Source organism: Ambystoma mexicanum, chromosome 11 (genome assembly GCF_040938575.1).
Source record: "Ambystoma mexicanum isolate Mex_15411 chromosome 11, UKY_AmexF1_1, whole genome shotgun sequence".
Lineage (NCBI taxonomy): Eukaryota > Metazoa > Chordata > Amphibia > Caudata > Ambystomatidae > Ambystoma > Ambystoma mexicanum.
The window spans coordinates 174,967,001-176,120,433 of NC_090934.1; the positions used below are offsets into that span (position 1 = coordinate 174,967,001).

Below are 1,153,433 nucleotides of genomic sequence, written 5' to 3' on the forward strand. Positions count from 1 at the left end.
CCTGCTCCACCTTCAGCTTAGCCATGTGGTATTTATGCTCCTTCTGCTTAAACAGCAGCTCTTGCTTCTTGAATTCCAACATGGCATCAGCATCAGAGCTGGCGAGGAAACATGGGACATCACATCATCTGTGTCTTCCTGGGTACCAAGGATGAGTTCAGCTACAGATCTGTCAGATATGTCAGTGAGAGCAGCCCCACCTCCTTCTGCACTTTCATCTGTGGTAATGGCAGTGAGTTGCAACTCTTGCCAATCTATGATTCTTTGTATCATTTCACCCTTTGTACCTTGAGCAGACAAGCCTCTCTCAGTACACATCATTCTCAATGTTTCAGATTTTGAAGCATTCAAGGTTATATTGGTAATTGTTTCCATCATTATAGATAGGTCTATGGCCTTTACAGTTACTTACTACTACGGTCACTATGTGTCCTGGGTAGGGGTAATCTGAAATGCCATCACGAGTGTGCAACACTGGATACCTTCAGTCCTTTCCCACCACTGTACACCAATTTGTTAAGATGGATTTCTGAACTCTGACCTGGTGGGCAGAGGTTCAGATGGCCAGCCTAGTTTCTTGGAACAAGGTAACCTTCTGGACAAGCCATACCAATCAAGGTAGCATTGGCAGCGGTCAAGACTAGGTCTCAGGAGGGGTGAGGGTGACTGAAAGACCTCAATGAGCACACACAGTAAAGGACACTACAAATCACTCCCGGTCAGGTGTATATATATAAAAATACATGTACATTTATTCAAGGCCTTTGAACTCAAACACAAAGCAATTATCAACAGTAATACTTCAAACCACTACAACACTACTATAACACATATATACAATACCAAGTGGCCTAAAGGGTTAAAGCACAGAATGGGTACACAACCTAAAAGGAAAGGGAGCAAGCAGTGCAAATAGACTTTAGGCAGTTCATCAATCAATTCCTAACTGAGAGGCAGTCCTGTCCTTACGAAGAGTGGAGCCTAGTGTTCAAATGTACTTTCAAATGCTGTTGCAAGTGATAGTGCAGAAGGGTGAAAACGGGGTCTCTTGCAGGGGCTGTAGCAGCTCAGAAAGGTTGGTGAGACGATGAAGAACAAGTTCCCACTATTCGTGGAGGGTCTCCCCAAAAGGGCAGAACAGGTTCCAGGAGTTGGGAATGGGACAGTAGCACAGGCTACCTGTGGAAAGCCGAGTGGCCCTCAGGGGACACTAGGGCGTAAAAGTGGATGGATGCACTAGGGGCCACCGGTAAGGGTTGCAAGTACTCACTGACCCCCGTCACATTCCGGACCAAACTTCGACAGTCGAGTCCACTTCGGTGGCAGGTTCAAATGCGGCAGTTGTGCGGCTCTGCGACTTTCAGCAGCAAAGTTACAGCGATGATTCCCTGGCGGGACAGTGGCGATTTCTCTGCTCCTGATGAAGGGATCAGTCCAGTTTCACTGTAGCAGGCTTCATGGCACAGGGGGGCACAGCAGCAAGGCACCTGTGATGTTCGTCACCACGGCTGAGCGACATGGTAACCACATGTACTCCGGTTCGGGCGCTCTCTCTTTATTCCAGACCTGGCAATGCCAAGTGTACGAAATTCAGTGTGAGAGTGCCGTGAACACAGAGCTTGCGATTTACCAAGTTTCAAGCGTCAATTCGAAACGGCACCGGTTTCAGAGCAAAGGTTGTGCGCAAGCTGGTCAGTTCACTGGTTGGCCCAGGAACACTTCTGAAGAGGCTTACTTGCCGGTTCAGATGAAGGTGCCTTGAATAGTTGATCCCACTATTCAAATGGGTCGAAGCGCCTTTGCAGACCTTCTGGTTCGATCAGATGAAGAGCGGTCCAGCAGGCCACTGCAGTAAATGTGGTTTTCATGGTAAGAAAGGGTTAAAAATAAGCGAAAAGATAAGCTGCCACCAGCCATGTCCAAGGCACATCTGAACTTCTAAAAAATCCTTTGAGGGAGTCTAGGGCCTTTGGAAATGAAAGGAAGACCCAAGCGGACTGTACTGTAAGGTACATTGTGCACTTGTAAGATGTTGCAGAAACGTTGCAACATTGGAAAGGACTAAGGGAAACAAAGTCTGCCAGTACTGACTGTCTTTAAGAGCCTGTCAGTTTCCCCATAATAAAGTGAGCGAAAGACCAGTGGAGTGCAGCTGAAGGCTGTGCTTCACTGGCAAAAATCAGACTATGTTTAAATAGCAGTAAAAAGTTGGGGGTACACAACTGGAGGGAAGATTACACATAAATGTGAAATTTTCTTAACAGTTGTTAAAAAAATTATTTTAAAAAGAAACCTAAATGTTGAAAAAAGTTAGGTTGATGGAACAATATAGTAGATTGGTTGTTTTAAAAACAATGCGGAGTGCGACAGAGTGCCTTTTGTGCCTGCGATAACGCTGGCTGCTGGTGGAAGCTCATCCGTCCTGCTTTTGGATGAACGACGTATTTCTTTTCAAAGCCACATGGAATGATCCGTAGTAATATACTCTGTTTGCCAAGCCACGCCCCTTTGATTGTGTTAGCTACTTAACCAACAGGCTGCACGCGCGAAAACGGAATGCGACAGTGTGCCTCTTGTGCCTGAAATAATGCCCTCTGCTGGTGGAAGCTTCTCCTTCCTGCTTGTGGATGAATGGCGTATTTCTTTTCAAAGCCACATGGAATGGTGTTATGACTTTATAATGATTGAGGACACATGAACTAGAGGTAAAAAGCACGTTTTACTTACCTCAACTTTCCTGTTTTACTCCTACATCCATAGTAATATACTTGTGTTGGCAAGCCACGCCCCTTTGATTGTGTCAGCTACTTAACCAACAGGCTGCACGCACCTGCGTGTGTGCACACAGAGTGCGAAAGAGGGCCTGTTAGCCTGTTGGCATGGGGCCGGCGGTGTTTTTCAATGCAAATATTCCAGTATTAGCGTTTCGAGATCACGTCTAGGCGGTACTTTGTTGTTTCCTACTTGGTATCCTTTTCGCAGTCTGGGGCCATTACGGACTGCAGACGTTGTAGTTAATAACTATGAGGAAAAAACTTCACTCTTCAAAAAGGGCGTTATGTCAGCTGCGCTGCTCCCCTTACTGTGCGTAGGGCCAGCGTCTCATGAGCAGCAGCAATGCCTTTACCGCTCTCTCCTGAAAACTAGCGAGATGCTTGATTGTGCTCAACTGTGTTCAAGTGAACTTAAGAACCAAATAATGCCATTTCAGATTCAAACAATTGAGGGCATGGAATCTTCTCAATCCCTCTTTGGTGTAGACCGCGAAAGAGAGGTAATTGGCAATGTATTCAATTTCAAAATGGGGAATTACTGTGTCGAACAGATTGTAAATCGCTCTTTCTTGGACACTGGTGAAATCTTGTTGGGTCTATCCTTATATCACGCCGCATTTGAGGGTAAATTGGATGGCTCGACAACTTGTGGGAACGACAACAAGTTTACACATATTTCCACTAATGGGCTAAACTGACCTGACACACATGCTTGGCGTACTTAGTGATCAAATCTTACTTGAATTGAGAAACCACAGTGCAGTCCTTAATGAAGTTCTGGCGGCTGTGTGTACACTTCCTGATAAGTTAAGTATTTTTTTTCAAAGTTCTGTGGGTCAAATGCTACGTGAGTTGTACACAAATATTAAACTTCCTTTAAAAGAAGCAGCAGTGGATGCTCAAGAAAACAGGGCTAAAAATGACGTAGAAATAATAGTAGAAATAATCAACCTGTATCCTCCTTCATCTGATTCTTCTGACGTTCCACAATTTAATGTCAAAATGTCTAAAAAAGGACAACAAAATAAACAAAAATTGGCCCTTGCACAGACGATTATATCTAAATCTTCACGTAAGTTCCATAGGGATAAGGGATTACATAATTTAATAGAAGAAAGTCGTGAGGAGGAGGAGACTCATAAAATACTTGATTTAGAGTTGTTAGGTGTCAGCGAACAACAAGGCTCAATGTCCTGAACACCTAAGTTGAAGAGATCTCTGACAAATCAAGCTACACAATGTAAATATTTAGAGGGCTCAAACAGACTATCAGAAGCCCTAAAAAATAAAAAGGATATGGTAAGGATTGTCATGCACCTGAAATCAATTGAGTATGGGGTAAACGATAGTTTTGATATATTCAAAAATCCTGCTGCTCCCTCGAAAAAGGTTACACCAATTTCAGTAGGACCCACTATTTCAAATGAGGCCGTCATGGGACTCTGGCATTGGGTAATGCTCCACCTAGTGCTCAGTTAGTTTTTTTTTCCTGGTGTATATGATCCTCTCAAAAGAAATATTAATACCCTGTCAACAAGTGTGAGTTTGGAACCTCAAGCAATTCTCGCTGAGTCAAACCATCCTCCTACTAAGGATATTCAGCCACTCGTGGGTATAAGGGCTCCTTATGTATCGAGTGGGGCGGTCTCAAAAACTATATTAGATAATGCTCCTTCAATAATGAAAGACCCGGTCAGACAAACAAGGGTATGGATGAAGCCTCTGAAATAGATAGTATGTTGAGGAATAAGAGCATAAGTGAAGGCGGAGGTAGATTTCAACATGAAGTTTACTCCCGGGTAACCCCCGATATGGGAAATATCCCTAGATGAGACTCAATAGTAGTGGGCCTTATGGAAAACAAACCAGATCACCTCAATGAATAAAGTACATGAAATCTGGGGGTTTTGTTGGAACAAAGAATGGGTCACAAGAGAGTAAGAGCTCCTCTGAGATTGGGAATGGTTTAAGAGCTCCAGTATTTCCTGATGATCCAAGTCTCACCATGAATTACGTACTTGAGGAGGGTGGGCCTTACTCTCTGAACAGATCATAAATACTGTCATTATTTTCTGATATACGGGAATTATGTTTGATTTCTTCTGCAGATATCAAACTGGTTGACTAGGTTTTGATATCACCACCTTTTACAATTCTTGCACTATTAACAAGAATTTACGGGGGACCTCGTACTCTGCTGTAATAGAGGGGTCAAGCCAAGTGGCTATGATGGGGTCCTCTGTTGGACAGGTTTCTAAAATTACAGAAGTCCACGATAGGAGATGGTTGGCTATGACCCTACGGGAATCTATTGCCAAATTAAAAACGCTAAGTAAACCTCTTTAGCTTACTGGGCAAACTTTGACTAGTCTCCTGGAATTCTAGGGGGAATTCACATTTGGTCACGAATGAAAAGCTAATTGATGTGTTAGCGAAGTTCGATTTTATACTTCTGCAGGAGACTTGGGCAAGAGGGAATCTGATATGGGATAGCTTTGATGTTTTCTGCGTGTGCGCTACTTGTGGACTGCGGGGGCGACCCAAAGGGGGTTTACTTGTGGCGCACAGGCAGGGAACATCAACTCACTAAGTATCAGATTGGCAAATCCTAAACTCCTTTTTGATTGTTACCTATTTCCTAGATTTATCGACAGGGTCACTTGATTTGATGGTAATAAATGTTTACTGGAACCCACTTGATCTTGCAGCTAGTCAGCTGGAAACTGCTTTGGATACACTTAGTGGGTTAATTGATCAATGGCTATATGTGAATCATGGTGGGCTTACCATCCTAGCGGGTGATTTCAATGCAGATTGTAATCAGGAATCAATGGGAATTGATGAGTCATTGGATTCTCTGGAAAGATCTGTATCCAAAATTGGTAACAGACGCTTTCGAGGAGCCTTATGGCTGTCATTCGCAAGCAGTTGGGCACTCGAGCTTCTTGTTAATTACTTAAACACCTGGAACGCAACAGGGTCTTCGTCAGTGATCGATTATATTTTCATCTCACGTCAACTGGGTGATAGTTTGGAGGAATTTGAGTTGCGGTATTCTTTATGTAGTGATCACTCTATGCTTATTTTGCATTTAAAGTGGCCAATCACAAAGTATTTTCAGTTTGATTATTGTGAGGGGACCGAAATCAATGTTAGAGGTACTAGAGTCAAGTGGACTCCACAGAAAACTCAGAAGTTTATGAGAATCATGTTACAGGATTATGACTCAGCTGCTCTGGAAAAAAGAATAGTTAATTATTCAGTTGAAAACTTCCCTGGCTATCTGATGCAGAATTTAAATAAAGTGAAAAATTCACAGATTTCCAGCTCACTTAATCAGCGTAAACACAAACATATACCTGATTTATTAGTTCAGGAACACAAAGCACAGGTGCGGAAAATGGTAAGATTATTACACAAACAAGGAGGAGATACGCCATTACTTTACTGTAACATTTAACACTTAGGACAGCAGTATAAACATTGGGTAATACATTATAGGTCCACTTTACATCAGAGGGATGGAGAAAATATGTTGACTGCATTGAAAGGTCATAACTCTCACAATTTCTGGTCTCCTGTGAATAGTACTGAGGTAACTCAAGTACAATTAGCAATAAAAGAAGGTTTGGGTTGAGTACTTTGAAAATCTACATAAAGGACAGGAATCTGATTACTGGTCATCTGTTTATGGTACGTATGAATGGTGTTTGGATGTCACAGTAGAACATATTTAAAGACTTATTATCAATTCCAAAATGTCTATAACACCTGGCCCCAATAACCTATCAAACACTATTCTGAAACAGAATGTTCCTCCCTCGTCAAGAGTATTGAACCACCCATTCACTGACGTCAGTAAGTAGGACTAAGACAATGCCCCTTCTTGTAATTTATCATATGTACTCCCCATGTAACCACCTCCTGTGTAAACTATACTGTGTTTGTAACAACGAAGCTCTACTATGCACTGCAACCAATGACTGCCATGTTACTTATCTCATGTAACCAGCAAGACTTTCTCTAACAGCGCCACGATGCCTAAGGGCTGCTGTGTGCTTTAAAATGTGAATAAATCAATAAATAAATGTTCTAAAAGGTAGTCGTATCTGCCCTATGAACTATAGGCCTATAGCTCTAGCGGACGCTGATTCTAAAATCTTCACGTCAATAGTCCTAGAACATCTTCAGGAGTGGATTGATGAAAACCATATTCTTGATCGGAAGCAAATAAGCTTTTAAATAAAAGTGGGAACAGATTGTGGTGGACTTCTTACGTGTTTACAAAGGAAAGCTTGGTCCAAGGACGCCCTACCTGTGTATGATGTCTCCATGGATCTGTCAATGGCATTTGACATGGTGGACCGTACCATTCTGTCCCAAAGGTTACTGGTATCAGGAATATCTAAGGGTTTACTGAATCTAATCATTTATGTGTACTCAAATACCAAGTTGAAGGTGCGTCTTAATTCTGATGCTTTAATGTCAAAGGACATAGGTACTCTAAATGGTCTGAGACAGGGGTGTATGCTAGCACCGACATTGTTTAATTTATACATCTCAGGTACTGGAAAAGCGCTGGATCATATTGGTTTGGTAAGCCCCAAAGTAGGCTCTACGACTCTGAAATGGATAGCTTACGCAGGCGACTTTCTTCTTCTGGGCTGTACAAAAATCGGCCTACAGCGTCTGATAAGGGCTTTTGGAATTTTTGTCACAAACTCAAACTAAAAATCAATCCTTCAAAAACCGTTATTCTTCAACTTGGTAGGAGAAACAACACTCATATAAAATATAGGTGGTTATGTGAAGGTAAATTGATAAAAAGCCAGAATTGTGTCCATTATCTTGGATATTCCATCTCAAGTACCAGCTCCAAAACTTTCTCTAAAAACTGTTTAAAGGTGAAGGCCATTGTCGAACAGAAATTTGAGAAATACTCTATGATATCTTGTATCGTCTTAAGGTGACGCCACGACTTTTATATGGTCTTTTTCCTATTCGATCTAACGCATTACCTAAGAGTAGTGGAGGGCATTGTTTGGAGGGGTGTATTGTTTTATATTCCTAAGTGTATACCCATTGAATTAATACATTATGATTGGGGACTGCAGTCTCTTAAAAGTGGTGTGCAATGGAAAAGATTATCTCTATTGCACAAGTGTCTTACATCAAAAAATGATGCTCTGTATTCAATTCTTGGTGATAACATCTCTGGTGTGTTCATGGCAGAACTTAGAACAGAAGCAGAAAAGGTTATGCAGAAGTTGGGAATATCAATTCAAACTTTGATTCAGAACCCTAATAAGGTTATGAAAATACTTGGAGCTAACGATTGGTGCGAAAATAATGCAGTGATCTTGAATTCCAAATTTTATTCACAAACTATCTCTTTCTGGAAATGGCTCCTGGAACCAGAGTCCTATTCAAAGAAAAGATCCGAGCAGATCTGTTAAAAAGAGTATTATGTGTTTTAGGTTCAATGTCATGAAAACACAGGAGATTTTAAATATACGATATCCGAGTGTGGGTAGTTGGACATTTTGTCGATTCTGTAGATCAATAAGTGTGGAAGAGACCTTACGGCATGTATTGCTTGTCTGCCCGCCAGTGCTCCCGCACAGAATACTGTATTTTTTGAACTTTGTGAATTCCATCAATCTAGTGCACAGAGAGCAACTATGGTTTCAAATGCTTTATGGTAATTCAATTGTATTAAAAAATAGATTGATTGTAAATTAATTTGTGCTGAGTGATTTTTATATATTATATTTAATTGTTCCGTTTGCATTTTGACTAAGTTTGTTCTATTTTAATCATTTCTGTAAATCAATGTGAACTTCTGAGTATATGAATTTGAATTTTACATGAAATTATTTTTTTTGTAAAGGTTTAAATAAACCAAAACAATAAAAAAAATTAAAAAAACAATGCTAGAAACATGTATTGAATAATTGTTAATAAAGTTTGAAAGTGTGGAAACAGTGCAGCAGATAAAAAAATACCAGTCAGTTTTCAACTCTTAAAGGAAGTTTACATCACATGGGAACAAGTGCCAATAACATCTGCATGCATATGCAGTTACAGTCCGTAATTGTCAAGGCTTAAGTTTAGACTACCATAGATATTGAAATCTGAATTACCTCATTTATAAAAGGTACCCCAAATTAAAGACACAAACATTTCTTACTCATATTTCACAAAAATAAGCAAAGTGCACAAATTTGGCGATGATCACTGACAATTTTATAATGGCAATTTCTTAGTTGTATACTGTGATAATATTCATCCGGTGATAAGTCATTAGCTGACATGTTTTTCGATCCTAAGAATCTTGTTCAAATGTTAACAAAATAATATAAAAATAGAAATAACTATATTTGTTGTTAATAGTTGACAGAAATAAAAGTAGTATAGACTAAATGATGATGAAAAGCAGTAATTAAAAAGTTCAGTGTTTTTAAATCAGGGGAGCAAATATTGCGTGATTCTTAATAATTAGCCGGTTTTCTTGAGCACTAACTGCTTAAGTTTTTATAAAGGCATTTGGAGAGCATCATCCACCACCTGGAAGGTGGCTGTCTCGATGCTACACTTTGGGTGGAACCCTAGCTGATAGTCATTTAGGACTTCTGTCAATCCAACATGTGGTAAAACACTACGGCACCACCTTATATAATATGTAACTATTACTCATGCTTCAGCAGTTGGCAAACGTTAAATGCAGATTTATAATTTTCCACAGTTCTTACATACTTTTCACTTTAGGTTAATATCAAATGCAACGTTGAATCTAATTTAATTTTGCATTTATATAGCGCTACGAACCCTCACAGTGTGTGGTGCTCATTTATCGACCTCGGAAGGAAGAAAGGCTGAGTTTGGCTCTCGGCAGGCTCTGCACGGATGTCAAAGCGAGCTCTCTACTTGCTGTGCTATCTTCACATGCTATAATAACACGTTATCCCACATGAAGGTAAAACATGATACAATAGAACATCATTGGAGAATCCTAAAGACAAGGAAATACACATTAATTGCACTTTGAACAGAAAGAAAGTTTCTTAGAGATGTTGCATAAGCAAAATAGAGGTTGTAGCCAAGGCTGTTTATAGACACTTGCCTTAAATTTAAACATCATTCATTACACAGATGGACCTCAGCTTGCTAACAAGTGTCACACACAAGGAAACTGCAAACATGAACATGTCACGTAAAAGCCAACTGAAAACTTGGAAGCTTTGCAATTCGAATCAGGGCCTTTATTAGTGCAATGAGTAATAACTCTCTCGAACTGTCAGTGGCCACTATGGATAAAAGGCTTGTGCAGGATCCGTCCAGGAGTCTAGTTTTGTACTTAGTACAGATTTTGTGGGATTCTTGATCGGGATACTCTGCCACGGATATGTTTAATTCACAGGGCCAATGATATTATTGTTCAATCTTTCATGGGGTCTGCTATCCCATCCTTTCTTTATCTTGCTAACAGTGTCAAACTGTCCGTGGCTTTTTTTGATACAGGCTGATCCTAATTAGTCCAATTCCGCCTGTAAAAATGTAGCCATGGTTTTATTTGCTTCATGATCTGTGTTATCTTGAGCCGTATTTGGTTGGACAGAATCACTGCTGTCTTAAGCCCCGTGGTCGATTTAGGGCTAGCCGTGAAGCGGTGTTTTCATAGTGCTAAGGTGTGGGCGTTTCCTCCACTCACACTAGGGCAGTTTTCAAGCGAAGACTGTCTTGTGTTGTCACGGCTTGGGTGTGTTCACCGGTGCAGACAGGTACTCGCAGGGAGTATCGATCGCGAACATCAAAGGTACATCCGCTGCCATCTAGAAGCCGAACACAAAGTAGAACCAATGCCAAAACATACACACGCGAGATGGCTAATAAACCAAACAACACCCCGCGGTCACGCGGCGGTGTGTTATTCCATCCACCAATCGTAAGAGGCCAAACATTAACCTGTGGCCACCCGCTGCTTTCGTGACGTAATCAACCGTCGCCCCCAGCGGCGTCCCTGCGCATGTGCGTCATTCCCACCATTGGATGGCAGGAGAAAGACAAGTAAAAGAAGTCACATGACGTGTTTGCCTACGCGCTGCTTGGGAGTGGGAAGATGGCGGACGGGGAGGGCGAACCGGATCTGGGAGCCACAGACAACACTGAGGGCAAGATGCCGCCAGAGCTAGCCCAGCGGCTGAGGAAGACCCTGCGCAGCTTGGAAGCGCGTCTGCGGGAGCAGTCTGCGTGCGAGGCGGCCTCCGCAACCTACTGCAAGCGCTTCTGCCAGGTGTGCAGGGGAGGGAGAGGAAGGAGGGAGGGACTGACAGCCGCGCGGCAGCTAGCACTGCGGGTGGTTTGTATCTGGCCCTCCACCGGCCCTTTGTCTTTCTGACTGTGGCAGACCCGCCTCCTTTAGCTGTCCTGGGCTGCAGATGCCCCCCGCCCCTGGGGCTATTATGTATCTGATCGACACTGGCCTTGCAGAGATGGCTGCCTGTGTTGGGATGTGATGTGTAAACAACACGAGCCGCCCTGCTGGGACTGCAGCTTTGCGTGATCTCGAGCCTTTGCGCCTGAGAGCCACCAATTGCACAAGAGCATGCAATGTGTTCATTGTGCAGGCAGTGCGCCTCAGGGGTGTGCTTAATATGGTTTCTTGCACGAGGTCACGTTTTTTTTTACGCTGAGAATTGCCCATGCACAGCTTGTTTCGTTTAGTGATGGCTGCACTATTTTGTTTTTCATTGTGACAGTACTACTTAGTTTCACATGTATTGATCGCCGTATTTGCAGTTGTCTATTGCTCTTCAGTCTCGTCTTTTACGTTTTAGTTTGCCCCGACCTTTACATTCGTTCATTAAACTATTTTTGCCCCCATGCAGAGGGGGTTCAACAAACCTGTTGTCATCAACGTTTTCGGTACTTGCTGACGATTGTGTTTTTAGTAGGCTGTTGGATTGCACAATTCCTTGTCTTTCAACAGAAGATTGCTCCTGAACGGATGGCCACTTGGCGATGGTGTATTTCGATGTTAAATGGCGTTGTGCATTTCATTGTTACAGGGTTGTCGATATGTACCTGTTGCTGTCTAATTGTTGACTGGTGCCAATTCCACTGGCTGGTGATTGAACGTGTGTTGCCGTTAGACCATTGATTTGACGTTTTGTGGAGCGTACCAGTCAATGCCGCTGGGTATAATCTAGTTCACTATCAGACATTGGTAGGCTGTTCGTCTCCATGCCATTCTATATGTAACGGTCTTTGGGGCAGGGTCCACACTGTTTTAATTAGGCGGATTGTTGTAAATGTTCAAAGCACCAATGTTAGTTTTGTGGTTCATATGTGCCAAAAAACGTTGCAAGCACTCAACATGTTATGTTGAGTTGACTCCGTTCTCGTGCTTGGAAAAAATGCACATATGTAGCATCGAGTCGTTCGTTCACCTATTTTTACGTGTTAATGCTTTTAAGCCATGTCTGTTGTGTTAAGACTCTAAACAAATGCAGTTTCGAGTATGAATGTCAACAACCCAAATGATACGGCTGAAAATCTCGGATTGCATCCCTGTCCTTAAATGTTTTTTACGGGTGAAAACGATCCTGTGCAAGTGCACCCGCACGTTTGATTGCAGGCTGTACTGCGTTTCGTTTGTGTTCTTGGTGTTCTAATTCTATTGAACCATGTTATCTAACCAATAGATTTTTAAGGTATGTAATCATTGCGCCTATCCAGCTAATGTTCTGTAAGAGTCGGTGAAATTGAGTAATGTGTAATTGGAACAAGGAGCGTGTGCAATCGTCTGCCTATTCTGCAAACATTTCTTTACGAGTAAACAAACACTTTTGGGAGATGCCCACTGGCAAACCATATATCACGAGGATAACCGAATAATTGTTCGAAGGACATTGGATACAATTGAATACCCTTATTGCTCTGCGTGAAAATGTTAATCTTGCGTTTGTAGCCACAGAAAAGACCACTTTTAAATAGCTTTACAAATTCGTGCACGCATAATGTAGTGAATGTTCGAGGTCAGCGGTGGCAGAGACAGCACAAGGCCTGTTGCAAAGTAGAAATGCTAAACAATGCAAGGAAGCAATCTTGTTGTTGTTTATACTCTTCGCCAGAGTTGTGTTCTTTTTTTGTGTGTGCAATATAAGTAATTTTAATACTTGTGTTTTTATGACTAACCACACCTAATAGGGTTAAAAGCATAGTACATCTGACTTAATACTTGCAACGATTGACTGATAAGATGGGATGGCATCTTTCCATCAGCGCTAGCATATGGGTAATAAGCATTTCATAAAGCAGCACCTGGATTTATGTAATATACGCTTCTGGTGGTAAGTGGCACATTTTACCAATGGTGATAAACTGCTTAATCACATTCACTGCTCACAGCGAGTAATTTCAGGTAGGAATTAAATTGTCTATTCGTCCATTTAAATGAAAAGAAGGTGCACTGTGTGAACATTCTTTCAATGCTATCAACGTTTTTCATGCCAATGATTCAAAGATGCATACAAATAAAAATGTTTTGCACATCCATATTTCCTCATATGTCGTTGGCGGTGAAAGCATAGTCTCCCTTTATAAGCAGCTTGCCATGCCTCTGTAGTTTAATAGGTCTTGCACGCTTTTCTTTCTGCCCACGGTCTACGTTCCGCCTGAAAAGATGACATTTGTTCTCTTTTTTTTTTTTTTTTTTTTTTTTTTTGTCAAAAAGAGACCATTGAGCACTTGATTGTCAGTTCTACGCACGCCTTCTTCTAATCAATTCAGAGAATTATTTTACCAAAACTCTCTAAATGCTAGGATGACTGTAATTCATTTAATTCTATGGGAGTACAATTTGCGACAATGGTGTCCTCCCGATTGTGCTTAAAAGATGGAAGATGGACTGGTTTGTGGTTTGTCTAACAGATTCTTATGTCCAACGTGAATGGGTGTATTTATGTATCTTAACTTCAGAGATTCACTTAGTACTCATTTAGTAGTGAAAGAGGACGTGATGGGGAGTTTGATTTAATTATTTTTTTAACTTGGTCTATGCTCTCAATTATCTTAAATGATAAATTGACAGTCAATTCTGACGAGGGCTACTATTCAGTACTACGTTTGCTTTGAGAAAAGAAAGCTAAAGTGAGATTACATATCAAAACGTACTGTTCAAGGTGCCTCCCATATTTTACAGCTACAAAAAAGCAACAGTTTGTGTACTGTAGTCCTCTTGCTAAGTAAAAATCATGGAATGGTCACCAGGATCCAGTCCTCTTGATGACTTGCCTCTTATAGTTGCAGCCATCTTTACCTATTTTACAATTCCTAAAGAACAACATATAGCCCATGGAATCTTGCTTGTCCTGGGGCTTGTTGAAACTTTCAATTTACTGACACCAAACAAATAAGTTTGATCTTCTGAACCTGCACAGAGAGAGAGAGAGAGATATTGTATTCACCTCTTTAAAAACATATCTAGTATTAACCATTTATATTTGGTTCAATTTCTTTAAAAAAACATCAAGCCTTCAAAGTTTGCATTTAGTTATTTCTTTAATCTCCTTTACAATGCTTACTCTAGTAGAGTAACATTTTGTTAATCAAATTTTCTGTTCGTTCATGTTGTAAGATTTCCCTTTTATCTTCACATTTATTTAGCCATGACTCTTTTTCATACTGTGAGTTTCAAGAGAGAGAACTCGTGTATGATTCATTGCCTAAAACGCACTTTGGTTTCTTCTAAGTGGCTTAGATTGTTGACATTCTCAAGATTCCTTCGTGACGATCAGTAACGTTTTAAAACTGTACATGTGTACTTTCCACCTTTTTTTTTTTTTTTTTTTTTAAATTAATGGAGGAAGAAACTATTCAAGATTCTTTTGTAAATGCTTTTGGCTCAACACAAACTCTCGTGTTCATGTTTACTTATACATCCATTTTAAAGCAAATCGATGTGCACGTAATTGCATGGGTGATTTGGATCTTTCACAGGGATGGTGTTTGTCTAATTCATAGGGAATAAAAGAGCAAGAACAAAACTGAGGCTTTCTTTATTGTATTCATGATTAAACATTTAAATTGTTGTATTAATGGAAATGCTGGTCTACTGGGGGAACAGCAGATCAAGTATTCATTATTTTAGTCTCGGGCGGAAAGCTCAGGGGCAACGTACTCTCCTTGGAAGCAAGACGACACAGAGCACCTCAGGTTCGATTCCCCGGGTCCGCGCTTAGAAACCTCTGGGTATTAAGCGCGTTATAAATAACCTATCATATAATTTCGTCATCTACATGTATGCACTACTGTACTGGATTAGCTGTCTTGATCCTGGATGTTTTTCAATTAACTAAACTCCATCTGAAAATGCAACAACTTCAAATCGAAGCACGCTTTCCTTGAATTTGTTGATGCATCTGAAACAAGGCAACATGTAAACAACTTAGGAAAAGGTTTGTAAAAATATGATTAGGATGCATCATTTTATTTTTTTTACTGTTATTTATGTAGGAGTTGAGCAAATTATTAAATGTAAGCAAGCAAAACAAACAACGGAATTTCAATCCCAAAATCTTGCCAAGATTAAATACCTTTTTTTGATAGATTCTGCGTATAAAACAGCAACTGAGCAAAGTTGCTGTTCAGTATGTCACTGTAAAACTATCTCTGGCATTTGAAATGGTGTATATATAACATTGCAAAGGATTTCTTGAAGTAAAGCAGCATGATCTTTTGATAAAATCACCACGATAAAGGAACAAACCAAAAGGAATATATTTCCACCTTTAAAAAAAAAAAAAAGTTTGTATAAAGAGTTTGGTAAAATTTCTTAAACCCCCAGAATAAATCGCCAGCAATGGGCGCAATCGTCCAGTTGACACTGATTTAGCCACCTTTGTTTGCTTGGACAGATCATTTCTCCTGGGGAGCAGTGCTGTTATTAGAAGAGCAAATCAATAAAGTTTTGTGGACACTTACCTTTCGTATGGATGTTAGCCCCCAGGGATTTCCATTTCATGGTGCACGTTTTGTTTCCATGAAGCAAAGGCACAAGCTGACACTACCATCTAGTATTGCACCTAGTTGTTAATAGAATATTATTTGCACATTTTTATTCTCGAAATTGCAAATGTTGGGTAAATATTGCCCTTATTTATTCTCATAGCCATTTTTTTTTTAAAACTGTGTCCTTTTTGAAAATGTTTAACCACACCAGGATTTGGCACTGTTAAATGTCACAAACCACAAACCGGACTGGATCATCACAATTCTGTGCAGCGTGGGAATACCATCATCTCTGGTCTTTATATGTAAAATCAAATGTTATCAAATAAACAAATGTGAAACAATACAAAAATAATACATTTCATACAAAATCGGGTAAAAAAAAAGAAACATAAAAATATATCCTATACACAATCCCAACTAAACCGGGAGCAAGGGTAATAAAACAACAAAAGAAGAGGATGAAGACGGCAGTAACCTACATTCAAGCAGAAGCACATATCCTGACAGTGTCAATATTAATTCAACTAACGAGTATGATAATATGCTACTTACAATCCTACAGAAGTCTTGCACATCAAAACATGGTCAGTCAATCGCACCCTGATCAGATATCTTAGCTTGTCAAAGATCAGCATCCTAGATGGGCCAGTAAGAGTCCCAAGCTACCCATACTTTGTTATACCAAGCACTCTCGACAGTTCATTTAGTGTTTTTACATTCAATAAAACCACCATCTCCAAATGACACCCCACTGGTGAAAAATAGAAAAATAAACCTTCTAGTCAATAAAAAAAAAAATCCCTTAGCCCAAACAAAATACACTGACCAGAGATCCCTAATTGCATGTATTACAAGAAAGACCCCTTATGGGACACTTGGGTGTATATTAATAAGGAAAATTAAAATCTTGGGTTGGGCCTACAATTATGAGCATCTTAACACACTGCAGTTAAAAATGTGATTGGAGTGTCCCATTTAGTTTTTGCAGACCCAACAATATTCAAGAAAATGGCCAAACTTAGTGCTGAAATTCTTCCGATTGTGACTGCGCACCAGAACAGTTACCAGTGTTGGCGCTGATTGGTGCATGATTAAAACTCCCAAGGAATGAAAGCTACTGCAGAATTTGTAAGAAGCCTGACATCCTAGTCGCTCCCCGACATGTACTTTACAGAATGTTCTGTTTTAGGAGCAGAATATATGACCACTCTGGGTCACCTTGTGCATTAATATGATGGGATTAAAAGCGACACATTTTGGATATAGTCTGAATACAGTGCGTCAGGGGATGCATATAGCCCTATACCAATTTTGGTGAGTCACTTTTAAACTTATTTTAAGACCCAAAGATGTAAACCAAAATTAGACAACAAAGATGTAACCGAGTAGCAAATATTTTAGTAAAAGATAATTGATGAGTTACAGGATGTGATTTGATTAGTTTGAGTGAATGATGTATATTGAGAGATTAATAATATTCAGTGAACATGTGATGTAAATGTGTAATTTATTGTTAAGATGTTTTTAGAGGATGTAATATACATTTGTAAAGTTTTTATGAAACAAAAGAAAATAAATTGCATTCTGATTACACATTACAGGAAGGCCTTCCCTTCAAGCCTTCTTTGTGTGTTCTGCCATCTGTTCTCATAATTTGTATTATATATCTGCAATGTAACCTGAACATGTTAACTTACTGTAAATAAGCAAACTGTAACAACTTTTGTCCTGGGTCACTCGCCTGTAACCCTAAAGCAAGCCTGCATACATGTTCTTACAGCGCCTCGATGCCCGCGGGATGTAGTGCACTATACAAATCCAAAAATAAAATAAAATGCAAGTATATTTGTAAACAAACGCAAGTATAGTTGTAACAATGTTTTCATCAAAATATTAAAAACGACCCTCATTGCTAATATACAGGAGAACTCTGATGCCTAATTTCTAGGCTTCCTTTTTCTCTCAGCACACTTCAATGGGTCACATTCGCCCAACAGAACGTCATGTTTCTGTTCCCAGAGCAAAAAATGCTGAACATTAGTCGGGGCAATTTTCAGTGTTCTCACAACTACAAGTTTCAAAAATTGGTTACATGTTGCACATAAAATATTTTAATACAGTGGTTGCTTTAAAATGCACCCCCCCCTGCAAATACCCAGAAAAGTTCTGAGCGGCAGGTCCGACACTGCCTTTTCACGCCTTTGCTGCTCTTACTAGGTATTTCAGATTTGTCTCCCTCCCGAAGTCCTAGAGTACATTCCTGGTCCGCCCGCTGCTAACACCCCCATGTTAATGTTGCATATCTGGCACTGATGTACACAGATTATCGATCCCATAGCGTTCGTTGGAAGAAAGTGCAGGAAATTTTGTGTGCGCTAATCGAGGTGTGGATGGTGTAGTTTATCAGCACTAGGTCACTGAAGCAACATCACTTGCTACATCTGAGTAGATTGGAAAAATTCAGATAAGGATGTAGTGGCCATTCGCAAGACCAGAACAAGCAGCCTTTGTTGCTAACATCCATATCACTTATACCTATGTGGTTCCATGCCAGTCTAGCTTTTAGTCGGACTGCAAAGGTCCAGCGATACATACTAGGATCATCTTCAAGCACACTGACGGCTGCAGACAGTAAGGTTATAAGGCTGAATAATACATAAATAAAATGTAGAATTGAAGAGCAAGTTGTACCTGTCCAATTTAAAATAAATAAATCAGCGTACTTATAGTCCGTATAAGTTGCTTGAAAATCCTCCAGCACGTTTATTGTCTAATAGATTTGAAAGCCAACATCCACAACCTGTTTTGTGACATTTTGCTAACAAACTGTCAACAAAAATGAAACTGATTCTTTGCTCGAATGTTCTGGGAAAGATATCAAAGATAATTGTATCGCAAATCATTGGCTGCAAATGACATGGCTAGACACGTGTGGTGGTATTAATCTAACCTGAACATTACTACACATCATTAAGAGCTGTGTTTCAAAGGGATATTAATGATATGCAGAGAACTTGGTTGATAATACCCAGACTGTATTTGCATCACTTTTGAAACTTTCGCCAATTTATACTTGCTTCATGGAGATGTCTTTCAAGAGCTTGATCTTATTTTCACGCACAACATTTGTACACTCCACTTTTTGGGAGCGGTAAGACATCTGCATTTGGATTGCTGGGTAATTGAAGGAAAATTGTTCGTATTGAAGGTGTGAACTCGGAAAGCAGAATTTCAGTTAAATGCACTCGCAAAAAAGATGGTGTATTCGGTCTCCAGGTTGGGGTCTGCTACAGAGAACGCCTTAAATGGAGGCCGTAAATTGGAGAAAACAAAAAATTCAGATGGAAGTTATTGTACAAACGTGTTTATCGACGATACTTTGTAGATGACATGGCTGAATTTTGGCTGTATTGCTTTGTAGAAATATTTATTTTATTAAATTGAAAATAGTTTCATTTTCAGTGTTTTTTTTTTTCTCACCAAATGCTGCCATTAGTGCAAATTAAATTCAGGGCCACTCAATAAGTAATTTGGGGAAAATATTGAAGATTGACATTTTTACCAGAGCGATTTTTCTGACCAAGTGACACTGATATTCAACTGTTTAAATCCATTTATTGTAGTTCAACCTTGCACTTGTTTAACAAAGCACTGTATTCTGGTTGCATCATATTAACACAATTATCGTTTAAATGAACATATATCATCCAGTTCTTTTGAAATTCTTGCATGTTTATTGAGCCTTCTTTTTAAAAGTTTGGATTCTCAAAATTGGAGCAGCGTACTAAGTAATAAAATGCATAGTGCCTGTTCCCCTAGTTAGCATTGCAATGAGACACCTTTGGCATGGAGGTCATTTTTGTGCTCCAAATGTGTGGGCACTGATCTATGTAGAACTGGTATGCACGTTGCATCTCCTTGCTATTATTAAACGTGCCTTGCCATATGAAGTTCAGTTTTGTTAAATTTGGTATGTTTTATTCCTCAAAGTACCTATTGGCTCTGCAAAAGTGTTCATTGCGTGCCCGAAGTGGAAAAGGCACTGCCCTCTTCAAAATCCTACTCATACCCACCATACCAGGTTTTTGGTAAGTGGATTTAAAAATTCTTCTATTGGAGAATAAAATGAAGGGTAGTGGTAATGAACATTTGTGTCCGTTGTTAAAAGTAGAAATAAAAGCAAAAGTACAACATCCCTTTGTTGGGGAATCTGTCAGCTGTGTGCTGCTTCATCTAAATCACAAATGCACCATGTGGCATCTATTGCTGCTTTCGTATATTAGATAGCCAAAATTAATTTTTGTTGCTGAAATTGAGACAGATTTAAATGAGTAACAGCAAAAGCCATACTTTTGTATGTGCGCTATTTGTGAAATGTTGATGCATCTTTTTAAAGTGACACATTTGTGTTTTTTCTGGTGAGTGCTCATGTATGAACTGAATGTTCTGGTGTAGATCTTCCCACAATAGAACATGGTAGGGTAATTCTAATGTCTCCTTGATCTGTCATTATGTTAATGGTAGCAGCAATCTGATTTCACAAAGGGCTGTGCAATACTGATAATCCTAGATTGAGTAGCCAAGGGTGTATTTCCCAGGATTGGTTTATTTAGCGTTGGATGCATAGATGGCTTTCGATTGTGCTGTGGCTTTCAATTGTGATGTTTCTTTATCTCCATCACTCTTAGATGAAGGCCATAGTCTATGCCCCAATGCCAAGATGCACAACTGCTCTTTGATGTCACAACGTCTTCATGTGTCTTGTTTCATTTCAGATGTAGACGGCTTTTTCTCCTCTCCCGTTGCACTTTTATTTGAAATTGTCTTAATTGAAAAAAATGTCTGGTCTGCGATATGGCTGAAGTTAACTTTTGTTCTATTTTACGCATTTCAGAATTAATAGATGGACAGCCATCAAAAATAAGACTCAAGTATATATAATTTGGGACCACCTCAATATCAGTATTCTCAATGTTCCACTCCAATTTGTTTCTCCTTGATATTATTGAAGCATAAAGTACGATTTGTGCTTTTTTTTTTTATATTGACAACCAGTTCATTCAAGGTAAAATAGTTAGTGACGTTAACACATTTTATAGCCCAATTGGTGTTTTGGCAACTAAAACCAAATCATCCGCATATCTTTAATTTCTACACCATTTAATTTGGGTGAATCCGACCTCACTTGGGTAAATACCATTTTGACATCATTAATGAAGAAATTTAAGAGGGCTGAAGCTAGGATACATTCCCGCTTCAGCTCCCTTGCTGTCGCAATGGCAGATGATAGTAAACCCGTAGATATCAACCTTATCTGCACAGAAGTGTCGGAGTGTAGGGCATGAATAATATGGCGCAGCGAAGACGGGCACTCCGCTGCTATCAGTTTGGCCATCAGCTTGACCCTTGAAACTGAATCGAAAGCAGAGTGCAGGTCAATGAAGGCGAAATAAATAGGTTGTTTAGTTGCATGCACCTGAATCTTGCGAGCATGGAGTGTGACGAGATTAACAGCAGTGCCCATCCCAGCAACAAAACCAGTTTGATTTGGGTCCCGCTGTTTTGCCTGAATAGTCAATGCATTGAAATCCCTTAATACTATTTGAGAGAACCATGTTCTTGATGCGTCAAGCAACGCAATGGGTCGATAACTCTTAGGCTCTTTACGATCTCCCTTTTTGAAAATGGGGACGATCAAAGAAGTATGCCATGACTTGATAAGGTTTCTAGTTGAAAGAATATGCTGATGGGTATTGTTGAGAAAGATGGCCCACAGTCTCAGATTTTGTTTAAACGTTTAATTGGTCAAACCATCAGGCCCTGCAGCCCGGGACGACGACGACGACGATGATGATGATTTATTTATAAATTCTGTAATAATGACTTCAGAACAATCTAAATGCCAACATAGAGAGGATTTATTTACATACTTGAAGTCAACAATTTGGTCATCAACATAAAGTTGTGTAAAATGAGTGAGCCATTGTGCCTCAGTGACTCCATTGACTTGAAGATCTACTTGGCTCTTTGTTGTACATTTATTTAACAATTGGCCATTCTTAAATTTGTATCTTTCATGAAATTAATCCATCTCTTGCTGTCTTGGGTTAGCTTTTTTTGTTCTCTCTCAATGCAGTTAAGATTTAAGATTTAAATCGCCCACCATCAAAGTAGCTGAGATCTTGTTATCTTTAGCAATTTCTTCAAAACCAATTGCATAAAATAATTTGGTGAAACACAGGCACAGATTTGCAACCCCCTGCTTAATTTTACCGCGACCCAACAACTGGGTTTCACCAAATTATTTTATGCAATTGGTTAGAATTACACATGCACAACAAACTTTCGCCCTGATTAACTTGTATCGCAACCCTGCGGGGATAAAAAATGATGCCTTCTATAATGATTTATCGAACCTTCTTGAAGAAATTGCTAAAGATTTTTATTGCTGCTATGCGATCCTCAGATCCTAGATCACACGATAGTGAGGAGGTGGTGTTGCAACCTAAATTTGGGTTGAACTTGGTTGTCCATAGTATGAGCAACTGATGACATTTTTTGATTGTTTGATACCAAGTATCTTGGGTGCCAGCAAATGTACTAGCTCATTTAACGGTGCATGAGCAATAGGAGAAGCTTGGGCTGGGAACGGTGCATGTGCAATAACTGGAAACTGGACTGGTAAGAGTGCATGTGCAATAGAAGGAACTTGGACTGGTAACTGTACATGTGCAATGGGTGGTGGCTGGACCGGTAACTGTGCATGAGCCGTAGGTGGCGCTTGGGCTAGTAGGTCTTCAACTATGACAGAACTGATTGATTTTATTATACCTGAGCTTGCTTCTGCCTGTTGAGGAACTCTCTGTTTTACAGGCGCTCCTACTTTAGCTATATCGGATGAAGGGTGAGTCAATTCCTGCACACTCCCTGTTAGATTTACCACTCTTCGCCACAGTATTTATTTTGTGTTATTGCTTTTGTCTTTTTCCCCCCTTGTAGATTTTTGCATATTTTATTTTTTATGATTCTGTTGGGAAAACACAGTGACCAGCACTAGCTGTCTCAATTTCCACCGGTGAGTCTACACCAGGGGTGCACAACTGATTTTGACAAAGGGCAGAAAGTACCGAAAAATGAGGGCTATAGTGGGCCGAAAAGTAAATGTGGGTGGGGTGGTAGGCGGGGCGTGGCAGGAGGCTTTTTAAACCCCCAAGTTGTACTAAACACATGGAAAAAGAATGTTTTTGAGGGGTAACGATTTTTATTTGCATTTCAAACTTACATTTTGTACTACACATTTTCCATTGTTATACTTTATTTCTATTTAGTTATTGTATCTCGCCTGTTTAATTAACTTATATATATTTTATTGACCCTAGATTGGACATGTCGTTATTTTGGACTGCTTCAGTTTGCTATTTGGGTTGCCCAAGAGGAGTATGGCCTTCGTTGAGTCAGGTTTCCTCATAAAGCCACGGGGAGCCCGAGAGCCCCAAATGGGAAAGCAGATTTAGGCAGACACAACGCAGCATATAGCATTTCCCATTTGGGTCAACACGGTTGTTTTCCGCAATGCCGCGTTGTTTCTGCCTGAATCTGCTTTCCCATTTGGGGCTCTCGGGCTCCCTACGGGGGAGCCCGAGAACCCCAAATGGGAAAGCAGATTCAGGCAGAAACAACGCGGTTGTGTTGGAAAACGCTGCAGATTTTCTTTCCGAGTTTCTCGGGCTCCCCCGAGCTGGAGGAGCCTGAGAAACTTGGAAAGAAAAATCGCAGCGTTTTCCAACACAATAACGTTGTATTTATGTTTGCGGTCGCTTCAAATGCGACCGCAAACATAAATACAACGTTTTTAAAGCTGCGGTTTTATTTCTAAGTTTTCCGGGCTCCTCCAGCCCGGAAAACTTAGAAAAAAAAACACAGCTAGTGCTTATTTTTTTAAAAAAAAATAAATGGCACTTACCGAGATTCAGCTGCAGCTTTCCTGCTCTGGTCTCCGGTCCCCGTCCTCCGCCTACAGCACTAATGAAGGGAAAGCCACCCAGCGGTAGCTTTTGTTTACTACAGCTGGCTGGCTTTTCCTTCATTAGTGCCGCAAAAGCCAGCACAGGAGGGCCTCCATTTCACAAAATGGATGCGCCCATGTGCTTGCTTTTGCGAATTTTGAGCTTGAATAGCTCAAATTTTACATAGGAAGTTTTAAAAAAGAGAATGCTAGTATTTCTTTTGTTGCCTATCTATTTTTTAAATAAAATTTTTTACTAGACCATCCCTTTAATACGCTCTAAATTTTGCTCTATTACTGAGAGTCTCGCTAATATGTTCTTATGCATATCAACCTTTAGAGGTTCAGAAGAGACACCTTTTATCCATTCAGAGATCTGGTCAATCTTTACTGATTGTAGAGAGATCTTCCGATCTAGGGCTTCAAAAAGTGTGTAGACGCTGGCAATAGTTGTATTTACCGCCCCTAAGCTAATCTCGATGAGGGCCAAGTTATCAGGGGAGTTACCAAACTTGGCAATCGATAAGCATCGCCGTGGGGTTGGTTGGAGATAGGATTCGTCAAGTGCTTGACTAGTGGAGTCCATCGAGCACGGGGCATTATGTGTGTGGCCCTGGAACTTTCAAGATCCTCAATACTAGCATGTAAAGAAATGTCAGCCGGGGTAAAGCCATTCACACTTTCATCAATAACTTCCACACCACTCTCACTTTCATCTATAATCTCGGCACCAGGAGTAGCCTCTTCTTGTACTAAAGAAAAGGTCCTTTTCGCCGGTTATATTTCGTTGGTGTCTGTGCTATAGTCAAGATGGTTAAATCTGAGATCCCATCAGTAAGAGCCCCAGTTTTGGTATTTTAAATTACTCATATTCGTGCACACTGCTGATTCTGTGTTAGAGTGTACGTGATTTGCAGGTTTAGCACGTGGTATAATTTGACCGAAGGCCTTCAAATTACTCTTAATCTCACAAAAGGTACGAATACCTCTATTAATGGGAGGGGTTCGATTGATAGGCGTAAGTACAATATTTTTTCGGGACATGCGTGTCACACGTTTATTTATTTTTTTTCATTGCTTTTCAGCAGTATGCCATGAGCCGGGGTACCACATGTAGGGCCCAAGTCAGACGGCATGTCAGAGTTAATGGGCATACCCGTTTTTAGGGTATAAGGTAAGCTAGACATTACAAAAGACTGCAGGTATAAACCTCTGTTCACTGCCAAGAGTGCCCCACCTTTAGCAATAAACAATGCAGAGTATATGCGAGCACCTTGCCTTTAACGGAGCAACACGATCAACATGCAGTAAGACACACAATGAAATGCTTTTAACTTGCGTACAGGGGAAACTAGGGCCCAGCAAGAAAGCTTTTCTGCACACCCTGCAGGATTCACTGACCCAAATCCACTAAGTCTAGCAACTCCAGCAAGTCAACTGCATCTCTGCGTCTAAGCGGCCAAGCAGGACTTCCTGGGACTTGCTTGGGTGCGCACGTTCCTGATTTTATAGGCACTTCACGTATCACGTTAACAGAGCCTAAACAAAGTTTAGTTTAGTTTATTATTTGTATAGCGCCGCCTGGCCCTGGGGCTTCCAGGCGCTTGAGTTGATTACAACATATCAATATAATACAACATGGTCCGTGGGGGGACCGTACAATAAGGTGTAGAGCATTGTCAAGCAGTTACAGGTAATATACAAGTGTGGCAATCAGAAGTCCGTTATAACAGTACTTAATTAGCAAGGTCACGGGCAGTGGGTATAATAGCACTATAGAGTTGGGCGTTCTAGGCTTCTTTGGTCAGTAACCAGGATTTGGCACTCTGTCTGAATCAGTGGAAGGACGGTTCAGATCTGAGATCAAATGGTAGTGAGTTCCAGAGATTGGTGGCAAGCACGGGGAAAGCTTGAGCCTCCTGCTTTTTGGAGTTTGTAGCTGGTAACAGTTAGGCAGTGTGTTTGAGCTGATCTGGTTGGGCGGGATGGGATGTGGTGTGTGAAGTTATCTGATAGGTATTTGGGTGCTTGGTTAGATAGGCACTTGTGTGTGAGTGAGTGTTTTGTGTTCAATTCTCTAAGGTATAGGTAGCCATTGGCAGGATCGTCTGGTGTCGGACATGTGTTCATGTTTGTTTGGGTATGTTCAGAGCTGCTCGTAGGGTGTTGTTTTGGATAACTTGTAACTTGTTAATTTTTTTTGGCTAGTACCCAGATATAGAGCGTTACAGTAGTCGACTTTGGAGAGAACTAGCGCTCTAGCTAATGGAGTACAGTTGGAGGGTGAGGGGTACGGTCTACTGGCATTGATAAGCTTGCAAGTGTAAGCAGCGGCGAATGAGATGGCGTTAATCTGTCTTGTCGGTGTGAGGGAGGAGTCGAGGTAGATCCCTAGGGTTTTGACGCTGTTGGATACAGAGATGTTATTTCCGTTGATAGTGAATGTCTGGTATAATTTGTTCAGTTTATTGAGTCTGGGTTGGGAGCCTAGGAGAAGAAGCTCAGTCTTGTCGTCGTTGAGACAAAGGCCGTGATTGGCCATCCATTCTTGAATGATGGAGTAGATGTTATTGAGTGCTGTGTTGTCAGTGGAGTAGTCGCCTGTTAGTGGGAAGAGTATTTGAATGTCATCTGCATAATTCGTGTAGATGACCCCCAGACGGTCCAATATGTCAAATAGTGGTTTTGTGAACACGTTGTATAGTGTAGGGGAGACTTGGGAGCCATGGGGCACACAGCATGTGACTGGGGCTGGTTTGGCGGAGGCTGTGGGTGCAAAAACTCTCATGGATCTGTTGTTCAAGGACGACTGGATCTAGGCATTGGTTTTGTCCAAATATTTGGCTGCTGAGGTTAGATGTTTACAGAGGATGTCGTCGTTGACCAGGTCGAAGGCGGCTGATAAGTCGAGGAGAGAAGGAGTGCAAGTTTGCCATTGTCTTTGATGTTGTCCATTTGTGTCTTGAGGTCGATCAGAGCAGTCTCAGTGCCGTGTTTGCGGCGGAAGCCTGATTGTCTGAGACCTAGTAAATTGTTTTTTTTGCGGTAGTTCTGTATCTGTAGGTAGGCAGCTCTGTCAAGGATTTTTAGGAGGAAGGGAACAGTCGTGATGGGTCTGTAGTTAGTCGGGATACTAGGGTCAAGTGTGGGCTTCTTGAGTAAGGGTAGAACCCAAGAGTCCTTAAGGTTGTTAGGCAATGTGCTGGATGCGAACGATTAATTAATGAGGGATGTGATGAAGGGAGCAAGATGTCCGGCGCGTCTTTGATGACTGGGGCCGGACAGATATCAACCTTGGCATTTGGAAGGTTTCAGCGAGTTGATTGTCTTCAACCTCTTTGGTAGTTATGGCGGAGAATTAAAATTGATTGTTAACGTCCATTTGTGGTGTGTGGGTGGAGGGGGTGGGGTTATCAGCGAAGGTGAGGCTTTCTTTCTTTGACTCGATTTTGGCTTGTAACATGGCAATTTTGCCTAGGAGTGCTTCTTGTATGTTTGTACACCAAGAGATGTCTTTGGTGCAAGTATCTGGAATGGGGGCGGGGGATTCAAGGTCTCTCAGGATGTTGAAAAGCTCTTTGGTATTGGATTTGGCGTTAGATTCTTTCATTATACATGTGTGTTTTTATTATTTATTATTTTTTTTGTCTGGATGATTGCTGACTTGTAGATTTTGGATGCAAGTGCGTAGGATGTCTTGTTGGTGGTGGAGGGTGTCTTTTTCCAAGGAAGTTCAGCTTGTCTTTTAGTTTTGCAGAGCGTTTTTAGTTCAGGGGTGAACCAAGAATTGAGGTGCGTGCGTGGTTTGGCTTTCCGTAGTTTGAGTGGTGCATGGCGTTTATAGCCTTAAGGATGACTGTATTGTAGAGCTCTACTAGTTCCGTGGGGTTAATGATGGTAGGTTAGAGGTTAATCATCAGTTTGAGTAGAGGGAGGAGTTTCTCTACTGTGGTGTCTTTACTATTTCTAGTGTATGTAGGTGGAGCATTGGGATGAGGACCAGGTATTTGGGTGCCTTTGTTGATGGTGAAGGTGATGAGGTGGTGGTCGGTCCAGACGCATGGTGTGTTGGAGAGGATGGTGGTATTGCAGATGAGATCAGCTAACCAGTCAAGGATGCACCCTTTGTGAGTGGGTTGCGAAATGTGATGGGTGAGTCCAAATTCAGAAATTGTGTTTGCTTTGTCATCTTTCTGGTCGTTCAAACCAAGATTGAAGTCTCCTCGGATGAGTAGTCGTGAGTTGGGTTTGGTGGTGGTAATAGGAGAGCTATTTCGTCGTTACAGGATAGTAAGGGGCCTGGTGGTCTGTATATAAGGTCGGTGGTGATAGTGCTTGTGTGGGTTGTGGATAGTTTGATGGTGAGTAGTTCTGCAGACGGGAGAGATTGGTTTTGTATGCACCTTATGCTGAGGGAGCTTTTTGCGATAATGGCTACTCCGCTGCCTTTGGATGTTTGTCTTTGCGGTAGATTGTAAAGTCGTTTGGTATAGCTAGCGCTAGTGCGGGGCCAGAGGCTGGGTGGAGCCAGGTCTCGGTGATGGCTATGAAATCAAGTTCATTGAGGGAGATGTCGGCTATGTCTAGTGCGTGGGCGACTAAGGATCTTGCGTTGATGAGTGTGCCTTTGATTGTTTCAGATGTAAGGCACGGTTTACTAATGAGGGTGTGGGGGAGGAGGCTTTGGGGCAGGAAAATAACGCAGTGATAAAAAATGCTGGGTATGCAACTTTCTATTGATAATTGTAATAGTGTTGTTCAGTCCTTGGTCCTTCTGGAAGGGGACTGGATTCACCTTCTGGGAGACGTAGTTTTCTCAAAAAATAAACACAGCAAATCTGTGCAGGAACTCGGGCCAAACGGGACTTCCTGGAACTTGCTTGAAACATTTGTTTTTTCTAGTGAATGCTCAATCTATGAACTGAATGTTCTGGTGTAGATCATCCCACAATAGAAAATGGTAGGGTAATTCTAATGTCTCCTTGCCTCGTCATTCTGTTCATGGTAGCAGCAATTTGATTTCACAAAGGGCTGTGCAATACCGATAATCCTAGATTGAGTAGCCAAGCGCGTGTTTGCCAGAATTGGTTTATTTAGCATTGGATGCATAGATGGCTTTTGATTGTGCCGTGGCTTTCGATTGTGCTGTTTCTTTATCTCCAACACTCTTAGATATTTAAAGTCCATGGTCTAAGCCCAATGCAAAGACGCACAACTGCCCTTTGTTGGCGTCACAACGTCTTCATGTGTCTTGTTTCATTTTGAATGAAGACAGCCTTGTCTCGTCTCCCCTTGCACTATTATCTGAAATTAGAGCCCCATCCTTGTACTTCTAAAGTTGTGTTCTTTTCCGGGGCGAAAGATTCGTCTTGTAGAAATGAAACGAAATTTAATTAGATGACATTCATTTCTGGATTCTTGGATTCCACATATCTTGTGCATTTATCTGCTGGCATGTGACTTAATGAAACAGAATTGTATAATTTTACACGTGTGAGCGAAGTTGGGGAACTGCTATAATATGAGCCTCTTGATATTAAATACTTTAGCATTCTAATTGCAAATACAATACCGGTTTCTATTAATTACTGGAAATCCTATCCCTTACCTTAACAGGGATACCCTTGGGTATTCCATGCTGCTCTTAACTGAGTAGGGAAACCCCAAGGTCATTAAGGTTAGTTTTATTTATTTGAATTTGTAGAGCGCACTGCTGCCCGCGGGCATCGAGGCACTATGAGCCAGCTTAAGAAGGCTTGATTCAAGGTTACACGAATGTGGCCTCAGCATAGAAAGTTTGATACAGAGAGCAATGTTACAGTTACAGGATTAACAGAGAACAGCAGAAGGCATACATGAGTGTAACGTGCATTGACAGGACAAGACATACAAGCATTGTCAAACAAAGAGCCTCCTTTTGACAGCTTTCCTAAAGGATGCATGGGAGTCCATCATAATGAAAGTGGGGAGGGAGTTCCAATAGGTCGCTGCCATGTTGGGGAAGCTGGAACCACCCGCTCGCACTCTGCGGGTGAAAGGGCCAGTAATTCTGTTGGTATAGGCAGCTCTGGTGGTCTGGAGGAGATGTGGAGGAAGAATCTTTGAGCTAGATACGGTGGGGCAAGGCAGTGAAGGCATGTGTGTGTCAATGCTAATGTCTTGAAGGCAATTCTTTCCTTCACAGGGAGCCAGTGGACTTTCCTATGGACCTCAAATGTGATCTTGTCGGGTGATGCCAGTTGCAGCCCTCAAGGCTTTGTTCTGTACAAGTTGTAATTTGGTCAGATTATTTTGGGAGGTGCCAGCGAGGAGGGCATTACAGTAGTCGGGCCTTGACCCTATAATCGCCCTGGTAATGGTGAGGCAATTAGGTAGGGAAAGGAATGGTCCAGCTGCGGTGAGAAGTTTAGATTGGTGGGCAGAGGTGGAGGCTACTGCGTTGACCTGTCTATTCATGGATAGATCGGGTTCAATATAGACACCCAACTTTTTATGGTTTTGGCTACAACAATAGGGATGTTATCCACTGTAAAGGAGCGATATTTATCACCCAGTTTACCAAGTGTGGACTGGGACCCAATTAGCAGTAGTTCAGTCTTCTCACTGTTGAGGCATAGCCAGTTTTATGCCATCCAGGCTTTGATTGTGGAGTAGATGGAGTTGAGGTTGTTAACGTCAGCATAGTTGGTGTATGCATTGCCCAGTGCGTCAAGGATCTTGAACAGAGGTCATTTGAAGAGGTTATAGAGTGTAGGAGCTATGCAAGAACCCTGTGGGACCCCACATTTGATGAGACTAGGGTTGGCACAGGAGGTTTCCAAAAAAACCATTACTCGATCCTGCAGGGCGGAAGTTATCCATGCACAGGTCCTCGGGGAGAAATTGGCTGTGGTAGCGAAGTGATGGCATAGGGTTTTATGGTCCACCGAATCAAAGGCAGCTGAAAGGTCTAGGGGCAGGAGGAGCGCGGGTTTGCCTGCGCCTCTTAAGCCGTCCATTTGGTTTTTTTGGTCAAGCAAGGCTGATTCTGTCCCATTGCTTCGGCCGGACTGCCAGAGACCAAGGAGGTGGTTGTCGTCAATGAATTTTTGGACTTGCAGGTAGGCTGCTTTGTCCAAAACTTTTAGCAAGAATGGCACAGTCCGGATTGGCCTCGGATAGATGGGTTAAGTGTGTTTGTGTTTTTTTTTCTTCTCACCCAGGCTTCTTTTTATTCCAGCCGAAACATGTCCAGTCGGAAAAGAGGAATTGATGAAGGCGGTGATAAGTGAGGTCAAGGAGGGGGGGGGGCACAGTCCTTGACGACCTGAGCTGGGCAGGCGTCCCACTTGCAGTTAGAGGGTTTGATGGAGTTGAGGAGGGGCCACCGCAGCCTTTGAACTTGCAGAAAGGGTTCCAGCTGTGGTGGAAGCAGCAACTTCCGTGATGACCGCAAGCAGTCAAATAATATTCCTAGAGCGCAGGGGAGCAACCTGCCTTCAGTGGACTGCCCAGAGCGAGCGCAGAAATGCCAAAACGCTGAACCCAGCCTCTGCCACCCTGTCCGTGCCTCACTCGGCAATTACCAGCATCTGGCACAGGCAGGGGTGGTTCTAAAGAGTGTTTATTTGCTGCATTTGCACTGGCATGTTGGGTGCTTGGGAAATTAAGTTCCCATAGCGGTCCAGGGCCCCAGCACCTCGCATCTCCAGGGCTTATTTGCCCTTGCTTGGTGCCTCTGGCCACAGACCCTCCCCCCCCACCAACTCTACAATTCTGACAGTCTCCCCCTTCCCACGTGACCTACCAGGTCTCGGTTTGCCCAGATGTGTGCGGTGGAACTATCTTCTCAGTCTGGCAGCATACACAACCTTTGCCGGTTCCTAAAAATAGTCCTCTGGACTGTAACCACCCCACTCTGCCAAATACCATAGGTGCCGCTGTCGCTTCCTAGAATCCAGGATGCGTTGCACCTCACATTCTTCTTGCCCATCCTTCATAATTATCTGTGGTTTCTTGGTCTTAGCACTGGCTGCTGCAGGTTTAATCAGAGATCCATGAAAAATGGGGTGAATGTGTGAGGAAAACGCGATCTCAGTCGTGTTGGAAATACATCTCAATGATATATAGTCCAATAAATTGGGTTAAAAATGTACGAGCCCCCATCAATCGTATGTATTGTGTGTACAACCAAAAGCTATCACCTGCTACATATTGGGCAGTCTCCCATCTCTTCCTCTCTGCAGTCCTCTTATAGGTCTCCTTGGCCCGTTCCAAGTTTTGGCTTGCCTTTTGTCGGATGCCAAGAAGCACCTCTTGCGCTCTGCCACTGCAGGCATTGTGGTATGTGTAGGCAGCACTTCAGGAATAATGTGGTGTTCTTGACCATACAAGCACATAATAAGTCATGCCTAAAGAAACGTGTTCAGAGTTATTATAAATAAACTCTGCAAGCCAAGGGCCTTGACCCAAGACATTGTGGGTATTGTTCCATGGTCTGGTCAACTAGTTCAGTTTGGGGATGGTAACTGGTGGACAGCGCACAGCTGATTACCAGCATCTCGCAGAACGCATGCCAAAACGAGAATTAAACTGCGATCCCTGATCTGACACTGTTGATGTCTGCAATCCATGTAACCTTACCACAAGTTGCAAGAATAACCGGGCAAGTTTCCCAGCTTTGGACAAATAATCCACAAACACCATGATCGAGTCATACATGTCATACATGTGCTTGAAGATCAGTACCACATCGATTTGTGCTTCCAAAGCTCATTTGGAGTAGGCAAAGGTTGCAAAAACCCTGTCATCTTGGAATGATCTGCTTTGTCTCATACGGACATCCCTTTTTTGTATGTAAGTGTGCACATACTTGTTCATACCAGGCCACCAAAAATACTTTTAGCATGTGTTTAGTCTTTCATTCCCAAGAATGCCCAGCTAGTGTGGACCTGGAACATCAAAACAAGGCTTTGTCTGTCAATGGTACTGTGGGCAGAAACAACCTATTGTCGTGATATAACCCGTCACGTGTGGTCCTTACCGGGTTCTTAGCTACCCATTCCTGCAATTCAGATGCAGTGAAACCACCACGCACTTCTTTCAAGTCCTGGGTGACCGCCCCCACAATCTTCTCCATAGGAATTATAGACCAGGTGTCCTGAGCACCCACCTCAGTACTCTGCTGCTTGTTCAAAGTGTCTGCCTTGCCATTGCTCTTCTGGACGGTAGGTCACAATGAAGTCAAATTCACTGAAGTACCAATGCCATCTTAACTTTCTAGGGCTCAAAGCCATTACAGACTTTAAATATTGCAAGTTGTTGTGATCCGTCAGCACAATGGCTTGAAGATTTGCTCCCATTTAAATAATGCTGTCACTCTTGGAATGCTGCTCTCATAGCCAACAATTATTTGTGTAGTATGGAATAATTTTGCTCTCAGCTGGCAAGCTTCTGTGAAAAGAAAGTCACAGGATGCAAAATTCCCTCTGTCTTTTTGCGATGGAATTGCTCCAATGTAGGCATTTTACGCCACCTGAAACGACTTTTCTAAGTCTGGATGTCTTAAAATGGGAGCTGCAGTGAATGCACATTTTAGATCCCTGAATGCTTTTAGGGCATCTGCTTCCAATATAAAGCAAGATGCTCTTCGAAGCAACAGAGTGATGGGAGTAATATTTAATTGTCTGTAAAAGTTTGCAAAACCCCCAACAGGATTGCATATCTTTTATGCATTGGGTGGAAGGCCATTTTGTCACCGGTTGCACCTTGTCCTCCATGAAGGGATCAAAATGAAACCCAGAAATTCCACTCTCGTGTGCAACATACACTTCTCTAGCTTGGCAAACATCCTGTAGTCCTGTAGCCACTTGAGCTCTGCCTTGCTGAGCCACTGTTTCTGAAGAAATGACAATGTTGTCTATGGAAACGATGACAAAGATCCAAATACTCCTGTAGAACATATTGCATGAAATGTTGGAAGGCTGCCGGTGCATTACACAAAGCAAAAGGCATCACACGGCATTCATACAGTCCAAATTCGGTTTGAAACACTTTTCCACTCGCCGCCCTCCTTAACTCAAATCAAATGGTATGCACCTCTTAGATCTAGCTTGGTGTAAGTCACTGCGGTCTTCACATGATCCACTAAGACTGATATCTAAGGCAACTGGAACCTATTCTTCAGTCAGATTGCATACCTGCATAGACTATAGGGCATTAAACAATGTACCCTCTTTCTTGGACATTAAAAATCGAGGTGAATAAATTAGTGACTTGGAATTGCAGATAAAGCCACATGCCAACATGTCCATGTATTTACACAAGTGTTTTGTTTTTATTCGACGTGGCGTAAATCCTACTACACAGTATTTAGTATTGGGCTCCAGATCAATAACTCAATTGTAGGGTCTGTATGGATGTAAAGTCTCCTTTCCCTTGTCAAAAACCTCTGCATATTCCCTCTAAACCTCAGATAACTGTTTCCATAGCCCCAATGCCAAAGTGCGTCAACACACATTCCACTAGAAAGGCAGTGGGTCCCGTCATGTAAATGAGTTTTACACTGTTTAGAAGCAAATGTTTGAGTATGCTCAGACCAATCAATAGTCAGATTATGGGTCATCAACTCTTGCGTAACCAGAATCAACCCAAACTGGAGGGTCGCAATCAAGTCAAAGGTCAAGATCTCCTCGAGGCCTGGCAAACGCAACCTTCGTATCGGTTGAGTTTGGGTAGTAATGGGACCTGAAGTTAAACCTGAACCATCAATTGATCATACCGGTTCAGTTACTGCTTTGCTTTGTGTGGGGAAACCCTTATTTCTGGGACAATGTAATGTCTAACATTCCCTGTCGCTGATGAGTCAACCATGGCTGACACGGTTTCCTTGATGTCTGCAAACCCTAATGTTACAAACACATTCACATGCAGTGTTGTCTTTTGTACAGTTTTTGCAGTGGTACTCGGGAACTCGGTTGCTGGCGAGCTCCGCAAGATAGTTCCCCTCTACTGCCACACCAATTATTTTCCAATGTTAGCGGAGAGTGCACATTCTGAGCCCTGTCTGAATTTCTCTTGAATCCATAGTGTCCAAGATCTGCTGCATCTAAAGTTGTGGCAGAGGTTTTAGTCTGATAGGTGGTATGTCTAGTTGGCCCCAAAATTGACCTGCAAATCTGTTTATTTTCCCATTTCATTGCCGTAAAAAGCACTGAATATCCTTGGTAGGCTAATTTTAAAAAGAAATCGGTCCTCTCGACATGTAGTACCAGACCCAGAACTCTCATACATATTTTAAAGTTGTTGGACCGTTGATTAACTTGCTAATTAAATGACACCACATGCCAAACTCGCAAGTTTGCCTATCTTCAGCTCCTCTGCCAAGTTGGTGGTTGCTATTTTACTTTTTATGCCTACTGGACTTTTAATGTTGATGCCATGTTTTAGGGAATCTAGTAAACCACACGTTCATGTTGCTGCAGTGTTTAGTCCGCTTTAGTGTCATATAATCTACTGCATTAGTCGCCCCTTTGGCACACTGTGGAACTTGGCAGAACTTTGTGGGCCTCCCCTGTTTTAGATCCTTCTCCCTTCTTTCTTGGCTGAAAGGTTCTAATGGCAACGAACCACATTACTCATGCAAATACAACCTACCTAATTTCGATGTGCCTTTGTTGTGGTGGCTTGCAATATATAATCAAGCAACTTACGTTATACCCTTACAAGCGACTTACAGATGGTCTGATTTTTGTGTTTTTTTTGTTTATTTTCTTCTTTTTGTAGCACGAAATTGCTGGCATCACTTGTATTATGTGGATTTAATTCATAATTGGCTGGTGGTTTGGTATTCTGGAAATTAGGTGTTGTTCAGGAGTACAGGCTAATGCTCGATCAAGTGATACGTATCAAAAGACCTTGACAGTAACATTCACCTATCTTTCTCTTATTTGGATACATTTATTCTATTACCTCTGCCTGTGCGTAAATCTAAAGGTGTGATGTAACTGGTGTCTGCAAAATGTTCATTGGTGACCACTGTTGGTGGTGGGGGACATTAACGCTTTGACTGTTGGATTTTACCTGAACTTTATATATATTTTGAGCACTAATCTTGGGCGGGGAATTGATATGATATTCAGCTGCAGGAACCATGTGATCTTAATCTGAAATATTTTTTTAAATTTGTTTTATTTATTTTTGGTTTAAATTAGGAGTATATTCAGGGCTATGTGTGATTAGCTACATGCTGAACAGAAGCCAGTCATGGTGGCCATGTTCTAACGTTCTCAATTTATAGTAGCAATTTTAAATATATTTCTTGTGCGAATTTCTTTTTTTTTCTTTCAGATATTCCTTTTGATATCGTGTGTTGGGGATATTGGACTCTTTTGACAGTGTTTAATCTGAACAGAGTGGAAGCTGGTCACATGGTGTAACTCTAGTTTAGTTTATGAGCCTTTTTGCCTGTCATCTAAAGCTCTGCATGTGGAATTCTCATTGCGTATACACATTCAGCTGTGTGAATATCCCAAAGCTGATAAACCCTCCCCATCTCACTGTCTAGGCTCTAAAGAAAATCTGCCGTTATGGTCCCAATCAATGTGGCTAGTGTTTTATTAAAATAAATAAGACCTCATTTGATAAGCCTAAAGAAATTGGTTCTCGCATAAAGGGTCCCTGTGTTTCCAACTGCATCATTGAAGAAAAGGCACTAGCAGTCCTCACCCATACTTATTCGACAAAGAGCTCTGCCTGGTAAAGGAGCATCCAAAAAGGATTTGGAAGTCTAGGAAGTGATATCCCTGGTATCTCGGCAGCAGTTAGAAGTTCTGTTGGCTCTGAGATACTGCTGCAGGAATGTGCCACAATTGTTGCATCCCAGTAGATGTCATGAGGGAGGGAGCAACAAGAGTAAAGCTAACCCCTGTATTGAGAAGACTGCAACCTTACTCGGGCCGAAAAACTAGAGATGTTGCAGAAAATATGCTGAGTAATGGGGTTTCCCAATGTGGAGGGCGATGGGCACCCCATTGTTCCTGCAATGGGCACCCCTTTGTACTTTCACTGCATTCCTCCCACTAAGCTATTACTCAGACAAGGTCTGCTTTCCACCCTTGCATTACATTTCTTCTGATTCTTCCCTTTGTTGGTTTCATTTATCTTTCTAACTGCTTTCTGTTTACTTGAAAGGCTCTACTTCCCAGTTTTTACTCTCATGTTGTTCCTCACTGTTCTGTTCTAGTCCCTCCTTTCTTTCTTTTTAAACTTCAAGTTGATATTTATGCCTTACTTTCCTTTTAGTGACACTTCATCAGCGCCTTTAGTTCTGGCCCTTCTGCAGTCCAATCTTTATTGCTTCTAGGTCTGCCTTAATCCCCAAAAATAACATTTTATACCACCCCCAAATCTATTCCCCCTCCTACTAAGCATTTGTTTTCCTCCTTTACAGCTTTTGGTTTCTCCTTAATCTTGGTTCTATTCATGATTCTGCTCTTTCTCTTCAACCCAAAAATTGCTTCTGTTCATTCTTGTCGGCTTCATTTACCATCGGGAAAATCGGACCTCTTGTAGCCCTTCTACTGAAACTCTGGGCCTCTTCTAACCCTTTCCTCTACTGACACTCTTCTTCAAACCATAATGTCATCACGTCTCAAATACTGCTGCTCCCTCTGTTGGCCTACCTAATGATCTTTTCACCACTGTGTTCCAAGATGGCCCTTGCCTGTCGTTGACATCAACTGTTTTCAATATAGCATTAAATAGCTCGAGGGAGGGCAAGGCTGGCAACTATCCTCGAGAAGTAGGCCCAATTGCAGCACTTCAGCTCTGTGCACCCAGGAAAGCAGTATTTATCTCTATTCACACTTAGGTGCCATATGAAGTGCTGATACTTTGTTTCTTTTTGAGGAGACCGGATTTGTGTGAATCATGCCTCCATAAAAATAAATTACATGTGTCCACAATTGGACGTTTCTATTTTTAGGACCTAGAGGTGGGCCAGAAGCCACGCAGGTGAGTGGGCTGGAGGGCAAGCTCGAAGACTCTGGTGGGGACAAGGGGTCGAGCTAAGGCACTACGGTGGAGATTGTCAGGGGCACTGCCTCCAAGAGCAGGGTGAAGGTTGTGCAGATGCAGTGAGCCTCCATGAAATGTAGTTGGCTTTGGATTCCGCCTGTGTTCCTAGCATAATTATTGGTGGCTCCATCCTCCAAAGTGCTAATATATTATGCAGTCATAATCTTAGAGCAAAGCAAGCTTTGGAGACTGACTACAGTGTATGGTATTGCAGTACCTCTGTAGATGTACAGACTAGATTAAACTGATTGCTACTTTACATAAACATCTAGTTGGTTTTGTGTATTTTCTAGTAGGAGGAAAGAAAGAGACTAAGCCGAGTGGATGGCATAGCAGGCAGAGAACTGGGGGAAACTATATTTGGGGAACACGGATAGAGTAGTACATAGCATACTTCAAATTTCCATGGAAGATGAAAGCTATTCACGTTTGACTCTTGAATATGACCCCTTATGCATTTAAACGGCTTCTAGTTTTTGCGTGAATGCTCATTTTATACAACATTTGAACATAGTCTACATTTCGTCAAATAGTTGTGTATGTCCTGTGCAGTCAAAGCTGGCTCTTAGTAGTTCTTGGTCTCAAGCTAACCATGCTTTTGTAGACTACAAACAAAACGACATGGCTCCCAGCAATTTCAAACCCTGAAGTTCGAATCCGGTTTTTATGTTCAAGACATTTCCTTGCTACATGCCTGGAATTAATTTTAATGTTTACGATTTGATACTCATATTTACACATTGAAAGTGCTTCCCTGGGAAAAATACTGCAAGTCGCTCAGAACTGCCTAACTATAGCCGATCTGTTGTTTATTGTACATTTTATTTTACTGTTACACTATTAAAGTACCTGTTGTAATGTCAATTGTTTGAGACTTGCAGTTCTAAAATGTATTTTTCAAACGCAATTGCTCTATCTGTAACAATGGCGCTGAATTTCTTTCAACGTTGCATGTCATTTTGATGTGGCTTGGAATTATGCGAGTCTCATAATAAGGAGAGGTTAGGGATGAAGTCCGTTTTTGGGCGTTTGAGCCTTTTAAAACAAACCCAGGGTCTATCTTTTTGTGTCCTCAAGTGGTGGACCTCTGTGAAATGCGTACCTTTTTAAAAAAATTACTCTACCTATTTCAATTGTTTTTATCGTTTGTCTTGCTGCCGTTGTGCAGTTTGGCTGCTTCTTTGCGCACCATCTGTCAAGTTGGATGCATATCCATCAACGTAAACAGGTACATCTTTAACCCCTTAACTGCTGAGGGTTTTCCCTCCCAGGGCTGAGCCCCTTTTTGGAGATTTCGGTATGTCGGCATTCAATCACTGCTGAATTTGGCTCCTTTTTTTCCTCACATGGTCAACACCACCAAGGAATCCTAGTTTGCTGTATGTGAGTGAAGGGAAATCTAAAAAAAGAGCAAATTTTGTGGGTTTTTTTTTCTGAAAATGATGTACAAAGACACCTGTGGTTTTTGCTTGTAAGAGCTAGGAACAAATGGTTTGCCATTTTCCAAGCTTTCACGACCAGATTGAGTGGAAACAAAAAACATTTTTATAAGGTTACCATCAGTTTTGTGAGGTAGGCGACTATTTTCCCTTTTTTTTTTTTTTTCTTTTTTCTTTCCAATAGCACATGGGTGGACAGAATGCAAGAGGAGGGTAGGAAAGCTAAATGGGAAGACCGAGGCATACATTTCTGAAGAGTAGACCCAATTCAAAGTTTAGGGAGGGGCTATTTGCGCAAGCCGGGCAACAGGCATGTAGGTAAAATTCCCATAGTTTGTGAACAAATTGGAAAAATCACAGAAAAAAGTATGCGCTGGACATGTTTGGACCTGTAAGGGTAATGGCTTTTGTGAATATTGAGTAAAGCAATGCACCGCTACATTCCCCCCGACTTTTCTAGTTAGGAAATCATACATTTTCCGTAATGTTTCACAAAACGAGCAATGCCACAAGCCAAAAACAGAGCTATGAAACACTGGATTTTTATACTGACAGCCTAAACAGACATACTTAGCATGTGAAAATAAGGAAAATCAAGCATACGTTTTATGAAAGATCACAGGCAGACATTTTTTGAAGGATAGGTGACTTGTGCAGGTTACAAAACACAGTGCCTAAAGATGCGACTAAATGTAGGTTACATTTGGGAAATGAAAAGGTTGTGTAAAAAAAGTGCAGAAGCAAATGGATGAAAACGTTATCAAACCCAAGAGAAAACAACAAATTTCCTACAAAACGGTACCTCACATTTGTGGGGACACCTACTTGTGTGCAAAGATGGAAGGCTAAACCACTGGCTCATCAAATGTCCTGGGGGTGGGACTGGATTTGGCTTTGTGGACAACCCACAGATTTGGGCTTCGGGTGTCACGCCCACCACAGAAAACAGGGAACGCATGCATTTCTGAAAATACACCTGTGGGAATCCAGAGGTCTGACTTAAGTGAATCGCCCTAGAATTTATTACACACTATACCCGACAAAGTTCAAAATGTAGGGAAAATAACACAATTGTCACACATTTGCCACTGGGAACCCACCAGCCAACAACACTTGTCCTACCTTCCCAGGTTTCCACACATGTCCCAATGAAAGCCAGACTTCACATGCCTAGGTGTCCTCACCTGCGCGAAAACTGGTAAATCATCCGTATGCCAAGTGCTCTGGGAATACAAGAGTCACTGTGCAGTACCCACTGCCGCCCCGTTTTTCCTCTTCAAGCCCTTTCACAGGTACCTTTGCTCACTCTCCTCATGCGCACTGTTTGCAGTGCAACAGGACAAACGTGGTTGGGTTTAGCACAAGAAAAAAACATGGGCGACAGGCACCAGAGGCCAGGGACGTCATCCCCAAGCATCCTGGCAGGCATGCGTTACAGGTTTTCCCTCCAGGGAGGTATGGGGATGCTGCTGAGGCTCCCTGGCCCGCTGCTGGACTTGGAGGCAGTGGACCCAAATGGTGACCATTCTAATAAAAGGAAAGAGTTCCATACCAAGTGTGCATTCCATGCTCTGAAGAAATGAATGTCTGCATTACTAGTACAAACCTATTTCAGAAAGTGGTAGTCATTATGTTTAACGCTTTTTTTCATACAAAGCAACCAACAACCTCCTATTCAGGGCACACACATATTCTACAAATTACCTCCACACCACCGGTTCCCACCCATACCAGTGGCAATCCTGCCAGTCCCGCCCACCACACTAACAATCCGCCCCCCAATTATAATGTATAATAACAAAAGGGCATTTCGTACTACTTACTTATGTCAGTGAAAGCTGAGACCTGCCATAACTGTAAAGGAAACAAAAGGAAAATGATCATCTGGACTAAGCCCAGCAATAAAACATCCAAACTTTCTGGCTGCGATCTGCAAACCTTTCCCTCCCTTGGGCCAGATAAATGGGACATAAGTCATCTTCCACCAAGGAAGGGTGAACTGCAAATTGATGGGAAATGTGGAGGAGGGCAATGGGTATTTGGAACCACCACCCCCCCTCCCCCCCACTCCTCTCCCACTACAACATTTTCCAGTGGCCATTGCTGCCTCCCGAGGTTGGCAAAATGGTGCCCCAACTCTCCAAATTGCCCTCCCAGGGGAACATCCGTGTACTGATGGCATGGGGGGGGGGGGGCAATTCGTGGCCTGATCATGCAAGTGTCCCAGCCCACCACAATACCACCTCAGAGCGCTCATGCCACCAGCAATCTAGCCCCAGTCCCAGCCACCCCACAATCCGCCCCCATGTATAATGTACAGTGTTGAAAGAGCATATTCTCTACTTGCATAACAAAGGACAAGCTTCAACTGTACTAGACCTGTAATCCGAACAAAACCCATTGATCCATCTGTCAGGCCAGCAAAAACCAATCCAGACTCATGTTCCTATCTTTGACTTGCGCTACTGAGAAACGGGGTAGTCACAACTTTAATTCCTTCAAAACATACAATGCACACTTACTATGGTGCTCACTTCCCCTGTCAAAATACTGCGCACAGGAAGTAAGCACCACACAAATGTCTAGTGCCATTGTTGGGCATGGATCCAGCAGCCAGCATCCTTCTTTTCCTAGCCACACTCATCCCTGGTGGTCTAGTGACCCCTAGCGCCCAGTAAAGAAACATTTGCCCCCAGGGAGGGCTACATCACATGCCCCATCAATTTGGGGCAAGAGGGAGAGTGCCACCGCCACCCCTTTCATACCTACCATCCCTGGTGGTCTAGTGACATCTGACCCCCCCCCCCCCCCCCCAGTAAAACGCACTTCCACTTCCTAAAGGCAGATTGCCAGATTACACTAGTAATCTGCTCCTAGTCAGGGCTAAATCACATGGCCCATCCATTTGGGGGAGAGGGCCGCTCCCCCCGCCCCCCCCTCTTCCTTCATAAGTCATCCCTGGTGGTCTAGCAACCCCCCAGTAAAGACACAGTACGCCTTCCTAGATGCAGATTGCCAGATTAAACTAGCAATCTACCACTAGGGAGGGATAAACGACTTGCCCTATCCATTTGTTGCAGGGGGGTGAGAGGGGGGGGGGGGGGAAGAGGGCCACCCCTTTCCAAAAACCCATCGCTGTTGGTCTGGTGCCCTGCTCCCCCTCCCCCCGCATCAGTAAAGATGATAAAATGTACTCCTTGCTAGGGGCAGATTGCATTGTCAATCTGCCCCCAGGGAGGGCTACATGACATGTCCCACCATCCATGGAGGGGGCACACCCTTTCATTTACAAACATCCCTAAACCATAAACAACCCCACCAAAAAAACACATTTTTATTTTTTGTTTGCCCCTGCCCTGCCCCATTCTGAAGGGGCCAGGGGTTGGGGGGTTGATTATATAGTAAGCAGCTCCCTCACTCCCGCTTCAAAAAACAGATCCCTGGTGGTCTAGTGGAATTGCTGGGGGCGGATGCTTCAAAGTAGTTGTTGTTGAAAAGGGGATTCTCCCCTTTCCAAGGACACCTACCTTGCATCGACATGAAATGGCTGTGATCGAGGGAGATACCTACCTTCTCTCACCACTGCAGCTCAAAAATGGCTGCGACTGCGAAATTTACATTGTCTCACGTCACCGCGCATTATGCACACTGACTTGAAACTGAAAGAAATCCAACCCCTGGGCCGTGAGGAGGAATATCCTCCTCCCATAGCCCAGGGGTTGGATTTAGAGTTTGTGCGATTGCTGCAAAATTGCAATCGCACAAACACAAGTGCTAAAAAGGACGAGATATCGCGTCCTCCGCACTGCAAACTTAATGCTGAGGATGAGATGCCTCGTCCTTAGCACTTAAGGGGTTAAATATTGGTCTTGCAAACCAGATGAGCTGTTGCAGTAAATCCAAAATAATGTGTTAGTCATCCATACAGTTATCAATCTCTCAACTATCCTGATGCACTGGGCGGTCTGCACTGAGAATACCCGTGTGCATTAACCTTACCCAATAACTATACTTGTTTGTTGTGCTCAGCAACCTGTGCCCTTCGTTGCCTTACTATGCTACCCTCCTACAGCAGACACACTATTACAGTATTTTTACTCCCAGATGGAAAAGCCCTGGGTGCCTGCAGGTTATGTGCTGGGGATTTTGGGAACAGCAGAGTTGTTTAAAGCAGTAAGATAGCTCAGTGGGTTAAGCGCTTGCTGCAGCGTTGCACGCCCACGCCCCTTATCTCTTCCTCCTTAAACTTTTCACCCTGGTACCCATAAACGCCCAAACTATTGGCATTGCCAATGCTTGTTAGGAATGGAATTATAGGACTTTTAAAAAAACAAATAGTAAACAAGTACTGGGCTTTGCCAAGCAGAATATATTGGCTTAATAAAATTATCCTCTTGATTACCTGTTGCAAGCTGTGCTACACAAGTGTCAATTTAATGAGTAGATTACTGTGCGACGCTGCACATTTTATGCCTAGGTCTACTCTAAATCTACCATGGCATTGGGGACCAGAAAAACTAATTGGCTGCATCTGTGGGCACAGTAATTATTACCCTGCTCTAATACCTTCACCAATACCTGATGACCAAAAGTCTAGTGTGCCCATGGCACTGAGTGGAAACTCTTTACGGAGCTTCTCCGTGGTGAGGAAGGGAAGGTTAATACAAACGCTGAGGTCGATGGGAGCCTAGATTATTTGAACATTCCTAAATTGAATGGAGGCAAGGGAGTTGAGGGGGGGATGCCCTCTTAAATGTGTCCGTTCGATCTCAAAGAATGTTGTGCAATCATTTCAGCAATGAACTCGCAGTATCCCAGGCAGTTGGCATGATATTTAGACAAATCTTTATTCAGAAAACACACCAAGATCTGTTAAGTTCAGAGCTTAAAAATAAAAATCCAGATACGTGCACAAGCCCCCTTGTCTATGTGTAGTAGCATGGAGAACAAGGGTTTGACGACTGAGTGCAGAGACCTCTCTAATACAGGTATGGTATGGTACTGTTAATCTGTAGAGCGCCTATACACAGCAAGTGTTTCAAAGCACTCAGGGAGGGAGGGAACACAGGGGAAAACAAGCCATCCAGAGCCCTTGAATTTCTGAACCATACAAATCTGCACAGGCAGATTAAGTGCATATAATACAATTAATAGCATACATAACAGCACATAGGTGTGACGACGATTCTGCAGTTTCCCCACGTGCATTGAGGCACCACCATGCAAGGAGGGGGCGCGCAAGAGAAGACAGTTGAATCTTCAAGGCATGCTACTTTCCGATTGCAAGTGCATAGATGGTGGAATGGGGGGGGTCGAAGAGTCCAAGTGTGCCCTGACAGTAATAAGCTGGGGTAAGTGCTCAGAGATGCGGCTCTCATTGGTCATTGACCAAGTGCAGTAAGGATGCGGCAAGTGCAAGGCCTGGAGGCTAGTGCGAGCGGACTAGCGGGGATGCCAGGGACCTGTGAGACTTAGGTACACCTGGCGCCCAGTCAGCAAGATATGTGGGAAAGGTGGTATAGAGGGGGGGAGGGATAGCGCGGAGAGAGAGGTTAGCAGGGTAGAGGGAGAGAGAAGGAAGAGGAGAAGAGGAATGTCTTAAGGAGTTTCTGAAACTTATGGAGATCAGGCTCAACCCTGAGAACGGCGGAGAGGGTATCCTTACTGGGTCAAGCCCCTCTCCCTCAGATACTCATCCAAGTGTTTGTTTCCGAAGAGGATGAGTCCGGATCGATTGATGACCACACTGTCTTCCCAGTAAGGGGAGCCAATGGCCGACAGTTCAAAACGATACAGCCATTGAGATTTCTGGAATATTTAGGGGTCAACAAGCGCTTTGTGGACAAGCAGTGGTGCGATTATCAGATCCTATAATATTATGTTTGCAAGTGAAATGAGCGGTCAGTATGAACAATTTTGAAGGCTATGCCATCTTTGAAAGCTGTGGGTGGTGGACCAGTTTGAGACTAACGAACTGTGAGCTTCTAATTCAAAGTAGATGCTGTGCAAACTGCCTCTGATATCGAGGGCATCTATCTAGCTCTTAATGGGACGTGTATGTTTTTTTTTATGAATGTGCACAAAGGACCCTATGGTTAGAATGAAACGGCTACACTTTACAAAGTGGGGGCGGCACCATTTGGAAACTTAGGAAGGGGGGGGGCACTACCCTTAAGGGTAGATGTGACAATAGTGGTGGAGTCCCTTAATCTGCAGTACGTTCGGAAGCAGAGGATACGGTTTGGTCATTAACTCCCAAGACTGCTTTGGAATAAAAACTAGCGAGCACTTTGCAAAGTGTAATGGTAAGGCTTGATTAAAGTGAGCGTAAAGAGTTCCTATGAGGTTGTGGTTTAGGCAGGGAGGTGCAGGGACTGGGTGGGAATGGTCATACGACTTAGCATGGCCACTGGCAGTTAATGGGTGGCCAAAACCGCTACGAGCTTTGTATCTGTCCCTCATGTGCCTTTTCTCCCTATCTGTACTCTATGCAGTAGTTTCAGCTTATGCGCCACCTAGTAGCCCAAACTAAAAAGGGCAAAAAATGTTGTTGCAATAGTTCTCTTGTTGGGCGGAATGTCCCAGAAGCGTGGAGGAAAGGCGACTCTGGACTAAAAGTAAAGCAGTCACTAGGGTGAGTTACTTTTCCTAAAGTAGAAATCCTTTAATTTGAGTATACACTTAAACATCTATATACGACCAGACAAAGGTGACATTCTAAGCTATTAAGAATAGTTGAGGCAATAAGGGAACCATGAAATACACCACTGCTTGATGGTCTTGATTGGGGATTTCTGCACACAGTATGAAACATTAACAGGAATGGAGGCCATCGCCTATGAACTGAATGAGGCTTGGGCTATCGCGAATTGGATTTCAGCTTACCAAAACGCTCCAAGTCGAGCCAGGCACTTTTTAAATTTAACATAGGTACTACATCAAAGGGTAGTTTGTACTGAATTCCCAGTACAGCCCACATACCATCCAAGAGGTACTAGTTATCATATAGATGATCTGCTTATTAGTGTTCAACACTTTTGAAAGATAAGAATATACAGCGGCCCATTACATATCCCAAACCTTGTAAAGTTCATTTGGCATTCTTGGACAATCTGCAGGTTCAAAGGTCTGGTAGAGCTTGCAGATTGTTTGCAAAGACTCATTATATGGCTACCAGCAATGCAGAGTGCACCTACAGCCAATTCCCTCTGATGGACTGCATAGAGTTTTGTACAGTGAGCAGACCCTGCCTATGTGCCCTCAGCTAGTACTGCTGGACTGCCAAAGATTTAAATTTAGCAGGCCCCCTGCCTAACGTTTATACCAAAAGGAGAGTGGACTACCTCCTCCCCCCAGAAGTAGAGAGCACTAATCTGTTGGTTATAGTCCTGTAAAAACATTATTTAAATCCGCCGTTTATGCTATTTTTGACTTTTATTTTTTCACATGGAGGGATCTGGGTTACAATAGCTTTATAGATTGGGCCCTCTGGCCAGAACAGGCATTATGGGCCCATGGACCTCGTTAAATGTGTTTCAGCATTTAACTTTCAGTGCCCATAACCACCTCCATAAGGTCCTCGGCAGAGGGTTGTAGAGTTTAATTACAGCATGTTTTCTCCACTTTAGACGGAGTGTAGAATCATGGCTCTAACATTTGTCTTTTGTTCATTGGACTGCTTCCAGCTCTCTAGCCAATTGGCAAACTTCGTGATCGCACTGGGCACTGGTCAATGAGACCCGGACAAGCTGTTGCAGGAAACCCCTTGGGTCACCTACCACACAACAAATTGATATGTTTTGTTATGTTGCATATTGCATATGCAATGCCATATCGCTTGGTACAAGGCAGCAAAGTGCTGGGAAGCAGCGGGACGGTACAGGGAACTCCAGATGCACACAATAATTACATAATACCTGTTAGTGCCACTCTGCTTAAGAAAAGGGCCACGTTGCCCGATGTAGAGCGGCAAAAGCAGATTCTACAATACCTTTTTGAACCTATGATTACCCTGCTATCAACAGTACGAAGTAACTGCAGCTCAGTTGGAGAAGGTTAGTAACGAGAAGTCCCTTATGATTATCTAGTTAGTCGCCACAAAAAGTCCAACGAACTCTTGATCCTCTCTCACGGCCATCGCACATCTACCATGAATAGACTCTAGATGGTATATTTTGCAGCGAATATAGATCTAGTTAAGGAGTGTAGCAAGTTACTTGGGTGAATATGCTAATAAGTAACTAACCCTTGGTGATTAGAATCACACATTTTATTCAATCACAAAAAAGCACATAATGTGTATATCAATTCATATTGCACACATCTAGATTAAAAAACCTTAACAATTACAATTCTTCTAATTCCAATCACCTAAAAACATGTATTAAAGTGCTAAAGTGACTCTAATACTTATATACTGTATTGACTAGAGATCAGGTAGCTTCAACTGATTGATATTGGGCTCAATATTATCTTATTGGACCACTTATCGCTCTACATGTTTCTGTTTGTATGTCCTTAATTGGTGAACATTCTACAGGAGCTGTTCTGTGGTTCACTATCTGTATATTCAGTTTTTAATTCCCAAAAAAAAACCGATTTCTCCAACAACTATTCCCATTTGTTGCAAAAAAAGGTCAATTACCTACAAATGCTATTTGTATTTATTTGGGTATATTTAGTAAATTCCCATTCGATAGATCTCCATTACTTATCAGAATGGGCGTTTGGCAGTTTCTTACTCAGATCTGTGTATGAATCCCAGAAAACTCCCTAATGGGATCTCTACCACCTATGGAAATCAATACATAATCTGGATTAGGGCCTCTTGAAGGTTTCACTTCACACCAGTATCTACTTTCTACTCGCCTCCCTTTTCATATTTGTGGAAATTAAGTTTTCAATTCTATACTTCCACTCTTGGCAGTTGCTATTACTGTTCTAGTTCTGTTAATACACCCCCCCCCCCTCCATTGGGGCTGTATCTGTAGAACAGTAAAAAAGGTATATTTTTACTTTTTTTTCCTATGATGGTTTATCATCTATAGCATAGTTTTTCTGTGAGGCGGTGTGGAATCGACTTACAACATTCTCTTGGTATTATTTAAAATAAATGATCCTGTTAATTCAGGCACTCCAGAGATTCTACAATCAAATTGTGTCTTAATTAATAGTAAGGCTAAAACATATTGTATTCACACCGTTGTGGGATTTAAAGGTCATCTGTTCCCTGTTTGCATCCATCATGGACTTAAATCGTGTGGGTCCCGCATAGGTGTCTCTCTTGTTTGGAGTTGAAATCGTACCATTCATATCTGTAGACAAAGCGAAATATTCATGTGGGGCGTAATCCTGAGCCTTAATCTAAATCAATACTCCCTCGTGCAGTGTCCGTGTCGAGTGGCTTAGGTGTCTGACATGGCATTTGTAACACACCTATACACAAATGTTTCAATGCGCGATGAGGCAAGGGAGGGGGAACAAATGACGGACAACGCTCCTACTAGGCCAGGTGTCATTCAGATCGCGCAAGTGCGTGGGAAGGGGGCAGGAACAGTGCAGTACAAGGGTTACATAAGTAAAGTAACAGCCAGCATGTGGCAAGTGCATGGGTAAGTGCGGACATCAGGTGTCAAGGGCTGGTGGGGGACTATGGGGACACAAACAGTTCCCAAGTGTGGGGGTAGTCTGGTGGGCAGTGCAAGTGTGTGACGCTGGTGGGGGAGGTCCTGGGCCCGAGATCTGAGGTGTCCAGGTAGCCAGTAAAGTTCCGGTTACAGCCAGGAGGTCAGGAGAGGAGGAGAAAAAGCAGAAGCAAAGAGAAAGGTTTTGAGGGGCTTCCGGAGATGGTTCACCTCAAGTTTAAGGGAGGCTGTTCCAGAGGGATGCACCAGCCGAAGAAAGATCTACCACCAACTCCTTGCTTGGAGAAGCAACTGACCCTGTGGGAGTTGGAGGCGGATCAGCAAAGAGCTCGAGAAGGAAGATATTTTTTGGAAGAGAGTTGAAGGTATTGAGGCTCCAGGCCCCAGAAGGCTTTGTGGACGACGCAGAGAGTTTTGAACTTAATCCCCACAACCACTGGGAGCCAGTGCAGTGATTTCATTCCTGGAGAGATACGATCCCTGGGTTTGAGGCCAAGGACAAGTCTCGCAGTCCTGTTCTGAATAAGTTGCAAAGGGCAGAGAGTGGAAGCAGGCAGATTTAGAAAAAGGCTGTTGCAATAGTCCAGCCTAGAGAGAACCAGAGCTCTGGGGACAGTGAGCTTCTGGCGGAAGGAGAGGAATGGAAGAATGCCTCTAAGGAGTTGTAGTTGGCAGTGTGACCTCTTGGAGACATCAGATGTGGGGAGAGAAGGAGAGTATGGAGTCAAAGATGACCCTGAGGTTTTTTGCCTTGCAGGTGGGAGCAGGAAGAGGGCCAAGAGAGGCCAGCCAGAGAGCTACAGGGAGGGAGGGAGGGAGGGAGTGGGTGTGCCGATGAAGAGAATCTGTCTTACTGGCATTAAGGCAGAGGTAATTGGCGGCACACCACACCTGGATAACAGTCGGAGATGAGGGAAGGAGAGGAGGAGGCAGAGGGTAGCCTGAAAATGAGCTGGGTATTATCCACATAGCACTGAAAGTTGGGGCAGAGAGCGTTGATGCTGTGGGCAAGGAGTACCAGGTATTGGTTGAACACCCAGGGAGAGAGGTTAGACCCCCCCCCCCCCCCGGGGGACACTACAGGTAGAGAAAAAGATAGCAGAGAGGAAGGACCCAAGATGGACCTAGGAGGGTCGGTTGGAGAGAAGTCACACGCCAGAGCCTGACTAGTGATACCCAGGTTATCACGGAGACGGTTGAGCAAGATGGCATGGTTGATGGTGTCAAAGGCAGAAGAGAGACCAAGCAGGATGAGGACACAGGGGGTGTTGGAGTCAAGGTTGGAGAAAAAGGTCTTCACAGATGTTCAGGAGAGCAGTTTCCGTGCTCCTGGCAGCTCTGAAGCCAGACTGATGGTCCTGAAGACAACCAACAGATTCAGTGTGGAGGTTAAGCTGGGAGATGGCCAGTTTTTCCAGGAGCTTACCCAGGAAAGGAGTGATGGAGATTGGGCGATAGTTGGCCGGGCAGGAGGGGTCGGCAGATTGTTTTTGAAGAAGAGGGTGCACAAGGGAGTGCTTCAGGTTGGGGCGGGAAGACTCCAGTGGTGAAGGAGTGATGGCAGAAATCAGCCAGGGCAGGATCCAGGGAGTCGATGTGGTCCTTGATAGTTTTGACAAGACTTTCATAGATCAGACTTGTCTGGAAACCTTGTCAGCAGAGAGCAGGGGATAGGCAGAGAAGGAGGGAGGAGAGGTGGCTGCAGAAGGGCCAGATGAAGAGCAGGGAATAGGGGGAGAGAGGGGATAGGGGAAGAGTGAGGACAAGATGTCCTGAGTTTTAGAGAAGCGAGAAGCCAATGCTGTGCAGAGGGCCTGGGAAGGGACAGGAGAGGTAGAGATTGCATTAGGATTGGCCAGTTCCTTGCAGATTTTAAATAGTTCAGCCGAGTTGTTAGATGCCGCAGAGATGCGTGCTTGGAAATGAGCTCTCTTTCGTTTTAGGTGACTAGGTCTGAGTCGTACCAGGGGTTGCACTTGGCTTTGGGCTTCAGGCGGATTCTCATGACGGGGGCAAGGAAATCAAGAGTATCGGATATAGCAGAGTGGAGCGTGGAGAGGGCTGTGTCTGGGTGAGAGTCAGCCAAAGGTGGAGAGGTGGGGGTGTGAGAAGGTGGCAGCGAAAGCCTCAGCTGATACATGCTTCATGGGTCGGATGACCGAGAAGGTGCTTGGCAGTGATGGAAGTGGCTTGGCCTGAGGGTTAGGGAGGGTGAATAGACCCATTATTAAATTGCATCGCACATTTATAGTAAGGGTTTACCTCCTAGTTGCTCAGGGGTTCTGCCTGTCCACTGTCTGTTATTGTGGCGCCTGCCGTCAGTTTCTATCTTTTTTAAATCTAGTTTCATGCCTGTATTCTGTGGCTCTTCACTTGCAGCGATCTTGGACGTGTTTGTAACTGTGTAGTTCACACCGTTTCCCATCGTGTTTTTCATATTGCTTGATTTAGTGGTGTGTTCTGATGTATTGCAATATTTTATTTTCACTGCCCCCACTAGCCTGAAACTGGTTGGCATATTGTTACTGTGTTCATATTATTAACTCTCACCCCCATGGGAACTCTGTTTCGATGAGTAATTGTGGAGGGTTTTTAATATTTTTATCATTTTATTTAAAAACCTGAGAATGTTCTGACGTCTATATTTAATCTTTTGCCACTTGACTTCTTCATTGAAGCCTCTCGTCAGTTTGTGTGAGAAATATTAGTTCTTGTTCTTTCTATCAGTTTCCTTTCTTTGTCTTTTCGGTTATTACTGTGTATTTTTAGTATCAGTCATGTGAACTGTTAACAGCCATGATTCTTTTTGACCAAATGTTTCATTGTCGGTGCTTGTTTGATCAGAATTTTCAGGCAACCTCTGTGTTCCGTTATAAGACTCTTGATTTTTCTATTTGTCTTGCCAATATTTTTTAATCCGCATGGGCAAGTGACAATGTAGATGACAGGGTCTGAATTACAATTAGTGTTTTTGTATCCATAGCTTCCTCAGCCCCATTTCAACTGTTTTAGACTTACTAGTCCATTTACACACTCCAGTTTCCGCATGGGTGATGGCCTATTATGGGAGTAAGTAGCCATGCATCCTGAAGTGTTCCTATTTATTCCCTATCTGTCTGCAGTCTGCTTTTGCTCACAATGTTGCGGATGGATGTGCTTTTACGGTAGGTAAATATTAGGCGTTCAGCAAAGACGCCATTCTTCTCTAAAACTTGCTAGTGTTTGCACATTATATTCAGTATCTTCAAGCTTAAGTTGCTAAATGTTGATACATAAACTAGTTCATCCTTTTTCCAGGGTTTTAGTACTCTTTTCCAACAGTGCTTCCTTGTTAATATTGAAAGTCCTCTTGGCTGCTTTCTTTATCACACTTTTCAGATATTGTCTGGTTCTTAGTTTTTTTTTTTTTTTTTTTTTTTTAGAGGTTTCTGTGCTTCTATTTCAAATGCTTCTTTGGTGGTGCTATTCCGCTTTAAGCGCAAAAAATTGTCCAAAAGGTAAATTGTTATGGAGGTGTTTGATATAATGACTGGTATAGTACAGACGGGGAGTTCTTATCTGTAGGTTTGTGATACGGTTTCATTAACAATCCCCTTGTTCTTGATATACAGTTATATCCTGGAAGTTAATTTCCCTATTACTTTGATTCATTGTGAACTTTTAAATGGTGGTTTTTCGTGTCAAGCCAATTCAAAGAATCTTTATGCTTGGTCCTCGGTCCTTTCCCATACCGTAAGGTTATCAATGCGTCTGGTCCATTCTTTATCTCCAGAGGGGGTTGAATCTGCATGGATGCAAAGTGTTCTACATATTTGCTAGGCTCTGCGCCATGGTGGCACCCATGGCGGTACCCTCGATTTGGTGGTATATTTTTCCCAGGAACTCAATTATTTTGTCAGTGCTATTTCTGCACACCATCAAATTTGAATTGGGGACCGGATCTGAGTCTGTTCTTCTCCATTGGACTTCTAGGATCTCTCTTTGGGGTATGTTGGTATATAGAGCCACCACATCTAGTCCTGTTAAGATGTTCTTCCTTCGATCTATTTCAAAGAATTCAGATGCATTTATCACACTGGTGGTACCTTTCCGGTAAGATCTCATAGTCCCTACAAACCCCTTTTTAGATAGTGGTCTACAAACTTGATAAAGTTCATCCCTGGAACAATCTCCCCCCCTGGTGGATTAACTAGTGTTTTGTGTATTTTGGGGGACAGTAAAACATGGGGACGATTGGATCTAATTTGCACAGGAAACTTTTTTCTTGTTTGCTATTCCATCCCCTTCAGCTTTTGTAACCATAAGATATATATGCTCACCTTTTTTAAAAAAATAAAAATAAATAAATCTTTGGGATCAACAGTAAGGAGTTCATAGCTTTTGGTATCTGCCAGCTGTCTTAAGGCATTCTTTTGTATAATCTTTATTTTGAATTGCTATACCCCCACCTTTTGTCAGCCCTTTTGATAACTACTGATTCATTATTAGCCAGTGATTTTGCAGCTGCTTGTTCTTTTCGGCTCAGGTTCTGGAACATAGGTTTTGTCTCTTTCTAGCATACTAATTTCTGATAGAACTTTCATTTCAAAAACCTTTGGCTCTGGGGTGTGAGTATGGCCCGGTGGCATAAAAGTGGATGGATTTCTCAAGCCTGTTGCATTTGTGGGTAATAAATACTCAGCTTTTGCAAATAATTCCTTAAGGTGAAGGGTCCTCATAAACTTCATGAATTCTTTTCTAAACTCAAAAGGATTGTGTCTCTTAAGACACAGCCCAAACCTTTGGTGGGTAATCTAGCTGTTGAGGGACCCTCACCAATGTCTTCTACCTCACTGTCTCCACTGGTACTTCATGAGGTTTATCTAAATCTGAACCAGCGGTTTCTGTTGGTATTTTGTTGTTTTTGCAAGGATTAATTTCCATACCCTGTTTTTATATGGAAAGACTTTCTGGTGACTAAAGTTTGTGAAATCCTTTTTGAGTCTTTTTATCCTTTCTAGAGTATTATTCTGTTTAACATCTTCCATTTCTTCTGACCTTCCCCTCTGTGTCCCTCTCTCCACTCCTCTCTCCTGGAGTGATCACTTTCTCCTCTCCTCCCACCTCACCCTCCCTATCCCACAGGCAAAGCCACCCTCATCACTGCCAATTCCTTCTCGGTCATCCGACCCATGAAGCGTGTCAGTTTAGGCTTTCGCTGCCACCTTTTCGGCCCTTCTTCCCCCCCTCGGCTGACTCCCACCCTGACACAGCCCTCTCCACTCTCTACTCTGCTATATCTGATACTCTTGATATCCTTGCCCCTGTCATGAGAATCCGCCTGAAGCCCAAAGCCAAATGTAACTCCTGGTATGACTCGGATCTAGTCGCCTAAAACATCTAAATCATCTGGCTGACTAATGCCCACCTTTTACCAGAGGTGGTAGAAATGAACCAGCCCATCAGAGGATGCCCACCTGTCTGTGATGCAGCCAAAAAGAATTTCCGTTCAAGTATAATATTAAGGTGTAATAATTTAGAGGAAAGCGAGTAGATATTTCAGAAGTGTGTTTCTGGAACTTTGGCAGACTCACTCTGTGAACTGTCCAGGTACAGACAGAGCTAGAAAAATAACGTAATTGAAGTAATGGTGAACGTGCACAAAGGGTAAACCAAATCTACGTATGGTGATGCCTGTGCTATAAAGTCTATATTCAAGTTAATGAAGTTTTGACCATTGAAGTGTCCAGTGTCTTGATAATTCTTCATCATAGTAACTATTGACCAAATGATTTCATAGATGTAAAATTTGTTTATATTTAGATAACTTCTATTTTTTATATGGATTTTTTTTAAATGTACATTCTGTGCAGACAGGGAAGAGATAGTATTAAAATGGTGCCCCGGTTTCATAAACTTTGAATAAATACATTTTACTTGACTGATTTGGGGTGGGTGGAAAAAGATCCCGGAATTAGATGACACCCAATTTATAACATCCTACATCAGCAAGTGCCCACTCATAGAATGTATTTTTCACTTGTATAATAACCTGTTTAGAGTAGGCCACATTCCAGAAAGTAATTCAAGCAATTTTAAAACATTATTTAATTGATTGCACCTCTTCCCTTTGGCAGCATCTGGAGATTTTTAAACCTCCCACATAGCTTCTTATTGGACTGGAAGTTCAGAAGCTTCACATAATCTACACCAATATAAAACTGGCTTGCTTTGAGCCACATTGTAAATGCAAAGGGATTGTGGGGCACTCCTAGGGAATTGTAATAACCCTTTTAGGAATTTGTGTATATCCCTCCCACCCCCATCCCTGGCGATCACAAATCCAAAATTCACTGGCCTATACCTTTTATCCAACGTGCTTGTGCTTTTATAAACATTGACAACAATGTGCCTGGTTGTCCAAGATGTTTTACGAAGGCCAGTGTTAGTCGGGATCTCTGTTTTAAAATAAGATTTGATCATTTTTCTCTCGGCATTAGATGCAAACCTTGTGCCCAAATCAACCTGCTTTACTAGCATGACAGATTATTAACACTGTTTTGGAAATATTAATAGTTGGGCCTCACAAAAAGACTCAACGGCAAGCAGTTGGTTCCTCTGAGGTTTTAGAGATTACTGCGACATTGTTCGCAAAGTGAAGCCTGTGTTTTTTTTTTTTTTTTTTCCCCTGGTCTATTCCTGAGCATCAGTCGCAAGATCTGAATTTCTGACCGCAAGTTCTTTAGAGTAAAGCAGGAACAACATCTGGGCCAAAACGGATAACGCCATTTATAGGGACAGATGGCAAAGTTTTGCACCCACCGTACTGCTGCTCTATAGGATCTGTGTACAATTAGACAATATTGAGTTGGCGCCTCCAGTGCAGAAAAGCCTTTACAAGCGTGGGCCTGTCCACTCTATGCCCATCCGTAATCTATAAAAGCAATGTTAATTGCGACTCTTGATAGTTAAAAAAAAAATTGATTGAGAATATGAAGTAAGGTGGTATGGTGTACTGTCCCAACAGCCTTTCTGAGTTCTGCCTGGCAGTAAAATATTAGGATTTTTGAAAGTCTGAGTGGGAAAATAACACATGTTTGGTCCAGTGCATCAATCCTCAAAATGGTGCTGTAATTCCAACACAATCCATTTTGTTCCCTTTATTTCACCGTCTGCACAGGGATGGTTTTATACTGTTTTGCAAGAGACTACCGAATAAGCAAACCTAGTGCAATATTCTTGACGACTTGAACAAAATGTGTCAATTTGTAAAATGGTTGATCGTTTAAGGTAGTCAAACAGTCCCCACATAACTCTACTAGCTCACAAAGTAAAAATGTATAATTAATTGTTTTTGGGCACCTTGAGAAAATATTCTGTACCCAGTGCAAGCAGTGTTCGGGACTGGTATTGGTGACCAGGTTTTTCACCTGTATGGCCATGAGAACATATTTGGGTCCGTTGCAGTCCAATATGTTCACCTTCAATAGCTCTGCTTGTTTTACCCTGCTCCTTCCACCTGCATCTTGAGCTGTTTCGCACTGAAAGATCGTGAAGGTAGTCGATGATCTGGGCTACAGTTATATTCTGCCTCTTCCAACACCTGTTGGTGACATTCTGCGATGCTGTGCTCTGTAAGACGGCGGCCTTGTTATAGAGTGGGAGGTGTTCAGCGGGGCAGTTTCCCTGCCTCCAGAGACCAATTTGAAAACATGTCGTCCTGGTCCCGGTATGTTTCCAACTTTTCTTTTCAACTAGATCAGGGGCAAAATTTCAAGTTGCAAAGCTACCCCTCGGGCTTAGTCACTGGCAACTTCCCATTATATACATACAGCACACATTTTCTTACTCCCCAAGAGTCAAATATCACTAGGCAATGGTTAGTGGCGAGTGTACTATGGACTAGATGATGATACAAATAACCTGTTGCAAATTTCAAATGGGAGAGGGGGTTCTCCCAGCCTTTTATGGCATTTTCCTGGTACATGCCTTTTGAGCCTTCCCTTGTGATTTGACTGCGTTCAACGGTTTGTTCTATTTGATTATATTGGGGTTTCTTCCTAATTTTCTTCCAACTGACCGTCTCCAAATTGGTTAATACATTTATTGGTTTCAGCTGGCCGTTTCGGGGTGGGCTTTGCATGTCTGGATTGCTCTCTAGCCAGTTAATTCCATGGTACTCTGTGTTCTCCTATTGCTCGACCATGCAGCTAATTCTCTTCTCAGATTTCTGCCTTTTCAAAATAGTTTGCTTGCCCCGGACATCCATGGACAGACGCTTTTTCCCCTCTTGCCTTCAAGGCTGGAGTTTATTTTCTGGTGGTCTCCTGGTTGCGGGTTGGAATGGGGCTAATTTTATTAGCTGTCTGTATCCCTAGACTGGGTGAAAAATGTCAAGTTGGAAGCTACTAGCGACCCATAACATGTTACTTGCCATCTCAACTCTACACATTGTAATGAAGCCAGGGTATCTGGGGACTAGGGAGATGAGCCCCGTAAGGTTTAAACCCCTAGGACTGGGCAAGCCGGATCCCACTGGGTGCCTCCACACCTCCTTTTGAAGTCAGGCTATCCCTAAATAGGGATGTTATCCTCCCTTGTCTCCAGAACATTTTATTTAGTAATGGCTTTATTCTGCATAAAACTCTTTAGCATAAATTCAGTTTTGACAATTTGCACAAGAAAGAAAATGCAATAAATTAGATATACAAATGTTAAAAATAGTTCGATAAATGGTTTCTATTGTACTATCAGTTTAACAGAGCAAGTCCAAAAACACCAGTCAAAAAAAGTAGGACATCTTCGCCCAATATCACTTTTTATGAGGGCACGTTCGCAACCTCTTTGCTGGGAAGCAGAGGTGAGAAGCAGTCTGCAGCAGTCCGCTGCAGACGCAGAGTCAGTCGCATGGAACCGGACGTAAGACCACAGAAGTCTGCAAAAACCACATGGTTAATGGCGACCGGATTAAAGGAGAGGAGTAAGTCCGAATCCGCAGTGAGACAGACAGTGAGCCCTGTTGAGGAAGAGGTCTCTGGCCGACCGGCCCTGAAGTCGGGGGCCAAAACTACAGCCCCGACCTTTGAGGAGATAGGAGCTCCGACAACCAAGCAAACACCTATGGGGGGGGGGGGTCCGTCGGAGATTCTAACACTATCGAGACCCCCAGGGGCAGTAGTGGGGCAGATGTGAGGAAACAAACCAAGAATAACGAGAGTGTTCTCGGAAAACGGATCACGTCAGAAGTGGAAGCACCCTTAGACGGTGAGATTCTATGTCCATGGAGTGGAGCAGAATCTCGGGGGGGGGGGGGGGGATGAATTTACCAGCACGAGTACCCCGGTGTCTGAGGCCGATCCTACGGCTGGCTTCTCGCAGTCGCCGCTGGAGACGAGTGACGTCTGTGCGAGCACGGTCGGAGGATGGCGCCCGCCTGACGCCAGGCAGAAGTTCAGGAGCGAAGGGCTAGGCCGGAGCCCAAACGACAAAGAAGGAAGGGGAGAGGAGGAAGAAGAGGGGAAAGCGGAGGACGTGGAGGCCGCGGTCGCAGAGGCGGGGGTCTCGTCTCGGAACAAAAGGGCCCCCATCAACAAAAGCCTCCCAGGAAACAACAATGGGCCTGTGAAGGGACCAGGAGAGGCAGAGGCACTGAGGATCACTGTGTCCAGTGCAAAACCAACCAAACAGCCTAGGAGGGAGCCGCGGAAAACCGTGGAGCCAGCAGACCACTACTCTGGAGTACGAACCAGGGGGAGTGGTAGCCCAGAAGACGAGTAAAATAGAAATAAAAGCTATGATACACCAAAGGAGCAGTGAGAAAGAGAGCTGCACTAAAAAAAAAAGTAAGACGGACTAAAAGATCACATGAAAATAATACCACTAAGGAGGCCATTGCCAGCGAAACTGACCCCGAAGATGAATCGGATGTGGCGAGTCGCATAGACTCGGAAGAGGGGCTGAGTGCAGTAGATTCAGACCTAGAGATCATCGAACCTGATGGCTCAGGTGATATAATAAATGGATCAACGGAATTGGAAGCAAACCAGAAGACCCCGGCTAAGGGGCAAAAAGGGGGGAGAACCACCAACTATGTTTGAAAATAAGGGAAAAAGGAACGAACCCAGGGACAAAAAAGGCAAGAACTGAAAGGAAAACAGGCAGAAAGGGAGGGATCGAACAGACAAGAACGAAAGAGACGAAAAGAAGAGGTTCCCAAAGGAAAGGTTTACCGGCTCCTATCATATTGCACCCATTAAAGAACTTCTTCATACAACATCATAAAAGAAAGTTACTAATTGATGACGAAGTTTCCGATGCTGAATTGTTGGAAGCGGTCGGGGAAACACCATCTGCGCCAAAGTAGCGAAGAACCGAAAGTGGTCCGTTTGTGTCCATCAGCCAAGACCAGGTGAAAGAGGCAATCTCGGAAAAGACGGCACCTCAGAGTATAGCCCCTCCTAGGATCAGTGAGATGAGTGGTCAGGAGGCAGGTACGGAAAGAGAACAGCTACGTGTCCCCCCCCCCCCCCCCCCTGGACCGCTAATGAAAACCCCAAAAAATGGGACTAAAGAGACGGAACAGAAAAGAACTGAGCAGGAGGGGGAGAACAACAAGGAGCAGGTTTCTGCAAACCCGCAACTTGGGAACACAACATAAAGAGGGGTACCTCCATCGGACAGAGAACAGTCTACGGCATGGAATAAACCACATCTGACGACAGGCTCCCCCATGAAAGCAGCCATCGAAACAAGGGATGCGTCGAAAGCAATCTGGGACCAAGTACTGTCGATCAAAGGGTCGGGGGGGCCAAATCAAAGAAATGACAAAGTATATAGTCCTTTGGTGGACATAACACAGTCAGACCCTCACAAGGCGACACGAAGACAAGAGAAAATTCAAGAATCTCCAAAAAAGAGAAGACTAAGTGACATTGCAGCCTCAATGCAGAAAGAGACGCCTAACAACAAACCAGACATGATCGCAATTATGTCAGCTATGTCAATTGTGCTGGCACCATTCTGCAAGCTATACGAGGCAATAAAGGAAGATGTAAAGGATAACACTGCAATCCTGGTAAATATGATAAGTAAACTAAGCCATGTAGAAAGTTATATCATCGTGGGTGAAACTCGGGCAACGCAGGAAGCATGCAAGTGGGAAACCAAAATCAAAACGCTTGAAAAGAAGATCGAAATAATGGAAGCCCTAAATAAGGATCAAATGGAAAAATGGAGCTGTACAAAAGCTAAGATCCAGGAAATGGCAGCGCAGTCGAAGACGAAGAAATCCGTCCTCATCTCCCAGAGAGAAGAAAAAAGCACTGACTGGGGAGCAAAATGTTAAAAGAACAACCCAAGTATCGCATCACACCCCGGAGGAAAAGAGAGGCGTGACATTATCAGTGAGGCAAACGACTGAGCCGTCAGAAATAATCGACCTTGGGGCAGGGTGCGTAGGAGAGGAGAAAAACAACAAACCAACGGAAAGACGAACGAAGGAACCGGACGCTAGATCACCGAAAACCATAGAGGAGTTTATGGTGATGTCCGACTTAATGAACATCTCAACCCACGAACACAAGGAAGAAACCAAACAACAAAGTAAAGAAATAAGAGGGGGTGAGATAAAAAGAAAAGGTGCACGCCAAATAACGGGCAAGGTGGATGGGAACGGAGTGGCGGAGAACGAGCAGGCGCCTAAAGTAGCCTCCGATCGACAGTTGGCAAATTTAGACGACCCGCAACAGAAAAAAGGCCCCCTGGGTATTCTGGGAAATACAAGGGAAAACCCAAACAATAATAGCAGAACAGAAACGCATTCGAACGAGAAAGAGGAAAGCCATGAAAAGGCCAGGTACGACAATAAGAAAGAAGAGACAAGAGTGTTTAAACTGGAACAGAGAGTCAAAGACGGAAGATTCTTGATCTTGAATAGACCTACAGTGCTGAATATAATGAAAAAAATGAAAACCCTGAGAAAAATCAGAACAGCAGACCTGAAACTTGTGGAGCCTTATCATAGAGAAAAGAGGGCCAAGGCCTACCTCCATCTCAAGTCTGCAAGAATCGAACATATTGACCAACAAGTCTATGAAGAAATCGAACATTTGGGTTTCCACCTCACGGAGTTAACCAAGAAAAACGATAAAAACACCCTTGTAATGGAAAAGGCAGAAACCCAAAGAGCACAAACGCACTACAAATCAAGGACGGAAGAGCTCTATCGTCAAAACCGTTGGAAAGAACCACAGGAGAGGGTGGAAGCACGCAGAGAGCATCGTAACATCAGATGGGAAGATGCACGAAAGAGTGAGAGAAACAAGAAAGAGACAGAAATCCAAGCATCAAGCCGGTCCCGCCTGTCTAGGGAGAACCGGGAGAGACCGAAGGAAGACTCAGAAGATTCCCCGGCAAAGGACAAAGACAGGGATTTACGGAGGGTAAGAGGGGACTAGTAAAGGAGACATGAGGATAAGAATAGAACAACATCTAAAACATAGAGGAAAGTGGTGGAGGAACAGAAAGCAGGCCCATGGAAATGGCTAACTCAAAGCTGGAACAAAAACTCAAAAAAATAGCAACAACCTGGGTCCCCCGGCGTCCACGAGATAAATCAAAGCAGTGACGCGGTGAGGCCCGAAAAAGATCATTTTACTTTAGGGTCTTGGAACACAAGAGGCCACGCACATCTGACCACAGCTGGAGAGGTGGAACTGGGTATTTACGACATAATATGCCTTCAAGAGACATGGTTGCTCGATAGGCCAGTGCTCGATGGCTACACCGTTGAAATCTCGCCGGCAGTAAAAGGTCTGCTAGGTAGACCTTCATCAGGTCTCCTAATAGCGATCAAAACAGGGCAGGGGCTATCGGAACCAAAACAATGGAAAGAAGCTTATGAACTATTGGTGGTTTTGACGTCATGGAATCAGTGCAATGTTAAGAAGCAAAAATCTCAGATAAAGCCACTAGCGATAGTCAACTGCTATTGGAACCCGCAACGGACGTCCACCAAATCGTTCTCTTCAAACATGAGACACAATTGATAAGCTATACGAGGAGTTCGAGAGGATTGAAATCGTAGTATGTGGAGACTTCAACTCGAAATGTTCCAAGATAGTCGGTATACTCGGGGGGGGCAAACGAGCAAGCGGAACATACGACCCAGCTGGAGAAAGAGGAAAAGCGTGGAATGAGGTCATCAGAGTCAGGAACATCCAAAACACAGCCGACCTCTTTCCCTCCCAACAAAACCTTCCAACGTGGGAACGCAATGCATCAAAAGCGACCCTGGACTACATCTTTATCTCGGATGGGTTGACAAGTGTCATGAGGAATTTTGAAGTTATAAAAACCCAACAAAGCGATCACAATCTGCTAATGTGCTCATGGCAAGGACACAGACCAAATAAGGAAGTATATGTTTCAGCAGTTGAAGTAAATGCCCAGAGAACCCGTCTAAGAATAACCGAAACCGACATAGCGAAAATAAACATAGCGTGGTCCCAAAAGACAGCCAAATCTCAAATGACATCTGATGAGGAGAGACCGAACTACCTACCATTTTTATTGGCATTGCGAAGAAAGGTGAATAAAAACAGCGAAAACCCAATAGCACCAAACATGCTTTTGATAAAGAGTTGGTAGACAAAAGGAAAATTGTCCGTAGATTGAAAAGAGTGGCAAAAAAGACCAACGCGCTGGAAGACTGGAAGAAATGGAAGCAGGCAAAGAACGAGTATACAAACTGGAGAAAACAGCACAGAGCTGCCCAAATCCAAAAAGACGCTGAAGAAATGCTGTCAAAATTACAATCAAAAAAGGCAAGGGATTTCTGGGGCTTGATAAACGCACCAAATAATACACTCAAGAGCGTGCAGAGCAACGCAGTCCCGGAAGCAAGTTGGATAGGCCACTTTACAACAGAATTCAAGTCCCCGGAACAAGATGAGGGCGCAATGAATAAAAGGAACAACACACCCTGGGTCGACGTATCAGATAAAGCTGACATCGAAAAAACAATCAACAAACTAAAAACATCCCGCTCACCAGGTCCGAATGGTCTATCAAATACGGACCTTAAAATGTGCCCGAAGGAATGGTCCAATCTGATCAGCAAGATATTTGAGGAGTGCGGCAGGAAAAAAATGATTCCGAAAACATGGCTAAACGCGGTCATAGTACCGATCTACAAGAAAGGAGCACGACATGAGCCTGAAAGCTATAGACCCATCGCCCTATTAGACATAATGGGAAAGATCTTTGCGACTCACCTGCTCACTCACTTTCGCACCTGGGAACAAAACGGCCCTTCAAGAGACCTCCTGCAAACAGGGTTCCAAAAAAACAGAAGTACGGGGATCAACATCTTTCTACTGAATATTCTGAAGGCAAAAGTAAAGGAGGGGGCCCCAAGGATCTTCCTGGCCTTTGTGGACCTATCAAAAGCGTTCGATAGGATAAATCGAAGAATGCTATGGGACAAACTACAATCCTGGAAGTGCCCAGAGGAGGTGATGGACCCCATAAAAGCCCTACATACAAAGACGAAAATCAGAGTGAAATTAAACCTACAAGGCACCCTCTCTGAAGAGATCGAAGTAAACAGAGGTGTAAAACAGGGCTGTCCATTGGCCCCAGCACTATTTATAGCCTTCCTGGGAGATTACCAACACTCAGAAGAGAAAATAAGAGTGTTCCCTCCCAAAATTGGTAAAACAGAAATCCCATGCCTGCTATATGCTGACGATGTAATCTTGATCGATCAAACAAAAATAGGCCTCCAACGGAAACTAACAAATCTGGCAAGATATATCCGCGAAAACAACCTCGAAATAAACAAATCAAAAATGAAGGTCTTGATATTAGAAAAAGGTCAAAACCCAAGAAAGAAAAAGCAGACTTTGTTTATCGAGAACATGGAAATAGGAAACATAAAAAGTATCAAATACTTGGGGGTAATGATGGACAGCTCCGGAACAGACAGCGCTTGGCAAAGTCAACTATGGGAGAAAACAAAGCGCCTGACAGCACAGGCAAGAGCAGTGGAAAAAAAAATACGGAACATTCTCGCTATCTCCAGCTATCATATTCTACAAATCTAAGGTAGTGCCGACCTTAGTGTACGGAGCCGAAACTTCATTCAATATACCACGCCAGCTGTGGACAAAATTGGAGGGCTATATATGGAAAACGTTGTTAGCGGTCCCGAAATCGACAGCCATGCCGGCAATTAGGAGAGAACTGGGCCTGGTATCCTTGGCAGCCATGGTGGACCAAAGTGCGATGAGTCTATTCAGAAAGATAATCATGACGGACACGCTACCTACCTGAGTACATGAGAGATGAAATTGAAGCAGGAAAGTGCAGAGCCCTAAACAATTGGGCGATGGCTAGAAAAGAAGATCTGAAAAAAATTGCCTGCTCTGAAAAAGATCTAATCCTGAGAGAATCAAACAAAAAATGAAAGAGTGGGATTGGATGACCACAGTGGAGAAAGCGGCTGGCAATAAACTTCTAACGCATCTACCACCCACTTTCAATTGTTTGAACAAACCTCAAAATTACTGCCACAAATTCCCCGACAAAAAACTGAGAAACCTTTTTCTAAAAGCCAGATTAAACCTACTACCAACCCGAGAAATCATAGCCATTCGGGATTCGAATAGGATAAAGACATGCCGCCTATGTGACAATCAAGCGGAAATAGAAACACTGAAACATCTAGTGTTGAAATGCCCAGAAACTATGGAAATCCGAAAAATTTATCTCCAACCCCTGGCAAAAAATGCATGGCACCTCGAACCCGATGACTGGTGGAACCGATTAATATCAGGTGAAAAAACAAACTGGACGGTGGCAATGGCAAATCTAATAGATATAGTGATGAAAAAGATCTACACACTTTCGAATGGACCACAACCTGCATCAAGACTGGAACCAACATAGGGAAGCGGACAAAGACGCACAGCCCAGTGGGACAGAGACACCATCTTTGTGAGACGCGGAGAGGAAGGGGACTTGCGCGAAGTGCTTCCCTAATGAAGAGAGAGAAACTGTGAAGAAGTTTTTGATAAAACTCTTTGTTTTACCACTTTGAGTAAATTTCAATAAAAAAAAAAAAAAAAAAACCCTCACCATGTGTGTCTGCCTTAATAGCCAGGCTTGATGCACATAACGTGCAGATGGAAGATCAATTTTCCTGTTGAATGAGCCCATTAAAAGTTGCATAGCTACCTACTTGTCAAACACTCCTAGCATGATTAAAAACTGGTTTCAGGGACACACTCCTTAAATCTGTAGTAATGGGACATATTAGCATAAAATGTCTTAATGTTTCATGTCTAGAAGCACACAGTGAGCATAGCCCAGATCTCGTTATTAGCCATGTGGGAGTGTACCGGGCTATATCCAATATCCCCAGCCTCATTCGTAAGTACAGAGAACGTTCATAGGGGGATGAATTTCATCAAGGAAGCTCTGTGCGTTTCCCGTCATTTTACTGCCTGGAAACTCCAGAGCATTCTTCAGGGAGGATGATTGGTCTTCCAGCCTTTCCATAGCTTTCCCCCTTGCCTTTCCATAGCTTTCCCCCTTGCCTTTGCTTTAAGTTCTGTTTTGATAGAATTATTAAAATTAAGTGGATTATCCCAGAGGGCTCTCTCATCCCACGTACATAATAGATGCTTTAAGTGGGCCAGCCAGCCACAACTCTTTTCCCCTTCCAAAAGTAAAACATTTTTCAAAGCCTCCCGGTATGTTGTCGGGCCCGGTGCAGACCATAGTCCATGGAGGATCGCTCAGCAGCAACGTGCTCTCCTTAGAAACAAGACGGCACAAAGCAAGCAAGACAGGTTCAATCCCCGGGTCCGCGCTTAGAAACCTCTGGGTATTGAGCGTGTTATAAATACGCAACTAAGAGACCTATTCCTGTAACATTGCCTCGATGCCCCTGGGCTATGTGAGCGCTTTAAAAAAAAATGCAAATAGTACCGGCTTGAGAGCAGTCTGGTCGGCTATGGAAAAAACACTAAGAATCGCTAGCACCAGGGATGTCTGGGCATAGGTAACAGCAGTAACCTTTTCAAGGATGTCTTCTCAGTACTTGACAGCAGAACCGATTTGGAATAGCCCCACAGCTCTGCCCCCTAGAGTGCCTCTGGTATGGCTTGCTTATCTTATAATTCTAGTGCCGGGGAAATTGCCTCTCTACCATGACTAGAGAAAAAGGAATATTTTCTGCCGTATATATTCTATACTTCCCCCAACTTTATGCCATCTGTCATTATTTTCAAAGAAATGTTCATGTGGGGAGGCTTGAAAACAACGCCTTTAGTTTTGGGAGCATTTAGTTCAAAACCAAGCTCTCTACACTTGCTCTCAAAAGTTGACAATGTCTCGAGACTTTTAGGAGATGATGTGTACAGGATGACTGCATCGTTGTCATAGAAAAGGGTAGGCCATTTCTTGTTCCCAATTCTTGGGGCGTCTAGGGCATCCTTTTCTAGTGCATCTATTCGCCCTTGTATATACAAAGTAAGAATAGGCTCCCCGGACCCATCTCTGACGCACCCCTCTATTCACTACAAACGGCTTTGATTGCTCCAGCCCCCCGGGGTCCACAGCAAACTACCTCAGATTTTGAATGTAATAATTTAAAAGAATCCACCAATGGCTTTGGTGCATTACCAAAGGCTGATTTTAGATCGAGAAAGATAGCGTAAAGCTTGGTTTTGAAGAGAATTACATATTTTTGGATCAATAAAAGGAAGCAGTGGTCCACGATGCATCTGGCAGCGCAGAAGCCTCCTGTAATAACCCCTGCTTCTTTCACCCAAGTTTGGCGCCTGGTCAGGATTATTCTTTCAAATATTTTGCCGACGGTGTAATAGCGAGATCAGGCGGTAGTTTTCTGGGAGTCCCTCACCCTTTCTTGTATATGGGACTATGATTGCCTCTCTCCAAGTGTTGGGTATTTCTCTCGCACCAATGACAGCATTAAAAACCTTAAACAGGATTAGAGCCCAGATTAACATTTCAACTTTGTAGAACTACAGAGGGATCAGGTCAGGGCCAGCTGCCTTTCCCACTTTTTGTGAATTCAGGGCATTTCTGACCTCGTTGATCGTAGTCGAGCACAGCACTGGTTGGATTAGGTCATTCTCTTTTTGCCCAGCCTCAGTCCCTGCTAGTGGGTCTGGGTTTTCATAGCCTAGAGACATGAGTCGGCCACTCTTCTGCGGAGATGTGCCATTGGGCAGCCTGGTCAGGATTCTGCTCCCTTGGTGTTAAGTCTCCAGAAGGCCGCAATATCTCCCTACTCCAGTGCCTTATGAAGGACTCCCCACCTTGTCTTGTCTGACTCTGCTTTTTTGTTAATATTCGAGCCTTCTATTTTGCCCTGAGATCCCGGAGGCAGTGCTTATCCAGGGTTGCACCAGCTCTTTTGCATGACACAATGGCTTTCTTTGCCTTTCTACAGTCATCTTACCAAGCATTTGGCGCTGTGGTCTTCATTTTCGGTTGTTGTGGAACATGGGGTTTAAAGGGGACCAGTTTCTGGCTTATTAGCTCAAATTCTGTGATGATCATTTTGTGAGACAGACTGCTGTTATGGATATTTCCCTGGTTGTCTCTGAGCCATACATCTGTTTTAGGGTCTCTCTTTATCCATGTAGCCCAATTCGTAGTTTTCCTTACGTTATCGAAGCCAGTTGCAGCTTGGCTCCTTTACCGGTCTGGCTTCGACAGTGGGCTTGATGCTTTTGCGCAAAAATGCAGCACGAGGGGATAGTGATCGCTCTCGCTTCTTTCTACTATTTCGAAGCTCCGGTACTTGGACCAGCTAGTGCCTGTGATGAAATTATAGACTGTGTAATGAGCCATTATGGCCATTGAATTTTGCTTTCGCTGGCTGGTTGCCTGGTGTTCTGCCATTACAGGCTCTTGCAGTGCACGCTGGTTTCAATGCCCATCTATGGACCCTTTTTGGCAAAGCGGACTTGAGAATTGGAATAGACAAAATGTTTTGCTTTTGCTTGGCCACGTGAGGGGAACACTTACACTTGCGTTTCCCTGGCCTCCTGGCAAAACAAGTTATTGGACTCAAGACAGGGGAAACAAAAATCAGACTAATCGTTATAATAAAACACATGGCTCATTACAGGCCCTTTATTCACACAATGTATGTATATATGAAATTACCATACATAAACATACACTTGCATATATAGAAATCTAGATATAGGAGACTTCACCATTAGTAAAGAAGCGGAAGACCCCTTAATCTTGGCCATTACAACACTGCTTAGTGCCTCAGCAGGTAGGCGAACAGATCACTGGTGCTAATGTGGTCTGAAGCGGAGCGTCCTCCCTCTCAGCTGGACTGCATCACCCAGGGGGTCCAAATTTGAACTAACTTTGCCATGCAATGCGCTCTCCTTTATGGGTACATTTCCCCACCCTTCTCAGTTGTCTTGTCTCGACCAAAAAGCAGACCTCAAGTCAAAGGGACACAAGGTGAAAAAACCCAGCACCCCTCTCCTCTCATTTATTCCCAGAACCCCTTATGCACCTGCAGGACAATCGGACTCCCTCATATTAGTCCTTCAGTGGACAATACAACTACTATTCTCCACACAGTAAGTCCACTCAGCAATAATATTTATGTAGCTATGTGACCTTGCTCTTCTTTCGCTACCGAAATGCTTGTTTATTTTCCGAGGCCCGCAGGGATGCAGGCTTTATTACTGTGATGGGAGATGAGTGTCCAAAATGGCTGCGCACCGACGCCATGTTCTAGCTCGCATTTCGCACAAGCATTACACCAAGCTACGTTTTGATCGACCCAAAGCTCTAGTGTTTCTTTCAGAGGTTCAATCTGGAAGTTCATGTCTCCGGCAACTATACTAAATTCTCCCTGGAGGTTCAAGGTGATGCTTAATTCGATCAGCCCCTCGAGTTTTGACAGGACTCCCCTGTCAGTCTAGTTTAGGCTGGTTATAGAAGTTAACTAGCGGGAATCGGTCTGCTTCTTTTGTTGCCACTGAGAGAACCTGCAGATCCGTTGAATGGGTCTTCACATTGGTCATCTTCCACCCCCAGGTTATATCGATCCAAATCTGTAGCCCCCCCCCAACCCCCAATGGCCTACCCATCATACCCCCCCCCAGTCGCTGGGATAGTGTAGTTCACGTACCCTTGGAGATTCACAGGGCTAGGTGAGCAAGTCTCCTGGAACAGCAGCGCCTTATGTTTTCTGGCAAAGTTACACCAATCCGGGTCAGCTATAACTCTATTGAGCCCTGCGATATTACAGGAGATAATCTTTGTCGTGTGTATGGTTGTTTTTACGCCTTTTCCAGGTTGCTCATAACATGGCCCCAGCCGAGTCCACCGCTTAAAACGTACCCCCCTCCTCATCTGGGTATACCGTGAGTTTGAGACCCAACTAGGACACTGCAGGTGAGCAAGTGCAAAGTAGATATGCAATGGCAGACGAAGCCAGTTTGATATGTAATGTCATGTCACCATCACCAATATAATACCTCAATCGTGGACTGACCACCATTTAATTATCTTCTCTGCCTCACTTGACCTTATCCGCCCTGAAAAGATAGTTATGTTACCGCCACTCCCTACTAGGAGTAAAAGACATTACAGTGGAAAACGTACTACCACATCTTCTCCCTACTCTTGACAATCTAGCTAACAATACAGACCCCTCCCTACTAGTGAAAGTCTTCAATTGCGCCATGACAAAGGCACTTGACACCATCGCACCGGTCAAAACCTGCAAAGATAGACAGACCTCTCATCTTAATAACTGGTTCACACCACAACTGAAAGAACTAAGGATTCAAAAAATAAAGCTGCAATCTATTTGGCTCAACTCGCCCACTGAGGAGAACAATATTAAGTTAACTAACCATTCCAAACTGTACAGAAGGGAAATTATTAGTACTAAAAAGAACTCTCAACGACAGAATATCCAAGGCTAAATCAGACACGAAGGAATTATTCTCTATCCTTCATGAAATGGAATCACGAATATTTCAGGTTGACAATGCCCCTAAGAATAAGCCCTGGTGTACCAACATACAAAATGCACTTTCGGATAAAATCTGCTCCCTCCAAATTAAAATTGCCAAAAATAAAGCTTCCGTGCTCCTACCAACTGAGTCCTCCCCTCATAAGCAACCGCCTCTAAACATACATTACAACCCCCCAGCCTGCAACTTCAAAAAAATATCCATTGTCGAAACAGAAAAAATGATAATTTCACTTCAACCTTCCAATTGCAAAGGAGACAATTGTCCAGCCCAAAATAAAAAGGATGCAGCCAGAGACTTGGCCCCCTTCATCTCGAAGCTCATCGACGCCCGATTCAAGACAAACCTTGTGCCTAATAATCTTAAACAATCCTGGGTTCTACCATTGCTCAAAAAACAAACCTTAGACCCATCTATACCTACTAATTATAGACCCATCACCACAGTCCCATTCTTACTTAAAATGATCGACAGAGTAGCCTACCTACAAATACAGGACTAGCTAGAAGCGAACAATTTACTTGGCTCACGTCAGTCTGGCTTCTGCACCCTTCATGGCACAGAAACAGCCCTGATCGACCTCAAGACCCGAATTGACGAGTTGAAGGACAATGGGAAATCAGGTATGCTACTCCTCCTTGTCCTATCAGCAACCTTCGACTTGGTGGATCATGCAGTCCTATGCAACCATCTTAGGTCAGCTGCCCATTTCACAAGTGATGCCATAACCTGGGTGCAATCCTTCCTTGCGAACCGCACAATGAGTCTTCTCCCACCTAGTAGCTGCTGACCCTATACAAGTCTCATGTGGCGTCCGCCAGGGATCATTCGTATCTCCTATGTATAATATCTTTACTAAGCCCTTGTTTGACAAGCTGGACAGACTCGGTGTCGCCTTCACTAACTACGCAGATGACACTCGGATCCTCATTACCCTTTCGGGCAACTTCCTGGAAGATTCGGCCTTAGTAAACAGGATATCCCCTCATTCAGGCATGGATGGCATCCCACGGCCTCTGCCTGAATGACGATAAAACGGAGTTGCTGATTCTAGGCTCAGACTGCCATTAAACTTCACCCCAAGTATGCCTCCTTCAACATCGATAATGTCATCAAAGTGATGGCTGCAGTTAAAACCCTTGGTTTCTATCTTGACTCGGCACTCATTCAAGAAGCAAGTTAACTCTCTAGCATCTTCTACAGCATATACGTGCAAATTAATCTGAGCCTGCAGACCATTCCTCTCTGAAACCAGCTGTGTCACACTACCTAATGCACTTATTCTATCCAGACTGGATTACTGCAGTGCTTTATATAAGGGATCCAAGAAGTACATTATTGATAAAATGTAAAGACTCCAAAATAATGCCCTTAGAGCAGCTCCAAATATCCCGAACAGATAGCACATCTCTGCAGTTAGAAGAGATGCCCATTTGGCTCAAGGTTAAGGACAGGATATCCCTTAAAACACTCTCTCACGTCCAAATGTCTCAATAACATAGCGCCTCCCTACCTTGTAGAAAGAATAAACAAGAGAACCTCTGACCGACCTATGAGAATGTCCAATGCCTACACCTTAGAGGTTCCCAGATACAAACGGACTACAGCCGGCGGCTCTAGTTTTCGCGTTATAGCCGCTCAACCCTGGAATGGACTCCCCCTAGATGTTAGAACTGACCAACCCTACTACAGATTCAGACGGAAAATCCTCACCTGGCTACGGACTAATGACGCCTAACATGACCTCACTGATCCCTTGCCCTACCAACTCCTCAATACCTTCCTAAGGATTACTGTACCTGACTACGACTACTGCCAACTGCATATCCTCCTTGGTATCATTTATTTGCATCTTGGTAAATCTGTTGGGACCACTTGGTCACTGCTAACTTGTGGTCGTATTACTGTTATCACTAATTATGTTTACCATTCTTTGTATGTACCTACTTTCCTATGTAACTTAAGTTTCTTAAATATCCTTGTAATGCTTGCGCCCAGCTACCTGAGGGTTTTGGTCTGCGCTATATAAACAATTTACCAGCATTTATAAAAGCGCTACTAAGGCCATAGACATCTAGGCGCTAAAAGGAACAGCAGGGGTCGAGTGAAGAATCCCGCAATCACCCCTCCCCCAGACTTTGCCTGTTACTAAACTAAAAAAGAAAGGTCTTCAAGGATTTTCTAAAAAGTAGATGATTGTCAATATTTTGTAGGCCCACAGGGAATTTATTCCACATAAGTGCGAGACAGGAAAAGGCACGTCCTCCCAACTGACTTCTTTGAAAACTGTGCACTCGGAAGCCTCTGCAAATCCGACCGGGGACGTACGGGTAAGCTTAGTCTGCAGATATTTGGCTCCTCCCTGATGCATAGCCCCGTGAAGAATAGACCTAGCCTTAAACCTAATGCGGCTATGAACCGGAAGCCGATGCAGTTGACTCAGAAAATCGGAGGAATGCACCATCCACTTCACTCCTGGAGCCAGGTGGGCTGCAGCATTCTGAAGTAGCTGCAGCCTTCACAGGAAGTGGACGTGGACCCAGTGACACTGGCCATAAGTCATCGGTCCAGAGTGCCTGAGAATCCAAGTCTTCCGTCACCATGACATCTGTTTTTTTTTTTCCCGTTCAATTTCAGCCCTTTTTTCCCCATCCATTCCCCCACTGCTATTTTCTCAGTTGGGATGGTGGATCACAACTGGCTGAATCTATTCAAAAAAGAAGCAGAGTATCAGCATAGGTATAGAATTTTACCCCAAATTCCTGAATCGAGTCTGCCAAGGAGCGCAGGTACAAATTAAAAAGAAGCGGGGACAGTGACGAGCCCTGGGGAGCCCCGCAAGACAAAAACGGTTGAGGATACAAAGGGAATCCTTGATAACGAAATTCCCGTATTCCTCAGAACCCAGAGCAGAATACTGTGATCAATGGTGTCAAAGGCAGCAGAGAGGTCTAGCAGAATCAACACTGACCTTGCCCCGGTTTGGAAGATCCAACACAGAGATCATAACCGAATTGGTGCCTCTCATAGGGCGAAGCCCGGACTGACAGGGGTGCAACAAACCTCCAGATTCCAACAATAGTGAAAGCTGTGAAGTAACAATTGCCTCCATAATTTTCATAAAACGGTAGTAATGAGATTGGCCGGTAGAGGCCAGAACTGGGTCCAACTGTGGCTTCTTCAGAAGTGGTGAGACAAGTGCATGCTTCAGTGTCATTGGGATGACCCCTGAGGTAAGATGATTGCACTGCTGTCATAAGGAGTGAAATAAACTGTGTAGGGACTGCAATATCCACAAAGCAATTGGATCCATAGGGAAGATGATTTTAATTTCTGCAGGATCTCCTTAATCATCTCAACAGTGACTGGTTCAAAGTGGTCCATCAAAGGAGCAGGCTTGCTGCCAGCTGACTGTTCCTGACAGACACACACCCCTCTGATGGCCACATTGACTGCAATAGAGTCCCGAATTGATTGGATTTTGTCAGCAAAAAAGGTGCTAATAAGGTTACATCTTGTGAGCACAAAGCATCCTTAGGGGGAGGGGAGTAACAGATGATGATTCCTCTGCAATTTTAAAAAGGTCTTTTACAGCGCAAGGAGTTGAGCGAATTCGATCTGCATAATAAAGAAATTTAGTATTGCGAATAGCTTCCTGATAACTGAACACAGATTGCTTATACTTTTGCCAGAAGGACCGGGGTCATAATCCAGTCTCAATTTACGTTCCAGTTGACTACCGCTCCGCTTCATATTTCTAAGCTCCTCGTTAAACCACACTTCCGACGGCCTAAGATGAATTCTGCTGTCCTTAAGGGGTGCAACTACATCTACAACATGTGACATGGCTCCCAGAAGGCCCCGAGCAGGGCTTGTGACTCATTGGTGATGAGGTCCCTAGTGGCCTGCACCAGAAGATGGGAGATGGCCACCAGGGGCACCTTTTCTCAATGTCGACGCCGTCCCACAATATTAGGTCTACGGCTAATGCAAGGGGAGCAGGTAATCGTGTAGGGAAGTGCAAAGTTGTCGGCCCAAAGCGCCAGAAAAGGGGACGCTACCACAACAAGTTTCTTCTCAGACGTAAAAATCAAATCTAATTTCCTCTGCAGTGAGTGGGTTGATCATTGCACAGAAGGAGGCCAGCATCGGCCAATGTATTCACCAGGTCTCTAGCTGGTATATCTGAGAGTTTATCTGGATTTACATTTAAATCTACCATAATCAACAGATTGGGTTAGGAGCTCGCAAGACACCCCACTAATTGCGAAAAAAATGTTCAGCAAAGTTAGCTAAGGACCCTGACGGGAGCCTGTAAACAAACAGTAAATAGATCGACATGTTAGCTGTTCTATGAATTCGAATCAACATCAGTTCACAAGGCAGCGAGTGGGGCAAAGGAATAATTGAATGGGTCAAAGACTCTGTAAATTAAAGCCAGGTCCGGGGTTCTATCCTAGTGGAGGATAGCATAGCCTGGAGGTAGCAATTGCACCCTATCTGGTACAGAGGAGGGCGCGAACCAGGATTCTGTGATGCAAAATATATCTGGAGACCAATCAGTGCAATAATGTCATCTCTGTGGACAACTGCAGACCTAGCGTTGATTAGTAACCCCCTAATGGCTGAAAAGGCTTGCCCCTCCTGACCTCTGAACTCAGCACAGAGGTTTACTCTACGATATCTCCCTTGCAGTCACTCTGGTAGTGCCTGGTGCCAGGCTGAGCAAAGCCTTGCGACTGTATCGATGTAGTTCGCCCTCTAAAAAGTCTTCTCAAGATCTGAGCTGCTCAGCACACTGTTTAGCAGAGCCTGCGGCCACAGCCCCAAGTGCCCAATTTGTGGGGCTATTCCACACATACTAGGTCCCTACTTTTGATTGATGAGTGCCACAGGATATCCTTCCATATTGTCAGTAATCTGGATTGGTTTAGGAAGGGCTTGGCAACAGTTCCTCGAGTTTGACCAATTGGCCAAGGGGGTATTAGAGGTCTCCGGTTTTGCAAGGACTTTGGGCAGTCACTTGGGTGTTCTTTATGAAAGTCCATTGCTGCATACATTGTTGGCAATGGGCCAGGCAGACAATTAGAAGTGTATCTGGTAACTGAGTGTCATTCATGAAGTTGATTTCAGCTTTATTGCCAGGTTGCTCGATTCCTTGCGTCTGGGCCTCTACGTACCCACTCACTGCCTTAACGTTGCCCTTTGAACTCAGGGGGCCCCATGGATAAATGGACAACCTGCCTTGTGGTCCCATTACTCTGTTCTTTTGTAATGGTACGTGAAGTTGGGGAGGCAAATATACTGGGCTTTGCAATGCCTTTCAGCCCAGAGGGAAACTCCACTCGCCTTAACCTGCTTGAGTTCTTTCCTTTCTCCAGCCTTCTCCCTTAGTTATTTAGCTGCTTGGGGTGGTAGCCTAGGAGAGCCATCTCTAGGCGCTCCACTTGATGACATCCTCTTCTGTTGCCGCTATTATAGTTAGGGTATCTTTGTGCATGGTGACAGGATGGGTCGAAGAAACATCAGATTGCTATGGTTCCATTGCTATTGCCTGGTTGCTTGCTGAAGACCCGAAGGTGGTAGTCTCGGCAGGTTCAGCCCTTTCTACTAGCTAATGGGTGTGGGTCTCAGATGTTCCTCGTGTGTTTAAGTTGGAACTGCTGGCCAAGATAACATCTACAACTCGTCCGATAATCTTTTAGTTCTTGATGTTCTGCTGCCAAATATATGCAACAGCGCTGCCACTTTAGAGAGTGCTTGCAACTCTCACAATAGGACCTTGGACTTGAGGCCAAGGTTGCGAGCTTAGGACTAGCTGATAGATCAATGCCACCAAAGCTGTTGCCATTATACTTAGTTTGCTTCTGTCCCAGCGACTTGTGCTTCAGGTCAAGATGGAGGTAAAGCAGCAAGCCGTCATTATCAATCATAAATGAGCGGTGTCCTATTGTGGACTCATGATTCATTCTGGGGTCAGCCGAGGGGGATAATAGTGGGTTCTCGTCAAGGGCCGATGGTAAAGGCCGCAACAATGAGGTAGATAAATAGGTGGTGAATTTTGGTTCCTTTACAGTTTTACTACTGGCCGCACTGAGTAAGTCCCTTTTCCGGGATATGGTCGGTCTTCCAATATCTCTGCCTGTTTACCAGGGCTGCGGGGGACACTTTCCCAGACAATTTGTTCTGCTGTGGAGGCTGCCTCTGCGTCGCCTCAGTAGTTTTATCCTCCATATGTGGAGGGTTAGAGGAGGGAGGCTTAATTTTTCTTGGAGTTGCCCCTTTTGTCCTAATATTTATTTTTGGTCCCTTAGGCAGCAAGCTCCAACAGGTCACCAAGACTGGTGTTAGAGCGTGGTGCTGACTGCACTCACCGCCACAAAACACAAATGTACCGGGACTGTATGGCACTCTGAGCTGGCTCTATGCCCATAGCAGGGGGCACTCAGCTGGCTCCAGCAGCAGCCTCCCCCGCCCCCTATTAAAAATGTCAAGTATTCCACAGTAGCAAGCTGTGCTGGAGGTAGCTTTACTAAAATAATTAAAATATTAAAGTAGAAGAGTCTCCAGGTCACCAGTTACCCTTCTCACTCTCTTGATGCGGCTAGTCGGGGTGTTCTAGTGCGTTGCGTAGCCTCTCAGGATAACGTTCACCGTTATGGCGTGGCTCGCAGCACGGCACCCAGCCGCCCCAAACCACAGATGGAGAGCGTCTGCAGTCTACAGAGGAGTGATGCCAGCCGGCAGCTGCAGAAGACATGGAGAGTGAACACGAACGGATGCGAAGAACGGACCTAGCAATGTAGCCTCGTCAAACCGCACCTTCACTACCATCAACAATGAGGCCGGCTGTGACGTAGTTTCTTTTGTTGGGTATATGGGAGTTGAACTGTATAATAACTTTCAGCTTACTATGCTAACCAATGGTATAGTTTCTGACCATTTTTGTACACCACACCTAGGAAGAGGGAGCAGCAGAGTAGTCCCACCCCCTGGTTGTGTGGAGGATAGAGGCTCAATCAGCATTACTACATAGGAGGAGAGTAGCTGGCAGAGCTGCTGAGGGGGTGGGGGGGAGGCTGTTATTGTACATTGTTGGTTGGACATTTTTCTGTTACAGTGGTGGGGTCTTTAATTTGGCTAGAGCAGGTATCTGTAATTTTGTAGGACATCCTGAGAAATAGTTGAACTCCTTCCTTATCTTTAGAGCAGGGGTGAGAAACTTGGGGACAGCTCATAGTATTTGTTTTCAAAATCAAGAAGCCTTTAACCCATAATGCCATCTTGTCGGTTTCCTAATTCTGACTTATCTACACATACACAACACTATTTCTTTCCAAGAGCCCATTCTCACTAGCCAATCTCTGGGGGGAGAGGAGAGGAGAGGAGAGCTCCCAGCTAGTGATTTTGATGTCCGCCAATACTACCCAAAAACTCAGGGGTATCTTAAATTGTTATATCATGCCACATGAACACTGTACAAGTTGAAGAACCAACACAAACACATTAAATATAGTAATAAATAAGAAGTATAACTTATATCTAACACATCAAACATCAATTTAAATACCATATATAGTAAAATGGAATATGCCAAAACAAGGTATGCTTCTAACATAATTACCTCACAAACTGCACAACTAGGAGCAGCATCACATCTACAGAACAGTGAGAAGACCACTTATCACAATCTAGTAAGTACACTTTTTTTCTTGTACATTTCTAAAATGTCTATTATATATATTTAGTAATGTGATAGTTTTATACAAACGTAAAAAACTTTACACATAATTACATCAGACAATTGAAATATAAATTATATTCAACATGCATGATATAACAAATCATTATACATGCAATAACATATCATATCAAATCAATCAATCGAGACAGAACACAAGGTGAAATGGATAAAATCAAATCCTTGGTAAAACTGATAAATGGGTGATGCTGTATATAGATGAGACATGACCATATATTCATAAAAAGGAGAGAAGCCCTCTTCATATTCGTACCAATAAAGCTGATCATTTCATACTTACATTACCTATCTGATTACTATAGATAAAATAATAGCCACTATACACCAGGGGGAGCCCCCCCCTCGTACTTGTTTCCAAATGAATAGCGGCATCACGCCACACCTGAACAAGTGCTAGATGCAGTTTAGGGTTACGGTTGATAACACTGATTCCAGAAATCTGCATGATCCAAGTAGTCTGTGTTATGGACCAACTCACCAAGATATTTCATGTGCTTTGCTCTCATCCTACAGCATTTCGTTAGCACATGACAGCCATCTACGGCTCGGTAGGTAGATCACATATCCTACAATATCTTTCTGCTATATCCAGACCCAGCTCTGTGCCGCGGTCATCAGAACGGGTAGATGATTGAGGCGTAAAAGTAGAATGAATCGCCTCAAATGTTCTGATTGGCAGAGATTTAAATAGGGTTGCACCTTCCTATAAGTATATAGTACAAACCTAATGAAACTATAATTTTTCAGGCTTCTGAGATGGTTAAAATTACTCTGCCAATCCCACAAATTTAGGCGACTATGCATGCTGGTAAACAGGTGATCATTTTCCCTACCCCACTCTGGTGACCAACTGATTTCCTCAATCGGAGAATGAATTTGACTCTCTAATTTAACCTGTCCACCCGCCATGGTGTCCTCTTTAATGGTCATAAGAAGCCTATTTGTTTTATTATTGAACCTGATGTAGAATTCCATCCTTTTCCTTAGAACCTTAGAGAGGAGATCCCTAACTTTAGTCTAATAATGGCCATAGGGATACATTGGGGAAGGCCAAGAATTTTTCTCCAGAACTTACCCTCCACAAGTTGTAGCCATCCTAAATTCATGTTAATTAATGGGTCTAAACCGTACGTAACCATAGGAGCCAGACATTGGATATTCAGCTGGCGTGCTGCCCAGATTGAAAACTCACACTGGTCACGTGTAAACTTGTATATTAAGGCTGTGAGTTGGGCTGCTTTTGTTCTACGCTCCTGGATACAAGTGAGGTAGTTTCCTTTATTGTCGAATTCTACACCCAAGTATTTATACGTACAAGTGTAATCAATTTCAGTCAGATCCACCATCATACGAGGTCTGGCAACTCTGCCAGCAGTATATAGCAATAGGTTGGTTTTGCTGTTATTAATAACAAGTTCGTTATTCTCTGTATACCGCCATAACTGGTTGGCAGACCTTAGGATCCCTCTGAAGGTGTGATCCAGGTGTGATCCAGCAGAGACCCTCACACCTCTGATCCTCCCTTCGCTAAACACACTGCCTGCCACTGCCGACCTGAACCTTCTAGTCAACACCTACAATGATGCCCTCACCAGCGCCATTGATACTGTCGCTCCCCTAAAGGAACGCAAAGGTAAACCCATAGCCCACTTGAACCCTTGGTTCACACCAGAACTCAAATCCATAAGAAAAAAGAAAGCCAAGATGGAAGCCTTATGGAAATCCAACCCCACTGCAGAAAACAAATCTAATCTCAAAACCATCTCTTCCTTCTATAAGAAAGAGATAATCCGCACTAAAAAGGAAACCTACAATACTAGAATAAATAATGCCCAATCGTCGGTTAAAGAACTCTTCACCATCCTGAAGGAACTAGAAAACCCTAACCCTCCTACCGATACCTGCGTGAAGGACAAGCCCTGGTGCACCAGTATCCAAAATGCCCTCGCCAATAAAATTACTGGTCTCCAAAACAAAATTGAAACCAAAAGACAACAACTCGCCAACAGCAATGCCCTCATTCCTAGCGCACCCACCCCGACCCATAACACCTCTGGCTTCACTTTCAAACCGGTTACTATTCCTGAAATCCAAAAAATCATAGCATCCCTCAAACCTTCTAATTGTAAAGGGGACAGCTGCCCCGCCCAGATCATCAAAGATGCTGCACGAGACCTAGCCCCCTTCATCTCCAAACTAATAAACCTTTCATTCTCAACCAATTCTGTACCTAACAACCTGAAACAGTCCTGGGTTCTGCCCCTCTTAAAAAAACAATCTCTCGACCCGGCCATACCCACCAATTACAGACCCATCACTACGGTCCCTTTCCTGCTAAAAATCCTCGACAGAGTCGCCTACCTGCAAATCCAAGATTACCTGGAGACCAATCAACTGTTAGGCCTGCGTCAATCTGGCTTTCGTCCTCAACACGGAACAGAAACAGCCCTCGTTGACCTCAAAAGCCAGATTGATGGCATCAAGGACAACAACAAAGCAGCCATCCTACTCCTCCTAGACCTCTCAGCAGCCTTTGACCTGGTTGACCACAAAATACTCTGTAACCACCTTTCATCTGCTGCCCACTTCTCACACTCTGCTGTCACTTGGATACAATCTTTCCTAGCCAACAGAACCATGAGGGTTTTTTCATCTTTGGCTGCAGCAGACCCCATCCCCATCACATGCGGTGTCCCACAAGGGTCCTGCGTCTCCCCTACCCTCTACAATATCTTTACCAAACCCCTCTTTGACAAATTGGACCATCTGGGTGTCACCTACACTAACTACGCGGATAACACCCAGATACTCCTCACCATCACTGGCAACTACAACACTGACGCCACCAGGATCAACGAAATCTTCGCCATCATTCAGGCATGGATGGCCATACACGGCCTCTGCCTGAATGATGAGAAGACCGAGCTCCTCTTGGTCGGCTCCCCCAATAACCTACAGAAACTCAGCCCTGACTACTCCAAATTCATCATAGATGGCAACATCATTCCAGTTGTAAACCATGTGAAAACCCTAGGCTTCTACCTAGACGCCAATACCAACCTCTCCAAACAAGTTAATATGACCGCCTCAGCTACCGCCTACACGGGGAAATTAATTAGGGCTTGTAAACCCTTTCTATCTACAAACAGCTGCCTCATTCTGGCGAGGGCCCTCATACAATCTAAGCTCGATTATTGCAACAGCCTCTACCTTGGTGCCAACCAAGCTATAATCAAGAAACTTCAGATCCTCCAGAATAATGCGCTGAGAGCAGCTCTAAACATTCCCAGGAGAGAGCACATCTCACACATAAGACTAGCTTGTAAATGGTTATCTATCCAACAAAAAATCGACTTGAAAACCCTCTGCCTCACCTATAAAGCCCTAAATCACCTTGCCCCCCAGTACCTCACCAACAAATTCTCCCTCAAGCCTAACACAAGACTCACCAGATCATCCAATACTCTCTGCCTCACCGTGCCCAGATTCTCCGCCAAAAGAGCGGGGGGCTCAAGCTTTAGTGTCCTTGCCCCTCAACTCTGGAACACCTTGCCACTGAGTATTAAATTGACCAAATCCTTCCAACTGTTCAGAAGATCAGTCATTAGCTGGCTTCTAGAGAAGGAAATCCCCAGATAAATTAAGCTCAGTCCCACTTGCGTTTACTGTACATACCTTGAATAGATGATTGTCTTAGACCTGCACCAACTGTATATATTGTACATACCTTGAAATGCTCCTACTGCCTGCCTGTATACTCTATATTTGGCATCTTAACGCCACAATTGTATAACTGATTATTTACTGTAATTATGTAACCTATCCTTAAGCGCCCATTTACCCCTGGGTCTGGAGCGCTATACTAAATAAAACAAACAAACAAACCAAGTCGTCCGCGTACGCCAGAATGGGGCAGTGGCAAGAGCCTATCCTAGGGGGGGGCAATTGTTAATCCCTAAGAGACACTTAGGTACATCAGATACAAACAAGTTATAGAGGGTAGGAGCTGTCACGCACCCCTGCTTTACCCCTCGGATCAGGGGGATGGGTTTAGTCACGGAGCCCTGATTGTCCAGCCTAACTTGGACAATATTATTGGAGTGTAAAAGCTCATGATGATATAGCAGAGATTCAGGGCAGCCCAGATTCCTCAATTTATTCCATAGAAGGGAGCGATTTACTGAATCGAAGGCAGCCCTGAAATCTACATAAAGTGCATAGAGTGGGGGATTGGCATGGACCAGAGCCTTACTTCTCAAAGCATACATAACAAAATGTTATGTGAGGTGGAGTAGCCAGCTCTAAAACCACTTTGGAATTGATCTAATATACCCGCGCCCTCTACCCATTTTAACAGTTTGTTAAGAATAAGAGCAGCAAACCTCTTCCCCGAGCAATCCAGCATAGATGGGAGCCGGTAGTTCTCTGGTTCAGTCCTGCTACCTTTTTTGAAAACAGGTATAATAGTGGCTGCCTGCCAAGATGCTGGTATGCGACCCTCATAAAGTACTTTATCAAGCAGAATTTTAAGGAGGTTAGCCCAGAATGGGGGGGTTGTTTCTCATCACCACATTAGAGAGGCCACTAGGCCCTGGGGCTCGTGAAGTGTTTAATACCTTGATTCTGCCTTGTAGGTCCTCAATAGATCCATAAAAGGGGGGGAAAGGGGTTTAGAAGCTGTGGGGATGTTGATCTTGTTACTAATCCCCACATTCCTCTTTTCCAAATAGGAGATCCATTCGTCACAACATATAGGATTCACCATACTGGAAATGGTCTTCCCTTTCACCTCTCCTGATATAGACCAGATTTTACAGGTGCTCTTACTGCATAAGGTTCTAACCGTATGCTGCCATCTCTCCAATTTCCTATATCTTTTATGCATTTTTAGCCATAATCGGTAAGCAGCCTTCAGCTTTCTTGTTTTAAGAGCTATAGCATTTCTGGGGTCAGGACCCTTTCTAATAAATCAAATATCACCTCTGAGCTTAAGCTTCCCATCTCTGATTGCACGGTCATATTTTGCCTCATGTGGCACCTTACCCACCATCAACCCCACTTTACAAGAACTGTGTAAACCAGAGAATTTGCTGATCCAGCTCTCAATTTGTTCAGGTGACATCTGCATAAACAGATTTGACTGTTCAATCCCCCAGTCACCGGAAGCCTTAGAAGCCTTTATCACATTATTCGCCGACCAAGAAATACGATTTCAAGAGTGGTTAGTTGCAAGATCACCCAGGTTGGCCACTTCCGCTCTGGGAGAACAGCGTCCCAGAGTCCGTATCAAGGGGTCGTGGTCACTCCATTTACAATCCCTCACCATCATATCATTGACAATTGTTGCAATCTCCACACTGGTGAAAATATAATCAAGGGTACTCTCACTTCTCCCACTCTTCCAGGTGAATTTTCCGGGTTTGTCACTACTTGTTCGTCCATTGATTATTTCGAGATCCCAACAATCAAAGCCCCTCCAACACACCCCCTCACTATCAGTAGAAGCCTGATTCCAGAGACTGTTAGATAAGTGCTGGTTTTTACTAAGGCCTCCCCCCCCCCCAACAATGAATCCTGCAATTTAAATCCCCAGCCACCATGACAAAGTATTTATTGTTAGTTAATTTCCAATTACTCAGAAAATCATGCAGGGCATCTTGTGTGTGTTCTCTATACTTAGCGCCTGGGGGATTATATATATTAACAATATTTCTTCCCACATTGCTTTTATTCTAAGGGTCAGAGCAACAGCACATATATAATTACTGTCCACTGGAATCTTTTGATCTTATTTGACACCCCAATAGCTAGGCCCCCATAGAAAATCCTTTCTTAGCTAGGGTGTGGTGTGTAGTGTAACCATCAACGGCTGTAGGCTGCAACACCCAAGTTTCTTGTAATAGAATAATGGGGTAGTTGTTAATCAGTGAGAGGGAACCCTTGTCAGAAAATGTTGGTGACCATGAGTATTCCAACTTAGTATGGTATAATCTCATGGTTGTTGTAGAACCAAAGGAAGTGAATCTGCCAACCATTTCAAAGTATTTTGGATGTCCGCCATTTCCCAATGGTTGGGTAGGTGTACCACCCTTGTTCTGAGCTGCAACAAACTCATCACTTGGAAGTGAGGGATCTTCGTTCTCTTCACAGGCGTCTACCTCAACCCCCCACCTGCATAAGACATTTTTTATGAGATCGGATCAGTTGGGCTGATGTCATAACACAACAATGAAGGGCTGTGACATTAGGATTGCATACTGTAAGTGGTTCCACAAAAGAAAATTCTTCTGTGCGAATTACACGTAGCTGTGGAATCAGATGTAGTTTATTCAAGACCTCCGTTCTTGTCAACCAATGGTCCCTCTTCTTCTGATTTAAGTTTTTGATAATGCATATTTTACTTCCATTGGGGTCCTCAATTTCCGTTGCCTCCAGGGAATTTTGTAGCTCCTCATCCTCTGCGTTCCCATCCCCACTTTGGGCAGAGCATGTTGTAGATTCTTCAATCGAGCTAGCAGAGGTGTCGGATTCCGGATCTTCAAGGATTGTACTAGTGACTTCCTGTGTTATGTCTGGAATTATCCAGCTTGTTAAGGTCCCTGCTCCTTTCTTAGTACGCTTCTTAGTTTTCCGGCCCCTTTTTTTTGGCTTTTTTGGATCGGGCGGCTGGAGCATTAGTAGCAGGTAACGGGGAGGAATTTCAACCACCACATTTTTGGAGGCTAGCTGTCTTAGTTGCCGGCATTGTTTTTTAGTCAGAGGTGCTTTCACGCCACTCTCCACAGGCTCATCTGGATTACCTGTTTCCGTCGGGACTGCCATTCCCCAATCCCCATTTGGGGCGGCGGAATAGGCGGGCCTTGGTCCATGGCCTCAATAGGATTGGGGAGTCCCAGCTGGATTATAGAGTTAGTATGGATCGTCCCACATAGTTTTAATAAAATTTTCATGGCAAATTGAACAGATGCCATTGAGGCTTGCAGTTCCGCAATTGCTGTGTTGTTTAGACCCTCAATACCATTACTAGCTCCCCTGTTGGTATGCTCCAGATCTTCGGATTCGATGTAAAGATTTGGAGAGGCCGACAATCGCCCTGCCGTTAGAGCCACAGGGGAAATAGGGGTAGGATGCAAAGGATGAATGCCAGCTAGGTTAGAGATTGAGTTGCCTGTTTGTTTAGAGCTACGTGATACCCAGGCCTCTGCTGCTCATTCTGGACGGCATTTAGAACCTGTGCCTCTACCACTATTGGGCAGTTATTTTGTGGTATAAAAGGCTTGTTTAAAGAAGCCATCGATTTTTGATTGATAAACACAAATCAAGAAGTGAGTTATTCTCAATGTCATTAAAATTTGTAGATTCAAGGGTGTCACTGTTATTGTGAGGGGGTGGGAGTGGAAGATTACTATCTTCAGCTACTGATTAATCCGCAGGGGTGGGGGTCACCTTCGTGCTATTTTTCCCAAACGTAGCCGGGATAGTACCTTCAGCTGATTCGCACCCCCAACCCCTTAGTATTGATCTTCTTTGTTGCTTTCGGCGGAAGATTGTCCGTATTTCCGTCTTTACTTTTGCGCAGGTTATACCGGGCTTTAGTGGGCCTTGTTTTGGCCATTTGTTCAGTCGGATCCTTACCACAACTGTTCTAGAATGGAGGCAACAAAAATAGCAAATATACACTTGTAAGACTGTACTGACTCACCTGCGTTATGCAGGCGCCCGCGAAATGTGGTTATCAGGCTCCACTGGAACACAGTGTATCCAGGGGATCGGAGAAGGAAATAAAACACCCCCAGAGTCTTCCACCCAGTGAATGCGCCCCCTGTGCCAAACAGTCGCACACCGGTCGGCGCCCTTTACCCCTGTCGGGCTTAACGCCGCAAGGGTGCTTGTGTCTGCCTTTTTAAGATGCAAGGAAAGTCACGTGCGTTGTCACGTGCCCGCAAATCGGCTCCACCTCCTCCAGGAAGTAAGCACACCCAGCAAGAGCCTCTTAGCAGCTCGCAATGCTGGGATAAGGCCAACAGCAGGTAACGTTTGTTTTTGCAGCAAAAGTAATTTCCTCAATAGAAAGCAGTCCAGATTAGATTAGATACAATAAAAGTAATGTATATATTTTAACTCATAGAAATGTCAAATACTTTAGAATGGCTTGATGTAACGCTCACCTGACTCCCACGGAGGCGCTGGCCTGGTTCGCGCTGCTGTGACCTCTTCAAAGGTGATGCGCAGGGTTCGGAAGACGGACTGGACTGGGCCCCCAAATCTGGCTTGTCTGGCTCGCAGAAGTATCCTTCTGTAGGCGAAAATAGGGGATTAACTGTCTGCGGGGTAATGCAATCAGCCTCCCACTTTCCCCTCTCACCCTCCTCGAAACCCTTCTGTGATTCCTCGTAGCGTCTCACCTTAGGGTCTGGAAGGACGAGCTCTCCATCCTGCTTCTGATGCAGGGGCGCGTTGGTATCCAGTTACTTCACTGGATTTTCAGATTCCCCTTGTGTCCATGCATTAATGTACTAATGCTAGTGTCTTTTTCCCCATAGGGGCCGGGGTACGGAATGCCGGGGAACAGGCACCGACCCGAGATGAGAGGTGAAATCCTTGTAGAAATCAGGTAAGTCTTTAATGAGCGTTTTTTGGTAATGTCTTTTCATTCGCTCATTAACGCTGATGTCTCTTTTTCCCCTTAGGGGCCGGGGTCCGGAAATGCCAGGATGCGGCGCGGACCCGAAATGAAGAGGGAATGAATCAACAGGTAAGTCTTAACATGGAGAATTAGCTTTCCTTATTCCCTTCTCTCTCTCACCTTTTGTTCTGGTCTTTTTCTCCCTAGGCGCTGGGGCGTGACTGCGAATCCGTATGATCGCTGCTCAACATGAAGGCGCCCTGTAAAGGTGAGTGGAATGCGGCGCTGCAGTGATGGACGCGATGAGCTTTTAAATAAAAGTCTTCCTTTTCAGGATTGTCGGCGAGATGTCTCCGGGATGCGGATTTAGCAGGTAAGGACTTTTCCTTCTTCTGTTCTCTTCTCTTCCTTTGCAGGTGATCCAGGATGCTGGCAGGCGTGGCAAAAGTCAGGATGCAGGAGCAGACACGGTGAGCGTCCAGCTGCTAGATGCAGAACAACGCGAAGCACGTGTGGCTGTTCGGGTGGGGTTTAAATAGCCTTGGAAGAAGTTCCAGGTATGTATCCTTCCCCGACCACACGCGGATGGTAAATTAGTCCCACAGGTAAAGTATTTCCTTTCAGGCCTCAAGGAGGCTGGGATCCTGCAGCATGGTCTGCATCAGGTAAGTGCACCCAAGCACTTCCATAATGAGCCTGGCGCCTATGGCGCCAGGACTGATGTCTTTTATGAGTCTGGCGCCATAGGCGCCAGGCCACTGTCCAAAGGGCCCCAATATGGGGTTGCTGGGTCCTTCCTTGGGGACTGGATGTCCGCTTTCGGGGACCCAGGGCTTGAAACGGCTCCCCGGGAGCGGGCATCATGACACTTGAGAATTTCCCACATGGTGAAACGTCTGAAGATAGTGAAACTAATGGTAGACACTTCTCTTTATAACCAAATTAATAAGCATTATATATATATATTCCTACGTCCCGTCACCTTTCCTCCATACTTATGGGAACATCTCTACGTCCTGTGGGACGGGACCGGAGCACTTTTGTAAAAAGCATACACATTTTTTTCAAAAATGTGTCCGTCCCTCTTTCCTGCGTGGGGCCCGGTGCGCGGCCGTAACCCCGCCCACCTTGGCTCTGCCCTGCGCATCGCCCATCAGTCCTTTTCTCTGCATGATCGGGGCCGGACGCACTTGCATCCTCAGAAGATTTTCTTCCCTTTTTTCCCCCCCTCTCTGGCTCTCGCTAGCGTTGGTTTACTAGTCTGTCTTTTAAACTAGATTTTCCAGACTGTTCATCGTGTCACCGTCGCTTTGCGAGGGCAGATCCCCATCCTTTGTTTAGTGTTTGGGTCCGGAACACCGTTGGGACTCCTGTTTTTACTGTGACTCCCTTTTGGTCCGGGCACTTCAACGTCGGTTGGAGCCGTGGGAGGAGGTGTTCGGACGGACTCATCCTTCGCATTTTCAGGAGTTCATCGACGAGAAGAGAAAACGCCCGGTAAGTTCTTTAATTTTCAGAGCACCCCGGCCGGGGGATACCTTCCCGGGTTCCTCTCAAGCCGGGAGGGGCGTTGTCGCCCCTTTATTTATTTTTTTGTATTTTGTTTTATTTGTATAGCGCAGACCAGGCCCAAGGGCAACCAGGCGCATATCTTAGTCGAACGTTACATGTATGACATATAATCACAGTGGTCAACAGAATTGTCAAAGTATACAATTGACGTTACAGGTCAGGGTGACGAGCAAAAGCAGTAATGAAAGAGTACAACAAAGCAGGGTCTCAGAGGTGGCCCGTCAAGTACAGAAGAGCTGTTATTGGTGAGATGTAGCTAACCAGAGCTTGTCTTTGTGTTTGAATAGGTTGAATGAAGGTAGAGTTCTGATAGAGAGTGGTAAGGTGTTCCAAAGCTTGGCTGCCAGGAGAGGGAAGCTGGTGCCCCCAGCAGTTTGGAGTTTGAATCTAGGGATCGCAAGACCTTGTGATTTTGCAGATCTAAGTACTCGCGATGGTATGTACGGAGTGAATCTCGAGGCTAGATATGTAGGGGCCTGATGGTTTACACATTTGTATGTGAGGGCCAGTGCTTTCAGGGAGATCCTTTGGGCGACAGAAAGCCAATTGAGGTTCTTCCTGGTATCTGAGATGTGGGCAGATCGGGGGGATATTGAGGGCCGCTCTAATGGCATTATTTTGGGTAGTCTGAAGTTTGTTGAGATTACCTTGGTTAGTGCCTTAGTACAGTGCATTACAGTAATCCAATTTGGACATAATCAAGGTCCTGGCCAAGGTAATGCAGTGCTGTATGGTAAGGAGTGGGCGACCGGCTGAGATCAATTTGCAGGTGTAAGCAGATGCAGCAGCCACTGCATTAGTTTGTCTAGTGAGGGTCCGGGAGGAGTTAAGGTAAATACCCAAGGTTTTGGTGTCTTTGGATACTTTAGATTGCCGTCAATATTGAAGGAACCGAACAGGGGACTCTGTTTCTGTTGCGTCCCTAAGGTGAGAAGCTCAGTCTTGTCATCGTTGAGACACAGTTCGTGCTGGGCCATCCAGGCTTGGATGACAAGGTAGATGTCATTAAGGGCTTTAGAGTCAACAATTAGTCACCAGTGATGGGTATGAGTATCTGGGTGTCATCAGCGTAATTCGTCTAGATGACGCCTAGATAATCAAGCACATCAAATAAAGGTTTGGTGAAAACATTGTAGAGAGTTGGGGACACACAGGACCCTTGCGGGACTCCACAAGGGACTGGTGTAGGATCGGCCGATGAGGTTGGTGAGAAAACTCTCATGTGCTTGTTGTCGAGGACTTACCTGATCCAGTTGGAAGCATTGTCAGAGAAGTGGGCAGCAGATTTCAGATGGCGACATAATATATGGTGATATTTGATATTTGTTACCAGGGTTCGCCCTGAGGTGCCTGTCGGGCCTAATAATTCTACCAGAGTTTTCTCTGAGGGTCTCCGTAAGGGGCCTGTGAACACCGGAGTACGCTCCGAGGCCCCTCCTGTGGGGGCTGTTTGTAGACCCAGTTCTGAGTCGTAGGGTACTGGAGCTTGCTCTGAGGCCGCTCTTTCGGCTTCCCTCAAAAACAAAACCGGGGTACGCCCCGAGGTCTTGGCTGGGCTTGAGGTTACCGAACGGATGTTCAAGGCCTGTGCTGATGAGGCTTCTACCGAGCCTAGGTCTGAGGTCCCTCATACAGAGGCTAAGGAAACCAACAGCTCTGAGGGGCCGGGCAAGGCTCCGTCGGTGATGGCGCACCGTTCCCGCTCTTGTGGTGACACCAGATCTGTTGAGGGGGCAAAGAAGAAAGTTTCTTCTTTTACCGTCAGTGCTGAGGCTCTTGCTTCGAAGGCTCAGTTGCGGTTGGTATGTCGCAGAAACATTCCAGGCCTCATAGTACCGGCTCTGCCGAGGTTCCTTACGTTAAGGCTAAAATTAAGACCCCTGATCCATCGACGCGGACCCCTGCCTCACTTCCTCACGTGCCGCAGTTCCCCTCAGATGAGGACAAAATGGCGGCCGTTCCCGCCACGACCACCGCGACCATTTTAGGTACTACCCCTACAACTACGCCATCGGCCCCTAGTGTAGGGTTCGGTCCTTCGGGTGAACCCAAGGTCCCTTGTGCGCATCCTTAGCGCCCGGATGCCTCTTCCGCACAATGTTTTGTTGCCCGCGGGGGCGGCTCCCTTGATTTATGTGGATATGTCTGCAGAGGGGCCGGTGTGGCACCCTTCCCCGTTACGTCCCTGGATTTGTCCACCTCATGAGAGGCCTCCTCAGGTTCCGAAACAATCTCCTGAGGACGCTTTTTTCTGTAAATTTCAAGCGCTTGTGCGCACCGACCCCATGAGGGAATATTTCAAAGGGCTTTTCAAGGAGATATGGCCACCCTCCGGCTCCGCCCATTCCGATGGTGGTTCTGCCAGCGACTCCCTTGCCCGTGGTGCCTCCCCTGTGCTTCCGCCTGTGCCACCATTGTCCCCAGTGGACAAGGCAGTGTTTGACACGGTACCAGCAGGATCCTGACCTGTCAGATGACCCTCAAGGTGATCAGGACAACGAGGACCTGCCCCGCTCTACCAGAGCTTTCCATGACCGAGTACTGGACATGATGAGCTTCTTAGATGTTCCGGTGCCCGAGGCACCTGCTCCGCATGAGGGCGTGCTTTCTGGGGCGTTCACCTTGTCTCCTTTGAAGCGTACCGGCCTGTTCTTGCAGAAGGACGTTCTGGCCGCGGTCCGAAGAGTTTGGGAAAAGCCACACTATCTTTTTGTCAATAAAAAAAGATTGACGCGAGGTACAGGCTACATTCCTCGGAAGAAGTGGCATTGTCGTCTTGTCCACCTCACTCCTCCACAGTGGTGGCTGCGGCCACGTTGCAATCCAGACCTGCAGCATCCTCCTCTGCGACGGTTACTCAGGTCTTGGGAAAGGAGGACGAGCTCCTGGACTCCCTAGGGAGGAAAATCTTTGCCAATTCGGCCCTGCAGCTCAGGCAGGCCAATGCAGAATTGATTTTGGCGGGAGCTAACATGCGGATGTGGAGAGGTCTGTCTGAGTTTGAGGAGCACATTCCGGTCGAAACTGGAGGATTTCAGAGGAGGCCTTTCCGATGCCAGGGTCTTGGCCCAGGATCTCCTGGAGGTTGCGGCTCATCACGTAGACACCTCGGCTCGGGGTCTGATGCTTGGGGTTGATAACTCGCGGCAAGCATGGCTACATGCCACGAAGTTCTCGAAGGAGGTGCAAGACCAGGTTCTGGACCTTCCATTTGATGGTAAGGAGTTTTTCACTCTTCTACTGATGTAGAACTCACCAAAACCAAAGACAGCACTCAGACGGCTAAATCATTGTCTGTTCTGGTCAAAGCTCCCTTCAAGGCTCAGAGGCCGTTGTCGCAAGGTCAACCTTCCTCTGGTTTTAGGGGCTTCCTCGACCGCAAATATCAGAGTAGATACACCTGCAGGGAATAACCGCCATAGACAACAGCGTACGCAGTATTTCTCCCGCTTCTCGGCCTCCTCATCAGGTTCAGGTGGCACTGCACCGATAAACCTGCCAAATCGGGGTTTTCCGCGCTCGCACGAGACCCCGGTGGGAGCAAGCATTGCGTCTCATTGGGAGGCGTGGCAAGCCATCACAGAAGACAAATGGGTCTTGTCAGTCGCTCGAGCGGGCTCCGCTAACCTTTACCCCCTACCCCACCCCTCAACCCTCCTTTTCAGCTGTCGGGCTCACCCTCCCTCAAGGCCGAGGTTCAGAAACTTCTGCTCCTCAGAGCTGTGGAACCTGTTCCCCTTGGGGAGCGAGGGGAGGGCTTCTACTCCCGGCTGTTTACGGTGCCCAAACCCAACCAGGCTGGCCTGCGCACCATCCTAGACCTCTCCCAGTTCAATCTTTCCCTACCCCAAGAGAAATTCAAGATGATCACGCCCGGCCAGATTTGCTCCTCGTTGCAGGCGGGCGACTGGCTCAGCGTGGTGGATCTTCAGGATGCGTACATGCATATCCTGATTTGGAACCCACACAGGAGATACCTCTGTTTCTCTTTGGGAGAGGAGCACTTCCAGTTTCGGGGACTTCCTTTTGGCCTCAGTTCGGCGCCGCGTGTCTTCACGAAGATGCCGGTGATTGCGGCCTATCTTCATCTCCAGGGTATCCATGTGTATCCCTATTTGGACGACTGGCTCCTACGCAGCCCTTGTCCGTTGACAGCAGCAGGGAACCTCCAGTCTCTCCTTCAGCTCCTGTTCCGTCTTGGGCTGCCGGTGAACTGGTGGAAATCCTCCATGACGGTCTCACAGGACCTGATTTTCCTGGGTTTTCGTTGGTACACTATACACTCGGCAGTCTATCTGACTGGGGACAGAATGGCGGATCTGTTGGCCACGTGTCAGATGTTTACGCAGTCGGAGAGCATGTCGGCCTGGTGGTTCCAGAGGCTTCTGGGCCTCATGGCCTCGTGTGTACTGGCTCTTCCTCTTGCTCGTCTCAAAATGAGACGGACCCAGATGGCTCTTCGGAGTTCCTGGCGTCAGGCTGTGGACCCGGATTCCAAACGGATAATGATTGCGGATTCCATGAGTGGACCTGGACTGGTGGTCATCTCTCAGCAACCTGTCAGTGGGCGTGGGGGTTCCAGGACCCAGCCCCCATGGTGATGATCACAACAGACTCCTCCCTTTTTGGGTGGGGCGCGACGTTAGAGCTTCTTCAGGTCTCGGACCTCTGGTCACCTAAAGACAAGCTCCTGCACATAAATCAATTGGAGCTTCTGGCGATTTTTCTAGCGCTCAAGGCGTTCAGACCTCTTATTGTCAACAAGGTGGTCCACATAAGCACGGACAATGTGGTGTCCATGTACTACATAAACGAGCAAGGGGGAACGAAGTCTCTCCCTCTAGTGGATCTGGCCATCCAGATTTGGGAGTGGCCCTGCTCCATGGGGTCTGGCTGCTTGCACATCCCGGGCCGGCTGAATGTCACCGCAGATGCCCTCAGCCGGCGGACAGTTTTCAGCTACGAGTGGGAGTTGAAGGCGGAGATCCTCTCATGGATTTTTTCGCGTTGGGGCACACCGGAGGTGGACCTCTTCGTCACGGCGTTAAACAAGAAGCTTCCTCAGTACGCCTCCAGGGGGGGCTGGGAGCCTCCTCTCTGGGGTATGCACTCGAGATGTCATGGCACAACATGAGAGTTTACGCCTTCCTGCCTCTTCCTCTGGTTCATCGAGCAATTTGGAAGTTGAAGAGCTCTGTCAACTGTTTTCTTCTACTGATAGCTCCGTGGTGGCTGGCCAGGTTTTGGTTTTCAGAACTTCAACACTTGTCGGTGTGTCCGCCGATCAGGTTACCAGTAACTCCCGATCTTCTTCACATAGGGGAACAGCAAATGTGGCACCCCTCCCCACAATCGCTCAACTTGGCGGCATGGTGCCTGAGTTCACGGCTCTAGAGCATTTGGGTTTGTCTGCGGATAACATGTGCATTATCAAAGCGGCCAGGAAACCCTCGACCAGATCTCCAATACAAGAGTAAATGGCTCGGGTTCTGTCATTGGTGTTTGGAGGAAGAATTGGACCCGAGGGTGGCGACGATAGACACAGTGCTGTCCTTTGTCTCCTCCCTAGCAGAATCAGGGGTTCATGTCTTGTCCTGCAGGAGTTGTCTTTCGGCGATTTCCGCCTACCTCTCTACAGACCGGTGTTCTTATTCGTTAACTAACCCGGTGGTGAAGAGACATTTTGCTGGTTTGACACGCATCTACCCTCCGGTTCGTAGTCTGCACCCACCCTGGGACCTAAACGTAGTCCTAACGGCGCTGTACCATAAACCTTTCAAGCCAATGGCTACGGTTGAGCTGAGCTCAAGTACGTGTCCTGGAAAGATTCCTTTCTGGTCGCCGTTACGTCAGCGAGGAGAGAGCTCCAGGCATTGTCGGTGGAGCATCCTTTCTTGGTCTTTCACAAGGACAAGGTAGCCCTTCGGACGAACCCAGCTTTCCTACCAAAGGTAGTGACTGAATTCCATCTGAATCAGTCGATTTCCCTACCGGTCTTTTTTTCCGAACCCTGCCTCGGAGGCGGAAAGGGTTCTACACTGCCTGGATGTCCAAAGAGCTCTTAAGTTCTACCTGGACAGGACTGCCGAGCTTCGGAGCTCTTCCCAACTGTTTGTGTCCTTCGGTAAACCCCAGGGCAGACCGGCGTCTAAGGCATCCATTTCCAGATGGATTGCTGCCTGTATCACGGAATCTTTCACCGTCCAAAAGCTGAAACCTCCTAAGGCTATCCATGCACATCAGGTGCGAGGCAAGGCAGCTGCAGTTGCTTTTCAGAAGTATGTTCCCTGGGAGTCCATCGCTAGAGCGGCTACTTGGGGCCTCCCCATCTGCTTTCTGTAAGCATTACTGCCTCGATATGAGCTCTAGGGCTGACGCTCAGTTCGGCCAGGCTGTGCTGAAGAACCTGTTTCAGTAAGGGGTATTTCCATCCACCCATAGTTCCTGTAAGGAGTGCTTGGGAATCTCCCATAAGTATGGAGGAAAGGGGACGGGACGTAGGAGTATTACCAGGTTAGTCACCGTAGTGACCACCTTACTCCTAGTCCCCTTTTCTCCATACGCCCGCCCGCCGTCCCCTCTAATAAGGTTCCTGTTATTGCTAATGGGTCTTGGACCCTGTGATAGAAAATAGAAAAGGACTGATGGGCGATGCGCGGGGTGGAGTATATGTATGTATGTATATATGTATGTGTATATGTATATATATATATATATATATATACACTTTAGAACAAACTCTCCAGCGCATGGAAGAAAAAATGAACATGCTCATGACAAATTTCCACCTTTTTGAAAGATTTTGTGGAGTACCATATAAAAGAAAAACAATTAGATACCATTGTGCAACTTGTACCTGTCCCCCCTCTCCATATCCCAGTCAATTATCCCCAAACCCTCTCCACGAACAAAAACGTTTTGATGAGACTTCCCATCTTCTCCTGTCCATCCTTTTGAAAACCCCAATTCCCCAGTGTTTGTCAGTTTCTGCTACCCCTTCTCTATCATAAATTGTACATAAATAACATTTATTTTTCATTATATTATATATGTTAATTTAGTCCTTTGTGTTATTTTTTTTTATTTATAAAGTCTGTTTTGGTGTCCGCGTAAATAAACGAAATGGGGGTGTCCTGAGGACACTATACTTGTACGTACTGTTTGTAGGCAGGTTGAATCTGTTCTAAGAACACATCAAGTGTCCTGGGATATTCGTAAATAAACAAAATGGGGGTGTCTTGAGGACGCTATACCTGTCCGTACTGTTCGTAGGCAAGTTGAAACTGTTCTAAGAACACAGGCGGTGTCCTGAAATGTTAAAAAATAAACAAAATTGGGGTGTTCTGAGGACGCTAGGCCTCTCCGTATTGTTCGTAGCCAGGTTGAAACTGTTCTTGGAAGAAACGCCTGTCCGTAACTGTTCGTTTCATGTGTCAAACTTTTAATTAGTTTCAGGACCCGAACACTGTCAGTACGCATGCGCAAAACAGTTTCAGTGCACTTGGTGTCCTGCGGACACCCGTTCCCTTCGCGGACATGTTTGCGACGCTATCATGTGACCGCGCCCACGCTGAGCGTGTGTTCTGACTACGGGCACTGTTCTTGTCCGTGAACAATTTAAAACTACTTTTTCAGGCAATCCACATTATTTTATAATAATAAATCACCATAGCACAAGTCCCAGACAATAATCCTTATTTTGTACATACTTTTTGAGCCTTTTTTTTGGTGTTCGATCTGTCTGGATGGAGCGGGTGCCCGCGGACCGGCACCAGCACCCCTATAAAGGGCCACACTCCAGAACTCATTCTCATTGTGTTTCTGGCTACCTTACAGAACACGGTGTATTTTGCTGCCAACTTTCCAGATTTTCATCTGAAACCTGATGGCATACATAGCTCCTCCACTGCCACCTGGTGCTACATCTTCTTCAGCCCATCGCCCTCCCCCACCCCTCCCTCGTCCTCCACCAGCACCCCCACCACCCCAAGGGCCTGAAGAGGGGTACAGGAGTGAGGATGAGGTAGTGGAAGTCCCTACTACCAGCACTTGCAGTGACTCTTGGGTGTGGCGGTTATTTACCATTCATGGTAACGTACCCAAGGTGCGTGCAAGCAAAGTCACCTGCAACGAGTGCAAAATGCTGCTCGGTCGCGGGAGACCTGGTTCGTACAGCTTTGGTACGACAACTATGAAGCGACACCTAGTCTTTCCACGGTGTGGCCCTTCGCAAGGTTGTACCTTGCAAGGTGCGGAGTAGGTTGAGTTACTCTACTACATCCTCCGTTTCCGCTCCTCTCACCACAAGGGAGACTCCTGTGGGAGAACGCATCCCTCCAGCTGACTCACAGGCCATTCATAATGCTGATGACACTTATCTTTCGAGGGTCAGTCGTGTGTATGTACTGTCACAGTACTCTGCAGGGGGGAGAGACTTCGTAGTGCTTTCGAGACTACGGTCTCAAAGTACGAGAAGACCTGCCCATTACCCAAGTAGGGCCCACCCTACATCTTCCTCTCTCCACCCACCATTTCTTATCCCCGTGGTTGGTGTCCCCCCTTACTCTCCTTTCCCCTCCTCTCCTAGTGTGTCGTGTGTAAAACAAAAAAAAATGAAACAAAAATCCCCAAAAAAAGGCTCTTTTCAGAGCTGCCTTTCACAGTCTAAAAATAGAAATGGCAAATAAATGGAGCACGGCCCTGTGCGTTTTTTTTAGAAGTCAACGGACAGTTCGCGGACATCTAAAATTCTGGGGTGCTGCCATATCATAACCATTGAACTTTTCTCTGGGAGGAAGTGGTGGCTCTGAAAAGAGCCTTTTTGTGGTGGTTGTTTGCATTTGAAAAACTTGAAATGGTCAACACCTACTGCAAAATGGATGGCTAATTCCAAAAAAGGTTGCAATGCATTTTGTACATTTTTCAGAAAAATCTGATTGCCAGCATAAGTAAGATGGACTCCATCTCTGCGAAAAATGGTATGTGCTACGAAACATATTTTCATTGTGAAAAGAGGACATGCCAACATCTCTTTTAGAAAGGCACAAACAGCCTTATTGACATAGTGCCTCGCTTTCTCCATTTGTGGACCAAATGAAGAACGCAGCCACATTTCTCTGCGCAATCTGAGAAAAAATTACTTGAGAATTTGGAAACATGTCCCGACCTTCCCAAGTCCTTCTTTCATTGCAATTTGCAAAGAAATTCCAGACACATGTCCTAAACTATTCCCTCCACAATGAATTATCATTATGTCTGGATGATGCTCTGTCTCCAAAGTAGTACAGAAAGGTAGCAAGTCCAACCACTTTATTCCGCATACTCCATGCCAGTGCACTACCACATGTGGGAATCCAAGATCTTCAGCTACTCCACAGCTTTCTGCATGCACCTTCAACCAATGTATCCACGAGTCTCCCAAAATCCAAACAATCTGTTTTCTGAATTACACAGCCATAGCTATCTGTTCTTCTCTCAGGAAAAAGACTATCTGACAAACTCTCCTGGCACAACACACCCACTAAACTTTACTGACCTATCCCTTGCTCTGCTCCTTCTCATTTGCATGCCTCCCCACCCCAAAATCCCTGTATGTAACACACGATGTCTGCGGACTACCGCCATGTCCGCGGACATATCGTAACATGGACAGCCCTTCTACCATTTCCACTTCACTCTCTGTGCTATTCCCTCATTGGATACAGCTAAACAGTGACACGACCATCCACCAATCGCATCAAAGACCTCTTCATCCATCATAGATCAGCACTTCAAATGTATTGTTAATCACTCTGAGTACAAGTGTCATATCTTTGAAAAGCACCTACTACAAGAAATACTGTACAAGTCTCCAAGATTTCTACTTGCAGCTGCATGCATATCCATATGCATGAAGACAAACTACAGGTATGCATATATTTATAGTACATGTACAATTCTTATAAATTCATATAAACAGATTAACTGACTTTTAACTTGTATAACCTATAAAATGAACTTAATGTAATTTTTCCCATCTGCTATAATCAACTGTCACTTCCAAACCTATCTGCTATTTAATTTCTTTTTACACACACATTTGCAAAGCATGTTGAACTATCATATTTAAAGTAAAATATAAAGACTGCACATAGTCAAACGAAATTGCATGTACACACTGTTCAGATATCAAACAAGAATACTTGTACAAAAACATAAAAATCAATGTCTAAATTAACATGAGTGCTATAAACACACAAAATTACTCATTTGTTTCCTTTACAATTGCAGTGAAGACCACTCTCCTGAAAAGCAGCAGCAGAATGTGAAGTACAAACAACAACTCAGAAGAAACCTGCTCATTCCACAAAAAAAGTAAGTTAAATACCACCATAATATTTTTACTATTACTCAAACACATTGTGGGGTTCATTCATGCTGTGAAGCCGGCCCACCACGACTAAGGCCCACGGAGAAGAAGGGCCCTTCCTGTCTGCCCCTCAGCTCCACATTTGTCCAGAGCAGGAGCACGCAACAGCCGCGCACTGCTATGTGCTGCCAGCCCAGATCCATGCTGCAGGAGCAGCTAGGATTTCCAGGAGCGATCGAGCGTCTCCACGCAACTTCAACTTGACTCATAATCACCTTTGCCCATCTGCAGGAGTTGTATTGGGCAATCGGGCACGGCGACCCTTTGCATCTGATGCCATTCAGCCCCCCAACCCGCTCCAGAACCACGACAACATCCATTACCCAGCCTCCTAAAATGGCGGCCATCGCAACACGCTCATAGCGTCCTGAGCGGTTGCCTAGCAACGTTCCCGAAGCCACCTTAATCTACGTTCGTGGATAACCGGAGGCGGAAGCCGACCCACCACGACTAGGGCCCACGGAGCATAAGGGCCCTTCCTGTCTGCCCCTCAGCTCCACATTTGTCCAGGGCAGGAGCCCGCAACAGCCGCGCACTGCTACCCCAGATCCATGCTGCAGGAGCAGCTAGGATTTCCAGAAGCGAGCGTCTCCACGCGACTTCAACTTGACTCATCACCTTTGCCCATCTGCAGGAGGTGTATTGGGCAATCAGGCACGGCGACCCTTTGCATCCGATGCCATTCAGCCCCCCAACCTGCTCCAGAACCATGAGAACGTCCGTTACCCAGACTCCTAAAATGGCGGCCATCGCAACACGCTCATAGCGTCCTGAGCGGTTGCCTAGCAACGTTCCCGAAGCCATCTTCATCTACGTTCGTGGATAACCGGAGGTGGAAGCCTGCCCACCACGACTAAGGCCCAGGGAGCATAAGGGCCCTTCCTGTCTGCCCCTGTCCACACCTACGCTATAGCGTGGGTCACTGTTCCGCAGCCCGTTCCCCCACACGCTGCACTGCAGAAGTCACTTGCATCCTGGTTTGTGAAAGCCTCTTCAAAGGCGCAATCCTTGGTAAGCCCTCTTTCCTGCTTTTATGATGATGCTCATTACGTAGCCTTAAACGACTGTCGCATACAATATGCACCATCGTCTCCACCAACTACAGACTTCCACCATGATCTCACTTGGGTAGCTAACTGTTACCTCTGGCACGTGTAATACTAACCGCTGTAACAGAACCGCTCAGTGGTTGCAACCTATGCCTATGGTCATATGTTTCGTATTTCCCTACTTTACTACTTTACTACTCATGCACACGATCGTCGTGCATCCGATCATACTCTTGCGACTACGCACCTGGGAAGCCCATCACGCTAACTACCACTCCACACGCTAGGTATGCTTCACTGCCTACCGTTCTCACTGCCAAGCCAGTCTCTAACTACCGACTATAGCGCATGTGCAGCCAGCCACACTGGGCTTTGCTACGGTTTATTCTTAATATAACCGTGTATTTACACCACCTTCTTGGACTCACCGAGCTAGCCAGTGTTGATTACACTGATTGTGACTTTGCACATGTACCGTCCTGGGTGTCATATTGAGCCTGCCAGTGTTTACGACTTTGCACATGTACCGTCCTGGGTGTCATATTGAGCATGCCAGTGTTTACATGTACATCTACAATGTGTTCACTAAACCTTTGTTTGATGTGCTTGACTATCTGGGTGTCACGTACACTAATCATGCTGATGACACTCAGATACTCATCCCCATCACTGGTGATCACTCCGTAGACTCTAAATCTCTAAACAACATTTACCAAGTTATCCAAGCCTGGATGGCACAACATGAGCTCTGTCTTAACGATGGCAAGACAGAGCTCCTCATAATAGGCACACAACAAAGACTCAACAGGCTGAACCCTTTGTTCAGTTCCTTCAACATTGACAGTAATTCTATAAAAGTATCCAAAGACACAAAAACCCTTGGGATTTACTTGGACTCCACACTCTCCCTCCACAGACAAACCAATGCTGTCGTTGCCGCATCAGCCTACACATGTAAGCTGATCACAGTCCGTCGCCCATTCCTCTCCACCCAGAACTGCATCACACTCGCCAGGACGCTGGTTATGTCCAAACTTGACTACTGTAATGCACTCTACCAAGGTACCAACCAGTGCAACTTAAATAAACTCCAGATCACACAAAAAACGCCATTAGAGCAGCCCTCAACATCCCCAGATCAGCACACATCACTGAAACCAGGAAGAACCTTCACTGGCTTTCATTCACCCAAAAGATCTCACTAAAATCTCTTGCCTTGATTTACAAATGCTTGCATAACCAAGCCCCCACATACCTAGCCCTGCGACTCACGCAGTATGTCCCTCCTCGGTCACTCAGGTCTGCCCACAGCCAGAGCCTCACGATCCCCAAATTCAAGCTCCAAACTGCAGGAGGGGTCTGCTTCTCAGTCCTGGCTGCCAAACTTTGGAACACAGTGCCACTCCATTAGAAATCTCATCACTGAACCTATTCAAACATAAAGCTAAACTCTGGCTAGCCACCTCTGAGAACCAATTGTCAGCTTGAAATAATCTAACATTATTACCATGCCCTTTGTTTGCCTTACTAATCTGCACTGCAACTGCATCCCTGTACTCCTTTGCCTTGTACTCAATGGTTCACTGTAATGACCTTGCTGTTGTAACTACTGTCTTGAAGATATGCGCCCGGTTGCCTCCAGGCCTGCCTTGCGCTATACAAATAAAATGAATTCGAATACAAAATTTCTGCGCCTAAAAACAGATTGTGCACTATTCTGTCCACAAATCCCCATTTGTTAAACGGGGATTTACAGGCAGAATGGCGCACAAATCCCCATTTTTCGGCGCACAAATGACATAACTCAGCCCCTAGAATTTTAATATTGTAGAACAAAGAACTGTTTTAATTCTTTACCATTAGATTTACTATTTGTGCTGCTCCTCACCACTGGCTTACTTTCTACGATCATCTAAACCCCAGTTTAGTAGCACATAAATTCAAGAATACCCATCCCAACTAGTTGCAGTTGCCTAATGCACAATCGCACACCATCACATACATCTTTATCATCATACACAGACACTCATGCACACATACATTGCAGAACACCCCAACCCATACCTTCTTTATTTTTTTCAACAGACCATAAAGAATGCCTACCAAAAATCAAGTCCGTAGAAGGCAACGCAGAAGTAGAGCAAATGAAAATAGAAGTGTCCAAAATAAGCATCCATCTCTAGCAGAACTTGTACAAAAAGTTCAAACAAAACAGGTAATAGTCATTTAGCGAAACAAAACAAGCTTCAAGTACAGAAACTTTGCCTCCTCTATCAAAATGTAAAACGAAACAGAAAATGATTAACAAGAATTCAGCTAACACTACTTCTAAAACTGTTCCTATAAATCTTGATAGTGCCAAGTGAGCATACCAACAAAAGTATTTTAGCAAAAATGTTCCAGAGTCCTTCAAAATCTTATAAAAACAGGAGAGAAATCATGCACAACCCTTAAAACCTACCGTAGAAAATTAATCTTAGAAGCTTTGATAGACAGTGCAATCCTTCTCAAAAGAAAGTTATTTTAGTGTTAAACAAAATGAAACCACTAATGACTAAATTACAAAAAAGACTTCTCAAATGAAATGTCAACAAAAATAACTTCTTAAATATCTGTGGAGGTGAGTGGAGTCACACCACAAGCACAGAACCATATTTTAATGAAGAAGCATACAAACAAAAGCAAACAAATACAATTGCCATACATAGCAGTGGACGAGGTTATGAAAAAGTTAATACCATAATGGAACAAATAATACTGCTTACAAAAATATCCCCAGAAAACCTAGAATTACCTCTCCATTCAACTGAACCAGAACGTCTAGTATACAAATGGCCATGCACGTCAATGTGTAACATTCCCAAAAAATCTTTCAAGTCTTTACGCCAATTCCACAATCAGTATGTGAAAGGCAAAGACACAATCAAAATTAAACTACTGCAAAATATGGATACCTGTCCAGTGCGCAAGTACACAGGACTAAAAGGACATTCATTAGCCTGCATTTCAGGACCTATTTGCAAAACCACCTTCCATCATATCAAAATAACACATCATTCAACTCTAAGAAATCTAGTCTATAAACTGTACTATGCTAAAAGTCCTGCTTTAGTACTAGCCAATTTAAATAACATTCTTCTACATGGTACAGCAAATGACCTACTTGAAGAAATCGACTATATCCAGTAAAAATATTTTGGAAGAGAAAGCCACTTACAAAATGCAATAGCTTTACAACAGACTAGCAACAATTCTATGCATGGCAACCTTCTACTACACCCATACAAAAAAGAAATCCTAAAATTTAAAAGTACATCTGCTGAAGTACCAAACCATGTGTGTGTATGTTGCCGCAGAACTTTTTATAAAAGTAACACAAACTGTAGACCTAACATACAAAATAGATGACAATGAAGATTCTAAATGGATTGAATTAGCTCTCTACCTTTATAGCAGAAAACAAATACGAAATAACTGACCCCTTAATACTTTGCAGTTACTGCACTATAAAACTTAACAACGAAACTCATTCACATGCTATCACAAATATTTTGGAATCATCCCCACTACCAAAACCCCTACAATAACTCAATTTATATGAGAGCATCATAATTCAAACCGTGCACCCCTTTCAAGGAATAATACGCCTTCAGCCAAAACCAGCAAAATTACCTACCTCTGAATAAGTGAAAGGCATTTGTGGCAAAGTAGTGTATTTACCATTAGATCTAAAACAAAATGTGCACACTCTGGGAGTGCATTGTCCAATGGACCAATCTTTAATTCTCTTAGTAAATGGTGTACCTACAAAAGACAAAACAATTTGGCAACAACTGGTAGACTTGCATAAAGTTAGACAAGCCTTGCAATATCTAAAAGACAATAATGAATACTACAAAGAAATGAATATTGAAGAAAACTTGAAGAAACCACTGAAATCAAGAATCACCAGAAACTGGCCAATTTGAGCTTCTAGATCCTGCTACAGTATCCAATACTTTAGACCATTATACAATTCATCCATTACACTCTAATGACACCGTAGAAGATGCACTAGAAACGTACCAAATGCGACAAACGAAACGATCACCAATCAGCATATGGGAAAAAAGTATAGAAGCACGTGCTTTTCTTACTCTACTCTTTCCTACTGGCAAAGGAGGAAGGTACGATGATAGACCTATTCAAATAACAGCATCAGAATACCGCTCGTTACGAATGTATTCTGAAGATCCAAGATTTAGACTAAATGTAGAATACATATTCCACCTACTCTTTGAAAGTGAACTAGCAACTCTGTTACAGAGTTGCACACATTAAAATCAGGAACCCACTTTCAAAATATGTCAGCTACACAATTATTACAAAAAGTGCAAGAAAAATTAGGTTTTACAATCAAGTATTACAAATCTATTAGCAAACATGCGTGGTACTAAAGAGTACTGGTTCCCACGTCATGGAGATGTACGTTGTATGATAAGAAACCTGGGCCCACCCACTTGGTTTGTTACATTAAGTTGTGCAGAATATGCATGGGAAGATTTACATGATGTCCTACGCATAATCAAACAAACAAAAAAAACATAGATATACTAACATCTGGAGAACTTTGTTCTCTAGATCCTGTTAATGTTTCAAGATCTTTTCATCATCGCTTCATTGCTATGCTACACTTTATTTGTAATAAAACTGTTCCTACCCTCGGAGAAGTGCACCACTTCTTTTGGAGAAAAGAATACCAAGCAGGAGGAGCACCACATATCCACATGCTTTTATGGATTAAAGATGCTCCTAAATTTGGTCAAGACAATGATGCCACTGTGCGTGTTTATCGAAAAATATGTCACTTGTGAAATTCCATCAGAAGCAACAAATAGTGATCTTCATGCACAAATTTTACAATTTCAAAGACACAAATGTGGCAAATATTGTCGCAAATACAAAAACGAAGGGATATACTACACCAAATGCCACTTTGGTTTCCCTAGACCAGTTACAAAAACGGGTCAAGTAAACAACTTCATGTCTTCAGTTAGACAAAGTGTTAAAGATAAATCACCTAAAAATACATATTACATAAAAAGAACAGAAGAAAAATATATCAATGATTACAATGCAATCATTGCCCTTTTATGGAATGCAAACATAGATGTGCAGTACATTGCAGACAATTCCACTGCAGTTGCATGATATGTTATAGCATACTTAACCAAAGCAGAAAAAACAGAGCTTCAAGACCTCTGGAATGACCTGTCATCAGACAAAACACTGTCTCAGAAATTAAACAGCCTGGGCATACAAATGCTCTCCCATAGAGAATGTGGCTCCTATGAAGCAGCCGATCGTTTAACCGGTACTGCTTTGTATGGAAAATCTGAAAATATAGGATGGCTAAGTCTTGGTCCTGCTAAATGTAGAAAGAGTTCTCAAATCATACGACGACATAGAAACAATAGCCAAAAATGATCCCAACAGCCAAGACTTTTTTGAAAAACAATTTGCTGGACACATACTACCCAAACAGAAGTACCACTTTGGAAACAATGTGTCTATACCACATAGCCCAAAACTTCACATACAAAAATAATATAAAACCCGATGGAAAAAAAGGTAGATACAGAGTGACAAATTGTGACGGCAGCTTAGTAAAACTCACCAAACCAAATTTAATTAATCATATCAAATTGTCATTAAAGAATCCTCAACATAAAGAACTATATTACATGTCCTGGCTACAACTCTTTAAACCATGGAGAAAAGAAGAAATACTAGATAACTATGACTCCTACGAAGATGCTTTCAAAGCAAATGAAAGCACTATAACTGATGTAAACTTTACACACTACAAAATGATGTTGCACAATGAACAGCAACACGAAGAACTCCAGGCCCAACTAGGACACTCCTGACAGTAGTCAACCTTCTGTAACAGGAAGCCAAGAACCACTAGGACAGCCACTACTAGCAAATGAGGCAGAATTAGCTATGACGGAAGTAGAAAACTCCATTTGTCAGTATGAAGATGAAGAAGACTTAACTATACTACAAACTAAACAATGAGCAGCGTAGCATTTTTCAAGAAGTAACCAAATAAATTGCACATGGTGTACAACATGAAAATAAAGAATGCTCCTGCCAAAATTACAAACCTATACTACTGTACGTCAGTGGGGAAGCTGGTTCTGGCAAAACATTCTTAATCAAAATCAACAAATTCCTTCAACAATTGACAAACAACAAACTGTCAGCTGTTGTCACTGCCCCCACAGGTTTAGCTGCCTACACCATAGGCGGTGTCACTTTACACTGATTACTACTCCTGCTAGTAGAACACCAAAACAAATTAGACTATTACAAACTTTCTACAGAAGCTGCAATGCAACTGCGCCTAGTATTAAAACAAATGAAAATGCTACTAATAGATGAAGTGAGCATGGTCTCCAACCTAATGTTGGCTTTGATTCACCTCAGATTACAAAAGTACTCAAAACAAACTACGAAGAGCTCTTTGGAGGAAAACACATTGTTTTCGGAGATTTTCTTCAATTGACACCAGTGAAAGGTGAGCCTATTTTTAAGAACCTTAGGGGACATACTCTGCCGTAAAACTGTTGGCAGCATAGGAAATGTCAACCTTTGGCAACATTTCCAATACAAAGAATTAACAGAAAACATGCAGCAATCTGCAGATCTCACCTATGCCAACATCTTAAAGTATTAGAGTTGGTTTACTATCTCAAGAAGCACAAGCAATATTGAAAGCCCTGCACATTCATGCACTTTATGGCGATAATGCATGTGCTACAGATGTTATGGAACAATTAGCGCACAAAAATGTCAATTGTATGGCCTTAATGCCAACTCTTGCAAGCTGTTTCAAATTCAATGAAAGAATGTTAAAAAAAGAAATGCAACCAATAATTGATATTTGCGCCACAGATAAACTAGACATACATGGTATGACACTACCCATGTGTGATCAAGCCACAACAAGACTAAAAAGTTTAGAAAATTCAATCTCCAACACAGCGGGGTTGAAAAAAATATTAAAATTATGCTTAAATTGTAGAGTAATGCTTAAATGTAACCTTGACGTGGATCAAGGACTAGTTAATGGAGCACTGGGTAAAGTTGTTGGCTTTCAAACATACCCACGTGACAACATTCAGTTTGTCAATATTCTCTTTGACAAACTTTCAGAAGTGAAACGGATAGGACTCACAACAGATCGATTCCTTCTCTTCAAAGACATGTATGTACGCAGAGAACAATTTTCTCTAACTCTTGCATACGCAGTCACCATTCATAAATCACAAGGTCGTACCCTAGACAAAGCATTGATAGATATTGGTAACAGTCTTTAAAGAAGGCATGAGCTGCGTAGCACTATCACACTTACGTACACTTGACGGTCTATTTCTAATCAACTTTGATGCAAGTAAAGTAAACACTGATATTCCCTGCATTTTAGAATACAATAGACTTCGTTCACTATACACCCCCATCTAAAAACATATCCTGTTCCACAAAAAGTAAAACGTTGTAAAAGAAAAATAAATCAAACAGAAATGCAACAGGATGTCACTGCAAATCCTCCAAAGAGAGCAAAGGAAACTAATACTTCATCAAGTACCACAAGCAAAAAATAACCTATTTGGGGAAGTAAACCAGGTACTTCTTCAAAGAAGGAAGACAAACTCCAAAAAAAGCACTCTGATACAGAACTACCTGGTCCATTTAAACTTTCAAATATAACTGGTGTAAGTTGCTACGCAAATGTAGCAATTAATATTCTATTTCAATTGCCATCAATTGTTGACAACATTTATTTACACAGTACAGACCAATTTTGTGTTTGCAAATGTTAGTACTTTATAGAAATGCAAGCAACAATCCCGACAACATAGTGTTCATGGAATAAGACAAGTATTGGACTATAGTGCTGGAATGGTGAAATTCACTATAAACTCACAGGAAGGTCCACAAGAATTTTTAATGTAACTACTACAAGTACTGGAAAACAAAAACATACCTATAAATGAAATCTTCCAGATTTCATACATGTGGAAACATACATGTACTCTCTGTAACAATGTTATACAGGAAGAAATCCAAAATAAGCGATTTGTGTATGTATCCATACCTAATTGTGAATCCATTCCATTTCAGCAACTTGTACAAAATGCAAACCATGATAGATTATGTACTACCTGCAATTCGGATAATCGCTCTACCTTACTAATAATACAAACGCATAGTAAATATGTAATACTAATGCTTCTACGTTACAATGCAGATGGTACCAAAAACAACTGCAAGCTGACTGGATTCACACATGGTCAAGTATCACTTGGTAAGAAAACCTTCACAACAATAGGTATAATGTACCACGTAGGAGCCACAACCAATGCAGGTCACTATACTGCATATATAAAAAAAATGTGGATGTTTCGAATGTAATGATGGTACCATTACTCTAAAGCAGAGATTACCAGCAAAACTTACAAACGCTTATTTAATCTTCTTAAAACCAAAATGTATTAACTAATTTGTACTTAAACATTAACAAAACTTCTATTAAAAGACTATAAACTGTTAGAATACGCCAACTGGTATCTAACTGCCCCAAGATTTTACAATATCCAAACAGATAAATCAGTACCACTTCCTTATAACAAAAAATAGTTAGAATATGACAACAGGTATCTAACTGCTCAAAATCTGCAACAAGCCAACATATAGAACATTAGCCAGAAACAACAAGTGAACACTGAAAACGGACTGTAGCATAACACAAAAAGGTTTTCTTTTTATCAAAAATTGATTTTTTTTTTCCCACAGACCCAATGATTTTAGCAACAAACACAGAAACTGAGCAAATTGCACAGTACACTGGTTTGTAATCTACTAAATGAGGGTAAAAAAAAGTCGATTATTCAATGTTATAAGTCATTAAAAAATACCAATAGTAACATGAACTTTTTTTTATCACAGAAATTAACAAGGAATATATGTACTCCAGTTACTAAACCAAACAGTAAGTATATTATAAGTACAACCATCGCAGCAAATCACACCCATAGTGGCTGATAACTTCAGCGCTTATAAATTTGGTCTTGGCAATGCACCCAAGACTCTAGGCCCTGGCCACAACCACCGCAGCATATCACACCCATAGAATCAAACATTTTAACTATGCCATATGGGCACTTTTAATGTCTGCGAACAATGACTGTTCTTAAAACAGTTTCAACTTGCCTATGAACAGTACGGATAGGCATAGCGTCCTCAGGACACCCCCATTTCGTTTATTTGCGAACATCCCAGGACACTGTGTGTGGTCTAAGAACAGTTTCAACTTGCCTGCGAACAATACGGACAGGTCTACCGTCCTCAGAACACTCAATTTCATTTATTTATGAACATCCTAGGACACATGGTGTTCTTCGAACAATTTCAACTTGCCTACGAACAATATGGACAGGCATGGCGTCCTCAGGACACCCCCATTTTGTTTGTTGACCAACATCCCAGGACACTTGATGTGTTCTTAGAACAGTTTCAACTTGCCTACGGACCATACGTATAGGCATAGTGTCCTTGGGACACCCCCCATTTAATTTATTTACGAACATTTCAGGACACCCGTGTTGTCCGCGGTCAGAACGAACACAACGGGAGTGCCTGCCACCTAAATAAATACATTTAACCCATCTCTTACTCCCCCACCCTCCCCAAACAGTCTTACACACCAACACACTTTACTAAATAGTATTTTTCCACCAAGTTTCACTGCGCTGTCTGCGGATGTCCGTGAATACAAGATGGCGGGCGTGGCCAGAAAATCTGACGCAGCACACGCTCTCAACCCTCCCCCCCCCCCCCCCATCAGCGAACACGTCCATTGTCCGCGGACATGATGTGCATCGCCCAGCCAATCGGGACCCTGTCCGCGGAGTGGACAGGGAAGTGTGTCCGCGGACTGAACCTAGATATCACTAATTTTTTGTAACCTACTTTTGGTCATTTAAAAAAAAAGCTACTGGACCGATGTTAACCAAATTCGCAAAAGCACGCTTTCGGGACCAAGCCGCGCTCTTGGTCCAAATTTGGTGAAAATCCATCCAGCGGTTTGGGCTGTAGGCATGAGCAGTTTTTTCCCCCATTCAGTCTATGGGACAAAAAGGTTTTGGGACCCCCCCCCCCCCCAAAGATCCGTCACCAAAAATATATAATCACTGGATGTTATAAAAAGGACGCACGGCGCCCGTAGCCTTAGTTCTGTTCAGTTTTTCTTCTGCAAACGTGTTTACTTAGAGAACTCGGCACGCCTCGTGTGATCTTCGAAGGAAATGTTCATCGTCTACCCAATACAATACAGAAAATGAACCCACAGATGGAGGATGACACGTGCATTTGTTTTTTTATAAATAAAGGATTCAATATTTTTACTTAAACAGTTTTTTAATAATTTGTATCTAAAATAACACCCAATGGTGTAAATGATTCTAAACGTAAAGCACAGTTTACACAACCATTCAACCCTCCATACCATTCATTTCACTTTGACACCTACATTCATATAAATACTTTATAACCACAAAATTCGGTCACACTCAAATAGTCTAATATGTTATTGTTCAGTATTAGATCCTCTTAGGCAGTCATCCATATGTGAAGATTGTACTATCTCAAATTAGGCAGTAAGTCGACACGTGTTTCAGGTTGTATTTTCTAGACTTTACTCAGTCCACTATGTACACCAACCATCTTCAGGACAAACGGGAACAATAACGTCCTTTTAGATATATTAGGGTGGATCAAATTGCTTAGAAAGCCACAGGTGGAGACTCCCTCGGGGTGTCTCGCAGACCAATCTTCTGAATGGACTTCCTTCATTGTGTGCAAGGACCACTCTCAGAAATAGTTCCTGTTCACTGTGTAACGCTTCCTCTCAGGAACAAGAAATATTTCTGAGAGTGGTCCTTATTTTGTCAAGACCGGTGCATATCGAAGTAAAGGCGATAGCTGGACATCTATTTCGAGAGAGATGGTCAAAATAATAAGGCGTGTGCCATAAATTGGGGACTTTATACCGAGCCAGTCTCGTGTGCCAAGGAAACAATGCACACAAGAAAGGAAGTCCATTCAGAAGATTGGTCTGTGAGACAACCGAGGGAGTCTCCACCTGTGGCTTTCTAAGCAATTTGATCCACCCTACTAGATCTAAAGGGATGTTTTTGTTCCCGTTTGTCCTGAAGATGGTTGGTGTACAGTTAAGTCTAGAAAATACAACCTGAAACGCGTGTCGACTTACTGCCTAATTTGAGATGGGTAGTCATCCATATGTGAGGATCTAATACTGAACAATAATATATTAGACTATTGGAGTGTGACTGAATTTTGCGGTTATAAAGTATTTGTAGGAATGTTGGTGTGATAAAGTGAAATGAATGGAATGTAGGGTTGAATGTTTTTTGTGTAAACTGTGCTTTGTTTTAAATAATTTTTACACCATTGAGTGTTATTTTAGATACAAAATATTATTAAAAAACTGTTTAAAAATATTGAATCATTTGTTATTTATACAAAAAACAAATGCACGTGGTGGCATCCTCTGTCTATGGGTTCATTTTCTGTATTGTATTGCATATTTATCCCACAGGATCCTAGATTTTTGGGCTATCCCTTTATTTTTGAAATTCATCGTCTACCCGTCTGACTCCGTGGTCTGGGTTTAAGACATGCCGGGACTGTAAGTCCAAAATGTCGATTACGGACCCACACCGCATCTGCTTGTGATGTCTGGTCGAAAAGTCATGATACCGACGACTGCTCGAAGTGCCAGTTGTTGACTGCCAAGGTCTTGCAGGAGCGTAAGGGGAAGTTGCAGGTAGGTCGGGTTTCTAAACCTTGAAAATCCCAAAAAGCTGCGTGTGTTTCCACCGACTATTTGAGACGTGACTCTCCTCATCCGGAGTCCTGGGGATCTTGATCCCAGAGGGGGGGTCCCGCCACTCGTCCTTGTCTCGGCACTCCTGGAAGCGGCATCACAGGTCTCCTTCCCTGTCCTTGTCGGATGATGGTTCTGCGAGGAAAAGAGCTTGTCCCACTAAATCCTCGACTTCTGGGGAATGGGAGGCCTAAAAGGGAGAAAGTGTTAGCGATTTTTCAATCCCGGGGCACAGGTCCGTCCGCGCCTTCGGTAGATGCTGGCAGGCAACGGTCTTGGTCCGATGTTCAAGCGTGCCTTCAGGCACGGGCACACAGTGCGATGAACATCAGGAGCCGTTGAGGTCCCGTTGGGACAAAAATCAGGTAGATCGCCAGAGACGTGCCAGATCCAGGTCTCGGTCTTCATCCCTAGCGAAATCGTAGAAATGTGCAAAGGGCCCGAGGTCGGCTCAGTGTCCATTTGCAGCTGTGGGGGCCTTTCCTTCGATCCAGCCTTCAGTGCCGTTGTAGATGCTGAAGCCATCAACACCCTCAACGCCTTCGGGGCAATTTGGTTGGAGGCCCCTGGTGTTGTGGCTTCTCTGAGAAATGCTTTATCCATGACTGAGAGGCCTGTGTTGGACCCCAGGGCCACTCCTGTCCCTAGGAAGGAGTTCTTTCATTCTCTGCATGATATTTGAGGATGAGGTCAGAATTGGAGCTTGAGCCTGTTGAAACTCATGAGGCTCTTGACATGGTCTTTTCTGAAGACAGTTGGAGGAGTTGCGTCAGTGGTTGCATGATGCCAGTGGCCTTGACACATCTCCTGAGGTGGAGTTTGGTAGGCGAGAGCCTGGGACTCGTGCTGAATCCTCCTATAGGAGGTTGAGGTCTAGAGTTAGAGTATCTCGGGTGGTTTGGTCCTCCGATTGCATTTTATCAGGATAACCTGACTGATATTTTGGATCAGGGTCTGTCCACTGACCCAGTGTTGCCTTTTCATTTGGCGTTGCAAAAAAGGGTGGCAACTGATTGGCAGACCCCGGAGGTTCTTCCGGCGGTCAACAAGTCGTTAACTGAGAAATACTACCATCCATTCGCGACCCCAGCTACCTATCCACTCACCCCACTCCTGAGAGTTTGGTGGTTCAGGCGGCTACGGCCACCTCTAGGCAGGCTGTGTACCCTACCATCCCTCCTGATAGGAACAAGCGCTTCGATGGTTGGGCGCGCAAGGTATTTTATGCTGGCACTATGGCACTGAAGTCGGCCAATTCCACTTGTGCCTTGGTAAGGTTTTCAGAAACACTGTGGAATTTGGTCTCTTTGGCGGCTGAGCATATCCCTGAGCGGGAAGCAAGGGATGGGTTCCTTGCTCTTGTGCAGGATGACAAGGATGCCATGTGTGAATCCCTTAAGTCTGGTTTGGACACGGCTGATGGCGATAGCTGGTCCATGGCTGCGAGCACTGTGATGCACAGTTTAGCGTTGTGGCGTAAGTCGTGTTATGCTCTGGATGTGCAAGCCTGATGATGACTTAGTTGTTTGGCAGCAAGGCTGACGAGACCCTTAAGAGGTTGCAGACCTCCAAAGCTGCTGCTAAATCTTTGGGCGCAGCTGTGCGTCAACCTCTCTTTTTGTCCTAGGGGACAATAGTGGAGGGGGGGGGGGGTTTCCTTTCATTACTAATCCTCTTTTTGTAGAACAAGAGTAGCCGCTAATCAAAGGGGCCACTGGAAAGGTACCCGTGGTGGACGGGGAAATGGAGGTTCCAAAGCCGCTCAGGCAGCTGCCTCTTTGCCTTCAGGCGCTGCCACAGCTGCTCCAAAACAGCCGAGGCCATGTTCCATTGTTCGCCGGTCGGGCATCTCGAAGAATGGCAAGCTATTACTTTCGATGCGTGGGTTTTGGATACAATAGCCCATGGCTACTGCTTTCCCTTCCTAAAGCGGCCTCACGACAATCCACTGTGGAATCTCTTTGAAGCTTCCAGATCTGCTCATGGTGCAGGACATCTTGACCTTGCTGGAGAAAGGCGCTATATAACTAGTATCTGTGGCGGAGAGGAACAAGGGATGGTATTCCCCCATATTTTTTGATTTCAAAGAAAGACGGGGGAATGATACCCATACTGGACTTGCGCTGGTTGAACAAGTTCCTCAGTAAGGACAAGTTCAAGATGGTTACTTTCTCAGGTCCTTCAGGCCCTCCGACTTCAGGATTGGTTGGTGTCTCTGGACCTACAGGATGCTTATTTTCATGTGCCGATTCATCCAAAGCACAGAAAAAACCTGAGGTTTGCGGCTGAACACTCTGTTTCGGGTGCTGCTATTCAGATTGGCCTCCGCCCGAGGGTCTTCACCAAGCTAATGGTGGTGGTGGCAGCGTATCTCAGTCGCTGGTGGGTGTTTCACATCTACCCCTACCCGGATGATTGGTTGATCAGAGTGCGTTCTCCCGAACAAGCCTTGGATCATCTGTCTCACCTGCCGCTCCCTTCACAAGCTGGGCTTTCTTGCTTCCTCTCCTCCTCTCCTCCTCTCCTCCTCTCCTCTCCTTCTCTCTCTTTCCCAGCAGCTCCAGTACATTGGGGCTGTGTTGTACACATCCCTGCGGGAGTGCCAGCCTCCCAAGGTGAGGGCTCATCACATTGACAAATTTCCATGTGCCTAGAGGTTTTCACATTTTTATGGTTACTCGGCCTCATGGCATCCTGCATTTTTCTGGTGCCAGGCTGAGGAGGAGGTCCCTTCAGTGGGTTCTCAAAATCAAGTGGTCGCAATTCTCAGGCAAGATGTTTGATCCTGTTCAGATTCCACTCTCGGTCTCGCAGGATCTTCTGTGGTGGGCCAGCGAAGGGAATCTGATGAAGGGGGAACCGTTGTGGTGACGGGACCCTTCCCTCACAGGATGTGGAGCTCATGCCAACGGGCTGACCGCCAGCGGTCGTTGTCCGCTGTCCGAATCCAAACTCCACATCAACCTGTTGGCGCTGAGGGCCATCAGGCTGGCCCTGAAGTCTTTTCTGCTGTCTGTGCAGGGGAAGAATGTCCTGATCATGACGGACAACACAGTGGCCATGCATTACCTCAACAAAGGGTGGGTAGGGTTACTCCCGCTATGCAGAGAGGCGATGCAGCTCTGGTTCTGGGCGATACAGCAAGGAATATCACTCTTGGCAATTCATCTAGCCGGAGAGCAGAATGTGGTGGCAGACGCTCTGAGCAGGCAGAGCACGGTCTCCCACGAGTGGGAGTTGGCTCAGGAAGGCCTTATGGAGATCTTCACCCTTTGGTGAACCCCTCAAGTGGATCTGTTTGTGTCCGGTGCCTACCGGAAGTGCGATAGATTTTGTTCAAGGGAATTTCCTCAGAGAGGAGCCTTATGGGACGCGTTCGTCTTAGATTGGTAATTCCCATTTTTGTACGTCTTTCCTCTGGTCCCCGTCATTCCCCAGGTGCTAAGGAGGTTGCAGCGGTTTGGATCCCACATGATCCTCATTGCTCCGGATTGGGCCAGGAGAGTGTGGTACCTGGACCTTCTAGAAATGTCCATCTGCTCTCCACGCAGAGAGGATCTACTCTCGCCCATGGTGTGGAGGTGGGGGGGGTGTTACGGGGTGGGGCTGGGCGTTAAGGAGTGGGGCTTGTGGAGGGGGGGAGGTTGCAGGTTCTCCATCCAGAGATCAACACTCTCAACCTTGACGCTTGGTTTCTGAAAGGTTGAGATATAAGGATTGGGACCTCCCGGGTGACGAGTTGGAGGTGTTGCTTTTGGCCAGGCGGCCGGCAACCAAGTCCCTGTACCGTTGGCGTACATTTTAAGACTGGTGCAGAGGACACAATGTCTTTCCTATTCGGTGTTCCATTCCGATGGTTCTTTCTTGCTTTCTTTGGCCCACAGGCGTCTTCAAGTGGGTACCATTTAAAGGTTACCTGGCGGCGCTGTCTATTTTCAAGCGCTCGTCTGAAGAATGTTCTTATTTAAAGATTACTTTGATTTCCCAATTTCTAAAGGGGCTCACGAATGTGTTCCCGTTGTCCCCGTTTCAGGTGCCGGTTTGGTATCTGAATTTGGTCTTTAAATTCCTGATGGGTGCTCCGTTTGAACCACTGCACTCTTGTCCTTTGAGACTATGATCTTCTTGGTTGCAGTTACATCTGCTCGCAGAGTGAGTGAATTGTGGGCACTGTCATCTAAGCCACCCTTTACTGTGGTCCACAGGGATGGGGTTGTACTGAGGGTACGCCCGTCCTTCCTACCTAAGGGAGTGTCTGAGTTTCATCTGATCCAGAAAGTATCCTACCCCCTCATCCTGGGATGGAAGAGAAGAGACTTCATAGGTTGGACCCTAGGAGAGTTTTGAGCTTTTATATCTCTAGGATGTCCAGGCTCTTGAGTGGACGACAAGCTTTTTGTGGGATCCACTGGACACCGATTGGACCAGGCTGTTACTAAACAGAACTTGTCCAGGAGGATTATCCTCACCATTACTGAATGTTACAGATTGGTGGGCAAGGACATGCCGGAGGGGTTGATAGCTCACTCCACTAGGGGCGTGGCTACAGCAACAGCCCTGCAGCAGGGAGTTCCTATTAAGAATATTTGTGACTCAGCAACGTGGTCTTCCATCCACAGCTTTGTCAAACATTACTCCCTAGATACGCTCCCTGGTCAGGATCTGGCATTTGGTAAAGCGGTGCTTTATTCTGCCATCTGATTGGGTATTCTAAATTCTTCTCCCTCCTCCCTCCTCCTTTCACTGATACTGCTTTGGGAGTCTGTCAAAGATGTGGAATACGTTGGCGGACACAATCCGTTCGAAGAACAAGTTGCATACCAACTGGTAACGTTCTTTCGACTGGATGTTCCTCCAACGTATTGCACATCGCCCTCCCAGCCTGCCCCTCTGAATAACTTCATATGCTATTGCAGCTTGCGTTCCCGCAAGGCTATGTGCAGTCAAGCAGTCGTGGTGTAAGAGCAGGTTCCACGTTATGGAGAAAAAAACATAAAGTGAGGCTATGTGCGTCTTATTTATAACATCCAGTGACGTCACCCTCGATGGAGGCCTTTGAGGGACATCGACTCAACGCAGGATGCTCTCTGCCGAAAAATGTCCGAAGCAGCACAGCTGTGGACATTATATGTCAAAGATGTGGGATAGGTTGGAGGAACATCCAGTCGAAAGAACGTTACCAGTTAAGTAACTTGTTCTTTCGTTCCATTTGGGGGAACAAAAACCAAATTGATGGGAGCTGAGGATGTGATGCTGTTAGAGGTAAGATTGGATCTGGAGGTATGCTGCGCTGTCTAGAATTTATAGCAGAAATGGCACTGTAGTGATGGAGCAGTAGTTGGTAGGGACAGCAGTCTCAAGGGTTTTTTCAGAATGATTTGCCCCCTCGATTTTCCACATGCACACTGCATGCCATGTCTTAATCTGATATAGTTCATTATCCCTCACCAATAACTAGTGGGGAATGTACATTTAAAACTGCCCCATTTTGTTGGGGTGGTGGGGGGCGCGCTACTGAGCCTGGCCAAATGGCTGCACAATCTTAACAGGCTTACTGGACTTCAGCAATAAATGTCTGGAACAACCCTTTAGTAACCCAAATTTACCTGACATCCAGGTGGAGTGGCAAGCATGGACATCCGAGGGTCCTGTGTGGAGCCCTTTAGAGTCGGGGGTTCTGTGGTGACCGATCAGTGGCAGGCTCGAGGAAACCTGCTCAAAAGGGTTCTGCGCTGGACCCAGGCATTTTGTTGTCTGAGCCAGGTTCTTCGAGCGTGCGCTAGTTACTCTGACCAAACAAAAAATGAGCCTGAGAAGGTTTGCTGCGAATGGCTCGCCGAACATCCATACAGGTAGCGGCTCGCCCCTGTCCAGATCGACAGTATCACAGTGGTGGCCTCGGAGGGGACTTTGAGGCTCAAACAGTATATTCAAGATTACCAGCTGAAAGTTGCCCTGGCTGAGAGACGTTACCAGTGATTCAGACTTCGTGGTTAAGATTCCTGGCACTATTATTCTGGATTATTGGGTGGCAGACATGATGGGGCTGAGTAAAGGGTGATAGAAGACTTCGTGATAGGGTACAGACAGCCATGCAACCTTCATTGTCGAACATTTCGCAGTTGCCTCAATGGTGCTTCTTTGTTGGGCTGAGGCAGCTCCAGCTACCACAAAAAAGGTAACAAATTGAGGGAAGAGCCACGGGGCTTTGAGACCACTTGTTACATGGCGAATCCAAAAGTGCTGTAGGGAGATCATTTTCATCTTTGAACTCGAGACCCCTTGACCTTCCTCTGCATCGGTCTCAGTGTTGGTATTGGTTCTTTTTTTCAACATACTCCTTTGGAACCCTTCGCCCCTTATAGAAATGGATTTTCTTCTGACATACTCTTTTCATTGACCCCAAAGCTCTGTGGTTTCATGCGCTGTCAAGACTGTGGCAGAAATGTCTCCACTCAGTCTTTTTGTTGTGACTCTGCTCCAGTCATGAGACTGCTAATTGTGGCTCGTGTTAGTCGAAGGTGCTGAAGGAGAGACTGTCGATATTGACCCTTGGTTGATCAACTTTGAAATCTCTGAGCACCACTTCCTCAAAGAAAAGCTAATCTGAGGGAGAGGAGAACAAACTGACTGATTTCCTGAAAATTACTAAAAGGAGATTGAGTGAGGAAGCATAGAAAAAGGTTGCACTCCGAGTGATTGTCATCACTCTTCTTCCTCTTAGAAGGAGAAAATATGAAGACTCTTGGAGGCATGGTACCAGTTTTTAGTTGAAAATGCTCAACTTTTTGATAATGCAACCCTCTCGATCTCCTTCGGAAAGTCTGAAGCAAATCGGGGTTCAGAGGCCATCCCTCTTAACAAATTTGCCAGGGAATTCTAGCAAAGGTTGGTGCTATGCGCAAGAAGTCCTGGATACAGAGTCGGTGCCAAAAACGTCACCCAAGAAAACAGACTGCCACAGCTTTTTCAACGTTCTTTGACATTGCTCTGGTACCTTCTTCAAAAGATTAATTGCCGTCAAGTTTGGAAGACCCTGCAAGGTCAGCCAGTGTAGGTGGTGGCTCTGAGTGCATTGACTTAGTCATCAGTTACCAGATCAAAAACTCTACTCAAATCAACACCTAGCTTGGGTAGCTACCCTTTCGCTCAGAGGGTTGAGTGTCGTCTCCACCCCCTACTTTTTCGTTAGCTCCACTATATTATGTGCATTCATGGTTGACCTATTCATCAGGCTCAAGGGTCTTCGCAAAGCTCTGAACTTTTGCGAAAAGCTTTTTCACACACATGCTTTCAAATGGATTGTCCTACCACATTCCTAATCTTATATTTCCAAATCCAGATTTAGCTGCTTTGGAATGGTTTTCTAGCAGGGGGCACTGTGCGTTGATTTCTGTCGACTCGATGTCCCTCAAAGGCATCAGTCTCAATGTCGACATGAATGGTATATAGCGCACGCTGTGACCTTTGTCTTCAGTTCCATTTATTTCCGTGAGAGCTACCACTAGAGCTGCCTCTGCATCAGCTTACCACTCCAAACCGCTTAACGCAGCTAGACCCTTCCCCTCCCAAGAAAACTGTCACTATTGCCTGGGCGATTATTGGCTCCAGGATTGATTACTGCAATGCATTCTTTGTAGGGACCTCTCGCAAAAACCTGGCCAAACTCCAAATAGCTCAAAACAACGCCTTGAGAGCAGCCACGGGCACTTCCAGACACTACCACATTTCGGAAATCAGGGGGAAGGCTCACTGGCTCCCCGTCAAGGAAAGGATTGTGTTCAAAACGCTGGCCTTGACGCACAAATGCCTCCATGGGCTGGCACAACCCTACCTAGCCCACAGAATTATCCCCCACACCCCTTCCAGGCCATCAAGAACGGCCTACACCAACAGAATAATGGCGCCCATCACACACAAAGTGCGCGCTGATGGCTCGAGCTTCCCTAACATGGCTGCCACCCACTGGAACGCTCTCCCTCCAGAACTGCGTCAGATTGACTCTCATGCAGCCTTTAGGAAAGCCATCAAGACTAGGCTCTTTGTCTAACAGATCTGCCTGGCAAAGCCATAAGCGATACCACCACTGTATGCCTCCTTGTAATGCCCAATGCAACTGTTCACAATGTATTTTTTATCATTCTGCACAAAGTATTTTTGTGGGGCCGCATTACTGTAACCCTGAATCATGCCTTCATACATGTCCTTCACAGCACCTCAATGCCCGAGGGCTGCAGTGCGCTTTATAAATATAAAATAAATAAAATGAATACTAAGGAAGATCTGCATGCTTTGTTCCTTGACAAACATTTTGAATTTAGTAAAAATGGCATAGTCTGGATCATCACATCCGATATTAGGATTATCGGAGTGAGAGTCCTATGACGGCAAAATCCCTCAAAGAGCATAGAGTGAAGTTAGCTGCAGCTAAAGGGTTCCAATCGTGCAGTGTTTCACACCACTCGTCATTCTCACGGCAGTCGAAGAAAAGGCACCACAGATCACCGTCTTCGTGCTAGAGTGCATCCCCGGAACTGGTCTTGCCTGATCTAATCAGCCTCCCTGGCTGAACGGGAGAGGTTCAGACTTTAAATGCTCAAAGTATTGGGGAATGCGGCCTCGACCGCCTCGAAGAAAGATGAGACCCATGTCAACAAAGGACAAAACCTGTGCGCCCTCCGGTGTCCAGGCGAAGACTCTCCGGGAGCCCTCAGAGGTTCCTTAGTGTAGAGAAACTCCTTTGAACATAGTCATCAGTGCTGAAAGACTCAATGTCGGTCCTAGACGCCACAACCATCAAAGGTGTTGAAGACTATGCCGTTGTCGATGCACATTACAAAACCCTTGAAGGATGTTGAGAAAACCTACACCTTACTACCAAGGCAAGACCTTTTTGAGTCACTTCCTGTCATGAAGTCGGGGGCACAGGCATGCAGGGGTCGCATGCACAGAAGACCTGGGTGCACACAGGCTCATGAACAAAAGTAAACCAGAACATCCATTTAACACCAAAAAGCTTTTATTATGGACCTTTTACTTCAGATGCATTAACTTTGAACAGTCCATCCATCAAGCAGCCCCAAGTGTATTCTTGGGTGTGGCTGCTAATGGATTCACAGCTATATAAGCTGCCCTGATCCTCAAGACAGACACTTCACGTTATTCTGCACTTACCAGCAGCGTAACTCTCACCGTCGCCTGAGGTCAGACTTGCTTACCTTTTGAAGACCCTGCTTCCTGGACATCCTGCTTCCTGCCAGCATACTTGCCAACTGGGAGAAGCTGTTCTTACCTTTTACATCTCGTCAGCGATCTGAGCATTCATCTTTACACTGACCGGAACGCCGAAATCTTCATCTTGGCACCGCAGCACGACACGCTCCATCGTCGACATCCGTGCCTGCAAGGAAAAACAGAAGACCATTTAAGACATCGAAAAAAGTCAGTTTAAGGTCGCTGCTGTCGAATGTTGCAGTAGCATCAGTCTTCCATCCGGCCGCGTCTCGAGTCTCACAGCTGCATTGAGGCCGCATTTCCATCTAAGGGAAGAAAATGGAAGAGAGACATTATTGCGGGCATAAGGAGCAACATCTAAAGACATTAAATAGAACAAACAGACTCACAGGAGCTCAAGAGACACCAATCATAAGGAGAAGCATAGTCTCAGCTGGACTGGACTAATCCTTATCAGGGATCAGTGAAGGAACTAGATCCCATTCAACGCGCCCCTGCCAGACGTAGCAGGACGGAGAGCTTACCTTCCATAATTCACAGGTGAGTTTTATGGGCCGGTGTATGCTCACAGAAACCATACTTTGGGGAGAAGGGTTTGAGAGGTACATCAATCAGAGATTGGCGCTCCCGCACACTTATTTCCACGTAGGAGCAGTATCACCACGTACCACCGCTCACAGCTTTTCTACCGAGGGAGAGGCCTGAAGGGGTGATTCAAGTTCAGGGAGGGCTGCAACCGTGCCCCAACGCCTCTGCAGAGACCCGAAGCGTGTAACACTTTCCTCAATTTATTAGGATGTTGAGCCATTTTTGGATGAATCTAGTCAGTTTGGGTTACAGTATGGGACACCAGGGGTCCCAGAAGCCTTGATTTCTAGGGAATCAAGAATTAGAAATCTTCAACAGACCTTACAGACTGCAAGTGGGTTAGACATTTCCCCATAAATTGTGTTTGGAAGAACATATCCCTCAGACTGTGCTGATGGATTCTGCAGACAATTGATGTCCAGGGTTGTAGAATATCTGGGTTGTAGTAGGCCGGCACCTCTGTTCGAACTGGACGACCTCAGATATTCTAGCTAGGACTCCAGGAGAACCCTATTCTTCCTTTTCATTTAGCCCTACAAAGGCGAGTGAATGCCAACTGGGAGACACCAGCATTAATTCCGACAGTGAATAAAAAAATGAATGAGTAAGTACAGGCTGTCGTGCAGTGACCGCCATTATCTGACAAAGCATCCAACTCCTGAGGGTTTGGTAGTTCAGGCTGCCACTTCTAAATCCAAACAAAATGCATACCCAACTATCACCGCGGACAGAGATGACAAGCTAAAAAGGGTTTTCTCGGCGGGGAGTATGGCCGTTAAATCGGCAAATGCCACGTGTGCAATGGTTAAATTCACTTTCACTTTTTGGGATTGCATAGCGATGGCGGCTGAACATATCCCCGAAGGGGAAGGAGGACGGATTTCTAAACCTTGTCAAAGATGGGAAAGACGCAATGTGTGAATCCCTCAGACTGGTCTCGACTCTGCTGACTGTATCAGCAGGGCTATGGTAGCTCGTACTGTAATACGCAGATTTGCCTGGTTGAGTCTGGTTTTGCTCCGGATGTGCAGTCCAGACTTCTTAATATGCCCTTTGACGCCACCCATTTGTTTGGCAGCAAGGCTGACTGTCATGATCTCTGCTTCCAAAAGGTCAGGGTTTTCCCAACTCCCTTGGAAGCAGATCCATAACCCAGGTTCCGAGTGCCAACCAGTCCCAATTGGGACCTTTTGGACCCAGTCCTGGCGCCAGTGGCACCAGGCTCATAAATATGCCCAGTCCCAGCGCTGGAAGCGCCGGGCTCATAATGCTTGGGTGGACTTACCTGCAGCAGACCATGCTCTTACTTGCCTGCCAGTTGAGCCTCTGATCCTCTTCTGTTTGGAACTACTTTTCCTGTTGGGTGGGGCAGGAGCCACTCCCTAGATTCAGAACACTGGAACTCTTCTGGAAAGCAGGAACTCTTTTCTTACCTAGGCGTGGCTGTGGAAGGAGACGCCTAAGCACTACAGGAGGCTATTTAAACCACACCCGATGGATGAATCTTGCTTTGCGTTATTCTGCATCCTCTGCAGCAGAACGCTCATCGTGTCTTCTGAATCTGATCCTGGGCCTAAGGAAAAAGGCTTACCATCCTGAATCCAGTCTTCAGCAACACCAATAAAGACAAGAAAGAACAGGTTAGCATTACGGTCTTCAGTGACAGCTCTTCACTTACCTGGTCCATCGGCTGTCACCAACGCCTCGCGCTGCATTCCGGCATCTGAAAGACAAAGGCTTACCTACTCTTCGTGCGCTCCGGAGGTCTTCACACTGCATTCCGGCATCTGAAAGACAAAAGCTTACCAACTCTTCGCACGCTCCGGAGGCCTTCGGCGCTGCATCCCGCATCTGAAAGACAAAACAAGGTGCGTTTAAAGACATTGGGGAACTTTAATACTCACGTGCCATTACTCCTTTCCACATCTAACCCAGTGGGTATTCCGGCACCCTGCAGCCGCTCCGAACTTGTACCTGCAAAATAAAAAGACAGTTGGAGCGCATCGTGAAGCAGGCAACAAGCGCTTACTTATGTGCTTCCAGGCGCTTCTATTCATCACACGGGCTCCATCTTCAACTCACTTCAGCCCGTCATCCGCCATCGCCGGAACCCTGCAAAACAAGAAACATCATTACTAAAGACTTTAAAGACATTAGAATTACTCGAAACTTACCGTTCGTGCAGTAAACGACGGACAGCAGTCCTCTGAAGTCAAGAGGCCTGCTCCCCTTATCCAGTGAAGAAACTGGTTACAGCACCCTGCCCCGAGGCAGATGGAGAGCACGGCGTTCACTTACCTAAGGTGAGAGCGTTAACCTTTGGGGTTCTACAGGAGAAGAGAAAGGGAAGAAGAGAGAGACATTCAATAACCCAGTTCCTTAATCCCATATTTTCTATCTGCAGACATCTTACCCTTCGAGTCAGACATACAGTGCACAGAGGTCCAGCCCAAAGAGCCAGCCGTGTGTTACACATCACCTTTGAAGATACGGTATACGCCCAGTCAAGACCGGCGCCTCTACGGGAATCGGGTGAGCGTTACACTGACACAAGCCTGAGGAAGCTGTAGACCTCCAATGCAGTAGCCAAACCCCTTGGCACTGCAATCGGACAACCACAAACTTGTCCCACTGGAGCAACTTGGAGGGGCAGGTCCTTTAGCTGGTGCTACTCAGTTCGAAGGGGGGAAGAGGACTGTCGAATCAAAGAGGTCAGAGAAGTGGCTAATTTACCATCAGCCGCTTCAAAACCTCTCTGAAGCCTTTGTCCACAAGACCCCGGTGGGAGACAGAATCTCACAGCATCTGCAACAATGGCGGGGTATTACTTCAGATGCATGGGCATTGGAAACAGTTGCCCAGGGTTACTGTCTTCCCTTTTTTAAAAAGGCCTCTGGTTCATCCACCCGGAAACAGCTCTTTCAAAGTTCAAGATCTGCTCCTTATGCAGGAAATGTTTACCCTGCTAGAGAAAGGTGCTATAGCACCGGTACCTGTAGCAGAGAGGACCATGAGTTGGTACGCAACTTACTTTCTAATATGACAGAGGATTGAGACCCATCTTGGACTTAGAGTAAATCTTGAACTTGTCATTCCTGAGGAACTTGTTCAAGTCTCTCTTCTCTGATCCTTCAGGCCCTCCAGCTCGATGATTGGGCGGTATCATAGGACCTTCAGGATACTCACTTTCATGTGCCAATCCATCATAATCACAGTACCTGAGGTTCGCTGTTGGCAGTCAGTTTCGAGTTCTGCCATTTGGGCCGACCTCCACCCCAAGAGTTTTCACCAAGTTGATGACAGTGGTGGCAGCGAGTCTCGGGAGAGGGGTGGGGGATTCATTTGTACCCCTTACTGGACCGATTGACTGATCAGGGCCCGTTCTCCAGAACATGTCCTAGAACATCTCTGCTCCACCTGTCGCTCCCTCCACAGACTGGGATTCTCCCTCCTTTTTAAAGAAGTCCCACATATCATCTCAAAGGCTCCAATTCATCGGGGGTAGTCCTAGACGCCTCCTTGGGGGTGGGGAGGAAAGGCTTGCCACCCGAGGTGAGGGCCCATAACATTCGGCAGATTGTCACCAAATTCCAGAGTGCCCAGCGTCTTCCGGTCTTCGATTTTGTGAGGTTGCTAGGCCTCATGGCATCCTGCATTTTCCTGGTGCCAGAGGCTCGCCTGAGAATGAGATCTCTCCAATTAGATCTCTCCAATAGGCTTTCAGGACTGAATAGTCCCAATTCTTAAGCAGGTTGTCAGACCTTATTCAGGTTCCAAGCAGAGTGGTGGACCTACCAGGAAAACATTCTGAAGGGAGAACCTTTTTGGCAACCATGGCCGGGAGATGATTGTGACGAGCGCCTCACTCATGGGGTGGGCAGCCCACGCCAACGATCTCACAATCCGCAGCAGTTGGTCTCTATCCGAGTCCAAATTACACATCAACCTTTTGGCGCGAAGGGTGATCAGACTAGCGCTGAAAGCCTTCCTGCCTTCTGTATGGAGAAAATGTTCTGATGACTGACGACACAGTGGCCATGTACTACCTCAACAAGAGTTGTAGGGTCACGAACACTGTGCAGAGAGCAAATGAAGCTCTCGCTCTGGGCAATTCAAGAACTAATTTATCTGCAGTTCATCTAGTGGAAGAGAACACTGCAGCAGATGTTCTGAGCAGGCAGAGCACAGGCTCCCACAAGTGGGAACTAGCTCAGTAAGTCCTTCAATAGTTCTTTTCCCTTTGGGAAACCCCTCAAGTGGAACTGTTCGCGACCTGGTGTCAACCGGAAGGGTGAGTTGTACTGCTCCAGGAAATTTCCCCCAAGAGGAGCTCTAGGGAACACGTTCGTAGTGGACTGGGAGTTTCCACTCATATAAGCGTTTCCTCCATATTCCTACGTCCCTTCCCCATGTTTCCATACTTGTGGGACATTGCGTCCATCTGGACGGGACCGCATGTCTTTTAAAGCATCAAAAACCGCAGCCCCGCCTTCCTGAGCTCAGCCCGCACATCACTCTTCAGTTCTTTTCTCCGAACGGTCGGTTTTTTGCTCCTCGTCCTCAACAATGGGTGCTCTCCCTGCTGATAAACCATCTAAATTATGTTTTTCATCGGTCGCATGAGACTCCGGTGGGAGGACGAATTTCGTCTCATCTGGCGGCATGGCAGTCCATCACAGAAGACTGATGGGGTTTTGTCCATCTCCCGGGTGGGCTTTGCGCCCCCCCCCTTCTCATCCTCCTCTTCAACAGACTGGGTCACCTTCCCCAGAGCTGAGGTATAGAAACTTCTAGACCTCAGAGTGTTGGAGCCTGTTACCAGAGAGGGTTATTACTCCAGTCTGTTTAGTGCCGAAACCCAACCAGGCTGGCCTGTGCACCGCGACCTCTCCAATTTCCATCTCTATTTACCCCAATAGAAATTCAAGATACTCTCGGCCAGATAAAGTCCTCTCTCCGGAAGGGCGATTGGCTCAGTGTGGTAGACCTTCAGGATGCCTATATATGCATTTCCTGATCTGGAGCCCGCATCAAAAATATCTACGGTTCTCTGTGGGAACGGAACACTACCAGTATTGAGTCCTACTGTTTGGTCTCAGCTCAGCACTGCATGTCTTTACGAAAATAATGGCGGTCATTGCAGCATTCCTCAGACTGCAAGGAGTTCATGTATAGCCATACTTGGACAATTGACTCCTGCGCAGTCCTTGTCCACAAGCCGCTGCGGCCAATCTTCAGTCACTCCTTCAGCTCCTGTTACATCTTGGGCTGTTGGTGAACTGGTGGATGTCGTTGGACGTTGGCTCAAGACCTGATCTTTCTGGGTTTCCGTTGGGCTACCATCAGTACCAGAGTGTTGCTGTCATGGCCACTGGGCAGGAGCCCAGTGCTTCACCTCCTGCAGGGTCCCAATGGACCCAGTCTTGATGCCTTTGGCACCAAGCTCATCTCAAATTGTGCTTTGCACACAACACCGAAGGCATGTGCCGCAAGACTGGGCGGGGCCCTATTATCACAGGGAAGGCACGTGCAGAAGACTGAAGGACGAGCAAGGTGGGGCCACAAGGCGGGGCCTAAGGGGAGTGGCTAGGGCCAGGCTATATAAGCCGGCCCCACCCGCATACTGGCGCTTTGCGTTAGTCTGCTAAAAGCAGCGTAACGCTTACCGCCGTTCAGAAGACTCTTACCTGATTCAGCACGTGCGCCTACAGTCTTCGGAACCCTCAAGCACCTACCTGGTTCAACGTGCATCTTCAGTCTCTGGATACCTCGACCATCTTACCTGGATTCAGCCACACCATCGCCGGAAGCACTGCCAACTGCTTCCACTCTGCAGTTGCCGCACACACCTTACCTGGAGGCCACACCATCGTGGGAAGCACCGCCATCTGCTCCCGACCCCGCCGCTGCCGCATTCATCTTACCTGTCTCCCGGAATCCTCCGCTGGTACCGCCCAGCACCCTTACCTGTTCCGAATTCCACCACCACGGGTCCTTCATCGGGTGCAGCCTCTACGCAGATCTTCATCTCGGGCAGCCAGTAGGAATCGCTCACCAGCCATCGCCGACCTGCCGCGCCTGCAAAGGGAATAAGAGACGCAAGGTGAGCGGTCGCATAGGCTTTAACACGTTAAAAGCAGCACTACTCATGAATTTGGTGCAACTTTTGGAACTCCCTACTTACCAGTGCCGGGGCATCCGGAGCAGACTCTTTGCACCATCGCGCGCTCCTGGGCCATCTCCATCATAACGGGGGGAGAGGACAAAATACTGTTACGAACAATATTCATTGGGACAGTTTTACTACCAAGAATACGGACAATAATCGGTCATAAACACTTACCGTCAAGACGGAATGGTTGCAGCCAGTCTGGACCTCCACAATTTGGACCAGTGACGTAACTAGGTCCATCCACAGCGCCCCTGCTGAAGGAAAGCAGGATGGAGAGCTCATGCTTGCGAATAAACAGGTGAGCCTGCATGGGTAAGCTTCTACGCACTACCTTTTGGCACGAAAGTGCAGAGGGGAACTACGACTCCACCACGATATCCTCACTGCCTCTCATCTTGTCCCAGGAACAGGTCCAGCCTTCCGAGTCCACGAAAAGACAGCAGTTGGGGGAGAGAAGCGATCTGAGGGAGCCAACCGTGCCCCAGCGCCCCCGCAGAGACCAGGTGATCGTAACCGTTACTGACGGAGTACAGGATTGCGGACCTTTCAACCAAGTTCCAGCTCTTCCTGCAGTCCTCCCACATGTCGGCCTAGTGGTTCCAGAGACTCCTGGGCCTCGTATGCTAGCTCTGCCTCTTGCACGCCTGAAAATGAGGCATACTCGACTTGTTTTTCGGAAGTGCTGGTCCCAGGCTATGGATCAGGACTCCAAGATGATTCCAGTCCCATAGTGCATGACGGCGGATCTGCAATGGTGGTCGTCTGCCAGCAACCTTAGGGGGGACCTCCTTCCAGGAGCCCTGCACACAGGTAATGGTTACTACAGACTCCTCCCTTCAGGGGTGGGGAGTGACACTCCGTCACCTCGAGGTGTACGATTTGTGGACGCCCCAACACAGGCGATCCCATATCAATTACATGGAGCTCCTGGCAGTTTTTCCGGCAGTCACAGCTTTTCAACCCTCTATCACCAGTAGTGTGGTTCCAATTTGCACAGACAATTCCATAGCGATGTTCTAATCAACAAACAAGGGTGCACCAAAATCTCCTCATCTGTTGGATAGCCCAATTCCAAATTTGGATAGCTAAGTCCACCAACGTCTAGCTTCAAGCTGTGCACATTCCAGGTCAAAGCAATGTGGCTGCAGACTCTCTCAGCCGCCAATATGTGGTGAGTTACGGGTGGGAGATGAACACTGATGTTCTCACCAAGATCTTTCAGCAATGGGGTTCTCCAGCAGTGGACGTCTTTACAACCTCAACGAACCGGAAACTTCCTCTTTGTTTCCAGGGACGGGGTTGGGGGGGGGGGGGACGCTCTCTAGATCCCTTGGGACAATATGAAGGCTTATGCTTTTCCTCCTTTGCTGCTGATTCGTCGGTCGCTCTGGAAACTCTGGAGTGCCTCCAACTGCACTCTCCTCTTCATAGCTCCCTTGTGACCAGCCAGGTTCTGGTTTTCAGAACTGCAGCATCTATTAGTGTGCTCCCAACCTTCACCAGAGCGATCACCAGTTGTGGCACCGCTCCCCACAATCCTTCAGCTTGGCGGCCTGGTGCCTGAATTCCGATCATTAGCGCAGTTCAACCTCTCCGAGGACAACATGCATATAATTCATAAGCCCTCTACGGGAGCTCAATACAGGAACAAGTGGCTCTGATTTTGTTATTGGTGTCTAGCTAAATGGCTTGTTCCCAGACAGGCTTCTATTGACTGGTGTGTTTTTGTTTTATTTTTTTTAATTTTTTTATCTGACCTTGCAGCCTCTAGAATCCATGTCTTAACATGCAGGAAATATTTATCCGCCATTGCGGCTTATCTGTTCACTGGCTAACCCAGTCATCAAGAGACATTTTGCAGGCCTTCATCTTTTTCCACAGGTTCGGGCCCCTCATCCCAAATGGGATCTGAATGTGGCCCTCACCGCCTTATGTCATAAACATTTTGAACCTATGGCCACTACCGAGCTAGAGTACCTTTCTTGGAAGGTGGCCTTTTGATTGTGGTAACATCTGCGAGACGAATAAGTGAGCTTCAATCTGTCTAACCACCGTTCCTAACTTTCCACAAGGATAAGGTTGTGCTTCGCACTCACCCTTCTTTCCTTCCTAAGGTGCTTTGTGAATTCCATTTAAACATTCCAAGCATGCCGGTCCGGAAACAATGGTGCTGGTAAGCTTATCTGTATGCTGTTGCCGTCCAAAAATACGTCCCTTGGGAGTCCATAGCCAAGGCTGCTACGTGGGCTTCCACTTCAGCGTTCTGCAGACAGTCTTGAGCTGAGCTCCAGGGCTGATGCCCAATTCGGCCAGGCAGTTCTTAAGAACTTGTTCCAATAAGGGACATTTCCATCCACCTGTATTTCCCTTGGTCAGTGCTTGGAAATCTCCCACAAGTATGGAGGAAAGGGGACGGATTGTAGGAGTATGGCAGTTACTCACCATAGTGACTACCTTACTCCTAGTCATTGTCCCCTTTCCTCCATACGCCGCCCGCCATCCCCTCTTAGAGTATCCTCTATTGTTGCTAAATGGTCCTGGACCTGGCGATAGAAAAGGACTGGAGGGCGATGCGTGGGAAGGATCTCGGGAAGATGGGGATGTGGTCACGTGCTGTGGCCCTGCGTCAAAGTTTGTTTTTTGATGCTTTAAAAGTGCTCCTGTCCTGATGGATGGAATGTCCTACAAGTATGGAGGGATGGGGACTATGGGCTAGGAGTAAGGTAGTCACTACAGTGAGTAACTTTGTCAGTCCCTGTCATTCCTCATGTAATTAGTTTGGGAAATCCATTATCCGAATTGCTCCGGATTGGGCCAGTAGACCTAATACACAGGCCTCCTGGACATGTCCATCTTTCCTCCAATACGTCTGCCACAGAGAAGACCTTCTCTTGCGAGAGGAGGGTCTGGTTCTCCAGCCAGAGGTCAAGTTACTCGACCTTCACGCATGGTTTCTGAGAGGTTGAGATATAAGGATTGGGACCTCCCGGACACCATAATGGAATTTTGCTTTCAGCCAGAAGCCCAGCAACAAAATCCTTATACCGTTGCCGTTGGAACAAATTCTGAAGTTTGTGCAGAGATAAGAATGTGGGACCTTCTACATGCAGTACACCTATGGTGTTAGCATTCTTGTTACACCTGGCTAATCTGGGGCTCCAGGTTGGCGCAATTAAAGGGTATCTGGCAGCGCTATCTATTTTGAAGTGCTTCTCTGAAGAGGCATCTTTCTTCAAAATGCCTCTGGTTACAGTTTTTGAAATGATTGACAAATGTATTTCCTTCGGTGCCTTTCCAAGTTCTGGTTTAGGACCTCAACCTAATTTTGAAATCTCTACTATGTGCTCCTTTCAAGCCGATTCACTTCTGTACTTTAAGATCGTTAAAGACCGTACTTTTGGCTCTTACATTAGCCTGTAGGGTGAGTGAACTTGAAGTCTTGTCCTGCAAGTTTCCTTAGTCTTCTTTAAGAGTGATCCTTAAGGCTAAACCTACCTTCTTACCAAAAATGGTCTTGTTTCATTTAACTCAACAAATCGTACTACCTTCTTTTTATCCTCCACCTCATCCTGGAAAGGAAGAGGAGAGGTTACACATGATTGACCCAAGACGTGCACTTAGCTTCTACATTTTCAGGATGTCTAAATTAAGACAAGATGATCAACTTTGTTTTGGTTACACAGGCTGTAAGTTGGGTATGGCGTCTCAAAACAAACCTTATCTAGATGAGTCATCTTGGGAATCTCTGCTACAGATTAGACCATGGGGTGTGGCTACTTCCGCTGCCTTACAGAGGGGTGTACAATTCAGGATATTTATGCGCCAGCCACATGGTCCTCCGTCCACACATTCACCATTCATTATAGTCTGGACTCTTCCTCAGGCTGGGAAGGTGTTTTTGGGAAGGCAGTGTTACATTCTGTACACACAGACCAGACCTCAACAGACCGGAAACCCAAGCACTGCTTTGGGAGTCTATCATAAGATGAGGAATACCTGGAAGGACACCATCCATTCGAAGAACAAGTTACTTGGCCATGGTAACGTTCTTTTGACTGGATGTTCCTCCCATGTATTCCTTATCACCCCTCTCTACCTACCCCACAGTAGCATTTCCCTTGCGGTTGCAGTCTACGCTCTCTCAGGGGGATAGCTGTCAAATACAAGATAAAGCTCCGCTCATCGAAACAGAACTGAGGCCAACGGGCGCTGTGTGTGTGCTACATATACTTGCAGTGACGACATTGAGACAGAGGCCTCCGTGAAATGTAGTAGACGGGCATCGACGTACAGTACCCCCTGCTGAAAAGAAATTATGTGGAAGCAAGCAAGCTGGATATTATAAATATCAAAGATGAGGAATATGTGGGAGGAACATCCAGTCGAACGAAAGTTACCATGGGTAAGTAAGTTGTTGTTCCGATGCCTTTTAAAGATATGTTGCATGAAACGTGGTTGCCAAAGCAGCAACCTGGGCTCCCTCTTTGGCCTTTTGTAGACAATGTCTTGACATGAACTCAGGGCTGATGCTTGGTTCCAGCAAACTGCCTGAAAGAACCTCTTCAGAAACAGCCCTCCAACCCAGCCCCTCCCCCCCTCCCTCTCCCAATTGGCAAGTGCTTGGGAAATCTCCCAAATGTATGGAGGAAAGGGGATGGGATGTAGGAGTAAGAAAGTTATTCCTCTTAACAACTACTATCCACCTAGTCTCCTATCCCCTTTCCTCCATAAACCTGACATTTCCTGCTATAGGCTAGTTGTCAGTCTGTGACCAACTACCGCTGTTGGATGAGGACTTAAGGGAGAGGTCACATGTGGAGCTTGAGGAGGTGGGCCCAGGGCAACATTTACTCAAGCTCTGCATAAAAATAAAAAAGGAACATACTTTTTTGGTGCTATAAAAGAAGAGCTCCGATCATGCCCCGTAGGGTGCAAAGTCCTAAAAGTATGGAGGAAAGGGGACTTTTGACTTAAGGGAACAGTAGTCCCTACGCTAACTTTTCCTTGTATCCATAACCCAGCCGTAAAAGCTGATCATGAAGGTATAAATGGTGCAAGCAATCTCTGGCTTCAAAAGTAATAAATCCCCTGGCTTGTTGGGAACCAGTTTTACAAAACCACACATTATTCTGAATACTAGGGAGGTATTGTTTAACCCGATCATGCTGGAAGGTACAGTTATAAAATGGACTGAGGCCTTAATCTCCGTCATCCCTAAGCATGTGTGCTCTGCTCCTCCCAAAGGCCGATCATACGTCTACAAATTGAAGTGAAGATCCACAGATTCAAGTCTTGGACACTACTTCCCCGGGTAGTTTGGGCAGATCAGCACAACTCTTTGAAAGCAGGCAGACCACTGACAACATAAGACAACGTGTATTCAAGTTGCAAGCTATTAGCCAGCCTTAAAAATTGTCCACAGCACACCATACCATTTCTTACTCGCCAAAATTCAATTATCACTCACCAGTAGTAAGTGCAGGTTTTGTCCCTGATGACACGTGGACGTTGGCTATTGCAGACAGAACGTTCATGTGGCACTGGTCCTGCTTGGTGGGGAAAAGCCTTTCATTTGTGTTTAGTGGCCATACTTAAAGGCAATGGAATTTTCCAGTATAACCCCGAGTACTATTCAAAGGCCAATCTAAACTGCCATGTTAGCAATAGTTTGGCTTAATAGTCCAATCTCTTGCTTTTTACTCCAGCCTATGGGAACCCGGCATTGTCTGCAGACAGTAGCGCACTGACTGGGTGGTATCGAAGAGCTTGATAGGGAACCTTATAAAATGTTGCTTTTCCAATTTGACCAGATTTAATCCATTATCAGGACTCCCTTTCTGTGGATGAATGTGTAGACCTGCTGTTTGAGGCCCTTAATACCACCCTGGAAGTAGGGAATTTGGGTGCAAAGGTGTAAATTCTGAGCTGGATCCACAAGGCCTCAAGGTCTGGGGTTTTACAAGTCTAGAAACCATCTGGCATAAGCTAACTGTCCCGTGCTCCAGAGGTCGGTTTAGGTGGAACTGTTCACTTTTTAGCCATTTACTGGTTCATTAGATTGACCTCCTTTTTAAAATGAATATTCGTCGCAAGCAATTCTTTTCCAGGCTTTACCACATCTTCCTGACACTACGCTAGAAACACTGAATTAGTTGGCATCATTTCGTGCTGGGTCTCAAGACTGTGCTTGGTCATCTTAAGAATGGAGAAGGCTTGTGTTGATCGGACTTATGGACACTTCATTATGCTACACAACTGATGCTGATTAGTGAATGGCTGAACACCGCCTCTACTAGGAAATGGAAATAGTGCGACATCGACATGGTAGGGGAAGGCTGCAATTTGCATTGTGGCTGCCCAAGGCTGCTGATGGGTTAATGTCTTTACATTGAATTTTTTCCATTGACTAAAAGTACCATCACATTTTTTCCAACGAAACAATGTGCATCGAATGCATTTTTTCACGGGGGTCTCCCCAAAACCCGTTTTTAACCCTTAAAAACACACCCCAAACAAGATTAACCCTTTGCCCCACAAACATGCAAAAATAGGCATTTGATGCACATTTTTTCGTTGGAAAAAAATATCGAAAACCCCTCGATGGAACATGTTTTCGATGGAAAGTCTGCATTCCCTGCTGATGCTGAACCAGGCACTAGCCATCTACAATCTGACACTGATAATTGGACCTTTAAGTGGTTAAAGTTAAATTAAGATGGGCGACTTTCACAGACCCTGCAGCACTGATGCTCAGAGTTCACTTCACGCCTGTAAATGGGTTCAGGACATTTTAAGAGATAAAAGGGTTAATTGGATAACTAATCAGTGAAATTGTTCCGTTATGGTGCACTTGCATTTAGACTAAAATAACATTAGAAATTACATGTAGGCCTTTGTGGAAGATAACGGAGATAAATTTGCAATGTTCGTTGTTACTCTTCCAGATTAGAACGGTATTCTTACACATATACCAAGTTAAGTGCCTCCATAGAGTTTACTTAGTGCAACTTGATCGGATCGTAGTAGTTGTGAAAAGTCTTAACAAGCAGGCAAGGAATTACTAAAATATCCTCATTTGCCTCGCCTTCTGTGTGCATCACAGATTTTGGGGAGGAAATCTCAAAAAGAGGGAGTTGTCGATCGCGCCTTTTGTCGCCCGCAGCCCTCCCCACCCCGCCCCCACTCTCTCCCCGAGACGCCTTGATTTCTAGACTTTGAAATAGTTGAAGAAAAGCGGTCTCAATGTCTTCGAATGGCCGTTCTGTGGGCTTTGGGACACTAGGTGACTGAGCAGAGAGGTACGTAAGGACCCCGATGTCAAAGGTATCCGTGGAGCAGATGCGTGGCACCATCGAAGTTGGCTCAGGATGCGTGGAAATAACTTGTATTTTTCCTGGTAATTGTAGGGTGATTAGATGTCTTTATTTGTTCCGGTTGGGGTAATTCTAAATGGGGCACAAGGCTCCCGGCCGCAAGTGCATGTGGCTGTAGCAGGCCTGCTAGTAGATTAATGCCACGCCCCTCCTGCTCCCCGATATCTAAAGTATCGTAACATATGCATGGCGGTTAACCGAGATCAAATGTCCCCCTGTGCTTATTCACAGCTTCAAAGCAGCACTTGTGTCGCTCGCACTCCATGTGGAGTTGGTGTTTTTGACGGTAGCCTTCCTACGTTGCCATCTCACAACGGGTTCGTGACCCTTCCAAAAATTGCACTTGTGATTCTCACACTTAACAATGGCTTACGTGCTGTAACTTTAAAATGCAGAGCAAAGCTGGAGAGATGGCTGCATAAAATACAGAGCGGCGGGACCAGCTTTTTTAGTTAAATTACTGTCTATAATGTTGAACTCTTATGTGGCTGAGTTTTAAGTTCTTAACAAATGATATTATTGGGTCTGGGGCAAGAATTGTATGTGTGCAAAGTGTAGATTTTGTAATACTACACCCAAGATTGAACCCCTGAAGCACTATCGAGTCACGAAATTGCATGATCTAAGAATATCTTTTTTTTTAAAGTCGGGCAACTTGCGGTTACGAATACAGCGAGGTCATCAAACGTTTTGCCATTATTATATTCTTTTCTTATGGCCTTTTAAACAAAATATGCATAATTTATCATTAATAGTTTATGCGTATGCATTGTTCAAAGTTAATTGTTTGTTTTGTATGCTTTGTTTATCTTGTGTGAAAAGTTTCTTATTTAAACTAGAAAATCCAATAAATAAATGGCTTGGCGCTGAATTCTTGTGCATGACGCAAAACCACAAGGACACATCAAAACTTTATATGGCCTAAGAAGGAAGTGCCCCCCACAGCGATATAGGGGACTAAGCAGCTTTATAGTTTTCTTTATTAAACTGTTAATTTCTTAATGACTACTGTTGCTTTTGAAAACAAGCTATTTAGTGCCTGATAGGAGTCATTTGGGTCCATGGGCCAGATGTATAAAAACAAAGGTAGATGGAGAAGAGCTCATCTTGGCAGTAGGGCAGAGTTGGTTGGGGGAGACTGGTCCTGCTCTGCACGAATATACACATAAAAGGGGAGGCAAATGAATGGGTATACGTACAACAGCTTAAAACCTACAGCATACCGTTATACGATATTTTATCGTTTAAAACGCAGACCTAGCTCGAGTGCAACATTTGGGCTGGCATCTTTAACAGTAGCGCAGCAAAATGAGTTAGCGGCTATGCTTGGTTTGCGCATCCATTAGAGTTGGTCTTTGCTCAGGTGTTGTTGAAAAAGCCATGTATTGAGAGAGCTGCGAAATTGGAGAATGGTGGGAGCATTCAGAGCCGACACCTGGATAGAGTTTCGGAGGGTGGATGTGTAACAAAAGGGTTGTTTGCGTGTCCTCTTTGCGGACGAGTTGTCATTCAAGCTAGTTGGTAGATTTGCTGCCTGAGTTGTGTGCCACCAGATATGTGGAGCCTAGCCGCCAGGTACGCTGGTGTTAAATGCAGTCATGTGCAGTATCCTGGTCTGCAGAGGAAGCCAATGTAGTTGCCTAGGATGGGGGGTGATTTGGTAAAATATCTGTGCACCTTCAATAAGACTTGCTGCAGCACTATGGACTGCTTTTGGGGGAGGGGGTGTCAACTGAGCAGCTGGGAGCACTGCCTGGAGCAAATAAAATAAGGGGTACCTGGCAATGCCCAGATATCTCCAGGATGGGGATATATATATATATATATATTATTGCATCCAAAATATGGCACAGGACAGCATAAAACATACATTTCTTTTAGTTTTATTGGTTTATTTCAAACCTTTGACAATCATTAAACAAGCAAGTTAAAATTAAAGATCAAAACATCCATGACCGTGTCCCCTTGTACAACAGTTAAAAAGAAATCCAAAAATGCTACCGCATATTGTTTACAACAAGAATAAAAGAGACAAAGGGGAAGAATTTGTTTTAAAAATATAAACAAAACCACATCCCAATCCAAGAGCTCCTTATCATGCCGGCATCACGATTCACAATATTAAACTTTCTCTCTCTTTTATAGAATCAGTTCTGTCCCTCCAGGGGTATTCCATTAAGGAATTTTATCAGTGCAAAGACTGCCAAATGGTTTTCTCCCCTCAGGAGCTTTAACCACCAATCGTCCATTAACAATGTTGGTGCAGATGCAATTGTGATCCAAAAACAGAGATGGTCTTTTCCAGCTTACACATGCAGTTGATGGATGCTTTAACGATTCTGATTCTGCAGCTTTTAAATATAATCTACACAACTGCAGGCCCCCTCCTCCCCCATCTGTTTGTGGGCCACTAAAAGTTCACGCTTTGGATACAGGTTTGGATGTCAGGAAGCACCCTCGAACTACCGGGCACGGAAACACCTTCAAGTATTTCGGCACCTCCTTTAAAGACTTGCATTCCAAAACAGTCTTTCATAATGCTTAGTTTTTTCCTTTTTGGCCAGGGTCAATATCCAATCCTGTTAAAACAATGTAATTTTTTTATCAATACAGTATTCGCAATAAAAGTTTCAACAGTCGAGTCCAGATCTATCGGGCAATTGGTGCATTTAGTTTATTTGTAATGCACTCCGAGCCCGAAGGCATCTGGGTGATCAACTTACATGTTATGACAAATTATAACAGGCATTTGCATTTCATTCTGTGTAAGTATAAAAAAGTGATAAAAACGGAATAGATATGTATACAAGAGAATCATAATATGATACATTATTACAGCTATACCGCAGACAGGCTATTACTGGGTTTTTGTCTTACAGACCCATGTACATGGTGGGGTCAGAGTTATGCGACCAGGTTAAGGTCTTGCTCCTGGAGCCAGACTTTGACCTTTTTTCGGAAGATAAGGTAAGAGGGTTCCTCTATTAGAGGGAGGGTATTCCATTTCTTGGCAGTGAGGACTGGGAAGCTAACCCCACCTGCTCGGTGTTGCTTAAATCGTGGTATGTTAACGCAGAGCGTCTGCAGTTCTTGTGGGTCGTGTAGAGGTCTTGAGATGGTGTTGGATCGGTATGACGGAGCATGATTAGATACAAATTTGTGCATAAGGAACAATGTTTTGAAGGCAATTCTTTGATTAATGTTGAGCTAATTTAGAGTGTGTTTAGTGTCCGAGAAGTGTTGATTTCTATGGATATTTAAGGCTACTCTGATGTTTTTCATAACTTGAATTTTGTTTAGGTTTTGTTTTGATGTGCCTAGGTAGAGCACATTTCAATAGTCTAGCTTGGATAGGCCAAGTGCTCTTGCTATTGTGGGGCAGTTGGGCGTTGCCAGGTAGGGGCGGCAGGCAGTCATAAGCTTGCAAGTGTAGGCAGATGAAGAAGCTTGGGCGTTAATTTGTTTAAGTTTAAGGCAGAGTCAATGTGATTTCTACAGTTTTCACAACTTTGAACACTATAATTGTGTTGCCGTCAATATTGAAGGATGTAAATAGTATGTCCAAATTGTTCAGATTAGCTGGCGATCTCAGGAGGAGCAGCTCTGTCTTCTCGTCAAGACCGAGCCGCGTTTCGCTATCCATCCTTGTATGGTGAGGTAAATGTTGTTGAGCGTCTTGCTTTCTACACTAGTCACCAGTGATGGGTAGGAGTATCTTGGTGTCATCCGCATAGTTGTTGTGACAACCAAATAGTCAAGCGCATCAAAGTGGTTTGTGAATACATTGTAGAGCGTGCGAGGCACACAAGACTCTAGAGGGACCCCACAGGTGACTGCACCTTCAGCATCAGCCACACCCACTTCAAAGACCCTCATGGATCGGTTATTGAGGGAGGACTCGATCCAAGTGTTTGCTTGGTCGGAGAAGTAAGCAGCAGATGAAAGCTGTTTGCACAAAATATTATGGTTCACAAGATCAAATGCTGCAGACGGGTCGAGTAGGAGAAGCGGGGCCAATTTTCCCTGGCATTTCAGGGTCTGGATTTGGGTCTTGAGGTCGCTCAACGCAGTTTCTGTCCCCTGTCGGCGTCTGAATCCTGATTGTCGGTGGCCTAACAGATTATTGGATTCAAGATAGTGCTGTATATGAAGATATGACGCTCCGTCTAGTATTTTTAGTAGCAAAGATACCGTTGTGATGGGTCGGATGGATTGTTTGGGTCTAGGGAAGGTTTTCTTTTTTTTTTTTAGTGGGCGTACCCATGCGTCTTTCAGATTATTGGGTACTGTGCTAGATTTGAATGAAGCGTTAATGACGGGTAATGAAAGGGGCTGGTTCCTTCGCTGCTTCCGAAATACGAGGAGCTGGGCAAACATCTCCCTGACAATTAGATGGTTTGAACTTCAGGATGATGGTCTCAACCTCTTTGATGGAGATGTGAGTGAAGATGAATTGAGGCTGAGTGTTTCTGGATGATGATGCAAGGTTTTGTGTAGGCTCAGCATTGGTGATTTTTATTAATCTTTTTTTTTTTTTTTCAATTTTGTTTTGGAGCAAAGTCATTTTGTGTTGGAGTGCGTTCTGTATATTCTCCAGCATGGGGTCTGACATGGATTCACATGCTCATGAATATTCCCCGTCAGGCTGGGAATCCTCGGTAAAGAAAGAAAATCGGTATCAGTTTCGTTTCTGATCTGTCTTTCTTAGTAGTAACCAATCACTGATCTCTGGGTCATACTGCCCCCAACCAATGACTGCCCTCTCTCTAAGCCCCGCCTCTGGCAGCCATCCTCAGATTTTTACCGCACGTTCAAGTGTTGGAAGTCCTCGTGCTTTAGCTCGAGTGTTTGCTGCGTTTTCACGCTTTTTCTTGAGATTTTCTAATTTTTTCAGTTTAATCGAGCCTCAAGCACCACCGTTTCTACTTCCAATAACGGGGACCCGTTTCGGAATTCTTGAACGCCCCTCAATGGTGAAGTTTTTCTCGAGTTTACGCTTCTTGGAGGATTCTAGAAGATCTGCGGCCTACCTCAACGGACGTGGCCCAGGACAAGGGAAGCTCGACGCCCGGATCCAAGCTGTTGAGGTGCTGCCCTGGATGCGGATTACAAAATGTTTTCAAGGAGGATGAGCATTCGCAATGTCTCTACTGCCTTCATGAGGACAAGACGCACGTGGAGAAGGACTGTGCGTTCTGCAAGAACCTTTCGGAACGGACCAAGCAAGATCGTCGTTCCCGCCTGGCTGGAGAAGGGCACAGCAGGTGAGAAGGCGAAGAAAAAGTCTGAGCGGGCATCTAAGTCCTGTGAGGGCGCCCCGGCGACGGGGGCCCAACAGAAGGCCAAGCACCGCGAGTCCTCGGGCACCAGGAACGCCGAAAGGTCGGGCTCTTCGGCTGCGAGGCAGGGCGCGTCTTCCCCGGCACGTTCACCCACGAGCCAGCGCTCTGGTTCGGGGAAGAGGAAGTCCGAGAACCCGGATAAGCTGCTTGAGCAGCAATGGTCAATCTCGAAGGGACCCGAGGGGAGCGAGGCGCTGACCGACCCCCCCCCCCCCCCCAAGGCGAAGGCCCAGGACGCACCTAAGGTGGTGAGGGCTTTGATCCAGCCAGCAAAGGCTTCTATCGAAGTGGTCGCTGCGGCCCTGGTGAAGCCGGCTGAGACTAAGCCAATGGAGACGGCCTCTGGGCCCAGAGTATCCCTGCCACCGCGGAGGGAATCCTCTTTCCAGCCCATCGTTAAGACCCCCGTGAAGACCCCGGCCGAAAAAGGGGGGTGGGGGCGGTGGCCATTACAGACTCTGAATCAGCCTCTGAGGAGGATCTGGTGGAAACCGTGAAGGACCTCAACGAGGGGTTCGAGAAAGTTCGATCCCAGGGGAAGGATCCTGCTGAGGAGATCAAAGATAGGGGCGGCGACAAAGGCCCGGTGGAGCAACCGTCTCTCCCGTTGCAGCCATTGCCAGAGCCTCAGGATAGCTCGGCGGCCATTTTGTTGGCAATCCAATCCTTATGTACTGAGATAAGGACGAGGATACCACGGACCCCGACGGAGGATCCTGAGCCAGGACCATCTGGAAGTCCCCCGAACAAGCAGAGGAGTCATCCCGCTCCGCCCTTCGTGCCCGCAAGGCCTGTGGACCCCTCATCCCCCTCGCCTGACCCTCGGGATGATACGTGTAGTGTAGTTGATGATCGGTTGTAGTAATGGCAATAGGTTCTTGATGGTCAGATTGCGTTTATTTCTGGTCCTCATGGCTGGTGCTAGGTTTTGATAGGGTAGTAGTGATTCTTTAATGGTGAATGCGATTATGTGGTGGTCATTCCAGGCGCATGGTGTATTCGATAGTATGTCTGTTACAATTAAGTTCAGCAATCCAATCGAGGGTCTGCCTTTTAATGTGGGTTGTTTCGGTTACCCAGTGAATGAGTCCTAGCTCAGATATGGTGTCCTGAAGGGAGCAGGATTTTTTATGCTGGCAGTAAGGCTTGATGCCGGAAGGCATTTCAGCCGTGCCACGCCCACGCCAGACGTAGTGACAGAGACCGCGCCAGCGTTCCAGCTAGTCTGCCTTCCAGCACGTCCGGTAAGTGGTCTGTTTGTTTTTGCGTCTGGTCTGTTCTGCCTGTATGTTTGTGCGGTGTATGTTGAGATGCAGGGGTGTGGGGGTGTCGGGTCTGCTTGAATGTTTGTTTTTAAGTGAGTGTGTGGTGTATGTTGAGATGCAGGGGTGGGGGCTTTGGGTCTGTATGGGTGCATTCTTGAGAGTTTGTATGCTGAGTTGGGGGGGGTGGGGGTACGGGTCTGTATGGTTGCATGCTTGAGAGTTGGGCATAGTGTTTGGTTGGGGGTGGGAGCCATGGGGCATAGTGTTTGGTTGGGGGTGGAAGCCATGGGGCATGGTGTTTGGTTGGGGGTGGGAGCCATGGGGCATAGTGTTTACTTGGGGGTGGGAGCCATGGGGCATAATGTTTACTTGGGGGTGAGGGGGCCATGGGGCATAGTGTTTGGCTGGGGCTGGGAGTGGGAGGGCCATGGGGCATAGTGTTTGGCTGGGAGTGGGAACCATGGGGCATAGTGTTTGCTTGAGGACAGAGGGACATGGGGCATAGTGTTTGGTTGGGGGTGAGGGACATGGGGCATAGTGTTTGGTTGGGGGTGAGGGACATGGGGCATAGTGTTTGGTTGGGGGTGGGAGCCATGGGGCATAGTGTTTGGTTGGGAGTGGGAGCCATGGGGCATAGTGTTTGGTTGGGAGTGGGAGCTATGGGGCATAGTGTTTGCTTGAGGGGAGGGGGCCATGGGGCATAGTGTTGCACTCCAAGAGTGAACCTAATAATAAAGCTAAAACAGGCACAGTTAGGAGATGTACATCCTTTGCTTTTTGAGGAAACCTAACTCAACGAAGGTCACACTCCTCTTGGGCAACCCAAACAGCAAAGTATAGCAGTCCAAAATAACAGAATGTCCAATCAAGGGTCAATAAAATGTATATATTTTAAACAGACGATATACAATAACTATATAGAAATATTATAACAATGGAAAATGTGTACAAAATGTAAGTTTGAAATACAAATAAAATTTGTTAACCTCAAAGACGTATTCTTTTTCCATGTGTTTAATACAAATTGGGGGTTGGAAAAAGCCTGCCACGCCCACCGCCCCACCCACATTTACTTTTCGGCCCACTATAGCCATCATGTAAGGTACTTTCGGCTCTGTCAAAATCAGTTGTGCACCCCTGGTGTAGATAGATGGGGTAGCTGGCCATTAGCATGACCTAGGGGTATGACTAAGTACTGAAATGGTGTGGTGTCCTGAAAAAATACCTTGGTCACGTGTGGATTTTTAGGTTCAAAATGTGTGCTTAGAGGTGTTGGGCTGTGTTGGCTGATAGAATCAGTGATAAGGCATTGCAGTAGGAATAGTGAAGGTGGGATAAGGGATGAGGGCTGAGGGCGGCAGTCTGTGCCATGGTCAAGCAAGTAGAGGACGCTCTGGGGTGAGTATGTGGATCCATCATAGGTATACTAGGGGGGCCGAATATGGTGAGTAATAATGTAGATGGGGAGCAGCTTGCAAGGAGGTTTAAGCTGGTGGCTAGTGTTGGGTAAGGCAAATACATGGCTAGGTACTCTAAGTAAGATAGTATTGGCTTTGTAGGCACAGGTGCATGTAAGGGATGAACAGTACAGTTTAAGCATAGTGCATCTTGTGTAGTCCAAAGCTCTAATTGGCCAGAGGGTATGTGTGCAACAAGATGGTAATAATGCAGTAAACTACTGGAGAGGGAGCAGATGCACAGATTTGAAACTGATACATTTGCAGTTATAGTAGATATGCTAACATGGCAAGACATAAATGCAACCAAATGGCTAATGTGCAACAGTCTATTAAATGCAAGCAGATGCGCGAATTTGAGTTTAGTACGAGTTTGCGAAGATGCAATTATGTTCGCGTGGGATGCGGTCAGGTTACTTGTAAACACTTAGTAAACGAGTTTCAAGCTGAGTCGTGCAGACAGTACGAATTTGGACTGAGAGCGTACATTTAAAGGTGCTGTCTAGGGTATGAGGTGCACAAGCTAGTGGTAGTACTCCTATGGCTCGTCCCCTTTCCTCTACTTATGGGACATTCCTGCGTCCTGTGGGACGGGACCGGAGCGCTTTGTAAAAGCATCCAAAAATTTCAATGTTTCAGTCCTTCCTCCCTTTCTACGCGGGGCCCGGCACGCGGCTGTAACCCCACCCATCTCGGCTCTGCATCGCCCATCAGTCCTTTTCTCTGCTCATTCGGGACTGGACACGCTTGCATCCTCGGAAGATCTTTTTTCCTCCTCTGGCTAGCGATCATGTGCTAGTCTGTCGTTCAAACTAGACTTTCCAGATTGTTCATTGTGTCACTGATGCTTCGAAAGTGCAGATCCCCATCCTTTGTCTAGAGTGTTTGGGTCTGGATCACCGTTGGGACTCCTATTTTTATTGCAACTCCCTTTCAGTCCGGGCACAATGTCGGTTGGATCGGTGATGGGAGGAGGTGTTTTGACATACTCCTTCGCATTTTCATGTGTTTATCAACAAAAAGAAGAAACGCCCGGTAAGTTGTTTACTTTTCAGAGATGCCTTTTCAGGCTCTTCCCGAGCAGGGAGGAGCGTTTATCGCTCTGTCACCGGGGATTGCCCTGATGTGCCTTCTGGGCCTAATAATTGTACCAGAGTTTTCTCTGAGGGTCGCTGTAAGGAGCCTGTGGATACCGGAGCACGCTCCGAGGCCTCTCCTGTGGGTAGACCCTGTTCTACTGAGTCGTGGGATACCAGAGCTTGCTCTGAGGCCTTGTTATCGGCTTCCCTCGAAAGTACCGGGGTGCGCCCTGAGGCCTCGGCTGGGCTTGGTGTTTCCAAATGGATGTTCGAGGCCCACGCTAGTAAGGCTGTTACTGGACCTGGGTCTGAGGTCCCTCGTGCAGAGGCTAAAGTGACCAACATTTCTGAGAGGCCTGCCAAGGCCTTATCGGTGAAAGTTGTTACTCACCATTCCCGGTCTTGTGGCAACGCCAGAACTGTTGAGGGGGCAAGGAGTGAAAGTTCTTCCTTTACCGGCAGTGCTGCGGTCCTTCCAGTGAAGGCTAGTTTGGCTATTGGTATGTCGCAGAAACCTTCCAGGCCTCATGGTACCGGATCGGCCGAGGTTCCTTATATTAAGGTTAAAATTAAGGCCCCTGACCCACCGAAAGGGGACCCCTGCCTCACTTCCACACGTGCCGCAGTTCCCCTCAGGTGATGGCAAAATGGCATCCGTTCCCGCCACGACCACGGCGGCCATTTTGGGTGCTTCCCCTACAACTACGCCATCGGCCTCCGGTATAGGAGTTGGTTCCGCAGGTGAACATAATTCCTTGTGCGCATCCGTTTCATCAAGTTTACGATTGGAACGCCCGGATTCCCCTTCCGCACAATGTCTCGTTGCCTGTGGGTTTGGCACCTTTGATTTTTGTGGACACTTTGGGGGATGGGCCTGTGTGGCAATCCTCCCCTCTGCGTCCCTGGAATTATCCTCCTCATGAAAGGCCTTCTCCGGCAGTTCCTTTCGGCAAATTTCAGACGCTCATGCGTACTGACCCCGTGTGAGAGTATTTCAAGGGTTTTTTTAGGGAGATATGCCCGCCTGCGCCTATGGCTCCACCCGTTCCACCAGTGGTTCCGCCAGCGCCGCCTTTCCTACGGTGCTTCCACTGACCCTTCCGCCCTTGCTCCCATTGTCCCCAGTGGACAAGGCGGTGCCTGACACGGTTCAGCAGGATCCTGACCTATCGGATGATCCGCAGGGCGAGCAGGACAGCGAAGACCAGCTCGCTCTATTAGAGCTTTTCACGACCAGGTACTGGACATGTGCCTATTGGATGTTCCAGTGCCCGAGGCACCCGCTCCGCAGGAGGGTGTGCTTTCGGTGGCGTTCACCTTGTCTCCTTCGGAGCGTACCGGCCTGTTCTTGCAGAAGGATGTTTTGGCTGAGGTCTGCAAGGTCTGGCAAAAGCCACACTCTGGACTTTTCGTCAATAAGAAAATTGACGTGCGATACAGGCTGCATTCTTCGGAAGAGGTGCCCCTGTCATCTTGTCCGCCCCCCCTCCTCCACAGTGGTGGCCGCGGCCACTTTGCAGTCCAGGCCTGCAGCGTCCTCTTCTACGACGGCGACTCAGGTTCTGGGGAAAGAGGACAAACTCCTGGACTCCCTTGGGAGGAAGATTTTCGCTAACTTGGCCTTGCAGCTCCAGCAGGCTAATGCGGAACTGGTGTTAGAGGGGGCGAATATGAAGATGTGGAAAGGTCTGTCGGAGTTCGAGGAGTTCATTCTGGCCGAGAAGCTGGAAGACTTTAAGGCGGGATTATCTGATGCCAGAGTCTTGGCCCAGGATCTGCTTGAGGCTGCGGCTCATCACGTCGGCTCATCACGTCGGCTCATGCTGGGTGTTGACACCTCTCGACAGGCGTGGTTGCATGCAACCAAGTTCTCGGAAGGAGTTGCAGGACAAGGTGTTGGACCTGCTGTTTGACGGTAAGGAGCTTTTTCATTCCACAACGGATGTGGAGCTCACCAAAACGAAGGACAGCACCAAGACAGCTAAGTCCTTGTCAGTCCTGGTTAAAACCCCTTTTGGGACCCAGAGACCGCTGTCGCAAAGCCGGCCTTCCTCTGGTTTTAGGGGCTTCCTAGATCGGAATTCCCGCAGAGTGGATACTCCTTCGGGTAGTAACCGCCGGAGGCAGCAATGGACTCTGTTTTTCTCCCGCCCCTCAGCCTCCTCCTTGGGTTCAGGTGGTAACACCACTGAAAAGCCTGCCAAATGAGGGTTCCCCTCGCTCGCATGAGACCCCCGGTGGGATTCTAGTACCTTATTGCATTGCGTCTCACTAGGAGATGTGGCAGACCATCACCGAGGACAGGCGGGTCTTGTCAGTCGCTCAGGCGGGCTTCCGCTTAACCCTAACCCCTACTCCACCCTACTTTCCAGCAGTCGGGATGGCCCTCCCTAAAAGCCGAGGTGCAGAAACTGCAGGACCGCAAAGCTGTGGAACCCGTTCCTCTTGGGGAACAAGGGGAGGGCTTCTACTCCCGGCTGTTTATGGTGCCCAAACCCAATCAGGCTGGCCTGCGCACCATCCTAGACCTTTCCCAGTTCATTCTTTTCCTACCCCAAGAGAAATTCAAGATGATCACGCCCGACCAGATGCGGTCTTCCCTGCAGATGGGGATTGGCTCTGCGTGGTGGATCTTCAGGATGCCTAAATGCATATCCTGATGGGGTCCACACAGGAGATATCTCTGTTTCTCTGTGGGAGAGGAGCATTTCCAGTTTTGAGTGCTTCCTTTTGGCCTAAGTTCGGCACCACGTGTCTTTACGAAGATGTCAGTGATCGCGGCCTATCTTCGTCTGCAGGGTATCCATGTATATCTGTATTTGGACGACTGGCTCTTGCGCAGCCCTTGCCCGCTGAAAGCTGCCTACAATCTTCAGTCTCTCCTCCAGCTCCTGTTCCACCTCGGGCTGTCGGTGAACTGCCGGAAATCTTTCATGACGGTCTCTCGGGACTTGATCTTCCTGGGTTTTCGCTGGAATACGATCGACTGCAGAGTGTACCTGACAGGGTACAGAATGGCGGATGTTTTGGCCACGTGTCAGATGTTTGCGCAGTCGGAGAGAGTATCGGTCTGGTGGTTTCAGAGACTTCTGCGCCTCATGGCCTTGTGCGTTTTGGCGCTTCCTCTTGCTCGCCTCAAGATGAGGCGGACTCAGATGGCTCTTCAGAGCTCTTGGCTTCAGGCTGTGGATCCGCACTCCAAGTTGATAACTATTCCGGCTTCCATGAGTGTCTCTGCAGATTCTATTATCAAGCAAAAAAAAAATGCAGAGTGAGATTGTTGTTTTTGTATTGTTCCTGCATTGAAAATTACTGTCAGCCAGCTGACATTTTCAATTTTTTTTTTTTAAATTGTTATCCGCATCCATGTGCGTACATTCACACTTCCTACTTAAGCTTGCTATTTGTCAATTAACTGAACACTGCCCAATCCTTTTGAGTTTCACCCTGCACGTGCCCTGTGTTGCATTTGTTCGCCTGCCTTTTTGTGTGAAGCACACCTTTTTCAGTCTTCTTCATTTATGATTTATATAATTTCTCATTTTTCGGGATGGTTTCCTGCCTTGTGGTTGGCCCAACTATCGCCAGTGTCACTTACTGCAGCCGGGCCTTCCGCCGGCCTCTCCTGCGGCTTGGCGTTGTATTTTTTCACTTTGCTTCTCCCGTGACTGAGGAGCACAGCTTGAGAAGCCTTCTAGGGGCTGAGCTGCCCATTAACCAATTAGATCCATTGGATTAGGAGGCACGTCAGCCTCCAACCAATCCAATCCCTTCCAGATGAGACCCAATAGGAAGAGGCCTTTCAAACCAACGCCCTCGCCTCAGTTCGTTCGCTCTCTCTGCTACTTGCAAGCACACGCTTTTGAGTGTCTTGCATTGCCGGACGAAGTAAAGTCGCCAGCTAGTCGGTAGCCCGAAGTCAACTCGAGGTAAGGAGAACCTGCTTCCTCGAAACTGCCATTAGCCTCGCACTAATGCCTGTTAATTTCCGCATTTACCTGTGTCAACGCGGTTCCTGGGAAGCATTATTTATTTACTCCTCCATTTGCCTTCTTTTCTCCCTCTTTGTCCAGAGGCAGCACATATCGCTCTCCCTTCTGAAGGCAAGAGGTTGCCTGCTCTTCGCAGCCAGCAACACAGCTAATTCTCAGCTGGGTGCACCTTTACTCTCTAAGGTAGGCTCATGCCAATTTTCACTGGGACACGTAGCACTCAGGTGTTTTCTAAAATCTAAATCATGCATATTTTATTTTTAGGTCAACTAATTTGATGTCAACTTACGGGCCATAGAACTCCTCCCAGGTGCTCCACAGAACGCAACTTTAAGAATTCATCCCTTCCAGCGTTCCCTACAAACATTTATTGAAAGGTAGTCTTTTAACCACTTTTCAATAATACATCACCTTTTAGCATTATTTGTGCACCCTTGTTTCTGAAACTTTTTTCATTTAATTTCTAGAGCGCGTGTTCTTCTCCAATGTGACCCCTTCTCTGATGATGTAGTCCTGCCGTGGGTCACCCCGCTTCCACCCATCCAGACGCTCTGCACTGGGCTTCTCGGCCCACCACACGCCTGGTTATTTCCACTCACCCACAGCTAATTTATTTGGTAATTTTTATGCCTTTGGGCGTCTGACTTTCTCTTTAAGCAACTTGGGTAGTTGAACAGAAAAGGATCATCTTTCATATTATTTAATTTGTTTATGTCTGCTTCCCCACAGGGTCCAGTTGTTGTATGGTATTTCACCCTGAGGAAAGCAACTTTAACTACGTCATGGAACTATTGGCCAGACAGGTGGTACTTTTGCCGAAATGTGGTTTAATGATGTCAATTTAAATTTACTGTTGATATCACTAATTTTTGACACGCACACGTAGGCAGACTTGTCAACAAATCATAGGACATAGAACAATTTCATTCCTGCCAATTCTTTGAAAATAACTTGTGCAGTGGCCAAATATAAGCCATAAATAAGAATGTTGGCTTAGGTCTAGGTCACCATACAGTTGGCAGTTTGTTCAGTTTTTTTTTCGAATTCTCTTTTGTTTATTCTGTTTAAATGTTTGAAGAAAAACTTATATTTGGGTTTTTGTGTTTTCAACTATTTTTTCGACTATCAACCTTCTAACTATCAAACAAATGCATTCATATATTTGTTACATTGCTTTATGTCTAGTTGATGTATTATTTACACAACTATTTATTTGTTAAATATCTTTTACTGTTTTTCACATATCAGACTACCCTGATTGCTTTCAGTCTGCTACAGCCTACAAATTTGAGTGATACCCTTGTGGTACACCCTGACAAATAACTTGTTAGTTGAACTAATTATCAATTGAATCCATAGCAGTATGGACCCTTTTGTTTTAGTCTAGTTCTTAGTCCCTCCCCTTACTGCTTACGGGATAATTCCCCCCTTTTCTCTGTATTAGATCGTCTCTCAGCAACCTGTCCGTGGGGGTGGGGTTTCAGGACCCAGCGCCGACGATAACGGTCACAACGGACTTTTCCCTTCTGGGGTGGGGTGCGACATTGGATCTTCTTCAAGTCTCGGATCTTTGGTCTCCCCCGAACAAGCTCCTCCACATAAATCATCTGGAGCTCCTGGCAATTGTCCTAGCGCTCAAGGCGTTCAGACCGATCGTAGCCAACAAGGTGGGCTGGAGTTGCACGGACAATGTGGTGTCGATGTTTTAAATCAACAAGCAAGGGGGCACCAAGTCTCCCCCGCTCGTGGAGCAGTCCATCCAGATTTGGGAGTGGGCGGTTCAGCATGGTGTCTGGCTACTTGCAGTTCTCATTCCGGGCCAGCTGAATGTCACGGCAGATGCCCTCAGTCGGCTGACTATAGTCGGCTACGAGTGCGAACTGAAGGCGGAGGTCCTCTCATGGATTTTCCTGCGCTGGGGCACTCCGGAAGTGGATCTCTTCGCTACGGCGGCAAACAAGAAGCTTCCTCTGTATGCCTCCAGAGCGGACTGGGAGCCTCCTCTCTTGGGGATGCTCTCCAAATTCCATGGCACAATATGAGGGCTTATGCCTTCCCGTCTCTGCCTCTAGTTCATCGGACGATTTGCAAATTGAAGAACTCGGTGGCCTGTTCTCTTCTGCTCATAGCCCCGTGGTGGCCAGCCAGGTTTTGGTTCTCAGAACTTCAACACATGTCAGTGTATCTGCCGATCAGGCTACCGATGACCCCGGATCTTCTTCACTAGGGGGGGGGGAAACACTGTGGCACCCCTCCCCACAATCACTCAGCTTGGCGGCGTGGTGCCTGAGTTCAGGTTTTTAGAACATCTTAAATTGTCTGTGGATAACATGTGCATTATCCAAGCAGCCAGAAAACCTTCGACTAGGTCCCAGTACAGAAGCAAATGGCTTAGGTTCTGTCATTGGTGTTTAAACAAGCAGTTGGACCCAAGGCGGGCTACGATTGACACGGTATTGTCCTTTGTATCCTTCTTAACAGAGTCGGGAGTTCACGTTCTGTCATGTAGAACTTATCTTTTGGCGGTTTCCGCCTACCTATCTACGGACCAATGTTCTTACTCTGTTTAATTCAATGGTTAAGGGACATTTTGCAGGCTTGTCACGCCTTTATCCTCCGATTCGCAGTCCACACCCGGCGTGGGATCTAAATGTGGTCCTGACAGCGTTGTGCCATAAGCCTTTCGAACCAATGGCCACAGTGGACCTCAAGCACCTGTCATGGAAGGTGTCCTTTTTGGTGGCCGTCGTGCCGGCAAGGCGCGTTTGTGAGCTCCAAGCTTTGTCGGTGGAACATCCCTTCTTGGCTTTTCACAAGGATTAGGTGGTCCTACGGACAAATCCTGCTTTCTTGCCGAAAGTGGTTTCTGAGTTCCATCTAAACCAGTCTATTTCCCTGCCGGTCTATTTCCCGAACCCCGCTTCAGGGGCGGAAAGGGATTTACATACACCGTCTGGATGTTAGAAGGGCTCTTAAGTTCTATCTACCTCTAATGTTCCTCTGTTATTGCTAAAAGGTCTCTCACTTGGCGATAGAAAAGGACTGATGGGCGATGCGCGGGCAGAGCCGAGATGGCTGGGGTTACGGCCGCGTGCCGGGCCCAACATAGAAAGAGAGGAAGGACTAAACAAATTTGAAATATTTGGATGCTTTTACAAAGCGCTCTGGTCCCGTCCCACAGGACGGAGGAATGTCCCATAAGTATGGAGGAAAGGACTATGGACTAGGAGTAAGGTGGTCACTACGGTGAGTAACATGGTTATTATACATGTTGCAGAAAAGGAGGGGCAACTACCAGAAACAAAGGTTTGATCTAATGATTGGTTAGATGCCGAGAACATAAGTTGCAAACATTGCATACAAATGGTGATGCATAATACAGTAATGGTGTTCTTGCGGGTGATTAGGCACAGGACTTGTGATATAGTCATGAATGATAGGTGGTCATAGTACGTGGTGTTGCAGAGATGCACCAGAGCGGGTAAAGTCTTACCGATAGGAACAGCTGATAACCCTAGGCGGAGTCGTGGTGCATGGTGTGGAAGTTAGAGTGGGGCAGACCTGCAGGCCTCCCGGCTCGGACAGGAGAATGCCTTTGTTTCACAGTCTTCGTTGGAACGGCCGGCTGGTTCTGATTGGGTTTTGTCATGGTAGGGAGCTGTGGGTCAGACCCATAGTAGCTGAAAGGACTCACTCGGGCGGCGGCCATCTTCCGCTGCTACAACCCTCATGGTTAACGGCGCCGGATTGGAGGAACGCTGTTTAAGCGTTTTACAGTGCAAATAAGGACTTCAGAGGATGAATGATGAAATAAAGCGAGTATAGTGCATGCAGACAGCACCTTTTCTTCCTTGCTTGCGAGTGCGAGGTAATTGCCCTTTGGCTTACCTTAGTTGCTTGCGGGGAGTGGTGACTTTCCATGCACCGAAAAGATTAATCTCGGTTGCCACATTCTTATCCCCCAAAATGGCTAACTGGGGAATCTAAAGAGCTAGCAATGACTTTCGAAATAACAAAAGAGGTTTCCACAGGGAAACGGAATATAAATATGAAAGACAAAATTCAAACTGAATACAGGCCATAGGCAGGCTCTTTGGAAGCCCCAGAATTCTCTTCCAAAAAATCCCTTCAAGGATTTCCCAGAGTTACCATTGGAGATTTGGACAGGTTTCAGTTCCATAAGATAAAATAGGGATTACTTTTTGATTGTAAAATGTAATCAAAGGTGTCATGGAAAACATGCCAAATCGCTGATTGCAGGATCATACCTTGGACTGTAAGATTTTTAACTTTTCCTCGCAAAAAGTTAGCCCATGGGGTTCCTGCCACACTCTGGTTAACACAGACTCCCAGATAAATAATGGAGTCTACACATTCCAGTGCTTGATGGTTTACATACCATCGAAATATCTGACTTCTTCAATCGATTTCCCCCCATTAATTAACAGATTCTTCAATTCTTTTGCGTTGACTCGCAAATCGTTAAGGGTCATGTAGGACTGAAGGGCGTCTCATCACCTTTGAAGTCCTATTGGTATTTCATCAATCAGTAGCAAGTCATCCGCGCAAACCATCCATGGGAGTGGGGTCCCATTGAGTTTAACTGGGAAGCCCCGATTCGCCTCCTGGGACTTTCCTATGTCAGACAAGTAAAGATTAAAGTTAATGGGGGCCAGGGCACAACCCTGCTTTAAACCCCCTATTAACCCTAATTTCCTTAAATGGCACTCCCTGACTATTCAAACGGACCTGCATAGTAGAGTCTGAGTAAAGGGCTTCCATTGTCTCCAAAGGTTCCTCAGGACATTTCCAGTCCCTCAACTTGGACCACAAGCACTTCCAATGCACACGATCAAAAGCTTGCTCCAGGTCCACAAAGGCAATATACAACTTGTTCTTGTCCTTGATGGCTTGGAGTTTTAGCAAATTTAATAGGAACAAATTCAAACCCGTGCCGATGCCTCTGACAAAACCTGTTGCCTGGGGTCTTGAGTCTCTGGAGGATAGCTCGGGGGCAACATGCTCGCCTTGGAAGCAAGATGGCACAGAGCAACACAGGTTTGATCCCTGGGTCCGTGCTTAGAAACCTCTGGGTATTAAGCGCGTTAAAAATAACCTCATCATATCATGCTCTGAGTCGATAGCACAGACGTTTTAGTAGAAATGAGGTAACAATTTTCCCCAAACTGTCAAGAAGGGCAATGGGCCGGTCAGTTCTTACCCCCTTTTTTAACAAATGGGGATAACAATGGCCCGCTTCCGGTATTTTTCTTTTAAAACTTTACAAAAAAGAATATGGGCAGATTCTGACCACTCATGTGGCGCCTGCTTTAACTCCCAATTTGAGAGGCCATCCGGCCAAGGCACCTTGGACGTAGAAAGTTTTGAAATCGCCTCACGAATTTCGGATTTTTGTAATTTCCAGTCCCATTCCCGTTGCCTACCTAACTATTTGGGCGGGGGTTTGGTCTGGTCCATAAGGAGCAATTTGAAATGTTAATCCACTGTTTGGTAACCGGCAGTGTTTGTAAGGCTGCCTGCGATGTTCCCACCTTATTAATCGACTCCCAGATGAGTCTAGAATGTTTACTCAATGTTCAACATATCTGCCCCATCCTCCTGCATACGTTCAGCTCTAAAGCTTTTCAACCAGTTTTTATATTTTTGATGGTTTTTTATTTTGATTTTATTTTTTTTACTTCAGTCCCGGCTAATCGATGGCAGATTTTTTTATGGCCTTCAAATCAGCTCTGTATCTCTTAAGTTCAATCACTAGTCTGTGATTGAACATATGCTTCTGAATGAAGTCTGGTCTGGATCCAGACCCTGTGTCTGCACATACTTAGCCAGTAATGGTTCGTAATTCTGGACCCCCTCATTTGTATCCAGTCTCGATTGCAACAAGGAAGATATTTCTAAAACATCCTGTCTAAGAAGATGGATTCGATTACGACTGTACTGGTTGCTTGGCCTTCCTAGAGAAGGTGATTTTCAAAAGCTGGTCAAGTTTGCTTATGAATATGAGGCCATCATTTAGTGGGTTTAAATGCTCTAAGGAGAGCACCAAGGTCCCATCTTTTATTTCCTTTATTGGGGCCTTCTTCACCAGCCAAGATTTAGGGTTGGACGTGATGAAAACCACTGACTTATTGACGTTGGATATTGATACCAGAGGCTTGTCAGTGGCCTGGGTCTGTTCCATCCAACATCAGCGGTCCGCCAAAGTCATAAAGCTCCCCTTGTCGGAGTGAACCAAGTTTGACTGTTTTGACTTTAATACAGACCGCAGGACTGGTGAAGGAGGCTCAGACAGTTCTTCCTGCGTTGGAGCCTCTATTTGCTGCGGATTCTGATTAAGGGGGTCTCCTCAGAAGATTCTATTGAATATGTGGAAAGGTCAAAAATTCAGGCCAAATCACTGCCGGCCAAATCTACTGGAGAGTGTCTCTGCTTCTAGGGATGACTGAGTCACCACTTACGTGTATAGGTGCCTGCATCAGCTCATTCCCCTCTTTGGGGCTCCCTCCTCTTACCTTGTTGAATAATAGCTGTAGGCTGAGGAGATTTCAGGTTACGTATGAAGACTCTAGAGGAGTTATATTTGACCTTCTTTCGTTGTGGCAGGTTCTTGGGTGTTTTCACCTGCTTTTAATATACCCGATCTCTTGGGTTTCCACTTTTTTTTCAAAGATGGAATAATTGGGTCCAATGGACCGGTGCAGCCAGACGGTGGTAAGGAAATTATGGTTGTCAAGATGCCGGTCACTGTTTCTGGATCCTCATGTTTGACAGAGGCGGCCATGATGGGAACCTGTACCTCTGAAGTGGGATTGGCGATGACTATCGGATACCTCTGGGTCTATCTCTGGTCCACAGCTTTGAGTGGCGCCTCCAGCGATACCAGAGTTTTTAGATTTGAACAAACAGATTTTTCAGGACGGTGACTGGTGCTCCTCTGAACCTTGCTAATAGTGGGAAGATGTTTTTGCATAGGTTCATCTCATCCCAATCGCACTTCAAGCATTGTTTCTCCCGACTATCCACACAACTTCCATCCCATTTTTGGAAGTCGAAATCGCTTCCATCATTGCAGTCTTGTCCGACTGGTCTACTCTAGCCATGTCACTTAATCTACTTTGCCACTTGTTAGATTGTTCGGGTTCATAGTCCAGCATTGATTCAACTTTTTTCGCAAATGCTTCCGGAAAAATCCATTTAGAATGGACCATAGCAAGAAAGGTTGCTTGGTCCTTAAAGTCCTCATTTATGGCTTTGTACAGCTTGATGAAGGGTGCCAAGGAGATTGATAGTGCTCACATAATCATAGCTTGAGTTTGCTGCATCAAAGAGACCCTCCATTGTGACCTTTGGGGATGAATGTCAGGGGGAGGGGGGGTGGGCAGAATCATTCAGAGTGGAGCCCGTAGAATCCACTGTAGAGTTACGTGAGATGGCTGATAAAAGGGGGGGACCTTCTAATGTGAGCGGTCACAAGAAACTCTACATCTAGGGCCGAAGAATTGGCCCTGTGGGTTCCTTGTACTGTCAGGGTAGCATTGCTGTCATTGATTCCCAGCAGAACCAGCAATTTCCCAGACTGCCGCAGCGAAAGACTCAGTGGATCAGAGGCCCTCAAGTAAATGGTGAAGGCCAGCTCTTTCAAAAGGTCAGACATTTGAACTGGGTGGTTATGTGTATTCCAGGCAACCTTGTTGTTCAGGGAGACCTGAATGATAGCAATATCATGCGATAGATAAAGAGCCAACCAGGAACTGGATAGAGCCCTGTCCTGGGAGGATAGCTCAGTGGCAACATGCGCGCCTTGGAAGCAAGACGACACGAAGCAACGCAGGCTCGATCCCCGGGTCCACGCTTAGAAACCTCTGGGTGTTTAAGCGCATTTTAAATACGCAACTAAGACAAAACCAATTACACAATTACAATACAAAACAATTCCTAGAACAGCGCCTCGAGGCCTGTGGGCTTCTGTGAGCGCTTTAAAAATGTAAAAAAATAAGAGTAGTTTGCGTTCCTTCCCCGACATTCATTGTTTTTTCCAATGCCTTATTCCTAGGGGCGTACATTTGCTCTAAAGAAATTGAGAATTCCTTCGCCGCAACCTCAGCTGGAGAAGCCACCCTCAACGGAGACGTTCCAACGCTGGCTCCCCTTGGAGCCATCAGCGGGCTCTGTGGCCAAATGAAGGTTCGCCGACCCAATTCTGTCCGCTCCGACCCACCAGTCAGGCGGAATGTGTGTCGGGCCGGACGGGACAGTAAGTTCACATCAGCCAAATGAGACGGGACAAGTCTCCCTGCTCCGCAATGAGCATTTTTGCTTCAGTGATGTCGAGCCGTAGCGATGTATGGCGGCAGGCCAGGGATCAAAGATGAAGTTTGGTATTCGATCCCAAAAGAGGATTTGCAGCATGCGGGTGGGGTGGGGGAGAGAAGTGAGCCTGTCATCAAGATGGGAGGGGGAGGAGAATGCAGTTGGGGGTTTTTATCACAATATAGAATGGTGAGCGGGGGAACAGTCTCGCCTTTTAGATCGTGCAGATCAATCTACCTAGAGCACCTTCACCCTGCTTTTCAAGCCGAAACGCTGGTGTCGACAACCGATAAATGCCAGTGTTTTATTTAAAACATTGCTGAACTATTTGATGCAAAGTTCACATTTGTATACGGCCCCAAGATAATGTAAAGGGGGCATTCTACATTTGTAACTTTTTGTAGATTTCTTTTGATATCTTTTTTTTTTTGTTTGTATACATTTAATGTATGTTTTATGCTGTCCTGTGATGTACTGCATTTTACTTCTGTAATATCACATTTACGGTTATTCATGGTAAAAGGAGTAAAGTGGGCTGTGCTTTATCTGGGTTCCTCCTGATCACTTCATATCCATCCCCATCAGTAGTGCATTTCCCCCATCGATGTGAGACCAAAAGGGCATGCACTATGGTCCAGAAGTCGTGTAGCAGGATGAAGGGTTTGATTTTGCAAAGTGTGGCGATTTGGAGACAGGCTGTTTGGGCATTCTTGGCTATGTTTATAGAAGGACAGGCTGCCCTTAATGGTGAAGCCTAAGGATATTGCTAAGTTGGAGAGTAGTGGATCAAGTCTTTCTAGTTGCATATCATTGAGCCATTGTTGGGCAAGTTGTTTAGTGGGCGGACCGATGAAGACGAATTTAGTCTTTGAGGTAGGCTGGCAACATCCAGGATTGGATGGATAGCTTGGTAATCGGAGAGACTATTTCCTGCACGCTCTACTTTCATTTACAACTGAGTATCGTCTGTCTATTGGTGGATTTCTATATTGGAATCTTTGAGGAGAGTGCCCAAAGGCTCCATGTATGATATGATTGGTTATTTATAATGCGCTTAATACCCAGAGGTTTCTAAGCGCGGACCAAGGGATCGAACCTGTGTTGCTCCGCGTCATCTTGCTTCCAAGGCGAGCACATTGCCCCCAAGCTATCCTCCCGAGACTGTAAAGGTTAAAAAGGATAGTTTTCTTTCATAATGATATTTGTACTGATAACTGTTAAGTTTTTATGCAATAAATTCAATTACATTGGAATACCTCCAACACTCATAGTTGGGAGGCTGTTGCCTTTTATATATATTTCTTTAAATAGTTTACCTTTACCAGTGTAGGTACGTGGGTCTGTTTCTCCAATGCTTTCTATGTTCTGATTCCATGCCCAATTGCTCCAACTCCTCCCTAGGTCTTCTCCCCACTTATGTCATTGAGGTTTTTATGATCTGCTAATTTGGCCACTGCAGCTCAGGCTCTCCAATAGCCTATGCACTACCATTGGACTAGACCTTAGTGTCATGGCGGTTAAGGTATTCAGCATTTCTTCTGGCAACTCTGCAAGTGAGTTTATTCATTTGCACTCAACGTCTGTTCACCAATCATGTAGGTGAAGTCTGTTGTCCTCTTCTGCAATGCATTTATTTTCTTGGGCTTCTCTTCATGGTCCATGTTGGGCTTTGCGCGCCTGTGGTGTGCTTCTACCAATGAATAGCTTTGTGTGTGGACCAGGAGCCTGAGCCCTGCAACATTATTCCCACTGCACATGATGGGCTCGTTATGATCTGTGGCTGATCATTTTGGGTTTCTTCCCCCTACAATTATTTTCCACACATGAATACAGTGCTGGGCACTCTCCCTTGCTCTCCCTGAAAGCTGTTTCCCCCTGTGGGGCACAGTAGAGATTTCCTTGTCTGGGGTGACTGCAGGGCATGGATTGGTGCTCCAATGGGAACTCAAGGGGGACTTATAGGGATCCCAAAATAGCACCTACAAGGATTGCATCTTTTAATTGCTTGCTTCGTCTGGCCATCCCACTTCCCTTATCGCGCTCAATGTATTACTCCTATGTCCTGTCCCCTTTCCTCCGTACTTATGGGACATTCCTCAGTCCTGTGGGACGGGACAGGAGCACTTTGTAAAAGCATCAAAATATGCGGGGTACTGCACGCGGTTGTAACCCCGCCCATCTTAGCTCTGCCCTGCGCATCGCCCCAGTCCTTTTCTCTGCTCGTTCGAGACTGGACGCACTTAGCATCTGCGGAAGGTTTTTTCTTCCAACTTCCTCCTCACTGGCTCTCGCTTGCGATCGTGTGATAGTCTGTCTGCCTTTTCAGCTAGACTTCCTGAATTGTTCTTCCTGTAGGCGATGCTTCACTAGGGCGGATCTCCATCCCCTTTGTTTAGAGTGTTTGGGTCCTGACCACTAGTGGGACTCGTATTTTTATTGCGATTCCCTTTCGGTCCGGGTGCTTCAACTTCGGCTAGAGCGGTGGGAGGTGTTTCAGCGCACTCCTCATACGCATTTCCAATGCTTCGAGGAGAAGAAACGACCAGTAAGTTCTTTACTTTTTAGGGCACCCCGGCAGGGGGACTTCTTTCCAGGGTCTTCCCGGTCTGAGAGGAGCATCAAGGGCTCTGTTACCGGGGCTTGCCCTGAGGTGCCGTCTAGGCCTAAAGTGTACCAGAGTTTTCTCCAAGGTACTCCGTAAGGTGCCTGTTGACACCGGATCACAATCTGAGGCCCCTCCTGTGGGGGCTGTTTGTAGACCTATTTCTACTGAGTCGTGAGGCATTGGAGCTTCCCTCATTTGTACCGGGTTGCGCCCCGAGGCCTCGGCTGGGTTTGTCGGTGCCGAACAGAAGATCAAGGCCCGGCGTGAAGAGGCTTCTCCCGGACTCTGGTCCGAGGTCCCTCGTTTAGAGGCGAAGGTGACCAACAGCTCTGAGAGGCCTGTTAAGGCCTTGTCGGTGAAAGGTGTTCCTCATCGTTCCCGCTCTTGTGGTGACCCCAGAACTGTTGAGGAGGCAAGGAGTGAGGTTTCGAGCCATAAATCCTCCTTTACCGGCAGTGGCGAGGTCCTTCCTACAAAGGCTAGTTTGGCTGTTAGCATGTCACAAAAACATCCTAGGCCACACAGTACCGGCTCGGCCGAGGTTTCTTGTGTTAAGGCTAAAATGAAGACCCCTGACCCACTTGTGGGGACCCCTGCCTCACTTCCACACGTGTCACAGTTCTCCTCAGGTGCTGACAAAATGGCGGCTGTTCTCACCAAGACCACGGTGGCCATTTTGGATACAACCCTTACAACTATGCCATCGGCCTTAGGTGCAGGGGGTGCTCTTTCAGTTGAACAATCGGTTTCCTTGTACACATCCGTTTCGGCCAGTTTGACTGGAACGCTCGGATGCCTCTACCGCACAATGTCTCGCTGCCGTCGGCATCAGTGCCCTTGGTTTATGTATACAACATCGGGGAAGGGCCCTCTTGACAACCCTCTCCGCTGCCCCTTTGGAATTACCCTCCTCATGAGTGGCCTCCTCCTGTTACGCTTAAGTCATCTGTGTAGGATGCCTTTTTCGGCACCTTCCAGAAACGTATGCGTTCGGACCCCATGAAGGAGTACTTTAAGGGCCTGTTTAGGGAGAGATGCCCGCCTGTGCCAACGGTCCCAGCTACGTCGCCTGTACCTCCGCCAGCGCCGCTTTTGCCGGCTGGGCCTCCCCCAACTCTTCCACCCCCGCCTACGTTGTCCCCAGTGGACAAGGCAATTGTGGTGCCGGATGTGACTGAACCTGATCCGGATCTATCGGATGATGTACAGGCTGATCAGGACAGCGAAGACCAACCCTGCACTATCGGAGCCTTTCACGACCGGGTGCTGGACGTGTGTGTGTGTGTGTGTTGGTCCAGTATCCGAGGCACCCGCTCCGCAGGAGGGTGTGCTTTCGGGGGCGTTCACCCCGTCTCCTTTGGAGCGTACTGGCTTGTTTTTGCAGAAGGACGTTTTGGCCGAGGTCCGTAGAGTATGGGAGAAACGACACTCTGGACTGTGTCAATAAGAAAATTGACGCGCGCTTCAGGCTTCATTCTTCGGAGGAGGTGGCCTTAGCTTAGTGTCCACCCCCCCCCTCCTCCAGGGTCGTGGCTGCAGCCACTTTGCAGTCCAGACCTGCGGCATCCTCCACTTCGACGGCTACACAGGTCCTGGGCAAAGAGGATAAGCGTCTTGACTCCATTGGGAGGAAGATTTTTGCTAACTCGGCCCTGAAATTGCTTCAGGCCAATGCAGAACTGGAGTTAGCGGGGGCGAATATTAATATATGGAAAGGTCGGTCGGAGTTTGAGGAATTCATCCCCGCCGAAAAGCTTGACGACTTCAAGGTGTGTTGAGCTGACCAAAACGCAGGATAGCACCCAGACGGCCAAGTCCATGTCTGTCCTGGTGAAACCACCTTTTAGGACACAGAGACCGTTGTCACAGCCCCGGCCCTCCTCTGGTTTTAGGGGTTTTCTGGACCAGAAATCCCGCAGAGTCGATACCCCTTTGGGAAATTCCTGCCAGAGGCAGCAACAGAGTAGATATTTCTCCCGCTCCTCAGCCTCCTCCTCCGGTTCAGGTGGTGCCGCCACCGGAAAACCAGCCAAATGAGGGTTCTCTGCGCTCGCACGAGACCCCGGTGGGAGGGCGCATTGCGTCTCATTGGGAGGCGTTGCAGACCATCACTGAGGACCGGTGGGTCTTGTCCGTCGCTCAGGTGGGCTTCCGCTTACCCCTTACCCCCTCTACCCCACCCATCAATCCTCACTTCCAGCAGTCTGGGTCGCCCTCCCTCAGAACCGAGATCCAGAAGTTACTGGATCTCAGAGCGGTGGAACCCGTTCCCCTAAGGGAACGAGGGGAGGGCTTCTACTCCCGACTGTTTACAGTGCCCAAATCCAACCAGGCTGGCCTGCGCACCATTCTAGACCAGTTCCAGTTCAATCTTTTCCTAACCCAAGAGAAATTCAAGATGATCACGCCTGCTCAGATAAAGTCCTCTTTACAGATGGGCGATTGGCTCAGCGTGGTGGACCTTCAGGATGCGTACATGCATATTCTGATCTGGAATCCACACCGGAGATACCTGCGTTTCTCTGTGGGAGAGGAGCATTTCCAGTTCCGAGTGTTTCCCTTTGGCCTCAGCTCAGCACTGTGTGTCTTTACAAAGATTAGGTCGGTGATTGCAGCTCATCTTCGTCTACAGGGTATCCATTTGTATCCTTACCTGGACGATTGGCTGTTGCGCAGCCCTTGCCTGCTGAAAGCCGCGTGCAATCTTCAGTCTCTCCTCCAGCTCCTGTTCTACCTTGGGCTGTCGGGGAACTGGCGGAAATCCTCCATGAGGAATGTCCCATAAGTATGGAGGAAAGGGGACTATGGACTAGGAGTAAGGTGGTCACTACGGTGAGTAACCTGGTTATTCTCACCACATCTAGATTTTATTTTTAAACTTTTGGCAATGGTAGCATATATATCCAAGAGGGTAATTTGTATGCAATTTACTCTTACATCCTTTGCCCTTTCCTCCATACGGCATGGGCGTCCCTTCGAAGGGACGGGAGACAGAAGCTTTTTCACCAGAAAAACCTTCTCCCCCTTTAAATTTAAAAGCACGCAGGGGTGCGGACCTGGGAGCATGGGCTTCCCTGACTCCGCCCTCCGGTGCCACACCACAGTCCCCTTTTCTGCGTCGATGGGAACGGGCCGAATTCATCAGCGATTCTGGGTTTGGCTTGAGCCATGTAATTCCACGCGCGGATACTTCTTTCTTTTTTGTCTGTCACTCAGGTACTCGGTCCTCAGGTGTCATGCTCCTCTCTGGCGCATGTCTACTAGTGTGGTTTAAAAAAAATCGTTTTAAAGTAGTATGGTCTTTTTGTATTTGACAAACTTTGGAAGCACGTTCCATAGTTCAAAAATAACCCAGTCATCTCCTGTTTTAGCTTTTTTTAAAGTTGGGAATTTTTTCAACAATAGCACTTTATCACAAACCGTCCAACATCGCCCATCCACGTGCCTGATCACTTTTTTTTTTTTTGTTGGTTGGATAATCTAATCCTTTCAAATGCATATAAAAATAAAACAGATCATCACAATGATTACACATTTACAAAATTATAAAATATGCATCATATCTGATAACTCAATAATATGCTGCTGATTACTTATCAAAGTAATACGATACATTAGTTAATTTAAAACCATAGTGTCACCATTGCATTTCATTGTATTTCATTTCAAGGCCCATCCTTTTCAATCTTGGGAAATATTGCATCCAAAAAACAAACTATTGCCACTCGAATTGCCAATTTAGTAGTGTTAAATATACTTTGCCAAATTTCACTCAATTCCATATTAGAATAGTTTTCCACTACATAGTTCATAAAATGGATTTGTTGTTTATTAGTCAGCATGGGACATGCCATTATACAGTGTTCTAAGGTTTCTTTTTCAGTCAAGGCAAAAGCGACAATAGTTCAAATCTATTGGGATTTGTTTCCTTCTAGCCATAATCTCTCGTGGGCCATAAATTCAATCTGAATTTTAGGTATTGATCACGTATAAATGGTGACGGGATTTTGATTAGGTAATCAGCCATTTTTCAATAGCTTTTGTGCTCAAACAAATGTGGATCGAAATCCTTATAATAAAGGCATGCTGTACGATTTTCAATCAAATTAAATTGAAACATTTTTTGTTTGGCTTGTTGTGGATTATGAATAAGGAGTTCTAAAGTGACTGAAGCATCGGCTAAGGCATTCAATGTATAATTGCACCACGTCCTAGAATATGCATGTGCACAGGCCAATAGATGTTGTGCCATAATGCCTAAAATGCCATTGTCAGATTTCCCCATAATGGTCTTTCCAAATAAAACACACATTTTCCATTTAATTTGTGATTGTAATGATACTAAACCTAGTTCATATCGAATAAGTGGGAACGGCGTGGAGTTGGGTAAATGGAGTAATTGCTTCCAAAACCGGGATTCAAGTTTTTACCACCACCTATGATCTTTTGGTAGAAAAGTCTCGACACCATACGTTAATATGGGTATCACTTTTTGCTGGTAGAATTGCATGATGTGTGGCGAAGAGAATTTGCCAAATTTGCCTCGAAGTATCTTGGCTTGAGAGATAAAAATGTGAAGTTTGCAAGTCATCTCATATTCAATCACCTCATTAGACATACAATCTGTGATGGTGATTCCCAGACATTTGTATTGTTGGACTTTTAAGAGAGGCTCCTTATATTAATACCAATTACAAGATCTTATTTTTTTCACATGTGTTTTACATACCATTATGTGCTTTTTTGAATATTGATAATCAAATTGTTGGTTGTTAGATACGAGGCCAGATCATCTAGTAGTGTCTGAAGACCTATCAGAGTTTGTGACTGTAAAATAAGATCATCTGCATAAAGCAAATTACATATTGCATGCACGCCCAGTTTGGGTGGATCACACTGTAATGATTGCAAGGATATACCCAAGTCAAACAAACTAATTAAAGATGCAAGAGGCTAATATACATCCCTGTTTGAGCCCTCGATGGGTCTGAAAATAAGCATACAATTTGCCTGCTAAAGTTAATCTAACTTGCATTTTTGTATTGGAGTGGAGTAACATAATCAAAGTCAGTAGATTGTGGGCAATTACCCTGCAGTGATTCATGGTACATGGTGGTACGGTCAATGGAGTCGAATGCGGCACGTAAGTCAATGAATGCTAAGTGAAGTGGTTCTCTGGCCGCATATTTAGATCTGAGCATATTTAAGGTGATTAAATTGATATTAGTTCCAAGACCTGCAACAAATCCTGATTGGTGTTGTAGTGTCCATTTATTAAGTTCTCTTAAAATTATTCTGGACTAGATCTTTGCCGGGGCGTCAAGTAAAGCTATAGGTCGATAGCTGGTTGGTGATGTTCGATCGCCTTTTTTATAAAATTGGAACTACAATGGAGTGTCCATGTTGCAGGCAAGGTTTTGGTTTCATTTATGTGGGTAAGGATGTTAAACAAGATGTTTGCCCACAAATCTAGGTGACTTTTCAGAATTCGATTTGAAAGACTGTTTGGGCCACAGGCTCCTGACTGGCTGGCTTTTTTTTTTTTTTTTTAAATAAAATATCGCATATCATCTATGTCAAAGTTCAAATGGAATTGATCAGGAGCCTCCAAAAGTCAAGATCAGACAGTCGCTCGAGGAAATCTTCCTTATCTTCGACGAAAAAGTCCAAGAAAGCGACATCATAGGTCTTCATCCTCGTCCTCTTCTGAGAGGAGAGTAACTTACCCTTCAAAGCATAATTCACAAGAAAAATGGGAGGCCTTCAGGGCTTCGATGCTGAAAATATTCGAGAAAGCAGCCCAGACCCCATCGAATTTCCTGCGTAGTGATCATGCCTCTAGTCACTCTAAAAGTGACAGAGGAAAATCAAGATCCAAAAGCGCAAGGTTTGAAAGAGTTGAGATTGTGTTCAAGGGAAAGATCCCCGACGCCTTGCACTAAGTCTAAGCCTCCAGTGCATAAATCGGGGCTAACGGAATCGGCGTCGAAACCAAAACTCTACTCGACACCGTCGATGACAATAGCATCGAAACCGCTGACAAAAATGACGTTGACACCTTTAGCTGTATCAAAGCCTCCTTCAACAGCATCAAAGCCAGCGTCTACCCTATCGATGCCTTCAACACCTTTATCAAGGCATTTTTTGATGCCGAGACCCAAGTCGACGCCATTATCCATGCCTAGGCAAATTCCACCTTCTTTGCCTGAAAAGACTTTCCACCCACAACCAAGACAGGAATTATTTACATCCAGGTCTTCTATATATGAAGAATATTCCTCTGAAGTGGTTTATGGGTTGGAAAGCAGCTTCCCTGGATTTTGACCAGATGACATGACTGACCTCCTGAGTGAGGGTCCTTTAAAAGATCCTGTTCTCCCATTCCACAAAGCTCTAGTAAAAAGAATAATGGCAAATTGGAATACTCTGGATTCGATTGCAGCAGTAAATAAGAAACTGGTACCAAAATATAGACCAGCCTTGTCAGACCCAGAATATTTATCCAGACGTCCATCCCCTGAAAGTCTAATGGTGCAAGCTGCAACCTCCACTAGGCAATCGGCTTACCCATCAATACCACCAGACGGGGACGATAAAGTTGATGTTTGGGCCCGGAAAGCTTTTACTTCAGACAGCATGGCCCTGAAATCGACTAATGTCACTTGCACATTAGCAAGATTTACTTATACCCTGTGGGACTGCATGTCATCAGCGGCTGAACGCATCCCGGAAGGTGAAGAACGGGTTGGTTTTCTGGCTATAGTGAAGGATGGTAAAGAGGCTATGGAGGAATGCCTTCAGTCAGGATTGGACACTGCGGATAGTATAAGCAGGTCCATGGCATCTAGCAGAGTCTTGCGCAGATTTGCATAGCTAAGGAAATCTGGTTTTGCACCTGATGTGCAATCTAGATTGCTTAATATGCTTTTTGATGGCTTAGGGTTGTTTGGCAGCAAGGCGGACTGTCATGATTCCTGCCCCTCAAGTCCCCAGCCCTCCAAGATGTCAGGCTGGAGCCAGGCCACGATCACCTACATGGCCCTCAAGGGCCTCTCCATCCCTCCAAAGACCCACTTGAAGTCAGACTTGGCGCTTGTGGCACCAGACTCGCTCACTCCCATAGGATAACATTGGGGATTGGACTTATAGTGCATTGAGGGGGACAAGATGGATGCCCCCACATATTTTGGTTCCCAGAACTGCATGTGCGGTCTAGTCTTTTGGGTGTGGTTCAGCCCAGAGACACCTGGGATACCCAGAGACTATTTAAGCCACACCCAGGCTGAGAAACATGCTTTGAGTTTTCTGCACCTGCAGCGTGACACTCGCCGTGTTTGTATCGGTCTCCCGTAGGCCTGCATCTTTCTTCTGCGCTCAGCTCCTGCAAGAACACGTTAGGAACAGCCTTACCTTGCAGCGCTTCTGCCCATCATTCATTGCTCCTTCTGTTCTGCGGGCATCTTCGGCGGTGTCATTCCCATCCCGGCACGCCGCTTCCTAGGGAAAAGAACAGAAAAAAGGCATTGGTAAGCATTCTGCAAATCTTCGCTTATTTTAAATACTGTACGAGCTTCAAACGCTTACCTGATTCCCAGCCATTCTGGGGGAAGGCTGTCTCCAGAACTTCTCATCCATCTACAAGAGGGAAAAGACACTCCAGGTTAGCGTGGAAACTTCTAGAGGCGCCGCATACCGCGCTTACCCACCGCATTTGTTCTTCATAACCGGCATCCACGCTGAAAACGTCGCGGCACCTAAAAGACACAGAAAAAAACTCATTTCAATGCAAATACGAAAGGGGTGCATCGCGCTCTCACTCACCTTCAGCGCTACTCAACTCAGCAGCACGCCGCCATCCCTGGACGCCGGCCATCATCTAAGGAAGGAAAGGAACGAAGTTGGAGAACTGTTCAAAAGACTCATTATACTTACCTGTCGGACTCTTGCCAGTGAAGTAACTAGGCAGCAACAAGCCTGCATCAATCAACGCGCCCCTGCGCTGAAAGCAGGACGGAGAGCACACTATCCAAGAAAACAAGGTGAGCTATGGATCAAAGAGAAGGGTTGGATCCCGGGGAAGAAGGGGTTCAAGCACACAGACAATAGGGAGTTAAACTGTACCAGTCCTGTGTTTCAGGCCCAGTCTCCAGTCGAATAGCCTCCAGGGAAGCGTTCGAGGTCATAAGAGGTCAGAACAGGCTGAGTGACGTCCCCGTGGATACCAGGTGAGCGTTACACAGACGAGAGCTTGAAGAAGCTCCAAACCTTGAAAGCGGCAGCGAAATCACTCGGCACCGCTATAAGACAACCTCAGCAACACTCTTACGCAGGCTCATCTTCCTTGAAGTCAGAGGCCAACAGAGAAAACCCTTTCGTGGTGGAAAAGGGAGAGGTGCTAGATCAGCCACAGCAGCGGCTACTACCTCTTCAGTCACTGCTGCAAAGCCACTTTGAGGTCTTCACCCACAAAACGCCAGTGGGAGGCAGAATCACTTGGTATCTGGACGAATGGCAGTATAGTGACGCATGGTTACCGTCTTCCTTTTCATCAAAGACCTCAAAATCATCCACCGCGAACCAACTCTGTAAAGATTCCAGACCTGCTCCTTGTGCAGGAGATTGTAACCCTTCTAGAGAAAGGTGCAATAGAACATGTACCTGTAGCGGCGAGGAACAAGGGCTGGTTCTCCCCCTATTCTCTCATCCCCAAAAAGGACAGAGGATTGAGACCCATCTTGGACTTCAGAAACTTGAACAAGTTCCTCAGGAAGGACAAGTCTAAGATGGTGACCCTTTCTCAGATCCTTCAGGCTCTTCAACTTCTGGACTGGCTGGTTTCATTGGACCTTCAGGATGCTTACTTTCCTGTGCCAATCCATCTCAAGCACAGAAAGTACCTGAGGTTCGCAATTGGTGGTTCTGATCAGTTTCTGGTTCTACCATTTGGGCTAACCTCCACCCCGAGGGTTTTCACCAAACTGATGGCGATGGTGGCAGAGAGTATCAGAAGAAGGGGGATTCAATTCTACCCTATCTGGACTATTGGCTAATCAGGGCGAGTTCATCCGAACGAGCCCAGGAACATCTGGCCTTGACCTGCCATTTCTTACTGTCTGGACTTCTCCCTCAATTACAAGAAGTCACAAATTATTCCAAGCCAAAAACTCCAATTCATCGGAGCGATCCTGGACACTTCCTCAGGGAAAGCCTTGCCTCCCGAGGAGAGAGCTCACCACATTCTGCAGATGGTAATGAAGTTTCAAAATGCCCGACATCTACCGGCATTCGACTTTCTAAGGATGCTAGGCCTCATAGCAGCCGGCATTTTTCTGGTGCCAGAGGCCAGATTGAGGATGAGATCCCTTCAGTGGGCCCTCAGGACTCAATGGTCCCAGTTTTCAGGGGAAAAGTCCCGACCAAAGTGGATCAATATCTCCTATGGTGGGCTTGCAAGGAGAATATTCTCAAGGGGGAACCTTTTTGGCAACCATGGCCGGAGATAACGGTAGTGACGGACGCCTCACTCGTGGGGTGGGGAGCTCACACCAACGATCTGACAATCAACGGTCGTTGGTCTCCATCGGAGTCCAAACTACACATCAACCTTTTGGAGCTGAGAGCAATTAGACTAGCGCTGAAGGCTTTTCTGCCCTCTGTACAAGGAAAGAATGTCCTGATGATAATGACGGACAACACAGTGGCCATGTACTACCTCAACAAAAGAGGATGCGTAGGATCACTTCCATTGTGCCGAGAGGCAATGCAGCTCTGGTTCTGAGCAATGCTAGAAGGAATCTGTTGGCAGTTCACCTCGCCGGAGAGTTAAACACAGCGGCAGACACTCTAAGCAGGCAGAGCACAGTATCCCACGAATGGGAGCTAGCTCAGGAAGTCTTTGAAGACATCTTCGCCCTTTGGGGGAAGCCCTCAAATGGATCTGTTCATGACATAGGCCATACAAAAGTGCGAACAGTATTGCTCAAGGGAATTTCCCCCAAGACGAGCTCTAGGGGACGCGTTCGTAGTGGACTGGGTATTTCCACTCCTTTATACGTTTCCTCCAGTCCCTGTGATTCCTCGCGTAATCGGGAGGTTGAGAAAGTTCAGGAAAACCATGATCCTAATTGCCCCGGATTGGGCCAGGAGGACGTGGTACCCGAGCCTTCTGGACATGTCCATGTGCCTTCCAATATGTCATTCCACAAAGAGAGTATCTTCTCTCGCAAGAGGAAGGTCGGGTTCTCCATCCAGAGGTCAAGACACTCGGCCTTCACGCATGGTTTCTGAGAGGCTAAGATATAAGGATTGGGACCTCCCGGATGATGTAATGGAGATTTTGCTTTCGGTAACTGGTGCAGGGATAAGAATGTGGATCCATGTCTTTGTAATACTCCAACAGTACTTTCTTTTCTCTTACACTTAGCCAATTTGGGGGCTCCAAGTTGGAACGATAAAAGGTTACTTGGCAGTGTGATCTATATTTAAGTGCTCCTAGGAAGAGGTGTCCTATTTCAAAATGCCTTTAGTCTTTCCATTCTTGAAAGGGTTGACAAATGTATACCCTCCGACACCTCAGGTGCCGATCTGGGCTTTAAATCTAGTCTTAAAATGTCTTAAAATGTCTTCTGTGCTCCTTTCGAACCCTTACATTCTTGTCCATTAAGACTGCTCACTCTTAAGACAATTCTGTTAGTGGCTATAACATCAGCCTGCATGGTAAGTGAGTTGCAGGCACTGTCTTGGAAGCCTCCTCACACCATTTTCCATAGAGACAAGGTTATTTTAAGTCAAACCAATCTTTCTTGCCTAAAATAGTGTCTGATTTTCATCGGTCACAAAAGATTCTTACCTTCCTTTTATCCTCCACCTCACGCTAGTAAGGAAGAGAAAAGGTTGCATAGACTGGACCCAAAAAGGGCTCTGTTAGAGATTTGCCAATCTGGACATTTTGACACAATGTGACCAACTATTCGTTGGATATACTGGGCACAAATTGGGCCTTGCAGTATCTAAACAAACTCGATCTAAATGGATAATCCTAGCTATCTCTGAATGCTATAAACTAACTGGGAAAGAGCCTCCAGATGGATTAAGGGCTCATTCAACCAGAGGCATGGCAACTTCAACGGTCCTTCAGAGGGGTGTCCCGGTGCAGGATATTTGTTCTGCAGCCACCTGGTCGTCAATGCACACCTTTTCTAAAGCATTACTGCTTGGACCATACTTCATAACAAGCAGGACTATTTGCAAAAGCTGTCCTTCATTCAGTCAATAATTACCATTTCTAGTATGCCCACCTCCAAAATTACCACTGCTATGGGAGTCTATCATAAGATGAGGACTACGTGGGAGGACACCATCCATTCGAAGAATAAGTCACTTACCAACTGTAACGTTCTTTCAATTGGATGTTCCTCCCACGTATTCCTCATCAACCCTCCCATTCTACCCCTCCGTACAGTTTACGCCAGTTGCACTCTGACTTCCTAAAGAGCCTGAAGACTTAAAGCCTGATCAACTGATGCAACCATGAACACCGTAAAAACAGAACTGAGGTATCGGGTGCTGCTCGCGCCATTTATACAGCAGATGACGTCGACGCCCGATGGTGGCCGTCGAGGGACTTCGACTCTGCGGTCTCGAACACAGCGCACACTGGTGGAAAACAAATTCGAAGCAGCTGGAGCTGGGATACGATGATCTTAAGATGGGGAATATATTTCAAATTATGGCAACATTTCTTCAATGTATCTGGACTGTCAAATTGGCATCCATATTGAAACCCACCACCATGCTTGTACCATTTAGGGGGCTAGGTTTACTGTACTTGTACCAGAGAGGAGCATGGCCCATGTTTGGTGGCTAGGTTTTACCAAAACGTGCTTCGTCTGGTGGGTCTCCTACAAGTAAAATGTGTTTAAGTGAGGTTAAACTTTAGATGGTTTCATCCTATCCATTAAGAGCTTAGATGATGCAATGTTCTGTATTGGAACTCACCAAGTTGGTATTCAGCATGTAGTTGAGTTGGTTATGACCTGTGAATCTTTACTTCCTTATGAGTGACCACGGTGGTAAGATAGACAATTAAAAAGCAACCAGGGCAAACTGTTTAGCGAAGGTACCCCACAACCGGTGATATCAAGCTGAGTTTCAAAGAGCGCGAGGAATACTTTGTTGTAGTTTTATCAGAAAGGACTTGATGCAGTAGATGCCTTGGTCTTGCATTACAATTTGTGCCAGGCTGGTGATACTATATCGTGATAGTACTGAAGGGTGCTGAAAGGTCGAATTACAAAAGCACTCCAACTTTCTCATGGTCTGCCTCCCATCTCGGGTCATCTAGCAGTGACACAATTGAATGCAGAGGATATGAACATTTGTACATGTCATCCTGCTAGTTAGTAAAGAAAGTCTTTCTCCTCCCGTCCCTCCAACCAGGCTGTAGTTGCATTGTTTTTTTAAATAAAATATTTTATTGAATTTTCATCTTACAATACAATAACATTTAACTTACAAACATATAACTTTGCATACATGTTGTAGAGCTGTATGAGGTAGTACTGCATATATGTGTATAATTGTAGAAACACAAGTGAGGATTGAGATACAGGAAACATTAAACATATCAAATATCATTTGACACTTCCTTGTTTAGTTCTTGCGACTGATGAGAGGTTTTGTTATAGTTGTTATACCCTGGGGCGGCGATAGTGTTGTACCTCAGGCTGCATTAGTTCAATTTGTATGTGTTTCACAGCGTTAGCTCCCATTTCCCCCAGATTTTGTTCGCTTTGCCCGGGCAACCCCTTGCTTGGTAAACGCGTCGTTCCATTAGGATAATTGCGTCTATGTCCGATATCCATTGGTCATATTGTTGAGTGACCTCTGAGCCCCATAGCTGCGCAATGTTTCTTTTAGCTATTCCTGTGGACGTTGAGAGTAACAGTTTTTCGAAGCGCGATGGGTCCAGTTCCGCTTCAATACCCAGTAGAAGGAGTTTGGGGTCAGTTGGGATTGGATGGCTTATGACCCTGGAGAGTCTTTCGCAACATCTTCGCCAGAAGTGTTGTATTCAAGTGCATTGCCATAGGATGTGATAGAATGTCCCTTCATCTTGTTTGCAGCATAAGCATTTCGGGTCAGACGTTTTGCCCCATTTGTATAGTGCCACTCGAGGGTAGTATATTCTGTTAAGTATTTTCAGCTGAATGAGCCTGATTCTCACCGAGATTGCCGTGTCTCTGGGATACATCCGGGTCTCAACCCAATCTTCAGGTAGAATTGGGCCCACGTCCCTTTCCCATTTCATTTTCAGGATTGACAGTTCTTTTGTGGCAAATGAGGAGATAGCATTGTACATGGTGGATATGATCTTGCCTTTCACCCTGTCAATGACTATTTCTTTCTATGGGCGTGCACTCCGGCATTTCCAGCAGGAGGGCTCTTTGTTGCGTGAGTGCATGGTGTAGTTGATTATAGTGATAGCTTTCAGTGGCAGGGAGACTATATGTAGCTGAGAGCTCAGCAAACGGTGTTATTTGGTTATTTACATATATTGCTGGATGGTATGAATACCTGCTGCTTTCCAGGTTGGCCATTTAGGGAGATTGCCGAGACCCGTAAGATGGGCGTTATTCCAGATAGGTTGGACAGGGGTGAGTGTATTGTCCCAACCTATGTGCTTGTGAGCTTCTCTCCAGATTTGAGCTATGTGTTATCGTGCCTCCAGGGGGTCGGTTCACTCTGATGTATAGACTTTCAATCGGGGTCATACCATGTCGGGCAGCAATTTCGGCCTGTATGTGGGGAAGTTTCGCGTTCCCATGCAGAAGGTCGTTTATTGTCGCCATTTGGGTCGCCCAGTAGTAGACCGGTATGTCCGGGAGTCCTATTTCCCGCCCCCCCCCCCCCCCCCACACTGAGTGTTGTAGGATTTTAAGTGCCATCCTCGGATGTTTCCCTCCCCACAGGAGCTTATGGGTTGTTCTATTATTCGGAACTCTGCAGAGGGAATAATGAAAGGGGCGTTCTGGAGGATGTAGAGGAATCTGGGCAAAGCCAGTATTTTGAAGAGTGCTGCTCTGCCTAACAGTGTTGGCGGCAGAGATGCCCAGTGTACTACATCTTGCATGTATCTTTTGACTAGTGGATGTAGGTTTTGGGATACATAGCTGTCCAGTTTATTCTCAATTAGGATGCCGAGATATCGAAACTGTGTGGCTTCTATTCGATATGGGGAGCCGAGTGGTAGAATGCAGTCTACCCCTTTCACCGGAAAGAGCACTGATTTTGACCAGTTCACCCTTAGTCCGCTAACGACTCCATAGTCTATCAGTATTTGAGTTGCTATAGGGCAGGAGACCGCTTGGTCGTCCATATACACTAGGAGGTCGTCGGCATACAGGGATACCTTATCCTCCCAGTCTGAGTTCCATCGGAAACCACTCCACGTGTTCAAGCTCCGCAGGATGACTGCTAGCGGTTCTATTATTAAAGCAAACCGCATAGTCGAAAGTGGGCAGTCTTGCCTGGTACCCTTTGCCAGTTGGAATTCGTGCAAAGGCCAGCCATTCACCCTTATCTCTGCCATTGGGCTGTTATAAAGGCGCTGGACCCATTCTATAAAGGAATCACCAAATTGCATCTTTCTCATGACTGCCCATAGCGCCTCCCAGTAGACTGAATCAAAGGCCTTCTCAAAATCTATGGCCAGTAATGCTAATGATTGTTGTAGTACAGGGGCCCTTTCTATTGCCAGATGTAGCCTGCGAATATTCATTCTTGTTGACCTTTGGGGCATGAAGCCGCATTGGTCCGGATGCACCAGTGTTGTAATGACGGTTTGGAGCCTGTTGGCTAGTATTTTAGCTAGTACTTTAGCTTTGCTATTGATTAGGGATATGGGCCTATATGAGCTGCACTCATCTGATGGTTTGCCTTTTTTGGGGATCACTAATATAGTGGCTTTATGGAGGTCTGGTGGGAGCCTACCCTATGCTAGGGAGTGTTGGAACATGTTGAGAAGATGAGTGGATATGTTTAGATGGTGCAGCTTTTCCGTTGGGTCCTGGAGTTTTGCCTGTTTGGAGTTGGGAGATGGCGGCTGATATTTCCTCCACTGTTATTTTGCTCTTTAACATAATGACCTGTTCCGTGGTGAGCGTTGGGAGATCAATGCTGTCAAGTATGGCGCAGGCTGGTGTCGGTTGGGGGTTTGTAGAGATCTTCGTAGAAATCCGCAAATCGTTCTGCAATCTCTGCATCAATGGAGACTAGTTCTGCGTGTGCTGTCTTAATACACCTCCCCTTCCGTTGCCCCTCCTCTCTTCTCTCCAACGATGCAAACATTTTCCCAGCTTTTTCTCCCGTTTCATAAAGGCATGCCTTCATGGCGTGATGTGCTTTTCTGGCGCAGTCCAGTGATTGTGCAATTTCTTATGCGCCAGCGTTAGGGCTCGTTTCGTCTCAGGTGTATCATTGGCAATGTGCTCTGCCTCTTTGCTCACAACTTCTTTTTTGGCTTGTTTGATCGTTTCACATTGTGTTTTTTTTCTTTGCCGACGTCCACGAGATGATTCGCCTCTCAGGACTGACTTGTAGGCCTCCCACAGTATGTTGGGGTCATCGACTGAGCCTGAGTTTAGCTCGAAGTAGTTGGAGGTGGCTGCCTCTAATTTCTCCTGTAGCTCTGGGAATCCCAGGTAATAGGAATTCAATCTCCATGTAGGTGGGGGACATGGTCTCGCCGTTTCTAATTCAAGTAATAACGGGGAGTGATCCGAGATACCCCGTGGAAGGAAGGATGCGCTGCATATTTTGCGCACGTTCTGATTTTGCAGGAGGAAATAGTCTATTCTGGACAAAGAGGCGTGTACACCAGAGTGGAAGGAATATTCACGCATATCCTTGTGTAAGTCTCGTCATGCGTCTTATAGCCCCAGTGCAGACGCAAAGGCCGCCAATTTGGTGGTGGCGGCAGGATTCCTGGCTCTCGTGTGAGCGGTCTAAGGCATTGTCCATGACTTCGTTGAAGTCCCCTCCCATTACCCATGTGTCTGCAGCATTTTCTGCCAGGATCGGGGTGATGTCCGCTAAGAGCGTACTGAGTAGGGATGGGGGAAAGGGGAGTATATTGCCATGATCGCCAGGGTTTGATTCCAGAGCGTTGCCTGAATGTGTACATAGCGGCCACCTTTATCTTGTGTGGTGTGCGTGATCTCTAGAGGAAGCCTTTTATGAATTGATATCAGCACCCCTCTTGCACCCATGGAGAATCCCGCATGCACTGCTTTGCGGTAATTGGACCTTTGGAAGAACTTACATGAGGTTCCTGCTAGATGGGTTTCGGTCAGAAGAGCTATGTCTGGGGAATATCGGTTTGAGTGCTGTAGTACCAACCTCCTTTTGATACCGGAGCCCAGCCCATTGACATTCCATGCCATGAGGGTTAGGCGCCTTGTGGTTGGAGCTGCCTCAGGTGCCATCTGGTGTGTAGAATATAGACTCACGAGTGGGTTTCCTAGGATGCGTTTGCAGCGAGATTACAGCATAGGCCATGCTCAATGTGCTCCTATTACCTTTGTATGCTAAACATTGTAAACAAACGTTAACTCCAACTCGCCCCTCCCTATACTCCACCCCCAACTGAAGCATCTGTCGACCCAACATGAACTCGTGAACAGCTAAACTTTACAGCACTGCTGTGTGGTGCTAGAGATTGAGTCTTGGTCCAGGGGGCCAGGGGTTTGGATGGCCACCGGCCTAGATATGCTCTGTGGTTAGCTTGCTATGTGGAGTGAGTGCCCCGATGCATCTCACTGCACCGTGGCTTAAACATCTTGTGCATGCTGCTCTTATTTTATACGTTTCCCTGCTGCAGGTTCTCTAATTGTGGTTGCTGCTGTGGCTCCTGTTCCGGCGGCTGCTCCGCGCGTGGATTGTTGCGTTCCCCTCTTCTTATCCCCTCCGCGGTCCAATCACCATCTGTGTGTCATGATCTCTGCTTCCAAAAGGTCAGGGTTTTCCCAACTCCCTTGGAAGCAGATCCATAACCCAGGTTCCGAGTGCCAACCAGTCCCAATTGGGACCTTTTGGACCCAGTCCTGGCGCCAGTGGCACCAGGCTCATAAATATGCCCAGTCCCAGCGCTGGAAGCGCCGGGCTCATAATGCTTGGGTGGACTTACCTGCAGCAGACCATGCTGCTTACTTGCCTGCCAGTTGAGCCTCTGATCCTCTTCTGTTTGGAACTACTTTTCCTGTTGGGTGGGGCAGGAGCCACTCCCTAGATTCAGAACACGAACTCTTCTGGAAAGCAGGAACTCTTTTCTTACCAAGGCGTGGCGGTGGAAGGAGACACCTAAGCACTACAGGAGGCTATTTAAACCACACCCGATGGATGAATCTTGCTTTGCGTTATTCTGCATCCTCTGCAGCAGAACGCTCATCGTGTCTTCTGCATCTGATCCTGGGCCTAAGGAAAAAGGCTTACCATCCTGAATCCAGTCTTCAGCAACACCTATAAAGACAAGAAAGAACAGGTTAGCATTACGGTCTTCAGTGACAGCTCTTCACTTACCTGGTCCATCGGCTGTCACCAACGCCTCGCGCTGCATTCCGGCATCTGAAAGACATAAGCTTACCAACACTTCGCACGCTCCGGAGGCCTTCGGTGCTGCATCCCGCATCTGAAAGACAAAACAAGGTGCGTTTAAAGACATTGGGGAACTTTAATACTCACGTGCCATTACTCCTTTCCACATCCAACCCAGTGGGTATTCCGGCACCCTGCAGCCGCTCCGAATTTGTACCTGCAAAATAAAAAGACACTTAGAGCGCATCGTGAAGCAGGCAACAAGCGCTTACTTACGTGCTTCCAGGCGCTTCTATTCACACGGGCTCCATCTTCAACTCACTTCAGCCAGTCATCCGCCATCGCCGGAACCCTGCAAAACAAGAGACATCATTCCTAAAGACTTTTAAAGACATTAGAATTACTCGAAACTTACCGTTTGTGCAGTAAACGACGGACAGCAGTCCTCTGAAGTCAAGAGGCCTGCTCCCCTTATCCAGTGAATAAACTGGTTACAGCACCCTGCCCCGAGGCAGATGGAGAGCACGGCGTTCCCTTACCTAAGGTGAGAGCGTTAACCTTTGGGTTCTACAGGAGAAAAGAAAGGGAAGAAGAGAGAGACATTCAATAACCCAGTTCATTAATCCCATATTTTCTATCTGCAGACATTTTACCCTTCAAGTCAGACATACAGTGCACAGAGGTCCAGCCCAAAGAGCCAGCCGTGTGTTACACATCACCTTTGAAGATACGGTATACGCCCAGTCAAGACCGGCGCCTCTACGGGAATCAGGTGAGCGTTACACTGTGTCTCTCCGCCCAACTCCACGCTTCCTTAGGGTCAGTAAAGTGCACAGTTGAAAATGTCAAAAAATATCAAGAAATAACAATAACAAGAAATATCTTGAGCTGGGCGGGGAAGATTAGCCCATATTTGACTACCATTGATTGCAAACGTTTCTTGAGCGGGTCAAATGACTGGTGTGCTTTCTGCACCTCCCTGGTAAAGTCAGGGAAGAAGGCAATCCTTGATCCGTTAAACGTGACTGTTCCTTTCGATCTCGCCAATTGCAGTACAGTGTCCCCGTCCCTGTAGTTCAGGAATCGAGCAATGACTGTGCGCGGTGGTGCCCCTGGTGTGACCTTGCCGGTTGGAATACAGTGGGCCCGCTCAATGGAGAAGAACCTGGAGAAGGACTCCACACCATAGGTGTTTGCCAGCCATTCTTCGAGAAACAGTTCCATGCAATCCCCTTCTGCTTTTTCAGGATGTCAGAGTATGCAAATATTGTTACGTCTGGATTTGCCTTCGCTGTCATCTGCTCTTGCTTCCAGGATTTTAATGCGTGCCAGCATGCCCGACACTTGCTGATTTACTCCTCGTAAGCCATCTTCGGTTTCCGAGATACGTGTCTCTGCTTCTCCCGTGCAGGAGGTCAGCTTTTGCAGGTCATGTTGTAAAAGGGACACATCCGCGCCAATACTGTCCATCTTTTTCTCCATTGAGGTCCTGGAGCTGGCAATGGCGCTCATATGTCTGAGGGAGATGTCTTCCGTACAGCCTAGTTCGGCTGCTGGCAGTCGCTCTTGTGAACGAGACACTGGTGCAGATGCATATTGCTCAATTCTACTTTGTGTGGAAGTTTTCCTGGGCTTATCTTTCCCCATTTTGCTTATGAGGCTTGGTGGCGCCGGGAATTGGTGCCCTACTTCGAAGAGGCGAGTGCTGGCAGGTAGTATGAACCGCTGCTTCCGGGATACTGGTGATGTTTTGCACTGATGCTGGCGCAGTGTCAGCGGTCTTCTCGTGTATCTACGCCAGTTTTACGTGCAGCGTTCCCTTAATGTCTCATAACAGGATAGCCACCGGCCGTAGTGCTCCCTCTGAGTTTTGTCCGGATCAGGTGGGCACTTGCGTGTGTTATGGCGGTCGCCGTATGTTGTGCACGGGGACCCTGCGGTTCCCCCCCCGTGCTGTTGGGCCCACGAATTGGGTGGCTATTCGTGAAGACAGGATTTGACAGGGAGGACCCAGCCGGAGTGTCCATACCATATGTTATGTTCCAATGGGTGTTCCACTCCAAGGGAGAGGACAGTTTCTGTTGTTGTGATGTGGGTTTACTGTGGGCTGTATCAGTTAAATTGAAGTAACTAATTACAATAGGATGTGTCACCCCTTTGTGTGGCGTATGTGTCTGGCAGCAGCGATTTAGTGTGGCCTTTTGGGCTAACCTCTGTTAGTGATGCTGGGCTCCATGCTTTTGGCGTTGCGGCACATTATTACTGGTACGTGGGCGATGGAGTGGCATCTCTCCCCAGACACGGACGAGCACAGATGGAATCCCCAGCTCCAGTTGAACCTCTATCAGCAGCACGGGGGTGGGGGCGGGGTTTAGGCGGCGTCCCGCTTTCCTAGGGCCAGTTCTTATCCCCCCACCCCCCACTCCTTACCGCCATGTTTAGTGTCCTGCAGTAGGGCTGCTGGAGCAGTACTTCCAAGTGAGGGGGGTTCAGTGCAGGTGCTCTACGCGATGCGGAGCGCCCGCTGACCCGTTGCTTGTCTCCTTGATTGATGGCCCCCAATGCACGGTACCTCAACACTGCAGAAGCCACCGAGGCTCTCTCCCCGTCTCTTTGCAGAAAGGATGTTTACGACGGGAGAAGCGTGTTCCCACTCAGGCCCGAGAAAGCTTCCCAGACAGACGCCCTTCGACTCCACACCAGGCACGCAGAGGTCCACGCACTGGGTATCTCCCTCTGAGCGGGAGCACCCTCTCAGCGCCGCTCGGCAGGGCCGGCACACGGCAGGTGAGCGAGCAGAGCTCGCCCTCGGCTGTCGCACAGCTCCTCCGAAAGGATCGGCTCACTGGGAGCGGAGTCGCCGTCGCACGCCAAACCGCCATTGCTGCGTTTGGTGTTGCTTTCCCCTTCTGGGACTCGCACTCTGACTATAATGCGCTCACGGCGGCCATCTTAGCAGCAACTTTCGTTCCGGGTTTCGTATCTTTCACACGCCTGGAATTATGATTTTTGCTCCGAATTTGCTCAGTTTCAGAGCGATTCAGCAGGATTTCATGCACCTGTGAGATGTTTTAGAGCTTCTCACAGACGCATTTCAAGGCAGGATCAGTGCAGGATAAGGCCGGTGGCACGGGAGCAGTAAATCTCACGTCCTCATCATTCAGCTGTTGGCCACGCCCCCCGTAGTTGCATTGTTAATAAATACACCTATTCATGGTTAATTGCATTTAATGTAATGGCGTTTTGATGAGAGGCTGTTTAACCTGGCAGATTTTGTATGGAGCAGACCATAAAGTTAATGTAAGATTTTATTCATTCCAAGTTTACTTCATTTTGCTTTAACGTTATTGATCCACGCATAGTACACCGCTCTGATGCATTTAATTTTGGGTGCTCTGCATATTTAAGAATACATGGCAAAGTAAATGCTGTTATGTTGCAGTGTACTCTTGCTCAGGGACCAGTCTAGGGTTCATATATCCTAGCCATGTTCTCAACACCAAATGTTTGACAATTACAAAGGATTAAAAAAGTGTGCACTAGTAAACATCGTTACAAGCAATGATTCGTCCCAACACTTTGCCATTTATTTCAGTGTTTCCACGATACAACAGCTGTGAAGGTCTAAGCATTTTAGGTATTGATTTTAAATGCCTCCATTTTTACTTGTTTTTTCAACCACTGGATGATGAAAGACTAGCCTGCAAAACATTCAAATTGGTTGTACCTAGACTTTTGCAGCAGGTATAATGGCCCACTATACAACCATATTACATTTGTGAGGGACACTCTAGAATGCTAAGGGCGCAGACCCACAACTGTCCTCACTTTCGTCTGTGGCATAATCTCTGAAAGTGTAACGATTTCAAGTTGTAAACTAAACAGTCGCTCACCACCTCAATTTTACACGTATTCCCAGTACACCATTTCGAACTCGCCTAGAGTCAATTGTTTCTAGCCAGTGGTATTTTGAGCCCAGATATAAACGATCCCTGCGTAATCCTCGTGAATGTAACGTACTATTTTGTTGTTCCTAGATTACAAAGTGTTACTTACATCAGCTAAGAAATACACCCGCCCCAACACCATCACATCATGCTGTATGTAATCTGCAATACCAAACAGATCTTTTTGTTGTCATTTTGTTATGAAAAAAGGTTTTAATGGGTGGTGTAACCATGTACGTTGTTAGAGGTTTCTCAAATTAAGGGTGCATTACTGCACTTTAATCTGCATTTTGCTTAATCACTCACATATTGCATGTCAAATTTTTGTTGAACCGTATCATCATTACAAAATTAAAACTGAAGTATCTTTTTGATTTGTTTAAAATTATTGCTATTTTACCTAAAGTCACCAGTTTATTTTGCTTACGCTTTCAACCCCCACCAGCAGCTTTTTTGCCCGTTTGAGGCCTGCTTCAGAATACTCGTTGCCCCATATTGGAAACAGTAGCTATAGCACTGCGAGTTAGACCAAGTAGCTGTGGGTTCTGTACAAAACGCCACAAAGAAATGCTCCGCCGTTTTGCTAGTGAAAAGAACATCATGGACTTATTTTCAAATAAAGCTGTGCACAGTATGTAGACTAATTTAGACATTATGATTCACAGGTTTCTGAATGCTTCGTTTGGTGAACGATATTAACACTTTGAAAACGGTGTACTTCTGCTGTACTGACCTGATTTTTCTTTTGTGCAAAATAATGACGTTTAACAGGAAAGAGCTAACGGATGGTAAACCGGAAATTAAGTGTGTAAAGGGTTTTGTTAGAAAAACAGTCAGTCACAGTTTAAAAACCGAATAGCAGTAGACGTAACAAAATATGCTCGATGTGGGGGCTCTTGAGGACTTGGTTTTTGTGCCGTCTTTCGTTTGCTCGTCTAGCTTGTTTATTTGTGGTCGGGTGTGCTTTATGATAAATCATCCAAGGGCTATATTAAATAAAATACCTTAGTGAACCGGCTTCTTCGCAGGTACAGATCGTTTTAAATGCCTTTTGATTTTTACACTGAATGGTTAGTAAATGATCATTGTTCTAATGTCGCCTATTCTGTTTTTTTCAGACATTGTTGCAGTATGCTGGTGACCAGAGCTGCTCAAAGCGTACGTTGTTGGAAGTTTATCGACTCTCCATTCAGTACTTTGCCAGAGCACGGCCTTTTCTTGCAGCGGAATGCGAAGATGTCCTTACAGTACTTGGGAAGCTGGTACTGTAAGTTGAATTTTATTTAGATCAATGTAACACCATAGCAAACTGTGTTGCTTGGCAATGCAGTCAATTTAGTTTCTTCAGCGTGGGGTAAATAATGGTTTTAGTGGCAGTAATGGCGGACACCAACTGTTATGTTAAATTTGGCACCATAATATGAACAGATGATTCTCGCAGGAAACGTATGCATTCCATGTAATAAATAGCTGGTCAAATAGTGCAGCCTTCTGAAGTGGTACAGAATAACACATGTAACTTGTCATGGTTATATAGACTGTCAAACTAAAGACAATTTCAAATGTGAAAAAGAATATAAATCTAGACTGCTCATAATACTTTATTTTGTTTAAAATGTAGACCTTTTATTTTTTGTACACTATCATTTGGGGCCATCACCATCCTCCCTGCCACACCTGTTGTGCAGTCTTCTCTTACTTTTAAGGACACTGTTTATACCCTACAAAGCTTTTCTATGTTATGTAGTGTCTCACGTAAATCACTTGTTTTTCAATCATTTTAAAAAGCATAAGGAAAATATGGGTTCAAAGCTCTGGATAGGGGCCACAGTCCCAACTCAAAACTAGTTTGATGAATTCCCTATACTGGAGCCTATCCTTCTTATAAGACTCCAGCTGTTCACATATTATATCAGTACATTCTTCCCAGGGAAAAGGGATGAAGTAGAAGGACCATACACAATGGGGAAAGGAAGGAACACACAGTAAAGTGGACGGAAGAAAATGGCAATGCATGGCAATGCATGGCAGGGAGTGGGACGAGGGAAGATAAACTACTAATGCCACACATGCAAATCATGAACTATTCCTACATTAAATTAGAACCCTCTAGTAACCATACCCTCCAACCAGCCAGTTAAGTCTAACTCTTGCCCCCCTCCAATCCCCCCGGTTTTCCAAGTGATTTCTTTCTCTTTGGGCCCATTTATTTTTTTGTACTGGAAATTTGTAAATGTGTAGTTAGGAGGGTATTCTATCCAGGGTACAGGCAGTGGGTTACTTTGAAAACTACTCCCAGAACTACATCAATTATCTGGAGAAGGCCTCCCAATGTGGCTTTACTTTTTCACAATGAAAAAACGTGTGGTAGTTGCCAAAGCCCTGAGAAACCAGCCATTCCCAGAAGGAAAAGTTTACTTTTCCATATCTTCCAAGGTAACTAATCAAAATTTTCAATAGATTGTTGGGAGTAGCAGAGGTGTACATTAACGTTACATTTGACTGCTTTTGAGCATATGTGGCTCGATTCTTCTCCAGCAATTTCCATTCCGAATTTCGCTTTCAACGCCTCTTTACCCTGCATTATGGTTCTTGGCTGCCGTGCCCATAATAGTAAAAGAAGTGACGGATGCTAACAAAATATTGAAAGTGAACAAAAGTCCTGACCAACTAATAGTTATACAATTCTTTTGCTGGGAAATCTTTTTTTTGTATTTATTTGAATTTTATAGTGCACTACAGCCCAGGGGCACCGAGGTGCTGTTGCAAGAATATGACTTTGTTACAGGTAATGCAGGTTTACAAACTTTTGCATGTTTACACAGTTAATTTAGGCTTGTCTCGTGGTTACAGTGAGCATAGGCCTGGCTTTGTGGATACTGAAGCAAGTAAATACAAGAAATACAACGGTTACACAAATGGGAGTCTTTTGATAGCTTTTCCGAATGCTGTGTAAGTCGGTGTTTCTGATGTGTGGAGGGAGCAGGTTCCAATTGGAGGCTGCAATGACGGGAAAGCTGGTTCCTCTTGCTCCGAGTGTTTTGGGGATGGTGATTCTGTTTACATAGGACATTCTGGTAGGTCTTTCCAAGGAGGGTTTGGTGATCCTCAGAGAGATAAAGGGGAGCGATGTTGTGCAGACACTTATGTGTAAGCACTAAGATTTTAAACGGGATACTATCGTTGCACAGCCCGATAAGGACCTGGATAAATGTGCCTCGTACAGACCAGTGGCACTGATACATTTGGATGTGCAAATCGACACATTCATAATGGTAAACGCTGCTTTACTTAATAGATCCTGACCAGTCCAGCTTCATCTTCATGGGGAACACTTTCAATAATATCCACAGGATCTTGCATTTATTTGATAAAGCCAATAAAACACTTGATTATGCTCCATCCGAGCTAATAGAAACTAATATTGAAAAATCATTTGAGAGGGTGGACCTTTATTATAAGCTAAACTTGAAAAATGTAATGTTGGCCCAGAATTAAAACACTGATTCTGGCTAGCTACAGAGATTAAACAGCAAACGTGTCTTGATGGAACTCTCGCATGCAAACGTAATTCGATTAAAACATGGAAGTAGATGGTTGCCCCGCTGCCTTTTTTGTTCGCATTGACTATGCAGCCTCTGGTGGCAAACATTCCGATCTAAGTTGCAAATCAAGTGCATTACCATTGGAACGATGCCCAAAAATTAGTCTGTTAGCTGATGACCTGATACTATCGCAATCTCGGCTATCCAGTACACTGCAAATATAATACAATACAACAATAAATCAGTCCAAATTAGACATTTTTAACATTTTCGTGTCTGCATCTGGAAAAGCTCCTAGAGGTTCAAATACCACTCCATTGGACCTCGAAAATCACCTGTTTATATGGGGCGTGGGGTCAGATTGCTCTGCGCTTGTATACCCTATAAAAGGCACCATATGTTTGCAACCAGTGACTGACTGATCGGGAATTACAGTCCAGAGACCTGGTCAGCCAAAGGCTGCAGATGTCTGCTCTGCACTGCAAAGTGAAATAAAATGGAACATCTTAACAATTGGTGAGGAGTCTGCATGTTGTGAATAGAACGATTGGCAGTAGTTAAAATTGACCTTCTACGAAACAATATTAACCTCTTTCAGGTTGTTCAGATACCCTGCCTCAAACCTATGCTCAAAGAATGTTATAAACTAATTTCGAATGGATTGTGTCCTCCCACGTATTCCTCATCTTGTGATAATTCGGTATCTCCAGCTTCGCTGCTTCGGAAAAAAGATTTCTCGGCAGAGGGCGCTGTGCTCAAGGTCGTGGCGTCGATTGTCCCTCGACGGACTCTGTATTCTGTCGACGTCACCGATAGTATAAATAGCTCGAGCCGCGCCCGTTGCTTCAGTTCTGTTTTTCCGATCGCTTCGCTATCGAACGGCGCGCTTCTATTTTCTGTGAAGAAAATGTCATCTTCAACGCCTTCGACACCCTGGACTGGGTTCAAGAAGTGTGCAGATTGTGGGTCTAAGATGTCGATCACCGATCCCCACCGGATTTGTCTCTGGTCTTGGTTCCAGTCACCGAACCGATGACTGCGGGTCCTGCCAGTCTATGACCGAGAAAGCTCTTCGTGAGAGGAGAGGTAAACTGTCGGTGGGGAGGGAGGCCTCAAAGAAGGCTACGTCAAAAAGACACAAAGTGACTGATTCTAAGGAATCGGATCGCCATAGGCACTCAGAGATCTCGATCTAGGAGTAGATCGAGACCCTCTTCGTCTTCATCAAAAAAAATGAAGAGGAGACATAGATGTCCAGTAAGTGGGAAGAATTCCGCAAAAAGATGATGGAGGTTTTCGAGAATGCGGCCCGACCCCCTCGAAAGACCCTCGAAACAGCCATACCCCTAAAGTCGATCCATTGGACGACAAAGGGAAGTCCAAGACTACCATGTCAAAGACCGGTAGCGTCGAGGAATCCAAAAAAACTTGCGTCGACGTAAAACCGTCGAAGACTCTTCGAGAGTCGAGCACTTCTCCAGTGCCATACAAGAAACGCAAATCGTCGACTTCGTCGACGCCTCCGGCGTCGATAATTTCGACTCCAAAGCTGAAAACATCCTCAACGCCATTATCTAAGTCATCTTCGAAGACTTGGAAGACCCCTTCGAAAACTTTGAAGGATTTGCCAATTCCTTTGAAGCGGATGGAAGAGGAAGAAAGGAGATTCACTCCTTTGCCCAGGTCAGACTTTTTCAAATCTGTCAGCTATTTATAAAGTCTGCTTCAGAAGAAGACGAGGTTACTCCTTTGGTAGTTACTTATGGTACAAGACAAGTTCTTGAGGAATTTGTTGACCACGAATCTAGAATGAGAGACCTGAGTGATACTCTACATTCTGCCAGTGGAGTTAACACATCCCCAGAATTAGAGTTCGCCAAACCTGATCCTGCAGAGCGTGCAGATGCTGGGTACAGGGGGTCTTATGACCAGGGTAGTTGAATATTTGGGTTGGGGTAATACTTCACCCATTTTTTTAACAAGATGACATGACGGATAAAATCGTCGAGGGACCTCAAAGATCCTGTTCTCCCTTTTCACAAGGCCCTTCAAAGGACTGTGGAGAAAAACTTGGAGAAACCAGAGACTATTGCTGCTGCAGATGGCACTTTTCCAAGAAAATATAGACCAGCTGCAACGGATCCTGAATATTTGAATAAACATCTGACTCCAGAGAGTTTAGTCATTCAGGCAGCATCTTCTTCAAAACAAACTGCTTATCCAACTATCCCTCCAGATAGAGATGATAAAAAAATTGATGCCTGGGCCCGTAAAGTTTTCACGTCAGGCAGTATGGCACTTAAGTCGGCAAATGTCACCTGTACCCTAGCCAGGTTTACCCATACCCTGTGGGACTGTATTTCGGCGGTGGCTGATCATATTCCGGAAGGCGAGGAAAGGGAAGGCTTCCTGAATATAGTCCAAGACGGGAAGGAGGCAATGGGAGAATGTCTCCAGTTTGGACTGGATACTGCTGATAGTATTAGCAGATCCATGGCTGCAAGCGTTGTGCTACGCAGATTTGCGTGGTTGAGGAAGTCTGGGTTTGCCCCAGACGTGCAAGCTAGACTCCTCAACATGTCCTTTGATGGCTCGAGGCTCTTTGGCAGAAAGGCTGATGAAAGCCTAGAAAAACTTCAGTCCTCGAAAGTGGCAGCTAAATCACTTAGCAGCTTTTTGCGCCAGCCTCTAAAACCCTATTCTGGCTCATCTTCCTGGAGTGGTCGTTCTTTTCGATACTACTCCTCTTTTGGTAGAGGAAGAGGACAGGCTTCTCAAAGGGGCAAAAGAAACTTCCCTCGTAGAGCACGAGGAAGAGGTGCAAAATCAGCCTCAGGAGCGGCATCTGTACCCTCAGCCACTCCTGCAGCCGCCTCCAAATCCCTCCGAGGCCTTATTACACAACACCAGTGGGAGGCAGGATCTCTCAACATCTGAAGGAATGGCAGGGCATTACCTCAGATGCTTGGGCACTGGAAACGGTAGTCCAAGGTTACTGTCTCACTTTTCTAAAAAGGCCTCAATCATCCGCCGGGAGCCAACTCTGCGAAAATTCCGGATCCGCTCCTGTTGCAGGAATTTTGACCCTGCTAGAGAAAGGTGCCATAGAACTGGTACCTGTAGTGGAGAGGAACAGGGGTTGGTACTCCCCATATTTTCTCATCCCAAAAAAGGACGGAGGACCGAGACCCATCTTGGACTTGAGAAACTTGAACAAGTTCCTCAGGAAGGACAAGTTCAAGATGGTGACTTTCTCAGATCCTTCAGGCTCTCCAACTCCAAGATTGGTTGGTATCATTGGACCTTAAGGATGCTTACTTTCATGTGCCAATCCATCCAAAGCACAGAAAGTACCTGAGGTCCGCGATTGGCAATTCTCATTATCAGTTTCGAGTTCTGCCATTCGGGTTGACCTCCACCCCGAGGGTTTTCACCAAACTGTTGGCAGTTGTGGCAGCAGGTCTCAGGAGAGGGGGTATTCACATATATCCCTACCTGGACGACTGGTTGATCAGAGCAAGTTCTCCAGAACAAGCTCAGGAACATCTTTCGATCACCTGCCACTTCCTCCACAAACTGGGCTTCTACCTCAATTTCAAGAAGTCCAACATGATACCATCCCAGAAGCTCCAGTTTATCGGAGCAGTCTTGGACACTTCCTCAGGAAAAGCCTCGTCTCCCGAAGTGAGAGCTATCCACATCCAGCGAGATGGTAACGAAGTTCCAGAATGCCCAACATCTACCGGCCTTCAATTTTCTCAGGTTGCTTGGCCTCATGGCATCCTGCATTTTCCTAGTACCAGAGGCCAGGTTGAGAATGAGATCCCTTCAATGGGCACTCAGTGTCCCAGTTCTCAGGGAATATGGCTGATCTTGTGCAAGTCCCGAGCGCAGTTGCTCAGGATCTTCTATGGTGGGCTTGCAGCAACAACATTCTCAAGGGAGTCTTTTTGGCAACCATGGCCGGAGATAACAGTAGTGACGGACGCTTCACTCACAGGGTGGAGAGCACACAACAACGATCTGACAATTGGCGGTCGTTGGTCTCCATCAGAGTCCAAACTACACAACCTTTTGGAGCTGAGGGCAATCAGACTAGCTCTGAAGGCCTTTCTGCCCTCTGTACAGGGAAAGAATGTCCTGATAATGACGGACAACACGGTGGCCATGTACTACCTCAACAAAAGAGGAGTAGGGTCACTACCACTGTGCAGAGAGGCAATGCAGCTATGGTTCTGGGCAATACAAAAAGGAATCGCTCTATCGGCAATTCACCTGGCCGGAGAGAAGAATACGGCGGCGGACACTCTGAGCAGGCAGAGCACGGTCTCTCACGAGTGGGAGATAGCTCAGGAAGTCCTTCTGGAGATCTTCACCCTTTGGGGAACCCCTCAAGTGGATCTGTTCGCCACCGCGATCAACCAGAAGTGCGATCAGTACTGCTCAAGGGAATTCCCTCAAAGAGGAGCCCTGGGAGACGCATTCGTAGTGGAGTGGAAGTTTCCACTGCTGTACGCGTTTCCCCCAGGCCCCGTGATTCCTCAAGTAATCAGGAGGTTGCGAAAGTTCAGGAAAACCATGATCCTAATTGCCCCGGATTGGGCCAGGAGAACGTGGTACCCCTACCTTCTAGACATGTCCATCTGCCCTCCAATACATCTTACGCAAAGAGAGGATCTTCTCTCGCAAGAGGAAGGTTGGGTTCTCCATCCAGAGGTCAAGACACTCAACCTTAACTCATGGTTTCTCAGGGGTTGAGATACAAGGATTGGGATCTTCCGGATGACGTAATGGAAATCTTGCTTTCGGCCAGAAGACCAGCAACAAAATCTTTGTACCGATGCCGCTGGAACAGGTAACTGGTGCAAAGACAAGGATGTGGACCCTTTTCAGTGTGGCACCCCAATGGTGCTTTCTTTTCTGCTACATCTAGCTAATCTGGGGCTCCAGATAGGAACAATCAAAGGATACCTTGCTGCGCTGTCCATTTTCAAGCGCTCCTCGGCAGAGGTTTCATATTTCAAAATACAGTTAATAATTCAATTCTTAAAAGGGCTTACTAATGTATACCCTCCAGTACCTTTTCATGTACCAACTTGGGATTTAAATTTAGTACTAAAATTCTTGACTTGCTGTTAGGAAAGATTTCGTAATTGTAGGGAATTTTCCTTCCATGTGGCAACCCCTAAACTTTTTGCTATTGTTTTTATCCTTGTTCTTGACTTTGCCAGAGAAGTACAGCCTTCTGCCGCACTTCTCTGGGCTTTCGCTCCTTTTCTTATGGGGAAACTGACATGCCCTTACGACAGTCAGTACCGGGGAACGTGGTTTCCCGTAGTTTCTTTAATCGTGTCGCCATTTTAGTGCAACACGACACAAGAGGGCACTGTAAGCTAAGTTACAGCTCTCTTGGGTCTCTAGCCTTCTACAGACCCTAGATACTCTTTTAGGATGGTATTTGATCGGTGCAAGTCATTCAGGGACTCGAATGGTGGCAGCGATCGTTTTGTTTATTTTGAGCTCCTTTTGGCGTTCTGAGCACGTTTTTGCCCTGAACCCAAAATGGTGGCCTGGCTCTCCAAAATGGCCAGACCACGAGGCTCCTTTGTCTTGTCCACTGACCGTCTTGCTCCCTTCACCTTCCCCAGGTCGGGCGACCCGGGGCCTTCCTTATTTGGGCATGTACTTTCCCGCAAAACGTGGTTGCTTTCGCGGGCTTCTACATGTCGTTTGTGTGCCTCCAGGGTGTGGGCTGGGATGTCTGGTCCCAATACACATCCTGGGTGCCAGAGAGTCTGGGGTAGTGTGAATGCCTGGGACCACCGTGGTCCGTGATTGGTCCACGTATGGTATGTGTGTTGATGAGCGGATCTCCCATTGGCTCCCCTCCGTTTTGGCGCGAAGGGAACCGTGGATAAGAGGGAGCTGGAAACACCACTACCATGTCGATCTCCTGAGTTCTCACGAACGAAGGAATACAGGAGCCAAGTATCCTGCAACCAAGAGGCTGGACGAGGAATCGCTGGTGACCCGCTGAAGGAATCCTCCTTTGCACTGCTGTCGTCCTGTGAAACCCTTTCCTCCTTGGATCGAACCAGAAGGCCTGTACTGGTGCTTCGACCTTTGGAATAGCAGGAACAGCTATTCCCGGCGACTTCATCATCTCCTGCCAGTAAGCCTTCGGAAGTGTCTCTGGGCCATCCAGTTGACTGACCAGCTTACAAGGGAGTCCTGCTCTGTAACCGCCGCCAGGTTGTGTTGTATTTCGAGTCCTTGTCACTCTCCCACGCTTCGTACGCTTGGCGTCCCCAGGTCTGAAGGGAGGAGTGTACATTTGGCTTGAATACACACGGCCGCTCCGTTGTCCTGCTGCGGCAACAAAACTGTGCTGGTTTCGTCGATTGGGACGTCTTTTTGCTCTACACGACTACGAGGCGTTCCCTGCTCTTCTGAACCTGCCAGCTGCTGAAACTAACGTGGAGAAGCCTGGGTCTGCTTGCTTCGGGGACCGGTGAGTAGCTTAGCTAGGATCTGGTCGCCCTCCTGCAGTATCCCATTGCTTTTCCCTGCTGTGTAAAAACAGCACCCTTTTGGCCGTACTCGCGCTCTGCTTCTGCTCGCTGTGGAGGCTGCGCTTGAGTTGCGGAACCTGTTCTCCTTCTGCTGTGCACTAACCCGAACTGCCTGACTTCCTCCGAAGAGCTTCCCCTTTTGCCCGTTGGCACCGGCGTGGCAGGTACTTTGAGCACAAGGCTCCACTCTTCGCAGGGCTCGGACTTCCATCTAGTTAGGTGCCTCTGAAGGCGAACTGAGTCTAAAGCGTTATCGCACTGCCTGTTTTCCTTTCTTTTCAGGTGGACTACATATTTCGTGCTTTAAACGCTTGCGACTGTGTATTTGTATATATATTGTGTTGATATGGTATGTGTTGGTTTAATATTGTGATTTTCTCGCTACGGTCATTGTTTTAAAGGCCTTAAAATAAATGTGTATCTATTTTTGATATAACAACTGTTTGGAGTAGTTTGTCAGCGCTCTTGCTTTGTGTGCTCACTGCGGGCTTTCAGTCACCCTCATCCCTCTTGAGACCTAGTCTTGACCGCCGCGATCGCTACCTTGATTGGTCTGGCTTGTCCAGAGGTTACCCTGTTCCAAGTAATTAGGTTGGCCTTCTGAACTTCTGCGCCACCAGGACAGAGTTCAGAAATCCGTCTTAACAAATTGGTGTACAGCGGTGGGATACGACTGAAGGTATCCAGTGTTGCGCTCGAACTAAGGCATTTCAGGTTATTCCAAACAGTACACGTAGTGAATTGTTGTAATATAACTTTAAAAAGGCCATAGTCCTATCAAACAGTATGGAAGCAAATACCTTGTTAACTTTAAATGCTTCCAAATCAGAAACGCTGAAAAAGATGTGTGCGGAGAGAGGTGTTTCCTCTCAAGGCACAAAATTGGAAATGATCCAGAGAATCGTGGCGTGGCAAGAAGCGCAGCTTGACGCTATAACTTCTGAGGACAGTGCAGAAGGTGGTGGGGCTGCTCTCACTGGTAGAACCGACGGTTCTGCCGCTGCACTGATCCATCGCGACCACGAGGACAGGGAGGATGTGATATCTAATGTTTCCTCTGCCAGTGCTGATGGGGAGGCTATGCTTGAATTCAAGAAGCAAGAGCTGCGGTTTAGGCAGCAGGAGCTTGAATTCAGCATAGCCAAACTAAAAATCGAACAGGCAGAAAAACAGAAAGACAGGGATCACCAGTTGGAACTGGCCAAGCTTCAGGTTGCAAATGGATCCAAGGGTCCTGGACATGGTTCTGGGGCTTCCTCTCATCCACGGTTTCCAAAAGATCTGCTCAGTGTGTATGAAGAGAGGAATGACATTATGGACTGGCTGAATGCGTTTGAGTATGCATGCGAGGTCCAGGAAGTTGACAATGCTGATAAGATTGCGTGGTTGCTCAGTAGACTGCCCCATTCTGGCTGTAGTGCCATTATGGAAATGTCGAAGGCTGAGCGGGCTGATTTCGCAATGTTAAAGCAGACTCTCATTTTAAAGTTTGGGAAGACTCCGGCCCAATATTTAAAGCGTTTTCGAGAGTATAAGAAAAAGGAAGGTGGTACTTGGGTATCTTATGTCGCTGAATCCTTGAAAAACTTAACTGGCTGGGTCGAAGGTTATAAGGTTTCTACCTTCGAAGGCAGGATCAATCTGGTCATGCTGGAACACATTTTTGCTGCTTCTTCCCCGGAGCTTAAGCAGCATTTGGCCGATTCGAAGTAGATAGATCCTAAGAAGCTGGCCATTGCAGCAGACTTATGGGTGTCACATCGAGTGTCCCATAAGGACAAAACTCATCCTGGTAAGCAGGAGGAGGGGAAAAAGTCCAAAGATATGGAGGGTGGGGAATCTGCTAAATCTTCTTCCCATAAGGGCCACAAAAAGAAAAACAAGGGTACGACACAAGAGAACTCACAGGGTAGTGGAGGTTCGCCTCCGAAACAGAACTCTGGTTACAATAAGCCTCCCTACGTAAACAGACCCACTGGGGCTTGTTTTTCTTGTGGAGCAACTGACCATGTGAAGGGGGATCCCCGTTGTAAGGTTAGACCTTTGGGGGTCCACTCCGCTAATCTGGCCTTCTCCTCCTACGAGGAAGAAGAGATTACAGGAGCATCCTTCTCCTCAGACTCATTTCCCAGCGGAATAGAGGCTGAGGTAGTTTTAGTGTCCCTGGGTTCCTGGGAGCCTAAAGTCGCAGAGGCTTATGCTAGGATTCCGGATAATACCAAGCACTACTTTAAAGACAGTGTGCTGATCAATGGAGTGGATACTCCAGCTCTTAGGGATAGTGGGTGCAGTCACACTGTAGTGGATTCTACCTTGGTAAACTCAGAGGAAGTTGCCAGAGCTACTCTGATGCCCACTAAGTTGGCTGACGGCCCCCTCCGTATGTTTCCCGTAATACCTGTAAATCTTACTTTAAATGGTACAGCAGTCAGGATTCCAGTGAGCATTCAGAGAAACGTCCCGGGAAAGGTCTTGTTGGGTAATGATCTCAGAGCTTTAGGGCTCATAGGAGACACTGCCGAAAGACCCTACACACGGTCTCAAGCACGGGCAGCATTGGCCAAGTCCAATACGCCGCCCCAGCCGAAGGGGAAACCCAAGGCGAAAGGAGTCTACAAGTCAAAACGAGGGAAAGAGAATATTCCCCCGAGCTCGCCTACCACTGCGGTGGAGGAAGTTGGTCAATCGCCCGGGCCTGACGAGGAGGTGGCGATGCCTGAAGTATTCGACCCCAACGATCATCCTGAACTAAAAGACTTGTTAGTTGAAGGAGGTCCTGATAGGGACGAATTCAGTAAAGGCCAACGTGAGTGCCCATCTCTGGAAGGCCTAAGGAGACAGGCCTGCTCCCAGCTTGAGGGTGAACCTCCTGGGATGCATAGGATTTACCAGGAAGGTGGACTCCTGTATAGTGAGCCCACAGAGTCTACAGAAGGAGACCATAGGAGGTTGGTGGTTCCCCTTGCTGTTAGGCCCTTCCTCCTGCAGTTGGCGCATGAAGTTCCCCTTGCTGGTCACCTTGGTATGAAGAGGAACAAGCAAAGGTTATCCATGCACTTCTACTGGCCCAAGATGGGGGTGCAAGTAGAAAGTCACTGCAGGAGTTGTGCCGCCTGCCAGTTGTCTGGTAAGGTTGGCGCGACAATCCAAGCTCCGTTGGTACCGCTCCCAGTTGTGGGGGTACCATTTGAAAGGGTAGGGATCGACATGGTTGGTCCCCTTGACCCGCAAACATCCTCAGGCAATAGGTTTATCCTGGTGCTGGTCGACCATGCAACCAGGTATCCTGAGGCCGTCCCATTTACAACTGTAACTGCCAAGCCAGTTGCAGAAGCTTTACTCGGCATGATTACTAGGGTTGGCTTCCCTAAAGAAGTTGTGCCGGATGATGGCAGCAACTTTATGTCGAAGTATAGGCAGGCTATGTGGAAAGAATGTGGGGTCACCTACAGGTTCTCTTCTGCATACCGCCCCCAGACCGATGGTCTGGGGGGGCGTTTCAACAGGACGTTAACGAGCATGATTGGGGCTCTGGAGGAGCCTCAGAGAAGAAAATGGGATCTTCTTGTTTCATGCTTACTGTTTGCCTACCGAGAGGTACCACAGGAGGGTGTTGGCTTCAGCCCCTTCGAACTTCTGTTCGGTCATCCCGTACGGGGACCCTTAGCCATCGTCAAAGAGGGATGGGAGATGCCCACTCCCCCTGTTACTACCAATGTAGTTGATTATGTGCTAGGGCTCAGAAAACGGATGGTACTTCTGATGTGCTTGGCCAGTGATAAATTGAAGGCAGGGCAAGCGCTGGTGAAACATTGGTACGACCAGAAAGCTTCCCTCATCAACTTTACACTTGGTCAGCAAGTCCTGATCATGAATCTCATAAGGCCTCGAGCTTTACAGGATAAATGGTCAGGTCCTTACCCAGTGGTGGAGCCCCTGGGTGAGGTTAACTATTCAGTGGACCTTGGAAGGCCTGGACAGGCTCCAAAAGTGTTTCACGTGAATAGGCTGAAGGCTTTCGTCCCAAGCGGCGAAATCGCAGCACTGCTATTGGCTTCAGACGTTGAGGAAGAGGAGTCTGAACCTCTCCCTGACCTGTTCCCAGGCAGTCCTTCAGATAGCTCTTTTGAGGGTGTCCGAGTGGCCCCTCACCAATATGGACAAGGCTCAGTGGTTTACCTTGGACATGAAGTAGGTGGAGGGAGGAGACAGCCTCTACTCAGTCAGGTACAAGCAGTACAAGACTGGCCTACCCCCACTACGCAAACCCAAGTGAGAGCCTTTTTAGGACTCACGGGGTATTACCGCAATTTTGTGGCAGACTATGGCACCATAGCTGCTCCTCTGACTGCCCTCACAACTCCGAAGAAACCCAAGAAGGTAACTTGGACCGACGAGTGTGAGAAGGCCTTCAATGGCTTAAAAGACTCCTTGTGCCAGGCCCCTGTGCTCAGGGCCCCTGATTATCAAAGACCTTTTATCGTGCAGACGGATGCCTCTGACACTGGGATGGGAGCTGTACTATCACAAGTAGATGAGAAGGGTAAGGAACACCCTATCGGTTTTATTAGTCGCCAGCTTAAGGACAGAGAGCTCAGATGGTCCACGGTAGAGAAAGAATGTTTCTCTGTTGTGTGGGCCCTAAGGAAGCTGAGGCCCTACCTCTATGGGACCCACTTCACTGTGCAGACTGACCATAAGCCGTTAAAGTGGCTAATGAACATGAAGGGGGAGAATCCAAAGTTGCTTAGGTGGTCCATAAGTCTACAAGGCTTCGACTTCACTATTGAGCATAGGCCAGGTGTCCAACATAGCAATGCTGATGGGTTGTCCAGAAAGTTTAACCGACCTGAACAAGAGACTCATCCAGGGGTGGATTAGTTCCCCCTGTCCATAGTCTGGGAGGGGCGAGTGTTAGTAAAGATTTCGTAATTGTAGGGAATTTTCCTTCCATGTGGCAACCCCTAAACTTTTTGCTATTGTTTTTAACCTTGTTCTTGACTTTGCCAGAGAAGTACAGCCTTCTGCCGCACTTCTCTGGGCTTTCGCTCCTTTTCTTATGGGGAAACTGACATGCCCTTACGACAGTCAGTACCGGGGAACGTGGTTTCCCGTAGTTTCTTTAATCGTGTCGCCATTTTAGTGCAACACGACACAAGAGGGCACTGTAAGCTAAGTTACAGCTCTCTTGGGTCTCTAGCCTTCTACAGACCCTAGATACTCTTTTAGGATGGTATTTGATCGGTGCAAGTCATTCAGGGACTCGAATGGTGGCAGCGATCGTTTTGTTTATTTTGAGCTCCTTTTGGCGTTCTGAGCACGTTTTTGCCCTGAACCCAAAATGGTGGCCTGGCTCTCCAAAATGGCCAGACCACGAGGCTCCTTTGTCTTGTCCACTGACCGTCTTGCTCCCTTCACCTTCCCCAGGTCGGGCGACCCGGGGCCTTCCTTATTTGGGCATGTACTTTCCCGCAAAACGTGGTTGCTTTCGCGGGCTTCTACATGTCGTTTGTGTGCCTCCAGGGTGTGGGCTGGGATGTCTGGTCCCAATACACATCCTGGGTGCCAGAGAGTCTGGGGTAGTGTGAATGCCTGGGACCACCGTGGTCCGTGATTGGTCCACGTATGGTATGTGTGTTGATGAGCGGATCTCCCATTGGCTCCCCTCCGTTTTGGCGCGAAGGGAACCGTGGATAAGAGGGAGCTGGAAACACCACTACCATGTCGATCTCCTGAGTTCTCACGAACGAAGGAATACAGGAGCCAAGTATCCTGCAACCAAGAGGCTGGACCGAGGAATCGCTGGTGACCCGCTGAAGGAATCCTCCTTTGCACTGCTGTCGTCCTGTGAAACCCTTTCCTCCTTGGATCGAACCAGAAGGCCTGTACTGGTGCTTCGACCTTTGGAATAGCAGGAACAGCTATTCCCGGCGACTTCATCATCTCCTGCCAGTAAGCCTTCGGAAGTGTCTCTGGGCCATCCAGTTGACTGACCAGCTTACAAGGGAGTCCTGCTCTGTAACCACCGCCAGGTTGTGTTGTATTTCGAGTCCTTGTCACTCTCCCACGCTTCGTACGCTTGGCGTCCCCAGGTCTGAAGGGAGGAGTGTACATTTGGCTTGAATACACACGGCCGCTCCGTTGTCCTGCTGCGGCAACAAAACTGTGCTGGTTTCGTCGATTGGGACGTCTTTTTGCTCTACACGACTACGAGGCGTTCCCTGCTCTTCTGAACCTGCCAGCTGCTGAAACTAACGTGGAGAAGCCTGGGTCTGCTTGCTTCGGGGACCGGTGAGTAGCTTAGCTAGGATCTGGTCGCCCTCCTGCAGTATCCCATTGCTTTTCCCTGCTGTGTAAAAACGGCACCCTTTTGGCCGTACTCGCGCTCTGCTTCTGCTCGCTGTGGAGGCTGCGCTTGAGTTGCGGAACCTGTTCTCCTTCTGCTGTGCACTAACCCGAACTGCCTGTCTTCCTCCGAAGAGCTTCCCCTTTTGCCCGTTGGCACCGGCGTGGCAGGTATTTTGAGCACAAGGCTCCACTCTTCGCAGGGCTCGGACTTCCATCTAGTTAGGTGCCTCTGAAGGCGAACTGAGTCTAAAGCGTTATCGCACTGCCTGTTTTCCTTTCCTTTCAGGTGGACTACATATTTCGTGCTTTAAACGCTTGCGACTGTGTATTTGTATATATATTGTGTTGATATGGTATGTGTTGGTTTAATATTGTGATATTGTGATTTTCTCGCTACGGTCATTGTTTTAAAGGCCTTAAAATAAATGTGTATCTATTTTTGATATAACAACTGTTTGGAGTAGTTTGTCAGCGCTCTTGCTTTGTGTGCTCACTGCGGGCTTTCAGTCACCCTCACCCCTCTTGAGACCTAGTCTTGACCGCCGCGATCGCTACCTTGATTGGTCTGGCTTGTCCAGAGGTTACCCTGTTCCAAGTAATTAGGTTGGCCTTCTGAACTTCTGTGCCACCAGGACAGAGTTCAGAAATCCGTCTTAACACTTGCATACCCATTGAGCCTCTGCATTCATGTCCATTGAGGCTTTTAACTTTAAAAACTGTCCTTCTTGTGGCCCTATCAGCCCGCAGGGTTAGCGAACTTCAGGCTCTCTCATGCAAACCACCATATACTATTTTTTATAAGGATCCTTAAAGTTAAACCTTCGTTCTTGCCAAAAGTAGTCTCGGACTTCCATTTGTCACAAAAAATAGTACTACCAACTTTTTATCCTCCTCCTCATCTGGGCAAGGAAGAGGAGAGATTACACAGACTAGATCCCAAAAGGGTTCTTAGTTTTTACATCTCAAGGATGGCTAAATTGAGACAAGATGACCAACTATTTGTGGGTTATACTGGTCATAAATTAGGCTTATCTGTAACAAAACAGACCATTTCCCGCTGGATCATATTAGCCATAGTTGAATGCTACAGATTAGCGGGAAAAGAACCACCAGATGGGCTTCTTGCCCATTCTACAAGGGGAATGGCTACTTCTGCGGCTCTAAAGAGGGGAGTCCCGGCAGCAGACATTTGTGCAGCTGCAACTTGGAAAACAAGGCATACTTTTGTTAAACATTGTTTGGATACTGCCTCCTCTAATGAGGGTTTATTTGCCAAAGCAGTTTTGCATTCTGTCCACAAACTAAAATTGGTACTCCCGCCTCCAAAATTGATACTGCTATGGGAGCCTATCACAAGATGAGGAATACGTGGGAGGACACAATCCATTAGACGAACAAGTTACTTACCAACTGTAACGTTCTTTCGACTGGATGTTCCTCCCACGTATTCCTCATCGACCCTCCCATCCTACCTCACAGTACAGTTTTACGTTTTATTACACTTTACTCTCACGAAGAATGTATCGGTCAGGGGGCACGCCTGGGTGTTCCTCCTATATATATTTCATCGAAAAAACAGAACTGAAGCAATGGGCGCGGCTGGAGCTATTTATACCATCGGTAACGTTGACAGAGTACGGAGTCCATCGAGGGACAATCGACGCCACGACCTCGAGCATAGCGCCCTCTGCCGAGAATTTTTTCCTAAGCAGCAAAGCTGGAGATAACGAATTATCACAAGATGAGGAATACGTGGGTGGAACATCCAGTCGCAAGAATGTTACATTTGGGAAGTAACTTGTTAATCTGCTTCATTGTGACTCAGGTGATGCCCCAATCAAAGAAAATCTCCATACGCTCCTAAGAGAATGTTCGGCTTTAGCAAACATATACATTACCTTGCCTTCCAAGTCTGAGTTCTAGAGGAATGGTAAAGGATGGAGCAGAACAACCTTGGTTGTACATGGAATAATATGTTGCTGGATAGTACATCTGGACACAACCATGGATGGAGCAGAGATGGAGCACACAGCACTTGTATTAAAACAGAGTAGTAAATGCCATTTTGAAGGCCGATGATGAAGTAACTAAGATCCAAGGGCTGGTGCCTTTTCACCCTCGCCATTTACACTGTTGGGAAGTTAGTGACTATGCACCAGCACTGACTGACTGGGAGATTGGACAGTTTGATCTAATGGGCGGCACTAATATCAGGGACCTATTTTGCAATGCTCTATCAAATTAGTTGACCAATATTAACCGGACTAGAGGAACTGGGTAGAGGAAAGAACATTTTGGGTATTTTACAAATGCACCACTGTAATTCCCACTCCTCGGTAAAACCATGAGCTGCGAGCGATTGCTTGTCTTTTGAGGTTCTGTGGGGTCCTAATGACCAAAAATGTATATTGTATTGAACGACATTGTAGAGTGATAATGTTATAATTCTTTTAGGGTATTTACTGAGCGCAGGCCTAGCTTCGGGAAGCAACGGAGCGCTTTACATCATAGGAGGAAGAATACAGCGAGGGAAGCAGAGAAAAAAGAAGCGGGGAGTGAACAGCCGAGGGTGGGCAATTGGCAGCATTAGGGGAAGACAGTTGGGAGCAGATCAGTCTTGCATAGGCTGGGATGTGCAGGGTGTGTGGACATAGTGTGAAGGGGCTGTTCTTTGATGAAGAGCTCTTTTCTGAACTGTAGAAGTAATGGGGCAAGTCTGATGACGGGTAGGAGGTTTGTTGTTGGGCTGCGGGTTGTTGGGAGGATGCAGGGAGAAGGTGTGTGTGTGTGTGTGTGTGTGTGTGTGTGTGGGTGGGTGTGGGTGGGTGTGGGTGGGTGTGGGTGGGTGTGGGTGGGTGTGGGTGGGTGTGTGGGTGTGGGTGTGTTGGAGGGGGTGTGATGTGGGGGAGGGAGTCCCGGGGTTGTGGCTGTGGAGCGGGAGGCAGGGCATTGCTTACTTGCCAGATCAACTGTTTATCCCCACACTATTTGAAGGTAGGGATGATCTCTTGGCTGAAGAGTATAATTGCTAGGTTCTTGACAAGCTGCATGGCAGTGATATCATTTGTTCCCAAGTACAGGCCACCAGTACAACCTGTAGCTGCAGGAACATTAGGGTATCATAGCAGTTTGCAATTCTGTAGGTTTGCTAATTAGGCACTTGCCTAGCAAAGCTAGCTATTTAAGTGACCCTGTTAAATGAAGGCACAGCTCGCCCTGCATTCCTGTTCCTTCATTGCTCTCTCCGCCCTCTTTTCTCTGTTCCCTGCAAGTTCAAAGAGGCTAATGGGAAGAGAGTGCAACAGTAATCTTCTCCTCTAAGCGCCAAAGGCCTGTTTGGGAGTGCTTGGTAAGTGTTTTTTTTTTTTTTTTTTTTTTTTCTTCATACAATTGCAAACCAGAAGTAATCCGATACTTTTCTAAGCCAACTATATCCTGCCTGGCAAAGACATGTACGTGTTAACTTTATATTGTTTTCAAAAGACTCCCATGTGATTCCATTCCTAAAAATGTAAGTTGTTAAGTTATGCATAACTACATTTCAACTGTAAGACACTGCATTCTCAGTTCTTTACAGTAAAGTTAGTTTAGGTTGGCCAATCTAACTCTCAGTGTTAACTAATATTACATTTTGTTTGGGAAGATCATATTGACAAATTAACACTTTAGAAAATGTACATGATCACACAGGCACACGCTTTTGATGGCAAAGCTTGTTATGCTGGCTGCATTTGTCTGCAACTGGTGCTCAACCCATGAGCTGGTCCCTACTCCTGACATTCCATCTCATCACCCTGTTGCTTTATACCAGCGTGCTTCGTGGGAGTGCTTAGAGTGGTATTCGGCTGTGGGACTCTTGACAACACTCGGAAGCTGGTGACTTTGTTCCTCGAAGTGAACTGTGGATCATACTAGTTTTTCACCTGATAATAGTGGCTATATACTGCTATAACCTTTTAATATGTGCCTAGTTATGATATAATATAGGCATTTAAACAAGTTTTCCATTTTCTTTTTCAGCGGCCGAGTTAAGCCCTGCCCACATATCCCAGCGCTGCCTATTTCAGCTTATGTCTGTGCGAATTTGCACGTGGGCTTTGTGGAAGCGTTTAGAGAGTGCTGTTCATGTGTTTAGCTGAGCAGCTGAACAGCCTCTCTAACTCTGTCCGCTGTCTCCCTATCTCGCCTGTAAGGTTGTTACACTGTACTTGCTCTGTTCAGAGAGCACCTTTTTATCTTATTTTATTTTACACTGTGTTCCCTAAAGAAGGATGGAGCGCTATACATTAAAGTCAGATGTGCTGCTGCAAACAGTTATTAACCATCTCTGATGCAGCCTCTATAAACACAGCTGTGTTACACCAGATTCTCCCATCCCGTCGTGGGCGGGGGGGGAGAGGGAGATGTAAACTTGGACATAGAAAACATAATTGTTCAAAATCGCTGGGCACGCATATTAGAACTTTGTCTGCGGTCTCTGCTTGCTCTGTTGAATTGATTGAACCCTCGCAGGTTGTCCTATCCGTTGCACGATGCACAGTGATTAACAAGGCTGTGGCTTTTCATATTACAGATGAGGAACTGATGGCCCACCCCACGCAATTGAGCGTAGTTGGCCCTATTAAGGTTCCAAAACCGTCAACCTTCCTGACCGGCAAATTAATGGAAATCCCGCAGCTCCACTCTGTTCATTGACATACGGCTGATCATGCCGGCATTACCACTTTATACTCACAAGTGGTTAAACAAAACCAGCCACTATGGATTGAACTACACTCCCAACAGACCCAGTAGAACCGTCTAGATGACTTTCTTCTGTACTGTACAGCCAATATTTATGAGCGCCTTCCAAGCAATCGGGACACCAACTGCTGAGACAGTTCTTCAAAGGCGAACCAGGATTCTTTCTTCCCTAATAACTCTCTTAATTGAGTGAGTAACTCAACCATTATTGGAAAAGACTTTAATGTGGCCTTGGTAACCCTTTGAAGATTATCCCTGCAACACAGCAAGATGAAGACCTCAAATTTGTATCATTCACCAATCTTGTACCCTGACTCACCTTCAACCATTGTTGGCTCCTCTTTCTTCGGTGATGTCCTTCGCGAAACCCAACCCGAGACCATCTTTCGGGCTGAAACAATTTACGGTGGCAAACTGATACTATATGAACTGCACTGAATAATAGTGTATACACTTTAAACAAAATCGGAGCCTTTGGAAAAAAGAAAGAAAACATATGTTAGACTTGGGTGTCATCGACCCCAAATTGGATTGGATAGCAGCATAATCTCAGTAACTGATATTAATTTGGGTCAGCTAGGGCAGCAACAAACCCTTGCCCTTCCTCTGTTAGAAACAAACTATCATTTGGTAGAAACCGGAGCCCAGGAGGATATAATTTGGGTGGGATTACTCGCCAAGGAAACCAGATTCATGGATGGCGTTGGAAAATATGGCTCTGCTAATTGTAAACACGCACAACTTAGTTGTAGAAATTGATCGTACACAAGAGTCTGGGACGGAGCAACCGGGTGAATCTCAAGAACATGTGTTTGAGATTTTCCATGTAACTAACGAGAGCCTGGGAAAGCAGGTCCCCTTAAAACCATTAAGTCATAGACAAAAGAAAAAACTAAAAACAAAGAATTAGAATTTATTAATGCTTTAATCGCTCCACTTAGAAACAAAAAAGATAAATCACCAATGAAGGAAAAACTAGTCACTCCACCGCATGATGGACTGGTTTTAATCATGAGTGAAGGAATGATGAAGATGCTGATGACTTGTTAAACTACTTCACTTATTCCAACTCATTACTCCCTAATATTTCAAACAAGAACTATCAGACAAAAATCCCCATCTCTACTTTCTAGTAGAGTGCCAGGCTAAAATGGACAACTCATTTATTACTATGGAACAGAAAATAAATCTGATCATAAATTGTTGCAAACAGTGCCTAACCAATTGAAGAGCAATATAGCCGAGGAACTCGATGGAGCTGTTGCCCCGCGGATATTGACTCAACTAGATGTTGTAAAAAAAAGTGTTGATGAAGCATCAACTTTGAAAGAACTGACACCACTTAGAATCCCAACACAGGCTGAAGAATCCCTAATAACTTCATAAGTATTGGGGAAAGAGAAACCAATAAAGCAACATGAACTGATAGCCTTATACATGAAGGATAGAAAACTAGAGGATCTCTTTCCCTAATAGAACCACAATTCTCACTGCTTTCGGGAAGATAAATAACCTAAAGACAGAATCAAGAGGTATAGAAGCCATCCAGTTTCAGAGAACGTGTAAAATGGTCAGTGACCGTTATAGTACAGTCCCAAATAGTCAAACAATTTGGAGGGAAAGACGCCATCTAGCAGAGAAAGGCTTTATATTGTCTGTCTTAAACCAAAATGAGATGCCTAGCGCAACGCAAAATTCGAATGCAAAAGCTGTGAGACGGGAAAGCCCTCCAAGATCTCAAAATAGCAAGTTAAATGTATCAAATAAAAAAAGGTAGGTAGCGAGATCTGCAGTGTACAATTTACTCATCCAGCACACGTCGACAAACACCAAAACAGAATAACAAACCTCTTAGACATGGCTCCGAAATGCACTTAAGGAAGATAAGTAGAAATCGCGACAGTAATACCAAGGGAAGGTACCTGCCCAGGCCTATAGGTGTTACGCTCACTTGGTATCCACGGGGACGCCACCCAGCTGCGGGGACTCTGGTGCCCTTCTCAGCCGCTCCCTGGTATAATCAGCGGGGAAGTTCTGCCTGGAAAACAGGTGGGCAATGTTCAAGACTGGGCAACTGGGGTAAGAACCTCCCAACACCCCCGTATGCCCGCAGCCCCTCCCCGGACCTTTCCTCACCTTGTTATGAATTTTGGCGTGCTCTCCGTCCTGCCTTCTTGGCAGGGGCTCATTGTCCTTTGTGGGCGAGTGCGATCTAGTTACTTCACTGATGCTGCCCTTTAGAGTCTTTCAGGTAGGTCTTATTACTGTTATACTTTAAGCCTTTCTTGGATTCAATAATGTCTTTTCTCTCTCCTTAGGTGCGCGGAAGTTCGCCGTGGAACGTTGGCTGAATTAGGCCTCACCGGCAGGTGATGGTGTTTCGAGAGAGCCTTGATGCGGTAAGTAGGCGCTATCCGCAGCGCTATGATGCCTTGCCTTTACTAACATGTTGTCTTTTGTTCCCGTAGGTTTTGGTGCTGGTCGATGGGCGACTTGAGAGGTAGGCTGCCGGCACAATTGTAAATGTCTGTCTTGTTTCTCTCCTTTTGCAGATCCGACGGTCCGGGAGGCTCGCTGTTCCTTGGATGCTGTTTGCAGGAGTAGAGGGCAGCTAGCGGTGGAATCTCAGGTAAGCTGCTGCTAATAACGATGTCCCATTTTTGTTTTTCAGGTGCTGTTCTTCCGAGGTTCCCAGATGCTGCTGAACACGATGAGTCACGTTGCAGGATTGCAAAGTAACGCGAAGCGTGTTCTCCAAGTCGGATGTGGTTTAAATGGCATCAAGAAAGTAGTCCAGGTAAAATAGTCCCTAGGCTACCACACCCAAAACACTATACCGCATAGCTTGGTTCCAAGGAGCCGAGCTATGTGGATGCCTCGATGTTGACCGGCATTGAAAAAAAGTAGTTCCCAAGCACAAGTCTTCATTAAGTATGAGCCTGGCGCCAAGGGCGCCAGGACTGGCCCCAAGAGGGCCTAGGCAAAGGATGCTTAAGCTCCTGGCCCATGGGCCTGCCGGGGGGGGGGGTGTTTCAGGAAGTAGGTCGTGACAATAGGATCCAGTGTGGAATACCAGAGGGTTCGCGCATCTCTTAAAAACAAAGTGCTCCATTTGGCAACTCATGATTTACTAATTTTGCAAGAAACTTGGTTAATACTCCCCGATGCCGGTAGCCCCGCGCACTGCCATTCTGATCTTGTATTGGAACCCGGCAATACTGAAAGATTAATTATTTGCACATGTAATTCAGATACTAGATCTAGTAGTTCTAAAACATAAAAGGTACATGGTCTTGGTAGTGGGTGACTTGAACTTTTTGTGTTTCAGTCAAAAAATCAATCTTGTAAAATCTAAAGTTAAGAGACGGTTAAATTTAATGAAAGAGCATAACCTGTCCATATTGAATGGAACTTTGAATGACAATACCCCACCTAAGCCAACGTGGAGAAGAGAAAATTATGCTGCTATTCTAGGTTACGTTTTTGTATCCCCAGAAGCCATCTCAGTGGTGGTTAATTTTAAAATAATAACCTTAGAAAGTGACCAACATTTTGGAAAATACCTGGGGAAAATTGCCATCTCTGTCTGTTAGATTATACGCAGTCGATTCACCTTTCACAAGGTCAAAATAGAATAAAATGGACAGAGCCAAAGCTCCCGAGTTTTATAGAAAAGCTCAGATATGCCTATTTAGACCTATAATCCACACCGAATACACACAAACCTTAATGGTTTTTGTTAAGTGTACTAACAATGGCCTGCAGTGCACATATAAATAAATATCCACTCTACCAAACCATTGAAAATGCAAAAAAAAAACAGTGGACTTAAAGCGGCTTGAAGCATGCCTTGGTAGTAATCTAATATAACTGCTATTAGTTGTCATACTAAATATAAGAATTTTGCAAAACGGTAGTCAAAGAAAACCCTGCAAGCAAATGAACGATTGTTGCTAGCTTTAGAAAACATCTGAAAGGCTGTATATTACCCACAACCTTGTTAAATTTTTACATCCACGAAATGCAGCAAATGTTTCTAAAGACTCGAGCCTTACCCCAGAAATTGGGTAATTCCCCTATTCCGCATATGTTCTACGCCGACGACCTTGTGATTATAGACGAGACCCTGATTGGCTTTCAAAGGCATCTCCAAGAACATTTCAAAATATGCTGATGAAAATAAGCTGTCCATAAACATTGAGAAATCAAACCTCATGAAATGGCAACATCCCCAAAAATAATTCAGCGAAACTTCATCTGGTCAGCAGGCGGCACACAAATGGAGCTTGTTTACTACTTGGCCTATATTTATACTGATGTACAATGTCAAATCAGAGGCCCCATAAAATAAAAATCTAAGATATTAAATCCAAGCTCTTACATTGCAAGCTAAAGTTATTCAGAAAAAATATTAACTTTCCTATGTTATGTTATTTGGCATTAATATAGCGCCTTATGTATCATTGGTATGACCTCAAAGCGCTGATAGGTTGAACGCCCTCTGGAACCGCAGTTCAAGTCAGTAGAGATTGTCGTATGGTGCGTGGGCGCACTAGATATGTGCATCTGGTGTGGTTGTTGCATGATAGCCGCTTCTTAGCAGTAGGTTTGGTGCTGAGATAATCAGTTGGTTGTGTTCAGTCTGGAGGGTGGACACCCAAACTGAGTTCTGGCTGTGTTAGGCCTAGGAGACACTTAAGCTAGCTGGTATTTGCTCAGTTAGCAGTGTTCTATTAGGATGATGAGGTGTTTGTGGGGTCATGTTAGAATGAGAACAGCTAGGCCAAATGTGTCATAGCATAGCTGTGTTCTAGTTGAATGATGGTGTATAGGAGAGAGTAAGCGTAGTAGTGTGATATGGTGGTTATCAGTTAAGCGCCTGCGACCAAGCACGAGGGCTGGACCGGGGGCGTTCATAGCGGCATATGTATATAAACCGACAGGATGGATAGGGTGAACATGTGATACAGATAACATGGGAATACAGGTACATAGCTTATACATAGCATAAATAGCAGATACAGAGATATACCGGGATCTATCCACTCCATCCACTAAACGTTAGCACAGTGATATTGGGTACACTTTCTAGATTGAACCTCAGCACAGTGAAGCTATTAGGCACACTTTCTAGATTCAACCCTACCACAGTGACGCTAATCGGACACACGCTCTAAATTCAACTATATCACAATTACGCTATTAGGCACACTTTCTAGATTGAAACTTTGACATAAACTGCTGCAACTACGCTGACAACGCAGATCATCTTCAAGATTCTCAAGACCACTGTCTCCTCCCATCGGATCCTCGCATACTGTGTCTTTGAAAGCGCACTGGATGACGTCCAACCACCTCCTTAATCATAGCGAAACTGAAATCCTGATCTGCAGTAAAACCTCTCTCCCACCAATCCACCACCTGGCCACCCTCCTTGGGACACCGCCTGCAGCATCCAACTCAAATCCGAGTCCAAGGTGCATCCCAGGTTTTTATTGACTCGCCATAGCAACACTTACCCAGAACCTCATTACCACCTCCATATCCTCAGACAATTCTTCCCTCATCTCTCCTATGCTCACTGACTCTCAGCAATCTTGGCCATCATCCTTTTCCGCTTAGACTATGCCAGTTCCATTTGGGCACTCCCACCTATCGGGTCAGAAAGCTCCAGGGGATCGAAAACTACACAGCCAGACTCCTTGTCCTCTCACGCAGAGAACACATCACTCCTGCCATACGAGAACTCCACTGGCTTACCAACCGCAATCTTCCAAGACCAGGTGCATTACACACCGCGCCCTCCACAAGACAGTCCCTAAATTCCTCCAACACAAGATTACACTGTGCCAACCCATCAGAAACCTTTGAACTGGCTCCACACTGCTTGTGATCCTCTCCCCTCACCCCCTCTTCAATTCCACCATAATTGGAGAATTCTCCTCTGTTCAAGCTCCTACCCTCTGCAACACTGCCACTCAGCATCTGCCGCAATGAGGACTATCTTACCTTCAGGAAAGCCCTCAAAACCTGGTTATTCCCTCCAGTAACCTGACAATCTTTCACCACTTCACGCTTACCTTTATGAGACCTAGGCCGTGACATGGTCAGTACCTCCCCAATATATTCTACAGAGCAAGGTATTTTCGGGGGCAGACCAGACTATCTGATTGCACGACTGCACCAAAAACAAAGCTCTGAGGCTCAAGGTACGTATATATGCACCACTTTGGTGGTGGTCAGCTGCAGGCACGGCCGCCCACACACACACACACACACACACACACACACACTTATCAGCCTCCATACACCAGACTAAAACGCCATGCACAACAGCTCTACCATCAGAATGCAGCTGCACAAGACAAGATTCGGTCTAGCTGAACACAACAAATCGCTCGTACACGCGCGCTCTCCCGACCACCTCTCAGCACCCAGCCACTTACCTGACCATCGTGGGTAGGCTACTCTGGCACAGCCATCCCACCCAAACCCCCATTCTGGCCAAATGCACACACTCCTGACAATGTTTCCACACCTTGGAGTTCAGTCCCCCAAGGGTGTTCCACCCACCCCCTCCCACAAGCGCATTGAGGCCATACTAATGGGATAAAGGAGCTATATAATTGACAAACTACTATGTTAGTGCCCTTCGCCAGCTACCCTTGGGGATCTACTTAAGAGGTGTGGTTCTCAATCAGCTGACTCAACTAAATCAGGCAGGGGTGGGAGTACAGGAAAGCCTGAAGGGAAGGACTGCAGGGCACAATTTGGACACCGGAGCGATTGAGTGCTCTGGGTCAAGGGAGAAGCACAGGGTACAAGTAACTTTGCACAGTATTTTACAAGGCAAATCCTTCCTTGCACGCTCTGATGCAATGTAGAAATGGTACTCGCCTAGCAGGGAAGAGGTTGTGGTACTCGGTCAGCTGGACCAACCAAAGAAACCAATCACAGGCAGGGGGACGGGTAGAGGGGTTGAATCGAGGGTAGGGACTCCAGGGCATGGTTATGGATGCCAGAGCGATTGGAGTGCTTGGGTGGAGGGAGTGAGGCATGGGGTACAAGGAACTTACTGCAGTATCTTACAAGAGAGCTCCTTAGCGGCACATTGGCGAGTGACAATTGGCAATTTGCGAGTAAGAAATGGTGTGCGGTGTGAAGTGCCATTAGACTTGCAAAGGACTGTTTATTTTAAAAAGAAAAGAGGCTTAAGACAGTGCCCAAAGAAACTCGTACTGTCAACAAAGAAGGGTCCTAACTCCTCTCACCAACTCACCCTTCAGGATCCAAATTGGACTATTTGGGAACCTTACGACCTGCCCTCCTTAGTTGCAACAAATCACACTTACAACCATGATTGAAAAAATATATATACTGCTATGTTTTATTACAAAATTCATTTTATATATTATAAAATCTTTTTTATAAAAACAGCATATCAACCACAACAATCCTAATGTATTGGACAAAAAAAAGAGAAAAAGAAACTGATTGAAGAACTAATGAAAAACAGAAAAAAAGCAGTCCTACAATAGGACCTATAAAGTTCTATATACTTGTGAATTAGAAACCTGCACCATTAATAAGCAAGAAAACAGTTACTGAAAACAGTGTTACTCTTTGTGGTTGTTATTGACATTACTAAACAAAACAAAACATCCAATTGTATACGAGACAAAACACATGACCGAAGAAATATAAATCATTAGCATCTTGGGTCAAACCACAAGTCTGATGTCTAATCTTGAATCTCTTATATTAGTACTGAGGTTCTGTTATTAGTTGTAGGTACAAAACAGCTCTTGATGCCTTATTGGAACTGTGACATCTTTCTCACAGACATAAAAACCCGACATGTTTCATTCCCATTATCCTTCGAAAGGGTTGTTAACAGGAAATTCTTCAGGGGGATATTCTGTAAACAACAATTGGTATTACAATTACTGGAGTGATTCCATGTACATTCAGTGTGATTTGATGCAAAGAAGCAAGGGCAGCTCTTTAAGGAAGGCTCTTTTCACTATGAAGTGCAAACCTAAACAAAAAGGGGAGAGAAAGACAACCGGACGAATCAGTTGAATGTTTCAAACATAAACACTAAATATAGTAGTTTGTTGGCCGTCTGACTATTGACAACTTGAAGGCTTACCTCACTGCCAACTTATGAGTAGTAGCAGGGGTAACAGAAAAGTCTTCGTGTGCAGACGGTTTACTCTCGGGAATAAAAGTGGGAAGGCAGTGCCCAGTCAGTGGCAAATCAGGGAAAACAGTGTAATCTTTCATTAAAGCAGTTGTGCCAAAATAGCTGATTGCTCAATGTTAATCTCAGGAGTGGCAAAAGTTAAACTTCCATTCTAGTGTGAAGTGGACAGTGCAGGCCGATACCAACTTTATGCATGGCTAGTCACTTGCAACTTAAAGGTTTACCCTGCCATAAGCATTCTTAATCAACTGTGCACAGTCGTGCCATGCCTTTTAAACCCGCTTGTTCATGCCCAATCGGGAGACTTCAGCTAATGCAATTCAAATGGTATGTACACTCAAAGAAACCCAAAATGTCCAGTTATCTCACATTCTCATTATTCTTCCCCAAACAGTCACCCGTTGCTGCCCCAACACATCTTGCTCCTACTTCTTCCCCACCAAAAAGAAAAAAAAAACCCTGCTGCTCAATACACTACCTATTCCCTTCTCCCTCAATTGCCTCTGCACTGTTACATTCACCATACTCCCCACAAGTCTCTTGGCCCATAGGTATAATTGCCTGCTGCTTCCCAATTCGCACTACAACCGATCATACCTAGTCTATTATCTGTGATGAGTTTTGCCTTGTGTATTCCTGTGCTTTCAGAAGCATGCCCAGGATCCCAGACACAGCTTGTTTGAAGCAGCTACATGCAATATTGTAAAATCTCCATTCCTTTTGAGCCACTCTATTGGCCCCTTTGAACTAGCAGTGAACAGAGAAGAGGGTGGCGTGAGCATTGAGAGCCAGAGAGAAATTCGGGGTGAGCAATGGTTTTATTTAACAGGATAACTTAAATAGCCAACGTTGCTACACAAGTGTCAATTTATTTAGCAAACCTACAGAATTGCATAGCAAATTGCTATGCAAAACTGCTTATTTTATGTAGTATAGTAGTACGTTTTTCACTTAGTCATGGAACAGGTACATTGTTAGAAATAGTATTTTCCTTAAAAAAAAAAAAAAACTGCATTGCTTGCATAAGGTGTAGAGTGCACCCTAGTTGCAATGCGTACCAGGTTAGACATGGTCAGGTTTGGGGGTGCATTAGTTGTCTTTGGTGAATAGCCAGGTTAAGACTTTCAGAAATTCCAGAGAGGAACATCTGCTCTGAACGCTAATGGCATAGGGTTCCAGAGTTTCACCACAATCACTGTAAAGCCGCAGCCTCCTGCTTTTTTCAGTTTGAATCTAGGGCTAGTAAGGAGGTGTGAGTAAGTAGATCTGGTGGGTCTTTTTTTTTTTTTTGTGGTTTGGTTTGTGAGGTAAGCTCGGCACTTCTGAACAGGCATTTATGCATTAGCAAGAGGACTTTAAATTTGATACAGTCGAGTACCGGGAGCCAGTGATGGTTGCGCCTGCCAGAGAAGTTGGCATCTTTCTTTTTTGGGACTGTTGAGGGCAGCTCCGATTGCGTTATTTTGGATTATTTGCAGCTTGCTGATGTTTTGGGTGTTTGAGCTTGCAAAGAGGGAGTTGCAGTAGTAGATTCTGGATAGAATGAGTGCTCTATCTAGGGTGATGCAGTTGTCTGTTAGGACTGGTCTGCTAGCTTTAATCAGTTTGGTAGTGTATGCTGCTGAGGCAATGGCATTGACTTGTTTAGAGAGCCAGTGATGAGTCCAGTTAAAAGGTTTCTACCTCCTTGGCCACTCTAATGATGTTGCCATCAATATTGAATGATTTGTAGGATTGCGGTAAGGAATTTAGTCTAGGGAGGTTGCCGATGAGGCGTAATTCTGTTTTTTCATCATTCAAAAAGAGCTCATGTAGTGCTATCCAGGCTTATATGATGAGGTAGATTTTGCACAAAAGTTTGGGGTTGGTGTCAAAGTTTCCAGAGATTGGTATGAGTATTTGGGTATCATCAGCATAGTTGGTGTATGTGATGCCCAATTTGTCCAGGGGGTCAAAGAGGAAGTAAATGTTGGGTTGTAACCAAGGATGAGCACGCAGTATTTGAGATCGTCAGTATAGTTGGTGTATGTGATGCCCAATTTGTCCAGGGGGTCAAAGAGGAAGTAAATGTTGGGTTGTAACCAAGGATGAGCGCGCAGTATTTGGGATCAAAAGCATAGTTGGTATATGTGACGCCCAATTTGTCCAGGGGGTCAAAGAGGAAGTAAATGTTGGGTTGTAACCAAGGATGAGCAAGCAGTATTTGGGATCGTCAGCATAGTTGGTATATGTGACGCCCAATTTGTCCAGGGGGTCAAAGAGGAAGTAAATGTTGGGGTGTAACTAAGGATGAGCACGCAGTTCTACAAACGTATGTGGTTGGTCACTTGCAGCAGTGACAGCAAAAGGAGCTACCCCTAACACTCCCAAAATGTACAATACCGAAAAAAGTTGGGTTGCTGTCAAGCGGCGCTCTGACGCCTAGCCATCACATCGAGCAAGAATATTCCAGTCTGGCTGACTTTCTGGAAGCTCTCCAAGCACCCTGGAGGAAACCCTCCAAGCACCACAATATCCAAAACAACCTCCAAAGTGCTTCTCCAGCATGCCGGTGATAACCTTTTATAAAGGCAAAGTAGTACCAGCAATGGCATTCGGTGGGCACACACAGCTTCCAGAAAGTCAGTCAGACTGGAATATTCTGGTGTGGGCTTTCTGGAAAACATGCTCCCCATTACCAAATCTTTTCCGATACAAATTGTGCATTTATTGAATGAGGCCTAACATTATTGAAGCCTATTGTGGAATGGAACGCCCTGATGCTATACAGCAAGTGTTTAACGGAAGATCGATATCCAGCATCAATACTACCAGATTTAGATGTATGGAGGACAGCAAACCACTTAAGGCATGGAAACAAGCGTGCTTGGAGATGACTAAATACAATTCCTCCGTATCTGATGAAATTTCCAGACCAACAGTACAGATCTCTTATTATGAGACTGTTTTGCTCTCTGGCCAACAAAAGCTTGCTTAGCATTGATAGTGAAAGAGAGACTAAACTCTTCCTATCGCTTTTGTAACATCACCAAACATGCTGATACCCGAAGATATATCTTTTGGTCGAATGTGGAAATCTAAATGCACTAGGACGCGATTATTTGTTCAAATTATTTGGTGAATATGGTATATTGTCACCACAACAAATGCGGGAAATGATTTTTAATGTCAAGCACATATCCTTAAACCTAGCAACAATAAGATGCCTAAAGAAACTAGAGCTTCAAAATTAAAAGCTTTCGATTATAAACCCTATACTGGGAAAGAATTGAAAAGGAAGATGGAAAATTGTAATTGCTATTTTGATCATTATCTTTTATTTGTGGTTCTATGAATGGAGATTTTTACATGCGATATGTTAAGTGATCTTAGTTATTGCTAGGAGTGTTGTTGGCACGTAGAAGTAGCTTTTTAATGATAAATAAAAGTTAGAATGTAAATACGTGTATGATATAAATGGAATGATATTTTGATATTTGAAAAGTTGTATTTCACAACTACGCCAAAAAAAAACACTAAAAAAAGATATCCTGAACGTGAGATGGCCGTAAACTACAATATTTCACCTAGTTTGCCCAGTAGTCTGCCTACTATGCCATCCACTCTGCTTAGTCTCTTAATTTTTTTCCTCGTTTTTGGCCGCATGATTTTTGTGGCGACCATATCACATAGAACCTATACACTGCAGTTAGCCTCCAGAGCTGGATGTGTTCTAGGATTATGATTTCGTTATATATTACCATGTGTGGGAAAGAGCTTGCCAAACTCTTTTCAATGCCTTTTTATCATATATTTTTTGTGTCCATTTATACAGCTAAACATTTATATTTTACAGACTCATCCAGGGCTTGCAGAATCTTTTTGCCTACTCACATTGTCGAGTAGATTTTATGAAGGGAGAGTACCATTTTTAGGGGTGGTTTGACATTTTTATTTGACATTCACTTTATAGTAAATGTGAAACAAAACTGTTTCACTGTGCATGGCTGGCAGCATTGTCCCAAACAATGTGTTTTGTGGTGACTTGCACCACTTTACAGAATGAAAAATGTAAATTTGTCATCCGTTGTCATGGGGTCGAGTGCAGGTCTAGTTGAATTATAAAGAATTTGGAAGACCAGACTCATTTCATTAATGTTATACTTGAATGGGTTGTGTCCTGCCACACATACCTCAACTATTATCTGGTATCCAGCTTCAGCTGCCTCAATGTTTTTTTTTACCAGAGGGCACTGTGTGTCGACTCGATGTCCCCCGAAGTCCTCTGTCTTGAGGATGTAATTGAAGGCACCCATTGCTTCAGTTCTGTTCTTACGCTTTTGTGACGAACTTTGTTATTATTGAGAGAGAATCAAGATGTCTTTGTTGACAGACAACCCTGAAGACCGGGTTCAAAAAGTGTTGATTGTGGGTCGAAAATGTCTTTGACCGATCCCCATCATCTGTCTGTGGTGCCTCGGAGCGGACCATAACACTTCGAACTGCTGCTCCAAGTGCGAGTGCATGACTGGAAAAGCCTTGAAGAAACGAAAGAGGACGTTCGAGGTAGGCCGAATCCCTTAATCTCCTACCCCGACCAAGAAACTCTTCAGAGGAAGAAGGCCAAATGGTCGTGATCGAGGAGTGGCTCACACAACTCTTCTTAGTCCTCGAAGAAATCTAAGGGAAAGCACCATAGGTTGCCTTCGTCGTCTTATTCATCGGACGCTTCCCCCGAGAGGGTTTCTTGCCCAACCACGAAATCCACTCCGGCCTTCAAAGCACAGATGCTCAAAATATTTGAAAAACAGACACCTTCAAGCCATGCTCCTACCGCGCCTTTTAAAGAAGCCGAGAAGGAAAGGGCTCAACCTAAATCCTGTGTGCCTCGAGCCCAAGGGGAAGACCCGATCTGCATAGCGAGGCCTCGATCTGATGAAGTCTCATCGAAGGGTCAATCGAGCAAGAAACCCAAGTCTAGGTCTTCGCCGGCAGCGCCTTCGACACCAGCCAAACCCTTGACATTGACACTGAAGGCATCGACAGTAGCTGTGCCAGCTGCGCCATAGACGCTGAGCACCCCAGTAAAACCTATGGCGCCAATGGAGAAAATTTTGATGCCTCTTCCCATGTCGAACCCAATATTTACAAAAACTCCCATTGCTGAGAAAAACCTATGTGCCACTACTGAGAAAATACTATTTTAAGTCTTCTAGCCATGTATGAAGAAAATTAGCAGTCAGATGAAGAGGCTCCATTTGGCACGCCAAATGTACCTGAGTTTTATTGCAGAGGAGTCAGTTAAGAGACCTCTATGATAACCTACAGACCACATATGGGGTGGATACTTCACCCGAGTTGGCGTTTGGGAGACCAGAGGCTTGGGAGCATGCAGATGCGGCCTACAGACAACTCATGTCGAAGGTGGTGGACTACATGGGGTGGAGTAGGCCTCCATTGCCATTCAAACAAGATGATCTAACAGACATCTTAGATAAAGGTCCTAATTTCATATTGCCTTGCAGGAAAGGGTGGCAGCGGATTGGGAGACACCAGAGACCAATCCGGCTGTTAATAAAAACTTGACCAAGAAGTACTGCCCTTCCAGTAGTGACCAAGACTACCTGTTGAAACAGCTACTGCAACATCTAGGCAAGCGGCTTCCCCTACCATCACTCCAGATTGGGACGACAAACGAATAGGTGGATGGGCAAGGAAGGTATTTTCTGCAGGGAACATGGCACTCATATCTGCCAACTCCTTGTGCCCTCGCAAAGTTATATTCACTCTATGGGACTGCATTTCCATTGCGGCAGAGCACATTCCCAATGGGGATGAAAGAGACTGGTTCTTAGCCATTGTTGGAGATGGCAAAGAAGCCATGTGCGAGTCTGTTCAGTCAGGTTTGGATTCTGCTGATGGCATCAGCAGAGCCATGGCTACCAGCACTGTTATGTGCAGGTTTGCGTGGTTGCGGAAGTCTGGTTTTGCACTGGATGTGCAATCCAGACTTCATGCCCTTTGACTGGGTCACCCCTTTTTTTGGCAACAAGGATGACTAGAGTCTTGAAGTTGCAGACCTTGAAAGGGGCATCTAAGTCTTTAGGTGCCGCTATTGGGCAACCTCCGTTTTTTCAACCTAGGGGCCAAGCTTGGAGGGGTAGATCTTTTCGCTACTACCCCTCAGTTGGAGGGGCGAGAGGAATGGCCAGGCAAAGGGGCTAGAGAAGAGGTCCTCGTGGTGGACGGGGAAGGGCTGCAAAGCCAACTCCAGAAGGGGCTTCTTTACCATCTGCCGCTGCATCAGCTGACTCAAAACCTCTGAGGTCTTGAGTCACAGCTCACCAGTGAGAGGCAGACTGTCTCAGCAGCTAGAAGAATGGCGAGACCTTACTTTGAATGCTTGGGCCTTGGAAACCGTAGCCCACGATTATTGCCTTCCTTTTATACAAAGACCTCAGAACAATCCACCGGGGAATCACCCTTTGAGGATTCCAGATCTGCTTGTGCAGGAGATTTTAACCCTGCTAGAGAAAGGCACCATAGAACAGTGCCTGTAGCGGAGAGGAACAAGGGTTGGTATTACCCTTAGTTTGTAATATCCAAGAAGGACTGGGACCCATCTAGGACTTGAGATACTTGAACAAGTTCGAAAGGGAGGGCAAGTTCGAGATGGTCACGCTTTCTCTGATCCTTCAGGCCCTCCATCTCCAGGATTGGTTGGTGTCATTGAACCTTCAGCATGTTTATTTTAATGTGCCAATCCGTTTCAAGCACTGAAAATACCAGAGGTTCGCAGTTGGCGGTTCTCGATCAATGTCGAGTTCTGCCATTCAGACTGACCTCTGCCCCAAGGGTTTTCTCGTCTACCCCTACCTGTACGATTGGCTGATCAGGGCGCGTACTCACGAACAAGTCCTAGATTATCTCAACGTCAACTGCCACTCCCTTCAGAATGGGCTTCTCCCTCAAATACAAGTCCAATATGACACCTTCTCAGAAACTCTAATTTATTGGAGCTGTTCTTGATACATCCTTGGGAAAGAGCTAGCCACCCGAGGTGAGGGCTGAAGACATTCTACAGATGGTTACAAACTGTCAAAGGGTCCAGTGTCTCCCGGCCTTCGATTTCTTTTTTTTTTTTTTTTAGGTTGCTCAGCCTCGGCTTCCTGCATTTTTCCGGTGCCCAGAGGCCCGCCTGGGAACGAGATCCCTTCAATGGTCCCAGTTATCAGGAAAGATGTCATGCTAATTTGCTCATCATAAGTTGTGCACCGTATTTATAGCTAAACATGCCATGCCTCTTTGTCAATGCTTAAGTGCTTCACCTGCTTTACTGTTTAATTGGCCAATCCTTCTGCTCCCTGCACACTGGCCTGCACCATGTCCCTAGTAGAAGCTTAGCTAACTTCAGTGTCTCTGGAATTACTAGGCACACCTGTGTGTACCTGTGTGCACCTGACAAGCCACTGCCTCCTCTTGCCAGATCCTCCGCCCTGCACCCTAGCACTGATCACCTGCATGTGAATCGCCAGCTGTCTAGCAGCCATTGACCCATTACCAAAAATCGATTCCATCCGTGTGGTGTACACCATAGAAAATGATCTTCAACACTGTATCAGCATACTTTGTATACCGCATCTAGCCATTGTGCTAGCTTACTTTAAAAATCGAATCTAGGCATTGTCAGCTTACTTTGTATCTTGAATCTAGGCATTGTCAGCTTACTCTGTATCTCGAACCTAGGTATTGTGTCAGCTTACTTTGTACCCCAAACTAGGCATTGTGTCAGCTTACTTTAAAAAGTCCTCTGTGTACATCCTAGCCGCATAAGCAGCATCTGCTGATTGTCAACATGAACCAGGCCACACACCACCAATATAATGTTCCTACTAGGCATCTATTCAATACTGTTGAGAATTATTCTCCACCTTATTAATTGTTCATGGCTGACTAGCTCCACCCTGAGCTTGGCCACCATTGGCACCACCCCACCACCACCACCCATAGAGCCCTACGCCACAACCAGCTGCCCCAATTCTCCCTACCATGTAGCTTCTCCGAAAGAAATACCAGATTACGGTCCAGACTACTTAAACTGTACGAGCCTCGAGACAGGGACTTGATCCAGACCAAACTGACTAATCATTCCACTACCATTAGCACCTGCGCCAACCTTGCGTTGGAAAGACCCAAGTCCAGCCCACCAAATATTACGCCCAAACACAAAACTTACAACACAGCACCATCCCCACCCCCACTAAGACTACTGCCGCACCTATAAAAGGTGCCCTCATTAACGCACGCTCTATAATAGCCCATGCTACAGATATAGCGGACCTCATTCTAGCAGCAGACCTAGATTTCCTAGCCATAACCGAGTCCTGGCTCCACGCAGCCACAGGACCAGCCCTCTCCTTAGCCATCCCAGAAGACTACACCATCCTCTGAGCGGATAGAACAGAATCTAGAGGTGATGGCCTGGCCGTAATTGCCAAAACACACCAACATTAGACTTGACTTCTCGACCCACGTCCCATCATGTGAATCACTCACAGCTAAGCTGTCTACTACTAAACCCCAAACGATATCCATCCACTTACTCTACAGACCTCCCGGACGCTTAGGATCCTTCGAGGAAAACCTTGGCACCATCCTCCCCAATAACCTAAAAAAACTCCTCCCAGAGCCTTCTCTTAGGGGACTTCAACCTAGGCTTTAAAGACCCCAAAGATCACCAGGCTACCCTCATCAACAATACTCTCTCTGAATTAGGCTTTACCCAAAAAGTATCTGGCCCCACCCATAACAAAGGGCGAACCCTCGACTGGGTAGCAGACTACAACTGCGCGGCCTCCAGCACTGATAACTGCCCTCAACCTTGGTCCGACCACCATCTCCTCTCCTTCACCCTCGAAGCCTCGAGCCCCATCACCAAAAATGGGCTAGCCTCTGCTATCCCCACGAGAAGTAAAAGAAATATCAGTGGAAAAACTGATCCCTCTCATTCTCCCTACACTTAACGAACTCCCTGCCACATCCAAACCCCACGACCTTGTTGAAGGCTATAACAAAATCATGCGCACAGCTTTAGACTCCATTGCACCATTAAAACTAAGAAAATGTAAACCGAAAAAGCATCTCAACCATTGGTTCTCTAATCACCTTAAAACTCTTAGATTAGAAAAATGCAAAAAGGAACAAACCTGGAGACAATCTCCCACAGACCACAACAAAATACTACTCAATAAAATAAGGTCCAACTACAAAAAAGAAATCATAGCTGCCAAACAAGAGTCTTACAACCAGAGAATTGCACAATCCAACTCCAGCACTAAAGAGCTGTTTACGATCATTAAAGAACTGGAAACACCTGTGCTAACTCCAGACACTTGCGTGAAGGACAAACAATGGTGCACCAGTGTCCAAAATGCCCTAAACAATAAAGTCACAGGCCTTCAAACTAAAATTAAAAACAAGAAATATTCCATAGCCAAACCAACCAACCCCACTAACACGACCCTGCGCCCCACGCCCCAACACCCTCTGCCCAACCCCTCTCGCTTTAGCTTCTCCAAAGTCTTCACTCTTGAAGTGAAAAAAATCATTCAGTCTAAAACCATCCAACTCTCAGGGCGACCTTTGCCCCCCACAAATTATTAAAGATGTGGCAAGAGACCTCGCCATTCATCACAAGACTCAACGCCTCCTTCTCCTCAGGTACCGTCCCCAGCAACCTCAGAGTCCTGGGTCTTCCCCCTTCTCAAAAAGCCCTCTCTTGACCTCTCCATTCCCACCAACTACAGACCCATTACCACCGTCCCCTTCCTGCTCAAGATATTTGACAAGACGGCCTACCAACAAATCCAAACATTCCTTGAAATTAACGATCTACTCGGTATTCGCCAATCCGGCCCCAACACGGGACAGACAGCCCTCATCGACCTGAAGGCTCAAATTGATACTCTTGGAGACAATGGGAAAACTGCCTTATTGCTCCTCCTAGACCTCTCTGCGGCATATGATCTAGTTGATCACAAAATCTTATGCAATCACCTGGACTCAGCTGCCCACTTTTCCAAAGAAGCCATCGGCTGGATCGAGTCATTCCTCAGCAATGGATCCATGCGTGTCTTCTCCACCACAGCTGCCGCCGACCCCATCCCCATTACATGCAGAGTCCCCCAGGGCTCATGCGTCTCCCCTACACTGTACAACGTGTTCACGAAGCCCCTGTTTGATGATCTAGATGGTCTCACCTGCACTAATTATGCCGATGATACCCAGATCCTCATCCCGTTGATGGGAGATTACAACCATGATTTGGCCTTAGTGAACAAGGTGTACCTCATCGTCCAGGCATGGATGGCATCACAGTCTATGCCTGAATGATAAGACTGAACTCATACTTGGCTCCACCGCAAACCTAACCAAATTGGACCACAACTATACCAGCTTCATAATAGACTGGAACCTGATTAAAGTAGCTAAGGAAGTGAAAACCTTAGGAATATACATTGACTCCTCCCTCTCCTCCCATAAACAGGTTAGCTCCATGGCATCCTCCACAGCGTACACATGTAAGCTTATAAGAGCAGCCAAACCCTTCTTATCCACCCAGAGCTGCATTACATTAGCCAGAGCCCTTATATTATCAAAACTGGACTATTGTAATGCCCTCTACGTAGGAGCTAGCAAACAGGTTACCAACAAAATACAGACGCTACAAAACGACGCTCTCAGAGCAGCGCTTAGCATCCCCAAGAAAGAGCACATCTCTAACATTAGGAGAGCCCATAACTGGCTCAACACTATAGATAGAATCCTGCTCAAAGTAGCCTCACTAACACACACATGCCTCAACAACGCTGCCTCCCTGCTACTTAGTCGATAGAATAAGTAAACACACATCCAACAGACCTACTAGAACCTCCAACACCAATCTACTCTCAGTTCCCAGGTTCAAACGCACCAAAATGGGTGGCAACAGCTTCCAGGTGAAAGCAGCCCAGCATTGGAACTCCCTACCACCCTCTCTAAGGACACCCCAAACCTACTCACACTTTAGACGCAACTACATACATAACTATCGCATAGATCCCTCCCTCGACGTAGCTGCCAAGTTGTTCTCCACCGAGCAAGATCTTCGACGGAGGGACGGAGGGATGAACGTGACCTGGCCTCGCCAGCCTAACACAGTAGGGAGAGTGGGGTTGTGTGGTCATTTCTTTGTTACACTCTGAGAATGCCTTTCTCTTTCCCCTCCCTCTCTTTCGGGTCGTAATCACACTTCATGCCCTCAGCTATGGAGAGGATGCCCTTTAGGTTTTGCCCGCGTTGCAAGGGCAAGTTTACCTGGAAGGACAAGCATAAACGGTGTAACCTTTGCTTGCCCCTCGATCACAAAGAGGACGGCTGTGCGGCCTGTAAATTACTTAAACCCAAAACTTTAAAAGACCGCAGGGTCAAAAGGTGGGCAGCCTATGCAATGTCTAGGTCTGACTCCTCTCCAGCTGCCGCCGTCGCCGAATGTGATGAAGACAGTGATTACACGGCCTCCGCAACGGAGGTTGTAGACCTCTCAAAGGAGCGTTCCCGCTCTGTCGTCCGTCCCTGGCCCTGACAAGCCTGGCTCACGCCCCGCTTATGGGGATGAACACCCCGGCGACAAGGATGATTACAGAAAAACACATAAGCACATACCCCCACGGCACGCATTCGTCAAAGACTAAGGCAGCCATAGCATCAACGGAGGCGTCTGGTCCACCGGCGCCTTCCGCCGACCGTAAGGGTCGCAGGCCCTCCCCGCCCCGGCGACTGGGCTTTCTGTAAATAAGGTGACGTGCCTCGCAAGAGTGCGTACGTTGCCAGTAAAGACTCGCCACTGCCTAGCTCGACGGTGAGCGATCCCTCGACGGAGAAGCTGATCGCCGAAAGCCTTGCGTGTATAGCTTCTAAAGACGGCCAGAGACGGACGGTGGGTGACGAGTCGAAAACCGCTCACAAGGCCAAAGAAACGGAGGACGCTGGAGGGTATGCTGGGACAGCTCCCACCGTCGACAGAAGACCTTAGCCAGCGAGAAGGTTTCTCAGAAGGCGAAGGAACCCAATCTTCGACGCTATGGGAAAGAACTAAGCAACTACAGGGATAGGAAACTCCCTTTTCACTCCCAGACCGTTCTGGCCTACCTTACTGGACTGTAGAGGGGTTCCAGTCATGTATGGACAAGCTAGACAGGTTCATGGCCATCCCAGAAAATAGGACACTCAAGAGGCCAAGCGCGGTACTCCAGGAGGGGCAAAGGGCTAAATACCGAAGCTCTTTAACCCCCTACAGGAAGACATGAACTCTTACAACCTCACTGAAGAGGACTCTCACTTCCAGGAAGATGAGTTTGCGAATAATGAAGACCAACAAGAGGAAGACTGTTTTCATGATGACACTAACATAGGTGAGGAGGACCCAGGTGAAGGTGGCGCACAGCCCTGGCAGTCGCCATCAGGGTCTACAGACCCCGACATTATAGATATTTCTTCTCCTCAGACCACACCCGTCAGGAACCCATCCCCAGTAGACGATCAGCCCACCTTCAATGCGCTACTGAGGAAGGCAGCAGCACATTTTGAAGTTGAAACTGGGGAGGTCACCCCAGATACTGATTTCGTGGAAAGGATTATTAAAGAAAAACCTCCTACTAGTCATAGTCAAACTATTCCTATCCTCGCCTCAGTTAAGAGACGACTCAACCCATCGCTGTCCAATCCTGCGCTGGTAAGGGGGGGGGGGTCATCCAAGAATCGAGAAATTGTTCTCACCCTCTGTCAGACCCATTATATATCGGGGGTCACTCAGTCCCGGACTCCTTAGTGGTGACTAACACAAGGAAGAGGGCTGGGGTTCCACTGTCAACCAGCGAGGCACCCCCAGATAAACAAGGGGAAAAAGCTTTGCCTTGGGCAAAAGAATTACCGCCTCGGCAGCATTTTCAATTGGGATTGCCAATAATAACACATTGCTGGCAAGCTATGCTGACGCTCAATGGGGAAAGCTTAAGCAGGACATCGAAGAAGCCCCTGAACCTCTAAGAACTCGCTTATTGGCTACAGTTACAGAAGGAACTCTGGTCAACCAGAGCATCATTCAGAACACTCTTGATGCGGCAGAAACTGTTGGCCGCTCTTTGGTGCAGGGAATTCTGCTGAAGCGTCACGTCTGGCTTCGCAATTCCTGTTTCAAGGCAGAAACGCAGGCGTCACTCATTAATAAGCCAATAGAGTCAAATCTCTTTGGAAGGGCAGTGGACGACGCACTGGAAAATGCGAAGAAAGAATTCGACGCCATAAAGACTTAGACCAAATCTCAAAGCCTCCAAACAGGCTGGGATTTGGCAACAAGCGCTTTTTTCGTGGCCAACGCCAACAACAGCAACAGCATTACACTGCGGGAAACTGGCCCTCTAATCAGGGTACCAGTAACCAGTATAACCAAAGAGGACAACGCCGTGGCAAGGGCAGAGGCCGGGGGTTCCAGCCCCAGAGGCACCCTGGCAAATAACACCAAATGATAATTGTTCCTATCAGCATGGGAGGGAATAACATCAGACCGGTGGGTATTGTCAACCATAGCCCACGGGTACTGTATAGAGTTCAATCGGTCCCCCACCTACAGACCTCCAAGGGGGCGACGCCTGTCACCAGAACACCTTGTCATCCTCCTGCAAGAAGTAGAACAGCTGCTACAGAAAGGAGCAATAGAGGTCGTGCCCCCATGTCAGGTAATGGAAGGTATTTATTCAGTGTACTTCCTTGTACCCAAAAAGAACCTAACCATGCGCCCTGTACTAGATCTGCGCCCAGCGAACAAATTTGTAAAACCACAAAAATTTCGTATGGTAACTTTACAGGAGTTAATTCCCCTGCTATCTCAGGGGGACTACATGACAACACTGGGCATGAAAGATGCATACTTTCATATATTAATGTTGCCAGCGCACAGAAAATACCTCAGGTTCATGATAGAGGGAAAACACTACCAGTTCAGAGTGCTACCCTTCGGCATAGCGTCTGCACCAAGGGTATTCACGAAGGTACTGGCAGTGGCCCACCTGCGCAGGTTGTCCATACCGGTATACCCTTACCTCGACGATTGGCTCATAACAGGGGAGTCTTACGAGACATGCTTCTCAAACACCCAAAAGACAGACATTTTGTTCCAACTGGGCTTCTCCATCGAGAAGAAGTCCAGCTTAGACCCCAACCAAATAAAACAATTCCTAGGGGCTCTAATTCGGAAAAAGGACAGCCTCGTCTTCCCCTTCAACGAGAGGGTCCAAAATATGCTGTTTCAGATCCCTCAATATGTGGCCGGTCGAGAGGTGACGGTACGCAAAGCAATGCGCTTGCTAGGAATGATGGTGTCATGTATTTATTTGTTCCTCACGCGCGCCTGCGCCCACTGCAAAAGGGGCTCAACAGCCAGTGGTGTCAGGCCAGCGGACAATGGGACGATCTAGTGGTGGTCTCGCAGGCCTTGGTTCTCTCGCTACGGTGGTGGTTGAAGAAAAACCTGGTAATAGGGAAACCATTCGCCACCCCTCGCACTGGAAGCCACTCTAACCAGACGCATCCCTCACAGGATGTGGGGCTCACCTATCCCATCAGACTGCTCACGGAGTTTGGACTCCGAGCATAGCTTCCAAGCACATAAACCTACTGGAGCTACATGCGGTGTTCAAGGCACACCTAAAAGGGAAGACAGTCATGGTCCTCTCGGACAGCACTACAGCCATGTACTACCTCAACAAGCAAGGGGGCACTCACTCTCCAGGACTGTCCAAGCTATCCCAGAACATCTGGAAGTGGGCTCTCAGACACATGTTCCTATTGTCACAACATTTACCAGGGGAACTCAATCTGCTAGCAGCCGAACTCAGAAGAGACTTCCCTCTGCCCTCAGAGTACGAATGGCGGTTACACGAAGACATCGTCTTCACACAATGGGGCTTCCCAGAAATAGACCTGTTCACAACTCTGGAGAACTCACAATGCCTAGATTACGCCTCCAGATACCCACAGAACCGCTCCAATGGGAACGGTCTCTGGATAACATGATCAGGGAAATTTGTTTACGCTTCCCCCCCCCCCGACTCCTCTGTTAAACACGATAGTGCACAAGATGCACCTGGAACCAGTAACCATGATACTGATAGCCCCGATGTGGGCCCGCCAACCATGGTTTACGCACCTGATGGAGATGTCCCTGCCCCCACCGTTGAAACTGCCCTGCCCGTACAACATGCTGTCACAGGACAAGGGCAAGACACTACACCCATGCCCACAGAACATGAATTTAGCAGCGTTGCTCCTGAGGTCATAGCATTTGGCCATTTACAACTCCCACAGACATGCATGGACATTGTCAGAGAAGCAAAAAAAACAACACTCGCCACTGCTTTTCTAGCAAGTGGAAGAGATTTGTCATCTGGTGTAGAGGTAAGAGCATCAACCCAGTCCACTGCTCTCCCACACAAATTGTCCTTTACCTGACCCATTTACTGGACTCGGGTCTAGTGTTCAATTCTATTAAAGTCCATCTAGCGTCACGTTCTGCATACACCACTCTCAACTTAAAGTGTCATGGTGGAAAGTCCCAGTTATCAAAGCCTTCATGGAGGGGGTAAAGAGAATACACCCTCCGATAGCAAACCCAGCTCCCGGCTGGGACCTTAATGTGGTACTTACCAGGCTCATGGGCTCACCCTTTGAACCCATGCACAAGGCAACTCTTATGGACCTCACTCTTAAGACTGCTTTCCTAATAGCTATCACCTCCATTAGGAGAGTAAGTGAACTACAGGCTCTTTCTATTCTAGACCCTTTGTAACAGTTCCCAAAGATAAGGTGGTTCTACACACACACACCCCCAAGGCGTGCACTGAAATTCATATTGAAATTCCATGTCAACCAGTCATTAGAACTACCAACGTTCTTTCAAAACCCTTCCAATTTGGGAGAAAAGAGCCTGCATACACTCGATGTGCGCAGAGCTGTCATGTTTTATATGGAAAGAACTAGGCCACTGAGAAAGACTGATCAGTTCTTTGTTTCGGTGGCAGCAGGAAGAGAAGGAGATGCAGTCTCAAAGTCCACTATATCTAGATGGATTGTTCAATGCATCACTCTGTTACACTCTTGCTAAGGGAGAACTACCCTTCAAGCCAAGAGCACACTACTCGAGGCACTGGGGCATCCATAGCATTCATTGCAAATGTTCCCCTTGAGTCCATTTGCAAAGCGGCAACCTGGAGTTCTGTACATACCTTTACAAAACACTACTGTCTAGATGCACACTCTAGATCTGATTCCCAGGTGGGACAAGCAGTATTAAGACATCTTTTCTCTACTGTTCCTTCTCACAACCCACCTCCAACTCCGGGTACTGCTCGCTAGTCTATGCACAGCATGTGATTCTAAGCAGAATTAACAAACATCAGAAGACAATGCATTACTTACCGTAAAAGCATTTCTGATGGTTGTATCTGCTTGGATTCACATACACCCACCCTTCCTCCCCGCTCGGATGGAAGGAACATAGACCTCTTTCTACATCTCTCTCTCTCTTTTCTGTACTAGGTCACGTATAGAAGGCTCCCTCAGGGCAGAAAAAATACAGAGGGACCTCGACGCGTGAGGGATTGTGGGTACACTGCACGTCACTATAGGGATAGTGTTACAGACACGCCTTGTCGACGTCCCCTTTTCGACTCTGAAAAACAAAATGCAATACTCCGCAGTGACCACTGGATGTTGGACTATGCACAGCATGTGAATCTAAGCAGATACAACCACCAGAAATGCTTTTACGGTAAGTAATGCATTGTCATACTTGTAAATCTGCAAACCTTTGTCTTTATCGTGACTGCTGTAACCATCTTTGATCCTATTGTAATTATTGTAATGCATTGTAACATGTTAACTAAGCTGTGAATAACCTTGTTGCTTCTGCGCCCTCAGACCCTCGGGTTTGGTGCGCAATACAAATGAATAAACTAAACCTACTTCAGGTTCCAAGCAGGGTCGCACAGGATCTTTAGTGGTGGGCGTTCGAGGACAACATCCTGAAGGGAGAACCCTTTTGGCAACCATGGCCGGCGATCACAGTAGTCCTAGATGCCTCACTCATGGGGTGGGGACCCCACACCTACCATCTGACAGTCGGCTGTCGGTCTCCATCGGAGTCCAAACTATATATCAATCATTTGGAGTCGAGGGCAATCAGACTAGCGCCTTCCTGCCCTCTGTACGCGGAAAGGATGTCCTGATAATAACGGGCAACACGGTGGCTATGCACTACCTCAACTAGAGAGGTGGTGTATGTTCACGATCACTGTGCAGAGATGCAATGCAGCTCTGGTACTGGGCAATTCAAGAAGGAATCTACCTGTCTGCAGTTTACCTAGTGGAGAACACGGTGGCGGACGCTCTGAACAGGCAAAGCAGTCTCCCACGAGTGTGAACTAGCTCAGGAAGTCCTTCAAGAGATGTTCACCCTTTGGGGAACCCTTCCAGTGGATCTGTTCGCGACCGGTGCCAACCGGAAGTGCGATCTGTACTACTGCAGGGAATTTTCCCAAGACGAGCTCTAGAAGGCGCATTTGTGGTGGTTTGGGAATTTCTACTCCTGTACGTGTTTCCTCCAGCCCCCGTCGTTCCTAAAGTGATCAGGAGGTTGAGAAAGTTCGGGGAAAAACAAGATCCTAATTGACTGGGATTGGGCCAGGAGGACGTGGTAACCAGACCTTCTGGACATGTCCATCTGCTCTCCATGCATTTCTTTGTAAAACACCAGATGTTTTATCATTTCTGCTATCTTTTGCCAATCTGGGGCTCCAGATTGGTACTACTAAAGGCTACTTGGCGGCGCTGTCCATCTTTAAGCACTCGTCGGAGGAAAATTCATAGTTCAAAATTCCACTGGTGTCACAATTTCTAAAGGGGCTCACCGTGTCTCCCCCCCCCTCCCCCCCCCCCCCACCTCCCCGATCTCCCTTCCAGGTCCCAATTTGGGAACTTGATTTGATTAAAAAATGTCGAATGTGTGCACCATTTGAATGTTTATATTCATGTTCTTTAAGGTTAACCTTTTAAGACCATTTTATTGGTTCCTCTTAAATCAGCCTGTAGAGTGAGCGAGTTGCAGGCACTTTCGTCCAAGCCACCCTTTACTACCATCTTCCACAAGAATGGGGTTGTTCTAAGGTCGAACCTTTATTTTTACCCAAAAATAATTTGATTGCCTCGTAGGACAAAACATTGTTCTGCCTTGTTTCTATTCCCCCCCCCCCCCGGCCCCCCCATCCTAGCAAGGAGGAGGAAAGACTACATTGGTTGGACCTTTGTAGAACTTTACGCTTTTTTATATCTAGACTGTCAAAGCTCTGTATTGATGATCAGCTTTTCATTGGCTATACGGGCCACAAACTGGGTCGGGCTGTGTCTAAGTAGACCTTATTCCAGGTGAATCATTCTGGCCATTTCAGAATGTTGAAGGTTGGCGGGGAAGGAGCCTCCGGAAGATTTAAGGGCCCTTCCACCAGGGGCATGGCTACCTCTACAGCCCTGCAAAGGGGTGTACCAATACAAAATATTTGTGAAGCAGAAACGTGGTCTACTAGCCACATGTTCACAAAGCATTACTGCCTAGAATCTTCCCTCGGTCAAAATGGTAGCTTTGGTAAAGCAGTCTTGCACTTTATGAAAACAATAAGAATCAAATTCTACTCCCTCCTCCAAATCAAATACTACTTTGGGAGTCTATCAAATATGAGGAATACGTGTAACGCAATCCATTCGAAGAACAAGTTACTTACCCCTGGTAACGTTCTTTTGACTGGATGTTCCTCCCACATATTCCTCATTGCCCTCCCAGCATTCTCCACAGTAGAATTTCCCACGCTATTACAGCTTTCGTTCTTTCAAGGCTGAGTATGGTCATTTCTGTGCTTTTGCTGTTATTTCTGCTGTAAGGGGAAAAGAAAGGACTGAAGCCAATGGGCGCTGCGCCTGCTATATATGCCTTTGATTACATCATCCTCGAGATGGAGGCCTTCACGGGACATCACGTTGACGCACAGTGCCCTCTGGCAAAATTTTCTTTCTGAAGCAGGTGACGCTGGATAACGTATATCAAAGATGAGGTATACGTGGAAGAACATTCAGTCGAAAGAACGTTACCAAGGGTTAAATAACTTGTTTTTCTTTCTGCGGTACACATAATTGCTGTATTGTTGCTAATTTTATGTGTTGGTACAAATAACATCTACTGGCATTAAAATGTTAATACAACATTGCTAATACAACATTGCTAATCAAATGGGTTTGATTGCTAATCAAGACAATTTTAATTGGCAAATCCTGCTAATTCATTTTTGAAACCTAATGTCTTATCTACCCCCAAGAAAGGAACACATTTGATTTCAGACCACCTGAAACTTGCTTTTCGTGGGTTCTTCCTTGTACCCAAAGTGTAGAAGGTTTCTTCAACAACTTGAACAGCAAGCAAGAGACGATGTGGTAGTGTTAATGATGCAGAAAGAAATGGTCTGATTTGTCTGTCTCCGTTAACAAAGTAGTTTCCTGAACTAAACAAAGGAACAAGGATTTTACTTACCAAGTTCTAGAACAGAAAATGGAACATGATTTTTGGGACTATAGCTCTGTTTTACCTTTTGCTGTGGATGAGTCATATTATTTTCATATGTTAACCATTGGAACACTTTTGATCTTCAGCAGCTGCACATCCCCCTAGCAGCCTGTCCACATTGCCCACATTCATATATTACAGGGATGTGTAGGATGGAGTACCTATGACCATAAGCATTCACCCACTTACTTTGGGTTAGTTCTGGCTAAAACACTATAGAATGTATAGTGGGCCTGCTACATTGGCTACATGTGCTATTAAAGATCGATTGTCAAGACTTCTTTCCGCTAGTGTCCCAGTTTTAGAATTCTAGAAGGACGATATTAAGGGCTAGACTGTCTAATCCTGATGATAGCCTAGAAGTATTGCAGGACCTTGCGGACCAGACTTGTTTTGTTGGCTATTTGACACCCTTTTCAAACCTATCCCCCTACAGTGGGGACACTAAACCCCTTGGAAACGTTGTGCATTACCATTGCAGATTCACCTCCTGAATTTAAAACATGAGATTGCCCATCAAATGCAGGCTTCGTGGGGGTGGGTGGGGCCAGGGGGGGGATGGATGGGGGTTCAGGCTGAAAGGGGTGTACAAGGGCCAGGTATCTGCAATCCAGCTCGAGTCTAGGCAGGCCACAGTAAAGCGAGGTCTCAGGGCTGTTGGCAGCCCTGATAAGCCCCCACAACAAGGGTATTATTAGTATTGTTTCTCTAGCTTACTTCTGCTGTGCGAATAGTTTATTTTTAAAACCCAGAGATGGACCTTGCTTGTATTGCACAAGCCCCAGCTCCTGTAGAAAAAAGTGGTCTGCCATCATAGTCGGGCCTTGCAGAGAGATCTACCCCTTACTCTCTGCCTGGAGAAGTGTCTAACCCTTAGAGAGTTGGCGGTAGCTGAGCGAAGGGCTCAAGAGGGAAGGTGTTTTGGAATAGAGCTTAGTTTTCAGCAAACGTCAAATGTTTAAAACATACCCATACTCGCCGGCAAGTCATGCAAATGGTACTCGCCCTTCAAAAAAATCTCCTCGCCAATGTGGGCGGACAGTAGATTTTGCAAACCCTAATAGTAAACAAAAAAAAGGATGGAGTGCTTTTTCTATTTCCATGGCAGTAGTCAAACTGGCAGGAGAGGCAGAGCTAGGAGACCCAACAGGTAAGTGGGAGGTTTTGGGGGTTTTATGTAGGATGGTGGGTAGGGAGTGGTGTCTGATGGGAGAGGTGGTGGTGCAAAGCACCTCACAAAAAATGGCATCTGGGGAAGGGGCTTGTGTGGCTGGTGGAACATGGGCCCGACACCCAGTTCTCGTCTGCGTTTTCAGCCACCTAATTGGCTGAGCACCTTTCCCTGGGTGCAAATACAATTGATAAATATAATTTCACTGCACTTCCTGATTAATCGCATCTGCTGGTATACAAACATTGTTATATTTGATAGAATGTTTTTCTGCTAACATGACAAGGGTGATTCTTGCTGTAATGCATGGAGAGGACTCACTAGATTGAGCATGCAGGTTTCAGTGTTGTGTTTCCTTTAATGTTCCCCATTTTCAGACAGCCGGTAGCAAGACGTTGCATAACAAATTTCAGGTATGCTAGCATCATGGGGTATATAGTCCAATCTGTGCAATAAGAGTTACTTCGGAACAAGTATAGGTCCTTGAGTCTTGCACAGCATTTCAAAAACATTTGCAATCTCAATTTGAATGCTGTGCCAGTTAATGTTGAGCTTGGTCTTACATGACATTGCAATCCAATTATTGTCTGAACTTAATTTGTCAATCACAAACAGCTGCACAACTAGCAAAGCTTATAACTGAGCTGTCTAAACAGTACAGTATTTAGACGATGTACCCAGAGGCTTCTTGGCTGTAGATTACTATGGATCATTGAAAGCAAAGTACTTCATAGGAAGTCTTTCTACTTGATGTAGGGTACTGCATAACTGTAGTTCTTGGCAAATCCGAATGGATTTTGTAGGTACTGAATGTTCAAGACCCCATGTATTGTCCAAAATGTTACATCTTTAGCCAAGGCAGATGGTATACATTTTTGTTTTTACTCAGTACACTCAACAGTGTATATGTAGTTTGTCAGGACCAGCTTTCTAGCTTGTGTTGAAAAATGTAGTTCTCTCGTCTGAATGGGCTAGGTCAGCGATTTCCAATCGAACATCTCTTGAGGGTAAGTAACGAGGAAGTCACTTGCAGAAGATTTGCAGGGGCCTTTTAGTAGTTCATAATGGACATATCCACGATGACAGCTTAAAAACATGAGATGCTTTCTTGGTAGAGAATCTAATTGCAATGCTGGCTGCCCACAACCTGTACAGCGCTCCTCTGCTCTCGAGCTAGGTGCACACTTTCAACAATAAAATAAATATTTGTTCATCCTTTTCCTTAGACATTTCTACAACAATTCCTCTGTAGATGATTTTAGTGCTCCATATTGAATTGCTAAAAGGCAGTTGTTTTAAATTTCCTCTTTTCTGTCTCTACTCCCAAATTTTGTCAGGTGCAGGACCATGATACATTTCCTTAGCCTGGGGTCACCTTTCAAGGAGTGTTATCAAATCCTTGTATACATAATCCTGTGTTGAACGCTATTCAAGGCAAGGTATTTAATCGTGGTCATGCGCAAGTTCTTTGCTATTGGGTTTGACACATTACTTGCAATACACTGAATACAAAGGCTTATGTGCCTGCTTTCTGCTTTGAAAATCTGTTCCTTTTTCACAAGGAAATCATGCACGTCCTGCATGCTGAACAAGCCATACATTGTTAAATTTCTCTGCAGCTCTGTCCCCCAAAGCACTCTGTCCTTATTGACATATTTATAAAGGTTGGCTAGGGAATTGAGAACAGTTAGGCCCTGCTTGTCTCAAACGAGATGCTAGGTATTATTGCAAAGCAATGGTATGTTTTAAGTCAGTAAGAAATATTCTGTTTGTTTTACACATTTCACATGCAGCTGCTGCTTTGCAACGTGGGTGTGGTGGTTTAGTTCATAAACATGTTATTTGAAAAGAATTGACTACATACTGCAGCTCAAGATTTAATCGAATGCAAAATGTTTTCTTCGTGAAAGTGTTTTTGAACAATGAAGAGTAAGCTCATTGTAAAATTAGCTGGACTCCATTTTACAAATGTGATTGTCACTTTTCAGAATTGGCCATCTTGTAAATTCACCAACATGAAGAAAGAAATATGCTGATTCACAAATGCTAGCCACCCACTTATCTGCTTTCGAAAAACTTGTAAGTCTGCTTGCAGCTTCTGAAACATTGTTCATAGTATCGGGTTTTGTCGAGTCGTAGCCCTCGACGGCGTCCGTCCTGTCTTCAGCCGTGAAGTCGACGCTGGTAGAAGTAGTTGACGTTGAAAGAGGGAAGGTGTAAAAACACGGACATTCTTGGCAAGTCAGAGGGGAATGATGGGAGAGTGATGAATACATGGGAGGAACTTCCAATGGAAAGAATTACCAGGGTAAGTAATTTGTTCTTGGATTGTTTCCTCCCACGTATTCCTCATCTTTGATACACACTCCCAACGCAGTATGTAGAAGGTGGGCACGGATTTATTGTTTAATGCTGTGAAGTACAGCTTTACCAGATCATGCCTCCTGACCTAGTCCAGAAAGTAATATTTGCTGAAACTGTGTAAAGAGGACCAAGTGCTGCATTGCAGATCTCCTGTACGGTGGAAAAGCCAAAGTAGCCACTCAAGTGGAGTGTGGCCTTAAACCATTGGGCAGATCTTTGCTAGCCAATGTTTAGCATTCTAAAATGCATATAATTATCCAGCATGAGATGGTTTGATGACTGCTTGTCCCAATTTATGACCCGAATAGCACACACAGAGCTGGTAGTCTTGTCTGATCTTGGACATTCTGGAAATGTAGAAGCTCAAAACCCTCCAAAGGTCTAAGGGACGTAATCTTTCATTCTCCTTAGATGGATTAAAAGGGCAAATAAGCGGGTAACCCTAGATAAAAATGGAATTCGGATATCACCTTTGGTAAGAAAGGAAGTACCCTCAAAAACCACCTTGCCCTTAAAAAAGGTGTATGAAGGCATTGTGTGTCAGACACAAGTTTTATTAACTCAAAGGCAGGATGAAGGAATACCCAACTTGCCCTACTCTAAGTTGAGATTTCCCTACCTACATAAAACTAAGGAATATTGTAGACTGTGATTTAATTTATCCAGGAAATTGACTTGTCAGAGTTTGCCCAGGTCATGTCTCCCGAAGCATTCGAGGGACCTCCTTCAAAACCTATACTCCTACGTCCTGTCCCCTTTCCTCCATACTTGTGGGACATTCCATCCTTCGGGGCGGGACCGGAGAACTTTTGTAAAAAAAAAAAAAGCATCACATTTTTTTCATTTCTGTCCTTTTATTTTTACGTGGGGTACTGCACATGGCCATAACCCGCCCTCCTGAGCTCCGCATCGCCTTTCAGTCCTTTTCTCCTCACGGTCGGGTCTGGACACACTAGCATCACTGGGAATTTTTATTTGTATTCCCTCTGTCCTTCCTTCCTGCTCCGGTTCCTCGGTCATCTAGTCCTCTGTCTATGCCGGACCGCCTGGGATTTCGTGTCCTGTTATTCATGCAAACGTCTCTTCACTAGGGTGGATCCCCACTCTTTGCTTGGAGTATCTAGGCCCGGCACATCGTTGGGATTCGTGCTTCTACTGCGACTCCTTTTCCGTCCGGGCACTCCAAAGTAGTCGTCTTCGGTGGGAGGAGGCGATTCAGCGCGTTCCTTTACCTCCTGTCAGCTTTTCATTGACGAAAAGAAGAACCACCCAATAAGTGTTTTACTTTTTAGGGTGCCCCGGCCAGGGGACTCCTTTCTGGGGTCTTCCAGGTCCGGGAGGGGCTTTTGTAGGTCTGTCACGAGGGGATTCCCTGAGGTGCCACAAGGGCCTAATAGGTACACAAGTGTTCTCAGAAGGTTCCCTCAGTGGACCTGCCAGTACCGGATGTCATTCCAAGGTTCAGCCCAGTTCGCCTGTGGCTCTGGAGACAGAGGTTTGCCCGGAGGTCTCTTTTTCTGGTGCTTTCCACACTGACACTGCAGTATGCCCTGAGATTTCAGTTTCTGGAGCTTTCCATACCGAGTCAAGGCTCAAGGCCCCTCTTGAGGGAGCTTTATGTCCTGGGTGTAAAACCATAAGGCCGCGAGCTAAGTTATCTACATGGTGTGCTACAGCTTCCAGTAGATCCTGCACCAACACTCTGGCATCCGACAAACCGGCTTTAAAGTAATCTAGCCTATCCGCAGGAATGCACCCCTGGAAGTCGGCTAACTTTCCACAGCCACAGATTGGCTGCTGCCAGGATGAGCTTGGTGTTAGCTTGATTAAGATGGATTAAGTTGGAGCGCCGAATTGGCAAAAACCTTCTGGCCCAAGGAGTCCACACGTTTATCCTCCTCGGATTGGGTTTGAGCCCTTGCCGTTCAAGATGCAGTGGCTAGCTTGAACTTGAGGGTGGCCGTTGCCTTCACCGTTGAGGACAGGAGCCGACAAGCTACATTGATTTTAAAGCAAATCGATGTGCAAGTAATTGCAAGGGTGATTTGGATCTTTCACAGGGATGGTGTTTGTCAAATTCATATGGAATAAAAGAGCAAGAACAAAACTGAGGCTTTCTTTATTGTATTCATGATTAAACATTTAAATTGTTGTATTAAGGGAAATGCTGGTCTACTGGGGGGAACAGCAGATCAGGTATTCATTATTTTAGTCTCGGGTGGAAAGCTTCGGGGCAACGTACTCTCCTTGGAAGCAAGACGACAGAGCACCTCAGGTTCGATTCCCCGGGTATGTGCTTAGAAACCTCTGGTTATTAAGCGCGTTATACATAACCTATCAGATCATATAAGGCTATCTCCTCAGAGGTGCAAAGCTTGTATTGAGTGTCAATTCTCTTGTTCATGTGTATCCCGTTTTGGGGTTTATCCCAGACCTTACAGGCCTCAGCCAAGACGTCCTTCGGGAGGAACAGGCAGGTGCGGTCCTGAGGTGACAGGGTAAAGGCTCCACAAAGCACCCCCTGCTGAGGAGTGGGGGCCTCAGGTACCGGCATATCAAGGAGGTCCAGCATATCAAGGAGGTCAGCATATCAAGGAGGGCCATCATATCCAGGACCCGGTCATGGAATGCTCTCACCAAGTGGGTCTACTCATCACCATCCTGGTCCGCTTGAGTCTCATCCAACGAGGTGGGACCAGAAGGCTGGGCCACCATGCATATCGCCTCCGGTTTTAAAGTGTTGTCCCAGTCTGCTGGTGTCTTCTGTATAGGAGGCAACGAGGGCAGAGGAGGGAGAGATGGAGGAGGTCCAGGAGAAAGCGGTGGAGGTAGTGGCACCACCGGAACCTGCATTGGAACTGCCGGGGCAGGAGGTATGCCAGGAAGTTCAGGGTACATTTCCCTGAAAAGACGTTTGAAATACGCCTTCATAGGATCCGAGTGCATGAGCATCTGGAACTTCGAAAAAAGAACCCATCCTCCGCCGCAGGTTTTGGCGCTGGTACAGGCAGAGGCCTCTCGTGATGGGCATACTTCAATGAACGCAAGGAAGATGGTTGCCAGGAGGGCCCACCACCGGCTGGGTCCACAGATCAGTGGAGCGGAAGCAGGAGGGAGCGAGACTATGGGGCAGTGGTATCCGAGTACGCCAGTCAAATGAAGGGCAAAACTGATTTTTGCTGTACATATAGCGTGGAAAAGGCTGCTCAGCCCCCAAAAGGAATGGCCCCAGCACCAGACGACGTGAACGTTGCTGTAGGGGAGGTGTACAAAATGGCTGCCGTGGACCACAGAGGTTGGGCCACCATTTTGTCGACACTCGAGAACTGCTTCACATGTGGAGATGAGGGAATTGTCTCCTCAGGGGAGTCGGGGAACTTAACACCTTAGCCTTGACACAAGCACTGAGGTACAGAAACTTCTAGACCTCAAGGCGGTGTAACCTGTTCTCCTTGGGGAGCAAGGGGGAGGGCTTCTACGCTCATCTGTTCAGTGCCCAAACCCAACCGGGCTTGCTCTGTACACTACCCTTGATCTTTTCCAGTTCAATCTTTCTCTTCCCCAAGAGAAATTCAAGATCACACCTTGCCAAATAAAGTCCTCTCTTCGTAAGGGCGACTGGATCAGTGTAGTGGACCTTCAGGACGCTTGCATGCACATCCTGATATGGAGGCCGCATCGGAAATATCTGTGGTTATCTCTGGGAGAGGAACATTTTCAGTTCCGGGTGCTCCCTTTTGGTCTCAGCTCGGCGCTGCATGTCTTTACGAAGATGTCGGTCGTCACAGCTTTCCTCCGGCTATAGGGCGTTCATGTATATCTGTATTTGGACGACTGGCTCCTACGCAGTCCTTGCCCACAGACCGCATTGATCAATCGCCAGTCTCTCCTCCAGCTCCTGTTCCACCTTGGGCTATCTGTGAACTGGCAGAAATCTTCCATGATGGTCTCCCAAGACCTGATTTTCCTGGGTTTCCGTTGGAATACGGTCATTACCAGGGTGTTCTGCAATTCTGTCTGCCGTTAGGATCTATCTGCCACGTATCAGCTCTTCCTCTAGTCTCCACAACATGATGGCTTGGTGGTTTCAGAGACTCCTAGGCCTCATGGCTTCTTGCGTACTAGCCCTTCCTCTTGCACGTCTGAAGATGAGGCATACACAGCTGGCTCTTCGAGCTCTTGGTCTCAGGCTTTGGACCCGGATTGCAAGATTCCAGTTCCATACTGCATGACGCCGTATCTATTTTGGTGGTCTTCGACCAGCAACCTTTCCGTGGGGGATTCTTTTCAGCCCGGCCCACAAGTGACGACTACCACTGACTCCTCCTTTTTGGGCTGGGGCGCAACATTTGATCATCTCCAGGCGTTCGATCTGTGGACACTTCAGGACAGGCAGTTTCATATCAATTATCTGGAACTCCTCGCTGTTTTTCTTGCACTCAAAGCTTTTTAACCGTCCATCGTGAATAATGTGGTCCATATTTGTACGGACAATGATGTGGCAATGTTTTACATCAACAAGCAGGGTGGCACCAAGTCACTTCTCCTTGTGGACCTAGCCATGCGGATTTGGGAATGGGCTATCCAGCACAACATTTGGCTGCTGGCTGGACACATTCCGGGTCACATCAATGTAACTGCAGGCCAGACAGCAGCCAGTTATGAGTGGGAACTAAACACGGATGTTCTCTCCACCATTTGTCGCCAATGGGGGACTCGAGAAGTGGACATTTTTTTTTGTGACTTTTACAAACAGGAAACTTTCTCTATATGCATCCAGGAATGGTCTTGGAGTCTCCTCCCTAGGGGACTCTCTCGAGATTCTTGGCACAACATGAAGGCTTATGCTTTCCCGCCATTACCTCCTAGTTCATCAGTCACTCTGCAAGCTCAGGAATACGTCAAACTGTACTCTCCTTTGTGAAAACCTTCTACAGGGTCTCGATATAGGAGCAAGTGGCTCAGTTTTTGCCACTGGTGTTAAGCTTAACAGCTCGACCCCATGCACGCTACAATTGACACTGTTCTTTTGTTAATGTCTCACTTCACAGCCTTGCAGGACTTGTCTGCTATTGCGGACTATCTGTCCACTGACAGCTGTTCCTTTTCTTTGACTAATCCAGTCATTAAAAGGCATTTTGCGGCACTATTACATATTTTCCCACCGGTACGCAATCCTAATCCCAAATGTGATTTGAATGTGGTCCTCACCGGCTATGCCATAAACCATTTGAACCCATGACCACTGCTGATATCAAATACTTTTCTTGGAAGGTCGCCTCTTTGATCGCAGTGACATCGGCGAGACGAGTAAGCGAGTTCCAAGCTCTGCCTGTGGACATCCGTTCCTCACCTTCCATAAGGATAAGGTTGTGCTCCACACTCGTCCTCCTTTCCTGCCTAAAGTGGTTCCAGATTTTCATTTGAATAAATCGATATCATTAGCTGTCTTTTTTTTTCTGAATCCGGCCTCTCATGCCGAGCGCATCTTAAACAACTTTGTCAGATGATCCCTGAAGTTTTACCTCGACCAAACGAGTGAACTCCGGGGCTCCTCACATTTGATGTCCCGAAAGGGAAACCTGCTTCAAAGGCAACTATCTCCTGATGGATTGCTACCTGCATTGCTACCTGCATTTCTGAAGCCTATTCCAAAAGTATTTTCCCTGGGAAACCATTGCCAAGGTGGCTACGTGGGCTTCCCCATCAACTTTTTGTTAGCATTACTGCTTGGACCTGAGCTTCAGGGCTGATGCCCAGTTTGGTCAGGCCGTCCTTAAGAATTTATTCCAGTAAGGTTTTTTTCCCATCCACCAGAACTAACTGTGATGTGTGCTTGACAATCCCCCACAAGTATGGAGGAAAGGGGATGGGACGTAGGAGTATAATAAAGCTACTCGCCATAGTGACTACCTTACTCCTAGTTCGTAGTCCCCTTTACTCCATACACCCAACTGCCGACCCCTCTAGAAAGTATCTTCTATTATTGCTTAAGTGGTCCCAGACCTAGTGATGGAAAAGGACTGAAGGGCGATACGCGGGGCGGAGCTCAGAAGGGCGGGGTTCACCAGAAAACCCCTTTTTCCCCTTTTAAATTTGGAGGCGTGCGGGACTCCACCCTCCGGTGCTACACCTCGGGCCCCTTTTCCGCGTCGACGGGAATGGGCCGAATTCATCAGCGCTCCTGGGTTTGGCTTCAACCATGTAATTCCACACACGGATACTTTTTCTTTGTCTTGTCTTTTTAGCATTCAGGTGCTCGGTCCTCAGGCGTCACGCCCCTCCCCGGCACATGTCGTCTTCCGCAGGGTTCAGCAGTTGGCCATCCTACAACGGGCTCTTCCTAACCTCCGACCCCAACACCCTCTGCCTACGTTGCCTTGGCCCAGACCATGGTTGGCAAGCTTGTACAGCGTGTGGCTCGCTGTCCTCGAAAGAGCTGAAGAACAGACTAGCCAGGTGGAGGGAGCTCTTCCAGAAGTGTCCTCCAGGGGACCTCAAGAACTTTGTGAAACATCGAACCAAGCCCAAGGTAGGGCCGATATTCTCCATCGCACCCCGCAAAGGAGACTCCTTCCCAGGGACTCTCCAGCGCGCAAGGGTCTGGTCAGGTCCTTCTACCAGCACGTGCACCGAGGCTGCTGCAGCTACCGGCCTCCGGGCCGAGGGATACTCTGATCCTCCCAGTGACAGTGTTGAGGGACTGGAAGTTTCTTTTACGAGTCTTCACCTGAGGGGCTATGCCCTAGTACCCGCAATACCTCAGAGGGGGGTGCCTAAAAACAGCTCTACCAACCCCCTGGTCGATGGTGTCCCACCTACTGGGCCTAGGCCCAAGGAGCAGGGTAGGCCTTATGATCCACACGCAAGAGTCTTGGATGATGCTGTGCCCAGCGCGCCGAGCAACACGTCGCAAGCAGGCAGCTCGACAAAATGAACGCCGCGCCAGACGGAGGCATCCGTCCGCAATTCCAGGAATTCGGTGAAGAACGAGTGTCAAGATGGGACTGGCCTCAACCAGGTACTTGACCTACAGACTATCCCTCTTCAGGGCAGGGTACGCAGTGGTTCCAGCAGCAACCCGCTACCCCATCAGCACCCCCCTGCCACCTCTTAGTGAAGAGAGGTTCTTCGAGAAGATTCATCTACCTCATGAAGTCACCTTGGATGTGGGTTATCCTCAAAGACTCCATCGGGGAAGTCCTTCGCGCAATGCTAGCGGCACCACAAGCGCTGGCGCCCCAGCACCGCCTCCGGCTCCCCAGCAGACACCTCAGGCGGCTCCGTACCAGCCTCTGCCGCCTCCTCAGCCTCTGGCCGCGGTCCCTGCACCCCAGCCTCCGGCGCCAACTACGCCTCCACAGGATCCTCCTGATCCACAGGATACGGATGAGGAGGATGAGGATCCAGACACGCCATCATCAGCCGGGGCCTTCTATGAACGTCTTGCTGGGCTGGCGGAGTATCTGGGCCTACCCCAACCCGAGGTCGAGTAATCGACAGAGGGGGTTCTGGCGGAAGTCCTCAAGTGACGCCCCTCTGCCAAAACAGGGATTTCACTGCAAACAGATGTAGTCTCACTGGCCAAGAAGGGCTGGCTCAAACCCCACTTGGCCCAGCCGGTCAATCGACGCCAAGTACAGGCAGGTGGAGGCGGGATACACTCTTGCTCTCGGCCCATCCTCGGCCACACTCAGTGATTGCTGTGGCATCACTATACTCTAAGCCTCAGTCGTCACCTGCCGCCTCCTCTGCGGTGCTGCTAGGCAAGGAGAAGATCTTGGCGGCATACGGCAAGAAGCTCTATTCCAACACGTCCTTGCATCATCAGGCCAATGCCGATGCCATGCTGGCTGCCGCCAACCAAAGATTATGGTGGGAAATTGCAGACTTCCTCCTGGAACTCCCCACCCAGAGCCAATCATGCATTAAGGCGGGGCTAGTTGAGGCCAAGCTGGTGGCGCATGACCTCATTGAATCCACTGTGGCCCGTATTGACCCCTCTGGCCGTGCAATCTGTATCGCCACGGATATGAGACGGACAGCCTGGCTCCGGGCAACAAAATTCAACCCAGACATCCAGGAACGCATATTAGATCTACCGTTCGAGGGTGGGTGAGGGGGGGGGGGCGGTCAGGTGGGGAGGGTGAGGTGGGGGAAGGACCTCTTCCACTCCTCCACGGACGAAGAGCTGGACAAAAAGAAAAACGGCTCACAAACGGCCAAGTCTTTATCCATCCTGACAAAGACTACGCCCAAATCATACACCCAATCTCAGAAGCGCTTGGACAGGGGTCGTATGTACGCAGAGTTCCGCGGTTTCCAGGAACAGAGATCCAGGCAGCTGGATTGCATGCCGTCTCGGAACCGGCGCAAGCAACAAAAAGGGCGGGGAGAGTAATGGCTTTTTCCAGTCCCCCTCTCCGCGACAGCCTCAGAAGGAAAGAAAGCAGGACACACCCCTTTGGGTCCACGTGTCTCCGGTGGGGAGCAGGCATGTTCTCCGTGCACATTGCTGGCGCCAAAATTTTGCGGACCCCTGGATTCTCTCTGTAGTATCCACAGTGGTACTGCCTCCCTATCCCAGCCTCTCCTCCCGCCTCCCCTCCCACAGGTTGGAACAGCAACTATTTTGGCAGAGATCCGCTCGCTCGTAGACAGCCAGGCAGTGGAGGAAGTCCCAGCCTCCCAGCGAGGCTTGGGCTTTTACAGCAGGGTTTTCGCCTTTCAGAAGAACCAGGCGGTCTTGAGAGTTGGGCTGGACCTTTCCACCCTCAACCTCTACTTACCCCTGCAAAAATTGAAGATGGTTATGCCAGCTTTTATAGGGGAGACATTGTGCAAGGGAGACTGGACTGTGATGTGAATAGGCCCCATGTGTGCCTGATCCAGGCTCCCATTCTATGCTCTGCTGGTATCCAAGTCTGCCACATGTGAAGAGCTGCGTTCATTCAGTCCTACTTCCAAAACCATGACCTGCTTCTGCTCGCCTCCAGAGGAGGTGCTTTTTGTCCTGGTGCGATTCTCACCTGTCTACCTCTGGCTGGAGATGCAAGAGAAAACCCAGGTACCTGTGCCCCTGATGTCTGCCTTGTTTCCAGCTGCAAAATTGAGGTCAACCCACTGTTCCTCCACCCCATTCCACTGCAGAAGCCATCTTGAGTTCTGCACCAAAGCAGATGCATACGTTTTTATTTTGCTGGAAACTAACTCCGCTTCAACAGCAGTCACATTGTATTCTTGAAAATCTCATTCTGTAGAGAATTTACACACTTATTTTATGCATGTTTGTATTCATAAATTCTTTTATTCTTCCATTAGTTTTCCGGATTAGTTATTTCTGCTTGAGTACAAATCTGATGTTTAAAGTTGACAACTTGATTTGGTAATGGTACTGATTGCAGATTAACGAGAAGATGAGCGTGTTTAAATGTCTTCCTACTGAAATATTTTTTTAAGTGCTAGTTTGTTGACCGCCTCATGCCATAGAAGGAACATCTTAGTAATGCATTGTCATCTGTATTTCAGGAGTTGCTTTGAGATGCTGCTATCTGTGCCCGAAAATGAATTAAACTGTGAAGAATGGTTACTGTTCCAGCAGTCCCTTAAGGTTAGTATCCTTTCATCAAGCAATGTGTGTGCGTGTTTTTTTTTTTGTTTTTTTTTTTGTAAGAAGTAAAATGTGACCACAACTAATGCCCTTTTGGAAATCCTATATTCATTTCTAATTGCACTAGGGGCAGACCTAATATAATCATCTGTGTTCACATCCCTAAGAAGTTGGAAGATAATGGGGTCAGGGAGCGAGAGTCGGGGAGTGGTGAATGATTCAAGGCAATGCCTACCTGAGCTACTCCCCAACCCTTAGTAATTATTTTTAGTGCTTGGTAATGCCAACATTTAGGGTATAAAAGTACTCCAATATGTTAATAAAATATGGCCCAGTTCACTGCAGTTTTGTCAAAAATTGATGTAGAAGGCAATTTGTTAAATTTGAAGATGGCCACCAGAGTGGAGCTAAGGAGGATTCTTTGGATGGGGCAGTATGACCCAAAGTGAAAGCAATAGGCTATTCAAGCGACAATGTCGTTTTTAGTTTAAAGCTAAACTGCTTTAGTTTATTTTGGATTCCCAGCTTGACGTGGAATATTCATAGCATGTGAATCCATGTAAGACCCATACTGGAGTTATAGGTAACTAACTTGTTCCTTCTTTATCACTCCTATGCTCTTACTCTTCACAATACATGGCTGATTATTTTCTTCTGGTATTGCATCAGAATAACATGTGTAAGATGAGTCTGCCTGTCAAATGATAGAATGGTATTTATTTGCTTTTGCTCACACATCTCGGGGGCATCAAGGTGCTGTTACAGGAATGTCTTAGTTGCGTATTTATAACGCGCTCAATACCCAGAGGTTTCGAAGCGCGGACCCGGGGATTGAACCTGTGTTGCTTCATGTTGTCTTGTTTCCAAGGCGCGCACGCTGCTGCTGAGCTATCCTCCCGGGATTGGTATTATAAGGCTAATGTAAAGGGAGTTCATCATTGGAAAGGGAGTCCTTGTCCCTGTTGGAAAGGGGGGACTATCATTCCAAGCGGTTTCCCCCAAGTGGTTTCGGACGAGGCAGAGGCATGGAACAGTGGTGTAGGGGCTTGGGGAGGGTACAGGTGGGAGAAGGATGTTGAGAGGAGCCACAGTTCGTGGAGGTTAGTGCATGCTTTGGGTATAGAGTACAATGGGAATTAAATGTCATCTTAGAAAGTAGCAGCCATATTACAATTGAGGCCTAACTGTGCACTGTAGTCAGGGCAGCAGGCCATGAACGGGAAATAAGTATGTGCATGCAGGAAAAGGTGGTATCATGGGCACCGGTGAGAAAGGCCAGAGATTCATTGACCCTTCATTGTCTCATGTTGCCAGCATTCGTATCCCAGAAGGAATCTCCCACAGAGGGGGGCAGAGCGGTCCCTGTGAAAAGCGATCCCACGAGGAGGAGGGCACGAGCCTCTGGCCTTCCCCAGTCCCAGCTCTAAGCAATAGTGCACAGATGCCTCGTCCCAAGACCCAAGTATTCCAAGGTACCATCCAGTCGGACACCAACCACAAAACTGTTGGACCCCCCAATCGATCAGACCAGAAAGCAGCAGGGCCACGCCGCCATCACCGTTAGGTCACATTATTTGTGCTGGGAGCTGCCGGGGAAGGGTAAAACCGACCTCAAATGAGGGTCGGGAGCTTTGGAAGGGCGCTGGCATGTCTGGAATTGAGCTGGGCTTGTGATTTACAGTGACCTCAAAGTATCCTCATAGCCATTAGTACCAGGTGCATATTACTTTAGAGATGGAGAATGCATTATTTTTCTTCGTATAATGAGCAATTAACTGTAGCTTCGCCTCTGCTGACGTGCGAGGAGGAGCCCATGTGGAAGAAGATTGACAGAAGGGGCTCGGACCAATTGCCCGGTATCCCTTATGAAGCAGGTAGCCTATGTATAGGGTAGCACCAACCAGCCATCCGGATTTGTAAGTTGCATCATTGACTACGCTGTGTGCCCTTCTAAAGTGTTGCTTGTGCTGATTTTACCAGAAAGTTCTGCGGCAGCAGAGCTCTCTGCTAGCTCATCATTAGTTTTGTAGAAATAAACCTTGTTCTTCTTGCAAAAGGTGTGGTGGGCCTTTTTCCCTAGTGGGTTGCATTTTTTTATGGTGCGAGAGTTGCAGTACTGCTCTACATTTTTGGTGACCCTGACGTGATCAGTGACCCTAGCAAAGACCAAGGCTTCCAGGCTGCACCTCTGGAGGGGACACGTCCACCTACAATTACCAGTCCCAAGTGCGCAAACCATAGTGGTGTACAGGAGCCGTTTTTACAGAATTCCTGTCTGCTCTTTGGAGGGTGCAGGCTGTTATTGGGACCTTGTGATGGAGGAGCTCGGGTGGACACGCAGCTGTAAGTACACCTCTTGAGAACGACAACAATGCGGGCAAGAGTGAATGGAGAGATGTAGTATGCATGTGTGAAAAGAAAGTGTAAAAGACCACATGGAGGTTTTTGTATTTAATATTATTGAGAGGATAAGAAAAATCGGAGTGTGGGATCCTTTCTGAGTTAGGGGAGAAGGTGGTGCCATATTTTTGTAATATGGTTATACTAAAGTAGGAGCTCCGTATAATTAGAGGGCTCCGATTCCTATGCCCAATATATTCTGGGTGGTGGAAGGAGACAAGGTGGTAGTTATTTTGGCTTATTGTTTTAATTTGCTGTTTTGCAGTGTGCAAATATTGTAGATGGAGGCCAAGAGGGGGGGCCTGCGCAAGCAATGTGGGTGTAAAGAGTGAGTGTGTGCAGGGGCGAGGATGTAAATAGGGGTTGACTTGGGGGTGGGAACAGAGGACTGGTAGTGGCACTTAAAATAACATTGTGCGTGGCGCATTGCAAAAAATCTGTTTTTTGGGAGCACGATTGCCAATATGGAGGTAATGGCTCTGCTGGAGTATATGTATAGTGCATTGCCATTGTATAAGAATAAAGTAGAGAAATACCACAAACAGTGGGTGGCATAGATGAGAGGGGATTCCCCGCCCTTGGCCAGAGTAGGGCACCAATAACAGAGGCATATTGGAACACATGAGTACGTTTCTAACTGTCAAATACAAGGGTAAAAAAAAATACTTCCAAAAAGAGAGGAGATTTTAGAACTGTGGAAAATGGTAGAGGACGTTGAGGACGGCGAGGAGCACAGACTCCAATATGGTAGGACTATACCCGCTACACAATACACCAATCAACATATAATTATAATAATTTAGCATTTATATAGCGCTACGAACCCTCAGGCATCTGAGCGCATCTTATTACCCACGGTGTATGGTGCTCGTTTATCGACCTCGGAAGGATGAATGGCTGCCGGGATTTGAACCTGCGTCAGCAGGCTCTGCACTGATGTCAAGGCGAGCTCTCTACTCGCCGGACCAGCCCCAGCCTGCCCCAGCACCACCACCCCCTACCCAACCAACACTACAGTGCCCTTTAATGTCACCCCCAAAAAGGCATTGTAAGAAGCTCTGCAGTCAGAGGCTACGCGACTTACACCAGGACTCTGCTGTAGGGCCTCAGGCTCAAAAGAATGACCACAAGCTTGCCTGGACAAGAGGACATACTCGCCAGCTTAACCTGAAAGGTATATTCCACTGCCCCATTGCTAGCCACCCCTGATTACATACAAGTTTGATCTGTTTTCCCATTCCAGTGGCCAACTGATGACTGCAGTGCTTACGCAGAAGATGCTTACGCAGAAGAGCATGAGACACAAGCCGTTGGCCTACTACAGCAGAGTTCTGGATGGAGTGATGCAGGGCCAGTTCCCATGCGAGCATGCGCTTGATAATGCTGCCTTTGAAATAGACAAAAGCTCCACAATTGTAATGGGGTGTTCAGTGACGCTACATGTGGAGCACACAGTATTTGCCATCCATGAGCATTCCAAATCTACGCTAATGGAGCGGGCATCCGCGTACAAGGTCATCCTGTCCAGTTCAAAAGTTGATATAGTGCGGTGCCAAACCGTAAACCCTGCCACCTTTTTGACAGAATTGTATACTGACGAAGACCTTGCAAACCACATTCCAAAAGCAAAGGATAGTCCAAGGTGGGAGGTACTTTTTGTTGGCGGGTCAGCAACTACCAACCAGGGAATTGGCCTGAGGAATACTGGTGCGGCAGTTGTCCATCTGGTAGATGGCGTGTATGAGGTATTAGTGCAGAAAAGGTCTCTTGTGCACTATTCGGCCCAAGCAGTGGAACTCATAGCGCTTATTGAGGCACTTCAAGCGCCTCAAGAGTGCCATGTGACAGTTTACTCCGATTCAGCCTACATCACCACCACAGTGCACTCGAGGCCTGCGTGCTGGAAGAGGAGAGGGGGTTTAGGAGGGTTGACCGGTCCCCAGGGCAGCATGGTTGGACAAACTGAGTCACTGTCTCGACCCTCCCTGACGTCGGTGGTAAAATGCACCGCCCACACAAATGACAGACAAGGTCTCTCGGTAGTGCTGCCACGGATGCGGCGACCAAGCAAGCAGCGTATCTCCCTGTGCCAAATGTCTCTGAATACCCAGTGGTAGCACAGGGCCGAGAACAGCTTCCAGCCTCCTATAATTTTTACCGATTGCCCAATCGATTGAGTTGCAAGGCCAGGCCCCACAGGAAGAGAAGGAACTATGATTGAAAAGGGGATGTAAGCAGTCCACTACAGATTGTGGCGACGGGGAAACATCAGGCAAAGTGGCGATTCTGCATGAATTTCTGCTGGTCATGTTTGACCAGCTGCAACATCCATCCCATGTGTCAAACCCGCATATTACTGCAGCTATACAGGAGGACTGGTTGTCCCCAATCTGCAAGATGCATTAACTAAAACGGTTATTCATGCACCACATGTCAGACTTACAGCAATGGTCTTACCTTAAGAACTATCCAAGGTACCCTTGCCCACCATACTGGGCTGTTCAGCAAATTACACATAGATTTACGCGGACATGTGGGAGAGGTGTAATGGGTTGTTATTGTATGTCGGTTCTCACGCTAGTTGGAGGCAGGTCCTTGTGCACATCCAGATGCTAAGTGTGCAGCTAGGTTTTTAATTTGAGGGGTTTTCCCTTGTTGGGGCGTGTGCCATGTATTAAGGTCCGATAGGTTTTATGTAACCTTACAACTGATCTACCTCTACTAAATACAACGCTGTTACGGATTATTTACACAAGTATTCTCACTGTCGCTCTTGTCTCGCAATGGACGTACATTATTATAACCACTCACTTTATAAAAAGTCACATTCTCGTTTCCGTGAATATTCTCTCATAAGTGTCTTCCGCCACATATATCTGTTATGCACTGTGTAGCTGGTTTATTCCCCCTTTCTATATTTGGATTAGATATATCTAGGATGTAGTTTTATATGGGTTGGTCATATACAAGGGGGCAGAGTAGAAATGCAAATATTACTACAAATATAACTAATGTCTTTTTAACTCAAGGCAGTGCTACAAGTCTCTATTAAACGAAGTACCCAAAATTAACAATGCTGTGGTCCTTAAAACGGAGACTAATGCAACTGCTAATAATGCATTGGCCACCCAGCAACATATAGGGAAGCTTGCTAATTTACTTATGTTATCATTGTTTCCTGTTGTTTTTTCGACATAATTGCACATTTTACTTTTTCTCCTAGTGCTCCACATGGTACTGTTTTTTTTAAACGTTTTAAAAGAGAAGTTAGAAGACCCAAGTTACTTTAAAAATATTTATAAAGCACTCTTACACTGATGGGCGACATGGCGCTGAGGAATTGATTCGTTGAGGAGAAAGACTCAATTGACTGCAGCTAAATTAATTAAATAAAAAGGTTTTTAGGAAAAGTCAAAAAACTATTTGACAAGACATTTTACAGCTGTCCGGAGGGGAGGGGGGGGAGTATATTCTACAGGTGTGCTGCTGACACTGAGAAGGCTCAACCACCAATTCTGGTTCTCCGAACCCATGGAACTTGAATCGGCAAGTCCGATGAGTGAAGGGGTCATGAAGATACGTAGAGGCAGAACCTTTCCCATAGGTAGTCAGCGCCTCGTTCATTTACAGCCCAGTGTACTAAATAAAGAAGTTTAAAATGTAACCAAAATGAGACTGGTAGCCAATGAAGACTATGCAGTGACCATGAGATATGGTCACAGGTAGATGAGCCACAACCGACACGTGCTGCATAGTTTTGTAATACTTGAAGGCGGTGTAATAAATACACCGGCTGAGAAAGGTACAAAGAGTTACAGTAATCAAGCATACTTAAAATGAAGGAAGCAACCACTGGAGCATGTAAAGGGAATTGGAGAAATTGAATAACTTTACGCAAAGCTTTAAGTTTAAAATGTCATTGTTGACAAACTGAGTTAACGTGGGCTTCCATAGAAATGTTAATACCCAGGTTCTTGGCCACTAGGGCTGGCTGCGGAAAGACACCAAGTGATGAAAGCCAGAAATCTGGTTTCCACAGGGAAGCGATAGGTGGCTATCCAGTGGTCAAAACCTTGGTTTTGTCAGTTAAGTTTCAGCCCATTCAACCCTGTCTGCCTTCAGGCAGTTTGTGAGGTTGGAAGCTCCAGAATTCTTGTTAAAAGTAAGGGGATAATAATCTGTGTCATCGGCATACATGTAGCAGCGTAGACCAAAAGATTGGATGGTGCACATCTTTTATTGTTTCTAAACTGATCCCTCGGTACTCCTCATACTTCTCTTCAATATCTATGTCCAACTTCTTACCCATCTCATTCAGAGCCCGGAGGGGAAAAAGAGGATTAATTGGAGCGGTTATGTCTGTTCCTTGATACCACACGCGTCTGGAGCCTCCAGGGTATTCATGCCGCAAGAAATCCCGATTTCTTTTTTTTTTTTGGAGGCTCAATGTTTACTTCATCTGGTGTTGTGCAGATTGCGAAGCACTTTCCAGACAAGAAGCGTGCAACTCGAGATAATGGACCTAGACCAACTACAATGTGCCCAAAACCCTAAAAGTGTGCAGTGTTTGCAAAGACCATACCTGACGCTGGAGGGCGTAACGTTTGTGGCAAACAGGTGGCAGGAGGGTTTGTGGGATTCGGCGAAGAGGTTCTCTCAAGTGTAAACATTGTATGCAGTCAGTACTGCAAGGAACACGTGGCAAAACCCACATGGATCGAGGCAATGGAAAAGCCAGTGAAAGTACCGAAGCAGGAAATATATGTACCATGTTTTTACAACAAAGGAAGCATATTTCAGGGGACCAACAGCAAGTGCAACAAGATGTTGTACATTCCAGATCTCAAGTGCACTGCAGCAGTGATGGACAGTAACTGGGTCAGGAGGCGTTCCTGCACCTCCCACCATAATGGAGGGGGACTTGCTCGCTTACCACGTTGCACTTGGCTCTCCTCTTCATCCCTGGACAGCATCTAATAGTGGAATCCCAGGGCTTGCTCTCCCCAACAATGGCACCAGTGACAAAGGACCCCACAATAATTCCAGTGCCGCTCCCATAATCTGTATCCTACAGAGCAGAAAAAGCAAGAAGTTGCGCAGAAGGCCAAGGTCCCATTACCTATCTCCACTCATCACAGCTGCTTAAAGAAATACCAGATCAATTTAGACTATACAGCGAGGAAGAGACATTCTTTGCATTGCTTTTAGTGCCTGGAATACAAGCAGCTGCAAACCCCAAACTGCTCCAGATTGTTCACTGGGAGGTGATACAGTTGGCAAATTACACTGATTAGGGCCTACACGCAATCATGGCGGAAATGCCTGCAATAAGACAAATGATGCTGCAGAACCGTTATGTCTTAGACTTACTAACCGCAATGGAGGGAAGCGTTTGCCGTGAGATTCGCTATTCAAGCTGCACATTCACACCACCAAACGACTCTGAGAACAGTTCCCTCGTTCAAATAGGAGCCCTGCACACTCTTGGCGCCCATGTGCAAACATAATCTGGCATGCGAAGGAGTGATTGGTTCAACAACCTTTTTTCCTGGGCACTTTCCTGGATGGGGGAGATAGTGAAGATCCTGGTTCCTGTGATAGGGTTTGTGTTCATCTTCTGCACCTGCCAGCTGGGGCTCCGATGCTGTGCCAAGGCAGTGCCTAGCCACACAATGATGGTCTAAATTGGGATACAGGGGGGCACCTCTTGGTACAAAAGAGTGCTGTCCAAACAGATGACCCAGACAAACCATACATGGGTGCAATAGAGCAATGCCTACACCCCTTAGGCACCACTGCAACTCCGTCACCAGACTCTGAGAATCGCATAGAACACTGGGTAGACTTAGCAGGGGATTTAGGGTGTATCTATGCCATGTACCCCTAAGCAATAAGCACAATCGGGAGAAAGCTTACGTTCTGTGTGTAGAGCATGGGTACCAAAAGAAGGGTCACTGCCATATTTGGAGGCTGAGCAATTGGAAAGGGAGAGAATAAATAAGGAGGAAAGAGGGGTTCACCTGGGAGTTTAATGTAGTGTTAACGAAAGGTGTGGGACCATCGTCCCATGCAGTTTTGTACAAGGCAGAGGCATGGAAGAGTGGTGTGGGGAGTGTACAGGGGGAGCGGGGATGTTGAGCCACAGTTTGGGGAGGTTAGTGCATGCTTTGGGTATAGAGTACACTGGGAATTAAACGGCATCTTAGAAAGTAGTAGCTATCTTGAAATTGATGCCCAACTTTGCACTGCAGCAGACCCAGGCCATGAACGGGTAAATAAGCGTATGACTACGGAAAAAGGGTTGGATCATGGGCACCGCTGAGAAAGGCCAGAGCTGCAGAGATTCATAGACCTTTCATTGTCTCAAGTTGCCAGCATTCGGATCACAGAAGTAATGCACCCTGCAAGTCCACACAGGGGCTGAGAGCTCCATGCAAAAAGCAATCCCACGGGAAGAAGTGCACACGCCTCCAACCTTTCCCACTCCCAGCACTAAGCAATAGCACTCATATGCCCCTGTCCCAAGACCCCAGCATTCCAAGGTACCAGCCAGTCTCAAACACAGACTATGAAACTGTTGGGCCCCTAATCGATCAGACCAGATCAGAAATCAGGGCCTGGCCACTTCAACATTAGGTCACTTTATTTGTGCCGCAAGGTGCTGGGAGAGGTAAACCGGACCTAATACAAGGGTGGGGAGCTATGGAGGGGCGCTCTCCCTTTTCCTATCTCCTCCCCTTGCTTTCTTCTATGCACATACACTATTAGAATTGTCCCTGGACCTAGTATGATAGCAGCCTCGTCTGTCACCTCTCCCCACGCCTTACCCTCTGCCCCCCCCCAGCACTATCTGAAATGTTGTCAGACTTAGTACGATAGTCAATTGTTTTGTTCCTCCCCTCCCTTTCTGCACCCCTCTCCCTCACCTTTCGTTTTTCTCCAGCTGTACCAGAAATGTCATCGGGCCTAGTACGATAGTCACCTGTTTCCATTTCCTTGCCACTCACCCTACCCCCTTCCTTATCTGTCTTTCTTGGCTCTTGCACTATCTGAAATGTCGTCAGGCTGAGTACAATAGTTAATTTCACATCCTTGCTGTTCATGGCTTGTAAGAATGTCATTGTATTTTCCATTGGTCCCTCCCTTGTTTTTGAAGCGCTTTGAAACACGTGTATAGGCGATAAATAAACGATCATATAGCTCAGCGGCAATGTGCGCGCCTTGGAAGCAAGACGACACGAAGCAACACAATTGCACAACCACAAAACAATTCCTGTAACAGCGCCTCGATGCCTGCGGGCTGTGTGAGCGCTTTAAAAATGTAAAAATTAAAATATATCATATTCTTGGAGTAAAACTAGGTTACATATACATTTTGAATACAAACAGTAATGCAAGGTTAGTAGACCCTGTCAGTCATGCAGTGACGCAAGGTAGGCATTAAGAAATCGCTGAATAAACCAACCCTGTTACCAGGATACTTTTTTGAATGGTGGAACACAAATTCATGGAACTTTATGAACCTTTAACTACATTTAGGATAACCTTCAGTTCTACTAGGTGAGTAAAGCCTAATGGTGTAATACACTATTACAGTTGCTTTTTAGATCAGTGGAACACAGATTAAGGGAAGCAAGAACTCCTTAGACTATTTTAGGATTGCCCAAAGCAGACCAAGGTATTTAAAACCTACAATACTCTTATTCAGAATGGTACACAGCTATTCAAGGTAGGTAAAATCGAAGGCAGACTTTTTTTTTTACATTTATTTTTATTTTCAATAAAACCAAACAAAATAACACATTACAACTGTTTAGGACGTACATAATCAGCATCAAACCATCACATTATACAGTATAATTCTCCGTCCTCCCCCGGCTCACTAATGTCATCTATGGGAGCATTATCAGGTATCGCAGTGCTTGTGCACTCATCAGAGTCCTCTGATTCGCTATTGTCTTGGTGAGGGTATGCCATAGAGTTCACCAATTGCCGCCAGGCCAACAAGGGCCCTACCCCCCCCCCCCTCCCTAGTAATCGCTTCAAACCAAACTACGGATTCCGCCTCCGCCCATCTGAGGAGGTCCGTCCACCATAGCTCCACCTTGGGTCTGTGGGCCGCCTTCCAGCCCATTGCGATCCTGCGCTTGGCCAGGATCTAGGCGAAGTCCTTCATTTTGCTTATGTGCTTTAAATCCCGTGGTCTGGGAAAAATCCCGAGCATGCATGGCCAAGCTGATCCCACGTCCAGCTTCACTCCCCCACCAGCCAATTTAGTTTTAATCTCGTCCCAAAATCTGTGCACCTCCCGGGCAAGTCCAGAACATGTGTAGCAGCCCCGCTTCCACCTCCCCACAGCTGGGGCTTTTCTGCGTAGCCGAGCCTCCAAACCTTGCAATTTTCCGGGGAGTCAAATAAGCCTTGTGAGTGACATACAATTGGAGTTGTTGGAGTCTCGCATTCTGGGATACCTTTTTATGGTACCTTTGGGCTCTCTCCCATTGGCAATCTGTCATGGGTCCTCCTACTTCCTCCTCCCAGTCCTGCCTCAATTGAAGCAGCTCTTTCCCTACCTTTGCTCTTAGAAGCTCGTATATTCTAGATATCTCGTGCCTGCCCTCCGAAACATCATTTCCAGGGAGGCATCAGGGTCATCCGCTAGCACTGTCTCCGGCCATCTCTCCCTTACCCGTTTCATGAGCCTAGCGTAGGTTATATTCTGGCCTCTATGCACCCCTGTCACTTCTTGCAACCTCTGAAATTCCAATGCCTCCCCTTCCTGCCATATGTCCCCAAGGGTGGCCAGACCCACCGGTTCCCAATATCTACGGACCGCTTCGAACAGCTGAGTTGTTCCCGCATAGTGCCACTAGCGGGGCCTGCTGAGAGAATGGCTCTGTCACCCATCATTCTCCACATTCTGCACCAAACCTCCCAGCCCAGCCTCAACAGCCGCCCTCTTCCGACCAGTTTGTTCTTTTGAAACCACACCACTTCATTCAAATAGTATGGGGCCGAGTCTTCCCGCAGAAGCCTGGCTTCCGCCGAGTCTTCAGTCGACAGCCACCTGGCCACAAACAGCAGCTGCCCCGCCAGATAATAAAGCTCAAAATTTGGCAGGCCTATACCCCCCATGTCACATGGGTTCTGGAGTTTCCACAGGGCCACTCTGTTCCTGGAGTTACCCCATATGAAGCCCCTGCACACGCTATGAAGTCTCACAAATAGGCTCCTGGGAATCAAAAACAGGACATTCACAAAGAAGTGCAGGAGTCTGGGCAGGACCACCATCTTAAGCAAGGCCGCTCTCCCCATCATGGTCAGGGGCAATCTGGACCAAAACACCATGCTTTTCTTGACCCCCTCTATTGCTTTCTCTGTATTATGTTGGTGCGCCGCCTCGATCCTGTGGTAAATATTTACTCCCAAATGCCTAAATGTCTCAGTCTGCCATGGTATCGGCAGGCTAGGCAGCCTCTGTAACGGGACATTCTTGTATCTACCCAAGGGGAACAGACTAGACTTCCTAGGGTTCACCGATATGCCCGAGAGGGTGGCATATCGGTCCATCTAGCACATACTGCAAGTTCTCCTCCGGATAGCGCAGATAAAGGAGCATGTCATCTGCGTACAGCGTACAGTGTCTACCACTTACTGTACTAATCCCCACCTCCCCGTATTGTTGCCTCAGACATATTGCCAGTGGCTCTAATGCCAGAATGTATTGCATGGGCGACCAGGGGCATCCCTGTCTGGTTCCCCTTCTGAGTTGCCAAGTATCTGAGATTATGGATCCTGTTTTAACTCTCGCCACCGGGGTGCTGTATAACAACTGAACCCACCTGATATACCCAGGTCCCATTCCGTGTCCCCTCAGGGCTGCTTTCAACCACGGCCATCGCACCGAGTCAAAGGCTTTGACTGCGTCTAGCGACACGATGGCCAGCTCACCCGTATCTTCCTCAGTGTGGTCAATGATGTGGTGTAGCCTCCTATGGTTATCTGTGATGTTCCTGCCGGGGACAAATCCCGTCTGGTCTGGGTGTATCAGCTTACCGATCACCCTCTTCAGCCTATTGGCCAGCACTGCCGTAAGTATTTTGCTGTCCTGATTCAGCATGGACAAGGGTCTGTAAGACCCACACTCCGCGGCCGGCTTGCCTTGTTTTAGGAGTGGGATGATAATCACCTCGCGAAGGGACAATGGCAGTTCCCCCTGCTCATAGGCCTCGTTGAACATAGCAAGCAGTGGCTGAAGCAGCTCCTGTTTGTATGTCTTGTAAAACTCGCTAGGCAACCCGTCCGTCCCGGGTGCCTTACATGTGGGCAAATGTTGGATCGCCACCTCCAGCTCTTCCGAGTCGATGGGGGCGTCCAATTCCGCGCGTTCTAGGTCGTCGAGGTTGGGCAGCTCTATGTCCTGTCCTCTAACGTGTCCAGTATGTCTTGGCTCCTAGCCTCCCCTGCGTCCTCATATAAGTGTCTGTAAAACTTGAGGAACTCTCGTTCTCCCCCTCCTGGGGTATTACAGATGCGACCTTCCTCATCCCTTATCTCACTGATCACTGTGCGGGGGGGGGTCTCACTCTTATACAGCCAGGCCAGCAATCTGCCCGGCTTGTTGCCCCCTGTGTGTAGCCTCACCGTGTAATTTAGTCTACATAGCCTATCCCAGAGTCCACTGCAGGTCTTTTATCTTATCGCTATTCTTCCGGGCGGTATCCTCATGTCGCGTGAGGCCCTCCAGCTCCCTTTCCGTTTCCTGAAGTTCCCTTTCAATGCCCCCCTGGAGCCCTTTAGATTTCGAAATGGCTACTCCACACACCACCACCTTGAACGCCTTCCATACTGTTCCAACCGAGCGCACACTGCCCATGTTTATATCAAAATATTCCTCGATGGCCTCCCTCAAATCCTCCCGGAACCCCTCATCTTGTAATGCCTCAGTCCTAAATCTCCATGTCGGGATCTGCGCTCTGGGGGGTTGGTGTCGCCACTCTACCACCAACGGCGAGTGGTCAGATAGTACCCGGGCCTTGTATTCCGCTCCGACCATTTCTCCCGCTATCTCAGCCGCTACGAACACATAATCTAGCCTTGTGTGCAGGTCATGTGGTGCTGCATAGTGCGTGTATTGCCTATCCATTGGATGCAACCTTCTCCACATGTCTTCTAGGCCTAGATCTTTTAACAATGTCCCCAGTGCTTTGGCCGCCGGCGCCGGTTTCCCCGCTTTGTCGACTGACCTATCCATTTTGGGATTCAGGGTGCAATTAAAGTCCCCTCCCCACACCACCGCACCCCCAACCAGGGGGCTAATTTTGCTGTAAAGGGATCTAAAAAAAGCCGCTGAATCATGGTTGGGGGCGTACAGATTTATGATATGCACTTCCCTGTTCTCCAGGAGTCCTGTCACCGCCACCATTCTGCCCTCGGGGTCTACCGTTGAGCTAAGCACCTTGAGCGACACGTGCGGCGCCACCCAAGTGATAACCCCTCTAGCGTACGCAGAATACGTAGCCCCCACAACATGTCCCCTCCATTTTCGCCTGACAACCTCTAACTTCTCCCTTGTGAGATGAGTCTCCTGCAGCAGGGCCACATCAATGTGCATCCTTTTTAGATACAGCATCACTTTGTTACGTTTCAGATAGCTATTAAGGCCCCGTACATTCCAGGTCACAATTCTGAGGTTACCCGATGCCATCTACTCGGTTTGTTCCAACCCACCTCTCCCTTCAATGGTTCCCTTGATGGTTTTTCCGACTCTCCCGCTTCCCCCCCCCCCCCTTTCAACAGTTCCCCCCTCCCTGTTCCCCAACTCCCATCTACTGAACCCAGCCCCTCCAACCACCCCACCCTGCCCTACCCCAACAAATGTCCAGCTCCATCCCTGGATCTCAGGCCCACCCGCGTCTGGTCCTGTCCCGTCGCCGAGGACTATTACCCCGCGGGGCGTCACCGATCTAACAGTGACCTAACTAAGTATATTACTATTGGGTACAAGGGATGCCTCCCAGGAGCTCCCAGCCTTCTATTTTAGGATTGATGCGTCCAGCGGGTCCAGCCAGTTGATACTACAACACACTCCCCACAAGCTTAATACAGCTCTATAATCAAGTCCAAATGTCTTGGCCATGTCACCCCAGGTGCCACAGCCGTCCACTACTTATCTCCTGCAGCTCCCATCTGGACATCCGGTTCTTGAGGTCGGCCCTGCATGTCCAGCCAGTCCATTGCCTCAGTCGGCGTCTCGAAATAAAGGGATCTGTTCTTATAAAACACGTTCAACTTGGCTGGGTAGAGCAACATGTAGCGATGGCCTGCGTCCTTCAGCCTCCTTTTCACCGATCCGAAGTTCATCCTACTACGCTGTACAAGCAGCGTATAGTCCGGGTAGGCTGTGATTTTTGCAGAACCCTTTTCAATCGTTCGTCCCCTCTGGGAAAAATTCGAGGATCTTCTCCCGATAGTTCAGGATCTTTGCGATCAGCGGCTGCGGGGGGGCTCCAGGGGGCAGTCTCCTTGTCAAGGCCCTGTGCGCCCTTTCAACCGCGAACCTCTGGGTCAGCACCCCGCCTGTTATCTCCTGTAAAAGCATGGATTCCACGTATTCTGTGGGGTTTGACCCTTCCATACCTTCCCGGCAGGCCCACTATACTGATGATGTTGCGTCTGGTGCGCCCTTCTCCTTGCTCAGCTCTGTCCTCCAGATTGCCCACCCGTTGCACGAGGGCATGGAGCTCCTTTCCATGTGCGGCGCACGCCTCCGTGTTCGGGGCCATCTCCTTCTCCAAGGCCCCAGTGCGCTCTGCAATCGTTTGCACGTCCTGTCTCAGCAGGTTCACCTCCTCCTGGACCGCTCCGATCTTGAGGTCCAGGCCCTCCTGCAGCTCTTTCATTGCCTGGCCCAACTTAGTCTCCCAGGCCACCTTTAAGTCTGTGATCGCTGCCAGCAACTCCTGGATCGTGCCTGGTGTTTCCGCCGCTGCCGTGGGGGTCTCCTTGCTCTTGCCCCCCTCCGCTTCTGGGGGCGACCTGGCATAGGTCTCCATCGTGGACTGTCGGATCCTGGGTCTAACCACTTTAGAGGACATCCTGCTATGTTAGCTGGGCGAGGGCCTGCCGTGCCTCCCTCCGCACAAAGGTCCGCGTGGTCACGGACCACTCTCAGCAGGCCAAGCATGTACTTGTATGTACTTGTCTCTTCTCTCGCGCCCAAAGTGGGCCGTCTCCTCCCATGTGCTCGTACCCTCTTGGTGTTGTGGCCCGGTCTCTGTTGTGTTCCTTCCGTGGCCAGTGCTCGAGTGCGCTCACCTATTCGCCGCATTCCCTTTGTTCCCCCCTCTTCCGCGATCACAAGGCCATCCGGTCCACAATGCCCAGTGCTCTAAGTGCAGGGGATCAGCAATTGTCTTGCATCGGCCTCAACCACTGGCCTGCGCCGATGTTTCGTCTGACTCTATGGGATTTCTCCCATCTTCCCGTGTATACAGAGTTGATCCGCTGCGCTGTGGAAAACTGCAGCCACCATCGCCCGCTCGTTTGCGACGCCCCCAGGATCCACAGCCACCTAATTGGTGGGCTGCCACAATGAATCCTCCTGGGTTCCGCCGGCGTTCGATCCGATTACGCTGCGGGCCCAGCGTCGGTTACCAATGTGCTCGATGAGTCTCGGCAGTGTACAGTCCGTAGGTTGTACCAGCTCCGGGTACGTGTGCCCACAGATGTGCGCCGCCTCAGTGCATTTCGGTCAAGTGCTGCGGTCTGCTTCTAATCGCTGGTCTTGGCGTTCGATGCAGGGGCTTTACAGGACCTACATCTCGTGACCCCTGTTGTCCTCTGTCTCTGCTGCCATCTTGTTCCACTCGCCGATCTGGGGCCCGCGGCTCGCAGACGAGTATAACTCGGTGACCTCACCCTCCACTCGCATCAAAGTTTCAGCGAGTGTAGCCATCATCTTCACACGCATGGGCATTCATTTTCAGTGCCGGCCGGTTCCCGTGCACGCACTTCTCCTCCAGGATCATTGTAGGATCAGCGGAGCTCCACGAGAGCACGTCCCTTTACATGGCCGTCCAAGCCACGCCCCCCAATCGAAGGCAGACTTATTCTAGACTGGCTATACGCAGGTTAGGGGAAGCAAAACAAGTTGGTGAACGTATACGCTGATATTCTGGCATAGACATATTTAGGTGAAGCCAACAGCATTACTTTGGGAAGAGGAACCACCAATTCACAGGCAGGTAAAACAAACCTATATATACTTTTAAGAATGGCAGCGCTCATTCAAAGGCAAATACAAACTTTTGCAACTGCTCATATTTCAGAGGGACAGTTGGCAACCAACACTTACACTGGTTACATTTCAGGGCAAAAGGCACAAACCTTTCTGTTCTTGAAGCATGAGTGTTCTCGGTGGCAGGAGGCGGTCACTATTGCTGTAGTGGCCAACAGACTGGTCCGGATAGGCATACATGTAGGAAAAGTAAAGCGCTCCGGAGGAAGTCTCTTCAAAACAAGTAAGCAGTTCACTTTACAGTTAGTTAGGGGCCAGGGACTTCAGAGAAGACATCTAGAAGGATTCCAGTATTGGGACTGGGCGAACTGGATGAGGGAACTCACATTCACATGAATCCGACCTCACAAATCTAGCACAAGGCTTAGTTAAGTAATACCCAGCCATAATAGTACCTCAGTACAGAAGAAGAGTTTAAAGCAGGATGTTTTCTGGATCTGCAGCTGAAAGCCTGGTCCTTGGATTCCTTGTCGTGGTAACTGAAGAAAGGATACACTAAGGGAATTTGCAGCAGGGATCAACGGGGAAGGTTCCAGGCAAGAGTTTCTTCGTGGCTGGATGAGGCTCTTTGGTTTTGACACCCTTTTCAGGAGCCAGGAGAAAAATGAATATCGCTGGTCAGATTCTTGTCACTTATCTGGTCCAGCACTCTGGTCAGGGGATTATCTCTATCTCTATCGCTATCGCTGAATAACATTCACTCAGATGCACAACTGTCAGATACGTTTAACACGTCCTCTTGTCTGTATCCTCGTGGTGTTGCAGTACAAATGTTTTCTATTGTATACAAACAGGATGGCGATAATACATAGCCATCTGTAGAGAAAAAGACTGCCTCGCCCTCCATGATAACGCCAATCTTCAAGACTCCTGGTGCTCTAGAGAAAAACCACTTGCTCCCTCCCACCTAGGTCTCTGAATATCCATTTCCCCTGCCAGAGGAATCCTGTGCGCCTGATTTTAGGCTAGTGGGAATTCTAGTGAAGTATTATGCTCCTGTTTGGACCCTGCAATTCCCCTGGGACCATCAAATGCTTAAGGCTAAACCACAAGCACATGGACAACACAAAATCAACATGCACACTTGGCAGTCACATCAGCGATACATTGCAATGCAAGCCCACCCATCGGGTGTGCAGAAATAAACAGTTGGGTAAGATGGATAAATCACAAATCCAGTTCCATCTGTCTTAGAAGTACAGCCCTAAGATGTATGGGGTCTTGTGCACAAAAGGTCACATTCCAACTACAGTTTCTTCAGGAGATGCATTTCAGAACAAATGCAGCTGGCTTTGGTGGTGATAGAAAAGTTATTTAAAGTTGGGTAAGTTGGTGCTACAAATTAGGTATGTACCCCACTCTATCCTCCAACATAACCCACATACAAAAAGGAAATACAAAAAGCAAAGAGGAAACCCTACGACAACCGATTCTTCAAAGAACCGAACACCCAAAAAGAACTCTTCAGAATCATAAATGAAATAAAAAATCCACCAGGATGCGCCAATTCCTTCAATGAAACTATGCAATGACCTAGCAGACGACTTCAAAAACAAAATCAGCATCCAATGAACCATACAAAGCAGACCACCCGATACTACTACGATCCCCACCTACCTCAAGAGGAACATCCGAACAAACTACAAAGCTTTCCTGAAATATCAGCAGCGACTTTTGTCAATCTGGTAAATCAAAGCAACAACTATGGTTCGCCGGAGGACCACTGCCCTCCGGACATATACAAATCAATTCTTAAACAAGGAGCTCCCATGGAATATTACAGGAACGTCCTCAATCTCTCAATCACGACAGGGAACGTGCCACAATCCTTCAAATCAGCATACATCAGGCCACTACTCAAAGATACAGCGGGATCCGTAGAGGACCTCTACAACTACAGACCCATCTCTAACATTCTGTATCGAGCCAAATTGCTCGAAACATACATATACAAAACAACCCAAGAATTAATTGAACACTGCCTACTAGACCAGGCACAAAATGGTTTCAGACCAACGAGAGGAACGGAATCGGCTCTCCTCTCAATATGGGATGACCTAAAAACAAACACTCGGACAACAGTACTGCCATAATACCTCTAGACCGACCCGCAGCATTCGACAGTTAATCACAACATCCTCATAACAAGATTAGAAGGACTTGGAATAACAGATACCAACCTACTGTGGGTCAAATCCTTCCTAACAAACAGAACGGAAACCATATGGATGAAAGATTGCAAATCAATCCTGAGACTCTACATGTGGAATACCACAGGGATCATCCTTCTCCCTGCTGCTTTTCAGCATTTACCTTTCTAAGGGATTGTGTCCTCTGACGTATTAAACATCTGACATGTAATGTCCGCAGCTGTGCACTTCGGAAACTTTTCAGCAGAGGGTGTCTTGCGTTGAGCCGATGTCCCTCGAGGGCCTCCGTCTAGGGTCGACATCACTGGATGTCATGTATAGGATGCACGGCGCCCGTTGCCTCAGTTCAGTTTTTTCTGACAGCGAACGTGTATAGCTTCGTGAAACTCGGCGAAGCTATACAGACGACCTCAAAAACAAACATTTGAGCCCGAAGGTGATTCTTCTGGCATTTTATCCTCCTCCGCATCCTGGTAAGGAAGAGGAGAGGCTCCATAGGTTGGATCGTAGGAGAGCTTTGAGCTTTTATCTTTCACAAATGTCCCGGGTCAGAGTGGACGATCAGCGCTTTGTTGGTTATGCTGGACACTGCTTGGGTCAGGCTGTTTTCAAACAGACCTTGTCCAGATGGATTATCCCAACTATCAATGAGTGCTACCGTTTGGCAGGGAAGGACCCTGTGGTAGGCTTACAGGCTCACTCCACTAGGGGTGTGGCTGCCTCCACTGCTCTACAGAGGGTTGTTCCTATTAGGAATATTTGTGAAGCAGCCACATGGGCTTCTGTCCATACATTTGTTAAACAGTATTCCCTGGATTCCATCCATGGGCAGGATTTGGCCTTTGGTAAGGTAGTCCTCTATTCGGCCATTTGATTGGGTAATCTAAATTCACATTCGAAATTCTTTCCCTCCTACATAGTCTGGTACTGTTTTGGGAGTCTGTCATAGATGTGGAATACGTCGGAGGACACAATCCCTTCGAAGAACAAGTTTCTTACCAAACTGGTAATGTTCTTTCGATGGAATGTTCCTACGACGTATTCCACATCGCCCTCCCAACCTGCCCCTCTGGAGAATTTTATCTGTTTGCAGCTTCCATTTCTGCAAGGCTGTAGGCAGTTATACTGGCAGGAGACTGGTGCCACATGTTCTGGGGGGGGGACTAAACTGAAGCAACGGGCGCCATGTGTCCTATATATAAAATCCAGTGACATAGACCCTCGACGGAGGTCCTCAAGGGACATTGGCTTGACGCCATCGACACAAGACGCCCTCTGCTGGAAAGTTTCTGAAGTGCTCAGGTGTGGACATTACATGTCATAGATGTGGAATATGTCGGAGGAACATCCCATTGAAAGAACGTTACCAGTTTTGTAAGGAACTTGTTCTTCTCTACAAATAAAAAATCATCAAGTCACAGCCTCACCTGCTAGAACTACGCCGACGAGACACAATCTTCAAAATACAAAACTCATGAAAATAACTCCACACTAGAGAACTGCCTTTGTGATGTATTCAACTGGATGAACTCCAACTGCCTCAAAATCAACCCAGACAAAACAAATGATAGTCGCAAAAAACGGAGGAGACAACCACGTCCTCCCTTGGCCAAGGGAACTCTGTACAACCCCAGTACCATCGCCTATTGTAAAGAACCTGTGGGTCCTGATGGACAACAATCTTACCCTAGTGCCACAAGTTAGCTTTGCTGCTTGGGAAAAAAAATGTCTCTGCAGGGGGCGCTGTGCACGAGGTTGCACCGTCTGTCCCTCGACGGGCTCCATACCATGTCAACGTCACCATTAGTATAAATAGCTTGTGAAGCGCCTGTTGGCTTCAGTTCTGTTTTTCCGATTTGCTTCGCTCTTGAACGACGCGCTATGACATTTTCTTCAGAAAATGTAGCCTTCTCCCAGCCCTTCTACTCCCAAGACTGGTTTCAAAAAATGTATTGATACTGGATCGAAGATTTCGATTACAGATCCTCACCGCTTTTGTCTTTGGTGCTTAGGGGCAGACCATCGAACCAGCGACACTGGCTCCTGTCAGTCGATGACTGAGAAGGCCCTTCGTGTGAGGAAAGGTAAACTGGCGGTGGGGCGGGATGCTTCCAAGGCCTCCTCAAAGGCCTTGTCAAAAAGATAGGAAATCGAGCGATTCGAAAGAATCGGATCGTCGTAAACACTCAGGTCTCGATCACACAGTAGATCGACGCACTCTTCACCTTCCTCTTCAAAAAAAGGTTAAGAGGAGATATAGACCTCCCTCTTCTTCCTCGGATAGGTCTTCCGAATTGATATGATGCCCGACTAAGCCGGATTCCCTAAGAAAATGGGATGAATTTAGAAGGAAGATGATGGTCTTTGAGAATGCGGCCTCGACCCCCTCAAAGAAGCCTCAAAAGAGCCAGACCCCGGTTGCTCTGTCGGATGACACAGGGAAGTCAGGAACTACTATGGAAAAATCCAGTAGTAAGGGTGAATCTCGAAAGACTCTAGTCTATGTCAAAGAATTGTTCGCCTCCCAAGGTAAGGGCTCATCACATTGTGCAGATGGGGGACAAGATTCAACATGGCCAGAGTCTCCTGGCTTTCGAATTCTTAAGGTTGCTCGGCCACATGGCTTCCTGCATTTTTATGGTGCCAGAGGCCAGGCTGCGGATGAGATCCTTGCAATGGTTCTCAAGATGCAGTAGTCGCAGTTCTCCGACAAGATGACGGATCCTGTTCAGATCCCATGCTCTGCCTTCCAGGACCTGCTGTGGTGGGTGAAGGGAACCTAATGAAGTGGGAACCGTTGTGGCAACCATGGCCGGAGGTGACTGTAGTGACGGACGCTTCCCTCACAGGATGGGGCGCTCATGCCAACAACTTGACCGCCAACGGTGGTTGGTCTCTGTCAGAGTCCAGACTCCACCTCAATCTGTTAAAGCTGAGAGCCTTCAGGCTAGCCCTGAAGGCTTTTCTGCCCTCGGTATGGGGGAAGAGTGTCCTGGTCATGACGGACAACACAGTGGCCATGCATTACCTCAACAAAAAACGGGGGGGGGTAGGGAGCAATGCAGCTCTGGTTCTGGGCCATCCAGCAGGAAATTTCGATCTCGGCAGTTCATCTGGTCGGTGACGACAATGCGGCAGCTGACTCTCTGAGCAGGCAGAGCAGTCACTCACGAGTGGGAGTTTGCCTTGGAAGTCCTTTAGGAGATCTTCGCCCTTTGGGGAACCCAGCAAGTGGATCTCTTTGCCACCAGTGTTAACCGGAAGTGCAAGAGATTCTGCTCAATGGAATTTCCTCTAAGAGGAGCCTTGGGAGACGCGTTCGTGGTGGATTGGTAATTCCCACTGCTGTACACGTTTCCTCCAGTTCCCGTCATTCCTCAAGTGTTGCAGAGGTTCGGTTCGCACATGATCCTTATTGCTCTGGATTGGGCCAGGAGAGCCTGGTACCCGGACCTTCTGGAAATGTCCATCTTCCCTCCACGCCGTCTTCCCCACCGAGAGGATCTGCTCGTGCGCGCGCGAGGGGGTGGCGTGGCGGGGGGGGGGGGGTGTTGGGTTGTTGGGGGTTGGCGGGGGGGGGGGGTTGTTGGGGTTTGGCGGTGGGGGGGTTGTTGGGGGGGGCGGGGGGGCTGGCAGCAGGGTGGGGGTTGGAGAGGGGATGGGGGTGGTGTCAGGTTCTCCATCCAGAGGTCAAGACTCTCAACCTTCATGCTTGGTATCTGAAACGCTGAGGTATAAGGATTAGGACCTCCCGGATGACGTGATGGAGGTGATGCTTTCGGCCAGGCGACCTGCGACCAAGTCCCTGTACAGTTGGCGTAAATTCTGCGACTGGTGCAGGGATCACAATGTTGATCCTTTTCAGTGCTCCATTCCTATGGTTGTCTTTCCTGCTTTCTTTGGCCCACAGGGGCCTTCAAGTGGGTACCATTAAAGGTTACCTGGCGGTGCTGTCTATCTATAAGCGCTCGTCTGAAGAATGTTACCGATTCCTTTTGATTTCTCAGTTTCTTAAAGGACTGACTTATGTATTCCCGCCGTCCCCTTTCCAGGTGCCGGTTTGGGATTTGCTTTTGAGATTACTCATGGGTGCTCTGTTTCAACTTTTGCACTCTTGTCCTTTGAGATTACTGTCCTTCAAGACTGTTCTTGGTTGTGGTTACTTCCGCTCGCAGAGTGAGTGAATTGCAGGCCCTTTCAGCTAAGCCACCCTTTACTGTTTCACAAGGACAGGGTTGTACTGCGAAATGGTGCTCCTTTTCTACCTAAGGTAGTCTGAGTATCATTTGAGTCAAAATGTGGTTCTTCCATCTTTCCACCCTCCTCATCCTGGTAAGGAAGAGGAGCGTCTCAATCGGTTAGATCCTAGGAGAGCGCTTAGGTTTTACATTTCTAGGATGTCCAGAGTCAGAGTGGACGATCAACTCTTTGTAGGATATATTCTGAAAACCGATTGGGCCAGACTGTTAAAAAAACAGACCATGTCCAGGTGGATTATCCTTACCATTACGGAGTGTTACCGGTTGGCAAGTAAAGACCCTCCTGAACGGTTGAGAGCTCATTCCACTAGGGGCGTGGCTACTTCCACCGCCCTCCAGCGTGGTGTTCTTATTAGGAATATTTGTGATGCCGCTACTTGGGCTTCAATCCATACATTTGTCAAACATTATTCCCTGGATACAATCCATGGACGGGATATGGCCTTTGGGAAGGCGGTTCTTTATTCCGCAATCTAATTGGGTATTCTAAATTATATTCCCTTCTCCATTAACTGGTACTGCTTTGGGAGTCTGTCAAAGATGTGGAATGCATTGGAGGGGACAATCCATTCGAAGAACAAGTTACTTACCAACTGGGAACGTTATTTCGACGATGTTCCTCAACTCATTCCATATCTCCCTCCCAGCCTGCCCCTCGGGAGAATTTCCTATACTATTGAAGCTTCCGTTTCCGCAAGGCTTAGTGCAGGCCAGCAGGCATCAGAATGGTGTCACACGTTCTGGGGAAAAAAACTTAAACTGAGGCTCTGGGCGCCGTGCGTCCTATTTATAACATCCTGTGATGTCGTCCTCGACGGATGCCCTCGAGGGACATGGACCCGACGCAATCGACGCAGGACACCCTCTGTCGAAAAAAGTTACCGAAGTGCACAGCTGTGGACATTGCATGTCAAAGATGTGGAATGTGTTGGAGGAACATCCAGTCGAAAGAATGTTACCAGTTGGTAAGCAACTTGTTCGTCTTGGTAGAGGATAGTCCTGGACCTGTCATTTCTAAACCTGTCTCTACAACTGGAATGCTTCAAGATGATTACTCCCGCGCACATAGCCAAGTCTCTGTATTCAGAGGACTGGATGTGTTCCATGGACCTCAAGAATGCGTACCTGCATCTATCCATATTTCTGATGCTTGTTAATCTGCTTAGAATCGCATGCTGTGCATATAGTCGACATCCAGTGGTCACCGCAGCATATTGCCTCTTGTCTTTCAAAAATCGAAAGGGGACGTCAACAGGGGCGTGTCTGTAACACTATCCCTAACTTGATGTGTACCCAAAATCCCTCCTGCGTCGAGGTCCCTCAGATTGTTTTTTTCCGCCCAATATACTGGTCGCCTTTTGCAGAGCTCGTCCAGAGAAATTGCTATTGTTTGCTTCGACCAAGAGTTAGATATTACCCTACCATACCTTCCATGGACGGCTGTTTTCCAGGTACTCGCCGAAGACTGTTCATCGGATCTTTGATGGACCATGTTCAGGTCGGCGCTGCTGACCATGTGTCCTGGCCGGCCTGCACAGTAGGGAGTGGGGTCGGGGTAGACATTTCCCTTTCTGAGAATGCCTTTCCCTTTCCTCTTTGTTCCCTGGGTCTCATTTTCTATTTTCGAGGGGATTGGGTCCTCCGACGTATTCCATATCTATGACAGTAATCACCACAGCTGTGCTGCTTCGGAAACTTTTTCGGCGTCTGCGTCCTGCGTCGATGACGTCGATGCGCCGCCGTCGAGGACCTCCTCAGACGTCCGACGTCATCCGATGTGATAAGTAGGACGCACGACGCCAGTAGCCTCAGTTCCGTTTTTTCCGCGAACGTGTTGCTTCGTGTTTCTCGGTTCTAGCCTCGACTTTTTGGAGTTCTGTTCTTTCTGGTTCTTCGAGCCTGTTCGTTTGTGAATATTCCTTCGCAGCGATGTCTTCCACTTCGTCTTCAACCCCGCGTCCGGGCTTCAAGAAGTGCGGGGTGTGTGGGTCCAAGATGTCGGTGACTGACTCGCACGACGCCTGCCTCTGGTGCCTCGGGGAGGCCCACGACACGGATGACTGTGTCGACTGCCTGTCGCTCACTTCCAAGGCCTTACGCGAACGTAAGAAGAAATTGTCGGTAGGTCGGGTGTCCAAGCCCCGGAAGTCGAAGTCGGCGGGGCTTTCGACGGATGATTCGAGGGGTGACTCTCCGCGTCATCGTCGGAGGTCTCGTCGGTCTTCTTCTAGGAGTCGGTCTCGCCACTCCTCTGCCTCTTCGAGGCGTTCTCGGAAGCGCCGTCACCGGTCGCCTTCCAGGTCCTCTTCCGAGGACTCTGCCCGGCACGTCGGTTATCCCACCAGCCGTGCGACGCCGGAGGAATGGGCTTCCTTCGGGAAGAAAATGTTGGCGATTCTTGAGTCGCAGGGTACTCAACCGTCCGCGCCCCCGAGTGGGGTCGGCCGTGTGAGGTCGAGAGACGCCGCTCGCAAGAGTGGTCGGCACGAGTCACGGGAGAGGTCCCGTTCGGACAAGGAGGCTCGTTCTCGCCGTACCCGTTCCAGGTCCCGGTCCTCGACGCGATCGAGACCGTGTGCACCTGTGATGTCTTCGAGGAAGACATCGACGTCTGAGGCGTCGAGGGCGTCGACAGGCTTTCTCGAGGCTCCGGCTCCGAGGAAGTCGTCGAAGCCGTCGACGTTCAGGTCGTCGAGGGACACGCTCGGGGCTCCGGCTTCGAGGGCTGTGTCGACGCCGCCGATATTGGAGGCGCTGCATCTGACGTCGACGCCGATTTCCTCGACGTCGACGCCGATCCTCTCGGCGCCGTTGCCGGTTTTCTCGACGGCGGCGCCGATTCGCTCGACGCCATCGACGCCTTTCGTGTCGGAGGTGCCCCGTGTCTCGGGTGTACCCCCTAGGAAGGCTCTGGCTAAGAGCAGGCACTCTCAGGTGCCTTTCCACCACTTGGATTATATTTCGGAGGCGGATGAGGATTCGGTTGGCCTGGTTCCTGGTCAGGTGCCGGATGACATTGTCTCGGGCCATAGTCAATTTGACGAATTGAGGCAGTCGCTGCATGATGCTAGTGGTCTGGACACCTCTCCGGAGGTGGAATTTGGTCGGCCTGAGCCTGGCTCCCATGCCGATTCCTCATACCGGCGCCTTATGGCTAGGGTGTCTGAGTATCTGGGATGGTCTGCTCCCCCAGGGGAGTTTGTGCAGGATGATCTGACGGACATCCTTGATGTTGGTCCCCCATCTGACCCGGTTCTGCCATTCCATATGGCTTTACAGCGTAGGGTGGCGGCGGCTTGGACTGCTCCGGAGAGTCTCCCGGCAGTGGGCAGATCCTTGTCGCGGAAATACCGTCCAGCCAGTGGCGACCCCTGCTACTTGACCAGGCACCCCACTCCGGAAAGTTTGGTGGTGCAGGCGGCCACGGCCCCGGCAAAGCAGGCGTCGTACCCTACCATCCCTCCTGATAGGGACGACAAACGTTTTGATGGCTGGGCGAAGAAGGTGTTTTCTTCTGGTGGTATGGCGCTTCAGGCGGCCAACTCCATTTGTGCCTTGTCACGTTTCACGCACACTCTGTGGAACTGTGTTGCGTTAGCGGCTGAACATATTCCCGAAGGGGACGAACGGGATGGTTTCCTTGCTTTGGTCCAGGATGGTAAGGATGCCATGTGTGAGTCCGTTCAGTCGGGTTTGGACTTAGCTGAATGCGTCAGTAGGTCCATGGCGGCGAGCACCGTGATACGCAGGTTTGCGTGGTTGCGGAAGTCGGGGTTTGCTCCTGATGTGCAGTCCCGGCTCCTCAACATGCCCTTTGATGGTGAACATCTTTTTGGCAGCAAGGCTGACGAGAGCCTTGAGAGGTTGCAGACCTCAAAAGCTGCAGCGAAGTCGTTGGGCGCTGCAGTTCGCCAACCTCCGCCTTTTCGTCCTAGGGGACAGCAGTGGAGGGGTGGCTCCTTTCGCTATTACTCGTCCTTTGGTAGAGCGAGAGGAGCTGGCAGTCAAAGGGGCCAACGCAGGGGTACCAGAGGTGGACGACAGGGTACCCGTGGTGCCAAGGCCGCTCGGGCAGTTGCCTCTTTGCCCTCAGGTAACGCCGCAGCCGCTCCTACTCAGTCATGAGGCCTTGTCCCATGGTTCGCCGGTTGGGGGAAGGCTGGCGCAGCATCTTGTAGAGTGGCGTGCCATTACTTCGGATGTGTGGGTTCTGGAGATCATAACCCACGGCTACTGTCTTCCCTTTCGGCACAGGCCTCGCGACAATCCACCGGGGAACCTCTCTTTGAAGTGTCCGGATCCGCTCCTTGCGCAGGAAATTCAAGCCCTGCTGGAGAAAGGCGCCATAGAACTGGTGCCTGTAGCGGAGAGGAACAAGGGATGGTATTCCCCTTATTTTTTGATTTCCAAGTAAGACGGGGGATTGAGACCCATCATGGACTTGCGCGGTTTGAACAAACTCCTCAGGAAGGACAAGTTCAAGATGGTTCCTCACTCTCTGAAGTCCTCCAGGCCCTTCAGCTTCAGGACTGGTTGGTGTCACTCGACCTCAAGGATGCTTACTTCCATGTGCCGATCCATCCCAAGCACAAGAAGTACCTGAGGTTCGCGGTTGGCGACTCGCACTTTCAGTTTCGGGTCCTGCCGTTCGGTTTGACCTCCGCCCCGAGGGTTTTCACCAAGCTCATGGTGGTGGTGGCAGCGCATCTCAGGCAAGGGGGGATTCACGTCTACCCCTACCTGGACGATTGGTTGATCAGGGGGAGCTCTCCCGAGCAGGTCCTGGATCATCTGTCCGTTGCCTGCCACTCCCTTCACAGGCTGGGCTTCTCCCTCAATTTAAAGAAGTCCCATTTGACGCCAACGCAGAGGCTCCAGTACATCGGAGCAGTGCTCGACACTTCCCTGGGGCAGTGTTTTCCTCCCCAGGTGAGGGCTCTTCACATTCAGCAGATGGTGCGCAAGTTTCAGCATGCCCAGACGCTCCCAGCGTTCGAGTTCTTGAGGTTGCTCGGCCTCATGGCGTCCTGCATTCTTCTGGTGCCAGAGGCTCGCCTGCGAATGAGATCTTTGCAGTGGGCACTCAAGATGCAATGGTCGCAGTCCTCCGGCAGGATGTCGGACCCGATTCAGGTGCCGCCCTCGGTCGCCCGGGACCTTCTGTGGTGGGCCGTCGAAGGCAACTTGATGAAGGGGGCTCCGTTTTGGCTTCCCTGGCCGGAGGTGACGATCGTGTCGGATGCATCCCTCACGGGATGGGGAGTTCATGCCAACGGGCTGACAGTCAGCGGTCGTTGGTCTCCGTCGGAGTCCAGACTCCATATCAATCTGTTGGAGCTGAGGGCCGTCAGGCTAGCCCTGAGGGCTTTTCTGCCGACTGTGCGAGGGAAGAATGTCCTGATCCTGACGGACAACACAGTGGCCATGCACTACCTCAACAAAAAGGGGGGGGCAGGGTCACTTCCTCTGTGCAGGGAGGCGATGCAGCTCGAGTTCTGGGCCATCCAGCAGGAAGTTTCGATCTCGGCAGTTCATCTGGCCGGAGTCGAGAACGTGACGGCGGACGCTCTGAGCAGGCAGTGCACGATCTCTCACGAGTGGGAGTTGGCTCAGGAGATTCTCCTGGAGATCTTCGCCCTTTGGGGGACCCCTCAAGTGGATCTCTTTGCCTCCAGTGTCAACCGGAAGTGCGAAAGGTTTTGCTCGCGGGAATTTCCTCCAAAAGGAGCCTTAGGAGACGCGTTCGTGGTGGAGTGGTCGTTCCCGCTGCTGTACGCGTTTCCTCCGGTCCCCGTCATCCCGCAAGTGCTGCGGAGGTTACGGAAGTTCGGTTCCCGGATGATCCTCATTGCTCCGGCGTGGGCTCGGAGGACGTGGTACCCGGACCTTCTCGACTTGTCCATCTGCCCTCCACGTCGTCTTCCCTACCGAGACGATCTGCTCTCACGGGAGGGGGGTCAGGTTCTCCATCCAGAGGTCGGATCCCTCAACCTTCACGCTTGGCTTCTGAAAGGTTGAGGTATAAGGATTGGGACCTCCCTGAAGACGTGATGGAGGTGTTGCTTTCGGCCCGAAGGCCCGCAACTAAGTCTCTGTACCGTTGCCGTTGGCGTAAGTTCTGCGACTGGTGCAGAGTTCAGAATGTGGATCCTTTTGCATGTGACATCCCCATGGTTCTGTCCTTTTTGCTTTCTTTGGCCCACAGGGGCTTGCAAGTGGGTACCGTTAAGGGTTACCTGGCGGCGCTGTCCATCTTTAAGCGCTCATCTGAAGAATGTTCTTACTTTAAAATCCCTTTAATTTCACAGTTTCTGAAAGGGCTCACTAATGTGTTCCCTCCGTCGCCTTTCCTGGTGCCCGGTTGGGATTTGAACCTTGTTCTTAGGTTTCTTATGGGTGCTCCGTTTGAGCCGTTACATTCTTGCCCTTTGAGGCTGTTGACTTTGAAAACTGTGTTTTTAGTTGCGGTTACTTCCGCTCGCAGAGTGAGTGAGTTACAGGCACTTTCTGTTAAGCCACCCTTCACTGTATTTCACAAGGACAGGGTTGTCCTTCGAGTTCGTCCTTCTTTTCTTCCGAAGGTAGTGACGGAATTTCATTTGGCCCAGAAGATTGTTCTTCCGGCATTCTATCCTCCTCCGCATCCTGGTAAGGAAGAGGAGAGGCTCCATAGGCTTGATCCTAGGAGAGCTTTGAGCTTTTATGTTTCTCGCATGTCCCGGGTCAGAGTGGACGATCAACTCTTTATTGGTTACGCTGGTAAGCGCTTGGGGCAAGCTGTGACGAAACAGACTTTGTCCCGCTGGATTATTTTGGCCATCTCGGAGTGTTACCGCTTGGCGGGCAAGGACCCTCCGGCTGGCTTGCGGGCCCATTCTACCAGGGGCTTGGCTGCATCTACTGCCCTGCAGAGGGGTGTTCCTATTCGCAACATCTGTGATGCTGCCACCTGGGCTTCAGTGCATACATTTGTGCGGCATTATTCCCTCGATTCCATCAGAGGGCAGGATCTGGCCTTTGGCAAGGCGGTCCTTTGCTCTGCTATTTGATTGGCTATTCTAAATTTTGTTTCTAAATTCTTTCCCTCCTCCTTGATTTGGTACTGCTTTGGGAGTCTGTCATAGATATGGAATACGTCGGAGGACCCAATCCCCTCGAAGAACAAGTTACTTTCTTACCTGGTAACGTTCTTTCGATGGGATGGTCCGACGACGTATTCCATATCGCTCCCGCCCTGCCTTCCCCGCTGCAGAATTTCTGTTGCGTTTGCAGCTTACGTTCCGCAAGGCTTTGTGTCGGACTGGCAGTTGACTATTGTCACACGTTCTGGGGGAAAAAACTACAACTGAGGCTACTGGCGTCGTGCGTCCTACTTATCACATCGGATGACGTCGGACGTCGGAGGAGGTCCTCGACGGCGGCGCATCGACGTCATCGACGCAGGACGCAGACGCCGAAAAAGTTTCCGAAGCAGCACAGCTGTGGTGATTACTGTCATAGATATGGAATACGTCGTCGGACCATCCCATCGAAAGAACGTTACCAGGTAAGAAAGTAACTTGTTCTCCTCAGCTACGGAGAGGACTCCATCTAGGTTTTGTCCTTCTTGTAAGGCCAAATTCACTTGGAAGGATACACACTGTAAATGTAATCCGTGTTTGCCCCTTAATCACAACGAGACGGTTTGTGTGGATTGCAAGCTCCTGTGCCTGAAAACTTTGAAGGAGCGCCGTGTTAAGCGGTGGGTGGCCTACGGAATGTCACAGGCAGAGTCTAGCTCTCCTGCCGCCACAACCGCCGATTGTGACAAGGAGCGGAGTGACGAACAAGCCTTCGATTCGGAGGCGATTGACCACTCGGCGGAGCACTCTCGCTCCGCATCGTTTGTCCCCAGCCCCGCTAGGCAAGACTCGGGTCCTGCTAAGGGGAATGTACACCCCAGCGACGAAGACGCACACGTGTTATACACTAAACACACAACCCCAGGGACGTCTTTGACGAAAGTCAAAACGGTCCATAGCGCCACCAGATGCACAGATAGCTTCGGGCATGCCTGCCGACTGTTGGGATCGGAAGCCCTCCCCGCAACCGCAGAAGTGCCTTGTGACTGGGCCCTCTAATATTCAGTGATCCGTCGAGACGCATCATAAAGCATTCGCGGCCAAAAAAATGCCCTGATTCCGCCAAAGGTAGTCGCGCAACCATAAGCCCGTACTTTGGGACTTCCAGATTCTGAAGTGATCACGAAAGCATCGCCAGGATCATTTCAGCAGATTCTCACAAGCAACGGTCCAAGGATTTGTCAAAACCCAATGATGAGCACAAGGATTCGTTGAAATCCAGAGATACGCCGAAAGAGTTACCGGAACCTACAGGAAGGCCTACACACAAACCAAAGGACAAACGTCAACCATTGGCACCCTGAAATACTTTTCGGAAACTCCTGAAGGGATTTCTTCGACATTAAAGAAGAAATCTCGACGTTTGCAGACAGCAGATCCACTAGAAGAGCCCTGTACACCCTTGGACCGCTCTGGTTAATCTGTTTGGACCAGAGAATAATTTGAAGATTGCATGGACAGGCAAGGGAGGTTTGTGGGACTCTCCGAGAACTCCACACCCTAGAGATCTAGGGAGGAAAATCCCCCTCTCCCTGCGGCTAAGCTGCAAAGGGTCTTTGACCCAACTCAAGATGAAGAGGAATGTGTTTGACCTCACTGAGGAAGTGGCTCAAGATGAAGATCCCTTTGCCGACTGAGGATGTTCATTTGGACCACAGGGGGAGGAGGGGGAGTGAGTAGACCCAGACCCCATTGATCCTCGCCCTTGGCAGTCAACTACTCCAGCACCAGAACCTGATGCCTTGTGCTTGGACTCCCCTCCAACCACCCCCACTCGACAGGCCTCCCCGGTTGACGATCAAATGGCTTTCAATACCATATTGAGGAAAGCAAGCAGAACACTTCAACATTGCTACTCAGGAAGCTGTTCCAGAGGGTGATTTTATGGACATTTCAAAGGAAAAACCACCTGCCAGCCAAGCTATTCCTCTTCTTAATTCAATCAAGTGATTGGCCCCTTCTTTATGAACACCTGCACTTACTAAAGCAGCGAATCTGAGTGTAGAAAAACTTTTTCGACCTGACTGCCCCCCGAAACCCCCCCCCCCCCCCCACCCCCCTCTACATCAGGGGTCATTCTACTCCAGATTCACTGGTTGTGACAACTACCAGTGTTTGAGAGAATTCTCAAAAATGTGTGAATTCCTCTCTACCTTAGAGACCCCCAGCTCTTTTGCTGAACTTTGGGACTTTGAACTTTTCATTCTAATTGTTTTCTGTGTTTGTTTCTTTTTGGTTATGGAGTCTAACCAACTCCATAGGCATCATCTTTTACAAGTGTCACACAGCACCTTCAGTGTAGTGGCACAGGGAAGTCTTTTAGATTTCCTAAGGTTTAAATACCTTCTCGGGGATAAACTGTTTCCCAGAGCAGTAAAGTGAAATTGACTTTACTTCGCATTGTACTTGTTAGACCCAGCACACCCTATCTTAAAATGGTGCTGGATGGGTTACTTAGTATCCCCTGTGTCTAAATGCTCACTTTTTTTTGTTACCCTTTCCTCATTGAAATGGCTGGTGTCAGTGGTTTCGTTTTGAACTACCAAGGTTTGCATTTACCGCGACCATCCGCGGACCCGGTAATGTTCACCGCGGGAGCCATCTCTTTCAAAATGGTGTCCAGCCATCCTTGCTAAAATGGGCCCTGGTCTTTGTTTTTTGCCATGTCTTTGTGGAAAGGTCCTTCTAGAGTTTTTCTCTGCGCGCCAAACGAGGTTTGGTCTTTGTTCATTCGCCTTTGTGGGCTGAAGGAGTGACACCTCTCTCTGGCTTCAGAGTGTCTGGGGTAGGCAGGAAGTGAGGGAGGTGCCTTAAACTCCCTGTGCTGGGTCTCCTAGGAGACCCAAATGCACTCCGTAGTGATTGACCGGCTGACTGCCCGGCAAGGACAGCCACCCTGTTGGGTGAGTGGAAGCTAGGCTGGAATGAATGGGAGAGAACTGAATAAAAGGCCAGTCTTTTGTCTTGGAAGGCAGAGTCGACCACTGGACGAAGGAACCGAAGAACAGCTTGAAGAGGACGCCTGCTGCAACTCCTGGACTGTTGGTTTGCCCGGTGAAGCCCTGCTGCAGTGACTACTTGCCAAATTTGCATCGACAGAGAAGCCCCTGCAAGGACGACTTCTCACTTTTGAGTTGGTGGGACCAATCAACTCCAAAGTAAGCCACCTGGACACCCATCTCGGAGCTGGTTGAATTTCCTCAGAGTTGCTGTAGGAACTGTATAGCCAGGGAGAGGGACACCAGATTGTATGCGTTACTTTTAAGCTGGCCTAAAACTTTTGGAAGATCCTCCGAACTCCCACGAAGCAGGACTGACCAAGCCTGAGCCCCCTCAGTTGAGTGCGGGACCCCAGAAGTGAGGACAGTCCACCTTGACAGCCAGGCACCGCACTTATTGCTATTTGCTGTACCGCAAGGAGCTGAAACGCGAAACAGCCACTGAAAGTAAACTTTGCCGGTTGGCAGTTTTGACGGTGCCAGTACTGTGCAGGAGTCACCAACGTCCTCCCTCTTGTCCCCACGACTGAGGCCCAGGAACAGTGAGATCTGCAGAGCTGCACAGGAACAGAAGTCATCAGCTGCATCTTTTCATCTTTACCAAGGTACTGTAAAACAAGTCTAAGAACTTATCTCTTACTGTAGAAGTGCTTGTAACTTCTACAGTAATAGAACTCACAAGTCTATTCAGCTTGTGGCCCTACACTTAATTCTTTTCGTCAAAGACTCCTAAGAACTTGTGCAAAGACTTTTCCATTACTTACCGGAAGTGCTTTATCCTATCCAAGACTTTTTCCCATTATCTTTGGCTTAGCCTATTGAATTAAATGACTCTTCTAGTGAACTCTAAAAGTATCTGCACTGCTTAAGAATATTTGATCTCTTGTGTTCTAATAACCTTGTGCCTTTTACCAACATTTAAACAGTATTTTGAATGCCATCAGTAAGCTATTAATGTCTCCAGCACCCTTGTTACTGAAGTCATCTGTGGGTGTAGGTTGTCTGTGGGCCATCCCAAACTCGGTGTACAGTACTGAAGTAGATTTGTGTGTTACTATTCCCTTCAGAAGAAGGCTTTATAACTGACTGATGAATGAATTGTTTATGCAAGAAACCTTGAGTGTAGGTTTATTTGAATACCCGTAACTGTGAATCTTTAACTCCACTACAGCTCACATTTCTCCTCTTGAGATGAGCCTGGCTGCTCAACATGCTACCAAAACTTTGTAGTACAAGCTTACACCAAGGGTTGGGTTGCTTATACCTGTAGTCATTATTGTTTGTAGTGTTCCCAGAGGATACTGCATTCAAACTTTGCCTAACCAGGAAAAGAGCAGGGGTTCCCCTATCTACTGGGTAGGTACCCCCCTGACGAGGAGTGTAAGACTTCACGCTCTGGGGAAAAGGATCACTGCGGAGGCTTACTCCACTCGCATTGCAAACAATACAACTTTGTTGGCCAGCTATGCTGATGCACAATGGGCCAAGCTAGAGGAGGGCCTTCAAGAAGTCCCTGAACCGCTGCGAGCCCGTCTGTTCTCAACAGTGGTAGAGGGCAGGCAAGTTAACCAAAGTATGCTAAAAAAACACTTTGGATGCAGCAGAGACGGCCGGAAGGTCTTTGGCTCAAGGTACCCTCCTGAAAAGGCACGCATGGCTAATGAACTCTGGTTTCAAGCCTGAAGCACAAGCTTCACTTCTAAATAAACCAGTGGGGGAAACTAATTTATTTGCAAAGGCAGTGGATGAAACCCTCGAGACTGCACATGAGGAGCATACAAAACCATTATATTAAAAAGACAGTCACAAGGGGGGCACGGATGGGGTGGTGTTCAAACACAGTTAGGATGCATGCTGACCTTAAGACTCTAGATCAGATCACCCAGAGACCTTCCCAAAGAAGGGGGAGTGGGAATAAACATTCCTTTTGTGGCCAACGTTGCCCTCAAAATCAATACGGCTCGGGAAATAACTGGTCCTCTCCCCAAGGAACCAGCAGCTACACCACCTCATATCCCAGAAGGGGGCAACGATGTGGTAAAGGAAGGGGCCGGAATTCTAAATCCCCCCCTAACCCCCATGGGCTCCCCGGCCTCAGGCCAGAAATGACCCGCAGTTCCGGGTCCCCTCCCATGCATACCCAGTCGGGGACCGGCTAACATTTCTTCAAGCATGGGAGGGAATAACTACAGACCAGTGGGTGCAAAAGACCGTTGCCCACGTGTACTGTATATATAATTCTGCCGGACCTCCCAGTTCAGACCGGCACGAGCAAGACGCCTGACACCAGAACATCTGCGTATCCTGCTACAAGAAGTCGAGACCCTTCACTAAAAGGACGCCCTAGAGGTCGTACCTCTTCTATAGGTAAACGTGGGTATTTATTCAGTTTACTTCCTTGTACCCAAAAAGGATCTCACCATGTGCCCTGTACTAGATTTGCACCCAGCAAACAAATTTGTGAAGCCCCAAAAATGTTGTATGGTCACTCTGCAAGAGGTAAGTCCCCCGCTCACACAGGTGGATTACATGGCAACATTGGACATGAAAGATGCATACTTATATTAATATTTCAATGTTGCCGGCGCACAGAAAATACCTCAGATTCATGATACAAGACCACCACCATCAGTTCAAAGTACTACCCTTCGGCATAGCCTCTGCACCAAGGGTATTTACAAAGGTACTAGCAGTGGCAGCAGCACACCTGCACAGGGAACCCAATTCCAGTTTATCCTTACCTCAACGACTGACTCATAACAGGGGACTCTTACGAAACAGGTCTGTCAAATACCCAAAGAACTATAGATCTTTTATTCAGTCTGGGATTCTCCATCGAGAAGAAATCCAGCTTAGAGTTGAGCAGTTCCTAGGGACTCTAATTCGAACAAAAGAGAGCCTGGTCTTCCCCCTCCAACAAGAGGGTCCAAAACATGCTGTTTCAAATCTCTCAATATGTCGCCAGTTAAGGGGTGACGGTACACAAAGCTATGTGACTGTTGGCAATGATGGCGTTGTGCATTTATTTGGTTCTTCACGCGCGCTTTCGTCCAATGAAGGAGTGGCTCAACAGCCAGTGGTGTCAGGCCATCAGACAATGGGACAACATGGTGCTTGTCTCGCCAGCCCTGGTTCTCTCGCTATGGTGGTGGTTGAGGGAGCACCTCTTGAAGGGGAAATCCTTCACCACCCCCGTAGTGGGGGCCACTCTAACCACAGACGCATCTCTCACAGGGTGGGGAGTTCACCTGCTTCAACAGACAGCGCACAGAGTTTGGTCATCAGACATGGCGTCCAACCACATAAACCTGTTGGAACTGTTGGGGGTATTCAAAGCTCTGAAAGCTTTTCAGACACAACTGCAGGGAAAGACGGTCCTGATCCTCGCAGAGCACCATGGCCATGTACTATCTGAACAAGCAAGGGGGCACTCACTCTCTAGGGCTGTCCAAACTGTCACAGAACATTTGGAAGTGGGCTCTCAAACGCATGTTCCTGTTGACACATGTTTGAGGGGAACTCCATCTTCTGGCAGGCATACTCAGCAGAGATTTCCCACTACCCTTCGAGTACGAATGGCGATTACACAAATATATAGTCCAACATTTTCATAGAATGGGGCTTCCCAGAGATGGATTTATTTGCAACTCTGGAGAACGCTCAATGCCAAGATTATGCCTCCAGGTACCCAAGAACCGTTTCAAGGGGAACCCTGAACTTGGCGACCTGGCTCCTGGGGTCGTAGAGTTAGGCACCTGCAACTCCCTCCGAGATGTATGGACATACTCAGTGAGGCAAGGAAACCTAATACACGATATTGCTGTTCCAGTAAGTGGAAGCGTTTTGTCATCTGGTGCAACTTTAAGAGCATCAACCCCATTGACTGCTCTCTTACACATCATTTTGTACCTGACTCATTTACTTGATTAAGGCCTAGTCTTTAACTCTCTAAAAGTTCACTTAGCTGCTCTTTCAGCATAGACTACATCACATCAAAAGGTGTTGTGATGGAAGATACCATTTATTAAGGCTTTCATCGAGGGAGTAAAGAGAATTCACCCTCCCATTTCTAACCCAGCTCCTGGATGGGACCGAAATGTGGTGTTGACTAGACTTATGGGGTCTCCTTTCAAGCCCATGCATAAAGCAAGTCTCAAAGATATCACCTACAAAACTGCCTTTTTAATAGCCATTACTTCCATTAGGAGAGTCCGTGAACTACAAGCACTCTGTTCTAGACCCCTTTGTTACAGTCCACAGAGATAATGTGGTTCTGCGCACTCACCCTAGGTTTGCGCCAAAATTCATTTAATAGTTGCATGTGAACCAATCCATAGAACTACCAACGTTATTTCAGAACCCCTCAAACATGGGAGAAAGAAGCCTGCACACACTGGATGTATGCAGAGCAGTCATGTTTTACATGGAAAGAACTCCACCACGAAGATAAACAAATCAGTTTTTCGTTTCAGTGGCAGCAGGTAGAGAGGGAGACCCTCTCTCCAAATCTACTAACTCTAGGTGGATTGTCAGATGCATCACACTCTGTTACACTCTTGCTGAAAGAGCACTGCCCTTCAAGCCTAGAGCACATTCTACTCTAGGCACTGGGGCTTCCATAGCATTCATTGCAAATGTTCCCCTAGAGTCCATTTGCAAAGCGGCAACCTGGAGTTCTGTACATACCTTTACAAAACATTATTGCCTAGACACTCTTTCTAGGTCTGATTCTCAGGTGGGACAAGCAGTACTAAGATCTTTTCACTACTGTTCCTTCTCACAACCCACCTCCAACTCCGGGTGCTGCTCGCTAGTCTATGCACAGCATGTGATTCTAAGCAGATTAACAAGCATCAGAAGACAGGCATTACTTACCGTAAAAGCATTTGATTGTATCTGGTTAGATTCACATGCTGTGCATATAGTCCGACATCCAGAGGTCAGCGCGGAGTATTGCATCTTGTCTTTCGAGAATCGAATGGGGACGTTGACATGGGCGTGCCTGTAACACTATCCCTAACGTGATGCGTAGTGTACCCAAAATCCCTCACGCGTCGACGTCCCTCAGATTGTATTTTTTTCTACGGTGAAGGATGCCTATGACTATCGTGAGTACAGAAAAGAAAGTAGTAAGACTTCTATGTTCCTTCCATCCGAGTGGGGAGGAAGGGTGGTTGTATGTGAATCTAAGCAGAGACAATCAGAAATGCTTTTACGGTATCTGCTTGGATTCACATGCACCCACCCTTCCTCCCCACTCGGATGGAAGGAACATAGAAGTCTTACTACTTTTTCTGTACTGTACGTAATGCTCGGTTCTATGAAGAATTTGTAGACTGTTTTTTTTTTTTTGTAAAAAATCCTTCACTCTTTCGATTGAGATGGCCTCTTCATCGGCTCCATCCACACCCCGATCTGGCTTCAAAAACGCTGTGATTGTGGGCAAAGATGTCCTTTACAAACTCACACAGGGTCTGTCTATGGTGCCTTGGGGCAGAGCATCCATGTTCAGAATGTGAAGAGTGTTTGTCGATGACGCCGAAAGCCTTAAGAGAGCACAGAGGGAAGTTGGAGAGAGGTGGGACTCAAAAATCCATTAACCCTCCCAACGCCCCTCAGATGAGTCTAGACCATAGTCTCCTCGACATAAAAAAACTCTCCCGTTCACAATCTCTGAGCGGATCACACCATTCATCCGCTTTGAGGCATAATAAGAAAAGGTATCATAAAGCGCCTTCCACCTCACCCTCCAGTTCACCGGAGAGTTACATGCCCCACCAAGAACAGCTCCCCGGCTCAGTGGGAGGAATTCCGTAATAAGATGCTAAAGGTGTTTGAGAGTGCAGCCTTGCCCACCTCAGATAACTAGAGGTGATACCCCAGGAGAAAAACCTGGTAGACATGAGAGCCGTGAGTCTTCGACCTCGGCAAAACAAACTCCTCGAGCGTGAAAAACCTTTGAGGCGAGAAAAAGCCTCTGTGACGCACAAGACGTCGTCACTATCGACTCGCATGTCGAAGCCTGCATCATCGATGCCCTCGGCGACTCCGTCGAAGTCATCGACGCCTCGAACGTCGACTCCCTCAACGCCAATCACTTCAATACCCTAGACGACTTCATCAAAGACGTATGTCAGTCTATTCTATCGGCCTTGAAGCCAATCACGAGTCCATCAATGCCAATGACATCCATGTCGATGATTACAAATATTTCTCCACCTGTAGTGACTGCTGTTGGCCCTTCATTAGAAAAAAGCTACATACCTCTGTCCCGTTCAGATTACTTTAATACTTTATCCTCAATTTATGAGGAGGGAGACTATTCTGATGCAGAACGACCCTCTGGTCTGGAGTGTGGGAGGCCTCCCATTCCAGAAGAACTGATCTCAGAAGAGGTCAGATTGAAAGACCTGCAGGACTCCTTGCAGGAGGCAAGCAGGATTGATACTTCCCCAGAGGTGGAGTTTAGTAAGACTGAACCAGGGGGGTCGTGCAGAGAGTAATTACACAGCTCTTATGAATAGGGTGATGGAATATATGGGGTGGTCTAGGCCCACTCCTGTTTACGAGCAAGATGACCTTACCAACATACTTGATAAGGGACCACAAGAAGATCCTATCGTCCCCTTTCACAAGGCCATAAAAAAGGGGTCTACAAACTGGTTAACGCTCGAGGTGATCCCTGCAGTCAGCAAAAGACTGACAGCTAAATATAGGGCATCAGCTGCAAATCCCCTATACTTGTCAAAACACCCGACCCCAGAAAGCTGTTCAAGCTGCAACTTCTTCAGGAAAACAGACCACATACCCTACAATCCTGCAGGATCGTGATGATAAAAAGTTGGATGCCATGGCCAAGAAAGTTTTCTCGGCATGCTGCATGGCCTTAAAGTCTGCTAATGCTACATGCACGCTGGCAAGATTCAGCCACACCCTTTGGGAGTGTTTCAATGGCGGCTGACCATCTCCCTGCAGGGGAGGAGAGAGACGGCTTCTTGAACATTATCAAGGACGGAAAGGACGCTATGTGCGAGTCCCTTCAGACCGGTCTCGCCTCTGTTGATAGCATCAGCAGAGCAATGGTGGCTAGTATGACAATCTGCAGATTTGTGTGGCTGCGGAAGTCTGGATTTGCTCCAAACGTTCAATTCAGACTTCTGAATATGCCCTTTGATGGCACTCATCTATTTGGCAAGAAAGCTGATGACAGTTTGGAGAAGTTGCAAACTTCCAAGGCGGCGGCCAAATCACTAGGAGCTGCGAAAAGACCAACTCTGAACCGCTCCACAGGTGCGCCCTGGAAGGATAGGTCCTTTCGCTATTATTCCGCATTCGGAAAAGGCAGTGGACAGCCAGCTCAGAGGTCAGAGACGTTTCCCCCGTGGTGGATGGGGATAAAGGTACTAAAACCACAACAGTAGGGCTGCTTTACCCTCCGCATCTGTGCCAGCCACCCCAAAACCTCTGAGGTCTTGCATCACAAAACAGCAGTAGGAGGCAGGTTAACTCAACATCTGACAGAATGGCAGGCTATTACTTCAGATGCTTGGGCACTGGAAACAGTTACCCAGGGTTACTGCCTGCCTTTCCTACGCACGCCTCAGTCATCCACCGGGGAACAACTCTTTGACGTTTCCAGACCTGCTCCTTATGCAGGAGATTCTTGACCTGCTAGAGAAAGGTGCTATAGAACCGGTACCTGCAGTGGAGAGTAATAAGGGTTGGTACTCCCCATACTTTATAATTCCGAAAAAGGACAGAGGAAGTCAGCCCATCCTGGACTTGCGAGAAATTAACAAGTTCCTCAGGAAAGACAAGTTCAAGATGGATACACTTTCTCAGATATTTCAGGCCCTCCAACTTCAGGATTGGCTGCTATCTTTGGACCTTCAGGATGCTTACTTTCATGTGCCAATCCATCTTAAACAGAGTTTCTGAGGGTCGCCATTGGCAACTCACACTATCAGTTTCGGGTTCTGCCATTTGGGCTGACCTCCACCCCGAGGGTTTTCACCAAGCTAATGGTGGTTGTGGCAGCAAGTTTCAGGAGAGGTGGGGGATTCACATCTTCCCTTACCTAGACGATAGGTTGATCAGGGCGTGTTCCCCAGAATAAGCTCTGGATCATCTAAACCAGTGGTCTTCAAACTTTTTTGGCCAGGGCCCCCCTGAGCAAAATTTGGGCAGGTGGGGACCCCCCAGAAAAGCCAAATGGACAGTATATATTGCGCGCCGTCACCTGCTCCCATCAGTCGCTGGGCTCCCTCATCCCACTCCTACCCAGTCGCTGGTCTCTCCCCACCCCATCACACACCCAGGGCTCTCCCCACTCTGCTCCCATCACTATCCCATGGTTCCCGCCCATTGTGCTCCCACCATAGTCCCTCGGTTCCCCCATCCCGTTCCCAACACAGTCTGAGGGCCAGTGGCGGCTGGTGAATCTTTTTTAAGTGGAGGGGCATTAAGGGGAGGTTCGGGGGGGTTTCCCCCTGTGAATTTTTTTTTAAATAATAGGTTAAAATGTTGCATTGTAGAGCATACTTTTAACAAAAAATGGGTAAATAGCCAAACAGTTTGCAATTGTTGCTGGGAGTCCAGGGGGCAGGCATTGATATTTTATTTCTATCGCGCTCGTACACAAGTGTTTCAGAGCGTGACCAGGCAAGGGAGGGGAACGGAGGAGAATAAAACAGCGATCTTACTAGGCCCAGTGACATTGAGAACGCGCAAGTGTGAGGGGAAAAGTGCATGGAAGGGGGGAGAAGTGGAAAGTGCGAAGCAGAGGAGAAACAGATAAATAACAATAAATAAATAATAAAGGCAACAAACAGTGGTAGTGCAGCCAGCAATTTGCAAGTGCTACGTTTAAGGCAGCAGACAGGGTAGGTCTGATAAGTGCAGGAAGAAAGATGGTTCTCCTCAAGTTTTAGAGTGGCAGGGCGCTGTTCCAGAGGGAGGCCCCAGCCGAAGACGGAGATCTACCCCCAGCTCGTTTCTTTGATAAACGACTGACCCTGAGGGAGTTGGAGGTAGAGGAGTGAAGAGCTCGAGAGGGGAGGTATTTGCGGAGGAATAGCTGAAGGTATTTTGGACCGAGGCCCCAGAAAGCCTTGTGGACAAGGCAGAGGGTTTTGAATGATAGATGTCCGGTAAAAAGATACCATCCCTGTCCCCTGGGCCCCACTGGTCCTAACACAATGAACATGATTATGTGTATATGCAAGGCGCTGCACATTCATACAGCAATCACTCTATCATTCACATGAGCATCCATCACCATACACTCACTCATAACGCATCCATACACATGTTTAAATAAAAACAATGAACATAAACGTACCTTCTGCATTGGCTTGTGTGTGGGTGCTGCTCCAGCTGCTCTGTCCGTATGTGCGAGGAGGCGCAGAAGCTCCCCCTCGGACATACAGACATGCAGTGCCCCAGCCAGCATTTCCAATGAGCTATGCAATGATGGCGAAGCAAAACGCCCCAGCACTTGCATGGCTCAGTGAGCATGTGCGGCTGGGGAACTAAACTGAACTGTAAAGGGAAACAGTGTTTCCCTTTGACAGTTCAGCCAGCCCAGGAGCACTCCATTAGCTGGATAAAGCAGCTGAGGGAGTGCTCACTGTTTCACTGGGCTGGCTCCTTAGCTCCTCCATAATGGGTGAGGGGCCACTATGCAGTTAGTAATGTTGACCATTGTTGCTGAATATATCACAATTTACTTACATTTTAACACAAAGCACCCCTTTGGGTACTATTGAAACAGTGGGCTTCATAACTACTCTGGCGGTAGCTGTGCCGGTAAAACCGGCACGGCTGCCACTGGAGTTGCATCCGGGTCTGGCACCCGCGAATGGGCAATTACTAGGTCATGCCGAGTTAGGCGGACATGATAATTGCCCTTTCGAAGGTGCCGGTAGATCCCCATTCCCATTTGAGCCCCATATGGCTCAAATGGGAAGGGGGAGCTCGGATGCACCGGCACCGTTAATAACGGTGCCGGTGCATCCGACGAGCTGAGGTCAGACCTGGCGGGGGCTGTCAAGCACCCACAAGCACAACTCTTACTATGGCGGAACGGTAGCAACGGTGCCGGTAGCTTACCAGCACCGTTGTTTCTGGTCCGCCATAGTAGTAATGAGGCCCAGTCTGTGACTAAAGGAATGAATATCCATTTACAACTGTGGGCCACTTTTTCATTGTTGCCTGAGACAGTTTCATGCTTCAGCCCGCCCATGTGGGCCACCCCTGCCCATTTCTTCCAATCTAAAAAAAAAAAAAAAAAAAAAAAAAAAAAAAAACTTGCTGAGCTCTCAGGGCCCCCCTGGGATGCACCCGCCGACCCCTAGGGGGTCGCGACCCACAGTTTGAATACCACTGATCTAAACCAAGGTTGTCCAACATGCGGGCCACAATGCGGCCCTCCGAACCATTTCATGTGGCCCGCAAGGCTGTACAGACAAAGAAAGGAAATCTCAAAGGACCAAGAAGGCATGGGTTGTGATTTCCATTGGCTGAGAAGCAGCCTATGGAAATACTGTTGCCATGCAAGGTATGTCATAGTAAAAAAAAAAAAGAAAACCTTGCATGGTCAGTCTTTCCATTGGCTGTTTCTCAGCCAATGGAAATCACATATTGGTGGAGTGAAGGTAAGGTATACGTGCCAGAGGCACCACCTTCACACCTCTGTTCCAGCCAGCAGCCCAGCCCCAGCATCATGCTGGTGACCGAGCGAGGCCTGGTAAGTTTTTTTTCTTTTCTTTGTTTTTATTTTCCAGGGGGCACCAGAGGCAGTAACAGGCCACGGCCTGGTTTATTTATTTGTTCGATGCTTGTCTGGTCCTTGGACCCGGAAATAAATACATTTCTCCAGCATTGGATCTTTCATGGATTCACATGCTTAGAATATTCCCCGTCGTCAGGCTGGGAATCCCCGGTACATTATATAGACCCTTTCCCGTAGGAAAACTTTTTCGACGCTACGCGTCCTATCCATCTCGTTTTGTATCATGCGTGCCCGCGCCGTCAGGACGCCATGATATAAATACAGGACCCGCCCCCGCGCTCCCTCAGATTTCAACCGTCTTTCAAAGTAGTGGGATCCTCGTGGTTACTGCTAGTCGAAATTGGGTTGTATTTTCGCTTCGGCGACGTTACATTCTGGAAAAAATATGTCCGGAAAAGCTTTTTCGTCCTTGTGCGACATATGGACTCAAAAAAGTCTATGAAGGTGATGCCCACATGGATTGTATCTACTGTCTCCACCCGCACCACACGGCGGATACATGTGAGATATGCCAGGGTTTCTCCCAAAAAACCCTTAAAGACCGAAAAAGAAGGTTGGTCGACTGGCTTAACGACGGAGCGGGTGCCTATCCGGCATCAGAAGTTGGCTCCACGGCCTCCAGGAGCAAGTCGGAACCTCCCTCGAAGAAGGTGCGACCTGTCGAAAAACGCCCTGCGGACAAGCAGACGGAGAAGCATGCTGGGTCTTCCTCATCACACAAAGTCCTCCTCCTCCTCTACCTCTAAGACGGAGAGGCAAGCGGCATCAAAATCCTCCTAAGGGGACCGTCCTAGTTCTTCCGTGAGTAGAGACTCTTCAGCAGGGAAGTCGGCAACGAAATCAGCTACGAAGTCTAAAGGCTCGGTGCCGGCTACTTGCTCGTCGACCCCGGTGTCGCTGACGATGCCTATTACTATTCAGGCAGCAGCGGTGGGGATTCCTTCGTCGACGGTGACTCAATCTATGGCCTGGCAGCCAGAGGTCTGTGACCCGGCCCCCCCTGAGGTCCTACTGCAGCCAGACACGGCCTTGTCGGTGTCGTCGGTGGACGGAGAATGCATGGTTATGCAGCCGTCGGACTTGGGCTTACGGCCTTCCAATACGTCGACGATGAGTGCGAGCGGGGGTGTGGCCCCTCTATCCTCGACGTTGCTGACCCCCCAGACGGTTTTGTCTCTGGATGTGCTTAATACACTTCAGAAGCTCCTGCAGCGTCTGGATACGCAGATCCCTCAGCCTGGCACTTCATCGTTGATGTTTTCTGCACCTTCCGTCGACGAACAAGCTCAAGCAGCTCGCTCGACGACCAGAAGCCCATCAGCCTCCCAGGCGGTGAAGGATCGTCCTCGAGCGCAGGAGGAGGGTGAGCTATCGGAGTCCGATTCTATACGAGGTGACTCAGGGTCGGACATTTCCCTGTCACCGTCGAGAGACCCAACATGGAATTCGGATGTAGAGGTAGAGTCTACGAGGAGCCAGGCACAACCATCTCCTCCGGATGATGTGGGAGCCTTCCATGCAATGATGGGAAAAGCGTGTTCCGAGTTCGGCCTAATTCCGGAGGAGCAAAAGAAAGACTGTTTTCTTTTTGATCACATGGGTCAAAGGAGGAAATCGGTATTTGCCATCCCAATCCTGGACCACGTGTGGCAAGAAGGCCTCAAGACGATGCGTCATCCGTTCTCGGAACCGGCTATTAAGGGGCGTACTGAGAAAAAGTTTAAAGCTCCGGAGTCCACTCCAAAATGTCTGACATCACAGCCTCTGTCAGACTCTGTGGTATCGGCGGCAGCGGCTAGGAAGGCCAGAGTACAGCAAAAATGTTCAACCCCACCAGAAAGCGAGGCCAGGAGGCAGGACGCCTTTGGAAAAAAGGTGCTCTCAGTCGGCGCCACGACGGTAAGAGCAGCCAACTCCTTGGCGATTGTATCACGATACGATAGGGAGATGTGGCATAAAATAGCCCCTATCCTAGAACATTTGCCGGAAGAACATCGAAAAGCAGCCATGTTGCTAGTACGAGATGGTGAGGAGGCCTCGAACCACGCTATTAATATTGCGGTGGACCTAGCTGAGGCTGGTTTCAAACAAATCAATCGTGGCGTAGTACTGCGTCGACAAGCATGGCTCAAATGTACTACTTTCAGACCTGAAGTCCAGTACAAAGTCCTAGACATGCCATGCGAAGGAGAACATCTGTTTGGAGACCAGGTAGATGAAGCCTTGAAGGGGATGAAAGAAGACACGGATACCGCTAGGTCTCTCGGCGCCCTCCAGACAGGTAGAAGTTTTCGCTCTTTTCGCCCCTTCAGGGGTGCTTCCGGAAACTCCCGCTTTGGAGCCTCTAGCGACCGTGGATTTAACAGGCCCTCATACTCCTCACAAGGTTACAGACGTGCATCCCAGTCGGCACGTAGAGGCAGAGATTATCAAGCCTCCAGACGACGCGGCTCGGGTCCCTCGTCGACGAAGGACAAGCAAACCAGCAACCAATGACGGCCTTCGGAACGTCCTGGGGGGTCGAGTCTCATATCGACCAATGGAAATGCATCACCACAGATCGATGGGTCCTGGACACGATTCGCATGGGTCATGCGCTGCAATTCAAAAACAAGCCTCCAAGTCTTCCGCCAGTGTTTTCGGCCCAGCCCCACCTTCGAGTTCTAAGACAAGAGGTGGCGCTTATGCTGCAAAAAGGAGCGGTAGAACGGGTTCCTGTGGCACAGGAAGGACAAGGGGTTTATTCCCGGTTCTTCGTTGTCAAGAAGCCAAATGGAAAATGGAGGCCCATTCTCGACCTGAGGGTACTCAACAAATGGCTAAAGAGCTCAAAATTCAAAATGCTAAAGCTCCAGGAGGTTATCAGGTCAGTGCAACCCATGGATTATCTGTCGTCGCTAGACCTTCAGGACGCATATTTTCATATCCCAATACGTCCACGACACAGGAGATATTTAAGGTTCGTCGTCGGGCGAAAGCATTTTCAGTTCAAGGTCCTCCCGTTCGGTCTCAAGTCCTCCCCCAGGACGTTCACCAATTGTTTGGCCCCTATAACGGCCCATTTAAGGAAGGACGGTCACCATGTCTATCCCTATCTAGACGACTGGCTGGTCAGAGGTTCGTCCATGGAACAAACGCGAAACAGTCTGGGGGCCACGATGTCCCTCTTACAGGAACTGGGCTTCGCGATAAACTTCAGCAAGTCCTCCGTAGAGCCTTCGAGGACCTTGGTCTTTCTAGGAGCGGAGTTTCATACGCACACATGCCTTGTAAGACCATCCAGCGAAAGGATACAGAAGCTACAAAGCAAGGCGTCGGAATGGAGATGCGGTACCGGGTGTCGGTGCGCAAATACATGTCCCTGCTAGGGAACATGTCATCCTGCATTCTGTTGATAAACAACTGCCGTCTGTTTATGAGGCCTTGCCAGGAATTTCTAGCGGACCGCTGGGCGCAGAGCCAAGGTCGCTGGTCCGACAGACTGATCATCGACGAACAACTGGTACAAGCACTCTGTTGGTGGAGAGCTTCTACTCATTTAACGAAAGGAATGCCTCTGGTGGAACCGGAGTTCCAGAAGACGGTGGTGACGGATGCATCGCTGAGCGGATGGGGAGCTCATCTGGATACGTTACAGGTACAAGGCCGGTGGTCGTTACAAGAGTCCTCTCTGCATATCAACCTGCTAGAACTGAGAGCAGTGCGGTGGGCTCTAAAATCTTTTCTTCCTCAATTGAGAGACTCCGTGGTGCGTGTCATGACGGACAACACGACTACAATGTTTTACCTACGGAAACAAGGAAGAACACGTTCCAGGTCCCTGTCGATGGAGGCACAGAAAATCTGGCATTGGGCCCTGCAACACAACATGCTAATCTTGGCGTTCCACCTGCCAGGCGTGAAAAATGTGGAGGCCGATGCCCTCAGCAGGGAAATGAACGAAGTTCACGAATGGGTGCTGAACGACCAGCAACTACAACATGTATTCAAGAAGTGGGGACATCCTTCCATCGATCTGTTCGCGACGAAGGACAACAGGAAATGCCCGCAGTATGCAAGCAGATGGCCTCAGCAGGGCTCACTGGGGGATGCGTTCTCCTTCCCATGGACGAACAAATTCCTGTACGCATTCCCTCCATTTCCTCTTATCCGGAGGACGTTGCAATGGATCCTCAAGTACCCATGTCGGGTGATTCTGGTGGCCCCGTATTGGGCCAGACAGGTGTGGTTTTCAGACCTGCTGCACATGGCGGCGGCGGAGCCAATGAGGTTCAGGAAGATCCCCAACCTTCTGTCTCGACAGGAGGGTATTGTTTGGCATCACGACCCGGACAGCCTCAAGTTGACGGCCTGGCTCCTGACTTCGCCGAATTTGGTCAGCTAACCATTCCGGAGGAGTGTCGTCGTATTCTGCAAGCGGCAAGAGCACCTTCCACAAACACTTCATACTCGTACAAATGGAGGAGTTTCTGTCAGTGGTGTGGGGATCACCCAGGTCTGGTTCCGCAGTCGATTACGCCGGAACAGCTCCTTCCATACTTGCTGTTCCTAGCCCAAAAGGGCTTATCGGTGTCATCGATAAAAGTACACCTGGCCGCCATCTCCAGGTGTACACGTCAACGACATTCCGCACCATTATTCAGCGACCGCCTGATTAAGCACTTCCTTAAGGGTCTGTTTAGGAGTTTCCCTCCCGAGAAGAGATTTCCTCCGGTGTGGAGCCTCAATCTGGTGTTAGCGTCTCTTATGAAACCTCCTTTTGAACCAATGTCAGCATCGTCTCTAAAGCTTTTGTCGTGGAAATTGGCCTTCCTGGTGGCCATCACTTCAGCCCAACGTATTTCGGAAATCCAAGCTCTAATGGTAGACCCACCATACTTAAGATTTTTCAAGAACAAGGTGGTCCTTGCCACTAACCCACAGTTCATACCGAAAGCTCCTTCAGTGTTCCATAAACATTCCTCTATCGTCTTACCTACGTTTTTTCCAGAGCCATGCTCTGGAGCGGAGCGCACGTTACACACATTAGACGTGAAAAGGGCTCAAGTTTTATCTGCATCGCACGCAACCTTTCAGGAAAACGAGGCAATTGTTCGTGGCCTATGGTTTGGGTGCTAAAGGCAAAGCTATTTCAAAGCAAGGACTGTCAAGATGGGTATCGTCTACCATTTCGTACTGCCATTCCAAGGCTGGGAAGCCTCTTCTGCGACGCCCAAGAGCTCATTCGACTAGAGCGGCGGCATCGTCGACGGCGCTGTGGTCTGGAGTCCCTCTGGGGGACATCTGCATGGCGGCTACCTGGGCGGCTACACACACTTTTACCTGCCATTACTGCCTGCCACAAAAACATGCCGAAGATACTCGGATGGGACAGGCAGTGCTTCGACACCTATTCCAATAAGGTACGCCCTGGTTGAGGGGTTAGATCTTGTTGCAATTATGACTGAATATTGTTTGTTTTCTATGTTAACTATTGCTGATGTGTACACGACCATAGGGAACGGACATTGTGAGGAAAGTATGTGAGTTTGCATGCACGCCTCCTCTTTTCGGGATGGTACTGCTATGTAATCTATTCTAAGCATGTGAATCCATGAAAGATCCAATGCTGGAGAAGGGAGTAGTTTCTTACCTGTAACTCCATTTCTCCAGCATTGGTATCTTTCATGGATTCACATGCGCCCGCCTGCCTCCCCTGAGCATGCAAACTGGTTCCCCCACTACTTTGGGGGCCGGAATCTGAGGGAGCGCGGGGGCGGGTCCTGTATTTATATCATGGCGTCCTGACGGCGCGGGCACGCATGATACAAAACGAGGTGGATAGGACGCATAGCGTCAAAAGTTTTCCTACGGGAAAGGGTCTATATAATGTACCGGGGATTCCCAGCCTGACGGGGAATATTCTAAGCATGTGAATCCATGAAAGATACCAATGCTGGAGAAATGGAGTTACAGGTAAGAAACTACTCCCTTATCAGGTCCACGGACCCGACAAACATTGAATAAATAAACCGGGCCGTGTGGCTGAGCATTGTTACTGCCTCTGGTGCCCCCTACAAGGGGGCACCAGAGGCAGTAACAGGCCACGGCCTGGTTTATTTATTTTTTGTTAGATGTTTGTCGGGACCGTGGACTCGATTAATTTATTTCCGCAATGTTGGGTCCGACCAACATTGCAGAAATAAATAAAATAATCGGGTCCACAGACCCGACAAACATAGCCATTATGATAGCTCAGTGGGTTGAGCGTCCAATGCTGCGCTGTGTGATCTGCATGTTCGAATCCCAGCCAGGCCATCTCAGCCTTTCATCCTTCTTAGGTCGATAAATGAGTACCAACACAGGTTGGGGGATATTGTATGCATATTTGTTCTATAAAAAAGAGCTTTAGTGTAAGTGCTATAGTTAAACAATAACACATCATTTGGCCTTGGACGTCTGCTGCCCCTCATAGTAATTTGACAATATGGATCTATTCCCAAAGATGATATTGATTCATATGGTGATCCATTCTTGTAGGAAATGTGTTCACTGTTTGTCGGGTCCACAGACCCGATGATAGCTCAATGGGTTAAGAGTCCAATGCTGCGCTGTGTGTGTGATCTGCATGTTCGAATCCCAGCAAGGCCATCTCAGTCTTTCATCCTTCTTGGGTCGATAAATGAGTACCAACACAGGTTGGGGGATATTGTATGCATATTTTTTCTACAAAAAAGAGCTTTAGTGTAAGTGCTATATACAATAACATTATCATTTGGCCTTGGACGTCTGCTGCCACTCCTAGTAATTTGACAATATGGATCTATACCCAAAGATATTATTGATGCATATGGTGATCCATTCTTGTAGGAATGTGTTCAATATTTGTCAGGTCCGTGGACCCGAGTAATTTTATTTCTGGGCCATGGCAGAGGACTTTTACTGCCTCTGGTGCCCCCCCCGGACCAGTCACCTATGACCTATTGCTACAGAGGCTTATTTTGGGCACAACCAGCATGCCAATGTGTTACATCAGTGACGGTGCTGTCTTACACTGTGGACACATTGATCATTAAAATGTGTGTGTGTTCTACAATGTTCTTGTCTGCTGTTGGTGAGATGGAATGTACATGTTCCCCTTTAGAACTGATTGTAAACTTATGCTTTTTGGTCACTTTTCCTGCTGTAAAATGCACCATTTCAGCCCCATATTTGGAAAAGAATCTTGGGGGACGGGGGGCGAACCCCCCCAAACCCTCCCTAGATCTTATAGCTCCCTCGGTCGCCCCCACTGTTTCAGAAAAATATCAACACGTACACATTGGTGGAAGAAATCACAAGAAACTAACTTTTGATCACTGTCCCTGGCACCAAAAGCCATCTTTGGGACTGCATGGCTATCACTGCCAGTGATGCTATTGTGTCAAAGGTCACACACCATCGATTTTGAATATACTGCTTTGGGTGAGGGTATTGACTTTTGGCTCGCCGGCCCACCAGGTGAAAAAAAGTTCATGCTTCAGCCCCACATTCAAAAAGATTGGACAAGCCTGATCTAAACCATGTTTGGCTCTCCCTCAACTTCAAGAAGTCCCACATTATACCATCACAAAAACTCCAGTATATTGGAGTTGTCCTGGACATTCCTGGGAAAAGCTTTGCCACCAGAGAGGGCTCGAAACCTTCTTCGGATGGTGATGAAATTCCAAAATGCCCAATATCTTCCAGCCTTTGTTTTTCTGAGGTTGCTCTGCCTGATGGCATCCTACATCTTTTTGGTGCCTCAGGCCCATCTGGGCTCTCAAAAAGCAGTGGTCACACATCTTAGGAAAGATGTCAGATCTCCTTCAAATTCCGAACAGAGTCTCACTGGACCTTCAGTGGTCGGCCTGTTGGGAAAAGATACTGAAAGGAGACCCTTTTTGACAACTATGGCAGGAGATAACAGTCGTGACAGACGCCTCACTCATGGGGTGGGGAGTTCATACCAGCGATTTTACAATCAGCGGTCGTTCGTCTCCATCGGAGTCCAAACTACATATCAACCTTTTACAGTTGAGAGCAATCAGACTAGCGCTGAAGACTTTCCTGCCGTCTGTACGGGGAAAGAATGTCCTGATAATGACAACATGGTGGCCATGTACTACCTCAACAAGAGAGGTGGTGTAGGGTCACTACCACTATCAAGAGAGGCAATACAGCTTTGGTTTTGGGCACTACAAGTAGTCTCCATCGGCAGCTCACCTAGCCGGAGAGAAGAACACGACGGCAGGCGCTCTGAGCAGGCAGAATACAGTCTCCCACTAGTGGGAACTAGCTCAGAAAGTCATTCAACAGATCTTCGCCCATTAGGGAACCCCTTGAGTGGATCTGTTCGCAACAAATGCCAACAGGAAGTGCGAACTGTACTGCTCCAGGGAATTTTCCCCCAGGAGGAGCTCTAGGGGACGGGTTTGTGGTGGACTGAGAATTTCCACTCCCCTTCCCGTTTCCTCCAGTCCCTGTCATTCCTCATGTAATAAGGAGGTTGAGGAGGGTCAGGAAAACCATGATCCTAATTGCCCCGGATTGGGCCAGGAGACCGTGGTACCCAGACCTTCTAGACGTGTCCATCTGTCCTCCGATCCGTCTTCCACAAAGAGAGGATCTACTCTCGCGAGAGGAGGGTCAGGTTCTCCATCCGGATATCAGGACTTTCAGCCCTCACGCATGGTTTCTGAAAGGCCGAGGTACAAAGATTGGGACCTCCTGGACGACGTAATGAAGGTCTTGCTTTCGGCCAGAAGGCCAGTAACCAAATCCTAATACCGCTGCCGTTGGAACAAATTCTGCAACGGGTGTACGGGCAAGAATGTTATCCATTTTTCATGTAATACACCAATGGTGTGGTGTTTCATGTTACTTAGCAAATCTAGGGCTCCAGGTCGGCACAATTAAGTGTTATCTAGCAGCGCTGTCCATCTTTAAACACACAGCTGAGGAACCTTAATATTTTAGAATGCCCTTGGTAATAATATTTTTGAAGAGGTTGACCAATGTTTACCCCAACTCCTTTTCAAGTTCCCCTGTGGGACCTAAACTTTGTCTTAACATTTCTAATGGGTACTCCATTTGAACCCCTTCATTCGTGTCCGTTGAGATTTCTTACCCTCAAAACTGTCATTTTGGTGGCAATAACTTTCACCCAAAGGGTGAGGTGAGTTACAGGATTTATCCTGCAAACCTAGTTCTGCAAGTGAAACCTAATTTCCTTGCAAAGGTTGTTTTGGAATTTCATATCACCCAAAAAATAACCTTGCCTTCTTTTTACTCTCCTCTGGGGAAAGAGGAAGAAAGACTGCACAGATTTGACCCAAAGCGTGCTTTGAGGAGTTTCTATACTAGCAGACTAGCATAACTAAGACAAACTGACCAATTGTTTGTGGGATACACCGGTCATAAGCTGGGCCTAGCCATCACCAAGCAAACCATTTCTAGATGGATTATTCTAACTATTGTAGAATGTTACAAATTGACAGGCAAAGACCCTCCGGAGCATCTGAAAGCTCATTCCCCCAGGGGTATCGCAGCTTTGTCAGCTCTTCAAAGGGGAGTTCCAGTAAAAGACACTTGCGCAGCTGCCACATGGTCGTCTGTGCACACCCTAACAAGATTCCATAGCTTGGATTCCTCCACCAGCCAAAAAAACTAAATTTGAGAAAGCAGTAGTGCATTCTGTGCGTACTTAAAATTAATTTTTACTCCCTCCTCCTAATATACATTACTGCTTTGGGAGTCTATCAAAGATAAGGAATACATGGGAGAACACAATCCATTCGAAGAACAAGTTACTTATCCATGGTAACGTTCTTTCGACTAGATGTTCCTCCCATGTACCCCTCCCATCCTTCCCCACAGTGAAACGTCCCTTGTAATTGCAGTCTGCGCTCTCTCAAGGGTAGTAACCGTCTCATCCTGGACAATGTCTAACACATCAAAACGGAACTTAGGAACGGGCGCTGTGTGCAACTACATATACCCATGAGGACATCATCGTTGAGACAGAGGCCTCCGAGGGACATCGGCTCGGCAGAAGTCAACGCGCAGCGCCCAAAATTATGAAGCAGCAAGCTGGATATGGGAATACCAAAGATGAGGAATACGTGGGTGGAACATCCAGTTGAAAGAACGTTACCATGGGTAAGTAACTTGTTCTTATACTACGATGTTCTACCTGAAAATGCCAGGCTTGCGGCCAACCCTGACCACCCCCCCTCCGCAAACCCCCCCCACTAAGCCCCTCCTTCCCCCTACACCCCTTCCTTTGGATTTCGGTAGTTAACCTACCGAGGGACAACAATGCAGAAGCGGACCAGCTGAGTCGCTTGGGGTTCAACACTTGCAAGTGTGAGTTGCATGACTCCTTGTTGCCCATGTTCCAGGGTTGGGGGTTCATGGACCTGGCCTGTTCGCCTCTCCCCTGAATGCCAAGTGCAGCCAGTTTGCCTCATGGGCAGGTTGGGGGTCACTGGGAGATGCCTTCTAGATCTGGTGGCATAGCTGCAGGTGTTAAGAGTTCCTGCTCACCCCTCTGCTCCAGTGGACCCTCTGCACATTCTGGGTTTCCGTGGGCTGCAGCATCATTCCAGGTGCCTTCCACTGGCCTTCGAGACCCTGGTTTTTGGATCTGCTGCAGTTGTGCTCCCAGGGTCTGGTCCATCTTCCGATGGGGCTTCCTGACGCATAAGTGTGGGGCAGTGGAGCATCTGGACCTGGCCAAACTGGCACTGGGGCCTAGCTCCTGATCAGCTGAGGCTTCAGTATGCTCAATGTTCAAATGACAACTGGGACATCATTCAGGAGGCCCTTCGTCTCGATCCCAGTTTGAAAGGAAACTGATTAGGTTCCGCCATTCTGGACCTTGTTGCCTGTCCTCTGGATGACGTTCTGGCTTTTTCAGCACACCTGGCTCTTTCTGGAATTCAGGTGGATACTTGCCACACGTATTTGGTGGCCATCAGTGCTTATAAGAATTCCCTCTGAGCATGTGTCTTCGGCAGCTCCCCCGATGGTAAAGGCCCCCCTTAAGGGGTTGCCTAGGCTTTTTCCTCCGGTGCACTGGCCGCATCTGGTCTAGGGCCTCAATGTGGTTCTAGCTGCTTTGCAATGCTGGCCTTTCCAGTTGATGGGCAGTTTTATTGGTGGCTCTTGCCTCTGCACGCAAGGTTAGTGGGCTGCAGACAGTGTCTTCGTGCAAGCTGTAAGGCAGAATTGCATGCAGTACCCTCTCGGACCACCACACACAATTAGTACTACAGGTGTAAGCAAAACCAACCTTTGGTATAAGTCTATTACAGTTTTTGGTAGCAAGCTGAGCAGCTAGGCTTATCTCGAGGGAATGTGAGCATTAAATGTTAGACGTCTTACAATCAATGGTTCAAGTAGACACTTACGCTCAAGGTATCTTGGTAAAACACTTATACATTTATTACAAAGTCATTTAGAAAACATTCACTAGAAGGAGGCAACTTAATACTATACACAAACTCCAGTAACCAATACGTTTGAGTTAATTAGGCTCCCCTGAAGTAGGAGCAAAATGGTATTTCGGTCACTTTAATTAGGAGTAAAAAGTCACAAGTTAATAACATGGATCACAAATACTTTCTTAGGCAGTGCAAATAGTTTCGGTTCACTAGAAGAGTCAATTCAATAGGCCTAGGGCAAAGTCAATGGACTAGTGTCTTGGATAGGAAAGAGCAGTTAGGGTAGTAAACGGTAAAGTTTTTGCAAAGTTCTCAGAAGTGTGTGTGTGTGTGTGTGTGTGTGTGTTTATTACTTGATAATGCGCACAAAACCCAGGGGTAGCCGGGCGCAGCAGATACAAGGTTACTTGAGCTTAGGTTACATACAGAGGATAAAAAGCATAACAATACAGTGCATACATGTCAATACAAACAGTTGAAAATGAAAGACTAACATGTTACAGTATTGAAGGTGTATACAAAAGGTGAATGGGTAAAAGCAGAATAGTCATGGACTGGTTTCAGGGGTATCATGGCCCTAAGTGCTGCGCGAATTAGTTGTCGTCGTAGTTTGTACGAAAAAGAATCGCATGTTGGGTCACAAGCTGATTAAGCCTGCAAGTTGGGGAAAGTTTCACGAACTTTCACCGCGAGAGGTAAGTTCTCTCAATCGGGTTGGCACAGTGCCTTAATATGAAGAAAAAGCTGAAGATGTTGGTTCCTGGCAGTTCCTGCAGATCTCGCTGTTCCTGAGCCGGACTCCTGCACTGCACAGGGACTGGTCAAAAAGCTGGCAAATGGAAGATCTTCAGTTCAAGTAGCTGTCGTCAAGCGCACAAGCTGGTGTCCCTCCCCCTGGATAAACCTAACCAGCTTCGAGAATGGTATCCAGGTGGTTTACGAGTTGATTGGCCCCACCAACTCAAAGGAAGAAGTCTTCCTTGAAGGGGCTTCTCTGTCAAGGTGAACGTGGCAATTGGGACTTGCAGCATTGCTTCACCGGGCAAACCAATGGTCCAGGAGTTGCAGCAGCTGTCCTCTTCCAGCTCGTCTTTGGTTCTTTCGTTCCAGTGGTCGACTGCCTTCCAAGCCAAGAGACTCGCCTTTTAAACAGTTTTCTCCCTTTCATTCCAGCCTAGCTGCCACTCACCCAGCAGGGTGGCTGTCCATGCCGGACAGTCAGTTAGCCAGCCGATCACGCCAGAGTGCATTTGGGTCTCGTAGGAGACTAAGCACAGGGCGTTTCGGGCACCTCCCTCACTTCCTGCCTACCCCAGACACTCGGACGCCAGAGGCGGTCTTCAGTCCTGAAGCCCGCCAAAGGCATAGAAACAAAGGGACCAAACCTAGTTTGGTGCAGAGTTGAACACTAGAAGGACCTTTCCAAAAGTAAATGGCGAAAAAAGAAGACTGATACCTGTTTAAACAAAGGGGCGTAAGGCGCCATCTTGAAAAACATGGCTCGCGCGATTTTTAGCTACTGGTGTTTAACGGTCGGGAAAAATCATGGTCATTGTAAAACCACTGCCACCAGCCATTTCAATAGGAAAGGGTAGCATTTGACTGCTACATGCATTTTTAGACACAGGGGGATACTATGTAACCCCTCCAGCACTCTATTGTAAGCTAGTGTGTGCTGGGTCTAGGAATTTGGAAAGACTAGTAAAGGCAATTTCACTTTACATTCTGTGGGAAACAGTAGTTTATCCCAGAGAAGGTATTTAAACCTTTGGGAGATCTAAAAGACATCCCTGTGTCACTGCACTGAAGGTGCTGTGTGACACCTATGAAAGGATGCCTATGGAGACATCTAAAACTCCATAATCAAAGAAATAGACACAGCAAGCAAACTGAATTAAAAGTACAAAGCCCCAAAGGTCAGCAAAAGAGCTGGGGGTCTCTAAGGTAGAGAGAAATTGGCACATTTATGAGAATTCTTCCTAACACAGGCCCTTTACCACGTTTCAAAACGACAAGGACATCTTGTGCACTCACCCAAACTTCTTGCCCAAGGTGGCCTCTCATTCCATCTGAATCAAAAGATCTGCCTGCCGGTGTTCTCCCCAAACCCACAGTCTGAGGCAGAGAGGGCCATCTCTCTCGGATAAAATCCTTCAGGAATTCCAAGGCATTGTTTGTGATTTTTTCTGTTTTTTTTTTTTAGGGCTCCTCCCCCAGCTCTCAGGCCTCCAAGGCTCCCATAGCTTATTGGATGGTCCATGTCATTTCGGAGGCCTACACGGCCATGGGTAAACCTGTCTGAGGGGATTCCTGCCCATGCGGTCAGAGCTAAGGCCACAGCTGTTGTTTCAGAGACATGCTTCTTGGGATGTCGTCAGGCTACTTGGGCCAATCCGTCTGCCTTCTATAGGCACTATTCAATAGACACCAGCTCCAGGCGCTATTGCTGAGATTGCTCTGGCGGTTCTGAAGAACAGTTTTGCTTCTTCCTAGAAATGAGGCGGGTTGTCACAGCTCCACCCTATGTTCTTGTTAGGTGGAATCACCCACAAGGATGGAGGAAAGCAGACGGGACGTGAGTAATTAAAGTTATTCACTGAAGTGACTACAGTACTCGTAGTGCCCTTTCCTCCATACATCCCACCCACCATCCTTGGCTAGTATGCCAATGCCGTATAGTTAATATTAGTAGCCAGATATCATGTACTAAGGGGTCTGGTGTGGGGCCTCGGCGGGGCATTCCCACGCCAGAGGCTGCAACCCTGTGTGCTATACTAAATTTAAAGAGTAAAGAGGAAGCTCCTTTTTTCACTGCCAAGGTTCCGGTACAGTCCCCATGTTGGGGGGCGCCCTCGCCGAGATGGAGGTTAGGGGACTATGGACAATGAGTACTCTAGTCACTACATTGAGTAACTTTAATTTTAAATGCATGGTCCTTAGCTTGATGTAGTATTGGAACACATCTTTTTAATCTCATTGCAAGTTGAGCAAAACTCATCCCAGTACAAATGAGCAAACTGTTAGAAATAATCCAGTGAAATAGAACTGTTTGCGTAAGATAAGGAATACGAAAACCATAGGGTGGGAAATAAATAAGTGGAGGCTTATCACTTTGGGGAAGAAGGCAAGTCCCACCCAGATCATGAAGAGAAGAGAGAGAGCACAAGAGACATTGGGGGAGAACACACGCGTGAAGCCAGGAAGTCCAAACTTATACATGAAACTGCATCCTGGAAATGGGGGTGAGGGGGAGAAATGGTAGTGGGAACTTGACATACTATAAAAGAGAAATGGAGAGTGTAGGAACCTTGCAATGAGGAGGAAAGTAACCTAAATAAACGAAAGCTAACAAAGAATAAGGACAATGCCAGTCCCCTAAAAACTGCAGCACTGGATTCAGTGGAGGACAAGGAACTATTGCATGTGGTCTCTTGAAAAGAGCAAGAGTAGTGAGACCAGGGAAGAATAAGAAGGGAATTACTACCTGCTTAAAAGAACTGCATAACTTGGCACATTGGATGACCAGAGACTAGTTGCATATGGTCTACCAAAAGGAGTAAGAGAAGTGAGAAGACCTAATGCGAGCACTAGGAAAAGGGAGTCCTTCTCCCGACCTTAGTTATAATAGTGGTAGGGTCAGATAGCTCAGAGGACGGATTTTGTTTTTGGACATTCATCCTGACTGATGAGCACCTTAGTTAGAAAGATGAGCAAGGAACGCCCCATAGTTATAGGGAGAGAGGGGGCCTCGTTTTACTTTAAATACATTTCACAGTAAGAACATGCCTTGTCCGAGTCCTCCTCCTGATCCTCCACACATCCTTTTGATCCTCCACATATGTCAAGACGTTAATTACTGCTGCGTCATCTGTGCATGTGGGGCAGACACATGGGTTCCTGTAAATACTGGATTTCCCATTAATCCTTGGTGTCTTAATGTGAGCTGTTTCTACTGCAAAGGGGCCCTAGGTGAATTTGCTCGTAACATTATCGGCTCTATTACATAGGCTTATACTAAGCCTATGTTCTGCAATGTACATTCTAAATAAATCCTGTTTTCTTACCAGAGGTGAGATAATTTCACTACTTTTCACCTCTCGCTCCCAGCCATAAGCATTGGCAGTCACCCTCCCTTGAAGCAACTTCTTTTTGGTGGGGGTAGCTGAAAAGGGAGGGGATGCAGTGAGCCTTTTGGTTGATGGTGTGTGCAGCAGACAACCTAGGATCCCAGGACTATTACGCAGTAGACCTTTTTGTAGATGTTCTTGTACATGGTTATCCTCCAATGTCCCTGATGTCCCTGCAGTCTGTTCTGAACAGTTTAACATGGGACATTACACCTCAGTAAAATGAGGCATATGGGGGCAGATGGAGGATAAAACGGAGGGACTTGGGGTGGGGTGGAAGGGGAGGGGGGAGGAATAGAAGTGGGTGTCCGGTGAAGCACAGTGGAAGAACGGTGGTATGAAGGGCTGTCCCTCTGAAAAAAACATGACGAAATAGGGTATGTCCTATATCTGTTGGGGTTTTTGTGCAGTGTTTTGGAGGTGCATGTGATACAAGAGTTGGATGCTGAAAATGTTTTTTTGAGAAGGCACCTATGCATGCAAGTGGAAGGTTGTGCTGTTAAACTGGTTCTTATAAAGTATGCTGTGTAAACCTTTTGGGTGGACCTGCTCATTTGCACTGAGAGGAACTGGTCATTCCTTTGGGCTGTGGTTGTGCATTCTAGTTTAAATGTATTAGGGAGGTGTTGGTGTGGAAAGATGAGCCCCTTGGCATGTTTTGCGGGGGGAGGCTATGCATGGTAGTTTTTGGGGATGTGCATGCCTGTAGATGGTGAGTGGTCTAGGGTACAATGAGTCCACACAGCGCAACATCAATAATTCTAGTTAGACCGATAAGTATAAAAAATATACAACACTTTATTGGGCCTTTAGAAAAACACACTAAGCAGGTAAATCCCCCAGACCAAATCACCACACCAACACTATAAAACAGATATTTGCATTCACTGTTGGGAGTATTAGAATCGCAATTGATTCAATAGCCATTGAAACACAGCAGAGTACTTGGATGCATTAGAAATAGAACACTTGGGATACAACAGCTTCCCTAGCTCTTACAAAGACCAATCCTAGGATGATTTTGGTGCCTTGTGTCCAAAAGGCACCAGTTCAAAGTAGATACTTCACAGGCAGGTATATTAAGAGCTTGGTGGTTATGATCAATAAGGGAAAGTTCCAGACAGCAAACTCAATCCCATTCCTTTGAATAGTTCAAGGAAGGGATCCTTGACCAGTCCTACATTCTCCAAAGTCAGGGAAGAGTGATTTGGAGATAGGATTTTATGCCCATGTAATCCTACGGAGAACAGGGGGAGACAGAAGCAGGCATGTAAATGGACCCCTCATCCTCCAAACCCCCAACTGTAATTTCTCAAGAGACCTTCAGAATCCATTGGGAACACACTTCTGTGCTTAGTACCGACGAAGGTGGTCAAGGAGTTGCTGGTTTAGAGGCCACATTCTGCTGTAGTATTTAGTCCTGGTTGTTTACAGTGCTTCAGGTTCTGTTCCAGATGGCTTTTATTAGAACAGCCAAATGAAGACCGAATAACGCCTTCTGCAGGACAGACTACCCCATGACACCTCCAGGGATTGAAGTGTTGCAACTGGAATCCCCACAGTCGGGTGACGACAGGCGATCTTCAATGGACAAAGAGCAGACTCAGCACAGCTACTGTTTATGCAAGAAAACTGCAGGTGCAAGCATCTTGTTTCACAAGTTGACAATTTTCCCAAGTTCCACAGATGCACCCAGAACATGACCGCTGCAACGAGGTAGCCCAGGAGAGAGCTGGTCAGTCCAGTCACGGAACACTTTGAAGGCTGTGAAGGAACAGCTCCTCGTTCAGGATTAATACAGATCCAGGGTTTGGTGGTGGGTTAGGGGTTTAGGAGTTTGTTGGAAGGGGATAGGGGAGGGGTGTTTGGGGGAGGGTGTTGATGGGGGGGCGAGAAATGTTGATGTGGGGTAGGGCGGAGGGGGTTGGGGGCTCACCAGGATCACACTGGAGTTGATGCTGGTCAGCTTCAGGTATTGTCCTGGGGCTGCACTTCTTCTTAGATGTCTTGGCTCTAACACTATGTTGAATGGGGGCAGCAGCCCTTTTTTGGGTTGGGAAGATGCCACAACCCACCAATGGTATAGATCTGCAGCATTCACACAGGCAGTGGCTATCGAATCATGTATAGTCACTTGCCACATCTTCCCAGCAACAGACATTCAGGCACCAGGATGTGGATTGGGAATGGACGGAACCAGCCCTCCTCTTCTGGCAACACCCACACAGCTTTCCCCTGGGAAAGGCATTCGAAACAAGGCATTGCATGACCTGAGAAGGCAGGAAGAAGGCCAATGAACAGTATGACCAAAGGGCACCTTAAAACTTTGTGGCATAGCCATCTCAAGGTGCTAGGATCGTTAGTAGCCATTTGCGGTAAATGCTCAAATTCATGAGTACAATGTTTCAAAAACAGTGAAAATGGCACTGCTACCACCAGCCTGTCCTGGACACATTTTAAAAGTAACCAAAAACCATTATGCAAAATGTTATAAGGACACAAACTAACCTAGCTGCACTTCACTATAAATTGATGTGTGCAATTGTAACAATACAAGAAATTCAGAGGAGAAAGTCTCTCAGTACTGATATCCTTAGGGACTGATCAGTTTCCCTAGAGGAATGAGCAAAAGGGCAAGGGAAGTAAAGGACAGGGTGGCAAGCAAGGCAGAATAATTGTCCCATAGAAATCCATGGGAGGAAAGTAGCAGAAAGAAAATATTTCCCAACGTGGTGCATATTCTTATGCAAAGGCAGTGCTGTTAAATCTTTTGGGCAGGTGCTCATGCATGCACGGAAGGGGTGGAAGTAATATTTGTGGCCATTTGTTCGTGCCTGGTTGGGCTGCTGAGTTCATTTTATGGGAAGGCGTATGGGTGCGCTAGAAAGGGGACTGGAAATTGTGTGGGGAAGGAGTGCATGCTGGAGTATTTTGCGGGAAGTACTCCGGCACCAGCGATTGAAGCATTTGTGGGTGGTGCTTGTATGTGTGAGGATGCAGGCTTATAAATTGGTGTGGGAGGAACATTTTGTGGGGTGGTCAGTCATGTGCTCATTGGAGGGTGTGACTAGTTTGGAGTGATCACATGCGTATGGGTAAGGGCTACTGAGAATGTTTGGTGGGGATGTGAGAATTTGAGGCACTCGTAGTGGCTGCTGAGATTTTCTTTGTGAGGATATGTGACTTTAAGGTGCTCATGGGTTTGGAATTTCTTGGTGTGCTTGTGGACTCTTCAGAGGAGGTAGTTGGATGCATGTGTCAGGTGCTAGGAACCAGTTATGTTTAGGAGGCTCCTGCCTGCCTGCGCAATGATTGGTCTGGTAATCCTTTGAGTAGGTGGTTGTATGCAGACTCGGGGGGGCAGTGGGGTGTGGTGGGGTGCTTTACATTATAAGGGTAGGGGGGGGGCAGGGCACCAAGACATTTCTTGAGGGAGGGAATTGTACAAGAAGCTGTGCTTTTTTTTTTTTTTGGGAGATCTGCATGTGAAGTTTTTGGTGAAAGGTGTGTAGAGGGAAGGTGTGGTCTGTATCCTTTTTGTCAGACTCTCAGATGTGCATTAGCTGGGATATTTTTGAGGAAGGTGCCTAGGCAGTATTTGTGTTGGTGGTGATTTAGTGTTTGTGGGCTGGGTGAATTGACTAGAAATACAAAGAACAGGAGCTGGGTGACAGGCGGAAATAGACTATCCAAGGTATTAGAACTTCACTGTCATTCATTTATCACTTGTTAGGATGTGCAGCACCACCGATAACAGGAAGAGCTGAGAGCAGAGGAGTCCTGCTTACGTGAGGGAATCCAATTGAGAGATGTTATCGGCATGAGGAAGCCAGAAAGTTCAGAAGCAAGGCTATGTAGAGGAGAAAAAGTCAAGATGTCAATTGGCAAATGTCTGACGGTCTACGAGTGAGGAGGAGGGATCCAGTTTAGCTGCCAGAGACTGAAAAGGAACATAGCCAATGAATGCCACAAACTTATACCAAGGACCATACACTGTGAGGACCCAGAATTGGTGAGGAGGCCCAACAGTGAGAAGCAAGAACCATGAGTCTGATGTGATGAAGGGAGGCCAACAAGAGGGCTTGATCATAAGAACTACACCTGAGCATGGTGAGGTGAAATCAAGGAGAAATTCAGAGTCTTGGGAGAGACTCTGAGAATTGGAAGAGAGGGAATGCAACAACAGTGAAACTCGTCATTGTCGGGGGGGGGGGGGGTGCAATCCCAAAGTAACCAGGCCTCACTTTTACAGTTTCCTTGCCAAGTGATAATTCACTCTTAGCATGTTCAAAACGCTGTGCTGTTTGCATGTGAAGAACTGACCTGCATCTTGCACCTCAAACATGTTCACCCTGGTGTAAAAAGTAAGGGAATGAAACCCAATTTAAATGTTGCATTCTGGGAGATGGAGGACAATCCCACAGGGAAGTCAATGTTACAAAGGAATTAGTGTCTGGATTATGAGAAATGGAGGATAATATCCAAGTGTAGCAAAAGTAAGAGAAGAAGCGTTGCATTCTGAGATACCAAATACAATAGCAAAGTGTAACAAAAGGAATACAAGTAGTCTGTACTATACACTGTACTCTGGTATTCTGCTCAGTATACCAAATTAAGAGCAAGACAATCAAGCGAAACCACCCATGAAGTGGACGAGCACTTAATGGGCTGTAAGCTGATCCTCACAATCTTATCCAATTTTAATACATTATTTGAAACTGAAGTTTGTGACGTCTTTTGATCATGGTATGCCACAGGGTGGGGTGTTGTGCAGTGTGTATGTGCGCAGACATATGATGGGGTGTTTAGGAGGCTGTTTTTGTCTGCACCCATGGGGTTTGGAGCAGGGGTGTAAATCTGTATGCATGGCCGCTGCCATACAAGAATATCACGTTTATATTGAACTTTGTGAATCAGATTCCTTAGACATTTAAGTGTTGTATAAATAGGTGTTAGTCCACTCAATCTTTCCAAATGTATTGATGTCGGAAAAATGCTTGGCAGAGTTGAGTTTTCAAGGACTGAAACCAGTGACTGCAAAATACAAACTTCTTTAAATCGAACTCCACTTGCTGAGCTAGCTTACTGTCCTCCAGGATTGTTTGGGGGTTAAGAAGGGCATCTTATCAATTATAAACACATGTTAATTTCGCTATTTATATTTGTTTTAGGCTTCACATGTTACTCTAACTGAATTTGGACACAAAAATCTTCAATGTTTGGTTGATGCCACCAAAGAAGGCGGAGTGTGGAAAAAACCAATCATTGTTAAAATCTTAGCCGAGCAGAAAGTAGAGCCAGAGGAAGGTAAGAAAATCCTGCAGGAGTTTACCCCATTTGTTTCATAACATGTCATTTGTGGTGGCACTGGTTTATCCCCTGAACTGATATGCCAAAATGGCATCAAGCAACCCAGTTTGGTAATGATAATCAATAATTGGGGTTGCTCGGTTAAGTGGCAACGAAAAAGGATTCATGTGTAAAACAATGTTTCATATAATCTTTTACTAGTGGTGTGGGGATGGGAATATTTCCTTTCCCCACATGGAAAACATTTGCTCTCCTCCCACTGCTTTGCAGTTCTCTGCCCCCTTTGTATCCCTTGCCCTCCTCACAATGATTCTCATTCTTTAGACACTTCTCATACTTCAGTCCCACTATTTCTGAAGTTTTGTTGCTTCCACTATGCCGGCATAGTCGAGCAGGGACCACCAATTTACCCTGGTCAGGATGAAGTATGGCACCATTGTAGGCCAGACATTTGTTTTTGAAGTGGCTGTTGAGCAGAGCTTTACAGATACATTTCTAACCAGGAAGTAAAGGAAGCAATGTTTGTTTAAATGTGTCGGTCATCGAAAGGCCCTTTCTTGATAAAAAAAAAATGTTTCTTACAATACTTTTCAAAACTGTCGCTGGACTACACACTGTGGTTATGATATAGTCTCTTTCCCAGTCGAGTTGTTTCATTGTCTGCCCCCAGCTGGTCCTGGTTTTCACATCTGCCCACATCCCCACAGCTGGGCCTGGTCAGCTCCTCTGCCCCCACCCGGCTAGCCCTCCCTCCTGAAGAGTATCATAATAATCTATAATTGGTGCTTTTTCTCTTTCCTGAAGCATAACCAAAACTTGTGTATGATGTATGTCTTCTGGTAACTGATCCCAGATTTTAGTTCTTAGTATGCAAAGACAGTGTCAAAAGCTTGGTAACGATTAAAGCATGGGATCTCTATAGTACTACATGCTCTAGGTCTCATAGTTGGTGTATGGATGAAATCCAACCTTTAAGTCCAGTGGAGCTGAGCCATCCAGAGTTTAATGTATGATTTAAACAGGACTCCTGCCTTTTTTTTTTAACTTTGTTTTTATTGACATAATACATATAAGGTAGGGTGCGCGAGCAATCCCTGCCAGCAATACACTAAGCAAACATAACTGACGGTATTTTTTACTTTTTAGTCCCATCCCGCCTCCCCCCTCCCGCCCCACCCCCCCAACTTTTTCAACATAATCCCCTTCCCCCACCACCCACCCACCCTCCCCTCCCCCCCAACTTTGCAACATACCAAGTTTTGAGGTTTTTGCAGGTTACAGAAGCAGCAGTGAGAACTTTCGAACATCGTTATATGCACTTGTTATACAATTTGACATCGTGGGAGCAGCGCGGTTCAGAGCAAAATGGACAGTCTCCAGTTCTAGGGCCGGCGCTGGGGTAAGCCCGGGGGATACATATTGGGAGCCATCATTAGTCGCATAGAGACACATTCATCGTGGAGAACTGCTGTCCATTCCTGTGAGAACTCCGAGACTTTATCGTTTTTCACTGCCGTAAGTTTTTCATAAGTAAATATAACCCTTAATTTACAGAGCCATTCCTCCTTGGTTGGTGCTAAGGCACTTTTCCACTTTTGGGCCAATGCTAGCCTCCCCGCCCTCAGCATGGCCCCGATGACCCTCGGGAATGCACTCTGTTCCGTTTCCGGCATGGGAGTACCCAGGAGGATTTCTAAGGGGAGAAGCGATGGACAGAATCCCTCTATATCCTTAATCCAGCTGAGAAGCTCCGACCAGTACACCTGAATAACCGGGCATCCCCACCACATATGGAACCATGTGCCTCTTTGGTGACATAGCCTAGGACAGTAGGGGGATACTTCTGCGAACATTTTGGAGAGGGTGGCTGGGGGGCGATGCCAGGAGTGGAGAATCTTGAAACTATGCTCCATGGCTGCGGTGTACAGAGTACCAGTAAATATGGTTTTGAAAACTGCCCTCCATGTATGGTCATCCAACGCCATGCCCAGCCTTTCTTCCCATATACGTTTGAAGGGTTGCCTACCCTCCAGATTAGCTGCTATCAAGGTACTATAGAACTTGGACAGGGAGCCCTTTCGAGAGACACTTTTAGCTATCACTTCTTCAAAGGGGGTGAGGGGGCGGGTTAGGTTGTCAGCCCACCGAGGGTGAGTCAGAATTCCCTTCAAACGCAAGTACTCAAAGATCGATGGTGGTTTATCACCCAGTGCTTCGGTCAATTGTTTATAGTCTATGAAGCCCTCCTCATGGGAGAGCTGGGAAACTCTCTCCAACCCCATGTCTGACCAAGCTTGCGTGTCGCGGAAGCCTCTGGTGTCTAGGTTGATAGGGGGATCCCATAGCGATGTTAAAGGGGCCGGCCAGGACAACAGCATTTTGTTATCTTTATTCGGCTTCCAGAGTGCCCATAGGACTGCCAGTGTGGGGTGTTCTCTAAGATAGGAGGGGATGGTTTTAGGGGAGGCCCATAGTAGATCTCTAACTTTTTTAGGGTGGGTGTGGATATCTTCTATATATGTCCAGTACGTCCTCATATCCTCTCGCATGTGCTCCATCATCACCCGGAGCTGAGCTGCTTTATAGTATAATCTGAAGTCGGGGAGGGCGAATCCACCGTGAGACTTCGGCAGGGTCAAGGTGGAGAATTTGACTCTTGGTCTCCTCCCGTCCCATATAAACTGGAGGACTCGGGCCTGTAGAACCTCGAAGAAGGATTCAGGAATGATCACAGGGAGGGCTGCGAAGAGATACAGGAGGTGAGGTAATATATTCATTTTAACCGTCACCATACGGTCAAACCAGGAGAGTGTAAGGGGAGCCCAGCGTTTGAGATCGCTGCTGATTTTGGCCAAGATCTCCGGGAAGTTAAACTGATATAGTAGCGAGAGGTTCCTAGGAATGCTGGTGCCCAGATACCTGGTGGACACACGTTCTATCCTCACTCCCAAGAATTCCGAGCGATCCCCAATGTCTTTGTCCCCGGGACCCATTGGCATAATACTAGACTTGGAGGCGTTTATCTTAAGCCCCGAGAAGGCCCCGTAGAGGTTTATAAGATCAAATAATCTAGGTAGTGAGACCTGGAGGTTGGTTAGGTACCCCAAGATATCGTCGGCAAATAGTGAGAGTTTAAAATCGCAGTCGCCACAGCGTATCCCCGTAATTTCACAGTTAGCTCTGATCGCTATGGCCAGAGGCTCCATTGCCAGAGCGTATAGCAGGGGGGAAAGGGGACCACCTTGCCGGGTTCCTCTAGATAGAGCCAAGAATTCCGACGTGCCGCCGTTAACCAAAACTCTTGCCGTGGGAGTATTATATAGTGTCGAGACCCATCTACAAAAATTCTCCCCGAGGCCCATTTTCTGGAGAACTTTGCCCATAGAAGGCCACTCGACACGGTCGAAGGCCTTTTCTGAATCTAAAGCTAGCAGGTAGCCCTCTTTCCCCTGCCTCGAGGCCTCGTGCATGAGGCCTAGGGTCTTTCGTATGTTATCGGACCCCTGGCGTCCTGGGATGAACCCTACCTGATCTCCATGTATAAGTGAGGGGAGGAGTTTCGCCAGTCTGTTCGCCAGAAGTTTGGCCAGGATCTTGACATCCACGTTAAGAAGGGAAATGGGGCGATATGATTGACACTGGGAAGGGTCCTTCCCCTCTTTGGGGATTACTACTATCAGTGCTGACATCATCGAAGGTGGGAGGGTGCCCTGGTCAAGTGCCGAGTTGAACATTTTGGCCATAAACAGGGGTAGCGTAGACCGGTAAGTCTTATAGAATTTGACTGTGAACCCATCGTCGCCTGGGGCTGTTCCACTCTTCAGGGAGGATATGGTATCTCTTATCTCCTCTGGAGATACGGGGAGATCCAGTATGTCTGCTTTTTCAGGTGAGAGGCCGAGAATCGGGAGAGAGTCCAAGAAATTGTCGATCTCGGTTCCGTCCCCTACGTATTCCGAGCTGTATAAGCGTTCATAAAAGTGCCGAAAGTGTTCAGCTATTTTGCTATCTCTTACAGTTGGCTCCCCTCCCGGTGGCCGGATGGAGTTAACCCTCCTACTATTTCTGAGCTCCCGGAGCCTCCAAGCAAGTATTTTATCAGCCTTTTCCCCCTTTTCCATGTACTTCTGTTTCAGGAAGGACAGCTTTTTTTCTGTTTGTCCCACCTGGAGGTCTGCCAGGCTTGAGCGCAACCTTTGGAGTTCCTCCCACTTCCCGGGGAACATTTGTGTTTTTAGTTTCCCACCAGGTTGGATAGCCTCTATCTTTTTCCTCAACCGTGTCTCCTCCTGTCCCCTCTCCCTCTTTTTTCTTGAATCTGTCTCGATGAGAATGCCTCTAATGGTCGCCTTGAATGCCTCCCAAACACCCATAACTCCGGCCTCCCAGTTGTCGTTGATAGAGAAGTATTCGGTGATGGCTGTAAGGAGGGATCGTCGCACCTCTTTATCATGTAGAAGGAGGTCGTTACACCTCCATAAGGACCCAGGTGGCGGGGCCGGGGGCACACCCATTTTTATTCTAACCATGTCGTGGTCTGTCCAGGGAACCACCTCTACCCCTGATTCCGTGACCTAGCCCCGGATCGTGGCGTCAACCAAGATATAATCAATACGGGAGAAAGTAGCATGGGGTTTCGAGAAAAAAGTGAAGTCGGGGTCTCGATCTTTTTCTGTGTGGTGTGTGTCGCTCAAGCCCAGATCGTCGTTAACTGATTGAAATGCCTCGGCCAGTTTTTTTTGGAGGCGTTGGTTAGGGCATGGATTGGGCGAGCTCCTGTCTCTATCAGGGCAAAGAACCATATTAAAATCCCCCCCGACCAGTAAAGTACCCTCGGAAAAAGCTACGATTTTCTCTCTCATCCCCATCCAGAAGCCATCTTGCGCCTCATTCGGAGCATAAATACCAACCAGGGTGAACAGCCGACCCCTCACCTCCCCTTTAACCATGATATATCGTCCTTCCGGGTCTGACCTCTGGGCTTTGAGAACGAAGTGGGCCCCGGGGGAGACCAATAGGGCCACTCCCCGTTTCTTGGCCTGGAAGGACGCTGCATAGACTTGTTCAATAGCTTTAGCTCTCAGCTTTGGTTCCCTGTCCCGAACCCAATGTGTTTCTTGTACAAATAAGAAATGGAGCCGTAGCCTTGTGAATTCCCTCCCCAGCAACGAGAGTTGCTGGGAGAGTTGAGTCCCCGCACATTTAGCGAACCCACTGTCAAATATTGCAAGGAATCATCCATCATAGCAATGGTAAGAGCTCATGTCTCCCTTCTCGGGACAAATAATTCCAGCGCTCCCGCAGTGCTTCCACCCCCCGCTATAGTCCAATAACAAAACCACAGTTACAAAACAGACCAGAAAACTTGGCTTGGCCCCATTAGAATCCTCTCGAACTAACCCCAACCTTTCCCTCCCACCTCCCCCCTGAACGCCTGGTAGACCAGCGGCTTCATCCTGTCGCTGAGCCAGGCAACCATTGTCTCCCTCCTCCGGGCTCTTAAACTCTCACAACCACAACCTGAGCCCCCCCCCCCCCCTATCATGTTCAGAATACAAATGATCACAGTGCTTCCCCCAATGACATGAAAATCAAACTAGACCGTGAAGCTTCCTGGGGTTCCTCAGGTGTCAGGTTGCCCAGGGGATGCCGGAGCCACTCTTCTGAACTTCCTGTGGCCTCAGACTTTACGTCTCTCCTGAGAAGCCTTAATTCTCCCGGGTCCGACGGGCTCTCTTCCACGTTCTCGGTCTTCCCCCTCCACGTTTGGTTCTCCGAGAAGTTCGCCCGACACCCTGCGAATGTCATCCTCCGTGACCAGGGCATATTTGTACCCTTCCAGTTCAAAGGAAAGCGAAAAAGGGTATCCCCACCTGTATCGGACCCCCTTGGTTTGGAGCATTTTCGTCAGCGGGGAACAGAGACGACGTCTTGCCAGGGTGAAGGCGGACAGATCCTGGTACACCGAAATCCGGGCTCCCTCCCAGTCCACCGGGCCCCTCTTACGTGCCAGTTCCAGAATTTTGTTCTTCTCCGTGAAGTAGTGGAAACGCACGAGAATGGACCTGGGGCCTCTGTTGATCGCTCCCGCCCTGTGAGCTCTGTCAATTGTGGGTTCATTCGTGTTCGCCCCATCGAAGAGAGATCCCACTACTGCGTTCACAGCTTTGATTATGTCCATTTGAGTTTCACCTTCCCGCTCCGGGAACCCCAAAAAGCGAAGATTACAGCGTTGTTCCCTATTTTCCAGGTCATCCAGTTTTAGGGAGCATTTCTCTTCTCTCCTCTCGAGTTCCGATAGGCGCATGTCGAATTGCGTCTCGAAAATGTCATTCGAGGCTGTGTTGTTTTCAAGCGCCTGGACCCTGTCGTCTGTTATCCACTTTTTTATCCAGGGTATCCAGCCGTAGCGTTAGGTCTGCTCTGAAGCCTCTTATTTCCTCCAGGAGGGCCGCCATGCCTTTGGTGACTGTGCTAGTGTCCGACATGTCCAGGGGTGCCGGGGCCGCCATCTCCGGGCGGGTTGGCGAGCCTGAGGGTTTACGTCGAAATCTCTGCAGGGATTCCTTCCAGTTCATAGGCCTCCCCTGACCATCTCCACGGGATCCTCTGCCTAATGCCCTAGGCCCTATGGGCAGTACCGTCGGGTCACCAGACTGCGCCAGGGGGAGGGCAGCGGGGGGGTCTTCCCTGTATACGGCCTCAGCGTTGTACTCACTGTTGGGGCGGGAGGTTGCTCAGGCCAAGTCTCCAAGGCACAGCCGATACGGGCCTATCACTCCTCGTCCCGGGTTTGATTCAAGTTGCCACTGTACTGGCGGTCTTTGTAGTCACTATTTTGGGGTCATTCAATAAACGCTGTGGTTGGCCCGGGGGGGGTACCCCTTTCTCCGTGATGCTGGTTGCAGGTTGTTGATTTGGGGCACCCTCGCCCCTGAGCTCCCGTCGCGCGGCTCCCAAGCTGTGTGAGAAGGCCCGCCTGGGGAGGGGTGGAGGGGTTGTCGTGGGCACCTTTGCAGGGGCCTCCGCCTCTGGGGGTCCCCGATGAAGACTGGCCCCACGGCCGTCGATGGGGTTGAAGATCTTGGGGGGGCAGGCCGTGCCTCCTGAGTGCACTCCTGCGCCAGCTCCACAGTCCAGCGGTGGGCTCGGGGGAGGCTCGATCCGCCGGGCCCAGCACGCAGCTCCCCAGTGAAGCGGGGAGCAGCCCGTAGCACTGCGTGATCTCGCCCGGATTCAGGAGGACTCGTAAGCCCCCGCTACGAGGTCCAGGGGGAAGCGGGGGGGGGGGGGGGGGTGGCGCTCTTCCGCGCCGACCGGCTGTGTTGTAGGCCTCGCGGTGCTGGGGAAGGCTGGGCTCACTCCCTCTCCCGGTTCTGAGCCGTGTTCTGCTCAAGGCCTTATGTGGCCCCGCTCGGGGCCCTGGGGAGGCGGGATCCACCCCAGAGAAGTTCGGTGTGGAGGGGGGCAGCACCCGCGGGGCCTACCCGAGCCGCGGCTCTCCGTTACTTCCTGCGGAGCCGCGGCGCGGGGGAAGGCGGAGCTCCTTCTCCTTCCTCTTTCCGAGGGTCCGATCTCGGCGAAATCTCCACGCCGGGAGATCGGAGTTGGGGTCCGCGGGGGCTCCGCTGAGTCAGTGATCCGCGGGGGGGGTCAACACTGCACTCCTAGGGGTCTGGGGGGGGGCTCAGGTCCCTCTTACGGCGCCCTTTGGAGGAGACCAGTGCGGATGCGTCAGTGCATCTCGGCGCCCCCTGGTGGATCCGACTCCTGCCTTTTTATAGGGAGCCAGTGGAGGTTTCGAAGTACTGATGAACTATATTCACGCTTGGGTGCGTGCGTTGGGATCCTGGTGGCTGTTTTGAATGGCTTGGAGCTGTTTGGTAGTTCACGGTTTGGAGCTGTGCCATTGGACATTGCAGTAATCAATCTTGGATCTGATAATCCTACATGTGATGGGGACAGTACCATGAAGATAACAAGGGACTTATTCTAAGGAGCTTCAGATGGTGCTTGGATTATCTCCTAAAGTAATTTGCTTGGGTATTTCAAGAAATAGTAGTCTAACATTACACCGGAGGTTTTAATCTTGGTTGAGATGGGGATAACGTCCTTTGCAAGACTAATTTGAGGACAAAGGTATGTATTTTTGCCTATGACTGATTTGAGTCCCAACCAGTTGCTCCCACTAAGCTGAAAAACGATTTAATGATATCGGTTAGATTTGCGATCAGCTTCAAGAATGAAAATCATCAGTGCCTCATCAGTGTATTTCTGAAAAAACATTGTTCACACATGATTGTGCCAGGGTTTCATGTAGATGTTGAAAAACTGGTGACAAACGGAAGCCTTGAGGGACTCCATAAGCTAATCTAGATGGTGTTGAGGTAAAGAGCCCACCTGTACTGCAGAGTTCTGAAACCAGGAAGTGAGCCCCCATGCAGCTTCTTCAGAAGCAACCACTTCAATAAGGTGGTGGACAAGTAGATAGTGTCTAAAGTATCAAACAATGCAAATAGATTGAATAGCGTACTCGGGCATCTTGTCCCCTTTCCTCTATCCATGTGAGTGTTGCCCAACGTGGGGATGGTAACGGATCCTTTGGCAGTGAAACATGTAGCTTCTACTTTAAATTTAGTACAGTGCGCAGTGGTGCGTCAACACCACCGTGACCAAGCCCTCTGGTGGCTCCCGTCATTCCCTTCTTCTGCACAGACTGTCAGACCTGGCAACTAGGTGCAGGAACTTTTTCAGCTTTCGCCTGCTCTGTGTTCTTAGTTTTTTTATCTTCTCCACCCACCTTCGGTGCCTTGCCTTCCCCAGCGCATAGCCGCTGCAGGAGGCTTCATGACCTAGGCATCCTTACAGCTGCACGTTCCAGGCTCCTAGACGCATTGATCAGGAATGGAGGCCCAGTGCAGCTGATGGCAAATGCCGCTTGCGATCCGGTGGTGTGCGAGGATCGCTTCGAGCGCTTCCTCCCCCTCATGCGCTCCCCAGAGATGACTGGGCTCCTCAAGGTGATCCCACAGGTCATGCCTCCTTGGCCTCCACCGGCTGTGCAAGTGCCATACTTCAGAGCGCTACTTTTCCTCCTGTATCAACGCCTCTCCCGCAGCCACCTTCGGGTGCGGATCGTATGGAATCCACCAACCCGTATATCCCAGGACAAAAAGGTGGTGGCGACAACACGAGGACGAAGAGCCTTCGGCATCCGTGAAGGTGTTTTACGACTAGCTTCACGGCCTTGCAGAGTATTTGTTGGTCCCCCAACAAGAACAGGCCCCCCTGGAGGTGGGGGGTGTTGGCGGAGGTGCTGGCCTGGTGTGCCATGAGCCGTTCGGAAATTCCCTTCCAGAAAGATGTCCTGCTGTTGGTAAGGAAGGTATGGGAAAAGCCCAAGGCCAATGCCCAGATGAACAAGAAATTGGAAGTCCGGTTCAGGCGTTCGAATGGGGAACCGATCCTAGCCTCCCACCCTCAGGCACACTGTACAGTTGTGGCGGAGGCTTCCTTGTATTCCAAGCCGCCATCGTCTTCCTCAGCAGGGGCCGTCTCCAGTTGTCTTTCCAAGGAGTAAAGATCCCTTGATCCCTTGGAGCCTTTTGGCAAGCGTTGCTATCTCAACTCTGGCTGCACTTGTGACAGGCAAATGCCAATGCCCTCCTAGCCGCGGCTAACCAGAAGCTGTGGCAAGAGATCGGGGAGTTCCTGCCTGACCTCCCCCTGGAGAAGGGCCTCCTTCAAAGCTGGCCTGGCGGACGCCCGTGCAGTTGCGCAGGACCTCCATGGAGCCTTCGTTCCCCCACATCGACACAGCTAGGATCGAGATGAGGCAGACTGTGTGGATGCATGGCACTAAATTCTCCTCTGATGTGCAGGAGAGGATCCTGGATCTTCCTTTTCAGGGGGGGTCAGATTTTTAAAAAAGATTTTTTTTATTTATAGTGTCATAGCCATAATGAAATATAAAAACAAAAACACAAATTTATGACTTGACACTTAAGATATAAAAAAATGTCATGGAACAAAAAAGAAAAATAACAAAGCAAAACTAAGTAATACATAGAAACATCATTCCTACTCAAAATACAAAATAAATACATTACAAAATGTCTACAAATCGTGAACCGATACAAAGAAAAGATTTCAACGATTCATAATCATAAAGTGGTAGAAAATGGAGCTAATCCTTAGCTCCCAGATCTAAAACTTTTAGAAATGCAACGACTTCAAAAGTCAGGAAAGTTTTGTTGCCCGACGATAATCTATCCCCAAAAATTTCCGAATTCAACCACCTTGCATCATGAACACATTTTCCGAATCTTGCAACTGTCAAAGCCCGGGTTCCTAGGCATTTCGATAGGTGATAGAGCCATTGAGTTTCCTTGTCCTCGCATTTGTCACAAGCTGCTGTTGGATACTTCCCCTTATTTCTCGTGGGAAACAGATTTAATGTAAACCTTAAAAAATCTGATTTAATGGCTGGATTGGATGATTTACTCAAATAACGCAATAGCAGGGGCCTGGGTTTATCAGCATGTGTGTGAGGCCGACAACTTAGCTAGAATCATTTGGTCGATTGGGCCGAATCCAATCCATTTGTTCCATGCAATGTTTGGCTTTACCTGGATTTTGAATGAGGAGTTCCAAACATCCAAACATTTGAGTTGACCAAGATCTCCTGACACTTAAAACTAAGATCATTCAGAAAGATGTTAACCTCCTTGCATTAACAGTGCCACATCCTCATAGAACGATCCCTTCAGTGGTTCTGAAATCAATCTCAGGGCCGAAACCCATCTCCACTCCATCATAGCCCTAAGAGAGATTAGTCGCAGCTCGAATATTAAGCATACAATGGGTACACATTTTGGCAGGTTCAACAATCTTTTCCACAGTTTAGCTTCAATTTTGTCCCAGTCTATATTGATGGATAACTGGTTCAAGGCTAGACCAAATAGAATAACTGGTACAACTTTGCCTTTGGTCGGATCTTTTTCATTCGTCCACGGATTACGGGCTGATGAAAAAGACCTCTCCGCAGTACACAAAGTCCTTGGCCAGCCTGACTAAACCAGGGCAGAAGTCCTTCCCTCAGTCCTAGGGCTGGACAGACTTCAAACCCTGTGCTTTCAGGAGCTTCAAGGGGTTTTGGGACCACAGGAGGAAACGGCAGAGGACATTGTTTTTTTCCGCTCTCCCGCCTCAAACGCCAAAAAGCAATGACGTGACAGTCATGGAACATAGCTCGCCTTAGGGGGGGCGGCTGGCTCTCTACCAAGGACAGGAGGAAGCACTGGTTCAAGAGTCCTTTCTATAGTCTTCAGTCTTCCTCTAACTTCTCCTCCCCTGCTTCAGATGGGGTCCCTGGTCCTGTTACAGGAGATCCTCTTTTGGATATGCAGGCGGTTGAACCGGTTCCTCAGACAAGGGCTCCGGCTTCTACTCCATGATTTATTTGGTACCCAAGAACAACCAGGCTGGTGTGAGGGTAGTCCTTGACCTTTCATCCCTCAACCTATCTTTATCACTCAAACTTGTCAAGATGATTACTCCAGCGCACATAGCAGAGTCTCTATGCACAGGGTACTGGATGTGTTCCCTAGACCTCAAGGATGCATACCTTCATGTCCCTATCTACCAGCTGCATCGGAAATTTCTGCAGTTCGCGATTGTCGTGCCACTTCCAGTACAGGGTGCTGCCTTTCGGCCTCCTCAAATCAGCCCCTTGTGTGTTCACAAAGCTAATGAATGGGGTGGCTGGTCTCCTCTGACTGGAGGGCGATCACGTATACCCCTGTTTGGACTGGCTGGTGTGGGCCAGCTCACCCAAGGGGGCGGTGCACTCCTGCCAACGGCTGGTGGGTGTTTTTTCACCAGCTGGATATCTCCCTCAACCGGCGGAAGTCTCAGCTGACTCCCGCCAAGGACTTGGTGTTCCTTGGAGTGCACTGGGACACAGCCGTGTAGCGGGTGTTACCCACTCCTGAGATGCTCCCGTCACTCCGCAAGGGCACTTTTTGGCCAATTCGGCCACCTCTGCATGGTGGTTCCAGCACCTTCTGGGCTTGATGGCGTCTTGTGTGCGCACACATTTCAGCATGCCCGCCTCAAGATGAGGCGCCTTCAGCTCCACCTGGCGGCCAATTGGGACCAGGAAACCGGGATCGCAGTCGGACGGCATGCCAATTCCTCTGTCCCTCCTCCCAGATCTTCACTGGTGAATGATGGACTGCATTGTGGCAGTCAGAGCCCCCTTTACCCTACCGGTGTCCACGCCGGCCGTGAAGACTGATTCCTCACTTTCGGGCTAGCGGGCTATGCTGGATGACTACTCTATTCATGGTACACCCTGATCCTGGTTTGGGGATTTCTTCCTGGGAGTTGTCAGTCTGAGGAGGGACTAGTGACCACAGTGCTGCATCCATAGTTTCCCCTCTGGGAAGCTACAAGGTTCCCCTTTCTGGGGCTGAAGTCACTGGGGCAGTCCTCGAGTTTCCCCGATCTGAGGCTGAAGTGTGCACCGGCACAGCTAACTATCCCTGGCCAGGGGTTAAATTCACCAGAGATCTGAGCATCCCTGTGCAGTGGCTAAACTGAATATCGACAGTGCTGAGTATTCCCTCCCCCACACCCTCCCCCTTCATGGGGCTAAACACATGGGTTATTCCTGAAGATTCTTTAGAGGACTAAATATTAAACTGGCTTGACCGAGGTAACCACAAAGAGGGCTTATAGTCTTGAATGGTTCTAGCTCTGTAATAACTGGGGAAAATGTCCTATGTTCCCTCGTGTCTGGGGCCTCTGCTAGGGCAAAGGCCTGCTGTGACGCGGTATAAATTACTGCCTCTCAAAAATGCTGCTTCAACCAACGTCTGAGTGGACCCTCTTTTGACAGAGCCATGACCCAGATCAACAGTTTTACATTGGGCAGGTGTCCTCTGCACCCAAGGTAGAGTGGTGTACTCTGACAAGGATTTTGTTGCCGCCCTTCCTCTGTCCCCCCCACTTCACCCTCCAACCCCCGACCCTTTGTACTATGTGAATCTCTGGATGAGGAGCCTTTCATGGCAACCAACATCTGTGGACTCCTGGGCTAGGCCTGTACTTTCACCGGCCTTGTCTTAATACCCAGAGACAGCTGAAGGTTCTTCGGCAGATTCCAAATGAATACTCGTCCATTTAGAGCTTATTAAAGAGTACTTCAGAGACCTGTTTGAGTAGATGCTCCTTCAACCACAAGTGCCACCACAAACTGAGGAATTGCATAAGGGACCACAACATTACTCTAGCAGCCCCAAAGCCTCAAATAACTGATCCAAAACATCACCTGGTGACCGGAGGAGTGAGATAGTTTGCAGGATACTAGGGAGAAAAGATCTGTACTCTTATGTCCCCTTTCCTCCATATTGCATGGGTGTCCCTCGTTAGGGATGGGAGACTGAACCTTTTTTCCCCAGAAAAATCGTCTGCCCCTTTTAAATTTAGAAGTGTGGCCCTGGCAACATGCGCTTGCCGGAGTCCTACCACCAGCCCCACTCCCCTTTTCTGCATCGACGGGAACGGACCGAATTCACCAGCGCTCCTGGGTTTGCCTTTGGCCATGTAATACCACGCGATCTTCCCCGCAATATTCTTATTTCTTTGTCTTTTTGTTTTCAATTAGGTACTGGGTCCTCAGACGCCACGCTCCTCCCCAGAACATGTAGAGTTCAGCGGGCTTCAGCAGGTGTCCCGCCTGCAAGGGGGGCTCTTCCCTACATCCGACCCCCATGCCCTTTGCCGCTGCTGCCTTGGCCCCGACCACGGCTGGGACGGTTTTCTGCATGCGACGCACTGACTCCATGTGCACTGAAGAACAGGCTATCTAGGCGGAGGGGGGCTCTTCCAGAGCCTCCAGAGTAGCTAAAGGACTTCGTCAAACATCGCTGAAGGCCGAAGGTAAGGCCTCTATTTGCCATCGTACCCAGTAAAGGCGACTCCTTCCCAAAGAAGAGCTTAACTGGGAGGAACGTTTTGGGTTCTAGCACCAGCACATGTACCGAGGCAAGTCCAGCTACCGGCCTCACGGCAGAGGGGGGTCTCTGGATCCTTCCGGCGTCAGTGCTGAGGGACCGCAAGGTTCTTTTACCGGGATTACTCCTGAGGGGCAGCACCCTTGTACCGGCATCATGGCCGAGGGGGCACCTTCACGCAGCACTACCGGCAGCTCTGCCGAGGGCAATACGCCTTCCAGGTCATGGCCTGAGGACCGGATAGGCTTTATGTTCCAACACCAAGCATCTTGGACAAGACTGACTCCAGCGAGCCAGGCAACCCGACTTTGGCACGCAGCTTCACAGAATGGCCGCCGTGCCAGACAAGATGACTGCTCTTTCGATACCCCCTTTGGCAGAGGTGGGACTGGTGTCAACCAGGTACGTGGCCTACAGTTTATCCATCGGCAGCGCAGGGCAGGTTCGCCCTGCACCCCAGGCAGTGTGCCCCGGCCCCAGCAGCCGTTAGCCACTCCGTCAATGTAACCTGCCAAAATGGGCGCTTGATTTCTGCATTCTGCTCTGCCTGCTTCTTGGCCCTGATGATTGGCTGCTTCTACCTTCTCTTCTGATTGGTGGCACCGGGAGGCATGGAGCCGGCCTGTTGTTCCAAGGCCCACTTCTAAGGCTCCTGTCAGCTTCCCTGTCCGCTTTACTGGGATGCTTCATGATGCCATTACAACAGCCTGACCCTCTGGACCCGCCCTAGGGCTGCCAGCTCACTCGGCCATGTAACTGGACTACCAATACTCCTTTACCTTCCCCTTCTTGGGTTTAGATCCCTACTTTTTAACCTTTCTGTTCCCTTCTTGATCCTTCCCTATCATTTACCACCGAATGTCAAATTTGGGTGAGTTTTTCATTGCACTTGGCCCTCAATTGTTACCTACTAGCCCAGTTATTGTACCATACCGCAGCATTTTCTTATTTCTACCACTGCCCCCTCTCTCTACCTGCCCATGGCGCCATCTGTTTCTCCTATCTACTCTAACTGCTTTACTATCAACTATCCTTCCCTTCTCACTAAGTCTGGTAAGAAGAAATTTAAAAAGGATATCTTGGCCTCAAACCCAGGTCTCCCCGTTGCTGATACCTATTCCAGCGCTTCTGCCAGACAAATCCTCACTGACATGGATCTCTGGACCCCCTATATGATCTCTGTGCTCGGTTCTGTCTTTCTCTCCCATTAATGGTGGCACCCGCTGGGAGGTTCGTATGGATTCCTTTGATTCCTCCAGAGTCATCATTGTCTACCTAAATGGCACTGTCATGGTGCAAGGTCCTCAGGCCAATCTCCTTCTTTGATGGGCGGTTCCCTCATCTCATCAACTTCCTCTCATCTCCAGCTGTACCCTACTCCCCTCCCTTGGCTAACTTGCCGTTTCTTCTCCTTAATCTTCCCATCTTATTCTCCCTCCACTCCTCTGCAGGGTGTACCTCTTATTTGTACCCCTCCCCGGAAGGTCTTTAAGGCTGGCGACCTTCTTCACCTTGCCACCCTCAACTCCCGCTCTGCTGGCAAACATTCTTCTGTCATCTGCCACATCCTAGATGAACTTGACCTTGATGTCCTTGGTCTAACCGACACATGGTTCATGGACAGCTATGTCACAAGCTTTGACACTCTCCTCCCTGACGGCTACAAGATCCTCTCCGCCCCCAGATCCACCCAGCCTGCTAGGGGGTGTAGCCTTGATCTTCCCTGAGTGGATCCCTGCCTCTATCATCCCCACTCAGACTTACTCCTCTTTCGAATGCCTTGTCTGTAGTCTGTCTCTCTCCTAGTCACTCTTACTGTTGCTACTCTCTACCGGCACCCTGGTCAAGTCACTTCTCTTCTCTTCTCTCTGAGTGGGCAGACCTCTCCTCCGCCCTCCTGGCCTCTACCTCTCAACTCCTCCTCCTTGGTGACCAACATCCATTTTGATTCGCCCTGTTCCTCATATGTGCTCTTTCGCGACCTCTGCGATTCACTCTCGCTCTCTATCCTCCCTTCCGTCCCGACTCACTCTGCTGGACACACACTTGATGTCCTGATCTCCTCTGGCCTCCCCCTAGCTACTCCCCTTACCACTCCTCTATCCTGGAGTGATAACTGCCTCCTCTCCTCTCCTCTTTCCATCTCCTTCCTGCAAGCCAAGCCCACCGCAAGATTGCCACCCACCTTCTCGGACATCAGGCCCATGAAGCGTGTCAGTCGAGGCTTTCGCTGCCACCTTCTCACCCCCTCCTTTACCCCAGGTTGACTCACACCCTAACAAAGCACGGTCTCTACTCCTCTCTCTGCCACTCTTGATGCTCTTGCCCCTGTCATGAGGATCCGTTTGAAGCCCAAAGTCAAGTGCAATTCTTGGTATCACTCCGACCTAGCCACACTTAAATGTAAGTGTAGGGCGACCGAGAGGAAATGGAGGGCTTCTTACTCATCCTCTGACAAACTGGCTTGCCGCCTGCTCCAAAGGCAATACCGAGACTCTGTACGCACCAAGAAGCGAGTCATGTGGCATCTAACAACTCAGCTGAACTCTTTAAAATCTGCAAGGAGCTGGCCAACCCTGCTGCAGTATCCATCCCTCCTCTCGCCTCTCAGGCTCTTTGCAATGCCCTCGCCGCACACTTTGTCTCAAAAACCCAGGACATCAGGTCTACTCTCTACTCCTCTCCCACTCCTCACCCCTCTCCTTCACTGCTTGCTGACCCACCCTCAGCTAACCCCCCTCCCTCGTTCTCCTCCTTTCCTCTCTTCTCCCGGATGAGGTCGCTAGATCAGTCCGATCTATGAAAGCCTCATCAAAACAGGCCCATCCCTGTTCCTCTAAAACCATTAAAGACCGCATCGATACCCTTGCTCCCGGCCCTTGACGATTTCTGCAACCTCTCCTTTGCCTATGGGTCTTTCCCCTCCCTTCTGAAGCACTCCCTTGTGCATCCTCTCCTCAAGAAACCCCACAGCTGATGCTTTTGCCCGGCTAACTATCGCCAATTTCCATAACTCCCTTTTTGGGTAAGCTTCTGGAAAAGCTTGCCATCTCTCAGCTTAACCTTCACCACCACCAATCTGGCTTCAGATCTGCCAGAAGCACAGAAACTGCTCTCCTGAACATCTGAAGACCTGCTTTCCAACCTTGACTCGAACATTCCCTAACATTCCCTCTGACCTCATTCTACTTGACCTCTCCTCTGCTTTCGACACAGTCAACCATACCACCCTGCTCAATCGTCTCCATGACAACCTGGGTATCGCCGATCAGGCTCTCGCCCGGCTGACCTCTTTTCTCTCTGATCGACCCTCCCAGGTACAACTTGGGTCCTTCCCATCTTCTATCTCCCTCTCTACCTGTGGTGTTCCCCAGGGGTCTAACCTCTCACTCTGGCTTTTCAACCAATACTTGGCAACTCTCGCAAACTGCATTTCCATCTTCTGATCAAATTTCCAGTGCTATGCTGATGACACCCAACTCATTTTCAGGCTTCCTTCAGCCGCCTCCTCTTTCCCTCATCTGACTGTCATTCAAAATTGGTGTGCCACCAACGATCTTTGTTTAAATGCCAACAAGACTGAGATCCTCCTCATTGGTACACCCTCTCCATCCTTTCCCCTCACTCTCTGGCCCGCCTCCCTGGGCTCTTCTCCTGCCCCTACCTGCAAAGCTAAGAACCTTGGGGTCATCTTTGGCTCCATACTTTCCTTCTCCCCACACATCTGTTGCTAAAAAGTTGAACTCACTGCACCTCCTTAGAGGTACTCTTCCTTTCCTCACCTTCCCTCAGAAGCTCACCGTCTCCCAAGCTCTGATTCTCTCCAGTTTGGACTACTGGAACAGCCTCTTTCTAAATCTACCTGCCCCCCCTCTCTTTACAACTAATCAAGAACAGGACTGCAAGACTTGTCCTTGGCCTCAGGCCCTGGATCGGATCTCTCCTGCTCTGAAATCCCTTCATTGGCTCCCAGTGGATGCAAGGATTAAATTTAAAACCCTTTGTATTGTCCACAAGGCTTTCTGGGGCCTGGGTCCAAAATACTTTCAACTATCCCTTTGTAAATACCACCCCTCTCGAGCTCTTCACTCCTCTCCCTCCAACTCCCTCAGGGTCAGTCGTTTTCCAAAGAAACCAGCTGGAGGTAGATCTGTCTTCGGCTGGGGCCTCCCTTTGCAACTGCCTCCCTGCCACCTTGAAACTTGAGGAGAACCATCTACGGTTCCGGAAGCTCCTCAAGACCTTCCTCTTCGCTTCTGCCTTTGCCCTGCTTATCTGCCCTCTCCCTCTGCACTTTGCACCTGGCCACCCTCTGTCCTTCGGGACCAGGTACTTGCTCACCCGGGCATCCTCCTGCAGTGCCTCTGGGCCCCCCTTGCACTGGGGCCTGTATCTGTACCCATACAGTTCCCCACCCACTTTACTTCTGCACTTGTGATGCACCCTTTCTGACTAACCCAGCACCTTTGCCTCTTACAGGCTGCACTACCACCGCTAACACCCTATTTAATTATTTATTTACTTCTATTTATTTTGTTCTCTCCTATGCTCTGCACTTCCCTCTTTTCCCCTTCCCCATGCACTTGCGTGTTCTCAATATCACTGGGCCTAGTGTGATCGCTGTTTTTGCTCCTCCCCTGTTCCCTTCGCCTGGTTGCGCTCTGAAACACCTGTGTACGAGCGCGATATAAATAAAATATATCATATATACCCCTTCAGCCTCTGAGGACAGTCTTCGAAAGGTTTTTAGGGCTGATGCGAACCCCCCAGATGGGGGTCATCCTCAGGGATGCCATCAGGGACATGCTCCCCCAGGTCACCCCACCGGCACCCATTGTCATTCCTCCTATGGTTCCAGCGCCACAGTCCCCAACGCAGCCGATTCCGGCTTCCCTGCCTCCCACACTTCAGGCAGTTCCAACCGAGCCTCCGCAGCAGCAACCGGCTCTGGTCTCCACACTGCAGACCACGGCGTACAGCACTCCTCCACCAGGTCCGGACCCGCTGAGCACGCGGGTGGTCACAGACTAGGAGGACCCTGACACACCATCTTCAACCTGGGCTTTCCACAAATGCCTTGCAGGTTTGGCAGAATATTTGGGCCTGCCTCCGCCAGAGGTAGAACAGCCCAAGGAGGGGGTCTTGGCAAAGTCCTCACCCTAAGATCCCCTACCAAGACAGGGGTCCTGATGCAGAAAGATGGCTCAAGCGCAGTCGGCCCAGCCTACCAACCAATGCTCTCGGCGCATCCTCAGCCGCACTCTTCCGTGAACGCTGCGGCGTCACTCTATTCTAAGCCTCAGTCGTCCTCGGCCACCTTGTCCAAGACGCTTAGGCAAGGAGGAGCTAATCTTGGAGACGTACGGGATAAAGCTGTACTCGGCGCCTCTGTACCTGCGTCAAGCCAACGCTGATGCCATGCTGGCGGCCATTAACCAAGGGCTCTGGCGGTAAATTGCAGTCTTCCTCCCAAAGGTTCCGGCACAGAGCCAAGCTCGCTTCAAGGCGGGCCTAACGGAAGCCAAGCTGGTAGCGCAGGACGACATGGAGTCCACTGTGGCCCACATTGATACCTCTTGCCGTGCCATCTGGATCGCCACGGACATGAGAAGGAGGGCCTGGCTACGGGCGACTAAGTTTAATCCCGATGTCCAGGAGCGCCTATTGGAACTTCCATTCAAGGGTAGTGACCTCTTCCACTACACCACAGATGAAGAATTGGATAGAAAAGAACAGCTGGCAATACGCAAAGTCTTTATCAATTCTTACAAAGATTACGCCCAATGCCTACAACCAGTCACAGCTGCGCTCTGAAAAGGGGCAGGCATTTGGTGGGTTCCGGGGCTTCCAAGAACGAAGGTCCAGGCAACCCAACTGTTCTCCGAGTCTACACCGGAGGAAACAACAAAAGGGGGGTGTGGGGAGCAAGGGATTTTTCCAATTCTCCCTCCCCAGCAACCTCGGAGGGAGGGAGAAGTGGGTCCACGTGTCTCCGGTGGGCGGTAGGGAGAGGCTTGCTGTTCACGTGCAATATTGGCACCAGAATTTTTTGGACCCCTGGATCTTCTCCGTAGTCTCCACGGGGTACCGCCTACCGGTGCCGCCTCTTCCCTTCCCACAGATTGGGACAACAACTCTGCTGGCGGAGAGAAGGTCGCTCATCGAGAGCCAGGCAGGGGAAGAAGTCCCAACCTCCCCGGAGGCTTGTGCTTCTGTTCCAGGATTTTCACCATACAAAAGAACAGGCTGGCCTGAGTTGCTGGACCTTTCCACCCTCAACCTCTCCCTCCCTCTGCAGAAATGTAAGATGGTTACACCAGCTCTTATTGCGGAAACACTGGACAGGGGAGACTAGATGTGCTCCCTGGATCTGAAGGGCACCTATCTACACGTCCCGATTTGGCAGCCCCATCGTACCTTACTGCGCTTCAGGATCATGGTCTGTCATTTCCAATACAAGGTTCTACCCTTTGGCCTTGACTCGGCACCAAGGGTATTTACCGAGTTTAGGAATGCAGTGACAGCCCTCCTCAAGGCCATCCTGTCTATCCATACCTGGACTGGCTCATCCGGGCCACCTCTTCGGATGCGGTCCACTATGCTGCCTCCGCACTGATGGACGTCCTCAACTACCTGGGCTTCACCATCAATTTCAAGAGGTCTCAGCAGCAGCCCACGCAGACCTTGACCTTCTTGGACCGCATCTGGGACACACGCTCCGTGAGAGTCTTTCCCTCGGAGGACAAGATTGCAGCCATCGGGAGAGCCACGGCTCACTTCCTCTCCAGGCCAATCACCTCAGCCTGGTGGTACCAACTCCTATTGGGTCCCATGGCAGCGGTCCTGTTGCCCGTACCCCACAAGAGGCTCAGGATGAGGGGATTACAGCTGCACTTCACAGCTCCATGGAATCCAGAGAGGGACTCCCAAGCGAAGACTGTCAACATTCCTCCCTAGCTCCACTGGGACCTGCAGTGGTGGTCTGCAGACCTCAACCTGCGGCAGGGAAAACCTTTCCAGCAGCCAGCACCTCGGGTCACAGTTACTACGGACTCTTCCCTAGATGGCTGGAGAGCCACCCTGGACAACCATTGTCCATGGTGCATGGACTCGACAGGAGCCGGAGTCCCACATCAATTGGCTACAATTGAAAGCCATCTGGCAGGCTCTTAAGGCCTTTCTCTGTCTCCCAAAGGCAAGACAGTCCTTATCCAGACAGACAACTTCAGGTATCAGATCCCCTCCACTGTGCAACCTAACAGTCAGCATGTGGGAAGGAGCTCGGGCGAACAACATCTACTGTTTGCCTCTCGGGACAACATGAAATGCCAGCAATTCGCCTCCTGGCAGGGCTCTGGCTCCCTGGAGGACGCGTTCCAGATACAATGGAACACCCCTGGTCCACAGGGTGATCTGCAGGGTAAAGAAGTCTTGGCACCTCAGCATCATCTTGATGGCTCTATGGTGGCCAGCGAGACTGGTTCTCGGAGCTACTCGGCCTTTCGGACAGACCACCAATGCACCTAACGTGGGGCCCAGCTCCTCTCCTAGCCCAGCGTTTGAGGGCAGGGTTCTCCACCCTGCTCCTCACAAACTAGCCCTTGCAGCGTGGTTCCTGAGCAGGTCACGCTGAATCACTTGAGCCTCTCGCAGGCTAACCTAGAGATCATACAGAGCGCTAGAGGCAAGGCTACTAGGAGCCACTAAAAGCGTATATGGTCTAGATTTGGTCATTGTGCCGACTCCATGGACAGACTCGGAGGAGGGCCTCTTCTCCTCCTCTAACCCAGTGGTCAAACGACATCTGGCGGGCCTCCACAGGCTTTACCCGCCTATAAAGAAACCACACCCTGTGTGGGACGTTAATGTTGTGTTGGGTGCCTTGGCGCACAAACCATTTGAGCCAATTGCATCGGCGGACATCAGGCTGGTTACCATGAAGACAGCCCTTCGAGGGGATTGGGTCCTCCGACGTATTCCATATCTATCTATGACCGATAATGTCCGCAGCACAGCTGCGGACATTATCGGTCATAGATAGATATGGAATACGTCGTCTGACCATCCCATCGAAAGAACGTTACCAGGTAAGAAAGTAACTTGTTCTTCTAGTGGGCCTCACCTCAGCTCGCAGAATCAGCGAGATCCAGGGTCTGGTTGCATCGGAGCCATACACTACCTTTCACAAGGGCAAGGTTGTCCTGCGAACGCACCCCACGTTCCTACCCAAGGTGTCTTCCTCCTTCCATCTCAACGAGGAAATGGTTTTACCCACTTTCTTCGGCGACCCCAAGGATGAACATCAGAGGGTCTTGCACTGTCTGGACTTCAGACACGCGCTGAAGTACTACCTGGACAGGACAAAGGACTCCCGCAACTCGGACGCCTCGTTTGTCACATTCGGAGGGGTCAAGGCCAGGTTATCAGGCCTCCATAGCAAGGTGGATGGTCGTGACCATCAAGGAGGCCTATGAGGGGCAGCACATGCCTGTGCCAGCTAACTTGCATGCCCATGCCATCTGGGCCAAGGCCACGGCCAGCGCGTTCCAGAGGCATGTGCCGTGGCGGGTAATCGGCAGGGTGGCTACCTGGGCCACCCCTTCGGCTTTTTGTAAGCACTACTGCTTGGACGCCGCCTCTAGGTCAGGTGCAGCGTTCGAATAGAAGATTCTAAGAGACCCGTTTTGTTAAGGAGGGTCTTCTCTCCACCCTGGGGCTACACTCAGTTCTAATCACACCCATACAGTATGGAGGAAAGGTGACGGGACGTAAAAGTAATTAATAGATGCTCACTGTAGTGACTCACATACTCTTAGTTCATAGTCCCCTTTCCTCCATAAGTCCCACCATCCACCCCCAGATAATACTGGTGTCATCAGGCAATGCCGAAAATTGTCGACGCATTAATGGGGACTGAGGTGTGGCGCCTGTGGACACAGTCAGGCGAGTGCATGCTCCCAGAGCCGCGCCCCGCGTGCATCTAAATTAAAAGGGGAAGAATATCTTTCTGCTGAAAAAAGGTTCTGTCTCCCGTCCCTCGCAAGGGACGCCCATACAATATGGAGGGAAGGGGACAGATGGACTAAGAGTACGTTAGTCACTACAGTGAGTAACTATTCATTTCTCCTGTATAAGCCTTTTTATAATCGGGCTAATCTCCTGATAGTTTCCCTACTTCTTCAAACATTGATTTCTTTATCGGCCCACATAGATCTGGATTGGAGAGTAACACCCTCCCATCGTCTGGGTATGCTAGCTTCTGATGCTTATTAATCATCTTAGAATCACATGCTGTGCATATGGTCTGACATCCAGTGGTCAACGCAGAGTATTGTATCTTGTCTTTCGGGGACCTAAAGGGGACATCAGCATATGCGTGTCTGTAACACTATCCCTATTGTGACGTGTAGTTTACCCAACATCCCTCACGTTGTTTTTTTGCAATAGGGCGACCAGATTACTGGTCGCTTTATTGCAGAGCTTTTTCATAAGAGACGTTATCACCTTGTTATCGACTTTGTCGATTATCCCCAAAAATCATTTTGATGTCGCTTCCTGTACTACACAGAAGACTGCGGTGGACTTTCGCCGCCTGAGATTCGGCGGCGGAGCCGTCCACGTGGCCGGGCCTTCCGGCCGGCCTACACAATAGGGATAGTGGGGTCGGGGTGGTTGTATCCTTTCAGCTGTCTCTCCTCTTTTCCCCTCTTTGCCCTCTAGGTCTGGTCATCGCCTTTATTGCCTTCCGCTATGGAAAGGACACCATTTAGGTTTTGCCCCTCTTTTAGGGCCAGATCTCCTTGGAAGGACGAGCACGCTAAGTGCAATAATTGCCTACCCCTTGACCACGACGAAGTTGAGTGTGCGGCTTGTAAACTCCGGCACCCTAAAACACTCAAAGAGCGCCGCGTTAAGCGGTGGCCGGCCTACGACATATTGCGTGCTGGATCTTCTCCACCCACCGCCGCACCTTCCGAAAGTGACGGGGGTACTAGTGATGACCAGGCATCCGGGTCGGATGTCATCGACCTCACAACGGACTCTTCTGGGCCAGTCACGCCCATCACTGACCCCGCTAGACCTGACACGAGTCAGCTATAGGGATAACATCCGGCGACTGGGACGTCCAAAAGCGCCACACAACCCCGGTTTCGACGAGATCGTCGAAACGGGAGAAAGTGACAACAGGACTGCCGAAAATTTTGACGGAATCCTCTGTTCAAGATCAACAGCCTGCCCCGAATCCGCAGCAGCGTCTTGCGACTGGGCCTTCTAAACTTAAGGGCGCTACCTCCAAAACACATCCGGCCGTCGATGCGCACCTAGCAGACGCTCCAATGCCTCCCTAAGACCCCGGTAGGAGAAAAATCTGCTAGGCCGCCTAGTCAACCGGCACTTCACCCCACTTCGCCGAATATCGCCGAATATCGCTGAAAGCATCGCTAGAATTGCTTCGGCAGTGGGGCTGAAGGAGAGGTCTAAAGGGACGACTAAGCACAAGGAGCGGCCTGCGGACACGTCGAAAGACGCGCCACAGCACCCCGATGCTCGTGAGGACTACGTAGAGTCCTGTGCCGTTGTCTAGCTCTATTGGGGACACATGTCGGCGTCCTAGGGATTTTCCACCCTTAGACCCTTCTGGTTCATCTAGATGGACCAGAGAAAAGTTTGAAGGGTGTATGGACAGGTTGGAGAAGTTGGTCTTGCTTTCAGAGCACCGTACCCCCAAGAGACCTCGGAAGGACCCTCCCTCTGTGCCTGCTTCTAAATTTCCTAGATATTTAGGACCTTCTCAGGAAGATTACACTTCCATCCACCCCGAACACGAGATCCATATGCACACCTATCAGGACATTTATGATTAGGAGGAGGATACTACCTTCCTATAAGACTACACTGTGGATGACCAGGAGGATCCCACAGGAAACTAGGAGGACACTCAACGGGTCGAGACTGAACCATGGACACTCCCTACTCAAGCCCAGGACCCGGATGTCCTATGTTTGGATTCCCCTCCCTCCACTCCGGCCCGCCAGGCTTCCCCAGTGGACAATCAGATGGCATTCAACGCCTTCCTCAAAAAGGCGGCTGAATACTTTCAAATAGCCACCCAAAAGGCTTTGCTTGAACAGGACTTGGAGAATGTACTCAAATTAAAGCCCCCCCTCCAGCCAAGCCATACCTCTTCTGAATACCATTAAGAGGAGATTGGCTCCTTCCTTCATCACACCAGCCCAGACTAGGGCAGTAAATCCGAGGGTGGTAAATTATTTAGCTCATCGCCTACTGACCTTACATACATGAAGGGCCATGCCACCCCTGATTCACTAGTGGTTATCACCACACACTAATGGGCGGGGGTACTCCTCGCTACAGAAGAGGCACCTCCCGATAAGGAATCGAAAGGGCTGTACCCCTTGGGAAAATTAATTACCACGGCAGCTGCTTTTCCATGCGAATAGCAAACACTACGTTGCTTGTCAGTTATGCTGATGCGCAGTGGAATCTACTGCAGGAAGGTCTCCAGGAGGTGCCTGAGCCCTCTAGAACCAAATTACTTTCCTTTGCGACTGAGGGCAGGCAGAAAGTACTCAAAAACACTCTGGATGCTGTGGAGACGGCAGGAAGATCACTAGCGCAAGGCACCCTTCTCAAACGGCATGCTTGGCTCAGGAACTCGGGTTTCAAGCCGGAAACCTATGCCGCTCTTATTAATAAGCCTGTTGAGGAGACAAATCTCTTTGGTAAGGCAGTCGACGATGCCCTTGAGACTGCCAAAAAGGAGCATGAGACTTAAGTCCCTTCAGCAAATCACCCAAAACCCCCCACCCCCAAAGGGGAAGTGGCTCCCGCAGGTCCTTTCGGTGCCAATCCCGTTCCACAAAAACTTGTACAACACAGGAAATACCTGGAATTCATGACAGGCATCCAGCACCCCACCAACTATCCACCCAGGCGACAACGGCACGGGAAAGGAAGAGGCCCCAACTCCAGGGGAGCCACAGCCTCTGGTCAGAAATGACGGATCCAGATCCCCTCCTATGTCACCCCGGTCGTGGGGTGCTTAACATCTTTCCTTTAGGCATGGGAGGGGATAATGTCAGACCAGTTGGGTAATCACCCACGGGGTACTGTGTGGAATTCGCCCGACCACCACAATTCAGATCGTCCAAAGCCTGACGCCAGACCATCTGCGAATCCAGTTGAAGAGGTGGAAGCACTTCTGGAAAAGGAGGCAATAGAACCCGTCCCTATTCAGATAAACAAGGGTATTCAGTGTACTTCCTTGTACCCAGAAAGGACCTCACCATGCGCCCTGTTCCAGACTTGCGCCCAGCGAAAAATTTGTCCAACCTCAAAATATTTGTATGGTGACTCTGCAGGAAGTAATCCCACTGTTGAAACTGGGGGGATTACATAGCGACACTGGACATGAAAGACACATACTTTAATTCTCAAATGTTGCCAGCGCACAGAAAATATCAAAGGTTCATGCTAGAGGACAAGCACTATCAATTCAAAGTACTCCCTTTCGGCATTGCCTCGGTTCCAAGGGTGTTTACAAAGGTTCTGGCAGTAGAGGCAGAACACCTGCGCCGACTATCCGTCCCGTTTTACCCTTACCTCGACGACTGGCTCATAACAGGGGACTCTTACGAAACATGCCTATTGAACACTCAGAAGACAATAGGCCGATAGTCTGGGATACTCCAACGAGAAGAAATCCAGCCTAGACCCCAGTCAAGTCAGTTTCTGAGGGCTTTAATTCGAACCAAAGACAGCCTCGGCTTCCCCTCCAACGAGAGGGTTCAGAACATGCTGTTTCAGATCCCTCAATATGTAGCCAGTCAGGAAGTTACAGTACACAAGGCCATGCAACTGCTAGGAATGATATCATCATGCATTTATTTAGTTCCTCACGCACGGCTGCGCATGCACCCCATGCAAGAGTGGCTCAACAGCCAGTGGTGTCAGGCCAGCGGACCATGGGGGAAGATCTAATAGTTGTCTCGCCAGCCCTCGTTCTCTCCCTGCAGTGGTGGTCGAGGGAAAACCTCTTGAAGGGGAAGACCTTCACCGCCCCTGCAGTAGAAGCCACTTTCACACCAGACGCATCTCTGAGGGTGGGGAAGAGGCTCGTCTGCTACAACAGACGGCGCATGGCATGTGGTCCCCACAAGTGGCGTCCAACCACATAAACCTGTTAGAGCCATTGGCAGTATTCAAAGCACTGAAGGTCTTTCAGAACCAGCTACAGGGGAAGACAGTTCTGATCTTGGCAGACAGCACCACAGCCATGTATTACCTGAACAAACTGGGAGGGACACACTCTCCAGGGCTATCCAAGCTGTCACAGAACTTTTGGATGTGGGCTCTCGAACACAAGATGTTCCTGCTGTCCCAACACGTTCCCGGCGAACTCAACCTTCTGGCAGACGTGCTCAGCAGAGATTTCCCCACTAACCATAAGAGTACGAATGGCGTCTACACGGAGACCTTGTCTCCAATGTCTTCGCAGAATGGGGATTACCAGAGATCGACCTGTTCGCCACTCAGGAGAATGCCCAATGCTTAGACTACACCTCCAGGTTCCCCTCAGAACCGATACAAGGGACACTGGCTCTGGATAACCTGGTCAGGGAAATTGGTTTACTATCTTGTTGAGTCTTGTAGTACCAAAAAAGTTTTCTGTTTTTATGTGCGAATTGACCCATGCACAGCCTTATTCCTGCCTTCTTATGCTGTGCCTCAAGCTTATACCTTCAGTCCTTTACTCTCTGCCGTTTGGGTTGGGCAAAGGGTAACGCCTGCAGGTCATTTTTCCAGACTTTTTTTTTCTTGTCTCATAACAATTGCCTTCATGCCCAGTTTCCGCTTCACTCAACTAATGCTAGAGCATAACGGTATTGTGTTGTCTCCCTGTGGTCGTCAGTATGCAGCAGTGAATCCCCACAATGTTTGCCTCCAGTGTAGTTTGTGTTTTTACTGCTACTTCCAATCAATACATGTGCTCAAGAAAAGATTTCAGATGTGGGCGGAAGTCTTAATTGGTATTGTACCAGGCAATCTGTGGGAATTCAATAAAGAAAACCATTGCAGTCCGGTAAGTAGTATTTTCAGGGCCCCTGGCCAGGAAACCTCTTCCCAGGGGTGTCCAGAGCAGGAAGGCATTGTATAGACCATAGCCTTGCCATGTCTCGTCCTGAAGTACCCCACAAGGGTGCCACTCTGGCCATGGAGGTTCCCCACACTGGGCTAAAGTTAGCAGAGGCAATCCTAAATATCCCACTGTAGGGATTAAAATCTACTGGCAGCGCAGAGGATTTCCTATATGGGGCTAAGCATACCATAGGGAGCTCTGAGAGGATAACAAAAAAAAAATAGCCACAGAGGGAAGGGCTAAGAGATCAGAGTTGTAGTTGACACCTGCCATCAAGCATCACTGCCTACAACAAAATTCATAAAGGGTATTTGGGATAAGGTGCTTGCCCTCCAGTTTGAGGGTAAGGATCTTTTTCATAATTCGACTGATGTGCAGCTCATTAAAAAAAGCACCTTAACCTCCAAACAAATCCAGATAGCCACATTGCTCACCCACTGTCCAACGACGAAACAGCAAAGGACCACAGGTTGAGCTTTCTTCTCCCACTGCTTCTCATCCACAGGAACATCTACCAACACAAACAAAACCTCTAAGTGATCAGATTTGGTCCCATGGAACTCTCATTTCGCACCATCAGGGATCCTAGAGGACCATCCTTTCGGTAGCTTACAAAGGCTTCCACTTTCAACTTCTCCCTTTCATCCTTACTGCCCCCTCTGTTCTAGAATGGATGTCCATCGAGAAATGGAGAAACTTCTCTCAAAGAAATGGAGGAAGTTCTATCGGCAAAGAGACAAGGTTTTATTCTCATCGCCTCAGTACCCAACCAGAATGGCCAGCGCACAATATTACACTCAGATTTCGACTTTCATCTTCCCCAAGAAAATTCATGATCAGCCCTGCACAGATGCGATCTACTCTTCAGCAGGGAGATTGGCTCTATGCAGTAGATCTAAAAGAGGCCTGCCTCCATGTCTAAATCTGTCCTTAACATCCAAAATGTCAACGTTTTCAAATGAAGGAGCACATTTTCAGTTCTCCCTTTTGGCTTGAGTTTGAGTTTCACCAAAATGCTATCTGGTTGTCTGTGGTTGCAGCTTTCCTCTGGCTGCTGAGAGTTAATCTGTATTCATTCTGGCAGGTCTCCACCTCGAAATCTTGCTCCATTTTCAGAGCTACTGGGACTAATGGCTTCCATCCTTCTTGCGGTACCAATGGGGACGCAGGAAGCATTGACGGACCTGGTTGCAAGCTTCATATCCTCAGTGTCGATTAAGTCCTGCAACATCGGCGATACTTGTAGGTTGAACCCAGCAAATCTAGTGATGGGATTGTCTTTTTGGAGCCCATTCCTCACGTTACAATTCTCTAGGTTGTGAGGTGACTCTAGACAATCTGGAGCTTTTCAATCTTTGGTCTACCCTAGAGAGCAGAGAACAAATAAGTTTCTTCAAATTAACAGTACTTTTTCTGGCTCTCAACTTCTCAACTGAACAATGTGAACAAGTCTGTATTCAAATCGACAATGCAGTATTGATGTTTTATGTCAACAAATACACATAACAAGGGCAGGGTTGAACCAAATCTTCTCTTCTAATTCAGCTGGCAGTGCATATGTGGGAATTAGCAACCCAGCAAAGGAATGTCTCCCAGCCATTCATATTCTGAGATTGGAGAATGCAGCTGCGGAACCTGTTGCTAGGCAATGGTGAACCAGGAATGGGAAGTGGACTTCGATGTCACATTTTCAGCTAGAGGGGAAATTCCGCAAGTCGATGTATTTGCACCGGCTCACAAGAGGAAACTTCCCGTGGATACTTTGAGAGCTGGAACAGGCCTAAACGCCTTGAGCGACATTCTGGAGATCTCCTAACAAAGAGCCTGCTTTTCTTCCTCTGCCATTAATACACCAAACAATATTGAAACTCGGGAGTACAATGCGCTGCATTCTGGTGTTCGCAGCTCCTTGGTTGCCGAATGAGCCTCAACGTTCGTCAACCTATGCACTTGCTGGATCTTCTGAACCCACTTCATCAGAACACCAGTCTTACATCCGTCCCTATGGTCACTGAACTTGGTGGCATGGTTCCTGAGATCAGGTCATTAGGTCACCTTGGCCTGTCGGAAGAAAACCTTTGCATCATCCAAGTGGCACTCAGGCCTCACACAAGTCAAGTACAAAAGTCCATTCCTTCGTTTTTCCCACTGGAGCCTAGAAATGGGGATACATCCTTTGCCTGCTACCTTAGCTGAAGTTCTATTGTTCCTTTCAGACCTTGCAGCTATGGGAATTGAGCTAGATTCCTGCAGTTCGTGTCTTTCTGCATTGCGGGAATTTCTTAGTTTGGAGACTTAATCTTTTGTCTTGGCAAATGCAGTGGTGAAGTTCCATTTTGACGGTCTGTCACCTCTTCCAGTCGAATCTCCCTACTCCAAGTGGTATCTCAATGTGGTGCTTCACGCAGCGTTATAAACGCTGTGGACCTATGGCCACTTCTGGCATTGAACTGGTTTCCTGGAAGATTGCTTTTCTTGTGGCTATTACATCGGCAAGAAGAGTGAGCAAGTTGCAGACTGTGCTTAAGGACGATGCACATCCCTCCTTCTGGATAAGGTAGTCATTCTAAAACATCCATTTTGAATCTTATATCCACCAAGAAATGTACTTACCAGTGTTCTTTCCGGTGCCATCTTCTGATGCAGAAAGTATACTCCATAACTTGGATGTTGGAGAGACGTTAAGTCTCTTGTCCGCTCAACATAGAATTTTAAGAGCATCCTACAGTCTTGGTCCCATTTTAAAAAAAAAAAAAAAACAAAGAGGGACTCTGGCCTCAAAAGCCATTATTTCCAGGTGGCTAGTGTTCATCTTTTCTGTCCAGGGTCTCCCTCCACCAAAGGGTCTTCATGCACATAGAGAGAGCTGAAGCCACTTCGGTTGCCTTTTGGAAGGCCTTGGGAATCATTGGGAAAGCATCTACATGGGCTTCCCTATCTGCCTTCTGCAAATACTATTGGCATTCTAGAGCTCACACTCGTTTTGGGCAAATTGTCCTACGAAATCTCTAATATAGAATTAGAACCATACACCCAATAATCATGTTAGTGTTTGGGATTCTCCCAGAAGTTATAGGAGATGTGACGTAGGACTATGAGCGCCTTTCACTGTAGTGATGCACATACCCCTAGTCCAGAGTGCCCTTTGCTCCATACGCCCCCTATTCCCTTTTAAAGTATGCTTAGTTAATATTAATTTATGGGCTTTGGCGATCGGAAAAGTACTGAAGGGTGAGGCTCGGGGCAGGCTATAGGCAGATGGAGCTAAAGCCGTGTATTTTCCCATCACTGCGTTAACATCTATTTGTCTCTACAAAAACGCTCCCATCCCAGAGGACAGAATGCCCCAAAAGTATGTAGTAAAGGGAATTTTGAATTAAGTGTACATTAATCACTGTAACGTGTAACCTTTCCTTTTTTCAATAGGATTGGTTTTTAATGCCACATCCATACCAAATATGTTTACCAAAATGAAATGTTGAAGATACGTCTATGGTTCAGGCATTCGCTTGCATTTATGGAAGTATTTATTTAGAATTTGTTTTTTGTATTGTTGTGATCCAAGCTTTTTTTAGCATCACATGCGATCCCTTGTAATCTTTTTGTTACAAATGATGACCTGGCCAAATTTGCTCCCTTTTCTTCCCATCAAGCGTTCCTAGTTTTGTTGTAGGAGGTGTGAGAAAATAAAGTGACTACATTTTGTATTTTTTCAGAAAATGCCAATAAAATGATGTACAAAGTTGTCTGTTTTTTTTCTAATAAGTGCTACAAACAAATGGTTTGCAGTTCTGAATTGGACATTTTCCAAGCTTTCAAGAAACGGTTGAGTGGAAACAAAATATATTTTCGTAAGGTTACCATCAGTTTTGTGAGTTAAAATATATATTTATTTTTATTTTTAATAGTACATGCTTGGACGGAATGAAAAAGGGTAGGAAAGCTAAAAGGGAACACAAAGGCGTACATTTCTGAAAATAAGACAATGTTTCAAGTAGAGGAAGGGGTCATTTGCACAGGTCCGGCAACAACTAGGGCACAACATATGAATACCCTAGTGTATGAACGGACTCTCATTGCACTAAACTATTTTACTGTGCAAATGCGATCTCTTTCCATCAGAACCAAACTGTTTCTTAATTAACAAAAAGATTCTTTATTTAGTATACTGCATGAAAAACAATGTAACAATCTAAAAAAGATTTTATTAAAAATACATTGCTAAATCTGTAGCTCAACAGTAGATTTAAATTATACAGAAACCCACACCCAACTGTGATCCACACTATGACTCATCCAAACCACACACATTCATTCCATATCTAGTCCATTCATACTGTGCAAACTACGCAAGGAAGTTTCTTGATGGAAAAAAACGTGGGTCTCATTCGACCTCCGATATAAAGTGCTGTTCTAACATTAAATACACCACATTTTTTTTACAAGATTGGCATGTATCGGTATACAGTTTTGATACAAAGATTCTCTGCAAAAGTCATAAGGACTGTCCGATTTGCTCTCCAGTGGAATTTGTAACAAAGTGTCGGAATGGTACTCATATCGATTTTCATACCAGAGCCATCTTCAGGACATAAAAGGAATCTGTTTGTGATCACATGGGTGTGTGTTGACAAATTATACTAAGAGTATCTGTGTTACTAATATCGAAAAATCCAGACCTGGGGAAAGCCAAGGGAAGTGGAAGAGACAAAAAACAACTTTTTCGTTAAGATCTATTACAGATCACTGCTATTTGTACATTGCTTATTTACTTATTAAAAAGCAGTTTCAAAAGAAGTCACACAGACATTAAGTTAACAATTAAGTTCTGGAACGGAAAAGGTTGCAACCGCCCCACATCTCGCCCCTTAATGTCTCTCACATGTAACACCCAACCAATGAATGATTCAAGCAAGGAAGCAACTCCTAAATTGGGTGTGTTCAGTAGACCGGAAGGTGACACAACATGCACCTACCTTGCCCAAAGAACAAAACACACCAGTTATTACTGCTTTATCTGATGAATCTATCTTGAGGAGCCTACTCTCCATTTGGCATATATGTACTAGCCAAGTTCTTGCAATGCTGTACATGCACATGTTTAACCTCAAAGTTGCCTGCGCATTTGTCAGTTCATGCAACACCCAACTCAACGGCCTAGGCCCATAATGTTCACAACCCATCCGTACCTCGTGGGGAATGTGGCCAAGGTGCACCTTGGGTTTGGAGCTACCTAGCCTCTCCAATGGAGTATAAGTTAGTTTCTAGGTTCCCAGTGTACAATAACTCCTAACATCCTACCTAATCCATGGACTTGCAGCTGACATTGGGAAAATACCATCTGTCACTGTTTGAAGGTTTCTGTCGTCCCAAAAAAATGCGATTCTGTTGGAGCAGTCTCCCTGGTGCGCAATGCCGAGCTCCTGGCAGTGCCTGCGTCTGTGTGCAATTATCTGTAAACCAACACATGTAGATGTTGTGTGACTGCTGGGTGGGGAACATTGGAAAAAAATGCCCCAGACTACCCCAACACACAATCGATTGCAGAAGTAATTACTTTGTAATCGCATCCAAAATGGCAGTTTGAGTGTTTAGAGCACTTCAAACGACAGCTCCTCAATCTACCCCATTGGGAAATCAACGCACTAGTCCATGAGCGCAATTATCCTGAGTACAAGGCGTTCCCTTGCGCTGTGCTGGAGAACCCCCTCACTATCACACTGCCCAAGCCAATTGAGAAAACAAATGCAGAGGTAAATGCCTCCTTATTGCATGTACGTGCTGGATGTACCTTTCACCGCAGAAGCTCACCAGTTTTTATTGTGGTGTCTACGGATGTGAAGTAAATCATGGACATCTGGGGAGAAAAACACATCAGGTCAGTGGAATGGCATGGGTCTGTGACCGTGGGTGCAAATGCTCGATTGTGCACATTAAATGGGGTCCGGATGGTATTTACCGAAGACAGCAAACCGGTTGCTGTCTCCCAAATGTCATCCGGAACCTGACGTCCAACGCCCAAATCAAAGGGCTTGCCAGAAAACGCAGAGAGCCAGTGTGGAGCTGCATGGTTCCCTCAAGAATGGCAATTTGTACAACTTGGAAACGCTTTCAACGCTTTCAATTACTAGGAGGGGGGAGAAGAATAAGGAGAAAGCAACAACTATGTACCTAAAATTCCCATCGTTTGGGGAACAAATTGGAAAAGGGGCAGAAAAGTATGTGCTCGACATGTTTGCACTTCTAAGGTATTTGCTTCTGTGAATATTGAGAAAAGCAATGCACCGCTACATTCCCACAACTCTTCTAGTTAGGAAAACGCACAACTTAATGTTTCACAAAACAAGCGATACCAGGGAGCCAAAAACTGAGGTATGGTACACATGATTTTTATGCTAAACCGACATAGCAAAAATAAGAAATGTGGAGAAGAATGGCAAACATGCTGTCATGATCCCTAGCCCTCTTAGGCAAAATACTGGAGCCAGGCCACAATCCCCCACATGTACCTTAAAGGCCTCCCCATCTCATCTGAGACCCACTTGGAGTCAGACGTGGCGCCAGGCTCATACATAACTCAGAGGACAGACTCATACATAACTCAGAGGACAGACTTGGCACTGGACTTGGTAATACACTTTGGGTAATATGGATGCCCCCACATAACTCAGTTCCATGAACTGAGCTTATGCGGTCTAGCTTTTTGGGTGTGGTTCGACCTTGGGATACCTGGAGGCTATATAAACAATGCCCGGGCAGATAAACCTGCTTTGCGTTACTCTGCGCCTGCAGCGTAACACTCCCCATGTTCGGATCGGTCTCCTGAAGGCCTTTGCCTTTCCTCCGCATACCTGAAAGAACAAAAACAACATTAACATCACACTTACCTTGAGGAGAATCCTGCTTCCATCCATCGCTCCTCCTGTCCTGTGGACAGCATTTCGGCATTGTCATCCCCATCTCAGAATGCCGCACCCTGGGAAGAAAACAATGAAAGGAAAAGACATTAAGCATTGTCGTATCCCGATTCCCCTAAAACAGCAAGAAGAGTCAAATGCTTACCTGGACTCGAGCTGCTCATGGTAACTTCAGCTCCGAAGCACGCCATCGACCTACAAAGGGAAAAGACAACACAGGTTAGCACATAAAGGACAAGAAGGTGCCGCACATTGCGCTTTACTCACCGCACCTTATTCTCTCAGCCAGCAGCCATACTGGGACACTACAGTGCCTGCAAGGGACAAAGAGAGACATAGGTCAGCACAAGAAAAAGCGAACAGCGCCGCGCATCGCGCTTTCACTCACCGCTTATTGCTCGGCTTCCCTAAGCTGCACAATACCATTACCGACCCCCTCCAGCACCTAAAGGAGAAGAGAAGACATTATTAGGGGGGGGGAAAGAGACAAGAAAAGGACAGTTCACCAAGGACACAAACCTACCTTGTTGGGCTGGAGTTACAACAAGCCCAGATGCATTGGGCCTGCACCAGTGAAGCAACTAGGTCGCGCAGCGCCCACATCAACCGACGCACCCCTGCACTGAAGAGCAGGACGGAGAGCACACGACACAAGAAAACAAGGTGAGGAGAGGACATAGGTTAAGGTTTGGTCCTCGAGGGAAGTGGGGGGGTCAAGCAACCAGTGACAACAAAGTTAAAATCTGGAAATCCTATATTTCAGGCCCAGTCAAACAGATTCCAGGGAAGGGTTCGAGATCGTGAGTGGTCCAAACAGGCTGAGTGGCGTCCCCGTGGATATCAGGTGAGCGTTACACATACATACTCTTACGTCCTGTCCCCTTTCCTCCATACTGTATGGGTGTCCCTTCCAAGGGACCGGAGATGGAACCTTTTTCACCAGAAAAAAGTCTTCTGCCCCTTTAAATTTAGAGGCGCGGCCCAGGAGCATGTGCTGCCCTGACTCTGCCCTCCAGTGCCTTACCTCGGTCCCCCTTTCTGCTTCGACGGTAACGGGCCAATTCACCAGCGCTCCTGGGTTTGGCTTCAGCCATGTAATTCCATGTACGGATTCTTCTTTGTCTTTTTTGTCTTTTTTGTCTTTTCTATCATTCAGGTACTCAGTCCTCAGGCGTCATGCTCCTCCCGGGCACATGTCGACTTCTACAGGGTTCAGCAGGTGTCCATCCTGCAACGGGCTCTTCCCAACTTCAGACCCCCACGCCCTCTGCCTACGTTGCCTTGGCCCAGACCACAGTTGGCAATCATGTTCGGCGTGTGACTCGCTGTCCTCGAAGGTGTTGAAGAACAGACTAGCCAAGGGGAGGGAGCTCTTCCAGAGGTTGCCTCCAGTGCATCTCAATAACTTTGTGAAGCATCGAACCAGGCCCATGGTAGGGCAGATTCCTTTTTTCGAGCGCACCCCACAAGGCACCCCACAAGGGAGACTCCTTCCCAGGGACTCACCCGCGCGGTATGGACAGGCCATGTCCTTCTACCGGCACGCGCACTGAGGCTGCTACAGCTACCGGCCTTCGGGTCGAGGATCCTCTGATCCTCCCGGGTGCAGTGTTGAAGGACCGGAAGGTTCTTGTACTGGGTCTAAACCCGAGGGACTAGGCCCTAATACCGGCAATACGTCCCAGGGACTAGGCCCTTATACTGGCAATACGTCCGAGGGGGCGCCTAAGCGCAGCTCTACCGACCCCCGGGTTGACGGTGTCACACCTACTGGGCCGAGACCAGAGGAGCAGGGTAGGCCGCGTGGTCCTCACGCAAGTGTCTTAGACGAGGCCGGGCCCAGCGGGCTGTGCATCACGTCGCAGGCACGTGGCAGGCAGCTAGACAACATGGCTGCCGCCCCAGAAAGGGGCACCTGTCCGACGCCATTCCATGAATTCGGCGAATAACGAGTGTCAAGGTGGGACAGGCCTCAACCAGGTATATGGCCTACAGTCTACCCTTCATTTGTTCAGAGCTGCGTCCATATGGATGGGGTATGCAGCGGTTCCAGCAGCCCCCCCCCCCCAGTACCCCGTACCACAGCCTCCGGCACCATCTACTCCTCCTCCACAAGATCCTCCAGATCTGCAGGATACAGACCAGGAGGAGGATCCGGACATGCCATCCTCAGCCAGAGCCTTCCATGAAAGTCTTGCTGGACTGGAGGAGTACCTGGGCCTCCCTCCCCAGCTCGAGGTCGAACATCCAGCAGAGGGGGGTTCTGGTTGGAGTCCTCACGAGACGCTCCTCTGCCAGCACTGGGATTCCACTGCAGACCGATGTAGTCTCCCTGGCCAAGAAGGGTTGGCTCAAGCCCCAGCCGGTCAATCGACGCCTGGACGCCAAGTACAGGCAGATGGAGGGGGATACACTATTGCTCTCGACCCATCCTCAGCCACACTCCTCGGTGATAGCTGCAGCATCACTATACTGCAAGCCTCAGTCGTCCTCGGCCTCCTCCACTGCGGTGCTGCTAGGCAAGGAGGAGATGATCTTGGAGGCATACAGCAAGAAGATCTACTCCAACTCCTCCTTGCACCTGTCAGGCCAACGCAGATGCCATGCTGGCTGCCGCCAACTCCCCACCCCATGCCAATTGCACTTTAAGGCGGGGCTAGCAGAAGCCAAGCTCGTGGCGCATGACCTTGTGGAATCCAAAGGTTCATATTGATACCTCAGGCCATGCCATCTGTATTGCCACGGACATGAGAACAGGCTGGGTCCGGGCAACGAAATTCAACCCGGAAGTCTAGGAGCACATTCTAGATCTACTGTTCAAGGTTGGGGAGTGGGTGTGTGGGGGGGGGGGGGGAGAAAGTATCTTTTCCACTCCTCAACGGACGAAGAGCTGGACAAGAACAGCTCACAAACGACGAAGGCTTTATCCATTCTTACAATGACCAAATCGTACACCCAATATCAGCAGTGCTCGGAAAAGGGTCTTACATATGGAGGGTTCCGCGGCTTCTAGGAACGCAGATCTAGGCAGCCGGTCAGCTCGCTGTCTCAGAACCGGCGCAAACAACAAAAGGGGGGGGTAGAGTAAGGGCTTTTTTCCAGTCCCCCCCTCATACGCGTTGGCCTCAGAGGGAAAGAAGTGTTGACACACCCCTTCGGCTCCACGTGTCTCTGGTGGGGGGCAGGCTTGCTCTCTAGGCACAGTTCTGGCGCCAGAATTTCGTGGACCCCTGGATCCTCTCCGTAGTATCAAAGGGGTACCGCCTTCCTATCCCAGCCTCTCCTCCCTCCTCCCCTCCACAGGTTGGGACAGCAACTCTTTTGGCGGCGATCCGGTCGCTCATAGAGAGTCAGGCGGTGGAGGAAGTCCCAGCCTCCCAGCAAGGCTTTGGCGTCTACTCCAGGGTTTCTGCCATTCAGAAGAACCACCAGGCGGGCCTTGAAGTTGTGCTGGGCCTTTCCACCTTCAATCTCTCCCACCCCTGAAAAAATTCAAGATGGTTACGCCAGCTTTTATAGCGGAGACATTGGACAAGGGAGACGATGTGCTCCCTGGACCTGAAGGACGCGTACCTACATGTCCCGATTTGGCAGCCCCATCGTTCTTTCCTATGGTTCAGGATCATGGGCTTCCATTTCCAATACAAAGTCCTTCCATTTGGCCTCAACCCGGCCCCCAGGGTCTTTACCAGACTCATGAACGTTGTGGCGGTCCTCCTCAGAGCGCAGGGCCTCCACATCTACCCATACCTCGACGACTGGCTCATCGGGGCTACATCTCCGGAGGCGGTTCGCCACTCTTCCCATGCCCTTATGAACACTGCACAACCTTGGCTTCTCGCTCAACCTCAAGTCACAGCTGCACCCTACGCAGACTGACATTCCTGGGACTCATTTGGGACACATGCTTCGAGAGGGTTTTCCAGTCGGAAGACAATCTCGGCCATCAAGAGGGCCACCACCCACTTTCTCAGCAGAATGGGGATCTCGGCATGGTGGTACCAGCATCTCCTGGATCTACTGGCAGCGTTCCTGTTAGCCGTGCTGCACACGAGACTAAGGATGAGAGGGATTTAGCTGCACTTCACGGCCTCATGGAATCTGGATCGGGGCTCGTAATCAGGTGATCAACGTTACTCCATCTCTCCACCTGGTGCAAACTTGGTAGTCCATGGACTGCAACCTACAGACTGGAAAGCCCTTTCGGCCGCCCTCTCCGCAGGCCACCCTCACCAGACCCCTCGCTCGAGGGCTGGGGAGCCACCCTGGACGATCTCTCGGTCCACGGCACCTGGACTCGACAGGAGCAGGAATACCACATCAATTGGTGGGAGCTGAACGCCATTGGGCTAGCGCTCTGAGCATTCCTACCACTTCTCAAGGGAAAGGTTGTCCTCATCCAGACAGACAACTCGACCAGCATGTACTACGTCAACAAGCAGGGAGGCACCAGATCCTTTCCTCTGTGCAGGCTGGTGATCAGCATGTGGGAATGCGCCCTGGAAAATGACCTTTACTTCTCAGCAGTCCACCTCCAGGGGGAATCCAACCTGCAGGTGGACAGGCTCAGCAGGCTGGGGGTGGAGAATTATGAGTGGCAGCTAAACAACCTCGTTATTCAGGAGATCTTCAATAGGTGGGGTGATCCCCAAGTGGATCTCTTTGCCACCTGGCAGAACAAGAAGTGTCTCCAGTTCACATCCTGGCAGGGTCAGGGCCCCGGCTCACTGGGCGACACATTTCACCTTCAGTGGACCGGCATGAAGGCCTACGCCTTTCCGCCTACTCCCCTAATCCACAGGGTAATTTGCAAGAACAAGGAGTCTCACCGACTCCTCCTCATTCTGATCGCTCCATGTTGCCCGGCCAGGCCATGGTTTTCGGAACTACTCCGCCTCTCGGAGGTGCCCCAATAAACCTTACGGGCCCAGCACATCATCTGGCACAGCAGAGGGGCAGAACCATCCACCCTGTGCCAGGGAAACTAGCCATCCCAGCGTGGTACTTGAGCAGGTAACGCTTCGGCACCTTAGCCTCTCACAGGCCAATCTGGAGATCATACAGGGCGCCAGGAGCAAAGCCACTATGTCAAGTACAAAACCAAATGGACCAGATTCTGCCACTGGGCAGACTCCAAGGGAATTTGACCCTTTGACCTGCAATTTGGACAACGTGCTCTCCTTTACGGTGCACATCGCTCAGTCAGGCGTACAGGTGGACACCTGTCGTACATACCTTGCAGCCATCGGGGCTTACAGGAACTTGGATGAAGGCATTTTTTCCTCCTCCAACGCTATCGTCAAACATCTGACTGGTCTCGCTAGACTCTACCCGCCCATCAAGAGACCGCACCCTGTGTGGGACCTTAGCATAGTCTTGGGCGCCCTGGCGCACAAACCATTCGAGCCAATGGCTTCCGTGGACATTCGTCTGGTCACCATCAAGACGCCCTTACTAGTCGGTCTTACCTTGGCTCGCAGAGTCTGCGAGATCCAGCCGCTAGTCGCCTCCGAACCATATAGCACCTTTCACAAGGACAAGGTAGTCATCCAGACGCACCCGGCATTTCTGCCCAAGGTTCCATCTGCATTTCACTTGTAGGAAGAAATAGTCCTTCCTATGTTCTTTCCCAATCCCAAGGACGAAGCACAGAGTGCTGCACTGCCTGGATGTCAGGCGCGCCCTAAAATTCTACTTGGACAGGACCAAGGGCTTCTGCAAGTCGGATGCTCTTTCACTTTGAGGCTCGAGGCCAGCCTATAAGTCCACTAAGGCCTCCATATCCCGCTGGATGGTCTCTGCCATCAAGGAAGCATACGAGGGCCAGCACAAGCCGCTCCCGGCCAACATGCACACCCACACGGTGAGGGCGAAGGCAACGGCCATCGCATTTCAACGCCATGTCCCCTGGCAAGTCATAAGCAGGGCAGCCACTTGGGCCTCTCCCTCAGCTTTCTGCGAGCATTACTGTTTGTATAAGCTGGCTCTAGATGGCCGTTGTGTAAGCTGGCTCTAGATCTGATGCAGCTTTCAGACAGGTGGTTCTCAGGAATCTATCTGCTTAAGGTGGGTCTCCTCTCCACCTTGGGGCTACACTCGGTTGTAATCACCCATACAGTATGGAGGAAAGGGGCGGGACTTGAGAGTAATTATAAGTTACTCACCGTAGTGACTAACATACACTTAGTCCCTAGTCCCCTTTCCTCCATACATCCCTCCAACTTCCCCCTAATAATAATGGTGTCATTAGGCAATGTTAAATCTATTGACGCGTCAATGGGGACTGAGGTGTGGGCCGGAGGGCAGAGACGGGGCAGCGCGTGCTCCCCGAGCCACGCCTCCGGGTGCCTCTAAATTTAAAGGGGAAGGTTTTTTTCTGGTGAAAAAGGTTGAGTCTCCCGTCCTTTGGAAGGGACGCCCATGCAGTATGGAGGAAAGGGGACTATGGACTAAGAGTACGTTAGTCACTACGGTGAGTAACTTATCATTTTTTGTTTTTGGAAGAGCACACGCAGACCTTTTGAAAGATAGGTGACTTGCGCAGGTTACTAAAGCAGCAACTAAATGTAGGTCACATTTGGGAAATGGGTTGTGTAGCAAAGTGCAGTAGGAAATCTATGAAAACATTATGAAAACCAAGCGAAAACAGAAAATGTCCTACCATCACACATTCCCATGGATATCCCGATTAAAAATGGTACTTCACATACGTGGGTGCACTGACTTCGGCGCAAAGAGAAAAGGCTCAACACTGGTAAATCAAACACCCTGGGGAAGACTGGATTTGGCTATGTGGAAAACCCACAGATTTGGGCCTGTGTTGTCGCAGCAAACGGGGAACCCCATGCATTTCTGAAGACACCCGTGGGAATCCAACAAGGTCTCACTTGCATGAATCATGCGACAATTTATTACCCACAAGTCCCAGCAAAGTCCAAAATGTAGGGGAAAAATCTGTTTTGACATTTGCCACCAGGTAACCACAGAAGCAGGGCAGCATCCACACATGTCTTACCTTCCCACAGATGTCCCGACCAAAAACAGTACCTCACATGTGTGGGTGCACTGACCTGGGCGCAAAGGGAAGAGGCTAAACCACTAGCACACCAAAGGCCCAGCGAAGTCCACATTTTTCCTGTATTTAGGCTTGTGAACAACCCACAGATTTGGGCCTAAGGTATCGCAGCCACCAAGAAAAAACGGGGGAACTCCCTGCATTTCTGAAAAGACACCCGTGGGAATCCAACAAGGTCTGATTTGCGTGAAGCACCATAGAATTTATTACCCACAAGGTCAGGCAAAGTCCAAAATATAGGGAGAAAAACACAATGTTGACACATTTGTCATCAGGAAACCACTGACACGTTGGCAACAGCGCATGTCCTTCCTTCCCATAGGTGTCCCGGTGAAAAGGGTACCTCACATGCGTGGGTGCACTTACCTGGGCTGAAAGGAAAAAGGGTTGATGGCCCCCAAGTCCAGCGGCAGTGCCAGGGAGCCCCGACAGGGTCACCATCCCTCCCCGGAGGGAAAATCTGTAACGCAGCACAGCCAGAGCTCCAGGAAACCTAGAGGTGATGCCCCTGGCCTTGGGCACCAGTCTCATGTGGGTTAAAAATCCACGTCCAGCAGCAGTCCCAGGGAGGTCCATAGGGTCCTCATCCCTCCCTGAAAGGAAGAGCTGTAACAGCCTAGCATGGCTGGGGGTGCTGCCCCCAGCCTTGGGCGCCTGTCTCCCGTGTGGGTCGACAGTCCCCAAGCCCAGTGGATCCTCAACCAGCAATCTCCTTGAGTGATGGATCGTTGGAAAGGGGAGTCTTTCCTTTCCACCAAGCCCTCACTCAAGGAAATCTGGCACAAAAGGCCCTTGCAGCACGCAGATGCGCATTTTATGAAATTTACATGCTGAAGCCTTTCGGGACAGTAGAGCAGCGTTGGGGGGGGCGGGCGGTGGTGGGGATCCGCACCCCTTTCTGCTTAGAATCACATGCTGTGCATATAGTCTGACATCCAGTGGTAACTGCGGAGTATTGCATCTTGTCTTTCCGGGACCCAAATGGGACGTCAGCATAGGCGAGTCTAACACTATCCCTAACGTGACATGTAGTGTACCCAAAATCCCTAACGCGCCAAGGTTCCTCAGATTGTTTTTTTCCACCCATATAACTGCTTGCCCTATAGCGGAACTCTTTCAAAAGGGACATTGTTTATCTTCTATACCGACTTGTCGGTTATTCCCCATTAAGTCACGAAGACTGCAGGGGATTCGTCTATGGCAGTGGATTTCAGCGCCTAAGATCCTGCGGCTGGACTTTCCACGTGGTCGGGCCCTCTGGCTGACCTTTACAGTATGGAGAGTGGGTTTGGGGTGGCCATATTTTCGGTATGTCTTTCCTCCTTTCCACTCTATACCCTTTTGGTCTGGTCATCTTCCCATTTGGCTATGGAAAGAACTCCTTTTAGGTTTTGCCCTAAGTGTATCATTGGAAGGACGAACACAGGACGTGCAACGCCTGTCTTCCCCCCCCCCCCCTAGAGCACGACGAAAAGCGGTGTGCGGCCTGCAATCTCCTTCGGCCTAAGACCCTTAAGGAGCGCCGTGTAAAGCGATGGGCTGTGTATGGTATGTCGAAGGTGGAATACCCAGCCACACCCGCTGAGCATGACGGGGGCACCTCAGATGACCAAACATCTCTTGCAGATGTAATAGACCTCGAGGCGGACACTTCTAGAACCACCACGCCTGTCCCCGACCCTTTAAGGCCTGACTCTGGTCTTGCTGCAGGGGCAACACCCGGCGACAGGGGCGTACATACGCATCACACTAAGCATATGACCCCGACAGCGGTTTCGATGTTATTGTCGAAAAAGGTGAGCGCGCCAGCAGGGCCGCCGAAAATTTCGACTGTTCCCTCGGATCGCGCAGATCCAAAGCCTTCCCCACATCCGCAACAGCATCTTGTGACTGGGCACTCTAAATAAAGTAAGGGCATTACTCCAAAAACTTCACATATCGAACCGCGGAAATCCAACGCTGCGACGGTCCTGAAGGCTGCGGTAGGCCCGAAAGTTATGACCACAGACTGCTAGTCGAAATACCGACCGCTAACGACGCGGAAAATAAATTACCCACCGATAGACGATCAGAGCGATGACCGCAGTGAGATCATTGAAGACAGCATCGAGAGGATTGCGGCGGCGGTGGGACGTTTCCTGGTTCCGCCTAAAATCATGGCCGCGGAAAAATCTTCGGATGCGGTTAGGGACCCCGATTCTCACGATACTTATGAAGATAGCCAAGAGCCTTTTTCCGACACCCTAAGAGGTTCTTTTTGACGCCGTAGGGCGAAAAACGTTTTTCCTCCTGTAGGCCCGTCTGGGTCCTCTAAATGGATTTGAGAGAAATTCGAAGGGTGTATGGACCGGCTGGAGAGAATTGTCATTCGAGGGAATTGTCCTCTGACGTATTCCACATCTATGACAGGTAATGTCCACAGCTGTGCTGCTTCGGAACATTTTTGTCAAAGGGTGTCCTGCATCGATGGCGTCTATCTGTTGTCCCTCGAGGTCTCCTTCGAGGGTCATAGTCACCGGATGTTATATATAGGACGCACAGCGCCCGTAGCCTCAGTTCAGTTTTTTCCGCAAACGTGTTTGCTTCAAAATCTCGGCGCGCTCCATTCTTTCTTCGTGTACAAAGTCTTCATCCTCTTCTACTACCCTAAATTCGGGCTTTAAAAAATGTTGGGACTGCGGTTTGAATATGTCCATCACGGACCTGCACTGCTTCTGGTTCCTCGGCGAAAGCCACGCCACCGACGACTGTGAGGATTGCCAGTGCCTGACGCCTAAGGCCTTGTGGGAACAGAAGGGGAAATTGAAGGTAGGTAGGGTGTCTAAGCCCTGTAAATCAAAGTCCACTGGGTTTTCGACCGATGACTCGAGGGGCGACTCTCCGTGTCAGCGAAAATCCAGGGGGGTCTCGGTCTAGGAGTGGTTCCCGCCATTCCTCTGACTCGGCGAGGCATTCTAGGAAGCGCTGTCACTGGTTGCCTTCCACGTCTTTGTCGGAGGACGACTCCGCCAGACAGTTGACTTGTCCCACCAAGTCTTCGTCGCCAGCCGAATGGGATTCATTCCGCCGGCAGATGTTGGTGATTTTCGAGTCGCAAGCCACAGTTCCGTCCGCACCTTTGAAAGAAGCCAGCAGGGAACGGGCTAGGTCCACCACTCGCACACCTTTGGGCTCGGGCGGTCGGCGAGATCACCGGGAGCCGTTGAGGTCCTGCTCAGACAAGTGAGATCGCCATAGATGTGCCAGATCCAGGTCCCGGTCTGCGACGCCATCGAGACCGACGGAACCTGTGAAGCCTTCAAAGAAGGCGTCGACGCCATCAGTGCCGTGGCCGTCGAAGGACACTCTCGGGGCTCCGCCCTCAAAGTTGTTGTCGAAGTCGTCGGCGCCTCGGTCTACGCCGATTCCCTCAGTGCCGTTTGTGGAGGATTTGCCAGAGGTGCCCCCGGGGGGCTGTGGAACCTCTGAGGAAGGCTCTCAGTAAGTCTGTGAAGCCTGCTTTTGAGCCCTATTCTGTTCCTCCTCCTAGATTGGAGTTTTTCCAACCTGTACAGGATATTTCAGAGGTTGAGGAACTGTCTGATGAGCAGATGGCAGTGCCTCTTGATGTCCCTGATGACCTTTTGTCTGGGCATAGTCAGATGGAGGAACTCAGTCATTGCATGACGCTAGTGGCCTTGACACCTCTCCGGAGGTGGAGTTTGGCTGACCTGAGCCTGGGGCGCATGCGGATTACTCCTATCAGCGTCTCATGTCAAGGGTGACAGAATACTTGGGGTGGTCTGCTCAACCTGTTGATTTTGCTCAGGATGATTTGACAGACATCCTGGATCAAGGTCCACCCACTGACCCGGTGTTGCCGTTTCACATGGCTTTGCAAAGAAGGGTGGCAGCGGCTGCTTGGGCTGCTCCGGATAGTCAACCAGCAGTTAATAAGTCTCTTCCGAAGAAATACCGCCCATCCAGTGGTGACCCCTGCTACTTATCGACGCACCCCACTCCGGAGAGTTTGGTGGTACAGACGGCTACGACCTCCTGGAAGCAGGCTACGTACCCTACCATCCCTCCTGATGGGAGGACGATGAGCATTTTGATAGTTGGGCAAAGAAGGTATTTTCGGCTGGGGGTATAGCGTTGAAGTCTGCCAACTCCACTTGTGCCTTAGCAAGGTTTACACACACTCTGTGGAAGTGTGCGTCTTTGGCGGCTGAGCATATTCCCAAAGGGGAGGGACAGGATGGTTTTCTAGCCCTCATGCAAGACGGCAAGGATGCCATGTGCGAATCCGTTCAGTCAGGGTTGGACACAGCAGACTGTGTCAGCCGGTCCATGGCTGCGAGCACCGTGACACGCAGGTTTGCGTGGTTGCGGATGTCTGGGTTTGCTCCTGATGTGCAATCCAGTCTTCTGAACATGCCCTTTGATGGAGTTCATCTGTTTGGCAGCAAGGCTGACGAGAGCCTTGAGAGGTTGCAGACCTCCAAAGGTGCAGCAAAGTCTTTGAGCGCTGCAGTACATCAACCTCCGCCTTTTCGTCCTAGGACAGCAATGGAGGGGAGATTCCTTTCGGTACTAGTATTCCTTTGGTAGATCGAGAGGAGCTGCCAGCAAAGGGGCCACCGTAGTAGTACCCGGGGTGGAAAGCAAGGTACTCGGGGTGCCAAATCTGCTCGGGCAGTTGCCTCTTTGCCCTCAGGCACTGCCGCAGCCGCGTCCGCTCAGTCATGAGGCCATGTCCCATGGTTCGCCGGTTGGGGGCCGACTTGCGCAGCATCTTGGAGAAAGGCTGGCCATTACTTCAGATGTGTGGGTTCTGGAGATCATAGCCCACGGCTACTGTCTTCCCTTCCGGCAGAGGCCTCACGACAATCCACCGGGGAAGCTCTCTTTTAAGCGTCCGGATCCACTCCTTGAGCAGGAAATCCTATCCCTACTGGAGAAAGGCGCCATAGAACTGGTGCCTGTAGTGGAAAGGAACAAGGGATGGTATTCCCCCTTATTTTTTGATCCCGAAAAAAGATGGGAGATTAAGACCCATCATGGACTTGCGTTGGTTGAACAAGCTCTTCGGGAAGGACAAGTTCAAGATGGTAACTATTTCTCAAGTCCTCCAGGCCCTTCAACTTCAGGATTGGTTGGTGTCTCTAGACCTCAAGGGTGCTTACTTTCATGTGCCGATTCATCGCAAGCACAGGAAGTACCTGAGGTTCGCGACTCGCATTTTCAGTTTCGGGTCCTGCCGTTCGGATTGACTTCCGCCCCGAGGGTCTTCACCATGCTGATGCTGATGGTGGTGGTGTCAGCATATCTCAGGAAAGGGGGGAATTCACGTCTACCCCTACCTGGCCGATTGGTTGATCAGGGAGAGCTCTCCCGAGCAAGCCCTGGATCATCTGGCCTTCACCTGCCACTCCCTTCACAAGCTGGGCTTCTCCCTCAATTTAAAGAAGTCACATTTGACACCTACCCAGCGGCTCCAATACATCGGAGCAGTGCTCGACACATCCCTGGGGCAGTGTTCGCCTCCCCAGGTGAGGGCTCGTCACATTCTGCAGATGGTGGACAAGTTTTAACGTGCCCAGTGTCTCCCGGCGTTCAAATTTGAAGGTTGCTCGGCCTCATGGCATCCTGCATTTTCCTGGTGCCAGAGGCCAGGCTGCGGATGAGATCCCTGCAGTGGGCTCTCATGCAGTGGTCTCTGTTCTCCGGAAGGATGTTGGATCCTGTCTAGATTCCGACCTCGGTCGCCCAGTATCTTCTAAGGTGGGCCGACGAAGGCAATCTGATGAAGGGAGCACCATTTTGCAACCATGGCTGGAGGTGACGATTGTGACGGACGCATCCCTCACAGGTTGGGATGCTCATGCCAACGAGTTGACAGCCAGCGGCCGTTGGTCTCCGGCGGAGTCCAGACTCCACGTCAATCTGTTAGTGCTGAGGGCCGTCAGGTTAGTCATGAAGGCTTTTCTGCTGTCTGTGCGGGGGAAGAATGTCCTGATTATGACGGACAATACAGTGGCCATGCACTACCTCAAAAAAGGGGATCAGGGGGGGGGGGGGGGGGCAGGGTCCCAGTGTGCAGGGAGGCGATGCAGCTCTGGTTCTGGGCAGGAAATGTCCATCTCGGCAGTTCATCTGGCCGGAGACGAAAACACGGCGGCGGATGCTCTGAGCAGGCAGAGCATGGTCTCTCACGACTGGGAGCTGGCTCAGGAAGTTCTTTTGGAGATCTTCGTCCTTTGGGGAACCCCACAAGTGGATCTCTTCGCCACCAGTGTCAACTGGAAGTGCGAGAGATTCTGTTTGCGGGAATTTCCCCCAAGAAGAGCCTTAGGGGACGCATTTGTAGTGGAGTCATCCTTCCCACTGCTTTACGAGTTTCCTCCAGTCCCAGTCATCCGGCAAGTGTTACGGAGGTTCGGTTCCCGAATGATCCTCATTGCTCCGGCATTGGCCAGAAGAGTGTGGTACTCGGACCTTCTAGGCATGTCCATCTGCCCTCCACGCAGTCTTCCCTACCGAGACGATCTGCTCTCACGGGAGCGGTTCGGGTTCTCCATCCAGAGGTCAAGTCTCTCAGCCTTCATGCTTGGTATCTTAAAGGTTGAGGTATAAGGATTGGGACCTCCCTGAAGACGTGATGGAGGCCCACAACGATTGAAGGTACCGTTGCCGTTGGAGAAAGTTCTGTGACTGGTGCAGGGTACATAATGTGGATCCTTTCCAATGTTCTATTTCTTTGGTTTTGTCTCTTTTGCTTTCTTTAGCCCACAAGGGCCTGCAAGTGGGTACCATTAAGGGTTACCTGGCGGCGCTGTCTATATTCAAGTGCTCGTCGGAGGAATGTTCTTATTTTAAGATTCCTTTGATTTTCCAATTTCTACAAGGGCTAACTAATGTGTTTCCACCGTCGCCTTTCCAGGTACCGGGATGGTATTTGAATTTGGTTTTAAAGTTTCTAATGGAAGCTCTGTTAGAGCCCTTACATTCTTGTCCGTTGCGACTGTTGTCCTTTAAAACTGTGTTTTTAGTTACGGTTACTTCTGCATGCAGAGTGAGTGAATTGCAGGCACTTTTCCGCCAAGCCACCCTTTACTGTTTTCCATAAGGACAGGGTTGTCCTGCGGGTACAGCCTTCTTTTCTTCCGAAGGTTGTCGGAATTCCATTTGAGCCAGGTGATTCTTCCGGCGTTTTATCCTCCTCCACATCCTGCTAAGGAATAGGATAGGCTCCAGAGGTTAGATCCTAGGAGAGCTTTGAGTTTCTATCTCTCACGGATGTCCCGGGTCAGAGTGGACGATCAGCTCTTTGTTGGTTACGCTGGAAGGCGCTTGGGTCAGGCTGTTTCCAAACAGACCTTGTCCAGATGGATCATTTTGACGATCTGAGTGTTACCGTTTGGCGGGAAAGGACCCTCCAGTAGGCTTACAGGCTCACTCTACTAGGGGTGTGGCTGCCTCCACTGCTTTACAGAGGGGCGTTCCTATTCGCAATATTTGCAAGCTGCCACATGGGCCTCTGTCCATACTTTTGTGAGACTATTCCGTGGGCTTCGTCCGTGGGCAGGATTTGGCCTTTGGTAAGGCAGTCCCCTATTCAGCCATTTGATTGGGCATTCTAAATTTCTAAAATTGTAAATTCTTTTCCCACCTCCATAAGTTGGTACTGCTTTGGGAGTCTGTCATAGATGTGGAATACGTCGGAGGACACAATCCCCTCGAAGAACAAGTTACTTACCATATCTGGTAGTGTTCTTTCGATGGGATGTTCCTCCAGCCTATTCCACAACGTCCTCCCAGCCTGCCCCTCTACTGAATTTCCTATGCGATTGCAGCTTACGTTTCCGCAAGCCTTTCTGCAGTCATACTGGCAGGAGATTGGTACCACACATTCAGGGAAAAAACTATAACTAAGGCTATGGGTGCCGTGCGTCCTATATAACATCCGGTGACGTCGACCCTCGACAGAGGCCCTCTGGGGACAACGGATCGACACAGGAAGCCCTCTGCCGAAAATTTTCCGAAGCAGGACAGCTGTGGACATTACCTGTCATAGATGTGGAATACGTTGGAGGAACATCCCATCGAAAACGTTACCAGATATGGTAAGTAACTTGTTCGTTTTTCTGATCATCCATCCCCGAAAAGGTCTTGTGGAGAGCCTAACCCTCAATTTTCTTCTCACCATCAAGATCAGCCTTCTGTCCCAGTCCAACATGAAGACATTGTCCACTTGGACACCTATAGGGACATTTACAATGAAGAGGAAGAAGCTTCATTTCTACAAAATTATGAGGAACAGCAGTTACCTCGGCGGCCGCATACACTACGCGGATAGCAAATAATACCACGCTATTGGCAAGCTATGCTGACGCTCAGTGGAATCTGTTCCAAGAAGCAGAACCCGTCGGAGCCAAACTTCTCACTATTATAGTCGAGGGAAGACACGTGAATCAGTATGTGATTAAAAACACCCTGAACACCGCCGAAACAGCAGGCAGGTTTCTGGCCCAAGGGTCCCTACTAAAAAGACACGCTTGGCTGCATACTTCAGGGTTTAAACCTGAAACGCAGGCGTCTCATCAATAAGCCCATTGAGGAAGTTAACCTTTTCGGGAAAGCGGTTGATGAGGCATTGGAAACGGCCAAGAAGGAACTTCAGACTCTTAAGTCGCTGCAACAGATCACACAAACCCCCCCCCCAGAGAGGTAACAACTCTCGGCGGTCCTTTTTGAGGGCAGTCCTGTGCAGGTCGAAACAAATATGGCACGGGGAATTTCAACACAGGACAAACTTCAGGAAGCCCTGCATACTAGCCTTCAAGGGGACAGTAACGCGGTAGAGGTAGAGGCCCCAATCCTAGAAGAGCCTAAGCCTCTGGTCAAAAATGACCATCCGGTCCCCCTCCCATGTCACCACGGTCGGGAGGCGATTAACATCTTTCCTCACGGCACGGGAGGGGATAACTTCAGACCAGTGAATAAAGACGGTCACCCATGGGTACTGCGTGGCATGCGCCTGACCTCCACAGTTCAGATCTCCGCGCTCACGGTGCCTTTCACCAGACCATCTGCAGAGCCTAAATCTAGAAGTGGAAGCGCTGCTGGGAAAGGACGCCATAGAAGCCGTCCCTATTCTTCAGGTAAACAAGGGTATTTATTCAGTGTACTTCCTTGTACCCAAAAAGGACCTCACCATGCGCCCTGATCTAGACCTACGCCCAGCGAACAAGTTCATAAAACCCCAGAAGTTTTGCATGGTAACACTACTGGAAGTGATCCCCCTGCTTAAACGGGACTACATGGCAACATTGGACATGAAAGATGCATACTTTCATATTTCAATGTTGCCAGCGCACAGGAAATTTCTAAGGTTCATGGTAGAAGACAGGCATTACCAATTCGAGGTAGTCCCCTTCGGCATCGCCTCGGCGCCAAGGGTGTTTACCAAAGTCCTGGCAGTGGCTGCAGCACACCTGCGCAGACTATCCATCCCAGTTTACCATTACCTCGACGACTGGTTCATCACAGAGGACTCTTACAACACGTCTTTTGAACACCCAAAAAACAGATCTTCTTTTCAGTCTGTGTTTCTCAATCAACAAAAAGAAATCCAGTCTAGTCCCCAGTCAAACAAAACAATTTCTGGGAGCTCTAATTCAGACGGAAGACTGCCTCGTCTTCCCCTCCAACGAGATGGTTCAGAACATGCTTTTCCAGATACCTCAATATGTAGCCAGTCGGGAGGTGATGGTTTGCAAAGCCATGCGCTTGCTAAGAATTTTGGCATCGTGCATATACTTTGTTCCACACGTGCGGCTGTGCATGCGTCCCATGCAAGAGTGGCTCAACAGCCAGTGGTGTCAGGCCAGCGGACAATGGGAGGATCTAGTACTTATCTCGCCAACCCTCATTCTCTCTCTGCAGTGGTGGTCCAGAGAAAACCTCTTGAAGGGGAAGAACTTCACCACCCCTGCAGTGGAAGCCACTCTCATGACGGACGCATCTCTCACTGGGTTGGGGGGGGCCCCCTCACCTGCTTCAGCAGACAGCACATGGAGTATGGTCCCGTCGGGTAGCGTCCAACCATATAAATTTACTAGAGCTATTAGCGGTGTTCAAGGCATTGAAGGCCTTTCAGATGCAACTGCAAGGGAAGACAGTGCTGATTCTAACGGACAGCACTACAGCAATGTATTACCTGAACAAATAGGGGGGCACTCACTCTCCAGGGCTATCCAAGCTGTCCCAAAACAATTGGATTTGGGCTCTGACACAAGCTGTTTCTGTTGTCCCAACATGTTCCAGGGGAACTCAATCTTATGGCTGACGTACTCAGCAGAGATTTTCCTCTTCCCGAAGAATACGAATGGCGTCTGCACAAAGACATTGTATCCAACATCTTCGCATTATGGGGCTTCCCAGAGATCGACCTGTTCGCAACTCAGGAGAACACCCAATGCCAAGACTACGCCTCCAGGTACCCCAGAACCGCTCCAATGGGAACGGTCTCTGGATAACTTGGTCAGGGAAATTCGTCTACGCTTTGTCCCCCCTCTACTCCCTGCCAACTCCCCTTCGCAACAAGATAGTGCACCAGGAACCAGTTACCATGATACTGGTGGCCCCCATGTGGGCCCGTTAACCCTGGTTCGCTCATCTGATGGAAATGTCCCTCTCCCCACCAGTGAAACTACCCTGCCCGTACAACATGTTGTCTCAGGACAAGGGGGGAGACCCTACACCCATGCCCACAAACTCTGACCTTAGCAGCTTGGCTCCTGATGTCATAGTTTCGACACCTACAGTTCCCTCAAACGTGCATGTACATACTCAGGGAAGCTAGAAAACCGAATACACGTTATTGCTATGCCAGCAAATGGAAACGTTTTGTCATCTGGTGTAATTCCAAGGGTGTCAATCCCTTCGATTGCTCACCCACACACATTGTGCTGTACCTAACCCATCTGTTGGACACTGGGTTGGTCTCCAATTCCCTAAAGGTTCATCTGGCTGCACCGTCAGCCTACACCACATCACAACAAAAGGTGTTGTGGTGGAAGATACCAGTGATTAAGGCCTTTATGGAAGGGGTTAAGAGGATTTATTCTCCCATTTCTCACCCAGCTCCTGGGTGGGACCTAAATGTTGTTTTGACCAGGCTCCTGGGAGCTCCCTTTGAGCCTATGCTTAAAGCAAGTCTAAAAGATCTGACTTATAAAACGGCCTTCTTAGTGGCTATCACTTCTATCAGAAGGGTTAGCAAACTGCAGGCACTTTCTGTTCTAGACCCCTTTGTCACAGTCCACAAGGATAAGGTAGTTCTGCGCGCGCACCCCAGATTTGCGCCTAAATTCATATTGAGGTTCCATGTGAACCAGTCGATTGAACTACCTACCTTTTTCCAGAATCCCACTAGCATGGCCGAAAAAAGCCTACATACACTAGATGTGCGCAGGGCAGTCATGTTCTACCTGGAGAAAACTAAACCACTGAGGAAAACGAACCAATTTTTCGTTTCAGTGGCAGCTGGTAGAGAAGGAGATCCTGTCTCCTAGTCGGCTTTCTCAAGGTGGATTGGCAAATGCATCACACTGTTACACTCTTGCTAAGAGAGAACTACCCTTCAAGCCTAGAGCACTCTACTCGAGGCACTGGGGCATCCATAGCATTCATTGCAAATGTTCCCCTCGAGTCCATTTGCAAAGCGGCGACCTGGAGTTCTGTACACACCTTTACAAAACGCTATTGCCTAGACACTCATTCTAGGTCTGATTCCCAGGTGGGACAAGCAGTACTAAGACATCTTTTCTCTACTGTTCCTTCTCACAACCCAGCTCCACCTCCGGGTACTGCTCGCTAGTCTATGCACAGCATGTGATTCTAAGCAGATTAACAAGCCTCAGCAGACATGCATTACCTACCGTAAAAGCATTTCTGATGATTGTATCTGCTTAGATTCACATGCGCCCTCCCTTCCTCCCCGCTCGGGGTGGAAGGAAAATGGACGTCTTACTACTTTCTCTCTATGTACTCACTCATTATAGCCTTGGGCTCCCTCATGGCCGAAAAAAGGCAATCGGAGGGACCTCGGCGCATGAGGGATTTTGGGTACACTACATATCACGTTAGGGATTGCGTTATAGACACGCCTATGCTGATGTCCCCTTTCGGTCCCCGAAAGACAAGATGCAATACTCTGTGGTTACGACTGGACGTCGGACTATATGCACAGCATGTAAATCTAAGCAGATACAATCATCAGAAATGCTATTACGGTAAGTAATGCAGGTCATCTTATCCTCCGCACTGTGAAACCTAGTGTGGAGGAAGGGGTTGATAAATGCTGCTGTGATCGTAGACGCTACTAGGTCGCTGTGTACCTTTACTAAGTAGGTGTGGCAGATGGTCAAATTAATCTCATTACACCCTCTGTTTATCAACTTCAATAGGTCCTTGGCTTTGGCTTAAGCAATTGGAGGGATGGGTTGAAAGATGATTTTCTGGTATATTGTGTATGGATGATTTATTTTAGATCTTAAGTGTCGCCATCAAAACTGTGAATTCTATTAAACCATTTCTTTGATGGGGTGGTCGAAAAACATCAATCACCGCAATTTAAGTTACAAAGGATTTAAATATTTGATTAGTTTTGAGCTTGAGCAGTTTGTGTCATAAAGCTATCCAGTCAGATTATCGATGAATAGTGAATGGAAAAACAGAATATCTGGGGAAAAATGTGTGGTGTAGGTTCGGGAAATTGCGTTATTATAAACTCATGGGACTGGGGCCAATGGGGCAGAAGATGGCAGGTATTGGAGGTTTGGGCCCCCCTCCAAGAGATATCTGTAAAATGTATGTTCTGATGTTCAAACTAATCATTTTTAGCAAGCTGAATGCATATTATTTTTGACTGTTTTTATACTCTACATAGATCCGCTAGTTGGCACTCCAAGACAACTTTCAAATTATGAGAGCAATGAAACAAAGAAAATAGACACATATTGGCTGGATGTAGGGAGTGATTTAGTCTTCGTTATGTAATTGAAATAGTTTTTTTGAACCAATATTAAGACATAGAACTGTCATTGTTTTTGCGTTGTAAATGCCGGCCAGGAGCTTTCCTTGTTTAGTTAAGAATATTAGTGTGCCATGTATTATTCATGCCTCCATTTTCTCTCTCCTCATTTAATTTTTTTTTTTAAAGGGTGGTTGACTGGGGTAAAATATTAATTATTTGTGCATTTTGTATTAACTATTTTAATTCTGAGAGGTTTACATTTCGAATAGATTGTATACTCCCACATATTCCTCATCTTATGCTATCTCCATATCCTGCTTTAGCTGCTTCTGAAAAAATGTGCAGCAGGAGGTGCTGCACGTAGATGTCTGTCACTCAAGGGCCTCTGTCTTAGTGTCGACGTCATCGATGGTATAGAGCACACGCAGCAACTGTTGGCTTCAGTTCTGTTTTTTCTGCGAGAGCCAACGCTTCGGATTATCGGTGCACTTCAGTACCTTGACTAAACATTTTGTTTTCTGAAAATTGCATAGTTGTCAGCATCGTCAACTCCGAGATAGAGGTTCAAAAAATGCCTCGACTGGGATTCCAAAATGGCCATCGTTGGTTGAAGATGTGTTGCATGACTCTCACCCAGAGCAGCTAAAGGGAGTGGCCATACATTCTCATTCGCCAAGACGCATGATTATTTTTAAAGGCTCCGGAATGCTGCAGTGAATCTGAAAATATATCATCATGAGGCAGAGGCTTGCATGGGGACGTTTGTTGAGATTTCCGTAGCTGTTTGTGCACCGACCCTCAGCACTCCTTGCACGCGCAGGGTGAGACTCCGGACTCGAGATGGCATACTCTGCCCTGGTAGCCACTGGAGCCTCATTTTTGGATCCTTTTGCTCTGCTGGGCTGAGGGATCGTATATAATCTTGTTGGCAGAGACTTGGAGCGGATTTAAAGTACGTCATTTAGGAGCATGCCGGCACGTACAATGCTAGTCCGTAACGGGCTTTATTGAAGAGTGTATTGCCGGTGGGTGTTCAATGCGGGACCACAACGGATACAGCAGAGGCACAAGAAGTAGATGTGAATTGGGACGTCGCCTTGGGAACAGAAGCACGCTGGGGGAATCTCGGAATATCCACAGGTGGAGCACTTTCCGCATACAGTACTGACTTTCCTCATTGCAATCATGAAACGGATAACCAGAGGACAGTTAACTGGGCAAGCAATCATTCAATGTATTAGCAGAATGGAGGTGACAGGCGGTACTTTTCATTACTGGAATGGTAAATGGTTCTGGTAAGAGTACTACTTGGAATTGTACCTGCTGTGCGTGCAGATCTAGATGCTTTGGGACATTAAACACTCATGGTACTATAGGAATCACTGCACAGGCAAAATCCATAGTGTGAAAGACTGGCTGGGACTGAGGCATTTTGAGATACTGGATTAGGTGTGCGTCTGGGTGCTATTTTCACAACAAATAGCCAGCTGAGGATATAAGGGACACGAAAGATGGCACTTTTCTTAGATCTCAGATTTACCAGCCGCACATAGGGGCATACTACTGCACAACAAACCCCCAAAGTAGAAATTAGATGAGGGACAGGGTCTGTTGCTGTTCGCCCAAGAGGCAAGAGGACCGCTAGTTCCACTGTAGGACACCTGGTAGCAGATGGTGGCATAATGGTGGTATAATCGCTGGCACAGCAAAACCAGACTATTATTGATAGGGAGCAGCACAAGATTATCAAACCGCACCCAGCCGGGTTTTATTTGTTATTTGACACCGCTACATTGGAGGTGGCACTACTCTGCCACACGCCTACAGCCCAGGACTCTGAAGCGCGGCCACATGGTTTGAACTCTGTATGTGGTGTTAAAAATTGCACAGGGTTTCTGTGCACAGATGTAGCAGTACTCCCTACCCCTGTTGGCTCATCTCGGTTGGTACGGTTTGTCATATGCCGAGGGGATGGAAAAAAAGCCCATCATTCACCGACACCCAAGGACTCGCGAAATAGAGAATATCCGCTGCAAAGGATTTGGAGAGCAACAGATTTGGAGAAGGTCCCCCACAAGTTCAGAGGTGCGACCCACCCAGCTGTACAGCGTTGACGCCCCAGTCGAGGAAATGACGGCGGGTAAAGAGAATTTTGCTGCATGATTTCAAACATTCCAAGATAACCTCTCAGCGTCTTCCAAACACAGTTTACGTCCTTGTTTACGGAAATAAAGCAATCATTGGCAGACTTTGGTAAAGACATTGCTACCCTCGGAGAGTGGGTCGAGACCAACAAACAAGCGATAAAAGTTCTGTCACAAGAAAGCAAACAGACTGACATAGCATTGGGGGAATTGGCCAGTGCAACACGAAACCTCGAACTGCAATATGAGGATCTGGAGAACAGGTCTAGTTGTTCGAATATCAAGGTGAAAAATCAACCAGAAATGGTTATGGACTCTCAGCTGAAGGATGCAATAACTCCGATTTTTATGGACCTGCTTCCCTGCGATGAGAATCCTCAAGTATCCATTGATCGACTACATAGGACGGGTCCAAAGAGGAGTGACCCAGGAGCGGGCCCACGTGATATCATGGCTGCGGTGTGTACTTCATATCAATAAAAGGAACAGATTTTGACAACGTCTCGCAAACAAACCACAATGACTTGAAACGGGGTGGAGATCCAGCTATTTCAAGATTTGTACCAAGTCACCCTCTGGAAAAGGCGGGAAATGCAAACGGTCGTTAGTTACTACGGGAGCGGGGGATTAAGTATAGATGGACATTCCCATTTGGTATCCTGTTCTCCATCGAGAGTTCGCAACGCAGGGTCACGTCTCGAGAAGCAGGAATGACTTCGCTGCAAATTGAAGCTGAAGAAGTAGATGTTATAATGGCTTTGGATGTGGGTCGCACATCCCAGTAACCAAAAGCATGGGAATGGTTGGTGGTGTTGCGTTGTGCTAGGAAGCAGAAACAGCAGCAGCAGGAAGATTGGAATGCCCGTTTGAGAGGCCTGACTCCCAAAGGAACAGATTAAGGGATAACTGGTGCAGAGTGGAAAGCTTGTGGTCCTTATGAAGCTTCTTATATGAATATGGAGGGTGAGATTTACACTGATTCATTTTGGAATTATCTGTCAAAGTACAGATGGGGATACTAGGATGCCTCTCTCGTTGTCCTGGGGGATTTGTGGGTACATGGCTGGGGTTGGGTGTCCCAGACTTTTATTAGGAACTGTGGAAACACAAGGGACAGCCCTGTAATGGAGAAGGACTATGGGCTTGTACAGTATATAGATACTTACAGTGACTTACAATTTGATAGTAAAACACTTAATATTTAAGGGTAGGACACCCCCCCCTCCTTTTATCTATATACTGTATAAGCCCATAGTCCTTCTCTCTTACAGTGCTGTCCTTTCTGTTTCCAGATTTTGAGATATAGCACTAGCTATAATAGGGACTATCCAATAGTTGACTATAGATGTACATAGTTTGCTGTAATGTGACTGATACCTACTATAACTAAAGTACTACACAAGTCACTTGAGGTGAAGGTTTTGCTCACAATTAGCACTTGATACCATTGAGTTCTTGCTTATTATATCACCAATAATACTCTGTGTTGAGATTATAAACAGAACACGACCACCAATAAATATTGGTCAATATGATGAAAACCGGTGTATTCGATTGTTTAATAAGGTTGTAAATAATGTGCGTGTTACATTTGAATTACTCCTTAGTGTACCCCTCATGACAAAAACATAAGTCTGTTTTACCAATTTGATAGTAAAACACTTAAATATTAAGGGTAGGACACCCCCCTTGTATCTTTATTAGGAACCGGCTCGCACCAGGAGACTATGGGTAGTGTTTGTTTGCAGTTAGGGGAGGGTGTAATGGGAGGGGGGCAGCTGGTGGTCGGAGGGGGGAGGAAGGGGGCCTGCATGGAAAAGCCTGTTCAGATAAGAGTATGCTTGAACCTGTGGTTCATAAGCTGAAACTGAACTATGGCCGTTAACTGGCTTAATTTAAATACTTGACACTGAATATTAAAGGTCTGAACACGCCAGCGAAGCGCAGGAAGCTTGAAGCTTTATTAGGGCGTCACCAACCGGATTTGGTGGCGCTCCAAGAGATACAAATGTTTGTCGGATAAGCATAAACTGCGTCTTCGTCATTTCCCACAGGTGATAAAGGCAAAAGTCACGGATGTGTTGTTGGCATTAAAACCTGGCCCCCAACTCAAAGTATTGAAAAAGCATGTGCATAAAGAGGGACGGTATGTATTTGCTGTTCTGGAAATAGGTGACCAAAAAGTTGCGGTGGTGTGAATATATGCCCCAAATACAGACCGAGTGCTTTTTGCAGTCCGTAATTACTCGGGTTGAACTGTTTTGTGAGGGGGATATATTATCAGGAGATTTCAACATAGCTTGGGACCCCTTGCGGGACTGCAGTGCAGTCACTTCTTCGGCACACTCTGCACCCTCAAATTCTTTAAGATAAACGTTTGCTCATTTGGCCTTGGTTGATGCATGGCTGGCTCTTATGGGGGCGAAACTAAGGGAAATACATTCTATTCGCATGTCCACAGATCGTTCTCCCGCATAGATTGTCAGGCTTTCTAACACACTCACTGGCAGGGTCACATCTATGATCTGCCATCCGATTGCGCTTTCGGACCATGCTCCATTAACAGTACAGATGTATATGGAAGGGATGATGCAAAGAGTATCCGTCAGTTGTTCAAGACCCGGTGGTTAAGGGGAATATTGAGGCGCAAATGGTGGATGTTTCGGTTAATGGGGGTCTGGGATGCCTTTAAGGCTTTTATCCTTGGCTCTCTTTTCAGAGGCAGCAATTAAACTGTGGAAACAAGCCATGGTGGAAACACTGGAAGCAGAATTGCAACACAATGGTGGAAATGGAAACGCGTAAAGATACAGCAATTTTTAAAGCATATAGAATTGCAAGAGCCAAGTTAAACTTGGATCTAACCAAAAAGGCAGATAAAACTCTGCTGTACTTACACCAGTCGTACTATGTCAAAGCCAACAAGGCGCATAGACTGTTGGCGTGACAATTGCGTCAGGAGATTGCCTCACCGACGGATCTTATCGTTCAAATTGCCGGGTGGGGGTTGTGTCACTGAAACATTGCAAATAATATCGCAATTCCATTTGTTTAATTCACAACTTTATCATTCGGAGGAACCAGAGGAAAGGTCACAGACTATTTGCAGACTGTCAAACTTTCTCAGATTTCGCAGCTAAAGCACAACACCCTGGGAAAAGAAATAACTATTGAAGTGACAACCGTTATCAAATCGCTTCCCTTTAATAAATCCCCTGGACCTGATGGGTTCTCTGCTTCCTTTTTAAAGATGTTTAGCAGTGTTTTGGACCCACGTTTAACGTATCTCTAGCCCATTCCTGAGTTGGTCCTCAGTTTATAGCAAGAATCAAAGTTAACTATAATCTCTCGGTGGCCCGTTTATTAATGAACTTACTTCTGATGTTTGTTAATCTGCTTAGAATCACATGCTGTGCATAGGTCCGACATCCAGTGGTCACTGCGGAGTATTGCATTTTGTTTTTCGTAGTCGAAAAGGGGACGTCGACAAGGCATGTCTAACACTATCCCTATAGTGACGTGCGTTGTACCCACAATCCCTCACGCGTATAGGTCCCTCAGATTGTTTTTTTCCGCCCAGCGTCTGGTCGCCTTTATGCGGAGCTCCTCGAGAGACATTGCCAAATAGTTTCTTCGACCTTTGGTCGTTTGTTATAATATTAATAACGTAGATCCCTCCCTCGACGCAGAGCTGTTTCTCCGCCAAGCAAGATCTTCGACGGAAGGACGAGCGGAGGGGATCCTTCGGCGCTGCCGAACACGTGGCCAGGCCTCGCCGGCCATACACAGTAGGGAGAGTGGGGTTTTGTGGCCTTTCTTTCTTCTCTTTAAGAATGCGTTTCTCTTTCCCCTCCCTCTCTTTCGAGGTCGTAGTCACACTTATTGCCCTCAGCTATGGAGAGGACGCCATTTAGGTTTTGCCCACTTTGCAAGGGTAAATATACCTGGAAGGATAAGCACAAACGGTGCAACCGTTGCTTACCCCCTCGATCACCAGGAGGACGGCTGTGCGGCCTGTAAATTACTAAAGCCCAAAACTCTAAAAAGACCGCAGGGTCAAAAGGTGGGCGGCCTACGCCATGTCTAGGCCTGACTCCTCGCCCGCCGCCGCCAAGTGTGACGAGGACAGTGACTACACGGCCCCCGTGAAGGAGGCTGTAGACCTTTCAAAGGAGCGTTCACGCTCCTCGTCATCCGTCCCCGGCCCGGACAAGGCCGGCTCACGCCCAGTTTATGGGGATGAACACCCCGGCGACAAGGACGCACACGCAAAAACACCAAAGCACATACCCCTCGGCACGCATTCGTCGAAGAAGAAGGCAGCCATAGCGCCAACGGGGATGCCGGGCCCACCGCCGTCTTCCGCCGACCGTAAGGGTCGTCAGCCCTCCCCGCCACCGCTTCCACGACAGGCTTCTGGGCATTCTAAAAATAAGGGCGCTAACACCAAAACCTCCGGCGACGCGCATCGCAAGAGCACTCACGTTGCCAACAAGGACTCGACGAGCAAGGACTCGACGAGCAAGGACTCGACGAGCAAGGACTCGACGAGCAAAGACTCGACGAGCAAAGACTCGACGAGCAAAGACTCGACGTTACATAGTGCGACGGCGACCGATCCCTCGGAAGAGAGAATGATCGCCGAAAGCCTCGCGCGCATAGCATCTAAGGACGGCTAGAGACGTACAGCGAGTGAGACGCCGAAAACCGTGCACAAGGCCAAAGATGCGCAGAAAGCGCTGGAAAACAGATCAGGCCAGTTCCCAACGCCGACAGAAGGCTCTAGCCAGCGAGAAGGCTACTCAGAAGGCGAAGGCTCTTTCTTCGACGTTATGGGACAGAACCAGACAATTACAGGAGGAAGAAACTCCTTTTTCATTCCCAGACTGTCCTGGCCGAACTCAGTGGTCCTTTGAAAGGTTGCAGACCTGTATGGATAATCTAGACCAGTTCATGTCCATCCCAGAAGACAGGACACCCAAGAGACCAAGGGAGGCACCCCTGGAGAGTCCAAGGGTTAAATACCAGAAAGTCTATAACCCCATACAGGAGGACCCCATACAGGAGTACATATACTCTCACAATCCCACTGAGGAAGATACCTTCTTCCAGGAAGAAGATGAGTTCACCTATGTTGAAGACCAACAAGAAGAGGAAGGGTTTCACAAGGAAACTAACCTATGTGAGGAGGTATTCCAGGAGGACACAGGCGAGGGTGACCCAAATCCCTGGCAGTCACCGGCTAGGTGGACAGACACGGGCAGTAGCAGTATAGTCATCAGGTCTACTGAAACTACACCAGTCAGGAACCCTTCGCCTGTCGATGATCAACCCACCTTCAATGCACTGCTGAAGAAGGCAGCAGCACATTTCGAAATTGAAACTGGGGAAGTCACCCCAGATACCGATTTTGTGGAGAGGATTATCAAGGAAAAAACCCCCACTAGCCAAATTATACCCATCCTCGCCTCAGTTAAGAGACGTATTACACCTTCTTTTTCCATTCCTGCATTAGTGAGAGGGGGTCAATCCGAGGATTGAAAAACTGTTCTCTCCCTCTCAATCAGAGCCGCCATATATTAAGGGTCACTCAATCCCAGACTCCCTGGTCGTGACCAACACCAGGAAAAGGGCAGGAGTCCCACTATCTACCAGCGAGGCACCCCCAGATAAAGAGGGGAAGAAGCTGTACGCCCTAGCCAAGAGAATCACCAGCTCTGCAGCATTCTCTACCAGAATCGCCAATAATAATACCCTATTGGCAAGCTACGCCGATGCTCAATGGGTTAAGCTCAAACAGGACATCGAAGAAGTTCCCGAACCCCTAAGGACTCGTTTGCTAGCTACAGCTAACGAGGGCTCTCTTATCAATCAAAGCATCGTCAAGAATACCCTCGATGCAGCAGAGACAGCTGGCCGCACTCTGGTGCAAGGAATTTTACTGAAGCCTCACGTCTGGCTTCGCAATTCCGGATTTAAGGCGGAAACACAAGCATCCCTTATTAATAAACCCATAGAGGAGTCCAACCTCTTTGGGAAAGCAGTGGATGACGCGCTGGAGAACGCAAAGAAAGAATTTGATGTAATAAAGACCTTAGACCAAATTTCAAAACCCCCTAACAGGCGGGGATTTGGTAATAAGCGCTTTTTTCGTGGACGCCAGCAACAAAACCAACAACAGTATTCTGCCAGCAACTACCAGGGTAATAGCGGCCAGTACAATCAGAGGGGTCAACGCCGTGGCAAGGGAAGAGGCCAGGGTTCCACCCCCAGAGGCTCCCAAGCCACCAACACCACCAAGTGACGCAAAGATTCCTGTCCCCTCCCATGCAATGCCGGTCGGGGGCCGGTTAACATCCTTTCTTCCAGCATGGGAGGGTATAACTTCAGACTGCTGGGTACTTTCCACCGTAGCCCGCGGCTACTGTATAGAGTTCAACAGTTCCCCAACATACAGACCCCCGAGGGGACGCCGCATGACACCAGAACACCTCGCCATCCTTCTACAGGAAGTGGACCAACTGCTGGAAAAAGGAGCCATAGAGGTCGTGCCTCTATCTCAGGTAATGGAAGGTATTTATTCAGTGTACTTCCTTGTACCCAAAAAGGATCTAACCATGCGCCCTGTATTAGATCTGCGCCCAGCAAACAAGTTTGTCAAACCTCAAAAGTTTCGTATAGTGATCTTACAGGAAGTGATCCCACTGCTATCGCAGGGAGATTACATGACAACACTGGACATGAAAGATGCATACTTTCATATTTTAATGTTGCCAGCGCACAGAAAATACCTCAGGTTCATGATAGAGGGCAAACACTACCAGTTCAAAGTGCTACCCTTCGGCATAGCATCAGCACCAAGGGTTTTCACGAAAGTACTGGCAGTGGCAGCGGCCCACCTGCGCAGGTTGTCCATCCCAGTTTACCATTACCTCGACGACTGGCTCATAACAGGGGATTCCTACGAAACATGCTTCTCCAATACCCAAAAGACAGTAGACCTTTTGTTTCAGTTGGGCTTCTCCATCAACGAAAAGAAGTCCAGTTTAGACCCCAGTCAAATCAAGCAATTCCTAGGGGCTCTAATTCAAACAAAGGACGGCCTCGTCTTCCCCTCCAGAGAGAGGGTCCAAAACATGCTGTTTCAGATCCCTCAATATGTAACCGGTCGAGAGGTGACGGTACGCAAAGCAATGCGCTTGCTAGGAATGATGGCGTCGTGTATTTATTTGGTACCTCACGCGCGCATGCGCCCAATGCAAGAGTGGCTCAACAGCCAGTGGTGTCAGGCCAGCGGACTATGGGAGGATCTAGTTGTGGTCTCGCAGGCCTTAGTTCTCTCGCTACGGTGGTGGACAAAGGAAAACTTGGAAAAAGGGAAACCCTTTGCCACACCCGCGGCGGAAGCCACCCTAACCACAGACGCATCCCTCACAGGATGGGGGGCACACCTATCCCATCAGACTGCTCACGGAGTGTGGACTCCGAACGTAGCATCCAAACACATAAATCTACTGGAGCTACTAGCTGTGTTCAAGGCGCTAAGAGCCTTCCAGGAACACCTACAAGGCAAAACAGTAATGGTCCTTACAGACAGCACCACAGCCATGTACTACATCAACAAGCAAGGGGGCACCCACTCTCCAGGCCTGTCCAAACTTTCCCAGAATATATGGAAGTGGGCTCTCAAACAGGACATGTTCCTACTATCACTACATGTACCCGGGGAACTCAATCTGCTAGCAGACAGTCTCAGCAGAGATTTCCCCCTGCCCAAAGAGTACGAATGGCGCCTGCACGAAGACATCGTCTTCGACGTCTTCACACAATGGGGATTCCCAAAAATAGACCTGTTCGCAACCCTGGAAAACTCACAATGCCTAAGTTACGCCTCCAGGTACCCCCAGAACCAATCCAAGGGGAACGGTCTGTCGATGCAATGGTCAGGGAAATTTGTTTACGCTTTTCCCCCCGACTCCCCTTCTCAACAAAGTGGTGCACAAGATGCACCAGGAACAAGTGACCATGATACTAGTGGCCCCAATGTGGGCACGACAACCATGGTTCGCTCACTTGATGGAGATGTCTCTATCCCCCCCAGTAAAACTCCCCTGCCCGTAGAACATGCTGTCTCAGGACAAAGGCAGGACTCTGCATCCATGCCCCCAGAACATGAACTTAGCAGCTTGGCTCCTGAGATCATAGAGTTCGGACATCTACAACTCCCACAAAGATGCATGGACATCCTCAGGGAAGCCCGGAAACCGAACACTCGCCACTGCTATTCTAGCAAGTGGAAAAGATTTGTCATCTGGTGCAGGAGCAAAAGCATCAACCCTATTGACTGCTCTCCCACACATGTGGTCCTATACCTGACCCACCTATTGGATTCAGGTCTAGTGTTTAACTCCATTAAAGTCCACCTAGCTGCACTTTCTGCATACACCACTTCCCAACTCAAAGTGTCGTGGTGGAGGATCCCTGTTATAAAGGCCTTCATGGAGGGAGTCAAGAGAATACACCCCCCGATAGCTGACCCAGCTCCCGGATGGGACCTTAATGTGGTACTTACCAGACTCATGGGCTCTCCATTCGAACCCATGCACAAAGCATCTCTTAAACACCTCACGCTTAAGACTGCTTTTTTAATAGCTATCACCTCCATCAGGAGGGTAAGTGAACTTCAGGATCTTTCTATTCTAGACCCCTTCGTTACAGTTCACAAAGATAAAGTGGTTCTACGCACTCACCCTAGGTTTGCTCCGAAATTTATTTCTAAATTCCACGTAAACCAATCTATAGAACTACCAACGTTCTTTCAAAATCCTTCCAATTTGGGAGAAAGGACTCTGCACACACTAGATGTACGCAGAGCGGTCATGTTCTACATGGAAAGAACCAGACCACTGAGGAAGACTAATCAGTTCTTCGTCTCGGTGGCAGCAGGAAGAGAAGGAGATGCAGTTTCAAAATCCACTATTTCTAGATGGATTGTTCAATGCATCACTCTCTGCTATACTCTTGCTAAGAGAGAACTGCCCTTTAGGCCAAGAGCACACTCTACTCGAGGCACGGGGGCATCCATAGCATTCATTGCAAATGTTCCCCTTGAGTCCATCTGCAAAGCGGCTACCTGGAGTTCTGTGCACACCTTTACAAAACACTACTGTCTAGATACACACTCTAGATCTGACTCCCAGGTGGGACAGGCAGTATTACGACACCTTTTCTCTACTGTTCCTTCTCATAACCCACCGCCAACTCCGGGTACTGCTCGCTAGTCTATGCACAGCATGTGATTCTAAGCAGATTAACAAACATCAGAAGAGAATGCATTACTTACCGTAAAAGCATTTCTGATGGTTGTATCTGCTTAGATTCACATGCGCCCGCCCTTCCTCCCCGCTCGGATGGAAGGAACATAGACTTCCTTTATATCTCTCTCTCTTTTCTGTACTCACTCACGTCTAGAAGGCTCCCTCAGGGCAGAAAAAATACAAACAGAGGGACCTCGACGCGTGAGGGATTGTGGGTACAACGCACGTCACTATAGGGATAGTGTTTCAGACACGCCTTGTCGACGTCCCCTTTTCGACTACGAAAAACAAAATGCAATACTCCGCAGTGACCACTGGATGTCGGACCTATGCACAGCATGTGAATCTAAGCAGATACAACCATCAGAAATGCTTTTACGGTAAGTAATGCATTCTCATTCATGAGCATGTGAATCCATGCCAGATCCCATGCTGGAGAAGGAACAAGTTACTTACCTGTAACTGTTGTTCTCCAGCATGGCTCTGGCATGGATTCACACGCGAACCCTCCCGCCTACCCCTCTGCGGCTCTTTACTTGGTCATACTGCCACTTCACGTGCTACCAAATCTGAGGATGGCTGCCAGGGGTGGGGCTTAGGGAGAGGGCAGTCATTGATTGGGGCAGTATGACCCAGAGACCAGTGATTGGTTACTACCGAGAAAGACAGATCAGAAACGAAACTGATACTGATTTTTTTCTATACCGAGGATTCCCGGCCTGATGATGGGGAATATTCATGAGCATGTGAATCCATGCCAGACCCATGCTGGAGAACAACAGTTACAGGTAAGTAACTTGTTCCATTCCCGACATTGTAATCCCAAGTTCAAAGGAATGGTCTTCGACAGAGTTATGTGAAGAATGTCCGTTATGACGAATTTCTTTGAAAAAAATCCAGATTACCTTCAAAGTTTTCAGTCCACCCCTCCCACCTCTGCCCCTTCTGGCTCTCAACCCTCTTCCTCTCATCCCCCTACTAAGAGGGTTCGCTCTGATGCCCCGCTCAGGGCAGAGATCTATATGACCCTGAAATAGATCCAGAAGACAGGATGATCTTTCATTTGTGGAAACATCTGACCCTCAACTTATTGATGAGGGTACAGACTAACTTTATCATGAGGACGATTAGGACCCAGACCAGGAGGCCAACATGTATTCCATAGATTTTCCTATTAATCAGGATCTTCCAGTGGTAGATTTCCCCTGTAGACAATCAACCCCCCCCTCAACGAAGTCTTAGCCAAAGTAGCATAACACTTCCGCATTGACACACAGGAGGTACAGGAAGACCGACTTCGCTGAACAATTATTGGGAGACAAAAAGACAGTAGGGCAGTTTATCCCACTGCTAAAATCTGTACAACGTAGAATTCAACCTTCTTTAGAGGCATCTAATCTCACACGGGCCGTTCACCCGCATGTCGAAAAACTGTTCAGACCTGCACCTTCAGACCCCTTATACATAAGAGGCCAGTTAAAACCAAACTCTTTGGTGGCAACCAGCACAAGAAAGAGAGCAAGCACACCCCTTGCTTCCTCTGAGGCTCCTCTGGATAAGGAGAGCAAGAAAATATATGCAATGGGCAGAAAAGTCGCCTCTAGCCTACCAGACAAGAAGAATTGGTAATAATGCTACACTTCTGGCAAGTTACAAATGCCATAAGTGGGAGGAGGTTTCCGTGTTACACTCATCCGCAGCTGAGCCACTTAAGACTCAATTAGCTCAGGTGGCAGCAGACGGAAGAGCTGTCTACTTGTCTCCTCAAGTCAAATTTCGACGTGGCTGACGATGCAGGAAGTTATCGCAGAAGGCACTATTGTAAAGAGGCACGCATGGCTTCGCCAATCAGGCTTCAGGCCAGAAACACAGGCCACCCTAATAAATATGCCAGTGGAACCTGATGTGCTCTTTGGCAAAGCTGTAGAAGATGCACTTCAGACAGCAAAGGATGAGTATGACTCTCTAAAATCCTTAGGTCAGCTCACAAACAAGCCCACGGGGCAAAGATGTAACAGCAATTTTCGCTGCTTTCGGGGCCAAAATTCTCAGAGGGGATCAGGATACAACCAACGCCAAGGTTCCTATGGCAACTACCAAGGACAAGCCTTTCAGGGCTATCCACGAGGACAACGTAGAGGTTGTGGTAATCTGGGCAGGAGCCCAGCTCGAGGTGGCACCCACCTTAGAGCAAGTGACATTCCGCTCCAGGCACCCTCCCATGCATCTCCAGTAGGACGCATTTCCAACTTCATCCACTCATGGGAGGATATCACCTCAGACAGATGGGTGCTGTTGACGGTAGCAGGGGGCTACTGCATAGAACTACAACATCCTCGCGACCATCCCCCGAGACAAAAGGTCCACTCAGAGGAACATCAGCGGATCCTTCTAGAAGAAATAACATTGCTTCTATTAAAGGACGCCATAGAAGTGGTCCCAGCCAACCAGATAAATAGGGGTATTTATTCAACTTACTTCCTTGTGCCAAAAAAAGATCTAACTATGTGCCCCGTATTAGATTTGCAGCCTGCGAACATGTATGTCAAGCCACAAGTTCTGCATGAATACGCTACAAGAGGTAATCCCACTTCTTAAAAAAAGGGATTACATGGCAACACTGGATATGAAAGATGGCTATTTTCATATTTCAATGTTCTCAGCGCACAGAAGATTCTTGCGTTTCAAGATAGCGAACCAGCACTACCAAGTCAAGGTGCTGTCCTTTGGAATAGCCTCGGCTCCAAGGGTATTCACCAAGGTACTGGCGGTGGTGGCAGCGCACCTGAGCAGGGAGGCAATCCCAGTGTACCCTTACTTGGACGACTGGCTCATAACAGGGGAATTGCCTCTGATTTGCAGACAAAACATCCAAACAACTATCGACCTCCTCTTTCAATTGGACGTCTCGATCAAGGAGAAAAAATAAAGCCTAGTGCCAAGCACTTCCAAACAGTTCCTAGGAGCTATCCTAAACCCAGAGGAAGGATTGGTCTTTCCCTCAGAGGAGAGAATAAGGAATTTGTTGCTGCAAATACTACATTATTAGGCCGACCGCCAGATAAGGGTGCACAAAGCAATGCGTTTAATAGGCAGGATGGCATCCTGCATATACCTGGATCGTCGTGCATGCGTCCCATACAGGAGTGGTTGGCGAAACAATGGTCTCAGGCAAGCGGTCAGTGGGACGATCTAGTGGTCCTTTACCCAACACTGGTACAAAATCTTCGCTGGTGGACGAGAGAACCTGACAAAGGGGAAACCCTTCTACGACCCACAGATACAAGCAGTGGTCACAACGGATGCCTCACTGGCAGGGTGGGGGGGGGAAGGTGGCTCACTACCTGCACCACACATCCCAGGGTCTGTGGTCTCACACTTCAGCTCAGAACCACATCAATGTGCTGGAACTTCTGGCAGTATTGAAAGCCCTCCAGGTGTTCGAACCCCATTTAACAAACCTGTTAGTGCAGATCCTGACAGACAGCACCAGAGCAATGTTTTATATCAACAAACGGGGGGGGGGTACGCGATCTCCAAATCTATCCAGACTTGCACAGAACATCTGGAAATGGGAACTCAGACGGAAAATGTCCCTGTCAGCACATGTTCCAGGGGAACTCGACGCTTTAGCAGACTCATTGAGCAGAGATCGCCTACCAGAGAGACACGAGTGGCGTCTACACGAAGAAGTCGTAGAACACCGCTTCTCTCAATGGGGTTTTCCAACTATAGATTTATACGCTACAAGCGAAAATGGTCAATGCCCAGACTTCGCGTCCAGGTTTCCCCAGCCAGGCTCTGAGGGGAACGCCCTATGGATGAACTGGTCATGAAGTTGGCTTACGCTTCACCTCCCCACCCCCCGACTGTTGTCATGAGGAAAGTGGTGAACAAGTTACACAAAGCACCAATAACGCTGATCTTTGTTGCTACTATGTGGGCAAGACAACCATGGTATCCACAGCTGCGCAGACTGGCGATGTGCAAACCCATCAAACTCCTGTGCCAGTACAACCTACTCACCCAGCACAGAGGACTAACAGTGCACCCACAATCACACTCTATGAACCTCGCAGCATGGCTCCTGAAGTCGGCGTTCGGACATCTCAATCTACCACAGAGATGTTTGGATATCTTGAAAGAGTCAAGAAAACCGAACACTAGGCACTGTTACTATGATAAATGGAAACGATTCGTAATTTGGTGCCAGAATGAGCAAATAAACCCTGTTGATTTTACTCCTTCAAACATTCTGACCTATATGCTCCACTTACTCGATGCAGGGTTAGTGTTTTAACTCACTATGATTACTCCTGGCGGCTTTGCCAGCCTACACCACTTCCCATAACAAGGTCTCATGGTGGAAGGTACCAGTCATCAAAGTGTTTATGGAAGGGGTAAAGAGACTCCACCCTCCAATTTCTAACCCACCGCCAGGTTGGGACCTTAATGTGGTACTTGGTAAGCTCATGGGACCACCCTTTGAGCGTATGCACAAGTCTAGTCTGAAACACCTGACTTATAAGACTGCCTTCTTAGTAGCCATCACTTCCATAAGAAGGGTCAGTGAAATTCAAGCTCTGTCAGTGCAGGATCCTTTCTTTATCATCCATAAGGACTAACTGGTTTTACGCGCTCCTGCTAGGTTCTCACCTAAATGAATTTCCAAGTTCCATGTATCCAGTCTATTGAGCTACCGGCTTTCTTCCAGGAACCCAAAAGCTCTGCTGAGGTAAAACTCCACACAATAGATGCAAGGAGGGCGGTCCTCTACTATGTAGACAAGACCAGACCGCTAAGAAAAACAGATCAACTGTTTATCTCCACAGCGCCAGGCAGAGAAGGAGATCGCATCTCTAAGAATGCCATCTCCAGATGGATAGCCAGATGTATCCAACTGTGCTATTGCCTATCAAATAAGACTTTGCCTTTTACGCCAAGGGCCCACTCCACAAGAGGTATTGGAGCCACTCTGGCTTTCATTGAAAATGTCCCCCTTGAGACCATTTGCAAAGCAGCTACATGGATCTCTATACATACTTTCACTCAGCACTACTGCATTGACACTCATTCCAAGACAGATGCACAAGTGGGACAAGCGGTTCTAAGACATTTATTAGCTCATGAACCTTCTCACATCCCACCTCCTTTCACTGCTCGCTATTCTATGCACATCTTGTGATCCAAGCAGATTCCACAAGCCTCAGAAGGGATACATTACTCACTGTAATCATATTTCTGATGCTTGTATCTGCTTAGATTCACATGCGACCCACCCTTCCTCCCCTCAGAGAGAAGGCGCATGGATGCTTCTGAGCTTGTCTGATACGTATCTGCTTGGATACAACTGTACTCACGCTGCACCTCATGCTACCGCATGTCAGAAAAATAACAATCTGAGAGGCCTCGTAGCGTGAGGGATCATGGGTACAGTGGACGTCACACTTGGGATAGTATTACTAGCACGCCTTGTCTACATCCCTTTTCAAGTTTCGAAAACAACAACTGTAATACTCTGCAGCTTCCACTAGATGTCGGCCTATGCACAGCATGTGAATATAAGCAGATACAAGCATCAGAAATAAGATTACGGTGAGTAATGCATTATATATATATATATATTTCTGAGGCTTGTGGAATCTGCTTAGATCACATGCTGTGCATAGGCCGACATCTAGTGGAAGCTGCGGAGTATTAGTTTGTTTTTCGAAACTCGAAAATGGGTGTTGACACAGGGCGTGCCAGTAATACTATCCCTAGTGTGACGTCCACTGTACCCATGATCCCTCACGCGTCTAGGACCCGCAGATGGTTTTTTTCCCGCCATACTGGTCGGAAGCATTCAGCGGAGTTCCCTGGCTTTTAGCCCTAATTTTGCAAATATAATATTTCCCTGTTTTCTCCATCCCCACGTCGAGTAACCGAATATTGAAGCTCGACGCCAGCCCGGAGAAGATAACCGTCGAGAGCTGCACGACGGACTTTGGGCCTCGAAGGCCTCTGGCCTCGGCCCGGGCCTTGGAAGGCCGCTGGCCTCTGCCCTACAAGTAGGCAGAGTGGGGGGTGGTACATACTCTACAATCATATATTTATATATATATATATATTCCTACACACACTAGCCCGCTGCCACAGGGTGCGTATGGAGGGTACCCCTTTCCAATTTTGCCCCAAGTGCAACCGCAAGTACCCTTGGGTTGACAGACACACCACCTGTAACCTCCGCTTGACGAGGGACCACCCCGAGGCGAACTGTAGAGCGTGTAGCCGGTTCAAGGCTAAGACACTTAAGGACCGCTCGATCAAACATTGGGCCCACCATGCCAGGCAACGCGAGGCCATGGAAGCGGAGGGCACCTTCAGTGATGGCAGCGACGCCGTCCTTTCCGACGGCGAGGGCAACCAGGCGTCGAAAGACAGCCAAGCGCAAGTCCCCGACCTTGGAAGGCTGTCCGGCAGGGCGGTTATGGGGAACACACTTGGCGACACGAGCGCTACTCACACCGCCGACCGCCAGCCCCAGGCCGCTCACAAAGAGTCGGCGTCGTCAGACTGCTCGACGGCGGTTCCCGACGTCCTCACTCTAAGGAAAGGGACACTACCCCCGAACCTCGACGCCAGGAGTTGAAATACTCGGAGAAGGAAAAAACACCAGGAAAACACTCCCCCACTCATGGGGGAGGGAGGAAACCGCAGAAGAAACCATCTCCTCCTTCTGCTCCTCAATCACATAAAGACAGTGCTAGGTCTTCTGATAAACAGGCCAAGACCCCTGCACAAGCCCCTAGGTCCAGTCAGGTCATAGAACGGCAACCCTCTCAAGTCAGTAATTCCCAGCTCCAAAGAATGGACCAGTGAGGATATAGACAGGGTTATGTCTAGAATGTCCTCCCTAGCAGATTTCTACACCAAAAACCCAGAACACTTCCTGTCCTATACCCCTGACGGGGCTACTCCCTCTGGGTCTAGGGACCCGCAGCCCCCTGGTAAAAAAACCTTGGTTTGAGACCCCCAACGCAGGGTCACGTTTCTGACCCTTATTACATCCAACCTTACACCCAGTATGGTGGGGATCCACTACAGGATGAGGATACAGATTTGGTAACGTTGGCCGTCCAAATTGGGGTGGACTACTTTGGGGATGACGAGAACCAAGAAGAGGAAGAGAACCCAGAGGTCTATAGAATAGACTCCCCGGTAGGCAAAGAACCTCAAGTTACTGACTCCCCTGTCGACAACCAGCCTCTCCTAAATGAGGTATTGACTAAAGCGGCAGAACACTTCCGCATAGACACTCAAGGGGCACAGGAAGAGAGGGACTTTGTGGAGGAACTAGTAGGAGAAAAGGAGGCCATTGCTCAGGCCATTCCCATTCTCAAGTCAATTCAACGGAGAATTGACCCTTCCCTTCTGAATCCCAACCTCACCCGGGCAGTAAACCCCAGAGTTGAGAAATTGTTCAGGGCAGCCCAATCAGACCCGTTCTATATAAGGGGGCAACTAAAGCCGGACTCCCTGGTAGTTACCAATACCCGTAAGAGAGCGGGGACGTATCCATCATCATCTGAGGCTCCTATCAACAAAGAGAGCAAGAAAATCTACGGGTTGGGAAGGAAGGTAGCCTCCACTTCCGCTTACCAAGCAAGGATTGCCAACTCCACCACTCTGCTGGCTAGTTACAACTGCCACCAGTGGGAGCAAGTAGCTGCCCTCATCGACTCCGCACCGGAACCCTTAAAAAGCCAGTTGGCCCAGGTTGTGTCGGAGGGGAGATCCGTGTCTGGTTGCATCCTTAAGGCAACTTTTGATGCCGCGGATAACGCCGGCAGGCTTATAGCAGAGAGCACGGTCATTAAGAGGCATGCTTGGTTAAGACAGTCAGGGTTTAAACCCGAGACACATGTATCCCTAATCGACATGCCGGTGGAGCCTAATCTACTGTTTGGCAAGGCGGTAGAGGACGCATTGAAAAATGCCAAAGACGAGTATGAGACTCTGAAATCCCTGTGACAGTTGACCAACAGGCCCCCTAATCAAAGAGGGAATGGCAATTTTCGTCACCCACGCGGCCAAAATTCAGAGGCTCCAACTTTTCTCAGGGGCAGGGTACATCATGGAGTAATAACCAGCAGTCTACCCAAAGTTATAACATGGGAAACAAGAGGGGCCGTGGCAAGGGAAGAGGCAGCCCCAGCAGAGGCGGCACGCCTCCCGCAAAACAGTGATGCCGAGATCAGGGTCCCTTCCCACGCATCTCCAATAGGACGCATTACCAACTTAACCCAAGCTTGGGAAGGGATCACATCAGACAGATTGGTGCTGTCCAGAGTGTCCGCAGGATACTGCATAGAACTGCTCGAGCGTCCCCGAAACCACCCCCATAACAAAAAGTACATTCCTTCGACCACCAGATCTTCCTCGAGGAAATCGTCAATCTTCTAGCAAAGGACGCAATAGAACTCGTCCCAGGCAACCAGGTAAACAAGGGTATTTATTCAACTTACTTCCTTGTGCCAAAAAAAAGTATGGCGAGCCCCAAAAGTTTTGCATGACTACTCTCCAAGAGGTAATCCCCTTTCTAAAAAAGGGGGATTACATGGCAACATTGGACATGAAAGATGCCTATTTTCATATTTCCATGTTCCCAGCACACAGAAGATTCTTGCGCTTCAAGGTGGACAGTCAGCACTACCCGTTCAAGGTACTGTCCTTCGGTATAGCCTCGGCTCCAAGGGTATTCACCAAGGTACTGGTGGCGGCGGCGGCACACCTACACAGGAAGGCAATCCCTGTGTACCCTTACCTGGATGACTCGCTTGTCACGGGGGAGACCCCAGTAATTTGCAGATCAAATATTCAAACAACTATCAACCTCCTCTTCGAATTGGGTTTCTCCATAAATGAGAAAAAGTCCAGCCTGGTGCCAAGCACCTCCAAGCAGTTCATAGGAGCTGTCCTAAACTCACAAGAAGGGTTGGCCTTAACATCAGAGGAAATAATTCGGAATCTAATTCTGCAAATTCCGCTATATCTGGCGGTTGCCAGATGACGGTGCGCAAAGCGATGCGTTTGTTTGGCATGGCGTCATTTACCTGGTCCCCCACGCGTGTCTGCGCATGCGTCCCAGGTAGGAATGGTTGGCAAAACAGTGGTCTCAGGCAAGTGGTCAGTGAGACGATCTAGTGATTGTTTGGCCAACACTTGTACGAAGTCTTCACTTTTACGATCCTGAGATACAGGCTGTAGTCACAACAGACGCATCCCTGTCAGGGTGGGGAGCACACCTTCTCCACCACACAGCTCAGGGTGTCTGGTCTCACTCAGTGGCCAAGAATCATATCAATCTGCTAGAACTTCTGGCAGTATTCAGAGCTCTTCAAGCGTTCGAGCCCTACCTGTTAAACCTGTCAGTGCAGATCCTGACACAGCACAACAGCAATGTTTTACAAGCAAGGAGGGACTCGTTCGCCAAATCTGTCCAAGCTTGCCCAGAAAATGTGGATATGGGCACTGAGACGGGACATCTACCTGTCATCTCAACATGTTCCAGGGGATCTCAATTCTCTGGTGGACGCTTTGAGCAGGGATCCCCTCCCACAAGAACATGAATGGTGTCTACACACACAAATCGTAGAAGATCTCTTCTCTCAGTGGGGTTTCCCCACTATAGACCTATTCGCCACAAGCGAAAACAAACAGTGCCCAGGATTCACATCCAGGTTCCCCCAACCAGACTCCCAGGGGAACGCCCTGTGGATGAACTGGTCAGGGATGTTTGCGTACGCTTTTCCACCAACCCCCGCCTCATCAGGAAGGTGGTCAACAAAAGATGTACAGGGAATCGATGACGCTCGTCCTAGTTGCTCCCATGTGGGCGAGGCAACCGTGGTTCCCACACTTACGCAGACTAGCGGTGTGCAAACCCATCAAGCTCCCGTGCTGGTACAACCTTCTGTCCCAGCACCAAGGTCAGACGGTATATCCTCAACCCAACTCAATGAACCTGGCAGCATGGCTCCTGAGGTCAAGAGTTTGGTCATCTCAATTTACCTCGGAGATGTATGGACATCCTAAAGGAATCTAGGAAGCCAAACGCGAGGTATTGCTACTTTGAACAGTGGAAGAGATTCGTCATCTGGTGCCAGAATAAACAAATCAACCCAGTTGATTGCACTCCTTCCACTGTAGTTACCTACTTGCTCCACCTTCTGGACGCAGGGTTGGTATTTAATTCACTGAAGGTACACCTGGCAGCTCCGTCAGCATACACCACCTCGCATAACAAAGTATCGTGGTGGAAAGTACCAGTGGTTAAAGCCTTCATGGAAGGAGTAAAAGACTTCACCCTCCAATTTCTAACCAGCCACCAGGGTGGGACCTTAATGTGGTGCTTGCTAAACTCATGGGCCCTCCCTTCGAGCCCATGCATAAGAGCAGTCTCAAACACCTGACTTATAAAACTGCCTTCTTGGTAGCCATTACGTCTATAAGAAGGGTCAGTGAAATTCAGGCTCTGTCAGTGCAGGACCCTTTCTTTACTGTCCATAAAGATGAACTGGTTTTACGAACACACCCTAGGTTCTCACCTAAGTTTATTTCCAAATTCCACATGGACCAGTCCATCAAGCTTCCGGCTTTCTTACAGAACCCACAAAGCTCGGCTGAGGTGAAACTACGCACCCTAGATGTGTGTAGGGCGGTCCTATACTATTTAAACAAGACCAGACCGCTTAGGAAAACAGACCAACTGTTTGTCTCCGTAGCTACAGGCAAAGAGGGAGATCGCGTCTCTAAAGGTGCCATCTCTAAGTGGATTATAAACTGTATCCAGCTGTTACTCCCTTTCTGAAAAAACTTTCACGCCAAGAGCCCACTCTACAAGAGGCATTGGGGCCACTCTGGCTTTTATTGCAAATGTACCCCTTGACACCATTTGCAAAGCAGCTACCTGGCGCTCTATTCACACCTTTACTCAGCACTACTGGATTGACACCCATTCCAAGACAGATACTCAAGTGGGACAAGCGGTCCGAAGACATTTATTTGCCCATGACCCTTCTCACATCCCACCTCCTTCTAAAACTGCTCGCTAATCTATGCACAGCATGTGATCTAAGCAGATTCCACAAGCCTCAGAACGGATACATTACTCACCGTAATCGTATTTCTGATGCTTGTATCTGCTTAGATTCACATGCGACCTGCCCTTCCTCCCCTCTGAGAGAAGGCGCATGGATGCTTGTAGTCTTATCTTTCTATCTGCTTGGATAATCTGTACTCGCGCTACTCCTCATGCTACCTCATGTCAGAAAAAATACAATCTGAGGGTCCTAGACGTGTGAGGGATCATGGGTACAGTGGACGTGACACTAGGGATACTATTACTGGCACGCCCTGTGTCGACGCCCATTTTCAAGTTTCGATAAACAAACTGTAATACTCTGCAGCTTCCACTAGATGTCAGCCTATGCACAGTATGTGAATCTAAGCAGATACAAGCATCAGAAATACGATTACGGTGAGTAATGTATCTATATCTATATCGGAGACCTGATAATACCCATTGTTAACTCTACATACAGAAACAAGAAGTACAATGAGCAAAAGTATTAATGACCAAGGTACGGTACAGCTTAAAAGAGCAGCATAGTCTGAGCAAAAAAGAAGAAAGAATATTGCATCATGAAATAAGGCATTAGCAAACCAGGAAAGATCGAAAATAGAGAATGGCAGCATAAAATGCCAAAGTGAGGAAGCTTAAACCTCTATGAAGGGATCCAATTCTTCAACATTGTGAGCTATCGGCACTTTAGTGTTGATCTAAAATAACTTTGGTCTCAAGCCGGCGCAGCTGGAAGGACACTGCAGCCCCCTCTGGGATGCTTTGCTACATGAGCCACCCCAAAGAAAGTCAGCAACTGTGGATTGTCATGGTGCTCCTTGAAATACTTTGCCATGGGATACGAAGGATCAGATGTTCTGATAGCCCTCAAATGCTTGAAGTATCCTCCGCTTTAATTTGCAGGTGGTACTTGTCACGTACCGTTTGTTGCACAGGCAACAAAGGACATAGACCACGAATGTGGTATCACATGTGATGAGCTGTTTAATAGACTGTGGTAAAGCTGTGATGGGATTCCCAAATAATTTTTGGACAATAGCATGAGGGCAAACCTTACATTTGTGACATTTAACGGAACTGGTAGATGGCACAGAAAGCCATATAGTGCTAGTTGGATTCTTGATGGAAGAATGCAAAAAACTCAACACCAACTTATCCTTTAATGAGGGGACTCGTCTGTAGGTTAAAACCAGGCGTGGTGCGAGCAAAGAAGATAGGTCCTTGTCCATTTTGAGAACATGCCAATGCTTTTGGACTATTTTTCTCACATTGGACGCTGATGTGCCAGATTGGACGATCAGACGTGGGTCATTACTGATGGTGGGTTTAGGGAGTTTGTTCATGTTAAGTAAAGCATCCCTATGAAGTGCTCTAGCCTTGACATAAGTGCTTTCTATGACAACCTTGGCGTTACCTTACACTAGGAAGTTAACAGATGATGCTGCACAACTATTGTCACATTGCTTGATGTCAGTGTAATTCCTACGATAACTGACAAATTCACATTAAGGAATACTCATCTTGCAGCTAGCCGGGTGTCTACTAGTGGCATGAAGGAGAAGACCTGAGCTGGTAGCCTTTTTTATACACAGAGGTGTATAACCCAGGCATATCCACAGCGACATCTAGATACAATCTCACTGCGATCAAATTCACTTTGTTTGTGTTGATGCTTTTGACAAAATCAACCCATCCACATTCAGTACTCTTCCAGATGACGAAAACATTCTCAATGTATCTCCACCACGCCACAATCTGTACAGGGAAATTCTCAGATGGGTGGTCTGACAAAAAGGTAGCCTCCCTCCAGCCCATCGTCAAGTTGGCGTAAGGAGCAAAATAGCAGTGCCACGCACTTGATGAAACAAAGTTCCCTCCAAAAATAAACACGTTATAGAGACAGAACATTTAAAAAATCATGATACTGTGTGAAAGAACATTTTACGAAAGTGTGTCCAGAAAATATTTGCAAGTATTCATGCCAACCTCATGATCGATGGAAGTGTACAATGAAATAATATCGAGTACACAAAATCAAACCCTCTTCCCATTGTACCTCATTAATGTGTTGTAAAAAAATCCTTGGTGTCCTGTAAATAACAAGGTGACACTGATGCAAATGAAATCCGTGTGATCAATAAAACGTGACCGATTGACCAATAACGATCCGGATAGCGTGGCAATGGGTCTTCCGGGTGGATGCACTAAAGATTTGTGGATTTTTGGCAAAAAATAGATGGTGAAAATAGAAGGGACCAAAAAACATTTACGTATGTCCCCCTCAAACAAGCCATTCTCGGACCATTTACTGACCAATGTCCTCCATTCCGACTGTATTACTGGAAAAGGATTGGAGGGCAGAGCCAAATAACTGGTTCTATCCCGAAGTTGCCTCTGCCACATAATCACCGTGATCCTGCTGGAAGGAACCCTTGTCGGCTGGCTTGATGTGTACATTTTTGTAGTTCCTGTAAAGCACTGTATTGCGAGTGTTAGATTGCGTTTAATGGTACACAAATGCCTGGTGTAATTTGTGCAAATTGGCAATGCATAAGTCATGAAATGCCTCCAACCAACCCCCGGTGGGCATCGGAGGATTGAACTTAGATTTTCCTTTTTAGTTGGGTGGAAACAGGCCAATCTGAGTCATTGTCAAACTCGCCAAAATTAATGTTGACTGAATCAAAGGAAACATCGTCCAGAGTGGCCAGATCACTGAGAGAAGAGATGTCCTGTGCAGGTTATGGATTTGCTGCTTTTCACAGGATTATTGGCAACAAACCTTTTGAGTTTAATTTTGCGGAAAAACTGATCAAAATTCAAACAGGTTTGCACATAATTAAATGTGGTGGTGGGGCAAAAATTGAGACCCAATTGCGAACCAGTCAACATATGCATGGACAAATTAATCCCGTATTGGATTTGGCCCCAGAGTGTTTGTCAGCTCTGTGGATCTTTGTTTGAGTCGTTTCCCATGTTAACCTCAGCAAGTTTTCTTCCTGCTGGCATGTTGCAACCTTGGCCTCTGGCGCACCCCTACCCGGTTTTTGATTGATTTTTATTTTTGGTTTTTTTTGCCATTTTTACACGAGTTTAATTTCCTGTATAAAAAAATTCAGTCTCACAATAGGCGCATCATTTTCAGAATTAGATATATCCAATTCCGACGATGTGGTGCCCAGTTCCTTGGACTGAGATGGAATTTGCTGTGGCTTGAAGGTTTTACGTAAGGTTTCAAAACATTTGGCAAAGTGAACACCCTGCCTGCTTCATAATCGGCTTTGGCTCTTTTGAATTTCCTGTTTTCCCCTGTTTTATTTCCTTTTTATAGCTCACCAGATTACCATCAATTTTGGAATGAAATATATTGCCATCTGTTAGGCAGAATTGCATGCAGTACCCTCTGGGAACAGCACACACAATTAGGACTACAGGTGTAAGCAAAAACTGACGTTTTGTACAAGTCTGTACCATACAGTTTTTGGTAGCGAGCTGAGCAGCCAGGCTTATCCCAAGAGGGAATGTGAGCAGTAAATGAAGTTACACAGAAGTATCACAATCACAGTGGTTCAAGTAGGCACTTACGCTCGAGGTTTCTTGGTAAATAATACTTTTACATTTATTTACACAATCATTTAGAAAACATTCACTAGTAGAAATCAACTTAATATGAAACACCAATACACTACAGTAACAAACTTTAAGTTGTAGGGACAGTTTGCACTCCCCTGAAAAAGGAGCCAAATGGCACTTCAATTACTTTCAATGGGAATAGAAAGACGGGTTTGTACAATGGATTAGAAAATACTTCTGTTAGGCAATGCAAAGGTTCAGTGCACCAGGAGGGTCAGTTCAATTCAATAGGCTAGGCCAACGTCAATAGTCTAGTGTTCTTGCATAGGACAGATCAGTTCTGGTAACAAACAGAGAAGTCTTTGTAAAAGTTCTCCGAAGTAGTTTAGATGAGAAAGAATAATATGCTGGGTCACAAGCTGATTAGGCCTGCAAGTTGGGAAAGTTTCACAAACTTTCACAGCGAGAGTTGGGATCTCTCAACCGCCTGGCACAGTACCTTAATGTGAAGCAAACAGATGCAGCTGAAGTAGTTGGTTCCTGGCAGTTCCTGCAGATCTCGCTGTTCCTGAGCCTCAGTCGTGGGGACAAGAGGGAGGCCGCTGGGGGACACCTACGCTGCACGGGATAGTCGTTGGTGCAAACAAAATGGAGTCACTTCAGTTCCAATAGCCATTGCTTCAAGACACAAACTGGTTTCCCTCTCCCTGGTTAAACCTTAACCAGCATTGAGAATGGTATCCAGGTGTCTTCTGAGCTGATTTGTCCCACCAATTCCAAGGAAGAAACCGTCCTTGAAGGAGCTTCTCTGTTGAATGGCAATTCGGATTTGCAGCAGGGCTTCACCGGGCAAACCAACGGTCCAGTGGTTGCAGCAGCCGCCCTCTTCCAGCTAGTCTTCGGTTCTTTCGTTCCAGTGGTTGACTCTGCCTTCCAGTCCTGGAGACTCACCTTTTAAACAGTTTTCTCCCATTCATTCCAGCCTAGCTGTCATTCACCCAGTAGGGTGGCTGTCCTTGCCGAACAGTCAGCCAGCCAATCACATCATAGTGCCTTTGGGTCTCCTAGGAGACCACGTAGAGGGAGTTTTGGGCACCTCCCTCATTTCATGCCCACCCCAGACAATCAGACGCCAAGGGCAGACTTCAGTGATTCCATCTTTGCGTGGCTTGGAGAATGCAGCAGCACAATGATGCAATCGGGCTCAACGATAGCCAGCTGCAGTGCAAAACTCAGCGCCTTATATCTGAAAGTACAGGCGCGTGGCTGGAAAGAGCCAACTTATTTGATGATACCGCTTTGCATACTCAATTGCCGTGTAGACACTCACAGGTTACCTGCCAAATCACATGTTTTCAATCTTGACCCCAGAGAAGTGGGGTTGTCCAGACAGTGAGCTTCCTGTGTGGGTGACAAATTCAATATCCCTTCCAAATGGAAAAAACACAGATCTTGAATACTGAACCATCCTGATCTTTCTCAAACAACCAAAGACAGTGTCCTGGAAGCTAAAAACACCATTAGCAATTAACCTAGTGCAAAATGCAAGGGGTCTGTGTGTGGGTCTTGTGATATCGGTGACCCTTTTTTACTATCCTGACCACCCAAAAACGGGTGAGCACCACGGAAAAAGTACAAATTGTGTAGAGAGGCGTAACCCGTTGGCAGTAGTCAACAAGCTTCTTGAAGACCTAATCCAAATGAATGGTGTGCTCAATTCTGAAACTGTGACCATCAATTCGTCCCTGGCAAAACAGGATACATGTAATGTGCCAGGCATCTGTCACTCCAAGCAAAGCTCCAACGAAGGCTACATTAGCCAATAATCAATGGCTGGTTGATGCCAAAAAAAGATGGCTGGACTGTAGCCCCTCTCCTTTGCTTCATTGTACACAAAAAAGAATCAACTCTCGAAATACAGGGGTGAGTCTAAGCTTAGACTCAAGTAGGACGAGGAAGTTGAACTTGGACTAAAACAGTGAGAGCGCAAAGCCAGGAAATGAAGGTGAGAAGTGCCCAGATTCATCTTCTGATGACACATCATCAGATTCCTCCTTTGTGGAACGTGAGTACCCGAAAACAAGAATGGTCTATTCCAAAACAAATAAAAGAAATGATAGGTAGGAAGATGATACTCAAGAGCAAATTAAAAAGGCCCTTAAAGATCTTCAACCTTACTTATTGTCCGCTCTAACAATTTCAATTGCACCACTGCTCAAAATGTATGAGCAACTTAATAAGAACCTGAAAGACTTGACAATGCTTTCGGCCCTAATGAACCCAAAGATGCTAAGTAACGAAATGGAAAATCACTTGTCAAACGAAAAACTATGGCAGGATATTAGAAGAATCAAAATATCTTTTGAAGAGTTGTCGGACCAAAAAAGAAACGGTGAAGACCAAAAGCTACTGGCTTATTAAAACACAACCAAAGCTCGATTGGAAAAGACAACCTGAATGCGCTTCCTGTTCTCCGGCAGCCAGCAAATCACTGTAGCCTAACCTCGGTGCCGATGAGAACTAATGATGAGGCTCAATCAGACCACAGTTGTCAGGATCCGGCGATTGTGAGCAGTGTCCAACATTGAAACACGTAAGCATGGACGGAGCCTGCAATGATTCGCTGCAACATCAGCAAACGCAAAAAACGGCCTGCCCCAACCTGAAAAAGCATTTGTGGAGATCCTAGACGTGGAAGCCATGGAAAACCCGGTGTTAAGCCAAGGAAGTCAGTCGTTGACTGGAGTCACTGATCCTTCACATAATGATGCGCAGCCAAGCGTGGGGTTGGCTCTTGAAATATATGTCCTCCACAACCGTCAACTTCTGCCAACAGGGAGGGCATCATTGGAAACCCGGCTGTGGATAAAAGTGAAGATAAACAAAATAACTGCTCAAGGAAATTTTTGAGAAATCTCAAATCAGTAAATATTCGAAAGTCAAAAAGGCGAAAAAAAAACGTCGAAAAAAAAAAAATTATTTTTACCTATTTTTTTCACAGAAACTAGAGCCCAAAAAAAAATATCGAAAAAAAAAACAATTCGACATTTTTGATTCGACTTTTTTGACTTTCGAAATTATGTTTTCAAAATTATGACTGGACACCGATTAACACCACTCGTAATAAAGAGGAAAAAACACCAACATCCACTGAAGAGTTGAATGGATGTGGACACGAGCAGAGTCGCTTCAAAGTGAATTAATGAATCTCTCCACATATGATGATGAAGACAGCAAAGCTGTCAAATATCTGCAGGGAGATGGAAACATTGAGAAGGCAGATGTGATGTCTGGTCCTGAGATCCCGGTAATTGGGATCAATGATGAATTATCCATCCAGGTGCCGATCAGAGTATGCCAATTATTCTTGCCACCTGAGAACACAAAACACATAGAGCCTTCAAAAGAAGAACCAAAGTTGATGACTATGGATGATAAAAGGAAACGCTTGATAGTGACAGCGCGACTATAAATAACTTGAAGAGCAAGTGCACAAGAGCAAAAGGAGGAAATGTAGAAGTGAAGACTAGTGAATTCAAGGAGCAGGAGAGAAATTCGACCAGATAGTTAGATAATAGCCCCTGCCCCTGTTCTGAGAACACACAAAAGGGAAAACCGCTAACTGAAAATTCGGGCAAGTGGAAGAAGCCTTCAACCCGAAACAAAACTCCAGAATCTCATGTCAAGGCTACAAAATGTCAACTCATTCTTGAACGAATTCTGACCGTCAATGATGGCTTGACGCTAAACAGAAATAACGCGTTGAGACTAATGCATTCCCAATAGCATCGGTGAAAGTTGATTATAGAAGTGTATCGAATAGACACTCTGGAAAGCTGCATTTAGAAGTGTGCCCAATAGCCTCTCTAGAAAATTGAATTTAGAAGTGTGCCCAATAGCCTCTCTGGAAAATTGAATTTAGAAGGTATGCCCAGTAGACGCTCTGTGAAAATTGCATTTAGAAGTGTACCCAATAGCCCTCTGCCCAATAGCCTCTCTGGTAAATTGAATTTAGAAGCGTGCCCAATAAACCTCTCTGTGGAAAATTGTACTTAGAAGTTCGCCCCGTAGCCTTGCTATGAAAAATTGAATTTAGAAGTTCACCCAGTACCCTCTCTGGGAAAGTTGCATTTAGAAGTGTGCTCATTGAAAGAGCATATAACCCATCATATCACACCACCACGCTTACTCTCTCCTTACATCACCACTCAACTAGAACACAGAGATACTATGACACCATTCAGTATAACTGTTCTCATACCAACATCCGCCGCTTACTCCACATCATTCTATGTAAACACTGCTGGTATCACACCCCCAGCCAGGCGTTTTCCTCAGGCCTAACGCAGCCACATCCGTTCCGGATAAATCCTGCCAGAACGAACACATTCTCCTGATCTCTAAACCACCACATCTACCGCTAAGACGCAGCTATTACACGAGTACCGCACGAGCTGCACACATACCCGGTGCTCACACGCACCTTTTTGACTCTCCGTTCTCTCTCTACTGATCTGAACTTCGGTTCCCAAGGGCGTTCAACCTACCAGCGCCTTCAGACCATACCAATGGTATATAAGGCGCTATATAAGTGCAAAATAACAATAACAATGTACCGAGCTTAAGAGCAATTGATTCCAATGATCTACAAACGGTCAAATTCTTTGAACCCAACAATGACAGAATACGTCTTCATATAAACTCAAGATTTGTGACCTCTTACTGAATGCTGCCTCCATCATCTTGACAATGGGCTTTGATATATATGAAGAAAGAAGGCAAAACTGTGACCAAATCCTTTAAGGACGTGAGCAGTGAGAATTACACTTTCTGGGACAATTGCAACAAAGCAGTCATAATTCCGAAAGTGGTAAGGAAATCAGACTTTGAGGCCACAACTAACATGGAGAGTAGAGAATCCTCGACCATCGTCACAAAAGCGGACAGTCAAGAAGTAGTACTTCATGGTGAAAAAATCAAAATCATGTTCCATTGCATCCCCCAACTTCAGAGGAGATCTAATTCCTTGACTGACAACACACTCGAAGAATCAAAATCAGATAATTGGAATTGGCTCGCGGGAGCCCTAGCAAGCCAAAACAGCTAATGCCAACAAGAACATGTAAATCAAAGTCTTAACATCATAACATGGAATAAAAGGGGCTTCAATCATCTGTTTAAGGAAGACTTAAACTGGCCAATTGACACTGACATTGTATGTTTACTGGAAACCTGGATGTCTCACTGCCCCGTATCTGATGACTTCCAGCTAGCAATAAATCCAGCTATAACGAGACCAAAAGTATCGCCGTCAGCAGGTCTCCTTACTTTAGTAAGGAAAAATTCAGGATTGAAAATTAGCAGTACAACAAACCACACAAACTTCATACAACATATAGTGGTGGAATCAACAAGTGTCTCTACAGAGATTATACTTCGACTTGACTTGATCAATGTTTACTGGCATCATAAAATGGTAGGTACAACCAAATTCATGAACACGGTGTGCAAATTAATTGATATCAATGGTTCACAAGAGGTACCAAATATAATACAGTGTGGAGACTTAAACTTAAGCTGCATAAAACTGAACAAAAGCAGTAATCAAGACGACAAGGGAGTGTGAAAAGCGGCACTAAGATGGTGCACAGCCCTTGATGAAAGAAACCTAAGGATGTTGAATGGAAATATTAAAGGTGACATCCCGGCCCAGCCCACTTGGAAGTGCAAAAATCAAGACTCCATCATAGATTATTTTTTCGCCTTTGAAAATCTAAGTTTATGTTCTACAAATTTTCACCTCTTCAAGTGACCATAGCCAACTGAAATCTGCTTTATCCAAAAACAAAAGACACAAGTGTGGCAGCAGAAAGTTCAGGTAGAATCAAGCAGAATACGACTAAAAATAAAAACAGACGACATCAAGGCAATTAGACGCATATTGTGCAGAGGCGACTGTTGCGACAAAAAATAGAGTGGAATATAAGCATTTGTTGCAACAATTTGTGTGCCAAAATCAAGGCCTAAAAAACTGTTAGTTTAAGCCAAAACCTGCATATGACATTAAAGTAGCCAACAGAAAGCATCAACTACATCAAGAGCTTAGACTCCATAGTACCTTAAGCCAGTCTGATCAACTAACAGCAAAAAAAGCCAGCAGACAAAAATATAAAAATTGGATAATATCTCAGATCTCTTGTATAACAAGATGCAGAAGCAATGAAGTATGATGAATAAAAACTCACAGGACTTTTGGAAACTAATAAACAATACTAGTTGCCAACAACAAGCAATTCAAACTAACATGGTCAGCGAAGCACAGTGGATGACTCCTTTTGAAAAGTTGTATGAAGAGAAGACAACTGAACCCATGATGCCCCATCTAACACAATGGGATCTTCACTTTGACATAGAGGACATTTCGCAAACCATCAAACATAGCAGCGTGTCGTGAGTACCAGGGCCGGATGGCCTAACAAATGACATAAAACAAAATCCAGAAGAGTGGGCTGCCTTTTGGCCAACACTGTTTGCAAATGTGGCCCCTGAGGGTACAACACCGACAAGCTGGAAGAGTGCAATAGTGGTGCCCATTTTCAAAAAGGGGACCAGAGCCGAACCTAAAGACTATAGACCCATTGCACTCTTGGACGTTCTCGGAAAAGTTTATGCTACACAACTACAGAAACAACTCTTGAGGTGGATAACATCAAGTGGCCACCTGGATAGCAAACAGACTGGGTTCTTGAAAGGAGTAGGCTGTAGTTTGAACCTGATGATGCTCAACATTTTGGAAATGGAAGCAATCAAAGCAAATAAAAAGATCTACCTGGAATTTGACGACTTATCTCAAGCTTTTGACATTGACAGGGAGCAATTATGGACAAAAATGATCGGATGGAAGCGCCCGCTAAGCTTGCTTTTGACAATAAAAGATCTGCATACAGATACAGAGATAAGAGTGAGGTTGGACAAAAAGGGCTCTATCACAATCCATAAAAACGTGTTGAGGGGTAAAACAGGGATGCTCTTTAGCATCGATCATATTCAATATATTTATCTCTGACATTGAGGAGGCATTTGCAGAAACAAATGCGTTCCCTCCGAACATCAATGTTAAAGCTGTTAATTGGATATTGTACGCAGATGCCCAAGTCCTTTTGGACCCAACACCAAAAGGTCTCCAGCGCAAACTAAATGTACTAGATCAGTATATCCAACAAAACGGCCCATGCGTCAACACAAAGAAATCGGAGATACTTGTATAACAGAACCTGCAAAAGGGTAACCATGCCAAGGGGGAAAAAAACTGTGGAAAATGGGGCGTGAATCTATTGAAACTGCCAAGCAAACCACTTACCTGGGAATGTGTCAGTTCCAGTATCAACGATGCCCCCTGGCTGGAAAAAACAAAAGCCAAATATAAACAACTAATGATTCAAGCCAGCATTCTGAATAAAAAAATTCTGTAAATTTTTCCTTAAAACCAGCCCTGAATTTTTACAATCAGAAGGCGGTTCCGGCTTTGATACATGGAGCAGAGGGTGCATTTGGATGCCCGGCGGAATTTTGGTCTTCCCTGGAACACTCATTTTGGTCTAAGGTGCTTTGGCTCCCAAGAGGTGTCCCGACGGCATGCATAAGACATGAGCTTAGCCCGATATCCATCAACGCGCGAGTAACCTGAACACACTCACCTTATACCGTAAAATGACTATTGAACAAACGCTTCCCCAATTTCTGATCTTCAAAGACACTGCAAGTAGAAATACTGAAAACATCCTCACTTTGTGGGCTAACCGCTGTGAAAAAACTTTAGAAAGACATTAGTACCAACTTTTGCACCTTAAAAAAATAATCCGGACAAAGGGAAAACAATGCTATGGACACACGACTGGATTGATACAGGAGACACACGACAGAGTTGTGTTTGGTCCCGAATGAAGCAAGAAAGTACAATAGTATCCAGACTTGCTTAGAAACATTTCCGGGAAGAGCTGGAAGGGCCATTTTTATGAACTTTAGACTGAATCAAATCCAAACAAGAGAAACTGCAAGTCTCTGGTTAAGAGGAAATTCCGACTGTTTCGTCTTTGTGGAAAACATGTAGAGACATTAAAACATCTGACCCTATCATGCTCAGACTTGAGACAAGAACAAACCACATGGGAAGCATTATGGCCGCAAGACCGCTCCTAGATGTAGAAGATTGCTGGAAAGAACTCTTTACTGATTCAGATCGAAAGCTAACTATTCAATTGGCATTTTTTCTAGAAAAATTGATAAAAAGACCGGCAGAAGCTGATGCAACACTTAAAGGATAAATGAGGACTGTGAACCGAATGAAACTGTAACGCCACATGTAGTGATGATTCTCTTTTGCCTTCCGGCTTCATGCTTTATCTTTTTTTTCTCCTTTTCTTTTTATATTACCTGTTTAGTGTGAAATATTTTAAAGGTTTGTAACAAACCAAATAAAAAAAACTAAATAAAAATAAAACAAAGGGACCAAACCTGGTTTGCCGCGCAGAGACTAACACTAGAAGGACCGTTCCACAAAGAAACAGCGAAAAAAGATGATCAGAGTCTGTTTTTACAGAGGGGCCTTGGGCGCCATCTTGAAAAACATGGCGGCCCCGATTTTTAGATGCCACTGTTTGCGGTCAGGAAAACTCATGGTAGTTTGTTATAAAACCACTGCCACCAGCCATTTCAATAGCAAAGGTTATCTTTTGACAGCTACAAGAGTGTTTAGACCTAGGGGCTACTAAGTAACCCCTCCATCACTCTATAGGAAGATGGTGTGTGCTGGGTCTATGGATTTAAAGACTAGTAAAGTCAATTTAACTTTACATTCTCTGGGGAACAGTAGTTCATCCCAGAGAAGGGATTTAAACCTTGGGAAGTCCGAAGGACATCCCTGTGCCACTGCACTAAAGGTGCTGTGTGACACAACAATGAAAAGATGATGCTTATGGAGTTATCTACATCTCCATAATCGAAGAACACAAGAGTAAAAAGCACATCAAAATACATGTGTGTGTGTGGGGGGGGGGGGGAGAGGCCCGCACTCTCTCCAGGAAAAAAAATCAAGTCCTCAAAATCCAGCAAAGTTGCTGGGGGTCTCTAAGGTGAAGGGAAGAAGCACATTTCTGAGAATTCTCCCTAACACCATCTTCAGTGACAGGAATAACCTTTAATTCTGTTCCCGCTAATTCAATGAGTTTCAAAATAGCAGTACGGTCCTGCTTGCCATAATTCACCAGAATGGTCAAACACCCTGAACAGTCCTTGCTGGCAACACCCCATTCTTATCTTGATCCTCAAATGGAAGGGGTGGTCATGATGCTTAGTCCTCTGGGGACTTGTCCAATGTCCAGATAATTTTGTAGGGAATGTTGCTTCCACCTTTTAGAGATTTCTTTCTTGAAAGGTTTTTCAATTTCTCCAAGTAATGTCAGTTCCCTGTTGATTGCTAAATCAAACTGTTTGTCAGTGGAAATGCTAGATGCATGTAATACATTTTGCTGCTCATTAAAAAGGGTCTGCGCCTAGCACAGGCAAGCTGCTTCCCTAGTGCCCTGCATGCTGTGTGAAGTGCTAAAGAAAAACATATTTATTAACACCAATAGCACTCGCAATGACCCGACCTGCTGATCCAAGTTATACAACAAAGCAGCTGTGGAAAGTCTGGTGAGAATGTTCAATGCACAATACCAAATAAGTATGAACGAGATGCTTGGAACACTAACTGCACCTACCTGAATTGTGGACAACATGTATCCTCCGACACAGCTCAACCTCAATCCAATGTAAGACGCTGACGGTGACCGGTTCTTGCGGGCGGTGTAGAATAACTTTAGTCGTGAGAATTTGCCACCAGTGGCTGCGTACAGGCTCGCACCACTTAACTGAGACAAGATGCGGCAATCACCAGATCAGGAGATGCTGTAAAGAAAATAAAAAACTCCAGGTCAAATGACACAGAAGTTTGTAATGAATAATGTACACAGCATATATATATATTCCTAATGGCACTCAAAGGGTTAATCCACTGTGACCGTCGGGCGATTCACAATACATTATCTTACTTTATGTGCTAGTTAGCTCCTGTCAGTGATCATCTTAAAGATTCACACAATTTATGTCTGCAATAACCTCTAGGAGCATCACCTGAATGCTTGTGCTAAAAGTATTAAACACTGCAGGCAGTCTTTGCCAAGCCTGTTGTCATCCAAATGCCATCCAAATTAATTGGCTGACTTCATTTAACATATATGGCGCATAGGTGTCTTGGGCGATACATTAGAGGTCCAAAACATAGTCCCTCACTTTTAGCAAAGTATACTGATGAATGATGCCTTAAGTATGATTTGGAGAGCTGCTTGCCTCCTCCTCCTTCATGATGCGAAAAGGAGTTATAAGAAATTAACTTCCAACGATTCACTCAAACCATATACATATCCATTGTCAGGATCAGAGGTAAATCGCATAGTGTCTGATATCGGTGGATGGGAATGTGCAATAAACCAATTGAAGGTCCAAATCTCAACACGTAGTATGATTTATGCATTGGTCTATCAAGCTGAGCCTGAGGTATGATTCAAGTTTCAATGATCTTCCTAGAAATAGTCATGATGCAGGCATGGCACTCTTGAGGACCAGTCCACATGTTCAGCTCCCCTTTCTTTTTTGTGCCCTCCACATCCAACTTGCATACAGTCTGCTCTGGGCTATGTCACTTCTGCCATCTGTCTGGGCCATGCCCGATTTTCCCGGTCCGACTCGTTAAACTAACCCTTAACTGGGCAAACCAGGTTCCATACATAATGGATACGTTGTATGCTGGAGCTCAGCTCCAACCCATCATGCAATCACTTAGTTGATTTTTCTGTACTACTTCAAAGTACCCAAAATTGCTCTTAGGGAGAACATTCATTTCTGTGCCAATTCCCTGTAACCTTAGAGAACCCCAGCTCTTTTGCTGGACTCGGGCTTTTTAATCTTTACTCCTGATTGAGTGGGGCCTTTTTCTCACTCATGTGTTTGTCTGACCGATTTTCTATGTTCCTTACTGTTTTATGGAGTCTGGTAAACTCAATAGGCATCTGCTTTTGCATTGTGACACACAGCACCTTTTGTGCAGTGCCACTGAGAAGTCCTTTGGACTTCTCAATGTTTAACTACATTTTCTTGGGTGAACTACTGTTACCAAGAATAGTAAGGTGACCTCTGTCTTACCTTTACTTTGAGTCCAGCACTCACCACCCTATGTGGAGTGCTGGGGTGTTACCTAGTAATTCCTTTAACCCATTCCTCATGTAATATTTTCGTTACACTAAATCACTTGACTGGCTGGTGGCAGTGGTTTCTTTTTTACTACCTAGTGACGTATATCTGCAGGCTGATGCCTCAACAGCAGTGCTGCACCCAAGGGTGACCATTTTCTCAAAATTGGCCGGTGGTCTTTTTTCACCATTTCTTGTTAGTTAATTTCTTCTGTTTGAGTCCTTTGTGTGTTTTGCCTTTGGCAGGCTTCAGCTCGTCCAGGCTCCAGTATTTATGGAAGGGCAGAAAGTGAGGGAGGGTCCCGAAACATCCCTGTCCTTTGTCTCTAGGTGTGCTTCAATGATACCAGTTTTAATTGGCCAGCTGACTGTCCTGCAGGACAGCCACTGTCATGATGCCTACCCCCGGACATCCGGATCGAGTCCATCAACCCCGGGAGCAGGGATCCAGATACTCATTAAAACCCGGCTGGGGGCTGTTTCGATTCAGTCCTGGCGCCATAGGCGCCAGGCTCATAGACTTTACTTACCTTATGCAGACCATGCTGCAAATGAGTCCAAGCCAACGTGAGGCCTGGATGGGACTATTTTATTACAGGGACTATTTTTTTTTACTCGGGTGTGGTTCTGGGGAATTTCTTACCTGGGGCTACTTTGCAGGCTTTTTAAACCACGCCTGAACAGCAGCTCATGCTTCGTGTTATTCTGCATCCAGCAGCGTAATGCTCACCGTGTCTGCAAGTCAGCATCCAGTCTTCTGCCACGCCCGCCTCGAATCCGAAGCTCCTAGACAAAAGGAAAAGAAAGGAGAAGAGGTTAGATCACGGACATTATTTGATTCCTTACCTGATTCCGGACCCCGCACATCTCCGAGCCTGGAAAGGACATTATTTCAGCACGCGTCGCTTCGCCAGCAGCAGCACCGCGTTCTACTCACCAGTCCACCGCATCTTTCAACTCGGCGCTGCCTCCATCATTTTCTTAGTCGAAACCCAGCACCTGAGGGGAAAACAAAAGGAATAACAAGGTGAGCCGAGAAAACCGACAGACAATCTCTTTGCCACCATAGGCTTACCTGCTTTACCACCGGAGGTATTATCCTTTAATTTGCCGCATCTTTCTATGCCGCACCTATAAAGGGAGAGAAAACAGCAAGTTAAACTCATGCAACTTTTACCGGACAGTGTTTGGTAATACAGACTCTTAACTGAATGCCTCCAGGCAATATTCTTTTGGACCCAGCTGCAACCTAACGAGGGAATGGAACAAGAGTGAACATCAGACATATTGAACTCTTTGAACTTTATAGACACTGGAGTTCATATTCCTCCGGAACTCCTCCATTACCTTCAAACCAGTGAAGTAACTGGTATCTACGCGCCCCTGCATGCCATGCAGGATGGAGAGCTCATCATTTAAAAACATAAGGTGAGGTTACCAAGAGGGGATATCGGAGGTGATTAGTGGGGAGAACGAGAACAGTTGGGGGGTGGGGGGGCATCACCAAAGTCCACGGGTGGCTAAATCCCTTTCTCCACTTGCAGGAGAATACTTCTACTAGTCCAGCAGACAAGATTAGGCGGGCCAGTCCAAACTGTCATCTCTTCACTACGCATCACGTTGGTGGAGACCGCAGCTGTCCGGGTCTGATCGACGCCCCTGTGGGAACCAGGTGAGCGTAACAGCCACCCCGATGTGTGATTGATAGCCTAGGGCTGTGAATGAATGGGAATTCGTATAAAAGGCAAGGTTTTTGGGACAAGAAGCAGTCGACCACTGGAGAGCAACATTCAAATCAGACACAGCCAGCAGCACCCCCCTGGACCACAAAGTGCCCAGTGAAGCCCTGCAGTTATGCTGACCCAGTTTTCAAATCGACAGGGAAGACCCGTAATGGTCGACTTCCTCCCTTAGGCTGGTGGGACCAACTATCCTTGAGACACTCTATTTTGGCGCAACCCCCGACTTGCTGACACTTTCCAAGGTTGCAGAAGCCTCATCCCCAGCGTACCTCAGCCACTTGTGAGTGCATTGTCTTCTGAAGTCTGAATCCTGCAAGATCTTCGTGGGCATCCAGAGAACCCTACCAAAACAAGAATTCAGTGTCCACAAGAATCCATTGCTGCCGTAGGAGCCCGCTAGACGTCCTCCCTTTCGTCACCAGGAACAAGGGGTCTACTGCATAGCATCGTGAAGGCAACCAGCTGGAACAACTTAATTTCAAAGGTATTGTGGGACTTGGGGTATTTTATCCTTTTGCCATTTGGTGTGCTTCCTATCTTGGGAGTGTGATGTAACCCTACACTAAGCTGACCTCAACTTACCTGCATTGGCCTTACAGCTTGTGCTTTCTAAATGCGACTCCTCTTGAGATTTTCCTTTTGAACACTGACTATTTCAAAACACATTTCTAAGAAGACCATCAGAATGTTGGCTTTGCTCAGTGTTGGGGAGAATTCTCATTTCGAATGGATTGTGTCCTCCTACGTATTCCACATCTTTGACATGTAATGTCCACAGCTGTGCTACTTTGGAAATTTTTCGGCTGAGGGCATTGTGCGTCGATGGCGTCGGGTCGATGTCCCTCCAAGGCTTCCATCAAGGGCGACATCACTATGTTATAAATAGGATGCACGGGACCCATAGCCTCAGTTCTGTTGTTTCCGCAAACATGTTTGCTTCGAGAACGCTGCGCGCCTCGTGTATTCTTCGTGAATATGTCTTCTTCATATACCCCTACGACTGCACACTCTGGCTTTAAGACTTAACGAGACTGTAAGTCTAAGATGTCGATTACAAACCTGCACCGCATTTGTTTGTGTTGTCTGGGCGAGAGTCATGACACCGACGACTGTTCGAAATACCAGTCGCTGACTGTTAAGGCCTTGCCAGAGCTTAAGGGGCAGTTACAGGAGGGGTACTAAACCCAGTAAGTCCCGAAAAGCTGGCAAAGGAATGTCCACCGATGATTTGAGGGGTGACTCTCCTTGTCCCAGGGCTCTCGATCCTGGAGCGTGTCCCGCCACTCTTCATCTCGACTCGGCACTCCTGGAAGCGGTGTCATCGGTCGCCTTTCTCATCAGAGGATGGCACCGCAAGAAAAGTGGCTTGTCCCACTAAGTCCTCGACTCCCGAGGAATGGGAGGCCTTCCGGGAGTAGATGCTGGTGATTTTCCAATCACAGGGCACCGTTCCGTCCGTGCCTTTGGAAGAAGCCGGCGGGGAACGGTCTCAGTCCGATGCTCGCACGCCTTTGGGCCCGGGTCCTTGGCGCGATAAACATCGGGAACTGTCTAGGTCCCGTTCAGACAAGGCTCTGGTTGATCGCCAGAGACGTCCTCGGTCTAGGTGTCGGTCGTCGTCCCCGGCGCAACCGCAGAAGTCTGGTTAGGGCTCGAGGTCGGTGTCTGCGCCTTGTCCGCTGAGTATTGCTGTCAGGGCTTTGCCTTCACTCCAGCCCTCAGTGCAGATGGTGCCATTGTCAACGCCAAAGGCGTCGGCGCCCTCGACGCCTTCGGGGCATTTGGCCGGAATTTGCCAGGGGAGGTCCCTGGTACAGTGGATCATCCAAGAAAGGCTAAAGCCAAGACAGGACAGCTTTTTGTCGACTCCAGGCCCACTCTTGTTCCTTAGCAAGAGTTCTTTCAGCCTCTGGATGATAACTATGAGGAGGAGGAGAGGTCAGATTTAGAGTTTGACCCTGTTGAGCATGATGAGGCTCCTGTCTTTTCCAGAGAGTCAGTTGGAGGAGTTATGTCAGTCATTGCATGATGTCAGTGGCCTGGACACTTCTCCAGAGGTGTAGTTTGGCAGGCCTGAGCCTGGGCCTCATGCGGAATCCTCCTATAGGAGATTGATGGCTATAGTTACTGAGTATCTTGGTTGGTCCAGTCCTCCAGTGGCATTTGTTCAGGAGGACCCCACTGATATTTTGGATCAAGGGCCGTCCACTGACCATGTGTTGCAGTTTCCTTTGACTTTGCAAAAAAGTGTGGCGGCTACTTGACAGATCCCGGAGTCTCTTCCAGCAGTTAACAAGTCGTTAACTAAAAAATACCATCCTTCCAGTAGCGACCCCAGCTACCTTTCCTCTCACCCCACTCCCAAGAGTTTGGTGGTTCAGGCGGCTACGGCCACCTCGATGCAGGCTTCATACCCTACTATCCCTCCTGATGGGGACGACAAACGCTTCGATGGTTGGGCACGCAAGGTGTTTTCTGCGGGGAGTATGGCACTGAAGTGAGTGTGCCTTGGCAAGATTTTCACACACTTTGTGGAATTGTTGCTCTAGCGGCTGAGCATATTCCTGAGGGGGAAGAAAGGGATGGGTTCCTTGCTCTTGTGCAAGATGGAAAAGCTGCCATGTGTGAATCCCTTCAGTCGGGGTTGGACACGGCCGACAGTGTTTGCCGGTCCATGGCTGCAAGCACTGTTATACGCTGGTTTACGTGGTTGCGGAAGTCTGGTTTTGATATGGATGTACAAGTCTGCTTCTGAACATGCCCTTTGATGGCTCGCATTTGTTTGGCAGCAAGGCTGACCAGAGCCTTGAGAGGGTGCAGACCTCAAAAGCTGCTGCTAAATCTTTGAGCGCAGCTGTGCGTCAACCTCCGCCTTTTCGTCCTAAGGGACAGCAGTGGAGGGGAGGTTTCTTTCATTACTACTCCTCTTTTGGTAGGACGCGAGGAGCTGCCAGTCAAAGGGGTCAATGTGAAAGTACCTGTGGTGGTCGGGCAAATAGAGGTGCCAAATCCGCTCAGGCAGCTGCCTCTTTGCCTTCAGGCGCTGCCGCAGCCATTCCAAAACAGCTATGAGGCCATGTTCCATTGTTTGCAGGTTGGGGGCAGACTGTCGCAGCATCTCGAAGAATGGCGAGCTATTACTTCGGATGCGTGGGTTCTAGATACAATAACCCACGGCTACTGCCTTCCCTTCCTAAAGCGGCCTCACAACAATCCACCTGATTCCCGATCCGCTCCTTGTGCAGGAAATCTTGACCCTGCTCGAGAAAGGCGCTATAGAACTAGTGCCTGTAGCGAAGAGGCACAAGGGATGGTATTCACCTTATTTTTTGATTCCAAAGAAAGACGAGGGACTGAGACCCATCTTGGACATGTGTTGGTTGAACAAGTTCCTCAGGAAGGACAAGTTCAAGATGGCCACTCTTTCTCAGGTCCTTCAGGCCCTTAAACTTCAAGATTGGTTGGTGTCTCGGGGCATACAGGATGCTTACTTTCATGTGCGGTTCATCCAAAGCACAGAAAGTACCTGAGGTTTGCAGCTGCCAGCTCGCACTTTACGTTTTGGGTCCTGCCATTCGGATTGACCTCCGCCCCTAGGGTCTTCACCAAGCTAATGGTGGTGGTGGCAGCGTATCTCAGGCGAGGACGGACGGGGGGGGTTTCACGTCTACCCCTACCTGGATGACTGGCTGATACGAGCACGTTCTCCCAAGCAAGCGCTGGATCATCTCAGCCTCACCTGCCGCTCCCTCCACAAGCTGGGCTTCTCCCTCAATTTCAAGAAGTCATATCTGACACCTTCTCAACAGCTCCACTACATTGGGGCTGTGTCAGACACATCCTTGGGAAAGTGCTCGCCTGCCAAGGTGAGGGCTCATCACATTGTGCAGATGGTGGACAAATTTAGACATGCCTAGAGTCTTCTGAATTCTTAAGGTTGCTCGGCCTCATGGCATACTGCATTTTCTGGTGCCAGAGGCCAGACTGAGGATGAGATCCCTGCAATGGGTCCTCCAAGATGCAGTAGTCACAATTCTCAGCCAAGATGTCTGTTCCCGTTCAAATTCTGTTCTCGGTCTCGCAGGATCTTCTGTGGTTGGCCAACAAGGGGAATCTGATGGAGGGGGAGCCGTTTTGGCAACCGTGGCCGGAGGTAACAGTAGTGATGGATGCTTCCCTCACAGGATGGGGAGCTCATGCCGATGATCTGACTGCCATCGGTTGTTGGTCTCCTTCGGAGTCCAAACTCCACATCAACCTATTAGAGCTGAGGTCCATCAGGCTGGCCCTGAAGGCTTTTCTGCTGTCTGTGCGGGGGAAGAGTGTCCTGATCATGACGGACAACACAGTGGCCATGCATTATCTCAACAAAAAAGGGGTTCGGGGGTAGGTTCCCCCCCCGTTGTTCAAAGAGGCGATGCAGCTCTGGGCAATACAGCAAGGAATATCACTCTCGGCAGTGCATCTGGCCGGAGAGGAGAATGCTGTTGCAGACGTTCCGAGCAGGCAGAGCATGGTCTCATGAGTGGGAGTCGGCTCAGGAAGTCCTTCTGGAGATCTTCGCCCTTTAGGGAACACCACAAGTAGATTTCTTTGCTACCAGTGCCTACCGGAAGTGTGGGAGATTCTGCTCCAGGGAATATCCTCCGAAAGGAGCCTTAGGAGACGCATTTGTTGTGGATTGGCAATTCCCCCTTCTGTACAAGTTTCCTCCGGTCCTCGTCATTTCTCAAGTGTTGAGGCGGTTGTGGAGGTTTGGATTCCACATGATCCTCATTGCTCTGGATTGGGCCAGGAGACCGCGGTACCTGTACCCTCTAGAAATGTCCATCTGCTCTCCATGCCGTCTTCCCTACTGAGAGGATTCTCTCCCTCTCTCCCTCTTCCCCCTTCTCTCTTTGGGGGTCAGGTTCTCCATCCAGAGGTCAAGACTCTCAACTTTCACGCTTGGTATCTGAAAGGTTGAGATATAGGGATTGGTACCTCCCGGATGACATGATGGAGGTGTTGCTTTTAGCCAGGGGGCCGACAACCAGATCTCTGTACCGTTGCCGTATGTTTTGCGACTGGTGCAGAGGACCTGATGTAGATCCTTTTCCGTGTTCCATTCCCATGGTTCTGTCTTTCTTGCTTTCTTTGGCCCACAAGTAGGTACCATTAACCCTTTAAGTGCCAAGGGCGAGGTATCTCGTCCTTGACAGTGCACACGCAGTGCCAAGGACGAGATAGCTCGTCCTTTTCGGCACCTTGTTTTGAGCGATCCCTGCAAAGCAGGGATCGCTCAAAACTGTAATCCAACCCCCGGGCTAGGGGGAGGTCCCCCTCACTGCCAGGGGGCTGGATTACCTTCAGTTTCACATCGGCGTGCGTAACGCACGTCGGCGTGAAACTGAAAGTAAATTCCCTGCAGCAGCCATTTTCGGTTGCTGCGGGGAAGAGAGAAGGTAAAAGACCTTCTTTGTCCGCCTCGATCTCCGGCTGTATTTCAAGCCGGAGATCGAGGCGGGTATCGTTGGAAAGGGGAGATATTCTCCCCTTTTCAACGATACCCATTGTGTGGCATTGCTGCCCGCGGACCGGGCGCAGGGCGCGCGATCGCGGGCAGCAATGCCACCGGATCAATACAGAGCCGTTTGTGACGCAGGGAGGGGGGGGGCTGCTTACTAGGTAAGCGGCCCCCCTCCCCCGTGGCACCAAGGCATGGGGCCACAGCGGCAGAGACCCCTGGGGGCAGATGATCACTGCCCCCAGGGGTGAAAAGAGGGGGGGGGTGTGGGGCCCTGGGGCCCACTAGACCACCAGGGATTTTGCAAAAAGTGGTGTCCTTGGAAAGGGGGGGGGGGGGTTCTCCCCTTTCCAAGGACACCACATATATGAGGCATTGCTGGTCACGGATCGGCGTAGAGCGCTCGATCCGTGACCAGCAACCCACTAGACCACCATGGATCCGTTTATCCGTTTGTGGGGGTGGGGCTGCCTCAAGTAAGCGGCCCTCTTCCCCCCTCACGGCCCCCAAAGCATGGGGGCACATGCATGTGAACCCTGGGGCAGATGGCTGACCATCTGCCCCAGGGGAATGGAAAAATAAATTGAAATGATGGGGGAAGGGTGAGGGGCCACTAGCCACCATGGATTTTTACTGAATGAAAGGGGGGAGGGATGCCCCCCCAACCGAAGTAGAAAGGGGGCACCCCTTGTAACCCTCCCTGGGGGGGCAGATATCTGCTCCTAGGAAGGGGCATCTGATCCCAGGGAGGGGCCCTCCATTTGGGGTGGGGGGGTTGAGGGCACCCCCCCCCCTGTTGCAGTACATTATTCGCTGGCAATTTAGGATGGCCCTCAGCCCCCTAAAAAGCAGCCTGTGAATTTGTATTTTTTTTTTGTTTACCCAACTTCGCTTGGTGCAGATGGCCACATTACTGTGGCAATCTGCGCCCAGGGTGCCCAAACCCTACTGCCCCATCTATTGGGGGGCCTGCCCCACCTTTTGTGGGGGCCCTCTCCCCCACCCCAAATGTCTGGGGGGGACACCTCATGCTGCCCTCCCTGAGCCTCCTAGGAAGGGCTGCATGATGTGCCCCCCCTCCGTTCGGTGTGGGTGAGGAGGGCCGCCACAAATGGTGGGACAGGCCCTCCAGTGGGTGGGGCAGTAAGGTTTGGGCACCCCGGGGCCAGATTGGCACACCAATGTGCCCCTCTGCACCAGGGCAAGTTTCGTAAACAAAGAAAAAATGGAAAATGGTGGAACGCTTTTTAGGGGGGGGCTGTGGGGCACCCCAAAGGGTCTGGGAAGTTTCTAATGGGATGGGGCATTGACCCCCTCCCCCCCCAACGGCAATGGAGTGGGTGCCATGTCATGCAGCCTTCCCTGGGACCAGATATCTGCTCCTAGGAACGGACGCCTGAGCCCAGGGAGGAGTGCAGGACAGCCCCCCCATTATCTGCCCCTGGGGAGGGCTACATGAGATGGGCCGCCCCTCCAATTTGGCCACGTGTGGGTTCCCACAGGTGTCCTCTTTTGGAAAATGCATGGGGTTCCCGGTCTTCCCTGCTGGCTTCAATGCCCACATGAACAAAATGGGCAGCGGCAAAAGGCTTGGGGTGACCAGTGGGTTACCCTTTTCCTTTTACGCGCCCGGTAGGTGCACCCACACATGTGAGGTGCCGTTTTCATCGGGACACCTGTGGGAACGCGGGACGGTAGGCCATGTGCTGTTGGCGGTGTGTTTCGGTGAGTGGCCAGAGGGAAATGTCTGAGAATTGTCTGCATTTCCAGCCAATTTCAGAGACATTTCCCTGTGTCCACTCACCGAAACACGTCGCCACAAACAGATGTCATACCATCTCGTGTTCCCACAGGTGTCCCGATGAAAAAGGTACCTCACATGTGTGGGTGCACCTACCGGGGCGCAAAAGGAAAAGGGTAACCCGCTGGTAACCCCAAGCCTTTCGCCACAGCACAATTTGTTCATGTGGGCAACCTACAGATTTGGGCCTAGTGTGTCGAAGCCAGCAAGGAAAACGGGGAACCCCATGCATTTCCCAAAAGAGGACACCCGTGGGAATGCCCAGAGGTCCGACTTGGGCGAAGTGGCCCAGAATTTATTACCCAGAACCCCAGACAAAGTGAACATTGTGTTTTTTCCCCACCAAATATCACACTTTGTCAGGGATTGTGGCTAATAAAAACTGGGGCAATTTGCGCAAGGCAGACCTCTTGTCTCTGTGGATTCCCAGGAGTGTCCTATTTTAGAAAATGCATGGGGTTCCCTGTTTTCCTTGCTGGCTTCGACACCCTAGGCCACAATCTGTAGGTTGCCCACATGAACACAATGGGTAGTGGCGAAAGGCTTGGGGTGACCAGTGGGTTACCCTTTTCCTTTTGCGCCCCCGGTAGGTGCACCCACACGTGAGGTTCCATTTTCATCGGGACACCTGTGGGAACGCGGGACGGTAGGCCATGTGTTGTTGGGGGCGTGTGTCGATGGGTGCGCCAAGTGAAATGTGCGGGAAAAGCGTTTTTTTCCCCCCACATTTCAGACTTTGCGTGGCTGTCTGGGTAATAAATTCTGGGGCGATGTGTGCAAATCATACCTCTGCGGATTCCCACGGGTGTCCTCTTTTCGGAAATGCATGGGGTTCCCCGTTTTACTTGCTGGCTTCGACACACTAGGCCCAAATCTGTATGTTGTGCCGGTCGGCAGAATGTCTGAGATTCCGCTCTGAAAACAGACTGGTGGTTACTTGTGTTTTAGGCTTTCCACTTGGCAGCCAGGTAGGTGCACCCACACATGTGAGGTACCGTTTTCATCGGAACACCTGTGGGAACGCGGGACGGTAGGCCATGTGTTGTGTTTGTGTGGTTTTCATAACGTTTTGACCCATTTGCTGGTGCCCTTTGTCTCACAACCCTTTCATTTCCCAAATGTGACCTACATTTAGTCGCTGCTTTAGTCACCATACACTTTTGTAACCTGCACAAGTCACCTATCCTTAAAAATGTCTGCCTGTGCTCTTTCAAAAAATGTATGCTTGCCGTTCCTCACCATATTGGTTTTCCCGATTTACGCATGGTAAGTGCGTCTGGTCAGGCCGTGAGCGTAAAACTCCTGTGTACCATGGCTCAGTGTTTGGCTTGTGGGATTGCTTGTTTTGTAAAACACTACAAAAAATGTGTGCTCTCCTAACTGCAAGAGTCGGGGGAATGTAGTGGAGCATTGCTTTTCTCAAAATTCATAGAAGCCATTGCCGTACCAAGCCAACCATGTCCAACACATACCTTTTTTTCTGTCATTTTCCTGCTTTTCCCCCAATCGATGGCAGTTTCCCCTACCTAGTTGTTGCCTGACCTACGCAAATCACCCCTTCCTAAACTTGGAATTTTGTCTACTTTTCAGAAATATATACCTTTCTGTCCTCCAATTTGGCTTTCCTGCCCTTTTCCTCCATTCCGTCCATGCATGTCCAATTGGCAAAAATGGCCAAAATCGCCTACCTCTCACAAAACGCCACATCAAAATCATTTTTTTCCATTTCCACTCAACCTGTTCTTGAAAGCCAGGAAATTGGGGAACTCAGCACAGCAAACCATTTGTTCCTAGCTCTAACAAGGAAAAAAACACAGGCTTCTTTGTACATCATTTTATTGGCATTTTTTGAAAAAACCCAACATTTTCGCCATTTTTGCTTATTTTCTCTCACCCCCCTACAGCAACCTGGGATTCCTGGGTGGTGTTACGACCGCCTACATGTGGGGGAAAAAAAGGAGCCAAATTTGGCCGAGCTATCTCATGTAACAAAAAAGTAACAAGCCATTGAATGGCCACATACCAAAATCACCAAAAAAGGCCCTGGCACTGGGGAGAAATACCCATGGCACTTAAGGTTACCTGGCGGCACTGTCTATCTTCAAGCGCTCGTCTGAAGATTGTTCTTATTTTAAAATTCCTTTCATTTCCCAATTTCTAAAAGGGGTCACTGTGTTCCCGCTGTCCCAGTTTCAGGTTCCGGTATGGGATCTGAATTTGGTCTTGAAATACCTGATGGGTGCTCCATTTGAACCCTTGCACTCTTGTCCTTTGAGACTGTTGTCTTTGTTGCGGTTACATCCGCTCGCAGAGATAGTGAATTGCAGGCACTTTCTTTTTGTTTTTGAAAAAAAACTTTCTTTATTGATTTTAACAGTAAACCGACAAAAAAACTACATAACACACAGGTATGAATCCCACCACCCACACCTCCCCCCTCGACCCCGCTACCCTAACCCCTCAACCCGGCTTGCCCCCCTTTCGCCACGTTAGTTCATATCACATTCCCCCGCCTAATAAGTAGCATCTTCCGACATAGGTTTTGGTACTATGTACTACCTCAACAACAGAGGAGGCGTAGGGTGACTACCACTGTGCAGAGAGGCAATGCAGCTCTGGTTCTTGGCAATACAAGAAGGCATCTGTCGGCAGTTCACCTAGCCAGAGAGTGGAACACAGAGGCAGATGCTCTGAGCAGGTAGAGCAGTCTCCCACGAGTGGGAACTAGCTCAGGAAGTCCTTTAAGAGATCTTCACCCTTTGGGGAACCCCTGTGGTGGATCTGTTCGCAACCGGAAGTGTGAACGGTACTGCTCAAGGGAATTTCCTCAGAGGAGCGTAGGGAGACGTGTTTGTGGTGTGCTGGGAGTTTCCACTTCTGTACGTGTTTCCTCCAGTACCCGTGAGTCCTCACGTAATCAGGATGTTGAGAACGCTCGGGAAAACCATGATCGTAATTGCCCCAGATTGGGCCAGGAAGACATGGTACCCGGACCTTCTGGGCATGTCCATCTGCCCTCCAATACGTCTTCCACAAAGAGGGGATCTTCTCTCGCAAGAGGAAGGTCGGGTTCTCCATCTAGAGGTCAAGACACTCAACCTTCACGCATGGTTTCTGAGATGTTAAGATAGAAGGATTGGAACCTCCCGGACGAGGTAATGGAGATTTCTCTTTCGGCCAGAAGGCCAGCAGCTAAATCCTTGTACCGGTGTTGTTGGAATAAATTCAGTAACTGGTGCAAGGATAAGAATGTGACCCTTATCGATGTGGCACTCCTATGGTGCTATCGGTTCTGTTACATTTGGCCAATCTGGGGCTCCAGGGTGGAACAATAAAGGGATACCTGGCAGCACTTTCCATTTTTAAGAGCTCCTCGGAAGAGGTTTCCTATTTCAAGATTCCATTGATTATCCCGTTTTCGAAAGGGCTCAAGAACGTGTACCCTCCAAGCGTTCATAGCGACGTAGCTTTTTGATCCTTCGATGTCGGCTCTTATCATTGTGAAGCAGAATTCACCAAGCGTTGGATTGTTCACCCACTAATAGGGAACGTGAGCTGGGATTAGACCGTCGTGAGACAGGTTAGTTTTACCATACTGATGTTGGTAAAACTAACCTGTAATTTCATGTCCCTGCTTGGGATTTGAATCTAGTGTTGAAATTCCTAACTTGTATACCTTTTGAGCCTTTACATTCCTGTCCTTTAAGGCTCTTAACACTTAAAACTTCCCTTCTTGTATCTTTAACATCATCCCGCAGGGTTAGTGAGTTACAGGCTCTCATGCAAACCTCCTTGTACTACCTTTCACAAGCACAACCTTCTTTCTTGCCAAAAGTAGTTTCTGACTTTCACTTGTCACAGAAGATAACACTCCCAACCTTCTACCCTCCTCCTCATTTAGGCAAGGAAGAGGAGAGGTTCCACAGAATGGACCCAAAAAGGGCTTTGAGTTTTTATATTGCAAGAATGTCAAATTTGTGCCAGGAAGACCAGCTTTTTGTGAGTTATACCGGTCATAAACTGGGATTAGCAGTAACTAAACAAACTATATCCTGCTGGATTACTTTGGCTATTGTGGAGTGTTACAGGTTAGACAGGAAAGATTCTCCGGAAGGGCTTTATGCCCATTCCATAAGGGGTATGGCAACTTCCACCATTCAGAGGGGAGTCCCTGTAGTTATCTGTTCAGCTGCAACATGGGCATCAATACATACTTTTGTTAAGCATTACTACTTGGACGCCTCTTCTTCCCATGAGGGATTGTTTGCAAAAGCTGTCCTTCATTCTATACATGATAAAACTAAATAGTACTCCCATCTCCTAAATTATCACTGCTATGGGAGTCTGTCATAGATGAGGAATATGTGGGAGGACACAAGCCATTCGAAGAACAAGTTACTTACCAACTGTAATGCTCTTACTCCTACGTCCCGTCCCCTTTCCTCCATACTATTTACATTCCTCCGTTCTGTGGGACGGGACTGGATCACTTTGTAAAGCATCAAAAAACCTTGTCATTTTTCTTTGTCCTTCCTCTCTTTCTATGCGGAGTACCGCACGTGGCCGTAACCCTGCCCATCTCAGCTCCGCATCGCCCAATAATCCTTTTCTCTGCTCGTTCGGTAGTGGGTGCACTTGCATCTGCGGAAGAATTTCTTACTTTTTTCCTCATCTCTGGCTCTCGCGAGCGATCGCGTTGTAGTCTGTCTATGCCGTTTAAGCTAGACATTCCAAATTGTTCCTCATGTCAGGGGCGCTTCGCGAGGGCGGATCCCCATCCGCTTTGTTTAGAGTGTTTGGGTCCCGATCACTGCTGGGACTCCTGTTTCTATTGCGATTCCCTTTCAATCCGGGCGCTTTAACGTCGATTGGAGCGGTGGGAGGAGGTGTTCAAGCGCGCGTTCATCGAAGAAAAGAAACTGCCGGTGAGTTCTTTGCTTTTTAGGGCACCCCGACCGGGGGACTCCTTCCCAGGGTCTTCCCGGTCCGGGAGGATTTTCAACCGCTCTGTCACCGGGGCTTGCCCTGAGGTGCCTTCTGGGCCTAAAAAAGTGTACCGGAGTTTTCTTCGAGGGTCTCCGTAAGGGGCCTGTGGACACCAGAGTACACTCAGAGGCCCCTCCTGTGGGGGCTGCTTGTAGACCTAGTTCTACTGAGTCATGGGGTACCGGAGCTTGCTCCGAGGCATCCTTACCGGCTTCCCTCAAAAGTACTGGGGTGCGCCCCGAGGCCTCGGCTGTTCTTGGTGATACCGAATGTATGTTGGTCCGCTGTGAAGAGGCTTCTACCGGACTCTGGTCCGAGGTCCCTCGTACAGAGGCTAAGGCAACCAACCGTTCTGAGAGGCCTGAGAAGGCCTCATCGGTGAAAGGTGTTGCTCACCGTTCCCACTCTTGTGGCGACGCCAGAACTGTTGGGGGGCAAGGAGTGAGTTTTCTCCTTTACCGGCAGTGCCAAGGTCCTTCCTGTGAAGGCTAGTTTGGCTATTGGTGTGTCGCAGAAACATCCCAGGCCGCGTAGTACCGGCTCTGCCGAGGTTCCTTGTGTAAAGGCTTAAATGAAGACCCTTGATCCACCGGTGGGGACCCCTGCCTCACTTCCACACGTGCCGCAGTTCCCCTCAGGTGACTGCAAAGTGGCTGCCATTCCCACCACGACCACGGCAGCCATTTTGGGCGCTTCCCCTACAACTACGCCATCGGCCTCAGGTGTAGAGATTGGTTCTGTTGGTGAACATAAGGTTCCTTGTGCGCATCAGTTTCATCCAGTTTACGACTGGAACGCTCCGATGCCCCTTCCGCACCCTTGATTTATGTGGACACCTCTGGGGATGGGCCTGTTTGGCAACCCTCCCCTCTGCGTCCCTGGAATTACCCCCTCATGAGAGGCCTTCTCCGGCAGCTCCAAAGCTTTCTCTGGAGGACGCTTTTTTCAACAAATTTCAGGTACTCATGCGTACCAACCCCATGAGAGAGTATTTCTTTTTTTTTTTTTTTAGGGAGATATGCCCCCCTGCGCCTCCGGCTCTACCCGCGCCTCCTACTTTGCCTACAGTGCCTCCCCTTCCGCCCTTGCCTCCGTTGTCCCCGGTGGACAAGGCGGTGCCCGATGTGGTTCAGCAGGACCCTGACCTGTCGGATGATGCGCAGGACGATCAGGACAGCGAAGACCAGCCCGCTCTATTTGAGCTTTTCACGACTGGGTGCTGGACATGTGTCTATTGGATGTTACAGTGCCCGAGGCACCCGCTCCGGGGGCGTTCACCTTGTCTCCTTCGGAGCGTACCGGCTTGTTCTTGCAGAAGGATGTTTTGGCTGATGTCCGTAGAGTCTGGGAGAAACCACATTCTGGACTTTTCGTCAATAAGAAAATTGATGCGCGCTACAGGCTGCATTCTTCGGAAGAAGTGGCCCTAGCATCTTGTCCGCCCCCTCCTCCACGGTGGTGGCTGCGGCCACTTTACTGTCCAGGCCTGCAGCATCCTCTTCTTCGACGGCTACTCAGGTCCTGGGGAAAGAGGACACGCTCCTCGACTCCCTTGTTAGAAAGATATTTGCTAATTCGGCCCTGCAGCTACGGCAGGGCAATGCAGAACTGGTGTTAGCGGGGGCGAATATAAAGATGTGGAAAGGTCTTTCGGAGTTCGAGGAGTTCATTCCGGTCGAGAAGCTGGAGGACTTTAAGGCGGGATTGTCAGATGCCAGGGTCTTGGCCCAGGATCTGCTGGAGGCCGCGGCTCATCACGTTGACACTTCGGCTCGGGCCCTTATGCTTGGGGTTGATACCTCTCGGCCGGCTTGGTTGCACGCCACCAAGTTCTTAAAGGAGGTGCAGGACAAAGTATTGGACCTGCCGTTTGACGGCAAGGAGCTTTTTCATTCCTCAACGGATGTGGAGCTGACCAAAACGAAGGACAGCACCCAGACAGCCAAGTCCTTGTCCGTCCTGGTTAAAACCCCTTTTAGGACCCAGAGACTGTTGTCACAAAGCCGGCCTTCCTCTGGTTTCAGGGGGGTTTCTAGATCGGAAATCCCAACGAGTGGATACTCCTGCAGGGAGGCAGCCACGGACTCGTTTTTTCTCCCGTTCCTCAGCCTCCTACTCAGGTTCAGGTGGTAACATCACCAAAAAACCTGCCAAATAGGGTTCTCTGTGGTCGCACGAGACCCCGGTGGGAGGACGCGTTGTCTCATTGGGAGGCGTGGCAGACCATCACTGAAGACCGATGGGTCGTGTCAGTCGCTCGGGCGGGCTTCCGCTTACCTCTACCCTCTACCCCACCCTGCAACCCTCCTTTCCAGCAGTCGGGGTCGCCCTCCCTCAGAGCCAAGGTTCAGAAGTTGCTGGACCTCAGAGCAGTGGAACCCGTTCCTCTAGGGGAGCGAGGGGAGGGCTTCTACTCCCGACTGTTTACAGTGCCCAAACCCAACCAGGCTGGCCTGCGCACCATCCTAGACCTTTCCCAGTTCAATCTTTTCCTACCCTAAGATAAATTCAAGATGATCACGCCCAGCCAGATACGGTCCTCTTTACAGATGGGCGATTGGTTCAGCGTGGTGGACCTTCAGGATGCGTATATGCATATAGTGATCTGGAGTCCACACAGGACATGCCTTTTTTTCTCGGTTGTAGAGGAGCATTTCCAGTTTCGAGTGCTTCCTTTTGGCCTCAGCTCGGCACCGCGTGTCTTTACGAAGATGTCAGTGATCGCGACTCATCTTCGTCTGCAGTGTATCCATGTGTATCCGTACTTAAACGATTGGCTCCTGCGCAGCCCTTGCCTGCGGAAAGCCGCATGCAGTCTTCAGTCTCGCCTCCAGCTGTTGTTCATCTCGGGCTGTCGGTGAACTGGCGGAAATCTCAGGACTTGATTTTCTTGGGTTTTCGCTGGAACACAATCGACTGCAGGGTTTACCTGTGGGGGACAGAATGACGGATCTGTTGGCCACGTGTCAGATGTTTGCGCAGTCGGAGAGCATGTCGGCCTGGTGGTTCCAGAGGCTTCTGGGCCTCATGGCCTCGTGCGTTTTTGCTTTACCTCTCGCTCGTCTCAAGTTGAGGCGGACTCAGATGGCTCTTTGGAGTTCCTGACGTCAGGCTGTGGATCCGGACTCCAAGTTTGTTTTTGATTCCGGCTTCAATGAGGACGGACCTGGAGTGGTGGTCGTCTCTAAGCAACCTGTCTGTGGGTGTGTTTTCAGGACCCAACCCCGATGGTGACGGTCACAACGGACTCCTCCCTACTGGGGTGGGGTGCGACGTTGGATCATCTTCAGCTCTCGGACCTTTGGTCGCCTCAGGACAAGTTCCTTCATAAAAATCATCTGGAGCTCCTGGCGATTTTTCTGGTGCTCAAAGCGCTCAGACCGGTCATTGCCAACAAAGTGGTCCGTATCCACACGGGAAAATGTGGTGTCAATGTATTACATAAACAAGCAAGGAGGCACCAAGTCTCCCCCGCTTGTCGACCTGTCCATCCAGATTTGGGAGTGGGCGATTTGTCTTGGTGTCCGGCTGGTATCAGTCCACATCCCGGGCCAGCTGAACATTGCGGCAGACACCCTCAGTCGGTGGACGATGGCCAGCTACGGATGGGAGCTGAAGACTGAGATCCTCTCATGGATTTTCCTGCGTTGGGGCACGCCGGAGGTGGACCTCTTTGCGACGTCGGCAAAAAAGAAGCTTCCTATGTATGCCTCCAGGAACGGCCTGGGAGCCTCCTATCTGGGGGGCGCTCTCGAGATTCCTTGGCACAACATGAGGGCCTATGCTTTCTCGCCTCTGCCTCTAATTCATCGGACGATTTACAAGCTAAAGAACATGGTGAACTGTGTGCTTCTGCTCATAGCCCCGTGGTGACCAGCCAGGTTCTGGTTCTCAGAACTTCAACACCCGTCGGTGTGTGCACCGATCAGGCTACCAGTGACTTCCGATCTGCTTCACCAGGGTCAGCAGCTGTGGCACCCCTCCCCACAATCCTTCAGCTTGGCGGCGTGGTGCCTGAGTTCTGGTCCTTAGAACATCTCAACCTGTCTGCTGATAACATGCGCATTATTCAGACAGCCAGGAAACCCTCAACCAGGTCTCAGTACAAGGGCAAATGGCTTAGGTTCTGTCATTGGTGCTTAGACAAACAGTTAGTCCCAAGGGCGGCTACGATTGACACTGTGCTGTCCTTCGCATCCCACCTTGCAGAGTCGGGTATTCACGTTTGTCATGCAGAATGTATCTTTCGGCGGTATCCGCCTACCTATCCACGGGCCAATGCTCTTATTCTGTCTAATCCAGTGATTAGGAGACATTTCGCAGGTTTGACGCTCCTTTATACCCTTTTATCGCAAACCGCACCTGACATGGGATCAAAACATGGTCCTTACGGCGTTATGCCATAAACCCTTCGAACCAATGGCCACGGTGGACCTTAAGCACCTTTCGTGGAAGGTGTCTTTTTCGGTTTGTTACTTCAGCGAGGCGCGTGAGTGAGCTCCAGGCTCTCAGTGGAGCATCCCTTTTTGGTTTTGGTCCTACGGACAAATCCTTCCTTCCTGCCGAAGGTGGTATCTGATTGCCATCTGAATCAGTCAATCACCCTGCCGGTCTTCTTTCCGAAACCTGCTTCAGAAGCAGAAAGGGTTCTGCATTGTTTGGATGTTAGAAGGCCTCTAAGTTCTATTTAGACAGAACATCGGAATTTAGGAGCTCTTCTCAACTATTGGTGACCTTTGGTAATCCACAAGGTAGACAGGCTTCTAAGGCAACTATCTCCAGATGGATCGCAGCTTGCATCAGTCTTACACTGTTCAAGGGTTGCAGCCTCCCAAAGGTATTCATGCACACCTGGTGTGGGGCAAGGCGGTTGCCTTTCAGAAATATGTCCCCTGGGAGACCATTGCAAAAGTAGCTACATGGGCCTCCATCAGCTTTTTGTAAGCAGCATTGTCTCGACCTGAGCTCCAGATTCGACGCTCAGTTTGGCCAGGCTGTGTTGAAGAACCTTTCTCAGTAAGGGGTTTTCCATCCACCCGTAGTTCCTGTAAGGAGTGCTTGAGAATCTCCCATAAGTATGGAGGAAATGGGAAGGGACGTAGGAGTATAACCAGTTTACTCACCGTAGTGACCACCTTACTTCTAGTCCATAGTCCCCTTTCCTCCATACGCCCGCCCGCTGTCCCCTCCTAATAAGGTTCCCCTGTTATTGCTTAAAGGTCTCTGACCTGGCGATAGAAAAGGACTGATGGGCAATGCGCGGGTCGGAGCTGAGATGGGCAGGCGTACAGCCGCGTGTAGTACCCCGCGTAGAAAGGGAGGAAGGACAACAAATTTGCAATGTTTTTTTGATGCTTTACAAAGTGCTCTGGTCCCGTCCCACAGGACGGAGGAATGTCCCATAAGTATGGAGGAAAGGGGACTATGGACTAGGAGTAAGGTAGTCACTACGGTGGAGTCACCTGGTTATTCGACTGGATGTTCCTCCCACGTATTCCTCATCGCCCCTCCCATCCCGCTGTACAATTTACGTGGTTTACACTCTGCGTTTCTCGAAGAGCTTACAGTCTGGGGCACGACTGAATGATTAGTTGATTATATGAAAAAACAGAACTGAAGCCAACCGGTAAGGCACAAGCTACGTATACTGCTGGTGACGTCGACACGCTACGGAGACCGTCGGGGACAGGGATGCCACGACCTCGTGCACAGCTTCCTCTGCCGAGATTTTTTTTTCCGAAGCAGGGAAGCTGGCGAGATAAGAGTATCATAAGAGGAATACGTGGGAGGAACATCCAGTCGAAAGAACGTTACAGTTGGTAAGTAACTTGTTCTTCTCTGTGAAGGGTGCAGTGAGCTAAAACGTGGTTGTTGCCCCTCCTCACTGGACATATTCAATATAATAGGGTATTTGGGAGCCACAAAGGGGTGTGGAGATGAGCTAACGCTCTTGTATCGGTTTCCACCCTTGAGGCTGCAAAAAGGCTGGTGCCTCCACCCCTCACCCCCTCTGGATGAGACGAACCCTGCTGATCACTCCAGTGCAAGAACGGTGTCCGAAGCCCCCATAACTGAGGAGATGCACAGTGGTGAAGGGGAAGCGGACTGCAAAGATGCAGCTATCAGAGTGGCTGTTCCACACGGCCGCAATGTGAAGTTGCAGGCAAACAATGGTTGGGAGAAAGCCCAGTGTCGGAATCGGCTGAGCGTGCTACTTGTTGACACTCTGCAGTGCTGCTTGACACTTGACTGCTAGACTTTTTGGTCACGCCTTCGCCTTGCTTTCGGTTGGTTCGACTTTGTTACCGGGACTTGCAGGACGTGCAAAGTGGGTCTGTTTCTCGTTAGCGAGAAAGCTGAGGTGAGCAGGGGAAATAGAGGAGGACTCGAGAAATAAAAATATATTTTAAAAATTAAATTAAAAAAAGAGTTAATCCGCGGGAATATCCCAGAATTGCCGTGGGTAGAACTGAGAATTCCTGCATGCCCCCAACCGTCCTGAGACCATATTAGAGGCTTGCTAGGCTTTTGGGAAAATAAAGCCGCAAGGTGAGCAGTGAGCAGAGGGTTGGAGGGGGGGTGTTTGCAGTGTGGTTACGGTTGTAGCACCCACTGCATAGAGCCCATTCTTTTGTGCAATTATGTAAGGGCATTGAGGGATCATGCAGCGATCCTATCTAACCTCCAGTGGAGGGGAACACGCCCCTAGTGAAGGACAAGCCCATCAAAAGAACCCACTAAATACCACTACTCAAGATCTAAGGCATGACCAAGAAAAGCAGACCAAAAAACAGATTCCAGTAATAAACAACCGCCTTACACCAAAAAATATCACTGACACAGGAGTCTAATATTATGCAACAAATAGACACGTTAGGACCAGCTTCCATTTCAGCATTACACCTGGTCCGGGAATCCATGCTACAATTATGACTATCAAAGATCTGGTGCAGGGAAATGCAGAAAAACAAAGTGGTGGAGCAATGTCTGAACTCATTGATGGTAAACAAACGTGACTAGGAGATCTCGGGGAAACCCTGCCATAAAGATATGGAAGCTGATCTCGATCACAGGGTTGGAAATCAGAATGCCTCCAAGGTCATTGAACCAAGGTTGTGGATAGAAACATCTACTGGATGGGTGGAGCCAGACAGAGAAGAGAGGCTCCTAAATGAGGAACAGGAACAACTAGACTCACCAACAACACTCTGTGCGCAACTGAACAGGGAGGTGGAACAGGAAGGAGAGGGGGAGACTATAGAACTTGCTTGTTTTCCGGGAAATACAAGAAGAGAATGTGGACACATCACAAAACCAAGAAGGTTGGTAAACCACAAAAAAGGAAGGGGAAAAATCCAAAAAAGAAAAACCAAGAACAAATCAACGCCAAACATAAATAAAAGATCAAACACTAAGCAGTTTGTAGAAGGACCAAACAATTGGAGGGAAGACAAAACACCTCCGAAAAAAGAACTGGAAAAAATCAGTTATGGGCCATCGAGAAAAAGGAAATGCTGGAAAGAAGCAGTCAAAAATAAACTTCCTGGATAAAAAAAAAGCCAGAAACGAGCTTTGCCAAATAATTAACAGGAAGAAAACAAAACAATAGTAGAGGTAACCAATGGGGAAGATTCTTCACCAATACTATCAGTGATACCTCAAGTAGAACAGGAGAAAGATGCTACCAAAAAGGGATCCCTGGAAGAACCAACAGTAATAGTAACAGGTAAACAAAAGGTGGGGATGCCGGTCGAAATTGAAAGGCACCTTTCGGGGTACTGAAATGGGTTGGAGTTTGGTTAACAGAATGCACCTAAACAGAGGGTCAATAACCAAAGGGCTTCAAGCAGTACCTCAGTTAAGAGCATTAAGATCAGAGGATATCTTGGCTTTCCCAAAGACAGGTGCAGAGTGATCGGTGTGATATTTTGCCTCAAACCTGATGGCACAGATGGTTTGGAGTAATAGAGAAGCCCTTAAAAAAAATTAGGCTTCCATCTATTACAAATGAACACAGAAGAAGAAATACAGGAAAATCTAAATCCTGGCAACACCTAGTACCCTGAAGAGTAGGACCGTAGGTGAAGCAGCACTGGCATGCCTAAGGGTGAATGGGGACGACTGGGCCTGGTTGGAGGGGGCCCTGGAGATGCTCCAGAAGGTCAAAAAGGCCCAGCAGCAACTTTAACAGGAAAGATCTTATGATTTACCTCTTGGAATATCTGTGGATTCCCGAAATTAAAGGAAACCGCTTATTTGCCAGCTCGAAGGCTTCATGTGATCATACTCCAAGAGACAATGGCAAGAGAACAATTAGAACTTAATGGATATAGAAGTTACTGTAAACCAGCAGTCCAAGGAAATCTGGTACAACCAAAAGGAGGCTTGGTCGTAGCAATTGATCAAAACTGGGACGCGACACATCACGAGTTGGAAGTAGCTTCACCTGACCTTATGGCTATAGCCATAAATATGACTCCTCAGGAGACAAATCTCCTAATGGTGAACTTGTATTGAAATACATCCCAAAAACGCATGCTGGAGTTACAAAATGAACTTGAAGTATTACTTGAAGAATGGCTAGAGGAAGAAGGCAATACTGATATATTAATAGCAGGAAACTTCAACACGTGTTGTGTAGAGACTAAAAGGATAAACAGAAGAGGAGGAGAAACTGCAGTATGGAATAAAGATTACCTGGGAGCACTATGGAGAAACTTTTTTGAGCAGTGGGATCTCTGGCCCTGTGAGCCAGCCGGGGATACTACAAATTTCTTCACCTGGAGGAGGGGAGGGCATGTATCGTGGATTGATCATTTTGTTTCAGCGGATTTGTATGAATGTAATAATCTGATAGTCCGAGGGGATGTTGGTGATGGTGACCATTTTCCACTATTCTATAACTTAAACTTAACCCTGACGATGCACAAAATACACCCTACTATGAGCTTTGTGAAGGTTACCAGGGGAGGGACAGTGATAAGGTGGAACAACAAGGCAGTTACGGAATTCACAGTTGAATGGGAAAAACAAACAAGAATTATGGTGGAAAAAGGCTCCCAATTAACAGCTTGGAACTATAACGAGATGCTACAAATATGTGTCAAATCGATCACTAAGAAGGCCCAGCTGGTGCGAAAACAGATGCATTTGAATATCTTCGATGACAAAATTATGGTCCTAAAAAAAGAGAAGAGCAGAGATTAACACCTGCAGGCTAAACTCTGCTTACCTTGATTTATATCTAGAGAATAGGAGGATTATGTCCTACTATAGATGGGTTTTCAAAGGGACTAGAAGGGAAACAATCATTAAAAGAAATCAAGAGATGGTGTTTTCCCTGGTAAATCAGGAGCCAGGAATGTTTTGGCTAATGATGTCAGGAGTAATACAAGGAAATGGTACCTATAAAGAATAGTGGCAAATTTCATCCCAGAGCTTGGTTCAGTTTTTCAGGAAGAAATACATGATCCCAGACAACAAACCTTCAATCAGTTCAAATGAGGGGGTCCAGGAGGAAGCAAAGTGCCCTTTGGATCGAGCAGACTTGGTATGGGCAATTGGAAAAGCAAAAGGTTCAAGAGCCCCAGATCCTGACTGCATCCCTCCTGTACTCCTTATGGAAAATGTGGATACGTGGGCTATGCCTTTATGGGAACTCTTCCAACATGCATATGACACAGTACAAATCCCAGATGCGTGGAAAAAATCCCACATTGTTACAATTTACAAAAGGGGGGGGACTAATTAAACCCAGTTTATTTTAGACCGATAGCTCTGAGATTCCAGTAGCACATTTTTTGGTACCCTGATATTAAGATATCTTAAAGAAATCGATGCACGAGGTACCCTGACAGTCACAGGTTTTCGTACAGGTATGGGGACTCCACTAAATGCATTCACCCTAGCCCACATGAGAACAGCAGTGAAGAACAAATCAATTGGGACCGTGTACATGGCCTCAATTGATATGGCTAGCGCCTTTGACACTTTTTCTCGGGCTCGATTGTGGGACAAGTTGGCGAGGTATGAGATGCCACCAACTATAGTGAAAATGCTAAGGCTACTCCATACGGGAACAACGATCAGTCAGACTAAACCGGGAAGGAGCCATGACTCCTCTCATAGAGACCCATGTGGGGCTAAGACAAGGGTGCGTCGTGGCCCCAACCCTTCATAACCTATACACCACTGACATTGATAAAATTTGGGAAGGGGGAACAACAAACAGTAAAGTTGGGGTCAGCAACACTGGGAATGATCACTTTTGCAGATTAAGTGGTGGTGTTTGACCTCACAGCCATGGGATTACAACGTAAATTGGCACTCTTCCATAGTTATGCATTGGAAGATAACTTGAAGGTAAACGGGGAAAAATCTAGATTACTCATTACGACGAGAACAAGACCAAAAAAGATTAACTGTATGGTGGGAGATGAGCCATTAAGGTTACAGCACTAACCTATCTGGACTATGAGGTTTAAAACACCATATCTAGAGCAGGAGGAATGAACTTTCTGCCCCCTGCTCACGAAGATGAGGCGGGTCTACGCACAATTGTGCAGCTTCTCTCTTATTCCACTTACCTGATTTTATGAAATGCGGGTGGAGCATAAAATCCTGTATGGTCTGAACATGAGTCTAAACGACTTTGGAAGACACCTAAATACGTTTCAAGGGAAGTTATAGAAGGGAACCTTCAGACTGGCCAAATCATCCCAAACTCAATTTCGACATGAGTTTGGGCTGGTCTCACTTGCTATGGTGGCGGAGTGGAGAAATCTAATGTCATGCGCCACGCTTCTAGAGCCCCAACCCCATTCCCTGTATGCAATATCGGGAACGGTACAGACTAGAACCTCGGCAGACTCTCTTACCAGAATGAAAACGGAAATGAAGAATTTGCTTACGGAAATAGTCTACCGTGGAAGACTTGACTTTAAATCGGGCAAAGGTAAATAAAACATATTTGATTACGATTGGGGTAAAACAAGAGAAAATATACCAAACTTAGGCCTTTACAGGGAATATGCTAAGCTTGTATATATGAGGTAACAGATCCCAAGATATATACTTATTTTCCCGTGTTATAGGAGAAGAATGGTATATTTACGTTTTAGACTGAACCAGCTACCAACACTTGAAAGGATGGGAAGTTGGTATGGTATGAAAGTAGATCCTAGCTGCAGATTGTGCGGGGATACTGCACAAAAAGAAACAAAGCACCTGGTTCTTGCCTGGACAGTACTCAAGGAAGAACGTCTGAGGCCTAGGTATGGAACGGGGCACGGAGGCTTGCTGTGCTACCCTGATTTGGGGGGGGGTGGGGGGGCTGTACAAGCACAGAGCTGTATTCTTGCCTTAAGCGTCCTGCTTTACAAAATTTTTGAAAAACTGGCTAAAGTGGGGGTGGAAGAGATGAGGAATACACTAGGGGAGGAGGTGGACGATCAGGCCTCCAAACCAGGCCCTCCCACCCCCTCCATTGCCTACAAGGTTGTTGATGAATTAAGGCAACGAGACACCTGTGAGGAATAAGTAAAGAGGTGCAAAGTGGACCATAAATCCTCCTTCTGTGAGCTTGATTGCTGCACATATCCTCTTGTGGCATTCTGGATCATCCCCCCTCTTTTATTCTTCACCCTTTCTCTTCTGCCTTTCCTTATGTTTGTGTAATAACTGATGTGTGAAATTTTACTATTTTAAAGCAGTTCATGTTACATCTTTTTCTTTTTAATTTGCTTGTATCTACTTCTGGATGTTATGAATTGTTTAAAAGAAAAATTGTGAAAGATTTTTCTTTTGTAGTTGGAAATCAAAACAAATACATTTTTTTTAAAAAAGTCCAGTCCTCCTCTGAGGTGAATTCTGAAGCCCGTCCCAGTATCCAGTCCTGAATCTTTGTCCGCCGGAGCTGCTGAGCCCCACAGATCACCCTCCCCACACCCAAAGTCTGTAAAACTTCTGCAGTCTCCCTTCAGAAGTTCAACACCCCAGAGGGGAAGTGGATAAAATAAAAAGGACACAGGTCACACACTCCGGCTTGATGAGCACCTGCAGAGGATGACAAAATAAGGCGTTATCACCCTTTTAGAAACCTACCCGCCAAATTCCCATGGAATTAGAAGTGCCTGTTTTGCAGGCATGATAAAAAAAATTAATTGGAAGTTTAATTCTTTTACTCAACTCTTGTGGTGAAGAGAAACGTTATCTGAAAAACCATACATCTGTAAACCTTGCACCATATCCAGATGGATGTAATGTTCAATTATACAGTTATTCTGCAGGCTAGATAGATTCCCTTAGTAAAGAAGCAAACCTCCCTTGGGTAAAAGTAGCTGAGGATTTATTGTGACGTCTCACTTGGTTAACTCACACCAGTCTCAGAAGCAATTAATGTTTTCTCCTTACTAAGAAGTGATAGTATCTTCTCTAATAGTTGTGCTCCTATTGTAGTCCCTTCACACATGCGCTGCTGCAGAAAGTCTGAAAGTAAGCACCGTCACACTCCTGAATTATTTGAACTGCAGTCAATATCGTGCCTGAGACACTGCAGTCTTTTGTTTCAACATGCGCAGCTTTTTTTACACAGGGAAACATTTCTCTTGCCTGACTGTTGTTTTCATAGTGTGCACGTTCTGCGTAGAGAAGATAATCTCTTTTGAAATGCCTGTGTGCTTTCTTTAACTTGCTGCTATTTGGGAATCAACATTGTCGTTCCAACCCGAGACACTTGTCTCAATTGACATGCGTGCGGCGGCCGGCAGAGTGCATAAAATTATGCATTCAGTAAAGCTCACTGTGCGTACAAAGACAGTTCGATCTGAACCGGAATCTTCAGAGGAAGCTGCTCTTTTTCCTCTGATTTCTCTTGTCCAAAGCTAACGCTGACTTCTGACAAGAAGCGAGCGATCTGTGAACGCTTCAGAATTGAAGTAAGGCAACTGCGCAATGCGTGTGAGAGTTCCACAGTCACTCTTAATTCAGACAGTAAAAAGGAAACTGATTGATTTTCCAATCCTTACATTGTAGAACCAAGAAAAAACATTAAATGCCTAATCTAAATATGAAAACTGAGCAAACATAGCTTATCTTTAACTAGAGTACAGCGCTCCCACCAGGATTACTGCTTGACTTGTCCCACGCTGCTCTTCCTGATGATCCTGAATTCTCACTACCCTGGCCCAATTACCTAGGATACTTACATGGGCCTTAATTCAAGAGAAAATTTGAAATTGAAACAGTACTTACCTATTTAGGAAAGGACAATGAAAGGCCGTTTAGAATGCTCTGTTCTCAAGCACCCACAACAGCCAATCAGCTTCCAGAGTCTTCAGCACCAATCACTTGTTTGCTTCCTGAGAACCATGTTGGCTTGGGGAACTCTCCCTCTAGAACAATAAAGGTTAAGGGCAGACCAACAATATATATACAATTCCACAATTAATCACTGCAAACTGAATGGAAACATGACTGTAATCTGAATAGGAAACTAAACTGAATGGAAACCTGACAGTAATCTGAATAGGAACCCGACAACCAGGAGGAAGAAGGGGCGGTAGGGAACCGAACCCTAGGAGCAGCAGACCACTGAAAAAGGTTTACACAGTTTTACGGCCCCACGCAGTGCAGAGCTTGGCTTGATGGGGCGCGTGCTGTGACACAGAGAGGCTCCAGTGGGCCGTGTTGAGTTAACTAAGAACGAAGTATTGAGCTAACTACGAAGGGGGATGCCACAGTCGGACAGAGGCACGCCAGCATAGGCTCCCAGAGGAGGCGAGCAAGCAAAACTCTCTTGGGCCCCGCGATTGCCCCGCCCCATTGAAGGTACAGCGGGAGGAAGCTGTGGTGGAGAGGCCATGTCTCTTCGCCTGTTTGGGCGGGAGCCGGGCACCAGGTGCCCACAGAACACCAACGGAAGGCTCCCAAACAGACTGGAACCCTCAGAGCACGCCTCTGCCAGGGGAGCCCTCCCTGAGGCACGAGGGATACGCGGGAGCCCGGGAGGGTGTGCAACAGCGATCCAGACTCCAGAAGCAGGGTAGAGGCGCCCAGAAACCCACCAGCAGAGACAGCCTCTCCGCCCTCCCAGTAATGAGGCCTGTGCCCCACTAGAAGGAAAGAGGCCTTGCCTCGCTTGCACCTCCAGAGCTGGGAGGAAGCGAATCCTGGGAGCAGCGTCAGACGGGGTCACAGACTGGGGAAGAGTAACTGAGGCCACTCAGTGGCAGAGCCTAGGTGGACTACGCACTCGTCAGGTGTGCCATACCCCACTGGTCCTAGGAAATCTGGCTGTAGATCTGGCCTCCCATCGCAGCTATAGTATTAGCGCGACTAAGCTTGCTTCGAGGTCTTCAGCCTATATGCAACTTGTGGCGATCCTGTGCTTGAGGTAAAAAAAAAGCTCTAAAGTTTTCTTTAGCTTGAATGTGTCAGTCTGCATCTGGATTCCTATTCTGAGGCTGATCACAATGATTTCTAGATTAGAGGTGAAAAAAGAGGTGGAAATCCAATGATTTGCGCCAGTCTCAAATTTAATGTCACATTGATTGCGTCCTTTCAATTATTAGGTGTGTTACTTTGATTTATGCAATATTTCTCATTACGATTTGCAAATGTAATGTGCCTTCTTTCTCAGAATAACTTGGCAACATAACGTATTAAAAATGCTTTATAGGGGAGGCCACCAGGGCGCGCATGAATGGAAACATCCTTCATGTGAGCTCTGCACTTGGGTCCGTAAATGTGGACTGAGCCCCCACCACGAGACCCCCGGCCTACCAACCACTGGATTTCAGTTCCTAAAGGAGCCGGGCATCCCTTGAGAAAAACCCGACGAAAATCGGATTTGTTTCGGTTGAGAAAATCCAAACGAGAACCCTGGTGAACCACTGCATGATAGGCCCACAAACGCAGCTCCCTGCGCTGCCTGAGACCCCGGCGAGTGCGAACTGCAGCACCAGGGAAGTAGATGGCGTCACTGTTGGGGAGAATTCTCTGTAAAGGCTAATTTCCCAAACCTAGTGAGTCCCCCAGCAGCTTTGCTAGATTTTTGGGGTTTACTTTTTTCTCCTGCTAAGAGTGAGACTCTTTTACTCCCACTCTTAGACATGATTTGAGGTGTTCCTTTGTCTGTCCATGTGTTTTATGGGCTATGGGGTCTTTTACTCCATAGGGTCTCATGTGTTTTTGATGTGCGTTTCACAGCACCCTCTGTGCCGTAACCCAGGGGGTTTCGTAGCGACCCCCCAACATAGACTCCATACCCTGGGACTGACTACTGTCTCCCGGGGCATGTAAAGTCACCATTGGCTTTGCTAGTCCCAAATTATGAACAGAAACCAGTACAAACCATCATATTGTGGACGTACTGGTCGGGGCAATTCGATTGCCCCAGGGTCTGTTGTTCGCGTGGGCACGTCTCCGTCCCCCCTGATCGAGTTTTGGCTGGTGGCAGTGGATACTATTTATACCGACCGCAAATATATCTCTATGGGATTTTCCCATTGTTCGAGGTTACCAACTTTAATTATTTAATTCCTATAGCCTCGAACGTACCGCCGGTTTATTTATTTAATATTAATTCACAGGTTGGTATTTTTTGCCAGAACTCGATTCAAAAATGGCGTTTGTGTTCTCTTCTGTGACTCCAACCCAAGTCGAGCCCTTTGTTCCACTTTTTTGCGGGCTTCTCCACAGAAGCCTCCAAAAGTGGCGCCACTCTGTCTGGGTACCACAGGGGGTGTGCGAGGGGGTTTAGGCACCCTGGACTGAGTTGCCTTGGCAACTCAAATCGCACTCTTGTGTGATTGGCCCAAGTGGTGAGCCGGCTGGCTCACCACTTAGCATGTTTGACAGCTGGGCTGAATGAATGGGGGTTTGCTGCATAAAAGCAGGGCTTTGGGGACTGGAACTTCAGAAGTCGCCACAGGACCTAAGAATCCGAGGAGGGAGAAGCTGAGCCGACCTGCAATGACAACACCACCGGTGGAGCCATGCGGAACCGTCTCGCCACTTTTTCCGACGACAGAGTAGATCTCCAGTCCGGAGAGTCTTCTTCCTTTGACTGGTGGGGATAACCAGTTTTGCCTTCTTTTCACCTTCCTGGAGCATCTCGTGGCCGCCTTGCCCGTGCAAGGCACCCCGGCAACCGGAATACCACGGCTTACCACTACCGTGAAGAGAAGGGTAGTACCTTTTAACCGAAGAACTCAGCGGCTGGTTTCTTCCCTGGCAGTGCAACGACCTTCATCTTTCCTCCACGGTGAGACCTCCTCTTCCTCTGGACGAAACACCGACTTGCACCCGCTGCCAGGAACAACTGCCCCTGCTGGAGCTTCCTTCACACTTAAGGTACTGTGTCCCGCCTGGCTTCCCTTGCGACAGATCGTTCGGAGTGACAGTAAAGGCTCAACTTTCCAACCTGGGCTGACCTGGGACAACCTAGCTAACTTTTCCTGACTTTAATTTCATTCTTTGTGTGCGAACTATCTACAAGACTCTTTGGGCATAACCCCACTGTGTGAACCTGGACCCCTTCTGCTTGCTCTCTCCAAGAGTGGGCCTTGCAATTGACTTCCTTGCTCTCCAGTAGAACTCTGCCTATCCTGCCTTACTGTGGTTCTTTTAAAAGTATTGAAATTTGTGTGCTCCATAACTCTGACTTTTACCTCCCTTTTTTTATAACTTATTAGAGTGCCATCTTATGTTAAGCGCTCACCTCTGTCTGAAAATAAGTGGTGGTTATCATTAAGACTTGCCTAAGTGTTTAGGGTTGTATATATATAATAGTGACTGTGTGCTGAATTTACTTACCTCTTTGCTGCTGGTGTAATTTACAAAGTGTGTTTTTAAATAATTATATACTTTTACACCAAAGCTCTGGTCAGTGTTTGCTTGTGCTACTGTATCTCTGTACCTATTGTGAATACTCTGTATACTGCCTAACTCTTCTTGAGGGAAGTCTGACTGCTCAGCCACAGCTACCAAGTGAATCTGTGTGGTACAGACTGCTACCAAGTGGGTTTACTGCCAAACAACTGTAGTCTTAAATCTGTTGCAGTGGTCCCCAAGGGAACTGAACAGGTTTCTGCCTAACAGTCGCCGTCCTGCGGCCCTGCACGGATGGACCCCAGCTGGTGAGACACGCACTCGGAGCACCCCGCAGGCGACTGGCGTGGCCATCCGACCCGCCCGTTAGAAGCTACATCGCACTCCACGGACTTGTGCCAGAGCTGTCCGCCCTGACTTACGGAGGAGCGGAACATTGGAGAAGGCCCCGCGGAGCTCGGGTAACAGCATCCCCGACCTTCCCAACCACTGGGCTTGGTACCCGATAGAGCACCAGCACGACCTGACTCAACTTGGCCCCGACGCCTGGCGGACTCGCATAGGCGCGGGTCTTGATTGATGTGAGGGCCTTCACATAAACCACCCACCCGCAACACTGCCCTGTCACGCAAAGATAAATTTAACCCCCATGCGTAGGCGCTCATGAAGGAGGGGGGAATTAATAAAAGGAAAATCCTCCTCTCGGTCTCCTTTGGCGTGACACAGTACCACCAGCACCAACCTGAAATTTAAACTTGGAAAATACCAGGCGGCAATTACACCAGGGGGCAGAACTACAGACGAGAGGGCAAACGCAGGTCTCCACAAGAGGCATTTGTGGCCCAGAACATTCAATGCAACAATCCCCAGCCCTCCCTCCAGGGTCCAGACCTCTGCGGCCACGCAGGTCACTATCACCAGAACTCTGCAACTGAAGCTTACTCAGCCATGGGGGCCGCGGTTGAGAGGCACTCCATCATATACCAACACACAAGAACCTCTGTCCATGACTGTGCCGCGAATCCCAGGAAACTTCAAGGGGTGACATACGCGTGCCTGAGGGTTGGGCCCCACGGACTGGGGCGTGTGCCCTCCTCAGATACACCACATACCACCCTCGATCCCAATACCCAAGATCACGGGAATCCTCTGCAACCTGTCGGATACTATATAGTCATGGCAAAGGACCTCAGCATACCTAGGAACGCTCCAGATTTGGATCCAGGGGGCATCTCAAGAACTTGCTGCTACCAGGAACTGAGGGTTGGGCCCCTGTGGTGCAGGGTGTGTGCCCTCCTCTGATTCCTTATACTTCCCCTATTTTAGGTGGCACTAGTCTCTACTGCGCACAGCAGAGATCTGCTCATCCCACTACTGGGGGACACGCTGTCCATGGACATTAAGAACAAATTGGCGAAATATAAATTCTCAACACCTCGCGAAGCCCCACAACTATCCAGTGCTATCAAAATCTCGGCAACGGGATCTGAGACTGCTGCGACTAAGGCGGACGTTGCTGACTTACTCTCCGAAATGAGGCGCATGAGAGCTGACATCGGAAAAAAGATGGACAAAATCACACACAGGATGGATAAAATGGAGGATAGGCTGCAAGAAGTCGAGCATAACCAAACCTCCCTGGATACCTTGGAGACTCCGATGGACCTTCGAATAGCAGAGATTGAACACAAGAAGAAATCCGCTTAAAGGTTGACGATCTTGAAAATGTGGAATGCCGCAACAACATACATGTGTTTGGTATCCCGGAAAAGGAGAGCGAGACCAAATCTTAAACCTTACACGCCGTATTGAAGCTCCTCTTTAAAGATGATTCAGTGGATAAACCCAAAACTGACCGCATTCACAGAGCCGGCGGCAGACCAGGCGGCCCAAGATCAGTATTGGCTCGATTTCACAATTATGCGGATAGGACGCGAATCCTGGAGAAGGCCAGAGACAAACCGCAGCTAGCATTGGGAGACTCTAACATTTCCATCTATCAAGACCTATTCTCCCTCACAAAAGCAATGAGAATAACGTGCTTACCGATCACAAGAGTGGTCAAGGACAAAGGTGTAAGATATCGCTGGGGCTATCTGTTCTCACTCACATTTGAGTGGGAAGGATCTACAACGAAACTCGCCTCAGAGAGGGAGATCGCCAACTGCACCTCGGACTTACTGGGCACTCAGGAGGAAGGAACATCAGGTGGATGGAAGGATGAGGACAGAGAATGGCATACCAAGGGGCTGAGGCGAAAAAGGATCCAGAGATCCAAAAAGTTTCAGAGGATGAATACCTCCCCAGACACAGAACATTGATCTCTCCTCCCATCTGCCTCGTCTGTCTATACAACATGCACCAGACGAAGAAATCACGTTAAGATTGTAGCTGGTCACTGGAAATCGGTGCGCAACAATTGCACACCAGGTACTGGACACAACATTGGACAATTCTGAAGGAAGAGGGGTGTTGGAAAGGGGAAGGGAGAGACGTTCGAGACACGAAAATCGCCGGTTCTGATGGAAGTCTTCGGGGTGTGTTGATGGGGACCCGATGTAGGGCAGACACCAATATGATGACTAAGAACGGGGTCAGAACTCGTGCCTAGCAATTTTTTTTTGTATTATGAGCAACATGTTGGGGGCTCAGATAGGACCGCTTGTTTCGCGGTTCCCACTGGTGGTCCGAGAACAACTGGGTGATGTTAACCTGGCCGGATCGGACGCCGAATGTAAGGGGGGGAGGGACGGGAGGGCAACTCTGAGTTTATGAAAGGGAGGAGGCGAAAAGAAGGGGAATACAGAATGGGACCATGAAGGAACAAGATAGGGACCGGATGGGTCAACTATTGACCCTCTCAGGGCTTACTATGACCCAACCCAATGGTAAGGAATTAATCACAAGGCTACCAAGCATAACGGAGGAACTGAAACAGACATTTTGGTCATTCAAGCACACACCCAAAAATCAAGATGTCATCCATATTCTGAATTGATACACTACGCATATGCACACTTAATGTAAAGGGCCTCAACTCTCCCACAAAACGATCTATGGTGGCCAGGGAATTCAAGCAATCCAACATAGATATTCTGTTTCTTCAAGAAACACGTTATCGAAGAGGAGAGGAGAAAGCAATCCCATGCCTTGAAGTAGGTCTCTCCCTCTGGAGCTCTGGAATCTCAAAAAAGGCGGGAGTGGGGATTCTAATTCGCAAAGACCTTCGTATGACAACTCTTGGGTCTTGGTCCGACACAGAGGGAAGGGCTCTGGTAGTTGTGGAAAACATTTGCGACACAATTGTCACTTTCGCCACTCTCTATGCACCCAACCAAGGGCAGAAAAGGTTCCTCCTCAAAACTATAGAGAAGGTTTTTAGCATGGCACAGGGACACACAGTTCTTGGAGGAGAATTTAACACGTGGATGGATAGTTCTGTGGGTAGGCAAACTAAAACAGACGCACATAACCCACCACAGTCACAAGAAGAAGCTGAAATCAAAATAACTCTCAACCTATACGGCCTCACTGACAGTTGGCGCCACCTACATGACACTCTCACACGTATTGATTACATCTTCCTCTCTGAAGGCCTGTTAAGAGTACTTCACACTGCAAACATACACCCCACTGCATGGTCAGATCACGATCTGGTCTCTTTAGATATAGGTTGGAATGACCTTGCCCCCCGGAATACTAAATGGAGATGCAATGAATTCTTATGGTCTGACAGTCTTTAGAGAAGACTTTGAGAACGAGATTAAACTATTTTTCTTCACCAATGACACGGGTGAGGTTGGGAAGGAATTCATGTGGGAGGCAGCCAAGGCTACATGAAGAGGGGTCCTCATTAAAGAAGGGACTCTGAAAAAAGAACACGCCCTGTTGGAAAAGAATATTAGAGAAAAGCTCTGTATGCTGGAGAAATAGGCACAGTCATCCCCGCATGACAGATCCAAGTACATTGCTGAAGCCAGAGAACTCGGAAGAATTGAGAATATTAATTGTAGGCAAAGTAGCTCAAAGCCTGCAATACTTAAAACAGAAATATTATGAAAAAGGCGATAAAACAGATGCCCTTCTGGCGGCTTGTCTCCGAGCACAGAAAGCAGAGCAATGGGTCAATTCCATAGAGATGACAGATGGCACCCCTCTAGATACGATAGAAACATCCCCGGAGGGAATACAAGAAGCATTTGCCTCTTTCTATGAAGACTTGTATACATGCAATCCCCCTCCCCACTCGCTTAGGAAGTATTGATACATACCTTAAGGATGCAGGGCTCTCTACACTCACACACACAGAGGCCGAATCCCTAGATACTACAGTCACAGAAGGGGAAGTTATTGACGCCATAAAGCGCTTAAAGACCGGAAAGGCCCCGGGGGAGGATGGTTTCACGCCTGGTTTTTATAAAGCATTCTCTACACTCCTTGCCCCTTTTTTGGTTACCCTGTTCAACCACATCTTTGAAACAGGCCAAGCACCTCCGACCTTTGTCAGGCCCTCCTTGCCGTCATTCCAAAAGAAGGCAGAGACCCTAAATACTGCAGCTCCTATCGACCCACCTCTCTCCAACATTGATGCTACAATATACACAAGGGTTATCGCAGGCTGGCTTGAAATGCATCTACCACGACTGATACTCTGATCAAGTCAGTTTTTTCATCGGGTACAGGGGGCTGACACGATGAGAAAAACACTCCATCCAATACATGAAGCACAAGGAAGGGGAGAAGACCCATCTCTCCTGTCCTTAGATGTCAAAAAGGCATGGCCTGGGACTTTCTGGAAAGAGTATTAGTCTGGTATGGGTTGGGACCAAAGCTCCGTCACGCCATTAAGGCACTGTAAACATAGCCCACAACGTCTGTGACAGTGAACGGAGGCTACTCAAGGTGGTTTCCCTTGGAGAGGGCGAACAAGACAGGGTTGTCCACTGTCCGCAATACTGTTTGTGCTGTCCTTCGAACCACTTGCGCAGAAAGAAGACATGATGACAGGGTTAGAGGAATCAAAGTAGGAGAGCAAGAATACAAACTGGGCCTCTGCTGATATTCTCCTACACCTAACTTATCCCTTAAACTTGGTCCCGGCTGCACTAAGTATAATTGAAGAATATGGTGAACTAGCTGGCCTCACAATTAATACAGGAAAATCAATCCTCCTCCCAATCGATAAAAGTAAAGACTCTGAAGTGGAGCGATTCACTCCCCTAGGGGTGAAGGTCAGCCTCCCCCACACAGATACCTGGGCATCAATGTTACCCGGGAACTTGAATCCTTATACCAACCTAACTTCCCCCCACTATTGCTTGCCCTCCAAAGTGATATCGAAAGGTGGTCCAGACTTACCGTCTCCTGGATTGGCCGCCTAAATGCTATAAAAATGGTGATGCTGCCCAAAATCTGTTCCAAATGCTCCCCATTAATTAGAATGCCCAAAGAATACTTCACCAACACCAGGAAGTCCTTGCTAGCCTTCTTATGGCAAAATCAAAAGCCCAGAGTCCCCAGATCCTTGCTCCAACTACGAAAAGACAATGCAGGGGTAGGCCTCCCAGATATAGAAATGTATTAGTGACCCAATTGCATCTACTGATTCCGCACTTCAGGCAACAGTCAGATCCGCAATGGATAGCCCTAGATAATTACCATCTCTGCCCATTCACTGTAGGTGAATGGCTCTGGGTTCCAGGGCCCCAATTACGGAACAGCATTAAAGCTCACCCCATCATTGGAACAATATGGGCAGTGTGGACACCTGGCAAGGGAATGGAGGGAATTACGACCTGGCCTTCCCCTCTGGGAAACCTATGGGTACCAGGAATCCGAGACACGATCCCGGAAGCTTTCAAGCCTGGTATGAGGGAGGACTAGAAAGGGCTGGGCAGCTATGGAGGAACAACACCTTCATTACCGTTCAAGAGCTTCAAGAAGCACTCTGCATAGGCCCACTCTCGGTGTTGCTATACTTGAGACTTAAGGGGGTTATGACAAGGTTCGATATAGAAGAGCCAACTACAAAGAGACCTCACCCCGTTCGAAAGAATTCTTGGTACTTGTACGAGCTCCAAAGGCCTGATAAGCGCAATGTACTCAACGCTGATTGAGGTTACTATCACACCATCCCTCACGTTGAAGAGTAAATGGGAAGCAGATATGGGTAGACAGATCTCACTAAAGCTATGGTTACAAATATGTAGGAGAACAGCGAAATCATCCATATCCTGCCAATATAAGCTACATGCCATCAAGCTAATATACAGATGGCAGTATGACCCACTTAGGTTAGCCATAATGTATCAGAGTGAGCTCTGGGTGAAAAGCTGACTACTGGCATATGTGGTGGGGATGCGAGGGGGTCCAAGCTTACTGGTTGAAGTTCTCAGTTGGATCAAAGAGTTAGACGATGAAAGGGAGAAGCAACCATTGATTTTTATTTGGCCTAATCGAAACAGAGAAGACAACCACTAAAGCACCCAAAATGATACAAGGCCTACTGATGGCCGCACGGGCCTGTCTCACTATGGTGTGGAAGAGGGCTACGCTCCCTACCAAAAGAGAATGGTTAGGTGTCGCCCGAAATATTTATAGAATGGACAACCTGACTGCAGCCCTTCACGGAGACCGCATCTCGGTTGAAAATGGTCAGAATTTCGAGCCAAATACATCACATAGAAGAACGTGTGCGAAACATTATAAAAGTCATGGAACTCCTATAAGACGATTGACAATGTCTGCAAAATCAAAACCAAAACGCAATTCTATATACCTCTGCTCAATGTTATGGTTCTAATAATGGCCCTGATGTGAGAAAGTTGAATTATATCAACCCTTCCGTTGGTTTTATGAAGAAAAGGGGGCAGGCGGGCAGAGGGTAGATGGCTTTGGAAATGTTGAGAAAACTGTTTCCCAGCGATACTTAATGTTTTGAGAAATGTTTTTCATAGTTTTTATACAATCTTTTGTGGAAAATGTTTAATTGAATGTCGAAACCTCTACTTTAAAAACTAATAAAATTGAAATAAAAAAAAAAATGCTTTATAGGAAGTGATTAATCTCTGCATCCACATTTAGGCCGCTATGGGAGGTGTCCAAAGTGCAAATCCAGTAGGCTTCTCTGGATCTGAGAATTCTTTCCACGTTGCCACCTTTTTTTTTTCAATTCTATAGAATCTGATATTATTCTTTGATTCTCATTTATGCTCATTTAAGTGGTGATACCCTAAATGATACCTGATGTCTTCTTTGATTATTGTTCTGAGATGTTCTTGAATCCTTATTTTTAGCGATCTAGTTGTGCTGCCTACATAACGTTTTCCACATAGGCATTCAATTGCATAGACTACCAATTTTGTATTCCAGTTGATGAAATTATTTACTTATTGTGTAGTTCCATTTGGTAGATTGATGTCCTGTTTGCCATTAACTGAATGGGTGCAGCTCTTGCATTGACCGCACTTGTAGTTGCCTTTTAGAGGCTTGAAGTTCCATAATTGTAGTAAACCACATGTCCTCTTTTTGCTTATGAAGTGTGAATGGCTGAGTAGGTCTTGTAGGCTTTTAGCTTTCTAAAAGGTGATGTTTACCTGATCGTCTAGGTAACCTGAAATGTCTGTTTCCAATTTGAGGATATGCCAATTTTTCCTCAATATTTGTCAGATCTACTTGGTATTAGAGTTATCAGTGGTAATGAATCTTATTTTATTAAATTGATCTGTGGTAGATAAAGAACTTTTGCGGGCCCTGCCCTCACACACAGACCCCCTGTCTTTGAAGACATCTGGAGACCTCCTCCTGGAGGTAAGGAGGGGGCGCCTGCCCGCCATACGCCTGCCTTCCGGTCTGTACCCTGGAGGGGTCCTACAGCTGTGCTCGCACATGAGTTGGTCTAATACACTGCAACAATATCGCTCGGACCAGCCTCCCCCTGCATCACAAGGAGCTATGGCTACTTCAGCGACAACAGACACAGAGGAGACACATTTTGTTGGTACGGGCATGGCGGCCCTATTGGATGAATTTAGGGGCTTCATGGCAGACATTGAGAAGAGGCTTGAAGGCCTCGATAAAAAAAGACTGCGTGGATGAGCGCATCCAAGACCCGGAGACAAACCAAACGTCTGATCTTCTGGAGACCCAAATAGATATGACACACTCTGAGCTGGAGAGGCGAGATGAAAAATGCGCTCTCAAGATGGATAACCTGGAAAACCGGGAGCGCCACAATAACCTGAGGTTCCTTGGATTGCCAGAACGCAACAGTGAGACCCAGGCAGATATTCTGAAAGCCATTAATGCAGTGGTTAGAAAATTCTTTGACAACGGCAACACCAGTGAGCTAACGATTGACAGAGCCGAAAGAGCTGGAGAAAGCTCCAGGGGTCCATGATCAATTCTGGCAAGATTCCATTATTTTGCAGAAAAGTCAAAGATTTTGGAGTTGGCGAGAAAGAGGGGTCCCATAGAGTGGGTAGACACGCGGATCTCTATTTACCAAGATCTTTCGGCAATCACCTTGACCAGTAGAAGTTTGTGTGGCCCTCTAACAAAGTGACTCCTGGTGAAAAGGGTCCGCTACAGGTGGGGTGGTCCCTTCTCACTCACCTTTTGAACATGAGGGTTACAAATTAAACCTGGTTACGGAAGACATCCACCGCGCGACACACGAACTGCTGGGAGAAGCCACCCCAGACTCGAGCAACGCAGGGATCCGTGGAAGGGTGTCGACGGAATCCCAGAAAGGGAATGGCTTTGTCGAGAGACACCGCGTCCGCAGCAATAGAACATTCAGGAAATTGGCTCCGGCATCCCTGACTATTTCCAACGATTAAAGGAGATCTAAAGAACTTGTGGGGACTCTGTGTACTGTTAGCATCCCTATCCCATTAGCATCAACCGCTCTGCACCTTCATACCTATCTGACACATTATGTAGATCTCAATCCACCAGACCGACCAGATTACAATACTCCAATCAACTAACGATACCTCGCATCAACAGGACAAAGGCAGGAGGTATAGGCTTCCCCTTCCTCGCCCCGAAGCTCTGGAACTCCCTCCCCACAGACCTCAGAGCTGAAACATCTCTATTTTCCTTCCGTAGAAAACTCAAAACTGCCCTCTTCAACTAATCTGTTCTCCCAATCACCTGTTCCACAATGCACAAATGTACAACATCGTCCAATGTAACACCTACGGACCTGAACTGTATGTAACTAAGTACAAGCAACCCTGTAACAATCACCATGATGGATCAGTTGAAACATATGTAACTAAGTATAAGCATCACTGTAACAAGCGCCACGATGCCTTCGGTCTGCTGTGCGCTCAACAAATACAAATAAATAAATAAATCCCTGTGAAATCATGTGATGAGCTCACGAGGCATGGGCTGCCCTGGAAGTTTGTTTGTTTGTTTTATTTCTAATGCGCTCCAGACCCATAGGTAGAAGGGCGCAGCAGGTAAGATAATGCGAAACTTACATCGTTACAGATTATACAGGATACAGTAAAAGTTATACCTATTATACAAGATACAGTAATGGATATTATAGATATTATACAAGTTATACATATTATACAAGATACAGTAATAGTATACAAATGTGCAGGACCATCATCGTGCAGGTCGATGAGTTACATAGAAGATGGTACGCATAACATATCGTGAGACAGAGGAGAGGGACAAGTGTCAGGTCTGGGGAATACTATAAACCACGGCCTAGCTTAACGTTGCACCGTAAGTTGCTTTCTGTTGGTAGCCGAGTTAACTCTTGAGCTGGTGCCTCGGCGATGAGCCCGGGCGATGTATCTCACACTGAAGGATGTTAAATTAGGGTTCATAGTTGGAGGCTTTGGGGAGGGGGGTATGTATTGGTTGTTGGGCTAAGTGGGGGGGTGCTCGGAGGCATTATTAATGTTCAAACTGAACCCGTGGGTGGTAGGAACTCGCTGGTGGCCTGGCCCATTGAAAAATCTATCCAGGGGCTGTTATTCATACTAGTTGTTACTTCCTATAAACTACCAAGCTCTAATCCAATCTACATAGGGACTGGCACGTAGGTTCTGAATCTAAGCTTGTTAACATGAGGGGTGCACATATGGCATTTTGGGAAATTCATGGCCCTGTTGCGCCCGCCCCCCCTGATGGATGCACCCAACACTGGCGCTGGGTTCACTTAATTTGAAATCCCCCCTCCCCCCAAACCAATCGCCTCCCCTCCCCCCACCCCCAAAAAAATCCCCAAAAAATCCCTGGTGGTGCGGGAATTTAATCGGCTGAAATTACATTTCATGTTTCTGCAGGAGACTCACTGGGTTTTGGGAAGTGAGCCGGCTTTGAGAGCTAGATCAATACAAGAGGTGTTTCATGCTTCTGGTCCATCAAAAACAAAGGGGGTTGCCCTTGTGCTTGCCAGAGGAGCGAGATTCACACCGAAGGCACAGGGTAGGGACCCTGAGGGACGTTACTTGATGGTCAAGGGGGAGATTGGGGGAGCCATGGCCACAGTGCTCCATCTACTGCCCGAACGAAGCCCAGGACTAGTAGTGGGAAAGGGGTTGGAACCAAAATAATGTCCTTTGCCCAGGGTACCCTGATAGTGGGTGGGGATTTTAATCTGGTCCTGCAGCCGGAGTGTGATAGAAAAAGAGAAGGGCCCAACTCAGATATTCCGACGAACTGGCACTGTCAGATACCCACACGAGGGAGCAAGGACCCACCCCCTTATTTTCTTACTTTTCCAAAGTTCACACCACGTTTTCTAGAATTGATTATATTCTGATCGACTCCGCTATGCGCAAGCGAGTTGCAGAATTTACGGTGGAAACGATCCTGTGGTCGGACCACGACCTAGTGAGAGTCCTAAAGTGTGCCCCCTGGAACCCCAAGACCAGACTAAGTGGTTGTGCAAGGACCTGCTTCTCGGGGAGAAGGTCCTTTCAAGGGGATTGTGTTCCTCATCTATGACGGGTAATGTCCACAGCTGTGCTGCTTCGGAAAATTTTCAACAGAGGGCGCCCCGGGTCGATCCGTTGTCCCTCAATTTCCTCCGTTGAGGGTCGACTTCACCAGATGTTATATATAGGACGCACGGCACCCGTAGCCTCAGTTCTGTTTTTTCTGCAAACATGTTTGCTTCGGAATCTTGGCGTGCTCGATGTTTCTCTTCGAAAAACGATGTCTTCATGCTCTTCTACTACCCCGAAGTCGGGCTTTAAAAAATGTTGGGACTGCGGTTCGAAAATGTCCATCACGGGCCCGCACGACATCTGCCTCTGGTGCCTCGCTGAAAGCCACGCCACCAATGACTGCCAGTCTCTGATGTCTAAGGCCTTGCGGGAACAGAAGAAGAAATTGAATGTAGGTAGGGTGCCTAAGCCCCATAAATCGAAGTCCGCTGGGCTTTCGACCGATGACTTGAGGGGAAATTCTCCGCGTCGGCAAAAACCAGGGGTTCTCGGTCTAGGAGTGGTTCCTGCCATTACTCTGCCTCGTTGAGGCATTCTAGTAAGCGCCGTTACTGGTCGCCTTCCCCGTCCTCGTCGGAGGATGACTCCGCCAGACAGTTGACTTGTCCCTGCAAGTCTTTGTCGCCGGACGTATGGGATTCATTCCGCCGGCAGATGTTGGCGATTTTCGAGTCGCAAGGCACAGTTCCGTCCGTGCCTTCTAAAGAAGCCAGCAAGGAACGGGCTTGGTCCACCACTCGCACACCTTCGGGCTCGGGCGGTCGGCGCGATCATCGGGAGATCGCCATAGCCGTGCCAGGTCCAGGTCCTCGATGCCATCGGGATCGTCAGAACCTGTGAAGCATTTGAAGAAGACGTCGGCGCCCTGTCCGTCGAGGGGCTCTCTCTCGAGGCTCCGCCCTCAAAGAAGTTGTCGAAGTCAACGACGCTGATTCCCTCGGCACCCTCGACGCAGTTTGTGGAGGATTTGCCGGAGGTGCCCCGTGGGGGGTTGTGGGACCTCAGAGGAAGGCTCTCAGTATGTCTGTGGCCGGTTTTTGAGCCCTAATCTGTTCCTCCTCCTACATTGGAGTTTTTCCAACCTTTACAAGACATTTCTGAGGTTGAGGAGCTGTCTGATGAGGAGATGGCAGTGCCTCCTGATGTCCCTGATGACCTGTTGTCTGGGCATAGTCAGATGGAGGAACTCTGTCAGTCATTGCATGACGCTAGTGGCCTTGACACCTCTTCGGAGGTGGAGTTTGGCCGACCTGAGCCTGGGGCGCATGCAGATTCCTCCTATCGGTGTCTCATGTCGAGGGTGACTGAATACTTGGGGTGGTCTGCTCCACCTGCTGATTTTGCTCAGGATGATCTGACTGACATCCTGGATCAAGGTCCACCCACTGACCTGGTGTTACCGTTTCACATGGCTTTGCAAAGAAGGGTAGCAGTGGCTTGGACTGCTCTGGAGAGTCTACCGGCAGTTAAGTCGCTTCCGAAAAAATACCGCCCATCAAGTGGTGACCCCTGCTACTTATCGAAGCACCTGATTCCGGAGAGTTTGGTGGTGCAGGCGGCTACGGCCTCCTTGAAGCAGGCTGTGCACGGTACCATCCCTCCTGATGGGGACGATAAGTGCTTTGATGGTTGGGCGAGAAAGGTATTTTCGGCTGGGGGTATGGTGTTGAAGGGAACGGCATGGTTTTCTAGCCCTCATGCAAGATGGCAAGGATGCCATGTGCAAGTCCGTTCAGTCGGGTTTGGACACAGCAGACTGTCAGCCGGTCCATGGCTGCGAGCACCATAAGCAGTTTTGCGTGGTTGCGAAAGTCAGGATTTGCTCCTGATGTGCAATCCTGGCTTCTGTACATGCCCTTTGATGGTGTTTATCTTTTTGGCAGCAAGGTTGCAGACCTCCAAAGCTGCAGCGAAGTAGTTGAACGCTGCAGTTCGCCAACCTCTGCCTTTTCGTCCTAGGGGTCAGCAATGAGGGGGGGGGGGGTTCCTTTTGATACTACTCTACCTTTGGTATATCGAGGGGAGCTGCCAGTCAAAGGGGCCAACGTAAGAGTACCAGAGGTGGAAAGCAAGGTACTTGAGGTGCCAAAGTTACTCGGGCAGTTGCCTCTTTGCACTCAAGCACTGCCGCAGCTGCTTCAGCTCAGTCATGAGGCCATGTCCCATGGTTCGCCGGTTGGGGGGGGTGGGGGGGGAGGCTGGCGCAGCATCTTGTAGAATGGCATGCCATTACTTCAGTTGTGTGGTTCTGGAGATCATAGCCCACGGCTACTGTCTTCCTTTCCGGCAGAGGCCTCACGACAACCCACCAGGGAATCTCTCTTTGAAGAGTCCGGATCCGCTCATTGCGCAGGAAATCAAATCCCTGATGGAGAAAGGCACCATAGAACTGGTGCCTGTAGCGGAGAGGAACAAGGGATGGTATTCACCATATTTTTTGATCCCGAAAAAAGAATGGGGAATTGAGACCATCATGGACTTGCGTGGTTTGAACAAGCTCCTCAGGAAGGACAAGTTCAAGATGGTTACTCTTTCTCAAGGCCTCCAGGCCCTTCAACTTCAGGACTGGTTGGTGTCTCTCGACTTCAAGGACGCTTAATTTCATGTGCCGATTCATCCCAAGCACAAGTACCACCTGAGGTTCGCGGTTGGCGACTGTTAGGCAGAATCCACTGCGGTTCCTTTGGGGAGCACTACAGCAGATTAAGACTACAGGTATGAGTAATAAATCCCCTTTGGTATCAGTCTGTACCACAAAGATTTAGTTGGTAGCTGTGGCTAAGCAGTCAGACTTGTCTCAAGAGGGAGATGAGCAGTATTCAGGGTTTACACATTAGGACTACAGAACTATGGAACAAGGAAACGCTGACCAAAGCTTTGTATCAAAAAGAATATTAATATATTTATTTTACACTCTGATGTTCACACACAACACGATTATAAAAGCAAGTTAAATCAGTCAAGAAAGGTATACACAACTCCCCATTTAAATTGTAGACAAGTTTGAGCAAGAGTGAAAACTGAGCAAAACGGCACAGGGAAAACCAAGCAGAAATGGCACTATCAATTTCTCAAAAGGGAGGGAAAGGCCAAATTATACAGGAAGATACTCTTATACACACCAGCAACACTTCCCAAGAAGACTGTGAACAAGTTAGGCAGGGCAGTACTTTAGCATGTATAATACTGAGGTGAAAACCGAGCAAAATGGCACTTCACAAGTTTAAACAGAGGGAAGGAAAAGGTGTTCATAAGAATCAGGTGCACCAACACATTTCTAGTTGAGAAGCAATCTAGAGAAGGCAGTTGTAACAGATTTAGCCAGAGTCAATAGGCCTGTGCCAGTCAGTGGTACAGGGCAATGTGCCCAGGAGCAAAATGTTCTTGTAGCTGCAGTCAAGTCTTTGTTAAACTATTCTAAAAGGTGGTTGCAAAAGGTGAAAGACAAAGTTAGATGATGTGGGGCGGCCAACCCAGTAGGTAAGTAAAGGATTTAAAACACCTTTAGCGGTACCCAACGAAAAGGGAGGCCTGGCAGAACAATGTACCTTAAAATGTAGAAGAGGCTCCTGCGGTGGCGGTAGTTCCTGGCAGTTCGGGAGATCCAGCAGAGGAAGAGAGGCTCTCGTCGTGGAGGAAAGTTCGACTTACTGCACTGCCCAGAGCTGAAACCAGCCGCGGTGCTGCCGAAACGGATTAAAAGGTAAAAGGTGAATCGCGGTCGTGGTGGACGGGTGCCTGGCTGTCTGGTCTCCTAGTGCTTGGTACTGGTGATGCGAATCAAAGGCAGGTCCTGGAAGGCGATTGGCGAACTGGTTGGCCCCACCAGCTCAAGGGAAGAAGGCTCTTGTAGATGAAGATCTTCTCTCGTCGTGTGGAAAGAAGTGGTGATACGCAACAGCAGGGCTTCACCGGTGGTTCAGTCGTTGCAGATGTCTTTGGCTTCTCTCCTCTTCGGCTTCTTAGTTCCAGTGGCCACGTCTTGTCCTCCAGTCCTCAGGACCCTGCTTTTATGTAGCAAGACCCCCATCCATCCATACAGCCTAGCTGTCACTCACACACAGTGGGGTGGCTCTCCTGGCGCGAGAACCCCCCCAGCCTATCGGGGCAGAGTGCGACTTGGGTTGTCCAGGGTGCCTATTCCCCCTCCCACACTTCCTGTCTACCCCAGACTCAGTGGCACCTAGAGGAGGGCTTCTGTGCAGAAGCCCGCCAAAAGGACGAACAAAGGATCCCCGACCTGGGCTAGGACTACAGAGAAAGACACGAGAAAGAAATTAAATCAAAGTTCTGGTAATAAAAACCTACCAGAGTAAATTTTATATTAAAATAAACCAGCGGTATGTTGGAGGCTGTCAGTAAAAGTGGTAGCCTCGAACAATGGGAAAATCCCATAGGAAAATATTTGCGTCGAATATTTTTGGTCGTAACCACTGCCACCAGCCAGAAACTTTTGAGAGAGGGACTGCACGGTACCCCCTCGAAAATGAACACTAGGGGAAAAACTAACCCTTCCCAGTACCTCCATAGTAAGATGGGTTGTACTGGTTTAGTTCATAATTGACTAGTAAAGTCAATGGGGACTTAACATGCCCTGGGAGACAGTAGTCAGTCCTAGAGTATGGAGTCTGTTTGGGGGTCGCTACGACACCTTTGTGGTATGGCACGGAGTGTGCTGTGTACCACACATGTAAAAGATGATTCCTATTAGGGTGAGAAAAACCCCATAGGCCATAAGCACATAAGATAGCCTAAAACACACACTAGCAATTCTGTCTAAGAGTGGGGAAAAAGGGTCTCCCTCTTAGCAGGAGAAAAAAATAAACCCCTCAAATCCAGCAAAGCTGCTGGGGGACTCTATAGGTAAGGGAAATTAGCCATAGAAGAGAATTATCCCTAACAGCGACTCGCACTTTTAGTTTCGGGTCCTGCCGTTCAGATTGACCTCCGCCCGCGGGTCTTCACCAAGCTCATGGTGGTGGTGGCAGCGTATCTCAGGAAAGGGGGATTCACGTCTACCTGGACGATTGGTTGATCAGGGCTCGCTCTCCCGAGCTAGTCCTGGATCTGTCAGTCACCTGCCGCTCCCTTCACAGGCTGGGCTTCTCCCTCAACTTAAAGAAGTCCCACTTGACACCTACCCGGCGGCTCCAGTACATCGGAGCAGTGCTCGACATATCTCTGGGGCAGTGTTCGCCTCCCCAGGTGAAGCCTCATCACATTTTGCAGATGGTGGACAAGTTTCAACGTGCCCAGAGTCTCCCGGCATTCGAGTTCTTGAGGTTGCTCGGCCTCATGGCATCGGGCATTCCCGTGTTGCCAGAGGTCAGGCTGCGGATGAGATCTCTGCAGTGGGCTCTCAAGATGCAGTGGTCACAGTCCTCCAGGGGGGGATGTCTGATCCTGTTCAGGTGCTGCCCTCGGCCACCCAGGATCTTCTGTGGTGGGCCGTCGAAGGCAATCTGATGAAGGGGGCTCCGTTTTGGCTACCCTGGCCGGAGGTGACTATTGTGACGGAGGCATCCCTCACGGGATGGGGAGAGCTCATGACAACGAGTTGACAGTCAGCGGTCGTTGGTCTCCGTCGAAGTCCAGACTCCATATCAATCTGTTGGAGCTGAGGGCCGTCAGGCTAGCCCTGAAGGCTTTTCTGCCTTCTGTGCGGGTTAAGAATGTCCTGATTCTGACGGACAATACAGTGGCCATGCACTACCGCAACAAAAGGGGGGGGGCAGGGTGTCTCCCTCTGTACAGAAAGGCGATGCAGCTCTAATTATGGGCCATCCAGCAGGAAATGTCGATCTCGGCAGTCGTCTGGTCGGAGACGAAAACGAGGTGGCGGACGCTCTGAGCAGGCAGAGGACGGTCTCTCACGAGCAGGAGCTGGCTCAGGAGATTCTCCTGGAGATCTTCGCCCTTTCGGGGACCCCACAAGTGGAGCTCTTCGCCACCAGTGTTGGGAAAGATTTCTTAATTGTGGGTAATTTTCCTTCCATGTGGCAACCCCTAAACTTTTTGCTGTTGTTTTCACCATGATCTAGACTTTGCCAGAGAAGTACAGCCTTCTGCCGCACTCCTCTGGGCTTTCGCTCCATTCTTACGGGGAAACTGACATGCCCTTAAGACAGTCAGTACCGGGAAACACTGTTTTCCGTAGTTTCTTTATCATGTTGCAGCTTTCGTGCAACATGACACAAGAGGGCACTGTAAGCTAAGTTACTGCTCTCTTGGGTCTCTAGCCTTCTACAGGCCCTAGATACTCTTTTTGGATTGTAACTGATCGGTGCAAGTGAATCACGGACGGGAATGGTGGCAGCGATCGTTTCTTGTGTTTTTGAGCTCCTTTTGGCGTTTTAAGCGCGTTTCTCACTCTTAGACCAAAATGGTGGCCAGGCTCCCAAAATGGCCAGACCACGAGGCTCCTTTGTCCTGTCCGCTGACCGTCTTGCCCCCTTCACCTTCCCCAGGTCGAGCCGACCCGGGGCCTTCCTTATTTGGGCATGTACTTTCCCGCGAAACACAGATGCTTTCGCGGGCTTCTAGAGGCATTGTGTGTGCCTCCAAGATGTGGGCTGGGATGTCTGGTCCCAATACACATCCTGGGTGCCCTGAGAGTCTAGGGTGGTGTGAATGCCTGGGACCACCGTGGTCCGTGATAGGTCCACGTATGGAGTGAGTGTTTGATGAGCGGATCTCCCATTGGGTCCCCTCTGTTTTGGCGCAAAGGGAACCGTGGATAAGAGGGGGCTGGAAACGCCACTACCATGTCGATCTCCTGAGTTCTCACGAACAAAGGAATACAGGAGCCAAGTATCCTACAACCACGAGGCTGAACCGAGGAATCGCTGGTGACCCGCTGAAGGACTGCTCCTCTGCACTGCTTTCGCTTTGTGAAACCCTTTCTGCCTCTGATCGAACCAGAAGGCCTGTACTGGTACTTCGACCCTTGGAATAGCGGGGACAGCTATTATCGGCATCTTCACCATCTCCTGCACGTAAGCCTTCGGAAGTGTCTCTGGGCCATCCAGCAGACGGACCAGCCTACCCAGGAGTCTTGCTCTGTAACCGCCGCCAGGTTGTGTTGTATTTCGTGTCCTTGTCACTCTCACACGATTCGTACACTTGGCATTCCCAGGTCTGAAGTGAGTAGTGTACATTTGGCTGAGATACACACGGCCGCTCCGTTGCCCTGCTGTGGTAACAAGCTGTGCGGGTTCACTTGGTTTGGGACATCTTTAACTCAACTCTGCTGCTGCAGAATCTACACGACGACAAGACATCCCCTGCTCCCCTGAACCTGCCAGCACTGAAAGTGACGCGGAGAAGCCTGGGTCTGCTTGCATCGGGGGCCCGGTGAGTAGCATAGCTAGGAACTGGTCGCCCTCCTGCAGGAGCCCATAGCTTTTCCCCGCTGTGTCAAACAGCACGCCTTTCCGTACTCGCGCTCTGCTTCTGCCCACAGTGGAGGCTGCGCTTGAGTCGCGGAACTCTGTTCATTTGTGCACCAAACTGAACTGCCTGATTCCCTCGAAGAGACTCCCCTTTTTGCCCGTTTGCACCAGGGTGTGCAGGTACTTTTGAGCACAAGGCTCCACTCTTCATAGGGCTTGGACTTCCTTTTAGTTAGGTGCCTCTGAAGGCGGACTGGATCTAATCATTATTTCGCACTGCCTGTTTTCCTCCCCTTCTAGGTGGACTACACATTTCGTGCATCTAACGCTTTAGACTCGTTTGTATTTGTATGTATATTGTATTGGTTTGGTATGTGTTGGTTTACTAGAGTTTTATTGTGATTTCTCGCTACGGTCATTGTTGCAAAGGCCTTGCAATAAATGTGTATATATTTTTAATATAACACCTGTTTGGAGTAATTTGTAAGTGTCCTTGCTTTGTGTGCTCATTGCGGGCTTTCAGTCACCCTCACCCCTCTTGAGACCTAGTCTTGACCGCCGCGATCGCTACCCTGATTGGTCTGGCTTGTCCAGAGGTTACCCTGTTCCAAGTAATTAGGTTGGCCTTCTGAACCTCTGCGCCTCCAGGACAGAGTTCAGAAATCCGTCTTAACAAGTGTCAACCGGAAGTGCGAGAGATTCTGTTCTTGGGAATTTCCTCCAAGAGGAGCCTTAGGGGGCGCGTTCGTAGTGGAGTGGTCCTTCCCACTGCTGTACGCGTTTCCTCCAGTCCCCGTCATTCCGCAAGTGCTGCGGAGGTTATGGAGGTTCGGTTCCTGAATTATCCTCATTGCTCCGGCATGGGCCAGGAGAGCGTGGTACCTGGACCTTTTCGACATGTCCATCTGCCCTCCACGCCGTCTTGCCTACGAGACGATCTGCTCTTACCGGAGGGGGGTCAGGTTCTCCATCCAGAGGTCAAGTCTCAACCTTCATGCTTGGCTTCTGAAAGGTTGAGGTATAAGGATTGGGACCTCCCTGAAGACGTGATGGAGGTGTTGCTGTAGTCCAGAAGGCCCGCAACAAAGTCCCTGTACCGTTGCCGTTGGATAAAGTTCTGAGACTGGTGCAGGGTTAATAAGGTTTGCTTATAGCCCTCAAGAACCACATTTTCATAAATATAGTAGAAATTTGGAATAATGCTTTAGGTATTCAAGCATGAAGAGCAGAAATAATTCTACAAGGGAAATCCTCAATCTGGGTCATAATAAACGTATACTGGAACCCCGACAGCTCAAAACTGGACATCTTTTTAGAAAACCTGGGCCTATTGCTGGAAGCAGTGAAAGTGTATTCAGCTGTTAGTAACATTTTGGCAGGAGATTTCAACACAAACTGCCTATATCCACAAAAAGGTGAAGTAAAAAACTCGATCACTAGGAATACAAGTAGGGGAAAAATATGGCAGGAATTTATGGAACGATGGGACCTTAGAATGGTTACTAGCCCACAAGAGGGAGATCTAAAAACATATATAACATGGCATAGAGGGAAATCATCCTCTGCTTTAGACTTCATCTGTGTTTTCTGCACGCATCACCATCCCTTATTGTTTTAAAACAGGATGGGGGAAGTGATCATAGCAGACTTGAGCTCTCATTCCAAAACATTCTAGGAATAAAAACAGAGATAGAAACTCAGAACTTAGAGGGGAAAAAAAGGGAAAATTAGAGTCGTGAAATATAAAGATGGGGATTTAAGCTCAATGAGAGGCTAAAAGATTCCTGAGCTTATCTGGAAATTGAAATGCAACCCGCAGAGGTTTAATAAATTTCTCTGGGCTACGTTGGCACCTGGAGATTTAGCAGGGAGAGACAAACAAACATCTCCATGCCTTTGATGAAGCAACAAAAAGAAGAAAAAGAGAACATAGGAAAGCCCTGCGAGAAATCAAGAAAACAGGGTACCTGATAGGAAAATTGAAAATAGAAATAAAAAGAGAGAAAGCCAAATATAGATCCTGGTCACTCTCACAAAGGGAAATCCGGATGCGAACAGAGGGGGGAGTATATACTTAATATACTTGGAGAGAATAACAACAAACGTTTTTGGGAAACATTAAACCAATTCGAGGGGGCAACAGGTAATTCCCTTTGTAACCTAGTCCCTGAAGAAGATTGGGTCGAATATCTAACAGAAACCTGAAAGTCACAGTATCTGTCATTTTATGACCAAACAAGACATACCTTGGCATCTCAGTTTTGATGAGGAGGAAATTTCTGAAATTATAACCAACTCTTCAACATCTAAAGCTTCAGGATTGAATGGTTTGACCTACCAGACACTCAAAAGCGAACTGGAATTATGGTCAAAACTATTATCCGGCCTCTTTGGGGAAATCTTTAAGAAGCGGGCATTTCCATCTACTTGGAAAACTGCATTGGTAATATCCTTCTTTAAAAACAGGGATCGTCGGACAGCAGCAAATTACAGACCGATAGCGCTGCTCGACATCGAAAGCAAAATATTCATGAAACTCCAATTAAATCTTATCTCAAAATGGGTAAAAGATTTTGACATTCTATCCTACTTCCAAACAGGATTCCGGAAGGGACATTCGACATCAGTTAATGGTCGAATCCTAAACCTCTTAAACGAGCAAACAGAGTAAGAAATTGCTCCCATTGTATGGAGCCTGGATCGATCTTTCGAAAGCTTTTGATCAAGTAGAACGAGCACTGCTCTGGCAAAAATTGCGATGGTGGGGAATGCCAGAAACACTATTGTCCAGGGGTGTTTCTAGGTCTGAAAAAGATCAGGGGCTATGCTAATGTCAGGGCTGTCAGGACCCGGGGCTAGCTAGCCTTTTGGTTGTAGCCCCTGAGCTTCTATCTGGGGCTACAATCAAAAGACCCAGGGCTATAGCCACCTAAGCCCCCCCGCCCCTAGCAACGCCTCTGCTATTGTCCATCTTGGTGGAATTGCATAGAGCCACAAGCCTAAGTTTCTCGACACAATGGGCCACCTTTCAAAACTAATGGAGGTAAACGGGGGGGGGGGTCCGACAAGGGTGCATAGAAGCGACTCTTTTTCAACCTGTTTCTGGCAGACATGGGACCTTTCCTAGAATCGGCTGCGTTGGCCAGCCCTACCTTAAATGGAGAAAGATCTGTTGGCTGGCTTACACAGACGATCTAGTACTTCTTGATGGATACCAATCGGTCTCCAACGTTTGCTGACGAGACTGAATGAGTATGTTGGGATAAATAGACTAAGTCAACCCGGCTAAATCAAACATCCTCATTTTCAAACACCCTTTGTTAAAAACTAAATACAAAAACTGGAAACTGTGGGGCAAAAGTATTAGAGTAGTAGAAACTATAAAATACCTGGGTTATAACATACACGCCCATCCGGCCCAATACAAGACAGAATCTGAGATAATGGACAAGGTAACTCAAGCCGCATCACAGATGATCAAATTGAACTATAAATTCTGTAAATTTTCCATCCTTCCGCTAGTGAAATACTACTTAGCAAAAGTGGTTCCAGTAATACTATATGGACTGGAAGCCAAACCAGGTCTTTGGTCAGCAAATTGGGAAAGTTTTGAAGGTCGGTTGTGGAACAGGGTCTTAGGACTTCCAAGCTGTACATCTACAGGAAGTCTGAAATTCGAGCTGGGGCTAAAGTCACTGAAGTGTATGGCAGACTGGAAATTGATTTCCCTGTTTCGAGAAATAATTACGGGCAAAGAGACCACCCTTTACGGAGATCTTAAGTCTCAGAAGCTGCAAGGTAAATCATCACTTTTGACCTCACTTGGGGGGGAAAGGTAACAAAGGCACTTACAAAAATAGGCCTTGATGAGGAAACCCTGGTCCTAAACCCACTCAAAATAAAAAAAAAAAATCTGGAACTCTTGGACTGGATCGAAACAATAGAGCAGGTCAGATCAGATCCAGTTCAAAGTGTGTTCTTGAGGGGGGAAAAGGAACTTGGGTGTCTCTCGCGTTATCTCATGAAATTCCCAAATAGAAAGCTGCGCTCAAACCTCATTAGAATGAGATTAAATTTGGTCCATTGCGGAGCAGTGTTGGAAAAGCGAAACCAAGCGGAAAAGGCAAAATAATTGTGTTCGATTTGCATAAACCCTGCAAGCAAACACTTAGGCATTTACTTATGGACTGTGAAGGCTCATGGATACATCGGTCAAGACTATTCAGGAACTTTGTGCGTAGAGAGGAGGATATATCAGACTTTTTGTGGGACAGACTAATTTCTGGTACTGACGCTGCATTGACATCAGCAGCTATCCAGGTGTTGATCAACTGTGAAATAACCTTTACAGCCTAGGAAAATAGTCTACCACAACACTGAGCTTGAGAACGGTTTTTGAACTATAAAACCGGAAAATATAAATGCCTTAAAGTTGCCGGGTTGGCAAAAAAAGGAGTACAAAATGTTTTTTTCTTTTTATTGTTCCTTTTCTTTTATTCATTTATGTTAGGAAATAATTTGTACATTTGTAAAGAAATGGTGTAACTTGTTTGTTTTCTGATATATTTTGTAAAGGCTCATTGAGCCAAAACAAATAAATAAAAAAATGTTTTTAAAAAACATGTTCTTTGAAAGTTAATGACAATGGTGAGGTCAGTGTGGCAGAGGTCTGGGAAGCGTTTAAGGCTACGATAAGGGGGTACCCTCATTGGAATGGGAGCGAGGAGAAAGAGGATGAGGGGGAAGGAGTAAAAGATCCTGAGGGACAAGATTGAGGCTATCCAACCGAGAGGTAAACTAAAATCCCAAATGTTTCCGGGTAAGTGGGCGGAACTTCAGCAACTCAAAGAGAAATTAAAGGAATGGTTCGGTCAGAAATATTATTGGCCAAAAAGATGGGCAATAATAAAACAAATATCTAAAATATATATTTTTTTAAGTCCCTATGGAAAGTTTCGAGCAAATGAAGCTCAAATTGGAAGCACTCGCCCCCAGAGACAATGCTCCCATCCACGATCTATGCTGTCGGCCCCAAGTGTAGTCCTACTAAAAGAAAGGAAAGACCTGCTCCAGTGCACTTCCTATAGGCCCATCTCCCTTCTGAATACTGACGTGATGAAAATCCTAGCAAAGCTCATAGCCAATAGGTTGGCCCAGCAGCTGCCCTTGTGGGCCATGGGGATCAGGTAGGCTTTATCCCAGGGAGACAGGGGGGGGGCAGACAACATAAGACTTTAAACCTAATGCATGAGTCCACACACAGGGGTCTAAAAAATGCGATATTTTATTTATATCGTACTCGTACACAAGTGTTTCAGAGCGCGACCAGGCAAAAGGGAGGGTAACCAAGGAAGAACAAAAAGAAAACGGCGATCTTACTAGGCCCAGTGACATTTAAGACCGCAAGTGCATGGAAAAGGGAAGAGGGGGGGGAAGTTCATCGAAGGGGGGGGTGAGTGGAAAGTGCGGAACAGAGGAGAGAACAGAATAAATACTAAATAAAATAAATGAATAAATAAGAGCGATAAATCATGGTAGTGCAGCCAGCAAGTGGTGGGTGAAAGTTAGTCAGATAAGGTATATCTGATAAGTGCAGAAAAAGTGGGAGGGGGGGCTATACGGGTACAGATACACAACCCCAGTGCAGGGGGTGGGCTGGAGGCAGTGCAGAAGGGTGGCAGGGTGAGCAGGTACCTGGGCCTGAGTGATCAGAGGGTGGCCAGGTGCACAATGCCAAGGGAAGAAACGGATCAACAGGGGAGAAGGGGGGCAAAGGCAGAGGCAAAGAGCAAGGTCTTAAGGTGCTTCCGGAACCGGAGATGGTTTTCCGCAAGTTTAGAGGTGGCCGGGAGGCTGTTCTAGAAGCACACCTTGTATCCATAGATTCGGAAAAAGCATTCGACTGTGTCGAATAGCAGTACATGAGTGAAGGGTTGCAGAGGATGGGTTTGGGGAATACATTTAGGTGTATTGCGCTATATAATGGCCCAGTGGTGAGGGTGGCAGTCAATGGCACTGTTTCTTCCCGCTCCAGCTCACTAGAGGCCCATGGCAGGGTTGTCCCATTCCCCCCCCTTCCAACCACCCCCTTATGCCCTGGTGATTGCAATTAGGTCTGACCAGGGGATTGTGGGGATCCAATGCAGGGACCAGGATTTCAAACTGTTGCTATTTGCTGACGACATACTCTCTATTCAACCTGTCGGAATCGCTACCACGTCTCCTGGACCAGATACAAACTCAGCAGATTTTCGGGCCTGAAGATAAATCTTTCCAAATCAAGTGCAATGACCAACAATAGGTGGAATGAGTCGAGGGTACATCCTCCCCGTACCTGGGGATTCGGCTCCCTAGAGATATGGAATCATTGTTTGACCTCAACTACTCCCCAACCCTTGAGCAAATGAAAGCAGATCTGGTACACTGGGGCCCCCTTACACACTCCTGGTTTGGCCGAATGGTAACAGTAAAAAAATTAACATCACCCCGTCTCTTGTATCTTTTCACGGCTCTCCCCACCCCCATACCAGACACCTTCTTTGCAACGCTACAAAGCATGGTACAATGACCAGAGACCAAGGGGGCTTCCAGACTTTAAATTATACTACAATTATACTACAAAGCTTCACTGCTCCGGGTCATGACGGATCACTTGAGAGATGACATGGGCACCTACTGGACATGCACAGAGGACACCCACACTCACCCTAAGAAAGTGAGAGACCTTCTGTTGTCACTGCCCAGGAACATTCCCCGCCACGTTGGATCTCACCCTACATTGGCTGTCCTCTGGGAGTAATGAAACCGAACAAGCCGACCACACTCCTCTCCTCCTGGCCCTCGCTGCTGAGCTCGCTGTGGGGTGCCCCCCTTGATCTGTGCAACTTGGGGCTTTGCCATACGCAGCAATGGTCTGACATGGGTCGGGAGAGAGCCGCTCAGCTGTTTAGGGGGAATACCTTTAATTCCTACGAACCCTTGGCTGAGACCGTGGGCACAGCCCCATTATCAGTCTTTGAATAACTGCGTGTGAAGGGCATCTTGATGGACCCCAAATGGTGTAAGAGGCTCTCCTGCCTCCTCACCCCCTTTGAAAAAATTATAACTGAATCTCGCACAAGAAAAGAGGCTCTTTCTAGAATTAGTTTTGGTCACGGCAGACATGGAGGGGAGACTGAATTTTAAAAGGCTCTGGGAACAAAGGTTTTGTGCGGAGATCGAAGAAGCAACCTGGGGTACTGTGGGTAAATCGATGCTGGTGGGGTCCCACTATACGGCGGCCATGGAGCACAAGTTTAAAATTTGGCATTCTTGGCACCTACCGCTCAGCAAGGCTCCCTAAAATGTTTTTGGGAGAGGATGTGGCCAGCAGGAAACATGGTACCATGTGGGAGTGCCCGACCACTCAAATTTACTGGGCTGAACTCTTGAGATGGATCAAGGACATAGCGGGTGTCTCCCCACAGTTGCTGCCTATAGAAATCCTGCTGGGTGTCCTGCCTCAGGATACGGATACGCCTAGCTTTCGGAAAGTTATAGAAACCATCCTAAGAGCTGTAGGGATTGCCCTGGCTCAGAAATGGAAACTTACGACCGCTCTTTCCAGACAGGATTGGCTCTCAAAACTCTGGCTATTGTCACGTATCAAAATCTTTCAGCAACTGTCAACGATAGGATGGTCAGCTTTCTGTTGGACTGGAGTGTGGTGTTAAAAGAAGGCTGCAACGCTCTGACACTATGATTTGAGACTGCCACTGAGGCCGTTTTGGGCTCTGGAACCCCGAAGACTAGGGGTGGCCTTGAGGCATAGATACGCCCCGTGTGTAGAACCCACTAAGTACATAAAAGCTTTATCTCAATGTCATGTTGTGTATGTCCCTGCCAGATGGTCGTTGTTGGCAGTTATTGTGCGGGGGTAGTGGAGGGGGAGTGGGTTAACTGTTGGGTGACTTTTTGTGTTCAATTGATGTTTACCAGTCTAACGATAAATGCTCAATAAAATCAGTGAAAAAAAAATAGGGTATTTGACCCGTGTTCGTTCTCAGTAGATGTGCTCTCACGCTCTTTTTCAATACTGAGAAGTAGGTTGCAACAAATGTTGCACGTTCCATCCCTGTCTGCCATAGTGTCTTGGTTAAGGGAAAGTGCCATTGCCAAAGAACCAAATCAAGAGCTATATTGATGGTCTAATGCATAGGAAAATATGGATGGCAAAATTGAAGTAGTTATCAAACTGCCTATTAGGTGCTGTTCCTAGAATTAAGTGAACAGGTGCGTTACAATGCTGTACTGACAATGGTCTGAGATATACGATGATCAAACCGATCATGGGTTGCAGTGAGCATTGGGTTGGGAGGGATCTTTAAAAATATACACAATACGCATAGTAATAATATTGGTGTGAAAGAATATATTGGTTGTACTAACTTTCTATCCCAGTAGGAACTTTAATTCTAAGGGCTGTAAGTTTATATATTTAGATCAAATAAGTAGGTCTATCACTACCTTGTTGTACACTGTCTTTGCATGTCAACCTTAAGCTGTGCACTCTGACATTTGTCCTGGGGGTACATTGCCTTAAGGCAGTGATTGATTTAACTGTGTTCTAGGTCCCACCTGCTTGAGGGCATCTCTTGCATGGTAGTTTACACGTATTTACATGACATTTCTGGGGGAAAATAATAGTGTTGTAAGGAGGGAGGATCTTCTAAATTGGTTTACAAATATTCTACATAAAATACTTTGCGACTGGTTCTTAACATTCTTGAAACATGTTTAATACAAACCACCGATCGTGAACTTGCTGTAACATCATTTATAAAAATAAAGGATAATGCCCAAAAATGTTAACGTTTAATAAACATGGAGGAGAGCGTTATCTCCTTCTGGAGCACTTATTTACTACTGCCTACTTTGTCAGAAGTGATATAATTTAAGGCTCCTACAGAGACCATATCGATGGCCCATAAAAAATCTATAGTGATAGGTTTTTCAAGACCAACCATAACCCTTTTGTACATCTTTAGTTAAGAGACAACTGTTTTAGTTCAGACATTCTTCACAGCAAGTTTGACTGAAGGACTGTTTTGGTTGGTTCTCTGCTGTATAATGGCTGTGGTTTGTTTGAATACTAAAATATTAATGATGCAGCAACATACTGGGCTTTGTGTTTTAACAAACCTGTTATTTTTGTAACCTGAAAATCAGCATTCCGTAGACTATTGCTAATCCCGTTAAATCTATACATTGCCAAAGTACCAAAACTGGAAGGGGAGAAACATTAAAGTTCCAAGCTACTATTAAGACATAATGTAAAATTGGTGTTCTTGTATAGCGCTGTTCTTACTTTTGGTAGCCTCGCCACGTGTGCTCTGTAAGAAAAAAGGGGTTTTATTAGTGAGATGGTGAGAGGCAGCTGTAAAATATGTAGTTTTGATGGGTGGTGTCGAGAGTACCCATTCTCCAGCATGGGGTCTGGTATGGATTCACATGCTCATGAATATTCCCCGTCGTCAGGGGCCCGTGTCGGATTCTTCTACGCCCCTCAAGGGTGAAGATTTCGTCGAGCCACGCTTGTGGAGGACTCCAGAAGTTTCTCAGGCCCATCTCGATCATGGCCCAGGTGAAGGGAAGCTCGACGCCCGGAAAGCTGTTCAGGGTCTGCCCTAGATGCCAGCTTCAGAATGTCTTTAAGGAAGACGAACACTCCCTTTGCCTCTACTGCCTGCATGAGGACAAGACGCACGTGGAGAAGGACAGTGCGTTTTGCGGCAATATGTCGGAGCGGACCATGAAGGACCGCCATCTGCGTCTCGCCAACTGGCTGGAAGGGAAGAGCCCGTCAGGCGAGAAGAAGAAGAAGTCCGAGCGGTCTTCTAAGACCTTTGAGGGCGCCCCGGCGACGGGGGTCCAACAGAAGGCCAAGCACCGCGAGTCCGCTGGCACCGGGAGCGCCGAACGGTCGGGCTCTACGGGCGCCAGACAGGGTGCATCCTCCCCGGCGCCATCAACCACGAGCCAACGCTCTGGCTCGGGTAAGAGGAAGGCCAAGCATCCGGCGAAGCTCCTGGAGAGACCCCGGTCAAGCTCGAAGGCCCCATCGGAGGGGGAGCGAGGCGGTGACCTTCCCCCCCCCCCAAGGAGAAGGTGGTGAGCGCACCTAAGGTGGTGAAAGCCTTAATCCACCCAGCCAAGGCCTCTATCGAGACAGTTGCGGCGGCCCTGGCTCAGCCTGTGGAGGCTACACCAGTGGTGGTGACCTCGGGGCCCAGAGTCTCCCTGCCACCGCAGAGGGAGTCCTCTTTCATGCCCATCGACAGGACCCCCGTGAAACTTCCGATGGAGAAGAAAAAGGGGGGGCAGGAGGTCGTCGTGGATTCGGCCTCAACCTCTGAGGAGGAGCTGATCGAAGTCTTAAGCCACGGCGTTGGCGTGGAAGAAGACCAGCCCGTCGGGAGGGACCCCGACGTAGGAGACGATGAGAACGTCGAGGGTGCCGACGGGGCTCCTGATCGCCCATCGGACTCCCCTCAACCAGTGCCGTAAGACAACTCGGCGGCCATTTTGTTGGCTATACAGTCCTTATGCTCAGAGATAAGGACGAGATTGCCGTTACCACCAACGGAGGAACCTCTCCTTTTCAACCATCGCGCCCTGCTCCGCCCTCCTCCCCGTCCACGACCCGTGGGGATGATACGGGGACTGACACGGCCGCGACGGGCACAGACAACGAGGTTTACGACGAGGATCTCCCGTCGTCACCTTCTCCCCGGGCTTCCCCGCCCGACGAGATTGGATAGTTTCATGCCATGATCGCCAGGGCATCCGAGCTTTTCCAGCTCTGCCCGGAAGAGAAGAAGGAAGGTTTCCTTTATCAACGGCGCGAGACCACGAGGAAGACTGTCCTCGCTGTACCTCTACTGGACGATATCTGGGATGAGGGTCTCGCCCTCCTCAAGAACCCATCCACAACGCCTGCGAGAAGGGATCGGTACGAGAAGAAGTACCGGGTCCCGGACGCGGCCCCCTTGTGCCTTCGAGCACAGCCGACCCCGGACTCGGTCGTCTCCGCGGCGGCCAGGAAGAAAGCGGGGGGGAAGGGGGGGCTCGGCCTCTACGTCAACCTCCCCACCGGACGGCGAGGGAAAGAAATTGGACACGATGGGACGCAGAGTCATCTCATCGGCAGCGACGACTATTAAGGCTGCCAACGCCTTGGCTATCGTAGCCCGCTACGACAGAGAATTGTGGTACAAAATCGCCCCCCTGCTGGACTTCTTACCAGACAAGAGGGCGGAGGCCCTAGAGATCTTGCAGGAAGGAGAAGTGGCGTCGGACCACGCCATTACGATAGCGACGGACATCGCTGACACTGGATTTCGCCAGTTGGGCAACGGCGTGTGCCTTAGACGGCGTGGATGGCTCAAGGCAACTGACTTCCTTCAGGATGTGCAGACCAGAGTCTTGGACATGCCGTTCGACGGGAGCAACCTGTTTGGGAAAACAGTGGACGATTCCCTACAAGCCATCAAGACGGACACGGAGACGGCCCGGGCTCTTGGTGTTCTCCAGCAACAACAGCCGCCCTTTCGGAGCGGCGGAGGCAAGCAGGGTGCCTCCAAAGGGTCCGGCGGCGGATTTTCCACCTATCGTCAAGCGGCCCGTTCGTCGTCACAGGAAGCCTACAGGTGACGAGGCAAGTCGGGCGGACCCCGCCGTCGTCGCCAAGGAGGACAAGGCAGCAAAGCATTGTCGAAGCAGGACTGAACCGGCCGTGGGGTCGGGCCCCCACCGAAGCACCCCAGTGGGAGGCCGGCTGGCGAGCTTCGTCAGCGTGTGGGAGTCCATCTCCACCGACCGTTGGGTGCTGGACGCCCTGGCCCAGGGTCACGCGCTCGAGTTTCTAAAGAAGTGCCCGCGCGTCCCCCCCGTGGCCAGGAAGGAACATCACGTCCCTCAACTTCTCTTGGAGGTAAAGGCGATGCTCAAGAAAGGCGCCATCGAGCTCGTCCCAAAGAGGCTTCGGGGCTCGAGTTTACTCAAGATACTTCCTCGTGAAGAAGACGACGGGAGGATGGCGTCCCATCCTGGACCTACGACGACTGAACAAATTCATCAAGGCACAGAAGTTCCGGATGGTCACCCTCCAGCACGTCCTGGGTCAGCTGGAGGAGAGCGATTTCCTGTCGTCGTTGGATTTGGAGGATGCCTACTTCCATATCCCGATCCTAAAGGGACACCGAAAGTTTCTCAGATTCGTAGTCCAAGGGCGTCACTACCAGTTCAGAGCCCTTCCCTTCGGATTGAGGTCGGCACCCAGGGTGTTCACCAAGTGCCTCTCACTGGTAGCGGCGCGGCTGCGCCTGGAGGGGATCCACTTCTACCCCTACCTGGACGACTGGCTCATCCGAGCAAAGACAAAGGAGCTTGCCGCGGAGCACACAGCAAGGACCGTCCAACTACTCACGGACCTGGGATTCTCCATAAACTACGCCAAGTCCCACCTGGTGCCCACTCAAGACGCACTGTTTCTGGGAGTGAAGCTCGACACAGTGGCGCTTCTGGCCTCTCCGTCGGAGGAAAGGACGAGGGCCATCTTGGGCAAGGTATAGCGGATGCTGGTTGCGGACGCGGCCAGGGTGAGGTCCATTAAGTCCCTCCTCGGAATGATGTCTTCTTGCATTTATCTCATCCGCCTGTGCAGGCGTCGGATGCGCCCGTTAGAGGAGTTCCTGGACGCTCGCTGGATCCAGACGGGCAGCTTCGAGGACAGGATCACACTCGACGAGAGCTTCCGACGAGCGATCCGGTGGTGGGGCACCCGCGATCCGGTGGTGGGGCACCCGTGCGCATCTGACGGCGGGCATGGACTTCCAGACCTCGGGCCACCAGAAGACAGTGACCACGGATGCCTCCCTGGAAGGGTGGGAAGCGCACACCGAAAATCTGCACGCGAGGGGCCTTTGGCTACTGACGGAGAAGTCCCTCCATATCAACGTCCTGGAACTCCGTGCAGTGTTTTGGGCCCTCCGGTCCTTTCTTCCGTCCCTCAAGGGCAAGGTGGTGAGGATCTTCACCGACAACACCACCACCATGTTCTACATCAGGAAGCAGGGCGGTACCAGATCCCCAGCCCTGTCCAAGGAGGCTCAGGATCTGTGGCATTGGGCCGTCGCCCAAGGGATGTTTCTGGTGCCGTTTCATCTGGCAGGGATAAAAAAACACCATCGCCGACTCGCTCAGCAGAGAGCTGCGCTCGTGCCACGAGTGGGAACTACGACAGGATCTAGTGGACCGCCTCTTCCGACGGTGGGGCACACCCCAGATTGATCTGTTTGCGACGCCGACGAAATCCAAGTGCCGGAGGTTCGCCAGCAGGTTTCCCCACCCGAGGAGCATGGGCGATGCTTTCTCGTTCCCCTGGGAGGGCCTGTTCCTATATGCGTTCCCTCCATTGCCGCTGCTGATCCGGCTCATCAACCAGCTCAAGAGGTCACAGTGCAGGATGATCCTCGTCGCACCTGCGTGGCCGAGGCAGATGTGGTTCCCGGACCTTCTGAACTTGTCAGCGTCCCCGTCAATCAAGCTGCCAGTGGACGCGGATCTTCTCTCCAGGGAAGGAGGCGCCATCCTCCATCACGACCCGAAGTCGCTGAACTTGCAGGCCTGGCTCCTGCAGCGTTAGAGTTTGGAGGTTACGACATAACGGTCGACTGCAGAGAGGTTCTTGCAAAGGCCAGGGCGTCCTCAACTCTTAAATGCTACGGACACAAATGGAAGAGGTTCTCTGTCTGGTGCCACGCACAGAAGATTAACCCTCTACGGATTACGGCTCCTCAAGTACTGCCGTACCTGCTGATGCTGGCCAAGGCTGGACTGGCGCACGCTTCCATCAAGATTCATCTTGCTGCGATCTCCCGATACACCAGAACCATGGGACGGACGTCTTTGTGGTCTCATCGTCTGGTGAAAGAATTCATGAAGAGACTGTTCAGATCGTTCCCACCGGTGAAGGCCCCGGCCCCGGCGTGGAAGCTTAACGTGGTGCTGACCAAGCTCATGGGACCTCCTGTTCGAGCCTCTGCACTCAGCTCCATTGAAGTTCTTGTTGTGGAAAAAAGCGTTTCTTGTGGCCATCACCTCCGCACGATGGGTGGGAGAGATCCAGGCCCTTTCCTGCAAGGCCCCGTACTTGACTTTTCACGACACGAGGGTAGTGCTCAGGACGCACCCCTCCTTCATGCCCAAGGTGCCGTCGGACTTCCACCTCAACCCTTGGTGTTGCCTGTTTTCTTCCCGTCGCCGTCGGCTGAAAGGACTTTGCACTTGCTGGATGTGGCTAGAGCGCTGAAGTTCTACGTGGACCGGACGAAGAGTTTTCGGAAGACGTCACAACTTTTTGTGAACTTTGGACCTGTCAATCAGGGGAAGGCTCTCTCGAAGGCTTCCATTTCCAGATGGCTCTCCGGCTGTATCATGTACTGTCATCGGTTGGCAAACCGACCGCTGCCTGGCCGTCCGAGAGCCCATTCCACCAGAGCGATCACAGCTACCACGGCGTTCCTATCTGGTGTGCCCTTGCTGGACATCTGCAGGGCTGCTACGTGGAGGTCGACGCACACCTTCACGAAATTCTACTGCGTCGATCGGGATTCCAGGGAGGAGTCCAGGGTCGGCCAAGCAGTGCTGCGCAACCTGTTCGCCTAAGGTGAGCCTGGTGAGGAGGTAAGAATTGCTTAATGTTAAGTTTTGGATGTGATGCTTAATGTTGAGCCTTTGCCACCTCCCGTGGTTGTGCATGTGTGTACTGCTATGTATTCTTTTATTCATGAGCATGTGAATCCATGCCAGACCCCATGCTGGAGAAGGAACAAGTTACTTACTTGTAACTGTTGTTCTCCAGCATGGGTCTGGCATGGATTCACATGCGAACCCTCCCGCCTACCCCTCTGCGGCTCTTCACTTGGTCATACTGCCACTTCACGTGCTACCAAATCTGAAGATGGCTGCCAGAGGCGGGGCTTAGGGAGAGGGCAGTCATTGGCTGTGGTCAGTATGACACAGATCAGTGATTGGTTACTACTACGAAAGACAGATCATAAACGAAACTGATACTGATTTTTCTTTACCGAGGATTCCCAGCCTGACGGGGAATATTCATGAGCATGTGAATCCATGCCAGACCCATGCTGGAGAACAACAGTTACAGGTAAGTAACTTGTTCCTTTCTTCTGTTCTTATTTACTGTGGTTTTTCGCAGTGACCTGGGCATATGTTACCCATAGGGGAGAGCCCACAGGCTGCACTGTTTCGGGTCTGGTTATTCGCTGGTGTGGTTGGGTGGTAAAACTAAAGAGGGGAGCTTAGCAAATTAGCACTAATCGAGCCACGACTAATGGCTAGGCCTGTGGGTGACATCTGTTAGACATGTGTGCTTAATGTGAGGTGGTAGGATATCTTGGAGGGGAGTCGGTTTGTCTGCTTAGGAGGGAATTGGGCCTTACGAGGCAAACCACCTGCAATCCTGCCACTGGCCTCTTGCATACTTGATGATTTTCAATAGCTAACATTGCCATTGCGACTAGATCTCACTCTTACCTTTTCTCTGTCCATCTGCCTTTCTTTCCCGTTTTCTTTATTTCCCTTGCTAAAGTCACTTGCACCCCAATTCTCCACCTGCAAACACACCATTTCTTACTCTCCACTAGCCAATTACCTTTTGTGGTTAGTGCACATTTTGATGCCTGAACACTGGGATGAACAAAGTAATTTAAATTAAAATGATTTACTGTTGTAACCTATTTAGAAGTGACACATTGCAGCATGAATATTGCTTGATTGGGTCCTTATAACCATACCATACCATAGCCTCAATGTATTACTGCTACACCCACACATTCAGTTATTCAAAATTAGTTTGAAGAGTTTCTGCTAATTAAATTCAAAATTGTACTGTATTGCTGCTTTGTTTCTAGAATGTAAATGCCAAGTGTTCATTATTTGCACAATATGTCCACTTTGATTAAAATATGCTGTTAGTAGTGATACTTTATTTATTGAGCTTGTTTTTTCTGATGTAGTTGCTGAGCTCATTGAGAAGGAGGGCGCCTCATTTCTTGAGTTAAGAATAAAACACTTGATGAAGACCAACTCCATAGCACAAGCCATGGTTTTGTCAAAACTGTGCACTGAAGCTACAGAAACTTCAAATACTGAATCTTTTCGACAATCCTATATTTCTTGCCTGTGCACTATGCTGCCTAACGAAGAAGCAATTAAAGAGGTTAGTGTCATATTTGCTGTTTTTGTCTTTGGCAGAGACTTATTGGTTAATTCTAAAAACAGCTGCCTGACTTTGTTGCCAACCATATTTATGGGCACAAGTTAAGATTCCATATGCTCTGCAGCACTGGGTCTTTCAGACATCCAAATGCTTTCAATACTTCCACATCAGTTTGGGATTTCGTGGCATACATTTTGCCATTGCATTTTAGTAGGCTATCCACTTTATTTTGGGTCTTTCATACCCTACGAATGAGGTGGCTAGGCTAAGCCCATCAGGAACTCCTTTTCATATTTTCTATCCTCCATTACTGCTAGGGAGTTCTCTACATTATCTCAAAATATTCATTTTGGGGGATGTAAGAATTCAGTGTGTTTTCTTTGCTGATTTGCCTTTTTAAACCCAGCACCACCTTGTATCTTTTTTGCCATTTTGGCTGAAGAATTAGAATTTTTATCATTGAGTCAGTTTAAGACATGTCTGGTTCTGAAGTGAATTAGCAAGGACAAAGCTAACAGCCTGAGGTCCTGAGATGGAACCTGTCATCGCTAGTGACAGTCTTTCAAGGACTGTAAGACATGTGATCTTAAGGCCTGCATGGCAAATGCTTTTATTGCCCCACCTAGACCATGTTTCCAAGGAGTGTTCACCTTGCTAGCGTTTTCCAACAAAAACGATCAGGGACAGGCCTTCAAAGGGGGGTGGTGGTTCTTTTGGTGAGACAAGACTGACCTTGCAATACTTAGCAGCTCTGAGTGGCAGTACATGAGGGCTTTCTGAAATAGAGCACATTGTGAGGAAAGCCATCCAAGGTCAGATGGGCAAGCATGCCGTCCCACATAGCACAAAAAGAAAATCATGATAGAAAAGTAAACCACATTTTATAGTGAAAATCCCTCTGCTGATGGGCCTCACCGATGGAGTGTGCACTCCAGTTTACTGCAAAACAATTGCAGTCCTCTTCCTCCCCAAACTGACTGCCATCTAGGAGGACACCAGCAGCAAATGCAACATCAACCGGGAGATTCTGGCCTAATTAATCAATGGCAGAATTCTGTACTTTGAACTAAGGACATGTCATCTGTGTGTACCAGGTCAACAAAAAGGCCATCTGCGGTGAGGCTAGTAACCCGGGAAGAATCAGTCGACTAGGAAACATGCATAAAATGGGAAAGGACCCACCTCAATCAGAAAAGATCACTCAACTGGATGTAATAAACACGAATCACCCTACTAACTCATATAGTCAGCAGTGAGGACTATTTCACCATCCACAAAGTTAACTAGTGCACATTCTGTTCCCCATGTTTTAGAAATTAAAGCTTCCTGTAGTCCTTTAAAAGATCCTGGAAGATGTGGCGTTGGCGAAGCATAATCTGTGCTTCACCAAGGGCCTATGGGATAAAGGTCTTTTTATGAGGAGGAGGAAATGAGCCTAACCAGGACTCCTAAACTAGCAAAGACCCTCTGGTGAATAGTAGCAGAGTATGAGGAAAAAGTCTAGGAAGTCTCAAAAGCCTCTGAAAACCAAATGGATTACACCCACACCTAGGGATCTGAGGGAAGAATCCTCGTCGGAGGTAGATACAGCCACGTCTCAGGGACACCCTACAGCTACACCTAAATGTCTTAAACTTTGAAGGAACATCTCCTTGCCAGTCCTATATTCTGGTAGTCTATAGGAACAGTAGCACCAAGTTAATCAATATGGAGGTGAAATTCTTCCTGTTCGGGAGGTTTTTCCACCACCCTGTCTTTATCCACTAACACAAAAACACACTCTGTTGGTAACATAGCAGATTGGTCAGTCCTCCACCTCAACAATGTTGAATAAATCTTACATGTGCACAATAAAATACAAATACAAAGTTCACCTCGAGGTCAGCAAGGCATTGTGGAAATGCAAATTAGCTCACATGGAGAAAAGGCGTGCATTGGGCTAATTTGCATGCCTTGCTGATGTGACTGAGCCAGTGGTGAACTTCTAGCAATGGCTACTAGGTGGCGTTGTGGAATGTGACTTTGCTCAAAAGGAGTATCCTACATTTTTATATTCCTCCTCTTCCCCTACCCCCCAATATATTTAGAATTGCATCGGGTGTGAAACCAGAGTCTGATAAGTACTTGGGTGCATACACCAGAATGCAGCCGTATATAGCAGTAAAGGAATTCATTGAGACATACCAAACCAGTAAGTAATTGGGCCAATGTAAGTATGAAAAAGGAAGGCTAAGTATGTTGGAACATATATAAAGAACCACGCCAGTACAATGGGCAGTAAATAGAATTGCATTACTGGTCCTAAATGGGTCCCAATTCATCTTTAGAAAGGCGTAGTAACAATACAACAATCACTGATTACTATAACGCTCATCCTAAGCAGAGTGAACTGCAATGATTCTATTAAAACCTATTATTAAACACTGGTACATTCCAAAATCCCGGTCGTTGTCCTCCAAAGTCCCGGGCAATATGTCCCAGTTATAAGGTACTTGGGAGTTAGTTTCCAAAAGTTCTTCCACAGGAATTAGTGAGGCCAAATCCCATTGGCCCGTTGCAGTGACATGATAGAGGTATGTTTTAGTTCCACCCCACAGGTGCAACAGAAGGTGAAGCCAGCCCCAGGGTAACCCCAAAGAAGAATTTCCCACCTATGATTTAGAACCAGCAGGCCAGGAAAAGCTGGTTGCAGAAGACTCAGTCTACTCCAGTCATTTGAAAGAAATGGTTGGTAGGAGGGATGAGACCTCAAGTCTGCACTACTCCAAGACCCAGTGAATCACTGAGGAAGATACAAAGGGTAGAGAGACTCCAGTTACACAGGGACAAGTACTGGCGGCTCTGAATTGGAAGAAATTGTCCCAGGAGCATCAGGTTTTACTCTGGCAGCTGAGGTTGGGACTCGGAGTAGTGGAGATGCGGACCCACTACAAAACGAGGATACAGACAACCAAAACGAGCAATAAACTGAACACTCGCGAGGGAGTAACATCCACATCCACGCGGCTGTAGACGCGAGTATGGGAAGAACCCCACTAACGTTCCAGGCTAGCTCAAGGGGACAGGAAAGGGGCATCCTTGGCAGCAGGAAACTGTCCCACAGCAGGGGAAAAGGCAGAAGGTGATGCATGACAAACCAAGGAGAGCTGAGGCAGGCCAGCACCAAGTCACCCGCCATCCAGGCCATGAAGACTCCCCCCACCTTAGGCATGTAGGCCAGAATGGCTTACCAGACAAGTAGCACTTCAGAGGCAAGGGCAAATGTCCCACAAAGGAATAGCCAGTCCACCTGGATGATTGCAGGAAGCAAAGGCAGAATCGGGAATAGGAATTCACCTACAAGGGAGCAGGGTGTGTAGGGCGTAAAGTCTGGGTCCAGCCAGTATATCTACTCCAAGGACGCCATCAGCTCATTTTCGGCAGCAGTCTTTCAGCAAATCTGGTACATATCTCCGGAATTTACAGGGTTTTGCACTGTTGATACATTTACTCGGGCTGGCCAAAGCCAATTCCCACTCCCCCCCCCCCCCCCTTCCTCTCCTCAAAACATATCACAGGAGAAAATGCAAAGATTTTGGTGGCCCGCCAATCAGGCTGGCCTATGACAGAAGATGCAGCTTGAGAAGCATGGGGACTTAAAACCAGTCTACACCAATTTGAACAGCAACCAAGTGTGCAGGGATAGTCTGAGGGTAATAACCGGTAGAATTGTGATAGTCCACCGAGAGCCCTCCCACTCCCACTTCTGCATGCAGCATACTAACTGACAAAGTATCTTCAACCGCATTTCTAACAGCCTGCAGTATCACAATTGGCTACAACCACAAAAATGGTATTAGATGGCTAACTTCCTACAATATTTGTCTGACAACAATCATGAAGTAGTAGGGAAGAGCTGTAAGATTAGATGAGCTCCAACAGTGCCATTGATGCAGCCGTAGACATCACGAAAACTGGTTTCTGTGTTTAGTAAACACAGGTATTCTAAGTAGGCAATTGTAGATGGAGGCGACCCACATATGCCCTGATATACAGGAGTGGAAGATATGCAATTTTACGGGACTAAGCCTTTGTCAAATAAGTGGAGTACACAGAAATCCATCAAGGCAATCTTCCAAGGCCATGTCATTTCATTTTTATGTGGTGGTCAGTGGGGGATTCTCAATTTACTGACGCTTGGATCTCCTCCTTTTCTTACATGCAGCAGAGGCAATACCACTGGTTTTTCATCCTACACAAGTTATTTTATACCTGCAGGTCAGGAAGAATCGGGTGGGGGTAGAAAGAAAAGTTGTGGACAAGGCCTTACTCAACAACAGAGATCTCCCTGACTTTGTTACCCTGGTAACTGGGCTAAACTCCTGTTTTTCTTTTGTGGTGGGAGTGGAGTGCAGCGGAAATAGTATAGTACAACTGATAACTCTGATCACAAATGAGTTTGTGAGGACCCCTCCTGCTGTCCTTCATGGCCTCAAGACGTGCGGTGATAGGTGAAGGCACTGTTCAAGAAGGGTGCAGTAGAAAGAGTCCCACAAGGTGTAATCGGTGGGGTTCTAAATCGGTTAATTTCTAGCCCAGAAGAACCTGACAGGGTGGCAGATGCTTGACCCTTGTTATCTCAACTGGCCAATAAAGAAGCAAGCTGTCCTTTTGTCCACCAGACCTCCTCACCGCAATCCACTTGGAGCACTCTCTCTTCATTTCCCCATTCATCAGTCGCAGTAAATCTTTGCTTTATGGTGGTGTTCAACACTATTAATTCGAGGTCCGGCCCTTCTATTGTAGGTCAGCCCAGCGTGTTTTCACAAATTAACGATCAGTGATGGCTGCAGAAACTGTGAGCATCTTATCCCTGTTGAGCTAACTGGCTAATACAGTCAGTTTCGTCGAGGCACAAGGAGCAAAGGAGACACTAGCACTTTTGACAAATCAGATTTTACATTGTACTCCAAGTCAAGAATTTCTTACTTAAGGCGCACCTTTCCTGGTACTTAAGAACACTGCTCAATACCCCTTGAATGTCTTCCAGAGAAGCACCAGTTGGCTCGGATTCCCATGATCACACACACACACCTCAGAAGCTACTGCGTGACTGAACAGTACAAGTATCTGTAGGGCCTACATCTCTGCCTAGGGCTTTGAACTCACTCCATGTTTCAGACAAGGCCTCTGCAAAAAATACTCCATATTGGCTAGTCAAAGGTGATTGGTTGTAAGGACCTACTAACGGCAAACTTCAAAATGCCCTTCTCTCTTGGTCTTGGGGAGTCGTATGTAGATCAGGGAATTGTTTTCCAAAATTACCACTTATTCACCAAGCCATAAAGTTTTTTAAATGGATTAGTTGAGATTGCGAAGTAAAACTATTTTGATTAGCAATCCAATGTATATGAATAGTGAATTTGTGAAGTCTTAATGTCAGTCGGGGCTTGTGAAAGGCATGTGCCCTGTTGGCAGCAGAGAGCCTAAAGGCCATGCAGCCTTTATTCTCCACTAGCGCTATGAGGGGGATGCCTTTGTTCGACATGTTACTGGACATCGCTAACCTGGAAAATTCAACAGGGCTTTGCACTAGGGCTTTGTAAATTAGCACACTATGCTGTCAGCAGAGCATTTAAATGTGAAGCTCCTTATTTGATGGTTTATTGGAGTATCCATTGTTTGACTGTTGTGATTACATCTCAGTTAGGGTAGCAGAATACTTTGATAAGAATGTTATGTAATAAGAATGCCATGACTGCAGTCCGGTGACATAATATGGAAGGTTTACTCTTGATTGTGTCAGTTGTTGTAATACTGTGGAGATGGTTGGGGGTCTCTGCCTACTGACTTGTAATTAGTCAATAAACTACATGTCAACCATATTGCCGTGGATTGCTGCTTTTTCATATGGCGACGAGGATGGGATTAAGCGCACAGGTGCCTGTTGATGGGCCCGCGATTTCGTTGTGTGCAGCGCTGAGGATCTGAGACCCCCGACCAGGCGCCGCTGTGAGTGGGAGCTGCCCTACCTGTTCACCTGGATCTCTGCGTCTGAAGGAAGACACCGCTGTTAGGAGGAGCTGGATACGCGGTCGCCCGTGAGTCCGCAGCGACCTGGTGAGAGTTCATTAGGCTGCCGGCTGCCGCTCCTGCGATTTCGGCGGGGTGAGCCGCATCGGAACCCCGGCTTCGCAGAGCTGCCCGGGGCCCCGCCCGCATGCGAGTGGCTGGGCGGGGTGAGCGCTAACGCAGTCCCTCGTTCAATTTGGGACGGGCGCGCGCAGCAGCCGAGGAAAGGACCCTGTGGCTTCCCCTGCATCCGAGTCACGTGTGCGGAAGACGCGCGATCTCGCATCGGCGAGTCGTGCGCACACGTTTGAGGCACCCGTGTGTGTTTGCTCCTACAAGCGGACGTGGAAAGGTCACGATGCATCGTGCATGAGTTTGCGTTCGCATGTAATTTGCTGTGTGCAACGTGTGGGGCAAGCCGATCCTGGCAACACGGGGGACCACAGCAGCAGTTCAAGGAGGTGAGAGACTGCATGTTTTTTTATCTGCAGGTTGTATGCAGTCTTGATTGCAGGACATTGACATTGGGAGGGTGCCCGAAACATCTCTGCAGCAACATTGACAGTGCAAAGTACCTGCCATTTGACATTTGTGCTTGTCACGCTCTGCTGGGTGTGGGTATCTCATAACTCTACTCCGTGCAAGCATGGCTTTGTCCGGGATACCGGGCCCACAGATTTTCTTGCCATCACCTGGACCCCCAAGGATCAAATGGGGTCCCTGGAAGAAAGGGTTTCTCCACTATGTGAAAGCTACTTGTGGGAATGGCATGTTGGTGGAAAGGAAGGTGTCGATGCTTATGCACTTATTGGGATATGAGGGCCAGCGGATTTTTGAGACTTTACCCAATGTCAGTGAATTGGTTGCAGAAGAGGGTATAAATGATTTTGATGTGGCTCTGGCGAAACTGGATAAACATTTTGTCAATAAGTACTGTTTTGGAACGGTATCATTTTGGGATGAGAGAACAACATGAGGGTGAGTCGGTGGAAGACTATGTCACCGCCCTGAGGCACCTGTCTCTGAATTGCAAATTTGGGGAAAGCCTAGATGAACACATTAGAGATCAATTCATGTTGCATTGCTCCAATGACAAGATTAGAGAGGAAGTATGGCTAAAGGATGACCCCTGCCTGGATGAGGTCATCGGCATAGCAAAAAGAATTGAACATACACTAGTGTGTGGCTAAGTTGGGAACAAAGCTGAGCAACAGGTTGAGGTCCTGAGAGTGAGTAACAGAAAAAGGGATGTTGCCAAATCTCAAAGAAGGCAGAAAGGGAAAACACCTAAATCTGGTGATGTGTACCAAGGGAAAGGTGGCAATGCGACCCAGATGTCTAATTTCCCCAAAGGGCAGTTGGACAGAAATTTAAAAAAAAAGGGAGATGAACGTTTATGCTTTCGATGTGGAAGTTCCCGCCATCTGTCTTCGTCACCGATATGCCTGGGGAGGAAGGCGAAGTGTAACATTTGTAAAAGATGGGGGCATTTTGAAAATTGTTGTTTCAATTACAATATTGGTGCGGGGAAAAGTATAATGTTGATTGAGGAAGTAGATGGACCTTCGTCAGAGGAATGTGAAGGATCCGACAATGAAATTGTGATGGTGAACATGGTTCAGTGTGGCGAGTTTGAGTGCGAGCATCCTTCTGCATGGGTTGAGGTGAATGGGTGTCAAGTCAAAATGCTCGCAGACTCGTGTTCAAAAATTACTTTAATGTCTAAGGCGGTGTACGAGAACGTTGTTGGTGGGAGGATAGATGAACTGTGCCCGTCGGACAAGACACCAGGCGGGTATGATGGTAATAGAATTGAGGTGTTGGGATGTTGTATGGCAACGTTCAAATTCAAAGACAGAGTTGCATATGGCAAATTATACGTCACGAGGAAAGGTGAAATCCTGTTGTGTTGGAGGGAACAAAGAGGAGTTTGCATCAAGCTAGATCCTAATAGCAAGGAACAGGTGTTGAATGTAAGCAAAGAGTCTGTGTGTAATGGGGATGATAGTTTGGAGGTGAGCCCCAGCAAGTGGATTGCTGATTACCCAGATTTGTTCAACAAAGGGGTGGGTTGCCTCAAAGTCATGGTTCATAACATTGTTTTGAGGGATGGGTGCAAACCAGTGGCGGCAAAACTCAGACCGTTGCCGCTATCAATGCGGAATGCTGTGAGAGTGGAACTGGAGAAATTTATGAAAGCTGGGATTATAGAACCAGCCAAGGCAGTTGAATGGATCTCCCCCGTGGTTGTAGTTAAAAAGCCTAGTGGGGAGTTGAGGGTATGCATAGATTTGAGGGAGCTTAATCGCTGTGTGGTAGCTGACCGCCATCCACTTCCCAACATGGGGGAGCTTTTGAGCAGGATAGGGAATGCTAAGTTTTTTGCTAAATTGGATATGGCCAGTGCCAATCAGATTAATCTAGACATTGAGTCACAGACGTTGACAGCTTTCATCACATACGAAGGCATATACCAGTTTAGACGCATGCCATTTGGTTTAATTTCTGCATAGTCTGTCTTCCAAAAAGTTATGGATGGCCTGTTCAAAGGGATTGCAAATGTGTGGTGTTTCCTGGATGATGTGCTAATTTGTGGGAGTACCCAAGAGGAACTAAAGAAAAAGGTGCAAGTTGTGTTGGAAATATTCAGAGCGCGGGGTATTACTTTGAGATGTGAAAAGTGCGTCTTTTCCACCCGGGTGGTGGAATATTTGGGACATCAAATATCCGAAGAAGGATTGAAACCGAAGAGAGAATTAGTTGATGGGATAAAGAGAATGCAATCTCCCAAGAATAAGGCAGAACTGCGATCATTCTTGGGGACAATAGTTTTATCATCGGTTCATAGAAAACTATGCTGATAGTGTCACTGCACTTAGGGCATTATTGAGGAAGGGTGTGGAGTTCGACTCGAGTGTGAAAAAGAATTTAACGAGGTAAAGTCAAAAATTGACATGGCCAAACCCTTGGCCATGTATGACACTCATAAAAAGACCATACTGTCTGTCGATGCAAGTGAAACTGGAATTGGAGTAGTGATGTCACAAGTAGGAAGTGATGGTGCACAGCCAGTGGTGTTGCATGCCTCACGAATGCTGAGGGGAGCTGAGCTTAACTATTCAGTTTTAGAGAAAGAGGCATTGGCATGTCATTGGGGAATTGAAAAGTTGAAAAACTTTGTATGGGACCAGGATTTTGTGCTGAGGACAGATCATAAGCCGTTGAAGGCCATATTTGAAAGTAAAGGTCTGGATAAAGTATCGAAGGGTTGCATGTTGGGTGACCAGATTGCAATGTCACAAGTTTAGTATAGAGGTTGTGGCAGGAAGAGACAATGTGCAGGCTGATCATGCCTCAAGGATAAGGGTTGAGGATGAGTGTGGAGTTGTGGACTCTGCAGATGTTGAAGCTATGGTTTTTACTACCGGTGGAAGTGTGATTCACAGAGAGGAATGGGTCAACGCCTTTGCTGCAAATGAGATGTGGAGTCGCATTATGTTCATTAGAGGAGATTGGCCAGAAAAAAGGCTGTTATCAGCTGAAGAAAGAGTACTTTGGGAGGTGAGATTTGAACTGTCAGTAAAAGATGGGCTGGTATATCGGTGGGACAGGTTGGTTGTGCCGAGTTCTCTGAGAAGGAAACTTAATGACATTGCGCATCAAGGACATATTGGGACGTATAAAACCAAGGAGGTGATTAAGGCTGACTATTGGTGGCCGGGGATGGACCGTGAAATTGAGAGGGTAGTTGGAGGATGTGTTGATTGTTCAAGGTCAGGAAAAAATTTATCTGCGGTGGTGCAGCCGGTGAAAGGAACGGAAAGTCCACAGGGAGTGTGGATGGACTTGGCCATGGACATTTTGGGACCTGTGGATATGGGAAGAGGTAGAGGTAGATTTGTTGTTGCACTAGTAGATATGTTCTCGAGGAGGACGGAGTTTAAGATAATGAGGGATGTCACAGGACAGTCTATAGTGGCTTTTCTGGAGGAAGTATTTGAAAGGGAAGGTCTGCCTAGGAGTGTTTTGACGGATAATGGGCCCCAGTTTACTGGAAGTTCCTTTGAAGAGTATTTATACAAATGTCGTATCAAACATAAAATACTGCACTATATTGCCCTCAAGCAAATGGCATGATTGAGAGTGTAAACCGTTGCATAATGGAGGGTGTCAGGAGGGGTAGTGCATGTGGTTTGGACAGAAATGTGGCGGTCAAAGAAAGAATGTATGCTTTGAGAATGGCGCCAAACACAGAAACAGGAGTTAGCCCCTTTGAGTTGATGAGAGGGCGAAAAGGTAACACAATATTGTCTCCGGCTTGGCTAGGTCGGGTGAGAGAGACAGATAAAGTGGTTGATGAAGTTAAATGGAGGATGGATGAGAGGAAAAGTAAATGGGTCAAGAAAATTAATGAGAAATTCCCGAGAAAGAAGACCATTGTGGAAGCAGGTGACATGGTCAGAATAAGGAAGACTGTCATTGCCAGAAAGGGAGATTCGCTCTACTCCGTTCCGTTTAGGGTGGCTCGGGTGTTTGATGGTGCTGTGAGATTGGAGAGTGGGCAAGTATGGAATCTTTCGAGAGTTGCTAAGGTTAAGAAATAGGATCTTCATAGATTTTAGTATGTTTTTTTTTTTTTTTTTTACCCCTTCCCTGTTTGTATTTTCGGTACATGTGTATTAACATTGTATATAGTTTATTTTTTTGGATAAGGGAGGGGGGTGTGTTGTGATTACATCTGTTAGGGTAGCAGAATGCTTTCATAAGAATGTTATGTAATAAGAATGCCATGACTGCAGTCCGGTGACATTATGTGGAATGTTTACTCTTGATTGTGTCAGTTGTTGAAATACTGTGGAGATGGTTGGGGGTCTCTGCCTACTGACTTGTACTTAGTCAATAAACTACATGTCAACCATATTGCCGTGGATTGGTGCTTTCACAGTTTTCACTTCACTTTTCCTTAATGTTATCGCAAGCAGCATGACTATCAAACGACAACAAGGTGACCTTATCAAAGAGTAACGTTTTGAAATTATCTTGAAAGTTAATTTCCCAAACTCAACCTCACATTACATTACATTCTGGTAGCTTTACATTCAACTATAGGAAAATAAAGTTACGCGCGTTCTCTGTGCTTAACATATTTATATCTGAATTTGGATATTTTTCAGGCTATGCTTTTAGGATTTGTCACTTTCAAGTCCTCGCTTCGAAACACGATTTCTACCTACTGCGAAGATATTGTGCACGTGTTTAAAGCAAACATCGCACGTTCCCAAACATATAAAACACTACCTACAATTAAAAGTGTACATATAAAAAGATGTGATATGCGATTTGAGTACCTATGTTGGAAACTAGTCACAAATCCAGGCTTCAAAAATTAGTGCAATATCCTCGGCAAATCATTTTATTTCACTCGGTTTTATTTACCAATTTAGAAGTCTCTACATGTCATTCACCTAACATGTCTGCCTCGTGGTACTGATTCATGTATTAACTGTGCAACTTGACATACTACACATCCCTAAGTTCTCCAGCATGGGGTCTGGCATGGATTCACATGCTCATGAATATTCCCCGTCAGGCTGGGAATCCTCGGTAAAGAAAAAATCAATATCAGTTTCGTTTCTGATCTGTTTTTCGTAGTAGTAACCAATGACTGCCCTCTACCTAAGCCCTCTCAAAAACTTCTATTTTTCGGTCAAAAGAGCCTCAAGCTCCACCGTTTGTTCATCCGATCAACGGGGACCCTTGTCGGATTCGTCTACGCCCCTCAAGGGTGAAGATTTCGTCGAGCCACGCTTTTGGAGGACTCCAGAAGTTTCTCAGGCCCATCTCGGACATGGCCCAGGAGAAGGGAAGCTCGACGCACGGAAAGCTGTTCAGGGACTGCCCTGGATGCCAGCTTCAGAATGTCTTTAAGGAGGACGAACACTCCTTTTGTCTTTACTGCCTACATGAGGACAAGACGCACGTGGAGAAGGCAAGGCAGTGAGCGCACCTAAGGTGGTGAAAGCCTTAATCCATCCGGCCAAGGCCTCTATCGAGACAGTCGCGGCAGCCCTGGCTCAGCCTGTGGAGGCTACACCACTGGTGGCGACCTCGGGGCTCAGAGTCTCCCTGCCACCGTGGAGGGAGTCCTCTTTTATGCCCATCGACAGGACCCCCGTGAAACCTCCGGAGAAGAAAAAGGGGGGGGGGCAGGAGGTCGTCGTGGATTCGGCCTCAACCTCTGAGGAAGAGCTGATCGAAGTCTTAAGCCACAGCGTTGGTGCAGAAGACCAGCCCGTCGGGAGGGACCCCGACGTAGGAGCCGACGGGGCCCCTGACCGCCCGTCGGACTCCCCTCAACCAGTGCCGCAAGACAACTCGGCGGCCATTTTGTTGGCTATACAGTCCTTATGCTCGGAGATAAGGACGAGACTGCCGTTACCACCAGCGGAGGAACCGCTCCCGACGGGGGACCCGGAGCCAGGCCCTTCTGGGAGCCCTCCCCCAAGAGAAGGATTCATCCTCCACCTCCTTTTCAGCCATCGTGCCCTGTTCCGCCCTCCTCCCCGTCCACGACTCGTGGGGATGATACGGGGACTGACACGGCCGCGACGGGTACGGACGACGAGGTTTACGACGAGGATCTGCCGTCGTCGCCTCCCACCCGGGCTTCCCCGCCCGACGAGATTGGATCGTTTCACTCCATGATTGCCAGGGCATCCGAGCTTTTCCAGCTCTGCCCGGAAGAGAAGAAGGAAGGTTTCCTTTATCAACGGCGCGAGGCCAAGAGGAAGACGGTCCTCTCTGTACCTCTACTGGACGATATTTGGGATGGGGGCCTCGCCCTCAAGAACCCATCCACGACGCCGGCTAGAAGGGATCGGTACGAGAAGAAGTACCGGGTCCCGGACGCGGCCCCCTTGTGCCTTCTGGCACAGCCGACCCCGGACTCGGTCGTCTCTGTGGCGGCCAGGAAGAAAGCGGGGGGGGCGCGGCCTCTACGTCTAACTCCCCGCCGGACGGCGAGGGAAAGCAATTGGATACCATGGGACGCAGAGTCATCTCGTCTGCAGCGACGACGATTAAGGCGGCCAACGCCTTGGCTATCGTAGCCCGCTACGATGGAGTTGTGGTACAAACTGGCCCCCCTGCTGGACTCCCTACCGGACGACAAGAGGGCGGATGCCCTAGAGATCCTGCAGGAAGGAGAGGTGGCGTCGGACCACGCCATTACGATTGCGACGGACATCGCTGACTCTGGATTTCGCCAGTTGGGCAACAGCGTGTGCCTTAGGCGGCGTGGATGGCTCAATGCTACTGACTTCCGTCAGGACGTGCAGACCAGAGTCTTGGACATGCCGTTCGACGGAAACAACCTGTTTGGGAAAACAGTGGACGATTCCCTTCAAGCCATCAAGGCAGATACGGAGACGGCCCGGGCTCTTGGGGTTCTCCAGCAACGGCGGCCGCCCTTTCGGAGCGGCGGAGGCAAACAGGGTGCCTCCAAAGGTTCCGGCGGCGGATTTTCCACCTACCGTCAAGCGGCCCGTTCGTCGTTGCAGGAAGCTTACAGGGGACGAGGCAAGTCAGGCGGACCCCGCCGTCGTCGCCAAGGCGGCAAAGCCTCGTAGAAGCAGGACTGAACCGGCCGTGGGGTCGGGCCCCCACCGAAGCACCCCTGGCCCAGGGTCACGCGCTCGAGTTTCTAAAGAGGTGCCCGCGACCCCCCTGTGGCCAGGAAAGAACATCACGTCCCTCAACTTCTCTTGGAGGTAAAGGCGATGCTCAAGAAGGGCGCCATCGAGCTCGTCCCAAAGAGGCTTTGGGGCTCCGGAGTTTACTCAAGATACTTCCTCGTGAAGAAGAAGACGGGAGGATGGCGTCCCATCCTGGACCTACGACGACTGAACAAATTCATCAAGGCACAGAAGTTCCGGATGGTCACCCTCCAACACGTCCTGGGTCAGCTGGAGGAGGGCGATTTCCTGTTGTCGTTGGATTTGGAGGATGCCTACTTCCATATTCCCATCCTAAAGGGATACCGAAAGTTTCTCAGGTTCGTGGTCCAAGGGCGTCACTATCAGTTCAGAGCCCTTCCCTTCGGACTGAGGTCGGCACCCAGGGTGTTCACCAAGTGCCTCGCACCGGTGGCGGCGCAGCTACGCCGAGAGGGGATCCACGTCTACCCCTACCTGGACGACTGGCTCATCCGTGCGAAGACGAAGGAGCTCGCCGTGGAGCACACGGCAAGGACCGTCCAACTTCTCACGGACCTGGGATTCTCCATAAACTACGCCAAGTCCCACCTGATGCCCACGCAAGACGCACTGTTTCTGGGAGCGAAGCTCGACAGAGTGTCGCTTCTGGCCTCTCCGTCGGAGGAAAGGATGAGGGCCATCTTGGGCAAGGTGCAGTGGATGCTGGTTGCGGACGCGGCCAGAATGAGGTCCATCAAGTCCCTCCTCGGAATGATGTCTTCTTGCATTTACCTCATCCGCCTGTGCAGACTCCGGATGCGCCCGTTGCAGGAGTTCCTGGACGCGCGCTGGATCCAGACGACGGGCAGCTTCGAGGAGAGGATCACACTCGACGAGAGTTTGACGAGCGATCCGGTGGTGGGCACCCGCGCGCATCTGACGGCGGGCATGGACTTCCAGACCCCCGGCCACCAGGAGACCGTGACCACGGATGCCTCCCTGGAAGGGTGGGGAGCGCACACCGAAAATCTGCACGCGTGAGGCCTTTGGCTCCCGACGGAGAAGTCCCTCCATATCAACGTCCTGGAGCTCCGTGCAGTGTTTTGGGCCCTCAGGTCCTTTCTTCCGTCCCTCAAGGGCAAGGTGGTGAGCATCTTCACTGACAACACCACCACCATGTTCTACATCAGGAAACAGGGCGGAACCAGGTCCCAACCCTGTCCAGGGAGGCGCAGGATCTGTGGCATTGGGCCGTCGCCCAAGGGATGTTTCTGGTGCCGTTTCAACTGGCAGGGATAAAAAACACCCTCGCCGACTCACTCAGCAGGGAGCTGCGCTCGTGCCACGAGTGGGAACTACGACAGGATCTAGTGGACCGCCTCTTCTGACGGTGGGGCACACCCCAGATCGATCTGTTCGCGACGGCCACGAACTCCAAGTACCGGAGGTTCGCCAGCAAGTTTCCCCAGCCGAGGAGCATGGGCGATGCTTTCTCGTTCCCCTGGGAGGGCCTGTTTCTATACGCGTTCCCTCCATTGCCATTGCTGATCCGGCTCATCAACCAGCTCAAGAGGTCACGGTGCAGGATGATCCTCGTCGCACCTGCGTGGCCGAGGCAGATATGGTTCCCGGACCTCCTGGACTTGTCAGCGTCCCCGTCAATCAAGCTGCCAGTGGACGCGGATCTTCTCTCCAGGGAAGGAGGCGCCATCCTCCATCACGACCCGAAGTCGCTGAACTTGCAGGCCTGGCTCCTGCAGCGTTAGAGTTTGGAGGATACGACATACCGGCCGACTGCAGAGAGGTTCTTGCAAAGGCCAGGGCGTCCTCAACTCTTAAATGCTACGGACACAAATGGAAGAGGTTCTCTGTCTGGTGCCACGCACAGAAGATTAACCCTCTACGGATTACAGCCCCCCCAAGTACTGCCGTACCTACTGACGCTGGCCAAAGCTGGACAGGCGCACGCCTCCCGATACACCAGAACCACGGGGTGGACATCTTTGTGGTCTCATCGTCTGGTGAAAGAGTTCATGAAGGGACTGTTCAGATCGTTCCCGCCGGTGAAGGCCCCGGCGTGGGAGCTCAACGTGGTGCTGACCAAGCTCATGGGACCTCCGTTCGAGCCTCTGCCCTCGGCTCCGTTGAAGTTCTTGTCGTGGAAAACAGCGTTTCTTGTGGCCATCACCTCCGCACGACGGGTGGGAGAGATCCAGGCCCTTTCCTGCAAGGCCCCGTACTTGACTTTTCACGACACGAGGGTAGTGCTCAGGACGCACCCCTCCTTCATGCCCAAGGTGCCGTCGGACTTCCACCTCAACGAACCCTTGGTGTTGCCCGTTTTCTTCCCGTCGCCTTCGTCGCCGGCTGAAAGGACTTTGCACTCGCTGGATGTGGCTAGAGCGCTGAAGTTCTACGTGGACCGCACGAAGTGTTTTCGGAAGACGTCACAACTCTTTGTGAACTTTGGACCTGTCAATCAGGGGAAGGCTCTCTCGAAGGCTTCCATTTCCAGATGGCTCTCCGGCTGTATCATGTACTGTCATCGGTTGGCAAACCGACCGCTGCCTGGCCGTCCGAGAGCCCATTCCACCAGAGCGATCGCAGCTACCACGGCGTTCCTATCTGGTGTGCCCTTGCTGGACATCTGCAGGGCTGCTACGTGGAGGTCGACGCACACCTTCACGAAATTCTACTGCGTCGATCAGGATTCCAGGGAGGAGTCCAGGGTCGGCCAAGCAGTGCTGCGCGACCTGTTCGCCTAAGGTGAGCCTGGTGAGGAGGTAAGAATTGCTTAATGTTGAGTTTGATGCAATGCTTAATGTTGAGCCTTTGCCACCTCCTGTGGTTGTGCATGTGTGTACTGCTATGTATTCTTTATTCATGAGCATGTGAATCCATGCCAGACCCCATGCTGGAGAAGGAACAAGTTACTTACCTGTAACTGTTGTTCTCCAGCATGGGTCTGGCATGGATTCACATGCGAACCCTCCCGCCTACCCCTCTGCGGCTATTCACTTGGTCATACTGCCACTTCACGTGCTACCAAATCTGAAGATGGCTGCCAGAGGCGGGGCTTAGGTAGAGGGCAGTCATTGGCTGTTGTCAGTATGACGCAGAGATCAGTGATTGGTTACTACTACGAAAGACAGATCAGAATCGAAACTGATACTGATTTTTTCTTTACCGAGGATTCCCAGCCTGACGACGGGGAATATTCATGAGCATGTGAATCCATGCCAGACCCATGCTGGAGAACAACAGTTACAGGTAAGTAACTTGTTCCTTATCGTTCTATGTGGTTTCATACATGATGATGGTATTTTCTGTGTTTGTACTGCCAGTGATGCCAATACATGCAAGTTTGGGGAGTCCTCATGTCTTTATTTGCATAGAGCTACACAAATAATAAACCTAGTCCTGCTTTCAATGGTAAGCAAAGTTAACGTTGGGACACAAGTTCGGATGTCTGCTTGCAAATGGGCTATAGAGTTCTCATCCTAGGGCATGCACATACATTAAAAAAAGACTTGCCTACGCTCTGTACATTTGGTTCTCACTGTAGATTCTGGCATTGGCCTGGGTAACCATAATCTTTGATTTTGGTGCTCTCCTCAAATTAAGAAGATGCAAAAATGGTAACCTGTACATTTCCATAGCCTCGTATACCTTAGCATCAGTCATTCATATGCATGAGCAATTCAGACTTTAACATGCACAGACCTCCGACTCGCATGCGCAAAGCCAGACTTTCACATGCACCGTAGCTTTTCTCCCAAACGCTGGCCTTTTACGCAACAGATGTTCACATTTGCTTTCCACATGCACACATTCCACATCCTTTTACATGCACACATCCTCACACATCAAGGACACTGCGGTCAGAGAGGAATGCAGAGCTCCGAAAAGGTGGACAGAGTAGAGATACCAATAGACAAGTGATTTAGGAGGCAGAGAAAAGGTGAGAGTGGAGCAGATAAAAGGGTGACTGAGAAGAGATGTGGGGGATGGGCAAGAACGTAAGTTATAAGGTTGGCAGGGTAAAGTAGAGCGCGAGAGGCGCAAAAGAGGTACAAAAAAGTGAAACATGGGGAAAATGTAATGAGAAAAATGCAGGGAAACGGAGGTTGGGAGGGAGGGAAGACTGCGGAGGGAAGACTCAACGCATTAGGACCATCAGGACCATCAGAACTGGACTGCACCGCCTCCCAATGTTTACAGACCAGTGCACAGGCAGGCTCCCGCACAACAGTCACTTTTATCTCCAGTTTCCATCTGCCAGTGTGATCATTAGAAGTCTATGTGCTTTGAAGTTGCCTTGCAGCCCAAGTCTCTTTCCTCTTTGTGCAGGCCCCATATGCTGTCCTGGAGCATGGTGCACAGAATAACAATGGGGTTTTTTCTCTTAAATCATTTTGCAATTAGTGCGACTTGAATTTAAAATGAAAAACAAATTATTTAATGTTATGTTACTTAGCATTTATTTAGCGCCTTATGTATCATTAGTATGACCTCAAAGCGCTGGTAGGTTGAACGCCCTCGGTAACCGCAGTTCAAGTCAGTAGAGAGAGTGTCGTATGGTGCGTGGACGCACCGGATGTGTGTGCAGCTGGTGTGGTTGTTGCATGATAGCTGCTTTTTAGCAGTAGGTGTGGTGTTGAGGGAAATCGGTTGAATGTGTTCAGTCTGGAGGGTGGACACCCAGACTGAGTTCTGGCTGCGTTAGGCCTGAGACGACGCATAAGCTAGCCGGTACGTGCTCAGCTAGCTGTGTTTTATTAGGATGATTAGGATGATTAGGTGTTCGTGGGCTCATGTTAGTATGAGGACAGCTAGGCTGAATGTTTAATAGCATAGCTGTTTTCTAGTTGAATGATGGTGTATAGGAGAGAGTAAGCATAGTAGTGTGATATGGTGGTTATCAGTAAAGCGCCTACGACCAAGCACAAGAGCAGGACAGTGGGCGTACATGGCGGCATACGTATATAAACCAACAGGATGGATAGGGTAAATATGCAATACAGATAACATGGGGATACAGATATATATATATATAGCATCAATAGGAGATAGATATACATAGATGTATCCACTCCATCCACTAAGCTTTAGCACAGTGATATTAGGCACACTTTATTCGGCACACTTTCTAAATTCAACTATACCACAGTGACGCTATTAGGCACACTTTCTAATTTCAAACTTTGGCACAGTGATGCTAATTAGGCACATTTTCTAAATTCAACTATACCACAGTGATATTAGGCACACTCAATTATGTTGGGAGCACCCTCGAACATGCAGGGGTCAGTATAGTGATGCTATTGGGGTACGTTTGTCCTTAATATGTGGCTCTACAATGTAAAACATTAATACTTTTAGGGAATTTTAGGTGAGTGTGGTAGGGCTTTCTGGCGTGAAGTGATTGTTTCAGTCCCCACCCTTGCCACGCTTACTTTTTGGTTGGTGCTGGTTGACTGCAGGCTACTGGCTTCATGCTTCTCATGCGGATACCTGCAGATACGATCTGGAGACGCCTCCTTGGAGCTGCCCTTTGTCTTGGGCCCATAGTCACAGGGCTGCACGGGCAGAGGGCTGCCCTGGGGAGGTCAGTAATGGCTTGTGTAACAGGTCCTCGGGACCAATCAGGGTGCGGTGGGCGGGTCGGAAGGTGGATTCTGGGAGTGGGGAGGGAAAGCACAGAGATGGCGTTGGATGGGGCCAAGGACGCGGATGGCAGTTAAATTGTTAAAATGGGCACAAATGCTACCAACACACGGGCTGCACACTCGCCTACGATGCAAACGAAATCACACATTTGGGGGCAGTGTCTATATAATGGATCTCAGGGGGCACTGCACTCGCCTGCATGGACAGAGGCCAAGAGGGAGCAAGAGGCCTAGCACGGGTCGTTAAACTAGAGTGCTACGGAGAGAATAGCCAATCAGTGACTTTGGGCGGGTGGGGAGCAGGGGACCAGAAAGGAAAGAAAGCAGCGAGGGGATGCAGGACACGGGGGCCCAGGGCACCATTTTAAACACACATCCAGGGCAATTTCTATATAATGGAGCTCAGGGGGCACTGCACTCACCTGCATGGAAGGAGGCCAAGAGCCTCCTGGTGAATTGGTATGCAATACTGCTTGGTGTATGCCTTGATCACTCATTCCAGACAGATGACTCACTCTCCGATTCACTGACTGGGTAAAATGCCTAACTACCTTCAGTCACAGAATCTGTAGACCCCTAAGGACACATTACAATTGCACACATCACCTTAAAGTGAAGTGTAGTTGGAATACTTTGCATCCTGCTGGTGGTGGCAGAAGTAAATTTTCTATGGTGTTTTGGTAATTTTACTCGTGCACTTTTGCAATGACCGCAAGTAGTAGTACTAGTAGCAGTTTGTCATTTATATAGAACCTTTTTCCCACTAGTATTTCCTCAATGCGCTTGTAGAGGCAACACCCTCGGGGGACCCAAGTCCAAAGTATGGAATCTTTGTCAGAAGGATTAAAATGCGTGAGCATTTGGCCAAAATAAGGCGTTGGGTTGGATGGTGGGGCCCCGTAAACTACCCATGATGGTGTAGCATGTGGATGGGTGCTGAGTGGTTGTCAGGAAGGTGTTCAAGTAAGAGAGACTCGTTATGTGTGAATCTAGACCGAATTGTTTGTCATAGGACGTAGCAGCATTCTGATGTGAGATGTTGTGCTTTATGTTTTAGTCTGGTGTATGGAGGCGAATGTGTGTGGGTGGGAGGCCGTGCCTGCAGCTGGTGTCCACCAAAGTGGTGCGCAACTACTTATCTTGAGCCTCAGTTGGAGCATAGCTTTTGATGTAGCTGTGTAATTTGCTTGTCTTGTCTGCTCCGAAATTATACCTTACCATGCTCTGGAAAATACACTGGGGGAAGGCACAGTGTGTAATGCACATGGCCTTGAAAGTTGCCCGTCTTCTGATGGGGGAAGCCAGTGGACCACTCAAAAGCCCGGAGGGACGTGTTCTCTGGATGAGAGGGCAAGTAAGAGTCTGGCTGCACGTTGGAGCTTTCGGGGCTGAGAGGCGGGAGCGCCCAGATAGAGGACTTGGCATAGTCTAAGCGGGGGAGGATGATAGCCAATGTTGGGAGAGATACGGGAAGATTTATCTTAGAATGCAGAGGTAGAAATGACATGTTCAGAATACGGTTAGGATGTGGTGAATGTTCAATCCGAGTCCAAGGTGTATCCCAGTTTCTTTTTTCTGAGTTGGATGCTACAGGTGGGGTCCTAGCAAGGGTGTCCTGGGAGTGGGTTGGGGGTAAGTGTGCAGTTTTGCCACTGATCAGCATCTGTTTGTCTAATTTCCTTTGAGAGTAATTCTTCCCACTTTGCGAGTTCCCCAGCATTTTTGCTGGACTATTGGATTTTTGGACCGATTATTCCAGAATCCATTCTTCTTTTTCTCTAACCTGGGGAACGCTTTGTACCTCTTTTGGGTGCTTTTTATTGGAGGTATGCTTTCCTCCATGTTTTCTGGCTGCTACAATTTATTATTAAAGCACACAGCCGTTTCTGTGCAGTAATGCTGGAAACTACTTGAGCTTTCCTTTTTACCTTACCTCTGTTAACACATGTTACCAGGGCAGATGTTACCTTTGAACCGCCTTTATTTTATTTTGTGAGATTAGCACACCCTACCTTCTGTGAGCTGCTGAGGGGAAACATAGTCTCGCTGTTCCAGTGACTTGTAGTTACTGTTGCAAGTTCATCTGCCAGGCTGGTGGCAGTGTACCTTTTTTGCATGACATTTAGTGGACTTTTGTCGCAGGCTGCCTTTGCAGCTGCGACAGGGGCCAATAGCATCACCATTTGCCTAAAATGGTGGCTGTACTTTTTTACTTTAAGCCCTGTTCATAATGACCTGTTCTTTTGTGAGATGACTTCTACCTGCATGGGTCAGGGAGGTCTTGATGTGTGTTTTGTCTCTGTTGTGCTTCCCTTGTAAAGCCCGCCAAGGCTCTCTGGGTGCCTGAAAGTACAGGAAATGGAGGGAGGTTCCCAAAGCTCCCTGGGTCTTTGTCCATCGGTGTACCTACCTGGAACCAGCTTGTGCTGGGAGGCTGGTTGTCCCCTTGGACAGTCACCCCCACACTTGCATTTGCATGAAAGGCTAGTCTGGTGATTGGTGGGCTCAGCCAGGTTTCTATCATAAAAGGCGAGTATCCTAGAGCTGAACCTAACATGTTGACCACTGGACTGAAGATCCAAAGAGGATTTCAAAGGACATCCCAGCAACTGCCAGAGCCGTTGAATGACCACTGAAGACCCCACCCCGAATTCCGAGTGACAGGAAAGCTCTTGAAGGCTACTTCCTCTCATGAACTGGTGGGGAAAACCAGCCTCAATACCGCCTGCATTTTGCGCCATCCCACAAAGAGCAGTGACCTTCCGGGGCTGCAAACTCCCAATAACCTGGAACCTGTCATTCTCTGGTGGAATGTCTTGCGAAGCGCAGTCTCAGCTGGAACCTTGTGGACATACTTCTCAACCATGATTGATACTTTTCTGCTCATAGACGTCCCCTCAGCTGAGCCGTTGACTGGGATCTGGAGAAAAGTCTACCAGATGGCAACCGTCGCTGAACTGAAGCCTGTGAAGGACTCCAACGCACCAGCGCTGTGAATATCCACTGCTGGGGGTCCCACTGCTCGAGTGCATCGGTCTGTTCTCTCCAAAGTTCCTTCTTCAGCCATCCAGCTCCAGGAATCCATACCAGGGGCAACTGTCGCCTCTACTTGCAGACCAGCCTGCTGCTTCAAGTTCTTTATTGTAAAGGTACTGTCCCATGCCTATGTACCTACTTTGCGCTCGCTGTGTTTTTGGAGGGCTCCAGTTATGCTGTACTTGCACCCCTCTCGAGGGCACCCAAAGTCCCATTGGGGTTAACCACCCATTTGGCCTCTAAATTGGCAAACTAATTGTTAATTACCTTCAAGACCTAAAGAAACCTTCATAGACTCTGCTCTGTCTGCAACTTACCGGCTTCTTTCCTCCTCGCCCCTTGACCACTGGACTCCCAGTGCCCCCCTTGACTGACTCATCTAGTGTAGGGATGGACATTTAAACATTGGTTAAGCAGGGGTTAACTGATGTTGCAAGTGTTTGTTTGCTAATAAGTATCAAGTTTCTCTCGCTTTGTGTTGCTTTACATTTGAGTTAGTGTGCTACCTTTTATTCTACTGTGATAATGTGTGAATAATTACATTGCTTTTACAAACCTTTTTTTAAATCTAAAATAAATCAATATTTTTATATAACTCCTAGTGTCGGTGTTTCCTTGATATATGATATGATAGGTTATGTATAACATGCTTAATACCCAGAGGTTTCTGGCGGGGACTGGGGATCGAACCTGTGTTGCTCTGTGTCGTCTTGCTTCCAATGTGAGTACGTTGCCCCTGAGCTATCCTCCCGAGTCCCTGAACAAAGCGTATGCGCTAAGTAATGTGTGACTCACTGCAGTTCTTTTCCATCCTTAGACTAAGCCTGGCTGCTCTGCCATTGCTACCAAACCATTGGGTAGTAAGCATTAAACTAAGAGGTATAACCCTGACACCTGAGTTGGCCTTTGCTAAGTTCTGTCACAGACAGCAACTTGTGTAATACTTCCTAATAGTTTTACCACGATAAAGAAGGTGGTTGGTCATTCAGTGGTCGATTTCAGAGAGGCAGGAGGCAAGGTCAGGTTGGGAGGAGGCTTGGGAATCTTGAAAATGATCTGAATGTCACCAGCTTAGTTGTAGCAGGTTTGGTCAGAAGCGCTGATCGGGGCGGGGAGAGGGCTTGGGTAGAGATTGAAGAGGGGGACAGGGAGGCCCCCTGTAGGATCCCTTTGGAGACTGGGCATGGAGGGTGAAAGGGATAGAGGCGCATGACATGTGAGTGATCGGAGATATAGGAAGAGATCCATCTTAGAGCGAATCCCTGATGCCTAGAGAGTGGAGTCTGTCCAAGAGGATGGAGTGGTCCGTGTCAAAGGCAGTTGAAAGGTCATGGAGGATAAGTGCAGCACAGTCTTCCGAGTCTGTTTCCTTTCATATCATCCAGATGGAGATGAGGGAAGTTTCCGTTCCTCTGAGGGGTCTGTATGCAGACAGGGCAGGGTCGAGTAGACAGTTGGTTTCTGTGTGGAGGCAGAGCTGGGTGTATGCCGCGCTGTCTTGGCTATGAAGCAGGTGTTTGAGATTGGGCAGTAGTTTGATCTAAGAAGGGGCCTCCATCCTATATGTCCTGATCTGTCTGGCACAAGTGTCTTTGTTCTGGGGGCATAGGGTTGGCCCGCATGTGCACTCCAGGCAGTTTGTGTTTTGGGTGATTTGAGGGAGGGAGTAATCCAGGGTCAGACTGGGTCATACAATTGTCTTGGACACCAATGGAAAAAGTGGCCAACAGTTTTTGCAACTGCAAATTTGCAACTGCAAATGGCAAGTCAGTCCTTTTGTAACACTGTTTTATAGTACCCAATGGGGAGTTTATTGATATATTGTGGTGCAAAGTGTGCATTTCTAAAGAATATTTATTCAGCAACACTGGTCAAAACTACTAGCTGCATAGTGAAGTAGCTAATCAAACTGGACCACATTGTCCAAATAAAGTGGCACACCCCTGCATTGTTTGGTTCGACCATGGGCCTAATGCCCTATAGGCCAGTCCGAACCTGGAGTAATCCCTTGGTATTAGGGCCTGATCTCTGGGAAGCAGCTCTTATCGGGGTGAGGGGGGGGGTGCAATATCGAGCCATCGATTAAAAAGGTTGATGGAGGGTCCTTTGGGATTTGAGGTTTGAGAAGGAGCATAGAAGGGAATTGGCCAGGTTGGGGTTCACAATGGCCCTGTTTGAAAGGGGTACATGGGAGGGAAAGGATGGGACTGGTGAGACTGGGGGGGGGGGGAGGGGAGTTCATGATCGAGAAGACCTAGGGTTGGAGGGGATATCAAACCAGATGATGAATTCCCCTCAAATAGTGAGGGCTGGGTGTGGTATCAGGATAGCTGATGGGGAGTCACTAAGGGAATCTGCAATGTTTCTATTGTAGCAAGGAGTACTGTTAAGGGGTAGGAAACTGTGGGTGATGGAGGGAATGAGTTGGAATTTCACTAATAATTAGCAATCATTACTGCAGGGTTGTTTCTCAATGTCAGACTGTGAGATGGTGTTTGTGGGGGATGGCTAATCCTCTAGCTCTGCTGGATCTATTGTACACAATCGGGAGCAGCCAAAGGTCAAAGTCTTGTGTGCAACAGGCTCGAAGGTATCGGAGCACCAGGTTTCAATGATAGAGGATTGTCTGTGTTTTCATTGGCGATCAAGTTGAAAATTATGTGGGTGTTTTTGGGGACATATCTGTTAAGGAGGCGAGAGAGCAGGTAGGGTACATGAGTGCTTTTAGTGCCTCTAGCCTGTCTTGGAGCAAGTCCCCCTAGAACTCTCTTGAAGCTAAGGGTAAGGTCTGCGTCTTCCTCATTGAGAAGTTCCTCAGCCTCCTCTGGAGCCTTGAAATCCACTCCACATTCTTCTTGGCTCTCATCCTCTTGGCTCCCCCCACTCCAGGAGTCTTCCATATCTCTGCCAGGCACTGTCACTCACCTTATAAAGACATGTGGCTGCAGTGTAAAGGCTGTTATTTCTGTTTGTCTTGGTCCTGATGTATTGTAATATGCATTTTATTTTTATTTTTCCAGCAGTCTCTCCGGATGTGCTTTTTCGGTTTCCAAGTGTCTTGGGTGCCAACCGACACGAGGAAAAAATCTAAATGGGCTTGGTAAGACCTCGGTGGAGGTCGCGCAATTCCACTATTCCTTTAATGCTCAGGACGAATGAGCAGCGGAAGCTTGTTCACACGACTGAATTGGGGCTATTCCTCCAAGTCCCTTTCTTGAAGTAAGCATCAGCGTCCCACGCTCATGCACCCCGAACACTGCTTTCCCATATCTGGAGGCCAGCCAAACAAAGGATGCGAGCCAGTGTCTCAGCGTCGGCGAAATTGTTCAGACCCGGCTTACATCCCCGGTTACTCGACACTCGCTGCCTGCTGTTCAACGTGCGTATCACTGCAGCATAGCGCTGGAAATGAGCAGTGTCTCAGCCCTAGCACCAACAGTTGCTTGAACACGCGTTGGCAAGCTCCCACATATGAATAAACCCAAAACCTGTTCAAAGATATACATTAATAAATTTGTTAAACCTTTAAATTCAAATATCACCACATTAATCAGAGCTAAATATATTGTACTTATCTGCTGGGAAGCAGCACAAAGAAGAGGAGAGGACCCATGCAGTACATGCCATGAGGAAGGCAGAGGGGTCCTGATTGGATGGATTTTAAGGAAGGAAACTACTTATGCAGGGAAAGTCTCATGGCAGATACATTTCCTTGGATAGTTTCCAGTTAGGTTTTTGAAGAAAAAAAGTGTATTGAATTTTAAGATTTGAAAGGCTGCTGGATTAGCAGCATTACAGAAGTTGATGCATAATACTTGGCTCCGGTTAAATCAACCGTGGTCATATATTTTCTTTAAAAACTAACAGTAATATAACCAATCAAGTTACTTTGTTTCTTTCTACAATCTATATGGGACCCCTGTTAGACCAATCCTTTTCTCTGTTGCCTGCAGGACAAATGCAAACCCTCTTAAACATTGAAACTTACACAGAAACATGTAACCTTTAGTGATGTATGTTCTTGTGATTTACACCATGCACCGCTGCTATTGTCATGGGCCAAAGGCGCGCTATGCAAAAGAAAACCTCTAAAATATGCTTGCACACCATTGTCTCTGATCGAGCACTACCCACTTAACTTTGTATTGTCTGAACTTTCAGCCTACCCACAGATTGGGCGTTGCTGCATTAACTGCAGTTCATAATGTGGATATGTCGGTGAGCACATGAGGCATCAACATACTGCTCACATCTATACTCCACACAAAAATAGACTTGTCTGCAACAACGCGGGCAAACACCCAATGTGTTTACGGCAGACCGAGATTGGTTGCCATATGAACTGGCATGTGCTGTTTCCCGAATATTTAATATGTTTTGTTTAGTACTTGGAGAGGTGCCCAAGGCAAGCTAGTGGGACCAGTAGTCTGCCTGCCAGTAATACCAACAGAAAATATTTAGTAGTCAAAATATTGAGAGATTTGTAATAAAAATATTTGCCTTCCTAAGGCACAATACGACCCAATAACTCGCAGGAACAAGAAAATGAATGAAACTGGGGATTACTTAATCCATTTGTATGCTGTACAATGCACCACATGCAAGCAATACACGGGAGACTTAACTCCAATATGGCCTCCCGTGGATGAGACCTAGCACACTGGCACTGTTGCTCATGCACGCAACACAGTCACAGATGCCAGCTCACTCACAAGGCAAGAGACCAGCAGATGTTGACTACTGGTTGGCAGATGGTGACACTGCTTACCAGTATCACCATGCTATTTGGACTGTATTAAAACTGGCGGTAGAGATCACTATTGAAAGAAATAATGTAACCGTTATCCAGCAATAATTGTATGATTAATCTAGGGCTTAGAAGCAACCTTGAACACACAAGCCGTCCTGCTCCTGGATCATATAGCAAGTCTGCTCATTTGGGTAAGCATGACTGCCTTGCAAACATAGCACCATTCTGAGGCAAAAGGCAAGGGAAGCTGCTTATAACTATATTTCGAAGGGATTGTGTCCTCCGACGTATTCCTCATCTTAGATATCTCCTTCCAGCTCTGCTGGCCTCGGAAAATTTTTTCTCTCTAGAGGGCGCTGCGCGTCGACGTCCTCCGAGTCGATGTCCCTCGACAGCCACCGTATCGACGTCATCCTGCCTATAAAGGCCGCGCGCAGCGTCTGTTGCTCAGTTCCGTTTTTCCGTGCTTACTCAGTGCCTCGGAATACCGTTGCTCAGTTCTTAGTCAGATTAATCCTATTTACCTCGAGTCATTCGATCCATACTCGATGGCTTCCTCGTCGGAACCAACAACTCCTCGATCCGGCTTCAAAAAATGCTGATATTGTGGGAAAAAGATGTCGTTGACTGACCCTCACAGAGTTTGTCTGTGGTGTTTGGGAGCTGAACACCATTGTTCGGAATGCGAGGACTGTATGTCCATGACAGCTAAGGCCCTGAAGGAGCGTAGGGGGAAGCTGGAGAAAGGTAAGACTTTTAAAGCTTCTTCTTCGTCGACGAAGTCGAGACACTCGTCTCCTCGTCACCATTCGCGCTCCAGGTCTCGGAGTGGGTCTCATCACTCCTCGAGATCGAAGCACTCGAAGAGGAGACGTCGAAGATCCCCCTTCTCCGTCTTCCTCTTCCTCTTCCTCTGTTTCGCCAAAAAGAATCCCTTGCCCCACGAAACATAGTTCCCGGGCTGAATGGGAGGAATTCCGCAAAAATATGATGAGCGTCTTCGAGAAAGCAGCCTCGACCCCCCCGAAGACTGCCGAGAGCGATGCTCTGGTCGAAAGACCCGAAGGTCAAAAACGCCGCGAGTCGCAGTACCCGGCGAAGGAAACCTCTCGAGTGCGTCTCGAACCCTCGAGTAGGATTATGACCTCCAAACCTTCCTCGAAGGTTCCGTCGACACCGAGGTCGATGTCTTCGACGCCGTTGTCGAAGGGACCTTCGACACACGGGTCTGTCGACTCGACGCCAGCTTCGACACCGGCGTCGACGCCAAGAAAAGTCACGGTTACGACACACCCAGTGACTATCCCCAGGTCCTCGACGTCGATGGCTTCGAGATTGTCGAGTAGAATTCCAATTTTGTCGAGGTCTTCGAAGCCTCCGCCTTTGTTTTCGACGCCACGCTCGAAGCCGTCGGCGTCAACGACATCGACGTTTTCGAGACCGATAATGACAAGTTCGGCACCCTCTGCCTTGGAAATGGGATTTACTCCTTTTATGAGCTCAGAACAATTGAGAACTATGTCCTCAATTTTGGAAGAGGGTGAATTGTCTGAACAGGAAGACACATTTGAGTTGCAGGGACCTGTAACCCCAATTAGAGAGGAATTTTCCTCTGAAGAACGTAGGTTAAAGGATCTTCATGATTCCTTACATGAGGCAAGTGGATTAGACACTTCCCCTGAGGTGGAGTTTGCTAGGCCAGACCCAGGGGAGCATGCTGAAACCCCCTATAGAGCCTTAATGGCCAGGATCACAGAGTTCATGGGGTGGTCTGCACCTTCACAATCTTTCCAACAAGATGACCTCACGGATATTCTTGACAAAGGCCCACAGGAGGATCCTGTGGTGCCTTTTCATAAAGCTCTTCAGAGGAAGATCATGACAAACTGGGAAACCCCAGATGTAGTACCAGCCGTAAATAAAAAACTGTCTACAAAGTACAGGGTATCTTCTACAGACCCGGAGTTTTTTTCTAAACACCCATCCCCAGAAAGTCTGGTGGTACAGGCAGCATCCTCTACCGATGTCAAGACGGCTTATCCTACCGTCCCACAGGACAGGGACGATAAAAAATATGATGCTATGGCAAAGAAAGTCTTTTCAGCATGTAGCATGGCGTTAAAATCTGTTAATGCTACTTGCACCCTTGCTAGGTTCAGCCATACACTTTGGGAGTGTGCTTCTACAGTGGCTGACTGCATCCCGGAGGGAGAAGAAAGGGATGCGTTCCTGAATATTATACAGGACGGTAAAGACGCTATGTGCGAATCCCTCCAGACGGGCATTGATTCGGCTGACAGTATCAGCAGAGCAATGGCGGCAAGTACATCAACCAGGAGATTCGCTTGGTTGAGAGAGTCTGGTTTTGCCCCAGATGTGCAAGCCAGGCTCTTGAACATGCCATTCGGTGGCTCTTCTTTGTTCGGGAAAAAGGCGGATGACAGTTTAGAGAAACTGCAAACTTCAAAAGCAGCAGCAAAGTCCCTAGGAGCTGCAATCCGTCAGACTCCTTTTCGTCCCACAGGAACGTCTGCGAGGGGCAAGTACTTTCGCTTCCACTCCGCATTCGGAAGAGGTAGAGGACGACTGGCTCAAAGGGGACAAAGAAGAACTACCCGAGGTGGACGGGGTAGATATTCAAAAGCCGCAGCAACAGCAGGTGCCTCTTTACCATCGGCATCTGCATCAGCCGCCCCAAAACCACTCTGAGGACTTCCCTCACAGGACACCTGTAGGAGGCAGGTTGACTCAACATCTGGCGGTATGGCAGGCTATCACGTCAGTTGCTTGGGCATTGGAAACAGTTGCCTGCCTTTCCTACGTATACCTCAGAGTCATCCACCGGGGATCAGCTCTCAGAAAGCTCCAGATCCGCTCTTCTTGCAGGAAATTTTAGACCTGCTAGAGAAAGGTGCCATAGAACCGGTACCTGTAGCGGAGAGGAACAAGTGCTGGTACTCCCCTTACTTTCTCATTCCAAAGAAAGACGGAGGACTGAGACCCATCTTGGACTTGCGAGAATTGAACAAATTCCTCAGAAAAGACAAATTCAAGATGGTCACTCTTTCTCAGATCCTCCAGCCCTTCAGTTCCAGGACTGGTTGGTATCTCTGGACCTTCAGGACGCTTATTTCCATGTGCCTATCCATCTGAAACACAGGAAATACCTGAGGTTCGCAATTGGCAACTCTCACTATCAATTTCGAGTGCTGCCATTTGGGCTGACCTCCGCCCCGAGGGTCTTCACCAAGTTAATGTCGGTAGTGGCTGCAAGTCTAAGGAGGGAAGGGATTCACGTCTACCCCTACCTGGACGATTGGTTGATCAGGGCTGTTTCTCCGGAACAAGCTCAGATCCAGCTAAATCATGTGTGCCACTTCCTTCACAGACTGGGCTTCTCCCTCAATTTAAAGAAGTCACAAATGATACCATCGCAGAGACTCCAGTTCATAGGAGCGATCCTGGACACTTCCCTGGGAAAAGCCTCGCCACCAGAGGTGAGGGCTCAAGATATTCTACAGATGGTTACCAAGTTCCAACATGCCCAACGTCTCCCAGCCTTCGACTTTTTGAGGTTGCTAGGCCTCCTGGCATCCTGCATTTTCCTAGTGCCAGAGGCTCGCCTGAGAATGAGTTCCCTCCAGTGGGCACTGAGGACTCAGTGGTCACAATTCTCAGGGAGAATGACAGATCTTCTTCAGGTTCCCGGCAGGGTGGCTCGAGACCTTCAGTGGTGGGCCTGTCAGGAGAACATTCTGAAAGGAGAACAGTTTTGACAACCCTGGCCGGAGATAACAGTAGTCACGGATGCCTCACTCACGGGGTGGGGAGCCCACGCCAACGACTTGACCATCAGCGGTCGTTGGTCTCCATCGGAGTCCAGACTACACATCAACCTGTTAGAGCTGAGAGCCATCAGACTTGCGCTGAAGGCGTTCCTGCCAGCTGTACAAGGGAAGAACGTCCTGATAATGACGGACAACACGGTGGCCATGCATTACCTCAACAAAAGAGGAGGCGTAGGATCACTACCCCTGTGCAGAGAGGCGATGCAGCTCTGGTTTTGGGCAATCCAAGAAGGAATCTCTCTATCAGCAGTTCACCTAGCCGGAGAGAGGAACTTGACAGCGGACGCTCTGAGCAGGCAGAACACAGTCTCCCACGAGTGGGAGCTAGCTCAGGAAGTCCTTCAAGAGATCTTCGCCCTTTGGGGAACCCCTCAGGTAGATCTGTTCGCCACCAGCCTAAACAGGAAATGCGACCTGTTCTGCTCAAGGGAATTTCCCCCGAGAGGAGCTCTGGGAGACGCGTTCATAGTGGACTGGGAGTTTCCGCTTCTGTACGCGTTCCCACCGGTCCCTGTCATTCCTCAAATGATCAGGAGGTTGAGAAGATTCCGGCGAACCATGATCCTAATTGCCCCGGATTGGGCCAGGAGAACGTGGTACCCGGACCTTCTAGACTTGTCCATCTGCCCTCCAATTCGACTTCCTCTCAGAGAGAACCTACTCTCACAGAAGGGAGGTCAGGTTCTCCATCCAGACATCAAAACCCTCAACCTTCACGCTTGGCTTCTGAAAGGCTGAGGTACAAGGATTGGGACCTCCCTGATGATATGGAGGTGTTGCTTTCGGCAAGGAGGCCAGCAACAAAGTCTTTATACCGCTGCCGTTGGAACAGATTTTGCAGCTGGTGTAGAGAACAGAATATCGACCCTTTTTCATGTGGTACACCAATGGTTTTGTCCTTCCTACTATATTTGGCAAATTCAGGCCTTCAAGTTGGCACCATTAAGGGCTATCTCGCAGCGCTATCCATCTTTAAGCGTACTGCGGAAGAACCATCCTATTTCAAATTACCCTTGGTAATACAGTTTCTAAAGGGGTTAACCAATGTTTATCCCCCAAGACCATTCCAAGTTCCCCTATGGGATTTAAACTTAGTACTAACTTTCCTGATGGGTACACCTTTCGAACCTCTCCATTCTTGTTCGTTAAGATTCCTTACCCTTAAAACTGTTTTATTAACAGCACTTACATCTGCTAGAAGGGTGAGCGAATTACAAGCTCTTTCTTGTAAACCCCCTCACACAATATTTCACAAAGACAAAGTTGTCAAGCAAGTGAAGCCTAATTTCCTCCCAAAGGTGGTTTCTGAATTCCATATCACTCAGAAGATTACCCCACCATCTTTCTATCCTCCTCCTCACCCGGGGAAAGAGGAAAAGAGGTTACACAGGCTAGACCCTAGGAGGGCTTTAAGTTTTTACATCAGTAGACTAGCCAGGATAAGACAGGCAGACCAGCTGTTTGTAGGTTACGCAGGTCACAAGCTGGGGTTACCAATAACTAAGCAGACCATTTCCAGATGGATCATTCTAGCCATTCTGGAATGTTCTAAACTGGCAGGGAAAGAGCCCCCTCAAAACCTTAGGGCTCATTCGACCAGAGGTATTGCAGCTTCATCGGCCCTCAAAAGAGGCGTGCCAGTTAAAGACATATGTGCGGCCGTTACATGGTCGTCTGTCCATACCTTTACACGTTTTTACAATTTGGATTCCTCCTCCAGTCAAGAGACTAGGTTTGGAAGGGCTGTACTGCATTCTATTCATCAATAGAAGACAGCGTGAAGTCATTAATCCCTCCTCCGATAATGGAATACTGCTATGGGAGCCTATCTAAGATGAGGAATACGTCGGAGGACACAATCCCTTCGAAGAACAAGTTACTTCTTACCTTGTAACGTTCTTTCGACGGGATGTTCCTCCGACGTATTCCTCATCGACCCTCCCATCCATCCCCGCAGTTCTACTTCCCTTGTTGTTGCAGCTTAAGTTCCTTCAGGGTGATTAGTTTAGTCCAGAAAGTATTATTGTGGGCTACAAAACGGAACTGAGCAACGGACGCTGCGCGCGGCCTTTATAGGCAGGATGACGTCGATACGGCGGCTGTCGAGGGACATCGACTCAGAGGACGCCGACGCGCAGCGCCCTCTAGAGAGAGAAAAATTTCCGAGGCCAGCAGAGCTGGAAGGAGATATCTAAGATGAGGAATACGTTGGAGGAACATCCCGTCGAAAGAACGTTACAAGGTAAGAAGTAACTTGTTCTTCTGAGGCCTGTGGATCTTCTTGGATCACATGCTAAGCATAGGCAGACATCTAGTGGTAGCCGCAGAGTTACTTTATTTGTTTTTGAAACTCAAAGGGGTGTTGACAGGGCTTGCCAGTAATACTATCCCTAGTGTGACGTCCCATGTACCCATGGTCCTTCACTCGTCGAGGTCCCTCAGATTGTTTGTTTTTTTTCCGCCCTCATAGTAGGTTGTGGAGTTCCTTCTTCTGGCTAACGTAGTTAATTATACAAAGTTTAGATTTAGACTTTCCTTTTCGACCGCCGTACACCACAAGATCTTCGGCGACAGCTTTCAAGGACCGACTCCTGGTCGACGACCACTGATTCAACCGTCTCGATGAACCTTGACTGCAGCCTGCCTAGGCCTCAACAGGCCTCGGCACTTCACATTAGGGAAAGTGGGCGGAGGCCATAATTTCTTTAGAGAATGCCCATTTCCCTAGTCTTCCCTTTCAATCGCTGAGCTGCCATCTCTCTAGATTATGGAGCATACATCATTTAAATTCGCACTTCCCTGACAGGACTCTCACAGGGTGGGTAACCTCTGCCTTCCCAGGGATCATCCCGAAAAGCAGTGCAAGTTCTGCAAACTCATCATAAAACACTAAAGGACCGTAAAACTAAGCACTGGACCCACCATCCCATGTAGTGGAAAGAGCCTCCAGTGATGGTAGTGTTGGCATCCTAAGTGACGTCAAGGGCTTTCAGGACCTGACTGATTTCTGCATGTGGGCCCCCGACTCCACAGCTCAGGCACCCACACTGCACGTCACGCTAAACGCACCCCCTATTGCCGACATTCGACCGTGTCATCGGCAGATAAGCCACACAGTGTTGAAGGGAAGGTCCGAAGTCCCTGTGGGCCATGCGCGATCGCCACATGACAGGCCCCCAAAACAGACGCTGAAGTCTGTTTCCGACACCTCAAGCAAATCCGACAAGTCCTCGGGTACCAGCAATCGTGCATCAAAACACAAGTCAACGGCCCGTTTTAATAATTCCAAATGAGGACTCATTTGAAATATTTGTATTGTTAGGCTGAAAAATGTTAACCTTTACAAATGGATAAAAACATTTTTGACATAATAAAACAATTAGCATATATCTTCACATTTAGAAATATTTCAACGTTTAACCATAGAACATTTTTGCATAACACAAACAATGAATACACAGCTTTAGATCTGGTGCTAGAAAGCTCTTCTCATAGAATGTCATCCTATCATAAATCCTTCTGGTATTCATAAATCTATGCTATTCTGATCATTTCCAGGTGAATCTACCACAGAGAACATATTTCTTTCGAGGTCCAATACATTCTATGGAAAGCAGGTAATTAGTTCCTAAAAAGAGACATTTGGTAAAAGCTTAAACTTGAGAATATTCATCACTGCCAAATTTAACGATACATATTGTCCATTAAAAATGTGTCCTATAATTCATCTGAGGTTAACATATTTTAAAATCCGCAAAATATTTGTACAAAAATAGCTTCCCCTCTCATAAAAGCTCAGGGTAAAGTACTAGGATATGCTTTAAATACTCTGCTTCCTTCACGTTTTGGCAGAATATGCAAGCCTTCTGTTCTATTAACCATTTTAACGATGTGCCTTCAACTTCTCGAGTTATCCATAAATAGCATCTAAATCTTAAGAACTGATTGCAGTATTTTTTGTGGTACCTTTCGCAGATAAATCGGAATGCGATGGAGAGGTTTAATTATAAAGGCACCTTCCTTAAATAGGTTATTTCGAATGGATTGTGTCCTCCCACATATTAATCCTCTTAGATATTCGTATACGCTTTGCTGCTTCAAAAAAAAAATTCCTACCAGTGCGCGCTGTGCTCTGTCGGGGCGTCTATGTCCCTCGATGGTTGCCGTAGAGTGTCAACGTGATCTGTAGTATAAATAGTTCGAGCCGCGCCCATTGGCTCCAGTTTTTTCCAAAAGCTTTCGCTTCGTGTATGAAAACAGTGCTTAAGTCTTTCGAGATGTCATCTAATCCTTCTACACCTAAAATTGGCTTCAACAAATGCCAGAATTAAGGGAAGAAAATGTCTATAACTGATCCCCATCGAATCTGCCTCTGGTGCTTGGGTCCCAACCATCGAGTTGATGACTGCGGTTCCTGTTGAGCTATGACGGGTAAAGCTCTCAAGGATCGATTAGGTAAATTGGCGATGGGGGAGGACTCTTCTAAGAAAAATAAAGGCTCTGCAGAGTCTAGGGAAGCGTCCCGGCATCAGTTGAAGTCTAGATCGAGGAGTCGGTCAAGAAATTTTGTGTTCTTCGAAGAAGAGATGTCACTGATCTTCCTCTTCCTTGAAAAATCGAAGGCTTTTAAAGCCTCAGTAATGTGAATCTTCGAGAATGCGGCCCGATCCCCTCAAAGAAATCACGTGAAGACCATGCCCAAGCTCATTCTATGGATAACTGAGGAAGGTCAGTCGAGATGCTCTAAATCCAGCAAGAAATCGTCAAGGGTGTCATTGAGAGAAACGACTCTACCTCATAAAAAGAGCAAGACAGGTCTATTGGTGCATAAACCAAATGTGACCCCAGACAAAATGGTGTCAGGTTCCAAACAGTCGAAACATGTGTCGATGATTTCCTCGACACCTCTCTCGAAGACTTCCTCGACACCAGTGTTGAAGGCTCCGTCCACACTTTCCTTGATGGTGCCTCTATCCAGAGCACCTTCGACTTTATCAAAGCCAGCGTCGACAACATTGACGCCTTTGTCGAGGACATTGATTTCGGCACCATTATCGACGCCATTGGCAAAACCAAGGTTAATGCCCTCACTAACCACAGGTAAAATATATACCCCATGTACCAAGAAGTCTATGGCCTCTATGGTATCTAGTCTATTCATCGAATGCCTTTCCATCGAATTATTTTGCATCGAGGGGATTGCAACGAAAAAAAATGCACTGAATGCATGTTTTGGGGGGGTAAAGGGTTAATTTTTTGTTGGGTTTTAAAGGGTAAAAAGGGGGGGTTGGAGGGGGATCCCCATTAAAAAAACAAAACAATGCATCCAGTGCAAAACAAATTGTCGCAAATAATTTGATGGAAATACCATAAACCCTATTTATGAGGAAGAACAATCCTCTGACGAGGACACTTCCCCTTTCGAGGTGAGATATGGTACAAAGAATGTTCTGAGGAACTAATTGACCCTCAGTCAAAAAGTCAGACCTCTGACTGTCTCCAAACAGCTACTAGTATAGACACGTCACCTGAATTGCAATTCGACAGACCTGACTCAGCTGATCATGCTGTCTCAGCATATGAAATATTATGAATAGGGTGGTGGAGTTCATGGGATGGAACAGAAATTCACCCACCTACGAACAGGATGACATGACGGACATTCTAGTCAAGGACCTCAAAAAGATCCTGCTCTTCCTTTTCATACATCACCTCAGAGGAAGGTTATGGCCGCATGGGAAATATAGACCCTCATCATGTGAACCTGACTATTTAAGCAACCTACACATGAAAGCTGTCATCCAGGTATCTACATCCACCAGACAAACGCATACCCATCTATTCCCCCAGATAGGGATAAGAGAATTGATGCCTGGTCTCCCAAGATTTTTTCTTAGAGCAGTATGGCTTTAAAGTCTACAAATGTGACTTGCACTCTTGCAAGGTTTACATACACCCTGTGGGATTGTATTAGTGCAGCGGCTGAACACATTCCTGAGGAACGAGACGGTTTCCTGGCGATTGTAAAAGATTGAAAGAAAGCTATGGGGGACTGCCTCCAGTCAGGACTGGACACTGCTGACAGCATCAGCAAGTCCAAGGCTTCTAGCAGAGTGGTACGCAGGTTTGCTTGGCTGAGAAAGTCGGGCTTTGTACCGGATGTGCAGGCCAGACTTCTTAATATGCCACTTGATGGCTTGAGGTTATTCGGCAGCAAGGTAGATGGATGAATGGAGAAGCTGCAGACCTCTAAGGCGACGGCTAAGTCACTTAGCGCCTCCATACGTCAATCTCAGCAACACTTCTACTCAGGCTCATCTTCCTGGAGGGGTTGTCCTTTTTGTTTTTATTCCTCATTTGGAAGAGGACAGGCTAGTCGGAGGACAAAGAAAATGTTCTCGAGGTGGACGAGGAAAGGGTGCTAGATCAGCCCTAGCAGCGGCAACTGTACCCTCAGCTACTTCTGCAGCCACCTCTAAGCCACTCTGAGACCTTGTCCCACAAGACCCCCGGTTCTGGGGCGGGGAGGATCTCTCTGCATCTGAACGAATGGCGGGGCATTACTTAAGATGCTTTGTCACTGGAAACAGCGGCTCAAGGTTACTGCCTTTTCAGAAAAGGCCTCCGGACCATCCACCGGAATATAACTGTCAAGATTCCAGATCCGCTCCTGTTGCAGGAAATGTTAACCCTGTGTAACGCTCACCTGATTCCCACGGAGGCGCTGATCCTGGCTGGGCTGCTATTGTTTCTTGAATTGAGAAGCATAGAGCTCGGACGACTCTCAGGACTGGGCTTCCTCTTATCGAATGTCTGACTTGCAGGGTAAGTTTTCTGCAGGTGGAAGAAAAAGGGTTAATCACCGTTTGATGGGATTTCTTCTCCCACCAATCGCCAGTTTCTCCCACAGCCTAGCTTTCTACTTGTCTCGGCGAGCTCTCACCTTAGGCGTATAAATGCTGAGCTCTCCATCCTGCGTCTGGTGCAGGGGTGCGTGGATTCCAGTTACGTCACTGGATGAGTTCAGTGTTGAGGCTCAAGTCTTTTGCGGCCTTAGTTGTGGCACTGGTGCTGGGATGCCGAAGAGCGATGCCGCCGTTACTGCACGAGCAGATGCCTGTAAGTATACTGTAGTCTTTAGGCTTTAAAAGATAGGCACCTCAATAATGTCCCTTTTCCTTTGTTTCAGGCCTCGGGATGCTGTGGGCGTAGTTTTCCGTTGCCGCTGCACGTGCCGATGCACGTAAGTATAATGTTCGTTGGCCGCTTTTAATGGCACCTCTAATAATGTCCTTTTTCTAGTTTTCAGGTGCCGGGATGCTGCGGGCTTTATATCTGTTGCCACTGCACGTGCCGATGCACGTATGTATAATGTTCGTTGGCCGCTTTTAATGGCACCTCTAATGTCCTTTTTCTAGTTTTCAGGTGCCGGGATGCTGCGGGCTTTATATCCGTTGCCACTGCATGTGCCGATGCACGTATGTATAATGTTCGTTGGCCGCTTTTAATGGCACCTCTAATAATGTCCTTTTTCTAGTTTTCAGGTGCCGGGATGCTGCGGGCTTTATATCCGTTGCCACTGCACGTGCCGATGCACGCAAGTATAATGATCGATGGCTGCTTTTAATGGCACCTCAAATAATGTCTTTTTCCTGTTTTTCAGGTGCTGGGATGCTGAGGTTGATGCCGCTACTGCGCGTGCAAAAACTGGTAGGTTAAGATGAATGCGACTGCCTTCACCCGAACCCCTTTTTAATTATGTCATTTGCCTTTCAGGTGCAGAGAAGCTGCCGAAGAGAAGGCCGCGGTTAGCTCCGTTGCAATCACGGATGGATCAGGTAAGCGGGCGCGGCTGCGAGCGAGTTGCACTTTTCTAACCTTATGTTTATTCTTTGCAGGTTTTGCCGGTGACTGGATTCCGGGATCTGGTAAGTATTGTTCTGTGTCTTTCTTCATCCACAGGTTGCTGCGCGGAAGCTGAAGATGACTCTGGACCTGGAATGCAGGAGCCGACTCGGTGAGCGTCCTGCTGCTGCTGCAGAATAGCGCGAAGCACGTGTTTTCCATCGGGCGTGGTTTAAATAGCAGAGAAGTGCTTCCAGTGTGTGTTCTTCCACCGGTTCCACCCAGGTAAGAAAAGAGTTCCTGAATGGAGGGAATAGTTCCTCCAAGCCCTGATGGCTCTGGACTTCAACCAGACTGGATTGTTCTGGGTAAATATGCAGCATGGTCTGCCTCAGGTAAGTCCACCCAAGCATTATTACACTGTTTATCAATATGAGCCCGGCGCCTATGGCGCCGGGACTGAAACCCTTCCTGAGCCTGGCGCCAAAGGCGCCGGGACACGGTCCAAAGGGCCCCTGTAGGGGTCTGCTGGGTCCGGAGTAGTGGAAGACTGGTCTGCTTCCGAGGGCGCTGGGCCAGTCCTGGCCCCTCGGGAGTAGCGCCCATGGACACCCTGCTAGAGAAAGGTGCAATAGAACATGTACCTGTAGCAGAGAGGAACAAGGATTGGTATTCCCTATACTTTCTCATCCCAAAGAAGGACGGATGATTGAGACCCATCTTGGACTTAAGAAGCTTGAACAAGGTCCTCAGGAAGGACAAGTTCAAGATTGTAACCCTTTCTCATATTCTTCAGGCTCTCCAACTCCAAGACTGGTTGGTATCATTGGACCTTCAGGATGCTTACTTTCATGTGCCAATACATTGCAAGCACAAAGTACCGGAGGTTGGCGGTTGGCAGTTCTCACCATCCGTTTTGGGTTCTGCCATTCGGGCTGACCTCCGCCCCGAGGGTTTTCACCAACCTGATGGCGGTAGTGGCAGAGAGTCTCGGGAGAGGGGGGGATTCACGTCTACCCCTAACTGGACGATTGGTTAATCAGGCACGTTCTCCCGAAAAGGCCCAGAAACATCTGAGCATGACCTGCCACTTCTTACACAGACTGGGCTTCTCCCTCAATTACAAGAAGTCACATATGATACCATTCCAAAGACTCCAATTCATTGGTGCAGTCCTGGATACTTCCTTGGGGAAAGCCTCGCCTCCCGAGGTGAGAGCTCATCACATTCTGCAGATGGTAACAAAGTTCCAGAATGCCCAGCATCTGCCGGCCTTCGATTTTTGAGGTTGCTTGGCTTCATGGCATCCTGCATTTTTCTGGTGCCAGAGGCCAGATTGAGAATGAGATCCCTTCAATGGGCCCTTAGAACTCAATGGTCCCAATTTTCGAGGCATATGTCAGATCATTTGCAAGTTCCGGCCAGAGTGGCTCAAGATCTTCTATGGTGGGCTTGCAAGGACAATATTCTCAAGGGAGAATCTTTTTGGCAGCCATGGCCAGAGATAACCGTAGTGACGGACGCCACACTCTCAGGATGGTGAGCTCACACCAACGATCTAACAATCAGCGGTCGTTGGTCTCCATTGGAGTCCAAACTACACATTAACCTTTTGGAGCAGAGGGCTATCGGACTAGCACTGAAGGCCATTCTGCCCTCTGTACAGGGAAATAATGTCCTGATGATGACGGACAACACAATGGCCATGTACTACCTCAACAAGAGAGGCGGCGTAGGGTGACTACCACTGTCCAGAGAGGCAATACAGCTCTGGTTCTGGACAATACAAGAAACGAATCTGTCGGCAGTTCACCTAGCTGGAGAGCAGAACACAGCGGTGGCCGCTCTGAGCAGGCGGAGCACAGTCTCCCACAAGTGGGTACTAGCTCAGGAAGTCCTTCAAGAGATCTTCAACCTTTGGGGAACCCCACAAGTGGATCTGTTCGTGACCAGTGTCAACAGGAAGTGCGAACTGTACTGCTCAAGGGAATTTCCTCCAAGAGGAGCTCTAGGGGACCGTTCGTAGTGGACTGGGATTTCCACTCCTATACGCATTTCTTCCGGTCCCCGTGATTCCTCACGTAATCAGGAGTTTAAGAAAGTTCAGGAAAAAGATGATCCTAATTGCCCGGATCTGGCCAGGAGGACGTGGTAGGACTTACACGTGTCTCAAAAGATCACATTGCCATCTTTCTATCCTCCCCCTTCATGCAAGTAAGGAGGAAGAAAGGCTCCACAGGCTGGATCCAAAAAAGGCTCTTAGCTTTTATATTTCTAGACTGGCAAAATTTCCGCAAAGTGGCCAACTTTTCATTGGATATACCGGCCACAAATCGGGCGTAGCAGTAACAAAACAGACCTTATCCAGATGGATATTTTTAGCAATTGGAGAATGTTACAGGCTGGCAGGTAAAGAACATCCAGATGGGCTAAGGGCTCGTTCTACTAGGGGCATGGCGACTTCGATGGCTCTTCAGAGGGGTGTCCCGGTGCAAGATATTTGTGCAGCGGCCACCTGGTCATCAATGCATACTTTTGTGAAAAATTGTTTCTGATGCTTCTTGTTCTTAGAATCTATCCGATCCTGGTAAACTTCTGTCCGTGGAAGCTGCTGAGTCCCACAGTCTCCCAAGAAGGTGTGAGCAACATCAATCTGCAGGGAAACAAATGAACATATATTACTCTGAAAAAATAAATGTCTGATCTCCATTTCAAAACTCTGCGGTTCTTCTCTCTACTTGTGTATCCTCTGCCACTAGCTGAGAGGATCAGTTCTCTTCAGGACAGAGATTTCTTGTTTCCTTTAAAATCTTTATATATTCAAAAAGTCTTTGCTTTAGATTCTCTTTTGGATTTCCTGCTTAATGTAATAATTGGATGAACTGAAGTTCTTTGAGTTCATCTATCTCAAAGTTGAGAAATGACTTACTTGAAGACTGATCTTAAAGCTCATTACTTGAGTTGAAGTTGAAAATTCTTTGTAGTTCAAAATGCTTCTTTGAATATTCACCTTGTTGCTGAGCTTTGTCATTTTAAATTTCAAGTGCTTAGTGTGAATGGTCTGGAAGAAATAACCGCCTTAACTGTAGAAAAACTAACACTTAAATCTATCCTATGCTTGTGAACTAAATGTATAAACTGTTTCTCCAGCATGGGGTCTGGCATGGATTCACATGCTCATGAATATTCCCCGTCAGGCTGGGAATCCTCGGTAAAGAAAAAATCGGTATCGGTATCAGTTTCGTTTCTGATCTGTCTTTCTTAGTAGTAACCAATCACTGATCTCTGGGTCATACTGCCCCCAGCCAATGACTGCCCTCTCCCTAAGCCCCGCCTCTGGCAGCCATCCTCAGATTTTTACCGCACGTTCAAGTGTTGGGAGTCCTCGTGCTTTAGCTCTCGCGTTTTTCCTGCGTTTTCGCGCTTTTTCAGAATTTCTCATTTTTTCGGTTTAATCGAGCCTCAAGGGCCACCGTTTCTACTTCTGGTAACTGGGACCCGTTTCGGAATTCTTCTACGCCCCTCAAGGGTGAAGTTTTTGTCGAGTTTACGCTTCTTGGAGGATTCCGGAAGATCTGCGGCCTACCTCAACGGACATGGCCCAGGACAAGGGAAGCTCGACGCCAGGATCTAAGCTGTTCAGGTGCTGCCCTGGATGCGGATTACAAAATGTTTTCAAGGACGACGAGCATTTGCGATGTCTCTACTGCCTTCATGAGGACAAGACGCACGTGGAGGAAGACTGTGCGTTCTGCAAGAACCTTTCGGAACGGACCAAACAAGATCGTCGTTCCCGCCTCGCCGCCTGGCTGGAGAAGGGCACAGCAGATGAGAAGGCGAAGAAAGTCTGAGCGGGCTTCTAAGTCCTGTGAGGGCGCCCAGCGACGGGGGCCCAACAGAAGGCCAAACACTGCGAGTCCGCGGGCACCGGGAGCGCCGAAAGGTCTGGCTCTTTGGCGGCCAGGCAGGGCGCGACTTTCCCGGCACGTTCAACCACGAGCCAGCGTTCTTGTTCGGGGAAGAGGAAGTCCGAGAACCCGGGTAAGCTGCTAGTTCGGCCCCGGTCGATCTCGAAGGGACCCGAGGGGGAGCGGAGCGCTTACCCTCCCCCCAAGGCGAAGGCCCAGGACGCACCTAAGGTGGTGAGGGCTTTGATCCAGCCGGCAAAGGCCTCTATCGAAGTGGTCGCTGTGGCCCTGGCGAAGCCGGCTGAGACTACGCCAGTGGAGACGGCCTCTGGGCCCAGAGTATCCCTGCCACCGCGGAGGGAATCCTCTTTCCAGCCCATCGTTAAGACCCCCGCGGAAAAAGAGCGGGCGGGGGGCCGGTGGCCATTACAGACTCGGAATCAGCCCCTGAGGAGGATCTGGTGGAAACCATGAAGAGCCTCAACGAGCGGTTCGAGAAAGTTTGATCCCAGGGGAAGGAGCCTGGTGAGGAGATCGAAGATAGAAAGGATGGCAACGAAGGCCCGGTGGAGCAACCGTCCCTCCCGTCGCAGCCATTGCCAGAGCCTCAGGATAGCTCGGTGGCCATTTTGTTGGCAATCCAATCCTTACGTACTGAGATAAGGACGAGGTTACCACGGACCCCGACAGAGGATCCTGAGCCAGGACCGTCGGGAAGCCCCCCGAAGAAGCGGAGGAGAGACCCATCCCGCTCCGCCCTTCGTGCCCACAAGTCCTGTGGACCCCTCATCCCCTCGCCTGACCCTTGGGATGATACGGCGACGGATACGGGGACGGACGACGACGGTGTCGATGATACGACGGACATTCCTTCATCGCCCCTCACCGCCTGACGAAATTGGCTCCTTTCACGCCATGATAGCCAGGGCATCCGAGCTCTTCCAACTCTGCCCGGAGGAACAGAAGGAAGGCGTTCTTTATCAACGACAGGAGGCCAAGAGAAAGACGGTCCTGGCAGTGCCGTTGCTCGGCGACATCTGGGACGAAGGGCTGGCTGTCCTCAATAACCCTTCTACGACGCCCGCCAAGAGGGACAGGTACGAAAAGTAGTACCGGCTCCCCGACGCCGCCCCCTCAGGGCCCAGCCTACGCCGGACTCGGTCGTCTCGGCAGCGCACAAGAAGGCAGCGGATGCGGCAGCATCAACTTCCACTTCCCCGCCGGACAGCGAGGGCAAGAAGTTGGACTCCATGGGACGACGGGTCATTTCGTTGGCGGCGACGACGATTAAGGCGGCCAATGCCTTAGCGATCGTGGCCTGTTCCGACAGGGAGCTTTGGTTCAAGTTAGCTTCCCTGCTGGACTTCCTGCCGGATGGCAAGAGAGTGGAGGCCCTTATGATTCTTCAGGAAGGCGAGGTGGCGTCGGATCAAGCCATAACGGTGGCAACGGACATTGCCAATACTGGATTTCGCCAGATGGGCAACAGAGTTTGCCTACGACGCGGGTGGCTCAAGGTGACGGACTTCCGCCAGGATGTTCAGACCAGAGTGTTGGATATACCGTTCGCCGGCAACAACCTTTTTGGGAAGACGGTGGATGAGTCACTCTAGGCCATCAAGACCGATTCGGAGACGTCCCGGGCCCTAGGGGTACTTCAACAACGACAGCCCTTTCGGAGCTCCGGTGGCAGACAGGGTGCTTCCAAGGGATCCAGCGGTGGCTCTTCTACATACCGGCAGGCGGCCCGCTCCTCATCCCAGAAGGCCTACAGAGGTCGCGGCAAGCAAGGAGGATCCCACCGTCGTCGTCAAGGAGGCCAAGACGAGGCCTCCTCCAAGCGGGACTGAACCGGCCGTAGCGTCGGGGCCCCCACTGAAGCACCCCGGAGGGAGGCCGGTTGATGAAGTTTGTCAGCGTGTGGGAGTTCATCTCCACCGACTGTTGGGTGCTGGACACCCTGGCCAACGGGCACTCGCTGGAATTCCAAAAGAAGTGTCTTCGCATTCCTCCCGTGACCAGGAAGGAGAATCGCGTCCCTCAACTGCTGTTGGAGGTAAGGACAATGCTCAAGAAAGGTGCCATCGAGCTCGTCCCCAGGAGGCTCCAGGGCTCCGGAGTACTCGAGGTACTTCCTCGTCAAAAAGAAGACGGGCGGTTGGCGCCCCATCCTGGACTGGCAATCCTATGGTGGGGTACCCGTGCGCACCTCACGGCAGGCACGGACTTTCAGACCCTGGCGTTTCAGGAGACGGTGACGACGGACGCCTCCCTGGAGGGTTGGGGGGCCCACACCGGAGATCTCCACGCAAGAGGCCTTTGGCTCCCGGGGAAGAGGTCTCTCCAACATTCTGGAGCTTCGAGCAGTGTTCTGGGTGCTCAAGTCGTTCGTTCGTTCGTTCGTTCGTTCGTTCGTTCGTTCGTTCCTTCCGTCCCTCAAGGACAAAGTGGTGAGGATCTTCACCGACAGCACCACCACGATGTTCTACATACGGAAGCAGGGAGGCACCAGATTCCCAACCCTATCCAAAGGAGGCCCAGGATCTGTGGCACTGGGCCGTCGCCCAGGGGATGTTTCTGGTTCCCTTCCACTTGGCAGGAATAAAAAACACCATCGCCGACTCACTCATCAGGGAGCTGCGCTCGTGCCACGAGTGGGAACTACGTCATGACCAGGTGGATCGGCTCTTCCGACGATGGAGCGAACCCCCGGATCGACCTTTTCGTGACGGCGACAAACTCAAAGTGCCAGAGGTTCGCCAGCAGGTTCCCGCAGCCGAGGAGCATGGGCGATGCTTTCTCGTTCCCCTTGGGACGGCCTGTTTCTATACGCGTTCCCTCCTTTGCCGTTGCTGCTCCGTCTCATCAACCAGCTCAAGAAGTCCAGGTGCAGAATGATCCTCGTCGCACCAGCGTGGCCGAGGCAGATCTGGTTCCCGGACGTTGTAGACTTGTCAACATCCCCACCAGTCAAGCTGCCGGCGGACACAGATCTTCTCTCCAGAGAAGGAGGCGCCATTCTGCATCACGACCCGGAGTCGCTGAACTCCTGCAGCACTAGAGTTTGGAGAGTACGATATCCCGGCTGACTGCAGAGAGGTTCTTGCAAAAGCCAGGGCGTCCTCAACTCTCAAGTGCTACGGACATAAGTGGAAGAGGTTCTCTGTCTGGTGCCGTGCACAGAAGATTAACCCTCTGCGGATTACGGCCCCTCAAGTACTATCGTACCTAATGTCGCTGGCCAAAGCTGGACTGGCTCACGCCTCCATCAAAATACATCTGGCTGCCATCTCCCGATAGACCAGGACTACGGGACGGGCGTCCTTGTGGTCTCATCGCCTGGTGAAGGAATTTATGAAGGGACTATTCGGATTGTTCCTGCTGGTGAAGGCTCCAGCCCCGGCGTGAGAGCTTAATGTGGTGCTGACCAGGCTCATGGGGGCCCCATTGGAGCCTATGCATTTGGCGCCTTTGAAGTTCCTGTCGTGGAAGACAGCGTTCCTTGTGGCCATCACCTCCGCATGATGAGTGGGAGAGATCCAGGCCCTATCTTGCAAGCCTCCATACTTGACTTTTCACGACACGAGTGTGGTGCTGAGGACGCACCCCTCCTTCAGGCACAAGGTGCCGTCGGACTTGCACCTCAACGAGCCCTTGGTTTTACCAGTTTTCTTCCTGTCGCCTCAGACGCCGGCTGAGAGGAATTTACACTCGCTGAATGTAGCTAGAGCTCTGAAGTTCTACGTGGACTGCACAAAGAGTTTTTGGAAGACGTCACAGCTGTTTGTGAACTTTGGAACTGTGAATCAAGGGAAGGATCTCTCGAAGACTTCCATTTCCAGATGGCTCTCCGGCTGCATCATGCACTGTCACCGGTTGGCAAACTGACCGCTGCCCAGCCGTCGGAGCCCATTCAACCAGAGCGATCGCTGCTACCCCAGCGTTCCTGTCCGGTGTGCCCCCGCTGGACATCTGCAGGGCTGCTACATGGAGGTCGACGCACACCTTCACAAGATTCTACTGCGTCGATCAGGACTCCAGGGAGGAGTCCAGGGTCGGCCAAGCAGTGCTGCGCAACCTGTTCGCTTAAGGTGAGCCTGGTGAGGACGTAAGAGATGCTTAATGTCGAGTTGTTGTATTGCTTAATGTTGAGCCTGTTGCCACCTCCCGTGGTTGTGCATGTGTGTACTGCTATGTATTCTTTTATTCATGAGCATGTGAATCCATGCCAGACCCCATGCTGGAGAAGGAACAAGTTACTTACCTGTAACTGTTCTCCAGCATGGGTCTGGCATGGATTCACGTGCGAACTCTCCCGCCTACCCCTCTGCGGCTCTTCACTTGGTCATACTGCCACTTACGTGCTACCAAATCTGAGGATGGCTGCCAGAGGCAGGGCTTAGAGAGAGGGCAGTCATTGGCTGGAGGCAGTATGACCCAGAGATGAGTGATTGGTTACTACTAAGAAAGACAGATCAGAAACGAAACTGATACTGATTTTTTCTTTACCGAGGATTCCCAGCCTGACGACGGGGAATATTCATGAGCATGTGAATCCATGCCAGACCCATGCTGGAGAACAGTTACAGGTAAGTAACTTGTTTCTTCCCCAGTTTGCTAAGTTATGACAGTGAAACTAAAGCGTGTTGATAGAACATGCAGAAACTCTACACAATTCTTCAAAGAATCTCACGCACGTATTTAATCAAATGCAGCCTGACCTTCTGCGACAATTTGACAACTGCGCAAGCACTTCAACGAACAGATCTATTACGCGCACGCGTTTAAACACATCAACTTGAAAGCTGCCTGACTTTAATGACTGTTTCCTATTGCGCATGCGTTAAACCTGAGCAGCCCTATACGCGCACGCGGGTAAACAAAATAAAACTGTCTTTCCAAAACAAACTCTTCAACGTCTGTGAGAGATCGAATCTTACTATTTAACTAATATTGTCCAACGAATTACGCCATACTCTTAGAATTCTAGAAGAAACAAATCATTTTCAGTTGATCTTGTACAAGCAATTACTCCGCTCTGTCAGAGCAAACCTAAATAATTCTCCTTCACAATAATGCTTCGGAGGATCGGCTCCTTCAAATATATACAGACATTACGTTCAAAACTATTCCTAAAACTTGCGCTTATTTAATCAATAACTTGTCTGAAAGCACTTGACTAAATATAAAGTTTTCAATGAAAGTATGTGATTCTGGAGATTTGTTTAGAACAGTATCAAATCTTCTCATATAATTTATACCTAGCTAAATACCTAAACTAAAACTCTGTACAAGTTTCCAAATATTCTTCTTTACTGAAACAGATTTCTTATTGAAGATTTCTTCAGTTTCTTTTAAATATCAAAACTCTCCCACCAAGTGAAACTGGTTGTCTTGTCCCACACTGATACTTCTCAATAACTCTCTTCAGGGAAAGGAGTCTGGAAAATAGTTTTAACTAAACTTAATAACTTAGAAAAGGAGAACATAAAATACAGGACCTTCCTATTTCAGGCTGGACGATGAAAAGCAGTTTAGAATGTTGCCAAGTCCACCAGGTGACTACCTGGACCAATCAGCTCTCTGCTCCTCTCTTCCATGTTGGATTGGGTTACTTTCACTCTGGATATTATAGTTGAGGCAGAATAAAAACTTCTTAAAATTAACAGATTCCCACACACCCCACCCTCATCACAGAGCCAGACCTGACAGAATCACATGCAATGCATATGGTCCGACATCCAGTGGTAACATTGCATCTCGTCTTTCGGGGACCAAAATGGGCCGTCTGCATAGGCGTGTCTGTAACACTATCCCTATCATGATGTGTAGTGTACCCAAAATCCCTCACGCGCCGAAGATTTTTTTTTCTGCCCAGATTACTGGTCGCCCTATTGCAGAGCTCATTCATAAGAGACATTGTTATCACCTTGTTATCGACTTTGTTGATTATCCTCTAAAAACATTTTGACAGTGCTTCCTGTACTACCCCGAAGAATGCGGTGGACTTTCGACACCTGTGATCCGGCGGCAGAGCCATCCACATGGCCGGGCCCTCTGGCCGGTCTACACAGTAGGGAGAGTGTGGTCGGGGTGGCCATATCATTTCAGATGTCTCTCCTCTTTTCCCCTCTTTGCCCTCTAGGTCTGGTCATCGCCTTTATTGCCTTTCGCTATGGAAAGGACACCATTTAGGTTTTGCCCCTCTTGTAGGGCCAGATACCCTTGGAAGGACGAGCATGCTAAGTGCATTAATTGCCTACCCCTTGACCACGACGAAGCGCAGTGCTCTGCCTGTAAACTTATGTGCCATAAAATGCTTAAGGAGCGCTGCGTTAAGTGGTCGGCGGCCTGCGGCATGTCGCAGGCTGGATAGTCTTCCCCCAGTGCCACACCCGCCAAGTGACAGGGTACTAGTGATTACCAAGCATCCGTGGCGGATGCCATCGACCTCGCAATGGACCCTTCTGGGCACGCCACGGTCGTGCCCGCGAGGCCTGACGCGAGTCACGCTATGAGGATAACACCCGGCGATCGGGCGTACAAAAGTGCAACACTAAACGCAACCCCAGTGTCGACGGCACACGGGAGAAAGCGCCAACAGGACCACCGGAAATTTTGACGGGATCCTCTGATCTTCAAGATCAACAGCCTTCCCCGCATCCGCAGTGGCGTCTTGCCACTGGGCCTTCTAAACCAAAGGGTGCTACCTCAAAGCACATCCGGCCGTCGAAGCGTACGTAGCTGACAACCCCTAAGGCCCCGGTAGCAGAAAAATCTACTGCTCGGCCTCCTAATCAACCAGCACTTCACCTTGCTTTGCAGAAAGCATTGCTAGGATTGCTTCGGCAGTGGGGCTGAAGGAGAGGTCTAAAGAGACGACAAAGCACAAGGAGCGGCCGCAGACACGTCGAAAGACGCGCCACAGCACCCCAATGCTCGCGAGGACTACGTAGATAGTCCTGTGCCTTTGTCTAGCTCTATTGGAGATGAATTCCGGCGCCATAGAGAGGAATATTAAGAATTTCCACCCTTAGAACCTTCTGGTTCATGTAGATGAACCAGAGAAAAATTCGAAGGGTGTATGGACAGGTTGGAGAAGTGTCTACCTTTCAGAGCATCCTACCCCCAAGAGACCTTGGGACGACCCTCCCTCTGTGCCTGCTCCTAAATTTCTTAGAAATTTAGGACCTTCTCGGGAAGATTACACTTCCATCCTCCCTGAACACGAGATCCAGATGGACACATACCAGGACATTTATGATGAGGAGGAGGAGGAGGAGGAGGAGGAGGAGGATGCTACCTTCCTATAAGACTACACTGTGGATGACCAGGAGGATCCCACAGGAGGCTGTGAGGACACTCAACAGGTTTAAACAGAGCCATGGACACTCCCTACTCACGACCAGGACCCGGATGTCCTATGTTTGGATTCCCCTCCGGCCCACCAGGCTTTCCCAGTAGACGATCCGTTGGCGTTCAACACCATCCTGAAAAAGGCGGCTGAATACTTTCAAATGGCCACCCAAGAGGCTTTGCCTGAACAGGACTTTGTGGAGGAGATCATCAAAAAAAAAGCCCCCTCCAGCCAAGCCATACCTCTTCTGAATTCCATTAAGAGGAGATTGGCTCCTTCCTTGATTACACCAGCCCAGACTAGGGCAGTAAATCCGAGGGTGGAAAAATGATTTCGCTCATCGCCTACTGACGCTACATACATTAAGGGCCATGCCATCCCTGATTCACAAACTGGTGTTTTGGAGGTCCAGAGTTCAAGCAGAGTGAAGTTGGGAGCTTCAGTAGGTTTGGGTGCAGGTGTAGATGGCAAATAGTCAAGCCGTGTTCTGGTAGCGGACAGGGAGCAGACAGGGGCCTTAAAAGTGGGCCTTTGTACAATGGGCCAGCTCCGCCTCCCAGTCCCACCGATTGGCTGATAAAGACAGGTTAGCCAATGGTGGGGGGGACCGGGCAAGGCTACGCAGGCAGCATCCAAAAGCATGCAGCCATCTTGGAAGGGGGTGAAGGCTGCATCAGGCATGCACAAAGTCTCTTCTTTTGAGCAGAATACAGCCCCACATGCAGCACAATGCACTCGAAAAAACACGTGGTTCAGAACACATGCTAAATTACAATTACGGCTGCAGTTTCACGTGAAGCAAAAATGATATGCCCAAAAACATCAAGAATTGTGCTTTTCCTTATTTAAACTGATGCAAGAAGCAGCCTGTCGTATGGATAGGGGCCACAAGGGGTACCTAGATTATTGAGTGCAGCTGCAGATGAAAGCCGTGAGTGCAGAACGGCGGATTCCAATGAAATGATGCGCGTGGAGAGCGCTAGTTGAGAAGAAAGCAGGAACCGAGGGCAGAGAACTGATGATCCATGGGCCAGAAGTTAAAAATCGGGGACAATATGCACCCTTGCTTAAGGCCACAGAAAGTTGGTATTGGGTCAATCAGTAGACCCTCCCAGTTTAATTTTACTTTAGACAAAGTTTCCGAATAAAGCTGAATATTGAGATTTAGGATACAATCCTCTGTCATGGTCCTTTTGATAGGTTTCATTCAAACATTTTGTTACTTTTCCTAGCTTCTGTATCCATTTCAATCTATTTCTACCTCCTTCCACTATCACTCTATTCACATAATAGTCATTCTGTGAGGGACCATTGGATGCTTGTAGCCATCCAAAAGTTAGAATTGCATGATCACTGTTCTTGGTCTGGATAATGTGAAAGTCTGTTATTTCATTAAATGCGCTTCTGGAGGCAAAGGCCTAATCAATTATCCCTGCCTGGTTGGCTTTCCTCCAGGTAGGCATAGGTCGACTGTCCCCTTTGAATGCTCCATTGAGCATTATAACATTTTGATTTTTCATTAAATATTGCCAGTGCTGAGCTCTATCAGTTAGGGTGTATTTCTGGGGTTTTTAGGCACTTAATATTGAGATCCCCAGCTTTTAGAATAGTTCTAACCTTACCTTTGTTCATGACTAAATCTAGCAGTGTTTCCACTGCAGATAAGAAGTTTGTTTGTTTTTATTATTTATAATGCGCGAGCGTACCCGGGGGTATCGGGGCGCAGCCTTTACAAGAATTTTCGAAACTTAGTTACAATACACAGAGTATATATAATACGAGAATAAAGTACAACAATGTTATATACAAATCAGTAGTAGGCCAACAGGCCATTATATACAGGTAAACAGGAGGCACACGGGCAAGTAAGAGGGCACACGTGGTTCCAGATTGTGCGGGAGGAGCTAGGCACTTCAAAGTCTTAGTGGATCTAGAGTTTCAACCATGAGATTACCAGTGAGCGCAAATTCTGGTAAGGCATGTCAATTCTAAGGTTTGGAGGCAAGGAATTCCACAACAAAGCAGCTTTTACTGGGAAGCTGTTGCCCCCTATGGTGGCTCGCTTGTAGTAGGGAACAGATAGACAATTTTTGTATGCGGTTCTGGTGGGTCTTAATGAGGACTGTCGGTGGAATCTGTTGATCAGGTAAGTTGGTGCAGCATTGTTCAAGGACTTATGAGTGAGTGAGTGCCGTTTTTAATAGTATTTTATCTTTAGTGGCTAGCCAATTGTTCTGTTGGCTGAGATTTGTAATGTTCCCTTCTGGAAATGCCTAGAGCTGCTCTTAGAGCATTGTTCTGAAGGGTTTGCAATTTGCTAGTGGTAGCCTTGGTAGATCCCAGATATAGGGCATTGCAGTAGTCAAGGCGAGACGAAATAAGGGCTCTGGCGAGTGTCAGGCAACTAGAATCCGACAGGGTTTAGCTGCGCGGATTAATTTGCATCTGTAGGCCGTGGAGGATGCAAGGGAGCTCACTTGTCTTTTGAAGGAAAAATTGGAGTCTAGGTAGAATCCCAGTGTTTTGACCTCCTGTCCAACTTTGATGTTTCCATCAATCATGAAGGAATTGTAGGCCGGACCAAGTTTCTTTATATTGATTGTGATACCTAGGATAATGAGTTCTGTTTTATCATCATTCAGGCATAGTCCATGAGTGGCCATCCATGCCTGGATGATGTACACCCTATTTAACAAGGCCAAATCCTCTCCATAATCTCCAGAAAGCAGAAGGAGGATATGAGTATCATCTGCATAATTAGTGTAGGTGATACCGAGATGATTCAAATCGAAAAGGGGCTTGGTAAATATGTTGTATAGTGTGGGGGAGACACTAGATCCTAGGAGTTTGTGTTCTTCCAGGTGCTTCTGTATTTGTACATAAGCCACCTTGTCCAGAATTTTTAGGAGAAAAGGAACGGTTGTTATGGGTCGGTAGTTGGTGGGTATGGCAGGGTCAAGAGTGGGTTTTTTCAGTAATGGGAGTACCCAGGATTGTTTTAAGTTGGTAGGGATGGATCCAGAGGCGAAGGAGGCATTGATCAATTTTGTGATGAAAGGGGAGAGGTCCCGGGCAGCATCTTTGATGAGCTGAGCAGGGCACAAGTCTCCCTGGCAATTGGACGGTTTCAGAGATAAGATGATTTTTTTAATTTCCAAAGTATTGACTTTGGCGAACTGGAAACGGGCTAGGTCAGTGTGCATGGGTTTGTCGTGAGTTTTTGAGTTGAGAGTGTTATTCAAGAAGGCTCTTTTGCTGGAAATTTTGCTTTGAAGAGTCACAATCTTATTTGCTAGGGCATTTTGAATGTCTGAACATCAGTTTTTATCTTTGGTACAAGTATCAGGGGGTGCTATGGGGATTTCTATTTCTTTAAGGATTGAAAAGAGTTATTTCATGTTGGATTTGGCTTGGGATATACGGGAGTCAAATGAGGTACGTTTGGCCAGGTAGATTTCTTTTTTATACAGTGCAGCTAATTTGGAGAGTTTGAGTTTGTTTGAGTGAAGGGGGTTTTTTTCCAAATGGCCTCACAGCTTCTTTTTTGCTGCCTTAAGTTTTTGAGGAATGGTGTATACCATTTGTTGATGTGTGTTTTTGGTTTGCTAGATCGGAGTTCTGAGTGGGGCGATGCGGTCCAGCGCGGTGGCCATAATCTTGTTATATTCTTCGACCATGGACTCGGGGTTCAGGTCGCCTGGCAATGTGTTGAGAGTGGGGAGTAGATTAGGGATAAGTCTTTCTGCTGTCATGTTTTTCTTGTTTCTGGTAAGGGTAGGTGGGGCCTTAATAGTAGGCGGGGGTGGTGGTCTATCAGTGGAGAGCGTGAATGATATCAGATGGTGGTCAATCCAGGCTAAAGGTGAGATGTTTGTAATATTCGCTAGGCAGTTATGGTCGGCCACCCAGTCGAGAGTTCTGCCTTTCAAGTATGTTGGTAACGTGCATCTTTGCGCAAAGCCTAATTCAGATAGTGTTGGCTCTAATGTTGGCGGAATGGTCTTCCGGGTCATTGTAACCCAAGTTGAAGTCTCCTAGGGTGAGTGCTTGAGTGGAGCTTTAAGTTATCGTCCAAAATAGCGTGGGGATTCCAGTAAAGGTTCATAATTGCACTCATTTATTGGTTCCCTGCTGCTTTTCGTAGATCTGAGTCTAGTCGGATGTATGTGAGGATTAGGAGAGGCCCATGGTTCCAATGTGAAACCCAAGCTTAGTTTGCATGCCGTCAAAAGTCTTGCAGAGGGTCTCCCGTTTTGGCCCTTAACGGCTGGATTTAGGCAAATTCCAGAAACCTTCCAGAAACATCCCAGATCGGAGGGGAGATGAGCCATATTCCTTGCAGTAATATAATGTGAAAAGGTAATAGTACACTATTTCTTTGGCCCATCGAGTGCTTGAATCCCCTAGTATTCCATGAGGCTATGTTCACTTAATTTTCTTTTTTAAGGGTTAAACATTAATTGCCTCCAGTGCTTCTCTCCCTCAATTGGGTATTTAGGGTCCTGGCTCTCCCTACCTCTTAACTTGTTGGCGGGCCAAGAGTTTCACTTCCCTGCTCAACTCTCCTTGTTTCCCCAAACATAGATTCCGGTGAGGCTGAAAATTGGGCTTCGTTGGCTTCTATATTGGTTCTGTCCCTGATATGAATACTTCCTGGAACTATGGGACTGAATTTCACTATTAGACTCCAGTCTAAAACCCCATTCTTTAAAATGGTCTTTAGAGTTCAACTAGCTGGGAAGGGGTCCTTAGTTTCACTCTATGAAATCTGTGGGTATCCATACATTTGATAAGTTCAATATCCCTTGATTCAAGGGATTTAAGGTCAGGAATGCTCTTCATTAGGGACAGAATCAAAGTTCTGTTTGGGTATGGATCATTTCTATGTCTGTCTTTCATGTGAAGAAATAGTTTGATTTTAATCTCGCTGACCCCGCTTGGAGTATTCCCCCTCTGACCACTTCTTCTGGAGTTTAGTAGATGAAGGCCTTTTCGACTTCCCCATTGTCACCTCCACCCCATTTTCTACTATGCCATTTCCACCCATCCCCTTTTCCTAGTTTATTTCCTGGGAAGATCTTTCATGTTCCAGTCTTATATAATGGGGATCTTGCTCCCTTGCTAGTAAGGTGTGCAGCCTTCTTTGCTCCAATGTGGAAACGTTTTCTTTATCAGCACTCCTATCCAAGCTCCCACCTTCTATACTTCTGGAAGCAAGAGTTTCTCTAATCCCAGATTTAGTCGTCTTGATCATTGAAGGAACACAAGGAATCCCTCGGTGCAGGGCAAGGTGGAATTTTAGTAAGTGGAGGGATCCATTAGATCAATTTCTGTTGGGGGTTGCCCTTCTGCTATGCACTGATCTAGTACTGAATAGGGAGTAATAATCAAGCTCATTTGTAATTGCCATCGTATTTTGTTTTTAGATTTTAAGTTTTTTTTTTTTCCTGCACTGTTGTAATGCTTTAACCGGGGGTGTTCTGCTTGTGTGGAGGGATAGTCAAAATATCTATGAACTTCCTCAAGCCCTGAATAGATAACTTGTAGAGCCGGTTGTTTTTTTTTTTTCCTATTTGGCATTGGTGGTTTTTTGTGGCCTCTCTGTATCTTAAATAGATCAAATACTAGCTCTTCGCCCAAATCGTTAATCTCAACCAGGTCTTGTGAATCTTACTGCTGTAACCGGTTCTGATTTGTCTCTTGTATGTTTGTCATTTATCACAAGTAGAGTCATGTTCACCCTTGTAATTTGCGCTCCGCTAAACCTTTTCAGGTTGAGGTAGATTAAGTTATAAGAATAGTTAGTATAATCCTATTATCCACAGCATCAGCCATGGATTTTACACCCACCCCTTTACACGCTTCTCTGGTCAAATAATTATTTTCTAATGCTTCAACTTTTCCCCAGCAATGAGTTAAACATGTTCTATCTGTTTTCATCCCCAGAGATTCAAATAGTTTAGTCAGTGTTAGTCTGATTAGTCATTGCTGTTGGCCTTCTTTCTAATAAAGGATTACTCGTGGGTTTCATTCCAAATGATCGCCTCAGTGTTGGCTTAGCAAAAGACAAGACTGAACTTGTTGATGAATTTGGTGAGTAGTCTGTAGATTCAGGGTACAGGATAGGTGAGCCTGAGGTATTCAGAGGGGATGTTTGGGGGTTTCATCCTATTTGAGTATCTTGAGCTAGAATCGGCTCTCCTTCAGGCTATAGATTTGAAGCTGGGCCCTCTACCCTCTGGATGTCATCAGTAACCTGTAGGGGTGTAGGGTCTATAAACACTTTGGTAGTAGGTTGCAGTACTTGAGAGTAAAGCAGCGATCTCCCAGTTGATTCTACCATGTAAACCTGTGCTTCTAACCTTAATGGCAACCGAGAGGCTCGCTCCCCACTCTCCTTTTCCTCCAAATTGTCTTTGTTTGGTGTTTTGACCCCAGTCTCATCAAATTATCTTGATTGGAAGGTGTTTTGTCATCATTAGGGGTGGTCAATATCTCTAGTTCCATCTGTCTTGCTTTCTCAACCATGGCAGAATTGGGAATCTCCTTGAGATTAATCAACTAGGGTTCCTAAGTTTTGCCTAGCAAGTACCAAACTTGGAGCGGGGGGGACATGGAGGAGAGAGCGGGCGCATGTGGGACAGTAGGGGATATTCATTTCACAATTGGTTCACTCATGTTTTTATCTATCCCCTTTTGCCAGCATCCCCAAATGTCCTCAGTGTTTTAGCCCGGGCTCCCTTGTGATCTCGGGACGGAGACCATCTCTCCCCCCCCCCCTCTCTTCCCTGGATCCTCCCCTCTGTTTTACTTCCAGTTACTTCCCCCCCCACCCCCTTGGTTTGTCTTTGCGGCATTGCAGTTTTTACAGTGTATGTATAAACCATCAGATTGTCCGGTTCAGGCGGAGGCAGAGTTTAAGTCCACTTCCCAGTACACCAGGGCTTATACCGCTCTCATGTAGTCTGTCACTGGCAGATGAGACCAAATATTGTAATCAAAAGCCACTTTGCAAACTCTGCTTGTGAATCTGCTTAGTCACATGCTGTGCATATAGTGCGAGATATAGTGGTAAACGTGGAGTATTGCATCTCGTCTTTTGAGGATCGAAAGGGGACATCAACATGGGCGCACCTGTAACACTATCCTTAACGTGTGACGTGTAGTGTACACAAATCCTTTATGCGTCGTGGTCCCTCAGATCGTTTTTTTCCGCCCATCTAACTGGTCGCCTTATGCGGAGCTTGAAAAATTGCTAATCTATACTTTTGTCCATGACCTCCGGTCATTTTTATATTAGTCACCCTTCTCCGACGACAACCAACGCCTAAGACAACTCCAGACTTTGGCGGCTGGTGCACCAGTCGACCGCAAGGCCTCGGCCCTCTGGCCAGGCCTACAAAGTAGGGAGATTAGGGTCCGGAGCTCGGTTTCTTTACAAGAATGCATTTCCTTCTCCCCGCTTTTCCCTTCTGGTTTTGTTCCATATTAACCTGAGATATGGACAGTACTCCTGTTTTAAATGTTGCCCTTCTTGCAATGGCAAGTACCCATGGAAAAACGCACACCGGAGGAGTAATAAGTGTCTACCTCGATCATAACGAGCAGTCCTGTCGGTCTTGCAAGCTTTTACGTCCGAAGACAATAAAAGAACGGTTACGCCATGCAGCAGGCCGAGTGTAGCTTCCCCGCTGCTGCAGGCGCCTCGAGTGATGAAGTTGGCGACAGCCGTGGCTCTGACACAGAGGCCATTGACCGATCTTCGGAGCAGCCACGCTCTGAGGCGTCGGCCCCCGGTAGGCAGGCCGCGGTTCTGCTATGGGAAGTGTACACTCCGGCGACAAGGATGCACACACATCACATAAAGGACCCACCAGAGTCTCGCTAACATCATTTCGGCAGCAAATGGGCCTAAGGACACATCAAGACGTCGAAGGTCAGGAATAATATTCTGAGGGATCCCAACCCTTGTCTAAGAATTTCAGACAAGGCTCGACAGCCTAAGAATACAAGTCCTCAAGAAGAGCCTTTTCCTCCTCAAGACCTCTCTGGGTCATCCCTATTGACCAACGACAGGTTTGAGGTGTACATGAATAAACTTTCTAAATTTATGGACTTTTAAGAAAAATATATCACACCTAAAAGGCCAAGAGAGGAAGTCTACTATCCCACCATGGCTAAACTTCAAAGGACCTCCAGCCACACTCCTCACCAAGAGGTGTTTAATCTAACAGAACCATAGGAAATCCCTCAGGACCCTTATGATCAGGGTGAGGATCCCTTTGAGCATATAGACCAATATCCAGATTGGGGTGATGAGCATCCAGTGGGTGAGGCACCATGGCTGTCGCGGTCCGCTGCCTCTGATCCAGACGCACTGTGCTTAGATCCTCCCGCTTCACCTCCTATAAGACAGGCCTCTCCCATTGATGACCAGATGGCATTCAATGCTATCCTTAAAAAAAAAAAAAGCAGCTGAACGCTTTCAGATTGCCACTCAAGCAGTATAAAATACTGACTTTGTAGAAGATATTTTGAAAGAAAAACCACCCTCAAGTCAGGCGATACCTCTGTTAAACTCCATCAAACTACGCATCGCCCCCTCTTTGCTGACTCCATCGCAAACAAGGGCAGTGAAACCACGGGTCGAGAAACACTTTTGCCTCTCGCCTACAGACCCACTTTACATCCAGGGACATGCCACTCCCGATTCCCTAGTGGTGACAACTAGGAAGAGAGCAGGAGTACCCTTGTCTACGGCTGAGACACCGCCGGAGAAAAATTGCATGAAGCTGTATTCCCTGGGGAAGCGCATTACAACAGCAGCCTACTCCACCAGGATAGCTAACACATTGTTGGCTAGTTACAGCGACGCCCAGTGGAATTTGCTCCAAGAGGGCTTGCAGGAAGTCCCAGAGCCAACACGATCACGCCTACTGACGGTTGTGTCGGAGGGGAGGCAGGTTAATCAAAAGATTCTAAAAAAGCACCCTGGATGCTGCAGAGATAGCAGGACGAACTCTGGCCCAAGGTACCTTGTTGAAAAGGCACGCATGGTTAAATTCGGGATTTAAACCGGAAACCCAGGCATCCATTAACAAGCCAGTAGAAGAATCTAACCTGTTTGGAAAGGCGGTGGATGAGGCTTTAGAGACTGTAAAAAGGGAACATGAGACCTGACAGTCACTAAGCAAGATAAAACAGAGTCCCTATTAGCAGCACGGTGGTAGCTCTTGCCGCTCCTTTCCCCCCCGATCTGTACAGAACAGGAAATACATCAGGTTCCTCAGGACAGGGGGCAGTTGCCACAAGCCAATATCTGCCAAGAGGACAGCGCCGTGGCAAAGGAAGGGGTAGAAGCACCACCTAAAGAGGCTCCCTTGCCTCCAATCAAAAATGACTTGCTGATCCGTGTTCCCTCCCATGCCTCCTCTGTCGGGGGACTGATAACCTCATTCTTCCATGCATGGGAGGGAATTGCCACAGACCAGTAGGTGCTAAAGACAGTCACCCACGTTTACTGTATCGTGTTCAGCCGACCACCTCAATACCGGCCACCAACGCCCAGATGATTGTCACCAGAACATCTGAAGATTCTACTACAAGACGTAGAGATCCTGCAAGAAAAGGGCGCGATCAAAGTCATCCCCGTTCTACAGGTAAACAAGGGTATTTATTCAGTGTACTTCCTTGTACCCAAAAAGGATCTCACCATTGGCCCTGTGCTAGACTCGCAAACACATTTGTCAAACCACAAAATTTTGAATGACAACACTGCAAGAGGTAATCCCTCCACTAACACAGGAGGATTACATGGCAACATTGGACATGAAAGATGCATACTTTCAGATTTCGATGCTGCCAGTGCACAAAGTTCCCAAGGTGCATGGAAGAGGACAAACGCGATCAGTTCTAGGTCCTTCCTTTCGGCACTTCTCCAGCCCCAAGGGTATTTACAAAGGTGCTGGCGATAGTAGCAGCTCACCTGCGCAGGCAGTCATTCAGTCTATCCTTATCCTTACCTCGACGACTGGCTAATAACAGGGGATTTGCACAGAACATGCCTATAAAACACCCAAAAGACGGTAGATCTACTCTTCAGTCTGTGATTCTCAATAAACGAGAAGTCAAGTCTAGATCCCGGTCTCGTCTTCGCTTCCAACTAGAGGGTTCAAGACGTGCTGTTCGAGATCCCTCACAATGTAGCCAGTCGCAAGGTGACTGTACGCAAACCCATGCAACTGTTGGGGATGATGGCCTCCTGCATTTACTTAGTCCCACACGCACGTTTGCGCATGTGCCCCATGCAAGAGTGGCTCAACAGCCAATGGCGTCAGGCCAGCGGACAATGGGACGGTCTAGTGGTTGTCTTAGCAGCCCTCATTCTCTCGCTGCAGTGGTGGTCCAGGAAAAACCTCTTGAAGGGGAAGACCTTCACCACCCCTGCAGTACAAGCCACTTTCAATACCGACGCATCTGACTGGGTGGCTGGCTCACCTCATTCATCGCACGCCACACAGCATTTTGTCCCCAGCAGTAGCATCCAACCACATAAACCTGTTGGAGTTGTTAGCAGTGCTCAAGGCCCTAACCGCTTTTCAGACACTACAGGCGAAAACAGTACTGGTCCTCACAGACAGCACCACAGCCATGTATTACCTGAACAAACAGGAGGGGGCACACACTCTCCAGGGCTATACAAACTGTCCCATAACATTTGGAAGTGGGCTCTCAAACACAGAATGTTCCTCTTGTCTCAACACGTTGCAGGGGAACACAATCTTCTGGCAGACGTGCTCTGCAGAGGCTTCCCTCTACCCACAGAGTACGAATGGCAATTACACATCGTCTCCGTCTTTGCGGAATGGGACTCCTCAGAGATGGAGTTCAACTCTGGAGAACGCACAATGCCAAGATTATGCCTCCAGGTACTCCCAGAACCGCTCCAAGGTGAACAGTCACTGGATAACATGGTCAGGGAAATTTGTCTAGGCTCCCCCCCCTCCCCAACACCCCTTTGACTCCCCTACTCAACAAGATAGTGCACAAGATGCACCAAGAACCAGTCACAATGATTCTGGCGGCCCCTAGGTGGGCCCTCCAACCCGGGTTCTCCCATCTGATGGCGATGTCAATCTATCCTCAGATGAAGCTGCCTTGCCCATATATCATGCTCTCACAAGACGAGGGGCAAACGCTCCATCCTTGCCCGCAAACTCTCAACTTACTAGCCTGGCTCCTGAGGTCGTAGAGTTTGGGCATCTCCAACCTGGAGATGCATGGACATTCTTAAGGAGACCAAGCCTAACACCAGAAATTGCTATTCCAATAAATGGAAACGCTTCGTTATCTGGTGCCATTCTAAAAGCATCAATCCCATTGACTGCTCTCCTACCCACATTGTCTTATAACTGACTCATCTACGGGACTCGGGTCTGATATTTAATTCTCTGAAGGTCCATCCGGCAGCACTTTGAGCATACACTACGTCTCAATAGAAGGTGTTGTGGTGGAAGATCCCAGTGATCAAGGCATTTATGGAAGGGGTTAAAAGACTTCATCCCCAATTTCAAACCCAGCTCCCGGATGGGACCTAAATGTGTTATTAACTAGACTGAGATCTCACTTTGAACCTATGCATAGGGAGAGCCTTAAGGCTCTCACGTACAAGACTGCCTTCCAGACTTCAGTGAATTACAGCCCCTTTCAGTTGAAGACCCATTTCTCACAATTCACAAAGATAAGCTAGTTTTGTGCACTAACCCTAGGTTTGCGTCTAAATTCTTTTAAAAGTTCCATGTGAACCAATCAATAGAACTACCCACCTTCTTCCAGACCCCCACTAACGTGGCAGAAAGAAACCTATACACACTTGATGTGCGCAGGGCAGTCCTATATTATCTGGAAAAAACTAGACCACTATGAAAGACAAATCAGTTTTTCGTTTCAGTCGCGGCTTGTAGAGAAGGGGACCCTGTCCCTAAGTCAGCCATCTCGAAGTGGATTGTAAAGTGCATCACACTCTTGCTGAGAGAGATCTGCCCTTCATGCTTGGAGCACACTACTCGGGGCACTGGGGCTACCATAGTATTCATTACAAATGTTCCTCTCAAATCCATTTGCAAGGCAGCGACATGGGGTTCTATACACACCTTTACAAAACACTACTGCTTAGATACCCACTCTAGGTCTGATTCTCGGTTGGGACAAGCGGTACTGAGATCTCTTTTTACTACTGTTCCTTCTCACACCCCACCTCCAACTCTAGGTTAGTCTATGCACAGCATGTGACTCTAAGCATATTCACAAGCATCACAAGACATGCATAACTCACCGTAACATAATTTCTGATGACTGTATCTGCTTAGATTCACATGCGCCCACCCTTCCTTTCCACTCAGAGTAGAAGCAACATAGACCTCTTACTATTCTATCTGTACTCACTCACATTAGTTATAAGGCTCCCTCGTGGCAGAATAAACACAACCAGAGGGACCTCAACGCTTGAAGGATTTTGGTTACACTACACGTCACGTTGGGGATAGTATTACAAGCATGCCCATGTCGAAGTCACCTTTCGATCCTCGAAAGACGAGATGCAATACTCGGCGATTACCACTAGATGTCGGATACCAAGTGATGCTGGATCTGTCCACAGCTTTTGATGCAGTGAATCACGAAATCCTTTTAGAACGACTACAGGAGGTAGGAAGAGACTCCGATTCTGCATTGAACTGGTTCAAGTCTTTTCTGACTAATCGTCAGCAGCGTGTGAGACTGGGAGAGTTCTTGTCGAACCTCATTTGTTTAAGTTGTGGAGTCCCACGGGGATCCTCTTTGTCACCGTTACTGTTTGATTTATATATCCGACCCCTTTTGGAAATTCTTAGACGGTATGGGTTGGATTTCCATTCTTATGCCGATGATACCCAGATATTCCTGCAAATTATTAATTTTCAGGAAGCGTTTAGCAAACTGGAGCAATATCTGACAGAGGTAAGCAGCTGGATGTCAAAGAACTATTTACAGCTTAATGCTGCTAAGACCAAACTCATATTATTCGGTCCTAAACATTTGCTGACAGCTGCTAAAAAATTACCTTTACCAACACTATTGGCAAACATCTTCAGTTTGCCTCAAAAATTTATAATCTGAGATGCATGTGGCAAGAAGACCTGGGGAGGGAAATACAGGTGGGAGCTAAGACTAAAGCAGTCTATTTCGTCCTGAGAATGCTACGCCAAGCTCTTCCTTATATCCCTAATGAGGCTCATGCCGCTGTGGTAGGGGCATTAACTAGCGACCACCTTGACTATTGTAACAGTCAATTGATGGGCATCCCCCCCAAACAACTTCAGCGACTTCAGAGTGCCCAGAATGCGGCCATTAGATTGATATTTAAATTGGGAAAATGTACTCCTGTATCATCTTACCGGAGAGAGCTACACTTGCTCTTAATTGCTGACTGCATCAAATTTAAAACGGCCTGCATTATTTTCAAATGCATTAATGGCATTGCCCCTCTGTATTTGAGAGAGCTAATTCAGCCTTATCACCCATTAAGACAACTACGCTCTAGTGACAGTAATCTTCTGGTTATTCCCCATTCATTCTGTATCTCTAGAGGTGACAGAAGATTCTCTGTTTTTGGTCCTAGGTTGTGGAATTATTTACCCTTGCAACTTAGCACCATGAGCTCTCTTCTGCAATTCTGCCGAGCACTGAAAACCTTTCTATTTAGGTAGATAGCCCTGTTTTCTTGGGGGTCCTGTTTCAATTGAAATATTCTACTTTTGCTGTTGTCACCTGCGCCAAAATACGATTAAGTTAGTCACGTGCGCGTTACAAATGTAAAAAATCAATCAAAATCAAATCAGCGCCGAAAACCTTGACAAAAGCAGTCGTGCTCGTCGAAATCACTCCCCGATACGCAAACATCCTTTCAGCAGCAAATAGGCCAAAGGACACATCGAGAAGAATGTTCAGATGGGTCTCGGACCCTATCGAAGGCACTGACTGACAAATCTCAACCACCTCCAGACCCCAGTCCTCAGCCCTTTCCCCCTACAGACCCCTCTGGTTCATCCCTATGGGTCAGAGATAGGTTTGAGGGATACATGAACAGGCTTTCCAAATTTGCAGATTTTTCGTAAAGTGTCATCACCCCTAAGAGACCAAGAGATGAAGACTCTTACCCTACTTTGTCCAAAGTTCCAAAACGTCAAGTCAGTTCCTTCATGAGGAGGTGTTTGACATGTCAGAACCTGAAAAAGTCTATCAAGACCCATAGGGTCAAGGAGATAATCCCTTTGAGGAGACGCCAGACCAGTGTCCAGACTGGGTTAATGTACAGCTGGTAGGCGCGGCACCATGGCTTTCCCCTTCCACTACTCCACATCCAGACAGCCTGTGTATAGATCCTCCCTCCTCCTCAAAGACAAGCCTCACCTATTGATGACCAGATGGCCTTCAATGCTATTCAAAGAAAGGCTGCTGAACACTTTGCCACACAAGAGGCAGTACAGGGCACAGACTTTGTTGAAAGATTTTAAAGGATAAACCACCCACAAGTCAAGCGATACCACTATTGAATTCTATCAAAAGGCGAGAAGCTTTTTTGCCCCTCTCCCACAGACCCTCTATATATCCGGTGGCATGCCACTCCCTAGTAGTCACTACTACAAGGAAGGAGCCGGAGTACCATTGTCTACGGCTGAGACACCACCAGACAAGGATTGAAAGAAGTTGTATGCCTTTGGAAAGCGCATTACAACATCAGCGTCTTATTCCACTAGGATTGCTAACACCACATTGCTGGCTAGTTATACCGACATCCAATGGAATTTACTCAAGGAGGGCCTGCAAGAAGTCCCAGAACCGGCACAATCATGCCTTCTGGCTGTTTCGGAAAGGCAGGCAGGTGAAACAGAATATCCTCAAAAAATATCCTGGATGCTGCAGAAACAGCCGGACGAACCCTGGCCCAAGGTACTCTGCTTAATAGGCAAGCATGGCTCAAGAATTTGGGCTTTAAGCCTGATATCCAGGCACCCCTCATTAACAAGCCAGTTGAAGAGACTAACCGGTTTGGAAAGCAGTAGATGATACCTTAGAAACAGCGAAGGAGCATGAAACCTTAAAGTCTCTAAACCAAATTAAGCAAAGACCCGATCAGCGTCTAGTGGGTAGCTTTCACTGTTCCTTTTGGCGGCCAATCCTTCCCACGTTGCCCCCCACAATCAATACGGAACAGGGAATACAACATGGTCCTCCGGACAAGGGGCAACTGCCACAGGTCAATATCAACAGAGGGCCGCGCTGTGGCTAAGGAATGGGTAGACAATCCTCCGAAGAGGCTCCCCGTCCTCTGCTTAAAAATGACTTGCGCGTCCAGGTCCCCTCCCATGCCTCCCCTGTCGGGGGACGAAATGCATCCTTCCTTCCTTCATGCATGGGAGGGAATCACTACAGACCAATGTGTGCTCAAGACAGTCACCCACGGTTACTGTATCAAGTTCAGCCGGCCACCTCAATACCGACCACCAACGTCTAGAAGCTTATCGCCAGAACACCAAGAAGTTTGTCGAGACCAGGTCCTACGGAAAGGACCCAGACGAGGCATACGTGGAAAGCGACAAGGGGTGGCAGGACGGCGAGAGGTTCCTCACCACACTGCTGCCGACGCTCCCGTCGCAACCGCTACCACCGACGGACAGGTCGGCGGACATCCTACTAGCCCCGTACACCCTGTACGCAGAAATAAGGACAAGGATGCCATTGCCTCTGGCGGGCGATCCAGCAGTGCCTGGTCCGTCGGGGGACCCTGCAGCCAAGCGGAGGAGAGTACATCACCTCCTCCATGCCATACTTTACCTCCATCCCCTCTGCCACGGTACGAGACAGACGACAGAGCAGATCTCCCGTCGCCACCACCCCAGGCTTCTCCACGTGACGGAATTGGCTTGTTCTATGCCATGATCGCTAGAGCCTCAGAGCTTTTTCGGCTGCGCCCCAAAGACCAGAAGGAGGGATTCCTTTATCAGCGACGAGAGGCCAAAAGGAAGACAGTGCTCTTGGTCATGCTGTTGGACGACATCTGGGACGAAGGGCTATCCCTCTTGAAGAACCCTTCCTCGAGACCGGTACGAGAAGAGATACCAGGTTCCAGACTTTGCACCGATGTGCCTGAGAGCGCAGCCGTCCCCGGACTCGGTGGTCTCCGCGGCGGCCAGGGAGAATCTGCAGGGTTGCTGGCATCGACTCCCACTTCCCCGCCGGACGGCGAGGGGAAGAAGCTGGACGGCGAGGGGACGTCTGGTCATCTCGTCGACTGCGACGACCATTAAGGTGGCCAACGCTCGCGCTATCGTGGCCTGCTACAGTAGGGAGCTGCGGTTTAAAATCGTCCCCCTCTTGAACTTCCACCCAGACAAGAGGGCGGAGGCCCTTGAAATTCTAGAAGAAGGCTGTGGCTTTGGACCATGCCATCAGTGGCCATGGACATCACTGGCCATGGACATCACTGACACGGGTTCCGCCAGATGGGCAACAGTGTTTGCCTTTGCCGGCGTGGTTGGCTCAGGGCCATTGACTTCCGTCAGGACGTACAGGCGAGTGTACTGGACATGCCCTTTGACGGGGACAACTTGTTCGGCAAGGCGGTGGACGAGTCACTGCAGGCCATCAAGGCAGACAGATGGCCCGTGCCTTAAGCACACTTCAACGACGGCCGTCCTTTTGGTCCTCCGGATGCAAGTCACAGGGTGCCTCCAAAGGATTTGGTGGAAGCTCTTCTTCGTACCGTCAAACGGCCCGTTCTTCGTCCCAGGAGGCCTACAGAGGCCGGAGCAAGGCGGGAGGACATAGTCGCCAAGGGGCCCAGTGGGGTAAGGCCTTGGCGAAGCAAGACTGAACCGACCGTTGGGTGCTGGATGCCTTGGCCCACGTACACACTATGGAGTTTCAAAGGAAGTGTCTCCGGTTTCCACCCGTGGCCAGGAAAGAAAACCACATTCCACAGCTGCTGCTGGAGGTACGAGCAATGCTAAAAAAAGGGTGCGATCGAACTCGTCCCAAAGTGACTCTGGAGTATACTCGTAGTACTTCTTCGTCCGAAAGAAGAACGGCAGTTGGCGTCCCATCCTAGATCGCCGCCTCAACAAATACATAAAATCCCAGAAGTTCCGGATGGTCACCCTTCAGCACGTGCTTAGACAGCTGGAGGAAGGGGATTTCCTGTCGTCACTGGACTTGGAGGATGCTTATTTCCACATCCCCATTCACAAGGGACATTGAAAGTTTCTGCGCTTCGTGGTCCAAGGGCGGCACTATCAATTCAATGCCGTTGCCTTCGGTTTGAAGTCGGCCCCAAGGGTTTGCAAGTGCCTGGCACTGTTGGCGGCATGGCTGCGCCTACGGGGGAACCACATCTACCCCTATCTGGACGATTGGCTCATCCGAGCGAAGTCAAGGGAACTCGCTGTCAAGCACACAGCAAGGATAGTCTGCCTGCTCACGGAACTGGGGTTCTCGATAAACTATGCAAAGTCCTGCTTGGAGCCATCGCAGGACGCTTGGTTCCTGGGAGCCAAGCTCAACACAGTGGCGTGCCTAGCTTCACCGTCGGAGGAAAGGATAAAAGCCATCCTAGGCAAGGTACAACGGCTGTTGACCATGGAAGTTGCGAGGTTGACGTCCATCAAGTCCCTGCTCGGCATGATGTCGTTGTGCTTCTACCTCGTTCGGCTGTGCAAGCTGCGGGTGCGGCCGTTGGAAGAGTTCTTAGACGCCCGTTGGATGCAAGTGTCGGGAAGCTTGGAGGAAAAGATCGCCCTCAACGAGACATTCCGTCGAGTGATTCAGTGGTGGGGGAGGTCCAAATGGATCTCGCGGCGGGCACGCACTTTCAAACCCAAACACATCAGGAGACGATGACAGACTCCTCCCTGGAGGGATGGGGCGTTCATATCAGAAGTCTCCATGCAAGAGGCCTGTGGCTCCCGGGGAAGTCATTGCACATCAACGTCCTGGAGCTCCCAGCTGTTTTGTGCCCACAAATCATTCCTTCCGTCCCTCAAGGGCAAGGTGTTGCGAATGTTCACCGACAACACCACAATGATGTACTACATTCGGAAGCAGGGGGGGGGGGCACCAGATCCCCAGCTTTCTCCAAGGAAGCGCAGGACCTATGGCACTAGCCATCGCCCAGAGGATGTTCCTGGTACCCTTTCATCTGGCAGGAGTGAAGAACACTGTCGCTGACTCACTCAGCAGGGAGCTGCGCTCTTGCCACAAGTGGGAACTTCAGCAGGATCAGGTGGATCTACTGTTTCGATGAGGGGGCAATCCCCAGATCGATCTGTTTGCGACGGCGATGAACACCAAGTGCTGGAGTTTCGCCAGCAGGTTTCCCCAGCTGGGGAGCATGGGGGATACATTCTCATTCCCCCTGGGACGGCCTGTTTCTCTATGCGTTGCCGTTGCTCCTGAGACTAAGTCAATTCAGACAGTCCTGGTACAGGATGATCCTCATCGCACCGGCATGGCCGAGGCAGATATGGTACCCGGACCTTCTGGACATGTCAGCGTACCTTCCAGTCAAGCTTCCGGCGGATGCAGATCTTCTCGCCAGGGAAGGAGACGCGATTCTGCACCACGACCTAGGGTCGCTGAAATTGCAGGCCTGATTCCTGCAGTGCTTGAGTTTGGAGGATAGGAGATCCCGGCGGACTGCAAGGAGGTACTTGCCAAGGCCAGGGCTTCTTCGACTCTTTAAGTGCTACGGACATAAATTGAAGGGGTTCACAGTCTGGTGCTGTGCACAGAAGATAAACCCTCTATGGATTACGGCCCCTCAAGTGCTCACGTACTTGCTGTCACTGGCCAAAGAGGGGCTGGTGCACGTCTTTATCAAGATTCATTTGGTGGCCATCTCCCGCTACACCAGAACTCCGGGATGATCGTCACTGTGGTCGCATCGCCTGGTTAAGGAGTTCATGAAAGGACTTCTCTGCTTGTTCCCGCCGGTGAAGGCTCCGACCCCGGCATGGGAGCTCAATGTGGTGCTGACTAGGCTATGGGTCCCCCGTTCGAGTTTCTGCATTCGGCACCTCTGAAATTCCTATCGTGGAAGACAGCGTTCCTGGTGGCCATCACCTCTGCACGACGAGTGGGAGAGATCCAGGCCCTCCCCTGTAAGCCTCCGTACTTGACATTCCACGCAACGAGGGTTGTGCTTAGGACGCACCCCTCCTTCATGCCCAAGGTGCCGTCGCACTTCAATCTCAACGAGCCCTTGGTGTTACCTGTTTTCTTCCCGTTGCTTTCGTCGCCGGCTGAGAGGACTTTGCACTCGCTGGATGTGGCCAGAGCACTGAAGTTCCACGTGGACCGCACAAAGAGTTTTAGGAAGACATCAGAGCTGTTTGTGAACTTTGGACCTGTGAACCAAGCGAAGGCCCTCTCCAAGGCTTCCATTTCCAGATGGCTCTCTGGCTGTATCGGCCATTGTCACCGGTTGTCAAACCGACCGTTGCCTGGCCAACTGAGAGCCCATTCGACCAGAGCGATCGTTGCAACTACGGCGTTCCTGCCTACTGTGCCCCTGCTGGACATCTGCAGGTCTGCTATGTGGAGGTCGACGCACACCTTCACGAAATTCTACTGTCGACCGGGATTCCAGGGAGGAGTCCAGAGTGGGCCAAGCAGTGCTGCGCAACCTGTTAGCTTGAAGGTGAGCCTGGTGAGGAGGTAAGAGATGCTTAATGTTGAGATGTTTAAATGCTTAATGTTGAGCCTTGCCACCTCCCGTGGCTGTGCATGTGTGTACTGCTATGTATTCTTTTATTCATGAACATGTGAATCCATGCCAGACCCCATGCTGGAGAAGAACAAGTTACTTACCTGTAACTGTTGTTCTTCAGCATGGGTCTGGCATGGATTCACATGCGAACCCTCCCGCCTACACCTCTGCGGCTATTCTCTTGGTCCTACTGCCACTTTACGTGCTACGAAATCTGAAGATGGCTGCCAGAGGAGGGACTTGGGTAGAGGGCAGTCATTGGCTGGGGGCAGTATGACCCAGAGACCAGTGATTGGTTATTACAAGCTCACATTCCCTCTTGAGGTAAGCCTGGCTGCTCAGCTCGCTACCAAAAACTGTGTGGTACAGACTTGTACCAAAAGTTGGTTTTGCTTACACCTAACACACCCCACCACCATCTCTGGGTACTGCTTGCTAGTCTATGCACAGCATGTGATTCTAAGCAAATTCACAAGCTTAAGAAGACATGCATTACTTACCGTAATAGCATTTCTGATGATTGTATCGGCTTAGATTCACATGTGCCCACCCTTCCTCCCCGCTGGAAGAACATAGACATCTTACTACTTTCTCTCTGTGTACGTACTCAGGATAATCATAAGGCTCCCTCGCGGCAAAAAAAACACAACCAGAGAGACCTCAACGCGGGAGTGATTTTGGGTACACTAGACATCACGTTAGGGATAGTGTTACAAGCACTCCCTTGTCGACGTCCCCTTTCGATTCTCGAAAGACAAGATGCAATACTCTGTGATTACCACAAGATGTCGGACTATATGCATAGCATGTGAATCTAAGCAGATACCGTAATAGCATTTCTGATGATTGTAAGTAATGCATGTCATATGTTCTTGAAACTCAATCCCCCTCCTCACACCGCCAAACAGCACTGAATGTGCACTTCTTGATGCCACAGGCAATGTTTTTGTAGATTTTTGGCAGGAGTGGGTGAGCCTTCAGTATACTTATAGAATTATAGTGAAATAAATAGTTTGAATTCATCCAGCAATCCGAGTTTAAATGTCTGCTGTAAAGTAGATGAAGGACAAGGTTGTTAGCTGGTTATGATCCACATCAAGTACATTTCTGTAAAGGAGAATAGTAACGCCGTACCTTAAGGCAATGTTCACAGCAATATTCCACAGCAAACAGCACTCAACGTGCAACTGATGCGTTGTTTTTGAAGATTTTTGGCGGGTGTGGCCGGGGTTTCAGTTTACTTATACAATTATAAGGAAATACATAGTTCAAATTGATCCAGCAATCAGTTTAAATGTCTGCTTTAGGCAATGCTCAAAGCGTTTTCCCACAGCAAATAGCACACAATGTGCACTCCTCGATACGCTAGCACTCATTAAAAACACATCCCAGACACTGACTGCAAATCCAAAACATTGAAGCACTCAAAATCAATGCCCCATCCTCAAACACCTTTTTCAAGGGATAAAGAAAACTCTGCCCCTAGTGACAACCTCTCAGGAGCAATGCACCGAAAACTACCCTCTACTTCAGAGGCTTTCCCTACCCCTGTTCCCACAGTTTTCCCAAGCTCCACACAATGAACCCCTGAACAATTAATGTAATGAAGAGAATGTCTAGCTTTGTTAATTTGTTTTGATCAACACTCTGATCAAGCGGTTGTCCAGGAGTCCAAGGGCCCTCTCAAGGCGAAGCAGCTAAAAAGAAGCCCAACGCCAAAAGCCCCGCCTAGACACTGTCTAACCTAGTACCTTAGTAAACACCCCTCAGGATCTCAACACAACGGGCTCACAAGACCCTGGTTCAATAGCAGACCTATGGTACCTAGATGACCTGGACCAATATTGTTATGATGTATACATCGTACAATCCCTGGACCCTCATGACCAACCTGTTGCGGATTCCCCTGTAGACGATCAGCGGCAGCATAATGAGCTCCTCTTAAAAGCTGCAGAGCATTTTAAAATTTCTAGAGTCGCCAAGGACTTTCTAGAGGACATCCTTGGGGATAAAAGGTCTGCAGCACAGTTCATACCACTCCTGCAGTCAATCCAAATGCGAATTCAACCTTATAAGCGCAGTTAACCCTCATATTAAGAAGATGTTTAGACCAGCCCCATCAGACCCATTATACATCAGGGGTCGAAGCCTGATTCTCTTGTCATAACAACCACAAGAAAGATGGGGCATACCCTTAGCCCCTGCCGAATACAATGAGAGCAAGACAAATGTATACACTGGGCAGGAAAGTTGCTTCCTCGGCTGCTTACCAAGTAAGAATTGCTAATAACACCACACTCTTGGCAAGTTAAAATTGCCACAAACGGGACGAGCTCTCACAACTAATCGATTCTGTCCTAGAACCCCTTAAATCAGAGCTTTTAAAAACAATAGCTGAGGGTAAGCAGGTGGCAAGCATATAATATGGATGCAGCAGATAATGCAGGCCATATTGTAGCTGAGGGTACCGTCATTAAGTGCCATGCGGTTTTAAACTGGAAACACAAGCCCCCCTGCTAAACATGCCGATTGAACCAAAGGCCTTATTTGGGACGGCATTCAAGGACGCACTGAAAAGTGCTAAACAGGAGTATGACATCCTCAAGTCCCTGGGACCGCTAACAAATAAACCCTTTGTACAGAGAGTCACATTTAACTCGCGCTGTTTGAGGGCATAGCTCACAGAGGTCCTCCAACTAGAACCAGGGTGGTCGAGCTTCATCTTGGGGTTCCTCGCAAGGTCAAGCCTCCCATCAAAATTTTCAGAGAGCAAAAAGGTCGAGAAGTAGAGGGAGATCCTTCTCCACCAGAGGCCCCACCTCACCAAAGCAATGACCACCTGCTCCAGGTCCCTTCCCATGCTTCTCCCATAGGTCACATTTGGCATTTAACCCACGCATGGGAGAGTATCACGTCAGACAAGTGCGTACTATTCACAGTAGCAGGAGGTTATTGCATAACACTCATACAAACACCACCGCCAAGAAAGACAGAACGCAGAAGGAACTGTGCATTCTGCTGGTAGAGGCCAAAGTACTGCTAGAGAAGGATGCCATAGAGATCGTCCCAGTAAACCAGGGTATCTATTCAATATACTTTCTTGTGCCAAAGAAAGAACTTGGTGCGCCCTATCCAAACATTCTGCATGACAATGCTGCAAGAACCTGCTGTTCCAAATGGGGTTCTCAATCAACGAGAAAAAAAATCAAGCCTCGTTCTGAATCAAACCAAACAGTTCTTAGGAGCAATAATAAAGACAGAAATGGGGCTAATCTTCCCCTCAAACGAAAGAATTAAAAACATACTGCTGCAAATACCTCATCTGTCTGTTCGCCAAATAACCGTATGCAAGGCAATGCACATGCTAGGGATGATGGCTTCATGCATTTATCTGGTTCCACACGTGCGACACTGCATGCGCCCAATGCAGGCATGGTTAGCGAAACAGAGGTCTCAGGCAAGTGTTGGGGAGAATTTTCATTTCTGTGCCAATTCCCTTTAACCTTGGAAACCCCCAGCTCTTTTGCTGGACTCGGGGTGTTTTAATTTTAACTGCTGATTGAGTGGGGCGTTTTTCTCACTCAGGTGTTTCCCTGACTATGCTTTTGTGTTTCTTACTGTTTTATGGAGTAGGGTTGACTCCATTGGCATCTACTTTTGCGTTGTGACACACGGCACATCCTGTGCAGTGCCACTGAGAAGCTCCTTTGACTTCTTTTAATGTTTAACTAACTACATTTTCTTGGGTGAACTACAGTTCCCAAGAATAGTAAGATGATCCCTTGTCTTAATTTAACTATGGGTCCAGCACATACCACCTTATGTGGAGTGCTGGGGGGGTTACATTGTAACTCCTTTTCTGATGTTTGTTAATCTGCTTAGAATCACATGCTGTGCATAGTCTGACATCCAGTGGTCACTGCGGAGTATTGCATTTTGTTTTTCGTAGTCGAAAAGGGGACGTCGAGAAGGCGTGTCTGTAACACTATCCCTATAGTGTCGTGCATTGCACCCACAATCCCTCACGCGTCGAGGTCCCTCAGATTGTTTTTTTGCACCCAGATATTGGTCGCCTTTACGCAGAGTTCCTCGAGAGAAATTGCAAAGACATTTACTCGACCCTTTGGTCGTTATTTAAGAACATATACATTAGAACACTCCTTCGACGTCGTAACTGAGAAGCTGTTTCACCGCCGAATAAGAACTTCGGCGGCGACTTCGGAGGAGATCCTTCAGGGCTGCTGAACATGTGGGCTGTCCTCGCCGGCCTAAGACAGTAGGGAGAGTGGGGTTGTGGGACATTTCTTGTTCTTTCTGAGAATTTCTGTCTCTTTACACTCCCTTTCCTTCGGGGTCGTTATCACGTTTAACTGTATGCTCAGCTATGGAGAGGACTCCCTTTAGATTTTGCCCGGGCTGCAAGGGCAAATTCACTTGGAAAGACCAGCACAAACTGTGTAACCGTTGCTTGCCCCTTGACCACAAAGAGGACGGCTGTACGGCCTGTAAGCTTCTTAAGACTAAGACTTAAAAGGACCACAGGGTCAAAAGGTGGGCAGCTAACGCTATGTCTAGGTTTGATTCCTCACCCGCCGCCCAGTGTGACGAGGATAGTGATAACCCGACCTCCGCGTCGGAGGTTGTAGACCTCTCTAGGGAGCGTTCCCGCTCCTTGTCATCTGTCCCCGACCAGCTTGGCTCACGCCCTGCTTATGGGGTTGAACACCCCGGCGACACTGACGAACACAGAAACCACAAACATAAGCACACAACCCACGGCGCGTCTTGGTCGAAGATGAAGACCGCCCTAGCGCCAACAGAGACGCCGGGCCTACCAGCAACCTCCACCGACCATAAGGGTCACAAGCCCTCCCCGCCACCGCAACCGCGTCTAGCGACTGGGCTACCCGCAGACCAGGGCGCTACCACCAAAACATCAGGCGACGCGCTGCGTAAGAGCGCTATCGTCGCCGAAAAAGACTCTGCACCGGCCAAGACGACGCCAGACGAACCCTCGACGGAGAAACTAATCATCGAGAGCTTCACGCGTATAGTTTCCAAGGACGGCCAGAAACGGACGGCGAGTGACATGCTGAAAACCGCTCAAAAGGCCAGGGAAGCGCCGAGGATGCCGGAAGGAAGGCGGGGACCGCTCCCGCCGTTGAAAGAAGTCCCTAGCCTGCGAGAAGGTTTCTCAGAAGGAGAAGGGACCTTATCCTCGACGTTATGGCACAGACCTAGATGGATAGAGGCAGAGTGACCTTCTTTTTCACCTCTAGACCGTTCTGGTTTACCATACTGGACTATTGAGAGATTAGTCCTGTATGGACAAGCTGGACAGATACATGTCCACTCCTGAAAATAAAGCACCTAAGAGACCAAGGGAGGCGCTTCAGGAGGACCCTAGGGCTAAATATCCTAGATCATTTAACTCCCTCCAAGAGGACATGAATACTTATGACCTCACTGAAGAAGACTCCCACTTCCAGGAAGATGAGGAGTTCTTAAATAGTGAAGACCAACAAAACCTAGGAACAGAAGACGGTTTTGAGGAAAACACTGACATGGGTGGGGGAGGGCTACGAGGAAGACCCAGATGAAGGTGGCTCACAGCCCTGGAAGTCACCAACAGTTTACAGACCCTGACATCTTAAACCTTCCCTCTCCTCAGACCACACCGGTCAGGAATCCATCACCAATAGATGATCAACCCACCTTCAATGCGCTACTTCGAAAGGCAGCAGTGCATTTTGAGATTGAAACTGGCGAAATTACCCCCGATACTGATTTTGTGGAAAAGATCATTAAAGAAAAACCTCCCACTAGTCAAACCATTCCCCTCCTCGCCTCAGTTAAGAGACTAATTACTCCATCGCTGTCCAGACCTGCACTGGTAAGAGGGGTCAATCCCAGAATTGAAAAATTGTTTACTCCCTCTGTCAGACCCATTATACATTAGGGGTCACTCAATTCCGGACTCCTTGGTGGTAACTACCACAAGGAAAAGAGGGGGGGGGGTTCCTGTTACGCTCACCTGGTATCCACGGGGACGCCACCCAGATGCAGGGGCTCTGGGGCCCTTCTCAGCCGCTCCCTGGTATAATCAGCGGGGGAAGTTCTGCCTGGAAAACAGGTGGGCAATGTTCAAGACTGGGCAACTGGGGTAAGAGCCTCCCAACACCCCGTATGCCCGCAGCCCCTCCCCGGACCTTTCCTCACCTTGTTATGGATTTTGGCGTGCTCTCCATCCTGCCTTCTTGGCAGGGGCGCGTTGTGCTTTGTGGGCAAGTGCGATCTAGTTACTTCACTGATGCTGCCCTTTAGTCTTTCAGGTAGGTCTTATAACTGTTATACTGTAAGCCTTTCTTGGATTCAATAATGTCTTTTCTCTCTCCTTAGGTGCGCGGAAGTTCGCAGTGGAACGTTGGCTGAATTTGGACTCACCGGCAGGTGATGGTGTTTCGAGAGCGCCTTGATGCAGTAAGTAGGCGCTATGCGCAGCGCTATGATGCCTTGCCTTTGCTAACCTGTTGTCTTTTGTTCCCGTAGATTGCGGTGCTCACCTGGAGCAAGAAGTCCCAAGGCGGTGCTGGTCGATGGGCGACTTGAGAGGTAAGCTGCTGGCACAATTGTAAATGTCTAATGTCTTGTTTCTCTCCTTTTGCAGATCCGACGTTCCGGGAGGCTCGCTGTTCCTTGGATGCTGTTTGCAGGAGCAGAGGGCAGCTAGCGGTGGAATCACAGGTAAGCTGCTGCTAATAACAATGTCCCTTTTGTTTTTCAGGTGCTGTTCTTCCGAGGTTCGCAGATACTGCTGAACACGATGAGCGTCACGTTGCAGGATTGCAAAGTAACGCGAAGCGTGTTCTCCAAGTCGAGTGTGGTTTAATTAACATCAAGAAAGTAGTCCAGGTAAAATAGTCCCTAGGCTACCACACCCAAAACACTATACCGCATAGCTTGGTTCCAAGGGGCCAAGCTATGTGGATGCCTCCATGTTGGCCGGCATTAAAATAAAGTAGTTCCCAAGCACAAGTCTTCATTAAGTATGAGCCTGGCCCCAAGAGGGCCTAGGCAAAGGATGCCCAAGCTTGTTTGGGGCCCGAGCCGAGACCCCTCCTGGCCCATGGGCCTGCCAGGGGGAGGTGGGGAGGTGGGGGGGTCAGGAAGTGGGTCGTGACAGTTCCGCTGTCAACCAGTGAAGCACCCCCAGACAAGGAAGGAAAGAAGCTCTATGCCCTGGGTAAAAGAATTACAGCCTCGGCAGCTTTTTCAACCAGAATTGCCAATAATACACTACTGGCAAGTTATGCAGATGCCCAATGGGGAAAATTACGGCAAGACCTCGAGGAAGTTCCTGAGCACCTAAGAACTCGCTTATTGGCCACAGTAACAGAAGGAACTCTGGTTAACCAGAGCATCATTAAAAACACTATTGATGCTGCAGAAACGGCTGGCCATTCCTTAGTGCAGGGAATTCTTCTGAAGTGTCATGTCTGGCTCCGCAATTCCGGTTGTAAGCCAGAAACACAGGCGTTACTCATTAACAAACCAATAGAGGATTCTAAGCTCTTTGGGAAGGCAGTGGACGACGCACTGGAGACTGCAAAGAAAGAGTTGGACACCCTCGAGACCTTAGACCAAATCTCAAGGCCTCCCAATAAGCGAGGATTTGGCAACAAACGCTTTTTTCGAGGGCAACGCCAACAACGGCAGCAGCAACAACAGCAGTACACAACCGGCAACTAGTCCTCTACTCAGGGAACCAGTGGCCAGTACACGCAAAGAGGACAGCGCCGTGGCAAGGGCAGAGGTCGGGACCCCACTCCCAAAGGTTCCCCGGCTACCAACACCAAATGACCCGAAGATCCGGGTCCCCTCCCATGCATCACCGGTCGGGGGCCGGTTAACATCTTTCCTACCAGCATGGAAGGGAATAACATCAGACCGATGGGTAATGTCAACTATAGCCCACGGGTACTGTATAGAATTCAGTCTGTCCCCCAAGTACAGACCCCCAAGGGGACGCCTGTCATCGGAACACCTCGCCATTCTTCAAGAAGTGGAACTACTGCTACTAAAAGGAGCAATAGAGGTCGTGCCTCTATCACAGGTAACGGAAGGTATTTATTCAGTGTACTGCCTTGTACCCAAAAAGGACTTAACCATGCGCCCTGTACTAGATCTGCGCCCAGCAAACACATTTGTCAAACCTCAAAAAATTTGCGTGGTGACCCTACAGGAAGTAATCCCCCTACTTTCGCAGGGAGATTACATGACAACACTGGACATGAAAGATGCATGCTTTCATATTTTAATGTTGCCAGCGCACAGAAAATACCTCAGGTTCATGATAGAGGGCAAACACTACCAGTTCAGAGTGCTACCCTTCGGCATAGCGTTGGGGCCGAGGGTATTCACGAAAGTACTGGCAGTGACAGAGGCCCACCTGCGCAGGTTGTCCATCCCAGTATACCCTTACCTCGACGATTGGCTCATAACAGGGGATTCTTACGAAACATGCTTCTCAAATACCCAATAGACTGTAAACCTTTTGTTCCAACTGAGCGTCTCCATCAACGAGAAGAAGTCCAGCCTAGACCCCAGCCAGATCAAACGATTCCTAGGGGCTCTAATTCGAACAAAGGACGGCCTCGTCTTCCCCTCCGAGAGGGTCCAAAATATGCTGTTTCAGATTCCTAATATGTGGCAGGTCGAGAGGTGACGGTGCGCAAAGCAATGCATTTGCTAGGAATGATGGCGTCATGTATATAATCTGGTACCTCACGCGCGACTGCGCCCAATGCAAGAGTGGCTCAACAGCCAGTGGTGTCCGGTCAGCGGACAATGGGACGATCTAGTGGTGGTCTCGCAGGCCTTGGTTCTCTCGCTACGGTGGTGGTCGAAGGAAAACCTTGTAATAGGGAAACCATTCGCCACCCCCGCAGTGGAGGCCACTCTGACAACAGACGTATCCCTCACAGGATGGGGGGCTCACCTATCCCATCAGATTGCACACAGAGTTTGGACTCCGAGCGTAGCGTCCAAACACATAAACTTGCTGGAACTGCTAGCGGTCTTCAAAGCACTGAAGGCTTTCCAGGCACACCTGCCAGGGAAGACAGTGATGGTCCTCACAGACAGCACCACAGCCATGTACTATCTGAACAAGCAAGGGGGCACTCACTCTCCAGGACTGTCCAAGCTGTCCCAGAACATCTGGAAGTGGGCTCTCAAACACATGTTCCTGTTGTCACAACATGTACCAGGGGAACTCAATCTGCTGGCAGACGAACTCAGCAGAGACTTCCCTCTGCCCGCAGAGTACGAATGGCGGTTACAAGAAGACATTGTCTTCGACGTTTTCACACAATGGGGATTCCCAGAAATAGATCTGTTTCGCAGCTCTGGAGAACTCCCAATGCCAAGATTACGCCTCCAGGTACCCCCAGAACCAATCCAAGGGGAAAGGTCTATCGATACCATGGTCAGGGAAATTGGTTTACGTTTCTCCCTCCCCCCCAACCCCCCCCCGGACTCCGCCATCTCAAAAAGATGGTGCACAAGATGCACCAGGAACCAGTTACCATGATACTAGTGGCCCCTATGCGGGCCCGGCAGCCGTGGTTCGCTCACTTGTTGGAAATGTCTCTATCTCCTCCAGTGAAACTTCCCTGCCTGTACAACATGCTGTCACAGGACAAGGGCAGAACACTTCACCCATGCCCACAGACCCTGAACTTAGCAGTCTGGCAGTCTTAGCAGTCTGGCAGTCTTAGCAGCAGTCCTAGAATTTGGACATTTACAACTCTCTCAAAGATGCATGGACCTTCTTAAGGAGGCTAGAAAACCTAACACTTGTTACTGCTATTCCAGCAAATGGAAAAGATTCGTCATCTGGTGTAGAGATAAGAACATAAACCCAGTTGACTGCTCCCCCACACAGATTGTTCTTTACCTGACTCACTTATTAGACTCAGGTCTGGTCTTTAATTCCATTAAATTTCATCTAGCTGCACTTTCCGCATATACCACTTCTCAACACAGTGTCATGGTGGAAAGTCCCAGTTATTAAGGCATTCATGGAGGGAGTAAAGGGAATACACCCTCCTATAGCTAACCCAGCTCCCGGATGGGACCTAAATGTGGTACTTACCAGGCTTATGGGCTCACCCTTTGAACCCATGCACAAAGCATCCCTTAAGACCCTCACTCTTAAAACTGCTTTCCTAATAGCTATCACCTCCATTAGGAGAGTGAGTGAACTACAAGCGCTCTCTATACTAGACCCATTTGTAACAGTTCACAAGGATAAGGTGTTTCTACGCACACACCCTAGGTTTGCACCAAAATTCATTTCTAAATTCCATGTCAACCAATCAATAGACTACCAACGTTCTTTCAGAACCCTTCAAGTTTGGGAGAAAAGAGCCTGCATACACTAGATGTACGCAGGGCTGTCATGTTTTACATGGAAAGAACTAGACCTCTGAGAAAGACTAATCAGTTCTTTGTCTCGGTGGCAGCAGGAAGAGAAGATCGAGTTTCAAAATCCACTATATCTAGATGGATTGTCCAATGCATCACTCTCTGTTTCTCTCTTGCTAAGAGAGAACTACCCTTCAAGCCAAGAGCACATTCTACTCGAGGCAATGGGGCTTCCATAGCATTCATTGCAAATGTCCCTCTGGAGTCCATTTGCAAAGCGGCAACCTGGAGTTCTGTACACACCTTTACAAAACACTGTCTAGATGCCCACTCTAGATATGATTCCCAGGTGGGGCAAGCAGTGTTAAGACATCTATTTTCTACTGTTCCTTCTCACAACCCACCTCCAACTCCGGGTACTGCTCGCTATTCTATGCACAGCATGTGATTCTAAGCAGATTAACAAGCATCAGAAGACAATGCATTACTTACCGGAAAAGCATTTCTGATGGTTGTATCTGCTTAGATTCACATGCACCCACCCTTCCTCCCCGCTCGGATGTAAGGAACATAGACATTCTTTCTCTCTTTTCTGTACTCACTCACGTCTAATAGGCTCCCTTAGGGCAGAAAAAATACAGAGGGACCTCGACGCGTGATGGATTATGTCATGATCACTGCTTCCAAGGAGCTAGGACCAGCCCAACGTCCTTGGAAGCAGGCCCCTAACCTTCATCCTAGGCACCAGCCGGTCCCCACTGGGACCTTTTGGACCTTGTCCTGGCGCCGGTGGCACCAGGCTCATCAAAGTCACTGGTCCCGGCACTGGAAGCGCCGGGCTCATAATTTGTATGAAGATGCTTGGGTGGACTTACCTGCAGCAGACCATGCTGCTTACTTATCAGCCACATAGGAATCCTCTGTGAGCCGGGACTACTTTCTTACCTGGGTGGGGCAAGCTCCACTCCCTGGATACAACACTGGAACTCTTGTGGAACAGGAACTCTTTTCTTACTTAGGCGAGGCCGTGGAGGAAGACGCCTCATCACTCCAAGGCTATTTAAACCACACCCGATTGATGAAACGTGCTTCGCGTTATTCTGCATCTGCAGCAGAACGCTCACCGTGTCTGTTCCAGTTTTCTTCTTTCCGATCCTGAACCTGCAAGAACAAACGCTTACCATTCCTGTATCCAGCCTTCAGTGGCACCTGCAAAGACAAGAAACAACAGGTTAGCACGGCAACCTTCACGCGCAGCGCTTTCCTCACCTGATCCATCGGCAGCTACCATCTCTTCACGCTGCTCCTCCGCCTGTGAAGACAAAAGCATAGTTATTCCTGTGTGGAATTACTTACCGGCACTCCGGGAATTCCGGTTTTCTTCAACGCTGCAATCCTGCACCTGAAAGACAAAAGAAGAGACATTAGACAGGTATTTTACTTACGCGCCATCGCGCCCGCCACAATAGGGCGCCTGCAAATACTCCGGCGTTTCCAGCGTCTCTTCAACAACCGAACTCACAACTGCAAGGGAAAAGAGACAGTTAGAGAGCTTTTGAAAAGCAGGCAACCGGCATTTACTTACGCATTTCCAAGCGCGTCATTCCAAGACTCTGGCTCGAACTTCGGCTTTCTTCACACCATCTTCTACCTCAAGAGCCCTGCAAGACAAATAGAAAAAGCATTATACAGAGCCCTGTTCCACATTAACGTGCCCACGCACCTAAAGACTGTAAGGACTTAAAAGGTGTCCGGAAACTCACCGTTCGTGCAGTTAACGACGGTAGCAATCCTCTGATGTCAAGAGGCCTACGTTTCACCCAGTGAAGGAACTGGCATCGGCACCCTGCACCAGACGCAGATGGAGAGTCCAGCATTCACCTATCTAAGGTGAGCACGTTGACCTTGGGGCTCCACGGAAAAGCGAGGAAGGGAAAGGGAGAGAGATACCCGACAACCCCAGATCATTAACCCCATATTCTTTCACCTGCAGATATCTCACTCTTCGAGTTAGAGACACAGTGCGAAGAGGCTCAGCCCCGGAAGCCAATAGAGTCCTGCACTTCACTTTTCGAGTCACAGACACCATCCTGCCAAGACCGGCGCCTCCGTGGGAATCAGGTGAGCGTTACAGATTATGGGTACAATGCACGTCACTATAGGGATAGTGTACAGACACGCCTTGTCGACGTCCCATTTTCGACTATGAAAAACAAAATGCAATACTCCAGTGACCACTGGATGTCGGACTATGCACAGCATGTGAATCTAAGCAGATACAACCATCAGAAATGCTTTTACAGTAAGTAATGCATTGTCTTACTCCTACGTCCTGTCCCCTTTCCTCCTTACTTATGGGACATCGCTCCGTCCTGTGGGACGGGACCGGAGCACTTTGTAAAAAGCATCCACATTTTTTTTTCAAGAATTAGTCCTTCCTCTTTCTTGTGCGGGGCTCGGCACGCGGCCGTAACCCCGCCCATCTTGGTTCTGCCCCGCCCATCGCCCATCAGTCCTTTTCTCTGCTCGTTTGTGACTGGACGCACTTGCATCTTCGGAAGATTTTCTTCCCTTTTTTCCTATCTGGCTCTCACTAGCGATCATATACTAGTCTGTCTGTCGTTCAAACTAGACTTTCCAGATTGTTCATCGTGTCACCGTCGCTTTGCGAGGGCGGATCCCCTACATCTTTGTTTAGAGTGTTTGGGTCCGGATCACCGTTGGGACTCCTGTTTTTACTGCGACTCACTTTCGGTCCGGGCACTTCAACGTCAGTTGGAGTGGTGGGTGGAGGTGTTCCGACTAACTCCTCCTTCACATTTTTACATTTTCAGGCGTTCATCGACGAGAAGAAAAAACACCCGATACGTTCTTTACTTTTCAGAGCACCCCAGGCGGGGGATACCTTTCCAGGTTCCTCTCGGGCCGGGAGGAGCGTTGATCGCTCTGTCACCGGGGTTTGCCCTGAGGTGCCCGTTGGGCCTAATAATTGTACCAGAGTTTTCCCCAAGGGTCTCCGTAAGGGGGCTGTGGATACCGGAGCACGCTCCGAGGCCCCTCCTGTGGGAGCTGTTTGTAGACCCAGTTCTACTGAATCGTGGGATACCGGAGCTCGCTCTGAGGCCTGTCAGCTTCCCTCAAAAATAAGACCGGGGTGCGCCCCGAGGCCTTGGTGGGGCTTGCTGTCACTGAACGGATGTTCGAGGCCTGCGCGGATAAGGCTGTTACCGGACGGGGGTTCGAGGTCCCTCTTTCAGAGTCTAAAGCTACCAACATTTCTGAGAGGCCTGACAAGGCCTATTAGGCAGAAACCTGTGCAGTTCCCTCTGGGACCACTGCAAAAGATTTAAGACTACAGGTGTTTGGCAGTAAACCCACTTGGTAGCAGTCTGTACCACACAGATTCACTTGTTAGCTGTTGCTGAGCAGTCAGACTTCCCTCAAGAAGAGTTGGGCATTATACAGAGTATTCACAATAGGTCAAAAGAACACAGTAGAACAATTAAACACTGACCAGAGCTTGGTGTAAAAGAGATATAATTATTTATTTAAAATCACATCTAGAAAAACACACAGGCACTAATAGTAAGCAGGTCAAAAACACGGTCACTAAAAGATATACACTCCCCTAGAAGAATATTAGACAAGTCTTAAGTAAAGCCCCACTTATTTTCAGACAGCGGTGAGCGCTTAACGCAGATCCCAACACTTTCACAAGAACACAACAAGAGAGGAAGGCAAGTAAAACCGTGAAGTTAGAGTTCAGGAGGCCGGATCCACTTTAAGAGGATCAGAACGAAATGTGTCCAAGGTCACACGGTTGAAGTGCACAAGAGTCTTGCAAAGGTTCAAAAAGAGTTGGACCAAAAGAAAGGGACCAGTTTAGAAGGTCAAGGCAGCCAGCCCAGTCCAGAAGGTTAAGTGATTATTACCTTGTAGCAATGTTTAGAAAGGGAGGCCTGGCGGACACGGTACCTTAAAGTGGTGAAAATACTCCAGCGGGGGCAGTTGTTCCTGGCAGCGGATGCAAGTCAGTGCTTCGCCCGGGGGAAGAGAGGATCTCGTCGGGGAGGAAGACAGGAGTCTGTTGCACTGCCAGGGAAGAAACCAGCCGTGGAGTTCTCAGGTAAAAGGAGCGGTCCTTTTATTCACGGTCCAGTGGTAAGTGGCTATCCGGTTGCCGGGGTGCTTGGCACGGGCAATTCGACCACAAGACGTCCTGGGATGGGAAGAAAAGGTAAACTGGTTGTGCCCACCAGTCAGGGGAAAAAGCCTCTCCAGCCGGGAGATCTTCTCTGTCGTCGGGAAGTGGTGAGTTGGTTCCGCAGGGCTCCACCGGTGGTGTCGTCGTGGTAGGTCGGCTCACCTTCTCCCTTGTCAGATTCTCAGGTCCTGTGGCGACTTCTGAAGTTCCAGTCCCCAATGCCCTGCTTTTATGCAGCACACCCCCATTCACTCAGCCTAGCTGTCAATCAAACATGCTAAGTGGTGAGCCGGCCGGCTCACCACTTGGGCCAATCACACAAGAGTGCGACTTGAGTTACCAAGGTAACTCAGTCCAGGGTGCCTAAACCCCTCCCACACCCCCTGTGGTACCCAGACAGAGTGGCACCACATTTGGAGGCTTCTGTGGAGAAGCCCGCCAAAAAGTGGAACAAAGGGCTCGACTTGGGTTGGAGTCACAGAAGAGAACACAAACGCCATTTTAGAATCGAGTCCTGGCAAAAAATACCAACCGGCGAATTAATATTAAATAAATAAACCGGCGGTATGTTCGAGGCTATGAGAATTAAATAAAGTTGGTAGCCTCGAACAATGGGAAAATCCCATAGGGATATATTCGCGGTCGAATATAAAAAGTAGTATCAACTGCCACCAGCCAAAACTCGATCAGGGGGGACGGAGACGTGCCCCCTCGACTAACAGACCCCGGGGCAATCGAATTGCCCCGACCAGTACGTCCACAATATGATGGCTTGTACTGATTTCTGTTCATAATTTGGGACTAGTAAAGCCAATGGTGACTTTACATGCCCTGGGAGACAGTACTAAATCCCAGGGTATGGAGTCTATGGTGGGGGGTCACTATGACACCCCTGTGTTACTGCACAGAGGGTGCTGTGTAACACGCATAGTAAAAACACATGAGACCCTATTCAGTAAAGGACCCCATAGCCCATAAAACACATTAACAGTCAAAGGAACACCATAAATCATGTCCAAGAGTGGGAGAAAGAGAGTCTCCCTCTTGGCAGGAGAAAAAACAAACTCCAGAAATCCAGCAAAGCTGCTGGGGGGACTCACTAGGTTAGGAAATTCAGCCTAAAGAGAGAATTCTCCCTAACAAGGCCTTACCGGTGAAGGCTGTTTCTCACTGTTACTACTCTTGCAGCAACACCAGTTCTGTTGAGGGGGCAAAGAAGGAAAGTTCTTCTTTTTCCGGCAGTGCCGAGGTCCTTCCTGGGAAGGCTAATTTGGCGGTTGGTATGTCGCAGAAACATTCCAGGCCTCATAGTACCGGCTCTGCCGAGGTTCCTTATGTTAAGGCTAAAGTTAAGACCCCTGATCTATCGACGGGGTCCCCTGCCTCACTTCCTCACGTGCCCCAGTTCCCCTCATGCGATGACAAAATGACACCTGTTCCAGCCACGATCGCGGCGGCCATTTTGGGTGTTACCCCTACAACTACGCCATCAGCCTCAGGTGTAGGGCTTGGTTCCTTGGGTGAACATAGAGTCCCTTGTGCGCATCCTTATCGTCCAGTTTACGATTGGAACGCCCGGACGCCCTTCCAGCACAATATTTCGTTGCCTGCGGGGTCGGCACCTTTGATTTATGTGAATACGTCGGTGGAGGGGCCGGTGTGGCACCCTTCCCCGTTACGTCCCTGGAATTGTCGTCCTCATGAGAGGCCTCCTCAGGTTCCAAAGCAGTCCCTGGAGGACGTTTCTTTCGGTAAATTTCAAACGCTCATGCGTACCGACCCCATGAGGGAGTATTTCAAAGGGCTTTTTAGGGAGATATTGTCGCCCGTGCCTCCGGCTCCACCCGTTCCTCCGGTGGTTCCACTGCCGCCTCCCTTGCCTACAGTGCCTTCCCTGACTCTTCCGCCTTTGCCCCCATTGACCCCTGTGGACAAGGCAGCGCCTGACACGGCTCAGCAGGATCCTGACCTGTCGGATGACGTGCAAGGCGATCAGGACAATGAGGACCTGTCCCGCTCTATTAGAGCTTTTCATGACCGGGTACTGGACATGTGCTTCTTGGATGTTCCGGTGCCTGAGGCACCCACTCTGTAGGAGGGCGTGCTTTCTGGGGGCTTCACTCTGTCTCCTTTGGAGCGTACAGGCCTGTTCTTGCAGAAGGACGTTCTGGCTGAGGTCCGCAGGGTCTTGGAAAAGCCACACACTGGACTTTGCGTCAATAAGAAAATTGACGCGAGGTACAGGCTGCATTCTTCGGAAGAGGTGGCCCTGTCGTCTTGTCTGCCCCCCTTCACCACAGTGGTGGCTGCGGCCACTTTGCAGTCCAGGCCTGCAGCATCCTCTTCCATGACGGCTACTCATGGAAGAGGTTCTGTGAAAGGAGGACAAGCTCCTTGACTCCCTTGGGAGAAAAATCTTCGCCAACTCGGCCTTGCAGCTCAGGCAGGCCTATGCCGAACTGGTGTTAGCGGGGGCTAATATGCAGATGTGGAAAGGTCTGTCGGAGTTTGAGGAGTTCATCCCGGTCGAGAAGCTGGAAGACTTTAAGGGGGGATTATCCAGTGCCAGGGTCTTGGCCCAGGATCTCCTGGAGGCTGTGGCTCATCACGTTGACACCTCGGCTTGGGGCATTATGCTCGGGGTTGATACCTCACGGCAGGCGTGGCTGCATGCCACTAAATTCTCAAAAAAAGTGCAAGACAAGGTGTTGGACCTTCCGTTCGATAGTAAGGAGCTGTTTCATTCTACAACAGATGTAGAGCTCACCAAGACCAAGGATAGCACTCAGACAGCTAGTCCTTGTCGGTCCTTGTTAAAACCCCTTTCAAAACACAGAGACCGTTGTCCCAAAGCCGACCCTCCTCTGGCTTTAGGGGCTTCCGCGACCGGAAATCTCGCAGAGTGGATACACCTTAAGGGAATAACCGCCGTAGGCAACAACGGACTCGGTTTTTCTCCGCTCCTCAGCCTCCTCCTCAGGTTCAGTTGGCAACACCACCGAAAAACCTGCTAAATGAGGGTTCTCCGCGCTCGCACGAGACCCCGGTGGGAGGACGCATTGCGTCTCATTGGGAGGTGTGGAAGACCATCACCGAAGACAGATGGGTCTTGTCAGTCGCTCAGGCGGGCTTCCACTTACCCCTACCCTACCCTTCAACCCTCCTTTTCAGCTGCTGGGCTCACCCTCCCTCAAAGCCGAGGTTCAGAAACTTCTGGACCTCAGAGCTGTGGAACCCGTTCCCCTTGGGGAACGAGGGGAGGGATTCTACTCCCGGCTGTTTACGGTGCCCAAACCCAACCAGGCTGACCTGTGCACCATCCTAGACCTTTCCCAGTTCAATCTTTTCCTACCCCAAGAGAAATTCAAGATGATCACGCCCAGCCTGATACGGTCCTCCTTGCAGAGGGGTGATTGGCTCAGCGTGGTGGATCTTCAGGATGCGTACATGCATATTCTGATTTGGAATCCACACAGGATATATGTTTCTCTTTGGGAGAGGAGCACTTCCAATTTCGAGTGCTTCCTTTTGGCCTCAGCTCGGCACCGCGTGTCTTCACAAAGATGATGTCGGTGATTGCGACCTATCTTCGTCTGCAGGGTATCCATGTGTATCCGTATTTTGACGACTGGCTCTTACGCAGCCCTTGTCCGTTGAATGCAGCAGGCAATTTTCAGTCTCCTTCAGCTCCTGTTACATCTTGGGCTGTCGGTGAACTGGCGGAAATCTTCCATGACGGCAGGACTCGATTTTCCTGTGTTTGGAACACGATCAACTGCAGAGTGTACCTGACCGGGGTCAGGATGACGGATCTGTTAGCCACGAGTTAGTTGTTTGTGCAGTCAGAGAGCATGTCGGCCTGGTGGTTTCAGAGGCTTCTGGGCCTCATGGCCTCGTGCGTGTTGGCTCCTCCTCTTGCTCGTCTCAAGATGAGACGGACCCAGATGGCTCTTTGGAGTTCTTGGCGTCAGGCTATGGACCCGGATTCCAAGCTGATAATGATTCCGGCTTCCATGAGTGGACCTGGAATGGTGGTCATCTCTCAGCAACCTGTCGGTGGGTGCAGGGTTTCAGGACCCAGCCCCTACGGTGGCGATCACAATGGACTTCTCCCTCCTGGGGTGGAGTGCAACATTAGATCTTCAGGTCTTGGATCTCTGGTCGCCTCAGGACAAGCTCCTCCACATAAATCATTTAGAGCTTCTGGCGATCTTCCTAGCGCTCGGGGCGTTCCGACCGATCATAGCCAACAAGGTGGTTTGCATACGTACGGACAATGTGGTATCAATGTATTACATCAACAAGCAAGGGGGAACCAAGTCTCCCCAACCCCTCCCCTCGTGGACCTGTCCATCCAGATTTGGGAATGGGCCGTGCTTCATGGTGTTTGGCTGCTTACAGTGCACATCCCGGGCCAGCTGAATGTCACAGCGGATGCCCTCAGCCGGCGGACAGTGGTCAGCTACGAGTGGGAGTTGAAGGCAGAGGTCCTCTCATGGATTTTCTTGCGTTGGGGAACACTGGAGGTGGACCTCTTGGCTACGGCGGTAAACAAGAAGCTTCCTCAGTATGCCTCCAGAGGAGGGCTGGGAGCCTCCTCTCTGGGGGATGCTCTCGAGATTCCATGGCACAACATGAGAGCTTACGCCTTCCTGCCTATCCATCTAGTCCATCGAGCAATTTGGAAGCTGAAGAACTCGGTGAACTGTTCCCTTCTACTCATAGCCCCGTGGTGGCCGGCCAGGTTTTGGTTCTCAGAACTTCAACACCTGTCGATGTATCCGCCGATCAGGTTACCAGTGACCCCCGATCTTCTTCATCAGGGGGAACAGCAGATGTGACACCCCGCCCCACAATCGCTCAGCTTGGCAGCATGGTGCCTGAGTTCAAGTCTTTAGAACATCTTAACTTGTCTGCGGATAACATGCGTATTATCCAGGTGGCCAGGAAACCCTTGACTGGATCCCAATACAGAAGTAAATGGCTCAGGTTCTGTCATTACCTCAGCTGTAGTGCTGCACCCAAGGGTGACCCATTTTCTCAAAATGGCCCCAGTGATCTTTTTTGCCATTTCTTGTCCGTTGGTTTCTTCTGGGCTTTTACTGTTTGAATCAGGTTTGAGTCCTTTGTGTGTTTTGCCTTTGGTGGGCTTCAGCCCTGAAGCCTGGCCGGGCTCCAGTGTCTGGAAAGGCAGGAAGTGAGGGAGGGTCATGAAACTTCCCAGTCCTTTGTCTCTAGGTGTGCCTGAGTGAATCCAGTTCCTATTGGCTGGCTTTCTGTCCTGGAGGACAGCCACCCTGCTGTGTGATTGACAGCCTAGGGCTGTGAGTGAATGGGAACTTGCATAAAAAGCGAGTTTTGGGACCGAGAGCGGAGTCGACCACTGGAGGACATCTGAAGCAGAAGACGCCAGCAAGCACCCCGCTGGACCGCAAAGTGCCTGGTGAAGCCCTGCAGCTGTGCTGACCCAGTTTTCGAATAGACAGTGAAGATCTGTAAAGAACGACTTCCTCCCTTAGGCTGGTGGGACCGACTAGCCTCAAGACACCCTTATTTTGGCGCAAGCCCCGACTCACTGAGACTTTCCAAGGCTGCAGAATCCCAATACCCTGGGTACCTCGACCACAAGTGCATTGTATTCTGAAGTGTGAATCCGGCCAAATCTTCGTGGGCATCCTGAGGACCCTAGAGAAGCAGGACATCCACGTCCAGAGTCCCGGACCGACGGATCAAGAAACTTCTAACCTGAGCTGTTTGTTCTTCTTTGGCACTTAAAAAAAAAAAGCCAAAACCACAAAGAGCTGAAATGAATTGCTGATGAGTCCCTCTCTGGAGTGCTGCTGCAGGAACCCACCAGACGTCCTCCCTTTCGTCACCAACAAGGGTCTGCTGCATTGCATCCAGAAGGCATCCAGCTAGAACAACTTCAGTTCAAAGGAAATGTGGGGCTTGCGGTATATTATTCTTTTGCCATTTGGGGTGCTTCCTACATTTGGGAGTGCTAGTTAACCCTTGACCTCCAATCACTTGCACTTGCCTTGCAGCTTGTGCTTCTCAAAGGTGATTCCTCTTGAGTTGCTGTGATTTCTCATTGAACACTAAGAAAATGTTTCTATGAAGAGCATCAGAACTTTGACTTTGCCCATTGACTTTGGCTATCCTGGCTCCCTGAGGGCCTCTGTCTGAACCTAATGGCTTTGGCAGTGCTTGTTCCGTTAAAGGTTTTAATTGTTGAACACTTCAATGCTGGGATTAAAGACTGCATGCATCCATTTGAGAGAATCTGTTTTTGGCACCAAGCTCATTACAAAGTGTGCTTTGCACAAAGAACACCGAAGGCACGTGCAGCAAGGCCAGGCGGGGTCCTATTAGTACAGCGAAGGCACGTGCAGAAGACGGGAGGAGAGCAAGGTGGGGCCACGAGGCAGGGCCTTACGGGAGTGGCTGGGGCCAGGCTATATAAGCTGGCCCCACCCGCATACTAGCTCTTCACGTTAGTCTGCTAAGAGCAGCTTAATGCTTACCGCCGTTCAGAAGACCCTCACCTGGTCCAGCACGTGCATCTTCAGTCTCCGGGAACCTCAAGTATCTTACCTGGATTCAGCCACACCATAGCTGGAAGCACTGCCATCTGCTTCCCACTCCGCGGCTGCCGCACACATCTTACCTGGATTCAGCCACGCCACCGCTCGAAGACACTCCGCTACCGCTTCTGGCTCTGCAGCAGCCGCATTCATCTTACCTGCCTTCTGGAATTCCCCTGTGGGTACCGCCCAGCATCCTTACCTGTCCCGAACTCCCATCAACATGGGGCCATCTTCTGGCACAGCATCCACGCAGATCTTCATCTCTGGTAGCCTGTAGGAGTTCGGAAACTGCTCGCCAGCTATCACCGACCAGCCACACCTGCAAAGGGAATAAGAAATACAAGGTGAGCTGTCGCATAGACTTTAACACGCTAAAGCAGCAGAACTCACGAACTTGGCACAGCTTCTGGAACTGTCTACTTACCATCGGTGGGTCATCCGGAATAGACTCTTTTCACCATCACACGCTCCTGAGCCATCTTCATCACTAAGGGGGGAGAGAACAATATGTAGTTATGAACAATCATTGGGAAAGAATAAACACAAAGAATACGGACAATAATCCTAGTTATAAACACCTACCTTCGAGACGGAATGGTCGCAGCCGGCCTGGACCTCCACAATCTGGACCAGTGACGCAACTAGGTCCATCCACAGCGCCCCTGCTGAAGGAAAGCAGGACGGAGAGCTCATCCTTACATAAAAATAGGTGAGCTTGCATGGGTAAACTCATGCGCAATACATTTTGGCACAAAAGGCTTGAGGGGAAACCAACACCACCACGCTTTCCTCACTGCCTCATCTTCTCCCAGGAACAGTTCCAGCATTCCGGGTCCACGAAAACGCAGCAGTTGGGGGAGAGAAACGATCTGAGGGAGTAAACTCCTGGGAGGGCTCCACCCGTGTCCCAACGCCCCTGCAGAGACCAGGTGAGCGTAACAGCGTGCAAAAATCTGCAAAACTGTGCGTGGGTCACAATCCCTAAATGCTGCACACCCCTGCCACACAGTCAACGTGGGGGCGAAAACAGAATTCACACTGCAGGAGCATGCCAGTCGGTGCTGTTACATTTAACACAAAGCAAGGCCACAGAAGTGGGCTAAAAAACGAAAATGCTTTTAAAATGCAGCTTTGCAACCTTCAGAGTGCTGTTTTGGCGCTAGATCAATTAATATTTCAGTGAATAATTGAAATTAAAAGGGTAACAGATCATCCAGGTGGCCAGAGACGCCGGGCCTCACTGACAGCAGCTAAGAAATGTATCTCATGAAAAGGGCAGCCCAGCAATAATTCTTTTCAGTTACACAGGAAAAATGCAGCTAAAAGTGGCAACATATAACCATTTCAGCTGTAGAGAGAACTCCAAACTAAGGCTGAGTACATTTATCCAGACTGCAAAGCCCAGCACTCAAGGACAGAAATAATGCTGAAGTAAAAGTGTATGTACTGCATAAGAGAATTGGATTTAAAAAAACTCAGTTTAATGTGTTTTCAGAGAGTGCAAAAATTGTCTTTTTAAAAGTTGATTAAATATTTAATTCTGGACTGACTGCTCAGCCTGGGAATGGTTGACACTCCACTGCTAGCAGGAAGGCTAATTGCTGTGGGGAGGTTTTCGCATACTCGGAACAATGAACTCATTAGACATTCGTCTTTGGCCCAGCCAAGGACAATGGCAAGCTGAACACTCATCCCTGCTGGAAACTTCCCTCTGGACCCCCACCTTGATCAAAGGAATTTGACAGCTGTTGCCAGTGAAAGAAAGAAAAAAAAACTGCTAAAGGACATTTGTTGTTTAATGTCTCTTTGTAACTAAGCTTTAAAAACCTTTAACTTTGCCTCATGAAGGAGGACAAATCTAAAAGTTGGTGGTTATAAATCTAATTTTATGCTCTTTCTTTGAAGACGTGATTGAACACTGTACTGCAGAAGGAACAAAAGTCATGAAAAACCCTAATTGTGCCAAGACTATTGATGCTGCAAATATAATATTGTATGCCCGTGTTCTAGGGGTGATTGCACAGATGTGTACTGAATTAGGACTTGTTAGGCCAAATCTTGGATTACAATTGACAAAATTCTACAGAACGACAAAGCCAGCTCTCACAGAGATGGTAATTGGACGGAAGGATAACCCACAAAATATGTAACATATGTGTCCGATTTTATTAGAGGGCATAATTATAAAAATGTGTACTTGTGCCAAAGTTAAATTGTGGTCCAAATCATTGTGGGAGTTCCCAAGTTGCATCATAAAATATGACAGCTCTTTCTGGCTTCCAACCAGAAAAAGGCAAGTGCCTCTGACCACTCACAGCCATGGGGGAGTGGTTTGTAATTCTGCCCCTACCATAAACTGAGTGATGTCACTTGGCTTGATAAATATGGGAACCTCACAACACAGACACACTGATTCCGGACTACATCCTGATTTCTATGTGATGCTCTGGTCCTGACTTCTTCATCGTGTTCCAGCACTTTTCATCTTGTCCTGATTCCAGACTTCTTTGAAAAACCAAGGCCTCACTGTTTGCTGAACTCCTTTCAGCTAGGCCCAATTCGTGAAACCATTCCAAAAAAACTTTGGGGAAATAATTCTGATCCAGTTTGGCTTGCTACCATTCATGCGTGCCTGCTGAAACTCGCCATCCCACTAATCTAGAGTGTCCAGTGACCAAAAGGGCCAATCGAATCCAATCTGAGGTGCAGTTCAATTGACAAGAACCGCCCAGCTGACGATCCCACTAGAAGTGCCCTACTGCCTGTAGACAAGATCCGTGATTACCAGAACCTGGTGGTCCAATCTTAATTTACAGTGGACTGTACGTATCAACAGGAATCGGTCACCTACAGTATATTTGCTTTGTCCTACCCCAATCTCAGCCTACCCTATCTTTAACTTAAGAACCTCTAATACTGTCAGAACCATTTTTGCAACCCTGTTTGTAATCCCTAGTGTTAACACTGATTTGCTTTTTTGTTTTACAAGACCATAAGCCATTAGTGATTTGGATTAAATAAAGTAATTCCCAGAACGTAAAACAGAGTATCATACGTTAAGAGTTACAATCGGCCGTGCGTAACTGTGGAGATTCACCAGTGGCATTCTCATTTTCTTAGTCATGAATATAGTTTAAATAAACCCAATCTGTCATTTTTAAAACCAAATTTCTGCTTTTCTGTTCTATTTTTTCAAAAACACCTCTCATTAAAACTTGCATAACTTCTTCAATTTTGTAGCTAGACTTAATTTCAACTCTTGAGTTAAAACCTAAGACCTGTAGTTACATCCACAACCAAAAACCGAAACAGTGTATTTGACCCGTTTTTATTTAAAAATTGCATAGCGAAATTTAGGCACGAATTTGCAATTTTGCAAATGTTTTACACGTTTTTTCCCATTCAAAGTGTTCTTAACTCCATTCTTATTTAAAGTGTGTTCTGTTGCTCATATGATAGTTTGTTAGGACCTGTTCAGTGTTGCTCCCATTGGAATTTATATCAATTTAAGGATTTTTGCGCACTTTTCATTGTTTCTCAAGGCCATTTTCAACTGTCATTTTAAAAGTGTATTTTTCCCAAAACGCTTTTCTCTTGCTTGGGGAGGGCGATTGCATTCAAACCATGTACACTGTTCTTCATACCTAAATACCTGCTCCTGACTTACATCTGTGTAGAATTGCTCATGTGCGAATTGATAACTTTGCAGGGGGACTCTTAATCTAAGCACTATCTTTTCACAAGCCAAAGCTGTTCTTTTCCCTGTGTTTTCTATTCTGTATTGCTATAAGTGAATTCAATTGCCTTACTTTCTGAATTGTTTTGTCCCCACATTGGTGATTGCTACCCCATATATATTAATGTGTTTTTGATTTTTAATTTTAACCAGCCTGATTACTGGTCCACTATGACCTGGGGGGGTATTTTGAGACGGGTGTGATGAGTGGTATATCACTCAGAAATATATAATTTACGCACTACATACTAAGCTGAGACCAGGGTGTATTGCCTTAGTGAAATCCTTAACAGTATCAAACAGTAAGACAGTCACAAGTGATCGCAGTTCAAAGGTGTTAATTGAACTTCAATTGGGTTTGAAAAACGTCCATCTAATCCTAAATCTAAAGATGGGAGCAAGCTTCGACCATCAAATAATGCGGTCTTAGTCAAGTCTGTCAAAATAAAAGGGCCTATATTAATACAGCTATTGCCAATCCTTCTAAATACGAATAGTGTGGGAAACAATGTTGGGCAAAAGGAAAGTGTTCACGAAATATGTCAGGCTATTCGAGCCGTTGGATTCCCTTCCCCACATTTTCAGCAATGGAAGGCGGCACACTGGAGCTTAGCACTCTCTCTGGCTTCTCTAGCACAAGGATGCAGTTCAAGACTGCAACATCAGGTCCTTCTGTGCCAAAGTCTCTTAACCATTCAAAGTCTTATTTCAGAGGGCCTGATGCGACACCTCAAAACATCAAAGTTCCTTTTCTCTCAGGATTTTCACTTCTACAAGTTCTCGGGTGACTTACTATTCACACTGGGTCCCTCTCTGCCAGGCTCAGACCAAACTCTGGTACTTTTCCAAACTGTCTCTACTTCATCAAAATCAAATTTCGATTGTGTGCTGGATTTTGCTTGACCCGTCGCAGGATGTCGGGGAGAATTCTCAGAAATATGCTAATTCCGTACTACATTACGGACCCCCAGCTCCTTTTGCTGGACGTTATGACGTTTGATTTCTAACCTGGAGAAAGAGACCTTCTTCCCCCCTCTCGTATTTTTCTGTGATTTGGACTCTGTTTCTTTTGACTTTGGAGTCTGACAAATTCCCTAGGCATCCTCTTTTCATTGTGACACACAGCACCTTCAGTGCAGTGGCACAGGGAAGTCTTACATTTCCCAAAGGTTTAAATACCTTCTCTTGGTGAAACTGTTTCCAAGAGCAGTGAAGTGAAATTGACTTCATTTTGTAACTTTCTAGACCCAACACACACTATCTTACCATAGGGTGCTGGAGGAGTTACTTAGTATCCCCTTTGTCTAGTTTCTCATGTAACATTTTTTATGTTACCCTTTCTACAATTAATGACTGGTGGCAGTGGTTTACTTTTTACTACCATTGTGTGTTTTTACCATGGGCTGCAATTGCAGCGTCAGTAAAGCACCCATTGGTGCCCATTTTATCAAAATGGCCCCAGTCTTCTTTTTTTGCCATTTCTTGTTGGAAAGGTGCTTCTTGAGATTTACTCAGCATGCCAAGCCACGTTTGGTCCTTTTGTCCGTTTTCTTTTGCGGGATTCACTGGTGAAGCCTGCCTCTGGCTCCAGCGTGTCTGTCAGGGCAGGAAGCGAGGGAGGTGCCAGACACTCCCTGTGCGGAATACCCTTGGTTACAGGGATACACCCAAAGGTGATTGGCCAACGGGCTGTCCTTGTAGGACAGCCACCATGCGGTCTGAGTGACAGCTAGGCTGCAAATTAATGGGAGAAACCTGCATAAAAGGTGAGGCTTTTGGCTTGGAAAGCAGTCGACCACTGGACGAAGGAATCTAAAGAACTTGGAAGAGACACTTTCTGCAACTCCTGGACCGTTGGTTTACCCGATAAAGCCCTGCTGCATTGTTGAAGCTCCAAATTTGCCTGGACTAGAGAAGCCCTGCAATGGATGACTTCTCCCCTTTGGTTGGTGGGATCAATCAAACCCAAACCGAACTCGTCAGGACATCCTCTCTGAGCTGGCTGTACTTCCACTACTGCTGCAGGAACCAATTGCCAGGGAGAGGAACACCAGAATAGTGTCGTTTTTAAGTCTGATCCGAGCTTAAGGAAGGTCCTCCAAATTCCCATGAAGCAGGACTGACAAAGCCTGAGCCACCTCAACAGAGTGCTGGACCCCAGATTTGAAGAAAGTCAATCAAGGTATCTGAAAACCGTGATGGTGCTATTTGCGAGAGTCGCAAGAAGCTGAAACCACGAAGTGCAGCTGATCTGAAGTTTGCCCATTGCTATAGCCGACCTTCATTTCGCAGTGCAGGAGTCCCCAGATATCCTCCCTCTTGTTCCCACGACTGAGGCCCAGGAACAACGGGATCTGCAGACCTGCACAGGAACAGAAGACCGCTTTAACCACTTTCTTCTAACCAACGGTACTGTAAAACTAAGGGATTGCTTACCTCTTATTGTGTAGCCTTGCTTGCTCTTAGTTGAGACTTGTCTTGGTTGCCTTTGCAGTTACCTGCAGCTTCTCCCCTCACAAGCCTCCCAGCTTGTGGCCCTACAGTGATTTCATTTTTATTCAAAGACTTCTAAAACATTCTGCAGAACTTTTTACCCACCTGCAAGAAGTGCTTCAGCTCGCCTAGACTTTTGTTCAATTAACATTGGCTGTCCTGGTTCCCTGAAAAACGCTTCTTACCTCTGACTTTGTGCTTTACCGTGCCTCCCAGGAAAGGGTTCATTTACTTTGCATTGGAGGGTTCAAAAAGTACTTACCTGCTTAAGAATATTTGTTAGCCATAGTTGTATTCCCTTATCTTTTCCTTTATTAGACTAACCTCAGTACTGCTTTAAATGTGCCAGTGATATCAATGTTTACAGTTTCCTAGTTATTTAAGTCCTCAGGGTGTAGGAAGTATGTTTGCCATCCCAAATGAGTATCTACTGATTTATTGAAACAGAGTGTGGTTTTTTGAAGTATATTATTGTTACACCTCCCTCCCCCGCCACCCCCTCACTCCCTCCTTCCAACCACCACCCCTACAGCCCCCACAACACCCCCTGTGCTGAAGTAAGGTGCATCCTTTTTAATGCCCAATCTGTATAAAAAAACAGACACATCATCTTTGATCTCCTCGCCTCAGACAAACGAGACCTAGTCTTTATCACAGAAACCTGGTTCTCCGACGACTTTGCCCCCATCGCCCATGAAGCTATAACCCTCCCCCTCCCCCGGACTACTCCCTCATCCCACTCAACCGATCCTCTAGAGGAGGTGGAGTAGCAATCGTTTTCAAGTCACACTTCTCCGCCTCACTCATCGGCCGCCAGACAATCACTTCCTGCTAATCGCTTCTCGTCAAACTATTCCCCTCCCAATGTTTTCACATAGCTTCCTAATCTACAGACCCCCTGGCTACAACAGACAATTCTCAAGCAACCTCTGTGATTAGATAGCCACCATCCAAATAAACATCCCACCCTCACTCTTCTAGGGAACTTCAATATCTGGCTAGACATTCCCACCAACCCTATGGCGCACTCACTGTCGACTGCCTAGATGCGCTTAACCTCCTCCGCCTTCACATAAACAGCTCAACCCACTCTAAAGGACACACCCTTGATGCCATCTTTAGCTCCCACGACCAGAAACATCTAAGCCACCCCCACACCTATCATCTGGTCCGATCACTTCATTGTGCCTTCCACCATTCGCTCACCCGGCTCCGTCCCCATACTTGAACCAGAACCCCCAAATCAACACGAATGCTAGAAGAAACTAAAAATCCTCCCTGACCTAGTTGACGCCCTGCTTCAATCTCCTCCCCCAACCACCCCACGCAATGAACCCCTAACCACTGATGCCTTTGACTCATGGCTCATTAGTCCCGCTCACCCCCACTTGCCAATACTCCGCTCGCTGTGGCCCATATCCCAAATAGTTTATACCAGAACTGAAGACTGCAAAACAACTGTATAAATCCCTCAAACGCAAATGGCGAAAAGATCAAATCAACCCTGGCCCGGCTCCATCGCCACTACAAAGCCAAAATCCGAAAAGCAAAAAAAGTCCACTACAACTCTCGAATTCTCAACTGTGAAAACCCCAGCAAGAAACTCCACAAAATCATTTCAGAATTCGCCAAACCAACCTGTACCACCACCCAATCTACCCCATCTCCGTCACCCTGCGACTCACTCTCTCTCCACTTCTACACCACTGCTTTCAAAAGAACAAATTCTCTCAACAAACTGGCCCTCATGTCCCTGCCACGTAACCTACCCGCCTTACCTGTCACCTGCACGCCTGCCACAGCAACTACAACCCAACCCACCTTCGACTCGTTCACACCAATATCAACAGACCAATTTCTCAAACTTCTCTGCCCGGAAACCATCCAGCCCCCCCCTCCTACACCCCTGCCCTGCCTCAATCCTCAAAGAAATAATTCTCATCTACCTGCGCAGGAGAGTATGCAAGAACCATTATAAATGACTCCCTCTCCTCTGGAATTTTCCCCGACACCTTCAAACTTCTCATGTCAAGACTCTTCTAAAGAAAAACTTTCCTCGACCCCGAAAACTACCCCCCCCACCTCAAACACCAGGTTTGTTGCTAAACTGGTCGATCAAACCGCATACTCCCAACTAAAGGCCTTTGTCGAAGCCAACCATCTCCTAGACCCTGCACAATCAGGCTTCAGACCTCGACACAGAACCAAAACTACTCTGACTTCAATCTGGGACGACCTTAAGATCACTGCAGACTCTGCAGGATGCGCTGCACTAATCCTTCTAGACCTATCAGCCGCCTTTGACACAATCAACCACTCAATCCTCCTCGACTCACTAAGAATCCATGGAAACGCTGTCAAGTGGATAGCATCCTTCCTCAACAATAGGAACCAAATAACCCTCCTCTCCTCCTTTGCTTCCGCCACCCGGCCAGTCAGTACCAGAGTTCCACAAGGAGCATGCCTATCAGCCCTCCTGTTCAACCTCTATATGTCCACCCTCCCAGGAATAATCTGCCTGCACAATATCCTGTGCTAGAACTATGACGATGACACCCAATTAATCCTAAAACTCCTCAACTCAAACCCCAACTGTCAGCCTGACCTCGCTGCCTGCATCCTTGCATTGATTGCTGGATGACCACAAACCACCTCCTCTTAAACCCCACTAAAACCGAAATCGTGGTGTGCGGCAACATCAAGCTTCTCCCCCACCCTCTACCTTGGCCATCGTCCATGAGCAATCCACCGACCACCTCGACCACAGTAAAAAAAAACTTGGATGCACTCTCGACTCTGACCTAACCCTCTCTCGCCAAATCAACGTCTCAAAGTCCTGCCATTACCACCTCAAAATTCGTACACAATTTTCCGTACCTCTCCTTTCCCAACAGACTCGCTACTGTCCAATCTATTGGAATGTCAAGACTGGACTACGCCAACTCCCTCTACCTCGGGGTCCAAGCATACCACCTCATTAAACTACAAAGAGCACAAAACGCTGCAGTCAAATTGCTTCTAGCACTTGGCCCAAGAGATCAGACCTCTCCAGCTCTCAGAACTCTCCACTGGCTCTTGGTTGGTTGAAGGCTGACTTTCAAAACCTTATGCATCTCCCACCAAGCAATGCATAAAACCGGCCCTCTATACCTACAGGACAAGCTAAAACCCTACCACCCACTGCACACTCTAAGATCAAACTCGGCCATCCTTCTAGTGATACCAAACACCAACTCAATCAGGTTAGGAGGAGGATCATTCTCAGCCTTTGCCCCCACTCTATGGAACCCGCTTCCACCTCACATTTGACACACCGAAGACTACCTGTCTTTCTGTAAATTCTTGAAAGCGTGGCTCTTCCCCTAAAGAATCGATGCTTAGAACAAATCGAATAAATAGCAGGTTTTTGAATAAAGAAAATAAATGAGCAAAGGGAGTCGATCGAACAGTTAGACTAAAACAGATAGAGTGAAAGGGATAGAGTAAGCAAAATGGATGGAACTGATGGAACAGATAGAATAGATGGAACAGATCGAGTAGATGAAACAGATAGTCGTTGGAACTGATGGAGCGGATGGGACAGAGCGGATGGGTGGATTAAATGGATCCTATTTATGCTGTATACCTGGATCCCCATATTATCTGTACAACATGTTTACCCCATCCATCCTGTCGTTTTATATACGCATGCGCTTGGTCGCAGGCGCTTTACTGATAACCGCCATATAACACTACTACGCTCACTCTCTCCTATACACCATCATTCAACTAGAACACAGCTATACTATGACACATTCTGCCTCGCTGTTCTCATACTAACATGACACCACGAACACCTCATCATCCTAATAAAACACAGCTAGCTGAGCAAATTCCGGCTAGCTTAGGCGTCTCCTCAGGCCTAGCGCAGCCAGAACTCAGTCACAGTCTAGGTGTCCACCCTCCAGACTGAACACATCCAACTGATTTCATCAGCACCACACCTACCGCTAAGAAGCAGCTATCAAGCAACAACCACACCAGCTGCAAACATCCGGTGCGCCCACACACCATACACCTCTCTACTGACTTGAACTGCGGTTCCTGAGGGCGTTCAACCTACCAGCGCTTTGAGGTCATACCAATGATACATAAGGCGCTATATAAATGCCAAGTAACATAACCTAACTTCTGATGCTTGTTAATCTGCTTAGAATCACATGCTGTGCATATGGTCCGACATCCAGTGGTAACCACAGAGTATTGCATCTTGTCTTTCGGGGGACCGAAAGGGGACGTCGGCATAGACGTGTCTGAAACACTATCCCTATCGGGACGTGTGTAGTACCCAAAATCCCTCACGTGCCGAGGTCCCTCAGATTGTTTTTTTCCGCCCAGATAACTGCTCGCCCTATAGCGGAGCTCTACATGAGACATTGTTTATCTTACCGAATTGTCGGTTTAATCCCCGTTAAGTCACTTCGCCCATCAAGAACATCTTCGACGAAGACTACGGGGGAATAGTCTACGGCTGTGGGTTCCGGCGCCTAAGATCCGGCGTTCGGACTTCCACGTGGTCGGGCCTTCTGGCCGGCCTACACAGTAGGGAGAGTGGGCTTGGGGTTTGCCATACTGTTATGTCTTTCCTCTTTTCCACTGCTTTCCTTTTTGGTCTGGTCACCCTTCCCTTCTGCTATGGAAAGGACTCCATTTAGATTCTGCCCTGTGTGTAGGGTCAGATATCCGTGGAAAGATGAGCACACGTCGTGTAACGCTTGTCTCCACCTAGAGCACGATGAGAAGCGGTGTTCGGCGTGTAAACTCCTTAGACCTAAAACCCTTAATGAGCGCCGGTTGAAGCGGTGGGCCGCGTACGGAATGTCATGCGTGGAGCCTCCCTCCCCTGCCGTAACACCAGCCGAAAGTGATGGGGGTACATCGGATGCCCAAACGTCCAACGCGGACATTATAGACCTTGAGGCGGACTATTCTAGGGCCGCCACGCCCGTCCCCGACCCTTCCAGGCTTAACTCCGGTCTTGCTACAGGGACCACACCCGGTGACGGGGGCGTACAATCGCACCGCACAAAGCACACAACCCAAGCGCCCTCCTCGACGACTTTGTCGAAGAAGGCGAAAGCGCCAACGGGTCAGCTGGAAACTTCGGCGCCGCCCACAGATCGGTCTGATCCGAAGCCTTCCCTGCATCCGCAGCAGCGCATGACTGGGCATAACAAACATAACAAGGTCGCTACTTCCCAAACTACATACGAGTAGGCCTCTACCCGGGAAGCTATCCGCTGGCCCTTCTGGAGCCGCGGAAGCCATTTTCACTGCCGACACATCATCGGAGGCGTTGTCTCCCGAAGATTCGGTGACCATCCGTAAGAGCATCAATAGGATTGCTACGGTAGTGGGCCTAGTACCGGTTCCGCCCACAGTTATGGGCCAATCTGCCGAAAAGTTTTCCACGGATTGGGAAAACGATCCCGAAGACTCTTACGAAGAAAGCCAGGTACCCCTCTCAAGCACCCTGAGGAGATCCCCTCAACGTCCTAGGGCGGAGAACATGGTCCCTGCTTAGCTAGGTCCATTTGGGTCATCCAAGTGGACCACAGAACCTGAACAAACAGGGGGGCACTCACTCTCCAGGGCTATCCAAGCTGTCCCAAAACATCTGGGTATGGGCTTTCAAACACAAGATGTTCCTGATATCCCAACATGTTCCAGGGGAACTCAATCTTCTGGCAGGCATACTCGGCCGAGATTTTCCTCTGCCAGAAGAGTACGAAAGGCGACTGCACGAAGACATTGTATCCAACGTCTTCGCAGAATGGGGGTTTCCAGAGATCGACCTGTTTGCTTCTCAGGAGAACGCCCAATGCCAAGATTACACCTCCAGGTACCCCCAGAACCGATCCAAGGGGGAATGGTCTCTGGATAACTTGGATGGGGAAATTTGTCTACGCTTGTCTCCCACCCCCACCCCCACCCACCAGACTCCCCTTCTGAACAAGATAGTACACAAGATGCAACAGGAACCAGTCACCATGATTCTGGTGGCTCCCATGTGGGCCCGCCAACCCTGGTTCGCGCACCTGATGGAAATGTCCCTCTCCCCACCAGTCAAGCTGCTCTGCCCGTACAACATGTTGTCTCAGGACAGGGGGGGAGACTCTGCACCCATGCCCACAAACTCTGAATTTGGCAGCCTGGCTCCTGAGGTCATAGTTTGGACATCTGCAACTCCCTCAGAGATGCATGGACATACTGAGGGAGGCAAGAAAGCCTAACACACGTTATTGCTATGCCAGCAAATGGAAACGTTTTGTCATCTGGTGCAGTTCCAAAGGCGTCAATCCCACCGATTGCTTGCCTTCACACATTGTGTTATATCTAACCCATCTATTGGACTCTGGGTTAGTCTTCAATTCCATAAAGGTTCACCTAGCGGTATTGTCAGCCTACACCACATCACAGCAGACGGTGTCATGGTGGAAAATACCTGTGATTAAAGCCTTTATGGAAGGGGTTAAAATAATTTATCCCCCCATCACTCACCCAGCTCCTGGGTGGGATCTAAATGTGGTTTTAACTAGGCTCATGGGACCCCCTTTTGAGCCTATGCATAAAGCTAGTCTGAAAGACCTGACTTACAAGACAGCCTTTCTAGTAGCTATCCCTTCTATCAGAAGAGTTAGCGAACTACAGGCCCTGTCGGTTTTGGACCCCTTTGTTACAGTCCACAAAGATAAGGTAGTTCTGCGCACACATACCAGATTTGCGCCGAAACTCATTTGGAAGTTCCATGTGAACCAGTCAATCGAACTACCCACGTTCTTCCAGAGACCTACTAACATGGCCGAAAGAAGCCTTCACACACCGGATGTGTGAAGAGCAGTCATGTTCTACATGGATAGAACTAAACCACTGAGGAAAACTAAACAATTCTTTGTTTCAGTGGCAGCTGGTAGAGAAGGGGACCCTGTCTCTAAATCAGCAATATCGAGGTGGATTGTCAAATGCATCACACTAAGTTACACTCTTGCAAAGAGAGAACTGCCCTTCAAGCCTAGAGCACATTCTACTCGAGGCACTTGGACATTCATAGCATTCATTACAAATGTTCCCCTAGAGTCCATTTGCAAAGCGGCAACCTGGAGTTCTGTACACACCTTTACAAAACACTATTGCCTAGACACTCATTCTAGGTATGATTCTCAGGTGGGACAAGCAGTACTAAGACATCTTTTTTCTACTGTTCCTTCTCACAACCCACCTCCAACTCTGGGTACTGCTCGCTAGTCTATGCACAGCATGTGATTCTAAGCAGATTAACAAGCATCCGAAGACATGCATTACTTACCATAAAAGCATTTCTGATGATTGTATCTGCTTAGATTTACATGCGCCCTCCCTGCCTCCCCGCTCGGGGTGGAAGGAACATAGACTTCTTTCTACTTTCTCTCTTCATGAACTCACTCACTATAGCCTTGGGCTCCCTCATGACAGAAAAAATACAATCGGAGGGACCTTGGCGCGTGAGGGATTTTGGGTACTACACACGTGTCACGATGGGGATAGTGTTTCAGACACGCCTATGCCGACGTCCCCTTTCGGTCCCCCGAAAGACAAGATGCAATACTCTGCGGTTACCACTGGATGTCGGACCATATGCACAGCATGTGAATCTAAGCAGATACAATCATCAGAAATGCTTTTACGGTAAGTAATGCATGTCATATTTTGCTCCCTTCTAAAGAAGGCTTCCTCAACTGTTAAATTAATAAATAATTGTTTAATCAAGAAACCTTGAGTGGAAGTGTTTATTTGGATACTTGTCACTGTGAATCTGTGTAATAACCCTATATCTCGCATTGACCCCTCTTTAGATGAGCTTGGCTGCGCAGTCACTCTACCAACTTGTGTAGTACATGCTTATACCAAAGGCTCGGGTTAACTATTGCCAGGAGGACAAGGCTGGTGCATAATTTTGCCTAACACAGGACCACTTCGATTCACATTTATTCGTTCTTTCAATTGGTCTCCTTCTGCCGGGCTCGGAGCAAATTTATCTACGTTTGTCCCTTCTCAGCTGGATATCTTGGAGACCTTCGATTGAGCACCCACACAGTGCCGGACCACTCTGTCAAAGGTATTGTAGCTTGCTTTAAAGTTCACTCATCAGCAGTTCACCTTCACTTGCGTCTCTTATCACACGCGTTTTAACAATGTTTGTTTCAACGCTCACCATACCAGCCTTGGCTGCAACACAGACCGTTGTTGTATCCGTCTCCCCAACTCACCGGCTGTGTTGACTTCACTGAAGCAGCTTTGTTCTTGGAGCCTAGGACGGTACCACAGCAGCTGGTGATTCTCCCCACCTTGATTATTGATGCAGGAGGGCCCCAGATATCTCGGACACACAATGCAGGATTCTTCAGCCTGGATTCCTGGCCTTATGTTTTCTATCTTCAAGTTCTGTGGAAAGTAACGGTTCCTTGTCGAAAAGGTCAAGGGATTTTTCCTCCTTGCAATTCCCTTTGGTTTTGCCGTCTTTCCTCTCTTGCTCTGCTGCCATCTCAAAACTGCTGTTTCCTTGTGTGCTTTGCCTCCCTCATTGTGCTCTTATGCTCCGCCTTTTATCTGTGTGGGAAGTGCAATGGAAGACAGGTATGTGGGATGATCAGTGATTGCCTTACTCCTATGTACTGTCCCCTTTCCTCCATACTTGTGGGACATTCCGTCCTTCGGGACGGGACCGGAGCACTTTTGTTAAAAAGCATCAAAATTGAAAAAGTTGTCCTTCTCTTTTTACACGGGGTACCGCACACGGCCATAACCCCGCCCTCCTGAGTTACGGCCAATGCATCGCCCTTCAGTCCTTTTCTCTGCACGGTCGGGGCTGGACTCACTTGCATCACCGGCAAATTTTTTTCTTGTTCCTGTTGTCCTCCTTTCCTGCTCCGTCACTGCGGTCGCTTAGTACTCGGTCTATGCCGGAGCGTCTGGGATTTGTGTCCTGTTCTTCATGCGAATGTCACTTCGCTAGGGTGGATCCCCATTCTCTCTGCTTGCAGTGTCTCGGGCCAGACCAGCGCTGGGATTCGTGCTTCTACTGCGATTCCGGGAACTCCGCCATCTTCTTCGGTGGGAGGACGTCTTTCAGTGTGTTCCTCCTCTTCAGCTTTTGATCAACGGAAAAAAGACGCCCGGTAAGTTCCTTACTTTTTAGGGCGTCCCGGCCAGGGGGGGACACCTTCCTGCGGTCTTCTAGGAGTAGCTCGAGCAGCTCTACCAACAGGGGGTTCTCCTGAGGTACCTCGCAGGCCTAATGGGCGTATCCGAGTTTTTTCCGAGGATTTCCACGACGGACCAACCAAGACCGGAACACGTTCCGAGGTTCACCTGTCAGGTGCTAAACTTCATCCCAGTTAATCTGTGGCTTTGGACACCAGGGTTCGCTCCGGTTCTCCGTTTCTGGAGCTTTCCATACAGACACCGGGGCACACACTGAGGCCTCTTTTTCTGGAGCTTTCTGTACCAAGCCATGCTTGAGGCCCCTCACGAGAGAGCTACACATACCGGGACGAAACCAGAGGTTCCTCTTTTTGAGGCTAAGGTCTGTACCGACAAAACCGAGAGACCTGTTCCGAAGGTCCTGTCTGTAAGAGTGATACTACATCCCGTCCACTTGCCTCCATACTTGATGGGCGTCCCTTCCAAGGGGATAGGAGACGGAACCTTTTTCACCAGAAAAAACCTTCTTCCCCTTTAAATTTAGAAGGGTGCGAGGGTGCGCCCCTGGGAGCATGCGCTGCCCTAACTCCGCCCTCCAGCGCCACACCCCAGTCCCCTATTCCGAGTCAACGGGAACGGGCTGAATTCACCAGCGCTCCTGGATTTGGCTTCGGCCATGTAATTCCACACACAGATAATTCTTCTCTTGCCTTCTTTTAGTCTTTTTATCATTCAGGTACTCGGTCATTAGGCGTCGCGCTCCTCCCCGGCGCATGTCTACTTCTACAGGGTTCACCTGCAATGGACTCTTCCCTACTTCAGACCCCCACGCCCTCTGCCTATGTTGCCTTAGCCCAGACCACGGTTGGCAATCTTGTTCAGCGAGTGACTCGCTGTCCTCAAAAGCGCTGAAGAACAGACTAGCTAGGTGGAGTGAGCTTTACTCCTCCAAAGGACTTCAAGAACTTCGTGAAACATCGCAACAGGGCCAAGGTAGGGCCGATATTCTGCATCGCACCCTGCAAAGGAGACTCCTTCCCAGGGACTCTCCTGCACGGGAGGGACTGCTCAGGCCCTTCTACCAGCACGTGTACCGAGGCTGCTGCAGCTACCGGCCCCCAGGCCGAGGGATCCTTGGATCCTCCGGTGCCAGCGTTGAGGGACTGAAAGGTTCTTTTAATGGCACAATGGCCGAGGGGCTACGCCCTAACACCGGCAATACGTCCCAGGGGCTACGCCCTAATACCGGAAATACCTCCAGGGGGGGGGGGGGAGTGCCTAAACGTAGATCTACCGACCCCTCGGTCAAGGGTGCCACACCTACCGGGCCTATGCCCGATGAGCAGGGTAAGCCTTGTGAGTCTTGGAGGAGGCCGGGCCCAGCAGGACGAGCAACATGTCGCAGGCACATGGCAGGCAGCCCGACAAAATGGCCACTGCACCAGAAAGAGGCACCCGTCCGATGCCATTCCAGGAATTCCGCAAAGAACGAGTGTCGAGGTGGGACTGGCCTCAACCAGGTACGTGGACTTCAGTGTACCCCTCATTTGCGGAGGGCAGCTTTCCTTTGCGTCCATATGGACTGGGTATGCAGCGGCTCCAGCAACCTCTCGCTACCCTGTCAGCACCCCCTGCCACCTCTTCAGTCAGTGAGGTTTTCTTCGAGAGGTTCCTCTGCCTCATGAAGTCGCCTTGAATGGGCGTTATCCTCAAAGACGCCATCAGGGAAGTAATTCCCGCCATGCTAGCGGCACCACAGGTGCCTCCATTGGCGCCTCAGGCCCCGGCGCAGCTGCATCCTCCAGCTCCACAGCCGACTCTTCAGCCTCTGCTGCCTCATCAGCCTCTGGCTGCGGCCCCTGTAGCCCAGCCTCTTGCGCCAACTACTCCTCCACACGATCCACCAGATCTGCAGGGTCTGGATGAGGAGGATCCGGACACTCCATCCTCAGCCAGGGCCTTCCACAAACTTCTTGCTGGCCTGGCAAAGTATCTGGGCCTACCCCAACCAGCGGTCGAGCAGCCGGCAGAGGGGGTTCTGGTAGAAGTCCTCACATAACGCCCCTCTGCCAAATCGGGGATTCCTTTGCAGACCGATGTAGTCTCCCCGGCCAAGAAGGGCTGACTCAAACCCCACTCGGCCCAGCCGGTCAATCGTCACCTGGGCGCCAAGTACAGGCAGATGGAGGGGGATCCCGTCTTGCTTTCGGCCCACCCTCAGCCACACTCCTCGGTGAAGATCTTGAAGGCGTATGGCAAACTCTATTCCAACGCTTCTTTACATCGGAGTCGGGCCAACGCTGATGCCATGCTGGCTGCCGCCAACCAAAGATTATGGTGGGAAATTGTGGACTTCCTCCCGGAACTTCACACACAGAGCCAATCACGCTTGAAGGCGGCGCTAGCCGAGGCCAAGCTGCTGTCACATGAGCTCATGGAATCAACAGTAGCCCATATTGACACCTCTGGCCGTGCCATCTCTATCACCACGGACATGAGGACAGCCCGGCTCAGGGCAACCAAATTCAACCCAGATGTCCAGGAATACATACTAGATCTACCGTTCGAGGGGCGGGGACCCCTTTCACTCCTCTACGGACAAAGAGCTGTACAAGAAGAAAAACAGCTCACAAATGGCTAAGTCTTTATCCATCCTTACAAAGACCACGTCCAAATCGTACACTCAATCTCAGCAGCGCTCAGAGAGGTCGTACGTCCGGAGGGTTCTGCAGCTTCCAGGAACGTAGATCCAGGCAGCCGGACCGTTCGCCGTCTCAGAACCGGCGCAAGCAACAAAAAGGGGGGTGGAGTAGGGGCTTTTTCTAGTCCCTTCCTCTGCGACAGCCTCTGAGGGAAAGAAGGCATGACACACCCTTTCGGGTTCACGTGTCTTCAGTGGGGGGGCGGGGGGGGGCAGGCTTGCTCTACATGCACATTTCTGGCGCCAGAATTTTGCGCCCCCCTGGATCCTCTCCATAGTATCTATGGGGAACAGCCTCTCTATCCCAGCCTCTCCTCCTGCCTCCCCTCCGCTCCCACAGGTTGGGTCAGGCAATGGAGGAAGTCCCAGCCTCCCAGCGAGGCTTTGGCTTTTTCTCCAGGATTTTTGCCATTCAGAAGAACAACCAGGCAGGCCGGAGAGATGTGCTGGACATTTCCACCCTCATCCTCTCCGTACCCTTACAAAAATTCAAGATGGTTACGCCAGTAGCGGAGACATTGGACAAGGAGACTGGATGTGCTCCCTGGATCTGAAGGACGCGTACCTACACGTCCCGATTTTGCAGCCCCATCATTCTTTCCTATGGTTTAGGATCATGGGCTACCATTTTCAACACAGGGTACTCCCTTTTGGCCTCAACTCGGTCCCCAGGGTCTTTACCAGGCTCATGAATGCAGTGGCGGCACTCAGAGTGCAGGGCCTCCACATCTACCCATACCTCGACGACTGGCTCATCAGGGCTACATCTCTGGAAGCAGGTCACCATGCTTCCCATGCCCTTATGAACACACGGCTCGATCTGGGCTTCTCGCTCAATCTCAAGAAGTCTCAGCTGCAGCCTACGCAGACTGACATTCTCTGGCCTCATTTGGGACACATGCTCGGAGAATGTATTTCCGTCGGAGGACAAAATCTCGGCCATCAGCAGAGAAGTGGCCTCGGCATGGTGGTACCAACATCTCCTGGGTATACTGGCAGTGGTCCTGTTAGCCGTCCCGCACACGAGACGAAGGATTCAGCTGCACTTTGTGGCCTCATGGAACCAGGAGAGGGGCTTTTTGAGAGGATCACGTTCCTTCATTTCTCCACCCGGACCGGACTTGGTGGTCCAGAGACTGCAACCTACCAATGGGCAAGCCCTTCCGGCCACCCACTCCGCAGGCCACCATCACCAAGGATTCCTCGCTCGAGGGCTGGGGAGCCACTCTGGACTATCTCTTGGTCCACTGCACCTGGACTCGACAGGAGGAGGAATACCACATCAGTTGGCTAGGGCTGAGCGCCATCTTACTGGCGCTCGGTGCATTCCTACCACTTCTGAGGGACAAGGTTGTCCTCATCCAGACGGACAACTCGACCAACATGTACTATGTCAACAAGCAGGGAGGCACCAGATCCCCCCTGTGCAGACTGGCAATCGGCATGTGGGAGTGGGTCCTTGAAAACGACATTTGCCTCTCGGCAGTCCACATCCCGGGGGAATCCATCCTGGAAGCGGACAGGCTCAGCAGGCTGGGAGCAGACAATTACGAATGGTGGCTAAACTACCTCACTTATCCAGGAGATTTTCAACAGGTGGAGTCACCCCCAGGTGAATCTCTTTCCCATCTGGCACAACAAGAAGTGTCCCCAGTTCACATCCTGGCAAGGTCTGGGCCCTGGCTCTCTGGGCGACACATTTCACCTCAGTGGACCCGCATGAAAGCCTACGCCTTTCTGTCCACTCCCCTGATTCACAGGGTCATTTGCAAAATCAAGGTGTCTCGCCAATTCCTCATCATTCTAATAGCTCTTTGGTGGCCGGCCAGGCCATGTTTTTCGTAGCTGCTCAGTCTCGCAGAAGTGCCCCCAATTCACCTCCCAACGGGCCCAGCCCATCATTTGGCACAACTGGGGAGGGGCAGAGTCATCCACCCTGCGCCAGGGAAACTAGCCCTCACAGCGTGGTACCTGAGCAGGTAACACTTCGGCACCTTAGCCTCTCTCAGGCCAATCTGGAGATCATAGAGGGCGCCAGGAGCAAAGCTACCAGGACCCAGTACAAAGGCAAATGGACCAGATTCTGCCACTGGGCAGACTCTAGGGGCATCAACCCTCACCCCCCCTGGCATGCACTTTGGAAAACGTGCTTTCCTTTTCAGTGCACCTCGCCCCCTCAGGCGTGCAGTTGGGCACCTGTTGCACATACCTTGCAGCCATTGGAGCTTACAGGAACTCAGAGGAAGGCATTTTCCTCCTCCTCCAACCCGATCATCAAACATCTGACGGGACTCATAAGGCTCTACCCGCCCGTCAAGAGACCGCACCTGGGGTGGGACCTTAAAATGGTCTTGGGCGCCCTGGCGCACAAACCGTTCGAGTCAATGGCGTCTGTGGACATCAGGCTTGTCACCATCAAGACGGCCTTACTAGTCAGCCTCACCTCAGCTCATAGAGTCGGCGAAATCCAGGCGCTGGTCGCCTCTGAACCATATACTACATTTCACAAGGACAAGGTAGTCCTGCGGATACACCCATCAGGTTCTGTCTGCTTTCCACTTAAACGAGGAAATGGTCCTTCCTACGTTTTATTCCCGATCCCAAGGACAAAGCCCAGAGAGTGCTGCACTACCTGGATGTCGGGCATGCCCTGAAATTCTACTTGGACTGGACCAATGGCTTCCACAAATCGGATGCCCTGTTTGTCACTTCCGGAGGCTCAAGACCAGGCTATCAGGCCTCATAAGGCTTCCATCTCCCACTGGATGCTCTCTGCCATCAGGGAAGCGTATGATGGCCAGCTCCCGGCCAACATGCATGCCCACGCAGCCAAGGCCATCGCATTCCAGCACCATGTCCCTTGGCAAGTCATAAGCAGGACGGCCACTTGGGTCTCTCCCACAGCTTTCTGCAAGCATTACTGTTTGGATGCCAGCTCTAGATCTGATGTAGCTTTCGGACAGGCGTTTATCAGGAAACTCTTTGCTTAAGGAGGGTCTCCTCTCCACCCTGGGGCTACAATCAGTTGTAATCGCCCATACAGTATGGAGGAAAGGGGACATCAGGCCGGGATGTAAGAGTAATTCTAAGTTACTCACCGTAGTGACTAACATACTGTTAGTCCATAGTCTCCTTTCCTCCATACGTCCCACCAACCTCCCCCCTAATAATACTGATCAATCTATTGTCGACGCCTCAATGGGGTCTGAGGTGTGGAGCCGGAGGGCGGAGTCAGGGCAGTGCATGCTCCCTGGGCCGCACCGCGCGTGCCTCCTAAGTTAGAAGAGGAAAGTTTTTTTCTGGTGAAAAAGGTTCCGTCTCTCGTCCCTTGGAAGGGACGCCCGTACAGTATGGAGGAACGGGGACTATGGACTACGAGTACGAAGTCACTACGGTGAGTAACTTATAATTTTGCTCAGCTTTCCCACACTCGGGGTCGCAGTTCTACCGGTTCTGTCGAAGGGGCAAAGAGGGCGGTCATACATCGTAACTCCAATGTTACTGGCTCTGCAGAGGATCCTTGTGTCAAGGCTAAGGTGTTACTTCAGTTCCCTGACCAGCCTGAGGAGACGATTGCCTCATCTACACATGTGACTCAGTTCTCATCAGGCATCGACAAAATGGTGGCCCACCCCTCATTGTCCATGGGGGCCATTTAGGATTCTCCCTTTACACCTGTGTTCTCTACGGCGGGTGCTGAGAATCTTAATTTTGGGGCTGAGCAGCCTTTTTCACCTCAAGTGGAAGGTAAAAATCTGTTCCGCCCTTCTTATGACTGCCATGCTCTGATGCCGCTGCCATATACTGTCTCTCTTCCGCCTACATCTGCTCCGTTGGTCTATGCAGACCCTATAGGTGGTGGGCCTTCCTGGCAACCATCCTCATTGCATTTGTGGGGTGTATGCCCCATATGAGAAGACTATGCCTAACCCAGCGCCTAAACCTTCATCAGAGGGTGTATTTTTTTTTTTTTTTTTTGGGGGACATTTCGGAGGCTCATGCATTCTGACCCAATTAAAGAGTACTTTAAGAGTCTTCAAGGAAATCTACCCTGAACCTCCGGCTCCCCCTTCCACCCCGGTGGCTCCTGCAGTGGTACCACCTCTTCCTATCGGTCCGCCTCCAGCGCTTCCTCCCTTACCCCCGCTGTCTCCCATAGAGAAGACACAGGTAGAGCGGGATAGCGCTTTAAAACCTGTGGCGGCCCAGCCGTCTGCTCCTGATTCGCCGGATGACCCTCAAGCAGATCAGGATAGCGATGAGCAGCCCCGCTCTGTCGGAGCATTCTCCTCGACATTCCAGTACCTAAGGCCCCGATGCGCAGGAAGAGGTGCTTTCGGGAACATTCACCTTGTCATCACAAGAGCGTACCAGCCTGTTATTCCAAGAAGGACGTTTTGGCTGAGGCCCTTAAGGTCTGGGATAAGCCCCACACCAGGCTGCATATCAATAAGAGAATCGACGCCCGTTACAGGCTTCACATCTCTGAGGAGATGGCCTTGGCGTCTTGTCTGCTCCCTTCCTCCCTTCGACGGTGGTAGCTGCGGCCACACTTCAATCCAAGCAGGCCTCTGCGACCGCTACGGCTCAGATTCTCTCCAAGGAAGACAAAATTCTAGATTCCTTGGGCAAGAAAGTCTTGCTAACTCAGCACTGCAACTTCGCCAAGCAAATACCAAGCTGATCCTGGTGGCAGCTAATATAAAGCTGTGTTAGGAGTTGGTGATTTCCAGTAGTGCATTCCTGCGGGTAGGCTAGACGACTTCAAGGCCGATTTGTCGGACGCCAAGGTTTTGGCACAAGATCTCCTGGAAGCTGTGACACACCATGTGGATATCTCAGCTCGAGGCCTGATGGTGGGAATTGATACCTCCCGCCAAGCTTGGCTCCATGCGACAAAGTTTTCGAAGGAGGTGCAAGATAATGTTCTTCTGCACCTTCCCTTCGACGGCAAAGAATTGTTCCATTCATCTACTGTTGACAAACTAACAAAGACCAAGGCGAGCACCCAAACCGCCAGATCTTTGTTGGTCCTGGCAAAGGTCCCAGCTTAAGGCCCCTTATAAACAGAGGTCAGGGTCTCCGTCTCGATTCTTCTCTGGCTTCAGAGGGTTCTAGGACTTCTGGTTGGCGGCTCCCGTCAAACAGCAACATTGACTGTTTTTCTCTCTGCCATCAGCCTCCTCTCCAGGGGCAGGTCTCCCTGCCGACAAGTCTGCAAAATATTTTTTGTCGGTTGCACAAGACTCCGGTGGGAGGACGAATCTCGTCTCATCTGGAAGCGTGGCAGACCACCACCGAAGATCGGTGGGTTTTGTCCATCACTCGGGCGGGCCCCTACCCCACCCTTCAATCCGCCCTTCCAACAGGTTGGGACACCCATCAGAGCTGAGGTTCAGAAGCTTCTAGACCTCAGGGTGGTGGAACCTGTTCCCCTCTGGGAGCAAGGGGAGGGCTTCTACCCTCGGTTCACAGTACCCAAACCCAACCAGGCTGGCCTGTGCACCATCCTCTACCTTTCCCAGTTCAACCTTTGTTTTCCTCAAGAGAAATTCGAGATGATCCCACCCTGCAAAATAAAGTCCTCTCTTCGGAAGGGTGACTGGCTTGGCGTAGTGGACCTTCAGGACGCGTACATGCACATCCTGATATGGAGGCCGCATCGAAAATATCTGTGGTTCTCCCTGGGAGGGGTGCACTTCATTTCTGTGTGCTCCCGTTTGGTCTCAGCTCGGCGATGCGCGTCTATACGAATGAGTCATTGCAGCTTTCCTACGGCTGCAGGGTGTCCATGCATATCCGTACTTGTACAATTGGCTCCTACGCACCCCTTGTCCTCTGATGGCTTTGAGCAATCTCCAGTCTCTCCTCCAGCTCCTGTTCCATCTTGGGCTGTCAGTGAATTGACGGAAATCTTCCATAATGGTCTCCCAAGACCTGCTCTTCCTGGGTTTCCGTTGGAACACGATCGACTCCAGGGTGTATTTGACGGCGGATATGATTGCGGATCTATTCGCCACGTGTCAACTCTTCATCCAGTCGGACCACATGACAGCTTGTTGGTTCCAGAGATTTCCGGGCCTCATGCGTGCTTGCTCTTGTTTATTTGTAACGCGCGCCAGACCCGAGGATATCAGGGCGCGAAGGATATGGATACTTTAAGCTTACATGGTTACATAATTTTACAGTTACTAAGTCACATGGTTACCAGGTTACAGAATATTAGTTAGTCACATGGTTACCAGGTTACAGTTAAAAGATCATAACCAGGGTTACAAGAACAAAACGCGTTACAGAATGTGGAATCAAATTAATGGATGGCCGCGGTACGTAGGTGTAGAGAAAGAGAAAAAAAATCAGTGCGGTTCTAGTCAAATAAAGTAGATGTAAGGGTAGTACTGAGGCTAAATGTCATTTTCTTTAAAGGCATGGTCTAGTAAACATTTTTATTGTCCCTACGGGTCGGCCATGTTTTTTTAAGCCTAAGTGGCTCGATTTTAGAAAACTTTCCTATGGACCTTACCCGAGTTTTCGTCCACTAAACTCGCGCGAAAACAAGCACCAGGGAGCCGACATTTTCTGATAATCCTATCTTTTCCCTGATCGCCCTGGCTGACCTGCTTTTGCGGCACTAAATCAATTCCCCCGCCCCTGAGCCTGACATTATCAAAACATTCATATTCCCCGTGACGTTACTGTGCTGCGTAGGCAAACGCGCCCAGTCGTCTTCTGCGCGACTCCACACACAACCCGGAAACCAACACAGATCAACTCACAACACAGCGCGCCACAATTCCGAATATGAAACTGTACTTTAAAATGAAACTGCAACATGGTACATTTGGTAAAGTACATTTATTTGACATTAAATGTTTAGAGAATATTCAGCAATTGACATATGAACTGCGGAAGCCATTTATTTTCTTTTATCTGTATTCGCAATAACTGTTCCGTTTCATCTTGAGTCACGCGCTGTTACTTTATGGTACACAGGGTGTTCATTTTCGTAAAAAGAATCACTTTGGAAGCACGGCGAACCGCAAGGCTGTTCCATCAACTAGGCACTAGTCCAGCCTAAAGGTTGATATGTTGCTTCTAGCCACTAGTACAGCGTAAGGGCATGTGGGCCCTTGGCGATCGTCCCATAATAGTCCCATAATATGGTGATCGTGCTCCAGTTGTTGACACGAAGCTGCAGGTGTCTGCTGAAGAATCCATCCGCCGGTGTCTCAAACAGATGGCAGTGGCAGAAAGGGATCAAATACCTGTTATGAAAACAAATGATAATTAGTCTCGCTAGCCGAACTTCATTAATATTACTCATTTTATTTATTACGGCCGATCAGAAACTATTTGCTTGAAAGGATAGTTCAATGGAGTATGTTCGTCTCTAAAATCAATGCGAAAAGTAACGAGATAAATCGAGGCCAACACACAATGATAAACGACAGTCTACATGCGTGAGGAATGATATGATATATGATATGGCATTTGTAACGCGCCTATACTCAAGAGTTTCTAGGCGTGACGAGGCAGGTGGGGAACAAGGGCAGACAGACAACGATCCTACTAGGCCAGGTGTCTTTCTGATCGCGCATGGGGAAGGGCTGTACATGGTTAGTTGAATACAAATTAAATAGGGCCAGCTGGTGGCAAGTGCAAGATAAATGCCGGGAGAAGGGGCTGAAGGATACAGAGACAGTCCCGTAGTGCAGGGAAAAGTGGCTGGGCCAAGGACCGAGATCGGTGAGACCAGTGGACCTGCATGCCCATGTGCCCACTACGAACAGTTTTACTTGCTTTTCCTAGCTCTTTATTCATGCATCCATTCATTAAATCTTCATTCCGGTATAAAAGCGTGTAAAGATTTACTTACATTATATTTGAAATTTCCATTGTGTCTCTTCGTAATGCAGTCTGTAAAACGGACCGTGCTCTGACAATGATTTTTCGTATACTGACCTAAAACAAACTGTCTAGTTTCTGAATTTTCTGCCTTATCGTCTCTTACGTTATTGCGCACTCCCTTCAAATGTAGTTCTTTCGGCATGGTCCCTGTCTCAAGGTCAAAAAACAATAGACCCTTATACTTCCAGTGCGACTTGTGGGCCTCATCTGGGCGCTGTCCTTCGCATTCTTTATTTGCAACATCACGTAGTATATAACATATAATCAAAAATAGGCGTCCCCAACACCATGAACCCAGGGGAGAACCAAAGTAAGACAGACCCACCAGAGGGGAAAAAGGAAGTTCATGGGAATAGAACCATAGAATCAATCAATGGAATAACCTGCGCACGGTGAGGGAGCTAAATATGGGGACAGATCAGGTCAAGGAATCATAGAGATATATTCAATCAATCTTTAATAAACACATATACAATTGCCATACAATTAAAAACAGCTTAAAAACATATAATTGATACTAAACATATCTAGTTAAAGTGCATATTATTTTACTAAACATCCTAGGATGTAAGCAAAAGTGCAATGTGCCTAACTTAGTTCAAAAGTGCATAAATTCTGTAGACAGTAAAGAGCCTCAATTGAACCCCAAATTGTATTTAGCCAGGGGGATATATTATAACTAATCTCTGTATATATGTAAGAGTTAGTTAGTGAGGCTTAAAGAGTTATGTAGGACACCAAAGTCACGCAGATCAACAATAAACAATATTTTCTGCGAGATGAAAAGGGTTGTACCTTAGTCCAGTCCAACATTTCTTTATAGAGAACAAACAGCAACCTGTGCTTGTCTCCAATCTGACCAAAATAGTCAACAACCGGTACCTAGTACAGCTCCCAAACGTATCGTGGGCTGTACTGGTATCTGAACATAGGTAGTTTCGATGATCAAATAACAATGTCTAAGCTGTCTATCTCTCGTCGTAGCAGGAGAGAGAAGGCTTGACAATCGTCTTCCTCAGGACAGGGCAGATTAGGTGATAAATTCTAAAATCTAAACATACAGATTCTCTACATTTGAATAATCAAGAACCGTCTGGGGCCACCTAGTACAAACAATAACTTTCTAGGGCCACATAGTACAGATAGTGTCTTTTGAATTTATTCCATATATCCGATCTTCTTCAGTTAGTTCTTCCTTAATGCACCCAGATGTTCAATAAATTCCCTTTTGTTGATGTTCGGAAGTAAGGGTTGCATTGAAGATGGATATATAAAAGACCAAGGGAGAGAAAAGAAAAAGGGGAAAGCAAATGTAAGGCAACACATAAATCAAAAAGTGTGTATACAAAAATTTATTTTGATTAAAACATTCCTTGACCCGATCTAACAACCCCACATGTAGCATCCTCCATGCAGTTGAATAATCCTAGGTTCCTTAGTAATAATCCAGGATATGCCCCATACACTGTACGTAAATCAGACAAGGGGAACCCAATTAAATTAGTAAAAAGTAACAGGGGGGCTTATAGTCCCTATGTCAAAGCCATGAATATACCAAAGAAATTTGTGTAATCCAACATGGCATGGGAGAGGGAAACCAGAGTCAATATGAGAATCCACTATCATCCCGGTGGCAATAAAGCTAAAATGCAGAGTGAGAGACTTCCCGGCAGTCCCATACATGTATAAATACCATTTCCATACCTTAGAAGGGAGAAATTCCCATTGGGTGTATTTCGAAAAATAGCCATCAGGGTAGAGAGAAGAAATAAAACTTCTCTTGATGACACTCCCCTGGGATCTTGTCCAGGTGCACAGTAGTTCAGGCTAAGTGGGGAGAAAAAATCCCATCAACCGGTAATCCTGTGCAGATCCGATCCTGCATAGAAGTAAGGAAAAGAGATGAGCATGGAATAAAATGGGAAGGAGTTATAGAAGGGAGCCATGAGAAAATCACATGCGCTCAAACATATCATTCCTTCCTAAAAATGGGCCCTCAGTCTCAACGGCATTAGTAATAGACATAAGTGCAATAGATACAATGCTGGAAAAGCCTCTAAACCTCATTCTCCTCAGGTAGTACAAATCTACTCTAGGAGATATTTCTGGACGCTGGATACTCCACTCAAGCAGTATGTCTCCTGTAGCTCCAGTCATTATATAACGGGAAAGCCAGGAGGCAAGACGAGAGAAAAAGAAACGGAAAGAGATTAGAAAATGAAAAAAAGGAGGAAAAGAGAGAAAGGGCACCCACAATGGAGTCTAGCCCCTTCCCTTATCTCTTCCTACATTGGTTAATACTAGGGAACAGGCAACGGAATCCGATAAATTCGGCACATAAGCAGCGACAGGAAAAGAAATACTGACCAAATAGAAGCGATCTTACCGTGTCGGCATATACGACGTAATACGGGCGGTCGCAGAGCTGTCGCCGTTATGGAGCCAGATTCCTCAAAGTAACGCCGGTTCCGTGTGCAGGATGGCCGCCGTACCGAAACGTAGCTCAAAACAGCTGCTCACGCTGATTCCGTGTGCAGGGTGGTCGCCGTAACAAAACGCAGCTCGAAATAGCTGCTACCGCTGGTTCCGTGTGCAGAATAATCGCCGCAACGAAGCGCAGCTCAAAGCAGCTGCTTCCAAATTCAGGGAGGATTCAAGAATGGCCGCCGTAACAAAGCGCAGCTAAAAATAGCTGCTACCGCTGGTTCCGTGTGTAGGATAGTCGCCGTAACGAAGCGCAGCTCAAAGCAGCTGCTTCCGAATTCAGGGAGGACTCTTAGCTAGGTGAAATAACGTCTCAACCTGTCACGTGACTGACGCGAATTGTCATGTGACTTAGTTTCCTTTAGTCTAGTGGATTTAAAGGGGCAAAAGCGCATATTTACGCCGCCTAATAGCAGAGACCTCAATTATCATACCAATATTGCAGCGAGGCCCCCAGATCACCGGAAACGATGCCGGGAAGTAAAAAAAAACGAAGGAAATAAGTAATAGACTGAAAAAGGGAACGGAAGCGATAGTAAAGCTAAAGTGATCTCTCTAATTAGGCATATTGCCCACCACAAAGAGTCATGCAACGGTGCTTCATTAGTTAATCCCCTCCACAGGGGCAGCACACACAAGAGTAATGATATGAAGCATGCACCTTCAATAGCGTGCCATTATTAGAAAAAAGCCATCAAATGATCAGCCATAGTGCTTGACACAAAAAGATAATAGAGAAACAGCAGATAAACCAATTGATAAAATTCTCTAAATTGTTACAGCATCACTGTCTGATGCGTGTGAATGATATATGTCCATCCATAGCTACCCCACTATTGAATGGTGGAAAACCATCCTCTAAGTACAGATGAAGACAGTGCAAAAAGAGGGGGGGAAAAGAAAGCCATTGAATTATAATTGATGGTGAACAAATGAACCATAGTTCTCAAGTTACACACTGGAGCCATTCTTCCTGATGGTTAAGTCCACTGTGGTAGCTGTCGGTCTGATACATCCACCACTGGTCCCTCTGTGCCAATCTTGTAGCAGTATTGAGACGATCAGTGCCCACAACTCGTTCCAATGCCCACCACTTGAAATCATCAAAATTGTGATTCAATTCTAAGAAGTGAGCCACTAGTGAAGCATTGTGGGTGTTCGTCCGGATTCTTGATTTATGCTCCGAAATTCTCGTTTTAACAGGTCTTGCTGTCTTACCTATGTAAGATTTATTGCAAGGGCAGACTATAACATACATCACATTAGAGGAGTTACATGTCGTGTGTTGTTTAAGGGACCAGACTTTATCATTAAGGCATATTTTAGAGCATGCTGTAGTAGACTTGCAAGCATTGCAAAACCCACACGGGAAATGTCCCATAATGGGTTGAAAACCCCATTGTGTAGTTAATGTCGGTTGTCGGGAGATAGGTTTAACTCGATCTGCCTGTGACAACCAGTTTTTAAGGTTTTTTCCTTTTTTGAAGGCAAACAAAGGTCGTTCCAATTCTGGATTATTAAGTTGTAGAAGATGCCAATGTTTATAAATCATCTTTTTGATATCCTTATGATATGAATTAAAAGTAGTTACGCAGACTATGCGTTGATAAGTAATGTCTGGCTTATTCTGTTTGGTAAGTAATATATCTCGATGTTGATATCTAGCTCTCTTGCGAGCCTGTCTGAGTAAATGATCCGGATATCCTCTAGCTTTTAATCTGGAAGTGATGATATCAGCCTGAGTAGAATAATCACTTACTTTAGTACAGTTTCGTCTTGCTCTTAGAAATTGCCCATAGGGGATACTTTCTCTGAGTGCTTTCGTATGAAAGCTATCAAACCGCAAGATGGAATTGCGGTCTGTAGCTTTACGGAATAAGTCCAGAAAAATGTGCTCACCATCAGTATTGACTGTTAAGTCCAGAAAGGGGAGCGAGGTGTTGCTGGAAGTCATAGTAAATTTAAGATGTGGATTAAGGGAATTAATCCAGGGTAGAAAGGTGGTATAATCCCCTTTAGTGGTATCCCAAATCATGATAATGTCATCTATGTATCTTTTATATAGACGTATAGCTGTAAAAAATGGATTGGACTCATGTAAAATAAGTGATTTCTCGAATTGCCACATGTAGAGGATAGCATAGTTGGGGGCAAAAGATGCCCCCATTGCTGTACCCTTCACCTGTACATAATAGGAATTCTTGAATCTAAAATAATTTTTAGTGAGTGCCAATTCCAGCAGCTGGATCAAAAATTCACTTGGTATATATTGAGAGTCAGTGCGGGTGTCCAAAAATTGTTTGATAACAGTCAAAGATTCATCTTGTGGTATATTAGAGTACAGTGACTCTACATCTAAAGTAATTAACATTTCATGTTCTGGATTGAAAGGTAAATTTTCAAGATGTTTAATGGCATCTGTAGTATCTGCTACATAAGTCGCAGTATGAGATGCCAGGGGTTTCAAAAAATAGTCGAGAAATTGTCCCAGTGGTTCTAGTATGGAGCTGCAGAGTGAAACTATAGGGCGCCCCGGGGGATTAAAAGGGTCTTTATGTATTTTAGGTAGTATGTAGAATAAAGGGACTCTAGTTCCCTTGTCTGTAAGAAATAAAAATTCCTTTTCGCTAATAATGTTAGCCTCACGTGCTGTGGTACAAATGCCATTGATTTCTTTGCTAATTCCTTCAGTGGGATCTCCACTCAGTTTATGATACACCAAAGGATTATTGAGTTGGCGCATCACTTCCGAATCGTACTGGGCGGCATCGAGGACAACGATGCCGCCCCCCTTATCTGCTTGCTTAATCACAATAGACGAATCTTCTTTAAGTTTTCTCAGGCATTCCCATTCCTTGTGAGAAATTAAAGCTGGGCGTGTGTAGATGCTCAGTATTTCGTTTGTATAATAAATTGAAATCCCTGAGGACAGCTTTTTCAAAGATAGCCGTTTCATCTGTTACCATACTGCGACTAGGCGTAAAAGTGGACTTATTCCTAAATGGAGTAGTGGAGTCTTCATCAATGTGTTTTTTATCATTGTTGCCAAAAAAGTCTCTCAATCTAATTTTACGGAACAGGCTACGCAGTTCAATCTCTGTATTCATTTTGGATGGATTTTGCATAGGCACAAAAGAGAACCCTCTTTCTAGTATTGAAATTTCAAGAGGACTCAAAGGCCTATGGGAGATATTGTAAACCGATGACTTGGGTATTATCTCCTGTAGGTCCGTCTCCTGGTGTGGAATTGATTGTCTAACGGTGGTGGTCCTAGATCGGGAGGAGGAAAAGGAAGGTTTGGGGGTGGGAAAGGGAGTATTCTGGCCATATTGGGCAAAAGGAGGCGGAGGACCATATTGGGGGAATTGCCAATACTGTCTGCCACCTCTACCTCTACGCTGTCCTCTGTTCCTTCTGTTAAGTCTACCCCGATTGGGGTGAGACTGGCTACCGTCAGATGACGTGTCCGAGAAAGTAACCCTTTTATTGTGGGATATAGGGCCCATTTGAGGATCAGAATTGGACCAGTATCCTGGTCCTTTGTAGTCAGCATTAAGGTAAGGGAATGTACCTTCCTTAGTGAAGGCCAATATATCTTTTTTTAGTTTATCCATTTTTTTATTTGTAGTGATCTTGATAAACTCCTTGGTTTGTTTTTCAATAAGTTCCAATTTTTCTTTTATATTCGCAACCGAGGCATCCAAGGCAAATGCCGATTCAGTTCTATCAATCTCCTCCGCAATTAACGCACTCTTCTTGAGTGCTGTATTAATGGTAAGGAGCATTAAATCTCGACTGCATTTAATTGCCACACCTGCGAATGCCTGTTTGTAATCTACATCATCGACAAAAAGACAGGGTTCTAGCCGGACAACTAAACCCTGTGGAATAATGTTCTTTTTTAAATATTCCGTGAGAAGGTGACTATGCATCTCCGTACGGAATTTTTTCTTTGAGTTTTAAAATGGTTTCACTGGTGATACTGGAATTATCGCCCGTGCCCAGGGTGGCATCTATATTGTCAAAAAACGAAGGTACCTCTATAGCCGCTGCTAATTGTTCCTCTGAGAAAAAGACCGAATCTGATGCCGCCATCGTAATTGATGTAAGGCAATACCAAAAAGAGAGGAGAGAGGTTTAAAGGGACAGTAAGGAACTGTCGAGTAGCATCACTCTGCATAGGCTCTACTTTGTTGGTAAAGTCCTCGACCGAGGTATTACTGGCATGGCTAGTGCACACACACGCAAATAATATGCACTTTAACTAGATATGTTTAGTATCAATTATATGTATTTAAGCTGTTTTTAATTGTATGGCATGGCAATTGTATATGTGTTTATTAAAGATTGATTGAATATATCTCTATGATTCCTTGACCTGATCTGTCCCCATATTTAGCTCCCTCACAGTGCGCAGCTTATTCCATTGATTGATTCTATGGTTCTATTCCCATGAACTTCCTTTTTCCCCTCTGGTGGGTCTGTCTTACATCACGTAGTATAGGCATCTGTGAGAACTTGAAGTTTAGAATCCGTCTATGTAGTGCGCCTCAATGTGCAAATGCGAACTGGCTTCTCTCCCAAATGCCACGGCCCGCTTGGTTGGCGCGTTCCAAGTGCCCCAATTTTGTCCCCGTTGTCTGCGAGCTTTGAAGCCCAAATTGAGACATTTAATTTTTGGCGGAAGGTCAGGGAAAGTATAAAGTACCACAGGAGTTGAGTTAAAAGTGAGATTTATTGTTTGTTTTATTATTTGCAATACGCAAGCCTCCCCTCCGTTAACAGTGCGCAGCATTTACATTTACATGAGATGAGACATGAGAAAAATATATACATACACATATGTGAGGTGAATAGAGAGAATTCAAAGATGACACTCCGCTTGTTCGCCACCCATGATGGTGAAGGTAGGGGTTAGGTTTACAGGTACACTGTACAATAACATTTATTTACAAAAAGACAATCGTATTGCAATTATTTAAACCGGGAAACTTCACAATCAGCTGTGCTTCGGGTGGGCATGGCACAGTCGCAATGTTTGGTGGCAATGGATCACTGCTCTGCACAGAAACGTCCAAAATTCCATATCTGTGCTTCTCTAACACAGCAACATTAAGGCCTTTCACAAAGTCGAACTGCATTTCATCATAGACTGGTTTGATCACCCATTGCTTACTTCGTTTTGAAAACACCTTAGTGTAGCGAGGCATCCTTACTTTACCCCTAGTCCTAGATTGTTCACGTCCGACATTGCTGTTATGGGCCAAGACCGCTAGTAGAGTGCGATGTTTCATGCCCCGAAAGCTAAAATGCAAGCGCTTTGGCCTGTACTTTAGGCACATATTGTGGAACACCTCCAAATCTCCTGTGTGACAGAATTCTGTCAGTCCTCTCAAATCTCTTGATAGTTTTGTCGAAAACAATCTTCTCAATGGCTTCGTGTGTCGGTGAAGATGGAATCAACCACTTCTTCTTCCGTGCCTCCTCTGGGGACAAAGGGCCATGTTCACATTGGTGGAAATGTTCATTTGCTGTCCAGCGGTGAACGTTGGTACAGTGGTGCATCAGTGACCGCCATTTTTCAAGTAGTATTTCCACTGACCCCTCACAAATTTTTGAGCTCCACCAAAGATGGTTGGTGATAGAATGTGACCACTGCAAAATACTTTCAAAACCTTTTTTTTTCCCTGCAGCCGAGATTTTGTTATTGATTGATTTAGCAAGGTGCCGTAAGTCAAATTGATGTTTAATATGTGGGAACTGCTCTCTCATTGTCTTGGCAATTGAAACGTGTCTATCCGTGGCTATGAGGTCAATGTGCATTCCCCTCGATTGTAGATATTCCACTGATTTTATAAAATCTAGTTTCTCCATGGCCACTGAGGATGTACTTTGTGTTACCTGCACGACCACCAAACTCACAATTTTCTTACTATCCATGTCCTGAAAGTGGTAGGTGCAGTACTTGGCAGAAAATCCAGGGCTGTCGCACTGTCCATCGCCGGCTAGCCTGAATCGTTTGCCTTCGAATGTACTTGCTAGAGACAATTGTTCAATTTTCCAAGCATCACTAATGGCCGGAAACAGATAATCACGTTGGTATGTGTAGTACAGCGCTTTAGAAATGAAATGGAGTCCCACAAACCGAAAGAAAGCCTCCAACTTTCTAAAACTGGAGCCACTAAAAAGTGATGCAGCTGCACACAGTAGATTGCCTGCTGGCAGTTTCCCCAGCATCGGTTGTGCAGACCATGAGAACCTATGATTTAATCTACAGGCGGCATTTATTTTGACGTTACTGCCTTTTATTTGACGAGTCACAATCAATGGCTTCCCACATACTTTCCCTCTAATGGAATGCACACATTTCAGCATACTTATAATTTCCATCAAACAACTGTCGAATACAATGTATTTGCTCTCTTTCATTAGACTGTCATCCTGCGTCAACGTTGTTTCGGCCTTTGACGTTGTGGAGATTTCAACACATTGGAAAGTAATATCGCTGATATCAAGTTCTGATGCGTCTATGGATGCTGCGGCTGGTTCATTCTGTCATTTCAACATCTATTACTTCAACATTGATGGGAGAACACAACAATGTCGACAGGTTTTTTGGTGGCAAATTTTTGGCGGGTGTAGATTGTGTAAATTGATCTGCAACTACTTCAGAGCTATCTTCAATACATTCAATAACATCTTCTTGTGGTGGTGCGGTCGCACTGTAGCTATGGTCCAATGCAACTTTGCTGTAGTCTCCAAACACAATTAATTCATGTTCTGGCCATTGGACATGAGCATCTCGAGCCTGAACACGCCTTGCCTCAATTAATAGTTCCTCCATAGTGTACACGGTCTGGCAAGCCACATCTCTCATTCGCTTCACTGTCTGTGTGTGTATAGTTCTGACACCCACGGGTAACTGGAAGAGGGATTGGAAAAGGGATGTTCAGTTTAAACACAAGATGGAGTGTAGTAGAATTGACTGGAAAAAAACATAAAATAGTCCCCAGCACAAACATTTTTTGTTATGAACTGTTTGTAACTAACCTTTTTTTGTTTTTTTTTCTTTGCAACTTTTTTGACTCGACCTTCAACATCTGCACGCTGTAGCTCCGATTCGTTTCCGCATGTCCTCCCTTCCTCTTGCGCTGCAATGACTATATTTTCTGTATCCGCATAGACAGCACGGAATGAGGCTCCATCGTCTCCCTGAAACATAGTACTTTCATTACTATGTATCAAAATATTGTTAGCATAAAACACACGTGAGGACGAACACACAGGTACATCTCAATAGCCAAATACGATTTAAACATTGTGTGCACCAATCAAACGACAGTATTCGACCAGTGATGATCTCTTTCGATGGAACTGTCAGTATCCATACCTCTGGCTCTGCATGGACTGCCATGAATGGTTGTATTGGAGAGGAGGCATCCGCATCTCCCTGAAACACAGTACTTGCATTAGTATGCTTTTCAATATTGGAAACACAACACACACTTGGGGTCGACGGCACAGGTACATATAAAGAGATAACAGCAAATGATGCATTGTCCAAAAGAATCAAGGAAAATCCAAATATGATCACATTTCATCGACTTATTTCAACGATTCCTTTACATCTGCATCATCTAAATGAGATGTTGTGATTGTGGTGGAAGCTCCGTCGTCTCCCTGAAACACAGTACTTGCGTTAATAGGGAAGAAAGTATAGCAAATGGAATCACGTTATATGATCACGCATGATGGAGCTGTCATTATCCATACCTCGTGCTGCTGAAGAATATCTATGGATGTTGCAAATGTAGTGCGCACTTTCGAAAGCAGTTGCGCCGATTCGTATACTTGAATGTCAGGCTCTGCATCAAGTGCAGGGGTTGACGCTCCAACTGCCTGAAACATAGCACTTGCATTAGTGAGGATTACAATTGGGAAAACATCACACACCTGGGGTCGACAGCACAGGTACATATCAACGGCTAACCACGAATGAAACATTGTGTAGAACAATCAAACGACAAGAATTCCAGCTCTGATGATGATGCTCGATGGAGCTGTCAGTATCCATACCTCCTGATGTTGAAAAACATCTAGAAATGTTGTAGATGTGGCGGACGCTTCAGCATCTCCCTGAAAGACAGTACTTGCATTAGTATGGATAACACTAATTATAACTGAAAACAAACACCAGTGAACGATAACTAAGGTGTATATCAAATGGAAAGCAGTAACCAAACATTCGGTAAAATAATTACACAATAGAATAAAACTATTACTTGACATGCATAAAACAAGTATGTAGCGGATTAGCCTAGTAAGATTACCTGATACGCGCTAGAAGTGGTTGATAACTGCGACCACGTCAAGGATGTAGAATGTTCTTGCTTCAGATTCAAGGGATAGTCAAGAAGTTGTAAAGGTCAATTAATGATTGATAATGAAATGCCAATATTAAAAATAGCTATGTAAGCCGACAGAATACTTGAAAAATGCTCAATACAGCACAGTTCCCTGTCCCCATATATATATATACATTGCGTTTGTGGGTTATGAAATCGAAAAAGAATATATTAAATGTCATTATTAAAAAAACTATACACATCAATATCGAAATTATTACAAGGGATAGAACACCTACAATATCAATTAATCCATTCGGCTACACACTACCGCAAGGCCGAAAGCTAAATCCGGACACTTGACTCACCGGTGGCGGAATGTGGACGAATAGAGTGGGAATAGCGCTTGCGCGCAATTTCCGTGTTGTTCGCCGTTTATTCTTCTTTGTTACCCAATAAGTTGTGTACATGTCCAAGGAAAAGTGCCGGCTGCAGATGCGGTATCGATCACCCCTCTTGTCCTCAAAGACTTGTTAGACTCTACTTTCCAGCTCATCCAGTGGATATCCGCAATGTCTGACCCATTCTCTTATTCGATCAACAGTTTTCGGGAATACATGCATTGTAGTTCCTTCAGATTTTGCATGGGTCTTCGAAGGGCAACCGCTAATCGAACAAGCAGGCATTGTTGATAAATCTGAAAAGTAAATATTGACATTATTATACAATCTTCAAGAGTAAAGATTTGATACAAAAGTAAATGAATCGTACAATGATCAATGCAAGGTTTTTTTTGGTCGCAGGAACTATACCAGTTCATTATGTGCTGCTTAGTATTTGCACAAGTTGCAGAAATGTATAATTGATGTGACTGAAATCTAAACATGTGATTCGTCCCTTGGATGTTCTGTCTTGCACGAGAAGGAAACATGCTTACATTATAGACTGGACCCCCGAAGGATGCAATTCAATGACAATAGACACAGATGAAAATAAATAGATCTATTGATAGCATAGCAATGGAAACTCAAGTCAATACCAATGAGACCAATGAACATAGCACTATTGTGTACTCTATTCGAAAATAGATAGAAATTTAAAAATCTGCGAAATATGACCAGGATACATGGCCTTACCTTGACCAACAAACAGTTGGATTCAGCAAGCAGAGCAGTATGTTGCGGGAGAATAGGTGGATGGCCACAGGTAGCGCACTGATGGGTATGCTCGAAGCGGTCACAGAAGTTCACAGATAGCACGACGACGAGCAGATTAGCATAGATCTCAGTGGTTCCCAGGTAGCACGTTCAGGAGTTGACTTGCAAAGCACAAAGATGTTCTCATGAGACATATCGAGTGGTTTTTAAAGTATTAGAAACTGGGGTGTGTTTGTGAATGAATGACGTATGTATGTCGTGGTATTAGGGGGGGGGCGGCCTGCTTGAAGGGGAGGCCTGCCTGGAGACACGGGGTCTGAGGAGGCCATGTGACCGATGGCCCCTTGGCGTGGGACACCTTTTGAAGTGTACATGCAGTTTGGTACCTTGGTCTTTCGCGCCCCTGACAGCCCCCCATGCCAGCGCTCATCCCCGGGTGTGAACCGCCTTTGATAGAGGGGGGTGGGATGGATGGGCCTGGGGCGTGCAGATAAGGCACAGGAAGACTGCTGAATGGAGACACACTTATGTGTATTGCACGGGGGCGGCCTGCCTCAGCGGAGGCCTGCCTGGAGACATGGGGTCTGAGGAGGCCATGTGACCGATGGCCCCTTGGCGTGGGACACCTTTTGAAGTGTACATGTAGTTTGGCACCTTGGCCGTTTGCGCCCGTCACAGCCCCCCATGCCAGCGTGCATCCACCGGCGCGAACCGCCTTTGAAACAGCGGGGTGGGATGGATGGCCCTGGTGCGTGCAGATAAGGCACAGGAAGACTGCTGAATGGAGACACACTTATGTGGATAGCAGGGGGGCGGCCTGCTTCAAGGGGAGGCCTGGCTGGAGACACGGGGTCTGAGGAGGCCATGTGACCGATGGCCCCTTGGCGTGGGACACCTTTTGAAGTGTACATGTAGTTTGGCACCTTGGCCTTTCGCGCCCCTGACAGCCCCCATGCCAGCGCGAATCCACCTGCGTGAACCGCCTTTATATCAATATACAGTATATCGCCTTTATATCAATGATAGTATATCGTTGCTTATCAATAACAAATGCCACATACCGGAGATTCTTGTGAGCACAGACCCACACTTCAACCGGTGTATTATAGTGGTCAAGACTGTATAATCCAATGGTAAATGTTAGTATAGATATATGTGACTTTTATAGAGACATAACCTACTGAAAGACTTTGAACAAGTGTGTTTTAGTGCATGCATTATCGAGAATGTTATGTTAGCTTAGATAGATAGTGACCACCCTGCTTCACAGCAACCAGACCTTCACCCATTCAGAGAACAGATGTCTGACGTCCATCCTTGAATGGAGACACACTTGATTCATTTAAAAAATCGAGACAACCGTTGTTAAAATATATGTGGCGTTTTATTTTGTATCTTATTTTCATGACACACAAATACAAGACTTTAAAGATTATACAGGTCAGGTTGCAGCACAGCGAGATAAAATCCCCTGTACTGACCGCTGTCACTAGGGAACGTTTCTCTAATGGCACGAACGGCACAGGCGGGTATCACTCTTCGAACGCGGTGTCCAAGCCTCCCGTAATGCCACCATGTAAAGGAACGATAGGCCACCAGCCTGTACCACCTGTGAAAAGGAATGAAACAAACTGTTTTTAAATTACCAAGATAAGTTTAATAAACGTTTGTTGTCAATGACAATTCTTGTAACTAATGGCATTTTACACGGACAAATGCTATCTAGACAATGCACACTATTCAACGACTTACATGCGTTACAATGATATGTAGATGTAATTTTTTATATAGTAGAAGACCATGAAATAGGAGTGGCATGACAAGCAGAGTATACTTACTCGTTACTCGGATTACGAGGACGAACAGTTGCTCGAAGTTCGTGCATAAGCACCATCATTATTCTCAACACGGCCCGTGTGAGGCAGGCTGCCCTGAAGTCTGGCAGCTCGGTGATGCATTGCGGTCGTGGCTTGCCTTCCGAAATGTAGGCCAGGCATCCCGAGTTTTCTCGGCAGCAGCAGTAGTTCTCGTCCTCAGTTGGCATTAGCTTGCACCGATTGCATGTGCACCAGGTGGAGACGCCGTCCATTCGACTAGGCCCAGGCTCTTCATCTGTTGATTCGTCCTGCCAACTGCTGTCCGACTCCCCATCGTTTTCGCGTGCTTCCCTTTCCAGTAGTTCCTCCTCGGTATGCTCGGGCTCGTACATGTAGGGCATTATTGTAGCCATTGTGTGTTAAACAAACTAAAATAATTTATAGCGGTGGTACTGGTATCTGTTCACACGGGCTACAAGCGGCGAAGGTAGCTGACCAGAGCACTGAAACGAGTCACAGAATACTCTAAGTAACACAGAGAGAGGAATGGAATCGAAAATCGGCTGCTGTGTGTTGTGAAACGGTCTGTTTATACTTATTGAGGAGCGAGGCGTCCTGCCATTTCCATGGCGACACATCATTAGCTGAAGCGCAGCGAATGTTGACACGAGACGTGCTTTGGCGTTGGGAAATGGGCGGTACGAGTCTGCTGATGACAGGCTCAGGGGCGGGGGAATTGATTTAGTGCCGCAAAAGCAGGTCAGCCAAGCGATCGGGGAAAAGATAGGATTATCAGAAAATGGCAGCTCCCTGGTGCTTGTTTTCGCGTGCGTTTAATGGACGAAAACTCGGGTAAGGGCCATAGGAAAGTTTTCTAAAATCGAGCCACTTAGGCTTAAAAAAACATGGCCGACCCGTAGGGACAATAAAAAATTTTACTAGACCATGCCTTTAAGCCAGTTAGTAATGTTTGATCTGAAGAGGAAGTAGGATTGGTCAGTCCTTATGGTGGGTGGGAGGGAGGGAGTTCCAAAGTTGGGCAGCTTTAACAGGGAAGCTATTGCCACCTATTGACATTTTGAAGGATGGGACTGGTGAGCAGTTAGTGTAAGCCGCTCTGCTGGGTCTGGGTGTGAGTCTTCTTTTGAATCTTTAAGTAGCAAGGTTCTGCATTATTAGGGCACTTAAAAGTTAGAGATGCAGTTTTTAGTTTGATTTTGTCAATAGTTGAAAGTCTTGCGTGTCTCAAAATGAGGCGTTTCGCAGCTACCTCTTTGGAGCTCTTGGTGTCAGGCTTCGAACTCGGATTCCAAGATGATCCTAGTTCCATCCTGCATGATGGCGGACCATCTATGTTGGTCCTCGGCCAACAATCTTACAGTGGGGGCCTCCTTTCAGGAGCCCTGCCCACAAGTGACAATTACCACGGACTCCTCCCTTCTGGGGTGGGGCACGATGCTGAATCATCTCCAGGTTTTCGATCTATGGACGCCGCAGGACAGGCAGTTTCATATAAATTATTTGGAACTTGAAAGCTTTTCAACCATCCATCACGAACCGGGTGGTCCGCGTCCGCACAGACAACTCGGTGTCAATGTTTTATATCAACAAGCAGGGTGTTACCAAGTCACCAGCTCTTGTGGACCTTGCCATCCAGCACATCATTTGGCTACTGGTGGTACACATTCTGGGGCAATTCAATGTGCCTGAAGACTCACTCAGCTGACAGACAGCAGCCAGCTTTGAGTGGGAACTGAACATGGAGGTCCTTAACATCTTTCGCCAATGGGGCACTCCAGAAGTGGACCTTTTTGCGACTGCCACAAACAGGAAACTTCCTCTTCATGCATCCAACAACGGGTTTGGGGCCTCCTCTCTAGGGGATGCTTTCGAGATTCAGTGGCACAACATGAGGGCATATGCCTTCCTGCCGCTTCCTCTGATTCATTGGTCACTCTGCAAGCTCAGGAATACATCGACTTGCACTCTCCTGTTCATAGCTCCTTGGTGGCCAGCCAGATTCTGGTTTTCGGAACTTCAGCATCTGTCGATTTGTCCTCCGATCAGACTGCCGTTGTTTCCCAACCTGCTTCACCAGTGCGATCTGCAGATCTGGCACCCCTTCCCACAATCCTTCAGCTTGGAGGCCTGGTGCCTGAATTCAAATCCCTAGCGCAGTTCAGCCTGTCCGAGGACAATATGCGCATTATCCAAGCGGCCGGAAAACCTTCTACAAGGTCTCATTATAGGAGCCAGTGGCTCCGGTTTTGTCATTGGTGTTTAGCTAAGCAACTAGACCCCAGACATGCTATGATTGACACTGTCCTTTCGTTCATTTCTCATCTGGCTGCTTCGGGCATTCTTGTCCTGTAGGACTTACTTGTCGGCTATTGTCGCCTACCTGTCCACCGACACCTGGTCCTTTTTCTTTGACGAACCCATTCATTAAAAGTGCATTTCGTAGGTTTATTGCATCTTTTTCCACCTGTACGCAATCTTCATCCAAAGTGGGATTTAAATGTGGTCCTGACTGCCTTATGCCATGAACCATTTGAACCCATGGCTACGACGCATTTTAAGTACCTTTCTTGGAAGGTTGCCTTTTTGATTGCAGTGACTTCTGCAAGGCGAGTACACGAGCTTCAAGCTTTGTCTGTGAAACATCTGTTCATTACCTTCCATAAGGATAAGGTTGTGCTCTGCACTCCTCCTTTCCTTCCTAAAGTAGTGACTGATTTTCATTTGAATCAATATCTCATTACCTGCCTTGTTTCTGAACTCAGCCTCAGATGCCGAGAGAGTATTACACAATTTAGATGTTAGAGGCGCTCTGAAGTTCTATCTGGACAGAACTGAAATCGGGGGTGGGGGGCTGCTCCTCTCAACATTTTAAGTTCAGAGAACCGAAAGGGAAACCTGCTTCAAAGGCTACCTCCCGATGAATTGCCTCCTGTATTTCAGAGGCGTATACCATTCAGGGCATTCAACCTCTGAAGGGCATTCTTGCCCACCTTGTACATGACAAAGTGGCTGCTGCCTTTCAAAAATACGTTCCCAGGAAACCATTGCCAAGGCAGCTACGTGGGCTTCCCCATCCGCTTTTTGTAGGCATTACTGCTTGGACCTGAATCTTGTTCCGAGACCTCCGAAAATTCAAATGAAGGAAAGTCTAGCAGGGATGGGGACTCTACCTGGAGCATGTAAAGAAATGGATGTGGGCCTTCTCGCCTGTTGCAACGTACATTTTATTTGTAAGGGCTTCTTTGTATGGATGTACACCAAGAATAGTCTTTCGAAAGGATGTTATGTGGTCTCGCAGCTGGAGACTCAAATTCCTGCAGAATTTTAAACCATTCCTTTTGAGTATGAATCGGCAGAAGCAATACGATGTTCATAATCCTTTTAAGCTTTGATGAAAGCCCTCTTGTATTGTTTGGACATAGTTGGGACGCTATCCTTTTTGGCATCTGATAGCGTACTGCTCCATCTTTTGTATTGTTTGTTTGATGCTCAGAATTTATACAGTTCTGGCGTAAATTAGTTTTGTTTATTGGCCTTAATACAAGTCGTAAGACATTTGAGTAGTGCAATCTTATAGATTACTGTCGATAGTCTGGTGATGGTGCTCAGCAATATCATGTATCGAGTGAATCCAAAGAAGAACTCAACAGGGGTAGCAGAGTAGTTTTAGAAACTTTACGCATATTACATCTAGTGTTCAGGATATGAGTGGGATGCAATTTAGGTTTCAGGCCATCACTGGGCACAGACCTGTTTAAGTGGTTTGACCCTGGGCATGGGGATATGTCATGATGGTCAATGGCAATGCTATGAGTACACAACCAGTCTAGCGTATGTCCTCCTATGTGTGTTGGAGTTGTGATCTACTGATTGAAGGCCAGGCTCAATAGTGCTTGATAAAAAGGAGTCAGCTGCGTGATCAGTACTATCATCCAGCCAATAACTGAAGTCCACAAGTAACATTTTAGAAGAGGGTTTAAGTACTGGCAAGAGAAAGGAAATTGAGTAAAAAAATAGCATGTTAGGTGCTCTATACAAAATATAAAGGCTGTAAATAACACAGGGATTGACCAGCAGTTTAATCAGCAAGAATTCTGAACCTTCAGGGGATTCAGTGTGTACATCATGAATGTTAAGCGTACTGTGTAAGAGTGCTGCTCCCCCTCAACTCACCCCTATTTGCACTACTGTTCCCCACAAGAATGGAACAACCATCAGGAACTTCAAGAGCCAAACTGGGACCTGAGCAGTTAGAAAGCCAGGTTTCTGTAATAGCTACATTATCAATGTTATTTTTCTCGATATATTCAGCTATCTCAATAGCCTGCTGATCTATAGAGCACGTGTTAATTAACAAACCTGTTAAATCTTTCCTGCTTGTTGGGGTGTTGGGTTGTGGCATGCCAAAGACCGACCCCCTCAAGAGTACATTCTCTAGAGTGGGCGCAGGCACTTAATTATATTTCGAGGCACAGTGTTCGAGTCGGTTGTGGAAATTATATTGCCTGGTTGCATTGGGGAGTTGAGTGGTCGAAGGAGGCGAAACTTGGAGTCTTATCAAAATGTTCATTTATATGATGTGCTGCAGATAACTGTGAATATTGACAGGGTTATGTAATTTGTATTGGTCTTCATGTATTTATATAAAGGGGACATTCACACCTTGTTTCAGTCCCACCCCTGTTATGTAATTTCTCTCACCTAGAGTTTCCCATCTCTATGCAGAGAGTTAAGTAATTACAGGGTTAATGGGGTTTGGGTGTCCAGCATTGATCTGGTTCTCAGTATTATTGGGGCTATGGTTAAGGTTTTAACCTGCAATCTAAGGGGACCTAACTCCCCCAAATAAGTGAATGCTGAGGGGAGTGGGCAGATTCTCAAGAGAGAGATCTGTGTCTTCAAACCAAATGGTGCTGTCTCTACATTGCTAAATTCGGGGATGACCTATTAAAGTAATCTTGTGGCAGTGGAGTGAAACATCCAGCAGGATCCAAAATTGGCATGATTGGGAATTTGGGCTGGCTTGGGGGGGGGGGAGGGGGCTGAGAATCCCAGACTCCCTCATTAGCTCAGATCTTGTGACCAGACAAGATATTCCAAGGTGCTGGGGAAGAGACCACAATCCAAACTTGTGACTGTACAGGGGCAATGGACAAGGCTATTTCAGGGAAAGGAAGGGTTATTGAAATAATGATGGTGCTGCAAAATTTGGGAGCCTATAGGCACCATTCGAGGATCATTGATGGTGAATTCCTCTGGCTCAGGGTATGGGGATATGTTCCGCAGTGTTGCGATGATTTTGAGTGTGTATCACTGACTAACAGTACTTGTTAGAATCATTAAAGCACCACTTGCATCTGGTATGCAATGCTGGTTTCCTTTAACTATGACTTTGGTGAACTTGGTTAATCTTGATGACCTGTGCTTAAGAGAGTTGATGGGCTGCTGTATATTCATCGAAATCCCAATAAATAATTGTTCAAAAGGTCTGTTTTCTAGAAGGCCCCTGATAACTGACTAAAACCTCACTCTGTAAAGTGCATACTATCAAATAACTTGCAAGCCACTGTATCTAAAAGGCAGAGGGTAGCTCCCACATGTCCTTGTTTCTTGTAGACCAAGTGCAAAGGGACACAGTGGGGCGGTTTCTTATGATCAAGTGTGATGTTTACAAACTGCTTTGTACTTGAGCCACTTCCTGTGGCCAAAATCGGAGAATAACTGTTAGGCAAGATTGTATGCAGTACCTTGGCAATAGTTAACCCAACCTTTGGTATAAGCATGTACTACACATGTTGGTAGAGTGACTGAGCAGCCAGGCTTATCTCAGGAGGGGTCAATGTGAGCTGTAGGGTTGTAGCATAGTTTCACAGTGACAAGTATCCAAATAACACATACACTCAAGGTTTCTTGATTAAGCAATTATTTATTAAGTCTGTTTGTAACACTTAAAATATACTTCAGAAATACACACTCCGTTTCAATAAATCAGTACATACACATTTGGGATGGCACACACACACACTTCATACGCCCTGAGGTGACTTAAATAACTAGGACACTGTGGACATTGATATATCACTGGTACATTTAGAGCAATACTGAGTTTGGTGTCAAAAGGAAAAGGTTAAGGGAGAAAACAATGGTTAACAAGTTTCTGAAAGAGGTAAGCACTTTTAAACCCCCCCAATGCAATGGCTTCCCCAATGCAATAGCTTTCCTAGCTACACAAGTAAAGAATGTGTGACTATTTGAAGGGACCGATCAAAACAGTCAGCGGTTAGTCTTCAGGGAGCCAGGACAGCCAATGTCAATTGAGCAAAGTCTAGGGGAGCTGGAGTTTTACTTGAAGGTAAGTAAAGAGTCTTGCACAATTTTAGAGTTTTTTGTTGAAAAAGAACTCACTGTTGGGCCACACGCTGGGAGGCTTGTGATGGACAAAGCTGCAAGCAGCTCTACAAAAGGTAACAAAGATAAGCTTCAACTGAGAGCTAGCAATGCTACACAAGAGGTAAGTACCCCTTAGTTTACAGTACCTTATTGGTTCCAGCTGGCTTCTCTTCTTGTTTGTAGTATGGCAGATCCTGTTGTTCCCGGGCTTCAGTCGTGGGGACAAGAGGGAGGACGTCTGAGGACTCATGCACTACGATTCGTAGGTCAGCGGCAGCAATGGGCAAACTTCAGATCAGCAGCACTTTGCGGTTTCAGCTTCTTGCGACTAGTAGCACTGTGGTTCTCTGATACATTTTGGGCTTTCCTTGCTTCTTGGGTCCAGCACTCGAGGTGGGTCAGGCTTGGTTAGTCTTGCTTTGAGGGAGTCTGGAGGATCTTTCTGGAGTTCGGCTCCGACTTTAAAATGATACTCTTCTGGTGTTCCTGTCCCTGGCAATGGAAGTACAGCCAGCTCCGAGAGGATTTCCAGATGAGTTTGTCTTGGTCGATTGGTCCCACCAACCCAAGGGGAGAAGTAGCCCTTTGAAGGGGTTCTCTATTCGAGACAATTCAGAGCTTCACTGTAGCACTATAGCTGGGCTTCACCGGGCAAACAAATTGTCCAGGAGTTGCAGTAAGCGTCTCTTCCAAGTTCTTCTTTGGATTCCTTCATCCAGTGGTCAACTCTGCCTTCTGTCTAAAAGACCCCACCTTTTATGCAGGTTTCTCCCATTCATTTGCAGCCTGGCTATCACTCACGCAGTAGTGTGGCTGTCCTATAAGGACAGCCAGCTGGCCAATCACCTTTTGGGTGTATTCCTGTAACCAAGGCGACAAAGCACAGGGAGTTTTGGGCACCTCCCTCGCTGCCTGCCTTGCCAGACACGCTGGAGCCAGAGGTAGTCTTCAGCAGTGAACCCTGCAAAATATGAAACAAAGAGACCAAACCTGGTTTGGCGCACAGAGTAAATCTCAAGAAGGACCTTTCCAACAAGAAATGGCGAAAAAAGACGACCAGGGACAATTGCTGCCCGCGGTAGAAACACACAATGGTAGGAAAAAGTAAACCACTGCCACCAGCCATTAACTGTGGAAAGGGTAACACAAAAATGTTACATGCGAAACTAGACAAAGGTGATACGAAGTAACCCCTCCAGCACCCTATGGTAACATAGTGTGTGCTGGGTCTACAAAGTTACAAATGTAAGTAAAGTCAATTTCACTTCACTGCTCTTCGAAACAGTAGTTTCTATTTAAACCTTTGGGAAATCGAAGAGACTTCCCTGTGCCACTGCACTGAAGGTGGTGTGTCGCAATGTAAAACTGATGATGCCTATGGAGTTTGTCAGACTCCAAAATCAAATGAAACGGTGTTCAAATTAAAGAAAAATACATGAGAGAGTGGGAAAAAGGTCTCACTCTCTCCAGGATAAAAAGTCCTACGGTCCAGCAAAAAGAGTTGAGGGTCTCTAAGGTTGAAGGGAATTGGCACACTTCTGAGAATTCTCCCAACAATAACCATATTCGTAAAACACATACTTGAGGAGCCAGAATCATTTTGCCTGGGGCCCTTCCATAGATAGATCCTCACCACATTTGCTTAATAGTGTGGGGTAAGCCCCATCTCAATACCAGTCAAAACTCATATCCAATGCGAGTCTTGTAAATATTTGTGGAGGCATTGTCATCTCACTGACGGGGAGAGTTATTTATTTACTCCCATGTCGACAAGATCTATTCACAAGTAGATATTATAATACTCAGCCAGGAGAGTGTCTGCCTTTCTTTGGGATCCAATGTGGAGGTTCTCAGTATCTCATCATGCTCTGGTATTAAGAGATTGATCTACACATGGCAGGGCTAGGAAAATGGAGGTTAGAAAATTGTCATGAATACATTTGGTATTTAGAAATACTGTTAGGGTAGACACACAACCACAATTGTGAGACCCTCTTATAGACTCGCAATACAGGTTATAAGTAGGGGGAGCTCTTTGAATTGGCTGCAGCTGACCAGAACATTTTGCACACTTATTAAGAGGTGCTTATGAAGGAAGTTGCCGTCTTAGAGGCAATCCACAAGGTCCGATTGTTAGGAAAGATTCCTCTTTACTGTGCCTTTCCTTCTACTTCTACGGAACCCCAAACGTTTGGCTTCTATTTTTGTATCTTACCGCTTTTGACCTTTGAAATATTGTTTCCCTTAGTCTAGTTACTTATTTACTACTTTTAGTAACCTTTTACCACTTGTGGTAGTTTTTATCATTGTGCAAGTGTCTTACCATGCAGTCCAATGAGGTACACTTTTTGTTTTGCCCTAGACTAACACTGAGGATTTTGGTTACTCCTAAGTGTGCTAAACGGACACGCTGGTGGCAGCAGTGACTTCTTACCATTGTTTGGTGCATTTCTGTGGACCCGTCGGAAGAAACCTTGGTGACTAACTTCTGCTGCTGCCCTGGTAGAGCCCTGTTCTGTGGAAGATCTCCAGCTGTCCTGCAAAGGATCTGAGACCTTTGGAGTGGAGGAAACATCCATTCCCAACACTAGCTGTGAGTCCTATGAAGAAGAGCCTTCGGTAAGTGCCCCAGGACTGCCCTGTGGCTGACCAGCTCGGAGTGTGTGGGCTACTGCGCTGCGGATGTCGCCGTTAGCGTGGAGGCCTGGTACTTTGGGGAATCCTCAGCTTGTGCAACATTTCCCATCAAGGGGACCCAAGATAGGAAGGAAAGTCTGACTGCGTCAAGTGAATTCCTTTGCATCGCTGGCTGTCGCCCAAAACTGCTTACCTGTGTCCTATTCTGTCCTGAGAGGAACCCTGCTTGGAGTTTTTGAATTTCTTGATTGGGAGATTTGCACCAGCAATAGTCCTCGACAGCAGAACTGCTTGAACCTGCAGCCCCTGGGAATCGAGGGCTGAGGCTGACTGTGAGAAAAACGACCTTGTACCCTCTTCAACCGACCTACCAAGTCCTGCAAAGAATCGCAATACGGGGGGTGAGTTGTAGCAATACTTACCTGAACCCCTTTGCTCACTTTTAGTAGTTGGGTAACTTTTAGATTCCTTTGGCTTTGCCATTGCTTGGTTACACAAGCTCTGGGAATGTTTGGGAACACGTGTTTTAGCTAGTCCCCTGAAACTTGGTACTGTTCACATGGACCCCAAAGACCCTACCTTCATTTTTTTCCAGCTTTTCAAAACTGTATGGAACTTTGCTGAACTTCTGGACACAAGGCATCATACATTTTAGGGATGGACTTCTGAAGTTCGGATTTATTCTCGGTCGACCTGTAGTGCTAATACTAATCTGTGCCTTCCTTTTCAGGGGTTTGATATGTATTTTGCCCTACACTAGTGATTTTGTATAGTACCATATTTTTCGTGGTGTGATTTTTACCTATTCGTAGTAATTTTCTTTCACTGTGTTTTTCACCGTAAGAATATTGGTATGTGCCACACCTAGATGTAATCGTGACCATTACCCTGCGTCGCATCTAGATAAGAACGTGAATGTTAGCATGTGCCACACCTGGTGGGAGTTGCGATGCCAATTAACCAATCCACTTAGTTTCACCCCTCTGCATACACCTCTCAAACTCCAAGCAAAACACAACCCTATGGCACAACAATCTGCACAAAGTTCACTATACTCCAACAAAACAAACCACACAGACTCGCACAGCAGCACACTACAGCTACCGACCGGAAAAACACCCCAAACCCAGCCAACGTGTGTTAACCGGGTTGAGGCTGCCAACAGCACATCACCGCTCTCTTGCGCTTTTCCCCGCTTATTCCCACTTACATACCCACCCACTCCCCTTCTCCCCCTTCAGAGCGCCAGGGGACCACTCCGGTGGTGATGGTGCGCAGTACAAATATCCTTTAACATTAAAATAAGTAGAGAAGTATTTTCATTCCCATTTGTCCAAGTGTTTCTTGACTGCTTAACTGTGTGCGCTAATTGTGGAGCCCTTACAAGCTCACCACCGCTTGTGACTTGACCTAGACCGCTCGCCTTGCTACCTTGAACTGGTTTGGATACAGCTCCCAGAGTTGTCCGTCACAATACTAGGTTGGCCTTCGATACATCGGTCTGTGGGGAGTTTTCCTAAAGTCCCACTTGAATAGCTTACTAAAGTCTAACCTTCAAGTGGTTTTCTGAACCCCTAAACTCTTAGGCCCTCATTTCAAATCTGGCGGTAGCTGTGCCGTTAAACGGCACGGCTGCCGCCGGAGTTGCATTTTTTCCACAGCTGCTGCCGGAGTTGCATATTTTCCGGCACCTGCGAATGGGCAATATCCGAGTCATGCCGAGCTTTGCGTACCCGGTAATTGCCCATTTGTTGGTGCCGGAATCAAGGGCATCCCCATTCTGCCCCATAGGGCTGGATGGGGATGTGGGATGCACCAGCACATTCAGAGTTGTGCTGGTGCATCCGACGTGCTCTGCTCGCGGTTGCCGTTAAACCGGCCAGGAAAAACCTGGCGGGTGAGACGGCACCCGCGTGCAGAGCACGTAGTATGGCGGTCCGGGAACTACGGTACCGGCATACTTGCCGGTACTGTAGTTCCCAGACTGACATGCTCTTAATGAGGCACTTAGTATCAGTCTGTACTACGCAAGGACCTTGGTAGAGTGGCAGAGTAGTCTGGCTTCTCTTAAGAGGAAGATGTGAGCTGTAGATAAGTACACTGAACCGAACTATTAATGCACATCAAAGAAACTATTACACATGCATTTATATTAAAATATAGATTCATTATATTTACACAAGTCTGTTAAATACTTAGCACAATAAACGAACACACATGGGTATACTTGACAGTACTTTCAAAAGGCCACTTAGTTGGTAGTTGCTGAACGTGCACAATTGTTACAAGAGTTTGACAGGTCTTACGTGCTATAGGTAATAATGTGCACCCTCAAAGTAATACGATAATTGCATTTAGGCAGTATACACATATAAGATGGTGATTTTTCGGAAATAAAACAGTGGGTTAGGTTAGCAGAGCATACGGTTCTAAAGGCAGTTTCCCTGCAGAGCAAGTCTTTTACAGTCCAAAACACAACCCTAGCTAAAAGTTAGGTGAGGCTTAAAATCTGGAAGCGGCAGAAGTCAAAAGTTCCTGAAGATGCTTTCTAGTCTCTAGGAAAGAAGATACAAGAAGACTTTACCAACGTTTGAGATCCTGTCAAGCCACTGCTTGTGTCCCTTTAGCAAGATCTTTGAGTCATAGGTACGAAGGAGTGCATGCAGAGGTGTTCAGAGCAACCCCACCGCTCTGGAGCAACATTCTGTTATAAGGTAAGCTATTGCTCCAATAAAATTGCCAACCACCCCCCCCCCCCCCCCCCCCTTTACCCTCACCCCCCCGCCCCCGGATTCCCTTAGGTTTGAAGAAAAAGTTTATGGTGGATGCTCCGAGATGTTGCAGTTCTGGACCTGACCTCTAGTTTGTTTCCTGAGGCTGATGAAAGGCAGGACAATGGTTGGGATCTCTCAGCAGCAGTCTCGAGGGAGGACCTCTGGCACAGCTTTCATCAACTTCTTTGGTCACTCTGCAGTTTTGGTGTTTTTTCTGCAGCACCAACAAAGAATGTGATTCGCCTGTTCAATCTTCTATGCTTTCTGCCGTCCCGCACTCTGAGGGGGTTTGGGCGAGTTGGATTGGGTCTCTGGGGTATCCAAGAGGGCTCAGCCAAGACTTGAATGAATTTGGCCTTTCCATGACGATGTTCTCGACATGGGCAGCAGGTCTCCTGGTATTGGTGTTTCGCAGCTATGGAAACTCATAGGACCTCGTAAAATGGCTCAAATCAAAGTTAGTCTTGGGACTGGTTGTTCCGACCACTCAAAGGGAAGGAGTCACCCTCTTCGCAGTTCCTGTCACACAGAAAATGGGGTCAGGACCACAGTGGTTGCTTCATGATGTTGAAAAGGGTCTGCATGCGTCTCTGGTCGTCTTCTTCGGTTACTTCAGCTTCCAGTGGTCGACTTGATTTTTACTCCAGGAGCCTCACCTTTTGTACAGTTCCAGAACACACTACTCTGCAATCTTCCTCTGCGGTTTACAGAAAGGGGCTCTTGGCTGTCAATTCAGGACAGCCAGAGACCCAGTGAGAGCTTATCCCATTCAGGTACTCTGTCAAAGGACAGGGGGGGCGGGTGGAAAACTCCTGCCCCACTTCCTTTCTGCCCAGACACACTCAAGCCTAGGCGGGGACACCCAAGGGTTCCCGCCAAAGGCAAAAAACACACGCAGGCCTCCTGCTCCCTGAAGGGCTAACGAAGAACCATGCTAGTAATGGCGATGAAAAGAAGGGATGCCCTAAATTGGTACTTGGGTGGCCCTATTGTGCACTACCGAAGTTATGGACATAGCCTGCGGTAGAAAAATCACACAATAGTTGGTAGAAAACGTCCACTGCCACCAGCCATAACTAGGAGATTGTCTATGTGCCAAAAACATCACAGGAGCAGAGAGAAGGGGGATGCTAGGTATCCCTTTGGCACTCCACATAAGGTGGTGTGTGGCAATCTGACTATAGAGTTTTAGTACAGACACTATGGGCCTCATTACGAGTGTGGCGGTAAGGGGTTAACGGCACCAGTAAGGATGCCGGTGCCGTTAACCCCCCCTACCGTTGCATTCCGAGGTCCCTTAGCGGGTCCCACTAAGGCCGGCTGGTTTTCACCAGCCTCCCTTAGTGGGAGCCGCTAAGGGACCAAGGAGCTAATAACGGGCCCGCTATGCATTATTAGCTCCTTCCCCATTCCCATTGAGCCCTATAGGGGCTCAATGGGAATGGGGAATGGTTTTCAGAATGGGGACTTACCGGGTCCTCCAAGGTTGGAAGGACCCGGTAAGTCCCTATTCCGACAACCCGGACCTGGACAACTGTCTAATTAGTTCTCTTCTTAACACTCGCTCTTTGTGGACACATGATACTGAAATCTCAGACCATATTTCTCAAAATAACCCAGTCTTATTGGCTGTGACCAAAACTTGGCTGCATGAGGTGGCCCAAATGTCTGTAAATAATGCGTTCCCTGATGGTTATAAAAGTTTTAGACTGGACCGCCCTGGAAAGAGAGGTGGCGGGGTGGCATTTATCGTCAAAGGTCACTTAGATTGTTACTCCACTCTTGCTCCCTTACTAGAAGGCTGTGAAAACCCTACGCTGAATGGTATGATATGGCATTTATAACCGACCTGTACCCAAGTGTTTCTTGAAGATTAAAATAAGCCACAATACTTCTCTTACTTTCCTCCTTCTCTATCGTACACCTCAGATTACTCCTCCATTTAAAGAGCAACTTCTTTCACTTAACAGTACTATAAGCGTTAATGCGCCTTGATTATTTTGGTAGACTTTAACTTATGGGCTGATGATCCTAACGATTCAAGAGCCTGTTCTCTCCTATCGTCTGTCAAGGCAGTTGGGCTGACTCAACTTGTTGACCAACAAACTTGTACAGGCGGACACACACTGGACTGGATTTTAGCCCAAAATGTACCGGTCTGTAACCTTTGTGTGCAGGATTGTCCTTGGTCGGATCACTCCTTGATCACCTTAAATATAGGATTACCCTCAGCTCACCCTAAACTGAGCACTAACCCCTGCATGGAAGTGGATTATAAAAAACGAAAGATCTTGCTCCCCACTCTTGTGTTCAATTTCGGCACTATTGCATTGTTTAATCATCCCTCCAACTTAGCTCTTCATCTGGTCAATGCCCTCCAGGTGTCTAGCAATACCCTTGCTCTGGAAAGAATCACGATAAAGAAAAGGGAAACCCTTAAGAAATCCTGGTTTGATGATGGCATTATAGAGCTGAGAAAAGTCAAGCACCCCAGAACGTGAATGGTTAAAATATCCTTGCTCCATTACGCTGGGTACCTTTTTAAAAGGCGGCCCATAGCTACAAAAAACTTTTCTTGAAGCAAAGGATAAGAATTTCAATTCCTGCTTTGAGAAAGCTAAATCATCCTCTAGCAAACTATTACCTTCTATCCTCACACTCTAGTTGGTGTCAATCGGTTGAAGATGAATTTCTTGATAAAACTGCCGGGCATAGAGCTAAAATAGCTTCCCAGTTGGCCCACATCGTCCCTAAGGATATTTCTAGCTCCACTAACCAGGGGACCACTGCGGTGGTGATAGTGCGTGGTACAAGTAACCTTTAACATTAACTAATATCCCTCCTCAAAATACTTTACCTGGTGTCACACCTACATTTGATTTTCATGTGGACTGAGAAATAAGTGCTGGTTATTTTTCTGAATCTTAGGCCTACTACATGTACCGGTGAGCCATGTCCCACATCCCACTCCCCCCTGCCCCCCTAAATGGTTCTCTTGACGTACTCGCCCCTTGGATTACCAAACTGATCAACAACTCTGTTAAGGAGAATTCTCAGAAATGTGCTAATTCCCTCTACTTTAGAGACCCCCAGCAACGTTGCTGGATTTTGAGGACTTGATATTCTTTTTACATGGAGAGTGAGACCCTTTTCCCCATTCTCTCATGTATTTAAATGTGATTTTGTACACTGTTTCTTTTGGTTGTGGAGTCTGACAAACTCCATAGGCATCATCTTTTACATTGTGTGTCACAGCATCTTTGGTGCAGTGGCACAAGAAGTCTTGCAGATTTCCCAAAGGTTTAAATACCTTCTCTGGGATAAACTACTGTTTCCCAGAGCATTAAAGTGAAATTGACTTTACTTCCATTTGTAGCTTTCTAGACCCAGCATACACTATTTTACAATAGGGTGCTGCAGGGGTTACTTAGTATCCCTTTTGTCTAGCATCTCATGTAACATTTTTATGTGACCCTTTCCTCACACAGAATGGCTGGTGGCAGTGTTTTACTTTTTACTAACATTATGGGATTATACCGCGGGCTGCGTTCGCAGCCATGGTAAAGCACCCATGGGTGCCATTTTTTGGTCAAAATGCCACCATTCTTTTTTTCACCATTTCTGTGTAAAACTTGAGATTTGCTCTGCGCGCCAAACCAGGTTTGGTCCCTTTGTTCATTTTGCCTTTGGGAGGATTCACGAGATAAGCCCGTCTCTGGCTCCATGGTGTTTGGCAGGGGCAGGAAGCAAGGGAGGTGCCCGAAACTCCGGTAAGGACCGCCACCATTCTGGGTGACTGACAGCTAGGCTGGAATGAATGAAAGCAACCTGCATAAAAGGTGAGGCTTTTTGGCTTGGAGGGCAGAGTCGACCACTGGACGAAAGAATCCGAAGAAGAACTTGAAGAGGACGCCTGCTGCAACTCCTGAACCGTTAGTTTGCCCGGTGAAGCCCTGCTGCTGTGTTGAAAACTCAAAATTCGTATAGACAGAGAAGCTCCTGCAAGGACGACTTTTCCCTTTCGACGTGGTGGGACCAATCAACTCCAAAGTGAGCCACCTGAACATCCTCTTGTTAGGCAGAAACCTGTGCAGTTCCCTTGGGGAGCACTGCAAAAGATTTAAGACTACAGGTATAGCAGTAAACCCACTTGGTAGCAGTCTGTACCACCCAGATTTACCTGGTAGCTGTGGCTGAGCAGTCAGACTTCCCTCAAGAAGAGTTAGGCAGTATGCAAAGTATACACAGTATGTACTCAGACACAATAGCACAAGCAAACACTGACCAGAGCTTGGTTCCAAAAGTATATAGTTATTTATTTTTTTAAGAACACATAATTTGAAAACACTCTAGCAAAGTATAGTAAAAACACTTAAAACACAGTTATAATGAAAGCAGTTTCAACCCTTACTCCTATCTAGACAACTCTAAGTTAACTCCACATAATTAAAACAGAGGTGAGCGCTTAACGTTAGATGACACTCTAGTAGGTTCAAGGAAGGGGTAAAAAGAAACAGAAATGGGTTAAACACACCACTCTAAGGTTCAGAACACTTGCAATAGGCTCAAAGAAGCACAAAGTCACAGGTGAGCAAAAGTCACTAGGCAGGGCCCACTCTTAGAGTAGCCGGAGCGAAAATGTGCCCAAGATCACACTGTTATTAGGGATTCAAAGTCTTGCAAAGAGTTAGAAAGAGTTTAGAGTGGCTTAGAAGTTTAGCCAGGGTATTCCAGGCACTCCCAGGTTCGAAAGCCGGGGGCTAAATCTACCCCGTACAGTCGGTGGCAAGGGAGGCCAGGCGGAACACGGTACCTTAAGCGGAAAGGATCCTCCAGCGGTGGCAGTTGTTCCAGGCAGTGGCAGCAAGGCTCGACGTCGGTCAGGGGAGAAGAAGTTCTCGCAGAAGAGCAGAAGAAGGAGGTCGTTGCACTGCCCGGGAAGAAACCAGCCGCGGAGTCCTCCGGTCAAAGGGTTGTACCGACTTTCGTGGTTGGGGTAAAAAGTGGTGGGGTTCCGGTTGCCGGGGTGCTTGGCACTGGCAAGGCGGCCACGAGATACCTCGAGAAGCGAAAAGAAGGCGAAAACTAGTTGTCCCCACCAGTCAAGGGAAGGAGCCACTCCGTTAAGAGTTCTCCTCGGTCGTCGGGAAAAGTGGTGAGACGGTTCAGCAGGGCTCCACCGGGTGGTGTCGTCGAAGCAGGTCGGCTCAGCTCTTCCCTCGTCGGATTCTTGGTCCTGTGGCGACTTCTAAAGTTCCAGTCCCCAAAGCCCTGCTTTTATGCAGCAAACCCCCATTCACCCAGCCTAGCTGTCACTCAAACATGCTAAGTGGTGAGCCGGCCGGCTCACCACTTGGGCCAATCAGGACGGAGTGCGACTTGAGTTACCAAGGTAACTCAGTCCAGGGTGCCTAAATCCCCCTCCACCCCTCCTAAGTACCCCAGACAGAGTGGCACCACTTTGGAGGGCTTCTGTGGAGAAGCCCGCCAAAAGTGGAACAAAGGGCTCCACTTTGGGTCAGAGTTACAGAGGCGAACGCCAACGCCATTTTAGAATCAAGTTTTGGCAAAAAGTCCCAACCGGAGTTATAATAATAAATATATAAACCGGCGGTACGTTTAAGGCTACCGTAAATAAATAATTAAATGTGTTAGCCTAAAACAATGGGAAATCCCATAGGAAAATATTCGCGGTCGAATATAAAACGTAGTTTCCACTGCCACCAGCCAAAACTCGATCAGGGGGGACGGAGACGTGCCCCCTCGACTAACAGACCCTGGGGCAATCGAATTGCCCCAGCCAGTACGTCCACAATATGATGGTTTGTACTGGTTCTGTTCAGGATTCAAGACTAGCAAAGTCTTTGGTGACTTTACATGCCCTGGGAGACAGTAGTCAGTCCCAGGGTATGGAGTCTATGTTGGGGAGTCCCTAGGACACCCCTGGGTCACGGCACAGAGGGTGCTGTGTAACCCACATCACAAAAATACATGAGGCCCTATGGAGTAAAAGACCCCATAGCCCATTCAACACAAGGTTTAACCAAGAAAACACACTTCAACATGTCCAAGAGTGGGGGTAAAAGAGTCCCACTCTTGGCAGGAGAAAAAAAAGAAACCCCAGAAATCCAGCAAAGCTGCTGGGGGACTCACTAGGTAGGGAAATTCAGCCTAAACAGAGAATTCTCCCTAACACCTCTCAAAGCTGGTCGAGTGTCCACTGCAGTCGCTGCTGGAACCGGATAGCCAGGGAGAGGAACACCCGTTTGTGTGCATTGCTTTTAAGATGGCCAAGAGCTCCAGGAAGATCCTCCAGACTCCCGGGAAGCAGGACTGACCCAGCCTGAGCTCCCTCAATAGAGTGCAGGGCCCCAGATGCAAGGAAAGTCCATCTCGACAGCCAGGAACCGCTGTGTTGCTATTTGCGGCAGACACAAGGAGCTGAAACACCCAACAGCCACTTGTTTGAAGTTTGCTGGTTGCGAGCAGTGACCGTCCCATTGCAGTGCAGGAGTCCCCAGAATTCCTCCCTCTTGCCCCCACGACTGAGGCCCAGGAATGGCGAGATCTGCAGAGCTGCACAGGAACAGAAGTCCTCTGCTGCACTTTTTCTTAAACTAAAGCTACTGTAAAGTCTAAGAATTTACCTCTTGCTGTGTAGCCACGTGTCCTCGTTGGAGACTTGGTTTGTTGCATGTGTAGAGTTGCTTGCAGCTTCTTTACTTCACAAGCCTAATCAGCTTGTGGCCCTTCTTGGATTGCTTCTATTCTACCAAGACTTTTTAAACATTTGAAAAGACTTTCTACTTACCTGCAAGAAGATCTTCAGTTTACCTTGACTGTTTGCTAACTTAACATTGGCTGGCCTGGCTCCCTGAATGACTCTTCTCTCTTCTGCTTGTGTTTTGCCTTCCTTCTACGAAAGGGTTAACTAACTTTGCATTGGGGCGTTGTTTTGAAAGTACTTACCTACTTAAGAATAAGTGTATGAATACTAGAATATTCTTAATGCAACAGTAATGTATTAATGCCAACAGAACCCTAGCTATTGAAGTCACCTGAGTGTGTAGGTCGTGCCTGTGTGTCTTCCCAAATGGGTATTTGCTAATTTATTTAACTAAGTGTGTATTTTTGAAGTGTATTAGTGTGTGGTTTTAAATTGCTCCATTCTGAACAAGGCTTACTATAACTGCCTGGTAAATAAATTAATAATAGTTTACTCACAAAACCTTGTGTGTACGTTTATTTGAATACTTGTCACTGTGAATCTGTGTAACTCCCCTACAGCTCACATTGACCCCTCTTGAGATAAGCCTGGCTGCTAAACGGATCAGCCTGGCTACTAAACACGCTACCAACCTGTGTAGTAAAGAGTTATACCAAAGGTTGGGCTCCTATTGCCAGGAGGGCAGGGCTGTTGTAGTGCACCCTAAGGGTACTGCATGCAATCTTGCCTAACCTCTTTTAAGGTGGGCATTGTTCCAGCTGTTCTAAAAAAAGGCTTTGATTATAACTGTTGAAGAAGACCGCACTAGATCCAGCTGTGGCAGGGAATTACCACCCCATAACTGATTTGTTTTTGTTAAGGATTATAGATAGTTGCCTACTTGCAAAGTTTTATAGAGACTAATGAGCTCTTGGCCCCGCGACAGTCTGACTTTAGAGCAGAACATGGCGCCAAAAGAGCGCTGCTGGACCTTAAGTCCAGTATCTCCAACATTAAGGGTCACCCAGTGCTTCTGATGCTGCTCGACCTCTCTGCAGCGTTTGATCTCATTGATCACTGCCTCCTCTGGGAGAGGATGGTTAGCATCGCTAATTGTTCAGAGAGCCGCCTCATGAATCACCTAGTTTCTGGGTCTTAGGTCATATAGAGCTGCTATAGGTAAGACTGAAGCCTTCCCGTTAGTCAATTGTGCAGAGTACCACAGGGCTAGTGCCTGTCGCCTTCCCTATTTAACATTTACATCAAACCATTTCTGGATATGCTGTACGCCTATGCTAACTACGCAGACACCCAGGTGCTCATTGAGTGGTTATGAGATTGGTAAGACCATTGACTACATTTATAGAAAAATGTACTCCTGGATGGCTCATAATGCCCTAGCATTGAATAGCAATAAAACATGGTTGCTTGTAATTGCCTCGGGCACCCGGCTGAAGACAGTCAACCCAAACTACTCAGTTCACCCTTGGGGGGGAGGGGGGGTGTGAGGTGATTCCGGTCAGTTCTAAGGTCAAAACGCGGGGCATCGTTGACTCAGAAATGTCCATGAAACATAATTTTTCCAACATGCACTCCTTCTGTGCCTATGCAGTTAGCTCCTCCATCAGATTAGACGCTTCCTTTCGTTGAAAAACAGATCCCTCCTGGCTCCTGTTCGGGTCAATTCCCTATTGGACTCCTGGAATAGCCTGCTTACTGGTGCAAGTCAAGCCAACTTGACCCATCTGCAATCCTCTCAAAATAGTGCCGTAAGGGCTGTTTACGGATTAGCCAGAACGGACCATGTGTCTGACTTTTGGAGAGAACTCCACTGGCTGCCTGTAAAACAAAGAATGAAACCCAAGACTCTTCCTTTAACCTTTAAATGTTTGAGTTCTGCTGCCCCCCCCCTGTACCTTTAAAGATAGGATTTCCCTCCAACAGTCATCTAGAGTACTTTGTTCTAACAACGCAAATGACCTACATCAACCCTGGTTCAAACTGAAGAAATTCTGAGGGGCATGTTTTGAAATTCAGGCACCTCTGGAGTGGTATCACTCTTCCTCTTAGATTATCTACCTCTCTGGTTAAATTCAAGAAGGATGTGAAATCCTTATTCAACTCTTCTTGCTGATTTCTGGCTTCTCATCGCTGATTCCTCCTTGGTTGTTTGTACTTATTTGTGCGCGGTGAGGCCTAAGGGTGTGTGGCGTTTTATAAAAATTTGAAATAAAGAAAAAGAATCTCAGAGGTCCCTAGGAGTCACAAGCAACACTGCCCATAAGGAGCTATTTGCTGCAATATTAAAATACATATGCCTGTTACAGTTATGGAGTAAAGTCGACTCCATATGATAGGTGCAATACAAAGAACAGAGTCCCTAAAGAGAGCCCATAAGAATGAATGAATGAGTGAAAAAAGGCTCCACTCATTCAGGTTTCAGAAAAAAAGCCAGAAGTCAAAGTGCGGGGGTGGAGGGGTGGCGGGGAGCACTCCCAAGATGGGGAATGATGCATAAACACGCTAAATCTCCCTAACGCTGTCCACCAGGCCACGTTACAGAAAATCAGTCCCAACAAGGATCACAATGAATCCTCGGGGTGCACTTCAGTAAGGTTACAACTTGGGCTCTGTCAACAAAGCAGACGCACAGCTACACAGTATTAAACACTTATGCATATAGGAATAAAGTAGGGGCCCTGTTAGCATGGCAATTAATGGGTGCGCAAAATAAGGCATACATTCATCACATTGGCTTGGGCTCGAGCCGGAGCGGTATAGCCTGAAGGTATTTAAGAACTTCCCTATGACTCGAAAGACTGCCTGGACCCACTAAATCTGCCCAAATTCATTGAAACTGCTTTCATCATGAAACTGACAATGTCAGACAGCTGATTAACTTTCTTTCGACCATCTCCAAATTGAAGTCTAAAAAGAACTTGGTTTTGGATGAATTTACTGTCCATTTCCAGAAGGTTCTCTCAGGCCTATATCTAGCCCATTACAGACTTTGCTCACCCCTTTTAAGAGCAGCTCTCATGACTACTTTATCCCCCAAGTCGGGGAAGGATCACAAACTCTATTCCTCGTCCAAATACCCTAAATGAAAAGGTTTAAACTAGAATTTTGACAGATCGTCCATTTGTTATCTTTCTATTTTTAATACATTTACATTGATCTGGATTTCTAAAGATTCTGAAAACATTTGATAATATAATGTGCGTCTTGTACTTGATTCATTTATCTACCCGATCCGATTGACAAATGATGCTTTATGATGGGAATGTAATCAACCAGGTAGATTGAAACTTTCTTCAGAAAATCTTCCTTGCATTCAACTTGGCGAGCATGGCAATTAAGTTTGATAGGTAATTATCAGGGCTCGTGTTGGAATGAACAGTAACTATACAAACTATAGTGGTACCAAGCAGGGCTCCACCTTATTGCACTTACTGTTTGCAACTGGAATCAGGATGTATCCACTTCCTTGCCATCCTAATGCATGTCTATTTGATATCCCTCACTTGAAATGGAATTGGGAGAAACCACTTTTGCATATTGAAAGGAGGATGGTTGCGCAAAATTGGGAGATCCTTTTTGTCCGTCGGCAAATAGTCCTCCTAAGGCCTTTTGTGGCTGATCAGATGGGCTCTCTTGTTTTCAACCTTTGTCAATGGACCCTGTGCGTAGCCAAGCAGTAGCAGGGTTCACAACATTCAAGAAATCCATATATTTTTTATTTGATTTAATAGAAAAGCAGGTTTTTGTAAAAATTGTTTATTTCCTTGTTCACAGTAACGTCCACCATTCAATTTCCAGCCGGTTTGATCAAGTTTCCCAAAGTTTCACTATATTTTTCCTGTTTCTCTCGCAAGCCAGTGTCTTGTATAGTATAAGTGCCACAGCGATCACCCAAGAGGTCTTCTCTCTACTCATTGGGCGTCGCCACCAATCTTCATCAAATGTTTGCATCTTTAGGAAATGTCTCAAATAGGTTGAAAGCTATATTGGGTGCAAAATCCATCAACCGGGTGCTATGCTTCATTCATGAGATGGTCGTTCTGGGAAGCACTCTGGTTGCTTCAGCATTTCCTCTAGGTTAGCACTTCCCAACCACTGATTAAACGGAAAGAAATTGGATTTATGCTGCAAGTTCATGTAGGAGGGTTCAGATGACTGAACTAGAATAAAACAATGCAGTTGAGCAAAAACTCCTGGACTCTGCGCCATTAGGTATTACTGTGCTTTAATCATTACGTGCCCTTTACTGGATTACACGTGTTTCAGCTTGGCTGAGCCTTTCTCAAGTCAGGGCTTTATCTATAGACATTTGTTAGACATTTTGTTACAAAAAGCATTTAATCCAATACCAAGCAAATAAAAAAAAAAAACAATGTTACAAATAAAAAGCCATAAAGTAGAACACCAAAATGGAATTACAATGAAAGACAGAGATTACGGGTTGGTGATGGGGAGGATTGCAAGGGGAGGGAGACCAAGGACAAACCAGAGAAAATGATTAAAAAAAGGGGAAAAGAGAAATAATAAAATTACGTTAGAAAAATCATGAATCTGTTATCACAGGTTACAAACTAAGTCTGGTATTTCCAAACACTGAACACCCCCAACAGTATGGGGTGGTTTACCAGATATACTTTAAATGTTGGCTTCAAGTGGCGGTTTTTGATAGGTTTTATATATATAAGGGTATGTTCCCATAGTCCAAGTCTCTGTAGAGAAATGTATTACAATTGCCCACATTACATGCAATAGCTTGCCATCATTAGTTTATACATTCACTAGGGTATTTCAGAGTAACTTGTTATCATTTAGTTTACTGCTCTCTCTCCTTGCTCGTATATCTAATTCTGGGAGCAAAGTAATTAGGCCTTCATTAGTGCTGGAGGTTCCATTCAGTATCCAATGTCTCACAATATATCACGAGAGTTAATCTTACATTATTACTTGATTATTTGTTTAATTTATCACAAGTATTAAGATTGCCTGTATACTAATTGATATTGCCGTGGATTAATCCTTGTGCCTGCTCATTATCTGATTCTACACAGAGAGAAAGCAAAAGCGCTTGCCGTAGAACTTCAGTCTCTCGCGTCAGTTTAACAGAGTTCCGTGAGCTGGCGCCATTTTCAATCTGTTGATATATCGTTGCCATGGCAACATTGTGCATACGTTGCTATGGTACATGCGCTCCCTTCTACAAAGCATGGACGTATTCCCCGATGCTGGGCGCCATCTTGCGTTGGGAGGCTAATGATGCGATGTCAAATATATTTTAATATGCTCACCATTGTTTAGATTTGGGCATGTAATTGATACTATCTCCAAAGTATAAAATGGATTAACTAGATATATCGTTACCATGGCAACGTTGTGCATAAACTCCTTTCTCCGAAGCACGTATTTCCCGATGCTCGGCACCATCTTGTATTGCGAGACTATTGGCGCAATGTCAAATACATTCGGATATATTCATTACTATTTAAATTTTAACATGTAGTTGATACTATCTCAAAGTTCATAAAGATTGACACAATTAAAGAAATTGCATCTTTTTATCTTGCCTTACAGAAGTAATTATTATTTTTGACCTATACAGAGTTTTAACTATGTTACGTATGCATTGTATTCTTAGGCAAAGTCTCATCTGCGCTGTGCCCGCTCCTAAAATCACCACAAACTTTGTTGTATAATATCGGTAATTGCCATACTGCACTAGATTAATTTATTCATTAGCTTTCAATTCGTCATTATCATGCCTTTGCTGCAAAGTAACAATTTACCATTCAGCACAATAGAGACCTCTTATATCTGGAGAGCATTCATGATAATCATGTTCTTAAACCTAGTTCATTCCGGAATGTGTAATTGCATTTGTGAATTATATAACAAACAAGCTTATTAGTACAATTACTCCATACACCTACAGGAATGATGCCATCTCATTGTCACTGTTTAGACCTGTCGCTGTTGTGTTTAAGAGGCAAATTCAGCCTGACTTACTTTAACCCTGTCACCACCTCTTACTCAGGGTTCAAGTGTATGGAGTAATTGTACTAATAAGCTTGTTTGTTATATAATTCACAAATGCAATTACACATTCCGGAATGAACTAGGTTTAAGAACATGTATATCATCATGAATGCTCTCCAGATAAGAGGTCTCTAATGTGCTGAATGGTAAACTGGTACTTTGCAGTAAAGGCATGATAATGACGAATTGAAAGCTAATGAATAAATTAATCTAGTGCAGTATGGCAATTACCGATATTATACAACAAAGTTTGTGGTGCTTTTAGGAGCGGGTACAGCGCAGATGAGACTTTGCCTAAAAATACAATGCGTATGTAACATAATTGAAATATCATATACGTCAAAAATAATTACTTCTATAAGGCAAGATAAAATGATGCAATTTCTTTAATTATGTCAATCTTTATTAATTTTTTGAGATGGTATCAACTACATGTTCAAATTTAAATAGTAATGGTGAATATATCTGAATGTATTTGACATTGCGCCAATAGTCTCCCAATACAAGATGGTGCCGAGCATCGGGAAATATGTCAGTGCTTCAGAGAAAGGAGCGCATGCACCATGGCAACGTATGCACAACGTTGCCATGGCAACGATATATATCGACATAGATTTAAAATGGCGCCGGCTCACGGAACTCGGTGTTAAGCCGACGCGAGAGACTGAAGTTCTACGGTAAGCACTTTTGCTTTCTCTCTGTGTAGAATCAGATAAGGCACAAGGATGAATCCATGGCAATATCAATTAGTATACAGGCAATCATAATACTTGTGATAAATTAAACAAATAATTGAGTAATAATGTAAGATTAAAGGGATAGTCCAGTAAAAAATGTTATTTAAAAAATAGATAGGCAATATAAAAAAAATAATACTCGCACTATTTTTTTTTTAAACTTCCTCTGGAAAATTTCGAGCTATTCAAGCTCAAAATTCGCAAAAGCGAGCACATGGGCGCATCCATTTTGTGAAATGGATGCCCACCTGTGCTGGCTTCTGCTTTTGCGGCACTAATGAAGGAAAAGCCAGCCAGCTGTAGTAAACAAAAGCTACCACTGGGTGGCTTTTCCTTCATTGGTGCCTGGACTCGGAGGACGCGGAACGGAGACCAGTGCAGGAAACCTGCAGCTGAATCTCAGTAAGTGCTATTTTTTTTTTTTTTTTTTAATAAGCACTAGCTGCGGTTTTTTTTCTAAGTTTTCCAGGCTGGAGGAGCCCGGAAAACCTAGAAATAAAACCGCAGCTTTAAAAACGTATTTATATTTTTGGTCGCTTTTGAAGCGACCGCAAACATAAATACAACGTTGTATTTGAAAACGCTGCGGTTTTTCTTTCCAAGTTTCTCAGGCTCCTCCGGCTCGGAGGAGCCTGAGAAACTCGGAAAGAAAAACCACAGCGTTTTCAAACACAACCGCGTTGTGTTTCTGCCTAAATCTGCTTCCCCAAATGGGAAATCAGCTGTAGGGAGAAACACCGCGGCATGTAAACACAACCGTGTTGTGTTTCTGCCTACCTTGGCTTTCACTTTGGGTCTCCGGTGCTCCCCTGGAGCACCGGAGACCCAAAGTGATAGCCACAGCAGGCATAAACGCAACGCGGTTGTGTTTGAAAACGCTGCGGTTTTTCTTTCCGAGAGGAGCCTGAGAAACTTGGAAAGAAAAACCGCAGCGTTTTCAAACACAACGTTGTATTTATGTTTGCGGTCGCTTCAAAAGCGACCGCAAACATAAATACGTTTTTAAAGCTGCGGTTTTATTTAAGTTTTCCGGGCTCCTCCAGCCCGGAAAACTTAGAAAAAAAAACGCAGCTAGTGCTTATTTTTTTTTTGTTTTTAAATAAATAGCACTTACCGCGATACAGCTGCAGCTTTCCTGCTCTGGTCTCCGGTCCGCGTCCTCCGAGTCCCGGCACCAATGAAGGAAAAGCCACCCAGCGGTAGCTTTTGTTTACTACAGCTGGCTGGCTTTTCCTTCATTAGTGCCGCAAAAGCCAGCACAAGCGGGCCTCCATTTCACAAAATGGATGCGCCCATTTGCTTGCTTTTGCGAATTTTGAGTTTGAATAGCTCAAAATTTTCCATAGGAAGTTTAAAAAAAAATAGTGCTAGTATTATTTTTTTTTATATTGACTATCTATTTTGTAATTTTTTTTTTACTGGACTATCCCTTTAAGTGTTTGGAAATACCGACTAAGTTTGTAACCAGATTCATTTTTCTAATGTAATTTTATTATTTCTCTTCACCTTTTTTCCCTTTTTTGAATAATTTTCCCTGGTTTCCGGTTTGTCCTTTTTCTCCCTCCCCTTGCAATCCTCCCCATCACCAACCGGTAATCTGTCTTTCATTGTAATTCCATTTTGGTGTTCTACTTTGGGAACTTTGAAATCATGGCTGTTTATTTGTAACATTGTTTTTTTTTTTTTTTAATGGATTTGCTTGGTATTGGATTAAATGTTTTTTGTAAATGTGGTTTAACAAATGTCTATAGATATAGCCCTGATTGGAGAAAGGCTCAGCCAAGCTGAAACACATGTAATCGAGTAAAGGGCACGTTTTGTAGTGAGTAATGATTAAAGCACAGTAATACCTAATGGCGCAGAATCCGGGAGTTTTTCCTCAACTGTAATGTACTTTAACGGTTTAGGCTTTATACCGTCACACTCCAGTGAACTGCGACACTGCACTTATATGGTATTATTACAGTCTTTGTTCAAAGGAGAAAACAAGGGATTGAAAGGAGTCGCCGGGCAGATCAATTTTCAAGCAAGCCATTTCTTTGATAATTTTAGAATAAAACAATATTATGTAGGTGGCACTTTTCTCTAGAGAAAGGCTCCATGCCAGCTTTCCATAGCAGTCTGATGAATACTGGCGAGTGTGGCTGGGCCAAATTTGTTACACGCATTAGGTGGTTGCCTGCATCTTCAATCTTTAGGTTTGTGTTTGCAGTTATGGATATTGGTTTTTTAGTCCCTGGCGATTCCTTTTTTTTTTTATTTTGTATTGCTTGGTACGACAATAGCAAAACAAGAGTTGATGGCTGGAAGGTTTAGAATAAATCTTGACCTCTGGCATTGCTCTGGGCAACCCTCCAGACCATCGTTCTTCGCCTGCCAACCCATTAAAAAGGGGAAAAACCATATGCAAATCAGGCTTGGTCCTACCCCCAAAGGGGTAGTCCAGCCCGAACTGCTGGGTCACATCCCTTTTGCTTGGTACACCAGATTAAGCTGTTTGGCAGCAGCAGATGGATTACTTTTTTGCCTGGGGTACAAATGGTGTATAATAGCATTATGGGCAAAGGCAGATGGAGAGCAGGTGCAAGTGGATCTAGGTCACCTGGCCTAAGCCCCGCCCACCTGGTGCCTTCCTGCCTGCTGCTCATTTTTCACCACTTAGCAAGCCCCACCCACCTGGTGCCTTCCTGCTTGCCACTTTTTTCACCACTTAGCAAGCCCCCCCCCCTCACCCTTTTCCTATCTCGTCCCCTTACTTTCTTTTATGCACTTTATCAGAATTGTCCCTGGACCTAGTATGATGGCAACCTCGTCTGTTTCCTCCACCCTCCGATTACTGTTTTTTCCTCCGTACCCCTCCCCCTTCCAGCACTATCTGAAATGTCATGCCTAGTATGATAGTCGCTTGTTTTGTTCCTCCCCTCCCTTTCTGCACCCCTCTCCCTCACCTTTTGTTTTCTCCGGTTCTACCAGAAATGTCCTCAGGCCTAGTACACTAGTCGCCTGTCTGTTTCCATTTCCTTCCCACTCTTCCCCCTCCCTTCCTCATCTATGTCTTAGCTCCTGCACGATCTGAAGTGTTGTCAGGCCGAGTACGATAGTTAATTTCACATCCTTACTGTTCATGGCCTGTAAGAATGTCAGTGTATTTTCCCTTGTTCCCTCCCTTGCCTTGAAGCACTTTGAAACACATTGTGTACAGGCGCTATATAAATAAAATATCATATCAAAGCGGGTGACTCCTATGAAACAGATGTCTGGCAAAGATGTGGTCTGTAGTGGCACCGGAAACGTTAATGGCAACTCTACATGATGCCACAATTAATTTTGTCAATATGGACTCCTTTCATAAACTTTAGTTGCTAAAGACTACGTTATCTCCTGCCCACCGAGGATTGGGTCCTGGAATCATCTCTGAAATGGCTATGAAACAAATGCATAGAATTTTGTTTCCTTGCACCAACATGCGTTTTGTGAAGACTTTTTGGATTGGGCTACAGGCTAAATAGTCTAACATAAATTGAAGGCTTTGCTCTGATGCTGGTATGTTTATTCTGTGCCAGTAAAATAGGTGGAAAATAAAACCTGCAATACTTAATTGATGCCACCCTTTTTGTTTTTTGAAACTGCACTTTTTTCTCACTGGTAAAGAAAACTATGGTACAATGCCAAAAATATTTTTCTCATATTATAAAAAGTAATGTCTCAATCCTAAAGAATAGATCACTTTTCTAATACGAATATGTATGAGAAATATCCTGCATTTAGTTAACAGTCCACTATGGTTGAGTTCTGAACAGCATCTGTTGCTGTCACTGTTGTAAATCCATCTTATCAAGTTTTCTCACTGTTCTTATTCTGATGTCTTCCAAAACAGTGGGACTGATTAAGGTTCGTCTGTAGGCTAGCCTTTCCCTTTTTTCAATTACTTCCCTATTTGTCTTCTGTTCGGTATCTTGGTAGTATCAAAGTGTTATAGATCATGTCTTACTGGATTCCCCCTGCTTCTAAGCACTGTGAATACCATTATTTCAGCAACTGAAAAAGCTATTAATCTATTGACCTTGGAAGGATGAAGCGCTTAATCGGCCCCCATTAAAATTCTCTACTTAAAGTAGAGACTTGCTACATGTCAGAAACAATTGCTTAGCCCAAGGGCTATACACCAAGACCGCTTTGGCTGCATTGCATTGAATGCTGAATATATTCCTTCACAAAATGTGTGCATTTAATCACAAATATTCCTGCTGCTTCATAACTGTTCATTTTTACCGGATGAAAATCCCTCTCTTCCACCCCAAATTTCTCTTTGCATCTTTCAAATGTGATGGGCATGCCCTCCTCCAGAAAGTTACCCATTTTAAGTAATCCTCCCTCCAAGACTGGAAATTATTGGGGCTACAGCCTGGCGAAAACTCGGTTGTTCCAGATCGGGGTAGAGGGCCTAGCGTGCCCCTACCACCCCACTTCCGAGCCGCCACTTTCCAACATCGGGCTGTTGTGATTGTAGCAGCCAGAGGGCCTGTTAGCCTGCATTTTTCTTTCTGGTAGGTACGGGAGGTCCGCAGGGCTGCCCAGGCACCAGGACTCCTCTATCTGCGTCCATTTTGGGGGATCCTCTTCTTGCACCCATGAGAAGGCATGTGATAGTTGAGCTGCTAAAGTGTATCTGGCTATGTCTGGGACCCCCAGTCCCCCCTGGTTTTTGTCCCGCATCACTATTCGTTTACTGATGCGCGGCTTTTTCCCACCCCAGACAAAGCCCTGCAGTTTCTTTTGCATGTCCACCAGTACCGGGCCGGGGATATGGGTCGGTATTGCGGTGCAGAAGTATAGCCATCTGGGGATAATGTTCATTTTTATGGCTGAGATATGGCCAAACCAGGAAATTTCCTTGGAGGACCTGGACTTTAGATAATTTTTAAGATTTGTAATCAGTTGCAGAAAATTTGCGGTGTATAGTTGGGCCGGGTCCTTAGTAATTCTCACCCCTAAGTAATCTATCGCCTCTCTTTCCCATGGAATAGGCATTAACGGGCGGAGGGCTGCTCTTTCCAGTTTAGTGACGTTGATCGCTAGGGCTGATGATTTATCTAGGTTAATTTTGAACCCTGACAATACTCCAAATTCGTCAATTTCCTTCCATAGGGAATAAAGGGATGTTGCCAGGTTCGATGCTGTTATTAAAAAATCATCCGCATATAGCGCAATTTTATATTCCTGGCCCCCTATTTGGACCCCCCTTATCCTGGTATTCTGCCTGACCTTGGCAGCAAAGGGCTCCATAGAACAAAAATTAGTGGGGACAGTGGACACCCCTGTCTGGTGCCCCTTGATATCTGTATTGCCTCGGATCTTCTGCCATTAACCCTTAATTGTGTCGAGGGAATTTGGTAATTGGCCATGATCCATTTGATGAAGTTTGGGCCAAATCCGAAATATTCCAGGGTCGCCCGCATGTACCCCCAATCCATCATGTCAAATGCTTTGAGCATCTAATGAAATCACTGCCATTCCGTCTCCAGACCTGTGGGCATGTTCAATAATGTCTATTCTTCGAATATTGTCATGCGTCCCTCTCCCAGGTATAAATCCTGTCTGATCACTGTCAATTAGGCCCGGTATAGCCGTGCCCAGCCTGCCCGCCAGCACTTTAGCAAAAATCTTACCGTCGTCGTTCATAAGCGTGATTGGGCGGTAGGAGGCAGCTAGTTCAGGAGCCTTTCCGGGTTTGTGCAGCAGAACTGTCAATGATTCCGCCATAGATCTGGAGACGGAGCCAGATGTCAGGAAAGAGTTGAATAGCTCCACCAGCTGAGGGACCAAGAGCCTTCAGAACTTCTTATAAAATGATGCGGATAAGCCATCAGGTCCGGGAGCCGTGGGTTTCAATGATTTGATGGCGTTGATTATTTCCTCCGCCGAGATAGGCCTCTCTAGGTGCTCCAGCTGATTCGCGTTCTGTTTGGGTATGGACTGTAGATACTTTGGTAAGTTATCTAGCACTGTTGGTGACCCTCTCATGATTTCTGAATGGTATCTCGGTAATTCCGCCATTTTGTCCGCATCAGTGTAGAGGGCTTTGCCATCCGCCCCAATTATTGTGAGGATATGGTTTCTGGTTCGGGGCATATGAGTCTGTTTATGCTTAATGGATGGGTTGCTTTTGTGGACACCACTTTTCTCAGTTTAAATCGATCTCCTCGTACACTAGATTACTAATTAAACAGTACAAAATTAATTTGTTCACTAAGATAGAAAAGTATAGATGGAAGACAGTGGTAAACATGAACCAGACAAGACCTGTATGAAGGAATACAATTTACGAAGCTTGGTCACAACCAGTATGAGACAGCATTAGGAATGACACTATAGCATCGCACAAACCAAGGTGCCCGATTCCAAATATTCAGTCAAATGGTATTAGAGTAAAGAAAATTAGATGACTGTTTCCAGAGCCATTTTATCCTAAAAGCACCAATTTGTTGAGTGGGCTGTGGTATCAATCTCAATCCTCCAAGGAGAAACTAAATGAAGTACTGGCAAAGCCAAACGGTTTTCTATTCATAAGAATGTTTTATTTCTAGAGTTGAGGTTTCGAAATGTGTTTTGCCATTCAAGATCAGTGGCAGGTGACCAGGCTCACTATCTGGGATGATGCCTTTGTCTAGACGTGTGTAGTGGCCAATGTAGTCAACGACATGGGCGGTTAATAGTACATGCCTCGTTGGTGGCAAGGACAGCCAAGCTTTTTGGCAATAAAGAGCCGAACTAAAGAGCAGCCAACGGCGCTTGGGTCTAAAACAGCCAACCGTGGCAAGGTCCCCACTAAAGCCTGGTGGTTTTAGGTCCATCCACAAACAGGATTATTAAAGATAAGTGCAATTAATGCAAGAGACTGAAGTACCTTATGAGACGTTTCCAGGCTACGGCCAAACATTATGAGCACAATGTCAGGTTCCACCAAGGTACTGGTCTTCGGGAACAGTTGAGAAGAGCGTGTGCCATAGATGATCAGCTTCTACTGTCTCTGGTTGTAGACACCACTTCCCTCTAGCTGGAATCGAATATTAGCACCACATTGTGAAAAAGTACTTTCTTTACATTACGGTTAACAATAAGATGAGCATTGGTGCCCGCTCCTTCCAAGCTATATATAAGAAGAGGTTTCATTACACCCAATTGGTTGTATAATGGGGCGGTTCGAGAAATGCTCAAGAGAGCTAACGGCGCTGGAGAGCACCCTCACAACCCCTACAAAAAGAAGCAAAATATCTACACTGTACCGTCTCCTGGACAGGGCAGACCCCAAGAAAAAAGAAAGATACATGACTGAGTGGGAGAGGGACCTGGGACGGGAAATGGAGGTGGCGGAATGGACAAAAATATGGACCAGACTGCATAAAAGCTCACAATGCATCACAAACGGGGAGGGGGGACTACAAATGTTGCTATAGATATTATGTGACCCCGGTCCAAATCAACAGAGCCAACCCACATCTCTCGGACCAATGCTGGCGGGGCTGCGCCACCTCTGGTTCATTATTTCACATGATATGGACCTGCCCAAAGGCGGAGGCATACTGGAGGGAGGGGATTAAACACATTAAGGACATCACGGGACTCACTATTCCTTGGGACCCAGGGATCGTTCTCCTAAGGGAAACGGGGGAAGGAGCATTACCGATCTCAGGTCACATACCTCGTTTGTGTACGCACTTACTCCTTGCAGCGAAAATTGCCATGGCCCGTCTGTGGAAGCATGAGGAGGGACCCTCAATAGCATTATGGTGGCACAAATGTTGCGACATTGCAGTAGCAGAAAAGGTGACCGCGATCCGGAACAACTCATTCACCAAAAACATGAACATCTGGGATCCTTTCATGGACTAAGCAACGAGATTCCCGGCCCTGTCCAGAAGGCCGCCACTCGCCAGATGGTTACAAAGCAGCCCCCTCTGCTGACCAACCCAGAACCCTCAATCAGTGTCACCCTTCCCAGAACTCTTGACAACTCCGCTAAGCCCAAATGAATTATCGGACATTCGAGCTAGGCCGTCCACAGACTATTTTCTTATCCTCCATATGAACTTATATTTTGAGGGGATTGGGTCCTCCGACATATTCCATATCTATGACAGGTAATGTCCACAGCTGTTCTGCTTTGGAAAATCTTTGGCTCCTGCGTCGATGACGTCGTTGCGCCGTCCCCGAGGACCTCCTCCGACGTCACCCGATGTAATAAGTAGGACGCACGACGCCCATAGCCTCAGTTCCTTTTTTTCCGCAAACTTGTTCGCTTCATGAATCTCAGTATGCCTCGACTCGTTAGTTTGCTGTTTTCAATTCTCGGTTCGTTGAACCTGTTCGGTTTGTTGTGTAGACCTGTTCGTGGCGATGTCTTCATCTTCAACCCCACGTCCAGGCTTCAAGAAATGCGGGGACTGTGGGTCCAAGATGTCGGTCACGGACTCGCACGACGCCTGCCTCTGGTGCCTCGGGGAGGCCCACGATACAGACGACTGTTGACTGCCAGTCGCTCACGGCAAAGGCCTTGCGGGAACGCAAGAAGAAGCTGTCGGTAGGCTGAGTGTCTAAGCCCCGGAAGTTGAGGTCTGCGGGGCTTTCGACGGATGACTCGAGGGGCGACTCTCCGCGTCATCGTCAGAAGTCCAGTGGGTCTCCTTCCAGGAGTCGGTCTCACCACTCCTCCGCCTCTTTGAGGCATTACCGGAAGCGCCGGCATAGGTCGCCTTCCCCGTCCTCTTCTGAGGACTCCGCCCGTCGGCGGGTCGCTTATCCCTCCATCCAAGCGACACCAGAGGAATGGGCTTCCTTCGGGATGCAGATGCTAGCGATTCTTGAATCGCAGGGCACCGGTCTGTCCACGCCTCCGAGTGGATTTGGTCGGCACCGGTCGAGAGACGCCGCTCATACACCTTCGGGCTCGGGTGGTCAGCACGGCTCGCGGGAGAGGTCCCGCTCGGACAAGGGTAGCAGTTCTCGCCATGCCCGTTCCCGGTCCTCGACGCGCTCGAGACCGCACGATCCTGTGCCGTCTTCGAAGAAGACGTCGACGCCTGTGGCGCCGAGGTCGTCGACGATTTCTCTCGAGGCTCTGCCTCCGAGGGGGTCGTGACGCCGTTGGCACCTAGGTCGTCGAGACACGCTCGGAGCTCCAGCTTCGAGGCTTGTGTCGCCGCCGATGCTGGCGACGCTGCAGCTGAGGTCGACGCCGATTCGCTCGACGTCGACTCCTGTTCTGTGGACGCCAACTCGTTCGGCGCCCTCGACGCCTTTCGAGGCGGTGGTGTCGGAGGGGCCCCGTGCCACGGGGTTTGCCCCTAGAAAGGCTCTGGCTAAGGTCAGGCACTGCTTTGGTCCCCAGAGGTCTTCTGGAGTACATTTCAGAGGGTGATGAAGGCTCTGATGGTGGCTTGGTTCTGGTTAGTTTGACATATGTTTGTTTTGTTGTAGGAAAGGAGGTGTTAGGGTTGGCTCCTGTGCTTGCATGTATGCTGTGCCAGGATCGATGACATCATTAGAATGTAGGCTGTGAGTCTGAGGTTAGAATGTTTAGAGTTTAATTGGTTCTAACCCAGGCAGTTACAAGATGTGAGCCTGGGTGGTGGGAGCCAGTGGGCTCTCTAATTGTTATGACCGGCTCTTGGTCATAGGGTTCACTCCAAGAAACACTCAAGATACTCAGGCCAGGTACTCTTAGCGGTTACTTTATTATCTTCTTAGGTTACAGGATCAGATGTCATCAAGTCATTAGGAGATAAAGAGGAAAGGGACAAGTAGCCCACTGGCTCCCACCACCCAGGCTCACATCTTGTAACTGCCTTGGTTAGAACCAATTAAACTCTAAACATTCTAACCTCACACTCACAGCCTACATTCTAATGATGTCATCGATCCTGGCACAGCATACATGCAAGCACAGGAGCCAACCCTAACACCTCCTTTCCTACAACAAAACAAACATACGTCAAACTCACCAGAAGGAAGCCAACCCTAACACCTCCTCCTGTTGCATAAAGACAGATCCACTACCACACTCTGCACATGACTTCCTCGCTCCAACCATGTTCCACTTACACCGGTAAATTGAACCAGCAGGCTTAACTAACATCCTACGACAGACCCAGCCGCCACACTTAACGCTCCTAACCAATCAAGAACAACACAATTCTCCTTCTGTTCCCACCTGCCACGGGGAACCTCGAACTGCCACTTTCGAGCACTAACCGCCCACCTTGGCAACTACAACAAACGCTACCAAAACCAATCAAACACAAAACTCCTTCCGTTTCTCCCTGCCACAAAGAAACCTCGAGCTGCCACTTCCGAGCACTAACTCCCAAAACCGGGAAAGACCAGGTACTGTCGTAACAACACAAGACACTTACTAACAACCCAACAATCTACCCGGGTCAACAGAGAACTTCGCTTACAACTCATACCGCTGTTAGACCCATTCAAAAATTCAAGTAAACACAGCCACACCAAATCGTCACTCACTCACTCACTCACCCAATCACACCATAATTAAAGGCAACTAGCTGTCACTAAAACAAACACAACAAGACCCAGCTGCAAATGTTGGCCTGACATTTGAGCCCTTCTGAACAATTCAAAACCCCCAAAGTGAACACAGCTGAAGATGAAACGTTGCCAGGATTCTGAGATTGACCAAGAAGAGCTCAATAGCAATCCCAGAAACCACCTAAATTCATAAAGAAAAACACCAGATACAATATCACCTGCATCTTCAGAATTTCAAGCGAAATCCCTGGACCCTAACAACTCCATAGGGTCACCAAAACAACATATAAGCTTCACATAGCTTCAGGCACTAATCCCCCGCTAGGTGCCTCTGGGCTCCGCAGAACCACACCCAAAACACATTAAAGCTACACTAAGCTTCAAATGAACTCCGCAGAGACACAATTTACCAAAACATCAAAGCCCCGCAAAGCTTCTGGTACTAGTCTCCTACTAGATACCTCTGAACTCTGCAGAGTCACTAACCAATTCACCCATAAGAACTCCAACAAGTTCCTTGACCACTTCTTGGTCATGCATTACAGCTAAAATCTCTTACAAACCCCGCAGGGTTCCTTGACCAACTACAGGTCATGTACCACACTCCCACTCAAGTCAAAACATACACCACAACATCAAATACAGTCAAACCCGTACATAGAATGTAAAACTGCTAGTCAGCGCTGCAGTCGCTGTAGCAGAAATCTTGAGTTGAACAACAATAACACACAACAATATTTCTGATGTTTGTTAATCTGCTTAGAATCACATGCTGTGCATAGGTCCGACATCCAGTGGTCACTGCGGAGTATTGCATTTTGTTTTTCGTAGTCGAAAAGGGGACGTCGACAAGGCGTGTCTGAAACACTATCCCTATAGTGACGTGCGTTGTACCCACAATCCCTCACGCGTCGAGGTCCCTCAGATTGTTTTTTTCCGCCCAGCTTCTGGTCGCCTTCACGCGGAGCTCCTCGAGAGACATTGCAACTCCTCGACCTTTGGTCGTTTTTTCTCATAATATTAATAATCCCTCCCTCGACGCAGTTGTAAGCTGTTCTCCGCCGAAAAGAATCTTCGACGGAGGGTCGAGCGGAGGAAATCCTTCGGCGCTGCCGAACACGTGGCCTGGCCTCGCAGGCCATATACAGTAGGGAGAGTGGGGTCGTGGGACATCTCTGGGTCTTTTCTGAGAATGCCTTTCCCTTTCCCCTTCCTTTCCCTTGGGTTGCTTATCGCGATTTATTGCCTCGGCTATGGAGAGGACACCATTTAGGTTTTGCCCGCTTTGCAAAGGCAAATTTACTTGGAAGGACAAGCATTCACGGTGTAACCGCTGCTTGCCCCTCGATCACAAGGAGGAAGGTTGCGCGGCTTGTCGGCTTCTTAAGCCTAAAACTCTAAAAGACCGTAGGGTTAAAAGGTGGGCGGCCTACGCGATGTCGAAGGCCGAAGGTTCACCCGCCGCTGCTACCACCGACAGTGACGAGGAACGCGATAACACGACCTCCGCTACGGAAGTCGAAACCCCCTCTAAGGAGCGCTTGCGCGCTTCGTCTGTCCCCGGCCCTGACGGGCTCGGCTCACGCCCTGCTTATGGGGATGAACACCCCGGCGACACTGACGCACAAAAAGACTCACATAAGCACACAACCCACGGCTCTTCTTCGTCTAAGACGAAAAGAGCTTCGGCGCCCAAGGAGACGCAGGTTCCACCGGCGGCCTCCTCGGACCGTTCGGGTTCGAAGCCCCTCTCGCAACCGCAGCCGCGACCAGCGACTGGGCTTTCGGCAAATAAGGGCGCCGCCCCCAAACCATCGGCCGGCGCGCATCAACAGAAGGCGCATACCGCCGTAGAGCGTTCGACACCCATAGCGTCAAACGCAAGCTTCCGCCGACAAACGAGTCGCCGAAAGCTTGGCGAGGATCGCTGTAGCCGACGCCCAGAAGCGTACGCCGAAGAACACGTCGAGCACTACGCATAAGTCGAAAGACACGCCGAAAAAGCCCGAAGAAAGGCAGGGACTACCCCCTTCAGTCGGGGGGTCACCCAGCACACCTGAAGGTTTTTCGGAGGGCGACGGGACACTTTCCTCGACGCTTTGGGAGAGGTCGAGCCATTTCCAGCTAGATGACTCTATTTTCCCCCCGCCAGACCGCTCTGGGGTACCCCATGAAACCATGGAAAGACTCCACCTCTGTATGGAGAGGATGGAAAGGTTTATGAATACCCAGACCTCTCAACTCCCAAGAGGACTAGAGAAGGGCCTCAGGAGGACCCCAGGGCCAAAAATCCGAGGCTTGTCGATCCCCAGGTGGACACAGCCTCAGACTTCCATAACGTATACGACCTCACTGGGGAGGAAGAATACTTGGAGGAGGAGGATGTTTTCATGGACGATGAAGGACGACAGAACCAGGAGGAATGTCTGGGAGACAGGCCAGACATTATAGAAGAAGGCTTCCGAGAAGACACTGAAGAAGGACCTTCGCACCCCTGGCAATCCCCATCAGTATATTCCGACACTGATGTCCTAAACCTAAATCCTCCTGACAATTCACCGGTTAGGAACACGTCTCCAATTGACGATCAGCCCACTTTCAATGCACTGTTGCGCAGAGCAGCAGCACATTTCGAACTGGACACTGGGGAGCTCTCTCCAGAATTAGACTTTGTGGAAAAAGTAATTAAAGAGAAACCCCCGGTCAGCCAAACCATTCCCCTCCTAGCTTCAGTGAAGAGAAGAATCATCCCTTCGCTGGCCACTCCCGCATTGATCAGAGGGGTCAATCCGAGAATTGAAAAACTTTTCACTCCTTCTCCCTCAGACCCGCTCTACATTAGGGGACATTCCATTCCGGATTCCCTAGTAGTATCTAATACTAGAAAGAGGGCAGGGGTACCACTTTCCACCAGTGAGGCACCCCCTGACAAGGAGGGCAAAAGGCTATATGCCCTTGCAAAAAGAGTAACTTCCTCGGCTGCCTTCTCAGCAAGAATTGCGAACAACAATTCTTTGCTTGCTAGCTATGCAGACGCGCAGTGGGCCAAACTGCGCAAGGACGCCGAGGAAGCACCGGAGCCTTTACGTACACGCCTATTTTCAACTATTGGCGAAGGAACCCAGGTGAACCAGAGCATTGTAAAGAACTCTCTGGACGCGGCAGAAACAGCGGGACGTTCCCTGGTGCAGGGAATACTCCTAAAACGCCATGTATGGCTGCGCAACTCAGGGTTTAAACCGGAGACACAGGCGTCTTTAATAAATAAACCTGTGGAAGACTCTAACCTCTTCGGAAAAGCGGTGGATGAAGCTCTAGAGATGGCTAAAAAAGAGTTCGATACTATCAAGACTCTTGACCAAATCTCTAAGCCCACTGCCAGACGCGGCTATGGCAACAAACGCTTTTTTCGTGGCCAACGCCAACAACAACAACAAAGTCAGCATCAACAATACCCTGCCACCAATTACCAGACCAATAGTGGGCAGTACAGCCAAAGAGGCCAACGCCGGGGTAAAGGGAGAGGTCAGGGATCCACCCCCAGAGGCTCCCAAGCCCCCAACAACTCCAAGTGACGCGAAGATTCGCGTCCCCTCCCATGCAACACCGGTCGGGGGCCGGATAACATCCTTTCTTCCTGCATGGGAGGAGATAACGGCAGACCGTTGGGTACTTTCCACCGTAGCCCACGGATACTGTATCGAATTCAACAGTTCCCCATCCTACAGACCCCCGAGGGGACGTCGCATGACACCGGAACATCTTGCCATCCTTCTCCAAGAAGTACAACAACTGCTGGAAAAAGGAGCCATAGAGGTCGTGCCTCTATCTCAGGTAACGGAAGGTATTTATTCAGTGTACTTCCTTGTACCCAAAAAGGATCTAACCATGCGCCCTGTATTAGATCTGCGCCCAGCGAACAAGTTTATCAAACCCCAAAAGTTTCGTATGGTAACCTTACAGGAAGTAATCCCACTGCTTTCTCAGGGAGATTACATGACAACATTGGACATGAAAGATGCATACTTTCATATTTTAATGTTGCCAGCGCACAGAAAATACCTCAGGTTCATGATAGAGGGCAAACACTACCAGTTCAAAGTGCTACCCTTCGGCATAGCATCAGCACCAAGGGTATTCACGAAGGTGCTGGCAGTGGCAGCGGCCCACCTGCGCAGGTTGTCCATCCCAGTTTACCCTTACCTCGACGACTGGCTCATAACAGGGGATTCTTACGAAACATGCTTCTCCAATACCCAAAAGACAGTAGACCTTTTGTTACAGTTGGGCTTCTCCATCAACGAAAAGAAGTCCAGTTTAGACCCCAGTCAAATCAAGCAATTCCTAGGGGCTCTAATTCAAACAAAGGACGGCCTCGTCTTCCCCTCCAAAGAGAGGGTCCAAAACATGCTGTTTCAAATCCCTCAATATGTGACCGGTCGAGAGGTGACGGTACGCAAAGCAATGCGCTTGCTAGGAATGATGGCGTTGTGTATTTATTTGGTACCTCTCGCGCGCCTGCGCATGCGCCCAATGCAAGAGTGGCTCAACAGCCAGTGGTGTCAGGCCAGCGGACTATGGGAGGATCTAGTTGTGGTCTTGCAAGCCTTGGTTCTCTCGCTACGGTGGTGGACAAAGGAAAACATGGAAAAAGGGAAACCCTTTGCCACACCCGCGGCGGAAGCCACTCTAACCACAGACGCATCCCTCACAGGATGGGGGGCGCACCTATCCCATCAGACTGCTCACGGAGTGTGGACTCCGAACGTAGCATCCAAACACATAAATCTACTGGAGCTACTAGCTGTGTTCAAGGCGCTAAGAGCCTTCCAGGAACACCTACAAGGCAAAACAGTAATGGTCCTTACAGACAGCACCACAGCCATGTACTACATCAACAAGCAAGGGGGCACCCACTCTCCAGGCCTGTCCAAGCTGGCCCAGAATATATGGAAGTGGGCTCTCAAACAGGACATGTTCCTACTATCACTACATGTACCCGGGGAACTCAATCTGCTGGCAGACAGTCTCAGCAGAGATTTCCCCCTGCCCGAAGAGTACGAATGGCGCCTGCACGAAGACATCGTCTTCGACGTCTTCACACAATGGGGATTCCCAGAAATAGACCTGTTCGCAACCCTGGAAAACTCTCAATGCCTAAGTTACGCCTCCAGGTACCCCCAGAACCAATCCAAGGGGAACGGTCTGTCGATGCAATGGTCAGGGAAATTTGTTTACGCTTTTCCCCCCCGACTCCCCTTCTCAACAAAGTGGTGCACAAGATGCACCAGGAACAAGTGACCATGATACTAGTGGCCCCAATGTGGGCACGACAACCATGGTTCGCTCACTTGATGGAGATGTCTCTATCCCCCCCAGTAAAACTCCCCTGCCCGTACAACATGCTGTCTCAGGACAAGGGCAGGACTCTGCATCCATGCCCCCAGAACATGAACTTAGCAGCTTGGCTCCTGAGATCATAGAGTTCGGACATCTCCAACTCCCGCAAAGATGCATGGACATCCTCAGGGAAGCCAGAAAACCGAACACTCGCCACTGCTATTCTAGCAAGTGGAAAAGATTTGTCATCTGGTGCAGGAGTAAAAGCATCAACCCTATTGACTGCTCTCCCACACATGTGGTCCTATACCTGACCCACCTATTGGATTCAGGTCTAGTGTTTAACTCCATTAAAGTCCACCTAGCTGCACTTTCTGCATACACCACTTCCCAACTCAAAGTGTCGTGGTGGAGGATCCCTGTTATAAAAGCCTTCATGGAGGGAGTAAAGAGAATACACCCCCCGATAGCTGACCCAGCTCCCGGATGGGACCTTAATGTGGTACTTACCAGACTCATGGGCTCTCCATTCGAACCCATGCACAAAGCATCTCTTAAACACCTCACGCTTAAGACTGCTTTTTTAATAGCTATCACCTCCATCAGGAGAGTAAGTGAACTTCAGGCTCTTTCTATTCTAGACCCCTTCGTTACAGTTCACAAAGATAAAGTGGTTCTACGCACTCACCCTAGGTTTGCTCCGAAATTTATTTCTAAATTCCACGTAAACCAATCTATAGAACTACCAACGTTCTTTCAAAATCCTTCCAATTTGGGAGAAAGGACTCTGCACACACTAGATGTACGCAGAGCGGTCATGTTCTACATGGAAAGAACCAGACCACTGAGGAAGACTAATCAGTTCTTCGTCTCGGTGGCAGCAGGAAGTGAAGGAGATGCGGTTTCAAAATCCACTATTTCTAGATGGATTGTTCAATGCATCACTCTCTGCTATACTCTTGCTAAGAGAGAACTGCCCTTTAGGCCAAGAGCACACTCTACTCGAGGCACGGGGGCATCCATAGCATTCATTGCAAATGTTCCCCTTGAGTCCATCTGCAAAGCGGCTACCTGGAGTTCGGTGCACACCTTTACAAAACACTACTGTCTAGATACACACTCTAGATCTGACTCCCAGGTGGGACAGGCAGTATTACGACACCTTTTCTCTACTGTTCCTTCTCATAACCCACCGCCAACTCCGGGTACTGCTCGCTAGTCTATGCACAGCATGTGATTCTAAGCAGATACAACCATCAGAAATGCTTTTACGGTAAGTAATGCATTCTCATGCCACTGCAATGCCTCAAAATTGTTATACTACGCATTGCATTGACAAATACCTTCACATTGTATATTGCAGGTCGCATTGGAATAACATTTCCTGAAAGTCCATTTTGCCAAAGCACAGGCAACTCTAATGCTGAAATGCCTCAAAACGTTATACTAAGCATAATAGGATCAACACCACTTCGATTGTGCACCTCAATCAACCTCATATATGCCACCGACACACAACCACTGTCGCAACACAAGTGTGGTAACTGACTTTACATGAAACCTAAAAGTCCATGTTGTCATGAAGAGCAACACTAAAACCTAGAATGCCTCAAAGTTGTTACATCTAACATAAAATGCATCACAATAATAACCTTCAATACAGCTCAGATTCTCAGTTAATCTATCATAGTGACTAATAAGCATCACTGAATGATTCACTCCTCGGGCAAAGCAATGCTTTCCAGTCACTACCAGCACCCAATAATTGCTCATACCATCCTGAAATTTCTTCTACACACAGTAAATAATCATACCCGACACTTTACTAACAAAACCGATCATTTGAAGAAAAAGACAATTTTACAGGCACAGTTCCAAACCAAAACAGCATAGCGTCCATTTAAACTCATGTGGAAACACTTAGCCTTCTGGAAGAATTGAAGGCACAACAACACTTACTTGGGATGGAGCAACTTGCTAAGCCCAGTCACTTGGGCTCGCTTTTACCCTTTTCTTTATCATAACTGCGGCATCTCAAAAACAGAGGCAAATGCCATGTCAGATGATCTCCTTGCCGCCACAGATGAACTCAAGGAACTTGTTGCCGCTTCATGGTAATCATCTTAATACGCTCAAATCACCTAAGGCGCCCGGTGAATAACAAAACATTGTGGATCTTGCACATGGGTCAACCCATACAACACGCAGGAGGGTGCCTTATTCGAAGGTTCTCGAGATCAATGCGGAAAACAAACCCGATCTCCTATTCACTTCCTTTACAACCTCCTGGTGACGTTACAGCGTTTACACAGGTCCTTTACTCAAATGCCACTTATTATTTCTTCCGGACTTTCCACGTCGCGTAATACCCACACTAACATAGCGAGGCCCAGCATAATTCCAGGCGCGAATGCAGGGGAAATCAGCATTCCGACTGATCGCCATCACCTCCTGCAGCGTTGGTGACGTCATAAGTCACCCTCTGGCCTCTGCACATCACGGATCTCTCTCACGGATCTCTCCTGCCCCAACGGCCAGACCATACCAGAGCGCTCTCAACTCATACAGCATGCCGGTAAGAACATTTCTTTTAACGGAAAATGTCTGTCTTCCCTCCAATGACGGACGCACGCCCACTTTGCTGCTTAGTGGGAAACAACACAGCCTGTTTTAATCAACTTTGGGTACTCAAGCAGACTTTAATCAACTTTGGGTACTCAAGCAGACTTAGGCAACCCTGCCTGGGCACTCATGCCCCCTCATGTGCCAGGGTGACTACTGGAACAGGCTGTCTGACAATTCTTCCCGGGGCCTTTCTTCCTGTGTCCCAGGCAGGCCCCTCATCCCAAGTCCTTGTGGGCCTTTCCTGTCAGCCGCTCCTGATCCCGCTTGGCACTGGAAGGAAACTCACGTCCCAGCGAACCCTTGGGACAAGCTGCCTTATTCAGCCCTGGGTGGCTGCCTTACACTGCTCTGGGTGCTTTCTATTCACCAGACTCTTGGGCAGCCTCTAATGACTCCTGGACTCCAGCAGGGCACTCTCCCTTCTTCCCAGGGGTCTCCTCTGACAGGCTGTCCCTTCCAGCCCTGGTAGACTGGCTCAAACAGCCCTGGGTGGTGGGTACAAACAGTCTATGGGGGGCAGTGGGCTCTCCCTCTCTCCTTTCATTCACTTGTCCTCTTGCCTGCACCCCCCGCAGCAGAGTCTCTTCTCCTCTCTCACATGACATCACACAGGTACCTGTATCTCCTTATGCTTCACTTGATGTCCACTCCAAGGTCCTCCTTCACCATACCTTGGACCATCCTCGTCGCCAATTGTTATGACCGGCTCTTGGTCATAGGGTTCACTCCAAGAAACACTCAAGATACTCAGGCCAGGTACTCTTAGCGGTTACTTTATCTTCTTAGATTACAGGATCAGATGTCATCAAGTCATTAGGAGATAAAGAGGAAAGGGACAAGTAGCCCACTGGCTCCCACCACCCAGGCTCACATCTTGTAACTGCCTGGGTTAGAACCAATTAAACTCTAAACATTCTAACCTCACACTCACAGCCTACATTCTAATGTCATCATCGATCCTGGCACAGCATACATGCAAGCACAGGAGCCAACCCTAACAACAATCCACCAGGGAACCTCTCTTTGAAGAGTCCGGATCCGCTCCTTGCGCAGGAAATTCAAGCCCTGCTGGAGAAAGGCGCCATAGAACTGGTCCCTGTAGCAGAGAGGAACAAGGGATGGTATTCCCCTTATTTTTTTATTTCGAAGAAAGACGGGGGATTGAGACCCATCATGGACTTGTGCGGTTTGAACAAGCTCCTCAGGAAGGACAAGTTCAAGATGGTAACTCTTTCTCAAGTCCTCAAGGCCCTTCAACTTCAGGACTGGTTGGTGTCTCTCGACCTCAAGGATGCTTACTTCCATGTGCCGATCCATCCCAAGCACAAGAAGTACCTTTCAGTTTCGGGTCCTGCCGTTCGGATTGACCTCCGCCCCAAGGGTTTTCACCAAGCTCATGGTGGTAGTGGCAGCGCATCTCAGGAAAGGGGGGATTCACGTCTACCCCTACCTGGACGATTGGTTGATCAGGGGGAGCTCTCCCGAGCAAGTCCTGGATCATCTGTCCGTCACCTGCCACTCCCTTCACAGGCTGGGCTTCTCCCTCAATTTAAAGAAGTCCCATTTAACACCAACGCAGCGACTCCAGTACATCGGAGCAGTGCTAGACACGTCCCTGGGGCAGTGTTTTCCTCCTCAGGCGAGGGCTCTTCACATTCAGCAGATGGTGCACAAGTTTCAGCTTGCCCTGAATCTCCCAGCGTCCGAATTCTTGAGACTGCTCGGCCTCATGGCAGCCTGCATTCTTCTGGTACCAGAGGCTCGTCTGCGGATGAGATCTTTGCAGTGGGCACTCAAGCTCCAGTGGTCTCAGTCCTCCGGCAGGCTGTCAGACCCTGTTCAGGTGCCGCCCTCGGTAGCCCAGGACCTTCTGTGGTGGGACGTCGAGGGCAATCTGATGAAGGGGGCCCCATTTTGGCTGCCCTGGCCGGAGGTGACGATCGTGACGGACGCATCCCTCACGGGATGGGGAGCTCATGCCAACGAGTTGACAGTCAGCGGTCGTTGGTCTCCGTCGGACTCCAGACTCCATATCAATCTGTTGGAGCCGAGGGCCGTCAGGCTAGCCCTGAAGGCTTTTCTGCCGACTGTGCGCGGAAAGAGTGTCCTGATTCTAACGGACAACACGGTGGCCATGCACTACCTCAACAAAAAGGGGTGTGGGGGGGCAGGGTCACTTCCGCCGTGCAGGGAGGCGATGCAGCTCGAGTTCTGGGCCATCCAGCAGGAAGTTTCGATCTCGGCGGTTCATCTGGCCGGAGACGACGAGACGGCAGACGCTCTGAGCAGGCAGAGCACGATCTCTCACGAGTGGGAGCTGGCTCAGGAGATTCTCCTGGAGATCTTCGCCCTTTGGGGGGACCCCTCATGTGGATCTCTTCGCCTCCAGTGTCAACCGGAAGTGCGAAAGGTTTTGCTTGCGGGAATTTCCTCCAAAAGAAGCCTTAGGAGACGCGTTCGTGGTGGAGTGGTCATTCCCACTGCTGTACGCGTTTCCTCCAGTCCCCGTCATCCCGCAAGTGCTGCGGAGGTTACGGAGGTTCGGTTCCCGGATGATCCTCATTGCTCCGGCGTGGGCCCGGAGGACGTGGTACCCGGACCTTCTGACCTCCACGTCGTCTTCCCTACCGAGACGATCTGCTCTCACGGAAGTGGGGGTCAGGTTCTCCATCCAGAGGTCAGATCCCTCAATCTTCATGCTTGGCTTCTGAAAGGTTGAGTTATAAGGATTGGGACCTCCCTGAAGACGTGATGGAGGTGTTGCTCTCGGCCAGGCGGCCGGCAACGAAGTCTCTGTACCGTTGCCGTTGGAGAAAGTTCTGCGACTGGTGCAGAGTTCAGAATGTGGATCCTTTTGAATGTGACATTCCCATGGTTCTGTCTTTTTTGCTTTCTTTGGCCCACAGGGGCTTGCAAGTGGGGACCATTAAAGGTTACCTGGCGGTGCTGTCCATATTTAAGCGCTCGTCTGAAGAGTGTTCCTATTTTAAAATTCCTTGAATTTCGCAGTTTCTGAAAGGGCTCACTAATGTGTTCCCTCCGTCACCTTTTCTGGTGCCAGGCTGGGATTTGAACCTTAAGTTTCTTATGGGTGCTCCGTTGGAGCCTTTACATTCTTGCCCCTTGAGGCTGTTAACTCTGAAAACTGTGTTTTTGGTTGCGGTTACTTTCACTCGCAGAGTGAGTTACAGGCACTTTCAGTTAAGCCACCCTTCACTGTGTTTCACAAGGACAGGGGTGTCCTTAGAGTTTGTCCTTCTTTTCTTCCGAAGGTGTTTTCGGAATTTCATTTGTGCCAGAAGGTGGTTCTTCCGGCGTTCTATCCTCCTCCACATCCTGGTAAGGAAGAGGAGAGGCTCCATAGGCTTGATCCTCGGAGAGCGTTGAGCTTTTATATTTCGCGCAAGTCCCGGGTCAGAGTGGACGATCAACTTTTCATTGGTTACGCTGGAAAGCGTTTGGGACAAGCTGTGACGAAACAGACTTTGTCTCGTTGGATTATTTTAGCTATCTCCGAGTGTTACCGCTTGGCGGGTAAGGACCCTCCGGCTGGCTTGCGGGCCCATTCTCCCAGAAGGGTGGCTGCATCTACTGCCCTGCAGAGGGGAGTTCCTATTCGTCACATCTGTGATGCAGCCACTTGGGCTTCAGTACATACTTTTGTACGTCACTATTCCCTCGATTCCATCAGAGGGCAAGATCTGGCCTTTGGCAAGGCAGTTCTCTATTCCGCAATTCGATTGGGCATGCTAAATTTGTATTCTAAATTCTTTCCCACCTCCTTGCTTGGTACTGCTTTGGGAGTCTGTCATAGATATGGAATACGTCGGAGGACCCAATCCCCTCAAAAAAACAAGTTACTTTCTTACCTGGTAACGTTCTTTCGATGGGATGGTCCGACGTATTCCATATCGCTCCCTCCCTGCCTTCCCCGCTGCAGAATTTCTTCTGCGATTGCAGCTTGCGTTCCGCAAGGCCTTGTGTGTCTGACTGGCAGAAAACTGGTGGCACATGTTCTGGGAAAAAACTATAACTGAGGCTATGGGCGTCGTGCGTCCTACTTATCACATCGGGTGACGTCGGCCGTCGGAGGAGGTCCTCGGGGACGGCTCATCGACGCAGACGCCAAAGATTTTCCGAAGCAGCACAGCTGTGGACATTACCTGTCATAGATGTGGAATACGTCGTCGGACCATCCCATCGAAAGAACGTTACCAGGTAAGAAAGTAACTTGTTCTTCTGCTTATTGATCAATTTCTGTTGTTGATGTATTGATGACTTTGTGCACCTTAATAAAATGTTATGGAAAAGAAAAAAAAGACTCCTGCAAAGGTGAGCGCTCGCTATTCAGATTTGTGTGGGCAATGAAGTCTCTCATTCTAGGCTGCGCTACTTGAAGGGCAGTGCATGAACTTGGACTGCGCTGGTTTCAGTTGTAGGGATGTTCAGGGTAAAGTACAGATGAATTACAATATAGTGTGTACTGCCTGAGTGTGTGCGGGGGCAGGAGGGAGAGTGATGCCCACTAGTATACTTCATGTCTGGCAGCGGTGAATCCTTTTCTTTCTAGCAGACTAGCAGGACTCCTCGGCCAGGCCAGTTTAATAGGTGCAGATAGGCATTCCTGGAAATGTTTTTCAAATATGGGCTTTATATAGACATCATGGAGCCATTGCATGTCGACCATAACCTAGGTTACAGTAAAAATGGACTACGATTGTAAATGACAAGGTCAAGAAGAACCATTTTGAGAACATTGGCACCATTGTAGCAGTTATAGTGTTTTATTTTTAGATTTTCTTTAGTTTTCCGGTGTACCTTACAGGCATTTCCCATGCATAATTAAATGTTAACTTATCCGATTCGTGAAACACTACATTAAACATCTCTTTTCCCGGGTCACAGCTTCTTTTTGACTATGCAGTTTACTTTTTCAAAAAGAATGATCACTCTTCTGTGTTCTGGGTTTCTGATAGATTTCAAAAGTGGACTGTAGAGAAGTACTCAACATCATCTGTAATTTGGAGACTGAAGGCCATGACAACACTGCATTTATTCTCTGCACAACGTACCTCACTCAGCAGCTACAAACTGAAAGCACAGATTGCTCATGGTATGTATTGCAAGCAAGTTTCACAAAAGTAGAACAAAAGTAAGACTCACTCGACCGAGCGTATTTTCACTCGTAAAACACATTTTTATTTGATCACTGAATCAGACGTCCGGCTTGAGGCTAGAACTAACATGAAACAAACCTGGCATTCGACGAATGATAAAATAGTAATGTATTGTAGATGTACCACAGCTTGGCTATTTTGAATGTATTCTTTGATGTATGGTTTTAGTCCATGTTTCGAAAAATTAATAGGTTGGTCCTTTTTTCCTCTTTTAAACCTACAATATGTGAAAGATTGGGTTTCAATATTTCTTTTTTAAATGAGTTGGAAAGCATGAATTTATTTTTCACAAATAGCCCGCCCCTTTGTCTCACGCATCCCCATCTCTCTCCCATTGACATGTCATTTCTCAAAACATAACTTTAGGTTCATCTTCATTCTTAATCAGTAGGAACAATGTTGTATGTCCTGTACCAGAGCTGTGTGAAACGTTTTTAGCAGTGAGCACAAATAGCGTGTCATCCTTTGCGCATCTGACATGCAGCTTTTGTGCATCGCTTGCACGTCTAAACAGTAATTGCAATTTGTATTCACACTTGCAAGTTGTTAGTGCCACATGTACTTTAGAGGGCCTACTCACAAGACAATTTTTTCTTGTTTATGGGTGTAGACCCCATAACCATTAATTTACTGATTTTACTGTTACTTCTGCAGCTGTGAATTACCCATCTTTTGTCCGAATGCTTACCGGTATTGGGGGCGTTACCTTTGTGATGTTGCATAGCACGTACTCTTCTTTCCACTGTGTTTACCTTTTGTCCAGTCTGAAGTAGGTGGAGTGGGTATTCTGATTTCCTGCACAGAGCAAGCCTAGTGTGTAGATAATGTCGGCACCTTACAGTCCCCAAACAAGCTACAATATCTAATCCTCGAATGAATAAATCTATTACTACATTGTTTATATAAGCAAGTCTCATAGTAAGAAATGCACTATACATCAGTGCTTAATCAATATTGCAATCTGTCACTTTTCTGGTACCCGGTATTAAGATGGATTTACAAAATCAACCCAGGGTTTGGATTTTGGGAGGCCGCCCTATTCTTTTGAACAGGGAGACACTGAGGACTAGTCAAACCCATTCAAGGTAAGGCAACAGAGCAGCAATGTATAATCTGCGGAAGGCTGCGAGTCTGGTCTAGGGCTACGAGACCACACAACACCACCAGTAATTAAAGTTAGACCGCTAAGTATAAAAATATTATATGACTTTATTAGGCCTTTCAAAAGCACACTAAGCAAGTAAAACCTCTAGTTTGTCTGTTAGTCAAGATTGTATGCAGTACCCTTTGGGTGCACTACAACAACCTTGACCTCCTGGCAATAGGAACCCAACCTTTTGGTATACATCTGTACTACACAGGTTGGTAGTGTGGCTGAGCAGCCAGGCTTATCTCGAGAGGTCAATGTGAGCTGTAGGGGAGTTACACAGAGATTCACAGTGACAAGTATTCAAATAAACACTTAAACACAAGGTTTCTTGAATAAACAATTATTAATTTATTTCCAGTCAATTAGAGTAAGCCTTCTTCAGAAGGGAGCAATATAAAAGCAGCACACAAATATACTTCAAAACTGTACACTTAGTTGCTAAATCAGTAAATACCCATTTGGGAATGGCCCACAGTCAAAGCCCACACCCTCAATAGCTACGGTGCTGGGGACATTAATATCTTACTGTTGGCATTTTAGAAAACTCAGAAATTAGTTAAAGAAAAGGGTTATTGGAACATACAAGCAATCACAAATATTCTTAAGCGGGCAATTACTTTTGGATCCCCTAATCAGAGTCATTCAGTTATAATAGATTAGGCCAAAGTCAATGGGCAAAAGTCTTATATGGGCTGAAGCACTTCTGGTAGGTAAGTAGAAAAGTCTTTGCACAATGTTTTAGAAGTCTTTGAAGAAAAGAATGAATCAATGTAGGGCCGCAAGCTGTTCAGACGGTTTATAGTGATAGCCTCGAATGCAAAAGCCTCGAAAAAAAATGCATCGAAAAAATCCTTTTTTAAAAAAAAAAAAAAAGAAATTATGGGGTTCCCAAACCCAGTTTGTTTTACCCCTTAAAACCCATTATAATAAAAAAAAAAAACTTTCCCTACGAAAAAAATTCATTTTCTCCAGCATGGGATCTGGCATGGATTCACATGCTCATAAATATTCCCCGTCGTCAGGCCGGGAATCCTTGGTATAGAAAAATTCAGTATCAGTTTCGTTTCTGATCTGTCTTTCTCAGTAGTAACCAATCACTGGTCTCTGGGTCATACTGCCCCCAGCCAATGACTGCCCTCTCCCTAAGCCCCGCCCCTGGCAGCCATCCTCAGATTTTTACCGCACGTTCAAGTGTTGGGAGTCCTCGTGCTGTAGCTCTCGAGATTTTGCTGCGTTTTCGCGCTTTTTTCAGGAGATTTTCTCATTTTTTCGGTTAAATAGAGCCTCAAGCTCCACCGTTTCTACATCCGACCAACGGGGACCCGTTTTGGAGTTTCTACGCCCCTCAAGGGTGAAGATTTCGTCGCGTTACGCTTTTGGAGCATTCCAGAAGTTCCAAGGCCTACCCGGACATGGCCCAGGAGAAAGGGAGCTCGACGTTTGGGAAGCTGTTCAGGACCTGCCCTGGATGCCAGCTTCAGAACATTTTCAAGGGGGACGAGCATTCGTTATGCCTCTACTGTCTCCATGAGGACAAGACACACAAGGAAAAGGACTGCGCGTTTTGTGAAAACATGTCGGAGCGGACCATGAAGGATCGCCACCTCCGTCTCGCCAACTGGCTGGAAGGTAAGAGCCCGCCAGGCGAGAAGAAGAAGTCCGAGCGGTCTTCTAAGTCCTGTGAGGGTGCTCCGGCGACGGGGGCCCAACAAAAGGCTAAGCACTGCGAGTCCACGGGCACTGGGAGCGCCGAACGGTCAGGCTCCTTGGCTGCCAAGCAGGGCGCACCCTCCCCGGCGCCATCGACCACGAGCCAACGCTCTGGCTCGGGTAAGAGGAAGTCCGAGAACCCGGCGAAGCTTCTGGAGAGGCCCCGGTCGATCTCGAAGACTCCGGCAGAGGGGGAGCGAGGCTCAGACCCTCCCCCCAAGGTGAAGGCCCCAGGCGTACAGAAGGTGTCGTTAGCCTTAATTCACCCTGCTAGGACCTCGATTGAGGATGTCGCCACGGCCCTGGCTCAGCCTGTGGAGGCTACACCAGTGGAGGCGCCCTCAGGTACCAGAGTCTCCCTGCCACCGCAGAGGGAGTCTTTCAGGCCCATCGAGAAGACCCCCACAAAGTCCTCGTTGGAAAGGATGGGGGAGGGGCTGGTGGCCCTCGTGGATACGGACACAACCTCTGAAGAGGAGCTCATCCAAGTCGTGGAGGAGGCCCAGCCCATTGGGAGGGATCCCGACGAGGGCGACGACGAGGGCGACGGTCGCTTAAGAGGAGGACGCATCCTAGGCCTCCTCTCCCGCCTCTGCGGCCTGCTCTGCCTTCCCTCCGGTCCACTACCCACGGGGATGATACAGGCATGAACACGACTACGACGGGTACGGATGACGACGGAGGCGACGATGGGACGTGTCCCCCGTCACCCCTTGCGTCCCCGCCCGACGAGATTGGATCCTTCCATGCTATGATTTGCAGGGCACCCGAGCTCTTCCAGCTCTGCCCCGAAGAAAAGAAGGAAGGGTTCCTTTACCAACAGCGCAAGGCTAAAAGGAAGACTGTCCTGGCCGTACCGCTTCTTGATGACATCTGGGATGAGGGGCTTGCCCTCAAGAACCCTGCCACGGCTCCTGCGAAGAGGGAACGGTACGAGAAGAAGTACCGGGTCCCCGACGCTGCCCCCTTGTGCCTTAGGGCGCAACCTACCCCGGATTCGGTTGTTTCGGCGGCGGCCAAGAAGAAAGCAGCGGGGCATCGGCCTCGACTTCAACCTCCCCGCCGGACGGCGAGGGTAGGAAGCTGGATGCGATGGGACGACGGGTCATCTCATCTGCAGCGGCGACCATCAAGGCGGCCAACGCCCTGGCCATCGTAGCCCGCTACGACAGGGAGTTGTGGTTCAAGATCGCCCCTCTGTTGGACTTCCTTCCGGACGCCAAGAGGGCTGAGGCCCTGGAAATCTTACAGGAAGGTGAGATTGCCTCGGACCACGCCATTACGGTGGCTACAGATATCGCCGACACCGGTTTTCGTCAGTTGGGCAACAGCGTTTGCCTGAGACGACGAGGATGGCTCAAGGCGACGGATTTCCTCCAGGACGTTCAGACCAAGGTTTTGGACATGCCTTTCGATGGGAACAACCTTTTTGGCAAGGCGGTTGATGAGTCCCTTCAGGCGATCAAGACTGACACGGAGATGGCCCGTGCATTGGGTGTGCTCCAACAGCGACGGCCGTCCTTTCGGAGCTCCGGAGGCAGACAGCGTGCCTCCAAGGGAGCCGGCAGCAGCTCCTTTACGTACCGTCAAGCGGCATGGTCTTCGTCGCAGGAGGCCTACAGGGGACGCGGCAAGTCAGGTGGATCCCGCCGTCGTCGCCAAGGTGGTCAAGGAGGCAAAGCGGCCTCCAAGCAAGATTGAACCGACCGTCGGGTCGGGCCCCCGCCGAAGCACCCCGGTGGGAGGCCGGCTGACAAAGATCGTGTGGGAGTCCATCTCCACCGACCGTTGGGTGCTGGACGCCCTGGCCCTGGGGCACGCCCTCTAGTTCCAGAAGAGGAGCCCCGCATTCCTCCAGTGGCCAGGAAGGAAAATCACGTCCCTCAACTTCTGTTGGAAGTAAGGGCGATGCTCAGGAAAGGTGCCATCGAGCTCGTCCTGAAGAGGCTTCGGGGCTCCGGAGTTTACTCAAGATACTTCCTCGTAAAGAAGAAGACAGGAGGATGGCGTCCCATCCTGGACCTGCGACAACTAAACAAATACATAAAGGCACAGAAGTTCCGGATGGTCACCCTCCAGCACGTGCTGGGTCAGCTGGAGGAGGGCGATTTCCTGTCGTCGGACTTGGAGGATGCTTACTTCCACATCCCTATTCTAAAGAGACACCGAAAGTTCCTCAGGTTCGTGGTCAAAGGGCGGCACTACCAGTTCAAGGCCCTCCCGTTCGGATTAAAATCGGCGCCCAGGGTGTTCAAGTGCCTAGCACCAGTGGCGGTGCGGCTGCGCCTGCAGGGGATCCACGTCTACCCCTACCTGGACGACTGGCTCATACGGGCAAGGACAAGGGAGCTCGCCGTGGAACACACTACGAAGACCGTCCAGCTGCTCACGGACCTGGGGTTCTCCAACTTTCCAAAATCCCACCTGGTCCCATCGCAAGTCGCCTTGTTTCTGGGAGCACAGCTCGACACAGTGGCGCGGCGGGCCTCACCGTCGGAGGAAAGGATAAGGACCATCCTAGGAAAGGTGCAACGTCTGCTGGCCACGGACGTGGCCAGAGTGAGGTCTATCAAGTCCCTCCTCGGAATGATGTCCTCCTACATTTATCTGGTGCGCCACTGCAGACTTCGGATGCGGCCCTTGCAAGAATTCCTCGCCGCCCACTGGATCCAGACGACGGGCAGCTTCGAGGACAGGATCCTGCTCGACGAAGCGTTCCGTCAGGCGATACGATGTTGGGGTGTCCGCTCTCATCTGACGGCGGGAACAGGTTTCCTAGCCCCGGCCCACCAGGTGACTGTGACGACGGATGCCTCCCTGGAAGGTTGGGGAGCGCACACTGGGGGTCTCCACGCGAGAGGCCTTTGGCTCCCGGAGGAGAAGACTCTCCACATCAACATCTTGGAGCTCCGTGCAGTGTTCTGGGCCCTCAGGTCCGTCCTTCCGTCCCTCAAGGGCAAGGTGGTGAGGATCTTCACCGACAACACCACCACAATGTTTTACATTCGGAAGCAGGGCGGAACCAGATCCCCTGCCCTATCCAAGGAAGCCCAGGATCTGTGACATTGGGCCGTCGCCCAAGGGATGTTTCTGGTGCCCTTTCATCTGGCGGGGATAAAAAAACACCATCGCCGACTCACTCAGCAGAGAGCGGCGCTCGTGCCACGAGTGGGAACTGCGCCAGGATCAAGTGGAACGACTCTTCCGACGATGGGGCAAACCCCAGATCGATCTCTTCGCGACGGCAGCGAACTCCAAGTGCTGGAGGTTCGCCAGCAGGTTTCCCCAACCGAGGAGCATGGGCGATGCTTTCTCGTTCCCCTGAGATGGCCTGTTCCTTTATGCATTCCCGCCGTTGCCATTGCTACTCCGGCTCGTCAACCAGCTCAAGAGTTCCCGGTGCAGGATGATCCTCGTCGCACCGGCGTGGCTGAGGCAGATCTGGTTCCCGGACCTTCTGGACTTGTCAGCGTCCACACCAGTCAAGCTGCCGACAGGCGCGGATCTGCTCTCCAGAGAAGGCGGTGCCATTCTTCATCACGAACCAGAATCGCTGAACTTGCAGGCCTGGCTCCTGCAGCACTAGAGTTTGGAGGATACGACATCCCGGCAGACTGCAGAGAGGTTCTCGCGAAGGCCAGGGCATCCTTAACTCTAAAGTGCTATGGACACAAATGGAAAAGGTTCTCTGTCTGGTGCCGTGCACAGAAGATTAACCCTCTGCGGAATACGGCCCCTCAAGTATTGCCATACCTATTGTCTTTGGCCACGGCTGGCCTATCTCGCGCTTCCATCAAGGTACATCTGGCTGCCGTCTCACGTTACACCAGAACTACAGGACGGGCGTCCTTGTGGTCTCATCGACTGGTGAAGGAATTTATGAAAGGACTGTTCTGATCATTCCCGCCGGTGAAGGCCCTTGCCCCGGCGTGGGAGCTGAACGTGGTGCTGACTAGGCTTATGGGGGCCCCATTCGAGCCTGTGCATTCAGTGCCGTTGAAGTTTCTGTCGTGGAAGACAGCATTCCTCGTGGCCATCACCTCTGCACGACGAGTGGGAGAGATCCAGGCCCTGTCTTGCAAGCCTCCATACTTGACTTTTCACGACACGAGGGTGGTGCTGAGGACGCACCCCTCCTTCATGCCCAAGGTACCGTCGGACTTCCACCTCAACGAGCCCTTGGTGTTGCCAGTTTTCTTCCCGTCGCCTTCGTCGCCGGCTGAGAGGGCTCTGCACTCGCTGGATGTAGCTAGAGCGCTAAAGTTCTACGTGGACCGCACAGAGTTTTCGGAAGACATCACAGCTGTTTGTGAACTTTGGACCTGTGAATTAAGGGAAGGCTCTCTCGAAGACTTCAATTTCCAGATGGCTCTCCGGCTGCATCATGCACTGTCACCGATTGGCAAACCGACCGTTGCCAGGCCGTCCGAGGGCCCATTCGACCAGAGCGTTCGCTGCTACCACGGCGTTCTTGTCTGGTGTGCCCCTGCTCAACATCTGCAGCGCTGCTACGTGGAGGTCGACGCACGCCTTCATGAGATTCTACTGCGTCGACCGGGATTCCAGGGAGGAGTCCAGAGTCGGCCAGGCAGTGCTGCGCAACCTGTTCGCCTAAGGTGAGCCTGATGAGGAGGTAAGAGTTGCTTAATGTTGAGTTCTTGTATTGCTTGATATTGAGCCTTTTGCCACCTCCCGTGGTTGTGCATGTGTATACTGCTATGTATTCTTATATTCACGAGCATGTGAATCCATGCCAGACCCCATGCTGGAGAAGGAACAAGTTACTTACCTGTAACTGTTGTTCTCCAGCATGGATTCACATGCGAACCCTCCCGCCTACCCCTCTGCGGCTCTTCACTTGGTCATATTGCCATTTCACATGCTACCAAATCTGAGGATGGCTGCCAGGGGCGGGGCTTAGGGAGAGGGTAGTCATTGGCTGGGGGCAGTATGACCCAGAGACCAGTGATTGGTTACTACTGAGAAAGACAGATCAGAAACAAAACTGATACTGATTTTTTTTCTATACCGAGGATTCCCGGCCTGACGGGGAATATTCATGAGCATGTGAATCCATGCCAGACCCATGCTGGAGAACAACAGTTACAGGTAAGTAACTTGTTCCTTTTCGATGCTTTTGCATTCAGTGCTTTTGTATTCGATGCTTTGTATTCAAGGGAATCACTGGATACCGTTTATAGACTTGAGTAGTAGAAGATGCAGGCAGCTCTACAATGAGGTAAGTACTCTCTCACTTTACAAAAGTGCAGCAGATGACTTCTGTTCCTGTGCAGCTCTGCAGATCTCCCTGTTCCTGAGCCTCAGTCGTGGGGACAAGAGGGAGGACTTCTGGGGACTCCTGCAGTGGGATGGTCATTGCTCGCAACCGGTGTTAGGGAGAATTCCCTCCACCTTAGAGACACCCTGCAACTTTGCTGGATTTTGAAGATTTGATTTTTTTAACCTGGAGAGTGTGACCCTTTTTCCCACTCTGATATATTTTAATGTGAATTCTACCTCTGTTTCTTTTGGTTATGGAGTCTGACAAACTCTATAGGCATCATCTTTTACATTGTGTCACACAGCACCTTAAGTGCAGTGGCCCAGGGAAGTATTTCCGATTTCCCTAGGTTTAAATACCTCCTCTGGGATAAACTACTGTTTCCCAGAGCAGTAAAGTGAAATTGACTTTACTTAGCATTGTAACTTGCTAGAACCATGACACACTATCTTACTATAGAGTGCTGGAGAGGTTACTTAGTATCCCCTTTGTCTAGATGCTCATGTAACTTTTTTTTATCTTACCCTTTCCTCACAGAATGGCTGGTGGCAGTGGTTTTGTTATGAACTACCATGATTTGCATTTACTGCGGCTGTTTGCAGCTTCTGTAAAGCTAACCGCGGGAGCCATCTTTTTCAAAATGGTGCAGAGCCATCGTTGACAAAATGGTCCCGGTCTTCTTTTTTCGCCATGTCTTTTTGGAATGTTCCTTCTAGAGATTTTCTCTGTGCGCACAACCAGGTTTGGTCTCTTTGTTCAGTCATCTTTGGCAGGATTTAGGAATGAAGCCTGCCTCTGGAAGGGTATCTGGGGTAGGCAGGAAGTGAGGGAGGCGCCCGAAACTCCCTCTGCTTAGTCTCCTAGGAGACCCAAATGCACTCTGTGGTGATTGGCTGGCTGACTGTCAGGCAAGGACAGCCACCCTGCTGGGTGAGTGACGGCTAGGCTGGAATGAATGGGAGAGAACTGAATAAAAGGCGAGTCTTTTGACTTGGAAAGCAGAGTCGACCACTGGACGAAGGAACCGAAGAAGAGCTTGAAGAGGGCGCCTGCTGCAACTCCTGGACCGTTGGTTTGCCCGGTGAAGCCCTGCTGCAGTGCCGAACTGCCAAGTTCGCATCCACCGAGAAGCCCCTGCAAGGATGCCATTGGAATACCCCGATGTGGTGGATGCTCCTACGAAGGCTACGGTGAAGTCTGTGAGGCCAGTTTTGGACTCAAGGCCCTCTTCTGTCACCAGGCCTGGGTTTCAACTCCCTCTGGCAGACATATATGAAGATGAAGAAAGGTCTGAGTTTGAGGACCCTGGTGAACTTGTTGAAGCTCCACTTTTTTCTGGAGACAGTCAGTTGGAGGATTTGAGGCAGACCCTCCATGATGCCAGTGGGTTGGACACTTCACCGGAAGTGGAATTTGGTAGGGCTGAGCCTGGGGCTTCATACAGGAGGCTCATGGCTAGGGTCCCTGCTGGTCCATTCCTCCTGAAGACTGTGTAGGATGATCTAACAGAGTAGATCAAGGTCCGTCCTCTGACTGCTTTACCATTTCATCTCGCCTTATAGAAAAGGGTGGCAGCTGCTTGGCAGTCCCTGGAATCCGTTCTGGCTTTTAATAAATCTTTGACTAAGTAGTACTGCCCTTCCATTAGCAACCCTAGCTATTTATCTACTCACCCCACTGCCGAGAGTTTGGTGGTTCAGGCAGCTACAGCCACCTCGAGGCAGGCGATGTACCCTACCATCCTTCCGGATAGGGACAACAAGCGCTTCGATGGTTGGGCCTGGAAGGTATTTACTGCTGGGAGCATGGCCTTGAAATTGGCCAACTCCACTAGTGCCTTGGCAAGGTTTTCACACTCTGTGGAACTGTTTCTTTAGCGGCTGAGCATATTCCCGAGGGGGAAGAAAGGGATGGGTTCCCTGCTCTCGTGCAAGACGGCAAGGATGCCATGTGCGAATTCCTTCAGTCGGGTTTGGATACGGCTGACCGCGTTAGCCGATCCATGGCTGCGCGCACCGTTAAACGCATATTTGTGTGGTTACAGAAGTCAGGTTTTGCTCCGGATGTGCAGGCCCATCTTCGTAACATGCCCTTCGATGGCGCACATTTGTTTGGCAGCAAGGCTGACGAGAGTCTTGATGTTGCAGACCTCGAAAGCTGTGGCTAAATCCTTAAGCGCAGCTGTGCGTCAACCTTCGCCTTTTCGTCCTAGAGGACAGCAATGGAGGGGAGGTTCTTTTCGTTAATTCTACTCCTTTGGTAGAATGAGAGGGGCCGCCAATCAAAGGGGCCAGTGAAAAAATACCCATAGTGGTCGGGGAAATCGTGATGCCAAAGTTGCTCAAGCAGCTGCCTCTTTGCCTTCAGGCACTGCCGCCGCCGCTTCCAAACAGTCATGCAACCATGTCCCATGGTTCGCCGTTCGGGGGCAGACTGTATCAGCATTTCGTAGAATGGCGGGCCATTACTTCAGATGCGTGGGTTGTGGATACCATAGCCCACGGCTACTGCCTTCCCTTCCTTCAGTGGCCTCACGGCAATCCACTGCGGAAACTCTTTGAGGCTTCCAGATCCGCTCCTTGTGCAGGAAATCTTAACCCTGCTGGACCAAGGCGCTATAGAACTAGAGCCTGTAGCAGAGAGGAACAAGGGATGGTATTCGCCTTATATTTTGATCCCGAAGAAAGACTGGGTATTGAGACCCATCATGGTTGAACAAACTTCTCAGGAAGGACAAGTTCAAGATGGTTCAAGATGGTCACTCTTTCTCAAGTCCTCCAGGCCCTTCAACTTCAAGATTGGTTGGTGTCTCGGGACCTACAGGATGCTTACTTTCATGTGCCGATTCATCCCAAGCACAAAGAACCTGAGGTTTGGGGCTGGTGACTCGCACTTTCAGTTTCGGGTCCTGCCGTTCGGATTGACCTCCGCCCAGAGGGTCTTCACCAAACTTATGGTCGTGGTTACAGCGTACCTCAGGCGAGGGGGAGATTCACGTCTACCCCTACCTGGACAACTGGCTGATCTGGGCGCGCTCTCCCGAGCAAGTGTTGGATCATCTCGGTTGCTCGGCCTCATGGCTTCCTGCATTTTTCTGGTGCCAGAGGCCAGGCTGCGGATGAGATCCCTGCAGTGGTTGCAGCTCTCCAGCAAGATGTCAGATCCCGTTCAGATTCCACTCTCGGTCTCCCAGGATCTTCTGTGGTGGGCCAACAAAGGGAACCTGATGAGGGGCAAACCGTTTTAGCAACCGTGGCCAGAGGTGACTGTAGTAATGGACTTCCCCCACAGGATGGGCCGCTCATGCCAACAACTTGACAGCCAGCAGTCGTTGGTCCCCGTCGAGTCAAAACTCCACATCAATCTGTTAGAGCTGAGGGCCATCGGGCTAGTGTCACGACCCTCGCCCAAAACCCCCTCTGGCAAACCCATTGGCCAGGTGGAGTCAGGACTCTGGCCTCTAGAGCCTGGCATCCTCTTCAAAAGCCCTCATGGGGTCAGTCATGGCGCCAGGCTCGTACACCATGAACAACAATGTGCTTGGGGAACTACTTCATTGTATTGTCAGCCAACCTGGAGACATCCACAAATGTTCTCAGGCGACCCACGGAAGCATGCAGCATTCATCAATCAGTGCCACCTTCATTTTCTTTGTAGGCCTGGAGCATTTGCTAAGAACCAAGCTATGCGGTCTAGTGTTTTGGGGGTGGCAGGCCTGGAACTACTTTCTCTGGTACTACTTTACCTGGGCTATATAAACTACACCCTGACTGCAGAACATGCTTCGTGTTACTTTGCAGCTTGAAACGTGACGCTCACCGTGTCCAGCTATTCCCTCGAACCTTGGAGAAGCAGAACCTGCAAGGAGACAAAAGGAACATCATTAGCAGCAGCATCTTACCTGCAGTCTTCATCTTTAAACACTCGCAGCTACTGAGAACAGCTTCCTCGAATCTGCACGCCTCCCGTACAGAACGACCTGAAAGAGGAAGATAGAGGTAACATTAAAGAAAGCTGTAGAGACATTTACAAATTACGAACTGCTCAAAAGGTTTACCTGGCTGGTCGCCTCTCGGCTGGCACCACTCCGGACATTCCACACGTGCTGAAGAACACCGCAACCTACAAGGAAGGAAAACACAGGTTAGCAAAGGCAAGACTTTGCAGCGCTGCGCATAGCGCTTACTTACCGCATCATAGCGCTCTTAATGCGCCATCATTTACCAGCGGGGCTCAACCAAGCCAGTTCGCCGCGCTGAAGCTCCGCATACCTAAGGGAGAAAAAAGACATTTTAAACAAAGAAAGGCATGCAGGATAGCAACAAAACTAAAGAACAGCAATAAGACCTACCTGAACAATATCAAACAGGCCGGCGTCGGTGAAGTAACTGGACCGCACTCGCCCATGAAGGACAACGTGCCCCTGCAAAGAAGGCAGGACGGAGAGCACGCCTAATTCTACCACGAAGCAGAACCTTCCCCGCAGACCACATCAGGGCAAAGCTGAGAAGCATACCAGCGAGTAACCCAGCTGGGTGGCATCCCTGTGTATACCAGGTGAGTGTAACAGCTAGGCCTGAAGGCTTTTCTGCCCTCTGTATGGGGGAAGAGTATCCTGATCATGACGGACAACACAGTGCCATGCATTAAATCAACAAAAAGGGGGAAGGGTGGTTGGGTCACTCCCGTTGTGCAGAGAGGCAATGCAGCTCTGGTTCTGGGCCATCCAGTAGGAAGTTTCAATCTCGGTAGTTCGTCTGGCCGGAGACGAAAATGCGGCGGCGGATGCTCTGAGCAGGGAGAGCTCCATCTCTCACGAGTGGGAGTTGGCTCAGGAAGTCCTTCAGGAGATCTTCGCCCTTTGGGGAACCCCACAAGTGGATCTCTTCGCCACCAATGTCAACCGGAAGAGCGAAAGGTTCTGCTCAATGGAATTTCCTCCAAGAGGAGCCTTAGGAGACACGTTCATAGTGGATTGGTCATTCCCACTGCTGTACGGGTTTTTTCCAGTCCCCTTCATTCCTCAAGGGTTATGGAGGGTTAGGATCCCACATGATCCTCATTGCTCCGGATTGGGCCAGAAGAGCGTGGTACCCAGACCTTCTAGAATAGCCATCTGCCGTCCCTGCCATCTTCCCTACCGCCAAGAGGATTGGCTCTCTCTAGTGCGAGAGGAGAGGATCAGGGTCTCCATCCAGAAGTCAAGAGACTCAACCTTCACGCTTGGTATCTGAAAGGTTGAGGTATAAGGATTGGGATCTCCCGGGTGACGTGATGGAGGTGTTGTGTTCGGCCAGGAGGCCGGCAACAAAATCCCTGTACCGTTGGCGTAAGTTCTGCAACTGGTGCAGAGGTCACAATGTGGATCCTTTTCAGTGCTCCATTCCTATGGTTTTGTCTTTTTTGCTTTATTTGGCCCACAGGGGCCTTCAAGTTGGTACCATTAAGGGTTACCTGGCGGCGCCGTCTATCTTTAAGCGCTCATCTGAAGAATGTTCTTATTTTAAGATTCCTTTTGATTTCTCAATTTCTTAAAGGACTGACTAATGTGTTTCCACCGTCCCCTTTCCAGGTGCCAGTTTGGGATATAAATTTGGTTTTGCAATTTTTCATGGGTGCTCTGTTTGAACCTTGCACCCTTGTCCTTTGAGATTATTTTCCTTCAAGACTGTGTTCTTGGTTGTGGTTACTTCCGCTCGCAAAGTGAGTGAATTGCAGACACTATCCTCTAAGCCACCCTTTACTGTGTTCCATAAGGCAGGGTTGTAGGACGGGTATGTCCTTCCTTTCTACCTAAGGTAGTATCTGAATTTCATTTGAGTCAGAAGGTGGTTCTTCATCTTTCTACCCTCCTCCTCATCCTGGTAAGGAAGAGGAGCGACTCCGTCGGTTGGATCCTAGGAGGGCTCTGAGCTTTTACATTTCTAGGATGTCCAGGGTCAGAGTGGACGATCAACTCCATGTAGGATATGCTGGACACCGATTGGGCCAGGCTGTTACCAAACAGATCTTGCCCAGGTGGATTATCCTCCCCATTATGGAGTGTTATCGATTGGCGGGTAAGGACCCTCCTGAAGTGTTGCAAGCTCATTCCATTACGGGCGTGGCTACTTCCACAGCCCTCCAGCGGGGGGTTCCTATTAGGAATATTTGTGATGCAGCCACATGGGCTTCAATCCGCACCTTTTTTTAAACATTACTCCCTGGATACAATCCATGGTCAGGAAATGGCCTTTGGAAAGGCGGTTCTTTATTCCGCAATCTAATTGGGTACTCTAAATTATTTTCCCTCCTCCATTTACTGGTACTGCTTTGGGAGTCTGTCAAAGATGTGGAACACGTTGAAGGACACAATCCATTCGAAGAACAAGTTACTTACCAACTGGTAACGTTCTTTTGACTGGATGTTCCTCCAACGTATTCCACATCGCCCTCCCAGCCTGCCCCTCTGGAGAATTTCCTCTGCGATTGCAGATTACGTTTCCGCAAGGCTATGTACAGTCAAGTAGGCATGAGACTTGTGCTGCACGTTCTGAGGGGAAAAACTTAAACTGAAGCTACGGGCGCCGTGCGTCCTATTTACAACATCCGGTGACGTTGCCCTCGACGGAGGCCTTCGAGGGACGTCGACCCGACGTCCTCGACGCAGGACGCCCTCTGCTGAAAAAGTTTCCGAAGTGCACAGCTGTGGACCTTACATGTCAAAGATGTGGAATACTTTGGAGGGAACATCCAGTCGAAAGAACGTTACCAGTTGGTAAGTAACTTGTTCGTCTGATTCAGAAACTCTGTGTACAGTATTCAAGTATATTTGTGTGTTACTATTCTATTGCTCCCTTCTGAAGAAGGCTTTATAACTGACTGATAAATGAATAATTGTTATGCAGGAATCTTTGAGTGTAAGAATATACTTTAATACTTGTAACTGTGGATCTTTGTGTAACTCCACTATAGCTCACATGCCCCCTCTTGAGATAGGCCTGGCTGTTCAACACGCTACCAAAACTGTGTAGTACAAGCTTATACCAAAGGTTGGGTTGCCCATACCTGTAGTCCTAGTTGTTTGTAGGGTTTCCAGAGGATACTGCATGCAAAACCGTATAGCCAGAGAGAGGAACACCAGATTGTGTGCGTTACTTTAAAGTTGGCCAAGAGCTCCAGGAAGATCCTCCAGACTCCCAGGAAGCAGGACTGACTGAGCCTGAGCCCCCTCAACCGAGTGTGGGACCCCAGAAGCAAGGAAAGTCCATCTTGACAGCCAGGAACTACGGTGTTGCCATTTGCGGCAGTCGCAAGGAGCTGAAACACTGAAGTGCCACTTGTTGGAAAGATTGCTGGTCGCGAGCGGTGACCGTCCCATTGCAGTGCAAGAGTCCCCAGAAGTCCTCCCTCTTGTCCCCACGACTGAGGCCCAGGAACAGAGAGATCTGCAGAGCTGCACAGGAACAGATGTCATCTGCTGCACTTTTTCTTCAATACAAAGGTACTGTAAAGTCTGAGAGAACGTACCTCTTACTGTGGAGTTTCTTGCATCTTCTACTACTCAAGTCTAATCAGCTTGTAGCCCTACGTTTTGATTCTTCTTTTCTTCAAAGACTTCTAAAATATTGTGCAAAGACTTTCCTGCTTAACTACCAGAAGTGCTTCATCCTATATAAGACTTTTGCCCATTTACTGTGGCTTAGCCTGTTGTACTGAATGACTCTTCTTAGGGAATCCAAAAGTATTTACCTGCTTACAAATATTTGTGGTCTCTCGTTGTTCTAATAACCTTTTCCTTTTACTAACTTCTAAGAGTATTCTAAATGCAAACGGTAAGTTATTAATGTCCCCAGCACCCTAGCTATTGAAGTCACCTGAGGGTGTAGGTTGTCTGTGGGCCATCCCAAAATGGTCTTTACTGACTTAGAAACGAAGAGTGCACAGTATTGAAGTGTTACTTTTTATATTGCTCCCTTCTGAAGAAGGCTTATTCTAACTGACAAATTAAGAATTGTTTTGTATTTGTTTTTATTTTATTTGTATTGCACACCTGGCCCATGGATATATGGGCGCATTTCTTAGGGAGGGGTATCAAAGGAGGTACATAACGTAGCAGTGAAATTACAATGATAGCAAAATGCAAAACTGAAATCATATTTACAAAATGTACAATATTACAGGGGATCAATGTAGCTGAAACGGGTACACATTTACAGAGGAGGCACAGGTACTAACATAAGATAGAGTAATTACAAGTGGTAAAGGGCGATGGTAGAGGAAGTGCAGCAGATTTACAAGGAAGATGTGTTGTGGTCCTGCTCGATGAGCCAAGATTTGACTTTATTCTTAAATGTAAAGTAAGATGGTTCAGCTCTAAGTGTAGAGGGTAATGTGTTCCAAAGTTTAGCGGCGAGGACTGGGAAGCTGGATCCCCCTGCTTTCTAGGTATTACCAGTGAATGAACTTGTGCAGAACTTAATGGTCTGTTGGGAGTGTGGGCAGTGAAGCAGTTAGCAAGATAAATGCGTACCTGGTTTGAATTTAATTTTGAGTAAGTGCAAGAGTTTTGAGTGATATTCTGGAGGCAATAGGGAGCCAGTGTAGGCTTCGTCGCATGTCAGATGTGAGATTTCCTAGAGATGTTAAGGGCTGCCCTTCTAGCATTGTTCTGGGTGACTTGAAGCTTATTGATGTTTCTTTGGCTGGTGCCTAAGTATAAGGTATTACAGTAATCCATTTTTGCCATTACACGGGTTCTGGTGAGGATAATACAGTTGGGGGCAGTTAAAAATGGTCTGCAAGCTGTTATCTTGCAGGTGTAGGCCGATGCAGATAAAACAGCATTTGTTTGTCTTATGAGTGACAAAGCGGAGTCAAGCTAGATACATAATGTTTTTGTGTCCTTGGAGACATTGATGGTATGCCCGTCAATGGTAAAGGATTTGAAGGTAGGGTCCAATTTACTTAGTGTAGTGTGAGAACCTAGGATGTGTAGCTCGGTTTTCTCATCATTTAGACAGTCCATGATGTGCCATCCAAGCCTGGATGACCGTGTATACATCGTTAAGTGCTTTAGAGTCAATAGTATGGTTACCTGTGATGGGGATGAGTATCTGGGTGTCACCAGCATAATTGGTATAGGTGACACCCAGATAGTCTAGAATATTAAAAAGAGCCTTCGTAAATACATTGTAGAGTGTTGGAGAGACGCCCAAGCCTTGTGGGTCTCCACACAGGACTGGTGATGTTCGGCTGAAGCAGACCGTGAGAAGACACGCATAGTTCTGTTTTCTAAAAATTATCTGATCCAGGAGGTGGCTTCATCTGAGAAGTGGGCAGCAGTTTTAAGATGTTTGCACAGAATTTGGTTGTTGACCAGGTTGAAAGCTGCCGAAAGGTCAAGTAGTAGAAGTAGGCCCAATTTGCCTTTACCTTTTAAATCCTCAATTTGTGTTTGTAAGTTAGTAAGGGCAGTTTCTGTTCCTTGTCTAGGACGGAAGCCCGATTTCTGGAGGCTGAGAAGGTTGTTAGATTCCAGGTAAGCCTGAATTTGTAAATAGGCTTCCCTGTCCAGAATTATTTAGGAGGAAGGGTACCGTGGTGATGGGTCTATAATTAGCCGGGTTACTTGGGTCAAGGGTAGGTTTCTTAAGGGAATAACCCAGGCATCCTTGAGGTTGTCGGGTACAATCACCAATTTAAAGGAAGCGTTTGAGGGTAGTGATAAAGGGGGCAAGCTCGTGGGCTGCATCTTTGATAATAGGTGCTGGACACGAGTCACCTTGACAGTTGGATGGTTTGAGCTTTTTGATGATGATATCTGGAAAGTTGTGAGAAGCTGAATGGTTTGATAGGATGTGTTGAAGTTGTTGTATTAAATGCGTTGAATGCCAGATCTGGGGTTAAGGTGCATTTTTTTATGTTGATTTTTGTTTGTAGATGCGGCTTTATCAAGGAGGGCTTTCTGGATATTAGTGCACTAGGAGACGTCTGTTGCACTGGTCTAATGGGGCAATGGTGACTCAAGTTCTTAAAAGAATCTTAAAGAGCTCTTTGGTGTTCTATTCCTTCAGCAAGGAACGATTGTTGTATGCATCTTTTTTGGCGCAGAATATGGCTTCTTTATAGGTCGATGTTGCAGTAATCAGGGAACATTTGTTGGCGTAAGATGGAATACTTTTCCAATGTGCCTCTGCGTTTCTTTTTGCTTTGCGGAGGTCTCTAAGATTAGGTGTAAACCACAAATTCAGATGAGGGCGTGTTTTTGGTTTACACAATTTTAATGGTGCAATGGTGTTAAAGGCTTTTAGGATAGTACGGTTGTGTCAACCAAGACTGTAGGGTCGTGGTTAGATGATATTTTGTTAAGAAGGGGGTGATTAAAGGGAGTAGTTTCTCCTAGTAATGTCCTCCTTGTTACGAGTGGGAATGGCAGGTGCTATGTTTGTTTTGGTATTAGACGGGGAGGATTTGATGGTGAAAATTATTTTGTGATAGTCAGACCACAGGCATGGTGTTACTGACGATAGGTTAATTGTGCAGTTCAAGTCTGTTAACCAGTCAAGGGTTCTACCCTTAATGAGTGAGTTCATGGATGTGGTGAGTGAAGCCTATATCCGTTAGGGAGTTGGCTAGGTCAAGGGCAAAAGTGTCATTTGGGTCTTGGGGGACTTCAGGTTGAACTCGCTGAGTAAAATAATTTGTGGATTTGGCTTGGTATTGGTCGCAATGATAGTGGATATGTCCTTCATGAAGGTGGAGATAGGTCCTGGTGGCCTGTAAATGAGGTGCATTGAAGCAGTCTGGTGAGGCGAGATATTGAGTTTGACTGATAGCAGTTCAACGGATGGGATTTGCGAATATGTAGTGGATCTAAGCCCAAGGGAGCTTTTGAAAATGATGGCAATGCTGCCGCCTTTAGATTGATTAGTACTCCTTTCACATCTGATAATGGCGTAGTTGTCTGGTATGGCCAAGGATAGGGCGGGGCCAGATACCGCGTGAAGGCACGTTTCCGTAATCGCAAGGAAGGCCAAGTCTTCCGTTGTAATGAAGTTGGCAATGTCAACGGCGTGAGCTGGGAATGACCTGGCATTAAGGAACCTTTAATTGGTAGAGTTTTGGAGCTAGTGGAGCTACTGTCATGTCTACTTAGGAGGATGTTTTGATCGGGGGGTCATGGTGTTGATAGAAAAGGTCGCATTGGTAGGGAGATTCTGGATAGATACGTTTGCTATTAGTGCCTGGGTGTGAATGGTGGATTTTATGGAGAAATCTAGCGCCTAGTCTGATTTGATGGATTGTGGCACAGGGTTGGTTGAGCGTTGGTCTGGATGCAAAATGTTGTAACCAAAGGGCAGGTGAGTTCAGGTATGTATTGACTCCGACATGGTGATTGTGGTAGTGAACACTGAGTTGAACAAATGCCGCCTGGGTGTAGAAGCTATTAGTCGGTGGTGGAGAGAAGGTGTGGGGATGGTGGACAAAGCTGAACTTTCCGAGTTACTTACAGGCCGACTGTTTAGGGTAGTGATGGGAGTAAGCCAGGTGGCGAGTAGTATGTACAATAATGGGATAAGCGTAAAGTACGACCAAGTAAGTGTACGCATTGTAATGTAGACTTGAGGGTGCTCAGAAAGAGAGGCAAGAGGAGAGGTGTTGCGACAAGAGGGGTTGAAGTCCCATAGAGGGTGTTATGGGGTAGTTTGGTGTAGTCTAGTTCTGAGGCAGGAAGGTAGGCTGGAGGCTGTGGTCTATATGATGTCGATGTAAAGTGTAGAGGCTCTCTACCTAGTGGTTAAGCTAGATGTAGGATGTTAACCAAGGTGCATATTTTCTGGGTCTAATATGGCAAACCACTCCTATTGTAGGGCAATAGTTGAACATACAGCCCTTCAGGTTAGACACGTATGCAATGGCAAAAAACAAGCATATTCACAAACATGGAATAGAGGGATGCAGTACAGTTTGATGTAGGTCGTAACTTTAGGTATTGGGGAGACTAGCCCAAACGGATGAAGCAATAATTGCAGTTACTTTATGACAAGTGAGTAAGGGTATGACCCTAGCTCCAAATATATGGGTGAGAAAGCACAGCACTATTTGCTAGCAGGCGTATGGAGAGAACATATTCAGAAAAAACATTTGAGCAACCATTGGGGTAGAAAAATGCAACGCAGTGAGCTTGGTAGGTAAAAGTCAGAGACTGTGCCAGAGCAGGGTCCAGCCGTGGTACGTGGGGCTGGGTGCGACTGCTAGGGATCTGATCACGGAAAATGACAAAAGCAGAGTTTGTGGTATTGGGATAGTCTTGAAGGCATCAGCGGCGATAATACACAGTAAAATTCACATTAGACATATGCTATTTGCCGGTGGGTACACTGCGGCATGTGTGCAGGGTCAGCTGTGGGTTACAACGTGGAGAATAGAGGCACGATGGAGCGGTGCAAAGGGAAAGTACTTTACATGGATAAGATGGGGCTGATACGTGGACTGGGCACGTAGGTTGAGATGTTGAACCGCTGGATAGATGAAAGAAAGTTCATTCAAGAAACCTTGTGTGTAAGAGTTTATTTCAATACTTGTCACTGTGAATCTCTGTAACTCCCCTACAGCTAACATTGACTCTTGAGATAAGCCTGGCTGCTCAACACGCTACCAAAACTGTGTAGTACAGGCTTCTACCAAAGGTTGGATTTCCTATACCTGGAGTCAGTTGTGTGTAGTACACCCAAAGGTACTGCATACAAACTTTTCCTAACATCTTCCAGGGTGTCTGAATGGGACCAGCTCACACTAGGGGTCTGGCTGTCCTGATTGGACAGCCAAACGCTCCTTTCTGTAACTTGCTGAGAGAGATTGCAGGTGAGTGTGTGCTGGAACTGTATAAAGGGTGAGGCTCCTGGAGTGAAAAGCAAGTCGACCACTGGAAGCTGAAGTAACCGAAGAAGACGACCAGAGACGCCTGCAGACTCTATGCAAGACCATGAAACGACCACTGTCCTGACAGTATTCTGTGTGACAGAGAAGCTCCGAAGAGGCCGACTACTTCCCTTTTGGCTGGTGAGAACAGCCTGCTGCCCATTTTGAGTGCATGGTCATGGAAAGGCCAAATCCGTCCATAAATTTGCTGAGCCCTCACGGACACTCCAGGGATCCAATCCAACTCTGCCAGATCCCCTCATCAGAGTGCAGGACTGCAGCAAGCTAAGATGATTGACCAGGCGATCTGTGTCCTTTGTTGGTGCTGCAGAAAAGGCTCCAAAACCAGTCAACCAAGAAGTTGCTGAAAGTCATGCCCCAGGTCCTCCATCAAGACAGCTGCTGGGAGATCCCATCCATTGTCCTGTCTTCAGTCATCAGGCGGAATTCCTAGGTCGGGTCCAGAGCTGCAACATCACAACGCATCCAGCACAAACATTTACTTCTTACCAAAGGTACTGTGGGGATGGGGGTGTTGGGCAAGAATTGATGTAGTAGCACTGTGTGAGAGTACACAACACTTGTCTACTTGGTAGCCCACCTTTTGTTATAGGGCTGTACTACACAAGTTGGTAGTGTGACTGAGCAACCAGGCCTGTCTCAAGAGGGGTAAATGTGAGCTGTAGCAATGAAATTCGCAAATACAAGTAGCCGAGCAACACTTATACTCAAGGTTCCAGTTATAATTCGATATTTATTTAACATCAATTTTTAAATAAGCGTTCTTTAAAAAGGGCAAGATGTGTAACAATCAAATATACTTTCAAATACTTTTCCAGAATCAGCATGCGTTTAGTGGATACTCTTTAGAGATGCTTTTTATACACTTCTACACCCGAAGGACAGTATTGATGACAGTAATGATATATGGCATGGCATTTATAACGCACCTATACACAAGTGTTTCATTGCACTGCAATGGAGGGGGAGCAGAGGGAAGTCCGAGACAGCGATCCTACTAGGCCAAGTGTCATTCAGATCGCGCAAGTGCAGGGGGTGGGGGAGAGGCATAGTGCATTACATGGGCTAATAGAATAAATAAAAATTAGAAGTCGGGCCATCTGGTGGCAAGTTCAGGGGTAAGTGCAGAGTGTCCGGCTAAGTGCAGACATTTATATATCACTAGTACACTTTGCAGATTCTGAGGTTTCGGAAAGGTTAACGGAAGGAAAAAGGTTAAACAGGTTCCCGGGGCATGTGAGTATACTTAAATCTTCCAATGAAGTCTAGACAAAACCTTTCCCAGCGATAAGTCTAAAAACAAGTTATCACCTCTGAGGGACAGAAAATATCAGAGTAGAAGAGTCTGCAGGGACCCAGGACAGCCAACGTCAATTGGAGCAGTCTATGGAGCTGAGGCACTTCATAGTTAATACTAGTCTTGCCCAAAGCTAGACAGTTTTGTAGAAATCACTTGTAGGGTCACAAGCTGTTACACTTGTGGAAAGCAGAGTTCAAATCAACTCTAACGTAGCCACTGCAAGTCTCAACTGCGAAGAGCAAAGCTAAAGACACTGAGGTAAGTACCCCAGGTCTGTACAGTACCTCTGGTTTGAAGAGTGGTCCACCTGGATTATGTCTTGTTGCAGTGATGCAGATCCTGGGTTCCTGAGCCTGTCGTGGGTACAAGAGGAAGGACGTTGGAGGAATCCTGCGGCAGCAATTGAGGTAGTCGGCAGCTACAGGCTCTTTTTGGATCAGCAGCACTTAACTGTTTCAGCGCACAGTAAACTGCACCACCGTGGATCTTGGATACCGGTTGGGCTTCCTTCACTCCTTGAGTCCTGCACTCTGATGAGGGGACTTGCGCTCTGGTCGTCCTGCTTCTTGAGGTTCCTTGGGAGACTCCTGGAGCTTCTGGCTGGATTGCAGACATTGTACTAGACTACGGATTTCTCGACCCCTGGCACTCGATTCCAGGAGCAGCAAAGAAGTACAGCCAGTTGGGAAAGTTGGTTCAGTGGAGTTCATTTCGGGGTTAGGTGATCCCACTAACCCAAGGGAAGAAGACGTCCCTTCCGGAGCTTCTCCGGTCGATCAGAAAAAGGAGATTCAGCACAGCAGCAGGGCTTCACTGTGCAATTCAAAGGTCCAGGAGGATGCAGCAAGCGTTCGTCTGGTGTTCTTCCCAGTGGTCGACTCTGCCTCTAGTCCAAAACCTTCGCCTTTTTAAGCAGGTTTCTCCCATTCATGCACCGCCTAGGCTGTCAATCCCACAGCAGAGTGGCTGTCCAGGAAGGACAGCCAGCCAGCCAATCTGGATTGGTTTCATTCAGGCACTCCTAGAGACAAAGGACAGGGGAGTTTCGGGAACTTCCCTCCATTCCTGCCCTTCCAGACACACTGGAGCCAGAGCGGGTTTCGGGACTGAAGCCCGCCAAAGGCAAAATGAACGAAGGGCTCAAACCTAGCTTGGCGCGCAGGGTAAAACTCAAATACCTCACAAACTGAAAATGGTCACCCATGGGTGCTATACTGCAGCTGAGGGTTCAGCCTTGAGTAGAAAAGCATCATGGTAGGATAATTAAACCACTGCCACCCGCCATTTAAAGTAGATAGGGTAACATAAAAAATGTTACATGAGTAGGTAGGATAAGGGGCTACTAGATAACCCATAGCCCTCCACATACATATGATGGTGCGTGCTGGATCTACAAAGAGAAAGGGGTAAGTAAAGTCAATTTCACTTTACTATTCTTCTAACAGTAGTTAATACAAGAAAAGGTATTTACACCTTATGAGAAATCAAAAGGATTTCTCTGGGACACTGCACTGAAAGTGCTTTGTGTCACCATACAAAACGTAGATGCTTTTGGCGTTCGTCAGACTCCAAAAACAGTGGTAACACATAGTCCAAATCAGGTCAAATCACATTAGTGGAAAAAGGTTTTACTCACGCCAGGGTTAAAATTAAAAAGTCCTGAAGTCCATCAAAAGAGCTGGGTAACTCGAAGGTTGAAGGGAATTGGCACAGAAATGAGAATTCTCCCTAACAAGGGGTATTGCTTAACTGATTCCAGAAAGTCGCTCCAGTGCATTGGAGTGCACGTAGAGGTGGCCAGGGGAACCCCCTTTTACCTCCAACGCAAGCAGCTGCATGTGGTGTCCCTTTAGCGAGTCCTTTAACACGATCTGCAACCTTGGTAAAACCTTTGTGTATCTTCCTTCCTAGAGACCTGAAAAGTATCCCTAGGAGCTCTTCTGCTTTGCAAGACTTTAAACCTATGAACTGCCTTTTTAGCTAGGGTTGGGGTTTTTACTTTAAAATACTTTGCTGGAAAACTGTCTCTAGAACCTGAAGCTCGACTAGGATAATACTAACCATCAGTTTTCCTTCCCAAAAATCACTCTTGTGCATGCAGACTAACTACAATTACCGTATTTTGTCTGTGCACTGTATTACTGATAGAATTAACAAACTCCTATTAAAATTAAATGCGTTCAGCAGCTACCAACTAAGAAATGACTATTGAAAAGTATTAAAGTTTCTGAGGCTTGTGGAATCTGCTTAGATCACATGCTGTGCATAGGCCGACATCTAGTGGAAGCTGCAGAGTATTAGTTTGTTTTTCGAAACTCGAAAATGGGCGTCGACACAGGGCGTGCCAGTAATACTATCAGATTGTTTTTTTCCGCCATACTGGTCGGAAGCATTTCGCGGAGTTCCCTGGCCTTTGCCATACTTTTTCAAAATATCGTTACATTTTCCCCATTCTCCACCCCAACGTCGAGTCACCGAACTTCCACACTCGACACCGGACCGGAGAAGAAATCGACCGTCGACAGCTGCACAACGGATTTGGGCCTCGGCAGGCCTCTGGCCTTGGAAGGCCTCTGGCCTCGGCCCTGCAAGTAGGGAGAGTGGAGGATGGACATACTCTACACTCTTTTGGTATATAGGTGCATGCTTATATATTCCTACACTTAACAACCCGCTGCCACAAGGTGCGTAAGGAGGGTACCTCTTTCCAATTCTGCCCCAAGTGCAACCACAAGTACCCTTGGGTTGACAGACACGCCACGTGCAATCTCTGCTTGCCGAGTTACCACCCCGAGGCGAACTGCAGATCGTGTAGTAGGTTTAAACCGAAAACACTTAAGGACTGCTCGATCAAGCGTTGGGCCCACCACGCCAGGCGTCAGGAGGCCATGGCAGCGGAGGGTGCCTTCAGCGATGGCAGCGACGCCGTGCTTTCAGATGGCGAGGGCAATGTGGCGTCAAGAGACAGCCGAGCGTAAGTCCCCGACCTCGGAAGGTCGTCCGGCAGGGCAGCTATGGGGAAGACCCCCGGCGACACAAGCGATACCCACAGCACTTCCACAAAGCACATGAAGTCCAACCGAGACTCGATGCGCACGTCGAGTTCTCGGAAAGAGGCACATAGAGAGCGGTCCGAATCAGTGTCCTCTGGGCGTTCTCGATCTAGATCGCCGCATGACTCCAGGCAATCATCCACTGTTGCCAAGAGTGCCTCTCTCCCCAAGGTAACGGAAGTTCGATCGTCCGAAGACGAAGCCGACTTCCATCCCCAGACCGCACTCCAGGAGTCAGCGGCTCCCGAGTCCCTACCTCCACGTTCTAAAGATAGGGACACTACCCCCGAACCTCGATGCCAGGCGTTGGAAGGCTCCGAAGGGGTGAAAAGGCAGGGAAAACACTCTTCCGCCCACGGGGAGGGGGGAAAACGACAAAGGAAGCAGTCTCGACCTCCTTACACACCTCTAAAATGTTCCACTCCTCGCAAACGGACAGACCAGTCCCAGTCTTCTGTTATCAGAAGGACTCCTGTTAGGGAGAATTCTCTGTAAGGCTAATTTCCCAAACCTAGTGAGCCCCCCAGCAGCTTTGCTGGATTTTATGGGGTTTATTTTTTTCTCTCCTGCTAAGAGTGAGATTCTTTTGCTCCCACTCTTGGACATGATTTGAGGTGTTCCTTTAACTTTCCATGTGTTTTATGGGCTATGGGGTCTTTTACTCCATAGGGTCTCATGTGTTTTTTGATGTGGGTTACACAGCACCCTCCGTGCCGTAACCCAGGGGTATCGTGGCGACCCCCCAACATAGACTCCATACCCTGGGACTGACTGTCTCCCAGGGCATGTAAAGTCACCATTGGCTTTGCTAGTCCCAAATTATGAACAGAAACCAGTACAAACCATTATATTGTGGACGTACTGGTCGAGGCAATTCGATTGCCCTGGGGTCTGTTGTTCAAGGGGGCACGTCTCCGTCCCCCCTGATCAAGTTTTGGCTGGTGGCAGTAGATACTCATTTTTATATTCGACCGCAAATATATCTCTATGGGATTTTCCCATTGTTCGAGGCTACCAACTTTAATTATTTAATTCTTATAGCCTTGAACATACCGCTGGTTTATTTATTTAATATTAATTCACCGGTTGGTATTTTATGCCAGAACTCGATTCTAAAATGGTGTTTGTCTTCTCTTCTGTGTCTCCAACCCAAGTCAAGCCCTTTGTTCCACTTTTTGGCGGGCTTCTCCACAGAAGCCTCCAAAAGTGGTGCCACTCTGTCTGGGTACCACAGAGTGTGTGAAAGGGGGTTTAGGCACCCTGGACTGAGTTACCTTGGTAACTCAAGTTGCACTCTTGTGTGATTGGCCCAGTGGTGAGCCGGCCGGCTCACCACTTAGCATGTTTGATTGACAGGCTGGGTGAATGGGGGTGTGCTGCATAAAAGCAGGGCTTTGGGGACTGGAACTTCAGAAGTCGCCACAGGACCTAAGAATCCGAGGAGGGAGAAGCTGACCTGCAACGACACCACCGGTGGAGCCCTGCTGAACCGTCTCACCACTTTTCCTGACGACAGAGGAGATCTCCAGTCCGGATGGTGGTCTTCCTTTGACTGGTGGGGATTACCAGTTTTGCCGCCTTTTCACCTTCCTGGAGCATCTCGTGGCCGCCTTGCCCGTGCCAAGCACCCCGGCAACCGGAATACCACGGTTTTACCACTACCGCAAAGAGAATGGTAGTACCCTTTAACCAGAGGACTCCGCGGCTGGTTTCTTCCCTGGCAGTGCAACGACCTTCATCTTTCCTCCACGGCGAGACCTCTTCTTCCTCTGGACGAAACACCGACTTGCACCTGCTGCCAGGAACAACTGCCCCCGCTGGAGCTCCCTTCACATTTAAGGTACTGAGTCCCGCCTGGCTTCCCTTGCGACAGATCGTTCGGGGCGACAGTAAAGCCTCGACTTTCTAACCTGGGCTAGCCTGGGGCAACCTAGCTAACTTTTCCTGACTTGAATTTCATCCTTTTTTCTTGTGCGAACTATCTACAAGACTCTTTGGGCATAACCCCACTGTGTGAACCTGGACCCCTTCTGCTTGCTCTCTCCAAGAGTGGGCCTTGCAATTGACTTCCTTGCTCTCCAGTAGAACTCTGCCTATCCTGCCTTACTGTGGTTCATGGAAAAAGTATTGAAACTTGTGTGCTTCTTTAACTCTGCCTTTTTCCCTCCCTTTTTTAATGACTTATTAGAGTGCCATCTTATGTTAAGCGCTCACCTCTGTCTGAAAATAAGTGGTGTTTCTCACTAAGACCTGTCTAATAAGTAATTAGGGTTGTATATATATATATAATAGTGACTGTGTGCTGAATTTACTTTTCTCTTTATGCTAGTGTAATTTACAAGTGTCTTTAAATAATTATGTACTTTTACACCAAAGCTCTGGTCAGTGTTTGTGCTACTGTGTCTCTGTACCTATTGTGTATACTCTGCATACTGCCAAACTCTTCTTGAGGGAAGTATGACTGCTCAGCCACAGCTACCAAGTGAATCTGTGTGGTACAGACTGCTACCAAGTGGGTTTACTGCCAAACACCTGTAGTCTTAAATCTTTTGCAGTGGTCCCTAAGGGAACTGCACAGGTTTCTGCCTAACAACCCCTGCTAAAACCAGTAAGTCTAGTCAGGATAATGCGGAGAAAGTCCCAGAAAGGGTCATTCCCAGTTCGAGAGAATGGTCTAGTCATGACATAGAGAGGGTTATGACAAGGATGTCTTCATTGGCAGATTTGTACACAAAAAACCCTGAACACTTTCTCTCCTATACTCCCGACGGGTCAGCACCCTCAGGCTCTAAGGATCCAATACCTCCAAGTAAGAAGTCCCGGTTTGAAGCCCCAACACGGTCTTCGGACCCCTTCTATATACAGCCCTACTCTCAATATCAAGGGGATATATCCCTTTGTGAGGATCCAGATTTGGGCAAGTTGGAAGAGCAAACAGGTACAGGCTACTATGGGGATGATGAGGACCAAGAAGAGGAAGACCCGGAGACCTACAGAGTAGATTCTCGGTAGAGAAAGAACCCCCGATTACCGACGCCCCTGTCGACAATCAACCTCTCCTGAATGAAGTTCTGTCCCGAGCGGCAGAACACTTCCACATTGACACCCAGGGTGCTCAGGAAGAGAGAGAGAGGAGTTAGTAGGAGAAAGGAGACCTGTTGCGCAGGCCATCCCTAGCCTTAAGTCTATTCAAAGAAGAATAGACCCTTCACTTGTAAATCCCAACCACACCAGGGCAGTGAACCCAAGGATTGAGAACCTTTTCAGGGCAGCCCAATCAGACCCACTGTACATAAGGGGGCATCTGAAGCCGGACTCCCTGGTAGTTACAAACACCCATAAAAGGGCGGGAACACCCTTGTCATAGTCTGAAGCTCCTCCCGACGAGAAGAGCAAGAAACTATATGGGTTGGGCAGTAAGGTAGCCTCCAACTCCACCACCCTGTTGGCCAGTTACAACTGCCACCAGTGGGAAGAAGTCGCGGCATTCATAAACTCCGCCCCAGAACCCTTAAAGAGCCAATTGGCACGAGTTTCCGCAGAGGGAAGAGTCGTGTCCGGTTGCCTTTTAAAAGCAACCTTTGATGCTGCGGATAACGCCGCCAGATTGCTAGCAGAAGGGACTGTTATCAAGAGACACGCTTGGTTACGGCAGTCTGGTTTCAAGGCTGAAACCCAAGCATCATTGGTAGATAAACCGGTGGAGCCGGATCTGTTTGGTAAGGCGGTCGAGGACGCGCTGAAAAATGCCAAGGACGAGTATGAGACACTCAAATCCCTAGTCCAACTTACCAATAAACCCCCTAATCAAAGAGGGAATGGCAATTTTCATCACCCACGCGGACAGAATTCCCAGAGAGGATCTAACTATTCCCAGGGGCCGGGTACACCATGGAACAATAACCAGCAGTCTACCCAGGGTTATGGCAGGGGTAATAAAAGAGGACGTGGTAAGTGTAGAGGCAGCCCCATTAGAGGCGACGGCCGCCTCCACCAAAACAGTGACGCTCAGTTCAGGGTCCCTTCTCACGCAACCCCAGTAGGGGGACGCATCTCCAACTTCACCCAAGCTTGGGAAGGGATTACATCAGACAGATGGGTGCTGTTCACAGTAAAACACAGAAGTACACTTGCACACCAGTATTCAAATAGCAATTCTATGTAAATATTCTAATTCATAGGGTGTGTTTTAGTAGGATTCAAGGTGCAGGGGAGAAGGACTCGGCCTTGGTATCTGGGCCGGAATACAATAGAGAACAAAAAGAAATCCAAATTATGGAAAACTGCGTCCCCTGCACACCTTCTAGATGGCATAAAGCCTAGTTGAGTTAAACAAAGTTTTGAAAATCTCTAGTGATTCAAAATTTTGATAACAGTTCATAAAGAAATTCAATAGATCATTTTGCTTTTTGAGAATACAAGGGTCTTCTCCTTTTTATTGATTTTTTCTGTGATGGCCCATCGCGTTTCGAGATTCATGTTCTCTTCATCGGGGGCTTACATTTTCAACATAATTTTCACAAGCATCTATAAAGAACATATATAGAAAGGAAATTACATGAGTGTCATGCTAAATTCAAAAGAATGTTTTATGACATTTTTCATTCAAATAAGTTTTTTATCCAATTTCAGTTTTTTTTCTTTTTCAAATTCAAAAAAACACAAGAAATTTTTTAGCAAGAATAGTCAAGAGATAGACGACAAGTCCCTAGTGTCCTCGGATGTCTGATGATACTGAACTGTGAAATAATTTTAGTAATAGACACTTATTGGTATCGGGAAGAGGTTTTAGTATGGGCAGGGTTGTGCTAAAAAACGGCGGTTTAAACGCACTGTGTTACCAGTAGCATAATACTCAAATTAGATGTGGTGTTTTTAGCAACTGCCTAATCTATGACCATTGTGGATATACATGATCTGAGCATTCTGAGCATAACTCACCACTCTTCTAACGGTCTGAAGAAGTGGCTCTATTACAGGTGGGGGAAAGGGGTTCCCAAGTAGTTTCTTTACTGAAGTGACATCTGTACCAAATATAAGCTGGTTCTAGATGTGCGTAGGGCGGTCCTCTACTACGTAAACAAGACCAGACCGGTAAGGAAAACAGACCAGCTGTTTTTCTCCGTAGCTACAGGCAGAGAGGGGGATCGCGTCTCTAAAGGTGCCATCTCTAAGTGGATTATTAACTGTATCCAACTGTTACTCCCTTTCGGAAAAAACTCTGCCTTTCACGCCGAGAGCCCACTCTACAAGAGGCATTGGGGCCACTATGGCTTTCATTGCAAATGTCCCCCTTGACACCATTTGCAAAACAGCTACTTGGAGCTCTATTCACACTTTTACTCGGCACTGCTGCATTGACACCATTCCAAGACGGATACCCAAGTGGGACAAGCGGTTCTAAGACATTTATTTGCTCATGACCCTTCTCACATCCCACCTCCTTCTTCAGGTTCTGCTCGCTAATCTATGCACAGCCTGTGATCTAAGCAGAATCCACAAGCCTCAGAAGGGATACATTACTCACCGTAATCGTATTTCTGATGCTTGTATCTGCTTAGATTCACATGCAACCCACCCTTCCTCCCCGCTGAGAGAAGGCGCATGGATGCTTGTAGTCTTACCTTTCTATCTGCTTGGATTATCTGTACTCTCGCTTCTCCTCATGCTACCTCATGTCAGAAAAAATACAATCTGAGGGTCCTACACGCGTGAGGGATCATGGGTACAGTGGACGTCACATTAGGGATAGTATTACTGGCACGCCCTGTGTCGACGCCCAGTTTCGAGTTTCGAAAAACAAACTGTAATACTCCGCAGCTTCCACTAGATGTCGGCCTATGCACTGCATGTGAATCTAAGCAGATACAAGCATCAGAAATACGATTACGGTGAGTAATGTATCCCATATCTGTGTGATGGTTTATTGTGCAAGGGACTTGTGTAAATATAATCTATATTTTAATATACATGTATATTTAGGTGTTTCTTTGATGTGCTGGGTTCAGTGTATTTAACTACAGCTCACATCATGGTGAGCCTGACGGCTCTGCCACTCTACTAAGGTCCTGAATTAGTACAGACTGATACTAAGAGTTGAGAGGAGGGGGGGGGGGGAAGGTCTGCAAACCACTGGGATAGCTTACTTAAGTCTTGCTACCATATAGGACTTTAGGAAAACTTAACAGTCAAGGTTAAGTCTTAGGAGGGGTGATCCTAGTAAAAAGGGTTCACAATGAGTCAACAAAACAAGTAATCAAGGAATACACTTAGACAAGTAGTTAAAATATACTATACTGGCTGATTCCAAGATGGCTGCCGGCGCAGGGAGATGCGTCTGGGCCACGTTCCTGTGGGGCCACTGAAAAAAAGCACTTCACTGAGCAAATCCGAGAGAATTGGCTTATAAAAACCCAGCCAATTACTTCCAGAGGCTGCCGGCGTTGAAGAAAGGGGGATCTCGCCCCTGTGGAGTTGACAACGTCGCAGCAACGAGACACGGGCGCCCCTCCTCCTCCGAGGATTGCTGTGAGAGCCACGCAGCAAGCAAAGCAACTGAGGGCAGAGGGGGAGGCGCAGACAGGGAGCCCAGATCCAAAAAGCATGCGGATCGACACCCACGAGAAGCTGCTAGAACACCATCGGGGCCCGTGGGAACCCCGCAGCCGCCACAGTGCCCGCTGACAGGGCTGGAGTACGCGTGGGGCCTGCGGGTGAGAGCTCGGCGGCAGCAGGGCTGGGGCACCCCTCCCCCCTCTGAGGAGAGAACGGAACCGTGCCACAGGGAGGAGATACCGGGGGCAGAGTAGAAGCCAAGGCCGGGACTCCAACAACGTGGAGCTCGGCACCCGCAACGATAAAACACTGCACATCGAGGCATCGGAGACCCCGCACACGCTCCGGCACCAGCTGACTGGGCTGGGAACGCTGCGGAGCACAGCGGGTGTAGGAGGCAGTGCATCGCGCATCGGTAACAGGTGCAGGCGGAACATAAGGTGAGCAGCTCCCCCACTGGTCCCTCTCTCCCACCCCCCGCAAAGAAGACAGGGGGTGTCTAATCCAAGTGGGAGACTCCCCTCACCCCACCAAGAATCACATAAGGCTTCGAGCCAGAACTGGGCAGAAACCCCCTCCCCTCATTCCCATCACTAAAGCCATACGCAGAGTGGGGGGCTGGGCAGATAAGATTGGAGGAGCCAGACTGAACACTACCATCAAATAGGAAATTCAAATGTGGTCGTCTGATACCCCCGTAAACACCAGGGGAAGGTCATTGGAAGACCCCACGGCTGACGGCATCCCCCCAAACTTGTGCAATCTTCCCCCGTCAAAGGATGACATGCATGCTTGGTTTGTGGAGCTGCAGGACAAGTTCATGTCAATGGTGCAGGACCACTTCGCTACATTTAGTAACAACATGAAGCAGTTAGTCCAAGAATTGAAGCTAGATGTGGCCAAACTGGAAGAAAGGACAGATACCCTAGAGAGAATAGTACACAACGCAGAAGATGAATCACAACAGAACAGTTAACCCACAACTTAGAAACCCAATGTGAGGATTTGGAAAACCGATCCCGCAGATCTAATATCCGCATTAAGAATATGCCCGAGTCGGTGTTGGATAAGGATCTTAAGAATGCGGTTCAGGAAGTGTTTAGAGACATTCTGGAGGCGCAGGAAGCGGACAATATTGGGAACGACGGAGCACAGAGTGGGCCCTAAATGAATAGGCGCTCCCGTGGAAAGACCTAGAGATGTACTGGTGGCCCTCTCCTCATACCTGCAAAAAGAACACATTTTAAGGAGAGCGAGGCAGGTAGACCACATAAGGATGAACAGGGTGGACATTCAGTTATACCAGGACCTGGCATCAGTGACATTACTGAAAAGGAGAGAGATGGCCCCTTTGGTAAGGGAGTTAGTGGCGAAAGAAATAAGGTACAAATGGACGTTTCCATTCGGACTGCTGTTCGAGTGGGAAGGCAAACAAAGAAGAGTGACAACCTGTGAAGTAGGGCTCCACATAATGGACCTGCAGGTGGAGGAGACAGTAACCAGGAGTACCAAGGCTAAGGGGGAACAGCATAAGAGGCCGAGAGGATGAAGTTCAGCAAAAAAAGAAACAAAATGGAAGATGAAGCACCAAGCAGACAACAGTGGAGTGGAGGAGAAATTCAGGCAAGAGGATCTGAAGCGGACTGCTTCCAAATACAGGAGGCGGAGAGGTAATCATGGAAGGTTATTCGGAGTGCGCGATACTCAGCGGCCCGGCTGGGGACTAGGAACGGACACTTAGCAAGGTCTGAGGATAATGCGGTTTAGGACTCCCCGCAAAGTTCAACCCGAGTTCACCGAGGGCAGGGAGCGATAGGCGCAAAGCCCTAGCATCCTTATGTACCCGGGCCCTCATCGGGACCAAAGTTGGTTCAACGTTATTGGTTGGGTAGGCGGGGGGAGTTAGAGAGTTTGGGGGGGGGGACTCCGGAAGATAGTTGGGATCACAGCACTCGGAATCCTAAGACAGCCAATCTGGGTTAGACGAGATGGAGAAGCTCAAAATTCTATCATATAATGTAAGGGGCCTGAACTCTCCTGTGAAGAGGAAAAAGGTAGAGACTATGCTCAGGAGGGAGAAGGCGGACATCCTGCTGCTCCATGAAATGCACATAAGCGCCCAGGATAAAAGGAAGGTATGTCTCAGAGGGTACAATGTCTGGGCGCAATCAAATGCCACGGAAAAAAGAGCGGGGGTACGGATAGCAATAAAAGGGGGAGTTGACGTAACACTTGTAGACAAGCAGACAGGGAAGGGAGGTTCGCTTTTGCAAATGTTATGCTAGTCGTTTTCAGGCTCACCCTGGCAGCGGTATACGCACTTAATTCGGGGCAAGAAGGATTTCTGTGGGACACGTTGGGGAAACTCGAGGGGTTTGCTAATGGAGAGGTAGTGAGGGGGGAGACTTGAATATGGCCTGGCACTCACAATTGGACAGGAGTGCCGGGTGGACCTCAAAGCCAGGGGCCTCCGTCCAATCATCTCAAGCAAAAGATGGATCAGATGGCGCTGTGCGATGCATGGAGGGAATTGAAGGGTCTAGAGAGTGGCTTCACATACTACTCGCATGTGCACAACACGATGTCGAGAATTGATTATTTCTGGGTGTCGGTGGGACTGATGGGCAAAATTCAAGGAATGGAAATAGGCCCTATAACATTGTCGGATCATGCGCTGCTTTGGTTAGATGTTAGATGTTCAGACCCCAGGGAAGGGGGGAGGCCTCTGGCGGTGGTTACCTCAAGATCTTCTCGTAGACCAGGTGACGGGAAAAGCAATAAGGGATAAAATCATAGAATATTTTGACCAAAATGATGCAGGGGATGTCCCATTGGGAACAGTATGGGAGGCTTTTAAGGCGGTGATCCGGGGACATATGATGGCTCTGAAAGCTACCAAGGACAAGCAGAGGCACGTCTGGGAAAGAGAACTGGAAAAGAAAGTAACGGACATTCTAGAGGAACTAATGAATCGCCCCACAAGAAGTCTCAAGAAGGTGTTGAGACACGTGCAAGGGCAACTGGAAATGCTTAAAAAGGCAGAGAAATCCCTCCTCTACCTCAAGCAGAGATACTATATCAAAGCCAATAAGGCAGACAGATACCTAGCAAGACAACTCTGCGCAACTCTGCGCAAAGCAAAAATCAATGACCATACTAAACATCAAAAATGCACAAGGAGAGACAATAACACGCACCAAAGAAATATGGGAGGCCTTTAAGTCATTCTATCAAAAGTTATACACGACGGAGCGCCCCGGATGATGGCAACCAAGACCGGTTCCGACAAGCTCTCCCCATTCCAAAAATATCTGAGGAAGACCAACTGACATTGGAAACCCGGATTAGTGAAGAGGGCAATTGCAGGACTCCCACATAACAAAGCACCAGGCCCAGATGGCTTTATGGACACCTTCTACAAAATATATGCGGACATTCTCACCCCAGTTCTAACAAGACCATTAAACACCTTTAAGGAAAACAGAAACGTAACCCCGTCCATGAATGAGGCAAACGTGCTGGTGTTCCATAAATCAGGTAAAGACCCCTGCCTGGCTCATATCGTCCCATAGCCTTGATAAATTTGGATGCTAAAATATACACAAATCCTGGCCGCCAGGTTATCCCCGCTTCTGCCCACCTTAATAAACTCTGATCAATCGGGATTTATTCCGGGCAGGCAAACGCATGACAATTTAAGAAGACTAATTCATCTGGTAGAAAAAATTGGCATCACACGCGCCAGCAATCTTGCTCTCACTAGACACCGGAAAAACACTTAAGCACATGAGATTTGGAGATCACTACATAAACATGGTCAAAGCCAACTACAATTCCCCATCAATAAGAAGAGCGATAAACTGGGAAGTCACGGGCAGGGTAAAGATAACCAGGGGAACCAAACAGGGATGCCCGCTATCCCCGCCTTCTATATGCCATCTTCCTGGAGCCACTACTAATTAGAATCAGGGAATCTACCCAGGGAAGGGGGATCGAGATGGCAGACAGCACAAAGTAATAGCCTATGAGGATGATATGCTGTTGGCCCTAGAAGACCCGGGGAGGACCCTACCGCAAACCTTAAAAGAACTGGAGGCTTTTGTGGAGATCTGTGACTTAAAAATAAACAGGAAGAAAATCAGAGATTCTGCATTTGGCAGGGTAAAGAGGGTCACTGCAAAGGGAGGCTGGATCGTTGGGTCTAAAAATTGCTGAGGAGGGTATCAAGTATCTGGGCATAATCCTCACACACAAGGTGGATATATTATATAAGGGTAATTATCCCCCGCTCCTTGCTCGAGTGAAGGAGGATTTGGAACTATGGTGTCCGCTAACGGTCTCATGGTGGGGCAGAATTAAATCTGTGAAAATGAATATACTCCCCTGGTTGTTGTACTAATTCCACGCCCTCCCTATAACGGTCCCAAATTCATTCTTTAAGGGACTGTCAAGGGCAGTCTCGTCCTATATCTGGAACAGGAAACCCCCAAGGGTCGCCAGAGCCATCCTCACGGCACATATTGGAGCGGGGGGAATGCCATTTCCACACTTTAGAAAATATTATCAAGCAAGGCAATTGGGGGTGCTCAAGGAATGGCGGGGGGGGGGGAATCAACAAACTATTTGGCTAACCCAAGATAGGGCGGTCGCCAGAACTACCTTGGAGGACCTTCTATGGAAACATAAGCAACACAGACACCCAAATCTCTGCATCAGCGAGGTCATGAAATCCACACTGGACGCCTGGGATGAACAAAAATGGAAGGGTATCATGACCACACCGATGGCCCCTTTCACGCCCATCTGTCGGAACCCTCAATTCCCACCGGGACTAGAACGCGGGGCCTTCGAGAAATGGGAAGCCACAGGGTTCAAGAAAATTGGGGAAATGTTCCAAGACAAAGAAATAAGATCATTTAATGAATGTAAAAACATGTGGTACCTGACACAGGCGGAAAGGTATAAATATGAGCAGCTCAGACATTGGCTGTCAACACCAGAGGTCATTCAAGCGGCCACAAGGGATTTAACCCCATTCGAAAAGTACCTAATAACCAACTCTGGAGCCAAGAAACTAGTCTCCTCTCTTTATAACTTTATCAACACACAAGGTGAAGAAATTAAATGGGCATACATGAGAAGATGGGGGGGTGGGGTGGGAACGCTTGGAGAAGAGATTCCAAACAGCAATGGATGTAGCTGTGGGCAGGTATCCCAAAACTCACCCGAGCAGTGCAAACCAGGGAAATGTGGTTAAAAGTAATTACCCAATGGTACTACACACCAGAGAGGCTCAGCACTATGTATCCGGAAACGTCTGATCGCTGCTGGGAGGGGGTGCTTAGAACCTGCTACGTGGAAGCACATTTGGTGGGACTGTCAAGGGGCCAAAGGATTCTGGTCAGAAGTGAAAACGGAAATGTAAAAGATGTTTCCAGAGGTGGACCAGCTGGGGGAGAAAGTGTTGCTATGCGGAATGAAAGATCAACAGGCCAAAAAGTTGAATAAAGCACATTGGAGGAGCTTTATGGGCCTGGTCATCGCGGCTTGGGCAACAATTGCCCAAAGCTAGAAAAAGCAAGACCCACCTCTGGTATACACATGGCTGCAGAATGTCTGGTCACAAATGACCATAGAAAAGATAACACACTGCTTACAGAGCTCGAACGTGGGTTTGAGGGATGTTCTGCTAAAATGCACATTGTTAATATGTGAAAAACAATAAAAATGTTTTAAAAAATATATGTCCTATACTTATTTATGGCCAAGCAAACACTATCAAAAATCACTATAGACAAGTAATAGGATAACCTAACACTAATAAAATTAATTTCTGAGTCTTGTGTTTCTCCAGCATGGGGTCTGGCATGGATTCACATGCTCATGAATATTCCCCGTCGTCAGGCTGGGAATCCTCGGTAAAGAAAAAACCAGTATCCGTTTCGTTTCTGATCTGTCTTTCGTAGTAATAACCAATCACTGGTCTCTGCGTCATACTGACCACAGCCAATGACTGCCCTCTACCTAAGCACCGCCTCTGGCAGCCATCTTCAGATTTTTACCGCACGTTCATGTGTTGGGATCCTCGTGCTATTGCTCTCGAGCGTTAGTGCTATTTTTTCACGTTTTTTCTCAAAAACTTCGTTTTTTCGGTCAAAAGAGCCTCAAGCTCCACCGACTCTCCATCCGATCAACGGGGACCCGTGTCGGATTCGTCTGCGCCCCTCAAGGGTGAAGATTTCATCGAGCTACGCTTTTGGAGGACTCCAGAAGCTTCTCAGGCCCGGACATGGTCCAGGAGAAGGGAAGCTCGACGCCCGGAAAGCTGTTCAGGATCTGCCCTGGATGCCAGCTGCAGAATGTCTTTAAGGAGGACGAACACTCCTTTTGTCTCTACTGCTTACATGAGGACAAGACGCACGTGGAGAAGGACTGTGCGTTTTGCGGCAATATGTCGGAGCGGACCATGAAGGACCGCCATCAACGTCTCGCCAACTGGCTGGAAGGTAAGAGCCCGTCAGGCGAGAAGAAGAGGAAGAAATCCGAGCGGTCTTCTAAGACCTTTGAGGACGCCCCGGCGACGGGGGTCCAACACAAGGCCAAGCACCGCGAGTCCGCTGGCACCGGGAGCGCCGAACGGTCGGGCTCTACGGGCGCCAGGCAGGGCGCACCCTCCCCGGCACCATCAGCAAAACGCACTGTTTCTGGGAGCGAAGCTCGACAGTGTCCCTTCTGGCCTCCCCGTCGGAGGAAAGGACCAGGTCCATCCTGGCCAAGGTACAGCGGATGTTGGTTTCCGACGCGGCCAAGGTGAGGTCCATCAAGTCCCTCCTCGGAATGATGTCTTCTTGCATCTACCTCATTCCCATGTCCGGATGCGCCCGTTGCAGGAGTTCCTGGATGCGCGCTGGATCCAAACGACGGGCGGCTTCGAGGAGAGGATCACACTCGACGAGAGTTTCCGCCGAGCGGTCCGGTGGTGGGGCAACCGCGCGCATCTGACAGCGGGCATGGACTTCCAGACCCCAGACCACCAGGAGACAGTGACCACGGATGCCTCCCTGGAAGGGTGGGGAGCGCACACCGAAAATCTGCACGCGAGAGGCCTTTGGCTCCCGACGGAGAAGTCCCTCCATATCAACGTCCTGGAGCTCCGTGCAGTGTTCTGGGCCCTCGGGTCCTTCCTTCCGTCCCTCAAGGGCAAGGTGGTGAGGATCTTCACCGACAACACCACCACCATGTTTTACATCAGGAAACAGGGCGTAACCAGGTCCCCAGCACTGTCCAAGGAGGCGCAGGACCTGTGGCATTGGGCCGTCGCCCAAAGGATGTTTCTGGTGCCGTTTCATCTGGCAGGGATAAAAAAACACCATCGCCGACTCACTCAGCAGGGAGCTGCGCTCGTGCCACGAGTGGGAACTACGGCAGGATCTAGTGGATCGCCTCTTCCGACGGTGGGGCACACCCCAGATCGACCTGTTCGCGACGGCGACGAACTCCAAGTGCCGGAGGTTCGCCAGCAGGTTTCCCCAGGCGAGGAGCATGGGCGATGCTTTCTCGTTCCCCTGGGAGGGCCTGTTCCTCTACGCGTTCCCTCCTTTGCCACTGCTAATCCGGCTCGTCAACCAGCTCAAGAGGTCACGGTGCAGGATGATCCTCGTCGCACCTGCGTGGCCGAGGCAGATATGGTTCCCGGACCTTCTGGACTTGTCGGCGTCCCCGCCAATCAAGCTGCCGGTGGACGCGGATCTACTCTCCAGGGAAGGAGGCGCCATCCTCCACCACGACCCGAAATCGCTGAACTTGCAGGCCTGGCTCCTGCAGCGCTAGAGTTTGGAGGATACGACATACCGGCCGACTGCAGAGAGGTTCTTGCAAAGGCCAGGGCGTCCTCGACTCTTAAATGCTACGGACACAAATGGAAGAGGTTCTCTGTCTGGTGCCACGCACAGAAGATTAACCCTCTACGGATTACGGCTCCCCAGGTACTGCCGTACCTGCTGACGCTGGCCAAAGCTGGACTGGCACACGCGTCCATCAAGATTCATCTTGCTGCGATCTCCCGATACACCAGAACCACGGGCCGGACGTCCTTGTGGTCTCATCGTCTGGTGAAAGAGTTCATGAAGGGACTGTTCAGATCGTTCCCGCCGGTGAAGGCTCCGGCCCTGGCGTGGGAGCTCAACGTGGTGCTGACCAAGCTCATGGGACCTCCGTTCGAGCCTCTGCACTCGGCCCCGTTGAAGTTTCTGTCGTGGAAAACAGCGTTTCTTGTGGCCATCACCTCCGCACGACGGGTGGGAGAGATCCAGGCCCTTTCCTGCAAGGCCCCGTACTTGACTTTTCACGACACGAGGGTAGTGCTCAGGACGCACCCCTCCTTCATGCCCAAGGTACCGTCGGACTTCCATCTCAACGAACCCTTGGTGTTGCCTGTGTTCTTCCCGTCGCCTTCGTCGCCGGCTGAGAGGACTTTGCACTCGCTGGATGTGGCTAGAGCGCTGAAGTTCTACGTGGACCGCACGAAGTGTTTTCGGAAGACGTCACAACTCTTTGTGAACTTTGGACCTGTCAATCAGGGGAAGGCTCTCTCGAAGGCTTCCATTTCCAGATGGCTCTCCGGCTGTATCATGTACTGTCATCGGTTGGCAAACCGACCGCTGCCTGGCCGTCCGAGAGCCCATTCCACCAGAGCGATCGCAGCTACCACGGCGTTCCTTTCTGGTGTGCCCCTGCTGGACATATGCAGGGCTGCTACGTGGAGGTCGACGCACACCTTCACGAAATTCTACTGCGTCGATCGGGATTCCAGGGAGGAGTCCAGGGTCGGCCAAGCAGTGCTGCGCAACCTGTTCGCCTGAGGTGAGCCTGGTGAGGAGGTAAGATGCTTAATGTTGAGTTTGATGTACTGCTTAATGTTGAGCCTTTGCCACCTCCCGTGGTTGTGCATGTGTGTACTGCTATGTATTCTTTATTCATGAGCATGTGAATCCATGCCAGACCCCATGCTGGAGAAGGAACAAGTTACTTACCTGTAACTGTTGTTCTCCAGCATGGATTCACATGCGAACCCTCCCGCCTACCCCTCTGCGGCTCTTCACTTGGTCATACTGCCACTTCACGTGCTTCCAAATCTGAAGATGGCTGCCAGAGGCGGTGCTTAGGTAGAGGGCAGTCATTGGCTGTGGTCAGTATGACGCAGAGACCAGTGATTGGTTATTACTACGAAAGACAGATCAGAAACGAAACTGATACTGGTTTTTTTCTTTACCGAGGATTCCCAGCCTGACGACGGGGAATATTCATGAGCATGTGAATCCATGCCAGACCCATGCTGGAGAACAACAGTTACAGGTGAGTAACTTGTTCCATCTGCTTAGAATCGCATGCTTTTGCATAGGCTGACATCTATTGGTAGGCGCAGAGTATTGTACAGGTTTTCGATGCTCAAAGGGACGTCAAATGTGCATTTGTAATATCCCTAATGTGTCTTCTACTGTACCCAGGTTCCCTCACGCGTCTAGGTCCCTCAGATTATTTCTTCCATCATGGCTAGATGTGTTTTGCAGTGTCTGTAGCTGTTTAAAATCGTTTTTTTTTTTATTTGTTTTTATTAGAATTTGTTGCAAACAAGGTCACAGCATTACACAGGAAATTAACTGCCATTTAAACTTGTATCATTGGCAAGCATAATCTATTGCAATCCAATCACACATTGCAGCGTTGATCTTATGAACTTTCCGTTCTTACGTAACTCCAATTTGATGTCAGTGTACTTCAACAATTCTTCCACCTTCTTTCCTCCCCTTCTTGCCTCCCCCCACCCCGCAAGACTTTAGTCACTTCTGCTGAGGATTGTGTTCAATGTTTGGCGAGCTGCTCAGTAGGTGTCGGAGACAACCTTGTTGGGGGAAGTTATTGTGTTATATCCTTTCCGTGAGTTGTGTGTTCTGTTGGTAAGGGTCTCTCTCATGGTGTGGGGTCGTGGGGCTGATCGGCTGCCTGGTATTAGTGTATTGGTCCTGGCAAGTACTTGTTAAGGAACTCCATCCATAGGATATCGCATTGTGTGGATTTTCCATGTATGGAGGATGTGATCTTTTCCATGGTGCACATATTGGAAGTTACGTTGACACATTCTTTTTCGGTTGGGAGTGTAGGGGATTTCCATTTTATGGCTATCAAAGCCCTCGCAGCTAATAACAGCTGCGCAGCTATATCTTTGACCCTCCTCCATTCATCATCGATCTTTTTAAACCCAAACAAGACAAGATAGGGGTCTGCTGTCCTCTGGATCCCATCTTGGTCCCTGATCCACCCCAGTACTTCATTCCAGTATACTTTAATTTGTGGGCAACTCCACCACATAATCCAATAGTCTGCCGTGTATCCACAACCACGCCAGCACAACGGACTGGATGATTGGTACATTTTGGAGAGCATGTGCGGATCATATTGCCATCTTTTTAGTAGTTTGATTGCGTGTAATTTATATTGGCATGAGATCGAAACTTTGGGTGCCGCCCAACATATCTTTTCCCAAGTCTCTGGGTCAATATCATCCCCTATGTCCTTTTCCCATTTTAGTCTGAGCGGTTCTGTGGAGCCCTTTCCTGCCTCTATTAATACCTTGTATCCGGCCACGATCAATCCCTTCGTTTCTGTCCTAGAGTCTAATATAGTTTCAAACGGGGCGAGTTCCCTTCTCAGCTTGTCTTTCCACTCGGGTTTCGTCAGAACACCTTTGATCTGCAGGAAGTGGAATACAGACAGTGTGCCCACTCCCAGTGCTTCCTCCAGCTCAGGAAGCGAGATGAATGAGTCCTTTTTGAGGAGTTGTCCCACCGACTCTAGGCCCGCTTCATACCAGGATTGGAATCTCTCTACATTGGGAATCTGGTCATTGATGCCGGGGGACCATAGGTGACTTAATGGTGACGGCCACGTGGTGATGTTTGTCATTCCTTTGCCTTCTCGCCATATTTCCCATATGGTTTCGAACATCGGGTGTGCTTTGGTTTTCCTTAATACGCTTCTCCTAGGGGACCATAGCCATTCAGAGACTCGCCGGGGACAGATAATGATTGTCCATGGCAATCCACTGGGGTGTTTTTTGGTTGCGGAGATGAGGAATGAGGACCCGTAGTTGGGCCTCTTCATAATACTTTTGAATATCAGGGAGGCCCACCCCGCCTTTGTCTTTAGGCAGTATCAGGTTGGAGTATGCAATTCTAGCTTTTTTCCCCCGCCATAAGAATTTCATAATCGCCTTCCTGACCTCGATAAAGAATTGTCGTGCCATCTGAATGGGGAGCATTTGAAAGGGGTATAAGAATCTCGGGAGACAGGTCATTTTTATTGCATTTAGGCATCCTAACCAGGATATGGTCAGTTTGTCCCACCGGGCGAGGTCCGTGTGGAATTTTTGAAGAAGCGCTGGGAAGTTGGCGTCATAAAGATCTCGCAATGATCTTGTGACTTGTATCCTTAGATACTTTAGTTTTTGATGTTCTATCATGAGGCCTAAGGGCAAATATCTATAATTGTTCGTTACCACCTACCCCTATAGGGGGAAGAGTATTGACTTGGATTTATTGACTTTAAACCCTGATACGTGGCCGTATTCTTCCAGGAGGTAGAGTGCCCTGGGGATGGATGTGTTGGGATTTGTCACATGGAGGAGTAAGTCATCAGCGTACAGCGCTAGCTTATATTCCATTTGTCCTAATCACATTCTCTCTACTTGGGTGTCTTTTCTCATTTTTTGGGCCAGGGGCTCGACCGATAGGGCGAAGAGAATGGCCGAGAGGGGTCATCCCTGCCGGGTGCCGCGTTTCAACTCAAACCATCTCGAGTACTCCACGTTGACCGATACTGAGGCTTTAGGTGTAGTATAGACTGCCTATGTAACCCTTCTGAATTTTGGTCCTATTCCCACTGTGCGGAGGACTGCAGCCAGGACGCCCCATTCTACTGTCAAAAGCTTTTTCAGCGTCAATAGAGAGTAAGGCGGGCTCATCGCACATGGTTTGGGAAGCTGCAATCAAATGGAGCCTTCCTCATGGTGTCTGCTCCTTGTCGCCCGATTATGAATCCGACTTGATCAGAGTGAATAAGATGGGGCATATGGGTCTCTAATCCGGCTGCTAGTACCCTTGTATAGATTTTGGCATCCAGATAAAGTAGGGATATGGGAGCGATACGACCCGCATTTCTTGGGGTCTCTTCCCTCCTTGGGGATGACCGTTATGAGTGCTCGGACGAAGGAGTCTGGAGCACCTCCTGTTTCGAGGACTTCATTGAATAATTCAGCCAAGAATGGGGTAAGGTGGGCGCTGAAGGTTTTGTAGAAGCCGGCTGTATATCCGTCTTCTCCAGGGGATTTGCCCAATGTTAGTCTTTTGATGGCTTCCTGTATTTCTTCCTCTGTTATTGGGGACTCCAGGTGGGCCGAGTCCGCGTCCGCCACTCTAGGAAGACCGATGCCAGCTAAGTAGTTGTCTGTCTATCAAGTTTGAATCTATTTCTGAAGTGTATAAGGATTCGTAAAAATGTGCAAACATTTCGGGAATAGAGTGTTTAGTTTGCTCCTGATCGGGGGTATTATATGTTAACTCTGTTACCTTACGCTCTGCCCGTTGCATCCTAAGCCTAGCTGCCAGTAGTGCATTGGCCTTGTCTCCTTTTTCATAAAATATTTGTTTCAATAAGTGCAGCTTGCGCACTATCTGATCATGCTCCTAAATGACGGAGTTCTTTGCGTTTTTTTTGGCCTCTTGGATCTCATTGGGGTCTGTGGTGTCACCCTCTCTGGCTTTTTTATCTAGTTGGCATATTTCACTCCAGAGCCTGTTTTCAATGAGCGCCCTTTCTCTTTTCTTCCTGGCTCCCTCCCGTATGAGGATCCCCCTCCAAGTTGCCTTGGCCACTTCCCACACTCCCTGTTTGGAGACCTCCCCCGTGTTGTTGGTATTGAAATATTCTCTAATCTGTTTCCAATTCGTTTTTAAAGACCAAGTCTCTCCACAGGGCTTCGTTACATCTCCATTTCCCACCCCTGGTTGGCAAGTGTTCCCAGTGAATGTCAGTTATGACAATGTCGTGATCGGACCATGTTATTGGGTGCTCTCTGAATGCGATGTGATGTTGTACAGTTCTCGTGAGAGGTAAATATAGTCTATTCGAGTGAAAGTGTTGTGTGGGGCTGAATAGAATGTATATCCTCTTTCCTCAGGGTGCATTCCCCTCCACACATCAACCAGCGCTTATACTTGCATCATACTCTCATAGTCATTACGATCCCTTCTTATTTCATTATCAGCGGTTGGATTACCCGCCTTCCGATCTAAGTCGTGATCTGCCCATAGGTTAAAGTCTCCACCCAGCACAATGTGTCCAGTAGCCTCCAGCATTATTTTGGGGATGGTTCTAGAGAGGAGGAATCTGAGCTGTCCCAGATTGGGGGAGTAAATTGTGGCTAACGTTACTTCAGCCTTTCCAATGGTTCTGGCCACCAACAGGGCTCGACCCTCCTCATCCGACCAGGTTTTGGTGACTTGGAATTAGATCCCCCTTTTAATAAGGATCCCCACTCCCCCCTTGCGCAATGCTCCCGAGCCCCAGAACTCTGCCGCAATTTTTCCCCAGGGTTGGTCTTTCTCTCTCCCCACCCCCCTCATGTATTTAGTTTCTTGTAGGAACAGGATATCGATTTTGGCTCTCTGGAATTCCCTTGATACCAACGACCTCTTAGTCAGTGAGTTAAGCCCCTTAACATTAAGTGTCCCCACTCTTAAAGGGCCTCGCATGTTGCCTTCAGGGTTGGCCATCTGTATGTAACATCGAAATATTCATGATAATAAGCCACCGTTCCCTGTGCGTCGCATCTTCTACCAGCATTAATATTTTACCCTCCTCAGCAGTGGTCAAGAAATCGGCTTTATCACCCCCGTGTCTTGCAACCCTACCCCCCTCACCCCCTCTCCCCACATGTGGCTGCGTCTGAGCGGGTCCAGTTAAATGCACTGACCCAACACCGAACCACCAGCAGGAACCGTTACCCCACGGTCCTGTAGCTAACAATAACTATAACATGACTCTGAGCCCTCACTACATTCCCCCCCATTTAAACCTTAACTTACAACAGTTGAGCGTGGGTTTGGTACCGGTCTGAAAACGGGCCCCATTTTAAACATTAGTATAATGTAAGGTCCTTTGATGCTGATCTGGTACGTTTGGTTCATTTGCCCCCCTCCCGGGAAACATTGCCTCTCTGGTATTTTCTCGATCCCTTGACTTTGTCTCTTGGGGCCTTGAAGTCTCCATTCTCTCCCTTCGCCCCTGGTGCATCTCCATCGTTCCTCCGTTCATTCGCCTCCACGAGTTCAGATATGCATGCCTTTTATTTCTTGCTCTGATCGCAGCCTGATCTTCGTGCCATTATTTTCAAAAGAGAGGGAGAAGGGGTATCCCCACCTGTATCGAGTGTCTTGTTCCTTCAACCATTTCGTCAGGGGGCCACACATCCTCCTTAGGGCTAGTGTCATGGCAGATAGATCTTGGTATATAGTTGTTTGTGCTCCATTGAGGTTGATCACACCTCCGCATCTTGCTTTCTCAAGGATCTTGGCCTTGTTCTGGTATCTGTGGAAGCGGGCGAGGACTGATCTCGGGCCTCCTGATGGGCCTCCTGCCCTATGGATCCGCTCATTCCTTGGTTCGTCGATCTCGTCATCAGCAGCCAGGATCTTAATGATGTCACGAAGTGTTGTTTTTAAGCCCTCTTCTGTCTCCCCGTCTTGCTCCGGAATGCCGAAGAAACAAAGGTTATTCCGTCTCTCTAGATTTTCCAAATCGTCGATTTTTAACCTATATTCTTCCTCTCGTTGCTAGAGTTCCATAATTCCATGTTACAGCTGCGTTTCCAAGGTGTCTATAGAGGCTTGGTTGTTTTCCACTCCATCTAGCCTGTCCTCAATCTTGTCCATGCGTTGGGTGATCTTGTCGGTTTTGCCGCCTTTATTGGCCCCCATTTTCTTTATCTCCGCTAGTAGGGCTGCTATATCATCCTTTGTGGCTGCTGTTTCACCGTGTTTTGCCACCTCAGTTGCCATTTTAGGGGTAGCAATTTTGTGGGGGAGGGGCACGTAGGCGTAAGTGGCTAGCTTTTCTCTTGCTTGCATATATTCGGAGGCCTTTTCCACTGCTTGATTTCCGAGTGTAGCGTGGGTGGGGTGTAGGAGATGTACCCTCTGGCCGTGCCATGTACTGACAGGTGGCTTACTCGTTACTACGCCCAGGCTGCACTTTCTGTTCTCCGAGAACTGACTTGTTGCACTTTCCCACTCGTTGGTGGTCTGTGCGACTTGCAGAGTCCTTGTTTTAGGGGGGAGATTGCAAAATGTCCCTTCGATGTCTGTTCATTTCTATGCAGGGTCACTTGAGGAGGCACACGCCCCTGTTACGGGGGCCAAACCCTCAGTCCTAGTAGCCTTTCGGTGCGCTAGTGGGTTTAGCGCAGGGTCTCTTGCTCTGGCTGAATAGAGGTGCTCTACGGGGGTGTTCTCTGGTGGAAGTTGAGAGAGCTCCCCAAGGGAATCATGTACTTTCCCAGTGTCTGTCCATGGGGGATGGGGGGAGCAGTCTGGAATGTAGGGACCGTGACCGGCACCCCCAGGTGCTGATTAAAGGGGGGGGGAGTGGCTTGTCAGCGGCGCCAAGAGGACCTTGCCTTTGTTGATCCCAGTGCGCAATATCCAGTGAGTGCGGCTCTGATTCACTTGTGGTCACTGGGGATCTCAGTGTACAGTGTAAGGCCTGTGTGTTCAGGTGCTCCTGTTCCTCCCCACTCTGTCCTTATTCCCTTCCTTATTTTCTTGTGTTTTTAAAAAAAAAATTTAAATTTTTTTAAATTAAAAGTTTCTTTGGTCACTGCCCCCCTTCCTTTTCCTCCCTCCCCTTAGCTGTTGTGACGTGCAGGCGCTTTGGGGGCCCTCGGAGGGGGCGGGGGGGAACGCACCTTCGGGTGCGTGGACAATCCTTTTCTCATGTTGCAGGCGCAGGCCCCCGGCTCCGTGTCGGGAGATGCTGTCTGTATGCCATGCGTATTACGCGGTCTTCAGCGGGGGCAGGGGAGGGGGAAGCTCCGGTGTACCGGCGCCTTGGTTTTAGGCCGCCGGGGGTCGGGCAGCAGCGCGGCACAGTGCCGTGCCAAGCGCAGTCCTGTGGGCGGGTGGAAAGGGGCAGCCGCCTACCTTATTTCCTGGAAGAGGTCCACTTAGTCTCTGCCTGCGCGGCCACCAGCGCAGAGACAGGCTCTGGCCAGCGGGGTCCAGCGCATGCAGACGAGGAGGGTCACAAATGAAGTCCTTCCAGTAGCGTGGGGACAAGAGCCGGGGGCGGGCCCCTTGTCCAGAGTTCAAGCCCGCTTCGTGCGGGGGGCCGCCGAGTGAGTCAGCACTCCCCTCGGATGCCTGTATGTCTACGGGGGTTCCACTTTCACCGCACTGCTGCATACGTTGTAGCTGGAGCCTCACAACGTCTCCACCGTTTTCTTCGCGAATACACCTCCGATTTTCCACAAGTTTTTTTCCTGGGTGGGGGGGCCACACTCGCACGCCTCGCGCTCTGTTACCAGCTCTGGGCGGGGGGTCGCAAAGTGGGGGCTCAGGACCACCTTTCGGACCTCAGGCTCGGAGCTCACACGAAGAGCAAGCTCACCCGTGCGCCCCCTGGTGGCCGATCCTTAAAATCGGTTTTAGCTGTCTGCACATCCTGTTTTGCTGCTGTTTAAAATCGAATTTAGCTGTGGGCACATCCTGATTGTTGTGCTGCTGTCTAAAAGCGTTTTTAGCTATGCTCACATCCTGCTTTTCATGTCAATGTGCTGACAGGTTACCCCCTCTGTCCTCGATCTGGTCTGTTATCTGTTCCATACCCCATCAATTCCCATTGTTTCTTCCCGATCTGGTTTGTCTCCCTGTGCGCTTACTCCTTCCTTGCCGACCTCTTCCCAGGTACCTCAACTGCAGTACCTGGTTAAGTGTTCCACACCCTATTTGTCGTTCCTTCTCCTGACCTATGGACTCTGCTCTCAACTTAATGATCCTTGCGCATAAAGGGTGGCACCCGCTGGGAGTCCCTTCTAGCTTTCTTTTCCACCTCCAGGGTATCTATCGAAATGGTACCATCCTGGTACAAGGGGCTCAACCCAACCTCTTACTTTTTGATAGGCTCCTTCCTCGCCTTATCAACGTTACTTTTACCTCCTCACTGGCTCCATTGCCATCTACTTACCCACTTCAACGGCCATCCCGGCTCCCCTGCCAACGATGGCCACCTTGGCTCTTCCCTGCCACCTACTTTCCTCACCACATCCCTCACAACTCCCCCTCCCCTTTGTCACTTACACCTGTACAGCCTCCCCTACCTACTATCATTACACGGACAACCTAATCTTCCTCTCCCAACCTGCTGCTCTGGCCACCCACTGCAGCCACATCTGTAGCCCTCTTGCCTCATGCAGCTCTTCCCATAGTGGCTCCCTTGCCTGCACCCTCCTTACTGACACCCTTGTCATCCTTGTCTCCTCTGCTTCCCCCTACCTCATCTCTCAGGCATTCTTGCCGCTTAGGGGGGGACCTCTGTCCCCTGAACCCCTGGCCCCTGAAAGTCCTTCAAAAGTGGCACCGTGCTCCATCTTGCCACACTAAACTCTTGCCCTGCTGTCAAGGGGTCCCCTGACATCCGCCCCCGCCTTGAACTCCTGGACCTTGATGATCTTGCTCTTACTGAGACATGGTTTAAGGACAGCTCTGTCACAAGTTTAGAGACACTTCTCCCTGAAGGCTACAAGATCCTCTCTGCGCCCAAGCCCAACAGGCCAGGAGGTGGAGTAGTCCTGATCTTTCCTGAGTAGATCCCCGTTTCCATTATCCCCCACTCAGTTCTACTCCTCCTTTTAAAAGCCTGGGCTGCAGGTTCTCCCTCTCCCCGGTCTCCTCTTACTCTGGCTACCTTCTATCGGCCGCCAGGCCAATTCACCCTCTTACTCTCGGAATGGGCTGAACTGGCCCCTTCTCTCGTCTTCCCAACTCCTCCTGTTGGGGGATCTTAACATCCGCAACCGGTCACTCCCTTGCTCTTTGCAATCTACCCTCTGGCCCAAGGCACACTGCTGGCCACTCCTTGGATCCTCATCTCCTCGGATATACCACCCTATTCCTCTCACTGCCCCACTCATGGACTGATCATTCCCTTCTCTCTGCTCACTTGAAGCACCTCCTGCCTTCAAGGTTATCCGACCCATGAAAAGAGTGTCAGTGGCTGACTTTACCTCCACCTACTCTCCTCCTACTCCGGCGACTGACTCCCACCCTGATACAGCCCTCTTTCATTTTCACTTTTCAATCTCCAACACTCTTGACATTCTTGCGCCTGTCATGAGGGTCCGACTGAAGCCTGCCAAAAAGTGCAACTCTTGGTACAACACCGATCTGGCTGCCTTTAAACGCAAGTGCAGAGAGGTACAACGGAAATGGGGATCTTCAGGTACACCCTCTGAAAGACTGGCCTGCCGCCTTCTTCAAAGGCAATATAGACTCTGCATCCGCTCCAAGAAAAAGTCTACATTCAAGCCCACATCTCTGCTGCTTCTAACACAGCCGGACCTTTAAAAGTCTGCAGGGATCTGACCAACCTTACTGCAGCCGCATCCTCTACTGCACCCACCCAGGCCCTTTGCTCAGCCCTGGCCACACATTTCATCACCAAAACACCGGACATCCTGTCCTCACGCTCTTCTGCTCCCCCTCCTGCACCAACATCTCTCGGGCCCCCTTTGGCTGCCCCCACCGTCCCCCCTCTTCTCTCCTCCCTCTCCCCAGTCACACCTGATGAGGTCGCTAGACAGATCCGGTCTATGAAGGCCTCTTCCAAACAGGTGGACCCCTGCCCTTCTAAACCCATCAAGGACAAAATTGACACTCTCGCTCCAGCCTTGGCCGACCTCTGCAACCTCTTTCGCCAATGGAATTTCCCCTCTCTTCTCAAGCACTCTTGTGCATCCTCTGCTCAAAAAGCACTCCGCCGACCCATCCATTCCAGCAAACTATCACCCCATCTTCATCACCCCTTTCCTGGGAAAACTCCTGGAGAAGCTGGCTATCACTCAACTTTCCATGCATACTCTATCTGTTAGTTGTCGCCATGACCATCAGTCTTGCTTTAGAGCATCCAGAGGCATAAAAACTGCTCTTCTGAATACCAGTGAAGACGTCTAAAATCTTGACAATAACGCAGACTGGTTCACCTCCAGAGCCAAACGGGTCCCAGGCTCCCCGCCAGTCTTTTTCACTTGCCTCCGGGCTGCTGCCCTTTTTTCAGCATTACTGCACTTTCAGCTCACGCTCCATGCGCGGCAACCTCTCGGCACACTTAACCCAGGGCCCCGCCAGACCGGACTCTTTTTGGAACAAACCCACCTAAATCCTCCCCTTGCACCTCTGTATGTACGTATGCATTAACTAAATGTTGTAGGACCAGTTAATTGTCTGTCCTGTCCCCCCACCGTTTCTCGTCTCCCCCTCCTGAGCTTGGTCGTAACTATAACACTTCAGGAACTTACTCAAGGAGAAATGTCATCAGGCCTAGTATTCTAGTTTTCTTTCTGTTTTGATCATTCGGAATGTTCAATGCCTAAGAATGATTACTTTCTGAGGCTTGTGGAATCTGCATAGATCCCATGCTGTGCATTGGCCGACATCTAGTGGAATCTGCGGAGTATTAGTTGTTTTCGAAACTCAAAAAGGGATGTTGACAGGGCGTGCCAGTACTACTATCCCTAGTGTGACATCCACTGTACCCATTATCCCTCCCGCGTGTAGGTCCCTCAGATAGTTTTTTTCCGCCATACTTGTTGGACGCATGTGTGCAGTTACTTTTCAGCATAAAGCCTTTATCTAGTTTCAATTACGTTCGATTTCTTCCTATCCTTTGTCCACCAAACGGCGAAGAACGACACCAGTGAGGATCTGAGAGACTTCCGTCGGAGAGTGCCGCGATGGACCCTTGGCCTTGGAAGGCCACCCAGGGCCTCGGCCCAGCTAGTAGGGGGAGTGGGAAGATGTCATATACATTATATTCCCCTTTCCTACTTATTATTCGCCCCGCTGCCATACTTTGACCATGTGGCGAGTACTCCATTTAAATTCTGCCCCAGATTTAACAAAGTTCCCTCGGGTAGATGAATATTTGGCTTGTAATCTGGTCTCCCTGAGAGCATATCGAGGCATCTTGTTGGGCCTGTAGGCTCTTCAAGCCGAAAACCATAAAGGACCGCTCCACGAAGCACTGGGCCCACTACGCCAGGCAGCACGAAGCCATGGATGTAGAGGGCGCTTTCTGCGATGGTATCAACGCTGCTGAATCGGAACGGCGAGGGTGACTGGGCAGCTTCGGCTACTGGGGTGCAGGCCCCAACCCCGTAGGACAGACCAGCGGCTCTGTTGTGGGGGCCACACCCAGCGGCAAGAGCGCAACACGTACACTGACCACCAAACACATTAGCCCCAGCCGGGACTCGACACCTAGGGATGGTCCACCGAATCCCTGTCCTCTGGGAGGTACCGTTTGCGGTCGCCTCATGACGGGGCCCAGCCGTCCATGGGCGGAAAAGGTGTCACCCATAAAACTACCGTTGAGACATGGTCATCTGTCGACTACGCTGTGTCCCAACCCACTTCCGAGAATAGGCGCTCCGCGTCTATTCCCACATCTGAAAGTCAACGCACTGCGTCGGAGCAGGCAGAAGACCCCAAAAAGTCTGGAAAAACCTCTTCTGGCCATGGGGGAGGGGCTAAACACCATAAAAAGTCCTCTAAAGATCCCCACACTCCTAAGGTGAAGCATTGGAATGATAAGGCTGCTAAAAAAATCTAAAGAACCTCAGCCTGCCCCTAAAACCAAGGTTACACTTCCCACAGATGAGAACATGGGCCTCACTCCTCAATCTAATACTATACCAAGCTCCAAGGAATGGAGCTCTGCAGATATAGACAGAGTAATGCTGAGGATGACCTTTATGGCCAACTTTTATGAGAAGGATACAAATAATGTTAAGTTATAGGAACACCCCTCCCACCTCAGCTCCATCTGGTTCCAGAGCCACACCTGTGTCTCCTCAACCTCCTCCTAAGAGGTCTCGCACTGAGACACCCTTTCAGGGCTTAGTCATGGACCCCTTTGTTGTGGAGTCTTATGACCCTGATTATTGCCATGAATACCCTGACCCTCAAGTCGATGAGGACCAGTATGCAGAACAAGATGCTGACCCTTATTACGGGGATGATGAGGAACAGGACGCTGAAGATGAAGCTGATGTTTGCACCATAGACTCCAATACCTAAGGACCCACCTGTAAATGATTCTCCAGTCGATAACCAACCCCTCCTTAATGAGGTGTTGGCCAAGGCTGCTGCACACTTCCAAATCGATACTCGAAGTTCAGGAGGAAAAGGATTTTGCAGAGCAAATCCTCGGGGACAAGAAGGCAGTAACTCAGTCCATCCCGCTACTAAAATCAACGTCAGTCATTTTGTGCCACTCCATCTGACCCTTTATCTATTAGGGGAAAACAAAATCCAGATTCCCTAGTCACCACCACGAGGAAGAGAGCGGGCACCCCACTTGCTTTCTTTATCCGGGGGAGCCTCTGAGGAAGCAAGAGGATTTATGGCCTAGGTAGAAAAGTCACCTCCCCTGCGGCTTATCAAGCTAGGATAGCCAACAGTGCCACCCTCTTGGCAAGTTATAATTGTCACAAGTGGGAGGAAGTTTCTGCCTTACTCGCCTCTGTACCAGAACCTTTTAAAGACCCAGTTAGCACAAGTGGCAGCCGAGGGGAGGGCAGTGTCTGGCTGCCTCCTTAAAACTAACTTTGACGCTGCTGATAATGCCGGTAGAATAATCGCTGAGGGTACGATCTGGATTTAAGCCTGAAACACAGGCAGCACTGATGGACATGCAGGTTGTGCCTAACGTATTATTCGGCAAAGCTGTCGAAGATGCTTTCAAAACGGCGAAAGAGGAGTATGACACTTTAAAATCCCTTGGTAAACTCACTAACAAACCCTCTGGACAGAGGTAAAGCGGTAAGTTTTGCCGCTTTCGAGGCCAAAATTCCCAAAGAGGGTCTTACTATAGCCAGAATCAGAGCTCATCGTGTGGGAATAACCAATCAGTCTTCCCAGAGCTACCCGAGAGGGCAGCGCAGGGGTCGTGGGCGAGGAAGGGGCAGCCCCACTAGAGGTGGTACTACACCTTCCAAACAGTGACGTTGCGCTTCAGGTTCCCTTCCATGCTTCCCCAGTAGGGGGGACGCATTACCAACTTCATCCATGCATGGGAGGAGATTACCTTGGACAGATGGGTGCTGTCCACAGTATCCGGCGGCTACTGCATCAAGCTACTTGAGCGCCCCCACGACCAACCGCCACGGAACAAAGTACACTCTCTTAACACCAGCGGATCCTCCTCAAGGAGATTGCCATTCTGCTGTTAAAGGGCGCCATAGAGGTCGTCCCGGCCAACCAGGTAAATGGGTATTTCTGATGCTTGTTAATCTGCTTAGAATCACATGCTGTGCATATAGTCAGACATCCAGTGGTAACCGCGGAGTATTGCATCTTGTCTTTCGGGGACCGAAAGGGGACGTAGGCATAGGCGTGTCTGTAACACTATCCCTATTGTGACGTGTAGTGTACCCAAAATCCCTCACGTGCTGAGGTCAGATTGTTTTTTTTTTTTTCGCCCAGATAACTGGTTGCCCTGTAGCAGAGCTCTTACATAAGAGACATTGTTTATCCCTAACCGACTTGTCGGTTATTTCCCCTTAAGTCATTTCGACGGCAAGAGCAACTTTGACGAAGATTATGGGGCACTTGTTTACGGCAATGGATTTCGGCACCTAAAGATCCGGTGGCTGATGCATCCACGTGGCCGGGCCTTCACAGTAGGGAGAGTGGGGTCGGGTGTCCATATTTCCGTTATGTCTTTCCTCTTTCCCCCTCCTTACCCTGCAGGTCTGGTCATCTTTCCCTTTTGCTATGGAAAGGACTCCTTTAAGGTTCTGCCCTAAGTGTAGGGTGAGATACCCATGGAAGGACGAACACAGGACATGCAACTCCTGTCTCCCCTTAGATCACGACGAGGAGCGGTGTTCGGCTTGTAAACTCCTTCGGCCTTAAACCCTTAAGGAGCGCTGTGTAAAGTGGTGGGCTGCGTACGGTATGTCGCGGGCGGACCCTTCCTCCCCCAACCGCCACAGCCGCCGAAACTGACGGGGGCACCGCCGATGACCAAACATCAGTTGCGGATGTGATAGACCTCGAGGCGGAAACTTCTAGGTCGGCCACGCCCGTCCCCGACCCTTCAAGGCCTGACTCTGGTCTCGCTTCAGGGACAACACCCGGCGACAGGGTCATACAAAGGCATTACACTAAGCACACAACCCCTCTACCTATTTTGACGGGTATGTCAAAAAAGGTGAAAGCGCCAACAGTGCCGTCTAAAATTTCAGCGGATTCCTCGGAATGTACAGATTCAAAGCCTTCCCTGCATCCGCAACCGCATTTGACTGAGCATCCCAAAACAAACAAGGGCGCTAACCCTAAATCAATTTTACACGTCGAAGCGTGGAATTTCGACGCTCAGACAGTCCCGAAAGGCACAAAAGCTACGACTAGGCCTCAAAGCGAAAAACCTACCGCTAGGCCCTCTAACGCCACGGTAGACCTACCGATAGACCTTCAGAACCACTATCTCACACCGAGTCGGCGGAAATCGAGCACAGTATCGCTAGAATTGCTTTGGCGGTTGAGCTTATACCTGTTCTGTCTAAAAACATGGGGCAGGCCATGGACCGATCTGTAGATACACCATGGCACTACAATTCATACACTTACAAGGACAGTCAAGAGCCTCTTTCCAACACCCTGAGTGTCCAATTTCCACGTCAAGGGTCGGAAGATGACATTTTTCCACCCGTTGGCCTTCTAGTTCTTATAAATGGACAAGGGAGAAATTTAAAGCGTGCATGGATCGTCTGGAGAAAATTTATTTTTCTAAACATCCTTCCCCGAAAAGATCTTGTGGAGAACCTAATCTTCAATCTGCTGCACAGTTACAAGAGGATCAGCCCTCAGTCCCCGTCCATCATGAAGACACCATACAAATGGATACTTATCAGGACATTTACAGTGAAGGTGAAGAAACTTCCTTCCTACAGGGCTACAGTGAGGACCAGGAGGATGCCACGGACAATTGGGAAGAGAAACACCAAGTGGGGACGGACCCATGGATGCTTCCCCAACAGGATTAGGACACTGTTCTGTGCCTGGATTCTCCTCCGTCCACCCCGGTCCGCCAGGCCTCGGCTGTAGACGACCAAATGGCCTTCAATGCCATGCTAAGGAAGGCAGACCACTTTCAAATCACTACTCAGGAGGCGGTGCCTGAGCAGGACTTTGTGGAAGACATTCTGAAGGAGAAAACCCCCTTCTAGCCAGGCCATTCCCCTCCTTAATTCTATTGAGAAGATTGGCCCCCTCCCTGTTGTCACCAGCTCAGACCCGGGCAGTGAACCCAAGAGTAGAACAGTTATTTTGGCCAGCTCCTTCAGACCCTCAATACATTAAAGGGCATGCCACCCCCGATTCCCTGGTAGACTAACACCCGGAAACGGGCAGGAGTACCCCTTGCTATGGGGGAGGCACCTCCGAATAGAGAATCCAAGGGGTTATATGTCTTAGGGTAAATGGATTACTTTGGCTGCCTCTTATACTACACGCATAGCGAATAACACCATGCTGCTAGCAAGTTATGCTAACGCTCAATGGAACCTTGTGCAGGAAGGTCTTCAGGAGGTCCCAGAGCCCATCGGGTCCAAGCTTCTCACTATTGTGGCCGAATGTAGACAAGTGAACCAGAATGTGATAAAGAACACTCTGGACACAGCTGAAAGAGCTGGCGGGTCTCTGGCACAGGGGACCTTACTTAAAAGGCACACTTGGCTTCGTACCTCAGGGTTTAAGCCTGCAACACAGGCTGCTCTCATCAATAAACCCATTGAAGAATCGAACCTCTTCGGAAAGGCGGTCGATGAGGCCCTAGAAACAGTCTAAAAAGAGCATGAGACTCTTAAGTCTCTGCAACAAATTTCTCAGAGCTTCCCCACGGAGGGGAGGTAATTCTCGTCAGTCCTTTCGAGGGCAGTCCCGTGCAAGTCAGAACTACTATGGAACTGGAAACTTTAATGCTGGACAAACTTCAGGAAGCCCCGCATACTACCCACCAAGGGGTCAGCGACACGCAAATCTAGAGGCCCCAACCATAGAGGAGCCGCAGCCTCTGGTCAGAAATAGATCCAGGTCCCCTCCCAAGTCACCCCAGTTGGGGGCGTTTAGCATCTTTCCTCATGGCATGGGAGGGAACTTCAGACCAGTGCGTCATAAAGACGGTCACCCACGGGTACTGCATGGAATTCGCCTGACCTCCACAATTCAAACCACCGTACTCACGGTGCTGATCACCGGACCATCTGGAGATCCTGAAGCAAGAGGCGGAATCGCTGCTGGGAAAGGACGCCATAGAAGCCGCCCCTATTCTTCAGGTAAACAAGGGTATTTATTCAGTGTACTTCCTTGTACCCAAAAAGGACCTCACCATGCGCCCTGTTATAGACCTGCGCCCAGCGAACAAATTCATGAAACCTCAAAAGTTCTGCATGGTAACACTACAGGAGGTGATCCCACTGTTGAAACGGGGGGACTACATGGCAAAATTGGACATGAAAGATGCATACTACCAGTCGGGAGGTGACGGTATGCAAGGCTATGCGTTTGCTAAGGATGATGTCATGCATATACTTGGTTCCCCACGTGCGGCTGTGCATGCGTCCAATGCAAGAGTGGCTCAACAGCCAGTGGTGTCAGGCCAGCGGACAATGGGAAGATCTGGTAGTTGTCTCGCCAGCCCTCGTTCTCTCTCTGCAGTGGTGGTCAAAGGATAACCTTCTGAAGGGGAAAACCTTCACCGCCCCTGCAGTGAAAGCCATTCACAGGATGGGGGGGGGGCCCTCACCTGCTTCTGCAGACAGCGCATGGAGTGTGGTCCCCACAAGTAGCATCCAACCACATTAACTTACTGAAGCTATTGGCGGTGTTAAGGCATTAAAGGCTTTTCAGATGCAACTAGAAGGGAAGACAGTGCTCATTCTGACACAGCTCTACAGCCATGCATTACCTGAACAAACAGGGGGGCACACACTCTCCAGGGCTATCCAAGCTGTCCCAAAACATTTGGATATGGGCTCCCAACCACAAGTTGTTTCTGTTATCCCAACATGTTCCAGGGAACTCTATCTTCTGGCAGACGTGCTCAGCAGAGATTTCCCTCTGCCCATAGAACATGAATGGCGTCTGCACGAAGACATCGTGTCCAACGTCTTCGTAGAATGGGGCTTACCAGAGATCGACCTATTTGCGACTCGGGAGAACGCCCAATGCCAAGATTACACCTCCAGATACCCCAGCGAAATGTGTCTACGCTCCCCCCCCCCGTACCCCCTTCTCAACAAGAGTGCACAAGATGCACCAGGAACCAGTCACCATGATACTGGTGGCCCCCATGTGAGCCCGCCAACCCTGGTTCGTTCATCTGATGGAAATGTCCCTCTCCCCACCAGTAAAACTACCCTGCCCGTACAACACATCTCAGGACAGGGGGGGAGACCCTACACCCATGCCCACAAACTGAATTAAGCAGCCTGGCTCCTGAGGTCATAGAGTTTGGATAACTACAGCTCCCCCAGAGGTGCATGGACATACTCAGGGAAGCTAGAAAACCTAACACCCGTTATTGCTCTGCCAGCAAATGGAAAGGTTTTGTTATCTGGTGTAATACCACGGGCGTCAATCCCATCGATTGCTCACCCACACACATTGTACTTTACCTAACCCATTTGTTGGGCACAGGGTTGGTCTTCAATTCCCTGAAGATTCATCTGGCTGCTCTTTCAGCCTACACCACGTCACAACAAAAGGTGTTGTGGTGGAAGATACTGGTGATTAAGGCCTTTATGGAAGGGGTTAAAATAATCTATCCTCCAATTTCTCACCCAACTCCTGGATGGGATCTAAATGTGGTTTTAATCAGGCTCATGGGGTCCCCCTTTGAGACAATTCATGAAGCAAGTCTAAAAGACCTTACATATAAGACGGCCTTCCTAGTGGCTATCACTTCTATCAGAAGGGTTAGTGAGCTACAGGCCCTTTCTGTTCTAGACCCCTTTGTTACAGTCCATAGGGATAAGGTAGTTCTGTGCACGCATCCCACATTCACGCCTAAATTCATCTCGAAGTTCCATGTGAACCAATGGTTTGAACTTCCTACCTTTTTCCAGAATCCCACTAGCATAGCCGAAAGAAGCCTACACACACTAGATGTGCGCAGGGCAGTCATGTTCTACCCAGAAAGAACAAAACCACTGAGGAAAACAAACCAATTTTTTGTACAGTAGAGAAAGGTATCCTGTCTCTAAATCAGCTATCGCATGGTGGATTGTCAAATGCATCACACTGTTTCTCTCTTGCTAAGAGAACTGCCCTTCAAGCCTAGAGCACACTCTGCTCGGGGCACTGGTGCTTCCATAGCATTCATTGCAAATGTTCCCCTAGAGTCCATTTGCAAAGTGGCAACCTGGAGTTCTGTACACACCTTTACAAAACACTATTGCCTAGACACTAATTCTAGGTCTGATTCTCAGGTGGGATTCTCTACTGTTCCTTCTCTCAACCCACCTCCAACTTCGGGTACTGCTTGCTAGTCTATGCACAGCATGTGATTCTAAGCAGATTAACAAGCATCAGAAGCCATGCATTACTTACCGTAATAGCATTTCTGATTGTATCTGCTTAGATTCACATGCGCCCACCCTTCCTCCCCGCTCGGATGGGCGGAACATGGACGTCTTAATACTTCTTTCTATACTCGCTCACAATAGTCGTAAGGCTCCCTCACGGCAGAAAAAATACAATCGGAGGGACCTTGACGCGTGAGGATTTCTGGGTACACTACACGTTGGGGTTGGTGTTACAGAAACGCCTATGCCGACGTCCCCTTTCGATCCTCAAACAAGATGCAATACTCCACGGTTACCACTAAATGTCGGACTATATGCACAACATGTGAATCTAAGCAGATACAATCATCAAATGCTATTACGGTAAGTAATGCATGTCATATGAAATCACAACTATAAAAACACCACACTCTACTTGAAGGTACACAGACCAAAGTATAAACCTTATTTGGAACCCCCGACAGTAGTTCTATGGAAGTCAAAACCTTTTCATACACATTCAGTTTAGGTCACACCTATTCTTGGGGAGTAAAAACCAATGGTTACTTTCACAATTACATTCAGTAATGTAACGGCGGTAGACCATACCAGTTACACAGTGACTCAGTACAAATCACTTAATCAGTCAACTGGACAATATACTTTTTGTGAATAGTGGGAGATTTATTCCAGGTGCAGTAAAACCTATAACTACGTTTGTGATAAGTTATAGTAGGTGAGTAAAACCTAAGGATGTAATATTAAATTACAGGTGCTTTTGAAATCAGTGCAACACAGATTGATATAAGCAGTAACTCTTGTAACTTATTTTTGGGAAGGCACACAGCTAACTCAAGGTAAGTAAAACCCATATACTTTTTATATATCACAAGCAGTCCAGGTTAGATCTTTGCCAGCTATAAGGATAACTGAAGTATGACTTATCGGGGACAGTTGGAACCACAGACTCTAGGTACGATTGCACAGGGAAAGTAAACCCTAATGTTACACTTTTACTGAATGACTCAGTTATTCTAGGCAGGCAACAACCTAATACAGACTATTCTGGACAGGCTAGCAGAAAGTCAGGGGGGGAAGCAAGACCTAATTGGAGGACACTCCTACAATTATCCTGCAGGAATAATCTGGTGAAACCAACACTTTACTTTTGGGAAGAGGCACAACCTAATCACAGGAGAGTAATACACCTTCACATCTACTTTCTATTAGACTGGCACAACAGTTTCTAAGGAAGAAAAGATGTTAACCATTTTTTTTAAGAATAGTGCATCACACAAGATCGTTAAGAATTTTCGTAACTGTTCACCCTGAGTTGCAGTTACCAACCAACTCTTTACAGGTAAGTAACTTTTACATTTTCTTTTCTAGGCAAAAGACCTAATTCCTTAAGTCTTTCCCTTATTCTTGGAGCACGAGTGTTCTGAGTGGCAGATGGGTGGTCACTAGGATCTAGTGACAAGCAGTGTCAGGACAGGTTCTTTAGTAGAGAAAGTCAGAGTTCCTTAGGAAGAAAAGGGCAAACAGGTGAGTACTTTTTTTCCTGAGTTAGAGGGCCCGGGGGCTTCGGAGGAGACACCCTAGAAGGATTCAAGCAGTGGGACTGGGTGCACTGGATGAGAGGCCTCCCCATCACAGAAAATACTGCACAGCTACACAGAAATCCTAACGGACTTAAGGTACGTACATACCCAAGCCAACACAGTACCTTAGCATTGAAGATTTTGCAGCAGGACTACTTCAGGATCTGCAGCCAAAAACCCAGTCAGTGGAGTCCTTGTGACTGAAAACGGGACCTTGGAAGGGATTTGCAGCAGGGTTCGATGAAGGCTATAGGCAAGGTTTCCCTCACGATTGAATGTGGTTCTGTGGATTTGGCGCCTTTTCAAAGAGCACAGAAGAAAAGAGAAAATCGCAGTTGAATTCTCGTCGTTACAAAGGTCCTGCACTCTGTTGAGGGGACGTTTCGGGTATTGGGGTATTGCAGCAACGCAAGGTTGCAGTAACACGTGGGATGTCTCTAAATGCAGGCCCTCGTGAGTCTAGTGGGTCTCATCAGGCTCTGGGTCGTAGTTTCCGGGGTCCCCAGGTTGATTGTAAGGAAGGGCTACAGCAGGCTCGGGTTACACAGCAGGTTCTCCGGTTGCTGGAAATGGTTTCCACAGCTTGTCCTTCGTCATCCTCTTCGGTTTCGGTTCCAGTGGTCGACTTTCCTTCAGCTTCCAGGTTCGCAGTATTTATTAGGAACTACAGCAGAACCTCTGCATTCTCTCCCCGCATTTTACAAGAAGGGGAGGTCTGGTTGTCCAATCAGGACGGCCAGCCCCCCACTGGGATTTGTCTCCTTTCAGGCAAGGCGGTAAATAAAGGGCTGAGGAGTTTTGGACTCCTCCCTCTCATCTTGCCCTCACAGACAGGCTGGAGCCTGGGCGGGAGTCCAGGGGACTCCTGCCGAAGATAACGATCACACAAAGGAATTTCCCACGCCGGTTGTGAGGGGAAGGAACAAGAAAGGACAAGAAACATTACAATGGCGAGAGAAAAAAAGACGGGGGCCATTTTGGTATAATGAGCACCCTTGAGTGCCTTTACTGCATCTTTGCACACAGCCCACGGTAAAGGTGCACCAAATTAATACAAGGTATCACTGCCAGCAGCCATTGAAGGCAAGCTTTTGCCTGTAACAGAATTGTTAGTTTTAATGTGAAAGGAGATACATTGCATCTCCCCAGCACTCCACATAAGGTGGGGTGTGCCAGCTTCAGACTAAAATGTAAAAGGGATCCACAGATCCTTTCTACGCTTTGGAACTGTAGTGTTTTCAAGTTTATCAAAAGAAAGGGGCGCTCCTAGGGAAACCCAGCAGCAACAGGCACTTATTGCCAATAAGTTGTTAAAGAGGATAGCTTTAAAAAGACACTATGGAGAGTCAAAAAGTTGACACCCATAAAAAGAGTAAAAGATTCTGTGAGTGTGGAAAAAGGTTCCAACTCACTAATGTATTGAGTAAAAATATCCTACTAGTAAAGAAAAATGTTCTGGAGTTGACCCAGGTCAGGAAGATGTAACAGTTCTGTGAAAATCCTGCCTAACATAGACCAACTGTTTGTCTCCATAGCACCAGGCACAGGAGGAGACTGCATTTCCAAAAATGCCATCTACAGATGGATAGTCCGATGCATACATTGGTGCTATTCTCCAGCATGGGGTCTGGCATGGATTGATATGCTCATGAATATTCCCCGTCGTCAGGCTGGGAATCCTCGGTAAAGAAATAATCAGTTTCAGTTTCACTTCTGAACTGTCGTTCTAACAAACAATCGCTATTCTCTGGGTCATACTGCCCCCAGCCAATGACTGCCTTCTACCTAAGCCCCTCCTCTGGCAGCCATCTTCAGATTTTTACTGCACATTCAAGTGTTGGGAGTCCTTGTTATAGCTCTCGAGCTTTTACTGCGTTTTGTGATTTTACTAAGAGTTTTGCTCTATTTTTTCGGGCATTCGAGCCTCAAGCTCCATCGATCAACCTGCCGATTAACAGGGACCCGTTTTCTGATTCTTCAGCGCCCCTCAAGGGCTGATTTTCGTTGAGTTTCTTCTTGGAGGATTCCAGAAGCTTCTTAAAGGCTATACCACGTGGACATGGTGGAGGACTACTCAGCGCCTCTTCAAGGTTTGCCACAGCTGCAACCTAAGGAATGTCTTTTCGGTTGATGGACATTCCCTGTGCCTCTACTGCCTGCACTCGGGCCCAACGCATGTGGAGGACTACTGCGTGGCTTGTCGGGAGATGGTGCCGCGCACGTGAACTGACCGACACAAGCGCTTCAATGAGTGGCTGCAGGCCAAGGCCCCTGCTCTGGGTGAGTCCTGGCAGCATGCCTCCCCTGCCCAGAAGAAGAAAGCTGAGCGGTCTTCTGAGACCTTTGAGGGCGCCCCTCCACGGGGGCCCAACATAAGGCTAAGCACCGCAAGTCCACTGCCTCTGAGAGCGCCGTTGCGACTGGCTCCTCGTCAGCCAGGCCGCGAGTTAGCGTCTCCAGCACCTTCGACCATGAGCCAATGCTCAGGTTCTTCAAAGAAGAGGAAGTCAGACCATCCGGGCAAGCTCCTGGAGAAGACCCAGCTGGCCCTGCAGAGAAGGCCAAGGAGGAGCGGGGGCCGGACCCTCCCCCTAAGGCAGAGGTCTTCAAACTGTGGGCCGCATCCCGGGGGGGGGGGGCGCCAGAGCCCAGCATGAAATGTAAAAAAATTTTTTTTTAGATTGGAGAAATTGGGAAGGGCCAGCTCACATGGTCAGACTGGGCCATAAAACGGTCTTAGGCACCAATGAAAAAATGTCCAGCAGTTGCAAATGGATATTCAGTGTTTAGTCACAGACTGTTTGAACAGTGCCCAAGGGGTTGTTTTTTGTTCAAATGTAAACAAATGGTGATATTTAAAGAATATTTATTCAGCAACAATGGTCAAAACTACTAGCTGCATAGTGAAGTAACTCCTCAAAATGGCCCACATTGGCCAAAAAAGTGGCCCATTTTACTGGCCTAAACTAGCATTTTGCATTTTCGGTACGGTCATCGCCCTATTGCTCTATAGGCCAGTCCAAGCCTTCCGGCTCATCCATAATGGGTGAGGGGGCGTCAACCCACTGGCCACCTCACCCATTATGGAGGAGCCAAAGAGCCAGCCCAGTGAAACACTGAGCAGTCCCTCAGCTGCTTTTTCCAGCTGAAGGAGTGCTCCTGGGCTGGCTGAACTGTCAAAGGGAAACTTTGTTTGCCTTTGACAGTTCATTTCCCCAGCCGCACATGATCACTGATCCATGCAACCCTGGGGGTGCTTTGCTTCGCCAGCCTTGCATAGCTCATTGGAAATGCTGGCTGGGGCACTGCATGTATGTATGTATGTGCGAGGGCGTGCGCCTGCGCCTCCTCGCACATACGGGCAGAGCAACCTAGAGCGTGGCATTTTAGCAACCAAGCGAGGTATGTTTATGGCGATTTATTTTTTAATTAAATGTGTATGGATGTGTGTATGCTTGTGTTATGGGACTGTGGTGGGAGTAGGGTGGGGAGAGCCCAGGGTCTGTACTGGGAGTAGGGTACGGTGACGGCGCGCAAAAGTTCATAGCGATTTCTACATACTGTCCCTCTGGCACTTTTGGGGGGGCCCGGCCTGCCCATACTTTGCTCAGGGGGGGCCCAGGCCAAAAAAGTTTGAAGACCACTGCCCTAAGGTGAAGCCGCATACTCTGCCAAGACCGTGAAAGCACAGGTGCATCAGACAAAGGCCCACACTTCCATCGAAGTAATGGCAGCGTCCCTCGTGAAGTCTGCCGGGGTGGTTTTGCAGGGCATGGCCCCAAAAACGAGAGTATCCCTGCCTGCCAGGAGGGAATCTTCTTCCCTGCCCATCGAAAAGACTGGAGAAGATGATGCCCATCATTTCCCCTCCCTTGGTCGCAGAGGGTGGGTGGGGGGGGGGCACGGACATCTCCCCAAAGGAGCTCACCAAACCCCGGTCCTCCAGGAAGGAATATGCGTTGAGAGCACCATCCAAGAGGAGGAGAGTTCACCCCCCCTGCCCTTCCACCCTTCGCCTCCCTCTTCCCTCCCACCCCCCGCACCCACCCCCAAGGGATGACATGGCCTGGGGATCTCCCGTCACCGCCTGCCAGATCCTCACCGCCTGACGAGATGGGCTTGTTCCACGCCATGATCTCCAGGGCCTCAGAGCTATTCCAGCTCGTCCCGGAGGAGAAGAAAAGAGTGTTTCCTTTATCAGCATAGGGATGCGAAGAGGAAGGCAGTGCTTTCGATCCCGCTATTGGATGACATTTGGGACGAGGGGTTGTCCCTCATGAAGAACCCTTCATCTGCTCCGGCGAAGAGGGATCGATACGAGAAGAAATACATAGTGCCGGACTCTGTGCCCAAGTGCTTACGGTCCCAGCCGTCTCCAGACTCTGGTTTTGGCGGCTGCCAAGAAGTCGTCTGGGTGGCTCCTCGGCACTCTTGTCCCCCTGGACGGTGAGGCGAAGAAGTTTGATGCCATGGGGCATTATCACGTCGGCAGCGACAGCCATCAAGGCTGCTAACGTCCTCGCCATCGTGGGGCGTTACGACAGGGAACTTTCGTTCAAGATGGCCCCTCTCCTGGACTTCCTTCCTGACAAGCGGGCTGAGGCGTTGGAGATACTACAGGAAGACGAGATTGCTTCGGATCATGCCATTACAGTGGCCATGTACATTGCCGACACGGGATTCCGCCAGATGGCCAACGTTTGCCTTCATCAGCGAGGCTGACTGAAGGCCACTATCTTCTGCCAGGATGTTCAGTCGAAGGTGTTGGACATGCCCTACGACAGGGACAATTTTTTTGGGAAAGACTGTGGACGAGTCTCCAGGCCGTCAAAGCGGATATGGAGACGGCTCGTGCCTTGGGAACGATTCAATGACGGCCGTCCTTTTGGACTTCTGGCGGTAAATCCCAAAGTTCTTCTATAGGATTCGGAGGAGGTGCTTCGTCCTACCGTCAGCCCTCCCGCTTGTTGGCCCAGGAGACATACAGGGGCCGTGCCAAATCTGGAGGTGGACGTCTTCGTTGCCAAGGCAGTGCTTTGACGTTGAAACAAGATTGAACCGGCCGTTGAGTCGGGGCCCCCACCTGTCAGCGTGTGGAAGACCATCTCCACCGACAATTTGGTGCTGGGCGCTCTCGCCCACGGACACACCGTAGAGTTCCAACGGAAGTCTCCCCGGATACCACCAGTGGCCTGTCAGGAAAATCACGTACCTCAGCTGCTGCTGTAGGTACGGGCCATGGCAAAAAAAAGGGGCGATCGAGCTTGTCACTAAGACTCCAGATTGTACTCCTGTTACTTTCTCGTCAGAAAGAAGACCAGCGGTTGAAGGCCCATTCTGGACCTCCGCCGTCTGAACAAATTCATCAAGTCCCAAAAGTTCTGGATGGTGACATTTCAGCACGTGCAGGGACAGCTGGAAGAGGGGGATTTTCTATTGTCACTGGACTTGGAAGATTCCTATTTTCACCCCCGCCCTCCCCTCCCATACACAAGGGACACTGCAAGTACCTATGCTTCGTGGTTCAAGGCCCTTCCCTTCGGATTGAAGTCGGTGTTGGGTAAGATTTCCACAGAGCTGGTAAATCTTCCTTTCCTGGTTTAACTCCAGAACTTTTTGCTTTTCTAGTGGGATATTTTTCATTAATACCTCAGTGAGTGGGAACCTTTTTCCACACTCTCCTAATCTTTAACTTTTTATGGGTGTCATTTTTAAGACTCTCCATAGTGTATTTTTAAAGTTATCAGGTCTAACAACTTATTGGCAATAAGTGCCTGTTGTTGCTGGGTTGCCCTAGGGGCTCCCCATTTAACTTTCTTGTGCTAACCTTGAGTGAACTACAGTTCCCAAGGCTAGAAAGGATCTTTGGATCCCTTTCACATTTTATTCTGTGAAACCAGCACACCCCACCTTAGGTGGAGTGCTGGGGAGATGCAATGTATCCCCTTTCACATTAAAACTAACAATTCTGTTAGTGACAAGCTTACCTTTAATGGCTGGTGGCAGTGATAACTTTTACTAATTTGGTGCACCTTTACCGCGGGCTGTAATCACAGCTGCAGTGAAGGCACCTATGGGTGCTCATTTTACCAAAATGGCCCCCGTCTTCTGTTTCTGCCATTTTAGTGTTTCTTGTCGTTTCTTGTTCCTTCCCCTGACATCCAGGATGGGAAATTCCTTTGAGTTTTGTCTTTGGCGGGAGTCCCCTGGACACCCCGCCCAGGCTCCAGTCAGTCTGTAATCACAGGAAGTGGGGGAGGATCCAAAACTCCTTATCCTTTGTCTTACGCCTTCCTTCAACTGGGACAAATCCCATTGGGGGGCTGGCTGTCCTGTTTGGACAACGAGACGCCCCTTTCTTGTAAAATGCGGGGAGAGAATGCAGAGGTTGTGCTGTAGTTCCTGATCAATTCTGGAAACCTGGAAGCTGAAGTCATGTTGACCACCGGAACAGAAAACCGAAGAGATGTAACCGGAGCCTGCTGCAGCCCTTCCTTCCAATCGACCTGGGGTCTCCGAAAAAAACGACGACCCAAACACAGAGCCTGGTGAGATCCACTAGACTCAAGAAGACCTGCATTCTGAGCCATCCCACAGGTTGCTGCGACCTTGCGTTATTGCAAAATCCCAATACCCTGGAACCTCCAGCCACTGTGCGGTCTACGGTCTTCTGAATTCCGAATCTCGCTGAAACTTCGTGGGCATCCTGGTGTATCTCCAGAGAAACTAATCGAGTCCGAAAAGTCCCCTCACAAGAGTGCTGGATCTTTTAAACGACGAGAATTCAACCACGATTTTCTGTCGTCTTCTGTGCTCCTTGAAAAGGCACCAAATCCACAGAACTGCATTCAGCCACGAGAGAAATCTTGCCTAGAGCCTTCTTCATCGAGCTCTGCTGCAAAGTCCCTTTTGAGGTCTTGTGTTCAGTCTCCAGGACAAGGAATCCACTGACCGGGTATTTGGCTGAGGTCCCTGAGGTTCTCCTGCTGCAATCTTTTTCATTGCTGAGGTACTGCGTTGGCTTGGGTATATACTTACCTTAAGCCTGTTGGGATTTCTGTGTAGTCCTGGGGTGGTTTCTGTGATTGGGAGGTCCTTCGTCCAGTACACCCAGTCCCACTGCTAGAATCCTGCTGGGGTGTCCTAAGGAAACTCTGACTTTTGCTACTAAATAACTTATTCTAACACTGCCTGTTGATCAATAGTCATAGTGACTCCCCTTCTGCCACCGAGTACACTCATGCTCCAAGAATAAGGGAAAGACTTTGAAGGGTGTTAGAGAGAATTCTCTCTTTAGGCTGAATTTCCTAACCTAGTGAGTCCCCCAGCAGCTTTGCTGGATTTCTGGAGTTTGTTTTTTTTCTTCTGCCAAGAGTGAGACTCTTTTTCTCCCACTCTAGGACATGATTTATGGTGTTCCTTTGACTGTTAATGTGTTTTATGTGCTATGGGGTCTTTTACTCCATAAGGTCTCATGTGTCTTTACTATGTGTTTTACACAGCACCCTCCGTGTAGTAACACAGGGGTGTCATAGTGACACCCCACCATAGACTCCATACCCTGGGACTGACTACTGTCTCCCAGGGCATGTAAAGTCACCATTGGCTTTACTAGTCCCAAATTATTAACAGAAACCAGTACAAACCATCATATTATGGAGGTACTGGTCGGGGCAATTCGATTGCCCCGGGGTCTGTTAGTCGAGGGGGTACGTCTCCGTCCCCCCTGATCGAGTTTTGGCTGGTGGCAGTGGAAACTACTTTTTATATTCGACCGTGAATATTTCCCTATGGGATTTTCCCAATGTTCGAGGCTACCAACTTTAATTATTTAATTCTCATAGCCTCGAACATACTGCCGGTTTATTTAATTAATATTAATTTGCTGGTTGGTATTTTTTGCCAGGACTCGATTCTAAAATGGCGTTTGTGTTCTCTTCTGTGACTCCAACCCAAGTCGAGCCCTTTGTTCCACTTTTTGGCGGGCTTCTCCACAGAAGCTTCCAAAAGTGGTGCCACTCTGTTTGGGTACCACAGGGGGTGTGGGAGGGGGTTTAGGCACCCTGGACTGAGTTACCTTGGTGACTCAAGTCGCAATCTTGTGTGATTGGCCCAAGTAAGCATGTTTGATTGACAGCTAGGCTGAGTGAATGGAGGTGTGCTGCATAAAAGCAGGGCTTTTGGGACTGGAACTTCAGAAGTCGCCACAGGACCTGAGAATCCAATGAGGGAGAAGTTGAGCCGACCTACCACGACGACACCACCGGTGGAGCCCTGCGGAACCGACTCACCACTTCCCGACGACAGAGAAGATCTCCCGCACCCCAGACCGGTTTGTGGTCGAACTGCCCGTGTCAAGCACCCCGGCGGACGGATAGCCACTTACCACTGAACCGCAAATCAACGGACCGCTCCTAGTACCTGAGAAACTCTGCGGCTGGTTTCTTCCCTGGCAGTGCAACGGACTCCTGTCTTCCTCCCCGACGAGATCCTCTCTTCCCCCGGACGAAGCACTGACTTGCATCCGCTGCCAGGAACTGCCCCCGCTGGATTGTTCTCACCACTTTAAGGTACTGTGTCCGCCAGGCCTCCCTTTCTAAAGATTGCTACAAGGTAGTAATAACCCATTAACCTTCTGGACTGGGCTGGCCGCCTTGACCCTCTAACTGGTCCCTTTCTTTGGTCCAACTCCTTTTTGAACCGTTACAAGATTTTTGTGCACTGCAACCGTGTGACCTTGGACACATTTCATTTTGATCCTCTTAAAGCGGATCCGGCCTACTGACTCTGAATTCACGGTGTTACTTTGCCTTCCTCTCTTGTTGTGTTTGTGAAAAAGTGTTGGGATCTGTTTCAATTTATTCTCTGCTTTTCTCTCCCTTTTTAAAAAACAAATTAGAGTGCCATCTACGTTGAGCGCTCACCGCTGTCTGAAAATAAGTGGGGCTTTACTTAAGACTTGTCTAATATTCTTTTAAGGGAGTGTATATCTTTTAGTGACTGTGTTTTTGAATTGCTTACTATTGGTGCCTGTGTGTTTTTCTAGATGTGGTTTTAAATAAATAATTCTCTTTTACACCAAGCCCTGGTCAGTGTTTACTTGTTCTATTGTGTTCTCTTGACCTATTGTGAATACTGTATACTGCCTAACTCTTCTTGAGGGAAGTCTGACTGCTCAGCCACAGCTACCAAGTAAATCTGTGTGGTACAGACTGCTACCAAGTGGATTTACTGCCAAACACCTGTAGTCCTAAATCTTTTGCAGTGGTCCCAGAGGGAACTGCACAGGTTTCTGCCTAACAAAGGGATTGGGAATTCTGCCTAGAAAAGAAATCAAGTGTTTTACTTACTTGCAAAGAGTTGGTGGGTAACTGTAATTCTATGAGTGAACAGTTACAAAAGTTCTTACTGATCTTCAATGTGTGATGCACTATTCTTAAAAGTATGGTTAACATCTTTTCTTTCGTAGCCACTTTTTTGCCGGTCTAAAAGAAAGTAGATGTAAAGGTATTTTTACTCTCCTGTGATTAGGTTGTGCCTCTTTACAAAAGTAATGTGTTGGTTTCACCAGATTATTCCTGCAGGGTAATTGTATGAGTGTCCTCCAACTGTTGGTATCACCAGGTTAGTCCTGTTAGTATAACTGTATGAGTGTCCCCCCAACTGGGTCTTGCTTCCCCTGACTTGCTGCAATAAGTCTACATTAGGTTCTTGCTTACCTAAAATGACTATTCAATAATGTGTGACATTGTGTTTTACTTTCCCCTTCATTGTGAAGTTAAAGTGGGTTTTCTCCAGCATGGGGTCTGGCATGGATTCACATGCTCATGAATATTCCCCGTCGTCAGGCTGGGAATCCTCGGTAAAGAAAAAACCAGTATCAGTTTCGTTTCTGATCTGTCTTTCGTAGTAATAACCAATCACTGGTCTCTGCGTCATACTGACCACAGCCAATGACTGCCCTCTACCTAAGCACCGCCTCTGGCAGCCATCTTCAGATTTTTACCGCACGTTCATGTGTTGGGATCCTCGTGCTATTGCTCTCGAGCGTTAGTGCTATTTTTCGCGCTTTTTCACAAAAAACTTCGATTCTTTCGGTCAAAAGAGCCTCAAGCTCCACCGATCCTACATCCGATCAACGGGGACCCGTGTCGGATTCATCTGTGCCCCTCAAGGGTGAAGATTTCGTCGAGCTACACTTCGGAGGACTCCAGAAGCTTCTCAGGCCCGGTCTCGGAGATGGCCCAGGAGAAGGGAAGCTCGACGCCCGGAAAGCTGTTCAGGGTCTGCCCTGGATGCCAGCTGCAGAACGTCTTCAAGGAGGACGAACACTCTTTCTGCCTTTACTGCCTTCATGAGGACAAGACGCACGTGGAGAAGGACTGTGCGTTTTGCGGCAACATTTCGGAACGGACCATGAAGGACCGCCATCAACGTCTCGCCAACTGGCTGGAGGGTAAGAGCCCGTCTGGCGAGAAGAAGAAGAAATCCGAGCGGTCTTCTAAGACCTTTGAGGGCGCCCCGGCGACGGGGGCCCAACATAAGGCCAAGCACCGCGAGTCCGCTGGCACCGGGAGCGCCGAATGGTCGGGCTCTACGGGCGCCAGGCAGGGCGCACCTTCCCCGGCACCATCAACCACGAGCCAACGCTCTGGGTCGGGTAAGAGGAAGGCCGAGCACCCGGCGAAGCTCCTGGAGAGGCCCCGGTCGAGCTCTAAGGCAGAGGAGGAGCGTGGCAGTGCCCCCTCCCTCAAGGATAAGGCGGTGAGCGCACCTAAGGTGGTGAAGGCCTTGATCCATCCGACCAAGCCCTCTATCGAAACGGTCGCGGCGGCCCTGGCTCAGCCTGTGGTGGCTACACCAGTGGTGGCGACCTCAGGGCCCAGAATCTCCCTGCCTCCGCGGAGGGAGTCTTCCTTTGTGCCCATCGATAGGACCCCCGTGAAACCCTCCGTGGGGAAGAAGGGGGGGCAGGGCGTCGTCGTAGATTCGGCCTCAACCTCAGAAGAGGAGCTGATCGAGGTCTTAATCACGGCCTAGGCGTGGAAGAAGGCCAGCCCGTCGGAATGGACCCCGACGCAGGTGACGACGACGACATCGTCGAGGATACCGACGGGGCCCCTGCTCGCCCGTCGGATTCCCCTCTGCCAGCGCCGCAAGACAACTCGGCGGCCATTTTGTTGGCCATACAGTCCTTATGCTCCGAGATAAGGATGAGGCTACCGTTGCCGACGGAGGAACCTCTCCCGTCGGGGGATCCAGAACCGGGACCTTCTGGTGTTCCCCCCACCAAGAAAAGAAGGATCCATCCACCACCTCCTTTTCAACCGTCGCGCCCCGTCCAGCCCTCCTCCCCGTCCACCCGAGGGGATGATACGGGGACTGACACGGCAGCGACGGGTACGGACGACGAGGCATACGACGAGGATTTTCCGTCGTCGCCTCCCACCAGGGCTTCTCCGCCCGACGAGATCGGATCTTTCCACTCCATGATCTCCAGGGCTTCCGAGCTTTTCCAACTCTGCCCTGAGGAGAAGAAAAAGGAAGGCTTCCTTTATCAGCGGCGCGAGGCCAAGAGGAAGACGGTCCTCGCAGTGCCTCTGTTGGACGACATTTGGGATGAGGGCCTTTCCCTCCTCAAGAACCCTTCCACGACGCCAGCTAGAAGAGACCGGTACGAGAAAAAGTACCGGGTCCCAGACACGGCCCCCCTATGCCTCCGGGCGCAGCCTACCCCGGACTCAGTCGTCTCCGCGGCAGCCAGGAAGAAAGCGGGGGGGGGGGGGGTGCGGCCTCCACATCAACTTCCCCGCCGGACGGCGAGGGAAAGAAATTGGATGCTATGGGACGTAGAGTCATCTCGACGACGATTAAAGCGGCCAACGCCTTGGCTATCGTGGCCCGCTACGACAGGGAGCTCTGGTACAAGATAGCTCCCCTGCTGGATTTTCTGCCGGACGACAAGAGGGCGGAGGCCCTTGAGATCCTGCAGGAAGGTGAGGTGGCGTCGGACCACGCCATCACCGTGGCGACGGACATCGCCGACACTGGGTTCCGTCAGCTGGGCAACGGCGTTTGCCTTCGACGTCGTGGATGGCTCAAAGCTACAGACTTTCGGCAGGACGTCCAGACCAGAGTCCTGGACATGCCCTTCGACGGGAACAACCTGTTTGGGAAGACAGTGGACGATTCCCTTCAGGCCATCAAGGCGGATACTGAGACGGCCAGGGCCCTTGGAGTCCTGCAGCAACGACGAACGCCCTTTCGGAGCGGCGGAGGCAAGGGCGCCTCCAAAGGTTCCGGCGGCGGTTTCGCTTCCTACCGTCAAGCGGCCCGCTCGTCGTCGCAAGAGGCCTACAGAGGACGAGGCAAGTCTAGCGGACCCCGCCGTCGTCGCCAAGGAGGTCAAGGCGGCAAGGCCGCGTCCAAGCAGGATTGAACCGGCCGTGGGGTCGGGCCCCCACCGAAGCACCCCGGTGGGAGGCCGGCTGGCGGGCTTCGTCAGCGTGTGGGAGTCCATCTCCACCGACCGTTGGGTGCTGGACGCCCTGGCCCGGGGCCACGCGCTCGAGTTTCAAAGAAGGTGCCCGCGCGTCCCCCCCGTGGCCAGGAAAGAACTTCACGTCCCTCAACTTCTCCTGGAGGTAAAGGCGATGCTCAGAAAGGGCGCCATCGAACTCGTCCCAAAGAGGCTTCGGGGCTCCGGAGTCTACTCGCGATACTTCCTCGTGAAGAAGAAGACGGGAGGATGGCGCCCCATCCTAGACCTGCGACGTCTGAACAAGTTCATCAAGGCGCAGAAGTTCCGGATGGTCACCCTCCAGCACGTCCTGGGTCAGCTGGAGGAAGGAGACTTCCTATCGTCGTTGGATTTGGAGGATGCCTACTTCCACATTCCCATCCTAAAGGGGCACCGAAAATTCCTCAGATTCGTGGTCCAAGGGCGTCATTACCAGTTCAAAGCCCTTCCCTTCGGACTACGGTCGGCACCCAGGGTATTCACCAAGTGCCTCGCACCGGTGGCGGCGCAGCTGCGCCGCGAGGGGATTCACGTCTACCCCTACCTGGACGACTGGCTCATCCGCGCCAAGACGAGGGAGCTCGCCGTGGTCCACACGGCAAGGACCGTCCAACTCCTCACGGACCTGGGATTCTCCGTGAACTACACCAAATCCCACCTGGTGCCCGCGCAAGTCGCACTGTTTCTGGGAGCGAGGCTCGACACAGTGTCCCTTCTGGCCTCCCCGTCGGAGGAGAGGACCAGGACCATCTTGGGCAAGGTTCAACGGATGTTGGTGGCCGACGCGGCCAAGGTGAGGTCCATCAAGTCCCTCCTCGGGATGATGTCTTCCTGCATCTACCTCATTCCCATGTGCAGGCTCCGGATGCGCCCGTTACAAGAATTCCTGGATGCGCGCTGGATCCAGACGACGGGCAGCTTCGAGGAAAGGATCAAGCTCGACGAGAGTTTCCGACGAGCGATACGGTGGTGGGGCACCCGCGCGCATCTGACGGCGGGCATGGACTTCCAGACCCCAGCCCACCAGGAGACTGTGACCACGGATGCCTCCCTGGAAGGGTGGGGAGCGCACACCGAAAATCTGCACGCAAGGGGACTCTGGCTCCCGACGGAGAAGTCCCTGCATATCAACGTCCTGGAGCTCCGTGCAGTGTTTTGGGCCCTCAGGTCCTTCCTTCCGTCCCTCAAGGGCAAGGTGGTGAGGATCTGCACCGACAACACCACCACCATGTTTTACATCAGGAAACAGGGCGGAACCAGGTCCCCAGCGCTGTCCAAGGAGGCGCAGGACCTGTGGCATTGGGCCGTCGCCCAAGGGATTTTTCTGGTGCCGTTTCATCTGGCAGGGATAAAAAACACCATCGCCGACTCACTCAGCAGGGAGCTGCGCTCGTGCCACGAGTGGGAACTACGGCAGGATCTGGTGGATCGCCTCTTCCGACGGTGGGGCACACCCCAGATCGACCTGTTCGCGACGAACACCAAGTGCCGGAGGTTCGCCAGCAGGTTTCCCCAGACGAGGAGCATGGGCGATGCTTTCTCGTTCCCCTGGGAGGGCCTGTTCCTCTACGCGTTCCCTCCCTTGCCCCTGCTAATCCGGCTCGTCAACCAGCTCAAGAGGTCACGGTGCAGGATGATCCTCGTCGCACCTGCGTGGCCGAGGCAGATATGGTTCCCGGACCTTCTGGACTTGTCAGCGTCCCCGCCGATCAAGCTGCCGGCGGACGCGGATCTACTCTCCAGGGAAGGAGGCGCCATCCTCCACCACGACCCGAAGTCGCTGAACTTGCAGGCCTGGCTCCTGCAGCGCTAGAGTTTGGAGGATACGACATACCGGCCGATTGCAGAGAGGTTCTTGCAAAGGCCAGGGCGTCCTCGACTCTTAAATGCTACGGACACAAATGGAAGAGGTTCTCTGTCTGGTGCCACGCACAGAAGATTAACCCTCTACGGATTACGGCTCCCCAAGTACTGCCGTACCTGCTGACGCTGGCCAAAGCTGGTCTGGCACACGCGTCCATCAAGATTCATCTTGCTGCGATCTCCCAATACACCAGAACCACGGGGCGGACGTCCTTGTGGTCTCATCGTCTGGTGAAAGAGTTCATGAAGGGACTGTTCAGATCGTTCCCGCCGGTGAAGGCTCCGGCCCCGGCGTGGGAGCTCAACGTGGTGCTGACCAAGCTCATGGGACCTCCGTTCGAGCCTCTGCACTCGGCCCCGTTGAAGTTTCTATCGTGGAAAACAGCTTTTCTTGTGGCCATCACCTCCGCACGACGAGTGGGAGAGATCCAGGCCCTTTCCTGCAAAGCCCCGTACTTGACTTTCCACGACACGAGGGTAGTGCTCAGGACGCACCCCTCCTTCATGCCCAAGGTGCCGTCGGACTTCCATCTCAACGAACCCTTGGTGTTGCCTGTGTTCTTCCCGTCGCCTTCGTCGCCGGCTGAGAGGACTTTGCACTCGCTGGATGTGGCTAGAGCGCTGAAGTTCTACGTAGACCGCACGAAGTGTTTTCGGAAGACGTCACAACTCTTTGTGAACTTTGGACCTGTCAATCAGGGGAAGGCTCTCTCGAAAGCTTCCATTTCCAGATGGCTCTCCGGCTGTATCATGTACTGTCATCGGTTGGCAAACCGACCGCTGCCTGGCCGTCCGAGAGCCCATTCCACCAGAGCGATCGCAGCTACCACGGCGTTCCTATCTGGTGTGCCCCTGCTGGACATATGCAGGGCTGCTACGTGGCGGTCGACGCACACCTTCATGAAATTCTACTGCGTCGACCGGGATTCCAGGGAGGAGTCCAGGGTCGGCCAAGCAGTGCTGCGCAACCTGTTCGCCTGAGGTGAGCCTGGTGAGGAGGTAAGATGCTTAATGTTGAGTTTATGTGATGCTTAATGTTGAGCCTTTGCCACCTCCCGTGGTTGTGCATGTGTGTACTGCTATGTATTCTTTATTCATGAGCATGTGAATCCATGCCAGACCCCATGCTGGAGAAGGAACAAGTTACTTACCTGTAACTGTTGTTCTCCAGCATGGGTCTGGCATGGATTCACATGCGAACCCTCCCGCCTACCCCTCTGCGGCTCTTCACTTGGTCATACTGCCACTTCACGTGCTTCCAAATCTGAAGATGGCTGCCAGAGGCGGTGCTTAGGTAGAGGGCAGTCATTGGCTGTGGTCAGTATGACGCAGAGACCAGTGATTGGTTATTACTACGAAAGACAGATCAGAAACGAAACTGATACTGGTTTTTTCTTTACCGAGGATTCCCAGCCTGACGACGGGGAATATTCATGAGCATGTGAATCCATGCCAGACCCATGCTGGAGAACAACAGTTACAGGTAAGTAACTTGTTCCTTACTTACCTTGTGTTAGCTGTGTGCCATCCAAAACAAGTTACCAGAGTTATTGCTCACCTCAGTCTGGGGTTCCCTGATTTCCAAAGCATCTGTAATTGTATATTACTTCATTAGGTTTCCACTGCACCTAGAATAAGTGTTTCACTATTCACCAAAAAGTATATTGTCCAGTTGACTGTTTGTGATTTGTTCCAAGAGTCACTGTACAACTGGAAGGGCCTACTGCCCTTGTATTACCAAAATTAATCTGAAAGTAACCATTGGTATTTTACTCCCAAAGAATAGGATTCACCTATACTAAATGTGTATAACAAAGGTTTGACTTCCCTAGAACTACTGTTCGTTCCCAATAAGGTCTATACTTGGCTCTGTGTACTTTCAAGTATTGTGGTGTGTTTTTATATTGTGATTTCATATGTGTTAGTGCTTACTTAACCCCTAGATTTATCTGGGCCTACCTGTATTTAAATAAATCCTTTATTTTTTTACAATACATAGTGTTGCAGTGTTTCTTTGGATCATTTGTATTACAATTTCACTTGTACTGTATCTACTGCCCTCTCTGCCTCCTAAAATGAGCCTGGCTGCTCTGCCTACGCTGCCATGTACTCAGGTTGTACAGTCTTATACTAAGAGTGGAGTCTTGTACTGCCTCAGTTGAATGGTTTTGAAGAAGTTGGTGCACTTCAAAAAAAACTGTCCTAACAGTCTGCTCCACAAGTGTTCACCAAGTGCCTGGCACCGGTGGTGCACAGCTGCTGCTACGAGGGATCTATGTGTACACTTAACTGGACGACTGGCTCATCCAGTCGACCTCAAAGGACATCGCCGTCGACCACGCGGCGATGACCGTCCAACTCCTGATATATCAGGGGTTCTTGATCAACTATGCAAAGTCCTGCTTGACTCCATCGCAAGACACTCTGTTTCTGGGAGCCCGACTCGACACAGTGTCGTGCTTGGCGTCTCCGGAGGAAGAGAGGATAGCGGCCATCCTGAACAAGGTGCAACGGCTGTTGGCCCTGAAGATCGCAAGGGTGTGGCCCAGCAAGCCTCTACTCGGCATGATGTCGTCATGCATATACCTCATTCGACTGTGCAGGCTTTGGATGTCTGCTGCAAGAATTTCTCGACGCCCGGTGGATACAAGTGTCTGGGAGCTTCAAGGACAAGATCACACTCGACAGTTTCCGTCGAGCGATAGTTGTCAGGGGTGCGTGCACATCTGTCCGCAGGCGCGGACTTCCAGACCCCATCTCATCAGGAGATGGTCACGACGGATGCTTCCCTGGAAGGTTGGGGAGAACACACTGGAAGTCTTCATGCAAGAGGCCTGTGGCTACCGGAGGAGAAGACGTTGCACATAAACGTGTTGGAGCTGCGGGCTGTGTTTTGGCCCATCAAGTCATTCCTTCCGTCCCTCAAGGGCAAGGTGGTATGGGTCTTCACAGACAACACCGCCATATTTTTCTACATCCGGAAGCAGGGGGAACCAGATCCTTGGCACTCCCCGAAGAGGTGCAGGACCTTTGGCACTGGGCAGTAGCCCAGGGGATGTTCCTCATACCATTTCATCTGGCAGGAGTGACGAACGCAGTCGCTGACTCTCTCAGCAGGGAACTTCGCTTTTGCCACAAGTGGGAACTTTGGCAGGACCAAGTGGATCACCTGTTCAGCAGATAGGGAATCGGCCCCTTGGCCTGCAATTTGGACAACATGCTCTCCTTTTCAGCGCACATCGCTCATTCGAGCGTACAGGTGGACACCTGCCGCACATACCTTGCAGCCATCAGGATTTACAGGAACTCGGAGGAAGGCTTTTTTTCCTCCTCCAACCCTATAGTCAAACATCTGACTGGTCTCGCTAGGCACCTCCCACTCGTCAAGAGACTGCACCCTGTGTGGGACCTTAACATAGTCTTAGGCGCCCTGGCACACAAACCATTTGAGCCAATGGCGTCCATGGACATTGGGCTGGTCACCATCAAGACGGCCTTACTAGTTGGTCTTACCTCGGCTCGCAGAGTCAGCAAGATGCAGGCGCTGGTCGCCTCTGAATCATATACCAACTTTCACAAAGACAAGGTAGTCCTGCACACGCACCCAGCATTTCTGCCAAAGGTTCCATATGCATTTCACTTGAACGAAGAAATAGACCTCCCTACGTTCTTTCCTGATCCCAAGGATGAAGCACAGATAGTGCTACACTGCCTGGATGTCAGGCGTGCCCTAAAATTCTACTTGGACAGGACCAAGGGCTTCCACAAGTCGGACGCACTGTTCGTCACTTTCGGAGGCTCGAGGCCAGACTATTGGGCCTCCAAAGCCTCCATATCCTGCTGGATGGTCTCTGCCATCAAGGAAGTGTACGAGGGCGAGCACAAGCCGCTCCTGGCCAACATGCATGCCCACGTAGTCAGGGCCAAGGCAACGGCCATCGTATTCCAGCGCCATGTCCCTTGGCAAGTCATAAGCAGGTGGCCACTTGGGCCTCTCCCTCTGCTTTCTGCAAGCATTACTGTTTGGATGCCGGCTCTAGATCTGATGCGGCTTTCGGACAGGTGGTTACTCGGGAACCTATTTGATTAAGGAAGGTCTCCTCTCCACCCTGGGGCTACAGGTAAATATAAGAGTAAATATAAGTTACTCACCGTAGTGACTAACATACTCTTAGTCCATAGTCCCCTTTCCTCCATACGTCCCACCAACCTCCCCCCTAATAATAATGGTGTCATTAGGCAATGTTAAATCTATTGTCGACGCGTCAATGGGGACTGAGGTGTGGCGCCGAAGGCGGAGTCTGGGCAGCACATACTCCCTGGACCGCGCCTCTAAATTTAAAGGGGAAGATGTTTTTTCTGGTGAAAAAGGTGCCGTGTCTCGTCCCTTGGAAGGGACGCCCATACATTATGGAGGAAAAAGGACTATGGACTAAGAGTATGTTGGTCACTACGGTTAGTGACTTATAATTTCTTCAGCATGGGTCTGGCATGGATTCAGATGTGAACCCTCCCGCCTACCCCTCTGCTGCTCTTCTCTTGGTCCTACTGCTACTAAATCTGAAGATGGCTGCCAGAGGAGGGGCTTAGTTAGAGGGCAGTCATTGGCTGGGGGCAGTATGACCCAGAGACCTGTGATTGGTTGTTAGGAGAAAGACAGTTCAGAAGTGAAACTGATTTTTTTCTTTACAGAGGATTCCCAGCCTGACTGGGACTATTCATGAGCTGGAGAACAAGTTAGTTAATTAACGTGTGCCTTTATCAAACAAGATACTGCCTTTAACGCCAAGAGCTCACTCCACAAGGAGCACAGGAGCTACTCTGGCTTTTATTGCAAATGCCCTTTGGACAGCATTTGCAAAGCAGCTACATGGAGCTCAGTACACTTTCACACTGCACTACTGCATTGACACTCATTCGAAGGCAGATACACAAGTGGGACAAGCGGTTCTAAAACATCTATTTGCCGCTGAACCCACCACCTTCTCCTAACACTGCTGCTAATCTATGCATAGCATGTGATCTAAGCTGATTCCACAAGCCTCAGAAGGGATACATCACTCACCGAAATCGTATTTCTGATGCTCGTATCTGCTTAGATTCACATGCGCCCACCCTTCTTCCTCCCCTGAGAGAAGATGCATAGATGTTATGAGCTTCTGATATTTATCTGCTTGGATACACCTGTACTCTCACTACACTTCATGCACCTCATGTCAGAAACAAAATATTCAAATGGATTGTGTCCGCCAACGTATTCCTCATCTTAGATGTATTCACCCAGCTTTAGCTGCTTCGGAAAATATTTTCTCGGCAGAGGGTGCCGTGCGTCGATGTCGAGTCGAAGTACCTCGAAGGCCTCCGTCAGGGGTATACAAGTAGCACGTGCGACGCCCATTGGCCTCAGTACGTGTTGCTTCGGAGACTCGGCACACCTCGATTGTTCTGTGACGCAGTTTTTGTGAAAGAAGATATTCGAGATGTCCTCATCGTCGACCCCGACTACCACACGTTCAGGGTTCAAAAAATGTAAAACATGTGGTTTCAAAATGTTGATCACTGATCTGCACCGAGAATGTCTGTGCTGCCTCAGTGAAAACCACAACATGGAGGCCTGTACGAAGTGTCAGGCAATGACGGGCAAGGCCTTGCGAGAGAGGAAGGGAAAACTACAGGTAGGTCGAAAACCCGACCAGAGCCTCAAGCGTCGAGTCAAGATCCCATGAGGAGAAATCTCCTCGACACGAAAGGCGAAAACACAGCTCTTGGTCCCGAAGTGGTTCACAACACTCTTCGTCTTTGACGGAAAAGTCCAAAAAAAGAGATGCCACTGGCCCCCTTCCACTTCGTCTTCGAACGAATCCCCCAAGAAAATGAAATGCCCCACAAAAACATTCTTCCTCCGAAGAATGGGAAGCATTTAGAGTCAAAATGATAGAGGTTTTTGAAAAGGCTAAGCCTTGGTCCACGCCTTCCTCGGAAGCCGGTCAAGAGCGTGATCGTTCCTATACTTGCGTGCCCTCTAGCCCGGGTGATTGAAGGAGGAAGGATCGGGTACCTTCCAGGACCCCGAGTGATAAATATCAGTCGAGTCGACCGCTTGAGGTCATCGACGCCGCCCGGAACCGGACACACCTCGAAGGACGAGCCTTCAAAGGGCGTCTCAACGCCCTCAAAGCCAGCTCCGTCGACTGCTATCGTCGGCACCATCGACGCCTTTGCCTACGTCGACCCCGAAGCCTTCTGTGCCAAAAGTTTCAAAGGCTCCAGTTCAGCCAGAAATTGACAAAACAGCAAAAGAAAAAGCTGTAAAGACTATAAAACCTTCAACCTCCACTGTAGCAGCTCCTCCAGAAAAAATGACTTCAATTTTTGAAAAACAAGAGTCGGAGGAGGAGGTTGTTCCTTTTGGCCTAGAGTATGGCACCCCTAATGTCCCAGAATGTCTGATTTCTGAGGAATGCAGAATGAGGGATTTGGTGGAAACACAACACCTGAAACAGATTTTGGCAGGCCAGAACTAGGGGAACATGCCAGTCCCTCATACAGACAACTGATGACAAAGGTGGTGGATTATTTAGGATGGGCTAGACCACAAACTCAGTTCATCCAGGATGACCTGACTGATATATTGGATCATGGGCCCACCGAAGATCTGATTTTACCCTTCCATGTAGCCTTACAAAATAGAGTGGCCAAAAATTGGGAGACCACAGACTCAATTCCTCCTGTGAGTAAGTCCCTCACTTCAAAATACCGCCCTTCCAGTAGCGACCCCGGCTATCTGTCCAAACGCCCTACTCCTGAGAGTCTGGTGGTCCAGGCAGCCACAGCTTCTAATAAGGTGGCATACCCTTCCATCCCTCCGGATAGGGATGACAAGAGTGTGGATGGTTGGGTATGAAAGGTATTTTGAGCTGGGAGTATGGCATTAAAATCGGCCAACTTCACATGTGCCTTGGCAAAATTTTCATACACTGGAAGTGCATTGCAATGGTGGCGGAGCGCATACCAGAAGGGGAAGAAAGCAAAGGATTCCTAGCCATCGTTGGAGATGGAAAGGAAGCTATGCAAGAATACCTTCAGTCTGGATTGGACACTGCAGATAGCGTGAGCCGGTCCATGGCCACTAGCACAGTGATGCACAGATTTGTGTGGTGTTCAGAAAGTTGGGTTTCGCACCAGACGTGCAAAACCGTCTTTTGAACATGCCTTTTGATGGGTCTCACCTTTTCGGAAAACAAGGCTGACGAGAGCTTTGAGAGGTTACAGACCTCAAAAACAGCAGCCAAATCTTTAGGGGCTGCTATTAGGCAACGTCAGCCTTTTCGTGCATCAGGACAATCTTGGAGGGGACAATCCTATCGTTATTACTCCTCATATGGAAAGGCGAGAGGAATGGCCAGTCCAAGGCCAGAGAAAAACCACATGTGGTGGATGAGGTAAACGTGCTAAGCCAGCCCCAGCTGCAGCCTCTTTGCCATCATCAGCAGCTGCAGCAACCGCCACAAAGCGACTTTGAGGACTTGCATCACAAGACACTGTAGGAGGCAGGCTGTCACAACATCTGCAAGAATGGCGAGCCATTACTTCAGATATTTGGGCTCTAGAAATAATAGCCCAAGGTTACTGCCTTCCTTTTCTAATACAACCTCAAAGCAATCCACTGGGGAGGCACTCTTTGAAGCTTCCAGACCCGCTCCTACATCAGGAAGTTTTAACCCTGCTAGAGAAAGGTGCTATAGAAGCAGTACCTGTAGCGGAAAGGAACAAGGAATGGTACTCGCCATATTTTTTGATTTCCCCCCCCCCCCCAAAAAGGACGGGTGACTGAGATCCATCTTGGATTTAAGAGGATTGAACAAGCTCCTCAGGAAGGACAAGTTCAAGATGGTTACTCATTCTCAGATCCTTCAGGCCCTTCAACTTCAGGATTGGTTGGTGTCAATGGACCTTCAGGATGCTTATTTTCATGTGCCAATCCATCTCAAGCACAGAAAATACCTGAGTCGTTTGGCGACTTCCATTATCAGTTTCGAGTCGTACCATTCGGGTTGACCTCTGCCCTGAGGGTCTTCAAGTTAATGGCAGTGGTGGCAGCGCACCTCAGGAGAGGGGGGATTCATGTCTACCCCTACCTGGACGATTGGTTCATTAGGGCGCGTTCTGCAGAGCAAACCCTGAATCATCTGAAAGTCACCTGCCACTTCCTCCACAGATTGGGTTTCTCCCTTAATTTCAAGAAGTCACAAATTACAGCTTCCCAACAGCTCCAGTACATAGGGGCTGTACTAGACACATCCTTGGGAAAGAGCTCTCCTCCCAAGTCGAAGTCTCAAGACATTCTTCAGATGGTTTCCAAATTACAAAATGCCCAAAATCTCCAGGTCTACGACTTCTTGAGGTTGGTTGGCCTCATGGCCTTTTCCTAGTGCCAGACGCACGCCTGAGGATGGGATCCCTTCAATGGGCTCTAAAGACTCAATGGTCCCAGTTCTCAGGACAAATGACGGATCTCGTTCAGATTCCGAACAAGGTTCGGCAGGATCTTCTGTGGTGGACTTACATAGAGAACATCCTAAAGGGAGAATGTTTTTGGCAACCATGGCTGGAGATTACAGTAGTGACGGACGCCTCACTCATGGGGTGGGGGGAGCTCATGCGAACGATCTGACAATCTCCATCGGAGTCCAAACTACACATCAACCTTTTAGAGCTCAGAGCAATCAGACTAGCGCTGAAGGCTTTTCTGCCATCTGTCAGAGGAAAAAATCTCCTGATAATGACGGACAACACAGTGGCCATGCATTACCTAAACAAAAGAGGTGTAGGGTCACTACCTCTGTGCAGAGAGGCAATGCGGCTCTGGTATTGGGCAATTCAAGAAGGAATCTCCTTATCGGCAGTTCATCTAGCCGGGAAGAATATGACGGCGGACGCTCTGAGCAGGCAGAGTACTGTGTCCCACAAGTGGGAACTGTGTCAGGAAGTCATTCAGGAGATCTTCAACCTTTGGGGAACCCCTCAAGTAGACCTGTTTGACCGTAATCAACCAGAAGTGTGAAAGGTTTTGCTAAAGGGAATTTCCCCCGAGAGGAGCCCTAGGGGACGCGTTTGTGGTGGAGTGTAACCTCCCACTGCTTATATGCGTTCCCTCTGTCATTCCTCAAGTCATCAGGAGGTTAAGATGATTAAAAAAACCACATGATCCTAATTGCCCTGGATTGGGCCAGGAAGACATGGTACCCGGGCCTTCTAGATATGGCCATCTGCCCTCCGTTATGTTTTCCTCAGAGAGAGGACCTTCTCTCACAAAAGGAGGGCCAGGTTCTCCATCCAGAGGTCAGGACTCTCAACTTTCATGCTTGGTATCTGAAAGGCTGAGATACAAGGATTGGGACCTTCCGGATGACGCCATAGAGGCGTTGCTTTCGGCGAGAAGGCCAGCAAAAAAATCTTTGTACCATTGCTGCTGGAAGAAGTTTTGCAACGGGTGCAGGAAAAAGAATGTTGATCCTTTTCTCTGTCCTATTCCAGAAGTATCATCTTTCCTCTTATCATTGGCACATAGAGGTCTCAATGTTGGGACCATTAAAGGTTATCTTGCAGCGCTTTCCATCTTGAAGCGCTCTTCGGAAGAATGTTCCTATTTTAAAATTCCTTTTTGATAGTGCAATTCTTAAAGGGACTCAATGTGTTTCCTCCCTCGTTTCAAGTCCCAGTTCGGGACCTTAGTCTGGTTCTAAAGTTTTTAATGTGTGCCCCTTTTGAAAATTTGCACACATACCATTTCAGATTACTAACGTTGAAAACCGTTTTCTTGGTTGCTTTAACATCAGCACGTAGAGTGAGCGAGTTGCAGGCACGGTCTTCTGGGCCACCCTATATTGTGTTCCACAAGGGCAGAGTTGTATTGAGGGTTAAACCCTCGTTCTTACCTAAAGTTTTGTCTGATTTCCATTTAAAGCAGAAGATCATTCAGCCCGCGTTCTATCCTCCACCTCATCCCAGTGAGGAGGAGGAAAGATTGCACAGGCTGGAACCGAGAAGAGCTCTAAGCTTTTACATTTCTATGCTTTCCAAGCTTAGAGTGGATAATCAACTTTTCATTGGCTACGCCGGAAGGAAGTTGGGTCAATCGGTGTCTAAACAAACCCTATTACGTTGGATTGTGCTTTGCATTTCAGAATGCTACTGATTGGCGGGAAAAGATCCACCAGAAGGCTTGAGGGCCCATTCAATCAGAGGCATAGCTCTTCGGGTGTTCCCTTAAAGTCTATTTGGGAAGCAGCAACTTGGTCTTCGCTGCACACTTTTACTAAATTCTATAATCTGGATGCTTCCCACTCTGAAGAGCTTGCTTTTGGTAAAGCAGTGCTGTATTCAGCTATATAATATTAGAAATCTACTCCCTCCTCCAAAGATTTTTTTACACTGCTTTGTAAGATGAGGAATACGTTGGAGGACCCAATCCATTCGAAGAACAAAATACTTACCAACTGGTAACGTTCTTTCGACTGGATGTTCCTCCAACATATTCCTCATCGCCCTCCCAACCTACCCGTCCGTAGATTATCCGGTGTTTTTACCACTTCAACTCTCGCAAGGCTGACAACTGGCTACCTACACTATCTACACAGCAGAGCAAGAGGGGAAAAACAGAACTGAGGCCAACGGGCGCTGTGCTTACTACTTGTATACCCGATGTCACCCTCGACGGAGGCCTTCGAGGGACTTCGATTCGACATCGACGCGCGGCGCCCTCTGCCGAGAAAAACATTTCTTAAGCAGCTAAAGCTGGACGAATACATCTAGATGAGGAATACGTTGGAGGAACATCCAGTCGAAAGAAAAGAACTTTACCGGTTGGTAAGTAACTTGTTCATCTGAGGGACCTCAACGCGTGAAAGACCATGGGTACAGTGGACGTCACACTAGGGATAGTATCACTGGCACGCCCTGTCGACGTCCCGTTTAGAAAACTGTAATAATCTGCCACTTCCATTAGATGTGGGCCTATGCATAGCATGTAAATCTAAGCATATACAAGCATCAGAAATGCGATTACGGTGAGTAATGTATCGGATATATATATATTTCTGAGGCTTGTGGAATATGCTTAGATCACATGCTGTGCATAGGCAGACATCTAGTGGAAGCTGCAGAGTATTACACTTGTTTTCGAAATTTGAAAAAGGGACGTCGACCGGGAATGCCAGTAATACTATTCCCTAGTGTGATGTCCACTGTACCCATGGTCCTTCACGCGTTGAGGCCCCTCAGATTGTTTTCTTCCGCCATTGTAGATGGACGCTATTTCACAGAGTTCTCCTTTCAGCATAACGCCATTGATTTATACTAATTAGAATTAGTTTCTCTTCCTATCCTTTATATTTTCCATCACAGACAACATCCGACAGCGGTGAAGAAGACGACCGTCAAAGACTACCATCGACGGATCCGTCCGGCCTTGGAGGGCTGCTTCGGGCCACACAGTAGGGAGAGGGGGGGGACATTTGAGAATGTATTCACCCCTTTTCATACATTATTCTCGCATAGCTGCTGTTTCATTTCATTATGGATAGAACCCCTTTCAAGTTCTGCCCTAAGTGCAACAAAAAATTCCGTTGGGTCGACAAGGTGTGCAACCTTTGTCTCCCTCGGGTTCACGTCGAAGGGACCTGTCGAGCCTGTAAGCTCTTTAGACCTAAGACCTTAAAGGACCGTTCAACCAAGCGGTTGGCCCACCACGCCATGCAGGACGAGGCCACCATGGACGTGGAGGGGACCTACAGAGACGGCTGCAACGTTTTCGAAAGGCAATGAGGATACTTCGGTTTCCCAAGCGCTAGCCCCGACCCTAACAGACAGACCGGCAGTCCTGTTATGGGGACGACCCCCGGCGGCATCAGCGCTCACACACACTACCACTAAGCACACAGCCAAGGGCCGTGACTCGACGCGAATGTTGACTAAGCCCACACACGACATCTAGGGAGAGGTCCACATGTTCCCTGTCTTGGGCACTCGAGGTCCCGATCGCCCCATGACAGGCCCTGATAGTTGAAAGACAGCACAGACGTTGTGTCTAAAACCATTCCCGAACGTTACACGTCGACTGACCAGACGTCTGGTCACTCCACAGCCAAAGTTCGACACATCCCGTCGAAATCAGCGAAGGTTTCGAAATAGTCGGCCCTAGCTCATCTAGTTGAAAAACATATCCCAAAAGGCCTAATGAAAGGGAAGGAGTCCACGAAGCACCTTTCAAAGACTCCTCATAAGGGAAGGTCCCATTCACCATCCAGCGAAAGGGACTCTCATCCAAAGGAAAGGGATTCAAATCAGCCTCCTCTTCAGGTCCCAGTCACACCTCAAGATCAGATTCCCCCACTGGACCCTATGTCCATTCCAAGCTCTGCCCCAATGGACATGTCAGGACATGGATAGGGTCATGAGGAGAATGACCTTTTTGTGCAAAAATTTTTAAAAATAACCCAGATTCTTTACAAAGTATTCTAACATCCCACCCACAACGCTGCCTCTAGTTCTCAGGCCCCTGGATATGCCACTGCTTCTCAGCCCCATTCCAAAAAGTGTTGTCTGGATACCATGGCTATTCCATCCCAGCAGGACCCTCCGGTTATTGACCTGTATGACCCGGATTCAACCCTGAGGACCTCTACGTAACTCAGGAGGCCGCAGATCCATACTATGATGATGAAGAAGAGCAGGACATGTATAATATTGACTCTCCCGTCACCCAGGATCCTCCAGTGGCAAATTTGCCTATAGGTAACCAGCCACTACAGAATGACATGCTCATCAAGGCAGCTGAGCACTTCCAGATAAAAACGCAAGAAACTCAACAAGACAAAGACTTTGACAACATTTTATAAGAAAGCTGTCACACAGTTCATTCCCATCCTGCAGTCTATGCAGCGGAGGATACAGGCCTCTCTGGAAACGCCTGTTATGGAGAATTCTCAGAAATGTGGTAATTCCCTTCTACCTTAGTGGCTGGTGGTTTTACTACCATTGTGTGTTCAGCAGGCTGCATTTGCAGCCACGGTAAGGCAACCAGGGTGCCCATTTCGTCAAAATTGCCCGGTCGGCTTTTTTTTGCCATTTCTTGTCAGAAAGGTCCTTCTTGAGATTTACTCTTGTGCTCCAAACCAGGATTGGTCCCTTTGTTTATTTTGTCTTTGGCAGGATTCACAAGTGAAGCCCGCTTCTGGCTCCATTATGTCTGGCAGGGGCAGGAAGTGAGGGAGGTGGCCGAAACTCCCTGTGCTTAATCCCCTTGGTTACAGGAATGCACCCAAAGGTGACTGGCTGGCTGGCTGGCTGGCTGTATGGCAAGGGCAGCCACCATGCTGTGTGATTGGCAGCTAGGCTGGAATGATTAGGAGAAACCTGCTTAAAAGGCTAGGCTTTTTGGCTTGGAAGGCATTCGACCACTGGACGTAGGAATCCAAAGACTAACTTGGAAGAGACGCCTTCTGCAACTCCTGGACCGGTTTTTCGAGGGGATTGGGTCCTCCGACGTATTCCATATCTATGACATGTAATCACCACAGCTGTGCTGCTTCGGAAACTTTTTTCGGCTCCTGCGTCGATGACGTCGATGCGCCTTCGTCGAGGGCCTCCTCCGACGTCCGACATCATCCGATGTGATAAGTAGGACGCACGACGCCCGTAGCCTCAGTTCCGTTTTTTCCGCGAACGTGTTGCTTCGTGATTCTCGGTTCACGCCTCGACTCTTTGGAGTTCTGTTCTTCTCGGTTCTTCGAACCTGTTTGTTTTGTGCAAATCCTTCGTGTGAAGATGTCTTCTACTTCATCTTCGACCCCGCGTCCGGGTTTCAAGAAGTGCGGGGAGTGTGGGTCCAAGATGTCGGTGACGGACTCGCATGACGCCTGCCTCTGGTGCCTCGGGGAGGCCCACGACACGGATGACTGTATCGACTGCCAGTCGCTCACGTCCAAAGCCTTACGCGAACGTAAGAAGAAGTTGTCGGTAGGTCGGGTGTCCAAGCCCAGGAAGTCGAAGTCTGCGGGGCTTTCGACGGACGATTCGAGGGGTGACTCTCCACGTCATCGTCGGAAGTCTCGTGGGTCTCCTTCTAGGAGTCGGTCTCGCCACTCCTCAGCCTCTTCGAGGCGTTCTCGGAAGCGCCGACACCGGTCGTCTTCCAGGTCCTCCTCGGAGGACTCTGCCCGGCACGTCGCTTACCCCACCAGCCGTGCGACGCCGGAGGAATGGGCTTCCTTCGGGAAGAAAATGCTGGCGATTCTTGAGTCGCAGGGTACTAAGCCGTCCGCGCCCCCGAGTGGGGTCGGTCGTGTGAGGTCGAGAGACACCGCTCGCATGAGTGGTCGGCACGAGTAACGGGAGAGGTCCCGTTCGGACAAGGAGACTCGTTCTCGCCGTACCCGTTCCAGGTCCCGGTCCTCGATGCGTTCGAGACCGTGTGCACCTGTGAGGTCTCCGAGGAAGACATTGACGTCTGAGGCGTCGAGGGCGTCGACAGGCTTTCTCGAGGCTCCGGCTTCGAGGAAGTCGTCGAAGCCGTCGACGCTCGGGTCGTCGAGGGACACGCTCGGGGCTCCGGCCTCGAGGGCTGTGTCGACGCCGCCGATGCTGGAGGCGCTGCGTCTGACGTCGACGCCGATCCTCTCGCGCCGATGCCGGTTCTCTCGACGCCGATTCGCTCGACGCCATCGACGCCTTTCGTGTCGGAGGTACCCCGTGGCACGGGAGAACCCCCTAGAAAGGCTCTGGTTAAGAGCGAGCACTCTCGGGTGCCTTCTTTTCGCCACCTGGACTATATTTCAGAGGCGGATGAGGATTCTGATGGCCTGGTTCCTAGTCAGGTTCCAGATGACATTGTCTCGGGCCATAGTCAGTTTGACGATTTGAGACAGTCACTGCATGATGCCAGTGGACTGGACACCTCTCCGGAGGTGGAGTTTTGTAGGCCTGAGCCTGGCTCTCATGCCGATTCCTCGTACCGGCGCCTTATGGCTAGGGTTTCTGAGTACTTGGAATGGTCTGCTCCCCCAGGGGAGTTTGTGCAGGATGATCTGACGGACATCCTTGATGTTGGTCCCCCAACTGACCCGGTACTGCCGTTCCATATGGCTTTACAGAGACGGGTGGTGGCGGCTTGGACTGCTCCGGAGAGTCTCCCGGCGGTGGGCAGATCCTTGTCGCGTAAATACCGTCCAGCCAGTAGCGACCCCTGCTACTTGACCAGGCACCCCACTCCGGAGAGTTTGGTGGTGCAGGCGGCCACGGCCCCGGCAAAGCAGGCGTCGTACCCTACCATCCCTCCTGATAGGGACGACAAACGTTTTGATGGCTGGGCGAAGAAAGTGTTTTCTTCTGGTGGTATGGCGCTTCAGGCGGCCAACTCCATTTGTGCCTTGTCTCGTTTCACACACACTCTGTGGAACTGTGTTGCGTTGGCGGCTGAACATATTCCCGAAGGGGACGAACGGGATGGTTTCCTTGCTATGGTCCAGGATGGTAAGGATGCCATGTGTGAGTCCGTTCAGTCGGGTTTGGATTTAGCTGAATGCGTCAGTAGGTCCATGGCGGCGAGCACCGTGATACGCAGGTTTGCGTGGTTGCGGAAGTCGGGGTTTGCTCCTGATGTGCAGTCCCGGCTCCTCAACATGCCCTTTGACGGTGAACACCTTTTTGGCAGCAAGGCTGACGAGAGCCTTGAGAGGTTGCAGACCTCAAAAGCTGCATCGAAGTCGTTGGGCGCTGCAGTTCGCCAACCTCTGCCTTTTCGTCCTAGGGGACAGCAGTGGAGGGGTGGTTCCTTTCGCTATTACTCATCCTTCAGTAAAGCGAGAGGAGCTGGCAGTCAAAGAGGCCAACGCAGGGGTACCAGAGGTGGACGACAGGGTACCCGTGGTGCCAAGGCCGCTTGGGCAGTTGCCTCTTTGCCCTCAGGTAACGCCGCAGCCGCTCCCACTCAGTCGTGAGGCCATGTCCCATGGTTCGCCGGTTGGGGGAAGGCTGGCGCAGCATCTTGTAGAGTGGCAAGCCATTACTTCAGATGTATGGGTTCTGGAGATCATAACCCACGGCTACTGTCTTCCCTTTCGGCACAGGCCTCGCGACAATCCACCGGGGAACCTCTCTTTGCAGAGTCCGGATCCGCTCCTTGCGCAGGAAATTCAAGCCCTGCTGGAGAAAGGCGCCATAGAACTGGTGCCTGTAGCGGAGAGGAACAAGGGATGGTATTCCCCTTATTTTTTGATTTCGAAGAAAGACGGGGGATTGAGACCCATCATGGACTTGCGCGGTTTGAACAAACTCCTCAGGAAGGACAAGTTCAAGATGGTTACTCTCTCTCAAGTCCTCCAGGCCCTTCAGCTTCAGGACTGGTTGGTGTCACTCGACCTCAAGGATGCTTACTTCCATGTGCCGATCCATCCCAAGCACATGAAGTACCTGAGGTTCGCGGTTGGCGACTCGCACTTTCAGTTTCGGGTCCTGCCGTTGGGATTGACCTCCGCCCCGAGGGTTTTCACCAAGCTCATGGTGGTGGTGGCAGCGCATCTCAGGCAAGGGGGGATTCACGTCTACCCCTACCTGGACGATTGGTTGATCAGGGGGAGCTCTCCCGAGCAAGTCCTGGATCATCTGTCCGTCGCCTGCCGCTCCCTTCACAGGCTGGGCTTCTCCCTCAATTTAAAGAAGTCCTATTTGACGCCAACACAGCAGCTCCAGTACATCGGAGCAGTGCTCGACACTTACCTGGGGCAGTGTTTTCCTCCCCAGGTGAGGGCTCTTCACATTCAGCAGATGGTGCGCAAGTTTCAGCATGCCCAGACGCTCCCTGCGTTCGAGTTCTTGAGGTTGCTCGGCCTCATGGCATCCTGCATTCTTCTGGTGCCAGATGCTCGCCTGCGGATGAGATCTTTGCAGTGGCCACTCAAGACGCAATGGTCGCAGTCCTCCGGCAGGATGTCGGACCCGGTTCAGGTGCCGCCCTTGGTCGCCCGGGATCTTCTGTGGTGGGCCGTCGAAGGCAACTTGATGAAAGGGAGCTCCATTTTGGCTTCCCTGGCCGGAGGTGACGATCGTGACGGATGCATCCCTCACGGGATGGGGAGCTCATGCCAACAAGCTGACAGTCAGCGGTCGTTGGTCTCCGTCGGAGTCCAGACTCCATATCAATCTTTTGGAGCTGAGGGCCATCAGGCTAGCCCTGAAGGCTTTTCTGCCGACTGTGCGAGGAAAGAGTGTCCTGATCCTGACGGACAATACAGTGGCCATGCACTACCTCAACAAAAAGGGGGGGGGCAGGGTCACTTCCTCTGTGCAGGGAGGCGATGCAGCTCGAGTTCTGGGCCATCCAGCAGGAAGTTTCGATCTCGGCAGTTCATCTGGCCGTAGACGAAAACGTGACGGCGGACGCTCTGAGCAGGCAGAGCGCAATCTCTCACGAGTGGGAGGTGGCTCAGGAGATTCTCCTGGAGATCTTCGCCCTTTGGGGGACCCCTCAAGTGGATCTCTTCGCCTCCAGTGTCAACCGGAAGTGCGAAAGGTTCTGCTCGCGGGAATTTCCTCCAAAAGGAGCCTTAGGAGACGCGTTCGTGGTGGAGTGGTCGTTCCCGCTGCTGTACGCGTTTCCTCCAGTCCCCGTCATCCCGCAAGTGCTGCGGAGGTTACGGAAGTTCGGCCCCCGGATGATCCTCATTGCCCCGGCGTGGGCTCGGAGGACGTGCTACCCGGACCTTCTCGACTTATCCATCTGCCCTCCACGTCGTCTTCCCTACCGAGACGATCTGCTCTCACGGGAGGGGGGTCAGGTTCTCCATCCAGAGGTCAGATCCCTCAACCTTCACGCTTGGCTCCTGAACAGTTGAGGTATAAGGATTGGGACCTCCCTGAGGACGTGATGGAGGTGTTGCTTTCGGCCCGAAGGCCAGCAACAGTCTCTGTGCCGTTGGCGTAAGTTCTGCGACTGGTGCAGAGTTCAGAATGTGGATCCTTTTGCATGTGACATCCCCATGGTTCTGTCCTTTTTACTTTCTTTGGCCCACAGGGGCTTGCAAGTGGGTACCGTTAAAGGTTACCTGGCGGCGCTGTCCATCTTTAAGCGCTCGTCTGAGTGTTCTTACTTTAAAATCCCTTTGATTTCACAGTTTCTGAAAGGGCTCACTAATGTGTTCCCTCCGTCACCTTTCCTGGTGCCCGGTTGGGATTTCAACCTTGTTCTTAAGTTTCTTATGGGTGCTCCGTTTGAGCCTTTACATTCTTGCCCTTTAAGGCTGTTAACTCTGAAAACTGTGTTTTTAGTTGCGGTTACTTCCGCTCGCAGAGTGAGTGAGTTACAGGCACTTTCAGTTAAGCCTCCCTTCACTGTATTTCACAAGGAAAGGGTTGTCCTTAGAGTTCGTCCTTCTTTTCTTCCGAAGGTAGTGACGGAATTTCATTTGGCCCAGAAGGTTGTTTTTCCGGCATTCTATCCTCCTCCGCATCCTGGTAAGGAAGAGGAGTAGCTCCATAGGCTTGATCCTAGGAGAGCTTTAAGCTTTTATGTTTCACGCATGTCCCGGGTCAGAGTGGACGATCAACTCTTTATTGGTTACGCTGGAAAGCGTTTGGGGCAAGCTGTGACGAAACAGACTTTGTCTCGCTGGATTATTTTGGCCATCTCGGAGTGCTACCGCTTGGCGGGTAAGGACCCACCGGCTGGCTTGCGGGCCCATTCTACCAGGGGTATGGCTGCGTCTACTGCCCTGCAGAGGGGTGTTCCTATTTGCAACATCTGTGATGCAGCCACCTGGGCTTCAGTACATACATTTGTACGTCACTATTCGCTCGATTCCATCCGAGCACAGGATCTGGCCTTTGGCAAGGCGGTCCTTTGCTCTGCTATTTGATTGGCTATTCTAAATTTTGATTCTAAATTCTTTCCCTCCTCCTTGCTCTGGTACTGCTTTGGGAGTCTGTCATAGATATGGAATACTTCGGAGGACCCAATCCCCTCGAAGAACAAGTTACTTTCTTACCTGGTAACGTTCTTTCAATGGGATGGTCCGACGACGTATTCCATATCGCTCCCGCCCTCCCTTCCCCGCTGCAGAATTTCTTTTGCGATTGCAGCTTACGTTCCGCAAGGCTTTGTGTCTGACTGGCAGTTGACTAGTGTTACACGTTCTGGAGGGAAAAAACTACAACTGAGGCTACGGGCGTCGTGCGTCCTACTTATCACATCGGATGACGTCGGAGGAGGCCCTCGACGACGGCGCATCGACGTCTTCGACGCAGGACGCAGACGCCGAAAAAAGTTTCCGAAGCAGCACAGCTGTGGTGATTACATGTCATAGATATGGAATACGTCGTCGGACCATCCCATCGAAAGAACGTTACCAGGTAAGAAAGTAACTTGTTCTTCCCGGTGAAGCCGTGCTGCTGTGCTGAAACTGCGAATTCACCACGACTAGGGAAGCAAGGACGACATCTCCCTTTGAGTTGGTGGGACCAATCAACTCCAAAGTAAGCCCCTCGAAGCTGGTTGCATTTCCACTGCTGCTGGAACCATAGAGCCAGGGACAGGAACACCAGATTGTGTGCGTTGCTTTTAAGTCTGACCCGAGCGCTAGCAAGATCCTCCAAACTTCCCTGATGAAGGACGGACCAAGCCTGACGACCTCAACAAAATGCTGGACCCTAGATGCGACGAAAGTCTGAAGTGGTATTCGAGAACCGCAGTGTTGCTATTTGCTGTCAGACGCGAGGAGCTGAAACACCGAAGAACCGATGAATTGAAGTTTGCCCATTGCTGCCGCTGACCCTCCCATTGCAGAGCAGGAGTCCCCAGACGTCCTCCCTCTTGTCCCCACGACTGAGTCTCAGGAACAGGATCTGCAGAGCTGTACAGGAACAGACAGCTGGAACCATTTCTTCTAACCAGAGGTACTGTAAAGTCTGAGGACTTACTTCTTGTTGTGTAGCCATACTTGCTCTCAGTTGAGACCTGGCTTGGTTGCCTTGCAGAGTTGCTAAAGCTTTGCCCCTCACAAGCCTTCCATCTTGTGGCCCTTCAAGTGTTCTAGTTTACTATAAACATTTCTACAAACATTGCAAGACTTTTTTACCTACCTGCAAAGATCATCTTCAGCTCCCCTTGACCTTGTGCAATTAACATTGGCGGTCCTTGCTACCTGAGAGACTCCTCTTTACCTCTGACTTTGTACTTTGGCCTTTCCCCAGGAAAGGATTAATTTACTCTGCTTTGGAAGGTTCTTAAAAGTACTTACCTGTGTATGAATTATTAGTTAACCTTTGTTTTATTCCTCTATTCTATCTTTAACACCAAACTAAGTATTGTGATAAATCTTTGTCCACCGTGTCTTAGCTGTTTAAGTCACCTGAGGGTGTAGGAAGTGTCTGTGTGCCATCCCCAATGGGTATCATCAGATTTAGAGAAACAGTGTGTTTTGAAGTGTATTTAAGTGTTACCTGTTTTTGCTCCCTTTCTGAAGAAGGCTTCTATAACTGACTGTGAAATAAATTGTTCTATCAAGAAACCTGGAGTATAAGTGTTTATTTGAGTAACTGTACTGTGAAACTCTGTCTCACAACATTACTGCTCACATTGGCCCCTCTTGAGATACGCCTGGCTGCTCAGCCATACTAACAACCTGTGTAGTTCAGAATTATACCAAAGGTTGGGTCCCTATTGCCAGGAGGTCAAGGTTATTGTAGTGCACCCAGAGGGTACTGCATACAATCTTGCCTAACAACACCTGTTGGGGAGAATTCTCATTTATGGCTAATTTCCCTCACCTAATGAGTCCCCCAGCAGCTTTGCTGGTCTTCTGAAGTTTGTTTCCACTTGTTAAGAGTTTTTTCCCCCACTCTTACCTGTGATTTGCTATGTGTTTCTACCTGTTTTTGTGATTATGGACTCTGAAGTACACCACTTCAGTAGCCCTCTTCTTTTTGTGTCACACAGCACCTTCAGTGTCGTGGCACAGGGTTGTCTGAGACTTCCCTCGACTCCATTTCTGAGGCGACTACAGTCCCCCAGGAAAGGGTAAAGTTACCATTAACTTTACTTGGTCAATCCACCACAGATCCAGTACACCCCATCTACCATGGAGTACTGGAAAGGGTTAACTCCCATGCCTTTTTATCTGTACTTCCTAGAGCATTGTTTCGCTCTTTTAACATTTAGACTTGGCTGGTGGCAGTGGTATCTACCCTAACTTTTCTACCGCGATTATATTAGATAAACGTGGTACTGTTCTTGGCTATTATATTAGCCCGAACATAAACCCGCTTGACCAAATCGTCTTTCGAAGGGATTGTGTCCTCCGACGTATTCCTTATCTTGATAATAGATCGTCTCCAGCTTGCTGGCCTCAGAAAAACATTTTCAGTAGAGGGCGCTACGCGTCAACGTCCCTCGAGCCGATGTCCCTCGAGCCGATGTCCCTCGACAGCCTCCGTATCAGCGTCGACGTCATCATGCGTATAAATAGACTTGCGCCGCGTCCGTTGCTCAGTTCCGTTTTTCCGTGCTTCGCGGGCCTCGGAATCACGTTGCTCAGTTCGTTAGTCAGATATATTCTTCATTATTCCTCGAATACCAACTCTTAATCGATGGCTTCCTCATCCGAACCGACGACTCCACAGTCCGGCTTCAAAAAATGTCGAGACTGTGGAAAGAAAATGTCATTGACAGATCCTCACAGGATCTGTTTGTGGTGCCTGGGATCGGAGCACCAATGTTCGGAGTGCGAGGACCGCATGTCCATGACGGCGAAGGCCTTGAAGGAGCGTAAGGGAAAGCTTGAGAGAGGTAAGACAGTTACAACTCCTTCGAAAGTTTCCTCGGCAGAGTCGAGACATTCGTCTCCTCGCCGACACTGGAAACATTCTCATTCTAGGTCTCGAAGCAGTTCCCACCACTCTTCGAGATCTAAGCATTCGAGTAAGAGACGTCGAAGATCCCCTTCCTCGTCTTCTGTTTCCCCGGAAAGAGTCACCTGCCCCACAAAACATAGCTCTCAGGCTGAGTGGGAAGAATTCCGTAAAAGGATACTTGGCGTCTTCGAGAAAGCGGCCTCGACCCCCTCGAAGACAGCTGAGGGTGATACCCTGGATGAAAGACCCGAAAAATCGAAACGCCGCGAGTCGCTGCACCCGTCGAAAGAAACTACTCAAGAGCATCACGAACCCTTGAGCAAAGGCACTGTGCCATCGACGTCATCGTCAAAAGTCCCTTCGACGCATACATCTGCGTCATCGACGCCATTATCGAAGGGCTCATCGACGCATAGGTCGATCGAATCGACGCCGTCTTCGACATTGACGCCGAAAAACAACAAACCCACGGCTGTCGCTACCTCACAGCCAGTGGTCATACCCAGGGCCTCTAACACGACTTTGAGAATGTCATTGACAACCTCGAGTAGGATTCCGATCCTCTCGAGCTCTTCGAGGCCTCTTCCGATCTTCTCAACGCCTTTTTCGGTGTTTTCGAAGCCTTTAACGTCCGCGTCAATGTTTTCTCAACCAATTATGACAAATTTGGCCCCTTCTGCTCTGGAAATGGGATTTAAGCAATTTCCAAGGTCTGATCATTTCAGACCTTTGTCTTCTATTTATGAAGAAGGTGAGGATTCGGATCAAGAAAGACCCTTTGGGTTGCAGAGAACTACAACACCTGAACCAGAGGAATTTACCTCTGAGGAAAATAGGTTAAAGGATCTTCGAGAATCCTTACATGAGGCAAGTGGGTTAGATACTTCCCCAGAAATAGAATTTGCCAAACCAGACCCAGGGGAACATGCCGAGACCCCTTACAGAATTTTAATGGCAAGGATTATAGAATTCATGGGTTGGTTTACACCTTCACCTGCATTCCAACAGGATGACCTTACAGACATTTTAGTTAAAGGCCCACAGGAGGATCCTGTGGTTCCATTTCACGCTGCATTACAAAGAAAAATATTGGCTAACTGGGAAACTCCTGAGGTTATCCCGGCGGTAAACAAGAAGTTATCAGCCAAATATAGGGTATCTGCTACTGACCCTGAATTTTTGTCTAAACATCCAACTTCAGAGAGTCTGGTTGTTCAAGCAGCAACTGCATCAGGCAGTAGATCGGCATACCCTACTTTTCCACAGGACAGGGATGACAAAAGATACGACTTTATGGCTAAGAAAGTCTTTTCTGCATGTAGCATGGCTTTGAAATCTATTAAGGCTACTTGTACGCTCGCAAGGTTCAGCCATACACTTTGGGAGTGTGCATCAGCGGCTGACTGCCTCCCAGAGGGAGAAGAAAGGGAGGCGTTTCTAAACATCATCAAGGATGGTAAAGACGCAATGTGCGAATCCCTTCAAACTGGCACTGATTCTGCTGACAGTATCAGTAGGGCCATGGCGGCAAGTACTACAACCCGCAGATTTGCGTGGTTGCGAAAGTCTGGGTTTGCTTCAGATGTACAAGCCAGACTTTTAAATATGCCCTTTGACGGCTCTTCTTTGTTTGTTAAGAAGGCGGATGACAGCCTAGAAAAATTAGACATCCAAAGCAGCAGCAAAATCCCTGGGAGCTGCAATCCGTCAAACGCCATATCGTCCCTCAGGAACCTCTTGGAGAGGGAAGTCTTTTATTCCGCATTCGGAAAAGGCAGAGGACAGTCGGTTCAAAGAGGTCAAAGATTCACCCGAGGTGGACTGGGTAAAAATACGAAAGCTGCCGCAGCAGCAGGTGCCTCTTTACCCTCGGCATCTGCATCAGCCGCCTCTAAATCACACTGAGGACTCTCCTCACAAAACACCAGTAGGGGGCAGGCTAACTCAACATCTGACGGAATGGCAGGCTATTACGTCAGATGCTTGGGCATTGGAGACAGTTGCCCAAGGTTACTGCCTGCCTTTTCTACGCATTCCTCAGTCATCCACCAGGGAACAGCTCTCGGAAGGTTCCAGATCCGCTCCTCTTGCAGGAAATTGTAGACCAGCTGGAGAAAGGTGCCATAGAACCGGTACCTGTAGCGGACAGGAACAAGGGCTGGTACTCCCCCCTACTTCTTAATACCGAAGAAGGACGGAGGACTGAGACCTATCTTGGACTTACGAGAATTGAACAAGTTCCTCAGGAAGGACAAGTTCAAGATGGTAACTCTCTCTCAGATCCTTCAGGCCCTCCAGCTCCAGGACTGGCTGGTATCTCTGGACCTTCAGGATGCTTATTTCCGTGTGCCAATCCATCTCAAACACAGGAAATACCTGAGGTTCGCAATTGGAGGCTCTCATTATCAATTTTGAGTTCTGCCATTTGGGCTGACCTCCGCCCCGAGGGTCTTCACCAAGCTAATGTCGGTAGTGGCTGCAAGTCTATGGAGGGAAGGGATTCACATCTACCCCTACCTGGACAATTGGCTGGGTTTATAGTCAAAATCTCAAACTAAATCTCGAAGAAAAAAAAAAGCACGAATTTAAAATCTCGGGGAAAAAAAATATCGAATTTTTTTTTCAATGCGTTTTTTTTCAAAATGGGGGGGTTCCCCCCCAACCCCCCTTTTTTCATTTTTTTTTACCCCTTTTTTTACTTACCTGACCACAAAAACATATATAAATAAATAAATAAATAAATTTGAGATTTTTTTTTCGAGATTTTTGTTTCGTGCTTTTTGTCGTTTGAGATTTTGTTTTCGAGATTTTGACTGACCACCAATTGGCTGATCAGAGCTGTATCTCCAGAACAAGCTCAGATCCAGCTAGATTATGTCTGCCACTTCCTTCACAAACTGGGCTTCTCCCTCAATTTAAAGGAGTCACAGATGATACCATCACAGAGACTCCAGTTCATTGGAGCGGTCCTGGACACTTCCCTGTGAAAAGCCTCGCCACCAGAGGTGAGGGCTCAAGATATTCTGCAGATGGTCATCAAGTTTCAAAATGCCCAACGTCTCCCAGCCTTCGACTTTTGGAGGTTGCTAGGCTTCATGGCATCCTGCATCTTCCTTGTGCCAGAGGATCGCCTGAGAATGAGATCTTTTCAGTGGGCACTAAGAACTCGGTGGTCGCAATTCTCAGGGAGAATGACAGATCTCCTTCAGGTTCTGGACAAGGTGGCTTGAGACAGGCCTGTCAGGAGAACATTTTGAAAGGAGAACTGTTTTGGCAACCATGGCCGGAGATAACAGTAGTCAGATGCCTCACTCACGGGGTGGGGAGCCCATGCCAACGACTTGACCATCAGCGGTCGTTGGTCTCCATCGGAGTCCAGACCACATATCAACCTGTTAGAGCGGACAGCAATCAGACTAGCGCTGAAGGCTTTTCTGCCATCTGTACAGGGGAAAAATGTCCTGATGACGGACAACACAGTGGCCATGCACTACCTCAACAAAAGAGGAGGCGTAGGATCACTGCCTCTGTGCAGAGACGCGATGCAGCTCTGGTTTTGGGCAATCCAAGAAGGAATCTCTCTATCAGCAGTTCACTTAGCCGGAGAGAAAAACTTGACGGCGGACGCTCTGAGCAGGCAGAGTACAGTCTCCCACGAGTGGGAACTAGCTCGGGAAGTCCTTCAACAGATCTTCACCCTTCGGGGAGCCCCTCAAGTGGATCTGTTCGCCACCAGCATCAACAGGAAGTGTGATCAGTTTTGTTCAAGGGAATTTCCCCCAAGAGGAGCTCTAGGGGACGCGTTCGTAATGGACTGGGAGTTTCCACTTCTGTATGCGTTTCCTCCAGTCCCCGTCATTCCTCAAATGATCAGGCGGTTGAGAAGGTTCCAGAAAGCCATGATCCTAATTGCCCCGGACTGGGCCAGGAGAACGTGGTACCCCGGACCTTCTGGACATGTCCATCTGCCCTCCAATTCGTCTTCCACTGAAGGAGAATCTTCTCTCGCAGAAGGGAGGTCAGGTTCTCCATCCAGACATCAGAACCCTCAACCTTCATGCTTGGTATCTGAAAGGTTGAGATACAAGGATTGGGACCTCCCAGATGACGTCATGGAGGTGTTGCTTTTGGCAAGAAGGCCAGCAACAAAGACTTTATACCGCTGCCGTTGGAACACATTTTGCAGCTGGTGTAGAGAAAAGAATATCGATCCCTTTTCATGTGGTACACCAACAGTGTTATCTTTTCTACTCTATTTGGCAAATTTGGGCCTTCAGTTTGGCACTATCAAGGGCTATCTCGCAGCGCTATCGATCTTCAAGCGCACTGCAGAGGAACCATCGGATTTCAAGTTACCCTTAGTAATACAATTTCTGAAGGGATTAACCAATGTCTATCCTCCAAGACCATTCCAAGTTCCCTTATGGGACTCAAATTTAGTCTTAAATTTCCTGATGGGTACTCCTTTTGAACCACTCTACTCTTGTTCGATAAGATTACCTTAAAACTGTCTTATTAGTGGCATTGACCTCTGCTAGGAGGGTGAGCGAATTACAAGCTCTATCTTGTAAACCCCCCTCATACAATTTTTCATAAAGACAAAGTTGTCCTACAAGTGAAGCCTAATTTCCTCCCAAAGGTGGTTTCTGAATTCTCCATCACTCAGATGATTACCTTACCTTCATTCTATCCCCCCTCCCCACTCGGGGAAAGAGGAAGAAAGGCTACATAGGCTGGACCCAAGGCGGGCTTTGTGCTTTTACATCAGCAGACTTGCTAGGATTAGACAAGCAGACCAACTGTTCGTAGGTTACTCAGGGCACAAATTGGGATTACCGATAACAAAACAGACCATTTCCAGATGGATTATTTTGGCCATTCTGGAATGTTAAAACTGGCAGGGAAAGAGCCTCCTCAAAATCTTAGGGCTCATTCAACCAGGGGTATCGCAGCCTCTTCGGCCCTCCAAAGATGGGTACCGATTCGAGACATATGTGCTGCCACATGGTCGTCTGCACATACCTTCGCAAAATTTGACAACCTGGATTCCTCCTCTAGCCAAGAGACTAGATTTGGCAAAGCTGTGTTGCACTCTGTTCATTATTGAAGGGAAACATGGCAATTTTACTCCCACCTCCAGTTACACACCACTGCTGTGGGAGTCTATCAAGATAAGGAATACGTCGGAGGACACAATCCCTTCGAAGAACAAGTTACTTCTTACCTGGTAACGTTCTTTCAATAGGATGTTCCTCCGACGTATTCCTTATCGCCCCTCCCATCCATCCCCTCAGTAAAACTTCACTTGTGGTTACAGCTTACGCTCCTTCAGGGTCAATAACCAGTTCATGTAAAGCAACTGTTAAACATCAAAATGGAACTGAACAACGGACGCTGCGCAAGTCTATTTATACGCATGATGATGTCGGCGCCGATACAGAGTCTGTCGAGGGACATCGGCTCGAGGGACGTCGATGCGCAGCGCCCTCTACTGAAAAAATTATTCAGAGGCCAGCAAGCTGGAGATGATCTATTATCAAGATAAGGAATACGTCGGAGGAACATCCCATCGAAAGAACGTTACCAGGTAAGAAGTAACTTGTTCTTCTTTTGGCTCCAGTTGGGTTTATTCGCCATTTCTTTTTGTTAAAGTCCTTCTTGTGTTTTACTTTGCGCAGCAAACTAGGTTTGCCTTCTTTGTTTACTGTCTTTTGGCGGGCTTCTGCTCAGAAGCCCTCCTCAAGGGGCCTGGGTGTCTAGGTGGGCTTAATGTGAGGGAGGGGTGTAGTCCCCCCCCTTCACAGGGTATCCTAGGAAACCCAAGTCGCACTTTGTCATGATTGGCCAGGGTAGTTGTCTGGGCTGGACAACACCCCCTGCTGGGTGTTTGACAGCCAGGCTGTGTGAATGGGGCTTTTTCGCATAAAAGGCAGGTCTCTTGGGCTTGAAGTCAGAGAGTCGCCACTGGAACTACAAGGAACCGAAGAGAAGCAGAGAGAACGACGGCTGCTGAAACTACCCCGTCCCAGTGAAGCCATGCTGCAGTCTTGAGCTGTCTTCCCTTCAACGTCTTGGAGAAGATCCAGTCCAGAGTCTTCTTCCCTTGAGCTTGGTGGTGATAACCAGCTCATCTTCTACAGCCAGAGGATCCTCTTCCTTGGTCGAAATCGCTGCACACTGCTGTGGTGGTCTTGCTAGCCACCTGAAGAGCCTCTCCTGTTTTTAAGGAGCGCACCTTTTATTCCTCGGTGCTGTTGCCAGCTTCATCCCTGTGTGGTGCAGACCCCCTTCAGACGCCGTCCTTCACAACGAAGCTCCAGAAATCGTGGGTACAACAGGAACAACTGCCAGGGCACCAGCTACACCGTTGGAACAAGGTACTGTGTTCTCCTTGAGGAAACTGGGTGAATCCCTTTTCTTCATTTTCCAAGGCTTGCCCTTGTCTTCCCTCCTAACTTTTGCTTCCGAACATTGACAATATCGAAGTACTTTTGGCTACGTTGAATCGTGAACTGTCTGTGTGATCTTCGGCAACAGGCCCCGGTGTCTTTCGACCCTTGCTCCCACCCTTTGACTTTTGAGCTCCTGTCTGAGTGTTTCTTGAATCTGCCTGCCTAACCAAAATATTGCCTGTGATGTTTGCCTCCAACTTCCTCTGGGTATCTCGGGTGCTAAGTGTGTTTTTGCTCCGGTAGCATTTCATGTCATGGATACGAGTGATCGCAATCATATTCCCGGTAACGTGTATTGTTCGTAACACCGGTTCATTCAAACACAGGGTACTTACCTTAAGACTTACTGTACAAAGTTAATTGGTTAGTTGTAGTATATTTAACGTGTGGTTTTTATTTGAGTTTAATAGAAGTGTTGTTGATAACGAATGGTTTAAAAATAAATGTACTTTTACCTGAAACCTTGAGTCAGTGTTTGCTTGAGTCACAGTAATTGTGGTCCCTTTGTGTAATCTCTGCTACTGCTCTTATACTCTTGAGATAAGCCTGGCTGCTCCGCCACTGCTACCACTCTTGACAGGCTTGTACCAAAGGTAAAACTTGTATTGCCACCTGTAGTCTTAATTGTGTGTAGTGGTACCTAAGGGCACAGCACAGGATTCTGCCTAACAACGCCTAACTAGAGGCGGGCAGTTAATACCTGCATCGAGAAGCTCTTCCGCCCTGCTCATTCAGACCCTCTATATTTCAGGGGACAGCTCAAACCTGACTCTTAAAGTAACAAGAACAAGGAAAAGAGCAGGAACACCCCTAGCCTCTTCTGAGGCACCTCTGCACAAGGAGAGTAAGAAGCTTTCAAGCGAGGATCGCTAATAATACCACACTTAAGTGGGATGAGGTGTCTGCTTTATTATTGTTATCTCCTGAACCACTTAAGGCGCAGTTGGCTGTAGTGACTGCAGAAGGCAGAGCAGTTTCAAGCTGCATCCTAAAAAGTAATCCGGGGGCGTGGCCGGGAGCCAACCGTGTGGCATGGCTCCTTAAGTGCTCCTGGATGGCACCGTCGTTGGAGTGAATTCCACGCAGACTGAGACTCTCGCCGTACTGGTCCTCGACCCTACAGCATTATGAAACCCTGCTGTATCACTCGAGCGGGGTCGGCAGAGTTTTTATGCAGCTTCTAAGCCCTGTGAGCCGAGTTTATTCCCGCCGGACCCGCGCTGGTAGTTCCAAGATGGCGAGCTGCAGCGGCCCCGAGCTCTTGCGGTGAGTGTGCCCGGCGCTGCGCCTCCAACCTCTGCACACAATCGAGCGGGGGCTGGGCTTGTCTTGGGAAAGCGCCCGCTCCGGATCGGTGTAGCACCCACTGCGGGGGGCGCCCACCCACGATTGACCACCTCGCAAGCAACAACCAGCCCTGGCGGACTGGGGTTCGGGGGCTCGGGAGCTCGCCTACATGAGATTTGCCAGGCATTGAGGCGGCCCTGCTGCTCCTACCTCCCTGCTGGACTCTAATACCTCCGCTGGTGCCTTCTGCCCATCGCCCCTGTGGACCCCAGGGACAAAGCAGGAGCTGGGGCCCACCTGGAGGATCCATAAGCCTAAACCTACTCCGAGGGGAGTAATAACGCCTAATTCAGCCCCCTAGCCTGCGAGCCCACAGCCTAACATCAGCCCCCTGAAGCCAGGGGCAGTGGCGCATGCGCACCCTGCCCTGTTCTGAAGATTCACAGGGAAGCGCCTGGCACGGCCTTCTCCACCTCCGGCAGGCAATTTAAAACTCGCCTGGAGCATACCCACTCCTCGCTTTACAGCTCTGCTCCGGACCCGCTGATCTCCTTTGCTCATATCTCCAGCCAGACATCCGGGGGGGGGGGGGGTCTCGACCCCATCTATCACGCCAATCACTTCTCCTCATCTGCGAAGCCTAAACTCCCGGGCCCTCCCATCAGCGCCGCAAAGACCAGCGGGCCGCTGAGCAGCATATAAAACCATTCTGTGCTCATCCTCATCGCCCGCACCGGCTGAGCTGACCTATGAGGTGGGGCTCGCTATTCCTTCCTGGCACCAGTTCTGCTCAGCGGGGCAAAGCCTGGCATCTCTGCGTACACTATAAGTCAACACTGTGGCAGTCGCCCTTCATCCGTCCCCACCATACGGCGGAACCATGTTAAAGAGTGGAAAAGCAGCAAAGCAAGCAGATATCGCAGCAATGATGTCCAACTCGGGCCAAAATAAGGTGAGCAAAGCCGACCCTACCACCACGACTCCCCCCAGCGTCCTCCCTTTACCGGAGCATCTGCAGGTTGAGCACTTCGCCACCAAATAAGACTTAAAAGACCTTCTAGTAGCCCTCACTAAGGAGATCCAAAAAGGCACAGAGGCGGTCTCCAAAAAGATTGCATCTCTAGACAAAAGAGTGGAGGAAGTGGAAAAGCGCACCGAGGAGGTGGAGAATGGCCTATGTGACAACCCTTTTGAACTGGAGTGCGGCTTAAATAGAATGGCAACCCTGGAAGCCAGATGCAACACACTAGAGTATAAGCAGGAGGACATTGAGAATTGCTCCCGTTGCAATAATATTCGCATCCGCGGAATTCCCGCTTCAATCACCAATGCAGATCTCGAAAGTTTCGTTAGCGACCTACTCGGGTTCATTATAACTCTCCCCGACAGCGCCCAGGCAAGCCTCTTCCTCTCCGCCAGATGTTCTCACCCGGATCCTCTTTTTCAAGGTTAAAGAGGAAATAATATGAGAGGCCAGGTCCTTGAAACAAATCACTTTCAGAGGAGCAAACATCGCATTGTTCCAAGACCTTGCGAGCATAACCCTTTGGAACCTCACGGAATGGCTTCAAGAAAGGAAAGTAAAATACAGATGGGGTCACCTCACATCTTTGTGCTTCGAGTGGGAGGGTGTGCACAAGCAAATCGAAGCCCCAAGGAGGCAGACCAATTTTTGGGAATAAGATCAGCAAACGAGGATTCTGACCATGCCACCTGCTCTCAATCCCAACCCAACTCGCCTACATCCAATCGCTGGTCCTGTGCCAGTGGTCGGCGTAGACCATGGGGCCCCCAGAGGCAACGCAATCCGGACTGGTCAGTAGCCTCACACATCTCTTCATAACTTCAACTTAGTCCCGAACCCCACAAAGGACAAGTCCCTTCCCCCATCCCTCCCTGACTTTTCCCGGGCCCTTGCATTTGCCAGATTCCTTAAAGAGCCTGGCACGGTCGACATATGGAGGGTAGCCAATCCTGACACTCATGATATGATATATGGCATTTGTAACGCACCTATACACAAGTGTTTCAAGGCGCGACGAGGCAGGGAGGGGGGAACAAGGGGAAGACCAACAACGATCCTACTAGGCCAGGTGTCATTAAGACCGCGCAAGTGCAGGGGTAGGGGGAAGGGAAAGGGGGAAGGGGAGGGGGGAAGTGCAGTACAAGTAAGTAGAATAAGTAAATAAATAGGGCCAGCTGGTGGCAAGTGCAAGGTAAGTGCAGACAAGTGCTGGGAAAGGGGGGGCTATAAGGATACAGAGACAGTCCCTCAGTGCAGGGGTTGCCAGGGAGGCAGTGCAAGAGGAGAGTGGCTGGGACCAGGACCGAGGTCGGTGAGAGTGGCCCAGTTGCAGATTCGGTGCAGATTCAGTCGAGACTTTAGCAGGGGAGAGGGAGAGAGAAAGCAGAAGCAAAGAGGAAGGTTTTGAGGTGCTTCCGGAACCAGAGATGGTTCTCCTCAAGTTTCAGGGAGGCAGGAAGGCTGTTCCAGAGGGAGGCCCCTGCCACGGCGAGAGATCGACCCCCAACTCGTTGCTTTGAGAAGCGGCTGACCATGAGGGAGTTGGAGATGGATGAGCGAAGGGCTCGGGAAGGAAGATATTTAGGAAGAGAGAGTTGAAGGTATTTAGGCCCCAGGCCCCAGAAGGCCTTGTGGACAATGCAGAGGGTTTTGAACTTAATCCTCGCAGCCACTGGGAGCCAGTGTAGAGATTTCAGTCCTGGAGAGATACGGTCCCTGGGCTTGAGGCCAAGGACAAGTCTCGCAGTTCTGTTCTGGATGAGTTGCAGGGGGCGGAGAGTGGAGGCAGGCAGATTAAGATGGAGGCTGTTACAGTAGTCCAGCTTCGAGAGAACCAGGGCTCGGGAGACAGTGAGCTTCTGGGGGAAGGAGAGGAAGGGAAGAATACCTCTGAGGAGGTGCAGCTGGTAGTGTGACTTCTTAGAGACGTCAGATATATGAGGAGAGAAGGAGAGTGTGGAGTTGAAGATGACCCCGAGGTTTTTTGCCTTGCAGGTAGGAGCAGGAGGAGGGCCAAGCGAGGCTGGCCAGAGAGCTACAGGGAAGGAGGGAGTGGGTGTGCCGATGAGTAGAATCTCAGTCTTACTAGCATTAAGGCAGAGATCATTGGCGGCACACCATTCCTGGATGGCAGACAGACAGTCAGAGATGAGGGAAGGAAAGGAGGAGGCCGAGGGTAGCCTGAAAATGAGCTGGGTGTTGTCCGCATAGCACTGAAAGTAGGGGCAGAGAGCGGCGATGCGGTGGGCAAAGAGTGCCAGATACTGGTTGAACAGCCAGGGAGAGAGATTAGATCCCTGGGGAACACCACAGGTGGAGAAAAAGATGTCCGAGAGGAAGGACCCAAGTTGGACCTGGGAGGGTCGATTGGAAAGGAAAGAGGTCAGCCACGCCAGAGCCTGAACAGTGATACCCAGGTCCTCACGGAGACGGTTGAGCAGGATGGCATGGTTGACGGTGTCAAAGGCAGAAGAGAGATCGAGCAGAATGAGGACACACGGAGTGTTGGAGTCGAGGTTCAAGAGCAGGTCCTCACGGATGTTCAGGAGAGCAGTTTCCGTGCTTCTGGCCTCTCTGAAGCCAGATTGATGGTCATGGAGACTACCAACAGTTTCAGCATGGAGGTTAAGCTGGGAGATGGCCAGTTTCTCCAGGAGCTTGCCCAGGAAGGGAGTGATGGAGATTGGGCGATAGTTAGCCGGGCAGGAGGGGTCGGAGGAGGCTTTCTTAAGAAGAGGGTGCACAAGGGAGTGCTTGAGGGGGGATGGGAAGACTCCAGAGGCGAAGGAGTGGTTGCAAAAGTCAGCCAGGGCAGGAGCCAGGGAGTCGATGTGGTCCTTGATAGTTTTGGAGGAACAGGGGTGAACCTGTTTAGACGAGACTTTCATAGATCGGACTTGTCTGGAAACCTCGTCAGCAGAAAAAAGTGGAAAGGCAGAGAAGGAGGGAGGAGGGGTGGCTGCAGAAGGGCCAGAGGAAGAGTCGGGAAGAGAGGGAGGGAGGTGATGGGAGGAGAGCGAGGACAGATTACACGTTCTTCTCAAACGCACACGGAGGTCACTCCCGAATTGATGTACTACTTGCCACCAGCACCTTATTCCCCTGCTTTAGCAATATAGAAATCCACACAAGAATGGTGTCTGACCATGCGCCTGCCTCGGCAGATCTCTCTATCTTGGGAGGGCCGGACCCCCTTCCTAGGTTCTGGAGACAAAACGACACCTTACTATTAGATCAGGTGATCAAGGGCGAGGCAGAAGAAGCACTGATTAACTATTTCGAGGAACATCAGAACCCCGAAACCCCAATTGGGCTGTTATGGAAGGCCATGAAACCAGTCATAAGGGGAGTATTAATTAGTGCAGCATCCGAGCAATTCTGAGTCTCCAAAATCCTCACTCAAGCTCTAGAGTCCAAACTATCCTCCCTAGAAAATGACCTTAAGACCCAATACTCTAGAAAGGCGGACAGGGAGCTAAAAAAAAGGCAAAAAGGGCTCTGGAGATGCACTGGGCCGACCGCGCGGCAAAGGCTCTCGCATATACGAAACAATTCTACTATCACAAAAGTAACAAGGCGAACCGGTTGCTAGCATACAAATTGCGGAAAACCCACACCAGAAACAACATTGTTAGCCTTAAAGGGTCAGATGGATTAAGCAAATTTACCACCTCAGACATAATCGAAACCCTATTGGACCACCATAAAGTGGTCCTGCAAGGACCACCCACATCTCAGGAGGATAGAGCCCAACAGCGGCGCTATCTGTAATCTTTTCATACCCCCATGACTTCATCCCCCATAGACTACCTGGAAGCCCCAATATCCTCAGAGGAAATTCTAGAAGCCATCAAATCACTTAAAAACACCGCCCCAGGCCCGGATGGGCTTACCCCGAAGTTCTATAAATCATTCGCTCACATCCTGACCCCACAATTGGCAGTATTATTCAACTCATTTCTATCTACAAAAAAGGTAACGCATTCCATGGCAGAATCAACTACCATCTTGCTACAGAAGCCGGCAAAGGACCCTGAGCAAGCGGCCTCATATAGGCCAATTGCCCTAATGAACATTGACGGGAAAATCTATTCCAAGGGTCTTGCAGCTAGATTTCTCCCCGAACTAATTCACAAAGATCAAACGGGCTTTATCCCTGGCAGAGGGACTCATGATAACATCAGGCGCACACTCAACATAATGGAGTCCGCAAACAGAATGAAAACCCTGCTCCTAGTAATTTCCCTCGACGCACATAAGGCGTTTGATCTAGTCAACTGGGACTTCATTCGGAACACTTTCCCTTGTGGGCCTTGGTCACAACTTTATAACCTGGTTAATGGCATGCTACACACATCCATCAACGCAACTCCGGGTCAATGGGAGGAAATCAACGAGCATTGCTATATCTAGAGGGACCTGCCTGGGGTGCCCGCTATCTCCCTTGGTGTTTGCCTTATCGATGGAGCCATTTGCCGCGAGAATCCGCCTCAATCCCAATATTAAAGGGATCATGGTAGGTGGGACTCAACATAAAGTGGCGCTTTACGCCGACGACTTACTTCTCACCATTACCGATCCAACCAGCTCGCTGCAACCTCTACTTGAAGAACTAGAAGCATTTGGGGCCTGTTCTGGGTTCAGGGTGAACTATGATAAGTCCTCCCGATTAACCTCCCAAGGTGCCAGAGAAATACTCTCTCGACCTGCCAATCCCGTGGGCTCACACCTCGGCGTATCTAGGCGTCTACATCCCCAAATCCAGCTCGTTAATCTACAAATACAACTTCCCTCAGTTATTTAAAACGCTACGCGCAGTCCTGAAACGGTGGGACAAACAGGAGATGTCGTGGCTGGGTTGGGCTGCTGCGGTAAAAATGAACCTGCTCCCCAGAGTGCTAGATCACTGCCACGCGCTCCCAACTCATATCCCGGAAGCGGACCTTGTAGCGTTGCAGCGCGATATTATGAAATTCATTTGGGGAGGGAAAAGACCCCGCATCGCCAGGAAAATCATGACCCGCAGCCGACAACTTGGAGGTCTGGGGTTTCCAGACATTGCTAGATATAAGCGTGCAGCTCAACTCGCGCACGCCTTCACTTGGACTCGCTCAGAGGATCGCCCAGCCTGGCTGCAACTGGAAGAAGCTTGGTGCACGTCCCCCTTATCAGACCTACCCCACATCCAGTCCCAGAATACTCCGCCCGCAATGTCTCCGCTTCCAGCAACCTGCAATACAGTGGACAATTGGAAAGTTGCAAATAGAAAGTGGGGAATCAAAAGCACGCTGGGCCCGCTGACCCCAATTTGGGGCAATCTGGGCTTCTCCCCCGGCCTTTGCCACCAAAGCTTCGTTAAATGGTCAGAGGGCGGCCTCCACAGGATCTCAGACTTTTTAAACGAAGGCCAGCCGCTCTCCTTTCAGGACTGTAAGGCGAAGTTTAACATCACCGAGGAGGAACGATTCCGGTATACTCGGATCCGGCACTGGATCGCGCAACGCTCCGTCAGCGAACAAGGCTCCAGGGACTTAACACCCCTCGAACTATCGCTAACGGCATCCCCTCCAAGAGGTAAGATCTCCACCCTCTATAAACACTTAGAAAAAACCAAACCTGAATCGAAGGAAAGGTACATGCTGAACTGGGAGCACGATTTGGGGCGCCCCCTGAGGCCTGGGACAAAATTTGGTCAAGACTTCACAGGAGTACCCAGTGTGTTACTAATAGGGAAGGATGATATAAAGTATGCTTTAGGTACTACATTACGCCGTCCCAACTGTATAAAGTGGGTGTGAGGCCCTCACCAAACTGCTGAAGGGGGTGCAAGCAAGAGGGGTCGCTTTTCCATCTCTTATCGGACTGCCCTAAAGCGGCGCACTATTGGAAGGGGGTTCTGATGCATATCCGAGCAATAACGGGCCTCAACATCCTGTGGGACGTTGGAATCATTTTACTGGGAGACTCTGGGGAGGGGGACCTGCGCATGCATTCCGTGCAAGAGAGGCTCAACAGCCAGTGGTGTCAGGACAATGGACGATCTAGTGGTTGTCTCGCCAGCTCTCGTTCTCTCTCTACAGTGGTGGTCGAGGGAAAACCTCTTGAAGGGAAAGGCCTTCACCACCCCTGCAGTAGAAGCCACTCTCACGACAGACTCGTTTCTCACAGGGTGGGTGGGCTCACCTGCTTCAGCAGACGGCGAACGGCGTGTTGTCCCCAGAACTAGCATCCAACCACATAAATCTGTTGGAACTGTTAGCCGTATTCAAAGCACTGAAAGCTTTTCAGACACAGCTACAGGGGAAGACAGTCCCGATCCCCAGGCAGCACCACGGCCATCTACTTACTACCTGAACAAGCAAGGGGGCACACTCTCTCCAAGCCTATTCAAGCTGTCCAGATCATTTGGAAATGGGCTTTCAAACACAGGATGTTCCTGTTGTCCCAAAACGTTCCAGGGGAACTCAATCTTCTGGCGGACGTGCTCAGCAGAGACTTCCCACTGCCCGTAGAGTATGAATGGCAACTACACGAAGACCTAGTCTCTAACGTTTTCGCACAAATGGGCTTCCCAAAGATCGACTTGTTCACAACTCTGGAGAACGCTCAATGCCAAGATTACACTTCCATGTACCCCAGAACCGATCCAAGGGGAATGGTCTCTGGATTACATGATCAGGGTAATTTGTTTACGCTTCCCCTCCTCCACCCCCCGACTCACCTACTCAACTAGATTGTGCATAAGATGCGCCAGGGACCAGTCACCATGATATTGGTGGCCCCATGTGGGCCTGCCAAACCTGGTTCTCATCTAATGGAGATGTCCCTTTCTCCTCCAATGAAACTGCCTTGCCCATACAAGATGTTATCTCAGGACAAGGGGGAAACACTTCACCCATGCCCGCAAACCCTGAACTTAGCGTTCGGGCACCTACAACTTCCTCAGAGATGCATAGACCTACTTAGGGAGGTGAGGAAACCTAACGCCCAATATTGCTACTCCAGCAAATGGAAGCGCTTTATCTGGTGCAATTCCAAGGGCGTCAATCCCATTGACTGCTCTCGTACGCACATTGTATTGTACCTAACTCACTTACTAGACTCTGGTCTTTAATTCCCTGAAGGTACACTTAGCTGCTCTCTCAGCCTATACTGCGTCACAACTGAAGGTGTTGTGGTGGAAAATAGCAGTTAAGACATGGAAGGGGTTAAAAGGATTCATCCCCCCCCATTTCTAACCAGTCTCCCGGATGGGACATACATGTGGTATTGGCTAGACGAACCTATGCATAGGGCAAGTCTCAAAGATCTTACCTATAAGACAGCCTTCCTAGTGGCTATCACTTGTATAAAAAGAGTTGGTGAACTACAGGTCCTTTCAGTTCTAGACCCTTTCATTACAGTTCAGAGATAAGGTGGTTCTGTGCACTCGCCCTCGATTTGCGCTTTATTTCCAAGTGAACGAATCAATATAACGGCCTACTCTTCCAGAACCCCACTAACGTGGCCGAATTAGGTGTGCGCAAGGCAGTCTTGTTTTACCTGGAAAGAACTAAACCACTAAGAAAGACAAACCAGTTTTTTGTTTCAGTAGCAGCTGCCAGAGAAGGGGATCCTGTCTCTACGTCGGCCATCTCAAGGTGGATTATCAATTGCATAACTGTTTTTCTCTTGCTAAGAGAGAACTACCCTCCAAGCCTAGAGCACAGGCTACTCGAGGCACTGGGGCTTCCATAACATTCATTGGAAATGTTCCCCTAAAGTCCATTTGCAAAGCGGCAACCTGGAGTTTTGTACACACCTTTACAAAACACTATTGGCTAGACACTCATTCTAGGTCTGATTCTCAGGTGGGACAAGCAGTACTAAGACATCTTTTCACTACTGTTCCTTCTCACAACCCACCTCCAACTCCAGGTACTGGTCGCTAGTCTATGCACAGCTTGTGATTCTAAGCAGATTTACAAGCATCAGAAGACATGCATTACTTAACGTAATGGCATTTCTGATGATTGTATCGGCCTAGATTCTCATGCGCCCACCCTTCGTCCCCGCCCGGATGGAAGGAACATAGACGTCTTACTACTTTCTCTTTTATGTACTCACTCACGATAGTCATTAGGCTCCCTCATGGCAGAAAAAATACAATCCGAGGGACCTCGATGCGTGAGGGATTTTTGGGTACACTACACTTCACGTTAGGGATAGTGTTACAGGCACTCCCATGGCGACATCCCCTTTCAAGCCTCGAAAGACAAGATACAATACTCTGCGGTTACCACTGGATGTCGGACTATATGCACAGCATGTGAATCCAAGCAGATACAATCCTCAGAAATGCTATTATGGTAACTATTGCATGTCGTAAAAGGTGATTTCTTTTGCAAGGAAGGCAGTCGACCACTGAACGAAGGAACCAAAGAAGAAACCAAAGAAGCTTGCTGTATCCTCATGGACCATTGGTTTGCCCGGTGAAACCATGCTGCGTTGCTGAAGTTCCGAATTTCTAATCAACTAGAGAAGCCCTGCAAGGACGACTTCTCCCATTGGGTTGGTGGGACCAATCAGTCCCAAACTAACTCTACTGGAAACCCTCTCTCTGCTGGCTGTACTTCATTGCTGCTGCAGGAACCGAGTGCCAGGGGACATGAGCACCAGAATCTAGTGCATCACCTTTAAGGCAGACCCAAGCTCCATGAATATTCTCTGTACCCCCTCGAAGCAGGACTAACCGAGCCCCCTCAACAGAGTGCTGGACCCCGAAGCAAGGAAAGTCCACAAGGTTTTCAAGAACCGCAATGGTGCTATTTACGAGTAGCTGAAACTGCAAAGTGACGCCACTTTCAAACCGTAGTTCGAGTCCCCAGCCGCCCTCCCACTTGTCCCCACGACTGAGGCCCAGGAACAACAGGATCGCCAGGACTACAACAGGAACAGAAGCCAGCTGGAACATTTCCTTCAGACTCAAGGTACTGTGAACTAAGGGGTACTTACCTCTTGTGTGTAGCTTGCTTGCTCTAAGTGGAGACTTAATGTGGCTGCCCTTTGCAGAATTGCTTGCATCTTTGCTTCTCACAAGCCTCCCAGCTTGTGTCCCAACAGTGATTTTTAATACAATTTTCTTTAGCTTTGTGCAAGACTTTTGTGCTAATCTTCAAGAAGTGACTCCGCTGCACTAGACTTTGCTCAATTGACATTGGCTGTCCTGGCTCCCTGGAGACTATACTTAACCTCTGACTTTGTGTTCTCTCCCCCAAAAAAGTCATACATACCTGACTTGTATAGCTGGGAAAGGGTTAAACTACATTGCATTGGGAGATTGAAAAGTGCTTACCTGTTTGTGAAACGTGTTAACCATTGTTTCCTTCCCCAACATTTTCCTTTTTGCCACAACTTCAGTATTACCATTTAAGGATACTTAAAATTGTGAAAAAGGAGCCTAGCTTTCAGGCAGAATGGTGACCCACCTATGCATTACCGCAACTGATTTGACAGCCTGCAAGTTAAATGACTGAAAGGTCAGTTATAACCACTGTCACCTGCCATTCAAGTTAACTTGCTATTGTAACAAAAATGTTAGCAGGTAAGTGAGAAAGCGGATAGGTTATGTCTCCCCAGCACTCCATATAAGGTGGTGTGTGCCGGCTCACTGCATAAAATGTAAAGAGGATGGGTATCCAACTTTATTTCTTGTGAACAGTTGTGCAACCAAGAAATAATAGAAATTTAAAAAGAAAGGCCCAAAAGGGCAACCCAGCCTTAGCCCAAAAGGTATAGGGAACTATAATTCCACGCACACACTATGGAGACATAAAAAAGGTCACCCATAAAAAGATTAAAAGACTGGGTGAGAGAATTCTCAATTCTCATTTCAAATGGATTTTGTCCTCCCACGTATTCCTCATCTTGTGATATTAGTTATCGCCAGCTTTGCTGCTTCAGCCAAATCTTTTCGGCAGAGGGCGCCGTTCTTGAGGTCGTGGTGTCAATTGTCCCTCGACGGGCTCCGTACCGTGTCGACGTCACTGCTGGTATAAATAACTTGAGCCACGCCCATTGGCTTCAGTTCCGATTGCTTCGCTCTCGAACAGCGCTTCGAATTTTCTGTCAGAAAATGTCATCATCATCTACTGCATCTACACCCAAGACTGGGTTTAAGAAGTGTATCGACTGCGGTTAGAAGATGTCAATCACCGATCATCACTGCATCTGTCTTTGGTGCCTGGGCTCAGATCATCGAACCGGCGACTGTGGCTCCTGTCAGTCGATGACGGAGAAGGCCCTCCGTGAGAGGAAAGGTAAACTAGCGGTGTGGCAGGAGGCTTCGAAGGCCACTTCGAAGGCCTCATCGAAAAGACATAAAAAATCGTCCAATTCAAAAGAATCGGAACGTCACAAAAAACACTCCAAGAGATCACATTCTCGTAGTAGATCGAGGCCATCCTCATCTTCTAAACAAGTTAAAAGGAGACATAAATCATCATCATCCAATACATCGACCGAATTGGTTCAATGCCCTACTAAATAGGATTCCCCAAGAAAATGGGAGGATTTTAGAAGAAAGATGGAGGTCTTTCAGAATGTGGCCTCGACCCCCTCAAAGAAACCCCAAAAGAGCCAAACCCCGGTCCCTTCATTGGACGATAAAGGTTAGTCGGGAACTACTGCGGTAAGACCCAGTAGTATGGGTGAAACCCGTAAAACTCGAGTCAACAAATCGTCGAGGAATCCTCGAGAGTCGAGTGTTTCACCGACACCTCATAAAAAACAGAAGTTATTGAAAACATCTGCAACTTCGTCGACGCCATGGGCGCTGACAGCTTCCAAATTGAAGCCTAAAACATCTTCGCCTTTGTCGAAGACTTCATCAGGGACGTCGAAGATTCATTCGACACCTTCGAAAAATCCTTTCATTCCTTCGACGAAAACTCAGGAGGAAGAGAGGAGATTTTCACCATTACCAAAATCGGACTTTTAAGTCTGTCTTCGATTTTTGAAGAAACTGGCTCTGAGGAGGAGGAAATCTCTCCTTTTGGAGTGCAATATGGCACTAGACAAGTTCCAGAGGAACTTATAGACGCAGAATCTAAAATGAGACCTGTGCGAGACTCTGCATTCTGCTAGTGGCATTGACACGTCACCTGAATTAGTTTGCAAGACCTGACCCTGCAGAACATGCAGACTCAGGGTACAGGTTTTTAATGAACAGAGTGGTAGAATATATGGGCTGGGGTAGAGCCTCACCCACTTTTGAACAGAACGATATGATGGGCCTAATTGTTCGGGTCCCCCAGAAGGATTGAGTTCTCCCCTTCCATAGGGCACTTCAGAGAACAGTGGAAAAGAACTGGGAAACCCCTGACAACATTGCTGCGGTAAACAGCAATTTTCCTAAGAAGTATAGAACTTCTACTTCTGATCCCGAGCATCTGAATAGACATCCCACTCCAGAAAGTCTGGTTATTCAGACTGCAACTACTTTGAGTGAAACTGCATATCCAACCATACCTCCGGATAGAGAGGATAAGAAGGTCGATGCTTGGGCCAGTAAAGTTTTTACTTCGGGTAGCATGGCCTTGAAGTCAAACAATGTCACCTGTACCCTAGCCAAGTTCACACATACCTTGTGGGAATGCATTTTGCCGGCGGCTGAACATAATCCGGAAGGCGAGGAAAGGGATTGCTTCCTGAATTTTGGCAAAGACGGGAAGGAGGCAATGGGGGAATGTCTCCAGTCTTGACTGGATACTGCTAAAAGTATCAGCAGGTCCATGGTTAAAAGCACAGTGCTACTCAGATTTGCGTGGTTCAGAAAGTCAGGTTTTGCACCGGATGTGCAGGCCAGACTTCTCAACATGCCTTTTGATGGCTCGAAGCTGTTTGGTAGTAAGGCTGATAAGAGCTTAGAAAAACTAGAGAGCTCAAAAGCGGCAGCTAAATCCCTTAGTGCCTCCATGCGACAACCTCAGAAACCCTATTGGGGCTCATCTTCCTGGAGGGGTCGTCCTTTTCGGTACTACACTTCTTTTGGTAGAGGAAGAGGACAGGCTTTTCAAAGGGGCAAAAGAAATGTCACTCGTGGTGGAGGAAAGACTACAAAGCTATCTTCAAGAACGGCATCCTTGCCCTCAGCTGCTCCTGCAGCCGCCTCCAAATCACTGAGGCCTTATCATACAAAACACCAGTGGGAGGCAGAATCTCTCAGCATCTGAAAGAATGGCGGGCGTTAGTTCAGATGCTTCGGCACTGGAAACAGTAGCTCAAGGTTACTGCCTTCCCTTTCTAAAAAGGCCTCATGATCATCCACCGGGAGCCAACTCAACCAAAATTCAAGACCCGCTCCTTTTGCAGGAAATGTTAACCCTGCTACAGAAAGGTGCAATATAACATGTACCTGTGGTGGAGAGGAACAAGGGTTGGTCTCCCCTTATCTTCTCATCCCAAAGAAGGACGGACATGACTCGGAAGCGGCCTCTGCAGAGAACCAAGAACCGAGATAAGGGAGTGAGAGGTGCGGCTTGAGTTACGCTATCCGACGTTCAGAGGTTCTTTCCTCTAACCACATTTTCTCTCTCTCCCTGAGAGTGTGCTGCGGGCGGCAGCTGTTCCGGGACGTTAGCGGCTGAAGCGGACCCGTTGGCTGCAGCTGGCTACTTGGCGCAGTCCAGCCCACAGCCCATAGCCCGAAGCCAACAGGGGAGGGAGCACGACTGGTGCAGAAGCAGGCCACGGCCATTGGAGCAATAATTAGGGTAAGATTGTGCCCTGCCCCCACAAGAGCGGAGGGCGCTCCCACTGCGTGTGCTGTGCCTGCTACTAAAGGAGTCGCCGGCTGTGGTGAACTTGAGCTTGTGTGCTCGGAGTGCTCTGGGTCGTGCTCTCGGTCAGCTCTGGGAGTGTTGGAGCTTTACCTCACGTGGTGAGGGGGTGGTTGGTCCATTCCCCTTGACTTAGCTGCGTGGGCAGTGCACAGCAGTGGCCATTTAGTAGGTCATAAAGGCGGGGTGTCTGGATCACTGTGGTCGGAAGCGGCCTCAGAAGGTGAGGTGCGGCTTGACATTTAGGAACGCAGACATAGCGTTTGGCGGCCTGCTTCCCCGTCTGCCTATAGGAGGAAGGGGCGAGCAGGGAGCAGTAGGGGGTGCGAGTGCCCTGGCTGAAGGGCCCCGAAGTTGGGTCGGGTGGTTGAGCGGAATACCCCCAGGTCTGGTTTACTGAGCAGGAGGTGGTCCCTGCAGCACTATAGACTGCGTAGCTCCCGAGTATTGCTCCAGAATAGATCTTTGGGTGAAGTGGACCCAGAAAGCCCGTCCCGGAGACTCTTGGCTCTGCCTTGGATCCCTGGCAGAGCCTTGGCACTTGGAGTGCAGGAGTGGGGCGGTCTGATGAGAAGAGCCTCTTAGGGAGTGCTGGAGACTGCAGGATAATATCTTAAATCCCCCAGGTGGCAGAAGGAAATAACATTCTCTCCCTACTGACATTAATACCCTCTATTATAGTTGCACTGATAGCTTCACACTATCTGTACAAACACATTCTCTTTTCCTAAAGTGAGTTATATTGCAAATATGCAGCGGGGGGGAAAAGAGCCCCCCATTCAATTTATAATCTCCGGAAAACCAAGTCTCAACCTGTTAAGGAGCCTAAGGAAACCAATAAGAAGGGGGGGAAAATTGAAGAAGAAAGATCAATATGCCAAACCTGTAGCACAAGGGGCGATCAGAGTTCTTTCCTATGAACCCTCCCCCTGAAACAAATTCCACCATAATTGAAGAAACTGCAGCTACGGGGCAAAGTGTGGGCATCTCTCTAAACGCCACTAATTCCGATGACAGACAACAACTCCCTCTTGGATCTCTGCTTAACTATACAGAGAGGGATGTCTACACAACCACCACAGATGATATCCAGCAGTATAACGCCACTGAAAGAAAACAGCAGGATTACCCCCTCGGGGGGAATATAATGCGGAAGGAAGCAGTGGTCATTTATCTGCTTCCCCGAATCTTGCAATGGCATCGATGGAGGATGTTCCAGATAATGAGGGGGAGGTTAACATCGGCACATACGCAAGTGCAACTGAGCTAGTTGAGCTACAATCTTCCGTGGCTGCCCTTCAATTCGCGCTTAAGATTCTTTTGCAAATATCAGGACGTATCCTGGCAAAAACCAACACCATCTCTATGGCTTTAGATCTGAAGAATCCCTTCCGGGAAGAAACGGAAGTAAATCTATCCGACGCCCTTCTCATGGTTGAGGAGGGCGAAGAGCTGGAAATTAGGGCAGAGGTGGCTGAGGAGTGTGCTGAGCCAAATGGGATTATTCAATCTGAAGAAGCATCCTTAGAGGCAGATGATCAAGAGCCAGATCTAAGCTTGAAGGCCTACCATTCATGGAAACAACGTAGAGCGGCAAAGAAAGCACTCAAAAATAGGTCACCCACAATGAGTGTTCCATTGCCTACAGCAGAGCCCAGGTCTGTGCCTCCAAAATGTTCTAAAAAAAGCCAGGAAAAGACTGGCGAGAGCAGCTGCACGGGCGGCAAAGACAAAAGGACCACTTACAGACTGGATGGTACTCGAAGAGAAGACTATTTGTGAGGCTCCAATTGAAGTCTCATTCATGGATTCTGAGCTAGATCTTGAATCCAGTATGACAACACATCCAGTATATCCCCCCGAGATATTGGCGGCGGAAGAACCACAGGAGCATACATCTCCTGAACAGAAGAGCATTGCTAAGGATAACAACATGAACCCCATCTGTTTTATTAAGAATCTATATCCCAGTGGAAAAGACCCTTGGCTGGCGCGCTCAGAGTTATTAGCCAGACTTGACCATATACCTCAACTTCGCGTCTTAAAATCTTCTTGTTCATTGAACCTCTGAAGGGCCCCAATTCCCACGTCTCTGCTGTACACTGTACTTTTTTTGTCTACAACCCAATTGATCAGAAAATATAAAGAACTGAGAGCAGTAGATATTGACATTGACCCGCAGGAGAAAGATCCTTGTGCTGAACCTGAGGTCCTGGACACATCAGTCCCGGTGGTAAATGAGCTTAAATCTGGGAGAGGGGCTAATTGTGTCCTGGTTTAAATATAGCAGGTACTTAAGTCGTTGTTGGAATCTCTGCCACAACTCATACAGAACCATTGAAGCTTTTCATTAGTCACATGGAACTGCAGAGGCTTCGCACACCTCCTGAGGTCGGAGGGTTCGGTAGCTTTATTGTCACAACACAGCTGCATTTGTCTCCAAGAAACGTGGTCACTGGATCCTCTGCTGCTAGATGGCTTTGTCATGCACCAATCACTTGCTAACCGGGCTAATAAGGGCCGCCCATATGGAGGATTACTCACGGGGGTAGTTAACAAGGTGATGTCTAGAAAGATCCAGTGTAAAGCTGAGGAAACTCTTATAGCGGTAGAGGTGGAATACCACGATGAAAGTGGCATAGGGAGGTTTCTCATAACCTTTATAACCCCCCAGGAGCAGTAACAAGAGACAAGCTACAAGAGGCAATACAGGATTTACTGTCATCTTGGTCATCAACACCCGGCAATGTAGCCGTGACAGTTATGGGGGACTTTAATTGTCATGACTGATGAGGTATCTATCTTTCAATCCCAATCTAAATGCAAGATGCCTGATGACCCACGGAAAGAGAGAGACCGAAGGGTTAGGATGGTTGCAATTGTTTGATTCCTGGGATCTTACGATGATAAATGGCCGCACATTGGGAGATCGACCTGGGAAACACACTTGGTCCAATGGATCCTCGTTTAGTACCCTGGACTATATATTCATGTCCCCCGAGATGTTGACTAGAGTGGTCGATATGAGAGTTACACCCAATAAGTGGAGCGACCATGCGTCGCTGCTTTGCACACTTTGCTTCCCTTCCCCGCCCCCCCATATATTGAATATTGGTAACATCCAAAGCAATCCCACAGGATCAAGAATTGTGTGGTCCGAGAAGAACATAAGAACGGCCACGGAAGCGCTTAAACCTGATGCTTTTGTTGGCTTTTGTGACTTCAATCATATGTCGGTGAATGACATAGAAGATTGGATATTAAGATTCTCTGGCCTTCACGCTGCGGTTAAAAAGGGACACATGGTTAAAAAGGGGGGCACTATACTCCCCTTTAATGGGGAAATCAGGGATACCAAGAGAGGGTTAAGATCTGAGATTCGAGGCCTGAAGTCTATGTACTCACTTGGAGCCCTTTACTGCGAGAAAGTAAGAAAGGCCAAAAATAGATAGAGCTAGTATAAAGAGCATAAAGGCAGCCGAGAGGAATAAAAGGCACCAAAGGCTTATACAGACAATCTGCTCTAGAAACTCTCACAGTATTTGGTTACTCCTGGATGAGAACAGACAAGGTCAAATGCTCTTTAGTCAACCCCATCGGTGAGGAGGCTTGGGTACAATTCTTATTGGGCCGTAACTCAGGGGAGGAGGAATCTGTAATAAGTCTTGCACAGAAGGCCCCTATACATCCGCCTTTTGACATTTCAGTGGAGGCAATTTTGAATAAAATAATTGCCCTCAAGTCTTCTAGAGCCCCCGGCCCTAACGGGCTGGCTAACGTAGTGATCAAGAATCACCCAGTATTCTGGGCAGACTTGTTCTCTCTACTTTTTAATAAGATCTTAGCACAGGGGATTATCCCCAGAACCTGGCAAACAGCCATTCTTATCCCAGTCTTCAAAAAGGGTAGAAAAGAATAAAATACTCAGCAAATTCCAAGGTAGCTTCAGGCAGGATTTTTCCACCTCGCAAAACCTATTGGTCATGGATATCCTGCGAACACGGGCACTTAGTAAGGGGCAGCCCCCGCTCTATGCCCTTTTATATTGATTTTAAGGCTGCCTTTGATTCCATCCCTCGAGCCAGACTATGGAATAAGCTTGAAAAATTGGGATGCCCGTCAGGCCTCTTATATTACCTGAAGCTTTCACACCAAAACACTTCTGTTTGCCTCCGATTAAACGGTTAAATCATGAAGGCAACATGACGAGAAAGGTGACCCAGAATAGGGGGGTAAAACAGGGCTGTGTCACAGCACCCCTTATTTACAATCTGTATGTGTACGATATCCCTGAAGTGTTGGCAGAGGCCGACAACTGCCCTCCAAAAATCGGTGAAGCTCCCTGTTCTGTACTCGCATATGCGGACGATTTGGTTGTTTTTGATAATACCATAGGGGGGGGGACCTGGGCGTTCTGCATCTACTCTATGGGACTATGCCAGGGTAAATGGATTGACAATTAATCTGGAGAAGACACAGGTTCTTAGATTTACTAGGAAAAGAGCATCCCGAGTGAAATTGATGGTACATAAAAACCACATACTTTATGCTCCATCTTATCGTTATTTAGGAATTGAAATGGAGCCCCTTGGCGATTATCCGCTGTGTAGACAGGGACGCATTACTAGGGCAATGCAAGTCACCGCATTAATCTCTTCCTTTACTAATAAGCAGGGGGGTTTCACCCTCTGGGGGACCCGCCATTTATACATTCAAGTACTTGCCCCCATGATCATCTATGGCCTTGAGTCTTTGCTCTCATTTGATCTGTCATGGTTACAAGTGATGGAGGGTAAGTTCTGGCGACGAATACTGGGGTTATCCCCAGGTGTACCGATGGCCCTGATCAGACTCTAATTGGGCCTGCCATCTCTGAAAGCGATGGTATTAAAAAGGAGAGCAGGGTTTTACCTTAAGATGATTGGTGGCTTTGCTAATCCCCTATTGACTGTGATCCACCAGGAGGTGATCAAAAAACATACCACCTCAACCTTACAGAAAACCATGACAAAATTCTTTTTAGATATTGGCTGGACTCACAGAGGGGTAACTGTTACCCAGGAAGTACTAAATGCACTCGGAAAAAAAGTGGACCTCTGGGATTGGTTGGACATTTTTTCTCATCTGAGCAGCCTTAAGAGCTACCATTTTGTGAAATATAGATTATATGATTTCATGAAACCTCAACCCTATCTCTACCTCTGTCCCACTTGGGCATTTTATTATTCTGTTTCGTTTGTAACAATTGCCAACCCTGTATAATGTGAGTCCCAGGGAGAATATCCCAATTAAAGAACGAGTATGACGTTTATGTAAATCTTCTGAATGTCTAGAGACCTCCAGACACCTCCTAACGGAATGCCAGACTTTAAAGGAGACAATTGTGTACTATCTCTGTGAATTTGTGCATGATCCCCTAAGCATTTGTGAAACCGCTTTTTGGCTTTATTGCACTAACACTCGCAACATGCACTTATTCATTGCTTTGTTTAACGTCTGGCAGCAAATTGAATCAGCCCTGGCACTCTGATTTGAATTGCCTCAGTATTGAGGAAGGCAAGAACGATTAGATTGTTTGGTTTAGGAAGAGGCCCTGCATTACTCATTCCCCACAATTATTTTGTCTAATGACTCAAGCGGTTTCGTGTTAAAATTACCATGTATTTGTGCTGCTAAATGGCTTAGAATCATGTGAAAAGAAATATTCCACATATATTGCAATGGGAAAATGTTAAATTCGAAGGGATTGTGTCCTCTGACGTATTCCTTATCTTTGATAATACGATACGTTTCCAGCTTGCTGGCCTCGGAAAAGTTTTCTCTGTAGAGGGCGCTGCGTGTAGACGTCCACCGAGTCGATGTCCCTCGATGGCCACCGTATCGGCGCCGACGTCACCATGCACATAAATAGCCACGCGCGGCGTCCGTCGTTTAGTTCCATTTTTCCGCGCTTCGTGTGGCCTCGGAACATCGTTGCTCAGTTCAGTCAGATAACTATCTACATCTACTCGAAATATCCAACTCGTTCTCGATGGCATCTTCATCGGAACCGACAACACCGCGATCCGGCTTAAAAAAATGTCGAGACTGGTAAAAAAAAAAGTCGATAACGGATCCACACAGGATCTGCTTGTGGTGCTTGGGAACAAAGCACCATTGTTCGGAGTGCGAGGACTGCTTGTCCATGACGGCGAAAGCCTTGTAGGAGCGCAAGGGGAAGCTCGAGAGAGGTAAGTCAGTCAAAACCTCCTCGAAAGTTTCTTCAGTCAAGGCATTCGTCTCCTTGCCATCAAACATTCCCATTCTAGATCTCGAAGTAGCTCCCACCATTCGTCGAGATCAAGACACTCAGAGAAGAGACGTCGAAGATCCCCTTCCTCGTCTTCTGTTTCCACAGAAACGGTCTCCTGCCCCACAAAGCACAGCTCTCGGGTTGAGTGGGAGGAATTCAGGAAGAAAATGTTAAGCGTCTTCGAGAACGCGGCCGCGTCCCCCTCGAAGACAGCTGCGGGTGATACCCCGGGTGAAAAACCCAAAAAATCAAAACGCTGCGAGTCGCAGCACCCGGAAAAACATTCCACCCGAGAGCGCCACGAGCCATCGGGTAAGAAGGCTCCGTCTTAGACGTCGTCCAAGATCCCTTCGACGCATGGTTCGGCGCCATCAACGCCGTTGTCGAAGGGTTCTTCGACGCATCGGTCGATCGACTCGACGCCATCGTCGACGCAGACATCGACGCCCATGAAAGAGAAGACAACGGCTACTCCACGGCCAATGGTGATTCCAAGAGCCTCCGGCACGACGCCGAGACAGTCGTCGATGTCCTCGAAGGATCCCGATTCTCTCGAGTTCTTCGAGGCCTCTTCCGGTTTTCTCGACGCCCTTTTCGCCGCCTTCGAAGCCTGTCACATCGGCGTTGACGACATTGATGTTTTTTCGCCCGATAATGACAAATTTGGCTCCTTCTGCCTTAGAAATGGATTTTATACCATTTCAGAGGTCAGAGTACCCTGGATTATCTTCAATTTATGAAGAAGGGGAAGATTCTGACCAGGAAACCTTCGAGTTGCAGAGGACCAAACTACCTGTTTCAGAGGATTTCACCTCTGAGGAAAGAAGGCTGAAAGACCTACAGGAGTCATTACGTGAGGCAAGTGGGCTGGACACTTCCCCAGAAGTGGATTTTGTTAAGCCAGACCCAGGGGAAAATGCTGAAACACCCTATAGAACCCTGATGGCAAGAATTATTGAATTCATGGGTTGGTCTGCGCCTTCGCCTGTTTTTCAACAGGATGTCCTGACAGACATATTAGACAAAGGTCGACAGGAGGATCCGGTGGTCCCCTTCCATATAGCCTTACAAAGAAACATTGCATCTAACTGGGAAACTCCTGAAGTTATCCCTGCTGTCAATAAAAGATTATCAGCCAAGTATAGGGTAGCTGCTGCTGACCCTGAATACTTATCGAAACACCCGACTCCAGAGAGCCTGGTGGTCCAAGACGGCAACTTCATCAAGCAGCAGGACCGCTTACCCTACTGTCCCACAGGATAGAGATGACAAGAGGTACGATTCTATGGCAAAGAAAGTCTTCTCTCCTTGTAGTATGGCGTTGAAGTCCATCAACGCCACCTGTACGCTCGCCAGGTTCAGTCGCACACTGTGGGAGTGTGCTTCATCAGCGGCTGACTGCATACCCGAAGGAGAGGAAAAGGAAGCCTTCCTTAACATTATTAAAGATGGCAAAGATGCCATGTGCGAGTCACTTCAAACTGACATCGATTCCGCTGACAGTATCAGCAGGGCCATGGCGGCAAGTACAACAATCCGCAGGCATGAGTGGTTGCGAAAGTATGGCTTAGCTCCAGATGTACAGGCCAGACTTTTGAATATGCCCTTTGACGGCTCTTCATTATTCGCAAAAAAGGCTGACAGTCTGGAAAAGTTGCAGACTTCTAAAGCAGCAGCAAAATCTTTAGGAGCTGCTATCCGCCAAACTCCTTTTCGCCCCTCAGGAACCTCTCGGAGAGGAAAGTCCTTTCGCTATTATTCCGCATTCGGGAAAGGCAGAGGACAGCTGACTCAAAGATGCCAAAGGAGATCCACCCTAGGTGGACGGTCAAAGGTACTAAGGCCGCAGCAGCAGCAGGTGCCTCTTTACCCTCGGCATCTGCATCAGCCGCCCCCAAACCATTCCGAGGTCTTTCCACACAATACACCTGTAGGGGGCAGGTTAACTCCCCATCTGACGGAATGGCGGGCTATAACGTCAGATGCTTGGGCATTGGAGACAGTTGCCCACGGTTACTGCCTACCCTTTCTACACATCCATCAGTCATCCACCGGGGAACAGCTCTCTAAAAGTTCCAGATCCGCTCCTCTTGCAGGAAATTATAGACCTGCTAGAGAAAGGTGACATAGAACCAGTACCTGTAGCGGACAGGAACAAGGGCTGGTACTCCCCCCTTACTTTCTCATACCAAAGAAGGACGGAGGACTGAGACCCATCCTGGACTTATGAGAATTGAACAAGTTACTCAGGAAGGACAAGTTCACGATGGTAACTCTCTCTCAGATCCTTCAGGCCCTCCAACTCCAGGACTGGCTGGTATCTCTGGACCTTCACGATGCTTATTTCCATGTGCCAATCCATCCCAAACACAGGAAATACCTGAGGTTCGCAATTGGCGACTCATCAATTTCAAGTTCTGCCATTTGGGCTGACCTCCGCCCCGAGGGTCTTCACCAAGCTAATGTCGGTAGTGGCTGCGAGTCTAAGGAGGGAAGGGATCCACGTCTACCCCTACCTGGACGATTGGCTGATCAGGGCTGTATCTTCGGAACAAGCTCAGACCCATCTAGATTATGTCTGCCACTTCCTTCACAAACTGGGCTTCTCCCTCAATTTAAAGTCACAGATGATACCATCACAGAGACTCCAGTTCATTGGAGCGGTCCTGGACACTTCCCTGGGAAAAGCCTCGCCACCAGAGGTGAGGGCTCAAGATATTCTGCAGATGGTCAACAAGTTTCAAAATGCCCAACGTCTCCCAGCCTTCGACTTTTTGAGGTTGCTAGGCCTCATGGCATCCTGCATCTTCCTTGTGCCAGAGGTTCGCCTGAGAATGAGATCTCTTCAGTGGGCACTGAGAACTCAGTGGTCGCAATTCTCAGGGAGAATGACAGATCTCCTCCGGATTCCGGACAAAGTAGCCCGCGACCTTCAATGGTGGGCCTATCCAGAGAACATCTTGAAAGGAGAACTGTTTTAGCAACCATGGCCGGAGATAACAGTATTCACAGACGCCTCTCTCACGGGGTGGGGAGCCCATGCCAACGACTTGACCATCAGCGGTCGTTGGTCTCCATCGGAGTCCAGACTACACATCGACCTATTGGAGCTGAGAGCGATCAGACTAGCGCTGAAAGCTTTCCTGCCATCAGTACAGGGGAGAAATGTCGTGATAATGACGGACAACACAGTGGCCATGCACTATCTCAACAAAAGAGGAGGCGTAGGGTCACTGCCACTGTGCAGAGAGGCAATGCAGCTCTGGTTTTGGGCAATTCGGGAAGGAATCTCTCTATCGGCAATCCACCTAGCCGGAGAGAAGAACTTGACAGCGGACGCTCTGAGCAGGCAGAGCAGTCTCCCACGAGTGGGAGCTAGCTCAGGAAGTCCTTCAAGAGATCTTCGCCCTTTGGGGAACCCCTCAGGTGGATCTGTTCGCCACAAGCACCAACAGGAAGTGCCATCTGTTCTGTTCAAGGGAATTTCCCCCGAGAGGAGCTCTAGGAGACGCGTTCGTAGTGGACTTGGAGTTTCCACTCCTTTACGCATTTCCACCAGTCCCTGTTATCACTCAAATGATCAGGAGGTTGAGAAGATTCTGGAAAACCATGATCCTAATTGCCCCGGACTGGGCCAGGAGAACGTGGTACCCGGACCTTCTAGATGTGTTCATCTGCCCTCCAATCCGTCTTCCACTCAAAGAGAATCTTCTCTCGCAGAAGGGAGGTCATGTTCTCCATCCAGACGCTTGGCTTCTGAAAAGGGTGAGGTACAAGGATTGGGATCTCCCTGATGACGTCATGGAGGTGTTGCTTTCGGCCAGAAGGCCAGCAACAAAGTCTTTATACCGCTGCCGTTGGAACAAATTTTGCAGCTGGTGTAGGGAAGAGAATATCAACCCTTTTTCATGTGGTACACCAACGGTGTTAACGTTTCTACTCTACTTGGCAAACTCAGGCCATCAAGTTGGCAAATGTAAAAGGCTATCTCGCAGCGCTTTCAATCTTCAAGCGCACTGCGGAGGAACCATCGTATTTCAAACTACCTCTAGTGATACAATTTCTCAAAGGATTAACTAATGTTTATCCTCCAAAGCCATTCCAGTTTCCCTTATGGGACTTAAATTTAGTCTTAATCTTCCTAATGGGCACTCCATTCAAACCGCTTCACTCTTGTTCGCTGAGATTTCTCATGCTTAAAACTGTCCTATTGGTAGCACTAACATCTGCTAGGAGGGTGAGCGAGCTACAAGCTCTCTCCTGTAAACCCCCACATACAATTTTCCACAAGGACAAAGTTGTCCTACAGGTGAAGCCTAATTTCCTTCCAAAAGGTGGTTTCTGAATTTCATATTACTCAGAAAATTACCTTTCCTTCGTTCAACCATCCTCCCCATCCGGGGAAAGAGGAAGAAAGGCTACATAGGCTGGACCCAAGTCAAGCTCGAAGCTTTTGCATCAGCAGAATGGTTAGGATCAGGCAAGCAGACCAACTGTTTGTAGGATACTCAGGTCAAAAGTTGGACTACCCATAACAAAACAAACCATTTCCAGGTGGATTGTTTTGGCCATTCTGGAATGTACAAACTGGCAGGGAAAGAGCAACCCCAGGGGTATCGCAGCGTCTTCGGCTCTCCAAAGAGGGGTACCGGTCAGAGACATATGTGCGGTGCCACATGGTCGTCCACACATATATTCACAAAATTTTACAGCCTGGATTCCTCCACTAGTCAAGAGACCAGATTTGGCAAGGCCGTACTACATTCGGTCCATCCCTAAAGGGATACATAACATTCTTACTCCCACCTCCAATTACATGCCACTGCTATGGGAGTCTATCAAAGATAAGGAATACGTCGGAGGGCACAATCCCTTCGAAGAACAAGTTACTTCTTACCTTGTAACGTTCTTTCGACGGGATATTCCTCCGACGTAGTCCTTATCGCCCCTCCCATCCATCACCGCAGTAATACTTCCCTTGTGGTTGCAGTTTACGCTCCTTCAAGGTCAATAACCAATTCAGGCATGACTTTTCTTATGCTACAAAACGGAACTGAGCAACGGACGCCGCGTGTGGCTATTTATGTGCATGGTGTCGTTGGCGCTGATACAGTGGCCGTCGAGGGACATCGACTCGGCAGACGTCGACGCGCAGCGCCCTCTACAGAGAAAAAATTTCCGAGGCCAGAAAGCTGGAAACGTATTATCAAAGATAAGGAATACGTCGGAGGAACATCCCGTCGAAAGAACGTTACAAGGTAAGAGGTAACTTGTTCTTCTCTCTTATTGTTGTTTTTTTGTTATATCTTTTGATGATTTACTGTTTTACTCATGATTTCATGATTTGATTTTATATATGCAATTTGTAATATGTGTAAAGTTTGAATTTATTTTCAACCTATATCACATTAAAGAATTATTATTAAAGAAGGACGGAGGATTGAGACCCACCTTGAACTTAAGAAACTTGAACAAGTTCCTCAGGAAGGACAAGTTCAAGATGGTAACCCTTTCTCAGATCCTTCAGGCTCTCCAACTCCAAGACTGGTTGGTATCATTGGACCTTCAGGATGCTTAGTTTCATGTGCCAATCCATCCCAACCACAGAAAGTACCTGAGGTTCGCAGTTGGTGGTTCACACTATCAGTTTCGAGTTCTGCCATTTGGCTGACCTCCGCCCGAGGGTTTCACCAAGCTAATGGCGGTAGTGGCAGCGAGTCTCAGGAGAAGGGGGGATTCACGTCTACCCCTACCTGGACGATTGGTTGATCAGAGCACGTTCTCCCGAACAAGCTCAAAAGCATCCATCACCGGTCACTTCCTTCACAATCTGGGCTTCTCCCTCAATTTCAAGAAGTCCCACATGGTACCATCCCAAAAACTCCAGTTTATTGGAGCAGTCTTGGACACTTCCTCGGGCAAAGCCTTGCCTCCCGAGATAAGAGCTCTCCACATTCTGCAGATGGTAACAAAATTCCAGAAAGCCCAGCATCTGCTGGCCTTCTATTTTATCAGGTTGCTCGGCCTCATGGTATCCTGCATTTTTCTGGTGCCAGAGGCCAGATTGAGAATGAGATCCCTTCAATGGGCCCTCAGGACTCAGTGGTCCCAGTTCTCGGGGAGGATGTCGGATCTTCTGCAAGTCCTAAGCGCAGTTGCTCAGGATCTACTATGGTGGGCTTGCAACGACAACATCCTCAAAGGGGAATCTTTTTGGCAATCATGGCTGGAGATAACAGTAGTAACGGACGCCTCACTCACGGGGTGGGGAGCTCATACCAACGATCTCACAATCAGCGGTCGTTTGTCTCCATCGGAGTCCAAACTACACATCAACCTGTTGGAGCTGAGGGCAATCAGACTAGCGCTGAAGGCCTTCCTGCCCTCTGTACAAGGAAAGAATGTCCTGGTAATGACGGACAACACAGTGGCCATGTACTACCTCAACAAGAGGCATAGGATCACTACCACTGTGCAGAGAAGCAATGGAGCTCTGGTTCTGGGCAATACGAGAAGGAATCTCTATCAGCAGTTCACCTAGCCGGGGAGCAGAACACGGCAGCCAACCCTCTGAGCAGGCAGAGCACAGGCTCCCACAAGTGGGAGTTAGCTCAGGACGTCCTTCTGGAGATCTTCATCCTTTGGGGAACCCCTCAAGTGGATCTGTTTGTGACAGAGGTAAACCAGAAGTGCGAACAGTATTTCTCAAGAGAATTTCCCCCCAGAGGAGCTCTAGGAGACGCGTTTGATGTGGACTGGGATTGCCCCCTACTGTACGAGTTTCCTCCAGTCCCCGTGATTCTTCAAGTAATCAGGAGGTTGAGAAAGTTCAGGAAAACCATGATCCTAATTGCCCCGGATTGGGCCAGGAGGACGTGGTACCTGGACCTTCTGGACATGTCAATTTGCCCTCCAATACGTCTTCTGCAAAGAGAGGATCTTCTCTCGCAAGTGGGAGGTCGGGTTCTCCATCCAGAGTTCAAGACACTCAACCTTCATGCATGGTTTCTGAGAGGTTGAGATGCAGGGATTGGGACCTTTCGGGCGACGTAATGGAAATTTTGCTTTCGGCCAGAAGGCCAGCAACAAAATCCTTTTATCAGTGCCGTTGGAACAAATTCAGTAACTGGTGCAAAGATAAGGATGTGGACCCTTTTCAATGTGGCACCCCAATGGTGCTTTCTTTCCTGTTGCATCTAGCCAATCTGGGGCTCCAGATCGGAACAATTAAAGGATATCTTGCCGCGCTGTCCATTTTCAAGCGCTCCTCGGAAGAGGTTTTTTACTTCAAAATTCCATTAATCATTCAGTTCCTGAAAGGACTTACCAATGTATATCCACCAGTACCATTTCATGTCCCAACTTGGGATTTAAACCTAGTTCTTACATTTCTAACTTGTATACCATTTGAGCCTCTGCACTCCTGTCCATTGAGGCTTCTAACACTAAAAAATGTCGTCCTTGTAGCATTAACATCAGCCCGCAGGGTTAGTGAACTACAGGCTCTCATGTAAACCTCCATATTCCACATTTTACAAGGACATGGTAGTGCTTGAGGTTACACCATCTTTCTTACCGAAAGTAGTTTCTGACTTCCATTTGTCACAAAAAATCATTTTACCAGCCTTCTATCCTTCTCCTCATTTGGGTAAACAGGAGAGACTGCATATACTGGACCCCAAAAGGGCCCTCAGTTTTTACATTTCAAGAATGTCAAAATTACGTCAAGATAACCTACTTTTTGTGGGTTATACAGGTCGTAAATTGGGGTTGGCGGTGACAAAACAAACTATATCCTACTGGATCATTCTAGCTATATTGGAATGCTACAGATTATCAGGAAAACACTGGATGGGCTACGGGCCCATTCCACTAGGGGAAATGGCTAATTCTGCGGCTTTGAAGAGGGGAGTCCCTGCAAAATAGATTTGCTCGGCTGCAACATGGACATCAATGCATACCTTCATCAAGCATTACTGCTTAGATGCCTCATCCTCCAATGAGGGTTTATTTGCCAGGGCGGTACTTCACTCTGTCCATGAAAACAAGAACTAGTACTCCCACCTCCAGTTTGACCACTGCTATGGGAGTCTATCACAAGATGAGGGATATGTGGGAGGACATAATCTATTCGGAAAACAAGTTACTTACCAACTGTAATGTTCTTTCGACTGGATGTTCTTCCCACGTATGCCTCATCGACCCTCTCAGCCTACCCCGCAGTACAGTTTACGGTTTCTTACACTTTCCTCTCACGATGGGCCTATCAGGGTTGTTGCACGAATATTTCCTCGAAAAAACAGAACTGAAGGCAACGTGCGCGGCTCGAGCTGTTTATACCAGCAGTGACGTCGGCATGGTACGGAGCCCATCGAGGGACAATCGATGCCACGCCCTAGAGTACAGCGCCCTCTGCCGAAATTTCTTTTTGTGGCGAAGATGGCGATAACGAATATCACAAGATGAGGAATACGTGGGAGGAACATTCAGTCGAAGGAACGTTACAGTTGTTAAGTAACTTGTTATTCTGTGCTAATTCTCTTCATCCCTAGAGACTCTCAGCTCTTTTTCTGGACTTAAGACTTTTTAATTTGTAACCCTTGAATGAGACCTTTTTCTCACTTTCATGTGTTTTGACCTGATTCGGATTTAGTTTTTTCACTGTTTTTGGAGTCTGACAAACTCCATAAGCATCTGCTTTTTGTCCACGGTCACTGAGAAATCCTTTAGACTTCTCTTAAGGTTTAAATACCTTTTCTTGTGTGAACTACAATTCCCAAGAATAGTAAAGCGAAATTGACTACTTTTTCTCTTGGTAGGTCCAGCACACACCATCTTATGTGGAGTGCTGGGGGGTTACCTAGTAACCCCTTATGCTACTTTCTCATGTTGCTATTTATGTTGCCCTCACTACTTTAAATGGCTGGTGGCAGTGATTTAATATTGCCTATCAGTGTGATTTTTCTACCGCAGGCTGAACCCTAGGCTGCAGTACAGCACCCATGGGTGACCATTTTGTCAAAATCACCCATCTCCTTTTTTGCCATTTTCTGTTTTTGAGGTCTTGCTTGCATTTTACTCTGTTCGTTGAGACAGATTTGAGCCCTTTGTTTGTCTTGCCATTGGTGGGCTTCAGCTCTGAAGCCCGCCTCTGGCTCCAGTCTGTCTGGAAGGATGTGAGGGAGGATCCCGAAACTCCCCTGTACTTTTTCTAGGAATACCTGAATGCAACATGTCCTGATTGGCTGTCTGGCTGTCCTTGCAGGACACCCACCCTGGTGTGTGATTGACAGCATAGACTGTGCATGAAAGGGAGATACCTGCTGAAAAAGGCAAGGATTTGAGGACTACAGGCAGTTGACCACTGGGAGAAACACCTGACGAATAAACCATGAAAGAAGCTTGCTGCAACCTCCTGGACCTTTGAATTGCCTGGTGAAGCCCTACTGCTGTGCTGGACTCCTTTAGAAACTCCAGACGGAACAACATCTCCCCTTGGGTTAGTGGGACCAACTAACCCTGAGACTAACTCCACTGGACCACTTTTCACGACTTGCTGTGCCTCTCCATTGCTTCGGAAGCCCAATGCCAGGGGTCGAGTGTTCGTAGTGGAGTGAAACGTCTGCAGCAGTAACAAATCCAGCTAGAGGCTCTAGTAGCCTCCTAAGGACCCTGCAGAAACAGGACCTCCAGAGTCCCCTCGCCAGAGTGCCGGACCGAAGGAGTGAAGGAAGTCCATGCGGTACTCATGATCCACATCAGTGCCGTTTGCTGAAACAGCGAAGTGCAGCTGAACTAGAAAAGTGCTGCCCTCCAGACGTTCTACCTCATTTCCCCACAACTGAAGCTCAGGAACCAGGGTCTGCACCGCTGTAGCAAGACAGAATCCAGCTGGACCACTTCTTCTAACCAGAGGTACTGTTTAGGCTTGGGGTACTTATCTCACTGCCTGTGGCAGCGCTTTTCTCATTTGGTATTTGCATTGGCTTACCTTTTTTCGAGTTGATTCCAACTCCCTTCTCACAAGCTTTACAGCTTGTGACCCTACACTGATTTTTCTGAAACTCTCGAACTTTGTGCAAGACTTTGATCTAAGAAGTGCATCAGATCCATAGACTGTGTCCCAAATGACTTGGCCTGTCCTGGCTCCCTGAAAACTCTTCTAGTCCATTGTCTTTGATACGGTTTGTCCCTCACAGGTGGTTACTTGTATACTGTTACTGCTAGGAAAGGGAGACAGAACCTTTTTCACCAGAAAAAACCCATCTTCCCCTTTAAATTTAGAGGTACGCAGGGGTGCGGCCCTGGGAGCATGCGCTTCCCTGACTACGTCCACTGGTGCCTCTCCTCAGTCCACTTTTCTGCGCTGACGGGAACGGACTGATTTCACCAGCGCTCCTGGGTTTGGCTTCGGCAATGTACTACCACACGCTCTTACCCGGATACTTGTTGTCTATCTTTTTGTTTTCTCTTATCAGTCAGGTACTCTGCACCACGCTCCTCCCCGACGCATGTCGACTTCAGCAGGCTTCAGCACGTGTCCAGATTGCGAGTGGCTCTTCCCTACGTACAATCCCCAGGCTCTTTGCCTCCGCTGCCTTGGTCCCTACCCGTGCTGGGAGGGTTGTACTGCGTGGAACGCACTTAAACCACGTGGTCTGAAGAACAGCTAGCAAGGTGGCGGGAGCTCTTCGAGAAGTCGCCTCCAGAGGATTTCAAGGTCTTCGTTAGACATAAGTCAAGGCCCAAGGGAGGGCCTCTTTTCCAGTGCATCCCGCAAGGGCAACTTCTTCCCAAGGAAACGACTGAGGGGGAGGGACCTCAGAGGTTTTCATAACAGCATGGGTCCCAAGGCTAGCTTAGCTACCAGCCGCAAGGCTGAGGTTGTCAGTATATCCTTCCGGAGACAGTGCGGAGGGACCGCAAGGTTCTTTTACCGGGTGTACACCCGAGGGGCTACGCCCTAGTACCGGCCTGTTAGGCAGAATTGCATGCAGTACCCTTTGGGACCACCTCACACAATTAGGACTGCAGGTGTAAGCAAGACCAACCTTTGGTATAGGTCTGTACCACACAGTTTGTTGGTAGCGGGCTGAGCAGCCAGGCTTATCTAAAGAGTGAATGTGAGCAGTACAAGACATTACACAGAGGTCTTTCAATCACAGTGGTTCAAGTAGACACTTATACTCCAGGTTTCTTCGTAAAAAATAATTACAATACAAAACTCTAAGCTTTTGAGACAGTTTGAGCTCCCCTGAAATAGGAGCCAAATGGCAGTTGAATTACTCAGCAGTGAGCAAAAAGGCAGAAGATACGTAGAATGGTGGTCGGTCAAAAAACCGGAAACAAAATATCGAATCACCAAAATATCGAATCCAAAATCTCGAAAAAAAAATCTCGAATTATTTATTTATTTATATGTATTTGTGGATTCAGGTAAGTATAAAAAAAGGGTAAAATTAAAAAAAGAAAAAAGGAGGGTTGGGGGGGAAACCCCCCCCCCATTTCGAAATAAACGTATTAAAAAAAAAAATTCGAGATTTTTGTTTTCGATATTTTGGATTCGAGATTTTTGTTTTCGATATTTTGTAATTCGGTTTTTTCACTATAAACCACGTAGAATAGATCATATGCTTGATAAATAGTGCAAATAGTTTGTTAGCCAGCAGAGTTCAATTCAAGTCAATAGGCCTAGGCCAAAGTCAATGGGCTAGTGTTCTCGATAGGAAGGAGCAGTTCTGGCATCAAACGGTAAAGTCTTTGCAAACGTTCTCAGAAGTAGTTTAGGAGAAAAAGGATCATATGTGGGGTCACAAGCTGATTAGGCCTGAAACTTGGGAAAGTTCTGTGAACTTTCACCGCGAGAGTTGGGATCTCTCAACTGGATGGCACAGTACCTTAGTATGAAGCAAAAAGATGCAGCTGAAGACGTTTGTTCCTGGCAGTTCCTGCAGATCTCACTGTTCCTGAACCTCAGTCGTGGGAACAAGAGGGAGGACGTCGGGGGACTCCTGCAATGCACGGGATCGTCGTCTAAGCAAACAAAATGGAGTCACTTCAGTTCCAGTAGCTGTAGATTCAAGCACACAAGCTGGTGTCCTTCCCTCTGGTTAATCCTAACTAACCTTGAGAATGGTGTCTAGGTGGCTTACGAGTTGATTGGTCCCACCAACTTAAAGGGAAAAGTCGTCCTTGAAGGGACTTCTCTGTCGAGATGAACTAGGCAAGTCGGACCTGCCGCAGAGCTTCACCGGGCAAACCGGTCCAGGAGTTGCAGCAGTCGTCCTCTTCCAGCTCTTCTTCGGTTCTTTCGTTCCAGTGGTTGACTCTGCTTTCCAGTCCAAGAGACTCACCTTTTAAACAGTTCTCTCCCTTTCATTCCAGCCTAGCTGTCACTCACCCAGCAGGCTGGCTGTCCTTGCCGGACAGTCAGCCAGCCAATCATGCCAGCGTGCATTTGGGTCTCCTAGGAGACTAAGCACAGGAAGTTTCGGGCACCTCCCCCCACTTCCTGCCCACCCCAGACACCCAGACGCCAAAGGGCAGACTTCAGTCTGAAGTCCGCCAAAGGAACACGAACAAAGGGACCAAACCTGGTTTGGCGCGCAGAGACTAACACTAGAAGCACCCTTCCAAAACGAAATGGCGAAAAAAGACCGGGACCTGTTTAAACAAAGGTGCTTAAGGCGCCATCTTGAAAAACATGGCTCCTGTGATTTTTAGCTACCGTTGTTCGCGGTCAGGCAAAATCATGGTAGTTCGTTGTAAAACCACTGCCACCAGCCATTTCGATAAGAAAGGGTAGCATTTGACTGCTACATTAGTTTTTAGACACAGGGGATACGATGTAAACCTTCCAGCATTCTATAGGAAGATTGTGTGTGCTGGGTCTAGGAATTTGAAAAGACTAGTTTATTCAATTTCACTTTACATTCTCTGGGAAACAGTAGTTTATCCCAGAGAAGGTATTTAAATCTTTAGGAAGTCTAAAAGACATCCCTCTGTCACTGCACTGAAGGCAGCAACTCTCCTGCGACTCCGGCGATCGGCTGTAAGGACGACAAAGCAGTCCACTCCTGAGACCAGCAACATCTGACACTGGGACCCCTAGACAGCGACCGCCTCTCCTCACTTTTTTAGAGGACGCTATCCCGCTCCACCTTCAACCAACATCCAAGGCAGCCACTAACGTACTTGCCAAAAGCGCTTTCCACCTTATTTGGTGATACCAACATTAGAAGACTCCAAACTTCAATCCGGATTTAGTACCGGCCTCCTTCTGTGGCTTAGTACTACCACCACAAGCAGAAGGGCAACCAATATCCTACCTTCCACCCGAAGCCAACCAAAAGAGAAACAAACCCAGAGGCCCAGATGAAGGCAAGAAGCCGAAACGCCTGTGGTTCAAGCACAAGAAATTGCTAACATACTCCACCTGAACTCCTTAGGGGGCTACTCCCCCTAGTGTAGACCAGCAGTTTGGTACTATGTGGAAATAATTTTAACCCACCTAAGAGCTGACCACCCTAACTGGTTTCAGCTCCACAGTCAACCTAGAACTACTAGACTAGTTTGAATTTCTTTCCAAAGACAAATTGCACATATATGAACACATCCTTACTTTAGATAAATACTAGGGGGTGTGTGTACAACAATGCACATTGTTTCATTATGTGCAAATACTGTTTTTTTGGCCATTACTTTGCAACAATGTGAATATGATGTAATATTTACTTCACAAAGTAATACTAACACACTCTTGATGCAAACATTGTGATGCGTTTTAGTTCGATATAAAGAATCACAGTATCCATATTCTGTTCATTTACTGTATTATGAATGTTTCATATAAATCCAGTTTTGGGGACTGGTCTGTCTGAATAAAAGCAACATGTTTTGAGCACGAAAGCAATGGCTCAGGGTAGATATTTGGAATTTATATCCAGAATAAAATAACCCCTGTATTTGGATACTCAGCTTACTTTTGAAGCACTATTTGAAAATAACACCCTGATACAGTACAGTAGAACACTCTAAGCGAGACTAGAGTGAAAAGCATTTTTATGTGGTTGGAACCCCCCTTTCGTTACCTATTCTGTTCCAGCTCTACTTCTTGCCACAGAACTAGGGCTATCCCTTAAGTTACCGACTGAAGGTGCTGTGTGACACCTATGAAAAGATGATGCCTATGGAGTTATCTAAAACTCCATAATCAAAGAACACGAGTAAAATACACGAGAGTGGGGAAACAAGGCTCACTCTCTCTCCAGGTAAAAAAAAAATCAAGTCCTCAAATCCAGCAAAATTGCTGGGGGTCTCTAAGGTGAAGGGAATTAGCACATTTATGAGAATTCTCCCTAACAGTTCGATTCCGACTCCCCTGCCTCCCACAGTTCAGGCGATTCCACACCAGCCTCCGGTCTCCACACCGCAGCCCTCGGCTGTCGTCGGCCATGGACTTCCACAGCCAGAGGCTGGGACCCTGGCCGAGATCCTCACTCTATTCCCCGCGGCTAGAATGGGGATCCTGATGCAGAAAGACGTTGTTGCCTTGGCCAAAAAAGGGTGGCTTAAGCCCCACTCGGCCCAGCCTGTCAATCAGCACCTCGACGCAAAGTATAGGCAAATGGGGAGGGGGAATCCACTCTTGCTGTCGGCACACCCTCAACCACACTCTTGGGTGATTGCTGCAGCGTCACTCTATTCAAAGCCTCAGTCATCCTCTGCCACCTCGTCCTCGGCGCAGTTAGGCAAGGAGAAGATCTTGGAGGCTTACAGAACAAAGCTTTATTCCAGTGCCTTGCTGCACCTTCATCAAGCCAACGCAGATGCCATGCTGGCAGCCTTTTACCAGAGGCTTTGGTGGGAATAGCTGACTTCCTTCCGGTGCAGAGCCAGGCACGTTTCAAGGCGGGACTGGCGGAAGCTAAACTGTTGGCACAAGACCTCGTGTAGTCCACTGTGGGCCACATCGACAACTCTGGCCGGGCCATATTTATCGCCACGGACGAGGACTTCCTGGGTTCGGGCAACTAAATTCAACCCAGACGTCCAGGAACGCATATTGTACCTTCCATTCGAGGGTGGTGACCTCTTTCACTCCACCACCGATGAGCTAGATAAAAAGAAAAACGGCTAGCAAACTGTTAGGGAGAATTATCAGAAATGTGCTAATTCCGTCCACCTTAGAGACCCCCAGCAACTTTGCTGGATTTTGAGGACTCTGTGTTTCTAAACCTGAAGAGGGAGACCCTTTTTCCCACTCTCTTGTATTTTAATGTGATCTTTGAACTGTTTCTTTTGGTTATGGAGCCTGACAAACTCCATAGGCGGCATGTTTTACTTGGTGTCGCACAACACCTTCAGTGCAGTGGCACATGGAAGTCTTCCAGATTTCCCCAAGGTTTAAAATACCTCCTATAGGAAAAACCGTTTCCCAGAGCAGTAAAGTGAAATTGACTTTACCTACATTTGTAACTTTCTAGACAAAGCACACACTAACTTACAATAGGGTGCTGGAGGGATTACTTAGTTTCTCCAGCATTGGATCTTTCATGGATTCACATGCTTAGAATATTCCCCGTCGTCAGGCTGGGAATCCTCAGTAAGTTATATAGACATTTTCCATAGGAAAAAATTCAGACACTTTTGTGTCCTATCCACGTCGTTCTGGGCCACACACGCCGGCGCCACTTGGACGTAGGGGTATATATAGCTCCGCCCCCGCGGCTCCCTCAGATTTCAACCGTCTTCCAAAGTGGTGGGATTACCTCGCGTATCTATTTTGTTAGGTTGTTCTTTCTACTCCTGCGACTGTTCTTCTTAAGAGAATGTCTGGAAAGGCGTTGTTTCGTCCGTGTGCTACGTGCGGCCTTAAGAAGGTGTATGAAGGGGATGGTCATATGGACTGCATTTACTGCCTTCATCCTCACCACACGGCGGACACTTGTGAAATCTGTCAGGGTTTCTCCCAAAAAACCCTCAAAGATCGAAAAAGACGCCTGGTTGATTGGCTCAACGACAGAGCGGGTGCGTACCCGGCATCGGAGGTGGGCTCCACGGCCTCAAAAAGTAAGTCGGAACCCCCGACGAAGAAGGCACGTGCTGCCGAAAAACAAACCTCGGAGTCGGCCGAAAAACGACCCTCGGAAAAACATTCAGAGAAACATTCGAAGGCCTCCTCCTCTTCACACAAGGCGTCGTCTTCTTTCTCCTCATCTAAAAAGGAGAGAAAAGATCCATCTAAATCTTCCTCAGGAGACCGTCATAAGTCTACCTTGAGTCGAGAGGCCGCGGGCAGCAAGTCGGCCCCAAAAGCGGCGGGAGCACCTCAAGGCCCTGCGCCACTGGCTTCGCCGACGACCCGCTAGTCGACACATGCGTCATCGGCGGCTCCTCCCACATGTCAAACTGCGGCGGTAGGAAACATATCGTCGACGGTGGTCCCGTCGATGGGATGGCAACCGGAGGTCTTTGATCCCGTCCCGCCGGAGGCCCTGCTTTAACCAGAGGCGACTTTCTCCATCTCGTCGGCTGACGACGACCGCGACACGGTCGCGCGCCCAATCGATCTGGGTCTGCAGCCGACCAGCACAATGTCTCTCTTGGGGGTGGGTTCCATCCCTACTACCACGTCATTACTGAACCCCCAGGCGGTTCTGTCCTTGGAGGTGCTAAATACGCTACAGAAACTGTTGCAGCGTTTGGCCACACAAATACCCCAGCCTGGGGCCCCAACACAGATACAGTCTACGCCATTCGTCAACGAGCCAGGCCCGGCTCCTCACTCGGCGACCAGGATCACGGCCGCTTCCCACGCGCCGGAAGATTGTCCTACCCTGCAAGGAGAACTACAGGACTCTGACCGTGAAGGATCAGATTCAGACATCTCACTATCCCCCTCAAGGGACCAAACTTGGGACTCTGAAGCAGAGATGGAAGCTCTGAGAAGTCCGTCACATCCATCGCCTCCTGACGACGTGGGTGCATTCCATGCCATGATGAGTAAGGCGTGTTCGGAGTTTGGCCTAGTTCCTGAAGAGGAGAAAAAGGATTGTTTTCCTTTTGATCATATGGGCAAGAGAAGGAAATCCGTATTCGCCATCCCGATTTTGGATCATGTCTGGCAAGAGGGCCTGAAGACCATGCGGCACCTGTTCTCTGAACCGGCAGTGAAAGGTCGTTTGGAGAAGAAGTTCAAGGCTCCGGAATCGACTCCCAAGTGCCTGACGTCTCAACCTTCGCCTGAGTCAGTGTTATCGGCGGCGGCGAGAAAGGCCAGGTCTCAACATAAATGCACGACCCCTCCAGACAAGGAGGCCAGGAGACAGGACACTTTTGGCAAGAAGATGCTGCCCGTCGGCGCGACTACGGTAAAAGCAGCCAACTCCTTGGCGATTATGTCTAGATATGACAGGGAAATGTGGCACCGCCTGGCTCCTATCTTGGAGCATTTGCCAGAGGAACATAGAAAGTCCGCAATGTTGCTAGTGCGGCAAGGAGAGGAGGCCTCCAACCATGTTATAAATATTGCTGTCGACCTAGCCGAGTCCAGTTTTAAGCAAATCAATAATGGCGTAGTTCTACCTAGACAAGCCTGGCTCAAGTGCACTACGTTCAGACCGGAGGTGCAATATAAAGTCTTGGATATGCCGTGTGAAGGGAAACAACTGTTCGGTGAAAAAGTTGAAGCCTTGAAGGGCATGAAAGGATACGGACACGGCACGGTCACTCGGAGCCCTGCAGAGTGGGAGGAATTTTCGTTCCTTTCGTCCGTTCAGAGGGGCCTCTGGTAACTCCCGGTTTGGGTCATCTAGAGACCGAGGTTTCAGCAGACCCTCCTATTCGTCCCAAGGCTACAGGCGTGCGGCCCAATCCTCACGTAGAGGAAGAGATTACCAAACCTCCAGACGACGGAGTGCCTACCCTTCGTCGACGAAAGATAAACCAACCAAGAACCAACAATGACCTGCTTCAGGGCGTCCTGGGGAGTAGAGTGTCTCGTCACTTCGACTCGTGGGAGCGCATAACAGACCGATGGGTTTTAGACACGATTCATCTGGGCCACTCTCTACAGTTCAAGGGCAAGCCACCACACATTCCACCGGTGTTCTCGGCCCAGCCCCACCTTCAAGTACTGCTACAGGAGGTGGCGCTTATGCTGCAGAAAGGGGCAATAGAACTGGTCCCGGTGGCAGAAAAAGGACAGGGAGTGTACTCCCAGTACTTAGTCGTCAAGAAACCAAATGGAAAATGGCGTCCCATTCTGGATCTACAAGCGCTCAACAAACTACTCAAGAATTTAAAATTCAAAATGCTGACGCTTCAGGAGGTGATCCGATCGATACAACCCGGGGATTATTTGTCATCACTAGACCTTCAGGACGCATACTTCCATATCCCGATGCGTCGACGGCACAAAAGATTTCTGCGGTTTGTCGTCGGACGAACCCACTATCAGTTCAAGGTCCTCCCGTTCGGCCTAAAATCGTCCCCCAGGACGTTCACCAGATGTCTGGCTCCTATAGCAGCCTGGCTCAGAAAGGAAGGTCACCATGTGTACCCTTATTTAGACGATTGGCTAGTGAGGGGACTGTCTCCAGAAAGGGCCCAAGAAAGCCTAGATGCCACCCTGGCCCTCCTGCAACGTTTGGGCTTCGCAGTGAACTTTGACAAGTCCTCGTTAAAGCCTTCAAGGACCTTGGTCTTTTTGGGAGCAGAGTTCCACACACATTCGGGACTGGTGAAGCCATCCCTCGAAAGAATTCACAAACTGCAACAAAAGGCATCGGAATGGGAGACGGACGCCAAAGTGTCGGTGCAAAGGTACATGTCCCTGCTGGGGACCATGTCGTCCTGCATACCCTTGATAAACTGTCGCCTCTTCAAGAATTCTTGGCGGATCGATGGACACAGACTCAAGGACGCTGGTCGGACAAGTTGACCATCAACGGCCAGCTCGTGCAGGCGCTTCAATGGTGGAGAATCAAATCTAACGAAGGGAATGCCCTTACTGGAGCCTGCGTTCCAGAAGACAGTGGTTACGGATGCTTCTCTAACTGGGTGGGGAGCTCATCTGGACTCCTTACAGGTTCAGGGTCGTTGGTCATCGGAAGAGTCCTCCCTCCACATCAACCTGCTAGAGTTGAGGGCGGTGCGCTGGGCCCTGAAATCCTTTCTGCCACAGATAAAGGACTCAGTGGTGAGAATAATGACAGACAACACGACAACCATGTTTTATCCACAGAAGCAGGGTGGAACTCGCTCCAGGAGCCTGTCGACGGTAGCCCAGGTGATCTGGCATTGGGCCCTACAACACGACATACAGCTGTTGGCGTTCCACTTACCAGGAGTAAAAAATGTGCAAGCAGACGCTCTCAGCAGAGAGATGAATTGTCTACACGAATGGGAACTGCAACTGCACCGGATCTTCGCGGAAATGGGTCACCCGGCCCTCGGTCTCTTTGCAACAAGAGACCACAAGAAATGCTCCCAGTACGCGAGCAGGTGGCCACAACTAGACTCTCTGGGGGACGCATTCTCCTTCCCGTGGACGGGCAAGTTTCTGTATGCCTTCCCCCCCCCCTCCCATTCCCTCTCATCCGTCAGACTCTGCAATGGATCCACAGATATCCTTGTCGGGTGATCCTGGTGGCCCCGTATTGGGCCAGACAAGTGTGGTTCTCCGATCTACTTCACCTCTCAGCGGCAGAACCAATGAGGTTCCAGAAGATCCCCAACCTTCTGTCTCAGGAGAAAGGTACCGTTTGGCATCACGACCCGGACAGCCTCAGTCTGACGGCCTGGCTCCTGATTTCACCGAGTTTGGCGCGTTAGCGATTCCAGCGGTTGCCGTCGTATTTTGCAAGCCGCAAGGGCACCTTCCACGAACGCTTCATACACATACAAATGGAAAAGGTTCTGCATATGGTGCGCAGGTCAACCAGGTCTGGCCCCGCGGGCGATCACACCGGAACAACTCCTACCATACTTGCTGCTACTGGAAAATAATGGGTTATCTGTTTCATCCATAAAGGTACATCTAGCTGCCATCTCGAGATTTACTCGGAAGAGACATTCCACTCCACTGTTCAGTGACCGCCTAGTTAAACACTTCCTTAAAGGGTTGTTTAGAACCTTTCCTCCCAAGAAGTTTCCTCTGATCTGGAGTCTGAACTTGGTCCTGGCAGCCCTGATGAAACCCCCCTTTGAACCAATGTCATCGATGACATTAAAATTCTTGTCTTGGAAATTGGCTTTCCTGGTGGCCATTACTTCTGCTCGTCGCCTGTCGGAAATACAAGCTCTAGTGATCGACCCTCCATATTTGAGGTTTTTCAGTAATAAAGTAGTGCTGGCCACTAACCCGCATTTCATACCTAATGTACCTTCCGTGTTCCATAAACACGCTGCTATAGTGTTGCCTACATTCGTTCCAACACCGTCTTCAGTTGCAGAGAAGACTCTCCATACATTGGACGTGAAAAGAGCTTTGAAATTTTACCTCCATCGCACTCAAAGCTTCAGAGACACGAGACAACTCTTCGTAGCTTATGGCCCTGCGGCTAGGGGTAAATCGATTTCAAAACAAGGACTATCCAGATGGGTGTCTTCGGCCATTTCTTATTGTCATTCCAAGGCCGGAAAGCCGATAGAAAAGCGTCCAAGGGCCCATTCGACGAGATCTACATTGTCGTCGACGGCTTTGTGGTCCGGAATTCCGCTGGGGGACATCTGCCAGGCGGCTTCCTGGTCGGTTCCACACACGTTTACCCGGCATTACTGTCTCGCATAGCAACATGCTGAAGATACACAGATGGGGCGGGCAGTACTACGTCATCTCTTCCAATAAGGTAAGCCCCGAGTGGGTTGCATCCTTCGGCAACTATGCTTTAAAGTGTTGTGTCTTTTATAGTTAACATGCTATAATGTAATGTATACCCATAGTAAGTGAGCATTGTGTTTGTTGTGATGTTGGTTTGCATACACACCTCCAATGTTGGGGGATACTGCTATACAATCTATTCTAAGCATGTGAACCATGAAAGATCCAGTGCTGGAGAAGGGAATAGTTTCTTACCTGTAACTCCATTTCTCCAGCATTGGTATCTTTCATGGATTCGCATGCGCCCGCCGGCCTCCCCTGAGCATGCAAACCAGAGATCCCCCCCTTACTACTTTGGGGGCTGAAATCTGAGGGAGTCGCGGGGGCGGAGCTATATATACCCCTACGTCCTAGTGGCGCCAGCGTGCACGGCCCAGAACGACGTGGATAGGACACAAAAGTGTCTGAATTTTTTCCTATGGGAAATGTCTATATAACTTACCGAGGATTCCCAGCCTGACGACGGGGAATATTCTAAGCATGTGAATCCATGAAAGATACCAATGCTGGAGAAATGGAGTTACAGGTAAACTATTCCCATCCCCTTTGTCTAGCTTCTTATGTAACATTTTTTGTTACCCTTTCCTCACTGAATGGCAGGTGGCAGTGGTTTACTTTAAACTACCGTGGTGTGCATTTACTGCGGGCAGCCTTCGCAGCTGCAGTAAAGCACCCACGGTTGCCATTTTTGTCAAAATGGCCCAGTCTTCTTTTTTCGCCATTTATTTGTAATTAGGTTCTTCTTCAGATTTACTCTGCGCGCCAAACCAGGTGTGGTCCCTTTGTTCGCTTTGGCTTTAGCAGGATTCACGAATAAAGCCGGCCTCTGGCTCCAGGGTGTCTGGCGGGGGCAGGAAGTGAGGGAGTTGCCCGAAACTCCATGTGCTTAGTCTCCTAGAGACCCAAATGCACTCTGTAGTGATTGGCCGGCTGACTGTCCGGCAAAGGCTGCCACCCTGCTGAAGAAGAATGGAAGAAGAACTTGAAGGGGACGCCTGCTGCAACTCCTGGACCGTTGGTTTGCCCGGTGAAGCCCTGCTGCTGTGCTGAAACTCCAAATTTGTTTTGACAGAGAAGCCCCTGCAAGGACGACTTCTCCCCTTGAGTTGGTGGGAGTAATCACCTCCAGAGTAAGCCACCTGGACATTCTCTAGGAGCTGGTTGCATTTCCACAGAGTTGCTGCTGGAAACCGAAATGCCAGGGAGAGGAACACCAGATTGTGTGCGTTGCTTTTAAGTTGGCCAAGAGCTCCAGTAAGATCCTCCGGACTTCTAGGAAGCAGGACTGACCGAGCCTGAGCCCCCTCAACAGAGTGTGGGAACCCAGAAGCAAAGAAAGTCCATAAAGACAGCAAGGAATCTCAGTGTTGCCATTTGCGGTAGTTGCAAGAAGCTGAAACACCAAAGGGCCACTTGTTTGAAGATTGCCGGTTGCGTGCGGTGACCGTCCCATTGAAGTGCAGGAATCTCCAGAAGTCATCCCTCTTGTCCCCACGACTGAGGCCCAGGAACAGTGATATCTGCTGCACTTTTTCTTCAATCCAAAGGTACTGTAAAGTCTGAGATGACTTACCTCTTATTGTAGATGTGCTTGCATCTTCTACTACTCACAAGCCTAAACAGCTTGTGGCTCTACATTGATTCTTCTTTTCTTCAAAGACTTCTAAAACATTGTGCAAAGACTGTTCTTACTTCCCTATCAGAAGTGCTTCAACCCATATAAGACTTTTGCCCATTGACTTTGGCTTTACCTGTTAAACTAAATGACTCTGCTTAGGGGATCCAAAAGTATTTGCCTGGTTAAGAATATTTGTGGTCTTTTGTTCGTTCTAATAACTTTTTCCTTTGACAAAGTTCTAAGAGTATTATAAATGCAACAGTAAGATATAAATGTCGCCAGCACCCTAGCTATTGAAGTCACCGGAGGGTGTAAGTTGTGACTGTGGGCCATCCCAAAAGGGTCTTACTGATTTAGAACCTAAGAGAGTGTAGTTTAGAAGTGTATTTGAGTGTTACTGTTATATTGCTCCCTTCTGAAGAAGGCTTATTCTAACTGACAAATTAATAATTGTTTATTCAAGAAACCTTGTGTTTAATTGTTTTTGAATACTTGTCCCCTACAGCTCACATTGATCCCTCTTGAGACGCGCTACCAACCTGTGTAGTACAGACTCGGACCAAAGGTTTTGTTCCTATTGCCAGGTGGTCAGGGTTGTTGCAGTGCACCCAAAGGGTACTGCATACAATCGTGCCTAACACAAACTGTGAAGTATTTATCCTTACGAAGAGCACACACAAGGTGTACACCGAGTTGCATCAGTGCTCCGACAAGCGACCGGCGTTCGGCATGTTCCGGGGCTTCCAAGAACGTACGTCCAGACAGGCTGACCGTTCTCCGTGTCCCCACCGGTGCAAACAACGGGGGGGTAAGGGCTTTTTCCAGTCCCCCTCCTCTGCAACAGCCTCACAGGGAAAGAAGGCATGACGCGCCCCTTGGGGTCCACGTGTCTCCGGTGGGGGGGCAGGTTGTACCTTCACGCACAGTTTTGGCATCAGAAGTTCGCCTACCCCTCGGTCTTATCTGTAGTATCCACAGGGTACCGCCTACCGATCCATTCCTCTCCCTCCTCCCCTCCACTCCCACAGATTGGGACAGCAACTCTGTTGGCGGAAATTGGGTCGCTCGTCTAGAGCCAGGCAATGGAAGAGGTCCCAGCAAGGAATGGGCTTCTACTCCAGGATTTTCGCAATACAAAAGAACCCGGCTGGCCTGAGAGTTGAACCTTTCCAACATCAACCTCTCCCTCCCTCTTCAAAAAATTCAAGATGGTTATGCCAGCACTCATTGTGGAGACACTGTGCAGGGGAGACTGGATGTGCTCCCTGGATCTGAAGGACTCCTACCTCTACACGTCCCGATTTGGCAGCCGCATTGCTCCTTTCTGTGATTCAGCATCATGGGCTGCCATTTCCAATACAATGTGCTTGTGCTACCCTTCAACCTCAATTCAGCCCCCGGGTTATCTACCAGGCTCATTAATGAAGTGACAGCCCTTATCAGGGCCCAGGGCCACCACGTCTAACCGTACCTGGATGACTGGCTTGTCAGGGTGAGATCTCTGGAGGCGGTTCATCACACTTCCTCCACCCTTATTGTCACACTCCATGAGCTGGGATTTTCAATCAATGCCAAGAAGTCTGAGCTGCAGCCTACGCAGAGCCTGACCTTTCTGGGCATCCTTTGGGACACAAGCCCCTCACAGGACAAGATCATGGCCATCAAGAGGGCAACTACTCACTTCCTCACCCGAGATGTGACGAGTCTGGTGGTACCAACACTTATTAGGCATCATGGCAGCGGTCCTGCTGGCCGTACCCTACACAAGACTCAAGATGAGGAGATTACATCTGCACTTCGCAGCCTCATGGAATCAGGAGCGAGGCTCCCAAGCCGAGCTGGTCAGCATTCCACCTTTTCTCCTTCCGGACCTCACATGGTGGTCCAGGGACTGATACCTGCGGACGGTCAAGCCCTTCCAGCAGCCAGCCCGCAGCACACCATCACCACGGATTCCTCCCTGGAAGGCTGGGGGGCCCACTTTGGACAACCACAGTGCCCATGGAGACTGGACCCTGCAGGAGTCTCATATCGACTGGCTGGAGCTGAAAGCCATCTGGCTAGCTCTCAAGGCTTTCCTTGGGGGCAAGGTCATCCTCCTCCAGACAGACAACTCCACCAGCATGTAATATGTCAACAAGCAGGGTGGTACCAGGTCCCCTCCACTGTGCAACTTGGCGATTAGCATGTGGGAATGGGCCCTGGAGAACATCTAGGGGAATCCAACCTGGAAGCGGACAGGCTCAGCAGACGGAGTAGACAATTGTGAGTGGCAATTGAACAATCAGGTGCTGTCGGAGATCTTCAGCAGATGGGGGACACCCTCAGGTGGATCTCTTTGCCGCCTGAGACAAAAGGAAGGGCCAGCAGTTCACGCCCTGGCAGGGACAGTGCCCTGGCTCCATGGCAACGCATTCCAGATACAGTGGAACGGCATCAGAGTATGCCTTCCCTCCCACACCCCTGGTCCACAGGGTGATCTGCAAGATAAAGGAATCCTGTCACCTCAGCATCGTTCTGTTAGCTCTGTGGTGGCCGGCGAGACTGGTTCTCGGAGCTTCTCAGTCTCTTGGACAGGCCACCCATTCACCCACCAATGAGACCAGCTCATCGTCTTGTGCAGCAGGAGGGGCAGGGTCATCCTACCCGCTCCACAGAAATTGGCCCTCGTAGCGTGGTTCCTAAGCAAGTCACCCTGAAGCAATCGGAGCCTGTCACAGGCTAACATAGACATTCAGGGCGCTAGGAGCAAGGCTATTAGGAGCCAGTACAAGAGTAAATGTGTCTAGGTTCTGTCACTGGGCGGACTCTAAAGAGATCGACCCCTTTACATGCACGTTGGATGATGTGTTCGCCTTCTCTGCACACCTTGCTCACTCAGGCGTACAGGTGGACACATGCCACACCTATTTGGAAGATCACCATTAAAACAGCTCTGTAGGTGGGTCTCGCATCAGCTCGCAGAGTTGGCAAGATCCAGGCTCTGGTGGCATCGGAGCCCTAAACTACTTTTCACAAGGATAAGGTGGCATGAGAACGCATCCCGCTTTCCTACCTAAGGTAGTCTCCGCTTTCCATCTGAACGAGGAGATAGTCTTGCCTACGTTTTTTGCAGATCCTAAGCACGAGGCTCAGAGGGTCTTTCGCTGTCTGGATGTCAGACGCGCTCTGAAATTCTAAATGGACAGGACCAAGGGCTTCCGCAAGTCAGACTCCCTGTTTGTCACCTTCGTGGGGGGGGAGGGGCGTCAAGGCCCAGGTTATCAGGCATCCAAGGCCTTTATAGCAAGGTGGATGTTTTCAGCATCAAGGAGGCCTACGAGGGGCAGCACAAACCACTTCCAACTAACATGCACTCCCATGCTGTTAGAGCCAAGGCCACGGCTGTCGCCTTCCAGCGGCAGGCAATCAGCAGGGCGACCATCTGGGCCACCCCTTCGTCTTTCTGTAAGCCCTGTTTGGACGCCAGCTCCAAATCAGTCGCAGCTTTCGGAGTTATCTGCTCCTAAACTGGTAGCTGATATTTATAGGGCATTTATTATGCATTTAAACAACAAATTGTTTCAGAGCACCCACAGGGCAGAAGCGTGGGAACATGGGATAGAAAACAATGAATACACTGGAAGATATTCAGAGCGTGCATGTGCAGTGAGAGGAGGGGGGCCACATAGCGCCTAGATACCTATGGGTTAGGGGCGCTCTATAAATGCAAAAATAAGTAAATATAGGTAGTTCCTCACCATTGTCATCAAGCTTTGATAGTTATGCTATTATCAGTGTCATAGGCTTCTGCCTGCACAATGAATGGTCTCTTAAGGTCAGGTGCCCTGCCTTCATGAAAAGGTAAGCCTGATGAAGGCCCTGCAACACAATCCTCAGATGTCTTGTATGGATCTCCCAAGTAGGGCTGAAGACTCTCACTCAGAGATATGGTGCAGAAAACATCTGTCCCATTCAGCACATATTCAGTCATCTTGTGGGACAGTCACAGGTGCAGTCTACAACTCAGATTTGATTGCGTTCTTGTAATGTTCTATAGTGGTTGAATCTGCTGTCTCCTCCTTTGCATTTATTGACAGGGATATTTTGCAATATCCTGCTGAGTGATCAACATTGCTGATGTCCTAGACAGTACTTAACTGGTCCACCAGTTTTGTCATATTTGGTAGATGGTAAACCTCTATCTAGCTGACTGCATCCAGAGCTCTAAAGTACATGCAGCATCTAAAACCAGAGGTACCTGCAGTGTACAAGGGCGCAATCAGCCCATGATCAAACAGTTCATTGATCTCCAACTGAATGTCAGATCCAACTTGTTCTGTACCCCCATAACACCAATTGTTTATAGGTTCAGAAACAGCAGTGACCTAGTTCTGCTCACACCAATCTGTAATTATTGGAAACAAGGGGGAGAATTGCCTCAGCAAAGTTCTCACCTCACCCTCTTGTGGGGGACAGATGAGAGGACACTAGACCACTTATAATGAAGCCATGAGATGGGCTGCTCTGGCACAGGGCAGGGAGAGTTACAGGTTTATCTGGCCCCCTTTCTGTAATCGAGAGCAGGGCTCCAATTTTATCCCTCGGCACAACATTCTCCACACTATTCATGGGACACTCTATGGCAGTCTTGCTAGATCTGCCAAGGCCCTCTGAATAGTTTACCTTACCTAGTACTAAAACGTGGCAAGTCTCGGGCCAATAACCTATGATCTGGGTATTCAGGAAAACCTTTGACATCAGGAGGTCCCACTGCCTTCTTTGGGGCTCCTTGAGTGCTCCAATCAATCTCTAGAAGGTCTCCCTCTCAGACCACCTTCCTGTCGAGGGCAGTTGAATGACCAATTGCAAGTCATTCACCTTCCTTCCACTGGGTCTGACCGCTGCTGATTATAGATATGCTCCCTGAGTCAGGCACAACTCCCTCAGATGAGCTACCTCTGGTGCTAATGCTCAATTAAGGCTTCAATGACTGGCTTTGCAGTCATTCTCTGTTGAGTGGCATCAGGACACATGGTGTGATCAGCAACTACAATGCTATCCTATTCCCCAAGGTGTTTAGAGTCAAGGGGCTAGCACAGTTAGGCTGTGTCTTTTCCAAAGATGGATCCACTCCTAGAAGTGGATCCTGGAGTATCTGTCTCATTCTTTCAGAATGCTTACAGGAAGGGAAACACCTACACTTGCTTTCTCCAGGGAACCGCCATCATGGGCCAGCAAGAACGCATGGGAACCCACTCCGAATGAACTGCAAGAGTGGGGGGGCGGATGTCGTGCACCAATTGTTAGAATAAGGGCCACACATCCTGAGGAACCACCAACCTCTTGTGGTTTCCTCTGATGGGCTTTGCGGGCTTACACACAAGGAACCACTTTCCTTTTGTATTCTTTGCTTCACTTGTGGTTTACCCTCTCACTGGAAGCAGGCCTTTCTCCATAGGCCTAGTAAAGATGCTTCGAGGGGATTGGGTCCTCCGACGTATTCCATATCTATGACAGTAATCACCAAAGCTGTGCTGCTTCGGAAAATCTTTCTGCTTCCTGCGTCGATGACGTCGATACGCTGTCCGCGAGGGCCTTTGTCGAGCCGACGTCACTGGATGTTATAAGTAGGACGCACGACGCCCGTAGCCTCAGTTTTGTTTTTTCTGCGAACGTGTTCGCTTCGGAGATCTCGGTGTGCCTCAATTCTACTGAATCCTGTTCTTTCGGTTCTTCGAACCTGTTCCTTTGTGTATTGAAATGATGTCTTCGGCTTCTTCCACCCCGCGGTCGGGTTTTAAGTGTCGGGTGTGCAGGTCCAAGATGATGTTGACGGACATGCACAACGCTTGCCTCTGGTGCCTCGGGGAGGACCACGATACGGATGACTGTGTCGACTGCCAGTCGCTTACATCGAAGGCCTTGTGGGAGCGTAAGAAGCTGTCGGTGGGTAAGGTGACCAAGCCCCGGAAGTCGCGATCCACTGGACTTTCGAGGGACAATTTGATGGGCGACTCTCGGCATCGTCGTCGTGAGTCCGGGGGGGTCTCGGTCCAGGAGTCAGTCTCGCCATTCCTCTGCCTCTTCGAGGCACTCACGGAAGCGCTGTCACAGGTCGCCTTACCCGTCCTCATCCGAGGATTCCGCCCATCAGTGCGTTGCTTGTCCCAACAAGCATTCCACTCCTGAGGAATGGGATTCCTTCCGAAAGGAGATGATGGCGATTTTTCAATCGCAGGGCTCCGGTCCGTCCACGCCATCGAAGGACGCCGGCCGTGACCAGGCTAGAGACACCGCTCATACGCCTTTGGGCTCGAGCGGTCGTCACGACCACCGGGCGCCTTCGAGGTCCTGGTCGGACAAGCATGGTCGCTCTAGACATGCCCGTTCCAGATCCCGGTCCTCGACGCCCTCGAGACCGCGTGAGCCTGTGAAGTCTTCACCTGCGGCGCCGAGGTCGTAGAGAGTCGTCACCGCCATCGGCGCCCAGGCTGTCGAAGGACCCACTCGGGGCTCTGCCCTTGAGGCCTGTGTCGACGTTGTCGAAGTTGTCGGCGCCTCGCTCGATGTTGACGCCGATTCCGTCAACGGCTTTCAAGGCTGCTTTGTCGCAGGTACCCCGTGGCACGGTGGAACCCCCAGAAAGGCTCCGGCCAAGGCTAAGAATGTCTTTGTCCCTTTTTCTGTGCCCTCTTTCCGAACACTGGATTTGATTTCTGAGGGGGATGAGGGATCTGAGGAAGGTTTGGTGCCTGACGAGATTTTGTCTGGTCACAGCCAGATTGAAGACCTGCGTCAGTTACTGCACAACGCCAGTGCTCTCGACACCTCTCCGGAGGTGGAGTTCTGTCAGCCTGAGCCTGGCACCCATGCCGAGTCCTCGTACAGGCGCCTTATGTCGAGGGTCACAGAATACTTGGGGTGGTCTGCGCCACCTGTGGATTTTCTGCAGGATGACCTGACGGACATCCTCGACCAAGGTCCTCCAACTGACCCGGTACTGCCATTCCATATGGCTTTGCAAAGAAGGGTGGCTGCAGCTTGGACTGCTCCTGAGAGTCTACCGGCAGTGAGCAAGTCTTTGCCGCGAAAATACCATCAGCCAGTAGTGACCTCTGCTACTTGACCACGCACCCCACTCCGGAGAGTTTGGTGGTGCAGGTGGCCACGACCCCAGCAAAGCAGGCATCGTACCCTACCATCCCTCCTGATAGGGACGACAAGCGTTTTGATGACTGGGCGAAGAAAGTGTTTGTAACACTCACCTGACTCCCACGGAGGCGCTGGCCTGGTTCGCGCTGCTGTGACCTCTTCTAAGGTGATGCGCAGGGTTCGGAAGACGGACTGGACCGGGCCCCCAAATCTGGCTTGTCTGGCTCGCAGAAGTATCCTTCTGTAGGCGAAAATAGGGGATTAACTGTCTGCGGGGTAATGCAATCGGCCTCCCACTTTCCCCTCTCACCCTCCTCGAAACCCTTCAGTGATTCCTCGTAGCGTCTCCCCTTAGGGTCTGGAAGGACGAGCTCTCCATCCTGCTTCTGATGCAGGGGCGCGTTGGTATCCACTTACTTCACTGGATTTTCGGATTGGTGAGAACCAAACTTGCTTGGCTTCCAGGTAAGTTTTTTGATAAGAGGTTCCCCTTGTGTCCATGCATTAATGTACTAATGCTAGTGTCTTTTTCCCCATAGGGGCCGCGGTACGGAATGCTGGGGAACAGGAACCGACCCGAGATGAGAGGTGAAATCCTTGTAGAAATCAGGTAAGTCTTTAATGAGCGTTTTTTGGTAATGTCTTTTCTTCATTCGCTCATTAACGCTGATGTCTCTTTTTCCCCTTAGGGGCCGGGGTCCGGAAATGCCAGGATGCGGTGCGGACCCGCAATGGAGAGGGAATGAATCAGCAGGTAAGTCTTAACATGGAGATTTAGCTTTCCTTATTTCCTTCTCTCTCACCTTTTGTTCTGGTCTTTTTCTCCCTAGGCGCTGGGGCGTGACTGCGAATCCGGATCATCGCTGCTGAACATGGAGGCGCCCTGTAAAGGTGAGTGGAATGCGGCGCTGCAGCGATCGACGCGATGAGCTTTTAAATAAGTCTTCCTTTTCAGGATTGTCGGCGAGATGTCTCCGGGATGCGGTTTTAGCAGGTAAGGACTTTTCCTTATTCTGTTCTCTTCTTCTCTTCCTTTGCAGGTGATTCAGGATGCTGGCAGGCGTGGCAGAAGTCAGGATGCAGGAGCAGACACGGTGAGCGTCCAGCTGCTAGATGCAGAACAACGCGAAGCACGTGTGGCTGTTCGGGTGGGGTTTAAATAGCCTTGGAAGAAGTTCCAGGTATGTAGCCTTCCCCGACCACGCCCGGATGGTAAATTAGTCCCACAGGTAAAGTAGTTCCTTTCAGGCCTCAAGGAGGCCGGGATCCTGCAGCATGGTCTGCATCAGGTAAGTGCACCCAAGCACTCCCATAATGAGCCTGGCGCCTATTGGCGCCAGGACACTGTCCAAAGGACCCCTATATGGGGTTGCTGGGTCCTTCCTTGGGGACTGGATGTCCGCTTTCGGGGACGCAGGGCTTGAACCGGCTCCCCGGGAGCGGGCATCATGACAGTGTTTTCTTCAGGGGTTATGGCTTTACAGGCAGCCAACTCCGTGTGTGTCTGGTCACGTTTCACGCACACTCTGTGGAACTGTATTTCCTTGGCTAGTAAACATATTCCCGAAGGGGAGGAAAGGGATGGTTTTCTTGCTATTGTACAGGATGGCAAGAATGCCATGTGTGAGGCCGTTTGGTCGGGTTTGGACATGGCAGATTGTGTCAGCCGGTCCATGGCGGCGAGCACCGTAATACGCAGGTTAGCGTGGTTGCGGAAGTCTGAGTTTGCTCCTGATGTGCAGGCCCGGCTTCTCAACATGCCCTTTGATGGTGAACATCTTTTCGGCAACAAGGCTGACGAGAGCCTTGAGAGGTTGCAGACCTCCAAAGCTGCAGCGAAGTCGTTGAACGCTGCAGTTCGCCAACCTCCGCCTTTTCGTCTTAGGGGACAGCAATGGAGGGGAGGTTCCTTTCAATGTTACTCATCCTTTAGTAAATCGAGAGGAGCTGCAAGTCAAAGGGGCCACCGTTGGAGTGCCAGAGGTGGAAAACAGGGTACTCGAGGTGCCAAGGCCGCTCGGGCAGTTGCCTCTTTGCCCTCGGGCACTGCCGCAGCCGCTTCAGCCCAGTCATGAGGCCATGTCCCATGGTTCGCCAGTTCGGGGAAGGCTGGCGTAGCAGCTTGTAGAGTGGCGTGCCATTTCTTCAGATGTGTGGGTTGTGGAGATCATAGCCCACGGCTACTGTCTTCCATTCCGGCAGAGGCCTCACGACAATCCACCAGGGAATCTCTCTTTGAAGAGTCTGGATCCGCTCCTTGCGCAGGAAATTCAATCCCTGCTGGAGAAAGGCGCCATAGAACTGGTGCCTGTAGCGGAGAGGAAACAAGGGATGCTATTACCCTTATTTTTTGATTTCGAAGAAAGACTGGGGATTGAGACCCACCATGGACTTGCGCGGTTTGAACAAGCTCCTCATGAAGGACAAGTTCAAGATGGTTACTCTTTCTCAATTCCTCCAGGCCCTTCAACTTCAGGACTGGTTGGTGTGTCTCGACCTCAAGGATGCTTATTTTCATGTGCCGATCCATCCAAAGCACAAGAAGTACCTGAGGTTCGCGGTTGGCGACTCGCACTTTCAGTTTCGGGTCCTGCCGTTCGGATTGACCTCCGCCCGAGGGTATTCACCAAGCTCGTGGTGGTGGCATCGTATCTCTGGAAAGGGGGATTCACGTCTACCCCTACCTGGACGATTGGTTGATCAGGGCACGCTCTCCCGAGCAAGTCCTGGATCGTCTGTCCGTCACCTGCCACTCCCTTCACAGGCTGGGCTTCTCCCTTTAATTTAAAGAAGTCCCATTTGATGCCAACCCAGCGGCTCCAGTACATCAGACTAGTGCTTGACACTTCCCTGGGGCAGTGTTTTTCTCCCCAGGTGAGGGCTCATCACATTCAGCAGATGGTCCCCCGGCGTTCAAGTTCTTGAGGTTGCTCGGCCTCATGGCATCCTGCATTCTTCTGGTGCCGGAGGCCAAGTTGCAGATAAGATCTCTGCAGTGGGCCCTCAAGATGTAGTGGTTTCAGTCCTCCGGCAGGATGTCGGACCCCATTCAGGTGTCGCCCTCGGTCGCCCAGGACCGTCTGTGGTGGGCCGTCAAAGGCAATCTGATGAAGGGGGCTCTGTTTTGGCTATCCTGGCCGGAGGCGACTATCGTGACGGGGACATACCTCACGGGATGGGGATCTCATGCCAAAGAGTTGACAGTCAGGGGTCGTTGGTCTCCGTCGGAGTCCAGACTCCATATCAATCTGTTGGAGCTGCGGGCCGTCAGGCTTGCCCTGAAGGCTTTTCTGCCGACTGTGCGAGGAAGGAATGTCCTGATTCTGACGGACAACAGTGGCCATGCACTACCTCAACAAAAAGGGGGGGGGGGGCAGGGTCACTTCCTCTGTGCAGGCAGGCGATGCAGCTCTGGTTCTGGGCCATCCAGCAGGAAGTTTCGATCTCAGCAGTTCCTCTGGCTGGAGACAAAAACGAGACGGTGGATGCTCTGAGCAGGCAGAGCGCGATCTCTCACGAGTGGGAGCTGGCTCAGGAAATTCTCCTGGAGATCTTTGCCCTTTGGGGGACCCCTCAGGTGGATCTCTTCACCTGCAGTGTCAACCGGAAGTGCGAAAGGTTCTGCTTGCGGGAATTTCCTCCAAAAGGAGCCTTAGGAGACGCGTTCGTGGTGGAGTGGTCCTTCCCACTGCTGTACGCATTTCCTCCAGTCCCCGTCATCCCGCAAGTGCTGCAGAGGTTACAGAGGTTCGGTTCCCAGATGATCCTCATTGCTCTTGCTTGGGCTCGGAGGACGTGGTACCCGGACCTTCTCGACTTGTCCATCTGCCCTCCACGTCATCTTCCCTACCGAGACGACCTGCTCTCACGGGAACAGGGGTCCGGTTCTCCATCCAGAGGTCAGATCCCTCAACCTTCACGCTTGGCTTCTGAAAGGTTGAGGTATAAGGATTGGGACCTCCCTGAAGACGTGATGGAGGTGTTGCTTTCGTCCAGACGGCCGGCAACAAAGTCCCTCTGCCGTTGGAGAAAGTTCTGCGACTGGTGCAGGGTTAAGAATGTGGATCCTTTTTCATGTGACATTCCTGTAGTTCTGTCTGTTTTGCATTCATTGGCCACAGGGGCCTGCAAGTGGATACTGTTAAAGGTTACCTGGCGGCGCTGTCTATATTTAAGCGCTCGTCTGAAGAGTGTTCTTATTTTAAAATGCCTTTAATTTCTCAGTTTCTCAAAGGACTCACTAATGTGTTTCCACCGGCACCTTTCCATGTGCCTGGTTGGGATTTGAAACCTGTTCTGAAATTCCTTATGGGTGCTCCGTTTGAGCCTTTACATTCTTGTCCTTTGAGGCTGTTAACCCTTAAAACTGTGTGTTTAGTTGCGGTCACTTCCGCTCGCAGAGTGAGTGAGTTGCAGGCACTTACAGTTAAGCCACCCTTCACTGTGTTTCATAAGGACAGGGTTGTCCTTAGAGTTCGTCCTTCCTTTCTTCCGAAGGTGGTGTCGGAATTTCATTTGAGCCAGAAGGTTATTCTTCCGGCATTTTATCCTCCTCCACATCCTGATAAGGAAGGAGGAGAGGCTCCATAAGTTGGATCCTAGGAGATCTTTAAGTTTCTACATTTCTCGCATGTCCCAGGTCAGAGTGGACGATCAGCTCTTTATTGGTTATGCTGGAAGGCGTTTGGGACAAGCTGTGACTAAGCGAGACTTTGTCTAGATGTATTATCATGGCAATTTCTGAAGGTTACCGCTTGGTGGGTAAGGACCCTCCGGTAGGCTTCCGGGCCCATTCTACTAGGGGTATGGCTGCCTCTACTGCCCTGCAGAGGGGTGTTCCTATTCGTAACATCTGTGATGCAGCCACTTGGGCTTCGGTCCATACTTTTGTACGTCACTACTCCCTAGTTTCTACCCATGGGCAGGATCTGGCCTTTGGCAAGGCGGTCCTTTACTCTGGAATTTATTGGGCATTCTAAATTTCTATATTCTAAATTCTTTTCCCTCCTCAATACGTTGGTACTGCTTTGGGAGTCTGTCATAGATGTGGAATACATCAGAGGACCCAATCCCCTCGAAGAACATGTTACTCTCTTACCTGGTAACGTTCTTTTGATGGGATGGTCCGACGACGTATTCCATATCACTCCCTCCCTACCTGCCTGCTACAGAATTTCTTATGCGATTGCAGCTTACGTTTCCGCAAGGCTTTCTGTGGTCATACTGGCAGTGGTTTGGTGCCACACGTTCTGGGGAAAAAACTACAACTAAGGCTACGGGCGTCGTGCGTCCTACTTATAACATCGGGTGACGTCGGCTCGACGGAGGCCCTTGAGGACAGCGTATCGACGTCATCGACGCAGGACGCAGACAGCGAAAGATTTTCCGAAGCAGCACAGCTGTGGTGATTACTGTCATAGATATGGAATACGTTGTCGGACCATCCCATCGAAAGAACGTTACCAGGTAAGAGAGTAACATGTTCTTTTCTTATTTGGCCCATACTCATCTCTCACATGCACACACTGCACATGTTTAAAGTAGCATTTTGCAATTTTTAGAATAAGGAAAGCGGAGCTAAACTACACAGCCCCGCATAGCCCATAACGGGTCACACCGTGCGTCAGGTGCCGTGGAAATCACTCGCATTCACACAACGCTCAGGTTAAAAGTAGCATTCTGCACTTTTCAGAACAAGGTAAGCGGTGCGCTATTACGCAGCCCCTCACAGCCCACAACGGGATACACTGCGAGTCATCTGACAAGTTAAACACTTGTATTCACACATGGCAAATGTACAAAGTAATATACTCCTATTTTTCACAATAATGAGGGTCATACATTTTACAGGCCCACAGACTGCAGGGGACCACACCAGAACAACCACGACGTTCCGGGGGTAACGAGCCCAGACAGCTATTCACGGGCAGGTACAGTTTTGACCTGCCTCTTTGTTCATCTCGGATATGTTTTATACCAGCAGCTGCATTCAACACACAATGACACATGGGTTTTCTGGTAGACCTGCAGGAGTACACCTCTGGACCTTGTTTCCAAGTTGGACACAACACCTTGTACCACCTGGGACATCTTTCCAGCAACCTCCCCCGACATCTCCGGGATTTTTGAAGCCGGGACCCACTGCCAGGTAACTCACCAGGCCCCACAATTTCCAAAATGGCGCCACCTTCTTTCCTAAAACTCTTTGGTTCTCCTTAACCCGAGCCCCCGCTGTCCTTTTTTGTCCCACCATCACAGGGATAGGAGTCACAAGAATTAGGACAAGGGACTCTGCATCACCCATTTGAGAACTTTGGGAGCACATAAGTGTAACGGCAGCCATTTACCAGACTGAGGGACGGCCCGGGACGCCAGACCAGATACGACCCAAGACTTGGAATTAAGCTATCGGTAGGTAAAAAGACACCACCGACAAATTAGAGGTACTTTATTCTTAATTTTACATCATGGAGTCAGACATACACTGACTTATATTGAGAGGGGGAATCTTAAAATTTTCCTTTTTTTTCTTTTTTCTTTCACATCCATACAGGGTCTTCAGATAAAATGCCCTGCTGAAGGCGGACGAACAATAAAGTAGATTGACCGCCGAAACGTGGAAACTTTGGTGGAAAACCAAGCCCCACGTAGGCAAAGAATTCTTTTTCCAGATAAGACCCAGATATGTGGCTAAAATCAAAGCCTCGGAACAATTCTTAGAACTCTCATTAACCCCTGCCTCGTCTTCCACAACAGAATAATTATAAGGAAACGAAATAGGATATTTCCAAGATATCCACTACAGGGGCCAAATCGGTGAACTCAATTCAAGATTTTCCATTTCTCAACTTACTTTGAATGTCACACTTTGAAATTTAAATTTTGTTTGTCAGATTGTGTAATGTTTTTTCATGATGATTCATGAAGATAAATGTTTGTTTTTCTCTCGTTGATTAAGATATGTCCACTACAGAATTCATCAAGGATATCTATGTTGAGCATCAAGTACTTTTGTATTTCTATTTACATGAATTAAAAGCACATGTTTAAAATGTTTTCTCTCTCCAACCAGCTCAATTATTGTAAAATGTTTATAAACAATTCTACTAGATGATTGATGCAATTTTAAGGTCACCAACAAAGCAATAAATGAGTGATCACCCCAAATTTGCCTTTTCTACTGAGACAATAGGGTGGGTTACATCTTTATGTATATATTTCATACTCATCTCTCCCCTAGGCACCTCCTCTGCTACAGGTAAGCTTGGTAGCTCAGGAGTCCCATAGGATCCAAGATTTGCTGGTAGTCCCTCTTCCAGGCGTGTTTTGGGAACTTGGCCCACTACCTCAATGTTAAGCACAGTTTGTATGCAGTACCCTTTGGGACCACTGCATACAACTTAAACTACAGGTGTAAGCCAAACCAACCTTTGGTACAAGTCTGTACTACACCGTTTTTGGTAGCGGAGCTGAGCAGCCAAGCTTCTCTCAAGAGGGAATGTGAGCTTGTAATGAGGTTACACAGAGGTCCACAATTGCAAGTATTCAAATAGACTCTCGCACTCAAGGTTTCTTGGTAAAACACTTATTAATTTATTTGTCAGTTAGAAAGCATTCAATAGAAGGAGGCAATGTATATTGCACACAAATATACTTCAGTACTTTACACTAGAAGATTCTGAGGCATTTGAACTACTTTGAACGAGGAACAAAATGGCTTTCAGAGTACTTTGAAGTAGGAGCAAAAAGGCATAAGTTTATAAAACGAAGGTTAGTTATTCCTAGATAGTGCAGAGGATTTGAGTTCACCAGAAGAGTTGATTCAATGCAATAGGATAGTCCAAAGTCAGTGGGCTAAAGTCTTGGATAGGTAAAAATGTTTCTGGTAAGTAAACGGTGAAGTCTCTGTAGAAGTTCTCAGAAGTAGTTTGTAAAAGAAAGAATCCTCTGTTGTGTCAGAAGATGATTAGGCTTGAAAGTTGGGAAAGTTCCAAGCACTTTCACTGAGAGAGGTAAGTACTCTGTCTCGTTTCACAGTACCATATAAATGAAGAAAGATGCAGCTGAAGACTTCTGTTCCGGCAGTTTCTGCAGATCTCGCTGTTCCTGCGCCTCATTCATGGGGACAAGAGGGAGGACAGGACGTTGGGGGGATTCCTGCACCTGGGACTGGTCAAAAAACTGGCAACTGGCAAATCTTTGATTCTGGTAGCTGTAGACAAGCACACAAACTGGTGTCCCTCTCCCTGGTTATTTGGTTTCCTGTGTCACTCTGAGGAAAATACAACCAGCTCCGAGAATGGTATCCAGGTGGCTTAGGGTTCGAGTTGATTGGTCCCACCAACTCAAAGGGAGAAGTCGTCCTTGTGGGAGCTTCTCTGTCGAGATTAACTCGGCGATTCGGGCCTGCAGCAGGGCAAACCAATGGTCCAGGAGTTGCAGAAACTGTCCTTCAAGCTCTTCTTCGGTTCTTTCGTTCCAGTGGTCGACTCCAAGCCAAGAGACTTGCCTGTTATCTAGTTTCCTCCTATTCATTCCAGCCTAACTGCCACTCACCAGGGTGGCTATCCTTGCCTGACAGTCAGCCAGCCAATCACGCCAGAGTCCATTTGGGTCTCCTAGGACACTAAGCACAGGGAGTTACTGGCACCTCCTTGACTTCCTGCCCACCCCAGACACTCGGGCACCAGAGGTCTTCAGTCCTGAAGCCCGCCAAAGGCGATGGAACAAAGGGACCAAACCTGGTTTGGCGCGCAGAGACAAACTCTAGAAGGATCTTTCAAAAAAAAAAAGGCGAAAAAGACCGGGACCTGTTTAAACAAAGGGGGCTCAGATGCCATCTTGAAAAACATGGCTCCCGCGATTTAACTCTACCGGTGTTTCCGGTCGGGAAAAATCATGGTAGTTCGTTGTACAACCACTGGCACCAGCCATTTCGAGAGGAAAGGGTAGCATTTGACTGCTATGAGTATCTAGACACAGGGGACACTAGGTAACCCCTCCAGCACTCTATTGTAAGATAGGGTGTGCTGGGTCTAGGAATTTGAAAAGACTAGTAAAGTCGATTTCACTTTACATTCTCTGGGAAACAGTAGTTTATCCCAGAGAAGGTATTTAAACCTGGGAACAGCCTAAAAATGCTTCCCTGTGTCACTGCACTGAGTGTGCTTTGTGACGCACATGAAAGATGATGCCTATGGAGTTTGCTAAAACTCCATAATCAAAGAACACAAGAGTAAAATGCACATCAAAATACACGAGTGAGTGGGGAAAAAAGGTTCACACTCTCTCCAGGTAAAAAAATCAAGTCCTCAAAATTTGCTGGGGGTTTCTAAGGTGAAGGGAATTAGCACATTTATGCGAATTCTCCCTAACAATCGACAGAAGGTGAAGGAACTGCGAGGGGAATATTTTCCTTCCCGCTGCCTTTTTGTAACTCCTCCAGCTTTGGGTTTCTCCTTCGGTTTAGGCTTCCCCTTAGACGTGGCTAAGGCATCCTGATCCTGAGACCTACTGCTTCAAGGATGTGGTGAGTGTCTATTGGGGCTTCAGTCTTGAAGTCTGATCTCACCCAGAACTCTTCTAGGAACCACTCTTTTAACATTGACAGATGCTCTGACCATTTCACTAATGACGGGTAATTCTGGGAAGTTGCGAGGGCAGTAGGACTGGGCCCAGTGTTTCTCAGAGTAGAGGCACTTACACCTGTTACCTGAGCACTAGCCTGAGAGGAAAGATAACTTTGGGAAAATGAATATGGGAGCAGAAGCTCCAGCATTGCTAGGTTAAAGGGAAACAAACACTACTTCAGATTCTTCACATGGGGGAAGGAATCTAAAAGGGAGACCACTGTAAGAATGCCTGCCTCATCCTGAGAGAAGGCCAGACTTCGGGTGGACCCCCAATGTCTTACCCTTACATTTGGGGTTCCCCATTCACATGGTCACTGGCTCCACAAGTGAAACAAGTTTCACTGGACCTTGTCACATAGGGAGGCTTAGAGTAGCCACTCTAATGCTTGGGATTGTTAGTCCCACTAACCTTTCCTGAATCTTGCGACTGCTCCTTAAACCTTTTGTGGACCGTCTGGAATAGTTGTATCAGATTCCCCACCCGCTTTCTCCTACTACCACTCCTGCTTACTAGAAGCAGGTTTGTCCTTATGGGACACCAACAAGTCAGCTGCAGTGGCCAGCGTCTTTGGATCACACTCCTTAGAAGCTGCCAAATGTTGCTTATGCTCAGGGGAACATGAAGCAAAGATGTGCTCAAGCATGACCAAATTATTCATGTCTTCAAAGGTGGGTACCTTTATAACCTAAAGGAATTCTCACTGCACTGAAGGTGCTGTGTCACCATACAAAATGTAGATGCCTATGGCGTTTGTCAGACTCCAAAAACAGAGGAAACATATCATCCGAATCAGGTCAAAATACATGGGAGAGTGAGAAAAAGGTCTCTCTCACTCCAAGGTGAAAATTAAAAAAGTGCTAAAGTCCAGCAAGGGGGTCTCTAGGGTTGTAAGGAATTAGCACAGAAATGAGAATTCTCCCTAACAGAGGCCACAATCCCAGCTATTATCCAACACTTGCAGGACTTTCACAAAACCTCAGACTTCAAACTCAATCTGGACAAAAGTGAAGCGTTGAATATAAATATGGTGGACTCTGTGCCAGAGCACCTAATGAACTAGAGCCTTTCAGGTCGGCTAAGGGAGCCCTAAAGTACTTAGTCTCATGTTGCAAAGCTCTACCCTATATCAGGCCAACTATCCAGGGCTGATCTTAAAACTTTGAATACACACAAATGATAGTTACTGGGCAGCGTGGCTTCGATAAAGATGAATATCTTGGCTCTGCTGCTATGTTCCAGGCTCTCCCAGTTATAGTCCCCTCTCAAGCACTTAGAAAACTGCAGCAGGACTTGCTTTCCTTTGTGTGGCACAATGCCATGCATAGGATCTCAAAAACAACATTGCAACATTGTATAGACCAAGGGAAAAGAGCGGGAAGGTGGACTTGCACTCACAAATATAAAGAAAAAAATACCAAGCATCCCAACTTGGAGCCCTTCGTGAGTGGATGCACCTCCACTCTGAAAAGGATGGAAACAACTAGTGGAAGCAGTAGCAGGCAAACCACTTAGATAAGTGCCTTGGCTCCCCTGGAAAGAATGACCCATGAGCCTGTGTGAATTCCCACCCATTAAAGCACCACTGCAAGCATGGGGCAGCCTGACCAGCATGCTGGGGCTGTCCTCCTTTGCCTCTCCTGCCCGGCTAACTATCGCCCTATCTCCATCACTCCCTTCCTGGGCAAGCTCCTGGAGAATCTGGCCATCTCCCAGCTTAACCTCCATGCTGAATCTGTTGGTAGTCTTCATGACCATCAATCTGGCTTCAGGGCTGCCAGAAGCACGGAAACTGCTCTTCTGAACATCCGTGAAGACCTGCTCCTGAACCTCGATTCCAACACTCCGTGTGTTCTCATTCTGCTCGATTTCTCCTCTGCCTTTGACACTGTCAACCATGCCATCCTGCTCAACCGTCTCCGGGAAAACCTGGGTATCACTGGTCAGGCTCTGGCGTGGCTGACCTCTTTCCTTTCAAATCGACCCTCCCAGGTCCAACTGGGGTCCTTCCTCTCCGACATCTTTTTCTCCACCTGTGGTGTCCCCCAGGGATCTAATCTCTCTCCCTGGCTGTTCAACCAGTATCTGGCTCTCCTTGCCCACCGCATCGCCGCTCTCTGCCCTAATTTCCAGTGCTATGCGGACGATACCCAGCTCATTTTCAGGCTACCCTCAGCCTCCCCCTCTCCTTCCCTCATCTCTGACTGTCTGTCTGCTATCCAAGAATGGTGTGCCGCCAATGACCTCTGCCTTAATGCCAGTAAGACTGAGATTCTACTCATTGGTACTCCCACTCCCTCCTTCCCTGCAGCTCTCTGGCCTGCCTCCCTTGGCCCCCTCCCTGCTCCTACCTGCAAGGCAAAAAACCTTGGGGTCATCTTCGACTCCACACTCTCCTTCTCTCCTCATATTTCTGACGTCGCCAAGAGGTCACACTACCAGCTGCACCTCCTCAGAGGTATTCTTCCCTTCCTCTCCTTCCCCAAGAAGCTCACTGTCTCCCGAGCCCTGGTTCTCTCGAAGCTGGATTACTGTAACAGCCTCTATCTTAATCTGCCTGCCTCCACTCTCCGCCCTCTGCAACTCATCCAGAACAGAACTGCGAGACTTGTCCTTGGCCTCAAGCCCAGGGACCGTATCTCTCCAGGACTGAAATCTCTACACTGGCTCCCAGTGGCTGCGAGGATAAAGTTCAAAACCCTCTGCATTGTCCACAAGGCCTTCTGGGGCCTGGGTCCTAAATACCTTCAACTCTCTCTTCCCAAATATCTTCCTCCCCGAGCCCTTCGCTCATCCGCCTCCAACTCCCTCATGGTCAGCCGCTTCTCGAAGCAACGAGCTGGGGGTAGATCTCTCTCCGCTGCAGGGGCCTCCCTCTGGAACAGCCTTCCTGCCTCCCTGAAACTTGAGGAGAACCACCTCCGGTTCCGGAAGCACCTCAAAACCTTCCTCTTTGCTTCTGCTTTCTCTCTCCCTCTCCCCTGCTGAACAGCTAATTAATTCTTCACTAAACTCCACTGATCCTGCAACTGGACCACTCTAAACTGCCTTCGGTCCTGGTCCCAGTCACTGATCCCCTGGAACCCCTCTGCACTACGGGACTGTCTCTGTATCCCTACAGCCCCCCCCCTTCCCCAGCACTTGTACTGCACTTACCTTGCACTTGCCACTAGCTGGCCCTTTTTTATTTATTACTTACGCCACGTACCTTTACTGCACTTCCCCCCCCTCCCCTTCCCCTTGCACTTTTCCCCCCTCCCCCACCCCTGCACTTGCGCAATCTGAATGACACCTGGCCTAGTAGGATCGTTTGTTTTGTCTCCCCTTGTTCCTCCCCTCCCTGCCTCGTCGCGCCTTGAAACACCTGTGTATAGGCGCGTTACAAATACCATATCATATCATATCATATCCCAATTCACATGAACACTGAATTTGGGCCAGCAGATGGGAGGGCGTTTGCTAAGTGGAGATTAGATGGGTGCGAATTCCTCTCCCATACGCTTGAGAATGAACATGTTCGGTCCTTCGACTCGTGCAAACACACATTTGGTCTCATTGATTGCTTTCGGTACTGGCAGGTGCGTCATTGGGGACTACCAGCGCACTACAAAGCAGCAGCTAACGCCCTTTGAAAAAATTATCATCTTTGTAGGCAACAACTTGATCACCCATGTTATTCTAGTCTGGATGTCACCCTCCTACGCCAAGGTCTGTCATAGACATAGGCCAGACCTACCCTGAGACCGTTTGGGGTAGCCATTGGAGGAAGCTCAAGCAATTCACTCCTTTTTCACAATATGTTTGTTTTTACATTTATAAAGCGCTCACACAGCCCGCAGGCATCGAGGCGCTGTTACAGGAATTGTTTGTTTTTGTAATTGTGTATTTTTTTGTTGTTTTTTTTGTCTTAGTTACTTATTTATAACGCGCTTAAACACCCAGAGGTTTCTAAGCGCGGACCCGGGGATCGGACCTGTTGTTGCTTCGTGTCGTCTTGCTTCCAAGACGCGCACGCTGCCGCTGAGCTATCCTCCCAGGACGCTGAATATGACCCAGAATATGCTGAGCGGGTTTAATTTGCTAGATATCTGGTGACATTGCTCCAAATTAGCACGATATTGGGTGGATGTGATCCACTTACTAAATTAGCTAACTCAGCCTCGTTGGTGAAACTGGCCTCCTGTCTCCTAGGCATATTTGAGAAAGGTCAGCTTTTGAAAAAAAAATGCAGCTGCGAGGGGCATGCTCCTAGTAACAAAAAATTGCAAATGCATAGTCCCCGAAGTCACCTAAACCCCCTTGTTATGATGATTGGTGGGCTTCCATGTGGTCTGTTCTGATAAGTGAAAATATAACCTGCTCTGTGCTGAATAGATCTGTGTTCTATAGGAAGTGGGGTCCTTACTAAACTGTTCACCCCATACTAAGGACTGCACCTATCACACTCATCGAAGGGTGCTGGGCCTCTTGGAGTACACTTGGCACTTAGGATCCAAGGATTGGTTACTGCTGGGCCGCTATCACTCATAGCATAGAGCTGTTGAGGGGAAGACCTCCCATACGCATCTGGCCCCATCCTATCAACTCTACTATCATACAGACCATTAACGATAGCAAATGATTCATACATATGGGCTGATTTATGTGACTGTGCTTTCTTAACCGTGATTGCTTATATTGATTTTGATTTGTCCTCTTTGTTTTTCTTTCCTCTTGTGCATGTTATGACTCTTTCCAGGATGTTGATTAAGTTTTACGGCATTGTATTGCTGAATCTGTTGTGCAACTGAACTGTTTGATTTGAATAAAACAGCAGAGAACCCTAGATGTCCAATGTTCACGTCGAGGTATCCACAACAGGAGTCCATAGGCGGCGCACGGTGGATGAACTAGTTTGCAATATATGCAACCCTCCACCGAATCACACCTACATGATTATACAAAAACACAACACCTTGTCTGCCCCATGTTCACCAGCGGTCTGTGATCAGTCATTTGACCAGAAGGCACCCACTCATACCACGACCCCCTCAGAAGAGCCTGCCTGGGCATCCAGCAGATGGGTACCGAAGTAGGGGCGGCCCCCTGAGGAAACTCCCACCCTCTGTCTGCCCCTGTTTCGCTTGTTGGTCGCTTGACTGAACATCCTACAGCGACAACCTGTTACGGTCCACAGCCATTACTGTGCTTTGGTAAAACCCAGCCCACACTCACATTTCTACCATCTGCCCTGAAACCATGTCGACTTCACATTGCTCTTTAGTTTACTGGTGCATTGCCCATTTATTGTGCAGTTTATTTGTACTAGTTATCCCATGTATTGCTCTTAGAAGAACTGTGCAGAATGTAGCCTGTATATTGAATCTAGGTAAATGTAGAATTCAGCCTTTTTTGCATCGAGTCTGTGACTGTAGAATTTAGCCAGTCCTTTGAATATAGGTGAGTGTGGGGGATAGCTGGGCATGGATTCTAAGAGAATGTAAAGCTTTGCCAGTGCACTGAAAATAGGTGAACACAGAATGCAGAAAGTGTTATGTACCAAGGTGAAGGTAGTCGGTGCATTAAATCAAATCATGTTTGATTGTAGAATGTGGGCCTTGCACTAAGCCTTTCATTGCAGTATAGCCAATGTATTTAAACCTGTCGCACTTCATGCATACAGAACTTAAGCTGAGGGCACGGCCACCATTGCGCACGCATTTGCATCCACACACTACTCAAGACACTTTGCACAACTTTCCCAACAATTCGAATTGTAGCTACACACGTAATGAATATCCTCTCATACATCCCTCCAGACTACCTCGCTAGATTACCTTCCTCCACCCATCCACATGCCAATTAGATCTTAATGGCTAGCAGGGGCCTGGCCAGCCCCTCTTATCCTCGTAGTAGCCATAATGCACAAACGCATACCAGTATCTCCCATAATTTCCCATACCTTGGACTTCGGGCCACCCGAGGGCGTTTAACCTACAGCGTATTGACCATACATATGGTGAAAGGCGCTAAACAAATATCTGATTCTACTTTTAAAGAAGCTGTTAGGCAAGATTGTATGCAGTACCCTTTGGGTGCACTACAACAACCCTGACCTCCTGGCAATAGGGACCCAACCTTTGGTATAAGTCTGAACTAAACAGGTTGGAAGTGTGGCTGAGCAGCCAGGCTTATCTCAAGAGGGGTCAATGTGAGCAGTAATGTTGTGACAAAGAGTTGCACAGTAACAGTTATTCAAATAAACTCTTACACTCAAGGTTTCGTAATAAAATTATTAATTTATTTCAGTTAGTTGTAGAAGCCTTCTTGAGAAGGGAACAATATATTTAACACTTACAATACACTTCAAAACACACTGTTTCTCTAAATCAGATGATGCCCATTGGGGATGGAACACAGATGCTACACCCTCATGTGACTTCAATAGATAGGACACTGTGGACATGGATTTATCACTGGTACATTTAGAGCAATACTGAGTTTGGTGTAAAAGATAGAAGAGATGAATAAAACAGTTAACAAATATTTCACAAACTGGTAAGCAGATTTGCAACCTTCCAATGCAGTGTAAAATAAACCCTTTTCTGGGGAAAAAGGTCAAAGCACAAAGTCAGTGGTAAAGGAGAGTCACTCAGGGAGCCCGGACAGCCAATGTTAATTGCACAATGTCTACGGGAGCTGAAGATCTTCTTTGCAGGTAGGTAAAAAGTCTTGCACAATGTTTGTAGAAAATAGAACACTTGAAGGGCCATAAGCTAGGAGGCTTGTGAAGGGCACAGCTTCAGCAACTCTGCAAGATAACCAAGACAGGTTCAGTCGTGGGGACAAGCGGGAGGACGTCTGGGGACTACAGTTCGTTATATCAACATTCCTTTTTTGCTTTCCTCCTTATGACAAAAATCAAACGTGTAAGGCAAACGGATAATGCCTTCAGTTTCAAAATAACTTTAATGTTTTCTTTCTATCAACAGGCCATAGAAATGTCATCCAGTTTTCATAATTGTCTTGCATAAACACTTTAGGAAAGATATTGAACATCACAAATTTTGTATGCGTTATATAAAGTAGTGTATAGGGTCATTCACTTTTCCCAATATAGTTCAAGTTGAAATCTAGCAAACCGATGCATATGTTTAATCAATTGCACCAAGAGATTGAGTGTTATGTACACTTTTGTAAAGTATTTTGTCTGCTCGAAGACTATGCTACAGACGTAATATCATTTGCTAATTATTTTTATATGACAATCTGCAAAAATAAAATTGTTCATTTTTCTGTAGGAAATTCATTATTGTTACACATTTTCTGCATCAAGTAATGGATTGTAGGTATCATTTTTTAAACCACATGATTCTGCATGTTTCTGCACAGGGTGTATATACTGTACTAAACATTCTTCATTGAGCAATAGTTGTGATCCAGGTCATGTTTTTGTTTGTAATATTAAATTGCCCATTGCTAAATTGATATTCCTTATTTGTGAATTCCATTCTCGGAAATTGCAAAGATTTGCTTGTTTCTGAATTGGTGGAAGGTTTTAATAGTCTGTTTCTTCTTCACTAGTACTTTGTGTGGGCTCTGTTTGCACAAGCATGTCTCTTCACTCTGGCACTTTCTGTTGGGAGATGATGGAGCATTCAATATTACTTTAGTGGCCCCTCATGAAGTAATTACTGGAGAAGTGAAAGGGCTATTTGTTGAGAAACTTTTCTCTGGAAGGGATGGAAATTACTTTTGGATAAGCAGATGCTAAAAGTAGCTCCTGGTTATATAGCTTTTAGCTGGTGACCAAGAGCTACCACTGGTGCATGATCTTGTAGATAGCATTCTGCAATTCTAACTGCCACAAACGATGAAAACATATATTTGTGTCCATTATGTATGACCCCTTATGCTTTAAATGTTGTATAGATGTGTTAAATTCTCATAGGTGTTTGTTCGACATGAGTTGGCCTGGTAAGCCAAAGGTAGCTCGTGGTTGAGGTTGCTGCTAAGCTAACCAGGCTCTTATAGGCAACAAGCAGGAGCTAAATGGCTCATAGCTCCCCACAATTTTGAACCCTGTGTAGACCTTGTATGGCAATCCTGTTTTCTGCCACTCATAGTTTGCAATGTAATCAACATGATTTTAATCGGTTTTTGCATGAAGCAGATTAGGTCTTCCTCTTTAACAATTAAGCAAAGTATCCTACAGTTATAAGAGTGGTTAATATTCTGAATAAATAGTTGGAAACAATGGATGTGATGCCTGCCTTGTACCTCCACTCACACAGCGTTATAAAATGTAGGGGGCTGTTTTTGGTGCATAAGTCCCCTCATAGATGACAGGTTAATACAATTTCCCTAAATTGTAGAGTGTTGGGGATGCATCAGGATCTGAAAGGTGGCCTGGGGCAGGAGAGGCTGGTGAGGAGGGGGTTCCACAGTTATGTTATATTGAAATTATAAAGCACAGCGTTCACCGTAGGGTTTCTTGGCGATTAACAGAAAGCTGATGAAAGCTACCAGAGAACCAACTGAATTAAAACAGATAGGTTTTCAAAGATCACCTGAATAACTGGTGATTCTTCGTAGTGTGAAGACAATGGAAGAGTTCCACAGCTTGGCACCAGCAATAGAGCAAGATTGCCTGCCAAAGCGGGCAAACGTGGCACACGGGATCATGACCAGGCATTCCTGGATTGAGCGCAGACACCAAGCAGGAACGTACGGGCAACATTTCAGCTGTAGGTATTCCGCACCGATACCATGAAAGCCAGGCTGCTCCAAAAACAGAGCGTTACAATAGTCAAAAGCAGACAGAGCAAGGAATGCAGATACCAGAGCCCTACATTGCATGGATATAAAAGGCAGAACATTTGATGATTTTTAGCTGAAAGTGACCTTTCTGGCACAGAGCACTGATCTGATTTTCAACATGAGCGTGGCTGAGATGTATACTCCCAGAGCCTCCTTAACCAATACAGGAATAGGAAAAGTGCCAAGAGTAGAAGGCCAGAAGAGCAGTGTTGAAAGGGCGGCGGGAGAAGGAGGCCCCACCACCAACACCTGTCTTGTCACCATTCAGCTGGAGCCACTTTGTGCCAATCCATTCCCCATGGCCACCAGGCAATCCCTGAATGTGGACGCCGTCTCATCAGATGAAGTTCAGATATAAGATGTGATTGTCATCAGCATAAGAGCACAGGAAGCTGAGAGAGGATGAGTTTGGGCAGGGGCTGGATGTAGTTATTCAATTGAATTAGAGCGATGATGGCCCTTGAGGCACTCAAGTAAGAGGAAGAGACAAAGACTGAGTGCGGTCAGATAGAAAGGAACTGAACCAGGATAAAACTGTACCAGAGAGGCCAGCCCCGGTAAGGCACTCAGACTGCATGTTGGTATCAAATGCGGCGGGGAGATCAAGTAAAATCAGAGCTCCCACGCCACCCTGGTCCTGGAGCAGCAAAAGATCAACTACAGAGACCAGCACACCCTTGGTGCTGTCACCTGGTTGACAATAGGACTGAGGGGGGTAAAAAAAAGATGACGCCTCTAAAAATGAACTGATATCGGGGAAGGGAGTAAAGACATTAGGAGAAATGGGCCAGAACAGAAGGATCGAGGGAATACTAACTAATGCATGCTTCAAGCTGGCGGGGATATGACCGGAGCTGAATGAAAGATTAACCGCCTGAGTAATCAGTGGGGCAATTGGTGGCATAGCTTCTTTCAAGACAAAAAGAGGGATGGGGCTGATCGGAGAAGCAGGTTTTAAGCTTAGCAGTGGCCATAATTATTTCCTGGGAAGAAAAAGCAGGAAAAGACCACAGATGACATGGCTGATAAATGGAATCCACGCAACATGACTCATCCATTTGCAACCCCGCAAAGCAGATCCCAGTCCGAAAGGTCTCCATTTTTTCAGCAAAAAACAAAGATGGGGAGCAGGCATGATAGCCTCAGGAGAAAGGGAAGAAAGTGAGCGCACGATTTTGAACAATTCTCTTGGTTAATTAAGGGAGCCTTCAACCCAGTGTGTGGAATAGGCACTCTTAGCTTCACGGCTAGCTTTAAAATAGATGGAGATTTGTCGAAGAAACAACTTTGCCTCAGATCTATAAGTAGACTTCCATTTCCGTTCTGCTTGCCTCCTTTGGAGATGAAGAGCCCAAAGGTGGTCATTAAACAATGCTTCGGGACAGGGAGACCTAGGTTTAGCGGACTTAAAAAGGAGCAAGATGATTTGCAGATCTCACAGGCCTGAGATGCAATTCAAATCCAATATAGAATGGCCATCAGTGAGTTGCCATTGAAGTAAAAAGATTAGTACAAGAAACTTAGCGCCAGTAGCGTCTAGGAGCGAGAGACATTTTTTTACCAGAAGCAGGAAGAGGACATTCCCACAGAAAAATTATAAAATGGTAAAACCAAATCACTGGTAGAGGAGGGTACACAGTAGTGGACGACTCTGAGCAAAAATAAGATCCAAGTTATTGCCCAGTTTATGGGTAGGTCCTTCCAGTCGCTGTCCTAAATCAGACACAGGTTACAGTGAAAAGCTTTGATCAGTGGTACCAGCACATTGTTGTCCCTGGAAGGAGCTCTTACTGCCTGATCTGCATAGTAACTTCAAGGTTCAAATGGAAATAAAATGGTCACTCCGCTGAAATACACCTCCAATTGGGAATTACTTTATTATCCCCCACACACCAAAATGTTTGCACCTACTTCAAAACAAGGGCCAAACATTCTCTCGCTTCAAAGTCTTATCTTGATCCCTGCTTGTTCAACACTGTTTTTTGCTTTCTATTTTTAAATATTATGTTTATGTATTTGATGTACCAAAACCGCTAACCGCATTTTTTTCTTTATCCTCCTTTTATAGGGAACTGACACTTTTCTGGAGTAAGTTGCAGAGAAGAATAGAGCCTTCCTTGGATTCATTTCTGGAAAGATGTCGACAGTTTGGTGTGATTGCTAAAACTCTGCAACATCTATTCTTTTTGATTAGAGTGGTTCATGCTGAGGTACGTTGTGGTGCGTGCATTGTAGAACAGCTCGCTCATGCATGGCCAGTGCAAGCCCTAGACAACTATGTAACTGCTTAGAGCGCTGGCCAATAGGGGTGCCAAACAGCACGTTTTTCCCCATCTGTTGTCATGAATTGCAAATGAGATATAATCCAATCTGCGCTAAACTGCCTGTATGATGCCCCTTTTCAGTTTGGGGACGTGAGGGCCCTGCTGCAAACCACACTGCTTCCATGACTAAATAGTTGACTACTTGGAAGTGGGAGCATGACTTTTCCCATTGGCTTCTGTCTTTGGGCTTTCAATCCATGGAGGTTCATTTAGACTAGAGCACACCTATTCAAGGGGAGTAAAACTACAAGTTACATTTAGATTATTAGTAGACCCTGTCATTCAAGCAGTGACACTTGGTTAAGAAATCACTTAGTAAACAAACCCTGTGACCAGGATACTTTTCTAAATAGTGAAACACAAATTCATGGAACAGTATAAACTTATAACTACATTCGGGATAACTCTTTTATACCAGGTGAGTAAAACCTAATGTTGTAATAAACTATTACAGTTGCTTTTTAGATCAGTGGAACACAGATTAAGGTAAGCTCTCTAATTTATTTTTGGATGGCACAAGGCAGACCAAGGTTAGTAAAACCGACAATACACTTATTAGGAATTGCACACAGCTATTCAAGTTAAGTAAAACCCAAGGTTTCTGCAGCACATGGATAGAGGAAGCATCGCTTCTGATGCTACTAGATCTCACCGCAACATTTGATCTTGTCGATCATACTATCCTAACTACTAGACAACAAGACACTGCCCATTTTTCTAGTGAGGCGGCCAGTTGGGTTCTCTCCTTTCTCTCTAAGCGGATGGCGAGAGTCTTGTTTGAAGAATTCATGGCAGAAGAATATGTCCTGGAGTTCGGGATGCCCCAGGGCTCTAGTCTGTCCACAACGCGGAAGGTGTCAAGTATGCAAACAATGCCGATGACACTCAGTGTCTCTTTCCTCTGTCTATTAACAAGGGGGGGTCCTGGGAGTCCCTCTGCCAGACATTAGTCCTGGTTACAAGAGACTTGCCCAGAGTCTTTAGCTCACTATCTCCCAGGACCCCCCTTGGTAGTTGACAGACAGAGGAAAGATGCAAATATGAGCTTGATTCATAGACCATAAATAATACTGACAATCGCATCCATCAGTGGATGACTATTAATGGCCTGGTACTTAACAATGGGAAGACAGAGATTATGTTGGTAGGCAGAACCTCTAAACTACGTAAATTGGATCCTACGTATGCCACCTTTTGAATCTCCGACTGCATCCCAACAACACTCCCTAAATTTGAAACATTGGGTTTGATATTGGATTCGGAGCTTACTGTGAAGGCACACGTCAGTAGCCTGTTATGACATGCTTCCTACTATATCAAGCTTCTTATACAGGCAAAACCATTTCTTGACCGGGCAGACAGCAAAACACTGGCCTGTGCAGGCATTGGCTCACGTCTGGACTACTGCAGGACATTGGAAAAACAGATTAATCTGCTACAGGTGGTCCAGAATAACAGTCAGAGCGGTGACTGGTATTCGCAGAACAGTGCATGTGTCTGCAGCGAGAAGATCACTTCGCTAGCTGCCAGTACAGAAGCAAATCCAGTTCAGAACACTGTCCGTCACGCATGCTTGCCTTTACGGAGAAAGCCCAGCATATCTAACCAAAAGGATTAGGTGGCTGCCATCTAAGCGAGCACTACGCACTAGCACAGGCTTGGTGGAAACGCCTGCTGCCTAGCTTTCCCGTGTTCAGAATGACTGTTTCTCAGTGGCCGTGCCCCGGCTTTGGAATGCCGTCCCACTGGATCTTAGACTGTATTGGGCAATGTCAAGTTTTAGGGGCAGGAGGAAGACCCTACTATTTGAATAAACGTAGCCATCTCGCTTACTCTCCACCCTGGATTCTCTGGTTTGGTTTGACATGTTTCCTTTATTTGTTGGATTGTGGTGTTGTCTGTCTTGCCTCCGTGCTTCTAGCCCTTCGGGCATTGTCCCAGTGCGTTAAAAATAAATGAAATAAAGGTAGACTTTTTCCAGACAGGCTAAACAGCAGGTCAGGCGAAGCAAGACCCAGTTGCTGAACTTATAAGTTTATAGCCTCAAATAAATTGTCAAGTGAAGCAAACAGCATTACTTTGGTGAGAGGGGAACCCAATTCACAGGTGAGTAAGATAACCTTAATTCTGAGGCTTGTGGATCTGCTTGGATCATGTGCTATGCATAGGCCGACATCTAGTGGTAGCTGCAGAGTATTGCATTTTGTTTTCAAAACTCAAAGCAGCATCGATAGAGCATGTCAGTAATACTATCCCTAGTGTGACATCCCTTGTACCCATGGTCCTTCACGCATCGAGGACCCTCAGATTGTGTTTTTACGCAATCATAGTCGGACGCAAGTTGGAGTTCCTTCTTCTGGCTAACACCATTAATTATACAAAGTTTTAATTAGACTTTCTTTCATTTTCGACGGCCGTACACCTCAAGATCTTCAGTGACTGCTTTCAAGGACTGATTCTTCGTCGGCAACGACTGATTCAACCATCTTGATGAAACTTGACTGCGTCCTACATGGGCCCCGACGGACCTCAGCCCTTCACAGCAAGGCAGAGTGTGGGAGATAACAATTTCTTCTTTTAGAGAATGCCTATTTCCCTATTCTTCTCTTTCAATTGCCGAGCTGCCATCTCTCTAGATTATTGAGAATACACATTTAAATTCTGCCCTTCCTGTAACAGCAAGTTTCCCTGGAAGGACTCACACAGGGTGTGTAACCTCTGCCTTCACAGGGATCATCCCGAAAAGCAGTGTAAATTCTGCAAACTCTTTCGACCTAAAACACTAAAGGACCGGAAGACTAAGCGCTGGGCCCATCACATCATGCAGGCCTAGGTCTCCGTGGATATGGAGGGAGACGTGACGCTGAGGATGATCGGGACCTGATAGTCACCCGCGTGCGAGCCCCCGACTCCAGCAGGCAGGCGCTTCTGCTACTGAGATGAGACACCGTGGCTCAAGCACCCACACTCCACGGTACGACGTCCTTTCATCGCAGGATGTTTCTTTGCTGGTTTTTTACTGCACACCTTTTTTTTTTACGTAAAAATCCATCTTTTTTTTTTTGGGGGGATTTTTTTTTGATTTTTTTGGTGGAGGTTAGACAATTATATATGTGGGTGTTTGTGAATACATAAGCAATTAAATGTAATGGCTTTGAGGGGGGGCCAAAAAGAATTTTTTAAAAAAATCCTTTTTTTTTTTTGCTAAAATAATCGCTGTAAATACCAGCGAAAAAACATGCTGCGATGAAATGATAACGAACCCACTGCACGCCTGTTAGGCAATATTGTATGCAATACCCTTTGGGTGCACTACAACAACCCTGACAACCTGGCAATAGGAACACAACCTTTGTTATAAGCTTGTACTACACAGGTTGGTAGCATGTTGACAGCCAGGCTTATCTCAAGAGGGGTCAATGTAAGCTGTAGGGGAGTTGCACAAAGATTCAGAGTTACAGGTATTCAAATAAGCTCTTACATGCAAGGTTTCTTGCATAAAAAATGTATAATTTATCAGTCGGTTATAAAGCCTTCTTCAGAAGGGAGCAATAGAATAGTAACACACAAATATACAATACTGTACACTGAGTTTCTGGATCAGACCAGGCCCTTTTGGGATGGCCCACTGACACAACCTACACCCACAGGTGACTTCAGTAACAAGGGTGCTGGGGACATTAATACCTTACTGTTGGCGTACAGAATACTCTCAATATTTTGTAAAAGGCAAAAGTTAATAGAACACAAGAAATTCAAATAGTCCTAAGCAGGGCTAATACTTTCAGATAGCACTTAGTCATTCAATGCAAAAGGCGAAGCCCAAGTCAATAGGCCAAAGTCTTTGTATAGGATGCAGCACTTCAGGTAAGTAAATGGAAAAGTCTTTGCACAAGTTCTTAGGAGTCTTTGAGAACAAGAAGAATCAAATGTAGGGCCACAAGCTGATTAGGCTTGTGAGTTGCAGAAGTTACACGCACTTCCACAGTAAGAGGTAAGTTCTCTTAGGCTTGTTTTACAGTACCTTAGTAAAGAAGAAAAGGATGCAGCTGAAGACTTCTGTTCCTGTACAGCTCTACAGAGCTCAATGTTCCTGGGCCTCAGTCATGGGGACAAGAGGGAGGACGTCGGGACTCCTGCACTGTACAGGCACCGTCAAAGCTGGCAACCGGCAAACTTTACTTTCAGTGGCTGTTTTGCCTTTCAGCTCCTTGTGGTACAGAAAATAGCAATAATCATGGTTCCTGGCTGTCAAGGTGGACTTTCCTCACATCTGAGGTCCCGCACTCAACTGAGGGGGGCAGTTAGGCATGGTCAGTCCTGCTTCGTCGGAGTCCGGAGGATCTTCCAAAAGCTTTAGGCCAGCTTACAAGCCACGCAAACAATCTGGTGTCCCTCACTCTGGCTCTATAGTTTCCTGCAGCAACTCTGAGGAAATTCAATCAGCTCCGAGATGGGTGTCCAGGTGGCTTGCTAGGGAGTTGATTGGTCCTACCAACTCAAAAGAAGAAGTCCTTTTTAGGGCTTCTGTCGATGCGAACTTGGCGATTCGGACCTGCAGCAGGGCTTCACCGGGCAAACCAACGGTCCAGGAGTTGCAGCAGCCGTCCTCTTCAAACTCTTCTTCAGTTCCTTCGTCCAGTGGTAGACTTTGACTTCCAAGCCAAGAGACACTTCTTTTATTCAGTTATCTCCCATTCGTTCCAACCTAGCTGCCACTCACCCAGCAGGGTAGCTGTCCTTGCCCGTCAGTAAGCCAGCCAATCGTCAGTGAATTTTGGTCTCCTAGGAGACAAAGCATGGGGAGTTTCAGGCACCTCACCTCACTTCCTGCCTACCCCAGACACTCTGGAGCCAGAGGCAGTCTTCATTCCTGAAGCCCACCAAAGGCAAATGAACAAAGAGACCAAACCTGGTTTGGCACGCAGAGACAAACTCTAGAAGGGCCTTTCCACAAAGACCTGGCGAAAAAAGACCGGACACCATTTTAACAAGGATGGCTGCACCACATTTTGAAAAAGATGACTCCTGCGGTTAACGTTACCGGTTCCGCCAACGGTCCCGTTAAATGCAAACCTTGGAAGTTCAAAAGGAAACCACTGCCACCAGCCAGTCAATTGAGGAAAAGGTAACACAAAAATGTTACATGAGCATTTAGAGACAGGGGATACTAAGTAACCCCTCCAGCATTCTATTGTAAAATAGGGTGTTCTGGGTCTAGCAAGTACAATTCTAAGTAGAGTCAATTTCACTCTACTGTAGTTTATTCCATAGAAGGTATTTAAACCTTGGGAAAAGACTTCCCTGTGCCACTGCACTGAAGGTGCTGTGTGACACAATTGTAAAAGATGATGCCTACAGAGTTTGTTAGACTCCATAACCAAATAGAACACACAGAAAACAGAATCAAATGTACAAAGTTCAGCAAAAGAGCTGGGGGGGTCTCTAAGGTAGAGCGGAATTAGCACATTTTTGAAAATTCTCCCTAACAAGGACCAGTGGAATCTAGAAATGAGACGAGAGAGAATTTATTTACACACAATATTCCATTTCCATATACTTTTTAATAAAACTGTACACTGCATTTAAACTTTTGTATTTGTCTTTACTAGTCACCCCTTGTTACTCAGTTGTTTCTCTGTGCCTTATTACTCATGGCACTGCACTTTCTTGTTCTTATGGCTGTTCCCCCTGGGGTGTTGTGCTATTGTGTGCTTTTCTTAAGTCGGAGATTTGTATCCAGTAGTTCAGGCCCTTCACCTTCACAGCGGAAGGTGTGCAATACACTACTTCATAAGGGCTGTGAAATCTTGGAGAATTCCATCTCTGCGCAAAACTACGCACATATACATTCTCTCCTGGTATTAACTGCAACGTTGGAGTGTCTGCTGCTGGGGTGTTTGTATGTGTTTCACCTTCTCGTGTGAATGGGGGCGCTTTCTGTTTCTCTATACTTCGAACCGCTCTTGTCAGTTGGGTAAGATATTCCTTAAACTCGTCCCCAAGTGCTGTGGCAGCTCTGAGCGTGTGATGCCCACCTCACTGGAGATGGAGTTTGATTGAGTCTCCCCGTCGCTATCTCATGCGGGGACAAATGATGGTCCTTACTAGGCTGCATTCTGAGTTGAAACCGTGCTAGGGGCAGGCAGTACACCCAATTCTATTTTAGGATGTGACACAATTTGGAGAGTCTGCTTTTAAGGAGGCCATTGATATTCTCGACCACTCCGTTTGCATGCAAGTGGTAAATCGAACATAGTTTGCTTTATACTTAGCAGAGATGTCGCTTCTTTTAAAAGGTCATTTACAAAATGAGTACCGTTATCTGACCGTATGATGTCACAAATTCCCCATCTTGGGGATACCTCCCTTACCAGGAACTTTGCTGCGCATTTTGCGTTGGGTGTGCACAAGGTCCTGCTTCCACCCAGCGTGAAAAAGGGCACACCAATACAGTGGGGTACCTTGCTCTGTTGTATCTTTCACCCATGTCGGCATAATCTGTGTCACTCTTGGAATGGTCCAATTGAGCGAGGCAGTGTTCCCTGAAGTGTTCTATGGGTCATCCCTGAGCTGAATGTCTGACATGTTATGCATTCTATTATTAGTTTTGCAAGGTGGTCTTCCCCCTGGATGCCTGCTGCTATGTGTTGCTTGGTAACGTGTGCAGGGAAATTAAGCTGTTGGAATTCCATGTGCAATAATTTACTTGCATTACCACTTTTCCCGTTATTTCCTTATGCCAGAGGTTGTCTGCGGGCAATTGCTTGCATCCCCTTTTTACCCATATTTCCTGTTCCGCTATTGGGGCGCGCCTCTGTAACTCGTTTCTTTGCATAATCGCTGTGGAGTTGTACCCTTGTTCTTTATTGTCCTGCGTGTTCCTTTTCACTACACATTCTATTGCTTGGGGTGTGAAAGTACGCTGCCTCTTTCGCGACGGCGTAGGCCGCTGTGTCCCCAAGTGAGATGCCGTCGGGGTTATTTATGTGTGCCTGGCATTTCACCAAAGCAATGACTGATGGCTCAGCCAATGCTACGATAAGATAATTCAACTATTGGGCGTGTTGCACCAGGGATCCGTCTGCTCTTCTGAATCTTCTTCTTCCCCATCGTGACAAGCCAGAGTGTACCGTGGTTGTCGAGTATGCCGAGTCAGAGTATATAGTCACTGCGCATCCATTGGCTGTGTGTAATGCTGCCGCCTGTGCAGAGAAATGTTTAGGGAGACCTCATAATCCTCTCCTTCTGTTCTCACTACTGCTGCCCCTACATGTTTTTCTCCTCTCTCGGGATCAATGGACGCTGATCCGTCCACGAAGTACACATCACCTCCTTTTAGGGCGTTTTCATTGGCTTTGGGAATATTATCACCTTCCCCTTCATATGTTGCGCAGTCGTGAGTTTGCATGTCTTCCACAGTACACGGTTCTGTGATAAACGTGGCTGGTTTTACAGCGCACAATGTGTATGTTTGGGCTTGAGATTATTTTTCATATCCTGTAGCCTGCTGCGTGGCGAGTGTGGATTTTGATCTTTCGAATATGGCAAACAAAGAGTGCTCGACAAATGGCATCACTGAGCATCCTGTTACTATAGTGGCGCTTTTCTCAATTGCGAAGACCGCTGCTGCAAATGATTGTACGTACGCGAAGTGCCCCTGCAACACAGAATTAATGTGCCGCTGTAATAGACCAATGGCTAGTGATTTTTGCGTGAGCACTACCGTCATTAGCAGGACATTGCAGTGAGAGAACAAGTAAAACTCCTGATCATAATCTGGGGTCGCTAAAACTGGTGCTGTTGTGATGTCTTGTAATTTAAGGTACTGTGTGATCATTTCCTGTGTCCATTTTATTGGCACACTTTTCTTTTGGGCTTCTTTCAGCACATGGAGAATGGGACGTGTGTATGCTGCATAATCGAGTATCCCTGCACGGCAGTAATTGCATTTGCTGATGAATTTCTGCATCTTTTTTACATTTTTGAGCATTAGTTTTGCACATATGGCTGCTGCTCTGTCGGGGATTATTCTTAGTCTTGCAGAAGTATTGTAACTTTCCTTTGTCTACCTTGTACCCCTTTGTAGCTAGTAAATTCAACAGGGTAATTGAGTCTGCGCTACACTGCTCTTCACTTTCACTGCAGACTAAAAGGTTTATTTTTTATTTTTTTATTTTATTACATTTGTTATACGCCCAGACCCGGGGGTATCACGGCGTAGTTAGACAACGGGAGAATGCATTCTTAAAAGCGAACACAGAGGTACACAGGAATAACAGTCAATAATATACATCAATATACAAAATAGTCAGATATTATACAAGAATATACAAAATAGTCAGCCATGTACAGTTAATTGGAGCGGATTAGTGCTCTGGTTCAGTTAGTACTTGTTGAAAAGCCAAGTCTTCAAAAAGCTTTTGAATTTTGGGAAGGATGTTTTGTTCATAATGTGAGTGGGTAGAGCGTTCCAGTGTCTGGGGGCCAGTGTTTTGAAGCTACTACCCCCTGCTTTCTCTTTTGTATCTGGGGGTTTTAATGTATGCATTTTTATTGGACCTGAGGAGTCTGGTCTGGGGCTTCTTCATGACTATGTTGAGGTATTTGGGTGCTTTGTTGGCCATGCATTTGTGAGTGATGCTCAGGGTTTTAAATAGAATTCTAGCTTGGATGGGGAGCCAGTGGTGGTCTCTTCTGGTGTTAGAGATATGTTCGGATTTTTTTACGCCTAGGGCTGCTCTGAAAGCTTAGTTCTGCATGAGTTGAAGTCTGGCTATGTTGGCTTTGGAGGTGCCAAGGAAAAGGATATTACAATAGTCTAGCTTAGACAGTATGTGTGATCTGGCTAGAGTAACGCAGTTATTGGCAGAGAGGAATTTACGGCTAAGGGAGATGAGTTTGGAGGTGTATGAGGTGGACGAGGCTAATGTATTTACTTGTTTAGACATGGATAGTGTTGCATCTAAGTAAACGCCAAGGGTCTTGACTTGTTTAAGAACAGGGATTCTCCAGCATTGGATCTTTCATGGATTCACATGCTTAGAATATTCCCCGTCGTCAGACTGGGAATATTCTAAGCATGTGAATCCATGAAAGATACCAATGCTGGAGAAATGGAGTTACAGGTAAACTATTCCCTTATGGTGCCATCGATGGTGAATTTGAAAGCGGGCTCAAAGGTATTGATTTTGCTGGAGGAGCCTAGTATGAGGAGCTCGGTTTTGTTGTCGTTGAGACAAAGGCTATTATTAGCCATCCAGTTTTGAATGAGAGTAGATTTGGTTGACCAGGAGTGAGTGTTGTTCGTGGTTGTCTGAGAGTGAAATGAGGATTTGGGTGTCATCGGCGAAGTTAGTATAGATGACACCCATGGCATCCAAAGCTTCGAATAGTAGCTTGGTATAGGCATTATACAGAGTGGGGGATAGTCTGGAGCCTTGCGGCACACCTGCAGGGACAGGCACCGGGTCTGCTGATTCTTTGCCGATGGATACTGTGGAGGTCCCATCTGCCAAGAATGATTTGGTCCAGTTGGTGGCGTTCTGAGCTAGGTTGAAATTGTTGGCTAGAGTTACTTGTCTACATATTGAATTATTGTGCTCTTTACATCAATGTTACTGAGGTCTTCATGCAAAATTCTGTTGCAAATGCTGGGGCTTTCACAATAACCCAATAATGCATTTTTCAAGTCCACTACTGTGAAGCATGTAACTTCCTTCGGAATGCTGCATATGATGGACACAGGATTTGGGACCAAAGGGAACTCCTTATGTATGATGTCATTAAGTGGGCGTAGGTCCTGTATCATCCTCCAAGCCCCGCCCTTTGCCTTTTTGGTCGGATGAATAGCAGTATTACAAGGTGAATTTGATGGCACGATAATGCCCTGTTGTAGTGCATTTATCGTCTTTTATACCTTCCTCTGCTTCCCTGGACAGGGGGTACTGTTTTTCTCTGGGTGGCTTTATTTTTATAGGTGTTACTTCGTGTGGCTCTGTGGTCCATTAATTTGGTGGTACCTGTTTCATGTCTTCGTCAAAAACTGAAGGCGGTTCACTGACACTGTCCATGAGGGGGTTATGCACTTCCCTGTTTTGAATCATTGTCACAAGGCATACACATTTCCATGATTATCTCCCCATCAGTGTCACTGCCAGTGAACCGCTCTTTGTCATTAAGATCACGCAGCACTATATTCGGGTCTATACACAACACTGTTCTCCACTCACATCCATGCGTGTCGAGTCCTATTGCCACGATATGTTTAGCTGAGACTTGCCCCTCCTTGTAGGTCTAGTGATGGGATGGTACCTGGCACAATTTCTGGGGCGGAATATGAAATCAGCCGGTACTCGCCATTCCTTTTGTTATTTCAGGCACCACTCTAGCTAGTACCTGTATCCAATTAATGAACATGTCAACATCCATGGGCACCCCCTTACTGCTACTTCATTTGTCATGGTACTGATCATTGGCTTGGCTCTGAGCGGGCATACCCCTGGGGTAGAGCACACTATCCCTCGATCTATAAAGAAGATGGTCATATTAAGTTTACTGAGGAGATTCCCTCCCTAACAAATTTATGGGCAAGTCTTTGTGGTATAACAGGGGAGCCAGCACAGTGTTTCCTCCCACCGTTTTATCCAAATCTTTTGTGTAAAGAACCTTTACAATTACCATAGACAATCCCTGCGTTTCCAAATTTTGGCCCGATGGAGGAAACTGGCCTTTCTTGAGGCACGATTTCTGAGTCCACCATAAAGATGTGAACTGCTTATTTCCTATCTCCGCCCCCACCAGTGGTTCCACATCTGGGTGTAGAGTAGTCGATAGGACCGGACACGCAAGTGCTCTCTGTGGGCTGTCCTAATCTGGGTACTTGTTTGTTTCCGGGACAGAGAAAACATTTTCCCCGGACATTGCTGTTCCACGGAATGGTGCAGGTGCGCTGTTTGCTGTAGTAGCAAAGACATTTGTGTGGGTGTTTCCCATGGTGTTTTGACGTGCTAATTGTGATTGAATGCCCTGTTGTGGTGCTTGTGACCATTGCTGAATTTGTTGGGTCCCTTGTTGAAAGTTAATATAATATTGCTCTTGTTGCCCATGACCACCCATCGGTAATCCAGAAGGGCTGCCTGGGTGAGGGTGGCCGTATTGCTGCTCGTTCCCGGGTCGTTGGGGCCCTTGATAATATCCCATGGGTCGGACATGGCATTCCTTTGAAAAATGTCCCCACCTCCCACAATTCCAACATGTCCCTTGGCCCCCTCCCCGAGGCCCTTGTCCTCCAAACCCACCTCTATGTCCCCTGTACACACCTTGTCCTCTTCCATGCCTTCCCTGCCATTGTGGTCCCTCGTATTGCTCTTCGCTGGACCATTGTCCCTGTCCGTTAATTTGCTGCCATCCTTGCTAGTGAAACTCCTGACCCCTCCTCCCAGTCTCCCTGTCTCTCAGCAGGCACGGCCGCTGTTACTGCAGCAAACTTCACCATCTTATTTTTGGACAAGTTTGGCCCCGTCTGCCAACCTCCTCTGCAATTTTTTTCTTTCTTTGATCCTCCTACAATGGTGTACTATAATGCTCTGTATTTCAGGCCATCCTTTGGCTTCTATCCCAGCAATTTTATCTAGTGCTTTCTGTGCCTCCTTCGGAAGGCCTCCTCTTAATTATAAAGTAGAAAAGGGCGGTTGATTGGTGTCAAGCTGTGCCCATCTACGATCTCCACTGGTCCTGCACCGGAAGAATGTATTGCGCAGCCTCTTCCTTGTCCCCCATGGTGCACTGCATCACCAAATGTAAATCTGGGGTATCAGGGAAGGTCCTCTGCAGTGCATCCCACACTTGAGCCCATACATTATGAAATGCTGACCCATCATGGCGGTCACAATCTATTGTCACTCCCGGGAAACCGGCCTTCACCCACACTGAGTCTGCCTGGTCTCCCACAGCGGACACCAGCAAGCTCTTGACGTCCCCTATAGCCAACGAGACCCCTGCAGTATGCGTCTCAAAAACATATAGCCACTTTTCCGCCCCTTCCAAAAGTGGAGGCAATGCCTTCAACAGATTATTCTTGTCCATCTGTGCCCATGGTATGTAATGGGGCCACCGAGGGGCATTTTCAATTTCGTTTTGTTCCCCGTCTTACTTACCTTTACTCCTTTCTTCTTACTAAATGACATATTTCCCAACCTGCTGCAGAGCCTCCCCTGCAACCTTTCTCGCACCACCCCATCCTCCAGCTCTTCTAGTAGCGGCAGTGGCATTCCTGCCGCCGCCCCTTCCTCATATTCATCCAGAACACTCCGGACTTCATCTATTTCTCTGTCAGATGCTACACTGCCTTGCTCTTCACTTGCTTGGCTACCTTCTTGTCCTACTCGTAATATCTTTATTGGGGTATTGTTAAGGTGGAAGAATTCCCCTGATTTCCACTCATCCTCCGGCTGGCTACAGGAGTAGTGACGGTGTTGGGCCGCCACCGAGATAGACAGCGGCTCCCCTCCCCCAGGCAACATTTGGCCCCTGTCGCACAATGCTCTCAATCGTGTCAATTACATTTGTGTGGTAGCGAGTTGTCTTTCTAAATCATTAGTTAGGCGTGCAAGATTTACTGGTGGGGCACACGTGGGACCGTACAACCCTCTAAGGTCATAGGGAGGCGGGGCAGTTGCTGCAGGAGCAGAGGGTGTGTTTGGTGAAGGCAAATAAGATGGGTCACTGTACCCCCTTAGCGGGTCTAGTTAGCAATGGGTAAAGTCTGGTGGGCTCTTCGTCCCCTTTTTCGATGGCTCTCCTCCATCTGTTTTTCCTCCCCCCACTGCTGGGCCTGTCACCGTTTCTGACGGCCCTTCCTTGTCACTGCTATTCACAGGGGGTGTTTCCTCAAACATTCTCCAGAGATCTAACACTTGCCATCTATTTCGTAGTTGCTTTCCCCGATATTTAGCCAACAAGTGTGTTGTCACAAGATCTAATATTCTTTTATCAAATGATCACCCTTCTGGCCACACTTGGGACGCTCCCTCCCCCTTTATCTCAGTGAGCCACTGGTCATGGTACTTCTGGATTTTCTCGCTGTGCAGGGGAGCTGCTGGCAAATATGGCTAAGGGTGTGTCACCACCCCCATAGTTCCTTGCTTCACTCTCGTATGTGTTTGTGTGTGCGTGACTGTCAAAAGAATCAAGCTCAACAGCAAAGTTTAAAGAACCGTTCACTTAAACCTTTTCGACTCAAGCATATTTTAAAAACATAATCTGAACATATTCAACACAAAACAATTTTACATATACTCATGGACATACTGACACGTTTTACTTTAACAACGATTAACATAAAACACAGATCCGCTGCCCTTCTGGTTACACCCCCACCCTTCCCTTGATCACACTATCCTATTCTCTTCCCACACTCACTCTCCCCGTTCCCCTTCCCTGAGCCCCTTTTGGGCTGACCTCTAAAAGAGTTATGCACAAGAGAAAAAGATTTTGCTAATCTCTCTCGAGTCTATTCATTACACAAGACTCCTACGTTTATATATTTTATCTCCACTTATTTCCTGCACTGGGCGAGACAGTGTTATGCGGCGCCGCCTTCAACCCCCTTTCGGAGCTAGGTTCCCGTACTCTTCCCGTATTCTGTTGCCTCTATATTCACAACCTAATGGCCATATAAAGAAAATATGAAGCCTAGCAGTCAACACTCAAACAAGCCCTATATGCTCAATCTGATTCCCCCACTATTCCCTCACCGTTCAACTTATACTCATCGCTTCCTTTTTAAAATCCCCCTCCTTTGAAGTTCTCGCAACCAATACTCATGTGTCCGGGGTGATCCGAGAGCCTACGTTCACGGTCTATCCACAATCGGGCCGCACCCCAACCAAGCCGTGACCCGCCCCTTTTGCAATGGCCGGGACCCTTGGAACCTCTCTGATGCGTACGCTCACTGGTCAGCCGCAGGTTGCAATGGTTTTTCTGGGGGCATCCCGGATCTCGCCGCATGACACAGGGGTGTCTCTCGGTGCACCCTCTATCACGTCACAGGGGTCACCCACATTGCAATTAGAAATTCAGAACACAGGGCACATCCCAGTAGCGAATGAGACCTGGAGGTTGGTTGTGAGATGCAACAAAGTCTTTATGTGAAATTCAGCATCCAGAGAACTCTGCTGCCTCGAGAGCGCTCCTCAGCCCGGAGGGTCCGTTGGCTGGGCCTGGGGTGTTTGCGGCCGGTAGTCATTGTGTACTGTTGTGCGAGTCTGTGTGTGTTTGTTTTGTTGTTGCAATGTAGTGAAGTTTGTTGTGCTGTAGGTTTTGGTTGTTTGGTTTGGAGTTTGAGAGGTGTATGCAGAAGGGGAAATTGTTAGTGGGGTTGGTTGGTTTGCATCTCTGTCCTGAATTGAGGCGCTCGGCTTGCATAGTCTCCCCTGATGTGCCTCTATCCTGATCTGGGTCCGTCTGGCATACAAGGTTCCTTACTCCTCTGGCCCCCACCTCTATCATGCTCTCTCATAGCCCCCCCTGTCCTCCCTTCATACTCCTGTGGCCAGTGCACCTGCCAATGTCAACATCTCAGGTAGTGTGGTGATTGCCAATATCTCGACAATTCCACAACACTCTGGTACCTGGCGGTAACTAAGGGGCATGCGAAAGTGTTGGTGGGGTTGGCTGGGGTAGTTGACTCAGTCTCCGTGCGTGTCGCCTGTGTTCCACTCTATCCGGTGTCACCCGTCCAGGTGTTGTGGGAGCTTCCCTGTCGGTTCGGGGTTGTCTGTGTCCTTTCCAGTTTAGTCCTTTTTCCTGTTTCGTTTTTCAATTTTTAGTCTGTGGTGTTGGAAGAGCCAGGTTTTTAGTGATTTCCAGAATTTTAGGTGATCTTCAGTGTTTATTTCTTTTGGGATGTTGTTCCAGGTTTTTGCAGCTAAGTGGTAGCAGGTGCCTCCAAGTTTTTTCTTAAGGTATGGTTTGAGTTCCAGGCAGATTTCGTTGCTTGACCGTTATTTTCTTTTGTAGGAATTCTGCTCCTTCTCCGCGGATTGCCCTGTGCTTTTTATGCACATTGTTTTGAAGGTGATGCGATGTTTTACTGGGAGCCAGTGTAGTGTTTTTAGGGCTGGAGTGATGTGGTCTCTTCTGGATAGTTTGAGGAGTAGTCTTGCTGCTGCATTTTGCATCCGTTGCAGTTTCTTCAGGAGGTATTCTGGTATTCTGAGGTAGAGGCTTTTTGCATAGTCGATTTTTGACATGATTAGGGCGACGATAGTGAGTGTTTTGTGCGTGAAGGAGAGGAAAGGTAGAATTCTTCTTGCCGTGTGGAGGAGGAAAAAGCATTTCTTCACTGTTGCATTTATTTGTGGTTCTGGGGTTAGGGTGTTGTCCATTAGGACTCAAAGATTTTTTACTACCTTCGATGGTGTTGGTGCGTTTGCCATTTCCGTAGGCCAAGGGATGGTGGTTTTGTTCTTTTGGTCTTTGGATACAATCATGATTTCTCTTTCGTGGGTTGATTTTCAGGTTGTTGGCATTCATCCAGTTGAAGACTTCTTTTAGACAGTCGATTAGGGTTGAATGGTCGGCATCTGTGTCTTTGATTTTGTAGATGATTTGAGTGTCATCTGCGTAGTTGTAACATGTAATGTTGTATTTTTTGAAGATTCTGATGACCGGAGTCTGATAGATGTTGAAATATATAGGGGCAGGATCCACGAGATTGGCTGGCAGCTTGGTGGGTTAGCGGACATCATGTGGTGCAGCTGGGCAGGTCCGTGCAAGGTGAAGGTCGAGTCAGGTTGGGTCTGAGGCAGCTGGTACTGTTTAAACTACATTCTATCACAAGACATGCAGTAAATAACTCTCAACCTAAGCCTTTGGTATTAAGAGAGACCTATAAATTGTACATACTTATTTACATTATCCTGCTTCAGATCATTGTCGAGGTGAAGGGTGTGGGTGTCTTGCCATCCAGGTGACTTGCTGGGGGGTGAGTAACAGTTGTCCGGTCTGGCACTTCAAAGCGAGAGGGGATGCATTGAGATGTGTTGGTTTATGGCTGAATGTATGATGGGGGATTAGGTATATTGGGGCACTCTAGGGTGGTCAGCAGGGAAGGGTCACACTTCTGCTACATCAAAAGAAGGCTGGAGGGGCACAGGGTTGGACAGGCAGTAATCTTCTGACAGTGGGGGTGAGAGGTGAAGGAGCAGGTTTGCTGAGATAGATGGGTCACAAGTCATGATTTGGCCTGGTCACACGCAGGGCAGTGATCTCAGAGGAAGGATGAAAAGAATACACTGTTTGCTTGCTTGCAATAACTAGCGCCAGAGCATCCGTGAGAAGTGGGCTTGGGTGGCACAGGCGCGGGAAGAAAAGGGTAGAGGCTGTCGGTGCTTGCTGTGCACTGCTGAGGAAAGCGAAGACTTCACAGATACCAGAATGCAGCCTAGTCCAAAGATGAGTCTGGGGTACAGAAAATGGAGTCCAAATGTATCTTGCAATAGCACTGCTTCTGTATGTGCCAGGGACTTGTCTACTGAGGCCACTGAAGGGCAAGGAAGGCTCCCCCCCACTATTGCAAGAGCAGGTGGTCCCTTTCGTGTTGAATGTATGGGGAGGGGTGGGCGCAAACCAACCTCCTTCTTCCTTACAAGAGGAACACCAGATTGTGTGCCTTGTTTTTACGCTGGGCAAGTTCTCCGGGAAGATCCTCCGGACATCCAGGAAGCAGGACTGACCGAGCCTGAGCACCCTCAAGAGTGCGTGACCCCAGAAGCAAGGAAAGTCAATCTCGACAGCCAGGAACCGCAGTGTTGCTATTTGCGGTAGACGTGAGGAGCTGAAACACTGAACAGCCACTGAAAGTGTAGTTTGCAGGTTGCAAGCTTTGATCGTCCCAGTGCATCGCAGGAGTTCCCCGACATCCTCCCTCTTGTCCCCACGACTCAGGCCCAGGAACAGCGAGACCTGCAGAGCTGCACAGGAACAGGAGTTAACTGCTGCATCTTTTTCTTCATTTTTAAAGGTACTGTACAAAGTCTGTGAGAACCTACCTCTTGCTGTAGAGTTGCTTGCATCTTCTACTACACACAAGTTTAATCCGCTTGTTGCCCTACATTTGATACTTCTTTTCATCAAAGACTCCTAAGAACTTGTGCAAAGACTTTTCAGCTTAACTACCAGAAGTGCTTTATCCTATATAAGACTGTTGCCCATTGGCTTTGGCTTAGCCTTTTGTACTGAATGACTTTCTGGAGGGATCCAAAAGTATTTGCCTGCCTAGGAATATTTGTGGTCTCTTCTGTTCTAAATAATCTTTTCCTTTGACTTTACTGTCTGATTCTAAATGCAACAGTGATATATTAATGTCCCTAGCAGTTGAAGTCACCTGAGGGTGTAGGTAGTGTCTGTGGGCCATCCCAAAAGGGTACCTACTGAGAGATATTAAGAGTGTGTATTTCATAAAGTGTATTTGAGTGTTACTTTTATATTGCTCCCTTCTGAAGAAGGCTTATTCTAACTGACAAATTAATAATTTATTCAATAAACATTGAGTGTAAGTTTATTTGAATACTTGTAACTGTAATTCTGATGTTTGTTAATCTGCTTAGAATCACATGCTGTGCATATAGTCCGACATCCAGTGGTCACCGCAGACTATTGCATCTTGTTTTTCGAAAGTCGAAAGGGAACGTCGACATAGGCATGTCTGTAACACTATCCCTATAGTGACGTGTACTGTACCCAAAATCCCTCACGCGTCGAAGTCCCTCGGATTTTTTTTTCCGCCCAGAATACTGGTCGCCTTAAGCGGAGCTCGTAAGAGACATTGCCATTACTCGACCCTTGGTCATTTTTGTTAATTAACTATCATCACGTCCAGCCCTCGTTCGACGGCCAATCCACAACTGCCGAGACCTGATCTTCTATGGACGGTGATCCTATCTGCGCTGCCGACCACGTGGCCCGGCATCGCTGGCCTACACAGTAGGGAGCGTGGGGTCGGGTGGACATTTCTGTTTCTTCTAGAATGCTTTTCCCTTTCTCCCCCTTTCCTTCCGGGTAGTTATCACTACGAACACGACGAGGCTGGTTGCGCTGCCTGCAAGCTCCTTCGTCCAAAAACTTTGAAGGAACGCAGGGTGAAAAGGTGGGCAGCCTACGTGATGTCGAAGGCTGATTCCTCGCCCGCTGCCGCCGCCGAGTGCAACGAGGGTGATAGTGATAACTCTACCTCCGTAACAGATTGTTGACCCCCCCCCCCCCATCAGAGCGCTCTTGCTCTGTGGCCTCTGACCCCCACCCCGGCAGGCACGGCTCTGGCCCTGCTTTTGGGGATGTACACCCCGGCAAAGCTGACGGTCAGAAACACGTCACTAAACACACAACGCACAGCCATTCTTCAAGTAAGTCGAAGAAGACCTCTGCGCCAACGGGGACGCCGACACAGCCGGCCACCTCCGCCGAACGCAAGGGTCAGCAGCCCTCCTCGCAGCCGCATGTGCGCCTAGCGACTGGGCCGTCGAGTACAAAGGGCGCTACCCCTAAAACATCCGTCGAGACACATGGCAAGAAGGCGTCCATTAATGGCAAGGTTCCGGCTCTGCTGAAAACTACTCACAGCCAGCCCCTGGATGAGAGGATGGTCGTTGAAAGCATAGCGAGGATAGTCTCTGAAGACTGTCAGAAACGGCTGGTGAAGGAGTCACCAAAGCCCGCTAAGGTCAAGGAGCCGCCGAGACCTAGCGAAGGTACGATGGGAACACTGGAACCCTCCCCTAGGTCGAAGGAGAGACCCAGAGGCACTTCTCCACCATCGGGCCCACGGGGAGGCTTTTCGGAGGTCAACGAGAGGGGGGGGGGGGATTTCCTCCACTTTGTGGGAGAAATCTCGATGCCTAGAGGCGGAGGAGCAAGCCTTTCCGCCACTAGACCGTTCTGGGTCTTCCCACTGGACTAGGGAGAGATTTGAAACCTGTATGAACAGGCTGGATAGGTTTGTGTCCACTTTTGAGCACACCACACCTAAAAGGCCAAGGGAGGTATTCCCTCAAGACCCTATACCCAAAGTTCCAAGACTTTTTGACCCCCAGGAGGAAGAACTATACACGTATGACCTCACTGAAGAGGACCCTGACACTGCAGAAGAGGATGAATTCATTGATACTGAGGATTTACAAGATCCTGTAGGGGACTTTGAAGAAGACCCCGACATGTGTGAGCTACAGCCATGGCAGTCCCCCGGGGGTGTCAACTGACCCTGATGCTTTGGAGGTGGCTTCTCCACAGACTACACCTGTCAGAGATCCTTCGCCTGTGGACGATCAACCCACGTTTAATGCCGGGCGGCTGCACATTTTCAAATCGATACGGGGGAGACTACCCCAGAGGTCGATTTTGTTGAAAGAATCATCAAAGAAAAGCCACCTGCTAGCCAGGCCATACCTCTCCTCGCCTCCATCAAGAGGTGCCTCAGTCCCTCTTTATCTACACCAGCCTTAGTCAGGGGTGTTAACCCACAGATCAAGAAGCTTTTTAGCCCCTCACCCACAGATCACTTATATATTAGGGGTCATTCCATACCAGATTCTCTGGTGGTGACCACCACGAGGAAAAGGGCGGGGGTTCCTCTGTCCACCAGTGAAGCACCCCTCCCCCCCCGATAAAGAGGAGAAAAAGCTTTATGCTCTGGGGAAGAGGATTACAACCTCGGCGGCATTTGCCATGCGTAGGCATTCGCCACGCGTATTGCCAACAATACCACCCTGTTGGCTACTTACGCTGATGCCCAATGGGGCCTGTTACGCAAAGGCCTACAGGAAGTCCCTGAACCACTTCGCACCCGCCTCTTGGCCACTGTTGCAGGAGGTACTCGAGTGAACCAGAGCATCATTAAAAACACTTTAGATGCTACGGAAACGGCTGGCCGTTCCTTAGTCCAGGGCATACTCCTTAAAAGGCATCCATGGCTTAGGAACTCGGGGTTCAAGCCACAAACACAGACGTCCCTCATTAACAAATCCCTGGAGGACTCCAACTTGTTTGGAAAGGCGGTTGATGACGCACTGGAAACAGCGAAGGAGCATGAAACCTTAAAAACCCTGGACCAGAGCACAAGACCCCCAATAAGCGCGGATATGGCAATAGGCACTTTTTTTCGTGGCCAACGACAACCTCAGCAACAATATACTTCAGCCAGCAACTGGTCCTCCTCTCAAGTAACCAGTGGTTACAACACACTGTATGTTCAGAGAGGCCAACATCGTGGCAAAGGAAGGGGTCGGGGCCCTACTACAAGAGGCTCCCCGGCCGCCGTTGCTAAATGACCCGAACATTCAGGTTCCCTCCCATGCCTCCCCGGTCGGGGGCCGGCTAACATCTTTTCTCCAGGCATGCGAGGGGATTACCACAGACCGTTGGGTACTGTCAACAATAGCCCACGGTTACTGTATAGAGTTCAGCCGGTCCCGACATTCAAACCTCCAAAGGGAAGACGTCTCACATCAGAACACCTTCTCATCCTTCTTCAGGAAGTAGAATCGCTGCTGGAAAAAGGAGCCATAGAGGTTGTGCCTCTGTCACAGGTAAAGGAGGGTATTCTGTGTACTCCCTTGTACCCCAAAAAGGATCTAACCATGCGCCCTGTTTTAGATCTGCGCGCAGCGAACAAATTTGTAAAACCTCAAAAATGTTGTATTGACTTTGCAGGAGGTAATCCCCTTGCTCACACAGGAGTATTACATGGCAACACTGGACATGCATACTTTCATATTTCAATGTTGCCAGCGCACAGGAAATACCTGAGGTTCATGATAGAAGGCAAACACTATCAGTTCAAAGTACTACCCTTTGGCATTGCCTCAGCACCAAGGGTATTCACAAAGGTACTGGCAGTGGCACATCTGCACAAGTTGTCCATTCCGGTTGATCCTTACCTCGACGACTGGCTCATAATAGGGGATTCTTACGAAACATGCCTCTCAAATACCCAAAAGACTTCAGACCTGCTGTTCCACCTGGGCTTCTCCATCAACGAGAAGAAGTCCAGTATAGACCCCAGCCAAATCAAACAATTCCTAGGGGCTCTAATTCGAACAAGGGACGGCCTCGTCTTCCCCTCCAACAAGAGGGTCCAAAACATGTCAGATCCCTCACTATGTAGCCGGTCGGGAGGTGACGGTACGAAAAGCCATGCGGTTGCTAGGAATGATGGGGTCATGCATTTATTTAGTTCCTCGGCTGCGCGTGCGTCCCATGCAAGAATGGCTCCACAGCCAGGGGTGTCAGGCCAGCGGACAATGGGAAGATCTAATAGTTGTCTCGCCAGCCCTCGTTCTCTCCCTGCAGTGGTGCTCGAGGGAAGACCTCTTGAAGGGGAAGACCTTCACCACCCCTACAGTAGAAGCCACTCTGACGACAGACTCCTCTCACTGGCTGGGGGGCTGATCTGCTACAACAGACAGCGCATGGAGTGTGGTCCCCACAAGTAGTGTCCAACCACATAAACCTGTTAGAGCTATTGGCCGTATTCAAAGCACTGAAGGTTTTTCAGACACAGCTACAGGGGAAGACAGTTCTGATCTTGACAGACAGCACCACAGCCATGTATTATCTGAACAAACAGGGAGGGACACACTCTCCGGGGCTCTCCAAGCTGTCCCAGAACATTTGGATGTGGGCTCTCAAAAACAAGATCTTCCTTCTGTCCCAACACGTTCCTGGCAAACTCAACATTCTGGCGGACGTGCTCAGTAGAGATTTCCCACTACCCATAGAGTTGGAATGGCATCTACACGGAGACATCGTCTCCAACGTCTTCGCAGAATGGGGCTTCTCAGAGATGGACCTGTTCGCCACTCAGGAGAATGTCCAATGCCTAGACTATGCCTCCAGGTACCCCCAGAACTGTGCCAAGGGAAATGGGCTCTGGATAACATGGTCTTTAAACCTTGTTGACGCACACCACCGTCAAACCCCCCCGCCCCTCCAAACCACCCCGACTCCCATACTCAACAAGATAGTGCACAAGATGCACCAGGAACCAGTCACAATGATATTGCTGGCTCCCATGTGGGCCTGCCAAGCCTGGTTCTCTCAACTGATGGAGATGTCCCTCTCCCCTCCTATGAAGTTGGCCTGCCCGTACAACATGTTGACTCAGGACAGTGGGGGAAGCACTACACCCATGCCCACAAACACTGAATTTAGCGGCCTGGCTCCTGAGGTCATAGAGTTCTCCAGCATGGGGTCTAGCATGGATTCACATGCTCATGAATATTCCCCGTCGTCAGGCTGGGAATCCTCGGTAAAGAAAAAACCAGTATCAGTTTCGTTTCTGATCTGTCTTTCGTAGTAATAACCAATCACTGGTCTCTGCGTCATACTGACCACAGCCAATGACTGCCCTCTACCTAAGCACCGCCTCTGGCAGCCATCTTCAGATTTTTACCGCACATTCATGTGTTGGGATCCTCGTGCTATTGCTCTCGAGCGTTAGTGCTATTTTTTCACGTTTTTTCTCAAAAACTTCGTTTTTTTCGGTCAAAAGAGCCTCAAGCTCCACCGACTCTCCATCCGATCAACGGGGACCCGTGTCGGATTCGTCTGCGCCCCTCAAGGGTGAAGATTTCGTCGAGCTACGCTTTTGGAGGACTCCAGAAGCTTCTCAGGCCCGGACATGGCCCAGGAGAAGCGAAGCTCGACGCCCGGAAAGCTGTTCAGGGTCTGCCCTGGATGCCAGCTGCAGAACGTCTTTAAGGAGGACGAACACTCCTTTTGTCTCTACTGCTTACATGAGGACAAGACGCACGTGGAGAAGGACTGTGCGTTTTGCAGCAATATTTATTTATTTACATTTATAAAGCGCTCACACAGCCCGCAGGCATCGAGGCGCTGTTACAGGAATTTTGTTTTTCTTAGTTGCGAAATTGCGTTTTTTTTTTTTTGTCTTAGTTACGTATTTATAACGCGCTTAAACACCCGGAGGTTTCTAAGCGCGGACCCGGGGATCGAACCTGTTGCTGCTTCGTGTCGTCTTGCTTCCAAGACGCGCACGCTGCCGCTGAGCTATCCTCCTGGGACAATATGTCGGAGCGGACCATGAAGGACCGCCATCAACGTCTCGCCAACTGGCTGGAAGGGAAGAGCCCGTCAGGCGAGAAGAAGAGGAAGAAATCCGAGCGGTCTTCTAAGACCTTTGAGGACGCCCCGGCGACGGGGGTCCAACACAAGGCCAAGCACCGCGAGTCCGCTGGCACCGGGAGCGCCGAACGGTCGGGCTCTACGGGCGCCAGGCAGGGCGCACCCTCCCCGGCACCTTCAGCCACGAGCCAACGCTCTGGGTCGGGTAAGAGGAAGGGCGAGCACCCGGCGAAGCTCCTGGAGAGGCCCGGTCGAGCTCGAAGGCCCCATCGGAGGGGGAGCGAGGCAGTGTCCCCCCCCCCCTCAAGGATAAGGCGGTGAGCGCACCTACGGTGGTGAAGGCCTTAATCCATCCGGCCAAGCCCTCTATCGAAACTGTCGCGGCGGCCCTGGCTCAGCCTGTGGAGGCTACACCAGTGGTGGCGACCTCGGGGCTCAGAGTCTCCCTGCCACCTCGGAGGGAGTCCTCTTTTGTGCCCATCGATAGGACCCCCGTGAAATCCCCGGCGGGGAAGAAAAAGGGGGGCAGGGCGTCGTCGTAGATTCGGCTTCAACCTCGGAGGAAGAGCTGATCGAGGTCTTAAGCCACGGCCTTGGCGTGGAAGAAGACCGGCCTGTCGGGATGGATCCCGACGCAGGTGACGACATCGTCGAGGGTGCCGACGGGGCCCCTGATCGCCCGTCGGATTCCCCTCTGCTAGCGCCGCAAGACAACTCGGCGGCCATTTTGTTGGCTATACAGTCCTTATGCTCAGAGATAAGGACGAGACTACCGTTGCCGACGGAGGAACCTCTCCCGTCGGGGGATCCTGAGCCGGGACCTTCTGGTGTTCCCCCGCCCAAGAAAAGGAGGATTCACCCTCCACCTCCTTTTCAGCCGTCGCGCCCCGTCCAGCCCTCCTCCCCGTCCACCCGAGGGGATGATACGGGGACTGACACGGCAGCTACGGGTACGGACGACGAGGTATACGACGAGGATCTACCGTCGTCACCTCCCACCAGGGCTTCTCCGCCCGACGAGATTGGATCGTTCCACTCCATGATCGCCAGGGCATCCGAGCTTTTCCAACTCTGCCCTGAGGAGAAGAAAAAGGAAGGATTCCTTTATCAACGGCGCGAGGCCAAGAGGAAGACTGTCCTCGCGGTGCCTCTACTGGACGACATTTGGGATGAGGGCCTCGCCCTCCTCAAGAACCCTTCCACGACGCCAGCTAGAAGAGACCGGTACGAGAAGAAGTACCGGGTCCCGGACGCGGCCCCCCCTTTGCCTCCGGGCGCAGCCTACCCCGGACTCCGTCGTCCCAGCGGCGGCCAGGAAGAAAGCGGGGTGGGGGGTGCGGCCTCCACATCGACTTCCCCACCGGACGGCGAGGGAAAGAAATTGGACGCTATGGGACGCAGGGTCATCTCGTCTGCAGCGACGACGATTAAAGCGGCCAACGCCTTGGCTATCGTGGCCCGCTACGGCAGGGAGCTATGGTACAAACTGGCTCCCCTGCTGGACTTCCTACCGGACGACAAGAGGGCGGATGCCCTGGAGATCCTACAGGAAGGTGAGGTGGCGTCGGACCACGCCATCACTATTGCGACGGACATCGCCGACACTGGGTTTCGCCAGTTGGGCAACGGCGTGTGCCTTAGGCGGCGTGGATGGCTCAAGGCTACGGACTTCCGTCAAGACGTACAGACCAGAGTCCTGGACATGCCGTTCGATGGGAACAACCTGTTTGGGAAAACGGTGGACGATTCCCTTCAGGCCATTAAAGCGGACACTGAGACGGCCCGGGCCCTTGGGGTTCTGCAGCAACGACGGACGCCCTTTCGGAGCAGCGGAGGCAAGGGCGCCTCCAAAGGTTCCGGCGGCGGTTTCTCCACCTACCGTCAAGCGGCCCGCTCGTCGTCTCAGGAGGCCTACAGAGGACGAGGCAAGTCTGGCGGACCCCGCCGTCGTCGCCAAGGAGGTCAAGGCGGCAAAGCCTCGTCGACACAGGATTGAACCGGCCATGGGGTCGGGCCCCCACCGAAGCACCCCGGTGGGAGGCCGGCTGGCGAGCTTCGTCAGCGTGTGGGAGTCCATCTCCACCGACCGTTGGGTGATGGACGCCTTAGCCCGGGGCCACGCGCTCGAGTTCCAAAGAAGGTGCCCGCGCGTCCCCCCCGTGGCCAGGAAAGAGCTTCACTTCCCTCAGCTTCTCCTGGAGGTAAGGGCGATGCTCAGGAAGGGCGCCATCAAACTCGTCCCAAAGAGGCTTCGGGGCTCCGGAGTTTACTCGAGATACTTCCTCATGAAGAAGACGGAAGGATGGCGCCCCATCCTAGACCTGCGACGTCTGAACAAGTTCATCAAGGCGCAGAAGTTCCGGATGGTCACCCTCCAGCACGTCCTGGGTCAGCTGGAGGAAGGAGACTTCCTGTCGTTGGATTTGGAGGATGCCTACTTCCATATTCCCATCCTAAAGGGGCACCGAAAATTCCTCAGGTTTGTGATCCAAGGGCGTCACTACCAGTTCAAAGCCCTCCCCTTCGGACTACGGTCGGCACCCAGGGTATTCACCAAGTGCCTTGCACCGGTGGCGGCGCAGCTGCGCCGCGAGGGGATCCACGTCTACCCCTACCTGGACGACTGGCTCATCCGAGCCAAGACGAGGGAGCTCGCCGTGGAGCACACGGCAAGGACCGTCCAACTTCTCACGGACCTGGGATTCTCCGTGAACTACGCCAAGTCAAACCTGGTACCCGCGCAAAACGCACTGTTTCTGGGAGCGAAGCTCGACAGTGTCCCTTCTGGCCTCCCCGTCGGAGGAAAGGACCAGGTCCATCCTGGGCAAGGTACAGCGGATGTTGGTTTCCGACGCGGCCAAGGTGAGGTCCATCAAGTCCCTCCTCGGAATGATGTCTTCTTGCATCTACCTCATTCCCATGTGCAGGCTCCGGATGCGCCCGTTGCAGGAGTTCCTGGACGCGCGCTGGATCCAAACGACGGGCGGCTTCGAGGAGAGGATCACACTCGACGAGAGTTTCCACCGAGCGGTCCGGTGGTGGGGCACCCGCGCGCATCTGACGGCGGGCATGGACTTCCAGACCCCAGACCACCAGGAGACAGTGACCACGGATGCCTCCCTGGAAGGGTGGGGAGCGCACACCGAAAATCTGCACGCGAGAGGCCTTTGGCTCCCGACGGAGAAGTCCCTCCATATCAACGTCCTGGAGCTCCGTGCAGTGTTCTGGGCCCTCAGGTCCTTCCTTCCGTCCCTCAAGGGCAAGGTGGTGAGGATCTTCACCGACACCACCACCATGTTTTACATCAGGAAACAGGGCGGAACCAGGTCCCCAGCACTGTCCAAGGAGGCGCAGGACCTGTGGCATTGGGCCGTCGGCCAAAGGATGTTTCTGGTGCCGTTTCATCTGGCAGGGATAAAAAACACCATTGCAGACTCACTCAGCAGGGAGCTGCGCTCGTGCCACGAGTGGGAACTACGGCAGGATCTAGTGGATCGCCTCTTCCGACGGTGGGGCACACCCCAGATCGACCTGTTTGCGACCGCGACGAACTCCAAGTGCCGGAGGTTCGCCAGCAGGTTTCCCCAGGCGAGGAGCATGGGCGATGCTTTCTCGTTCCCCTGGGAGGGCCTGTTCCTCTACGCGTTCCCTCCTTTGCCACTGCTAAACCGGCTCGTCAACCAGCTCAAGAGGTCACGGTGCAGGATGATCCTCGTCGCACCTGCGTGGCCGAGGCATATATGGTTCCCGGACCTTCTGGACTTGTCAGCGTCCCCGCCAATCAAGCTGCCGGTGGACGCGGATCTACTCTCCAGGGAAGGAGGCGCCATCCTCCACCACGACCCGAAATCGCTGAACTTGCAGGCCTGGCTCCTGCAGCGCTAGAGTTTGGAGGATACGACATACCGGCCGACTGCAGAGAGGTTCTTGCAAAGGCCAGGGCGTCCTCGACTCTTAAATGCTACGGACACAAATGGAAGAGGTTCTCTGTCTGGTGCCACGCACAGAAGATTAACCCTCTACGGATTACGGCTCCCCAGGTACTGCCGTACCTGCTGACGCTGGCCAAAGCTGGACTGGCACACGCGTCCATCAAGATTCATCTTGCTGCGATCTCCCGATACACCAGAACCACGGGGCGGACGTCCTTGTGGTCTCATCGTCTGGTGAAAGAGTTCATGAAGGGACTGTTCAGATCGTTCCCACCGGTGAAAGCTCCGGCCCCGGCGTGGGAGCTCAACGTGGTGCTGACCAAGCTCATGGGACCTCCGTTCGAGCCTCTGCACTCGGCCCCGTTCAAGTTTCTGTCGTGGAAAACAGCGTTTCTTGTGGCCATCACCTCCGCACGACGGGTGGGAGAGATCCAGGCCCTTTCCTGCAAGGCCCCGTACTTGACTTTTCACGACACGTGGGTAGTGCTCAGGACGCACCCCTCCTTCATGCCCAAGGTACCGTCGGACTTCCATCTCAACGAACCCTTGGTGTTGCCTGTGTTCTTCCCGTCGCCGGCTGAGAGGACTTTGCACTCGCTGGATGTGGCTAGAGCGCTGAAGTTCTACGTGGACCGCACGAAGTGTTTTCGGAAGACGTCACAACTCTTTGTGAACTTTGGACCTGTCAATCAGGGGAAGGCTCTCTCGAAGGCTTCCATTTCCAGATGGCTCTCCGGCTGTATCATGTACTGTCATCGGTTGGCAAACCGACCGCTGCCTGGCCGTCCGAGAGCCCATTCCGCCAGAGCGATCGCAGCTACCACGGCGTTCCTTTCTGGTGTGCCCCTGCTGGACATATGTAGGGCTGCTACGTGGAGGTCGACGCACACCTTCACGAAATTCTACTGCGTCGACCGGGATTCCAGGGAGGAGTCCAGGGTCGGCCAAGCAGTGCTGCGCAGCCTGTTCGCCTGAGGTGAGCCTGGTGAGGAGGTAAGATGCTTAATGTTGAGTTTGATGTAATGCTTAATGTTGAGCCTTTGCCACCTCCCGTGGTTGTGCATGTGTGTACTGCTGTGTATTCTTTATTCATGAGCATGTGAATCCATGCCAGACCCCATGCTGGAGAAGGAACAAGTTACTTACCTGTAACTGTTGTTCTCCAGCATGGGTCTGGCATGGATTTACATGCGAACCCTCCCGCCTACCCCTCTGCGGCTCTTCACTTGGTCATACTGCCACTTCACGTGCTTCCAAATCTGAAGATGGCTGCCAGAGGCGGTGCTTAGGTAGAGGGCAGTTATTGGCTCTGGTCAGTATGACGCAGAGACCAGTGATTGGTTATTACTACGAAAGACAGATCAGAAACAAAACTGATACTGGTTTTTTCTTTACCGAGGATTCCCAGCCTGACGGGGAATATTCATGAGCATGTGAATCCATGCCAGACCCATGCTGGAGAACAACAGTTACAGGTAAGTAACTTGTTCCTTCAGACACCTTCAACTCCCTCAGAGATTCATGGACATAGCTAGGGAAGCTAGGAAACCTAACACCGGTATTGCTATTCAAGTAAATGGAAACGCTTTGCCATTTGGTGCAATACCCCGGGCATCAACCCTATTGACTGCTCTCCTACACACATTGTTTTGTACCTGACACACTTGGTTAAATCCCTAAAAGTTCTCCTAGCTGCTCTCTCCGCCTACACCACATCACAACAGAGTTTTGTGGTGGAAAATATCTGTTATTCAGGCCTGTATGGAAGGGTTTAAGAGAATTCATCCCCCTGTTTCTAACCCAGCTTCCGGATGGGATGTAAATGTGGTATTGACCAGACTCATGGGTTCTCCCTTTGAACCAATGCATAAAGCAAGTCTAAAAGACCTTACTTATAAGACAGCCTTCCTAGTGGCTATCACTTAAATTAGAAGGGTTCGCGAACTACAGGCCTAGACACTTTTGTTACAGTCCACAAGGATAAGGGGGTTCTGCGCACTCATCCTCGGTTTGCGCCTCAATTCATTTTGAAGTTCCATGTGAACCAATCAATTGAACTAACCACTTTCTTCCAGAATCCCACTAGCATGGCCGAAAAGAGCCTACACACACAGACACTATATGTGCGCAGGGCAGTCCTGTTTTACCTGGAAAGAACGAAACCACTGAGGAAGACCAACCTGTTTTTCGTTTGTGGCAGCTGGTAGCGAACGGGATCCTGTCTCTAAATCAGCTATCTCCAGGTGGATTGTCAAATGCATCACACTATGTTATACTCTTGTTAAGAGAGAACTGCCCCTCGAGCCTAGAGCACACTGTACTCGGGGCATTGGGGCTTCCATAGCATTCATTGCAAATGTTCCCCTTGAGTCCATTTGCAAAGCAGCAACCTGGAGTTCTGTACACACCTTTACAAAACACTATTGCCTAGACACGCATCCTAGATCTGATTCTCAGGTCGGACAAACAGTATTTAGACATCTTTTCACTACTCTTCCTTCTCACAACCCACCTTCAACTCCGGGTACTGCTTGCTAGTCTATGCACAGCATGTGATTAACGAGCATCAGCAGACGTGCATTATTCACCGTGATTGTATCTGCTTAGATACACATGTGCCCACCCTGCCTCCCCACTCGGGTGGAAGGAACATAAACTTCTTACTACTTTCTCTCTCTTTATGTACTGACTCACAATAGCCTGGGCTCCCTCATGGCAGAGAAAATATAATCAGAGGGACCTCAGCGCCTGAGGGATTTTGGGTACACTACATGTCACGATAGGGATAGTGTTACAGACACGCCTATGCCGACGTCCCCGAAAGACGAGATGCAGTATTCCGCGGTTACCACTGGATGTCGGACCATATGCACAGCATGTGAATCTAAGCAGATACAATCGTCAGAAATGCTATTACGGTGAGTAATGCATGCCATATCACTGGTACATTTAGAGCAGTGCTGAGTTGGTGTCAAAGAAAAGTATTTGGGAATAAAACAAAGGTTAAACAAATATTCTGTAGCAAGTGAGTACTTTTTAACCCCCCAATGCTAAGTAAATTAGCCCTTCCCTGGAGAAAAGGTAAAGCACAAAGTCGGAGGTCAGAAGAGTTTTTCAGGGAGCCAGGCCAGCCAATGTTAATCGAGCAAAAGTCTAGGTGAGCTGAAGCACTACTTGCAGGTAAGTAAAAGGCTTGCACGCTGTTTTAGAAGTCTTTGTCGAAAAAATAGAATCACTGTATGGCCGCAAGCTAGGAGGCTTGAGGGTCAAAGCTGCAAGCAACTCTGCAAAAGCAACCACGACAAGTCTGTGTGATCTCACTCCGGCACACACCCAAGTCAAAGCCCAGCATGTAGTGCACAACTGAAACCCTTATTTATTTTTGTCTAGAAGTTCAATATTCTGAACGATATACCATTCATATCACACCCTTCTCCTGGAATTGCCTCCCCCCTCCCCCCCTGCCCCCGGTCTCACTAAATCAGGAATCGGGCTGGTTTGCAAAGGTAAATATTTATTTATGTATTTAAAATGTTATCACAATTTATTTTAATGGGTAAACAATCACCAATGGTGTGACAGAACACTGAATAATATATTTAATACACTAGGAATAAGTTATAAATAAAACAAATACAGCACAGAAAATAATCATTTTGTGTTGGTTCAGATCAGATAGCACTATGGTTGGAGGTTCCCCCTGCAACACCCCTCAACCCCCAATAGGCAATGTAAAGAGATAGGAGGAGAGAGCAGGTAATCAGGAATAGCACAAATCAAACAATCAGTCCCACCTCCTCCCCCCCCCCCCCATAAAACGCAAGAGAGAAACGGAATTGACTTTTCGGCTATCAGTATGGCTTTTACAATTGTCTTTAAAATTGACTGGGCAAAAACACCATATGTGGTCAAAAATACAGAAATTGTTATACATTCTTATGGGAGCCGCTTTGAACAGTTGCACACAATCACAAGCAATGATTTAATCCAAAGAAAACATTTAAAATCTTAAAGTCCAAATTGGAAGCAGGTTAGAGCTATTTCACACGTGTAAACCTTTCAGAGTTCTAAAATCGCGGCAAACTTTTCATTGCGCTTCGCGATAACTGGAGAATCAGACTGATTTGAGTTCTGGATAGCTATGGATGTTCGGTACAAGTAGGAGTTGAAATTTTGTTTCTATCACAAAAACCGAGGGAGTTATAGGGGTTTTAGTAAAGGTTGTTTTTGTAAAATAGGCGCAAGAATGAAAAACAGAAATGCACTTTGAAAATGACAAATGGGTTTGCTTACACTAGAGGATGACTATGAAAAAGCGAATAGCACACAAGGCTCTTAGTCACTTGATCAGGGTGACCCGCCTGACTTCGTCAGATGAGAAAAGGGACAGCACAAAGATGGTTCTAACAATACTGGTTCTGAAGGAAAGATAGGACGGGTTTGAAATGGGGATAAGACAATGCAAATATACTATGGGCCACAGTTCTTCCTATTAATACTCACAGGATACGTTTTTTTTAATGCAGTCAGCTCTGGTCATTGGATTGTGTCTGGTCTAGGAAAGACAGCACATCAGGCACAGTACTGGAACAGCTAGGCCGGTCGCCGGATTTGCACAGGATCTGACCACCTAGTCTGTGGCCATTTGAATCAGCTGAATGGCGAGTTCCTCAGGCAAGCTTAGTGGTGGCAAGCCAGAGAATTTCAGGATACTGGTTCAAAAGGCCTTCTCACACCACACAGCGCTTTACTGGGTGGAGAGAATAAATTTGAAGGTTTGGACCTTGCTGGAAATTAATGGTTCTCTATTGCTGGCAAGAGATTTGGGATCTGGAAGAATATTAAAGCTGGATGTAGAATGCTGGATCAGAGTGCTTTGCCGGAATCGGGAAAGTGGCTGGATCAGTGAGTCCCTATGTGTTGTCAGCTGTCTCTATTTATCCTTTAAAATGACATCACAAAGGGGGTGTATGGGCCGACTTAGCTAAGCTTGCCCTGTGAGCTGGGATAGGACCACACTTCATCGCCGCCTTGCAATTTGAGTGTGGATCAAGGCCGGATGATGTCACATTTTATGATTTGCTTTACAGTCCTCAGAGACCTCCCTTTAGCCACTGGTCTCAAAATCGGATTTGATACTAAATTTTTGATGCTTGTTAATCTGCTTAGAATCACATGCTGTGCATATGGTCCGACATCCAGTGGTAACTGCGGAGTATTGCATCTTGTCTTTCTGGGGACCGAAAGGGGACATAGGCGTGTCTGAAACACTATCCCTATCGTGACGTGTCTAGTAACCAAAATCCCTCACGCGCAGAGGTCCCTCAGATTGTTTTTTTCCGCCCAGATACTGGTCGCCCTATAGCGGAGCTCTTCATGAGACATTGTTTATCTTACCGAATTGTCGGTTTAATCCCCGTTAAGTCACTTCGTCTATCAAGAACATCTTCGACGAAGACTACAGGGGAACAGTCTACGGCTGTAGATTCCGGCACCTAAGATCCGGTGTTCGGACCTCCACGTGGTCGGGCCTTCTGGCCGGCCTACACAGTAGGGAGAGCGGGCTCGGGGTTTGCCATACTGCTATGTCTTTCCTCTTCTTTCCTTTTTGGTCTGGTCACCCTTCCCTTCTGCTATGGAAAGGACTCCATTTAGATTCTGCCCTCTGTGAAGGGTCAGATATCCGTGGAAAGACGAGCACACTTCGTGTACGCTTGTCTCCCCCTAAAGCGGTGTTCAGCGTATAAACTCCTAAACCTAATCCCTTAAGGAGCGCCGGTTGAAGCGGTGGGCCGCGTACGTTATGTCACGCGTGGAGCCTCCCTCCCCTGCCGCGACACCAGCCGAGAGTGACGGGGGTACATTGGATGACCAAACGTCCAACGCGGACGTTGTAGACCTTGAGGCGGGCGTTTCTAGAGCAGCCACGCCCGTCCCCGACCCTTCCAGGCTCGTCTCCGGTCTTGCTACAGGGACCACACCCGGTGACAGGGGCGTACAATCGCACCACACAAAACACACAACCCAAGCGTCGTGCTCGACGACATCGTCGAAGAAGGCACAAGCGCCATCGGATCGATCTGATCCGAAGCCTTCCCCGCATCCGCAGCAGCGCATGACGACTGGGCTTAATAAACATAACAAAGGCGCTACTCCCCAAACTACACACGCCAAAGTTTCTGAACAAGGAACTTCGACGAGTTTCAAGGTTTCCAAGGCCTGTGCAGGCCCGAAAACTACGAGTAGGCCTCCAACTAGGCCTCTACGGGAAGACATCATCGGAGGCTTTGTCCCCCGAAGATTCGGTAACTATCAGTAAGAGCATCAACAGGATTGCTACGGGGGTGGGCCTAGTACCGGTTTTGCCCACAGTTATGGCCAATCCGCCAAAGGGTTTTCCACGGTTTTGGAAGACGATCCTGAGGACTCTTACGAAGAGAGCCAGGTACCCCTCTCAAGCACCCTGAGGAGATCCTCTCAACGCCCTAGGGCGGAGGACCCGGTTCCTGCTCAGCTGGGTCCATTTGGGTCATCCAAGTGGACCATGGAGCAATTTGAGGGGTATATGGATCGGCTGCAGCAGGTTTTCGGGACTTCTGATCAACCTCTACCGAAAAAAGCTTGGGTAGACCCTAACCCTCATACACAAGTTGCCCAACACCTAGATGTGCAACGCTATGTTGATTATCAAGAAGGTGTCCAGAAGGACACGTATAGAGACATCTATACAGAAGAAGAGACTTCTTTTCTGGACAATTATGGGGAAGATCAAGGCGCAACGGACAACTGGGAGGACACCCAGCAGGACGATCACAATTCTGATATCGTTTGCCTCGACTCTCCCCCATCCACACTGGTTCGGCAGGCTCCCCTGGTGGATGATCAAATGGCTTTCAACAACACGTTGAAAAAAGCAGCGGAATTCTTTAAAATTGCCACGCTTGAGGCATTGCCTGAACAGGATTTCGCGGAAAACATTAATAGACAAGCCTCAGGCTAGCCAGTCTATCCCTCTTTTGAGCTCTGTAAAGAGACGGCTGGCCCCTTCTTTACTCACACCCGCTCAGACGAGGGCTGTGAACCCAAGGGTCGAAAAACTCTTCTGGCCCTCCCCCACCGACCCGCTTTACATCAAAGGGCACGCAATCCCAGACTCGCTGGTGGTGACCAACACTCGCAAGAGAGCAGGGGTTCCCCTTGCCACGGGAGAGTCACCCCCGGACAAGGAGTCCAAAAGGTTGTATGCCTTAGGCAAACGGGTCACGTCGGCGGCTGCTTATACTGTCCAGATTGCCAATAACACGACGTTACTGGCAAGCTATGTCGACGCCCAATTAAACCTACTCCAGGAAGGCCTCCAGGAGGTTCCGGAACCAACCAGAGCCAAGCTTCTCGCCATTGTCTCGGAGGGTAAACTTGCCAATCAAAATGTTGTAAAGAATACCCTGGACTCCGCAGAGACAGCAGGCAGGTCTCTCGCACAGGGTACTCTCCGAAAGAGACACGCGTGGCTGCGCACGTCGGGTTTCAGGCCTGAGGCCCAGGCATCCATCATCAATAAACCCATAGAAGAGGCCAACCTCTTCGTGAAGGCGGTAGACGATGCGTTGGAGACAGCCAAGAAGGAGCATGAGACTATTAAGTCGCTGCACCAGATTTCCCAAAAACCCTCTTCACAGAGGGGCAGCAATTCTTGGCGGTCCTTTCGAGGACAAGCCCGCGCCGCTCAAAATAATTTCAGCATGGGCAACTTCAACGCAAGTCAACCGGATGCAAGCCCCACTTACTACCCCCAGAGGGGTCAGAAGCACGGAAAGAATAGAGGCAGAGGCTCCAATTCCAGAGGTGCGTCAACCTCGGGTCAGAAATGACCAAGTTCATGTCCCCTCCCATATCTCCCCGGTCGGGGGGCGATTAACATCTTTGCTCAAGGCATCGGGGGGGATAACTTCAGACCTGTGGGTATTAAAGACGGTCACCCACGGTTATTGCGTGGAATACGCCCGACCCCCACAGTTCAGACCGCCGATACTATGACGCCTTTCACCGGAACATCTGCAGATCCTGGTCAAAGAGGTGGAGGCGCTGCTGGGAAAGGACGCCATAGAAGCCGTCCCGATTCTTCAGGTAAACAAGGGTATTTATTCAATATACTTCCTTGTACTCAAAAAGGATCTCACCATGCGTCCTGTTCTAGACCTGCACCCAGCGAACAAGTTCATAAAGCCCCAGAAGTTTTGCATGGTAACACTTCGAGGTGATCCCATTTCTAAAACAAGGGTACTTCATGACAACATTGGATATGAAAGATGCATACTTTCATATTCCAATGCTGCCAGCGCACAGAAAATTCCTAAGGTTTGTGATTCAGGACAAACACTACCAGTTCAAGGTACTCCCCTTCGGCATAGCCTCAGCGCCACGGGTGTCTACCAAGGTCCTGGCAGTGGCAGCAGCACACCTGCGCAGACTTTCAGTTCCAGTTTACCCTTACCTCGACGATTGGCTCATCACGGGGGACTCGTTGGACGCTTGTTTTTCGAATACCCAAAAGACAGTAGACCTACTGTTCAGCCTGGGATTTTCTATCAACGAAAAGAAATCCATCTTAGTCCCCAGCCAAGTAAAACAGTTTCTGGGGGCTCTAATACGCACGGAAGACGGCCTAGTCTTCCCTTCCAGCGAGAGGGTTCAGAACATGCTCTCTCAAGTTCCTCAGTATGTAGCCAGTCGGAAGGTGACGGTACGCAAAGCTATGCGTTAGCTAGGGATGATGGCGTCATTCATATACTTGGTCCCCCACGCGCGGCTGTGCATGCGTCCCATGCAGTAGTGGCTCACAAGCCAGTGGTGTCAGGCCATGGACAATGGGAAGATCTGTTGTCTCGCCAGCCCTCGTTCTCTCTCTGCAGTGGTGGTCGAGGAAGAACCTCTTGAAGTGGAAAACCTTCACCACCCCTGCAGTGGAAGCCACTCTCACGACAGACGCATCTCTCACAGGGTGGGGGGACTCACCTGCTTCAACAGACAGCGCACGGAGTGTGGTCCCCTCAGGTAGCGTCCAACCACATAAACCTACTGGAGCTACTAGCAGCGTTCAAAGCATTGAAAGCCTTTCAGGAGCAACTGCAAGCGAAGACAGTGCTGGTCCTAACCGACAGCACAACAGCAATGTATTATCTGAACAAGCAGGGGGGCATTCACTCTCCAGGGCTATCCAAGCTGTCTCAAAACATCTGGATATGGGCTCTCAAACACAAGATGTTCCTGATATCTCAACATGTTCCAGGGGAACTCTTTTCTGGCAGACGTACTCAGCAGAGATTTTCCTCTGCCAGAAGAATACAAATGGCGTCTGCACGAAGACATTGTATCCAACGTCTTCGCAGAATGGGGGTTTCCAGAGATCAACCTGTACGCTACTCAGGAGAACGCCCAACACCCAGATTACGCCTCCAGGTACCCCCAGAACCGATCCAAGGGGAACGGTCTCTGGATAACTTGGTCGGGGAAATTTGTTTACGCCTCTTCCCCCCTCCCCCCCCCTCCGACTCCCCTTCTGAACAAGATAGTGCACAAGCTGCATCAGGAACCAGTCACCATGATTCTGGTGGCTCCCATGTGGGCCCGCCAACCCTGGTTCGCGCACCTGATGGAAATGTCCCTCTCCCCACCAGTCAAGCTGCCCTGCCCGTACAACATGTTGTCTCAGGACAGGGGGGAGACTCTGCACCCATGCCCACAAACTCTGAACTTAGCAGCCTGGCTTCAGAAGTCAGAGTTTGGACATCGGCAACTCCCTCAAAGATGCATGGACATACTGAGGGAGGCAAGAGAGCCTAACACACGTTATTGCAATGCCAGCAAATGGAAACGTTTTCTCATTTGGTGCAGTTCCAAAGGCGTCAATCCCACCGATTGCTCGCCTTCACACATTGTGTTATATCTAACCCATTTGTTGATCTCTGGGTTAGTCTTCAATTTCTTAAAGGTTCACCTAGCCGCGTTGTCAGCCTACACCACGTCACAGCAGAAGGTGTCGTGGTGGAAAATACCTGTGATTAAAGCCTTTATGGAAGGGGTTAAAAGAATGTATCCCCCCCATCACTCACCCAGCCCCTGGCTGGGATCTAAATGTGGTTTTAACTGGGCTCATGGGACCCCCTTTTGAGCCTATGCATAAAGCTAGTCTGAAAGACCTAACTTACAAGACAGCCTTTCTAGTAGCTATCACTTCTATCAGAAGAGTTGGCGAACTACAGGCCCTCTCGGTCTTGGACCCCTTTGTTACAGTCCACAAAGATAAAGTATTTCTGCGCACTCATCCCAGATTTGCGCCGAAATTTATTTCAAAGTTCCTTGTGAACCAGTCAATCGAACTACCCATGTTCTTCCTGAGACCTACTAACATGGCCGAAAGAAGCTTTCACACACTAGATGTGCGCAGGGCAGTCATGTTGTACATGGATAGAACTAAACCACTGAGGAAAACTAAACAATTCTTTGTTTCAGTGGCAGCTGGTAGAGAAGGGGACCCTGTCTCTAAATCAGCAATATCAAGGTGGATTGTCAAATGCATCACACTAAGTTACACTCTTGCAAAGAGAGAACTGCCCTTCAAGCCTAGAGCACATTCTACTCGAGGCACTGGGGCATCCATAGCATTCATTGCAAATGTTCCCCTAGAGTCCATTTGCAAAGCGGCAACCTGGAGTTCTGTACACACCTCTACAAAACACTATTGCCTAGACACTCATTCTAGGTCTGATTCTCAGGTGGGACAAGCAGTACTAAGACATCTTTTTTCTACTGTTCCTTCTCACAACCCACCTCCAACTCCGGGTACTGCTCGCTAGTCTATGCACAGCATGTGATTCTAAGCAGATTAACAAGCATCAGAATACATGCATTACTTACCGTAAAAGCATTTCTGATGATTGTATCTGCTTAGATTCACATGCGCCCTCCCTGCTCGGGGTGGAAGGAACATAGATTTCTTACTACTTTCTCTCTTCATGTACTCACTCACTATAGCCTTGGGCTCCCTCATGGCAGAAAAAATACAATCGGAGGGACCTCGGCGCGTGAGGGATTTTGGGTACTACACACGTCACGATAGGGATAGTCTTGACGTCCCGAAAGACAAGATGCAATACTCCGCGGTTACCACTGGATGTCGGACCATATGCACAGCATGTGTATCTAAGCAGATACAATCATCGGAAATGCTTTTACGGTAAGTAATGCATGTCGTACATTTCTACATTGGTCACCTTTATACAAATCACACACAAAGATGTCATATTTTACGTAGCAGCTATTTCTCAAAACCCTGCAGCATTGCGATCTTGTCTCAACTTTCTACAGAATTTTGTCCTTTTCGCTATGAACATAATTTCCAAATGTTATGCAAATTTCCACAAATGTGTTTAACATAGGGATATGCGTGTAAATTTTCACAAATCAAACAGTAATACATTTTGCATAAAAGCTCATATATTGCCATTCCTGTCCAGAACATGTCACACAGTTCTACCGCCTCTTCACACGTGCAGCCAGAAATTAAATTAACAACTCTGTCCTTCTTATATTTTTCACCATTTTGAATAGCAAGTTATGAGTGTTTTAGAATGGTTTTGTTAGTTTTTGGCAACAGATGGTCCGCCCCTTTTTGTCTACCTGCAGTCCAGGGCATCATCCTCCATGTTTGTTCCTTCCAGAGGCCATTTACGACCCCCTTCACACTTCCAGTTTCCTGGGCTGCAGCTTTGTCATTGTTCAATTGCTTTCTGTAGACAAGATTATGTTCTAACCCTGCATTTAACATCTCCCAGTGATTTTCTGCTGAGGAAGGCCCTCCCTCTGGGAGAAAAACCTGCTTTTCCAGTTCTTGCAGCGTCAGGCAGGCTAATTAACTTCTTAAACCCAGCAAAAACCAAATTTGTTACATCAAACATAAATACATTTCTTTCTTGGCCTTAAAATCTGTGGGAAAAACGCAACTAAATCTGTATTCCTTTTTGGCAACAATCCTTTTTATGTTTGCTAATCCAGCAGATCTTTTAAGTTTTAGGTCCTTTTAAAGTTTCATCAGTACTCCTCTGACAGCTGTCATTCAGGTAGCCCTGGGTACTGCACCCAGATTCTGGCCTAGGCTGTCAGTTTTCAGACTTTGTGTGTTACACAATGCTTCATTTGATATATGAATTTTAGCACCAGGCAAGATTTTGAATGTTGAGAAGTGTTGTGTTATGGGCATTTTGGAGTTTTTGGCAACAAAGCAAATGTCATTTGTAGGCACATTTTGGGGTTTCACTTGCAAAGTGCTGCTTTTCTCTCTGCACTCTGTTTGCTGGGCATGGTGCCCACTGGCACATTTCTGCAGGGTGTGCTCTATTCCACCGCACATGCACCATGGGTGGCAGGTTGTGCATCCCTCTTTTTGTGTGCTGAAGCACATGTTTTTTGTAGGTTTTTGGCGCGCACAAGGGATTTGCCGCCATTGTTGCTGTTTCTTTCACCATAGCTGGCAGGGTGATGCCGCATAGCGGAGTGGGTCAATACATCCCACACGTCTCAACTGAGAACAAGCAAGGCTACACAAGAGGTGAGTCCACTTAGTTTTACATTACCTTTGGTTAGAAGAAATTGGTTCCAGCTGGCTTCTGTTCCTGTGTAGGTCTGCAGATCCTGTTGTTGCTTGGCCTCAGTCGTGGGGACAAGAGGGAGGACCTCTGGGGACTCCTGCACTACAAATTGAAGGTTGGCGGCAGCAATGGGAAAACTTCAAATCAGCGCCACTTTGCGGTTTCAGCTCCTCACGTCTCACAAATAGCAACACCTCTTTGGACTTTCCTCACATCTGGGGTCCAGCACACTGTTGAGCTGGCTCAGGCTTGGTCAGTCCTGCTTCCTGGGAGTCCGTAGTATCTTCCTGGAGCATGGGTCCGACCTAAAGACACGCACTCGATTCTGGTGTTCCTCTCACTAGCACTTCAGTTCCTGCAGCAGCTATGGAAGTACAGCCAGCTCCGAGAGGATTTCCAGATGAGCTCATCTTGGGGTTGATTGGTCCCACCAACCCAAGGGGAGAAGTCTCCTTTGCAGGTCTTCTCTAGTTTAGGCGAATTCAGAGCTTCAGCACTGCAGCAGGGCTTCACCGGGCAAACCAACTGTCCAGGAGTTGCAGCACGCGTCTCTCCCAAGTTCTTCTTCGGATTCCGACTCTGCCTTCCAAGCAAAAAGCCTTGCCTTTTATGCAGGTTTTTCCCATTCATTCGCAGCCTAGCTGTCACTCACACAGCAGGGTGGCTGTCCTCTGAGGAAAGCCCTCCAGCCAATCACCCTTTGGTGCATTCCTATAACCAAGGAGACAAGGCGCAGGGAGTTTCGAGCATCTCCCTCGCTTCCTGCCCTGCTACACACGCTGGAGCCAGAGGCGGGCTTCACTCGTGAATCTCACCAAAGACAAAACAAAGGGACCAAACATGACTTGGCACACAGAGTAAATCTCAGGATGGACCTTTCCAGCAAAAAATAACAAAAAAAAGACCAGGACCATTTTGACAAAAGGGGCACCCATGGGTGCTTTACTGCAGCTGCAAACGCAGCCCGCGGTAAAAACTTCCAATTGTAGTTAAAAGTAAACCACTGTCACCAACCATTAATCGTGGAAAAGGTTGCATGAAAATGTTACATGAGAAACTAGACAAAGGGGATACTAAGTAACCCCTCCAGCACCTTATGGTAAGATAGTGTGTGCTGGGTCTAGAAAGTTGCACAATGTGTCAATTTCACTTCACTGCTCTTGGAAACGGTAGTTTTACCAAGAAAAGGTATTTAAACCTTTGGGAAATCTGAGACTTCCCTGTGTCACTGCACTGAAGGTGCTGTGTGTCACAATGTAAAGATGATGCCTAGCGTTTTTGACTACAAAGTCAAAAGAAACAGTGTCCAAATCACATAAAAATACACACGAGAGTGGGAAAAAGGTCCTACTCTCTCCAAGTTAGAAATTAAAAGTCCTAAAGTCCAGCAAAAAGAGCTGGGGGTCTCTAAGGCAGAAGGTAATTAGCACATTTCTGAGAATTCTCCCTAGCACAAAGCTCCAGTTACACAGCAGGTTCTGTTTGCTGAAAATCCTCCCACCAAAGACAAAAACTGCACAAAGGAATTTCCCGCCCTGAAGAGTAGGAGAAGTGTTAGGTAGATTGATCATTTGTATGTTTGATCCCCTCTCCTAGTGAGATTCCCCAACACTTTTTGCTGGACCTCTGGAACTTTTTATTTAATCCTGAATGAGTGGAGCCTTTCTCCACTCATTCTTTCTTCTGAGCTTTGTCTATTCTTTGTATTCTGTTATATGGAGTCTGTCTGCTCCATAGCTCTTAAAGGCATGCGTTTTTACTACTGGAGCACACAGCTCCTTATGGGCAGTGTTGCTGGGGACCCCGAGGATCCTCCTTTGAGATTCTTTGTCTATATCCTCAAGTAAGTAAAGTTCTTAGTATCCATCTCTCCCATATAGGCTGAGAAATTGGCACACACCTTCAGTGGAGTGCCAACGGTATACCTAGTATCCCCCTTCTCTATGTGACTTTTTAGTCCCACAAACAATCTCCTAGTTATGGGTGGTTGCAGTGGATGTGTTCTGCCAAATTGTTGTGTAATTTCTATACCAGAGGCTATGTCCAGAGCTCCGGTAGTGCACAATAGGGGCAGCCAAGTATCAACTTGGGGCCTCCCTTTTTTCGCCATTACTATTGTGATTGTCCTTCTTATTGTGATTTTTTTTCTATCATTCTGGAAGGGGGAGGTGTGTGTGTGTTTTGCGTTTTGCTTTTGACTGGATCCCTTGGGTATCCCCGCCTGGCTAGGCTCCAGAGTGTCTGGGCAGGCAGGAAGTGGTGGTGGAGTCTTCCACTCCCTGTCCTTTGTCTGCCAGAGTGCGTGCCTGAATAGCACCAGCTCCCACAGGGGTTCTGGCTGTCCTGACTGGACAGCCAAACACCACTTTATGTAAAATTATGAGAGAGATTGCAGAGGAGTGTGGGCTTCTCTGGGATGAACTACTGATCCCCAGAGAATTTTAAAAGGTAAATTGACTTTATTAGACTTTTTAAATTTATAGACCAGCACACACTATCTTCCTATAGAGTGCTGGAGGGGTTATTTAGTATCCCCTGTGTCTAAACATTTGTGTAGCTGTCAAAAGCTACCCTTTCCTATTGAAATGGTTTTTCCCGACCGTCAACACTGGTAGCTAAAAATTGGGGCCGCCATGTTTTTCAATATGGCACCCAAGACTCCTCTGTAAAAACAGAGCACGGTCATCTTATTTCGCTGTTTCTTTCTGGTGTTTAACTCTGCGCGTCAAACCAGGTTTGGTCCCTATGTTAGTGTGCCTTTGGCAGGCTTCAGGACTGAAGTCCGCCCTTGGCGTCTGAGTGTCTGGGTTGGGCAGGAAGTGAGGGAGTTGCCCGAACCTCCGTGCTTGTTCTCCTAGGAGACCCACATGCACTCTGACGTGATTGGCTGGCTGACTGTCCGGCAAGGACAGCCACCCTGCTGGGTGAGTGACAGCTAGGCTCGAATGAATGGGAGAAAACTGTTTAAAAGGTGAGTCTCCAGGACTGGAAGGCAGAGTCGACCACTGGAACGAAATACCGCAGACAAGCTGGAAGAGGGCGTCTGCTGGAACTGCTGGACCGTTGGTTTGTCCGGTGAAGCCCTGCTGCAAATCCGAATTGCCAGAACTCTGTTCGACAGAGAAGCTCCTTCAAGGACGGCTTCTTCCTTTTTGAGTTGGTGGGACCAATCAACTCATAAGACACCTGGATACCATTTTCTAGGCTGGTTAAGGTTTAACCAGGGAAAGGGATTCCAGTTTGTGTTTTTGAGTCTACAGCTACTCGAACTGAAGTGACTCCATTTTGTTTGCAACGACGATGATCCCGTGTAGTGCAGGAGTTCCCCCGACATCCTCCCTCTTGTCCCCACGACTGAGGCTCAGGAACAGTGAGATCTGCAGGAACTGCCAGGAACCAACGTCTTTAGCTTCATCTTTTTGCTTCACATTAAGGTACTGTGCCATCCGGTTGAGAGATCCTAACTTTCGCGGTGAAAGTTTGTGGAACTTTCCCAACTTGCAGGCCTAATCAGCTTTTGGCCCAGCACATCATTCTTTTTCGTCTAAACTACTTCCGAGAACTTTTACAAAGACTTCTCCATTTGTTACCAGAACTGCTCTGTCCTATCCAAGAACACAAAGACTATTGAGTTTGGCATGGCCTATTGAATTGAACTGACCCTCCTGGTACACTGAATCTTTGCATTGCCTAAAAGAAGTGTAATCCATTGTAAAAACCTATGCCTTTTTATTCCTGTTGAAAGTAACTGAAGTGCCATTTGGCCCCTTTTTCAGGGGAGCTCAAACTGTCCTTACAGCTTAGAGTTTGGTACTGTAGTGTATTGGTGTTTAATAATAAGTGGATTTCTACTAGTGAATGTTTTCTAAATGATTGTGTAATATACGTATTTTTTACCAAGAAACCTTGAGAGTAAGTGTCTAATTGAACCACTTTGATTGTGATACCTCTGTGTAACTTCATTTACTGCTCACATTCCCTCTTGGGATAAGCCTGGCTGCTCAGCTCGCTACCTAAAAGTGTGTGGTACAGACTTATACCAAAGGTTGGTTTTTGCTTACACCTTTCGTCCTAATTGTGTCTGGTGTTCCCAGAGGGTACTGCATGCAATTCTGCCTATCAACCATTTTCCTCCCTTAAAGTAACTTTACTATTTGTTTGCAGAGTAAATGTATAAATATTTAGAAACTGCATTTGCGTGTAACAACCGATAATACAGTAACATTGTTTCTTCCCTTTCTAACGTTGCTACAAATGTAACTGTGAACAAACACGAAGGTGACCTTTGAAGTGTATTCTCAATTATTCCAAAGTGTTCTATTGTAAAGGTCTAAAGTATTTAAAGTGATTCTTGTGTGTCTATAATTAATATATAATTGTATAAAAAAATTATAAATGAGTTTCTTTGGTGTGCATGTCGAAGGTTCAGTGTACTTACCTACAGCTCACATCTTTCTCTTAAGATGACCCCGACTGCTCTGCCACTCTACCAAGGTTTTGAGTTAGTACAGACGAATACTAAGAGTTGGAGATCTGCAAATCACTGGGATAGCTTATTAAATTCTTACTACCAGTAGGACTTTAGGAAACCTCTTCTAACCAGAAGGACCACGGCAGGATAAGAAACTCGGAAATGTCAAAAAAAGACCTGGACCATTTTGGTAAAAATGGGCACCCATGGGTGCCTTCACCGCAGCTGTGGAACCAGCCTGCAGTAAAGGTGCACTGGATTAGTAAAAAGGTTCACTGCCACCAACCTTTTAGGGTACGCTTGTCCCTGTAACAAATGTTAGTGGGAATGAGAAAGGGGATACACTGTATTTCCCCAGCACTCCACATAGGTGGGGGGAGCTTGTCTAAAATTTGAGGATAAAAACACATTTCCATCCTTGCGTACTGTAGTTCTCACAAGGTTAGCCAGAGAAAATTAAAAGGGGAACCCAAAGGGTAACCCAGCAACAATAAAAGGTATATTCCAAAAAGGTGTCCAAAGACATACAATCAAAAAGACACTCCTGGAGAGTGTTAAAAATGACACCCATAAAGTAAAAAAGCTGAGTGTGGAAAAATTGTCCCACTCACTGAGGTATAAGGAAAAAAAATCCACAAGTCCAGCAAAAATTTCTGGGGGTCTCAAGTGACGGTGTTTTAGCACTAGACAGAAAATCATACCCAACAACGTTGCATACCTAGTTTTTACATACCTTTTCGACTTTGAATCATAACCACTGGCATCATCCAATCTTAGTAAACCTATCTGAAAAGTATAATTTGGAATGGATTACTTCAAGGATTGTACTAAGTGTTCTGGAAACTGTTGTGTGGCTAATCTAAAGTGTCTATACTGAGTACTTACCTGTGTTAAACTGGATTGTGTCCTCCCACGTATTCCTCATCTTTGATATTGTTAGGGAGAATTCTCTGAAATGTGCTAATTCATCTCTATCTTAGAGACCCCCAGCACGTTTGCTGGACTCTAGGACTTTTTAATTTTCAACCTGGAGAGAGTGAGACCTTTTTCACACTCTCTCGTATTTTACTGTATTTGAACACTGAGTTTCTTTTGGTTTTGGTGTCTGACAAACTCCATACGCGGCATCTTTGCATTGTGACACACAGCACCTTCAGTGCAGTGGCACAGGGAAGTCTCTTAGATCTCCCAAAGGTTTAAATACCTTCTTTTGGATAAACTGTTTCCAAGAGCAGTAAAGTGAAATTGACTTTACTAACAATTTGTAACTTTCCAGACCCACCATACACTACCTTACAATAGGGCGCTGGAGGGGTTACTTAGTAGCCCCTATGTCTAGTTTGTCATGTAACATTTTTGTTACCCTTTCTACAATTAATGGCTGGTGGCAGTGGTTTACTTTTAACTACCTTTGGGAGTTTTTACCGCAGGCTGCGTTCACAGCTGCAGTAAAGCACCTGTGGGTGCCCATTTTGTCAAAATGGCCCGGTCGTCTTGTTTTGCTATTTCTTGCTGGAAAGGTCCTTCTTTAGATTTACTCTGCGCCCCAAACCAGGTTTGGTCCCTTTGTTTGCTTTCTTTGGCGGTATTCACGAGTGAAGCCTGCCGCTGGCTCCAATATGTCTGGCAGGAGCAGGACGTGAGGGAGTTGCCGGAAACTCCCTGTGCTTAATTCCCTTGGTTACAGGAATGCACCCAAAGGTGATTGGCCGGCTGCATGTCCGGCAAGGACAGCCACCCTGCTGTGTGAGTGACACCTAGGCAAGAATGAATGGGTAAAACCTGCATAAAAGGCGAAGCTTTTTGGCTTGGAAGGCAGAGGCGACTATTGGACAAAGGAATCTGAATAAGTACTTGGAAGAGACGCCTGCTGCAACTCCTGGACCGTTGGTTTGCCTGGTGAAGCCCTGCTGCTGTGCTGAAGCAGCTCCGAATTCACCTGGACTAGAGAAGCCCTGCAAGGATGACTTCTCTCCTTGACTTGGTGGGACCAATCGACTCTAAAATGAACTTGCTTGGACATCCTCTCGGAGCTGGCTGTACTTCTGCTGCTGCTGGAACCGAAGTGCCAGGGAGAGGAACACGGAGTGCATCACTTTTAAGACGGACACGAGCTGCTAAAAGACCCCCCGGACTCCCAGTAAGCAGGAATGACCAAGCCTGAGCCACCTCAACAGAGTGCTGGACCCCAGAAGCGGGGAAAGTCCAGAGTGGTATCCGTAAGACCGCAGTGGTGCTATTTGCTGAGACGCGAGGAGCTGAAACCGTGAAGTGTCGCTGAGTAGAAGTTTTTCCTTTTCTGTCGCTGACCGCCCCGTTGTGTTGTAGGAGTCCCTATAAGTCCTCCTTGTCCCCACGACTGAGGCACAGAAATAAACAGATCTGCAGAGCCACACAGGAACAGAAGCCAGTTGGAATCATTTCTTCTAACCAAAGGTACTGTACAGTCTAAGAACTTACCTCTTGTTGTTGTAGCCTTACTTGAGCTCTGTTGAGACTTGTTATGTTATTTTATGTTATGTTACTTGGCATTTATATAGCGCTCTATATATCATTGGTATGACCTCAAAGCGCTGATAGGTTGAACGCCCTCGGGAACCGCAGTTCAGGTCAGTAGAGATAGATGGAGTCTTAGGGTGCGTGGGTGCACCAGTTGTGTGCAGCTGGTGTAGTTGTCAGATGGTAGCTGCATCCTAGCGTTAGGTGTGGTGTTGAAGATAATAATTGGATGTGTTTGTTGTGTGGTGGTTGGACATCCAGACTAGGTTTGGCTGCGTTAGTCCTGAATGACGCTTATGTGAGCAGCTAGGCCGGAGTGTCATGGGATGGCTGCGTTTTATTAAGGTGATCAGGTGTTCATGGGGTAGTGTTCGTATGTGAACAGCTAGGCCGAATTAATCAGGGGGTCTAGTTGTGTGATGGTGTATAGAAGAGAGTGGGTGAAGTGATGTGATAAGAGTGATGGTTCATCTTTAAAGCGCCCAAGACTAGGCAAGTGAACAGGATGGCAGGAACACATTGACACATGGACACCCAGTGACCGTGGGTTGGTTTTATGGCGACAGGAGGGGTCATACGGATCAGAAAGCAGAGTACAACAGTGACACATGGGCACAGTGGACACATATGGCAACGAGAGGGTTGGGTAATACATTGGGATACATAGTGACATCATGGGAACAGTTTGGCAGGGAGCGCAGCGACACATGGACACACAATGACAGGGGGCTGGGATTACAGTGATAGGGTAGGACATAGCGATGTACAAGAACCACATGGGGAATAGGAAAGCAGGGAACACAAACACGTGCGTTGGGCACATGGGAGCTAGAGGGTAGGGTAATTTTCATCCATTCAATCCATCCATTTCTTCTATTTTTCATCACTTCATTCCAGCAACTATCCATTCCCTCGATGAATTCATCAATTTCTTACTTTTCTTCTTTTGTTCATTCAATTTATCCATTCAGTCAGTGTAACCATCAGTTTCTTCCATTTCTTCATCCACTCATTCCATCCATGTGTTCCATCCATCCGAGGCCTTCCATAACTTCCATCAATTCTATCTTTCATTCCATCTGTCCCGTGCATCTATTCCATTCATTCTGTCCATTCCATCCATCAACTCCATATACATACCAATCATTCCATCCATTTAATCATTGAATTCCGTGTGCATACATTCCGTTAATTCTCTATGCACCCATGCCCTCCATTCCATCCATTTATTCCATTCCATCCATTCCTTCCTTTCCATCCATTTCATCCAACAATCTTATCCATCCATTCCATCTCATCAATTCCATCTGTTTCTTCCATTCTATCCATTTCATCCAGCTATTCCATCCATTCAATCCATTCCGTCTACTGCCTCCGTTTCATCCATCTATTCCACCCAATCCATTCAGGCTATTCCACCCAATCCATTCAGGCTATTCCACCCAATCCATTCAGGCTATTCCATCCAATCCATTCAGGCTATTCCATCCAATCCATTCCGTCTACTCCATCATTTCATCCATTCTATCCGTTTCATCCATCTATTCCATCCATTTAAACCATTCCGTCTACTCCATACGTTTCATCCATCTATTCCATCCATTCAGTCATTTTTCTCCTTCATTCTGTTTCCCGTTCACACCATCCATTCTATCCAGTCTATAACGTGTGCATACCTCCCAATCATTCCACATGCATCCACGCCATCTATTCTGTCCATTCGTTCCACATGCGTCCATCCATTTCATCTATCCCTTCTATCGTCAGTCTTTTTATCTATTCCATCTATGCATTCCCTTCCATCTACTCCATTCATTCATCCATCATTCTATTCATCCATTCCATCTATCGATTCCGAAATCTAAGTCTAACATTCTGAAATCGTAAGGATGATCCACATGGACAAAGTCTGTTTTGAAACAGCTTGCCCTAATATGCATCCAGTATATCCTATAAAGAGATGGTCGCCCACTCTCAACTTGGACATCCTAGACACATAAAAGCTTAAAGCTATTCTAGGGTCCAATCTATGGAGCCTTTCTTCCTCTTTACTGGGATGCGGCGAAGGATAAAACGGATCCTTGAGCAGGGGTAGAGACTGGCTGTTCCCAACAGTCCAAGGGTGAAAGCACTTCGGACGGTCTTGAGATCAGGCAGAGCAGCAGGGCTTTGCCGCAACATTCACAAGTCAATGATGGTCAGCTGCAGGGGTTGCCAGCGAGCTCGTAGAAGTCTTGGTTACAACAATCTTTTGAATAGCTGCAAGTGCCCTCCTTTTATCTAAGATTCAAGCTCAGAGGCAAGCCCACTAATGGTAAGGATTGGCAACATTCAAGCAGCCCATGGTTGTCCAATCCTGGACAACCACTGGTTATAACATCCGTCCAGCAATATACTTTTGAGTGATATAGGATGCGGACTGGGATGCGACAGTCCCAGCTCCCTCCTCTGGCTCACACACAGTCTACTTGCCTTGCGAAAGCAGCACCTTTCACCGGGAAAGAGGGGCACAATATACAGCTTTTCCTCACCTGAGAAGGCAGATAGAAGGCTGAGGGACAAGATGGGCAAACAACAAGCAAAAATATTGCAGCATAGCAAATGTAGGGTGCTCAGCTGGTCCAACCACTTTGTCGTCCCTTTCTACATCCTCTGCCCTGCACCCACCCCACAACCTGCCTCCCCCCCTTCACTGCAAATGCTGGAACAAACTAAAGATCATCCCTTCTCAGACTCCCCCACAACACCCCCCCCCCCCCGACAGATCTTTAACCATCGACTCCTTCGACCCATGGCTCAAAGATTCACGAATTCCGCTCACCCACTCGCACCCCTCTTCCTCACGCCTTGGACCATTTCCCCAAATGGTTTACTCCTGAACGGAGTAATGCCAAAAAACTAAAAAATTCCTTGGAACGCAAATGACGAACAGAAAAAAACAGTCTCAGCAGATCCACCTTCGCCGTGCACCATCGCAACTACAAAGCAGAAATCCGGAAAGCCAAAAAAGCCCACTACAACAATCTGATTCTCAACTTTGGAAACCACAGCAAAGAACTCAACAGAATCATATTTGAATTCGTCAAACCCACCTACACCTCTTCCCAATCTACCCCATCACAATCGCTCTGCGACTCTCACCCTTCACTTCTACACCACTGCTATCGACAGAGACTTCCTTAACCTTCATTTTGTTGTATACTGCAGTATGAAGTTACTTCCCGAAACAACAAACTGTCCCTCCTCTCTCCGCACCAAATACCGACTAATCCAACAACTACCGCCCCCTCAACCCCCCTTCTGCCGCAACTCCCATCTCAAGAGAAGAATATCTTGACCTTCCATCTGCTCGCAAACCTTCTGGTTCCCCCTAGACCTCTGCCCGGCCTCAGTCCTCAAAGAAATATTCTCGTCCACCTGCGCAGGAGAGCATGCAAGAACCATCCTAAATGACTCCCTCAGCTCTGGAATCTTTCCTGATGCCTTCAAAATTGCACATGTCAAGCCTCTTTAAAAAACTATCCCTTGACCCCAAAAGTTACTGTCCCATCTCGAGCATCAGATTCCTATCAAAACTAATCGACCGAACAGCATACTCCCAACTAAACGCCTTTGTCGAATCCAATTACCTTCTTGACCCCGCCCAATCAGGCTTTAGACCGCAACATGGAACCGTAACCACTATGGCTTCAATCTGGGACGATCTTAAAATCACTGCAGACTCTGCAGTATGCACTGCACTAATTCTCCTCGACCTGTCTGCAGTCCTCGACACAATTAACCACTCAATCTTCCTTGACTACCTCCACTCCCTAGGAATCTGTGGAACCGTTCTCAAATGGATCATCTCCTTCCTGAACAACAGGAAACAAATAACCCTCCTCTCCCCTTTTGTCTCGGATGCTCGCCCAGTTAATACTGGAGTACCACAAGGCGCATGTCTATCAGCTCTCCTGTTCAACCTCTGTCCACCCTCCCTGGAATCATCCGCCTGCACAATATCTTGTGCTACAACTACGCAGATGATAGCCAAATCATTCTTAAACTCCACAACTCTGACTCTCAGCTCGATCTTGCAGCCTGCCTCCTAGATATCGACTGCTGGATGACTATAAACCACCTCCTCTTAAACCCCACTAAAACCGAAATCATGGTGTGTGGCAATACTGAGCTTCTACCTCGTTCACTTCCTGGGCCCCCTTCAATGGGCCAACCGCCCACGCCCTTCGTCACAGTAAAACATTATTTTCTCTTGAAAGAATGAAATTAGAGTTGTATTTGAAAAGGTTGTATGCTCAAGCTGAAGCCAAATATCAAGATATCAAACGCAGGCAGAGGGAAATGCAACATGAAATGGCTATGAAGACTGTCCATTGATTCTGCTAGTCCCAAGAGGCCTCGCCTGCCCAGAAGCCTTGAGTATAAATCTAAACTTGATGCGTTGGATTGGCTCGGTATGTTAGAATACACCTATGGTATTCAGGGAATCGCTGGGAATGATTTAATCCCTTGGCTCTTGTCTAGGCTCCCCCGAATAGCTGTGATGCTGTAACAGAGTTTGGTGCCATTGAGAGAAAGCATTATGACTCTGTGACGCTGCCATTAATAGCCGGATTTGGGAACACTCCTTCCCAGTACCTTAAGAGGTTTAGGAACCTCTAATTCCAACCATCCAAAAGAGGGCCACAAACCTAGTAAGGGTAAGTCCCATGCGAATTCTGGAAAATCTAAAGAAACCTCTGGTGTGAAACCAGGCGGAGGTCAGCAGAAGCCCCCATTCCAGATAACATTTGGGAAATGTTTTGTATGTTGGTCTACTGATCATGTGAAGGGGGATCCCAGATGTAAGAGTAAACCTTCAAGGGTCCACACTGCCTCCTTAACCTGCATCCCCGAGGTAGAAGTTCAAATGGCAACTTCCAATTACTGGCTGAAGACACCATTGGAGTTCAAGACAGTGTTTCTTTAGTGTCCCTCGGTCTGTGGGAACAACAGAATGTGGATGTGTACAACTCCATACCAGATAACACCAAAGAATATTAGGACACTGTACTTGTAAATGGTCAGGAGACCCCTGCCATTAGAGACACTGGGGCCAGCATTACAGTAGTTGATGAAAGTTTTTTCAAACCTGCGGATGTAGCTAAGGCGCCCAAAGGTCACACTAAATTTCCAGGAGGCCCTGTCCAAATGGTTCCTATTCTGCCAGCTCTCATCCAGTGCAATAATATGACAGTTATAATACCTGTTGGTGTACAGAATTAAGTGCCTGGGAGGATCCTGTTTGGGATTGATTGGAAAACTCTTCGAGTTGTGTATATAGTACCCCCAGGCCTCCCAGTAAAAGGAAACGGGAGCAAACCAGATTGGCCAGAGAGACAACCTTGAGAGACTCTCAGTGGGAGGTTGAGTTGATTCCTCTTACTCCCAAGTCCACAGGACGTCCACCCTTTATTTCCCAGGAAAACGAAAGAGAAAGGAGAAATCTAAAGTCTCAGGGAAAAGGAAAGTTCTTTAAACCTAAGCCTGTTCACAGGACAAGTACATCCCCGGGAGGACAGTCCCAGGTCACCCCAGTGACCTCTTCCCCAGCTGTGGCTGAGTGGGAAGACAAGCCAAACTCAGAAGAGCCAGCTACTGGTGAGACAGAGCTGGAAGAAAACCTTCCCTACGTTGGAGATCCTGATCCTTAAGACCATCCTGAGCTGCAAACTTTACTTTCAGAAGGTGGACCCTCTAGGACAGACTTCAGCAGAGGTCAAAGAGTGTCCCTCTGTAGAAGGTCTTCGCCAACAGACCGCTTCCCTGCTGGAAGGGCAAGAGCTAGGGAAGCATAGGCTTTACTGGGAGGATGGCTTCCTCTACAGTGAACCTACTGAGTCTACCCCAGGAAATTGCAGGAGACTTGTAGTGCCCTAGGAGGTGAGACAGAGGTTCTTGCAGTTAGCCCATGAGACCCCTCTGGCTGGCCACTTGAGTTTTAAGAGGACCAACGAGAGGCTATCTCTGTATTTTTACTGGCCCAAGATGGGGGCCGATGTAGAAAAGTCCTGTAAGAGCTGCCACACTTGTCAGACTTCTTAGAGACCTTAGAGACCCCCAGCAACTTTGCTGTATTTTGAGGACTTGATTTTCTTACCTGGAGAGTGTGTGAACCCTTTTCCCCATTCTCTCATGTATTTTGATGTGTGTTTCACTCATGTGTTCTTTGATTATGGGGTTTTAGATAACTCCATAGGCATCATCTTTTCATGTGTCACACAGCACATTCATTGCAGTGACACAGGGATGTCTTTTAGACTTCCCAAAGATTTAAATACCTTCTCTGGGATAAACTGTTTCCCAGAGAATGTAAAGTGAAATGGACTTTACTAGTCTTTTCAAATTCCTAGATCCAGCACACTAGCTTACAATTGAGTGCTGGAGGGTTACATAGTATCCCCTGTGTCTAAAAACTTGTGTAGCAGTCAAATGCTACCCTTTCCTATCGAAATGGCTGGTGGCAGTGGTTTTACAATGAACGACCATGATTTTTCCTGACCGCGAACACCAGTAGCTAAAAATCGCGGAAGCCATGTTTTTCAAGATGGCACCTTAAGCCCCTTTGTTTAAACCAGTGCTGGTCTTTTTTTCGCCATTTCTTTTTGGAAAGGTCCTTCTAGTGTTTATCTCTGCACGCCAAACTAGGTTTGGTCCCTTTGTTTCTATGCCTTTGGCAGGCTCCAGCACTGAAGACCGCTTCTGGCGTCTGAGTGTCTGGGGTGGGCAGGATGTGAGGGAGGTGCCCGAAACTCCCTGTGCTTAGTCTCCTAGGAGACCCAAATGCACTCTGGCATGGTTGGCTGGCTGGCTGACTGTCTGGCAAGGACAGCCACCCTGCTGGGTGAGTGACAGCTAGGCTGGAATGAAAACTGTTTAAAAGGCGAGTCTCTTGGCTTGGAAGGCAGAGTCGACCACTGGAACGAAAGCACTGAAGAGGAGCTGGAAGAGGACGGCTGCTGCAACTCCTGGACCGTTGGTTTGCCCGGTGAAGCCCTGCTGCAAGTCCGAATTGCCACGTTCACCTCGACAGAGAAGCCCCTTCAAGGACGACTTCTTCCTTTGAGTTGGTCGGACCAATCAACTCGTAAGCCACCTGGATACCATTCTCAGAGCTGGTTAAGGTTTAACCAGGGAGAGGGACACCAGCTTGTGTGCGTGACAACAGCTACTTGAACCGAAGATCTTCCATTTTCCAGCTTTTGGACCAGTCCCCGTGCAGTACAGGAGTTCCCTGACGTCCTCCCTCTTGTCCTCACGACTGAGGCTCTGGAACAGCAAGATCTGCAGGAACTGCCAGGAACCAACGTCTTCAGCTGCATCTTTTCTTCATATTAAGGTACTGTGCCAACCCAATTAAGAGAACTTGTTTCTCGCTGTGAAAGTGTGTGGGACTTTCCCAACTTGCAGGCCTAATCAGCTTGTGACCCAACATATGATTCTTTTTCGGACAAACTACTTCTGAGAACTTTGGCAAAGACTTTACCATTTACCAACAGAACTGCTCTTTCCTGTCCAAGACACTAGTCCATTGACTTTGGCCTAGGCCTATTTAATCAAATTAACTCTTCTAGTGAACAAACTATTTGCAAAGCCTAAGAAAGTATTTGTGATCCATTGTATTAACGTGTGCCTTTTTACTCCTTTTTAAAGTGACTGAAATGCCATTTTGCTCCTACTTCAGGGGAGCCGAATGTACTCAGAAACTTATTGGTTTGGTACTGAGGTTTCTGTATAATTTGCCTCCTAGTGAATGTTTTCTAAATGACTGTGTAATAAATGTGTAAGTGTTTTACCAATAATCCTTGAGTGTAAGTGTATACTTGAACCACTGTGATTGTAAAACCTCTGTGTAACTTAATTTACTGCTCACATTCCCTCTTGAGGTAAGCCTGGGTGCTCAGCTCGCTACCAAAAACTGTGTAATACCGACTTATACCAAAGGTTGGTTTTGCTTGCATCTGTAGTCCTAATTGTGTGGTGGTCCCAGAGGGTGCTGCATGCAATTCTGCCTAACAGAGCCAAGAATGTGGCACCTGTATTGCCCCTCCCTGTGGTTGGAGTCCCTTTTTAGAGGGTGGGGATTTACATTGTTGGTCCCCTAGACCCTCCAACTTCAGGCAACCGCTTTTATATTGGTTGTGGTAGACCATGCTACCAGGTATCCTGAAGCTATGCCTATGAGAACTGTTACTGCTCAGGCAGTGGCTAAGGCCCTCCTTTGTATCTTTATCAGGGTAGGTTTTCCTAAGGAGGTCATCTCTGATGGCGGGAGGGGGGGGATAGGGGGGTGTTACATTTTATGTCCCACTAAATGCAGACTGTTAGTCAAAGTTTGTATGCAGTACCCTTTGGGTGCACTACACACAACTCTGACTACAGGTATAGGAAACCCAACCTCTGGTATAATCTTGTACTAACAGTTTTGGTAGCGTGTGAGCAGCCAGGCTTCTCTCAAGAGAGGTCAATGTGAGTTGTAGTGGGGCTAGAGAGAGATTGTTACAAGTATTCAAATAAACTCTTACACTCAAGGTTTCTTGAATACACAATTTATTAGTCAGTTAGAATAAGCCTTCTTCAGAAGGAAGCAATATAAAAGTAACACTCAATTACACTTCATGAAATCTACACTCTTAATATTTCTAAATCAGTAGATACCCTTTTGGGCTGGCCCACAGACACTACCTACACCCTCAGGCGACTTCAATTGCTAGGGTGCTGGAGACATTAATATATCACTGTTGCATTTAGAATCGCATAGTAATAAGTCAAAGGAGCTGGGGTATGCCAGATTCATTGTTAGCCATGTTGGTGGAATTGCATAGAGACACTTCTATAAGAGTCGGGCTGCATGAACAGGGCCACTTGTCAGAGTCCATCAGGGTTGAAGGGGGGTGGGGAGAAGGGGGGGGTAGGCAGGGTTGTCTGTTATTTTTTAACCTCTTCTTAGATAACATGGGTGTTTTATTGCAGTCATCGGCATTGGCCAGCCCAGAGATGCATGGAAAGGGGGGTCCATTGGCTGGCTTATACAGACGACATTGTCCTTCTGGATAGAACAGCCATAGGTCTGCAACGACTCCTCTTAAAGTTAGGTGAATACGCAGAACTAAGTGATCTTGCCATTAACCCCCTCAAATCAAGAATTGTGGTCTTCAAACACCCGCAGAAGAAGATCCACTTTTCAAATTGGGTTTTGGGGGGGCCAACTGATCCAAAGGGTTGAGGAGGTGAAGTATTTAGGCTATAACATATATGCCTATCCAGTGCGTTATAAAGTTGTAACGCTCACCTGATTCTCGCAGAGGCGCCGGTCTTGACTGGGCGACTACCGTATCTTCAAAGGTGATGTGTAGCACCCGGTTGGCTCTTTGGACTGGACCTCTGTGCACTGTATGCCTGACGTGTAGAGTAAGATGTCTGCAGATAGAAAATATGGGGTTAATGAACTGGGGTTATTGGGGTGTCCCTATCTCTTTCCTCTTCTCCTCTCCTGTAGACCCCCAAAGGTTAACGCTCTCACCTTAGGTAAGTGAATGCCGAGCTCTCCATCTGCCTCGGGGCAGGGTGCTGTAACCAGTTTCTTCACTGGATAGGTAGCGCAGGCCTCTTGACTTCAGGGGACTGCTGTCCGTCGTTTACTGCACGAACTGTAAGTTTCGAGTCATTCAAATGTCTTTAAAGTCTTTAGTAATGATGTCTCTTGTTTTGCAGGGTTCCGGCGATGGCGGATGACGGGCTGAAGTGAGTTGAAGATGGAGCCCGTGTGATGAATAGAAGCGCCTGGAAGCACGTAAGTAAGCGCTTGTTGCCTGCTTCACTATGCGCTCTAACTGTCTTTTTATTTTGCAGGTACGAGTTCGGAGCGGCTGCAGGGTGCCGGAATACCCACTGGATTAGATGTGGAAAGGAGTAATGGCACGTGAGTATTAAAGTTCCCCAATGTCTTTAAACGCACCTTGTTTTGTCTTTCAGATGCGGGATGCAGCGCCGAAGGCCTCCGGAGCGTGCGAAGAGTTGGTAAACTTTTGTCTTTCAGATGCCGGAATGCAGTGTGAAGACCTCCGGAGCGCACGAAGAGTAGGTAAGCCTTTGCCTTTCAGATGCCGGAATGCTAACCTGTTCTTTCTTGTCTTTATAGGTGTTGCTGAAGACTGGATTCAGGATGGTAAGCCTTTTTCCTTAGGCCCAGGACCGGATGCAGAAGACACGATGAGCGTTCTGCTGCAGAGGTTGCAGAATAACGCAAAGCAAGATTCATCCACCGGGTGTGGTTTAAATAGCCTCCTGTAGTGCTTAGGTGTCTCCTTCCACAGCCACGCCTAAGTAAGAAAAGAGTTCCTGGTAAGAAAAGAGTTCCTGCCTTCCAGAAGAGTTCCAGTGTTCTGAATCTAGGGAGTGGCTCCAGCCCCACCCAACAGGAAAAGTAGTTCCAAACAGAAGAGGATCAGAGGCTCAACTGGCAGGCAAGTAAGCAGCATGGTCTGCTGAAGGTAAGTCCACCCAAGCATTATGAGCCCGGCGCTTCCAGCGCTGGGACTGGGCATATTTATGAGCCTGGTGCCACTGGCGCCAGGACTGGGTCCAAAAGGTCCCAATTGGGACTGGTTGGCACTCGGAACCTGGGTTATGGATCTGCTTCCAAGGGAGTTGGGAAAACCCTGACCTTTTGGAAGCAGAGATCATGACAAAAGTGGAAACAGATTTAGCTACAAAAACCTCTCAGATAGCTTCACAAATGCTCAAGCTAAATACAAAATATTGCAAGTTTTCAGTTTTACCGCTGATAAAATTCTATCTAGCAAAAGCAGTACCTGTAATTCTTTACGGTTCGGAGACAAAGCCGCTTCTTTGGTCTTTCGCCCCTCCACTGCACTCCAGGCGGATCTGGAAGAAGTCTTCCTGTACTCCGGGATTTAACCTAAGATTTGAACTTGATCTTAAATCGTTAGAATGTATGTGAAACTTTATAGGAAAATCTTTACTGGGAAGAGCTCTTCGTTATACGGAGAGATTAGAAATCTGGCACAATCAAGATACCCTATGCTATCCGATCTAGAGGAAAGAGTGAAGGTATTGTTGGAGAAAGTTTATTCAGAGGTTGACACCCTTATAACAAATCCATTGAAGGTGAAGCACAAGATTGAAACATGCGATTGGATAGAAACAATCGCAAAGGTAAGGAAGTCATCTCGTGTAAACCCATTCCTCTTGGTAGAAAAAAGTGGGAAAGACAACCCAGTTATCTTCTGAAGTTTCCTGATAGGGCAGTAAGGAATGACTTCTTTAGGAATGAATCTGGTACATAGTGGTGAGGTGTTGGCAAGGCATCAACAAGGAGACAAAGCCCTAAAACTGTAATGTTTGCAGCACTCCAGCAAATCAAACATTAAGGCATTTATTGATGGAGTGTGAGGGAACATTGGCAGATCGGAAGATGTTGTTTGATAGATGTGTTTCTTAGATGATTATCTTGTTTCTGGTTATAATGTTGCTTTAACAGCCTTGGTGGTTCTGGTCCTAAAACTCTGTAAAATAATGGAATGTTTTTTGGACTGACAATTGTAAGAGCTGAAATTTTAGCTTATTTTTAGAATAAATTATGTATTGTGGAAAAATGTAATTTTTTCTCTTTTTAGGTTGACTTCTTTATCGTTTTTCTGGGATGTATATTTGTGATCTCTTTTTGAGATTCTTGTTTTTGTAAAGGTTCATGGTAGAACCATATACAAATAAAAAATTGAAAAAAAGAAGCACCTCTGGTAGGTAAATGGAAAAGTCGTTGCACAATGTTTTTAGAAGTCTTTGACGAAAAGAAGAATCAAATGTTGGGCCACAAGCTGATTAGGCTTGTGAGTAGTAGAAGATGCAAGCAACTCTACATTAAGAGGTATGTTCTGACTTTGTACAGTACCTTTTAAAGATGAAGAAAAAGATGCAGCAGAGGACTCCTGTTCCTGTGCAGCTCTGTAGGTCTCGCTGTTCCTGGGCCTCAGTCGTGGCGACAAGAGGGAGGACGTCTGGGGACTCCTGTAATGCACTGGGACGGTCAAAACTTGCAACCGGCAAACTTCACTTTCATTGGCTGTTAAGTGTTTCAGCTCCTTTCGTCTACCTCAAATAGCAACAACGCGGTTCCTGGCTGTCGAGATGGACTTTACTTGTTTCTGGGGTCCCGCACTCTGTTGATGGGGTCAGTCCTGCTTCCTTGGAGTCTGGAGGATCTTCCTGGAGCTCGTGGCCACCTTAAAAGCAAAGCACACAAACTACTGTTCCTCTCCCTGGCTATACTCTTTCCAGCAGCAACTCTGTGGAAATTCAACCAGCTCTGAGATGGGTGTCCAGGTGGCTTACTTTGGAGTTGATTGGTCCCACCAACTCAAGGGGAGAAGTTGTCCTTGCAGGGGCTGCTCTGTCGATGCAAACTTGGCGTTTGGCACTGCAGCAGGGCTTCACCGGGCAAACCAATGGTCCAGGAGTTGCAGCAGGCGTCCTCTTCAAGTTCTTCTTCGGTTCCTTCATCCAGTGGTCGACTCTGCCTTCCATGCCAAAAGACTATTTTTATTCAGTTCTCTCCCATTCATTCCAGCCTAGCTGTCAGTCACCCAGCAGGGTGGCTGTCCTTGCCGGAGAGTCAGCCGGCAAATCACCACAGAGTGCATTTGGGTCTCCTAGGAGACTAAGCACAGGGAGTTTTGGCCACCTCCCTCACTTCCTGCCTACCCCATACACCCTGGAGCCAGAGGCGGGCTACACTCGTGAATCTCGCCAAACGCAAAGCGAGCAATGGGACCAAACCTGGTTAGGCGTAGAGTAAATCTCAAGAAGGACCTTTCCACAAAGAAATGGCGAAAAAAGCAGACCGGGGCCATTTTTACAAAAATGGCACGCTTGGGTGCTTTACTGCAGCTGTGAACGCAGCCCGTGGTAAATACACACCACAGTAGTTAAAAAGAAACCATTGCCACGAGCCATTCAGTGTGGAAAGGGTAACATACATTTTTTTTACATGAGAAGCTAGACAAAGTAGGTAACCCCTCCAGCACCCTATTGTAAGATGGTGTGTGCTGGGTCTAGAAGGTTACAAAGGTAAGTAAAGTCAATTTCACTTTACTGCTCTTGGAAAAAGTAGTTTATCCAAGAGAAGGTATTTAAACCTTTGGGGAATCTGAAAGATCTCCCTGAAGATGCTGTGTGACACAAGGTAAAGATGATGCCTATGGAGTTTCTTAGACTCCATAACCAAAAACTGCAGAGTAGGAAATCACATTAAAATACATGACGGGGGTGAGGAGGGGGGTGAAGGTTCTTGCCCTCTCCAGGTTTTAAAAATCAAGTCCTCAAAATCCAGCAAAGTTGCTGGGGGTCTCTAAGGTGGAGGGAATTGGCACATTTCTGAGAATTCTCCCTAACAGGGGTCGAACCTCCCTCGCTGACTTTTCAACCAATATTGCCAACTCTCGCCCATTGCATTGCCTTTGTCTGCTCCAACTTTCAGTATTTGTATTTTATTGATATTTCTATAGTGCTATTTACCAAAGTGCTTCACAAAGAGAACATCAGCAGTACATTAAAATCAGTATAATCAATTGTGTTCACAATTAGCCAAAAGGAATCAGACCGACTGTAGTAGGTAACATTTTAGGGAGGAGTGCGACAGAGTATGAGGTGATAGAGCGGAGGGGATAATGGGAGAAGATTCCAGTGGAGAGGGGCCAACAGCTGAAAAGATCGAAAACGAGATTGTGCACAGGGGGCACATGGAACAGTAAGTGATAAGAGTCCAGCAGAGCGGAGGGAACGAGACGGAGAGTAAAATGAAAGAGGCAAGATAATCCAGGGCATGGCCACATAAAGATTTGAATACTAGACAAAGGAAATCAAATTTCAACTGAGTGAAAGGAAAGCCATCCAAGGGAGTCAAGAGGAGATTGTCACGATAGGATAATAAGCAATGCGAGAGAATAGAGGAATGATAAATTGATTTAAGTGGCGCTAGGCGAGAGCGAGGGAGGCCAAAGATTAGAACATGCTATACGGATGACACTCCACTCATTTTCAGGCTTCCCTCTGCCAGCTCTTCTTCTCTCATCTCTGATTGCCTGTCTGCTATTCATGAGTGGTGATTCATGAGTGGTGTGCCGCCAACGATCTCTGCCTTAATGCTATTAAGATGGAGATCTTCCTCTTGGGCACACCTTCACCCTCATTTCCTATCACTCTCAGACGTGCCTCCATTGGCCCTCCTCGTACCCCCACCTGCGAGGCGAAGAATCTCAGGGTCATCTTCGACTCCACACTTTCCTTTTCTGCCCCCATCTGTCTCTAAAATGTCAAACTTCCAACTGTTCCTCCTCAGAAGTGTTCTGCCTTTCCTCTCCTTCCCCCAGAAGCTCACTGTATCTCGAGCCCTGGTTCTCTCCAGGCTGGATTGCTACAACAGCCTCTTTCTAAATCTACCTGCTTCTACTCTCAGCCCTTTGCAACTCATCCAGAACAGGACTGCAAGACTTTTCCTGGGCCTCAAGCCCTGGGATCGTATCTCTCCAGCCCTGAAATCTCTTCATTGGTTCCCAGTGGCTGCACAGATTAAATTCAAGACCCTTTGCATTGTCCACAAGGCTTTCTGGGGCCTGGGTCCAAAATATCTTCAACTCCCCCTCCACAAATATCTTCCCTCTCGATCTCTTTGCTCCTCCGCCGCCAAATCCCTCAGGGTCAGTCGTTTCTCAAAGAAAAGTGCTTGGGTAGATCTGTGTTCGGCTGGGTCCTCCCTCTGGAACAGCCTCCCTGCCACTCAAACTTGAGGAGAACCATCTCTAGTTCCGAAACACCTCAAGACCTTCCTCTTAGCTTCTGCCTTCTGTCCTCCTCTCCCCTGTTGATCTTTTCTGCTTTGGCATCATACACCTGTTTAACCTCTGATTTTGGGCCCAGGTACTAGCCCCCCACCCCCCACGCACCCGCACGTCCCCCTGGCAACCCTTGCACTTTGGGTCTGTATCTGTGTTAGGCAAAGTTTGTATGCAGTACCCTCTGGGAACACTACAACCAACTCTGACTACAGGTATAGTGTGATGCTGGAAATGCATCGCAGGGACAGGGCCTCCGTATCCTTGTCCTTTACTGCTTTTATGTTTTTGGGCACCTGTGTGTGACCCACAGAGCAGGGTACAGGCTGGTGGCAGCTCCGTGCTGAAATGCCTGGTGCCCTGAGCGGCCTCCATTTTGGGATGCCCAGGCCCTGTCATTTGGAATCGGTAGATTCCGGATGGAGACAAAATGGCCCCCATGGCCTCTTGCCTTCCGTCACCTGTTACCTTGATCTTCCCGAACTCCCAGGAAGCCCTGCCTCTGTCCCTTCCCCCTGACTGGCTGTTGGGTGGAAGTTCCATATATGGTAGTGTGGGGGAAATGCCGACCAGACTGGCTGGAGCCTTTTCAATGACAGTTTGTTGTGGGTATGCCTGTGGGTGGGACCTGGGTGAATGGAGTGTGTGACGAATATATGCATTCTATGTTGTGGCTGTCTATTATCTGGTGGTTGACACAATGGTTGAGACAGCCCTGCCCGAAACCGGTATGAATGCAGCTTGGAGTGTTGAATGGCTCGCTTCTTGTCCCAATACACAACTTGTTGTCGGTGTCTGGAGAGAAATGAATGGCCTGAATGCCCTGTGTGCCTGATTGGCTGCCTGCCTGCATGAATGACCGTAGTCGTGATTGGATGCTTGAGTATGACCCAGCGGAATGAATGGGAGATCAACAGTATATCTGGGGACCTCTCACTACTAGGAATTGTGTTCAGAAGCTGAAGGCCACTACGACGAGTAACTAGAGTACCCGAAGCTTGATCTTGCAACCCTGCTGGACGAGAAGAATTGCTGTTGCTCTCCTTCGCAATCTGAAAGCTGTTGTGCTTCAAGAACTGACCCGGAGAGGACCTGGTAAGGCGCCCTCTTCCCGAGCTATGAGGGTCCATCGTGCACAGCGGATCTTTGCCTAAGCTCCCTGGTACACAGACCTTCGACAGGCTGCCGACCCGATACGGGGATTGCTGCGGAACTCCAAGAAGCGCCCGGACTGTTGTCCGTCACTGTCGACGACCGCCGTCGCCGACTGGAGCTGCCGTGCTCCTGTTGCCTAAGAACTTCATTGATCCAAGGACGCTTTCGTCCGCATCGTCGCTGCTGTATCCTGCTGGAGAAGGCCTGACGGTCGACGCGCCAAGGAGCATCCACCGGTGGGTTTCCCTCCACCCAAAGACCACAGACGCCGACGACTCGACGCCCTTGCTGGGCCACCGTTCTTCAACTCTTTGCGGTCCAGAACTATCAACACCGAGGTGCCCCGCACACCTCTTCCTGGCAGGACGTTTACGCTTCCCTGTCAACGAGCACCGCTAGGAACGACGCCGCCACTTTACCGTCGTAGCTCGACCTGATTTCCGTCGGACGTTGTTCGACCCGTGACTCCTGCCTGAAAGGGAGGACACTCAAGAAGGGCCGTAGATTCCCTGACGCGGAACGCTACAACGCCAAGGTACTTTGGGGTTGCAGAACTATTGGAAAGTCTATTGTGAACGATATATGGACTGGGCTTGTATCTTTATTCTACAGGTTCCCCAGGTGGGGGGGGGGGATCTCCACACAGAAGTGTGTCTAGGTAACGGGGCCAGTATTCTGCCAGTTGCTCAACCATCTTGCTTTCCTTCCTCTCTACTGCTGGTTTCCTCTTTATTTTGATCTGTGCGTCATTCTGACCATATGCACTTTAATGAGATCTGATAACATTAGTGGTACCACTTTAGAACTGTATATATTTACCATTGTTGATTTCTGAATACAAAGTGAGTTATCGTATTAGTGTACGTGACCTTGAATATTAATTATATAAAGACTGTGTTGTAACCGATAGTGTGTGGACATTCCTTTGTGGGTGCTTGCGGACTACACTGTACTTAAGAACCAGCCTGCAAACACCTCTTGAGAAAGCTAGGCCTTTATTGCTCGACCGTAGCTACCGAATAGAGAATCTTGGCTGGGGTCCTCTGTGCCTCTCCTCTACCATATAGAGAGCAGAAGTACAGACACCCCCCTCCAGTTTTTACATATAGGAAACCCATCCTTTGGAATAAGCTTGTACTATACAGTTTTGGTAGCGTGTTGAGCAGCCAGGCTTATCTCAAGTGGGAGGGGAACAATCCCATGCAATAATTGTGATTGTTGCAACAATGTAATTAAGGGTAATTACATCTATCATCCACACAAAGGACATACAATCCCGTTGAGACAAACATCAACCTGTGACACCAGGAATGTAATATATGGAGTGAAATGCCCGTGTAGGCTGTATTACGTAGGACTAACTGGAAGGAAAGCTAAAGTAAGATGGGGAGAGAAATGGGCAGAGAAATCTTATGGATTGACAAATTGGATACAATATATCCTCATGGAATGAACATCGATTGGGATTTGAATTGTTATCTTTGAATTGTGGTTGATACTGGTTTGGAGTATATGGCGTGCATAGATAGTACAGACATGTATTGCTTTAACATGGTATGCATACAAAATAATTAATTGTGGTTGAAAGTGCAATCACTGCACCAATCTAGTAGACATGAGAGAAGGAAACGTTTAACATGAATGATGCACCCTGTGTACTTAGAATCTTTCTATACATGATCTAAAATAGTTCCTATTTGAGACTGCATTTCCTGTACCCACAGAGTAGACACGAGAGAAGGAAATGTCCAATAAGAATGATGCACCTTGTATACGTAATCATCTGGATTTGTATCACAGAAATTGTCTTAGTGCAATCTATCAGTTGGTAAATACTCGCTACTGTTAAGGTCGTATGTATACTCAGAGATGGTACTAAATGTTTGTTCTATCACTTTCGATCAGACTTTGCCCTGAGTAGAAGAAAAATTGGTATTCTCTAAAGATGAGATCATTTAATGGCATCACAGGATATTACTCATAGAGAGAGACCTCTGCAGCTAGCTGATTAGTTGATTTTTTTTATTTTTTTTTTAACAACATTCGGGATATAAGCTGACGTGGATGAACAGTGTGGTAGTTTACTAGTGATTCTTTAAAAACATTCCTTACTACATCAATGGTGTTTGTATTGTATTACAATACACACCAAAGATGGCGCTCGAATGACATAGGTGGGGAAACAAAGAACAGACTATAAGGGGATGGAAATCATTGGGTTGCTTAGCAACCTGCCAATGCTTTGCCTGAGAGCTGCAGACATGCACAACTGAAGACGAAGCAAGGATGCTGTTTCACATCCCGGGTAGGCAAATTATGATTTTCAATCGTGAACACAAATTGCCGAGTATACAGGTATCACTGAGGGCTCCTCTCTCCGATGCAGGAAACGTGAGCCCTGACGGATCACTATTTCGACAAATAATAATACACCACAGCGGGAGCAGCCGCCTCTGCGAGTGTATCGTAGAACACAGAAATGAAAAATACTTTGCTGCACTTAAGGTATGTTGTGGCTTCTGTGGTTAACCAGGTGTAAGGAGAACACTGTGGAATCATTTGAATCATATAGGAGCTAATAAGCATTATGGAAATTTAGTTTTTCAGTTAACGGGCAAAAGCACAATTGGAAGAAATGGTGCTTGCAGACTATGTAAAGTCACGCACACCAGAAAACAAATAGGTGAGTGCGTACCTGATAGTACATGGAGTGTATTAACAAAGGATAAATATTTAGGGTCTCACAGGGTTGCCCAGCGCTATATAAAGCACCTTGTCCTCCTGGAGACCCATAATCTTTTACTTCCTTTACTCTCAACCTCATAGTGTTACAATGTGTTTTTTTACTAACAGTGATTAAACTTGTTTGCCAACTCTGAAATGCCAGTCGGTGTCTAGAGCTATTCTGGATTTTGAATCTGAGCACAGATCAATTTATTCGAAGGGATTGTGCCCTCCGACGTGACGTATTCCTTATCTTTGATTGTTACCCAATCCAGCTTGCTGGCCTCGGAAACATTTTCAGTAGCGGGCGCTGCGCGTCCACGTCCCTCGAGTCGGTGACCCTCGACAGCCTCCGTATCGACGCCGACGTCATCATGCATATAAATAGACTCGCGCAGCATCCGTTGCTCAATTCCGTTTTTCCACGCTTCGTCGGCCACAGAAACGTAACGCTCAGTTCCTTTCTTCAGGAAAAACCTTCCTATTCTTCGAAGATTATTACCTTAATACGATGGCTTTTTCATCCTAACCTTCGACTCCACGGTCTGGTTTCAGAAAATGTCGCGACTGTGGGAAGAAAATGTTGTTAATGGATCCTCACAGGATCTGTTTGTGGTGCCTGGGATCGGAGCATCACTGTTCGGAATGCAAGGACTGTATGTCCATGACAGCGAAAGCCTTGAAGGAGCGTAAGGGGAAGTTAGAAAGAGGTAAGGGCTTTAAAACATCAACTCCCTCGAAAGTTTCTTCGGCTGAGTTGAGACATTCGTCTCCTCGTCGACAAAATAAACATTCCCGTTCAAGATCTCAACGCTGTTCTCATCAGTCTTCGAGATCAAAACACTCTAAGAAGAGGCGCAGATCTCCCTCTTCTTCCTCTACCTCCCCAGAAAGGGTCACCTGCCCCACGAAACACAGCTCTCCAGCTAAGTGGGAGGAGTTCCGTTAAAAAAGAAAATGCTTCGCATCTTCGAGAAAGCGGCCTCGCCCCCCTCGGAGACGTCTAAAGGTGATAGCCTGGGTGAAAGACCCGAAAAAACAAAACGCTGCGAGTCGTTGAACCCGGCGATAGACTACTCGAGAGCGTCATGAACCCTCGCGTAAAAGCAGTAAGACCGCGTCATCGACGCCGTCGTCGAAGGTTTCTTCGACTCACAAATCTGCATCATTGTCACGACCCTCGCCCAAAACACCCTCTGGCAAACCCATTGGCCAGGTGGAGTCAGGACTCGGGCCTCTAGAGCCTGGCATTCTCTTCAAAAGCCCTCATGGGGCCAGTCCTGGCGCCTATGGCGCCAGGCTCATACACCATGAACAACAATGTGCTTGGGAACTACTTTATTGTATTGTCAGCCAACATGGAGGCATCCACATAGCTTGGTTCCTAAGAACCAAGCTATGCGGTCTAGTGTTTTGGGTGTGGCAGGCCTGGAACTACTTTCCCTGGTACTACTTTACCTGGGCTATATAAACCACACCCTGACTGCAGAACATGCTTCATGTTACTTTGCAGCTTGCAACGTGACGCTCCCCGTGTCCAGCTATTACCTCGGAGAAGCAGAACCTGCAAGGAGACAAAAGGAACATCATTAGCAGCAGCATCTTACCTGCAGTCTTCATCTTTAAACACTTGCAGCTACTGAGAACAGCTTCCTCGAATCTGCACGCCTCCTGGACAGAACAACCTGAAAGGGGAAGATAGAGGCAAATTAAAGAAAGCTGTAGAGACATTTACAAATTACGAACTGCTCAAAAGGCCTACCTTGCTGGTCGCCTCTCGGCTGGCACCACTCCGGACATTCCACTCGCGCTGAAAAACACAGCGACCTATAAGGAAGGAAAACACAGGTTAGCAAAGGCAAGACTTCATAGCGCTGCGCATAGCGCTTACTTACCGCATCATAGCGCTCTTAATGCGCCATCATTTACCAGCGGGGCTCAACCAAGCCAGTTCACCGTGCTGAAGCTCTGCATACCTAAGGGAGAAAAGAGACATTTTAAACATGAAAGTCATGCAGGAAAGCAACAAAACTAAAGAACAGCAATAAGACCTACCTGAACAATATCAAACAGGCCGGCGTCAGTGAAGTAACTGGACCGCACTCGCCCATGAAAGACAACGCGCCCCTGCAAAGAAGGCAGGACGGAGAGCACGCCTAATTTTACCACAAGGCAGAACCTTCCCCACAGACCATATCAGGGCAAAGCTGAGGAGCATACCACCGAGTAACCCAGCTGGGTGGCGTCCCTGTGGATACCAGGTGAGCCTAACAGTCATCAACGCCTTTGTCGAAGGATCCTTCGACGCATAAATCGGTAGCATGGACCCCGTCTTCGACGCCACTGTCGACTCCGATAAAAGACAAACCTACAACTGTCACTACGTCAAAGACAGTAGAGGTGTTGAAAGTTTTGAACCATGACGTCGAGGATGCCTTTGGCAATCTCGACGACGCCGAGTAGGATTCCGATCCTCTAGAGTGCATCGAGGTCCCTTCAAACTTTCTCGACGCCTTTTTCAGGATTGTCGAAGCCTTTGACTTCCACGTCGACAACCTCGACGTTTTCTCAGCCAGTGACAACCAATTTGGCTCCTTCTGCTCTAGAAATGGGGTTTAAACCATATCCTAGGACTGTCTACTTTAGAGCCTTGTCCTCTATATATGAGGAAGGGGAGGATTCCGACCATGAAACCCTTTGGTTTACACAGGACTACAATACCCATGTCAGAGGAATTAATCTCTGAGGAGAATAAATTAAAAGACCTTCAGGACTCTCTACATGAGGCAAGTGGTTTAGATACTTCTCCAGAAGTAGAGTTTGCTAAACCAGACCCTGGAGAGCATGCCGAGACACCTTATAGGACTCTGATGGCCAGAATAATTGAATTCATGGGGTGGTCTACACCTTCTTTTCAGCAGGATGACCTCACTGATATTTTAGATAAAGGTCCACTGGAGGATCCTGTTGTTCCTTTTCATACTGCTCTGCAAAGAAATATTTCTGCAAATTGGGGAACTCCTGAAGTTATCCCTGCAGTAAATAAAAAACTTTCTGCGAAGTACAGGGTTTCTGCCTCAGATCCTGAATATTTTAGCAAGCATCCAACTCCAGAGAGTTTAGTTGTACAAGCAGCAACTTCATCAAACAGTAGGTCGGCATACCCTACTATTCCACAGGATGGGGATGATAAAAGAAAAAAAGTCTTTTCGGCTTGTAGCATGGTGCTTGAGTCTATAAACGCCACTTGCACGCTAGCAAGATTCAGCCACACACTTTGGGAGTGTGCTTCATCTGCGGCTGACTGTCTCCGAGAAGGAGAAGAAAGGGAAGCATTCTTAAACATCAGGGATGGAAAGGATGCAATGTGTGAGTCCCTCCAAATGGGCATTGATTCTGCTGACAGCATCAGCAGGGCCATGGCGGCAAGTACCACAATCCGCAGATTTGCGTGGTTGCGAGAAGTCTGGTTTTGCTCCAGATGTACAAGCCAGACTTTTGAACATGCCCTTTGACGGCACTTCTTTATTTGGTAAGAAGGCTGATGACAGCCTGGAGAGATTACAAACATTGAAGGCAGCAGCAAAATCTCTTGGGGCTGCAATCCGGCAGACTCAGAATCGCACCTGAGGAGCTTCCTGGAGGGGGTAGGTCCTTTCACTTTTACCCCGCATTCGGAAAAGGCAGAGGACAGCCAGCTCAAAGGGGCCAGAATCGATTCACCTGTGGTGGACGGGGAAAAGGTACAAAAGCCGCAGCAGCAGGTGCCATTTTACCCCCAGCATCTGCTTCAGCCGCTTCTAAACCCCTCTGAGGTCTCCCCTCACAGGACACCAGGAGGGGGCAGGTTAACTCAACATCTGACAGAATGGCAGGCTATTACGTCAGATGCGTGGGCATTGGAGACAGTTGCCCAAGATTACTGCCTGCCCTTCCTACACAGCCCTCCGGGTCCTCTGGGGAACAATGCTTTGAAGTTTCCAGTCCCGCTCCTTATGTAGGAGATTGTAGACCTTCTAGAGAAGGGTGGGATAGAACCGGTACCCGTAGAGGAGAGGAACCAGGGTTGGTATTCCCCCTACTTCCTCGTACCGAAGGACGACGGAGGACTGAGACCCATCTTGGACTTGTGAGAATTGAACAAATTCCTCAGGAAAGACAAGTTCAAGATGATAACCCTCTCTCAGATCCTTCAGGCCCTCCAACTTCAGGACTGGTTGGTATCTCTAGACCTTCAGGATGCTTATTTCCATGTGCCAATCCATCTCAAACACAGGAAATACCTGAGGTTCGCAATTGGCAACTCTCACTATCAATTTCGAGTTCTGCCATTTGGGCTGACCTCCGCCCGAGGGTTTTTACCAAGCTGATGTTGGTGGTGGCTGCAAGTCTAAGGAGGGAAGGGATCCACGTCTACCCCTACCTGGACGATTGGTTGATCAGAGCAGTATCTTCGGAACAAGCGCCGATCCAGCTAGATTATGTCCGTCAATTCCTTCACAAGCTGGGCTTCTCCCTCAACTTAAAGAAGTCACAGATGATATCATCACAGAGACTCCAGTTCATTGGAGCAGTCCTGGACACTTCCCTGGGAAAAGCCTCGCCACCAGGAGTGAGGGCTCTAGATATTCTACAGATGGTCACCAAGTTTCAAAATGCCCAACGTCTACCAGCCTTCGACTTTTTGAGTTTTCTAGGCCTCATAGCATCCTGCATCTTCCTATTGCCACAGCCTCGCCTGAGAATGAGATCCCTCCAGTGGGCACTAAGAACCCAATGGTCGCAATTCTCGGGAAGAATGTCAGATCTCCTTCAAGTCCCGGACAGAGTAGCTCGAGACCTTCAGTTGGCAACCATGGCCGGAGATAACAGTAGTCACGGATGCCTCACGGGGTGGGGAGCCCATGGCAACGACTTGACCATCAGCGGTCGTTGGTCTCCATTGAAGTCCAGACTACATATCAACATGTTGGAGCTATGAGCAATCAGACTAGCGCTGAAAGCTTTTCTGCCATCAGTACAGGGAAAGAATGTCCTGATAATGACGGACAACACAGTGGCCATGCACTACCTCAACAAAAGAGGAGGCGTAGGGTCACTGCCACTGTGCAGAGAGGCAATGCAGCTCTGGTTTTGGGCAATTCAAGAAGGAATCTCTCTATCGGCAGTTCACCTAGCCGGAAAGAAGAACTTGACAGCGGACGCTCTGAGCAGGCAGAGTACAGTTTCCCACGAGTGGGAGCTAGCTCGCGAAGTCCTTCAGGAGGTCTTTGCCCTTTGGGGAACCCCTCAAGTGGATCTGTTCGCCACCAGCATCAACAAGAAGTGCGATCAGTTTTGTTCAAGGGAATTTCCCCCGAGAGGAGCTCAAGGAGACGCGTTCGTAGTGGACTGTGAGTTTCCACTCCTGTACGCTTTTCGTCCAGTCACTGTCATTCCTCAAATGTTCAGGAGGTTGAGTAGATTCAGGAAAACCATGATCCTAATTGCCCCAGATTGGGCCAGGAGAACGTGGTACCCAAACCTTCTGAACATGTCCATCTGCCCTCCATTTCGTCTTCCGCAAAGAGAGGATCTTCTCTCGCAGAAGGGAGGGAGGTTCTCCATCCAGACATCAGAACCCTCAACCTTCACGCTTGGTTTCTGAAAGGTTGAGATACAAGGATTGGGATCTCCCGGATGACGTCATAGAGGTGTTGCTTTCAGCCAGAAGGCCAGGAACAAAAACTTTATACCGCTGCCGTTGGAACAAATTTTGCAGCTCTTGTAGAGAAAAGAATATTGAACCCTTCTTATGCAATACACCCATGGTGTTATCGTTCTTGCTTTACTTAGCAAATTCAGGTCTTTAAGTTGGTACGATCAAGGGCTATCTCGTAGCGCTGTCAATCTTTAAACATACTGCTGAGGAGCCTTCATATTTCAAACTACCCTTGGTAATCCAATTCCTGAAAGGTTTAACTAATGTTTATCCCCCAAAGCCTTCAAGTTCCATTGTGGGACCTAAATCTAGTCTTAACATTTCTGATGGTTACTCAGTTTGAACCACTCCATTCCTGTTCATTACGATTTCTCACTCTTAACAGTCTTTCTAATGGCTATAACATCTGCCAGAAGAGTGAGCGAATTACAAGCTCTTTTTTGCAAACCTCCTCATACAATCTTTCATAAAGACAAGGTTGTTTTACAAGTGAAGCCTAATTTTCTCCCAAAGGTGGTTTCTCAGTTCCACATTGCTCAGAAAATAACTTTACCTTCGTTCTATCCTCCTCCCCATGCAGGGAAAGAGGAAGCAAGATTACACAGGCTGGATCGAAGACGTGCCTTGAGTTTTTATATTAGCAGACTTGCTAGGATAAGGCAAGCTACTAACTGTAGGATACGCAGGGCACACATTAGGATTGCCAATCACGAAACAGACCATTTCAATGTGTATCATTTTAACCATTCTAGAATGTTACAAATTGGCAGGAAATGAACCCCCTCAACATCTATGGGCTCATTCAACCAGGGGTATCGCAGCCTCTTCGGCTATCCAAAGAGGGGTTCCAATTAGAGACATATGTGCGGCTGCCACATGGTTGTCCGCACATACCTTTACTAAATTTTACAGCCTAGATTCCTCCTTTAGCCAGGAGACAAGATTTGGGAAAGCTGTGTTGCATTCTATACATTCTTAAAGGGAAATATTTCAATTTTACTCCCACCTCCTCTTTACACTACTGCTATGGGAGTCTATCAAAGATAACGAATACGTCGGAGGACACAATCCCTTCGAAGAACAAGTTACTTTCTTACCTTGTAACGTTCTTTCGATGGGGATGTTCCTCCGACGTATTCCTTATCGCCCCTCCCATCCATCCCCGCAGTAAAACTTCCCTTGTAGTTGCAGCTTACGCCTCAAGGTTAATAACCAATTCATGCAAAGCAAATTTAAGCTTCAAAACGGAACTGAGCAACGGACGCTGCGCGTATCTATTTTTCTGAGGATTGTGGAATCTGCTTAGATCACATGCTGTGCATAGGCCGACATCTAGTGGAAGCTGCGGAGTATTAGTTTGTTTTTCGAAACTCGAAAATGGGCGTCGACACAGGGCGTGCCAGTAATACTATCCCTAGTGTGACGTCCACTGTACCCATGATCCCTCACGCGTCTAGGACCCTCAGATTGTTTTTTTCCACCATGCTGGTCGGAAGCACTGAGCGGAGTTCCCTGATTTAGTCAGATTTGGCAAATATTGTTATATATTTCCCCGTTTATTCCACCTATATGTCGAGTCTCCGAACATCGACACTCGACGCCGGATCGGAGAGAAGTCAACCGTCAAACTACAGCGACGGATTTGGGCCTCGGAAGGCCTCTGGCCTCGGCCCGTGCCGCGGAAGTCCTCTGGACTCAGCCCTGCAAGTAGGGAGAGTGGGGGGTGGCACATATCCTACACTCTGATTAATATAGGTACGTTACTTATATTCCTACACTCCCAGCCCGCTGCCACAGGGTGCGTATGGAGGGTACCCCTTTTCAATTTTGCCCCAAGTGCAACCGCAAGTATCCTTGGGTTGACAGACACGCCACATGTAACCTCTGCTTGCCGAGGGACCACCCCGAGGCGAATTGCAGAGCGTGCAGTTGGTTCAAACCGAAGACCCTTAAGGACCGTTCGACAAAGCTTTGGGCCCACCACGCCAGGCGACAAGAGGCCATGGCCACGGAGGGTGCCTTCAGCGATGGCAGCGACGCAGTACTTTCGGACGGCGAGGGCAATGTGGCGTCGATGGACAGCCAAGCGCAAGTCCCCTGACCTCGGAAGGTTGTCCGGCAGGGCAGCTATGGGGAAGACACCCGGCGACACGAGCGCTACCCACACCACTTCCAGCAAACAAAGGTCCAACCGAGACTCGACGCGCACGTCGAATTCTCGGAAAGAGGCACGTAGAGAACGGTCCACCGAGTCAGTGTCCTCTTCGCGTTCGAGATCGCCGCATGACACCAGGCAACCCTCCACTATTGTTAAGAGTGCCTCGCTCCCCTTAGTAACTGAAGTTCGGTCGTCGGAGGATGCCGCCGACCTCTACCCCGAGGCCGCACTCAGGAGTCAGCGTCTGCAGGCAGCGCGAAGGCTGCTACCGAATCCCTTACTCTCCAGAGACAGGGACTCTACCCCCGAATCTCGGCTCCAGGCATCGAAAAGCTCTGATAGGGCCCAAAAATCGGGGAAACACTCTTCACCCCGCGAGGAGGGGGGGAAAACAACAAAGTAAGCAGTCCCAGCCTACTTCCTCTCCTAAACTACATTCTACTCCACCTAAACAGACGGACAAGTCTCAGTCTCTTGTCCCTAAGGCCCCTGTTCAGGCCAGTAGATCTAGTCAAGATAAAACAGGGAAAGCACTCCAGAATAGTTATTCCCGGTTCAAGGGAATGGTCCAGTGATGACATAGACAGAGTAATGTCAAGGATTTCATCATTGGCAGATTTCTACACCAAAAACCCGGAACACTTTCTCTTATACCCCAGAAGGGTCAACTCCCTCAGGCTCTAAGGATCCAATACCCCCAAGTAAGAAGTCCCGGGGTGAAGCACCTACTCAGTTTACAGACCCCTTCTATATACAGCCCTATTCTCCGTATCAGGAAGATCCATCCTTTGGTGAGGATCCAGATGTGGGCATGTTCGTAGAACAAACGGACAGGCTATTATGGGGATGATGAGGACCAGGAGGAGGAGGACGACGACCCAGATACATGCAGGGTAGATTCCCCAGTAGAGAAAGAGCCCGCGGTTACCGACTCCCCTGTCGACAACCAGCCTCTCCTAAATGAGGTCCTGGCCAGAGCGACACAGCGCTTCCACATCGACACCCAGGGTGCTCAGGAGGAGAGGGACTTTGCAGAGGAATTGGTGGGAGAAAGGAGACCTGTTGCTCAGGCCATCCCTATCCTTAAGTCGATACAAAGGAGAATAGACCCTTCCCTTGTTAACGCCAATCTCAGTAGGGCGGTGAACCCCAGAATTGAAAAGCTTTTCAGGGCAGCCCATTCTGACCCACTGTACATAAGGGGACATCTCAAACCGGACTCACTGGTTGTTACAAACACCCGTAAGAGGGCGGGAACACCCTTGTCATCGGCCGAAGCTCCCCCCGACAAGGAGAGCAAGAAGATTTATGGCTTGGGCAGGAAAGTAGCCTCCACTTCCGCCTACCAGGCAAGGATTGCCAACTCCACCACCCTGCTGGCTAGTTACAACTGCCACCAGTGGGAAGAAGTCACAGCTTTCATAGACTCTGCCCCAGAACCCTTAAAAAGCCAATTGGCACGAGTTTCGGCAGAGGGGAGAGCTGTCAGGTTGCATTTTAAAATCAACCTTTGATGCCGTGGATAATGCCGGCAGATTAATTGCTGAAAGCACGGTCATCAAGAGGCATGCTCGGCTACGGCAGTCTGGGTTCAAGGCCGAGACCCAAGCATCATTGATAGATAAGCCGGTGGCGCCGGATCTATTGTTTGGAAAGGCGGTCGAGGACGCGCTGAAGAATGCCAAGGACGAGTACGAGACACTCAAGTCCCTAGGACAACTAACCAACAAACCCCCTAACCAGAGAGGGAATGGCAATTTTCGTCGGCCTCGCGGACAAAACTCCCAAAGAGGCTCAGACTATTCCCAAGGCCAGGTAAATCCATGGAACACTAACCAGCAGTCTACCCAGAGTTATGGCAGGGGTAACAAAACAGGTTGTGGTAGGGGTAGAGGCAGTCCCAATAAAGGAGGGGGCACGCCTCCACCAAAACAGTGACGCTCCATTCAGGGTCCCTTCTCATGCATCCCCAGTAGGGCGACGCATTTCCATCTTCACCCAAGCTTGGGAAGGGATCACATCAGACAGATGGGTGCTGTCCACAGTGTCCGCAGGATACTGCATAGAACTCCTAGAGCGTCCCCGAACCCACCCTCCACGACAAAGAATACACTCCTTAGACCACCAGAAGATCCTACTCGAAGAGATCGAAAATCTTCTCGCAAAGGACGCGATCAAACTCCTCCCGGGACACCAGGTAAACAAGGGTATTTATTCAACTTACTTCCTTGTGCCAATAAAAGATTTGACAATGCGCCCAGTATTGGACTTACGGCCTGCAAACAAGTATGTCAAGCCCCAAAAATTTGGCATGACTACTCTCCAAGATGTAATTCCCCTCCTAAAAAAGGGGGATTACATGGCAACATTGGATATGAAAGATGCCTATTTTCATATTTCCATGTTCCCAGTGCACAGAAAATATCTGCGCTTCAAGGTGGACAGTCAACACTACCAGTTCAAGGTGCTGCCCTTCGGGATAGCCGCGGCTCCAAGGGTATTCACCAAGGTACTGGCGGTGGCAGCGGCACACCTACGCAGGGAGGCAATCCCAGTGTACCCTTACCTGGACGACTGGCTCATCATGGGGAAGACCCCAGTAATTTGCAGGACAAACATTCAAAGAACTATCGACCTCCTCTTTGAATTGGGCTTCTCCATAAACGAGAAAAAATAAAGTCTGGTGCCCAGCACCTCCAAGCAGTTCCTAGGAGCTGTTCTAAATACTCGAGAGGGGTTGGCTTTTCATTCAGAGGAAATAATTCGGAATATACTACTGCAAATTCCACAATATCAAACCGGTCGCCAGATAACAGTACGCAAAGCAATGCGTTTGCTGGGCATGGTGGCGTCATGTATTTACCTGGTCCCCCACGCGCGCCTGCGCATGCATCCCATGCAAGAATGGTTGGTGAAACTGTGGTCTCAGGCAAGTGGTCATTGGGACGATCTAGTGGTCGTTTCGCCAACACTTGTACAAAGCCTTCACTGGTGGATAAGAGACAATCTGTCCAAGGGGAAACCCTTTTACGATCCCGAGTTACAGGCGGTAGTCACGACGGACGCATGCCTGACAGGATGGCGAGCTCACCATCTCCACCACACAGCTCAGGGTCTCTGGTCACACACAGTGGCCAAGAATCACATCAACCTGCTAGAGCTTCTGGCAGTTTTCAGAGCACTTCAAGCGTTCAAGCCCCATCTACTGAACCTGTCGGTGCAGATCCGGACGGACAGCACGACAGCCATCTTCTACCTGAACAAGCAAGGAGGGACTCGTTCGCCAAATCTGTCCAGACTTGCCCAGAAAATTTGGATATGGGCACTCGGACGGAACATCTTTCTGTCATCTCAACATGTTCCAGGGGATCTCAATTCTCTAGCGGACACTTTGAGCAGAGATCCCCTTCCGGAGGAACACGAATGGTGTCTACACAGAGAAATCGTAGAAGATCTCTTCTCTCAGTGGGGTGTCCCCACTATAGACCTATTTGCCACAAGCGAAAACAGACAGTGCCCAGGATTCGCATCCAGCTTTCCCCAACCAGACTCGGGGATGTTTGCGTACGCTTTTCCACCAACTCCTCATCAGGAAGGTGGTGAACAAGATGAACAGAGAGTCGATGACGCTCGTCCTAGTTGCTCCCATGTGGGCGAGACAACCGTGGTTTCCACACCTACGCAGACTCTCGGTGTGCGATCTCATCAAACTCCCGGGCTGGTACAATCTTTTGTCCCAGCACCAAGGTCAGAAGGTGCATCCTCTACCCAACTCCATGAACCTAGCAGCATGGCTCCTGAGGTCATAGTTTGGACATCTCAATTTACCACAGAGGTGTATGGACACCCTAAAAGAGTCTAGGAAACCGAACACGAGGCATTGCTACTTCGACAAATAGAAGAGATTTGTTATCTGGTGCCAGAATAAACAAATCAACCCAGTTGATTGCACTCCTTCCACAATCGTAGCATACATGCTCTACCTTCTGGACGCAGGGTTGGTTTTCAACTCACTAAAGGTACACCTGGCAGCACTGTCAGCGTACACCACCTCACATAGCAAGGTGTTGTGATGGAAGGTACCTGTGGTTAAAGCCTTCATGGAGGGAGTAAAGAGACTTCATCCTCCTATATCTAACCCACCACCAGGATGGGACCTGAACGTGGTTCTATCTAAACTCATGGGCCCCCCATTCGAGCCCATTCATAAGACAAGTCTCAAACACCTGAGCTATAGACTGCCTTCTTAGTAGCCATTACATCCATAAGAAGGATCCGTGAAATTCAGGCTCTGTCAGTGCAGGATCCTTTCTTTACTAATCATAAGGATAAGCTGGTTTTACGGACACACCCTAGGTTCTCACCTAAGTTTATTTCTAAATTCCATGTAAACCAGTCCATCGAGCTTCTGGCTTTCTTCCAAAACCCACAAAGCTTGGCTGAAGTTAAACTACACACCCTAGATGTGCGTAGGACGGTCCTTTACTACGTAAACAAGACCAGACTGCTTAGAAAAACAGATCAACTGTTTGTCTCCGTAGCCACAGGCAAAGAGGGAGATCGCGTCTCTAAGGGTGCCATCTCCAAGTGGATTGTCAACTCTATCCAGTTGTGTTACTCTTTCTGACAAAACTCTGCCTTTTTGTTAGGCAGAAACCTGTGCAGTTCCCTCTGGGACCACTGCAAAAGATTTAGGACTACAGGTGTTTGGCAGTAAACCCACTTGGTAGCAGTCTGTACCACACAGATTCACTTGGTAGCTGTGGCTGAGCAGTCAGACTTCCCTGAAGAAGAGTTAGGCAGTATACAGAGTATTCACAATAGGTCAAGAGAACACAATAGAACAAGTAAACACTGACCAGGGCTTGGTGTAAACGATAATAATTTATTTAAAACCACATCTAGAAAAACACACAGGCACTAATAGTAAGCAATTCAAAAACACGGTCACTAAAAGATATACACTCCCTTAAAAGAATATTAGACAAGTCTTAAGTAAAGCCCCACTTATTTTCAGACAGCAGTGAGCGCTTAACGTAGATGGTACTCTAATAGTTTGTTTTTTACAAGGGAGAGAAAAGCAGAGAACAAGTTGAAACAGATCCCAACACTTTTACAAGAACATAACAAGAGAGGAAGGCAAATTAGAACCGTGAATTCAGAGTCATTAGGCTGGATCTGCGTTAAGAGGATCGAAACTAAATGTGTCCAAGGTCACACGGTTGCAGTGCACAAAGTCTTGTAATGGTTCAAAAAGGAGTTGGACCAAGGAAAGGGACCAGTTAGAGGGTCAAGGCGGCCAGCCCAGCCTAGCACAGTCCAGAAGGTTAAGGAGTTATTATTACCTTGTAGCAATCTTTAGACAGGGAGGCCTGGCGGACACGGTACCTTAAAGTGGTGAGAAGGCTCCAGCGGGGGCAGTTGTTCCTGGCAGTGGATGCAAGTCGGTGCTTCGTCCGGGGGAAGAGAGGATCTCGTGAAGGAAGACAGGAGTCCGTTGCACTGCCAGGGAAGAAACCAGCCGCGGAGTTTCTCAGGTACAAGGAGCGGTCCGTTGATTTGCAGTTCAGTGGTGAGTGGCTATCCGGCCGCCGGGGTGCTTGGCACGGGCAGTTCGACCACAAACCGGTCTGGGGTGCGGGAGATCTTCTCTGTCGTCGGGAAGTGGTGAGTCGGTTCTGCAGGGCTCCACCGGTGGTGTCGTCGTGGTAGGTCGGCTCAGCTTCTCCCTCGTCGGATTCTCTGGTCCTGTGGCGACTTCTGAAGTTCCAGTCCCCAAAGCCCTGCTTTTATGCAGCATACCCCCATTCACTCAGCCTAGCTGTCAATCGAACATGCTAAGTGGTGAGCCGGCCGGCTCACCACTTGGGCCAATCACACAAGAGTGCGACTTGAGTTACCAAGGTAACTCAGTCCAGGGTGCCTAAACCCCCTCCCACACCCCCTGTGGTACCCAGACAGAGTGGCACCACTTTTGGAGGCTTCTGTGGAGAAGCCCGCCAAAAAGTGGAACAAAGGGCTCAACTTGGTTTAGAGTCATAGAAGAGAACACAAACGCCATTTTAGAATCGAGTCTTGGCAAAAAATACCAACCGGAGAATTAATATTAATTAAATAAACCGGCGGTATGTTCGAGGCTATGAGAATTAAATAAAGTTGGTAGCCTGGAACAGTGGGAAAATCCCATAGGAAAATATTCGCGGTCGAATATAAAAAGTAGTTTCCACTGCCACCAGCCAAAACTCGATCAGGGGGGACGGAGACGTGCCTCCTCGACTAACACCCCGGGGGAATCGAATTGCCACGACCAGTATGTCCACAATATGATGGTTTGTACTGGTTTCTGTTGATAATTTGGGACTAGTAAAGCCAATGGTGACTTTACATGCCCTGGGAGACAGTAGTCAGTCCCAGGGTATGGAGTCTATGGTGGGGTGTCACTATGACACCCCTATGTTACTGCATGGAGGGTGCTGTGTAACACACATAGTAAAAACACATGAGACCCTATAGAGTAAAAGACCCCATAGCCCATCCTACACATAAGCAGTCAAAGGAACACCATAAATCATGTCCAAGAGTGGGAGAAAAAGAGTCTCACTCTTGGCAGGAGGAAAAAACAAACTCCAGAAATCCAGCAAAGCTGCTGGGGGACTCACTAGGTTAGGAAATTCAGCCCAAAGAGAATTCTCCCTAACACTTTTACGCCCAGAGCCCACTCGACAAGAGGCATTGGGGCCACTCTGGCTTTCATTGCAAATGTTTCCCTTGACACCATTTGCAAAGCGGCTACTTGGAGCTCTATTCACACTTTTACTCAGCACTACTGCATTGACACCCATTCCAAGACAGATACTCAAGTGGGACAAGCGGTTCTAAGACATGTATTTGCTCATGACCCTTCTCAAATCCCACCTTCTAACACCGCTCGCTAATCTATGCACAGCATGTGATCTATGCAGATTCCACAAGCCTCAGAAGGGATACATTACTCACTGTAATCATATTTCTGATGCTTGTATCTGCTTAGATTCACATGCGACCCACCCTTCCTCCCCTCTGAGAGAAGGCGCATGGATGTTTGTAGTCGTTTCTTATCTGTCTTCTATATTCTTGGATCATCTGTACTCGCGCTACTCCTCATGCTACCTCATGTAAAAAAAAAACAATCTGAGGGTCCTACATGCGTGAGGGATCATGGGTACAGTGGACGTCACACTAGGGATATAGTATTACTGGCACGCCCTGTGTTGACGCCCATTTTCGAGTTTCGAAAAACAAACTGTAATACTCCGCAGCTTCCACTAGATGTCGGCCTATGCACAGCATGTGAATCTAAGCAGACACAAGCATCAGAAATACGATTACAGTGAGTAATGTATCCCATACGCATGATGACGTCGGCGCCGATACGGAGGCTGTCGAGGGACATCGACACGCAGCACCCTCTACTGAAAAAATTTCCAAGGCCAACAAGCTAGAATGGGTAACATCAAAGATAAGGAATACGTTGGAGGAACATCCCATCAAAAGAATGTTGCTAGATAAGAAAGTAACTTGTTCAACTAATTTAAATGAAGGTCAATTCAATACTAAATGAAATTCCCCTTTTTTTATTTTATTTTTTCTAGAAAAAACATTTAAGGTCCAAATAGCTAAACCTGAAGAAGGGCGGCAAAAGCCTGAAGCGTGTAGTGCAATGATAGGATTCAGCTCAGGAGATATTGCTGGGTATCATTTAATCAAGACCCCTATCAAGATATATGGATGGACTTATTTCAGAAAATCTGTGTAAAATGGACTGTGATCATCAAACATAAATAATGTAATATTGTGGTTGTGAACAATTGAGAATTGTATATGCATTGAATTGCCTGCAAGTGCTGTTTGCTGTCTAATCCAGCTGCACTTGTGTGGACCTGCGAGGACGTTTATACAACGCGAGTCGGCTAGAAGAAGTTCCATGCCCCTGATGAATTGAAACGCGTTTGTTCTCTTTCCTGGACTTGCAGCTGCAGTGTAGGTTGGAGATTCTTTCTATCTACATGTCACAGGGTTTCTACCCCTGGTACTGGACTTGTGTTTTGGACTTGTGTATGGCTGGCTGGATTTGTGGAGGCTCCTGCGCTGCGGCGCTGCTTTTTCCTGTGCCTAATTGACTTTTTTCTTTGCAGGGACAGTCATTCGCCTAACGCTGCCTTCCCCCGCCCCCTTCATCCCAGACTGCACAGCACATAAGGGCATGGGCACGCGCACCCCGGAAGTGCCTGCAAGTGCTGTTTGGGTGAGGAGTGTGGCGTTTTATTAAGTTCTAGTATATATCATCTACTTATTTTGGCGATCTCTGATTATTGTAAATCGTGACTGCTTCAGTCGCGCTCCTATTTGCTGAACACAAGCATTTTGGATAAGATACACTTTGCTTAGTGTGATAGTCGATAGGCTTTACAGGATGTCTGCAGGCCTACGAGGTGGTAAACTATCACAGAACATGTTAGTAGGTGCCAAGCCCGATTCTGTTTCTTCATCTGGCACTGTGATCCCTGGAAAACCTGGGCTTGCTATTTCCACCAAATGTGATGGTTTTCCGCAGATGCCTCTATTGCCTAGTATTACTGATACAGGTTCTATGAATCGGTGTGTTATGAGTTTGCCTGCCTCGGGGATGAATTTGTCTGTCTCTCCATATACGTTGGCACCAATTGCCTCTGAGCCTATTCCTTTAAGGGATGTGCAGGATGGTAATTATTCTGTGCAGCATAGTTTTCTGATTATGCATGAACCTGACATTGATGCTAAGATATGCTCTGGCAATATACCTTTTGCTGGCGCAGATGCTCTAGGCTTCACTATGATGGCACCAGTTGTTTTGGGTGAGCTTGGTCCTTCTACTCCGGCCTCTGTAAGAGCTGGTGTTATTGACAAGGTTCATTTACACCATAGCAAGAGTAACTTTAAGCAAAGACCCCTCACAGATGTCTCGGTTTCTGTCCCGCTTTCCAGCGATATTGCCCTTCCCCAAACAGCTGAAATATTGTCTGTCACCTAGAATGATGAACCAGTTCATATGCCTAATATCTGTTCCAGCCCTAAAGACCCAGGTGACCTTTTGCCTGGCTCTCAAGAGGCTGTCAACAACAATTTGAGGGGATTGGGTCCTCCGACGTATTCCATATTTATGACATGTAATCACCACAGCTGTGCTGCTTCGAAAACTTTTTTCTGCGTCCTGCGTTGATGATGTCGATGCGCCGTCGTCGAGGGCCTCCTCCGACGTCATCTGATGTGATAAGTAGGACGCACGACGCCCGTAGCCTCAGTTCCGTTTTTTCCGCGAACGTGTTGCTTCGTGATTCTCGGTTAACGCCTCGACTCTTTGGAGTTCTGTTCTTCTCGGTTCTTCGAACCTGTTCGTTTTGTGAAAATCCTTCGTGTGAAGATGTCTTCTACTTCGTCTTCGACCCCGCGTCCGGGTTTCAAGAAGTGCGGGGAGTGTGGGTCCAAGATGTCGGTGACGGACTCGCACGACGCCTGCCTCTGGTGCCTCGGGGAGGCCCACGACACGGATGACTATCGACTGCCAGTCGCTCACATCCAAAGCCTTACGCGAACGTAAGAAGTTGTTGTCGGTAGGTCGGATGTCCAAGCCCAGGAAGTCGAAGTCTGCGGGGCTTTCGACGGATGATTCGAGGGGTGACTCTCCGCGTTATCGTCGGAAGTCTCGTGGGTCTCCTTCTAGGAGTCGGTCTCGCCACTCCTCAGCCTCTTCGAGGCGTTCTCGGAAGCGCCGACACCGGTCGTCTTCCAGGTCCTCTTCGGAGGACTCTGCCCGGCACGTCGCTTACCCCACCAACCGTGCGACGCCGGAGGAATGGGCTTCCTTCGGGAAGAAAATGCTGGCGATTCTTGAGTCGCAGGGTACTAAGCCGTCCGCGCCCCCGAGTGGGGTCGGTCGTGAGAGGTCGAGAGACACCGCTCGCAAGAGTGGTCGGCACGAGTCACGGGAGAGGTCCCGTTCGGACAAGGAGACTCGTTCTCGCCGTACCCGTTCCAGGTCCCGGTCCTCGACGCGTTCGAGACCGTGTGCACCTGTGAGGTCTTCGAGGAAGACATTGACTTCTGAGGCGTCGTCGAGGGACACGCTCGGGGCTCCGGCCTCGAGGGCTGTGTCGACGCCGCCGATGCTGGAGGCGCTGCGTCTGACGTCGACACCGATTTCCTCGGCGCCGATCCTCTCGGTGCCGATGCCGGTTCTCTCGACGTCGACGCCTTTCGTGTCGGAGGTACCCCGTGGCACGGGGGAACCCCCTAGGAAGGCTCTGGTTAAGAGCAAGCACTCTCGGGTGCCTTCTTTTCGCCACCTGGACTATATTTCAGAGGCGGATGAGGATTCTGATGGCCTGGTTCCTAGTCAGGTTCCAGATGAAATTGTCTCGGGCCATAGTCGGTTTGACGATTTGAGACAGTCACTGCATGATGCCAGTGGACTGGACACCTCTCCGGAGGTGGAGTTTTGTAGGCCTGAGCCTGGTTCTCATGCCGATTCGTCGTACCGGCGCCTTATGGCTAGGGTTTCTGAGTACTTGGGATGGTCTGCTCCCCCAGGGGAGTTTGTGCAGGATGATCTGACGGACATCCTTGATGTTGGTCTCCCAACTGACCCGGTACTGCCGTTCCATATGGCTTTACAGACAAGGGTGGCGGCGGCTTGGACTGCTCCGGAGAGTCTCCCGGCGGTGGGCAGATCCTTGTCGCGAAAATACCGTCCAGCCAGTAGCGACCCCTGCTACTTGACCAGGCACCCCACTCCGGAGAGTTTGGTGGTGCAGGCGGCCACGGCCCCGGCAAAGCAGGCGTCGTACCCTACCATCCCTCCTGATAGGGACGACAAACGTTTTGATGGCTGGGCGAAGAAAGTGTTTTCTTCTGGTGGTATGGCCCTTCAGGCGGCCAACTCCATTTGTGCCTTGTCTCGTTTCACACACACTCTGTGGAACTGTGTTGCGTTAGCGGCTGAACATATTCCCGAAGGGGACGAACGGGATGGTTTCCTTGCTATGGTCCAGGATGGTAAGGATGCCATGTGTGAGTCCGTTCAGTCGGGTTTGGACTTAGCTGAATGCGTCAGTAGGTCCATGGCGGCGAGCACCGTGATACGCAGGTTTGCGTGGTTGCGGAAGTCGGGGTTTGCTCCTGATGTGCAGTCCCGGCTCCTCAACATGCCCTTTGACGGTGAACACCTTTTTGGCAGCAAGGCTGCCGAGAGCCTTGAGAGGTTGCAGACCTCAAAAGCTGCAGCGAAGTCGTTGGGCGCTGCAGTTCGCCAACCTCCGCCTTTTCGTCCTAGGGGACAGCAGTGGAGGGGTGGTTCCTTTCGCTATCGCTCTTCCTTCAGTAAAGCGAGAGGAGCTGGCAGTCTAAGAGGCCAACGCAGGGGTACCAGAGGTGGACGACAGGGTACCCGTGGTGCCAAGGCCGCTCGGGCAGTTGCCTCTTTGCCCTCAGGTAACGCCGCAGCCGCTCCCACTCAGTCGTGAGGCCATGTCCCATGGTTCGCCGGTTGGGGGAAGGCTGGCGCAGCATCTTGTAGAGTGGCAAGCCATTCCTTCAGATGTGTGGGTTCTGGAGATCCTATCCCACGGCTACTGTCTTCCCTTTCGGCACAAGCCTCGCGACAATCCACCGGGGAACCTCTCTTTGCAGAGTCCGGATCCGCTCCTTGCGCAGGAAATTCAAGCCCTGCTGGAGAAAGGCGCCATAGAACTGGTGCCTGTAGCGGAGAGGAACAAGGGATGGTATTCCCCTTATTTTTTGATTTCGAAGAAAGACGGGGGATTGAGACCCATCATGGACTTGCGCGGTTTGAACAAACTCCTCAGGAAGGACAAGTTCAAGATGGTTACTCTCTCTGAAGTCCTCCAGGCCCTTCAGCTTCAGGACTGGTTGGTGTCACTCGACCTCAAGGATGCTTACTTCCATGTGCCGATCCATCCCAAGCACAAGAAGTACCTGAGGTTCGCGGTTGGTGACTCGCACTTTCAGTTTCGGGTCCTGCCGTTCGGATTGACCTCTGCCCCGAGGGTTTTCACCAAGCTCATGGTGGTGGTGGCAGCGCATCTCAGGCAAGGGGGGATTCACGTCTACCCCTACCTGGACGATTGGTTGATCAGGGGGAGCTCTCCCGAGCAAGTCCTGGATCATCTGTCCGTCACCTGCCGCTCCCTTCACAGGCTGGGCTTCTCCCTCAATTTAAAGAAGTCCCATTTGACGCCAACACAGCGGCTCCAGTACATCGGAGCAGTGCTCGACACTGCCCTGGGGCAGTGTTTTCCTCCCCAGGTGAGGGCTCTTCACATTCAGCAGATGGTGCACAAGTTTCAGCATGGCCAGACGCTCCCAGCGTTCGAGTTCTTGAAGTTGCTCGGCCTCATGGCATCCTGCATTCTTCTGGTGCCAGAGGCTCGCCTGCGGATGAGATCTTTGCAGTGGGCACTCAAGACGCAATGGTCGCAGTCCTCCGGCAGGATGTCGGACCCGGTTCAGGTGCCGCCCTCGGTCGCCCGGGATCTTCTGTGGTGGGCCGTCGAAGGCAACTTGATGAAGGGGGCTCCGTTTTGGCTTCCCTGGCCGGAGGTGACGATCGTGACGGATGCATCTCTCACGGGATGGGGAGCTCATGCCAACGGGCTGACAGCGGTCGTTGGTCTCTGTCGGAGTCCAGACTCCATATCAATCTTTTGGAGCTGAGGGCCATCAGGCTAGCCCTGAAGGCTTTTCTGCCGACTGTGCGAGGAAAGAGTGTCCTGATCCTGACGGACAATACAGTGGCCATGCACTACCTCAACAAAAAGGGGGGGGGGCAGGGTCACTTCCTCTGTGCAGGGAGGCGATGCAGCTCGAGTTCTGGGCCATCCAGCAGGAAGTTTCGATCTCGGCAGTTCATCTGGCCGGAGACGAAAACGTGACGGCGGACGCTCTGAGCAGGCAGAGCGCAATCTCTCACGAGTGGGAGTTGGCTCAGGAGATTCTCCTGGAGATCTTCGCCCTTTGGGGGACCCCTCAAGTGGATCTCTTTGCCTCCAGTGTCAACCGGAAGTGCGAAAGGTTTTGCTCGCGGGAATTTCCTCCAAAAGGAGCCTTAGGAGACGCGTTCGTGGTGGAGTGGTCATTCCCGCTGCTGTACGCGTTTCCTCCAGTCCCCGTCATCCCGCAAGTGCTGCCGAGGTTACGGAAGTTCGGTTCCCGGATGATCCTCATTGCCCCGGCGTGGGCTCGGAGGACGTGGTACCCGGACCTTCTCGACTTGTCCATCTGCCCTCCACGTCGTCTTCCCTACCGAGACGATCTGCTCTCACGGGAGGGGGGTCAGGTTCTCCATCCAGAGGTCAGATCCCTCAACCTTCACGCTTGGCTTCTGAAAGGTTGAGGTATAAGGATTGGGACCTCCCTGAGGACGTGATGGAGGTGTTGCTTTCGCCCCGAAGGCCAGCAACAAAGTCTCTGTACCGTTGCCGTTGGCGTAAGTTCTGCGACTGGTGCAGAGTTCAGAATGTGGATCCTTTTGCATGTGACATCCCCATGGTTCTGTCCTTTTTACTTTCTTTGGCCCACAGGGGCTTGCAAGTGGGTACCGTTAAAGGTTACCTGGCGGCGCTGTCCATCTTTAAGCGCTCGTCTGAAGAGTGTTCTTACTTTAAAATCCCTTTAATTTCACAGTTTCTGAAAGGGCTCACTAATGTGTTCCCTCCGTCACCTTTCCTGGTGCCCGGTTGGGATTTAAACCTTGTTCTTAAGTTTCTTATGGGTGCTCCGTTTGAGCCTTTACATTCTTGCCCTTTGAGGCTGTTAACTCTGAAAACTGTGTTTTTAGTTGCGGTTACTTCCGCTCGCAGAGTGAGTGAGTTACAGGCACTTTCAGTTAAGCCACCCTTCACTGTATTTCACAAGGACAGGGTTGTCCTTAGAGTTCGTCCTTCTTTTCTTCCGAAGGTAGTGACGGAATTCCATTTGGCCCAGAAGGTTGTTCTTCCGGCATTCTATCCTCCTCCGCATCCTGGTAAGGAAGAGGAGTAGCTCCATAGGCTTGATCCTAGGAGAGCTTTAAGCTTTTATGTTTCACGCATGTCCCGGGCCAGAGTGGACGATCAACTCTTTATTGGTTACGCTGGAAAGCGTTTGGGGCAAGCTGTGACGAAACAGACTTTGTCTCGCTGGATTATTTTGGCCATCTCGGAGTGCTACCGCTTGGCGGGTAAGGACCCACCGGCTGGCTTGCGGGCCCATTCTACCAGGGGTATGGCTGCGTCTACTGCCCTGCAGAGGGGTGTTCCTATTCGCAACATCTGTGATGCAGCCACCTGGGCTTCAGTACATACATTTGTACGTCACTATTCCCTCGATTCCATCCGAGCACAGGATCTGGCCTTTGGCAAGGCGGTCCTTTGCTCTGCTATTTGATTGGCTATTCTAAATTTTGATTCTGAATTCTTTCCCTCCTCCTTGCTCTGGTACTGCTTTGGGAGTCTGTCATAGATATGGAATACGTTGGAGGACCCAATCCCCTCGAAGAACAAGTTACTTTCTTACCTGGTAACGTTCTTTCGATGGGATGGTCCGACGACGTATTCCATATCGCTCCCACCCTGCCTTCCCCGCTGCAGAATTTCTTTTGCGATTGCAGCTTACGTTCCGCAAGGCTTTGTGTCTGACTGGCAGTTGACTAGTGTCACACGTTCTGGGGGGAAAAAACTACAACTGAGGCTACGGGCGTCGTGCGTCCTACTTATCACATCGGATGACGTCGGAGGAGGCCCTCGACGACGGCGCATCGACGTCATCGACGCAGACGCCGAAAAAAGTTTCCGAAGCAGCACAGCTGTGGTGATTACATGTCATAGATATGGAATACGTCGTCGGACCATCCCATCGAAAGAACGTTACCAGGTAAGAAAGTAACTTGTTCTTCTATGGCTGCCGCCTCTGTCGCCCAAGAGCTAGACTATGACCAGCAATTTCCGGTAATGTCTATAATATTGAATCTTCTAGACAAGGGCCACGACTTGACACATGCTGAACTAAGAGCTCAGCAAAATGTAAATAACGAAATACTTTCGAAGCTTAATAAAATAGAGGGCCTACTTTTAGGTTCTCTAATGAATAAGAATGTTGCTGATAAAGGCGTTGGGGAGGTTAAAACGGCAACTACTAACACAAATGTGTATGTTCAAACTGTTGATCCAATTTGTGTAACTAAAACTGCTCAAACACATTTGTCAGGCAATATAGCAGTAATAGGACAGCGTTCTTATGCTCATTCACTTTTGCCACCTGCTTCATCCTCGTTAGTGAATAACGAGGAGGCCTCATTGGCCTTCAATGAAGTCTCATGTGATGTGAGAAAGGTACTGGTTTGGGGAAATTGGAGGCTACGTTGATGCATCTCTCCTCTGTAGTTGGCCGATAGGCCTCCCATATAGGCTTAAAATCTGGAGATGAGTATGTCTCCCTTTTTCAGATGCCACATACCCCAACTGTCCTTACCAATATTATAGACGAACAGGCTGCAATGGTAGTTGATCCTGTTCTAGGGTCTTCCTGTCAAACTTCTAGTCAGAAGACAGGGATCTCCTGAAGAGCATTCAGCTGGGGTGTTTCTTTCATGTAAGCAACGGCGCCTGCACACTAGAGCATTGAATACATTTGCTAAAAAGAAAGCTATTGTTAAACAAACTTTACAAAAATCCAAAAAGTTACTGGATCCTGTCACTGAATTATCACCCTTGGTGGATACCATTGAACATTCAAGTAATACACTGGTAGATGATCCTAGCCTTGATTTAGCTGAATTAAACGCTGAAAGTAAATCTGCACTTCAAGTATTAGACACTTACTCTGATGAATTATCGGTGCATTTGTCTAAGGGGTCTTTGACCACAAACCATTTATAAAACCTGCACCCAAAAAAGCTGTAGTAATGGCAAAAAAGACTGTCCCTCCACCCGTTAATTTTCAATTTACTCTGGATCCCTGTATGGGTTCAAATAAACTGGTGGTTGATGAAGCCAGGCTTTGTAAGCAGTCACAGCTTTCATCTTATCCATTAACTCTTGATAAGACTGGTTCTACTAAGACTGCCGTCAAACCCGAGGTGCCGGTGAATCAATCTCTCCCATTTGAAAGTGAATGATCCCAAACTACCACAACCTATCCTGTCTAATGAAGGAGTTGTACTGGAAGACGATCAGGATCAGTCTGGGCCTGTATGGCCCGAGTCATGTTCAGGGGATTCCTGTAAGGCGGTATTCGACACGCAAACAGGTCAGTCTCCTGAAAGATGATGCTGGGAGAACACACCTCACCTATTTTCGGTTGGATTAGTAATCCTGATTTAAATGGAAAGGGACCTCTTCATCGCTCCTTTCTATTCAAAACGTTCAATAAGATTCCAATGTTGCGAAGTTTGCACTCTGATGACATTGAGTGGGTCAAGCTCTTCACTGAAAATAATTTAAGGATGATTGCCCAATCTAACTCTTTAATTGTTCTGAGACAAATCTGTGACTATAAAGATGAACTTGAGATCCTGGGTATTCAGATGATCCTATTTGAAAACATAGATCAAGCTTATGTATTTTTGGAGTATCGGGTTCCTTTACCATCGTCCATCCCATTGGAGGCTTCTGATAATACATTGGGGGTAGCCAGTCCACCTGAGATGATTGCAGTTGTCTTCCATAGCAGCGAACATTAAAGATTGGTCCTGGATTGGCACTCTAGTGAAATCCATACTGGAAGGACAGCCTCCAAAACCAGAATCCTAGCTTAAATGATCTAAATATTCACAGTTGGAATGTGTGTGGTTTATAAGAATTTGAATGCAGCATTACTATTAACATCTTCGATGCGCCATCAATTATCCTACTTCAGGAAATTATGCTCACTAGGGCATTATTTGTTGATGGTTATACGGTGTACTGTGCCGCTGCGACTTTAGGCGCAGGCCGGCCGAGTGGTGGGGTTGGCTATTATGGTAAATAACAACTTGAACTTCTCTTCCACTCTAATACATTGTTCCTCTGCTGTCCTAGCATTGGAAGTTGTCTTTCCCGACTCCCTAACTGAGACTTTGTTGGTGGTCTGTATTTATGCAATTTACCATTCCAATAATCAGGATGCTATTATGAATATTCTCTGACTTTTTTAAAACTATTTGTATTTCCAACTCTAATCGCACTTTGATAATAGGAGGTGATTTTAATGTAAATTGTCTTACTAACAACCATCTTTGTAAGTCTCAATACCATAATCCTAGAGACCAGAGATGGCTTAAATACTTTGCCTTTTGCGGTCTGGGCTTGGTGCACTTTAAAACGGATGCCATTGGGTACACTTGGCACAGGATGAACAATTTTTCTACTATTCATTTTTTTTTTGTCACCTTTAATATTCTGAATTCTAGTTTAAGCTGTGAAATAACTGACATAGGGATTAGTGATCATTGTGTTATTTCTATTGCCCCTTGCTGTCTATCTCGCACAAGCTATTGTGAGGCACTGTCTGAACTTGCCCTGTTGGAAATACGTCGCCCGGCACACTCCATTAGTTGGAATAGAAGTTTGCGTGTCCGTTTGAATAATGCTTTACGGTCATATGCACGCTATACACCCAACCAAAAATGCTCCTCAACAAACATCACTTGGTTAGATGCATACAATACTTTTTTATTATCCGAGAGGAATTGGATAATCTTACCTCCCTTAAAGCTATCATTCACACAGAACACCCACACACTTATTCTGAACGAATTTCCACACTTAAGAGAGCAAAGAATCGGGACTTAAGACTCCTAAAAGGGTGCGTTCTTCCAGTTCAGGCATTTATTCTCCTAAAAAAAAAAAAACTCTTGATGCGTTATAGGAATGCCATCAAGATTGTTCGCCATCAGACTCACTTAGCCTTGAACCAAGTAGTAATCATGCGTTAAAGCAAGCATGACACTAGAAACGTGTGACATATGTTAATTGAGACATTCGCTTCTGCGTCTCACTGTATGAGTTCCTATATTTCCTCCGAGAAGTGGTGTCATATTTATTTCATCCGCCTACGCGCTGCCATTAAAATTTCAGTCATATGGATCTAAAAGTACTGCAATCTTTTTCCTTCACTATTGGCCAATTGACAAGATAGTTTCCGCAATTAACCACTTGAAATATACTAGGGCACCTGGTCCAGATGGGATTCCTGCCTGTGTTCTTAAGTCTGATCCATTATTCTGTGCTGGAATACTTCAACTTAAATTTGAAAATATTCTTCTTTCAGGTTGTATCCTGAGCTCGTGGCTAACCTCCCTGATTATCCCTATTTTTAAAAAGGGTAATCCCATAGAGCCGTGCAATTATCGCCCAATTGCACTTATGGACTCTGCTTATTAAGTATTTACTATTCTCATACTTAACATGGTGGAGCAATTTATTCGGGAAAAGCATCTCCTATCCATTTACCAAACTGGCTTTAGAAAACAAATGGGCACTGCCCTTAACGCCACTGTCTTGGCTCATGTATTAGCTAATGTGAAGAAAACTGCCAATGGCCCAGTCTATATGGCTTTCTTAGATCTTAGCTCTGCGTTTGACAGTATTATCTGGAACAATGTTTGGCCTAAAATGGCAGTTTAAGGGTTTCCCAAATTTATTGTTCAAACTATCGCTCTTTTACATTCCAACACCTATTATCGTGTGAGAATAAACCAGCAGGGTTTATTTACTCCTGAAATGTTCACCTATACAGGAGTTAAACAAGGCTGCAACCGTGCGGCTACCCTTTTTAATTTGTATTTAGCTGATCTACAAAACAACTGGCCGCATATTGTTAGTTTCCCCATAAAAATGTGTCACTTGAAAGTAGATTGGCTTACTTACACAGACAATATTTTGCTTTTTGACAAAACTCCATTTGGCCTCCAAAACAAGCTTCAAGCATTTGCCTCTTCTGCCACTGTTAACAATCTTAGTGCAAATGCTACTAAGTCTAAGATCCTGGTTTTTACTGGGAAAGGGAAGCCTGTTTATTATACATGGAATCTAAATGGAGATATAATTGAACGTGTATCTGCTTTGAAATATCTGGGTTACGTTTCTGACTGTCTGTCAATTGTCAACTGGCAAACTTTGATCCGAGCAAAGGCATGCCCATTAACTTCTCAATTGAAGATCATTCACAGTTAACTTTGTAAGTTCTCCTTTGCTCCATTATTGCCGTTTTATTTGTATAAGGTGGAAGCAATGCTACAGTATTGTCTGGACTTATGTCTTTGTGATATTGCATACCATCTGAATTGTCTACAAGGTATGATGTGGAAACAGGTAGTGGGATTAGCCAACTCCATTCCTAACTCTTGTATCCAGTCTGAACTGGGTATATCTAGTTTGGCGGCCCGTTTTCAATGGAGACAGCTTAATTCCTATTCTAAAATGCTAAATCCTCCCTTGAATTCTTTGTTTGGAATTGGCCCAAATGATTAACAATGGCAACCCTAGTTCGTTGATTAAGTTTAAAGAAAGGATGGAAGAGATTCTGCTAAAAATTGGTATGACCAGGGATGATCTCTGGCAACGTCCAGCTTACTCTAAAAGGAAACTGTATGATTACGATTGGTGTTTAACATTGGACGATATTGGCACTCCTCGACTTTATACAGAATATGCGAGACATGCCCATAAACGTATGCCGAGATTAAGATGGTCTGTTTTCCATGTGACAAGATCCGAGACATGTATATGAGGTTTAGACTGAACCAGTTTCATACCTCAGAATGTATTCAATGTTGGGCTATTACTCGTTCTGCCTCGTGTAGATTCTGTTTAAATGGGTAACAGCCTGAAACTTTAAAACACCTTGTAATATACTGTTACTGTTTTTAGAAAATTTGAGGATTGTCCATCTGCGTGCAAATAATGTTGGCCTTACTTGTCTGGCAAGGGAATCTCTATGGAAAAAGTGTATGATCAATCCTAATAACTCTTTCATGATCAAACTTTATGGATTTATTTCACTAATTCAAAACAAACTACAGCGTTTGATGGTTTCAGATTCTAGTGATGTTGGCTCTTGTGTTTAGTAATATTATTATGTGGACTTAAAGTTTTGTCTGTCTATTTTAGGTAATGATTCTATACTATATAATTTGTTGTAAATTGTGTATTGTCTGCTTTGTAAATTTGATTGAAACTTGTTTTTTAAATTGAACAGAAAAAATCCATTTGTATGGAATGTGTAAAAACTTTATTTTTTTAAACTAAAATGCACATCTTTTAATAAAAAATAAAAAAATATGAATTGAATTTACGGACCTGCTACTATAACTCATATTATATTGAAACAATCTGCAAACACTTTGTGAAAAATAAATTCACGATTTATAAACACATTATGTGAATGTTTTGATTTATTGAATTTTCTAACAATGAATGCTTGCAATTATTTTGCATAAAAGAGTGCCCCTGTTTGTCCCCTGTTGTATTACTTGGGACCATTTCTCTTTTATCTCAAGAGGGGTCAATGTGAGCTATAGTGGAGTTACAGATTTACAGTTACAAGTATTCAAAATAAAATCTTACATTGTTTATTCAAGGAATCTTGGGTGTATCAGTCGGTTAGAATAAGCCTTTTTCAGAAGGGAGCAATACAAAAGTAACACACAAATACACTTCAATACTGTACACTCTTAGTTTCTAAATCAAAAATACCCTTTTGGGATTGCCCACAGAGACAACCTACACCCTCAGGTGACTTCAATAGCTAGGGTGCTGGGGACAGTAATATCTTACTGTTTGCATTTGAATACTGTTAGAAGTTGGTAAAAGGAAAAGATTATTAGAGCGACAAGAGACCACAAATATTGTTAAGCAGGCAACTTTTGGATCCCCCAAGAAGAGTCATTCAGTACAATAGGCTAAGCCAAAGTCAGTGGCCAAACGTATTATATAGGATGGAGCATTTCTGGTAGGTAAGTAAAAAAGTCTTTGCACAATGTTTCAGAAGTCTTTGAAGAAAGGAATAATCAAATGTAGGGCCACAAGGTGATTAGACTTGTGAGTAGTAGAAGATGCAAGCAACTCTACAGTGAGAGGTAAGTTCTCTCAGACGTTTAACAGTACCTTTATATTGAAGATAAAGTGCAGCAGATGACTTTGGTTCCTGTGCAGATCTCTCTGTTCCAGGGCCTCAGTCTTGGGACTCCTGCACTGCAATGGGTCGGTCACTGCTCGCAACCGGCAATCTTCAAATCAGTGGATGTTTATTGTTTCAGCTCCTCCCGTCTACCACAAATAGCAACACTGCGGTTCCTGGCTGTCGAGATGGACTTTCCTTGATTCTGGGGTCCTGCACTCTGTTGAGGGGGCTCAGGCTCGGTCAGTCCTGCTTCCTGGGAGTTCGGAGGATCTTCCTGGACCTCTAAGCCAGCTTAAAAGCAACGCACACAATCTGGTGTTCCTCTCCCTGGCTATACGGTTCCCAGCAGCAACTCTGTGGAAATTCAACCATCTACGAGATGGATGTCCAGGTGGCTAACTTTGGAGTTGATTGGTCCCACCAACACAAAGGGAGAAGTCTTCCTTGTAGGGGCGTCTCTGTCGATACGAATTTGGAGTTTCAGCACAGCAGCAGGGCTTCACCAGGCAAACCAACGGTCCAGGAGTTGCATCAGGCGCCCTCTCCAAGTTCTTCTTCGTTTCCTTCGTCTAGTGGTCGACTCTGCCTTCCAAGCCAAAAGCCTTGCCTTTTTATTCAGTTCGCTTCCATTCATTCCAGCCCAGCTGTCAGTCACCCAGCAGGGTGGCTGTCCTTGCTGGACAGTCTGCCGGCCAATCACCACATAGTGCATTTGGGTCTTCTAGGAGACTAAGCAGAGTTTTGGAAACCTCCATCACTTCCTGCTTACCGCAGACACCCTGGAGCCAGAGGCGGGCTTCACTCGTGAATCCTTCCAAAGGCAAAGCGAACAATGGGCCAAACCTGGTTTGGCGCACAGTAAATCTCAAGAAGAATTTTTCCACAAAGAAATGGCGAAAAAAGAAGACGGAGCCATTTTGACAAACGCAGCCCGCAGTAAATTCACACCACAGTAGTTAAAACGAAACCACTTCCACCAGCCATTCAGTGAGGAACGGGTAACATACAAATGTTACATGATAAGCTAGACAAAGGGGGTACTAGGTAACCCCTCCAGCACACTATTGTAAGATAGTATGTGCTGGGTCTAGAAAGTTACAATGGTAAGTAAAGTCAATTTGACTTTACTGCTCTTGGAAAAAGTAGTTTATCCAAGAGAATGTATTTAAACCTTTGGGAAATCGGAAAGACTTCCCTGTGCCACTGCACTGAAGGTGCTGTGTGACACAATGTAAAAGAGAATGCCTATGAAGTTTCAGACTCCACAACCAAAAGAAACAGAGTTCAAAATCACATGAAAATACATGATAGAGTGGGGAAGAGGGGTCTCACTCTCTCCAGGTTAAAAAAAAATCAAGTCCTCAAAATCCAGCAAAGTTGCTGGGGGTCTCTAAGGTGGAGGGAAGTAGAACTTTTCTGAGAATTCTCCCTAACAATATAACCATACAGCCCTCCCTGCCCCCCCTTTCCCTGCACTTATCAGACACCCCAGGTCTGTATCTTTTTACCTAGCACTTGCCACTTTGGCTACACTGCCATTTGTTGTTTTTCTTTCATATGCTCAGCACTTTCCACCTGCACTTCCTCCTTCCCTCTCCCCTGCACTTGAGCATTCACAATGTCACAGGGCCTAGTAAGATGTTTGTTTTTGTACTCCCGTGCTCGCCTTCCTTTTCTCGTTGCGCTCTGAAACACCTGTAGGAACACAATGCAAATACAATATCAATACTGACCTCAAATGGCGCCCCTAGAGAATGTATAACATATGAAAAGTTACTCACCAGCCATATTGGTTATGTTACAAATTATATACTAACTTTTGGGATTATTTTTACTATTAGTTGCTGCTTTTTAAAGAATGCATAAAAAATCTTGTGTGTGTATATGTGTGTATGTAATATAAATTTAAGTGTGTGTTTACTTGGGTACCTGTATTTACTGATTTCATTGTACAGCTCTATAGTTCACATTACCCATCTTAAAATGGGCCTGGATGCTCAATCCCACTACTATCTTGTGTAGTACAGGCCTATATTAAAATGTGGGTTACCGAATACCAAGATGTAAGTCTTGTGTAGTCCCACACCAGTTGGACTGCACCAATTCTTACCGAACAGTCTCAAAGCCCCATGGTCTTCAACCAATAGTTTGTCACCAAACATGACCACTGACAGCGATTTTGTGTATTTTAGAAAGGTAGACACACTTACAATTTGGCAACTAGCCCAACTACCCCATGCTGGGAATTGGCGATCTGATTGATCAGCTGGGCTCCTCCACTTAACTATCTACAATATGCCTCACCAAAGTTTATTGGCAATCCCTGTAAATCCAGCGACAATGAAAAGGCAGCCTTTTCCACTAAGGTGGGACTATAGCAGCTCAATGTTTCTCCCATTTGGGCTTCACGGCACCCCGCTACTTTTCAGGGACTCGTAGACCGAATACTTCATCCATACTGCGCATTCTGTGGAGTCTATTTGGATAATAGTCATTCACAGTAAGACATGGGAGTAACATGTACCACCTTTACCAAATAACAAGCGCCCTAAGGGAAGCAAGTCTCTCTGCGAATCCAAAGAAATGTTACCTAGCACAATCAGCAGTAAAGTACCTAGGGGGTTTTATTGGGAATGGGCTGGTTCAGCCCTAAGAAGAAAAGGTAAAAGCCTTTCAAGACACTTCAATACCAAAAACAAAGAGTTCGAAGGGCATCCCTAGGGTTGGTTGCATACTATAGAAGGTATATACAAAACAAAGGTGGGTCTGGGACTCTCTCTACCAGCACGAACACAGCCCAATGACCTGTTCTTGGGTGAATAACCCCTGGGAGAGAGACTACCAAGTCTTTAGTTCACTGTCCCTTTCACAGAGAAGAAATGTCCCTGCATATCAGTCTTTGTCCTACCCTGGGGCAGTCCAGCACCAAAATGCTGGTCAATTCTCCTCTGAACAAGAGTACCAACAGCAACCCCATACACGTGTTTCAGCCTTGTTGGGCATCATCAGTGAGGTGAAGCTGTGCCTCTCTAAGAACAGTGAGCAAGGGGGTCCACGTCTGGATCACCCTGGTAACTTAGGGTGAGACCCAAAGTTAATTTATGCAAAACAAAGGGGGGGTCTGGGAATCTCTCTACCAGCACGAACACAGCCCAATGACCTGTTCTTGGGTGAATAACCCCTGGGAGAGACTCTACCAAGTCTTTAGCTCACTGTCCCTTTCACAGAGAAGAAATGTCCCCGCATATCAGTCTTTGTCCTGGCCAGGGGCAGTCCAGCACCGAAATGCTAGGCAATTGTAAGGACACGAATGCCAGTGTGATGCGCTGGTTTCTGCATTTACAACCCTATTGTTTCAGTATAAAGCACACGAAAAGAACAAGGGAATGTAGACTACCTTTCCAGTTACTTTTTGGTACAGAAGAAACCAGGGAAATTAGAGGAAGGGTATGACGAATCTAGTGAAGTCACTAACTTCCTGGGGAAAGTTCACCCCCCCTGTCCCCCCACCCCCAATGTGGCCAGGGAAGGGCAGAAACTAGAAACTACCTGACTCCTTGGTGGGGTGAAGATGGCACACTAGAAGACCTGTCAATCCCCCACCCTCCCTTGTGATGGATAATGGTCACCAGTTACTGCCTTCTCAGCTTTGTATGGCATGTTGTAATCTGGAACCCCTCATTGCAAAAACCATCGACAAACGCATACTGTGCCTAAGGGTGTACTAGGATGAGGAAGAGGGCCCAACAAAGGAAGATCACGTCCACCGAGAACCACACAGTGCAGGGTAGTTGTTCCGAACAGCTGACCAATGCTGGAAAATGTAAAACACCTGACAAGTCAGGAAGATGGAGAAGCACCATATCCAAGGCCAGTTGGTAAACCGAAGGAACACCGAGCATAACGGAGAGTAGGCAAGATCGTGTCAGTAACGCAAAATAGGTTGACTGACTGCTTAATAGTGCTCTGGGCCACTAAATATCTAATGTGGCGCGTGTGGGGTAGATTCCTGACAGGACCTCAAATCCAATAAAGTATGATATATTCGGAAAGAAGGAAGGACACCACAGATGAATGTTTTAGAGCATTAATGAACATTTAAGCATTTGGAGCTTTTAAAGATGTTAGGACACCAGTCCAAAGAAATATCCAGCCTCAGCCATGTATTAATGTTCAATAGGAATCTATATTTTTTGACATGCCTTGAGAAATACTTTTATGTCGAAACACATGTTGGCTGTCATCGGAAGAAAACAAATAACAATAAATCAATTTTTGAATGGGTATGTGTACTGATAAAATGTTGAATATATTTGAATGTTAACTTTATAGCAAAGCACAATTCGCTAGTATAATAAAGCGATTGTGGCAGTGTCGGAAGAGTAGTGTCACCGAGACTGGAGGTCTGCTGCGCAGAAGGAGCCAGAGCCGTTTCTACTGGGAGAGCTGCTGCAGTGTGAGAACTGGGTAGCCTGCATGATGCTGGGCAGGAGATGGTTATCGCGCAGAGCGTTGAAGCAGCCAAGAGAGACCGGTGAGCCCACACAGGGAGATTGGACGTTTCAAGGCGTACACGGCACACCAATTGAAAGGAATTGGAAAGCCTGGGAGACCCAGAGCAGGGGAGTTGGGAGAATATGAAGTGAAGTTGTGAATGAAATGCGGGCAAAGAACCAGTACTCTAATGAAAAAGGAAAATTAGCTTATGATAGTGTTATAACATTGGCAAAGTCCTGGCAGGAGAATATAACGGGCAGTTCAAATGCAAGTCTGGGACTAGCACCCAAAATACAAATAGTCCAGTTTTAACCAAGTCCTGGACAGAGAGTACACAGGCTTTTTTTTGCTCATGAGTCAGGAGACTCGCACCTGAACTGTGCGGAAAGCAAGCCAGAGGAGAAAGTAATAAAACACCTTGTGAATCCTAGGGGGAAGGAAAACGAGTCCCTTGGAAGGAAGACATTTTAAGGAGAAGAAAGGACAATCTCTTGATACAAAATCCTTACCATATATTTGAAGGTGGATGCAAGGCTGGGAGGAGGCGAACACCCTCTTGATGCTATGAGACTGAACTGTGAAAGAACTGACATTTATGGGAAGGTAACCCTGGAACGTTTGGTTGTTTATTCTTTTTCTAACTTTGAATTTAACTTGTGAACTACAGCTGCAAGTGGCAGCTAGAGAACATTAAGCCCTTCCGCACTTTGATATGTTTAGCATGTGAGGGTCGTCATAGGGTTTTGGAAATAGGACGGAAGACGTTTTACTTTGGACATCTTGGCGGAGACCCTATTGTAGAGGCAGGGAAATCCCTTCTAGAGTTCGGGAAAGACGGGCTTTTCTTCAACCCATTTCTTTAAATGTTTATAGCAATGAACACTATGCCACTGTCCAAGTCTTACTCACGATGCCTCACAATAGCACCAAAACTAGAAATGGCACATTTAAGAGGTTTTTATCATTTGGAAAATGCATCGTAAGGATAGTTACTCATCACTTCCTAAGAATCTGCATGAGGTGATGGTCGTAGTTGATCTTCTCAAAGTGCATTTTTATATGTTGGTCTTGTTCATGATTTTGAAGTGTATGAGGTTCATTTGTAACCAATCGACACTAAAAATAAAAAATATTTGAAAACATGTTTTCTAAAATGTTGAGGTGCATGCTCCCCTTTTATGCATAAATTAGCGCCTAACGCCACAGTGAGATTTGCAACACTATGAACATAAAATGTTTTTTTATCACTATTTCATCATGGTATTAAAGCAAATGCAAAAAACGGCTATATTGCTATTTGTACTCCTCTCTCAGTCCGTACCTTTGGGTCATCTTGTGTATCTGTAGTGGTGCATATGCTCTAGTACTCTACCTGTCGGAGTTTACAAGTCTAAGCTCAGTGTTAATACCACTTATTCCAGTCTCTTTCCTTCCCAAGCTTGTCAGCACCAGTTTCAATACCTATTAAAAAGATATTTCTGTTGAATCATTCACCACATTGATATTTTCTTTTCTTGTTTTGCAGGCAGAAGAAGAAGGTCTGCCCATTTCAATTTTGCTATGTGTCAGAGCTTTGCAGATCAAGTCTGATGAAAATGACATGAAAGCATCTGTGTGCAAAACAATTGCCTGCCTTTTACCACATGACCTTGAGGTCCGAAGAGCATGTCAGTTGACAGAATTTCTACTTGATCCAAATGAAGACGCATATAACATTTTGGAAGCTTTGTATCTACAGCCAGATCAAAAATTTGATGAGGAAAATACAATTGTTCCAAATTCTCTTCGCTGTGAACTCCTGTTGGCATTAAAAGCTCACTGGCCGTTTGATCCTGAGTTTTGGGATTGGAAGACTTTAAACCGCCACTGTCTTAAACTTTTAGGAAAAGAAGCTTCTGAGTCAGAGGATCATGAAACTGCCAATGATGAGATGGGCATTAATGACGGCACTATTCCAGAACCTTCTTTAAGCGACATTGACAAGGTAAAAGAGCAACACCTTTCGGAGCAAGAAAGTTTATCCAATGATTGGCAGGAACATATACTAAAGAAACAAGTTGGCATAAAAAAGCCAGTTGGGTCTTCCGAGAGATACCAGAGATGGCTTCAGTATAAATTCCATTGTCTGATATGTAACAGGGATGTGATAGAAGCTAGAATTCTTCATCATGCTAAAATGCACCTCTCCGAGGGTGTGTACACATGTCCGGTGTGCGTCAAAAAGTTCAAAAAAAAAGAGGTGTTTGTCCCCCATGTAATGGATCATGTTAAAATGCCTTCAAGGCACAGACCAAGGAACAAAACTATAAAGAAGGAAAGAATGCCCAGATCTCGTAAGGAAAAGGTAGAGCTAATATCTTATACATCACCTGACGAGAATAGTCGCATAAGTGTACGGTCTATTGATCCATCTCAATATGTCACATTCAGACAACTTGAAGAGTATAACCTCCAAGACCGAGACTTGTATCCATGCCCTGGTACAGGCTGCTCACGAATTTTTAAACAGTTTAAATACTTGAGTGTGCATCTGAAAGCTGAACACCAAAACAATGATGAAAATGCCAAGCATTACTTGGATATTAAAAATAAAAGAGAAAAATGTGGATTTTGCAGGCGACATTTTATCACTGATTTTCATCTTCGGGATCATGAGCAGATGCACGTTGGTCCTCAGCCTTTTATGTGTGTATCCATAGATTGTTTTGCAAAATTTAGTTCCGTGAATGAATTAGTTAGTCATAAGCAAACGCACATTGAGCTGCAGTATAAATGTGAATTAAAGGACTGTAACATTGTTTTTAGTGATTTAGGGCAGCTTTTCCACCATGAGGCACAACATTTTAGGGATGCGTCAAGTGCTTGCAATTTTCCTGGCTGTAAAAAGTTTTATTATTCTAAGATAGAGTTTCAGAATCATTTTGCCACCCATGATCTTGCAGATTACAAACCTGTCAGTGACGCAACAAATCAAGTACACGCGCTTGTCACAGCACAGTCTGAAAACAGTCCCTGTGCATTTCACTTGCCTAGTAAAGCAGAGTCTGTTCACAGCTTTGATATGCATGAGAGTGAGGTACTTTCTCTGGAGTCGTCAATTTCTCAAATTGTTCCAGAGATCAAAATAGAGCCTGGCCTAGATGCAAATGTTGATGGTGAAAGTAGCCAAAACACCCTTTTAGGAAATTCAGTGCCACTTCTAGATAACCACATTACAAGTGCTTTGGATCAGAACCATGTAGCCCATCCACAGATTGGAAGAGGGGGTAAGCGCACAGTTTTAAACATTCGAGCCAACAATAAATTCTTTGTTTCCTCTCGTTTAAAAGAGCAGTTCAATATTTTTTCAGTGACATTTGATGGTAAAAAATTTACCTGTGGATTTGAGGGCTGTGGAGTCACACGCAAAAATACACGGGGCATGCATACACATCTCCAAAATGAACATGCAGCCCATTTCAAAACCAAGAAACGAGTTGGAGTAAATGCTCGTAACCTTCTCCAGCTTTTTAGTGGTAAACCGAGGGGTAGACGTCCAAAAAAACTTGGTATGCGGCAAGATCATTTAGATAAAAAAGATGCCTTTAAAAGAAGGTTAGTTTGCAATACCAACGTAAGAAGAAAACGTGTTCTTAAAGGGGAAATGTGTCGCACAACTGCGCAACAAATGGCAATTGCAGCTCTTCCCAGGGTCTTAAGCATAGAAGATGCTATGTTGGACCTTCTATTAGGTTTGAAGCATTTGAGTTTACAAAACACAAATTCGCAAAACCACTCGCCCACTTCATTGCAAAAGCCAGTCTCCTTTCAGGCATTTCAATCCGCATGTTCCATATCTCCAGATTTGACAGTTAATAGTACAGTTTTTGAATGTAATTCTTCAGAACAAGTTACCTTCACTAAACAATGTATTGATCAGCTTGCAGCAAAACCCTTCTATTGTGAACTGCAAGGATGCAAGTATGCATTTGTAACTAAAGATGCCCTTTTAGTGCATTATGTTAAAAAGCATAACTATTCAAAAGAAAGTGTGCTTCAATTTAACATGTTTAAAGATAAATTTGCACCTTTTCAGTGCCATATTTGCGAAAGAGCATTCACTAGGAGAACACACCTTCGTATTCATTACAGAAAGAAACATCAGCTGAATAAGGTTAAATTCCCACAAAGGTTGTTGTCTACAAGAAATCGTAAGGAAAACAAAGCTTTGCAGACACCTATTGAAACTATTTTTAACAGAAGTCCGAACAGCTGTTCGACATCAACTTTTCGATCAAGTGCAGTTGATGATATGGATGACGACGATGATGATGACCTCTTTGTGCAACATATGAAACGTGAGATTTGTCGTTTTAAAAAAGGAGAGAGTTTTTCTGAAACTGAGAATGATTCATTGTCTGAAGACACGGATGATCATCTTTATGATAAACCACCCAAGTTTCTTCTTCAAGACAGGCACAGGGAAGATTTGAAGTTGAAGGAAGGGAGGGGAAGCAAACGAACAACCAAAGGTGATTTGTGTTACATGTTGAACAAATACCACAAACCATACCATTGCATTCATAAAGGTTGTAACTCCTCCTTCACTAACCAACAGGGCTTAATTCGCCATTACCGAATTGTGCATCAATACAACAAAGAGCAGTTGTGCTTAGAAAAGGACAAAGAAAAATCAAAAAGCAACTATGTGAAGTACAAGAAAATATTTGTGTGTAAATATAAAGGCTGTGGCAGGTGCTTCCAAGGTTCAAAATCTCTTGCTAGGCATTGCAGTGACATTCATAATTTATACAATGGCGGCGATCGAGGGTTTTTGCCAATAACTGAATCTGCAAGGTTTTCATGTAACCAGCCCAAATGCCTTGCTAGGTTTTATACTTTTGACAAATTGAAGCATCATCAGATGGAAGTTCACAGCACAGATATCATGCGAAACAAGGATATTGAAATTCGATGTGAATTAAATGGCTGCGATAGACTTTTCACTCATCACAGTACTTACTCACAACATGTATATTTCAGTCACAGGGAATGCTATGATGATATTTTTGGAAGGACGGAAGACCTGGAGGACATAGAGGACAGTGCCTTGGAAGGAGAGACATTTGGGCCTGAAGAGAAGGGGGACTTTGCAATAGAGAAACATCGGTTTCATAACAGGAGAAAAATAAAAAAGGTTAACAGAGAATTTGGTAAAAAAAGTGAAAAGAATGAAAAGGCTGCACCCAAATTTAGAACCAGAGAGGAGGCAGTAAATATGTGCTTGGAGGAAATCAAACACACACAATTCCCTTGCATGGTACATGGTTGTTTATCTGTGGTAAAACTGGAAAGCAGCATTGTAAGACATTACAAACGTTCACATTTTTTTAGCACTGCTTTTATTGAAGAACGATATGAAAAACTTGTTCTTTGTGTAAAGTATGGAATGCGGGATAAAGGTGAATCTCACTTGGAGGTACATGCAAAGCAGTACTACATGAACAGAGGTAGCAAACGGACAGAGTGTTTGCTTGAAAGTGGAAGGAAACCTCCCCCAAATGATTTTCATTATCGAGATAAAGAAAATGAAAATTGCAGCAGAAATGCAGTCGGAAAAGACATGTCTTTCAACACAGATCCATTTCTTTGCAAAGGTAATTTGAAATATAATCGCAGTTCAAATGCTGCCTTTGAAGGTTGTGTAAAAGAGCCATCTTACTGCAAAAGTGAACTGGGCCACCCTGGTGGCAGTGAAAAGGAAAATAAATCCTGTTTCTCTAGCTTCAAGTCACCTTTTAAAAGAAAGCATGAATCTGATGATTGGGAGCGAAGGATAGCACATACGGAGGATTCAAAAAGAACTGTTCACACTGCAAAAGACAATTGCCAGAAGCAGTCCATGGCCAAAACATTTGATTTGAAGTCCTTTAAGCCAATGGGATTTGAATCTTCATTTTTAAAGTTCATTCAAGAACGAGAGCATAAAGATGAATATTTTGAAGAGCAAACTGAGTGGGAGCCGGAAAAGTACTGTGCGCCAAGCTTTTTCCACAAGATGAATGACTCTCAAACTAACTTTCTTCATGAAAATATTCAAGAGGTCAGCAGACTTCAGAGTGGAAGTGAATCTCTGTTACGTGGACAAGTTAGAGCATATCGGCCTTTAACATCGCCTACGGATGCACCTACTGTACTTTCTTTACAGAACTTGAGGTCCATACTGGATAAGGCTCTGACTGACTGTGGGGACCTTGCCTTAAAACAGCTTCATTATCTGCGGCCAGTTGTTGTTCTTGAAAGATCCACATTTTCCACACCACTTGTACATTTGTTTCCAGCAAAAAAGACTGATGGACTCTGTGTTGGAAGTTCGTAAACAGCAACTTGTTTTCAAACATTGACTGCCTCCAGTATTACTGCAAGGGAAAGGGAATTCCAACTAAAAGATTGACACAAGTTCAAAAATTGTCTAGAATAGAATATATTGTTTCATTTGATGAATGTATTATATTTATGTACACAGTATTGGCAAACTTGGTCTATCTTCCCGGTTGTTTTGAAGAACTAGTGGTCTGCTGTTTTTGGTGCTAACACATCAGAATACTGGGGCTTCCTTTTTCAAAGTAAATGTGCATGATTGTATATTATGAAACAAGTACCACGGTACTTAGGGTGGGATAAAGCGTTCTTACTTGAATGTGCACCTTAGGGTGCTTTGTGTAATATATTGTACACTACAGCATCTTATATTTTTTTGTTATGAGTTTCAATAAATTCCAATTTTTCACCCATTTTTTTTTTTATAAAGGAAACCTACATAAGTTCTTATTTGCAGCATTATTGTGCCTATTTGGGCCTACATTAAATTAAGTTGTGGTACTTGCTCATAGCTGTTTATAGGTTAAGTATCCTTAGTAGCTAATCAAAATATTAATTGATACTTAAGTTACTTCTTGGCCTTTTTCTTGCCAACTTGATGAAGGAGCTTACACAATGTGCCTTAGCTTTTCGGGGAACTTGGTCCAGCCAGGGCACACCTTCTCCCTCCTCGGCGTGCCCTGCCCCAAGTCTTCCATCATCCCCCAGTGTTTTCTTTTCCCAACATTGCAAGTGCCAGGGACGCTCTATTCACAATGTTCATGCTAAAACCTTGGATTCAGTACATTTTATGCTCCCGTTTTTTTCTGTATTACATTGTGTTGAAAACTAGTGGCCAGGCTGTGCACTGCATGTTACAGTAATCTCCTTCCATTACTTTTCCAAAACAGGTGAACAATGCTAGAAAGACTAACTCCATGAAATTGGATACACATGTAAAAACCATAACCCAGTGTTCCGAGTGGTTGTATACCCACCTACGTAGCGGAATTGTCATTTTGGGTAAACGCTGAGCTTGACAAAGACTTGAAAGTAGGTCTCATGTTTTGGATTTACAAAAAGCTATCACTGCAGATTCTTCAGTTTGCACAAGATGAATGCTTCAATCCACTCTATATCCATACTCCATTTGGATATTTATGGCAGTGTGACATATTTCTAGTAGTGAAAAAAAATGTACAAAACTGTTCTTGTGATGGATCATCATTGCTGTAGATCTTGCCTAGTTGCAAGAAGGGCCCATGAGGCTCCTCCATCCATTGGTTTCAATGTATGGGTCCAACCTATATTCTCCTGTGGTAATAAACCACCTCACCAGATACTTAAAGTGTTAATTTCAGTCTGATAATAAAAAGTAATTGTCCTTTCAAGACAAGTAAATAATTCCCTTAAAGGGATATCTTATTTTTTTTAGACCGTAACTTCTACGTGTGTCACAACACACTTTCTTCAGAAATCGCCAACCCCTCAGTTTTATAAATGTTTTTTATACAAAGCAAACCAGAACGCTGTGTGTTGGACAGCTCTTTAGGAACACAAAATACAGTACTTTATGATTATACTCGCAAGATATGAACTGTTTTACAAAGTACCTTGACACTCCTCTGTTAATCGAGCATAACAAAGAAACGTAAAATTCCGGTATACAATAGATTCATAATTTATCTGCAATCATTAGGTTGTGAAAAATGTCTTCTGCTTTTTGACTTTTTAACTACAGTATTGTAAATGTTGTGAAAGAAATGTACACAAATGTTTGAAGTGTTGGTTATTTGTTATAGCTTGGATTGAATCTTCCAGGTTAACTGAACCTATGGATTTCCAATTAACTTTCAAACCTCCTTTTTAATCCTCCTCCATCCAAACAAAATATAGAAGGCCATGAACACGTGGACAAAAAGCTTCTGAAGTAGGTGCATGACCATTTCAAAAAACATTCTGCAAGTTTTCTTTTGGTTTCACAGGTAGTTTTAAATTACAAAGTGCCTTTTTTTTTAAATGTTAAATGGAATGTTTTTAATAGCTTGTCCGAAAAGGTGTCGTTAGTGTTCATTTGATGCCCCAAAAGATGAACTTCACATTTGCCCAACAGACTTCACATGAGCCCGAGATCAGTTTTTGAGCAGTCCTTTTCTGATTTCGGTTTTGATGTATCCAGAGTAAAATGCTGCTTGTGGCCCATTCTTAAATACTTGCTTTAATACTGTAGCAGGGGGTGAAAGTGTTCCAGTGCAAGAAGTCGCAGCTAACATGTTTCTGCATTTAATGTTGTGCCCCTTTTTAGGTGTTTCTCCCTTTATCTAGGTATCCCAAATCTAGGTGGTGTTATACATTTACTGTCCATACCCACCACCATACTTCTCCTGCACGACCCCAGCTGCACCGTCCATACGTGTGATCTCCCAATTAAGGATGCATCCTACCCACAAGATGGACCACATAGGGCACACTGCCCATGCAAGCCAATATGCCTAAAGGTACCCACCACACCCTACCCCAACCCTGCAACGCGCAGCCCAAGCTCCCAACCCTGCACCTAGTCTCGCAGCCCCTCATTCGCCCTCCAAAACTCCAAGGTAAATGCCCCACCTCCACCCTTACCCAAACCCCCCTCCTTGCCCCTGCTCCATTCCCCACGTAGATCTTGCTCCGCACAAGGCAGAGCAGCATGTTGGAGAGCGAGAGTTGAAAATATTTGACCCCCTGAGCATCCCACACCACCCAGTCGACCCAATCCTCCTACTCCTACCCCATCGCTACCTCCTTACCTGCGCCGACACATCTCACCTCTCCTGAACATGAGCCCCCAACTCCCACTGCCATTCTAGCGCAGCCCTGGCCAAAATCCCAACCTCCACAGCTCACCAAAGCCCATCGGCCACTCGAAAGACAAAGGGCCCAGACCTCAGGCCCCCAACACCCCTGGTACCCAATCCGGTCTTAGCACTATTCCCCTTCCCCGTGCCCTCCACTGCCAACCCCTTCCCTCCTCCACCCACTCTTCAACAATCCTCACCTCGAACCGTCCAGCATTTCCATCCATACCCCACCAAATCTCTTTCATCCTCATCAACGCCAGGTCAGTCTCTAAAAACAAATACAACATCTTTTACCTTAACTCTGACAAACACCCAGATGTCCTTTTCATCACAGAGACCTGGTTTGCTGACTATTACAAACCCATTGCACAAAGGGCCGTTCCTAACTCCCCCCTCAACAGCTCCCCCACTCCACCGCAATCCCCCCCTCTCTTCGGCTACAACCTGATTGTTGGAAAGAGATAAAGAAGTAGTGGGGGGACTAACAATCCTACACAAACAACAATTTCCTCTGCTTATCAAGGACACCTTAGATTATGAATCCCTTCATGTAAAACTCCAACTCTCACCCTCCACCTCGCACAGCTTCCTACTCTTTTAAAGACCCCCTAGCTATAACAAAAACTTTCCAGATAAACTCGGCAACGCTTTGACAACTACCTTCAACCTACATCCAGCACTCACCATCCTAGGTGATTTCAACATCTGGTTTGATTCTTCTTCAAACCCCATGGTCCTCTCAGACAACCTAGAAGCCTTCAGCCTGACTCATCGCATTTCTATGCCCACTCACACTGGAGTTCACACCCTCGATGCGGTCTTCAGCCCCACAAACCTCATATCCATACTGCCTCCACGCCCCCCCAACATGGACAGATCACTCATCAATATTCTTCTCCGTACCCCTCTCAACCAGAGCCACCACTAACTGCCACACCTCACTCCATTCTAGCCAACTCGCTCAACCCACTCGCAGCACTCTCTCCTGGAAGGACCCCTCTCTGTCAAACTCTGACTACTGGCTCACCAACGCCCTCACCCCAACAAAAAGGCCCTTGCAGACCCTTAAGCCCTGTCTGGAACAGAACTGGAGAACCAACCGAACCGCCCAAAACTAAACTGCCCTATCAAGGCTAACAAGGGCCTACAGATCCGAAAATATTGAAAACCAAGAGGGCATTCTATGGTAACGGAATTTTGAACTCTCGCAAGGAACTGCATAGAATCACTATCAAATTCAATTCTCCAGGTTGCTCTACCCTCACCGCCCCCAACCCTACTCACAATCCCAATGTGACGCATTATCAGAACTCTTGCACAACATCGCTATCGACAGACATTCTGCCATCGTCGCTAAAATAGAAATAAAAACCCCGCCCATTCCCCATCCAAAACGTCCTTCCGATGCAAACCTTTTGCTTCTTTATCTTCGATCCGACACCAGGAGTTCCTCCTGCTCCTAGTACAAAGCCACCTGTCGGGCTCCCCTGAAGACTCCTGCCCACCCACCCTCCTCAAAAACATCCTAGCCTCAACCTGTGCATGCAGTATTGCGCGCTCAAGCCTTAACCATTCCCTAATATTGGGAACCTTCCCAGCAGCCTTAAAAACCTCCTACATTAAACCCCTCCTCAAAAGATCTACGCTGGACCCACTCCTTCCCCAGAACTACCGGCCCATTTCCAATGCCCACTTCATGGCCAAACTCATGGACCACACCGCATACACGCAACTCTGCCATTTCACTGAAGCCAACAACCTCCTTGACCCTGTCCGAGGACCAGTCCTCCCTAGTGTCGGTTTGGGGCGACCTAAAAAGAACATTGGATATGGAAGGATGTACTGTACTCATTCTCCTTGACCTGTCTGCCACCTTATACCATTGACCATACCATACCATTCCCATAGACCGGCTTTGCTCTTTAGGAATCGAAGACACAGCCCACACTTAAATCTCCTCTTTCAACTCTTAATCGCTCGCAAATTATGCTCCCTGTTTTTTCGTGGGTTTTTTTTACGGCTTTTTTTTTTCTTTTAATGAAAAAAAACCATTGAATTTTTTCCAATTATTTTTTAAGGGGGTTCCTCCCCAACCCCCCATTTTCTTTAATTTGTATTTATTCCCAAACACCAACACCCCATATATATAATGTACTAATCCCCCCTAAAAAATGAATGTTATTTTTGGAAAAAAATTTGCGGCAAAAAAACCCGCAAAAAAAATTATGCAATGAAAGGACATGGAACCCCCTGTGGGACCCCTTTCGGTACTGATCGGGATGTAGAGGTGAAAGGGTCGAGGAGCATGATTTGCGAGCGATTAGAGTTGAAAGAGATGATTCTCCTTGCCCCTCCACATCAGCAACATTGACAATCACCTGGCATTCAGAAAGGGCCTCACAACCCAACCAGGCTCTTTCTCCTCTTGAAACCTTCTGGCACTATGCTGTGATATGCACACAGAAGCACTGGCTCAAATAAGAACACACCGATCAACCCAAACCTCCATGGATGCCTGTAGCGGTACACCGTGATGAACTCTGTTTCCCCCCAGACGATCGTGTATCACTCCCCAGCCCCTCTGGGCCCCTTCCCACTGCTCAGGATCTCAATCTAGGGAGACCACACCTGGCAAGACCAGCTGTTCGTGTTGGACCTAGGAAACCAGCATTGATGATGAACTCCTAAGTTTAAGGTATGTATAACTTGCACCACGTCTCTGGACATAGGCTGGAAGCATGCCACTTATCAATGCACTATAGAATGCAGCTATGGCTATGCAAATATGGTCTAGCAGCTAGCATACCCGTCCACACTGAAACCCATGACGTGTCTGAACACCTCTGCCATTAGTATACCGCGACAACTTAAATGTCAGTCTAGCTGGGCATAGAGTCTCCGGCACTAGCGCTCTATCCTAAACCACCAACAGAACATGACAACATGCCTGATCTCCGGGCTGCTTACTGGAGCCTAGCCAGCCCACCAAAGTCCTAACCTGGCAAAATTCACACATACATCTTAAAGTTAACTCTTAGAATCACCCACACATGGACTTCGGTACCCAAGGGCCTTCCAACCATAAAGCGGTTTCAGGCCATACAAAAGGGGAAAGGAGGCTATATAAATGATGAATACAATATAAAAACTTCGAAAACAATAAGAGGTGGTTGAAAGTGTTCTGAAGGGGAGTTTGCCTCAAGATTTCTTGCCGATATGCTGCAAGATCTGAGAAGCTTGCATCTCTGGGTGTGTACCACTCTGCTCATGTAGACATTAGAGACACTGAATTTCATGATAGACATTGACGGCAACCTGCCAGGCAAAATTAAGCGACTGTTCAAGAACTTGATGCCGAAATCTAGGCGTTTCAAATTTATTACCTCGACACCCCAAAATTCTTTGTCCAAAAGAAAATGTTTCTATTTTACTCTGACTACAAACCCAGGTATCTCCCTTCTACAGATTTGTCCCCCACCCCTCTTAGGATCGTGTGTAATTTGCCAATGTTTTAGGGCAACATATTCTGCATATGCCTAATAGCTGTGCGTAAATATCGGAAGGGTTTGACTAATAGTCCAACAACATGCCTCAGTTTTCTAAACCGAACAATTTTACATGATCGCCTAAATCTCTGGTTCTTCTTGGGCCTGTAATCTATCAACTGGAGCTTGTCATCAGCACAATACGCATGGGCAGTCAGCATAAAAGCTCTGCACCAAGCGCAAACAGCTTTTTGGGACTAGAAAACGAGTCCAAATCTAAATCCCTTGATTGCAGTCTTGTCCTATATCTTCAGTAAACCAACTGTACAATAAGAACATGTGATGTATGGGCGTTTATTTCTTTGGAACACCAAAACTGAGAAAAACATCCTTATCTCAGGAGGATGCTGCTATGTTTTGGTAAATGTACCTCCTGTGGTGGAAAATAGTCTAGGAATGAAGGTCATGCTCTTTGCTGGGTTTCTTTCAGAATCCAACTCAGAGTAGCAGTGTCAAAAGGCTGGGGGAGAGGGGGGGGTGGATCGGACCGTCTGCCAGACAAACCTTTTTGTCGCATTCTGGGTATTCCGCTGCCTGTGGGCACAACCCCATAAAAAAATGAAGCAAGTCTTCCTTCTCTTGGGCACCATCTGGCACGCTGACGCCCCCAACACTGGAGACAATGAGCATAAGTAGAATTGGCTGCACAGTGTTTGGAGGAACAAAAATTAGAATAATGGAAGTCAGGAGAGAGAAGCATGCGCTATTTTTGAATCGTTAAATACATGGGCCACACAATTTGAGGGAGGTAGTGAAAAGTATCAGTTGGAAAGACTCAGTAGGGGAAAATGTTGGAGTGAGTTGGAAGTTACAAAAAAAAGACTGTATAGAGAAGAGTGCATACAAAGTGAGATAGAGAGGAAAAGTAGAAAAGCGTGAGAATAAAATGTTTACTGACCTATAAAGTTACAATGGGACACATTTAAGAATACTACAGTTGGGAGGAATCTGCATAGGGGTCAATGGACACTCGGTCAAGTGCAGGGAGGGGTAGAGGGGGAAGTGTATGTTGGGAATGTTTACCTGTTGATGTATTACAAATGCCAATAAAAAGTTTTAAAAAAAATATACTATAGTTGGAAATGACAGGTGAGGGAAAGAGAAGACATTTCGGTTCAGAAAGAGAAGCATGTAAGAGTGCAAGCGGGAGAAAATAAGTTTAGCAGACATTTCAGAGGAGGAGGAGCTGGAAGAAACTGAATTTAGGTGGAAGGATTGGGGTGGTATCCAGTGCTTAGTAGCAAAAAGACAGTCAGAAATTAAGATGTTCTAGGATTGGGGAAAACGAAGGAGAATTGAGTCATCTCCGCAAATGGGACGGCCAAAGTAAAATCTATGCAATGGTGGCGTAGATGGAGAATAGAAGTGATTGGTAACATTTCCCTCACTGCAGTAGACAGCACCTGAAGAGTAGAGGGATGGCTGCCCTGGGGAAAAGGGCCGTGCACAACAATCTCTACCACTCTTGAAAGCGCTCAGCCACACAGCAATACCATGCATGCATGTTTGTGATCACTGTGACTTTGTGTATGTATCTGTGCTGTTTTTTGAAGAGGGTAATTCTGGAAAGTTGATACTTCAGTCAAAGACCAGATTACCTTCTTTATACCACGTTATACGCATTGTATCCGAGTTAGTGCAATGGTCTCGCCATCGGGAAATAATTTCAACAGCACATTCTCTGGACTCAACTTTGAAGCACAATGTATGATTTTGTAATTCCCATTCCATGGTTCATTTCTTTTTGTGGCTCATCCAAACGAAGTCACCTGCATAAGGACTGAGGTGGCCCTTTGGATTCGTTAGTTTGCACTTGCAAAGAAAGGATACAAGATTAACTTTCTGCTGGCAGAAGAGAGATGTTCACCAGTGTGTTAAACCCCCTTATGGCCAGCAAAACCAATATTGCCTCCAGATGCATAGGTCTATGTAAATCTCTAAGAAGTGCTAAAGAGAGAACAGGTGGACAACCATAAGGATTAGCTGATAAAACACCAGTGCCGCAGAAGCAATAAATCCTACCCAGGAGTCTGGCAACCAAATACCAAGTTCTGCAAGCATAGAAAACGTTCTCTTTCCTCCTAAACCATCTCGGAAGACATGCATGTTGAACATTGTGAGAGATAGTTAAAACGATCAGCTACTCCACCCAACATTCCAGCTCACAAGTGCCATAATCAATCTTCACTTGAAACGACTGGGAAGAGAGGGCAATGTCTCGCTAGACAACAGCGCAATGGAAAGAATTTCGCCTTCAAAATACTTGGAAGGGAGCTACCCCACATACTAATTCTCAATCTTAAAATGGGAAATTCAGGATCCTGGCTCTACAGCTAATGTGTTTCCATTGCTGGAAAAAGGAACTAGCTGATCAAAGCAAATACCTTTGGGAAAGCAAGAGGACTTTCAAGTGACATACCTCCCGTGCAGAATCTGTATCTTCATGTGAACCTGCAAAGGTTTCCCTAATTGGAATCCTGCTTCTAAACATAAAGTGTCTCCTACTGAGGAAGATTTGTATCACTTAACAAACGCTGCACTCGATTGCACACCCATCGGCTACACCAATCACATTTGTTCTCCCTTGTCTCCTTTGTCCTTTCATTATTCTCATTCTATCAGCAAGAATGTGCATGTGAGTTCTGTTTCCAAAGACTGACTGACTGTGAAGCAAAGCTTGCACTCTTCACCAAAGTGAAAGATTTGTAATGCCGGAGATGCCAAGATCACATCTTAAATAGTGCCTTTCCAAATGACTTCGGCCAACCGTCACTAGTGCCTGACTTCTCTATAAAAATTGGAAGGGGTGCACTGTTGTGTCTTTGGGCAGCTTTCCCACCGCATATGGTCCCAGACCAACAGTGCTCACGGTGTTGAAGTTGCTAAGGAGGTCTTTATGCTCACATTTGGAGGACATTCAGAATGAGAAGGGTGGTGTCCCTTTTGGACTGGAACCTTTCCACCCCAGGAAGGTGAGAGACTTCCCTTCAGCTGAGTTGCAGGAAGGCAAGTGGCCTGGACACCTCACCAGAGGTCAACGTGATGCCACCCCTGGGATGCCACAGGCAGCTTTTCAGCACCGATGGCGAAGATGATTGACACCTGTTAGGACAGTTTTTCTGAAGTGCTACCAACTTTGTCAAAACCATTCAACTGAGGTAGTACAAGACTCCACTCTTAGTAAAAGGCTGTCCCACCTGAGTACATGGTAGCGTAGACAGAGCAGCCAGGCTTATTTTAGGAGGGAGAGAGGGCTGTAGAATCAGTATGGACGAAATTGTAATACAAATGGTCCAAAGAAACACAAACACTATGTATGTAAAAATAAATGTTTTATTTAAGTACAGGTAGGCCCAGATAAATCTAGGGGTAAATAAGTACTGACACATTATATGAACTCACAATTATAAAAACACCACACTATACTTGAAGGTACACAGACCAAAGAATAAACCTTATTTGGAACCCCTGAGTTCTAGGGAAGTCAAAACCTTTTCATACACATTCAGTATGGGTCACACCTATTCTTGTGAGTAAAAACCAATGGGTACTTTCACAATTACATTCAGTAATGCAAGGGCAGTACACCGTACCAGTTACACAGTGACTCTCAGTACAAATCACATAATCGGTCAACTGGACAATATACTTTGTGATTAGTGGAACACTTATTCCAGGTACAGTAAAAACCTACAACTACTTTTGTGAAAACACAGTTGTACTAGGTGTTAAAACCTAAGGATGTAATATTCAATTGCAGGTGCTTTTGAGATCAGTGAACCACAGATTGAGATAAGCAATAACTCTTGTAACTTATTTTTGGGAAGGCACACAGCTAACTCAAGGTAAGTAAAACCTATTTACTTTTTATATATCACAAGCAGTCCAGGTTAGATCTTTCCCAGCTATAAGGATAACTGAACTATGACTTATCAGGGACAGTTAGAACCACAGACTCTAGGTTAGATAGCACAGGGAAAGTAAACCCTAATGTTACACTTTTACTTTATGACTGTTATTCTAGTCAGGCAAACACCTAATGCAGACTTATTCTGGACAGGCTAGCAAAAAGTTAGGGGAAGCAAGACCCAGTTGGGGGACACTCATACAGTTATCGTCAAAGGACTAATCCGGTGATACCAACAGTTGGAGGACACTCGTACAATTACCTTGCAGGAATAATCTGGAAAAACCAACACTTTACTTTTGGGAAGAGGCACAACCTAATCACAGGAGAGTAATATACCTTCACATCTACTTTCTATTAGACTGGTAAAACAGTTTGTAAGGAAGAACAGGTGTTAACCATACTTTTAAGAATAGTGCATCACACATCCAAGGTAAGTAAGAACCTTTGTAACTGTTCGCACTTAGAGTTAGTTACCAACAAACTCTTTACAAGTTAGTAACTTTTAAACACTTATTTTCGTTTCTGGGCAAAAGTCCCAATCTCTTCAGTCTTTCCTTTATTCTTGGAGCATGAGTGTTCTTATTGGGAGAAGGGGGGGGTCACTCGGATCTAGTGACCAACAGGCATTGTCAGGATAGGTTCTTTAGTAGCAAAAATCGGCGTTCGTTAGGAAGACTGGGCAAACAGGTGAGTATTACACTTTAGAGCTAGAAGAGGGTCCAGGGGCTTCGCAGAAGACACCCTAGAAGGATTCTAGCAGTGGGACTGGATGAGAGGCCTCCCCATCACAGATAACACCCCACAGCTACACAGAAATCCTAAGGGACTTAAGGTAACATACCCAAGCCAACACAGTACCTCGGCATTGAAGAAGGCTTTGCAGCAGGACTACTTCAGGATCTGCAGCCAAAAACCCTGTCAGTGGGTTCCTTGTCGTGGTGACTGAAAACAAGACCTCCAGAAGGAACTTTGCAGCAGGGATCAATGAAGGCGGCTCTAGACAAGGAGCACAGAAGACAGAACCTTGCGGTTGAATTGTCCTTACAAAGGTCCAACACTCAGTTGAGGGGACTTTCTCAGACTCTGTGTCTCTGGCGATCCACCAGGATGCCCACGAAGTTTCAGCGAGATTCGAAATTCAGAAGACCGTGCACCGCACGATGGCTCGAGGTCCCAGGGTATTGGGGTATTGCAACAACGCAAGGTCGCAGCAACGCGTGGGATGGCTCAAAATGCAGGTCTTCTTGAGTCTAGTGGGTCTCACCAGGCTCTGGGTCGGGGTCGTCATATTCGGAGTGCCCAGCTCGATTCCAAGGAAGGGCTACAGCAGGCTCCGGTTACACAGCAGGATCTCCGGTCGCTGAAAATGGTTTTGGCCTCTGAAAATGGTTTCGGCCACTTTTCCTTCATCACCCTCTTCGGTTTCGGTTCCAGTGGCCGACTTTTTCTTCAGCTTACAGGTTCGCGGTATTTATCAGGAACTAGAGCACAACCTTTGCATTCTCTCCCTGCATTTTACAAGAAGGGGCGGTCTTGTTGTCCAATCAGTACAGCCAGCACCCCACTGGGATTTGTCCCCATTCAAGCAAGGTGGAAGACGAAGGTCTGTGGAATTTTGGACTCCTCCCTTGCTTCCTGCCCTCAGACAGACTGGAGCCTGGGCGGGGAGTCCAGGGGACTCCCGCTGGAGAGAATCACACAAAGGAATTTCCCGCCCTGGTGTCGGGGGAAGGAACAAGAAATCACCTCCATCTTCAGCAACCGTTTCCAGGAACTTCTAGATAGACAGGTTCCACTCAAAAACAAACAAGCTCGTCCAAACCACCAAAGTTGGTACACGGCCGAACTGGCCAACCTCAAAACAACTAAAAGGAAACTAGAGAGAAAATGGCATAAAACTCCCTCGGAACCAAACAAAGAAAATTGGAAAAAATGTGACCTTTTGTATAGAGCCGAATTAACAGAAGTTAAAAAGAACTACTATAATGATCAAATCACCAACGCCTCAAATTCTACTGGCAAATTGTTCCAAATCTTAAAATCTATCGAAAAGCCACCTACTCTTTCCCCGCCATTCCAGCCAACCATGGTTGATTGTGAACAAGTCCAAACAGCCTTCTCAAATAAAATTAAGCTAGAGATAACATAATTAACTGCAAAGTAACAGAAACATCACCCCCGCACCAAACAAATGAAGTAAACTCAGAACCTAATATTCCTAAATTTCCTTTCTCACCAGTCTCTACAGAAGACATGCTGGATACTCTTTCATCCATGAACTGCACTTCTTGCTCTGAAAACATTTTGCCCCCTAAATTCATTTAATCTACAGGCCGCGATCGTGGCCACGATGAGAGAAGTGCTAGGAAAGAGCCTGCTGACCAGGCCTTTAAAGGAGGAGTAGTCCTGCATAGGAATGATAGGAGGAGGGATCCACTTCGGGAAGGTCAACGCCGGGCATGTGTCAACTTTCTCGACGACTGAGCTGGTGGGGTCAGCATCATTGACTGACTCAACTCTTCCTCTTGAGTGGGGAGACGTCCTCCTCCCGCCTCTACTCTACCTCTCAACTTCTCCTCAAAGACATTCACATTCACCTGGATTCTACCTGCCCTTCTTCAGGACTCTTTTGCAACCTCTGTGGCTCTCTCCATTCTTCCCTCTGGCCTCATTCACTCTACAGGTCACACCCTGGATGTTCTGACCTCCTCAGACCTCCCCCTCTCACCACTCCACTTTCCTTGAGTGATCACTTTATTCTCTCTCTTTCTCTCTCTCGCTTGCGCTCGCTCTCTCTCTCTCGTCAAGCTGACTTCAGCACTGCTAGCTACCTTCTCGGTCACGCGACCCATGAAGCGTGTGTCAGCGGAGGCTTTCACCACCACCACCACCACTCTCTCTCCTCCTTCTGCACCTTTGGCTGACCCCCCACCACGACGCAGCCGTATCTAGCCTTCATGTTTCTATCTCTAACACTCTTAATGTACTTGCCCCTGTCTTGAGGATCCGCTTGAAGCCCAAATCCAAGTGCAACTCTTGGTACGACTCCCACCTCGTCACCCTCAAACGCAAGTGCTGGGTGGCTGACAGGAAGTGGAGGGTATCAAGTGCACACTCTGACAAACTGGCCTGCTCCAAAGGTAATACATATACAGACCTCGCCAAAAGGAGAGCCCACATCCAAGTCTGCGTCTTCTAACAACTCGGCCATAATCTTTGAAATCTGCAAGCAGCTGGCCAATCCTCCTGCAGTTTCTACCTCTCCTGTTCCCTCCCAGCCCCTCTGTACGGCCTTGGCTTCTCATTTCCTCACTAAAACTCAGGACATTATGTCCACCCTCTTTTCCTCCTCCACTTCTGGCCCCCCGGTGGCCATCTCTCCTCCTCATTCTTCTCTTCCTTTCCCTTTTTCAGCCCAGACAATGTTACTAGACAAGTCCGATCTATGAAAGTCTTGTAAAAACAGGTTCTTCCCTGTTCATCCAGAACAATCGAGGACCACATCGACACCCTTGGCCGATTTCTGAAATCATTCTTTTGCCAATGGAACCTTGCCAAGCACTCCCTTGTGCACCCCCTCCTAAAAGGAGCCATCTGCCAATCCTTCTCTCTGGCTAACTATCGCCCGATCTCCATCACTCCTTTCCAAGGCAGACTCTTGGAAAAGCTGGCCATCTCTCAGTTTAATCTGCACACTGAACTTGTTGGTTCTCTCCATGACCACCAGTCTGGCTTCAGGGCTGCCAGAAAACACAAAATGCTCTCCTGAACACCCGTGAAGACCTGCTCTCTAACCAAGCATTTTGCCTGCCTGGCAAGCAAAACGACACAGCAGACTGGCTCTGAACCGCGACAAGCCAATGCCACAAATGGCTGTTGGCAGACAAACGAGTGAGAAGTTTTCAAACAGTGGGGTACCCCTGATAGACCTGTTTTCCACAGAGGAAAACAGTATCCAAAGTTCACCAGCCAAGCATCTCAAGCATACGCCCTGGGAGATGCTTTCACGCTATTGTAGGACATGTTTGCGTAAGAGTTTCCTCTGTTCCCGTAATAAACAAGGTGCTTGAGATGGTTGCGATGTAGCACTGCAAGATCATCCTAGTGGTCCAGGCAAGCGTGGTATGCTGACATTCTGCATCTAGCACACGCACCCCCATAGGGCTGGCATCTGTGCCAGGCCTGTTCTCACAGTCCCAGGGGCAGGTCTTCCACTATGACCCAGGCTCGCTGAACCTTGGTGCATGGCTCCTGATCATAGAATTTGGCCATGTGTGTATGCCACAGGAATGCAGAGACATCCTGAATGAGGCCACAGCAACAATTACGTCCTCCGAGGGCAGGTGAAGACAGTTCTCTACTTGGTGTGCACAGGAAAATCACGCACCATTGGGAATTGTACCGCAGGACCTACTGCCTTACTCAAGGTGAAGGAAGGCCTCTCGCATCCATTTATAAAAGTACACCTAGCTGCAGTTTGATAGAAGCAGAGCAAAGACAGGCCTCCACTGTATGGGGGAAGGATAATGGAACACTTTAAAAAGGGCCTGTTTCGCACATATCCACCCAAAGTGAAACTTGTACCACGATGCGTTTGTGGTGCCCGACGGTGTTCTCCATTGTGCTAGTCACGTCAAGGTTCTTGCCGATTACGGCGATATTTAGAAGAGGGAACTCGCATAGTTCGCTGCATATTAATGGCGTCTGCTGCTCATTGTACAGATCGGCTAACGCGTTACAGGTAACTAGCAACAGTCACTTTATCAGCCAGGACCAAAAGGACAATAATCCAGTAGGTGCAGTAGCACCTTACGCCAACATTACACTCCAAACACCAGCCACACGATACCTTTTAAAGTTACCAAATTAAAGGAGCTGTTAAAAAGCCACACACATACAATTCTTAGTGCAGTTGTTGATGGTATATAGTTTGTTTTTACGCCCTGAGGACCTTTTTAGGTTGAAACACGTGTTGGCGTGTCGTTTATTCACAAATTATATGAAGTATGAATTTAATACTGTTGTATATGGATGTGATCAGAAATACTCTTATGTTTCATGATTGATTTATACATGGTACCTAAACCTTCAAATGTGTATCTTACCATATATATGTTTGAATACCAAACAGGAATATATTTGTGTGTTGCCTTAAGATTCCTTTTTACTTTTTGGTTTCCCAATTACTGAATTAAACCAATATAAATCACCAGCACGGTGAAACAATGTCTCACAGAAGTTTGTTTGAGCGATGTCTGTGAGGTCAGTACCTCTAAGTCTATGTATGTATTATAGGTGATAGTGGAAGATCACCTAACTTACCACACGGCTGCAGCCTCTTTCTAATCACTTTGTACATCAGACTCTATCCATCAGGTGTGCGCACTCCCAGCTCAGGGTTTTGTTTCCACAAAAACTCATGGAGCCTTAACATTGTGTTGGCTGCCCTTACGAGACTGTTGTTTGAGCCTCTCAGCACTGCACACGTCCGGCGTGTATCCTGGAAACTGCTGTTTATTCTATTCAAAGCATGTGAATCCATGAAAGTTTCTCTGCTGGAGAATGAGTATATTGCTTATCTGTAACTCCTGTTCTTCAGCATTGGCAGCTTTCATAGATTCACATGTGCACACCTTCCATCCCGAGGGTCAGAAAACCAATATACAACGGACTACTCTGGGGGTTAGAATCTGAAAAGGGCCTCCTGGGTGGAGCCCGATACTCGACGTCCCATTGGTTGGGGATGAATACACCCAAAAGGACACCCATGGTCTACTAAAGTGAAGAAAAAACGTTAACAAGAAAATTGAAAAAGGTTACTGATGATTCCCAGCCTGACTGGGAATATTCAAAGCATGTGAATCCATGAAAGATACCAACTCTGGGGAACTGGACTTACAGGTATGCAACATACCCCTTATACAAATATATTTTGTAGTAATAGCCATTTTTTATACCCTGTACTTAACATTCCTTCCTCCGTTTTCTATGAATGCATTTGCTATACAGTGTCTCTGAATGTTTATGAAGATCTTCATGATTGAAGCAAACTCTACTTATTTGTGAACCTCATTTCAAATCCTGGATATTAATATTGAATTCATAAACCTCCCTCTCTAATCCCCAGACTTTAAAAATGGAGTGAGTGCTGACAGAGATACGATATTCTCCTCCTGTCAAGGAACAATAAACTGAACCGATAAGACATCCACTTCTACCTGGGCAATCCTACTGCAACCTACTTTCAGTAGCCTGGTTAACACTGCCAAAGAGGGATGCCCATTGGCTGGAGAGCCCTAAGTAACAGTAACTGGAGGAACTGCCTCCAATGGTTAACTTAAAAAGCAGAGCCTGCCTGTTACTGACCCTGTTGCTTGAATGCCTGATCTACATATCTGCCAGACAGACTTGTTCAACCTGAGGCCTCTCACTACCGCAAACTGCTTCCAGATTGATTGACCGGCACCACTTCTGAAAGAGGGGCACTGATTGACTGGCAGGCCCAATGTGACGAGGCCTTTTCTCTACATCATTGAAGTTACTTGCAGTTGGGCAAAGGATTTAATGTTCGCCTGGCTAATTATCATACATCATCCCACAGGTTGGCTCCATCACCTTGTGCTCTGTCAAACTGTGAACCCAATCCGCCAAACAATTTCTTTGTTGCTACCAGCCTAATTACTTGGCTGATTCTGGCTTACTATATTGCTCATATGTCCCATCCCCTCCGCCATAGTTGTAGGATGTCTATCCTACATGGACTGCATTAGAACCAGCTTGCACTGAAAAAAAACCCTCACATTTTATAGAGACACTAGGGTGCATTTTCAGTGTTCTGCCTGATAGCTTCAACTACCAATCTTTTTGTCTGCATTGGCAGAACTGATAACACCTCTGCGTAGTGCAAAGCAACCAAGGGAGGTTGAATGCCCATGAAACCCCAATGGAGAAACCTACTCCTGCGCTGATACAGTCGGCAGCCCACTTGAGCCAAGAAGCCACTCGACCAGCTTCATCTCAGATCCGTGTTCTTCGACTCAATACGGTTGATTTTTGACAAGGAGCACAATCCAATTCCTTTCGGACTGCAGCCTATTGGAGGAAAGGTGGGATGGTGACCTTGGATCCACTGCCAGATTTTATGGTGCACCAGGCTGGGTTGCAACTGGCAGAGGGCCTCCCTGATGCTAGTGGCTTGCTTGGATAAATCTCCTGATGTCAAATTACAACAGTTAAACCCATATGCGTAACTGAACACCCAGTACCGAATGGCAGTCGAAAAAAGGTTGCGGTGGCCTTATGGCTCAGCCGGTCAATGAATCCCATGTCGCAGTACGACCTTACCGATCTCCTCGATCATGGACAGCAGACTTTGCCATTCAATGCTGCCGTAGCGGACCCAGTCATGGCCTTGTGGCAACGCCCATGCTTGACAAAGGCAGTCGACACACAGCTTATTAAAGTATAAGCAGGCGAGAAGTAGCCTTCAATTTTGATGGCACACCCTAATCATGAGGGGTTGGTGGTGCAGGCCGCAATGGTTACATCCAGACCCACGACATCAAACCTCTCCACTGATAAGGAGTCCAAAAATGTTGACACTTTGGTGAACATATTCGCCTTAAAACTGTGAATGTCTTGTGCCTTTGCTAAATTTTCTCATTTCCTCTGGGTCACCATTTCAGAAGCATCTGATCACCTCCCAGAGGGAGAGGTCAATCTAAAACTAAAGGTGATCGTCTGTTATGAAGTCCAAAAGAAAATGTCATCCATCCAAACTACCTTATCTGTCCCTGGCACTCATTTTACCTAATTTAAAATGGACCAAGGGAATGATTTCATCTTCAAGTGGCCTCTCCGGTTTATTCAATAGTCTCTTGACTTGTAAAACCCCTCGGTGTGACAGATGGTCTCTGCGATTCATTCCTGTAGTTCATCAAGAATACTTTTCGTTCTTGTATGTTCTGTGACCCCACTTTTCCTAGAAGTGTCTTCCATCGTGACATTTCTTGATACGCAGATGGTCATTTGTAGTTTCCTCCCAGGCCTCCCGTCCAGGAGTACTTGATAGGGGGTTTCCTTTGCCCCTTCTAAACTTGTTATCAATTCTCAGTCTCATAATGTCTTTCCTTACTGTTTATAACCCAGCGGTACTGATTCAGAGCCCCTCTTATAGGCTTTTCACCCCTGGTTTGAGTAGATCTTCTCTTACTGGTGATAAAACAGCTGTGGTTTCAGCCCCTCTCTTTTAGGCGTTTGACTTATTGGTTGGGTATTTGATAACCTGTCCTGCAACAAGTTTCCAGCCTTCTACGAGAACTCTCTTCTTTCTCTGGATTTCTCGTTATTTGCTTTAAACTCCCATCACATCATTTTAGCCATGCTTTCTCGTTGTTGTGACTGGGACAGGTTTTCTCTGGTTGGTAGCGATATGCCGCAGGCATTCTCCCAGTACTTCAGGTACCACTTGGTACGGGCCGTTGGTTGGGCTCGGCTCTCGTAAGGGGCGGTTGTCCATCTGCCTCTCGGCTTCACGTTCTCGGGTCCGCCTTGGACACCTGCTTCATACTATTGCTTGGAAGCGACCCAAGCTTCCTCTACGGTCGGTATCGGTGTTGTTCCTGGGGTGTCCTGCCCACCACGTCCAGATTGTGGTCACACCACCACCGTGTTGCTTCGACTTTTCTTGCTTGACCCAAGACTCTTCTTGCTTCTGCATATGCTGGTTCTCCATCGTCTTGTACTCTTGTTCTCTCTTTCTCAACACATGTTGTGGGCTCCGCGACTAGCTTGCACTCTGCCTCCAGCCAGTGTAAGGATATCAGAGGGCTCCTTCTACGCATCAGTTTCCTCTTGTCTTCCTCACCAGTTAAATGTAGGTCTTGTTTTAAAGAGACATCTTCCTCTTCTTGTGCAACTGGGTTTAGTCTTTCATTGCCTTCGGCCAAAGATAAGGATACCACATTCTTCAGATTCCCAGGTAGTCCCAAATGTGCAACTATGTGTTTGTCTAGGGAGTTCCTCACAGGAACGGGAGTCCTTGTTCCCAAAGAGGGAGTCTCTCCTGGTGAGGTTCCACTTGCCTCTGCCCTAGGGAGGGGTTTTACAGAGTGGGCTCTCCTGACTAGTCTCATAGTGGCAGGGGGGGGCTCCACCTTGGGGAGAAGGGGCGAATACCTGCAATTCGTCACACCTGTCACTCCTTCGTCACTCCTGTTAGGCAGAATTGCATACAGTACCCTCTGCGACCACCACACACAATTAGGACTAGAGGTGTAAGCAAGACCAACCTTTGGTATAAGTCTGTACCATACAGTTTGTTTGTAGCGGGCTGAGCAGCCAGGCTTATCTCAAGAGTGAATGTGAGCAGTACAAGAGATTACACAGAGGTCTTTCAGTCACAGTGGTTCAAGTAGACCTTCTTGGTAAAACACTTATTAACTTATAACACAATCATTTAGAGGCAACTTAATATTATATACCAATACACTACAATGCAAAACTCTAAGCTTTTGAGACAGTTTGAGCTCCCCTGAAATAGGAGCCAAATGGCAGTACAGTTACTTAGCAGTGAGCAAAAAGACAGAAGATAAGTAGAATAGATCACATATACTTGAAAATAGTGCAAATAGTTTGTTAGCCAGCAGAGTTAAATTTAAGTCAATAGGCCAAAGTCAATGGGCTAGTGTTCTTGATGGGAAGGAGCAGTTCTGGCATCAAACGGTAACGTCTTTGCTAAAGTTCTCGGAAGTAGTTTAGGCGAAAAAGGATCATATGTTGGGTCACAAGCTGATTAGGCCTGCAAGTTGGGCAAGTACTGCGAACTTTCACCCCGAGAGTTGGGATCTCTTAACCGGATGGCACAGTACCTTAGTATGAAAGTAAAAGATGCAGCTGAAGACGTTCGTTCCTGCAGATCTCACTGTTCCTGAGCCTCAGTCGTGAGGAAAAGAGGGAGGACGTCGGGGGACTCCTGCACTGCACAGGATTGTCGTTGAAGCAAACGAAATTGAGTCACTTCAGTTCCAGTAGCTGTAGATTCAAGCACACAAGCTGGTGTCACTCTCCCTGGTTAATCCTAACCAACCTTGAGAATGGTGTCCTGTTGGCTTATGAGTTGATTGGTCCCATCAATTCAAAGGGAGAAGTCGTCCTTGAAGGAACTTCTCTGTCGAGATGAACTTGGCAATTCGGACCTGCAGCAGGGCTTCACTGGGCAAACCAACGGGCCAGGAGTTGCAGCAGCCGTCCTCTTCCAGCTCTTCTTTGGTTCTTTCGTTCCAGTGGTCGAGTCCAAGAGACTCGCCTTTTTAAACATTTCTCTCCCTTTCATTCCAGCCTGGCTGTTAGGGAGAATTCTCTGTTTAGGCTGAATTTCCTAACCTAGTGAGTCCCCCAGCAGCTTTGCTGGATTTTTGGAGTTTATTTTTTTCTCCTGCCAAGAGTGAGACTCTTTTACCCTCACTCTTGGGCATGATTTGAGTGTGTTTATTTGAATCTAGATGTGTTTAATGGGCTATGGGGTCTTTTACTCCATAGGGCTTCATGTGTTTTGTGATGTGTGTTACACAGCACCCTCAGTGCAGTAACACAGGTGTGTCATAGTGACCCCCCAGTATAGACTCCATACCCTGGGACCGACTACTGTCTCCCAGGGCATGTAAAGTCACCATTGACTTTACTAGTCTTAAATTCTGAACAGAACCATTACAAACCATCATATTGTGGACGTACTGGCTGGGGCAATTCAATTGCCCCGGGGTCTGTTAGTCGAGGGAGCACGTCTCCGTCCCCCCTGATCGAGTTTTGGCTGGTGGCAGTGGATACTACTTTTTATATTCCACCGTGAATATTTTCCTATGGGATTTCCTATTGTTTTAGGCTACTATCTTTATTTAATTATTTATGGTAGCCTCGAACATACCGCCGGTTTATTAATTAATATTAGTTCTCCGGTTGGTATTTTTTGCCAAAACTTGATTCTAAAATGGCGTTTGTGTTCTCTTCTGTGACTCCAACCCAAGTCGAGCCCTTTGTTCCACTTTATGGCGGGCTTCTCCACAGAAGCCCTCCAAAGTGGTGCCACTCTGTCTGGGGTACTTAGGAGGGGTGGAGGGGAATTTAAGCACCCTGGACTGAGTTGCCTGGGCAACTCAAGTGGCACTCCATCCTGATTGGCCCAAGTGGTGAGCCGGCCGGCACACCACTTAGCATGTTTGAGTGACAGCTAGGCTGAGTGAATGGGGGTTTGCTGCATAAAAGCAGGGCTTTGGGGACTGGCACTTCAGAAGTCGCCACAGGACCTAAGAATCCGACGAGGGAGAAGCTGAGCCGACCTGCCACGACGCCACCACCGGGGGAGCCCTGCTGGACCGTCTCACCACTTTTTCCCAACGACAGAGGAGATCTCCCGCCGGAGAGTCTTCTTCCTTTGACTGGTGGGGATAACCAGTTTCACTGTCTTTTCGCCTTCCCGACGTACCTCGTGGCCGCCTTGCCTGTGCCAAGCACCCCGGCAACCGGGATACCATGTTTTACCACGACCGCGAAACAAAGGTACCACCTTTAACCGGAAAACTCTGCAGCTGGTTTCTTCCCTGGTAGTGCAACGACCTTCATCTTTCCTCCAAGTCGAGATCTTCTCTTCCCCTGGACGACGACGCAACTTGCACCCACTGCCAGGAACTGCTGCCACCGCTGGAGGATCCTTCCCACTTAAGGTACCGTGTCCTGCCTGGCTTCCCTTGCTACCGACTGTACGGGGTAGATTTAGCCCCCGGCTTTCGAACCTGGGTTAGCCTGGGACACCCTGGCTAAACTTTCCTAAGCCTCTCTAAACTCTGAACTCTCCAAGACTTTCTAAGCCTAAAGTAACTGTGTGATCTTGGGCGCATTTGTGCTCTGCTCTCTCTAAGAGTGGGCCCGGCCTTTGGACTTTGGCTCACCAGTGACTTTTGCTCTTCTGCCTTGCTAACAGTGTTCCTGAACCTTAGAGTGGTGTACATTTCCATATTCTGTCTTTTTCCCCTCCCTTTCTCACAAACTTATTGGAGTGCCATCTAGTTAAGCGCTCACCTCTGTATGAAAATAAGTGGTGTTTTACTGTGACTTATCTGATAAGGAAAAAGGAGTGTATATATTATAATAGTAACTGTGTTTAGAATATTTTACAAGAGTGCTGGGGTGTTTCAAACAGTGTGTTTTTAAATAAATAATTATATACTTTGATACCAAAGCTCTGGTCAGTGTTTGCTTGTATTGTTGTATCTGAGTGCCTATTGTGTATACTTTGCATACTGCCTAACTCTTCTTGAGGGAAGTCTGACTGCTCAGCCACAGCTACCAGGTAAATCTGGGTGGTACAGACTGCTACCAAGTGGGTTTACTGCCAACACCTGTAGTCTTAAATCTTTTGCAGTGGTCCCTAAGGGAACTGCACAGGTTTCTGCCTAACAGCTGTCACTCACCTAGCAGGGTGGCTGTCCTTTGCCAGACAGTCAGCCAGCCAATCACGCCAGAGTGCATTTGGGTCTCCTAGGAGACTAAGCACAGGGAGTTTCGAACACCTACCTCACTTCCTGCCCACCCCAGACACTAAGACGCCAAGGGCGGACTTCAGTCCTGAAGCCCGCCAAAGCCACACGAACAAAGGGACCAAACCTGGTTTGATGTACAGAGACAAACACTAGAAGGACCTTTCCAAAAAGAAATGGCAAAAAAAGACTGGGGCCTGTTTAAACAAAGGGGCTTAAGGCGCCATCTTGAAAAACATGGCTCCTTTTATTTATAGCTACCGGTGTTTGCGGTCGGGAAAAATCATGGTAGTTCGTTGTAAAACCACTGCCACTAGCCTTTTCAATGGGAAAGGGTAGCATTTGACTGCTTACATGAGTGTCTAGACACAGGGGATACTATGTAACGCCTCCAGCACTCCATTGTAAGATTGTGTGTGCTGGGTCTAGGAATTTGTAAAGACTAGTAAAGTCAATTTCACTTTACATTCTCTAGGAAACAGTAATTGATCCCAGAGAAGGTGTTTAAACCTTTGGGAAGTCTACAAGACATCCCTGTGTCACTGTACTGAGGGTGCTGTGTGACACAAATGAAAAAAAATACATGAAAGAGTGAAAAAAAAAAAGCTCACTCTTTCCAGGTAAAAGAAATCAAGTCCTCAAAATCCAGCAAAGTTGCTGGGTGTCTCTAAGGTGAAGGGAATTGGCACATTTATGAGAATTCTCCCTAACAACTCCAAGCAGGTTTGGATGCGGTGGACTGTATGGGTTGTGCCATGGGAACTTCAACTGTCTAGTTTTTCTTCTGCTTATCTGAGGAGCTCTGGGTTTTCCCTGACTGTTCAGACGAAGCTTCTGGACCTTGCCTTCGACAGAGAACTGTTTTGGCCCCAAACCTGATGAGTCACTCAAAGTTTAAGGACTCGAATCGTACAGCAAAATTCCCAGGATTAGCAGGGCAGCAGCTGCCTCCTCGGCAAAGTTATGCCATTGGGTCCAGAGGGAAGGTGTTACAGGAGATACTCCCACCTTTCCCAGAAGGGCACAATCACCCCAGGCCAAGCAGGGACAATGTAGGTTCCCACAGCCACATAGAGGGTCGAAACAGTAAACTACTGCTGTAGCGTCGGATTCTCTGGCGCCTCAGAAACCGCTTTGGTCTCAGTCGCCCCCCCCCCCCCCCAACCCCCCACAATCCCCTTCCCAATACTTCCCAGGTTGGACAGAGTTTGAGTTCTTGGGCAAATGGGAGGAAATTACTTCGGACGCCTGGGTCATTTAGCTGATCGAGTGGGGTTACTGCCTCATGTTTGAGGAGACCTCCGGACAGACCTCTGCCTCCTTCCCGATAGCCGAAAAGAGAGCTCCAGGAGGAGCTACAGGCCCTTCTTTTTAAGGGAGCAGTATAGGAAGTGCCGTCCGAGGAAATGGACCAAGGGTGGTACTCCCAATACTTCCTAATCCCCAAGAAAAGGGGAGGACTCTGTCCCATTCTGGACCTCTGAGAATGGAACAAATTCCTGAGGAAGTACAAATTGAGAATGGGGACGTACAGGGAAATTCTCCAGGCTTTGCAGTTCCAACACCAGCTGGTGTCGCTGGACCATCCGGACTCTTATTTTCACGTGACTATCCACAGGAAGCACAGGAGGTTCCTACGGTTTGATCAGGGACACACATTACCAATTCCAAGTGCTTCACTTCCGCCCCCAAGGTCTGTACCAAGTTGATTGCAGTAGTAGCGGCCAACCTGAGGCGCACCGGCATCTGTGTTTTCATGCTTGGACGATTGGCTGATCCATGCACGGTTGACAGAACAGGTTTTGAAGCACCTCGGTCACTCATTCACTGCTGCAGGACTTGGGTTTCTCCCTGAATTTACAGAAATCTGACCTCACCAGCGCAAAGGCTCTAGTTCATCAGAGCCATCTTGTATATCCAGGAAGGGAAGGCTTTTCTTCCCATGGAGGGAGTCACCAACGTGCCACACATGGGCATTCTCTTCCAGAACTCCAGCAGCCTCCTGGCATCCGCGTTCATTGGCCTACTGGGCCTCATGGGATCATGCATTTTCCTGGTGCTGTATTCGAGACTCTGAATCAGAAAGTTTTAGTGGCTATTCAGGAGACAGTGGTTGCGTTACTTCGCCGAGATGTCGGATGTCCTCCTGTTGTAGGTCTGTGGCGAACGACCAGACTTTGTGGAGCTACAGGACGAACATGTTGGTGCCATGGCCAGAGGAGCAGGTTGTCACAGATGCCTCGCTGAAAAGCTGGGGAGCACATCGTGGCTCTCTCCAAATCAGCAGCCATTGGTCCCAGGAGAAAGGTTACCATATCAATCTGCTGGAGCTGCAAACAGTCCGGCTAGCACTGATGGCTTTTGTGCCTTCTGTGCAGGGGAAACATGGCCTGGTGTTAACTGAGAACACAGTGACGAATATTTTCTTGAATGTCTTTGTTTTTTTTAAGTTTGTTTGTTTCATAAGTTAAAAAAAGGGTTAAAAAAACAAGTGATTGGGGAGAAACCCCCCATTTTAAAAAAAGACATTCGAAATATTTTTTTTTAGCAAAATATTTTCCACATAATGGCATTCGAGCCTCTGCAGCTCATCTGGCATGGTTGGAGAATGGGTTGATGGACGTGCTGAGCAGGAAGAGCTCAGTCTCCCACGAGTGTGAGCTATGCCCAGAGAAGACTTCAGAGATCTTCAGCCGGTGGTGCACCCTGGTGTTGGCCATGTTTGCGACAGACAAAACTGAATGCAAGCAGTTCTGTTTGAGTGAATTTTCCACCGGAGGGCCATTGTAGGATGCATTTCTGCTAGAGTGGGTCTTCGACCTCCATTATGTGTTCCTGCCGCTACCAGTCCATTGGGCTCTTAGGAGGTTGCGACGATTCAGGGCTCACCTGATTGCCCCGGACTGGGCGAGGAGGACATGGTACCCGGACCTCCTGAAACTGGATGTATGCCCACCTCTCTGGCTTCCTCTTGTCAGTCAGTAGGCAATGGGCTTAACCCAGACCCTCTCAACCTGCGTGCTTGGCTCTTGAGACATTGAGGTACAGGGACTGGGACATCGATGAGCAGGTGCTGGAGGTGTTGTTGGCTGCAAGTAGACCCACTAGGTCTCTGCGCATTCAGATGGAGAACGTTTGTGACTTTGCAAGGTGAAGGGAGTGGATCCCATGTCCTGTCCCACCTGCTCAGTGATGGGAGTTTCTGTGGACCTGAGCCAAATAAGGCCTACAAGTGGGCAGGGTAAATGGGGTATCTTTCCTTGTTTAAAAGAACACCAGAACAAGGCCCTTTACCATCTGAAAGCCAACTGTTTTTCAAGGGCCTGGTTAATTTGTTTCCTCCTTTGCCTTTTGTGGTCCCTGATTGGGATTTGAACTTGGTGCTTACATTCCTGATGGCGGCTCTGTTTGAGCCTTCAGCTCCCATCAAACCCTTCACATTGAAGACTGCTTTTTTGATGGTAATCACGTCTGCAAGAAGGGTCAGTGCGTTGCAGGCACTCTTGTAAAGCCCTTTTCCTGAAGTTTTTTTAAAGAGAAGGTATCTCTGAAAATGCGCTTGAAGATTTTACTGAAGGGTGGTATCAGAATTTCACCTGGGCAAGAGCATAGATCTCTCCACCCCATTCTTCTAAGGACAAAGAGAGGCACCACAGATTGGATCCCAAGAGGTTGCCGAGTTCTTACCTGGCTAGAACAGGCTCTTTCAGGAAGGATGAACAGTTGTTCATTGCTTTTTTGCAGTCCAGGTTGGGGCGAGCAGTTGCTAAGCAAACTCTCTCTTGCTGGATAGTGTTATGCATTTCTGAATGTACCAGAATGCTGGTAAAGAGGTTCCAGCAGGGCTTGGCACCCATTCTACCAGAGGTGTCGCAGCCTCCTCGGCTCTTCATAGGGGAGTACTGGCTAGAGACATTTGTCGTGCATCAACGTGGTCTTCAGTGCATGGGTTTGCCAAGCATTACAGCTTGGACTGGGCCTGAGGGGCCGGTGCACGCTTTTGTGGAGCGGTTCGCCCAGAGTTTCTTGCTGTGACTTCTAACCCTCCACCAGCATGGAAACTGCTTTAGGAGTCTCCCAAGATGAGGAATCTGTGGGAGAATGCAATCCATCAATGGATTTTTCTCCCACAGATGCCTCATCGCCCTCCCAGCCTACCCTGCTTGGAAGTTCATGATGTCATTTGCATTCTGTGGCCACACGCTTCTGTGTGCCAATGACATGGGGAGCAGAGTGCTACGTTGAGACATCGGCAATTGCTTGCCCAGCTGTGCGACTTATTCTGGCTTTGTTTCAAAGATTAAAATATGGAAGAAAAAGTTGAGCAAGCATTGTCTGCTCTTTGTTTCATATTGCCTTTGCCCATTATTGCATGTTCCCTCTCGGAGGCGGTGCCGGAGTTGGGGGCGGAGTGGGGGTATTGCAGAACTGAAGTAAGGCTATTGTTTTGCATTTCTTTGATACCGTGATTGACGTCACATATGTTCTCTGGGGGGGGCAGTACATGAGGGGGGAGTTAACTAAGATAGTGGCACAAAGCCGCCTGTTGAAAAATGTGCCAAGCAGCTGGTACTGGATAACTAGAAAGATGAGGAATCTGTGGTAAAAGAATCCATAGAGAAAACATTACTGGTAAGTAATTTTTCCTTCTTTCCTTATTCTTCATCGTTTAGTTGATCCCACTCCTTCCTCTTCCCTCTGAAATACAGGGTTAGGCTCATGTATAACTTCAGCTCCTCTAGACTGGCCTTTTGTAACTCTCCCCAGACTTTAACCTTTTATCTCACTTAAGTTCAGATGCTGTCTTGTGCAAAATGTTCTACTGCGTCTAAAAGTAGTTCTTATGACCGTGTAGTCCTTTTTGTTCGAACTTTTACTCCTAAATCCGTGCAACTTCCTAATCTTCTCGAACTATCACTAACTGTTGTAACTGTAAATATGCGCCTTCTGCATTTGCTGTCTGTACGTGAACTAGAGGAGTGTGCTTGTAGCTCCTTGTCCGTCGTGCAGATTAAAATATTTAATTGACAACTTACTTTATGCATGTTGAATGTTCATTTAATACCTGTTTTTGTATCATTCGATGAATACCCTCTCCTCAATGCATGCTCTTTGAATTATATTATATTGTTTTGCTATTGTGCCTGGTCATCGAGTTATGCCATATTTTGGAATATTGTCTACATACACAGTACATGTTTCTGCTTCTGTTTGACAGTGGCAACAGGTGTTGAAGACACAGGATATATAGGCTGCTGCTGTTCTGTGCTCCCTACAGTAAAAATCGTATCGTGTTACAGTGTGGTAAATGCATCAACCTCTCACCCCAGCTCTTCTGTTGAAAGGCAGTTGATTCACATGCTCACTGCCACCTTAGCACTCCTTCCTCTAGATGAGGCAGTGCGATTTACACTGTTCTTGCCACGGCGGTCGGTCTGTGGCCGATGAAATCAAGTTTAAAGTATAGTCTACAATATTTCCCACTTGTCTCAGCCATCAATCCAGTACACCAATAGAAATGTGAACCATACAATTAGCCTGCAACTAGTTGGGAGAGAAAACAAGGATGTACCTTATTTACTGGCTCCCCAAATCCATCCTGGGCCAAACTTCTTCCACTCTACAAAATATTGCCTTTTCCCATGTGAGAATCGCTGGCGTCTCGAACTCCTCGGGTAACTACAGATATGGATGGTGGAGCTTCTGATTCTTATTTTAGGATGTGCCGGTTTCAACAGACTCCTACACTGAGGGAGTCGGGAAGGCTCACTCTCACTGACACCAGATTATCTTTTTGATAGTGGATCCACCTAGCTCAGCTTGTTCTCCCTCCTGAATTGCACATATTTTGTGGATAACCTAAATCTAGCTCCAATTCTTTATTTCTGACTTTCCTGTTGCTTCCCATCTGCAGCTTTCTTATAATGGGGCCTTACTCTAATTCATGTCCATGATTGCCAGCTATAAAGCCTCACTCCTGTTTTTTAGGTGACTCAAGATACACATTATGAGGTTTCCCATGTTCTTTAGTCACACAGATATCAAGGGTCCTATCCCAAATTGGCAAGAGGGAACATGCTGGTTGAATCTCCTAAATATTATGAACTTCACTAAGGAGCTCACATCAACCAAACTCTATCCCACCTTCAAATAACTAAGGTATGTTACGAACTCCTGCTTTGCTCACTATGTTTGAGTCTATTCTGGGGATGGTAGCCTGAGGACAAGGACACCTGGTTTCCCAGTAGTTTTCACACAACTTCCAGAAACAAACTGACCACCTTCCAGAAAAATATTTGACAGCAAACCAAGAAGCCTCACTACCTGTAAGGAAGCACTGTGCTGAATTGGTACAACTTGGCACCTCCTTGATGTGTAGAATTTAACAAACGTTTCTTAGAGTTTGTACAGAAACTAGGCTAGTAGAATCACCCCTTTTTATTGGACAAATCTATATGAAGTCTATAAAATTGGTGTGCCACAATCTAGGTAAGTTATGGTCTCTGCAGACCTCCTTTAAATCAATCTCATTTAGACTTCTGCTTGTTTAAATTATCTGATTTAGACTTCAAGTACGTAGTTACTTGTGAGATTTGTGTTATAATATTCACCTGGACAGTTTCCCACCAGACAATCTGTTGCAGCAAATCTAACCTCTTTCTTTAGCCCAAATGTACTTCCAATTGAGTACTGTTGCTCCCACAGGGACATTTCCCGCCTGTGGATAAATAGAATTGGCACCTTAGGCCATGACATTTGGGATCCAACATCACACAGCTACTCCTCCTGTTCCACCGTCATGGCGTTCTACATTTACTGGCTATCGTTTAAGGCAATACATTTGGCAGCAAAATCCTTAGCCGATATTACCAGCGCAGATCCTAGTGCTGTTGTCCTTAAATTGCAGGAGTCTGCCTTTTCGTTTTGTCTTTCCTGTTTAAAGTTAATTGGCCAACAATGACCATCTCAACTATTTTGCTGACCACGAAAGTTGCACATCATAGTAGTCTGAGTAAACCATTAATGGAGTTTGGGCTACCGAGGGATATTTCCTCAACTCTTGGAAGACTGCTTTGATTGCCAAAACTCCTTATCGTACCTTCTGTAGTGACTCAGCGAGGGTGAGACTTCTCAAATTAAATCCTACTTCATGCAGTTGTCCAATATATTGATGACTTTGTGAAATCACCGCCAACATTGCCTTACAAAATGCATCTGCCTAAACAGTGCTGGTTCTGTGGTAAATTCCTTTTTTAGAATGAGCACTCTTTCATTGTCTTCTGTTCAACTACACTGCACCCCCAGTTAACCTTGAATTTCTTTGAAACAAGTTGCTAATGACTGCTCCTAGACGGCCATATTCTTTTGCCTACCTATCTGCAAACCATCTGGCGAGATGGCAAACAGTAAAAGAATCTACCGTTTTGGTATGAAACTGGATTTTCTCCAATTTTGTTAAACTGGTTTTCACATAGCTTTGTCAAAATCGAGATCCAGAAAATCTCACACTACTTTGTTGATAAAGTACTAGCAAAAAACCAGATTCTCACCAGGTATTCAAACAATTGGTGCTTTGTCTAGAATCCTATCGTCCATTCATTGCGTATTCTTACCAGATGAAGTGCAACTCAGATTGAACGTGTTAAAGTTGATAGGGCGAGGATACAGTTGTTTAGTTTTCAATTTATGAAGTGTACTAAAAACAAGAAATGTACACAACAGTAGATGAGTAAGAATCCTGACAACAGTTTCTGCGAACAGAAAAGAAACCTATTTTGCAAGACTACTTATTAGCTGGTGGGGTGACAACCTGTATCCGGATACACACACTGGGTATTGTCTAGTGGTAGTGGATGGCTACAAGTTTAGATTGGGTTTTGGATTCAGCAATACATCTGCTAACAAGTCTTACATAGTCATTTTCCTTTCACTTGGAGGTACAACACTTCAGTCCCTCAGTAAAGTTAGCACACAATCCTCCCGCCCCTAAAGGTTTGTTTGCTAAGCTCAAATAGTAGTAGCGTAGTTGGGTGAAACATCATAAATGGAAGTTGGTCCAGCATGAGTCGATGCTGGAGGTCATCCTGAAAAGGATAACAAAGGTTTCTGGGAGTTGGTGAATAATCTGGCTGGAAGCCAGGCATCCATTCAATCCAATAGTATCTCGGAATCGGAATGGGCAGATTTCCAGGGAAAATTTGGTGAGCAAAATACGATCTATCTAGATAAAGTTGCCACAGTCATGTCGCAAGGGTCATGCTCTATGGACTTCAAAATCTTGTGCAAGGCGCCTCATAAATGAAGGCTAGCACCTGTCATGCGATGGGCCCACACATGTTAACAAATGTGTTCAAATCTGCCTTGGGTCTTTGGCCGATAATTTGGGAGATTTCTTTTAGGTAGATCCTCTTAACTAATATATTTCCAGCGTCATACCTATATACAAAAAGGGACTTCGCACAGACCCTAAGAACTATCGGCCTATCTTGATCATAGACGCAGATAGGAAGATATTTGTGCCCATCGTCCTAACTCACCTGGAAAAATGGGCATCAGCCCAGAATATCATTCTGAAATAGACTGGTTTGAGTCGTGGACACAGTACAGATCTAAATGGATATCCTCTGCATTGCTTCCAGGACTTGGCCTGGAGCGGAAAATATGAGTCCATCTATGTGGCATCCATTGACCTCACGTCTGTGTTTGGCATGATGAACAGAGGAAGTTTATGGACCCAATTTGCAGTGTGGGGTTTACCGGAAAGGTTAAGCATATTGGTAAAGTTGCAGGAGTCCTCAAATATTCAAGTTAGATTGAATTTGGTTGTTACTCCAACTGGGCCTAAGGCAGGGCTGCATCTTGGCACCCTGCCTTTTTAATTGGTTTGACAGACGTAGACAAATATTTAAGACCAGTGTCTTTTGTTCCTCCAAAATTGGGTAATCTGAGCTATACGTGGATTGCTTATGCAGACTATGATCTACTGTTCGACTGGACGCGTTTGGGTCCCCAAAGAGCTTTTATTTATTTTGTTATTTGTATTGGAGTGCAATTGTGTGAAACATTTAACAAGAGTACAGAGATGGAGATTATGACACAAACAGTTTAGAGCTTAGGATCACTGGTAGTGCATTGTGCCACGAGTAGGTAGGTAATAGGTTATCAGTCTTGTGAAAAGAGCATGGTTTTGAAACCTTTGTGAAAGGTCCAGAATGAAGTTTTTTCGACCTGAATGAGAGCGCAAGGGCATTCCATTGTTTTGCGGCCACTGCTGGGAAGCTGCAGCCCCCTGCTTTTTGCATTTGAATTTAGGGGTGGAGAGGAGGTGGGAGTGGGAGGCCCTGGTAGGTCGGTTAAATTGTGATGTCTTGAATTTTCTTGATGAGTATCTAGGGGCAGTGTTTGCCAGGCATTTGTGGGTTAATGTGAGGGTTTTGAACTGGATGTGATCGTGAATAGGAAGCCAATGAACATTTCGTCTGCCCATGAGATGTGGTCTTTTTTTGGGGATATTCAATGCTGCTCTTAGTGCATTATTTTGTATGATCTGTAGTTTTTTGATGATGCCAGTGGTGGTTCCTACATGAAGGGCGTTGCAATTGTCTAATCTAGATACTATGAGGGCTCTTACTAGCATAATGCAACTGTGCATGGTGAGGAAGGGTCTACAGGCATTGATACGTTTGGCTGTGTAGACCATGGATGAGGCAATCGCATTTGTGTCTGGTTAGTGAAAGAAAAGAGTCCGGGTAGACCTCAAGGGTTTTAACTTCTTTGGAGACTGAGATGAGGTTACCATCTATGATGAATAACTTATATGCTCCATCAAATTTGTTTAAGAGTTTGTGAGCCAATGAGGAGCAACACAGTCTTATCGTTGTCAAGGTAAAGAGAGTGTAGAGCCATCCAGGCCTGGATGCTTTGCTAGATTTTGTTCAATGAGTTGGAGTCTGTCTCGTAGTTGCCAGAAATGGGTTGTAGGGTTTGGGTTTCGTAGTTAGTGTAGGAGATACCCAGGGAGTCAATGAGGTTGAATAGAGGTTTTGTGAAAATATTGTAAAGCGTAGATCCTTGAGGGACTCCCCAGGAGACTGGAACTGGAAGGGTTGATGCGGAGGGGGCAAAGACTCATTGATCTGTTGGAAAGAAAGGATACAATAAAAGTTATTGCATTAGCAGAGAAATGGTCTACCAAGGCAAGGTGTTGGCAAATGATTTTGTGATCCACCAAGTTGAAGGCAGCTGAGAGGTTGAGCAGGAAGAGGGCTTTGAGTTTGTCCAACTGGATTTTTAAGTCTAGGAGTGCCAATTTCCGTTCCGTAACCTGGACCAAATCCAGATTGGCACAGTCCAAGAAAATTGTTGGATTTAAGGAGGTACTTTTGGATCTGTAAATATGCTGTTCTGTCCAGTATTTTGAGTAAGAATTGGATAGTCTTGATGGGGCTGTAGTTCGTAAGGATGTTGGTGGTCAAGTGACTGCTTCTTGAGGAGTGGAAGGATCCAAGTGTCTTTTAGGTTAGTGGTCACGCTACCGGTTGAAAGGAGGTGTTAATGAGCAAAGCAATGAATGGGGCAATCTCTACTGCAAAGTCTGTATTAACGAGGCTGGACAGATGTCTCCTTGACATCTGGATGGTTTAAGGCCTTTGATAATGTTGGTTACTTCTGAGTTGGAGACAGGAGTAAACACAAACAGAAGGGGGTCATAGGTGGGTGGAGCTGGGGTTTTTGGTCTGGTGGTGTCTCAGTTGAGAGTGTAGAGATTTTGTGTAGTAGCGCATTTTAAATGTTGGAGCGCCACGTGATATCTTTGAGACAGATGGCTGGAGGGGAAACTGGTGACTCGAGTACAAACAGTATCGCATAGAGCTCACAGGTGCCAGAATTAGCTTTTTCAATTCTTTCATTGTAGGTCACGCTTTTGGCTTGGTGTATGGCCTGTTACTCACCGATCCGGTGAATGGTTGGAGAGATGAGGCAAGGTTTGAAGTCCTAATCCTCCGACTTGATTGTAGAGCCCGGGTTTTGTCAGAACCCCGCCTCCTCTTGAGGGAAACTCTTTTGCGATATGCCCCTTTGCTGAATTAACCAGAGCAGAAAAGGAACTGATCATCTAAAAGAGCGGGGAGAACACGCTGCCATGATACCCAGCTGAAAGAAAACCATCCACAGGTCAATAGCTGTTGAGGAACAATTACAAGCTAGGATTATGTGGTGAGGTATAGCCGCCTCCCTATCAGAGTGGGTTAACTGATCTACTCCTATTCCTACAAGAACCAGTCAAAGGGATGTTGATATATGTAAGGATATTTCTATTGGCCAGCAGAACTGTAGCAAACCAAGTAACTTCTTACTGTTTCTTTAACCATGGTCGGGAATAAAGATGTTCCTGGTGACGATGCATGATGAGGAAACGACGATAGGAAAAAATAATAAAAAGAGAGGTTAGTATAGGATGACTTGACCCGGGCGGCAGGAGAGGTGCACTAGAGTCGGAAGGGTGCACTGGCTGCAAAGCGTTCTGAGGTGCCAAATCCTATGCGTGATAAATCCACTCCCAAATCCTTTGTGAAACGTGAAAAATCCTCAAGGGGTTTTGGAGTGCTGAGAGGAATCTTGCTACTGCTATGGAAAGCGGCCCTTGTAAAGGTAAAAGGAGCGTTTGGTGTCCCAATGGCGGAAAGGCAAAGGGAGTTTGTGGAACAGGCCGATGGTCTTACCGTTGAGTCAAGAAAGTACCAAACATGAAGCATTCAGAATCCGAATGAACAGGCAGAGGTCTGGACACGAGTTCCAGGAAGACAAGACGTAAGGCAGAGGCAATCCGATGTAAGCAAAGGCAGAAGTCGGAGGTAAACCATGTAATCAGACGGAACTTCAAGGATAGCCGGGAGCTAACTTCAAACAGAGTCGGTGATGCTTAGGAGTCCTTGCCGATAACGAGGCGCTCGGCATCCATTGGTGGATTGGATCACATGACGCACGTTGAGCAGGGAAGTCATGGTAATTGCTCCTCGGCAACAGCTGCCTGCAATAGCCCGTCTCCACGGCAACCTGTAATTTTATGCTCTTAACATTTCCACTTCCAAATTGTGCTTTATTCTGCCAGTGCTTTTATGTGCAGCACCTACTTTTAATTGTGCATATCTTGGTTGGCAACATCCCGATTCCTTCTGGACTCAGTTTTCACAGCTAGCCCTCTTTCTCCCTCTGTGAGGGGGCGGGCTTCAATTCGCCTCCCTCTTCTCTGCCGGCATTTATGTGCCGTAGCGACCGCCTGAGCAGCAGGCACCCAGCCAGCGCATCAAAGGTGCGCTAAAGGCAAGCCCGTCTGTGCCCGTCCGTGCTAAGGACGGGAAGGATGGCCTCATACATTACTCTAGAACGCACCTACTAATTTTAGCCCCCGTGGAAACTCAATTCCCACATGGCTTGAGTACCATTGGTCATTTGGCACCCCACCCTCTGCACCTAGTTTGTCTTTGGAGGATAGTGCGTCTGGCCATTCATTCTTGCTACTTAATACCCGCTCCTTACTTGCACACAAAGATGAAATTTATCATCTCTTAGCGGACTGCTGGCCGGCTCTACTGTGCTTTACCGAGACATGGCTTCAAGTCACCTTGGCTACTGCCCTGGTGCAAGCCATTCCCTCTGATTACCGACTTATTCACACTGATCTCCGCCCCCCTCCCCAGATTGGGGGTGGGATTGCTGCGATCTTTAGATCTGAGCTGGTTATTTCACAACTCAGTTGCTCGCATCAGCTAGCAACGGACTCCATGCTTCTTAGGTGGATTGCATCTCCTGTCTTCAGCTGTCACATTTTGCTTGTCTACCGTCCCCCTGGCCCTTATGGGAACTTCATTGAACTCTTTGCTAATTTTTTAACTGACCTTCATATTTGCCATGCCCCTCTGATTGTACTTGGAGATTTCAATCTCAAATTTAATCTGCCTAGACCCCTACATCTGTCCTCTTTCTTTGACAGCCTGCTAGATTTAGATCAACATGTGGTAGGCCCCACCCATAAGCTAGGCAACACTTTAGATCTTATCCTGGCTAAGAAATCCTTATTGGGCTTTGGGACAGCTGAGCTAGTACTGTGGTCAGACCATTTTTTGGTGACCTGTGAACTAGAAGCTGCAGGCATTCCACCAAAGACTGCCCCTGACAAAATCTGGCTCTGCTCTTGGCGTGATGCCGATGTTCAAGGCATGGCCAAGTCAGTTGCGGCCAAGTGCAAGGTGGTGCCTGTCACCTCTCTTGCCTTGTTTCTCAGGCACTGTTAGTGGCGGCAGATGCTACGGCACCGCTGCGCTTTAGTCAGCCTCGCAGACTATCCTCTGAGCCATGGTTCTCTGACGTGTTGAAAACCATGCAGCTCAAACTTGGGCAGGCAGAGTGTAAATGGCGCAGAACCTACGATCTCAGTTTCAAAATACAATATAAGACCTGCTCCGCCGCCTATTCGAGAGCTATTGCTACTGCCAAGAAACAATTCTTTACTAGGCAAATCGAATCTGCCCTATGTTAGCCCAAAGCCCTTTTCTCTGTTAAGTCTCTCGCGTCCACTGCTACATTGATTCCCACTGTCCCTTCCACTCAAGAACTTTGCGATGCGCTGTTGCAGTATTTTTTGGCTAAAAAAGACCATCCGGACTAATCTCGCTGGCGATTAGGCCTACCACCGACGCCAATCACCCGCCTTTATCTCAGAGCACGGTGGGGGAGGGGTCTATATGGTCATCTTTCCCTATGTTCTCCCAGGAGACTGTCGATGGCCATTCTTAAGTTAAAATCATGCGCTCCTTTGGATGCAGGACCTTTATCAATTATGAAGATCTCTCCTGATCTCCTGGCAGAAATTACTGCTGCCATTAACCATTCTTGCCAGTCGGGGTTCATCCCGCCAGAGCTCAAATCTGCTTTGGTTATCCCTCTTTTAAAAAAGCAATCACTGGATCCTTCTGTCCTATCCAACTTTTGCCCCATCTCTCTGCTCCCCTTTCTCACTAAACTTTTGGAGTCCCTGGTTTCTCCTCTGTCGGGTTTAAGGCCTGGCAGGGGCACTGAGTGTTCTAGTGTCGGTACAGGACGATATGGCCAGGCTTGTGGACTCGGGTGGGGTCGGTGCCCTTATTCTGCTAGATTTGTCAGCAGCATTTGACACCTTGGACGACCCCATCCTGTTGTCCCGTCTTGCTCAGATAGGGATATCTGGGCAAGTATTAGCCTGGTTCTCTTTGTTCCTGTCTGACTGTACACACTCTCCCTATGCCCTCTTTTCAGTCAGTCCCCTGCAATTTGACCTGCGGGGTGCCACAGGGCTCTTTCTTGTCTCTGATTCTTTTTAATATATACATCTTGGCGTCGGGTGCTGCTCTTATGCCGACTACACCCAGATCCTAATCCGTTTAGATCTTGATTCGGCTGAGGTGTCGTCGTGCCTTCGGAGGTGCCTGGTGGGTGTGGGGAAGGGGATGAACCACAATTGGCTTAAATTGAATGGAGACAAGACAGAGGTTCTGGTGGTGGGTTGTCCCCATAACCCCTCACTTTGGGTGTCCTCCTTCTGGCCCTCTTCCCTTGTTCCTCTTCCTGCTCCGGTGGTGAAGGTTAAAAACCTAGGTGTGGTGCTCTCGGCATCCCTGCCCATGGACGCCCAAGTTACCCCTGTGTGCCAATTGGGGCATTTTTGTATTTTTTTGTTTTTTTTTTATTAGGGTTTATATAGCGCTTTAATCCAAACTTCTGAAAAAAGCTCTCCTGATGATTCCTGCCACTCTTCGTCCTCCGGTTGTTGCTGCTATGCTGCTCAGTTGGCTTGATTACTGCAACTCTCTATTTGGCTCAACCCAAGGGGCTGATTCTGATTCCGCAGCTTCAGAGTCTTCAAAATCTAGCTGCAAGGGTTGCCACAGCTACTACGTATGGAGCTCACATCTCTCCCGTCCTACGTGCCCTGCACTGGCTCCCAGTAGCCCAGTGGGTGAAGTTAAAAGCGCTATGCATTGTTCATTGGGCACTTCATGGCCTGGGTGCGGAATATATACGCACCAAGTTCGTACACTACTGTCCTAAACACTGTCTGCGTTCTGCCTCTTCCAAACTGTTGTCTTACGTCATTCTGTGCGCAGATTGGGGGCTGTGCTTTCTCCATCTCTGCAGCCCATTTATGGAAGGAGCTCACGGTATCCATAAAAGAATTATCTAACCATCTGTCATTTAGAAAGGCCGTCAAAACGTATCTGTTAGCTATGTGTGGCGTGGCACTGCCTGTCTCGCTTTACCTTTCTTGCGCCATTATACCTTCGGGTTGCCGTGCAATGTACACATTTTCTTAACATAACCTCTAACGCCGGAGGAATGGGGCAGTGAAGCTCTGAATACATTGCCGAACATTTATCACACTTGATGGGCATGTGCATTCTTGAGTCTTTATTAAGATGTTGTTCCCCTCCAGCCAAGCTTCCAGTGGTCGCGTATCTTCTCGCCAGGGAAGGAGGCGCCATTCTGCACCACGAGCCAGGATCGCTGACCCTGAAGACTTGGCTCCAGCAGCATTAGAGTTCGGGGGTTACGATCTCCTAGAGGCTGCAATGAGATGCTTGCCAGGGCATAGTCTACTCTAAAATGCTACGGACATAAATGGAAGAGGTTTGCTGTTTGGTGCTGTGCACAGAAGATCAACCCTCTACGAGTTACGGCTCTGCAGGTACTACCATATTTGCTGTCTTTGGCCAAAGCGGGACTGCCCCATGCCTCCATCAAGGTTCATCTGGCGGCTATCTCCCGCTACACCAGATATCGGGGACGGTTGTCATTATGGTCACACCGTCTGGTTAAGGAGTTCGTCAGAGGACTGTTCCGTTCGTTCCCACTGGTGAAGGCTCCAGTCGTGGCGTGGGAACTCAATGTGTTATTGACTAGGCTCATGGGCCCTCCATTCAAACCTATGCAGACTGTGCCACTGAAGTTCTTCTCGTGGAAGACTGCGTTCCTCGTGGCCATCACCTCTGCACAACAGGTGGGTGAGATTCAGACCCTGTCCTGTAAACCACCTTACTGAACTTTTCCAGACACACGGGTAGTGCTGCGTACGTACCCCTCCTTCATTCCCAAGGTGCCGTCGGACTTTCATCTAAACAAGCCTTTGGTCTTATATGTGTTTTTTCTGACGCCTTCATCGCCGGCTGAAAGGACTTTGCACTGGCTGGATGTGGCTAGAGCGCTGAAGTTCTATGTGGACCGGACAAAGAGTTTCTGGAAGACGTTGCAACTTTTTGTGAACTTTGACCCTTTGAACCATGGAAGGCTCTGTCCACGGGCTTCCATTTCCAGGTGGCTCTCTGGCTGCATCACTCATTGTCACCGGTTGGCAAACCGACCGTTGCCTGCCCGTCTGAGAGCCCATTCAACCAGAGCGATCGCTGCTACAATGGCGTTCCGGTCTGGTGTGCCCCTGCTGGACATCTGCAGTGCTGCTACGTGGAGGTCTACGCACACCTTCACGAGATTCTACTGCGTCGACAGAAATTCCAGGGAGGAGTCCAGAGTCGACCAAACAGTGCTGCGCAACCTGTTCGCTTGAAGGTGAGCCTGGTGAGGAGGTAAGAGATGCTTTTGTTGAGCGCATGGTTGTGCATGTGTGTACTGCTATGTATTCTTTATTCATGAGCATGTGAATCCATGCCAGACCCCATGTTGGAGAAGGAACAAGTTATTTACCTGTAACTGTTCTCCAGCATGCGCCTGGCATGGATTCACATGCAAACCCTCCCCCCTGCCCCTCTGTGGCTCTTCTCTTGGTCCTACTGCCACTTTATGTGCTACCAAATCTGAAGATTGCTGCCAGAGGAGGGGCTTAGGTAGAGGGCAGTCATTGGCTGGGAGCAGTATCGCCCAGACTTCAGTGATTGGTTGTTAGGAAATACAGTTCAGAAATTAAACTGATTTTTTTCTGTTACCGAGGATTCCCAGCCTGATGGGGAATATTCATGAGCATGTGAATCCATGCTAGACCCATGCTGGAGAACAACAGTTACAGGTAAGTAACTTGTTACTTATATAGTGTAAAAGTGCCTTAAGGGGAATACAGGGGAGCAAGACTGATCTAACTGTATAAAAATTAGGCAGGTCGGGATGGCGGATCCTTGTCCTCAGACAGTGGGACGAAAATGTTATTACTTCAGATCGAGGACATCCTGACAGAAATACTGGGTTGCGTGCTATGGTAAATGTAAATGCCCCATCAAAGTTTTGGATGCGTTTATATGGTGCTGTCCAAATAACCAAATTAAAAGAATAAAATGGCAGCAGCTCTTGCCACTCTATGGAATTAGATCCAGTTTGTTCAGGAGGTTGCGCATTTGCATTTGCTGGTTGGAATAAGAGCATTAAAAAGCAAACTGCAATAGAGTATGAAATTCAGACTGCACACAATGTGGATGCAGCTATTTTAAAGCGAGAGGAGGGTAAGGAGTGGATGAAGAACGAGGGCAGATTGGGTGCTTGCAGGCAGTCGTTTCCTAACTGCAAACCCATTTGGAGACTTGCCAACGGGGATATCTGGTTAGGCATGAAGTAATAATATCTCCGAGTTGTATCACATCTGTGCTCATAAAGGAATGGAGTGGATAAAGATAAAGGGGAATGGGCACACGTGTTTCCAAAATAAGGCTGCTGTTTGATTACGTGTTTCTATATCCGTCATACAGTAGAGTGAGGGTTTGGGCATGCTCTGTGGAAAAGAATCATTATTCAAAGATAATAGTCAAAGGTAATAGTGTGGACTTGCGGCTTCTAGGAACCCAGACAATGCCCAACAAGGGACGGTAAGCGAGGCATTTCTCAAGCGAACAGTTGGGAAAGGTGATTTGCAAGGCGTATGTAAGCAATAGGAGATCATTGGTAATTATGTGTAGCAGGCACCACTAGCCAAGGGGAGGTTTGGTCTTGGATACATTTAATGGAAGGTTTCAATGTTGGTATAATGTGTCCAATGTTGTTTTTGGCAGATTGATTGGAACCTAAGGATATTTGTATTGTGGAATGTGGAGCTGTTGAGTTTGTGAGCAGTTGAACTGTGTATTTTTTTTTTTTTAAAACTACAGTTTCTTTTGTACAAAACACACACACACAAAAAACTTTTGTTTCAAAGAATATAAAGAAGACTCCAAATCTTCGTGGTTCCATCTATCTAAGCTTCAATCCGCTCCAAAAGATCGAGGTATTCCAATCCACACAACCTGCCACCTCTCTAAGTGGGGCAGCCTTAAAATCATCAACCCCAAACATGCGTACTTTAAGTAATTAGAGGCACACTAAACAGGTACATTAGTCCTTCTCAGCATAATAATAGCGACAGCCATTAAAAAGGAAATTTCAATAGCGCATTCAAATAGTTCACAATAGCGCAGACGTGTTTGACGTTGTTACCAGAGGAAATCAAACGCCACCACGACTCCATGTCATCGTCTAAAGGTGCGAACTGACCAAGATGTAAAAGACGCAAGTCATTAGTTGCTTGGCAGTCCAAGATTAGATGTTTCAAGGATTCAACACAGACAAAGCAGAATCGACAGTAATTATCAGCTATAGATGGATCTTTACGGCGCCATAAAATTTCCTTAGAATTTAGAATATTAAGACGAAATCTCAGAAATTTCTCGCGGTAGTAGCTGGTATAGCATTGGGTCAGGTAAGAAGCCTGGACATTTAATTTTTTTTGCACGTAGCCTAGCGAGCTTGTTGAGGCCATTTGATTTCGCTTTTCTAAATTGACTATCCAAGCCCACGCCTCAAATTTCCTTTTTGCATGTTTGGGCCGAGAAATTAGATCAAAATTACATATATCTGCCGCATTAACCCAGGCTTGTACTTTTATCTGCCATTGAGCTAACAGGCTAGGGTTAGATGCGACTTGCATATGGTTGAATATATAATAAGGTGAGGCTTCGCGCGAGCAGGACATCTTACGCATAAGAGAAATGGACTTCAAGATAACATGGCTGTAAAGGGAGTTCAATGATAATTCGTAGCGAATTACAGTCATTGAAAGACAGCGCGGAAGGTTGAGTGCCCGTTTCCAAAAGCGGCCTTCAAGTTGGTCCCATGCTGACACCTTTATATTCCAACTTGCTTCGGCGCCAAACGTTAGAATGGGCACTACCTTTTGCAGATAAAATATTAACATCGGTTTAAGTGAGAATTTCCCGAAGTTTCTGTTCAGTTTTGCTGCTTGAAGGGCAAGTCTTGAAGTTTTCAGTTTTAGATCTTGAATCCATTGAAATTCACAAATGGAATTATTAAATTCCACTCCTAAATATCGAATGGAATTGACGGAAGAAAGAGAATTGCCACCAACTGCCCAAATAAACGCTCTATCTTTTTTGCTTTTAACTGACCCAATAGAAACGATTTTCGTTTTTTCTGAGTTAATAGATAGGTCATTGGTTGACAGATAGTCGTTGAGGCAAAGAAGTAAACGTTGGAGACCAATCTGTGTTTTGTCAATCAAGACTAGATCATCAGCATAGGCGATGTGACTTACATCCACATGATTTATTTTGGGTGGAAAACAATGGACATGGGTAAGAAAGAGTGGTAAGTCTGCCAAAAATAATTTGAAGAGGTCGGCGGCCAGGGGACACCCTTGTTTGACACCACGAGTTGTTGGGATGCGTGATGATAGATCGCCGTATTTATTTAAACGCACTCGAATAGAGGTATTTGAGTGGAGTGATATTATAGGATTAAGGATAGCAGCTGGACAGTTCCACTTCAATAATTTCGACCAAAGACGCTCGCGGTTTATTCCATCGAACGCCTGCTTCATATCAATGAAAGCAAGGTGAAGTTTGGAGTTGGATTTTAGAGTTTCCAATTTCAACAGCGAGAGTAAGGCCAAATTGGCATCCACACCTACGCCTTTAGAAAAACCAGTTTGCCGTGTATCCTGAATTCCTGCTTGATTGGCCCAACTCATAAGTTTCGATCTTAGATTTGCGCCGAAGACTTTCCCAATCGAGTCTAAAAGGGCAATAGGCCGGTAGTTATTTGGATTATCCCAAGAACCTTTCTTGTGAATTGGGACTACAATCGCTGATAACCAAGACTCAGGAAGGGTGGAGAGATTCGCAATTTTCTTGAAGAGGTGATCAATGAAGAGAGCCCACGTCGGGGCATTTTTCTTGAGCATCATGTTGCTGATGAGATCTGGGCCGGCAGCTCTGGAATTTTTGAGTTGCGAGATAGCTCGAATAATTTCAGGCTGTGACATTTCTACGTCCCATGATACATTGTTTTTTCGGTCGCAGACTATGGCAGTCTCGTTCTCAGGTCCATTAAAAACCTGAAAGAAATGCTTATGCCAAGTATCTCCCCGATGGTATTTTGAGTTGAGTTTAGGTTATTTACGTTGCCCATATTCAGGATGTGCCAAATGTCGCGTGTGTTCTTGGTTATTAATAACTTCATCATTAATTCAGCTCGGTCTTGTGTAATGATCGCTCTATGTGATCATGTCCAATTCCGATAAATAGCTCTTCTTGTCTTTATTGCGACTGCAATGGCCTGGGATGAGGTGAATTTTCTTTTTAGTTGTCGCAGGTCTCTTCGTAATTCTTTCTTCTTATCTTGCATTACCTTACTGAATAGATGTTGGTGTCATTTCTGCTGTAACCCATGGGCATTGGAATCGGTGACATGTAATGATAGTAAGGGAAAGTAATCAACCCCATGTGGAGTGGAAATCAGCCTTTCTGTTAAGGAACCAATCTGGTTGGCACTAATCCGGAGACGATTTCCACTAGAATTTGTCTCAACTGGAACAATGTATCTTAAAGTTGAGTGCGGATTGGCCAAGGAACATCCAAGTGTTAGAAGCATGTGGTCACTGTCAGGCATTTTTCGAGCATATAAGTGATCTGTGTATTGTTAAAGTGTGTATTTGCCTTCTTTTTTAATGTCCTTATTTCTGCAAATGCTGTTGGGCATTTTGAAATGTTGCAACCCCAGAGCAGGCTAAAGTAAGGGCACAGGGCATAAAGTTTACTCGCTCCAATTTAACAGCATGGATTACTTCTATCAATGTTACCTTCTCTGATTTTCTTAATGCTTAGTTGAAGCCAGCGTATAGTCTGTTTGTAAAGGAAGCACCAAGGTCACTGCCTGATCGAACGATGGGGGGTGGAGGGAGAGAAATAGTGTATCGGAGCAAAGGAAAAGGAATGTGTGCTTGTGTGCACCCTTGAGGTCTGAGACTTCCGCCATGGTTCAAACGCACTAGTACCTCCCCCCTCCCTCCCTCCCTCCTGTTAAATCCGGAGATATGGATGAAGTGTGCAGTGTGAGATTCCAACTGGACTGGCTGGCGCACAGTAACAGCAAATGTGTGCATTAGTATGGTGGATATTGCATGAATGATCTAATTTGATGGGAGCCTCTTAATTTAGTGCTGGAGAAGAGATTTTGAAAGATAGCTGATGGTTTCCTTCTCTGCGCATCCATTGCATTGTTTTAAAGTGTATACTCCGCTCATCTACTGGATTATATTGTGTGATCTTGGTTACATGAGATTTCCCCTACCAAGGGTGATGAAACTATTGAATGTTCTGGCAGTGTTCCCCAGGGATGCCCTTGTGATTTGAGATCCAAAATGTGGATGGAGACCAGAACACACGTGGTAACCAAATTGAAAGAGGCTGCTGTCAATGTGCCTGCTATGGATACCCTGAGCCCTCCAGTTCCATTCTGCATGTGGCCCTTTTCAGGAGATCGTATGTGAAGAGGTATTGTTGCATGGGAAGAGGATGTTTAAGGTGTAAAAGAAAGGATATAGGATTAAGGTGGTGAGTATGGAAGTGCTGATATGAGAACAAACAAGCAGGTGAATGTTGGGGAGAATTATCATAGATGTGCTAATTCCCTTCACCTTGGAGACCCCCAGCAACTTTGCTGGATTTTGAGGACTTGATTTTTTACCTGGAAAGAGTGTGAGCCTTTTTTCCCACTCATGTATTTTGAAGTGTTTTACTCTTGTGTTCTTTGATTATGGAGTTTTAGATGACTCCATAAGCACCATCTTTTCATGTGTTACAGCACCTTCAGTGCAGTGACACATGGATATCTTTTTAGACTTCCCAAATGTTTAAATCGCTTCTCTGGGATAAACTACTGTTTCCCAGAGAATGTAAGGTAAATTGACTCTACTAGTCTTTTTAAATTCCTACCTAGGTCCAGCTCACACTATCTTCCTAGAGTGCTGGAGGGGTTACCTAGTATCCCCTGTGTCCAGAAACTCATGTAGCAGTCCAATGATACCCTTTCCTATCGTAATGGCTGGTGGCAGTGGTTTTGCAACAAACTACCATGATTTTTCTGACCGCAAACACCGATAGCTAAACATCACGGGAGCCATGTTTTTCAAGATGGCGCCTTAAGCCCCTTTGTTGAAACAGTTCCCGTTCTTCTTTTTTTTGCCATTTCTTTTTGGAAAGGTGTTTCTCTCCGTGCGCCAAACTAGGTTTGGTCCCTTTGTTTGTATGCCTTTAGCGGGCTTCAGGACTGAAGACCGCCGCTGGCGTCTTAGTGTCTGGGGTGGGCAGGATGTGAGGGTGGTGCCTCACATCCTGCCCACCCCAGACACCCCTCCCTGTGCTTGGTCTCCTAGGAGACCCAAATGCACTCTGGCGTAATTGGCTGGCTGACTGTCCGGCAAGGACAGCCACTCTGCTGGGTGAGTGGCAGCTGGACTGGAATGAAAGGAAGAAAACTGTTTAAAAGGTAAGTCTCTTGGCTTGGAAGGCAGTCGACCACTTGAACGAAAGAACCGAAGATGAGCTGGAAGAGGACAGCTGCTGCAACTCCTTGACCGTTGGTTTGCCTGGTGAAGCCCTGCTGCAGGTCCGAATTGCCAAGTTGATCTCGACAGAGACTCTCCTTCAAGGACGACTTCTTCCTTTGAGTTGGTGGCACCAATCAACTCGTAAGCCACCTGGATACCATTCTTGAAGCTGGTTTGGTTTAACCAGGGAGAGGGACAGCAGCTTCTGTGCTTGAACTACAGCTGCTGGAACTAAAGTGACTCCATTTTGTCAGTGTTTTCCAACAATCCCGTGCAGTGCAGGAGTCCCCCGAAGTCCTCCCTCTTGTCTCCACGACTGAGGCTCCGGAACAGTGAGATCTGCAGGAACTGCCAGGAAACGTCGTCTTCAGCTGCATCTTGTTCTTCATATTAAGGTACTGTGCCAAACCGATTGAGAACTTGCCTCTCACGGTGAAAGTTTGTTGAACTTTACCAACTTGCAGGCCTAATCAGCTTGTGACCCAACATATGATTCTTTTTCGTACAAACTACTTCTGAGAACTTTGGCAAAGACTTTACTGTTTACTACAAGAACTGATCTTTCCTATCCAAGACTCTAGCCCAGGGGTGCACAACTGATTTTGACAGAGGGCCAAAAGTACCTTACATGAGGGCTATAGAGGGCCGAAAAGTAAAAGTGGCCGAGGCGGTAGGCGGGACATGTCAGGAGGCTTTTTCAACCCCCAATTTGTATTAAACACATGGGAAAAGAATATGTTTTTGAGGGGTAACGATTTTTATTGCATTTCAAACTTACATTTTGTACTACACATTTTTCATTGTTATCATTTATGTCAATGTAGTTATTGTATATCATCTGTTTAATTAAATTATATATATTTTATTGACCCTTGATTGGACATTCCGTTATTTTGGACTGCTATAGTTTGCTGTTTGGGTTGCCCAAGAGGAGTATGGCCTCCGTTGAGTCAGGTTTCCTCAAAAAAGCAAAGGATGTACATATCCTAACTGTGCCAGTTTTTTTTTTTTTAACTTTGTTTTTATTGACAGTATACATACAAGGAAGGGTGCATTCGCAGTCCCATCCTGCCATATAATAAACGAACAACATTGTCAACCTTTTTTCTTTGTTTTTTACTCATGATCCCACCCCCCTCCCCCTCCCTCTCCACCCCCCCAACTTTTGCACCATACCAAGTCTCGAGGTCTTGCGGGGTATAGAAATCGCCGAGAGCACCTTTAAACATTACTATATACATTGTTGCAAATGTTGACATCATGGGGTCTGCTTGAGTCAAGGCAACCTGAGGGTCAAGAACCAACTCCAGAAGCAGTACCAATAGGGCTACACAGGGTACATAAGAAAACCTACTTTTTATAGACGCATCGAAATACAGTCATCGTGAAGGAGCACTGCCATCCATTCCTGGGTAAAATCTGAGATTGTGTCATTTCTCACTGCTGTGAGCTTTTCATAAGTGAAAATCGCCCGTAGTTTACAAAGCCACTCCTCCTTGGATGGTGCAAGCGCGCTTTTCCACTTTTGGGCCAGCGCTAGCCTCCCCGCCCTCAGCATGGCCCCAATGACCCTCGGGAAAGCGTTCTGTTCCGACTCCGGCGTGGGGACGCCCAGGAGGATCTCCAGGGGGAGGAGGGAAGGGGCGAACCCCTCTGTCTTTTATCCAGCTGAGGAGTTCCGACCAATACACCTGAATAACCGGGCATCCCCACCACATGTGCAGCCACGTGCCCCTCTGGAGACACATCCTCGGGCAGAAGGGGGAGACCTCCACAAACATTTTAGACAGGGTAGCCGGGGGGCGATGCCAGGAGTGGAGAATCTTAAAGCTGTGCTCCATGGCAGCAGTGTACAGGGAACCCGTGAATATTGATTTAAATATTGCCCTCCATGTGTGATCATCCAGCGTCATATTTAACCTCTCCTCCCAGATTCGCTTAAAGGGCTGCCTGCCCTCCAAATTAGCCGTTATCAATGCCCTGTAGAACTTAGACAGGGAGCCCTTCCGGGTGGCGCTTTTAGCTATAACATCTTCAAAGGGGATAAGAGGGCGTTTCAGGCTGTCAGCCCACTGTGGGTGTGTCAGGATTCCCTTTAGGCGAAGATATTCAAAGATCGAGGGCGGCTTGTCGCCCAGCGCCTCACACAGTTGGTCGTAATCTATGAAACCCTCCTCACGGGATAGGTGGGAGACCCTCTCCAAACCCATGTCCAACCACGCTTGAGTGTCTCGGAAACCTCTGGTGTCTAGGTTAACAGGAGGTCCCCACAGGGAGGTCAGGGGGGACGGCCAGGATGACAGTACTTTGTTGTCTTTACTTGGCTTCCAAGCTGCCCATAGGACCGCTAATGTAGGGTGTGTTCTAAGGTGGGAAGGTAGGGTTCTGGGAGAAGCCCATAACAGATCTCTGACTTTTTTTGGGTGTGCGTGGGTGTCTTCTATATACGTCCAATACGTCCTCATGTCTTCCCTCATGTGTTCCAGCATCACCCGGAGTTGAGCCGCTTTATAATACAACCTGAAGTCAGGGAGACCGAACCCACCGTGTGATTTCGGGAGGGTCAAGGTAGAGAACTTAACTCTCGCTCTTTTCCTATCCCATATAAACTGTAGTATTCGAGATTGCAAAACCTCGAAAAAGGCCTCAGGGAGGGCCGCGAAGAGGTACAACAAGCGGGGCAGTACATTAATTTTGACCGTGACCATACGCCCAAACCAGGAGAGAGTGAGTGGTGCCCAGCGCTTGAGATCGTTGCTAATCTTGGCCAAAATTTCAGGGAAGTTACACTGATATAGTAGTGAGAGGTCCCTGGGAATACAAGTACCCAAATACCCAGTGGACACTCGTTCTATTCTTACCCCTAATATTTCAGAGCTGTTCCCAATATCGTGCTCCCGTAGACCCATAGGCATAATGCTTGACTTAGACGCGTTCACCTTAAGTCCCGAAAATGCCCCATAATAATTTATGAGCTCGAATAATCTAGGCAGTGAAACCTGGAGGTTGGTCAGGTAGCCCAGGATGTCGTCTGCAAATAATGAGAGTTTAAAGTCGCAGTCTTCCCAGCGTATCCCTGAGATTTCTGGATCTGCTCTGATCGCTATTGCCAGAGGCTCCATTGCCAAAGCATATAAAAGAGGTGAGAGGGGGACAGCCCTGTCGGGTTCCTCTGGACAGTGCCAGGGGGTCCGATGTGCCACCATTGACCAGAACCCTTGCTTTAGGACCATTATATAGTGCTGAGACCCACCTACAGAAGTTTTCCCCCAGGCCCATTTTCTGAAGAACTCTGCCCATGTAAGGCCATTCGACACGGTCGAAGGCTTTTTCGGAGTCCAGTGCCAGCAAATAGCCCTCCACCCCCTGTCTTGATGCTTTGTGCATGAGGTCCAGAGTCTTCCGTATATTATCCGAGCCCTGGCGTCCGGAATGAAGCCTACCTGGTCACCGTGTATTAAGGAGGGGAGGAGCTTTGCCAATCTGCTCGCCAGAAGTTTAGCCAGGATTTTAACATCCACGTTAAGGAGGGATATAGGTCGATACGATTGGCACTGGGAGGGGTCCTTCCCTTCCTTGGGGATCACCACTATCAATGCGGACATCGAGGGTGGGAGGCTGCCACGATCCATAGCCGAGTTAAACATCTTGGCCATAAACAGGGCCAACGTAGACCGGTAGGTCTTATAAAATTTGACTGTGAACCCATCGTCCCCAGGGGCTGTACCACTTTTCAAGGAGGATATGGTGTCTATTATCTCCTCCGGGGTTATGGGGAGTTCTAACGTGTTTGCTTTTTCTGGGGTGAGGCCGGGAATTGGGAGCGAGTCCAAAAAGCTATCTATCTCGGTTCCGTCTCCTGCATACTCCGAGCAATACAGGTGCTGATAATAGAGCCGAAACTGTTCCGCAATTTTACTGTCTCTAACCGTCGAGTCCCCTTCCGGAGAGCGGATGGAGTTCACCCTTCTACTGTTTCTGAGTTCGCGGAGCCTCCAAGCTAGTATTTTGTCCGCTTTTTCCCCTTTTTCCATATATTTCTGCTTCAGAAAGGCCAGCTTTCTTTCCGTTTGACCCATCTGGAGATCGGCCAACTCTGCGCGCAGCCTTTGAAGCTCCTCCCATTGTCCGGGGAACATTTGCGTCTTTAATTTCCCTCCCGGTTGGATAGCCTCTATCTTTCCTTTCAATAATTTCTCCTCATGGTCCCTCTCCCTCTTTTTCCTCGAGCCTGTTGCAATGAGAACGCCTCTAATGGTTGCCTTGAATGCCTCCCAGACACCCTCTACCCCTACCTCCCCATTATCATTTATGGAAAAATATTCTGTAATATCTGTTAGGAGGGATTGGCGCACCTCTTTGTCATGCAGTAGGAGATCGTTACATCTCCATAGGGAGCCAGGCGGCGGGGCCGGGGGGATACCAAGTTTTATTCTGACCAAGTCATGGTCCGTCCAGGGAACAACCTCTACCCCTGAGTCCGTGACCTCTCCCCGGAGCGTGGTATCCACTAGAATATAATCAATGCGGGAAAATGTAGCGTGTGGTCTGGAGAAAAATGTAAACTCAGGGTCATGTCCTTGCTTAGTGCAGTGTGTATCACTCAAACCTAGATCTTCGTTAACTGTTTGGAATACCTCAGCCATTTTTTTATGGAGTCTCTGGTTGGGACATGGATTGGGCGATTTCCTGTCTCTTTCAGGGCTAAGAACCATATTAAAATCCCCTCCAACCATTAAGGTGCCCTCTGAGAAGGCTATAATTTTCTCTCTCATTCCCATCCAAAAGCCATCCTGGGCCTCATTTGGGGCGTATACACAAACCAGGGTAAACAACTGGCCCCTCACCTCCCCTTTGACCATGAGATATCTCCCTTCCGGATCTGCCCTCTGGGCTTTGAGTACAAAATGTGCCCCCGGGGAAACCAGTAATGCTACTCCCCGCTTCTTAGTTGGGAAGGAAGCTGAATAAGTTTGTTCAATCGTCTTAGCTCTCAATTTCGGTTCTTTGCCCCTAACCCAGTGAGTTTCCTGCACAAAAAGAAAATGGAGTCGGAGCCTTGTAAACTCCCTCACCAGCATCGACCTCTTGGCGGGGGAGTTAAGCCCCCGTACATTTAACGAGCCCACTGTCAAAAATTGTAGAGTCACCCATTATAGCGATGGTAGAAGCTCATGTCTCTCTCCACAGAGCAACTAATTTCAGTGCTCCCGCAGTACTTCCGTCCCCCGCTATACTTGAAAGACCAACTTATAGTGACGTAACCAACCCAAGAACTTGGCTTGCCCCAACTCAAACCCCGATGAACACACCCCAACTTCCTCCACCCCCCCTCCCCCCTGAACGCCTGGTGAACCAGCGGCTTCATCCTGTCGCTGAGCCAGGCCACCAATGTCTCCCCCCTCCGGGCTCTTGAACTCTCCAAATACCCACAACTTGAGCCCCCCCCACCCCCTCATGCGTCCAAACCGCAAACACTCTTACAGCGCTCCCCCTTTCAGATTAGAGTATAAACTTGGCCATGAAGCATCCTTTGGCTCCTCAAGTGTCTGGTTGGCCAGGGGACGCCGGGGCCACTCTCCTGAACTTCCTGTGACCTGGGACTTTACGTCTCTCCTGTGAAGCCTTTATCCTGTTCGGGCCGACCGGGTCTCTTACACTCTCTTGCTCTCCCAAGTCCTTGTGCGGTTCACCCAGGAGCTCTCCCGACACCCTGCGAATATCATCCTCCGTAACCAGATCGTATTTGTATCCCTCCAGCTCGAAGGAAAGTGAAAAGGGGTATCCCCATCTGTATCGAACCCCCTTGGTCTGGAGCATTTTCGTTAGTGGGGAGCACCATCGCCTCCTCGCCAGGGTGAGGGCGGACAAATCTTGATACACCGATATCCGGGCCCCCTCCCAGTCAACCGGGCCCTTCTTACGTGCCAGTTCCAGTATTTTGCTTTTCTCCGCGAAATAATGGAATCGCACGAGGATGGACCTTGGTCCTCTGTTGGCCGCCCCCGCTCTGTGGGCTCTGTCAATAGTTGGCTCGTTCGTATTTGCACCCTCAAAAAGAGTTCCCACTACCGCATTCACAGCTTTGATGATGTCCATTTGCGTTTCCCCCTCCCTTTCAGGAAAGCCCAGAAAGCGCAGATTACAGCGGCGTTCCCGGTTCTCCAAGTCGTCAAGCTTTAGGGAGCATTTCTCTTCTCTCCTCTCGAGCTCCGACAGGCGCATGTCAAATTGAGTTTCAAATATGTCATTAGAGGCTATGTTATTTTCGAGCGTTTGGACCCTATCGTCTATATTGTCCACCTTTTTATCGAGGGTGTCTAGCCGTATCGCTATGTCCGCTCTGAATCCTCTTATTTCCTCTAATAGGGCTGCAATACCTTTAGTGACCGAACTAGTATCAGACAATTCCTGGTGAGTCGAGGCAGCCATCTCGGGGCCGGGCGGCGGGCTCAGAGCTTGATGTCGAAATCTCTGGAGGGCTTCCTTCCAGTTCATGGGCTCACCCCAGCCATCTCCAGTAGGTCTCCACCTGAACGGTTCAAATTGAGTGAGCCGCTTCGCTGTGCCACTTTGGAACTCCAGAGGGGAGACAACTAGGGGTGTACACAGTAGTATGCCCAAACTTCGTGTACACTGTTCGGACGGGGGGTTACTGGAAGCCCATCTCCAGGCCGCGGACTGCAGGGGGCAATCACTCTCCACCTCCGCCTTCTATCGGGGTACTTTTTCTTAAAGTGCTCTCCTGGAGGTGGCCACTGTGGTGGGGCCCAGCAGCTGGCGGCAGGTAGCCGGGTTAATCCCCCTCCGCCCTGATTGCTGATTCGTGAGTTGGGGCCCTCCCCTCTAGACGCAGAGGGTCCCCGGGTTGTAGTTCTCCGCTCCCCGGCAGTACCGGGGGGTGGGGGGAGTCCGCCGGAAAGAAGACGAATAGTCCGCTGGGGGGGGTCGGTGCTCCGGCTCCCTCACCCCACACGTAGATGCCCGCGCTCCCGGGGTCGCCCGGCGAGGGCTAGACGGGCGGGTGTCAACAGTCAAGTTGGGGCCTTCTGAGCCCTCAGCGTGTGCCTGCTTGGTACTCTCTCGGGCCTCTGTGTAAGGGATCTGGCTATATAGCGTTGTCCGCCCTACCAGGTGGCAGGTCCGGGCGAACAAAGGGGACCCAAGTCCCTCCCAGCCCTCACCTGGGCGTCAGCGGGGGAGGGGACGCTCCCGCACGTCGTCCGGCACCGACGCGGACCCCGGCTCCTCGCCGCCTAGTGTGCCGTTGAGCCCGCTCTCCTTCCCGCTGCAGCTCCTCAGCCTCCCGTGATACGTGCTCCGGTTCGGCTTCTCCCGGGGGGCCAGTCCAGCCGCTATGACTTCCAACGCTGTCCTCGCCAACTCTCCTTTGGGCCCCAGCTCGGCCGTGGCTCTCCGTTGATTTCTCGCGGAGCTGCGGCGCGGGTGGGGGCGGGGCCCTTTCCCCCTCCACTCTGCAAACGCCAGAACTCGGCGAAAACTGCACGCCTGATGCTCAGAGTTGGGGCGTTCGGGGGCTCCAGGGCATTCGCAGGCCGCGGGGGGGTCAGTGTCTCACTTTTGGGGTCAGGGGGGGCTCAAGTCCCTCTGACGGCGCCCTACGGGGGAGACCAATGCGGATGCGTCAGTGCATCTCTGCGCCCCCTGGTGGTCCTCCAACTGTGCCAGTTTTAGCTTTATTATTGAGTTCACTCTTGCAGTGCAACACTATGCCCCATGGCCCCCTCACCCCCAACCAAACACTATGCCCCATGGCCGCCTCACCCCCAACCAAACACTATGCCCCATGGCCCCCTCACCCCCAACCAAACACTATGCCCCATGGCCGCCTCACCCCCAACCAAACACTATGCCCCATGGCCCCCTCACCCCCAACCAAACACTATGCCCCATGGCCCCCCTCACCCCCAACCAAACACTATGCCCCATGGGCCCCTCACCCCCAACCAAACGCTATGCCCCATGGCCCCCTCACCCCAACCAAACACTATGCCCCATAGCTCCCAAGCAAATACTGTGCCCCTTGTCCCTCACCCCCCAAGCAAATACTATGCCCCATGGCCCCGTCACCCCCAACCAAACACTAGGGCCCATGGCTCCCTCCCCCAACCAAACACTATGCCCCCTGTCCCTCACCCCCAACCAAACACTATGCCCCCTTTCCCTCACCCCCCAAGCAAACACTATGCCCCCTGTCCCTCACCCCCAAGCAAAACTATGCCCCCTGTCCGTCACCCCCAACCAAATACTATGCCCCATGGCCCCGTCACCCCCAACCAAACACTATGCCCCATGGCTCCCACCCCCAACCAAACACTATGCCCCCTTTCCCTCACCCCCCAAGCAAACACTATGCCCCATGGCTCCCTCACCTCCAACCAAACACTATGCCCCCTGTCCCTCAACCCCAACCAAATACTATGCCCCATGGCCCCGTCACCCCCAACCAAACACTATGCCCCATGGCTCCCACCCCCAACCAAACACTATGCCCCATGGCTCCCACCCCCAACCAAACACTATGCCCCCTGTCCCTCACCCCCCAAGCAAACACTATGCCCCATGGCTCCCTCACCTCCAACCAAACACTATGCCCTCTGTCCCTCACCCCTAACCAAACACTATGCCCCATGGCTCCCTCACTCCCAACCAAACACTATGCCCCCTGTCACTCACCCCCAACCAAACACTATGCCCCGTGGCCCCCTCACCCCCAACCAAACACTATTCCCCAAACACACTCAAGCATGCACCCATACAGACCCGAACCCACCACCCCCAACTCAGCATACAAACTCTGAAGCATGCACCCATACATGCATCTCAACATACACAACACAAACATACAAAAACAAACATTCATGCACACCCAAACCCCCCACCCCCAACTCAGCACACACACTCTCAAACATGCACCCATACAGACACAAACCCCCACCCCCCAAATCAGCACACTCTCAAACATGCACCCATACAGACCCGAACCCCCACCCCCCAAACCAGCACTCTCAAGCATGCACCCATACTGACCCAAACCCCCAACTCAGCACACACACTCTCAAACATGCACCCATACAGACCCGAACCCCCACCCCCAACTCAGCACACACTCCCAAACATGCACCCATACAAACCCGAACCCCCCCACCCCCCAACTCAGCACACACTCTCAAGCATACACCATGAACCCATACAGGCCCGAACCCCCCCACCCCCAACTTAGCACACACTCAAGCATGCACCCATACAGACCCAAACCCCCCCCAACTCAGCACACAAACTCTGAAGCATGCACCCATACATGCATCTCAACATACACAACACGAACATTCAAAAACAAACATTCATACACATCTGACACGCCCCCCACCCCATCTCAACATACACAACACAAACACTCAAAAACAAACATTCATACATATCCGACATGCCCCCCACCCCCATCTCAACATACACAACCACTCAAAAACAAACATTCATACACATCCGACACACCCCCCCACCACCATCTCAACATACACAACACAAACGTACAGCAGAACAGACCCGACGCACAAACACACAGACCACTTACCAGAGACGTGCTGGAAGGCAGGTAAGCTGGAACGCTGACGAGGTAAGTGGAATCGTACTACGGCTGGCGTGGCAAGCAAGGCTGAAATGCCTTCCGGCATCAAGCCTTACTGGCTACGCCAGCACTACGGCTGGCACTCCAGCTGGCTACGCCAGCCGTAGTGCTGGCACTCCATTGGTGCAGCACACACGCACTACGTGGCTCGTAGGCGTGACGTGTGCGTGTGTGCTGAGCCAATGACGGCCAGTGTTTTGTCCGGCCCGAAAGACAACAAAGACTTTCCTAATGGAGGGTGGCCGATGCTGCTTGCGGGCCGCCCTCCATTAGGAAAGTCTTTGTGCCTCAAGGGCCGGAAAAAAGAGCATGGCGGGCCGCAACTGGCCCGCGGGCCTTATGTTGTGCACCCATGCACTAGCCCATTCACTTTGGCCTAGGCCTATTGAACCACATCGAGTCCTATAGGGAACTGAAACTATTTGCACTGCCTAAGAAAGTATTTGTGGTCTGTTCTATTAACTTGTGCCTTTGTGCTCCTATTTAAAGTGACCGAAATGCCGTTTTGCTCCTATTTCAGGGGAACCTAATTTACTCAAACTTATTGGTTTTGTGCTGAAGTATATTTGTTTATAATATTAAGTTGCCTCCTTCTAGTGAATGTTTTCTAAATGATTGTGTAATAAATTTGGTGTTTTAGCAAGAGACCTTGAGTGTAAGTGTCTACTTGAACCACTGTGATTGGAAGACCTCTGTGTTACTTCATTCACTGCTCATATTCCCTCTTGAGATGAGCCTGGCTGCTCAGCTCACTACCACAAACTGTGTAGTACAGACTTATACCAAAGGTTGGTTTTGCTCACACCTGTAGTCCTAATTGTATTTGGTGATCCCAGAGGGTACTGCATGCAATTCTGCTTAACAGTGAACAAGAGTGCGGGCAAGCTTGCAAATGTTATGTAGTTGTAGATTGTACGAGGAGACAAAGGAACAACGGAGCAGATTGAGTAATGGGGTCATATTGGCTTGATAGGCCCATGTGAGACTGGACATGATATAGTAATTGACCATACAATGCTGGGATAAGACTGCAGAAAGCATCACCCCAGTGAATATGCAGTGTTAAGTGTAGACAAGGGGGTGTTACAGAATATGATCTGAGAGGCAGGAACAGTGAAATCTTTGAGATTTGTAATGCTACAATTAGCAGATATTTGGGTTTCCTGAAAGCAGGCTCATCAGACTACACTTTATTAATATCCTGCCAGAAAGCATAATGCACACATGTACCTTGCTGTGACAGTCCCCTCAAATCCACATCAGCTTCCCTGCAGTGGCATCTGGGCAGGTTGAAAGGTCACATAGGCATTCCTGAACACAGCTCACAGAACACATAGTTCAGAGGATTTTTAACCATATGCACCCTTGGTTCAAAATCTCATTCGTACCTAAGCAGTCTGGTGGTACTTGTAAAAATAAAGCTTAATACAAGCCAAGTATTGACATGGTGGCCACTGAAATGACACACTCATGCAACCACAAGCATTTGCTGTCATGTTTTCAGCTTAGTGTACAGTGACTCGGTCATGTCAGACCCTGGTGTGTATTAAGCGTTATGGGTTGAGTGTTCCCACAACCATGGTGGTTACAGCCCATGAACTCATTTACCCGCTTGGATTACACACACACAACCTTCTCCCCCGACAACACACCCTGGGTATCATATCAGAAGGCAGAGAGCACTTGCTACAGCATCCAGGATGTTACCATTATGCTTGCTGTAGACCAATCCACGGTAGCATTTTGCCTATATGGGGGGAAAAAAGACACCAGCCCCTTTCCTGATTCACCTTTGGAGCACTCTTGAAGGATTCATCTGAAACTCTGTTGGGATACACCCTGAAACAAAGTCCTCTGCCGTAGAGTTGAAGACGCTTCAACTATGGCATTGGTACCAAGGACCCTGCCAATGGAAGTGACAGAACCTCTGCAAGTGCCCTCTACATATCTTGCTGCTCAGGAAGGGCACAAGAAAGGACTACCCTTGCCCCTGAGACTCTGGACTGGGTCTCCCAGCAACCACAGGATCAAGGAAGCGACCATGGACTCTCCCTGCATTTCCGAACCATCTTGATGCCAGTTTAGACAACTCCTGCACCATCAAATCTGCTGCAAGGGACCTGCCAGGGTAGTCTTTGAACGCGACACTTGACCACCTGCGCATCTCAGTGGTTAGCTCGATGCTGAAGCTGCACTGTCTTTGCAAAGGACACCCAACAAGCATTCTGGACTCTGCCCAACTCGACACTGCAGCCTTCTTACCAACCTCTTCTGTCTCCAAGCCATCGCAGCTGCAGTACTACAATGCTGTTTTGTGCCAGTTAAGGAAGGTTTGCTTCTCCAAGCCTGCCTAGTCCTCCAGTTCTCCCTAGCCACACTGCCTGCTGGTTCCATGCATCCTTGACCAGCAAGCCTTCGCTGCTGCTGGACTGCACTGCGTCAGTGGATCGCAACAACGCTGCTCCCCAACTCGACTTCAGCTACTTTTTCAAAGACTTATTACTTAAAGGAATAGTGCGCTCAAAAATATTATTGTCCCGAGCGCTCGAGCATGTGTTTTTTAAGCATACGTTGATCGATCGTACAAACATTTCCTATGCACCTTATTATAGTTTTCCTCACTTTTACACATGCAAAATCAGGCAGCAGGGCGTGGCCATCTTGTGCTTATCTTATCCGTTGCTGTATCTCCCTAAGGTAAACTGCCCTGGCAGCACTAAATCATATCCCCCGCCCCTGAGGCTGACCTCACTAGACGCGTACTGCCCATTTCACAACGCCAATGCACGTCTCGTATCGACGTTCTCTGCGCTCCAGCTAATGACGTGTCTCCATGGAAATGGCAGGACGCCCCTTTCCTCAATAAGTATAAACAGACCGCTTCTCATCAGACATCAGAGTTGCTTGTTCAATTGTTTCACTGTCTTTTTTTGTGTATCCTGCGGCTCATTTCTGCTCTGTTCAGCTATCTTCGTTGCTCGAAGCCAGTGCAAACAGACACTAATACGATTGTTACTATCTATTTTGGCAACAATACAGCCCTACAAGTATGAGCCGGAGTATTCCGATGCGGAATTACTCGAAAGAGAAAGATGCGGAAATGATGGGGCTTTGGATAACAGTTGGGAGGATGAATCACCAGATCAAGAGCCTGAGCCTAGTCACATGGACGACGATGCCACCTGGTGTACCTGCAATCGGTGCGAGGTCATGTCAACCGAGGAGATCTGCTGCTGCCGAGAACTCTGGATGCTTGTCCTACATATCGGAAGACGAGACACCGCTGCAATGCGTTACCGGGCTGCATGACTTCAGGGCAGCCTGCCTCACATGGTCTGTGTTGAGGATTATGATGGTGCTTATGCACGAACATTGCGTAACAGTTCGCCCTTGCAATCCAAATAACGAGTAAGTGTACTCTAGATGTGATGTCACTTATTGTCGCAACTTTGATCTATCACTGCAAAATGAATGTAGTCTTGCAATTCTATACATCACTTGCAATTTGGGGAAGTCCTAGTGGTCATCTTATGCGTCTTTCACGTACAACCAAGAAACAATATTTCTCTGTGTCCCAAATGTAATGGAATGCATAGTTGTTCACTATTGTAATGTGTCTTCACTTTAAAGCCCAAGTTGATTGATCCGTGAAGTAACACGGATGTTCTTGGAGCGTTTATTGTGAAATAAAAGTACTTTAAAAATTGTACAGTTTTGCTATTTCCTTTAAAAGTATGGTTTTATATTCATAATTGGGACGCAGTTTGTTGTGCGATGTGTGTTCATATTCCGGGTTCTGCGTCAACTAACGTGATCACGTAGGTGATGACTGGGGCGTTTGGCTACGCTGGCCAATAACTTCCTGGGGATATGCGGAGAATATCACTAGTTTCGTGATGTCAGCCTCAGGGGCGGGGCATATGAATTAATTCCGCCAGTTGCAGTCCACCTTGGGCGATGCGGCAACTAATAAGATTATCACAAGATGGCTGAGCGCTGCTGCCTGATTTTGCATGTGTAAAAATAAAACAATTCAAAAAAGGAAAACTACGGTAAGGTGCATAGGAAATATTTGTACGATCGATCAAGGTATGCTTAGAAACGCATGCTCGAACCTTCAGGACAATAATATTTCTGAGCGCACTATTCCTTTTAATAGATCAATTTTTTCCTCCATTCGCTGCAGATGATTTTCTAAGGTGTCTGTTTCTGTATTATATATATATTTCAGTAAAAAACTTTGTTAAAGGGACGTTATGGTTATGTTGCCCTACTAAAAACCTATAAAACGTAGTGCAAAAAACGTTAAAGGGATGTTATGGTTCCAAGTAAAACCGAAAAACCCCTGAAATTCGCCAGTTATAGTAAGCTAAGCCACCATAACTCGCGCCACCACCGTGCACTGCTAATACGAACACCCAGGTCATCAAAGATGACATCAAAAACATCATTGACGACATCACTGATAACATCACATGTCTGGCTCCCTCTTTTTTCCTTTACTGACATATGTAGGCCACATGTTTTTCTTCAGTAACAGTCTGGAACTAAAAATTCAAAAAGTACTATATTTGTAGACTTATACTTCAAGTATGTTCTTACAGTAATTCATTTGGGGTTCACTCGCAGGATATGAAACATACATTGGGAAAACACACACTTGGAAGAGAGCAATGCGTTCTATGTATGAAGATGATCAGTAAAGTTATGAACACTTTCTTATAGTTCTGCTGTTTTTTATTACTGTACTTTCCCTGGATTTGCTCCTATTTGTACACATTGTATTCACACTACTTTCCTTAGGGTCCAATCACATTATGTGATTGTTATACATGGAGAAGTAGTAGCTTTGAAGTAGAGCAATCATATCTGTGCATGAAGATAATTAGTTAGGTATGAAGATTGTCTGGTAATACTGTTGTGTTTTTGTTTACTTCATTTTCCCTGTATATACTCCTATTTGTATGTGTTGTCTGTTTTGTTTGCAATAATGCAATTATGTAGTAAGTGCGTTTTATTAGGTACTTATTAAATGTTTACAGTATGCAGAACTCTAATAAGAAAACATTTATAATTTTTGTATTTAACATAGCAAGATTATTAATATTGCACCTCAATCATGTCTGCTGCTCACTATACCTATGTTTCTACATATGTACCTTTTAGTATACTGGAAAAGACTTCATAATAGAATGCTATTTGGATTCATGCATTGCTTAATACACTACGTACCTCATATTTATTCCAATGACCCTTGACACTTTTTTATTAACATGACCATAAGAATCCCTTGTACAGACTTTTCATGGAAAGTAAATGCACATGGGAAGTCATCAGTGCACGGTGGTGGCGCGAATGATGGTTGCTTAGCTTACCATAACTGGCGAATTTCAGGGGGTTTTCGGTGGTATTACTTGGAACCATAACGTCCCTTTAACAACGTTTTTTTCACTGAAGGAATATATATTGTCATCAGTGTCAATTAGGATAGAATTGCATCCTTCGCGGACCGTGTCTATAAGCATGTTTCCTTTTGATGCATGAAAGTACATTCAACGGATGACTAACACGTTACGATTTGTGTCACATCAATCAATTGTGTATGAAAGTTATCCTAGTGTATAGTCGATTACGCTACACAGGTTTTGCTTATGTGACCAAAACAAACCTTGCATAGAAAAATGTATGATCTAATTCAATCTTTCTCACGGATTCATGCAAAATAAATTTTTAACGATGACTTTTTTTTCTTCACATTTTTCAACAATGCCTGCCTGCTTGTATGGTTTACGGTTGCCATTCTAAGACCCATACCAAACCTAGGGCACAATAATGCATATATTCCCGAGGAATATAGATCTAATGAGAGAATGGGTCAGGTTTTGTGGATTTGCGCTGGACGAGCTTGAAAGTAGAGCCTAGGATGTCTTGGGGGACTTGAGGGACGATCGATTCTGATTCTGCAGCCTGCACTTTAGCCAGACTATGAACGACCAATCGCAGTACACAAAGAAGCATCGACTCCGAACGTATCGTAAATTGCTTCCAAATGCAATTCCAACTCTATTCATGCACACGCTACCTCTGGTGAGTCACAGTTCATGAATTAGCTGTATGCTTTGGGGTACTGAACAGGTAACTACATGGACGGATTGGTGTTTCTTACTAAACTTTGCATATTTAACAGATTGTATTGCTTTATAACTATACCCATTTTGCTAGACATCTGTCCGTGGTTTTAGGAGCATCATAGAAAATGATTTATGAACACAGAAAACTATGCTAAAATGCCCTTGGAAATTAGCATAATCTTTTTGTAATTGGTTGCTTCAAATGTCAATTCTTTTAGGTGAGCATATTAACTGAAGCAGAGACTATCGGTAGTGATGACATCGACACGTCCAGTATACCAATTGTGAGCCATACAGTCTTGCTGAAGTTCATATTCTTGAGAGTTGGATCTTCCCACATATCTAATGCAAATCTAATTTTCCCTTTACCGCTTTGTGACAATGCACTGAAAATGACGGAGCAAGATTCTGCATACATTTCAACAACAACTTCGAGCGACTATCATGCAACTTTATTTTGTTTTTCGATTCACGGAAATGTATTATGCATGGAATTTTAGATAATATGAAATAGTTTACATATCCTGTCGATTGTTTACATAATGTTTAATTTATGGGTTTTTATTTATAAGTACCATTGTCTGCATCCGATTGTCTGTTCAATTTCACTGTTTTCGTCCATACTAAAACAAGTACTGTTACAGGGGGATGCTGGTACTTCGACTACAATTACATCATCCTTTGGAGCTGGTCCAGAGCATGAGGTATGCGTACTGACAGTTCCATTGAATGAAAGAAAGTAAATCCTACATCTGATACTATTGGACCGTGACATTATTATAAACGTGCATCTTTTCAAACTTTTACCATTTCAGTTCTAACGTTACAATTTCTACCCCAATGCCGAATACAATGCGAAATGCTTGAGTGCAACATTACAATCAGTAGGTTTTGCACGGTGATCTCTTATCAAGTACACTAGCCATCAATCAGGTGACATTCAAAATGTATATTTTGACTAAATGACGGTGTGATGAAAGAATTTGATTTCAAATAAGATTGACTTTTTTAATGAATAATCTATTCAAGAGATGTATACAAGGTCGGGAATTGGAAGAGGAGGCACATGGATCAGAGGTGGTGGACCAGCTGGGCGGTGCGGTCGTTACAGTGAAGAACACGGTTTCACAGAAAATCAAGAAAAAAGGGTAACAAACGATTTTGTTTACAAAAAGTGGTTTGGGCTGGTGTTGTTTTCATAACATGCTTTTTAAAAAATCTAAAGTGCTATATACTGTATGTTGTATTTACTTTGAACATGTTTTTACAACCCATGTCCTAGAGGCCCAGAAGAGAAAGAAGTATGAAGACACAGACAACAAATGAACCCAAAGATGCTGCTTGCAAACAGATTTGACCATGGAACAACTATTTGAGGTGCGGCGTAGTCCAGTCAATAAGAAGACTAGAGATGCTTATGCCCAATGGCCAGTAAATTTATTGAATGTGACCGGCGAAGCAAGCAAAGTGTTTTTGGACCATTGCTACAATGTGAGAACTCGAAAAGATGAAGAAGAAACTGAATATGAGGAAGATGCTTTTGAATTACTCAGTGACCACTTCACACAATCTACACCTGCAAAAAATGGCCACCCAATAAACAATCAACATTGATGGTTTCTCCACTTTGTGTGCAAATAACAAGAGCTGAAATAACAGACGCTGAAGCCTCAACGCAATTGACTGAGGAACTTGCCAAATATCTCGACTTCAGTGTGTCCTGTTCGGCCCATATGTCCACCACAGTTGAGTCACAAACCACATTCATGCAGGATGATAGTCTAATAAAGGAGCACAAATACATTGTAGTCGACAGCTGCCTGGTAGAGATTATACTGGTGATGAAATGTCCATCCAGTGAGGGGGGGGGGGGAAGTATGCAGGCATCCATGGTGAATGTGACTTGTATATCACAAGGCACTAACCTGAAAATCCAAGCCACTTCTGGCCAGCTCCATGCTACATTTTCATGGTCCGCTCAACAGATGCTGAGCAAAGTGCCAGCCCAGGATTCTCAGCAAAGTACTGCACAAACTACTTTCAGGACATGGAAACCAAAAAAAATGTGAGTTTGGTGGTGGTGCAGTTGTCCGAAATGTAAATCCTCAGTGGCCATGGAGAAACCTAGTTTTATAAAATCCCTGGAAGATCTCCAATCGAGGGGAATGCAAGTAGACCACATAGCCACCAACAGACATGTTTCAATAGCCAAGGCCATGTGAGAGCAATTTCCAAATATTCACCATCAATTTGATGTATGTCACGTTGCCAAATCAATCCAAAAGAAAATCACAGCTGCTGGTAAAACAAAGCTTCTGAAAATATTTTAGTGGTCCCAGTCTTTGAGCAACCATTTTTGGTGGAGCTCTGAAACTTGTCGTGGGTCTGTGGAAATTGTACTTGAAAAATGGCGCTCATTAATGCACCACTGTTCCAATGTTCACTCTTGGACAGAAAACTTATTTTCACCAAGGTGCACACGGACCTTTATCGGATTAGCAGCAGGAATGCAAGAAGTGGTTGATTCCATCTTCACCTCCACACAAAGCTCTTGAGAAGATTGTGTTTGATAAAACTCTTTCAAGAGATCTGAAGGGGCTCACAGAATTCTGTCACACCGGAGATTTGGAGGTGTTCTACAATATGTGCCTAAAGTACAGGCCCAAGAGATTGCATTTCGGCATAGATGGATGCAATATGGAACATTACTAGCGGTATAAGCGCATAACGAGAACGTAGGGAGAGAACAATCGAGGACTGCGGAAAACTTTGGGATTCTTCGTTACACAATTGCCTTTACAAATAGAAGCAAAAAATGGGTGGTCAAGCCAATATATCAGGAAATGGAATTCGATTTTGTGTAAGATCTCACTTTCACTGTGTTGGACATACATACTAATGGAATCACTCATGTTTTTGTTCCTAGGACACATACATTGCCACAAAACATTGCAAACGTGCCCTGTCCACCGAAAGCAGACCTCGTGGAACAGTTCATTTCCCGATTCAAAAGATTAGCAGCTATTTATTTGTTCAACAATGTTTATATAAAGTGTCTAAATAAAGCACCCAAATTGTCTTTTGAAATGTATCCTCTTTGTCAATTTTGTCAATTTTCTTTGGAAGAAGTGCCTTTTGGAGGATGCCATGCAGTGTAACGCTGTGCTTTCACACTCCCCACTTTGGTCAAGCTCTTGTGGGTCCAGCACTGATCATGGGAGGGTCAGATGGATATCGGCATGAAAGCAACTTTGGGCTTCTGCAGTTGCCTTACCAAGCACATGTCCAAATAGCTGAATAAATACGCGTCCCACAAAGGAATGAGTCCTAGGCTAGATAAGAAACTTGGCATGCAAGAACTACTGACTGTAAGCAAAACCACGCATGAAAGCGGGTTGTTGGTGATAAATAGGTGCATTCTGACCTATATTTTTATAGGGGCATGTGTTAAGGGTCGTTGCCATCGGATGCCTTTTCAGAGAGGCCGATCTTTGATTTTGCGGCCTTTGGAGTCTTACGATTTCAAACGCAGTGGGGATAGGTGTCAGTGTTACAAAAATATGATCACTACTGATATAAGGTATATGGGAGGTGAATGAGTTGGTGCGGGGTAGGGTCTGGGCACCAGATGCGTTCAAAGGGAACAGGGGTCATGGGCTCAGGGGACCGCGGCCTGGCAGGAGGGGTTTGGAGATGGCATGAGACAGTGAACAGCAACAGATTGTGCAGTAAGTTTGGAGCAGGGCTTGCTCTGACATTCTCATATGAGCACGTTTTGTCAGGGCTCGAGACTCGCTACATGAAAAAAATGATTTGCTGCATTGCTGTGAGAACAGGAGACGGGCTGAGCTGACAGGTGGTGGGGGCTAGCTGTGCGAGGCGCTGGGAGAGTGAGCAGTTCACCAGAGGGACACTAAACATAAGGCATTTGGAAGTAAACTGTTTTCATAAAAAAAGTAAATCACTAGAAATTTCGCAAGGCATTGGTGGATGCCAGCAAACAATTTGTTTTTCAAAAATATTTCAAATGCCACGTTGGTCTGCAGGGCTATTTACTCCCATGGTAGTGAAGGTCATCGCGTTTGAATTTTTCTTGTGAGCTGTGCACACCCACGCATCCTACCCAGTATAAGGTTTGATTGTTTTTTGTCCTTGGAATAAAGGGACGATTCAGAATGGAATGAATGAAGGGAGGTGTGTTATACCATCAATATGATCAGGTTCACCATTCCAAAACTGGACAAAGGAACATGTAATTTCATTTTATGAGAATGTGTTGATCTGAATGGACACTCAGCGTTACGCCGAGATAATTGAAATGCAGAATATTATGTAAGTTTTACTGTAGACTAGTTTATAGGCTCACGAGTCAAGGTTTCATTTTCTGACCGGTATTGCTGGCTTACATTGTAATGGGTTGTTTGTGGCATGTTGCAACGACACGCAAAAACAAGCTGTGTACTTGTCTTGGTCCCGGTCACATGGGCAGTTCTGCACCGAAATGCACGCAGTCCACATCTGGGTTCCCCCAGGTTCCACCTACGCCAAATTCTACGCTAACATTCTGTTAAAATGCCGTCTGTGTTATTCGAAATCTTCCGTCAGCTTCTGCATCCCATTGCTAATTAAACATACTCCATAGCACTAACCTCTCAAGCACATCGTAGACTCCAGCTTTCCACAATGTTTTCTGTTTCCATTGTATCACGTTTGTGTTCATCATTAGTTTTCACACGGTGCAGAATTAATGGGTAAATTGATAAATTAGAATAAAGAACGGCTACTGAGACACATTTCTGTTAGGTTTTCTACACAGCTACATCTTGCCATTCTGCGAATGTCATCATTTCAAGATGCCAATTGATGGCTTCTTCAGCCGGCAGCTGCAGATACACTTAAATGGCTGGATTACAATCATGCTGTTTTGGGACGATCGCCCCGGACCGATATGCCCTTTTGCTGTAGCAGCGATAAGGAGCAACCGGACATAATTTGCGGTGGTCTAGCGCCAAGCTGATGCCGAATCCTTGCCATTCACGGTGCATCCAATGCGCTTCTTATACCCAAAGGAACACTGTGTGACTCACGATAAACATTTGTGGATCGAGAACAAAGAAGGAAATGACCAATGTGGTTGAATATGGAAATTGGCTGATGTTCTCTGAGCATTTCTTGTGAAACAAAAGCACATTATAAATTGCAGGGTATTGCGGTTTGCTTTAAAATAATGTTTTGTATTCAAAATTGGGACGCACCGTGTTGTGAGAGGATGTGTTGATATTCCGGGTTCTGCATCAACTGACGCCAACACGTAGGTAATGACTGGGCGCGTTTGGCTATGCTGCTCAGTAACGTCATGGAGATAGGCAGAGCATATCGCTATCAACGGTGATGTCAGGCTCAGGGGTGGGGTATATGATTTAATGCCACCAGGGCAGTTCACCTTTGGGTGATGCGGCAACGGATAAGATTAGCACAAGATGGCTGCGCCCTGCTGCCTGATTTCGAAAGTGTAAAAGTGAGGAAAACTACGGTAAGGTGTTCGATCAACGTATGCTTAAAAACACATGCCCGAACACTGGGGACAATAATATTTTTTAGCGCACTATTCCTTTAGCACTGAAGGTTGCTGAAATCTTTTCCCTGCGTATCCCTGTCTACAAACCCATAGTGCCCCTTTATCTTAGTCTGGTTTCTCTGTTTCCCCCTACAGGGCTGGACCAGTATTGTTTTTGAGTTGCTTGTATTTTTGGAAGTATAGTTAAAGATGTTTTAAAACCTTGATTTTTTTTTTTTAAATCCTGTATATGAATGCCATCTTTTCCTTTTTTCTAAATGCCGTACCGGGGATCGAAAAACAAGTTCCACACCATAGTGGTGTGTCAAGGGTTTTGACCCATGTTGAATCAATAGACTGGGTAGATGTGGGGATGAGCTGTCGCCGCCCATTATTCTATCCCAGAACAAAGTAAATCAATAGACTGGGTGGATGTGGGGATGAGCTATCGCCGCCAACATTCACGGCGGAATAGGAGAACTGTGCAGTTGGCACGAGACCACTCTATTGAAATGCAGTAATTCAAGACAACTCAAAAATGGATGCAGTACCGACAAATTCCCCAAGGTGGCGCTAGCGGTCTATACTCAGACAGGGAAACTGTATTTAGGAGTTGCAAGAGGGGCAGGGACTTCAAAGCTTGTTAGTTAATTGGAAATCTTAGCCACCTGCTGTTCCCAGAGGCCAAGAGGCTGGGAAACCTTAACACCTCAAAGATTCCCACACTAGGAGGCAGGATATCACATGATCCTGTTGATTGATTGAGGAGAGACTTCCAGGCAGCCTGCTGGAGCCCACTTAAAAGGCTCTTTCTGTTGAAGGGGGTATGTTAATTTTGAGTTTCCTGTCAACAGCCCTCTGCCAGCAAGGAGAGACATGTGATCACTGACCCACCCAAACTCCTGGAGGCGGACCCAAACACTCGGGGGAGTTGAATTGCAACAAATATATATTTTATAGAAACAGTGATAATTTATTGTAACCAAATGACAGGAATGTACAACTTTGAGAGTCTTAGTTTGAAAAATGCCCTCACGATTTGAGTCCAAACTCCAATTTGTACCATGTTCTGGGGCAAAACCCCGGTAATCATGATTATTGTAGACAATGTGTTTAAGCTAGAGACATGGAAAGTTACTGGGATATATGTGGAAGGAAAATGTACCTTTGTATAATTTTTGATGAAAAACCAATGTTGCAAAACCCACTAAAGTTGCCATTTTTGAATGCAAGCTCCTAGAAACGCCAGCCAGGACAGGGACTATCTTTAGTAATATATGATGTGTGTATGTAATGTCAACCACTTGTGTACCTGGGAAATATGTATTTGAATCAAATATAGATTTGTGGGCAAATTGACCAGGGGAGGATCCTCTGACCCATAAACAGACCATCACTCTGACTCACAACCCAATTCCCCCAATCATGGGAGAGGGGAGAATTGGGCCAATGACAAGTAGAGAGGGGCAGGCTCAGTTATGCCACACACACACCCACAACACACAAAAATAGACTGCTGGGACAGGTAGAGACATTCAATTCCATTTGCTGCGGAGCATGCTGACCGACGACTTCACATCCAGAGATCCAGACTTCAAATCCATCAATCTCCAGAACCTGTAGCAGAAATTAACTCCAGAATTTGTAGCAGAGAGGCCTGAATCCACCAGCTGAATCCTCTTCAGCAGGCCTCAAAACCAACCAAACTATTCAACAGCCGGGCGAGCTGTTTGAATTTTTGCCAAGAATTTTTGCAAGAACCTGTAGCAGTATCCAGAAAGCAGAGCTGGCCCAGACCGCTGTGAGCAGAACCAGAGATCCGGATCGCTGTGAGCAGAACCGGTGCCTGATTGACCCGCCGAGCAGACAGAACCGCAGCCGTCCAACCTGACCAGACCATGACGAGGCCTATTTCAAATTGATATTGTGAGTACCTAGCAGAACTGTGCAGAACCAATCTCTTAGTTAAAATAATCTAATTCAAGCTATTTTAACCTAAGTAGAACAGCCTCCTAGAAATCGTGTCATCTGTCATTTTTAAAGCTGCACAACTGTCACCTGTCATTTTGAGTTTTACTTTAAATCCGAAAATCTACCTTTATTAAATCATCCATATCTCCGGAACCGTTTGTGCTAGGAATGAGATTTAACTTTCATCTGAAAGCTTAGAATCTAGGCTTTCCAACGAACCTAGAACTTCCTACTCCTATACTTTTTCCGTAATCGCGAGACACGCACTCACGAAATTTACCGCGATTTGCGATTTGGCACGATTTTTTCATCTGTAGAAATCAGCAGCTTTTTGCTTCTCTTTGCTAAAATTTGTTTGCAATCTGCTAATCATTCATAGAGTATTGTTAAAGTGAGCCTGAACTAATATAAAGTAGCCATCACCTACCCTGAACCTCTAGAGGGAATTAAAAGCAATTCTAGCACCTTTTCACTTCCTTGCAAACCACATTAAAGTAATTTGCCTGTGTTTAAAACTCATCCCTGTTTTCCCTAAGCTTGCTGGGAGAACTGGAACTGTGTATTGCATTATAAAGTGTGATTTGTGGGGATTCTTGAAGACTGTGTGCTCTCCTTCCATTTCTTGTATTGCATGGGGGGGAGTGAATTGTCAAAAGAAAAGGATCATATTACCTTTTGCTAAAATCATAACCAGTTATTTCTGTACTGCATTTTATTCCACCGTGTGTTTCCTTGAACTATATAAAGCATTCTTTCCCACCTTATTCTTCTGTTCCTATTCATAAGTTAGCTCTTGCTGACTACTGCTCATATTCACAAGTGTAATATCCATTATCAATTTATTTATAGAAGTGATATATATATATATATATATATATATATATAGTTTAAATTTTCAAATAAACCTTTTAATTTGCAAAACAAACCTACTTCTTGGGTCAGGGGGATTCTAAGTGGGGGGTGTTATACAAGAGTTGTCATCCAGAGTACTGAACTGGATATAAAAATACATCAATAAGGGTTTTCCTCAGCATCCCAGACTAGGCATTGACTTAGCTGTAGTGTTGATTGAATATCGCTTACAGGTGTTCCCATGGGGACCATGTTGCCCCTGAGGGTTCCATATCATTCCATCGCCCGTTTTTATTTCATGGCATTTTTTGCTGCCGGGTTTTGCCGGCTAAACCCCCCCTACCCACCTATTTAGAATCTAGTCCCTACACCTTGTATCCCTCTACTCACCCTCCCCATATTTTGGGATGTTTTTTGTGGTAAAAAATTGGCGGCTTTCTAATTAGCTTTCATAGCATCTCAAGAGGGGTGGATTGGGGAAGATTGAGTTCACATACATTTTCAAAATTGTTGCCATAAGAATATATCAGGCATGAACACAGTGCATTATGTTATGATATTTAAAGATGTGCCTATTATTGTTAGCTGAATCTTCAATTGCACAGGTTGATCGGGAGGGATGATGACAGCTAAGACAGGTTGAAAACCAAATGTTGAAAGAAAAGACATGACTCAAAATTAATTTAGGTAAATGGTAGATTGCAAATTTTAGTTTATGTACGTCTGATGGGCATTTACCATGGCAACACATTTTTGGTTCTTTTCTCAGATCCTCGATTGACTGTAAGGAAAATACCCAGTGGTTAATGGTACAATGTTTCAACTATTGGCAAGGTAATAATGTATGACCTATAATGTAAAGGAGCACCTACCCCCAGCTTGAAGCGCTAGTCTGGGCGGTGGTGTGTCACAAGGACATCCAGAGCAGGAGAGGTAGTGCCAGTAGGGTTGTACAGTCAGTTTGAAATGCATTGCCATTCGAGGGATATAATAGCATACTAATAAAGTGTACCAATTTGTGCTTAGTTGACTTGACACATGTAAATCATAGAGGCAGAATTTGCAACCAGGAGCATCAAGAGTTTCTTGAAGACACAGGTTGAGAATGCTTCCGACATGGGAAAACACAAGTGTGGCCACTCATCTGGATACAAGCCAGGAATGTGTTTCAGGATGCTCGCAAGGAATTGGATCTAGTTTACAGGTGAGTAAGGGCTTCATAGAAATATTTGCATGTTATGGGGAATAGTTGAGTTTATCCTAACTTCAATTGTGATGCCTGTTAACTAATTAACCTGAATAACATTTTAGTAAAAGCAGGATAGCAAGTCTAATGAAGGGGCTGGTGATGAACTATTAAAAAAATGGCGACCACTAACCTGAAGGTAGAGGGCTGATGGTAGCCTAATTAAACGTGTGGACAAGGGCCTATATAGAAGGTTAGTGTGGCACATTTTGGAATGTAGCTGAGGGTGAAGTGCTAATGTGCCAGCTTCGCTAAATTAGTATGGAAGAAATAATAGAGGTAGGAAAAGTATGTACTTGCCCATGTTTAAAGTTTCAGATCAAATGATTTGGCATGCATGTGAAGGAGAGCAAAGGGGGCCTTGGACAAAGGCCAGAACAAAATCACCCGGCTGGGCAAGAAAGGATAAATAAACTTCAAGGGTTCTATGTCATAATCCTGCATTTTAAAGCCCAAGCACACAAGACACATTATTTTGCTGTTTTAGTGCAGGCTTTAAAATACAGTATTACATTGAACACCCCCCCTTCCCCGCCCTCTCCCGCTCATTATGTCGTAATCGGGGGAGGGGGGGTTAACCCCTCGCTGAACCCCGCTACCACATCCACCCCTTCTCAATCTAAACACGCATTCTCCAAACACATACACATACATCTACGCACACAGTGGCAAACTTACCCGTCACTCCTGCGTTGTCCACTGAGTCACACAGACTGGTCAGCCCCTGCGTGCACTCTTGTGCAGCAGGGGCTTCAGTCCGATTTAGAAAGATTGCTCTGTGCGCTCACAGATCAGTCTTTCCAAATCGGTCTTAAAGAAAAAAGGTCTTTTGCCTTATGACCACTTCAAGGGTTATGTTGCTGATGGACGGATGGTGTTAGCCCAAGGGAACATGGCTAGTTAGCAGAGGAATCATGACTTAATGCAAGACAATAATCGTGCTTGCACAGATGGACAAGGACAGCAGGAGCCACCTACAACACCATGTCTTTAAGGTTTGGTTTCTGATGTTTTCTTTGGCGTTTCTGGGATAAGGACAAGCGATATGATTACAGTAAAATGTGACTTGAAAACTCAATGCACATCACTCCAGAGAGGCCATCTCTCCCCAGTGATGGAGTGCATTTTCCAAACACTGGTGGTAACTTATTAGAGGAACGGACTCAAAACAAAACCATTTATTCCCCTCCCTCTTTTCTGGGAAATTCATTTGGATAATTACTGTAAGAATGGAGGAATTGAGGGGGGTGTGGCCGGGAGCCGACTGAACGGCATGGCTCCATGAAGGCTCCTGGTCAATCCCGCCGTTGGAGTGAATCTTTGAAGCTCGGAGACATCATTGAGCCCCATAAATATTACAGCCGAGGCATGAGCCACTGCTGCCTCCAGCGTGCCGAGTTGGGAGCCGAATAGACTGACCCCTGCAGCCTGCCGGGCCGCCGAACTCCACCACGAGCCGGTGGGAAGAAAGCAAAGATGGCGAGCGGGTGCTTGGAACAATCGTGGCCGCGGAGGGGGAGGGGCTGCGACATACTGTGCGGCTCGGGTCCACATTGAGCAGCTGACAGCAGCAACTGGCCGCGAGTCGTGGGAGTGTCTCGGACCCACCACCGCCGTGAGGTGGTGCCGCTGGAGCCCCGGATGCACTCCTAGCAGCGTCTCCGGCATGCCCCTGGAGCCAGGAGTCCTCTGCGGCCACGAACCCAAGCGGCTGCCGGCCGGGAACCACTCCGGCGCTGCCTTGAAGGACCTTGCGAGGCAGCATCCTCCCCGGGTGAGAGGTGCCGGGTGTGGATGTGGCGCCCTGGAATGCCAGAGCAGTGCAGCGGAGGGGGCGGGGCTCCGTATCGCTCCCTTCCATCACCAGTCTGCCGGGACCGGCCGTGCCGCCTGGGGGAGTGGCCGCGGAGGTCCCATATGCGCGCCGCACCGGTAGGACAACTGTGAAGCTCTGGCCTGAGCCCCGCTCCTAAAGCGGGCCCTTCCTCACGCCTGGAGTTGCCGCGGCTGGACACTGCCCGGTGCTCAACATCTGCTCCCTCACACCGGATCTGAGCGCTCCTCATTGGATCCCCCGGCGACTTTACTGCAGCACCAGCCCGTGGACAAGCAGCAGCCAGGACAGCACCATCGGCACTACCCCAACCACCACTGAGTCTACACTTGGAATTCCTATGACTGGCAGCGCGGTAGACGGGGTGTGAAAACAAAATCAAAATATCGAGGCGGAGTACCTCAAAAGGAAATGCACCGAAAACGGGTTACAAAGGAACATAAGAAGATCTTTAATTTATACTGAATCAGTTACAAAGGACAAAGCAAAATCAGATAGCTATCGGCCCTCAGTACAACACAGCGAACTCCAGCGTGGTTCGGTGTATTCAGTGAGAGACGCTGTACATTAGAATTTGTTGCTCTTTTATACCATTTGCGAACACGATGTCCAACCCTACTTCGGGTTAATATTCCTCTAATACATTACTGATCTAGGGTTCATGCCGAGTTCGCATATCCACATGTAACTAGTTTGCCTTTAATACATACGTCAACAAGCCTACTCGGGAACTGTGTGTTTTGGGATTTCCCATGCAGGTCTTCTCAAACATTAATACAATGTAGTTGATTTATTTATAGAGCGCTTTACACCAAGGCGCTGTACAAGTGTTCTCAGTTCAGTATTTGAATACATTGTTCTTAACATATGTTCGTGGATTAGTTTCATTGACGCGACCAATCCTTTACACACAGGTCAACGAAGGACAAGGTCTCAGTTCACGACCTCAACAAGTGGCCTGCAGGCAAGTTGCATATTAATTACACAGAGGTCAAGACGGCCATGTTGTATTTCGGAATGACATCGTCCACCATTTTAACTCACAGGGTGACTTTACAAAGCAAATCTAAAATGGCGGATTGACTTAAAATGGCAGCTTACATTGATTTTAAGGTCAGGACCTTGCAACACGGATTTCTTCGCAAGTGACTTGCAAGCAGCTTGGCGTAGGCCAATATACATATATTCATTGCAATAGGAGGCACGATATAATTTCTCATTTGTCGGGGATTTACCCAGCCATCCTTGGGGCTGGACTCCCTCCTTTGGCAACCAGCTAGCAGCCCAGCGAACAGCCTCTCCTCTGGACAGTCCACATCTGGGGTGGTGCCAGCATTGGGACAGCCTGTATTCACAGCAGTGCCGGGCAGCGACTGCCTTCTTTGGGCCTTTCCCTAACACAAACTGGGCAATCTATCTTCCTTTGGGCAGCCCCCTTGACCAAGGTGGTTCCAGGTTTTGAACTCTCTCCAGAACCACCACCATCTCCACATCATCCCGTGGTTTAAACACAGCACTGCCAGGGAGGGGACCGGGGAACTCCCCGCGACCCAGGCACCGTGATTCTGTGGCGTACCCGGGGGGGCTGGCTGGCGATGCCTCCCGGCTCGGATGCAGGGGACTGCAACATAACTCAATATCCCAGCCACACCCGAGGTACAAGACCCTGCATGGCCTACCCGCAGCTGGGCTAGAGGAATAGAAGCCCACACCTGGCGGAACCAACAGGAAAGTGGGGTACTGGTGCGCTGCGGAGCCATATGGGCAGCGCCGTAAACAAAGACTTTACCGAGAGCATCCCACCAAAGCAGCTGAGCTTGACCAGGAATCGCAGGAATCGATCGGTGCGCACAGGGAATAACACCCACGCCAGGCAAAAGCCAAACGGATCCAACGCACATAACAGCCCCCACTCCTCACATCGGAGCAGCTCCAAGGGGGCGAGAGCGAGTGCCCCTCTGTGCGGGGCGCACCCAGCAGCGCCCAGGCAATCACCTCGTTGGGGCGCCTCAGAGCTGTGAGCCCACAGGGGAAGTGGTTTCACGGCCATCTACACCCCCCGACCAGCGGCACCATGGCGAAAAGCAGCAAAACAAGCAGACATTGCCGCAATGATGAACAACCCCAGCCAGAATAAAGCAGGAAAGCCGACCATGCAGCGGGCGTAACCCCTGGGGGCACCGACACAATGGAGTAATCGCAGGCTGACCAATTTGCTACCAAATCAGATCTAAAAGATCTTCTACTGGCGCTTACCAAGGAGATCCAGAAGAGCATGGGTCACCAAGAAGATCGCCTCGCTGGACAGAAGAGTAGAGGAAGTGGAAAAACGTACCGAGGAAGTTGAGAACGGCCTATGTGACAACACATTTGAACTGGAGCGCGGCTTAAACAGAATAGCGCCCTTGGAGGCCAGATGTGATGCACTCGAAACCAAGCAGGATGACGCAGAGAACCGATCCCGCCGCAACAACATCCGCATCCACAGGATCCCCACCACACTAACGCTGAGCTTGAGGGCTTCACCAAAGACCTGTTCAGGTTTATAATAACACTACCGGACAGTACCCCCCTACAAATCGAGAGTCCACCCACGGCACCAAGACAAGCATCAACTTCCCCACCGGACGTCCTCGCCCGAATCCACTTCTTTAGAGTCGAGGAGATAATGAGCGAGGCTAAATCCTCTAAGCAAATTCCCTTCAGAGGAGCTAACATTGCGCTATACCAGGACCTAGCGAGTATAAATCGTAAGGTCCTCCGTAACGTAACGGAATGGCTGCAAGAACGGAAAATACAATATCGCTGGAGCCACCCAGCAGCCTTAAACTTCGAATGGGAAGGAACCCGCAGGCTGATCCGAAACTCAAAGGAGGCGGACCGATTTCTGGGAAAAGGATCCATTGACGAGGACTCTGAGCCAGTCGCACCCTCCTTGTCACAACCCGGGCCGCCATCATCCGACCATTGGTCACGCGCCGCAGGCCCCGGGACCCTCGGAAACGGCATGACCCGAACTAACTCGGCGGGTCGTAGCAGCCCGCCCGGAGCTGATATGGAAGGTTAGTGCCACGCCTCTCGGAACAACCTTGGGACGCACAAGCACCTCCCCCGCACTGGGTCAAACCCTATCACAGTATGGGGGGGGGGGGTCTAACATCCACGGGTGTACTCACACGCATGCAGTTAAGAACATAATTCCATACCAATCTCCAACCGCACTCTCCCTAAGCCCAGAATGGCGAACGGCTCATCTCGCGCCGCTACCGCGGCCTTGTAGATACCCTCCATTACTTGCGAATTGCAACTACCAACAGCAGGGTTGGCTAGCAACCCCACGGATGAGCTTTATGGTCTCATCCCAACAGTTTCTGGGGGGGGGGGGAGTAGTTAAGGGGCCTGGGAATAGTTCAGAGTCCCAGCGGCCTCGGTTAACGGTTAAAGTTTCACACGCAGACATCCGTAATTGCGGCACATCAACACACACGCACGGGAACCCTTTCAAGGCCCTCCCTTTCACTGCACAGCACTATCCACACAGAACCAGGCAATCTCCCATAACCAATCGGCCCGGACAATGTTAGAGATGCCCGCATCTTGACCTGGAACGTCCAAGGTCTTCTCCTAGGAAATGCAAATCTGTGGAGAATAGCCTGGCGGCACTAAACGGGGAAATAGTAATTCTCCAGGAAACTCGCCTCTTGAAACTCGCCTCTTGCCAGTCGATGAGCACCGAATTAAATTTAAGCGCTTCAAACAGGGTTTTTTCACCTTCAGTGGTGAGAAACGGGGTGTGGTGATTCTACTAAGTGATAAATTCCCTCTGACCGACCCCTCGGTCAAAAAGGACCTAACAGGAAGATATCTCCTCCTACGGGGACATATCGCCGGACAGCCAATTACAATCGTGGGGATCTATGCCTCCAATGCAAATCAGGACAAGTTTATATTGGACCTACTCCCAACGCTGCTAACTTTCACCACGGAATACCTCCTCGCTGGGGGGGGGACTTTAACGCAGTCCCGGACCCTGTAAGGGATAAATCACTACCTCAGTCTAACTTAGACGCCGTCCGTGGGCTGGCCCTAGCTAGGCTGTTGAGAGAGTCAGGCACAGTGGACATATGGAGAGTAGCTAACCCAGAGGCTCGCGGCTATACATACTATTCAAATGCGCATGGGGGGCACTGCCGATTCGACCTCTTATTAGCCACTAGTACAGTATTCCCCTGCTTCAGCAAAATCGAAATCCACACACTCATGGTATCTGATCATGCACCAGTCTCGGCGGACCTCTCGATCCAGGGGGGGCCCAACCCACCTCCCAGATACTGGAAGCTCAATGATACCCTTCTGCTGGACCAGGTGATCAGGGGAGAGGCGGAAGACGCCTTGGTTAATTATTTCAAGGAAAATAAGAACCCCAAAGTCACAATAGGGCTACTGTGGGAGGCTATGAAACCGGTAATAAGGGGGGTGTTCATCAGCGCAGCCACTGAGCAATTCAGAATCTCCAAGCTCCACACGCTGGCTCTGGAATCCAAAGTCTCCACACTAGAAAAGGAATTAAAGGCCCAATGCTCCAGAAAGGGGGACAGGGAATTAAAAAAGGCTAGAAGGGCTCTAGAGATGCACAGGGACGACCGCACCGCAAAGGCTTTGGCGTATACAAAGCAATTTTACTATCATAAAAGTAATAAGGCAAACCGGTTACTAGCATACAAACTACAGAAGACACACAGTAGGAATAACATCACAAGCCTCAAAGGGCCGGATGGGAAAAACAAATACACCACTCCAGACATAATAGAAATGTTAGTGAGTCATCACAGGTCGATTATGCATGGGCCGCCTTCCTCTCTGGAAGAAATCGCTCAGCAGAAACACTACCTACTACCATTCCGCGCCCCAGCTGTCACTGCCCCCCTCAACTCCTTAGAAGCCCCGATTTCCGCAGAGGAAATCCTAGATGCCATAAAATCACTAAAGAACACCGCCCCAGGCCCGGATGGGCTGACGACCAAGTTTTATAAAACATTTGCACACATCTTAGCTCCGCAACTAACACTGCTGTTCAACTCCTTCCTGACCACCTAGAAAGTGAACTCTATGGCCAAATCAACCACTATCCTACTCCAGAAACCAGAGAAGGACCCTGAACAGGCGGCCTCATATAGGCCAATAATACTAATGAACACTGAGGGGAAAATCTATTCCAAGGTGCTAGCAGCTAGACTGGGTAGGATCCTCCCTGAGTTAATACATACAGATCAAACTGGTTTTATCCCGGGTAGAGGGACACATGATAATATCAGACGAACATTAGACATTATCAAATCTGTGAATTGAACGGGGACAGCGCTTCTGATCATCTCCCTCGACGCACATAAAGCGTTTGATCTAGTAAATTGGGATTTCATTCGGAGCACCTTAACTACCATGGGACTGGGTCATAACTTCATAACCTGGACTATGGCAAACTACGCGACCCCATCTACACAACTTCGAATCAATGGTAGGAAATCGGAGCCCATCCCTATATCCAGAGGCACCACCAAGCCTGCCCGCTGTCCCCTCTGGTGTTCCCCCCCCTGTCCATGGAGCCATTCGCCGAGAGGATTCGACAAAACCCGAGCATCGGGGGGGATCACCGTAGGTGGGATAGAGCACAAAGTGGCACTCTACGCGGACAATGTCCTCTTAACCATCACTGACCCGGACAGCTGCAGCTCCTACTAGAGGCATTTGGGGCAGTCTCCGGGTTCAGAGCGAACTATGATCAGTCCTCAGCCTTGACGATCAATTTACCAAAGCGACAGAGATCCTTAGCCCCGAATTCCCCATCCCATGGGCCAACGCCACGCTGGAATACCTTGGGGTCCAAATTCCTAAAGCTAGCGCCCAGATCTATAAACACAACTTCCCACAATTATTTAAAGAGCTCCGAATGGACATAAAACGGTGGAATAAGCAGGAGATCTCTTGGCTGGGCCGAGTAGCGGCAGTAAAAATTAACTTGCTTCCCAGAGTGCTGTATCACTGCCTCGCACTCCCAACCCATATCAGCGAGAAATTATTAAATTCATCTGGGATGGGGGAGGAACCTCGCATTGCAAAGAAAATAATGACCCAGAGTCGCCAGCTGGGTGGAATGGGCATCCCGGATATATCCAGATACAAACGAGCATCCCAACTGTCACGCCTTTTCCTGGACTCACACCGAGGATCGTCCATGCTGGCTGCAACTGGAGGAAGCATGGTGCAAGCCACCCCTGTCTGACTTGCCACATATCCAGTCCTGGAAGGCTCACCCCACCCTGAACCCGCTTCCAGTAACGTGCAACACGGTGGACAGCTGGAGAGCCGCGGCTGGGAAATGGGGAATCAAGAGTTCATTGGCCCTATTGACCCCAATCTGGGATAACCCGGGATTCTCCCCAGGCCTCTGCAACCGCAGCTTCGCCAAGTGGAAAGTGGGCAGTCTCCATAGGATCTCAGACTTTCTGGAGGCGGGCCGGCCCCTCTAGTTTGAGGACTGAAAGGCGAGGTTCAACATCCCCGAGGAGGAAAGATTCTGCTACTCGCAGATCCACCACTGGATCTCTCAGCGCATCGTCAAAGAGCGTGGTTCTAGAGACCGAACGCCCCTAGAACTTAAATTGACATCCCCACCTCCGAGGGGTAAGAGATCTGCTCTCTACAAACTCCTGGAAAAGACAAACCCAGAGACGAAGGAAAGATATATGGTGAATTGGGAGAGGGACCTGGGACATGGAGCAGAATATGTCCAAGGCTTCACAAAAGCACCCAGTGTGTTCCCAATAGGGAAAGAGGATATAAGGTATGCTACAGGTATTACATCACACCAACCCAAATGTTCAAATCTGGTGCAAGCTCCTCACCGAACTGCTGGAGAGGCTGCCCTCAAGAGGGCTCGCTATTCCATCTTCTATGGTATTGCCCTAAAGCAGCACACTATTGGAAAGGCGTGCTGAATCACATCCAGACAATCACGGGCCTCTCCATCCCGTGGGACCCCGTAATCATCCTGCTGGGGGACACTTGGGACGAAGACATGCCACTATCGGGGAACATGGCCCGCTTGTGCACACAATTGTTAACAGCAGCCAAGATTGCCCTCGCCCGACTTTGGAAGCACCCCGAAGGCCCCTCTATCCCTCTATGGTGGGCTAAGTGCTGGGACATAGTCATAGCGGAAAAGATTACAGCACTTTGCATGGGCAACCAAAACCCCTTCCGAAACACTCCATTCATGGCTTATGCAGAACGCTTTCCAGCTCTCACGCAAAAACACCCAACCACCTGGATTGAACCACAAGCTGAAGCACTATCTCAAGGCAGAGTTCTCCACCGCTGGACCCCGGTTCCACTGCCAGATGCCGCAAAGAATGAGCTGTGCAATAATTTATGCTTTTACCAATACTGTTATGAACTGTGCTATAATTTACGCTTTTGCCAATACTGATGTGAATTGTCTAATTGCTGTCTCTTTCTTTGATAATAAATAAAATGTCCATGTTGAAAACAAAAGAGTGAATTAATTACTTAGCAAAGGGTGGGCACATTGGAATGATAAAATGGACATGGTTTACCCTTGAAATGGTGATCTACACAGACGAAATGCCCATGGATCTGAGATGTGACTATGGCATGATTAAATGACACTTATTTTATTCAAAGTCAGTGTCCAGTTAGAAAAGGATGGTCTCAAGGGTGTTGCAGGTGGAATTGAAAGTTTTGGTACAAGATTAAATAGTCAATTACTTGATTTGGGAATAACGGCCGACCTGGCAGCAGCTTAAGCCAGCTGCTCCTGCTCACTACCGGTCTATGGATATTTAATCTCAGAAATGAATCAATAAAAAGATTGAAGTACTGGGAAATCCTACCCATTAACAAGGTGGAGAGATGGAAGAATCTCCTGGCATCAGTGACATGTATGCCCTGTTGCTGAAGATAATGAAATACTCCTTAAATTAACTAACCTTAAAAATCAATCTTCTAGAAACAAGAGTGGCTAAAGTGGAGACGGGCAATACCTCGATGGCTTCAGAAGTTGCAAGGAGCTACAGAGTGTATAAAGATCTTAGATCAGAGATTACTCACCTGAAGAAAAAGAACTTGAGGCTAGAAGCTGATGGTAGGAATCTAGAAAAAGAACTTGAGGCTAGAAGCTGATGGTAGGAATCTAAATCTGCGCTTGCTGGGGGTAAAAGAAAACCCTGAATTGGATAAGGACCTGGATACAAGAGTCATTGGGGTCCTGACTGAGGCGCTGGGAAAGAGTGTTGAACCCCGGTGATCTGGATTATTCCTACAGAGCTGGAAAAAAATATGGAGGATGAGTCTAAGCAGATAATTTTAGTGCTAACCAAAGCAAGTGTAAAGGAAATATCTTGAAGATGGCGAGAGAAAAAGGAAAACTTATGCTAAATCGAAGTCCCCTGCCCATCTACCCAGATTATCCTACGGAAAAGTTGAAAAGATGAAGGCCTTCAAGCATGAAAAAGCCCCTGGCACAGGAGAAAAATGTTAAAACCATGCTGGTCAAGAATGCAATTTTAAAGATTTATTTGGATGGTGGGATCAAGTCCACTGAGGACCCAGCGGAGGCCGAATGCTGGCTTAAAGTTGAAAGATCTATGGTTGCTCATGATTAACAATCAAATGTCTCCCTTTTTTAACAATCTTATGTAAGGTTACTGAATTAACTTTGCATTTCTCTGTTTTTTAGTTTATTAATATAATATAGTAATGTATATAATATGCAAATGATTTGGGTTATCCTTTGTAAAGTTACCATGTATTAACTGCTGCATTGACATTTGAGAGCTTGCACGATCTGTAGAATGGTTCATAATATCGAAAGGTGCCTTTCTCTAATGGGGAAGTGAGGGCTGGAATGATGGCGTGAATGTGTTCCGGCTTATGTTTTCGGATTACGTAGTTTCGCGTGCGTCAAAGTGTCAGGAGTGGTGGCCTCTTCAAAATATGATGGCCTGTTACAGTACCGGGTAAGTGTGTTGAGCACCTGAGTGGTGATAGGGTAACATACGTGACTTGGAATGAAATGGTTGTGGCTCTCCCGTGGATACGGTCAGACGGGGTGGAGTGAGAGACGTGGTGTGAGATTCTGCAAAGGTAAACAAACAATGGTTGAGTCACAATGTTACGGAGATTAATGTGTAGTTTGAGGATTTGTCCAGGGAGGGCAAAGTTATAGGGGGGGTCCCAAAACTTCTGTTTTTCCCATAGACTGACTGGAGGAAAAACCTTGCACATGGCTACAGGCCAAACCGCTGGACAGATTTTCACAAAATGTGCGGCTTGGTCCCGAAAGTGTGCTTTTGTAAATTTGGTGACTTTCCGTGTAGTACTTTTTTTTTTTAAATGACCAAAAAGTAGGTATTAAAAAATTAGTGATATTTATGTCTGCTCCGCGGTCACACTTTCCTGTTCGCTCCACGGACAAGACACCGATTGGCTAAGGGGCTGGCGTCATGACTGCGGACATGCGACGTCTCTGCCGATTGGCTGCAGCGAGACATGTTCAGCGTCAGACTGTTTGGATGCACCCGACATCTTGGATCCGCCAACCGTGGAGCGGGTACCAGCGGCAACAAGCTATTTTGAAACCTATTTTGCTGTGTCTAAGTGCTTGGGGAGTTTTAGACAGTAAGAGATTGGTGAAAAACTGCTTATGTTCTGGCGGTAGGTGTTCCTGATGTACTTTCTATGGACGCCTTGTTCAGGATGTTTGTACGTACATAGAATGAGGGGTCTAATAAGGGTAGTATTTCAGTCCGTGCTGTGTACAGGAAACTTGAAACTGTTCTAAGGACACGCGTGCTGTTAGCGAACATTGAAATTGAGTACATGCCGTATTTACATTACTTTTTCTTATGCGTACGCCATTCATTCGAACACCGCCATGGGTGTGACATGCTGCAGTGGTTGTGGCCAGGGCCTAGAGTCTTGGATGCATGGCCGTAGGCCCACGGCCATACTTACAAGACTGTAGGCCCTGGCCACAACCACTGCAGCATTTGACACCTATGGCTACACCTGTAATATTGATTAGCTTGTTGTGGGAAGTGTGTACAGTCTTGGGTGCATGGCCGAAGGCCATGCTCCCAAGAACACAGTTATAAGCACTGGAGGTCTAAGCCACTGCACAGCCATAACTTCCAATATCTATGCACATACAGGTAGGAGTCCAGCCTCTGGCCAGAAGCACTGAAGCATACCACACCTATAGATACACCCATATCTCCGTCACATCACTGAGGTGGTTGTGGGGAGGACCTGCAGTCTTGGGTGCATGCACCCAAGAACAGTTATAAGGTATAATGTTATAAGCCAACATGGATTTTATATAGTGCAGTGGTTGTGGGCAGGACGTACCCTTTTGGGTGCATGGCTGAAGGCTGTAGGCCACACACCGAAGAGTGTAGACCCTGCCCACAAGCACTTCAGGACATCACTTTCATACATCACAGCCATACATTCAATTATGTATCTGGTAGGTGTGACCAGGGCCTACAGTCTTGAGTACGAATTGAGTACATGGTCCTTATACAGTGTTTCATTGTATGGGTGTGTTAATGATGTATAAGCGACCATGGATGTAATATGCTCTGCTGGTTGTGGCCAGGTCCTAGAGTCTTGGGTGCATGGCCGTAGGTCATACTTCCAAGACTCTAGTCCCTGGCACAACCACCGCTGCATGTTGCAGCAATGGATGCACCTGTATTATTGCTTATGGATCAGCTGGTTGTGGAGAGTGTGTAGCGAGTCGGGTGCATGGCCGAAGGCCATGCACACAACAGCAAATTTGTAAGCATTAAATTTATAAGCTACTGCACACCCATACATAGCAATATCTATGGACAAACAAATAAGACTCTATACTAAGGCCTCATCTACTGTAGCATACCACAACTATAGATACACCCGTAGTATCGCCCATCACTCAGGTGGCTGTGGGGAGGGCAGCAGTCATGCACCCAACAGCACGTACTGTACTTGCAAGCGACAATGGGTTTGATATGGTGTGGTAGTTGTGGCCCGGACGTACAGTTTTTGGGGCATGGCTGAAGGCCATGCACCGGAGAACAAAGTTGTAAGCACTGCAGTTGTACGCCGGATTTTATATACTGCATACCCATACATTGAAAAATCTATGGCCTCGAGCCCAAGTTTGTAGCCTGTGGCCACAACTACTGCAGCATATCACAGGTATAGGTACACTCTTACTATGAAACATTATTCAGGTGGTTGTGGGGAGGGCCTAGCGTTTTGGGTGCATGGCTGAAGGCCATGCTCCCAAACCCAACTTTATACGTAGTGAAGTTGGAAGCCACAATGGGTGCAATATGCTGTGGTGGTTCTTCCCAGAGTCTTGGGTGCAAGACTGAAGTCATAAGCAGTGAGGTTATAAGTGAACATGGGTGTGGTGCGGTAATTGTTTGCACATCATAGCGTCTTGGGTGCATGGCTGCAGACTATGCACCCAAGAGTAAACTTATAAGTAGTCAAATTACAAGCACCATGGTTTTGATATGCAGCGATGGTTGCGGGTAGGACCTATTGTCTTGGTTGCTTGGCCGTAGGGTGTAGGTGGTAGGTTATACAACGAAGATGCTAGGGCCAGCCTACAGCCACTGCAGCATATTAGTGCCATAGATTAGACGTGTAGATTTGCATATGTATGAGATGACTGTAATTATACTTACTGTTTACTTTGTTCAGAATCCATATGTGTCTTACATGACTTTAGCACTTGGGGAACGATACTTTTTCAATTTCTGTGATCAAAGAAAAAAGCATGATAGTGTTTGCATTTTAAGAAGACTTATTACACTGTACAATAGACAGTTTAGCCTTTTTTTTTTTTACCCTCATATTTAATTTACAAACTAGTGTACTGTGCATTTTGCTCAGTTTCTGTTTGTTTTTCAAATCCTTGGGTCTGGGGGAAAAAAAAATCCTTGTTGGATTAAAAAAAAACTTTTGCTATGCTACACACTATTTCTTTCTTTTCTTTGACTGTTTTATTCTTCTTTCTGATTAATGTTATCTTTGTTGCTTTGCTGCCGATTTTTAACAGTTAGATACCTGTTGGCGTATTCTAACTGTTTGTAGTCTTTCACTTCATTTATTGGTAATGTTGAGGTACACATTCGTTATTAAATTTTGGCTTTAAAAAGATTAAATACGCATTTGTAAGATTAGCTGGCAATCTCTGCTTTAGAGTAATGGTACCATCATTACATTCCAACCATCCACATTTCTTTTTAATGTATGCAGTGTAGTGACTTGCATTGGTTGTAGCTCCTGCGTGGTAGATTATACCTATTGTTGTAAAGGTTTTCTTTCCAAGTGACACTTGACCGTGTGTGAATCCACTCAGCTTGCAGTTGTTTTTGGTATTATAACGTAGAAGCATAAGTATTATGTAGTTACTATGTGTTTGTATCAGTAAGGTGGAGCGATTGTCTCAATTGCACCTAGTACATAATCTGCCATGGTTTGCATTCTGTACAAGTTGCTGAAATGGAATGGATTCACAATTAGGTATGGATACGTACACATCGCTCATTTGGGATTTGTTCCTGTGTCACATTGCTACAGAGTGCATGTATGTTTCCACATGAATGAAATCTGGAAGATTTCATTTATAGGTATGCTTTTGTTTTCCAGTACTTGTAGTAAGTACATTAGAAATTATTGTGGATCTTCTTGTATGTTTATAGTGAATCTCACCATTCCAGCACAGTAGGTCCAATTCTTGTCTTATTCCGTGAACACTGTACGTGTTGTCAGGCTTGTTTGTGGCGTTTCCATCAGGACTAACATTGCAAACACAATTGGTCTGTACTGTGTAAGTAAATATTGTTAACAATTGGTGGCAATTGAAATAGAATATTCATTGCTACATTTGCATAGCAACTTACACCAGTTTCATTTGAAAATTTGAATGGACCAGCTAGTTCTGTAACTGAGTGCACTTTTCGGCCTTTCTGTTCCTTGTTTGAAGAAGTACCTGAAGAAGTACCTGGGTTACTTTCCCTAATAGGTTATTCTTTGCTTGTGGTAATTGATGAAGCTTTAGTTTCTTTTGTTTTCTTTGAAGGATTTGCTGTTGGATTCTGTTGCATTTCTGTTTAATTTAGTTTTCTTTTACAACGGTTTACTTTTTCTGGAACAGGATATTGTTTCAGATGTGGGGTGTGCATTGAACGCAGTCTATTGTATTCTAAAATGCAAGGAATATCAGTGTTCACTTTACTTGCATCAAAGTTCATTAGAAATAGACCGTCAAGTGTACGTAAGCGTGATAGCGCTACATATCTCATGCCTTCTTTAAAGACTGTGTTTCCTATATCTATCAATGCTTTGTCTCTGGTAAGACTTTGGGATTTATGAATGGTGACTGCATATGCAAGAGTTAGAGAAAATTGTTCTCTAGGTACATACATGTCTTTGAAGAAAAGGAATCGAGCTGTTGAGCGCCCTATCCTTTGCACTTCTGAAAGTTTGTCAAAGCGAATATTGACAAACAATGTTGTTGTTACGTGGGTCTGATTGAAGGCCAACAACTGTACCCAGTGACCCATTAACTAGCCCTTGCTCCACGGCAAGGTTACGTGTAAGCATTACTCTATAATTTAAGGATAATTTTAATATTTTTTCCAACCCAGCTGTGTTGGAGATTGATTTTTCTAAGCTATGTAGTCTTGTTGTAGCTTGCTCACACATGGGTAGTGTCATACCATGTACGTCTAGTTTGTCTGTGGCGCTAATTTCTATAATTGGTTGCATTTCTTTATTTAACATTGTTTCATTGAATTTGATACCGCTTGCAAGAGTTGGGATTAAGGCCATACAATTGACATTTTTGTGTGCTAATTGTTCCATAACATCAGTAGCACATGCATTATCGCCATAAAGTGCATGAATGTGCCGTTTTTTCAATATGGCTTGTGCTTCTTGTGATAGTACACCAACTCTAATACTTTTTAAGAGGTCGGCATAGGTGAGATCTGCAGATTGCTGCATGTTTTCTGTTAATTCTCTGTATTGGAAATGTTGCCAAAGGTTGACATTTCCTATGCTGCCCACATTTTTACGGCAAAGTTTGTGTCCTAAGGTTTTAAAAATAGGTTCACCTTTTTTCTGGTGTCACTTGTAGAAGGTCTCCGAAAACGATAATGTGTTTTCCTGCAAAGAGTTCATTCGTAGTTTGTTTTAAGTAATTCTTGCAATCTGAGTTGAATCAAGGCCAAAATTAGGTTGGAGACCATACTCGCTTTATCAATGAGTAGCATTTTCATTTGTTTTAATACTCTGCATAGTTCCATTGTAGCTTCTGCAGAAAGTTTGTAATAGTCTAATTTGTTTTGGTGCTCTACTGGAAGGAGTAGTAATCGGTGTAAAGTGTAGGCAGCTAAACCTGTGGGGGCAGTTACAACAGCTGATAGTTTGTTGTTTGTCAATTGGTGAAGGAACTTGCTGATGAGTTTGATTAAGAATGTTTTTCCCTGACCCAGCTTCACCACTGACGTACAGCAGTATAGGTTTGTAATTTTGGCAGGTACATTCTTTATTTTCGTGTTGCACACGATGTACAATTTGTTTTGTTACGTCTTCAAAAATGGTGCGCTGATCTTTAAGTTTTGCTTGTTGTACAGTTAGGTCTTCGATATCTTCTTGATAGTGACACATGGTGTTTTCCACTTCTGTCATAGCTAATTCTGCCTCATTTGCTATTAGTGGCTGTCCTAGTGGTTCTTGGTTTCCTGTTACAGAAGGTTGACTACTGTCGGAAGAGTCCTTATCTAGTTGGGCCTGAAGTTCTTCTTCGTGTTGCTGCTCATTGTGTAACATTGTTTTGTACTGTGTAACGTTCACATCGGTGATAGTGCTTTCATTTGCTTTGAAAGCATCTTCATAGCAGTCATAGTTATCTAGTATCTCTTCTTCTTTTCTCCACGGTTTAAAAAGTTGTAGCAGAGACATGTAATAGTTCTTTTTGTTGAGGAGTTTTTAATGACAATTTAACATGATTAATTAAGCTTCGTTGGTAAGTTTCACTAAACTGCCTTCACAATCGGTTACTCCATATCTACCTTTGCTTTCATCGGGTTTAACACTATTTTTGTATGCAAAGTTTTGAGTTATATGGTATAGACGCATGCTTTCCAAAGTGCTACTCCTGTTCGGATAGTATGTGTCTAGTAAATTGTTTTTTAAAATGTCTTGGCTGTTGGGATCATTTCTGGCAATTGTTTCTATGTTCTCGTATGATTTCAGAACCTTTTTTCTAGCTTTAGCAGGACCAAGACTTAGCCATACTATGTTGTCTGATTTTCCATACAAAGCAGTACCAGTTAAACAATCTGCTGCTTCATAGGCGCCACATTCTCTGAGAGCATTTTTATGCCTAGGCTGTACAATTTCTGTGATAATGTTTTGTCTGATGCTAGGTCATCCCAGAGGTCTTGAAGCTCTGTTTCTTCTGCTTTTGTTAAGTAGGTTGTAACATATCGTGCAACAGCAGTAGAATTGTCTGCAATGTACTGCACATCTATGTTTGCATTCCATAAGAGGGAAATGATTGCATTGTAATCATTGATATATTTTGATTCTTTTCTTTTTATGTAAAGGGTGTTCTTAGGGGATTTACCTTTTAACACTATGTCGAACTGAAGACATGAAGTTATTCACTTCACCTGTTTCTGGTCTAGGGAAACCATGGCGGCATTTGGTGTAGTATTTACCTTTTGTTTTTGTATTTGTGACAACAATATTTGCCACATTTATGTCTTTGAAATTGTAAAATCTGCCCATGCAGGCCACTGTGTCCGTTGTGACGGGATTTCATAAGTGACATATTTTTGGATGAACTGCAAAACAGTGGCATCACTGTCGTGAACAAATTTAGGTGCACTTTTGATCCATAAAAGCATGTGAATATGTGGTGCTCCTCTCGCTTGATATTCTTTTCTCCAAAAGAAGTGTTGCACTTCTCCGAGGGGAGGAACAGTTTTATTTCAAATAAAGTGTAGCATAGCAATGAAATGATGATGGAAATATCTCGACACATTAACTGGATCTAGAGAGCAAAGTTCTCCATGTGTTAACATATCTATGTTGGTTTTGTTGTTGTTTGCAATGCGTAGGAACTCATGTAAATCTTCCCATGCATATTCTGCACAACTTGGTGTCACAATCCAAGTCGGTGGTCCAAGGTTTCTGATCATACAACGTACCTCTGTGCCGTCGGAACCAGTACTTTTTTGTATCACGCATGTTTGCAAACAAATTTGTTACACTTGATTGTAAAACCTCATCTTTTTCCTATGCTTTTTGTATTATTTGCGTAGCTAACATATTTTGAAAGTGGGTTCCAGATTTCAAAATGTGTGCAACTCCGTAACATAGCGTTGCTAGTTCACGTTCAATGAGCTGGTGGAATATGTACTCCACATTTTGTCTAAATCTGGAATTGTGCGAATACATTCGTAATGAGCGGTATTCTGATGCCGTGATCCGAGTGGGTCTATCATCGTATCTTCCACCTTTGCCAGTAGGAAATAGCAGTGGAAAAACATGTGCTTCTATACTTTTTTCCCATATACTCATTGGTGAACCTTTGGTTTGTCGCATTTGGTAAGTTTCTAGTGCATCAGCTATGCTTTCATTGGAATGCAATGGATGAATTGTGTACTGGTCCAAAAGAGTGCATACTGCAGCAGGATTCAGAAGTTCGAACTGTCCAGTTTTTGATGGCTCTTGAATTATTTCAGTTGCTTCCCTTTAGTTTTCTTCAATATTTATTTCCTTCTAGTACTCGTTATTGTCTTTCAGATATTGCAGGGCTTGTTTAAGTTTATGTAAGTCCACTAGTTGTTGCCAAATTTTTTTATTCTTTTAGTACACCATTTACCAAGACAATTAAAGAATGCTCTATTGATCATTGCACTCCTAGAGTGTGTACATTTTCGGTTAGATCTGATGGCAAACTACTTTGCCACAAATGCCTTTCACCAATTCAGAGGGAGGTAATTTTGCTGTTTTTGGGTGAAGGCGTACAATTGCTTGAAATGGGTGAACTGTTTGAATTATGATGCTCTCATACAAATTGAGTTGTTGCAGGGTGTCTGGTAGTGGGTACAATTCCAAATTATTTGTGATAGCACGTGAAGGAGTTTGGTCGTTGTCTAGTTTTGTTGTGCAGTAAATGCAACAGATTAGGGGTTCTCTTATTTCATATTTGTTTTCTGCTAAAAGGTAGAGAGCTAATTGAAACCGTTTGGAATCTTCATTGTGTTCTATTTTGTATGCTATGTCTACATTTTTTGTATTCCTTTTGTAAAACGTTTTGCAGCAACACACACACATGGTTTGGTACTTCAGCCGATGCACTTGTAAATTTTAGTATTTCTTTTTTGTATGTGTGTAATAGAAGGTTGCTATGTGCAGCATTGTTGGTAGTCTGTTCTAAAACTATTGCATTTTGTAATTGGCTTTCACTTCCAAAATATTTTCTCTGCATACGGTCAATTTCTTCTTGTGGGTATTTGGGTGTAACATGCAGAAGAGTGTTATTTAAATTGGCTAATTCTGAAGCTGGACTTTTACCATAGTATATTTTATACACTAGATTTCTTACATTTGAATGATGTATTGATATCCTTTTGATATCATGAAAGGTGCTTTTGCAAATAGGTCCAGAAATGCAGGCTAATGAATGTCTTGCAGTCCTGTGTATTTGCGCTCTGGACAGATATCCATATTTTGCAGTACTTTCATTTTCATTTTGTCTTTATCTTTTACATACTGATTGAGGAACTGATGTAAAGATTTGAAAGATTTGTTAGGAATGGCACACATTGATGTGCACGGCCATTTGTATACTGGATGGTCTGGTTCAGTCAAATCGAGAGGTAATTCTGAGTTTTCAGGGGATACTTTTCTAAGCACTGTTTCTTGTTCCATGATGGTATTATTGATTTTTTTCATACCCTCATCAACTGCTGTGGATGGCAATTGTGTTTGTTTGATTTTGTTTGTATGCTTCTTCATTAAAATATGGTTCTGTGGTTGTCGTGTGACTCCATTCACCTCCACAAATATGTAAGAAGTTATTTTTGTTCACATTCCGTTTATTGAGAAGTTTCTTTTGTAGTTTGGTACTCAGTTTTGTTAGTGATTTCATCCTATTTAACACTAATATGAACAGCTTCCTTTTGAGAAGGATTGCACTGTCCACAAGAGCTTGTAGGATTAATTTTCTACAGTAGGTTTTAAGGGTTGTGGATGATTTCGGTCCTGTTCTTATTAGATTCTGAAGGACTCTGTGGTGAAACATTTTTGCTAAAATACTTTTTTTTACTATGGGTTCTTGTTACTATATCAGGATTAATTGAATTGTTAGCAGTACTGGTGGTCTGTTTTTATTTTTTTTTATTTTTTTTATTTTTTTTCAGTTTTTTTTTGTGAAGAGTTTTGTTTCATGCTACATTTTGATGGAGGAGGTAAAGTTTCGGTAGTTGAAGCTTCCTTTGTTTTCCGAAACGACTGCATTAGCGGTTTTGTTCCAACATTCTCTACAAACTCTGCTACAGATGGATGCTTAGGTTGGACAATTTTATTTTTATTTGCTCTACTTCTGCGTTCCTTTCTACGGACTTGCTTTTTGGTAGGCATTTTTTGGGGTCTGTTGAAAAAAAGAAGGCATAGTTTGGTCTGTTGTACAATGTACGTGTGCATGCGTGCATGTGTTTGATGGGGAAACTCTTTGTGGTAGTGTGTCAATGTGCATTGGCCTCTTACAGTGATTTGGGAAGGGTATTTCTCTGTTTGTATACTACTACAATGTGCTTCAGATGAGAGTACAAAGTGGCCTAGTGGTGAGGAGAAGCACTAACAGTAAATGTAATGACATAAAATTAAAACGGCTATTTGTTTTCTAGTACTAACATTCTAAGGATTTTGTATGTTATTTTGCGTTCCAAACACACAGGGATTTGTGAGCCATTCTGCCTGTTATTCTTAATTTAATTAATGGGGATTTGTGGGTAAAATGGTTCAGAATTCAATGTGTGCTTTGGTGCACAAATTAAATAACCCACACAGTCTATTTGAGTGATAGTTGGAATATAAAGGTAGTACTGTACTTAGTTTTTTTTGCAGAATGACCAGGTTTTTTCAGAAATGTCGTTTGCAGTGTAGATGCTGTTGATTTTTCAGGGGAGTAGTTTTCACTGTGATTGTAAAAAAAAAAAAATGTATTAACTTTGTGTGCTTAAAGCAGTGATGTTAATATACACGTTAGTTTTGCATCTTTTATCGGAGTATTCTCCTTTCATATTTCAACACAGTGCATGTGCACATTTCACTTCACTATGTGCTACCTCTGTATGTCATTTGCAGTATCTTAGTTGCTCGTGCTTCAGAAATGAGTGCAATTTTTAGGTTATGAAAATGCCTTGTTTTTTTAAAGCTGTATTATCTATAGCAGAGAGGTTTGTAAGCGATAGGTCATTATAGTAGATGGGAAAAATTCCTCTACTTTCATATCATAAGTACAATTCCGAAAAATCAGGAGACCCTCAGCAGGAGATGTCACCACAGCAATCGGGAGCGTTTATTTTTCTCATACGATCGCATTGCAAGTAGCATTAATGTAGGCGGTACACGTTACAAAATTCAGACATTTTCTAATGGACAATAGAGTTTTGCATTCAATAGTTGTGACATATGTACAGGTTATGCAGGAGACAGTAAAAAGTAGTGCGGTTTGTCAATAAAAATTCTGATATCTTGCACATAAAGGGGGAGCGTATTGCCTATGCAGATTTATTGCCATCAATTTGTTTAAATGAAATCATAAGGGTTGCACATGTTCTCTGCTTAAAATATGCATACCTGTACTTTATACTTGTGCATGTGCGCATGCATGGAGATGTACGTAGAAATCCGCAACACTTGCACAGTAGTTTTTGAAGTAGGTGCTTTGCAATGATATGCAACTTCCCTTCAGAGTCATCGATAGTACATTTGAAGTGTGAAATGTTGATGACAGTTAGATTTAGCGATGTTGATTGTGATTGGTGGATGGCTGTGTGACTACTTAGTTCTGTCCAATGAGGGAATGCATTCGCGACTGATGTGGAAAGGGTAGAAAGACTGGGTAAGAGTTACGTGCCGCACGTAGACAACACTTGTCCGCGGGTAGGGCGTGTCACATACGGGTTTCTACAGCAAATCCACCATGGAAAGGGGACTGTAGGCATCAGCCAATCAGGTGTTCACATTGCTCTTCTGTGTCGAAAGACGGCGCATATACTGAAGATGGCAGAGGTGCAGAGGGTCAGGGTTTTGCTGCTTGGAGATATTTTTGTCCATGGTTTACAGCACTATGCCGAGAGTAGGCATGTGGCACACCATTTCGATGTGAGAGGAGTGGAGGTGGTGTGGAGCGCTGAGAGTGATCACAATGTTGAGTTAATTGTGCACATTTGCCGACACATGCATACGATGACCACTCCCCATGTAGTACTTTTGCACTACGGTGCTTGCCATTTGGGCTTCCAGACTTCTCGTACTTTGAAAGATTTGGAACAGTTGGTTCAAGCTGTCATGAACATCTTTCCAACTACGAAAGTCTTTTTTGCTGATTTACTCACTAGAGGAAAATGGGACAACAGTTCTGTTTTCTGTCCTGATCAAAATATTGGGAGGTGTATCATCAATCGCGGCATGCGTGCATTCATGTTACGAGCTGGTATGTTTTTCTGCAGCCACGATAACATTGTTCGCAGTAATGCAGATTATTTTGAAGCAGATGGTGTTGCGTTATCTTTGGGAAATGCCATGTTCTTTTGGAATGTAAGGCTTGCTTTAGAGAAGGTTCTATAATGGTGTAGGAGTAAAGCAAGAAATCTTTTTTAAAAGAAAATCACAAAATAACAGGTGTCTGTAAGGCATCTGCCCACAAACAAAAAAAAGGCTCTTTTCAGAGCCCACCTTAAAGCGGGAAAGGGGAATAATACTGAAATGTACAGTCGTCACGCTCTGATCCCGTACGTGTCTGCGGACATGGCGGTGGTTTGCAGGCGGCACGGGTTAACATGGGAAATTCTGGGGTGGAGACACATGCAAATGAGAATGAGCGGAGCTAGGGATTGGTCAGTGGGTGTGTTCTGAACGGAGAGATTTAAGGACACAGTCTTCTCCCTGACCGGAGACCAGACAGCCATGGCTGTGTGTGCGCGCAAACAGATTATCTGGATTTTGGGAGACTCCTGGATACATTGGTTGAAGGTGCATGCAGAAAGTTGCGGTCTATCTGCAGATCTTGGATTTCCTCATGTGGAAGTGCACTGGCATGGCGTGCCTGGAATGAGGTGGCTCGACTTGGTACCTCTCTGTGCTACTTTACAGAAAGAGCGTCATCCTGATATAATGATCATTCATTGTGGAGGAAACAGTTTAGGCCATGTCTCTGGAATTTCTTTGCCATTTGCAATGAAGGAAGGACTTGCGAAGGTCACGGACATGTTTCCATATTGCAGCCAATACCTACATTTCTGTATGAGTAGGTTCCTGTACTAGACAGAAACCTGCAATGGAATTTTCTTTAGAACACTACATTGTGTGATGAAGTATGTACTTTATTACACATGTCCCGATAATCCCTGATACTTTTTGCTACAATTACATTCACAACCCATCATCTGAAAAGTAAATGCACATGTGATGTCATTAATGACATTTGTGATTTCATCTTTGATGTCCTGGGTGTTAGTGTTAGCAGTGCACAGTGGTGTGGGCAGTTATGGTTGCTTAGCCTGGCGAATTTCAGGGGTTTTTCGGTTTTACTTTCAACCATAATGTCACATTTCTAAAGTTTTTTTAAGTGAATTTCACAGGTTTTTAGCAGTGCAACTTAACCATAATGTCCCCTTAACAAAGTTTTTTTTAGTGATGTATATATTTAATAATGCCCGATTCCACTATGCGTTTTAGCGAAACTGAACCAGAAAAGGAAGGCTTTTCTAGTGTCGCAGCTGAAAAGCAATCAAATTATAGAAGTGACTCAAATAAGGGCGAGGCTGGAGCAGCCCCAAGAAGCCAAGGCCGCTTTGGGCCGGAATGATCAGACAGTAGCTACAAACGTGTGAAAGAACAAACTCATGTTCACATTCTGTGTCTGCAACATTGTTTTACTGACCTCTGCAACTGTATGCACTCTTCCCTCTGCTCTTTTTCAGGCCTAGTATGGTAGTCGCCTGACTGTTTCCCATTGCTTCCTGTATGTGTCTTTGCTCTTGTTCTATCTAAAATGTTGCCAGGCCGAGTACGATAGTTAATTTCACATTCTTGTTGTTCGTGGCCTGTAGAATGTCGTATTTTTCCCTTGTCCCTCCCTTGCCGTGAAGCGCTTTGAAACACATTGTGTATAGGTGCTATATAAATAAACTATCATATCCTATCAGAAGAAGGGCACGAAAACTATGAAGACGTCAGTGGTTCATTAAATAATAGTATTTTAAATACACCAAAAGCTCAAAACCATGGTCTTCAGTCACGAGGATGACTGGAAATGGACAATCGTGACATGCTACACCTACACAAGGAGATGGAGCATGCTATACGCCCTCGTATTCCCCAGAGCAAGGAACATTCCCAAGGCCAAGTTCAAAGCCTTAATTGACATACAGACCACAAGAGGTGATGGATGACTTGCTAATTGGTGGGAAGCTATGGTCAAAACCAACCCACCAGCACCTGGAGGCCAGCTTGCAGGCTTCTGGCATATGTGGAAAAGTACTGACGTATGTAAGGTTGGCAACCAGTTATAGAGGTCCACGTAGTAAAGAGCCCTATAGTTTGTGTAACCAATGGGACCTTGTTTATTTGATGATGCACATAGTGAACTGTTTGAGGAGAGGGCTTAGTTACCCCACATGATATTAGAAAGCCTATCACTCTCTTAGACAAGTATAGAATTTATACCTAGATGTTCCCTTAGACCCAATCACTTTCTCCAATAGGTTTTTGTAGTTTGCCACGTAGGATGACGTCAGCAATGACACGTTTTTACTATGTAAGATTCTTTTTTATAAGAGTTGTTGAGACAGACTTGAGCGAACGTCCTTTGATGTCTGTAACTCCCTGTTTTAGACAATTGCAAATAAAACAACTTTGATTTGCCAACTTCCTGAGTTAGATTATTGAAGTTTAAGCATCTTCTGCATCCCCATCCATCTCAAAGTATTGCTACCTCGTCTTAAAGGGGTGCGTCAAGAACCCCGGTTCACGTGGTAGCGGAAAGGTGATGCTTAAAGAACCATCGACCTAGTAAGCTTTGGGGTCTGAGTAATATTGGACGTCCTCTGCCATTTAGTTGAAAGGATGTGAAGCTCCCTGTAGATAGTGGTAATTAGTTTAAAGAATCTTGCAAGTGCAGGTGGGACGGGTCTCTCGGTTTCAACGGAATCCCCTCCCGATTTCTACAAGAAGCTGAGCAGACAGAAGGCTGAAGCGGCTGGTTGAGGAGGCGACGATCCCAAGAGTTGGAAGTTAAAAACGTGAATGGTGAGTAGACTGAGTGATGTGGCAAAACATGAATGGGCAGTAAGTGGAGAGAGTGATAAGGGGAAATAAGTAACAGAGGGTGGTTGGGGTAAACAACTTGAGACGATGAACATCAAGTTAATAGGTGAATAGTTTACTTGAGACGAGGATCGTCGAGCAATTAAGGACTGTGAAACGAGGAGCGTCAGTTAGGTTAAGCCCAGAATCCTGCATCATAGGCATGTTAGAAGGGGTCGTATCCAGAGTCCCGAAAGTGGATGACTTAGACTAAGGACGATTTAAAGATCGTCTAAAGGGAACGACTCTCACTCCATCAGAGTATTTTACTAGAGGCAGAGAATAGTCACTAGGAGCGTAGACTGAGATATACGTAGGCTGGCCACGTTTGTCAGTCCGTCTGTTTGTTTTATGTGTTGTATATGTGGTGAAGAGATGTAAAAAACGTGAAAAGAAAGCACAGATTTGAAAGTTATTTATTTAGCTGAACTGATGTTTAGTGTATACGTAGATTGAAACAGAGCGTGATATAAGAGGCTTGGAGCTGTGACCGTTGGTGCACGCTCATTGTGTTAATTTCTGAAACTTATTTATAAAGTGTAAAAAAACAACGGTGAGTATTGAGTCAATTGTAATGAGTCAAAATGGAGGATATTACTCCACTTATACATTTATGCAAGCAGTTGCCAACACCCACCCAAGCTTAAGCAGGACAGTGCGGAATGGGTTAAGAAGAGCACGGCAGGTAAGATGTTCATGCCATGGCCACAAGGAGAATCGCTATCAAAAGCAGTTTTACAACACATGACCTATTTGCACGCGGCATACACAGGAAAAAAGTTAGAAAAGAGGTTAGCGAGCTTCGAGCTCTGGAAAATGTACCAGGAGGAAAGGGAAGATCCACCTCCTGAAGACTGGATGCTAAACCAAGGTAATAATGGGTTTTTACCGCGAGGTAGGGGAGGTTTCCGGGGAAGAGGCTTACAGAATAAACAGGCACATTTCCAGACTAATCAAGGTGGGTTTAGCGATACGCAGCATGATAGCCAAGGCGTGCAAGGAGGGCAAATTAGGAGGCTTCCTCCTGTATGTTGGACATGGGGAATGACAGGGCACATAGCGTGCATGTGTGGAAGCCAAGGGTTTGTGCAAAATGGGCAGGTCTCAAGAGGCGCGGCCACTTATCTGCCTGCATATAGCCAACAAAGTAGGGACAGGTTTGCCCAAAATCAGACAGTGCAGCAAGCACAAGTGCAGAGAATACAACAGGCTTTGCAAGCACCATTGAATCCGCCACGAGGGCAGTTGCAGCACGCACCCATGCAGATACAGCATGGCCAAACACGAGGATAGGAGGTGTCACCATTGAGGGATGGAATCCTTTCACAGGCACGGGAATAAGCTTGTACCCGCAATAGGACAGCTCACTGGATGACTTGATGTGTTCAGTGCTATCTGTGACTCCCAGTCCTCAAGAGGAACTGAGGGTTGACATCACTAGAGGAGGCAAATCTTTTTTGGTATACACGGGTGCAACACGCGTAAGTATATGAGGGGGGAAATGTACATTATCTGGAAATGGCGTGAATGCTCAAGGTTTCACAGGAGCTACAAGTAGAGTTCCTTTCACTGAGAGATTGCCAGTCTCTATGAGAATGTGATATGTCTGTGCCATTATATAAGTTAAACATGATGATTTTGTTTACTGATTAAGGCATAGTGTGTTGAACGCCAGGAATGCATTATTTAAACGTGAGTTAATTTATTATGGCATTTACAGGGCAAACGGCCATACGAGGGGTACCATTTGAAGCAGAGGTCTTTCACTATGGGGTACGCATTCTTTTAACACTGCTACCTGGTCTAGTGGGTTAGACGGAGAATACCTGATGAGTTTTTATTCAGGCCAAGGATACCTATGGATGAAGAGGGGGGACAAGTCTTTCCCTTAGAGTTACAAGCAGCTATAGTGCGTTGAGAAATAGCTATGCTTGATGGAGTTGATAATGAAGGCAGAGGATGGAGCACCATGATTGCCATTGGAGAGGGTTACAGATTGGCAGACATCACTGACGATATGTTTAGGGACCAACCGTCAGATGATGAATAGTATTTGAAATAAATATCACTTATTGGGTGAGGGCAATAAGACGCTAGGTTCCTAAGAAGATGATGATAGTACGGCAACGGCCTGCATTTTTTGATGAAGACATGGCGAAAGTGCCGGTTTCATTATGGACCACATGCCCTTATGATGTAGGACTATTGAAAGTGGTTGGAGAAGTTGATATTAAACTGAAGCCAGCAGCAATGTTGCCTTGATCACAACAGTATCCCATGTCTCGAGAGGCAGATGAGGGTATTTTTAAGACGATATCCGCCATGATGGATCAGGGCATCTTAGTGACGTCAGAGTCACCATGCACTACCGCAGAGTATCCGATTTAAAAAAAAAATCTAAAGTGGGGTTGTGGCGTTTAATTCAGGAAATGCACCCAATTAATCACTTTGTAGAGGCCGAGATTCCTCTAGTTCCTAACCCGGTGACGATCTTATGTAGTATCCCTGTTGAGGCGTCATATTTCACTGTGATTGACTTGAAAAATGCATTTTTCCTCAAGCCCGTTGCATAATGATTCTCAAATCTTGCGTCATTTACGTTCAGACAGACTAAGTTAAAAAGCACAAGATTACCCCAGGCGTACTGTGAGTCCCCATCGATTTTCAATCTAGTCCTGCAGATGGACTTTAGCAATCTTGATTTGCAAAGTGTTGTGTTGCAGTACGTGGATGACATTTTAATTTGCAGCACCTCAGAGGAAGACATGATTCAGTTCAGCTAATGATTATTCTAGTAGAGAAAGTTTATAAAGCGGGCAAGGACAAATTGCCAAGAAGAGTTGTTCATATATAGGGAAGTCAATCTCACATGAAGGAAAGAGTTACACCTGAAAGGGCTGAGGCTTTTTTGAAAACCGCAAAGCCACACATGATAAAGCACATGCAAAGATTTTTGGGACTATGAATTTGTTAGAGCATGGATATTCGATTATAGTTCATACGTAAGACCCTTGTTACAAGCTCTGAAAAAGGAAAAGGCAAGTCAGGAAAAATGTGTCTGGACTGAGGAAATGGAGGAAGGGTTTGATGAGTTGAGAAAAGCAATTTGCAGAGCTCTAGTCTTAGGGATTCCCAATTATGCTAAGGAATTCTTATTATTTTCGCACACGAATGGTACAGTCATGACAGCAGTACTCAAGCAGAGGACTACATTGGGGTACAAGCCTCTATCAAACTACAGTGGGATTCTGGACCCAGTAATGAGGGGTCACTTCCCTTGCGAACAATCTTTGGCACCCGCTGCGTTCGCCATTGAGAAAGCTGCCAGCATAGTGATGGGCAGTTCCATGATGTTATTTGTTGAACATGCTTTGTTTGCTATTTTAGAAAAACCTTAGGGTACTTTGACGTCTCAAAGGGCTTCTGCCTATGAGGTGGTCATATCGAGTCCAGCGATAAAAATAGTCAGATGGAGGATAATGAATCGTGCTATGTTTGTAGCAAAACCACTGACAGAAGACGAACATGCACATGATTGTTCGAATTATGAGGAATTCTATGATGAGATCCCGAGGGTGAAAGAAAATGCTTTAGCAGCTGGGGAAATCCTCTTTACTGCCGGTTCTTCAAATATTTATCAAAATGATGGGCAACGATATACAGGTGCCGCTGTGGTAAAGCACAGGTCCAATGGGGAGTTTGAAGTATTGATAAGTGCACGACTACCATCTCACTTTTCAGCAAAGGCTGCAGAATTAGTGGTGCTGATTGCCGCGCAAAAAAAAAACACAGACCAGGAAGTGATGGTGTACAGTGACTCCGCCTATGTGACGTCGACAGTACATGCAGGGCTAACCCGTTTGGAAAGGATGGGCTACCTCCGAGCGGACAGCACTCCAGTGCAATATGCCGCCTTATTGAACAGACTTATTAGAGCACTGACTCCCAGTAGCCATCGCGGTGCGCAGCTCACACTAAGGGAGCAGACTTTATTTCACACAAAAATCAAGCCGCAGATGAAGAAGCAAAATGAGTTGCATGTTCAGAGGAGATAATGAATTTTGATACAAAACCAGTGATGCCTGTAACCTTATTAAGGGTGCATTGGAACAGCTTGACTACCCTGTGCATGTCACTAGAGAAAGCCTTGCAGCAGCTATTGCGGGACTGGTGCGTACAGAACCTGTTTGAACACGTTGCACTTTATGTAGTAAACTGCATCGTATGTGATTTTACTGCTGGGCACACACTGCGTACAGTCAGAGGAGTTAGCCCGCGACCTAATGGCCCTTTTCAGCATTTACACATCAACTATGTCGATATGCTGCAAGTCTGTAATGGATACAGATATGATAGTGGTAGTATGTCCCTTTTCAAGGTGGATTGAAGCTGGTCCTTGTACACATTCAGATTCCACCTGCGTAGTGACATTTTTAGCACGGGAAGTGTTTCCTAGGTGGGGAATTTGTGAAGTATTGAGATCAGATAATGGCCCCCATTTTGTAAACTAAATGTTTGAGCAAATAAGCTTGTTGCTTAGTATAAAGCACAAGTCCTCTTCGCCCTATCACCCGCAAGCGAATGGGATCTGTGAGAGACTCAACGGCCTGCTTAAGGAAAGGAAAGCTAAATTGAAGCTTACATTGAAGAAAGGATGGTTACATTGCCTGCCCCTTGCATTATATGCGTTGCGGAATCAGCCAGGCTCTAACCAACATTTTACACCCCATGAAATAGTGACGGGGAGGCAAATGAGGACACCCCTCACTCCTCCATTGAGATCTAGAAATGATGCCCAGGCGACAGCAGCATTGTTAGGAAATGAGCTACATGCCTACTTAACGTGTATGACTACAAGTATCTCTGTCATTTCAGAACACCTCAAGCGGCCGGGGTGTATGGCTCAGAACAGATGAAGACCATACAGCAACCAGACAAGAAAAAAATATTACTGCCTAGACTTTTCCCCAGTGATCAAGTGTTAATCAGGAACTTTGTTCGCAAATGGGATGAGCCAAGCTTTCATGGCCCTTTAATTGTGGAGGAAGTTACACCTTCGGCAGTAAAACTTTTGGGAAGACAAGCTTGGACATTTTTCGGCGATGTGAAGCCTACACCGGAGAGTCCCCTTCACCACCCCCTCAGTTGGAACCAAGATTCGGAGAAAAAGTTCAGCACGTGCAGACAAGATCGATGATGAGGAAGGACGCAGAGACTGTCCAATAGATAGATAAAGAGTACTTTGGACTGTGGTTCTATTGAGACACACTTTATAGCCACTTAATAAGGAGTGAAAGAAAAAGTTATTTGTTCTTGAGCCACAAGAGATTGCTAACCTTGGACTGAGACACATTTAAGTCTTGATCGAGAAGGAAAAGATACCAGATCTGGAATTTCTTTTCGATGATTGGAAGAGGGAACAGTTCCCTGATCCCTTTCTCACTGAGTTTCTTTTTGGAGTCACCCTTGGTAGTGCCTGATGGCCACATTCACTGGATCATTCTTACTGGTTTCCTCTTCATTCTTCGTGCATACCCTGCACTTGTGGGGAGAACGGTTAGTGTTCATCAGTTCCGGCAGTATCCTAAAAATGTTCCAATTGTGAGGAGATTGCTTGCAGCTATAATAGAGCAAGTTCTCCAGCTTCCTGAGTACAGTTTTGAAAACACAGATGCCCCTATCTGAGGACAATGCTAATAGTCTAGTTGGAATGGTCTTTTATTTCCTGATTGAAGAACGTCCTTATCTTGTTGAAGGCAAACTGAAGTTCATACTTTCCTGAGAGATCCAAGAAATCTAGTGGCACTCAATCAATTGCTCCATGACATCATCGAGCAGGTATGTCTATTTTCTGAGAGAATATAAAGAACAATCTTGAGTGAGGCTTTCAATGGAAGACATTCAGAACTTTCTATCCTTGATATTCGATTACTTACTTGGAAGCACATCCTCATTTTGTTTGGCGAAAGGACGACTCCTTTGTGAACATCAGGAATCCTGTTAATCATCCTGACATCGGCCAGCTGCTTGAAGAGCTTGTGGTGCAGATCCAGATGCTGCCAGAGTATTTTATGATGTTGCCCGAATAAAGTTCGATTATTCCTTTCTTAAAAATATTAAGAACGGGCAACATCGATAGTAATAATAACATAGCTAACGATGAGAGGCCACCGCAACGAGCAAGGAGCTATTGCTGCGTCAATTGGGCCTATTGGTATATCATTTACACCTGCATCTTGTTTGTGATTCTTCTCTCACTTACAGTACGTACTGTCTATTATGTAGACCCAAATAAAGTAAGGGCCCCTATGTATCTCCCTATTCAGCAGGAGGGTACAGATGTGGCAACTACGAGACACCCAAGACCTTATGTCATTGTTACTACACAAGTAGCACATGTAAAGACACTAAGTTCACTGACTAATGATTCCCTGAGTAAGAAGGAATTATGCTGAAATAATTCATTGGATGGTTAAGAAAGTTCATGAGACAAGAGGGAGACCTAAGAGGAGTACTAGGGAGGATGATAATGAGCTAAATGATTACCTGGATAGTACAGCACATTTGGGAAACGTATCAGCACATGAAAGAAGTGGAAAGGAGAACCTCAAAGGAGGAATGCTATGTATGTGCACTCCTGCCTTGTAATATGGGGAAATCTAAGATTTTCATAGCTATTGAAATAGATGTCCAGACAGCACATTGTCTATCTCACATTGCATTCCGCCAAACAAGAGGTCAGTTCATGGGCCGAACAGCCTTTCTAAAATGGGCAATGGAATGGATGGTTCCGGATGAAGATGACTATGTTCAAGACGCAAAGACAAGACTAAGAGCCCATATGAAAAATCATGTGATAGGATACTAACAGCCTGCAGTAAAAGCAGCTGGAATCAGATGGAAAGTAAACTGAAGACTTGAGAGTCCATGAAAATCTGCAGAAGACATTCGAAGATGTAAGGAAAGAGGACAAATGCAGATCTGGGGTTCAGTACTTTCACCAGATGGATGGGAAGGTGTGGAAATCTGCAGAGATTGGGTAATAGTCGGTCATTACTAGCCAACTGGTGAAAATGCGGAAAAACTGTGTAAAACATTATGGTCAAAACTTGCAAAACTATTGACATGGGTTAAAGACAAAGGAGGGGCGTTGCAGAAAGTGCCTCTGGAAAGTGCAAAGCTGTGTTTCAGAAACAATGGCACAAGAAAAGTTTGAGAGAACCAGAATTGTGGTCGAATCTTTGAGGCACCAGGAATGAGCATTGGAACAGCAGTGATAATGGATCACTACTGGGCTTGTGGATCCAGAGCTTATATGAAGCTGCCCAAGGATTGGGGAGGACTATGTTCTATAGTGAATGTTCATGTTCCAGTGTTGGTGATTCCTAAAAGTTGTCAGAAATCAGGGTTTGAGCAGGAAAGACTTGTAAGGCCAAAGTAATGTAGGGAAAACTACACTTCCCAGGGGGCAATGGGCATTGTGTAGTTCCCTGTGCGCGCCACTCAGCAGCTGCAGGCAGTCAAGATACCTGCTTATAACCGCCAACCGCCCGCTCTCCGGGGCTGATGATTAATGTTGAGGAGAGTACGGACAGCGGCGGCGATGAGTTAGCAGGCTGAAATGACGGTGAGACTGGCAGGCGGGCTAAACGTGGAGGGGTGTTGAACTAAGCGCTCCGACCAATGAGTGTTGCGAGAGCCGCGCAGGAGACTCTGGCTGCGGCGGTGAGCGGAGATCGCAGAGATTAAATTCCGCATTGGTTCTTCAGGTCCAGGATGCCTCAGGAGGCTCCCAGACACACAGTTAAGTGGCTCATGAATTTGCATGTACTTCTATGAAACTCTGCTGCGCCTGGGTCGCCACAGGGAAAGTAGGCAGCCAGGCTCAGAATTCTGCTTCATTATTTTGGGTCGGGACGGTCTCAGGCGTTCGGGCATTGTTAACTGTGTCCTCCCATTTGCACATGTTGTTTTTGCCTATATGCTTAGAGCTGAGAGGTGGCCCGATACGTATCCCTGGCAGGTCAGCTGTGCCTGAACCATCATATTAAGAGGCATTTTCGAATAAACATAGAACAAAAAGGGAACTTTAGTACACATAATGCTGCTTTCAACCACATGTACCGCACTATGTTCTGTGGCTTCTGCTTGCCCTTTTAGGGCCATGTGTCTTTGTCAGTCATTATAGGGAATTCCCTATGTTTGTGCCATCATGCTTATGCAATATTAGGCTTTGAGTATGAGGAGTGGAATATTTGTTTTGTTGCATTTAAGTCAGACCCACTAACCAATGTGTGATATGCTTCTGTGAGTCTGTCCCTCACTACTAGTTCTTTGTACTAAGGTGAGAACTCCAAGGGTGGAGAGGGGATTCATGTGATAACAAGTTTAGAGCGGTTTTGCCAAGCAGGAGGTATGCACGTTTAGGTTTGTTTTATGCATGCATGTTTCTTTACCCTACTTTCCCTTTGTCTATCCATCCCCTTTCCCTAACTCCGTCTCCCCCTCCCCCATTGGCTGCCACGTGGTTTCCTGTATTATTAGTATTCAGGTGCCCATGCCAACCACGGTGGGAGGGTCGATCTATTCGGCTTCTGTGGTTCGGGAGAGGGGATTGATTCCATCACCCTTTATGCATTATTGACAAAAGTGACTTGAACATTGGCGAATTTCCAAAGGCAGATGCTCATCTGAGGAAGAAGAGATCTGTGGAACTGATAAGTCTAATGAAAAGAGATCTACTTCTCAGCCAAGTCAATAGAAGCTTTTGATTCTATCCCCTATGAACACAGGTTGTTCAGTCAGACTTCATTGATATTCATGATAACCTTCATGCCAAGGATCCAGACAGCAGCAAATAACAAATGGTTACAGATAACCAGATGGGAGCTGTTGCAGGCAATCAACACTATAATAAAGGGATTCAATGCTATCAAAGAAGAGCTGAGAGCCATACGACTGATGACTCTTCAGAATCGATACGTTCTGGACATTATTAAAGCAATGGATGGAGTTGTCTGTGCCAAAATTGGAGAATCATGTTGCACATTTATACCTTCCCATGATGACGAGATTAGCACCTTGAGAGAGGCCATAGAGATGCTGACGAAGCTACACGTCCATTTGGTAGATGAAGTGTAAGATATTGCTGTTGACAGTTGGTTTGGATCCTTCTTTTCGTGGGTTCCACAATGGATGGCAGATATGTCCTTGGAGCCCTGATAGTGATGCTGTTGCTTGGATTCTGTGTAATCACATTGTCTATTTCACAATGCAAGAAGACTGCAAAGAAAGTTATAGGAATGAAGATCATGATTGATATTGAGTCAAGATGGAAAACTAAGGAGATAACAGATGAAGAAATCTGAGATTATGTGAAAGCCAGCATCCATGCACCTGAGAGAATGAAATTCCTGTACCCAAAGAACCATAAGAAGTATGTGGGGAAATTGATCTACTGCAGTCTACGTGGACAGTGCATACTTATGATCTGGAACGGACAGGCCAGACCAATCAAGGTAGCATTAGTGCCGTTCAAGACTAGGTCTCGGGAGAGGTAAGGGTGACTGAAAGACCTCAATGAGCACACAGAGTAAAGGACACTTACAAATCACTCCCAGTCAGGTGTGTATATATTTTACAAATACATTTATTTCAAGGCTTTTGAGGTCCAACACACAATAATCATCACAGTAATACTTCTAAGCCAATACAATCCTATCAAAATACATATATACAAGACCAAAGGGGCCTAAAGGGTTAATACACGAAATGGCTCCACAACCTAAAAAGGGAAGGAAGCAGGTAGTGCAAATAATCTTTAGGCAGTTCTGCATCAAACACAATCCAAACTGAAAGTCAGTCCAATCCCTAAGATGAGGGGGAGCCTAGTGCTCAAATGTACTTGCGATGATGGCGCACGGGGTAGTGCAGATGGGTGAAACAGGGTCTTTTGTAGGGGCTGTAGAAGCTCAGGGATTTGGTGAGGTGATGCAGAATAGGTTCCCACTATTCGTGGAGGGTGCCCCTTGAGGGCAGAGCAGGTTCCAAGAGTTGGGAATAGTTTGCTAGTTCGCACTAGCAGTGGAAAGGAGAGGGGCCCTCGGGGGCCACTTGTGTGCAAAAATTGATGGATGTGCTAGGGGCCACTGATTAGTGTTGCAAATACTCACTGACCCCCAATGCACTCCGGACCAAACTTTGGCAGTCGAATCCACTTCGGTTGCAGGTTCAAATGCAGCAATCTCGCCGCTCAGCAGCTTTCAGAGACTAAGTTACAGCGTTGATTCCCAAAAGGGACAGTGGTGATTTCTCTGCTCTTGGTGGATGTATCAGGCCAGTTCCTCTGTAGCAGGCTTCAGGGCACAGAGGGGTACAGCTGCAATCAACTTACAAAGTTAGTAACCACGGTTGGGCGACACGGTAACCGCGTATACTCCGGTTTGGGTGCTCTCTTTACTTTAGACCTGGGAACGCCAAGTATACAAAATTGAGTCTGAGAGTGCCGTGAACACAGAGCTTGCGATGTACCAAGTTTCAAGGGCCTCCTCGAAGCGGTGGCGGTATCGGAGCAAAGGTCCTGCACAAACTGATCAGCCCACTGGTTGGCCCAGGGACACTTCCGAGAAGGTTTACTTGCAGAGTTTGATGAAGGTGCCGAGAATAGTTGGAACCACTATCCCAGTGGGTCGAAGCGTCTTCGCAGACCTTCTAGGACGACCAGATGCAGAGGGGTCAAGCGGGACGATGGGGGGCTCAGGGTGCCACACCTTCCAGTGGGTCACCAGCGGTTCCTCAACTCTGCTTGTTTCAGGATACTTGGATCCTATCCTTCGTTCAGTGAGAACTCCAGAGATCGACCTGGCATGGGTGTTTGGAGCATTCTCTTATTCAAAATCTCCTTCGTGCCAAAATGAAGAGGACCCAATGGGAGATCTGCTCAAATACAGGCATACCATACGTGGACCAATCGTGGACCACGTTGGTCCTAGGCATCCACAGCACACCAGCCTCTCTGGCACCCAGGATGTGTATTGGAACCAGACAGTCCAGCCCACATCCTGGAAGCGCACACACAAGAGATACAGAAGCCAGCGAAAGCTTGGCGTTTAGTGGAGAATGCATGCCCAAATAAGGACTGACCCGGGTTGGCTCGACCTGTGGAAGGTGAAGGGGAAAGATGGCCAAAGGACAGGACAAAGAACCTTGTGGCATGGCCATTTTGGAGCCAGGCCCCCTATTTGTGACAAACGCAGTAACTGCGGTTTACCTGGCAGGAAAGTGTTAAAACTATATGAAAAGATAAGCTTCCACCAGCCATGTCCAAGGCACACCTGCACTTCTCCTAAAAAATCCTTCAAGAGTATCTAGAGCCTTTAGAAATGACAGGAAAACCCAAGTGCACTATACTGGAACGTACAGTGTGCACTTGCCACATGGTGCAAAAAAGTTGTAACATTGACGAGGGCTAAGGGAAACAAAGTCTCCCAGTACAGACTGTCTTTAAGGGCATGTCAGTTTCCCCATAATAAAGTGAGCGAAAAGCCCAGGTGAGTGCAGCCGAAGGCTGTGCTCCTTTGGCAAAGTTGGACTATGGTGTTTAACATCAGCAAAAGTTGGGGGGGTGGGCGGGGTACACAACTGAAGGGAAAATTACACATGAAATGGAAATCTTTCCTAACAGATTCCACTACGCATTTTAGCAGAGCTGGACCAGAAAAGGAAGGCTTTTCTAGTGTGTCGCAGCTGAAAAGCAATCGAATTACAAAAGTGAATCAAAGCAGGGCGAGGCTGGACCAGCCCCAAGAAGCCAAGGCCGCTCTGGGTTGGAATGATCAGACAGTAGCTACAAGCTCCTGTTCAGAAGGCTGGCACAAAAACAATGAAGACCTCAGAGGTTTGTTAAATAATAGTATTTTAAATACACCAAAAGCTCAAAACCATGGTCTTCATTCACGAGGATGACTGGAAATGGACAATCGTGACAAGCTACACCTACGCAAGGAGACAGAGCATGCTATACTCTCTCGTATTCCCCAGAGCAAGGAACATTTCCAAGGCCAAGTTCAAACCCTTAATTGATGTGCAGACCGCAAGAGGTGATGACTTGCTAATTGGTGGGAAGCTATGGTCAACCCAATCCACCTGCACCTGGAGGCCAGCCTGTGTGTTGATGGCATATGTGGAAAAGTACTGACTGGTGTAAGGGTGCCAACAAATTATAGAGGGCTACATAGTAAAGAGCCCTATAGTTTGTGCAACCAATGGTACTTTGTGTATTTGATGACGTTCATAGTGACCTGTTTGAGGGGAGGGCTTAGTTGCCCCATCTGATATTAGAAACCCTATCACTCTCTTAGACCAGTATGGAACTTATACCTAGATGTTCCCTTAGACCCAATCACTTTCTCCAATAGGTTTTTGTAGTTTGCTATGTAGGATGGTGTTAGCAATGATGAGTTTTTACTATACAAGATGCTTTTTTTTAAATAAGATTTGTTGAGAGAAAGACCTGCGCGAACGTCCGTTGAGATCTGTTGTAACTCCCTGTTTTAGACCATTGCAAATAAAACAGCTTTGATTTGCCAACTTCCTGAGTTAATTTGATTATTGATATTTGAGTATCTTCTGCATCCCCATCCATCTCAAAGTAGTGCTACCTAGCCTTAAAGGACTTGGTTGAGAACCGCGGTTCAGTATAACCAGGCGACTCAAATGTTACTGTACATGAAGAAGCTTGGATATGGGATATGTTTATGAAGATGGCAGGTACATGGCTTAACAATTGACGTTACTATGAGATATGAGGACTAAAGAGTTTAAAGGGTTAAGTGGTGATAGGCTGCTAAGGGATTTGGGAGGGTATAATGTTATTGAAGTATGTAACCAAGGTATAAGATTAAGAGCAGGCAAATCGAAGGAAAGTAATTTGATTATATTTCGCTGATAGAAATACTATTGGGGGACTATGGGCATGAATGCTTTAAGAGGTTTTGGACTAAAGTCTGGAATAACCTAGAGTAACTTACATGAGTTATGAATTGAGTACTAACAGTCTACTGTTAAGAATGATTGGTAAAGAATTGATAAAAATGGTGGATTTGCGAATAAGTAATTTGAAAAATCCGGACAGAGCGTGCAGAGTTTTCTTTACGTGAAATTTGGTGGTTTGAGTTGGACAAAGCCAGGGGTTTTCTTGTTTTGTTTTTGTGTCTGTATGTTCTTAGTGTTTTTAATACGCTCTTAGGCTTCTTCACAGGGTTGGTAATTAACGGCGTAAACATGGCAAGTTCGTTTAAGCTGGATTTGCAAGTAATTTCCTGGAATGTTAATGGTGCAAATTGTATAAATAAGAGGAAAATAATTCTGAACAGATTGAATGACTTGGGGGCAGACATTTCCCTCCTTCATGACACACATTTGCTTAAGGCAGAGAAATGGAAAAGGCAGTGGGTGGGGAATGTTTTTTGCTCTGCATTTACCTCTATCTAGAGGTGCATGTGTACTGATTAGGAAAAATGTATCTATTTCAGAAATGTCGTGTAAAAGGGATAATGAAAATTCAAAATGATATATGCTGCATATGCAATGTTTATGTTCATAATGGAGGTGATGGGAGTTTTTTGTTACTCTTGCACATTTATGCAAAATGTAAATCAAACAAATCTCATTGTGGGGGGAGATTTTAATGTCCCGCTGGAACCAATGCTGGACAAGAGTTGCGTCACTATCGGTAGTGAAAGTGCTTAGAATCGGAAGGCCTTAAGAGAGTTTATGGCGGAATGGAATTTTCTAGATATGTGATGAATACAACATCCTTTACTCAGACAGTATACTTTTTACTCTGGCCGACATAAAATGTATTCTCGGATTGATTTACTCTTGACCTCTGGATTAGGCACTCAGAACTATAAAGTGGGGGAAATTAAAAGCTCATTGATCTCAGATCATGCACCTATCTCGCCTGAAATGAGTTAATATTCCCAATGCCCAAAACAAATACATGGCGAATGAATGTAACATTACTGGATGACACACAAATACTGGATAAAGTAGTTAAAGAGACTACGTTTTTTGTAGAAGCCAATTGGACTAGGGATGTGAAAGTGGAATTCGTGTGGGAGGCCTTAAAATCCTACATGAGTGGTATGCTCATCGGCCTCTTGTGCAAAAGGAAAAGGAAAAGGAGATAAAGCACCCGAGTGAAGAAATTGCTAAACTTGATAAACAAAATATGTCAATATATTCAGTGGACCCTTATAATGTGCTCAGCAGGGAAAAAAGGAACTAGAAGAAATTCTTACAGGGAAGGCAGAAAAACTCATATTCAAAACAAAATGAAAATATTATGGAGGTGAAAAATGTAACTGGCTATTGGCCCATCGATTCCGAGTAATGGACAATGAAAAAACAATAAGTGCTATTGAAAACAGAGCAGGTAATTTAATGAGATCAATGACACGTTCAAGGAGTATTATACAACTTTATATTCTTCAGAAGTACATGAGAGCCAAGAACAAATAAAACTATTTATTAAAAGTTGTGATTTGAAAAGTCTACAGTCAGAAGACGGAGTGAGGCTTGAGAAGAATTTGAATGTAGAAGAGCTTAAACGAGCATAAAGTCTTTTAAATTCCTGCAAATGCCTGGGGCCCGATGGTCTCCATGCAAAACTATATAAAATCCTTCCAGATGAGGTTTTTAACCTAATGTTGGGAACGCTACGTTCATCATTGAGTGAAGGTTTGCTTCCATCTTCCACACGGCACGCCACTATTTCCCTATTCTTAAAGCAAGGGAAACCATCAGTGAACACAAGCAGCTATAGACCTATAAGCTTGATAAACACTGACAATAACATTTTTGCAAAAGCATTAGCACTGAGATTAGAATACCTAAGGCCAACCATTATCGATCAGATTGAAGCAGGCTTTGTTAAAGGGAGCCATGCCTTGGAGAATATGAGGTTACCTCACATGAAATCAAGAAACTATCTAAGGAGGTGGTGGTATTATCGCTGGACGCAGAGAAAGCCTTCGATCGAATTTAATGGCAATACCTCATGGCTGCGCTAGAAGGTTTTGGATTGGAAGAAAATATCCTTCGATGAATTCAGCTTTTATATTCAAGGCCAGCGGCTAGTGTAAATATGAATGGTTTGTTTTATTGTTTACGGTTTTTTCAACCTTTATAATCTAAGTGTAAGCAAGTTACATAGAAAACATTATTTTAAAAAAAGCAATATAAAATATGTCACTGAACATCAGCATTCAACATACAATATCCATTTTTTTTCTTTCCATTATCATCCATATCTCTCTTGCGTATATAACCACATAATTCCATCACATAAGTCTTTCATTACAAAACTCTAAAACCGTATATCATTGCTGACAATCAATTCTCTAAAAACACTGAAAACCCAACATATGAGCGCTCGGGCATTAAACCCCCTCCCCGGCTAGCATCAGTCATTCTTGTATTTTTCTGGCCAACCTGCATAGTCCCCTCATGGCCTAGACTTCCAATCTAAAATTAGGTGCAGCTGATTTAGTCTACCAGCTCACAATCCTATCTATACATTCTGAGTTTTTTCAGATATTTTCTCTTCGATAATTTGTAAAAGGTTTGTCAACCCAAGAATCAGCATTTGGCTCCTACTCCACATACATCTTTGCCAGAGCATCTCTCTACTCATGCTAGATTCTGTATGGAGATATGCACCCAGGAGGTGTTTCCTGTCTGCTTCAAAAAACAGGCAATATACCGTAAGATGTTTGAGGGTTTCGATTGTCATGGGCATATTGCAAAATCTACATAGGCCTCTATTTAAATTAGATTTATGCTGGTTCCCATTCTAGATCTACGAGCACTCAACAAACTGCTCAAGAACCTAAAATTCAAGATGCTCACACTCCAAGAAGTGATCCGTTAGATACAACCGGGAGACTATTTGTCGGCGCTAGATCTTCAGGACGCATACTTCCATATCCCGATGCGTCGGCGACACAAAAGATTTCTACGGTTTGTCATCGTACAAACCCACTATCAGTTCAAGGTCCTCCCATTCGGTCTAAAATAGTCTCCCAGGACGTTCACCAAATGTCTGGCTCCAGTGTAGCACCCTTGTTAAGGAAAGGTCATCATGTGTACCCTTATCTAGATGATTGGCTAGTGAGGGGGTTGTCTCCAGAAAGGGCATAGGAAGTCTGCATGCCACCATGTGCCTCCTACAACGTTTTGGCTTCGCAATAAACTTCGAAAAGTCCTCCTTATTGCCATCAAGGACCTTGGTCTTTCTGGGGGCAGAGTTCCAGACGCAGTCAGGACTGGTAAATCCATCCGTAGAAAGGGTTCTGAAACTGCAGCAAAAAGCAACGGAGTGGAAAGTCAACACCAGAGTATCAGTGCGTAGGTACATGTCCCTACTGGGGACCATGTCGCCCTGCATACCCTTAATCAACAACTGTCGTCTCTTCATGAGACCGATTCAAGAATTCTTGGCGGATCAATGGGCACAGAGTCAAGGGCGTTGGTCGGACAAATTGACCATCAACAGCAAACTCGTGCAGGCACTTCAGTGGTGGAGAGTTTCCATAAATCTGACAAAGGGAATGCCCTTACTGGAACCGATGTTCCAGATGACGGTGGTGACGGATGCTTCCCTAACTGGATGGGGAGCTCATCTGGATTCCCTACAGGTTCAGGGGCATTGGTCATCGGAGGAATCCGGCCTTCATATCAATGTGCTGGAATTAAGGGCGGTGCGTTGGGCCCTGAAATCCCTTCTTCCATGGATAAAGGGATCGGTTGTACGGATTATGACAGACAACACAACAACAATGTTTTATCTAAGGAAACAGGGAGGAACTCGCTCCAGAACTCTGTCAAAAGAAGCCCAGGAGATCTGGCATTGGGCCCTTCAGCAGAAGATATATCTATTGGTGTTCCACTTGCCAGGAGTCAAAAACGTGCAAGCAGACTCTCTCAGCAGGGAGATGAACCGATACACGAATAGGAATTGAACGACCAACAACTACACCGTGCCTTCGAAAAATGGGGTCATCCGGCCCTCGACCTCTTTGCAACGAGAGACAACAAGAAATGGCCACAATACGCGAGCAGGTGGCCACAGCAAGACTCACTAGTGGAGGCGTTCTCTTTCCCGTGGACGGGCAAGTTTCTGTATGCCTTTCCCACATTTCTGCTCATACGTCGGACGCTGCAATGGATCCACAGATATCCATGTCGGGTGATCCTGGTGGCCCCGTGCTGGGCCAGACAAGTGTGGTTCTCCGATCTACTCCATCTTTCAGCGGCAGAACCAATGAGGTTCCAGAACCTTCTGTCTCAGGAGAAAGGGGTTGTTTGGCATCAGCCTGGCTCCTGATTTCTCCAAGTTTGGTACGTTAGAGATTCCAGCTGGTGCGCAGGTCAACCAGGTCTGGTCCTGCTGGATATCATACCGGAACAGCTTCTACCATACTTGCTACTCCTAGCTCAAAAAGGCATGTCTGTTTCATCCATAAAATTGCATCTCGCTGCCATTTCGAGATTAATCGGAAGAAACATTCAACTCCGTTATTTAGTGACCGGCTGATTAAACATTTCCTTAAAGGTTTGTTCCGAACCTTTCCTCCGGCGAACGTTTACCCAGCATTATTGCCTCGAACAGCAACATGCTGAGACTACACAGATGGGTTGTGCAGTCCTACGGCACCCGTTTCAATAAGGTAAGCCCCAATTAAGGGGTCACATCCTTCGTATAATGTACTTTGAAGTGTGATGTTTTCACTGTTAACATACTATAAGGTGATGTTTTGCCATGATAAATATGCATTATGGTTATGGTGATATTGGTTTGTATACACACCTCCATCTATGGGGGATACTGCTGTACAATCTATTCTAAGCATGTGAATCCATGAAAGATCCAATGCTGGAGAAGGGAATAGTTTCTTAACTGTAACTCCATTTCTCCAGCATTGGTATCTTTGATGGATTTACATGCGCCCGCCAGCCTCACCTGGCATGCAAACCAGATGTCCCCCCCATACTATTTTTGGGGTCGAAATCTGAGGGAGCCACAGGGGGGGGGGCTACTTATACCTCTACGTCCTAATGGCGCAGGCGTACGCGGCCCAAAATGACGTAGATAGGACACAAAAGTGTTGAAATTTTCCTATGGAAAAGGTCTATATAATTTACTGAGGATTCCCAGCCTGACGACGGGGAATATTCTAAGCATGTGAATCCAAGAAAGATACTAATGCTGGAGAAATGGAGTTACAGTTAAGAAACTATTCCCTTATCTCCCCCTAAGGATTCACCAGTTTCATTTACTGCACAATCTCGCTATGAACGCTACGAACCGGTGCCAGACCTCACAATGGGGGAACACAAGTAACTCTGCTTGTGGTCCCAGAAGCACCTCCGCGTAGGCAATTGGGGCAATGGGGGGCCGGACCTGGAACCGTCAGGCTTCAGCTTGCACCATGGCACCAAATATGTTCCGGCAGCGGTAGGTTGCTACAGGCGGCAACACCAAACCGTAAGGGGGCTGGGCAGTGATTGGGTAAGTTAGGGTGCGCGGGACGGATCCCCATCTTTCTCGTGTAGGGGATGGGTGCTCTGGTGGGCGTAACGCGAAGGGGGCCCAGGGAAGGGGCTGGCACAGCGCAGAAGTGGCAAGGGGCGGGTAAGGACAGGGGCAGTGGGGAGGAGCGAAAGCAGGGGGGAAAGACAGAAGGTAAATTAAGGATAAGAGAGGGGAAGGAGGCTGGATTAATGCAAAAGGGTGGAAAATGGAGAAGCAGGAAGTCGGGTAAGGGAGGGACGAGGTTAATTGCAGGTCCTACCTTCTAATAAAGGCCGGTAGTTGGCCCGAAATGCTCCCTCCCCAACACTTGGGGGCATGGGGGCCTCTGCTAAGGGAACGGAACGGTCAAGGGAAGACTTCATTTCGGCACGCCGCTGCCAGGTCAGTTGGCCGTTCTGTAATGGAGCACGGAACAAGCAAGCAGGCAAACAGGAAGAACCCGGCAGGAAAGGCGCGGCACAATTCATCACGTCACTGATTTGGTCCGGAGGGCCAGCCTGTCTGTTGTAAACGGAACAAATGGGGGTAAAAGAACATTGTTGGAAGAATAGCTTGGGATTTGGGCGGCGCAGGCGACCAGGTGCATGAGGGGGAACTCACTGCGGCCGGTGGCCCGCTGTGAGTCGTGGCTGAGTCACCGGTCGCAGGGACAGGTCTTTCGCAGACTAGCCCAGCGGATGTTACCTGGTGTTCCTGTTAGAAAGCACTGGCGGATACCACAAGGGGAACTGCACAGCCATCAGTTTATTATGAACGGCGCCCAGGAGTATTAGACAAAGGGGAGGCCCATGTTAATGGGGAGGGTTAGGGGGCTTGGAAGACCTTCCAACTCCAAAAGTGGGTGGGGGAAAAGGGGAAGTGCATCGTTGGAAACAAAAAATGCAGAGCTACAAATAAGTCAGCAAGGGGGGGGAGGTGAATTGAAAGATTTCACAGTAAACGGGGCTCCGGCAAGTAGGTTGGAAACTGAGGGGAAAGGGGGCCCAGGGGAGATTAGGGCTTGGTAAGGGGGGGGTTCACGAGAAGGGGGCCATTTGAGATTGGCAACTCAAGCAGATCTAAAAGAAACATGGGGAGGGGGGCCTTGGAATGCGGGGGGGTAGGGACCAGGAGGAGCAGGGGTGTGGTTGGGGAGGACCCCTCTTTAGCGAAAGGCAGGGGAAGAGGATGGGGATAAGAAGGTTGCTGGGCTCTGGGGGATAGGTAGCGCTGGATGGATGGGGCTCTCGAGAACAGGAGGCTGCTATGGGGAAGAGGGGCCAGAGGGGATGGGACAACTAAGGAGGGGAGAGCTAGGGCAGCCCGGGGTCTTGGCGGAAGGGGGAGGAGGAGTCCCTGACAGGACTGGATAAGGGAAGACATTTTTGGGGGAGAGATAATTAACAAGGATCGACAAGCCAAACAGGGGAAAGAGGAAGATGGAATCCAGGGGAAAGGGAGCAAAAAGGGGGGAAAAGGAGACCGGAACGCATCCTTTAAAAAGGAGCCTAAGCGGAAATGGAGAATGGAAAGAAAGTAATACATGGAACGAAAATTGCACTTAAATAGAGATGGGGAAAGAAAATGAAAAGAAAAATTGCAAAATAAAGAAATGGCCAAAGGGTAGAGAGGGACTGCTGAGGAAGGGACCGGGCGCCTGCGTCGGGTCCCTCAAGGACCCGAAGGGGTGGGGGGGGGGGGGGGGGGGAGTTGCTTGCTCTCAGCGCAGAATCCTGAGTTTAAAACGGAATACCTGTAAGCTAACTCCTGACTTTATGTTGTAATAAAGTTTGCTGTGGCAATTTTTCTCCCACTCATCCAACTGGTCATGCCTCTCATTTGGGTTGTAAGGGGGTTCTGCTCCGTGGGTGGCGGGTAGCCGGGAAGGAGTGAGAGTTGGAATGAGAGCCGGTGGGGGGGGGGGGCATTGGGAACAACGGGGCTGTTGCCGGGCCACCCCACTGAGGGTGTCGGCGCTAAGTGTGTTTCACGTTGTTGGGTGTCCTGACCCACGTTTAGACTATTAAGCTGCAACATTTGGTGCTGTGGGCTTAGAAAATCCAAGATGGCGGAAAAGCCCACAGTTGCGCCAGAATCCGGGAAAACCGCGCAGTTTGTGCGCACACCAAAATGGTTGCCTAAGCAGCCACCCACCAGTGCAAGCATGATGGGCCAGGAGTGCCATGAGTGAAATGTGTGCCAAAGGAAAAACAGCAGTGCCGGTTGGCTAAAAAAGCGCTTTAAAATCACCTTTGTTTCCCTGAATGCAAGCTCAAAATGCCTATTTCAAACATTGCAAGATATTAAAAACCTCAATGAACACCAGCAGACATTTGGCAGAATGTACTCTTGTGTGCATACAAAATCTGGAAAGAGAAAGAGCCCAAAACAATGTTTATAACAAAACTGGCTGAGCTGTGGATGTCAGCAGCTGAAGTGAAATTGGACTGAAAGACACTAAAATCTAAATGTTTAAAATAAATGAGGGACCTACTGTTGAGTGGCAAATAGTTTGCAACTGTTGAAATGTCATAGTTTTGAACTTAGAATCAGCGTTCTAGCTGCGTGTGTAAAAATTGTCAGTTTGATTTGAATGTAGAAAACTGGCAACTAATGTGACATTTAGCTGAAGCCTGGCTTGAAGAGAGTGAACTCTGCCCGGCAACTACCTCCGACAGGAGTGAAACCTGCTCAGCCACTCATCCCAGGCCTGGCTGCCTTCTGCTGCCCCTGCCAAAAGGAGATGGCACCTCTCTGTTTGACTTAGGGGAGGAGCACCTGGGGACTACAGGAAACTAAACAAAGTACTGTCCCTGGCTCAGGCAAATGTTATATTAGGGGGGTCGTAAATGGCTTCCTCTTGGGAGAAACTGGGAGGGGCACTGCATCTGTGAGCAAGCTGAGTTTGGGGGAAGTGGATAAACCAGAAATTCCACCATGTGCTTTGGATAACCACACCCCTTTGGGGCCAGAGCATAATGTTAAAAAGATGGATAATTCATAGTGCAGACTTGTAAAAATTATATAAATAACATCATCATTCTTGTGATTTTTCTGTGCACCTTTTAAGAGGTGTTAGGACCCTGTGGTATGTTCTTGGGGATAGTAGCGGAAATAAAGGTTGTTACTCCAAATGTATGCATGTTAAAAAGCTGACACTTTATCATCTGAAACCCATATCCCTGGTGCACATTTGTGTAAAATCTGGAAAGGTTTAGAGGTTGTGATCTGGATGAAAAGGGCAGAATTCTGTCATAAGTGGACACGACATCTTACAAAGACAGGGATCTGATGGTTTGGTGCTACAGAAAATATGTTAACTGGACGTATAATATTAGAAAAATGGTACATAGATAAAAATGTATTTGGATCAGAAATAGATTTGTGTGCAATTTGACAAGGGGAGGATCCTCTGACCATAAACCTACCTCATCACTCTGACTCACAACCCAGTTCCCCCAATCAAGGAAGAGAGGAGGAACTGGCCAATGATAAGTTGAGAGGGTTGGGCATGCAGAATTAGCCGACCCACCCACTTTCTAAACACATACAAAGAGCCACTGGAAGCCAGATAGATTTTCTTTTTCACTTTCTGCGGAGCATTTTGACTTCAGACTTCACATCCAGAGATCCAGACTTTAAATCCGTCAATCTCCAGAGACCAGAAATTAACTCCAGAATTTGTAGCAGAGAGGCCTGAATCCACAAGCTGAATCCTTTTTCAGCAGGCCTCCAAATCATTTGCAAACTATTCAACAGCCGGGAATTTTTGTCAGAACCAGAGACCAGACCGCCGTGCAGTGCCGCTAGCAGAGCTGACCCAGAAGGTAGAATTATCCAGTGAGCAGAACCAGGCAGAGACCGTCCCTGGCGAGGGAACCGCAGGGAACCGCAGTCCAATCCTGACCCGATCCGTGGCGAAGTCGCATTCCTGTCCAAAATCTAGTGAGAGTATCCAGCTAGCACTGTGCCAAAACCAATCTCTTAGTTTAAAATAATCTAATCCAAACTATTTTAGCCTATTAGAACTTCCTCCTAGAATCGTGTCATTCTGTCATCTTTAAAACTGAAAACTGTCATCTGTCATTCTGAGCTTTAAAATTTCAAATCCGAAAAACTACCTTTACTAAACCGGCCGTATCTCCGGTCTCGTTTGTGCTAGGAGCGAGTTTTAACTGTCATCTTAAAGCTAAGATGTTAAGCCTTCCAACGAACCTAACACCGACTTGCTACCCCTTATAGTGCCTCCGTAATTGCGCTCGATGCACGCGACTAAATTTGCCACGATTTGACATTTTGCTTAATTTCAGCCACGTGTAAAAAGATTTGTCCTTGCTTTCCCTTGCTGAAATTCATTTGCAACCTGACAATCATTCATAGAGCATTGCTAATGTGATCCTGAACTAATACAAAGTAGCTGTCACCCACCCTGAACCTCTAAAGGGAATTAAAATCATTTTAGCATATTTTTCACTTCTTTGCATACCACATCAAAATATATTGCCTGTGTTTCAAACTCCTACCTTTTTTCCTCTAAGCTTGCTAGGGGGGAACTGAATTATATTTGATTGCATTCCTGAGAACTGTGTGCTTTCCTTCCATCTCTTTACCTTGCATAAAGGGGGGGGTGAATTGTCAAAGAAAAGTGATTACATTGTCTTTTGTTGAAGTCATATCAAGTTTATTTTCTGTACTGCATTTTCCTTCATCATTGCATTGTCCCTGAAGCCATAAAAGCATTCTCAGCTACTTTATCCTCTCTATATCACTTCTAAGCCATCAAAAAGAGTGTACCACTGTCACATTATCTATTGTTGATCACTATCATCCTCACAAGTGTGCTATCAAATATTAATTTACTATAAAAGTGTGATAGATATATATTGTTTAATTTTCAAATAAACCTTTTAAATTTGCAAAACAAACCTACTTCTTGGCTCAGCGGGGTCAGGGGGATTCTGAGAGAGGGGTTTTATATAAGGGTTGTCATCCAGAGTAAACAAACTGGACATAAAAAAATATCAATAAGGGTTTCTCTCAGCATCCCAGACTAGGCATTGACTTAGCTGTAGTGTTGAATTGAAGTCGCTTACAACGTAGATGCGTCGGGAGGATCCACGAAGCGGCGACAACAATCAGCAGTATCGGGGAGCGGGGACGCACAAGAGGGACAGGCTTAGGATCCTGAGCAGCCCGCAGCGCGGCATGCTCAGTCAGCTCTTTCATGGGTGCCTTAATTCTGTGCTTTGCTTCTGGGCCGGTGTTCGGCATCCGGCGACAGATGATAGGCTGAAGAAGGATTTTTCAGCCAATTGGGGGGCAGCATCGGTTGATGAGGTGTGCTGCTAGGGGTCCTTAGAATATGGCAGCCATTTTAGGAAGGTAGATGTCCTTGTTGCTTCTAATGGCGGGTTCTGAATAATTTCACCGAAAATAGATGCATTTCATTTACCAGGATGCTGCACGCATATCCAGTGCTAGGCATCCAGCAAGAGAAAGGATTAGGCAATTTCGAAGTAGCAGTGCTACATAGTGGATGGATGCTTTGGATAGGCTAGTTATGCCCAGCCTTACCTAAAAAAAACGGCATGATTCTTAAGTGGTGGGGGCTGCTCTTGCAACCAGTGGGACATGCGGCTGGAGCTCCTGCTCCGTGGATTTATGGATCTGATGTGAGGCTTTGTCAGGGGTGCCTTTCATTCTGCAAAGAGGGATAACCAAGCTTACGATTGTGACCATTTATGCTCCAAACTCGGGACAAGAAGGCTTTCTCAGGGTAACCCTAGCAGACCTAGAAGCATTCAGGAAGGGGGAGATCCAGTTAATGGGGCATTTTCACCTGTCATGGGTCCTAGGGAGGGATATAAGCACTCGTATTTACCATGGGAAGCACTCACCCCCCTCCCCAACCCACTTAAAACCCCTCTGCTTTAAAGTGGATCAACTGGCCTTGAAAGATGCATGGATGTCAAGGGGGACAAAGAAGAACTTTACCTTCTGTTCACTTGCGCTTAAATTATTTTCCTGCATAGACTAAATCTTGTTCTGTCTCCCTGCTGAGTATTATTAAGGAGGTGAATATCGGTTCCATCGTTTTGTCAGACCATGCCCCCCTGATGATCATGCTTCACTTGCCATCCGAAAAGAGAGGTCTATGGGAAGTGGTTGTTTCCCCAGCCGACCATGTACTGAGGGAAGAAATGGAAACAAAACCAGAGGTAACTGAGAAATGTTTTTGGGTGCCTTTAAGGCCTCCTTGCGGGGAGATAGCAAGGGTGGAACAAGCTAAAGTGCTGGAGGCTGACCTACAGCAGGAGCTCAAAGAAGAACTGTGTAAGATGGATACTGACACAGGGGTGAAACTTCGGAGAGCATACAGGAACTTTCGGGTCAAGCTAAATCGGCTTCAACCCAAAAAAGCTGAGAAAGGACAGCTATACCTCAGGCAGAAATACTATGTACAGGCAAATAAAGCTAATGGGCTACTGGCACGCCAGTTGAAGCAAAAGCCAGCATTGGAGATCATTCAAGAGATTAAAAATCCCCAGGGGGTCGGGCTGACCACGACACATGACATTACCCATCAATTAACTGCATTTTACTCCTCCCTGTATAAATTGGACTGCCCCGATCATACCCTGCAGGAGGCATAGCTGCTCTGTCTGATTGCAAAATAATTTCCCCAAGGGAGCAGGAACAGTTGGAGGCTGATATCGCCACAGAGCAGGTGCTTAGGGCAATAAAGGACCTCCTGCTCAACAAGTCTCCAGGACCAGACGGCTATCCGGCTATGTTTTTATAAAACCTTCCAGAAACAACTGGCCCCCAGACTGACTAAAACTCTTCAATGCCATTGGCAACCCTGGCTCTATACCCCCACATTGGAGAAAGCAAAGGTAGTCCTCTTCCCAAAACCAGCTAATGATCCATCTCTCTGTGGGTCCTATAGACCCATCTTTTTAATATAGATGTCAAGCTCTACACGAAAATCTTGGCAAATATGTTTTGGGAGCACTTCTTCCATCCTAATACACGTGGACTAGTCTGGCTTAAACAGGCAGCAGCGGTGGTGGCAAACATTCGACAATATATAAAGGGTTTGCCACCTAATTGAGAAAACATTGATGAAACATTGACGTCAGTCGTCCTCTCGCTCGATGCAGAAAAAGCCTTTGATCGAATTGAGTGGTCCTTTTTGTTTCAGATTATGGAAACAATGGGGTTTGGGACGTCATTCATACAAAAGATTCAAGCCAACTAGAGTAGCTCAAAAGTTCGGCTATCAATTAATGGTGAACTCCCCCTGACCATTCCACTTGGAAGAGGTACCAAGCAGGGTTGCCCCTTAACCCCATTCCTCTATGCCGTCCACCTGGAGCCATTCCTCAACAAAATTGTATCCATGGGGGCAATAAGGGGAATCTTTTCGCCGGCGAGGACCACAGAGTGATGTAATTCGCAGATGACATGCTCCTCTCACTCACAGACCCAGAGCATTCCCTCCCAGCAGTAATATGGGAGATTAAGGCATTTAGAGCGGTTGCAGGGCTGAAGGTCAACATCTCAAAATCAGAAATCCTGAACCTGTTGCTCGAGGGGGAATCTTTGATGCAGGCTAAACAAGGCACCTCTTTCCGATAGTGGTGATAGCATAAAGCTACTGGGGGTAGCGATCACCAGAACACATGCAGGGCTGTGTGAGGTGAACCACCACCACCACCTGTTGGAATCCCAAAAACACAATTGCGCAAGTGGGGCCCCCTGTCTCTCATGGCTCGGGTGAATCAATACTATTAAGATGGTGGTCCATCCTAGAATCTGGTTGGCAGATTTTGATCTTTAACCACTGGTGAAGGAAATGGCCTCATATGTGAAAGATAAATGACAAATTATTAAAGAGCTTGAAGGACTTCCTTTTGACTCTAGCCAAGAAATACTCGGGAGTCTAGATGTGGTGGTGCTGTATACTAGCATTCCCCAGGACGTGTCTTTGCTAGTCATAGAAGAGAGACTTAGACAAATGACCACAAACACCAAAACACTGGTGTCTTTCATTGTGGTGCGTGGAAACTTGCACTGAAAGAAAACTATTTCCATTTTAATGGACAGTATTACAAGCAAACACAGGTTACGACAATGGGGGCGACTTTAGCCCGGAGCGTGGCAAATCTATATATGGAATATTTCAAGATCAAGGTTATATATAGTGAGACTAATCCCTACAAAACACATTTTGGCGTCGGTACAGCCTTTGGCGTCGGTGCATGGATGATGTGCTTATTATATGGACAGGGAGTAACATCGAAGCTGAAGAATTTGTTGAGTGGATTAATCAGTAAGACATTCATTATTCATTTGAAATGTACCAACGCTAGGCAGAACAGGATGATAAACTACCTTGACCTGACCATTAAGGAAGATGTTGAGAACAGAACATTGGGTGTCAGACCTTTCCATAAGCCAACAGATAAGAATGCATTATTGCATTACAGTAGCTTCCATCCAAAACACACACGGGACAACCTACCTCTGGGTCAATTACTCCGCTAAAAAAGAAACCGTGGTTTCGCCATGAGGCTGTAATCAAGGTAAGTCAGAGACCAAGCCATCCAACTTAAAGGGGCCCTGCACCTACCCTGCTCAATTCCCATATATCCAATGAATGCTTGGGACTTTGCACTGGGGGGAGGTTAAAGGGAATACATGCTTTGGCAGTCCTTGTCCACAGAGGAGGTTGTGCCCCAATGGGATCCCACTGTCACTGTACTCTAGGGAGGATATTGCGTTGCGGGTTCACCTCCTTAGTCCCAAAGGGGGCAGATTCTTCTCCTTGGGGAGAAGGGACGATTTCCCTTGATTCGTCAGTTTCTAAAGCCACATTCCCATTAATGTAATGTGAATGTGCAAAGTACATACATTTTATTTTGAACCTGATCTTTCTGCAAACCTCACTCAATGTATGTCACTTCAGGAGATGATGCCCAATTTCACCTGGCAGTACTTCATAAACTCTCCCTTCATGGTTCTTTTCCATGGGGATCTCCCACAGGTATGGAGGAAAGGGGATGGGACGTTGAAGTATGTAAAGGTGTCTTGTGGCTACTGTACTCCTAGTCAGATACGTTATTCACTGTATGGGTGCATGAGAAAAGTATGGTGACCATAGCCGAAGGGAGGAGCATTGCAGGTTAGGACACTGCACTATAAATGTGCATGTTTTTTCAGTCTCGTCCTTGGATGGACATGCAACAACTATGGACATAAGTGGACTATGGCCGAGGTGCATTTATTTTTTGTTTGCTACTGGCCCAATCAATGCACATTGCTGCTATTGGCTTAATCACTGTACCTGCCCCCAGAATATTCCTACAGCTCCTCCTTTTCACATTCCTCTTCCTACTCTTCACTAAGGCTCTCCCTAGACTCCCCTTACTGGTTTCCCAAAATTCACTATCCTTTCCCCTTCCATTCAATGCCCATTTTCACCTCATTCAATGTCACTTTAGCCAGTCCACCCACACTGACTTCAATCTCATCTACCACCCTTTGTTTCCCTCTAAATCTCTTCACTCCACCTCCTCTTGCAGCTTCGCTGAACTCATTGCAGGACTCTAGAATTCCCAGTTGCTCTGCAATAAATGTCCTTACTTACAACTATCATTTAAACCAGCCTCATTTGTACATGACCACCATGGAAATTTGGATTCCAACCGCAAAAGACACTACCTCCTGTGCAGCATTGCACATGGACTCCTGATAGCCTCAGTAATAATGGTGGTGGGGTTGGCATCATGATTGTTAAAGCCAAGGTATTTACCACCTCTGACATTGCCCCCCCCCACCCCATCTCCCTTCAAACAAATTACTGGCCAACTCCCCTGGCCATATCCTCATCTACCAACCCCCTGGCACTTCCGTCCTTTTATTCCACAATCTCAACCTTCTGATCAGATCTCTACCCATTGCAATCCCAACCATACATTTGGGAGATTACAACTTCCCAAGCAGGACATGGGCCGCTCAGTCCACTCTTTCATTACCCTTCATACCAGCCAACCCATGCTTAGGACAACTCTCTTTCGCTCCTCATCTTCTGTCATTTATCCTGCCCTCCCTATTGCTTCTGCCCACAAACCTTCACTACTTTCTATCTTCACCACTCTCCCACCTCTTCAACTGCTCTGAAATGCACATTTAAACCTGTATACACAAGCCACAATCCTCCATAGTAATCTCACTCTTAAAGCTCTCCAACTCCATTAAGCATGCTTTTATGGACTTCATCTTAGCATTTGCATCTCCTACTTAGCACCACTACAATGCCTTTACTCTACATTTCCTATGACTTCAACCCTGGATCTCCTCAAAGATCCAACAGTTAAGGATATCATTTCAACGCCACCTGTGGTAGTGGAGTAAACCCACTTCTCTTCTGTACTCGTACATGAAGCCACTTCTTGCTTTCTCCAGTTTCCTGCATTTAGCCAAATGCATTTGCTACACTAACCACATGTCCTAAATTGACTGTAACCCTGCAGCACCCCATTGTGAAGGACCCATTCCTTCTTGCATGTTTAAAGCGTTTTTGTGCCAGAAAATGCATTGCTTTCCTATGATTGCTAAAAATAAATCCTCTAAATGCTCCCATACTTGCAAGTTATCCATGACTCTTCAATCTATGCTTCTGCCAGCCCATGAAACAGCCATGTTCCCTTTCCAACACTCTGACCATTTTTCCAGTTATTTCTCCAAACTCTCCAAGTTAATGGGATACCTTGACTACTCATCTATCCATCCACCCCCACAACCACCCCTACACACACCCTCTCCTCGAACGTACTCCCCACTGTGAGAAACCTGCAGGTGTCTCACCCGCTAGTCCCTGGAGATCTGTCATCGAGGTGGCCAGTACACGGCCATTGCTATTGAATACAGTTCCTGGGGTTGGACTGTTAGGCAACATTGTGTGAAGTACCTTTTGGGAGACTACAGCAACCTTGACCTCCTGGCAATAGGAAGCCAACCTTTGGTATAAGTCTATACTACACAGGTTGCTAGTGTGGCTGAGAAGCCAGGCTTATCTCAAGAGGGGTCAATGTGAGCAGTATGGCTGTAACACAGTTTCATAGTGACAGTTATTCAAATAAACACTTACACTCAAGGTTTCTTGATTAAACAATTATTAATTTAACAGTCAGTTTTATAAGCCTTCTTCAGAAGGGAGCGAAACATGTAACAAATATAATATACTTCAAAACACACTCTGTTCCTCTAAATCAGATGATACCCATTGGGTCGGGGTCTCTCTCCCTCTCCCTCTCCTCTTTCCCCCCCCCCTGAGGTGACTTAAATAGATCTTCTTTGCAGGTAAGTAAACGTCTTGCACAATGTTTTTAGAAAGGTTTGTAGAAATGAGATTCTCTTGAAGGGCCACAAGCTGGGAGGCTTGTGAGGGTCAAAGCTGCAAGCAACTCTGCAATGGCAACCAAGACAAGTCTCAACTGAGAACAAGTAAGGCTGCACAACAAGAGCTAAGTCCTCTTAGGTTTAAAGTACCTTTGGTTAGAAGAAATGGTTCCAGCTGGCTTCTGTTCCTGTGCAGCTCTGCAGATCCTGTTGTTCCTGGGCCTCAGTCGTGGGGACAAGAGGTAGGACGTCTGGGGAACTCCTGCACTGCAGTGGGAAGGTCGGCAGCAGCAATGGGCAAACTTCAATTCACAGCACTTTGTGGTTTCAGCTCCTTACGTTTATAGCAAATAGCAACACTGTGGTTCTCAGATACCACAACACTTGCATGTGGAGTCCAGCACTCTGTTGAGGTGGCTCAGACTTAATCAGTCCTGCTTCAGGGAAGTCATGAGGATCTTCCTGGCTGGGGTATGACTTAAAAGTGATACACTCGATCTGGTGTTCCTCTCCCTGGCACTTCGGTTCCAGCAGCAGCAGCGGAAGTACAGCCAGCTCCAAGAGGATGTCCAGATGAGTTCACTTAGGGGTTGATTGGTCCTACCAACCCAAGGGGAGGAGTCGTTCTTGCAGGGCTTCTCTAGTCAAAGCGTATTCGGAGCTTCAGCATGGCAGCAGGGTTTCACCGGGCAAACCAACGGTCCCAGAGATGCAGCAGCCGTCTCTTCCAAGTTCTTCTTCGGATTCCTTTATCCAGTGGTCGACTCTGCCTTCCAAGCCAAAAAGCCTTGCCTTTTTATGCAGGTTTCTCCCATTCATTCCAGATTAGCTTTCACAGCAGGGCGGTTGTCCTCCAAAGACAGCCAGCTGGCAATCCCATTTAGGTGCATTCATTTAACCAAGGGGATTAAGCACATGGAGGTTCAGACACCTCCCTCACTTCCTGCCCTGCCAGACATACTGGAGCCAGAGCCAGGTTTCACTTGTGAATCCCACCAAAGACAAAATGAACAAAGGGACCAAACCTGGTTTGGCGCTCAGAGTAAATCTCAAGTAGGACCTTTCCAACAAGAAATGGTGAAAAAAGACCAGGCCATTTTGACAGAATAAGCATCCATGGGGTGCCTTACTGTAGCTGCGAACACAGCCCGCGATAAAAACACACAATGGTAGTAAAAAGTAAACCACTGCCAGCAGCCGTTAATTGTAGAAAGGGTAACATAAAAATGTTACATGAGAAACTAGACAAAGGGGATACTAAGTAACCCCTCCAGCGCCCTATGGTAAGCTAGAGTGTGCTGGGTCTAGAAAGTTACAAAATGTAGGTAAAGTCAATTTCACTTCACTGCTCTTGGAAACAGTAGTTTCGCCAATAGAAGTTATTTAAAATTTTGGGAAATCTGAGACGTCTCTGTGCCACTGCACTGAAGGTGCTGCGCGTCACAATGTAAAGATGATGCCTATGGAGTTTCACATTCCAAAATCAATAGAAACAGAGTCCAAATTACAGAACAATATGTGTGTGGGTCTCCCTCTCTCCAGGTTATAAATTACAAGTCCTATAGTCCAGCAGAAGAGCTGGGGGTCTCTAAGGTACAATTCTCCCTAACATGGAACAGTGGGGGAGGATCACCTGGATGAGAGGTCTTCAGGGAGTGGAAGTGTGACATTGAAGGTTGAGATGCAGTACCCCTTCATTGTAACACCTTTTCCCCATCCTACCCTGTAGGTTACTTAGAAGCTCTACCACCCCCTTTTCCGACACAAACACTGTTTTACACCCTAACAGACATCAGACTAGCACCAGAGCCGTTTACCTGATATGTCCCAACACACAGGTCAGCAGAGTCGGGCAATTGACAATAACCATAAATGTCTGATGGCCCTTTATCTTCCCCACAGGGATAAAAGGCAAAGTACGAGAGCACACCACGAGGAAGCCGAACGCACGAGGAAACCGATATACTGAACCAGTTCAAATGGAGGAGAAAGGCGGTGAGACCAGGAGGGACAAAGAAGGGGGAATTACCCTTTCCCTTTTCAACTCAGGCCCGCGAAGCATCCGAAAAGGGAATTACAAGAATGGGAAGCATAGATGACGTGTGGAGCAACAGATGTCAGCGGTGCAAGGGGGCCTCCTGCAGTGATAAAACAGGCAGGGAGGCATGCTGGCTACCGTGGTACTGTCCTTGATTCCAGCAGCAAACCAAGCACACACTAGACAGTTGGTGAGTCGGAAGCTGATGGGAAACTGAATTGTGTTTGAGCCCAAGGTTGCAAGTGGCAATATTAGATGAACGCAACAACGTGAGAACAAAGAACTTGTGTGTTTGAACTTTTGAGAAAGCCCAGAGAAGGGCCATATGCAGTGTGGTCAGGTGCCATAGGAGTGCTCAGTTGAAGGACTCTCGCTGGCCCTCGTGTAGTGAAACTACAAGTACCAGAAGGCCCTAGGAAAGGGTGGCATGAGGTGTCTGATTGGTCCTACAAGGGTCACGTCAAATCCCTTGTACTCTCGAAAGTCTCTGACCCATTGCCAAGGGAAAACCAAAGACAAGTAAATCCTGCATGGTGATAAAGCAAAGTGAACTGTGAGAGTGGCAGATGTGAACCTGACAGCGGTATGCCTGCAAGTTGGGGTGAAGAGTAATACACCTGTAAACATTGTGTGGCAAGAGTGAACCCGGCCAAGGGTTGTCCAGAATAGGAAGTTGTTTAAAGACATTAAGAGACTCTTGAATATTGCAAGATGCATTTGAAAGCCGTAGTGAACCCGACGGAGGGAGGCCCAAGTTGCAAGGAGGATCCGAGCCAAGCAGAGGGAGTTCCAAGGGGCGAAGAGCAATCGGCCAAGGTGCAAGATTACCGAAAGAACTTTTTTGTATATTCTTTTGATCCATCAGGTCTTCTAAGGCAAGAGACTTTGTAGAAAAGAGACTTGGCCCCTGAAGGTTCTAGTATCCTTAAACTGGAATTGTGAGCCTCGTGCTGGAGAGGTCCAGGAGTGTGCTGTGCTCAGAAGTCCCGCCTTGTCCCGTGCTAAAAACGTGGGGAAGGGAGACCCAGCCATAACTTCCTGATTTATCATTTTGTGAACACTTCTTTCTTTTCTGGTGAAAATTATCCCACACTTTTTTGGTAACTTTGTGGTAAGGATTGGCAATAGGTTTTTTTAGCACTTGCCACACTTGAAATAAGTTGTGGACATTGGCATGGGCATTGACCGTATGAAGTTGTGAATGAAGGCAGGTGCCACCCCTGGATGTAATTGCAACCTTTGGCGTGTGCCACGTTTTGAAGGGGCTGGGAGCGATAGCCTGCATAAACAACTGAATAAGATGATGAATGCCAACCACCCGCCACATATGTATGGAGTTGCCTTGGCTAGCCGATGCCGGGCACAGACTCGACTGGGAATGCTCTCTGGGCAAGATTTGAAATGATGCACAAACGCCTGCCTGCCTCTATACAGCCAGGTGTCAACGTAGGTGGCCGAGGCCGAACTTGGGTAAGGTCATGAATGTGAGTGGATGTCATGTGTGAAAGGGACTGTGAGTATGGGAAGGCCCCAGATCAGAACAGAGATGCAGAGATGCTCCCGCACCCCGCCTGGAGAAAACCCAAAAATGTAGTGCCTCACTTCCGGACAGCACTGCCAATGGACTAATCCACTAACAATTTCACCCCTCTGCATACGCCTCTCAAACTCTAACCAAACACAACCACAAGCCTACAACACAGCTATCTGCACAAACTTCACTACACTGCAACAACAAAACAAGCCACACACAGACTCGCACAACAGCACACGACTACTGACAGTAAAACACCCCAAACACAGCCAACGGAACCCACCGGCTGAGGCAGCCAACAGCACATCAATGCTCTCTTGCACTTTTCCAGTTTATTCCCACTAATTCCCCCCCCCCTTCCCTTTTTCAGAGCCGCTAGAGCGCCAGGGGCCCACTTCCGTGGTGATAGTGCGTGGTACAAATATCCTTTAACATTAACATATAAGCCCTTTTTATTTTGAAATGACACCACTCGGACTGCCTTATTATTTGATGGTCGTGGCTTGCTCCCATCTTAGTTTTAGGTTTAGATTAGGTGTTTATCTCACCCATTATAAAGTTCAATAAACACCCTTGAACTGTGATCACTTGTGTCTCTTTACTGTTGCCACCATGAGTTCCTTACACCACCAACCACCACTATTAAACATGCACATAGTCTCCTGTTTGCCAACCATTACCCCAACTGAGGCATTCACAACACAGTCTGTCAAGGAAGTGGCACCTTTGACATGTTCCCCTCTCTGCCACTTGCCAATGGCACCTCCTGTGGTGACCCAGAACAAGGACTCTGATGATTTAGATGATTAGAAGTCATTCTCAAGAGCTTTTATGAAAATAAGAGTCAAACCGCCTAACTAGCCCTATCCATATGAGTGAAGTACACTACCTAACAAAATAAAGGCTAAGGGGTGCTTTTAAGTCCAAAATAAAGTTCTTCAGTCCAAATCCTATCCAACTAACTGACCCTAACACTTTAGAAAGAAAAAACACATCTAACTGAAAGGGAAATGGGAGGCTTTGCACAATAGCCTCACCAGGGTATCTGTCTGACCCAATTTACATTTTGTTTGTTCAGGGTTTCAAAAGTGATTTTTATTTTTTGCAACACAGGATATTCTTCTCAATCTCCAGCATTAGATAGTTCATAGATTCACATGCTGTGAATATTCCTTGTCGTCATGCTGGGAATCCTCGCTAACGTAGAGCAGTTTATATTTGAACTGAAAAGCCTCAGTCACTCTAGTACAGTGATTTTGGGTAATACTGCCCACAACCAATAGCAAGGGATCTCGTAGCCCATTTTCAGATTTGTTACCATACGTTTCATGTTAGGAGTCCTCAGAAAAATCTCTCTAAAAAATGTGACATTTTCTTCTATTTATCTACGTACGTTTCAAACATGATGAAGGTTCAAGGATCCGCAGCCTGACGACATCTGGTTGTTGTTCCATTCAGCGGAATCCTCACAGGCAGTTTCTCATCCTCATTTACTCTGCAGTGTTGCGGCCTACAGCTAGGAAAGAAACCAAGAGAGGGAGTCTGTTCAAGGCCTTCGTCCTGTGTGGCTTGAACATATTCGTGGAGGATCGCCACAATGACTGCCCCTACTGCCTCCATCCAAATCATGTCATCCAGGACTGTGATATCTGCCAGTCGTTTTCTAACAAGATACTGTGAGACTGATGTAGAGGAGGTCCCCAATAAAGCCTGCACTCCAATCGTCCATTTTGAAGTTCCAGGAACGTTCACACTGAGATATGTGGCGTATGATGAGCAAATAAACCAGCAGAGAGCCGCAGTAGGGCTCTGCCCAGTGCAAGATTGCCTAAGTACAGTCCCGGAAGAAACCAAAAAGGTCTTCATGGAAGACGAATGGTGATGTTACAAGGGCCCAGACTGACTTGCAGATAGAAGAAATTACAACCAGAGAATGACACACAGAGATGAAACGCCATGAATGAGGATATCATGAACTTAAAGTAAAAGGATGATGTTGAAATGCAAACACGTTTAAAGCTGTAAGCAAGATGAACATAGTTGACCAGTTTACACCTGTAAATATGCTTGGAAACACAAGAAAACAGTGCAGCTTGCTATGCTTAGTAGAAGAATAGTGCAGCAAGCGCCATTATACATAATGCACCTCAAACGAAGCACAGTATTATAAGTATATTTCTACTTAGCATAAAAAGCAGAATAAACCCAGGTCACTAAAGGCCAAATGAGAAAGATTCATATTTAGCAAAACGAGAAGATGGCTGAATAGAAACTCAGCAGAAGCAACTCGTGCCAGGAAAGCCAAGGTCCTACTAAAAAAAGAGGCGAACAGTAGCTGAGAACTGAAACTGAGAACAGAATATCCTGCCTCTGAAAGGTTGAGAGAAGAAGACGTAGGCAAGTGGCGGGCTAAATGAGAATCAAATACACAAATTGAGAGAAAAGAGACAAATTCACGGTGTAGGAATCATGTGACCAGCTGAGCAAGGAGAAGCGAGGGTTCACACCTATGCTTGGCACCTGACCAGGCAGTGATATCGGACCTTTTCCAGACCGAAGATGCAGTCTCGAGGCCAACCACAGTGAACTAATTGACACATGGCTACTAAAGTGATGATTGATTGTAACCATAATTGGAGGAAGGCTGGGTAACTAAGGGGCACCCCACACCTGGCCGACCATTCTGCGTGCTGTTAAGTGAGGTGGAAAAGTATGCATGGGGTTGGTGCCAACCCAATCACAATGGACCAAATAATCTAGGGTCCTATAGTTATTAGAAACAATGAGACGACGTATTTTTAGTGACGTCTACAGTAGTTATTTTTGAAGGAATCGCTTAGATGCCCACCTGACAGTGTTTACCCAATCCCCTCACTCCGTTACCATATACAGATATAGTACCTATAGTAAAGTTAATTTTCCTAACCAATTGAATTGCACATTAACTTTTGAGTGTTATACGTCAGCGATGTGTTTTGAGTATAAATGTTACAACTTGTATGCAGTTCATTGGAGTATTAAGCGAGAAGGCCGATCGCATCACTGCTGATATCCATGACTCCCTGTTTTCTGTACTTGTCATTAAACGGACTCCCTTTGCCAAACCACTGAGTTGTCCTTATTGATTGGTGTTGGAGTAATGAATCTGCACCCCCATCCATCTCAAGGTTGCAGCTATCTCGTCTTAAAGTACTTCTGAGCAAACCTCGGCTCTATGGGCCGGCCGGGGGTCTCGGAGTACACTGCCACCGGAGGTTGGTGGCGTAGCTTGACGATGCTTGGGGGAGGGGGAGCCTGGCCTCTGACTCAGCTTCGGTACGAAGTCATGCCTCGTTCAGTAGGGCAGAACTGCTCAGCGAACCACCTCTAGCAAGAGGGCTAGATTGCATGAGGAGGTGTCATGAAATAGGAAGAAGGCTCCTGCAATGACACCCTCCACAGGGTTTTCTTCAGGGATGACAGCGCTTTCAAAGGCGACAGAGAAATCTCAGAAACGTCCATATCTCTGACACAGGCCAGGCTTTCCTCTTCATGAAGTAAATAAGCGATGACGTCCCCACCAGCACAGACTCCGAGGATCACAACCCCTTTCACATCCACGAAGACGACCCCGTCAACAAGCACTACTAAAAGGTAGATCATGACCATGTCGACGATCTCTACCACAACACCGTCAACTCCTCCACTGTTGACTCTCTTAAAACCATCTGCATTGGTGGCGCTACCCATGCCTGTCTGTCCTCTTCGACTGGCTTGTTTATCTACTGCAGGTGTCCCCAACCTTTTGTGTGCAGTGAGCAAAATATCCATATCAAATGAAATGGTGAGCAACATAAATGTTTTGAAAGAACATATCAATTATTGCAACACAAATTACAAATATAATAAGGCCTATAACTTCATTTTACATTAAGTGGTTGTTTACAGGAAATGTTGTGGAAATTGAGTGGTCAGTAGGACACTTTTATACACATAAGACCAGTCAAGTTGTTCAGAAAATACATGGGACTGAATAAACATTACTAAGGGATTTGGGTTCTTGAGCAAAATATCTTTTAAAAATGTAATGCAAATGTTTGGACAGGAAAATTGAGCACTGATTTTCAGGATTCTTTCTGCCTGGGGATTTTCTGGGATCTTTAGTAGCAAATGATGCATTCCTAAGCATACAAGAGCAGCAATACTGTTCCACAGGCATTGATTACTGTGTTGTGAATTTATTCTTCAGGAATGTTATGAAATTTTGCAATTCTGATTCAACAGAGAGTGAACACTATCCTCTTGGGTTAATTTTCCATTGACTCGGGTAGGCACCACAATGACTATTTCTGACAGCCAGAGGTGGAGGGAAGGGGCTGTTTGGTGATGCCTAAGATCGACAAGGAGGCATTGGAAACAATGATTAATTCACAAGAAAATAAGATATTTTCCTAAAACTGTTACAGTTCATAGGTGTGAGGGGTCATAGATGAGAGACGGATACAAAGCTGTAGGGTTCTCAACATTTGCTTTCTTTTAATCTAAAAGAGTGGGATAAAGGTCTATCTGTCCTTATCCTAATGAGAATGTCTCTTCCTATGAAACTAAAACTAAAGCAAATTGACCTTGTGTCCAAACTGTATCTGAAACACACACTAGCATTTACAAAAATGTGCAAGGTAATTGGTTTCTGATTACAATCCAAAATATAATGTGAAAGTTCAAAATAATTAATTCCAATAAGGGCATTGTATTCAGGAGTTGACTCCCTTCATGGACATCATGTCACCAACATGCCAAGGGTCGTGGAAGTTGCATCATAATGCCACGCCCCCTAGAGTGATATCACAGGAAGTGATATCATTTGACCACACCCCATGTGACATCACAGGGAGTGGCATCACATAGCATGGTTTCTAAGTACACTACGAACAATATGGTCATGATAACCCTGTAAATTGATGTACATTTCATACAAGAATGGATCACCATCAATGTTCCCTCTAATTATTTTTCCCTAAGTGCGTGAATGGTTAGCTTTCGTGCACACTTTATTTTCCATGTGCGCAACTGAACAACGAGGTAAGCCACTTTGTGAGCATCCGTACTCAGTGAGTCACCATCTCACAAGAGTTTGGAAGGGTATTTCCCCTTCCCAACGACTGCAATTCTTTACAAATCAGTGTAAAAGGTGCATCTTACACCAATTTTTTCAAACTTATATAGGCTAAAATAAATATTTTATATGCGATTATAAGGACAGCTCAACAACCACTTCAAGACTTCATGATATGGCATAGTACCTACCAAAGGTACTCCAGTGCAGAGAAACAAATGTGTATGCACCAAAATCGATTTGTATACTCAGGATAATCAATATGTGTAGCTGTGGCTATTAGTTTGTTGACACTGCTCGGAGACAATGCAGAAAGTGTTTAATGCCTTTGAAATAAAACACTCATATTTTTTTTACAAAAAACAAATATCGCTCATCACTGATGTGGTTGTCAAATAATTCAGAAAGAAAATGGAATAATGGCAGCTAAAAGGAATGTTTAAGAAAACAAGCCAATTCAAGTTCATATACCACTTTAATGAAGTAATTCAAGGACCAGGAGAACATGCCTCTATTTGTGTAAGAGTGATAATTGCATCAGAATAACTGCATCACAGAATCTGATCAGACTTCCAGGGTCTCTGCTTACTAGCCACTTTGTTGTCCTGTGACTTGTGCAGTATTTACTCAAAACAAGTCATTCATTTTTACTCTCTAAAAACAGGAAAATGTGCCCAACAAAAATGGTAAACCATGCACATATAGGAGCCTTCCCCCTGTTTCTATTCACACCGTTCCAGTGATATTGTTTTGAATCAGTGACCAGCAGAACAGTGGCATAAATAGGAGCTCTAATAATATTATTGCCCGATGTCAAGAAGAATTTTAATGGGAAAGAACATATTTATTAAGCATGAAATATCCCTACTGCCAAAGCTAATTATTTTCTTCCTCCATGAAAAATCATTTGATTCCAAGTATGGAGTAAAATCGTATCATAGCCCTACTTGTAACCCTGAGATAGGAGATGAAAAGACAGGGCACATAATGCAGCTTATAGTTTTGCCCACCCTTCACAACAGCCTAGATAAAATTCAACAAGAGCCTTACTGAGGTTTCTTCAGGAGCCAGTTGAAAAACATCACCTATATTTGCCTTTAAAGTCAATAGTAGCAATGTTCACAGGTACAACAGATTGCATGCCTTCTTCTTTATCTAGGCACCCCTCTTCTGAAATACACGGATATCATTTCAACAAGATGCACGGGAATGCTAGAGGCAATAAAAACAAATGCATGATTATATTGAAAAGCCCTCTGCAAGCTGAGAATAGAAAAAAACAGAAGGTACAATTTCCTAGACTGTTACTAGTGTGTCCTATCCTTTACCAAACAAACACATTTCCTTCACTGTACTGTACTGCCAAAATATCGGATTCGGTTTTTGAAAGTTGCTGATTTGTTCTTCACCACAAAGTTGAGTTCTCCTTTGCCCTTGGAACCATACCCCTCCCCGGCTCATGTTCTAGCCTCCAATAATAGACTGGGTTCTGTAAAAAATGGGGGATTGTAGTAGTAAAACACTAACAGGGATATTTGCATACCCACAGTATTTTGCATATTTAAAGCCTCACCATGACATTATGTGCATTTTAAGAAACTGTCATGAATCTACATATGCACAATTGTATGAAGTGAATACAACATTGTTTGCAACATACCTCACCTTCAAATTGTTGGGTAGGATTATACAAGCGCTCAGTGAAACTGTTTTTGTATACCAGTGAATTACCATATGAGATGTTAAGGTCTATGCCCCATGGCAACTTGAAACTTGAAAAGGATGCAGACTGTGTAAAAAGCATTCTAGTTATCTGAATATCCATTGCCCTAATACTATGTATACATAATGCCAGGCATAGTCCATACCCCTTATTCCTTGCAGATCAAGTAAATGATGTGCAGTGTTGCTCTCCACGTATAATGTTAACAATGATAAAGTAGGAGACTGTGAACATGGCATTTGCCTACTCAAAATCTTTAGAGGGCAAATCAATATTTAATTTTATAATGCATTTGCAAGGGGGCATTAGAAAGTGTGTGTGTGACATATGTACAAAGAATAGGAACGATGTGATGAAGATACACATCCAAGTAGCCTGCTTACATACAGTCAGTATCCGATATTTGAGCTGACCGTTGGGTTACATAGTCTGGGTGACGCTTTTGCTAAGGCACCATGAGTAGCAGAAATTCCTGTTCTTGAATATAATTCATATTATAACAAACAGAAAACAAGTGGATGTAGGTGCATGTCTGGTAACCTTTTGCAGAGCCACAGTAGGCATAGTCATGGTTGTCTGGTAATATCTGAATGTGGCCTGGGACGGACTAGAGTCATAGGTTGTAAGTGTGGTAGAGTCAAGTATAGGAGTCATGAGTGGGGCGGGAAACTTATTTGGTTAATGTTTGCAGGCATATCTTAGCCATATCTTCTGTTTGTGAAGGCACTTTTTCATATTCGTTTTTAACCTCTTGTATGTGTGTTCTGTTTTTTGGATTTTTATGTTTTTCAGGTCACGTTTGCATAGTAGGGCAATTCAAATAGGCTAGATCAGAATATCAAGACTAGTGAGTCCAATTTAGCTTTATTTTATGAGAAAGCAAATATTAGGTATCTGCTGTGCCTTGTGCCTTATTCAATCTTTGTGAATTGGTGGGATTTGTCTGTGAGCGCTGCTAAAATTCTTCTGAGCGGCACCCAGAAGGAAGCTGGGCAAGCGCAAATGCGCACAGCTTAGAGGGAACATTGATCACCATATGTATCATTAATATCAGTGCGTATTGGCCCCTATTACCAAATCACTGTGAATGCAAGCAGACGTCCAAGGCCAAACGATAATGTTTTATTATATAGCACTTATGCTTAAGCACTTCATTTAGAACAACTATACATACAATATCACACTCCCAGGACTACAAATCACAGAATGTAAAACTAAAACCAGGACTGAATTAGTGTCTCCGTACTGAAATGGAGAATGTTGGCATGTAGAGTACAGAACGAGAAATGGCATATTAGGGGAACGCAAATTTTGTAGGTGTTGTCTGGCTATTTGCCCACCCATTGACTGCCCCATGGCCATGCTAATCCATGAGGCCATTCCCACACACTTCCTGTCCCTCCCCGCCCAAAAGAGCTCGTCATGGCAACTCTTTGAGCCTTACCATCAAACGTTACCATCAAAGTGCTTGCCAGTGTTTTCTCAAAGCAGTCTTCTGAGAGTTAATGATTTAATTGGAGTAGTAAACGTCTACTGGTGTAATGAAAAATGTCTTAACACGTGTCCTTCACGAAATTCCTGTTAAAACAAGCATTGGCAAAGCCAACTGTTTGGGCTTGTGTATTAGTCATTTGCCAGGCACTGCTATTAGATGCCTGGGTACTCTCACCATGTTGCACCTGCTACCATCAATGGCCAGGTAATACCACTAGGGCAGTGCCTTTCCCATGCCTACACAAAAGCCCAAACTGTTAGCGTTGCCAATTTGTGTTACCTTCTTGTGGCTCTGGAGTAGATAAATGGAATGGGCGCAAGGTGAAGTTGCTACACAGAGTGCCGGGACAGAGCACCTCTGGCAGGTTTTCCAACGGCTCCCTGTGAGGGTCCTCCAGCCCTTAGGAGGGTATTAAATCTTTTCGGACGTGTTGCTTTTCATGTCAGAACAAGAATGTGTTTGTTTGTGTTTTCATGCCTGTCTCTAAATTACTTTAATCTTGCAATCATTCTTTCCTGTTAACCTGCCTCATTCTTCTGCAACACCCTTCAATGATCACAAGTCTTCAATGATTTTGGCACTTACCCCATTTTCTTCTGAATCAACAAGTTGCCTTCAGTGTTGTGTTTACTGTTTGCAGTTGTTTCATGGACTTCATTACTACTGCACAAAAAAGCCATACGTCTCCTGTTTCCATCTCTTTCAGAACCTAGAGCTGAGTTTAAATTCGGTTTGATTAGTGCATTAGCAAATACTGCTACCTGATCATTTTTCTGTATCTCTTCAAAGTGCTTGTATAGCTCAAGTATAATTATTTTATTTCAGGTACACATCATACCACACAAGGTCTGGAGCAGTTTGGTGTGTTACTAAACCTGATTGCCAACATTGAAAACCTGTTATGCCACTTACGCAGTGCTTCTGCATTGCCATTCTAGTGCTGCAGCCTTACCCAAAATCTGAAAAGGAGAGTACTGGAGTACTCTGCATGCAAACCTGCCTTGTCCATCACACGTTTGAAGGATGGGTGGGTATTATACTCCCATCCAGAAAACCGAGATCAAGACTGCATCTTCCTCCTTGTACTCAGCGACCCTCGGGCCAGGAAGTACCGATCCCCAGGTTCCCACAGGGTGATGAGACGTCACGGTTTTGACAGATCTGTCTATCCCGGAATAGGTGCTCTGTCACCCTCTCTCAAGCCCAAACTCTGCAACTTTCTGTGATGCATGTATATAATATTTATTTTTACAGAGCAGATGAGGCAAGTGAGTTGGTAAATGCACCGTGCAATGAAGCGCTTAATCGAATAACAGTGACGGGAACCTCTGACAATACATTATCATGAAGACATTGCTGGACTTGCATGTCTTGTGAATTATAAATGATACATTTGCAACAAGAGTAAGCGTAGTCCAAGGTAACAGTGTGAATTTCCAGATATTCACATGGCACCACAATCAGCTAACATTGGGTGGACTGGGAACCAAAAGAGGCCCTGGAAATAATGTTCACAGTGGTCCCATATAATACATTTTCAACAAGCCTCACCCCTTTCCCTATGAGAACATTAGAAAATAAAATAGGTTGTCACACAAGAGAGGACCAGGGTTCAGAGGCCTACTGGGAAAATCTCCAGAGTTCCCTACAGGCCAGTGCCACCCCTGTCGGCTAATGCTCTTGAGCAGCGAACAAAGTGAAAGGGGATGAAGCAATGTGCCCAGGGGCACACGGATGCCGAGAGTTGAGCCCAGGACTTTCACATCTGACCCACTGCACAGCAGTGAGTAACTTAAATACACTCTCGAGTTAACACATCTTCGCACACCGGGTCAGGGTGGGTTTATGCAGAGAGTGCAGGGTCCCTGGCATGTACGACAGTGCAATTCCCATCTGCACCCCCTCCCCCTTTCCTGTGTCACCCCACAATGGGATATTGATGGACCCCATGACAAGTTAATTAATAAGAAAACATATGCATGGGGACAGATTGCAGGCGATGATGTCGCTCGAAGGAGCTATCAATCGGCCACCTGTTTATCTCGTGGCCTGTCCTGCATACTGGTAATAAAGTTACACATACAAAGTTGATCAACAAGGAACACAGAGAGCAGGACAAACAGCGACACAAATCAATGCAACCAGGGACACAGATCACCACAAGCAGGAACACCAGAGTAACACAGGTGCATGCGGGCCGGGCAAGGAGTGAGTACTGCCTGGGTGGCTGCGGCCCTGCAGGCTGCTGGCAGGCGCAGCGGCCCGTGACCAAACGGCAGCACTGCACACATGACGAGGAGGACCCACCACCCAGCACTAAGAACACACTCACCAGTCCCCGACCTGCCCTGTCAGTCTTAGTGGGCGGCCGGTGGCGCGGCTCTGCAGGCTGCAGCACACATGACGAGGAGGACTGGAACCACCATCCCCACACTAGACTCTCCTGGACCTACTCACTCACTCGCCGTATTACTTACCGTGTTTTGGAGCTTGGATGCTCATCGGCAGGCATGCGCAGGGAGAACCAGTGAACCACACGACACACATGCTGCTGTGTGAGGCGAGGCAAAATTGTGGAACCAAGCACACGTGGCACCGTGCTTGGAAGCTGTGGCCATGCCCCCTCTAATTTTCACCCCCCCCCCAGAGGTTACAAGAGATTGACAGGCATTGCCAGCCAATCAACAGAGGTCACTCAAGCGACCTCTGGCAACCCCTGACGTCGTCTTTGGTAAAGGGAAATGTCTCATCCATAGAATATTGTGGTCAGAATAGCAACACTTTTTTCAGGATGGCAAAACCAAATGTCTCCTTCATAAAACACTTTTCTCAGGATGGCAAAACCAAATGTTTCTCATAAAATTGTTCCTTTCCTGGTCTACCTCCCTGCTAGGAATTTCTCAATTTCTTTACCTAAAAAATTCTAGATATCCTAGTTTACTCTCCGGCCAGGAAGATCTCCTTTTTGACTCCTATAGATCTCCTGGTATATTCTCCTGCCAGGTATCCCGTTCCAAAAAGGATCACTCCCTGATACTCTTCAGGTATTTCTGCAATCTTCCCACCACTTTAGGTTTCACACAATCATATTTCTTCAATAGCACAACTTGTTGACGTCAGTGGTTACTTGCACCAATTTCCCCCATGCAGATATTTCATATGAGGGTTGGTTCAAGCTCTGTCTGTCAACCTTTCTTTCAATCTCTTTTGACTCTTGGCAACGCTTGTCCCAGATTTCCCCCAACTGACATCTCATGTCAGGAGAACTGCACAGTTCTTGCATCCTTATTTCTCTTACAATGGGCCTCATTACGAGTCCAGCGGTAACCGAGGCGGTAAAACTGCCTGGTTACCGCCGGACTCGTATTACCATTCCGCCTCCGTGATTCCCGGAATTACCGGGGCATTACAACCCCGGTTTTCCGGGAATCACAGAGGTGGAATGGTGTAAATCCCCATTCCCATTGAGTCCCATTCCATGGGACTCAATGGGAATGGGGATCATGGAAACACCGGCAGCATCTCGTAATGCTGCCGGTGTTTCCTCGTCCGCCTGCAGGCGGGCGGTGTTAAACCCGCTAGGTCAAACCTGGCGGGAACATCACCTACCGCCTGCAGGAGTCGGGATCAGGCGGTCCGGAAACAACGGTGGCGGCGGGTTTAACGCCACCGTTATTTCCGGACCGCCTGACCTGTAATGAGGCCCAATGTCTTTTGGTTTATGGTAATGTGGTTTCCAGGTTTCCCCCAACTAACATCTCATGTCAGGAGAATTGCACCATATTTGCCTCTGTATTTCTCTCCCAAAGACTTTTGGCTTATGGCAATGCTGGTTCCAGGTTCCCCAAACTGACATCTCATGTCAGGAGAACTGTACCATATTTGCCTTCTCTTTATAAGTCTATTCATTCGATATTCAAAGGTATTCTTCAAATACTCTTTAATGTCTCTTCACATCCCAGTGCCCCTTTCTCTCGCAGGCTGACTCACTGGTAAACCGTGCTGTTGCTGCAAGCGTCTTTCGAGGGGCTGGCTTCCCTGTCTGAACAGTTACGTTTGGTTCTCGCGGCAGCGTTTGCTCCCTTCTCCACCATGTCCTCTCCTCTTCGCACCCCGCTACGCACCGTTCACCTTCTCGTTACCAGAGATTCTCCTCTCTGGTCTAGAACACTGCAAACCTGCTACAGGTAGCCATTCACTGCTCTCCCAGCGGCTGATCTGCTATGAACTGACTCTGTCACCGGTCTTGCTTCCTGCTACGTGTACTCTGCAGCTTCTCTCCTCTTCTTTGATCCTCCTGCTGCTGGTAACCTTCAGTTTTAAATGTCCTGCACAGTTCATTCAATTTTAGACAACTAGAATGCACTTCACGCTTAACCTCCCCATTGACTCCTTGTTTTTCTTCTTCGTCTCAGTACCCCAGTCATTACGGGAATTGGGGTCCAAATATGTTTTAGCTTTTCAAGGTGATATTGTCTTATATACTTGTTGGAATATAGATTATCAGAGCTTCAGAAGATCACTTCACTGGGGCTTTGGAGGTTACCTCCTACAAATTCTTTTGACATCTAATGGAAAATAGTGCATTTTAAAACTCCTGAGGCCTGTTACACTGGTGAAAATGTGGTTAGGAATAAAAATATTTTTCTGAAGGATTTGAAGCCTCTTTTCTCTGCCCAAAAGGAATTTTTACACAAAAACTAGTGACAATCATTGGTCAAAACATTGAGCATTTGATCACCACTTCATATAGGAGTGTGGTGGTGTTAACTAAGTATTTGGATTGATTAATTGGCTTGTTAATTGAAATTTATTAACATTAACTTAATTGGATTTGAATATAAGCCACATTGATTATGAGATATGTGGCATGCCATTTATCTTATCTGCCCGTTATCCACATGTCAAATGGGTAGAGTATCAAACGAATAATATACCGAGTATCTACCCTTCAACGCCTAAGAGAAGATCCAGTCCGGAGTCTTCTTCCCTTGAGCCTGGTGGGGATAACCAGCTCATCTTCCACAGCCAGAGGATCCTCTTCCTTGGTCGAAATCGCTGCACACTGCTGTAGTGGTCCGGATAGCCATTTGAAGAGCCTCTCCTGTTTTTAAGGAGCGCACCTTTTATCCGTTGTCGCTGCTGCCGGCTTCATCCCTGTATGGTACTGACCCCCTTCAGATGTCTTTCACAACGAAGCTCCAGGAACCGTGGGTCTGCGGGAAACTAACAGGAACAACTGCCAGGACACCAGCTGCACCATTGGAATAAGGTACTGTGTTCTGCTTGAGGAAACTGGGTGAACCCCTTTTCTTCATCTCCAAGGCTTGCCCTTGTCTTCCCTCCTTCTTATAGCTTTTGCTTCCGAACATTGACAATATCGAAGTACTTTTGGCTACGTTGAATCGTGAACTGTCGGACTGTGTGATCTTCGGCAACAGGCCTCCGGTGTCACTTGACCCTGGCTCCGGCCCTTTGACTTTTGAACTCCTGTCTCTGAGTGTTTCTCGGTTCTGTCTGCCTAACCAAAATATTGCCTGTGATTTTTGCCTCCAACTCCCTCTGGTTATCTCAGGTGCTAAGTGTGTTTTACCCCAGTAGCATTTCATGTCACGGATACGCGTTTATTTAGTAGACCGAACTGTCAAAAAAAAAAATTGCAATCGTATTCGCGGTAACGTGTTTTGTTCGTAACACTGGTTCATTCAAACACATGGTACTTACCTTGAGACATACTGTACAAAGTGAATTGGTTGGTTGTAGTATATTTAACGTGTGGTTTTTGTTTAAGTTTAATAGAAGTGTGTGTTTATAATGAATGGTTTAAAAATAAATGTACTTATATTTTTATACCTGAAACCTTGAGTCAGTGTTTGCTTGAGTCACAGTAATTGTGGTCCCTTTGTGTAATCTCTGCTACTGCTCATATACTCTTGAGATAAGCCTGGCTGCTCCGCCACTGCTACCACTCTGACAAAGCGGTACAGGCTTGTACCAAAGGTATTGCCACCTGTAGTCTTAATTGTGTGTAGTGGTCCCTAAGGGCACTGCACAGGATTCTGCCTAACAGTTACCCTCAACGATGTTGCATGAACATGACTGAGCATTGACGAAATATACGTCTTCTCGTTAGTTCTGAACGGTAAATGTACACTGGGACGAAAAATATATTCCCCTGCAACAACAATACGAGCACGGTATAAGTCTAACCTCAAGAATCCCTTTAAAACAGAAAAAAGTTCCAGGAAGATGAAATGCAAAAGCCCCTAACTTACTTGAATACTACTGCTCCCAAGTCCCTGGCTTGAATGCCAACTGACGTAGAACGCACTGCGTGAAGCCAGTGTGGCTGATATGAAGCCCGTCTAAGATCGTAAACGTACTGTTGTCATGTGACAACGGCCAGAATCACGTGGCTACACGTGACATGCCGCGCTAATGTTGAAATCAGTAAATAAGAAAGAAAAGATCAGTCTCGTGTCTGTTATGAAGTGCAGATTCACACGACCGCCTGCGTGGCTAAACGTGGCATGCTGCTCCAACATGCAGGTCAATATATCAGTAAAGGAAAATACATCTTGCGTCTGTAATGCAAGTTACTAATTAGTGTATAAATAAACAACTGTCTACATTGTGCATTTGAAGAATGCTGCTAACAATAGTGCAGTGCCTGATCAACTGTCCATGTGAACAAAATACAAAAGAAAGTCCTAATTATTGTAAATGATGAATTTCCAGATGTCCAAAAACCACACCTTCTACATAACCATGCATCCAACCACTTGTTACAAGTCACCTGGATGGGTTATCCTTGTAATGTGATTGTGTGATAATGCATGTGTTGTGCTGCATTGGGGATGTGCATCCACCCTGTTTGTTACCTGCTAATATTACCCAAACAGAACCATTGGTTAAATAAACACACTAGAATGGCCTGACACAGGGAACCCTCTGTTGCTGAAACACCAGTTATACACCACAATAAGACGATCAAAACGTCACCAAGGTGTCCGTTGGTGAGTAGAAACCAAACCTATTATTTCTATAAAAAGAAATTTAATTAATGGTCCTGATTTAACCCAAGTGAGGTACACCTGAATTTGCAGATCATGCGTGCTTCAAGCTGTTGTAAGTATAGCTGGTGGTCTCCTCCTCTGGCGTTCAAACGTGCCTGCTGCAATCCCACCAAACGTATGTCCTTGAAACTGTCCATTTGATGAGTTGTTTGCAAATGTACAGCAAGTGGCAGTCTAGGATCCTGACTGTTTAGGTTGTTAAGATGTTCTCGTATGCATACTCGAAGCTCTCATATTGTGCTCCCAACATAAACCCAATTGCAAACACATACTATTGCGTAAATAATATATTTGGACTTGCAGTTGATATGATCTCGTATCTTAAAAAAACAAGGCCTGATGGCATATGAAGTCAGTCACTGGTGACATTGCATACTGGCAGAAATTGCAACACCCAAATTTGTGGAAACCATTTGGGGGACCCCTAAACCACTGTATATGGGAACCTCCTACTGGTTTTGGTTCAAGGAAAGAGAGCCTCAATTAGTTTTTTTAAAGTCTTGTTGCTAGTAAACACAACTTTTGGTCTGTGTAATGTATGGAATAAGATCAGGGTCAAGCTTAAGCAAATGTCAGTGTTTGTTCAATAGTCTGCTTAATAACCCACTGTCCTGCAAATATTTGGTAATAACAAAATCTTATCTGTATGTTGGTCTTTCTTGGGTATTGAAGGTTCCAAAAGAGATTCCCTACAACGGGAATTAGTTTTATGCAACGCTTTATTGATGCAATGTGACGGGTACCCTTGTTCCCTAAACCTGTCCCATATAATCATAAAGTAAGAAGTCCCCAGCATCACGAGGGGAAGAGCAGAGGAACAATAGCCAGATTGAATTTTCTTTGTTGCGCTATTGCCATGAAACATGGATGGAATTTTATATGGATCTCATTGTGTGGGAACAATATTCGATTTGCTTGTCTATTTTGATGCTGGTTTTTGCTTTAGAATGACAATAATTTCACATTATTTCTCAATACCTGATGTGTATGATTCACATGTGGATACACCATTGTTTTTCCACAAACCACTGAAATTCAATCTTGCTCTTGTTCCTCTGCTCTTCCCCTCGTGATGCGGGGGACTTCTTACTTTATGATTATATGAGGGCTTGTTTTACACAATATGAACATTTTACGTTCTTCAGCAATCCACTTTGTTGTACTTGATATATGGGCCTAGCCTTGAGAAGGACCCAAGAGGGTCGAAACACGTGTTGGCTACCAAGAGAGCCGCGCATATGATTTTCACATGTTGTATTAAATAACCAGCCCAAGAGGAGCATTAACTGTTTCTTATGGTTGTGATTTTTGGATTTCTTATATACTTCTGGGGCAGTATGTGATCCAGTGCAAGTATTTTTACTCGCATCATTTATTAACATTGCTTTCCATGTTTAAGTGTCAGCGCACACCTCATACAAAGTCCTCCCTCAAAAATCGTATAAAAATAAGCCAGCTGGAACCACGCATTGGCCAACAGCAGGCTCATTGGCCAACATTCTCCCACAGCTATACTGTGACTGAGGTCTCATCCCTTCAGCACCTCCTTCTAGGTCTCCACACCATGATCCAGAGCAACTGGCGAGCAACCATTTAGGGTGCTGCAAGCAATATGTTGCTCCCGAACTACAGGTTGGGGATGATTGGTCTACAGACACCAAAAAGGCTGCCACTCAACCTGATACTGAGCTGGCAGACTGTTTACCTGTCTTTTCCGATGAAGAGGTGGTTCTGGAGCAGATCCCATCAAGCACCAAGCTAGACATGCCTCCTCCTAGAGCAACCCCTGCTCACATGCTTCCTCATCAGGCAATTCCACCACCAAGGTTGGTGTCTCCATCAGCACCTAGAGACGTTTCTTCAGACATCCGAGCCACTCTCAAAGCTGAGCTTCACCACAGTTTGCCAGACCCTGCAGTGCTGCAGATGTCTCAGCCAAGCATAAGTAGAACTACAGTGCTGCAGAGGCAACAGCCAGACATAAGTGGGACAGCTGCTCCCCATTGCCATTTGAAGGTTCATCGCCTTTGGATGCCAGTTGAGATGTCGGAAGAGGATGCTTCAGGCAACCAGGCCTCCATCCACACAACAGACACAGGGACAGATGAATTTTATGACATCATCCCGGCAGACGGCGAACAAGATGAGATCCCTCTCAGGGACTCTTTGACAGACAAAATTGGCTCTTTTCACACCTTGATGTCTAGGGCCACAAATATGTTCGGCTTGACCCCTGAGGAGCAGAAGAAGAATAGTTTGCTCCATCAAAGTTGAGAACAACACAGGAAATCTGTTATGGCCATACCCCTGCTGGAGGACCTCTGGGAAGAGGGTCTGTTAACAATGACCAACCCATCCTCTGCGCCTTGGAAAAAGGAGAGGTTTGACAAGAAGTATAGAGTCCCGGACACAGCCCACTCAAGACTCTATGATATTGGCAGCGGCCATTAAATGCTCTGCCAATCCTTCATCTTTCTGCTGGTTCCCCCTGAGAAGGAAGGAAAGCACTTTGATGCTTTTCGGAAAAGGATCTTCACAACAGCTGCCACTGCCATCAAGGTGGCTAATTCCATGGCTATCCTATCCAGATACAACCGGGAGCTCTAGTTTAAGATGGTTCCCATCCTAGAATTCTTCCCGGATTCGCCCTCCTTCGTGAAGGGAAAGCAGTGTCGGAGAACGTGATATCTGTCTCTGTGGACATAGCCGACACCGGTTTTCGACAACTGGGTAATTGCACTGTGCTTCACAGACAAGGCTGGCTCAAGGCAACCAATTTCCAGAGGTCCAGATAAAGGTGGTCGACATGCTGTTTAATGGCATTGATCTGTTCGGTAAGAAGGTTGATGAAACACTACAGACAATCAAGACCATCACGGATACGTCCCAGTCCCTGGGCACATTACAGCAAAGGCGCAAGTCCTTTCGCTCAGGGAAGTCTCGCTTTTCAAGAATTTTCCAGCTCTCCTATTAGTTGCCTTCCTACAAGACCACATCGTACTCCTACATAAGTAAGTCCCAATCTTACAGAGGAAACCAACGCTGACGTGGCTCCTCACAAACCAGTGGTGACTGGCTAAATATGGCTGACCCATCCTGGACCAAACCCTCCCACTTTCGCACCCCGTTGGGAGCAATACTGTTGCATTTCATCAGGGAGTGGAAAGACATCACCACTGACTAATGGGTGCTATCCCTCATCCAGCAGGGCCATACACTGGAGTTCACCAGACGACCACCAACCATTCCTCAGTTTCAGAAGGCAGAGAAACACAATCATCTGCTTCAACATTGTCTACTCCAGGTACTTCCTTGTAAGAAAGAAGTCAGGGGGTCGGAGGCCCATATTAGACCTTCGAGTACTAAAGATGTTTTAAAGGCCCAGACTTTCAGGATGAATACGTTGCAACAGGTCCTATCTGAACTGCAGCAAGGAGATTTCCTAGCATTCTAGCATCCCTAGGCTTAGACCACACCTATTTTTGCATCACTATTCACCAGAAACACTGCAGTGACCTGCGCTTTGTCGTGTCAGGCTGCCACTATCAGTTCAAAGATCTGCCCTTTTGGGCTGCTGTCAGCACCGCAAGTTTTTACCAAGTGCCTAGCTCCAGTGGAGACAAATCTGTCAGTCGGGTGCACATGCCTACCCATACCTAGACGACTGGCTAGTCAGGGCAATATCATAAAATATGGCTGTGTATCAGACCGCACAGACAGTTCAGTGCTTGCAATCACTAGAGTTCTCGATAAAATATTTGAAATCTCGCCTGATCCCATCTCAACAAGCTCTTTACTTGGGAGGCTGCCTCAACGTGCTCCATTGCACAGCAACCTCATCTCACCAAGGCGCAGTGGCTTTCCACAATGCCTACCACCTCTGTCCACAGCTACAAGTCTCTGCTGGGCATGATGTCCTCTTGCATCCCCATGCTACGACCCTGCAGGAGCTCTTCAATGCGCATTGGAAGCAGGTTTCAGGCTCATCGGAAGACCAGATCACCCTGACGCATCAACTCAAAAAGGCACTACCCTGGTTGTCAGTTCGAGGTGATGTCATGATGGACGCTTCCCTTGGTGGTTGGGGTGCACATTCAGGAGACCTACACGCCAGGGGCCTTTGGAGAGAGGAAGAAAAAGCTCTACATATCAATCTGCTGGAGCGAAGCACTATGTTTTGGGCACACAGGTCGTTCCTCCCATGGGTCAGTGGTCGAGTGGTGCAGATCGTTACTGACAACACCACCATGATGTTTTATGCATGCAAGAAGCAGGGTATTGGGTCCCTCTTTCTGTTGATGGAAGCACAGACACTGTGGCACTATATATTCCTCATTCCCTTTCAGAACACTATGGGTTATTCCCTCACAGGGAACCCCACTCCTGTCATGAATAGGAGCAGAGGGAATTTTAGATCCACTAGATCTTTTGTTGTTTGGGAACACCAGAGATCGACCTCTTCGCCACCTACAGAAACAGGAGGTGCACATCCTTCACCAGCAGGCTCCCACATCCGGAGAACTTGAGGGATGCTCTCACATGCCCCTTGGAGGGCAATTTCCTATATGCCTTGCCACCGATACCATTGGTGGCTCGACTACTAAGTGCCTTCAGACAACATCAATGCAGACTGATCCTAGTGGCCCCAGCCTGGCCATAACTATTTTGGTACGCTGACCTGCATGCACTCTCCTCCCCTGTCCCAACGAGGCTTCCTCCTTGGCACAACCTACTTTCCAGGAGAAAGGGTGCTGTCCACCATCACGACCCAGCCTCCCTCAACCTCATTGCCTGGCTCCTGTGCTCCTAGAGTTCGGCTACATCCCACTGAAGACTGCAGAGCCATTCTAGCATGAGCACTTCTACTCTGGGTTGCTACAAGAGCAAGTGGAAGCGGTTCCCTATTTGGTGTGCAGCTTGGACCCTTGACCCTCTCGCCATTCAGCCAAACGATATTCTGCCATACCTGTTATCCCTGGTGCCAACAAGTTTGGCGCGTTGCTCCAAGGTCAATCTGGCAACGATATCCCTTTACAAGTGCTCTACGTCCATGCATTCTCTGTGGTGTAATTGTTTTAGTCAAGGAATTCCTCAAGGGCTTTTTTTCGTTCTTTTCCACCTATCAGGCAGCCACCGCCGGCCTGGGAAATCAATGTGGTCCTGTCCAGACTCTTGAGACCTCAGTTTCAACCTATGCACAAGACTTCACTCAAATATCTCACTTGGAAGACTGCCTTCTATGAGGGGTCAGTAATGCAAGGCAGACAACTGCTTGTTACTCTCTTACTCTCTCCTCTACACCACCACCTAACTAGAACACAGCGATACTATGGCGCATTCGGTACAGCTGTTCTCATACTAACACCCGCCACATACTCCACATCACCCTAATTAAACACAGCTAGCAGAGCACACACCGCTAGCCTAAGCGTCCCCCCAGGCCTAACACAGCCAGAAATCAATCTGGGTAATAACTCACCAGAATCAATATATATTCCTGACCTCCATACCACCACACCCACTGCTAAGAAGCAACTATACCAGCTGCATCTCTCTCTCTCTCTCCCCCCACCCCCCAGACCTGAACTATGGTTCCCGAGGGTGTTCAACCTACCAGCGCTTTGAGATCATACCAATGATACATAGGCGAAATATAAATGCAAAGTAACATAACTTAACATTTATCAGAATATGCCATTTTATGAAAGAAAATATTTGTAACAATGCTTCACTATATCTGCCTAACTAAAGCTTAAGGAATATCTTCTAGCATAGCATCACTAGCCCAAAATAAACAAATAAAATATATGCCAATACAATATAACCAACAATATTTGTACAATGTTTCAATTACCTTTTCCTATACTGGGTAAGGTGCCATCCCCAGGATTCAAAGTTAACTTCAGTCATAGGGAAGGGCTAATAGTTAACTTCAGAATGTTCAGAAAAGAAAGGTTTTGAACCAGTTCTTGTTAGTTCCAAAACGTCCAAAGTAAAAGTTAAAAAAACACAGTTCCACTGGTAACAAGTCTTGATTCTTTGATGAAAGATCCACTTTCAACGTCCAGAAAAGAAATAAGCACCAATGGTAACTCTGGTTATGACAATTTATTTCTTCTTCCAGAAAGCTTGCCACAGTTTGAAAGAAATGTAAGATTCCCACTGTCAATAATACACAGTTCTTAATCAACCGTTCCAAAACCTCCTCATTTACAGTCGTAATATGTACTTTGGTATATTTGTAAGGATGACTTCTTAGTGTTGCTGCTTTTACTTCAACAACCCCACTTCTACTGGCTTTTACTATGAGAACGACCACTTTTGTCCCACACTATTTTACTTGATTCAGAATGCTGCAATATTGCATCCAATAACAACTGGATATACCACCATGTCTTTAGTATTTCAAACTACTACCACAGTTTCAATATTTTGAATTGTTAGAGGGCTTCGACAAGATACACTCTTATGAACTTCAAACTCTTCAGGTAGGCAAGGCATAACCTTTTCCAAAAGGGGCTGCCTCTTTACCTTTCTTGTCCTTTTACCCCAATAACAACCTGGATTGGCCCTTAAGACTCACTTCCCTCCTGCTTTCACAGTCTCTGGTACCACAAGTTGTGTCTACCTCAACATATTTGTTACAAGCAGCCAAATTCCCTTTCTCAGCTTTAATCACACCTTTCTGCCAGCTAACAGCCCAAGTAATTACCCAGAAGCCTTGGTGCCTCTTTATTAGCTTTTGGTAATGCTTGCACGCTTGTAATTTAAGCCACTTGGTTATTACCAACTTCACGGTGCAGCTGGATGACTCTTTAACACTTAGGCTGGTTTCACTATTACCAGGGGTTTCCTCTTGGCTTGGGTAATCCTTGTTCTTTTCTTTAACAGTTTATACTCTTTTCGTAGGAATGAAAGATATGTCACGTCTAGATACTGTATAAGATTGTCTTTCAGTTGAAAACATAATTAGGCACACGTAGCCTCTCTTTAAAGTAGATTTCAAGGTTTTAAGTTGCATATAAAATTGTATTTCCGCATAAAGGGAAAGGATATTGAGTTCAGGCCTCCTTTTCAGTCTTTATAATTTGTAACTCATGTATTGTCAAGATTAGGTATTCTGTAATGGTTCTATCAGCGTTCTCTCTCCTTAATTAGGGACATGCGACCACTCCGTTAGAGAGCAACAGTCTTTTAATATGAGAACGATGTATTTCAGTACTTTAGCTTCTCGCGTGAGTTTCAGGTCTTTCATGGTATATCCGAGTGCTACATTTCCATGGTTAACAATACTTTGCATGCAACAAACAACTTCTGCTTGCATAAAGTCACTTCTGATTCAATAAGGAGCTGGATACAGTTACCGGCAAGGCCCGCGCAAAGTGTTAGAATGCTGTGCTTCCCTCACCGGCTTCTTAAACACTTGCTTTGCCAGTTGCACTGCTTTCCCGACTCCCACTACAACTTCTATTGCTTCTGGCTCACTGAGGACCCAGACCCTTCACCTGACAGGTGTCTCCGGTCCGGCCACTCGATTTGGGAGTTTCTTTTGCTCCCAAGACTCTCTGCTTGCCACTTCTTGCCTTAGTCTCCTGCACATCCACAGTTCAGCATTTAAGGCAATCGGGCTCCCATGGGGAAAACTGTTTCTCCTGCACGTCTTCCGCTGTGCAGCCTCTGCGCTTCAGACTTTGATGGAACAGGACTCTCTCAGAACTTGCAGGTGAAATCTGTTGGCATGGCTCTCATGCTCCCACTTCTGTGTGGCTTGCCAGCCTAGTACTTTCTCTCTGCTTCTACTGCTACAGCCTGCACTCCAGCCAACGTTCCAGCTCCTTGCTGTCTGCACCTGAGGGGGCCTTTTATGCCTCCCAGGTACAGCAATAATGTTCAGGTGTGCCTATTGGCCTCAATTGCCTGACTACTACAATGGCTGCTAGGCTTAATTGCCTGACTCCTACATCTGCACGCCACTTCAGCCCTCTTCCCAGTCCTTCTTGGATTCTGGGACTTGTAGTTTCTTTTAACAAACTTAGTTTTTCCAGTATTTGAATTACTTGCAAGGGTACATTTTATTCCCTTAATTTTTAAGGGGACATTTGAGAATGAGATGTTACGCTGTAAGATGGTTTATTGAAGACATTTGCATACTCCTTTACATTGTACCCTTGAGATTGAGGAAGGTGTTTCATTTGTGATACCCAAAAAGATTTTTCTTTTAATAAAGTTTGCTGACATTTTATAACCTTAGGGATCGCAACTTTAGATTTAATGTGAGGTTTAGAAACATTAAAATGACAATAAGCCATTACCTCTTTAGGTACACTGTGAAGAATCTTCCTGTTTGAGGGAAAAATACTGCCTCATCCCACAAAATCTTACACCACCCAGAGCCCCATCTCGTCCCAGGTGATCCTCTCACAGTAAACCACGGCCAGGGTTGGGATCAGGAAGCGTCTGCCTTCCCCTGGCCACCTGGGAGGAGACTTTAGGCAGGGTTTCAGTGAGGGATCCGTAGGATTCTTGGCACTTCCTAGTTACAAAGACTGGAGGGGGTATCTGTATTTCTTCCCCCTTTACAGTTGCGGTAGTTGCCAGATCACCCCAGCCAAGGTTTTCTATATGGCAGCATTGATATGATATGGCATTTATAACGCGCCTATAAACAAGTGTTTCAAGGCGCGACGAGGCAAGGGAGGGGGACAGAGGGAGGACAGAGGCAACGATCTTACTAGGCCAAGTGACATTGAGATTGCACAAGTGCATGGGAGAGGGCTGGGGGAAGTGCTGAACATGGGATCAGACAGTAACAAGAAGTGCGGCCAACAGGTGGCAGGTGTCCAAAGTGCAGGTAGGGGGACTGTAGGCTTACAGTACAGACCCAAGTGCAAGGGTTGCCGGGAGGCAGTGGGGGTATGCAACTGGGTGGGCAGGGACCTGGGCCCGATATCAGAGGGTAGCCAGGTCACCAGTGCAGTATCAGACAGGAAATCAGCAGGGGAGAGGTAGAAGGAAGGCATAAGCAAAGAGGAAGATCTTGAGGTGCTTCTGGAACCAGAGATGGTTCTCCTCAAGTTTTAGAGGGGCAGGGAGGCTGTTCCAGAGGGAGGCCCCAGCCTAAGAAAGAGATCTACCACCAACTTGTTGCTTGGAGAAATGACTGATCCTCGGGGAGTTGGAGGTGGAGGTGCGAAGAGCTTGGTTAGGAAGGTATTTACGAAGAGAGAGTTGGAGGTATTTAGGCCCCAGGTCCCAGAAGGCCTTGTGGACAATGCATATGGTATTGAACTTAATCCTCGCACCCACTGGGAGCCAATGCAGAAATGTCAGTGCTGGAGAGAAACAATCCCTGGGCTTGAGGCCAAGGAACGTCTCTGAGCCCTGTTCTGGATGAGTTGCAGAGGGCGGAAAGTAGAAGAAGGCAGATTTAGAAAGAGGCTGTTGCAGTAGTTCTGTTAGGCCACTTACCTGGGGGGCGGCGAGACGCTGCCGGTCTTGGCGGGTTTGTCCGAGGTTTCGGCTCGTAGGGAGAGGAACCTCCCGATGTCCGAAACCTCGGATTTTTTTCGGCGCGCGCATGCGCCGCAATACGCGGAGGCCGCCGGCTTGTGTTCCAAGCCTCGTTGTCGCTCCTGGCCAGGGCGGCTGCGCATGCGCGGTCCAGCCTGCGCTTCAGGCCTCGGCTTCATGCCGAGGGCCGTAAATAGCGGCTAAGTCAAAGAACGAATCGCGTCTTAACGCGGTTCATTCCTGACCAGCCGTAGCAGCGCCATCTTCCAGTTTGCCATCCTGACCTGCTTCTCCCTTCCCTGCCGGATTCCCGGGTTCTCTGGTTCCAATCCTGCCTGCCTTGCCTGGTTCCATTCTTCTCTAGCCGGATCTCTGGCGCTACTCTTCCTTGGATCCCTTGTGGGGTCCCTCCCTGTGCTGTCAGACCTGGAATCAGCCAGCCTTAAGCCATCTTGGTTGGTTTCTGACCTTTTGCCTCGCCTTTTGGCTTCCCCTCCTGATCCCCTTGGTTTCTCAAGTTGCCTGCTCCTCCCTATCTCCAGACTCCTGATCACCACGCTTCTGGTTCTCCCTTCGCCCATCTCGCTGTGGTGTCCAGACTCTGCAAGTGGAGTTGCTACTATTGTATACCTTCAGCCAGTGACACTTCCACTATCCTGGCCTCCCCAGTTCGGACGCCTTCCAGGAATTCTGCCTCCACAGGTGCTGCCCGATCCCGGGACACACACCTTAACAGATTAAGATGCCTACCTGTCTGTACTGATCCAGGGATGGATGACATGGAGGATTTAAGGAGTGAGATCAGAGCTTTACGTGCCAAGATGTCGGCACTTCATCAGGAGAATTTGGCACTAAGACAGATGGTGGCTCAAGGGACCAGTGCTAATATTTCGCCTCAGACAGTGATGGCAGAGACCAGTCCAGTGAAATTCGACGGAGATCCCAGACGTGTGGCTGAATTTTGCAATCATTGCAGAATCCATTTCTTGTGTCGTCCAACCCATTTCAATCAGGATAAGGCCAAGATTGGATATATTTTGGGCAATTTGGTTGGCAATGCGTTGGCCTGGGCTACGCCCCTTGTGGTAGCCAAGAGCCCAATATTGGAGGACTTTGTAGCCTTCGAAAAGGCCTTTTTGGAAGTTTTCCAGTCACCAAACCTAGCAGCTACAGCTCAGAACCAACTAATGGACTTAAAACAAGGCTCCAGTGACATTATTGCTTATATCAGTCGTTTTCGCCAGTTGGCCACGGATTCCCAATGGCCGGAAGTAACTCAGAAGACGCTCTTTCGTAGGCGACTAAGGGAGGAATACAAGGACGAGTTGTTACATATACCAGAACCAGAGACCTTGCAGGCTCTTCAAGAACAAGTCCTACGTATCGATCATCGATTGACTGAGAGACGGAACGAGAGGCGTAGATCTGAAAAGACGCTATCGAGAGTACTGCCAGGAATTCCTAAAGTCTCAAGCTCACAAGAATCAGCACCTGAACCCATGCAATTGGGACCCCTAAGAGGTCCTCTGTCAGACGCCGAATGGAAAAGGAGAGATCTCAGGTTGTGCCTGTACTGTGGGGCCTCCGGGCATTACCTCTCTACGTGCCCTCAACGCCCTCTCCGTAAGTCGGAAAACTAAACGGCCTGTCGTATGTAGGGAAGGCAACAACAGGCCCTTCTTCCTTAATTTCAGTCCTTCCAGATGACCACCGGGAGAAACAGCCAATGCAGCCAGTGGTAATCATGGCCTTGAGAATCAAGGTTACGTGGGCAAGAAACGAACCTGTAGAGGTTCTTGGTCTGTTGGATTGTGGGGCTTCCGGTAACTATATTGATGCTGACTTTGTAGCCAAGAATGAGATCACTTTGCTGCAGAAAAGATGTGCTTCCATGGTAGAAGTTATTGATGGCACTCCTCTGTCTTCTGGACCGGTTCATCAGCATACAGGAACATTACAACTACAAATAGAGGAGCATCAGGAACTGATCTCTTTTGATGTCATCAAGACACCTTCGTACCCAATTATTCTGGGCTTACCTTGGTTGTTGCATCACAATCCTAACATCAACTGGGAGACCAGGACTCTAGAGTTTTGTTCAGCTCGTTGCAAGCAAGAATGCTTAGGCACCTACCATCCGGCAATGAAGACCACGACCTCAACCCAGACCGATGTATGTAGTAGAACAAGCCTTTACTCGGTCTCTACAGTACCATCAGAATACATTGAATTCCAGGAGGTTTTCTCCGATCCAAAGGATATCCCGTTGCCTCCGCACAGAAGCTTTGATTGTTCTATAGATCTTCTTCCAGACACTACTATACCACATGGCAAGGTCTACTCCCTAACAGCACAAGAAAAGGAAGTACTACAGGAATATCTACTGGATTGCCTATAAAAGGGATACATCGTACCCTCCACCTCTCCTGCGGGATTTCCTTTATTCTTTGTTAAGAAGGAGGGGACCCTTCGGCCATGCATCGATTATCGCCAATTAAATGATATCACCAAGAAAGACCGGTATCCACTCCCCTTGATACGAACCATTATGGAGTGTCTACATGAAGCCCGGGTGTTCACCAAGCTAGACCTCCGAGGAGTTTATCACCTAGTGCGCATAAGATCTGGTGATGAGTGGAAGACCGCATTTAAGACTCCAATGGGGCATTATGAGTACCGCGTGATGCCCTTTGGCTTGTGCAACTCTCCCTCGGTTTTTCAATGTTTTATGGATCACGTATTTGCTGATTTAATCAGAGTATCAGTTTGGGTTTACTTGGATGATATCCTTGTGTATTCCAAGGACCGCAAGGAACACATAGTTCAAGTTAAAGAGGTTCTAAAGAGGTTACAGCAGAATCACTTATACGTCAAGCCAGAAAAGTGCCATGTCCATCAAGATCAAGTGGAGTTCCTGGGATATGTCATCAATGCTACAGGTATACATATGGATCCTGCTAAAGTCCGTGCTATTCTAGAGTGGAAGCCTCCCAGAGATCGGCGATCCCTTCAGCGCTTCCTTGGATTCGTAAATTTTATAGTCGATTCATACCATCATTTTCCAAATGGGCAGAACCTCTTTCTAACTCTAACCAGTGTTAAGAGGACCTTTGTGTGGGGACCGGAGGCCGCTGCTTCCTTTCTGCAGTTAAAAGAAGCCTTCAGCAACTCTCCCATTCTTCAACACCCACGGGAGGACAGACCCTTTATTGTGGAAGCGGATGCATCGGACTATGCTGTGGGGGCTGTATTGTTACAACTGGATCCAGATTTGGAGACTGAATTTCCTCTAGCATACTATTCCCGAAAATTTATCGCCAGTGAGCGGAACTATCCTATCATCGAGAAGGAGCTTCTAGCCATTAAGACTGCTTTCGAAGAATGGCGCCACCATCTATTAGGAGGGCGTTTCCCAGTGGAAGTGCGCACGGACCACCGAAACTTAGTTTCTACGTTCCTTACAATGTAGAACATCACGCCAGGCTCGGTGGGCCTTCTTCTTTTCACATTTCGATTTCCATATCACTTACATATCCAACAATAAGAATGTCAAAGCCGATGCTTTATCTCGCTCTCTGGAAGACGATATTGCGCAGGAAAACAAGGGAGAACCTGTGCTAGCCCCGAAACATTTTCACCTAGCCCTAGTACCCTACTTACAGAGAGTTGCCCAGGAGACGGCAGTGGACCCAAAACTTACTACCTTATTGAAGATTCCTCAATTAAGCGAAAGAGATGGCCTTCTGCTCTTTCGGAAAAGATTGTACTTACCAACTGAAGATCTCCGTAAGGCCGTATTGCAGGGACTACATGATTCCAAAGTAGGAGGACATCGTGGGATTCGAGCTACACAGGAGGTGATTGCCCGTCAATTTTGGTGGCCTGGCTGGGCTACCCAAGTCAAGCAATCTGTGGAGTCCTGTCCGATTTGTGCCCAGGCTAAGACTCCGAGACAGAGACCTGTAGGCCTATTGCATCCTATTGAAATTCCACCTTACCCTTGGCACACATTAGCCACTGACTTTATTGTGGATCTTCCATGTTATGAGGGCCAGACCTGCATCATGGTAGTAGTAGACTGCTTTACTAAGATGGCCCACTTCATTCCTTTCCCGAAGATACCCACGGCTGCTCAGATGGCCCAGTCCTTTTTACAGAACATTTACCGTCTACACGGCTTGCCAGAGAAGATAATATCGGATAGGGGCTCTCAATTCGTTTCTGCCTTCTGGGGTCAACTCTGCCGACATTTGAGTATACATAGAGCTCTTAGCTCTGGTCATCACCCACAGACTAACGGGCAGAGGAGAGGACCAATCAGACTTTGGAGCAGTATTTACGCTGTTTCACTAATGCTTCCCAGTCCAATTGGATGTCTCATCTAGCCCTGGCTGAAGTAGCTTACAACAACTCTGTGCACTCGGCTACCGGGTTTAGTCCCTTCTTCTGTTCCTCTGGCTTGCACCCCAAGTTACTACCTCTCCCTCCCGTACAACCCAGTTCGGTTCCTTCGGCTGATCGGTTGATAGCCAATGTACAAGGTTGTCATCGCCAGGCGACATGTTCCTTGACTATGGCGCAGGCTAGTATGAGAAAGGCTGCTGACAAGCGTTGAAGTCTTGGTCCGGTTTTTCAAGTAGGAGACCTGGTTTGGTTATCTTCCAGAAATGTTCCTGCCTGAAATCTTCCACTGAAATTGGCCCCTAGATTCCATGGTCCTTTCCGTATAATTAAGCAGGTGTCTCCGGTAGCCTTTAGACTGCCTTTACCTACCTCATGGCGTGTTCACCCAGTCTTTCATGTTTCCCTGCTGAAACCCTGTCGTCCCGACTCCTATGGTCGTTCCCATCCTCGACCTGCAGCCATTGATGTTCAGGGTACACCAGAATTTGAGGTCCAGGAGATTTGTGATTCCCGTTTTTATAGGGGGAAATTACAATATTTAGTGGACTGGAAAGGCTACCCCCCCTGTGATCGCACCTGGGAACCGGTTGTCAATGTTCATGCACCTCGTCTGATTCGGGAGTTCTATCTCGCTCATCCCTGGAAGCCTGGTGCTCCTGGTCTTTCTGCGGGGGGTCATGGTGTTAGGCCACTTACCTGGGGGGCAGCGAGACGCTGCCGGTCTTGGCGGGTTTATCCGAGGTTTCGGCTTGTAGGGAGAGGAACCTCCCGACGTCCGATTGTTTTCGGCGCGCGCATGCGCCGCAATACGCGGAGGCCGGCGGCTTGCGTTCCAAGCCTCGTTGTCGCTCCTGGCCAGGGCGGCTGCGCATGCACGGTCCAGCCTGCGCTTCAGGCCTCGGCTTCATGCCAAGGGCCGTAAATAGCGGCTAAGTCAGAGAACGAATCGCGTCTTAACGCGGTTTGTTCCTGACCAGCCGTAGCAGCGCCAGCTTCCAGTTTGCTATCCTCACCTGCTTCTCCCTTCCCTGCCGGATTCCCGGGTTCTCTGGTTCCAATCCTGCCTGCCTTGCCTGGTTCCAGTGTTCTCCAGCCAGATCTCTGGCGCTACTCTTCCTTGGATCCCTTGTGGGGTCCCTCCCTGTGCTGTCAGACCTGGAATCAGCCAGCCTTAAGCCATCTTGGTTGGTCTCTGACCTTTTGCCTCGCCTTTTGGCTTCCCCTCCTGATCCCCTCGGTTTCTCAAGTTGCCTGCTCCTCCCTATCTCCAGACTCCTGATCACCACGCTTCTGGTTCTCCCTTCGCCCATCTCGCTGTGGTGTCCAGACTCTGCAAGTGGAGTTGCTACTATTGTATACCTTCAGCCAGTGACACTTCCACCAGCCTGGCCTCCCCAGTTCGGACGCCTTCCAGGAATTATGCCTCCACAGGTGCTGCCCGATCCCGGGACACACACCTTAACAAGTTCAGCCTAGAGAGAACCAGAGCTCTGTTGACCGTGAGCTTCTGGGGGAAGGAAAGGAAAGGAAGAATACTGCTGAGGAGGTGCACTTGGTAGTTTGACTTCTTAGAGATGTCAGAGATTGGAGGAGAAAAGGAGAGTGTGGAGTCAAAGATGACCCCGATGTGCTTAGCCTCGCATGTGGGAGCAGGAAGAGGGCCAAGGGCGGACGGCCAGAGAGTGACGGGGAATGAGGGTGCAGGTGTGCCGATGAGGAGAATCTGTCTTACTGGCATTTAGGCAGAGATTGTTGGCAGCACACCACTCCTGGATAGCAGACAGACAGTCAGAGATGAGAGAAGAAGAGGTGGCAGAGGGGAGCCTGAAAATTAGCTGAGTGTCATCCGCATAGCCCTGAAAGTTGGAGCATAGAGTGGAAATGCAGTGGCCAAGAGGTACTAGGTATTAGTTGAACAGCCAGGGAGAAAGGTTAGACCCCTGAGGCAGTGGCAGATGTAAGGCAAAGGGCTCAGTGGGCAGAACTTGCCAAAGGGCCCTTGGTTGGCAGGTCAGGGAGGTGCAGTTTATGGTGGGCGGAGTTAATTGCAGTCACAAGTGCACAATGACGAACGTTTGAGACAAAAGCTTTTTTATTTAAAGTTGTCTTTATTACAGTTACATGTTTAGGGGTTGCAAACAGCTGGGCCTCCTCAGCAGGCTTTGCTATCAATGGTAATATTAGATGATCAAGCCGGAAACTAATGTTGGAAATGAAGATTTTTCAAGGCTAAGGGCAATAGAGAATTGCTTACAGTTTATCAAAACCACACGCAATTTCCTAGAAAGATTTCTCTAATAAGGCTAGTTGGATCCAATGTTTGATAACTGATGCACATGAGTACGTGGCAGGGAAAGTCTTAAAAAGAAGAAACATGGGGGCCTTATTAACATGGGCAATGGGAAGACATCACAGGATGTGACAAAGTACATGTATTAGGTTTAAAAGGTGTTCACGTTTTATACTTTGCTGACATAAGAAACTGGGTTATTTTCCAGGTGTTGGGCTGAGAGGCAAATGGTTGTGTGGGGGGGGGGGGGGGGCGTTCAGAAAAATACCAAGTTTCCTACACCCACCACCTGTCTGGAAGCCCCCCAGCTTAAAAAGTAAATTACCAGCACTGGACGTTCATCTATTTTAAAAGAAGAGCTCTGGCATTAAGGCACCTACATTTGGAAAGGTACTGTAGGAGTCAGACACATTGAAATATGAGGCCACTTTTTCACAGTTTGGGTATGGGCTGCCCCTGCAGCACAGGACTGGCCTGCTGACCCCTTATGATGGTATATCTTGTTTCTGCTAACATTCTTATGGGCAGGCCCGGCTGAAGATGTGTCGGGGGCCCTTTTCAACATGATGGTTGCTCCCCCCCCCCCTCCTTGTTTGGAGCGGAAAGCAGTCAGAGGCACCCTTGAGGGGCCCACATTATAATGGAGACAAAGATAAGGTTAAAAGCCACCAATTATCAGACGGCAAGCGAGCAGGGAGCTGAAACACTGAATGCCCGCAGAATAGCAATCAATCCATCTTTGTAAACAAGTGGCTGACGTGGAGGAACCAGTGTTGAAAGGTAACTAGGTGATCACCCTTCTGTTTTCCCCAATGGAAATGACGGCCGGACGGGCTGAAGCCAACGCAGCTTGCAAGGCGAGTGCTGCAAAGCCAGACTGTAAACCCCAGAACGTATTTGATATATAAAGGAACATAATGTCATGTTTTTAGACTGCTAACTGGTAATATGGGTGCAGTTGCTGGGTGCCCCCCTAAGGCCCCTTTCATTTGAAAAAGTTGAAAGGCCATGACCCCGTCCATGGTTATGGGTGTGAAAAGGGGGTTGCAGGTGGGCGAAAGGGCCGGGCAAGGATCTATAGGACTGCTGTGGCCTATCTCTGTTTCTCTCTCGCCCTCCCATGACCTAACACAACATTATGTTTTCTGCTATAGTCTACTTCTTCCCCTTATCTTTACTTCTCCTACTTCTTTCTTCACCTACAGCGCTTTCACTGACATCAAGCACTATAAAAACAGAAAACATAGCATACAATTTTCTCAGATAGCAGTGCCTCTAGGAGGGCGTAAATGTTAGGTGTAAAAATGTGACCCCTCCCAAGTCTCATAGGCCAGGAATGCTGCCCCCACACCCCACCAGTTTTTACTTTGAGCTATTAGGTGGTGCTTGTGCCACCTATAAGCTAAGTCTATTGCATTAGAGTACAGCTAGGGAGGAAAGGCATATGAGGAGGGATACAAAGCTTCTCGGTGCTGTTTGGTTATTTGTCCACCCTATGACTGCCCATGGCCATGCTGATCCCTGTAGCCATTCCTCCCCAGTTGCTGCCCCTCCCCACCTAGAACACCTCCTAATTGGAACTCTTTGAGCTCTGTTCTCAAGCCTTATAATCAAACTTTTCACTCAAAATGCCTGACAGTGTTTTTTTCAAAGCAGTCTTCTGAGAGTTAGTGACATAATTGGAGCTGTAAATGGGCCACTGGTGTAATAAAAATGTCTTAACCAGATCTGTCTGAAGTCTTGTTAAAAACGAGCATTGGCAAAGTCAACATTTTGGGCTTGTTTTAAGTAGTATGCATTTGCCAGGCATTGCTATTAGATAACCGGGTACTCTCACCATTTTGCGGGTGCTGCCATCGATAGCCAGTTAATACCACTACAGCAGTGCCTGGCAAATGCCTTTTCCATTAGTACAAAAAAGCCAGAAAAACTGTTGGCATTGCCAATGCTTGTTAAGACCGGCAGGCCACGCCCTCTTAGACTGTGGAGCTCTTTTGATGAATGCATTAGAACTGAAATCTGTTCTTGTTGATATTCCTGGGTGCGTCCTGCTGCTGCATGTAGCTGAATGCTTTATTAGGTGAGTGAATGACAGAAAAGCAGGATTGTAATGCGCATATGTAGCCTGTCTTCTCCAAATCGAGGGAATCAAAAGTCTGGAACAACTCTTTCAGCTAACATAACATAGATGATAACATGCTTGAAAGATTAGAGTCGAAGCAATCACTTTCTAATAGCATCAGCTTTAAAAATGCCCTTATGTTATGCCACTAAACTGGATAAGATGGGGGAGAAGTGGTATACTTTAACCAAACGGGCAGAGTATGGTGAAGGTGCAGAGTCTGGCAAAGGGGTTGTTTAACGTTGGAGGGGATGCATGCAATTAGTTGGATCTAGTGCAGTAGAAAGCCTACATATGCCAATGATTGTGGGATAATGCTGTGGGTGCCCAACTGCTCTGGTGTGTAATACTCGTGGCGATATGAGGAGACACCTGCTGGATTGCAGGACAGGTATCTGGGACTCTTTTCACTCCTAGATCTCTAATACAAAGAAGAGCCATTGGGTTGATGGCGCCAGTGACGCAGATGCCTGCCTTTGGGTCCTGAAGCGTGGAGGAAGTTCACCAAAGTGGTAAGAGCCATGCTCACAATGTTTCAGTGATATTTAAGAACAATAAGCTCTTGCCCTGATAGTTGCACAAAACAGCTGTGAAGAGGCTCAGCTCGAGGATGGGCAGGACATTCTCTTTCCAACTCTCTTTGCAACCCCTGTGCTACTAAAAGTGACTGTCCAGTGTCATTGCCACTCCTGCTCCGCAGCACTGCAGCTACCCTGTTGCACTTTCTTCATCTATTTGAGGGTCACTTACTCCTTTGAGGACCATGCTCTGCGTGTTCCTGACCGGGACTGAGGTAGTCTTACCACTTTTTCTGATGGAGTCTCTCCACAAGACTCCTAGTGGGTTAGTAGGCTTCGATAGTGCCTTGGCGGGTGCTCCTTCTCCCAGCACACACTGTGAACTCGCAGTGTTGGTTTAGCGGGGCTATGCGCGGCTTGGGATCAGCGGAGCATTCTTCTGATTACTAGCAGCGCTGTAGCTGCAACCATGTGCTTCAACTATGTACTGCTTCCCCCACAACTTTTCTTTCGATACACTTCCCACCATACCTGAAATTCAGGGATCTGCTCCCCACTGTCTTCCTGCATGCTTTCAACTGCCCACCCTTCCATGTGAGGTCCCCTTTCCTTTTTTCTCTGCTTCCCTCACGGTATTCTTCCCCTATGATTGTGAACCCCTACGTTGCTTCCTGTAGCTAGGTCCGTGCTCAATAAAAACCCTATTAATAACTGCTCATGCACCATGGGACGATAGCACAGTTATGCAGAGTGAGCGGACGCTGCAAGGGTTGGTTCAGGTTGGAAACCTGCAAGTTGAGCGCCCTGGGTGTTGATCCGGAGTTTGGGTCAGTATACCAACTGGCCATGGGATCTTACTGATCTGCCCTTTTTGTTTTGTGAGTAGTGTTTAACTGGGTGAAGCTTACAATAGGAGCCATGCATGGTAGTTGGTCCTTTGCAGGTTTTAGATGTCAAATGTTTGCTGCTGTGCAATCTGTGGTGGATATTGAAGGCCCTCGTTATTTATTTATTTTAATTCTTGCAATGCGCCAACATGCCCGTAGGCCTCAGGGCGCACATAAAACTGAACAAAGAAACAAACACACATGACAAAGAAGAAAGAGGTGTCAAAGAGTTATTCCAGATTGAAGTAGTGGGTTTTTACAGCACGTTTGAATGCAGTGTAGTCCTGGATCTGCCGCATCTGGGCTGGGAGTTTGTTCCATAGAAGGGGACCTTGAGCGTCAAGAGTGGTACCTCCAAATTTGGCTGTCCTGTATTTTGGATGCTTGAGAATAGTGGCAGAGGATGAACGAAGGTTCCTCGCGTTAGATTTAATGCTAATGCGGGCTGACAAATAAGTGGGGCTACAGAGGCTGAGGCATTTGTGGGTCGTGGTCAATATCTTGTGCGTTATCCGATGTTTAACGGAAAGCCAATGAAGTTTTTTCCTAAAGATGGAAATGTGTGTACGACGGGACTGATTGAAGATATTATGAACAGCATTATTCTGAGCCACTTGTAATGACTGGATATTGGAGGCTGTGGTGCCCGCTAGGAGGCTGTTGCAATAATCCAATCTAGAATTGATCAGTGCAGTGGACAGAAGGGCACACGAGATGAGATTTTCACTGAATATATTAACAGGGTGCATTCTGTATTTTTGGCATGGGTGCAAAGGTTTGATTTTCACGAATTCCCATACCCCCACCCTGGATGTAAACGAGCACAGGGGCAAAGAAGGAGACCTTAACCCAGTGGCCTTTGTGGGGCTGCCCCCACTAGGGGGCCCTGAAGACTTTTCAAAAGGGAGTACAGTGACTGCATTTAATATCAAATATAAGCAGATATGTCACTGGGGGGAGGTGGCATAATGTATTTATAATTTTAAAACAGACCACTGCTCATCTGTCTCCTGGACGACATAATGCATTTTACAGTACCTTTTTTTGAGGAGGATTTTAAGGCTGCTCTAAATTCATCACATCTCTGCAACAGTCAATCAAGCTTCTGAGCTACCTTTTGCAGCTTCCTGCTCTCGGTCACTCAGTTTTCAAGGAATCCGGCTATCAATATGGATACTGGATGCTGTTCTAAATCACTGCATTGCAGCTGTGCTCTCATGTCCACTGTCTCTGAGGTGCGGGAAGCGTCTATCAAAGAGAAAAAGGTTGGCCTGAGGGCCTTGGACCAAGACGGTGCCATTCAGGTAAACATTAATGATGACCTTGGAAGAGTGGAAAGGGTCCAGGAGAGCCTCCCACTAGGTGCCACCGTTGATGGGAGAAGAGGAGAAAGGAGCGAGCACAGAGATCATATGAAGCGTCCATGGGTCTGGCAAGGGAATGAAAAAGAGGATGTCGGTGAGGGTCTGTCTGGATGAAGCCCTGGTATAGGTATCAGTGATAGGGAGGCGTGGGTTGGAGACCAGCTTGTCCCTCTTGAACTGCTTCTTATGAGACTTAGTAAGGAGAGCAGGATAGTCAATAGAGAAGCAGTTAGAAAGGATAGGAGAAACAGAGAATATCATAGAGTAGCTGGACGGAGAGGAGAGATGTAGAGGGGTGATGGATGGGAATGTAGGGGGGGAGACACTAGGGGAGGACACAAGGAGGGGTGCAAGCAAACGAGACCTAGAGTGACCACACAATACTCGACAATTTAACTAAGAAACAAGAACTCGGATGGAAGAGCGGCGGAAAGGCAGTCTGGCAACAGGTTACCAGGGCATCAAGAACAGAGCTGTAGCTAAAAGGAGTTACCTTGAGGAGGGTGGAGCACAGCAGAACACAGAACAATACACAAAAAGGACAACATAATCGGCAAAAGTAAATCTGGAGAAAGGAAGAATGCAGCGGAAAACACAGCAATACAATGTAAAACAAGGCTGTCAGTGAGGAAAAACACAAGAACAATACAAAGAGCAGAGCAGTCGACAAATGAGAACCTAGATGAGGGAAGAATACTGCAAAACACAGAACAATACAATGAACAGAGCAGTCGGCGAGGAAGAACAGAAGGGGACACGTGGGTGCAGGAGGAAGCAGGGGGGGGTGTGAGGCAAACGCAGCTAGTAGATGCAAAGGACCAGCTGTCCGACGAACCAAGGATGGAAGTTAGCTGAGCACGTGGTAGGATGTTGTGAGGATGAGGGAGCTGCTCGGAACCACGCGGTCTGGGATGTGCAGCTGTGGGCGAACCAGGGTGGAAGGGCGATGAACCACGCAATCGGGATTGCGTGGGCCCATGCGGGCTAAAGCGCACAGGCGTGAGTGAGGCTGAGGATGGAAGTGCACAGTGACGCACGATGATCGTGGAAGTTCAGAGGAACGCACTGACCGAGAGAGGCCAAGGATGGAGGGGGGCGCTAGAGCACATGTGATCATGGGAATGCGTGGGACCGTGCAAGCTAGAGTGCGTGGGAAGGCATGGAAGGTGAGGGCGCAGAGGCGCGCACGTTCGAGGATTGTGAGGGTTCATGCAGTCCGGGGCGTGATGTGCACGTGGAGGCAGCGAAATGTAAGATTGTGAGGGGCCACACAGGTAGGGGAGGCGAAGGGAGGATTGCAAGGCATCACGCAGTCAGGGGACACAAAGCGCACATGGAGGCAGCGCAATGCAGAATTGCGAGGGGCCACACAGGTAGGGGAGGCGAGGAAAATGGACACGCATCCAAGGCTGATATTCCAGGGAGGTGATGCAGACTGCTTCTTAAGTACTGTGAATCTCCAAGCCCCCACAAAGTAATATCCACACACTGTTATGTGATAACACAGTTTTTTAATACAAAATAAGGTTCAAGTAAATACATACATCAATAAATATCATACTTTGTACTCCGGCAACACTATCCTAATAATAGTACACATATGCACATTTTTGTGGTACCTCAAAATATTTCAGATTCAATTTAGAATGTACCAACTTCTGACGGTTGGTAAAAAAAAAAGCACAGGAATCCAAAAGCATTGGATAATGGCAAAGGCAGTGCTGTAGAAAGGTAGGTTAGATTAGGAACATTGGCAGAGTGCCTGTAGAAGTGGCTGTCGGTTGTGTGAGACGCTGCTCCTTTGCTGTGGATAATCCTTGTTTGCTCTTATTGTCTGGAGCCCCACCCCGTGCCAGTGATGCTTTTAAATACAGCCGCACTAGCACGCGCTGCGGAAGTGCCTGCAGAAGTGACTGTCGGCTGTGCGAGACGCTGCTCCTTTGCTGTGGATAATCCTTGGTTACTCTTATCTGGTACGCCTTAATCATCCACAGAGAAAAAGAACAGAAGAACATTATCCATATTGGACTGCCTGAATAATGCTTATATTCCATTGTCCCTGAACTAAATATTCGCTCTTATTCTTATTTTCATTAGGAGCCCCGCCCCCTGCCCGTGGCGCTCGTAAATACAGCCACGCGTGCTCACTGGGGAAGTGCCTGCAGAAGTGGCTGTCAGCTGTGGATTGTGGTGTGGGCCTGGGGCAGGGCCCACATGCCGCACGCGTGGGCGAGTGTACAGAGACACGGGCACAGACTTGCTGGTGACCGGAGCGGGAACTGCCATTTGGCAGGCTCTGCGCTTCTCTTTATTTCCTTGTCCATGTGATCGCGATCACGTGGACATCACATCCCTCATCAACTTTTGGATAAACTTTCAAACATGTAAACCATTAAGAAATATTCAAAAAACTCCAGCTGGAACGACGTCTCATTTTTCTGGCTGGGACTGGCTCCAGGTTCCGCTTCTCGGTCGCACGTAGATGCCATTGAGGATGTAGCCTTTTAGCCTCGTAGATGGCACTGGTCGTTTCTGGAGTGCATAGTGCCCTCCTCATTCTCGGTGGGGAGTATGATGTGTGTCACTGTTTATTTCTTCTTCATTTTGGTCTGGAGGCCCCTGAGTTGATTCTTCTGCCAGTCTTTCTTTCGGGTTATCTGTTTGTGGCGGTTGGTCCTCTGCAGGGCTGCTGTCTGCCTTTCTTTCTTCCCATAGGGTCGGTGGGACTTTCTGGAAGTGTGAGACATTTCTGGACACGGACTCGTGCCCTCGGTGCCTGACACGAGGCCGTGCTCTCGGTGGGAGACTGTCCATGGTTCCGACTCATATGGGAGTGACATCTTCCCTTTTTGGGCTCTGGTCTTTACCAGTACTGTGTCTCCAATTTGGAGATCATTAGGGGTGGGCCTTCTGACCAGGTCCTCTTTGCCGTTGTGCCTACGCCTTCTGGCTTCCACACTCTCTAAGTCGACTGGGGCTGGCTTCCAGCAGTGGTGTAGGGGCAGGCTCCCTTGGATGGGGACGCCAAACATCATGTCTGTTGGGCTGACATGCGTTGAGGAGTGTGGTGTCGGCCAGTAAGTGCGTAGGAATCTGTAAAGCTCTGAGAGCCACCTGCGACCCTTGTCCTTGGTGATTCTTACAGTCCTGTTAATGGACACCATGAATCTCTCAGCGTCTCCGTTGGCTTGTGACCAGTATGGGGTTACATGATGGTGGCATATTCCCAGGTCGTCCATGAAGCGTTTGAAACCTCTGCTTGTGAACGGTGGTCCGTTATCACTCCGGATCGCTGACGGGATGCCGTGTGTCTCAAAAATTTTCTCTAGCGCGGTGGTGATGGCCGTGGCATCTGTGGAGAGGATAGTTTCAACCTTGAGGTACCTGGTGTGCTCATCAATCGCCACTAGCAGGTAGGTTTCATTGGCGATCGTGCAAAAGTCAATGCTGATGGAGTCCCACCTGCGGTTGCTCCGGGGTAGGCATTCCATGGGTTCTGGCGGTCCTGGTCGGCACGTGGACCAGCATGCGGAGCAGGTTTCTAAGTGGGCTATGACTTTCCATTGCATTGCATTTGGGGCAGCCATAGACATGATTTGAGGTATGCCTGTGTTTTTACGATGCCTGATGCCCTTCGTGCGCTGGTTGGATTGCCCTCTCGTGTAGGGACATTGGTAGTACGATCCTATGTCCCTTTAGTATTAGGCCGTCCACCGATATGGACAACTCATGGCGTATTCCGAAAAGTGCATGTATCGGTCTAGAGCTGGGGTATCCTCCGAGCGACGGCTGTCAGGAATGTCTTCCATTCATCTGATAGGATGGCAGACTTTGCTAGTTGCAGGAACGGGTCTTTGTCTGTTTTCGTTTGTATCTCCTCCAGTGTCATGGTTCTTGGTCCGGCATACTCGACTATTTGGCAGACGTGTTCCTCTGTGTTTTTTGCTGCCTCTCGTTCAGTCGTCGTAGCTGGGCGTAGGTGGCGGACAAGTAGTCCGCTGGGTTGTCAGCGCCCGCTCTGCATTGGACATCTAGGTCAAACTGTTGTACTTGTAGTAGCCAGCGCTCGATCCTTGCGGGGGGTTGCACTGCAGAGCCTCCGAAGATGGGGATGAGTGGCTTGTGGTCAGTTAGTACTTTTGCTGGGTGTCCCAAGATATAAACGTGAAAGTGTTTGCACCCCCAGATGATGGCTAGCGCCTCTTTTCCAATATGGGTGTAGTTTTTTTCTGTTGACGTGAGTGCCCTGCTAGCAAATGCAATTATGTAGACTGTTCCGTTCTTGGCTCTCTGCGTCAGCACAGCCCCTAGCCCCACCAGGCTGGCATCAACGAGTAATTCCGTGGTGCGGTGGATGTCGAAAAACGCCATGGTGGCATCACTGGAAAGGGAGTCTTTTATTTTTTTGGAATGCTTGTTCTTGAATGGTGCCCCACTGCCATGGAGCTTTCGCTTTTGTGAATTCACGTAGAGGGGCTGCGGTGGTGGCTAGATCTGGAATGAATCGACCGCAGTAAGTGGCCATTCCTAGGAAGCTTCTGACTTCCGACGCCGTGGACGATGCTTTCACATTTTTGATGTCGCTGACCTTGCCGGGGTCAGGGGAGAGACCCAGCTCGTTGAATATGTAGCCGAAAAAGCTGAGTGATTTTTTGGGCTCGAGTTTGGCAAACTTGGAGACAGGCATGACGTTCACGGTGGCCCCTGTGTCTATCATCATGGTGACAGGGATGTCTCCTACCAGTACAGTGCATCGTCGTGATCTGTTGCCACTGTGGTTGTTGCTGTCTCCTGGTTTCACTGCCGAGATCATGTGCGCTCTCTCATTCTTGTGGTTGCAGGTCCGCCTGTTGTGGTCAGGGGACAGCTCTCTGCTGGATTGGTCTTCGTTGCTGCTGCTGGGGCTGAGTTTTCACCATTGATGGCGCGGGCGCGCCCACTTCTGCCATATCGTGGCCTGCCAATGTTAGGGAGAATCCTCTGTATAGACTAATTTCCCAAACCTAGTGAGTCCCCCAGCAGCTTTGCTGGATTTTTTGGGGTTTAATTTTTTCTCCTGCTAAGAGTGAGACTCTTTTTCTCCCACTCTTAGGCATGATTTGAGAATGTCCTTTGACTTTGTAATGTGTTTTATGGGCTATGGGGTCTTTTACTCCATAGGGCTTCATGTGTTTTTGGTAAGTGTGTTTCACAGCACCCTCAGTGAAGTAACACCGGGGTGTCATAGTGGCCCCCAAACATAGACTCCATAACCTGGGACTGACTACTGTCTCCCAGGGCATCTAAAGTCACCATTGACTTTACTATTCTTAAATTGTGAACAGAACCAGTACAAACCATCATATTGTGGAAGTACTGGTAGGGGTGATTCATTCGATTGCCCCTGGGTCTGTTTTTCAAGGGGGCACTGTCCAGTCCCCCCATGTCGAGTTTCTGGCTGGTGGCAGTGGTTACCACGCAAAATATTCCACCGGAATATTTCCTATGGGATTTTCCCATTCATTTTAAACGCACCACTTTTTTTGGTGCAATGTTAAAGATATCGTTGGGTTATTTATTTAATATTTATTCCCCGGTTGGGTCTTTTTGCAAGAACTCGGTTTTAAAATGGCGTTTGTGTTCGCCTCTGTAACTCCAACCCAAGTCGAGCCCTTTGTTCCACTTTTGGCGGACTTCTGCACAGATGCCTCCAAAAGTGGTGCCACTCTGTCTGGGTCTACAGGATGTGTGGGAGGGGGGAATAGGCACCCTGGACTGAGTTGCCTCGGCAACTCAAGTTGCACTCTTGTGTGATTGGCCCAGTAGTGAGCCGCCCCGCTCACCACTTAGCATGTTTGAGTGACAGCTAGGACTGATGAATGGGGGTTTTCTGCATAAAAGCAGTGCTTTGGGGACTGGAATTTCAGAAGTCGCCACAGGACCTAAAGAATCCAAAGAGGGAGAAGCTGAGCCGACCTGCAACGACGCCACCACCTGCTGAACCGAACTCACCACTTCCCAACGACAGAGAAGATCTTCTTCCAGGAGAGTCTTCTTCCTTTGAGCTGGTGGGGTTAACCAGTTCACCTTTTTTGCCTTCCTGGATCGTCTCGTGGTCGAATCGCCCGTGCCAAGCACCCCGGCGGATAGCCACGCTTCACCACTACTGCGAATAAAAGGGTAGTACCTTTTAACCGGGAAACTCCGCAGCTGGTTTCTTCCCTGGCAGTGCAACGACCTCCAGCTTTCTTCCACATCGAGATCTTCTCTTCTCCTGGATGAAGCACTGGCTTGCACCCGCTGCCAGGAACAACTGCTCCCGCTGGAGCTTTCTCACCATTTCAGGTACTGTGTCCCACCGGTCTCCCTTGCAACAGACTGTTCAAGGTGTCCCGTAAATCCTTGACTCTCTATCCTGGGGTGACCTCGGACCCGTTAACATTACCTTTCTGAACTGATCTAACTCCTTTTTGAACTATCTGCAAAGACTTTTAAAGTGTACTTCAACTGTGTGATCTTGGGCACATTCCGCCTTGCTCTCTCCAAGAGTGGGCCTGGCTTATGAACTTTTTGCTCTACAGTAGACCCTGCCTTTCTTGACTTGCTGTGGTTCTTTAAAAGTGTTGGTATTGTGTGTTTTCCTATTTCTGCCTTTTCTCTGCCTTTTTAAATCCTTATTGGAGTGCCATCTATGGTTATGCGCTCACCTCTGTTTTGCTAAATAAGTGGTGTACTAATCTAGATTTATAATTAATTAGGGAGGTGTATATATTTCTAGTGACTGTGTTTGAACTTGCTTGACATATTAGTGCCAGTGTATTTTTGCAAGTGCGTTTTTAAATAAATAATTATATACTTTTATACCAAAGCTCTGGTCAGTGTTTGCTTGTGCTACTGTCTCTTTGTACCTAATGTGTATACTCTATATACTGCCTAACTCTTCTTGAGAGAAGTCTGACTGCTCAGCCACAGCTACCAGGTAAATCTGGGTGGTACAGACTGCTACCAATTGGGTTTACTGCTAACACCTGTAGTCTTAAACTTTTTTCAGTGGTCCCTAAGGGAACTTCACAGGTTTCGGCCTAACAGCCAGTTTGTCTCTTCTGACGGTGAACTGGTCTCTCTGGGTACCTTGTGTGTCTTCGAGCTCCCGCGTTGCCTCTGTGTCGTGGGGTGTTCTCCCTGCGGGTAGTGTCTTTGGGTTGTCTGGAGCTCAGGCACACCGAAGCATAATGATTCTCTATCATTTGTGGCACGTGGTGCCATATGCCAGGCATGGGTCGTTTCTGCCGTGTTGTCCTCCGCACCATATGCAGTCCTTCAGTCTGGTGCTGGGCAGTCCTGCTCGTGGTCTTTGTTGTCTCAGGGCGTTGATCGTCGAGGTGGTGTTCTTTGACAAGTCAGTGTCTAGGGGCAGGCGGCTTATGATCTGCTCCATTTCCGTCGCATACTCATCTGTTCTTTCTTGTAGACATCCCATGGCTAAGAGGGTGTCAAGCGGGAGGTCTTCTTCTGCGAGGATGTCGCGCCTTAGCTTCTCTAAGGACAGCCCATGTATAACTTGATGCCTCACCGAAAATTCCTCGTTCGGGAAGTCGCATGATAGCACCATTTCGCTCGGCAGCTTAGAAAGTCGTCTATGTTCTCCTGCAGGCGTTGTCTGGCTTGGCTAATTTTAAATCTTTCGAAATCATGGCTGGCTTTCGGCTTGCATTTCTTTGTGAGAACATCCTTGGCTGTTGCGTAGTCGTCATTCGTGCCTCGGTTTTGTAGGGCATTGAAGATGCGAAGGGCCATCGTGCCTAGGTTGGGCATGAGAAATGCTCTCTTCATTTCTTCGTCATCGATCTTGCGGGTGTGGAGGGATAGTTCAAACTGTTGTAGCCACAGTTCCCACCGGAGGCCGGTCCGAGCACCGAATGGCTGGAAGGGTTGCATGAACGTGCCTTGCGTGGTATCTAGCCACGTGCTAGTGTCTGGGTTGCAGCCTTGCAGTCTTTGCAGCGTTGTGATGTCGTCTGCCATGTTAACTCTGTCTTTGCACGTGCACTTGCAGGCAGGTGCAGCTTAGCTTGTGGTCCTCGGGTCTGCGTGACGGGGTCTTTTGCCTGCTGCTTATGTGTGTGCTCAGGCGTGATTCCTGCGTGGCCCAGATGTTCTTTGGTGCTGTGGTGCTGTCTGCTTGTTGGTGCACAGTGGTTCTTGTGGAGTGCGCGTGGAGGCACTTGTGGGGTGCACCGGGTGTGGTGGGTAATGTGCGATACTGGTGCCCCTTTTGCCTTTGGCTGGCTTTGGGGGCCTGTCTTGTGGCTCCTTTAGTTGCTGCTTGCTGTGGTGGCAGTTCAGCCTGGGTTTAAGCCAGTAGATGCCCACAGTCAGACCTTCGCATGCGGTGCCATGCATAGTCTCAGCTTGGCGTGTGCTTCAGAGTTCACGATTTGAATAGAGAAGGAGACTTGAGAAGAAAAAAATAACGTTTTTTCTTTTTTTATTTGTTCCTGGCTGCCCACGTGTCATGTGAGCTTATAGCCCAAGCCCAAGCTTGAATGTGGCTGTTGGCATGGGTGCCTGTTGTGCAAGCAGGGCGCAGGGCGTTGGTGCCTGCTGTACGAGCGGGGCGAAGCACACTTACTGTCAAGTCCGCGGCGGCGGTCTCTTTTTTTTTTTTTCGTGCTCCCCAGACTGGTTCCAGGGGCAAGTAACTCAGCGAGCCTCAGCTGCCGGGGGAGCGTGGCGTTTGCTGTCCTTCTTGTCGGGCAGCCCGTGAAGGATCCTGCCCTCCTCGCCAGTGTGGTATGGTGTGGTGTGGGCCTGGGGCAGGGCCCACACGCCGCACGTGCGGGGGAGTGTACAGAGACGCGGACACAGTCTGGCTGATGACAGGAGCGGGAACTGCCGTTTGGTGGGCTCCGTGCTTCTCTTTATTTACTTATCCACGTGATCACGATAACATGGACATCACACGGATGCGGCACGTTCTGCTAGCGTCTTGGCCGCGGGCGGAGCGGGAAATAATGTTCTTTGGTTCACGCGGCTCAAGCTTTCTGCGAGATTCCTCGACTCTCGAATCAGCACAGAATTGCAATGCCATACCGCAGCCACGTGAACCATTTTAAGTAAGCCGTTTGTGGAAAACACTACATTCCTTAGCGCCGACACCCTCAGTGGGGTGGCACGGTGGCAGCCCTTGTTGCTCCCAATGCCCCCCCAGCTCTCATTCCACATTCCGACTCTCACTACTGCCCAGCTGCCCTCCTCCAAAATTAGCCCAACCCCCATCCACCCAAAGGATAGGCAGAGACCAGTAGGATGAGTGGGAGAAAAAATTGCCACAGCAAACTTTATTACACATAAAGTCAGGAGTTAGCTTACAGGTGTTCCGTTCACGCTCAGGATTCTGCGCTGAGAGCAAGCGACTCCCCCCCCCCCCCCACCCCTTCGGGTCCTTGGGGGACCTGACGCAGGCGCCCAGTCCCTTCCTCAGCAGTCCCTCTCTACCCTTTGGCAATTTCTTTGTTTTGCAATTTTCTTTTCATTTTTCTTTCCCCAACGCTATTTAAGTGCAATTTTATTCTGTGCTTTACTTTCTTTCCATTCTCCATTTCCGCTTAGGCTCCTTCTAAAGGATGCGTTCCGGTCTCCTTTTCCCCTTTTTGCTCCCTTACCCCTGGATTCCCTCTTCCCGTTTCCCCGGGTTGGCTTATTAATCATTGTTAATTATCTCTCCCCAAACAGGTCTTCCTCCAACCCATCGTGCCAGGGAGCCCCTCTCCCCCCTTCCGCCAAGACCCCGATCTGCCCTAGCTCTCCCCGCTGCCTTAGTTGTCCCATCCCCTCCGGCCCCCATCGCGCCTTCCTGTTCTAGAGAGCCCCATCCATCAAGCGCTACCTATCCCCCAGAGCCCAACATCATTCTTATCCCCATCCTCTTCCCCTGCCTTTCGCTAAAGAGGGGTCCTCCCCAACTATCCCCCCTGCTCCTCCTGGCCCCTACCCCCCGCACTCCAAGGCCCCCCCAAGTTTCTTTTTGCTCTCCTTAAGCTGCCAATCACGAAGGGCCCCCCTCTCTTGAACCCCCCCCTTAACATCCTCCAACTCCCAGGGGCCCCCCTTCCCCTCAGTTACCAACGTACTTGCCGGAGCCCCGTTTACAGTGCAAACTTTCAATTCACCCCCCCTTGCTGACTTCATTGTTGCTTTCCAATTTTCAGTTTCCAACGATGCACTTCCCATTTCCCCCACCCACTTTTGGAGTTGGAAAGGTCTTCCAAGCCCCCTAACCCTCCCCATTAACGTGAGCCTCCCCTGAGTCTAATACTCCTGGGCGCCGTTCTTAATAAGCTGATGGCTGTGCAGTTCCCCTTGTGGTATCCGCCAGTACTTTCTAACAGGAACACCAGGTAACATCCGCTGGGCTTGTCTGCAAGAGACCGGTCGCTGCGACCGGTGTCACCGCCACGACTCACAGCGGGCCACCGGCCGCAGTGAGTTCCCCCTCATGCACCTGGTTGCCTTAGTGCACGAATCCCCAGTTATAATCCCAACCTGTTCTTTTTACCCCCATTCATTCCGTCCGCAACAGACACGCAGGCCCTCCTGCTAGAACCGGTGGCGTGATGAATGGTGCTGCGGCCTTCCCTGCTGGTGCTCCTCCTGACAGTTTGCTGCTTGTTCCGTACTCCCTTGCAGGAGGGCCCCTGACCTGGCAGCAGCGTTCCGAAATGAGGCCTTCCTTTGACCGTTCCGTTCCGTTTCCTAGCGGAGGCCCCCCAAGCCCCCTAAGTGTTGGGGAGGGGGCGTTTCGGGCCAACTAACGGCCTTTCTTAATGGGTAAATCTATAGCGTTCCACCCCCCCTTCCTTGTGGGCCCTCATTTGTAAGCCTTTTGATTACTTCTGTTGTTGCATCTGTCTAAGCAATGTCTTAATGACTATTGATTTGATAGACTGATTTACCCATGTCATATCCTTTCCGTATGCTAAGAATCCTGTCCCATTCTTCCACCCCCTCTCCCCGTGTCCGCTCTACCCTCGCTCACCCCCTCTTCCCTTGCAACCCCCCCTGTCACCGTGCGCGTAATCAGCCCCTCCTAGCGCCCCCTCCCTTTGCCCCCCTTCACACGCCTGCCAGAGCACCCCTCTCCTGCAAGAGAGAGAGGGGGATCCGGCTTGCGCACCCTACCTTCCCCCTAGCTTATCCCGCGCTGTTGGCCATCCCACTTCTAAAGCCCGTGGCGGAGGTTGCGCCTGTGCCGCTCCATCACTTGCCCCTCCCAGAGTGGGGGGGGTTTGCCTTTGCACCCAGCCCAAAATGCTCTGTTTTAACCACAGCTAGTCATGCAAAACCTTGCGCCACTACGCTCTCATGGGCATCTGTAGGCGTACCCAAGTTGCCAATTGTTCTAACCAAACGCTCCCTTCCTGTATCTGTTGTTGGTTAATCTTACTCCTTGAACCCTGTGAACATTGTAAAAACTCCCAACCTTAAGGGACACTGGTAAGTAGCGAAAAAGCGAGATTGTGCAGTGAACGTCCTTGGTGAATCATTAGAGAGAGAAACGATTTTATATGTACAAACACCGAACACGCACGGCCCCTTGCGGTCTTTGGCCGGGCGTTGCCCCCAGGTTTGAATGTACATTCTATTGTAGGCAAACATCAGACTCTACATCTGCCCCACTCTCCTCCACTCTTTTATGTTTTTGTGCTTGTGGACGATCCTGGCGCAGCACAAGGGCGTTCATACTGCAGCTTGATATCTTGCCCGGCGTATCCCCGCCTACCCATGTAAAACCTTTGTGCGCCTTGCCCGACATGCTGCTTACCCGCCCGTACCAGCCCGCATTCCCTCCGCCTAAATGTGCCGCATTCCAGCCCACACTTTGACAATCCAACAGATGGAGCATTTAAAACTGCATCCAGCATTCCACCTGCGTGGTAATCCAATCCTTCCAGACCTTCATTTGTGCCTTGAAACACTTGTGTATATGCGTGTTATAAATTCCCCACTGCGTCACAACGTGCGGTGTTCACTAGCAGCCATTGCTTCCTCCTGCCGCAGCTGGCACCTGCGAACCCCATAGCTGCCTCACCTGGATTTAATCCCCATGCCTGTTATCAACCCTCGCCTAAAACCTAATGTTACAAGCCGAGCCGAGACCCCGTCCATAACTCCATCGCGATTTATATTTAATGGCCGTGCTCCCTGATCTCTGTGCTCAACAGTTTCAAACCCATATGTGATGCGCCCGCAGGAAATGCCCTCAGTCGGTCCCCATGCAGCCCGGTTTTTTAAATTTATTTATTTATTTATTTTTGCGCCCTCCACCACATCTATAAAGATGATCGTGACAAAATTGATGGCTGTGAGCTCTGCTGAAAGTGACGAAACCCAAAAGCAGCTACTATTTTTTGGCTACTAGTTGTTTGCATAATACCTTTCCTTTAAATTGCTCATTTTTACTGACCGACGCTCCACCTCTCCTTGCTAAGTGCAACTGCCATGCTGCGTTTTTGACTAAGTGCCTGTTAAGTACATTGGATCTGCAATGCCAACAAAAGGTATTGCCGAATGAACACAAAGCCTACTTTGAGCACACCGCAGGACGCAAATACCCTCCTTTACCCACTAAACCATATGACATTGGTAATCTTAGCCTTGCAAATCCATATAAACAGCACGATCCCGATGTATGAAATCCCCCCCCCCCTTATGCAACAAAACATTTGAAACGCGACCATCCCACTGTAGATTGAAAGCAAATTATCCGTAATGGTCGGCGCTGTGGCCACTGCCACCATGCCCCTTGGGTATCCAAACCCCCCCACCACCCCAGCCGGAAGCGCACCAACGGACCCCAACGCTCAACCGTCCTGCCATTTGCCTTGTAGCCCCTTGGCGGGCCTTATCGCTGCTGTACTACTGTTGCACGTGATGCAAAACGCCTTCCCCCACCCCATGAGGGGTGACGCATATCCCTTTGTGTACCCCATCTATGCACAAGTTCATCTACAGCAAAATTCACCCCTTCCCCTTAGTGCGCGCCAAAACGTAACCCCCGCCCGCACTGAATTAAAACTTCGAAAACACAACCAGTGCCCAGAGCACAGAAATATGACAACAATGATGACGCACCCTGCGCCATGTCACTCCTCCATTCCTGCATATTAATAGTTTACTTTTCGCACAGCAGCAAGCCTACCCCACGCATTTCACTTCGTGTACCCACATATGCGCAAGTTCATCAACATCAAATTCACCACCCCATAGCGCGCGCCACAACTTAACCCCCACCCGCACTGAATTCAAACCACCCTTCAAACCTCCACCCATGCACCCTCCGTCTAACGTGAATGCCTACGCAGGGCCAGTCTGGCAGTAAAGCGAATGCCTCCTGGTAACCGCCAACCTGGCCACCATTCTTTAATAATAACCTTGCAAGCCCCCGACCGCCCTCCACCCCAAGAGCCAAGTGTCCATCTACACCCGATGGCCACGTTACCCTCCTGAAACACCGTCTGCATGCAATATGGTTGTTACCCATCCCTTCCTCCGCGATACGTACCTGAATATGGCAACCCATTGAACATGCATTAACTCTAGTCCCAATGCCCCAAACCTCTGCCTTGCCACGTGGCTAACTACTATTGTTGCACCGCCCACCCCCAGGTAAACATGCGGGCAGGCGCAATATCCCTAACTCCAACCCTTCCACCAACCCAGAAAGCCCCTTCACACCGTTTCCAAATGTGGCGACCCATAACCGCTCACCCAACAACCACTTGTGTTTGAACGAGTTATGCCGTGGCCGGCAAGCAAATCACTTTACCCCAAAAGCGATGCCACCCGCCCACACAGCCATTCGCAAATGACTCATTCTGCCCACTAGATATGCAACAATTTTTAATCACAAACGCCTTGCCCCTGCGTGGACCCACCGACCAAAAGCCCAACCAATGGTGTTACAAACCTGGAAAACGAGACCAGCCCGCACTCTGACTCCATTGCCAACATCTGGTATTAGAGCACGAATTAAATGCCTTCCAGGCTCGGCAAGAACGCAACTACCTCTCTCTACCCTATAAACATGCAAACATTTAATAAACCTTGCCTTGCAACCCCTTCTCCCCAGCACGATCCCAGATGTTACACTTCCTCACCCCCCTTTTGCAATCAAACATTTCACCGCGACCAACCATTAATGCGCCTTGCAGAGTGCCTCTTTTCCCCCAGAGCGATCCAATGCGTTAAAACGTCCCCCCACCATTCAATTCACCAAACCATCTTCAACCTGCACTGCTCCCGAGCATGAGGCGGCAAGGGCGTCCTTCCATCCAGCCCAATCCAGAATCGGAAAAGGCAGCCTTGCAACCATACGTGGGCCTACTCCTGTGTCCTACCTTACTCGAACTGCTGGAACCCCCATCGGCACCCTGCCGCAAACCTTTAGTCCGCAGCCCCCCGTTGCGCCACAGCCATCTGGCCACTCATTTCCCGCACCATGGTTGTTCACCTCCCTGATTGAAGCGTGGTATTAGCCTTCACTGAACAACCAACCCCTCCTGCACTCTGTACCTTGCACCATAGTTCGCCCTCTATAATTTAGGAGCTTCGTGCCTGCCTATTAACCCTCTGTCCCCATTTCCATGTGCAGACCCTTAATGCCCCGTAAGCTCCCACTTCCTCCAAATGTGCGGTGTCCCCCCCCCCCCCAATTGCAGCAACAATACACCAAATGGCAAACATTGCGTATCCGCGGGTTACGAGACCCTTTCATCATCAATGTTGTACCTGAGCAAACGGGGCAACCGCTCTACTATTGACGTGGCCCTGTCCCCTCCGAGCATGCGCCATAGCCCACGCGGCATAGCAGTGCTATTGCCAGCCACTTGTTGCCCCTCCCCTCTGACCCTCCTTCCCATCATGCCCTTAATTTGCCTACCCCAACCGCCGCATGCACCATAAGTAAGCTCCATGGCAGTATTGCCCCAAACCTCTGCGCCACACCATGTTTTAACCCTCTAGCCCCCGCGAATCCCAGGTGCCTGAACCAGCCATCCCCACCTTAAACTTTTCCCCAACCTTCTGAATCTGCCATTGTAAATACCTACTCCATTGCCGATACCCATCCGATGTACCTTTCCAGTCAGCGGCTCGGGCCCGATTTCCGTACCATGCATCTTCCCCCGGACCGATCCAAAATACACCCTGTACCAAAACTCCCCCTCTTACGACGGTCCTGCCTTCCGCCTCCCAGTAGCTTTTGGGCCTCTATCTCTAACATCAAAGTGTAAGCAATGTCCCTCGATACCACGGCGCACCCCATTATCTGTGTGGCATGTGGTTGAACAAGTCCTACGCACCCAACCATTCCTAGGGGTCTGGAAGAAGCAATGGCCCCTTGACTGTGTGCTGACACAGCTAAATTGTCAACCTTTGTGTAGGCGCGTTGTAAACCATATCCCCTCAACATATGCATATGCAATTCTCCCTACAGTCGTTTTGCACAACGCATCCTCGACCCAGCTGTGTGACTAATGAAATCCCCACTTTCAACCAAACTTTGACATATCTCGAAGTCTGTGCAGGCAATGTAAATGCGCCCGACATACGTGCATGCGGAAAGTCGGTGTGAACATGAAACCGCGAATCCCAGCCCTGCTTCTTCCACGACCACTGAGACATGCACCGCGGAATGAGAACGTCCTTTGAATTCACAAAATAACTTTCCCAAGTACATGTAACTGCAGCACTCAAGTTCTAATGCTACATGCACGCCCTTAGCCACGTCTCTAACCATGTATTTTGAATATAGGGGCTGCACATTGCATGTTGCAATGCCGCGATCAGGTAAATGCACTAAAATCGAGCAGCAAAATCAAGCACCGGACTGTCTTGGAATTAATTCCGCCCATTGCCACATGTAAAGTAACTGCGGGATAACTCGCAAGCATTAAATAATCCCAAAACTGCACAATTATTACATTTTAAAATTCGTACATGGCCATATAAAGAGCGATGGTTGCAGCCAAACCACCACTACGCATGACCCCCTTTGTGCCCCGGAAGCGCGCCAAGTGGTCCTCCATAACCGCTGCCTCCTTGATGCCGTGACCAAATCCGACACCCTCCCACCCCTTCATTCCAACTCCGCATCGAGCAGTGTAGCTACCACCGCCCATTCCCGGTCTGGCCCCTAAGCTGCACCGCCACCCCCCAAAATTGGCACATTTTAAGACCGTTAATGTGCGGTTAATACTGCCTACGCCCTGCCCTACGTCGGTGGGGACCTGGGAAACTGCACGCTGCATCGTGGGCCCCCTCCTTAACTGCATCGCCCGTGCATTGCGGCCGCCCCTACAATCACTTTGACCCGACGCATTGCCAGCCCCGCATTCCAAACTTCGTACGATACGGCCCTTATCCTAATTTGGCTGCCCGCAGTAAACCATTACCTGAATTAAACCATTACCTGAATTGGATTGCACGACCTCGTTTGCCCCCCACAGCTAGCACGAACCGTCTTCCGGAACACGGATTCTCCGGCCTCACGAACACTGGAAACTCCTCAGGCTCGTACCGCAGCAGCAACTTTTGTCAGGGAATCGGCAGCAACGTCGGCGAGGAGCCGGCAAAGAGAGACCCCGCGACCCTTGTCCAGGTGTATTTATAGCGCCAATGGGTGCGCGGGAGATGACGTCACCCAACCCCTCCACCCCCTTCCCCTCCCGACTCCTCTTGCCACCGTGCCGCGTGAGGCAGTCAGCACTAAGGGGGGCCCCCGCCGAGGGGCCCTCCTTCGTAGGGCGCGGGAGCCCGTTGTTCATAAAACTTGGCTCCCCACATTCCGGACATGTGTTGTGTACTGATTCTCACCGTTGCCCCAAGAAGCCTTTGAAGTTAGCCACATGAGGAAAACGTGAAATTCCCCTCATAAGACTTTTTTCCCTACATTCTGGTCATAGGTTGTACATTAACTCTGAAGAATCTTGAATTTGTGCATTGTCCGTTTTGTGCTTTAGAAGATTTAATCAATGTTTGTGTATTCGGTCACGTGGAAGGGCTAATAACACACAGTCACATGGGATTGAGCAAAGGTATTGCTTCTGTGAGTATCTCTGTATAGTGCTCTAGGAATGAAACCATTCGCCCGCTTGAGTATGAGCAGATACGGGGAAAGTGTATGTATGATGATATTCTCACAGCCCTGTTAGTCTTTACCCCTGTAAAAAACACAATGAGGCATGCTCTGGCCATGCCTTTGCCCCCTTCCCCAACCCCCCAATCACAGACAACACAATGCTAGGTTTGGAGGGCGAGGGACTCTCGCCTCTTCTGTTGGAATCGGGCCAAGTGGCTATGGTACCTGAGAAGTTAAATTGTGAGGCACGAGGTGAGAAAGTGTGTATGGATACAGTTTTGGATAAATCATTTCAGACACAGCATTAATTTTTTCTGAGGAAGTAATATCACTAATGGCACTCTTTCAGCATGTTGTGGACCAGTTGGGGGAAGAGAAGAAAAGGGTCTAATCGGCACAGCTACCAGGGGTGGTGGATATCACGGGGGAGTAGCTTGAGGGTTTTGGAATTGGACAGAGTATTTTGAACAAGGAGAGGGAAAATACGCTTTGTTTGAGATCTAGCCTGGCGGTACAAATACAGAATTTGGGAGAGCTTGGTGTTGGTAGGAGCATTCCCAACCATAATTCACCTGACAAGGAGGGTCGATTGAATCGGGGGCGGCAGGCAGTTCCGGTTTTGACTGCGGTGTTACTGGAAGATAATTCCCTGGCCCTTCCTCCCTAGTCGGTGTCTTCTGAAGACATTTCTGTGCTCGAAGTGGACACCCTGGGATGGGAGGAGCAGGGGCTTGTGCCGGCTACGAAGGTGATCCCATCTACGAATGGGGCTACTTCAAGGAAGGGTAGGCACAGGAAAAAGAAATGTAAGCCTCTGATAGAGAAGGGAGTGGAAAAACCTTTGTGCAGATCATGATAAGATCTGATTGACGAAGAAGTGGTGGCTTCCCAGCAATCAGATGGTCATAGTGGAAGATCTAGTGGAGCTACCAGAGTCTGGCATGCATGGGCCTAGGGAGGGCTATGGCTCAGCGCCGGATTTCTTAATTGAAGCCATGAAACAAACACAAAGGCAAAAAAATAAACACAATAAATTTCAAAAACAATGGGGCCCCAAAGGTATCAGGGCAAAAACAAGGTGCTGGTGTTTACCAGCTATTTTCCAAAAACCAAAAGCTTACCGAAAGTGAGGTAATTGTGGGAAAGTCCATTTCCCCTTGGACAAAGAATACTGTGACCGCAAATATGGGTGGGGTTTCTATGTTGACCAGAGACCTTCCTTCGGTTACCCCTTCTATAAAAACAATGGTAAGTGCTGGGGAGCGAGTTTTGCCCCAGACCTCGAAATGGACCCTGCCTGTGATCCACCCCCAAGCCTTGATTTAAATCATGGATATGTGGATGCTGTAGGGGTGGGGGCAGTAATTATGTTGTGAATACTGCAAATCTCTCCCCTGCAGAGGACATACAAATTCTTGTTAGGCAGTTGCTGCTCAATCTTTTGAATATCACCTCAAATGCTGCTCCTTTGCAGATTCAACATCTGGTGAGCAGCTTAATGAGAAAAAGTGAGGAGGGGTGGCGGGCCCAGCTGCCGTTTTATCAACAAGGGAATCTCCTTCATTGGATCTAAATATGGGAGATGCAGGGGCAGAGGCACGGATTCGTGCTCTGTCTTCTGCAAATGAATTGGGAGGCTTGGTTCATCAGGGGGTGGTCCCGGAGGACAGCGTTGGTCAAACTGATATTCAGGGGCAATTGGGTGGCAGACCAGGGAAACCTACAGCATTAAGTGTAAAGGAGGGGCATGTTATTACCCGGCCGGGAGGGGCCCTACGGGCCAATAGGAGTCACATCGGAAAACCCAGGATGTGGTTGAGGGACCCTGTGGTGGAAATGGTGGGGATAAACACCACAGGGTGGAAGGTCAGATGGGGTAGCTGGGAAGGGCATTTAAATCCATCCATAACAGAGAGTTTGAGGATGTACTGTGGAGACAACCACGCTGTCCAGATGATCCCAGTGTCCTACTCTACTATATGTTCTCTTATGGGGGACCAGAGTCGTTGAATCGCTGGAGGATTCTGGCTCTGTTTAATGAAATTACCCAACTGTCTCTCATTGCATCAGGGGACATAAAATTGGTGGACTTTATTCACCCTGATCGCTTTGACTATGTTTGCATAGTCCTCCATTCCCGTGTTGTATATGATGCAGTATTATTAGAAGCAGAGTCCTTCAACAAATTTGGCTACGATGTTCTGAACTACAGCCCAGGTTTTTTGACATTGAGGGTCGGGGGACCTTTGGAGGGACACAGAGGAACAAATAGCAAAGACTCTCAGCGGTGGAAGGCACCGTCTCAGGGGCCAGGGACAAATAACGACCCAGATTTGAGGTGGTTAGTCCTGAGTCTTCGAGAGTTTATCTGTAAACTACAGTAAAAAGACAACTCCTAGCCAAGTCCCAGAACATTCTCTGCTATCCTGAAATTCCAGGGGATCTTGGCTCCTTAGGAATTCAGTAGAACTTTGCATTTTACTTGCTTGTTGTTCGCTGTTGTGCATTGAGGAAACCTGGTTAACCTTTCTGTGATATTAGATGGATTTATTGTATTTTCTGAACCAGCAGTAAAAGGCCCGTAAGGAAAAGCCTAAGGGTGGCTTATACTGGCAGTCAGGACTGATCTCAATGGTAAAGTAATTAAAAGTCTGAATGTGTCAAAGTGGTGTGTAGCAGTATTAATGGAGTTAAAACTGGGATCGTCCCATCTCTTTCTATTGATCGTCAATATTTATTGGTCTCCAGATAACAACTTGAAGGTAGCCCTGAAGTTACTAAATGCTGTGATTCTAGAAAGCCAGGAGCTTGGGCTTACACATCATAATAGCAGGTGATTTGAATGCTGAAATCTGTAGGGAGGGTGGTCTTGCTGCCTCTATGGGAAAGCCCCCCTGGCGTTCCCTCCACTAACAGCTGTGAATGGGGTTATAGGGGACGACTAGGAAAACATTCCAAGGGCACCTATGGCATAGCTTTTTCAGAGATTGGGCCCTATATTGTGCCAATGATTTATTAACTGACTCCTCCGATTCTTATACCCGGACAAATGGTTGTCTGTACTCCACTGTTGATTGTGTTCTTGTCAAAGACCTTAACTGATGTGGTTAATTCTTTGACTCTTATCCAGACATCGTGTAGTGATTATAAAATGTTAAGACTGACTTTCTTCTGGGAGTGGGCGCCGGTAAAACAGGATTTGTATCCCTTCACCCTAGAAATTAATAAAGCCCTGACGAGAATAACCTGGCATAGGGACAATGCAGAGAAAGTGAATGCGTTTTTTGTACATGACTTCATCACCCATGAATTTGAGAAGAAGCTTACTCTCTATACACACAATGGTTTTGGTCACTATGCAGAAACATCAATGCAGAAGGCAAATATCTCTGGGAGAATGAAGATCACTCGAGTTAAATATAGACATAACTTCAGTGAAGAGGTTAAATCAATGAAAAACTGCAGAAACTGGGAGATCAGACACATTCGTGAATCATTGTTCTCACTGTTTGATCAAATACAAATGATAAAAAGGGCCAAAAACAAATGGAAAAATTGCGTGAACAATCATTGCGTCTCTTTGTACCAGACAGATAGTGAGAACATGTTATCCACTCTGAGGGATGCTTCTTCAAGGAGGTTTTGGGCTATGATCAACAGAAGGGAACTACCTCAATTGTCCAGACTGTTTATATTTCTGAGAAGTCGTGAGTTGGGCACTTTGGATCTCTTTATGCTCCATCAGAATTGGACTGGACCCTTCCTACAGCCGTTTGGCTCTCTCCTTGAAGCTTAACATTTACGCAGGAAGATATTCAAACCTTGATCACTTGAGCATTCGCATCCCGTGCAGCAGGGCCTAATCGGTTAGCAAATGTAATTTTGAAAGGTAACATTGAACTTTGGTCCAAAATTCTCTTTGTGCTGTTTAAAGATATAGTTGTGACCAGACGCATTCCAAAAACTTTGCACGTATCTTATATTGTTCCAATCTATAAGAAGGGCGATGGGGACTATCCATCCAACTAAAGACCTATCGCCCTTCTGGATGGCGATTCTAAAATCTTTGCCGGTTTGGTACTGGGGCACACCCAGAAATGGGCAGATCTTAATAATTCCCCATATATCTTCCAGTTTGGCTTTAGGCAGAATGTAGGCACGGATACAGGTGGTTTGCTTCTAAAGGTTTTACAAGAGAAGGCATAGGGGTCCGGTAGCCTGCCAGTCTGTGGCTTCAATGGATCTCTCTTTGGCCTTCGATCTTGTCGACAGAAATATACTCTTGTCAAAATTAGTGGCGACAGGGTTGCCATCCCATCTACTCTCAATCCTTTACCACCTTCATGAGGGATCTAGGCTAAAAATCCATCTTAACAATACAGGTACACTGTCCCATTTTATGCGAGTTTTGAACGGGCTACGTCAGTGATGCGTTTTTGTGCCTACTTTTTTCAACCTGTATGTGGCAGATGCAGGCATAATATTGAAAAAAGCAGCCTTTGCATTGCTGGTGGTGGAAGGATTTAAGGTTTGCTGGACGGCTTATGCACATGATTTTATGCTGTATGATCATACTCCGAAAGGCCTCCAGCCCCTCCTAAGTGCATTTAGAGAGTTCACATTGCCAAATTCCCTTAACATTAATCCAAATAAATCTTGATTCTATGATTGTCGGGGAGACTTTTCCCAACAAAGTATTCATGGTTTTTAAATCATGAGAAGCTTGCAGTTAGACCGGCGATACGATAGTTCGGTTAACCCATTTTTGGGGACAAAAAGAAAGGACACTATCAAGAGTATTTGGATGGGAAGGTGGGTCCTCAGATAGCCCAATTAAAAAAAGTAGACCAAAGGTACGGGAAATTCTCATTTCTACCCAGCCTGCGCTTTTATAAAGGTAAGGTGATACCTCAGTTCTGCTATGGCTTAGAACTTAAACCCCTCTGGTGTAGAGAGGAACTCTATGAATATGAATCTAGAATTTTGAAATCAGTCTTAAGATGCCTCCCTAAGTCTGTTCCGCTGGTCGCAGTGCGTTATGAACTTGGTTTGCACTCTATGGTGAATGTGGTGGAGTGGCGACGGCTTTCTCTCTACAGGAAGTTAGTCACTAGCAGGAAATCGACTCTGTATGCTATAATGGGGAACGGTTTGCGTACTGGAATGCCCGAATCAACGTATCTGTGCAGACTGAAAACTGAATGCCATGAAATCCTAGACAAATTAGGGGTCTCCTATAAGCTACTCGTATTTAAACCATTGAAGATAAAAAAAAACTTTTGCAATTTGTAGATTGGAACAAAACGGTGGAGAGGGTGCTCGAAACCAAGCTATATCACCAACTTGTTTCCCATTATAAAAAGCTGGGGTTTATGGAGCCGTACCTGGTTACATTTCCGGATAAACATTGACGGCAGGAATTCATGCGCTTCAGATTCAATGTGCAACAGACAGGAGAAATTGTGGACAGAAGGGAGAGAAAGATCTTTAAACCCTCTTTGTGTAGATTTTGCCTTCTGGCGGACGGAACTACAATGTTAAGACACTTATTGATAGATTGTGTCGCTCTGAGACCTGAGCAATTTAACAAATTCGTACCAAATACTGACTGTGTAGATTTAAATATTTTGTGGTTGGAAATGATGCATGGTCCAAAGGTAAATTTACAGATCGCGGTGGTTAGGTTCCTGGCTGATATTTGCAAACTGATTGAATATAAGGGCAGGAATTGAGGATTTTGGCACTATATGTGCTGTTGAGATGTGATGCTTGGTTCTCATTCATACACTGTCTGTACATGAGAGGCGGGGAATGAGGATGTTGCTTTCTTTTAAATGTTTTCTAATGTTGTGCTTTAAATCAAAAAAGGTAATGTTCACAATCCATGTGTTATGACTAATACTGGAAACACAGCTAACGTCTATGAATCAATTGATGTTGGGATTTTTTTAACGATTCTGTGCTTTTTCCCTGTTCTGTCATCCTCCCCTTTATGAGAATGTATGTTAATTAAGTAGTACATCTTTGTTGAGTTTTGAAGATCATTGACAGACTGATGTAATTGGGAATAATGCTTGTATGTATTAATAATTCAATTTTTTTTATTTATTAAACCTTTTGAAAAGGTTGTGACAAAATACAAATAAATAAAATTATTTAAAGTAGATGGCAACACTGTGTGAGGATCCCCCCAGTTGAGCAACATGTAAGGGACAAGTTAGGGTGTAATTTATCTGTATATTACAGCCCAGTCCAAATATGTTTAATAATGCACTGCTTCTTTTTCTACAGGACCCACTACCCCAAAGTACCTTGGAATTCACAGGAGAACAGGATCAAAGACAAATCTGGGACACATGGGTGATTCCTGAGGATGGAAAATGCTCTTCCTCGTCACAGTACCTTGGGTGCCTCGGTAGGCGAAGTGGTGGAGTTTCTTGCCCTTACTCTATGAGACCCATTGAGGATGGATACCCTTTGGAAGAAGGAGTCGATGGGATGTTGATAGCAAGAAGAATAAAGGAACCAAGCAGTGTTGGAAAGGCAGTACTTTCGGACTTTGCAGTGCTCTCCGTTGGCGGGTCGTTACTCTGTCTGAAGATGTCCTACAAATGTGAAACTTGCTGTGGACCCCGACAAGGCCTGGCTGAAGGCGATGAGACTCTTGGGTGGCCTTGGATGACTTTCGGTGGTGACTGGTGTAGTGGCAGAAGGAGGTGTCCAGCTTTGGGATTTCACGGTTTACCAACTTTTGGTTCTTCGGTGCTGCGGCTGCAACACAGTCCTCAGAATGGCTTCTGGTGACCTGGACACAATGACTGAACTGGACTGCTGACCCTCACCATCTGGATAGTCGGGATGTCTTCTTTGGATGTTGGTGGTGTAAGGAACTCATGGCGGCAACAGTAAAGACAGACACAAGTGATCACAGTTCAAGGTAGTTTATTAACATGCACAGGCAGGTTAGTAAAATGCCTGATCTAAACCTAAATCTAAGATGGGAGCAAGCTTCGACCATCAAACAGAAATAAGCCAGTCATTGTGGCATCTTGTCAAAATAAAAAGGCCTATAGTAAAAAACCTATTGCCAAATCCTTTCTCTTATTACAAAAGAAGTGTGGGATAATGTTCTTAAGAAAGAAGGAAGTGTTCTCAAATAATAAGTCAGGATGCTGTACTTGAGGTCTCCTTGCCCCACGTTTTCAGCACGGGACAAGGTAGCACTTTGGAGCACAGTATGCGATTGAGCTTTCCCAACACGAGCGAACAGTTCTGCTTTCATCAGTCAGAGCTTTCGGTGGCTTCAAATAACAAACAAAGGGCCTCATTATGAGGTAGGCGGTAGCCATGGTGCTATTAGCACCATGGCTACCCCCTTACCGCATTCCGGGTCCAGGTTGGCGGAATAGGGACTTACCGGGTCATTCCAATCTTGGAGGACCCGGTAAGTCCCCATTCCGAGAACTATTCCCCATTCCCATTCGAGCCCCCATAGGGCTCAATGGGAATAGGGATGGAGCTAATAACGGGCCCGCTAATAGCAGGCCCGTTATTAGCTCCCTGTTCGCTTAGCGGCTCCCTGGTAAAACCATAGCGGGACCCGCTAAGGGAACTCGGAATAGGGCAGTTAGGGTTTACCAGCACCGGTCTCCTTACCGGTGCCCATTAACCCTTACTGCCAACCTCGTAATGAGGCCCAAAGAGTTCCTTTTCGCATATACACTGGGTGATGCTTTTCACCCCTGAGTCGCCCTCTTCCATTCTCGGACCCTTCTCAATTTGTTAGCCTCCTTCAGCCGGGTTCACTATGGCTTTTTAGTGTTGCTGGGTGTTGAGTTCACAATGGCTCTCACTCACATGTTTTCTTCTTTCATATTCATAAATCTTCGGCTGATGGCTGCTCACCCCTTGGATCTCCCTCATTCGGGGCTCGGACCCCTTTGGTATTCGCAAAGCTTAATGTCTTTTTACACGGTTCATTGTGGACATCCCTCTGCCGGGTTCACTCTTGCCAGCACACTATATTTTGGGACTTTAGACTTCGACCCCTTTTCTCTGCATCTCTCTTTCGGGTTCACTCCTGCATACTTTGTCAATTACACATTCAACTTTTACGATGCAGGATTCACTTCCCTTAGCTTCACAATCATCTGTCGGTCTATGACTTTCGACTGTACAGAGGATTTTACAAGACTCGCGTATGACCACTTTGACCCTCTTCTCGGCTTTCCCAAGGCCTTCTGTGTCTGGTAGTTTCACCAATCGGGCAATCACCCAGCTTTTCTTGAGTGAGCACCCACGTGGTGCCAGACCCTTCTGCTGCTGGTTTTCCCCTTCTTAGTATCAATAGTTCTTTGTCATTTTACAGTTCAGTTAGCCGTTTGCTACTTGTTCAACACAGTTCGGTTTCTTATTGACTCTGCCCTCGACACACCGGCTGTGATGAACTGCTGTGCCTTTCTTCTCTCTGGATTCAAGGTTGGTATCCCAGAGACCAGCGTCTCTCCCTGGCTTGCTTATCTGCGTAAGAGAGCATTGTGTACCATTGACACCTGCAGCAACAGATGCTGGCTATTGTTTGAGGTCCTACGATTCCTTTTGCAGAGATTTCGCAGGCCTTGGTTGGAAAGGGCAAGGTCACTTCTCTCCTTGTCCCCCTCGCAGTTTGCGCCGTCTTTCTCCTCCTCGTGAACTGCTGTGCTGAGTTAGCACTCTCGTCGTGAGGTCTGCCTTGCTCGTATTGTGCTCCTGTGCTCCACCTTTTATCCCTGTGGGGAAGTGAAAAGGGCCATCGGGTGTGTGAGGTTTTGGTCAATTGCCTGACCCTGGTGTTGGGACATGTCAGTTAAATGGCTCGAGTGTTAGCCCATCATCCTTTGTAATATGCGAAAGTGTTCGCATTAGAAAAAGGGGGCAGGGGTTAAACATTTTGTGTATCCTACGTGGTAGGTTGGGGAAAAGGTGTTGTAGGAAGGGGGATACCGCATCTCACCCATCCGTGTCCCACTTCCACTCCCCAAGGCACCCCCCATCCAGGTGATCCTCCCTCACTGGTCCACCCGCCAGGAACTGGATCCAATAGCAATGGCCGTGTCCTGGCCACCTGGATGACAGATCCCCGGGCACTACTCAGGGAGACAACTTCAGGTTTCTCACAGTGGTGGGAAACCCACTGGCAGACACTTCACTGCAGGAAGCGACCCTTGACCTTCTCTGGCACAGACAGAGGTCATGTCAGGGATGCCCCTGAAGGATTCTTCAATAATTTGGAACTTTTGCAGCTCCTGTGTTGAGCAGCAATATGCCAGGGTACCCCCTCTTCCAGGTGATACTCAGCAACCTGGCTTCCAGAGGTTACAAACACTTCTGCGGGCCCTGGGCGATACAGCGATACAAACTAACTTCTTGGCTGCAAGAGGTTGCAAGCTTAAGATTACTTCAGCTTCAGGTTTCTTGTTACAGCTTCTGACAAGGATGTGAGTGTGAGGCTCCCTGTTATACTAAACACTCCCCATTCACTCAGGCTGAACCAATCTCTGACAGCCAATCACACACAAGTGCATTCATGCAGGCTTTTCACCAGAAACCAGACACACACAACACAGGTTGTGGATTGGGGCTACTCCCTAGCCTTTCAGTGCACTACATTGCATTCATTCCAGTTTCTGTCAGGGTTGGGTCAGGCATTGTCACACGACCAAAACTAGACACTTGGAACACAGAATGCATACTGACTACTTGCTCCATTCTGGTAGGCTCCATCCCAAGGATTTACCCACAACAAGCAGCCCCTGGAAAGGCTCCAGCCAGTTTGGTAGGAGGCAGCCCCAGAGCCATGTATGGTCCTTCCGCCCAACAACCATTGTGGGGAAGGGAACAGAGCAAGGGCTTCTCGGGACTTTGAGGAACAAGGGGGTAATGTAAAGGAAACTAAGAGGCCACCAGTGGCCATTTTGCCTTTGTGTAAGAATCAATTGATTCATATTGCAGGGCCTGGGTATTCCAAAAATTGAGGATACCTAGAACCACTGTCACATCAGCATGTAGCTGCCACCATCCCATAACCTGCTCTGTAGGCAACATACATATGCCCAAAAACATACACTAAGGGTACAGGGTTGTACCTCTAATCATAGGTGCCCTAAGGGTATCCCATGGGTATTGATCCCCCAAGAACGAAATGAAGAGCTGCACTGCCAGGGGTCCAAACTGGACTTGTATGCAGAAAATAAGTAGAACGGAACACACTGTCCCTCCAATGCATTTTCAGCATTAAACTAGCTGCCATCAAATTGGAGCGAAGGGTAGGCGAGATCAAGGCTTTGTTCTGTAAGGGACCCTACCTGACTTTCCACAAGTCCAGGATGATTTGGCACATCAACCCATCCTTTGTGCCCAAGGTTACTTCAGCATTCCACCTCAATGAACTGGTGCTGTTGCCTGATTTCTTATGCATCTTGGTCTCTCCAGCAGGACCATCCTTAAATTCCTTTGACATTGTGCATGCTCTGAAGTACATCACCCACACAAAGGTAATATGAAAGACCTCTCAACTCTTCATTACGTTTTGGCCCCTATGGCACTGATAAGGCTCTCTCCAAGTCTTCAATTGCCAGGTGGATTTCATACTGCATTTCTTTCTGCCACCAACAAGCAGGCAGAACTCCCCTTGGAGAGGGCTCTAGAGAGCACAACCAAGATGGCTGCCCCTCTGTGAGCTCCTCGCTGAACTCCCGAAATCCTGCTTCAAATTGCGCCAGTTTGGACCAAACAGATACCAGACCCTCGCCATCTTTCCCCTGAAAGCCCAGTGACCCCTCCGGTGCACCTGTCGGGAAGCGGCGCCCCCTACAAGTACCAAGCAGCGGAGACTCGCCAGCATAAGCAGCTCTGCCTGCTGCTGCGTGCTGATGCCGCCTGGTGATGGCTAAACGGCGACTCGCCCCGGGATCCCTCATTGTGAGACCCAGATCCAGCAAAAAAAAACGGCATAGGAGGCAAGCCATCTGCCCCGGAAGCCAATACAATGGGCACTGTTGAGACGAGCCACGGGACCTGCTGTGCTGCGGAGTGCAGCTTCCTCGCCGCAGTGGGTGGAGAGGGGGCGGGGGCGAGGCTCCGCCGTGGGTGTCGGCAGCCCCGACGTCTCGCCCGGGCATGCTTACCATCCCACTATCCTCCGTGAAGGCACCGGCCGCAACCATTAAGCCTGAAATCCTAGCTTGATCTGTGGCGGGCGGGCGCCATCCCTCAGCCCCCGGCCTTCCCTGCCCCCCAAGATAACATCACGAGTGGCGATTGCATGGTGGCTGCATGCCCACCCCGGGCACGAGACATCCAGCTACAGGCCACCCGGCCCCCAGGCCCACAGTTTCAGCTGGAACACAGCTTGCCCCCCAATCACATGCGCGGGGAGTGCAGGGAGAGCCTCTCCATACAAAGTCTGGCAACATAAATCGCTCAAGCTGGTCCGCAGCAACAGCTACTCTCAGGGTGTGTCTCAGTAACAACAGGACTTTAGACATCCAACCGTGACCCAGACCTAGGAACTGCCCTTCATACACACCCTCGCACTGGGTGAACCGTGACGGCAGAGGCGCCTTGCAGGTATTGAGGGACACGCGGAGGGGCCTTGATCCCTAGAGACAATCAGCACCAATCCTATAAGCCTGCTCACGGTCCCGCAGCCCCAACAATAAGTAGTGCAGTGCGGACACATCCCGCTAGAATCCAGACCTCCTACCAGGGGCACAAAGCATCAACACACTCCCATGTTGGTGATCTGGGGGTTGGGACCATCCTGCAACCTGGTGTGGGCTCCAGTGGCAGCTCCGGTGGACTGCCAACCAGGGGGCCGACCTGCTGCAACGTGGGCAGTCGCGGCGGCCCACACATTCCGCCGCCCAGGCCCCAATGCCGACAACACCCACAGCCACTTGTGGAGAAGGCTGGATCTGTCTAAACGACCTGGCACCCAAATACTGATATACCACAAGGACAAACCGCTCTTAGAGCAACTCAATTAAATAGGCAGCGCCAATCAGTCTCTCACCCATCCCACCAGGCGGACACATAGTGCAAACTAGCTTACCAACCCAGTCTACCCACCGGGAAAGTACAGCAACACGCTGACGCCCCCTGAGACGGAGGAGCCAGTGGCCAGGACGTCTGGACCAGCTCCCCAACCATACAAAGCCACGCACCTAGCTGTGTCCACCACTACCCGAAGGGAAGCCCAGGAAGCAAGAGTCCCAGGCCATAAGACTCCTCAGACTTCACTATATCTCACCCACCAGCTACGCCCGTCAGAGACCCAACATACCAGACTCCTGAACGGGGCGCAACAACTGCCCGCTGAGACTGAGCCTGTCTCCCCCGGACCAGGCCCCCACCTGATTAAGAACAGCAGGCTCACACATGGGGAGGACGGACAAGTCGCAGAGGAAGCTTAACTTCAAATCTGGATCTACCTCCAGAATCCCGGGCTATCGACTCCACCCACACCCTCAGAGCTAAGAATGGACTCAAGTGACGGTGCCGTCCTGGGCCCAGGCCCCGACATATGCGAAATTCTACTGGATCCCAAGACGGGAATTGGAAACTTAGACTCGAAATTGGATGCCCTATCCGCTACAGTCGACCAACTCCAACCCAAATGTGATAAACACGAAGATAGATTTGATGCAACCGAACAGAGGGTATCGAACCTAGAGGATGGAAGCGCAGCTCTCACTGTCAGGGTGACCACACTTGAAACCCAGATGAAGGCCGTGATAGCCAAGAACGAGGACCTAGAAGGGAGGAATCGCTGAAACAACATAAGGCTGGTAGGGATAAAAGAGAAGCACCCCACGCAGAAAATTGAGGATTTTGTTGAATCCGTGTGTAAGGTGCTCTTTGGGGAGGCCCCCCTGTCCCATCTTTTCGTGGTCGAAAGGGCACACCGGATACCCTAGGCCAGACCTGTCCCGGGCGTGCCTCCTCGCCCTATCATCACAAAGCTACTTAACTATAAAGATTGAGACACGATCCTGCGAGAAAGAAGGGGGAGTTGCACTACGACGGTGACAAGATACAGGTGTACGCAGACTTTTCGCAGGCAGTTCAGTCATCTCGACAGCCTAGCCGTAACAACCCGAGACCAGACGGGGCCGACCGAAACAGAAGGGACCCGACCTGAAAATCAGAGTTATGTGAGGGCTCAGAGCAACACGACCACAAACCTCATATAGAAAGCACAATGACCAGCACTAACGAGAGAAGAGGGGCCTTGACGCTACCCTAAAATTTGCTGACCAGACGGGATCATGTCAACACTACCCACAGACATAACTAAACATACTATTTTGAAGGGAATCGGCGAACTTGGCTGGGCTCTAGCGCCCCAAGCACAGCGCTGTTTCACAATTTCAAGTTTAAGGGGTGGGTACATTGGACGGGCGAGTTGGGGGTTGCTTGCAGGGGAGGGATGGGGAGGGTCGGGTGTTATGGCTCTGGGCATAGCGCCCAATGTGGACCTGGTCACCACCGACCACCCCCTCACACAGCCACAACACATAGAGAAACATACACGCACCTACAATACAATACCCAAGTCGGCCAGAACACCCTGCCTACATATACAAAGACCTGTGACCATTCAAACTAGCAACGTGGAATATTAGAGTGGGGAATAGCCCGACCAAAACTCGGAAAATATCACATTACCTTCGGAGGCACAACATAGACGTTGCCCTAATACAAGAAACTCACCTCCTCCCATCCTCTGAGAGTAGATGGGCTCCCATGGGGGACATCATAGATACTACTCCTCCTCCTCATCCTACTCCAGAGGAGTAGCCATACTGATTAACAAGAACACGAAGTTCCGGCTGATAGCAATCTCACGAGATAACAAGGGCAGGGCATACTGGTGCATGGGATACTCGAGGACAAAGAAGTTCTGATAAACACATACGGCCCAAACACTGAGGGCACTTACTCATTCGACTGGGTGATGAAGCACCTGGCAGTGGTTGATAGCGCCACAATCATCTGGGGCAGCGACCTGACCACCACACTGGACCCCGCATGGGATAAATGGCATGCGCCCACCAACACAGCTACCAAAGTGGTCCCTCAGGTCTGCGAGACGTACAACCTCATCGACTCCTGGGCTCATGGGACTAGCTGACGCTTTGATTACCTACTGGTATCCCGGTCGGGAGGGCTACAATGGGGAGAATGCCAGATCCTCCCCCGGGACTTACTCCGATCACTCTCTGGTCACCCTGGAATGCATCCCGTCAGATAACCGTAAGAAACACCCCGCCTGGAGATTCAAACCCGGGGCACTTCAGGACCCAGTGTTTGCCCAGACAAAATCCAGACAAAATCAAATCCTTCCTTACCAAGAGTCCATCCCCTCCCATGGAACACTGTGGGAAACCCTAAAATGCTATACCAGAGGCATATGCATGGCCAAAGAGAATGGAATACTTAAGACTACTAGGAGGGAACTAGACGGAAATGAGACACGTTTAAAAGAACTGGAGCAAAACTGCACAGCTCTAAAGGAATCTCACACCCTGGCCCTCATTAAAGAAGAGCTGAATAAATTCAGAAATAAGGCTGATCGCGAATGCCGATTCCTGGTGCGTGGCCAAACGATAAGACAATGCGGAGAGGGGCAGAAGCCGGGAGCCCTCCTAGCAAGGCTCCTAGCAACGGTCAGAAGACCTCCACAGGTTGAATGTGTCCGAGACAAACCGGGGAAACTAGTCCACACTGAAAGTGAAAGAGTGGCAGCATTCCACACATTGTACCACAACCTATATAGCTCCAAAACCCTGAACAACCCTGAAGCACTCCAAGCATAACTGAACGATATAGAACTCTACTGGGTAGAGGAAGACATGAGAGAACACCTAAACAAACCAATTGCAACAGAGGAAATCCTGGCAGCCATAAAAGAACTGCTGGGGTCTAAGTCACCAAGCCCAGATGGCCTGACGGGGGAATTCTATATGGCCCTTCGGCCCAACCCTGGCACCAGTCCTACAATCCGTGTACGTGGAGGCCCTAGAGAATGGGTGTCTGCCCACCACACTACGCATGGCCAACTTCATCCTATTCCATAAACCTGGGAAACCCCCCCCCCCCGACGAGTGTGCCTCATACAGACCAGTTTCACTGATAAATGTAGACAAGATCCTCGCCAAGATACTAACCAACCGGCTCCTGATGCCTAGACTGGTGCTAGCTGACCAGGCCTGCTTCATTCCAGGACAAAACACAACATTCGGCATCCGCCGACTCTTCGGCATTATTGAGGCACTCGACCCCTCGGAACAGGCGGTGCAGTCCTACTCGACGCATAAAAAGCATTTGATTCCTTTGAGTGGCCCTACATGTTCGCAGTGCTAAAAAACGAGGTCTAGGAGAGTACTTCCTCAGACTGTTTTCACTCCTCTACAAACACCCCCTAACTAACATTACATTGGGAAACACAAGCGCAGAACCCATAGAATTTAAAAGAGGGACTAGGCAGAGCTGCCCCTTGTCGGCTCTGCTGTTTGCGCTCGAGATGGAACCCCTAGCAGCAAACCTTAGATCCAAACTCATGGACAAGGGCCTTATCATCGGGTCCCACAAACTAATCCTGTCCCTCTACGCTGATGATGTTGCCCTCTTGGTCAGCGACCCGATGTCAAATCTAAACCCAGTAATGAGGGAAGTTCTCAAATTCTGAGCCTTCTCCGGACAAAAAAATAATCACAATAAATCAGTGGTATTTCCACTGACTCCAAACACAGCAGAATTTAGAGATGACTTTGAATTCAAATGGGAAACTTCAGGCATCAGGTACTTGGGAATAATGATGTCCAGGAATCATGATGACCTATTCCGCAACAATTACGGGAAGGTGATGGGGACACTCCGTGATAAAATAACAAGGTGGAAACACCTCCCTCTCACACTATGGGGACGAGTGTTGATTGTCAAAATGGTCGTACTACCTAAACTCCTCTACCTGTTCGTAAACATACCAATACTACTGACCCGGGGTTTCTTCCAGTGCGTACGCAGTCTAATTCTTGAGCTGATCTGGGTGGGTAAACCAGCCCGAGTTGCCCACACAACTCTGGTTCAACCAATCGCAAAAGGAGGCCTCGCACTCCCCGACTTTGAGCGTTATTACTGGGCTGCTCAAGCACAGTTCCTGAGGCACTGGTACTCCACTCAGTCCATCCATCCATAAGTTCAGATCAAAAGGGCCCTAGTAACCCCCAACCTCCTGCATGGGACCATCATAGGAGAACTCCCAGTACAACTGAAAACTGTAAATGTTGTACAGACCACATACCAGATATGGAGGAAAATCGCACATAACAAAATCACCGTCGGGTTCTCCCCCGGCGAGATTTATACCAGGGATTCCACTCATGACCGAGGAGGTATACCTCCGCTGGGCGGCCAAACTGAAGATAGTCACCGTGGGGGGACTGGTATGTTGAGGACAGCTTTTTAACAGCACAACAGGCCAGGGCACGATGTGCAGACTCCCCCCTCCCCCCTCCTGTCCCCACCCTGGATATCGTTGTCTACTTCACACTCCGACACAATCTCAAATCTCTGTTCCCCACATTTCCTGATCATCCACCCACATGGCAGCTCCTACATGGGGTGGTCCAGGCGCAGGGAGAAGGAAGGCTGGTATTGAGGATATACAGAGACCTGCTGTCCATCGCATACCGACCAGCAGCTCCAAAACTGTGATCGGAAAAGTCACTTTCTGGCACAATAGATGAGGAGGACTGGTCGTACATATTGTAGCAAACTCAAAGGGTATCCAAAAACTCGCGGTACAAACTCATTCATTTCAACTTGCTCCATCAGGTATACCACACTCAAGCCAGACCCCAACAACACTGCTCGACCGTATCGGCTGCCTGCGGGAGTTGTGGTACGACCCCCGCAGATTTCCTCCACTTACCCTGGGAGTGCCCGACAGTTGAGCGTTGAGGGAACGCTGCCCCATGGAGACACTGCTGGGGTGCACCAGGGACCTCCAACCCGCAGTGAGGGGACTAGCTGGACTACTGCTAGTATAGGCACGACGAATGGTAGCCATGACCTGGGGAAGAGGCCAGGCCCCCAGTACGAAAAGATGGCTACAAGATGTAACGTACTGTCACTATGTTGATGTGAGCTTCATCAAAACTCTGCCTCTGCACGCTCCACCTCCTGACATATGGGCGCCCTATGTTAATCATTTGTTGACATTGTCTAAAGTCTTGCCGTACAAACACTAACCAGCAGACTTTTAAGGGGCTACCACACCGTTTCGCAGCGTCCATTTAAGATATATATGTGTGCAAGCATTTCAAATACTAAATGTGCCAGGAAAGGGGGGCAGGTGGGGGTTGAAACGGGACCACATGGCAATGTTTTTTTCTTATTTCTGATTAATGTTTGGAAAGACCAAAAATAAAGTACAAAAAAAAAAAACTACCCTTGGCAGACACTACACTCATTCCACTAGAGTAGTAGCCGCTGCTATGGCTTTCCTCTCTGGGGTTCCCCAGCTCAATATATGCAGGTCAGCAACATGGAGGTCGGTGCACACATTTACTCAATTTTACTGCGTCAACAGGTTAACAATATGGAGGCTCGCCTCTGCATAGCAGTTCCCTTTTCTCCATGGGAATTTTTTCTCTTATGCACATCACTGGAATAAACATCAGTGTCCTTCTTCGCTGACTAGGGCTTTCAGACTTTGTTCAGCATTGCCTGAAGCGAACAGGATGGAAGGTGAAAGGATAGCTGGGTGTTGTAGTCAAAAGGTTTGAAGAAATGTCACTATTCAGTGAAGCCAAAGCAATGTATAAACAAGAGTGTTCTGTTGATGCTCTTTCACTGTGGCGTTCAGGTGAGATCCACCATTACCTGAAACCAAAGGGATAGAGGAACTTTTACGTTTGTGTGGTTTCAAAACAGAAATGGTCAAAATAGAAGTAACAACAGTTTTTCCAATTCCCATGTAGGCAGATGATTTTCTCTGGACCAAGCGTTTCTTATCGGAAAGGTAGTCCTGTCTCCATGAGTGGAGTCACTCCCAGTGATGCCCCACTTGCCTAAACCTCTAAAAAGGATCCTGCTGAGCGGGCGCACCTCCCTAGCCTCAAAGGGGGTGGCTGCCACCTGGAGTGAAGGGTCAAATACCTTGGATTCTTCACACTACCCCTCCTGCTTCAGAAGGGCTACTAGCATACCCAGCTAAAAAAACATGGTGACCTCAACAACACAACTGTTTGTTTTATTCCACATTATTCAAACATCCTGAAATTATATGTATGTTTGTTTGGTGGACCTATGGGGTAGGAGGGAGAATGAAAGTAAATGTTGTAAAAACTATCCACATAGAACCTTTTCAATCACCTCACTGCTCACATGGAAGCAAAGGGTCTCAGCTACTGTCTCTAGTGCACTTCAATGGAAACTGTACCCACCCATGTTTGCAAATTGTTCATATTTAGTTTTTATGGTAACCTCTACCAGATGTTCTTCCCCCTTGGCTTCAGGGACTCATCCATGCTTGTGTTGCCTCCTACCTTGCCAACCATACCATCCCCATCTTAGGGGTCCCACACAATGGCCTGTCCTAAGCTCCTTCCTCTTCACTTCTCCGATTTTGGCAAACTCATATCGATTTACTGATGAGACTCTAGTGTTGCCATTCCTCACCTTTGCCCCAGAGTTCTCCTCTCGCATTTCCAACAGCCTTCCTGACATTCGTCACTGGATGGTGATACTTTACCTGATTAAGTCCTCAAATGATTTAACTCTAATACCACCCCCTTCTCCAAAGTCCTTTCCAGCTGATCTTCTCATAACATGGCTCTCAACTTGTGGGTCCTCTGACAATGACTTCAAACTCCAAGAATATTTAACTCCCAAGCTTAAACTGTTCAATCCAGAAAATGTGTCGCCATCTCACCCTGCACTCCACTAAGAATGTTGTTCCACTCTAGTCTATAGTAGACTGGATTAATCCTGTAACCTCCTCATGGGGCCCCCTAGTCCTTTGGTACAGTAAACATTTTACATTTTGATACTCTAGCCCCTCCAGTGTTCTTCTTCGACCTCGTAAGACCACCTTCATGCTGGTTGCAAAATAACACCCTTTCCAAACTCTTTCTTTTCCTCAAATCTATTCATGGGCTACAACCCTCCCCATGAAGATATGTCCTAATGTTCTGTTCTGCTCCTCTTCGCATCTCAGTTTTGTGAAGGGATCATGAAGCAAGACACAGAGAGCAGATTCAAAGTTCAAATAAAAGTAATCTATTAACTTAAATGTCAGGATGGTTGAAGGCCTAACTTGCCCTATACTATGGTGGGATTTTCCTACCTAAAGAAACTAAGGATAGGCAGAGCCAGTAAGTTCAATTTGCAAATCTGTCTGTGTCCAAAACCTATACTTGCCCTCACAACTAAAGCTAAACAATATGTAGGGATGTCAGCAACAAAATAAATAGTGTTTCAAATAAAGTTCTGAGCTTCTTCCAGTTCCTGGCTTACATTCCAGCTCCCCTTCCCCCAGTTCAAGGCAATTCCACATGGTCTCGGAGTTCTCTTCCCCAAGAAGACAACACAGTTCCAAAAAGGGGTCTTGAAGCCAATCTCTTGACTTTACCACAATGTATTCTTTCATAAACCTCTTTGCCAGCCTCTTGGCTTTGTCACAAAACGTTTGTTCATACAGTTCACTTAGTGGTGTTCTCTTTCCTTCACCACATTGCTTTCACACTCTTCAGCAATATTCCAGATTTGCTTTGCACTGCATTTTATACGATTCGCTCTTTGCTTTCAATATATTTTACATGTACTTTACACAAACTTATCATCTGTTCATAGATGTGTCAAAAGCTTTCATTTATTTCGGTAGACAATGGTTCTGAGCTTTTATTCTGTTACCCGCAGATCATCTTATTCATATTATTAATCACAACCCGTTGTTTTGGGTTTTTGGTGTCTTGGACATCAACTTTCATTCATTCAGCATTTACTTTGGCTCTTTAACAGCCCCTAGGACTGCCTTTGTGCGAGTGCTCCTTCTCGTTCACTCACTGGTCCCTTGAATCTTGTCCGGGTGACTGCCTTCTCCTATTCTACTCCGCCGACATGTTTTCCTTTGCATTGCGAGCCCCGCTCGCACTTCGCTCCTCTTTCTCTGTAGGTTGTCGGCAGCTCTGCTCACTACCCGCGGTCGCTGCTGGTAGCTTGCAGCTATCAGATTCTTCAATGCAACCCAGCAGGCAATCGCCCAGTGAGGCTCCCACCTCTGTGCCCCTTTCACGGTCCGCCCAAGCCTCGGCTCCACAGCTCCTTCGGGATACTTGCCAGCATCCTGGCTTCCCAGCAGGACCATACACGGCTGCCTCCTTCTGCACAGGATTCTACCCTCAGGCCCACAATGCTCAGCTGAGCTTCTCTCCTGCTGGTCTCTCTCCTTGTCAGCTCCACCTTTGATGCACCTGCAACCATTTGACAGGTTGCAGGTGTGAGTCTACAGTTCCAATTGCCTGACCATAGTTGGTGAAGCACTTGGGACATGCCTGTCCCTTACAACAGTCTGCAGGCCTCTTCCTCGTCTCAGTACTAGAGTGGTGAAATGACATGTTAGTGTGCATGAATCCTAGCCGCCTCTTCCTCGTCCCAGTAGTATAATGGTATGAATTATGGGGTTCCATGTCTTAAAATTGCGGCAAAAATGGCCGTGTATACAAAATATTGTGGCAAAAATGCTGTGGGTTTTCCCCCACAATCATGTAAAGGATTCGGGGACACCCCTGCAAACCCCCAGTCCCATTATACCATTTCAGGGGAGCGAGGACACCATCGCAAACCCCGCTCTCCTTTAATGGTATAATGGGGTACACCTTTACCAGGTCAAACCACTGCATTTTTGCCACGATTTTCTTTACCGGCTCCCAATTGGGGGAAATGAAGGGCAATGGTTTGCAATAGCCTATTAATGCAGTGGCAGGGGAGGGGCAGGTTGGTTCGCATTAGGGAAAGGGGGAATCCACGTCTTACCTGTGGATATCCTTTCCCCAAGGACCCTCTACCCAGGTGATCCTCCATCGCATCTCTTCCCCCAGGGTCAGGATCTAAAATCAAATGCCTTTCCCAGGCCACCTGAGAAGAGAGTCCAAGGGGAGTAGGTGTGAAAATACCCTCAGGTTCTTCAGTGTACTCAACCAATTTCAGACGATCGTATGCAAAGCACCCAACGAAGGAATGCCTTGTGTACAGTACTTACGGTTGAAGTAATGTCATACTCTATTAAATAAGTACACATTCTAAATTGATATTTCCAGAAACGGAATTCAAAAAATGTTCTAACGGAGTCCTTCCTGCCACATATTCACATCTTATAAATAGCCCCCAGACCACAGTCTTTCTTCAAAAATGAGTTCATTCACAGGGTTGCACATTGCGGTTCGCGTTGGTTCCGCAAAACATTGTTAGTGCCAGTAGATGTAACATCACGGGTAATGAGTATGGAGAGGGCTGGATCCTGTGAACATGGTTCATTTTTTCCACCTGCGAAATGCAATGCTTTAGGAACACACCACTGTTTCACAGCAAATTCTTATCTGCATCATGTCTCCCCATAAGGGCAGACATTAAGCCCTGAAAGCAGTGTTGGACTGTCATGCGCCCGCAGTGGCGTATTTGGCAACGTTGGAAGCATCAGAGCCGGGTGCTATGTTGAGTGTGGGAAGCAAAACAACAAACAAGATGGGTATCCCCTAAACCATGGAACTGGGGAGCAACAATAAGACAACAAAAACCCCGAAGGGGGAAGTTCACATGGAGGAGTACTATATTAATTTAAGTACCCAATTTATAGGAATAGAGGTGGAAAGGAATAGTGGCCCAATCATAACAGATTCATATTTTCATATTTTAATAATCATCAAAAAACATTATAAAATTACATAATACATAAACAGTATAACAACAATAAAATAGATGAATTAATGTTAGTATAAAATACTTGTCAAGTCTAATACATTAAACCATTCAATCGCAATTTAATTACCACAATTCATGACCCAGTATTAATCAGGGTAAAGCATCACTATCTTCATATTTTTGAATTTCATTCGAATGATAAGGATGCTATAAAACAGGAAATTACTGCCAATGGAATAAAGTGCTAGGTGCAAAAGGGTAATGAGTGCCTAATCCAGATAAAGCATCGTTGTCTCATGTTTTTTAAATTTCATTTGAATGATAAAGATGCTGTTGGAAAGGAAATTGCTGCCAATGGAATAAAGTGCTAAGTACAAAAAAAGTGCTAAGTGCCTACTGTACATACATGATATTCAAATGTCATTACAGTTTCGGCGAAATCAACCTATCTGGCTCAATTAAGTGAGCCAGTAGTCGCCTTCTTCAGGGCGCACGATATGCTGTAAATATTGGTGCTAAACTTTTAACAATGACACAGTAGTTTTCACAGGTAAAGCTTTAAACAATTCAAAAGACTTGATTGTAGATCTTGAAGTCTGTTAGAAGCCTTAACCCTTGGTGAATCACGTTGAAACAAACATATAAGAAAAAAACACAAATACATATGTTAGAATAAAGCATGAAATGAAAGAGCCTCCTAATACCTGCCACCTCTAGCCATTAAAAAGACCTAGGGATATATATTCACCTAAATAAGTCCACGTATGGTGCCGAAAATTGTATAATTATTTCGAATCCGCCACCCAAGCAGGACTGAAGATGAAATTGAATTTACATCTGAAGAAACAAAGATATGAAGCTTATGAGATATCACAAGATTATCTCAAACTTCCAATGCTGACACACAATGTCCCCTGTCTCCACAGGGAGTAGAACACTAAATTTCCTTCTGTCACTAACCTTAAAGTATTCAATTTTTCACAATCTGGTCATCTCGCCAGTGGACTAAAATGTAGATAGAATAGACGACATTCCAAACATAAGCGTCTTGGACGATGTTATGTCGTGCCACGAGAAAAGTCCAAAAGGGTGCAAACCTTGGGTTGAAAACCCTAAATGAAAAAACATAAAGACACATTTTTTACATTTTGGTAGTGTGCGGAACTAAACTTACAAATAATTAGATGCACATCGTATAAGTGCATTTACATTTGAAACCGAAAACATCAAAAGTAGAGAGACTCTATCCAGTAGGCAGCCCCGAACCTCTAAGGTTTGGGATGTTAATGGAAGAGAAGGATGGCTGCTTGGATAAAACAACAGCCACTTGCATGGCCAAATCCATATTAGCCATTCACACCATTTTTAACTGTGGAAGCCCATCGGAGAGAGAGGCTAAAAGATACTGTAGACGCAACTCCCAACCTCATGTGGACGCATTTCAAACCCATCTATTAATGACGAAGGCCTCACCTCACACAGCCTCCCCGATCGTCTCCTGCGATAGCCGAAGCAAAGGCACGCAAGCAGACGTTGAAACCGCGGCTAAGTTTATAAATACACGCGGGAATGGAAATAAAAGTAGGACTACGTATATAAGTTTGTAAATACAAACGAGAGTGAAGATAGAAATGGGACTACATATATGGGCCCCATGTCCCGTCGATACTAAAGAAGGACAAAATTCACCTTGCAAAGGTAAAGAGAACAATTGCTTACCCGCAAGTGTCGCATGCACGAAAAAGGGCAAGAGAGTACCAAAGGGGCTACCTATGGAAGACCCTGGTCCCGTAAATGCTAAAAAATCACTACTCGTGAGCTGGGATGTAAAAAAAGCATAAAAAAACGTACAGTGCAGCGGCGAGCCAAACAAATAAATGTTTAAAGAAAAATCTTGCTGCCACTCAGTATAGAGAGAACCGAAGAACACGAATTGGTTTATGTAAAATGGAATGCTGGAAGAAAAGCCTATAATTTTATTTTTATGGTGTACAATGGAGCCATTCTTCTTGGCGATTAAGTCCTGTTTCATAACTAGTGGTGTTGTACATCCACCATTGTTCTCTTTGCGCCAAGCGGGCTGCTGTATTGTTGGCGTCAGTACCATAGACTTTTTCCAACACGCACCATTTCAAGCTATTCGGGTCATGATTATTTTCAAGAAAATGAGAAACTAGTGGGGCAGACACGATTTTATTTCGAATTTTGGATTTGTGTTCGCCAATTCTGGTTTTAATAGGCCTAGATGTTCTGCCAATATACGTTTGAGCACAGGGGCAAAATATTACGTAAATAACATTTTTAGTGTTACACGTAGTGTGATGATTAAGATTCCAATTCTTTCCGCTAATCACTACAGAAGTTCCACTGATAGAAGAAGCACATTGGTTACAGAAACCACATGGAAAGTGACCTTGGATGGGCTTAGCGCCCCACAATCCTGTCACCGTGTTCAATTTAGGTCCAATGCTAGACCTGTCAGCTTTAATAAGCCAATTTTTAAGGTTCTTACCTTTCTTGAATGCAAAAATAGGTTTTGCCAGTTCTGGATTATTAAGTTGGAGCAGATGCCAATGCTTCATAATACTTTGTTTAATCTTATGGTGAAAAGTGTTGAAAGTCATGGCGCACACTAGCCGCTCTTTAGTGATATCTTTCCGAGAGTGTTTCTCGAGGAGAATATCACGATGTTGATATCTAGCTCTTTTTCGAGATTGTCGAAGTATATGTTTAGGGTAACCTCGCTGCTGCAATCTGTCTTCGATAATGTTTGCCTGGGTCTTATAGTCTTCAACTTTCGTACAATTGCGTCTAGCCCTAAGAAACTGACTATAAGGAATGCTCTTACGCAACGATTCAGGGTGGAAACTATCGAATCTTAAAATAGTGTTCCGGTCAGTTTCTTTGCGATACAAATCAACAATGATGTGACCCTCTGAATTCTTGATTAGCAAGTCCAAGAATGGCAAGGAAGTGCTATTTGCTGACATAGTAAATTTAAGATTCATATCCATAGCATTAAGCCATGGGAGGAATAGAAGATGGTCTGCCTTTGTTTTGTCCCAGATTATAATTATATCATCAATGTAGCGTTTATACAATTTGATGGCATCTCTAAAGGGATTAGTGTCTGACAAAATAACCCTACTTTCAAAGTTCCACATGAAGAGTGTGGCGTAATTGGGGGCAAAAGCTGCCCCCATCGCTGTTCCTTTCACTTGTAAATAGTAAGAAGACTTAAAACGAAAATAGTTGCGTGAGAGAGCTACCTCGAGCAAATCTATTAGTATTTCAGTTGGAACTAATTGAATACCTGACCGCAAGTCCAAAGAATCCTTCATTACTTTTAAAGATTCCATTTGTGGTATATTGGAATATAGTGACTCAACATCTAAAGTCATAAGTACGTCAATCTCAGGGTTAAAAGGAAAACCCTCTAGGTGCTTAATGGCGTCAGTGGTGTCAGCAAGATATGTTTCAGTGGAAGCCGCCAGTGGCTTCAAAAAATAATCTAGAAATTGGCCAATTGGTTCTAATATGGAGCCACACAATGAAACAATGGGGCGTCCCGGCGGATTGTGTAAGTCCTTATGTATCTTAGGAAGTACATAGATGAGAGGAGTCCTGGTTCCCTTAATAGTAAGGAAAAGGAACTCCTTATCATTAATAGCTCCACCTTCCAATGCTCGTTGAGCAATTGCTAAAATTTGGGCTCTGATGCTCTCTGTAGGGTCACCCTGAAGTTTCCTATATATCTCTGGGTTATCTAGCTGACGCACAATTTCATTGTCATATTGGACAGAATCCATAATAACCACTCCACCGCCCTTATCTGCTTGCTTTATGATTATGGAGGTATCAGACTTAAGTTTTTGAAGGCTGGCCCAATCTTGTCTGCCAAAATTGAAACAAGAGCCTCTGCTATAGTTATTAAGTGTATTATAGCAGGAGTTGAAATCTTTGAGGACCGCCTTTTCAAATACCGCTGTCTCATCAGAGACCATTTGTAAAGTAGGGGTAAAAGTGGATTTGCATTTCAAAGTAGTATGAAGGCCATCATCATCGTTATCCTGGGCCTGATTCCCAAAAAAATCCCGCAATCGTATTTTACGAAATAGACTGCGCAATTCTATCTCAACCTCCATTTTGGAGGGATTTCTCATAGGAACAAACGAGAGACCCTTCTCCAAAATTCGGGTCTCTTGTTCACTGAGTTGTCTCTTCGAAATATTGTATACTGCTGATGGTAGGGCTACCTGCGGTACGCCCTTCTCCTGGTTTCGAAATAATTTTGTAATGGGGGAACCCCTTGTTCCGTTGGCGGAAAAGGGAGATTAGGAGGAGGAAAGGGGGTATGTGGCCCTTGAGGGACAAAATCCGCCTGGCGAGTATAGTTTTGGTAATGCCAATGAGGCCGTCCTCGGCCTCGGTTATATCCTCTATTCCAATTCCTACCTCTGTCCCTGTTACCTCGTGAATTTTTAGTGGGATATGATCCACTACCATCGGATGATGTATCCGAAAAAGTAACTCTCTTATGAGAATAGATAGTACCGTGTTGAGAGTTATTTGAATCTCGCCAATGTCCTGGGCCCTGATAATCTGAGGACAGGTAGGGATAGGCCGCCTCCTTGGAAAAGGCTAAAATGTCCTTTTTTAATTTGTCCATCTTTTTACTAGTAGTGATTTTAACAAAGTCTTTGGTATGCTTTTCTATAAGCTCCAATTTCTCCTTTATATTGATGATGGTGGTATCGAGAGCAAATGTTGTTTCTGCTTTATCTATTTCATCCCCAATGATGGAACTTTTTTTGAGGGCAGTGTTTATTGTCAGCAACATCCAGTCGCGGCTACATTTAGTCGCGACTCCTGAGAACAGTGTTTTATATTCTTCATCATCTATGAATAAACATGGCTCATTTCTAACCAAGAGACCCTGAGGGATGATATTCTTTTTTAAATATTCTGTCAACAAGTGACTATGCATCTCTGTTCGAAATTTTTTCTTTTTTAATTTGATAATACTGTCACTAGTAATCATAGAACCATCGTTAAGGCCAATAGTCCCCTCAATATTGTCAAAAAATGATGGAACATTAATGACATCAGCCAACTGTTCTTCACTAAATGAAACCACATCAGCAGCTGCCATGATCAAAGAATCGCACAAGAATTATTTATGTGAAATCTGCAGCCAAGATGAAGGAAAAAGGATCTACAATGTAAGAAAAGGGACACTGTGTCCGGCAAAGCGGGTGAATACCCTACGCCTTGTCTCAAACTTCAAATCAACCTTTCAAATAGCCCATGCCACACACAGTAGCACTAATAAAACAACAAACAAGATGGGTATCCCAGTGGTTATTATGGATTCTGTCCAATATGACAATGAAATTGTGCGTCAGCTAGATAACCCAGAGATATATAGGAAACTTCAGGGTGACCCTACAGAGAGCATCAGAGCCCAAATTTTAGCAATTGCTCAACGAGCATTGGAAGGTGGAGCTATTAATGATAAGGAGTTCCTTTTCCTTACTATTAAGGGAACCAGGACTCCTCTCATCTATGTACTTCCTAAGATACATAAGGACTTACACAATCCGCCGGGACGCCCCATTGTTTCATTGTGTGGCTCCATATTAGAACCAATTGGCCAATTTCTAGATTATTTTTTGAAGCCACTGGCGGCTTCCACTGAAACATATCTTGCTGACACCACTGACGCCATTAAGCACCTAGAGGGTTTTCCTTTTAACCCTGAGATTGACGTACTTATGACTTTAGATGTTGAGTCACTATATTCCAATATACCACAAATGGAATCTTTAAAAGTAATGAAGGATTTTTTGGACTTGCGGTCAGGTATTCAATTAGTTCCAACTGAAATACTAATAGATTTGCTCGAGGTAGCTCTCTCACGCAACTATTTTCGTTTTAAGTCTTCTTACTATTTACAAGTGAAAGGAACAGCGATGGGGGCAGCTTTTGCCCCCAATTACGCCACACTCTTCATGTGGAACTTTGAAAGTAGGGTTATTTTGTCAGACACTAATCCCTTTAGAGATGCCATCAAATTGTATAAACGCTACATTGATGATATAATTATAATCTGGGACAAAACAAAGGCAGACCATCTTCTATTCCTCCCATGGCTTAATGCTATGGATATGAATCTTAAATTTACTATGTCAGCAAATAGCACTTCCTTGCCATTCTTGGACTTGCTAATCAAGAATTCAGAGGGTCACATCATTGTTGATTTGTATCGCAAAGAAACTGACCGGAACACTATTTTAAGATTCGATAGTTTCCACCCTGAATCGTTGCGTAAGAGCATTCCTTATAGTCAGTTTCTTAGGGCTAGACGCAATTGTACGAAAGTTGAAGACTATAAGACCCAGGCAAACATTATCGAAGACAGATTGCAGCAGCGAGGTTACCCTAAACATATACTTCGACAATCTCGAAAAAGAGCTAGATATCAACATCGTGATATTCTCCTCGAGAAACACTCTCGGAAAGATATCACTAAAGAGCGGCTAGTGTGCGCCATGACTTTCAACACTTTTCACCATAAGATTAAACAAAGTATTATGAAGCATTGGCATCTGCTCCAACTTAATAATCCAGAACTGGCAAAACCTATTTTTGCATTCAAGAAAGGTAAGAACCTTAAAAATTGGCTTATTAAAGCTGACAGGTCTAGCATTGGACCTAAATTGAACACGGTGACAGGATTGTGGGGCGCTAAGCCCATCCAAGGTCACTTTCCATGTGGTTTCTGTAACCAATGTGCTTCTTCTATCACTGGAACTTCTGTAGTGATTAGCGGAAAGAATTGGAATCTTAATCATCACACTACGTGTAACACTAAAAATGTTATTTACGTAATATTTTGCCCCTGTGCTCAAACGTATATTGGCAGAACATCTAGGCCTATTAAAACCAGAATTGGCGAACACAAATCTAAAATTCGAAATAAAATCGTGTCTGCCCCACTAGTTTCTCATTTTCTTGAAAATAATCATGACCCGAATAGCTTGAAATGGTGCGTGTTGGAAAAAGTCTATGGTACTGACGCCAACAATACAGCAGCCCGCTTGGCGCAAAGAGAACAATGGTGGATGTACAACACCACTAGTTATGAAACAGGACTTAATCGCCAAGAAGAATGGCTCCATTGTACACCATAAAAATAAAATTATAGGCTTTTCTTCGAGCATTCCATTTTACATAAACCAATTCGTGTTCTTCGGTTCTCTCTATACTGAGTGGCAGCAAGATTTTTCTTTAAACATTTATTTGTTTGGCTCGCCGCTGCACTGTACGTTTTTTTATGCTTTTTTTACATCCCGGCTCACGAGTAGTGATTTTTTAGCATTTACGGGACCAGGGTCTTCCATAGGTAGCCCCTTTGGTACTCTCTTGCCCTTTTTCGTGCATGCGACACTTGCGGGTAAGCAATTGTTCTCTTTACCTTTGCAAGGTGAATTTTGTCCTTCTTTAGTATCGACGGGACATGGGGCCCATATATGTAGTCCCATTTCTATCTTCACTCTCGTTTGTATTTACAAACTTATATACGTAGTCCTACTTTTATTTCCATTCCCGCGTGTATTTATAAACTTAGCTGCGGTTTCAACGTCTGCTTGCGTGCCTTTGCTTCGGCTATCGCAGGAGACGATCGGGGAGGCTGTGTGAGGTGAGGCCTTCGTCATTAATAGATGGGTTTGAAATGCGTCCACATGAGGTTGGGAGTTGCGTCTACAGTATCTTTTAGCCTCTCTCTCCGATGGGCTTCCACAGTTAAAAATGGTGTGAATGGCTAATATGGATTTGGCCATGCAAGTGGCTGTTGTTTTATCCAAGCAGCCATCCTTCTCTTCCATTAACATCCCAAACCTTAGAGGTTCGGGGCTGCCTACTGGATAGAGTCTCTCTACTTTTGATGTTTTCGGTTTCAAATGTAAATGCACTTATACGATGTGCATCTAATTATTTGTAAGTTTAGTTCCGCACACTACCAAAATGTAAAAAATGTGTCTTTATGTTTTTTCATTTAGGGTTTTCAACCCAAGGTTTGCACCCTTTTGGACTTTTCTCGTGGCACGACATAACATCGTCCAAGACGCTTATGTTTGGAATGTCGTCTATTCTATCTACATTTTAGTCCACTGGCGAGATGACCAGATTGTGAAAAATTGAATACTTTAAGGTTAATGACAGAAGGAAATTTAGTGTTCTACTCCCTGTGGAGACAGGGGACATTGTGTGTCAGCATTGGAAGTTTGAGATAATCTTGTGATATCTCATAAGCTTCATATCTTTGTTTCTTCAGATGTAAATTCAATTTCATCTTCAGTCCTGCTTGGGTGGCGGATTCGAAATAATTATACAATTTTCGGCACCATACGTGGACTTATTTAGGTGAATATATATCCCTAGGTCTTTTTAATGGCTAGAGGTGGCAGGTATTAGGAGGCTCTTTCATTTCATGCTTTATTCTAACATATGTATTTGTGTTTTTTTCTTATATGTTTGTTTCAACGTGATTCACCAAGGGTTAAGGCTTCTAACAGACTTCAAGATCTACAATCAAGTCTTTTGAATTGTTTAAAGCTTTACCTGTGAAAACTACTGTGTCATTGTTAAAAGTTTAGCACCAATATTTACAGCATATCGTGCGCCCTGAAGAAGGCGACTACTGGCTCACTTAATTGAGCCAGATAGGTTGATTTCGCCGAAACTGTAATGACATTTGAATATCATGTATGTACAGTAGGCACTTAGCACTTTTTTTGTACTTAGCACTTTATTCCATTGGCAGCAATTTCCTTTCCAACAGCATCTTTATCATTCAAATGAAATTTAAAAAACATGAGACAACGATGCTTTATCTGGATTAGGCACTCATTACCCTTTTGCACCTAGCACTTTATTCCATTGGCAGTAATTTCCTGTTTTATAGCATCCTTATCATTCGAATGAAATTCAAAAATATGAAGATAGTGATGCTTTACCCTGATTAATACTGGGTCATGAATTGTGGTAATTAAATTGCGATTGAATGGTTTAATGTATTAGACTTGACAAGTATTTTATACTAACATTAATTCATCTATTTTATTGTTGTTATACTGTTTATGTATTATGTAATTTTATAATGTTTTTTGATGATTATTAAAATATGAAAATATGAGTGTGGGAAGCAGCCATAGAAGTCAGAGTGAAGGTCTAGACTACTACCAAGATTGCCGCATGACTTCCGTATATCAATACACTACGTGTTGTACGTAGTGGGTTGTATCCGTCGTCCTTCCGGGTATGCCGCTGTTGCCCTTGGCAGCATATCCATCCGCTCTGCTTCTCTCACATCCAGTTCATTGCTTTCCCTCTCCACTTGATTCCTCTATAGTTCCTCCTCCTCACTCCTTTGTCTTTGCATTTCCTTGACGAGCCAAGTTAGCCTCCTTTTGCTATTCTCCAGTAGCTGGCTCTCTGTTTCCTTCTCTCTTCACCGCTTCTGTTCTGAGCTACATTCTGTAGCCACTGTACTGTACCTCTGTGCAACCTTTCACCATTCTGGTGTTCCATCTGTACCTAACGCCTTCTTTCTGTACTTGCTGCCTTATTCTTGCCTTCGCTCTGTTAGCTCACCTTTTGAAAATCCTTGCAGGGTTCAGAACCGCTGCCTAGTATCATTTGCTACTAGACTTTGTACCTACTCCTTCTTTTTATTGGAAGTAATTTGACTTGAGCCTCTCACGGACCAGAACAATCTTCTGAAGGCTTCTCAGAACTCCTGGAGTATATCAGCAGGGTTTTTTGGTGCGTTTAAGCTTTTTCCCTGCTATTGGGGGCTGTCTCACTGGGGTTCCCTTTGGCTAGGACTTCAGATCCTGTCATGGTGGCCTCCGGGGGAGTCCGACCCTACCTGCACTCCAAGAAAGAAAAGAAACCAAATGAGCAGAAAGAAACACGAAGACCCAGATGTCGGACGACATCAGAGACTCCAGACGATTCCTCTGAAGTAAGAGGTGAGAAGGGGTCATGGGAGGGTACACCTGAGCCTATCACGTGAGACATGGACACAGTTTCTGTGTCTGAGCCCAATAAGCACTGCCTTTGGTGCTGAACACGAAACAGAGGAAATGTGGATGCTCCCAATTCTGCAGCCTAAAGTCCTCTTGGAATGTTGGGCTAAACTCTTCACCGCCCTTTATATTGACAGCAAAACAGCTTCTTCTGAGCCTTCTGCTTGCAGAATCTTTTACCAGGTTGGTGAGCCTAAAGAACTTGAGCAGTTTGGTCCAATGTAGGGAGGATCAGAAAAATAAGTGCTGGATTAGATCCATTCTCCAAGGGATTCCTGAAACTGCTACTCTTTATCCTCCTGGAAGCTACACCACCACTCCCATTCCACGAAGTTAGACTCTTGGATGAAATTACTACCTTAGTGCCATTACCTTTCCTCGCCAACTTCTCTATTCTGAAGGAGTTCAGGTGCAAACTATTACACTTTATTTGCCAAAGCGCAGGCAGCTTGGGCAGTAAATACTGACCCCTCTGCGCTTTCTGAAGCCAGCAAAAAGACCCTTTTTTTGTCAGTAACTGCACGCCTGTAGATTCAGTTCAGGTCCTCATTGTTGAGACCACACACCTCCCATACCACTCGGAGCTGCCTTCCGGCATTGTAACCCTAGTGTGTAGGAACTCATGGCTTCAGCCTTTGCTTCTCAGTGGAGACGCAGAAGAGGCCAGAGATTGGGCCGAGCCTTTAGAACACAATTAATTTCAAAGATGTGTCAGATCTTTGAAGAGAGTTACAAGATCGCTTATGGATTTACTTCTGGGAGTCTGCTGATGTTGAAGATTTATCCTAAGAGTTCCCTAGATAAAGATGAAGTCTGTATTTCTTATTCAGGTTCAGTAAACCTCACTTATGAGTTTTTATAGTTCTTGATATATGTTTAAACATTTGGTCTCCGGGAGCACTTGAGAGTCTCTAGTCTCACTCCTGTAGTCTTTAAGATGGTGGCTCTTTCCTTTCTTTCTTATGTGATGAATCTGGCAATGTCATCACTGCTGCCATGAGGAAGCCTCCCCTAATGTGGTCAGGGTAAGGTAGACATTTGCTGATCCGAACCCTAGTTATTTGATGGAGAATCACAGAGAGGTGACCATCATGGAGGTAGAGGTGATTTGCCATATAAAACCTGGAATGCCCACTTTTCATCAGGGAATAATAACCCCAATCCCTTAAGGCTTATAGTAGTATGACATTAGACATCTCCCCCAGACCCAAAACCAACTCAAGGAACTGTAGATACTGTGACGAGGGAGAAGGATGGAGGAATGAGGATTACATGTAAGAACAACATGCATCAGTCTAGTCTCTGCCAAAATCCTATTGCCCAGAGCCATTATAAAAGCAAGGAAAGACTCATGAAGTATGAGAAATGCCCTCCCTGTAGGACCTGGCTGCAGGATTCCTTTGTTGCAGAAGAAGGGGCCTTGGACTGCTGTTCCAGAGAAGAGAAGGGAGAACCCTTGCACTCTAACACCTTGAAGAGAACTGGGTACTGCTGGGGGCACCCCATAAACTGCATTACCCCTAAAAAGGGGGTGAAGCCCTGGGCACAAACAGTGTGCCACAGGGAAGCTGGAAGCTCCCACACTGGGAGAGTTATCTCACTCAACGAGGAAGAAAGATACCGAGAAGTAAGAGATACTGGCTGTATGAGTCTTATCCTCTCGGTGCCGACCGAGGGAATCACAGGGCTGGTGCGAGATTTGTGATGCCGACCAGTTCACAGAAGAGACAGAGGAGAATAAGATAAGTCTGAAGGAGATGGTACGTAGTGGCAGGGATGGCACAACAGGAAGAGGAAGAAAGGCTTCCTGCCGTTCGCAGGTCGCGGAAGGCAGCCTATATGCCATTTGAGCCTGAAAACATCCAGAGCAGGCAAGTGGCACAGAAGCCACGGTGCAGAGATGGCGAACCTGGATAAAGGAATGGGACGCTGACAAGCCGCTGCAGGCTTGACTGGAGAGACAATGCACCCAATGGAGAGCCGGTGAGTCCATCCAAAGGAAGCAGGGACACCGGGTTACTTAGGCAAGCCTACCAAAGGCAAATAGAAGGGAATTAAACAAATGAGAAAGAACGAGAGACTCAATATCTCTTTAAGAGAATCATTTTGGGAGGCAAAGCCTGAGAGAGGTCAACGGAGGAGAGGAAACCCCCTCACCTCATGCACTTTTGCAGAACCATATTAGAAGCAAGTCTAGGAACCACACCCAAGTGAGGCAAAGCCTGAGTGAGGTCACCGGGCGGGGGAAAAGAAAACCCCTCACCTCGTGAAGTTTTACAAAACCATAACAGTTACCAATCTCAAACCCGTACACAAGATGAGCAAAGCCAGAGGGAGGTTTAAGGGAAGAAAGAGAGTCCTTCACCTCATGAACCTTTGCAAAACCACAAGTCTGCAAGTGTGTGTAAAGGGTGTTCATAGGAGAAAGCCCTGGCCTCAGAGCATATCAGGCAGATACAAGTTACAAGTGTGTTATATGAGAGAGCCCTGGCCTGAGAGCATACTAGGCAGATGCAATTTGCAAATGTGTTCCTATAAGAAAGCGCGGCAGGAGAGTATAACAGGCAGATTCAAGTTGCAAGTATGTTTATATGAGAAAGCCCTGGTAGGAGAGGTTACCAGACAAGGTTACATTGAATAATGTGTAATGTACATTATGCGAGGAAGTTCTGATAAGGATATATCAGGAATAGCCAAAAACTGAATTGAAGGCATCTTGGAGAGAAAAAGAAACCTGGCAGGAGAGTATACCAAGTATCCCACCAAACTGATATCTGTAAAAGTGTAAAGCACAGTGAAGAGGAATCACAGGGGAAGGGAACAATCCCCTGGAACTGTGAACTTTATCCATAGTGAACTTGTTGGAGTTGCACCTTTCCTTTTGAACTTGAACATATGTGCATTTTCAAGGCCAAGGAGGTTTCCCTTTTCAATTTAGAGTTAATTTTGTTAGACTGTGTGGGCCAGAATAGTACTTTGGACACAGGACAGTTTGCTTCGAACATCTGTAATAAAACTATATAAAATAAAACAAATTTAAAAATCTTGACATAGGACAGAACCTTAGTTTTATGTTAGGTAGGGAAATACCTCTTAGTGTATGCATTGAGAGGCATTTTCCAAACCCTTTTTATTTCAATAAAATGCTATGGCCAAAATCATTTACCCCCTGTGTCCACGTCTCATTCCTGGTTCCTCAAAATGTAACCCTTTTACTTCTGGGGTTGTTTCTTCCTCTCTATTTCGGTATTTTATATCCTTTTCCTGTGTTTGATAACTCCCCTCCTGGGGTCTTTTCCAGCATGGAGTCTTGCATGGATTCACATGCTATGAATATTCCCTGTCGACAGACTGGAAATTCTCTGTAAAATAAAGCAGTTCATCTTTAAACTGAAAACCACATTGTTACTTGTATAGCCTATTGCTGTCACTTTGGGTCACACTGCCCCAACCAATGACACTTGCCCCCCTTAGCTACACCCCTTGTGGCGATCTTCAGATTTTTACAGCACGTTTTCATGTCAGGAGTCCTCGAGTTTTGCTCCACGACTTCCCCACATATTTCGCCTTTTTTGATAGGTGTCTTTGATTTTTTTTTTCAATCAGTCACCAGCAGGGATCCGTTGCCGGTCGCACCTTCAGTCGGATTGCTGCATCGTGAGACGGAGAGCTGAGTTTTGGGCCTAGTACACGTGCCATGTCGGAGGCCGAGAAGAAGAGCCTATTCAAGGCCGATTCCAGATGCGGTCAGAAGAATATCTTCATTGAAGACCACCACCAAAAGTGTATTTACTGCCTGCACCCAGACAACAATGTGGAGGGATACCCCATCTGGCAGTCTTTCTCCCCTAAGAGGAGGAAGGATGCCATTGGAGGCTGGTCTCATGGCTGAATGGTGGTAAGGAATCTGAGTCTCCATTTGTCTGCAGTGTGAAGCCATCAGAAAGTAGACACAGACAACTGTCAGAATCCGAGTCCTAGGATTTGTGACTCACCTGTATACTTCTTGAGGATTTTTTCTTTGAGTTCGCAGGTTTCTTTTGCCTGGACGAGCGTGCCTTATAAAGGTAGACTCTAGAGTCTTCTGAATCCAGTCTGCTGGGTTTCGGAGAGCACGCAGGTCAGTGACTCCCGGTCGCGGCGGCGCCATGGCTCGGGATACGTTCAATGTTCCAGGAAGGGTCCAGATGGAACCAGGATAAGGAAGACAGGACAACTAGGTTCCGCGAAAGGAGTAGGAAGGGGGAACCAGGAAGGAATGATGGTTACCAGGATTCGCGAAGAAAAGGGGGGCTAGGTACTAGAACACAAGTTGCCGGGCGAGGCGCAGGCAAGCAAAGCGTTGAGACGCGTGAAGGCGCGGGGTGTGTCTGTTTTCAAGGAACCATGTGAACCACACAAAAGATTAGACCGCACCGAAGACATGGCGTCGGCCATGTTGAAGGTGAACGGAGTAGTGGTTATTGACTGAGGGACCAGGCAGACCAGAAGAGTCGATATCGCCGATTCATGACAACAACTGAGTAAAGTTTGGGCTATGAACTTTTATTAAAATCAAAAGAGGGTTGGGAAAAGGGCTAACTTGCCCTATGCTAAGGTGGGATTTCCTAATTTAACTGCAACTAATGATAGTCTGTGTCAGGATGTCCAAAGTAAATGTCTGTCTGTGTCCAAAACCTATACTTCACATCTACTTGTACATAATGTGTAGGGATGTCATTGTCAAAAGGAGAGTGTTAAATTAAAAATTCAGAGCTTCTTCCAGCTCTTGGTTGGAAAGGGGTTCTCCATTCCCCAGGATTCAGGATTGTTCACTTTACCAGAAAGAGGGGTTCCCTTCCCCAACCTTTCAAGTCTCTCAATGTTCAAAACCACACAATTCTTTGGAATTCTTCCCAGCTTTTCAGGCTTTGTTGCCTTTTAGCAATATCACAAAGTTCAGTTCTTTATTTCAAAATACACAAGGTTTCTTGACATTCAATTACAAACATATAGATGAGTTAAGTGGCTTTTCCTTTAGATGGGTGGTCTCGGTCTAGGTGCAGTTGTCGGACCACACGGTCCAACCATTACAGGTCACACAACCGACACACCTTACTTGCTTCTTCTTATCAGTTACACTTTCAGCTTCGCAGTGTATTGGACTTATCCTCTTGCAGCTTTCTCAAAGCTGCCAATGCTTGTTATCTTCAGTTAAAACAGTTCAATGTTCCTTTTTTATTAGGGAAATTCACCAACTGCTTTTCACCCAATCGGTATTTAATCACGCTTACTTTCTTTTGGTTCAGTATTCAAAAATAGTTTCATTTCACGCCAATCGGTCACATTGAATAAATCAACCTCAAATTCCCGTTTACTCTCCTGCTAGGAATTTGCACCCTGTTCACTGGGTTCGCTTATTCACACTTTCAAAAACATAACTGATTTCCTGGCTCTTCATTGGCCTTGTCAGTTGCATTTCATTTACAGTTCAGTATTGTGAAGGCATCATGAAGTAAGACACAGGCAACAGACAACAGACTTAAAGTTCAAAATAAGATAATTTATTAAATGAAAAGTCAGGATGGTAGAGCCTAACTTGCCCTATACTAAGGTCAGATTTCCCTACCTGAACAAAACTAAGGACAGTCTTTGAGTCAAAGAGTTAGTTGTCTGTGTCAAAAATCTATCCTGACCCCACAACTAAAACTAAACAATCTCTAGGTATATGAAAATGAAAGAAATGGTGTTCAGCATAACGTTCTGAGCTTTGTCCAGCTCTTAACTTCTTCTTCAGCTTCCCATCCCCAAGTTCAAGAAACTTCACAAAGTCTTAAAATGACCCTTTCCAAGTTGAATGCATCACAGTACCATACAATCCTTGAGGTTCCCTTCGCCAAGTCTCAAGCAACACAGTGCAAAGGAGTTTTGAGGCTCCAACCTCAAGACTGCACTTGCAATACATCAAATCTCTGGGTTCCCTTCCCCAAGACTTCAACGAAGCATTCTCTGGTTAGCCTCACCCGTCTGCATATAGTTCTTCTCCTTGGTTTCTTAATGTCTTTTAATTTTCCTCATTTAGAGCTCACTATTCTTGGTGCAGTTGTCAGACCGCACGGTCCACCCATCACAGGTCATGCAACCAGGAAACCCCACACTATCCAGTTCACACAAGTTAATCTGCACTTGTTCCTGTGTATAGAGTCCCATTTATTTGCAAAGTCTCAGCCTGTTGACTTTAGGGGCAGCTTCACACATTCCTAGTTTCTCCCAGTTAGCCTCTTGGCTTTGGCCTCACTTGTCACACCTCTCTTGCCAGGCTTTGCCCTTGTCGCACTGTTTCCAGAGTCTAGGAGTCTGGTTCATACCCCACCTTTTGTTACCCTTCTTTACACTTGCACTATTTTCTGCATAATGCTTTTCAAATGGGCAGTTTCCTCTTGCCTTCTGTTCGGCATTAGCTTTGCCCTTTAAACATAAAGTTTGGTATTCAATATGTCTACTTTGGCTTAAGTTCCAATTTTCACTCAGTTCGGTATTCAATATTTATGTTTCAACACTGTTTCAATATATACAGTTCAGCATAGTTTCAAGTTTTGCGCTCAATTTTACATTCAATATATGTATTTCATCAATGTTTCAAGTTTGCACCCAGTTCAATATTCAATGTCTTTCAGCATTGTCTTAAGTTTTCAACCCGCTCAGCGTCCAATTAGTCTTACCCGGCAATGCGTTACTCACATGCAGTGCTCTAGAGGTGCCCCAGCTCTGAGTGACTCCCCCGACACTCCGGCTGCCTTTTTCTTGCTTTGCTGATCGACTAACTGCAAGCCCCGTTTGCACTTCTGGTGCTCTGTAGCACCTGCCGGCGTCTCCGCCTACCCCACACACAATGTTCTTTTCTTCCTGCTCCCTCGCAGATGCTGCTGCACGCAGGCCACACACGGAGACCGCCATTCTTGTGGCCATCCAATGGCTCACCTGGCCTGGGGACTCTACAGATTTCCTGGGCTTCGGCCGGCATCCTGGCTTCCTCACAGGCCCAACTACGGCTGCCTCCTCACGACACAGGTCCCCTGCTGGCAGCTTCCACACAGGGCACCTTGTCTCTCCCATTGTTGTTTCCCTGCCCTCTCTTTATACACCTATAACCCTTCAAGAGGTTGACTGAGCAGAGATAAAGAGACATGCCTGACCCTTTTAGTTCTTTGCAGGCATCCTCCTCGTCCGAGTACCAAAGTGGTGAAATAAAGACGTAGTGTTCTTTACTCTGTCTCCTCATCTTCGTCCCATTTCTTGCAAATGTCAAATGTGGGGAAATGAGGGGCGCTGTTCTACAGTAGCCTACAAAGACCAGGGGAGGGCTAGGTTGTTCCTCAACAGGGAAAGGGCACCCCACTCCCAATCCCCAACGATCCTCCACCCAGGTGATCCTCCCTCACTTCTCCGCCCCCTAGCGTCTCCACCTGAGAAGAGGATCCAGGGGGCGAAGGAGTGAGAATACCCTTAGGTTTCTCACAGTATTCACAAAACCTTTTCAACAAAACAACATCAAATTCCCAGTTTACTCTCCTCCTGTGAATTTGCACCCTAGTCATGGGTTTGTTCACAATTTAAAAGTTTGCTGTTTCTCTGGCTCTTCCTTGGCCTTATCCGTTTAATTTCATACACAAATTCCTTTCATTAATTTCTTTCCGCCTTCAGGTTATCGTAGTTAGCAATCATCTGTAATTTAAGTTGGTCCAGCATTTCAATTGCCTACCCCGTCCCACGCTCACTCGCAAGCGATCCGACCTGCTGAACCATGCAGTTCACACCACAGTGTCCCGGAGTCATTCAGACTGCTTTGACTCACTGGGTACACTGTCTCAGGATGCTATTTTCCGCATTCAGCAGGTTCTCTGGGGATATCGCTACTCCCGCCTCGGCACGCCTCTCTTCCAAGGTCTCCACCGCCTCGAGTTAACAGAGAGGGAGCCACCCTGAGTCCATGAGGTAGGCAGACCAGCCCCGCCACCGGTGGCCTTCCAAATGTTCTGCCATATTCTGCTTCCGCTGCAGCCACTCTGGAGCTCCTTGGTGCTTTGAGCACTTGTCTCCCAGCCTTCATCTACGGCTTCTACTCTAAGCATTTCACAGGCAATCTCATTAGCCTCACCTGAGTGGCCCATTTATACCGCCCTCTCGGTCCCAGGTCCATGTACTCGGCATCCCTCTTCCTTGTCTCATTAACAGAGTGTTGTTTGTGTATGTCTGAGTTAATAAAGGAAGGATGCATGACTTTGTGTTGTCTCTTCCTCGTCTCAGTACCCGACTGGTGTGTTTTCTGGAATAATAGGTAAGAGAATGGTAATACCCTATAAAAGCCTGGGGGGAGGTACATAAAAAGGTGAACATACACTGAATTCCTCATTGACGAGCATGTGGCCTCTTTTGTCTGGATTGGCAATGGCCACGACAGGAACCCCATCTTCGGAGAGCCAGAGATCGTCCACTCCTTCACCATCAACCCTGTAGACGAAGCATCATTTGTTGATAGCATCATCGTCAACATCCCCAAAGACGACCTCGTTGGCGACCCAAGACCATTGTCTGAATCAATGTCAAAGAAGGCTCTGTTGATGACTTAGTCAACAACATTGTCTGCCAGGCTGAGGGTACCGGTTTCTGTCACGTCTGCAAGCTTGTTGACGAATGCAGGCACCATCTCTACGGTAACAATGGCTATCTCAAGAACTCCATTTATTTATTTTATTTATTGATTTGTATAGCGCTCCCGGTACCCAAGGGCTTAAGAGCACACACATAAAACAGAGACATGACATGAAACATAATTAATAAAGCAGTGTGTGGGTGTGGAGGCAGACAGTTTTCCAGCAGAGTTTAGGAAAACAGAAAGGTCTTTAGTTTCTTTTCAAAATCTTCTGTCAGGACAATATTTCTGAGAGCGGGAGCCAAAGCATTCCATGCGAAAGGGGCAGCTATGCTGAAGGCTCCATTACATGCTTTACTGGTCTTACAATGCAGCGTTTTCAGCAAATTTGTGTTGTATTGTCTAAGAAGAAGAGTGCTAGGTTTCATCACGATGGCTTCCATTAGGTAAGATGCCATGTAACGACGCATACATGTGTGTTTTATGAGCAGGAGCCTAGAGCGGACCCTTGCCTGTACATGGAGCCAATGCAGGCTCTGTCTCACCTCTGATCTCTACGATTAAGTCCCTTAATGACCCTAACTGCCCCATTCTGTATAACATGAAGGCGGTGGAAATCTGTTGTGGTGATACCTGTCAAAAGGCTGCCGCAGTAATCCAATTTGGAGCAAATAATGGCTCTTGCCAGAGTCTCAGTATTTTTCTCTGAGATCAAAGGCCGAAGATGGCGCAGCGATTTGATACAATAAAAAGACGAAAAAAACAGATTGCTCACCTGAGCCTTCATATTGAGGTTCTTGTCTAATATGATGCCTAGCATCTTCACTTTGCTCTTTACCTCAATGACACATTTATCTGTACAAAAGTTATTGTACATGAGACCCAGCTTCTCCAATTTAGTGTCAGAGCCAACAATCATGAGTTCCACTTTGGCACTATTTAGTGCGAAGCGATTAGCCACCATCCACTTTTGGATCTTCTGATATATTTGATTGACGAATAATTCATCATCGCAATGTACACCTGAAATTGGGATAACACATTGTGTGTCGTCGGCATAATTGGCAAAAACAATCCCTTCTTGCTCTAACATGGAAAAAACAGAATCATGAAAATATTATAAAAACATGGGGACACGCAGGTTCCTTGTGGAACCCCAAATAATAAAGGAACCGGATTTGCCTCTGCCAGGTCACTTGCCACCCTAACCTGCCGACCACTACCATGTGGTCCAACAACTGTGCCTAGACTGAATACACCCTCCCAAGGACAAGTCACTGTGTTATTGAATAGAGGAAAATTATGTGCAAGTGAATCTGAGGAATAGAACTTATAAACTGGTGAAAGAGAACCGGACTGAAGAGCTGGGAAGTGTCCTAAGGAGTTGTTATTTTGGAACATTGAACATCCCAAGGAATTGTGTTATTTTGGCACTGTGATACACTTGAAAGCTTGGAGAAGGGATGCCCTCTTTTGTGAAGTTAACTATTTGAACTTTGGTGAAGGTAAACCTCTTTTCCATCCTAGATCTGGAAAAAGCTCTGAACTTTCCTTTGACTACTTTTTATCTGATACTGACATCTCTACACATTGTATACAATCAGATATGAGGGCAAGTATAGGTTTTGGACACAGATAGACATTTACTTTGGACTTCCTGACACAGACTATCAATAGTTTAAGTTAGGTAGGGAAATCCCATTCTAGTACAGGGCAAGTTAGGCCATTTTCCAATCCTCAACATTTAGTTAATAAAAGTTTGTATATAAAATTGTATTCAGTTGTCTGTGTCTACTTCATGATGCCTTCACAAATGGTATGAGGATGGGATGCGGCTCAACCGATAAAGGTTGGGGAACCCTAACATTTGGGAAGTTAAGTCTCAAAGCATAGGACCGCTCAGTAGCCACTGAAGGCTCTATTGGGTTTGAAACCTGCAGCAGTAGGGAGTGTCTCACCGGCTATTCCCCGGAGAACTGTCGT

General features: G+C 47.5%; 1 protein-coding gene and 1 long non-coding RNA gene across 4 annotated transcripts; one reads left to right on the forward strand and one right to left on the reverse strand.

Moving 5' to 3' along the window:
• The first annotated feature begins 10,835 nt into the window (after nt 1–10,835).
• On the forward strand, nt 10,836–927,422 carry RLF (RLF zinc finger). Of its 3 annotated transcripts, none has more exons than XM_069622735.1 (8): nt 10,836–11,067; nt 181,426–181,574; nt 242,466–242,547; nt 307,310–307,445; nt 465,402–465,604; nt 645,448–645,584; nt 821,410–821,551; nt 922,179–927,422. In XM_069622735.1, the coding sequence occupies exons 1-8, from the start codon at nt 10,894–10,896 to the stop codon at nt 927,009–927,011; spliced, it is 5,856 nt and encodes a 1,951-aa protein (XP_069478836.1). In that variant the 5' UTR covers nt 10,836–10,893; the 3' UTR covers nt 927,012–927,422. The 3 variants fall into 3 exon arrangements, with proteins under 3 accessions (XP_069478836.1, XP_069478838.1, XP_069478837.1); XM_069622737.1 differs by having other exon boundaries at nt 10,971–11,067; nt 181,426–181,465; XM_069622736.1 differs by lacking the exon at nt 10,836–11,067 and having other exon boundaries at nt 181,445–181,569.
• A 135,195-nt stretch (nt 927,423–1,062,617) lies between these two features.
• Nucleotides 1,062,618–1,071,803, reverse strand: LOC138503186 (uncharacterized). The gene is made up of 3 exons (XR_011279579.1): nt 1,071,744–1,071,803; nt 1,066,054–1,066,183; nt 1,062,618–1,063,462 (listed from the first exon to the last, which is right to left on the reverse strand). It is a non-coding gene; the product is annotated as an uncharacterized lncRNA (long non-coding RNA).
• Nucleotides 1,071,804–1,153,433: the final 81,630 nt, after the last annotated feature.

Bases quoted from the DNA above. Each gene is read 5' to 3' on its own strand.
- RLF (XM_069622735.1), top strand. From the start codon at position 10,894: ATGGCGGACGGGGAGGGCGAACCGGATCTGGGAGCCACAGACAACACT. The intron at 307,446-465,401 runs GTAAGAAAATCC...TTTCTGATGTAG, and splicing joins GAAAGTAGAGCCAGAGGAAG to TTGCTGAGCTCATTGAGAAG. The intron at 821,552-922,178 runs GTACGTTGTGGT...CTTGTTTTGCAG, and splicing joins TTAGAGTGGTTCATGCTGAG to GCAGAAGAAGAAGGTCTGCC.